The sequence below is a fragment of the Triturus cristatus genome, chromosome 8 (genome assembly GCF_964204655.1).
Source record: "Triturus cristatus chromosome 8, aTriCri1.1, whole genome shotgun sequence".
Lineage (NCBI taxonomy): Eukaryota > Metazoa > Chordata > Amphibia > Caudata > Salamandridae > Triturus > Triturus cristatus.
Genome location: NC_140591.1, coordinates 771067481 through 772137275, shown reverse-complemented (window position 1 = coordinate 772137275; position 1069795 = coordinate 771067481). Strand labels below are relative to the sequence as shown.

General features: G+C 44.2%; 1 protein-coding gene across 3 annotated transcripts; it reads right to left on the bottom strand.

The window, feature by feature from the left end:
* Positions 1-154622: 154622 nt before the first annotated feature.
* Positions 154623-1055179, bottom strand: ADGRG2 (adhesion G protein-coupled receptor G2). 3 transcript variants are annotated; one of them, XM_085622206.1, is made up of 34 exons: positions 1054662-1055179; positions 959194-959321; positions 871095-871213; positions 744027-744638; positions 642698-642742; positions 631673-631717; positions 603836-603931; positions 574811-574846; positions 555618-555659; positions 544634-544699; positions 522060-522131; positions 518419-518496; positions 513870-513911; positions 511973-512026; positions 484445-484506; positions 476321-476397; positions 471543-471585; positions 456967-457004; positions 454963-455075; positions 452929-452995; positions 353586-353818; positions 321162-321354; positions 318178-318334; positions 316973-317116; positions 315174-315299; positions 311483-311528; positions 311268-311371; positions 290996-291120; positions 265605-265876; positions 234389-234488; positions 215477-215760; positions 197181-197282; positions 194322-194483; positions 154623-155411 (listed from the first exon to the last, which is right to left on the bottom strand). In XM_085622206.1, exons 3-34 carry the CDS (start codon positions 871210-871212, stop codon positions 155230-155232), a joined length of 3936 nt encoding a protein of 1311 aa, XP_085478332.1. In that variant the 5' UTR covers position 871213; positions 959194-959321; positions 1054662-1055179; the 3' UTR covers positions 154623-155229. The 3 variants fall into 3 exon arrangements, with proteins under 3 accessions (XP_085478332.1, XP_085478333.1, XP_085478334.1); XM_085622207.1 differs by lacking the exon at positions 744027-744638 and having other exon boundaries at positions 1054662-1055004; XM_085622208.1 differs by lacking the exons at positions 744027-744638; positions 871095-871213; positions 959194-959321; positions 1054662-1055179 and adding an exon at positions 679342-679396.
* Positions 1055180-1069795: the final 14616 nt, after the last annotated feature.

Here is a 1069795-nt window from a genome sequence, read left to right as displayed (position 1 = left end):
TCATGAGGTGGAACTACATTCACACAGCACCCTTCGGTGTTGAGTGAAGTAGCACACTGAACAGAAGAAGCATGGTCCTTTTATACCCACACAGGGGCTGAAAAAGGCGGTACAAGTACACATGAGAAGAGTTATGCACATAGATGGTCATGCAAAAACTGCACAGTCAACAAGTAGGAGGAGCAATAAGTTGCTGACATCAGTTAGAACAGCCTGACAGTTCTATACTAGGAACAGGTGTATTCTACTAGCTAGGCCCATCTGAGCATGTGCAAGACTCTGGGAGAGGAAAACAGCAAATGGCCAGCACATAGCTAACTTAAATGGCTGCCAAGTACAAAATGGCTTTCAGCTCATGCTAAGAGATTAATGCAATCTTCAACAGTGTGCAGGACTCCGCTCTGCAAGGAGGGCAGGGGGCTCTTTAATCGGGTGAACGCTGCTGGTGGGGCAGGGCCCCTCTGCAGGGAAGGAAAGTGGGCTCTTTAAGGAGGTGAATGCTGCTGGTGGGGTAGGCAGGGGGCTCTTTAACTGGTGAATGCTGCTGGCTGCCCCAGACCTGACTAAGAGCCTGGAGCCACCTCTGAACTAAATGTTGTTCCCGCTTTTGTTGAGGAGCCCGCAGACGAGGTGGTGGGGGGGGGAGGAGATGGCGCTACATTAAGCGGGTCTGGTGACTTAGTGGCCTTGCATCCACTGTAGAGTTAATGTGGAGGAGCTGAAGAAACGTCGACAGCCTAGGGGCTCTGCAGGCCTTTAGGGCAGAGGGAAGTCGTTTCCTTACCCCCAGCGAGGTCCTGTATAATAAACACAAAATATGCTGTAGTACAGAGCCTTTTCCCGTGGAAAGAAAAGTTGCACGATTGCCGCATAATGTGCAATTTTGTCACCCTGCCACATGACTTGGTCTTATAGGGTTGTATAGTTCCAGGGGTCCCAAATCAAAAACAAGTAACTTGGATTAGGTTGAAAATAGAATTACAAGTAATGCAGCAGTCATTCGCAGCCGGTGGAAAGACATAAAAAACAAAAACGTGTGCACAAATATGGAATGAGGCATTTGAGGTAGTCCACGCCACCAATGCTATGTAAAGCGAAGAATGCAGGTTAGTAGACTGAGGTTTTCATGTGTGGATACTAAACAGGAAGAGATGAGGGAGTGCATTGTAGGGAAGGGCAGTTCAGTGCACCCTTTCCGCATCCTTGGGCTTTCTTTCAAGGCACTCTGTGGGGAGCAGCTCTCCCCCAGAATGAAACCGAGCATCACTCATGGCTTCAGACCAGCTAAGGGTCTTGTCTGGATGAGGCAAAGTAGAGAGCGGGTGGGATATCAAATGTACAAGTGTTAACCATGAGGGGTGATCAGAGTGTGGGAACAGTGGGTGACTTCAATCCCCCCAGTGTATGCGGAGAGGGCTGCTGTGTCGTAGGCGTGAGGAAGTTCCTTGCCTGCACAGACGAGTGTCTTGCATTAAAAGTTAGAGCTAGTTTCAGAAGGAAGCGCTGAGAAGCGTCATTGGAAACACGAGCAGTGATCGCCAACCCTGTTTAACTCGTGGGTTGATCTAGGCCCCTGTCTTGGCACACTCGTTCATATTGTGTTAGTTAAGTTGACTTTGGCAAGAGCCGTGACGTTGCTGGTGGGTGCACCTCTGCTGGTAAAGGGGGCGTGGGAAGACAGTGGTGTATTATGGACCTCACTTAGGGCATCACAGATAACATTAGAGTTTGCAATTGATACCAGCTGCTTCTTGAGCTTCGAGGCCTGGCGTAAGTTACTGGATATGTTTTGTCCATCTTCGCCCCATTCTTCAACAGGTAGTGTCCGGCTCTGTTTTTGGTGATATCTGCATCTTGCCAGAGACCAGCCTGATGCCTTAGTGCCTTTTGCAGTTGATATCACCGCAACCCCAAAGGAAAATAAAACATATTGCTGGCTCAGCTTTTCGCACTACTAAATGTTTTTTTAATTTTTTTACGTGGGAGGGTGGACGGGGGGGCTCTCAGCAGTTTGTTTCATTTGTGCTATCAGCATTATTGTCCTTCCCCTGCCCAGCAAGGCCATGTCACTGGGTTCCCATACCCCGTCCCCGCAGCAGAGACGGAGGGGGAGTAGGCATTAAAACTGCAGAGGGGGGGGGGGAAGGGGTTATCAGGATTGCGCGTTTTTCTCAGTCTCCAAGCCCTGTAACATGAGCCCAGCATGAACGCCTTTGAGCCATAAAATTACACAAGGCGCTGTGAGGAAAAGCCGACGCGAAAGCTCACAAACACGCCATTATGAGAATGCCGTGAGATTGTGTGACTCGTCTAAAGACAGTGCTGGAATATGGTGCTCATGTGAAGTGCTCCGAAAGCTTCGGGTCGAGTTTGCGCTATATAAATGTTAAGAAAAACAAATAACAAGCCGCTACGCAAGCCATGCACACCTTGGAAAGACGCCCAAACATTCGTGAGTCCTACCAAAAGAAGCCTGTTAAGACAGGATGAGCGTTCTCAGAGCGCCCAATGAGAGAGCCGGACTGGCTCATGCAAGGCAGCGTGACGAAGCTTCTGATAAGAAACTTCCTCACGACAGCCGTAATGCAGGCGACCGAGTCCTTGGGGGCCGTCCAAAAAGGCGAAAGGGCGGCAACCGAAAACCCTCCTTTTCAATGGGAAGCCAGCGTTTAACATAAATGCTGACGCTACCCAATGAAAGTGAGGGGCGGGGCTTTGAGTCCCCTTTTTGAAATTTGCTTGATGACTATTGCTCTCGCAGGTGAGGAGCGTATGCGCGCTCCAACGCCAAGCGAGACCTAAAAATAAAACGTACTTTTCTAATATATAGTTCCAGGGGTCCCAAATCAAAAACAAGTAACTTGGATTAGGTTGAAAATAGAATTACAAGTAACGCAGCAGTCATTCACAGCCGATGGAAAGACATAAAAAACAAAAACGTGTGCACAAATATGGAATGAGGCATTCCAGGTAGGCCACACCACCAATGCTATGTAAAGCGAAGAATGCAGGTTAGTAGACTGAGGTTTTCATGTGTGGATACTAAACAGGAAGAGACAAGGGAGTGCATTGTAGGCAAGGGCAGTTCAGTGCACCCTTTCCGCATCCTTGGGCTTTGCTTCAAGGCGCTCTGTGGGGAGCAGCTCTCCCCCAGAACGAAACCGAGCCTCACTCATGACTTCAGACCAGCTCAGGGTCTTGTCTGGATGAGGCAAAGTAGTGAGCGGGTGGGATTTCAAATGTACAAGTGTTAACCATGAGGGGAGATCAGAGTGTAGGAACAGTGGGTGACTTCAATCCACCCATTGTATGCGGAGAGGGCTGCTGTGTCGAAGGCGTGAGGAAGTTCCTTGCCTGCACAGACAAGTGTCTTGCATTGAAAGTTATAGCTAGTTTCAGAAGGAAGCACTTAGAAGTTTCATCGGAAACACGAGCAGTGATCGCGGACCCTGTTTAACTCGGAGGGTTGATCTAGGCCCTTGTCTTGGCACACTCGTTCATAATGTGTTAGTTAAGTTGACTTTGGCAAGAGCCGTGCCATCGCTGGTGGGTGCACCTCGGCTGGTAAAGGGGGCGCGGGAAGACAACGGTGTATTATGGACCTCACTTAGGGCAGCACAGATCACATTAGAGTTTGCAATTGATGCCAGCTGCCTCTTGAGCCACGAGGCCTGGCGTAAGTTACTGGATCTGTTTTGTCCATCTTCGCCCCATTCTTCAACAGGTAGTGTCCGGCTCTGTTTTAGGTGATATCTACATCTTGCCAGAGACCAGCCTGGTGCCTTAGATCACACGTCTTATTAGGGCACAAGTCCTAAAACAAGTAAATGCTGTTTTCAGCACACATTTCTAGTTAAACACAGCATGCCTTTTGCAATTGATATCACCGCAACCCCAATGGAAAATAAAACATATTGCTGGCTCAGCTTTTCACACTGCTAAACGAGCTGTTTTCTTTTTTTTACGGGGGAGGGTGGACGGGGGGTGTCAGCAGTTTGTTTCATTTGTGCTATCAGCATTATTGTCCTTCTCCTGCACAGCGAGGCCGTGTCACTGGGTTCCCATACCCCGTCCCCGCAGCAGAGACGGAGGGGGAGTAGGCATTACAACTGCAGGGGGGAAGAGGGTTATTGGGATTGCGCATTTTTCTCTGTCTCCGAGCCCTGTAACACGTGCCCAGCATGAACACCTTTGAGCCATTAAACTACACAAGGCGCTGCGGGGAGAAGCCGACGCGAAAGCTCACAAACACGCTATGATGAGAATGCCGTGAGATTGTGTTACTCGTCCAAAGACAGTGCTGGAATATGGTGCTCATGTGAAGCGCTCCGAAAGCTTCGGGTCGAGTTTGCGCTATATAAATGTTAAAAATAACAAATAAGCCGCTACGCAAGACATGCACACCTTGGAAAGACGCCCAAACATACGGGAGTCCTACCAAAAGAAGCCTGTTAAGACAGGACGAGCGTTCTCAGAGCGCCCAATGAGAGAGCCGGACTGGCGCATGCAAGGCAGCGTGACGCAGCTTCTGATAAGAAACTTCGTCACAACAGCCGTAATGCAGGTGACCGAGTCCTTGGGGGCCGTCCAAAACGGCGAAAGGGCGGCAACCGAAAACCCTCCTTTTCAATGGGAAGCCAGCGTTTAACATAAACGCTGTGGCTACCCAATAAAAATGAGGGGCGGGGCTTCGAGTCCCCTTCTTGAAACTTGCTTGATGACTATTGCTCTCGCAGGCGAGGAGCGCAAGTGCGCTCCAACGCCAGACGAGACCTAAAAATAAAACGTACTTTTCTAAATGTAATCTGTCTGATATGCATGTAAAGCATTTTAATGTCTTAGTGTTAATTTAGTACAATGTAAACCTATAAAAAAATTAAGAAGTCCCAAGTGTTAAGCAGCATTCCGTTAAACATTCACACATGGTACCACTGAGCAGTAGGAATATTGTGGATCTCTGCAAATGCCGTAACATTCCATCACACAAATATGTCAAACGTGTAATTTACTCCTGCTTGGGTATGTGGATGCTTATGCCCCATTAGTCCCAAAAGAAGATATGGGCTTTAGGTGACGTGTGTGAAGATGCCTTAATTGGCCACTCCTCCCTACTTTTAGGTCTCCCGTGCATACAGCACTTTTGCTGTCCTTGCAATATATATCGTTTACCGTATGGGGGTTGTAGGCTGGCCATCAGACCCCGGACCAGATGCTAAAACAACAAGGTGATGGATGGAATGCTTGAATTAATCTCAGCCACTGGAAATCATTTGGGCTGCATCCCAATCCATCAGTTTTTTTAATGCCCACTATGCTGCAATACTACCCTAGTTCTGGCCCAGCCATATGTAAAGCAGCCTTGACCGTCCTGCCTGAACTGCCAGACCAGGTCCTTCCTGGCTAGCTGGAATCCACTGGAAGAGTGAGCCCAGGACCCACGTCTGGGAATACCTGGTGCACTCAGGACTGCCAATGTAAAAACAACCATATGATTGGAATGCTTAAGTTAATATCAGTCACTGGCAATCGCTTGTGGCCACATCCCAAGCCATCGTTATTTTCCTACCATGCCACCCCAGTTCGAACCCAGCCATATACAAATCAGTCTATCCCTGCTCTCTATGAGAACAATTCAGCCCGAAAGGCCAGGCCAGGTCCTCCCAGGACCGGAAGCAAACATTCTGTGACCGGTATAGGGGTAGCACCCCCATCAGGCAGGCTAACTTGAATTCAATGGCACAGTGTGTACAGGACCCGTATCTGCTCATACCTTTATCTTTTAGGACACCACTTTACACCACTTCACTGTACAACATTCTGCTCCACTTTATGCCCTCCCACTCCATGCCATCCCTGTCAAGTGTAAGACTTTCCATGACGCACCTCGCCACTCAACCCGTTCCACTCCATTTTACCCCACTCCATTCTATCCCACTACACTCCAATATACTCCAACCCAATCTACCCCACTCCACTTTGATATACCCTTACTTCACTTCACTGCAATTTACCCAACTCCACACTTTCATTCCAATCTACGGTACTGGAATCTACCCATTCTACTCCACTCCAGTGTAACCCACTCCACCTTAAGGTACCCCCACTCTACCCCATAGTAGCCCACTCCACTCTACCCATCTACCACGCTGCTTTCTACCCTAAACTACCCCACTCCACTTCACTCCAATCAATCCCACTAAAATTCTTCCACGCTTCACTCCAATCTAACCCGCTCCAATCTAACTGTCAGGGTTAGTTATCCTCGGGATCGGATCGATGCTCAAAACGGTCAACCTCCTGACAACTTCAAAGTCTGAATGCTATGATAGAACAGACTTTTGGAGGGGTCAGGCGAGGGAAGGAAAGGAAGGGAACAGCAGGGAAAGAGACCTGTATGTTGCAAAGAAGAGAAATACTCTCTGAAGTGTGTAACTACCTACTGAAGGTATTACTGTAGAATCTCAATAAATACTTGTACATAAAGAGAAGAGAGGCTGTAACCAGACACCTTCTGGTTCCTGGACAAATTATAATCATCTAGACATGAGCGTTTGAGGCTGTAACATAGAAACAACAAATCAACATAGATAAGGAACACTTTCTCTACCCCTTAGGCATAAATAAATAGCATATGGGTATTATCATGATACACCTCACCTACCCTTTATGCTTTACAGCAAAGATTTACAGGGGAGAATAAAACAAGGAATGCTGGAACCACTTCTACACCCTGTGTAGTAAGATAACAAAACAAAACAGGAGTATCAAGGGTCAGTGCATATTATCCATCATAGCACTATAGAACACATTTCCTTCGTACCAATATCTACAATCATTTCAAAGAATACTTTATTCCGATGCCCAGAATTCGAAGAGTTGAGACATCACATGAGACAAATAACCATTGGCTTTTCAAATATGTTCTTCAAATATATAGATATATATTTATGTAGTCTCTGATCCGGTTCTCTGGATAGATCAAATGGTATGAATTGTATAGGCTCATATATGTCTCCCTCCCGCATGAGACACTCCTGGTTCTCATAAACGGGAAGGAAACATTTTAGGGGATAGAACCTGATGGTTTTTATTGGGGCGCGAGTGGCACCCAGATTTAAGTTCTTTCCAATGAGGGACCAAGAGAGAGGCAGCGCTGAATCGCCCCTGTGGCTTCCCCTTCCCAGTCTCGGCATAAACAGATCGAACCTGTCGGCGTATTCCAAAAGGGAAAGAAAACAAGTTGGCAACCAGGCAAAAGAACAGAGAGACCGGCACTCTACAAACATATAGGGCAAATGTAATAATACAACACAAATATATGTTGGTGCTCCAAGGGAAGAGTGGTCGGCTGCCAATTCAACCACAAATGATCCTCGCAGCAGGAGGAATACAACAATACTGAGTACCCCTTGAGCACTCAAAGGAAGTACTTCAACATCTCTTTGGAAGCTGTGTCTTGGAAACATTATACTGCAGAGTGTCGGACGCTGAGTACCTAAATAAACAATTGGAACAAAAGGGATAACAAAAGACTTTTTTTTTCTGCATTACTGTTGGACAGAACATTACTTACCTTGAGTGCTCAGGGCGGACTCATATTATAGTCCGAAAGGGAGTCGAAAGTCTGGTCAGAGACTCTCACCGCAAGAGGCTACCAAACATGGGCCTCGCCAACAGGAGTCTCGCTGGGAGTCACACGGCGTTCAACTGAGATCGCTTCTGACACAGGCCGTGTAACCCACAGACCGTGTCACAAGCAAATATCCAAAGAGAAAACAACTGAATGCGGTGTCCATGAGCACCCTTACCAGACCGGCACAGTGTCCGCGATCCACAGGAATCCTTAATTAGTGTCCGTGTCCTCTGTGGTCGCCATGCTTTTATGGGCGGATTTGGTCTCACGCTGATGTGAGTGTGTCTCCTCCCCTGTCTTACATCGGTGCATGGGACTTGTAGTCCCGATGGTCCTGTTAACCTCAGGACTAGTTTGCTTGCATGAATCGACTCTAGAGCTGCCTGCCTGGTCTGACCGTATTCAGAGAGTCACAGAAGGGCTATTGGGTCGTGACACTAACCCACTCCACCCTAATGTACCCCACTCCGGTCTATCTCAATCTACTCCACTATACCCCACTCCACTCACTCCAACCTACCTTATTCCATTCAAATCTATCCCACTTCAAACTAGCTCACTCCAATGTACCCCAGTATACCCCACTCCACTGTACCCAATCTACCCCACTCCTTTCCAATCTACCCTACTCTATTCCACTCGGTCTACCACACTCCCAAGTATTCCACTCCATTCTGCCCCACTCCATTCCACCCCATCCCACTCTAAGCTACCCCATTCCACTCCACTCTTCCCAAATTTACCACATTCTAGTCTACCGCTGTTCCCTCTACATTGATCTACCCTCTCCTATCTCCCGCAGTCCAACCAAATATACTTCTTTGAGACCTGCAACGACTGGGAGTTTTATCACTTGCAGCTCTCATCATTACTTATATAGCAGAGCTCTTGTCTCTACTTATCAATGCTCCCACTGTATGACAGTTCATTTCCACTTCATGTATAAATATTTACATAAACCGGAGTTTTGGGTGCCCCTTTTATTAAATGTTTTTTAATAATTCCACGATTCCGAGTACATGGTCTACCAGCATCATCGTCCCAATTTTTAAAAAAGGCAACAGATCCCACCCAAGTTGATATAGACCGATCTCCCTGATTGATAACACCCTGAAAATCCTCGGGAGGATCCTGTTTAACAAGATTAGTTCATGGCCTGAGGAAGAACACATTTTAAAATCCTGTCAGGTTTTAGAAGTAAAATAGGCACAGTTGAACAGTGCCTAAACCTTAACTCGATTATCGGAAAATATACCGTAGCCCAGAAATCTCCTATTTATTTGTCTTTTATGGATCTTACCTTGGCCTTTGACTATGTTAACAGGTCACGCTTATGGTCAATTCTTTTAAAATATGGCTTGGATGAGGTTTTAGTAATTTTTTTAGCTTATTTACATAGGAACCTGAAGGCTCAGGTGAGGATCAGTAAAGGCGGGGAGGTTTCAAAGGATATCAATATCGGTAGAGAGGTCAGGCAGGGGTGTCTCCTGGCCCCTCATCTTTTCATTTTATATATTAATGACCGCCCTACTGTACGCAGATGATGCGGTCCTAATGGGTCGCATACCCAACGCATTACGCACTTTAGTTCAGGGCTTTGTAGATTTTATGGCCGGCTCAGATCTTTGTACCAATTTTAAAAATTCGTTTTTAATGGCCCGTGGCCCGAAAAAACACCTTATTAATACCATCTCTATAGGTTCTAAATGTTTACATCGCACTTGCACTTTTCCCTATTTGGGGTTGGTATTTACAGCCAATGGTTCCTGGGTTGATCATGTGGCACACAGTAGGAGTACGTTTTCAAAAGCCATCAACTCAATCCTCTGCCTCCCGCAACCCAAAAAGCTAGAGGTGGTTTTAGCTATAACCAAAATTTTCAAATCACAGTATATCCCTACTGCAACATATGGTGCTGAAGTTTGGGGCTTCACAAAGTGTAGTGGCATTCAGGGTGAGGAAAATAGATTTTGCCGCAAACTTCTGGGGGCCACGTTCTCTTCCTCACAATATGTTTGCCACAAGGAATTGAAACTGACATACGTTGAGGACTATATCAGGGCCCATCCAGCTATATCTGGCTCGCAATCTGGAGAAACCCGGCAGCGATTCTTACCAGAGATGTAATAACAGATTGCCTCAAATGCGAAAAGGGTAGGGACTTACCCTGGCTTGCCGCTGTAAGGGAAAGCTTAAACAGCGTGAATCTTGAACACATCTTTTTAAATCCACCTGATATAGAGCACATAAATAAAAAATCTCTTCAGGCGGCTTTATACGCACAGATTAACAATGCAAGATATGAAAAGGAGGCTCTGAAAACCTCAGTTGTCATGTATATGTCCTTAGTTGACGCATCCCACTTGTCATCACACTTACCATCAAGTTACCTTTTAAAAACCTTAGGTCTTTGGGATAGAAGATTGCTTTTTCTCCTAAGGGCAGGTACCTTGAAATGTTTACTCTGTTTCCCTATAGAGTACAATGCCAACCTCGATCAATTGCCATGCCCCTGTGATGATCGTAGTAACCAATCTATGTTACATTTTTAATTTTTCTGTAACTTCTATCAAAAATATACTAAATGATTTTTGATTCAATTTTTTATGAAAACTGCCATAACCCACTATAAGGCAGCTTAACTGAAAATCCTTGAGCTGGAAGAGGATGATTTAATTTTCCGCGTGGGATCTTTTCTGAAGGCGGCAGTTCGTACACGTGCCTCAATGTTTACCCACTGAAGGCTGTTTCCATTAAGTGCATTGATTTGTAATTTATGATCATGGTTAACACATCTGGATCGTCATGCCAACATTTTAATCATCAAACTTGTTGAGATAGTATTTATGTATATTTTATAATTCCATCTTTAGTACTGTTTTATGAAGTTGGACTGTCATTTATTTCATTGCAACTTTATAGTCCAATGTATTGTATGCTGCTATTTGATCTGTGTCTACAGGCCCCTATTGGGAATTTTCTATCTTTTTATGATGCTGCTGCTTTTTTATCTTTAATGCTTTTTTTTATAATCTAATGTATTTCTTTGCTGTTATTTGACCTATGCTTTTATGGATATATTTATATCCGAATAAAGATTTAATTGAATTGAAATGAAAAATATTATTGTGCAGATCACCCTTTCAGGGATGTATTTCTTGCAGGTCCCCTGTGGGGCTTTGGTATTTGGCAAGCCTGGCTCTATTTCTGGGTTTTGTTATGTAATACCCTTCACATAGGGAGGGGACCTTATTTGTCCTTGGTTGTGTGACATTGGCTGTTCTTTCTGGTCCAGTTGAGGTCTTACTATTTGTTGTTTAGCAGGGCTCTTTCTTTTTCCCACTATCTCCTAGCACTTTCTTTGGCAGCAGTTGCACGTTTCATTGCGCAACTTGACCGCTTGTTGTCTGTTATTGTCGTGTAGTTTATACAAATCTATATAGGATCTGCGCGTTTTAGACAATATAAACTAAGGGATTGGTGTCCAGACTGATACCAGACACATCTGAAGGATATGTTAGTCTGTAGTCCAGCTAGCTCACAGTGCCACTATGAGCCCCTCTTACCAAGGAGCAAATAGTTTCTGACAACTATTGAACATGATAACCCTGACCCCTTAGGGATCGTGGGAGCATTACAGTACTCTTGGCTCAGTCACTTGTGCTCACTTTGTCTCAGAGAGATACACAGAATAAGCGGTGGGGACGTTTTCAAGTAAGCATTTATTGAAGCATCGTCATTCTAGTATAAAATATGTGTCCTGCAACAACCATTAAACACAAAGAAATATATACGGTTATGAGCACTAATAGAGTAAAGAAAAGGTAGAATTTTACCATAGTGCTAAATCAATAAATATATGCAGGCATATATAAACATAACAGTAATAATACGTACTCCTACGATGCAAACCCTAACTAGATGTACATAAATGTACCTAGCATGTGTGTAGGTGTGTAGCCAAGAATCCCCTTAGGATAGAGCCAACACCATTACCAGTTGTGGGAGATCAAAGGACCCCGTCTTGGTTTCGAGATGGACACCGCGCACGGAATGTCAGACCACTGCATGCTGGAGTGTCAGGAAGCACACAGACTTAAACCAATATTCCACAAGAGCAGATGCCAGGTCATAACTCCCCTCTGCAGCCGAGTGCTGAGACCTTATCTAAACTGAACATCTCTTCAACAAGGGTGAAAGGGGAAGTGGATAGAAATCGAGACCGCCTCCAGACCTGGTGTTCGCCTGTAACCTCTCTGCGATGCGAGCATTAAGATTCTTTACTCATTTCTGGTAGAGGTAACAGGACCTGTATAAACAATATTGCACTAAGATAAGATCAACACATTTATTTACACAAGTCTCTAAACAATTATATTTCTCTCTCGGTCTCACTCATACACCTGAATATTATGGAAGGCTAGCCCCTCTCTGTAAGGTTTAGTATTTAATTAATTCTTGTTTCTTCAGGCTCCAACTCTCATAACGTTCCTTCGATGAAGTATTAATTATTTAAAAGACTGAGAGACTTAATATGAAGAGAGTACACAAGAGTCAAGGAACATTAAGGATGAAAAAAGGTCTCTTCAAGAAATGGTATTGATGATGGGTGATGCAGTTTATTCTTAAAATTCTGTAAAATATTTATAATTATAAAAATAAGGCGAGAGGAAGATTAGTTTCTTACTGTCCGGTAGAGCAGACCCTCTACCTGATACTTTCTCTCCAGGAATTCTTCTTGAATAAATCGTAGTTCAGAATATGTGCGAGACGAGACACTAGTCTCCTAAGGGGGAAGCCCCGGTGTGCACACCACTCTGGAAAAAAGGGCGGCGTCTCAAAAACTAAAAGCTAACAAGGAATTCTTAGAGTGAGCGCGAAATCCATACACTGCTCACTCGCCAATGTCTTCAGTTGAAGTGCGTGGCTTTTGAAGCACGCAAGCAGGAAGGTACACTACTGAACGAGGACTGGGCAAAAAAACTAGAATGCTGAAGATGATTACGATGACGCCCGCCATCTTGAGAGTTTGTAAATCCCATGTAGGCAAGTTTAAACAACATTCTTTGTAAAAGCAGTTTGGAATGGAGACGCTGCACATACCAATGAGGGCAAAATGGATCTTCCTCCTTCTTGGTGAGTTTTTTAGAATACAGGCGATGGTGTTTCTGACAGTACCCCCCTCTCAAAGGATGCCCTCTCTCAAAAGGTTTGTTTAGGAAAGCAGAGTGAAATTATTGTACCAGCCTTGGAGCATGCACATTACTAGATGGTTCCCAAGATCTTTCCTCAAGGCCGAACCCCTTCCATTCTGAGATAAAATAGCTTTCCATTTCTGAACCTTGAATCTAGGATTCAGCTCACTTCATATTCCAAGTGGGAGTTTGACAACCAGATCTGGAGGGGTAGTTGACCTAACATTAGGAGGGCTCTTTTTAAGTAGTGATACATGGAAAACAGGATGAATTATCACTTGAGGGGGCAAGGAGAGTTTAACTGTCACCAGATTTACAATTGTATTTACTCAAAAAGGGCCCAAATATCTCGGTTGGAATTTTCTATTTCCTTTTAGATGGAGGTGCTGAGTTGATAGCCAAACAATATCTCCTGCAGCGTACCCAGGACTACTGCTTCTTTTTTTGTCAGCTTGTTTTTTTATATGGGTGCTTGTCTTTACTTAAGTGCTCTCTAGCTGAGTGGTAAGTTTCTTGGTTTCTTTTACTAAATTCTTCTAAGGCAGGAATTGAGCCATCAGATTTTCCTAAGATGACGTTTGGATGTCTACCAGTGTTCAAATAAGATGGGGTGTAACCAGTGGATGAATGAACAGCATTGTTGTATGCAAATTATGCCGTTCAGATTAAATCTGACCACTCTCCCGCTTGGTCTAGACGCAAATACTGTTCAATCTCCTGGTTCACCCTTTCTGTCTGGCCTTCTGTTTCCGGTTGATAACTAGTGGAATATTGTGAATCAATTCAAAGTTGTTGCACGAAAGCTCATCAAAATTCAGAAACAAATTGAGCTTCACAATCAGAAATTACAACAACTGGAATACCATGAGCTCTAACTATGTGCTGTGAAAATAGTTGAGCTAGCTGAGAATCCCCAGGGATCTTTTTAAGGGGAATAAAGTGGCTCATTTTTGAGAAGGTGTCTACAAACACTAAAATGGTGTCAAAGCCTTGACTTACTGGCAAGTCCACAATGTGGTCCATGGTTATGGTGTGCCAAGGGTAGGGGGCTATAGGAAGGGGCTGAAGTTCTCCTTCTGGGGGCTGTCGATTTGTTTTCCCTCATATGCATTTATCACAAGTTAGAACATATTGTCTTATTTGGGGAGTCATTGCAGGCCACCAAAAATGTCTCCTCATTAATTCTGTGGTCTTTAAAACACCTTTATGGCCAGCCAAAGGGTCATTGTGACAAGCTTGAAGGGAACTTTCTTGTAACTCTCAAGTAGGCAAGTACAAGGCATCTTCCGCATAAAGGAGATTCTCTTTAACTCTTCTGTTTTTATTTTCCTTTGCCCAATCCAAAATTTCATCTTCAGACATGTGTTCTTGAATTTTTTCTTTAATTTCAGTAAATTGCAGGACACAAGCATACTTGTCTGCAGGAATGATTGGGACCTCTTTAGTTTCTCCATTTCCAGGCACTGTATCTATTCTAGACAGAGCATCTGCCTTACCATTTGCAGAACCAGGATGTTAGGTGATGGTGAAGTTGAAGTCAGCAAAGTATAATGACCATCTTAACTGTCTGAGGGTTAGGGTTTTCGCAGATTTCAAAATTTGGAGATTCTTATGGTAGGTGAATACTGCGACGACGTGGCTGGCTCCTAGTAAGTAGTGTCGCCATTGTTGAAAGGCGTCCTTTACAGCCAGCAATTCCTTCTCTGCAATTGAATAGTTTATTTCAGGGGCGGTCAACTTCTGAGAAGGAAATGCTACTGGGTGAAGTTGGCCCATTTTCTTGTGTCGCTGTGATAGTATACCTCCAATGGCCAAGTCCGAGGCATCTGTCTCGACATAGAATGGCTCCTCAGGATCCAGATAAAGAAGAATTGGTGCCAAGGTAAAAGACTCCTTCAGGAACTTAAAGGCCTCCTCCGCATCATTTGACCATTGAAACACAACTCCTTTCTTCAAAAGTCTGGTGATTGCGACAATTCGTTTAGAGAATTCCTTTATAAAGCGACGATAGAAACTAGCGAAAGCAAGGAAGCTTTGTACATCTTTTACATTCTTGGGAGAAGGCCAATTTAGGATGGTCAAAATCTTAGTTGGATCCATGGAGATTCCATTTTCAGATAAGATAAACCCCCAAAACTCCACCTTCTTCACATGAAAAGGCACATTTTTCTAACTTCACATAGAGGTTATTTTCCAACAATCTTGCTGATTTTCGGAGAAAATTAGGATGTCATCAATATAAACCACTGCATTGTCATCCAAATACTCAACACATAGTTCACGAAATGCTGAAAAGCAGCGGAGGCGTTTCATAGCCCGTAGGGCATTACTTGGTACTCGTACAATCCAAATCTGGTGCGAAAAGCGGTCTTCCATTCGTCACCTTCGGCCACTCGAATTAAATGGTAGGCTCCACGAAGATCCAATTTTGTGAAGACTCTTGCCTCTGTCACCTGATCTAATAACACTGAGATCAGAGGTAGGGATTACCGGTTCTTGACTGTTGCTTGATTTTTTGCACAATAATCAATGCAAGTTCTAAATTCTTCATTCTTCTTTGGGACATAAGAAATAGGTGAGGAAACTGGGGATTGGGAAGGACCAATGAAACCATTGGCCAAATATTACTCTAGATACTCCTTAAGGAATTTGTTTTCCTTCTAGGTGAGGGCATAGATCCTACTACAAGGAAAAGTGGCTCCTGGTACCCATTCTGTTTTGCAATCATAGGGCTTGTGGCGGGCAACTTCTCTGCTTCCGCCTTGTCAAACACTGCCGCCAAATCTTCATATTCAGGAAGTATGACTACCTTATCTAATGCACAGACAAAATTAGACTTAGTAACTAAAATCTTGGCTGGGGACAAATCGTGAATTTCTTCCGGAGATTTATAACAATGCTGAAGACAATAACTGTAATTCGTTTGGACCGTTCTTTTTTCCCAGTTAATTTCAGGGTTGTGTTCTGTTAACCACGGTAAACCTAAAATCAACTGAAATGGAGGAGCATCTATGAGGTTAAATGATATTCTCTCTCGATGCCCTTGCAAATCCCTCAATTCAATGGTTTCTGTCTCATCAGTAATTAGGCCCGAAGATAAGTTGGTCCTGTCCACTGCACGTACTGGTTCTGCCGTCTTTTTTTTTTTTTACATGATTTTCCTATTCTTTTAGCATTCTGAATGTCGCAGAAATATCCAGTAGCGCCTCAATCAATCATTACAGAAACCTCCTGACGTTTTTAGGTTCCGAAGCTGATTTCAAAGGATACAGTAAGGTGGGGGGAAGATGACAGTAAGGTGTTAGCCACCTGCTGATGAACCGGGGTTGACTTAAGGTGAACATCCATCAGGGCAACCCTTTTCACTGATGGTTCTTCTCTTTTACCGAATTATTAATTTTGGGCTGCCTAGGGCATTCCTTCACAAAATGCTCAGATTGTACGCAATATAAACATACATTTCCAGATCTCCTATTATCCTTCTCCTCTTTAGACAAAGGACCTCTGACACTACCGATTTGCATGGGTTCTTCAGTATGTTGCGCCTCTGAGATTTTGGTGACTTCCAACTTACTCCTATCATATTGTGAAGGTAAAGGACGAAATTCGCTCTTGCGTTCTGCTTTTCTTTCAAACAGCTGCTGGTCAATTTGTAAAACCAAATCAATTAATTTTGACACCTCAGTGGGTCGGTCAGGAATTTGGGCCAAGGCATCTTTAAATTCTTCCTGCAGCACTCGGTAGAAGATTGATGCCCTCTTGCTTTCAGGCCAATCTGTTTCTACAATTAATTTATTGAACTGTGCCAAGTATGAAATTCCCGATTTCCTTGTTTTAGGTCAAGTAGTTCATTATCCGTAACCTGAGATATTGCTCTGCGGTCAAAAATACGGAGAAATTCTGCCTTGAATCTTTCAAAATCGTACAACATAGGATCATTTCGCGAAACCAAAGGCATGGACCAAGAGGCCGCATCGCCGCTCAAATAAGACAATATGAATGCAGTTTTAGACTGATCATCCACAAAAATGACAGGTCTGCAAAGAAAGTGTAGAGAGCATTGAGTGAGGAATATCTACCCCTTATGAGGCTCTCCATTAAATCGTTCGGGAGGGGCCAAGGGAATAATAGGGAAAATAGAGTGAATCACCTGAGAAGAAATCTCAGCAGCTGATGTGGCGGGAGATTTAGCTGCTGAGGCAATTGACTGGGAGGGTGATCCTAAGGTCATGTCATTTAGTTTTTACATGAGTTGTTGGATTTCCAAATGGGATCTTTTTATCTCTTCTCTTAGATTTTTATTCTCTTCTAGAGTGAGGGTAACCTGTTTTTGCATGCTGTCCATGAGTGTCACTAAGGCATTTAGATCCATTCCCTCAGTCATACTGCTCTGGTGGAATTACAGTAGTAGTGGGCTCTTCAATCCATCAGGAAGCACACAGACGTAAACCAATATTCCACATGAGCAGATGCCAGGTCCCAACTCCCCTCTGCTGCCGAGTGCTCAGACCGAATCTGTAACCTGAACAACTCTTCCACAAGGGGAAAAAGAGAAGTGGGTAGAAAAAGAGACCGCTTCCCGATCCGGTGTTCGACTGTAACCTCTCTGCGATGCGAGCATTACGATTGTTTCCTCATTTCTCGTAGAGAAGTAACAGGACCTGTATAAACAATAGTGCACTAGGATGAGATCAACACATTTAGTGACATAAGTCTCAAATCAATTATATTTCTCTCTCGGTCTCACTCACAGACCTGAATCTTATGGAAGGCTAACCCCTCTCTGTAAGGTTGAGTATTGACTTAATTCTTGTTTCTTCTGGCTCCAACTCTCATAACTTTCCTTCAATGATGTATTAATTATTTAAAACACTGAGAGACTTAATATGAAGAGAGTACACAAGAGTCAAGGAACATTGAGGATGAAAAAAGGTCTCTTCAAGAAAAGGTATTAATTCTGGTTAGCGCAGTTAATTCTTAAAGTTATTTCAAATATCTATAATTTCAAAATTAAGGTGAGAGGAAGATTAGTTTCTTACTGTCCAGTAGAGCAGACCCTCTACATGCTTCTTTCTCCTTAGGAATTCTTCTGCAACAAATTGTAGTTCAGAGGATATACGAGATGAGACACTAGCCTCCAAAGGAGAAAGCCCAGGTATGCACACCACTCCGGAAAAAGGGCGGAGTCTCAAAAACTAAAGGCTAACAAGGAATTCTCCTCAGAGTGAGCGTGAAATCCAGACACTGCTCACTCCCCGATAACTTCAGTTGAAGTTCGGGGCCTCTGGAGTGCGCGCGCAGGTAAGTACACTACTGAGCGAGGACTGAACAAAAGAACTAGAATGCTGAAGACGATTACGATGGCGGCCTCTATCTTGAGAGTATGTAAATCCCATGTAGGCAAGTTTAAACAACAGCCGTTAAAAAAGAAGTTTGGAATGGAGACCCCACAAATACCAATGAGGATAAAGGGCAAAATGGATCTTCCTCCTTCTTGGTGAGTGTTTTAGAATACAGGCGATGGTGTTACTGACAGCGTACAGGGACCTCAGCGTCTCGCGTTAGCTGGTCAGCATGGAAGCCGTCCTCCTCTAGTTTGCCCAGGGACGATGTAGTGCTTTCATACCCAAAAGTTACCCTCAGTAGTGCTACCTAGAAGTGTACTATGGGCATGTTGGGCAAGGATGATGAAAGAGGTGACCCTTATACAGAGTTATTATGAAAAAGATGGTAATCCTGTTGTGATACTGAGAATCCTCATGCATAATACATGAGGCTAGTTTTTTGAGAAAACCACGGGACAGTCATGTAGCACCTAACTAGGTAAAAGGTCAGCGCCAAACTCGTTGTGTAGAACAATGGTAGGACAGATGTAGGTAAAAGGTAGTGTAACTACCTAAGCCTACATTGGGGTTCATTACATTATATCTTGAGTATGTGTGTGTGTGTGTAACTTTCCCACTCTTCACCTTTACCTTGTGTTCCGACCAACAGTGCAAAATAAGAGCAGTAGGGCGTGAGAGGAGGTCATCCATCAGGGTTTCGTACTTACCCGCCATAGTGTCCGTTCCAGGTCACAATATACTGCAACAGGGGGTCAGGCTCTATATTGCAGAGTAGGTGCTATATGGTAGAAGAGACACCCAATGCATGCTGAAGACTGTGTGTGAGCTGTCGATACTGCCAGTGTTGTGATTGAGGTATCCCATGATCGCGTTTGAGATCCGCAAAGAGGACCAATACACTGTGCTGAACTAGGTAATTTACATAACAAATCCCCTTGTTCCTCCACTACGACCAGTTAACTTTCCCAACCTAAATCTTAATGTACCTGTTCCGCCATAGCAGCACCATAAGATGGAGCGTGCATGGTAAGCACAGCATATGATGGGCACAACGCCATGCAGTGTGTGGCATGTATAATTGGGTTGCCCAGGCGGCTGGATACACCAAGGCCTGTGGAAAGAGCTGTAAGTTCCCCGTTTGAATGCTGCAGATGACGCTCCAGAAAAACCCACATAGGTGTCTCATTAGCCATCTTCAGCATCTTCACTACATGTGACAACTGTGAGCCCAACAGGTAAGTCTTCACCTGGGGAAGTTGCAGCCCCCGTGCTGTAGTTTTAGCTTATAGTTTAGTGGCCTTGTGACGAGGCCTGTGTCCCTCCCACACAAAAGTTCCTATCATCCGGTTGATCTCCCCAAGCATGCTGCTGGGTATTTTCAGGAGAAGCATCCCAAATATGTATTTAAATATCTGCATCACGTTCATTTTAATAATTTTAACCCAGCCCACCAGCTAGTAGGTGAATTCCACCAGTACCTTGTCCGTGACGGGGGCAATATTATCACGCACCACCAGAGATAGATTGCCACTCAGGTACATGCCCAGCTTTATCAGACGTTCATTCCACCATGTGACCAGTGCACCCCTTCCCCAGCGCTGCAGCCGTAGTTGCTGGAGTCATTGTCAGGGCCTCACACTTCAACCAGCTTATACGGTTTCCCCAGAAGGCAGAATAGGATTTAATGACCTGCATGGGAGCTGGGCTCGATTTATGGGTACTGGAGAGGACAGCCAAGATATAATTTGCGTAACTATCCCATCTAAACTTGGCACACTGCACATTTTAGCTGCTAAAGGTTCTAGCACCAGCAAACCTAACAGCAGGGAGAGTTGGCACCCCTGCCTGGTGCTGTGGCGGACAGCAGAAAAGGGGGATGAAAAGCCTCACCAGGTTACAGAAGCCATAGGAGAACTCTAGAGTCACTGTACTTTAGAAATGTACGAGTTCCCTAGGCCCATGACCTCCATCACCCGGAACAGGTATACCCACTCCACCCGGCTGAACGCCTTCTTGTTGTCAGGAGAGACAAGCACCTTCTCATCTTCTTCCTGCTGCGCCTGCCACAATAGATGGACTAGCATCCTCAGATGATTTGCCGAAATGCGATCAGGCACAATCCTAACCTGTCAGGGGTGGGTCAGTAGTGGAATATAGACCTTGAGTTTATGGACCAAAACCTTTGCCTTGATTTTTATATCCGTGTTTATATGGGAGATTGGGAGATAGTTGGCACATTGAAGTGGGTCTTGGCCAGGTTTTGGAAATTAAGGAAATACTCGCCCTATTGAATTCCATGAGAGGAGCTGTGACAATGGAGATCTCCCTGAATAGCTTTCCAAAAAAAGGCAATATGAGAAGTTTAGTGATTTTGTAGAATTCAATTGGAAAAATATTGTATCCCAGGGCCTTCATAGATGCCATTTCGTCAATGGTCTGTGCAATTTCTTCATTGCTAATGTCAGCACCTCGTGACTGTGCCTGATCTTGTGACAGGGGCGGTAGGGTAGAGCCCGCTAGAACCACCGGTTGCGCGGCAGCATGTTCCGGCTTGATCGATGAGAAGAAGGTCTTGTAAAAAGTGGCATATTCCTGCAATATGGCGTACAGGTCAGTGAGGAGCACTTCACACAGGGACCTGATGGTCTGTATTGTTGTGTGTGACTGCACCTGAATCAACTGCACAGCCAATAACCATCCAGCCTTTCCCCCAACTCTTACAATGCAGCTGCCACAAGCGAAAAAGCACAGACTCTGCTTGCTCAGTGTAATTATTATTTTTTAACTAGTTTTATACAGCGCAAACTAGACCATAGAAATTGGGTATCAGACCTCTTTACATGAGCACCAGTTTTGTTACAGAAGGACACATTATTTTTTGTTAGGCAAGGGTAGATTAAGTGATTTGCCCAGAATCACAGGATGTTGAGCGTCATTGCAGAGACTCGAACCCGGTTCCCCAGCTTCGAGGTCGACCGCTCTAGCCGTAAGGCTACACCCTCTCCCCTGAGGGTGATGAGAGTTCAAATCATACTTGGTGATGAGCAATTCCATGAGGAAGGCGGGGTTTGGCGAAGTGTTATATGCTGGAGGCAGGCAAAGGGCGATGTCCGTCAACTGTTTGCATTCTGCCTCACAATGGTTCTTGAAGGCCACTGAGTCGCTCATCAAATCTCCCCTCAGGGAGGCCTTTCCGACTACTCGGAGTACCTTTGCGATGGAGACGGATCTAGCATTCTCCTCCAAATAGCGTCTCAGTTAGTGGCTCAACCGACGCTTGTCCTCAGGATCTATGTACCACGTGGCGTTCATATGCCAGTGTGCCTGGTGGGGTTTCAGGTGCTGGAGGTCAAGGTCAAGCAAAACATGGTAGTGGTCAGATGTCCTGTTCGGGAGAATTAAGGCAGCTACTAGATTATAAAGCAGTCTGACAGAGATCAGAAAGTAGTCAATATGGGAACGTGTGCCATTGACGCATGAAGTGAAAATTCAATCCCTGTCCCTCAGGTGTGTCAAGCACCAGGGATCTGTCATGGCATAGTCAGCTATAATGTCAGACAGAAGGATTTGTTCCAGGGCTGTTGAAACACGCGATTCACAGACTTGTCAAGGTCCCACCAACCCCGCCCCCATTCATGAGCGCCCTGACTTTTGCAAAAGAAAGCAGGAGTTTGTTAAATGTGGCAAGGAAGTCTGCCTTGTCATCTACCTAGGTTTGTAGGAGCACATGATGATACCTCATCGCTGCTCCGGATCTTGCCAAAGACATATCTACCCATCAGGTCTCTCCACGTTTACAGTGTGCGGAGCACCAGAGATTTATGAAATAGGATGGCCAACCCACTCTTCCTCTGTGCCATGGTGATAGTCAGGTGGGGGGTACCCTGTATCTTACTGGCTTATATCACCACTCCCACCCAACCATGTCTAAGTTTGTGGTGTTCTGTGGAGGGCAGGTGTGTTTCCAATGTCACCTCAAGGTGGTGCGTCTGCAGAAAAGAGGATTTCCTGCCTTTTAATAAAATGAGTCAGGCCATTCACATTAAGGGAGGCTATCTGCAAAGGGCAGGTTGGGCCAGATTATGAGGAGGACATGTGTAAGGCTTCGGCGGGGGTCAGGGGAAAGGCGGGTATAATAAATGGAGGAAGGAAACAGAAGTCAGGTAACCGTGGGAGAACCGATAACTATCCTAGATGCCCGCACCAAGTCCCGTGGCAGGGAGAAGTACAACTAAACTAGAACTCAGAGACATGTGTGCCCACTGCCGTCTCTACCCCTATCTCTGGGGAGTGGGACCAACAAAAGCTGTAGACCCAGGACAGAGGAAAGCTGCTGATTAGCGGCTGTGGGCACTGGTCCATAAATTGACAGTGTACATACGGAAGAGGTCCCAAACCCACATAATTGCTGCCTAGGATAAGGATAACCCTAAGCCTGAAACTCCAGCCACTGGCCGCCCCAATCGAGACAAAACAGTCAAGGTACATAAACCGTCCCGGAAGCTTAGCATTGTAATTAAAAATGATGAAAAAGGGATTCCCGCCCTGGACACATCCTTGACGAGCCAGGGGTCGGCTGCTGCCTGTGTTGCCCTGGGATCGGACCAAGGAGGGCGTGGGAGAAACCCTAGTTGGATGGGCTCCATGCTGTCGCCTCACTTGCACCCAGACATCACTTGCACGCAGCATCGGCCGGAGCGTGGACATCGTCAGGCCACTGGGAGGGGCGCCTGCACCGATTCCTGCCGCCGACTTGTCTTTGAAGTGCCCTGGGTCGGCTGTGTCCGTGAAGCCCGCCGCTGACTGGCTGCCCCAAGTTTGCTGTCCGCATTGCCTAGGGATCCAACCCGGGGGAACCTGGGATGCCTAGGCAGGCATCCTCCGAGCCGTTACCTGAGCTGCATTGAGGTTCCCTGCCCCAAAGATCTGGACGTGTGGATCTCCTCGGATATTGCCTAGGGCATCTTGGGGCTGATGCAAGATCCCCAGTGTGCGGCAGGGGTCTGGTGGGGTGCGGGCCATTCCTGCGTTCTGCCACTTACCCAGGCCGCGCCTTCGTCGGTGCGGGGCATCCTTTGACCCCAGGAGATTGCAGGATCTTGATGGCTCTGGATGACAATGCAGAATGGGCCGCTTCCTTACCTACTCCGACCTGCACTGAGTGATTGGCCAGTGGCCCTGGACCGTAGTGGTGCGGTGCTGAACAGACAACTGCTGCCAAAGTGCCATCACGTTGCTGCGCTATCATTTCAGCATACGCCTGCTTGCCCTCCGTCGCGACACATCCACACTAGGTAGACGAGGGTGGCACCCCTTGCGGTTGGGGGATTGCCACGTCAACAGAAGCGGCTGGGCTAGGTCCTGGTGTGGCTTGTTGGTGTGTGGGATCCTCTGTTGCACCAGAACCCCTGGGTGCCGGTTTCCAGACATTTACCCGTCTTGAAGGTTCTGACTACCTGCACGTCATTCTGTACTGGATCACTTAACTACCTCCTGGGGCCTCAATCTACAGCTCTATCATCCTCGCCATGTCCAAGGGCCACCCAACCGTCGCTTCAGCGAAACAAAGCACCATGGACAAATTTATATGCAGCAGCACCAGTTCCACTGCCCCAGGCGACGTGGCTGTGGCTGCAACGGACTAAGCCACGATCCTAGCTGCGATTGCCCAATTGTGCGACATGCTGAATGCTAAAATTCTGTTCTATTGCTTTTGATATATATTTTTAACTGCAAGAATTATTGATAAACTCGCCAGAGAGATATTATTCAAATATATTTTAACTAAGAAATATTTATATTCCTTGTGAGGACATAAGAACCAATGAACCAATCACAAAACAATAAATATTCAAAACACGGGTATATATAGAAAAAGGTTTTATCTTTTGAAATTTATCAAGGGTACTACACAGTTATACAAACAATGTAACAAGAGGAAAATAAATACAATTGTATAATCCTTCAATGTCACTATTGTAAACACTTCTTCTCATTGTACATTATTTTCCAGAAGAGAGTGTGAAAGTCGACATTTCAGTCTCTATGCATTTGTCCATGAGACCATCTTCAGGACTGTCATAAATTTAAACAGTTGACCCCTGAATGGTGTTTCCAAAGATTCAAGAATTATAGAATACAATTGATACGTATCTATCAAATTGATCGTCGCTCTGTAGCTTTTGTTTAAGGTGAATAATCGCCAAAAGATACAGGTAAGTGAACTCTGGTGCTTTTTGGATGGTGTAATTAAATTTCCAGTCCCCAGCAACTTCTCAATTGAAGAAGTGTCATTCTGTTAAGTTTTGTAGCGCTGTGAAAATTCGACGATTATTCATCTTAAACAAAAGCTACAGAACGACGATCAATTTGACATATACGTATCAATTGTATTCTATAATTCTTGAATCTTTGGAAACACTATTCAGGGGTCAACTGTTTAAATTTATGATAGTCCTGAAGATGCTCTCATGGACAAATGCATAGAGACTGAAACGTCCACATTCACACTCTCTTCTGGAAAATAATGTACAATGAGAAGGAGTGTTTACAATAGTGACATTGAAGGATTATACAATTGTATTTATTTTCCTCTTGTTACATTGTTTGTATAACTGTGTAGTACCCTTGATAAATTTCAAAAGATAAAACCTTTTTCTATATATACCCGTGTTTTGAATCTTTATTGTTTTGTGATTGGTTCATTGGTTCTTATGTCCTCACAAGGAACAAAAATATTTCTTAGTTAAAATACATTTGAATAATATCTCTCTGGCGAGTTTATCAATAATTCTTGCAGTTAAAAATATATATCAAAAGCAATAGAACAGAGTATTCCAAATAAATCCCTTGAAGGCGCCTTTTACCCGTTCATTTGATTTTGCCAAGCCCTCAAGGGTAGATTGGGTTTCCATTATATTCAATTGGATGCTAAAATTGGCACAGTTGGGGCTGATGTAATGTTTTTGTGCAAGGATCTGCATAATGCTGTTGAACGGATCACACAGGCCGAAACCATAGCCTCAGAAGTGAAAGACAACATCACCATCCTGAAAGGAAAGGTTGCCACCCTCGAGTCTCTCTCCAAGGGCCTGGCCACTCGGGTGGAAGACACCGAGGGGAGAGCCAGACATAATAATTTACGCTTTGTGGGATTCTCTAAGGGTTGTGAGAGCTCGGACATGTGCACTTCCCTCGAACAATGGCTCAAATCTTGGATCCCGGAGGTTTTCCTGTCACCCTGCTTCATACTGGAGCCAGCTCATTGAGCACTCGTGGTGAGGCCACCTCCGGGGGCCCGTCCCAGACCCGTGATCGCACGAATCCTGAACTACCATGATCAGGACGTCATTTTGAGACAGGCCGGAGCCCAGAAATCCCTAACTTATGAATCCCAACTAATAATGATATTTCCTGACTACACTAGAATGGTGCAGTAGCAGAGGCAATCCTTCACGGCTGCGAAGACTCACCTTAGGGAGCTACAGATTCCAAATATGCTGCTGCTATTTTCCCGGCTCGTCTTCATATCAACTATAAAAACAGCTCCCTTTTCTTTGACACTCCCGAAGACACCTTTCAATGGATAGAGGAACGACGTCCGTTAAGCCACATACGTCCCCACCTCGGGATTCAGACTCTTCAACCAGCGACTCTGGCCATAACAAAGACAATATACCCACCAAAAAAAAACGTCATCGTTCAAGGTTCCCTTGGCGCGCTCTGAATCACGTAGCAACACGCAGGTAAATAAACAAGATAAATAATGCTGTACCTTAAGTGGCTGGACCCTCTGGACTCCAGGCCCTACTTGTAGGTGGCCTGAAGAAACGCTTCATCAACATGATCCTGCACAGCAGCACAGGATTGGGTTACTCTACTGAACCAGACATTATTGATCCCAGAGACATTATATGGGGATGGGATCAATGGGGATCCATTGGACTGTTCCAGCCTGTAACCCTCTTTGGGGTGAGGACTGTTCACATTCTGCGACAGATACTTCTGTGTTCCTGGAGGTATTGGGGTGGGGGTGTTATGGTTATTAATGTTATTGGCTCTAGTTAAAATAAATGCGATCACTGAGATTAATATTACTTAATGGCATTAAAAACATTTCAAGATGGCGGTGCTAGAAATCGAAAGAACTACAACTAAATCGTAGTCCTCTTTTGTCTTTATTATAGGAGGAGCATTGTAAACTACATAGCCACCGGCACAGAATGGACTTTCACTGTAAGCATTTGAAAAAGGCTGTTCGCCGAAACGGGTCGTGCTTGTGAAAGAAATGTTCATTTAAAGAAAAGGAAGCATTGAGCTGAATAAATGCATTGCCATACCCGTAAGAGTGCTCAGTTTTTCCTGGTGGAGGAAGTTTGATGATGATGTTTAAGCGTGCAAGCCGCATGCATGCCGGAGGCACCCGTCGGAAAGAGTTCGGCAGTTGCGTGGCAGTTGTTGGTTTGTGAATAAGGATCTGCCAGAACCGCCGCAGCCCAAGGATTGAACTTTGCCTGCTGACACAGAGTTAGGCATGACTTACATGGCAAGGAGGCAGTCACTGTGACCAAGACCTTCAGGCATTGCAAACCTGTGTGGGAGATATGCGGCTGACGAACGGGACAATGTGCCATGTAGTTACCCCTGAGCTATAGCGTAAAGAAAAACGCCATCATCAGAAACAAGATTATGACAAGTTCCTTAAAATAAATGCGATCACTGAAATTAATATTACTTAATGGCATTAAAAACATTTCAAGATGGCGGTGCTAGAAATCGAAAGAACTACAACTAAATCGTAGTCCTCCTTTGTCTTTATTATAGGAGGAGCATTGTAAACTACATAGCCACCGGCACAGAATGGACTTTCACTGTAAGCATTTGAAAAAGGCTGTTCACCGAAACGCGTCATGCTTGTGAAAGAAATGTTCATTTAAAGAAAAGGAAGCATTGAGCTGAATAAATGCATTGCCATACCCGTAAGAGTGATCCGTTTTTCCTGGTGGAGGAAGTTTGATGATGATGTTTAAGCGTGCAAGCCGCATGCATGCCGGAGGCACCCGTCGGAAAGAGTTCGGCAGTTGCGTGGCAGTTGTTGGTGTGTGAATAAGGATCTGCCAGAACCGCCGCAGCCCAAGGATTGAACTTTGCCTGCTGACATAGAGTTAGGCATGACTTACATGGCAAGGAGGCAGTCACTGTGACCAAGACCTTCAGGCATTGTAAACCTGTGTGGGAGATATGCGGCTGACGAACGGGACAATGTGCCATGTAGTTACCCCTGAGCTATAGCGTAAATAAAAACGCCATCATCAGAAACAAGATTATGACAAGTTACTTAAAATAAATGCGATTACTGAGATTAATATTACTTAATGGCATTAAAAACATTTCAAGATGGCGGTGCTAGAAATCGAAAGAACTACAACTAAATCGTAGTCCTCTTTTGTCTTTATTATAGGAGGAGCATTGTAAACTACATAGCCACCGGCACAGAATGGACTTTCACTGTAAGCATTTGAAAAAGGCTGTTCGCCGAAACGCGTCATGCTTGTGAAAGAAATGTTCATTTAAAGAAAAGGAAGCATTGAGCTGAATAAATGCATTGCCATACCCGTAAGAGTGCTCCGTTTTTCCTAGTGGAGGAAGTTTGATGATGATGTTTAAGCGTGCAAGCCGTATGCATGCCGGAGGCACCCGTCGGCAAGAGTTCGGCAGTTGCGTGGCAGTTGTTGGTTTATATATATATATATATATATATATATATATATATATTCACTGAAAAAACCATAGGTTTCAGAGGCGTTATAGTTAGCTGGACTTTTCACTCGTACAAAACCATTGAAATTCCCCCGTTATAGTTAGTTCAGCTAACTATAACTCGCGCGCCCGCAATGCACTGCTGATGACGTCACATATTACATCACTCATGACATGGTCAGTGACATCACTCATGACATCACTGATGACATCTCATATGACATCACTGATTACATCACTGATGACATCATCCAGTGAATGTGAGTTTTTCTGAAAATTACATATGTTTTATATATGTATATCTCAAGGTCGATGGAAGAATAACTGGGTATATAAGTGTCTAAATGGATGATTTGTTTTTGGAAAATTGACTGTATAACTGACTGATTAAGTGTGTCTTAGTGAATACATGGCTTAGTGAGGAATGTTTAAATATGTAAATATCTGTATCAGTCTCTCACTTTGTGTATAAGTGGCTGCATGGGTTGGTTAGTAACTACATGAGTGTCTATATAGGTTATTAGTTGTTTTTTTGAGTATCAGTATGAGTGTCTGAGTGTCTGTATGGTTCGGTGGGGGGTATTACGTAGTGAATAGGTGCATGAATGAGTGACTCACTGTTTGTATGTGTTGAAGACAGCATGTGTGCAGGACTGTATGGGTAGATGAGTGTGTGCATGGGTGTGTTAGTGAGTGAATGACTGTCTCAATAGTGTCTTTATGAGTAACTACATATGTTTTAAACTAGTATATGTGACTATTGGTGTTTATAAGTGAGTATATGTGAGAGTGAGAGATTGGAAGAGTTCCTGTATGAATAAGTATGTGTTTCTATAAGTAATTGTTTAAAAGACTAAGTATGTGTAAGTTTCTGTAGAAGTAAGTGTGGTGGTGTGTGTATATAACTGTATATGCAAGTAAATGGATGTTTGATTCTTTATTAGCATGAGTGACTGTGTGTGAGTAACTCTATGGATAAGTGGTGTTGTGTAACAGGATGCATAGGTGTATGAGTACATATGATGAGTGAGTACATGTATGAGTGACTGTATAGGACTGTTGGTGAATGAGTGGATGTGTATGTGGATCTTAGAATTACTGAATAGGTTGTTGTAACTGGTATTGGTATGTCCATTGTTTCGAAAATTTTAGTTTCTATTTTTGAATGTGTGTCTCAAAGGTTATATTAGCGGGGAGAGGAGGTTTGCCACTCTATCACAAGGATGATGTCATCAGTGATGTCATCAGTGATGTCATTTGAGATGTCATCAGTGATGTCATGAGTGATGTCACTGACCATGTCATGGGTGATGTAATATGTAACGTCAGCAGCTGTGCATTGCGGGCGCGTGAGTTATAGTTAGCTGAACTAACTATAACGGGGGAATTTCAAGCGTTTTGTATGAGTGAAAAGTCCAGCTAACTATAACGCCCCTGAAACCCATGGTTTTTTCTGTGAATTTTTAAGGTTTTTTAAATGCTAATTCCTAACTATAACGTGCCTGAAACCTATGGTTTTTTCAGTGAATTTCAAAGGTTTTTTAAATGCTAATTTCTTACTATGCCTACAGAGATAGGACATGTAAAGAAAGAAGAAAAAACGCACAGAAAGAAAAAAAAAAGAAATGCAGAAAGAAGCAACAGAAGTCCTCAAAGACGAAGAAAAGTGCAGGAAGAAGGATAACGTGCAGTAAGAACAAACAGAAGAGCAGAAAGAAGCCTTGTTGCAAAATCATCCTGTACCCTCAACTTTTTCAGACGGATGCTGGTGGTAACTGAGTCTGACTAACCAGTCATAGAGCCAGTGCTATGTTAAAAGACACTCAGAACACAGTGAAAACACCTACACACACTAGGGAACACTATGCGTTGGTGTCCCCCTGTGATCAGCATGACCTCCTCTGTAAGACCCTAGTATATAATAGGGCAGGGGATTAAAACTACCTCTTAAAACGCGCCACAGGGCGTGTTTGCACACGTCACCTCAGGCCCCGTCCCCTCCCTTCTCCACTGTGTAAACACGATCTGTGGCCGTTTTAAGTTGGGAGATTAAGTCCCCTTGAATCCTGAGAGTCCCTAGGGTCCAACTAGACCACTAGGTACCTCCAGTAAGCGCCACAGAGCTGCGTTGCAGAGAGATGTAAAAAGGGGCACGGCCTAGACCACCTCTCTGCAATGCAGCGCAGTGGCGCTTACTGGACGCACCTGGTGGGCTAGTTAGCCCCCAGGGGCCCTCAGGATTGAAGGGGAATTGAAGGGGTATTATTTCCCCAACTTAAAACGCGCCATAGGGCGTGTTTGCACACGTCACCTCAGGCCCCGTCCCCTCCCTTCCCCACTGTGTAAACACGCCCTGTGGCCGTTTTAAGTTGGGAGATTAAGTCCCCTTGAATCCTGAGGGTCCCTAGGGGCAAAATAGCCCACTAGGTATGTCCAGTAAGCGCCATTGCAGAGAGGTGTAAAAAGGGGCACGGCCTGCACCACCTCTCTGCAACGCAGGGCAGTGGCGCTTACTGGAAGCACCTGGTGGGCTAGTTGGCCCCCAGGGTCCCTCAGGACTGAAAGGGAATTATTTCCCCAACTTAAAACACGCCACAGGGCGTGTTTGCACTCGTCACCTCAGGCCCCGTCCCCTCCCTTCACCACTGTGTAAACGCACCCTGTGGCCGTTCTAAGTTGAGAGTTTAAGTCCCCTTGAAAGCTGCGTTGCATAGAGGTGTAAAAAGGGGCGTGGCCTCAGAACACCTGTCTGCAACGCAGCTCCCGGGCGCATACTGGAGATACCTGTTGGGCTAGTTGGCCCTCAGGGACCCTCAGTATTGAAGGGGAATTAATTCCCCAACTTACAACTGGCCAGGGGGCGCTTTTGCAGAGTGCTGCAAGGAGGGGGCGTGGCCTCCGGCGCAATGCCGGTCTTTTATTTATTTTATTTTTTTTAAGAAGGAGGGCTGTGTGGCCCCCCTTCTTTTTCTAATTTATTGTCCCTGGGGACCCCATCCCCAGGGCCTGCACCCTAAGTTGTTTTTTTTGAAAAAAATACATTTGGAAATCTTAGGAGGGGGCTGCGTTGCCCCCCTCCTCAGGCCACCTATGGCCCCAGGGACCCCATCCCCCGGGGCCGGCCTTTGTTTTTTATTATTTTTTAAAAATATATATTTATAAAAACACCTAGGACATGCTGGACAAACCGTATGTACCTATCACCAAGACGATTTGCGTGATATTCATTAAAAGGCGACTATGCATACAATGAATCCACATGGAATGTATTTACACTGCTAGTGAAGCTCTGACATGTCTGACGCCCTACCGTGCCTAATCCCGGCGCCCCTGCCGGTGGGTACTCTCCAAGTAGACACCCTTGTTGTTTATTTATACAAACATGGGTAGCTATTGACAGGTACATTTAATACACACGCACACCAAGCCATTCAAAGGGGATTCGACAAAATTTCGACCAAACTATGCAAGAAACCCCTCCACGGTTAATAAAACACACATCCACCGCCGGATGTGTAATACATTTTATTTTACTCTCTGGAAAGGAGACGAACCTCACTTGAGAGTCACAGCGTGCTCCTGGCTGAGCCCAATGCTGTGTTACACCCACCAGTGCCCGCCGAGTGCCACACACCTCTGTGTTGTATTCCACCAGCTAGTGCGTATGCTATGACTCTCTCTAGCCCATGTGCACTGTAACACCACCCCGTGAATATGTCATGCCACACTTGCCTTCGCACGGGTTATATTGCCCCATCTAACGTGCCTTCCTCGATGCCTATGTTATAACGCACAGCACTATGCCATACATATTACAATCTAGGATCCATATCTTTGTCACAGTGCATATGCAACGTTACTCTCCCCAGCACATATTTTATATTGCAACTTTAGAGACTAGTTAGGTTACACAACACTGCCCTGTGCATATTACACTCCAAGGCGCATATCGCATAGCACACACTAGTGCCTGTGCTATCTCGCGCTCTCCAATGAATCTGTCATTGCGCACAATGTATTGCATATTATATTTCACGCCCCGGTTCATCTTATATCACACTTTTTGGTGCATAGTTTATACCAAATACTATATCTAGTTTTCTTTTTCCATCGTGCTCTCATGACTATGTTCTATATAACACTGCGTCCACCTACCCTTTTTACGGGCATTACATTTTGCGATGGGTGGTGGAGGGTCAGGAGGTGTTTCTGCCAAGTGAGCCCGGAGTCACAGTCACAAACGTCCTCTTCTTCCTGAATAAAAGTGAGATTATGCTCAATACTTGTTCATATTTTAAGTAGTTCGCACAGACACACATTTTAAAAACAATAAAGTTCCTAATACCCACCTTCTCTGAAAAGGTAGCTTGCTGCCCCATCCACCTCCTCCCTATCCTCTGTTGTCTGAATCCATGGACTAGCCTCCTCCCTCCTGCCATGCACGGTCTGATGTGCTGCCACTGCCCTCCATTTAGCATGATGTACCAGTCCACTCCTCCTGCCCTCCTTTGCCCAATTCTATGGACCATCATGACCTCCTGCTTAGCCTCTGTGCTTAGCTTGCTGCCCCTATTCTCCTTCCCCCTGCTCTCCGATGTCTTTGTGCATGTCCCTGCTTCATCCTTTTTGCCCACCATGTTCCATGGACATGCCACTCCTATCTACTCTGAGTGTTCTGTTGAGCTTCCACTCCCCTCCCACCTGCCTAGCATTGTCAGATGACTGTAACCTGTCCCTGCCACCTCCACCCTGCCTGTCCACATGCCATGCCCCTATCCCCTTCCTCCTGTCCTCCATGGTCCTTTGTGCATGCCCCTGCACCCTCCTTCTTGCCCATCATAGCCATTGTGCTGCCACTAACCCTCCCGCTTGCCATGCATGGTCTTCTGTGCTGCCATGGCCCCTCCCACCTTCCCTGTGTGGTCAGCTAGCTGCCCCTGACCCCGTCCCACCTTCCCTCCATGGTCTGTGTGTATGCCATCATAGTCTCACTGTTGCTCTCCATGGTGTGTCTTGTTTCTAGTGCCCATCCTGCCTGATCTCCATGGTCATCTTGCTGCTGTTGCTCCTGCCCCCTTGCCCCCAGTCCTCTGTTTCCATGTGCAGACCCCTATTCCCTCCCACCTGACTTGTCTGTTCCATTGTAATGCCCCTGATCCGTCCCTCCTGCCCTTTATGGTCTGTTATGCTGCAGCTTTCTCTACTGTCTGTCCATTATGGTCAGCTAGCTACCATTGCCTCTTTCCCCTCTGTTCTCTGTTTTCCATGTGCATGGTCCTGTCCCCTCCCTATTGCTTTCTATGGATTGTTGTGCTGCACTCCCGTCCCGCATGCCCTGTGTGGTGCATTGTGCTGCTGCAAACACTGATGCCTGCCCTGTAGGGTCAGTTTGGTGCACCTCTCCATGTCCCTCCTGTCCTCTGTTATCCGAGTCCATGTCCCTACCCCAATTCCTCCTGCCTAACATGATCCAATGTACCATACTTGCGAACATTTTGAACTTGGTAAGAGGGAGATTTAAAAAAAAACTGGGGTATTGATTTTCCCCTTTGAGTTACATTAAAAAAGAGGAGATTGTAGACAGGAGACAGATCAAATAAAGCCCATTTGAGCTTAAAAACAGTGGACGTTTCCTGGCTGAAACGGCTCTGTTGGCTTGTATGGTTGTACTACCACTGCCTCTTCCTCCTGCCCACAATGGTCTATTATATTGACACAGCCTCTCTTGCCAGTCCTGTATTGTTGGTTTGTTGCCACTGCCCCCCTTTCCACTGCCCTCCATAGTCTGTTGTGCTGCCACTGCCCTTCCTGCCTGCCCATTGTGGTCAAATTGTTGCCTCTGCACTCTCCTACCTGCCTTCAATTTTCAGAGTACGTGCCCCTGGCCTCTGCCTCTCAACAGTATCCCAATGAACAACTAGATTGCTAACATTCTATATTTATTACAAAAGTGTGGAACGCCTGACGTCATTTTGATGTAATCAAAACTGTAATACCTAGAGCATTTCCTTTAGAAATTACATATATGAGAGGGTCTTATTTGCATCAAAATTATGGTTAGTGCTCTAAAAAACTAAAATGAGGACATATTTTCTGAGTTTTTAAATAGCGACAAAGAACTTTTAAATCATTTGTTTTCTTTATGTTTTTTTATGCAGTTGACCACTTGATTAAATGTTGCACTTAGGGGAGAGGATGTGGTGTTACTTCCAGAGCTGCAGACTTTGCAACTGGGGAACCAGGTTGGAGTTTCTGCTTCAGCTCAACGTTCTGTGATTCTGGACAAATCACTTAATCTCCCCATGTCTACAACCAAAATGAATTTGATCTTGTGTGATGTAACCAATGCTCATGTAAAGCACTCCAATACCTGACAAGTCTGCACTATATAAAACTGCAAATACACAAAAATAAGTGTTTTGCACACTTATGTCATTGGGCTGCATGTGGGCTACATCTGGGTGATATTTGTGCTGCATTTGGGCTCTTTTGTCTCTGGTGCCCATTTTGGGAGATTTATTTGTTATGAAGTTTCCTAATTTCCTCATTTACTGCAGTCTCCTCAGTAGGAAATGCTTTCAGTTTTTTACTTTGATTCCATCAAGAAGGTATTCAGAGACTATTGTGTTTTGGCCCTACCTGACTCCATTTGCACCACTTGCTCTTTGGGTCCGCGCTAGCCGTTCGTCTCCCTCCTGCCGCTGCCATCCCAACGCGGCCGCTGTTAGGAGGGGGACTACATCCCCCAGTATCCTTAGCGGCGGAAGAGGAAGCCGCTTCCACCAGTCTCGCGCCTGGAGGCGCATAAAGATCAGCTGGGCAACTGACCGAGTGGGAGACTATTGTGTTTTGGCCCTACCTGACTCCATTTGCACCACTTGCTCCTTGGGTCCGCGCTAGCCGTTCGTCTCCCTCCTGCCGCCGCCATCCCAATGCGGCCGCTGTTAGGAGGGGGACTACATCCCCCAGCATCCTTAGCGGCGGAAGAGGAAGCCGCTTCCACCAGTCTCGCGCCTGGAGGCGCATAAAGATCAGCTGGGCAACTGACCGAGTGGGAGACTATTGTGTTTTGGCCCTACCTGACTCCATTTGCACCACTTGCTCCTTGGGTCCGCGCTAGCCGTTCGTCTCCCTCCTGCCGCCGCCATCCCAACGCGGCCGCTGTTAGGAGGGGGACTACATCCCCCAGCATCCTTAGCGGCGGAAGAGGAAGCCGCTTCCACCAGTCTCGTGCCTGGAGGCGCATAAAGATCAGCTGGGTAACCGCCTCGCGGGGACCGCGCGCGGGCAGTGCCCGGGAGAAGCCCGGGACAAGGGTGGGACCGTTTGTGTCCGTTAGTGGCCGGAAGAGGCTGGGCTGGGCCATCCCTCTGGGCCCTAATTCTATGCGTCCCTTCACCACGATAGGCTGCATTAACTAACTGCACCCCGCGGCTACTGGCTCAAAATCTGCGAGTAGCGCTACAGCGATTTGTATGTTGCTAACTTTTTGTACTATATTATACTGTTGTATATACTCTTACGGTCTTGCAGTGGGTACAATACTTGTTTAAACCTTATATGGTCTGTTCCCTGCAATACAACGTGCAAAATGGGAAAGCGCACTATTCAAAAACCCTCACTTGCACAAAACCAAAATGCGGCCATTCCCCAGCTCCCTAGCTTGACAGCGATAGACCGTATGCTGCAAAAAACCATTGGTGTTGTGGCAAATGCCATTGAAACTACGGAACGTCGCTTGTCATTGCCTATGGGTTGCCATCCTCCACTTCCTACCTCCGATATGTCTATGTTTACCACTAATTCCCAGGATTCTACCCTGTTACCGTCTTTTGCCTTGCTTCCAAAGATTCGCCAAATTCCAGACACTGAGGATGTGTCCCCTTTGGATAAGAATGCGTCCCTTAATTCTTCTCCTCTACTCTCTCATGCTAGGTTATCACAGACACCGACCACATTATTATCCCATCTAAGTATCCCCGAAACCATTAATAACTGTCCAAGGTCAATGAATTCGACTCGGATATCTGAGGATAACCAAAGCATAAGCTCGCCTCGTGTAACTACCCGAGGTCAGTCTGCTAGGCTTAGATCTGAACTACCCCTTAGGGCAAAACCCCTTGAGTTAAGATCCAGTGGGGGTAGGGCAAATGGAAAAAACAAAAAACAGAATAGATCCAAAAAGCGCAAAATAGCCCTTGAAAATTCTGGTGCCAGTCATTTATCTGATTCTTCTATTATAATATCTGAATCTGATGGTACCATTTCTGGAGTTCCTTTTTTACATAGACTAGAAGCCCTGGTGGAGAAATCCCCGATACAAATTAGCACTATAACCACCAATTCTGCTTTTACACAATTGCAGAGTGGCAATTCAAACCGGGAAAATCCATCAAGCCGTGCCCAAGATATTCCTCTCATTGACTGTATTGAACAGACTATGAAGTCTCTTCTACTTCCGGTCAATGAGAGGCTTAAGGTTTTATCAACAAGGTTGGATAGGCTTGAACAAGACATCCTAGATAATTTTTTTTCCCTAAAGTCATTAATCAAGCTGCATATAAAAAATAATTCTACCTTAACTGAGCAGAAATTGCAAGACCCATTGCCAACACCCATTGTTGTCACCTCGAATAATAATGTTCCTTCTGAGAATGCGGGTAGTGGCAATCTTTCAGTACCAAACATGAAAAAAGGAAATAAAACGAGTAAATGCTTAGCAACAAAAGGCAGCAAGGGATTGAGAGTTAGTGAAATGCTCCAACCTAAGGCTGCTACTAACACCCCTAGTAATGGAACAACCCCTGAAAACAATGGAGTTAGTCTTCCCACATCCCCACAAATTCTGGGAGATAAATCCACTTTTAAGAACGCGACGGAAACTCGGGCAACACTGGCTAATAGTATGGGTAAGGTGGACAATGAACAGTCTAGTCCTCCTAATATCGACCTACCCTCAGCTAGCATGCCTTACGTGGTAGTTTTGGCAGGAGTCCCTCAGCTGCCACTTGGAAAAACTGAATCATACTCTGAACTGAAAAATAAAACCATTCACCATCTGAATAATACCAGATGTGAAGGTTTTGTTTGTTAGAAGAGTTGGTTGGGTAGGTAATAGGCCCAAGGACGTTCCCGGAGATTGTATCATAGTCAATTTTCGTGACACATATGCCGTGAAGTACATCTGCAACTACCACAACGAGTCTACCAGTAGTAAAATTAGAGTAGCTAGTTTGGATTACTTTTATCCTCGCCAAGTGCCCCAATTTCTATGGCAAAACCAGGTTAATAAATTCTGGGGTAGGTCTATAAATGAGTATTGTCCCTATGTTTCCCTTAACTATGATAACAGGGGGGAATTTTATGGTCGTGATTTAGGGTTTTGACGTATCCATCATTCCCCATTGTATTTACAAACTAATTCTTTGACCGACCATCCGCCCCCGGTGGTGCCGCTAATGGACCAGGGAAGTACTCTGGACCTCGAAACATCTCCCCAGTATATCCCTGTATTCGATCTGACTAAAGCAGTGGCTAAACCTTTTAGAGATCAAGTGGTTTTACCAATAAGTTGCATTCCTCCTACTATGGAACCATTCAAAGTTATTAGTTGGAATTTGGCAGGCATAAATAGGAAATTGGGCTTGCCAGAATGGAACTCCCTGGTAGAAGAACATAAGATTTGTATGTTCCAGGAGACTTGGAGCCTGAAGCCTCTCCACAGAGTTGGATATGTAACCTTTTTCTTGCCTGCAACACCCCCAAGTATAGGGAAGGGCCGCCCTTCGGGGGGGGCTTCTTATATGGGTGAGTACTTCGCTTGGATGTCATATCACCCAAAAACAGACCAATTGTCCAGACATACTAAGAATTTTGCTGAGAGGTCCTAATAGGGGGCGACCCCTTGAGTTATTTAATGTTTATGCTAGGGGCACAAAAAATGGTTCTTTTTCACCTACAGTAACCTTCCTTGAAAATAAGCTTAGAGCCTGTAATGACGGTGCTCAAGTCTTGGTTGCAGGAGATTTTAACTGCTCATACGAACCCCTTGCGACCGAGGACATTTTGGATTTGGTGGAAGATGACATAAAAAGGGGTATACCAATATTAACCATTCAACCAATTAAAAAGTGGTCCCAGAGGGCGATACAGCTAAATGCACTGACCATGGAGTTTGGGTTAATAGCTGCTAACGGCCGAACTATTTCGGACCCTATGGGTGCTGATACCTACAACAGGGTGAATCATACCTCACGGATCGACTATATCCTTCTTGATTTTATACTCTGGAAATTGGTTCAGGATATGGCGGTCCTTCCCACTATTGAAAGTGATCATAACCTGCTGTCTTTAACTCTTAACAATTTGTGGCCAAGTAAAACAAACGGAATAGTCCACAAGCCTGTCCCTAAAGTTTCCCTATCTAATTGCGGGAGGCGTTTAAAGTGGAACAAAATAGCTCTTGATGAAGCTAAGCTTAACACCATAGATCAAACCTTATTAACTTCACAATTAGAGCTAGATGTTATTACACAAATTCCTTCTGCAACTGGTCGGGCAACACTAGTCTTTGAAGAAACAATTAAAGCTATAGGAGAATTTTTTGTGGAACAAGTGTCTGGGGGTAAGCCAGTAATGAATCCAAAGCCGAAAGGCACGCATGACTGGTTTACACCTGCATGCAGACAGGCAAAAATAGCACTAATTAAGGCTATTAAGGGCAAATCACAATCCTTGATACAATATACTAGAAAGGAATATAAACGGGTGATAGCTAGTGCCAAAAAGGATTGGGAGGATGAGTACTGGCACACTCTAAAGGAGGCCAGCTCTGGTAAAGATGCTAGACGCTTTCGGGATACAATTACAGCTAGGAACAGACCAGATAGTTATCACATTATATGTAGTTTTACTAGTCAAGCATGGTTTACCCACTTCTCTAAATTGTATACCCGTCAACAAGGGTCTAGCGCCGCAACCTTATTTGACTATTCTGTCCTGGAGGATGATACAACTGAGCCCGACTTCACAACCAAGGAAGTGGAGCGTGCTATTAGTACTATCTTGCCCCAAAAAGCAGCTGGCCGTGATGGCATCCCTGGTGACTTGCTTCGTCATGGTATTGTGAAGTTGGGGAAGTTTATCCACTCCCTGCTTGTCACTATTCATAAAGGTGCTGCAATCCCCGAGTCATGGAAGGGAGCAGAGGTCGTCCCTATTTTTAAAAAAGGTTTAAGGGATGATCCCTCTAATTATCGCCCCACAAGCCTACTAGATACGACCCAGAAGGTTGTTGGGAAGGTTATTTTGGGGAGGATTTTACAATGGATTGAAGAAAATGACATCCTCTCCGATTACCAAGCAGGATTTAGAGCTGGCACGGGCACGATAGAGCAAGTATTTAGATTAATGTTGATTTACTGGAAGTTTGTGGTTATAGGCAAAGGCAGTCTTTATCTCGCCTTTATCGACCTAAAGACTGCCTTTGACCTTGTGCCTAGGGAGACCCTATGGGGAGTCCTTCTTAAGATGGGCCTCCCACGTTATATTCTTTCGATGTTGGTGAAGCTCCATGAAGGCAATTTTGCCCAAATTAGATGAGGCACACAGGGCGAGAAAACAAATAGAATTCCGGTAGACAGAGGGGTCCGCCAGGGATGTTTTCTTGCTCCCACCCTTTTTTCTTTGTATGTTAATGGTGTGGTTGAGCATCTGTTAAAAGATCCTTCAGATGAACCATCCCTGGCGGGCGAGCCTGTTCCTACCCTCCTTTTTGCGGATGATACGCTCCTGTTGTCTAAGTCCCCAATGGGCCTCCAGAAGCTCCTTAATAACTTTCAGACCTTTTGTACGGAACGGGGTTTGGTCATTAATACTGACAAAACTAAATATCTAGTGATGAACCCCCCTAAAAAACTTGTACGTCCTCTTGTACTGAATTCTGTACCCTTGGGCAGGGAGAGGGTGTTTGATTACTTGGGCATACGTATATCGCATACCATGCAGTGGACCCCTCATTTAGCCAAAATACTCCTAACTCATAAGAGGGTAACTGGGGCATTGCTAAAGGAACAGCGTCTTTGTAAAATAAGACCAATAGCCCCAGTTATCGATATTTACAAAGCAAGAGGAGTTAGCTCTGCCCTTTATGGAGCTGAACTATGGGGCACTCACAATATAGACGAACTGTCAAGGTCGGAAAAGAAATTTTGCAGGTCACTGATGTTACTTCCCCAGGGCACGCCAATGTTACCGTTGATGCTCGACTTAGGCTGTCGCCCGATTGGTGATCTTGATAAACTCCGACCATTGCTCCTCTGGGCCCGGTTGTGGCGAGTTCCAGAATTGGCCAAATACGCTAAAGGGTTGTCTGAAATAATGTCACTACCGGGATGGCACAAGATAAAGTGGCTAAAAGATGTAAAAGCATTACTTGTTGATCTTGGATTAAGTGAAGCGTGGGATGACAGATCCTCTCCCCCAAAGGCAACACTAAAGACCATGTATTGGAATTGGGTTATGTCTCAAACTAATGCTAATTATTCCCTGGGCAAACTTTCGGAGGATTTTCTAAAGATCAAGGACTCACCTATTCGGGAACTCTATCTGGATATTATTGAGAAGCCGTTTGATAGAGCTCTCTATTTTAAGTTTAGAGTCGGGATTCTCCCACTACGAGCCTTTACCAGACACTGGAAATCCCCGGCTCAGACAACCGCATTTTGCCCTTTTTGTACAACCAGCTCTGAGACTATAGCGCATTTCATGTTCCAATGTCCGGAGTATGTGAAACCTAGACAAAGGTGGCTCAAAGCATTGTGTCAACAGTTAGGCACTAGGTCCCATATTGAGGCTTTGCGCATCCTAAAGTCAGATTCGCGCCCACTATATGCTTGTGGTCTCTCCAAATTTTTATCATGGGCTTGGTACCTTCGATCTAAAAGGCTTAAATGTATTGTTTAATCTGCTTTTTATTAATAATTTGTAAAGATCCTTTTAACCTGTATAGAATGTATGTATTTTTGTTAAAAGTCAATGAATTTAGTGACTGTTGTAAATAACTTTTTAAATTTGTGTATATCCAGCTTTTATGATATGTTTTTATCGAAATAAAGACTTTTTGACTTGACTTGACTAGATATGTCACACATTTGCCATACATTCTGAATGTTAGCACTCTAGATGCTCATTAGATCACTGTAGTAAAGCTACTGCTCACCACGGAAGTCTGCTGCTGGTATTAAAAGTGCATGTTTCAGTCTGCATATCAGAATTTTTTAATGAAATAGAAGAGGATTTGAGAAGTCACTCAAAATGTGCCCTAATTTGTCTTTCTTCAGCACTAATCATAATTTCTATGGCAAAATGTACCCCCTCATTGTGTTCCTTTTTAAATTAAATGTTTTAAGTGTTACCAGTTTATTCCAATGAAGATGGCTTCAGGTGTGCCATACTTTTGTCATAAGTAAGACAGTAAGCGCTCTAGTTGTTCTTAATAACACTCTGGGACATTCTGTCATAGGGCTATACTTGGGCTACATCTGGGTGATATTTGGGCTACATTTGGGCTCTTTTGTCTTAGGTGGCCATCTTGGGAGATTTATTTGTTATGAAGTTTCCTAATTTCCTCATTTACTGCAGTCTCATCAGTAGGAAATACTTTCAGTTTTTTACTTTGGTTCCATCAAGAAGGCATTCAGATGTGTCAGACATTTGCCATAAATTCTGAATGATAGCACTCTAGTTGCTCATCAGATCACTGTAGTAAAGCTACTGCTCACCAGGGAAGTCTGCTGCTGGTATTCAAAGTGCATGTTTCAGTCTGCATGTCAGAATTGTTTTATGAAATAGAAGAGGATTTGAGAATTCAAAATGTGCCCTAATTATTCTTTCTGCAGCACTAATCATAATTTCTATGGCAAAATGAACCCCCTCATTGTGTTCCTTTGTAAATTAAATGTTTTAAGTGTTACCACTTTATTCCAATCAAGATGGCTTCAGGTGTGCCATACTTTTGTCATAAGTAAGACTGTTAGCGCTCTAGTTGTTCGTTAGAACATTCTGGGACATTCTGTCATTGGGCTATACTTGAGCTACATCTGGGTGATATTTGGGCTACATTTGGGCTCTTTTGTCTCTAGTGGCCATCCTGGGAGATTTATTTGTTATGAAGTTTCCTAATTTCCTCATTTACTGCAGTCTCCTCAGTAGGAAATACTTTCAGTTTTTTACTTTTGTTCCATCAAGAAGACATTCAGATGCGTCACACATTTGCCATAAATTCAGAATGTTAGCACTCTAGTTGCTCATTAGATCACTGTAGTAAAGCTACTGCTCACCAGGGAAGTCTGCTACTGGTATTCAAAGTGCATGTGTCAGTCTGCATGTCAGAATTTTTTTATGAAATAGAAGAGGATTTGAAAAGTCAAAATGTGCTCTAATTTTTCTTTCTGCAGCACTAATCATAATTTCTGTGGTAAAATGAACCCCCTCATTTTGTTCCTTTGTAAATTAAATGTTTTAAGTGTTACCACTTTATTCCAATCAAGATGGCTTCAGGTGTGCCATACTTTTGTCATAAGTAAGACTGTTAGCGCTCTAGTTGTTCGTTAGAGCACTCTGGGACATTCTGTCATTGGGCTATACTTGGGCTACATCTGGGTGATATTTGGGCTACATTTGGGCTCTTTTGTCCCTGGTGGCCATTTTCGGAGACTTATTTGTTATGGAGTTTCCTAATTTCGTCATTTACTACAGTCTACTCAGTAGGAAATACTTTCAGTTTTTTACTTTGATTCCATCAAGAAGGCATTCAGAAGTGTCCCACATTTGCCATGAATTCAGAATGTTACCACTCTAGTTGCTTATTAGATCACTGTAGTAAAGCTACTGCTCACCAGGGAATTATGCTGCTGGTATTCAAAGTGCATGTTTCAGTCTGCATGTCAGAATTTTTTAAGGAAATAGAAGAGGATTTGAGAAGTCACTCAAAATGTGCCCTAATTTTTCTTTCTGCAGCACTAATCATACTTTATATGGCAAAATGAACCCCCTCATTTTGTTCCTTTTTAAATTAAATGTTTTAGGAGTTACCACTGTATTCCAATCAAGATGGCTTCAGGTGTGCAATACGTTTGTCATAAGTAGGACTGTTAGCGCTCTAGTTTTTCTTTAGAACACTCTGGGAAGCTGCAGTAGAACACAAAGGAATCAACTGACAGTCTCTGCGCTTGTTGGATGTACATGTTTTACTGAGAATTTCAGACTTCATTCTCACATGACTGAGAAAGATAATGTGAATTTACAGAAAATATGCTCTCAGTTCAGCTTATAGATCACCTTCCAAACCTCTGTGGGAAAAGCATGAGAAAATAGTTTTCTCTCAAACATGATTCATGATATCACAACAGAAGGCTTTTTCACATGGTAAAATCACCTTAGAACACACAACAATTCCTAAAATGAGTTTGGTACCATCAACAAATGATTTATAATGTAAGTAAAGTCTTAAAACCTTTCTATTAACTGCAATGCTTTTTAATGAGGTGCGATCATGTATATTGGTCCCAAGATGGCTGCCAACACTTCTTGGATGAAGTACTGACAGCCAATCAGATCTCATGATGAGATGTGTGGTTAGGCTCCGCCCAGATATATCTATCTTTTTAAGTCTAATTTTCTCAGGAACTACTGAATGGATTTACACCATTTAAGCAAAAGGCACGAGTCTGAACTGAGGACTACCTCTTTGCCAAATTTGGTGTAATTCCGTTCAGCAGTTCGGGCTGTAGCTGCGTCAACAGGTCCTATGGGAAAATGCATGGGGAAAATGCGTTTTGGGACCACCCTTTTTTCCCGGCCCCCGCTCGACGAATCACCATGAAATTTTCAGGATAGGAGCGGACCGGAGCTAGCCAAAAGTTTGGAATATTTCGCGAAGATTCGACAATCGGCGCCAGCGTTATTCCAAATAGAATGTTGTGGATTTCCTATGGAAAATAGGTCCTAACTATAACTACCTACTGGCGACTGCCAGTAGGTAATATATTCACTGAAAAAACCATAGGTTTCAGGCAGGTTATAGTTAGTTGGACATTTCACTTGTACAAAACCATAGAAATTCCACAGTTATAGTTAGTTCAGCTAGCTTTAACTCGCACCACCATAAAGCACAGCTGATGACATCACATATTACATCATTCATGACATGGTCAGTGACATCACTGATGACATCTCAAATGACATCACTGATGACATCATCTAGTGACTGTGTGTTTCTGTAAAGTTTAAATATGTTTTAGATATATGCCAAGGTGTATTGAAGAATGAGTGGGTGTATAAGTGTCTGGATGAAGGATTTAGTAGGTGCATGACTGACTGTATAAGTGAGTGATTAAATGTGTCTTACTGAATGCATGGGTTAGTGACTAAAGTTTGTGAATGTCTGTATCAGTCTGTCTGTTGGTGTGTAAGCTGCTGCATGGGTTGGTCAGTAGCTACATGAGTGTCTATATGGGTTATTGATTGGTTGCCTGAGTATTTGTATGGGAGACTGAGTGTTTGTGTGGGTGGGTGGGAGGTGTGTGACTGTGCATAGATGTGTGAGTGATTGATTCACTGGGTGTATGGGTTCAAGAGTGCATGTGGAAACAGCTGTATGGGTGGGTGATTGTGTGTATGGGTGTGTTGGTGAGTGAATGGATGTCTCAGTGGTACTTGTCTAAGTAACTACATATGTAAAAGGCAGTGTATGTGAGAGTTGGAGTATATAAATGACTATATGTGAGAGTCAGTGTGAGAGTGGCTGTATGGATGAGTGTGTACTTCTATCAGTGATTATATAAGAGAGTAAGTATGCGTTAGTAACTGTATGAATAAGTGAGATGGTGTGTGTATAACTGTATAGGTGAGTAAATGGGAGTATGTTTGATTCTTTGCATGACTGACTAGGTGTGTGAGTAACTCCATGGATGAGTGGAGGTGTGTGAGTGTCTGTATAGGTGTATGAGTGCATGTGATAGTGTTGTATTGATGAGTGACTGCATATACGAGTGATTGTATGGGTGAACGAGTGGATGTGTGTGTAGACCTAGGAATCGGTGAGTGCCTATGTAGTAACTGGTATTGTGTCAATGGTTTCGAAAATGGTAGTCTGCATTTTACAGTGGGTATATCAAAGGTTATATTAGAGTGTGAGGAGGTGCATCAGACTTTCATGTGCATGATGTCATCAGTGATGTCATCTGAGATTTCATCAGTGATGTCATCAGTGATGTCACTGACCATGTCATGAATGATGTAATATGTGACGTCATCAGCAGTGCATTGTGGGGGTGCGAGTTATAGTTAGCTGAACTAACTATAATGGCGGAATTTCTATGGTTTTGTACGAGTGCAATGTCCAACTAACTATAACGTGCCTGAAACCTATGGTTTTTTCAATGAATTTCTAAGGTTTTTTAAATGCTAATTTCTAACTATAACGTGCCTGAAACTAATGGTTTGTTCAGTGAATTTCAATGTTGTTTTTAAATGCTAATTTCTAACTATAACATCCCTGAAACCTATGTTTTTGCAGTGAATTGCAAAGGTTTTTTAAATGCTAATTTCTAACTATAACATCCCTGAAACCTACGTTTTTTTCAGTGAATAAAAAAAAAAAATATATATATATATATATATATATATTCACTGAAAAAACCATAGGTTTCAGGCACGTTATAGTTAGGAATTAGCATTTAAAAAACCTTAGAAATTCACTGAAAAAACCATAGGTTTCAGGGGCGTTATAGTTAGCTGGACTTTTCACTCGTACAAAACGCTTGAAATTCCCCCGTTATAGTTAGTTCAGCTAACTATAACTCGCGCGCCCGCAATGCACTGCTGATGATGTCACATATTACATCACTCATGACATGGTCAGTGGCATCACTCATGACATCACTGATGACATCTCAAATGACATCACTGATGACATCACTGATGACATCATCCAGTGAATGTGTGTTTTTCTGAAAATTACATATGTTTTATATATGTATATCTCAAGGTCGATGGAAGAATAAATGGGTATGTAAGTGTCTAAATGGATGATTTGTTTTTGAAAAAATGATTGTATAACTGACTGATTAAGTGTATCTTAGTGAATACATGGCTTAGGGCCTTATGTAGGTAGGCCAACATTTACCACTTCATAAATACCGAATTTTACCGATTCGGTATTTATGAAGTTGTAAATGTTATGTAGATAATAATTCGGTAATTATTACCGAATCGGTAAAATTCGGTATTTTAGAACCGGTATTTACCGATTCGGTAATAATGCATCCCTTGAAGCCAGTTACCATTACCGAATCGGTAAATACCGATTCGGTAATGGGGGGAGCACAATCAAGGGTGGCAGGGTGTCACAGTGACACCCTGTTGCACCCCTGATTCCTGCATGTGTGCACATGTGGCACACATACATGCCCTAAGGGCATGTATGTCTGCCACATTGCACACTTAAACGTGCACAAAAATGCTTTTTTTCACATATTCGTCATTTACCACCAACTATTAGTTGGTGGTAAATAACGAATCCCCACACACACCACACAGTCCCCCTACATCTGATTTCTGTATTCGGAATTTACCGAATCGGTAAAATTACCGAATCGGTAAAATTACCGAATCGGTAATTTTACCGATTCGGTAAATTCCGAATACAGAAATTCTCCCCCTACATCTCAAAAGCCAAAATACCGGTCGGTAACGGTATAATTACCGAAAATCGGCCGTTACCGACCGGTATTTGGCTACCTACATGAGGCCCTTAGTGAGGAATGTTTAAATATGTAAATATCTGTATCAGTCTCTCACTTTGTGTATGAGTGGCTGCATGGGTTGGTAAGTAGCTACATCAGTGTTTATATAGGATATTAGTTGGTTTTTTGAGTATCAGTATGAGTGTCTGAGTGTCTGTATGGTTCGGTGGGGGGTATTACGTAGTGCATAGGTGCATGAATGAGTGACTCACTGTTTGTATGTGTTGACAGCATGTGTGCAGGACTGTATGGGTGGATGAGTGTATGCATGGGCGTGTTAGTGAGTGAATGACTGTCTCAATAGTGTCTTTATGAGTAACTACATATGTTTTAAACTAGTATATGTGACTATTGGTGTATATAAGTGAGTATATGTGAGAGTGAGAGATTGAAAGAGTTCCTGTATGAATAAGTATGTGTTTCTATAAGTGATTGTTGAAAAGTCTAAGTATGTGTAAGTTTCTGGAGAAGTAAGTGTGGTGGTATGTGTATAACTTTATATGCAAGTAAATGGATGTTTAATTCTTTATTAGCATGAGTGACTATGTGTGTGAGTAACTCTATGGATGAGTGGCGTTGTGTAACAGGATGTATAGGTGTATGAGTACATATGATGAGTGAGTACATGTATAAGTGACTGTATAGGACTGTTGGTGAATGAGTGGATGTGTATGTGGATCTTAGAATTACTGAATAGGTTGTTGTAACTGATATTGGTATGTCCATTGTTTTGAAAATTTTAGTTTCTATTTTTGAATGTGTGTATCAAAGGTTATATTAGGGGGAGAGGAGGTCTGCCTCTCAATCACAAGGATGATGTCATCAGTGATGTCATTTGAGTTGTCATCAGTGATGTCATGAGTGATGTCACTGACCATGTCATGAGTGATGTAATTGACCATGTCATGAGTGATGTCATATGTGACGTCATCAGCAGTACATTGCGGGCGCGCGAGTTATAGTTAGCTGAACTAAATATAACGGGGGAATTTCAATGGTTTTGTACGAGTGAAAAGTCCAGCTAACTATAACGCCCCTGAAACCTATGGTTTTTTCAGTGAATTTCTAAGGTTTTTTAAATGCTAATTCCTAACTATAGCGTGCCTGAAACCTATGGTTTTTTCAGTGAATTTCAAAGGTTTTTTAAATGCTAATTTCCAACTATGCCTACAGAGATAGGACATGTGAAGAAAGAAGAAAAAACGCACAGAAAGAAAAAAAAGAAATGCAGAAAGAAGCAACAGAAGTCCTCAAAGACGAAGAAAAGTGCAGGAAGAAGGATAACGTGCAGAAAGAACAAACAGAAGAGCAGAAAGAAGCCTTGTTGCAAAATCATCCTGTACCCTCAACTTTTTCAGTCGGATACTGGTGGTAACTGAGTCTGACTAACCAGTCCTAGAGCCAGTGCTATGTTAAAAGACACTCAGAATACAGTGAAAGCACCTACATACACTAGGGAACACTATGCGTTGGGGTCCCCCTGTGATCAGCATGACCTCCTCTGTAAGCCCCTAGTATATAAAACTAGCTCTTAAAACGCGCCACAGGGCATGTTTGCACACGTCACCTCAGGCCCCGTCCCCTCACTTCCCCACTGTAAAACACGCCCTGTGGCCGTTTTAAGTTGGGAGATTAAGTCCCCTTGAATCCTGAGGGTCCCTAGGGTCCAACTAGACCACTAGATACCTCCAGTAAGTGCCACAGAGCTGCGTTGCAAAGAGATGTAAAAAGGGGCACGGCCTAGACCACCTCTCTGCAACGCAGCGCAGTGGCGCTTACTGGAAGCACCTGGTGGGCTTGCTGGCCCCCAGGGTCCCTCAGGATTGAAGGGGAATTATTTCCCCAACTTAAAACGCACCACAGGGCTTGTTTGCACACGTTAACTCAGGACCCGTCCCCTCCTTTCACCACTGTGTAAACATGCCCTGTGGCCGTTTTTAGTTGGGAGATTAAGTCCCCTTGAATCCTGAGGGTCCCTAGGGTCCAACTAGACCACTAGGTACCTCCAGTAAGTGCCACAGAGCTGCGTTGCAGAGAGATGTAAAAAGGGGCACGGCCTAGACCACCTCTCTGCAACACAGCGCAGCGGCGCTTACTGGAAGCACCTGGTGGGCTTGTAGGCCCCCAGGGTCCCTCAGGATTGAAGGGGAATTATTTCCCCAACTTTAAACGCGCCACAGGGCTTGTTTGCACATGTTAACTCGGGACCCGTCCTCTCCCTTCACCACTGTGTAAACATGCCCTGTGGCCGTTTTTAGTTGGGAGATTAAGTTCATTTGAATCCTGAGGGTACCTAGGGTCCATCTAGCCCACTAGGTACCTCCAGTAAGCGCCACAGAGCTGCGTTGCAGAGAAGTGTAAAAAGTGGCACGGCCTGGACCACCTCTCTGCAACGCAGCTCAGTGGCGCTTACTGGAAGCACCTGGTGGGCTAGTTAGCCCCCAGGGGCCCTCAGGATTGAAGGGGAATTATTTCTCCAACTTAAAACGCGCCATAGGGCGTGTTTGCACACGTCACCTCAGGCCCTGTCCCCTCCCTTCCCCACTGTGTAAACACGCCCTGTGGCCGTTTTTTAAGTTGGGAGATTAAGTCCCCTTGAATCCTGAGTATCCCTAGGGGCAAAATAGCCCACTAGGTACGTCCAGTAAGCGCCATTGCAGATAGGTGAAAAAAGAGGCACGGCCTGCACCACCTCTCTGCAACGCAGAGCAGTGGCGCTTACTGGAAGCACCTGGTGGGCTAGTTGGCCCCCAGGGTCCCTCAGGATTGAAAGGGAATTATTTCCCCAACTTAAAACGCGCCACAGGGCGTGTTTGCACACGTCACCTCAGGCCCTGTCCACTCCCTTCACCACTGTGTAAACGCACCCTGTGGCCGTTCTGAGTTGAGAGATTAAGTCCCCTTGAATCCTAAGGGTCCCTAGGGTCAAACTAGCCCACTAGGTACCTCCAGTAAGCGCCACAGAGCTGCGTTGCATAGAGGTGTAAAAAGGGGTGTGGCCTCAGAACACCTGTCTGCAACGCAGCTCCCTGGCGCATACTGGAGATACCTGTTGGGCAAGTTGGCCCTCAGGGACCCTCAGTATTGAAGGGGAATTAAGTCCCCAACTCACATCTGGCCAGGGGGCGCGTTTGCAGAGTGCTGCAAGGAGGGGGCATGGACTCCGGCGCGATGCCGGTCTTTAATTTTTTTAATTTTTTTAAGAAGGAGGGCTGTGTGGCCCCCCTTTCTTTTTCTAATTTACTAGCCCTGGGGACCCCATCCCCCAGGGCCTGCCCCCTAATCTTTTTTGTTGAAAAAAATTAATTTGGCCCTCCCAAGGCCTTAATCGGCCCCGGGGACCCCAACCCCCGGGTCATAGCCTTTTTTTTTTATTATTCTTTAGGAGGGGAGCTGCGTTGCCCCCCTCCTCAGGCCACTTATGGCCTCGGGGACCCTATCCCCCGGGGCCGGCCTTTGTTTTTTATTATTTAAAAAAGATATATATTTATAGAAACACCTAGGACATGCTGGACAAACCGTATTTACCTATCACCATGACGATTTGCGTGATATTCATTAAAAGGCGTCTATGCAAAGAATGAATGCACATGGAATGTATTTACACCGCTAGTGAAGCTCTGACGTGTCTGATGCCCTACCGTGCCTAATCCCGGCGGCCCCGCCGGTGGGTACTCTCCAAGTAGACACCCTTGTTGTTTATTTATACAAACATGGGTAGCTATTGACGGGCACATTTAATATACACGCACACCAAGCCATTCAAAGGGGATTCGACAAAAATTCGACCAAACTATGCAAGAAACCCCCTCACGGTTAATAAAACACACATCTACCGCCGGATGTGTAATACTTTTTATTTTACTCTCTGGAAAGGAGACGAACCTCACTTGAGAGTCACAGCATGCTCCTGGCTGAGCCCAATGCTGTGTTACACCCACCAGTGCCCGCCGAGTGCCTCACACCTCTGTGTTGTATTCCACCAGCTAGTGCGTATGCTATGACACTCTCTAGCCCATGTGCACTGTAATACCACCCCGTGAATATGTCATGCCACACTTGCCTTCGCACTGGTTATATTGCCCCATCTCACGTGCCTTCCTCGATGCCTATGATATAACGCACAGCGCTATGCCATACATAATACAATCTGGGATCCATATCTTTGTCACAGTGCATATGCAACGTTACACTCCCCAGCACATATTTTATATTACAAATTTAGAGACTAATTAGGTTACACAACACTGCCCTGTGCATATTACACTCCAATGCGCATATCGCATAGCACGCGCTAGTGCTTGTGCTATCTCGCGCTCTCCAATGAATCTGTCATTGCGCACAATGTATTGCATATTATATTTCACGCCCCGGTTCATCTTATATCACACTTTTTGGTGCATAGTTTATACCATATACTATATCTAGTTTTCATTTTCAATAGTGTTCTCAGGACTATGTTCTATATAACACTGCCTGGAGGGCTGCCACTCGCCTCGCATTGCCGTGAGGGAAACGGCCACCGGAACACCATCTCCCAGAACTCCCTGCCTGCCAATTACATTATCAGGCAGCGCCGGGGAGGGATTAAAGCCCGATACCAAACCCGCAGCGCGGGACGCTCGTTAAACTCACCTGTTGCCACATCCCTGAGGCTGTTTATCCTGCCGTGAGGGGAACGGCGTTTGTTGAGGAAAATCCTGCCTGGAGGGCTGCCACTCGCCTCGCATTGCTGTGAGGGAAACGGCCACCGGAACACCATCTCCCAGAACTCCCTGCCCCGGGCGCCTGCCAATTACATCATCAGGCAGCGCCGGGGAGGGATTAAAGCCCGATACCAAACCCGCAGCGCGGGACGCTCGTTAAACTCACCTGTTGCCACATCCCTGAGGCTGTTTGTCCTGCCGTGAGGGGAACGGCGTTTGTTGAGGAAAATCCTGCCTGGAGGGCTGCCACTCGCCTCGCATTGCCGGGAGGGAAACGGCCACCAGAACACCATCTCCCAGAACTCTCTGCCCCGGGCGCCTGCCAATTACATCACCAGGCAGCACCGGGGAGGGATTAAAGCCCGATACCAAACCCGCAGCGCGGGACGCTCGTTAAACTCACCTGTTGCCACATCCCTGAGGCTGTTTGTCCTGCCGTGAGGGGAACGGCGTTTGTTGAGGAAAATCCTGCCTGGAGGGCTGCCACTCGCCTCGCATTGCCGTGAGGGAAACGGCCACCGGAACACCATCTCTCAGAACTCCCTGCCCCGGGCGCCTGCCAATTACATCATCAGGCAGCGCCGGGGAGGGATTAAAGCCCGATACCAAACCCGCAGCACGGGCCCGTCTCGCGCCCGTCAACGCCAGGAAAAGGCATCCGGCCCTTTGCTTGCGCCTTCAAGGTACTGTGGTCTGTTTGGTGTTTCTCCTCTATTGCCAAGACTTTTGGTCTGTGATTGTTTGTTCACTGGGTTTGCAGAGGGTGGTTGGTGGTTTGTTCAACCGCCACCCCAGTGTCATTTACCCTGTGTACCTCGTGGACTTTATACTTGTATACGTGGGTGTATTGTGACGCTTAACACTGTGGTTACATAAGTTACACAAGTTCTCTACTGCACTTTTAAGAGTACTAATTGTTTTTTTGCTTCCCATCATAGTTCGTTACCCCATAGCAAGTTCCTAGGTCCCCATTCTAATAAACGGCTGGGTAATGGTAGGGAAGGGAAAGCGCACTGGGGGGGCGGGACAGTTACTGGTACTTTAGATCAGTTCATAACGAGGGCCGTTTCGGTCCTAGAGCATGAAATCGCCAAAACTGAGCGGCGACTTTCCACTGAGTCAATGCAAGCCAGACGATCATCTATTGGGATATTAGCCTTAGCAAAATCTCCTATTAGGCCAGTAGGGCTTGAAGAGAGTAGTCCATCTCAGCTTGGGGATCTTGAGTCAAGCCCAATTATTTTACAGGATAGCATGAAGATTACCGAGGCCTCTGGGGAGGTCGCCTTTGTAAACGAAAGTTCCATAAGATCTGAAGTAGTATGTCCCCAGACACGGGCTAGTAAGAAATCAATAAGACCTTCTAACCCAAAAAGGAAAAGAGGTGGGGATACCCAAGGAGGGACGCAGCCGAAAATTTCTAAAAAACTGGAAAACCCTATCAATGTACCTGGTGTTCTACCAGTGGGAGACTGCCAAGTAACTGGGGGAGGTAATAAATGCCCCCCTGACCAGCCACAACCAGGTGAAGTGATTGCCCAAGTAGAACAGGTGGGTCGTTCACTAATACCCCCCTCCTAGAAAGGGTCAAATTGGTCAATGTAAGAATTGAACGTCTTGAACAGACGATGCTCGACAATTTTTGCTCTTTAAAAAACGTCATTAAACTAGTAACAAACGAGAGAGCAAAATCTAATTCTAATTCAGTAGCTCTGGCCACACCCATGTTGACCCCCACACCTATTCCTATTGCTGATCCTGCTGCAACCACAAAGGACAGCTTAGGGATTGATGCATACAAGGTTCTGGCCAATGCCAATAAATTCAATTTACGGCTAGGCCGAACCAGCAATGAATCTGGGGGCAATAACAATAGTGAGAACATTAACAGGGAGAACAAGAGTATGAGTGAAGGTGTAAGTAGAGAGACGCATGACAAACCTGTAAAATCTCCCAATGCTCATATTCATCTTCCTCCAGCTTCCCTTCCCTACGTTGCAGTATTAACTGGTGTCCCTGAATTAAAAGGTGGCAAGTCTGAATCCTACCAGGAACTCAAAAATAAAGTGACATTCTGGCTAAATAAGAATAGGCCAATCCCCGCCAGTTTGAACGGGAAGATTTTATTTGTCAGAAGGGTCAGCTAGGTTGGATCCAGACCGAAAGATGTTGTGGGCGATTCTATTATTGTGAACTTCCAAGATAGGCGCTTAGTGCGTTTTATCTGTGATTGCCCACCTTTAGGGGACCAGTCTGGGATAGGGGTGTATGACCTAGGCCATTTCTATAATTCGGCCCCCTATCAAGCCGAAAGATCTAGGCAATACTGGGTAGGGAAGAGATTATCACATGGGTTTACCATCCCCTCTTCTGATTACTACAATGGTTCCTGCAACCCAGATTACTTTGATTGACCGGAATTTCTGGCCTCAAGGGATCCCATTGTAGTCGGAGTTGTGCCCATGGTTGGAGCTGACGAAGTGAACCTTGCCCCCCCTGGGAAGTTTACCTCAATTAGGGCCCCATCTTTACAAATGCACCCAGAGTACCAGATCCAACACGAAGTAAGCCCCAAAACCAATTACCAGGTCAAAAAGTTGGGTCCAGGTGTGGGTTCAATGATTTCGTGGAATGTTGCTGGTCTGAAGGCAAAAATGGACTCTCCAGAGTGGGTCCAATTCATTGGCAACTTTGACGTTTGCCTTTTCCAGGAGACTTGGTCCTGTGAGCCCCAGTTTTTGCTGGGTTATCTGAATTTCCACGTTCCCGCCTCCAAGGGATCCAAAGGGCGCCCCATGGGCGGCTTAACAACTTGGGTACGCCAAGATTTATTTTTGGCGGCTAGCGAGCTTCCGACAGGGTCTCCTGACATTCAATTAGTTAGATTATCCCTGGGTGATTTGGATATTTACAATCTGTACCTTAGAGGGACCAAAGGGACAAGGACTCAGGCTTTGGTTATATTGGATTCCCTCATTGACCAGCACTCGAGTGAGAGGGGAGTGCTTGCCGTGGGGGATTTGAACGTAACCTTTGAACCACTCTTAAACCCAGATCTTTGTTGGGGACTTGACCCCGAGGAAGAACAGCTATGGGGTATTCCTGGACTCAAATTAGAACCAATTAAAAGATGGACAGAGGCTGCAGTGCAGGTCAATGCCCTCTGTTATGAGAACGGAAGGACGCCGGGGGACAAGGAAGGGGCCTACACTTTTGACAATGGCCGCCATAGGAGCAGGATTGATTACGTTCTCTGTAGCTTGAGGTTATGGCAATTTGTAAAAGATATGGTGTTTGAATCTAGACCAGAAAGCGACCACAATCCTCTATGTGTAACGCATTGCTGGTGGAAGAACGGTAACACAATTGATGAGGAGCCGAAACTCATGCTACCTGAAGTATTCACCTCCAATGATATGCGTAGGCTCAAGTGGAGTGTGGTCAAGACCAATGACAAGGTCACTGATAGTATTGATAAACAGCTGACCAAAACTATATCGGAGTTTGAGAGTTTTATGGCTATTGTCCCAGGCAATGCACTAACCACTGGACTCCACGAAACTTTTTTCGAGGGAATACGCCGGCATTTTTTGAAACCAGCTAGGAAAGATAGGAGGGCCCTACCAAAGCGTCTACGATGGTATGATAGTGATCGCAGGAGAGCTAGAGCTGATCTTGCTGCAGCCCTTTCCAGTGATTGTAGTGATCACATACGTAAAGCTAGACAACTATACAAAAAATGTATAGGCCTGGCCAAAAAGAAATGGGGCGAGCTCTACTGGTCTGATTTGAAGGGTGCTAGTCATGCCAAGGACACCAGGCTATTTTGGAACATCATCAAGTGGGGCAGAGGAGGGTTACCTGACAGACCCTCAAACCATGTCTCACAAGAGGAATGGGTAAAATACTTTAAACCCCAATATGCATGTGACCTTCAGTCTAACCCCTCCTGTGAGATAACCCATGTCTTCTATCGCCATGGTCCTTTTAATATTGAAGACACCCTAATGGCTCTGGGTTCCGTAGCATGTGGACGAGCTCCGGGACTAGACGGGGTCCCATCTGATCTTTTCCTTCATAATAAAAATTGCTGGAGTAAGTACATCACCTTACTGGCAAATGCTGTAGCTGAAGGTGCCCCAGTCCCAAAATCTTGGGGGGGGGGGGCTGTTATAATCCCAGTGTTTAAGAAGGGTGACAGGACGTTGCCTGGTAACTATAGACCAATCAGCCTGATTGATACAATCCAGAAGGTTATAGGGAGGATGGTCTTGAATCAGTTACTAGTGTGGATTGAAGATAACATGATCCTGTCCCCTTTCCAAGCTGGCTTCCGTAAACTGACCAGCACAGTGGATCAGGTCTTTCGTTTCGTGCAACTTCACTGGAAAGTGGTTACTTTGGGGAAAGGCAGTCTCTATGTAGCTTTTGTGGACTTAAGAGCTGCCTTTGATCTCGTGCCTTGTCTGCGGTTGTGGGCAGTGCCAGAAAAACTAGGGCTCCCCGCAGAAATTTTGACCTTGATAATGAGGCTACACGAGTCTGATTTTGCTAAAATCCAGTGGGGAGGCTTAGGTGACGTTACCCCTGAGTTCCCGGTAGAACGTGGTGTGCGGCAAGGCTGTACCATGGCCCCTACGCTTTTTTCGCTATATATCAATGGGATAGTTAAATCCATGCTTAGCGTCTCTACAGATACCCCAAAGCTCGCCGGAGTTATTACTCCGATACTGATGTTTGCGGATGATACGCTTATCGTATCAAAAACTCCGAGTGGCTTGCAAAGAGCTTTACTAGTCTTTGAAGATTTTTGTCTTGGTCATGGCTTGGAGGTAAACGTGGCCAAGACGAAACTAATGGTTTTTAACCCACATTCAAATTTTAGAGGGAGAAAGTTTTTTATGGATGGGCAACCGATAGAAATGGTTACCAATTTCGTTTATTTAGGCATACACATAACCAGAAACAATAAATGGGATAAGCACATAGAGATGGCTGCCCTGAAACACAGGCAAATATCAGGAGCATTAACTAGGGAGCATAAAAAATCTTTTACTAAGCCCATAAAACCGGTGCTCCAAGTCTATGAGGCTAAGGCCCTAAGTTCAGTTTTATACGGGGTAGAATTATGGGGGTTCGATCGGCTGGCTGCTTTAACTAAAGCAGAAAATACATTCCTCCGTAGCATAACAGGTCTCCCTCAGAGTACCCCTATGGTTCCCCTAAGATATGAGTTAGGTAGGAAGGCCATCGCGGACTTAGCTAGACTTCGCCCGGTTTTATACTGGCGAAGGCTCTGGACTACTCCAGAGCTCTCCCTGTATGCTAAAGGGCTTATGGATGTTATAGAACTAGACGTCTTTCATAAGATTGAATGGCTGAGGCAGCTCCGTCAGACCCTGATAGCCATGGGTATGGAGGGGCTGTGGAGTGACCCAGCGGCTGCACAGTTTCCTTCAAAGAGAATTATCCAAATGACTTATTGGGAACGAGTTGACCATCAAGTATGGAGCAGAGCAAATTCCACTGGGATGACTGGTCGCCATCTAGAGGTAAAGATTACTCCTGCTCTAGAACAGTACTGGGACCTGATCACAAAACCCGGAGACAGGAAGCTCTACTTCCAGCTTAGAGATGGTTCTTTACCACTCAAGTCTCTTACAGGTAGATGGTCTAGTTCCCGTGAGGAAATGTGCCCCGCTTGTGGCTTACAAGCAGAATCCATTGCCCATTTCTTGTTTGTCTGCCCAGCATTAGTTATCCCAAGGAGAGTGTGGCTGTCTCCCATGTGTAGAACTTTAGGTACTAGGAGATGTGCTGTTGCTTTAAGAATCTTACGCACTAGCACTTTACCAATTATTTCTATATCAATAGCCAAATTCTTGGGTTGGGCATGGACCCTAAGGGCTCAAGCCTCTGGTAAACATCTGAAGCATCCTTATTAACCTGTCTAAGTGACACAACATGGCGTGTACCTAATTAATTGTTTCTCTCTAACTTTGTAGTTGATGTGGGTGTTTTAACTATGCTATTTTAATTCTGCTGTCATCTTGAACTGTTTAATGTTTTTTTACTATTCTTTTAAGTATTTATTGATGAATTTCAAATAATTTTACTGGATTTTATATGTTATGTTTGGCTATATGTTTGTGTCTTTCATGATTTTTAAATCGAATAAAGACTGATGATGATGATGATGATAACACTGCGTCCACCTACCCTTTTCACGGGCATTACATTTTGCGATGGGGGGTGGAGGGTCAGGGGGTGTTTCTGCCACGTTAACCCGGAGTCACAGTCACAAACGTCCTTTTCTTCCTGAATAAAAGTGAGATTATGTTGCATACTTGTTCATATTTTAAGTAGTTCGCACAGACACACATTTTAAAAACAATAAAGTTCCTAATACCCACCTTCTCTGAGCAGTTAGCTTGCTGCCCCATCCACCTCCTCCCTATCCTCTGTTGTCTGAATCCATGGACTAGCCTACTCCCTCCTGCCATGCATGGTCCGATGTGCTGCCACTGCCCTCCATTTAGCATGATGTACCAGTCTACTCCTCCTGCCCTCCATTGCCCAATTCTATGGCCCATCATTGACCTCCTGCTTAGCCTCTGTGCTTAGCTTGCTGCCCCTATTCTCCTTCCCCCTGCCCTCCGATGTCTTTGTGCATGCCCCTGCTCCATCCTTTTTGCCCACCATGTTCCATAGACCTGCCACTCCTATCTACTCTGAGTGTTCTGTTGAGCTGCCACTCCCCTCCCACCTGCTTAGCATTGTCAGATGACTGTAACCTGTCCCTGCCACCTCCACCCTGCCTGTCCACATGCCATGGCCCTATCCCCTTCCTCCTGTCCTCCATGGTCCATTTTACTACCACACCCTTCTGCCCTCCCTGGTCTGTTGTGCTGCAACTGCTCCTCTTGCCTGCCCCGCGCGGTCTGTTGTGAGGCCCCTTCCCCTGAACTCTCTTGTCTGTGCCCAGGTCCTGACCCTCCCTTCTATCCTCCATGTGCCTTTGTGCATGCCCCTGCACCTTCCATCTTCCCCATCATAGCCATTGTGCTGCCACTAACCCTCCTGCTTGCCATGCATGGTCTTCTGTGCTGCCATGGCCCTTCCCACCTTCCCTGTGTGGTCAGCTAGCTGCCCCTGACCCCCTCCCACCTTCCCTCCATGGTCTGTGTGTATGCCATAATAGTCTCATTGTTGCTCTCCATGTTGTGTCTTTTTTCTAGTGCCCAACCTGCCTGACCTCCATGGTCATCTTGCTGCTCCTGCCCTGCCCTGCCCTGCCCCCTTGCCCCCAGCCCTCTGTTTCCATGTGCAGACCCCTATTCCCTCCCTCCTGGCTTGTCTGTTCCATTGTAATGCCCCTGATCCGTCCCTCCTGCCCTTTGTGGTCTGTTATGCTGCAGCTTTCTCTCCTGTCTGTCCATTATGGTCAGCTAGCTACCATTGCCTCTTTCCCCTCTGTTCTCTGTTGTCCATGTGCATGGTCCTGTCCCCTCCCTATTGCTTTCTATGGATTGTTGTGTTGCACTCCCGTCCCGCATACGCTGTGTGGTGTATTGTGCTGCTGCAAACCCTGATGCCTGCCCTGTAGGGTCAGTTTGGTGCACCTCTCCATGTCCCTCCTGTCCTTTGTTATCCGAGTCCATGTCCCTACCCCAATTCCTCCTGCCTACCATGATCCAATGTACCATACGTGCGAACATTTTGAACTTGGTAAGAGGGAGATTTTGAAAAAAAACTGGGGTATTGATTTTCCCCTTTGAGTTACATTGAAAAAGAGGAGATTGTAGACAGGAGGCAGATCAAATAAAGCCCATTTGAGCTTAAAAACATTGGACTTTTCCTGGCTGAAACAGGTCTGTTGGCATGTATGGTTGTACTACCACTGCCTCTTCCTTCTGCCCACAATGGTCTATTATATTGCCACAGCCTCTCTTGCCAGTCCTGTATTGTTGGTTTGTTGCCCCTGCCCCCCTTTCCACTGCCCTCCATAGTCTGTTGTGCTGCCTCTGCCCTTCCTGCCTGCCCAGTGTGGTCAAATTGTTGCATCTGCACTCTACTACCTGCCTTCAATTTTCAGAGTCTGTGCCCCTGGCCTCTGCCTCTCAACAGTATCCCAATGAACCACTAGATTGCTAACATTCTATATTTATTACAAAAGTGTGGAACGCCTGACGTCATCTTGATGTAGTCAAAACTGTAATACCTAGATTATTTCCTTTAGAAATTACATATATGAGAGGGTCAAATAGCGACAAAGAACTTTTAAATTATTTGTAATCTTTATGTTTTTTTATCCAGTTGACCACTTGATTAAATGTTGCACCTAGGGGAGAGGATGTGGTGTTACTTCCAGAGCTGCAGACTTTGCAACTGGGGAATCAGGTTGGAGTTTCTGCTTCAGCTCAACATTCTGTGATTCTGGTCAAATCACTTAATCTCCCCATGTCTACAACCAAAATGAACTTGATCTTGTGTGATGTAACCAATGCTCATGTAAAGCACTCCAATACCTGACAAGTCTGCACTATATAAAACTGCAAATACACAAAAAATAAGTGTTTTGCCCACTTCTGTCATTGGGCTACATGTGGGCTACATCTGGCTGATATTTGTGCTGCATTTGGGCTCTTTTGTCTCTGGTGGCCATCTTGGGAGATTTATTTGTTATGAAGTTTCCTAATTTCCTCATTTACTGCAGTCTCCTCAGTAGGAAATGCTTTCAGTTTTTTACTTTGATTCCATCAAGAAGGTATTCAGATATGTCACACATTTGCCATAAATTCTGAATGTTAGCACTCTAGTTGCTCATTAGATCACTGTAGTAAAGCTACTGCTCACCACGGAAGTCTGCTGCTGGTATTAAAAGTGCATGTTTCAGTTTGCATATCAGAATTTTTTAATGAAATAGAAGAGGATTTGAGAAGTCACTCAAAATGTGCCCTAATTTTTCTTTCTTCAGCATAATCATAATTTCTATGGCAAAATGAACCACCTCATTGTGTTCATTTTTAAATTAAATGTTTTAAGTGTTACCAGTTTATTCCAATCAAGATGGCTTCAGGTGTGCCATACTTTTGTCATAAGTTAGACCGTAAGCGCTCTAGTTGTTCTTAAGAACACTCTGGGACATTCTGTCATTGGGCTATACTTGGGCTACATCTGGGTGATATTTGGGCTACATTTGGGCTCTTTTGTCTCTGGTGGCCAACTTGGGAGATTTATTTGTTATGAAGTTTCCTAATTTCCTCATTTACTGCAGTCTCCTCAGTGGGAATACTTTCAGTTTTTCATTTTGGTTCCATCAAGAAGGCATTCAGATGTGTCACACATTTGCCATAAATTCTGAATGGTAGCACTCTAGTTGCTCATTAGATCACTGTAGTAAAACTACTGCTCACCAGGGAAGTCTGCTGCTGGTATTCAAAGTGCATGTTTCAGTCTGCATGTCAGAATATTTTTATGAAATAGAAGAGGATTTGAGAAGTCAAAATGTGCCCTAATTTTTCTTTTTGCAGAACTAATCATAATTTCTATGGCAAAATGAACCCCCTCATTTTGTTCCTATGTAAATTAAATGTTTTACGTGTTACCACTTTATTCCAATCAAGATGGCTTCAGGTGTACCATACTTTTGTCATAAGTAAGACTGTTAGCGCTCTAGTTGTTCTCTAGTTGTTCGTTAGAACACTCTGGGACATTCTGTCATTGGGCTACATCTGGGTGATATTTGGGCTACATTTGGGCTACATTTGGGCTCTTTTGTCTCTGTTGGCCATCTTGAAAGATTTATTTGTTAGGAAGTTTCCTAATTTCCTAAAATATCCTCAGTAGGAAATACTTTCAGTTTTTTACTTTGGTTCCATCAAGAAGGCATTCAGATGTGTCACACATTTGCCATAAATTCTGAATGTTAGCACTCTAGTTGCTCATTAGATCACTGTAGTAAAGCTACTGCTCACCAGGGAAGTCTGCTGCTGGTATTCAAAGTGCATGTTTCAGTCTGCATGTCAGAATTTTTTTATGAAATAGAAGAGGATTTGAGAAGTCAAAATGTGCCCTAATTTTTCTTTATGAAGCACTAATCATAATTTCTATGGCAAAATGAACCCCCTCATTTTGTTCCTTTGTAAATTAATTTTTTAAGTGTTACCACTTTATTCCACTCAAGATGGCTTCAGGTGTGCCATACTTTTGTCATAAGTAAGACTGTTAGCGCTCTAGTTGTTCGTTAGAACACTCTGGGACATTCTGTCATTGGGCTATACTTGGGCTACATCTGGGTGATATTTGGGCTACATTTGGGATCTTTTGTCTCTGGTGGCCATTTTGGGAGACTTATTTGTTATGATGTTTCCTAATTTCCTCATTTACTACAGTCTCCTCTGTAGGAAATACTTTCAGTTTTTTACTCTGATTCCATCAAGAAGGCATTAAGATGTGTTACACATTTGCCATAAATTCAGAATGTTAGCACTCTAGTTGCTTATTAGATCACTGTAGTAAAGCTACTGGTCACCAGGGAAGTCTGCTGCTGGTATTGAAAGTGCATGTTTCCGTCTGCATGTCAGAATTTTTTAATGAAATGGAAGAGGATTTGAGAAGTCACTCAAAATGTGCCCTAATTTTTCTTTCTGCAGCACTAATCATACTTTCTATGGCAAAATGAACCCCCTCATTTTGTTCCTTTTTAAATTAAATGTTGTAAGAGTTACCACTTTATTCCAACCAAGATGGCTTCAGGTGTGCCGTACGTTTGTCATAAGTAGGACTGTTAGCGCTCTAGTTGTTCTTTAGAACACTCTGGGACGCTGCAGTAGAACACAAAGGAATCAACTGACAGTCTCTGCCCTTGTTGGATGTACATGTTTTACTGAGAATGTCAGACTTCATTCTCACAAGACTGAGAAAGATAATGTGAATTTACAGAAAATATGCTCTCAGTTTAGCTTATAGATCACCTTCCAAACCTCTGTGGGAAAAGCATGAGAAAATAGTTTTCTCTCAAGCATGATTCATGATATCACAGCAGAAGGCTTTTTCACATGGTAAAATCACCTTAGAACACACCACAATTCCTAAAATGAGTATGGTACCATCAACAAATGTTTTATAATGTAACTAAAGTCTTAAAACCTTCTATTAACTGCAATGCTTTTTAATGAGGTGCTATCATGTATATTGGTCCCAAGATGGCTGCCAACACTTCTTGGATGAAGTGCTGACAGCCAATCAGATCTCATGATGAGATGTGTGGTTAGGCTCCGCCCAGATATATATGTGATTTTACTTTTGATTTTCTCAGGAACTACTGAACAGATTGACACCATTTAAGCAAAAGGCACATGCCTGACCTGAGGACTACCTCTTTGCCAAATTTCAAGTAATTCTGTTCAGCCGTTCGGGCTGTACCTTCGACTAAAGGTCCTATGGGAAAATGCATGGGGAAAACGCGTTTTGGGACCAACCTTTTTTCTCAGCTCCCGCTTGACGAATCACCCCGAGACTTTCAGGGTAGGAGCTGAGCGGAGCGCCCCATTAGTTTTGAAAATTTCACGAAGATAAGTCAACCGGCGCCAAAGTTATTCAAAATAGAATTTTCGGATTTCCTATGGGAACTCGGTCCTAACTATAACTATCTACTGGCGACCGCCAGTAGATAATTCACTGAAAAAACACATAGGTTTCAGGCACTTTATAGTTAGAAATTAGCATTTAAAAAAGCCTTAGAAATCCACTGAAAAAAACATAGGTTTCAGGGACGTTATAGTTAGTTGGACATTTCACTCGTACAAACCATAGAAATTCCCCTGTTACAGTTAGTTCAGCTAACTATAACTCGAGCCCACGCAATGCACTGCTGATGACGTCACATATTACATCATTCATGACATGGTCAGTGACATCACTGATGACATCACTGATGACCTATCAAATGACATCACTGATGACATCATCCAGTGACTGTGTGTTTCTCTAAAGTCTAAATATGTTTTATATATATACCAAGGTGTATTGAAGAATAAGTGGGTGTATAAGTGACTGGATGGAGGATTTAGTATGTGCGTGACTGACTGTATAAGTGAGTGATTAAATGTGTCTTACTGAATGCATGGGCTAGTGACTAAACTGTCTGAATGTGTGTATCAGTATGTCTGTTGTTATGTAAGCTGCTGCATGTGTTGGTCAGTAGCTACATGAGTGTCTTTATGGGTTATTGAGTGGTTGCCTGAGTATTTGTATGGGAGACTGAGTGTCTGTGTGGGTGGGTGGGAGGTGTGTGACTCTGTGCATAGATGTGTGAGTGGTTGATTCACTGACCATGTCATGAATGATGTAATATGCGACGTCATCAGCAGTGCATTGCGGGTGCGCAAGTTATAGTTAGCTGAACCAACTACAACGGGGGAATTTCTATGGTTTTGTACGAGTAAAACTAACTTTAACGTCCCTGAAACCTATGGTTTTTTTCAGTAGATTTCTAAGGTTTTTTTAAATGCTAATTTCTAATATAACGTGCCTGAAACCTATATTTTTTTCAGTGAATTTCAATGGTTTTTTAAATGCTAATTTCTAACTATAACATGCCTGAAACCTATGGTTTTTTCAGTGAATTTCAATAGTTTTTTAAATGCTAATTTCTAACTATGCCTACAAAGTTAGAACATGTGAAGAAAGAGGAAGAAAAGTGCAGCAAGAAGCAAGACAAATGCAGAAAGAGGCAACAGAAGTCCAGAAAGACGAAGAAAAGTGCAGGAAGAAGCAAGAGATGTGCAGAAAGAACCAACAGAGGAGTAGAAAGTCCTCCTGTGCCTCCAACTTTTTAGTGACGGGTACTGGTGGTAAGTGACTCTGACTAACCAGGACCGGAGCAAGCGCTATGCTAAAAGACACTGAGAATACAGTGAAAACACCTACATACACTAGGGAACACTATGCGTTGGGGTACCCCTGTAATGAGCATGACCTCCTCTGTATTTGCCATGAGTTAGTACCTGGGTCATTGCATGAGTACATGGGTAGTGACTGGATGATTAGAGTGCTGCAAGGACAGTGCATGGTGATTTTATAACTGCTTCGGTTTTGGCGGAGTGATTGGATAAGTACATGATGCTGGATGGGTGATTGGAGGAGTGCATGGGTAGTGACAGAGGGATTTTTGGAGTGCATGTGTACAACCTGGGTAATTGGAGGAGTGAATCAGTACTGTGTAGGTGGTTAAAAGTTTGCATGGGTAGGGCACTGGGGATTGTAGCAGTGCATGTGTTAGTGCCTAGGTCACTCCATGAATACATGGGTACTGACTGGAAGATTAGAGTACTCTAAGGAGAGTGCATGGTGAATTTATAAGTGCCTGGGTTTTGGCGGAGTGATTGGATAAGTACATGGTGCTCGCTGGGTGATTGGAGGAGTGCATGGGTAGTGACAGGGCAATGGCTGGATTTCATGGGTACTGCTCAGGGTATTGTAGCAGTGCATGAGTTTGTGCATGGGTCATTGCATGAGTGCATGGGTAGTGACTGGATGATTAAAGTGCTGCAAGGAGAGTGCATTGTAAATTTATAAGTGCTTGGGTTTTGGTGGAGTGATTGCATAAGTACACACATGTCCCATCAGGCCCCACCCCCTCCCTTCACCACTGTGCAAACAGGCCCCCTGGCGGGTTTTAATTTGGGGGATTAATTCCCCTTGAATCCTGAGGCTCCCTGGTGGCCAACTAGCCCACCATGTACCTCCAGTAAGCTGCGTTGCAGAGAGGTGGTCCGAGGCCACGCCCCTTCTTGCACCTCTCTGCAACACAACTCTGTGGCGCTTACTGGACGTACCTGGTGGGCTAGTTGGCCCCCAGGGACCCTCCGGATTCACGGGGACTTTATTCCCCAACTTAAAATGTGCCACAGGACGTGTTTGCACACTTGTGACATCAGGCCATGCCCCCTCCCTGCACCACTGTGCAAACGCACCCCCTGGTGTGTTCCTGGGGGCCAACTAGTCCACCTGCTACCTCCAGTAAGTGCCACAGAGCTGCGTTGCAGAGTGGTGTAAAAAGGGGGCATGGCCTTGGACCACCTCTCTGCAAGGCAGCCCCCTGGCGCTTATTAGAGGTTTCTGGTGGGCTAGTTGGCGCCCAGGGACCCTCAGGATTCAAGGGGACTTAATCCCCAAACTTAAAACAGGCCACGGGGCGGGTTTGCACAGTGGTGCAGGGAGGGGGCGGGGCCTGATGTGACAAGTGTGCAAATGCGCCATTTGACACATTTTAAGTTAGGGGATTAAGTCCCCTTCAATCCTGAGGGTTCCTGGGTGCCAACTAGCCCACCAGGTACCTCCAGTATGCGCCAGGGAGATGCGTAGCAGAGAGGCGTTCAGAGGCCATGCCCCTTATTACACCTCTCTGCAACGCAGCTCTTTGGCGCTTACTGGAGGTACATGGTGGGCTAATTGGCCCCCAGAGACCCTTGGGATTGAAGGGGACATAATCCCGCAATTTACAATGTGCCAGGGGGGTGCATTTGCACACTTGGTATGTCAGGCCCCGCTCCCTCCATGCACCATTGTGCAAATGCGCCCCCTGGTGCGTTGTAAATTGGGGGATTGAGTCCTGAGGGTCTCTGGGGTACCCTCCAGGTACCACAGTTTGCTATGACAGGGCGGGAGCCGCAATGTTTGCAAAGCCCCGTGGTGTGCTGGTCCCCGGGGCTCGGGGGTCTGTAACAGACCCCCACATTTGCATCTTAGTGCCCGGGGGAGGTGGCGTTCCCCGGGGTTTGTGGGGGAACTTGAGCCCCCCCCACAGGTTTAATTATTCATTAAAAAAGCCCCGGGGTTGGCAGTCCCCGGGACAGCGGGGGGGCCATGTGCCCCCACAAATAATTAATAAAAGCCCCAGGGGTGGCAGTCCCCGGGGCTTGGGGGGGCCTTGGAGTCCCCCCACACATTTAAAAATTAGCCCCGGGGGTGGCGGTCCCGGGGGCAGTGTGGGGGGGATTGGCCCCCACACATCATTTTCTCAGCTGGATTCCAGCACCCAGTGCGAATTCGGCCGACATTTAAAAAAAAACAAATGCTTTTTTGGGCCCTGGGGGTACTCATGTGACGCCCTGAGCAAGCCTAGGGGGCCAGGGTGTTTCGACCCTGCCCCCTTTTCTTGTTTTTCGTGTTTGTTTTTCTCTTTTCTTTTCTCTTTTCTCTTTTCACTTTTCTTGTGACTACTGAGTCACAAGATGGCTGCCAACACTTCCTAGTTTGGAGTGTTGACATCCAATTAGAATAAAGCTCGTGGTCGGAAGGGTCCGCGGATCCAAGGAAATGAGGAAACAGTCAATTGTTGTTATATATATATATTTTATTTAGGAGACAGACTTTTCTGTCTCCCGTGTCTTAAACGAGGTGGAAGGCGAGGGGACTGAAAAGAACCCGAGGGCAATGATGAGAGAAGAAACCAAAGACCATGTGAAAAATCAAAAATGATAAAAGAAGGAAACATAACCCAAAAGTCAGAACGATGACCTCCTACCTCCTCCCCCTTTTCGGAAATCATAGTGAGGAGTTACAGTAAGCACAGTACTTTGACCCTTATCTCAACCTCCCATTATGTTCACCCTCTTTAGTCACACGTATCGCCCTTTGCCGCAACTCTCCGGAGTTGTGGTGGCTCCAGCATGTCCTCTGGGGACCGCCACTCCTCTCTCCACACGTCCGGCTTCGGTCTCTACGGTACAGGCGTCCTCTTCGGCGGCATCTTCTTTGATGGTCTCTTCCCGGGTGGAATCCCTCTTCGCTGCCCCTATGACGTCCCTTTCGGTGTCCTTCCTCTCCTTTTCTCCTCTTCTTGGGGTTAGGGATTGGTTGGATCTTTGCACACCCCGCCTCCTGATTGGTCCATTTGTTGGGCCGTTTTAGGTCTTTCCTGAGGAGGCCAAAGACAGTCTGTTGTCACTGTTTGGTCCTGTTTCCAGCCTTTGCTGTCAGCGTCAAAGCAGAAATGGAGCGGGGACCATCCCATCGACTCCGACGGTAAGTCGGGACTTGGTGTAGGGGTTCGGGTCGACTCTTTACATTCCCCTCCCCTAACTTTCTTGTCTACAAGAAAAGGATCTAGGGGGTATATAGATAGATAATCCACATTGGTCTGCTCTTTCCCTTTTCTGTGGTGACAGTGAAGCGGAATGGCTGTAATGTTAAAAAGAACTGTAATATTCTTTGGTCGTGTCCCTTGTTGCGAGATAGCCTTCTAGAGGTGCATGGTCTGTGTATAGTAGGAATTCCCTGCCTTTTAGATAATACCAGAGAGAGTATATTGCCCACTTAATGGCCAATGCTTCTTTTTCTATGGTTGCGTATTTAGTTTCTCGAGGGAAGAGTTTCTGACTGATAGAGATAATAGGTCTCACTTCTTGGTTAGTGTCATCGGTTTGTGATAACACAGTTCCAAGGCCACTTTTTGATTGTCGGTTTGTAGTACAAAAAGGTTTATTATAGTTGGGGATTGATAGGAATGGTTTGGAAGTATTGGTTTGTTTTAGTAACTGAAAAGCCTGTACCTCTGTTATGGAAGGGCATCGAAGGCATCTTTCTGTCTGTACGTTCTTTTTAAGAAGGTCCGTTAAGGGGGCTGCTATGTGGAAGAAATTCTGGATGAATCTCCTATAATATCCTAACAGACCTAGGAAAGCTCTGAGTTTTTTTCTGGTACCAGGAAATGGTATTTGTGAAATGGCAGCTACTTTTTCTTCTTGGGGTTTTATGTAACTCTCCCCCAGATGGTACCCCAGGTATTTGACTGATTTTGCGGCCAGGTGGCTCTTGGTGGGGTTAATAGTGAGCCCGCTGTCGCCTAAGGCTTGAATGACAGTAGTTAAATGGTTTAAATGCTCCTCCCAGGAGGGACTATAGATGTTTATGTCATCTATGTAAGCAGCTGAAGAGTCTTTGTAGGGTTGTGATACTATATTCATGAGCCTTTGGAACGTGGCCGGTGCCCTGAACTGATAAAGACCCTGGGGTGTAGAGAATACGTTTTTCTCTCTATCTTGTTCTCTTAGTGGCACTTGCCAGTATCCCTTACATAAGTCCAATGAACTTATGTATCAAGCCTTCCTCAATCTTTCTATCATTTCATTGATTCTGGGGAGGGGATAAGTTTCGAATTGGGACAACTTGTTCACTTCTCTGAAGTCGATGCAAAATCGAATAGAGCCATCCGGCTTCGGTACTATTACAATCAGGAAATCCCGCTGGCTTTTGGATGGTTCTATAACCTCTAGTTCTAACATTTGTTGGACTTCTTTCTCTATTGCTTCCCTTCTTGATTCTGGACTGGGGGAAGGGCGTATGCGTACCTTTCTCCCAGGAAAGTATATATCTCATGTTCTATGATTGTTGTTTTCAGTGGTAGTAAGGAAAACACATCTTGAAGGGTTTGTAAGCATTCCCTAAGTTCTTGCTTCTGAGGATTAGGTAGGTCTACAACGATACTCTCTTCGGCTAGTGATGGAGTGGTTCCCATTAACACAGGGTGTGTTTCTTCCCATTTCTTTAATAAATTGATGTGGAAGATTTGAGTGTTTCTACTACTTGGGTCCATCTCTACTTTATAGGATACAGGGGTCACCTTTTTTATGATTTTATATATGCCTTGCCAATGTCGAATCAGTTTATGTTCCGAGGTGGGCATAATAAGGACCACCATGTCTTCTACATTCAAGGTCCGTTCCTTGGTCTTTTTTTCATTCTACTTTTTCTGGGATATTTGGGCCTGTTCCATATAAGCTTTTACTATCTCTCTCACCTCCTTTAGATGAGTTTTTAAATTAGCCACATAATCCAGGAGGGACCTCGCCCGTCTTTATCTTCTTCCCACTCCTCCCTGTCCATGTCCAACAAAGTGCAGGGCTGTCTTCCGTATAATAATTGACAGGGGGAGTGCCCTAAGCTTTTTTGTCACCCGCACCGTATGGCGAATAAAGCCAGGGGAAGCATGTCTTCCCATTTTCTCGCCTCTAGATTTAATAATTGCTTAGGGTGCTTTTTAGGGTGGCGTTATAGCGTTCCACCAAACCATCTGTTTGTGGGTGATACGCGGCTGTGCGTATCTGCCTAATATTAAGTAGCTAACAAACCTGCTGCATTAGCTTGGACGTGAATGGGTTTCCCTGGTCAGTGATAATCTCTTTTGAGAACCCAACACGGGAAAATATGGTGATCATGGCTTTGGCTACTTGTGTAGTGTTGGGATGTCTTAGGGCAACTGCTTCGGGGAATCTTGTAGCATACTCTACCAGGACTAACACATAACGATATCCACTACGGTAAGGGAAAAGGGGACCAAGTATATCCAAACCCACTGAGGTAAAAGGCTCATCCATTATGGGTAGGGGTTTCAAGGGGACCCATGGGGGTATATAATGGATGTTTTTTTGGCAAATAGGACACTCCTTGCAGTATTTTCGTACCTGTTGGTATACCTCAGGCCAGTAAAACCTGTCTAGGATGGCGTTCTTGTTTTTTTCGGCCCCGAAATGCCCTTCTAAAAGATGGCTGTGTGCCAAAAACAAAACCTTTTCTCTGAAAGGTTGGGGCACCAATAGCGGGATTGGCGTGTTCTTTCCACCCTTCCGATATAACAGCCTCTTTCGTATAAAGAACTGAGGATCTACTTGATGAGGGTCTTCTCGTTCGGTCGCTTGTTTCCACGCCTTCTGGAGAGTAAGGTCTTCACGCTGGGTAGAGTGGAAGTTTCTATCATAATTCCATAGGTCGCCCCCACTGTTGGTTAGGACCCTTTTAACCCAGCTTTTCTTTTCTTCTCTTTCCGTTTCTGTTTTCTGCTTTTTCTTTCTTTCCCTATGGTCCAGTTGTAATCTTGGACCTTGGAAAATGGGGCCGTTTCTCTCCACTCATCTTCCTCTTCCCTCTTTTCAGTCAGTAGGGTAGCCATATGGGGGTAATCATTACCTAGTATTATGGGCTCAGGTAGATTTGGGATTAGGCCTACTCGCAAGGGTACTGGGGGAGTGGAAGGCTGGTGTTGAATGGATACTTCGGCCATAGGGTAGGTTTTGCTATCCCCGTGGACACACTGTATTTTAACTCCCCGTTTGCAGAGAAAACACCTCCAGGAGTAGCTTGGGGTCTCATTACACTTTGTAAACATCCCATGTTAACCAGAGTGTCTTTTGGCTCCGCGTTAACCATCACCCTCCGATGATAAGGAAAGGCGTCCTTGTTAGGTGAACAATAGTTCCTCTCTCTGTGGACAGGAACGGTCAATATGGCCAAAAGACCCACACTGAAAACATTGGGGTCCCTGGAGGGGGGTTGACGCCTGGGATAGGGCAGGCAAGGGATCTGGGACTAGGGTTACGGTGTCCGGTTTCTGGGTGAGAGGGAGGGACTTAGTAGTTTTGGGCGGCCCTCCTCCAGGATGTTTCCAGGAACCTTCTTCCCGTCCCTTTTGTAGCTCTTGGGCTCGGTTGAAGGCAGTAGCTATTTCTACGGCCTTTTCCAAGGTGAGGTGGGCATGCTGTCAGACCCAACAGTGTATGGGTGGATGTAAGGAAGTAAGAAACTGTTCCAGATATACTTTCTCTAGTATCTCCTCCTTGATAGAGGTTAAGGGTTTGAACCATCTCTCCGCCATATCAGGTATCCTAAAATGCAAAGCCCTGGGTGTTTCCTGTGGACATTTCTTAATTTGTCGTAGCCTGATCCTATATGTTTGTTTATCTATCCCCATGCATTCCAGAATAGTTCTTTTTATCTTGGGGTATGGGGTAGTACAGCCACTTGGTATGCTGACTGGAGGTCCCCAGTCATAAAGGGTCTAAATAGTGTCCCCACTTATCTTCTTGTACAGCATACGGCCAGGTTTCCGTGATACACAGAAAGACCAGGCAACCTTTCTCTAGAAGGTCGTAAATGCTGTATTGAACGTGCATTTATCAATGCAACACGTGCCGGAGAAGTACTTTTTTTTTTGACAAATGGAGCGAGGTGTGTTTAACTTACCTGTAGAGTTGCCTTTTTTTGAAGAGCGGAGCGAAATGTGTTTAACTGTTTCAGTGTCCTCCGTCTAGCAGAAGTGACAATCTGGGCAGTGTGTCTTGTTCCCATTAAAAAAGGCCTTAGGCTCTATTTGCCATTTTGTTGACTGCACCAAATCTAGCAGAACCTCTCTGCTGTAGCTAATGTGGATCTTACCACATACATACACTCTACAACACATAGGTAAAAGACTGTGCCATTTACAACGCCAAAGGTTCTAACTCAAATAAATGTGAGACCTATTGGATTTCCAGTGCTTGTTTTGCCTGGTATCTGATGCAACTTTTACCGAAGAGCACTGGGTTCCTGCTAATCAAGTCATCAGTACCATTGTTATTTGCCAAAAGTCAGATAAATGCCTAATTGTTCCACAGTTGTCAAGGCCCTTAGCACCTCTGTAAGTCCCTAGTACTCAAGTGAATGACCAGCGGCACTGGGACGGTAGGGTGCAGATTGCAGGGGCCCAATGTTAGCCAGTGGGGCTAAGGGGGGCCTTCGGTTAGGGACTGCTGATGAGCATACCACTCGGTTGTGGGAGCCAAGCTCCTGAGGTTAAGGTCAGTACTGCTGAGGCCAATGACCAGCACAGGAGCTGTACCACCAGCGGTACTGGGGCGGCCGGGAGCAGGGTGCAAAACAGATATCAGGGACCCTGTGCTTTCCAATGGAAATCTTTGGTTTCGGAAAGATGCCACAGGCTCGGGCAGGGAGACTTCCTGAAGGTGAGCACCAGCTGGAGAGGTAAGTTGGGATCTTGGGGGATTCCTTGACACCGTTGATATGGCCACCCAAGGCTGTGGGGCGTCGGAGGCAGGGGTGTCTTCAGGCGTCGGGTTTTCTTACCAGCCCCGTTCGAGGTGACCCATCAGGTTTAGGCTGCAGGCGTCGTTGGGAGTCTTGAGGGAGGTCGGGATCACCAGATCCCAGGTCAGGATCGGTGGGTAGACCTCCATGGGGTGTTGCGCCACTTGAACTCCGGCCGTGGGCGTTGGGTGCAGAGTTGTGCAGAATTTTGGAGTTGATGGTTGAGCAAATCGGGTGCTAAAGGGAGACAGAGTCTGTGGGAAGGTCGCAAGGCCTCCATTCTCTGGGGGTTGCTGGCTGCTGGACTTGCCAGGGTTCTTGCTGTAGGCAGCTTGTAGATGAGACAGGCCGGTAGAGCTGGGGCCAAGGCAGTTGGTGTCCTCTTCTCCTTCCTGGGTCAGTACAGCTCTTCGGTCCTTCTTCTTTCTTCCACGAATCTGAGGAGACAAGGTTTAGGGTTGCCCCTAAATACTAGATTTGGAGGTGTTAAAGGGGTGTGCAGGTCAGGACCAATGGGTTTGAAAAACCATAAATGAACTGGTGGTCAAAGGAGAGAGGCTAAAATGAGGGGACAAGAGCTAATGTCCAGCACCCAACAGTAAGTTTGCTCATTCTGAAATCTACAGACAAATGTATGTGTGTAGATAATATGAAAAGAGGCAGTTCAATTGGATTTCCATCAACTGCCAAGAGAGGCCAGTGTCATCACTTGGTCATCCTTAGGTCTTGTTACTACTCCTCTAAGAAAAAAGGCGATAGAATTAAAGCCAGAAAGAGAAATCGACCAAGGTCGGCCATTTGTATTTCATATGATGGAAAAAATATATATATTATTGCAGTGCAAGTGAGAATTAAAAAGGGAGTTGGGAGGGAGAAATAGGAAATTTAATGTGCATCTTTCTGCCAATCCAGTTAAAAAGCGTGTAGCGGCAACTTTTAGCAAATAGGTTGCATTTCAAAAGGGTCGACTAGTTTCAGCCTGAAAGGATTACGTTCCCGGCTTTCTTCAGGACCAGAGGTTGTGATAGCTACTGCAAAATGGTGATAAAGAAAACATAAACAAGTTGTCCAACAATACAACCTGATGTGGTAAGATCTGGACAAGTAGGGTGTAATCCACTCCTGTCGGAAAAGAAGAGAAAATACAGACATATGTGATCTAAATGTATAGGCTGCACTCAGTTCAAGTCTTCCTCAAAAGTTTAGATGTCTCTTAACGTAAAAGTAAGCAGTACCAGAAAGTGTACCCTGTACGTAAAGAGCAAAAAACTCACCTTACTTATGTGAGTGTCTGACCTCACCTCACCCGGTAACCAACTCAGGTAAAGGAGACCCCGCCCTGGAGGAATTAATCATACATGGCATATCAGTCAACAAATATATACGTCAAGAGATATAGGAATTGCTTAATATATCGTACAACTAGATTGAGCGGTCTTTGATAAAAGTTCTAGCCATGAGTTCAGATACAGGTAACAACCCACAGGGTCTCAGATAGACAGTAACAATTGGAGTTCAGGGTTCAGAGCAACCGATTCAAGAATGACTCAAGTTGGCTTATGTTGTATTAATCCGCCGTGGGAATCGTGACTTAACTTAGATAAACCCCGGATGAAATTAATAATCAGCGGGAGAGTAGCAAAGCAGGTGGTGTGTAGCTCAATCCACAGATACCAGTAAATAACATATCAGTGTGTAATCAGATATGCAGATTGCAACACAAGTGTAGGGGGCTCGAGCACCAGAGATATATATAAAGGCGCCTGGTCCCTGATCTAGTAGAGAGATACGCATTGTGATAAGCAATTACAACAACAGACATGATTAAGGTCGCTAATCTCGGAGTGAGGCTTGAGCAGACAAGCGCTCACACCGCTATCTATTGAGTCAAGCTTAGGCATTGCAAACACTATGACAAGGAGAAAAGCACATGTCAGCCGCTGGAAACGCTTACCTCTCCGTCGGTGTCTCGGTCCCTCCTAAGTTTGTGGGAGGTACCGAGATCCCGATCGGCGAGTATTTAAAACGCCAGAGTGTCACGGGACTCGGCGTGCTGCGTGCCTCGTATGCGCGGAGTGATGACATATGAGAACTACAGAATTACGTCACCAGGGGGGGAAGTAGTAGTTCTAACGCCATCTCGTAGTGTATCAACTCTGTGTAAAGTAAACAAGTCTTACACATAATAAATGGCCGAGATTAGCGTAAATGCCCCTTGGCTAACAAGAATTAAGGTAATACTGACAATTAGTATTTTTAGACATGTAAAGTCTTTCAAGACAATCGGGAGTAAGAGGGCGTAAAGCGTAGGAATTTTCCATGTTCTATACCTTCTCTCCTGTGGAGGCAGGTTTATTGTGCAGTATAGGGGAGTATTATAGCTTCTCCTATCCTTGTCTCTTTGCTTATGTAATAGTGAGACGCTTGCAAGCCTAATTACAGAAGGGTCCAAGGAATCGAATCATTCAGACCTTTGGTGTCACTTTGCAGCCTGAAAACCCACCGTTGTTCTTTAATGAATAGAAACCTTGCTTTATCACTGTTGTGGGAGGGTATGAAGGGCTTTTCCAGCACAGTCCAGGAGAAGTCATCTGCTTGGTGATTAAACTCAACAAAATGCCTTGTGAGTCTCGTGTTTGTCTTCTTGCATCTAAATGTGCTCTTGTGTTCGAGCATCCTAATTTTGACCTTGCGAGTTATCATGCCGACGTAATATAGGTGGCATGGGCATTGTAGCAAGTAGATTAAATTCTCGCTATTGCAATTTGAAAATGTCTTTTGGATCCAAGGTCTAGTCATGCCAACATCTATGGTTTTAGATTGTTTGGTTTGTGGGCATATGGCACAGCTGCCACACGGGAAATGTCCCTGGACTGATGGAAGGTCCCATAGGGTGCCTACTCTCCGGGGTTCTTGTTCCCTAGTACGTGTGTGTACTAACTTATCCCTCAAGTTAGGTCCTCGTTTGAAGGCAAATAGAGGCAGTGGGATCTTGAGTTTGCATGTATTCAGGAAGCGCCAGTTCTTGCGGATGCATTTCTGAATACCATTGGTGAGAGTGCTGAAGGTATTAACAAAGGTTAGACGACCTGATGGTGGTTTGTCTACTCTTTTTTCTAACAAAGCTTCTCTATGATTGTTAAAGGCACGTTTGCGTGCATTCTTGACAAGCCTTTTGGGATAAAGCCTGGCCGAGAGTTGGTCAGATAGATCACTAGCATGGTGTTTATACAGATCCGTTGTAGAGCAATTACGTCTCAAACGCAAAAATTGGCCATAGGGCAAATTGTCACGTAATGCCTTCGGATGCTGACTGTCGTACCTAAGCAAGGAGTTACGGGCCATAGGCTTACGGTACAGTTCGCTTGCCAGTCCTGTATCTGTTACAAAGATGGATAAGTCCAAAAAGGCTATCCTTGTTTTATGTGCCTCCAAAGTGAACTTTAGATAGATGTTACGTGTATTGAGCCACACTTGGAATTGCTTGACAGATTCTAGGTCACCACGCCACACCACTAGAATGTCGTCAATGTATCTCTTCCAGAGTCTGATTGACTCATGGAAGGGATTCTGTTCATTGAGGACATGATCTTGTTCGAATTTATGAACATAGAGTCCCTTCCTTGGGGTGGGTGCACCCCTATTATGCCACCCTCCAGTGGGACGGGTCATGAGCCTCTTCCTAATTGGCTGAGGTCCCTCAGCTTTAAGATAGGGGGGACTAAGATGTGTCCTTCACCTTGCCTCCCCCACCTGAGGGGTGGGGTTGGCAAAGGTGGGCACACCACACTTCCTAGCTTGGATTTCCCACCGATTCTCTTGCCCAAAGTGGGGGCCAGAACCGGTGGGAGCCAGTTGCAGGGGGCAGCAAAAGTCAGGGACAGCATCCTGATGCGGCAGGCCTTTGAAGTTTCCCCTTTCATGTACCCATCCCATCCTGGGGGAGGAGGCATGACACCTCTACCCGGGATGGGCCTTGTTTCTGGACTCAGAGAGCAGAGGCTCTCTACCCAGGGGTCCAGAAATCTGTCTGGTGGTGGAATATAGTGGGCAGACATTCAGGAACCATACCAGGGCTGGTCAATTTTCATGGGGCATCTCTAAGATGCCCTCTCAGTGCTTTTTACATTAAATCCCACACTGGCATCAAATGTGGATTTAATGTGCTGAAACACTGGCTACCAAACTTCCCAGTGTTTAGTAAAGTCATTATGGAGCTGTGGTGTTCGTAATGACTAACTCCCAGACCATATACTCAGTATGGCTTTACTACAATGTCTAAGAATGGACATGCCTCTGTACCCTCACTTTAGGACAAGTGCACCCTGCTAGAGGGGTGACTTACCTAGGCCTCAGGCAGTGGTTTGCTGGCGAGGCACACAGGGCTTTGTGCCATGTTGTCTCTTCATTTTTCTCTGCACCAAAACACGCAGCCTGCAGTGGCAGTGTGTGTGTGTTTAGGGGACCTAAGGGTGGCACAATAGGGGCTGCAACCCTCAGAGGCGTTCCCTGGTCACAGTGCCCTTGATACCCATAGTACATTTTACAAGGGACTTTCCTGTGGCCAGGGATGTGCTAATTGTGGATACAAAAGTAACGTCTTGGGAAAGAGCACAGGCCTTGGGAACCTGATTGGCAGGGACCCAAGGCACACAAAGTCAGGTTGCATCAGATGTCAGGCAAAATGTGGGGGGTAACCATGTAAAAAGGGGCCCTTTCCTACACATGGGGACTGGTTTGAGGTTGGATTTAGTAATGGGCCTTAGAATTGGGTGATGATTGCAGTGTGGATGAGTGATGATTTTCAGACTATTCCCCACTGGTATATTGTGTTTTATGGGTACATGGTTGTAGGAAGCAAGAAGGGAGAGGATATCGCTGTTGGATAAGTGACTGGTGCCGGGAGGGGAGGTCTCAATTCAGTTTGCCGCAACATTTGGGTAGATGGGACCTTGTGTCGGCAGGGCAGTTGGCAATAGGGCATTTGAAGGTAGCAGTGTTCTGTTTCCAGTAGTGCTTTTTTGACTTGTACTTTTATGATCCAGTTTAGAGGTAATGTGTAATAGTTATGTGATGTCAGCCCTCAGATATAATTCTGCTTTTAGGTCATGGAGTATTGACCAGAGAGTGGAGGTGCTGTCCAGTTGATTAGGCGATGTATGAGAGTTTGTTGGGGGTGAGTTGGGATATTACAGGTTTGGGGTAGCCTCAGGATAAGGGAATATGTTGTTAGTCAATGCCCGTGCAATTGTGCATGGCTTGAGGCCTTGGGAGAGGGAGGATTTGGGAGTTGGAGGAAGTGTGGTGGGTCAGATTTAGATCCTGACTGGGGGAGGATTGTCATGGAAGGAAAGTGTATTATCTGCAGGGGTGGGAGGCTTATGATTGGTAGGCATGGCAAACAGCTTTACAATGTCAGATAATTGATAGTGAGAGTAGTTGGTGCTGTTACTCCTGTGCTTGGTGCTGGTTTGAGGTTTGCTTTTTGATTGGGAAGGGGAGTTGTTAGGGAGATGTTGGCTTGTCGAGGGGTCAGACGGTCTTAGGAGGGAAGGTGATATTCTGTACTATGGTGATCTGGCGACTTAAGTTATAGTCATCGAACTCGAGGAGGGTGAAAGCAGTCTGCGTTATAGTGGGGCCATGGGTGGTAAGGAGGGTAGATGGCACAGGAGAATGGTGAAAAAAGGTGATAGAAGGAGTGGATTGGGTATGGGATCACTCTGAGGGGTAGTGGTTCGTCGTGGAGGGGGTGAGTGTTATATTATTGCCCATCTTATTTTGAATGTTGCTGAAGAGATCGTTAAAGAGCTCCAGGTTGCAATTAGATGGGATCAGTGACATAATATCAAGAACACAAAAATAGTGATACATAAATATCGTGTCAAAAATCTAAATCACGAAAATATCAGTTTCCTATACATATAAAGTGAAGTATAAAAATATTGGGGAAAAAATATCGTTTCACACAAATATCATTAAGAAAAATATAGATTTCTTTTTGTAGAAATATATGTTAAAATAATAAATATTAAATATTTCAATGTATCATTACTATAATGTAAAATACATAAATGAAGGTAACATTTTATACTACATCTAAATATATACCTACATAAAAATATATACATTTGTATTTTTATATATAGATATATAACACTGTTATAAAAAAGAAATGTACATTCTATTAGATATTTATTTTTAATCTACTAATTTAAAATGCATATATACATCAAATAATTAACAAATTAAAAGAAAAAATACATTAACCAAAAATAATATAAAAAAATAAAAAAAATAAAGTATATACAAAAATGATCAAATATAAAATTAAACAGAAAACATTAATATTACATAGATTCAACCAAAAATAAACATACAGTATCATCTGTGAAAAATAGATATACTATTACTACTGGAATGTATACAATGGCAGGAAAAGCGTTAGACTCCGTAAAAAGGATAAAATTTACTATGCCCACTACAGAGAGAAAGTTATTCGCTTCAAAAAATAGCCTATTTTAACAGCTCTATTTACCAACAATATAAAATTCTCGATATAGAAATTATATGTATACATTTGATAAAGAAATTAAACAAAGTACATAATTTGTACAATTTTTAATTATAAATTGAAACAAATATTATTGACAATCCCCAGCACACGTTAAAATTTCAATCCTAGACAGCAGTAGCACATGTAAGTCCAACTTCAATACACACTTGGTAGCACAATAAAGGTCCTTGCTTCTCAATTTCTTGTCTTCAGGTTGTTTTTTTATTCAAACAAGATCTTAGCCAGCCAACATGTGCTCCGTAGCCACAGTGGAAATATAAGCCCGCAAGTTTTTCAAGGCTCTAATTAATTACTCTTGTTATCACATTTAATGTGTGGTGATAATTCTGACCCACCCGATCCTCCGGCATGGGCAAAACAGGCTAACTTCACAGTTATTCAGAAAAGGACCACCGGAATACGGGTGGGTCGTTCGCATGTCTTCTTCACAAGCGAAAAAGCCATGCGCCGATACCGCTCGTACTCGAGGGATCGGCGCAGGGCTTTTTCGCTTGTGAAGAAAAAGTTGCGAGCTTGTATTCCCACTGTGGCGACCAAACACGTGTTGGCTGGCTAAGATCTTGTTTGAATAACAAAAGAACCCAATTTAGAGGCTGATTACAATGGGGGAGAGACCACCACCTACAGCCTGTCGGTGGCAGTCCCTCCGTCATCTTGATGCGTTTTTCCACCCACCATATTACGATGGCGGGCGGAAATGTGGTGGTTGGGAAGACCGACCGCCATGGTACAGATGGGCGGATTCAATCCAACCGCCCATCGGAACGAACACTAGTCCCTGCATTGCGGCCGTGCTTGCCAGGCACCGCCGAAAGGATTATGATATTCCTTTCCATCGGTCATTTTGCGGCGGTCAACTCGCATGAAAAGGCTGGTGGAAATGGATCTGGGAGCCCGTAGCATGCCCTCCTTCATCCCTGGGGCTTGGATATGTGCCTTTGGAGGCACCTATGGTACCCCCCTACATATCCCAGCATCATGTTCCCGGCACCACGTGTTGCCTGCCACGCAGTACAGGGATATGTAACCTGTACGAAAAGTGTTCTGCAATTGAAAAACAAAAATGCAATATAACTTCTAAGAATAAAACAGGAACTGTGAGCACCACAATTATTACTGTTAACACAATATGAAAACAGTTTCTATGCATCAGAATAACTCTGTTCACTTCACTGGGAAGATAATGTATTTATATCTCTGCCTTTATTGCTCAAACAAATATTAATGAGTACATTTCTACATTTAAAACCTTCTTGCATTAGTAAGGATGCCTCATCTGTTTGAATGCATTCCATATGCATCCATCTGAAGCATTCACTACATAGTACTAGTTGGAAAAGGAAACAAAATAAAAACGTATGTTAGCCACTTTGTTTAGTATGCAGAACAATAGGTTTTTGCTTTGCTAACTTATTTATGTTTAAGGAGTTTTGGAAAATGCCTCTAGGAAACTTCACTTTTTTTAAATGGTCACCCCAATTTTTTGACTGATATCTGATGCAACTTAGGCTGAAAAGCACTAGGTTTATTCTACCCAGGTCCCCTATGCCAGTATTCTTTACCAAATCCAAGGTAAATGTCTAATTGCTTCACAATTGGCAAGGCCCTTAGTACCTCTGTAAGTCCCCAGTATGTGGTACACCTGGTACCTAGGGCATGGGTACTAAGGTAGGCCCCATAGAGCTACAGCATGCATTGTGCCACTCTAAAGGAGCCAGGAACAGACACACACAGACTCCCATTCCAGGCTGTGTGAAATGGTGCACTCCAAAAAGAAAACCTGACATGGCATACACCCTGTGTGCTATGTCCCCTAACGCTGCATGGTATTATTTGTAAGTCGCCCCTACAGCAGGCCTTATAGCCCTTAGGCAGGGTGCAGTATATTCAATGTGAGAACATAGCATGAGCAGATGTGCACCAGTGCTGTCCAGTTCAAGTACTGACAGTGCAAGTGAATAGGTAAGCCATTTCGAGTACATGTACTGTTCACTTCCCCAGCTATATGATGGTTTCACTTAAACCTATGATGTTTGGTATCAAACACTTTGTATGAATAAATCCATGCTGACCCCATTATAGGATTTAATAATACATGCACCAAGAGGGCACATTAAAGGTGCCCCTTGAAAACCTAGTTACTACAGCTGTTCTAGCTGGTCAGTCTTGAACAGCCTGCCACCACAGAGGAGTTTCTGACCCCCTGTAGGTGAGAGCCTGGACTCAAGGGCAGAAATAAGCCTGCTCAGGCCGCAGCAGATTGTTACTTCTTCCAGACAGAATGGGCACCCGATCAGCTTTTCAAGGCAGTAAACTTGAAAGGCCTCTGTCGCCTTTGATATGCAAACCAAGTCCCTCGAACAGGCAGGAAAATTAGCTAGTCAGGAGGTGTGTCACCTCTCAGGTCAGTGGGCTGCCTGATGTGCACATGCCTAGGACAATTTAACCATGTTGATTTTTGGTGGAATTAGGCTCTGTGGTCTGGGGTTTTGCAGGCCTTGCACAGGAAGTGGTCATATTGAGGGTTTATATTCTACATTATGTTATTTTTTAAATATATAGTGCAAACTTGCCCCTTTCGGGTAACAGAGAGCTGTACATCAGGAAACACAAAAACCAACTGATAGGAGTACACGATTGTGAGAGCAGAAGAAAGTCAATAAAAGGAGGTAAATTGTTTTTTGTAGAGTTTGGATTCACGATGAGCACTTAATATTATAGAAATGGTAATAATAGTTATGTAGTAGAACCAGTGTGTTTTGTGGAATGGCAGGCCATGGAGTTTAAAGTTTGGGGCAGATGCAACTTTAATGGGGTAGGAATCTGTTCATTAATAGGTATTTTTACTTTTCGTTTGAAGAGGGCACTTGAGGGGTAGGATCTTGTCTCGGGGTGGAGAGTTCCAAATTGCGGGTGTGCTTCCAAAGAAGAAACACTTGCAGTTTTTTTTTAAATTAATTTTTAGGGCTTCAGTAGAAGGGAGCCTGAGCGTGACAAATTTCAGTTCTAGCCTGATAGGATGAGTTTCTTTGTCAGGTAAGTTTGAGTGTTGTGCTGAAGAGCTTTGTGAGCCAAGCATGCAATTTATAAATGGAATTCAGCCTCAGAGGGTAGCCTGTTAAGTGGTTTGGGGTCTGGGGTGATGCAGCAGAGTTGTTGCATTAAAGGTTGCCTTCAGAGGTGCCAGTTTTGCATCAGATAGTCCCATTAGGGTGGCACTGCTATAGTCTAGTTTGGAGATCACTAACGCTTGAACAACTGTCTTGAGATCTTTAGATTGAATGAAAGATTATAATTTCCTTAGTGTGTGTAGTTGGTATTTGGCAACTTTTGTGTATGTGCTGATGTGATCCTACATAGAAAGGTGATTGTCCAAGATTATTCCAAGAGATTTAGATGAGGTATGATTTAAGGGGTACAGTGTAGGGCTGTTAAATGTGAGAGGAATTTTTTGACGCGAGGAGTGTGGTTGGGTGTAGATATTAGGAAGAATTCAGTTAAGACAGCCATTAAAAGGCTGTTGGAAATGGACTTTGGGGGCCCCAAACAGAGCTCCCTTCCTTCCTGGGCAATTGTAAAGGGGCCCTGGGAGTTCATTTAGTGCCCCCACTCACCTCCATGTGTCATGCACCACAAGGTGCATGACAAACGGTCCATGGATGTGAAGGAAGTGCTCATGTTCACAGCGGCATGTGCTGCAGCCCTTATCCTGGGCCAGAGCACAAGCCGCCATGAAAAGGATCCCTTACGGACCGCCAGTTCAGCGGTCGCATGCATCCTTATGTAGTGATCTGACTGCTGCATTTTCGTCAGGCCGTCTCCTGACTGCCGCTGATAGCGGTCGGTCGTCCTACTGACCGCTATCGTCCTAACCCTGTAATATTCCAAGCATAACAGCCAACAATTAAAATGTAATAGATATAAACAAAGTATAACACAACACCTTAAATAATAAACCAAAATATTCTGAATAAATAATTTTTAGGTACTTAAATAACTTCCATCCCTATTCCTCTACAAAATAAACACACACCCAAAATATAACTTAACAAATATAATTTCACAATTAACATAATTATCCCAAAAATAAGTGTCAATAAATTAAGTCTTAATTACCTTCCTACCCTGTATCCCTAAGACAATACATACCTAAAATATATAATAAAAACTATTATAATTATACCATTTAACAAAATTATTTAACAATTAAACAGTGATTAATAACTAATAACCAATAAATTATAATTATTTAACTTCCACCCTTTACCCGTACAAACAGAACCAACACCTGAAATATAATTTAAACAAAGCATATTTACATAATTTACATAATGAATTGGAAAGTAAATAAGTATTAATGATTCATTATTATTCATAATTTACTTCTCATCCTGTACTCCTAGAAAACCCATAACCCACACCAAAAACACAACTTAAAAATAAAAATATTTACACAATTTACATAATTAACTATAATTTACAAAATTATTATTAATTAAACAATGTACCCCTACAAACCCCATAACCCGTTACTAAAATATTAGAATCTTTACAAATAAATTAATTTTAAATACAAACTAAAAATGTACAAACTATTTTAAACAGTGACAAAATTACACAAACATATACAAAAATAATGAAAAAAGATTTAATTGGCAACCATTTTTTTATAAACTATATTAACACCATATATATTTATTAAAATTGATATTGACATACACATTTTTGTAAACTATATTACCAATATAAATATTTTTGACATCAATATTTTTTACCAAAACAAAAATCAATATTCTTGCCAACGATATTCCTGCATCTCAATATATGTGGATCACAGTACTAAAACTCAATATGTATGCATCTCGAAATTTTATATGCAATATTTTGACCCAATACCACAGGGTGGGGGAGAGAGAAGCACTGTGAGGTACGCCAATTGTGATTGGTGTCTGGATGGATGAAGTGTGTTTGATTATAACTTTATGAGAACAGCTGATTAGAAATGAGGAGAACCATTTTAACACAGTACCGGAGTGACCCATCTTGAATCTAGGAGTTTTAGGACGTTCTCGTGTTTAACTATGTCAAACACAGCAGACTAATAAAGCACCAATAAAAGGCAAAAACCATTGTGGTCGAGAAATCTCAGGGCAGCATTGACAATATGGACCAGGGCAGTTCCTCTACTGTGTCTAAAATCTGACTGAAAATGGTCATGGAGTATGAATTTCTCTATGTGGTTGCATAATTATGTACGCATTTTTCCAGGAGCTTGGCCAGAGTTAGGATCTTGGAGATAGGGCAGTAGTTGTGGGGGCGTGACTGATATGAGTTAGATTTTTTTTAAATAAAGCGGTACCCTACCCTCTTTTTATGTTATTGAGCAGTCCATTATGGATGACGTTGACAATTCTGGTCCAATAGGAAAGTAGTTAGTGTATGATTTTGTTGCAAAGAGGTTGAAGTGGTTTGAGTCTTATACAGAAAATAGTAGTTTAAAGATGTCAGATTCGTCAATAGTCTTGAACATAGGCATAGTTTTTTTCGTTTAGGTCATGGGCTTTCAGTTTGCTCTCCCAGAAGTATGGGAGAAAGAGGTGGATGGTTGTTGGTAGCTAAGAGTTATTGAGCGATTTGGAGATTAGTGTTAATTAGCCTTGTTTTCTCGATAAAAAAAGAAGGGAAATAGCTTGCAGCTTGCTGGTGTTAAAGTATCCGAAGAAAGGGGATTATAGTTCAAGTTGGTTTGATTTCAGATAATTTCAAACTTCTTTTTGGGATGTTTTGTGCCCTTGTCAAGTTGTTGTTTGAAGAAAGATGCTTTGGAGTCTCTGATTTGCCTTTTGTAGGCTTTCGTTCGTTGTCTCAATAAATTAAGGTTAGTGGGAGAGTGTATCCATTATCTTTCTGCTGATCTTAGTGAGCAACATTGTTTATTAAGGCAGGTCATTGTCTATAATACTTTGGATGTAGGAGAAGAGATCGTCAAAGAGCTCTAGGTTGCTATTAGATGATTGGATGAGTACAGTGCCGTTGTTGTAAATGGTAATGATGATTTCACCATTGTACACAGATGAGGGTGTGATAGCAAGTTTGCGGAAGGTGCAATAGCAAGTTTAAGATGTGCAGAATCTTCTAGGTGGAGGTGACCATTAGTACTGAGGATAAGGCTTTCCTGCATTGGTCGCAACGGTTGGTAAAATAAATATTACATTGTTGATTATCGATACCTTATTGAAGCAGAAGTAGAAATCTAGGAAGAGTGTTTCTTTATTCAATTTCAGCATTTTTGGTTTGAAATTTTGTGCTGCATTTCTGGTTAAGTTTTTTTGGTAAATGGTTTTGAACATGTTGTGACCAGCTGTAGATAGTAGGGGTTCAATATAATTAAGTGAGATGATTCCACTGTAAGGTCCTCATTAGGATGGGCTCCATAATGGATTGGTCATAACCCAGATCTGCTCCCTCATGCAAATTGTAGTGCAGTGGTGGATGATATTGGGCTATGAATTTCTCTCTGTCAAGTCCCGGAGTCGCATTGAAGGACCTGGGGCTGTGCTGGTCCGGCGGCAGTAGGGTGGCACATACTCTCATTCTCCTTCATCATCAATGGGGGTTCAGGCCAGGGGGAGACAGGGAACGGCAAGTATTGTGACCAATACCGGTCCAGACTAGCATCAACGATGCAGCGGGACAGCACTGCAAAGCACAGCGTTGATCAGAGGCAGACTTCAGATGTTGGGCCACAGCCGCTCACCGCCTTAGTGTTCTAGTGATCCATAAAATTGCTGAGTTAGTAGTTGAGTTGCGAAAGTGGCATAGTGCAGAAAGCTGGCTTAACGGGGATTTAATCCAAAAGGGTCATCCCGAGCCCAGGAGTCGCTAAAATGCTCAACCTTGCAATGCCCATTTTGCCCCAACCGGACCTGGGAAAAGCACACCCTGTTGTCTATAGCTCCACGTGGCAGGATTACCGGATCCAGACTTGTAAATCTTCTTGAGAGTCTTTAGAGGGCAGGCATAACCATCAAGGCAAGCAACTGCTAGATAGAGCAGGGCTCTGTTGTATACTTGGGCAACCATTGCTGTGACCAACGCTTGTTGAAAGTCCAATCTTGGCTCTAAGAACAGCACCGACTACCAGCCAGTGAGGGACGTCAGCACCGCAAAGGTGAGCCCTCTTACTTGAGACGAATTGTATTGTATGTTTCACTTACCTGCTAATATCAATAACACAAAATGTACTTCCCTAATGGGGTTTCTGGTATCTAAATGTATATAACAATACAAGTTATTTTTCTAAATAGTTGCTTATTTAATCTTGAGTGTGTGGCTAATTTATTGCATCTGTGAGTAAAAGAAATGCTTAGCACCACCCTCTGATAAGCCTAAACTGCTCCCCCACACTACCACAAAAGTGAGCTATAAGTGTTTGTAATTTGTGCGCTTTTAACCAAGAAGGGTTGTCTGGTTTCTTTGCACAGTGTAAGTTACTTTGGTGCACTATATAGAAAGCCAGCTTCCTACAATGCACCATCAAAACGTGTAGTATTAACTTGTATATTAACAAAGGCTCTTCAAAAGGAGGATGGAGCATGTCTGACACCAAAGGCACCAGCGGTGCAACATTCAGTATGGCGCATCCTTGTCACCTGTATGTTGTGTGAAGTTGAAGAAGGGAGCAACCATGTTCAGGTAAGTAGAAAGGCTGTGTTCATTGTTTGAGAAGCAACAAAGTACAAGAGCCCACAACTGCTCCTCTCATGTCCTGGTGTCTCTGTCTAACAGTAACTGTTCAACAGAACACCTAGAACTGATGGAGCAGGATATGAGCCATACATTAACCAAATACAGTCGGTGTTCTGAGGATGAGCAGAGCATTGAAAAGGCCGTTAACTAGTCTAGAGACATTTTTAATATTGTAAAAGCTTTGGCCACACCGGAAGTGACTAAAAGTGCTGTTCATCCATCTCCTGCCCTACGTACTCACCTCTCGGATTTCTTCGAAGAGAAAATTCAAAAACTATACTCAACGGTTTCATCAGATATTTGCTAAGCAGGACCTTTAACATCGTCCAATAGCCCAGTATCTGCTCTATTGGAATTTTGCCTGATTTCAGAAACTGACTCTCCTGATATTGAATGTAATTCTGGCTCCACAGATGATCCATGTCCCCCTCAATTTCTTGACCTGGCTTCCCTCATTGTAAATTCTGTTCCCAACAGGATCTGGCACACCTCCTTAAAATCCAACATTTTCCGACTTTATGGAAACAGGTACTCCTATAGCCGTTGCTAAAGAAGCTCATTGAGGACCCTGAGCTGCTCAGCAGTTTAAAACCCATCTCATTGCTACCTGCACCTGAGAAGATATTAGAAAAACTGGTTTATCTCCAACTGTCTTCAATGTAGCAGCTAATGATTTGCTTCATGATACTCAATCTGGCTTCTGGCCAGGCTATAGCACAGAAACCGCTCTGCTGGAAGTGTCTGAGACTGTTAGAGAGGCTCTGGATGGAGGTTCCTCCGCCATGGTAGTGATGCTCGACCTATCAGCAGCATTCAACATGGTAGCACATTCTACCTTGTTGAATAGATTAGGCAATTTTGGCTTTCTGGGCACTGTGCTGTCATGGATATGATCTTTTTTAGAAGATGGATCTCAAGGGGTCTTCCTTCGTCCATTTTCATTTTTGCCCAAACCTTCGGTTTGTGGGGTGCCACAGGGTTCTGCTCTCAGTCCACTGCTTTACAACCTTTACTTGGCCCCGTTGGCCAGCCTTATTGAGACCTGTGGAGTGAAGGTTGTTTCGTATGCAGATGACACATAACTTGTTTTTTCATTTAAAGAAAATTCAGAAGCAGCTTTTCTCAATTTAGTCTTTGGAATGGACATAAACTTTTTTAAATGTTAAATTGAACGCAGATAAAACTGAGGTGGTCTTCCTCAGCCATATAGCTCTGGTGACATCGAATTTGGATTCACTCACAGCTTATAGCTGGGTCTTCCAGCTTTCTTGACTCATTGATTCCAAATGATATGAAATGCGGTGACCAGGTTGATTCGACGGGTCCCCTTTCATCATCATATTTCCCCTCATTTGAAGCAGCTTCATTGGCTTCCAGTTGCCAAGTGGGTTGAGTTCAAAGCCCTGACATTGGCTTTCAGAGCCATTAGGGGCAAAGGTCCACAATACCTGAGAAATAGTCTTACTCAGTCCCACCAGGAGAGAGCCTTGTGATCTAACCACCTGCAACTCTTGCACATCCCGAGGTTTGCCAAGGTTCATTAAGGCAGCAGGTCTTTCTTGGTACTGACGGACAAGCTCTGGAACAACCTGCCCATCCATCTTCGCATGGCCGAGTTTTTCAGTCTTGCTTTTGAGCGCCGGGATGCCTCTGTTGAGGTAGTCTTGTGCTGTACAAATGAATTGATTGATTGATGGCGTGGGGGAGTTTGGTTTGCAACTTTTAGCAGAGAATAACAGCAATTTGATCATGTGTTCAGATTCTTGGAAAGTCTAGCAGCTGGACGTTGAGTAATGTTACAGAAAATCAATGATGCTCTTTATTATGGCACTTCTGTCGTTTGCTTATCACTTTGAATAGTTTGGACACATCTAAATTACTTAAGAGGTGACTTTTTCTTGTTTTTGTTATTGTAAAATACTTAACGGTAATCTTTATTACACCAATTATTTCTCCACCAGCCCCGTACTTACATAGTGAAAAAAATCCTCTTGTGTAACCAATCTTGCCGCCCAAATAACAAGCCTTTTATTATTTTCATTAATCCTTCATAGAACGGCCTCTTATTCACCACATTCCTGCATAATCTACTTCCTGAGATTTTTATAAGCACATCATTGGAACAATAAAAAAGGCTCACAGGAATTGTAAGTATAGAGAAAAGGCAGGAATAATCAAGGTATAAACGGTCACTGGTAAGTAATGCAAACACTATCTCCCTAATTCCTCCTTCATCCCAATTCTTATACAGTGAGTAAATACCCAAGCAGTATGCCTTCATGTAGATCTGACACATTTCTCAAAGACATACAGAAAAGGACAGCCACTCCAGGGTGCAATAACCAACATAAAGAAACTTTATTATGACATCCTGAAGTAAAACAGAAAAAAACAGACAACCGCGATATAATTATAGGTCAAGCTAAAGTATAAGGAAGCTGTTACATAGGGATTACTTGAACCAAATCTCAGATTGTTATCCTGTGTGACATTGAGCCTGTAGTAACAGAGAAACATAGAAGGCTATTCCCATGTACCCGCCGTATATATATCAATAATGGAAACACTGGCCCATTCTGCCCACAGAGCGGCCATTCTCCAGGTTGAATTAGAAAGCGAATTACCTGGAAGCTCCAGAAATGACACATTCAATACATCTTCAGAGAATAGTTTCAGAAGATTTATATCCTCTTCTGGCTGAAAAAGAATTCATACATAAACTGTCTAATTGCCTAAAGACAGCTTGGCCTAAAGATAGCTGTTCTCTTCAAACACATCTTGACAGCTCTCATTACTTCAAGGAGAAGGACTGAACTGTCTGAGGAAAGGTTGTCCATCAATGAAGGAATAATTTTCTGCTCACTTTGAAAGGAAGAATCCATTCTAGGGAGAAACCTAGGACCAAAGGGTAACTCAGCTCTATTTAAACAGATCTTAAGCTAAGGATAATGACACTGTAAATAACCTAATTCCCCATGTTAAAGATTACAGGGATCTGTTAGCATGAACTGAAAGCCATTTTGTACTTGGAAGACATTTTAGTTAGCTATGTGCTAGCCATTTGCTTTCTCCCTCTTCCAGAACCTCGCATATGCCCAGAAGGGCCTAGCTAGTAGAATGCACCTGCTCCTAGTAAAGAACTGTCAGGCTGTTCTAACTGATGTCAGCAACTTATTACTCCTCCTGCTAGTTGACTGTGCATTTTCTGTATGACCATCTATGTGTGTACCTCTTCTCATGTGTACTTGTACCGCCTTCTTTTGAGCCCCTGTGTGGGTATATAAGGCCCCTGTTCTCTGTACTCCTTAGAATGCATCCTACAGTGACTTGAGAATACTGTGTGACGCAATCTCCCTCATCCGAGGTTAATAAAAAAGATGTCTTTTATATTACAGCTTCTGTGCCAATCTCTTTTTGTTGGTTTAAAAGGACCAGGTGTATAAGTGAAACCCCTGAGAAGGTTTTGATTTCTTCACCCAGTCCTCCACGCTGTGATTAGAGCTACCAGAAAATAGTACTTTGAAAGGCAAAAAACATTTTTGAAACTGGTTCCAAAGATTATAAAGAGAATGTCCGCAAAAAAGACAATGCTAAAGCAGGTCCCAGGGAAGATAGAACTACCTAATTTTAGGGTTTAACTCAAAAGCCTTAAACTGGAAACTACGTGTCCAGTGATAAAATTAAAAAACAATCACCCCAAGGAGCCCTGAAAGCCTCTGTCGCTGACGATTGAAGTCTTAGGGTAGCTACTGATACAAGGCCCAATGATGAATATAGGATCTTTTTGTAGAATCTCTTTTAGATTTTAGATGCCTGGCTAGAGCAGGAAGAGGCAGACCCATCTTCAGGAGAGCCTCCCTTTCAACCTTACACCGACAATTGTAGGTGTCGAAGGGACTGCACAGGCAGAATTGAATGAACCAGGAGAGGTCGAGACAATGATAGAATCCTTGCTTTCTCCACTGCAAAGGGCAGTAGAAGAGGGAGCCATGTTCTTCACATGGTAAACCCATTTGAAGTAGATACCCTGAAAAAGAGGTAATTCAGGATAAAATCACTTGTGTGCCTGAACATTGTGAAGTCCCTAGATATTAACTGCCCTCAACAAAAGAATATTCCTCTTTACCCAGGAAATTATCAGCAGGGTTATTTAATACAAAGCCTGTGATTTCTTGCTAAATGGATAGTTCAGATAAGCTTTTGTAAGACCATATTGTTTGCATGTATTATCAAAGTAAAGACCCCCTCCGATCTAAGGTGAAACTTTCTGCAAAGCTCTCCAGAACTACTAGTAATTCCTTCTAAATGGAGGACTGTTCTGCTTCCCAACTGGGCCAAAGCCCCTGAGCTGATAGATTCTCTATCACAGCTCCCAGACCCAAACTGCTGGCATCTGTTGTCAGAATGTTGGCATCTGGAGGGGAAAATAGGGTGTCCTCACCTTGAGTTGCAGGCGTTAGCCACCAAGCTAAGTGGTGCCGGATGGGACTTCTCAGAGGAATGCAGACTTTGTAGTTCTCTGAAACACCCCTCAAAGCCTCCTTCTTGCCAAAATGTTGCTCCAAATTAATGAGTATTGTCATCCTCCTCGCATGAGGGAGAAAATCCATCCCTAGGTACACCCTTAGTAATGCTGCAATATAATGCAGAATCTGAGATGGAAACAACTGGTATCTTCTTAGATTGATTAGAAACCCAGATCTTTGGAGAGTTTGAGTCACTACTTGGGTGTCCACCAGAGCCTGTGATTCTGAATGAGGGTGTATGAGTACATGGTTAAAATAAGGGTGGATCTTTATCCCCTGATTATGAAGAAGAGTCATTGATGGAGCAACAATTTTTCTGAAAACTCTTAGGGAAGTTTTAGGCTGGAAGGGAGGACTCTGAACTGCCAGACGTCTTTCCCTATACAAAACCTGAGGTACTGTTGAGGAGAATCCACAATCAAGATATGTAGGTAGGCACCTTGCAGGTGTATCTTCATCAGAAAGTCTCCAAAAGAAAGCAATGGAATAACTTCCTGAAGAGTGATCATCTTGAGATGAACTCTTGAAATGAATTTGTTGAGAGACTTCAGTTCTATAATCATTCTGTAGTCCCCTGAAAACTTCTGGACCAGAAAGACAATTAAATACCACACTGAGGGCCAGATGTAGGAAGCCAAATAACAATCGCAAATGCTGAAATTTGCAGAATTTCAGCGTTTGCGATCGCAATTTGGCTTTGAGCAATGTAGGTAGGCAAATAGCCTCTCGCAAAATAAGGAATCGCAAAAATTGCCATTCCTTATTCTGAGCAAGCATTTAGAGAATCGCAATTTTCGATTCCCTAAATACTATGCTAGTAGACATCGCAAATTGCGGTTTTGCCTTAAGGAATCGCAAATTCCCACCAACTTCAAGTTGGTGGTATTTTGCTATTTCCTTTAAAAAAGCACTTTTTTTGCTTTTTCATAGTGCCATGTGGAACACATATATACCCTTAGGGCATGTATGTGCGCCACATGTGCACACATGCACATTTCAGGGGTGCAACAGGGTGTCCTTTTGGAACCTTTGCACTCTTGAAATTGCGTACGCAATTAGCGAGTACCTCTTGGTTATTTGCAAATTGCGTCCGCAGATCCCATTATCTTATGGGCCTCTTGACCCATAGGAATGAACGGGAAGGTATTCCTTGATTGTGAATCTCAATTTGCGATTCGCAATTAAGGAATATTAAGGAACTGCAATTATTTTTGCGATTCCTACATACATTCCATTTTGTGAGTCCTTAATAGTGATTCGGTAAAAATCGCTACTAAGGACTCGCAAAACTGACTTTACCTACGTCTGGCCCTGAGTTTCTATCTAGAGATAGAACCCGACAAATGAATCAATACTGTTTATATGAACCAGTCTCTGCTTAATCTGCTTAAATTCTGGACCAAGGCATTTGAACAGACCGGGAGCGTGGAAGATCAAGGATAAAATGCATCTGTACCCTAGAGATACCATCTCCCCCACCTAGGTCTATTTTACCAGAGCTTCCAGTGATCAAAAAAAAAGTTAGCCAACCCCCACGTGGCTTGAATCTTCCAAGATCTTAGCGTAGTCAGTGGCACTGCTTCCAGCCCCCCTCTATCTCGAGAAAGCTGACGAGAGGCATCATTTTACTGAGTGGATTCAGATTGACACCAATATCTATTGAAAGAGAAATCATATCGCTGTTATTTATTCCTTTCAAAGTTTCTGTATCACTGGCAGATGTGCTGAGTTTGTTTCTAATTCCTAAAGGATTTGTGCAGCACATCTTCAAGCTCTTCCCCCAAGCAACTTGCTTGGGGGAAGGCATTCCTAGAAGACAATTTTTCTTGGAAGAATCATCCTTCAATTCCCCTAGGTGGTGATGGCGTCTGGCAGCTACAACCCCAGATGATACTGTTACAGAATCCCTTAAGCTACTAAATACAAAACCAGAGAGAAATGTACCTTGTACCATGCGATTCAAGAGCTGGAGCCCAACCCTTACCTTCCTGTATGTTTGCAATCCGATGCTGAAAGTTCTCAACCAGAGATTAAGAGGCATACACAGAATATGTCTCTGACTTCCTTGATTGATTTAAGACACCATATGCTCTTTTCAGTGCTCCTTCTCTGCCTTCTTGTCAACAGGATCGGAAATAATAATGTTCTCCGTTATAGGAGAAGGTTGGCCCACTATGTTTGATAAGGGTTTGAGGTGTGTGTGTGTAGGGGGGGAATCAGTGATCAAGGATTGCGGAAGTTCTAATTACTTTTAGCTCGAGGGTGTAGTCTGCCCATGAATGTCAGAACTGAGACCCTTATCGGACCCTTCCAATCTCTCTACAACAAACCCTAGATATCTGGGATTACAGGAAGGTTTGAAACTGCAGGCACTAGAACTTTCAGAACTATTCCCCACTGGTAGAAGGTGGCTCTTCATCTGCTGGTACCTGGAGATTAGATGAGCGATAGATTTAATTTCCTCCAGACTATATTTGCTTGTAGGAGTAGCAGAATCATATGGAAACCTAGACTCCTATCTCTTGACTGTAGTTATGGGGAGCCCAAGAATAACAATAAGAAGAGGAAATTAAAAACTTTGATGCATCTGATGAAATATGGCAATGCTGGGGAGATAACACCTTCCTTCATGAAAATAAAAGGCTTCAGAAAGCAATTTGACCATCCGAGGGAGAGGTGTGGTGCAGCGACCAGAGCGGCTGACTCAGCAGCACAGGGCTCATGGTTTGATCCCCAGCGACACCTCAGCTCAGCACCATGTGACTCTGGGCAATACCTCACTTAATCTCCCCGATGGCCCCCAGCACCTTAAAACCTCAAGGGGTGATATGTTACCGCTTTGAAAAAATGAATTATATTATTACCATCTCCTATAGCTCTCTCTCAGCCATAGGCGATGAGCAGGATCTGCCATGAGCTTGGGTCTTTACACCTCACAAAGAACTTTCCCCTGGAGATGAAGGGGAAGTATGATTCCTCTACTGAGAATGCTTTCCCTTAGGGAATCACTTTAGGAGAAGCAAAATTCATTAGATGGCCTTAAGTAACGGTAATGGGACCTTAGAAATAGGTAACTGAAAATATGCCTGAAAAGAAAATCAAAGTCCTTTAAGAAAACCTTTTTATATTTCTCCTGAGTAAAAGGTTTTAATATGATTTGGCAATACAGTGCTTTTTTAAAACAAAGTAAAAGCAATATGAAACAGACAGTAGCGTAAACAGGCAAAAAAATAGGTCGAGCCTGGGCAGTGCATGCGCTGCTCTGCCAGGCATGTTGTATTAGAATATGAACTTGAAGCTCCTACCACTCTCCGCCCATATTTTTCATTAGCTTGTGTCCTTGACCTTTGTAAATGCTGGCTTCTGATTTGTTAATAGGCTTGTTAGTCCCTCCTTTGTACCGCCTTGTCTTCATTTGTAACCTCCCATGAGGAATGGCCCTTTTATTTCTGTTGTTACTTGGTATGTCTTATTTAGTCTCGAAGCACTATTTTCTCTAATGAGTTTCACCTACTGTAGGCAGGACACGCTTTCCTGCAACATTCAGTGTGCCATGCGCGCTTTCGCTTTCCAAGCAGCCTGGGACAATGGAGGCCGCTTCTTTGAAATAGGTCTTGCATTTACAAGATTTTGAGCTATTGGCATTGTAAAGGACAATGCCTTTTATTTATGTGTTAATTATCAAAACAGATAAATAAAAGTCATTGTCATTTACAATGCCAATAGCATAAACTCTCGCAAATGCGAGACCTATTGCATTGCAAATGCGTGTTCTTACCTGAATCCAGGTGGACTCCCAGTTAAAGAAACTAGGATGGCCCAGCACGATTCTTATAATTAGGACTCTGCAGTGCCAAATAATCAAACTCTGTCTCCAGCACAGGCAATGTATCTTGCTGGGAAAGTGAAAGATAGTCTGAACTGCAAGCCGGTCCCTGGCAGTGAAGGCGCTGAAGCCAGGGCTCAGACATTGCTCCCTGAAAACGGAAGACGCTCTAAAATTAAAAGTGCTCCTTCAAGTAACAGGGAAGCATGTCTCTAGTTTTTTTAATATGAATACTTAAACCCCGTCTGGTAGAAAGAACAGCTCCCATATGGGTCTTCACATTACTGTGGAAAACCCTCAGGCAGAAAGTATAGACCTTGATAGGAGCCCTTGCGCCATAAACTGAAGCAAGCCACTTCAACACTTAAAAAACAAGGAATATTTAGGGGGCAAACAGTTTACACCTCCAGTTGCTAGCTTTGTATGGTGTTCTCCAGATAAATATATGGATTTGTCTACTCGGGGTCTAGTGGCTCAGCATCCTTTTAAGTCCCTTTCTTGATTTTCTCAATAAAAGTGAAGCAGATCCCCCATTATACCATCTCTTCTCCCATCTTTTCCCACCTTTCCCTCTTTCTTACCCTCTTGTGTTATACCTTATTTCTCAGGCAATATATATTCTGCCACACATGGCATTATTGACATGATGGTTTTTGGCCTAAAGTTTCTCCTGTTTTTTTAAACTTCTCTACTCTGGAATGATAATTAGTATTTGGAGGAACTGAATTTATTTGCTTTCTGTCATTATGTATCTGTTCCTATTTATGTCATGTGACTATGTTTAACTTCTTACATATACTTATCAATTTGGGCACATATGTATCGCAGTATACCTTGACTGTATATATTTTCCTTAAAATATCATAAAATACTTGAACACTAAAAAAACACGGAATAATGGAAAAGTATCTTCTTAACTTTTTTTTTTTTTAAATCAATCTTTTTATTAATTTCAACATGAAAGTCACATACAGTTTCCAGTTGCCATTTCGAGTAATCATATAATGGTGCTTCACAATGGTTACGGAGAGAATAGTTACAATCATTATACAGCAGTTTCTCGCTCTCCACCACGTTGCATTTCCAGTTCCACCGATGGGGATATACACAGGTTGCCACGGTATAAATTCCATTTGCCCCATTTTCTATCCCATTTCGTGGACACCCTCGTGATTTAAATATTTCTGTTTCCGCAATCATGCATTTGTCAAACTCTTTTGTCAAAAAGTCTCTTCATATCTTCACGCCACAAAAAAAATAAACTTAGAAACACAAAAGTGCCTTAGCAGCCCCCAAAGACCAAGAAACGTGGAAAAAATGTTGTTTATTTATTGAGAAATACCAGTAATGAAGCTGTTTTTTATCCAAAAGTGTTTGCACCCATGAAGTGCCTTCAGCTATCCAATCTTCATACGCACCTTGGAGTCTCAAATGAAATTCACAGACAGTGTACTTCACTGGTTCTCCTACCTTCCAGTTTGTTCACATGGGCATCTTCAGGTGCTAAAATATCGTTGTCACCTGTGTCGGCTCCCAGGGTTCCAGACTATCCCTGGTCATCTTCAACTTCTACATGCAGCTGTTTGGTGCCTTCCTTGAGATAACATTAAGATTCACCAATATGCCCATGATAGACACCTCAACTTGAAAATCTCCTTTGCTTCAGACATTTAACACCTCAAACGCTGCCTACACATCATCCAGACCTGGATTTCTGACGTCTAACTGAAGATCAACCCAATCAAGGCAGAATACCTGTTTGCCAAGAACAAGAAACAATACAAACCTGGCCGAATTGCATAAACCTTGGTGGCATAAACCTAAGTTTCCCCAAATTCCAAGTCTCTTGGATTCTCATTGGACATCAATCTCACCCTCAATGATCACTTTGCCAGAAAGAAAAAAAGACATCCTTGGACAAACTGCCTCTTCTAAAGAAAGTGAAACCATCTCTTCTAGAAAGTGACTGTTACAGCCTTTGTGCTCTTGAGTCTGGATAATGGCAACTTCTTCCTCCATGGCCTCCCAGATACTCATAATGTATTAACCACCCAAAAACCAGCTATTATCTCCTATAACTTATTGTCTTTATGCTTGACCCCTTTCCGCCCTCTGCTGCCTTTTGACTAGGTTCGCGCTATATGAATACCACAGGCATACATACATGACAGAGTAGGTACTGTAAAACATTTTGAGCACTATATTAAGCTTAACGGTCATGCTAAACCAATGATTCAAAAAGGTATATCCCATTCCACTTGATGTGCTCGAGGAGCTGAAAAAGCCTCCAAACAAAATATGTTAAGATGATACTATCCAACTATCTGTCTCTTTAGATTGAGTCTCAGTGTTCTGATAGCTTGTAAGTTGTTATATACTTATGTGCTGACCTTCACACACTGAACAAGAACTCCTTATTGCCTGCATTCCATTGCCATAAATTCTTGCTGTTCTAGCCATGAACAGCAAATAATTTTTTTCAGTCATAGACTCATGCTCAGCCTACCACTAGATACCTTTGGCTGAGGAATCTCAAGATCTAACTACTTTGTGATTACTTTTGGGGTGTATAAATATTTACTTTGCCATTCAGGCTTGCATCTGATGCAAGCCTATACCTTCCAACATGACATAATGTCAAGCTCAAACACATTATGTCAATCTTGATAGACTGAATATGACTGGCGGGCTCATAAAAATGCGAATTCTTCACCCTGAGTGTGGATTACTTGGGACATACCATTATGTCCAAGGGTATGAAGCCCAAATGCAGCTTCAATCAGGATGCTTCCCAGCCTCTTGACAAATATGCATTATATTCTTTTCTAGGTCTGAGCAAGCACTATTCCCATTTTATTCATGGTTATGCTAGATGATACAACCTTTGAAAAATCTCTTGAAAAAAGGCTATAGGTTTGAGTGGACGGATTAAGTGAATGAGGCTTTCAACAGAGGAAAGGATTTGATTATCAATGCACCAGCTTTGAAACCATTTGTGTCTGACAAGGAATAAGGGACTGCAGTCAATGCCAGCTCTAGAGGTTTGGGTGCAGAATTCTGTTAGTGAGTTAACAGCAAAGAGCAAACCATTGCTGTCACATCCAGGTCATTGAAGGAGTCTGAATCTCATTTTAGCGGCAACTATAATCTGTGGATTTGCATGTTTCAGCCAAATCACTATGCCTGATTGATCAAATGACTTTCATCAGGACCAAACCTTAGATACCTTCACAAACCAAATTGAGTCTCCTTATCCCCAAGCGATACACTATTTGGGCAAGTAGATGGTTGTGTAAATCTCACTCATTCAAGTATGCCATATGTACTAATAGTATTGCGATAGTTCCTTAGTTAAGTATTTAGTATGTGCTTTCATCGTGCCACATAGAGTATTAATGGCAAGCAGACCTTGCAGTCACACTTTTGTCAAAGGTCAGCAGCCAGGTGATACATTTGGCTCCTCCAATCCTTACATGTTAGAAGAAGCCTTTGTAACTAGTTCCTTTACCAGAGGGACCTTGGGAGAAAGCAGCAATGAATTTTTAAGGCCATTCCATTTGCTCCCTTTAGGCATGAAATGCATGATAGTGACTGTGCATTATTGCGCGAAGTGGTTTTCTTTTTCATTTTTCAAGACGTCGACTTCGAAAAAATTGTTGGATAAGATTTTTGCTGTTGAAGGGTCAACCAAGGCTATATCTACTGGTTATGGGACTCATTTTACCATGATGTCAGCCATCTTAAAGCACACCCTTCAGCCCTCTATTCAGTATCTAGGTGGAAATGGCTAATAGGTTTCTTGGAGAACATATACAGACAGCAATATCAAACAATAAGTGAGCACATACAAAATGATGCTGATTTGACATCTAACACCGGTATGCCTGAAGGCTATGAATGGTGGCTTGAAAATATGTTGGCGGGGGAAGAGGCTCTTACGTTCACATGTGGTGGAAGTGTGCTTGCGTCCAGATTTTGTTATGCATCAAAGAAAGAACTAATATTCAGTTACAGATGGACCCTATAACCATTTTACTGGGATACATGAATGAGGAAGGACTGTATCCCCTGTCGACAACCAAGAGTAAGCTCATCACACTTTTGCTGGCTGTCCATTTGACTGTAGTGCAGACATTAATGGGAAACTACTGAACCTCCCACAATACTAATGTGGTGGTCTAAGATAAGGAACTCTTGCACTATGGAAAACCTCACATAAATTTGAGGACAAATTGACAACATTCAAGAAAGTCTAAGCAGCTTTCAGACTTTCATCAAGAGGGACATTTCATTGGCGCAAACATATCACTTACCCAAGCTGATCCATTTAGTTGGAATGGCGCCCTGTCCAGAGAGTTAAAATAACAAAGGTGATGTATTATTTGCCTGTATGTGGACAATGACACAAAAACAATTGTGTCTGGAATGGATGAGGTGGGCACCATACAAAAGTCTCACCACTGCTTTCTGATGCTGTATAAGGTGCTGTTCACTTTGTGTTCATGTTTTCCTTTTTTATTTGTGTGCAAAATGCTTTTGAGGCTCTGCACCTTCCCGGGCAGGAAAATAAAGTTTTTGTGGGACCTAGGGTTGTTGGTTGTCTGGGGTGTGAGCCTGGACAAGCAACAGCCACAATCCTTAGCAGAGTGAACCACAAAAAGTTACTAAATCAACCTGTGCATAACCCAGGTAGCCTGGCACAAAAAAGCAGTCAGGCTTAACTTAGAGGCAATGTCTAAAGTATTTATGCAGTGAACGAACAGAAATGAAGTGAAAACACAATACAAGAAAAATCACACACCAATTTAGAAAAATGTAAATAAATTATTTTGACATCAAACGACAAAAATCCAATCAATCGAACCGCAGTTATGCATTTTTAACAATTTCAGTAAAAACAAGCGCCTAAGAGATCAAAGCGCCAACCATGGATATCTAGTCTCGCAAGACCAGATCAAAGTTGAGAAATTTGTCCGACAGCGGTAAAGTGGATTGAGCACAGTAGGTGCTCACCTTTAAAAGAATTTTCAAGAAACTTTTTCCGAGAAGGCAAAGTTCTGGGGGGGGGGGGGGGGGGGGGGGGAGTAAGCCTGCAGGTGATGTCTGAGGAGGGAGTGTCATTGTCAGGGAGCTGCTGCACAAAGTTGCAGTGGATATTTCTACGTTCTGACTTAGTCACTTTTTTGGAAGTCAAATGGGACAAGGCAGTAGACTGTAGCCAAAGACAGTTTAGTAGATCAGATCCCCCTTTGGCGAAAGACCGCTGAACAGGATTTGCTCCTGCACAGAGGAATGCAGCTGGAGCATCCGCGAAGTCAGTCCAGCCGGCGAAGCCCCTTGGGCAGATTGATGAGCAGGTTGGTCCCTGTCTTCACTTGGTTCTTAGAGCAGTGTTTAGCCAAAGTCCCAAGTTTTGTGTTTCGGCTGTCTGGGCACCTTTAGCACCACAAACAATGGTCCAAGACAAGTGAGGCAGCACTTGTAGGTTCAGGTCTCACTCAGGCTGGGTCCAGGTGCCTTTTCAAGATGGCTGGAGCCTTTTATGTCCCTGTGGCTCTGAACAGGATGCCAGCAAACTAACCCTCGGAGTTACTCTGGTAGTCCTGGGTTCACGTGAGGATGTAGAGCTCAAACAGCAGGGCTGGACCTATGGTTCAAGGCAGGGTCCAGGCAGCAAAGCAGTTCTTCGAGGCATAGTAAAACATGCTTGTGGAGCAGAGAGCAGAAGGCCGTCCTCTGAGAGTCCTTCCGCAGGTCCAGAAAGTAAACTGAAGAGTGGGTTTGAGGGCCTTATTTTTATACCTGGTGCCTTCCTTGAAGTTGGGAGAAGTTTCTGAAGGTTTCTCTTTGGAGTGCTTGGAATTTCCCGCCTCTCCTGCCCTGGCTGCGGAGAGAATGTGGAGGTGATAAGCCCTTTATGTAAAGGCAGAGCACAGCCTGTTCAGTTGCGAGTGGGGCTGTGCCCAGTTCCGCACCCCTATCCTGCCAGCAGAAGGTCCATTCAGGCACACTTAATTCCTCTATTGTGTGACTGTCTGGGAGGAATTCACAAAGTCTAACTGTCAGTTACACCCAGTCATGTGACCCAGGGGAGTCTGCAGGCATCAAAGGGCAGAACAATAGCAACTTTCTAAAAGGGGCATTTCAAAATTGTAATTTATAATCCAACTTTACCATTAAAGAGGATTTTTAATTTCAATTTCATAGATAACAAACATGAAATGCCTTACTGTCCCCAATCAAAAGTTAGCAGTTATTAAATGTAATAAGGCAACCCAATGTTATCCCAATTGGACAGGTAGGCCTCACAGTAGTCAAAAACGAATTTGGGAGTTTTTCACTACCAAGACATGTCAAACCTAAAAGTACACGTCCAACCTTTGAATAACAATCCACACTGCCATATGGACTGCCTAGTGCCTACCTTAGCGGTGACTTACATGCAATAAAAGGGGAGTTTAAGGCATGGAAAGTGGGTTATTTTGCTGAGTCAATGTAGCAGTTTAAAACTGCATTCAGGCTGCAGTGGCAGAGCTGGGACTTGGGACTACTTGAATAGGTGGTACAATAGGTGGTGCAGGCCCACTAGTAGTATTTTGTATGGTATACCACTCTACAAGGAACTTATAAGTAAATTAAATATGCCAATCAAGTGTAAACCAATTTAACTATGTTTGGGGGAGTGAGCACAAGCACTTTAGCACTGGCTAGCAGTGGTAAAGTGCACAGAGTCCTAAGGCCAACATCAGCTGTTAAAAAAAAAATACAATCAAGTGCTAACCAACATCAACTCTGCCTTTAGTTCTTCCATCCCAAGGTTCCCAGCATGCACTATTCTTGGACTCCCAAACCCCCTCATCTATCCCCTGTGCTTCAGCCGGGGTAGGCAAATGGCTTTAGGTTTGGGGCGGCTCAGCTGTTGATTCTATCACTTTGGGGTACTGATAAGACTCCCAATCACACCTCCTGGCTACACAAATGGTGGTTCATCCTAGGGATGGAGAAACTGTTCTCGTTAGTGGACTAGAGTTGCACTTCTTATCCTGATAGATGGCCAGCCTTTGTTCAAATTATTTCCACTGAGTTTCGAGAGCTGACATGCTCGACCTACCTACGGCTGCTCCGCTTGATCCCCCATGAGACCCCCGTTATAGATTAGGCACTATCAAGTATTCTGCTGTCTCCCCTTCCTACATTGTGCTAACATTTTAGGCCAACACTATTGACCATATAACTGCTGTATCACAGAGAACTGAGGGGTGGCGGGTGGTTTGATGGGTTGTTTTTGTTTATTTAAAATTGCCTGATTTAAACTGCTGGCACAAGGGTTGTAGGCAAAAAGCTGTGTTATAAGCGCTATGTGTTTTACTGACCGCTGCCAGCCTTTGGTTGTAGGCGAACCGCTGTGTATTGTCCTTGCTGAGCTGTAATAAACAGAATTGTTCCAAAAAAAGAAGAATACGACCGGATTTCAAAACCAAATAATCCCATCACATTATCACGAAATGGCAATTCTAGATTAATTGAATCTCTAAAACTCATGGTGCCTAGTTGATTGCTACAAGAAGAATTGATTTTCAAGAGATAGCATTAGTGTAATTTTACATAGTTGTTTCAAACATTTGGTACAGCAATGCTCTCAGCACTAGTAGGTGCTCTTATGCTGCTACGCATGATTTTAATGAAGGATGAGAGAACAAGAAGCGGCAAAACAAATTAGCTAACCAAATCCTCATCCTCAAGCAGACCCTGCCTCTCCCCCCATGGCTGTCTCATCTTGATCACAGCTCATTGAGTCTTCCATGATGGCACTGAAGCACCACTAGAACCTCACATTAAAGATATCCAAATTCTTCAAGGCACACGTTTAATCTCTACTGCAAGCTTATTGAGTAGATTGCTTCGGACTCTGTTCTCTCTGGACAGACCTGGAAATGTGAATCTCTGATTGACAGTGGAATGCCATTCATTTTCCAGTGGGGGCTCCCTCTTGCCATCTGATGTTGAATGGGAAACCAAATTATCCCTTGCCTGAGTAGGACTTCTAACACCACCTCTTCCCTCTGTGATCTAATTTGCCTCAACACCTGAGGGATCAGGGGAAAGGATATAAAGACACATTTCTCAAGGCTTTTAAATGGGTGACTGAGAGCTTTTGTCGTATATACTTGCCGCACAGGACATACCTTTTGCCATATTTGCACTTTTGCATGTATACCACAAACATAAAATCATTTTTTTAAATGTGAGAAAATGAAAGTGCAGAGAAATCTGACTGAGCACTGCTCAATATCAGGCCCTGCTATCTGCAGCCTGATGATAATAATGTAAAATAAACACAGTTTTCCTTAACTTTGAAAGGAAAATATGACCTTGTGCCTATTAATGAACTCAAGGCTGTGAGCTACTCTGAAGGTGTCTGGGAGCTACTGCTAGCTCATGATGGACTGGTTAGAGACACCTGCCCCCGAATATTTTGTGAAACAACCTCTCTGGGGGAGGTGGAATTAATCTTCTCTGCTTAACCACTTGTTTAGGAAATAACACAAAAGTAATGAGAAGCAGCTCATTGCGCAGCTTCGCATTACTTTGTGACATGGAGGTGTACCAAGGGTGGTACATGGGCATTCCGATGCAACCACCCAAGGTTTTTCACGCTAAACCCAATTTACTAAAAACAGTAGATTGGGTTTAGCTTGAGAAAACTGTGCCCTTTTCAACTAAATTTAATATATACAGTGGACAACCCAATGTACCCTTGAGGGCTTGGGAAAATGATATGTGCTGGTAGAGAGTGCCTTCAAGGGATATTTTTAAAAGACTGAGTTGTATAACTTGGCTATAGGATAAACATATACCTATAGGTGAAGTTTATCTCAAAATATATATATATAATGAAATTGTATATTATGCATCAGTCATATATGTATATACAAATCATTTCTATCAGATTCAAACAGTTGAATGATCAAAAAGGAGAAAACAAAAGGTGTGTGAGAGACAAAATTAGTTTATATCAACAAATGGTAATTAGGGTACCTAAAATTCAGACAGTTATACACAATTAGGAAGGAAATAGTGCATTCAATGATTCCTCCACTACATAATAAATCAAACACTTTTTCTTAATGATACTTATACGTTATCTAGAAAACAGTGCGATAGTCGACGTTTCGGTCTTTATGTTCAAGTTTATAAGACCATCTTCAGGACTGGTAATTTAAAAGTTGACCCCTATGAATGAAAAATATACAATAAATATACATCACACACACCTATGTAAATAAACAATACATCATTTCAATTTTACCTCCTCAATTTTCATATCATCTGATATACAGATGAGGAATAGACTTTGATCAATATGGTAAAAGTCCTTGATCTATACTGTGATTACTCAAAACATTTTAATAGGGCAATATTTCAGACAAAAGGAAAGTAAATTGTAGGTTCCATTATGAATACTCTCTCAGTGGTATATTTTATAAATGGCAATTATTCCCATTGGTGGCATTACCTGGAAGTTTAGTCGTTATCCAAGATTTTTGCAAGAATTCTACTTTCCACATTCAAAGGCCAGTGCGGAGTTGATAGTATTTGTTTAGTCAATCTATTTAGGACATATTTCAATTTAATATAGACGATTGTAAGAAGTAAAAAAGCGGAATAATCAATTTTACCTCGTATTAGCGGGTGCAAAAGACCCGTATCTTGTACTTCAACTTGCGCGATTCGTCTAACATTCAATTCAACATCACAGCATATTGATTTTAAAAAAAAAGAGCTGTGAAAGAAACATATAATGGTTTTTAAATAAATGTGAACGGTTCAAGATATATGCTGGCTAGGCACAAGGAAGGAGAAATGCTTAAATTTTCTTTTTCAACTTTGCATACGTGCTGCACTGTGCAACACGTATGCAAAGTGGGAAAAGCTTTGCATCGTGCCTAGCATAGTATTTTGTACAGGATGGGTACCCTTCCTGTACAAAACCTATGCTACACTCATACACAAACCCTAGATCTAAGGTGTGTGCATGGCACACGGCAGCTGTAATCAACACCGGCGCAAGGGATAGGGGAGGAGAGAGCCATATCTTTGAAACTATGACACTCTCCTGCTCCGTTCCTGATGCCCAACGCAGTGCAGCCTCACGTGGGGGGGGGGCTGTTCTGCGTTGCGTGGGGATTTTGTAAATCTCCCCCTTAATGTGTTGCAGACACAGACAGAAGCTGCTCCTCTTCCCTTTCAGCCACGGCACATACCATCTACCCCAGGCTTTTGACACTTGTTCATCCTTGTTGACTGTTGTACTCTTGAATCATCCCGTTTGCCATGAGGAGGAATGTCTTGCTATAAATCTATTTTTTAAAGGCCTGTGACCAGAGAAGACTACTTTACATTCCTTCAAATGTGTTTTCCCGAGAAGAACTTTGGACTCTGCACTTACATTTCTCCCATCGTTGCTCCCCAGCCTGCTCCACTTGTGTGTACAGTGATGATTAGTTAATAAGCATGATCCAGGAATAATCTTCAGAAGATTAATCGCAAATCTAGGTTTTCCTCAAAGGGTTGCGAGATCACATTTAACTCAAATGCTATGGTCAAAGTCGACCAGTGAGAGTGGATGTAGCCAGAGGGCACAGATACCCCTTGGGGCATTTTTACAAGGGCTTAATCTCTGCTTTTTTGGCTTAAAAAGCCAAAAAAGCAGAGATAAAACTATCACCCTATTTACAAGAGGGTGCAAACATGCATAATCGCATGTTAGCACCCTTTTTCCCAGCGCCTCCCTTGGCATCTCTAATGAGATGCAAAGTGGGTGTCACTGGGCATACCCCGGATGGACTACCTTGCAAATATCGCTGAATTTCACATCGCGATATTTACAAGGCAGCCCACAGGATTTTAGCAGACGTTAGATTTTGGCGAAAATGACCGTTTGTGCCAAAATCTAACGTCTTCTAAAATCCTGACTTACCTATGTTTGACATAGGGGGTGGATTATGCTGATACGACCACAGGGTCATATCAGCAAGGTTATCGCCGTTTAGCAGGGAACATCACTGGAAAACCAGCGATGTTCCCTGCATAACGGTGATAACCTCGCTATCTCTGGAATTTTTATCGCCCTGGATATTATGCCCCCAAATTCTTCAGTCAGTTTCTCATCATTGCTTCCTTCACTAACATGCACAGCCGTAGGTATCTCATATAGTCTGCTGGTGTTTATAGAAAAAACAACAACAAAAATATCTGCGTGGCACTAGACTCTGGTAAGTGATGGGTCCTTCACAAGGTCAGGGGTTGATAACTCCAATTCATCGTGAGCCCATGCTTCATCAGAGCTCTGCTGCTTACCTGGATCATGCTGACTGCTGTGTTTGCAGCAGCCAGTTGTCCATGTACGGGGTCACTAAAGTGCCTTGGCTATGCAGCAGCACCTTGGCTGGAGCCAAGACCTTTGTGAACACCCTTGTTGTAGTTTTTAAACCAAACCATAGAACTAGACCGATTTTGGAGCAGCATAAATCAGAGAAATTTCTGACCTGAGATGGTAAAGGGAATTTAACAGTAGGCACACATGAGTTCTTGTGATACCAGAAAATCACCTAAACCTTTAATGAGTAATTATTTGTTACATACTTGTCTCAAATCTTTTGGGCATGATGTGTCAGATGAGCTACTTCACAGGGCAAGTCCATATTTACGTCTAGGACATGTTCCGAAACCTTCTTCACAGCGAATATTCCCCTAATCAAGTTTGTGAGGAGGAACAGGAACAGTAGCACTTTTTCCAGATGGGTTCAAATACCCACCAGGATCACCTTGCTTTGCTCTGGGATATTGAGGAAAGGTATAATAATGATCCTGGAACTTATGAAGTGATATTCCAAAATTAGAGGTTGGTGATTTCCTTCTCATTCTATTTCCCGATATGGACTTAAGTCCTCTAGCCAGCCGTGAGCCTCCATTGGAGAATAGTAAGGATAGTTACTGTTTTCTCTGGGTTGTTGGGAGTTGGGCTTCTGTACCACTGAGGGTAACACCAGCTTACTTTCCACTTATGTCAAATAAAGATGACAAACAACCCCTCAATGAATGGTAGTTGCCAATATGAGTGGGTGGGAAATTTTGGGAATATTGTTTGAGTTTGGGGGAAGAAAGTCTGGGCAGTAATTGGGGAGTGTGGGGGGCTGACTTGGCCCACTGTGTTTTGTTTCAGGCAGGAGGATGGCTGCAGCGGTTTTGAAGCAGTCATGAATATGCCTGTGAGGAGAGACCAATTGGAAGCCTAGTGAGGTAAGGTAGTATGCGTGATTTGATTATCTGTGGGGGCAAAGGGGTCACATAGCTTGCAAGACAGGAATGAGCTCATATGCAGTTGTGGCCGGAAAATGGATAGGCCAAAAAAGGGTTATTTGCAATGTGATTTATGAACTCTTCTATTTTGGTTTTAATCTACTATTGCTGAGGGGCACCCCTATCTTTCACATGTCTCTATGTACCCTGAAAAAAGCCTATGCATGCATGCATACAGGTTTACAACAGAATGGTGATGGATTAACTTTAGAAAAACTGATAGATTTCTGCCCAGATTTCTTTCGATTTATGCTTTGTTAATATAACCTGTTCCCTAAGAACGAGACAGGTGAATCTCTAAAAGCCAAGTTGGCACTATTCTATAGGTTGTGATGTTTGAAATGATTAGGTTCTGTCAAATCTTAAATGGAAGATCGCTAATGAACATGCCGGCAGTTTATACTCATACCTCATGCTTTAGAATAGCCACTTTAGATTATATCTGGGTGTCGATTGCACACTATCTTCCCATCCAAAAGTTTGCAATAACATCATCCGTGGCCAGTGGCCACGCAATGTTAACTTGTGAAATTCTAGCTCTACGGCATTTGAGGCCAAAGATCAGCCCGATTGGCGATGAAGATAGATTAGCACCAATAAAAAAAGGTAAGGTGGTCACTGGAAAAACAAGAGTCACTCAAGGAAAAGGTGGAGGAGTTTCTTGGCAATTTACAACAAGTACATAATGATCAAATTACCAAAACTTCATGGGACCAAATTCTGGAAGGACTGAGGGAAAATGTAACTATTGTAGGAAAGCCAGGCATTGATAAGTCAATAGCGAAGGACCATCAACTGACAGAATGTAAACAAGCAACATCATGCACAGAATTACTAAAGGCAATCATGAAGACAAATTACTATGCACAAATGCCGTGGCAATTCACCAGGAATATAGGAAAGCTAGATACATCTATAAGAAGAAGCTTAAAGATCAGCACTTAGAAAACGCACACAAAATTCTAAAATCGAAGGACCAAAGGAAATTCTGGACATGGATGAACAAATGCTTCAAGCCGAATCAACAGCCAACTGCAACGAACATCGCACCTTCCGCTTGAGAAGCCTACATTGAAGCACTGTATGTGGAATTACCTAGTGCTGAAGACATGAGAGAAAACCCCAGGAAAAGAGACAATGAATCTTAGGATCTAAAGTGATACAAGGGAGACAGCGAACCACTGGAACTACCTGAAGGGGATACACCCAAAACATCAAGAGCCCAAGTAGCACATGCTAATCAATCAAATGCGATCAGGCAGCTCGCCCTGCCCAAACGGTATTCCAGCAATGGTGGGCGTCAATAATGACTACCTTGTTCCAGGAAGGCCGATTGGGAGGAGGCATCCAGGGGGACATGGCGTGCCTCACGGTTAGTTCCTTTTCACAAGAAAGGCTCTCGGCAAGTCTGGAAAATTATCGTCTGATCGCCCTCCTGGATGTAGAGGGGAAGTGCATTGACAGTATAGTACATTAAGAACTGAAGTACTGGGCAGAGAAATGAAAACTGATACCTCACTCTCAAACAGGGTTCCAGAGGGGCTGCCATATCAACAATAATATGATTTGCATATCCCATCTGAAACACTTGAAAAAAAAGGAAATGCTCTATACCTTGCATATATTGACTTCCAAACTGCATTTGACAGCGTATCCTACCCTAGACTGTGGGGAAAATTAAACAATTGGGGAATACCATGGACTCTATTAAAGACAATTATTACCTTATATTCGGAAACGTGGGTGAAAATAAGAGTCATCTCTAACTGGTCCACTACTAAACAAATTAAAACCAACAAGGGCTGAAAGCAAGGGTGCAAACTGGCTCCAACACTTTTTAACTTGTATCTGGCGGACCTCCCAGACTATTTATCACGAGAGAGAGCTTTTCCACCAAAACTCTTGGGAACTCCAATTCAATCAATTCAGTATGCGGATGACACAATACTGTTAAATCAAACCCCGGTTATGGCTCCAGAGGCTCTTGGCAGCCCTGATGTCGTACTGCAAAGAATAGTCGCTTTAAATCAAAGGTGATGAGAATCAAAATCAAAGGTGATGATAGTTACAAGACAAGGGAGCCAGGAAAGGTTTCTGGTATATCGAGGGGAAATCCATCGAAGTATTAACCACAAACAAGTACCTTGATGTCTGGTTGGACCACAGAGGACGATTAACAGGGCATTTTACAGCAGGGGGCTGCAAACTATCTGGAAGGAGCTTTCTACAAAGTGTGAAGATCCATGACTACACCAGACTTGTCCCCCATTCTCAAGGTGAGGGAGTCAAAATTTTTACCAACAGTGGCGTATGGGGCAATGATCTTTGGAGATCAAATGTTACTATGGCTGGACAGGGCTCAGTCGTCCTGCTCCCGCAGAGTATTCTTGCTACCAAACTCAACATCGCATGCCCAAATTCGAATGGAATTCAAGTTTAAACCGCAGCAGTGGCTACTAAAAGCTAAGTTTGTAGTCTACTGCTTAGAAGCCAAGCAGGCTGAGGGAAACACTCTAAAGTGCCTAATCTATTCAATAATAAAAAACCCAGCAACAAATTGGAATAAATTCCTAAAGCATTGGGTTGAGATATTGGAGGCACAAGAAATCTGGACAAGCTCACTGCCTACTGCCATTGTGGCAAAATTATTAACAAAACAAGCGAAATTATTGTCAGCGGAACGTGATGCACTTGCAGTAACAAAATGTAAGTCATGGAAGTTGGGTAATAAAATTCTACAACAGGGGGGTACTCCCCCACTATTGCTCAACTCCGTTCAAGCCAATAATGAAACAACAATTAATGAGGCTACGATTTGGACTAGTTATTTTGCTGGCATAAAGATGTGGTCGGAGCTATCAGGATGAGAAGGAAATACAGTGTCGCCTTTGTGGAAATGGGGAAGAATCATTAATCCACGTTTTGTGCATTTGCAAGAAATTGACTGCCCTAAGGAAATTTTGGTTCTGTCCCATTTTGACATAAATACTCAGACCTGTGGAGAGGCACTAGGTGAGTATGTGAGAGGTGATTCGGTGCAATTGGCCGCACACTTTATGAAATTTATAACAGCTGCAATAACTCTGATAAAATCTGAACACTCACTTGAATTTTAATGCAACCGACACAAGAACTTGAGAACTTTTCATCTAATTTATTGGGATTTTTAAGCTGTGCCCCTGGCTAGAATTAGGATTATAATGTCTATTTTTATTGAAATTATATTCATACTTTTTTTAAATGTAATTAATTGGCAATGATTTTAAGTAATTGTGCAATAAAAAAACCTATCTATCTATCTCAAAGCTCAAATCTCGGACCAGTCGGCCTTCAACAATCTTTAAGAGCTTAGGCCAAATTTAGTGATGAAAAATACTTGCCATTAAATTGTCCAAATCATCCAAGATCAAGCTAAACTTAAAATCAACCAGTAAGACCTTGAATTGACAGGGATAATTAAACAAAATAAGTACTTCGATTATGAATGAGTAGAAGTCCTTAGGAATTTGGTTCACCTCCAGTTAAAAGAGCAGTATAAAAAAAAATCTTAAGTGAGAAGTGCAGTAAATGGTTTTCAGTGATTTCACAGGAGAGTGGGAAAATAGCCTGGGAGGGTTAAAAGTGTTTACGATATCCTTAATAGTCCTATACGCGGTGGTATGTCTCCTAATAAAGAACCTGACCCCTGCACATCTGGGACCAGATTAATTAACATTTCATGCAACTTGGGGCAGCAAGCAAAGTTACTGCTCTGCTTTATGTGAAAGAAGATACCAATCTACTAAGATATGGTACATTTCTGCTATCTCCTAGCGCTAGTGCAGTGTGTGGTGCCTAGCGCCAACGCAGTCACCATACTGCAATGGCGTCTGCATTATGAACAGAATTGTTTTGGTGCTGAAAGGGACACCTTCTTCCACAAAAACAATCAATGAAGGTATGTTCCTCTTTCTACGTGTGTTGCAGAATGCAGCACACATGGAAAAAATAATTAACAAGGAGAAAGAAAGAGATTTCTCCTCATTACATGTGGTTCAGGAAAATGTTGCATTTTGGCACAATCCCAGGTTTAGTCACCTTAGTAATCTGGGATAGCGTCAGAATCCATGGATGGATGCATGAGAACATCCAAGCTCCACCCATGGTATTCCCCGACCCAAAGTAATGCAAGGTAGTTTATGTTCTGTGTTACATTACTTTTTTTTAGAAAAATCCCACGTAAAGTCACGCAAATCAGATTTACGTGGCTTTGTAATTCCCAACTAAAATTTTGCATCGTGCCTCCACCAAAAAAGTGGTGTAACCACAACTCAAAATGTGAGTAGATCTAAGCCATGGTGTGAAGAGCGTAGCACAACTTTAGTCATAATTTCATGTAATGCCAGTGCTATGGAACATTGACTTATCTGAAAATGAGTGCTTGACTACTCTTGTCTCACTAGGCATATCTGGAACTCAGACTGTAGTAGGGATTTAGTAGAAGCGATGGAACCCCTGTTTGGATCAGCATTAGTGGAAATCAGGCAGGAAGTTTTAGATGATAGAGGGTTTGAATCTGCAAGCAATTAAATTTAAATGGTTGAAGCTCTGAAACCAAACTGGCTTAAATAGTTTGTACAGCTGAGAAGCTAGGTTGAGAAACACAATGACTTCACAAGTGACTGGATGCACTATCTCCAGTTGCAGAAATGCAGATCAGACGAGCAATATTGGAGCGATAAATACATCAACAGGACTCACTTATAACTGGACTATTATGCCAGAACTAATCAGGGAGAGTCTCTATTCTGAATTGAAGAGTCAGGTTCTTACTTGATTTTATTAGCAGGTGTGAAATGGATAAGCCTCAAATTCTCAACTTCCCTAAAGATCAATTGGATCCGACGTAAGGACCCTACCTGACCCAAGGGGACTAAGGGACGAGAACTGGTCAACATCAGGATATCACGTCTAGGCTTCAGTGTTGCCTTTACTTCTAGCTTCTATAAAATAAATAACACAGTTTTAGCACTTGGTGATCACGATTGGAAGCTGTCTATTAACAAATAGAACCCTGTTCTAATTACTTAATGCCCCTTCCTCCTTTGTCAGGTATATTGGATGTTCCAAGTGTACACCTGCTGCATCTATAAGGAAAGAAACTACCATGTGAATCCTGATTATACAAAATCTCTCTCACCTATGTGATTAAAGTATAGATCTAGTCTCTCTAATTCATACCTGTATATATATTCTTTAATGACTTCTTGATTACACGGTTTTGCAAGATGCTCATTGCGCTCCTTATAGCATAATGCTTCTTCTATAAAAAAAAGTAACTCTGAATCAACAAGTAGAACCAAATTAATTAGCTTTCTGTGGCACATCAAACTGAATGCTCAAACCCATTCTTTTGAATACTTTCAAAGTGCAGTTAAATCACATTCAGATTCTTTGCACAATCTTGTCCATTACATTGATAATAATGCTGTTCATTTCTCTCTCCTCTTATATATTTTAGATCGTTGAGCTGTGAAGAAACATCAAACAACTTTCCAGGGGCTACTGTTCCACGTGGGCAGAGGAGCGTTGCCCCACTGCTTTCTCGCAGAGCAAAAAGCAGAAACTTAAAATTGTATTATAAATACCATTTTATGTTTCTGCTTTTCGCAGTGCGAGAAAGCAGAAGAGTTTGGTTGGTCCAGGTCTGTTCGAGGACAGTGGAGGAGTGGCTAGCCCAATGCTGCGGGCCCGGACTGTTTGGTCGGCCCTCTGGGGCTGATCAAACCAGTCATGTGCACTCTCCCTTTTCTCCATGTTGTCCCTTTTCTCCATGTTGGCTGTATGCAGCCTACATGGAGAAAATGGCCTCCCCATAGAACGCCTGTTTGGTCGGTGTCCTAACCAATCATAACAATGCCATTGCAGTGTTGTGATTGGCTTAGGGGAGGGAGGGAGTCGCCTGCTTCCTGTTCCGCTGGACCCGGCCAGGAGCTAATATCGCGTGGGACCTGGGCAGGTGATTGTATTTATTTTTTGTAAATGAACCTCCCCCTCGCAAACCCCTGCATGACCCCCCCCCCCCCCACCCCCACCTACGAGTCATTCCGGCCGCGACTGCAACTTTCATTTAACAAGTTTACCAAGAATTTATCAGATACATTTCCCAAATAAATAGTGCAGGTGCAGAAGCGCATTACCCAATTGTAGAATTATCAGCTTTTGAAAATCTTTCTTTTTGTTCTTTCAGGTACAGCAGCTGAGACAAAATCCAAAGTGCGACGGACCCGATACTCTGTGATTAACCCGATCCTCAGAGCGAGAGGAAACAGGACCATGGAGAATCCACAGGAAACAGGATGTATGAACAACTGAAGCTGAGGTGAAGGACACCGGAGCAGGAAGCCAAAGCTGAGAAAAAGGACGCTGGAGCAGGGCACTGACAGCAGGTAAGGAAAGCAGGTTCCTGAAACGATGAGCAGTTGTTTGAGGTGCAGCGCGCTCCGCCCATTAAAGATGCTGCTATGCCCGGACACCGCTACTGAATTGGGCCCGATAAAGGTGCTTCAAGGGGTGATTCAGGATAGTTGCAAGTTTCAAGACTCAACAGTTTCTTCACCTCGAATTTTAAAACTCCTGTGTCAAATTCTTTCTGTTCTCTGAAACTGCTAAGCACTGTTGGGAAATATCAGTCATGAGAAACCGTTACTGAGGATACAGCTGTATGTGAAAGGAGTGACTCAAAGTTCCTTGCTCAGCCATACCCTCTTCAAAGCATATATGATCCCTCTGGCCAATGTCATCCGCATGCACAATATCAATATATTCTCCTATGCAGACGACTCCCGGGTCATACTAATCCTCTCTCGGACAGGTCCTCAACACAAAATACAAGTTCACCACCTGCATGACCAAAGTAGCTAACTGGATGAAATCCAACTGTCTCAAGCGCAACATCGACAAGACAGAAGTAGGGATCTATGGCCGGAACAACATGCCATGAGAGTCCATCTGGTGGCTGGCCGAACTCGGGCCCACACCTAGCACCCACACCTTGAACCTTGGAATTAATATGAACAGCAAACTGGACATGACTTCACATGTCAGTACAGTCACTGCATCCTGTTTCCACACACTGAAGATGCTAAGGAAGAACTTTAATTGGCTCCCAAGCAAAAAGGGAAAAAGTTGGACTACAGGAACACCCTCTACACCAGGGAGCACCAAGCAACTCACCAGAAGACGACAACCCATCCACAACTCGGTAGTAAGTATCATTCTCAAACTCCCACCCAGAACGCACATCACATCCAACACCTCAGGGAGCTCCACTGGCTCCCGATACACAATTATGCTCATTACAAATTACTCAAACATATTCAAGGCATCACACAACTTAAGCTCCATCTACTCAACAGTTGCATCTCCCTCCACCAACCACCCAAACACGTCTGCTCTGCAGGACTCCTACTCATACACTTCCCACGCATACACAAGACTAGATTAGGAGGTTGGGCGTTCACTTAGTTTGCTCGTAAATCGTGGATTGACCTCCCACTCTACATTAGAGCCTCTTACTATCTACTTGAATTTTACAAGAAGCTAAATACCTGGATTTTCAATTAACCATCCTACACAAGGCAGGGCTAGGCACACACAGCACAAGTTACTACTTGTGTAACGATATATCTGTAAGAGACATTAGTTAGTGATAGATTCCCTACCTTAGAATATCCCCAGGCGTCAGACTGGATCCGGAAATTTTTCATCAGCAGTACCCCTGCGCATCGGAAGGTGGCGTCGTGCGGCTCCGCGTTTGTCGCTGGTGTCGCAAACACCGAGATGACATCACGGAGACTACTTAGGCGCCACCCATGCACGCTGACGTCAGTTCTGTACACGACTTTCCGCGCCAGGAACGCAGAGCCATGCAAAAAACTGACCACTGGTGCCATGAAACTAGGGCCCTGAAAAAGATTACCTTAACCCTAGAAATCAGTTTGCAGAACGGGGAGGATGGGTGGGGCGGTAAGGAATCTATCACTAACTAATGTCTCTTACAGATATATTGTTACACAAGTAATAACTTGTGCATCTGAAAGTGACACGTTAGTGATAGATTCCTTACCTTAGAATAGATAACCCAGCAATACCTACCCCGGAGGTGGTTCTGCGAACCAAAATCACACCAGAAAGTCCCGGAGAACCGAATGGCCAAAGAAGCCGTTTCTCCGGACTTGGCTCTGTAGGCAGTAGTGCTTGGTAAAAGTGTGCAGCAAGGCCCACATAGCTGCCTAACAGATGTGCTGCAAGGGAACGCCGCGTCCCAAAGCAGTAGTGGCTGCCGTTGCCCTTGTAGAATGGGCACGCAGCCCCACAGGAGGCTCCTTCTTAGCCAACGAGTAACAGACTTTGATGCAGAGAACGACCCACCGAGAGATGGTCCTTTTGTGCACGGCCTGACCTTTTTTAGCGCCCACGTAGCTAACAAAAAGTTGGTCATCCACCCGGAACTGTTGTGTGCGCTTCAGATAGAATGAGAGCGCAAGTTTTGGGTCCAGACGATGGAACCTGTCTTCTTCTTTTGAAGGATGCGGAGGCGGAAAGAAGGTGGGCAAAGTGATGGTCTACCTGATGTGGAAGGGTGTGACAACCTTTGGCAACAAAGAAGGACGAGTCCTTAAAACCACTTTGTTCGGATGAACAGAGAGAAAAGGAGGTTTCAGAAGAAAGAGCCTGGAGCTCACTCACTCTTCTGGAAGAGGAGATAGCTACCAGGAAAGCTGTCTTTAGAGTGAGAAGACGTAAAGTACAATTATGAAGTGGCTCAAAGGGAGCACACATCGGATAAGTCAAGATAAGATCCCATTGAGGCATTATGAAGGGCACAGGAGTAAACGTGTGTGTAATGCCTTTCAGGAAGCGATTAACAATTCAGGACTTAAAAAGAAGGCTGATCTGGAAGCCGTAGAAAGGTGGAAATGACCGAGAGATAGCCTTTGATAGTGCCCAGAGCAGAGCCCTGCTGGGCCAAAGAGAGAAGGAACAGAAGGACCTCAGAAAGAGGGGCAGCAAGGGGATCCACAGCCTTTGCTGTGCACCATGCCACAAATTTGTTCCACCTGCAGGCATATACCGTCTTAGTGGAGGGACGCCGGGCTGCCAGAATGTCACAGACTTCGGAAGAAAGGTCGAAAGCTGTCAACTGTCGCCGCTCAATCACCATGCGTGGAAGATGGGCAGGTTCGGGTGGAGGACCATCCCCTGTTGCTGCGACAGAAGATCCTCCCGAAGAGGCAGTCGGATTGGGGGAGCGATCACCATGCTGAGTAGCTCGGGATACCAGTATCTTCGTGCCCAATCCGGAGCCACAAGGATGACTTGGGCCTGGTCGCGCTGAATCTCCTTCAGCACGCTGGGCAGAAGTGGTATAGGCAGAAAGGCGTACAACAGACCGCAGCTCCACTCATGATGAAAAGCGAATAGATCTAACTAAGGCTCTCCCCACTGTAGAAAGAGACCTTGTGCCACCTCCGAGTGAAGACGCCATTCGTGATCCTTCATGCACCGGCGGCTGGGTTTGTCCGCTCTGCCGTTCAGAGAACCTACCAGGTGTTGAACCACCAAGGTAAAGCCTTGATGTTCAAGCCATGTCCAAAGGCGCAGAGCCTCCTGACATTGGGTCCACGACCCCACCCCACCCTGTTTTTTGCAATGCCACATGGCGGTGGTGTTGTCCGTGAACACCTGCACTACACTTCCCCACACAGAGGGAAGGAATGGTTTCAGTGCAAGTCGGATCGCCCGAAGCTCCAAAAGGTTGATATGGAGCCGGGACTCCGCTGGAGACCAGAGGCCCCTGATCTCCGCCTCTCCCATGTGGAGCTCCCATCCCAGGAGGGACGCATCCGTCACCACTGTGTGCTCTGGTTGGGGAAGGGAGAGGTATCTGCCCTTGACCCAGTCGTGATTCGTGAGCCACCACTGCAAGTCATGTGCAGTGCCCTTCGAGATCTGGACGTGATCGGACAGGTTGCCCTGATGCTGCACCCACTGGAACTTCAGGTCCCACTGCAGAGCCCGCATATGCCATCTGGCATGTTGCACTAGCAGGATGCAGGAGGCCATGAGGCCCAGGAGCCGGAGAGTCATCCTGACTGAAACCCGGGATAGAGGCTGAAAGATTAGAATCATAGCCTGAATATCCCGGACTCGCTGCTCGGGAGGATAAACCCGAAACTGTGTTGAATCCCGAACCGCTCCGATGAAGGGGAGCTTCTGAAAGGGACTCATGTGCGACTTCGGCACGTTGATGGAGAACCCCAGCAAATGCAGGAGGTCGGCCGTAGTCTGGAGGTGGGAGACGACTGCCTGGGGCGAGCCCGCCTTCAACAACCAGTCGTCGAGATAGGGGAAGACTGAAACCCCTGATCTGCGCAGATGAGCTGCGACCACCGCCAACACCTTCATGAACACCCGAGGGGCACTGGTAAGGCCGAAGAGGAGCTCAGCAAACTGAAAGTGCTTTTGGCCCACCGTGAACCACAGGTAACGCCGGTGGGCCGGCAGGACGGGGATGTGAAAATAAGCGTCCTGCAAGTCCAACGCTACCATCCAGTCTCCAGGGTCGAGGGCAGCCAAGACCTGAGCTACAGTCAACATCTAAACTTCTCCTTCCAGAGCAAGCGGTTGACATTCCTGAGGTCCAAGATGGGACGCAGTCCACTTTCTCTTTCTTGGGGACCAGAAAGTAGTGGAAATAACAACCACATTCTACTTCTGTCCCAGGAACGCGCTCGATGGCCCCCTTGGCCAAGAGGGCCGCAACTTCCTGCTGGAGAAGCGCAAAATGGTCCCCCGACATGCGGTGGAACTGAGGTGGCATGGCTGGAGGTGTAGTCTCGAAGGGGAGGGAGTAGCCCCTTCAGACGATTTGCAGCACCCACCTGTCCGAGGTAACGGAACGCCAGTGAGGAAGGTAGTGGCGAATCCTGCCACCCACCGGCGTGGAGTGTGCTCCAAAGCTCAAACTAGGAAGGCTTTGAGGCGGAAGCTGCGGGAGCGGAGGTGGACTGACCCACACGCTGGCCCCCTGCCCAGACTCGGCAGGAATCACGTCCGCGGCCGCACAGAGGTTGGCTCTGCGCAGGCTTCTGGCTGAACGAATGAGTCGGGCACCCCTTCCGTGGCCACGAAAGGAACGAAAAGCAGACGTGGCAGGGCACGTGGTGAAGAGACCTAAGGACTTGGCCGTAGCCCGGGAGTCCTTAAAACACTCCAGCGCACTATCTGCCTTATCGCCAAATAGGCGAGTACCATCAAAGGTCATGTCCATAAGAGAACTTTGAACATCCCCCAAAAAACCAGTGAACCGCAACCAGGTGTGGTGACGGAGGGCCACTGTCGTGGAAATCACCCTACCCAGTGAGTCCGCGGTGTCCAGTCCACACCTAATGGCGAACTTTGTTGCATCTTTCCCCTCAGTAACAGCTTGGGAAAGCACTGTCCGAGCCTCCTCCGGACACTGAGGCAGCACCTGCAAAACCATGTCCCACACAGCATGGGAATAGCGGCCCAACAGGCATGCAGTGTTCACCGACCGCAGCCCTAAGCTGGCAGATGAAAACAGTTTCATTCCGAACTGTTCCATCTTTTTAGATTCCTGATCCAGCGGAGCGGTAGGGAATGTGCTTTGGGAAATGGAGGCCTGGATGACCAGGCTCTCCGGGGTTGGGTGGGTGGACAGAAAAGCAGTGTCCCCGGGGCCGGGCAGTGGCGCCGGGCCACATTCTTATCCACTGGAACCCCCGTGGCCGGTCTAGACAAGGTGCCCATCAAGACGTCAGTTAATGCCTCATTGAACTTGTCGCTGGCTGAAGTACTTCAGTGAGGAGATTAGTCTTGAGGGTCACAGTAGGCAGGTCAAGGTCAAGGGCCTCAGCTGCTCTACGGAGCACCACAGTGTATGTGGCGCCCTCCTCCATAGCTGCAGCAGGAGGAGAAAGAAAACCAGGGTCAAAAGAGAGGTCAAGGCCACCGGCATCCTCTAGCTCTTCTGTCCATTCCTGTTCTGACCTGCACTGCCGTGCGAGAGGGTCCTCAGACCCCTCCCAGTCGTCCCCTTCCTCCACTTCCTATGGAACATGCTGCGGTGGTGGGAGAACCCGGGGAATACAAATGGTCGAACGACACCGGGTACGGCGCCGGTCGACGCCTGTCTGGCTCCGTGTCCCAATTAGGGCCCCAACCAGGAGCAAAATTGTCTGGGAACCCGGGCAAGGGCGGTAGTGGATCGGATGGAGCCCACTGCGGTGCCGGGATCGGAGCCGCGGGCGGCGCCGTAGCTGGTGCCATCGGCAGAGGTCCCTGTGGTGCCGAAGCCACCGGCAGCGGAGCTGTCAGATAGGCTGGGCCCTCATCTGGGACCGTGGGGCCCGAAGGGGCACCGGCGGGAGCCCGAGGCCTGAAGAGGTGGTCCATGGCTGCAAGAAAATCTTGCATCTGGGCAGGAGTCGCCGACGAACTCAGGTAAGGTGGGTAGGCCGCCGGACTCAGGCTCCAAAGGAGCCGTGGGTGTGGTACCCTCAGCCCCCTCGTCCGCGTCCGCAGACCGACGAGGGGACGTCGGAGAGCGGAAACGCTTCTTCGACTTCTTCTTATGACGTCTCTTACCCAAATCCGAGTGGGAAGACTTCGACCCCGGGGAGCGATGACGATGGCTCCGCGAGCGATGACGATGGCTCCGCGAGCGATTCCTCGAGCGACCCCTGGACCTCGAACGGCGCGGAGACGACGGCCGGGCCTCCAGTAGCTTACGGGACCGCTCCCGCAAGGCCTTCGGAGCCATGGGCAGACAGTCGGCACATGACCGGGAGTCATGGTCGCTCTCCAGACAGTAGAGACAGATGCCATGGGGGTCGGCCACCGACATCGTACAGCGACAGGCCCCGCAGGATTTAAATCCAGGCTTTAAATCCAGACATCCCTACGTGGCACCAGGAGTCAAAGACTCAAAAATGGAAGACAGAAAGTCTCAAAAGTTTAGTCAAAAATTGACTAGGTTACGTGCTCTAACCGGATCTGCGCTTGCTGGCGTGGAAAAAGAAACAACTGACATCAGCGCGCATGGGTGGCGCCTAAGTAGTCTCTGTGACGTCATCTCGGCGCTTATGACGCTAGCGACGGACGCGGAGCTGCACAACGCCACCTTCCGACGCACAGAGGTACTGCTGACAAAAACTTTCCGGATCCAGTCTGACGCCTGAGGATATTATAAGGTAAGGAATCTATCACTAACGTGTCTCTTTCAGATCCTCCTCTACACCAGGATGCCCTTGCAGGTGATGGTGTGCCTTACAAATACACATAACAGTCCAGCTCAGTGACCTTTAGTGGTCTTAAGAGCAAAACTGAAAAGGGGCTCAAAGGCACTCATGGAGAAAGCCCTCAAGGAAACGTCAATGTCTCTTGAAGAGTGTTGTGAGCTAAACTAAAGAACAGATAAAAAGTTTATAGACAGCTAATTAAGTATCAGCATGCTATAGTGTCTATGAATAACGACAGTGATTCAACCCATCTAGTGTGTTGTAATATACAAGAAGTTGAATTCTATTTTCCATACAATTTACCACAGTGGTTTCTATTCAGAAGCAAAATTGGAGGGGAGGAGTCCCAGAAAGTGTAGGCCAAGGCTACATTGACAATAAGGAGGAAAATAGATTTTTTTTACACTGAAATCGATACAACTTATCCAACCTTTTAACCTCTAGATAGTTTTTGAAGCTGAAGTGCTTAGACTGGGGCCGAGTCAGAAACCTGTGGCGAGTTGGGGAAAATCCTGTCACGCACCGGAGTGGGCTTGGGTCCCTTGGCGCTGTGGACTCCTTGCTGGCTGTGGCGTCTCCCTCCCGCCGTCGCCTGCCTTCCGCCGCGACCGCTGTGTGGGGGGAGCACCCGACGAAGACTACATTACCCAGGATCCCCTGCTAACGGAAGCAGGAAACACGCTTTCAGCGCGCCCGGAGGCGCTACATAACGGACCCTGCCCCCCGCGACGCGGGAAGCGCGCGGGCAGCGCCGGGAGAAGCCCGGGACAAGGGCGGGACCGTCTGTGGCCGTCCGGGGCCGAAGGAGGCCGGGCTGGGCCACCCCTCTAAGGCAAGTGACTACGCCATATTTGACATTCCCTTGTACAACATCACCATTTGCTCTGATTATATTCACTTCACGGAATTGACTTACCTATGCAAGCTTGCAATACGTATTACCCTGTGAGTTGGCTGGCCAAAAGTTTGTTAGAGAGACTTCCGACTCTATCAGTGGACATTTACTGAATGGTGCTCAAGTAGTTGTAGGTTTGCTTGGTACTTTCTCCAATCTCTACTAGCAGAAGTTCATTGACACGTTTGGCACATGAGTGTAGTTAAATCGAGATAGTGTAATAAGAGGATAGACGCTGGATTCTTGTCTTTGCGTGTGATCCAATTTAGAACTTACTACTCACTGTGTTGTATTTGTGGTGACAGCTTAAGTAATATGTCTTGAGGCGCTGGGCGCCTAGGTTGGCCACAGACAGCTAAGCAATAAGGGCTCTGATTTTAATCGGGACCCTTAGTGTCAATTTATGGCAAAGAAATATTCGACTATGGATAACTACCTTGTGAAAGTAGTAAGCCAAATTAATAAGGATAGAAGGAAGTCACTGGGCCGTGAAAATACTACTTCCACCAATTCAGGCACTCTGAGTATCAGTGGTAATACTATTATAAATACTGTGACGCCTAATGTCCCAGCGACTGAGTGTTTGTTAACAGAGTTTACGGCGCTTCCTGAGTCTCCTGTAGTCTTAGAGCGTCCTGTACCTATGCCTGTAGACTCTAATACCACACCCCTGAACCTTCTGGAAGAAACTAGAATTGTCTCTCTTTCCGAATGCTCCCCAAAAAAAAGGGTTGTAAGGGAGTGCAGGAAAACGAAATCAAACAGAGGTGGGGCACAGCAAAAATCGAACTGCCAAGTCACCACAAAATACCCCTTTACCCAAAAGGGGACTATGACTGATAACTGTGGTAATGATATATTTTCACCAGACACTATGTCCTGTATTATTAAGGCCTTTGAGGACAAATTAGAGGCAGTGGTAAAACCACTAGTTGAAAAAATAGATAGATTATCCGCAGAAGTGCTCAGACTAGGTGGCTCCCTATCCTCATTGATTAACACTCAGACCAATCCGCAGGGTGGTTCAAATGAGCAAGTGGATATAAATGCTCAAGGCCCGTCTAAGGAGAACATCCCCCCATCTAATTCTACCCTAAGCAATCATTTGCCAGACAAAATAATTGCCCTGGACTCTGATACATCCCCCTCAGGCTGGACAATGGTTCAAGCAAAGAAAACCCGCTCTATTAATTTACCCCCTCAATGCGAACCATATGTTGTAGTACTTACAAATGTGCCACCCCTAGATTCTATGCAGTCCAAGGTGCAAAATGAAACACACGACTGTCTTAAACGGAAAACAGTCTCCTGGCTACACCACAACTGTGGGTTCCCTGTCAACTATTCGGAACAGATTCTATCAACCAGACGGGTCCCCTGGATTGGGAGTGCCAGGAAAGCTTGTAAAGGAGATTGCATAATAATCAATTTTAAACATCCTCAACACGTGGCGACCGTACTACTTAGAGCAGCATCATTGGTACCAACAGAGAATAGTGTGGGTGCACATCCGCTAGGCTATTTTTACCAGCACCTAGCAAGGGGTAAGCAGATTACCACTCCGAGCATACCTCAAAATGTTTTCCAAGGTTTACCATTCCAGATTAATATGAATAATAGGTACTTGGCACTAAGCTCCTTGGATTCGAATGATTGACTAACTCCACCCCCTGCGCCAGATAGGGAAACCAAGCTAACAACTCAAGGTGGAAATATGTTTTTGTCCATTGTGGAAGCTAGTGATGAAATTGCCCAATTAGGGGTGGGGGTCCCCATGGTAATTATTGATAGCTTGGGCGAGAAGAGACAATCTGGTATTAGGCAGACCAAGGATGGGGGTCCAACCATCGCGAACTCACCGCCGCATGGAAATAATGTATCACATAATATTGCGGACGGTGTAGCTGAATTTACTTCTGTTAGTTTAATATCATGGAATATAGCAGGGATATCAAGGAATATGCAGGATGAGGGATGGTGCTCCTACATTGAAAACTCTGATATTATTCTTCTCCAGGAGACATGGGCCACAGATACACCACATAGACTGGGTTATAAAACTTTTAGTCGGGGCGCAGTGCCATCCGCGAGAGGAAGAGCATCTGGCGGTTTGGTGATTTGGATAAGGGTTACTTTGGAGGCTGAAATCACATTACTGCCGATTGATTCCCTAGATATAATGGGATTAAGAATGGTGACTAAGGGGAAAGAAACAATATATTTAATAAATGTTTACAATAGACCGTATCCCCATAGCAAAGATTCACAGGTGATAACCTATCTCGACTCGTTTTTAAATACCTTAAGTCCAAGTAAGCAGGTAATTGTTGGTGGAGATTTCAACTGCCAATATGAGCCGATATTGGGCTTGGATACCTTATTTGAGGAACAGGATATAGCTAATAATGTCCTTTCTGTAGAGTCCAATAATATGGTAAAAAATTCAAGAGCAGCTATGCAGATTTTACAAATTACTGTAAACCATGAATTAAGGGCGTGTAATGGCCGTTTTAAGTCAGATAGACCAGCGGCCCCAACTTTTGGTAGGGGGAACTATAGGTCTCATATAGATTTCTTAATGGCTTCCATGAATCTATGGTACTTAATAAAAGATTTTAATATAGACCATAGAACAGAGAGCGACCACTTCCCCCTCCATTTATGGTTACATCCAGAACCTTTCGTACAAAAAATAAATATGACAGATATATTAAATGTCCCAGCAGGAGATCACCAGGTCTCCAATAATAGACGTGCTATTAGGTGGCCCCACATTCTGGACAAAGACGAAACGATGTTAAATATATATAATTCATTTGCTGACGTATTGGAGGGAAGTCATATGCTTGTTCTAGGTACCCAGGATGTCCTTAACTTACACTATAAACTTGTAGATGCACTGACTCCCCATCTAAGCAAAAGCTACAAAAAGGATCTGAGTCAGAAAGATAATAACCCAGCGACGACAAATCCTTGGTATAATAAAGACTGTCGCAAGGCTAAAAGTGATCTGATTCAGGCTGTAAAAGTAAAGGACGCTCAGGGAATTAAAGACAGTAGACTAGTATATAAAAAGACACTGTCCCAAGCAAAAAAAACCTGGGATGATGTTCTTTGGGATGACCTTTTGATTGCAGCTCACCAGAAAGAACAGGCCACATTTTGGAACTTAATTTCCAAAGGAAATAAAAAAGGCAGTTCATCTAGGGATATATATCTTGATGAAGAAACCTGGTGTAAGCACTTCTCTAAATTATACTGCAACACAAATGAGGAGATGGCCATGGATGATATCGAGACAAATAGATTACTTGATAATAATACCCGTATACATTTTAGCCATGAAGAAACTGTTGAGGCACTCCTGGCCATTAAATCGGGTAAAGCACCAGGCCCTGACAAAATCCCCGGTGACTTGCTAAAGCACGATGTAGGAATTTGGGGACCCTATATAAATTTTTTATGTAACTCTATAGTGGCTGGGACACCAATCCCTAATTCATGGAAAGGGGCTGAAATTGTAACAATTTTTAAGAAAGGGGATCGCTATGATCCAGCAAATTACCGCCCCATTAGTTTAATTGATCTTTTACAAAAAACTTTCGCCAGACATATTTTAAATAGACTTTTACTGTGGATAAAAGGGGAACAGATTTTAACTAAATACCAAGCAGGATTCAGGCTAAAAACCAGCACAGTAGACCAAGTATTTAGATTTATGTGTATTTGCTGGAAATATATTAATATAAGAAAGGGAAGTTTGTACGTAGCATTTATCGATTTAAGGGCTGCCTTCGACCTTGTACCCCGTAAATTACTTTGGTCCACTCTCAAAGACATTGCAGTCCCTAGTGAGCTACTCAGGGAAATAATTAGACTCCACACAGGAAATTATGCTAGGGTTAGATGGGGGAAGGGAGGAGAAATCTCAAAAGAGATCCCTGTGAATCGGGGTGTGCGCCAAGGGTGTGTGCTGGCGCCCACCCTCTTCTCCTTATATGTTAACAATATACCCAATTATCTTAAAGATTGCAAACATGATTCCCCGAAATTAGCAGAGGAGGTAGTCACTGCATTGCTCTTTGCTGACGACACAATCCTCATCTCGCAAACCCCGCAAGGTTTACAAAACCTAGTAAACACCTTTAACAATTACTGTGTGGAAAAGGGACTAGAAATTAATTCATCTAAAACAAAGTATATGTCCATAAATCCTCAGAAATCCTTTAGAAAGAATTTGGCCTTAAATAACCAGAAGCTGGAATATGTTGAGAGCTTTAATTACCTGGGCATTATGCTAGACAGTATATCCAATTGGAAAGGGCAATTGGAAAAAAGTAATTTAATTCTAAAACAAAATTCAATGCCCATCCTAAAGGTGCACGGCAGTAGCCAATCTAAATCAATCACGCCGGCACTTGAATTATTTAAAGCAAAGGCCCAATCAGCAGCACTTTATGGTGCCGAAGTCTGGGGTTATTCCTGCAACAATACTTTTAGGAAGGAAGAGAATAACTTTATACGCAGGTTACTCAAATTACCAGTAAGAACACCGATAATCCCAGTCTTTCTGGATATTAATCTTAAGAGAACTGATCATCAAGCTACACTAAGGCCTCTACTCTATTGGATTAGATTATGGACAACCCCTGAGTTGAGCGATTACAAGAACGAATTGCTAGAAATAATTAGGATCGACGAATATAAAAGTATCCCCTGGTTAAAACACATCTCCCAGTGGTTCAAAAAGCTTGGGTTTACACATCTTTGGGAAAACCCCCAGAATATGTTACCATCTTCAAAAAACCTTTTGAAATCTGCTTTTTGGACATATGTAAAGAACGAAGTATCCACTAATACTACACTGGGTACATTGTCACAGAAATTCTTATCTGTAAAGGATACCCCTATATTTGAACAATTCATGGATGAGATAAGACCACCACTAGCTAAAACACTGTATCTTCAATACCGATATGGAGTTTTACAGATAGCTGCAAATACTAGTAGCTGGAGGGGCAACGAAGACGAAAGTGGTTTGTGCACCCTTTGCGTACAAAAAGCAATAGAAAATGATGCCCATATACTGTTTTTCTGCCCAGCTTACAAAAAACCAAGAATTCGATGGATTAAACCCCTGTGTATAAATCTGGGGTTTAGGCTTTTCAAAGAGGCAGAACGTACATTCAAAGCAAATACTTCACAACTAATAGTCTTTGGTCTAAGTAGATTCCTATTCAATGTATATCTTATAAGGAATAAGAAAGGATACAATTTTTAACACTTAAAGACTGGTTAGCGAATGTACTTGGTTGGTTTGATACTATGAATTTTACTTTTTCCCTTTGCAAAATGTATTTTAATGATCTTTTTTATATTATCTGGCTTTTTAACTATTTATATGTTTTTAGCATAGCTGTGATAGAATTGAATGTGATTGACCCCCATCATATTGCCTGGAACTTTGGACTATGTACTATGTTTTCTTTTTTAACCTATGTATGCTGCTTTTATGACAAAATAAGTCGAAATAAAGCTGAATTGAATTGAATTGAATTGAATTGAATTGAGAAAAGTGCTGAGAAATAAAGCACTGATGAAACTCTAGAATAAAATTGTTCAAGATGTAAAAACCTTTGAGTCAATTAGCATTCCCATATAATTTATCATTTTTAAAACCTGGTAAAGATGCTAAAGAATTGACTGCCATGCCTATTGACAAATATCACTATTAAAATCAGTTTATGAGGAGGGGGAGTCAAGATGGCCGCCTGAGTCAACGCACCCTCTTGTCGCTCCGACCACATAAATCACTCAGACCCCCCCCCCTCGGTCCCTGATTGGCCGCATACACAGTGCATAGGAGCACAAGTCATGGGTGTCCCCGACTGGCACCCGCTTGGTAGACTTTGAACAGCTGGGGCCATGATCGGCAGCTATGAGAGGCGGAGCGATGCTGGGAGCTTTTTCCTTGGGTCCTGTAGGAACCCAGCCCTGCTGGGCCATGGTGGACCGAGGAGGCGAGGCTGCTGGAAGGCACTTGGACGCGAGCAGTGGCCAGCTCATGACAGGAGGGCAGTGGCCGGGCCGTGCTGGACCCCACAGGGGAGCGGGCCCCATAGGACATTAGCGGCATGAGAGTGGGCCTTAGCAGTGAGTAGGCGGACCGCTCTAGCCTCGCTCCAGGAGCAACGTGGAGGCCGATAGAAATGTGAAGATCCGCAGGATGACCTCTGGCATGCTGTGAGGGCCATAACTAGATTTGGGCCACTGTGCTGAGGAAGCCACTGCAGAGGGGGGGCTCCTACCAGCCTGCTGCCGAGCCTATATCGTACCCCAAACTAGGCTGGGTTCTAATTGGGGCCACGACCAATGGGGACCTTAATAGCATATTCTGTAGTCCACAGGGACATGAATAAAACTCCGGATGCCACTCAAGACAAGGAACAATTTGGGGACCACCTCGAAACAACCACACACGATAGAGGAAGGGATTGTAAAGATGGCAAAAAAGCATGATGCTTTTACTGACTGGCCCTAGCCCGGAGAGAGCGAGCTGCCCTCCACACTGGAACTTAAGCAAGTAATCCTGAAAGGATATAGGGCGATTATGGAAAAGATTGATGGGGTGGCAATTACTGTAGCAGTGCTGCGTCAGGACATACACAAAATGTGAGACCTAGTCAAGGAGATGGACACCAGAGCAGATGATGCCACAGTGATTCTGATAACACACTCCTGCCAGTTGGGCACATACAGTGAAAGGAAGATAAATTGGCAAATTTGGAGGAAAGGTCAAGACACAATAATGTCTGCATATTGTGTTTACCAGAGGGGACAGGGACCTCCCCTGTGGAACAATATCCGGAGAAGTGGTTGCCCTCTTCTTACCGACCCTGGAAGTATCAAAAGGAGTACAAGTCGAAAGAGCCCACAGGACACCAAGCAGGAAGCTGACACTGAGAGCGCTGCCATGGATGATCATGGCCAGAACGCTGCGATAGAAGGACAAATTGAGAATCTTGACGGCTGCCCTCCAGCAGGGCTTAATTGAGTGCAATGAAAATAAAGTCTCTTTCTATCCTGAGTATGGTATTGTGACCCAGAAGAAGAGGAAACCCTTTGAAAAAGGAACTCAGAGACCTCGGCTTTACCTATGCACTGCTTCACCCGGTGCGGCTCAGGATAGACATACAAGGGAATCAAAACTTATTTGATTATGCAGAGGATGCTATGCAATTTGTAGACAGTATTTCACAGGTGACCCTTTACCGGGAGCCACTGGACCTGCACACTATGAGGGAATTTTTCTGGAGTGTTTTGTTGGGGAAGGGCAGATGTGGAATGCGTCACCTGTGGAGGCCAGGTTGGGGTTGGCCACACATGAGGTGGGTGGGGACTGGGTACAGTTGATTCTTAGTGGAGGAGCTCACACACTCAGTAAGCATAGAGGACACAAACACAAGGTCCTGGAGTGCAGTGGCGTGTAACACACACATATAGGAGTGAAAGCACTGTCATGAACCATTAAGAGAAACCACAATCCCATCAAGCAACAAAGAATATGGTCATATGTCAAAAAGCAACTGGTGCATATTGTAATGATGCAAGAAACGCATTTGCAACCCGGGGAGCATATGAAACTTCCAGCCAAATGGGGGAAACCTTATTGTAGACTAGTTTCATATCGTCTGCACGTGGGGTCATTATCTGGATTGATGCCTGGATTTCCCTAAAATAGATGCATCATTCAGAGACTTTGATAGCAGATATGTGGAGATTGAAGAGGAGATCTGCAAGAAGTCCACAGTACTTCTATTTTGTTTTTAACAGAGTTTTATATAGCTCGAACTTGACCCGGTATCCGGTATCAGAGCGCTTTACATAGCACCAGTTGCGTTACATGAGGACACATTCATTTTTGTTAGGCACGGGGAGATTAAGTGATTTTCCCAGAATCACAGGATGTTCATTGCAGAGAGTAGAACCTGGTTCTCCAGATTCGAGGTCGACCGCCCTAGCCATTAGGCCAACTCCTCTCTCCACTCTCCTCGCTCTACTTAAAGCTTATATGCCAAATATTGATACCCCAGACTTCTTTGAGGGGATAGTGCGTTTACTGACGCCCTATGTTCATTGTGATATCCTTTGGATGGGTGATTGGAACTGCGTCCTTGACAGAACGCTAGACATCTCAAGGGCTACAGTTGACCATTGTGTAGGTCCTCGAGGGCGCTGATAATTGGCTTGGACACATTGAACCTAGTGGAGCTCTGGAGAACCTAACATGATCAGACACAGGGGTACTCTTTCTACAAGCCACCACTTGCCATGTTTTCTAGGTTCAAATTTGTATTTACACATCCAGAGCAGGTGGTGGACTTTGCAGTGTTTCAATATTTGTATTGCACATTATCTGATCAAGCACTGATGGCAGTGGAACTGCTGGGGTGCGCATATGTGGCACCAATCCCACATTGGCACTTTCAAACCCAAGCACTACATGATCAAGTGTTTAGAGAAGACATTAGAGAGGCATTCAGGGAGTACTTCTCCATTAACACAGGATCGGTGGACTCTGCTCGAATGCTGGGGGAAGCATTGAAAGGGGCCATGCGGTGCAAATGCATGAGTACGACCAACGAGGTGCGGAAGTCCTTGGGGAACAAAATAGTCAGATTGAAAAACATATAGTGGAAATAGATAGGCAGGCCCCACACACTGCTGACATATGGGAAACAAAACAGCACCTATAGGAGGAAATGGAAGAGGCAAGGGAAACATGACTACAGAATTTAAGGGAAAAGCTGGGCGCCTATTAGCATGGCTCGTGGAGAGGGCAGTAATACAGTTGTGGCCCTCAAAGATGCGGGGGATGGCCCTCACAGTGGAGGGTGACATCTTTTAGTGCTTTGCGGAATTCTACTCTGCGCTGTATGGAACCCAGGGACAGATTGATGGGAGAGTATCACAGATCAGCTGGAGGAGGCAGCTCTACCCAGGGTAGACGCAAACATGTGTACCTATTGAATGCACTGATTGATGAAGTGGAAATTAGGTGGGCAATCAAAAATATAGAATGGAGAAGTCAGCCAGAAATGACAGGTCACCAATTGAATTTTATCAAATGTATGCAGACCTTTTAAGGGCCCCCTTGCTAGCCATGTACAGGAAGCAATGGATACCAGTATCCTCCCAGCCTCACTATGGGAAGCATATACAGTGGTACTGCCTAAACCGGGGAGGGATCTCTCAGATTGTGAATCATATAGGCTGTTATCTAGGATAAATGTCATTGCCAAGATACTGGGGAAGATTCTGACTGGCCACCTAGCGGAAGCGGTAGAAGCAATTGTACACACGGATCAGGGTGGACTTTTGGGAGGACGTACGGCCTTCACCAATATCCGGAAGGCATTTCTTCTACTAGAGCAGGCCACAGAACAAGGTACACTGGCTAGCTTGGATGCCTGCAAGGCATTTGACACAGTGGACTGGACATTAAAGAGATGCACACTGCAGCTGTCTGATCTGGGGTCAGACTTCCTGCGATGGGTATATCTGCTGTACAGTGGCAACAGGGCAAGAGTGAAGTATGGCCATAGAATAGCGGATAATTGGGCGGTGGAAAGAGGAAAGAGATGGGGTGCCCCCTGTCTCCACTGATATTCGCTCTGGTATTAGATACGCTCTAGACATGGGGAGGATGGCATACTGGTGGGTCCCAGACGCAAGATCATCTTCTTATACAAAGATGATAGTTTATTGACCATCAGGAATACATGTGGCTCGCTCTAGAAGATACAATCAGGGAGGTCGAGTGTCACTCGGCTTTCCAGCTCAATACTGACAAATAAGTTCTATACCCTATTAATGTACACCTTGCACATGGAGAGGACCTTCCCAGTATATGGCTCCAGATGACTCTTGCTTGTACTTGGCCATATATTTGAGCTCTGTCACAGAAGTCTTTGATTACAATGTGGGTGCACTCCTGACTGACCTGAAGCGTAGTGTGTGTAGATGGTTGAGGTTCCCGATGTCACTGATGGGGTGAATAGCGATAAGTAAAATGATCATGCTACGCAAGGGCCTGTATATCTTGCAACATATGTCAATGCACATACCAGATGCTTCTGCAGCTGGGACAAACTGATTAGAATGCTCTGCTGGGGCTCTGGGTGGGCAAGGATAAGTCCTTATTTTACAAAGCTCCCGTGGGATAGTGAGTGAATTCTGCCACCCAATTGTAGGGTGCATTACTAGGCAGCGCAGCTCCAGAATGTAGTTCCCTGGTTTGAGGAGGGGGACACGGACTCGGTGGTTTAGATTCTGAGATGATTATCTTGTCCTGTGAAGCTGCTAGCGCTCCCCTGGTCTACCTCAAGAAAAGATCTGTATTACCATTGCAAGTACGGATGATTTTAGAAGTTTGGAATCAAGCATCCAGGAAGGAAAGGGGCGAGTATATATATCTGCAGTAAATGATTCCCTGGAATACAGGAATCTGCCCTGCTGTGCTGACATTACTGAGACACAGGGGTGACATCCCACAATGCTTGGGAGACTTGAACGAAGATGACAGATAGATTGGTTATGCAGCCTTCTGTGATAGATGGGGTGTAGCCAGTAGCTGCTTTCTCACGTATATTGGGCTGGGGGCGATGCTGCATCAGGCTAGGCTGGGATTTCCATAGGAGCTGGAGCATTAACTGAATCAGATGCTACTTGACATGCATGGGAGCGGCAAGCTGATTCCACGGCTATACATGTTATTGGTACTGCGTACCATTGGTCGTATGGGTACCCTAAAAGCCCAATGGGAAAAAGATATAGTAGGTGAGCTGGGGAGCGTGAATGGCGGAGCATCCTCAGCAAATGTAGACAGGTCACTTGTAAAGCAAGGTTTTAGTTGATTCTTTACATGTATATGTGTACATAGAGACTATGTGATACCACAGTGGTTACCCAAAATGCATCCCTCCAAAACAGAGACTTGTCACAAATGCAGCATGGCAGTGGATACATACATGCACATGTGGTGGACCTGTCTGAGGTACAAGATTTCTGGGGAGAAGTGGTCTCCAAACCTACGTGGCCTGATTGGAATGTCATTGCAGCCAACGGTGCAATTGTGTCTATTGGCTCAGTGCCCGCTATAAATACAGTAAAACTATGAGTAAGGTGGTGGAGCTACGATTGGCGGTGACTGAAAATGTATTACACTGAAATGGGTAACTAGTAGACTGAGAAGGCCAACCAAAGGGCGATTGACCAGGATACTCACCCGCTGGGACCAAGCTGAATGTGTAGAGCGACACAGGTTGATATATGATGGGGGAGGCAGGGAGGACTTGTGCGATGGGACATAGTGGAAATTAACCTGCAACAGGCAATAGAGTAAACATCGGGGGAAATGACATGCAACCTGCTATTGAGTAGGTTCAGTAAGAGCCAGCTGTGGATTTCAAGGTGTATTGATAGGATATATTGGTGTTAGAGACAAAGTACGACGAACTTGCTCCAAACCAGTGACCTAAATGTTTTTGCAGGATATGCACTGTGAGCTCTTCCATGGGCGAAAGGAAGAGTGGATGGGGTTCTCAAGGGATGCTACTTTTTTGTTCGAAATAATTAACGAAATTTGAAGGAAATATCAGTTTATGACATTTGTACTTCCATATTAGGTTAGGAGGTTGATAAATCATTACAAGAAGTAATAGTACGGGACAAACATAACATTACTCTGAATGGGCTATATCTGGTTATGTTAGTGATATAAAAAAAGCTAGAAACACAAAGAAAAATAAAGTACCTTAAGGAGCAATTATGATTGATGGTGAAAAAGCATTTGTTAAAATCATGTGGAAATTATTTTTTATGGGCTCTTATGGATCAACTGCCAGGAACAGCAAAACAAATCCCTAAATAATCTCAGCCACAGGCAACAAGTCGGGCTAGATTCCAGTCTATCGTTTTTCATTCACTGTGATACTCTAGATAGAGACCAGCCATATGCAATTCATTATTGGTGTTGCTCTTTTCTGAACAGTCCATCCCCAACTTCCAAGGCAGGTTCCTTCTACACAGGACCATATGCACAAGCTGCATAATCTTTATCTACCCTGGGGACAGCTAACCAAAAACGTATTAGACCAGGCTAAGTCTGTGTTTTTTCTTTTTACTGGGTTCCTGAGGAATTCAGTTCTGTTGGTGGGTAACTTTAATGCTCTTGTTACTTTGCGCTTCTGTGTGTCAGAAATGTGACCAGTTAAAATGGGAGACCTCTGTCCTCCTCAGTTGTGTAACAGTATTCCATGCATGAGGGGGCCTAGGTCCTTACAATGGATACTGCATGTGAATTTAACCTTTACAGGTGAAGGGGACAGACTTTCCAGGGTAGCTGCCAAAATGATGGTATCTTCGGCATCAAGCATTATGTTTTGTGAGTCACTGTTCGTGGAAGTATTTGTCTATTCAATGAGGGATTGTGATATTTGTTTATTGTCAATCCATCCTGGTGTGGTGAAAGGTTGAAATGGGTGGTAAAGAATATGAGTTTTCTATGTGGTTGGTTGGGGTGTATGTTAGGAAATCCCATGGGTCAGTTGGTAAGTGGTCTGTACTCTTGTTGGAGGAAACTGTGCTGTGGCTTGAGGATCAGGTGTGTTTTAATATAACCAAAATGTGTGAAAGCTTGGGTGTACCCACTGACAGCAAATTACTGACTCAAATAGAAAGAAGACCCCCTTGTTATAAGAAGTGAAAAGTAGAGAGAATCGAAAAACTCTCCTGGTTTTGAAACAGTGGATCCTTCAAATAACCAAGGTTTGCTTTCAAGAGGAAACTGGTAAGAAGTAATTGAGCTTTGAAAAAGAATGACTACTGAAACTTTTGGAGGGCAGTGGCTAGGTTACTTGCGAAAAATGACATCTTATAATTAATTCTAAAACAAGATCACTTTCTCTAGCAGTGGATATTTATAACGCCAAGGCTAAGGGCTCGGCTCTATATGACGCAGATCTTTGGGGAGATGAAACTGTGAAAAGTCTCTCATGAACCAGCAAATATTTTATAAGAGCTTTACTGAATCTACCCCAAAGCACTGCTCTACGGCTAATAGATTATGTATATTACCAATCGCCCTGGTCTGCAAAATGCAGCCCTTGCTTTACTGGCATAGACTATGGGGTGAGGAAAACTGGCACCTTATAGAATCCCTCTTGCAGACCATATGCACCCTAAAACCTACAGTAAGAGCCCTTGGCTAAGATTAATTAAGGAAATGCTTGTTAAGTTAGATCTGTGACACAGCCGAGGTTGCCTCTGCTAACCTTAGTACTATTCTAAGAGGAACATTGAAACTTGTGCTCTGTGAAGAGGAGATCAGAGAAAACAATCAGAGGAGCTGTACAGATGGGTTTTTAGATTTTGAATTTGTTCCCTTGTTTGAACCAATTTTAGACACGAATATATCTCCTTTAGCAAAGCCACAGTTTTCACGATTAAGATATGGCACGCTACCTATTGAGCGTTTCTGTATATACTAGGGTTCAAACTATTGTACCAGCAATTTATGCCCATCATGTTATCTCTTGGAGGAATCTTTACACCATTTTTTTCTTCTTCTATCAAGCATGTTAGTTTGCTTGTAGGAAATGGATAAGGCCCATGCGGCTTTTGCTGGGTGTGGGGAAAATAGACCTTGCACTGAGAATTATGAGATCGGACACAGACGAGAAGATTTACATTAGTGTCGCTAAATTTGTATCCTCTGCATGGCTAATTCATAAAAGGGCCATTGCTCTGTGGTCACTTTAGTGTTTTAAGACAATGGTTGCTCTCCAGCACTTTATGGAATCACTTTTGCACAGGCCGGAGTTTTATCATCGCAAATTTTTGCATGCGTTTTTGCTGCTTGCATCTGTATATATTCTGGCATTTTCTAGGCACTTTAATGGATTTGCTGTTTGCACAGGCTAGGGTCGCCTCATTATGAAATGCTGCAGTTGTGTCCTTGCTGGATGTATGATAGTGATTACCATTTGCACTTGCACTCTGTAATCATCAATTGAAGGAATCACATTTTACGATGGCTCATTTTAGTGTTATGATATGTAGTGCTTATATAATGTCAAGGTAGCAATCTAAATGCACAGCATTTTTATGTATGTCTATGTATTTGTTTGACTTTACTACTTTTAGAGTATTTGTTTTGTCTATTTTCTGGTGCTCCAATGAGTTGCTGCAATTTGCAGTATTAACACTTTAGTACACTAATGTTATTTTAATCATTTATGTTGTTGAATCGTGTATGGTTGTTAAATACATTTTTGAATCCCAAAATAAACTTTCTTGAAACAGAAACATTTTATTACAGTGATAAATCCAAGTAATGGGCTGACTATATTTCTGACTTGTATGGCTTTTTCAGGGAAATTGTTCTAAGTATGTCCTAGGTGAAATCAGTTAGAATATGATACTATGCCCTGGGTAGATCCACCTCCAACCAATGATCAGCTAGAGAGATTAATATGGGGAAATAATGATATAATCCTAGATCCCAGGCGCCGGATGAAATACATATTGTTGTATTAAAATCATAACCCAAAGAATGGTATTTGTTTCTACAGAAGTTGATTGAAAAATGTATTTGGGAAAGCCAAATTCCCCTTAACTAGAAGGTAGTTTGATTGTTAACCAGGTCTAAAAAAGGTCAGCTAGATGATTGAGAACAATACCTGTCCATAGCACTGCTAGAAGCAGGTGGCTATATTGTAGCTAATTATAGGCTAATGCATTTAAATTCAGATCTTGGAGAATAACACCAAGGCAATAGTAAATCTGCCATCCAGGACTGTAGGTGTGGCAACAGTATTTGCCATCAATGGTGTTGTCAGATTTAATAGCACAAGTATTGGCTTCTGGCTTTTATCCTGTATGTAAGGATATTGCATTTCTTATATTCTGGATGTAAGGATATTGCATTTCTTATATTCAAAGTTATTAAGGGATTCTTTGAATACGGGCAATTCTGAAGATATAAACTCATGAGGTAATCCCCCCAGTGAGCACCTATAGCTTGGGGGTCAGAATGCTTCTTGCAGTGTATGCTAGTCACTGATGCATCACTGTTTATTTTTCTAGTTTAAAGGAGTGTTCAGTTCAGTTCAGTTAGTCTTTATTCGATAATTTTCAATCATAAAAGACACAATACAAACTTAAAAGTGTCATAAAATATCACATGGACATTTAAAAGAAAAATTAAAGAGAAAAACACACCAAATTCATTTCGTGAGAGGATGTCAATTATAAAAGATAAAAGGTATATTTTCCTTTTCATGCCCTAAAATCATACAATTCAGTACGAAATGTAATATCATCATTATCGAAAAATGTCCCAACAATTACTTAACAATTAATATCCAAACCGTAAAAATTAATAATTGGAGAGAAAGTCCATATAGAAGACATTTTCCTTAGGTAGGGTTACTGAAACAGCCTCCAAATTTATTCTTCGCAGTGCCCAGGTCCAGCCATGGCAATGACTATGTCTTCTCGAGTGTTTATTATCAAAATGCGCAAAGCTGTCTTGCATGATCTGGTGCCAAGATTAGCGCACATCGGCTTAAGCCACCTGTGTCGGGGACCATTATATGCTGGGCACACAAACAGTACATGAACTATCAACTCTACCATGGATGGGCACATGGGACAATTGATGTCTAAGGCATTGTTCCACTTTGCCGTAAAAGATCTTAACGGGAGGGTGCCCACTCTAAATTGGTGATATAATTTCCTATAACCTGTTCTTGTGATAAAGTTCCAATAAGCTTCTGTTCTCATTACAAGCTTATGCTCCATGAAGATACCTGTTAGGGAGCTACTACTCACCATTGACATTGTCTTCTTACTGATCATGTCCCAGTAAAGTGCTTAATACTCATTTTTATTAAGAAATGAATTCCCTATTGGGTCTTCCCACAGATGGCCGAGCCCCATGTCAAACAGAGTGCCCTTGATCTTTTGCAACCATTTAATTTTTGAGGACGAATCTGCTTTTCTAATGTGCATTACTGCATTGGCATAAGATACTAATTCTGGTGTCGTCCATAGCCTCCTCCAATAGGCAAGGGGTCTAAAACCTGCAGCCTCGTCAAATGAAATACAACCTAAGTCTAGCAGAAGGGGCTTGATAGGAGTTGATTGGGGTAGGGTGGTTAATGATCTCAGAAACTTGTTTTATGCAAGGACTAAGGGCGATAGATCTTCGAATCCCCAAAGTTCTGCATCGTAAATTATAGATGCTCTGATTTTCCCATTATACATTGTTAGTGCCGGCCCCACCGGTTTAGTATATGAAAGTCGATATTCTTTCAGTAGGGCTCCTGCTAGCTGATTGTGCCTAAGGACTAGCAGATCTAACTGGGATTTCCAGTTCATTTTCCTACTCATGGTTACTCTCAAGTATGTAAAGGTATCAGTTTGTTCCAAAGGTGCATTATTCATTTCTACTCTGCCTTTTATTGTTTTGTGTTTATGCAACATCATGAACTTGGTCTTGCCAACGTTGATTACAAGTTCATGGTCGTTGCAGAAATCAGTAAATCTATCAAGGGCACGTTGCAGACCAGATCGTGTTTTAGACAAAATTAAAGTATTGTCTGCAAGCATTAAGAGTGGGACCCTTGATCTGGCAAGAGTTGGGGCATCAGTTGGAAAGTTGATGAAATATAGAATAACCTTATTTATAAACAGGGAGAATAGAGTAGGGGCAAGAACACACCCTTTCCGCACTCCCCTATTAGCTGGGAACCGATCTGTTAGTTCGCCCTGTTGTCCCCACCTTACCTGGTCATAATTTGCCTCATGCAATTTGATGATAAAACGTAAGAGCTCTGGTGGCATCCCTGCCTCCTTTAGGGAATCCCATAGCTTGTGACGAGGCACTAGATCAAATGCTGATTTTAAATCAACAAATGCAGCATATAGGGTCCCCCCTGCTAAGATCACAGTGCTCCTGTAGATCATCATAAATCTAAAGACTTGGTCAATGGTGCTGACGTGTGGTCGGAAACCCGCTTGATAGGTAGATAATACGTCCTGATCAATTACCCATTCATTGACTCTACCTAGCACAAGTCTAGCCACAAATTTTTGTAGGGTATCAATTAGGCTTTTCGGCCTATAGTTGCTTGGACTTGCGCGATCCCCTTTTTTATATATTGGGATAATTTTGGCCCACCGCCAAGTTTTGGGTATTGGAGCACCTCTGGCCAAGGCATTTATGATTATGTGGATATATTTAATCCAGTTCTTCCTGTCTTGTTTGTATATGTCAGCCGGGATACAGTCCGGACCTGGGGCCCTTCCTGCTGGGACAACATCCAGGCCTCTTTCAATCTCCCCTGTGGCAAATGTTAAAACAACTTCAGGGATAATCTCAGGGTATTCAGTTAAGGTGCTTGGCGGGGAGGCAAATTGGGCCTGAAAGTGCTAGACCCAGAGTTCAGGTGGCACATTATTAACTGATATGGGCCCTATTTCTCCGCTGCCCCATTTGACTAATTGCCAAAATGTAGTCCAATTCTTCCCATTGCTAGCATTAGTTAATTCTTTCCATCTTCTTTCGTCATAATTCGTCTTAGCCCTATATTGGGCTTTTTTATAGTTTACCCTTGCTTTTTTGACCTCTTGTGAGACTCCCATCTTGATTGCTTGTGAGAGATGCCTAAATGCCGACCCACATGCATCATCATACCATTTGGCTGATTTCTTTATTATATGTCTAGATGCTCTCCTATTTTTAGTAAAAAAGCTCTTCAGTTTTGCAAAAAGGTCCTCATGTACCTTCATGAGGCCAGAGAGGTAGTCATCATGGGTATCTAGGGAGGAAAGAGATATTAGTGTTTCTTCAATGGTTAGCTTGATCTGGTTTAGGGTACTTTCATCTTCTGATACCACTGCCCATTTCAGCCATCGACAATCTTGTGACATGATTACTTCTCCTGTTGCTATTTCCGAGCAAGCCCCAGAGGAATCCAATCCCGTCCTTGCTATGGTTAATAATAAAGGGTCGTGATCACAATACGTTTAGACCTTCTAAATCATTTATGAATGTATCCAGGTGGGAGATGGTTGGTGATGCTTTCCCACCCGCAATCTCTCTCGCGTACACATTAAGTAGTATAAAGTCTGGCTCACACTCTGATCGAAACTTGATGGCAAGAATATCTGGGCTATCGATTGGAAGCACTTCTATTTGAATAGATGACTGTTGCCTGACCCAGGTAATCAACCCCCCCACTAGGTCTCCCTTTGCGGATTACAATTGCTGCTTTACCAAATGCCAGATAGCCTGGGTGATAAATCATATTCGCGGACCATGTCTCCTGAAAGGCAATAAAGTCATACCCCTCAATGTAGTTTGACCAATCAGATGACATAATTTTGGAGGATAGGCCAGCAATGTTCCATGATAGGAGGGAGATTGAGGAGGGGAATTAACCCTCATGGTTTACAGGAGGTGATGGAATCTCCATGCTCGGATGTTGCTTGCCCACCGTTTGTTCCATTCCTACTTTGGGAGCCAATGAAGAAGTTTGTCGACTATCAGAATTCTCTGCCAGTATAGGGATGGGTAGTTGTAGTCAATCACATAAATCTAGATCGGATAATGGGGCAAATCTATTGGACTGTGGGACCTCGGTTGACCTTTTTACTGATCTAGAAGGTGCCCAGGGTTATCTCACCGCCCTTGGACAGCTCATGTCAGTGATGAAGTGGGGTTTATAAAAGAACCCTAATGGTAAAACTGATATTTTGTCCGAGTGTCTCCCATGATTACTGCCCAAATTGTCCAACAAAAATCTGGTTACATGTTCATTGTTAAAATTTACAACTACACAATCACCATTCCCTTCCTTCCTGGAGGGACCAATCCACGATGAACATCTAGCCATAATCACGTAATTGATAATGCCCTCCTCCCAAAACCCAACGCCCTTCAATTGAGTATTATACCAATGCAGGGCTTTAAGTAGTAGTTGTTCAGTGGTTTCAATCTGTCCTTCCCGCAAGGCTGGGACATTCCTTAGAACAACCACCAGAGGAGCAGCTGCTGGAGGAAGGTGTAAGGGCCGAGAGTCAGTTAGGAGTGCATTATATTCCAGACCTCCATGTCCGTGTAGTCCTTGTGATGAACTAGCTTGTCTTACTGAGGCAAAGTTTTTGGGGGTATTAACCTTTGGCGCATTATTTATTGCAGACGCTCCTACCGCACTTTCTTCCCCCGGAGTGCTCATGAAGATTGGACAAATTCACTGGACATATTCCCTGTGTCAGTATGGTTCTCAATCGGTGGAACTGATCTTTTGTGTGAAACGGCGGCTACATCAATAAACGTCCTAAAAGCAATTGGGTTTGTTACTTGTAAACTGGAGGGCTTAGGATTAGCTGTGGCCAGGGCTGGGATGGTGTTACCCGGTTTACTAGATATAGATGCTGCAGTTGACTTAGAGTGGACAAGAAGGCCCTCAAGGACAGAAAAATCAGTCTTGGCTTGAGATTCAAAATTATTTAAGCATTCCTCAATGCGGCTCAATCTGTAGGTGATGGGAGTTAATAGTGTAGTCAATAGATTTTCGAGTCTTCTCCACATCTCCTCATTAGCTTTAAGGTAAGGACCACCTAAAGAATCAAAGTTCAAGTCCGCACCACTAGGTGCTGCAGTTTCTGTAGCGTTGGGTTCGTCCGAAATGGCGCAACCTCCATTTTGATTAATCCTTGGAGTTTTTGAAGTTTTTGGTCTCTTCCTCTTTACCGCAGGATCAGGGATAGCTTGATTGATTTTATTTTTAATTATGGACACCGACCTAGCAGAGGTTCGTTGAGGCACACTGGTAACAGTCTCGTTTGCAGCAACAGTCGATTTTGCAGGTTCCTCCGAAGGCCCGGTTGAGGTGAATATAGGGCCACTCGCCTCATCGATGTTGGTGGCCATAATAGCATTTGTGGTAGAATGGTCAAGGGTACGGGCTATGCCCATGGTGCCCAGGGAAGATCTTTTGGACGATAGTGGTTCAAGAGATAGGCGGCGCTCTGTAATCACTATCTCCTTTTCCAAGATAGAGGTCGCTCTCACAATAAATTGATCTAAGGTCCCTGCCACGCTGCTGCCTTGAATCGCACCTATCCTCTTCCCTTCTCGCTTGTTCATCTTTAAGGCTTAGATTAGAGCCTGGGCAGTAAACTGTATACACGGGGGTTGATAAGGCGCAAGATGTAGTGTAAGCAGCACTAACCTTATAGTGTAGTCAGGTTTAGAGGGGGGGCCCGGCCCGGCCTACTCCGGTCTCCGACAGGCTCAGATTGGCCGGGAGGTGCAGAGGCGTTGCGCGGCTCCTGCCGCGATGCCGTAGACCTCCCTGGGCTTGTGGTTCTGTAATTATCCCCGCGAATGCTGCGGCTACAGCGGGAAAGCAGACCAGATGGCGTGACAAGTGACATGCAGTAACAGGCTGCAGTCAAGTAACCGGGCGTCAACAAACCTTTGGATGGAGATCAGAACAAATAACAGCCATTCACCAGTTCATGAGATTGCCCAGACCTATAACTGATGTAGGAAGAACAGAATAGTACTTATGCTCCTTGGAAAGAGCTGCAAAACGAAAATAGCACAACTGGCATTTTCTCTGTCAACACAGATTGCTGAAACTAAAAGTTTAGAGGCATTTTCAAAGCGCCCGCACACAGTACCTTTCTAGGCTGCTTTTAGACGTGAGTCTTGTCCTGTCCAGCGTAGTCTCCCCAGACAAGCCGCCACTCGAGCACGAGCAGCTAATGACCCCAACAGCCGTTGGAGCCTCCTCCCAGCCTCACACGAATGCTTCCTGAACGCTGGAACGCTTCTCACCGCAAGAACGCTTCACTCGGCGCCATCAGCCAAGAATCTGCAGACTCGATGTGTTTTCAACCGCGAGTCGGCACAAAATCAGATAACGGTTCGTCCTGCAAGACCCAGCAGGCTGCTGTGGTACACAGTGATCCGCTCCTATGTTCCAGGACAGACGAATTCCAACACCGGCAACTGCAAGAACGCCCTATAAAGGAGTGTATTTCGATTGGTATGGAACTATTCCCTGAGTTAGTGATTAAATGAAAATGTAGTTATATCTGGGGCCATAGCAGTGATACAGCTCTTGACTGTAGATCCTGGAGAGCATGGTGATGGGGGTCAGAACAAATCAAGGAAACACTAACTCTGGAATTCGGAAGAAATATCCTTCAGAAACAGGTGATTTCCAAGAGCTTGAAAAAGGTGTTTTTTATGATGGGTTAGAGAAGGTCTTCATGAGGTACAGACAGTTGGATTTGTACTTCAACATTTTATTTTTCTGGTAGTTATGCTATGGCCTCTTCTTTGTATAGTTTCTCCTGCACTTTGATGGCACATATAAACTGCGCTGTTTAAGGATTAAATAAAAAATGCCTACACAGATTTGGTTAAACCTGTGCAGTGAGATGCAATCTCACTACTCAAATGAGTGTAGGTGGATTAAAATAGGTAGTTGTAAGAGAGTAGTATGCGTGCAATTTGAATGTGAAGATATTAAAACATTTAAGTAGAGCTATGTAATCATGGTATAATCCAACAGGACTGTATCTTCTACATGCTTTAAAGTACCTACCTGACATGGGGTTAACCTTGGTGGGAATACTCGCTCTTTCACTAAACAATTTGCACACATCTGCAGTGTATAAATCGAACAGCAGGAAGGCCAACATGCCCCCTGTTGTAAAAGTCAATTTGTCCACATCTTATAAGATAATTGTGATGCGGTACCTAATTTTATCATAAGATTAGAAAAAAGTGTGGTACTGGCTACTATTTATCTAATAAGAACACTTACTATATCCTATCCATTGTAAGAGTGAAAAGTTAAGATTAAAGAATGTTGAACTCCCTACCTCACCTATACCACATACATTGTCCCAGTCACAACGTAAAATCTTATTTGTTTGTCTGAGTAGATTTGCCATTTCCTATCATTGCTACTTATTAAAAGCTACTTGAATTGCTATTCAGAATTTTTATTATTACATAGGGATTTTCTGGCATTTCTAACACTTCACAAACAAACATTGGATATGGTTAGGATGGATGTAATAAATATGTTTATTTAAGGGGGAAAATGTGGATATTGGTAATAATAATATATCTTGATTTAATAAACAAAGTGACGTTTTTGTAACACACAGTGGACTCCATATGATTAACATTTTGATGAAATGTTTGTGACTGTTTAACATTTACTAATTAGGAGGGTTGGGCGGCGGTATCTCTCAGCTAGTATTTATGGATGGTGTTCAACAAAAATGTCTTCCGTAAGAATACTGCTCCGCTCAAGCAGCTTGGAGATTTTGGATAGAATCATTTGTAGCTCTCCACTGTGACGAATCATTTTGTTTTGCAAATGTGTACCTTTAAAAAATAATATTTTTGCCAGAATAATCGAAGGGCATGTATATCAGCAGTAGGACTAGAGCTTATTGTTTATGTAGCTTAATAAAATTTGATATAGGGGGGCGTGGCTAGGCGCCCGAGGAGATGGCGGTGCCGGCGTGAGGGCTCCGTCCGCGCCAGAGTTTACGCGCGGTCCGCACCTGCAAAAAGGACAATGGAGGACTGCCTCTCGTCTCGGAAGGTCCCTGGAGTGTTTTGAGCCTCCCTTCAGTGCCGCGGTAAACTTGCTTCATATTTAATTCACCTCTCACTCCCGGTCGCGGCTCTGCATCGGCCGCGACCGCCATTTTGTTGATGTGCTCGTCTATCTCTTCAGCAGCGCGTCTATCGCGCGTTCCACTCCTGGTTGCTGCACTGGACTTCACCCGCCTTCAGCACCTCTAGCACCTCAAATGCCATGGTTTTTCACTGTTTGGTGACTATTTTCACTGTTATTGACAAAAATGTCTCCTGGACTTAATCTTTTTTGTTCTCCTCACATCCGGCGGCCATTTTGATGCTCTTCATCTGCGTTTCCTGGTTTTCTGGTACTGTTGCTTCTCAGGATTGGCACTTTTTTCCCCATCAAGTTTCCCTACTTGCTCCCTTTTTTCATCTCACGTGTTTTGAACCCTGTAACGTATCTGCGCCTGTCTCCGGTTTGGTAGTGTGTATCCACATTTCGCAGCCGCATCTATGGCCGAAGGTTCCAGCAAGCTCCAAAAGCGTAATTACATTAAAAACTCTAAGCTCTTCACGGAATTGGCTCATTTGGAAGCTTCTCAGTCTCCTCCTACCAATGAGACGGCGCTGGACATGGAACCTTCCTCACAGTCTTCAGGAAAAATGACGCCTAAGCGTTTAAAAAAAGATCCGCCTTCGCCTCCCAAGTCATCTTCGACCATTTCGATGGAGTTACTTCTGGAAGAGATACGGGCCCTGCGCCCTTTCATGGAAGAAACCAACGCTAAGTTGCAGGTTCTCACTGACAATTGGACCCGGATGGATGAACGAGTGTCATCGGTAGAGCGTGACGTCTCCTCTCTTCAGGATTCTGCAGCCAAGGTCACACATATGCATGCGCAGATCTCCTCTCTCCAGAAGCAGGTGGAGGACTTGGAAATCCGAAATAGACGCAATAATCTTCGCCTTTACGGCATGGTGGAAGGCTGCGAGGGGAGCGATCCCATCACTTTCTTCAAGTCTTTTCTTCCCAAGATTTTGCACTTGCCTAAGAATACCCCACTCAATATCCAGCGTGCCCACAGGCTTGGTCGAGCATCCACCTCTCTCTCCATACCAGCGAAGCCTAGAGGTGTAATAATGTATTTCTTGGAGTACACGGATCCACTGAAAGTTCTTTCTGCGGCCAGAGCCTCTCCCCGTATCACTTGGTCGGGCTCCACTTTGTTCTTTGCACAGGATTATGCCAGAGCTACTGCAAGTCATCGTAAAGCCTTTTTGGACATGAGACCTGACCTTCGTTCCATTGGTGCTAGATATGGCCTTTTCCACCCTTGCTTATTCAAAGTCACCTATAATAATAAGACTACGACCTATGAGGAGCCTACGCGACTTCGGAGTTTCCTGAATTCCTGCGGCCAAGCGGATATGGAGCTTTCTGGTCCTTCCTCTTCTCATCCAACGTGACTTTCTTCTGAAGTCTTATACTGATGCTCCAATTTCTTACATTTGTTGTTTGATTTTTTGTTTTTTCTAATTCCACTGTTCTTAAACATGTTTGTTCTCTTGTTGAGTGCTTGTTCTCCATTGTAGTATTTAGTATTGCTGATATGATTCCTTGGTTTGTTCTATTCTTTGTTTGTCTTATGCCCTTGTCATCTGCCGATATCTAACCTTATTACCTTTCTTTCTCCACAGATCAATGTTATGCGTTCCGTCCCGTTTCTCTGGTTGGACGTTTCCCTGACCCCGAGTGTCCTGCCTTCTCCAGTTGGTCCTACCTCCCTCTCCCCGCATTCACGTACGCCCTTGTTTGTTCCTGTTCCTGATTGTATCTTTCCTGAATTACCCCTTGTGAGTATTCCTCATTCTTTTTCTGACATGTTTGTTCTTGTTTTGTTTTTTCTTATTTTGATCCTTTTCTTCACACTTTCAGGTTTATTGGTGTCAGTACCCTTTACATGCCCGTGTTCTTCTTTCCTATCTCTCTTCTCCTTTATCTTTATCACTTGTTGGCTCCCTTGGTCACATTTCCTTCGTTTTCAATATATTCTCACCCTGCTACTTCATTCCCCCCTTGACTCCTTTATATATTTTTCTTCTTCTGATCTTTTTTTCTCTTGTCTTATTGATTCGCTGACCTTTTTGTGCTTTTTCTTTTTTCTCTCTCACTTGTCCTTACTTACCAAATTCTTTGGACTTCATTTTACCTTTTCATGGATCTTACCTTCACCTTGGCTTTTTTCTATCTTCATGATATCTCTTAATCCTCTTTCCCTCTTCCTTCTTTTGTACGCTTCATCCTCTCTTTATTCCTATCTCTTTTTTCTATTTTCCTTTTCTTACGTTTTCACTTTCCATGAGGCTTTTTCTCGATGTTTTAATTTTTCTTTGCATTATTTCTTTAATATTTCTTAATGGCAGTACGTATTGTTTCCTGGAACGTTAAAGGTCTCCATTCTCCTATTAAGAGACAAAAAATTCTCTCACATTTAGCCAAGTTGAATGTCGATATTGCCTTTTTGCAAGAAACTCATTTGTCTGACATTGAAGCTGCCAAGCTTAAAAGGGGTTGGGTAGGCACTGTATTCTCTGCTCCTGGTGATGGTAAAAGAAATGGTGTGGTTGTATTAATTTGTAAATCTCTCTCTCACTCGCTCTTGATCTCTGAGTCGGATCCCGAGGGAAGATGGTTGTACGTCAAACTTTCCTCGAAGGGTATCCCCATCTCCCTTCTCAACATTTACGCACCCACTGGCGGTGACCCCGCCTTTTGGCGCACAATGGCTTCTCGTATTTCTGAATACGTTGATGATAATTTTATTATGGCGGGAGACTGCAACTTGCCCCTCGACCCCTTTTTGGATAGACATTCTAAAGTATCTTATATCCCTAATAAGTCTCACAAACTGTTTGTGCAAGCAATATCCCAGCACAAACTCATTGATGCCTGGCGTCTTTGTAACCCTACTACTAAGGAGTTTACCTTCTATTCCCCATCCCACCACTCACAGTCCCGTATTGATTACATTTTCCTTTCCCATCATATCTCACAGTTCCTTACTCACGCTGACATTGGCCCCATCTTGTTTTCCGATCATGCCCCAGCGCTAGCCAACATTGATATCTTACCCAGGTCCACTGGACCAAAACGTTGGCGCTTTAATAACACTTTACTTCTAGATCCCAAGTTCACCACTTCCTTTGTTGAATTAACCACAGAGTTTTTTGTCATTAATGATACGCCCACTTTGCCCAAGCATGCTATCTGGGACGCTTACAAGGCTGCGGCCAGAGGTTTCATCATTGATTATGTGTCCAGAAAACGTAAGATCGCTCGTAAAATTGCGAATGATCTTCTCCTCAAGATTAAAAATTTGGAGCACTCTTTTTATACCTCTCATTCGCAGGAAAGTTTGACTACTCTTATCGAAGCTAAGATGCAATTTAACAAACAATCCACTGACGATGCCTCACTATATTTATTGAAATCTAGCTCAAAATTTTATGGGGGAAAGAACAAGGCGGGTAAGATTTTAGCCAATTATTTAAAAGTTAAGCAACACAGATTGAATATTGAATCTGTTTATGATGTTAATTCTGTTTTAAAGCATACAGATGTTGATATTTTAAGTTTAAGTCTTTTTATTGAAGAGTATCAACAATGGCATCGGCATTTATCGCCTACAACCCAGCGGGCCGGCAAATTGCACAAGGTAATTGCAGCGTGTAAGCATCGTTGGGGACACATCGAACAGTGTGAGCTCTAACACAGCATGTCGCCTACAACCCTTCTGGGCCGGCCGCGTCTCTAACCGTAAGGATGAGGATAAACCCACTCCCTTGCAGCCTCTGCCGGAGGACTATTCCTTCATGGAAGGCTTTGTATTATAGAATAAGAGAGGCACCCCTCCTGAAGTCAGTGGCCCAGAAGGTTTCAACGCTAGAATGCCAGTGCTCTATGCTGGGTAGGAGGCTCTACGACGTCTCAGTCCCCCAGGACATCAGCCGCTTTGACACTCGAATAGAGAAGAAAACGGGAAAGAAAGAAAAAAGGGGGAAAACTACCCCCCCCCGAACCCCCCCTCCCGGAACCCCAACTCCCAAACTCCCCCCTCCCTAACCCTCCCTTCGTCCAGTGCGTATTTCAGATCTCCCCGTCCTCCTCAGTCACCTCCTCCCCTAGGCCCCCGCTCTATACTATTCAGGAGGCCGATTCTTCCTGCGAGGTAAGCCGCAGAAGTCGGAGGTATCTCGGGCATGTCAGTTCCCGGAACTCCGTGACCAGTAGGGACTGAAACGGCTGCCAAAGATCAGGGAACTGCTCCACGTCCCCCGCTACCATAAGTGACATCTTCTCCATGCCCAACACATGCCACAGTCTGTGAAGCCATCCCGTAACCGTGGGTAGTGTCGTGGTGCACCAGTGTGCTAAGATGTTCTGTATCGCCGATCCCAACGTAATGGCTATCTGCCTACCTCTGCGGGATTTTAACGGGTACATCAGGCTGTTCGGGAGGCCTAATAAGACATAGGCTGGGAGGCGTGGCAGTTCAATACCGAAATGAAAGTCAACGTCGTCTATCACCTCTTTCCAGTAGGAATCCAGGAGCGCACAGTCCCGCAGGATGTGTGTCAATGTACCCACCCGTCCACAACCCCTCCAACAGCTGGCGTCTTTACTGTGGTCCATGTCGTGTATGCGTTCCGGGGTGTAATACCAATATGTGGATACTTTCATGAGAGTTTCAGTGAGACCTGTGTGATATGCCGAGTGTCTGGCTCTATATGCTTCTTGTTCCCACTCTTAAGTGCTCAGGGGCCTACCCAACTCTCTCTCCCAGGGTTCTCTCCCTGGGTTATGAAAGTGCGAGGCGGGAAGCTGGAGGAATTGATACAGGTCAGTTATGAGCTTTGCATCGGTCGTGCGGGATAGGAGCCAGCGCTCGTAGGGAAGGAGTCTCCAATTCGCCTTTTCCCGCACCTGAGGATTCATGGCCCAGTGGCAAGTCTGCAGATAGCGCAGCCTCTCGGTCTCCGGGAATGTGTATTCTTTTCGGAATTGCGTGAAGGGGATAACCCCCTCCGAATCATACATGTGGCATAGGGCCCTGCAGCCCGCCTCGCGCCAATGACCAAAGGCTCCTCTGTCCATTCCCGGGGTGAAGTCGGGGTTATCTGTCAAGGGTGTTAGCGGCGATGGGAAGGTCGTCAGACCGTGTATGGCATTGGTGGCATCCCACACCCGCAGAGGCACCCTGGTAATATAGGAGGCATAAAGGTTCGCCGGTCGGTGAGCCCTGCGCAAAAACGGTATTTCCTGTAGCGGTCTGCCCGCCACCGCCTGATCCTGGAAAAGCCAGTGCTTGTCCGATTCCCATCTGCTCCATTCTACCAGGTAGCGTAGTTGCGCCGCTTGATAGTATTTACGGAAATCCGGAATCCCCAGACCCCCCGCCTCCGGCGCCAACACTGAGAGAGCTCTTCTCATCCTAGGCTTCTTGCCCTGCCAAATAAAACGTGCCAGGTCTGATTGCATCTGCTGAATCCAGCCGACTGGTGGCTGCACTGGGAGCGCTCGGAACAGATACAGTATCTGGGGCAGGACCGTCATTTTGACGGCCGCTATTTTACCCGGCAACGAGAGGGTGCCACGGTCCCATCGGCCTATCTCGTCCCAAATCTTCCTTCCCAAGGCGAGGTAATTAGCTGTCACCATAGCAGGGACCGTAGGGGCCAGTTGGATTCCCAAATAGGGTACCAGGTCCGTTGACCAGACTATCGGGAACCGGTCCTGCAAGTGGGAGCGGGTTGCCGGTTTAAGAGATAGATCCAATGCCACCGATTTCCCCATGTTCATCTTAAAGCCTGCGACCTCCGCGAAGGCGGTCAGCTCCGCAATACTGGCTGGAAGGGCCTGGATCGGGTCCTCTAGGGACAAGATCACGTCGTCAGCATATAGGCTAATAGCGTGAGTAAAGCCGCCAAACTTCACCCCTCTCACAGCTGGGTTATCACGTATCCGTTGAGCAAAAGGCTCCATGTACAGAGCGAAAAGGAGAGGGGACAACGGGCATCCCTGCCTCGTGCCTCTCTCGATGGCAAAGCTCCTGGAGCTGCAACCGTTCACCCGAACCACTGCGGTCGGGAATTTATAGCAATTGAGGATCTGACATCGGAACCTGCCCCCCAGCCCCACCTTCAGTAACACCCGCTCCAGATACGGCCAATGAACTCGGTCAAACGCCTTTTCGGCGTCTATCGAGAGAAGCATTCTCTCACCCGGAATCCGTGACGCCTTCTCTATAAGATGAATAATCCTCTTGGTATTGTCCACCGTCTGCCGTCCCGGGACAAAGCCTGCCTGGTCCGGGTCTACAAGTCCCGGTAAATGGATGTTGATATTTTAGAGGAATTTTCCCGTTTTTACTCCACGCTCTACTCTTCTGAAACTCATCCCTCCGCCCAAGACATAGCTACCTTTTTTTCCACCATTAAGGCACCACCTCATTTTCCTGTTGATCTTTCCATTCTTGAATTGCCCATTTCTGTTTCTGAACTACACATTGCACTTCAGTCACTTAAGAAGGATAAAGCTCCAGGTCCGGATGGATTTACCGTTGAATTTTATTTGCACTTCTCTAAATTTCTATTACCTAGGTTGCATTCGCTTATTGATTCTTTTATACTTAGTGGCGCTTCCTCTGGCACTTTCTCAGATGCCCATATTTGTATCATACCTAAAGAAGGAAAAGACACCCAACACTGCAAGAATTACAGACCAATCTCTTTGGTTAACATTGACTACAAATTATACGCTAAATCTCTTGCTTTAAGATTAGATCCTTTTCTTCCTGAATTGTTAGGCCCGGAACAATCTGGATTTGTTAAGGGTCGTTTTATTACAGACAATACTAGACTTCTGTTTAATGTCCTGTCCAAATCCTCAAAGTTCCAGGATTCGCTAGCGGCAATTGCTTTGGACGCAGAGAAAGCGTTTGACAGAGTAGAGTGGACTTTCCTTTTCTCCGCCCTCAGATGGTTTGGGTTTGGTCCTAATTTTATCTCTTTTGTTTCTTTTCTTTAATCCAGCCCCAGAGCAGCGGTCTGTGCTAATGGTCTAGTCTCTTCTTTCTTCAGCTTGGGTAGAGGAGTCCGTCAGGGTTGCCCCCTCTCCCCTTTTCTTTTTAATCTAGCATTAGAACCCTTTCTTTCAAAGCTTCGCCAAAATCCTAATCTACATGGTTTCCAAACCTCCCAAACAAATATTAAACTTGCTGCTTATGCCGATGATATCCTACTCTTTATGTCCAACCCTGCCAACTCTATTCCTACGTTTCTCAATGAAGTCCGTGAGTATTCCCAAATTTCTGGTTACAAATTAAATAATGACAAATGCGAAATTTTACCCCTTACTAAATTTACCTTTAAACCTGATTTTGTTACGTCCAATTTTACTTGGAGCCCCTCACATATTAAATACCTTGGTTTGTATATTGCCCCTTCTCTCCCCGATACTATCTCGCTATGCCTCACTAAATGTACCCAGAAATTGTCCGACCTTACTTCCAGATGGCACCCACTTTACCTTTCTTGGTGGGGCCGCCTCGACACGATTAAAATGATGCTCTCCCCAATAGTTCTATACACCATATCCAATATTCCAGTACCTATCCCAGCTAAGTTTTTTAAGAAAATTAATACTGTTTTTTCTTCTTTCCTCTAGTCAGGCAAAAAAGCGCGTATGTCTTTAGGCAGACTACGTCTTCCTAAATCAGAGGGCGGGGTTAACTTTCCAGAATTTCCCGCTTACCACAAAGCATTTCTTTTGCGACAAGCCTCTCTTTGGTTGCGAGACCCTGCCGTATCTTCGCCCTTATGGCTTGTTCTTGAACGTCTTGCTTTGTCTCCCTTCACCTTCGCTGAGTATCTCTCGTTTTCTCGTAAGCCCCAGGTTCGTTCCACTCCCATTCATAGGTTCACCACCAAGCTTCTCCTCTCCACGTCCCCCAGTCCCCCCTATTCTGTAGCCGACTTTCTCAACTCCACCATTTGGTATAATAATAGTATTCTCATTAATCATAAACCCTTTTATTGGAAATCTTGGAGACAAAAGGGTTTGATTTGGGTGTCCCATCTCTTTTCTGGTTCCGACTTCTTACCTTTCCTCCTTCTTAGCCAAAATTGTGATCTTCCTCACTCCTTCCTTCGTAAATATACTCTACTTAAGTCTGCAATTATGTCCACATTTGCCAAACTTTCTACTTCCCCCAATCATCTTGATCTTCCCAGTTCTTCTGCGCACCTCCATTCTTTGTTACGCTCCCAGCCCACAGCCTCCTCAATCTATCACTCATTTCGCGTCACTCTTGCACCTAGGCCAAAATCCATAGTAAAAGAACAATGGGAATCTGATTTCGGTATTTCTTGGCCCACCTCTTTGTGGGATAAACTGTGGTCCAAGCTTCCCAAGTCTTCCAGAGCTGCTTCCCTCACACAAACCCTCTTTTTTATCTACAATAGACTTCTCTTCTCACCCTACATGTTAAATAAGAGGTTTCCTCTAGTCCCTGACCTTTGCTGGTCTTGCTCGACCTCTAAAGCTACTCTTTTTCACATGCTTTTTTCCTGTACCGCCACGCACAACTTTTGGAAACAAGTCTGGACCCAAATTAATGTCATATTTCACACTGCACTTCCTTTCTCCCTTGGTAATATTTTTTTAGGAAGTCTCTCCCCTTGTTGGGTTGATATTGATTTTAATGTGCAAATTGTTGATTTATTGCTAGCTGTTGCATTTCAGCAAATTACGGTCAATTGGAAAAATTCTGCTAATGTGTCTTTTAGAGCATGGTGGTACAATGTATGTCATAATCATAGGCTAGACACTGTTTTTATTTACCCCCTCAATCTGGCCAAAGCACGACAGGAACTCTGGCTCCCTGTAACCCTATACCTTGATAAGTGTGCTAAACGCTCGTCTCCTTCGTTTCATTTGCTCCCCTCTCAGCAAGAAGTCTCTAAACCTCCTTGATTGACCTTTATGTTCCTTTGCATTTATTATGTTACTTTTTACTGCATATTTATCTAGTACTGCTTTTTGTTGTATAGCCTCAATCATTTGTTATCTTTTAGTCTCATGTTTCTTTTCATAGTCATATTTTACTTCATTGCTCATGTTACTGCCATATTTTTGGTTTGCTGCTGTTCTGACACCTTTATTTGTTTAATAAAACTCTTTTGAACTGAAAATAAAGATTGATATAGGTATTTTAACACCAATGCCGAATCTTATTGCCTGAACATGTAGTAAAAGCAAAATCAAGGGGATCAAAGCATCAAGCAGAACCAGTACTCTGACAATGAACTTTACACCAGTATGCAATGAGAACTGAAAGTTAGCCTTACTATCATAGCCAACACACTATCTGTTAGTTTATGGATTCGACATAGAGAACCATCACTACATTTGAGTAGAGTTAGACTTGTGAACAAAGTGCCTGATTCACAAAGGTAGGTACATGTAAGAAAGTTACCAGTTGCTGAGTCTCGGCACTTGTGGCGGAATCGCCACACTGGCTGTGGAATCTCTACACTGAGATCTGCAGTGCGGACATTCCTTAGGGAGTGAGGAGATTCCTCCACCAACGCAAAGAATCTGCACTCATAACTTTACTACATGTAAGCACCTTTGTGAATTGGGCTCACAGTGACGTGCCACAGGGTGCAGTTAATTTAGCAATGTAACAAATCTGGATATGCAGGGCAACCATGAAAACAACATTCAAACTGGACAAGATGTGAGATCACTGAGAGACATTTTGAAGATTTTGAGTGAAAAACTGAACAAATGTAAATAAAAATGCGTTATTTTGAAGTGTACACATGACACAGTAAATTGAGCCAGTGTGTACTAGGAAGCAAAACGTCGAAAGTGCAAGCAACCTTGTTTTCTAAATCTTTAAAAATGACATATATCATTTCCAATAAAATAGCATGTATTTACAATATTTTTTTATAATACATCATGAAAATATTAGCAAATAAATATTGGACTTAGCTTCCAACTAGAGATTCTCTTTCTCAGGATGTAAGAGTGCACTCCAAAATAATGTAATAATGACCAGGAATATCCTTGGAAGTTGGATACAGAATGAGAGTACCCAAGTACACACGTGCCACTTGACCTCGTTGTTCTTCCATGCCTACATCCTGCAGCAGAGGGAGCACTTTTCCTTTCTCATTCACCGAGGACCAGCAGTTAGCCCTATGGAGACCAAAACTCTCTAGCACCCATATTGTCAACTGCACTCAATCTCAGCGTCATTCGCCCTAAAATCGGTCTGCAAATCACCTAAAATGGGGAAACTGCACTATTTCAGAAACTGAAGTCACATGATATGTCTTTATTGAAATAACATTATTAAATATTGGAAAATGCGTAAGTCTTGTGTTTTAGAAAGTCAACAAAAGTATTAAAAAAAACATCCTACTAACAACAATTGGCCATTTACATTGCTATGGAATAAATAAAAAAAAAGGATTAAAGGAAACATACAATGCAATCAGACGAATGGGCAGTATGACATGTTATTACTATTTTACATTATTATTAATTAGATTGTTATAGGGCAACATTGCTACTCAATGTATACTGCAATGCCCTTTTGTCATAACTTGTTATAATTGCTGAAATATTCCGTTGTCCGTTTTGCAGATGAAAGCGCTGCTCAGTAAAGTGTTGTGGAATCTACTCCACGCCGAGAACAATTGCATGGTCCAGTTTGCATCATCGGGCAGTTCAGATATCTTTACATTTGGCTTCTAGGCACCCTTGGTTCTTCTTCCCCATGTGCGTCATTTCTGCCCATTTACCAGAATGTTCTAGACTGTTAACAGCTGGGGCAGATTCTGCACTTCCTACATCGCATGTCAAGTGATCAACATGTTTTTGTATGTCACTGCAAAGCGGCTGTCATCTGTGCAGTTGATGTCACTGGTCAATGTCATTTGTGCTGGCCCTGTTGGAAGTCCTTCTGTGGGTTGCCTTTGTCCCTCGGATGCCTGCATCATCCTTCGCGCTGTGCGCATCCTGGAGGGCAGTCAATGCCTGCAGGCTTATTTCACCATTTTGCAAATTGAAAGCAACACCATTCCTCTCTTTAGAGACATTACCTTGGAAGGAGTAAAAAGAAAAACATGAATTTAACCTCCGGTAGGGCTAGTGGAAATGCATTCTATTTAAAGAAAAGCATCGGCAAAGCATAAGCGTGGCTTGCATTTTGAGGTCTGGATGAAACATTTTGAAAGCTCTTGCTGCAATAAAAAAACAAAGAATTGCTTTCCACATAGAATGCATGTAGGAGATAAAGAATTTAGGGGCATATCAGCAACAACCGGCGATAATTATCGCTCAGCGCTCTTAGCGTGAGCATAATTATCGCCGGGTAACGTGGATTTTTATCGCTGAGATAGCGTGCTATTAGCAACGTTAACTCCTCAGCGATAAAAATCCTCACGCTAACTGCTTAACGTGAGATTATCGCTGGAAACCCAGCGATAATCTCACGCAATGTGGCGTTAGCTTGATGATAGGGACTCACAAACTTAGCCATGATATCCACCCTCCATAGGATATCATGGCTAAGTCAGTCCTGAAGCAGGCGTAAGGGAAGTAGCGATAACAGGGGTTATCGCTACTTTTCCTGATGCTATGCTTCATAGCGTGGGGCTTGATGATAGGAGAAATGTTACTTAGCGACATTCCTCCTGTCATGTTACGTCAGGAACGCCCACTTTGCATCTCATTAGAGATGCAAAGCTGGGTGTTAGGAATCCCCACGCTAAAGCAAGTTTTCACGCGTTAGCGTGGCCTTGCTAATTAGGCGATAAAATCATCGCCGCTTTTCGGCCGAAAACGGCCGCAAAAGCGGTGATAATTTTTTAGCGCCAGCTTATAAATATGCCCCTTTGTGTGCAATTATTTAATGTTCGTTGGAGATGTACAAAAGTCCCTAAAATATTATAATGCAAGCACTCCATAGGATGCATACTGATACACCAGCCAGCCAATACACAGCATGAGATGAGGGAGATATTGTCCTCTGGGAGGAGCTGAGGTCAACTCTTGGTATTTTTGAAATTGGTAACAATGGGTGTTGTACACAGCTGTACTGTTAAGCCACGCCTAACGAGCATTGGCAATGCCAATAGATCTGGCATATGAATGTGCCTAATGTCTCACTGATGGGTGTAGGCACTCAATAAGTCCTCGTACATGCAATATGTCACTCATCTTTGCATTCATGCATCCATTCACTGACTCATTCTTGCATTCACCCTCTAACACAACTGGAAGTACACACTAACTCAACAACATATGCAAGGTAAATTAAAAGAATATAAGCTGAAAAAAGAAAAGATGCTGTAATATGAACTCTATGGCCCTATGCTTACAATAACAAAACTAGCTGTGGGTGTCTGTGTTGCAAAGTTATTGTAAACAGTCTTGTTGTTTTAAGGATCAAGCATTGTCATCACATTTAGAATGAATACTTTGCCAATCATGGATTGGTAAAACAATGATACATTATAAACAAGATCTTTCTATAATGGTCTTCTGGGTTAGAGAAAGTGGCCACGTTGGCTATGGCGCACTGCAGCAAGCAAACGACCCATTAGCACTGCCTGCTGAGCTGTAGTATACTCTTAAGAAACATTAAAATAAAAAGAGAAGACGCAAAGAAATGAAAGTGAAAGGTGAACTACGAAAGGACCAAAATCTCAAGGACTGTCCAGCCAGCCCTGACACTGAAGCACACTAATTTACCGGTAGATGTAAATGTGTAATCAGAAAGAAGTCCTGTCATTCACAGGGAAAGAGAGGCACTGACTGATGTGGCCTGAACCATTATCCCAGTACGCTGTAATAGATGGAAGAAGAGTGTAACAAACTCAGACCTACCAGGGGCAGAACAGAGCGGCCCCAAATCTCCTTTATAAAGCTACATGCTTATATATTTATAGATATAGACAATGTATTAGTTAAGATTGTTTTTTAAAAAGATCCTGGCAGATGTCTAAGAAGTGATTCTAGCAAGAATTATCACGGAGTAAATGTTCTCCCCCTAGGGTTTGTCAGAGACTGGACCCAACACCTAAATCATTCCCTACATAGGTAATCTGTGGCATTCCATATAACACAATACCTATCTGTAGGCTTTAATACAGAGAAAGAACACTCCATCTATTAATGCCTACTAATTTTAACATAGGTATTCCAAGTCAATATGTCAGGATTAATGCTTTTTCTATACATTTCCTTAATAAAAAGAACAGACTTATTAACAGAAATGCTTTTTCCTAGTGAGCCAATCAAGACTGCAGGTGTTATAATTGGCTTATGACGAAAATAAACTGAGGCCTCCTGTACCTAGTGTAAGCTTTCCCACAAGGCAACCATCAGGCGAACAATCATAAAATTATACAGAAAAAGACAGTTTCTTTCATGGACTCCACCGAAACATGTTTGAGACTAAGTATTTACCGACTAGGGATAACAAAACAAACCTATATTTTAGAATTGGTCCCAGTTGCTCGGGCTACACAAATATTATTTATAATGAAGGACAGATAGTTCCTATTGCTTACACATGACATATGTTCTCCAGCCAAAGCATGATAGCACACTGGCAATGTAACAGATTCAGACATTCAAAAGAGAAACCAATTAAAAATCAACTGCGGAAAGGTGGCTGTCTTCCAAGACATACTTCTTTTGGTCCAAGTTCTACATACCATGGCCCATAAAAATGAGGGAATTCACTCCAAAATGAACTGTGCAGACGACTTAGCCGCAAACGCAGCGGGGTTCCTACTTTTAAAGTAGCAGTGGTAACTAGATCTCAAACCAATATCTGCACAGACATTTTGGCAGTGATACAAGAACCAGCTAAAGGTGAAAAGCCTCCAGACAGCTTTCCCTGCAAATACTTCTATAAACTCGATCAAGATAACACTACAATGGTTTCATTACCTGGAGAAGGAGATGCACCAATTTCCAATGAGTAAATCAGATTAGACTTAATTAAAGCAGCTCATGAGGGGTTAGCATCTACCCATACTGGTATCAGTGCCACAGTCTCTGCTTCTAAGTAAACCTAGTGTTCCCACCTTCAAGCTGATTGAGGTTCGCTAGTGACAAGGCACTTCGGTATTCGCACGCTCTAGAAAATTACTACTTACTTACAGTAGCCATGCTCCTTAAAGATATGTGAGGGCTTATTTACCCAAATAAACAAAAAATAATGAACAGCAATGTAACTTCTACCGACAAATAAAACATTCTACTATTTCAAGACCAGCGCATATTCTCCCCTTACTATATCCAATGCCCATTTGGGGTAATTTACCTGAACACTACTGGGCCAGTGGATGCAATATACCAATATATGTAAATATTATTTGCTGTTGATTCATGCGCCAGATTCCTGTGGGTGTGGCCGCGGAGAAAAGGTGATACTCGATCAGTGATGAAAGTCTTTCAGTGCCTAGTGGCAATGGGCCCAGTTCATACATTTCATTCAGACAATGGTCTTGTGTTTGTCACTGTGAGGTCTGGGAGTATGTCTGCATTATTCACACCTGTTTCGTGCAGAGAGCTTCAGGTTAATAGAACGTGCCAATTATACATTTAAGCAAGCCTTAACAGCCAGGATATTAAGTACCAGACTGAGTTGGCTATATATTCTGTATCTGTAAAGATGTTCAAACAGCATTCAATAATTTGCCTAGAGGAGTATGAGGTGGTTGTACTCCACATGAGATGGTTTTTGAACCATCTATCTATGTGCCCAATCTTGATAGTTCTGGAAAGGTGGCGAAAGAAAAATGAGTTGACCTGGACCAACATTTGAATGTCTTGCAGAGCATCTAAGAGGGCAGAGAAAAGCTATCTAATTTGAAGTATTCTGACTCTGCTACTGGTGAAGATAAGGTTCCTAAACCTGCTGAGAGGTGACTGTCCAGGCTTGGGGAGCTAGTTCATGAAAAGATTCCCGATAAACAAGTACTGAGCTTTCTTACAGACCATCTGTTCCAGTTCTTGAGGTAGAAGGCACACAAACTATAATCCTTCCTCCATTACCTAGTTCAAAGCAAAACAGGAAGATGTTCATCGATCACATCAGAAAAATGCCTTCGAAGTACAGCCAAACAACCTGTACCTGCTGCGAAGGACCTACCCAATAAGAGAGTAATCATGCTGAAATATCAGTCCAAATTCAGGGCCTGTAGAACCTGCTATGTCTCTAGCTTTACACCAAGGGCCAGCTTTCACAGAAGAGCCTAATGCTGTGATTTCAACAATTCCATTTGTTTCTACTATTGATGTAGTTTACTATGACCTATTAAATGAGTCAATATATATGGAAATTATGCTTTAGTAAAAAATAACACTCCATGAATATGATGCCAATTTTGAATTAACTGCAGTACCAATACACTGCACAGTCACTCAACGTCACCACTTGCTTTTTGTTCACTACTGGTTTTGTGACCGGTGCCTTACACCATCGTGGTCCTATTTCTGGACCTCTACTGGAGTGTTTTTCCTCTTATTGTGGATCATCATCCTGATCACAGTATTGCTGACTTAAATGAACATTATGTTAATGATAAAAATATAGTTTCCTATAGTTCAAGAACTGCAACTGCATTCTTTATTTCACAGCGCACATTGGGATCATCATGCTGTAAACATCACTGTATATCATGTGCCTGATGGTGTCGTTTGGGAAAAGATTCCTTATCAGATCACAGAGATACTGAAAATGTGGAAATTCCATGTGTTAAAAAAATTACTCTTGATGATATTATAATATCTGTTTCCTTTTCTGACCAATGGGACATAAAGATAAAAGAATGCTAAAAGACTTGCAGGCATACACCACCTCAGATAATGAGGATTCTTATTTAAATGCTGACAATCAAAGAAATGTTTTGTGTTTACAACTATGGGCATTACTAGATACACAGCACCAGGACTCCTCAAGAAATATATAATTATACACAGTGTGAGCAATATGGGGGGGTTTCACCCATAAATAGCTACCCAAATTTCCCAACAAAATGTCCTTATTTCCACAGCATTGGCAAATCAGACTCAACAGCCATCTATTATTTACTGAAAGAAGAAAAGCCACAGAAGAGCCTCATTAATAATAATAAGCTGATATCTCATAGATTTGTTGAAAACGTTGCGTTGCAAAGCTATGAAGATTGGAAAAACATATTGAATAGGAAAGTATTTGGGGAACCACACTTTGACAGATTCAGGGCAAAGAAGGTTTATTTAGCAAATACATTGTTCCTAAAGAAACATTTTTTTTTAACAAAATCATCCAGCATGCCACATGTCTGGGATTTGGGTGTAATAGAATGTTAAAGAAACCTTCAATTCAAAAAGTCGATTCGACTCAGTTTCCAAAGTGGCAAAGGAAAGAAAACATTACAGATTCTGAACTCAAAGAAATGATTCAGTATGGTACTTACAATTCTACCATGTTCCACCCTGAAGGAATAGTCCTATGGCCAATTGATATTGATGTATGCATTAGCTAATTTATATCCAAAATTCCTGGCCCTTTAGCTAATCAGGCATACCCCACATATATTAAACACACACCTGTAACTGCTATCAGATACAGTGTGGCAAAGCTGTACCAACAGTGGTTAGCATGTTCCAGCCTTGCGGCTGTGAAGAAGCAACTGTTCACAATTGGTGAAATAATGGATTTCAATGTCTTCCTCCTGGGTCCACACACAGCTAAAAATATACTCTTCACATTTGTAGTAGGCTATTTAATCTATAATGAAATTCAAAGCTATTCAGAAACAGAAGTTGCTGAAGGGATTTAAGAAATTGGTATGGAAATTAAGCAAGCCACATTTAGAGTTATTGATGATGGCATGCAAACACTCTCTAAACTAGTGTATTCTATAAGCACTATAATTTAATCGGTTAAATCTTCCAAACGATTCAAACCTTCTACAGCATGGGAAGGCTCAGTCGTGAGTTATTACACAGCTAAATTAAGCCCTAAAAACACTAAACTCTAATAAAGTTACTAGGCAGCTCATCAACAAGAGTGCCATATCTGAGCCATATAAATTAAATGAGAGCAAGGCTGTAAGCGCAGCCTGTCCCAGGCCCTGGCATGAACGTCAATTCATCAAAATGCCTGGGGCAGCAGAAGTGACATCACATGTCAATCAATCAATCAATGAATTCTTTATTCGGATACAAAAATATCCATAAAAGTACAAGATAAAACCAGCACAATACACACATAATTAATGATTAAAAATCAATAAGTGCAGTAGACATGTTATTATATGTACACAGAATTATATACATAGTACATCACATGTCATTTAACCGTTACTTTCACTCACATATGCATGCTTACACATACACACACATTCACACATACACACACTCAGCTGCAAGCAGGCACACAACATACATTTAAAAGCATTTATTACTTTACCTCAGCTGCCAGGGAGGGTCTTATTAATTAATTGTTAATTGTAATCAATTCTTTATTACACTGCTAGTGAATGATAAAATATTTTCTATTAGTGTAATAAAAAATTAACAGAAAACAAGCAAAGTGGAGCCCCAACTGACGTCCATAAGGACAAGCTGACCCTGTGTTACTGGCGCAGGGTTTGCCACCTCTGGGGCCAGGGGTCTCAAAGACAGTGCCAGGTGTCACGAGGGGCAAGCCAGGGGTCGCAGTTGCGACACTAGGTGACCCCTAAATGACGTCCATGGCCCGTAGCCTCTGTCCAACACCCTGCAACGGCACAGAGGCGCACAAACTGACCCCTCTGCCACAGGCTCTCCTGGACTCTCAAGCCCTCCCCAGCCCCTTCCTCCTGCCCCGTCCTGAATTCCTCTCACTCCCATTTACCACATTTGCTGTACCACCTGCTCAGAGCAGGTGGTAAATGGGCACAGTATTTCGCACGATTTGACCTGGAAAGCCAGGTAAGTACTGTTATTCACCAGTCCTTCGGTATTAACTGACAATGGTTGGATTTATATGTGGGAATAACATTGGGGCACAATATTTCTAGCTACACAGTTTTGCTGCCCATAAATCTGCATTACTTGTAATCTGGGCCTCTGTCTGCACAGTCTTTCCCTTCTTCCTTCTTTTACCACATTTTTTTGTCTTCTTGTTGTCTCCCCTAAGACTCTCAGGGGGATATTCTCAAGAACGTGTGATAACCATCGCAAAATTAGTTTAACGCAACTCTTCACATCGCAGTCTATCACGGGGAAAACAACGCTGTGTTAACGTGGTATTCACAACACAGCGGCACCATGTGATAGTCCCTCGATAACGCATCAAAGGAACGCGTTAAAATCAACGCGCCAACGCAAAACTGTGAAACACCAATGCCAGAAAAGGTGCGATGAGGCCAATCGTGATACACAAATCAGCGATAACCAGCGACAGGCCTGCAATTCCCACTCGTCATGCGGTAAAATGCTCCATATAAGCAGAGTAAAAAAACAGTGAGATGACAATGTACGAGCACAACCCCAAATCCGTGACGTACAACAAATGACCATTGACCCACATCAAATAGGCATCTCCTCACAGTCACAACGTACACTGACATGCAGTCTGCATGTAAACTGCGCCAATGCTGAAACATGCCTGGAACACACTGTGAAACCGCATCTCCCCTTCACATCGCAGAGGGACAAGCCACCCCTCCTGCACACAGATGTGTCATGACCATGATCAATCAATTATGAAAGCGTGGACGAATGGAGGGGTACTGACTCCCACTTACAGACATGTTGCCCATGTTGTGGGACTTGAGTCACAGGGGGCATCCCTGTATAATGGAGGTACATATCTGACCCCAAAAGGAGCCTTGTTGTCACCTGTAGGCAAAATGGAATGATTTGGTACACATGTGAAATGCCAAAGAGTGGGATTCCCTACTAACTGTGACACACAGAACTGGCACTTCGAATATGTGACACCATAAACAGCCTCTCTGCACAGAGGTGGCACACCCACCATCCATGAACACATCATAAAAATGTTAGCCCCACATGTCGCACACACACCTGTCTGAGTGATGTGCCTGTACAGATGAGTGACATGCACTCAGGGAATGTGCTTTTGAAATGCATTTATTTGCACATGCTGTGCCTGTGGTCATTCTGTACTGTCCCATGATTGCTAAGGACTGTCATATTGTGACATGCTCATGTGAAGAAATTGTCAATGATGATATTTCTACGGGCTATTCCTGCTGCAGCTGCAGTCGGGTGTGGTCCACCTGTCTCATCTTCATCATCATCGTCCGGTGCATCTGGCACTTGTATCCATGGTGCATTGCTGCGTCCACATATGTTGTGCAATACACAACATGCAACGATCATCTTGCACACGATGCCTGGGCTGTACTGGAGCCTTCCACCTGTGACGCCCAGGCACCTGAAAACGTGACTTCAACATGCCAAATGTGCGTTCCACGATGCCCCTGGTGCATTTGTGGGCCAAATTTTACTGCCTCAGGGCCTGTGTGTTCGGGACTCGGAGGGATGTCATCATCCAAGCGCAGAGTACATATCCTTGGTCACCTGTGACAGTGCAGAGAGACATGAGTCAATAGTTGGTTCTGCATGCTGTGTTGGCAGGCTCACTGGTTCAGTGGTGTGTGATATGTGTGACTTTGAGATTCCTGTATGACATGTACTGCTTGTTGCAAATGCACGGCATCAATATATGTTGCGTAGCCTCACTGTTGCTCCTCCCTCCCCCCGAGCCTATTCACTAGTGTGCGCAGTACGGTTGCATCACTTGCACCCCTACAGCACACCATTGACATGCCTGTCTGCGCATGTCCACAAGCCTGACAACGACACAGTGAGGTTGTGCGCTGAAGGTGAGTGGCTACGTGTGTGTAGGCCTATGGTAAGGACAGGGCAGACACAGATGTAGAGTTCATGCCTGGCTGAACTCGCCATGCGGTTGAGGGTAGACCTTTGGCCTATGCTGCGGAAATAGCAACACACACAACAGTTGGCATGTCTGATCTCGGACCCTGAGCAGGCTTGCGCTCCTTCACTAACCCCTTTGGCCGAGCAAACACTCCGGGCGCATGCTACATAGCAACATTGTATATTGTGTGACGGGTGGCGCCCACACTACACCAGAGACACACGCATTAGCAACTTCCTTGGCAAGGCCTAAACTCATCCACATCCAGGCCACGTGTTGAAGGTGAACAACCTTTACAACGCAACTGTTACAACGCACTACACTTACAACGAAATTTTTACACCGTAACATCCACTACAACGCATTCCATTACATAGCATGACACTACAACGCATGTTTAAAAACTACCTTTACAACGCATTCCATTACATCGCATACTACCTTTACAACGCATACCATTACAACGCAATCCAACACTTACCCTACTGTTGCACCCCCTGGAGTTAGAATAGTAATTTTTACCCCTATACTATGCGTTGTAATGGTATGCGTTGTAAAGGTAGTATGCACTGTAATGGAATGCGTTGTAAAGGTAGTTTTTAAACATGCGTTGTAGTGTCATGCTATGTAATGGAATGCGTTGTAGTGGATGTTGCGTTGTAAAAAATGCGTTGTAAGTGCATGCGTTGTAAAAGTGTGCGTTGTAACGACATACATCCCGTGTTGAATGACCACACCCCTATGCTGTACTGCCGTACGCCGGTCCACTTCCTTACGCTCACAGGGGGGTCCGACACAGCTACATGTCCTAGGTCTACCCCACTGCCTGATGTGACAAGGTAGCGCCCGCTGCACACAGCACAATGTAATGTGGTGTGGCCCGGTGCCCTCATGCATACATAATGACCACACAGACACACTGAGATAATTTGTGGAACTGGCTACGGGCACGTGCTCCCGGCACCTTTTATTGCCAGGGTCACACGTCCAGTGACGCCTGTGCTGGATGGGTGTTGGGTAGTGTAAGCCACCCCTCAGGGATTGGTTGGTGCTGGCAACGACCACAACAGTGATCAGACAATCAGAAGTTCAAAGTACAAACAGCAAGGGTCCATGACTTCAGCTGCACAGAGTCAGTGGTCCCGGATACACTGCGGCAGGCACAGGCACACCCGCAAGGGACGGTGACTTGCGGTGCACTGAGATAGGGCCACGCGAGCTGAGCGGGTCCTCGTTGATGTCCATGGAGAATGTTACGGAGTGTTACGGGAGACAGTGGAAGGTGTCCATTCAGGGCATGATGCAGAGGACAGAAGCAAGCAGAAACCGGCATTATGGAGGAGTTAAATGCTACAGTCTCCTTTTTCCCACCATGTCAGTATCAGCTACATTATGAAGACAACCCCCAGGCCATAGACTCAGACACCAACAAAGTTCAACTGGGGAGTGCCTATGACTCCCGTGGCACAGAGTCAGTGGCACCAGAGCTGGAAGGGGATGCAGTCTGCATTGAGACCTGTACAGTGATAAAGACTCTGCAATGAACAAATCAAGACTCAGTTCCAATTGTGTGTCCTACTCGACCGCAGTGTGTGCCGGAGGCAGCAGTCAGTGTGGGGCACCCGCTGTGCAGCCAGCTCCTCCTGGATCTCTAACACACGGCATTAAAATGGCATGTGGAGAAAATTCCTGGTTGACGGAGGTGGAGGCAACAGAGCTGAGCGGGTGTGCATCTGAAGGTCCGCTGTCTTTGTCTGTGCTGCCACGGTGGGGTTCCCGGGGGGGGGGAGGCAGTGGGGTCCAGGGTGGGTGGTGCTCCTGGGGGTGGTGGCGGTGGGTGTTGTGGCCCTGTTGGGGTTCCAAGCTGCATGATGAGTAGCTCCATGGCATCTGTTGTTCTTCAGGTGTGGCTCTGGGCTGGGCTCCCTTTATGCTGCAGGTTGTCACCCGGCTTTGCACCAGGTCAGAGCAGGTGTTAATTTCCTGCTGCTAACGTGCCTTATCGCCTGTTTTGGGATCTTATCGCAGATGTGGCTGGCCGTTGAGAATATTGCGGAGTGGTGTTGTAGCGGATTTTTGCTTGGGAACGCCTACTCTGTATCTCATTAGCGATAGTTGCCGTGGTCATCCGTGGCGATGTTTTTTGCGGCTGGTATCGCAGGTAAACTGGTGGTATCGGCTGTTAGCACCAGCTTGAGAATGGGGTGATGAATTTATCGCGACTTTGGCTGAGATAAAGTGCCGATAACTCGGCGATAGATCCTTGAGAATATGCCCCTCATTTTCCATTTTTCCTTTCATCCCATTTCCTCCCATAATCCTCTCCTCTCTCTCTACTATATACATCATACCCTTCCCTCTCCTGCACCTCTATTTAATCTCCTAAGATAGCTCCCTGTCTCTTTCACATTCATAACTTGCCTTCATGCTCTCACTCATCTTCTTCTTCACTTTCTCTTTGCCAGCCTTGTTTGTATTCCCTTTATTTCTCCTTCCTATGCCGTTTTGCTTGTTTCTATCTACCTTCTATCGCTTTGACCATAACTCTTTCCCCTTTCTCTCAAAGCCTTACTATCATTCAAGCCTTTTATACTATTTTTCCACACTTTTCATTCTCCTTTTCCCCCCTTAGCCTTCCCTCCCTTTTTTCCATCAATATCTAACTTTTGTAGCTTGTCTTCTATTTCTATGTCTTTCTGTCCTCTACTCCGAAACTCCCCTTTCACTTTCTCTCTGTTCTCCATATCTGCTTACTTTGTCCCCTCTTCTCACTTTCTATTTTTTGTTTTTCCCATCTCTTCTAGTTTCTTCTCCCATCCATTCTCATTCCTTTCTTTCTGCTTTCTTCTTTCATTTTCCCTCTTCCACCCAATAGACCTTCTCCTAATCCCTCTATTCTCCTGAGAAAAAAGATCTGGGCCCCAAGCAGGAACTCATAAAAAATGGAATACAGCAGGCCTCTTAACTAAACGGCAGATGCTGCAATGGACACTGGGGCCCTTCAAACCCATAGGCACTGGTGCCACTGCACTGGCTCTACCCCTGATAGCTACACCTACGGGGTCATTGCAAAGTGAGGTATGTTGCTTTCTTTATTGACCTATTGAAATGCCTGGCGTTTTACACAGTCTCTTTTTATTATCCGTCTCACTCCCCTGGCCTACCACATGGCTTGGGGTTCGCTCCATTTGGATCCCACTTCATTGGCTGAGAAAGGGCATTTGCTGTATTTTTGTCTGTTCAGAGACAGGTCTTGATGTGGAAATGTGGGGGCTGGGCACTGGGCAGGCCACTGCAAAGACTCCTGATGGATTTATATGGTCCCTGCTGTGGTCTCTTGCAAGAGGGGTTCGAGTAGGTGGCAAAGCTGGGTTCCCCTCTTGTGTGTGCTTGGCCTGTTTACTGCCATGCCCTTGCCATTTTAAGGGGTGAATCTGCCCTTTGCAATGGATCATGTGTGTGACATTAGTGGGTTTTCATCCTTCCTTTGCTGCAGCTTGATTTGCAGCTTTTTACGGTGGCATCATTAGATTTGGCCATCTTCTCTTTTTGAACTCCTCTATTTAAGCGAGATCTATCAGTCTCCATCACTGCAGGTCTGGGCAGGCATTAGTGCTGGGGTGAACAATCAAAAACCTCTTTCAGGACCTATATTGCTTTTAACAGAGACCTATACAGGTACAGGTTCTATCCTCCCAACCATAATTAAATGATTAAAGATACATCCAATACAGAGTATTATTTAGCAGTCATTTTATTTTCTCACTTTTTTCAATTTTTCAATTCTACTTCAATGATAACATCAAATACATCAAATACTTTGTATACAATACAAATACGTATTAATTAGACCATCTAAGACAAAAAAAAAAACGTATTCTGGTAGAATTGGCCTACGCGCGTTTCAGTGGAGAGCCACCTTCCTCAGGGCCACCAAAAAGAGGGGCGAACATAGAGGAAATCTTCAGTTGTACTTCTAAACAAAATCCTCCATATGAGGGATCATGTTTAAATTTCTGTGGAAGCTGCGTGTGGACTAGAACTAATAACCCTCACTTTGCCTCGCTCAGTGTCCAAGTCATATAGTATGGTCATTCATTTCCCTCCATGTTTACCTTTCCTGTGACCTGAATGCTTAACAGAGGTCAGAAGTAATTTAAAAAAAAATATTTTTCTGTTGCCACCTTCTGCCTCAATTTGTGCAATGAATAATGTTCTCATCCTAAACTCAAAGATTATGCTTATGTACTATAAAACATTGTGTTTCAGGCTTGGAACTATTCCTGTCAGGTCCTGTGGAATTGCCATCCATAAGTGGTTTTTAGGGCACAGTTGATATCTTTTGGTTCAGTTAGGTTTGGGAGTGCAGGTTATGGAAGTGGCTATTATTAAGATATCATTCTTGGTTGTTGTTTCATATTTTAAGGGGGAGAGTTCTGTATGATCATGTGTAAGAAATGTTTGAATGAATGAATGAATTAATTAATACTTTATTGTATGAATACTTAAAGCTATTACAAATTTGTGCAATTCAAAATAAAAGCATATAGTAAAGTGCAAGATATATAGTAGCTTGTAAAGCTGCAGTATTGGCGTAATTTCCCTGATCAATTAAGAACTGAATTAATGTCCTGCTGTGTGCATGGGTGGATTTAATCATTTGATTGATTGAAAGAAAAATCTTCTTTTCTCATGCTTGCCTGATTGGTGGGAGTATGAGTGATCTACACAGAGATAGATGGCTGGATCAAGATGGTGTCACAAAAGGTTTCACCATTGAAAAGGATAGCAGACTCAAGTGTGTCAATCGAGTGTACATAGAGAATTATTCCAGAAGTAGATTTATCAATCCTTCCTGTTATTAACTTTAAGTATGACAAGGGCCACATTTTCTATCAATGTACTTTATTATTGGTAGAATCCTATTAACCAGGTGAAGTGGTAACAATCAAACATATAGTGTTTTATTTTGGTCCTCCCACTGACTTTTTATTTGGAATATGTAGTGGGTTGTGGGAAAGGAATGATCCCTTTTCCTTTTTTTACTCCTTTTGTCTGCCATCGTGAGATGAGCATTGTTGGTGCTGGCTTGGTCTCAGTTGGGAGGATGAGGTAAGCCAGAGGAGAGCTTGGCACCGCCAATCTGCAATCTTTGGCACGTCTTCAGATTTGGAGCATCATGCCGGCTGTCCTCCTAGCCAGCCATGTGTTGCCTAAGCGCTAGAAAGTCTTCTTGCTCTTGCAAACATCACATGGTAGGTGACCCCTGAGGTTTGGCATCATTTTAATGCACTAGGTACTGGTGCAGGAGCGGACACCAACATACCAGATTCAGACCAGTTGCCAATGCATCTCATCTGTCTACAGACTTAAAGTGGGAATTATCAATTACTGTTTTATCCCTAGAAATTGCTGGGACATATTCTATTCTCTGCAATAGGCATTTATATTGTTGTGTGATTGAAACATGGTTAGACCAAATCTTTAATCTGCCACCCAAGATAGCAATTTCCCCAGTTTATAAGAGACTGAGATGTATAAGGGGGGAGAAAAGGGGATAAGAGGTGGCTATTATTGTTCAGGGGGAAATCGCCCTTTTACTTACCCATGGAATTTTCCACACTCCCTGGAAATTGTGAATTTCAAACTGACCATTTTGAATCTCACACCCTAATAATGATAGTTTTCTCCTGGCCACCACCTGACAGGACCAAACTGGTTCAAGGGTTTTCTTGATCTCAATAGGAAGACAGCAATCCTATCTTCTAATTGGTTAGTATTAAGTAATTTTAACATGCACACAGATAACCATTCAGATCAGCACTCCACTAGGTTGCCGCATGAATTGAGATCCTTGATTCTTATCAAATGGGTCAAAGCATCCTCTCACTTTGCTAGCCACATTCTTGATATGACCTTTGTGTCCCCCAGTGGCCATCTAGACCTTCAGGCCATTCTAACCATCTAGTCAGTATCTTTCAATATGCTAACCCTAATGCAGCTCTTCCACAGCAGCAGGAATTGACACCTATGATTGACTGAAAAGCTTGACTTGGTCAATCAATGAGTTCCTATCCCAGGTTGGCCTAATCTTGTCTCTTCATGGCAAGCACCTCTCCTTTTAGTTTACCCCTTTACTGAAGAAGAGGCATCTATGTAGTAGGCAAGTCGGCAGGAAACGGGGGAGAGGTTACTTAGAGGAAGTTCATACTTTGTTCGATGCCAACTGACAATCTACAAATCTCACCTCTACACTGCCAAAAACTATTACCTAGTCACCTAACTTCCAACATCTAAAAATCATTCTTGGGATACCTTTTCAGCAGTTCACTCTTTTTTACCCACTGCTTATGCACAAAACATCATACCATCAAAAGGGCTCTGTGTCTCCTCTATCTATGAGCACATGAACAGTTCAAATACTGGCCCCAGGGCTCCTTTGTCCTCCATGCTAAATGTGCAGATTCTGTTTAGGTATTCTTCAAATCCCTTAAGGACCTGTAATTATCAGAGAGCTGCCTAGGCAAAGTTGAAGTCTGTTTCCCCAAATGCTCCCTGCCATGTTGCTATCCCTCTGTCCCTAGATGTATAAATGCCTCACTATCAGGATACTGTACCTAACATATGCCAAAAAGGCATTGCCACTCCCCTGGTAAACAATCCAGTCTTCAGCCAGGGGAATTGAATAGCTACTGACTTACTACACTTCCCGCTTAGATATGTCGACAGGAGGAACCAGGAGGCATATCAGCAACATCCGGCGATAATTATCGCTAAGCGCACTTAGCTCTAGGATAATTATCGCCGGCTAACGTGGATTTTTATCGCTGAGATAGCGTGCTATTAGCAACGCTTATCTCAAAAGCGATAAAAATCCTAGCGCTAACTGCCTAACGTGAGATTATCGCTGGAAACCCAGCGATAATCTCACGAAATGTGGCGTTAGCTTGTTGATAGGGCCTCACAAACTTAGCCATGATATCCACCTTCCATAGGATATCATGGCTAAGTCAGTCCTGAAGCAGGCATAAGGAAAGTAGCGATAACAGGGGTTATCACTACTTTTCTTGCCGCTATGCTTCATAGCGTGGAGCTTGATGATAGGAGAAATGTCGCTTAGTGACATTTCTCCTGTCATGTCAGGTCAGGAACGCCCACTTTGCATCTCATTAGAGATGCAAAGCTGGGCGTTAGGAATTTGTGCACTAATGCAAGGTTTCACGCATTAGCGTGACCTTGCTAATTAGGCGATAAAATTATCGCCGCTTTTCGGCCGAAAACAGCCGCAAAAGCGGCGATAATTTTCTATCGCCACCTTATAGATATGCCCCCAGATAGGTATCAGGCCGAACTAAGACCTTTGATGAAAGTATGACAGCAAGGTCCACCCTTCTCCTTATCCTCATGGAGCTGTGAAATACACAATCCTAAATGAACTTCACAAAATAGAAACAACGTAGGTCAGGATGTATGGCATGCTTAATTGATTTTATGAGCAATTCACAATTGGTATATCCACAAAGAGTGGAAAAAAGACTAAAGTAATTCAAACGGAATCACTTATAGGTCCAGATAAAAGTCAAATAACCAGCTGGTTATGGTGTGTTGGCTGAAAGATGTCGACCCAGGGACACTAAAGATGCAAGCACTCTTGTGAAGTGTCATCATCTGTTTTTTTTTTTACTACTGCCAAGGTGTCTTTTGAATAAAATAAATATCTGGACACCTTAGACAATTTTAACTTTAGGGTACCTCAAAATATCAAAGAGCTCCCTTGATTCTCAAGGTTGAGCCCATCCATATACTATAGGTATCTGGACAAGGACTTTATGAAGAAGTAGGCCACTAGTAACCCTCGTGGTAAGAGTCCTAAAAATGCCTAGCGCGGTTTTGTAGAGTGTACAAAAAGAGGCAGGGAAGAAATATAAAGGGGTCTCTCTTGTTGGTTTCTCTCCTTGATATTAAGAAGGTGAGCAGCCTTCCCTGACTACTTCTCATTCCCTGGTCATGATCCCTCAGTACTGCCTTCATTATAGCTTTCCTCTCCAGCAGTACAATTTTGTCAAGTTCATCATCCTATCACGCTACAACTTGTTTCCCTGGAAGCTGCTGCCTTAGATGTAAAAACACTATAGTTCTACTTAATTCCTCTCCGAGTTTTTTGGGGGACAGAGTGATATATGTTAAAATGTATCACTATTTAAAGCTGTCAGTAGGTGCCCAATAAATGGAATACTTACCACCCAATTCACTGCCACTGATTTACATTTTTTTATTGGCTTCAAATGGCAAACAGTCAACCTTAACAGTACGGTGCTGCTACTCCGTTCCCTCAGTGGATGCCACCTAAAGTCTCTCTACTGCCATGCCCTGCAAGACGTCAACATAATTCTCATGGTGCCTGTACGCAAGAGAGTACATAAACTCCTCTACTGACTGAGGGTTTTCTCATTGCCTGGTGTGGGCTCCAGGTGGGAAGTAACAATTATGATTAGGAGGTCCAGTCCACTCCCCCCTTGTTAGGGGGTGATCCCTGGGTGTGTCACCCACCCCCAATAGTACTGACACCCGGGGCCTCCAGTGGCCAGCCCCTCTTGTAAATCCAGTGCCACAGTGAAACACTAGAAACAGGAGTCACCACCAAGAATTTGAGAAAGACGACGATCTCAGTACACTGCTGGAGCTGTTCCCTCTATGCCTTTAAGACCACACAGTAATGAATAATTAGTAAATTGATACAGTCCGTCTCATGTCTCAATGTATATCTTTATGATCAAATGTATCACATGAATATAAACTTAATTTATGATAGCATTTTGCTATGTTACTTTTGTATCATATTAACACAGCGAAATGGATGCTTTCAGCCACTCAAAGGGAATAAGGGAGGAATGAAGGAATGCAGAAGATTCCAACCTGAACAAGTTCAAAAGCTTGATGGAAGAGGTGTGTCTCCAGATGTTTATAGAATCTTTTGAAATCCTCCTTTGCAGTGCAGCAGAGTGGGTGAAAACGTTCAAAGGGGATGAGCTTTGTAAATACAGAGTACCTTTTAAACTGTCTGTACATTGCTGAGAGCAGATGAAGACGGTTCTGCAGGCCAAGTGATGTGGAAGCACTGGTTTTGATAGGAAGTTTAGAGAGCTGTTGTACAAAGCTTTATGCACAAAGCAAAGGACTTTAAATGCGACCAGTGCTCAACCACCAATCAGTGGGTCTGATTCACAAACGTAAACATACACTCTTGTGTAAGTTTAGGATTGTTTGCTATTCCCAAAGGGATTTACAAGTAATATCGTTATGAGACCTATCTTTTTATGCACTCATAAAGACACTCATAAAGACACTATTCGTAAATCCCTTTGTGAATAACAAACAATCTTAAACTTGCATGAAAGGATAAGTTTACCTTTGTGAATCGGGTGCTGTAGGTGTATATCATTGCAAAGGACTTCAAGTTCAACCTATTTTTAGGCCAAGAATAAGCATTTTATAATAGTTTTGCTTCCTTTGGAGCTTAATGTTCAACTTGACTGGGAAAATCTTCTGTAGTAACTAATGTGTCATGATGCCACATCAAGGTGAGGAGCAATTCGATGGGGCACACAGTGAGCATGAGAACCCCACAAAGAGACATAAATGGTAGAGCACATTGTCGGTCCTATTGTTGATCTGTGAAATGAACAAGAGTGCAGAGTTGCAGTTGGACCCCTCTCTTAGAACCAGGACCGAAGGTCTATGGAAAGTGTCATTAGTTGAGGGATATTCAAAGTCAAGCATTCAGGATCTCTAAGGCCTTTTAGCTGGATTCAGATTTTGATATATTGAGGCACAGTTCATTTGACCCATTCATTCTTATACATGAAAAGCAAGCAATGTAGCACATATGTTTGTGCTTTGGAAGGTATTCAATAAAATAATCAGTCTAATATACCTGTTTAGAACTTGCATGGTTCTGCATATCAATGCAAGAATTAATTTAGCCTCAATTCTGTACAACCTTTTTTATAATGATATATTCTCCACAGTAGAGAATAGCTCAAACAAAATTGCCATTGTGCTTTTTTATTCTTGTATGTTATTTTGAAGACTGCTTATAGTACTGACCATATCTTTTTCTTTAAATTGAGGAGGTGAGTTATATAATACTACTCTATTCTCTCAGAAAGCAGTAGCTGTGACACTCTGTGAGGGCATTCAACACACTGTCTTGTGTGTAAAAAAGGTCATGGGGGATGGAAAGAGTAAACATACGCAAGAGGTTTAAGTGGTTTAGGACTTGAAAACTTAAAAGGATCCGAAAATGAGTATTGAAGATAAGAGTGTGCAGAACTAAATTGAAATGTTTTAACTGTGGGAGCTCTAATCAAGTCAACAATGTTTTGCGAGGAATGCTGCAAGTAAGGTAAGTGTGGGCATTATGCTTAGGTGTGCATGGAGGGGAAGGCGCACATGGTAGAAGAGAGACAAGAGAAGACTCTAGACACTGGCAAATTAGTGTTGTAACTAGGGAAGGTTGATGAGTTAGTTGGAAGACAACTTGATAATGCTAGTAATGCTACGTTTGGACAGAGAAAAGATAACAGTATTAGCGAACACTTAGTCAGCATATACCTTGTTAGGAGAGGATACTTTTTCACAGGCAAATTCGTCATAGGGAAGAGTATTTAGAAGTACTTTATCTGGGATGGCAGGGGAAGAAGGGAATTCACAATATAGAGATGCTGCACATGCAGATATGTTTTAAGGATAGAAACTCTGCTGGGAAGGTGCTGCGTTGGAGGCATCTGCATTATTTGTAGATCATCATGGACCCTCATTCACGAGAACAGATTATGCTGGTTTCTCCATCTATGAATGGTGTGGGTGTTGCATAGGGTTTTCAATCTTGCATTTTCCTTAAGCAGGGGGTAATGCCAATTCTACCAATTAGTACTACCCCCTGTTCTACACAAGGCTAGGTCTGTGCTGCATATGATGAGGGAACCATTTAGGATGGGGCTGGATAAGTTGGTTGAGAGTGATGTCAAGGAAGAAACTGAATTCTCACAATGTTTGGCACTTATGTTCCTGTTGGCCAAAGAATGGGCTGCACAACTAATTAGGAACAAATATGAGTGACTTTGCTATGATGAAATCCAGGTGAGAATCAGGAACTATAAATATGGTTTGTGTTGTGACCTGGCTTCAAATGATTACTCTACATGAAAAGCTGAGGCAGGAAAGGTTTATTTCAGATGAATAGAAACACTATCTTCTCATCTAGCTTCTGGGGTGAACTCAGGGACCAAAATTCTCCCACAGGACCTAAAAGGAGATAAGAACCTGATAGCCTCAAGGTTCTACTCAAAGTAGAAGATAACCACACTGAATTCTCATTAAAACTCATTCTTCTCTCATAATGGAGAAAATCAAACCAGTACACGTAATACACATAAAAAATAAAAATAAAAATTGTGTAAGAAGGAACACCCAAAAGATGGGAAAAGAGCAATAAAGGTAGATAACAGCAGAATGATTAGAAGAAACTTCCTCGCACATCAGAAAAAAACCGAAATCGTTCTCTTCTCTCCTAAAAACAGCCTGCTCCCCATCCAAACCTGGATCGCTGACCTTAATGCCCTCAACTGCTCGCTCACCTTATCCAACTCAGTAAAATCTCTCGGCCTCTCCATTGACAATAAACTAACTCTTATCCCCCATTTAAAAAAGTCAGCTAAAGGAGTTCTCTTCACTCTCCGTCACCTCAAGAAAATTAAACCCTTTATTCCTGCTGATAACTTCAAATCAGTGGTCGAATCACTGGTCCTCTGGAGAATCGACTATGGTAACGCTTTACTCTCTGGAACTCCCAAAATCCACATAACTCCACTCAAAACAGTGCTCAACTTAGCCACTTGGCTCATCACTGACTTCAAACGTTATGACCTTATCTCCCCAGCCCTTAAAGCCCTCAAATGGCTGCCCATCGAAGGCAGATCCTCCTTCAAGATTGCATTCATTACACACAAAGCCCTTCAAAAAATACCCCGCTGTACCTCTCAGATAAACTCCACAAAGCGGGCTGCTCCTGGCAGTTGAGGAGCACCAACGCTCTCGTTCTTGTCCCCCCTCTGTTAAATAAGAAATCCACGCAATCCCGCTCCGTCTCCGGAAACGCCCCAGCCATCTAGAATACCCTCCCTAAAGACCTCTGGTGTAATCCCTCCTACTCCAGCTTAAAAAAAAACCTCTAATTGCACCTTCTCATCAAATACGGGGGTCCATAATTTCACTACCTCAGTCGCTGACGTCCTCTCTGCCTTCCCCTTTTATGGTTCTCCCCCATTGCCCTCCGGTTTCGCACACCTCCACTCCCCCTCGTTACTTTTCTCCAGTTTTCTACCCCCTCCCTTCGCCCATAAACCACCCGCCCTGTCTCTGCCTATGCCTTATCTTACTCTTTCCCTTCACCCCCTGCTCCCCTCCCCCGCCTATCTGTTCCAGGTCTACTCGTACCCTCCCCTTCCTCAGTTTCCCTCCATCTTCTATACTACTTCCTCTTCCCTACTTACTCTTCACTCTCCTTCCCAAGACTAACTTACTCTGTACTCTCTATAGCTTTATGTAATCTTTATTTAAATAGCCCTTTTTGTAATAATTAGCTCGTCTTTTTTTTCCTAATTGTTCAGAATGCTATATCATTGATCAAATATCTTATTGCTGTTCCTCTTCAAACTCCTGTAAAGCGCTCTGATTCCCTTGGATCTAGCAAGCGCTATATAAAACCTTTAAATAAATAAATAATACATAATAAATAAATAAACACATATCAGATGTCCCAATGTGATGAAAGTATCAGTCTCGAACTTACACCATGTAGGTCTTCACAAAGATTTGAACGATCTCAAACTCATACTTTTCCCATTTCCTATACTGAGCAACGTGGCATTCCGATCCATTAAGATACCATCCTCCCTCTTCATCAAAGTATAGGGGCTCTCTGTTAATTCTATACATTTTCCACACATCTACAACACCACTACACGCACCTTCAAATGTATAATCATGTAAAACTTAGAAAAATGTGGTAAACTCTTTACACAAACAAAACAAATAGGGTCTGAGGGAAAATCTTTAGAGACCTTCGAGGATTCCTAATCCCCCTTCCTAAATATTCAATACAAAAAAGGGATCCGAGGTCTTTTGTGCAACCCTTGATATTAATTCAAGACAGTTGACTCCTAGCAAATTGACGCCAAGGGTGAATAAGTATTGGTAAGCATGTGAGGAACAGATACATAAAAAAGAAGACAAACAAGAGGTAAGAAAAAGAGCTTGATCTAAGGATAATCAGCATCCCATCATTACACTCTGAAAGTGCCCAGTGTCATCATCTGGGGTACCAAACAACTCTTCTCAGAAACCTCATATAACATCGAGGTCATACGAATGAGTTGTATCCTCTTATCAAGAATTTATCCGGGAGAAGAGGAAAAAGTAGAATATAATTGGAGTGCAATGAAACAAAAAAAGGAGTTTTTTTTGTATTTTTCAGTGTCATAAAACAGAATACACAATTGACTAGCACTAAGTGTATATTTCTAACTTGTGCCCCATCAATCGTATTTCTATCTAAAACCAGTGTGATAACAAAAAGAAGAAAGGAAAAGCAGTTATACAGCGTTTACTGCTCACTATTCGGTCGACATGTTTCAGCCTTCGGGAAGACTCTCCCTGGCTTTCTTCAGGACCTCATGCTCAAAGCTACTAGTCGTAGACTTTGGAAAAAGAAGAAATGGGTTAATACTATACCCTCGTAGTTGTTGTCCAAATCCTCAATGTGATTACTGATGTTAACTGACATCTAAAAACAACAAAGAAATTAATTACATAGGGAAGTGAATTCATACAGATAATCACATGAGATGTATTGCTTCATACGTCTGTTCCCCCACTTTTCTGAGTATCTGCATAGAAACAATTTTTCATACAATCATGCTTACCAAACATCATTTGAGGAATAAGCCCCACCTCACTCGGCACCAGCTTAAGTCAAGGAAGAGGCCCCGCTCTGAAAATAAACGTAAGCCAAATCAATAAACCGCTCTCAAAAGCTAAGGAATGGTGAGTCTCTCAAAGGAGACAATAAATGCTTGACCACGTCCCACACTCATTTAGTGATAGGGACCGGAACGTGTCTGCAGGTTAACCATTGGCATCTATTAAAAACAATTTAACTAGGTTTGGCACATAGATAACACAGCGAGTCTCCAAATGTGGAAAAACACCCAACGTGACAACATCAATCCTATTTGAAAAGGATATTCAAAATGCAGCGTGGCAAAATCTATTTATATCGGGATGTTTTGATAACTTCAAAAAAGAAGAAGAATAAGTGTAGACATAATTCTGGAGACCGATTTGGCGAGTGTCTGCAGTTTCTACTACGCGATCCAAATCGCGAGATGGTGAAAAAAACCCCAAGTTTACAAAAGATACTTAAAGACCGGGCTAATGATCCATACCTGTCCGTCGGTACCTCCGGCAGGGACTCGTACTGGGATGGAGGTACCGAACGTAACAGGATGGCTTGGTTTTATGGCGTGGTTAAACTGGCCCAGCTGTACAGGATAAGCGCGGAACGCCGTTTAAACTTCCGGCGCACAACCCGTGGCGTATTGCGGAACTTCAATAGGACTACAAAAAAACGTCACGAAAACTGGTATTTGTAGTTTTTACAATAGCTGTATTCAAAAAATGTCATGGAAAAACTTTATTGTGGTGAACGCCTTGACACACAACTTTATTATACAAAAATTGTGAATATCGCTTATTTCTTCACATCAAAAAAATCCCTACTGGGAAGGCGATTAATTTTACAAAAATTATTATTATCGCTTATTTCTTCACATCAAAAAATCCCTATTGGGGATTCACTAACACCTGGGTTTTCCTTTCTCTCGATATAATTATATATCGATATAAGATGTCTTTCCATTCTACACACATACCTTTTTCGTGGCCCATACAATTTCATGTAAGACATGTGCCGGTTCATAGGAGGTGTTGTACTATCATAATTACAAATCCAAATTGTGATCAAACAAAAATAATCGCCTTCCCAATAGGGATTTTTTGATGTGAAGAAATAAGCGATAATAATAATTTTTGTAAAATTAATCGCCTTCCCAGTAGGGATTTTTTTGATGTGAAGAAATAAGCGATATTCACAATTTTTGTATAATAAAGTTGTGTGTCAAGGCGTTCACCACAATAAAGTTTTTCCATGACATTTTTTGAATACAGCTATTGTAAAAACTACAAATACCAGTTTTCGTGACTTTTTTTGTAGTCCTATTGAAGTTCCGCAATACGCCACGGGTTGTGCGCCGGAAGTTTAAACGGCGTTCCGCGCTTATCCTGTACAGCTGGGCCAGTTTAACCACGCCATAAAACCAAGCCATCCTGTTACGTTCGGTACCTCCATCCCAGTACGAGTCCCTGCCGGAGGTACCGACGGACAGGTATGGATCATTAGCCCGGTCTTTAAGTATCTTTTGTAAACTTGGGGGTTTTTTCACCATCTCGCGATTTGGATCGCGTAGTAGAAACTGCAGACACTCGCCAAATCGGTCTCCAGAATTATGTCTACACTTATTCTTATTCTTTTTAGAAGTTATCAAAACATCCCGATATAAATAGATTTTGCCACGCTGCATTTTGAATATCCTTTTCAAATAGGATTGATGTTGTCACGTTGGGTGTTTTTCCACATTTGGAGACTCGCTGTGTTATCTATGTGCCAAACCTAGTTAAATTGTTTTTAATAGATGCCAATGGTTAACCTGCAGACACGTTCCGGTCCCTATCACTAAATGAGTGTGGGACGTGGTCAAGCATTTATTGTCTCCTTTGAGAGACTCACCGTTCCTTAGCTTTTGAGAGCGGTTTATTGATTTGGCTTACGTTTATTTTCAGAGCGGGGCCTCTTCCTTGACTTAAGCTGGTGCCGAGTGAGGTGGGGCTTATTCCTCAAATGATGTTTGGTAAGCATGATTGTATGAAAAATTGTTTCTATGCAGATACTCAGAAAAGTGGGGGAACAGACGTATGAAGCAATACATCTCATGTGATTATCTGTATGAATTCACTTCCCTATGTAATTAATTTCTTCGTTGTTTTTAGATGTCAGTTAACATCAGTAATCACATTGAGGATTTGGACAACAACTACGAGGGTATAGTAGTAACCCATTTCTTCTTTTTCCAAAGTCTACGACTAGTAGCTTTGAGCATGAGGTCCTGAAGAAAGCCAGGGAGAGTCTTCCCGAAGGCTGAAACATGTCGACCGAATAGTGAGCAGTAAACGCTGTATAACTGCTTTTCCTTTCTTCTTTTTGTTATCACACTGGTTTTAGATAGAAATACGATTGATGGGGCACAAGTTAGAAATATACACTTAGTGCTAGTCAATTGTGTATTCTGTTTTATGACACTGAAAAATACAAAAAAACCTCCTTTTTTTGTTTCATTGCACTCCAATTATATTCTACTTTTTCCTCTTCTCCCGGATGAATTCTTGATAAGAGGATACAACTCATTCGTATGACCTCGATGTTATATGAGGTTTCTGAGAAGAGTTGTTTGGTACCCCAGATGATGACACTGGGCACTTTCAGAGTGTAATGATGGGATGCTGATTATCCTTAGATCAAGCTCTTTTTCTTACCTCTTGTTTGTCTTCTTTTTTATGTATCTGTTCCTCACATGCTTACCAATACTTATTCACCCTTGGCGTCAATTTGCTAGGAGTCAACTGTCTTGAATTAATATCAAGGGTTGCACAAAAGACCTCGGATCCCTTTTTTGTATTGAAACTCTTTACACAAACAAAATCTCCACACTTTCACGCCGACCAGCCCATGTTAAATTTTACATCATATATCAACTTATAACTCTGTTTGCACTGCTCAATCTTCCTGGTCATCTTACTCTTGTCTGTTGTCTTCACTCATACACTCCTATTTAACCATGCTGGAAATAGCTTGGAACCCACCAGTCTTGCTCCCAAAGACTCAAAAGATGACAGTGTTGCCACAGCATTCAAGGCTGTCCTACATCCCCAAAACATCTCTTTCACCACCCTTTTAAACAGCACATCACTGATCATAGCCATCTGGACACACATCTTCAAAACTCCATTCTTCTTTTCAACTAACCTGTTAGCATGGGTTGTGTAGAGCCTGGGTCTTCATTATTATTATTATATTATTATAATTGCTTATAAAGCGCTACTGACACCCTACGGGTAACCTGGCGCTATGTTAGAGTGTGTGCTGGGTGAGCAAGGACTCCTGTCAGAATAGAGTTAGCGGGAGGAATGGTAGATGGCCCGGGGATATAGCCAGGTTTTAATTATTTTTCTGAACTGCATCAGATTGTCTGTCTGTCTAATGTCCAGTGGGAGTGTGTTCCAGAGTCGAGGGGCTGCTATGCAGAATGCTCGACCTCCTGACTTAACTTTCCTAACTCTCTGCACCCTCACGAGATTAGATGAAGAGGAGCGGAGCAGCCGAAGTGGAGTGTACCAGCTAAATCTTTCCTGCAGAGATTTTGGCCCCTGTCCATGTAAAGCTTTAAACAATAGGCAAAGGGCATTAAATTGGATTCTCTGGAGGACTGGCAGCCAGTGTAGCTCCGAGAGGGCTTGCAAGGTAGAGGAACGACGTGGTCGTCCCAAGGTTATCTTTGCCGCCATATTCTGTATTCTCTGCAATCTCTCAATCAGATACTGTGGTGAGTTCAGAAGCAGAGCATTACAGTAATCTAATCTACCCAGGATGGTGCTTCGGGCTATCAACATCCTTGCTTCTGATGAGAACAGTGGGAATATTTTCCGAAAGGCTCGCATCAAACTGAAGCAGCTCCCGACTATCTTGTTAACATGCTTATCCAGCGTCAGTTTATTGTCAAACGTTACACCCAGGTTACGTACAGCAAGGTTAGGAGTCAATGATGCGCCATCTGTACTTGGCCAAAAATTAGATGGGAGCAGAGGAGGAACTCTTCCTGTGGCGCAGTATAGAATCTCAATTTTCTCACAATTAAATTGGAGGGAGTTCTCCCTAAGCCAAGTTGCTATATCCTGCAGGCATGCATGAAAATCTGTTACAGGAACCGAATGCTCGCCTTCTAAGGACATGATAAGCTGAGTATCATCAGCATAATTAACTAAATTGACGCCGTGAGATCTTATAATTGTACGTAGGGGGCTCATATATATGTTAAAAAGGATGGGACTTATTGCCGATCCCTGTGGGACACCTTGCGGTATGTTTGAAAAACTGGAGCGGAAGGGAGGAAGAGCAATTGCCTGCTGTCTGTTAGAAAGATAGGAGTGAAGCCACTTAAGAGCGGTTCCCGTCACTCCTACCTCCTCCAATCTGGACAAAAGGATCCCATGGTTCACCGTATCGAATGCGGCGGACAGGTCGAGAAGGATCAAAACCGCCGCTTGTCCCCTGTCCACTCGCATTCGTAGATCATCCATAACGGTCACCAGGGCCGTCTCCGTACCATGTCCTGGACGGAATTCAGATTGCATCTTATCCAGGACATCGTTACTTTCTAGGAACTGGGAGATTGCTTTACTAACCACTTGTTCCAGAATTTTTATTGGGAATGGTAGTAGAGAGATTGGCCTATAGTTTTTCATGCAGGTTGGATCTAGTGTTGTCTTCTTCAACAACGGCGTCACTGATGCCTGCTTCCAACATGTAGGTACTGAGCCCTCCATCAGGGACTGATTACAAATTCGCCGTAATACCGGAAATAGCTCAGAAGAAAGTTCCTTCCAGATTTTATGTGGAAGGGGGTCCAGTGGCGATCCCGAGGAGATACTCATGGCCATTTTTTCAAAGTCCCCCGGAGAAAGAGCATTAAAATGATCCAGAGGATGTAGTATCCTCCTTTCTGCATGGTTCCATGGGCCCAGTTTCTTGGGTGAGTGTCGTGGAACAAGATCATTAATGATGTTCCTTATTTTCTCCTCGAAGAAGGAGGCCAGTCCATCACACAGTGTCTCATTCTTGACACACTCAGGCTTGATCAGAGTATCTACAATCCTAAAGACTTCCTTAGAATTATGTTGTGCCTTCAGGATACAGTTTGCAAAATACTCTGTCTTTGCTAGCACGATTTCTTTTCTATATCCTGATAAGGCAAGCTTCCAGAGGGCCTTATCCCTCTCGGTATAATCTCTGCGCCATCTCCTTTCTGCTTGTTTGCAGCTGAGCTTCAAGGTTCTGAGGTTGTCTGTGAACCAGGGGGCTGACGGTCTACCAACTTTTTTATGAGTCTTTAGAGGGGCAACTCGGTCTAGCTGGGAGCTGATATTGTTACAGTAGTCTATATAGTTCTCCTCCACTGTCTTACCAATGTCATAAGTCTCAATTGGTGCAAGAATCAGGGGGGGGGTCTGTACTCTCTTTAAGAGGCCCTTCCAGTTCCTGCTTTGAAATACTCGATCGGTCTTTTGATGTAGTTTATTCAGTCCCAAATTATACAGCTGGAAAATGATCAGACAATGGTCTGACCAGCATACTGGTAGAACTTCAAGAGGTCCCATCAACTGTTCGTTAACGAACACCAGGTCCAGCGTGTGTCCCCCCTTGTGGGTGGATTCCTTCACCCACTGCTGTAAATTGATAAGTTCGCAGGATTGAACAATATTGTAAAAGGCTGTATCTAATAGCCCATTTGGCCATAAGTTGAAGTCTCCTACAACTAGCAGCCTTGAGTGACACAGGGCCAGGTTATTCAGGATTTCAATAAGTCCTTGTTGGAATGCAAGGTCGGCGGCTCCCGGTGGTCTATAGCCTACCAAGCCGGTCAGAAGCTGTCCCTTGGGCTTTTTAATTACAAAGCCCAGGATCTCTATTCCTTCCAAATCCTCAATATCAAGAGGTGAGAAATCCCAGCTATCCTTAAAGATGATTCCGACCCCTCCAACCCGACCGCCCACACGTGGTTTATGAAGGGATTTATACCCAGATGGACAGGCCATGGCCAGCTCCAGGTCAGAATCAATATGTGTCCATGTTTCTGTCATGAACAGTACACCCAAGTCATTACATTCCACCAATAATTGGATTTCTAGGTGATGCTTAGGTAATTACCTGACATTGATCAGACCACACTTCAGACCATCCTCCCTCATAAAGTCGGTCTTCAGCCCTGCCGTCCTCTCTATTATAATATTACCCCTCTTGCCTCCATCCGCTCCAAACTCTAGCAGCTTATTTCTAGAATATACAAGCCTCGCGTTACCTCCAATATCCACAGCGAACGGAGCAGCATGGCTGGGGCTGAGCGTGGCCGGAGCGCGGACGGGCGCAGACGGGCTTGCCTTGTGCGCGCCTTTGGCACGCCCGCGGCTCGCCAGCTGCACGCGTCCGCTGCGCGGCCACGCCATCGCGTCGCTTTTAAAGGCGTAGGGCAGGATCAACTAGACCAAGAACCTTCACTGGCGGCTCCGCTGTGAAATGCGGTCACCGCGAGAAGAGAACCGGCGAGCCCAGGTCGGGTTTCTCAATTAAATTAGCGCTTTGTTGAACTACTTCTCAGATTTTTAAAAACAACCAATGTTTCCCCCACAATACAGTTTAAAAAAAAATAAGCATCCTAAAGTGCAAAAAGTGCTAGCAGCAGCTTGGTCAGCCTTACACACAGCAATTGTATCTCATGACATGCTGCGCGGCCACGCCATCGCGTCGCTTTTAAAGGCGTAGGGCAGGATCAACTAGACCAAGAACCTTCACTGGCGGCTCCGCTGTGAAATGCGGTCACCGCGAGAAGAGAACCGGCGAGCCCAGGTCGGGTTTCTCAATTAAATTAGCGCTTTGTTGAACTACTTCTCAGATTTTTAAAAACAACCAATGTTTCCCCCACAATACAGTTTAAAAAAAAATAAGCATCCTAAAGTGCAAAAAGTGCTAGCAGCAGCTTGGTCAGCCTTACACACAGCAATTGTATCTCATAACATGCTGCGCGGCCACGCCATCGCGTCGCTTTTAAAGGCGTAGGGCAGGAACAACTAGACCGAGAACCTTCACCGGCGGCTCCGCTGTAAAATGCGGTCACCGTGAGAAGAGAACCGGCGAGCCCAGGTCGGATTTCTCAATTAAATTAGCGCTTTGTTGAACTGCTTCTCAAATTATTAAAAACAACCAATGTTTCCCCCACAATACAGTTTTTTTTAAAACAAGTATCCTAAAGTGCAAAAAGTGCTAGCAGCAGCTTGGTCAGCCTTACACACAGCAATTGTATCTCATAACATGCTGCGCGGCCACGCCATCGCGTCGCTTTTAAAGGCGTAGGGCAGGAACAACTAGACCGAGAACCTTCACCGGCGGCTCCGCTGTGAAATGCGGTCACCGCGAGAAGAGAACCGGCGAGCCCAGGTCGGGTTTCTCAATTAAATTAGCGCTTTGTTGAACTGCTTCTCAAATTATTAAAAACAACCAATGTTTCCCTCACAATACAGTTTTTTTTAAAACAAGTATCCTAAAGTGCAAAAAGTGCTAGCAGCAGCTTGGTCAGCCTTACACACAGCAATTGTATCTCATAACATAAAATTGTACATTTGTTTCAAAACAAACTGAACACATTATCCTTACTTAAGGTCTCAAGAAATCCTTTCCTAGAACACTACTCTGCTAGAAATCCAGTACCACCTTTGAGGTGCCACATTATCTGTCAAATTTCACAAGTAACCAGTTACAAATAAATGCATTTCGTTAATTGGCAATCATCATTTTCATGATCCTTTGAGAAAGTTATTTTCGTGGGCCTCCATTTCTACGTTACTATAGGAGTACAGATCTCAAGAAGATCACATATCTGGTTTTTGAACAGTCGTCTTCATCACACTACTGTGCAACTACATAAGGGTGGATATTCTTTAGCAGTTCCTGTAAACCTGGGGTAAGATAGAACTGATAAACAGAGTAATCTTGAATCTAGCAGAGGTATGAACTAATGTGTATCGGAATTATTTGATTATTTTCAGTCTGTTCCCCATCAGAAAAAGTGTACCCCAGATCTTGTGCCTATCAGTCTCTAAATTTTCTATGGTGAGAGCATTACCATTTCATATGTTTTTGCCAGATCCTTGAGAAAAGCCTTTACTTGTATGGCGGCAAAATCTTTGTCAAAAAGATTTGTCCCCCCCCACACTTTCTCTCATATCTGACAAAAACATTCTTATTTGAAAATATGTGTAAAAGCTTTCACAGAAACATATACCATCCTCTGCTGGATATCAGAGAAAGAAAGCTGTCCTCTGTACTCTCATATCTGTTCCAGCTCCCATGTTCCCCTTTCTTACCCCATCTTAATTGGGATGTATCTTTATCAACATTATTTCAGTTCAAGGAACCACAAAAAGTGTTATAAATACATAAAACCACATAGAAAATTTGAGTCATAGATCATAGCAGTGCAAATGCATACAACTAAATTACAGTCATAATACATTGATTGACAATGAGGTACCACATTACTGAGACAAAAACCAGAGAAACGAAAACCTCACAAGAGTTCGTAGAAATGAACTCATAAAGGGTCCGCTATGTCACCCTGAATGTCTGGGTTATTTACTAGTTTGAATAAAAACGTGCACTGCAATAGCTAAGAAGATTTTTTAAAAAAGTAAACAAAGATGGGTGTCATTGTAATAGTATGTTTCTCCCAACAGTTCTTGCCCTAACGTGCCAGATAGAGTGTAGATAGTTGGAACTCGAGGATAGTATACAGCTCTTATTACCTGACTTACATATTCTTAGAGCATTATGCCAGTCTGGAAGCCCAAGAAGCCAGCAAAGAGGGACTATTCATTGTGCATGCTGCTTTGCAGAGGCACAACAAAATAATAATAAGTGTTCCTTGCTTTGAACTATGTGGCAACCCATGGGGCAAACTTTGGAGGATTTATAATTTTTGTTCTAAGAGGATGTGAAAGAAGCTAATGGCAAAATCCCAAGCCTAAATTTGATAAACAAAGGAGCATATGTATCAAGAAAGCGTTTTGCGAGTCCTTAATAGCGAATTTTAGCGATTCGCAAATAAGGACTCGCAAAAGGCAATGTATGTAAGATTCGCAATATTAATTGCGATTCCTACGTATTCCTTAATTGCAAATCGCAAACTGCGATTCACAATTAAGGAATACCTTCCTCTAGGAATGCCTAGAGTCCCATAGGAATGAATAGGAAAACATTCGCAATTTGCGAGTACCCATTAGGTTCTCGCAAATTGCGAATGCAATTTCAAGGGTGCAAAGGTGTCAAAAGGACACCCTGTTGCACCCCTGAAATAAGCATGTGTGCACATGTTGCACACATATATGCCCTAAGGGCATATATGTGCGCCACATGGCACTTTGAAAAATGCAAAAAAGTTAATTTTTCAAAGAGATCGCAAATTACCACCAACCTGAAGTTGGTGGTAATTTGCAATTTCTAAAGGCAAAATCGCACAACTTGGGTGCTTCCAGAATTGCATTTAAGGAATCGCAATTTTCAATTCCTTAAATGCATTCGGAAAATAGGGAATCGCAAATATTGCGATTCCCTATTTTGTGAGGGCCTTTTGGGATGATACATCCCAAAAGGCTTTTTCCCATTCGCAAACGGGCCGATTCCGGGAAAAAGGCTTCATACATATGCCCCCAGATTCTTACCAATGGAACCTTAACACAATCCAAAAACTCTTTGAAAAGTGGACCACCTTTGTAAGATAAATATGTGTCTGTGAGTCTGCCCGTATGGACTGCCGCAATTCTTGTATTAGTGACAGCTTCCCAGTAGCTTACTTTAACAGTTCATCTGGCGTTCACTGGAACTGATGTAGGATGCAACCAATATTCAGTCAGTCCTAGATCGGAAAACCAGGTTTTTACATGGTGTATCCAAGGGATAGTTAATGCTGATATGTCAATATCCCATTAAGACAATCTCTATATGGGGCCAGATCCTCTGTCATCCACAATCTAGCCCAATAAAGGATAGTTTTATATACGCTATGTCTGAAATGGGCCTCAGGTTTAAGTCGAACCTTAACAGTAAAAGCGGGTCAATTTTCAGAAGTCTCAATAGGGTTTTGAAAAAAGAGTTTTTACTTCTCACTGGCGGGTTGAGATTGGAATGTCCTCACAAGTCAGCCCCATATAATGTTGCCTCACATGCCTGGTCCTTGTATATTTCCGATACTAGTGATATAGATTACGTTGAAGCCTTGTCAAATTCAAAAACTCGATCTAAACTGACCTTGTCTAGAACCACTTTATCTTTAACCTTTTTTTGGTGGGTGAAAACCATATATTTTGTTTTGCTGTTATTTATTTCAAGGCCATAGTCGTTGCAAAAGATAATACACTTCCCAAAGAGGGCACTTAAGTCTCTTGTAGTTTTAGATAGGAGAAGTGTGTTATCTGCAAAAAACAGACCCAGGACTTTAGTCCCAGCCATTTTGGGAGAGCCATTTTTCTGGGCCCCACCTCACAAAATTTCCTTTGTATAATTGCTGGATCAATTTCAATAGGCCACTGGGTACCCCAACTTTCCCAAGAACTTCCCATAGTTTGGCCCTGGGGACGAGATCAAACTCAGCCTGTAGATCAACAAAGCGACAAATAGCAACCCCTTATCAATGTTGATGATCTTTCATTTTATAGTCAGGTCAACCATGCTTATATTGGGTTTGAAACCTGCTGGAAGTGTGATAACACATTGTAGTCAATGCCATAACCTGGTCAGGAGTCGTTTGTTATATGTCTTTTGTATATTATCGATTGGACTTGTAGAGCGATAAGGTCCCAGATTGTTTAGAAACCTTTTTGTAGATTGGGATTATTTCAGCCACTTTCCATGAATTGGGTGTGGGGGCACCCGATACTATTTATTGCATTAGATAAGCAAGTGATATAGGGAACCCAGATCAAAGGTTCGGAACAAAATGGGTCCGATGGGATTCGATCAAGACCTGGGGCTTGCTCCACTTTCTGCGCATAAAGCACGTAAAGTGTCTCTTCTAACTTAAAGACTGTTGGGTTGCCTTCTACATCTGGTGTAATCGAGGGAGACCAGGGTCTTGGGATAATCTTCTCTGACATTTGCTCTGCACAGAGATTTGAAAAGTGCTTAACACATTTCCCTTCAGAAACATGGCATTCTCGGTGATCATGGGATCGGCTTGCATTGTGGGTGACAAGGTGCCAGAATAATCGGGAGTCCTTAACCTTTGCTGCTTCTAGCAAATCCTCTCAGACCTTATCTTCCAACTGTTCCTTACTAGTCTTGGTTACCTTTTTTTATTGCAAATTTATGTAGCGCAAACTCAAATAAAGGTATTTGAGCGCTTTGCATGAGCACCAGTTACGTTACACAAGGACGCATTCATTTTTGGTAGGTATGGGGAGATTAAGTGATTTGCCCAGATTCACAGGATGCTGAGCTGACGACGAGGGTCGAACGTAGTTCCCCAGCTTCAAAGTGTCCAGCTCTGGCGGTAAGGCCACATTCTCTTCCCTTGGTGTACATCCATCTAGTGGAGGGAATAACAGAGCTTCTATTGCTTTTTGGGACTTTCATCAAGTCAGTTAGGCCTCTCTACAATGATGATTAAACCACTCGTGGGTTTTCAGGAGCACTTTACATGGTTTGAGCTCCTTGACAAAAAATTATTTTAGAGCAAGAAACAGTTCTTCACATACTGCTGTTATTTGAGAAGACATAGGATCTACGTCTTTGAGTATTGTCATAGTTGCTCTGACTTTCCTGTAGATCTCTCTGGGTACTCCCAGAATTGTATAAGTCCACCCACTTGACATTGTGTCTATTATTAGTCAAGGCTGTCGAGTTGGATGTTCTTAAGTCAGGAAAGGACGAGTCCTTAATTGCAGACCCCTTCAGTTTGAGTGTTAGTGGAAAATGTCAGCTATCACGGTGATCAATAATCTCTATGTCTGCCATCTTGAGCCAAATCCTGAAACAAGCAATATACAATCTATATTGCAACTATAGACCCCTCTGAAAGGTTGGTGTGGCTCAATACACTGGAGCGGCCATTAAACATGCTCTAAGACAGATAGATATCACTAAACCTACAATCTGGAGGGCTTCTGAACTCAACATGATGTTTGTCCTAGAGCTGGAGACACCTGAATTTCCCCAACATTCATCTTCAGCTTGTGTTAGCTCAGACATTGGTAAATATGGTTCAAAAGAGGTGTTGAAATCACCTACAATGAAAACGCTGTGTTCCCTTCCTGCACAAAAAAATTCTGTCTGCAACGCAGACACCCTTAGCTCATGGACGGACTGTGCCAGCTTTTGTGCTAGGCTACCACAACTGAGCCAGCACATGGAAAGGGGAGGAATGCGCCATATGATGTGAAATATGGCACATTTCTGCCTTCACACAGCGCAGCAGGGTGGTTTGCTGGGCTGTGTGAAATATTGATTACTCTGCCCCTCAGAGTTCACTTGGTTAAAATAGTTTTCGACAAATATAAAAGACATTGCAAGGGAGGCTTTCAAAGTCTATGTCTATTACTTTCCACAGATAATAGTGCAATATTAGTCCAAAGAAGTAGAACTTGACTCTCCAAGGGGAGTTTTATTAAATTATAGTGCGAAGTGGTTCAGCAACCAAAGCTGCTGCTCTGCACTGCATAGGAGGAGAGAGCTGCACAGAGCCCTCATTACTCATTATGGCCTGCTGCCGCTCTCTTCCCCTGGCCAGGGACTCTTTAAGTCTGCCAGGGTGCAAATGGGTCTGCACAATGACTAGCATCGCTGTAGTACTGGAAGGATAACCTTCTGTACAAAAACCAATGTTTAGGCATTTTTTCTTTACATTTCACATATTGGACATTTGCTGTACAATGCACAACACATGCAATGAGTGAAATGTTAGGCAAAATTAAAACATGACTGTGAATTTGCGTCTGCCAAAAGGACGTGTGTTGCAAATTGACAATCTGTGTAGGTCTGGCTGTGCATCAAAAACCAGGAGTGGTAGAGTTGAAATACCAAACTACTACCCATGGAATGCAACCTGGGCACCAAGTAGTACGAAATCCTATGTGTACTACTTTATGGGAAGATTTTCAGTGCAAGAGCTTTTTTCTACTGATAAGTAAATACTTCACAAACACTTAGCACCATTATGTTCCACTTTGCGTGACTTTCTTCGGCCATTCACTGGATTTTGCAGTCTGCATGCTTAATGAAGGTGTGGCTTTGGGTAATGTTCAGCATGTTTTTCTTCAACCATACATGGAAAACCTTTCATGAGACTCATCCATACATTGGCACATGAGAGAAAATAGTCTGCCTTAGGCAGTTTTTAATTTCTGCAAAAAACAAATGATCAAAGAGGGTTAACAAAACAAACCTGTTCTATGTTCAATACCAGTGTTTTCAAGCAAATTCACAACCCTGATTTGAAAGAATTGTTGTTTTAATGTCTCCAGACATTGTCTATTGATAGTACAAACTAGCCACATCAATGGGAAACACATGGTAGATCACATAATAGAGTGTTTGAAATACTTGATAAATGATGGCAAACTGCTGACAGAATATTTGAAGATACTATTTAAATCTATTTATGGTTGCCCTGTTTGATTTCGTTTTGGTGCTGTTAGGTACTCTTCCTAGAGTCTTTATGAATTTTAGGTAGTACATAATTTACTGGAATAACATAGAAAACAACAGATTTGTTAACAGTTACACTCTTCAACTTTGTTTTAAATGGTTTGGTTTCATATTAACTATCAAACTAATCAAAGTGTTGAAACAGTGTAGCCTACTCCTAAGTACCTCCTTCCACTTATTTATCTGTATATTTACTAATATGTATCATTTTGTATAACTTTAAATGCTTCTCTTTTACACGTCTTCACACTGAACGTTGTTTCTTTTTGTGTTAATTGTAGTCACCTTGTTTAAATCTCTAAAAATGGAGTCAGATAAAATATCATAGCTTTCAATTTAATTATATTAGGTCTCTGTGAGAAATTAATTTTGTTGTATCCCAATATAAATTTCTTTTTTTCTGCCTTCTTGGGCTGTCATTACAGGATGGGCAGAATAGGGTGAGGTATTTACCAGGTATGGTAAGTACTATGCCCCAGTGGTGAGTATTTAGCACATGTGGTAATTTCCCCCTTTTCTGGATCTTCAAATTAAAAAAAACATAACATTTGGAATCAGTATTTAGCAAACTGAATTCGACAATTTTAAAAGATTTTAATAGCCTTTACCCTCTGATAAAGTTTGGGGGTTCTGACCTGCCAGAATTTATCAGGGAAAAACTGCGAGAGAGTGATAATTGTCACTCAACTCGTAATTCCATCCCTATATAAACTCTTGTTGCCACAGGGATCGAAATTGACCTCTTATTTGCAGTGAGGGCCACGGTGTATACTGTATATAAATCTACCAACGTTTAAAAATCAATATTATTTAAATTGTGGTAGAATAGAAAAGTTTTTTTGTTAAACCTGAAAAGATCTATTTCATGTGCAGTAAAATAAAAGACAACCCTCTTGCAATCACTTGATAGTTGTAGATTCTTATTTGGATACATTAAAAACTAGAACTGTTGTTTATATCCTCCTTTGGGATTGTTAGCTGTTGGCCAATAATGACACCACGCTGTCTGGAATTTCTCAACTTCTATCCCACCTGCACTTTTTCCACAGATGTTTTTTCTGCCTGTCATGTTGTAAATTAGGTCTTTGTAAAAAAAAACAACACACAAATGAAAAATATGCTGTTGTAGAGCATATGGAGGAATGCATATTGTTTGATTTTTTACTAGGCTGTGTTTCACCACTTGAAAAAACAATAGCTCAAAACAATATTTGCAAAGCAAAAGCTATTTTCTTTAGTATCTTCTTAAATTTTTGTTAGACTATTTTATTAAATTCTACAACATTATCTAAGTTTAAACCAATATTCCCCCTAGTTTGTTTGAACGGTCTACCTGACAATAATAACGTAAAGAAAATGCTAAACTTCGGATCCCATATGTTATTATTCCCACTTACAAATATACATTTTCAGTTTGTATGTTTCCAACAGTCAACACAAAAAAGAATTTCCCGGATTCCCAAAACACATTTAGGACACCATGGAGGTGGGAGTACCCAAATTAGTGGTCTGCACGCCACACTGTATTTCCCCTGACTTTAATTAAGAGGTTGAAATAAAACATTACTTTAGACAAAAAAGGTTTATGGCTGTGGTTCTCAACATTACTGAAATTTAGAGTGAATGCTGTTAAACGTGCTATCATTGTTTGGATTTCTTACAGTTATAGATAGTTCCAAGTGGCTGCTGCATGGAATATACAAATGATATTTTTTTTACCTTAACTCTATTTTTTTTTTGCTTTTTTTAGTACTAGAGAAGGCTTGCACTTTAGTTTAGCTTCCTTTTTGGAGCGTATATTTGTACTAGCACTGGCATTTTGTCTAATTGTTTAAATTATGCTGCTCAATGATATTCTCAGGGTTCTGCGTTTAACTGCATCTGCACTTTAAGTACAAGAGAAGGATGAAGATGATTACTCCTCTATAATTTAAAATGATGTATTAATTATATCATGATATATATCGATGTTAAGGGATGCTGACTTTAATGTATGTTGTTTTATTCTGCTCAATAAAAACAAATTAAAAAGAATGCTGTTAAACGTGCTATCATTGTTCGGATTTCTTACAGTTATAGATAGTTCCAAGTGGCTGCTGCATGGAATATACAATGCAGAGCTACGGGTCGCTTGAAAGGAGACAAGCAGCACAATCATAAAATACAATCATCCCCACATCAAAAATAAGCGTTTAACACCAGCATGAAAACCAACCAAGGAACACAGCTCGGCCCGAAAGATGGAAGATATCTTTAAGTGTTTTAAGAGTTTTTTGAGGGGTTAGTAAAGATTTTGCTCTCCCCAAGCGGTCAGATAAAGGATAAAAGAATGTCAGCTTATGAAATACGTACCATTACTACTCGGTTGCATTGAATATTCATTATTTACCAGCAGCGTGGCGGAGTTTGTGGAGTTACCATTACTGTTTGACTGTAGGGAATTGTTTGAGCTGCTTGACACTCCTTGGTTGATTGCCTGCTTCTTTAAGAAATTAGTAGCAGTTTTGCTCCAGTCTACATGCAGGGAAAAATTAGGAAAATTATATTGCATGTTCAGATCTGATCTCACAGTATACCTATTGCAAACACTCAGAACATTTCATAGATACTATGTAATAACCTTATGAATTTGGTAACCAAAAATCGTATTTTCTGAAGCTAGACTGCTGATTTTTTCCACCTTATCCACTTTAAATCTAATGACGCAGTTCTTGCATATCACACTAGATATAAGCAATAGTGTTAAATGAATGTCCAATTAAGGGGACTGCTTTAAGATATATACACCTTGGGTTTATCCTCCCCAAAGCAGGTCTTTCATTAGCAACCACCCATATCTATTTGTAGAAAAAGATTAAACTAGAAAAGCATTAACATTATTATTTAATTTTTGTTTTTCTTTTCAACTAACTACGGATTCATATATTCCAATATTCTGCAGATATGTAAATATCTGTTTCAGATTTAACGAGAAAGGAAGGAAGACAAGCAAGTAATAGACATGGCATGCTCATTCTAAACTGCCTCCTCTCTGTCCACTGGATGGAAGTTCTTTTACTGATTGCAAAAGTCATGTATATAAAAAAGGAAACCATCACAGAAGCATTTGCCTATTGTCTTCACAGCTGGTGCTAAAGCCAGAAAGACTGATGCATGATTTGTAGCCTTCCTTAATCTAAACCTGGGCCAAACCAAGAAGGTGAATGACCCTTATTGGGAGGCACATACTGTGTGGAGGCGTGGTGCGGTGTGGTGTGGTGTGGTGTGTGTTTGTGTGGCCAATGCATTTTCAGGGTTAGAGTTCTGCCTAAATAATACAAAAAAATAAGTATGCAACCCTGGGTATATAAAAGGGTTTAAGTGAAGAGCTGTGCTTTTATATGGAACACTCTACAGCACCGACACTCTAAATCTGCTCATCTCAGATTTCAGTTTTTCTAGCAGAGTTTTTAAGCGTTGAATTAGCACAGTGACATCCGCGCTGAGCTAGATTAGTGACAAAGCCTTTTTCCAGCAGCAAAGGTTTTAAGCACATGTTTAGCTGGTGATATGGATGCAGGGCAGCAAAATGACAAAAGCCTTTTACTGGGGTTATGTGGAGCTATTTACAACCTAAACCTGCCGCAAAATCGTAAAAAATAGACACCTTCTAATAGAAATTGTTGTGAGTTTAGACTATAAATTTGGGAAGGAGAAAATAAAATGATAGGGTCCCTCATATCAGCAGGTTTGTGCTTCTATTTTGACTATATCCACATTGACACCCTACTCTTGTCATAGGCCACACCTCTTGAATGGCATCCCATGCTTGTAAAAAATAATGTATGATATGGGTGTGCTACCTATGCGCTGGATTTATCATACCCATATGTTCAGGAATAGAGCAAGCTCTGAGTGGCTGTGGCAACCAATCATAAAGATTTCAGGTCGATCACTGTCATCCATGCAGTGTGGGTGGGATGGTAGGTGGCAGATACTAGGAAGCACCACTTCTAAACGTCAGATTCGTAAAACTCCTGGCTTGGAAGTCAGATATTTATGAAACCTCATCTGTTCCTGTGATTTGCATACGCATCTAACTTGCATTAAATTTTCACAGAATTCCGGGTGCACTTCTAGATATTTGCGACAGTTGCAGATTGCCAGAAATATTTACATTCATAATGTACATCTGTACATTTCCATGCATGGATATATCACTCTATGAGCACTTGCACATTTTAACTTTTTTTTTCTTTATAGAGTGGAGATACTCACTTTCTCTACGCCAGGGACTTTTTTGGTGTATCGCTCCAAAGCCCACATTGAAAACGAACACACTTAATTGTGATATTGACAAAAGTATATTTGTGACTCTTAACAGGGAAGGAAACAGCCTGCCAAACGTTGGTGACTCCCCACAAATCATGTATGTGCGTGTTCCAGAAAAAACACTCCTTGGAAAACCAACAAGGTGCCATTTGGGAGCAGATTTTCTCATAAATCAATTTCACAATTTTGGTGAAAATTTCAGTCTGGTAAATCCCGAGAGCAAATACAGGACTTTGAATGCGCACTCCTACATAAAACAAATCTTTTCCAATGAAATAAAACTTATTTAGTGAAGGATGACTTTGCCAATTGAAACACCTCGACAATTGAAGTTGAAAATAGATTTCAGGTCTCTGTATTATCATTTGGTGATAATTTCAACTGCATGTACACTATAAAGGCTATTTAATTGTATTGCAATGTATTGCAAATAAGTTTGACAACATGACCAGTACAGCAATAACTAACTTAAATTCAGTGCATAATTTGTGCGGATGGTTGTTGTGGTGGGCAATCACACTCATGCTTGGGGGGGCAGGACTTATTTTTTTATCAGTAGAAAGAAAGAAGGTGAGGCGAAAGTTAGGAAAACATCACAAAGGGAGAAAGAAGGGATGAAAAAAACTGAAGCTGTGAGATAAAGAGACAGAAGGGTAGGGTCATGGTAGGAGGCCAATAGATGGAATCACGACTAGTCAGCGTGTTCCACCACCCTGCATTAGGCAGCGCCACAGGCGGGCTCCTAAGAAAAACCTTGGGGCCGGCACATATTTATTACAAATAAGTATAGCTTAAATGATTGGCACGTCAACAGTCCTGTGTCAAGCTGTGATGGTTATGATGAGGGGATGTAGACATACTTGGGCACTTTACGTGTTACACAGTTCAAAAGAGAGTTACCAGAATTTTCAGCCAGTCTGAATCTGCCGCAACATAAATAACGCCTCCACTGCTTCCGAACATTCTCCTTAGCGACACAGTAGAAGATGAAAATGAAGAATCCTATAAAGGGAACAAATATTAAATAGTTAATAAACAACGTAATTGGTGTGTGGACATGCATGTATTAAACTGTGGGTCGGGGGTCCAAGTATGCTACAGGGATGTAAAAGACTCTGGACCATATTTTTTCATGCAGCGCAACGCAGCAAGTCACCTTGCTGCACTGTGTGAAAGGGAAAGGGCAGGAAAGCGTCATATTATACATTATACGGCAAAGTTCTGTCCGTTCTTAGTGCTGGGGCTCTCTTTGCTGCCCAGCTTTAAAGCAGGGGGACCTGTGTATCATGATGCAAGGGTGCCTGCATTGTAGGCAGGACTGTTTTTTGGACAGGAAAGAAGACCTTCCTGTTCAAAACCAATCCTCAGAGCGAGGAATTCTCCTCTTTCTATATGTGCTGCAGAATGCAGCCCACGTATAAAGAGGTAAAAACAAGAGAAATAAACATATTTCTCGTCATTACCCCTCACCTAAGGGAAGCGTAACATTTTGACCCATTCTCAGGTCTGCCAATCATGGTAAATCTGGGAATGTGCCAAAATCCCCCGGGGGATTTGTGGGAATACCCACGCCACCCATGGAACACTTCCCTGGTGCAGAGTAACACAAGGCAGCGATTTGCGCTGCCGTGCGATACTCCAGATTCATCAAGCCATGCGGTGCTATAAAGGTGGCCTTGCGTGGCTTGATAAGTCTCACTTAGGTTTTGCATCGACTTAGCGCCCCCGCCCCTCGCAAGAGCAGCACAAATCCTTGATAAATCTGGCCCTCCAGGTTTTATGGAATGGATGATTTTCTTAGCTCCCCCCAAACATGTGACCTGATCGGATCTAATCATCAACAGTTTTACAGGTATAGTGTTCAAGGACAGGCCGTGCGCAATGGGAGCGCTTAAGACGATTCAGCAGAAGAACGCGGGGAGATGGCAACGGTGTGCACCGGTGTACTTCTCAGCTGACTGATTAATGATTCTGACACCTGTGGGAGTTTGAATCATTAATTAAGAAATTGAAATAACACATAATATTCATGTAGAGATTCTTTTAAAGCTGTACCCCAGAGGTATGGCCGTGAGGCCCTAATTATGAGTTGGCTGGACTTTGTAGGAAATATACCAGCGACCCAGAATAAATGATTACATTTACCGGCCAGTATCTGTCCAGCCGTTAAGAGTGTGTTTTTTTTGCCTAACTACAGAATAACTGTTCGCACCTGGGTTTACCAGATGTTTTGCTGTGCATTTAAAAAAACCTCATACATTTCCCTCCTTCTCTGAGCAGGCGGACAGTGTATGCGGGACTGCTAGTGGGGGGCAGAGGGTGCAGTGGGGGGCACACTGCTTGTGCCTGTCTGAGGGGAGCACACTATGCTCTCCCCCGGACTGCTGCAGGGGGTGTGCAGGAGCTGGGCCCCCGGACTGCTGCAGGGGGTGTGCAGGTGCTGGGCCCCCGGACTGCTGCAGGGTGTGTGCAGGAGCTGGGCCCCCGGACTGCTGCAGGGGGTGTGCAGGGGCTGGGCCCCCGGACTGCTGCAGGGGGTGTGCAGGGGCTGGGCCCCCGGACTGCTGCAGGGGGTGTGCAGGGGCTGGGCCCCCGGACTGCTGCAGGGGGTGTGCAGGGGCTGGGCCAAGCTGCTGCCTGTGCAGCTGCTGGAGCAGGGTTTTCTATTTAAACCCAAACATCAGCTTATATTTTTGTGTGTCATAATTAAAATTACTAATGATTAATTACTAAGTATTAAGTGTTATCGAGAGTTTTTTATTAATCAACCTTACTAATGAAAGAACTACACGTGGGAATGCAATTGCATGGCTAAATTAATAAGTGAACTAAGTTGGTGAGCAAATTCATTAAAAAAGTGTGCTATTTGTTATGTGATTGCGCTTTAAAATAATATGCTTTAATGCTTTTTTATGTTGCAAATGGCTAGATAAATACATACACATAAGGGTATTAGTGGGAATTAACACTGTTTAATCAATACGATGTAGTAACGTTGTTTTATGTTTCTTTTTAATTAAGTTATCCATTTTGGCCTACTAAGAAAATGGCCGACATCTACAGCCTGCATTTGAGTAGATGAAATATGAAGAGAGGCCTCGCTGATGATGACCTCGGCCTCTGTCTGAGCTAAAAGTTATGAAAAGACGACAACTCTGGGATGGTCGCCAAGTTATCCTTGGTAGAGAATATTTGTCACAAATGAACATTTTTGATAAACTTGCGGTGGCTTCACTGCGAGTGATACAATTCCGGAGAAGAGCATCCATGGGTGTTGCAAAACTAGTTTGGACTTCCTATTTCCTTGTTTTTATTTTTGAGATATCTGAGAGCGGAGATTTTTCTAATGTTGCAAGCTAACATCCTTTCCTGCTCGCTCTGCTCAACGGACGTTTTGGAGCTTGTTTGTAACTTTTAATATGTAAGTTTTGGTATAAATATGACAAGAGTAGAGAGGGTCTGAGGCCACTTCTTCCTGAACTTCTGCTCAAGAGGATCGATGCTGATCGAAAGGACGGCGACTCGAGAGACTTTGATTCTTTACTGAGAGACCTGTCCTAACTTAGAGTACGACATTTAGCCAGAATAGGTAAATATGAGAATAATGATTTTGCAATTGAATGGCTTTCTTTATGAATTAATTTAGATAAAACATTCTTGTTTGAATTTCAGTGTCGGGTGGTTATTTCTTAGTCATATTATTGAGATATCAAATGTGTTTAAACTGTTTAAATCATGACTCAAGACAATTCAATTTGATTGCATTGACCTCCGATTAGGTGCAGATTGATCAAGGTGTTCTCTCTTATATTCAGTGTGAATAGAGTAATAGAATGAATGTTGGTGTAATGGGCCCCACCAGCGTATGATGAGTGTATGTGCGCATGACTGTGAAATTACTCTGTCCGTGGAAGTAGGGAGAATTTATAAGTTCCGATCTGCAGCAGTTTCCTGGTAGCAGTATGATGGTTTTGATTATTGTCTTGATCTGATAGATTGCTTGTACATAGGTTTTTGGATTTATTGATTTATTGATTGATGTTGATACATGTACTAACACTAAATGTTGAGGTCGTCGTATTGAGTTATATGTAGTGTGTACGGCTTCTGGGACGTAGGGAGTCGGTGACGGTTCCGTAGTAGGGCAGAGGGAAGTGAGTGCTGCTCTCGGGAAAGACAGGATTGTTGACCCTGTACGAATGCAGGGAAAAGCGTGTGACAATTGAAGTTGCGCGTCGCATTGTCTGGGTTCGATTCGGTGACATCGTCGTGTGTTACTATTAGAGACATATTTTCTGTATAAGAGAAGTGTGTATGTAGCGAAAGGTTATCTGTGAAACTCTGGTCTTAAGTCCCAGGGATCCGTAAGGTACGCCATTAAAGCTTACCGCTGGAGAAGTAATAGATATTCTCTGAGCTTGTTTGAAGGGCAGAGCAGAGGTAAGCGCTGCTTTGTTAACGTATGTTATAATTCTGTAGTAGGGCAGATTGTTCGCTGTTCTCGGGAAAGGCAGGATTCTGTGTAAATGTGCTACATTTTCTGGTATGAAAGTGCGTGAATGTATGGGCATTTAGTTGATTGTGAAACTCTTAGGAACATTCTGGGAGGAAACAGTTAATGGATGCATGCTAGAAGGGCAGAGTAGAGGGATGTGCTACTGTGTCAACGAAAGTAATAATTCCGTTGTAGAGCAGAGGTAAGCGCTGTTCTAGAGAGAAGCGGGATTCTCGTGGGAAAGGTATTTACTATTGTGTGGTTAGCGGAGCAGACAATGGAGATGTTTATATGTTGTAACTAATTGATTTGTAGAACCTGAAACAAAGTCTACTGAGAAGGTTTTGTAAAGGAGGGGTAGACGATTGACAGGAGACAGGAGTAGAAGCGACTGCAGCGACTACTGACGTCAGAAAAGACCGCGCTGTGATTGGACAGTGGGTTAGAACAATGCTGGCACTGTGATTGGTGCGTTGGTGTGAGCTGCGCAAGGATTGGAAGAAGTATAGGGTGACGTAGACGCTCCAGGATTGGTGCGTTAGTGTGAGTCGCGCTGTTATTGGACAAAAGATCGTACAGTTGTAGAGAGGACTAGAGAGTTGTGGTAAACGCAAAAATTTATTACCAAACAGAGGAAAAGAAAAAGAAATCCTTGTTCAGTAAAATTAAAAAATGGTTTGACAAGGATAAGGATATAATAACTAGAGAAGGTGAGTTACTACCTCCGACAAGGACCCCTGCATCCTTCATGGTTGCGAAATATGGGTATCATACCTGTATTTGGTTAGACAATTGGACTAGGTATACTAAAGAAGATGGTGTACTAGCATTTCCGGAACATGGTTCATTTAATCTGGCCGTGTTAAGAAATTTACGGGAAAAAATGATGTGTCTAGAGCCTAGACCAAGGCCGACACAGTTCGAGGCATTGGTGGAATGGGAAGATGAGGTGCATGAGCGAGAAAAGCAGAGGAGTGGAGGCAATTATAGGTACATGTTCGGGAGGAAATATGATCGTGAAACTCATCATGATCGAATGAGGAGATGGCGAGATGCTAGTATGTCAGAGGGACTATATCCGATGAGAACTGTTGAGGAAGCGGAAGGGAGGAAAGGTACGGAAAAGACACATGATGCAGAATTGAGGAGGTATGGGGCTAATGACTATGAGGATGAAGTCTTGGATGACATGATTTACAAGAGACCACCTCCATATAGACCAGAACCAGAAGTGAGAACACCAGTTGTTACCCCAATGAGAGATACTTTGCAAATCATTAAAACAGAAGTTGTGACAACTGATCTGAAAAGTGGTAGCTCTTTCGCGGAAAGGGGAAGAGAGGGAGAGCGAGAGAGAGGAAGAGAGAATGAAATTGAGGATGAGAAAACAAGAGAGTTAGCAAGAACAACATCTGAGTTGACAGAGAAGATCAGAGAATTAACCAAGAATCTAGAAGCTGTTACAGTGCCTGTAACCATAGGTCCGGTTATGCCTATTTTTGATAAGCAGAGAATGGGTGAAAGTGGTTTGACAGTTCCATATGTAGGAAATGGTCTGGTTAGTTCTCCGGGAGGGTCAGGAATGAGGACGGAAGAGAATCATTTGAGACAGTTGAGACATGACACATGTGGTGGAGAGTTAGATGTACAGTCTAATTCAGGATTGAATACTGGTTTTGTGGAAAGAAATGTTGTGATGGGAGGATCAATTTTGGAACCACAGAGGATGGCAGAACAAGTGAGTGCAGGGAAGAAATCTACCGAAATAATGGCTGAGGATTTGAATGATTGGATGAAAGTTCTCCAAAGGAGGGACAAAGATTCTCAGGCAATTGATGTAGCCAGGTTGCGTATAGAACTGGAGGAGCTTATAGCAGGGACAATTCCTACAGAGACTTTAAAGGATCATCATGATGGAGAGTTGTTGTTCATGTGCAAGAGTATCACATGGAGGGCTAGGAATATGCATGACAGGTTAAAAGGAATAGCGAGTGAAATGGGAATTGACATGGATAAAGTGAAAGCTTTGCAGAAGCCTTACCGAGTGGACTTTTCGGATAAGGACATTGAGAATCTAAATGATGTTGGCCGAACAGGGCAGATTAAGGAAATGATTGGATTATTGCGAAAATGGGGTGATGTGGAAAGGTGGAATTATAGATGGTACAAGAAAAGAGAAGATACAGTGGACAGGACTTACTCAGCATTTCCCATGAGAGAAAAGGAAAAAACAGTGGATGCCTATCCTATGAGAGAGATTCCTGGAGGAGGATATGTACATGTCCCATGGACTAGACAGGATATTTTGTCATTTACGAATGATTTCCCTCGACTGAGAGAAAAGCCTGTCGAGTGGTATAGGCAGGTAGATAGGTTTGTGAAATTGTCAAAAGTGCTGTGGATTGACCTGAATAGTCTGTTTGATATAATTGTCCCAGCAGACTTGTGGGCAGAATGTAAAATAGTTGTAGATTGGCCTGCTAAAGAATACCCGAGAGATCAAAGAAAAGGAGCTCCAGACCCGGAGGTAATGAAGAAGTATGAGCAGGTTATAGTGTTCCTGAAGAATAAGGTACCCCCTAAAGAGACAGATTGGGTTAAGATAGATCGAACACATCAGGAGGCGAAAGAATCAGTTCATGCTTTTTATGAAAGGTTGATACTGGCTTTTAAACAGTTCAGTGGAGATGAACATCTGGGTGATAAGGATTTGAGTCATTTTGTATACAGATTTGTATATGGCTTGAGACCTGAAATCAGTGAAATGATTCGAGAGCACACAGTTGATTGGCAGAGTAAGAAGATTGATGAGATCTTGAGACATGCAAAGTACTTAAGTGATGAAATTGAGGCAAAACAAAGAAAGCTGAAGGAGAAAGCAATGTGGGCACAGGTAAAGGTTGCAGAAAGACAAGAAGCACAGCTCGTTGAACAAGCAAATAATCCAGGAAATAGGCCCAGATATGGTACAGGAAAAGGAAAGGGGAACATAGAAGAGGCGAAGAAGAAATTTCTGTGCCACAACTGCGGAAAATTAGGGCACTGGAGATCCGAGTGTACGAATCCACCATTAGTGAATAATGACAATCAATCCTTGAATCAACAGGTGCAGAACGAGGGGTGTAATCATCAGCAGCAACAGCAGAAGGTTGTCAAGCAGCAGAATCAGGAGCCAAAACCGCCCTTGCCGCAGAACAGAGGTTCCCAGAAATACAATCAAGACTCGGGATTCTACAATGATGAACAGGTAAACAAACCGAGACGTACGAATCCAGTACAACAATACTGGCTAAAGAATGAGGGGAGTGAGTCTGAAGGGGACTACTGACGGTGCCGAAGAGAGGAGGAAGAGTGCATACTTGGAGCAACTCTAGAAATAGACCAGGCAGGACCATTTGTAGATGGGAAAATAAATGGGGAAAGTGTTACTTTTTTAGTAGACACAAGAGCGACGAGATCAACTGTCAGGTCAGCAGATATAAGAAATCTTCCTCTCTCGGACGAAGCAATCCAAGAGGTTGGTGTGTCTAATACACAGATTAAGACTCGTCTTACTGAACCAGTAAGGGTAAGCATAGGGAAATTTTCGGACATGCACAGATTTGTAGTGTGTGACACTAGTTCAGTGAACTTGTTAGGTAGGGACTTATTGTGTAAAATGAATGGCACAATTTTTTGTACTCCGGATGGAATAGCCTTTGAGACACCGGATGAGGATGTCTTATACAGGATGACTCTGGATAATAGGAAACTGAGATTGTTGGAACATATGCTGTATTTAATCCAGATGATTTGCCTCAAGAGTTGAGAAATACAGTAAAAGCAGCAGTTTGGGATTTTACTGGAGAGGATGTGGGATTGATGAATAATGTAGATCCAGTAAAGATTACAGTGAAAGAGGGAATCTCTTATCCTAATATCCCACAATACAGACTGACACCAGAGATAATTGAAGGAATAACACCTATAATTGACAAAATGATTCAGCAAGGTGTTTTGAGAGAATTACTGAGTAGCCCATGTAATTCACCAATAATGGGACTGAAGAAACCTAATGGGAAGTTCAGAATAGTACAAGATTTGAGAAAGATTAACAAAATTGTGGTATCATGCTGTCCCATTGTGCCAAATCCACCAGTGATTTTGTATCAGATTCCTCATCATGCTGAATGGTACACAGTAATTGATTTGTGCCATGCTTTCTTTTCAATTCCATTACATCATGACAGCCAGCCGATTTTTGCATTTCGGTTTGGACAGCGTATTTTGGCATGGTGCCGAATCCCACAGGGGTATACAGAGAGTCCTTCAATATTCAATCAGTTGCTGAATAAATCATTGGAAAGTCTGATCATGCCTGAAAGCTCAGTACTAGTACAATATATCGATGACTTACTTGTGGCATCGAAGACACTTGAAGCCTGTGAAGTAGATACCATAGCCTTATTGAATCATCTGGCTGATGGAGGATTAAAGGTATCTCCAGCCAAATTGCAATTTTGCAAGAAAGAAGTACATTATCTTGGACACAATATTGAAAAAGGTCTGAGAAAAGTGACCATTGACAGGATTAAAATTATCAGAGGAATGAGAGCCCCAATGACCCAGAGAGAAGTGAGAATGTTTCTGGGAATGGTGGGTTATTGTCGTCAGTGGATAAGTAATTTTTCCCTGATAGCGAAAACCACTGATTAAATTGACCAAAAGTGAAGTAAAAGACCCATTGGAATTGAATGCAGAACAAATGGCAGCATTCGAAGAATTAAAGAGCAGATTGTGTGAAGCTCCTGCTCTAGGGATGCCAGACTATGAGAAGGAGTTTGAACTGTACTGTAGTGAGAGGAATGGATGTGCACTTTCAGTGTTAATCCAGAAACATGGACGACTGAGAAGGCCAATTGCATACTTCTCATCAACACTTGACCCAGTAGCTGTGGGTTTACCAGGTTGCCTGAAAGCAGTAGCTGCTACATGCAGAAGCTTGGAACAGAGTGAGGGTATAATAATGGGATATCCTGTACGGGTGTTCGTACCTCATGATGTGGCAATTCTTTTGACAAGAAGCAGAACTCAATATATGTCACATAGTCGGCTGACTAAATATGAGAAAATCATTCTGGGAGCATCAAATGTGACTCTTGAGAGATGTGTGAATGTGAATCCAGCAACACTTTTGCCAGATGCTGAAAATGTGAGTGTGAGAGATGAAGTTGATCATGATTGTTTGGATGTACTTGATTACTGTACAAAACCGAGGCCAGACATAAGAGATCTGCCACTGCCTGAGAGTGATCATGTGTTGTTTGTGGATGGATCATGTCTGAGAACAGAAGAAGGTGTGCTGAGTTCAGCATATGCGGTGTGTAATGTTTCAGAAGTTATGGAAGCTTCACCTTTGAAAGGAGTTAAATCTGCTCAAGTAGCTGAATTGGTGGCGCTGACAAAAGCTTGTAAGATTGGGAAGAATGTGAGAGTGACTGTAATGACTGATAGTCAGTACGGATTTGGAGTTGTACATGACTTCGGCCAGCTTTGGCTACAGAGAGGTTTCTTGACTTCGAGTGGAACTCCTATAAAGAATGCTGAAGTGATTGGGAAGTTGCTTGAGGCGATACAGCTGCCTAAAGAGTTAGCAGTTGTAAAATGTGCTGCTCATGGACAGGGTGATGATTTTGTTACTCTTGGTAATCGGTTTGCAAATGACATATAGCACAGTATTGTGCAAAGAACAATCACTCTATTAACAGGGGAAAGGAAAAGGAAATGTCTTTTTGTTCTGTGATGTTTACTAATGTACTGGAAACATGGGATGAGGTGAGGCAGTTGCAGGATGAAGCAGGAGATGAGGAAATGAGAGATTGGATCAAGGCAGGTTGTGCACCACGAGAAAAAGATCATGTTTGGATCTATAGGGATGGAAGACCAGTCATGCCAAATTCTATGTTGTCAACAATGGCAAGAATGTATCATGACCAGGGACACCTGGGGAGGGATGCTATGATTAGATCCTTTAAACAGACTTGGTACAATGCAAAGTTCAGGCTGATAGCGGAAAGCATCTGTCAAAGATGTTTGATTTATCAGCAGTTCAATACTGGAAAGAAAACGGTGGTGAGCCTAGGAACGATAGTCAGAGAAGGAGGTCCTTTTACCAGAATGCAAATAGATTTCATTGAAATGCCCCAAGTCAATAGATTGAGGTATGTTCTAGTGGTAGTCTGTTTGTTCTCAAGTTGTGTGGAGGCATATCCGACTAGGAGAAATGATGGAATAACAGTGGCCAAGTTGCTGTTAAGAGAGTTGATTCCTAGGTATGGGTTCCCAGTGACCATTGAGTCAGACAAAGGAGGACACTTCTACAATGAACTCATGAGTTTAATTTGTGAAGCATTGAGTATACAGCAGAAGCTACATTGTGCATACAGGCCAGAGGCTTCTGGCGTTGTTGAGCAAATGAACGGCACAATCAAAAACAGAATTGGCAAGATGTGCTTAGCCACTGGAATGAAATGGCCTGATGTCTTGCCTCTAGTGCTGATGACTATTAGATCTACTCCAGATAGAACTACGGGGTTGAGTCCACATGAAATAATAATGGGACGAGCAATGAGACATGCATTCGTGCCCGTTAACAAGCTGATGACTATTACTGATGACATGATTTTGGATTACTGTAAAGGCCTGGCTGACGCAGTTCATTCTGTGTTTCACCAGGTTGGAGAAGACGCCACCACACTTGAAAAGAAGCAAGCCCATGATCTGAGTCCAGGGGACTGGGTGAGAATAAAAGTGCACAGGAGAAGAAATTGCTTGGTTCCAAGGTGGGGAAGGCCAAGACAAGTCATTCTGACTGCGACGACTGCTGTGAAGTGTGCTGGAGTGAAGAACTGGGTTCATGCAAGTCATACTCTGAGAGTTCCAAATCCAAATGATGGGACTGGGAAAGAGTACTTTGAAGAGTCAGATTCCAGTGATGATGCAGACACTGAAACAGTGAGAAGAAAAAAGAATCCTGAAAGGGGGGAAAGAGAGTCAGAAAGAGAGTCAGGTGATTCTTTTTTCTTACCAGAAGAAGTTTCAAGAGTTACAAGAGGAACATTGCCAACCTCAGAAGAGAGTTCAGATTCTGGAAAAGTGCCTGAAGTTCTAACAAGCAGTGGAGAAAATAAAGAGAAAGAAAGAAAAGAAAGGAGCAATTCCACAGAGACTACACCTGAGTCAAATGAAGAGATTGAGAATTCATCTGAGACAACTTCTGAAGAGGGGCAGATTGCGGAAGACCCCCGAGGAGGTGTAGGGAACATTCCTGATAAGCTAGGTGAAGGGACAAGTAGACAGCAAGAAGATTGCGTGTCGGAGACCCGAGGAGGGACAGTAGCAGGGAAATCTCAATCGGTGGAGAAGAAGACTGTGGGAAAAGAGAGAATTGTTGATGAACAAGAGGCAAATGAGACAGAATCGGATGAGAGTGAGAATGAGATACCAGAGGGTCGAGTTCTGAGAAAGAGAACTTGGATTGGAGAAAGAAACAATAGAGAAGTGAAACAGAAAAGAAGTGTGAAAGGAGATCTTTGGCCTAACAAGATAAAGAGGCTGAGATATCGACTGACACGAGTGAATTCATCAAAAGCTGAACAGGTGAACGAAGTGTCAAGTCAAAATCAAGCGAAAGAAGAAGAACCAAGAGAACCAAAGGAACCAGAAGTGATCAAAAGAATTAGAAAGCCTAACCAGAAGTACAGGTCACCGGAATGGACGTATGTGGCATTGCCTGAAGAAGAAGAAGAGGCAGAGAGTCAAGGAAATCCAGAGGGGACCTTACTGAAAGTGGTTGAGGAGAAGGAAACTGTTAGATCTTGAAAGTTATCTTGTCTGACATTGGAGAAGAGACAGAAGTTCAGGATCTGATACAATTTGATGTTGATGAAGAAGAAGTGAAGAGTGATGAAAATCCAAATTGAGTGAACTAAAGGAGTCACTTAGAGAAGAGTGAAGAAGAAGAAATCTAAAAATTAACAGATTGAAATAATCTAGTGTTCTAGAGATTCAGTAGTAGTAGAGGCTAAGTCAAAATACACAGTCAAAGTAATAAGATGGCTAACACAGAAAATAATCAAAGTAGATGTACCTTCCTTAAAAGATGGTGCAAAATGTGCTGCTGCTGTACAGGATTATTAATGCTATTATGGAGTGTGCTTGCTTTATTAGTTACTTTTAGAGTTACAGTAGATACTTTGGGAATACATATCGAGAATATGACTAATATAGAGAAGAGTTCACAGAAAGTAGCACCAACTAGAATTAGCAATATATATATACACAAGGATAGATCAATTAATGATTTTTCTAGCAAGGTTTTTTCAAAATTGTTGTATGAATACGTAAAGACAATGGAGGTAAGGGATTGCTACGTCTGTATGCAGTTACCTGCATCCGTTTCAGAGGGAGTTACTTATCATCATCTTCCAGCTACATATGGAATTTCATGTAGTGTGTTAATTAGTATTTTCTATCTATTAGGGAAAATAGATTATGATATGTCTAATAAGGATAACATTTTTGGGCAATTGCCTATGAATAAAAAACTGAATCCTGCTAAGGAAGCTAACATTTTTGGTGAGATTTTTATTGAAACAGAAGAATTAACATTAGATTACATTTTTATGTAGTTTGAAAGAAGAAGAAAAAGCTTTCCTAGACATGGTAGAGAAAAGGAGAATGAGCATGCATGAAAAGGCAGGAGGATATAAAATGAGTGAGACAGTGTGGGACATTGAGATGGGAAAGGAGTTGAAAAATGGGGCCAGTCCAACTTTGGCTTTAGATGCACCACAGAAGGGTAAACTATGCATTACCAGAAGGAAATCCCAATATGATGATTATTTTGTTGGGACTAGTGAGTGCCATGATACTTACTTTATTGCAACGGGATGGGGATTCAAAGGAGGAGAAGATCCAGTTTTCCCGGGAGTGTATTATATTTGTGGGAATAAGGCTTATTACAGGTTGCCTGACCATTGGTATGGCAAATGTTATGTTGGCCTGGTCTTTCCAAAGATTTTTCATATGGATAGAATAGAAGATGCAGAACAAATTAATCTACTAACGCGTTTTAAAAGAGAAACTTGGACAGAAATTGTAGGAGATATTTTTGGAGCTTTGATACCAGCAGTGGGAATTTCATTAAATGCATATGGAATTCGGAAGCTGTCAACAGTGGTGGATCGCTTATCGACAAGCACCGCTGGAGGGTTTCTATTGGTGAATACAGAGATGGTTGCCTTACGCGCCATGTCTATGCAAAATCGACTTGCCCTCGATATTCTATTGGCCAAAGAGGGTGGAGTCTGTGGAATGCTGAAAGTTCAACATTGTTGCACTTACATACCTGATGAAAGCAAAGATTTAAAAGTCTATATCAAAAATATTATTGATTTACATGAAGAATTAGTACCACTGGAAGCTGAAAGTATCTGGACTAAAATGGCTAATAAGATGATTGCTGTTAAGAATTTTATTGCTAAGATAGGTAGTACCATTTTTGGTAAGATATTATTTCCTTTAACATGTGTGATTGTTGCTTTATTGATTCTTAGATTAGGGTGTTTATGCTGTAGATATAGGAGAAATAAAAATAAAATAATAAAAGAAAATGTTGAAAAGAGACAAAAGAGGTCAAAAAGAGACCCACAAGAAATAGAATTAGAAGAATTTAGGGAGAGCATGTACTTAGAAACTAAAAGAGATGATGAAAGAGAAACTGGTGTTTAATGTAAAAACAAAAAGACATTTGAATTTTTCCTAAAAGGGGAACTAAATTTTTGGGTTGGATTTTTGTGGTGATGATATATCACCAAAGGGGGGATTGCTGGAGCAGGGTTTTCTATTTAAACCCAAACATCAGCTTATATTTTTGTGTGTCATAATTAAAATTACTAATGATTAATTACTAAGTATTAAGTTTTATCGAGAGTTTTTTATTAATCAACCTTACTAATGAAAGAACTACACAAGGGAATGCAATTGCATGGCTAAATTAATAAGTGAACTAAGTTGGTGAGCAAATTAATTAAAAAAGTGTGGTTTATGTGCTATTTGTTATGTGATTGCGCTTTAAAATAATATGCTTTAATGCTTTTTTATGTCGCAAATGGCTAGATAAATACATACACATAAGGGTATTAGTGGGAATTAACACTGTATAATCAATACGATGTAGTAACGTTGTTTTATGTTTCTTTTTAATTAACTTATCCAGTTTGGCCTACTAAGAAAATGGCCGACATCTACAGCCTGCATTTGAGTAGATGAAATATGAAGAGAGGCCTCGCTGATGATGACCTCGGCCTCTGTCTGAGCTAAAAGTTATGAAAAGACGACAACTCTGGGATGGTCGCCAAGTTATCCTTGGTAGAGAATATTTGTCACAAATGAACATTTTTGATAAACTTGCGGTGGCTTCACTGCGAGTGATACAAATCCGGAGAAGAGCATCCATGGATGTTGCAAAACTAGTTTGGACTTCCTATTTCCTTGTTTTTATTTTTGAGATCTCTGAGAGCGGAGATTTTTCTAATGTTGCAAGCTAACATCCTTTCCTGCTCGCTCTGCTCAACTGACGTTTTGGAGCTTGTTTGTAACTTTTAATATGTAAGTTTTGGTATAAATATGACAAGACTAGAGAGGGTCTGAGGCCACTTCTTCCTGAACTTATGCTCAAGAGGATTGATGCTGACCGAAAGGACGGCGACTCGAGAGACTTTGATTCTTTACTGAGAGACCTGTCCTAACTTAGAGTACGACATTTAGCCAGAATAGGTAAATATGAGAATAATGATTTTGCAATTGAATGGCTTTCTTTATGAATTAATTTAGATAAAACATTCTTGTTTGAATTTCAGTGTCGGGTGGTTATTTCTTTGTCATATTATTGAGATATCAAATGTGTTTAAACTGTTTAAATCATGACTCGAGACAATTCAATTTGATTGCATTGACCTCCGATTAGGTGCAGATTGATCAAGGTGTTCTCTCTTATATTCAGTGTGAATAGAGTAATAGAATGAATGTTGGTGTAATGGGCCCCACCAGCGTATGATGAGTGTATGTGCGCATGACTGTGAAATTACTCCTTGGAAGTAGGGAGAATTTATAAGTTCCGATCTGTAGCACAGCCTCTGCCCTGCAGCTTCTGGGAGAGGCCCAGTGTCTCTAGGCCCAGAATTATCAGGTGCAGAGTTTTCAGACCCTATAATACCGGGCCGTGACGTACTTATAATTTTGACGTGTGTTTTATTTAATCTGGAGTCCCCGTTTGGGATGAAAGAACACAAGTCATAATGTGGGCCTCAGAGAGGTGATGTACAGGCAAAACACATCAGCATGGTACAGATTCTGGGGAATGCCTTATGTGACATGTCCCTAATGTCAGCTCTCCCCATTCCATAACTTATTTTCTATTGTTAGGATCGACATAGGGAAGGAATGAAGCATATTTCCTTTGGAGCTAGCAATGTTAGCATGAGCATCTTTTTTGGGGACTGCTACAGACCAATATATTAACGTTTGGGTGGAACCAAAAATGGGGATTATACAATTTCCTTGCATTTATCTGTTTCCCTTAAAATTCTGAAAGATTGACCAGCAAATATTGATAATGTCCAACTGATGGAGGAGGAGTTTGATACTAAACCTTAGCAGGAAGTCACATTCTAGACATGCATTTAAAACACATTTCAGATATCCTTTCTAATAGTGAAGTCTTCATTGTTAAAGAACCCTGAGCCTCTATTTAAGACCAAAAAGAAAGCTATAAGGAGAATTCAAAAATGGATGAAATTTAGAACTCTTTGTTGTCCTGGAAGAGAGGAAATATTCTCAATAGCCCTAGATATTGTTCTCAAATCCAAGCAGTAGTTTGCAGATAGAAGAGAGTGGAGAAACCTCGCTGTGGTTTCTTTTACAATATGAGCCACGGCTGCCTTTTGGCTAAATGTGTGCTATTGAAATACCACATAGATACATCTAAACCAAGAAAAACACATCTGCTATGAAGCAGCGCACATGTATTGGGTTATTTATTAGGACCTTTGGTTTCTAGCCAAGCAAAAGGCTGGAACGGGTGTGGAGACGCGACTATGATTTGATCGCTAAGGGGTGTTATCAGGCAGCTATTAAGAACGAACACAGGGCCATCCAGTCAGAGCGGGCAGTCTATTACGCAGCTGAGATTAAGGGCAGTAAAAACCTCACTAAATGTATCTTTGGTATACTTAAAAATCTTAAACAGGCAGGGTTACCCCCAGCGCCCCGCATGACATCAGATGAGCAATGTGAGGCTCTTGCCACCTTCTTTGTGGAAAAGGAGGAGAACATTTAGAATTCTTTCCCGACAGCGGCCCCATCTTTGGGCTCAGCATTGAGTCCCTGTACCACCTACACTCTCGTGTCCTTTCCATTAATCTCTCAGGACGAGCTGCGTATGTTATGCAGCAAGGTGAAATCAGGCTCTCCTGCTGACCCCCTTAAACTGGAGCAATTTATGAACTCTCTACCCATGCTCCTGTCTCCTTTGTGTCAGGTGATTAATATGTCCTTGTCCAGGGCAGTTGTCCCTAGGACATGGAAGCAAGAGAAGGTAACCCCCCGTTAAAACAGCCTTCCCTGGACACAGCCAAACTGGGAAGTTTCCGTCCCATATCTCTCCTGCCATGGATATCTAAGATAGCTGAGTTCCATGTCAATTCCATTCTGACAGGCTTCCTGGAAGACAACAACATCTTAGACATCTCTCAGAATGGCGTTCGCCCTGGCCACAGCACGGAATCAGCCCTCCTAGCAGTGACTGAACATCTGAGGGCTGCACTGGATGAGGGACGTATGTTGGCACTGATTTTACTAGATCTCAGTGCCGCATTTGATACGGTCGCCCACCAGATTCTGCTGCAAGGGCTGGAGGAGGCAGGGATTTCGGGTTCTGCCCTTGACTGGTTCGCCTCCTTCTTCTCCGAGAGGACCTTTCAGGTGTTGGCTCCCCCTTTTTGCTCCCGGATTCATACTATTCAACAAGGGGTGCCACAGGGCTCAGCATTGAGCCCTACGCTGTTCAACCTTTATGTTCAACCTCTAGCAGCAGTGGCTAGGAGCAGAGGCCTGACATTGGTATCGTATGCCGACGATACACAGTTGGTAGTGGCACTCTCTGGCAACTCAGCGCAGGATGCCTCCACGTTCTGGAGCGATCTCATGGCCATTGCTGAGTGGATGTCTGCCAACTGTCTGCAGCTTAACGCAAGTAAGACTGAAGTCCTGTTGGTCGGGCGGGATGATGAGCTGTGGAGTGAGCATTGGTGACCTACAACCTTGGGCTGTGCTCCCACCCCCAAACAGATGGTAAAGAATATAGGTGTTTGGGTGGACTCTGCTCTCAGCTTACAGGCCCAAACTAAGAAAGTGGTGGGGACCTGCATTGGTATTCTGCGGGGGCTTAAACCTTTGTTACGTTAATTTGATCCGTCCACTTGGCAGGTTATCATCCAGGCTGCCATTTTGTCGAGACTGGATTATGCCAGCTTGCTCTATTTGGGGACCAACAAGTCAGAGATCTTAAGATTACAGAGGGTTCAGAATGCGGCGGCCAGAACTTTTCTTGGCCTCCCGAGAACTTGCTCTACCTCTGTGGCCATTTATCGACTACATTGGTTGCCGGTGGCCAGACGTGTGGAATTTAAGTCCGTTTGCATTGCTTTTAAGATCCTGAACTCTTCTTCCACTGGCATTCTGGCCACCCTGCTCTCGCCCTACATTCCCTCTGGCCAACTTCGTTCTATGGGCCAACACTTGGTGGTAGTTCCTAGGGTAAGGAGAGCACGGACTGGGGGGCAAGCCTTCCTCACACTGGCAGCCAAACTTTGGAACTCTCTCCCACTGCCCATTCGTAGCCTAAATAATTACTTGGCATTCCGTAAGGCAACTAAGACTCATCTTTACCCTTCACTGTAAGTCCCTATTCCTTTTCTGGTGATCTTCTCCATTTGACTGTTATTAGCGCCGGGACGCCCCTTAGCTGGGGCAGCTGTGCACTCTATAAGCTATATAACATAACATAACATCTGATAGGTCCACAACATACAATGTCCCCTAAATTGTGACCCCTTCACCTGGTTGTCATTTTAAATCTCCAGAGGGTTTGAGTGTGGAAGGAACAGGACATGGCACGATAGGGGTGAAACAGCACCTATGATTTCTAAGGGAATTCATCTTGCACTATGACTTTTCGCTCATCGAGTTGACTGGATATGCTTCCAATGAAACTAGTCATGGTATGCATTTCCATCGGTGGTTGGACTTTGGGTGCATTTGCGCATCATGTTTTGTTATTCATGTGGTTTCTCATTATTGCTAGCTTGCATTTGTGATTGAGGGTCGACAACTCACCTTAAATCCAGGCGCACCAACCTGAACATTCCAATAGCAATTTTGAACACGCTTTGAACAGTTATTACATTCACTGATTTGTTTCTGTAATTTATGACGTATGCTCAAGGATGGTCAATTATCAATTGTTAATGATTTATTATCTGGTCAATTGTGATAGAGTTGAAAAAAAGCTGGTTAATCAGAGCGACTTGAGATGTTGTTCAACATAGATAACTTTCTCTCCTATGAAGTATACATGCTAACAATAAGAAAGAAACATTACCTTGCAAGGTGTTAAAAATACAGAAAAGGTACATAAAAGGAAGATTGACCGGTCCCCAGGCAAAGAATGCAAATCCCCAGGTGATTCCCAAAAGGAAAGTGAGGCCGGCCACACTCCTGAGGTCCTGAAAAGTGGCTCTCCTCTGGTTCCCAAGTTGCTTCTTCTTTTTGATTCGGCACAGTTGTAAAAGGACCACGATGAACATGCCCACGTTCAGTAAAAACATGAAGCAAAAGTATCCCACCACGGTAATGTAGAACGCAACATCACTGTTGATCCAGCAACTGAAAAGCAACATTAGAATCAGGTTTATGTTAGAAATGCAACAGAGGGCAACCAATAGCAGGCATACAAAAGTTAAGGTTGTTTCCAGAAACATTTAAAGCATATCGACTGGGGGGCCAATAATCAAACCTGTTTGCACACCTAGGGTGAAATTAGATTCCCCAATGACCGAATGTATGAGTGTAAATCCCCTTTATGTATTCACAAAACATGAATTTACACTTGCAAATATATTTACTCATATGTTAAATGACACCAGGGCTGTGTAATTTTAACAGTGAGCAGATCTCATATGTGAGGACTTGGCGTTGCAAGGCGAGGTTGCCTTGATAAGGTGGCGAATACTCGCAATCACGGGAATTAGAAATCTTTGTACAGACCAGTGCCTTTATGAAAATATATAGCGATGGGGAGGAAACACCATTAAAACCAGTGAGGTGTACCGGAAGTGGGTTTTGCAACAAAGAAGTATGCTCCCCATTGATGAAAAAAAGTTTGAAAGTGCCTATGCATTTTTGCTGAGCATTTAAATATGTATAAATGAATGCCTGCTACATTTATGCCGTTGTTAATACCCATGTTTGTATGTATGCATTCTTCTATATATGCATTTAACGGAAACCTAGGTGGGAAACCACGGTGTGAGGTCTATTGCAAATTTCTCAAAAGTTTTCAGATGACCAAATGTAGAGCGCCCCTGATGAAATCCATGTGAAATCCCTACAGTTGTATGTGGATTTTCTTTTACCGCCGATGTTTCTAAATATGTTTAAGCAGTTTTTGAAGAGCACACCTTCTAGATTTAGGGACTTATTTGCAAGAGGCCTGTGCCACCGGAGCGTCACTTTTTGTTGACTCTCCGGGGACGCCGGCCTCACAATCATATCTATGAGGCGACGCAAAGCCACCCTGTGTGGTTTTGCAGTGCCTTACTCTGAGGCAAGGAGGCGCTCCATGGGAATCACGGTGGGTGTTCCAATGCAACACCCATCGATTTTGACGCTGCCCCAGATTCACAAAATCATGAAAACCTGGGGCAGCGCCACAACCATACACCTCCCCAGAGCAGGCGTTTCCTCTTTCTACATTCTGCAGCACACATAGACCAAGGAAAATGCCTCTCAGGATTGTTTTTGTGCAGGAAGGTGTACCTTCCTGCACAAAAACAATCCTGCCAACAACGCAGACACCCTTCCAACATGGTGCAAGAGTGCCTGCTTTGGCTCTAGGCACAAAAGTGTGCGCCAGCAAAAAGGATAGGAATACATCATATCTCGTAAATATGGTGCATTCCTGCCCTTTCAATATGTGGAATGGCGGCACAGCAAAAAGACTTGCGGCGCTGCTCTGCGGCAATTTTTTGTGAATGTGGCACCTAAATTTGCTGGATTGACTAAACTGACCATCAAACAAGGGATTTATGATCTGTGTTCCCACCTGCACTTCAGGAATTCAGAAATCGGCAGCCATAATAATCACAGAAGCAAGGGAACATTGTTATTACACCTTTTTCTTCAGGCAATGGACAAGCTGGCTCATGGAGACAACAAGCATATTGAAAGCATCGCCTATCTTAAAGACATTTATATAGCTAAAAAAAGTCTGCTCTCCTACCCAAATGCATGCTATACAAGAGATCAATCCCTTCCTTAATCATAAAAAAGTATCTGGGATAAGTCACCTTGTCATACTGTACAGCCTCTTCTTTCACCATCTGTTTGAAATGTTTCAATAATTATATTGATTTTACTTTAATTGTTTGGAGATTAAACTCTTTGTATTGCAACAAGAAGCTCCGTGTAGGATGTTCAGGAAGGCACATGAATTGTCTGAAATGTTAAAAAGCCTTTGACCAAACCAGACTGCTCGATGCCAACAAGAAAGGGGGTGATATCATTAGCGCGAAGTGCTAGAATCTTAGAAAAAAAATTACAGTCTGTATTAATCAGGGAGATAAACCTATAGTTTCTAAATTCAGCCAAGTTCTTATCTTTTTTCGGAATTAGGCAAATCATGGCTTCCGAAAAAGAGCCGACTTTTGTATCAGAAGCAAGAAGATGCCGAATGAGTATTAGAAGTTTGGGGACAAGAAGATTAGGAAATTTAGAATAAAATTAAACTGTAAATCCGACTGGTCCTGGACCTTGTCCTTTGAGAGTGTGGAAACTGCAGAACATATCTCATAACATGAAATATCTGCCTTAAGAAAGAAAAACTCAACCTGTGGGGTTTGTAGTTTTGCAGTAGAACTGAAAAAGGAGTCTAGAGAGTCTTGAGTAGAAAGAGTGTCTTCAGTGTATAGGTTGGAATAAAACTCGGAAAAACGAGTCATAATGTCCTGCCTTGTCATTGAATAATTGGTTACTGGAAGCATCATGAATTACTTCATTTTTGGATTTTTGTTTCTTAACTTTTAGGTAATTGGCTAACATTCTGCCCACCTTATTGGAGCCACCATAGTACTTAGTGTTACAAGCATTATTTATTGAGATTCTGTTAAAACTAAGTTTGGCCCGAATGAGTTGGTCAAGAAAATCTTTGTGAGACGTGGAATAATCAAAATTCAATATACTTTATTTCAGCCGCTAGGGCCATGAAAGTGCACATTAAACAAATACCATACAAACATTATAAAACATACACAGATAAAAATATAATATAATTCATAATGAAAGCTCTCCATGATGGTGATATTTAAAAAGAACCGTGGCATTACTTTGAAAAGCCATATTAACCCTTCGAGGTACCGACAACAATTAAAAGTGATATCAATTGGATTATGAAGATAAAAGCTTTCTGGGTAATATCCACATAGCCCCAAGAAACTTGGCAACAGGGATAGCAAGAGATAAATTAGAGTCCGCCCCCAAGATACGGAGAGCAGCTAGATGACTGTGCTGGCCTAACTATCTACAAACAGGGGCTAAACAGTGTTTGCCGGGTCTTGTGTACGCAGGACAAGCAAAAGGGACATGGGACACACTCTCAGTCATAATAGAGCAGAGGGGGCAGGAGCCAATGGCCCCTGCAGACCAACGCTTCGTAAAAGCCCTCAATGGGAGAGTCCCCGCTTCACATTGAAATACATTTTTCTGTCACTTGGAACGATCACTTGATCCCAATATGCCTTTTATCCTATCTGGTCCTTAATATCCAGGAATTCTCTGGATGTTCTAGGAAGATCTGTTCTACTTAAAGCTTTGGCCTCTAATGCCGTCCAATAGAGATTTTTCAAGACCAATTTTGATGGAAAAGTATTATTGCCTGGATTCACCCAGAGCTAGGGCGCCCCAATGTTATATAATAACACCTTGCTGTGCAACAGCCAAGGGGTTTTAACAGAATGCTCGGCAGAGATGACGTCCTGTAAGGCCGTGGTATAGTGTACAAGTGCTGTTGTGGACCATAATCACCTCCAGTATTATACGGGATGAAGTCTAGCTTTATCATATATACTTCTGACACCCAAGTCTGATAAAAGTGGTTCCAAAGGAGTGCTAGCAGGGAGAAGTTCCACTTTACTATAACATTTGTTTTCAGTAGTAGTTAGCACATCTATATTCGTATTTCCCAATAGCTCGGCCCCTTAATAAACTGACCCCAGGACCATGGACTCATATAGATGAAGAGCAGGCCTCGTAAGCTTAGCAAAAGAGGCATTATATGCTTTATGGACTGTCCACGGAAGTTGCTTAAGTTTTAAAACGGATTTTGTCAGGTTGGGCTTCCACAACATATTGCTACTGAAAATAATGCCCAGGTACGTGAAGCTGCGTACTATTTCTAAAGGTCCCCTCCTCCCCAATTATATTCCTTTTTTAAAGTTTTATGGGGGTTAAATGTCATCAGCTTAGTTTTAGTCATATTGATCCTCAGGCCCCTGTCCGTCCAAAATTCCACAAAGGACGTCAGAAGTTTCTGGAGGCCACTCGGGGTCTTGAAGACCAAAAGAGTATCATCTGCAAATAGTAATGTTGAGACTTTAACTTGGGCCAGAGGGGGCGCATCAACATAAAGTTTAGTCAGTATAGAAACAATATCATTGATATATAATAAAAAGAGTGTAGAGGCCAAGACACAGCCCTGTCTTACTCCTCTAGACACAGTAATCCTTTCTATCAAATCATTCTGCCTTCCCCATCTTACACATGCAAAATTATTCTCGTGTAGTCGGGCTTCTAATGCCAGTAAATGCACAGGCATTTTCATTTCACCAAGTGTTTCCTAGTGCCTAGATCATGGGACCAGATCAACTGCTGAACATAAATCAACAAAGATCACAGTAAGTTGCCCTTGTTAATTTCAACGGTGTGCCAATAAAGCAATAGGAACCGAAAAACTTGGTCTATTGTTGAAGTTTTAGATCAAAACCCTGCCTCGTAGGGACTGAGAAAGGTTACTTCAGAGATCCAATCCTGGATCTTCTCGAGTACACAACGGTTAAAGATTTTCTGTAACACATATCGATTAGGCTTATTGGTCTATATTTGCCAGGTATGGACCAGTACCCTTTTGTATAGACTGGAATCACAGTTGCACCTTTCCATGATTCAGGAATAGGGCCCCCTGCTGCTATCACATTTGCACCAGGCAGGAAATAAGGAGCCCAAATTTGCTTGTCTGAGAGAAAGACATTGGCTGGCACTCCAATAGGTCCTGCAGCAAGAAGAGATTTGAACACATCTGCAAGATCAAACATGGCTTCAGGGGCGAAAGGGCAGACTCGAGGAAAAGCGGGATGGAGGCCCATCTTAGAGGTAATATTTGTAATGTTGGCATCATAAAGAGTGCCAAAGTGCTCAACCCATGCAGAGGGGGCAACAATATTTACAACATCGCATGCACCAGGGGAATCCCTATGTGCCACTATCTCCCAAAATGATATAAAATCTCTTGCCACACAAGACTCGTGAAGGGCTGTCCATCTTTGATCGTCCTTAACAATTCTTATCTTTAGCCACTGTTTCCTTGTGGTCCCTATGGGCTAAAGGGCGAGTATTCAGGTCTCTAGCTTTGATGGCCCTCATTAGCAAACTGTTAGAGTTACGACAATCAGTGTCGTACTAAAGGTTCTGATTAGGAGGACCTCTTCTAGGTCGTGTTGAAACAGTAAAATGTCTCAATATACAATTGAATAGGGCAGAGTGGCTTCAAATTAACGTATCACATGACTCAAGCTGCCCTCCTTCAATCATATTCATTTTTTCCCTGATATCAGCTGTCACAACAGAAATGATATCAGGTTGATTACATAATTGATTCCATTTTAAGTGGAGTTTATCTAGTGTTGGTCTGACATCCCTAATACACAGAGAAGGAACGGAATCAGAGGGAATATTAGAATAAAAGTCCATCAGAGACAGTAATAAAGGGTTATGATCACTTTCACTCCTTTGTAACACACACATGTCATTAACCTTGGCCCATAACCTTAAGTAAATCAGTATATAATCCATCCTGCTGGTGTGAAATGGTTTATTTAATGTGTGGGCCCCTAGCTGACCGGATTTGGGATGACTATTCATAGCCCTAAGCCCAGACTCGCATATTAATGCCTGGATCTGCTTTGCAGCCTGGGTTCACCTGCTGATGGGGGAGATGGTCAACGGTGGAATAGACCAAATCATATCTTCATGGTTGGTCACTTGTGCCCCATGGATGTCAAGCGGTTCAAAGGTAGAATTAAGATCACCCGCTATTATGAAATATTGATTGCTAGAAAGTTGGTCAAGTAAACCCTCCAATGCTTGAATTTCTGGTAGCATGGGCCCTGCTTCTGATCCCTCTTGCATAGATGTTAATAAGTCTGATGTTAGGCTTTTTAGTGCTACTTAGTTGAATAGCCAAAATATCAGGGACTCAAAAGAGACTTGTCATATGACACAATGTAGAGAGGTTCTAAAACATATGGTAGGGCCTCCCGATGGTCTGCCCCACTGATTAGACAAGACAAGAAAAGTCTCATTTGTGTCAGTACGCCACCCTCCCACTGGCTCGTTATATAGCCGTTTATTTGGTGTTATATCATTGGTCATAAACTCCTCCTGCAACTCGCACAAGGAGTCAAACTGGTACAGGGAAGAACATCAAGGTGTAAATCAAGGGTAGGGTTAGCAATTGGAGGGACTGAAGAAGAGATAACATGGAGGAAATAAGATATAAAGGAAGCTGTGTTTCTATAAGATTTTCACATCTCTGTTCCCTTGATCTTGATTTTACGAACATGCTGGCACTCTATGATGATTTTCAGTGAGGGGCGAAGGGTCAGAGTGTGAGACTCTGGCAGGGGACAGAGTGGAGTTTTAGTTGCCCTTGCTCACCCTTCCGTGGCCTTGTGTTTTACCATATTGGCCCAAGTAAAAAAAAAAAAAAAATCAGTAATCCAAATCTAATCCAGCGTTTCAATGTTACCAATTCAGACTTAAAATACAACTGGATGCTGCAGTCTCACCATACAGATTACATGTAATAACAGTACCTTTGAATACAAGGAAGTAGAGACATGGCCCAGCTCAGCCTCCTCCAGGCTCAGATGGGTCAGCCCAGGGCCCGTACAAAGTCATGCGTACATATCTCGCGCTGCGGGAGGCAGCGGCACACTTTCAAGCACTGTGGAGGTCATGACCCCTCTCTCCTCCCTAACCGGTGCCTCCAGACGCAAGGGAGGCTGGGACTCCGAGTCCCTGGTTGTGGTGATGGCAGCAGTTTGTGGTTCGCTCCCCCGTGAAGTAATAAGCATGTTCTAATTTCTTAATGTGTTGTAACAGATTAGAAGATTTCTTCGCAGCAGCCTTTTTCTCCTGGGAAACATAATTAATAATGTATACTCCTGCAGAGGCTTTGAAATCCCAAACATGGTGGAACATGACATTGGGAGTAATGTTAATGTGAAATCATTCAGTAAGGAATCGCTCAAAGTCCGTGACAAGCTGCTTATTCTGTAACAACCAGTTATTAAAACGCCATCTGCTGGTATGTGTAGGGGAATAGGAGGATTCAAGGTCTTGTAAAACTCCATTGGCAGCGGTCACCTTGGATGCCGAGAAGGCTTTCGACCGTGTAAACAGGGAATTCATGTTCAGAGCCCCTAAATGGCAAAGTTTTGGACCCAGATTTCTTTAGTATGTCAAAATCCTTTACACCTCTCCTTCCACCTCTATATCCACTAATGGTCTTCAGTCTCAATACTTACCTCTTACTAGACAATCCTGACAGGGTTGCCCCTTATCAGCTTTTCCTTTCTAGGTCTCGGCTAGCGAAGGCTGCGCTTGCGCAGTCTCGCTCGCGAGATTTAACGTTTCAGGAGTGGGGCTTTAACCCGCCCCTTTTTTCCCTCTTCTCCATTGGCTGGCCTCTTAAATGCTGGTCAGCCATTGGAGAAGAGCTTTGTCTCTCCAAACAAGCCCTGTCTTTTTCCGATTCGGGGCCTTGTTTTTTTGATTCTTTCGCTTTTTTGAAGCCCCGCCCATTTCAGCCCCTTTTACACGTGGTGGGCGTGTTTTTTTTTTTAGCATCGGAAGATTCGTCCATTTTGTGCGCGGTCGGAGTGGACGTGGGGTCGCCTCTTCCTTGCTGCTGGATCAGCGTTTCAAGTCCGGTGAGTACAAGCGTTAAGATAACAATGTTGTTCCTGCTTGCATTTCACATGGCCCCTGCGAGGTTTTGTTGCTCTGGTGAGGACGACGAGTAAGACGCGCGGCTACAATATTTCTCTCTCCGCCCCCACTTTTCATTTTTCGCTCCCTCCTAAAAGCCCAGCCCCTGGGAACCAGCCCCAACAAGAGCGCTGACTAACAGCCCCCTCCACCAATCCCCGCTCAGGCTTCCCCTTCCCTCCCACCCACACATCCTCGCACGCACCCTCCCAGGCCTCCTCTCTTTGTATCCAACATCCGGGTTTCCTAAATGCTGTGTGTAGTTCCCTCTTGCTCGGTATTCTAAGGTCAAACAGACGAGAGAGCAATGCGTCGAGCTTGAAAATAAATGCTCCTAGCTGCCTTCTTTCGCATACAGGTGCTTCATTGTACACACTTCTAATTGCGAAGCACATCGAGCATGGTAGATGCTGGTCGTGTCTGTTTGCATTTCACTGTATTGCTTGTGATGTGCTCTCCCATCCGAGCAACGGCACATGATGCTTCAGTGCGTTTATACACATCTTAAAGCAAATATCTCCTAAGTGTTCATTTATGAATTCCCAAGTATCATTGAATGCATGCATTTTTTGGGTTACTGCAATAGGTTTGAGCATAGAGGGCGTGGCTGCCTCCTTGTCGAAGCCCCTCCGCTCTATCCACCAGGGCAGCGCGTGCAGTGCTGTTTTTTTTCTCTCTCTTTTTTTGGGGGAATGTTCTGGTAGTGGAAGGCAATGCTCAAATCTGCCGCCGACGCTGCTCTGCTGTTCTTTGTTCGTAGACCTCATTAAACATGCAGTGACACTGGCGGGGTTTTGTACTATTAAAAATGCAGTTTTTTGTTCTTTCAGGGCACCGAAATCCTAGTCGACCTGTATAGTAGCATCAGTGGTTATTGCCAATGAACGCGACGTTGTGATATTTTCTTTGTTTTTGTAAGTGGCGCTGGCACTTAATTACCTACAGCCAAAAACGGGATGAACAGGGATGTTTATTTTAGTGTTGCCGACGCTAATTTTTCTTTGGGAAAGTGTAACTGGTGGCATCCGCATTCTAAATATCTGAAGCTGGCAATATGAATAAACACATCTGCGCCAAGGCAAACAATATCGACAATTCTGAATATTATTTTTTTTTTTTGCACGGGTGGTAGCATGACGCATGTTTTGCATGCTTTTGTTTCACAGAGTCCAGTATGATGCCACTCTATGATTGTGCATGGTTTTTGAAGGATTTTGAGGGTTATATTTTTACAGAAAATGTTTAATTTATTCAAATATCAGAAAGCCATTTCTTCCACATTGAAAGTGCGTAGTAAAATGTATGCACGGTTGCCATGATGCAAGCATTTCTCACACATAGCATTGCGCTTTTGCACACTAGTCTAGAGGACTATCGTGTTTATTTTGCATATTTAACGTGCCCCGCATTACTTGGAGTTTATAAAACAGAAGAGCTTTTCAAAATCACTAACCGGTACTACATGCCGTACATAGTACCACAGAAACGGACCCACGACGGAGTCCTTTGTTTTAATTAAGGTTAGGGGGCATATTTTTACCAAGTGCAGTAATGGCCATTTAGCTCAGTCATCTTGTCCCTAGGCACCCTTTTTCCATTCTTCAGCCCTGTTAGCTACTCTGGCGTTCTCCAGGTACTGGTGAACATTTAGCACTGCCACCCCCACCTCTTTGAACTGGCTGTCCTCATTCACCCAGCGTAGATGGGTCGTTTCCCTCCTTACACACTCAGGTCCTTCCACTTTCCCCAGCCAACTTGAACCAATTCTCTCCATCGTGGTCCGGCAGCCATCCTCCCCACTTGAACCCACTCTCGCGAATGGTGGCCTGGAGTGGGTCGTCTTTTCCTTTTTAAGTCTCGGCAGCGAAGGCTGCGCTTGCGCAGTCTCGCTCAGAGATTTAATGTTTTCAGAAGAGGGGCTTGAACCCGCCCCTCTTCTCCCCTCTTCTCCTTTGGCTGGCCTCTTAAATGCTGGTCAGCCATTGGAGAAGAGCTTTGTCTCTCAAAACAAGCCCTGTCTTTTTCCGATTCAGGGGCGTGTTTTTTCACTCCTTCAAGGTTTGTCCACCACAATCCATACTGAAGTTCACCTCCAGTCTTGCTAGCAGGCGTATGAAGCAGCACAGCCAAGAACAACAGTGACTCTGTCACTGAGGTCACAGGACCCTTGAGAAGGGCCAGCTCTAGGGCAGTGCAACCGGTGTGACCGGGCGCTGACTTTGGGTGGAGACATTATGTTTGCAAGTAAATTAAGGTTTTAAAAGCGCTTGCTGCCTCCTTCCTGGCCTCCTGCAATTTTCGGCAACAATAAAAATGTCATGATGACTCTGGTGTTTAATGTTCTTCCTAGAGAGAGATCGGAGATTTGTCTAGTGGAAGTTTTGCCTCCTGGAAAGGTAGCACATAGGGTTAATGTGCCTGCAGCAAAGAACATGTACCATACAGATCACAAAGTGCACATAATGTAAATAGGTCAGTGGGCTACTGCGTGTGTGTGTGTGTAGGTGGCTTTGTGGGTGGCTCTATTTGTGTGTGGGTTGCTCTATGTGAGTGGCTCTGTGGGTGGCTCTATTTGTGTGTGGGTGGCTTTGTGTGTGTGGCTCTGTGTGTGGGTGCAAATGCAATAGGTCTCGCATTTGAGAGTGATTAAGCTATTGACATTGTAAATAACAATGCCGTTTCTTTAAATGTTTTAAAAACATAAACAAAAATAATCTCATGAGCAATGCCAATAGCTCTAACTTTAACAATGCCGAGACCATTGCATTGTAAATGCTTGTTATCCTTGCTTTGGAGCCATTTCTAGAAACCATACGAAGATCCCAGACCTTTACCGGTTACACTTGTGGTCAATTCAATATCAAATTTACCGCCTACATAGACAATATCTTAATTTATATTTCCAGTCCCCATGCCACAGACCCAGAGTTTCTTCAGCTCTTATCTTGCTACTCTGGGGTTTCCGGTTATCGACTTAATATTGGCAGATCTAAAGTAATGCAATTTAAAACATTTTGACAGAAGGATATGTTTAAGGACACTGGTTTTCTGTGAAATTCCCCTGAAATCAAATGTTTGGGGATCTTATACTCCCCCCCCTCTATCAAAGATACTATAAAAGGTAATACAGAGACCCTAAAACAGAAGATTTCTACTCTACAATTAAAATTATGTTCTTGCCTATTATCAATTTCTATTTACAGATGCTTCCCCACCGATTACCTGTTACCTTCTTTATATCCATTGACGATCTCTTATCCACATTTTTATGGAACAAGTGTGCAGCTTGGATTTCCCTATCCAAGCTCAAAAACCCTAACTCAATTGGTGGGGTGAACTTTATTCAATATCACTTTGCCTTCACCCTCAAATAGATTTGGTCCTGGTTAGGTACACCATCTTCCACTTCTTACCCGCTCTGGCGTTCCCTTGAGCTTTCATTCATTTCACCTTTCTCCTTTTTAATTTCTTCAATTCTCTCTCATCACCCAGAACCTAGGTCAATGTCTTCTCCTTTATTAAATCATACTAGTAATATTCTCAAAATGCTTATTTCCCAGATTTACAACCCTTCTCAGCTGGTGTTATTAACTCCTATTTGGCAGAATCCTAGTATCACCATAGCACTTAAATGGTCTCCCTGGTTATCTACTGGTCTCATATTGATATCCTAGATGATCCATGATATCTAATTCCCTTCTTTTGAGGAATTACACACTCACTTTCATATTACATCTTCATATTAGACTACATATTCAAACCTTTTAGATATTCTTAGACAAAATGTAATTGACCCCTCCTCTACTCCTTCTCAATCACCTAACATACTCACTACTCCCCAGGAATTTTCCACTGAAGTCAAGCTTCTTTCCTATATAAACAGAGTTCTACATCGGGCTCGGATAGGGTTAAAACTAAAATTGAAGAGTCCTGGGAACAGGATTTACAGTCCTCTTTCTCCATTACCTTATAGAATAAGGTTTGGTAGAAAATACACCATATTTCTCGCTCTGCTAGTACCACAAAGACTACGTTTTTATTTTCTAATAGGTTGTTTTTAATCCCTTGCTCTCCATTCAAAATGTAACTCTTGGCTAATAACAACTGCTGGAATCTTAACACTTCCTACAGAGACTTTCTCCATATGTTTTTTCTTTGTCCAAAAGTTTCCTCCTTCTGGAAGCAGGTATGGCACAAATTATCTCAACTTATTTCTATTACTACTCCTTACAGCATTGTTCATATTTTTCTCAGTGGATGTTTGGATATATGGTCACAAGATTAACGGAATGTTGGTAGATCTTCTCCTGGCGGTGGCCTTTCAAGTTATTACTTCCAATTGAAAGAATGCTAATAATACTTCTTTTCTTGCTTGGTGGAACCTGATTTGCCATAATCAAAGATTGGATACTGCTCATTGCCCCACGTTGTGAGTTGACATTAAGAGAGACTTGTTATGGCTTCTTTGACCTCCTACCTATCAAACCAGATTACCTTTAACATTAGAAATGTAGAAGTTTCTAAACCTCCTTGAGTCCCTATTTTATTTCTTTCATTTCGTTCCTTTCACCTCTCTGGGCGCCTTATTCTATGTCTCCTTTTTAACTATCTTACCATATCTTTGCTATTGTACCCAAAACACGAGTTTTAGGTTGTCTTCCTTCCCCCCCTTTACCTGGAAATGTAAAATACAAAAAATGCTATTAGCTTTATGATCTCAAATTTTGTTTCTCTGCTTTTTCTTGGAGATATGTTTTACTTTTTATACATGTATTTACTGCATTGTATATTTGAACTATTTTTCCTCTTAACTCAATGGAATTAATTTTCGGTCATATCTCATTGTTATGTGCACTTTGATGTTTCGCAATTTTCCAATATGTTCTACCCTCAATAAAGCTTATTAAACTTAAAAAAAATACTCTTTGCATTGGAGGTTGATTATGAATTGGCTGGCTTTAGGTGTTGGGATATCAGGTAGCTGAATTTAATACATCCCTACACCTAAATCCAACTATTATAGATTAATTAGCTTGGAATGGAAAATACCATGCCAACATGCTTTTACTATATCAGAAAATACATGTGGATACTATTCTGAAGTGGGGTAGAGGATGGGAGTTTGTCAGGGAACAAGGCAGGCTCTGGGGCGGTTTCTTAATGGGGGGGACATAATTAGGTTGGAGCTGTGCCTTTGCTCACAGAGGCTGACCCATACTTTCATGCAACTCTACCTACAGGTTTCATTTCTACCCACTAGAATGGGCCCAGTGTTCCTGAACATAGAATCACACATGGAAACATTAGGCCATTTGTGATCAGGCAACGTGGTATCCCTGCCACTGTAATTGGGACGTAGGCTTGATATGTTGTTAGATTTTCTATTTTTGTAGCATCACTGTATTTTTCAAATGCACAACTTTCAAGAATCGAAAGGGTGTAGTACATATTTTGAAAATATGGAAATCATCAAGTTTAGCACTGTTTCAAATGCAGAACCTTTTAAATGCTATGTTTCCTCCTGGATTCCTAAAAAGATTGCGAAAGTCCACAAAAGTTCTCAACCATTCTTGCTCTTCCCAAGGTGTTTGTACATCTGCGAGGAGCCCATCATAAGTGAAACTTTTAGTTATCTTAATTTACCACGGGTGTTGTTTTTAGTTAGGTCCCTGCTAAAATGGCTAATCGCTAAAGCTTAAGTAGCCATGTTTTCAAGGTCATCGTTGGTGAATTGTGACACATTTACCATCTACTATGTAATGCTAGACGACACACAAATTGCAATACTACTCATGTAATATATATGATCACATGCCTATGCCAATTAAAATACATTGGCATGACATGCCGAAAAGTAAAACAACGAATCTGCGAGCATCGCAGTAACATAAAATTTAAAATATCTACCACACGCATGAGCAACCACTTTCTAAATATGAACCATAGTATGAAGAATGTAGAATGGGTCGTCATTGAAATTCTGGAAAATAAACAAGACCCCAACGCTGAGAACATCCTCTTCGAAAAAGAACAACAATGGGTGTACCATCTACATACATAATTAAAAGGACTAAATGATAACATTCCTTGGCTGTCACATAAACATTGAAAATACTCAATTACCTTGAACAATGGACATCAATAACTCCGACCTAAAGCTCATTACATAATACAGACACTAACTAATATCCAACAAGCACAAAGAACAAGATGTAGACACAAACCACCATCAGCGAAATGGGCTCAATAAGAAACAAGATTGCACCAGAAAATTAAAAATGAGTATTGAAATGAAAGCATTGACAAGCTTAAGATATACATTTATACATAGAGACAACTATTACAATAAGCGTAATAATTAAACACTCCGCTCGCTATTGTCACCATCCAATTGTAGATAAAATCTGATCGTGCTCTCCATTTAGTTATCACGATTTTTCGTAAAAGTATTATTAATTTTGGGCATTCAAGGCCATACACGAGAAACATGTTTAAATAACCTTCTCTTGCCTGCCTAAAAACGTATAGTCTGTCTTCTCCCATTTAGAGCCAGAGTTGCCTTTCTTCTCTTTCAATGCTCAACCCCACCTATACAAATGAACCACCTCCGGGACCACTGATGTCAAATTCCGGGTCACGGTAAGAAGCTTCCGGAAAGACGTCTAAATAGCACGTTCTTTTTCTTTTTTTAATAATCTTTATTTGTTTTAAATTCAGCACAGCGTACAGCGTTATATACCTCATCATGAAGTACAGAATATAATACATCTTCATTTGCATGGTTGTGCCCTCTAGGTGGGGGGGGGGGAGTCAAAGTACTGCATTCAGTTTGCCTGCCAAACATTGGAAGCATAAGTCACTTCAATGATTAGCAACAAATAATACTGTACTTAGCTATATTGGAGCTCAATGCAATAGAGAAAAAGAAAAGATAAAAAACATAGAAAACTGTCAAACTTGATACCACTGTGCTAGTGTGCCTATGCTATATATGTCGTATGTATATATCTGCATAATATGCTAATCGTGCAGGGTGCTGACTGGCGAGGCCCTGTTGTATTGGATACGGTTATGGGAGAAAAGTGATAAGGAGAAAATGTTGCCCAAGTGCTGCATTGTATGTGGGTGCGATCCGTTAAGTCGGAGACGTGAGGCCCACGTCCCGAGGTGTCGTGTCCGCGAATATGTGCGTATGTCCCCGTTTCCCTGTTATGAGCATTCCCGGATGTGGGTGCTCGAGGTGTCAATTACTTTTGGCAGGGGCTCAGCCGTGCTCATGGCTTATCCCCCATGATTGTTCGTGTCTCTAAGTCTTGTTTCTATACCAGTCACATAATATTGCCAGTGCATGGGTTGGATTCTGGCCGATGGGCGAGGGAGTTGCGTTGACGATGTGTCATGTTCAGCCACTAGTAAGTGCAGAAGGGCCATCAGCCAATGTCTAATGGAAGGGCCAGTCGGGGACTTCCAGGCCATGGCTATAGAGCGTTTGGCCAGTACCAATGCCAAATGGATAAATTTATTGAGGTTCTTCCATTGCGCATTTCTCTTGGTGATGCCTAGTAAATAGTGCGTCCGCTGGATTGGAGATATGCTCCCGTTGCCGCTGTTAGTATGTCGGAGATACTCCCCCAGTATATTGCAATATGGGAGCATGTCCAGACCATATGCAGAAAATCAGAGATGTGTTGTGCCACCTGGGGCAAATATCGATAGATGTCGGGTACATGATCACCAGTCTGTGCGGGGATAGATATGTGTGGTGCAAATAATTGAATTGCGTGAACTTCAAACGGGCATTCTTTGATATTGTCTTGGGGCTTCTGATGCATTGTTGCCACTGCTTGTCTGTGATGTCAGTGGAGAGCGCTGATGACCAGTATTCGCGCAGTGGGGATAAAGAGGGGGTCATGTCCATTCTAAGTGAGGTATAGGTAGCTGTGATGGCCTTCCTACCTGATCCGTGGGTCAGCAGTGTCTGTAGAGCCTCGGAGGTCAGTGGTGCCGAGCCTATGTCCCCCAAGTATGTGTTGCCTGTTGCGTCAGTGTCGCATATAGAAGAAATGTTCCGGGAGCCACCCCGTAGTCATCCCTCAAGGTGTCAAAGCCAGATAAAGCAGAGTCTACGAATAAATCTCCCCACGTTGTCAATCCTGTTGCCTGCCAGTTGGCCAGTTCCGGCTGCTTGAGGCCAAATAGCACCTTTAAGGTAAACGATCAGCACATGGCAGCAACAAGTGAAGGTAATGTGTCCCGCTCGCCAAAACAGTCACCTCTCTTTCTTTACCGCAGAGCTCCCGCAGCAACCGTAGGAGCTCAAATAAAGCTCTGAATAAGCTATGACCATCTTATCGACGACCGCATGCTTTTTTACTATCACCACTTTAGTAGTTTTACATGGCATGAACACACAGATTTTTGTCAGAATGCGTATGTATCCCTAGGAAATATTTCTAAAGTAGCATTTAACATGGCACAAGCATACTAGCTATTGTCTCAAAACGCATGTATCTCTATGAGGTAAATCTAAGAATGCATTCCCTCTGTAAACACCTAAAAAAAAGCGTGAGGCTTGGGAGTAACGTTTGGTGATCACTATTGCATTCCTTACTGTCACTAGCAGCAACACAGTGTACAACAAAACGCTTTTGAGACTAGTACTTTACACCAGTCGAGCACAAATGAAATACACCACAACGTCCACACTATAATCTTTTACTCCCATAAACAGCTTAATGCCATCGCAAAATAGATCAATGATTGACAAATTCTAGATACACCCAAACAGGGTGCCTTCAAGCACTGTAAACAAACCGCGTTTTGTATACCAAAAAAACATTATCTAAGTATAGATCACAAAACCTAATAGGGTAACATTATGTGAAATCTATGTGTATCAACAATTTGCCTATTTTTCTTTTCCCCTTTTTTCTTTATCCTAAGTTATATGTAGAACTATAACCTATACCCTCATTAAAAAATGACACAAAGATGAAGATAGGTAAGTGACAATAACTTATCCTATTGTTGGAGTGATCTAATTCCATATCGCTATCACTACGGTCCTGATGAAAGTCCAGCGATCCTTAGCGAAACCCATGGACTGAAACATGTTGACCACCGATGCAATGATTATTTAGGTGCGGTGGTCCACTTACACATCCACCAGAGCACCCCACACTGCTTTTAATCATACCCCTTCCTGACTAATAAGACATAGTTTACTGGAAAGGAGGAATTTTTAACTTCACTTTTTTCTGCTAAAACATATGAAATCAAGACTGTCACAGAACCAGATGGGCTCTCTCCAGGTGGAGGAAGGTTGACTGCCTGGAGAAAGGGAAACTGAGGCGGAAAAGGACCCAATGATAAAACCAATCACCTAACCTCTCAGCGGAGAACCAAGATACATGGCTACTCACGACTTAGTGTGTATGAGGGCCTTTGTAAAACACTTATAGACCCTGGCATTCCCAAGAAATGTGATTCATTCCCTTTTTGATTATTAAGTATATTTATAAAAGCCTTATAAATGCTTGACTGACCTAAACCTGACTTATAAACTGACAGTTCGTGAATGCTGAAAACCTCTGGCAGTGGCGCAACATTATCCCTGCTGACCCTTCGGTCACGTCCCCTGGCTATAGGGTGCCCCTTTCGGGACTGTGTGCGGGTGGCGAGCCCCTTGACTGAGAGCTCCTGACTGGGTCTGGGGGAGGGGGCCCTTCTTGTACTTTGCAGGGGGGGGCTTTAGGTTTCACTATGCCTCTGTGCTATAGAGTGATCTATTATCCGAATAGCTTTAAACACCTGAGGAAATAAAATGGCATAGCCCTTCCTTTTATTCATCAATTTACTCAAACATTCCACAGCTTGCATAATAGAACAGTAAAGGTTCTAAAAAGGGACTGCTGCAGCTGAGAGGGTGAAAGGTAAAATCTGCAGAATCAATCAATCAATTAATCTTTTGTAGAGCGCACTAATCACCCGTGAGGGTCTCAAGGTGCTGGGGGGGTGCAGTTACTGTTCGAACAGCCAGGTCTTGCGAAGTTTCCTGAAGGTCAGCAGGTCCTGGGTCTGTCGCTGCTGTGTGGGGAGGGTGTTCCATGTCGTGGCAGTGAGGTAGGTGAAGGATCTGCCGCCTGAGGAGGTTCTGTGGATGCGTGGGACGGTGGCGAGGGCGAGGTCGGCGGAGCGAAGCTGGCGGTTCGGGGTTTAGAAGGTGAGACGTTTGTTGAGGTATGCTGGTCCGGCGTTGTGGAGTGCTTTGTGAGCGTGGGTGAGGAGCTTGAATGTGATCCTCTTGTTGACTGAGAGCCAGTGTAGGTCTTTCGGGTGGACAGTGATGTGGGTGTGGCGGGGTATGTCGAGGATGAGGCGGCAGGAGGCGTTCTGTATGCGTTGGAGTCTTTTCTGGAGTTTGGCCGTGGTTCCTGCGTAGAGGGCGTTGCCATAATCCAGTCTGCTGCTGACAAGGGCCTGGGTGACCGTCCATCTGTTTCTCCGTTTCCTGCCCACTAAGCTCTTCTCCTTCTCTGATATCCTGTAGGGACCATCCTGATATCCAACACTCCTAGACCCTAGTGTATCTATTCCCTTACCCACACAGGACTACACTTTTACAAGCCTCTCATCTCCATTATTGGCGTCTGGAAGGCGATACATCTATTTTAGAACTGCACAATGTATCTTGTGTTGCTATACTATCTTTAAATTGATTAGCCTTGACCTGAATTAGAAAGGTGACATTTTCTTGGAATCCACACTCTCTGGGATGCATCTGTCGAATGCTTTATAATTTGTCCCATGAGGACAGAATTTTAATTACCGTTTACATTAGCTTTTTGACTGTATCTTACATTCAATGCTATCACACTCTTATGGGTTTGGCAGGTCTCATGTTAACTGTAAGAATGAACACATATTAAAAAATATTACAGTCTATGAATCTGTTGATCGGGATTGTACTCACAATTGATCAGTTGCTCCATTTGGATATTTGCCGTAAGATGCAAGTCCGTAGTTTTCTCTACTTATGGCCACTACAATGGCCACGACTATTGCAGGTAAACCTGAAACATAATGAAAATGTGACTTGAGTGAACACACAATCCTGAAATGCAGTTGTGTACACAACACTGAGGGCCAAATGTACTTCAGCTTTGGATGCCAAAAGCGGTTACAATTTGTGACCAGTCTTTTTGTGACCAGTAATTTATTTTGCAAACCGACAAACATACACACATTGTGGTGTGTTAAATAAGTGTTTGGATTGAGTTAATTCAACCTACCTGATTGATAGTCATTAGATATATTTCAAATTGCTAATCTGTCTGATTGATCACAGTAACAGGGAGGGTGTCCTGAAAAGGCCTGCTGACTGCCATGCTATGACTGTTTCATCAAAGGAAATAGGCTGCTTTTGTTTTGTTTTTAAGTTTCATTGAGAGTTGTCAGTGCTCCCCTGGATGAGTACCTCCACCTGAAACTTTTACCCCAATTCACAAATGGGAAGTGGGCAAAAGGTGATCCCTTTCCTTTTACAAATAGGGTACCACCCCTACTGGGAAGTCTCTAACTTTTCAATATTTTGCAACTTGAATTCAGGTTGCAAACCATTAATACATATGTTACTGAATCACAGGTTGGAAGGGATGCACATAACATTCCCTTTTCAAATTGTGATTTTGTAACCATTTGGAATCCTATTTAAGGAGTCGGTAAAGGTTTACTGACTCCGAAAATGGGATTTATACATCTCAAAGGTCTACTCTTCGGGGGCAAATACTCCTATTTTCAATCCATGGTGTTTGTGGCCACAAAAGAGGTTAGTACATCTGGCTCTAAATTCTTTATACTAGCATTAATTCATTTATATGCCCTGTAATCAACGTATGTGCATATGATCTGTTTAAAGGAACATAGAATCTACAAGTATTCTCATATGTCTTTCAGAAAGCTATTGTCTTTATATTATAGCCTTATAGCCCGCCGTAGCGGGCTATACCGGCTATTAAAGGCCTGCTGCATCGTCTGCGAGGGCCTTTAACAAAGCAGCGGGACTTTAATAGCCGGTATAGCCCTGCTACGAAGGGCTATAAGGCAAATTAAACAAAGCCTTCAGGGAGCGCGAGGGGTTTGAAATCCTCTCAGGCTCCCTGAAGCCTTTGTTCACAGCCAGAGCTGTGAACAAAGAAACATTGGAATGTTGGAGCTCCGGGCTTATACCAGCCATTATAAGCCCGAAGCACTCCATTGTTTTCAATGGAGCTTCCAACGTTCCAATGTTCTAATATTCGTTAAAAGCAGTTTCATAATCTGCTTATGACTCATCACATACTGAAAGCAGAACAAAGAATATGTATCAATACAGGTTACTTTTGGATGCAAAAAAGTTTTTTTTATTCTTTATCCCCTCCATGGATCCATCCATATTTAAATTTCTGCCTTTCAGAAGAAATCTTAAGATAAGTAAACAATAAAAATTGGTAATACCTTCTGTCACATGTTAATTTCAGGTTTATCTTTGATCCTATACAGCATTCTACTGCCTTTTGGCTAAGTTTGTGCTATAGAAATAGCACATACATCAATAGCACATTACTACTAGGCTACTAAACATCGATTGTATGACGGATTAATGCATGCCTTTACCGCACATTTTTTTTATATGTATATATATATATATATAAACAATGTATTTTTGGGGGGAGACCCCCCACACCTCTGAACTTACCTTAAATGGGTGGTAAAGACCTACCTTGTAAAAGCATATGCATTCTAAAAAAAAGTGTGGTAAGAAATGCGTGGTAAAGGTACAACATGGCAAAGGATCTTATGCTGAGAGAGAGAGAAAGAGAGACTATGATGGGCATAAAAATCCACTGGGAAAGAACTTAAGGAAAAAAGTGCCATCCCAGTATAAAGATGCTGGCTGTCATCGCCCAATAAGGTTTCTCCATTAATTGTACTTATTGTTTTTTCATTTATGTTATGTTATGTTATGTTAAACAATTTTATAGAGCGCAATAGCTGCCTCAGCTAAGAGGCGTCCTGGCGCTAAGCAACAACAGAGCAATACACAGAAACGATCAAGGCCTATGAGGACGGAAACTGGAATGTCTTGATTGCTTTCCTGAAATGGAGATAGTTAGTAAGCTCCCGAATGTGAACCGGCAGAGAGTTCCACAGCAGGGCCGCTCTATGCCGGAAGGAACGCCCGCCAGCGCGGGCTTTCCTTACCCGGGGAACCACTACTAAACATTGTCCCATAGAAAGAAGTGGTCGTCTGGGGATATAAGGTAGAAGGAGATCGGACAAAATGTAGGGAGATGCCAGCTTCAGAATTTTAAAGGCAAAACAGAGTGCCTTAAACTCAATGCGCCTGGCTACCGGCAGCCAATGAAGGCGATGAATAGCACTGGTCACTGAGCAGGTTCTACGTAAGCCCAGGAGAGATCTGACGGCCGCATTCTGGACTCTCTGTAGCCTCTGTATTTCAGATTTATTTATTCCTAAATACAGCGAGCAGGTGTAATCGAGCCTTGACAAAATCAGGGCCTGAATAATGGTCTGCCTGGTAGTAGCATCAAAAAAGGCCAGAATAGGTTTAAGCCCACGTAGCAGACCAAAACAAGTGCCTGCCACCCTCTTCGTCTGGATCTGAAAGTTGAGTGAGCTGTCCATCCAAACCCCCAAGTTCTTTACTACCGACTTGGGGGTAGGTCCCGCGCCCAGACTTAATTAGTATTTTTTTTTGTAGAGTGCCACAGACAGTCGGTGGTCATCTCTATGCATGTGTGTCAAGCAGAGATATATCAGCCTTATAATAAAATAAACTTAGTTAAGAGGCAATGAACATTGCTTACGTGTCTATGGAGGTGCTATATATGGCATTTTCTAGCATATAATGTTCGACAGAGTCCATACACCAAAGTGCAACTTGCTGATTTTAGTTGCAGGCAGTGCTTAATTTGAGTGAGTGGTTGCAGGTGGGGCACACTGGCACTCATTTTTGCAGACATTCATCAGACTTTGATTCAGAACAGGAGAGAGTAGGACAGAGAAGGGGAAAGATTAAGACGGCGAGAAAGGGAGAAAGCAAGGATGAAAAAAATCAGCAGGAGGGAGATAAAGGGGCGGGGAAGGTAAGGTGGAAGATGAGAGAGGCATGAGATGGGATCAAGACTAGATCTCCTTGGTATTCAGCAACCCCCACATTTAGCAGCAACAACTGAGGGTGTCTGAGAAAAACTATGGGCCCGGAACTTATTTTACAACTGAAGCACTTATTGTAGGAGAAATATATGTGTAGCCCATTACATATATGGATTGCAGTCAGCCAGGGCACGTTATACTGTGTTGTATGTTATGTGACAGCTTCTTGATATAGCACATGTGTACCAATGGTTTCTTGGTGCTGAAACCTGCTTTAACAGTCAAGAGAGGCAGGGTTAGTTAGCAAAAGCATGTTTGAACAATCAGGCATTAAATGCATTTCTAAAAAGGCAGAATTTCAGATTCCCTCTCAAGTGGAGTGGGATAGAGTGCCACTGAATGGGCATACAGAAAGAAAAACTGTTTCCTCCCAAGGTCACTTTTGAAAATTTCAGTATTAACAGAAGAAGTGCATGGGCGGAGCAGACTGCTAGAATTTGTGTATCTCTTGACTCGACTTGAGACTAAAGCAGGTGCCCTATAATGAATGTTCAGGACCTTGAAATACTTCTTATAGTTTATGGGGAGCCAGAGAAGTTGTTTCAACAAGGGGGAAACATGGGCTTTTCTAGGTGAAATAAAAATTAGTTGCACTGCAGTGTTCTAAACAATCTGCAGCCATTTTAGTGCTTTGGCTGGTCCAGATATGATGAGTTGGCTAATCCAGTAGCAGATTTTAGAGCATCACTGAAAAGGTATAGTGACATTTTCTAATTCTGTCTAAGCAGAAATATGAATTGGGGAATACCGAGGAGACTTGTGTGTGCATAGAACATTTTCCGTTAATTATCATTCCCAGGCTTTTAACAGAAGATTTTGGAATAGTCAACATTCACATTTCAGATGGCCAGTACATGTTAGAACATAGGTCTATTTTAATATTGAAGACCATGAACTTTTTTTTTCTGCATTAAGTTTAAGGAGGTTTGCACCCATCCAAGACTAACTATACTGAATTGTATTTTGAAAAGGCAGTTGGCGTTCAAGCTGCACCAGTATTTGCAAATCATCTGCTTACATTTATAGCTTGCAGCACATAAAAGCAAGATCCTTTGCTAAGGGTTGGACATATGTATTAAAGAAGTGAGGAGACAGGAGTATCCCTGCAGTATGCCATGTATTCCAGGCTGCCATTCTCCCATGAAAGAAGGAGCTTGCACTGCCTGAAAATTGATGGTCAATAAGGACCTCCTCCAGTTCATAGCCAGGCCTCTCATTCCTGCTGCGTAAACACATTTTGTGGTCCACCATGTCAAAGGCGGCAGATAAATCAAGCAGGACCAGAGTGGCGGTATGTTTATATCGCTATCTCATCTGAGATAGTTTTGTACGGAGAGCATAACTGACTCATTAGTATGTTTCAGACAAAGACCTGCTTGGAATGTATCAAGAAAGTTGGTCTCGGGAGGAGCCTAGCGCGCAACCAAGATGGCCGCGTAGGTGCGAGGCTCCCGAGGACCTCCGCGACCTCCTGAATAAATCCTGACAGAATCCTGTCCCAGACGAGGGGACTGTATTTGTGAGCCCGAGCAGAGGTGACGCCCGTTTTCCGTTTTTAAATCGGACCTCGGACACCGGCAGGAGCATCGATTGAGGTTTGCGGCCTTCTCCACACCGGCCCCCCGTACTGGAGTTGTGGGGTGATCCGGACACAAAGTGAACAACAGCGGCGGGCAAGGCTGGGTGACTCGCGTACCCCGCACTTTCACTTTCGCTTTTGCGCCCTCCTTGCTGCCAGGCGAGGTTGGGTTGCGGGGCGGTGTGCGGTGGTGTGGTCTCGCTGGGGTGCCCTGCCGGTCCGCCAGCTGCGGTCCGTCCTGCGGAGCGGTGGTCGCTCCCCCCTGGACCCCTTGAACTGGATTGTCGGCCCCCCTTTTTCTTGAGGAGACTGACTCGTCTTGGGGATCGAAACCATGTCCACAAAACAAGATGGCGATCGGGCTAAGATAAAATCGACCCGCCGTGGCGCGGCCCAGCAATCCAACAGTATGGACCGCTACACCCTCCAGAAGGGATCCCCAGAGGCGCCGCGTAGGTCCCCTACGGGCCCGACTGATGCTTCCGCTCTGCCCACGGACCTGACCCTCCGAGACGTCATGGGCGCCATCGCCGAGATGAAGGCCTCGGTGGACCAGCGCTTCGACACTCTGGCGCAGAAGATTGACTCGGTCCTCGTGGACGTGGGCCTCGTGAGGGCTGATTTGTCTAAAACTAACGACCGGGTCGACTCCTTGGCCCACTCTACCACGGGCCTCACAACGGACGTGGCGGCCCTCCAACAGGAGGTGCGCAGGATTGGCCAGGCGAGCGCCCTGATGAATCGTCGGCTGGAGGATTCCGAGGGTCGGGCCCGGAGGAACAACGTTCGCATTATCGGGGTGCCGGAGGGACGCGAGGCGGAGGCGGCGGATCTATTTGTTGAGGACCTGGTTCTCACCCATCTCCAGCCTCGGGGGCTGAGTAAATTCTTTGCGGTGGAGCGTGCCCACAGGGTCCCCGGGGGTAGGCCTAAGGTTGGAGCCCCTCCGAGGCCTCTCATCGCCCGGATCTTCAATTTTCGGGACAGAGACGCTATCCTACAGACTTCCAGGCTACAAGGGCCGGTCAAACTTGACAATATGGACATCAATTTCTATCCTGACTTCACTCCGGCAGTCCAAAAGCAGAGACTGAGCTTTCTTGGTGTTAAACGTCGCCTAAGGGACCTGAATCTCAAATATGCGATGCTTTTTCCAGCTAAGCTGAGAGTGGAGGTGGATGGCCACACGCACTTTTTTGATCGACCCGAGGTGGCCGGGGACTGGCTAGACACTTTGCCCGGAGATCGGGGCCGGGGGGGTGGGGGGGGTGCGGTTGGTGGGGAGGGCCCGCCGGATCAGGACTGAGGGACTAATGGTAGGCCTTGCTCTGGACTGCGTTGTTGTCACTATTGACTGTTAGGGTAAGTTCCCCTCCTGTGGAGGTCGTGTGGGGTCTCTTGGGGGATCTCCCTCCTCCTCTGGGGGACTAGTTAGTTTTCTTATCTATGGGGCGACAGGCACACTGCACTTTGGGGGGGCTGTTTGGGCTCATGCAGGGGTGCAGGGTGGGGGGAGTTCTGTTGTGTTGGGTGGGTTGGGGTGGGGTGTGGTTCGTTTCTACCGCAAGGCAAGCCCGTTATTGTATTGTTGTTTTTGAGATGCTCTGGGGGGGACAAATGATGGCTTCGCTATGTGATGGGGGGTAGGGATTTGACTTTGTTGTCCTGGAATGTTAACGGACTGGGTGATAGGATCAAGCGGGGTGTGGTCCTGCAGTATCTGAAACGGATTTCGCCTGATGTGGTCTTTCTGCAGGAGACACATCTTATTGGTAACTCCTTTTGTGCCATGAATCGCCGTGGCTTTCGCTTGGTGGCCCACTCGGGCTTCACATCAGGCTCACGGGGGGTGGGCATTATGGTCAAGACCTCGCTCCCGCTAGAAATAGACGAGGTGCGCCATGATGAGAGGGGTCTCTACACTGTCTTGGTGGGGAGGATGGAGGGCAAGGTAGTTGTCTTTGTCTCTGTGTACGTCCCACCGGGGCTACAGTCCACCACCTATGCAGATCTGGGGCACCTCCTCCTTGACCTCCCGGGGGGGCTTCTGGTGGTTGGGGGGGATTTCAATGCGGTGGCTTCTGGGAATATGGATCGTCATCCCCCTAGGGACCTCCCCCGGGCACAGGCGTGGTTAGCGGGCCTTTTAGACACACTGGGATTGGTGGACTGCTGGCGTTTAAAGCATCCCGCCCAGCGGCAGTACACCTTCCATTCGGGTGCCCATGGTAGCCTCTCGCGGCTTGATTATGTCCTTGTCCCTGCGGCTCATGCTGGGAGGGTGGGAGAGGTGCGCCATCTGGCGCGGGGTATTTCAGATCATTCCCCGCTCCTATTGCACTTGGGTGTCTTCCCGAGGGGGGAGGGCAGGGTAGCCCCAATCAATGCTTGGTACCTGCGTGACCCCACTATTCGTGCTGACCTGATTAAATCATTGCAACGGTATTTTGAGGAGAATGTGGGGTCCGTTCCGTCGGCCATCTCCCTGTGGGAAGCCTTCAAAACAGTTCTCAGAGGGGAGGCCCTCTCCTTTATCTCCCATGCCCGCAGACGCGCACAGGAGGAGGTGACCCGGGTGGAGGCCGAAATTACTGAATTGGAGGGTGGTTTGGGGAGTGGGGTGACTGACGCGGCGCTGCATGTTCTACACCTTAAACAGGCGGCCTATAGGGCCCTCGTCACGGAGGCGGCCAGGGGCCTTAGCAGAGAGCAACAGGGGCGACTGTACGATGTGGGTGATAAGGCTGGCAAACTGATTGCGTGGTTGGATAAGAAGGAGAGAGCTAGTCGTGTGGTCCCGCTGATTGAGAGGATGGATGGTGTACGAATTACTGAGCCGGAAGGCATTGTTTCTTGCTTCGCGGATTATTTCCGCGAGGTATATTCTCCGGTCTCTCCCTGCTCGGAGGAGGATTCTCATGCCCTGCTGCGGGACATCGCGCTGCCCTCGCTTTCAGTGGAGGACAGGGACTCGTTGGATGCCGCTCCCACCTCGGATGAAATCGCCCTCGCCATACGCTCGGTCGCCTCGGGCAAGGCCATGGGCCCGAATGGCCTTCCTATCGAATTGTATAAGCTGCGACCGGATGTACTGGCACCTCACCTCCGCGCGATGTTCCTTGCGGCCCACTCGCGGGGCTCCCTCCCGCCGGACCAGCGTCTAGCTACCATCGTGGTTATCCACAAGGAGGGGAGACCGCGAGACCGGGTTACATCCTATCGGCCGATCTCGCTTTTGAATGCGGAGCCTAAAATCCTCGCCAAGGTGCTTGCCAACCGGCTGGTCGGCGTGGTGGGCGATCTGGTCCACCAAGACCAGTCCGGCTTTATTCCCCATCGCAACACGGCCCTTAACCTGCGGCGCTTGCACGGGGTGCTCGCGCGTGTTCCATTCGTGCGGGAGCCGGCCATCTTGGCGTCCTTGGACGCCACCATGGCGTTTGACACGCTCGAGTGGCCGTACATCTGGGCGATGTTGGCGAAATTTGGATTTGGCCCGGGATTCATCAGCTGGGTCAAATTGTTGTACTCTGACCCATTGGCGCAGGTGGTGGTGAATGGTCGAGTCTCGGCCCCATTCGTGCTGGGACGGGGCACGCGACAGGGTTGCCCCCTGTCGCCGCTCCTGTTTGCACTGGCCTTGGAGCCTCTGGCGGAGTGGCTGCGGTGGCACCCTTCTATCCGTGGTCTCCATTGGACCCCTGAGTATGAGGACCGCGTGTCCCTCTACGCCGACGACATCCTGTTGTACTTAGCCTCCCCGCGTAAATCACTGATTGTCCTGGTCGATGTTCTGCGCTCCTTCGGCCGTAACTCAGGTCTTGTCATCAACTGGGCTAAATCCTGTGTCTATGTGCTCTCCGGGGAGGCTCCTGTTCTCCCGCGGGGCTGCCCGATCCAGATTGCCTCGCAGGGGTTTCGTTACCTGGGCATCTATATTACGCTGGACCCGGTGGCCCGCTACGAGCGGAATTTGCTTCCCCCCCTCCAGCGCTTGAAGGAGGACGTCGCGCGCTGGCGGCGCTTACCGCTTTCGCCGCTCGGCCGGGCGGCATTGTTCAAGATGATGTCATTGCCGCGCTTTCTGTACGCTCTTCAGAACTCGATGGACCTGGTCCCGGCGCGTTACTTCCGTGAGGTGGAGAGTTTGCAGCGCCGCCTGTTCTGGGACGGGAGGCCGCGTATAGCCCTGGCAAAGTTGACGCTCCCGTGGTATGACGGAGGGATTGCCCTCCCGGATATTAAGCGGTATTACTGGGCCTCCCAATTAGCTGCAATTAATCACGGCCTCTACGGGCCCGCCTTAAACCCGGCATTTGAAATGGACAAGATGCTCCTGCCCGGTGGCGATTACAATCGAGCGCTCTACACTAGCGTGCCCGATTCCCGCCTGACGGGACCCACGCGTGTCATGGTGCGAGTATGGCACGCGGCCAATGCAGCTATGGGATGGAAGGACCGTTTGACCCGGGCGTCACCGTTGTATGCGTCTGAGAGGTTGGGCTCCCTATGGACCTCAAAGGGCTTCGATAGGTGGGACACGATAGGCATTAGTACAGTGGGGGACCTCTGGACGAGGGGAGGATTCAAAACATTCGAGACACTGCAGGCGGAGTTTCAGCTGCAGGGCAGTGAATACTTTCGATACCTGCAGGTCCGTCACGCACTGGGTTCTGTCTTCCCAGACGTGGCCGCCATCCCGGAGTCCTCCCCACTGGAGGATAGAGTGCTAGATGGCCACGTTCCGGACAGCACGATCTCCCTCATCTACAAGAAGTTGATTAATGACCGCTCGGGCTTACTGACTGGGCTCCGCGAGGCTTGGGTTGCCGATGGGTTGGAGCTGGACGACGAGGACTGGATTTCCGCGGTGGCCTCCCCGAAGGAGGTGGCCATCCCGGCTCGCCTTCGCTTCGTCCAGCTTAAGATACTTCACCGGGTGTACATGACGGGGCCAGGGCTTCTGCGTATGGGCTATGCCGAGGATGGACTGTGTAAGCGTGGGTGCGGTGCATTGGCGACTTTTTTACATATTCTGTGGGAATGCCCGAGGGTGGAGCGATTCTGGCGTGGTGTGCATGAGGTCCTGCGAGCGGTTACGCATGTCGTGCTGGTGCCTGAAGCGAGGAGATGCCTGCTGAATGTGTGGGAACCGACCGACTACTCGGTTCCGCAGACGCGATGGGTGACGCTGGGTTATATGATTGCTAAACGTGACATCGCTCAACTGTGGGGATCCCAGAGGCCCCCGGTAGTGTCGGCCTGGAAAGAACACATGGATTGGTGCATGTTCCGAGAGAAGGTGGTGTATGTGGCGCGGGGTAAGCCTGGGGCGTGGCTGAAGGTGTGGGGCCCCTGGAACGCCTACCGCGGGGGTATTTGCGAGCCGCCATTGTTGCCTCCCGCTTCACCAGCTCCGTCCCCCTAGATGACCCCCTCCCTTAATCCCGGGCACAGTGCTTTCCCAGTCCCGGACCTATTCCCCTTCCCCTCCTTCGATCTTAGTGTATGGTTGGGGTCCCCCCATTTGAGGAGCATATGTTGTCATTTTCGCTCTCGGGTTGCCTTGCGGGTGTGGTTTTATGTTGTTGTGTTGTATAAAACGAAACCGTATTGTGAGCTCAGGGTAATGTGGCCCACGTTGTTGATACCTCCTGCTTTAGCGTCTCTGTAACGCCAAGTGCCTTATTGTATATATGTCATTTATCTCTGTCATTTTTAGCGGCCGGCCGGAAGGTTGTAGGCCCATACCTGTATATATTTGAGATTGTAATAAACGGTTTCAACAAAAAAAAAAAAAAAAAAAAAAAAAAAAAAGAAGAAAGTTGGTCTCTTAGAGGAAATCACTGAAGAAAGCAACACATTAGTTTGGCTAAAAACTTGCACACACATCTCCCATGCAGCTGTGTGGACATGGCTACCAACTGTTTTATGCTTCCACAGTCAGTTTTTGACACAAGATGCAAGACTGCTACCTCCCCAAGATGATGGCCTAGAGTGACACGAGGTGGAGACAACGGAAGTGATTCTTACACCCACCTCGCTTCACTCAGGAACAGCGTCCTTCCCTTCTATTTCACCCTGACTGTCAGCTCTCACTTCCCTACCAAAAAACAACTATCTGAAAAGCATACTCGCTAACTGATTATTTATTTAAGACCTCATGTCTAACACTTGCCCTCTACTGCTCCCCCTCGGCACGGCTAGCAGGAGGTAAAAGAAATCCAGTCTAAACCTGGTCAATAAAAAACGTTAATGAGGTAAGGCTCGGTTAATAATGTTGTCTTTAACATTATAAATTTACGTACACCGGGTTTACGCAATTCCCGCTCTTCCCTCTCCAGTTTAATGAGATTGCCAAAGGACTCCCCTATTAGCCCCACATCCTATTTGGTTATTAAATCAGGGTTAGTGTACAGTTTGCCTCGGCCTAATCTTTTGAAGCTGCCCTTGATGCATCTGAACCATGGGATGTCGAGCGCATGATCGAGGGTCATACACTCTTTTAAAATCATGTGACTCAGAGCTAATTCCTTATTCAACCAAGTTTTTAACCAAAACGTTAAGGGACGGAGAGCCAAAATATCATTCAGAAAATGCACCCCCAGTTCTTCGTGTACCACCATGTTAGATGTGCCATGGGGAACATCCAATAAACGTTTCAGAAAACTATTCTCGACTACCTGAAGGTCATCTGTGGAAACATGCCCCCATATTTCGTAGGAAGCTATTGCTACACTCTTGATAAATCTTGATAAATCTTCAACAGGGCTGCAGTGGGTCTCTTTCCTATCTTTGATGCAAAGTTAAAAATAGCCGTGTTTACCCGCATCAGATCCCCCTTCTTTCTTTGTTTCAATGGGCCCCAATTTCCACGCGCATCCAAGACAACCCACAACTATGAGAAGACATCTGTGCGTGGTACCTTGGCCAGGCCAACCCTGAATTGAAACAATTTTTTGGGTCGTATCCCCACTTGCATGACATAAGATTTAGAATCATTGATCGATAAGTCCTCATCCGGCATAAAAGCGGAAAAAGCATCAAATAGGGTTTGTAGCCCCCTCGCAGTCCTAGATATAAGGACTGCGTTATCCACATAAAGTAATACAGGGAGGCCACGTCAAAATCACGAGACACACGTAGGTCTTGCGAGAATCGGACGTTTGCCTTAGTTGCGTGGTGAAGGTCTTCAAGAAAGTGAACGATGTTACTATCTACCCCCATGTCTTTCATGGACTGCCACAGCTTGGTCTTATTCACGCGATCAAACGCGGACGATAAGTCCATGAAATCTAACTAGATGGTACCAGAGCGTGTGACCGTATACATACTAAGGATCATGGTAAGGTTAAGGCACTGGGCCACGGTAGACCGGCCGGGCGGAACCCGTATTGGACATTAGATACATTATCATGTTCCTCTTGCCAGCTGGTCAATCTATCTAAAAGCACACAGCCCACCACCTTGACCACCGAATCCAGCGACGATATTGGTCTGTAACAATGTGTGTGATCACGGTCCCCTTTCTTGAAGACTGGCACAATAGTCGAAGTGGCCCAGGACTCGGAGCAACTCGTCCTTGCCGCCACATTAATTACGGCTGTAAGTACCGGGGCCCAGAACGACGGATGAGATTTCAAAAGATCCGGGGGGATACCGTCAGGACCTGTTGCTTTGTTACTTGTCAGCCCAGTGATGCCTCCCTCAATCTCCCCCAACCTGAAATTCAATATGGTGGAAGCTACTTCTCAGCCTGACTCACGAGTCAACTCGGAGGGGCTCTCAAACATCACTTTAAAATGTGACACCCAATCATCCTCCGTTATGCGTGGGCATATGGCGCTACCTTCAGCATGCTCAAGGAAGGGGCTGTTGATGACACTCCAAAATCTAGAGCGAATCTTCAGGGTACTAGCCTCAATAAGCTCCCTCCAGGCCTCCTCCTTTAGTGTAGACTTATGTTTGGCCAATTTCAGCTTGTAATCTTTACGGCAGCTTTGACTAGGGTCTGGTTTCTTCGGCTCCTATTAAGAGCTTCCCGCAGCGTACTTGACGCCTTCGAGCAGGAAGAATCAAACCACCTGGGGGTGGGGAGACTATTTTGCGGGCCGGGGCACTTAAAAAGTCACTTACTCTGGCAGAAATAATGTTGAAGGCACTAATGATCCGCCCTGGTGATGTATGCCCCGAGATACATATGGCCAGTTCGCTAGCGCATTGTTCTGTGACTGATTTATAAAAGGCGTCTGGAGAAATCTGTGTCCATTTAAGCCTTCATTTACCATCTATTGGTCTTATTGACCCCTTTTCCACAGTTCCCCTTAATGGTCCTCGCAATTCAACACACAGGGGGTTATGATCGCTGTAAGCGCTTTCATGTATACAAAAACCACGGAATGAAAATTGCAAGAATGATGAGATTAACATAAAATCAATAATTGTACCACACCCTCTTCTTTTAAAGGAAGGTATGACTGCCTTGCTACAGGGGTCACCTAATGACGAGAGAGATATTAAATCAAATTTATGTAGGAGGTTATTCCTAGCATCTCCCTGGGTAGAATGCTCAAAATGCAGCCCCCTCACACAAGGGCATCCTAGTTCACCCAATCTAGTAGCCATGGGATCGCCACAGAGATGTATATTAAAGTCCCCTGTAATCATGAGGTTTTCGAGTTCAGTTATACAATGGTGCCTTATAAAGGAACCCAAGAGATTGATGTTACACCCCCCGTTCATACTTGAACAGAGTTATAAAAGTTAATAAGGCCCAGTTTTCTGGAACCCTTTCTTAAAACCAAATATTGTAAACAAGGGCTTTGTGAAGGCAAAACCTGTATCTGGCAATCCACAGCAACAGAAATAAAAATAACTAGACCACCCTTTGATCTACCAGCCGTTGAGGGGGAGGCCAGAACAAAGAAAGACTTGTAGCCCTCCAAAAATGAACTGCAATCTACCAACCACGTTTCCTGTAAACAAATCACTTGAAATTGTTTCATAAATGCTATCCACATTGGGTCGGAGAACTTATTAGCCAGGCCTGCGACATTCCAGTATATAACATTAGTATCATGTCCACACAAGCTCTCCTGGTTTTGCCCTGGAGAGTCCCGCCAAGCTGTAGGATTCACCAGGTCCATAAGTGGGGAGCTACCAAGTCAATCACATGTATCCAATCTAGACAGAGGGGTGAATCTATTTGACAGCTCCAGGGACAATAGACCAACACCCTGCTGTCAGAGTATGCTGTTCTAACAAACAGATTTGAATAAACATTCCTAGTGGGTAGTGTTCTCTGTGTCTGGACAATGGATGGAGCAGTGTCAACAGGTTTCATATGTATACTCCCTGCAAAGTCAGGTTTATAGAAAAATCCGAGAGGCAGGGCCACGATGGCTGACTCGGAGTGTGAAGAATCAGAATGCGACCATGAAAATAGAATCCTTTCTGCTAGAAGTGGCCTGTTAAAGTTTATGAAAATACAGTCCCCCGATAGTGATTTGTGAGAATTACCAATCCACCTCACTCTTCGCACCATGATAATGTTTTTTTTCACCCTTGTTCCCAGATGTGGATTATATGATAGCCAATGTAAGACTTTGTTCTACAGCTGGGAAAAGTTCTCCTTCCGGCCCCCTATGAGGGTTGGCACATTCCCCAGTACCACAACATATGGAGTGGATTCCGCGGGCAGGTGTATTACTGGTAAATATTGGGGATGAACTTCCCCTCCCCTCTGTAGCCAAGCCCCGGTTGGATGAATCTCTGCCTGAGCCTGGAGCTGTGGCTGCAGAGACAGGTGGCTGCTAGGGTGATGGGATCCACTCTGCATCAGCAGTCTGTGACTTTCGATATGTTGTCTGCCCTGTCGCTGTAATTGACCCCTGTCAAAATATTGTGGGCGGTCCAGATTAGGGGGGTCTGGTAGAGAGCTTTGTACAGGTTGGACGACTGAGCCTCCAGTCGGTGCTAATGGAGGAGAGCATTTAAGATTCAATAAACTCTTTTCAATGGCTGCCAGATGTTGGAATATCGGGACCAACTTTGAGTCCAGTAAGTTCTCCATTGTTACCTTCATGGATTCCAGAACACCCATCATGTCGGACTTGGACAGTGTAGATGTAACAGTGGTTGGGGCTTTGGGGGGCTGATTGAGTTTTAGCCTTTTGGCTTTACCCCCAGATGTTTGGGATTTCCTTTTGCCCCTGTACCTCCCAGCTCAGTCTGGGGAATGTTTCCTTGCGTGGGTGCATCTGGTCATGACGTGGGCATGCTAAGAATAGATTCCACCCGCTCGATTTGATTTAGCTTCAGTGCCCCCATAGTGATTGATAAGGACGGCTGGAGTGAGAGGTATTCATTGGACTGAAGAATGAAGGGTGCCCCCACTGCCATCATGCGTTCCAGTGATGTTTAGAGATTAGATGTATCGTTATCCGTGCTGATCATTAACATGGGTGTATCTGTATGCGTGGTAGATGAAGCAGTGACCGATGACCTCGAAAGGCGACGATTAACCAGCTCAATCCCCTTGTACAGGACGGCTACGGCACGCTGAAGAAATGAATCCATGGTCGTTACTGGGGCTGTAGTGCCAGCTGCGGCCCTTCCAGAGTCTAGTGTCGCTTTGCATCTGACCATAGTGATTTGGTGTTAGCGGTTTCAACAGTTGGCTGGCGCTAGATAATACTGTTACTTGTATGAAGTTGTCAATTGTTAAGGCCTAGATTAGCGGTATGACAGGAAGCAACTTCGTGGTACCCCAGACACAAAGGCACGGAAACAATGGTTGACCAGCAATCCTAGAAGTAACATAATTAATAAAAAGCAAGCCAGGCGCCTTCCTACCTTCGCCTTGATCACTGAAGCTATTACTGAAGAGCCTGTAACAGTCCGGGGCAATCAGCGGTGCTCCTCTGGGTATAAAGAAAATAAATCTGGTAAAAGGCCAAGAGAATGGGCCCAGCCCAGCCTATTCCGGGCTAAGATGGGCGCGGATGGGCCCGCCCATGGCCCCGGCTTCACCCGGGCATGGCCCGCGTGCATGGCCCACGCGCATCCCGCGCTACTGGAGCCTGCGCTGGTTTAAATAGCGCCTCCGGGCGCTTCCCGCGCCTCCTGCCGCGAAGACTGCTGGGCCTTGAGGTCCTGTGTTATGGACAAGCGTTAGGCAAAGGAAAGCGGGTTCCGCACTGCGGGAGGCCGCGCTGGTTTAAATAGAGCCTTCAGGTGCTTCCCGCTGCTACACGCGGCTCCTGCTGCGTAGACTGCTGGACCTTGAGGTCCTGTGGTGCGGGCAAGCGTTAGGCAAAGAAAAGCGGGTCCTGTGCTGCGGCAGGCCACGCTGGTTTAAATAGCGCCTCCAGGCGCTTCCCACTGCTACATGTGGCTCCTGCCGCGAAGACTGCTGGGCCTTGAGGTCCTGTGGTGCGGGCAAGCGTTAGGCAAAGAAAAGCGGGTCCTGCACTGCGGCAGGCCACGCTGGTTTAAATAGCACCTCCAGGCGCTTCCCACTGCTACATGTGGCTCCTGCCGCGAAGACTGCTGGGTCTTGAGGTCCTGTGGTGCGGGCAAGCGTTAGGCAAAGGAAAGCGGGTCCACCACATTATATATGCCTGTCATATTTGATGATGTACATTTCTAGCCTCAGGGTGCAAAACTGGTCATATATTGATTTGCACAGCAACGATCAGACCTACTGCTTGTCTAAAACTTTACCTTATTGCCTAGTGCAATACATTTATTAGGCAATTCAGAGGTCGAGTCTGACACTTTGTTTAAAAATATATGCTATTTGCATTAAGCTAAGAATTGATGAATGATTAGTTGGGACTGTCTACACTAATCATTTCCTTGGAAGACTGCATTAAGGGCACTCTTAGTTTAATGCCCCAGGCTCTCTAAATACTCTCCCCCTCAGAACTGATCTGTGTTGAGTAAGATGTATTTTAAGATATGTGCTGCATCGGGGTCTAAGACAGCCTGGTTGGCTTTCCTTGACCAATTACTTGGTTGGGGGCAGATTTTATGGGGATCCTCCTCGCTTCCCTGCTGCTGCTGCATAACCAGACTATCCAGAGCCATGCGCACCTTTGCACCATAGTGCAAAGGTGTCCTTGTGATGTATAGCATAGGTTGTAGTAGAAGTGTAAACAAAATACTGAACTCAGACAATCTTTAAAACTTTTCACACTATGGATGTGTGCTGTATGGTGCAGCATATATGCAAAGCAAAAAAGGTTTGGTGAAATAAAAACGTTTCCTCTTTTTAATACCAGCCTCAATGACTTGGTATTCTTTGATGCAAAGCCCTGTGTACAAATGGTTGTACATGGTGCTTTGCATCAAAAACCATGAGCGGTTGCATTGGAATGTCCATGAACCACCCGTGGGCTGCCCACCTGACACATAGCAGTGCAAAGTGTGACTTTCCAGCTACTTTCCAGCACACATTAAGTTTTGCAATAAAAAGTAGATCCCAAATAAACATTTTGCACCAGTTTGTGACTCATTCATCAATTATTTCCTTTATAAGCTTGACCTTGTTTGTTTTGTGAATGTATGTACTTTAGTAGGCTGGACTGCATACAGGAGAACTTCTAGGTAGCCAGAGCAACCAATTGCTCATAAGTTACTGGTTTACAGTAATCTTCCAGACAGCATCACTAAGACTTTTTTTATATTCAGATGGAATGAGCAATAGAATATAGATCAGTGACAACAACTTATTAGTGAAAAATACTGTGAACACTGTTAGAGCAAGTCTGCTTCTTATAATTGTGGATTTCTGCAGAACTATATACCTGATTTGTCTGTCGATTAGTGGGCTGTGTACACATTCTGCAGGAAATATGAAGCCCAAGGACTAGATCTTAAATAAAAGCAGAAAAACACCTGGGTGAGAGAGTGGAGCACTTGGGGAGGAGGTGGTTTCAGTTGACTTTGGAGAGCAGGCAGAGGCGATTTTAGTGTTCAGGGGGATAAGGGGATGGTGCCAAAAGCCAATATGCTGGCAAATACTTCTAAGTACAGGCAGAGGGTCACCATCAATGGCCAACAGGGGAAGGCTCTCATGAACAAATAAGCCAGCATGACTACTGTAAGGTGTCAGCGGGTGTCTTCAGAGCAAGTCCTCCCTAACACATTCCACCAAGTCATAGTCACAGACAACAGTGAGAGTCATCTACCTGTGGCTCTGGCTCCCTTTCTGTGTGTGTGTGGGGGGGGGGGGTGTCTCAGGGTCTTCAAAAAATAGCTGTGAGCCCTGCCATGCCTGTAGATTGTCTGTTGGGCAACGACGTGGAGCACACTAACTGGAGGGAGGAAGAGCTCAGATCACACTTGGAGATGCTGGGATTGCCTGAATGGGTGTGTATGACCAGAAGGTCCATTGCGGCCCGGGAGGGTAGTCATGGGTGCCTGGAACAATGGTCAAGGCAGCTGCCAAGAAGAGTAAGGGCAAGGGGTGTGAAGAACCAGTACCTGAAGTTCCCAAGCAGCAGGTTGATGGGGCACCTGAGGGGGATGCTCCTGAGCCCACCAGGGAGGACATTGCTGCCCTTGGTGAACTGCCTTGGCTTGAAAGCTGGCAAGCTGAGGATGGGCCCACCAAGGCGTGATTCTGCAAAGCGCAGAAGGAGTGCCTCACTCTTGAGGGCTTGAAACAGCAAGCCGAGGCCCAGGCAGCAGGCAGCAGGTGATACATCTGGAGATCACCTTATCTATTGGGAGAATGACCTCCTATATACCGAGCCTAAGCTTCCTGTGGCAGCCCGTGTGCTAGTGGTGTCCCAGTGTTACAGGGCCTGCCCACTGAGATTGGCTCATGGCATTCACTTAGCAGGACATTTGGGGCAAGACAAGACCTTTTCCCAGTATTTTGCCATTGCTATTGGCCCTGGATGAAGACGGACTCAGATGCATTCTGTCGTGTTCCACCTGCTAGGTCAGTGGGATGTCAGGAAAAAAACTCAAGGTTGCCCTGTCCCAATTACCTGTCATTGGCACTCCCTTAGAGAGGGTGTGTATCAACATTGTTGGACCCTTGGACCCTAAGACAGCTTTAGACAACAGGTTCATCCTGGTCTTGGTGGACCATGCCACTCTCTACCCAGAGGCCATCTCTCTGAAGTCAGTGACGGAACTTGAGGTGGTTAGGGTCCTGATGTGGAATTTTACCCGTGATGGGCTTCCCAAAGAGGTAGTGACTGACAGAGGCACTAATGTCATGTCGGTGTACATGAGGTTCATGTGGGAGGAGTGTGGAGGAACTTATAAGTTCTCCAAACCCTATCACCCGCAAACAAATGGTCTTATGGAGATATTCAACAAGAACCTCAAGGCATGATAATGGGCCTACCTGAGCCCATGAGCCATAAGTGGGACGTCCTCCTGCCATGCCATCTCTTTGCCTACAGGGAGGTGCCAAAGAAGGGAGTGGGGATTAGCCCCTTTGATCTCCTCTATGGTCAGGGTGTTATGGGACCTCTTAACCTTGTCAGAGAGGTTACGTAGCAAGCTCCCAGGAAACCTCCTCAGGGTGTGGTCAGCGACATGCTGGCCCTCCGCAACTAGATGTATTGCTGCTGGAAGAAGGCAAAACACAATCTTGAGGCCTGTCAAAAAGTTATGAAACTTTGGTACTACCAGAAGGCCATTCTGGTATATTTTTGACCTGGCCAGAAAGTGTAGGTCATGGGGCTGTGGAGCCCAGAGCTGTCCAGGATCGCTGGACAGGCCCATATTAGGTGAAGGAGCAGAAGGGGGAGCCCACCTGCCTGGTGGATCTCAAGACCCATAGAAACCCCTTGAGGGTGCTCCCTGTGAACTGCCTCAAACCATGCTTTGAGAGATTCGAAGTCAACATGCTCCTGGTAACAAATGAAGGGGTGGAAGAGGAGAGTGAGCCTTTCCCTGACCACCCGTCTGATAAGACCCCAACGGACCAGTAAAGACGGTCAACCTCCACCCTACTCTGACTCCAGAACAGCAGAGTGTTTCTTGCCAAATGCTGGTGAAGTTTCCCTCTCTGATCTCCCTCATTCCTGGACTCACACACCTGTGCGTCCATAACATTGACACTGGAGACAGTCTGCCTGTTAAAAATAAGATTTACAGGTTGGCTGACAAGAGGAGGGCCAGTACCAAGGATGAGGTCTCCAAGATGCTGGGTTAGGGGTGACAGAGCCATCCAATAGTCCCTTGTCCAGCCCTGTGGTGCAGGTACCTTAGCCTGTCCCACTAGGCACCACTCGAGAACTTAGGTTCTGTGTGGACTACAGGAGACTTAATTCCTCCATGAAGACGGATGCACACCCCATCCCCCGAGCTGTTGAACTCAGTGACAAGCTGGTTGCTGCCAAGTTGCCGAGCACCTCTGATCTCACATCAGTGTACTTGCAGATTGCCCTGACTGAGGGGGCAAAAGAGAGGTCTGCATTCTCGACCCAGAGTGCCATTTCCAATTTAGGGTCATGCCCTTTAGCTTAAAGAATACCCCGCCACCTTTCGGAGGTTTGCCAGCAGGGTCCTAACGGGAAAGGAGGCATTCTGGGCTGCCTACCTGAATGTCATTGCTGTCTTTAGCTTCAGCTGGGAGGAATACCTGTACTACCTTCAGGAGGTGCTTCAGGCTCTGCAGCAGGTGGACCGAACTCTCAAGGCCAGTGAGTGCCTGATAGGGCAGGGTTCCATGGTGTATTTGAGCCACATGGTGGGCAAGGTGCAGCCCCTCCAGGCTAAGATCGAAACTATCCTGGCCTGACAACCCCCTAAAACGCAAACTGAGGTGAGGGTCTTCTGGGTCTCTCAGGATACTGTAAAGAGTTTTGTTAAGGAATGTGGTACCATTGTTGCACCCTTAACAGAGCTGACTTCAAAGAAGCAGCCCCTTACGGTGATCTGGACAGAGACCTGCCAGAAAGGCTTTGATACCCTCAAGGAGGCCATGTGTATAGCAATACATTTGCCTCCTCTGAGGCCAGGGGTCACAAAGGAAGTGCCAGGAGTAGGAGGGAGAAATCTAGAGGTCACAGCTGCGACCCCTGACTACTCTCAAATGACGTCCATGTATAGCACTGGTATTCAAGGCTCCTGACTTCTCTAAGGAGTTTATAGTGCAGACAGATGCTTCAGAGCATGGCACAGGGGCTGTTTTAGCACAGTTAATTAAAGAGGGCCTAGACCTACCAGTAGCCTTCATTAGCAGGAGGTTACTTCCACAGGAATCAAAGTGCAGTGTGATTGAAAGGGAGGTCTTTGCTGTGGTCTGAGCACTGACGAAGCTGAGACCATACCTCTTTGGAACTCACTTCTGGGTTCAGGCAGATCACAGGCCCCTCAGATGGCTCATGCACATGAGGGATGAAAATCCCAAACTGCTAAGGTGGTCCATCTCCCTACAGGGAATGGATTTTACTGAACACCGTCCTGGGTCAAACCACACCATTGCTGATGGTCTATCCAGGTTGTTACACCTTAGTGATGAGAGCTCCCAAAGGGTTGAGTAGTTCTCCCCACTTTCAGCTGATGGGGGCATGTTAGACCTGTCAGCCTTAGGGTGGTCTTCCCCCAAACGTTTTGCCTTCCTTCTCCATTTTTTGATGATCTTGTTTTTGCCGGCTTTAGGACTCTGCACACTTTACCACTTCTAACCAGTGATAATGTGCATGTGCTCCCTCCTTAAAACATGATAAAATTGGCTTATACCCAATTGGCATATTTAATTTACTTCTAAGACCCTAGTAAAGTGGTACTACATGTGCCCAAGACCTGTAAATTAAATGCAACTAGGGGGCCTACAGCACGGATTGTGCCACCACTTAAGTAGCTCTATAAACCTGTCTTAGGCCTGCCTTTGCAGCCTGTGTGTGCAGTTTTAAACTGCCATCTTGTCCTGGCAAAATAAACCTTTTTCCAGGCCCATACTTTCCTTTTAAATACATATAAGTCACCCCAAGGGTAGGCCCAGGACAGCCCAGCGGGCAGGATGCAATGTATTTAAAAGGTAGGACATGAAATTTTAAGTTTTACATGTCCTGGTATGGAAAAACTCTTAGGGCCTGATTCACAAAGGTGAACGTACACTTTTGTGTGTGTTTATGATTTTTGCAATTCACAAAGCAAGTTTACGGGTAGTATCTTTACGACTGCCTATCTTTTTATGTGCGAAGTCTCCACCACGAGTGTGGAGACTCTGCAGCCGTAAAGATACTACTCACTCTGTGAATTGCAAAAAATCGTAAACCTTAAAAAAAGCGTAAGATTTTCTTGGAGTATCAGGCCCTCAAATTTGTTTTTCACTACTGCAAGGCCTTCCTCTCCTATAGGATAATAGTGGAGCAACACTTATTAGATTGAGGACCTCATTTAGGGCTTGGCCGATCAAGTCCTGCCGTCACTTTTTCGGTGGTCTCCCAGCCCACTGGCTTGGAAATCCCTATTTCGATGTTGGTGGGACCTGAAATTAAAGACCGCCGCAGTCCTGTGGCCTCCGCGAGGATTTCCCAACCAAATCGATGGCGGGATAGGTAGAAACAACTGCCGATGGGACTCTAACCAAGATCCACGCCAATCTGATTTGGATGTGCCTTCCCGCTGAGGCAATTGTGCCGGGAATCCATTCTACTTGGGAGTGGCGGAATCTAAGCAAATTAGGTAAAAAGCTACCTTTTTTCCTGCTTTGCACTTCTTTTTATGTCTTTTATCCCCTCGTCCAGGTCCTACCTTTGCTGCACCAACACCACCACGACACCAAACGACTCCGTTGTCTCCGAGATCTACGGTAAGCTACTTTTACATGTGACCTATGTATCGACAATTGCTGTAGCCTGTCTGCATTTCTCTGACATGCAATATTTTCCTTAGGTGTTATGCGGTAGTGTTCAATTTGCTACTAATCAAGTTAAATTGAACACACCTCTAGTGTCACTAAAAAAAATATTTGTTGTTGTGGTGTTTTGTGTTGTGCTAGTGGTGCCTGTGGGTTTGCATTCAATAGTGTGAGTATGTTGTGTGACTGGCATGCAAACAGTAACACAAAAGGGCATATCACATTGCCTACAGATGGTTTACATGCAAATTGGCACTTGTACTGACGTTTAGATAAGTTGTACTTACCTGTCTCCACACTCCTATGAATTTCACTCCGCCAGCACTCAGCCGACACAACATGAACCTATATATCGGCTTGGCGCAATACTGCCGGCTTGACGGCAATTGAGTACTGCTAACCAGCAAAGAAGACCGCCGCCGTGGTGGTCTTCATTTTCTAGGAGCTACATTTAAATACGGCAGGCAGACCGCCAACAGCCCGACAAAGTACTTGGGACCGCTGCCACCGCGGGACCAAAATCAAAATCAGGCCCTGAATAAAATGTAATTTTCCAAATGGGGACAGGACTCTAGTTTATGTTTGGTGTTTTTAGAATTTTTAATGAACAATCTTAGCTCATGGTGAAGTCAGATTTTAAATCACAGTTTTGAAAATGCCGCTTTTAGGAAGAGAGCTAATGGAGTCAGATCTTTCAAATTATCTAAATGCCAGTTTATGCCTAGATACCTCTAATTCCAAAACAGCTCTGGAGGAACTAACTGAGTCAGATATTATGGTTTTATGAGGAAAAATATTGTCTTTCATTAAATAAGAAGTCAGCTTCTCCCATGTACCTCGAAGAATGGGTAGTAAAAATACAAGTGTTCCACCATGAATATTGTTATCAACCCTGAATAATAGGATGAAGACATTTTAGAATATGGGGAGGAAATGTTAATTGCACTTGCATGTTGTGATAATTCTTTTTTTGTGGGTCATAATTAAGGCATGTGACTCACTTTCTCTTGTCTAGAGTGGGGTGCACACGTAGTAAGATAGTACAAATCTCTTGTATCAACAGGAGTTTATTGATTTAATATGTTTACTACCTTTTTAAAATATATGTATTGATTCTTGTGTATTATAGACTTTTTAAAGCAAATTATCAGAATACAGTATTTGAACTTATTGTACGTCTGCCAAATAAAAACAAAACACTCTGCCAGCGCTGGACGTCAGATGGCTTGCCCCCTTGTGACACAATTTGTCAAGTATCATGATAGTAACTACCGAAGATGAGCCGACGAGGTTGGCATAAACATTCTGTTCCCTTGCAGCTTTAATAGATTTTTGGTTTAGCCTACCCACTGAAATGCGATAAGAATCAGCTCTTTGAAAGAAATGATTGGGATCTCCTTGGGTTCCCATGCTCTCTTGTCAGCAGTTCTGAATAATCATAAGTACAAGTCATGAGTTTTTGGTAGAAGCACTTTTTCAAGCTCCTTCAAGCCTTGAACTTGGCGTTTCAAACACTCTCCAGGAATCTGAAAGGGCCATCTACTTGAATTAATATTTTTTTGGTATCATGTCAGCACTATTATTTGGCAACATTGTCTTTACATTAACATCTGAGAGAGGGCTGGCCCTCCACCACCGAGTGGGCATCCTCAGATGTACTGTGTAAGTGATATTGTCCTTAAGGCTTGGAGATATTAAACAAGAATCTCCCAAAAATTCAAACTGTCAAAATGACATCTGTTTGAGAACTGTTAGCACTGACAAAGAAACTTGTGCATCTCAGTTCAGGACATCATGACTTTATCGGACAACCGTTAAACAAGAGATGATTCAGACTTATCAGCACCCAAACAAATAAAAGACAAAGAGAAAACAATCTGCTTCTTTGAGAACATTGTACCCAGCTCAAGCCTGAGGAAGCCACTGAATCAAATGGTATACATATATATTTTTTAATTCAAGCTTCTTCACCATGATCACACTCATGCTAATCCTATTGTCGTAACGAAACTTGAGGGGGCCCCCCTGCAAGTTACATGGAGGGGGCCCCCCATGCTCCGGACCAAAGTGCCGCAGGGGGGCACCTGGATCTCAGTGGACCCCCCTGCACTGCAGGGACTGCAGGGGCTATCGTTACGCCATTTACCCATAGGGGATCTGCAGGGCTTAAGTGGGATGAAAAAACTGGGGGGGGGGGAACTCTCAAAGGGGCGTGGCCAATGTAATTAAAGGCGTGGCTTAAAACACGTAAACTAAAAATCTGTGCTTTGTATAATGTGCCGCCTGACTTTGACTATTTGGCTGTTTCTGTCATTGCATCCAGATATATGATACAACAAGTAACATCATACCTACAACAAGTCAGAACTACTGGCTTTGTCAGTGGGTGTTAGTTGCATAATATAAATAAGCAGCAACTATTGCTTGTATATAATATATTGTATATAATATTGAAAAAGCTTCCACTTAAAGCCCTGGTGACACCACGAAAATGTTGCTGCTTCTGAGTTTCAAAAAGCAAAGGGAACTCCATAGAGATAATGACTCTCTTTAAAGGATTTCCCTTCCCCCTACAATGCTCACCTGGCATGACAACATGCCGTAACTTCTCCACTAGAGGAGTAGGGATCAGTTTGAGCATGGGCACATAGTGCTGTCACTGCAGTCCGGAAAAAAAACGACCGCCAGGGCACAAAACAGCGCCTGATAGAAGCCCGTTTCGAGGCCCCCTTAAAAAACCATCGGTGAGACCCACCCCACTTAAAGCCCTGGGGATCTGTATATGATAATCTGATTGGACACACCTCAAATCAAACCAGCTTCCCCAGTAGAATGGGCATGTAACAGTAGAAGACACATATTAAAGAAAGGTCCTAAAACAGCAAAAAACACAAAATGCAGGATGCTTCTTTGAATGCCAACCTACGACAGTACCTACGAACTTTATCAGAATTTCACAAAAGGGTAAAGTTACTAGTTGATTCCCTGTCACAAAGCACACGATGCACCTGTAGTGTATACAGATCATTGTTTTCAGCGTCAATTGATGTGATGAAAGAAAAGCTAGGAAATGCTTTGGTTGTTAAGTCAAACATTAAAGGTGGAAAACTGCATTCCTATTGACATAGAAAAATGTATCGAAGGCCTGAGCCATCTTTAAACAAGCAGGATGCGATGCCGGCTCTAAGAGCGCTAGAGGACTTAACCAGGCTCAGGGGCACAGCAATCATTGGTGGAGCCGGTGCAGTGGAACTAGTGCCCAGGGGTGTGAGGGGCCCACTGCACCGTACAATGGCTGCATTTGAATACTCAAGCTGTAAGCAGGAGGATGGTTTTCCTTACTTGCATTAGGACTGTATGCACCCTTGCTACGCACTGACCACCTGTGTCATTTATGCAGCAGCTTGAATGAAATCTCCTGGCAGTTGCTTATCTATTTTCTTAATTGAGTCAAGTCTTGGTATGCAGGACATTCAAAGATCTCAGACTCGGCAGCTGATGAACGTCACGTTTTAACAAGAGCGATTAATTACACCCTTTTTTTAAAATGAAAGCAAGACAAAAAAATCTGAGGTGTATAACTATTCATTTTAAAAGCATTTAATTAGAGATGTGTTTTACAAACAAAAAACATAAAACAACTGGTCCTACAGAGCGTGGTTGTTAGCCCTTAATCTTCAAACTAACAAAAACCAGTATCGCCTGTCACACAGGCTATCTGTCTGTCAGTGCTTAATTTGTAAAAGATTAAGTCTAGGTGCTGAAATAGGAGGCCACGCCCATTTCTCCCAAGCTCCACCCACTTACTGCACTGGCCCCACCCACTTATTGTAGTGGTGTGATATCAAAGGAGGGTGGGTTGTAGGTAGGAGAGGAAGCAGAATGGTAGTGGATGCTGTGATTGTTTGCTTGGGGGAGTTCATCATTTAGGGGTGCTTAAGGGTGGGGGCACAGGTTGTTGAGAGTATTAGTGAGGCGGTGATTGTTTTTATTGTATTTCTGAAAGCTAGCTGCATGCTTTTCCTAATAAATCACATTTTTTCTCTTTAATGGTTGTCCTTTTTCTGTCTGCACCATCTTGCTGTCAGAGTCGGTATGTGCCTTATGTGGGCTGTATGGCTATGGCGATATTTTTATTTTATTTTGACTTCACTATTTACCACCACAACCCAGAGCTAACAGTATGAAATTTTAAAGCATAATGATGAGTACGATTGCTCAGCCTCTTCTGTGAGGAGAATCTGCGCTCTCTCTACTGGGGCTAGCACTAAAATGTTACTGTTATTCCTCTTAGCCGATAATGGTTTGCCACAAAGGCATGACCACCACAACATGTGACATTCAGGCACAAAGCACAGTGCATCTTTGATGATGTGTGACATGAGAGTCTGCACAGAGCGGGGCCTCTGGACATCCAGCAAACAAACACAGACAAACATGGCCAGCAGCCGTAAATGTTGGCTAAATTCCGCCACCTGCATAGCCCTCTGTGATCTCATGGATGTTCAGTGTGTTCACATTTTTGAATAACATGTTCAAAAAGGAAGAACGCAGGGTGGGATAAAGCAATGTCTGCTCTGCGTGTCCAGAAAGTATGCTTCCAATACAATCGCTGATCTTTGAGCAGAATTCAGTCTGTCTACAGGAAGCCCATGAAAACTCAGCAAAAGTTATGCTGGTACAACTGTATACTTTAATTGATTTTGTTCTTAAATGTTAGTTAAGATAGCTCAGCCTTTCATCCGCGTAAACACAACAAACCCTTACATTATTTTATACACAATAAAATAATTCTACATAGTCCGTTAATAATGGCATTCATCACAACAGTTGACAATTTAGAAGACTTGGCACTTAAAATACATTTATAGATTGAGATTTGGGGACATGGGCTCCAACTTCTACTTAAGACAATGAATTGACATTATACGGCCTCCATTGGGTGTTCACTTTAACCCCTTGCCGACGGGGGTAATTCCCCCACGGCGCGGGGGGTGGGCATGCGGCACTGCGGTGCTCGTGACGAGCCCAGCTCGTCATGAGTCACAGTGGAGGTGTGCTCATGATGAGCTGAGCTCACGCGTGGGCGGATCGCAGCCGTTATGACGAACCCAACTCGTCATGAGCACAGCTCCACTGTGCCTCATGATGAGCTGGGCTCGTCATAAGCATGCACGGGGTTAAACCATACCTTGCAAAACATAGGAGACACAAATAGGAGCAGCAATGTTTAAGTGTTCTGCATCACAGAGTTGAGGAGTCGTAAACCTGAGCAAGGTGGCACCATTTTGTGCTTGAGCTATGGGAATGCTTTAATACTAAACCACCTGCATGCACAACTACAAGGCTAGATGACAGAAATAGACTTAAAACTGGCGCATACCGACATATTGCACAAAGGGGAGAAATTAAACAAGAATTATAAATACCAATATATCCAGATTCTTCCAAAAGAGATAATGAAAGTGAAATGCACCGAAAACAGCATAGTTTAATGTCACAAAAGTGTAAAAAACGTCAACAACAGTGGCAGCTGTTGTCCCTGGCGCCAGGGTTGTGGAACCTGTCGGATTTGTGAAAGAGCTGGACAAAACAGAGAAATGACAAAAAGGGCGGCATGAGCAGTCAGTGTGTCCAAAATAAATTAGAGGTAACGTGGTAAGTAAACAAACAACAGCTGGAACAAGCAGGTCAAACGACCTGCTGGCGCCAAAAGTTGCATAGCCTTCCTCAAAAATGCCCGTACGCTTAAGGAGTTTATAACAGCTGCAAATGTGAAGAGGACAATGGGTCTTCGGTCAACATGCACAGCACCCACACACAAGGGGCCTCATGTAGGAAGCCAAATACCGGTCGGTAACGGCCGATTTTCGGTAATAATACCGTTACCGACCGGTATTTTGGCCATTGGTATGTAGGGGGAATTCGGAATTTACCGAATCGGTAAAATTACCGATTCGGTAATAATACCGAATCGGTAATGTTACCGAATCGGTAACTTTTCCGAATCGGTAATTTTACCGATTCGGTAAATTCCGGAAGCAAAATCGAGATGTAGGGGGAGTGTGTGTGTGTGTTTATGAGTCGGTATTTACCACCAACTTATAGTTGGTGGTAAATAATGAATGTATGTGTAAATGCATTTTTACGCGCGTGGCTGTGTGCAATGTGGCATACATACATGCCCTTAGGGCATGTATGTGTGCCACATGTGCACACATGGCCGAAACAGGGGTGCAACAGGGTGTCAATGTGACACCCTGCCACCCTTGTATGTGTTCCCCCCATTACCGAATCGGTATTTACCGATTCGGTAATGAGGCATACCTTCCCATCAATGGGAAGGTATGCCTCATTACCGAATCGGTAAATACCGATTCGGTAATCACCGACTAGTAACGAATCGGTAAAAATTACCGACTCATTACCTACATACGAGTTACCACTTCTTAAATACCGAGTCGGTACGGCTCGGTATTTAAGAAGTGGTAACTGGTACGCTACCTACATGAGGCCCAAGATGTCACTTACACAGGTTTTATGTGTGTACAGACAGAGCACTATTCACGTCTTCTACATACAAATCTGGTGAATGTATTTTCGTCACAAGCTTATATTGAGCCAAAGCCAATTTGCACACCATGCCTGGCGCCGGAGAAATGATTGCTCAGGCCTCTGTTCACAATTCTTAATTCGTACCATCCAAGTCAGTGAGTTTTAGAACCACGCACGAACTGACCTTCACCAGCACGCTCAAGAACAAAGCAGCGTTTGGCTTACTTACCCGGTTACTGGTAAGCGGCAGTATCGGCACTCACTGCCTTTATTAATACTCCTGCAGTGCTGCTACTGCCCTCTCAATGTCGCGCTGAACAACTGCTGGTCACGGTGACTTGTGCGGTACATGTTCCGGGGTGTGGCATTTAAAAAATAATCTCCGCACGCTGCCGCGGCACAGCCCCTACCCCTCGCAGAACCAAATCCAGCTCAATCAGTGTCTCGCCCACCGGCAACACTGAGCTAAGGGCTGCTGCTGCGCTGCCTAAGGCAAATTCTCCTGGAGATGGTAATGGTTGCATTTTATTAGCTCACTCTCAAAACTTTTAAATCGGCACTCGAGAGAACAATACTGTCTGCGCCTGCGGCGAGTGAGCCGAGGTAATTAGTGCTAAGTAAATCACTGCCTTCGTCAATGGCCCACGCTGAACAGTTAGCGTACACGCAGGAACTCGGAGCAGCCACAGAGTACTGTGCTGAGGGGGCCCCCTGCAGCTCAGGGCCCCCCACACTGCGGGGGCCTGTGTTACGCCCCAAGCTATCCAAAGGTGAAGAGAACTCATCGAACACCACACTTGACCAGAACATATGCATGAAAGGACTTAAACAACAAAGAATAAGAGCATCATTTATGGTTGGGAGGATGAGCTACTCCGTCAAAATGTTGCTGATATCTAGCTCACCATATTACAAGTGTTATTGGGTATAATGCACTTCAAATACAGTAGACGGGATATCCATCATGTTTGTGGCAGAGACCCTAAATGTAAAAGTAACCTAATAAGGAAGAGCTAACATCTTGCGTCTGTCTTTCAGTACTTCACCAGACCCTTTATTTCTACTGCACTTTGCCGCTCTCAAACCCTCCATAAAGGTTTTGACTTGTGCTTGACGTTTTTCTAACTACCACAGTCTTGAGAGAACCCATAGTATAAGCTTTAGTTAGAGGGGTGTAAATACCTATATATTGGACAGTTGCTGTATTTTGCACTGGTTTTGGCAAATTTTCACCACTGCAGAATAATTATGAGGTGACATTTTTTCAGAGATGTATGCAAGAATGAAATCTTCACGACTAACCACTCAACTATTACACTTTACACAGGTTAGGTGGTGCAAGTGTTTGTTTGAAAGTTAATATTAATGTTAAATACATTTGTAGAGCACACGGTTACCCAAAGCTGTCCTGGTGCTAGCTCAGCAGTATGGAAAGAAAGAGGTCAGAAACAATGTTAGACCTAGATGTTAAACAGCCACATTTTCAGATCTTTCCTGAAGGTGAGCAGGTTGGGAGCAGAACGAATGAATTAGGGAAGCTGTGCTGCACAAAAGAGTTTGGATTTGGATAAGTGAGGGTCCTGCCTTGAGTGCTTACCTCCTTATGGAGTGTCCAACATGCCTACAGGTAAGTAGCCCTGTCCTCTCTTCAGGGATTAAAACTGGCCCCAGGCAATGTGCCTTCTCACTAACTAGTTGTCAGCGACTGTGGCCTCCTGAGCAAGGCTCAATTACTGACACATTCCATGCATGGGAAACAAGATTGGCCTCTAACCTGCACTACAAACCATCTATGGTCCTGGTAGCTACACATGCACAATGGATAATGCTGGGGCACAGTACTTCCTGTGCAGAATTTGCAAGTCAAACTGATCTAGTAAGATTTTCTCTGTATGGTGAAAGCACGCTTTCTTGGCACTGTCTTTACCCTTTCAGTCTTAACTTTAATTTCTTTTACATACAGGCTTTTGAAATGTCAATGTATGATTAAGTTATACATACCCCAGCCAACGATGCAGAACTTGAGGATATACTTCCGTACATAGGTGTTAAAGACCTTGACTAGTGCCAGGTACATGTGAAAGGCTTCAAGAGCCATCCAAGTGAATGTTACCAAGAGGAAGTAATGAAGAAATACAGCAACAGATATGCAAAGGCCTGGTACGTTGTTGTACAAAGCAATCCAGGAATCCAGCAAGAAGGTTAGGTTCAAACAAAGCAAGGCAGCACACAGTTGGATCAGAATCTGGGATGGGTAATCCCTTCGAATTTTCCTGAAAATGAAGATGCAAGATATTAGTCAGATTCTGAAATTCGCAAAGTACTGTGACAAAAATAACTTAACTCAAACATGTATTTTATTGAGGGCAACAAGTTTGATAGAAGATTCTGATTGTGAGCTGATTTTTTATGGCTATTTCATTCGATCTTCTTGATGATAGATGCTACTTTTATTTTGTTCGCTTGATAAAAATCATCACCAAATTTCATTCTTAATTACCTTATTCAGTCTTGTTTTAAGAATTATATGACCCAATAAAATATAATTAGGCATTAAAACAACATTTTGATTTAAGAACATCAGCATACATTGCTAAGTAAAATGCTCACATAATGCAGAAGTAATTCATCCCAGATTTGCATTCCTCGTAATAGTGAGCTGTTTATGTCAAAGGGTTGGGAGGGATTTATCAGCCTAGAACCTTGTCCTTTAACAAACCCTGAATCAAATAATGCCAGGATTAAATCCATCTGTGGACTGCCCTAGCGACAATAATATAGAACGTGCAGCACGGTCTCCAAATGAGGACATTTTACGTACTGTGAGGATTGAGAGAACCAATTTCCATACCATAATATTCATATGGTCACGGAGGCAAACATTCTATTGAAAACAATTTCCAAAAGTTCAACATAACTTTATGAGTAGTAACAATGACGCAAAGGTCATTCTACATCACTTCTGTTAACCGGACTAAGAGTCTGAATACGAGTTTGGCAGTCCTAATGCAAAGCACCACGCCAGCTCTCCGCAGGAGGACACCAAACCCATACACACACCTCCTGCCAGATTAGGACTTTTATATGTGAGCCTTAGAAAAGGCACTGCCGTGGGACCGCCAAAGCATGTCCCTGCATGGCATGGACTGCACCATGTTGTGCAGTTCATACCGTGCAGGAACTGGGGTGCATACATAAAGGGGGCACAACATGTGCCTACCTGCATGCACCCCCTGGCCCAGAGGCAACAGGGGGGCCCTGTAAGGGCCCTCTGAGTTGCCTCTCCACCACCTTTACCATGACAGACTCACCACCATGGAAATGATGGCGGGGAGGTAACTCGTAATATGCTTGGCAGTCACACAGCAGCACCGCCAGTATATTGCAGTCTCTGACCGCTGCAACACCACTGCAGCATCAAGGATCCTCAGCAGTTGCACCTGTCCTGTGGCAATCCGACAGTCACAGTGGTAATACTGCAGGCAGGCCGCAGTGCGTCGGTGGCCGGACCGCCACCACCGGTTCGGGGGTCCATTCGTAATCGGCCCCTAAGTACACTTTGCTTCGCAAATCAAAACAGGACTCTGTTAATTTGAGGATTGTGCATTGTCTATATTGGAAGGGTGGTTTAATTTCCCTAGATGTAGTCCTATTCATTCCTAAACAATCTACAGAGTGCTGTTTCTGTTCCATTTATCAAGTTCCTTAAATGCCTCTGTGCAGTCTACTCACACGCCTCATCTGGGCAGGCCGTCGCCCTTGGTTTAGTTGGAGCACTCTGACACTCCCTTATGACCACAGAGGCTTTGGAGTCCCTGATCAATATCTCTATTACCTTATAGCTCAAGCCATTTTGCTTACGACTGGTATCATCCTGGTGCTAGACTACAATACCATAAATCCAGAATGGACACACGCTCTCCCTTTGTCCCTCTCTACAATAGTATCCCAGGGGTTAACTAGAAACCCTTTGGAAATACATATGCTCCCCATCACATATTGGGCATGACCAAACTCCTCCGCTGTTTGGCCTATGATACTTTATATTCCCCACATATCCACCTTTCCAACAACTCCTGGCTGCCACTGACTTGTGAGAGCTTGGCCCAGCGCACACTTGTAACACATTATCTACATACTGTGGTTGACCTATTCACAAACTCTACCCTGCAATCTATCTCTGCCCTGACAGAGAGGCATAACACAACACACATGGACAGGTTCCTGTTACACGATTACAGGGCACTTTACGTGCCGTCCTTCCTTCTTACCCCCTCAGAACCACAGGACTCCCCATCCCAACGTTAATTATTACCACTTCAGACAATGCTCACTTGATATCCCACCTATATCATACTTCCTTGCAATTGAGACCTTTCGGGATGGAAAATGCAAGGGCTGCTTGGGAGGGAGATCTGGGATACCCCCTTCCCAACAAAAGGTGGTACTACTGTTGCGGACATGCCAAACTGATTTCCAATAATCACCTTCATAAATGGCTAAACTTTAAATACTTATACTGTGCCTAAACCACTCCCAAAGTCATGGCCATACTATATGAGACTAGATCACACCACTGTCCTAAATGTGCAGTGGAACAGGACTCTTTTCTTCATCCTGCTTGGAATTGAGCTCTGATACTCACTTTCTTGGAAACTGTCCATTCTGTATTGTCTCGCATGACAGAGCAAACACTTACTCGTGACCCGCTATTGGCCCTCCGTGGATATGTTAAGCCTTTACCTGTCAGCATAAGACATTTCACAGCTATGCTGTTTTTGCTAGCCAAACGACTGGTTTCCCTTTACTGGAGAAGCAGCACATATCCTACTGAAGCAGCTTGATTGCGTGATCTGTCCTATTGTGATACTACTAGTGAACTTTATGCCACACCGCAGCCTCGGACTTTGCAGCCGAAAGACGTAAGGCAGCCGCTTAGACTATTTATTGATGCTGGCTCCCGATACTGAAGATGACAAGGAAAGGGGCAATACATCTTAATAACCGTGTTGGAGTGTTTTTTATTCTTCAATTTTCTTTTCATATTTTTTAATATTTTTGTTCTCCACTCACCGGTTCTCTGTTATCTAACTTACTTTAGGTTCATTTCCTACTCTCATATGCACTTAGACCCTGACATTCTCTTTCCAAACTCAACTTTCTGCCACTCCACTTTCTCCTTCTTACTTTTGGATTCCTGGTCCACTCTTTTTTCTTTTCTTTTTTGTGATATAGTTAAAACCGTCATGATTGCACAATTGTATTAGAATCTGCAGTTTCTGTGTTCTTTTTTGTTTCCTTTAAAATCAAGTTCCTTAAATGCTAAATCCAACATAATACCCTGTAGACTTGTGGAATATTGCTTTTTCAACTGTACGAATGCCCCGTCTAAAATAACAAAGTTGCAACATTTTCTACAAGGTTCAATAGATTTGGGCATATACAAATGATAAGCACCAAAGATTCAAAACCGTAGCCACAACCTCTGCAGAATTTGCAAGTCTTGTCGCTTAGCAGACTCAATCCATATTTGACTGATGCGACTGGAACTAACAGAAACCTGAGCCTCATTAACCCGGATCTGAGTGAGTGTTTCATCCTCTTGATGGATCTTCACCACAAATTACTCAAAGATATCTTGTTCCACCTGTGAACAATTTTGTCAAATTTGTCAAGTGTATTGGTAATTGATCTAATGATAGAAGGGATATAGGTTTAGTGTGGGAAGGTTGCAGATTTTTTCACCTCGTCAGAGTAAAAGTAGGCTCATTCGGTACATAAGGTATTATTTTGTTATTGTTTCCATCATATACATAATACTTATGTGACCTTGATATAACTTCTGAGTACAAATATAATTCGCCAACTAGTGTTTATCAAGCATGAAAATATTTATAGGTTTGGCACACAAGATCACAGGCACGCTCTCTGTGCTTCCAAACAGATTGTACCCAGTTTAGATAATGGGTGCAGGGAAATTAAATTAGCTTAGAACACATGGGGGTCTTAGGTGCACAATGATTAAAGCACACATTCCACTTAAATTACATTTAACGCAAATACACATACATTCATGAGCAGAATAATGCTTTGTTTGTTAAACATTGTTGGAAGTGCAGTAAAGAATGTGTACAGGATCAGGTCAGAGTTTGGGGTTATGGGGTCGCCTTCAATCTATATCCTACAAGTCAATTATTATTTACTGTTGGTAATAAAGTATCATGAAAGATGTGTATGCCCATGAAGCAGCAATTTGAGAGAGACCAGCTGCCCGCCTGTGTGTCAAGAGGGCCTTTCTCCCTGTGGTTGACAGTCAGTAAAACACCGTCTTTGCATTTCCAAAAAGAGTCCACATCTTTTTTGCATTTTGGAGGTTTTATGTCACCCTGCAACACTTGTAACGCTTCATAGAAAAACTGTTTATATGGGCATGTCACATTTATTATTAGAGACATTTTAAATGTATAACTAAGTGCGTCTACTTTCATAATTCTGTTCTGTATAAAAAAATAAAAGTGAATCACACAAAAAACATGGCCATTTTGCCCAATTTCCATATTGAACTCATTCAGACTATATGGCAGATGAAATATCTTGATTTAACTGAATGTAATACTGATTACCCAGAGCTGACGGCCTGTAACTCCTCAATCATTTGACACTGCTATTTGCATTTTCATCTGTTTTTTTTCATATTTTAAGACAGAGACAAGGAATGCTGGACACAGCATTATCTATTTCACTAAGCGGGATGAAGGAGAATATAGGCTGAAAGAACTGAAGTCTGATCTTTGTCCCTATCATTATAGGAGTCATTTGTTAAACTAAAGAGCCTGAAGAGTTCTTATAACATTTCAGATGAATCTCTAGTTTAGGCAGAAAACTTTCTACTGCAGAATGTTTAGTCCTATGTGATGCTGTGTGCTCACCACCACACATAGGTATCAGAATATTCTTTTGTGTGTGGTTCTGAAATGAGAGGATGCCATCCAGAAAATTCAGATCTATGTAGTTGTTTGCTTTGGATTTATGAGATGATTGATGCAAAAGGAAGGTAGTTGGGTGGCAACATGTAGGGTTTATTAGATTTAACACATTTTACAGAGGAGCTCAAAGAGCAGTTAATTTTAAAGAAGGGGATTCAAGTACTACAGAAATCATTTATTGTTTCTTTCATTGACAAGAGTACAGTGTGACTCCGGTAACTCCTAGATAATAAAAGAGCACAGACTGTCTTCCTTTACATTTGATCAAAATCGATCTTTCTGCAGCCTTCGACACCATCTTCCACCCCATCCCTATCCAATGACTGCACAAAGCTGGCAACCAAAGTCCTTCACTACGCTGGATATAATCATTGCTGAAAGGCCGCATCCATCAGTCGCTCTGCATGGACCCTTTCCCCTTGGTTTCAGTCAACCTTATCTGCCCATTATTACAGTGATAGTCAGTCAGCTCCATTCTGTTCACCGCTTACATGACCTTACTGAGCAGCATCATCTGCGTCCCTAAAATCAACCTCGTATTGTATGCTGACAACACCCAACTCAAACTCGCAACAATACGTTAAATACCCAGGTTAATTTCTCCGTCTGCATGACCGAAGACACCAGATGGGTAAAATCCAACTGCCTGAAGCTCAATGCAGACAAGACAGAAGCAGTAATCCTCAGCAAAGATACCTCTCTCTGGAACTCCACTGGTGGCCTGCCAAACTCAGACCAACACCCCTCTTGGCATCCCATGCAAAGAAACTTGGAATAGTAATCGACAAACAACTCACCACGACTGACCAAGTTATTACAATCTCCATCTCCAGTCTCCACACACTCAAGATGCTCAAGAAGATCTTCAAATGGCTCTCCACCAACACTCACACAACCACCAGCCAAGCCATAATCATCAGCAAGCTGGACCTCGACAATACACTCTATGTTGGAATCAATGCTCAGGAAACTCCAGACCATATAAACATCTGTGTCAAAGCTCAGTCTCAACCTCCCACCCCACACCCTTGCACTCACATCACCCTGAACCTCAAAGAGTTCCACTGGCTCCAATTCAACAAACAAGCACTCTTCAAGCCCCTCACTCACACATACAAAGCCTTACACAACATTGGTCCCATGTACCTCAACAGTTGCATAAACTTCCATAAACCTACCGGACACCTCTGCTTAACCAAACTCCTACTAACACTCCCCCACATACTCAGAACCAGATCTGTCAGAAGTGTCACCTGCTACCTCACTCCTAAAACCTGGAACAACCTGGCTCGGCCCATACAGCTCCTGCTTCAGTGCCAAGATACCCTCCTGAGTGAGTTGTGCTCTCTACAAATACAGATAACTTGATATAACATAACATGGAGGAAAAATATATGAATGCCAAAGTGCAATCAACTATAGTTCAGTTTTAGGTTGATTAAATGTGGGAGAAAATGTTTTGTTTGTGAAAAAAATGTATTTTAATAGTTAAAAATCTATCTATGGTGACCATTTTAAATGAGCGCTTTCTTTTGTGCTCTGGGGGTTAGTGTCACTAAGGTGGTTTTTGGTTTGTCTACATTCCATGGAATCTTGTTCCAGGGCCTGTACATTTTTGGATATGTGTTAGTATTATGCCACCTTAATAGCTGTACAATATCACTTTCTTATCTTCCTAGAGCCAATTAACGGTATGGTACCAGAATGTTGAGTTTTAAATAATGTGCTACCAAAATATTGTAGAACAAGTATTGATAACCAAAATATCAATAAAACAAGTCTGTATAGGTATGCATAGATTTACTGATTTACTATGCCTAGCTCCATGTGTATGTACATTGAAGAGATATACATATCTTCAAGGTATGTATATGTGGACTTAACTCCACATAGATGTACCTTGAAGATATATAATTTATTCAAGGTATGCATATGTAAAATATACTTAATAAGTAGAGATGAACATTTTAATTTACATTTAATGATTCAGTTTAAAAAAGAGAGAAGAGAGATGTCAGTGTTTTGCAAGGTGTCCTATTCAAGTTCACTGTCCTCCCTTTTAAACTTGCTTACTAATCTTGGCCCCAGCCTTCTCCTGTTCTTCAAGAAGAAAGACGGATAAACATTCCCCTCGGGAAAATTCCATTTATGGAGTGAAGAAATCTTCTCATATTGTTGATTCTTCTTCTTTGTCCCAGAACCTCCTTGTCTGATGTCTTTAACAGACAAGAAGGTTTGCCTTCTCCTCAGCATTCACCAGTGGACTCTCTTCATGTTCTTCCTTGCTGTCTCCGGATTAAGAGGAGGACGAATTGGGTTTCTTGGGTGATTCCTCGACTCCCAGAGGAAAATATTTCGAGAAGTAGTTACATACAGTGAATTAATGAATTTTATCCAGTATGCAATGGCCTGTGGAAGACAAACAACTATATACTAGTGAAGAAAGGTTTTGTCAGTTCCAGAGACTGACTATCCCAACATCTGAGAATTACGCTGTATATGCCTAACAATCTCTAATTGAAGATTTCCAAGCATTATCTGCAAATATTGAAGAGAGAGAAGATTGTTTTCAGCTGCTTGCCCAGATGGAAGTTCAAGCAGAATTCTTTTCAGACGTGGTGTTTGATAATCCCAAGGCTTCTGAGATGTGTTTGAGGGGTTGTGGCTACCTATTTTCATTTACATTTGAGGGAGGGGAAAGTGGATGCTTCCCAGAAGAACTGTTTGCTAAGCATGCCCTGTTCTGCAATCAAGCTTTAAGTATATGATTTGGAAAAAGTTCTTTACTAATCCTTCAAGAGCCAGAGACACACAAAGCCTTTGTCACAAGTGTGGGTCTTTTGGAAAAAAGTAAAAGAACTCTTGATAGAAGCCTTCATAGAAAATATAGCCCCTTTTCAATCCAAGAACACCCAGAACAATGATTTCTCTGATCAAAACTCAAGGGGAAAAGGGACTTCAAAACAATGCCTTGGTCTATTCTAAAATAGTAGAAGATTAATTCACAGTCTATGGAACAAACTAATTACAGACAGATAAGTGCTGTAAGTTATCTTGAGATGCTGCATGGCGGACTTTTTTCCTTCCCTTCCAGATTCTTCTTTCATTCATATTCTCTGGTCCACGGATCCTGTAGAGAGAAAATCTTTACAAACCAATATCACAACGCTTCTTCTGAAAGAGCCATCCTTCCAATCTTGCTTCAGTAGAGAGGGTCGAGGTACTCATTTGTTGACTACAGACTTCTAATAGTCTTAAAGTTCCTCAACAAATGAATTCTAGCTATCCATTTCAATATGAACTCACTACAGCAATTTATTTCCCTAATATTGACAGGGAATTTTCTGACCCATGTTATCTTTATATTCTGATTGGAGTATCACATCTGAAGTACCCCAGGATTGTGGTGGGAGATCAGCACCAGAGGTTTTAAGTCCTTCTGTTTATGTTGAAAACAGTTTAGAAGGCATTTGTAAAGGTTTGAGCTCCAATGATTTCTCTACTTCATAACCAGAGCATCAGAGTCCATCCGTATTTGGACAAGGTTTTAATTCCAACCCCTGGTATGTGCAAACCTTACAGGATTCCAGGATTGTGACACAAGCGCCTCAATAGTTTGGATTGCTATTCAATGTTGCCAAAACCCAACAAATGGAGTATAGAGGATCCAGGATATGGACCTGGATCAAGAGAGACCTGGACAAGGTATATGAAACACCTGTTTCACCTATCATTAAAAAGAGAAGCATTAGCAAGGTAATAAGTTCACATGGAGAGGGATATGGTAATTATTCATGTTTAATACATGTGTTTCTATTTTTTATTTTTCATCTATAAGGTGCAGTATAGATGTGGTTTCCTGCCTTTTTGTTCTTACTTTAAGGCAGAAACCCTTGTTATAATACCTTGGGCTTGTATGCACCTGGGCATGACGGTCTTACATATTCTTCAGCAACGGTTTCCTGCCTTGTAGTGTTAAGAGACTCACCTCCCAGTTAACCACACAATTTAAGCTCATCAGAGTGGGTGGCATGATCGGGACTGCGGCATTCCTGCACTCACTGCATACTGAGCCACCTTGTCGTACTGGATTTATAGCCATGCCCCAACACAGAGTGCCCCGACCCCCTCCTTGCTCTAATGGGTCATGGCGGACTTAGAATGTGTGCTCCCCCACCTTGGACAACCTGTACAGGGGGATCAGTTTACATGGATAATACCTCATGGTTATAATTACGGATGATCTGCAATGTATTGATGTTACTGGCTGTCAGGTAATGAAAGTGTGGCATCATTCACTTGAGTAAATCCACTGTGTTAGTTCCTGGGCCCGGCATTGGTCCTGGACTGATTGTTGATAATGTTTCATATTTTAAAATCCTTAAATATATAAAAGAAAAATAAATCTGAGAAGGTTGCTGATTTCATCAACTCTGCAACAAGGTACTCTTTTCTTTGTCAGACCATATATTCTGACAATGCATGTCAGCAGCCTTGGTTGGTCTTAAGGGTCCAATCAACTCAGGGCCTTTGGTCAGCACAGGAGAGTCTGCAGTCTGCTAATTGAATAAAAAGATAGCAGTTGGGTGAGCACTTCGGTATTTTCGAAGTTCAACATGGGTGCAGTTCTTAAAGTTTGTATCGACAACATGGTCAAATACGATTCTGTAAATTACCAGACTTAGATGAGGTCACGCAACCTAAACTGGTAGGCTCTCCAGATTTGCTCTTGGGCAAAGGAGAATCTTCTTTCTGTCAAAAATGTTCATGTCCATTGGTTTCACAATGTTGAGGCAGATTGACTGAGTCACATTTCCCCCTGTTCACAGGACACTGTTCTCAATCCTCCCGTATTCTAGAAAGGTTTCTTCAGTTTCAGATTTGTATGGCAATTTTTCAAGATTTTGGTTTCCCATAGCAATAGGAACAGATGCTCTCCTAAATCCTTGGTTGAAGTATCTTCTGTATCCCTTTTCCCTACTGCCTCTTATTCCTCAGAGTTCAGCGAGAGGGAGCATACATAATGATTATTTTCTTCATTGATAAAAGGCATGTTTCCTTTTTTTGTTTTATGTCGCCAAACAATAAGAACAGAATTGGGTTCTCCCCTGCCCCTCTCCCATTATGGCAGCCTGTCATCATCTGTATCTGTTTGTTTGGAGGTTGAGAGGCTAGGGTAAAGGTCTCCCAGTGTCTCTCTCTATTCAAACCTTTAGAAGAGAATCAACAAAGATGTCATGTAATGATCGTTGGGCTTCTTTTGACCAATGATGTCATGCAAATGCTTTTTTCACAGTCAGTTGCCCATCTGAGAATACTATGCAATTTATGTAGCACAGCTTTAAAAACAATTTGTCTGTTTCTACTCTGAAGCTACAGTGGGTCAGCAATTAGAGCTTTCAGGGCTCCTTACAGTGACCTTGTGAAATATTTAACCGTTTCAAGCTGTTAAGGCCAAGTATTTGGGATTTTTGTCCATCTGGGATCTGCCCTTGATTTTAAACTTTTTACAAAAATTTACTTTTCCGCCTTTAGATGGAGCTACAAAAAAGTTTTGGACTCTCACAAAATTATTTCTAGTTGGTATCACCACAGCAAGAAGGATTAGTGAGTTGGGGTCTCTTTTTTGCAGACATCCATATTTAAGCATATATTACGATTGGGGCCAAGATCAATGTGGCCTTCCATAGGGAGCAGGAAGTATGCATTCCATTTTTTTTTAACAACCCCACCTCAGAAGAGAGGCTTCACCTTTTAGATGTGGTAAGAACAATGAAGGTTCAGTTATACAGGTCTGCAGAATATAGGCAGTTGGTTTGTTCATTGATTTTGGCACATCTAAGAGAGGTCATAAGTCTCTCAAAGCTACTGTGCATTGATGGATTAAGAAAGTAAGCTTCTGAGTATATTAAGCTTCAAGCAGAGATTTTCCGGAATCAGTTCAGGGTTGCTATACTGGATGAAATATGTGCTTTAAGGGCAGAGTGGGCTGGTGTCTCCATAGGTTATATATGTAAGGGTAGAACTTGGTCTGCTTCTTCCAAATGTATTTCACACTACATGGTAAATCAGACCCCAGGAGATGAATTGTGTCTTGATACAGAAGTACGTTTTAGAGCAACGCTTTCATAAATTTGCATTTCTATCTTTAAATGTTGAGACAGATTTTCTTTCTTTTTGGAGTGCTATAATAAAGATTGTTTCAGATTGGCACTCCTTACTTTTTGGTGTGGTATGTCATAAGTTGGTGGTAACTCAGATCGTGATGAAGGCATACTGCATGGGCATATCCTCAGTTAAGTATGAAATGGGATGAGAAAGAAGATGAGGAGATAATCTTCATATTAATTACTGAACATCATTACTCCTCATTCCAGTACTTTGAACTCTCTCCCCTTCCCTTCCTAGGGGCCTTCACCAATAATCTAATGGAAGGCCTTTATGAATCATGAAGTGATAAAGATGGGAATAGATTTCATTTGAGAGGGGTGAATTGTGTAAGGCATGGGTACTCGCAAACATTTTCCCGGGGGCCGCAAAGTACTGCCTGTGGCATCCCGAGGGCTCCACCAATGGCAGCAAAACAAAATTCAACAAATTCTGAGTTTTATACTGCACAAACTCAATGCAAGGGTATAAGAGCACTTTACAGGAGCTCTAGTTGCGGTACAGACGGACACATTCATTCTGTTATGTATGGGGAAATTACATGATTTACCTAGAATCATAGGATGTTGAGTGTCCTGACCGGGACTCAAATCCGGCTAACCAGCTTTGAGATCGACTGCTCTAACCATTAGGCCATGTCCTCTCCCCAACGTGAGGGTCGGGGTGATGAAAGGTTGGTTTAGGGGGATGCAAAGCATATGCATGGTGTGGACAACAAACCGAGCCTTCACATGACTTCTGTCTGCCACCAACGCTCTATTCTCATGCACCGAGAATTAAAGTCAAAGCATTAACTTCTAATGTAAAAGTTGAGAAGGAAAGAGATTTTCATCTGGTGGCTAAATTGCAAAATGTGAAACCAGAAAACCTGGTAGCAGTCCTGGCTTCCACACTTGACGAAATAGTGTGATCCTAAGCAATCCGTTATTTTCACATTGCCTTCTATTTTTTCATTACCACATGTGAGAGCCCCTTAAAATATAGAGTTCAGGATGTGTGCTGTCCAAAACCTTCTCTTGTTTGTTATTTAATAATTATAATTTTCCAATTATATAACAACCAAGGCTACACACAAGGTGCACCCGACAAATTACTTACCTCTTGGTTCACTAATGGTATTGTGTACAGAATGGGAGCGGCATGAATGTTGCTAAGATCATGTTTGAAAACCATCTCTGCTAATAAATGCATTCCAAAGCAGGGATATAATCTGATCAACTAAGGTAAAATGTTCATGCATGTTAATAAAATACACTTTTGAAGTTTGCAAAGAGTTTATCATGTTTTTACATGTTTAGTGCAAGATGTCTTTAAAACTAAAAGTGTTCCTAAAGATAAGTTGTCTACGACACACTCTTTTCTTCTTTACTTAAGTTTACATGTCAATAAAGCATGCCCATTTGTGACACAGCTTTCTGAAAGTTCCTGCTTTGTCAAGTGAACAGCAACCCAGTGCTGCTGTTCACCAGGGGGCCGCAATTAAAGGTCAGGAGGGCCGCATGCGGCACCTGGGCCGTACTATGAGTGTCCTTTGTGTAAGAATTCATATAGAAAATAACTTGTGAAAGGGAGTGATGACCTAAGTGGGTGATGCATCACTCAAACGTTTTCTCTGGGACAAGGAAGGAAGAATCAGAATAATGCAGGCTAACGGGAAATAATCTGGACATTAGGTGAACTTTCCATTATCACCAGGAATGCTTACACCTGGGTGTAGAGATTCACGCACAGCTCTGTGCACATCCCAATATTCATGTTGGGACAGAAATGTCCTCTGCATAGTAATGGTTGTGCACTCCTGCACTGAGTGCCCAACTGTATTGATTTCTGGATCCCTAATGCGGATTTTTGTTATCATAGGCAAACATGGATCATGTGTGTGCGCCATGACATAGGCCTGTCTCTTGGATTGTGGTCTTGTTGGACTGGGAGGGGCGTCGGAAGCACTACTCTCATAATGGTATAAGGCTACTGACTTCATCAGGAGCTAAGTAGCATGAACACGGTGGTGGCAGCATACTGTGTTGTAATCAGTGGATGTGAAGGGATCCTTTTCAACCTGTGTCACTGGAGGGAGGCCTACAGCCTCACTCATTTTTAAGTTCCTCTGCTGTGTGCTTAACTTACCCATGGCGTACATCAGTTTATTGAGAAGTGCTGCACATCACAGGAATGGTGCAACTGAGGTGGGTGTGTGTATGACTGGAAAGGGTACAATACAGGGATAATGAAGTCTTGAGCAGTGCGTGCATGGTGAGTGCATGGGCTGGGTGTATGTGTTCTTATGACTGGTACCATACATAGAGGATGTAGTAATGTGCAGTGTGTGCATGTTAAATATATGTGCTGGATGTATGTGTGCCCATGAGTGGTACAGTACATGGAGGATTGAGTGCTGTATAGTTTGTGGACACTCTATGCAGGCACTGGGTGTATGTGTGCCTGTGGATGGTATAATACATGGAGGGTCTTGGATTCTTGGGAGAGCTAGGCCTGTATAGTGAAACATGGAAAGGAGGTAGTGAAATCCCCCCAGACAGATTTGTGTATTGCTGCGTACCTGTAAGCTGGGACACATGCCAGAGAGAGAAGAGCTAGGCTTCCCCTGTACACTTCAAAGGGTGCTATTTGATTGAGTGAGAGGTTACAAGGAAGGGGATTGGGCACACCCCAGTAGGATGGGGCTGGAGGAGAATCAAAGAGTAGGGCTGTGACCCTAGGCTAACCTTCTGATACACATCACTGTGGCTTACATCCAGGTGGGAAATCTAGTCACACCCATGGCCTGTGTTGTGGGACAATCCACTTTGGAATCACTCCTACTGTCACAGACTGCTTTCAAGAGGAAGAAGAGGGCATAGGAGCGGGCACTTCAAAAGAAGCAGACACCCAAAATAATCTTTAAAGACTCAGACTCTAAATTACATTTATTACATTTGTTGTCTGGAAATGGACTATAGGAAGGGGATTTTCAGACCCAAAAATTGTCATCTGCCCCGTACCCAGACTGGCTGTGAGAGCAGGAAAGCTGCGCAAGACTTCGGTCTATGACCAAGACTGGGTGCTGAGGCCTGCTAATTTCCCTGCTGGGTGAAGGGACATAACCCAGTGAAGCCAAGACCACCTGCCATTGAGGCTGGAGCACCAGTGCCTGCCTGCTTGCCAAGACCAGTGTGCCTCGAGCTGCGGGAGAGGTGAGAGGAAGAAAGAGAGAGAATTCGCTTCATAATCGGCAGAATATTTAGTTAGTCACCACGCCGGACTGCTCCCTGTTGAAGAATTGTGTACACGGCCAGGAGGGCTCTATTGCCATCAGACCCAGAAACGTTAAACGGACGGACTGGACTCACGCACTTGCCAGTATTGTTGGCTTGCTGAGCTGTTCTATCGACTTGAGATTGCTGCTGCTTTCCTTGTCCTGAAGAGGCCAAAAGGAATTGATTGGCTGAAACGCGACCGCGTCGACATTTTGGTTTCGCAGAGGGCTCCTAAAAAATTGGAATGTGTTGGGACTTATGAGTTTTACATTGCTTTTGAACTCCTGGAGATAATGTTTTTCCTATGCAATGTATATGCTCTCATGGATGTCCACACTATTGAAAGGTGGATCCTTAAATGAATACTCAGTTTTGGATAGTAGCGTACTTGCGTTTTTTGTATTTAGGTTGTGTTTTGTAAATATATGTCTGTTATACATGCTCAGCAAAAAAATGAAGAATGAGATGTGAATTTATATACACATGAAAGGATAATTAAAATTATCCTCTTCCGAATAATTTTGGTTTATTTGTTCCTCCATACAGCTTTATCTACATTGTGTTTGCCTTACCCAGGTATAGGAGGGTGATTGATGGGTATACCCCCCTACTTTTTGGGAATATTGAGGAAGATTTGAGCACTGGAGGATGCGAGTTCTAGAGGGAAGCCCTGTTGAGTTGACTCACTCTGCGAGGTGTGAGGAGGCAACTCTTGCAGAACAAACTTTATTGCCCCAGTATGCCAGAGGAGGGCCACCTTGAATTGAGTCCTGTGCATCACTATGCCGATTGGTCGGAGTCATTACCGAGAGGATTGAGGGTGTTGTGGCCCCTGCACACCTTCTTGGGATGAAGGATTTTCACTGGTATTATCTTCCCTCCTTTCCTAGTAGGAAGCAAGGGCTTAACCGGTAATGAGGACCTCCGGTCGCCGCTGAGGTGCGACCACATGTACAGACCCTCCAACAGCTGAGTGCAACCAGCTTGGGGCTGACAGCAGCAAGCTCACCTGAAATGACTGCTGATGCTCCAGTGTCTTTGATCTCGGACTACTAGTGGGGCTTACCCTAATGCTGCCTATAGTGAATAGGGAAAAACTACTTTCGTTAGGAACAAGGAAGGAGTAGGTCCCCAGGGACCTAAAGAAATGGTAGAGGTCCAACCTCAGGGGGACTGTGCAGTTTGTGAATGTTGCATTTTTCCTTTGTGTTGTTAGTGTTAGAAATAAAATACTTCTCTTTTTTTCCTAAAAGTGCGTATTTGGTTAGCTGCTGCGGCATGCATTTTCAGTTGTGAGCCTGTCTTCACCCCCTTGAATCTACCTCCAACTGGAGGGAGACTTGGACTGCTAAGAGACTACTGAGAGCCTAGTGTATAAGAGGTACTTGGCCCAGTTGCTCAGGATCCATAGTAGGTCAGGCCCCGGGACATCAGGAGTAAAAGGCTTACACCCTCACGGTTGGGCCCTGTAACCCCAGCTAGCCCCATGGTCCTTTGAAAGCAGTTCTGACAATTCACTCAATTGTTAATATGCTTAGGCTCACTAGCCTTGAAGATGCCACAAAATGGGAGAAAGGCAGCTGTATAACACAATCACGTTAAAACTGAGGTCCCCCTCCTTTGTTACACACCAATGTCTGACATCTGTTGCCTATAATAAACATATCTAACAATAAATCATGAGGAACATAAGCATCATATATTTCTTTTTTATATAATGAATTTATGGGTAATTTCTCAAAATGCTGTTTTAGTGAAATTGTGGGTGTACCAATACTTTTGCAAATAACACAGAACATAAAACCAATACCCAATATTTGTGTAGTACTTCTACAGTGCTATCATCCAGTTCATTGAGAAGCCATTTCACCCGTGCATTTTATATTCTAACAGGTCAGTCGAGCGAATGCCACAGTAACATTTCCATTATTTCTAGATTTAGTCATGTTTACTTGTGTAACCACTTGCTTTGTAAATAGTGGCACCCATGACCATACATTTGTCCAATCTTATATCCAATTGCCAGTGTTTGCAGCTTCTGGACCAGCCTGTTCTGCACAATATCTCTTTCTCTGCTATAAGCAGCCCACGATTTAAGAACAATTTAACATGCCTAGTTCCTTCCAAGTCTTCCAGAAAGCCCCGAAGTGCAGCCTGATGGGTGGTATTAAGCTACTACTCTAGAAAGTGTTTGCCGCCTCCACCCAGTATCCCTGACACACTGAACTTCCCCATGTTGTGTTGGAAAAAATATCTTTATGTTGTAAAACATTGCAAGGTGTAAGTGAAGTGTCCCATCCTATGCAACACAAATGTTTTCTTTTGTAATAAAGTAGGCAAGTACATAAACTGTATCAATTTACGACACGCTGCAATAACTATCGCTCTCAGTATGATCAGAGCTTCTCTCCACTCTTCATTTTCAAGGTTCCCTACATCAGATTCATGAACATGAATGTGGTAGGCCTGCAATATGTCTTGGAGCATAATCATCTGTGGTAAGTCTGGCCTCAAACAGGCTGAATTTGGGCAATGTTTCAATATACTTTCAGTATGGGGTTAAGACATGATGCAACTACAGGTATTTCTAAAACCGGCGTTCATGCATTTGGTAGTCTTGCTAATCATCTGATTCCCTACCTCCAATATGTGTTCAGATGTCTTATCTCTCAGACTCAGCCAGTGAGTAGTTTCCTGGTTTTGTTTTCAAACTGATTCATGCATCCCTAAAACACCATCTAGCATGCAATAGCTTCATTCACCACAGTTGGCTTCAAAAACAGTCTGTGCCTTTCGAGGGATCTCATCTCATCACTATCAGCATTGGCAACATGTTACCTTTCATGGTCTTACACTAAGGCTTATAAATCCACCATCAGCCTATACTTGTCGTTTTCAATTTTGCTAGGGTATGCCATAGTATTCCCCCTCAGAAGCAGTGTGAATGCTTCCCTTATGTTTTTCAGTGATTGCACTGATCCAGAGTGGTCTTGGAAATAAAGGTTGTTTTTCTCCCTCAACATGTTGACAAACTGTTCATATTACAGCCACCAGGCATTCATAAACTACATATTTTGGAGACCTTGCATTTTTTGACATACACTTAATTCAATAGGAGATTAATCAGACAGGCAAAGTGTAAATGTACATGCACCCCCTTGAGTGGATTACTGTTGTCGGCATCAGGAATTGGTCTAATCTGAGAATGATCTATGTACATGAGAGCAACAGGTGTACTGAGCTATACCAGGGTGCTAGGCCCTTTATATATCACACAATATCAATGAGTAGACTAAGGGCCCGATTTACAGAGTTGGGCGGCAGGTTACTGCATCATAAACGTGACAGATTTCCCATCCACCATATTCCAAGTGCCTTTAAATATAATGCACTTGTAATACAGCGGACGGGATATCCGTCACATTTGTGCTGGAGTAACTCATCCACAAACCTCTAAATCAGGCTGACAGCAGGGACCCTCTGGCAAAATGCACCAGATGTGTGCCATAATTATAAAGTTCAATACATCACTCATGTCCCCACAGTTGTCCATTCCAGATGGGCTCCTGCAAGCAGTAATTTCAGAGTTCCAATGAATTCATCAGCGAGACGTATGGTACACTGTTATTTAGGAAAGTCCAGGTCTATCTGACAAGTCTGCCTGTTACAATAATGTATTTTCATTGTACTGCGTACCTGAAGTGGAAATCCCTTCAGAAAATGGCCTGGAGGGGGAGGTCGGGATTGTTGGACATCAATAACATGTTGTGATGACGTTTTCTTTGTTGGTTGTTGCAATTCACATATATGTTTGTATGTTAAAAACAGATTGCCCTCTGGAGCGCCTAGTGGCATCTGAGTGCTGCACTCTATCAGAACGGTACATGCTCACAGCCGCGCCGCTGCAGGTAAGAGCGGTGGGGCCAGCTGTGGGGGATTTTGAGAGACGACCATGAAGGAAAATGAATTATTTATGTTTCATATTCCCTAAAATCCCCCCTCCCCAAGCTGGCCCCAACGAAGCAGCTGCATGCTCAGAAAAGGGAAATTTGTACCCATGTGTGTGTTCTGTACCAGACGGACAATTAGACCAATCATTTTTCTGATTCTAGGACTCTCCCTATTTATTCTGTGTTTTAAACTGCAAAAGTCTATTGGTTAACATGAAAATTAATTAGCTTAGTAGCTGAAAGTGCAAAGATAAATGAAAAATGTAATGTTAAAATTACACAAAGTTGAAAAGTGCGGATTTGCAATAGGCAGCCATAGTTATCTGTATAAGCCATAGAAAAGCTAAGAAGCAACTTTTCTTTAGCTAGAAGCAAACCTACTATTACTGAAATGTGCAAAATATGAATTCAAAGCTAGACCTAAAAATGACATGCTTAGAAATGCTCCTCATAATTGCGGAATGTCCTGGTTTCACATATGTATTACTTTATAAGCAATATTTGTACTCATAAATGTCAAGAACGTCCTATTTTTTCATGTTTAATAGAATATTTGAATAGCGTAATGTGTGCATTATAGACAGTAATTCCTGTTCATATTAAATGGAATACATTACCTAACAGTGATTCTGCCATTTAGTTAGTAGTTAATTGGTCTCGCAGTGAAGCAAATTGAGATGTAGATGGTCAGCCTAGGCTCAAATGCCTATAGGAACTAATCTTTATGTTTCCAGAATCTAACTACACAAAACTGTCTGTAGCTAACCTTGCAATAAAATTTAGCATGCTGTATGTATTTTCATGGAAATGGAGGAGCTGAACCTGCTTACCAAAGAATTCTGCCATCCTATTGGTCCACAGAGGGAGGAAGCCTGATACAATGTTTTTAGTATGTTTTCCTGCCTTTTATATTAGTACATGCTTCTAGGTAGAGGAAACACTTTTTCGTTTTTCCTTGCTGGACCCCTGATGGTTGTGGCTACTGCTGCTACTGTTTCCCTTTTTCCATATTTGATTTTTGACAGATTGCTACCAGAACTTTATGCTGATCTATATTGATTTACTGGATTACTGAGACTCAGCTGAGTCTTATGAACTACTCTCTATGGGAAGTCCTGTTATTCTGATTTGGCATTGAAGTTTTATGGTCACACTCTTTTCAGTTTGATTCTGAGTTCTTCATGGTTTCTAGAAATCTTAATAACTGATTTTGAACTTTAGAATAGGGACTTATTTCATTATGGAACACGCTTAATGAAGTATTTGATGCTTTATTCTAATCATTCTTTATATAAGATTTCTGTAGGTTAATTTGATGTGTGGTCTAACTGAAATGAAGACTGAATAAGAAGAAGAATATTCACTAGTTTCTTAATGAGAATAAAGGTTTTAAATCTTCTCAATTCACGTCAATAGCTGAACTTAAACTTTTGATACTATATTTTTTAAATGTTAAAGTTTTGCTCCTTGACAAAATACAAAATCAAACATCCATTACGGGAAGAAAGAAGATCCTAGTGCGGAAACTGGGATTATGTGGTAAATTGGTTATTGAACTCAATCGTACACAGGAAAAAAAAAATCTAGGGCCAAGCCCACACTATCAAGGCAATTCAGGTACCATGTTAGTATGCAAAACTGTTGCTGATCCTCCACAATGTTGGATTCCCCATTGTCATTGTAGATGTTTGTTTGGTAGTGACCAATGAAAGTGCCATTGGAAACCTTGAATCCAACTTACCTAAACTGAAACAGCTTCAGACAGGGAAACTTTCTACTCCTCGCCCTGTACCTCCAAAACTGAAGTATCGGTCGCCTAACCCTTAATGCAACACCTGATGTTAGGAAGAGGAAAGAAAATACCTCCACCTCATTTCATATATAATTTTTATGCAAAAGCTTTCTCTGCCATCTACCATCCCAATAAATAGTACTACTTCTTCAGCGAAACGCTTCCACAGAAAATATAGTTCTTAAAGGTAGACTGAACTTTTCATAAATAGTTAATTCATTATCAGAAGTGAAAAAGGACAAGATGTTTGCTAATCAAGAATTCGAAGCATTAAAGCTAAGTATAGCCACGTGACAGCCAATTCACGAACACTTTTCTGTGACTTACTCTTGAACCACTTCTGACTTACTCAATTCCAGGAGTACGTCAGGAATGCTTCTGGTTTACTCCTGGAATATGAGATTACATCAGCAGTAGTATTAGAGTACAGTACTATTCACAGCACAGTATTTGGCTTTGACCGCCATAGAAATGAGAAAAAAAGTACACACATTTGGCCTGATTACATGTTTAGGTGTTTTTTTATTGCACATTATAAATAATGATAACACAGGGTACGTTATTTATAGCGCGTGATAAAAAACACATATCACAAGTTTGTGGGAATAATAGGCGGATGTTGGTGTTTAACACACAAAAAGCGGCATGGTTTGGAAAATACTGTACACTTTTCCCTGTTCAATTTTGGCAGGATTAACCTGCTGAAATTTAACGACAGCCGAGGTATTTAATGCATCCGATAATTATCAGATACGTTAATTGCAGCCAAACTCGTAATTCCGACCCGTGCATAAACCGGAGTTTACACACGGCTCAGAATTTACCAGCCGACCCGTGGTCAAGTCCATTGTTCCAGTAGGGCTCGTAAGGGGCACTAACATTTCTGGCTGGTGTCCTACTGTGGCAATCTTGTTGACCCATAGGTCTGTCGCAAGTTCCAGTTTTTGACCCAATCATCACTGTTCAATCATATAGTTTTCTGATAGTCATAGAGAAGTTTATATCAAATGGCCAAACAAAGAACATGTAGGAAATCTGGAAGATTCTTGTTCATGTGAAAGCTGAAAATAAATGTGGACCTGCTTGTAAAGCTACACTTTCCCAAGCCAAGCTGGCTGCTCTCGCTCAGGAGTTGGAAAAGGAACAGGACAAGTTTTAGTAGGTTTTACACTGGTGGGGAGAGTGAGGTACTGTATTTTAATAGTCATAGACGGGGGCAGGATCAGCATCTCCAGCAGCTGAGATATCCATCTGTCATTTTGAAAAACTCCAAGAATTATGTTTTATGTCAAAAAACTGTTGGCTGAAAATATGTGAAGGGCCCAAAAGGGAATGTGAGTATAGGCTCGGAGTCCGCCACAAATGACCATGGAGTCATCTCTTTATCTTGATGCTCTCATCACCTCAGAAGAAAGTCTTGAACCCAAAGTTCTGGTAACATTTCTCAAGAGGGCAAAGTTTGCTTAAGTCCACATGGAAATCAAGGACAAGAAGGGTATGGTGGAAGAAGAACCAGCTGAGAAATTGGGACTGTACTGTACACAGTCTCTTTCTGGATACGGTGTATGAGCAGTGTTTCCACTGCTAATTTTGCTATTGTGACATAGAAGCTACCTCCAGATGTTTGGGAGATTTAGGAGTGATCTGGAGGAAAATATCACCTTTTTTAAAGAACTGTTCTGGCACTTTGGGAGCTGTCGAAGCTTCTGGACATAAGACAATAACTGTTGCAAGTTCTGTACCGCATGTGTTGCATTTGAGTCTGTTGACATGCAGGACCCTTAAGGAGTTCCGGGAGTTCTTCAGGTCCACCAAGTATATGACCTCAACCTTCATCTCTAATTTCATAGGGCCCTGTCCACTGGTCCTGGCGGGTTCAAGACCCCACAGACTTCTTGAACCACACTTTCTGACCAGATTAATACTCCACCATAGTGGCCTTCTGGATGCATCATTGTTTAATCATCTCCTGGCTGGTCTCCAAAATGTCAATTGCCTCTTTTATGTAGTGCCCCATCTTGGCTCTGAGGATTAGCATATAACTGGCAACATCTTGTTGGACTTATTGTGAGCGTCACAAGACTGTGAGGTCCTCTCACAGGATGCCGAAAATGTACATTCAAAGGAGCTAAAGCCTGCCCCCTTCTGTGGTACCTTCCTTTAGGCAATCAACACTAGTCTCAGGGTTATTTCTTCAGGGTACCAGCTGGCATAGTCCACCAAGACCAAAATAAACCTGTTCCATGCAAATTGGGTAACCAGGCGGACAAATGATTTGGCCTGCCCTATATGTTCTGCCAATGGAATATCATGCACCAGCTCTAGTAAATTGGTCTTATAGCACTGGGGAACAATCAACAATTTAGTTGACCCACGCTCAAGACCATAGACTCACAATGCAGGAGACCATTATCCCAGCATGTGACATGATCACAAGCGGTATCAATACTTTTCTGGGCCTTGGCTTCTCGCTGCAGGCCCTCTGGGCCAAGCAGAACTTTGCTTGGGATAGCCCTTTTGCGCCTTGCTATCTGACCAACTCACCAAGGTTTACTGGGAAGAAATATCACAAGCCTGTGAGGGGAGTCAGACGAAGCTGGAGTCTGAAACAGCCCCAAGTGCCTTCCAGAAGAGAAGGGTCAGAAGGTGTGGGAAACCAGCCCCAGAAGTTCCCATGGTCCGGCAGTAGCTGACCCCGAGGGGGAGGCCCGGTACCTACAGGGGAAGATATTTGTGCCCGGGAGGCCTTACAGTCATAAGGACCCACTCAGGCAATCTCAACATCTCAAGAAGTGACCTGAGCTCCACCTCCTTTCAGTTGGTATGCTCCAGGTCATTCCCTAGCAGACAATTTACATGCATTGCTGGACTCACAGCTATTCTCAAGGAACCAAAGACCCCACCTCACTCCCAGGGAACCAAAGCGATATGATAGTAGCTTATGTTGTCACCTATCCGAATCTAGAGGACAACATCGCAGACCACCTGTTTTGAAGACACCAGATGACACTGAACACCAGCCCCACTGGCTCCTGGCACTCTCAGACCCTCCACCCTCTGCCCATTGATTGCATGCCACTGCCTTTACCTTTTAATGTTATCTGACATGTGAGCTTTGGGTACCATCTGTTTATCATTTGGGGACACTAGGATAATCTCTGCACTGTTCCCTAAACTAACAGGGACACTCTACTCCCTGGCACTACACTGGAAATACATGGGGTGGGCCAACAAGCGAGGGTTGCATCTTTTGGGACTGCTGGCTGTCCTTCTGAGGCTCTGGATGATGCTCTGATTCACTACCTTTCTTTCAAAACTCACAGGTGCAACATTGGAGGGAAGCAATTACATTTTCCAAAAAGGGCCAATTAAAAATCAGAAGTCAATTTAAAAATAAAAAGTACATTTTGAGGGGAAATTAAAAAGGGAATTTGGGGTTTTGATGTACATAACTAAGTGGTACTGTAATACACAAGTCCCGGATCCCACCGAAGCCACCAATATACAAAATTAAATTGGGTGAGTGACTACCCATATCAAAGAACAATCGTAATCCTTGTCAGGATGAACCCTCAAAGTCACTAAATTAACATAAGGTCAACCTCCTGGTAGCTACGATAGAGCACACAGGCTGTACTCAAATAGACCCAGAGACTGAAGTCTGGTAGAACAAAAATAGGATTTTCCAGTAACCAGACAGTGGATACACAAAAATTGTTCTGGCATAATGTTTCCCTTCCTTTCAAGTGCAGCCCTAGTCCCCTGAGACAGACGTCTGGTGGGACAAAGCAGGTTCTTCAGCATCTAGAGAGTAGATATACAAGAATTGTTTTGCTGTCCTGTTCTTTGCCTTTCAAGTGCACCCCAAAGTATTATAAGTATTATAAGTAAACTCAGCAGACCTGCCAAGCAGGATTTGACATTTAACTTGCTCGGCCGTAGGTACATTTTGTACAAAATATTAGGGACTTATAGGTAAGTTAAATATAAAAATTATGAATATGCAAATCCAACCATGCACAGACACTTTACCACTGATTAGCAGGGTTAAAGTACACGTAATTCTGAAGCCAGCAAAACAATCCAGGAAAACATCTGGGGGTGCACCATGAAATAGATTGCAATTTGAAAAAAAATGAAAACGGTATGTCGTCGGATCCATCTCAGAAACTAGAGCAACAGGCATGGTACTTACTGCTTCAGATAAAATTTTGCATAACACTTAAAAATAGCGTTCGAGTGTTAGGAAATTGTTAACCTTGTTAGAAATGTTCTTGCTGTTTTTATTGACCATAACATGCCTTGTGGCATTCCTTTTTGCATTCTGTGTGGTTGCCTTTCATATTTTATTCATGAGCATGGAATTTTAAAACAAATATTTTAAAGTATCTCTCCTGTTTTTCGTGCTGTTTTTCGTGTACGATTAATTTACGAAAGAAGGTTTGGGGATCTAGTTGTCTCTGAAATCATCTTGTGGGACTACTTTTACCAGTAAACATTTCTTGTGCAGTACTGCTCAGTGGGTTGTTCAAGGTTACAGTTCAACTCGATTTCTGATTCTTATTGGTACATTGGTGCAGTCCAAGCGCCAGGGGGTTTGAATTCCTACCGCTGCAGCTTTGTGGGGGGGGGGGGGGATTCCTGCAGATCATAACTTTTAACAGTCATTAGTTAGAAATATCAACCACTCCTACCAATAAGACCAAACTTTTTTTCATACAAAAGCTATGTTTTACCTATAATAGAAACTTTTTAGACTATTTTGTAGGGTTTATGGAAGGGGTAATTAATTTTAGTTAGTGCACTGCTACTGCATCCATGTTGTTATTAAATGCACAGTCTGAAAGGACAAAATAGTGCATTCTGCATTATGCCATTTTTGTATTGTTTTAATCTGTAAATTTTTCTGATTTTTACTAAATTGGTTTGGGAATTGAATGACTCTAATTTATTAATTGTAATGCTCTTTTGATGATGCTTAAATACTTTACACACATTTTCTCTAAAGGAAGACTTTCCCTTTTAGCTGTATCTTCAAAGAGTAAGTTAAGGATCAATAATTTCAACCTGCAATTTTTTTCTTTGGTAGTAGGTTTCTTGAATTTGTGGGAGTTTATCCACTGGTTTCTCCTTGGTTAACAATCTAGTTTTTCACACCCACGTCATAACCTCTCGTTTATGGTACATGCAGCAGCCATTGACATAACAGCTAAGTAAGTGCAATTGCAGAGATACTTACTCAAATGCTATATATGTCACAAGAGTGATGGCAAGGAAAATTGCTGAAAGGCCACAGCCTATGTAGGTGATGAATGTCAGAATCAAGACTTGCAAAGGAGAATATGTTGAATTTCTAGAAAAGTCCTATAAAATTAAAAAAAAAAACAATAATTAGCTAAATATGATAGAGCTATAAGCATTTTAGATACAGTTTTAAACATACATTGTCGCCCCAATTTACACTTTCATGTCATGCAAGGGTAATAGTAGCACAAAGGTTTTATTAAAAGCTATGACATTTTCCTTCATGCAATTTTACGAAACTCCGAAACTCAAATTAGTAGGCATACACATGAATTCTGCTGTGCCTCACCTAGCTTGCAGGGCTTTTTATATTTCATGAGACCATTGAATAGGTGGTTAATCAACTTAGATTTAATATTTTCCAGATAATGATCCAAAAAGTGGTCATAGCCTCTTTCCTTGATACAATAATTAAAAGTATTTGTGTTGTCCTTCTAAGGAAAATAGTAAGCTGCTACAACTGCTCTGCCAGGATGTTATTCTTGATCGCTACACTCTTGTTTCATATCATGGATTGACATTTTAGTTTCAAGTAATTCAAACCTAATAAATGGAGTCTCTTTAAGTGTCAGTTACCTCACTATGGGGTTTGAAAATGTCAGTTTCAGCTAAGAGGAAGGTCTGCAAACCAATTAACTTAACCATTCGTAATAAAGGGAGAGCCTTATTGGTGAGTGTATCAAAATGCCCTAAAAAGTATTAAGAATGGTCAAATACATGATAAAACTCACCACAGACAGTTCCCATTTAGCTTTGGATTAATATGTGTTTGTAGTAATACAAAGTCAGAGCTGACTATGGGCTTGATTTAGATCTTGGCGGACAGGTTACTCCGTCACAATGGTGACAGATATCCTATCCGCCGAAACATAAATCCCATTTTATCCTATAGGGTTTATATTTCAGCGTACGGGATATCTGTCACAGTTGTGACGGAGTAACCCGTCCACCAAGTTCTAAATCAGGCCCGTTATGTGATATAGAGGGCCTCAAGTCGATTTTTAGAACATGTTAGCCTGGGCAATACCTTTTTTGTAAGAGGACTGTGGTACAGAAATGTACCAACTGAAACATCCAAATGAGCCAATCAGAGGGTTAAACCAAGTCATTTAACTATGACAGAGCACACAGGTCTTGAAATGCTGGTAAAGATATCAGAAGCAATTGAAGTAAGATCATGACAGACCAAAACATAATACAGAAGGAGAAAGACTGCAGCAAAGCTAAATTTAACAACATATGCCCTCAACCCAGGAGAGTAAGGTTAAGAATGTGTGGTGATTCCCCACAAACAAAGTTCACAACAGCTAACCAAAGACATCAGAGAATCTCTTGATCCAAACATACAAAACATGTGAGAGTATTCCTTTTGGTTTTCTCCTACTGGCTCACCTTGGATATTTGATACTCGGATATGCTCTTAGCTCTTATCTTTCCCTGGAGCCACACAATGGTGGAGTGGCCAATAACATAGCATGGATGGAACTTTGCTTAGCAAGATTATTGAATTTTTTCTGTAAAACAAGTCTCTATACCCTCTCTGTAGAATCCTTAAAACACCTTGCCTTCTTCCATATTCAAAACGTTAATGCAAGTAAGTACAGGTCTGTAAAAATACAAGCAATGAAACTTAAATCATGTTGTAGCAAAGCAGATACGTGGAGGAAGCTGCTGCAATTTGATACACAGCTAACACACACAACTATGCTAGGCTAGTAGGAGCAAGTGAGTCTACAGCACCATTGCTCTTGGATTGGAGCATGTTGTGTATTACACTGACAGGAGTGGGTCTCCTTGCATAGAGCAACAGATAACTGTCATGGCTGTGCCTTGAATGAAGTAGGGGACCACAATTAGTACAATTGGTTTTTAGTGGCACAGCAATTTAAAGAAGGGTGGTTGGGGACAGCCCCCTTGCACAATGGGGGTGAGGTCATTCTGGACTTAGTCGACTGGTAGCTAAACAGAGGCACTCGGTCAATGACACAGAAACATATTGGCCAGTCACAGAGCGAAGGGTCCAGATCAACATTCCTGAGGGTACCTTCTTGGTGAGGATGTAGTGGGTAGTAGAATTGAAAAAGGAATCTCATGAGCAGTAACCTAAAGACAATGTAGGCAGCTGGTCCTCTAAGTGGAAGAGCACTACTGTGTTTGGCATGAGCGATACTGGGGGAGTCCAGTAAACAGTCGGTGGCACCAGTGATGCAAAACAGTAATGTAGCAGTTTGTAAAATGGATGCTAGCTATCAGCAAAGTAATGGGGACAAACAAGACAAGCAAGCCACCTCCGAGTAGCAAAACACACCAATATAAGGCACCGGCTGGCAAGGACAATTCAGCTTATGCAGAGGGGGCACTACAAAGCCAGGAACCTTAGGATGGTGCATCATAGATTGTGATAATGGAGACAGCCTTGCCGTACCCTGGAGGGCAAAGTAAATGATGCAAATGACAGGTCAAGGTGGAATAATTTGAAGTTTGTGGGATACCAAGAGATGGTGGAAGATCTGTTCAGCAAGGCTTTCACTTGAGGATTGGATAATGTGATATCTTAATAGAGGAGCTATCTCTGGAATACACACCATGGACACTAGCTGATCAGGATATGCTGTATTGTGTAGGGTCGGCCGGGCTGTAAAGGCACCTGCTCATACACTGCAAGAGAACAGCACCTGGGGAAACACATTTTGACACTGTTCTTGGGTTAGTAGGGAGGTTGAATAATATTGACAAAAGATGGGCAGTACGTTGTGTTTAAGTTGTTCAGATGATTGTTTGATAGGGGAGAAAAGAGATACTCGAGTTGTAGATGCACAGTCATAGGCCACCAAGTACAGGTATTCCTGAGGTGAAAGGTAGATACAAGGAACCATGAGACAAAGAGACACAAGGCTGCAGGGCAATATGATTGGGAAATACTAACTACAAGTAAAGGTTGACTGCACAAACATAACAATATCCTATTAAGTTTCTGTAGTAGCTAGAATATCTAATAGAATAGAATAGAATGTAGAATGTGAGGGCCATAGAATGTGAGTACTGCAGGTTGCAGGGAAGGTGGTTGAAGAAGGAGGGAATCAAAGAGGCAGCACATATGCTGAGCGGTATTTCTTAGAACCTAATTAACAAACTGCATCAGTGCATTGGAGTTACTTTTTTACAATGGCGACGAGCTGCGGAGGAGTAAACACCTCAACACTATCATGGCCCATCTCCTTGGGCGTTTGAATACAAGTGATCCAAAAACAAAGCGGCATCTCTAGAAAGTGCAGCGGCGTACAGAAAACAAAGGACACCTGCTTCATGAGAGACAGAAAAAAGTGAAGCAACAGCACCATAACTTTGCAGGTCTGTAATTTATGGAATGAGAGTGCACGGCTGTAATTTAAAAAAAGACAGAGGTGGGTGTGATGCTCGCAGAAAACGCAGGTATGTGTCAGCAAGGGTCAGAACTTATCTGAACTAGGTGTGCCTGTAATTGCTGATGTCTGACTGTTTTGAGAGGCCAACACTTTGCCCTTTGTCAGGGGGTTTGCATGATTAAAAGGGAGCAAGCGGGTGGGCACGAGAGAGTGCTGCAAAAGAAGAGAAGCCGGCGCAACAGGAGTGAAAGCATCATGATGCGCCGACGTGCGTCCACAAAAATTCTATTGTGCAATGTGTCTTTACAGAGTATTATCTGTTTAATCATAATCCCGAGCAGATATACGTTGTGCAGGGTAGCACGTACAGAGGCACTTATCTGTTAACATTGCGCGGCTGTTTGATTGCTCCATTCACTGCATTGCTTGTGTTCCTGGGGATCCTCCGTACTACAGAGACAGCGGTGGTGACGTGTGGTCACGTGACGTCACGTCTATTGGTGTTTGCGTGCTGACTGCAGGTATCTGCCAATCAGTGACATGCACACTTGAGTTGACAAATGCCATAAGCTATAATAATAGCACTCTATTCTACATTGGATGTGTCTCCTCCTCTGTGTTTTTTTATGTCACCAGGGTTACCAAATTTACAATGGGCGAAGAGGAAGAAGGTGTTTTCACACTATGCAAAGGTGTTTGGTGCAACTCTAAGTGTAGAAATAAAAACTTCTTTACTACTACATTTTTGGGGTCCAGAGGGATAAGAGGTGTTTGAACATCTTCCGGAGCTGGGTGAAGAGGAAGGAGAAGAACTGAATAAGTTTGAAGAGTGCATCAAAAAACTTTACAAGCATTATTTGCCTAAGGTCAGGATGACTATTAGAGAGTTATCACTTTGGAAGAAGAATACAACAGGCACAGAAGTCAGTGGAGAACTACATTTTACACTTCGGAAACTTGGCGTCCACATGCAAATTTTAGGGTAGTGAGAAAGATCGAATCAGTGACCAATTTTTGCTGGGGTATAGCATAGAGAGGGTAAGATATGAAATATGGCAAAGGGATGAGCCCAAGTTAGATGAGGTAATACTCTGTGCAAAAAAAAAGAAAGCATTTGCTAGAATGTGTGGACATAATTAAGAAAGATAACCACAAGGAAGCTGTCCACACACCAAGAGAACAGGGACACACTGTTGTAAAATCCAAAAATGAGAGCACTCTGAAGAAAAAAATCATGGCAAAATGCTTCAGGTGTGGGGTAGTTGGTCCCATGGCCAATGATAGAAAGTGTCCTGCTTTGGGGGTTGTGTGCAAGTCACGTGGAGTCAAAGGCCGCTATGCAAAGGTATGTAGGTAAAAAAACAAGAGCACAAAAGTGATGGAGGTGGGCATTGACAAGGAAAATCTAGAAGAATATGAGTATGATAAGTTGCAGGTAGGAGAAATTGTTCTGCAAGTGAGTGAGAAAAGTAAAGGACATGGCCCAGAGAACATAGTATATGTGAATGGTCATGGAGTGAAAATGTTTGACTCCAGGGCAAAGATCATGTAGATCCCTAAAGATTCTACAATGAGAAGTTTTTGGGAAGGGCCAAGCTATAAAAACCAGACATTCGGCCATTAGCGTGGAGGGGCCAACACAGGGTAGGGTATTTTGTGGAAGAACTAGAATACAAAGGAAGGATCACAGTGGGAAAAATATATGTGTCCTGAAGAGGAGACAGAAAAATGAGTTGGCTGCAACAAATGGATTTAGAAGTAATGTTAGATCCCAATAGTTCACCTTCAATTTTGCTAAAGGAAAGAAGAAACCAGATCTCACAGATTGGAGGTGGAAAGGTTTCAGAGGAGCTAAGCACAGTGGAGGTAGAACTGAACAATGACAAGCATCAATCAAAAAACAGGTGGGAGAAAGAGTTTCCAGAAATATCTTGTGATCGGTTAGGTTATCTCACACAGTATACACAATAAATTATTTTGAAAAAAGGTGCCAAACCTGTTACAAGCAAGGTGAGGGGAGTCCCATGAAGGATGAGCTGGCTAGATTAAGAAAGGCAGGGATAATTGAGGCAGTAGGAGTATCAGAGTAGTGTTTGCAAAAAAAAGCATCAAATGATATTAAGTTTTGTGTGGACCTGAGGGGGTTGAATAGAGAGGTTTTGGTACACAAATTTCCTTTGCCCAACATTACAGATATACTTTCACAACTCAATGGAGCAAAAATATTCTCCACCTTAGATCGTTGGGTGGCATACCACCAGACAAAACTGGCAGAGTAATCCGAAGATTTGACGGCCTATCCCACACCATTTTATTTGGTATGTTTAAGTTTACCAGGTTGCCATTTGGATGGATTTCTGCAGCCTCTGCTTTTCAAAGGCAATGAAGAGTGTGTTGGAAGAGCTGGAAGGTGTAAAGATTTATCAAGCTGACGTGTTGGTCTATGGTGGTATTGTAACACAACAATGGGAATGGAGGGTTCGAGGAGAAAATATTTTAAGACCAGCAAGGGTTGGCTCCCCAATCCAGTGACAAAATACACTATGAAACCTTCAGGTCTGAGCAAATAAGCAAAGGAAGAGTAAACACGTCCAGATGTAGTCTCTTACACCCCTGGGGGAGTCCTTTCATTAGGACGAAATCACTCATCCACCATAGGTGGCATGCTTCATCATTGGGATTCTCCTCGTGGTGGGAAAACCTAGTCCCGCCACAGGCTACAACCCCCTCTCTAAGTGGGAAGAGCTCAGGGATGTTTTATTCCTAATTTTAGGATATACTAAATCCTGCAATGTGAAGTACTAAACTCAGTTGGGTAAAGGGCGCAGCACAAAGAAAAATAATTGTGTGGGAAGTGAATCTAAAACTAGCTACCAGGTACTAAATTTACCTTTATTGGTACGTCCTGGGGCCAGTGTTAAAAACAGAACACTGGCAGGGGTAACTTATACCTGCTAGTTGGTGACAACAAAAGGGAAGGTCTACATGTTTCAGCCTATTGACCCTGTAAAGGTGTTGTGGCTTTTGTCAGGACCTCCAACTGCTACTGCTAATTATAATAACTTGTTAGCAGTTATTATAATAATAGTGTGAACCAATGTGATAGAAAAAAAAGCAAATGTATACAAAACCAGTGATCCTTATTCTTCTTAGACTATTTACTGGTCGTACCCCTAATTTACGGATAAATAACCGCACCACATGTGAAATGTGGCAAATTTCCTCACGCACAAGGTCAAGTGGTCGGTAAACCCTTCCCTCACTGTTGTGGTTGGTGAGTCCTCCTTCTGAGCTGAGGCCTGAGCCTCCAATTAGGAGAGATGCTGGTCCTAGGTCTGTTGTTTCTTTTTATTGTACCCTTTGGCATAGCCTCCAGTGGTGGCCTTACTTGCTGCCCACAGAGTACCTGGTGACTGAACCGTGCCATCATTAAGTTGAAAGTAGGCCTTGATTTCTGTTTCAAGCACCTGTTTATAGTCCTTATCCTAAAGAAACTAGGCGTTTAAGCGCTACAAGGGTCGCAGTGCCCCTGTAGGGGTACCCAGGGGAAATAGCAGGTGGGCATGCTCCGAGATGCCCGAGAGATCATTTAAATATGAGTGACAGTTTGGCAGTCCGGGGCCGGAATAAATATGTAGTCTATGCGGGATTGTCTATGATGTGCTGTTAATGTGAGGATATACAGGCTTTACCGAGGGTTCCATATTCTCCAGACATCTCACACTCCAAGCGTGGTGGTCCAGCCTGAAAGACGTAGAGCACCCAAATGGCGGCTTGCCGTGGAGACCCCAGTGATATCATGGTGAGGAGCCATTACAGCATTGAAGTTGCCTCAAAGTACAATCAGGCCCTCTGGAAGCTTAGTTAGAACATCAGAGAGATAATGAAAGAATATGTCCAGGGCTTCTGGGGGCGCATAGGCAGAAATAAGGTTAATTACACCTCCTCCTATAGTCCCCATTAAAGCTAGGAAGTATCCCTGGGGGTCACCCACTGTCTTTGTAACCGTCAGGGAAAAAGGAGCAGCGCAGCAGTAGTACCACTGCACGGGAGTAATGCGAGAAGCCTGCGTGGAAGACTCTATTGTATCCCTGTCTTACTAGAAAGGGATAGTTGTTCCCCATCATGTGTGTCTCCTGTATCATCAAGACAGCTGGGAGAAACTGGTGAGAATATTTTAGGACTGCAGTGTGTTTCACACAACATAATAGCCCATTGACGCTCCAGGAGAGCACCTGGAAAGGCTCTAGGTCATGGTATTTTGGAGCCATAAAGCATAGGTGGGGTGTGAGTTGGTAGCACTGTGTTATGTACGAAAAGCAGTGTTGCATCACCAATGCGGTGTAAGGTGAGTGAGTAGAAGGGTCATATCTTCTGGCGTAAGCAAAGGTTAAACATCAACTAAACATATTCCCCAACTGCCTCACCAAACAACCCCTCTCCCGATACTTCGATCCCTGAAGCATCTGTTGCCCCATAAGTGAAAAATGAACTAGAACTCAGTCTGAACTCAGCAATAGAGTGATGGACCTCACCATCATGTAGGATCAAGTCTGATATATCAGGGCTCTAGATCGGTCCGCAGACAGTGACAGAGACATCTCGTCAATAGCAGTAAACAGAACCACTGTATCAGCCAAACGTACGACTCCTCGAAAAGTCATAGTCATTCACTTAGGCATCCGGTAGAGATGGGGCAGCAGCCAGCTGGCTTTGTGGTGAAAGGGCCTGTGCTGGAGATTCAGTTTGTTTTTCCGCTGTCGAGGTCAGCAACAGTGAGACCCCTCTTCTGGTGTTGCGTCCACTTTGATAGTGAGTACGGTGCCTTCATGGCTTGGGGGCCGTTTTCATTCTGGCCAATCCACTCGACTGCAGGGTGGAAGGTGAGGAGTCAGTCAAGGTTCGCAGCAGTCTCTATTCGGTGAGCCAAGTCCAGGCAGTCTCAGGGGTGTCAAGGAAGAGGGTTTTATTGTTGAAAACCACTCTGAGGTGAGTCAGGAACAGCAGTCGGTACAACAGGTTCAAGGTCTGGAGCTTCTGCTTGACCACTGCATAGGATCACCTTTGAGATTGCACCTCTCTAGTATAGTCTGGGAACACTAGGACCCTCGTTCCTTGGAAGGATAAATCCAGCTGAGTACAGCTTTCTGTAGAAAAGCATCTTGGTCTCTAAAGTTAAAGATGCGGGCAATCATAGGCCTGTGAGGGGCACCAGGTGGTGGCTTCGGTGTCAAGGCATGGTGCGCTCGTTCAATCGCGAACCACAGGGACAGGCAATTTAGGGGAATCTAGGATCTGATCCAATCTTCCAAAAAGGCGGCCGCCTGGGTCGGTTTTACTCCCCCTGGGATACCTATGAATAGCAAATTGTTACAACGTGAGCGGTTTTCGGCGTCTTACGCTCTCTAGTGGAGTTTAGCTGTATGCGTGAGCAAGCGGGAGACCTGCATCTTCAGATTGGTGACATCATCCTCCACTGAGGATATGCAGGTTCTGCCTTGGTGATCCTCGCTGTGGCATTTCTTAGATCTTGTCACACAAGTGCCGTTTTCGACCCGCACTTCTACTATTTTGGTTTCAACTGAGGTTTGAGAGGTGTGAACGGCCTGGGGGATAGTAGTGAGGTCACCCTCGGGCAGCGGAGCCTTGTCCGATGAGGCGCTGTTAGCATTGCCATGGCTGGTGGCATATTGGCCTATGTGCATCAGATTGTCCTTGCCCATTGCTCCAGCGAGACAGGGCGATAGCCAAAGTGTAAAGGAGGGCGTTCAGCGCAGATTCCCAGATGTTACTCACCAGGCGCGTTGACCTGAGTCGGTCACCGGGGCGCCTCGCGCATGGGAGATGGATGTTGTCTCCAAACTGCTTGCTTGCCTGCTGCGCTCAGAACAACGTGGAGCTCATAACCTAGTTTGCCAATAGCAGGGTCACAGGAGTACAGACCACACAGAAACAGCCCTGTTGCCCAACCTGTGGTTCGGGTGTTGCTCTCAATAGGGTTCTAGTAGAAGCTGACAGCCTCAAGAGGCAAGGCAAAAGTATACCAAATACCACGGTCTCTCTCCCAGGGGCCACTCCAGGGTCCTGGACTTCAGGAGTTACAGGTATGGCAGTTACTAAATTATAGCCTTATGTGAGGTCTGCCACTGTATTGTTTGTACATGAGGGAGGAAGCGGTTGGCTATAATGTCTTCACCTTTTGCAGAGGGGTGGATGAGGAATGCCTGCAATGTTCTGAATGGAATCATCTACTGACTGCCTCTCATGGAGACATTGATCAGATGTGGGCAGGGGTATGAGACTATGGCCCCATCTGCCCTCCACAGTGCCCAATGCTCCAACAAATCCCACTCAAGGGGACCGGGGGCTCATAGGTGGTCATGCCCTCCACCCCTCTCCCCCTCTGCAGCCGACAACAGGTGGGTCTTGCTACGTCAAGACCCTTCCGGTCATCCAGGAATTCACAGCTCCACGGTCACACAGTGTTTAAGGCTTAGGCAGCAGATCGTCTGGGCTGCACGTCACAGCGGGAAGTCCTCTGGGCCCCCTTTGCCGACAGTTTGCACTGCCTGGGGCAGTGGATTAATGTGGCCACAGTCAACAGAGGAGCGATGGCCTCGGCTGCACGGTCTAATCAGGCGGGCAAACAAACAGGCCAGTGCTTACAAGCTCAGAAGCAGTGCAGGAGGGCAAGGGGGACCAGGTAACAGATGGGGCTCCCGTCACCCGATCTCCGTGGCTGATGGGCAGCTCCACTCCACACCTCAGGTGGGAAGTGCAGCGCAGGCTCCGCCCATCTTTACCCCAGGGCCCGGACACTGCAGCCCACCTGAAGGCCCTACTCCGACTCCGTTCACACCCAGGAGATTGCCTCAGGCCGGGGGGTCAGGTCATTCACTCATGGGCTCCTGCAGATCTGAGCTGTCCCAGGCCTACGGTGTAGCAGCTCTGCAGCACTTCAGTCACAGCAGGGGAGTGGTGGTGGGGGAGTCCATGGCCCAGGCCCTAGAGTACAGTCGCTTCTGTAGCTGATGGAGCGGGACTCATCTCAAGATCTGCCAGAGACTCGGTCATGTCCTCCGGTCCCTGGGTTCCTCAGCATGCACGCCGTATTGACCCTTTGAAAGGGAGGAGAGTCCTGTTCAGGGTTCCGCCATACTCCGCCTTACCATGGCCCAAGCCAAATGCCGCCCGCTTTGTTCACTCCATTTCCATCCACTCAGGTCAGGCACTGTAGTGCTGCAGCTTGAGGGGAACCTCGGTTATCGATACCGGCGGAGATACGAGCAAATGACGGAGAAGTCCGGAGCACTCTTACAGTGCGACCACCATCTTGACACTCTTGTGGAGAGACTCAACACTACAATTTAAAAGTAGAATATATAACAGGCATTGAAAATAGGGTAGTTGACTGTCCGTAAAGGTTGGTAGAGACAGAAACAATGTTAGAGGATTTGGAAACTCAACAGGAAATGATGGACAAATTAAAAGTTTATGAAATCATAGAAGGTATGGTCAGTGAAGATGAGTGGAAGAAACAGAGTGTAAAGGATAAGAAATTATCGGATGTTAGCAAACTCATCAAGGATGGTTGGGGAGAACACAAAAGATTGAATCCATCATACCAAAGGTACTGGGAATTGAGAAATGAGTTGTCAGGGTACAATGGCCTGTTGTGGTGAGGTGATGGAATTAGTACATCAGGGGCATTTGGGTATTAGCAAAACATAGGAAAGGATTAGGTTACACTTCTGGTGGCTAAGTTTGGACACTCAGGTGGAACGAGTGATCAGAGATTGTCTGGACTGTAAGAATAGTGATAAAGTGTGCAAAACAAGGACGCAGCCCATGACAATATGAGAGCCACCAGAGAAGCCATGGGAACAAGTAGAATTGGATGTTTTGGGTCCTATATTCAGAAAGGCAGGACAATTATAAGTTGTAGTTCTGATTGACCTGTACTGCAGGTGGCCTGAGACTAGGATCACCTAGGGAGTGGAAACAAAACGTGGTGAGATTTGTGAGGATGTTTTTTCCAGGGGGGGCATACCTGAGTCCAGGTTAACAGACAATGAATCACAAGAGATTGAGGAAATTCTGGCAGGTTGAGTCATAAAGCACATAAAATGTGCACTATCACCCTAAATCAAATGGAGTGGTAGAAAGATTTAATAGGGTACTCAAAGAAGCCATACAAATTGCCAAACAAGAGTGAAATTTCAGTCAAGGGTGGAAATGTATAACTTTACACCACATACAATCACGGAATGGGTTACTTTTGAGCTGTTCAGAGGGAGGGAGCCCAGTACATTGTTGTGTGCTGCTTGGATCAATCCTTTTAAAGATGGAACCAAGAAGGAGGAGGAAAATTGGAGGGTTAAACAACAACAAATGTGAATTCAAATGAAGGAAAGATATGATGGGAGAAATTCTGTAAGGCGAATGTTTGTGGGTACTCATACTGTCACCAAGAGTCATTAAAGTTTTTTAAAATGCAGTCAAATTGGATGATAATCCCATATGGAATTTGTTTAGGATCGTGGTAGTGCAAAAGAAAGAGAATGAACATCAAAAAGAAAAGGAGGATGTGGAAAATTCAGGGAGTAATGACAAGTTACCAGTTGGGAAGGGACCACGGTGCAGCAGCAGAAGAGTAAATCTACCATGATATTTGAAAGATTATGTGATGTAGGAACATATATTTTGCTTCTAGCTGTAAATATATTAGGCAAACTGTCATTCACTGTAACAAGGTTAACAAGGTAATGAGATAAAATTCTCTGTTTAAAGGTTTTATCTCAGAAATGTTACCTCTAAAACCCTTTTCCTATCTTCCCTACATTGTTCCCTCCTTCCCAGTAAGATGCTTTTATTAGAAAGGGGGAAGATGTATAGTATATCTGATATCTAATAGAATGTAGAATAAGAGGGCCATAGAAGGTGAGGACTGAAGGTTCAAGAGAAGGCAGTTAAAAAAGGAGACTGATACTGTGAAGCAAAGAGGCAGCTCATATGCTGAGTGGCTGAGGTGTATTTACTTAGAACCCAAATAAACAAACTTTAACTTAATCAGTGCATAGGAGTTAATTTTTCACAGTTTCCATAATGGGACTAAAGGGGGTTTAATAAGTACTCAATACAGGGTGCTTTCATGCTTGAAAGGACATGAAAAGGATATAGCCTTGCAACAGTTAATGCATCTCACAGCAGGAACCTGAAAAATTGCATAAGAAATGGTGAAGAAGTGTTTACTCCTCGGTTTGTGCATCATATGCCAGGTGTGTAGTGACATAGATGCCTCTAGGTGTGCCAATTTCGTTGCAATGGCAAGTGACAGACAAGGATGAAAGATATGTGCTGCTTCATGGGCTGTTAAACAGGAGGGAAGTGTAGATAGTCAATGTGCATATGATGAAGGTAGATGATAAAGACTTTTTTGCGGTGCGAGTGTCTCAAGGTAGCATTCCCTTTCTTGATACTTTTATGCTTCTGGTGAATGATATGAATTGTTTGTTCAACAGAAAACCAAATACCCACCCCCTTAAACCTAATGTCAAGCTGGGTATGGCTGGAACCCTGAAATTGATAATGCATGATGTAGGGTTAATAGTTATTTGGCAGGTGCATCACACCAGTACTAAGAATACTCTTGCTATTCTGCCACTCTTGAAATGTGTAGTCAGCTGGGTTGCAATCGGGTGTACACAGTAAGATTGCCAGAGACATGATTAAATCGAATACCATAGTAGATTGCTTTCGAATCAGTCCCTTATGCAAGCTAGAATGATGGAACATGGCAATTGGGCGTGTATATCAACCTGGTGTCTGAGATCAGAAGCAGTAAAAGATGGGGTGCTTAGAAGACATGTATGCAGGGTCATTGAAAGATTTTCTGCGGCCAGCTGTAATACCTCCTCAATTCCGGCAGCAGGCTAGGAAGCCTTAAAGATAGCAGTAAAAGGAAAATGCATAACCAGGATTTAAAGTAATAAACTGCATCTTGAAATTGGGCTTGGCAGGCTAGGGAGGGACCTCAGAAACCTAGAAAAAGCAGTAATTTGAAACAAGGCAAGGAGAACAGAAAGGATGGCAGTCAAGAAAAAAACTAAGCACCAGCTGGAACATACTAGACAAATAGACTAATAGAATATATCAACATAGGTTGTAGAGAAAGGGGGAGCAAGACGAGGCAGCTGGTTGCATGGCAATCAAACAGGGAACTAGCCTTATACTTGAGCATCATTTATACGGGCAGCTGTACAGCGAAACAGGGGTGCCTATGGATGATATGTTAGAGGGCATCAAATTACGATGGCTTGCTGAGGAGCAGCTTGTCCTATTGGAGTATCCCCAAAGAAAGTGTTCTCCTAACAATAAATGCTTCACAAAAACAGAATGCCTTGTGGTATGGTTTACAAGTGGATTTTTATCTGACTTTGTTAGAAAAGGTTTTTTTGCCGGCTAGGGTATGCACCTAAATCAGACAGAATCCATCCACTCTAGTCAGGATAAGGGGACTACACGTCTAAAATAACCGCTGCTCACCCCCTAGGTAGCTTGGCATGAGCAGTCAGGCTTATCTCAGAGGCAATGTGTAAAACATTTGCACATAAACACTAATACAGTGAAAACACTACAAAAGGACACCACGTCAGTTTTAGAAAAATATCCAATATTTATCTGTGTAAAACAAGACCAAAATGATAAGAATACATCATACAGTGGAATACAACATACAGTGATTAAAATACGAATAAGGCAACAATATGCTTTATTTACAGTTCCTTGAAGCCTCTGTCTGGGCCTATCACGGTCTCGTGACCAAACAAATCCAACACTTCCAGCCGGTTGCACCGTCGCTGGCCAGCCACGGTGTCATGGAGACCCGTAAAACAGTACCTTTGGAGATGCAGGGCGTCGGACCTTATGGTAAGCTCTGGAGGACTGGCATCGGCAGGTGTCGGTTCCAGAAGTCAGTGCAGAAGTCGTCAGGCCCTTAAAGTCACAGGCGTTGCAGGTCAAAACCCATGAGTGAAGTCAGGAGCGCCATAATCGGCAGGCATCAGGGCTGTGGTGTGAAACAGAGCGGTGCGACATGCAGTGCCCTCAGGTCATGGTGCAGGCAGCGGCTCAGTGACAGTCATCCAGTGGTGTTGGTGAGACCAGGGCTGCAGTGCAAAGTGGGGCGGTGCTAACAGGTCACGTGCAGGTGGCGGTGTCGTCATTGCTGAAGCACTGTTGCTGGTAGATTCAAGGCGACAGGGCGAGATGGGGCAATGCAGTGTGGTTGGCCCACAGGTCGCGGTGCAGGCAGCGGTGTCAGTTGATGAACTGGAGTCAAAGACGCTGTCATCGGTGGGCCAAGGCTGTAGTGTGACACGGGGCGGTGCACCGTATAATGTACCAGCTGTGCCCCCAAACCATGGTGCAGGCAGTGGCGTTGATGTCAGCTTAGAACGGCGGTGTCATGAGACCAGGGCTACGGTGTGAAGCAGGATGGTGCTCTGTGTTGTCCCATAGCAGTACAGGCAGTGACATTGGCGATGGCATCACTGCATAGTCAGGGATACCTGGGCGGTGGTGTGAAGCGAGGCGGTGCAAAGTGCGGTGCCCATAGGCCACGGTGCAAGCAGAGGGTCAGTGGCGGTATCGGACGGCATCCTCGGTAAGACCAGGGTTGCGGTGCGAAGTGCAACGGTGCCCTCTGCGATGCATTCAGGTCACAGAGCCGGCAGAAGCGTCGTTGACGGCACCAGGTTACCTTTCTCCTCTGTGGCAGCTGAAACTCCCAGTTCCAGAAGCCGGTACCCAGAAGTTGTTGAAGTCTTTGATTTCCCTTAGACTTCCAACAGGAGTCAAGTTCTACATCATGCCCTTGGAGATACTTAGTATGCAGAAACAAAAATTCAGTCCCAAGAAAGAAGCCTCAACTGTAGGACAACCCACCAAAGCAACAACAAAGGGGCAGTACTTCTCCTGGCAGCTCTTCCAGATCTTCTTCCTGGCAGGTTCGTTAGTCCAGCAGTAATCTAAAGTTCTGGGGTCAGGGCCCTAATATTTATCCCTCATTTTCCTTTGAAGTTGGTAAAACTTTCCTCTGGCACACACAAACCAGTTCTGCCTGGCTCAGTCCAGGTTCACTACACAAGGGGGAGACAGCTTTGTGGAAGGCAGCCACAGTCCATTCAGGTGCATGTGACAACTCCTCCCAGTACTCTAAATGCAGCAAGGTCCATTCAGCCTGGCTGTGAGCCACCCAGGAAAGGCGGGACACAACTCAACCTTTCCCCTGTGTCTGTCTAGTGTGAATGCACATCCCCACCTCCTGTCACTCTAAACCCAGACGGTGAATACACAAATTGCAAAGGCACCCAGGATGGTTAAGCAAGAAAATGCCCACTTTCTAAAAGTGGCATTTTCAAACACACAATGTAAAAATCATCTTCACTAAAACATGTATTTTTAAATTCTGAGCTCAGAAAGTCTAAACTCCATTTCTCTATCTTGTCCCAATGGAAAGTTACACTTATAAGATGTTACGAGGCAGCTTCCTTGTAAACCTATGGGACAGATAGCCTTTCAATAGTAAAAAACGAAACACAGTAGTTCACTATCAGGACATGTGAAACATACCAGTACATGTCCTACCTTTAACATACACTGCACCCTGCCCATGGAGGTACCATGGGCCTGCCTGGAGCATGCCTTTCATGTAAGACAGGGAAGGTTTGGGCCTGGCAAGTGGGTGCACATGCCAGGTTGACATGGCAGTAAACACTGTGCACAGACACTGCAGTGGCAGGCCTGAGACACCTTTGAAAGGCTACTTGTGTGGGTGGCGCAATCAGTGCTGCAAACCAATAAGTAGCATTTGATTTCTAGGCCTTGGGCACACACAGTGCACTGTACTAGGGACTTAATAGTAAATCAACATATCAGAATCATGGAAAACAAATCATGAGACAATTTACATGGAGATCATATGCACTTTAGCACAGAATAGCAGTGGTAAAGTGCCCAGAGTCCTAAAACCAAAGACAAATAGCTCAAAAACAGGAGGTCAAAAAGAAACAAGTCAGGGGGTAAACCTGCTGAGAAAGCCAAATCTAACAGACTTTCACCATGATTTTGGTTGCTAATTGTATATTAGTATGTCTGAACGTGCAGTTCACAGGGAAATTACGTCCCTCCATGAAAGAAGTCGCTAAAGTAATGATAATGAAGCCAAAATGAGACCCGAAGAAGTGGAGCTCCTACAGGCCATTATTAATGCTAAATAGCAATGTAAGGATTGAGCAAGGACTTGATCAATAGGCTTCTTGGGAGGAAAAGCACTGACACAGATATCAATGCAGCTTTGAATCACACTGGAGTATGCTGTTAAACCTATGAAGACTCACCCATGGAATGCACAGTCTGGGAAAGGAGGAAAACCCTTATGTGAATCAGGCAAATACCAGACTATTTCCCATAGGAGATGCTGTAGACAGGAGCAATGCAGATTTCCTGAATTTGCTATTCGGTGGGAACCAATTAACTTTAGGCACTCACGTTTGCAGAAGAGTAGTAATGGCACAACATGGGCTATCAGTGGTTTTTCTGAACTCTATGCAAACGTTCTTTACGGGCACTGTGTCTGTAGGCAAGATGGCTCTTTTGACCTACTGTTTATATTCTCTGAACGAAGCCAAACTAAAAGAAGATGTGAGACTAAATCTGGAAAATGGAGGCGCGCGGAGGACCCTACACAATTAGCATACACAGGAACGTTGCAAGGGCTATTGATGCCATAGAAAAAATACTTCTTGCCCGTGGCATTGCCCTACAAAGTGCTTTAATTTGCAACTCCAGGTTGCACTGTAGGAGATTTTCCTGCACCTTCTGAGTGGTGTTATAAACTACCTGCCTTGTCTCAACTGGATGTGGTGGCCCTGAGCATACAGACAAGTATGTGGAGAAGGGAGGATGTAGCATAACAGCTAGATCTGCTGACTTTGGAACTAGGGAACCAGGGAACCAGGCTCGAGGTCTTGGCGTTGGCTCAGCATCCTGTGATTCTAGGCAAATCACCTAGGGCCTGATTATGAGTTTGGTGGATGGGATACTCCGTCACAAACGTGATGGATATCCCTTCCGCTGTATTACAAGATCCATAGGATATGATGAAATTGTAATTTGGCGGACGGGGTTATGGAGTAACCCTGTCCGACAAACTCGTAATCAGGCCCTTACTCTGTACCTAACAAAAATGACTGTTCCCTTGTGTAATGTAGCTGGTGCTCATGTAAAGCGCTCCAATACATTCGGGTCGAGTTTCCGCTATATAAAAACTGCAACAAAAAAAAAGGAATGTCAGTTCCAAGATTATGATTTTGAAAAATGATTCTGCCTCTGGATGCTGCCATAAAGGTTAGATAAATAATGAGGTAGTTTTCAATTGATATTTTAATTTTGTATTTACATTTATTCAATGTGACCACAAGCAATATTTCCAGCTTGCTCCTTTGTTGGGTCAATCATAATGAGGCGCTCTCTCTCTCTTGTGGGTATGTGGTTGAGATGATATAAGTCTTAGCATGTTAGATAGCCCAGTGGGTTAATGGACCTGCTCTGTCCAACGGAGGTAGTGGTGAGTATGCCTGAGTGGAGCAGTTGCTGTTATCTGTGCTTCAGTAACCAGTGTAGTATTTTAAAAAGTTATTGTATAAGTAATACTGTGGTTGTGGTTGGTTTGGAAACAGAATATTTTAACCCCATGAGGAAGCCCAGATTCCATTCAGGCATCTCTTCAGCGAGGCACCATTGCCATTTCCTAAAGAACAAATAATGGAGCACACATAGCCCATTAGAATTGTCTTTTCTGTGGCAGCCCCCTGAGGTGAAAAATATTCTTTCATCCCTTTAGCCGAATCATTTGTTTTCCAGTGCTTGTTTTCGTTAGCAGTTACTAAAATAAATGTAGCAGATGCTACAAATTTCATTTTTTTCCTGGCTTATAAGGTAAAGTCATTATTATTGGCAACACCCTTTATTATCTCATCTCTGATTGATACGCTGTAAGGATCTGACCCTGTGACCTAAAGGTTACAGGTCGCCGCAGAGAGCAGGACCGTTTGTGCTTTTTAACTAGCCCTGCATCCCTTATCAGTTCTAACATGATGAAACCACACATTTTAAATGGATCTCAGTGCTTCATGCAACACTCCGTTGCACTTTCAGATTAAACAGTTTGTGACCGTTTCATAAAAAACTCAAAAGATCACATAGGCACGTGCCTACGGTTTGCATATTTTTAGGGATTGACAAAACCGGAACTGTTGTCACTTTCCTGCCATTCACTTGTCATCCTCACAATAATACACCTGCAAACTATAGGCTCAGCAGAAAGCAGCCGCGGCCCGTGGAGGGTGTTCCGTGGGGCGGAAAGGCGGGGCGGGGGAGGGGCAGGGTGGGGGGTACTAAAAACCGGAATATGGATAATTTGAGGTAAGTAAACAATTAAATAAATAAAACGAATTTCGTAGCGTGCCCTGCATCGCAAATTGCGATGACAAAACACACCTAAAATGTTGTCCATAGTCATAACCGTGATTTGGTGATGGAAGACAGCACAGATCTGGATTCTGATGATCAAGACCGCAGCCTTCTTGCTGCAGAATTACAAAAAGTACATTTAGTCAGCTGCAATATAACTGAGCATCGCCCTCAAGGCCCCTAAAACTATATGTTACAGTTCTTGGCATTTATGGATAACAACTGGAATTACACGGTTTACCGGCCGCAGCGTTTTCCACAAAATTATGGATTTGACAAATGTGCAAATAATCAGGGGCGGCTCCTCCGCTAGGGTGGAAGCGCGTTGCCCCACTGCTGAGCAGCAAAAATAAAATGATAGTAACATTGTTATTATCATTTCATTTTTTGCAGCTGCGGACTGGGTTACAGCGGGGTGGGGCGTGGGTGAAGGCACAGGGGGAGGAGTGGGGTGCACACTCACAAAGTGCGCATGAACTGTTTGGCCGGCCCTCTTGGGCCGACCAAACAGCTTATGATCACTTTGCATGTTCCTACTAGGCTGAATTACACAGCCGGGTGAGGAACATGCACAGTGTCTCTGTCCCCATCTGAGCGCTGAACAACAGTGCTCAGACCAATCACAATGTTGCATTGCAAGGTTATGATTGGCTCCAGGGAGCCCGGGAGCCACGCGCTTCCTGCTGCCAGGACTGCAGGAAGAGGACAAGGACGGAGGAGAGGCGGCGGACAGCAAAAAGAGAAGGAGCATTTTTATTTTTTATTTTGTCTCCCCCGCCCCTCCACCGCCATTCACTACCAGCTGCTACTGCAAATAATCCAACATCTGCTGCACAATCTGCAGATGCTATTAAAAAAACTTGATTCTAGCTCAACCGGATCTAAAATTACAAAAAGATAGCAACACGTGTTGCTGCACAGTGGAATGCCATTAACAAAAGGTTGACCGCCTCTCTTTCTGATGCTTGGTATTGTATTTGGGTGTTAGACTAGCACTAATGAGGTGAAATATTTGCCCAGATACTGTTACCATGTATACAAATGTCAAAATAATGTGGAAATTTTATCACAAAATGTGGTGCGCTATCCTGCATAATTTGCCTTCTCTTGCTGTATAATTGAGTAAACTCTGATGCATAATTTGAATCTACCTTGCTGCATAATTCTAGTGGCCCTGGCCTAGGTTTCGTTCAAGAGGTAGGTCACAATGACGCATTAGTAAGAGAGTTCATGAGAAACAGTTAAATTGACTGGCCAATAAAGAGAATAAAAATACATTTGCACACTATGCATCTCCATAAAGATTACCAGCAGAACTCCAAAGCTTGTCAGGTGGTTGCATTTGCATACTGTCTCGTTGCCTTTTGAACCTGCGACCGCACAGCCTTCCGAAGACCAGCCTCCTGTGCCATCTGTTACATGACAGGAAGTGAACATGAGTGAGACAGAAAAAGCAACATTTCCATAATAAGGTGGCAATGAGAAGTGTCAAATGATTAATAAGTGTCTTTTCAGATACTCACTGTTTCTATTAAAGTCCCAAAAAACACACTTTTTGGTAAAATTTGCCTGTGAAAAAAACAAGACAGTTTCAATGCAAGTCTAGAATAGGTAAGAATCTTATGATACTGTTCTCTGCTTTTTATTACAATCAAAAGGTTATCGTTTAACAAAAGAATAACCTTGACTACAGGAAATTCACCATAATTTCTTTAATTCTTTTAATTTGTCTTGAGATGCACATAGGTCCTCTTGAGTCAATGTATTCCCCTGGAGTCAGGTTTATTCTATATTCTTTCAAACACAGTAAACACTAATTCTGCTTATAAGAGGTCTGAAACCTGTTGAAAGCATCTGAGTGAAGAAACTCTTTTCAGAGCACCAAGGTCAGTCCTAATATCTCCCTTTGGGGAATTATGCATTCCTGGAGGTATGAAAGTTAAATGAAATATTGTGTTTCTAGATGGGATTAGAATGGGCAGATATGATATTTTTGACATCCACAATTACTACACATGTCTTTCTAAACTACTGATATTCTGTACATTTAATGTATTCCAATATTTCAAGCTCTTCAAATCTGGAGAACAATAGTAATGCCAGGAAACATCCAACCTCCCCAATAACAGCATTCATTTAAACTGGTTGGCGCCTCAAAGTGACTTCTATGTTAAATAATTTAGTAATCTTTTAAACAGTGCACATACCGTTTTTAAGAAAATCTGTTAAAAAAGTTGATCAAGTTTAGGCACATTTTATACAAATATTCTAGACGAATGTTCATAGTGATGCACAATATCCACATGTGTAGAGTTAGGAAATATATGAAATGTTGCTATTTAAAAAAAAAATAATGTTTCCCCACACATTATACATTTTACCATGTGATGTTTTCCAATACACCACACTCACAGTAAAAATTAGGGAGGCGATCTGTCTGATTTCTAACATAAGTGTCGGTAGGTGTGGGTAAGGCAGTGCAACGGTTCGTAAATTCATACAGATTTGGGACTGTGGGTGTTGACTAATTCCTTTGGGTTTCCTTGTTGTCCCCTCACAAATACTATGGCAAAGCCAACAACAAATCTTACATGTATCCAAGTTGTAAATTATCAGTATGATTGAATGACAAACCCCCTGCAAAACTGGCTTTGTGAATCATCCCCTAGATTAAATATACAGGTTCATAATGTTTCCATACATGAGAATTGTGCACATACACATTACTTGATAATGGAATCTGCTCTCTATGCTGTAAGAAAAGAACATCTTTAAATGAGATGTAAAGTTTCTAGAAAGTATTTGCTAATTCCTATTTCCTGAAACTTAGATATTAAACACCCCTACAAAATAGATTACACAGAAGTCAGAGCTGGCCAGGAGCCAAGTTTTCTGATTCTTGGCTAGGGTATTCTGCAATGTACGAGCCCTGCAGTATTGTCAGAGGCGGCTTGGGATTTGCTTTAGGCCGTGTTGGCAGAATGACATTTATATATGTCCTTCAGCGCTTAATCTGCTGCCAGAGTTACCTTCCCTTCCCTGACCTGGAGAATGACTATGTAGAATCAGCTAGGGGTGGCGAGTTGGCCCTTACTCACGAGAGACTGGGCAGATGCCGCTTACACACTTCAGTGATGGTACGGGTGTGAACAGTGTCATCACATGGAGCGCTCTGTGAGTTAACTGAAGAGACGCCGATTGTGGGTCGGGGAGTTGCCCACCTCTAATGGGTGGAAAAGCCAGGTAGGAGCAGTCACACTGGAGTAGTCTGGGGTTTATGGGCTCAAACTCTTTATATGGGGTGCAGGTCCTGCCTATTGGATTCTGCACTTTTGGCGAGTCATAGCCTGGGGTGCCCATGCTCTGAGTGGATTTGGGGGCCTGCTTTCACTCTGTCCTGACGGAGCATGAGTTTGCGCTTTTGTCTAGTCACTGACATCATGATGTATGCTATACATAAATTCTGATAGGAAGAAGAATTCCTCAGTGGAAGGGTTCTTGAAATCCCATGACTCTATGAATAAAAGGGGCCTTCCTGTGTCCACTTCACTAGTAGACACACAGGAGGAAGATTTTATCCAGAGAGAACGGACACTGGTGCAATCCATGAAAGACTTGTACTCAGACATTAGCACTAAGACGGAGAACATCACAGCAGTGGTGAAAGTGCTTTTAACAAGATTGTGGAATGGTCCAAGATAAAAACGGTAGTAAAAGCTGGAACTCCACAACATAAATCGAGTGAGAAGGACTCTTCAATCATCACAGAGGTAAAAGAATAGAGACGTTTGACAAAACGCTGAAAACAGAATCCAGGATTGAAGTGCTGGATAATTTTAAGTGAAGTGCTTTTGCACTGATTCTGGGTGTCTCAGCACAGAGTTTGAGGATCTACATGCTGATGTGGAGTCCTTGCTGCAAGCTCTTTATGTTCCTCCGGATTTTGATGACTCTACTGTGGGGTGGAGGAACTACAGACGTCTTGCAAGGGGCTCAAGGTCCCAAGGAAACTCTGGCCATAAAGTGATGAAGTTACTAGGACCTGCTGAGTTGTGAGAGGTAATAATATGAGAAGCAATAACAAAAGGTAGTGCCTTATATGGCGAACAGTGTGTCTTCCTACTCTCTGTCCTCAGTCGGCAACACTGGAGGAGAAGAGGATCTTAATTCCTATTAAACGAGTCCTAGTCAGCCTTCAGTATGTGCTTCATTCACCCAACAAGTCAGGTTGTAGCAAAGGCTACAACCTCATGCATGTTAACTCACACAGAACATTCCTAGAGCATTAAGGACAAGAGTGGTGAACCAGAGAATTATGAGTATGTCTTTGTACCTCTTGTTGGGTGATAACACCCACTGTACCAGTAGGCTGATGGGTGAAGAAGCCGAGGTGACAAAATGGCCTCTATTATTTGACTAATTTTGCTGTTACTAACCAGGCACTGTTTTGAGCGAGTATTTCTTCTACCCAACCTATTTTCAGCTTTGCTGTGACCTAATGAGGCATAGGTCTTCAGCCATTAGTTTCCTAATAACACCTGTGAGTCTAGAGAATCTCTCCTCGTTGAACTCTAGTTCTGTTTTCCATCCTCAGTCATCTTCAGTGCCTTAGTCTTTCAGTGCCCACATACAATAGCAGAGACAAGAAAGAGATATCCTGGGAAACCAAGAAGACGTTGTATGCTTTGAGACAAAGTTAGGAAGAATTCTGGTCTGTTGGCAAAGATTAGTGTGGTGGCAAAAAGGGATCAAGAGGTAACCAAAAGGATCAGCCAAAATATGGCGTATTGTGTTGTCCAGTTGGGGATTGCTAACCTGAGAGCATGCTATTTACAGAGGGACAATACAAGGTTTGTTTTATTTCAGTGTATGGTAAGCCTTGTAATTGTATACACAGAGATGCTGGAAGAGACATATTATCCTAGTTTTCCTTTCTCTTTCTGATCCAATTTCGTTTTATGTATTTGCCTTTTCTTTTTTCTTCATTTTACCAGTCACATTCTACAAATATTATAGATAAGCATTATTTATTGAAAATGGAGGCAATACAAAACTATGTGTAATATTGAACTAAGCCTAAAGTGCTTTCCCTTTCAAGGTTTATATATTGTATTTTCTGGTATTGGAACTGTACCTTGGCACTGATTCTATCTAAAAGATTCCACCAATAAGTTGATAGCAATGTGTCTCCATTATCAGCTAACTTGGTCTCACCTCACTTGGTGGTATGCTGGTCCTCAGTGTGATAGTAACATCCGTTGCAAGGTTGCTGATCGTAAGATTGGAGACTGCTGCAGATATGATATAGCTGACCAGAGATTCGTTCTGCAAGGAGGGATCCTGTATAAAAAAATTAGCACAATGTAAGATATGAGGAATAGATAGTAAGGAAACATTATATGTATAAATATTGAAGCCTTTTCTATCTATGAACTATCTAGGATGAGCACAGCAAACGTTGATAAATGCAAAGCCAATAAATGTAAATCCCAGGTATAAAATATGCATATATACCTGACTATCTTGCCTGACTATCTGACCAGTATGCATGTTGTCACTTTTGGCAAATTTTGAAAGACACCTATATTTTCACAGGTAACTGCTCCGTATGTTGTTTTAATGTTTCTCCCATGTACTATTCCCCAGTGCAGAAAATGGCTGTAAATTTCCTTTTGAAAAATATCATTTTCTTTCCTCTTAAATGGGATATTTTAACCCTTAAGTTGACAAAGTTTATTATGTTTTTATAGGCAGTTATGTCATTGAATGTGATAGGCTATCTTTTGATCACTTGGCCAATGTCTCCAGAATTTCAGTCCGTGGTTCGCTTACACATCTCCAATTGAGAAGCGCGTGCTCCTAGCAACCCTGACTTTGATTAGCCTGCTAGCTAGAATTTAATTCCAGTTCGAGTCAATTCATTTTTGCTGAAGTACAGTGTATGCTAAAGCTCATCTTCTGTTGCATAGTATGTTAGTCATGTTATGAAGCATTGATTTCCACACTGTCCAATGCACAGACAATCGAAGGAAAATCTTTTTGCTATATGAAAGCACCTGCATGGATCTTATAAGATCGCGAAGTGGGATCGAGAACTGAACACATTTCAAGGGGTGTCTGAATGTCACTAGCTAAAGAATCCAGTGTTGCACAAAATTTGTTTTCATTTTGTATCCAACTGTTTAGTAAAGACCTTCAAAAAATGCACCGAGTACAATAAAATGGCCATGTCTGCTTCTTATGTTTAAACTCATTTATAGATGTTAACGGGCTACTATTTGTGAAGAACCAGTCATTCTGTGGACACTGTCTGAAAGCCAAAACTACACTAAAGTGGGCAATCAGTTCAAACTCTGCAGTTCATATACCTCTTACTAGTGGCATTTTCACAAGCCAGAAGTAATACAATCTAACCAGAGGTGTTCAACATCAATCTTAGAACTTTGCAAAATTGTGCAGTCCTCTCTCTCTTGCTACCAAGAATAATACATGTGAATTCTGTTGTATTTCAGTTGGTTTTATCTCCAGTGGAATAGGATGTAGAAGTGAGAATTTTCTGTGAACACTAATTCCATAGGCTAGACTCAACTGTTAGAATTACTGCAGTGCCTATGTGAGGTGCTTTGATTTAAGTGTTATTCATGTGCAGTTACAGTGGATGCCCAGGAACGCATCACATCTGGTAGCCATAGTTCAGGAGATGAAATCACTTGCTGCTTTGAGTGACAAAGGTGCATTTTGAGTTGTGCATTGGTAGTGAACGATTACAAACAATCATTTTCTTAATTGCTTTATTTCATTGGAACATCCCCTGTACTGCTCCAAGCAGGTAGCAATTCACATGGCTTCCAGAAGACTTTAGCAATAAAGGTTCCATTTTTTGGCTCACTGTTCACACTTTTGTATAAGCTAATGCTAAGTACTTTAAAAACACGTGAATTATTCAATCAACTTAATAATAATCCAGCCAATGAAATAATCAGTTATTATTAACAGCAACTTTCAAAGCGTACCTGGAACAGAGATGCCTTCTCAAAGAAGTTGAACTGTACTCTTGAAGCCCAATCTTTACTTTGGGCTCCCAAATTATCCAGTAGTGATGCTGGGAGAGTGATAGATCCAGAACTGTTTATCGGTGTCTGGGTATCCAAATTAGCCTGCACACAAAGTATAAGGGTAAAATATTTTACTCAAAATTGTACGAGTATCTTTGAAATGCACTCGCGGTGTGTCTACATTAAATATGATAATCAATTTGAATGAATAATTAGGATGCATTATTACAAGAGTCTCTGCTTTCAGAGTTTCACCCGAAAAAAAATTACATTGATTAAATATAACACTTTTCCAATAATTATATTGATGGGGATCAATGTATTTCGACCTTACCCTTCAGACTGCTAGTAGAGGGTGTCGTTTAGGTGCAGAACTATATCTCCCATGTTATATGACTTTAGCTGACCAAGTCTCTTGTAAAAAGCTAATTTGGGGGCATATCAACAACAACCGGTGATAATTATCACTAAGCGCACTTAGCGCTAGGATAATTATCGCCGGCTAGCGTGGATTTTTATCGCTGAGATAGCGTGCTATTAGCAACGGTTATCTCAAAAGCGATAAAAATCCTCACGCTAACTGCCTAACGTGAGATTATTGCTGGAAACCCAGCGATAATCTCACGTTAGCTTGTTGATAGGGACTCAGAAACTTAGCCATGATATCCACCTTACATAGGATATCATGGCTAAGTCAGTCCTGAAGCAGGCTTAAGGAAAGTAGCGATAACAGGGGTTATCGCTACTTTTCCTGACGCTATGCTTCATAGCGTGGGGCTTGATGATAGGAGAAATGTCGCTTAGTGACATTTCTCCTATCATGTCAGGAACGCCCACTTTGCATCTCATTAGAGATGCAAAGCTGGGCGTTAAGAATCCCCACGCTAAAGCAAGGTTTCACGTGTTAGCGTGACCTTGCTAATTAGGCGATAGAATTGTCGATGCTTTTTGGCCGAAAACGGACGCTAAAGCGGCGATAATTTATTATCGCCTCCTTGTAAATATGCCCCTTAGTGACGGCCACCATCACGTTTTTTTGTGGTGACCTCTTATTTTAGCGCCACAGGGCTTCCGTAATTCTAATTACTTCCTGTACCATTTGCATTTAAATGTCTCTATAAATTTCATTTATATAAACCGTCGAAAAAACACAATCGTGTTACCTGTAAAGTCCCTGAGTTCTGGACTGCAAAAGACGTTTCGCTGAAGGAGCTTGCATTTATTTTGGTCACTGCCAAAACCAGCGAGGGAGAGGTAAAATTTACTGACTGGGACGAAAAGTTTAGTTTGAATCCGACAGTATCCACAACTGTAATGATCCTGTTCAAATTGTAGAAAAAAGGTTTTTTAATATAAAATGCTTTTCTGCATGTCAGAGAAAATTATTTTAACTTACGAATGTGTTTTGGGGCAAATCTCTTGTAGACGACATTTATTCTATTCATCATATTTCTATAGTGCAAACTTACATTGAACGTATCAACGCGCTATCAGGAAATGATGTAGTCAAAAATGTAACATTATTACATCAAAAAGAGGTAGCAAAGCATAAAACAAAGCGAAAAATATCCACCAGAATGATGATTTAAATGAATTATTTAAATATTTTTGGTGATCAAACATTATGTCCAAAATGATTGTGAAAATAATTTATTTAAAGTTTGTTATTGGGTAATAACTAGATACGCGTAGGTGATTAAGAGTAAAAATTATCATAACTCTATCATTATAATTGCTCACATTTCATCAACATATCTCTCAAAAGTTTTGAAAAAAAATGTAATTTCCTAACGGTATCAATTCCCAGGAAAAATCGTGCTTAAACATTCCAAATTCAAATTTAGACTGCTGTTTGCGCAGTCATGGGTGCCTTTAATTTACTTTTAAACTTTTTATCTCTAATCATCATCACACATTTTCGGTTTCGTCAACCAGCTATAGCAAACAGAAGCTAATATCTCATTGATGTACCAGTCAGAGTTTAGTAAACCTTCCCAGACTATAAATAGCAAAGAACTGTATACGGTTCTGTTCATGAGAAATAACACATTAAAACTAATATCAGAGCCAATGAACAACAAGATCGTAGATCAAGCTCTATCAAATCAGTTCTACAGATGTAAAGATCCAGATGTCTTAGAAATGCTTCAAAATCAGATCCTGGGGCCTCATAACAGAGCCAAAGATGAGTTCCATATGCAGCCCCCAGAACGTTAGCCTCTTAAAGAGAGTCAAATATGTAGTAATATGGTTTCTGACAAGTGGGAGCCATCAGGATATTTTCAGATACTTTACTGGAAGTACACTAACTTTTCTTTTATAACGGAGCATCAACAGGGAACTAAATTTAGGCACTTCTTGTAGATTGTCATCAACATTGCTGGGTAACATATTTGGACAATATATGCCATATGTCAATGGCCTTTAACGTTATTGTCAAATGATTTTCTATGATTAACAAGTAAGTAAGACTGGAAAATATAACACTGGGATAATAAGAGCATGAACAAGAACTCTGCCAAGCCTCAGAAGGTTCTGGTTGCCTGTTCCAAGCGAGACTACTCCGATTGACCCATTAAGGAGATAGGAATGAGCCTAGATTATCTTCATAGAACATGATATAGAGCACCCATTTCAGATTACTCACTCCTGTTCTTACCCTCGCCTAAGTATAAAGGACTTGGACTATGACCACCAATATTGAAGGAACTCCCAGGATGGATAGCCTGGACCCAGGTGACATATGATTCGCCACCTCAAAAGCAGTGGAATATTCTACTGGCAATGCAGTGCCATGGCAAACACAAGGAGATGATAGACGGAGCACTGAAACTTTTCAGACACTCACCCCCAGTCACAGATCTGGGTTGAATCCATCATCGTTCTTTAGCCCACCTCGCCACCACAGTTCAGACACAGCTAAATGCAAATCAGTCTTGACCCTGCACCTCATGGGAATAGTCCAGCCTGAACTGCCAAGCCATGTCTTCCCTGGACCCGGAAACAAGCATCCTGGGACTGGTTTCAGGGTAACACCCCTCATCAGCCAGGCTAGCTTGAATCCAGTGGCAAAGTGAGCATGGGACACACGTCTGGGCATACCCTGCCAACTTAGGGCGAGATCTGTGACTGAAAAGTTTCAGCGCTGCGTCCATCATCTCCTTGTGTTTGCTTTGTTTGCCCTAAGTTGGCATGGTATGCCCAGACGTGGGTCCCTTGCTCACTTTGCCACTAGATTCAAGCTGGACATTAAGGAAACACAAAAATGGTGACTGGATAAATATTATTATAGGATACCCTTTTGTTATACGTGTATAAGCTAGGGGGCAGTATCCTGTATCCTAAGAATCCTCTCCCCTCCGCAGAATATTTAGAGTCTGGGAGACTAGAGATTTCGTGATTTTCTATACCCATCAGCTAATGAAGAATGTTGCTGCCTGGCTTATCACCTGTCTCTCAAGACAGGAGCACATTTTCCCAATGCTTAGATCTCTTCACTGGCTTCTCATCCACAGCAGGGTCTCTTTCAAAGCTAAGACAATTCTACATAGATTGGTGCACCGAATGGCCCTTACATTTCTGACTTTGAAATTCCTGTGGTACACCAAGAATCAATGACTGTGCTCTTCCATGCAATCTCTTTTTGTGATGCTTAAAGCCATATCTGTGATTTAAGGTGATAGATCTGTTTCCATCACTACACCCAAGTCTGTAATGATTTGCCCCTGTGTCTACATGCTGAGCTAAAGGTGATGAGTTTTAACACATTTATAAACACCTGGATTTTTAAACAATAATCTCTTTTAGCCTAAGTGACAAGTTTTGTTTCTCTTCTTGTATTCATTTCTCCCTCTGTATCTGCCGGCGAGTTGCCTAAGGCGTGCAGCTCACAATGCAGTATTGCTACATTTTGTGAGATGCTAGCATTTTGGAATACCCACACCATTCACAACTCTCCTTCATTCCCCCTTGTTGTTCCTCTTTTACACTCTCCTGGTCCCTTCTTGTCGAGCTCTCTTGTCCCTGTCACCAGGTCTTAGAGGTAATCGTAGGGTCACATAAAGCATTATACAATTAGCCAACATACCAAACACTTCTTTTAATATTTTCACAAGCAATTCTGAAAGGACGTCACATAAGGACATACCGTTGTGAAACTGGGGCCAGGAGAACTGGTGCAACGTTCAGAAAGTTGCTCACCACACCAACCAACATGCCTGCCATTTTCGGTTGTATGTTTCCTGCTAAAATACTTTCCATACGGGACACAACGTGGTCAACAATAGAAGCATTAAGGTTGGTGGAATTCAGTAAGTCATTCAAGTCATCAAGGTTTTCTTCTGTAGAAAAATACAAACAAGTCAGTGTCTAGTGACATTTCCCATACTTTATAGTTTCATTTACTAGTAAGTCATTATCTGGTGTCATATTTCTTGAACTTAACCTCTTTTTCAATTACCAATGTATTGTGCGTACTTGCCTGCCAGGGTGAGGATTACAGCATCATTGAGTATTTGCATCAAATGAATCATCGACTGCCTCATAAATATCACTGTCTCACATGGAATTACCCTAGTCTAGTCTATACCAGATAAGAAGTATGTGTGACCTTAGTTACTAACTTTTGTGATAATTACCAACCTCTTGCAGCAAATCTAGGTTTTTGCGCTAACCTGTACTTTATAAGGACCGTATTGATTGGCCAGCATGCCTCATGTATTTCAGGGTCATAAACTAAGTTTATTCTCCACAAAAATACTTAGTGACTCCATCTTGTTATTGGTGACCAGGAAGCTGCCTATACACATCTGAAAATGATGGAATGACAAAGCGTACACCGCAGACTGGGTGGTATACTCTGAAAGGTTTATTTACACAAGCCATTGTTGCAGCAGGTAATAAGTAGATGCTATGTACAGGCCACAGCTATGTAGAAAGACGGGTAGACATAACCTCTCATTTAGGAAATTTATAATCACAGTAATATCTGTGGCTCACACTTGTACTTGGTAAGAATCGCGGGCCCGATTCACAGAACTAATCTGAGACAAAACCCTAAACTTACTACTTTTGGTATTCACAGAAGGCATTTAGTAGTAGTAAAGTTAGTATTTTGTCTTAAGTCTGTCTTAAGTCTGTCTTAAGTTTGTCTTAAGTCAAACGTAAGACAAAATCCTAACTTAACTACTACTAAATGCCTTCTGTGAATACTAAAAATAGTAAGTTTAGGATTTTGTCTCAGATTAGTTCTGTGAATCAGGCCCCTCATGATTACAGGTAGGGACATAGTCTTCTTCCCTAGTAGAGTAGGAAAGCCTGTACGACCAGGCGAATCGCTCTGAGCTCCAGCAGATTGATATGTAGAAGACGACGTTGGGGTAGCCAACGGCCGCTCCCCAGCCCTCCAGCGAGGCGTCCGTGGTTATTATTTGAGGAGCTGGGGTTACCCTGAAGGAGAGGCCCTGCAAAATGTTTCCCCCGCTCGTCCACCATGATGCGGCGTCCCTCATGGACACGGTAACAAAGATCTTGTTCTCGAAGGACCCGTCCACTTGGCGCCACTGCAAGTCTAGCTAGTCCTGGAGAGGGCACATCCGTAACCTGCAGTGAGGAATCAGAGGAATGCAGGAAGAAATGGACCCTAGGAGGGACTTGTAGAGGCGAACTGAAAGTGACTGCCTTCTTATAAGTAGACGGGCCATGTCCATCAGCTTTTCTGGTCTCTCCAGGGATGGAAAGGCTTTGTTGAGGGACGTGTCCAGAATGGCCCCCAGGAACCGGTCTGTTCTGGATGGGCACAGAGTCGACTTTTCCGTGTTGAGAGTAAGACCCAGATTGTCGAAAAGATGTGTGCACGTCGTGACTAAATCCTCTGCCGCGTGCTTGGAAGGAGCCTTTAGCAACCAGTCGTCCAGGTAAGGGAAAACCTGATGCTGTTGCTTTCGCAGAAAAGCTGGCTCAGGAGCTAGTACTTTTGTAAAGATCCGCGGAGCAGATCTGAGTACAAATGGTAGGACCTTGATCTGAAAGTGGTTCTTGGCTACTGTGAAGCGAAGGAACTTCCTGCGGGCTGGATGGATGGGTACATGAAAGTATGCGTCCTCTAGATCCAATGAGGCCATGTAATCTCCTGAGTTGAGGAGTCGAAGGATGTCCTGCAAGGAAACCATTCGGAACAGCTGTTTGATGAGATAGGTGTTGAGCTCCCTCAGATCTAGAATAGGGCGCCACTTCTCCAAGGTCTTCCGAACAAGGAAGAACCGGGAGTAAAAACCCTCTACCCATTGAGAGAGAGGAACCGGCTCTATCACCCCTTTCAGGAGCATGTGATGGACTTCTAAACGCAGAAGACGAAGATGTTTTGACTCGGTGGCGGGAGGGGGCTTGGGAGGCGGTGCATGGACAAACTCCAGAGTATGGCCGTATTGAATGATATTCAGAACCCAACAATCCGATGTTATTTTCTACCAGTTGTGGAAGTAATGTGAGATTCTCCCCCCACTGGTGTTACAGGAGGAGAAGGAACAGTAGTTAGAGCCAGCAAGCCGCTATTGACACTTAAAGGAGTCCTTCCCCCGGCGTCCTTGTCGTCCTCTGGTGTTAGATCTTGAGAAAGAGGATGATTGACCCTGCCGCTGGTTATATTGCGGGTGGTAAGATTGAGAGGCTGATGCATATGAGGAATACCGTTGTTGCTGGTATCCTCCTCTGTAGGTAGGAAGGCCTCTGCCTCTGGCCCCACGAAAGGGGAGCTTGCGGTATTGCAGATTCACTAAGGATTTTTGCGGTCTACGTGTATTTTTTGATGTCCTGGAGCGCATCATCAATGTGCTACCCAAAGAACGCCTCTCCATCGAAGGGAAGATCCAAGATTTTGTTTTGGACCTCTGGACGAAACCATGTAGCTCAAAGCCAGCCTTGGCGACGAAGGACAGCAGCTCCCGCTAGGGAGCGGAACGCAGTCGCTGAAATGCCCATTGCACAGTCAATGACCTCTGAAGAGGTTCTCTCTCCCTCCTGAAGAATCATTTTTGCCTCCATTCTCGCATCTTCTGGCAATTAATCTAGATAGGGAGAAAGGTCACACCACATCTGACGATTGCAGCGACCAAGTATTGCTTAGGCGTTTGCCGCCCTGACCATCAGGCTGGACATGGAGGAATACCTCTTGCCGGCATTATCCAGGTGTCTGCCCTCTGTATCTGGAGGTGTCGTGAGGGGAGCTGAAGGATTTTTGGACTTTCTTTGGGTTGCCTGGGAGATGACAGAGTCTGGTTTAGGCTGACTGACCAGGCAAGCTGAGCTATCCTCAGGGGTTTTATATTTCTTTTCAAGGCGAGGCAGTACTGGAAGCACCGTGGCTGATTTCTCATCACCTTTAGACCCTTGTCCCAGACATGACCAACTATAGGAATGGTCCAAACTGATTTTCTGTAAGGCTCTTTGAAGTCATATAAGAAACATTTGGATTGCACTGTGGGTATGGGCATTTGGAACCTCTTAGCCGCCCTTTCCATCAAATTATGGAAACCCCCTATGTCTCCAGGGGGAGAATCCACTGGAGCTGGTGAAGGCGAAGCTGGATCAGGAATGATATAGTGATTCCACTCCGTATCTGGAAGAGTGACTTTGCCCTGGTCCTCATCGGAGGTATCATCCTGGATGAGAGGGACGATTGGCGGTGGATTCTGGAGTCACGGGCAGTGGTGGTGACGGTGGCAATTGAGGGGTAGAAGGCAGTGCAGGTGAAACAGCTGTAACTGGTACCCCAACCGGAGCCGGAGATTGTGTTGGGAATCTCTGTCTATAGTCCGAAAGCATAAATTGTAAGTCTGTTAGTAGGGAGGAAGGCATAGAGACCATCTGTTGCTGGTAGACCTCTTGATAACCCAAGGGAGGATCATACTGCTGCTTCTCCACGTATTCTTCCTCAGAATCTGTGTCCTGGCACTTAACATGCAACTGAAACAGGCTATTCGTGTACCCATACGGCCCTACATCCTCCTCAGATCCCTCCTCTTCAAGGAGGAGTGCAGGTGGTAGAGGTGTCATCTCAGGGGTAATGTGGCGCTTCCTGATAGTGATTGCAATTTTTTCCCTTGTCGACGACGATGTGAGGGTCGCCGACGAAGACATGAACACCATCGCCGGTACTGTCGCCGAGATCGTCGTCACCACTGCGGCAGATGCTGCTGTCGTCGTCGTAGTAGTAGACGTGGTTGCCGTCGTCAGCACTGCCATCGTCATCCTTGTCGACGTCGAAGTCGTTGACGCCATCGTCGATGACAGAGTCACAACCGGCGTCAATGCCGTCAATGCCGAATCTTGCAGCATAGGCGAAGGAGACGGGGGAAATCTCCGTCGACGAGCCCATTCATGGAGTCAGATTTGAAGTAGATGAGGACTTTGACTGTACCTCTGAAGTCTTCGTCGATGGAGTCGTTGACAGCATCGTCGACGGATGAATTTTCTTAACGTGTTTGCCCTCGGAAGGAACAGATGAGGGCTTTTTGAAGGCTTTTGGACCTGCCTGAGGAGAAGATTGAGGAACTGAGCTGGACTTCCTCTCTGGTGTCACTCCTGCTGATAGTCCTTCCCTCTCCTTTACACCTCGGTGAGGAGATTTGCTAGGACTGCGCCTTTCAGACCTATGAGAGGTCTTTTTCAAAGCTTTACTTGGACGGTCTTTACAAGGTGAAGAAGAAGACCTACCCCTTTTTACAGACCTCCTAGAAGATGAAGCGGAGGAGGCCTCATCACTATCACTGGAGACTGGCTCCTTCCTTGACTTAAGCTTCTGGAGCCAGGTCAAGAGGCGCCCCTCACGGTCTCGCAAAGATTTTGTTGAGAAGGTCCGGCATACCTTACAGTCTGCTGCCTTATGGTCTGGATACAGACAGGAAATGCAATCCTTGTGCTTGTCCGCCACATAAATTATCTTCTTAGAACAGGTTGCACATGGTTTAAAGAGGGCTTTCTTCTCCTGTCAGACATGTTGGCATGTAGTCTAAGCAGTTCTTGAAGAAAAACAGGTGAAAAAACAGTAGGAATAAGGTTGATAGGAACAAACTGAGCAGAGCTCAGTGGAGACTCCCTTGTACAACATGCGTTGGAAAATCTGAGGGTAGTTCTCTCAGGAAGATTCTAGAGGGTGAGGCTAATCTGACTGGGTGTTCATTTTATTTGGTCTCTTTTACAAAAAGAGGTGGATATGTTACAAAACTAGAATGGCCTAGTTTCTTTTTTTGTAATGGTTTCTATTGCTATTTTATGTATACCGGGGACTCCCATCTTGACGATGTGGAATGATTCATGCATGGGAATCTATGAAAGTTCCAATACTGGAGTAATCAGAATTATGCATTTTGTTCTATTTACTGAAATGTATGCACTGTACACAGTGGAAGAGAAGGAATAATTCATAATTTTGTATGGTGGGGATGCAGTCTCATTTACATTGGGGCCCAGGATTCGGGAGATGCTAGATGCACCCGCAAATTCTATTGGCTATAACCACTATCTCAGTCAAGTGTAGAACAAAATTTGGCCATGCAGAAAACTGCTTCGTACCATATTGTAAATATTTAAGCAAATGGTCAATCGAGTGGCCAAATGGGAAACAAAAGTCATGCTTTATTGAGTTTTGGCAATTATTTATTCACACTCAGTGGTGGACTGGGAACTTTTCTTGAAAGCTAGCATAAGATCTCACCTTTCCACTAATGTTTTCCTTGGTTAGTTGTAACAGTAATATACACATAGCTAGTAGTTACACTGAGGTCCTTCTCAAGCTTTTCTCCCCAGATATATCCCAGATATATAGACAAGAAATACGCTGACCAAAGTAATCCAATGTCTCTAGTGACTTAGATGCATTGTGATCTATATAAAACTTAGCTGTGCAACCATGAAGCACTTCCTCCTCATGTGGCTCACCTGCCACTGTGAAATGACAATACAGCAAAATTAAGTGCTCTCCCAAAAAGGACCTCACAATATTTGTTTCTGGAAGTCCAGAAGGAATGTTTTTTTTCACTTCCCATCAAATTTCAAAGCAGCATTTTCTAACCCTCACGAAAATCACTGCTGTGCTTCATTTAACTTTTTTTTAAGTAAAGGTCTGTAAGCAAGTCTTTATGAAGTAACCCCTGAAGCATTGTAATACTCTAATACTGTGCATTCTCTGTCAACCCAGCCTTATTTATTACCATGGGCCTGGAGTAGGTGGGCCCAGTGGAGGAAAGAGCTCTTAATTGAACAGCAGAGTAAACACTTAAAGCTACATTCAGGACATTTGGGTTTGATTTTTGGGCTTGAAATGAAAATAACTTGTAAAGCGCAAACAAATGCCCGAAAGCGTCATGGCACTGATAGCCGTAGTCTTAGGAAAGAGGAGAGGAAGAAGAATTACCTCATCTCCAGTCCCAGAAACATCCATTACAGAGTAAAAAGACAGTATATTAAGGCCCTTCAAAAAGGAACATGAGCTTGCAGACTGGAGCTAGAACAAGGAAGAGAACGCCAAAGCCTAGATGCAGCCACTGAAGAAGCTCTGCCACCCCACCTAGCCTTTGGATACTTAGGAAAAGTTATTTCCCTGCAAATCGCAGCTGTCTGGATGGAGTGTACGATTGGAACAAATAGCAGCAGGCCCAGTAATATGAAGTGCCTTATGGACCGTGCATAGAGCCTTAAAGATGATTTGTTTGTTCACCGGCAGCAAATGCTGTTTCCGAATCCTTGCGGAGCTGATTGAAGTTTGGGAACATTAAGAATCAAACTTACCATCACATTTGGGACAAGCTGCAGTTTGGCTATGTCTTTCTTATTAATATCCAGGTACAGCGTATTATAATTGTCCTTCCTGGATGTAATCAATGCCAAGGCCACTTGCTTATGTGCTGAGTAGGAAATGGAAGGAAACACTTTCTGAGGAGTCTTGATCCCCAGAAATAGGTTAAAACTGTCTGGTTAACGTGAAGATCTAATAATAGATTGTTGTCAACCAGAACTCCAAGGTTCTTTGCGGAGTCTGTAGGGGTGGGTAATTTACCCAGCATATCTGGCCACCACAAATCGGTCCATATGGATGGTTGTCTACTAAAGATCAAGACATTAGTCTTGTGTCCGTTAAGATTAAGGTAATTTTTTTCCCATCCATACAGCCACTGCCTGCATACAGTTTTTAACGTTGGCAGCACTTGCCTCTGTGTCCTTAGTGGTAGACACAATTATTTGTGCGTCATCCCCATCGGACAAGGCCTGAAACCTAAAAGGCCTTATACATTTTGCCAGTGGGGTAACATATTTATTTTAATAATGTAGGCTAAGGGAGAGTTATGAACTCTGAGCAGAACTGACTTTATTGACTTTTTTGTTTTCCCCAATCATCTTTACATTTTTGGGGAGAATATGGCAGACCATCAATGGGTACTTAGATGGCATGAATTGCTTTTCTACAACAGGGGCAATAGGACAGCATAGGTTCCACATCATTAGAGTACTCTTTCCTATGGAATTCCTCCTGGACCAGCTCTCTCTCTCCAGTATTGCTCAACGTTACTGTAGTAATTCCACTTTATAGTTATTATATATTTTCACTGAGGATACCCAGGTCTATTTTGTCCTCATTGGGTGGATAAGAGGCTCAGGAGACTTTTGGAAAATCTTGAATAATAACAAAAAAATCTGATAGGGTCTGAAGAGTCACAAAATTTGCCATCAAAGCTCATTTGTATGTGTGGTCCCTGACCAAGACCATCACCCTGCTGCTGTCAGAGAAGTGAGACATTTTTGGAAGTTCTTTGATCAGCACCTCTCACTCTCAGAATAATAATCGTTTCCCGAAGATTTCTTTTTTTACTTTAGAAATTTTAAGTAAAGCTATTTGGACGTGTAAAGTGCATTGTCACCACTACAAACCTTCATGCATTAGGAATTATTATCCATACAACATAACAGTAGCACGACAAAAGCCAGAGTGGTATAAAATTGATCCAAGAAAAGAGTTAGCCAATAAAAATTTCATAATAAAAAAACACCAATGCAATCTTGGTTTTTTCACTTTGTCATTTGCACCAGTGCTACATTTGTGGAGCAGGGTTGGTAAACTGTTATACGATGCTTGGGTTTGTAGCTTTGCAACTGTGGCAACATCTTGCTACCATTTCTGGTAGTGCAAATTGGCAGCTGTCTGAAGTGACCCTAATGTAATGTAATGCACATGTATAACAAGTTAAAATGGATATGTTCAAGACTGGATCTATAGCTAAGTAGTTCTAGGCATTTGCTTAGTGCATCCCAAGCTAAGAGGCATCATGATGCAGTGGAAACATCAAAGGCACCATTGCTAGGGAAGGGGGTGCAAATAGTCACTTTGCCTGTGGTGCAATAAATCCTAGTGCCAGATCCTGGACTATTGGTAAGGCCTACACCAGTGCAATATGCCTCACCCTATCTATAGGGGGGCCGAATAAGCTGGAGCAAGTAGTTATGGAGGCCATGATACACCTGTTAGCATAACCAATCCTCAATCCATTACTTCAGCGCCATCGGCTTCTGCTCAAGGCTTTTCTATCAGTTAACAGACCCAGTGAGGGCCTTTGTATCTGTTAATTGCTGTCTCCACTATATTGGATCTGGACTGAAGGAGCTTAATGAGAGAAAGACCTGTAAACACAGGGGCTTTTAGGATTCATTTCAAACAAAATGTCCTATTTATAATTTGTTATATTATACAGATTTGTAGAGCGCGCTGTCACCCGGGAGTGTTTCCCGGTGTTGACACACTCACCTGTTTCACACTCTTACCAACTTTAGAATGCAGGCAAACGACAGTGATCAGCGGCAACATTTTAAGAATTCTGGATAGTTAGAACCAATATCAGCATTTTATATGGAATGCTAATAAAAGCAAAACAAGGCATAGCCAAAGTGTTTGCTTTTTATTGGATTTCCAAGTTGATGTCTATGAAACAGCAGTCCAAACACTGGTGTTAATGTAGGAGGAAGACAGCAGCAACCTTTTGAGAAAGAGAGTTCTATTCTGTTTTAACAACTATTTCTTTGGTATTTGGTCTGGATTTTGCTAGGACCATTTGATTTTACTAAAATCATTATATACACACTTAAAGGAGCTTTCATCCTATTCTCTCCATCCATTGTTCTGCTTGTGTCATCTGCAGTTTCTTCTACCCACTACACTATATCGCATGGGGCAGCCCTCTTCAGCCATTGACTAACTTCACGTCATGTGACCAGATTCTGCTCTTTCACAAGGAACACATCCACATACAAAGTAGTTCCCTTTAGTAGCAGGCACTAGTAAGAAACGTGTGATTTTTTTTTTGACCCAAAAACATTTTTGCTTTTAAGTAATGGCTTATTTGTTCTGGCAATAGAGTTTTACGAACATCATAAGAACAAGAACACATGAAAAAACAAAGCCAAATGGATGATAGCCATCACCAGGCCTACTGACTTTGCTCATGCTTGCATTTTGCATGTCTCTGATATGGAGGAAAATTGGCTTTATTTCCCTACTCCATGGTACTTTTGCCGCAACCTCCCATACTCCCTTTACTCTACCCGCGTGACTCTGTATAACGACTGAGTCCTTGCTCCTCAGTATGTCGGAACAGGGCACAGTATCTGCTGCATAGAATAATCACTGATATTCTGGGTGCGCTAAATATCTACTATTCAAGATTGAAAGGATAAAATGAGGGATTACCTGCATAATGAGCATTTTCTCCACTGAATTTTGCATTTACCTGCACATTCTCTCGCTAAATATCTACTATTCAAGATTGAAAGGATAAAATGAGGGATTACCTGCATAATGAGCGTTTTCTCCACTGAATTTTGCATTTATCTGCACATTCTCTCACATGTACATGTTACCCTGGTAAATATGCCAATATTTACCAGGGTAAAAGGTTTTAGTGCGCTAAGTTTGTTCATTGTAAATTGCGTGGTGGGATATTTACCCTACTACTTAGAATTCCAACTCCCATTTGGGCAGATTTGGGAATCATGACTAAGGGGCAGATTTATAATAACTGGCGCATCCCTGCATATCAGCAGGGATGCGCCAGTTATTTTGCGCCCCAGCTCCGCCAGCATGAATGCGCCGCATTTATAATGCGGCGCACCATGGGGCAAAAACGGCACAGATGCGTCACGCATTTGTGCCGTAAAAGTGGCGCATTGCTGGAGTTTTGTCGCAAGCACGACGCAGCTCCAGCAATGCTCTGGGGGGCCCTATCTGCACAATGCTGCGTCAATCCTTACGCCTGCTTCAAGCAGGCGCAGGGTTTTGACGCAGCATGGGCTCAAAAGTGAGTGAGTGAAATCTTGTAGATTTCACTCAGCCACTTTTAGGAGGCGTTCCTGCGCCGGAACGCCCCCACCTGCCCTGGAACGCCTACATGTGGCGCAGGGCTTTACAACGTGACGCATCTCCCAGATGCGTCACGTTGTAAATACCCCGCACCATGGCGCAGGATTTGCGCTTCTGCTGCGTCACAAAAGTGATGCAACGGCGGCGCAAAAGTGGCGCAAGAGCAACATAAATCTGCCCCCTAGTGTTACATGCTGATTCCTTTTGTGGTCCCTTTAATTATCAGAATTATCTAGTGGAGCCTGGCGCGGTCACTAAAGGGACTTGATGTGTTATTCTTTTGTGACTTTGACAATAAACACTTTTACTATCAGATTTTCTTTGCTTGGAAATTCTACTTTACTGGGCACAATATATTTTTGGCGATGACTGAACACCCTTTAGTAACACTCAGCACCGATTTCAGATCCTTTTGTCCTCAACAGAGGTGAGCTGCTTCTTCTGAGACTTTATTCTCCCTTTTGAACAATTTTTAAACTCTTCTTTTGCAGTTTATGAGATATTTGAAGGACCTACTGTTGTGCTTTATGACCGTGGCCCTTTAAATTGCATGCAAGGGCAGCTCATGCCAGGAACGTTGGTGGTCTCCATGTCAGCAGGGTTCTATGCTGGTTATTTGAAGATAGGGTAACTAACCGTCCGTAAATTTCACAGACCGTCCGTTATTTGAGTATGATGTCAGCAAGTTACGGACACCTTACAGACATCATACTAAAATCAAATTGGGAAATTTCAGGAAGGCATGCTGTTTCCCTACGAGACGCCCCATGAGTTTAAAAGATTTCACTCAGGGCTCTCGCACTTATCATGGACCTCTCGCAGACTGTGGAGTGGCCCATTGTCATTCTGAGACTGCGACTAGGGCAAGGCATTCTGTTTTTGCCTTGGTGCCATGCTGGATAAAATAAAAATAAAATAACTAGCATCGTTTTCACTGTACATATAAAAGTCAGATTTCAACATACAAATTCAAAAATACTATGTAATGTTTATTACATTAGCACAAATCTTGATGACAGAAAGGGCCTGGTGTCGCTTTGCAAAGCTGCGCGCATACTGAAAAACTGTGAAGTGCACGATTGTCTCAACCTTATATAAACATATTTTGACTTGTGCTTATTTTGATTGTCTATTTATTTACTTATATGTTATTGTGCTGCCTCCTCTGTTATGTCTGTAAAACGTATGTTTTTTCTCAAATTTTGTCCTGAATTTTGACCTTCTGTCCTGAATTTTTGTCTGGTGAGCTGGCAGCATCAGTGGTTGTGTGTCATCTTAAGCCAATAAACATATTCTGGCAATGACATTGGCTCAGGGTTGTAACACCAACCACTGTGTCGTGGTGCACACTCGAGCTCTCGAGTGTGGGACTCGCGATGTGCCTCTGTCAGCATCCCTCGAGACAGCTCAGCGCGTGTGAATATATGTCGTTACTACGCATTCCATTGCAACGCATGCCTTTACCTTGCATGCGTTACAACGGAATGTTTTTACTACGCATTGTCTTTACCTCGATTTTTCCTTTACCCCGCTTTTTCTTTTTTGGGGGGGGAGACCCCCCTAAGCCCCCTTTCTTCTTTCTTTTGCATTTTTCTCACGTCTTCGCCAACACTAAAAAAGTACTGACGCATTTTTTCGGATGAGGAAGAAGACGTTTCGTGATGACGTTGCTTACGTGGTAAAGACGGTCGTGGAAGCAATACGCGTAGTGAAGACGTTTACGAGGTAAGTGTACTGTTGTAAACGTAACACGTAGAAAAGCCTTCGTGGTAAGGGCTGTTTCCCAGCGCGTGTTGGAGCGTGGCAGTCAACTGTATTGCTGTCTGCTTCTCTCTCAACAAATCAGCGCACACTGAAGTATGGCAGTCGATTTATAGTGCTGCATCAGCTCCGTGCACAACTCTTCACGGATTTGAGGATTGGAGCGCTTGTTGTCCACATAAACAAGGATGAGTTTATGTTCTGAACGTGGCTGTGTATGTTCTCATAGTGTCCGCTACTAAGGAAACGGAAATTGACGCCTGATCGGCTACAGATCTTTCCTCATTTGTCACTGAACAAACAAGGCTCACATTTGAGTGGGTGGTGTTATTGTAATTTTCACTGGTGCTTTAGAGTGCTTCAAAGTTTAGCACTGTTACATGAAGGCTTAAGCAAAGAAAATCATTTATACTGAAAGGTGAAATGACTTCAAGGCTTCAGTGATGTGAAACTTTTTGCATAACCAGTCTGGAAATAACATTAAATTTACAGAATTCTAAATTTCGAACCATATTTTTACCTGAATCAGATGTGCAAAAAAAAAATGGAAGCACTGCTTCTACACCTTTGAAAGGTACTTTTTTTTGATGAAATATTTTTTTATTGTCATTTATTAGACAAACAGCTTACAGCAAACCCCAAAAGAGGGAGAAAACAACATTTCGCATAAGATAATACAGAAACATAAATCTTCAAATGATGTATGGTAGGTGAAAGAAAGGACAGAAAAAAGGGGGGTAAAGGATGATAATAACATTGATCATAAAACAGTATTGTAATGATGAGACTCACAACGCAAAACTGCACGCATATATGTCTGGATTTAGGTGTACCATTTACAGCAGGCCCAGGGCCCGAGAATACCCCACAAACAGCAATGTAGCACGAGACCATCATAGACAGTAGGATATAGGCACGGCCCAGGTCTAGGGGCCTTAGTAAGTAGAAGGATACTATTCAGTGTCAGGGTCAGAGAGGATGCAGCAACAGGAGGGGAAGGTGCAGATGTAGCATTAGTGTGCAGGTATGCCAGTAAAGGTTCCCAAATGTACTTGGATCTGGAGCGGGTGGCATCAGGGCCCAATAAAGTGTTAGTTGCTCTGAACAAAATGCACCGTCTCCCAGCCATGCAGTGGTCATGGGTGCTGGACGACTGCCCGAGTGCATGGCCACTCTTCGCTTCGCCAAGAGAAGCAACATGTCCGTAAGCCTGCGGTTTGTAGGCAGCACATCCCTGATGTATCCCAGCAGCCCAATCAGTGGGGTGCTGGGAACACGGTGCCTGGTGATATCGTGTATAATAGAAAAAACGTTCCTCCAAAACTCCTACACAGCAGGGAAAAGTGAGCCAAATGGAGAAAGGAAGCTTGCGGTGCAGCACATCGAAGGCAATGGGGGATTCGCTGGGGCAAACAGTGAGAAGTAACAGAATTATTTCCAGTGGATAAAGGAGTACGTCAGGAATGTGTGCTGGCCCGACCCTATTTTCATTGTATATAAATGGGATAGTGAACTGCATGAATTTAACAAACACTGATGCACCGACACTGGCAGGCATATTGATGTTTGCGGACGACACGTTGATTGTCTCTAAAAACTCCAAGTGGGCTTCAGAGGGCCCTCTCAATCTTTGAAGAGTTTTGCGCTCAACGGGGGACTGGAGATCAACGTGTCCAAAACAAAACTGATGACCTTTAACCCATATAGGGCGTTCAAAGGAGGCATCAGACTAAATAACATTGAGCTTGATCAGGTCAAGGAGTTCACATATATGGGGGTTAATATCCAGGAGGGGCTAAGATGGTCACATCAAGTTGATCTAGTATCATTGAAACATAGGCAACTGGCAGGGGTATTGTTAAAAGACTATAACTCCTCTTTTGCTAAGATAATCAGCGCCGCCATGGAGATATATAGTATGAAGGTAATCAGCCTTATATGGTGCTGAACTTTGGGGCGATGAGAACCTAGCCAAATTAACCATCTTGGAGAATAAGTTCCTTAGAAATATAGCGAGACTGCCCCAGAGCACCCCGATGCGCCCATTGCTGATTGACCTTGGGCGGAAGCCAATCGCAGAAATTGCAAAATTGCGTCCTTTGTTGTACTGGCGGAGACTATGGTCTACTCCAGAGCTAGCAGAGTATGCGGCTGGTTTCCTAGATGTAATCAGGGTGGATAGTTTACGCAAAATAAGATGGCTAAGACAGCTTAGAGCCACTTTATTTTGTATGGGTATGAGCTCGCTGTGGGATGATCCAGAGAATGCTATCTTCCCCCCAAAGCAGATCTTGAAAGCTAAATACTGGGAAATGGCCCACATGGATCTGGTGAGCAACTGTGAGTCAGCCTCCCTTACTGGCCGTTTCTTATGTGGCAAATCAGTACCTGAGTTAGATCGGTATTGAGACATCATCACAAAGCCCTTCGAGCGGAAATTATATTTCCAGTTCAGGGTCGGTACACTGCCCATGAAAACCTTCACTAGCAAATGGTCCATATCTTGTGATGATTCGTGCTTGGTGTGCCAGTCTGGAAATGAATCTTTATTCCATGTACTATTTGAATGCAACGGCTACAGAGCTCCATGGCGCATCTGGTTGTCCCCAATATGCAAACTCTTAGGAACAAGAAGGGTGCAGGAGGCAGAAAGAATGCCGATTCTCATAGATTAATTGCATAGAGAATCATGATTTTATTAAAGACAAGGAGGCTATCATTATGCATTACTTCCTTTTATTCGCCACCTCTGCAGCACTTTAAAGAACTTAGAAAATAGTCAAACACCAAAACTCCAAAAAAGAACTCCACAATCCCTCAAGATCCTGACGTCCGCCATCTTCTCCCTCTTTTGTGTCTTCTTCTGTAATCCAAAATGTTCTTCTTTCCATAAACACCAAATCGAACACTGAAATTCCGCAGACACATTCTTTTCTCTGGAACAAAACAAATAGTGTTTACCCTAAACTTACTAATATATACATTCCAATTTTTCATACACTTTTAAAATCAAATGATAAACAAAAATTATTTTCATTTCCAATCCTCCAAACCCTAAACATAGGGAGGGAGGGAGGGATAATGATAGCCTCCTTGTCTTTAATAAAATCACGATTCTCTATGCAATTAATCTATGAGAATCGGCATTTTATGGCAAGACAGGAGGCTATCATTATGCATGTTCAAAGCCTACCAAAACTTTCCTAGCAACATGCTCAATGCGTTTAATATAAAACTTCTTAAACACCTCTGCATTCAACCAATCTGCAGCTTTCATGATCTCATTCAAATTTTCCCCACTTACAAATGCCTTACTTGCCATTGCACCTCTTACAGAATGAGCTGAGAAACAACTTAGATTAACACCTGCCTCCTTCATAACCATCTTGACCCATCTAGCAATTGTAGCAGATGAAACTGCCTTGAAAGGTTTAACATAAGAAATCAACAATTGATCAACCCCATCTCCTCTAAATTCTGCTACTCTACTCTCATACTCTTTCAGACACCTGACCACACAAACCTTCGGAAATTCATCCAAACTTGGATAAAAAACCGTACTAGACATTGTTTTTGTTCTCCTCCAAATCTCAAACATCACCCCTTGAGGTTGATAAAATCTACTGCTCACATCTAATGCCTTGACGTCTGAAACTCTTTTAATAGATAATACACAAAGTAAACATGCCAATTTCCATGACAATTCTCTCAAACCTAGATACCTATTTCCTGGCCATTTCTCAAAAAGCCTAAACACCAGATTCACATCCCAAACCGAAGCATACCTTGCCTTCGGTGGTCTCTTCAATCTTATCCCTTTCATAATCCTACATACAACAGGACTCCTACCAATTGTTAAACCGTCAATCAACGAATGTCCTGCTGAAATCGCAGAACGACAACAGTTTATTGTTCTATAAGATAGTCCTTTATTAAACATCTCTGCTAAATAATTCGCTACCATCATCTCATCAGCCTCCACTGGATCCAAATCCCTTTCCAAGCACCAACGTAACCAACCTGACCATGCTCCTCTATATCTTCTCCTTGTGCCTGGTGCCCAAGACTCCTTGAGCACATCAGAAGCTGTTCCCGAAAGTTCTGCGAATCTTGAAGATCCCCTGATATCTTCCATACTAGAAGGTTGAGCGAACCTTCCTGAACCAAAGGATGTTCCTCCCCGTTTTGACCTATTAACATCCCTAAATGACTCTGAATTAAAAAAGGTTCTTCCACAGCCATTTCCAGAACTGAAGGAAACCAAACCTGAGACGTCCAAAAAGGAGTTACCAAAACTATCCGAACCACCTGCTTCCTCACTTCTAACAACGCTCTTTGAATCATCGAAAAAGGCGGAAATGCATAAGCCTTCTTCCCTTTCCAACTCTGATTGAACGCGTCTACAGCCAATGCCCCCGGATCCGGCCTCCAACTGAAGTACTCCTTTAACTGATAAGTTAGTCTGGAGGCAAACAGATCTAACTCCAGAGGACCAAACACTAATTGAATCTCCTGAAATATCTCCCTTTTCAACTTCCAGTCGCTGAAATCTACCAAATTCATTGAATACCAATCCGCTACTATGTTTTCCTGGCCTGGTAAATACTGAGCCTGTAAGTAAATCTTGTGTTCCATACAAAAATTCCAAATCTCCTGTGAAACCTCCGACAATTTGTTTGACCGGCTCCCTCCTAGCTTGTTTATATATGTTACTGCTGTAATATTGTCCATCTTCAATAGAACAGAGTTCCCTTGGAAGATACTCCTGAAACTTTGCAGAGCAAATTGCCCCGCTCGCATTTCCCAAAAATGTATATGCTCCCCTTTTTCCTTTAAACTCCAAACTCCACCTGTCTCCTGACTCAAACACGCAGCCCCCCAACCAAGATTGCTTGCATCTGTCTCCAAAACAAAATCTGGTCTCGTTCCAAAGATCGCCCGACCATTCCAAGCTGTCAAATTCTCCAACCACCAATTCAATTCTATCCTTGCCTCCTCTGACAACTGTAATCGATCTCCATACCATAAACCTCTTGCCAAACCCGAGGTCTTCAAACGTTGTAAAGTCCTGTAGTGTAAAGGACCCGGGAACACAGCCTGAGTAGATGAAGACAACAGACCTATGACCCTCGCATTTCTCTCAAAGACACCGCATCCTTTCGTAATAAGCTTTTCACCTCTTTGTGAATCTTCCTTACCTTCTTCTCCGGCAACAATAGGATACAATTGACTGTATCCACCACAAACACCAAAAATTCAATTGATTGAGAAGGAATCAACACCGATTTCTCCACATTTATTATGAATCCCAACGACTGCAAAAGTTCTATCACCATCTCCAAATGCTTCTTCAATTCTGTGACATTCTGACTCATGATCAACAGATCGTCCAAATAAATAATCATCCTGATCCCTCTTTCTCTTAAAAAACTCACTACTGCTCTCATCACCTTTGTAAAACACCAAGGAGCGGATGAAAGACCAAATGGTAAACATACAAATTGAAAAATTCTCCCTTTCCATCTGAACTGGAGAAACTTCTGGCTCTTGATACTCATCGGAATCGAAAAATACGCATCCTTTAGATCTAGCTTCACCATCCAATCTAGATCTTGTAACAAATCTCTTAACAGATGAATTCCCTCCATCTTGAAATGCCTGTAAACCACGAAACGATCGAGGTTCCTCAAATTGATTACTGGTCTCCAACCCTTGTCCTTTTTTTCCACCAGAAACAAAGTACTCACAAAACCTATCTCTTCTTCTCCTATTTCCACAACCGCCCCTTTCAACAACATACTCTCTATTTCTTCCAACACTATTTTTTCCTGACTCTATTTGAAAAACAACTCTCTTGGTTCTTTTGTTTGAAATGGTGCATTTGCGAATTCTATCTCGTACCCTGTTACGGCTCTCAGAACCCAAGGGTCCCTCGTAATTTTTCTCCAATTCTTTACAAAACCTTTCAACCTTCCTTCCACCTTTCCCTGGAAAGAACCAGTACAAGTCCTCATATTCAAGCTTACCTGTACTTTGACCTGAGAACTGTCCTCTACCTCTTGTTCCCCCTGAACGATAACCTCTTCCTCTTTGAGGAAAGAAGCTGTACTGATTTTGTTGCTGTCCTCATCCTCCTCTCCAATATCCGTAGTGGGACCTATAGTAGCTTCGGCCGAAAGATTGTCCCCTTCTTCCAGCCCTGCCATAAAAACTGTTTGAAGTATTTCCACTGAAAACCTTCCTCATATTCGTTTGAACTTTATCAAGAGATGTAAAAGTATTTACAAATTTTCCTAATTTCCATCTCCAAATAATAAACCTTTTGGATTCTCACATGTATCTTTTTTCGCAAAATCGCCCAATTTTGGACTTATTTTAAACTATACAGCTTTCTTTCTTTCTTCAATAATTCCTGCATTTGCGTTGCCAATAAAACATATTGCCCTCTGGCACCATCCTCTTAATAAAGCTATATCTACATCCTTTCCTTTCAAATATGCCTCCTCCACCAAATCAAATATCCTCGCTACTGGTCCCAGCATATCCAATATTTTATCCTCGCACTGCTTCAGTGCCCTTTCCAATCCCTTTCTTGGATCTCTTCCCATTTTAAACATATAAGTTATAATGTCCGGATCCAAATTTGGTGTTAAGGCATCTCTTTCACCAATTACTGGCCGAGAACACTCAGCCCTCATTATGTTTCTTTCACCTCTCTCTAGATGCCTTCTTATCCAATACTGAATATATTCAGAAACATGTTTCATTGGCCACCATTCTGATCCCCTTGGATGTCTAACATCCTTTGGATCAAACAGTTTTCTTCCAAAAGGATCAACAACCTTTTTATCTTCTCTTTTACTCGCTGAATCACTTCCTAATTCATCCTCTTCATCTTCTGTGTAATTCAAATCCAGGACATATTCATCCAGATCACTCTTATCAGCAGAATAATCCTGCTCATCTCCTTTGTTACTCTGAACATTTCTCTTCTTTGAGCCGCTTTGGACTCCACTCCCACTTGCACCGTCTACAAGATGCCGTCTCTTTTCCTTTCTTTTACCACTCACATCAACCAAAATTCCTTCCTCACCCATTGAGAAAAACTCCTCCTCATCATTATTGTGAATCCTCTTCACACCTGACAAAGCTGAACCAACTGCCTCTTTCACCAACTTTCTTATCTCATCTGTCAACATTCCTCCTGTCTCTCCTGAATTTTGTCCCTCTGACATTCTGTCCAAAAAACTCACTTCCTACCAAACCACTAACCTAAAAACACAGCCTCTGTTTACTCTCCTCACAAAAAAACCGTTGCTATGATACTCTCTTTCTACTAACATGCCCAACTTTCCTTCGAAAAAAGGTACAATCGCTTACTTAAATAAACTAGTACGCTAACTCCTCATTTATTCCTCACCTCTCTTTAACTTGTGTTATCTCTCTATCCGTATTTCCTTCACTTTATTCCTTTTCCTGCTTATCTCTTTCAAAATATGACTCTTTATTTCGCATTTCCCTTCTTTTCTCTCCCCCTAAATTTTCTCTGTTTTTCGTATGCTCCGACGCGTGCGCGCGTGCTCACGCACCCGCGTACGCGCGCACCCTCATTTCCGAAATGGCCGCCACACGCGAAGCAACCCTCGCTCACGCTGCCTCTGAAAAGACGCGTCTCTGATAGCAAACGAGCCAGACCTCTCGCGCCTGTAACGGTATAGTTTCAAAATACCCTCTCTTGCCTCATATTTTCCTTTTCATTTTTCGCTGCTTTTAAATAATTTCTGCTCCTTTTTTTCAATTACAAATTCCCTCCTTTTCACTTATTCGCCTAATCAACGCCCGTCTTCAAATATAAACAATTCTAATTTTACCACATAACATATTTCCCCTCACCTTTAGTCCATAAATTGGACTTTTAAAAAACATCTAAGCTATAAACTTATCAATTTTAAACGTTTTCTTTATAAATTACTCGCATAAATAAAAGTATACTTATCTGCTCCAGAAGCAGCAAGCAAAAGAGAGGGAGAAGATGGCGGACGTCAGGATCTTGAGGGATTGTGGAGTTCTTTTTTGGAGTTTTGGTGTTTGACTATGTTCTAAGTTCTTTAAAGTGCTGCAGAGGTGGCGAATAAAAGGAAGTAATGCATAATGATAGCCTCCTGTCTTGCCATAAAATCCTAAGAAGCGACACATCTGAAGTGATAGTTGTTGCCATGGCGAAATTCTTTGGGGTGGGTATGGGCAATTAGAGCACGGTCCCTCAAGAAGAGAATAGCCCAATAAATACACCTGTCTCACTGTATCTCAATTTTTGAGTAGCCACCCACCTTCCACTCAACTGGATAGCTTGTTTTAGAGTAACCATGACATTTTAATTAACTCAGTTTTATATAATATTTTATATCGTATGTAGTGTTTCTTAAAAGATTTTATAAATCTATCCTAGAATGTGTACATTGGTTTTAAAATGATTTATTTTTTATTTTTTATGAATTCAATCTGAAAATCATGTGTAATTCTTTTATATGTATATTGTGTGCTTTGATGACCTAATAAGTCGAATAAAGCTTTTTGGACAATGGGCAATGGGGGATACCCTTCAGGCCAATTTTAAATAGCTGCATATGGGTGCGATATATACAGTGCAAGTATTTAAAATGTATGAGGGGGAGTCTAATTGCCCACAACACTGTGGGTCTGTCAATGGGGTGCCCATGTCTGCCTCCCAAGCAACATGGGAGCTCTGGGTCACAGTTAGGTAGGAGGACTGCATGGTGTTATAGAGACGGTTAATCATCTTATGAGGAGAAGGTGTAGTCAGCACATGATCTAGTTTCTGGGGTGCCTTGGGAAAGTGTCATGGAGATTTCGGTAAGTGGCTCTAATCTGATAATACATAAAAAGGTCCAACGCAGCGGATGTTGATGGGCCGAGGTATCAGGGACTGTAGGAAAATGCCCTCCAGATAGAGGTGTGAGAACATGATTAAATTCTGCCTGTGTGCCCATGCTTGGGCGCCACTGTCATATAGCGGTGGCATAAGGGGATTGCATCCCAATGGTATAGAAGGCACATATATGGTGGACAGTCTGGCTCGATTCCGTAATCCGTCCTAAGCCCATCGCACGCTCATCACAGTGTCAACCACCAATCATGGTGTCTTATAAGGGGCAACAATGCCATGGATAAAGGCCAAGAATCTGCACAATTTCCCTCCACAGCAACATGTGGCTGAAAAGGCGTTGGGTGCACCCAGTGATGTAGAAATTGTGCTTGAGCACATGCAGCTTAAAGCATCATGTCTGCTGCTCCCATGCCACCCTGAGAGAGGGGCAGTGTAAGCATGTCCCAGGAGATGCATGGCTGTCAGCCCGCCCAAACCAGGGAAACCAAATTAGACTGTGAGCGCCAGGGGCGGCACCTTCACTTGAGTGGAGGAGTGTCGCCCCAAAAGCCCCAGAGCTGAAAAATAAAATAGTAATAAAGTTTATTTACTTCTGTTTTATTTTTCACTAACCCATCCTGAACTAAGTGTCAGGATGGGGCAGGGCCAGCGCTGCAGAGTGGCAGCAGCAGAAAGCTATGCGATTTAAAATTCACATGTCTCTTTGGCTGGCAGTCTTTTGCTGGCCAGCCAGACATTTGCATTTTAAAATTCGAGTGAGGCTGCTCTATCCAACCCTGGCGGTGTTTTTATGCTGTGAAAGAGGTGCCAGGATTGGGTAGGCAGTTTCCTTTTTCTGGGGCTTACAGAAGACGCCGGAGCGAGGAGGACATGGTGTGGCGAAGGAAGGTAAGCTTTTTTTTTTGTGTGTGTCCCATCCTCGGTACATGCCAGCCGCCACTGGTACGCACTTTAAAAATTGAGCAGTGAGTGGAACAGGGATATTGGAAAAGAGAAAGACATTTGGGGAGAACCACCATCTTTGCAATGGCAATCTGCCCGGCAGGAGAATGAGGCAACCCAGACCAGACTTGAATTCTTTCCTCCAGCCAGTCCATCGCGCATTGATAATTGGACTTCCAGATCTCTTCTACATCACAACTTAACGAGGCTCCCTGGTAGCAGACCAGGGCAGAGACCAAGCCCAATAGGTATTCTGAAGGGAACGGGTGCGTGTTAAATCTCCATGTCTGGACATCCCTGGACACCAACCACAGGTCTATACTGGACCAAGCACTGTGATGTGTCATAAAATAGGTGCCCTGCCTCGCCCCCTCATGTATTAGTCTCCACTTATCATAAAGGTAATTGCCTTGTATAATTATATTAAGAGCTGAAGCTGCCCCAGGATGTGGGCGGCGAGAAGGTCCGGATTGGTCACACTGATCATTTAGTGTTATATTGAAATCCACACTCCAGATTATGGCCCCAGGACCCATGCCAAGTACCAACCTCTACAGCTCAGAAAAAATTCTGGGGCATCTGTGCTTAGTCCATATATGGCGACAAGAGTGCCAGCAAGTATGACGTATCTGCCTTCTCTATCTAGGACAGTAACAGTGAGGTGCCAAGCAAAACCTCTGCAAATTAGAATAGCGACTCCACTGGCATAATTGGAATACAGAGAGGCATGCATTTCGCTGCACCATTTGGCGTGCAAACCTGGTGTGGTAAGGTGTAGTTCTTGTAAGAAACAGATGTCTGTGTGGTGGCGAACTAAGTATGCGTGCAGTAGGCGAGCTGTCTTGTAATTGTTAAGGCCACAAATATTCTGGTTATGACATTTTGTTTGAGTCATAGCAAGCAACTGCTGTCGTATTCAATCTAGAGCATGACATGGGGCTCAGTGCACAACGTGCTGCATGGGGTGCTAGCAGTAATGTATTGCCGAGGGATCAAGGAAAAGCAAAGAAAAAGCAATAAAAAATGTGCAGTGTACAACATCCCTGCCGCCCCACCTCCCACTCCAACCCCCAAACATGGTTGAGCATTCGTATCCTCTCCCCTCCAACCCTACCCGTAACACACCAAGTAACCTGGCTGGGATTCATACCTGGGGGTAAGGTAGAGCAGAGTAGATACCCCTGCCTACTACAGCAAGGTGGCCAAAACGGAGAACATTTCCCAACGGTGTATCACAGTGTTCAGGATGGTGACAAGAGTTAGGCAATAGGCCCCAATTGGACCTCACAGGGGATGTCTGCTGTGGGGCAGTGCAACATTCATATAACATTCATGTAAAAACGAGACTAGAACAACAAGGGAATCCTACTACCGGATAACAGTTTCCCTATTCGTTGTCATCTAGAGAGCCCTCAGTACTGTGATGTGGCGAGGAGCCAGGGAAGCATCGCCACAGCATGATAATTTTGGCGAATTTGAAGGCCATTTTGGCATCAGTGAAGAAATGCGACCTTTCCTCATGTGTGATTTGTAGCTTAGCTGGATACAAGAGGGCATGAGGGATTTTGGCTTTCTGTAATAACTTTTGACAGACAGAAAAACTTGCCTGACCATCTGCCTTTCCATAGTGAAATCAGGATAGAATAGTAAGTCATTGCCTTGGTGGCGTATAGCTGGTGCTCTCAAGCAAGGCGCAGTACAGTATCTCTGTCCTTATAATTTAAAAGGTGTGTGATGATGGGGCGAGCCAGGGTGCCTGGGGTGTGGGGGTGTGGGGGCAAAGATCGATGTGCCATCTCCAAAATGCAGACTAGGGATCACACCTCGCCAAAAAGCTCATGAAGTATTGCCTCCATGTAGTCTTCCATCTTGGTTATCACCAGGGATCCCAATAATCCTGAGGTTGTTGTGCCTTGATCTTGCTTCAAGGTCTTCGTTCTTGACTTTTATCAATGCGAAGACCTTGCCCATGTGCAACATGTGTTCTTTGGAGACAGATTGGGCGTCTTCTGCATCAGAGACGAAGTTTTCAATGTGATCCATCCGAGTCTTGTGTTTATCCACCCTTTGTTTTGTGTAGTCAAGGCAATTTGTGAAAATGTCAAGTTTCGTATCTATAGCTCTCAAGCTGGTCTTGACTTCGACCAGTATTTCTTTAAGATCTGAATCCTGAGTGCTGTTCTCTTCTTGGTGTTCTGAGACAGATACAGCGTAAGTCTCATGTCCCACCTGTCGCATGAACCACTTGTTGTCGAATGTGAGCCCTGGGTTGCAGAGTGTCAACAGGTATATCACGTGAGGGGACTGCTCAAAGGAGATTCAATCACATAGCACAGGAAAGAACAAGGGAGACCAATGGAGAGTGGAAAGGTTGTTATTTTGGCATATAGAAGCACAGAAATACAACTAAATTGCAGTAACCATAACAACCAAATGTGCACTGGAAGTGTTATAGTGAATGAACGGCGCAGTGACACATGTGGTAAAAGGACAACGTGATGCGGCGCAAGCAGTAAGGTGATCGGTGGAGGTCAAACAAAAGTATTTACAATCACAAACATAATCTCATCATTTGTGAGTGACCATTTAACATGCCGCAATTGGCGTTGTGGGGTCGACGGCGTTTCGACCTCTCTAACTTGAGGTCATCATCAGGACGATGGTTACACGATTCAATTAGAGTGCTCTGGCGGCAATCAATATGGAGGGGGGAAGGGGAATGACAGAAGGTGAATCCTACATGTCTGGAAACTGTAAGGCGGTATGGCTTGAAGAGGCGATCAATATTTGAGATGTGGTCGATAATGGAATGTCCAACATGGAGCGAGCTTTGCTCGCTCCATACGCTGTCCGGACTGATGCCAACACCGGTAATCCTTACGGAGCGGATAGAAACTTTGGACTCATCCCTGCCCCGCCAAATTCATTCCTCCGAGTGCTGCCCTCCTCCTGCACGCTCGTTCCCTTAGATGTTGGACATTCCATTATCGACAACATCTCGGATATTGATCACCTCTTCAAGCCATACCGCCTTACGGTTTCCAGACGTGTAGGATTCACCTTCTGGCATTCCCCTTCCCCCCTCCGCATTGATTGCCGCCAGAGCACTCTAATTGAATCGTGTAACCATCGTCCTGATGATGACCTCAAGTTAGTGAGGTCAAAACGCCGTCGACCCCACAACGCCAATTGTGGCATGTTAAATGGTCACTCACAAATGATGAAATTATGTTTGTGATTGTAAATACTTTTGTTTGACCTCCACCGATCACCTTACTGCTTGCGCCGCCTCACGTTGTCCTCTTACCACATGTGTCACTGCACCGTTCATTCACTATAACACTTCCAGTGCACATTTGGTTGTGATGGTTACTGCAATTTAGTTGTATTTCTGTGCTTCTATATACAAAAATAATAACCTTTCCACTCTCCATTGGTCTCCCTTGTTCCTTCCTGTGCTATGTGATTGAATCTCCTTTGAATAGTCCCCCCATGTGATATACCTGTTGAGACGTTGTTTTATTGTTGCCATAATTACCCGGTCTCAATTGGGTAAACGGGTTTACTCCTGTTTCTTGTTTGTCTGGGTTGCAGAGTGTCATGCTTACCCATGTTGACAGTAGAATGCTGAATGTTGTAGACAGCCCAGCTCCAGATGTCCAGCAGTTGGGGCCCGCCTCACCCAGAGTCCCGTATTCTCTGGGGGGCACTAGCAGGCCCAGGACACTGAGCCTGCAGTGAGTATATAGGAGCCACGAGGTAGAAACAAGAAAGCAAGTTTTTGGCACCAATTAGTGTAGGACTGTAAGTGGAGATATCCAAATATGCAGAATGCGTCAGGTCTTACTGCTTCAGACAAGTAATGTCCTCAGTTTCACATGTAGTACACGCCTAGCCTCTGGCACACCAGTTCACCAGAGGAGCCCAGCCAACTTCCAATATATGCCCCCTACTGGAACAGGGTGCAAGCAGACTCAGGGTTCACGACAGGTCCAGCGGGATCGCACAAGCTGATGGGCGTGAAATTTGCAAATCCATCAGTGCCAAGGAGGGCACCTACGGTCGAACCACTTCTATCATGCAGCCTGCTGATCAGGCTTAGATGCACAGCAGGCTAGCAGCCCAGACCAGTAGACTAGTGTCCTCGCGATGGTGCTTTAAAATTGCAGGGGACAGGAGGCAGTTGCGTCACAGCCCCAAGTATGCTCCAGTGTCGGCCGTGATGTGGATATGATAGTCATGTCTTAAACGCCCAGAGCAGGAAGCACAGAGCCAGCATCAGCGTCTCACGCTGAGCAGCTCCCAGCGGCCCCTAGCTCTGGCCTGACTCCGTCAGGCTGGTGTGGCTCTCTCGCTCATCCGCCCGAAAGGCAGGGCCGGGCAACTCAGGTACTGGGATCACAAATGGCTGCAAGTCCCCCGGGCAGCCCCCATGCCCCCTCCCGGAGTAAGCACTTGTACCGGCTGGCGTTACTACCTCGCAGCAAGGCTGCAGACCTCCTCCAGGCTCCAAGTTCCGGGCGCGAGGATATCTATCGTCCTGCATTCTCCCAGCAATCTAAAATTAGCCACAAGAGTGCAGGTTTGTTTATAATATGGCTGTAGTAGCAAGGCGGTTGTGTCAGGTCTGATGTGCAGAGGATTATGATGGATTGTGTATTCCGGTCAGCAGAGCCTCTCTAGAGATTACTCATCTTGCAGCCTGGCTACACTCGGCCCCTCACCCTTTGATAGCTAATTAATTGCAATTGATACGGCAGGGTTTGATAAAAAAATTTTAAAAAGGCTTTCCTATACAACTGTAGAGGCTTGGAGCATCAGAGAATTTTTGTTCAATTTCCCATGACGACTCCTTCGGCTCCAGCTGTCTGGGATGCTTATATGGAAGTAGATAAAAGATTGGAAACTCACTTGAAACATACCACAAGTATAATTGTGGAAAAACATGGGTTTTCACATGTTGTCAACTCCAGCATGAGTTCCTTGAGGGTTTTCTAGCTAAACCTCCATGTGTGAATATGATGGGACATTGTGTAATTATCTCAAGGACCAAATAGTGGTCAACTGCTATGATTCTGGAACCAAAGAAAGACTATTGTGTTGTAGGAATCCAAGTCTCGAAGAGACACAGGAGATTATGAGAGAAACTGAAGGATAAAGAATGGCATCTGAAGAGTAAGGAAAACAAGTAACTTATGTTGAAAATTTACAAGATTTGTGCCTAAACCGAAGTTCAATTCCAGTTCATGTAATGAAAGCAAGAAAATTCAAAAAGGAGGTTGAAATTCTTTTGGAACTTGTTACAGATATGAGTCAAAGAATCATTTAGAAAATTCTAATGTGTGTCCTGCCATAGGAAAGTCTTATATCAAATGTAAGAATGTGCGACACTTTACAGGAGCATGCAAAATTGTGCTGAAAGTTGTACTGATTAACAATTAACATGTAATAGGTCAAAAGAAGATGAGAGTAGAGTTGTTTATTAATCCAGATGGTGGGGTCCATGTGAAAAGCTGTTTAAGGAGAACAGTCTGTGTGCAATCAAAGGATTGGAGAGGTTGAAGTTGATATTACAGTGGAATCAACTTTACTCAGTACTATAGTGCCTGATCAACTGTATTTGAAGATCTGGAGCTGTGAAGAAATATCTCCTACAGATATATGAACAGTAGCATTGGAAGGGTAAAACATAGATATGTTGGGGTATTTTCAGGAGAATGTCATGTACAAAGGCAAGGCTAGATATAGACCATAGTAGACTTGGCTAAGAGAGGGTATAACATACTTGGATGGAAGGACCACAGAGTTTTTGGGATAGTGTTAAAGCCTGGAACTAGATGAGCTGTTTCACCTGTTGAAGTGATGAACATCAGTTTGATTCCTTGGAAGGTTTTCTTGATCAGCATAAGCCATTATTTGAGGATGAGTTATGCAGTATGAGGGGATGCAAACATAAAATTATTTTAAGACCCAACACCATTCCCATAGTTCATAAAGTGCTGAACTTCCCATTGAGTATTAGGAGTGAATAAAAGGAACACTTAGACAAGCTGTGTGAAGAAGAGGTCATGGAATCAGTTTATTCCTCCCTTTGGATCTCTCCTATTATATTAGAAAGAAAAGAGACAGGAGTTAAGGCCCTTTGTGGACCTTAGGCCCTTGAATAAAAACATCTTAGTAGATTGTTTTTAAATACCTAAGATTCAGGAGATGTTAGGTCAGCTGGGAGGTGAAAGAATATTTTTCATCTTAGATCTAACAGCTCCTTACCACCAGTTTGATCTGATTGAGGACTCCCGGTCTCTCATGGCATTTAATACTTTATTCACTGCATTTAGGATTCTTTCGAATGCTGTTAGGCCTCCCTTCAACTGCAACAGCTTTTAGGGGGAATGAGTAATGTTTGGACTTAGTAGGATTATATTATTATCTTTACCACTTCGGAGGAGAAACTCCTCCAAGTATTAAGGGAAGTGCTGAAAATCTTGCAAGAGCATGGTATCACACTAAAAAGAGGAAAGGGTTCATTTAAATTAAGTGGAGTATCTATGACCTCATGTTTCTGCAGAAGGGATAACACCAAAAACTGATTTGGTGGATTCCGTCAAGAATAACCCTGCTCCCAAAGACAGGGACCATTTGTGGTCTTTTCTCAGTTTATGTGAATATTATTGCTTTGTAGATTGAACATCTGAGAAAATTGTTGAGGGGCAATGTGAATTATTTATTTATTTATTTATTTTGTTCACTCAGCAGAGCCCCAACCTAAATTTATTTGCATATTTTAACAAAAGTTGTGTTTTTTTTAACAGCTCATGCTAGGCGTGTTCTCAAAGGTTTGTTCTGGAGCACAACGACAGGTTCGTCCTCTTCTCACACCGTGGGGTTCTGTAAGCTCCCCTTTACGTCAAGAAACATTTATTTCATTTATTTATAGAGTTTTATATCACACAAACTCAACCCGAGTGTATCAGAGCGCTTTACATAGTTGGTAAAGTACCAGTTACATATGGGATAAACACAAGAAGTATACGATAGACAGTAGCAGTTGCGTGAGTTAAATATGGAGTAGATACAGTCAGTTCAGAACCATAGTGGACATTGCGTATGACCAAGAGGCACTTGAAAATTCAAGTCATCAGACCCGAAAAAGACAGGCAAAAAGTTTAGAACTCTTTAAATGCTGAGCACCCTCTTGAGACAGCTGCTCCTTTTTTTCCCCTTTTTCTTTCTCCCTTTTTTAAAAATTTTTATTGAGAATTCATGTTACATTATATCAATACAATATGAAATAAATTTTAACTAAATAAGAAAGCTAAATGAGATATAAACAAATTACAGAAATAGCAAGGAAATATGGATAAAGCTAGAACAAGGCATGAAGAAGTCGGTTGACAAATTACATTTCTAATATCTAATTGAGATTGGAGGTTGTAAATCATTAAATGGTGTGGCATAAATATGATATTGAAATTGAAATGCATATGATAAACATCGTGCCAGCTGCCACAATCAAAGGAAGAAAGAGAGAGAGAAGGAAGGTATAGCTAATGAAGGTATAAATATTAGAGTATAATCGTAGCCATATTCTGAAGATCAGTAAGGTTACGACAATCTACTAGTGCGCCAAGCGGCCACTGGTGCCCAAATCTTCAACCCCAGTTCTCTTAATTTTTTTCCCTTAAGTTGATACAGAGCCGCCTCCACATTATGTATACCCAGAAATCTGGATAGCCACATTTGAAAGGTTGGGGCCTGTGTATCTTTCCAAGCTGCTGAGATTAAGATTCTAAGTACAGCAGTAGAGATAAAAATTAGGGCTTCAGTCTCAATATTTAATTTCAATTGACTTTGACATCCGATAATCATTAGTGTCGGAGACAAGGTTATCTGGGCATCCAGCAGTCCTGACCAGAATGATTCGATCTCTATTTTAATTGATTCTAATTTCTCGCAGCAATGTGAATTATTTGTGGGAAAATCTAAACTGCAAAATAGAAATCAAGTGCTCCCAGTCTACATGCTTAAAGATAATGTCTGTTCTGTAGTAACTGTTGAGGCTATTGCTGTAGGCTTGAGAGCGGATTTGAATCAGATAGTGGAGGAGAAGGAAAACAGTGCATAATTTGCTTCTAGGTGCTTCTTTAAGGCTAAACTGAATTATAGCACTATAGAAAGGGAGGCACTAGCTTTTGTGTTGGCAGTTAATCATTTGTCAACATTTTTGTAGGGGAGAGAATTATTTTCATTGGTTAGTTACCACAAACCCATAGTATTTTTGTTAGTTGAAAAAAGTCTTAATAGAGGTAGTCCAAGGTTAAAAGATTGTTATCCAAAATTTAGCATTAAAATTTTAAAGTGAGGCACATTGAAGGGGGGGGGGGGCAAACTCTAAGGCTGACTTCCTTTCAAGGTACCCTCAAGAGGCATCTGCAGATGATCGTGATGCAGATGACTTGGAGTGTGTGGTAGGATTGGTTGATGGTGTATAGGTTTCTCAAAACAGTGTAACACAGCAAGATTGGAAACATTGCTGTGGGGATAATGCTTGTCTAATTCCTGTGAGTAAGTTTACAGTTGGTAAAGTTTGCTCATCTGGGGCATGTAGGGTTGACTGGAACTAACAAGAGACTTTGGATTTCTTATTGGTGGACAGGATTGGATACAGATGTGGAGGTTTTTTGGCTGGATGTGTAGAGTGCAGAGAGACAGACAAATCTCTTCGTACTTTTAACATTCGCCCCTGTAGAGGTGTCCAAAATTGCAGTGGGAAAAGTTAGGAATGAGCTTCATTGGACCTATGTAAAAATTGAATGCTAATATGAGGTATGCTTTACTGATTGTGTATTATCATTCTAAGTGGGTGGAACATTTTTGATAGCACCCAACACTAGTTCCGTTCTTGAGCTTCTAAGAGCATTGTTTCAGAGAGAAGGTGTACCCAAATTCTTAGATGGATAATGGTGTACAATTCACATCCATGTCCATGGAGGCCTTTTTGTCATCCTTTGTTTTTAAACATATTTCAGTGGCTTTGTACAGCCCCTAATGTAATGTTGTGGTGGAGAGGATTAATCGGATGTTGAAGGAAACCATCCAATTAACCTTGTTGTCAAGGTCAGATGTCCCAGAAATGGTATCCAACAGGTTATGGATTTATCATTATACTCCCCATTCTACCACAGGAATTTCACCTTTCATGTTATTGAGGGGGAGGTATGCCTCAAGCAAGTTGTGGCCTAACTGGGTTCTGGAAAAGACCTTTGTTGGCGATAGGATTCCCAGTGTGGGGGAGGTGTATCAAAGGGTGAGTGATGTTCAAGCCAGAAGAAAGCAAAGGTATGATGATTCAAAGAAGGTCGAAGACGTAGATTTTCAAGTTTGAGAAGTGGTGAAAATTAAGAGGCCAGCAAATCTGACGAAGGGTGCCTGTGAGGTTGGGAAAAAGAAGGCTGATGTTCCTTGTTGTGTGTGTGGGGGTGACAGAATTAAGAAACACATTTGCATTCCCATATACTTGAAGGATTAATATACTGTCTTGAAAAATTACCAGAAGTTGTCATTGTTATGCAAAACTGAAAATAAAAAAATATAATTTTTTTTATTGTTTTCAAGAAATGCACTATGATTTTCTCCTTGTTCTGTTTAGTAACTCAGTGGGACATATATACATGATAGGTGCATGTGCTGTTCTTGTATCACTTCTAGAATAAACACCTGTTCTCAGCTTTTCGCCGCCTGGACTTTCTAGTCTATTGGGCACAACACATGAGACATGGCACTGTTTGTTTGTTTTCATGAGCAAATGGAGTTAGGGATGTCACTGCAAGGATATATGAATTTGAGGTAACTGATTGCTTCGCCACAACATGCTAATATTTTTCATGTTCTTTATCGGTTGTTTTTTAATAATGCAACAATAATGCGCTTCTATTTTCTGTTATATCTGGCAATGCATGTATCAGTTTTCGTAGGCTAAATCATCTGCTGAAGTTGCTCATGCACCTCTCATTCAGCAATTTTGAAACAAAAATGAACAATCTTCTAATGGCATATTTTAGGGGGAACTGCTGCCCACAACGTAGGATGAATTTAGGAACCTTTATAATCTTATGTGGGTTTTTGTGCCAGTACGCGAAACACCTTTCACCACTGCATCATGAAAGTTGGTTTGTGGTAGATGTATTATGGGACAAGTATATTTGTGTATGTATAGCCAAACAAGCTGTAGTTGAGGTAGTACACAACAACACCAGCAAACCAACAACACAAGAAAACACAAAAAACGCATTAGCACAGTACTACGATATACTAATACACCAATACACCAACATTATGAACCAAACAAATGATACCAACCAGACAAAAACTGGCAATGTTCCAAGCTCATTGTATATAGTCTGACTCAAAGCCATTCACAGCTTAAAAAACACAGCTACTGCAGTACTGTAGAATAAGGTTGTTTCAAACGGATATTTGTAACAGATTGTTAAAAAAGTTAACATAGCTTTTGAAAAATACTGGCTTTGCATGCGTTTCCATCCAACTTTCATATTTACCAGCATTTTCAGCAGTGGATGTAATGCTTGTGGTTGACTTGCTCCTTGTAACATCATAACTGGTAGCTTTGGTAGTAATGGATGAAATAGGGTTACCCGAACTAGAATCCGAGCTGGTGCTGGAACCAGAAGTAGTGTTGGAACCCGAGATAGGTTTGGAACCAGAGTCGGGGTTGGAACCAGAGTTGCTGTTATTACTGGAGGCACACAAAACTATCTTCTGGTTTTCGTAACTGCAAAAAAAAAAAAGGCAGAAGGATGATGTCTTTTCATTAAGCTCAACATCATGACAAAAGTGTTTAATAATTAGCAAATTGTTATTTTTGTCTGGATTGGAAAACCACACATTGATCGCAGAAGTTGGAAGGTATGTGTAGAAAATATTGAGTCATATAGTGCCACGTAGTTTATTAAATTAGTATTCCTGTAAAACTCCATGCCCCCATAAAATACTTTCAGCCTGCAACAGGGCCAGTGACATCCATGAAGGTGGGGAGCTTCCGTTCTGAGAAAAGTCATGACTGACATTATTCAAACAAGTGTTAGTAAAGTCAGTAGGTTTAGTCTTGGTAACCTGGAATTTGTGTTCTTTCTTTCTTTGGTAAACATATTCAGTATGTGGTAAATGTAAAATGCAGTATGGTCTAAATGACACACTTTGGCAAAAAAGGAGAGATTGGTCCACCAGCCTTGGCACTAAACTGGGGAATGTGCACATGTGCACAAACAATATACCAACAGTAGCAGTGAAGGGCGCAAATGGCTGAAGTAGGGTGGCCTGCCTCAGGCTGTAACCTGTGGTGTGAAGAAGAAAATGTGAATGCCACTTCAACAGACCAATGAATTAAGAGGGGTGATCATTCTGAACAGAAAATGGTAAATGTACACAAGAAGATAATGATGGAGAATTGTCCAAACTAGTGTGGCCTGTAAGATGAGATGGAGTATAGAGGCTAAAAGATAGGGGTAATGGTAGCAGGCGTGGATGGGGGAGTAATAGGGAAGTGGTATTCTTTATTGATTAGGAATTATGCTGAGGAGGAGATGTTTGTATCCTAGGCAGGGGAAGATTTGAGACAGTAATGTAGCAAACAGTAAGCAAATTGGCTTGAAATAGTAGGATAAGATTGGTTTGAACTAAGGACCAGTGGAGACCTGCTAATCTTGCTTGCTGTTTATGCTATAGACATCTGAGAAGTGATAAATCAGTGATGTAAATTAAGGTGTTTTTTGTTTCTACTGTGTATGTATCCTTTGTCTAACGGTTAATAACCAATGCTTAAAAGAACTGACTACTAAAAATTAAGAAGAGTGAAAACTGAAAAACCCTGTATGTATATATTTATGTGTAAGCATTTTTATTATGATTTTTTGGAACACATGAGGCTGACTAGCCAGCTAAAGCTGTTTGTAGACAAGATCTAAAAATCTATCTCAAATGGGTAGTTTCCCACCAATAATAATATTAAAAATTACATGTTTTTAACAAAACCTTTCGTACCACAATTCTGCCATATCTAAAATGTATAGCTGTTACCAAATGTTAGATGCCTAATTTTCTGCCTCCAGAGGATGGATAGGCAAGTCTACTTGTGGGGATTCAAACTCCTGACCTTCGCATCACAGCAGATGTCACTAATGAGTGTTAAATTGATGAATCACGTGTGTGTGTGTTTGTACGAGTGCGTGTGTTCGTGCCTCTAAAAAGCATTCACTGAGCCACAGCTCACATTGTCTATTGACCATAAGGCTAAAATTGGTGCACCACCAACGCTGTACATTGAGAGTCATTACATCACATGCACTGAATTGGAAGTAATTACATAGCTGCAAATACACCAGGGGTCATTACATCACAGATAGGTATTCCAGATTTTATATCGGGAGATATTACATCTCAAGGACATAAGTAAGTAAATGTAAGTATTTAAATTTTCTTTTCTTTTTTAAATGTTCTTAACCCTACCTACTTATTTAAATATACATCTATATACATCTCTCTCTCTATATATATATATATATATATATATATATTACCTACTGGCGGTCGCCAGTAGGTAGTTATAGTTAGGACCGTGTTTCCATAGGAAATCTCAAAATTCTATTTTGAATAACTTTGGCGCCGGTTGACGAATGTTCGCAAAATTTTCAAAACTAATGGGGCGCTCCGCTCAGTTCCTACCCTGAAAGTTTCGGGGTGATTTGTCAAGCGGGGGCCGAGAGAAAAGGGGGGTCCCAAAACGCGTTTTCCCCATGCATTTTTCCATAGGGACTTTAGTCGCAGCTACAGCCCGAACGGCTGAACAGAATTATGTGAAATTTGGCAGAAAGGTAGCCATAAGGTCCATGAAGTGCCTTTTACAGGTTTGGTGTCACATATTACATCACTCATGACATGGTCAGTGACATCACTCATGACATCACTGATGACATCTCAAATGACATCACTGATGACATCACTGATGACATCAACCTTGTGATAGAGTGGCAGACCTCCTCTCACCCTAATATAACCTTTGATACACACATTCAAAAATAGAGACTAAAATTTTCAAAACAATCGACATACCAATACCAGTTACAACAACCTCTTCAGTAATTGTAAGATCCACATACACATCCACTCATTCACCAACAGTCCTGTACAGTCACTCATACATGTACTCACTCATCATATGTACTCATACACCTATACATCCTGTTACACAATGCCTCTCATCCATAGAGTTACTGACACACATAGTCACTCATGAAAATAAAGAATCAAACATACATTTACTTGCATATACAGTTATACACACACCACCACACTTACTTTTACGGGAACTTACACATACTTAGTCTTTTAAACAATCACTTATAGAAACACATACTTATTCATACAGGAACTCTTTCAATCTCTCACTCTCACATATACTCACTTATATACACCAACAGTCACATATACTAGTTTAAAACATATGTAGTTACTCATAGAGACACTATTGAGACAGTCATTCACTCACTAACACACCCATACACACACTCATCCACCCATACAGTCCTGCAGACATGCTGTCTTAAACACATACAAACAGTGAGTCACTCATTCATGCACCTATGCACTACGTAATACCCCCCACCGAACCATACACACACTCACACTGATACTAAAAAACCAACTAATAACCTATATAGACACCCATGTAGCTACTCACCAACCCATGCAGCCACTTATACACAAAGTGAGAGATTGATACAGATATTTACATATTTAAACATTACTCACTAAGCAATGTATTCACTATGAGACACCTAATCAGTCAGTTATACAATCAATTTTTCAAAAACAAATCATCCATTTAGACACTTATATTCCCATTTATTCTTCCATCGACCTTGAGATATACATATATAAAACATATTTAATTTTCAGAAAAACACACATTCACTGGATGATGTCATCAGTGATGTCATTTGAGATGTCATCAGTGATGTCATGAGTGATGTAATATGTGACGTCATCAGCAGTGCATTGCGGGGGCGCGAGTTATAGTTAGCTGAACTAACTATAATGGGGGAATTTCATTGGTTTTGTATGAGAGAAATGTCCAGCTAACTATAACATGTGTGAAACCTATGGTTTTTTCAGTGAATATATATATATATATATATATATATATATATATATATATATATGCTTCCAGACGGAGTCCCAAACGCGCTCTCGGAGTAAATAATTATTACCAGGGAAACGGGTGGTCACATTGACATTGATGGGTTTATTCACATCATAAACCTGCTGCAACGCGTTTCACCCGCGAACGGGCTTGTTCACACGTTCGCGGGTGAAACGCGTTGCAGCAGGTTTATGATGTGAATAAACCCATCAATGTCAATGTGACCACCCGTTTCCCTGGTAATAATTATTTACTCCGAGAGCGCGTTTGGGACTCCGTCTGGAAGCATATTGTTGCCGGTTTTCTCCGCCGGTCCGCGCCACCCCTCCTACGGGGGCTTGAACTTTGGAAGGAGTTTTTTTGTGGACAATATATATATATATATATATATATATATATTTATATATATATATATATATATCCAAAAGTTGCCCTGAAGCAAGGACGCCCACGCTGCTGAGTGCTTCCATACAAAAGCCTTTATTTAACAGGATCGGTATTTTCTGCTCAATGCAAAGTCCTTACGCGTTTCAGAGCCGGAAGGCTCCTTCATCAGAGGATGACACTGTACAAACCGGCAAACTCGCTTGGGTGCCTTTTTATTGCATGCTGAAATACTACCCACGTGGGCCTCACTGGTGAGTCATCGTTCAGGCATGCTGGGACCTGTAGTTCAATATTAGCGAAATGATTTATCCCTCGTGGGAGCAGTTCAAAATACAGTGTCTTTTTCTTTATAAAATACCTGCCCCAGTGGGCTGAACTGAAAACGCCAGATGCCGCTTACTGTCCTCAGCTGCGCCTCGAGGTCTGCAGATTCCAAACCCCTTTGGCCCCATAGCAAGATTGCCCTGAAGCAAGGACGCCCACGCTGCTGAGTGCTTCCATACAAAAGCCTTTATTTAACAGGACCGATTCTGTTAAATAAAGGCTTTTGTATGGAAGCACTCAGCAGCGTGGGCGTCCTTGCTTCAGGGCAACTTTTGGATGTATTTAACTCGGCAGCCTGGCCGAGGAGGATGCCCCACCATCAATCTTGCTATGGGGCCAAAGGGGTTTGGAATCTGCAGACCTCGAGGCGCAGCTGAGGACAGTAAGCGGCATCTGGTGTTTTCAGTTCAGCCCACTGGGGCAGGTATTTCATAAAGCAAAAGACACTGTATTTTGAACAGCTCCCACGAGGGATAAATCATTTCGCTAATATTGAACTACAGGTCCCAGCATGCCTGAACGATGACTCACCTGTGAGGCCCACGTGGGTAGTATTTCAGCATGCAATAAAAAGGCACCCAAGCGAGTTTGCCGGTTTGTACAGTGTCATCCTCTGATGAAGGAGCCTTCCGGCTCTGAAACGCGTAAGGACTTTGCATTGAGCAGAAAATACCGATTCTGTTAAATAAAGGCTTTTGTATGGAAGCACTCAGCAGCGTGGGCGTCCTTGCTTCAGGGCAACTTTTGGATATACATATATATATATACACATATATATCACAACCAGTCTCTCTCCACAAAAAGAAAGAGTGTGACCAGCTCCGGGGGTAACAAACAGACGGGTTTATTAATGCAATTTGCGCAGGCAAGCAAAGGGTCCCTGAAACGTTAGGCAGACGCGTTTCAGACTTTTTAAATGTCTTTCTTCAGTGCCCGTTTCAGATGTGTCCTTGGTGTTCAAGGGGGTCCGTTGCTATGATGTCAACGCTGTGGCCACACCTCATCACATGACTTCTTGCCCCTCCTTCGCCTCACAGGTGTAAGGCACCTCGCGCTGTTCCTGCAGCCCAACTGAATACTGGGCGTTGGAGTCCACTGTGTGAGCCCTTTCAGTGAAGAGAAATCAAAGACAGCAAGTTCTGCCTCCAAACATTGCTGGACAGTGATTCCACGACACTGCAGTTACGTAGCAGGTAAAAGCTGCCCTTTGTCCCCCTTGTCAGGCAGATCAATTCTGCCTCTTCTCTCCCCATGCGCCAATCTTCACCTTGTGGGAATCCAGCACCGGGGGGGGGGGGGGGGGGGTGACGAGCATGCAGCTCTGTGCAAATGCCAAAAGTTGCAGGTTGATCACGTAGCTCCTGAACGAGAGGGTGGTCACTACACCAGCACCTGCTTGCTGGCAAAATATCACAACCAGTTTCTCTCCACAAAAAGAAAGACTGTGACCAGCTCCGGGGGGTAACAAACAGACAGCTTTATTGATGCAATTTGCGCAGGCAAGCAAAGGGTCTCTGAACCGCTAGGCAGATGCATTTCAGACTTTAAATGTCTTTCTTCAGTGACCATTTCAGATGTGTCCTTGGTGTTCAAGTGTTCAAGGGGGTCCGTTGCTCTGATGTTAACGCTGTGGCCACTCCTCATCATGTGACCACTCGCCCATCCTTCCCATATCAACACACCGGTTCCATTACACCGGGACTTGCAGCGCTCAATACGGGTGCGCCTCCCTGCGGCAGAACAACGCCGCTTATTTATCACACCACAATTCCTCCAGTTGGAAGAAAAAATGTGACGCACTCCCGTAGTCTTTTCAGCATAGATTATTTTATTCTCTTCCACTCCTTTATTTGCAGGGTCAAGTACCCCCGCAAATCCTGGCTGTCATTTCACAAAAAGCATTTGCGGGGGTACTTGACCCTTGCACACTGTGCCTTTGAGAAAGGAGTGAAAGGCAAAGGCTAAGGCATCCTGCAGCGTTGCTTTTCGTGTGGAATTAATGTAACAGGATGCCCGCCGGCTGAAAGTGAACAACGTGGACAAAACCCTTGAGGCTGGGCTAGCATGGAATGCAGGCCCGCACGATGGAATTGTAAACCTGTTAAATGACAGCCAGGATTTGCAGGGGTACTTGACCCTTGCACACTGTGCCTTTGAGAAAGGAGTGAAAGGCAATGGGATTCATTTTAAAACCAAGAACAACAACTTTACATCAAGTGGCAAAACCGAAGCTTGCTTGCAGTTTGACTCAGCCACGTACGGAATTTAATCCTTTGAAAGGCAGAATGACAAACGGCAAGTAAGGTCTAATTAATATAATTAAGAAATGCAATTTAAAGTGATGAAGGCACACGGTCTTGTATAACAATAATGATGCATTATGGGTAATGTGGTCCCTTAACAAAATGGAACGGGTATCAGTGCAATTAATCATGAAGGAAGTTCAACAAACTCTTTGAAGATTTATTCAATAACTTTAAAAACTGAATTACGCACTGTATTCCAAAACATTAAGAGACATTTGTCAGCAAGTGACCACTACCATGAACATTGTATCTTTAAAAATTCAAAAACCGAGTGAATGTCATGTGACCCTCATCACTGCTCTTCATTAGCTTATATAAAGAAACTTTGAGGCTTCCACTTTGTTTGATGCATTTGAGAAAGACTCGCTAGAGTTGAAACGCGTTATGCATATTACCTCTTATTGCCTGAATAAAGGTGGTTACAAAGGACGGTGGTGTGGCTTGATTTGCATAATCCTGAAGTGGATGGCAAGTTCGTTTGGAATATGGAGGGGAGCAACGCGCCCCAACAAGCCCCGGTCCGACAGGCTGAGGCATCCTGCAGCGTTGCTTATCGTGTGGAATATATATATATGGTTGCCAGTAGGTAGTTCTAGTTAGGGCCTATTTTCCATAGGAAATCCGCAACATTAGTTTTGGAATAACATTGGCGCCCATTGACGAATCTTCGCGAAATTTTCAAAACTTTCGGCCAGCTTCGGTCAGCTCCTATCCTGAAAGTCTCGGGATGATTCGTGTAGCGGGGGCTGAGAAAAAAGGGGGGTCTCAAAACGTGTTTTCCCCATGCAATTTCCCATAGGTCCTTTAGCCGCAGCTACAGCCCGAAGTGCTGAACGGAATTACACCAAATTTGGCAGAAAGGTAGACCTTGGTTCAGAGTCGTGCCTTTTGCTTAAATGGTGTAAATCCGTTCAGTAGTTCCTGAGAAAATCAAAAGTAAAATCACATATATATCTGGGTGGAGCCTAACCACACATCTCATCGTGAGATTGGCTGTCAGCACTTCATCCAAGAAGTGTTGGCAGCCATCTTGGGACCAATATACATGATAGCACCTCATTAAAAAGCAGTGCAGTTAATAGAAGGTTTTAAGACTTTAGTTACATTATAAATCATTTGTTGATGGTACCATACTCATTTTAGGAATTGTGGTGTGTTCTAAGGTGATTTTACCATGTGAAAAAGCCTTCTGCTGGGATATCATGAATCATGTATGAGAGAAAACTATTTTCTCATGCTTTTCCCACAGAGGTTTGGAAGGTGATCTATAACCTAAACTGAGAGCATATTTTCTGTAAATTCACATTATCTTTCTCAGTCATGTGAGAATGAAGTCTGACATTCTCAGTAAAACATGTACATCCAACAAGGGTAGAGACTTTCAGTTGATTCCTTTGTGTTCTACTGCAGCTTCCCAGAGTGTTCCAAAGAACAACTTCAGCTAACAGTCCTACTTATGATAAACGTATGGCACACCTGAAGCCATCTTGATTGGAATAAAGCGGTAACTCCTAAAACATTTAATTTAAAAAGGAACAAAATGAGGGGTTCATTTTGCCATAGAAAGTATGATTAGTGCTGCAGAAAGAAAAAATAGGGCACATTTTGAGTGACTTCTCAAATCCTCTTCTATTTCATTAAAACATTCTGACATGCAGACTGAAACATGCACTTTCAATACCAGCAGCAGACTTCCCTGGTGAGCAGTAGCTTTACTACAGTGATCTAATGAGCAAATAGAGTGCTAAGATTCTGAATTTATGGCAAATGTGTGACACATCTGAATGCCTTCTTGATGGAATCAAAGTAAAACACTGAAAGTATTCCTACTGAGGAGACTGTAGTAAATGAGGAAATTAGGAAACTTCATAACAAATAAGTCTCCCAAGATGGCCCCCAGAGACAAAAGAGCCCAAATGTAGCACAAATATCACCCAGATGTAGCCCAAGTATGGCCCAATGACAGAATGTCCCAGAGTGTTTTAAAGAACAACTAGAGCGCTAACAGTCTTAATTATGACCAAAGTATGGCACACCTGAAGCCATCTTGATTGGAATAAACTGGTAACACTTAAAACATTTAATTTGCAAAGGAACAAAATGAGGGGGTTCATTTTGCCATAGAAATTATGATTAGTGCTGCAGAAAGAAAAATTAGGGCACATTTTGACTTCTCAAATCCTCTTCTATTTCTTTCAGAAATTCTGACATGCAGACTGAAACATGCACTTTGAATACCAGCAGCAGACTTCCCTGGTGAGCCTTAGCTTTACTACAGTGATCTAATGAGGAACTAGAGTGCTACCATTCAGAATTTATGGCAAATGTGTGACACATCTGAATGCCTTCTTGATGGAACCAAAGTAAACAACTGAAAGTATTTCCTACTGAGGAGACTGCAGTATATGAGGAAATTAGGAAATTTCATAACAAATAAGTCTCCCAAGATGGCCACCAGAGACAAAAGAGCCAACATGTAGCCCAAATATCACCCAGATATTGGAATAACCTGGTAACACTTAAAACATTTAATTTAAAAAGGAACACAATGAGGGGGTTCATTTTGCCATAGAAATTATGATTAGTGCTGAAGAGAGAACAATTAGGGCACATTTTGAGTGACTTCTCAAATCCTCTTCTATTTCATTAAAAAATTCTGACATGCAGACTGAAACTTGCACTTTTAATACCAGCAGCAGACTTCCGTGATGAGCAGTAGCTTTACTACAGTGATCTAATGAGCAACTAGAGTGCTAACATTCAGAATTTATGGCAAATGTGTGACATATCTGAATACCTTCTTGATGGAGTCAAAGTAAAAAACTGAAAGCATTTCCTACTGAGGAGACTGCAGTAAATGAGGAAATTAGGAAACTTCATAACAAATAAATCTCCCAAGATGGTCATCAGAGACAAAAGAGCCCAAATGTAGCCCAGATGTAGCCCAAGTATAGCCCAATGACAGAAGTGTGCAAACCACTTATTTTTTGTGTATTTGCAGTTTTATATAGTGCAGACTTGTCAGGTATTGGAGTGCTTTACATGAGCATTGATTACATCACACAAAAAAAAAAATCATTTTGGTTGTAGACATGGGGAGATTAAGTGATTTGACCAGAATCACAGAATGTCGAGCTGAAGCAGAAACTCCAACCTGGTTCCCCAGTTGCAAAGTCTGCAGCTCTGGAAGTAACACCACATCCTCTCCCCTAAGTGCAACATTTAATCAAGTGGTCAACTGGATAAAAAAACATAAAGATAACAAATAATTTAAAAGTGCTTTGTCGCTATTTGAAAACTCAGAAAATATGTCCTCATTTTAGTTTTTTAGAGCACTAACCATAATTTCGATGCAAATAAGACCCTCTCATATATGTAATTTCTAAAGGAAATGCTCTAGGTATTACAGTTTTGATTACATCAAGATGACGTCAGGCGTTCCACACTTTTGTAATAAATATAGAATGTTAGCAATCTAGTTGTTCATTAGGATACTGTTGAGAGGCAGAGGCCAGGGGCACGGACTCTGAAAATTGAAGGCAGGTAGGAGCGTGCAGAGGCAATAATTTGACCACACTGGGCAGGCAGGAAGGGCCGTGGGAGCACAACAAACTATGGAGGGCAGTGGAAAGGGGGGCAGGGGCAACAAACCAACAATACAGGACTGGCAAGAGAGGCTGTGGCAAAATAATAGACCATTGTGGGCAGAAGGAAGAGGCAGTGGTAGTGCAACCATACATGCAAACAGACCCGATTCAGCCAGGAAACGTCCAATGTTTTTAAGCTCAAATGGGCTTTATTTGATCTGTCTCCTGTCTACAATCTCCTCTTTTTCAATGTAACTCAAAGGGGAAAATCAATATCCCAGTTTTTTTTCAAAATCTCCCTTACCAAGTTCAAAATGTTCGCAAGTATGGTACATTGGATCATGGAAGGCAGGAGGAATTGGGGTAGGGACATGGACTTGGATAACAGAGGAGGGATATGGAGAGGTGCACCAAACTGACCCTGCAGGGCAGGCATCAGGGTTTGCAGCAGCACAATACACCACACAGGGCATGCGGGACGGGAGTGCAGCGCAACAATCCATAGAATGCAATAGGGAGGGGACAGGACCATGCACATGGACAACAGAGAACAGAAGGCAAAGAGGCAATGGTAGCTAGCTGACCATAATGGACAGACAGGAGAGAATGCTGCAGCATAACAGACCATAAAGGGCAGGAGGGACGGATCAGGGGCATTACAATGGAACAGACAAGCCATGGAGAGCAAGAGTGAGACTATGATGGCATACACACAAACCATGGAGGGAAGGTGGGAGGGGGTCAGGGGCAGGTAGCTGACCACACAGGGAAGGTGGGAGGAGCTGTGGCAGCACAGAAGACCATGCATGGCAAGCAGGAGGGTTAGTGGCAGCACAATGGTAATGTTGGGCAAGAAGGAGGGTGCAGGGGCATGCACAAAGGACCATGGAGGATAGAAGGAGGGTCAGGACCTGGGCACAGACAAGAGAGTTCAGGGGAAGGGGCCTCACAACAGACCGGGTGGGGCAGGCAGGAGGAGCAGTTGCAGCACAACAGACCCGGGAGGGCAGAAGGGTGTGGTAGTAAAATGGACCATGGAGGACAGGAGTAAGGGGATAGGGGCATGGCATGTGGACAGGCAAGGTATAGGTGGCAGGGACAGGTTACAGTCATCTGAGAATGCTAGGCAGGTGGGAGGGGAGTGGCACCTCAACAGAACACTCAGAGTAGATAGGAGTGGCAGGTCCATGGAACATGGTGGGCAAAAAGGATGGAGCAGGGGCATGCACAAAGACATTGGAGGCCAAGGGGAAGGAGAATAGGGGCAGCAAGCTAAGCACAGAGGCTAAGCAGGAGGTCAATGCTGGGGCATAGAATTGGGCAATGGAGGGCAGGAGGAGTGGACTGGTACACCCTGCTAAATGGAGGGCAGTGGCAGCACATCAGACCATACATGGCAGGAGGGATGAGGCTAGTCCTTGGATTCAGACAACAGAGGATAGGGAGGAGGGGGGTGGAGCAGCAAGCTAACTGGTCAGAGAAGGTGGGTTTTAGGAACTTTATTGTTTTTAAAATGTGTGTCTGTGCGAACTACTTAAAATATGAACAAGTATGCAGCATAATCTCACTTTTATTCAGGAAGAAGAGGACGTTTGTGACTGTGACTCCGGGCTCACTTGGCAGACACACCCCCTGACCCTCCACCCCCATCACAAAATGTAATGCCTGTGAAAAGGGTAGGTGAACGCAGTGTTATATAGAACATAGTCCTGAGAGAAAAAGTGTGATATAAGATGAACCGGGCGTGAAATATAATATGCAATACGTTGTGCGCAATGACAGATTCATTGGAGAGCGCGAGATAGCACAGGCGTTAGCGCGTGCTATGCACAGGGCAGTGTTGTGTAACCTAACTAGTCTCTAAAGTTGTAATATAAAATATGTGCTGGGGAGTGTAACGTTGCATATGCACTGTGACAAAGATATGGATCCCAGATTGTAATATGTATGGCATAGCGTTGTGAGTTATAACATAGGCATCGAGGAAGGCACGTTAGATGGGGCAATATAACCCGTGCGAAGGCAAGTGTGACATGAAATATTCACGGGGTGGTGTTACAGTGCACATGGGCTAGAGTGTCATAGCATATGCACTAGCTGGTGGAATACAACACAGAGGTGTGTGGCACTCGGCGGGCACTGGCGGGTGTAACACAGCATTGGGCTCAGCCAGGAGCGCGCTGTGACTCTCAAGTGAGGTTCGTCTCCTTTCCAGAGAGTAAAATAAAAAGTATTACACATCCGGCGGTGGATGTGTGTTTTATTAACCGTGAGGGGGGTTTCTTGCATAGTTTTGGTTGAATTTTTGTCGAATCCCCTTTTAATGATTTGGTGTGCGTGTGTATTAAATGTGCCCATCAATAGCTACCCATGTTTGTATAAATAAACGACAAAGGTCTCTACTTGGAGAGTACCCACTGGCGGGGGCACCGGGATTAGGCACGGTAGGGCATCAGACACGTCAGAGCTTCACTAGCGATGTAAATACATTCCACGTGGATTCACTGTATGCATAGTTGCCTTTTAATGAATATCACTCAAATCGTCATGGTGATAGGTACGTACGGTTTGTCCAGCATGTCCTAGGTGTTTCTATGAATATATTAAAAGTAAAAATAATAAAAAAACAATGGTCGGCCCCGGGGGATGGGGTCCCCGGGGCCATAAGTGGCCTGAGGAGGGGGGCAATGCAGCCCCCCTCCTAAAGATTTTTTTTTTTTAAAAAGGCCATGCCCCGGGGGTTGGGATCCCTGGGGCCGAGTAAGGCCTTGGGAGGGGGGCCACGCGGCCCCCTTCCAAATTTTTTTATTTACAAAAAAAAAATTAGGAGGCAGGCCCTGGGGGATGGGGTCCCCAGGGCCAATAAATAAGAAATAGAAGGGGGGCCACACAGCCCCCCTTCTTAAAAAAATAAAATAAATAAAAGGCCCGCATTGCACCTTAGGCCACGCCCCCTCCTTGCAGCACTCTGCAAACGCACCCCCTGGCCAGTTGTAAGTTGGGGAATTAATTCTCCTTCAATACTGAGGGTCCCTGAGGGCCAACTAGCCCAACAGGTATCTCCAGTATGCGCCAGGGAGCTGCATTGCAGACAAGTGTTCTGAGGCCACGCCCCTTTTTACACCTCTCTGCAATGCAGCTCTGTGGCGCTTACTGGAGGTACCTAGTGGGCTAGTTTGACCCTAGGGATCCTTATGATTCAAGGGGTCTTAATCTCTCAATTTAGAACGGCCACAGGGCTTGTTTACACAGTGGTGAAGGGAGGGGACGGGGCCTGAGGTGACGTGTGCTGACACGCCCTGTGGCGCGTTTTAAATTGGGGAAATAATTCCCTTTCAATCCTGAGGGACCCTGGGGGCTAACTAGCCCACCAGGTGCTTCCAGTAAGCGCCACTGAGCTGCATTGCAGAGAGGTGGCCCAGGCTGTGCCACTTTTTACACCTCTCTGCAACGCAGCTCTGTGGTGCTTACTGGAGGTACCTAGTGGCTACTTGGACCCTAGGGACCCTCAGGGTTCAAATGAACTTAATCTCTCAACTAAAAACGGCCACAGTGCGTCTTTACATAGTGGTAAAGGGAGGGTACGGTGCAAACACGCCCTGTGGTGATTTTAAATTGGGGAAATAATTCACCTTCAATCCTGAGGGACCTTGGGGGCCAACTAGCCCACCAGGTGCTTCCAGTAAGCGCCTCTGCACTGCGTTGCAGAGAGGTGGTCTAGGCCGTGCCCCTTTTTACATCTCTCTGCAATGCAGCTCTGTGGCGCTTACTGGAGGTACCTAGTGGTCTAGTTGGACCCTAAGGACCCTCAGGATTCAAGGGGACTTAATCTCCCAACTTAAAACGGCCACAGTGCGTCTTTACACAGTGGGGAAGGGAGGGGACAGGCCCTAAGGTGACGTGTGCAAACACGCCCTGTGGCACGTTTTAAGAGGTAGTTTTAATCCCCCTACCCTATTATATACTAGGGGCTTACAGAGGAGGTCATGCTAATCACAGAGGGACCCCAACGCATAGTGTTCCCAGAGCGACCTCTGACCCTGTCACCAGGCAGGTCGCTCCCCTCACCGCCGCACAGCCCCTGTGAGACTCGCGCTCCGCTGCTCCAGCCGCATGCCAGGTGATTCACTGTGCCCCGCACTGGTGTGTCCCTGACAGTTTTTTTGCTTGTACCCTGTGCCTTTTCCCTTTTTTGCCTTCTGTACCCTTCCTAATTGCTCTTGCTTGTACCCCTGTGCCTGTTCCTTTTTGCCTTCTGTACCCTTGTGCCCCCTCCTCCTTGCCCCCCTGCCTCCGTTTTCCCGCCGCTTTTTGCCCCCCTTCCTCCGTTTTTCCCGCCGTTTTTCCCCGCCGCTGGCCCTGCGGCCCCGCCCTCCTTGACCCCCATTGGACACCCCGCTCCCACCTCCCAGCTCCTCCTCCCTCCCTCTGCCCTCTTATGGAGGCCGCGCAGCGGCCGCGCCGCTGGCGCGCCGCTGGCACGCCAAAGGCAAGCCCGTCTGCGCCCGTCCGCGCCTGGATCGCGCCCAGTGCCAGGACCCCTGGCCCCCGCCAACGCCAGCCCACACGACGGATCTACGACGCCGCAACCCTCAACGCACTCAATACCGGCCGGAACCCCACCTGCTGCCGGGCCGCCCCGAAACGCTTCCACGGACCCTTCACCTGCACAACTTGCAAGTTCACCTGCCTCCGAACATGCACCGCGCCCGCCAAGCCAAACTCCAGCAGCAACCTCAAGTGCATCCTGCTCAACACCCGCTCCGTCCACAGACACGCCGTCGAACTCTGGAACCTCCTCGACACAACCTCACCAGACATCGCCTTCCTCACTGAAACATGGATGAACGCCTCCTCAGCCCCCGACATCGCCATCGCCATCCCGGATGGATACAAGATCATCAGGAGGGACCGCGTCAACCAGACCGGAGGAGGCATCGCCATCGTCCACAAGAACACCATCCGCATCACGACCGACGCCGATGACACCTACGCCACAGCCGAACACCTCCACTTCCAGATTCACACCAACCCAAAGACGACCCTCAGAGGCACCCTCATCTACAGACCCCCGGGACCACGCACACAATTCAGCGAAGACTTCACGGACTACATCAGCCCACACGCCCTCCCCTCCGCCGACTACATCCTCCTAGGGGACCTCAACTTCCACCTGGAGAACAAGGACCGCAACACCGTCACCCTGTTGGACAACCTCGCCAACCTCGGACTCAAGCAACTGGTCAACACCCCACCCACTACGCCGGCCACACGCTTGATCCCGTCTTCTCATCCAGCAAGCACATCGCCTTCAGCCACTCCACCGGACTTCACTGGACCGACCACAGCTGCGTCCACTTCAGCTTCAGAAAAACCACTACCCACCACCACCCGCAACAGGTCCCTCACAGAAGCTGGAGCAAGATCACCGCCGACCAGCTCACCACCTCCCTCAGCCAGAACCCACCTGCTAGCACACCGGACCCCGACATAGCAGCCCGCAACTTCACGCAGTGGCTGACCACCTGCGCCGACGACCTTGCACCACTAAAGAACCCTCCCAGCAAACCCAGAAGCAAGAAGGCCCCCTGGTTCACCAGCGAACTCAAGGACTCCAAGAAGACCTGCCGCACCCTCGAGAAAGCCTGGCTCCTCGACCAGACCACTGACAACATGACCGCCCTCAAACACGCCACCCGCAAGCACCACCAGCTCATCCGCACCACCAAGAAGAAATCACTGAAGGATCGACTGGATAACAACGCCCACGACAGCAAGGAACTCTTCAGCATCGTCAAGGAGTTCTCCAACCCCAGCACCGGCAACAACGACATCACCCCCTCACAAGATCTCTGCGACTCCCTTGCCTCGTTCTTCCACCGCAAGATTGCCGACATCCACAACAGCTTCGGCACACCATCCTCGCACCCAACCGTCGAACCAACGCACCCCACCGCCACCCTCCACACCTGGACCACGGTGACCACCGAAGACACAGCCCGCACGATGAATACCATCCACTCCGGATCTCCGACTGACCCCTGCCCCCACCACGTCTTCAACAAGGCCGCCTCCACCATCGCACCCCAACTCCGAGACGTCATCAACACCTCCTTCGACACCGCCACCTTCCCGGAGAGCTGGAAGCACGCCGATCTCAACGCCCTACTGAAGAATCCAACAGCAGACCCCACCGACCTCAAAAACTTCCGCCCCATCTCGCTCCTCCCTTTTCCGGCCAAAGTCATCAAGAAGATCGCCAACCGACAGCTTGCCGCCTTCCTCGAGACTAATGGATCCCTCGACCCCTCGCAGTCCGGTTTCAGAGCCAACCACAGCACCGAGACCGCCCTCATCGCAGCCACCGACGACATCCGAGCCCTGCTCGACAACGGGGAAACAGCGGCACTCATCCTCCTGGACCTCTCCGCAGCGTTCGACACTGTCTGCCACCGCACCCTTGTCCAACGCCTCAGCAACACCGGCATCCAAGAGAAGGCACTGAAGTGGATCATCTCGTTCCTCGCCGGAAGAACACAGAGAGTCCGCCTCCCCCCGTTTCGATTGGAGGCCACCGAAGTCATCTGCGGCGTCCCGCAAGGATCATCACTCAGCCCCACCCTCTTCAACGTCTACATGAGACCTCTCACTATCATCGCACGCCAATACAACCTCAACATCATCTCCTACGCCGACGACACCCAGCTGATCCTCTCCCTCACCAGAGACCCCGACACCGCCAGAACCAGCCTCCACGAAGGGATGAAGGACGTCGCTGAGTGGATGAAGAACAGCCGCCTGAAACTGAACTGAGACAAGATGGAAGTCCTCATCCTGGGACCATCACCCTCCGCCTGGGACGACTCCTGGTGGCCCCCAGCCCTGGGCACCGCCCCCAAGCCAACAGACCACGCACGCAACCTGGGCTTCATCCTGGACTCCTTCCTCTCGATGACCAGACAAGTCAACACCGTCTCCTCTTCATGCTTTCACACCCTCTGCATGCTCCGCAAGATGTTCCGATGGATCCCGACCAAAACCAGGAAGACAGTCACCCAGGCCCTCGTCACTAGCCGACTGGACTACGGAAACACCCTCTACGCCGGAACCACAGCCAAGCTACAGAAAAGACTCCAACGCATCCAGAACGCCTCCGCCCGACTCATCCTGGACATCCCCCGACGCAGCCACATCTCCGGCCACCTGAGGGAACTGCACTGGCTCCCCGTCAACAAGAGGATCACCTTCAGGCTCCTCACCCACGCATACAAGTCTCTTCATGACCTGGGCCCTAAGTACCTCAATGACCGCCTGACCTTCCACACGCCCACCCGCCAGCTACGGTCTGCTAGCCTCGCCCTCGCGGCCGTACCACGCATCCGAAGAGCCACCGCCGGGGGCAGATCCTTCTCCTACCTGGCGGCCAAGACATGGAACTCCCTCCCCATCCACCTTCGGCTGACCCAGGACCACCTCGCCTTCAGGAGACAACTCAAGACCTGGCTGTTCGAGCAGTAGCGGACCCCTTCCCCCAAGCGCCTTGAGACCCTTCCGGGTGAGTAGCGCGCTATACAAGTGTTTGATTGATTGATTGATTGATTGATTGATTGTATGTAGGTGTTTTCACTGTATTCTAAATGTCTTTTAACATAGCACTGGCTCTAGGACTGGTTAGTCAGACTCAGTTACCACCAGTATCCGTCTGAAAAAGTTGAGGGTACAGGATGATTTTGCAACAAGGCTTCTTTCTGCTCTTCTGTTTGTTCTTTCTGCACGTTATCCTTCTTCCTGCACTTTTCTTCGTCTTTGAGGACTTCTGTTGTTTCTTTCTGCATTTCTTTTTTTTCTTTCTGTGCATTTTTTCTTCTTTCTTCACATGTCCTATCTCTGTAGGCATAGTTAGAACTTAGCATTTAAAAAACCTTTGAAATTCACTGAAAAAACCATAGGTTTCAGGCACGTTGTAGTTCGGAATTAGCATTTAAAAAACCTTAGAAATTCACTGAAAAAACCATCGGTTTCAGGGACGTTATAGTTAGCTGGACTTTTCACTCGTACAAAACCATTGAAATTCCCCCGTTATACTTAGTTCAGCTAACTATAACTTGCGCGCCCGTAATGCACTGCTGATTACGTCACATATTACATCACTCATGACATGGTCAGTGACATCACTCATGACATCACTGATGACATCTCAAATGACATCACTGATGACATCACTGATGACATCATCCTTGTGATAGAGTGGCAGACTTCCTCTCACACTAATATAACCTTTGATACACACATTCAAAAAGAGAAACTAAAATTTTCAAAACAATGGACATACCAATACCAGTTACAACAACCTATTCAGTAATTCTAAGATCCACATACACATCCACTCATTCACCAACAGTCCTATACAGTTACTCATACATGTACTCACTCATCATATGTACTCACATACCTATACATCCTGTTACACAACGCCACTCATCCATAGAGTTACTCATACACATAGTCACTCATGCTAATAAATAATCAAACATCCATTTACATGCATATACAGTTATGCACACACCACCACACTTACTTCTACAGAAACTTACACATACTTAGTCTTTTAAACAATCACTTATAGAAACACATACTTATTCATGCAGGAACTCTTCCAATCTCTCACTCTCACATATACTCTTTTATATACACCAATAGTCACATATACTATATGTAGTTACTCATAAATACACTATTGAGACAGTCATTCACTCACTAACACGTCCATACACACACTTACCCACCCATACAGTCCTGTACACATGCTGTCTTCAACACATACTAACAGTGAGTCACTCATTCATGCACCTATGCACTACATAATACCCCCCAACAAACCATACAGACACTCAGACACTCATACTGATACTCAAAAAAACAACTAATAACCTATATAGACACTCATGTAGCTACTTCCCAACCCCTGCAGCCACTTATACACAAAGTGAGAGACTGATACAGATATTTACATATTTAAACATCACTTACTAAGCCATGTATTCACTAAGATACACTTAATCAGTCAGTTATACAATCAATTTTTCAAAAACAAATAATCCATTTAGACACTTAAATACCCATTTATTCTTCCATCGACCTTGAGATATACATATATAAAACATATTTAATTTTCAGAAAAACACACATTCACTGGATGATGTCATGAGTGATGTAATGTGAGATGTCATCAGTGATGTCACTGACCATGTCATGAGTGATGTAATATGTGACGTCATCAGCAGTGCATTGCGGGCGCGCAAGTTATAGCCAGCTGAACTAACTATAACGGGGGAATTTCAATGGTTTTGTACGAGTGAAAAGTCCAGCTAACTATAACACCCCTGAAAGCTATGGTTTTTTCAGTGAATATTTATATATATATATATATATATATATATATATATATATATATATATATATATATATATATATATATATATATATATATTACCTACTGGCGGTCGCCAGTAGGTAGTTATAGTTAGGACCCCTTTTCCATAGGAAATCCGCAACATTCTATTTTGAATAACTTTGGCGCCGGTCGATGAATCCTCGCGAATTTCTCAAAATAGGTGGGGCGCTACGCTCCGCTCCTACCCTGAAAGTCTCGGGGGGATTCGTCAAGCGGGGGCTGAGATAAAAGGGGGGTCCCAAAACGCGTTTTTCCCATGCATTTTTCCATAGGACCTTTAGACAGAGCTACAGCCCGAACGGCTGAACAGAATTACTAGAAATTTGGCAGAGAGGCAGTCCCTAGGTCAAGGAAGTGCCTTTTGTAGGTTTGGTGTAAATCTGTTCAGTAGATTCTGAGAAAATAGCCTTTAAATCAATATATATATCTGAGCCCGCTTACGGTACGCTTACCGTACGCTTACCGTACGCGTACGGTGGCGTGCGCGAGCGCGATTCTGATTGGCTCTTAGATCTTAGTAAACATTCGAATCGGCCGAAACCAGGAAGCGGCGTCCGCCATTTTGTCTCTCGCACTGAGTGTTATTTATCAAACATGATGCCAAAAAACATGTTACGGGGCTGTTTTGACAACTCCCTCCCACATAGTCATGTTGAGGGAGTCCCCAAACATCCCCCAAGAGCAAAAACGGTTTTATTTTTTTTTCGGCAATTTCGCCGAGTACGCTTACCGTACGCTTACCGTACGCGTACGGTTAAAAAATAGAAATAAAAAAAACACTATCCACACTTACCCCACCCCCTGTGCTTTTGGTGGCCGCATGCCACCAAATGTACAGAGCTTATCACATCAGAAAAAAAACTAAATTTTGGCAACATGAAATTATAAAATCGAAATAAAAAAAAAAATATCCACATTGACCCCACCCCCTGTGCTTTTGGTGGCCGAAGGCCACCAAATGTACAGGGCTTATTAAAGTTGATAAAAACCGTGCACGGAACGAACTGCGTTAAGTGGGCGCGCACGCCTCGAATGGCGTAAAGTAACTTAGCATTTAAAAAACCATACAAATTCACTGAAAAAACCATAGGTTTCACACACATTATAGTTAGGAATTAGCATTTAAAAAACCTTGCAAATTCACTGAAAAAACCATAGGTTTCACACATGTTATAGTTAGCGGAAATTTTACTGATAAAAAACCAATGAAATTGCCCCGTTATAGTTAGTGCTGGCAACTATAACTCACGCGACCGCAATCTTCTGCTGATGACATATGTGTCTTTATAAAAAAAAATATTTGTAATATATGTATAGCTAAAAATGTATGGAAGAAGACATGGGCAAATAAGTGTCTAAATACAGTATTAGCATCAGCAGAGGATTGCGGTCGCGTGAGTTATAGTTGCCAGCACTAACTATAACGGGGCAATTTCATTGGTTTTTTATCAGTAAAATTTCCGCTAACTATAACATGTGTGAAACCTATGGTTTTTTCAGTGAATATATATATGTATATATATATATATACATTACCTACTGGCGGTCGCCAGTAGGTAGTTATAGTTAGGACCACGTTTCCATAGGAAATCCGCAACATTCTATTTTGAATAACTTTGGCGCCGGTTGACGAATCCTCGCGAATTTTTCAAAATAGGTGGGGCGCTACGCTCCGCTCCTACCCTGAAAGTCTCGGGGGGATTCGTCAAGCGGGGGCTGAGATAAAAGGGGGGTCCCAAAACGCGTTTTTCCCATGCATTTTTCCATAGGACCTTTAGACACAGCTACAGCCCGAACGGCTGAACAGAACTACTTGAAATTTGGCAGAGAGGTAGTCCTCAGGTCAAGGAAGTGCCTTTTGTAGGTTTGGTGTAAATCTGTTCAGTAGATTCTGAGAAAATAGCCTTTAAATCAATATATATATCTGAGCCAGCTTACGGTGCGCTTACGGTGCGCTTACCGTACGCGTACGGTGGCGTGCGCGAGCGCGATTCTGATTGGCCCTTAGATCTTAGTAAACATTCGAATCGGTCGAAACCAGGAAGCGGCGGCCGCCATTTTCTCTCTCGCACTCTGACAGGGGGTTGAAAAACCAAGTGCAAAAACATGTAAAGGGGCTGTTTACACAGCTCCCAAGCACCTAGCCATGTCGAGGGAGTCCCCAACGATCCCCCAAGTGAAAAAAGGCAATTTTAATTTTTTCGAAAATTTCGCCGATTACGCTTACCGTACGCGTACGGTAAGAAATAATAATAAAAAAAAAAATATCCACATTCTCCCCACCCCGTGTGCAAAAGGTGCCCGAAGGTCACCTTTTGTGCATGGCTTAATAGAGCTAAACAAAACATATATTTTACCTGTCACAACGATGCTCATCATATGTCCTCCATGTGCGCACGGTGCGTGAAGCGCATCGTGCGTTCATGGCCCATCTAGCGTAACGTGGGCACGCGGTGCGCATGGTGCGCGAAGCGCACCGTGCGCGCACGGAACGAACTGCGTTAAGTGGGCGCGCACGCCACAAATGGCGTAAAGTAACTTAGCATTTAAAAACCGTACAAATTCACTGAAAAAACCATAGGTTTCACACACGTTATAGTTAGGAATTAGCATTTAAAAAACCTTGCAAATTCACTGAAAAAACCATAGGTTTCACACATGTTATAGTTAGCTGGACATTTTACTGATAAAAAACCAATGAAATTCCCCCGTTATAGTTACTGTAGGCAACTATAACTCACGCGACCGTAATCCTCTGCTGATGACATATATGTCTTTATGAAAAAAAAATATTTGTAATATATGTATAGCTAAAATTTAATGGAAGAAGACATGGGCAAATAAGTGTCTAAATACAGTATTAGCATCAGCAGAGGATTACGGTCGCGTGAGTTATAGTTGCCTACAGTAACTATAACGGGGGAATTTCATTGGTTTTTTATCAGTAAAATGTCCAGCTAACTATAACATGTGTGAAACCTATGGTTTTTTCAGTGAATATATATATATATATATATATATTCACAGAAAAAAACATAGGTTTCAGGGGTGTTATAGTTAGCTGCCCACTTCACTCGTACAAAACCATAGAAATTCCTCCGTTATAGTTAGTTCTGCTAACTATAACTCACGCGCCCGCAATGCACTGCTGATGATGTCACATATTGCATCATTCATGACATGGTCAGTGACATCACTGATGACATCACTGATGACATCATCCACTGAATGTGGTTTAGTTTGAAATTTAAATATGTATTATATATATACCAATCTGTATTGAAGATTGAGTGGATATATAACTGTCTGGATGGAGGATTTAGTAGCTGTCTGACTGTCTTTTTAAGTGAGTGATTAAAAGTGTCTCACTTAATACATGGATTAGTAACTAAACTCTGTGAATGTGTGCAGCACTGTCTCTGTTGTTGTATAACATGCTGCCTCAGTTGGTCACTAACTACATGAGTGTGTATATTAGTTATTGATTAGTTGGGTGAGTATTTGTATGGGACACTGAGTTTGTGTGTGGTTGGATGGGGTGTGTGTAACTCTATGCATAGATGTGTGAATGGTTGATTGACTAGGTGTATGGGTTTAAGAGTGCATGTGGAAACAGTTGTTTGGGTGATTGAGTGTATTTATTTGTGTGTTGGTGAGCGAATATATGTTTTAGTTGTACATCTTCAACAAAGTAAAAAAATAAAAGGCATTGTATGTGAGAGTTGGTGTATATAAATAAGTTTGTGTAAGAGTCAGTGATTGTGAGAGTAAATATATGAATGAGTGTATAATTGTAATGGTGCTTTTTTAACATATTAACGATGAGTTACTATGTGTTTGAATAAATGAGGTGTCGTTGGATAATTGTGTAAGTGAGTAAATTTAAGTGCGATACATTTTTTTCATGAGTGAGTAGGATGACTGCATAACCGACTAAGATGACTGCTGATGTGTCAATGTCTATATATGTGTATAAGTGCATTTGATAGTGTTCTATTAATTAATGACTGCATGTATAGATGATTCTGTTGTTGAATGGGTAGTTGTGTGTGTAGACTTAGGAATCAGTAAGTGGGTATGTAGTAATTGGTATTGGTGTGTCAATGGTTTCAAATATGGTACTCTGTATTTTACAGTGAGTGATGAAAGGTTATACTAGTGTATGATGTGGTGTATCGAATTGTCAAGTGGATGATGTCATCAGTGATGTCATTTGAGATGTCATCAGTGATGTCATCAGTGATGTCACTGACCATGTCATGAATGATGCAATATGTGACATCATCAGCAGTGCATTGCGGGCGCGTGAGTTATAGTTAGCAGAACTAACTATAACGGAGGAATTTCTATGGTTTTGTACGAGTGAAATGGGCAGCTAACTATAACACCCCTGAAACCTATGGTTTTTTCTGTGAATTTCTAAGGTTTTTTAAATGCTAATTTCTAACTATAACGTCTCTGAAACCTATGTTTTTTTTTAGTGAATTTGAAAGGTTATTTAAATGCTAACTTTTAAGTGTGATAGTAGTTATATCTATTTTTTGTACTGATTTTCTACAGTTTTTTAACTGTTTATTTATAAATATTTTATTCATTAAATAACATCATATATTTTTCTGAAAATTGCAAAAAAACATTTTTTAATTAAAACTGAAATATTGATTAATTTTCTTGTTTTCACTTTTTATTTTAATATATTTATATCATTTTCTTTAAAAAAAACTCCAATTTTTTTCGCAGTCGCGCACTCAAAGTGTACACATTACGGTGGGTGCGCGCATTCTAGCCGCCATTTTAGAAAAGTCATGAAGGATCCGTGTATGGTGTGCAACGGCTGCGTGTTTTTCAGTTACATCATATACATTTAATATCACGTGATATGCGGGATTGGTATGCGACCAGTCTGCGACTCCTGCTCCTGCACATTCACGACACATGCGCATTACGGTACGAGATGTTTGCACGCTTGCGGGTCCCGCATGACATCATATACGTGCTTGGGCGCGCTGGGTGCGCGACTCCTACCAAAAAAATGTATGTTCCAAAATTATATGTATGTGTCTTTAATATACATATTAAGGCCAGAGATTATGTAAGATATTCATCAAAATAATATATTTGTACTTATAAGAAACTTATATTATTTTTAAATATATTTTTGCGAAGTCGGGTGCGTGCGTCGTGAGTGCAGAAAACCAGGTCAGCAGAGCTGCTGTAGAGCCAGAGAACCAGGTCAGCAGAGCTGCTCTAGAGCCTAAGAACTAGGTCAGCAGAGCTGCTCTAGAGTCAGAGAACCAGGTCAGCAGAGCTGCTGTAGAGCCAGAGAAACCAGGTCAGCAGAGCTGCTTTAGAGGGAGAGAACCAGGTCAGCAGAGCTGCTTTAGAGCCAGAGAACCAGGCCAGCAGAGCTGCTTTAGAGCCAGAGAACCAGGTTAGCAGAGCTGCTTTAGAGCCAGAGAACCAGGTCAGCAGAGCTACTCTAGAGCCAGAGAACCAAATCAGCAGAGCTGCTTTAGAGCCATAGAACCAGGTCAGCAGAGCTGCTTTAGAGCCAGAGAACCAGGTCAGTAGAGCTGATCTAGAGCCTAAGAACCAGGTCAACAGAGCTGCTCTATAGCCAGAGAACCAGGTCAGCAGAGCTGCTGCAGAGCCAGAGAAACCAGGTCAGTAGAGCTGCTTTAGAGGGAGAGAACCAGGTCAGCAGAGCTTCTATAGAGCCAGTGAACCATGTCAGCAGAACTGCTTCAGAGCCATAGAACTGGGTCAACGGAGCTGCTTTAGAGCCAGAGAACCAGGTCTGCAGAGCTGTTGTAGAGCCAGAGAACTAGATCAGCAGAGCTGCTCAGTAGCATAAGAACTAGGTCAGCAGAGCTGCTCTAGAGCCAGAGAACCAGGTCAGCAGACCTGCTGTAGAGCCAGAGAAACCAGGTCAGCAGAGCTGCTTTAGAGAGAGAGAACCAGGTCAGCAGAGCTGCTTTAGAGCCAGAGAACCAGGTCAGCAGAGCTGCTCTAGCTGACACTGACTGACTGACACTGACTGACTGACACTGATTGACACTGACTGACACTGACTGACTGACACTGATTGACTGACACTGACTGACACTGATTGACTGACACTGACTGACACTGATTGACTGACACTGACAGACTGACTGACACTGACTGACTGACATTGACTGACATTGACTGACACTGACTGACTACTCTCTACTACTCTACTACTGACTCTCTACTACTCTACTACTCTCTCTCTAGTACTCACTCTCTACTACTCACTCTCTACTACTCTCTACTACTCACTCTCTACTACTCTACTACTCTCTACTACTCACTCTCTACTACTCACTCTCAACTACTCACTTTCTACTACTCTACTACTCACTTTCTACTACTCACTCGCTACTACTCTCTACTACTCACTCTCTACTACTCACTCTCTACTACTCATGCTCTACTACTCTCTACTACTCACTCTCTACTACTCTCTACTATTCACTCTCTACTACTCACTCTCTACTACTCACTCTACTACTTTCTACTACTCTCTACCACTCACTCTCTACTACTCTACTACTCACTCTCTACTACTCTCTACTACTCACTAGCTACTACTCTCTACTACTCACTCTCTACTACACTCTCTACTATTCACTCTCTACTACTCACTCTCTACTACTCACTCTACTACTCTCTGCTGCTCTCTAGCACTCACTCTCTACTACTCTACTACTCTCTCTCTACTACTCACTCTCTACTACTCTCTCTCTACTACTCTCTACTACTCACTCTCTACTACTCACTCTACTACTCTCTACTACTCACTCTCTACTACTCTCTCTCTACTACTCACTCTCTACTATTCACTCTCTACTACTCACTCTCTTCTACTTGCTCTCTACTACTCACTCTCCACTACTCGCTCTCTACTACTCTCTACTACTCACTCTGCTACTCACTCTCTGCTACTCATTCTCTACTACTCACTCTCTACTACTCTACTACTCTCTACTACTCTCTCTACTACTCTCTACTACTCACTCTACTACTCTCTCCTACTCTCTACCACTCACTCTCTACTACTCTACTACTCACTCTCTACTACTCTCTCTCTACTACTCACTCTCTACTACTCAATCTACTACTCTATACTACTCACTCTGTACTACTCTCTACTACTCACTCTCTACTACTCACTCTCTACTACTCACTCTCTACTACTCTCTACTACTCTCTACTGCTCACTCTCCACTACTGATTCTCTACTACTCGCTCTCAACTACTCTCTACTACTCACTCTCTACTACTCTACTACTCTCTCTACTTCTCACTCTCTACTACTCTCTCTACTACTCACTCTCTACTACTCACTCTCTACTACACACTCTCTACTACTTGCTCTCTGCTACTCGCTCTCTACTACTCTCTAGTACTCACTCTAATACTCACTCTCTACTACTCTCTACTACTCACTCTCTACTACTCCACTACTCTACTACTCACTCTCTACTACTCACTCTCTACTACTCACTCTCTACTACTCACTCTCTACTACTCACGCACTACTACTCTACTACTCTCTACTACTCTCTCTCTACTACTCACTCTCTACTACTCACTCTCTACTACTCTCTCTACCACTCTCTACTACTCACTCTCTACTACTCTCTACTACTCACTCTCTACTACTCTCTCTCTACTACTCTCTACTACTCACTCTGCTACTCACTCTCTACTACTCTCTACTTCTCACTCTCTACTACTCACTTTCTACTACTCTCTACTACTCACTCTCTACTACTCTCTACTACTTTCTACTACTCACTCTACTACTCACTCTCTACTACTCTCAACTACTCACTCTCTAATACTCACTCTCTACTACTCACTCTCTACTACTCACTCTACTACTCTCTACTACTCACTCTCTGATACTTTCTCTACTACTCTCTACTACTCTCGACTACTCACTCTCTACTCTCTATTACTCGCTCTCTACTCTCTACCTCTCTCTCTACTACTCTCTGCCTCTCTACCTCTACCTCTCTACCTCTACACCTCTACCTATACACCTCTACATCTCTACCTCTCTGTACATGCACACATATGCACATATATATATGACACATTCCCTCTCAGCATCGGTTCCAGCAAGGTGTCACCTGGGAGATGTAGTATTCACAGCACTCCCGTAGTTTGCTGGTCAGGTGATGAGGGATGGTCAGTAACTCCCGCCAATGGGAGGGAGCAGGACTGTTAAAGGACGCAGGTGGGGAATCTCTTTGACTTGCAGCGGCATCCGAAGAAGGCTGAAGGCAGCCGAAATGCATCATGCCATAATTGCTGTCTAAATAAACGTCTCCGAAGAAATCCCCTGCGTGGCCTCTACCTTTCTTTACTGGAGGGGTTTGGTGTATATATATATGCATATATATGCATATGCATTTATATATATGTATGTGTATATATATATATATATACATATATAAACATATAAATATAATCTGCATATCTATATAAATATAAATTCATGCAAACATGTACATATACATATATGCATACATATGCATGGTATGTATATGAAAGTTTGAAAAACTCTAATACAAGCAAAGCTAAAAAGCCACCTAATTACAAACAGAATTGCTTTAACTTAAACGAGGGCGAGACCTATTGCATTTTCAATGCTTGTTTACTTTGATTCCATCAAGAAGGCATTCAGATGTGTCACACATTTTCCATAAATTCTGAATGGTAGCACTCTAGTTGCTCATTAGATCACTGTAGTAAAGCTACTGCTCACCAGAGAAGTCTGCTGCTGGTATTGAAAGTGCATGTTTCAGTCTGCATGGCAGAATATTTTTATGAAATAGAAGAGGATTTGAGAAGTCACTCAAAATGTGCCCTAATTTTTCGTTTTTCCTCACTAATCATAATTTCTATGGCAAAATGAACCTCCTCATTGTGTTCCTTTTAAATTAAACTACTCACTCTCTACTACTCACTCGCTACTCTCTAGTACTCTACTACTCCTCTCTCTACTACCCTCTACCACTCACTCTCTACTACTCTACTACTCACTCTCTACTACTCTCTACTACTCTCTCTCTACTACTCCCTCTCTACTACTCACTCTACTACTCTCTACTACTCACTCTCTACTACTCACTCTCTACTACTCTACTACTCTCTACTACTCTCTACTACTCTCTCTCTCTACTACTCACTCTCTACTACTCTCTCTACTACTCTCCACTACTCACTCTACTACTCACTCTCTACCACTCTCTCTGCTACTCACTCTCTACTACTCTACTACTCTCTACTACTCTCTCTACTACTCACTCTCTACTACTCACTCTCTTCTACTCTCTACTACTCTCTCTCTACTACACACTCTCTACTACTTGCTCTCTACTACTCACTCTACTACTCACTCTACTACTCACTCTCTACTACTCCCTACTACTCACTCTAATACTCACTCTCTACTACTCTCTACTACTCACTCTCTACTACTCTACTACTCTCTACTAATCACTCTCTACTACTCACTCTGTACTACTCTCTACTACTCTCTCTACTACTCTCTACTACTCACTCTCTACTACTCTCTCTCTACTACTCACTCTCTACTACTCTCTCTCTACTACTCACTCTCTACTACTCTCTCTTTACTACTCTCCACTACTCTATACTACTCACTCTCTACTACTCTCTATTACTCACTCTCTACTACTCTCCCTACTACTCTCTACTACTCACTCTACTACTCATTCTCTAGTACACATTCTCTACTACTCTCTCTCTGCTACTCAGTCTCCACTACTCACTCTCTACTACTCACTCTCTACTACTCACTCTCTACTACTCTCTACTACTCACTCTCTACTACTCTCTACTACTCCCTCTACTACTCACTCTCTACTACTCTCTACTTCTCACTCTCTACTACTCTCTACTACTCACTCTCTACTACTCACTCTACTACTCTCTCCTACTCACTCTCTGCTACTCTCTCTACTACTCTCTCTCTACTCTCTATTACTCATCCTCTACTCTCTACCTCTCTACCTTTCTCTACCTCTCTCTCTACTACTCTCTACCTCTCTACCTCTACCTCTCTACCTCTACGTCTCTACCTCTACACCTCTACCTCTCTACCTCTCTCTACCTCTCTCTACACGCACACATATGCACATATCTGCATATGCATGTATATATATGTATGTGTATATATATATATATATATACATACATATATAAACATATATATAATCTGCATATCTATATAAATACAAATATAAATGCATGCATACATATACATATATGCATGTTATGTACATGAAATTTTGAAAAACACTAATAAAAGCAAAGCTAAAAAGCCACCTAATTACAAACAGAATTGCTTTAACTTAAACGAGGGTGAGACCTATTGCATTTTCAATGCTTGTTTACTTTGGTTCCATCAAGAAGGCATTCAGATGTGACACATTTGCCATAAATTCTGAATGGTAGCACTCTAGTTCCTCATTAGAACACTGTAGCAAAGCTACTGCTCACCAGGGAAGCCTGCTGCTGGTATTCAAAGTGCATGTTTCAGTCTGCAGGTCAGAACTTGTTAATGAAATAGAAGAGGATTTGAGAAGTCAAAATGTGCCCTAAGTTTTCTTTCTGCAGCACTAATCATAATTTCTATGGCAAAATGAACCCCCTCATTTTGTTCCTTTGCAAATTAAATGTTTTAAATGTTACCACTTTATTCCAATCAAGATGGCTTCAGGTGTGCCATACCTTTGTCATAAGTAAGACTGTTAGCGCTCTAGTTGTTCTTTAAAACACTCTGGGATTTCTGTCATTGGGCTATACTTGGGCTACATCTCGGTGATATTTGTGCTACATTTGGGCTCTTTTGTCTCTGGTGGCCATCTTGGGAGACTTGTTATGAAGTTTCCTAATTTCCTCATTTACTGCAGTCTCCTCAGTAGGCATACTGTCAGTTTTTTACTTTGATTCAATGAAGAAGGCATTCAGATGTGTCACACATTTGCCATAAATTCAGAATGTTAGCACTCTTTTTGCTCATTAGATCACTGTAGTAAAGCTACTGCTCACCAGGGAAAACTGCTGCTGGTATTGAAAGTGCATGTTTCAGTCTGCATGTCAGAATTTTTTAATGAAATAGAAGAGGATTTGAGAAGTCACTCAAAATGTGCCCTAATTTTTCTTTCTGCAGCACTAATCATACTTTTTATGGAAAAATGAACCCCCTCGTTTTGTTCCTTTTTAAATTAAATGTTTTAAGAGTTACCACTTTAATCCAAGCAAGATGGCTTCAGGTGTGCCATACGTTTATCATAAGTAGGACTGTTAGAGCTCTAGTTGTTCTTTGGAACACTCTGGGAAGCTGCAGTAGAACACAAAGGAATCAACTGACAGTCTCTGCCCTTGTTGGATGTACATGTTTTACTGAGAATGTCAGACTTCATTCTCACATGACTGAGAAAGATAATGTAAATTTACAGAAAATAAGCTCTCAGTTTAGCTTATAGATCACCTTCCAAACCTCTGTGGGAAAAGCATGAGAAAATATTTTCCTCTCAATCATGATATCCCAGCAGAAGGCTTTTTCACATGGTGAAATCACCTTAGAACATACCACAATTCCTAAAATGAGTATGGTACCATCAACAAATGATTTATAATGTAACTAAAGTCTTAAAACCTTCTATTAACTGCAATGCTTTTTAATGAGGTGCTATCATGTATATTGGTCCCAAGATGGCTGCCAACACTTCTTGGATGAAGTGCTGACAGCCAATCAGATCTCAGGATGAGATGTGTGGTTAGGCTCCGCCCACATATATATATGATTTTACTTTTGATTTTCTCAGGAACTACTGAACAGATTGACACCAGACCTGCAAAAGGCACATCCCTGACCTGAGGACTACCTCTCTGTCAAATTTCAAGTAATTCTGTTCAGCCGTTTGGGCTGTACCTTGGACTAAAGGTCCCTATGGAAAATTGCATGGGGAAAACGCGTTTTGGGACCCCCCTTTTTTCTCAGCCCCCGCTTGACGAATCCCCCCGAGACTTTCAGGATAGGAGTGGAGCGGAGCGCCCCACCTATTTTGAAAATTGCGCGAGGATTCATCAACCGGCGTCAAAGTTATTCCAAATAGAATGTTGCGGATTTCCTATGGAAACACGGTCCTAACTATAACTATCTACTGGCGACCGCCAGTAGATAATATATATATATATATATATATATATATATATTATCTACTGGCGACCGCCAGTATATATTACCTACTGGCGGTCGCCAGTAGGTAGTTATAGTTAGGACCACGTTTCCATAGGAAAACCTCAACATTCTATTTTGAATAACTTTGGCGCCGGTCGACGAATCCTCGCGAATTTCTCAAAATAGGTGGGGCGCTACGCTCCGCTCCTACCCTGAAAGTCTCGGGGGGATCCGTCAAGCGGGGGCTGAGATAAAAGGGGGGTCCCAAAACGCGTTTTTCCCATGCATTTTTCCATAGGACCTTTAGAACGAGCTACAGCCCGAACGGCTGAACAGAATTACTCAAAATTTGGCAGAGAGGTAGTCCCTAGGTCAAGGAAGTGCCTTTTGTAGGTTTGGTGTAAATCTGTTCAGTAGATTCTGAGAAAATAGCCTTTAAATCAATATATATATCTGAGCCCGCTTACGGTACGCTTACCGTACGCTTACGGTAAGCGTACGGTGGCGTGCGCGAGCGCGATTCTGATTGGCTCTTAGATCTTAGTAAACATTCGAATCGGCCGAAACCAGGAAGCGGCGGCCGCCATTTTCTGTGTTTCACTCTGAAAAAAAAGAGTGAAAACAAGAAAAGGGGGCAATGAGGAGAGTTACAGACCCCCTTACATTTGTGAGGGGGTCAAAGAAGGACTGTAAAGTACAAAACAAACATTTATTGATTTTTAAAAAAAATCACGGGGTACGCGTACGGTAAGCTTACGGTAAGCGTACGGAAGAAACATGGCGTGCGCGAAGGAGATTCTGATTGGCCCATAGATCTTAGTAAACATTTGAATCGGCCGAAACCAGGAAGCGGCGGCCGCCATTTTGTGTGTTTCACTCAGAAAAAAAACAGAGAAAACAAGGAAAGGGGGCAATGAGGAGAGTTACAGACCCCCTAACATTTGTAAGGGGGTCAAAGAAGGACAGAAAAGTACAAAAAAAACATTTATTGATTTTAAAAAAAATCACGGGGTACGTGTACCGTAAGCTTACGGTAAGCGTACGGTAAAAAAAATAAAAATAAATAAATGAAAAGCAGATTTAAGAGTTTAGAAATTAGGGAGCTCTAAAAAGAGCTGTTGTGTTTATGAAGTCATTTTTTAAGTGGTACCTACAAGTAAGTACCGATGCAGAGTCTAAGGTTCAAGAGGAAGACTCTGTTCCCTTCATCATTGAAGTGCACACCATCTCCTCTATAAATGTCTTGCATGTCATAACGCAAGTTGTTGTGGTAAATGGCACCCATACCATAGTCACGGAGGAAAGCAGAAACAGATTTGTTGACGTGCTTTCTTGCTTTGTCAATCTGCGGACAGAAATGATAGGACCAGTTCCATTTTTGCCTTTGGCATATGTTGGAAAACACAAAGGCAGTTTTAGGGAAAAGTGTAAACAGTTGTGCAAAGGTGTCCTTCATAAGCATTTCCAGACCTACCCCAGTCAAAGTGCCTAGGTCATTGCCACCACAGTGCACTATTATGAGGTCAGGGTGTTGGATTTGAATGAAGGATTTCACCAATGGCATCAATTGGTGCCACTTTAACCCTCTCTGACCAATCCATTTAATGTCTACATTTGGCAAAGCAAGGTCTCTCATCATACCTGTTTTCTCTGCAAACTTTTCACTCCAGAAGACATAGCTGTGCCCTACAATCCACACTGTGAACATCTTCAAAGGAGAACTGGATGCACTCAGGAGGTGTCTTTCAGTAGAATGGCAATATGAAAAGAAAGACAGTTTGGAAATGGAGGCATACATATTTTTTTCAAAACAAAAAGAACTGATTGGCTGTTTCATACCATTCTAGAATAAAAACTAGGCTGTATGTGTAAATTAATAGAAGCATGTTTTGTATTGGTACAAAAAAATGTGTAACCAAAGAACAGTACTATGGATTTGCTGTAAGGTTTGAAAAGTCAAGCACTCTTGCTCTGTGGAATTGAAACATTGTGTGTCGAACTTCTGACCTAACTCTACACAGCAGTGTTCCATGAGCTGTTGCTATGGTAGCAGGCAGAAGTCAAGTTGGGGGAAGGGTACTAGGCAGAAGTCAAGTTGGGGGAAGGGTACTTTTGGAAAAGGGTTGGTTTTCAACCAATAGAAATGTGTGATTACATTTGAAAAAAAGGGGGAAGCACTGAGATTTGAAACTTACATGTATATGTGTGGAAAAATAGAGGGAAAGTTTGCCATTATCTGGTTCTGCTGAGAGGAGAGAGGTGAACACAACAGAGATCCTGGCTCTGATAATCTGCTGTTTGAGTGTCACATTTCTTTCACAACTAACTAATTTTAAAGGTGAGTTTACAGTTTGAGAGGGGATGTATGTGGTAACTTAAGAAATGAATAATAGAAATGGGAATTGTTTTTGTTGTAGTTACACATGGTGGTTTCATAATGTGTCAGTCTGTAAAAGTGATTTACACTTGCCCCGAAAAAAAAAAGAGCAGTAAGTGTGCTTTCAAATTGGCAAAGAAATTTCGTTTTGGGACTAATGTGAAAACATGACTCTGTGTGCATAGAAGACTTATAGGCAGAGATTTATTGCGTCTTGCTCTGGTGATTTCACAGTTGCATTAGATGGAAAGGGGGAGCGAATTTTTGGGGGAAGAAGCAGACTCTTAGCACACACCCATGTAAATATGTGTACTGTATTATAAAATGTTTTAAAAATATTAATACTTTTTTCTTTTTTTCCAGATAGATATAGAAAATTTCCGAAAACTACAAACATTTTTAAAAATATTTTTAAAAAAAACAAATGAATAAATATTTTTTCAGTGAGTATGGTAAGTCAATAATAATAATTGTAGTCTCTCAAGGACCTTGTAATGTGTTTATTGATTTTTAGTGTTTTTTAAAAAAAAAAAAAAAAAGTACGCGCACCGTACGCGTACGGTAAAAAAAAAATAAAAAAAAAGTTTTTAAAAACATATGTAAAAAAAAGATGAAAGATAAGGTTGGCTCTTAAAAGAACCGTTGTGTTCATGCAGGGACAGAGGAAAGGAAGCATGGGAAAATTATTCAAAGCGACAAATGTGTTGATCTATTTTGTTGTTCACTAGGGAAACACTGGTCTCCCTATAGCAAATTAGATCTTGACAAAATGTGCATCGAATATCAACCTTCCGAAATCGAGGGTTGATTTCCAGAGGGCCAGCAAAAGGAGATTCTCCCCCCACAGATGAAGGGCTCACCTGACCTGCAGAAGAAGGAGTCAGTCCTGCAGATGATGGTTCAGGCTGAGCTGCTGTGGATGTACTGGCTTGTCTTTCTGAAGAGTTACCTCCAAAAAGATGACCATGTGTCCTTCTGTGTACATCCTGGAGGTGTCTCTTCATGGTGTGATTCCCAAAGGAATACTTCCTGTTAGGATTACCTCTAGAAAGTACACGCTTACACAGCTTACAAGTCACTAAGGGTGCATTTACCTTTTGCTGGCCTTCAGGAAAAGTAAAATAATCCCATACATAAGAGGGCTTTTGTTTCCTCGATCTCTGCCTCAAGACAGTGCTGCTAGTGCTAGCCTCACTCTCAGAAGAGCTCTGCTGTTCTGCCATCGTATCCCAAAGACAAACCAGCTCCTTCTCCCAAGGGATCACAAGCAGAAATGAGGGGAATGGGTGTGGTGTAGGAGAGTTCTAGAACTGAAAGTAGTTTCAACCAATCAAAAGTTGTGTTTCATGATCACATTACCTACCGTACGCTTACGGTACGCTTACGGTACGCTTACGGCAAAAGTGCGCATGCGCGTAAAAAAGACACGCGCTTGCGTGCATGCGCATAACAGTGACTCCCGGCACTTCCGCGTAACGTGCGCGTGTAGCGTACACGCGTACGCGTCCCACGCGGAGTACGCGCGGCTACGCAAATTGCGTAACTATACGCAAGCAGCGTAGGAAAATTACGGACGTTGCGTAAACCGTACGCTTACCGTGAGCTTACGGTACGCGTACTAAAAAAATAAAAAAAAAAATAGAAAAAAAGTACTGCAAATAAATTTTACATGTTTATTTTAAAAAATATATTAAAAAAAACATATTTAAGAATTTTAAAAATTTAATCATAGTCTTTATAAAAGGTAAGAAAATTAAAATAAAAATATGTTAGAAAAAATAGAAGAAAAAAAAAATTAGCATTTAAAAAAGCTTGCAAATTCACTGAAAAAACCATGGGTTTCATACACGTTATAGTTAGGAATTAGCATTTAAAAAACCTTGCAAATTCACTGAAAAAACCATGGGTTTCACACACGTTATAGTTAGGAATTAGCATTTAAAAAACCTTAGAAATTCAGTGAAAAAACCATAGGTTTCACACACGTTATAGTTAGGAATTAGCATATAAAAAACCTTAGAAATTCAGTGAAAAAACCATAGGTTTCACACATGTTATAGTTAGCTGGACATTTTACTCGTAAAAAACCAATGAAATTCCCCCGTTATAGTTAGTTCAGCTAACTATAACTCGCGCGCCCGCAATGAACTGCTGATGACGTCACATATTACATCACTCATGACATGGTCAGTGACATCACTCATGACATCACTGATGACATCTCAAATGACATCACTGATGACCTCACTGATGACATCATCCTTGTGATAGAGTGGCAGACCTCCTCTTCCCCATATAAAACCTTTGATACACACATTCAAAAATAGAGACTAAAATTTACAAAACAATGGACATACCAATAACAGTTACAACAACCTCTTCAGTAATTCTAAGATCCACATACACATCCACTCATTCACCAACAGTCCAATACAGTCACTCATACATGTACTCACTTTTCATATGTACTCATACACCTATACATCCTGTAACACAATGCCACTCATCCATAGAGCTACTCACACACATAGTCACTCATGCTAATAAAGAATCAAACATACATTTACTTGCATATACAGTTATACACACACCACCACACTTACTTCTACGGAAACTTACACATACTTAGTCTTTTAAACAATCACTTATGGAAATACATACTTATTCATACAGGAACTCTTTCAATCTCTCACTCTCACATATACTCACATATATAAACCAATAGTCACATATACTAGTTTTAAACATATGTAGTTACTCATAAAGACACTATTGAGACAGTCATTCACTCACTAACACACCCATACATACACTCATCCACCCATGCAGTCCTGCACACATGCTCTGTTCAACACATACAAACAGTGAGTCACTCATTCATGCACCTATGCAGTACGTCATACCCCCCACCGAACCATGCAGACACTCAGACTGATACTCAAAAAACCAACTAATAACCTATATAGACACCCATGTAGCTACTCACCAACCCATGCAGCCACTTATACACAAAGTGAAAAAATGATACAGATATTTATATATTTAAACATTACTCACTAAGCCATGTATTCACTATGATACACTTAATCAGTCAGTTACATAATCAATTTTTCAAAAAGAAATCATCCATTTAGACAGTAATATACCCATTTATTCTTCCATCAACCTTGAGATATACATATATAAAACATATTTAATTTTCAGAAAAACACACATTCACTGGATGATGTCATCAGTGAGGTCATCAGTGATGTCATTTGAGATGTCATCAGTGATGTCATGAGTGATGTCACTGACCATGTCATGAGTGATGTAATATGTGACGTCATCAGCAGTTCATTGCGGGCGCGCGAGTTATAGTTAGCTGAACTAACTATAACGGGGGAATTTCATTGGTTTTTTACGAGTAAAATGTCCAGCTAACTATAACATGTGTGAAACCTATGGTTTTTTCACTGAATTTCTAAGGTTTTTTATATGCTAATTCCTAACTATAACGTGTGTGAAACCTATGGTTTTTTCACTGAATATATATATATATATATATACATACATTACATATATATATATATATATATAATATAATGAGTTTCGCCTTTCCTGGAAGCTCCGCCCGTGGATCGGTGGCGCGTGAAGCCAGTAAGGCACAGCTGGCAATTTCAGATGAGGTCCGCAAAGCAATAAAGACGCGCTCTCAGGACTCCAAGGAGGATATTTATTGCAGGTACAGGTTACGCGTTTCGGAAGACAAGCTTCCTTGGTCACACGAAGAGCCAAATACACACACCCCTTACATAGTGAGAAAGTACTAAACATAGACATGGGACAGCGTTGCAAAAAGTCTACTTCCGTAATGGAAGTGTGTCGGCCATCTTGTAAGGTCCACAGGTACAACACGTCTATACGAAAATTGGCATGTAAACAAGTAATTGGAAGAAGAGGAAGAGGAAGAGGAAGAGGAAGAGGAAGAGGAAGAGGAAGAGGCAGGGGCGGAGCAAACAACGAAGGAGCAAACGAAAACACAGGATACAGAAACGAAACAAAGCCAATGGGAACCAGACAAGGGGGCTTGCAGAAGAAGACATAAACATGTGGGACGATACTATGGTAAACAAAACTATCGTGAATCTCACAAGCCGTACCCTGTCTAATCTAGAAAAGAAAACGTTATGTTTAGGTCTCACCTTTTGCCCTACTGCTGCCTTTGACTATTCTGACACAAGAATAGACATTTTTAAGTTCATAAGAAAGCTTAAATTAAAAAAATGGCATGAACTTAAGGGAAACATGCAGGATGTTGCCAGGGCTAGGACTACTACCGAACAAATTGCCCTAACAATAGCTGATACCAACATGCTACTCACCATGCAAGATCTTGAACAGAACGAGGAAGGTGATAATATGAGTGACAACCATGAAATTCAAGATATTGTTACAGATAGAGCAGCTGTTACACCTTTCAAACCCCGTTCTATCTTTTATCTGAATCTTCCACACGACAACGTAGATACTTTTCATGAGGTTGTTACCAAAGCTCTCATTGAATACAAACATGGGAAATACAATCACAATTTTGTGTGTGGTAATCTCACATTTAAACAAAGATCTATCATTTCCTCATTGGCTAACGACAGAGATATCGTTATCCGCCCGGCGGACAAGGGAGGTAATATCGTTCTGCTCAGTAAGTCCATGTATATAACGGAAGCACACAGACAGCTGAAAAATAGCAGATTTTATGAAAAAACAGACACCAAGACATACAATGACAGTATACTGATAACCTGGGAAAAACTATCAGCCTGGCAAGGAGAAGGAATAATCACATGGGAGGAATATTTATATTTGAAAAAAGATTATCCTAAACTTCCAATCATATATTTCCTCCCTAAAGTACACAAAAATCCCATTGTTCCCCCAGGGAGACCTATTGTTTCATCAGTGGGGAGTGTGTTCGAGAATATCTCTAAATATGTGGATTATTTCCTGCAAAACTATGTCACCAAACTCCCCTCTTACGTCAAAGACACCAAAGATTTCTTATGTAAACTGGAGAACATACAATGGCAAACCAACTATGTCTTTATTACTATGGATGTCTCCAGTTTATATACTATCATTGATCATGATCAGGGGATCAGTGCATGTACCCATTTTCTGAATGATAGAAATATCATGTATTCTGAACATACTAAGATGCTTATTGATATGATGCTGTTATGTTTACAAAATAACATCTTTATGTTTAATGGTGAACTCTTTAGACAAGTCCTAGGGACTGCCATGGGTACTTCCTTTGCCCCTAGCTTCGCCAATCTCTTCTTGGGCCTATGGGAAGAAAACATGCGAGAAGATGCTGCCTTCTCCCAATACCTCAAAAAAGTCAACACTTGGCTGCGTTACATAGACGATCTCTTTGTTATTTGGGAAGGTAGTGAGGAAGAGGCAGTAGAATTCATTCAGCAACTAAACATCAACACCCTCAACATTGTATTGACATATAATATCAACAAGGAAGAAATAGATTTCCTTGATGTCAAAGTTAGAGCTGTGAATAACACACTGGAGACCAGGCTGTTTCGGAAAGAAACTGCAGGTAACAGTATTCTACACGCTCACAGTCACCACCCAGAAACTCTGAAATGGAGTATACCTTACGGGGAGTTACTGAGAGCGAGAAGAAACTGCAGCACTGAGAACAACTATAAAATTGAAGAAGCTATTATGCTGAATCGGTTTAGAGAGCGTGGATACCCTAAATGGGTATTAGATAGAGCTGTCTCTAAACTTAAAGACATAGACAGAAAAAGTACCCTGAAACCTAAGGAGAAGACTGTAGAATCGTCAGAAACACGAGTGATTCTTACATATAACAACAGCTCGAGTAAAATCCAGAAAATTCTCAGTGATAACTGGAACATCCTCAAAAGTGACAATATTGTTGGTCCTTCCATCAGCAATAGACCCGAAATCACATATAGAAAAGGACGTAATCTTAGAAACATCTTGATGCATAGTGATATCACTGAATCCAACACTACATCCTTGCACAACCTTAAAGGCTTTTTCCCATGTGGTCACTGTAAGGCCTGCAAAACCAGTCATATGGTCAACGAATTCAGTGTACCCCATACCTCCAAGAAAAACACCATCTCACAGTTCCTCACGTGCAGTTCCACCTATGCCATATACGTGCTTGTATGCCCATGCCAGAAATGGTATGTGGGGAGCACTACTCATATGGCTAAGAAGCGGGTCCTTGAACACCTCAGGGCCATTAACAACAAAGATTCTCATTATCCAGTTGCTAGACACTTCGCTGAGTACCATTTATCCAACAGTTCGTTACTGAAGTACTTTGTGATTGAACAGGTATTGAGCAGTGTTAGAGGTGGTAACAGGGAGCTGGTACTCAGAAAGAGAGAATCTAAATGGATTCTTAATCTCGAGACAAAGTACCCGCTAGGACATAATATAGATGAGGAGTTATCAACACATCTCATGGAACCCTGAGATATGAGAGTATTGTGTTTTGGGTCTTTCCTGTTTAGGAGTATAATCAAATGGTTTTTGATGTTCTGATATTCATGAAAGCGTAAATGTTGCATAATAGCATGCATATCTATGTACAAATAACTGTAATTGCAATGTTTTAATTCTATTATTCTAAACTATGTTCTCTTTCTTTTCTTTACAGGAGGAAAGGAAGGGGCCCTTTGGGTATTCTGTGCACGTCACGGGTCACCTACCCTTTTCTTCACTATCCTCTGAAGAGAATATCATCACGTATAGATAAGCTCTTCTTTTCACTATTTTATAGAATAATGGACAGTGTTTTTTCTGCATGGAGTATAGTGCTAGCCTTGGATTCATTTATACATTGCATTATCTCTATTGTCTCAATAGCAGTATGAGTGTTATAACCCATTTGGGATAACTTTACCCCCCAGCTGTAGCATTATGCCACTTGGCACGAGTATGGGCTATTTGCTTTTCTTTTGAATCCCATTTTTGTGCTTACTCCACTTCCCGGTACATTATTGGCATAGATTGAGGGTTCTCACTTAGTAGCGTTGAGTCACTTGGCAGTTATTTTCCCTATTTCTCACTATGAGGTATCAGTATTTGTCTGTACTGGGCGAATACGAGCCAGGACACTTTCCATGCTTTTCGTGTGCACTATGCAATTACTTGTTTACATGCCAATTTTCGTATAGACGTGTTGTACCTGTGGACCTTACAAGATGGCCGACACACTTCCATTACGGAAGTAGACTTTTTGCAACGCTGTCCCATGTCTATGTTTAGTACTTTCTCACTATGTAAGGGGTGTGTGTATTTGGCTCTTCGTGTGACCAAGGAAGCTTGTCTTCCGAAACGCGTAACCTGTACCTGCAATAAATATCCTCCTTGGAGTCCTGAGAGCGCGTCTTTATTGCTTTGCGGACCTCATATATATATATATATATATATATATATATATATATATATATATATATATATATATATATACACAGATATATATTATCTACTGGCGGTCGCCAGTAGATAGTTATAGTTAGGACCGTGTTTCCATAGGAAATCCGCAACATTTTATTTGGAATAACTTTTGCGCCGGTTGACGAATCCTCGTGAAATTTTCAAAATAGGTGGGGCGCTCCGCTCCGCTCGTACCCTAAAAGTCTCGGGGGGATTCGTCAAGTGGGGGCTGAGAAAAAAGGGGGGTCCTAAAACGCGTATTTCCCATGCATTTTTCCATAGGGACCTTTAGTCCAAGGTACAGCCCAAATGGCTGAACAGAATTATTTGAAATTTGGCAAACAGAAAGTCCTCAGGTCAGGGATGTGCCTTTTGCATATCTGGAGTCAATCTGTTCAGTAGTTCCTGAGAAAATTGCAGTTAAAAGTACATACATATCCATAGCAGCGCACCGTACGCGTACCGTACGCGCACGCTGCTGTGCGCGAGCGAAATTCTGATTGGTGGTTACATGACAGTAAACATTCCAGTCGGTCGAAATCAGGAAGTGTCGGCCGCCATTTTGTGTGTCTCGCACTGAAAAACAAAGGTGAATAACGTGAAAAGGGGGCAAGGTAGAGAGTTGCAGACCCCCTAGCCTTTGTCAGGGGGTCCAAGAAGGACCCAGAAGTATGAAAAATACATTTTTATTTCTAAAAAAAAAATTGCGGGGTACGCGTACTGTGCACGTACGGTACGCGTACGGCGGTAAAAAAATAAATAAAAAAAATAGAATTAAAAATCAAAATTAAATGTTTAGATGTTAGAAGTAAGTACCGATGCAGAGTCTAAAGTTCAAGAGGAAGACTCTGTTCCCTACATCATTGAAATGTACACCGTCTCCTCTATAAATGTCTTGCATGTTGTAACGCAAGTTGTTGTGGTATATAGAACCCATACCATAGTCTCTGAGGAAAGCAGATACAGACTTATTGACATGCTTTCCTGCTTTGTCAATCTGCGGACAAAATTGGTAGGACCAGTTCCACTTTTGCCTTTGGCATATATTAGAATATACAAAGGCAGTTTGTGGAAAAAGTGACATCAATTGCACAAAGGTGTCCTTAATAAGAATTTCCAGACCTACCCCAGTTAAAGTGCCTAGGTCATTTCCACCACAGTGCACAATAATAAGGTCAGGCTGTGGAAGATGTAGAAAGGTTTTCACCAAAGGCATTAATTGGTGCCACTTTAACCCTCTCTTGACCAATCCATTTAATGTCTACATTTGGCAAAGCAAGGTCTTTCACAATACCTCTTTTTCTGCAAACTTTTCACTCCAGAAGACATGGCTATGACCTACAATCCACACTGTGAACATCTTTCAAGGAGATCTGGATGCACTCAGAAGGTGTCTTTCAGTAGAATGGCAATATGAAAAGAAAGATAGTTGTAAAATGGAGGCTAACATACTTTTTTTTTTTTAAAAAGAACTGATTGGCTGATTCAAACCATTTTACAGTTAAAACTAGGCTGTATGTTTAGATTTTTACAAGCATGTTTTGTATTGGTTCAAAAAAATGTGTACCCACAGAACATTACTTTGGATTTGCTGTTAGGTTAGAAAAGTCAAGCACTCTTGCTCTAAGGATTAGAAACATTGTGTGTTGAACTTATGACCTCTCTGCTCACACCAGTGTTCCATGACCTGTTGCTATGGTAGCAGGCAGAAGTCATGTTGGGGGAAGGGATCATTTGGAAAGGGTTGAAATTTCCAACCAATAGAAATGTGTGTTTCCATTTGAAAAAAATGTGGGAAGCACTGTGATTTGGAGTTAACATGTATATGTGTGAAAAAAGAGAGGGAAACATTGCCATTAACTGGTTCTGGTGAGAGGAGAGAGGTGTACAGCTCAGAGATTGCTGCTGTGATAATCTGCTGTTTGAGTGCCACATTTCTTTCTGAACTAACTATTTTTAAAGGTGAGTTATAAATTTGAGAGGGGATGTATGTGGTGCATTTTGATATAAATAATAGAAATGTGATTCTTCTTTTAAAGTTGTGTTTCACATTTTGTGTTTTGGGAGATATTTAACTGTCTTGAACTTGTAAGATATTATTGAGTATGTCTTCACCATAAGTTAAGGTGTACTGGTATCACCCAGGAATACTGTTTTCTGCCTAGAATCACACCATGAGTCTGTGTGCACACAGGAATTGTTATCAGAGATTTAATTTGTGTTGCTCTTGCAATGTTAGCCTTGCACTCGCAGGAAAGGGGCAGCTTGTTTTCTTGAACTGTGATGGTTAGCATTCAGCAGAAATCACTTTCTCACAAATGAGAGGCAAATGCTAACACATTTGAAATTAACATGGTACATTTTCCTTCCACTTTTAAAGTTGTGTTTTACATTTTTTGTTAAGGAAGATATTTTAGTGCCTTGAACTTGTAAGATATTATGGAGTATGTCTTCTCCAGAAGTTAAGGTGTACTGGTATCACCCAGGAATACTGTTTTCTGCCTAGAATCACACCATGAGTCTGTGCGCACAGAGGAATTGTTGTCAGAGATTCAATTCGTGTAACTCTGGTTCTTATAGAATTGCATTCGTAGGAAAGGGGAAGCTTGTTTTCATGAACTGTGTTGGTTAGCGTTCAGCCCAAATTAATATGTCACAAATGAGAGGGCAATGCTAACACATTTGAACTCTACATGGTAGATTTTCCTTCCACTCGTGCAATGGGTCATGTAGTTCCTACATGTTCAAAACTCCTATTAACCCTTACCACACATGTAGTCTTACATACATGTCTCCAGTGTTTATGCTTTTGTGCAAGCGTCTATGCAGATCTCTCTTGCACCTGACAGAAGACAGTCTCCAAAAGCACACTCTTAGCAGAGAGCAAGCTGTTTCTCCTGTACAGTCATGCTTACTATTCAGCACTGTGTGGTGTTTCAGATAGCAGTGAGTAACGCTAATACATTCAACATCAGCAAGGCTCATTTCCTTTGCTATAGTGTAGTACGTCATTCAGGTTACACATATTCATGGTCTCAAAAAGCTGTTTGGACATGTGCTCTTTCCTGTTTCTGAAAACTATAATGAAAATGTGTCAGACTGTTAGAGTAATTATCACTTGCTCTATCACAGTAGTAAGTGTGCTTTCAAATTGCAAATCAAATTTCGTTTTCTGCCTAGAATCAGACCATGAGTCTGTGCGCACACAGGAATTGTTGTCAGAGATTCAATTCGTGTTACTCTGGTTCTTTTAGAATTGCATTCGTAGGAAAGGGGAAGCTTGTTTTCATGAACTGTGTTGGTTAGCATTCAGCCCAAATTAATATGTCACAAATGAGAGGGCAATGCTAACACATTTGAAATCAACATGGTAGATTTTCCTTCCACTCCTGCAATGGGTCATGTAGTTTGTACATGTTCAAAAGTCCTATTAACCCTTACCACACATGTAGTCTTACATACATGTCTCCAGTGTTTATGCAGTTGTGCAAGCGTCCATGCAGATCTCTCTTGCACCTGACAGTAGACAGTCTCCAGAAGCACACTCTTAGCAGAGAGCAAGCTGTTTTTCATGTACAGTCATGCTTACTATTCAGCGCTGTGTGGTGTTTCAGATAGCAGTGAGTAACGCTAATACATTGAACATCACCAAGGCTCATTTCCTTTGCTAGAGTGTAGTATGTCATCCAGGATACACATGTTTATGGTCTCAAAAAGCTGTTTGGGCATGTGCTCTTTTCTGCTTTTAAAAACTATAAAAAAAATGTGTCAGACTGTTAGAGTAATTATCACTTGCTCTACCACAGTAGTAAGTGTGCTTTCAAATTGCAAATCAAATTTTGTTTTCTGCCTAGACTCACACCATGAGTCTGTGCACATACAGGAATTGTTGTCAGAGATTCAATTCGTGTTACTCTGGTTCTTTTACAATTGCATTCATAGGAAAGGGGCAGCTTGTTTTCTTGAACTGTGTTGGCTAGCATTCAGCCCAATTTAATATGTCACAAATGAGAGGGCAATGCTAACACATTTGAAATCAACATGGTAGATTTTCCTTCCACTCGTGCAATGGGTCATGTAGTTTGTACATATTCAAAAGTTCTATTAACCCTTACCACACATGTAGTCTGACATACATGTCTCCAGTGTTTATGCAGTTGTGCAAGCGTCCATGCAGATCTCTCTTGCACCTGACAGTAGACAGTCTCCAGAAGCACACTCTTAGCAGAGAGCAAGCTGTTTCTCATGTACAGTCATGCTTACTATTCAGCGGTGTGTGGTGTTTCAGATAGGAGTGAGTAACGCTAATACATTCAACATCACCAAGGCTCATTTCCTTTGCTAGAGTGTAGTACGTCATCCAGGTTACACATGTTTATGGTCTCAAAAAGCTGTTTGGGCATGTGCTCTTTTCTGTTTCTGAAAACTATAATGAAAATGTGTCAGACTGTTAGAGTAATTATCACTTGCTCTACCACAGTAGTAAGTGGGCTTTCAAATTGCAAATCAAATTTCGTTTTCTGCCTAGAATCACACCATGAGTCTGTGCGCACACAGGAATTGTTGTCAGAGATTCAATTCGTGTTACTCTGGTTCTGTTACAATTGCATTCGTAGGAAAGGGGCAGCTTGTTTTCTTGAACTGTGTTGGCTAGCATTCAGCCCAAATTAATATGTCACAAATGAGAGGGCAAGGCTAACACATTTGAAATCAACATGGTAGATTTTCCTTCCACTCCTGCAATGGGTCATGTAGTTTGTACATGTTCAAAAGTCCTATTAACCCTTACCACACATGTAGTCTTACATACATGTCTCCAGTGTTTATGCAGTTGTGCAAGCGTCCATGCAGATCTCTCTTGCACCTGACAGTAGACAGTCTCCAGAAGCACACTCTTAGCAGAGAGCAAGCTGTTTTTCATGTACAGTCATGCTTACTATTCAGCGCTGTGTGGTGTTTCAGATAGCAGTGAGTAACGCTAATACATTGAACATCACCAAGGCTCATTTCCTTTGCTAGAGTGTAGTATGTCATCCAGGATACACATGTTTATGGTCTCAAAAAGCTGTTTGGGCATGTGCTCTTTTCTGCTTTTAAAAACTATAAAAAAAATGTGTCAGACTGTTAGAGTAATTATCACTTGCTCTACCACAGTAGTAAGTGTGCTTTCAAATTGCAAATCAAATTTTGTTTTCTGCCTAGACTCACACCATGAGTCTGTGCACATACAGGAATTGTTGTCAGAGATTCAATTCGTGTTACTCTGGTTCTTTTACAATTGCATTCATAGGAAAGGGGCAGCTTGTTTTCTTGAACTGTGTTGGCTAGCATTCAGCCCAAATTAATATGTCACAAATGAGAGGGCAATGCTAACACATTTGAAATCAACATGGTAGATTTTCCTTCCACTCGTGCAATGGGTCATGTAGTTTGTACATATTCAAAAGTTCTATTAACCCTTACCACACATGTAGTCTGACATACATGTCTCCAGTGTTTATGCAGTTGTGCAAGCGTCCATGCAGATCTCTCTTGCACCTGACAGTAGACAGTCTCCAGAAGCACACTCTTAGCAGAGAGCAAGCTGTTTCTCATGTACAGTCATGCTTACTATTCAGCGGTGTGTGGTGTTTCAGATAGGAGTGAGTAACGCTAATACATTCAACATCACCAAGGCTCATTTCCTTTGCTAGAGTGTAGTACGTCATCCAGGTTACACATGTTTATGGTCTCAAAAAGCTGTTTGGGCATGTGCTCTTTTCTGTTTCTGAAAACTATAATGAAAATGTGTCAGACTGTTAGAGTAATTATCACTTGCTCTACCACAGTAGTAAGTGGGCTTTCAAATTGCAAATCAAATTTCGTTTTCTGCCTAGAATCACACCATGAGTCTGTGCGCACACAGGAATTGTTGTCAGAGATTCAATTCGTGTTACTCTGGTTCTTTTACAATTGCATTCGTAGGAAAGGGGCAGCTTGTTTTCTTGAACTGTGTTGGCTAGCATTCAGCCCAAATTAATATGTCACAAATGAGAGGGCAAGGCTAACACATTTGAAATCAACATGGTAGATTTTCCTTCCACTCGTGCAATGGGTCATGTAGTTTGTACATGTTCAAAAGTCCTATTAACCCTTACCACACATGTAGTCTTACATACATGTCTCCAGTGTTTATGCAGTTGTGCAAGCGTCCATGCAGATCTCTCTTGCACCTGACAGTAGACAGTCTCCAGAAGCACACTCTTAGCAGACAGCAAGCTGTTTCTTATGTACAGTCATGCTTACTATTCAGCGCTGTGTGGTCTTTCAGATAGGAGTGAGTAACGCTAATACATTCAACATCACCAAGGCTCATTTCCTTTGCTAGAGTGTAGTACGTCATCCAGGTTACACATGTTTATGGTCTCAAAAAGCTGTTTGGGCATGTGCTCTTTTCTGTTTCTGAAAACTATAATGAAAATGTGTCAGACTGTTAGAGTAATTATCACTTGCTCTATCACAGTAGTAAGTGTGCTTTCAAATTGCAAATCAAATTTCGTTTTCTGCCTAGAATCACACCATGAGTCTGTGCGCACACAGGAATTGTTGTCAGAGATTCAATTTGTGTTACTCTGGTTCTTTTAGAATTACATTCGTAGGAAAGGGGAAGCTTGTTTTCATGAACTGTGTTGGTTAGCATTCAGCCCAAATTAATATGTCACAAATGAGAGGGCAATGCTAACACATTTGAAATCAACATGGTAGATTTTCCTTCCACTCGTGCAATGGGTCATGTAGTTTGTACATGTTCAAAAGTCCTATTAACCCTTACCACACATGTAGTCTTACATACATGTTTCCAGTGTTTATGCAGTTGTGCAAGCGTCCATGCAGATCTCTCTTGCACCTGACAGTAGACAGTCTCCAGAAGCACACTCTTAGCAGAGAGCAAGCTGTTTCTCATGTACAGTCATGCTTACTATTCAGCGCTGTGTGGTCTTTCAGATAGGAGTGAGTAACACTAAGACATTCAACATCACCAAGGCTCATTTCCTTTGCTAGAGTGTAGTACGTCATCCAGGTTACACATGTTCATGGTCTCAAAAAGCTGTTTGGACATGTGCTCTTTTCTGTTTCTGAAAACTATAATGAAAATGTGTCAAACTGTTAGAGTAATTATCAATTCCTCTACCACAGTAGTAAGTGTGCTTTCAAATTGCAAATCAAATTTCGTTTTCTGCCTAGAATCACACCATGAGTCTGTGCGCACACAGGAATTGTTGTCAGAGATTCAATTCGTGTTACTCTGGTTCTTTTAGAATTGCATTCGTAGGAAAGGGGAAGCTTTAATTCGTGTTGGTTTTATTGTGTTTTTCACTCGTAGGAAAGGGGTAGATAGTATTATAATTTTTGAAAAGCTCAAAAAAAATATAGTAATATATTTAAATTATATAAAGGTATTTTTTTTTAGTTTCTTTCAGGTATTGCTGGATAACAGTGAAATAAATTAAAGATGCCCATAAAATCAAGAAAGAGAAAAGAACAGAAAAATCATTTATATTTGAAGACAACTGGAGGACCCAAATTAGTTGAAGATCCTCATGTTGGAAAAAAGAAAAAGTCTTCTGGTAAGCACACTAAGGATTTTTTTTAAAATATCTTCAAAAAAAGAAAAAATTTGAAAAATGTCCCCACTGCAAATAGTGTTTCAAGTAGAAAACAACAGGACAAAAGTGAGAAATTACTAAATGCTAATGTACAATCAGAAGCAATAAAGATTGACTTAAAAAGAAAAACAGCATTTAAAGACATTCGTAGAAAAATGTTTCAGAGAAGAGTGATGTCCAATTTGCTAAAGGATGTGAAAAAATATAAGAAGAAAGCGAAATTTTATAGGAGAAAGAAAGAAATTGAATCAATTGTAGCTAAGGCTTTAGATTTGAAAAGAAAACTATTCATTTTAATTTTGAACAGGATACGTACATTAGATAAAATGGTCAATGTAATGAAGTCACAAAGCAAAACGAAAAGAGTAGTGAAAAGAAATAACTTTTGTAAAGTGTTTTTAGGAGAATGGATGCATAGTTCAAGTACTGAACCATTTTTTAATGAAGAGAGTTATCTTCAAAGTAATAGTTTGCTGCATGCAGTTGACACCAGAGGTCGTGCTTATGAAGTGAAAGATGGTTGTGTAATGGAAAAGGAGTAAATGGTTCCAAGAAATGAGGAAGAAGTGATAGCTGATGAGGTTATGGGGAGACGTCCTAAAGTCCCAGTGTACACTTGGAATTGTAGTAGTATTTGTACTGTACGACAAGAATCTATTGATAAATTACGTGAGTTTCTAAGAGAATATAGTAAAAAAAGTGTTAAACAGAAGATTAAGGTGCTTCAAAGACTAGATCCATGTAGAGTGAGAGAGAATACTGGTTTGCAAGGACATTCTCTGGCTTGTCTTTCTAGGAAAGTTTGCCAAAGTGTTTTTCACCATTTTAGGATGCTGGCAGTTCATCATACTAAAATGAGAAAGTTTGTGAGAAGATTGTATTTTGCTAAAAGTCCAGCACAAAAGTTAAATGAGTCGAATAGGGCTTTGTTCTGTGGATCTGTATCAGATGTACAGAAGGTTACTGATGAAATTCAGTTTTGTTACTTTGGTCCAAAACAAGAAAGTGCAGGCAGGTAATGACACAGTTATTGAAGAAAATGTGGAAGAGAATGTAGAACCCACTGTTAGTAAAAATTTTGAAGATCAAATGACAAAATTTACTATCATCTCTAATGAAGGACCAAATATTACTTGTATTTGTTGCCGGAGAAGCCATTACAAAATTCAAACAAGAAATGTTGATCTGTATAAAAAAAGTGAAAATGAAGATAATTATAAGTGGAAGGATTTTGCAACATATATATTTCTGGAAAATAGTTTTGATTTGGGTGAAGATCAGCGTATTTGTAAATACTGTTATAACAAGTTAGAAGAAAATAGATTGCCAGCCAGAGCTGTACATAATAATTTAGAATTGGTTGATAATTCTGCAGAATTTAGTGATTTAAATACGTATGAGTCAATACTCATTCAATGTGTCCATCCGTTTCAGACCATAGTGCGTATGGAGCCAAAAACAGGTAAATTACCTCCTTCGGATTTACAAAGAGGTTTAAAAGGAAGAGTTGTCTATTTGCCATTGGATTTGAAAAAAATATGGAAACAATTGATGCAGATAGATTGGAAACTGAACCATTAGTTATTCTGGTTAATGGAGTACCAACAAAGAATAAGAAAATTTGGCAGGAGCTGGTAGATGTACGAAAAGTACAAAGAGCAATTTTATATTTGAAAAGAAATAATAAATGGTATGAAACAATTTATATGGATGAAGATGAAGAAGTTTTACTACCAGACTCAGGAATACCAGCCGGGCAAATTGAAAAAGTGGATAAGTCAAAAGAAGAAGAAATTAATGAACATTTCAGCATCCATCCTCTTCATTCTAAAGAAGTTATGGCAAACACTATTGATCTGTTTCAGATGAAAAAGCACAAGGAACTCCCGTGAGTGTATGGGAGGAGAGCTTGGAAGCTCGTTGTTTTCCCCAGCTGTTTCCTACAGGAAAAGGTGGACGGTATGATGAACGTCCAGTACAGATTCCTGCTTCTGAGTATCGGACTACAAGGTTATATGCAGAAGATCCAAGATTTCGTCAAAGTATTCCTTATTTGTTCCATCTTTTATTTGAAAGTGACTTGTCTGCACTATCTTATGCAGTAAATCACATTTTAAAAAGTGGAGTACATCTACATAATGTGTCTGCAAAGGATTTTATGAACAAAGTGCAACAGCGAGATGATCATTTGGAATCACAATTGTTGAATCTGATGGCTTGTCAGCGTGGAACTAATGAATATTGGTACCGACACCATGGAGAATTGAAATGTATGTTACGGAATTTAGGAACTCCTACATGGTTCCTTACCCTAAGCTGTGCTGAGTACGCTTGGGATGATCTACTGCATTTTCTTCGAGAGGCAAATTCAAATATTGAAAACATCCAATACAAGACAGCAGGAGAATTGTGCTCATTGGATCCGGTTAATGTTTGCAGATATTTCAATCATAGATTTGAGGCTATGATGTCCTTCATCTGCAATAAAAAAAATCCACCTCTTGGAGAAGTTGTGGATTTCTTTGGAGAAAAGAGTACCAAGCAAGAGGTGCTCCTCATATTCATATGCTGTTGTGGATCAAGGATGCCCCAAAATTTGGAACAGATTCTGATGATGCAGTTTTAAGTTTCATCGAAGAATATGCAACATGTGCTATACCTAAAAGCACAGAAGAGAAAAACTTAAAAGAGCAAGTTTTACGTTTCCAAAGTCATTGGTGTGGAAAATACTGTCGGCGAAAGTACAAGAGTAAAGAAAAATTCTACACAAAATGTCGATTTGGATTTCCACGACCTGTTCTTTCAAAAGGAAGAGTCAAAAGTTTTATATCAGCTGTGCGACATACTATTACAAGAAAATCTCCCAAAAATACGTACAACCTAAGAAGAAAAGAAGAGTCAAAATATATAAATGACTACAACCCAGTCATTTTATCCATGTGGAATGCTAACATGGATATACAGTGTGTTGCTGATCATTCTATTGCTGTTGCTCGGTATGTCACATCTTACATCACTAAATCTGAGAAAACGGAATTGAAGGAAATGTGGGAAGAGATTTCTCACGAGAAGACTGTCAGTAAGAAGCTATACAGTTTCAGTTTAAAGATGTTATCGCATCGAGAAATTGGATCCTACGAATGCTCAGATAGGTTATCATCTGCAAGTCTGTACTCCAAATCCAGAAGAATAATTTGGGTAAGTTTATGCCTTGCAGGAATGTGAAATCGGGTACTGAAATCTGTTGGAGAAATTGAATATTTGGCAGAGAACGACCCGGAAAGTACAGATATTTTGAAATCAAACATGTTGGACACATATTACCCATCTTGAGAACATGTGTCTCTATGAAGTGCTGCAGAACTACATTTTTACACGGAAAGCCACAGAAGTCATCAACAATGGAAAATATAAAGTCATTGGTGAGGAAGGATGTTTGGTGAAGCAAACAAAAGGAAGTTTGATTAATCACAGGAAGCTGAGTTGCGACACTCCTGACAAAAAGGAATTTTACTACTTAGCACTTTTACAGCTGTTTAAACCATGGCGTTCAGAAGATGAATTACTTGGAGATTTTCACAGCTATGAAGATTCCTTTAATGCATGTAAAGATATGATTGAATGCAGTACTTTCACAAATTATGTACAAATGTTAAATGAAGAAAATGAACAGGAAGCTACAATTGCAGCTGAAGTAGCTAGAGACAGTTCTCAAGACAGCCAAAGTTCTGAAACGCTCAGTCAAGATCCCCTAGGACAACCAATCGTAGACAATGAAGCTGCAATAGCAATGACTGAAGTGGAAACAGCTATGAATCAAGCTCAGGAAGATTTAATAGACTTACCAAATTTGGAACAGCAACTGAATGAAGAACAACAACAAATTTATGAAGAAGTCACAAAAAAAACTGATCATGGATTACTACATGAAAAGAAAGAGTGCTCGTGCACATCATTTGAACCAATCAGGATGTATGTGAGTGGACAAGCTGGAACTGGAAAATGTTTCTTAATTAAAGTCATCAGAAGCTACCTACAGCAAAAAACAGATTCAACTTTGTCTTGTGTTGTTACTGCTCCAACTGGGTTAGTAGCATATAACATAAAAGGAATTACCTTACATTGCTTGCTAATGTTACCAGTGGAGCATGAGAACAAAATAGAATATCACAAGCTAACAGGAGAAGCATGCTTCGAAGTTTCAAGAGTGTTGAAGAAGATGCAAGTTCTCATTATTGATGAGGTAAGCATGGTATCAAACTTAATGCTTGCCTTTGGGCATTTAAGAATGCAGCAAATTCTAAAGAGAGACTATGACGTGTTATTTGGTGGAAAACATGTTATAGTTTTTGGGGATCTTCTGCAGCTCACTCCAGTTAAAGGACAACCAGTGTTTAATACTGTGACACATGAAGACACGAAGAAGTCATTAGGAAGTATTGGTAATGCGAATATTTGGTCATTCTTTGAGTACAAAGAACTCACTACCAATATGAGGCAAGCAAATGATGAAGATTATGCAAGTATTCTGAAAGATATCAGAATTGGACTACTCACAGAAGTTGGCAGAAAAGCATTACAGAGTCGGTTGCTACATAATTTATTTCCAAGTGAAGAAATAGTTGCAGAGAAAATATACCAGAATATTGCAGAAAAAAATACTGTAATCTGCTTAATGCCAACACTACGTGAATGCTCGATATTCAATGAGGAACTTTTGAAATTGGAAAAGGAAGAGATTAAGAAAATGGAAGCAGTGGACAAAATTCAGCATGAAGGAATTACTATTACATTAACAGGCAAATTGAAAAATAAATTGGATTCTCTGGAGAAGAACATTTCGAAAACAGCTGGATTAGAAAAAAATCTTTATGTTTGTATGAACTGTCGAGTATTTTTAAGAAGAAATTTGGATGTAGAAAAAGGTTTAGTGAATGGAGCTATGGGTAAAGTTGTCGGTTTTGTGAAATACCAGAAAAAAGATGGGATTGAATTTTTAAAAATAAAATTTGATCAGATTGAAGAGGTTAAAGACATTAGTCGTTGTTCAGTCCATTTTTTGCTTGTAAAAGACTTATATGTACGTAGGAAGCAGTTGCCGTTTTCTCTAGCATATGCTGTAACTATTCACAAATCTCAAGGATTAACTGTAGATAGTGCTTTTGTAAACATTGGTTCTACTGTGTTCAAAGAAGGTATGGCATATGTTGCTTTGTCACGAGTGAAAACATTATCTGGTTTATTCATGATAGACTTTGATGACTCAAAAGTTAGTGCTGATGCAAATTGTGTAAAGGAGTATAATAGATTAAGAAGAACCTATGCTCCTCATTAGGTCAGTATCCTGTGTTTGAAAAACTTGTTGTTTCTCGGAAAAGGAGAATTGAGAATATCTGTAATGAGGATGTACAGAAGAGAAAACAAAAGGAGAGTGATGTGATTGCAAGCAAAAAGAAAAAGGACAATGTTCAAGAGGTTGTTGGTTGTCATTTTGAAAATAGCTCTGGTGTCAACTGCTACGCTAATGTAGTGCTGAATGTTGTATTTTATCTTGAAAGTTTGCAAGAGCAGATAATACTAAATCATGACAAAAGATTTTTTTCTCTGCTGAGTTTCCTTTATGAGAAGTTGAGTAATGATAAAACTAAAATAGAAAGTGCTTCTGATGTTAGAAATCTTTAGATGTATGTTCAGGATGTACACAGTTTACTCAAAATGTCCAGCAAGATGCACAGGAATTCTTGATGTATATCCTTATGGTACTGGAAGAAGAAGGGGTAGAAATAGAAAATATGTTTGGTCTCTCTTATAAATGGGAACATAGTTGTGAAAACTGTTTCAACACATGCAGCTCTAATGTTGATTCAGAAAGGTTTATATATTTAACATTACCAGAGACTAAATCAGTGACAATTAGTTAAAGATGCCAATCACAACATGGAATGTTCTAAATGTAAATTAGACATGTTTTCAACATTATTTTTAAAGAAATATGGACAGTATGTAATTTTAATGATGCAACGTTGTAGAGCTGATGGTTCAAAATTGGACACTTTAATAAAGAAGTTTACAGGACATCAATTATCAAAATCTGGAAAAACTTTTGTTGCAGTTGCAATAATTTTCCATGATGGACCTTCTATAACTTCTGGTCATTACACAGTTTATCTTAAATGTGAAAAAGGCTGGACACTGTGTAATGATTCTCAATTGATTTTCAAGCAACGTTTGCCTGCAGAATTACCAAATTCCTATTTAATTTTGCTGAAACCAAAATTTTAGATACAAATTGCAACATCTGAACAAATCATTTTTGCGATTTTATTGGATTACCATTGGATATTTCATCAAAAAAGAATGTAAAAATTACCATTTGGCCTCATGGAAAGGTAAAAATTTCTCTTGTGGACTTCTTTGACAGATATTATTTTGGTGTATGTGCTTAAGCAACAAGATTTAGAGACAATATTTATTGCAAATAGTTATTGTTTTTAGATGATGTTTTTATTAAATATGTTACATTTCTATAAAGGTATGTTTTACTAAGAAGAGATTCAGGGCTTTTTTTAAGCAATCTTTCAGATTGTTAATTTTTTTGCCCGCTGTTAAGTGATGAATGCAATTGGTTTCACGATTTACAGTGATATTCAATATATTCTGAAAACAGCAAAAAAAGGGCAAAATATTGTTTTTTTAAATATGAAACTATGTGTACTGTATTCTAAAATGTATTGTTAAATATTAATACTTTTTTTCTTTTTTTACAGATTGAAAAAGAAAATTTAGGAAAATGAATCCTTTTTTCTAGCAATAGAAAAAAAACATTTATTGATAATTAAGTTATTTTGTTGGTCAGGTAAGTTTGAAATATCTGTATTTATCACACATTTACTTTCATACTCCCTTTTTTTCACTTCTCCTCACTCTGCTTTACTTATTTCCCTTGTGGTCCCTCAAGTACCTTGAAGGGTGAAATAAAGATTTTATTTAAAAAAATAAATTAAAAAAAAGTGATTAAAAAAATAAAAATAAATTGTGACGTAAGGTGGCTCTTAAAAGAGCCGTTGTGTTAATACAGGGACAGAGGAAGGAAAGAATGGCAATATTATAAGGTACCGCACTTGTGCTGCTCTATCTTATTGTATTGTCTATTAGAGGAATTAATAGACTCCCCATAAGCAATAAGAGAGTAGCAAGTATTGCACCTTATATGTACTCTCTGAAACCGAGGGTAAATGTCCAGAGGAGCAGAAGAGGGTGATGCTCCCACCGCAGAGGAAGTGCTCGGCTGAGCTGCCGATGATGTACTCGGCTGACTTACTGGAGGGGTTGCTTCAGTATGGCGAGCAAAAGTCGCAGGATGTACATCCCGAATGTGTCTGAACATAGTGAAGATTCCAAAAGAGTACTTCTTCTTTGGATCTCCTCTAGACAAGACACGCCCACAAAGTTTGCAGGTGACTAATGGAGCATTGACTTTCTTCTGCCCCTCTGGAAATGTAAAATATTGCCAGACAAAAGAATCCTTCTGTTTCCTCTTTCTCTGTCTGATAATGCTGTCCTGCTCACTCCCAGAAGAGGGCTGCTGCTCTGCCATTGTATCCCAAAGACACTTCAGCTCCTTCTCCTAGGGAATCACAAGCAATAATGAGGGAAATGGGTGTGGTGTTGGAAGTTTCTGGAAAGGAAAAAAGTTTAAACCAATGTGTTGTTTCTGGATCACATGACCTACCGTGCGCGCTCCGTACACTTACCGTACGCGCACGGTAAAAGTACGCATGCGCGTGCGTAAGACGCACGCACGCACGCATGCACATTAGAGGCATGCGTGCACACGCGCATGCGCATTAGAGGCACGCGCGCACGCACGCGCATTAGAGGCACGCGCACATGCGCGTACGGCGGTTCCGCGTAAGGTGCACGTGCGCATGCGCAAAAAATAAAACTCGTGCATGCGTGTAGAAAGCAAGCGCATACACGTAGCAGACGAAGTACGGATGCGTACGTAAATCGCGTACGCTTGCGCACATGGAGCATAGATATTACGTACGCGCACCGTACTTATAGCGTACCGTGCGCGTACCGTAAGCTTACCGTACGCGCACGGTAAAAAATCCTAAAAAAAAAAAAAAAAGTATAAAGGTTTGTAGAAGATATTAACTATGTTGTTCAACTATATCTAAACATTTATTTAAAAAAGGTGAACCATTCCATATTGCAGGGTACAGTAAATCAATGATTATATACATTGGTAGCATATTGTTTAAAAAAAAAACTCAAAAGAAATAATAATAAAAAAAAATTGTATTTAAAAAACCTTGCAAATTCATTAAAAAAAAACATAGGTTTCACACACGTTATAGTTAGGAATTAGCATTTAAAAAACCTTGCAAATTCACTGAAAAAACCATAGGTTTCACACACGTTATAGTTAGGAATTAGCATTTAAAAAACCGTACAAATTCACTTAAAAAACCAAAGGTTTCACACACGTTATAGTTAGGAATTAGCATTTAAAAAACCTTGCAAATTCACTGAAAAAACCATAGGTTTCACACATGTTATAGTTAGCTGGACATTTCACTCGTAAAAAAACAATGAAATTCCCCCGTTATAGTTAGGTCAGCTAACTATAACTCGCGCGCCCGCAATCCACTGCTGATGACGTCACATATTACATCACTCATGACATGGTCAGTGACATCACTCATGACATCTCAAATGACATCACTGATGACATCATCCATGTGATAAATGACCACATCTTCTCACACCCTAATATAACCTTTGATACACCGATTTAAGAGTTCCATTCTCAAAACCATACATACTGCAATACCAGTAACTACATACCCACTTATTAACTCTTAGGTCTACATACACCTCCACTCATTCACCTGTACAGTCACTCATACTTACAGTCACTCCATACAAAACTATCATATGCATTTATACACCTATATAGACACTCACACACTACCAATCATCCATAGAGGTACTCTCACACCTACTCAGTCATGCAAATAATCACACTCCCATTTACTCACCTATGTTGTTATACACACTCAAGCTCACTTACTCATAAAAATAGTACCAAATTCTTACGCTCTTATAGAATCATTGATACAAGCACACACTCATCCATACAGTCACTCTCACAATCACACACTCTCACATCTACCCACTTATATACTCTTACACGCATATATACTGCCTTTCACATATGCAGTTAGTCACAAATGTACCACTGAGATATACATTCAATCCCTAACACACCCATACATACACTCACTCAACCATACAGTCCATCACAGATGCACTCTTAAAACCATGCACCCATAGAATCACCCACTCACACATCTATGCAGAGTCACACACACCCTACCCACACAAACACACAGGCACCCATACAGATACTCAGACAACCAATCAATAACTCATAAAGACACTCATATAGCTAATCATAAAAACATGGAGCCACTTAGACACAACACACAGACACATACAGACATTTACACAGTTTAGTCACTAGTCTGCAGTAAGATACATTTAATGACTTACTTATAGAGTCAGTTACGCACCACAGAAAATCATCCATTTACACACTTGTACACCCACTCATTCTTCAACAGGCCTTTCCCTATATATATTAAACATATTAAAATTATTCAGAAATATATACTCAATGGATGACGTCATCAGTGATGTCATTTGAGATGTCATGAGTGATGTCATGAGTGATGTCACTGACCATGTCATGAGTGATGTAATATGTGACATCATCAGCAGTGGATTGCGGGCGCGCGAGTTATAGTTAGCTGACCTAACTATAACGGGGGAATTTCATTGGTTTTTTACGAGTGAAATGTCCAGCTAACTATAACATGTGTGAAACCTATGGTTTTATCAGTGTATATATATATATATATATATATATATATATTCACTGAAAAAACCATAGGTTTCACACACGTTATAGTTAGGAATTAGCATTTAAAAAACCTTGCAAATTCACTGAAAAAACCATAGGTTTCACACATGTTATAGTTAGCTGGACATTTCACTCGTAAAAAACCAATGAAATTCCCCCGTTATAGTTAGTGCAGGCAACTATAACTCACGCGACCGCAATCCTCTGCTGATGATGTCAAATATTACATCACTGATGACATATGTGTCTTTATGAAAAATAAATATTTGTAATATATGTATAGCTAAAGATACAGTATTAGCATCAACAGAGGATTGCGGTCGCGTGAGTTATAGTTGCCTGCACTAACTATAACGGGGGAATTTCATTGGTTTTTTACGAGTGAAATGTCCAGCTAACTATAACATGTGTGAAACCTATGGTTTTTTCAGTGAATTTGCAATGTTTTTTAAATGCTAATTCCTAACTATAACGTGTGTGAAACCTATGGTTTTTTCAGTGAATTTGTACGGTTTTTTAAATGCAAATTTTTTTTTGAGATTTTTGGTAAACCTATGTATAAAATAATATATGTACTATATACTGCATTATGGAATGGTTAATTTTTTTTTTTAATGCATTTTTTTCCATGCGCGTACGGTAAGCTGACGCTACGCGCTCCGTACGTCATAAGTACGGTGCGCTTACGTGATACGTGACGTACGCGTACACGCATGCGCGTTGCGCGGAAGCAACGTCACGGTTACGCAGGGGCGTGTAATGCGCATGCGCGAGTGCGTCTTACGTATGCGCTCCGTAAGCGCTCCGTAAGCGTCACCTTTGCGCATGCGTACTTGTTTACGAGCGCGTACCGTAAGCTTACGGAGCGCGCACGGTAGGTCATGTGATCCACAAAGAACACTTTTCATTGGTTGAAACTACTTTCAGTTCCAGAAACTTCCCACACCACACCCATTCCCCTCATTACTGCTTGAGATCCCCTAGGAGAAGGAGCTGAATTGACATTGAGATACAATGGCAGAGCAGCAGACCTCTTCTGAGAGTGAGCCTAGCAGCACCATCATCAGACAGAGAAGGAGGAAACAAAAGGATTCTTTTGTGTGGGAGTATTTTACTTTTCCAGAGGGGCAGAAAAAGGTCAATGCTCCATTGGTCACTTGCACACTTTGTGACCGTGTTTTATCTAGAGGAGATCCAAGGAAGAAGTATTCCTTTGGAAATCACTCTATGATGAGACACCTTAGGGATAAACATCCCAGGACCTTTGCTCGACATACTGGAGAAAACTCTTCAGTAAGTCACCGGAGCCCAACCTCAGAAGCTCAGCCGAGTACATCATCGGCAGCTCAGCTGAGCCCTTCCTCTGAGGTGGGAGCATCACCTTCTTCTGCTCCTCTGGACATTAACCCTCGATTTCGGAGGGTTTCAATGAGGTGTACAACGTGTTGTGGTCTTATTGTTTTTGGGGAGACCAGTGTTTCCCTTATTAACAATAAGATAGACCAGCACGTTTGTAGACGCTCATAATATTCCCATTCTTTCTTTCCTCCATCCCTGTATTAACCCAACGGCTCTTTTAAGAGCCAACCTTACCTCACAATTATTTTTTTTTTTTAAGCTTGCCTTTTTGAAAAAAAATTTTTGCCGTGCGCGTACGGTACGCGTAATAGTTACGCGAAGTTCGCGGAATTTTCCCTCGCAGAATTTCTCCGTTTATGCCGTGCGCGTACGCTACGCGCATTCGGCGATTTTTCGAAAAAAAATTTAAATTAATTTTTGCCCTTGGGGGTCCTTCTGGGACCCCCTGACCAAGGCTAGGGGGTCAGGAACTGTCCACCCTGCCCCCTTTTCACGTTCTCCACATTTGTTTTTCACCCCCTCAGACTGCGAGAGACAAAATGGCAGCCGACACTTCCTGGTTTCGACCGATTCGAATGTTTACTGAGATCTAACATCCAATCAGAATCGCGCTCGTGCACGGCGGCGTGCGCGTACGGTAAGCTTACGGTACGCGCTCCGATAGATATATATATTGATTCAAATGCTATTTTCTCAGGAAATACTGAACAGATTTACACGAGACCTTCAAAAGGCACATCCCTGACCTGAGGGCTACCTCTCTGCCAAATTTCAAGTAATTCTGTTCAGCCGTTCGGGCTGTAGCTCGGACTAAAGGTCCTATGGAAAAATGCATGGGGAAAACGCGTTTTGGGACCCCACTTTCAGGGTAGGAGCGGAGCGGAGCGCCCCACCTATTTTGAGAATTTTGCGAGGATTCGTCAACCGGCGCCAAAGTTATTCCAAATAGAATGTTGCGGATTTCCTATGGAAACACGGTCCTAACTATAACTATCTACTGGCGCCCGCCAGTAGATAATATATATATATATATATATATATATATATATATATATATATATATATATATATATATATATATATATATATATCTATCCCAGAAAGAAGTGACTCAAACAGATAGATTCACCAAAGAGCAAAAATATATTTCCACTACAACGTTTCAGCTTCCGCCTTCCTCAGGTAGTACAAGATGGTTTGCTCTGTGGCTGCGCAGATGACACAGCTGAATTTTCAAAAAGCATCATGAGTGAAGATTCCATTTGGAATGTGGAATCAATGCAGTCCTGAGAGCTCTTGAGATATGCAGTAATCAGGTTGTGTTGTCAGTAATGTTCAGTCCATCTGGATGCAGTGATTTTAAACGGTACATCCAGAAGTTTTCCCTGGAGTCCAGTAGTTCTTCCTTTGAAACATGTTCCATGGGGAAAATCTTCAAATCTGATAGTGAATGATCCACAAGGTTGAAATGATTGGCTACAGGCTGGTCAATTTTCTTATTAATTATTGCAGATTTGTGGTTCCTGAATCGTGTACGGAGGTCATTCACTGTTTGGCCTACATATTGTTTTTTACAGCTTTGCCGTTGGCACTGAATCACATAAATAATGCATGTTGAGCGACATGTAAGATGCTGCCTTATTGCATAGGTCCTTCCCGTGACAGAACTAATTGCAGATGATGTTTGTAAAAGATATTCACACGAGATGCACCTTTTAGAGTCACAGCAATAAACCCCTGCATTTGTTACAGCTTGCTTGAGTTCAGCTCTCACAATAAGAGATCGTAAATTTGGAGCTCTGCGGTAAGCAATGACTGGTGGTTTTGGAAAAATCTTTTGCAATTTTTCACAAGTGGACAGTAAGGGAAATGTTTTTTGCATTATATTTCAGTAGTTAGAAGCTGATGGATGATAGTCAACTACAAATGGAGTTCTGTCACTTTTCTTTCTGCCGTTGGTATTCCAAATAAGAGTTTCTCTGGGTAACTGCAAAGACTTGTCAATTTGTTGCTGTATGACATGCAGAGGATAGCCTCTCCTTTTAAATAATGTAGCAAGCTCCTGTAGATGGTCTTTACAGGTATCCTCATTGCTGCTGATGCATCTTATTCTGAGTGCTTGGCTGTAGATGATGCGCAGTTTAGTGTGGTGTGGGTGACATGAAGTACAGTTTAGATACAAATGAGCATCTGTAGGCTTGTGGTACAGATCAGTTGTAATTTTGTGTTCATGAATGCATTATTTATGTGATTCAGTGCCAACGGCAAAGCTGTAAAAAACAATATGTAGGCCAAACAGTGAATGACCTCCGTACACGATTCAGGAACTACAAATCTGCAATGAGATTTCAAAGCTGGCAGAATCCATGTTTTCCTGGGAATGGTATAGAATTTACATAAAAAGACAACATGTAATGTAGATTGGGTTGATATATCATCGCATGGACAATTACAAAGAGATTTAGACCAGTCGTTACAAGCCGGAAAACTTAATAACCTATGAATAATTCCCAGGCGGAAACGGACTAGCAAAAACCTGTCAAAATCTCCAGTAACAGTTGTTATATACGGTTGTATTGAGGAATGAATGGAGATCAACTGATGTGCCTGAACAGAAATCTTCTTCAGTTCTGTAATCAGTCTGCAATCATTTAGATAGTCCAAGCACAGTTTTTTCAAGTCCTTTCTCGCAATCAGGGACAAGGTGGTAGGGTCATCATAAGATTCACAGTGGTCCAGTTTGCAGAAAAACTATTTAATATAAGTTAGCCATCTTATCTTTGGCGCCCCTTCCAACTTTAAAAGATCTATAATAATAATGCGATTCAAGGCCAGGTTATCCGAGGTCCAAATCCTGTGCCATTCAAGTATTGGTTGTATTTTAATAATATCTTCTAAATAGCCAATTCCCAGTTCAGCATGACATATATAGGTTGATGTAGAGTCTGGAACTGCCAGCAGGAACCTTAAAAATTTGTTTTCTACCGTCTGCAGGGAGGTAACATCAACAATCCCCCAAACACCTGCGCCATAAGTGGCAACGGAGACACATTTTGCGTTGTAAATTTTCAGCAATTCAGACGGGGGCCTCCTACCCAGTTTCTTGCTAAAGTTATGAAGGGCAGTCACAGTTCTAGCAAACAGAGCTCTCCTGGCTTTTACAGCAAGTTGCCAACTTAATTTATTATCGAATAAAATGCCCAAATAAGCAAACGATTTGGTATATTCTATTGGCTTATCATACACAAACATAGTCTTTAAACGTTTGCTAATACTACTGCCACTAGTCATAGCAAAGGTTTTAGAGACATTGATAGTAAGCCCCAGATTGGACGTAAATTTCTCGAATGAAGAGATTAGTCGTTGTAGGGCAAGTGGGGTACGAGCCATTAGCACGGCGTGTGGATCATTCACTATCAAACCATCTTGTACTACCTGAGGAAGGCGGAAGCTGAAACGTTGTAGTGGAAATATATTTTTGTTCTTTGGGGAATCTATCTGTTTGAGTCACTTCTTTCTTGGATATTTTATTTCCTTGTGACTCATTGTATCCTTTGGGATCCAGATTTTTGCCCTGGCTGGCTGTTGTTTTCTTGTGATCCTTCCTCTTCAAGTATATATATATATATATATATATATATATATATATATCGCTTTAATACTCTTTCACCACATTTCCTTCCATCTGGATACTGGATACTGGATACAAAGAGCACGGACCACAAAATCCTTTCGTAATACCGCTCAGTTTATTTTCGTAGTTACACAACAGGAACGGCAGCCATTACGCGTTTCGTCCCTCCCTGGGGACTTGATCACATGACGCGCATTTGCCAATAGGAATGCTTTTTATAGGATACACACTTTTTTCCAAGCTTGTTTTTTTCTATTTTGTTTTTTTTCTTCTAATACATTAACTTTATGTATTGTGATTGTGCTTGTATCTTAAAGTTGTTGATAACAACATTTAAAAGCAAGTAAAAGACATCAACATATATTGCTTGTTTGTTGTCATCAATATTTAAATCATTTAAATCTACGATTCAGACTTTGTTTTGTGGATAACAATAAAGTGCAAGTCATTGTGTGCAAATTTGCAATTGAATAAATAGATAAATAAATAAATAGTTAAATACTTACTAATATACAAATGAAACACAATTTTTTTGCTTAAAATACATCCATAAAATCAGTAAAAGCAATATTATATGATGTTTAAATACATTGCATTACATGATACATTTTTTTTATTATAAATAAATAAATGCATGCACAAAAATTGTATATGAAGGATAAATCCCTAATCATTCGATCTGCCTAAAATGCTCTTTTCATTCACTATATTAGTGTTTATACTGAGTGTAGGCTGATCCAGATAGATGGTTTGGCTTTAATCATTTTCATATATCAGTTTTCCAATGCTGGTATTTTAATAGGATATTGTTAAGCCAATGCGTTGGCAATTTATCCACCTTAGTCTGAAACTGGATTCAAAGTGATGTCTAATATCTTTGCTTACTAGTTAATTTCATTTTGAGATTATTGGTTGTGTTTATTAAATAAATAACACCCATGAATGTGTAAAAATTTAGTGCTGGTAAAAAAAGTGCTGTGTGCCTAAAATTAATCTAAAAAACGTGGTTAAAAACAATACACTTAGGAAAGGAAAATTCAGTAGGTCGATTGTTTATAATATTGACGGTAACTTTATAATGGTTTAATTTGCCAATAAATTTGTTACTGAGGCCGTTTTTTGCGGCTGTGGCAATTTCTCATTTTATCATTTTAGTTTATCATTTCACTTAGATTATTCCAAGATGTACTGCTGAAGAGCATTTTTTGTGACTCATTTGGTATTAATGCTGGTGGACCATAGATGGTACTACAGGCTGGCATGTAATTCATCAGAACTATTGAGTCCGTTTGGTTGTTTGGTATCTAGATTAAGGATGTAGTTCATTTCCAAGATACGGAGGGCTCTTTTCCTATTGCCCCCTCGCTTGTTTTTGGGGACTGAGTCCAATAGGAAATACTTGAGATCCTTTGGATCTCCATCATGTTGCTCATGAAAATGGCGGGCCACAGGATAGGCCTGGTCATGATTTTTAATGGCCCGTATGTGTTGGAGTATACGCTTATGTCCTTGCAAGATGGTACTGCCGATATATCTCAGTCTACAAGGACATTCCAACACATAAATCACAAATTCGGTTTTACAATTTAAGGCCTTTGTAATCTGTCTGATTGGTCCACCGAAGGGGGTTGAATATTCGGTGGTCGTTACTCCAAACTGACAAGCCTTGCATGTTTTGCATTTGTAAAATCCGGTCCTTTGAGCTAGCCATGACCCCTTGGCTATAACGCCACAGGGATTATTGTCCACCAAAGTATCTTTCATAGAGGTGTTTCTTCTGTATGTTATAGATGGTTTTTTAGAAATTATTTCACCTATGATTGGATTCTGTTTAATCAGATACCAGTTCTTGTTGATAATTTTGCGTATTGATGACTCATGTTGATTGTATTCCAGGATAAATCTAAATTTACTGTCTGATGTATCTAATTTGCTCGCTTTTATTTTTTGCTTTAGCAGATTATCCCTTGTTTTCAAATTGCTTTTGTTAAGAGCTTTAATAAAACATGTTTTACTGTAGCCTCTTTCTCTGAATCTGGTTAAGCATTCCAATTGTGCTGTTTCCAAATCTTTATCGTTACTGCAGATGCGTTTAATGCGCAGTAACATCCCATATGGAATGCTTTGCACTAAGTGTTTTGGGTGTGTGCTTTTGGCATGAAGGATGGCATTCCCTGCCGTAGGTTTTCTATGGAGTCTATTGTCTAATTTGTCTAGATTGACAACAAGCTCAACATCCAAAAACACCACAATTGTTCCACTAATGTTGGCGGTAAAGCTGAGATTTAAATAATTATTATTGATAGATTCAATGAATTTTAGTGCTGACTCTTCAGTGCCCTGCCATACCAAAAAAAGGTTGTCTATGAATCTCCACCAGCATTTTACGTGAGTTTCCAGAGTTTCCATATATTTGATCCTGAGAACCAGCTCCTCCCACCAGCCCATGTGTAGGCAGGCATAGCTGGGGGAGAAGCTGGCTCCCATGGCTACTCCCTGTAACTGTTGGAACATAGTGTTTTAGAACATGAATATGTTGTTAAACAAACACATTTCTACCATATTCACTAGCATTTTAGTATGGTCAGAGTATTGAGTTCCTCTTTTACACAAAAAATATTGTAGTGCTCGTAAGCCATCCTTGTGCTTGATTGAGGTGTACAGCGAGGTCACATCAAGGGTGATCAGTAAATAGTCATTATGCCATGGAAAGTTTACCATTTTAGCCAAAAAATCTCCTGTGTCTTTGATATAGGACGCTATTTGTTTTCTACCGTCTGCAGGGAGGTAACATCAACAATCCCCCAAACACCTGCGCCATAAGTGGCAACGGAGACACATTTTGCGTTGTAAATTTTCAGCAATTCAGACGGGGGCCTCCTACCCAGTTTCTTGCTAAAGTTATGAAGGGCAGTCACAGTTCTAGCAAACAGAGCCCTCCTGGCTTTTACAGCAAGTTGCCAACTTAATTTATTATCGAATAAAATGCCCAAATAAGCAAACGATTTGGTATATTCTATTGGCTTATCATACACAAACATAGTCTTTAAACGTTTGCTACTACTGCCACTAGTCATAGCAAAGGTTTTAGAGACATTGATAGTAAGCCCCAGATTGGACGTAAATTTCTCGAATGAAGAGATTAGTCGTTGTAGGGCAAGTGGGGTACGAGCCATTAGCACGGCGTGTGGATCATTCACTATCAAACCATCTTGTACTACCTGAGGAAGGCGGAAGCTGAAACGTTGTAGTGGAAATATATTTTTGTTCTTTGGGGAATCTATCTGTTTGAGTCACTTCTTTCTTGGATATTTTATTTCCTTGTGACTCATTGTATCCTTTGGGATCTAGATTTTTGCCCTGGCTGGCTGTTGTTTTCTTGTGATCCTTCCTCTTCAAGTATATATATATATATATATATATATATATATATATATATATATATATATATATATATATATATATATATATATATATATATATATAGAGTTATAGTTAGGACCGTGTTTCCATAGGAAATCTGAAAATTCTATTTTGAATAACTTTGGCGCTGGTTGGCGAATCCTCGCGAATTTTTCAAAATAGGTGGGGCGCTCCGCTCCGCTCCTACCCTAAAAGTCTCGGGGTGATTAGTCAAGCGGGGGACGAGAAAGAAGGGGGGTCCCAAAACGCGTTTTCCCCATGTATTTTTCCATAGGACCTTTAGTCGAAGGTACAGCCCGAACGGCTGAACAGAATTACGTGAAATTTGGCAGAGAGGTAGCCATAAGGTCAAGGAAGTGCCCTTTGAAGGTCTCGTGTAAATCTTTTCAGTATTTCCTGAGAAAATAGCATTTAAAACCATATCAATATCTATACGCGCGCACCATTCGAATCGGTCGAAATCAGGAAGTGGCGGCCGCCATTTTGTCTCTCGCAGTCTGAGGCAGTGAAAAACAAAAGTGGAGATCGTGAAAAGGGGGCAGGGTGGACAGCTCCTGACCCCCTAGCCTTTGTCAGGGGGTCACTGAAGGACCCCCAAGGGTGAAAAAAACATTTATTTTTTTGTCGAAAATGCGCTGGGTGCGCGCACGGAGCATGCATGGTGCGTGCACGGCACGCACAGCGCTTTGTGGGCGCTTGGTGCGCGAAGCGCACCGAGTGCCGACAGCGCGCGCACAGTGAAAAACCTGAAAAAAAATAAATATTAATAAATACATAACTTAGCATTTAAAAAACCGTACAAATTCACTTAAAAAACCATAGGTTTCACACATGTTATAGTTAGCTGGACATTTCCCTCATAAAAAACCAATGAAATTCCCCGTTATAGTTAGTGCAGGCAACTATAACTCACGCGACCGCAATCCTCTGCTGATGACGTCAGATATTACATCACTGATTACATATGTGTCTTTCTGAAAAATAAATATTTGTAATATATGTATAGCTAAAGATTAATGGAAGAAGACACGGGTAAATAGGTGTCTAAATACAGTGATGTAATATCTGACGTCATCAGCAGAGGATTGCGGTCGCGTGAGTTATAGTTGCCTGCACTAACTATAACGGGGGAATTTCATTGGTTTTTTACGAGGGAAATGTCCAGCTAACTATAACATGTGTGAAACCTATGGTTTTTTAAGTGAATTTGCAAGGTTTTTTAAATGCTAATTCCTAACTATAACGTGTGTGAAACCTATGGTTTTTTAAGTGAATATATATATATATATACACATTACCTACTGGCGATCGCCAGTAGGTAGTTATAGTTAGGACCTTGTTTCTATTCAAAAAGCATTAAGCCAATATCTTTGGGGCCGTTTGACGAACCTTAGTGAAATTTTAAAAACTAATGGCCTGCTCCAGTCAGCTCCTGCTTCGGGGTGATTCGTGAAGCAGGAGCCGAGAAAAAAGGGGGGCCCCAAAACGCATTTTCCCCATGTTAATTTCCATAGGAAACTTTAGTCACAGCTGCAGCCCGAACTGCTGAACGGAATTACACCAAATTTGGAAAAAAGTTATCTCTTGGTTCAGAAAGCACTCATTTTTTTAAATGGTGTAAATCCGTTTAGTAGTTGCTGAGAAATTCAAGAAATAAAAATATCGATATCTGAGCACCGAGGAGGGTTCCCGAACCCTCCCGAACACGAGCTTCATTCTAAATGGCTGCCAACACTCCAAACCAGGAAGTGTTGGCAGCCATCTTCTGACTCGGTAACTGAGTCACAAGAAAAAGGGGGGAAAAATGAAAAAAGAAGAAAAGGGGGCAGGGTAGAAACACCCTGACTCTCTAGGCCTGCTCAGGGGTCCAACAAGGATCCCCAGGCCCAATAAAGCATTTTTTTAAAAACAAATAGGCAGGATTCACGCTGGGTGCACAAATCCTGCTTAGAAAATAAAAAGAAACGAAGCGCGGGCTTCCGTGCTTTGTTTTTATCAGCCCCCGGGTGGGCCAAGTCCGGGGGGCGATGCCAAAATCAAATAGCGGGGACCCGCAGGGGCCCCTGCAGCCCCGGGGCTTTGCTCATAATGTGAAGGGGGCACGTGGCCCCCCACAGCCCCTGGGGCTTTTATTCACACCGTGTGCCAGGGAGGTGCTGGGGCACCAAGGGTGAGATGTGAGTGAGTCTGGGCCGCCAGGGAAAGCGCGTGCACAGCTCGGTCGGGCTGCCATTCCCCTTTCCCTGGCGACACCTGTTACAGCAGCAGCAGATCAGATGGAAGGTAAGAGTTCAGAGCCCACACGCCGACCCATCCACCACACCAAGGAGCAGTGCAGGAAGGGAAAGTGCTGGGAACCGCGGTATGCAGGAGACCCATGTCCATTTAAAGGTACAGGCAAGTGACTGAGCTCACCCTGCCCCTCACTGAAATGTGAAAACTCACAGAGCTGACCTGGTGGAAAGGGGTCTTGTGTACATTCGGGGTGCTGCACACTTCTGTGTTCCCGTTCAGTGACTGAGTAGCGTCCAGTGCAGGTTGCTCCGCGGAGATGCCTTTTGTGTCTCTTCTGCCTTGGAAGCTGTTTGCTGTCCCTGCTTTGGGCTTTTGAAACTCTCCCATGTGCAGTCTGCTTTTGTGGCTGGGATGCCTCCGTGCATCCCTGCTGATTCCGGTTTGGGATGCCTCTGTGTTGTGGGATGTGATCTCCATGGGTTGCTGCTTGTTTACTGCCGGAGTCTGATGCCTATATGTAATTCCTCTGTGTTCTCCTGCATTTTATGTGTACTAATGCCTGTGGCTCTGTGCTACACTCTCAAGGCTTTCTGTACACCATTGCTCTTGCTTTTGATGTCAGTGTATGGTGGCAGCCTCTTTGGTGCTTCTTTGCTACTGCCTGCAATATCTTAGTTGTTTTTTTCCCTACTAGTGATGGTTGTGTGCTCGTGCCTTTGGTGCTTGTGTCACACTGCCCTTTTCCTGCAATTCCTGAATTTGAATGCCCCTGGCTGTATGCAGCTCCTGCACTTATCTACTTCTCAGCATGTCCATGACGGGAGTCCATATCCAGGCAACCAATTACACTGTACTGACGAGAGAAACACAGTGAAATGTGGTGTGCACAGGGCGCATAGTTCTACTTTTTGCCTCACCTGCCATGGACCCAGCCCCATTCACCCTTGACCGTCCCACCGTTTCTATGCACCTCCTACTGTCAGACTGTGCTTCTTTGCACAGTGGTATGCATCCATTCCAAGCAGCAGGCGTCCAAATGAATCTGGCGGGCTAGTTAGGCGCTGCTCTTGAATTTCCTTGTGGCTTTGCATGTTTTTTGTGCTGGGCTTTTCATGCATTACAATCCTTATCACTGGTCACTAACTACATCTAGAACAAGTCTGCACGACAAGCCGTGTAAACCTGACAATTTACACCGGAGTGGTCTCACGCAAGAGGACGTTGTTTTGCTACTTGGTGATTCGAAAACCACAATTTGATATAGTTATGTTAATCAGTAATTTTGTCAAATTCACTCATTTTTTGCACTTTTTTAAACGACTTTGCAACACTGGAGCTGTTCAACTAATCAAGTGACGGCAAGAATTTCAGGTTACAAATCTGCCCACTCCTGCTGTTCACCTAGGCCTAATTCTAGGAAAGAAACTCCATCTTGGGTGTGGGAAATCTAAGGTGAATGTCTTATCTTGTCATCACAAGCCCCTTTCTGAATCTCCTGAAAAAATAGGTTGTTGTTCCCCGTGACTATATTACACTTATGTAACATCATGTCGACTTTACTTTATTCTGTTGTTTGTTAATTATTCAATAATATCGTGCGTTGTCATGTTAGTGATGCACTTTTTACGAAAGGATGAAAGTTCATGTTGGAATACGAACCTGCTAGCTGTGCTTAGATTTCTTAAGCAAGCTTGCAGCCCATTGGCCAGCCTGGACTCCTGTAAGGAGAAGGGTGATGTTGGTGACAGTGCTATTTTTGTCACCTCCAGCCAAAGCATATTCCGTAACCAGAGCATATTCTGTAACCTTGTTCAGAGGAATGGCCAGTCTTAATAAAGCAGTGACTTGGTGATTCGTTGAGTGTTGTTTTTGTTTTAAAGGGACGGGTTGCCAGCCCAGAGCGGCACCTGTTGGAGGCCAAGATGCCTTGTTGCCTCTGGACTTTAGCCAGTGTATACACGTATGCATGGACAAGAGAGTTTGTTCTCGCCACAGCCGCTGTAGTTCTTTGTCGACCTAGAAGTTGACGTCAAATACAGCGGTTTAAAAAATATATTGTACAGTTTTTGTGGCACATCCTTGTTCGGGTTAATGGCCCACACATGTCGACGAGTGGAACTATACAAAAGCGCTTCAGCTTGGCGCATGGCTTGCCTCTCTTGAGGTTTGACTTCAACTGTATTTCATACAGAAGTGCTTCTGGCGTCGCAGAAAGGCCTGTCAGTTCGGATTTCCCCCTAAGCTGATGACAAATGGAAAGCCTGCTTTTGCTCCCTTCTTTCGAGTAAGTGGCATAGGTCCGTGCTGAGTGTTTTACAAGCCAGTCACGACGAGAACCATATGGGGGCCGGGGAGAGTGGGTTTTGGCACAGGTGTTCTCCTAAGGCCATTCCTGTTCCAGTGCCGCAGAAGACATTGCAGTTCTTGTTGGCATAGTATACGATGCATACTTGAACAGCCAGATCTCAAGAGATTTTCATGAGTCTCCATGTTTTGAAGCACTTCCAATTTTTGTGGACATTGTCAGTGACTGGGAGAAAAAGTGATTTGCCTAGGTGCACCCAATTCAATCAAGTGGAATTGCTGGGATCTGATCCAGGAAGTATGTGGTTTAACAGTTGAAAACATAAGCACACTACTTGGGAAAACCATAGGTTTCAGGGATGTCATTGTTAGAAATTATCATTTAAAAAACCTTTGAAATTCACTGGAAAAAACCACAGGTTTCAGGGACGTTATAGTTAGAAATTAGCATCTAAAAAGCCATAGAAATTCACTGAAAAAACCATAGGTTTCAAGGATGTTATAGTTAGTTGGACATTTCAGTCGGTCAAAACCAGAGAAATTCGGCCGTTATACTTAGTTGAGCTAACTATAACTCGCGCCCCTGCAATGCACTGCTGACGACGTCACATATTACATCATTCATGACCTGGTCAGTGACATCACTGATGACATTTCAAATGACATCACTGATGACATCACTGATGACATCATCCATGTGATAATCCGATGCATCTCCTCACGCCCTAATATAACCTTTGACACACCCACTCTGAAATACAGACTACCATTTTCGAAACCATAGACACCCCAATACCAGTAACTACATACCCAGTCACTGCTTCCTAGGTCTACACACACGTCCATTCATTCACCCATACAGTCACTCATACATGCAGTCACTTATCAATACAGCAGTTTAATTTGCACTCATACACCTATACAGACACTCACACATCGCCACTCATCCATAGAGTTAATCACACACCTAGTCAATCATGAAAAGAATCATTCACACTCACATTGACTCACCTATACAGCTGTACACACACCACCTCACTTATTCATAAAGATACTAACACATACTTACTCTCTTATACAATCACTGATACAAGCACACACTCATCCATACAATCACTCACTCTCACAAATAGTGATTTATATACTCCAACACTGACATATACTGCCTGGCACATATGCAGTTACTCACACATGTACCACTGAGACATCCATTCACTCACCAACACACCCATACATGTACTCACTCACCCATACAGCCCTTCACAGATGCACTCTTGAACCCACACACCCAGTGAATTACCCACTAAAACATCTATGCACAGAGTCACACACCCCCCACACAGACACTTGGACACACATACAGATACTCAGATAACCAAACAATAACCTATATAGACACTCATGTAGCTACTCTCCAATTCATGCAGCCGCTTACACACCAACTGACAGACTGATACAGACATTTACACAGTTTACTCATTAACCCATGCATTCAGAAAGACATGTTTAATCACTCACTTATACAGTCAGTCACGCACCTACTAAATCATCTATTCAGACACTCATACACCCACTCATACTTCAATACACCTTGGTGCATATATATATGTATAAAATATTTAAACTTTACAGAAACACACAGTCACTGGATGATGTCATTAGTGATGTCATCAGTGATGTCAATTGAGATGTCTTCAGTGATGTTTCTGACCATGTCATGAATGATGTAATGTGTGATGTCATCAGCAGTGCATTGCGGGGGCACGAGTTATAGTTAGCTCAACTAACTATAACGGACACATTTCTCTGGTTTTGTACGACTAAAGTGTCTAACTAACTATAACGTCCCTGAAACCTATGGTTTTTTTCAGTGAATTTCTATGGTTTTTTTAATGCTAATTTCTGACTATAATGTCCCTGAAACCTATGGTTTTTCAGTGAATATATATATGATATTTATTAGTTTAACTGATATTTATTTGATATATTTATTTATGCATACAAGCATTACTTTGCACAAAACTATTACCGTATCGAATTATTAGGATGTTCGATTCTTCAATCACACAAATGGTATTACATTCTGAGGGAAGAGATAGATATGATCCGTTTGATAATACAATTAATGTTATTCCTCAATATGACTTCTAACTCAAGCTACTTGTGCCCACCCCAGGACATTGCCGTTTGCTATGGCAGGGCGGGAAGACAGCTCCTGCCATAGCAACCACTGCTTCACTTCTTGGAAGTGCTCTCGTTTCCAAGAAGCAAAGCAGAATTTGTTTTGGACAAGGGGTGCTGCATGTTAGCAGCTCCCCTTGCCCAAAAGCAATGCTGGCTCCCGCAGAAGGCGGGGAGCCAGCAGGAACCGTGGAGGCATTGGGGCCCCCCCCACGGTCCCCAACACTGTGGCCAGGTCCTGGGGGAATGGAGTCCCAGGGGCCAGAGGTGGCCCAGGGAAGGTGAGCCACGCGGCCCCCCTCCCTTTTGTAGTTTAAATAAATATATAAATAAATAAGGCCTGGCCCCAGGGGAAGGGGTCCCCGTGTCCATAATTAGCCCCAAAAAACAGGCTCGCCAGGCCCCACGGAATGGGGTCCCTGAGGCCAGATCTGGCCTAGGAGAGTTGGTCCTCGCGGCCCCTCTCCCAGAAAAATATAAAAAATAAAAAGGATTGGCCAAGCGCTGGAGGATTGGGTACCCAGGACCAAAAGTGGCCCAGGAGGGGGGCCAGGCCCCCCTCCCATTAAAAAAAATGGGAAATAGAGGAAAGCCCCGGGATAGGGTCCCCGGGGCCCGTAATCGGCCTTGGGTTGGGGGGACCTGCGGCCCCCTTCCTGTTTTTTAATTTAAAAAAAATAATGATATGGCTTAAGCCCTGAGGGATGGGGTCACCAGGGTCCAAAAAATATTAAGAGAAGGGGGGCCACACAACCCCCCTTCTGAAAAAGAAAAAGAATGCAGAAGCCGGCAGCTTGCCGGTGGCCCCGCTCCTTCACTGCACCACTCTGCAAACATGCCTCCTGGTGCGTTTTGGGTTAGGGGACTTCCCCCCTAGAGTGTTATGGGTCCTTAGGGGCCAACTAGATCACCAGGTACCTCCAGTAAACCCCACACAGTGGGATTGCTGAGAGGTGGTCCGTGGCCACGGCCCTTTTTATACCACTCTGCAAATGCATCTCTTGGTATTGCTGGTGGGGCAATGAGATCCTCTTGTGTCCTGCGGATCTCAAGACTAAAGTGGACTTCATCCCCCCAGCAGCAGTGTGCCAGGAGCCGCGTTTGCAGAGTGGTATAAAAAGAGGGCGCGGCCTTTGAGCACTCAGCAAACCAGCTGTATGGCTTATTGGAGGTAACAGAAGGGTTAGTTGGCCCCCAGGGACCCTCAGGAGGAAAGGGGACTTCATCCCCAACCAAGAGTGCACCAGGAGGTGTGTTTCCAGAGTAGTGGAGAAAGGGGGCGTGGCCTGTGTCCACCTCTCAGCAATCCTACTGTGTGGGGCTTACTGGAGGTAAAAGGTAGGCTAGTTGGCCCCTAAGGACCCCTGCAGTGAAGGGAACTTCAATCCCCCTCCAAGAGTGCGCTTGCAGAGTGGTGGGCGAAGGGGGCTTGGCCTGCTATGAGAACATAGCAATCCTGCTGGGTGGGACTTACTGGAGGTAATAGGAGGGGTAGTTGGCCACCATGGATGTCCTTGGGGGTCAACTACCCCTCCTGTTACCTCCAATAAGTCCCACACAGTAAAATTGCTAGGAGGTCTTCGGAGGCCACATACTCTTCCTCCACCACTCTGTGAACGTGCTTCCTGGCACAGTACTGATTGGGGGATGAAGTCCACTTTATTATTCCTGAGGGACTTTTGGGGCCAAGAAGCCCTCCTGGTACCTCCTGTAAGCTCTATGCAGTGGAATTCCTGAGCGCTGGTCGGAGGCCCAGCACCCTTTCTGCACCACTCTGCAAACGCGACTACCAGTTAAAGAAGCATTTGTAATGTAATAGGTCTCGCATTTGCGAGACTTAGAGCTATTGGCATTGTAATAGTAAAAGATTTTTACTAATGTTTTTTGGCGTAGAGTAGATGTTCGTTGTGTGTAGTGGAATTATGTGGTATGTTGTGCAGTGAAATTATGTGAATAGAAAGTATGCGGTATTTAGTGTATAGGAATTATGTGGAGTGGGATTATGTGTTTTGGAGATTAATTATGTGGTATTATAGTCTGTGTTGTGGAGTGGTAACCTCAGGTTTAGTCTTCCTCATTTCTATAGAAGCTAAACTATAAACTCAATGAGACAGAAAAAAAAGGAACCACTGAGGAGCATTTCTGGACCTACTCGGAGGTATGAGTAGGGCCACTGGAATTATGTAACTGTTCGGTTGCACCAATTTTCACATAATTAAACATTTTCCGCATTTAACAAATATTCCATCATCTGCTGCCTAATCTGCAATTTTGAACAAAAAATCCTTGTTTCTAGTTCAAACGGCTCAAATGTTCCCAAAAATGCAGCGTCACGTGTTACAGCGTGGTGGAAGGCCCTTTGCAAAGCTAGAATGGTCATGTGTTACTTATTGCTAAATGTGGGTGTTAAACTGGTACTAATGGTGCACAAACCTCTCTTCTTTCTGTGCCTCTCTTGCCTCTTTCTGCATTTCTCTTGCTTCTTTCTGTACCTCACTGTCTTCTTTCTGCACTTCACTTGCCTTTCTGCACTTCTCTTGGCCGTTTCTGCACCTCACTTGCCTCTTTCAGCACCTCTGTTGCATTTTTGTGCAGATCTCTTGCCTCTTTCTGCAGCTCTTTTGCCTCTTTCTGTACCTCACTTGCCTCTTTCTGCACTTCTCTTGCTTCTTTCTATACCTCTCTTGCCTCTTTCTGCTCCTCTCACCTCTTTGTGCATTACTCTTGCCTGTTTCTGCACGTCCCTTGCCTCTTTCTGCACCTCACTTGCCTCTTTCTGTACCTCACTTGCCTCTTTCTGTACCTCACTCTCTTACTTCTACACCTCTTGCCTCTTTCTGTACCTCTTGCCTCTTTCTGTCCCTCTCTTTCTGCACCGCACTTGCCTCTTTCTGCACCTCACTCTTCCTTCTGCACCTCTGTTGCCTCTTTCTGCACTTCTCTTGCCTCTTTTTGCACTTCTTGAGCCTCCTTGTATACCTCTCTTGCCTCTTTCTGCACCTCTCCTACCTTTTTTTGCACCCCTCTAGCCTCTTTTTGCACCTCTGTTGGTTCTTTCTGCACTGCTCTTGCTTCTTTCTGTACCTCATTTGTACATTTCTGCATCCCTCATGCCTCTTTCTGTACCCCTTTTCCCTATTTCTCCACCACTCTTGCTTCTTTCTGCTCATCTCTTGCTTCTTTCTGCACTGCTCTTGCTTCTTTCGGCATCTCTCTTGCAAATGTCTGTATCCCTCTTACCTCTTTCTGCACCCCTGTTCCCTCTTTCTGTACCTTTCTTGCCTGTTTCTGCACTTCTCTTGCCTCTTTCGGCACATCTGTTGCTTCTTTTTGCACTTCTCTTGCCTCTTTCAGCACCCCTCTTGCCTCCTTTAGCACCTCTGTTGCTTTTTTCTGCATTTCTCTTGCTTCTTTCTATACCCCTCTTGCATCTTTCTGTACCCCATTTGTCTCTTTGTGCACCTCTCCTGCCTCTTTCTGCACCTCTCTTGCCTTTTTATGCAGTTATCTTGCCTCTCTGCAACTCTTTTGCTTCTTGCTGTATTGTTCTCGCCTCTTTCTGTACCCCTCTTGCCTCTTTCTGCACATCTGTTGGTTCTTTCTGCACTGCTCTTGCTTCTTTTTGCACCTCTGTTGCAGATTTCTGCATCCCTCTTGCCTCTTTCTGTACCCCTCTTCCCTCTTTCTGCATCTCTCTTGCCTCTCTCTGTACACCTGTTCCCTCTTTCTGCACCCGTTTTGCCTGTTTCTGCAACTCTCTTGCCTCTTTCTCCAGTTCTCATGCCTACTTCTGTACCTCACATGCCTCTTTCTGCACTTCTCTTACTTCTTTCTGCACCCTTCTTCTTTTTTCTGCACATCGCTTGCCTCTTTTCCCACAGAGGTTTGGAAGGTGATCTATAAGCTAAACTGAGAGCATATTTTCTGTAAATTTACATTATCTTTCTCAGTCATGTGAGAATGAAGTCTGACATTCTCAGTAAAACATGTACATCCAACAAGGGTAGAGACTGTCAGTTGATTCCTTTGTGTTCTACTGCAGCTTCCCAGAGTGTTCCAAAGAACAACTTGAGCTAACAGTCCTACTTATGATAAACGTATGGCACACCTGAAGCCCTCTTGATTGGAATAAAGCGGTAACTCTTAAAACATTTAATTTAAAAAGGAACAAAATGAGGGGGTTCATTTTGCCATAGAAAGTATGATTAGTGCTGCAGAAAGAAAAATGAGGGCGCATTTTGAGTGACTTCTCAAATCCTCTTCTATTTCATTAAACAATCCTGACATGCAGACTGACAAATGCACTTTCAATACCAGCAGGAGACTTCCCTGGTGAGCAGTAGCTTTACTACAGTGATCTAATGAGTAACTAGAGTGCTAACATTCTGAATTTATGGCAAATGTGTGACACATCTTGATGCCTTCTTGGTGGAATCAAAGTAAAAAACTGAAAGTATTTTCTACTGAGGAGACTGTAGTAAATGGGGAAATTAGGAAACTTCATAACAAATAAGTCTCCCAAGAGGGCCACCAGAGACAAAAGAGCCCAAATGTAGCCCAAATATCACCCAGATGTAGCCCAAGTATAGCCCGATGACAGAATGTCCCAGAGTGTTCTAACGAACAACTATAGCGCTAACAGTCTTACTTATGACAAAAGTATGGCACACCTGAAGCCATCTTGATTGGAATAAAGTGGTAACACTTAAAATATTTAATTTGCAAAGGAACAAAATGAGGGGGTTCATTTTGCCATAGAAATTATAATTAGTGATGCAGAAAGAAAAATTAGGGCACATTTTGACTTCTCAAATCCTCTTCTATTTCATACAAAAAATTCTGACATGCAGACCGAAACATGCACTTTGAATACCCGCAGCAGACTTCCCTGGTGAGCAGTAGCTTTGCTACAGTGATCTAATGCGCAACCAGAGTGCTAACAGTCAGAATTTATAGCAAATGTGTGACTTATCTGAATACCTTCTTGATGGAACCAAAGTAAAAAAGCTGAACGCATTTCCTACTGAGGAGACTGCAGTAAATGAGGAAATTAGGAAACTTCATAACAAATAAATCTCCCAAGATGGCCACCAGAGACAAAAGAGCCCAAATGCAGCACAAATATCACCCAGACGTAGCCCACATGTAGCCCAATGACAGAAGTGTGCAAAACACTTATTTGTTGTGTTTTTGCAGTTTTATATAGTGCAGACTTGTCAGGTATTGGAGTGCTTTACATGAGCATTGGTTACATCACACAAGATCAAATTCATTTTGGTTGTAGACATGGGGAGATTAAGTGATTTGACCAGAATCAGAGAATGTTGAGCTGAAGCAAAAACTCCAACCTGGTTCCCCAGTTGCAAAGTCTGCAGCTCTGGAAGTAACACCACATCCTCTCCCCTATGTGCAACATTTAATCAAGTGGTCAACTGGATAAAAAACCATAAAGATAACAAATAATTTAAAAGTGCTTTGTCGCTATTTGAAGACTCAGAAAATATGTCCTTATTTTAGTTTTTTAGAGCACTAACCATAATTTTGATGCAAATAAGATCCTCTCATATATGTAACTTCTAAAGGAAATGCTCTAGGTATTACAGTTTTGATTACATCAAGATGACGTCAGGCGTTCCACACTTTTGTAATAAATATAGAATGTTAGCAATCTTGTTGTTCATTAGGATACTGTTGAGAGGCAGAGGCCAGGGGAACGGACTCTGAAAATTGAAGGCAGGTAGGAGGGTGCAGAGGCAACAATTTGACCACACTGGGCAGTCAGGAAGGGACGTGGCAGCACAACAGACTATGGAGGGCAGTGGAAAGGGGGGCAGGAGCTACAAACCAATAATACAGGACTGGCAAGAGAGGCTGTGGCAATATAATAGACCATTGTGGGCAGAAGGAAGAGGCAGTGGTAGTACAACCATACATGCCAACAGACCCGATTCAGCCAGGAAACGTCCAATGTTTTTAAGCTCAAATGGGCTTTATTTGATCTGTCTCCTGTCTACAATCTCCTCTTTTTCAATGTACCTCAAAGGGGAAAATCAATACCCCAGATTTTTTTCAAAATCTCCCTCTTACCAAGTTCAAAATGTTCGCAAGTATGGTACATTGGATCATGGAAGGAAGGAGGAATTGGGGTAGGGACATGGACTCGAATAACAGAGGACAGGAGGGACATGGAGAGGTACACCAAACTGACCCTACAGGGCAAGCATCAGGGATTGCAGCAGCGCAATACACCACACAGGGCATGCGGGACGGGAGTGCAGCAGAACAATCCATAGAAAGCAATAGGGAGGGGACAGGACTATGGTAGCTAGCTCACCATAATGGACAGACAGGAGAGAAAGCTGCAGCATAACAGACCATAAAGAGCAAGAGGGACGGATCAGGGGCATTACAATGGAACAGACAAGCCAGGAGGGAAGGAATAGGGGTCTGCACATGGAAACAGAGGGCTGGGGGCAAGGGGGCAGGGCAGGAGCAGCAAGATGACCATGGAGGTCAGGCAGGATGGGCACTAGAAACAAGACACACCATGGAGAGCAACAGTGAGACTATGATGGCATACACACAGACCATGGAGGGAAGGTGGGAGGGGGTCAGGGGCAGCTAGCTGACCACACAGGGAAGCTGGGAGGGGCCGTGGCAGCACAGAAGACCATGCATGGCAAGCGGGACGGTCAGTGGCAGCACAATGGCTATGATGGGCAAGAAGGAGGGTGCAGGGGCATGCACAAAGGACCATCGATGATAGAAGGGAGGGTCAGGACCTGGGCACAGGCAAGAGAGTTCAGGGGAAGGGGCCTCACAACAGACCGCGCGGGGCAGGCAGGAGGAGCAGTTGCAGCACAACAGACCAGGGAGGGCAGAAGGGTGTGTCAGTAAAATGGACCATGGAGGACAGGAGGAAGGGGATAGGGGCATGGCATGTTGACAGGCAGGGTGGAGGTGGCAGGGACAGGTTACAGTCATCTGACAATGCTATTCAGGTGGGAGGGGAGTGGCAGCTCAACAGAACACTCAGAGTAGATGGGAGTGGCAGGTCCATGGAACATGGTGGGCAAAAAGGATGGAGCAGGGGCATGCACAAAGACATCGGAGGGCAGGGGGAATGAGAATAGGGGCAGCAAGGGGCAGCAAGCTAAGCACAGAGGCTAAGCAGGAGGTCAATGATGGGGCATAGAATTGGGCAATGGAGGGCAGGAGGAGTGGACTGGTACACCATGCTAAATGGAGGGCAGTGGCAGCACATCAGACCATGCATGGCAGGAGGGAGGAGGCTAGTCCATGGATTCAGACAACAGAGGATAGGGAGGAGGTGGATGGGGCAGCAAGCTAACTGTTCAGAGAAGGTGGGTATTAGGAACTTTATTGTTTTTAAAATGTGTGTCTGTGCGAACTACTTAAAATATAAACAAGTATGCATCATAATCTCACTTTTATTCAGGAAGAAAAGGAAGTTTGTGACTGTGGCTCCGGGCTCACTTGGCAGAAACACCCCCTGACCCTCCACCCCATCGCAAATGCCCGTGAAAAGGGTAGGTGAACGCAGTGTTATATAGAACATAGTCCTGAGACTGGGCAGTGTTGTGTAACTAGTCTCTAAAGTTGTAATATAAAATATGTGCTGGGGAGTGTAACGTTGCATATGCACTGTGACAAAGATATGGATCCCAGATTGTAATATGTATGGCATAGCGCTATGCGTTATAACATAGGCATCGAGGAAGGCACGTTAGATGGGACAATATAACCCGTGCGAAGGCAAGTGTGGCATGACATATTCACTGGGTGGTGTTACAGTGCACATGGGCTAGAGAGTGTCATAGCATTCGCACTAGCTGGTGGAATACAACACAGAGGTGTGTGGCACTCGGCGGGCACTGGTGGGTGTAACACAGCATTTGGCTCAGCCAGGAGTGCGCTGTGACTGTCAAATGAGGTTTATCTCCTTTCCAGAGAGGAAAATAAAAAGTTTTACACATCTGGCGGTGGATGTGTGTTTTATTAACCGTGAGGGGGGTTTCTTGCATAGTTTTGGTCAAATTTTTGTTGAATCTTCTTTGAATGGCTTGGTGTGCGTGTGTATTAAATGTGCCCGTCAATAGCTACCCATGTTTGTATAAATAAACGACAAGGGTGTCTACTTGGAGAGTACCCACCGGCGGGGCGCCGGGATTAGGCACGGTAGGGCGTCAGACATTTCAGAGCTTTACTAGCGGTGTAAATACATTCCACGTGGATTCATTGTATGCATAGTCGCCTTTTAGTGAATATCACGCAAATCGTCATGGTGATAGGTACATACGGTTTGTCCAGTATGTCCTAGGTGTTTCTATAAATATATATTTATTCAAAATAATAAAAAACAAAGGCCGGCCCCGGGGGATGGGGTCCCCGGGGCCATAAGTGGCCTGAGGAGGGGGGCACTTAAGATATTTACACTTTTAGCAAAAAAATCTCTTACAAGAAATTATATATGCATAATTGCATTGAGGATCATTCTCCGACAAAGAATAAAAAATAAAAAAAGCCCATGCCCCGAGGGTTGGGGTCCCCGGGGCCGATTAAGGCCTTGGGAGGGGGGCCACACGGCCCCCTTCCAAATTTCTTTTTTTCAAAAAAATAATTAGAGAGCAGGCCCTGGGGGATGGGGTCACCGGGGCCAATAAATTAGAAAAAGAAAGGGGGCCACACAGCCCCCGTTCTTAAAAAAATAAAATAAAGAAAAGACTGGCATCGCACCGGAGGCCACGCCCCCTCCTTGCAGCACTCTGCAAACCCGCCCCCTGGCCAGTTGTAAGTTGGGGAATTAATTGCCCTTCAATACTGAGGGTCCCTGAGGGCCAACTAGCCCAACAGATATCTCCAGTATGTGCCAGGGAGCTGCGTTGCAGACAGGTGTTCTGAGGCCATGCTCCTTTTTACACCTCTCTGCAACGCAGCTCTGTGGCGCTTACTGGAGGTACCCAGTGGGCTAGTTTGACCCTAGGGACCCATAGGATTCAAGGGGACTTAATCTCTCAACTTAGAATGGCCACAGGGCGCGTTTACACAGTGGTGAAGGGAGGGGACGGGCCTGAGGTGACGTGTGCAAACACGCCCTGTGGCGCGTTTTAAGTTGGGGAAATAATTCCCTTTCAATCCTGAGTGACCCTGGGGGCCAACTAGCCCACCAGGTGCTTCCAGTAAGTGCCACTGCTCTGCGTTGCAGAGAGGTGGAGCAGGTCGTGCCCCTTTTTACACCTCTCTGCAATGGCGCTTACTGGACGTACCTAGTGGGCTATTTTGCCCCTAGGGACCCTCAGGATTCAAGGGGACTTAATCTCCCACCTTAAAACGGCCACAGGGCATGTTTACACAGTGGGGAAGGGAGGGGAGGGTGCCTGAGGTGACGTGTGCAAACACACCCTATGGCGCGTTTTAAGTTGGGGAAATAATTCCCCTTCGATCCGGAGGGCCCATGGGGGCTAACTAGCCCACCAGGTGCTTCCAGTAAGCGCCACTGCTCTGCGTTGCAGAGAGGTGGTCTAGGCCGTGCCCCTTTTTACATCTCTCTGCAACGCAGCTCTGTGGTGCTTACTGGAGGTACCTAGTGGTCTAGTTGGACCCTAGGGACCATCTGGATTCAAGGGGACTTAATCTCCCAAATTGAAATGGCCACAGGCCGTGTTTGCGCAGTGGGGAAGGGAGGGGACGGGGCCTGAGGTGACATGTGCAAACACACCCTGTGCCATGTTTTAAGAGGTAGTTTTAATCCCCCTGCCCTATTATATACTAGGAGCTTACAGAGGAGGTCATGCTGATCACAGGGGGACCCCAATGCATAGTGTTCCCTAGTGTATGTAGGTGTTTTCACTGTATTCTGAGTGTCTTTTAACATAGCACTGGCCCTAGGACTGGTTAGTCAGACTCAGTTACCACCAGTATCCGTCTGAAAAAGTTGAGGGTACAGGATGATTTTGCAACAAGGCTTCTTTCTGCTCTTCTGTTTGTTCTTTCTGCACGTTATCCTTCTTCCTGCACTTTTCTTCGTCTTTGAGGACTTCTGTTGCTTCTTTCTGCATTTCTTTTTTTTCTTTCTGTGCGTTTTTTCTTCTTTCTTCACATGTCCTATCTCTGTAGGCATAGTTAGAAATTAGCATTTAAAAAACCTTTGAAATTCACTGAAAAAAACATAGGTTTCAGACACGTTATAGTTAGGAATTAGCATTTAAAAACCTTAGAAATTCACTGAAAAACCATAGGTTTCACGGCGTTATAGTTAGCTGGACTTTTCACTCGTACAAAACCATTGAAATTCCCCGTTATAGTTAGTTCAGCTAACTATAACTCGCGCGCCCGCAATGCACTGCTGATGACGTCACATATTACATCACTCATGACATGGTCAGTGACATCACTCATGGCATTACTGATGACATCTCAAATGACAGTGAGTTTGTAAATGAGGGCATGAGTGTCTTAGTAAGTCTGTGAGTGGTTGCTATAGTGCCTGAGTGCCTCTGTCAGTGGGTGTGTGAATCTCTTAGTAGGTCTGTGAGTGGATGCATGAGTGTGCGAATAGGTGTGTGAGTAAATCTCTGAACAGGCCTGTGTGTGTGTGTGAGTCTCTCAGTGAGTCTGTGAGTGGGTGAATGAGTGCTGAAATGGATCTATGAGTTAGTGCATAAGCATCTGAGCGTGTCAGTTAGTGGGTGTGTGAGTCTCTGAATGGGTATGTGCATGGGTGTATGAGTGGGTCTGTCAGTGGGTGCATGGTAAAAAAAATAGGGGGGCACATGAGAGCAGGTCCTCGTGCCAGCTCCCCCTGTAACTGTCCTCCAGTGCAGTTTGACTGCAGTCCGCGATACTCTGCTGCCTTCGGTTTTGTGCCTCCTCTGCTCATTTCCTGCTCATTTTTTCAGCCTCTTTTCTCCTCACTCATGCCTTCTTTATTGCCTCTTTCTGCTTGTTCTGCCCATTATTTTGCCTCTTTATGCTCACTCCTGACCTTTATTATGCCTCTTTTTCCTCCCTTTCGACCTCTATTCTGCCTCTTCCTGCTCCCTTCTGACCTTTATTCTGCCTCTTTCTGCTTGCTGTGCCCAATATTTTGCCTCTTTCTGCTCGCTCCTGACCTTTATTCTGCCTCTTTTTGCTCCCTTTTGACCTTTATTCTGCTCTTTCTGCTCCCTCCGGACCTATATTCTGCCTCCTTCTGCTGGTTTCTGACCTTTATTTGCCTCTTTCTGGCCTTTATTCTGCCTCTTTCTGCTAGTTTCTGATCTTTATTCGGCCTCTTTCTGCTCGCTTCTCATTTTTATTTTGCCTCTTTCTGCACCTCCCGCCCCCGGGACCGTGGCAAAGAGCCTCAAGGCCCCCGCAGACCCAGCCGGCTCCCTGCCTCCTGGAGCTGTGAGTTCCCGCCAAGCTAAAACAAACAGCTATGTCCTGAGGATGGGCATAGCAGAAGCTGGCCCTGGGGGGTGGCGGTCGTCAGGACCATGTATGGCTCCAGGAGTGGCAGCCGTGTGGCCCCTCTCCTCCTGCTTGCATGGGTTACCCTGCGGAGGTGGTTGTCCCCGGGGCCGAGAATGGCCCGGGAGGCGAGACAAGTGGAACCCCTCATTTTTTTTTTTTTAAAAAGGAGAGCTTGTGGGAGGTGGTTGTCCCTGGGGTGTGGTGTGGTCTACGCTACCCCACCTAGTCAATTGATTTCTAGCCCCGTGGACGTGGTGATTCCCTTGGCTCGAGGTCACCCCATTTCTTTGTATTTAGCTCCAGGGAGGTGGTGGTCACCCCATGCTATTAAAATTAAGCCCCGGGGAGGTGGTGGTCCCCAGGGCATAATTAAGCCCAATGAGGGGGCCCTGTGCACCCCTCTCCTTTTTTGTTAAAAAAAAGCCCACAAGCCCCCGGGACTTGGCCCATCTGGGGGCTATAATGTAAACAAGCGCAGGAGACAGCACTTGTATTTTTTTTTTATTTCACAGTAGATTTGCAGCTCCCTCGCATTCCTGTGGCAAAAAAGTGCTTTTTGGCCCTGTCGGGGTCACAGGGGGACCCCAGGACCACAGTTAGGGGGCAAAGTTGAAGGTTGAAGTCTTGGAAACCAGTCAAATTTTAGCACGGGGACTGTCAGATCCTCAGAAGATCCATGTCCCTATATATACAATTCTTTTTTTTTAATATCACCTGAAGCTCTTCAACTTGGTTATGTCCGTAAGGGGTCTTTTTTGTATTTATTAATGTATTTTGATCCCCGTTGTCTCAATATACATGCCCTGTCCCTTCCTTGTATCAGTTTTTCTACATGATAAATGTCTCAAAACTTTAGAGAAGACACATCACCGTCATGTTTTAGTTTAGTTTACAATACCTTGGTATGGAATAATTCACATCTTTGTTGTTTATCGCCCCTAAGTGCTCATAAATATGTTTCTGTAACCTACATGTTGCATATCCTATATATAGCATATCACAAAAACATTTATGATAGACACAACAAAGGAGCTATTGCAAGTAAATACTTTACTGACAGAAAATGTTCTTCCTTGTGTATTCCCCAAATGAGATCCCATGTCTGCACACTTTTCTTTTGGTACATTTCCTAAAGTTCTTACTTCCTTCTGATCCAAGCCAAGCTTGCACTTTTCCATCCTGTTTATGGAAAAAAATGACTACTTGTTAGTATATTGGATATTGGATAATGAAGGTGCTTTGTTCGAGAAAGCAGTGGTGTGAATCACATCCCAATCTAACGTCAAGCCCGTAGAATTGGGTTCCGACACCCATCGAATCTCACTTCGCCTGTGGGCCTTCCTAGTTAGAGGGAGTAGAAGCTTGTATGTTTTCGAGACAAAGTGACCAGCCGCCATGATTCGTGTTATATGGGTCTTAAGCCAGGGATCACAAGGTTTAAGAGAGCGTGTAGATAAAAGGGCTTTTAGCTTCAAAAAGTCATAAAAGTCATTCTAGGAAATGTATCAATCCTATCCCTTACATCATTGTCACTTCTTAGCAGATGCTGGCGCTTTCTCAAGAATCTTCTTTATTTTAGGATGTAATCAATGTGATGGTATCCTTGTCTTGTGGCTCCTTAATATTGATTGTATTCAACAGTTCAGTCCTTGTTACTAATTTAGGACATTCTTCAGCCTTCTCTAAAATCTTGGAGGGATAACCTCAAGACAGGAATCCTCTTTTCGTCCTTTGCAGATTCATATTCAACTCATTTTCTGTGGAACAATTTCTTTTAAATCTTAGCATGTTTTAATATGGAATGCTCCACTTTAATCTTCAGTCATGGTGACTTGTAACGTGGAGAACATTATTTGTTGCAGTGAAGGGATAAGTGATGAATTAATATAAAAGTGTATAAACAGTGCATGGAGAAGGCGTGAGTTACATGGAAAATTCAGGTTATATATAAGAAAAGAAAACAATTGTAATTAATAAATAAGATATGGAAATATTGCAGTTAAGATAAGAAAGGTCCCAAGTTTAAGAAAGTGAAATCAAAAAGTTGAAAAGGACAAGGAACCCGATCTATATATTTCCCTGTGGCAGTCTAGTTTTAGTTAGGTCTACGTTTATTGGTTTGCTTATAACTTTGGTGCGTCTGATGAATCTTGACAAAACTTTTTTTTTAAAGTGTCATCCACCTCAGCTCCTTCCTGAGGAGTTTCGGGTTGATCGTTAAGCAGGTGAGGGGGGGCTAAAAGGAAGGTCCCAAAATGCATTTTCCCTATTCAATGTTCCCAAAGGTAAATTGAATTGCAAACCTGGAAAAACTGGTAAACCTAATTACCCCACATTTGAGAAAAGGATAGATCTTGGCCAAAAAAGGGCTCTTTTTGTCATTTTTTGTAAAACTGTTAAGTAGGTTTTGGGAAATAAAGGCTCCAAAACTTTGTATATTTCACATTGCGGAGGATCTGCGAAGACAACTGATCTAGAATAAAGATCTGATTGGCTGCCAGCACATCAAAATCAGCCATTTTAGGACTCGAGGCTCAGTCCCCTGCCCTGAAAATAAGGCAAAGAAACATATAGGGTGGCAGAGTAGGGATGCCCTGCCCCCCAGGGCCTAGTACTAGGGTCCCAGAGGGACCACTATGGGGCCAAAATAGATTTTTTTAAAAGCAGGTAAAAAAAAGTGCAGGCTTCTGCGCTTGAAAAAAAATAATACCCCGGGTAGGCCAAGGCACAGGAGGGTGTGGCAATTTCACTTTGTTAGTTGAGATGTGACACCCACTCAACTGAGCCTTTCTTTGTGAGGCCACGCAAACCCCATCCCTCGGGCCATTTCTAAATATACAGAAGGGGTTGTGCGGCCCCCCCCAGACCTCAATGCCCCTTTCCCCGAGATCGGCCCGGAGGACTCTATTCCCTGATCGGCCCGGAGGACTCCATTCCCTGGGCCCAACAAGTTGCAGTGTCCCAGGGATCCCATCCCAGGGGACACTGTAGTTTCCAGCCCAGGAGAGAGCGAGCATACCCTTCCCGCACTCTCCCAGGCAGGGGCCAGAACTTTGCACCCGGCCAGGTGGGAGCAGGGGAAAATGCTTCTCTCACCAGGGCAGAAGCAAAGTAATGGAGCTGGATCCCACAACACCCAGTATGGGTATTGACTGTGGGTGCCTTGGGTGGGCACTGGTGTACCCGCCAGTAATCAAAGAAGCGGGTTCCCACCAGGAGGGCCGGCAGAGGCTGGGGAGGCCCTAGGGCTTCCCGAATGGCCTGACACAAAAAATGCAGTTGGGTGCCTTTTGTGGGCACCGAGGCAACCCAGCTTCTTAAAAACAAAAAACATGTTGGCTCTTGCACAGCCTATAGGGCCACTTGCATGGAGCCTTCAGGTCCACGGGAATCCTGGGGCTTCCTCCGTGGTTCCCACTAATAATTAACAATGTGAGTGTCCGGAATGACCGGAACACCCAAAAAAAAATAAACAAAATTAAAATTTTAAAAAGAAATAAACGATAAATGAGTGCCAGGAGCCACAATTATATATTATTATATATTTGATAGTGGATAAAGATACCATTGTAGGAAGTAACCCACAAAATGAGAAATAATTGTTTACCACAAATGTAATTTTACTAATAAAGGAGGATTACCTATGGCTTATTAATAGCAGCTGAGCTAATTGGAATGGTACACCTCCAGATTGATCTATATCAGGGGTCTCCAACGAGTAGCTCGGGAGCTACTGGTAGCTCACCAGTACCTTCAAAGTAGCTCTCTGAGGTGAAGTCAAGCCCAGTATCAAATTCAGAGAGTAGGTGCCTATTAAAGAAGGCAGCACCGATCATCTCAAGACCCTTAGAGTGACAGCCAGCCAAACTTATGACAGTAACTAATACTAACACTCAAACACACACTATGTCGGCTTATAGGACCTGCTACATGATAGTCTGTATCCAATCTCAATATAATTAAGCCACAAGGAGATTGACCATGTTGTAGTCTCTCCTTTATCAGTCACAACATGTGTGTGAAGAGTGCACCATCAAAAAAGAATGGCAGCAGTAGCCTGAGCTGTAATCAGTGCTTACCCACCAAAGTGCGGGGCTGCAGGAGTCAGAGTGAAAATGTGTCAGTTAGATGCATCATCAGCTCAAGACCCGAGTTAACAGGGTATGATCCAGACCAGAAAAAATTAAGAGATTCATCAACATTTATGTGTGTGTCCATAATAAACACTATTGCTTCTTGAAACTATGCCTTGTGCCAAGAACCGCCAAATATATCTATGCTAGCCCCAATCATAAGAGTGTTATCTTTGGCATAATTGTGTCCATACCTGGCATAAAAGTGCCAAAGGCATAATTATTGTCATCCTTGACTATTATAGTGTTTTTGGTCTCATTGTGGTATACTGGCAGCCATCATAGACCTACTAAGAGCATGACTTGTCTTTATGTACCTATTCCTGGCATATTAATGGCCATGACTGATATATGGTCTTATCCCTGATCCGTTTGGTTTCCAGCCTTGGCACAACTGTGGCCCTAGTATAATGGTGGGATTTACTGGCATAATCCAGGCATCTGTGGTGCTATGATGAGCATCCATGGCATATGACTGTAATACCTGAGAATTCAAAGTAGTCTCTCCATATGAGGCATTTGTACATGGGAGTACATGATGAAAATTACAGGCTAATATTTTGAGACTGTGCATTTCTCAAAAACTGAAAACTGATATTTTAAAAGCAGTTTTAGTTTTCAAAAATGGGTTTTCTTCTGGAAAATTGAGTTTGTTTGCCCACAGTGGAAAGTGGTATTAGATAGAAAAATGTGCATTTTCAGAAACTGGTGAATGATAATTCAAGCTGAGCTGGGGAGACGTACTGATGTGCTTATGTCCTTTGTGCCACTGGGCATGTCAAGATTTGAATGTTACTTCATAAGTCAAGGGGAGGCATTTAATATTGATGAGCTTTTCCTCAGCATTTCTGCTGGTAACCGTACTTGGTATACGTGGTTGGTAACTACTGAAAATCTTGCATTGGGTGGTGATAGTGCAGTCACTATCTTACAGTTATAAAATTTGCTAGTAGCTCAGGAAAACTTTCCTTGAGCAGAAGTAGCTCTCACTACAGAAAAGGTTGGAGACCCCTGATCTATATTGTAGTATATTGGTGGTTGGAGCAGGAAAAGAGAAAGATGGTGAAATACCAGCTGAAGTTTGAGTAGTGCTGAGTACAGTGGACATGACATGTGGAGAAAAATGTGACTCTCACACTATCACTGTAAAGTCCTTACGTAAAAAGTGCAAGTTCTGCTCAGGAGGAACATAGGTAAACTAATACGTTTGTGTGGCATTAAAGAGAAGGAAGAGAAGAAACAAGTGATGAAAAGGTGGGAAATAGTAACTAAGCAATTCAATCAATCAAAGCTCTTTTTATGGCAACCAAAGTATCTATAAAAGTACATTTTAAAATCACAATATTAAAACTGACATTTCATACAATCAGAATAAAGTTAAAAGTGTATCATTAAACTATAGTATAATTGACAGACAATTCAAATTACGATTCATTGTCAAGCAAGCTTGGACAGCAATTTTCAGGAACGTGGCCACATAAAAAATACTCTCCTCATCAGTAAGTTAAAGCAGCATTCTAACTTACTTAGAGGAAGTAAAATTCTCTTAGTAGATTTGGAATAAAAACCACAAATAAATAAGAAATGTAGCAAGGATTTTCCTGAGCTTTTGTTACATTGGCAGGGCGAAATGTCAAGGTTTACCTGAAATTCAATGGTAAAGCATAACAAATGTTTAATGGTCCCTACCCTAAAACAGAACAGTAAACTTTGCTCCCAACGCCCCATAGATTTTGTTCGATAACTCACAATTGATCTGTTGGATCCAATGTTCACATAGGCTGCTACACTAGACTTTTAAGTCTCTAGTGTTACTCGTCGGCCTGTAAAGATTTATGCAAAACTACTTGTAACTGTTTGCTAATGGTGTGTGGTCCATCAGGATTTTCAAACAGCTGTTGGTAACCGGCCTTTCAGAGATGTGATTCCACTGTCGCCAGCCATAGAATGTTCCTGCCTTTTTAGCAGGCATGTCAGTCTGAAATATTTCTCCATAATGCTAACCATAATAACATGGGGCGGACATAGTTGTAGTCTTCATTAAAAGGGATACTCATTCCATTGTGGCAGATAAAGTTTGAAGAAATTGGAACCCCTAGGACTCTTCTACAGAATATTTTCTTTGACTTGAATACCTCTACCCCATATGTACCTATTGGTAAGCATTGCATTTTAAGGATCTGCAGGAGCGGGAGGAGAGCTTCTCTCTTCCTTGGTTGTGGTAAACTAAAGAGCGAGTTAATCGCTCTTGAGAGTTTATTTCTACTTTTTGCAACGTGTTATCCATGAGCCATTGTCAGCAAAAATTAGTCCCAGTTAACATTGGCATAATGACACTTGAGGGGCCCCCCTGCAAGGTACATGTAGGGGCCCCCACCACAGATTTATTCATTCATGCATTTGACTGTAAAAGGCACATCTCTTTCTGCTCCCAATACAAAGTTATCACTTGCTAAATGTAATAAAGCATCCCAGTGGTAGTCAATGAGAGCGATAGGTCTTACAATGGTGAAAAACTGCTTTAGCATCTTTTCACTTCCAGGACATGTAAAACATAAGCACATATGTCCTCCATTTTAAGTACTATGCACCCAGTCCTATGAGTCTTCCGGGCCCACCTTAGAGGTGACTGATATGTATTAAACAGGAGTGTTTAGGCCTGGAAAAAGGGTTATGTTGCCAGGTCAAAATGGCAGTTTAAAACTGCACAACAGGCTCCAGTGCCAGGCCTGAGACATGTTTCAAAAGACTACTTTAGTGGGGGGCACAATGAGTGCTCCTGGTCCACTAGTTGCATATAATTTACAGGCCCTGAGTACAGGTAGTACCATTTACTAGAGAATTACAAGTACATTAAATGTACCAATTAGGTGTTGATGTAAAAAGCAAAAGAGTGTGCCTTCTTACAAGAAAAGCAAGCATAGAGAATCTGATTAGATTCTTTAGAAAGCCCTCACTCACCAACCTGGTTGGTGACATGCTTCATCATCGGGCCCCACCGGGTGAGGCCGAATGCCTCCCCGGTGTGCTTCAACGCCAGAATTATTGCGGAGCAGGTCTTTAATTGTGTGACAAGTGAAAGTGAATGTGATGGTTAAAAGTGTGTAGATTGTGTCCAAAAAACAATTTATTATATGGCCAATCTGACACGTTAAAAACAGAGTGTGGGATAAAACAGCTAGATAGATTATTCAGCTATATCCCTTGAAGTGGGGTCGACATGTTTCTGCCTAATCGGTGTTATTTACCAGGCATTCATCAGGACCAACAATCTGTACCTCGGCGGTATGGGCGCGCTAAGGCCAACCATAACCAGAGGACGTGATATGTGAAAAATTACAATTGAAAAAATGCAATCAAAAATTAATCAGGGGTTACTCTATTTAGAGAAACCAGATTGCTCCTGTAATGGAGAAAGAAGAGAAGACAAAGACAAACACACAAAGAAAAAAAAAACATTATTCTTCTGATTGCGCGTTTTATCCCAGAATTCTCATGCTCTGGTGCTCTTCATAGTGCACTTACTAGGTAACTCAGAGTGCTAATGTAAACTGAGGTGGGGTTGTAACATGCACTTTTGATCATTATTGCCATTTCGAATTTATAGGTACCTCTAATATATAGCGCTATATCACCTGCACGCCTACTAGGGCGTTTAGCGGTATCAATTGTATTGTGGGTATTGTGGGTGAAGCTATTCTACTTCAAAAAGTGGTTTCACGAGTTTCCTGCGCATGAAATACAAAACACCATACACAAAATGTCTCACATGTGGTGTAAAAGCTAATTACACCATGGGTCTCGGAAGGGGGGTGATGGCAAATATGGCACACCCTGTAGATAAAGAGAAAAGGAACAAGGTAAAATGGGGAGTCAATGTCAATTCCCTAAAATAAAAGTTACTTATCTCATCAAAGCACTCGAAATTCCACTCACGCCGACGTTGCCAGGCACCCTCTTGGTACCTGATCCTACCCTTCTAAACCAGACCCTGTCGATAACGATTGGGATCCGAGGTGGTCTAAATAGCGGGAGAGTAGGTGCCGTCCGGCGTGTCGGACTCAGTCCCGGTGATCTCGTGGGCGTGTCCAGACACGTCATCGCGTCTGAATGCACAGTGCTGCGACAGACGCGACGAATCCTCTTCCGTCTAGCGGAACAGCACGAGTGATTGCCCCATCACAGTTAGCGGCACTATCTGCGGCTGTCCATTAAATCACAAAAACAACTAGACCGAGTGGATTTAAAGGTCTACATGGGATAAAGAAACGAAAACTTTATTGGCAAGCGATGTAAGGCACAATTGTTCTAGCAGTGTAAATACACTTTCGGCATCATTGTAAAGGAAAGTAAACGTTTCAAATTAACAAGAGGAAAAGACATCCTCTGGTTATAAATGCCAAAAAGGAGGGAACAGGAAGGGTGAAACTGTCAAAACAGAAGGAGGACATTAAAATACATGTTCTGTTCCAGGATTGGCTAGGTGTTATAGGTCAATTGGTACCACTGTTATAAAGTTAATGTTGATAGAGTGTGAAAATGCACATAAGCAGTTATGCCCAGATGTTATTTGTACAAATGAATATACAGTTTGTGTGGATGATCATTAGTTAAAAAAAAGGGGGGGGGGACTACCGTTTTAGAACTGTTCCCCACGGAATACTGTCATTCAGTCCTGAGATATGTGTGCCCAAACGATAGACCCACCTCTGTTCCTTTTCGAACAGGATTTGTTGTGTATTTGTCCCCGATCTAACTTGTTCGATGATGGTCCATCTGAGGTCATTAGTTCTGTGATTATTGTTGAGGAAATGTTCATTCATTCTGGTCGTGGCTCTACCACATCTTATATTACTTCTGTGTTCACACAGTCTTTGTTTCACTTTACGAGTCGTCATACCCACACACTGCAACTTGCAAGGACATGTGATAAGATAAATCACATTTACAGAGTTGCAGTTTGTGTGGGTACGTTGTGTCGGGTTCTATGTTCAGGACCTTCGTGTGTGATGTTAAATGGCAGACACTGCAATTGGTACAGGGAAAATGACCCACTACCTTCGGTAGTCCCCAGGTGTCAGTTATAGATCGGATGTCCAAATAAGTTTCTCTCTTGGGCGAGTGTGTACCAGAGTGTCCCTAATGCTATGTCCCTTTTTGAAAGAAAACAGTGGTTTTTCCCACATTCGCTTGTTACTAGTCAGAATCCTCCAGTGTTTGTTGATTGTTTTTTTGACAAGATTGGAAACGCTACTGTAAGTAGTAACACAAGTAAGGGGAATAGCATTGGGTTCCCTTGGGCTGAACATTTCCTCCACAATAATAACACGACTAATGACCTCAGATGGACCATCATCAAACAAGTTAGATCGGGGACAAATACACAACAAATCCTGTTAAAAAAGGAACAGAGGTGGGTCTATCGTTTGGGAACACATATCTCAGGACTGAATGACAGTATTCTGTGGGGAACAGTTCTAAAAGCGTAGCCCCCCCCTTTTTTTTGTAACTAATGATCATCCACAAAAACCGTATATTCATTTGTACAAATAACATCTGGGCATAACTGCTTATGTGCATTTTCACACTTTATCATCATTAACTTTATACCAGTGGTACCAATTGACCTATAACACCTAGGTAATAGAACCCAGCCAATCCTGGAACAGAACATGTATTTTAATGTCCTCCTTCTGTTTTGACAGCTTCACCCTTCCTGTTCCCTCCTTTTTGGCATTTATAACCAGAGGATGTCTTTTCCTCATGTTAATTTGAAACTTTTACTTTACTTTACAATGATGCCGAAAGTGTATTCACACTGCTAGAACTATTGTGCCTTACATCTCTTGCCAATAATGTTTTCGTTTCTTTATCCCATTTAGACCTTTAAATCCATTCGGTCTAGTTTTTTTGTGATTTAATGGACAGCCGGAGATTGTGCCGCTAACTGTGATTGGGCAATCACTCGCGCTGTTCCGCTAGCCGGAAGAGGACTCAATGTGTCTGTTGCAGCGCTGTGCATTCGGACGCGATGATGTGTCTGGACACGCCCACGAGATCACTGGGGCTAAGTCTGACACGCCGGGCGGCACCTACTCTCTCGCTATTTAGATCGCCTCGGATCCCAATCATTATCAATGGGGTCTGGTTTACAAGGGTAGGATCAGGTACCAAGCGGGTGCCTGACACCGTCGGCATGAGTGGAATTTCGAGCGCTTTGATGAGATAAGTAACTTTTGTTTTAGGGAATTGACATTGACTCCCCGTTTTCCCTTGTTCCTTTTCTCTCTACCTACAGGGTGTGCCATATTTGGCATCGCCCCCCTTCCAAGACCGATGGTGTAATTAGCATTTACACCAAATGTGAGACATTTTGTGTATGGTGTTTTGTATTTCATGTGCCGGACACTTGTGAAACCACTTTTAGAAGTAGAACAGCTTCACCCACAATACCCGCAATACAATTGATACCTCTAAATGCCCTAGTAGGCATGCAGGTGATATAGCGCTATATACTAGAGGTACCTATAAATTCGAAATCGCAATAATGATCAAAAATGCATGTTACAACCCCACCTCAGTTTACATTAGCACTCTGAGTTACCTAGTAAGTGCACTATGAAGAGCACCAGAGCATGAGAATTCTGGGATAAAACACGCAATCTGAACAATAATTGTTTTTTTTTTTCTTTGTGTGTTTGTCTTTGTCTTCTCTTCTTTCTCCATTACAGGAGCAATCTGGTTTCTCTAAATAGAGTAACCCTTGATTAATTTTTGATTGCATTTTTTCAATTTTAATTTTTGACATATCACTTCCTCTGGTTAGGATGGGCCTTAGCATGCCCATACCACCACGGTACAGATTGTTGGTCCTGATGAATGCCTGGTAAATAACACTGATTAGGCCGAAACATGTCGACCCCACATCAAGTGGTATAACTGAATAATCTATCTAGCTGTTTTATCCCACACTCTGTTTTTAACGTGTCAGATCAGATTGGCCATATAATAAATTGTTTTTTTGGATACACTCTACAGACTTTTAACCATCACATTCACTTTCACTTGTCACACAATTCAAGACCTGCTCCGCAGTAATTCTGGCGTTGAAGCACACTGGGGAGGCATTCGGCCTCACCCGGTGGGGCCCGATGATGAAGCATGTCACCAACCAGGTTGGTGAGTGAGGGCTTTCTAAAGAATCTAATCAGATTCTCTATGCTTGCTCTTCTTGTAAGAAGGCACCCTCTTTTGTTGTTTACATTACCTTGACTGGGGGACCAAGAGTGTTCCTATATATATACATATATATTTCTTCCCTCTCTCTCTTGTTGATTTTTGCCAATTAGGTGTTGGCCAATTGTACCATGTTCTAAGGAGAGAGCACACGCATCTTAGCACTGTTAGCAGTGGTAAAGCGCAGAGTTTTAAAGCTAGCAAAAATTAATTCAGCAAACAAGAAGGGTGAAGGCAAAAGGTTTGGGAGATACCATGCGAAGGATGTCAGGGCCTTAATGTGAAGCTGTAAATGAAAGTTGTAGTGTATATCATCTTATCCAAGGACAAAGGCAGGACACCACAGGGACCTTGTTAGCATGATGTAATGGCCAGATGGTAGAATCCTAACAGACATAGCAATAGCCTAACACTAGATAACAATTAAACATTTTTCTCTAAAAAGGTTAAAAACTGAAAATATACCTTTGCCCAAAAGTTCAAACCATCTCCACCTCTAAGTCTAAGTTCCAAACCGGAAGTTGAAGCAGACATGAAAATACACGGATAGCCATTCATGAGCAGACAACAATAATTATGGTACTTCTCTCAAAACCTAAACTAGAATGATTTTAGTCAAGAATTTGAACTCCCTAGAGTTACAATAGTATAACATTGTCCCTTAGAAATGTAACAAAAAGTGTTAAAGAAGTTTCAACTGTTAAAAGGAAAGCTTCCAGATTAGTATTGAACAAACAAAAGATCCCATATATTCCCTTTTCTCGAAGAACTGCAATGGTTTCTAGGACCTGCCAGCCCATTGTCAAAGTCCTCAGCTTGCTACACTATCTGGCACATGCATCAAAGCTTTTTGCGATCGCAAACGGTGCGATTCGCAAAAATCGGCCGTTTGCGATCGCAAAATTAGCTTTTGCGATGCATCAAGGGTCAAGGCCCTCGCAATTTGAAAATTCACAATAAATTTCGAGTTCTCAAATTGCGATTGCATTTAAGGAATCGCATTTTGCAATTCCTTAAATGCAATGCAAGAACCACTTTGAAGTAGCGATTTCGCTACTAGGGGGCGCAAATTACCATGAAGTTGAACTTCATGGTAATTTGCATAAACTTTGAAAAATGCACTAAAGTGCATTTCTCAAAGTTGTTGGTTACACACACACATGTCCTTGGGACATGTGTGTGCGCAACATTTGTGCACAGATCAATTTCAGGGGTGCAACAGGGTGTCCTTTTGACACCCTTGCACCCTTGAAATTGCATGAGCAATTTGCGAGTACCAATTGGTACTCGCAAATTGCGCTTGCAATTTCCCATTCAAATGAATGGGAAGCTATTCCTTATTTGCGACTCGCTATTTGCGAGTCGCAAATAAGGAATGTGTAGGAATCGCTATTATTATAGCGATTCCTACATGCATAGGATTTTGCCAGTCCATAATTGCGAATACTTAATATTCGCAATTAAGGACTCGCAAAATCCTAGCATGAAGCATGTGCCAGTATGTGTTTTGCAACCCATGCATCTAATTCTTACAAGTGCCAGTAAAAATGGACTCAAACTAGGATATCCGCCATGATGAAAAAACTACTTACAAGTTGTGTCACGGTCTCCTTCAGGAGGCAGTTTAACATAGAATAGTTTCTTGTGTTCTTCTTCTGGGATTAATTTATTTGGAGGTAAGAAGTCTTTAGCAATTATGCTGCATGCAATAGCACTGAAGTACTCTAAAAATGTTAACACTTCCTTTTGAAACATGGCTCTGTTTTGGACCTTAAACGTTTCTAGCTCCTTTTGAAATGTGGCATGTTTGGAGTCTGTGATGCTGTATTTCGGAGGATAGGCACGCTTTTACTCCAAGGGTTATTCACAGGATGGAGTAGATCAGATAAATCGGCTATGTTTTCCTTGGTGAACAAAAGAAAAGAATCCTCAAAATAAATGTTCTAGCATTTCAAGTTTTTCTTACCAGTTCAATGCTTTTAAGTCTCCTATGAGTGACGGACAATACTTTTCAGCCATGCAGCAGCAGTAGTCTAGAAAAGCACAGTGAGAGCAAATTAAACTGTGTCCCACATACATTACATTAAAAAACATTAACATACTGTGGATCTGCAAATAGTTTTGCTCCTTGCTTTCATGGAAAAACAAGCATTTTTGCAGGTGTAAGAAGAAAGTCATGAATGCCAACAAACAGGCCAGTCTCGACACTGAGACAGTGGAACATTCCTCTTCAAAAGTAGGTTCTGCTCACAGATCAATCACCTCACTAATGCTAACCAATACTTCTTGGTTTTAGCAGAATGGTAAAGATAAGCTTTCTTGCTTGTCAGACTTGGAAGTAACATCTGATCACAGCCACATACAGAGAGGTAAAAACCCTGCTCCTTCTGGGACTAGCCCAAATGCAACCACATATACTCATAGGTACACCAGTCTTGGCTGTGCCCTCTTTAAATAAAGATCAATTGTATTACATCCCCTGAGTGCTGCCATTTTAATGGCTACAAACCCTACCCAAGAGGAACAGTTTTGAGGATGTTCGCAGCAAACTAAAATTACTCCATTGTGTGGTAACTGAATTCAGCCCCTAAGTTGTCATTCTGTGACTCGACATCTTTATGAAAAGTCTGTGTAGTAAACAACTTCATATAGCACCATAGCTGACTAACTCAGACACTTTTTGGGGAGAATAAAGTAACAGAGACAGATATTAGTAACGTCAATCTCTGTTATTAGGCTGTCTACTGTACATATTAGGCCACGTCCACATCCTGGGGCCACCTATGACTTCCATGTTTACATATTAGGCCAAGTCCACATCCTGGGGCCACCTATGACTTCCATGTTTCTGCTCTGCTTATGACTATCTGGGAATCGGAGTGATCCTTCTCAATGAGTCAGCCTTCATCCCTAATCCCCAAATTGACCCTGGAAAACATGGCCCAGATTTACTAACACTTTGGGACGGGTTTGTGTCACAGAAGTCTTGCAAGCCTAGTACAAAGTGTAGAAGTCTTATTTACTTTCTAATGTAAATCATGATTTGCACTGAAAAGTTGCCTAAAGTTATGCAAAGTAGCTATATGCACTACTTTGCTTGAAGGGTGGGTTCCAAAGATGGTATACATAGCCATCCCCATGCATGACCCAAATCCATATCTATTAACATTTGTAGACAGGGATTTGAGCCAAAACAATTACACCTCTCTGAGGCAGAGTAACAGTGAAGCAAGTTTTAAAACTCTCAACAGTGTGGGAAAAGTATTGAAGCATAGTTTTGTGAATAGTTTTTGAACTGGAGGAGTCCCAAACCAGTATAAAATGTATGCTTTACAGAACACATACAACCTTGCACTATGGTGCAAGAGTATGTATGCTGGCATCCTTAAGTGCGACAGTGCAAGCAGAGAGAAAATGAGCACCATATGTTAGTAGATATGGCGCCGTTCTGATCTCTCCCTTTCATGTATTTAATTTGCCTTTCATTGATTCCATTTGTATGCAAAAGTCTGCACCGACCTATAGAGAGAGTATGAATGTAAAAAACTGAGTAACACACAGCATTGTGAGGACAGCCCAATTTAAGAAAATCTGACCTGGCGCATCAGTGCAATAATAAAGCGTCTTCAAAGATCAGTGCTTGATTTCACAGTCGTAGGTTTGGGTCAATCAGGCAGTCATCTTTCAGAGATGGAAAAATTAGTACCATTGAGTTGGGCAATAATAAACCTTTTAACAGAGCCAGTAGGCCGCCCTGCAGGTGAGCCCAAACTTTACAAATACACCTTTTACATTTATATTATATTGTATCCACTTTTAAAAGTTATTACTCTCAATTCAGTCCAGTGGTCCCTCTGACCCTTCTTCAGAAGCTACTGTGTGCACTTGTGCAATTAAATATACAGCACGTTACCTTGCCCACTTGTTGAACTATAGGTTTGACATTTATCTTCTCATTGAGAAGCAACTTAAATAAAGAAACATAAGCTATTTGACTTACCGATTTGGTGTATTTCAAGAGATCGAAATACATAGGTTTTTCGTATCTGGTCCATCACTTTGCATATATTTTGGCCTTTTTGTAGCTTTACAAGTCCTTCACAGTATTTCACACTGTGAAAAATGAAGACAAGAACAATTTAAAGACATACATAATGGAAAATTAATCACATCAGAAATATTAGTGGTGGGCGGAACTTGCAGAATTTAACTTCTCAGAATTCCGCAGAGTTAAAAAAAAATCCGCAAGATTCCCTGGTGTTCATCCAGCGGATGAAAAATATGCCTCTCACGCTGCTTCAGTCCAAATGCCACCATGCATTGTGCAAAAGCATGAGGTCATTCGACTTGATTTTGCTGCTGCTCAAGTAGAAAATGTACTCGAGTGGCAGCAAATCGTGATAGTGGAAGCCAAATCTCGCTTGCCAATTTGCATTTTCTGGAGCCTCACTGAAGAAAGTCCTGCCACGTGGCGATTGGCGAAATTTAGTCAGAACTCCATTAAAGAGTAATGAGAAGTGACCAAAATTCTGCCAATTCTGCGGACGGAATGAAAAATTCCTCCCACCCCTAATGATTATATCTAACAGTAGTTAAAATGTCCACAAAAAAGTTATTGTGAACCAACAGCTCCTTTAGTGACAGAAATGACATCACATCAAAATAGGCAAGGGATGTAGGTGGGGGATCTGTGGAAGAGATACAGAAAATTGGCAAGCATTTGCCATCTTCTACTAATGTTGCTCTGCACTTGCCCAAAATGAGAGTACTCACAAGATCATGCCTCTTCCAGGTGAAACCTTTAGGAGAGACATGGGTTTCTTTCTCTAGAAAAGTGGTTGTATCAAGAAGGATTGCTGGAAAGCATCTATTTGAGCCTCCCTGAAAAGCACTGTGACCAACAATAGCGATTTGGGAACAATGGGTCCCATCAATTGATGAAACTGAAACGGTGTAATTAGTTGTGGTCTTCTCTGCTTTCTGTAAGTTGGCTCATGGTCTACAGCAGTTTCAAATGTGTTTGCCATGCATTGCCTCTCATGTCATTAGTCAATCAGTGGGGAACACTAAATTCTCCCATGTCTGACGCTCTGCTCTGACTGGATATGCAACCTGTATGAACCCCCACCCACAGTGGACAGTAGCTACTGGCTCCTTGTCTGGCTATGGGAAGGGCCATTGCAGACAGGAGTATTTAATCATTTTATTTTATACCTGCTGGCCTGTGCAACCAGCTTGCGCACTAAAAACATTTTTCTTCTGCTGAGCTGCCCAAATATTAATTGCGAAGTTGAGGGAAATTCTCTGACCTGCCATAAAAATGTGCATTTAAATCTTATTGGGTTTTCCACATTGATCCCAGGGGTTATTTCAAATGCACGACTTATTATCTGCAAATTTTCTTGCAGATAAACCCAACTACTATTTTTACATCCTAAAGGGATTTGGACATAGTCACTGGTCACAAGGTGCTCCTATATTGAACAAATGTAGCTGGAGAGTAGCAAAAGTCATGCATGAGCTCTTGCTAGACTTTTTAGCCAACAGTACCTAGCAAGCAGAAACTTGTAGGCCCATATTCAGAAAAGGAAAAGACAAACTACAAGTGTTAAACTGCTGTGGCTAAAAATGTATGAGCTTGCTAAAGGCTGCAGACATCAATGTGAAAATTTATTTCAAGGGTATGAGGATGGGGTTTCTCATGTAGAATTTGTTCCAGGCCCCAAAGGCCTGACTCACATTTCAACTTGAGAGGTATTAATAGTGTTAGTAAGGAGGAGATTGTTTTTGACAAATGCTTATGAAATGTTTGGATTTCAGGCCATATTCTGTATGGTAATCCCAAATGATCCGGACAATGGATTATTTTGCAACAATGCAGCACAAATTCCCATTTGTGTTACGCAAGTGTCATGAGGCTTCAGGTAAACAAACTATGCTCTGCTTTCACAACTGTCTCAGTAAACTGAAATAGAAATTACACAAATTCAACCATGTTATGTACCTGCCACTGTTCTTTGGATCACAGGAGAATGCAGAAAGCTGAAAGAGAAATGAACATGTGTAAAAATATCTACTTTGGAATTCAAAAAATGTTGCTTTTACAAATCCACCTCTGAATCTTTCTCACATTGTTCCATGCATTAAGTGCTTTCAACGATTCTGATGACACCTCCCAATTCAAATTTCTTGAAGCATTTCACTTGTGCCAATTCCATACATGCTGTCACCTTGCTACAGGCACCTCCTAATTCAGTACAAATCTCACAGATTCCCCCATTGTTGGGACATGATTAGCTCCAGATTGGTGTACAGCCGTGTTCTCTGCTTAAAACACACTACGATGAGTTTATGGTATGCTGTTTTTTTGGCCCTAGCCTTACACTAGTCTACTGTGTGGGGGGAGTTCTAGGCCAGCCTCTTGATTTAAGTGCAGTCCTAGACCCAGAGGGGTTCACAAAGCATGGTATCTTTAGTGACAGCAGACTACCATCCATTTTTACAGGAACAAATATGTACCACATATGTCACGGGAGCAGTGACCTACTGGCCCACTCATGCAAAGTTCCACTGCTACAAGATAAATCCAGATCCTTTTCCATGCATGTGTGCCTGTTAATATGTGTGTAGTCTGTGTGAGACATGCATTGTGTTTATCAAAATGAACCAGAGTAAAGGAAGCATGTGGATTACATTTTGGAATCCTATAACCTGTTCATGTGCACATTATGTAGGTGAGGTTACTTTCCCAGACAGTAAAAGTGTAGCGCTGACATTCCCGAGACTAGAAGGAGAAGACCTGAACACTGACATGCAGAAATGGAGACAGGCTTTGCCTGAATAGTTCAAGGATGTTCTTTTGCTGCAAATAGCCATTTCGTAAAAGGTGGGACAGCAGTCTCTTGTTCAGAGACTGAAGGGTCCTTTAGAAGAGGCCAATATTTTGTCTCACTTCTTGGTCACAGGCAGTGTGGGGGTTGATGGACAGATAGAAAAAGTTTACGCCTCTTTGCACCCTATTGTGAGGAGCATCACTCTAGACAAGGCTGAGTCTGGAAATCACTCAAAGGACACATAAAGGGAGAACCAACCCAAGTTGGTTCTGAAAGTGCACACCAAGAATACATATCTCCAGTCTGCTCTGCCTTTATAAAAGTGGCTGTTGGCCCACTTGTTTTTCCAGTCTCTCTGGCCAAACAAAGGGTGCTACATAGAATACTTCAATATCTCTTGTGCCATTAGGTTTGGTGTTTCCCAAAAAGTCAGTTTCAAAGAGGTAAGAGACACCACTTGGAGATAGATCTGAAGGAAGAACTGATTCCCTCTTGTGGAACAAATGTAAGATTTACAATGTGGTGTTCACCGCGATCAACATTACAACGAAATTCTTTACAATGCAGGTAAGTACAACGAGAGCCCTTTATAAATGTTTTACAACTCAGGACTTTACAATGCAGGTAAATATTTTAAAAAAACTTCATAATTTTATGTCACTTAAAAAAAGGGGTCTTAAGGGATGGGGTATTAATGGATAAGAGCTGGGTAGAGGTAAAGAGTGTAAGCGTTATTAAGGTTCTGGAGTGGGTTGAGGTAAAGGGAAGTAACTTTTTTTAGGGTCTGGGGGTGGGTGGAGGGAAAGGGACGGTAACTGTTTTTTAGGATTCAAGGGCATGTAAGGTAAAGGGAGATAAAGGATTTTTAGTGGGATGGGGTGGATGGAGGTAAAGGGCCTAAGAGGTTTTTAGGCTTCCCGGGCAGTTATAGGTAAAGGGAGGCAAAGATTTTTTAAGGCTCAGAGGTAGGTGGAGGTATAGGTAGGAAAGGGGTTGTTAAGGGCCAGGGGTTGGTAGCGATAAGGTAATATAAGGGTTTTTAGGGTCCAGGTATGAGTAGAGGGAGGTAACGTATTTTTCGAGTTCTTGCCGGTTAGCTGCAAAGTGAGGAAGGAAGTTTTAGGGTTCCGAGGTGGCTAGAGGTAAAGGCAGATAAATTTATGGGGGGTTCAAGGGCAGATAGAGGTTAAGGGACATAATGCATGTTTAGGGGTCAGAGGTGGGTAGAGGTAAAGGGTGGTAAGAGATTTTTAGGCCAAAAAAACAAATCTATTTGGACATGTGGCTCATGCAAACCCTATTTAAATGGAATAAACAAATAACGCTGTCATTTGAAGGAAAAAATAAACAAATGAAAGATTCGCGTTCAAAACTGAATATGCAAGTGTGAGGAAAAATATGTGGGTAGTACCACAAAATAAATTCAAACTAGAATTTTACAACACCTGAGAGCGATCAGGAATAATGACCAGACCTATCAGACAGCAGAACATTACTAGGAAAAACAAAACAGGGACCCCAATTTACTAACATTTGATGGTATCTAAAAAAATCCATGAGATGGAAATAGAGAAAAGGCACTGAGGGAAGAAGAATTTAAACTTTAGGACACAATCAGGATGCTGAAATGTGCATTCATAAGACATTTTGAATAACACTGATTAACTAAACCATGATAAAAAATAGAAACATTGGAGTTCGAGCAAAATGAAAATCCTGAGGGCAACAACAAAATTACATGATATGTGCACTTGATTCTCTCACAGAGATCTGACATCTATAGGAACATTTGGAATTCATGACTTGAATATATTCAATTAAGAGAAGGAAATGAACAATACAAAAGGTGAAGATCAGCTGTACCATTGAAAAAAAATATTCTGAATACATTTGTTTTAAAATCACTATCTGAAATCTAAATATTTTGGAACTAATAATAATCAGAATATCCAAAAGTGGCATTGCCGATGATCAATAATTACATTAGGGAAAAAGTCTGGAATGGGCATACAATGTAATGTGACACAATTGGCAGGAATAGTAAAAGTGGACCGTGATGCTGACAGATTTAGAAACTGTGAGAATTGACTCTTGGAGATGTGTCTTTATTTATTGAGAACACTGGAGGAGAAACTTAAAATGGTAAAATATGGTTTCACAGAAATTCAATGCTGCATTAATCCCTAGGTGTAAATACTGACATTAAACAAAACAAAGGGAATGAGTTATGTTGAAATCCGCAGTTATTGCATGTCCATCAAATGAGAACTTGCACACTCAAAAAAGTCTGCCATATTTATGCAACTTTCAAATGATTTAAATTTCATCTTATGCTGCATCAGAAGACCTAATGAAAACGAGTTTTGGGTTCATGAAATGCCATAATATCATGCTCTGCTTTAGCCGATTATTTAATAATATAACACATGTTTAAAGCTTGTTGACATGTTGAAGAAAAAGGTTGTTTGAATCATAGCAATTTCTTTCAGCATGTTGGCATGACGTGTACAAAAAGATTAAGAGTTATGAATAATTGAAATAAAGTGATTCCTTCTTATGTGATTATATTTAAGTCGACAGCACATAATGCCGAAAGCCCAGTATATGACCAATGAGAACATGATGTGACATAAAAAAAACGTTTTGAGAATTAGAATATTTTGGACCAATGCCAATGATGGCAGCCAATAAACCATTTATTTATGATCTTATTAATTTGACTGGTGACGGTCTAGTAGTTGTTGTTTACAGATGTAACACGATGTAGCCAATGATGGTATTTTAAAAACTTTGCAAAAAATATTTCGGGCTGCTAGAAGTCAGTAATGGTGAAACGCGTTGGCTGTAAGCACTACATTTTGATTAATTATGCTTACTCCTCATTTTTCACTTGTTGATAGTGCCATTCGTCCCTGTGTGAAAGAAGGAATTGTACAATTACATACATACATACATATCAATCCTTTTGCTCTCTTTTGAAAAGAGCGCAAAGGGATTGATTCACGGGGTGTTAAACCTCACCGTGAGCCTGCCGCAGGAATTGGCAGGGAAGTGCACAAAATGGATTGTATGGACAGACATAAATATATATAAATTAAAATGTAAGGGGTGATTGTGAGGCCACTTTACCGCAATATACATATAAATAGTTGGATCTGGCTCTTTTTGCAGGGTCTCCCTTAAATTAAATCCTACTGGTGGGGGGGCGTGGCTTGGCCGGCTGCAAGATGGCCGCACTCTAAGTGGGCTCTGCCGGGCAAGCTCAATATCTGACAGAATCCTGCAGACAATGGCTATTCTACTATCTAAAACCAGCGTACCCAGTCTCGCTCTTACCTGTGGCATCGCCCGGTGCTGCTCCCCAGAGTCTCTCGAGGGCTGAGAGCTGCTGCCTGTCTGCGGCGTCGGGCCTGCACCTCGCGGGTCGGCGAGGCCCGGCCCTTCTCCCTCAGCTGGCTGGCTGGGTTGCCTGGGCCTCCGTGCAGCCTGAATGACATTGGAGGATCCTGGACTGACTCCACCCGGTGAGTGCCATCACCGCCGGGGCTCTCTGTGGCGGGATTGGGGGCCCACGAGTTTTACCGCACGGCCCTAGTGTGAATCCGGCGCCATTTTCCGCTCTCGCTCCCTCTGGCGCCTACTCTGTCAGCTCTGAGTGCCCCGGCCCGGTGACGGGAGCAGTGTGCCCCCATGCCTCCCCACCGCGACCGCCCCGGAATGGCACGCGCGCCCGGCCACACTCTCGGGGTGTTGTGCGTGGAGCCCTGAATCCGCACACACCTTTGCAGACTCCTCCTGTGGCCAATGACGCCTCAGCCCCACCGCTCCAGATTCCTGGTGTCTGGCCCCATTGATGCTCACTCTGGACTCCTCGGTTGTGGCTGCCCCCTACGTTAGGCTTGTTGCCCATTACTGTGAGCCGGATCTGCGTCAGCCCCGAGATTTGCTGTGGGCCTCTGTGCAGTGTGGACAGCCCTGAGCCTGCATCCATGCCTGCTGCCTCTTCCCGTGACAAGGTACACCCCTCCTTCACGGCCTCTGCCTCGAGTGGCCGGTGCTGCTCCCGCTCCTGGTTGTGCCTGGCCCCGGGCCTCTGCCACAGCTGCAGCCCACCTTCTGCCTGTTCCCCTATTTTTCTGACCAGACTTGCGTCGACCCCAAGGCCTACTCTGCGCCTGTCGGTGTGTGCCCCAGAACGGCCTTGAGGCTGCCGTCCTGAATCTTTCGAGTCCGCCCCGGCATACACTTGCTGCGGCATCACATTGGAGCCTCTAGTCTTATGGTGACATCTCTTCATGCAGGCATTCCTATGGCGGCGGCTCCTACAACATAGCCTGAGCACAGTGTGGAGCGCATTGTGATCCCCAGCGCCCTCCTCACTGTTCAGTCTGTAACTGTTGTGTGGCCGTGCCTCATTCGCTGCGCTCTTTGGACGCTGTCCCTATTGGGCACCTTCTCCCTCTCCCTGACTTCTACGGTGGAGGCTTTTGGCGTGTTGTGTGACCACCTGCCCTTTTAATGCTCTCCTCGGTCTCCTGCTCAGCCCCGCCATCGCTGGCCTTGCAGGGTAGGCCCTGAGCTTGGTGATTGCCTAGCTTCATTGCGGAGTACAGTGTGCTCATTGGACTCACTCTCTGGCCTCTGATCCGTTGGGGTGTTGCGCCGGTGGGGCACTCCCTGACTGTGCTGACGTTTTGTTGCCCACACTGTCGGACACACTTCTTCGTCCAAGTGCTCACCAGTCTTGGAGGCTGTCTATTGCTGCCCCCATTAAGTGGCGCTCTGGCGATCTTTCCTGGCTGTTCTACACTTACTGTAGGGAGCTGACCAGCCCGCGTTACCCTTTGCCGCTGTCTCTCTTGGGTACTTCACCTCTCCCCCGCTCCCTGGTGGCGCCTGCTGTCTTGGTTCATCTGCCATGGGGAGGACCGACCCCAAACAGCCCAAAATTGCCTTTGATCAGCGAAGGTCAACTCGCCAGGACGGAGCTAGTTCGGACAGTGGTGACCCTGCAACCACCATGGACACACCTCCTGCCCGTGAAGATGACCTAAAGGCAATTAAGCTGGATGTAAAATCAACAGTCACTGGAATCGTGACCCAACTGGATCAACTCTCTGCCCGTCTGGACTCTGTTAAGGCCAGTGTTGATTCCCATGACAATCGTCTTCTCCACGTCGAATCCAGGGTCTCGGACGCCGTGGATGCTGCCATTCAGGATCATCAGAACCTGTTGCAGATGGACAAAATCCTAGCTATCATTCGGCAGAAAAACGAGGACTTGGAGGAGCGCTCTCTTCGGAGTAACCTCCGCATAACGAGTGTGCCGGAATCCACCAATATTGCCCGCATGGAAGACTTCGTGGAGCAACTGGTCAAGGAACTTTTCAGTGACGTTCTTTCCTCAGTTTTTATTGTTGAACGCGCACATCGCTCCCTTGGTCCACGCCCTGGTCCCGGACTACCTCCTATCCCTATCATCACAAAAATTCTAAATTTCAGAGATCGGGATGCCATTCTCCATGCAGCACTCGAAATGGGCAAAATAAATCAACAAGGTAATTCACTTTTGTTCTACCCGGACTACGCCTCTCACTGTTCAGGCTGCCTGGCGTGAATTCCTTCCTGCAAAGCGGATTCTGCAAAAACATTAAGGGCCATATGTAGGAAGCCCAATACCGGTCGGTAACGGCCTATTTTCGGTAAAAATCCCGTTACCGACCGGTATTCAGGCTTTTGGTATGTAGGGGGCACATTTCAGGATTCGGTAATTTACCGAATCGGTAAAATTACCGAATCGGTAATTTTACCGATTCGGTAAATACCGAATCCTGAAATGATATGTAGGGGGAGTGTGTGGTTGTTGTGGGGATTCGTTATTTACCACCAACTAAAAGTTGGTGGTAAATGACGAATGGCTGTGAAAAAGCATTTTTTTGCACTTAGAAGTGTGCAATGTGGCAGACATACATGTGCACACATGCAGGAATCAGGGGTGCAACAGGGTGTCACTGTGACACCCTGCCACCCTTGATTGTGCTCCCCCCATTACCGAATCGGTATTTACCGATTCGGTAATGGTAACTGGCTTCCCATTGATTCCTATGGGCCTCCTGGCCCATAGGAATCAATGGGAAGCCAGTTACCATTACCGAATCGGTAAATACCGATTCTAAATTACCGACCCATTCCGAATAGGTAATTATTACCGATGGATTACCTACATAGCATTTACCACTTCATAAATACCGAATCGGTAAAATTCAGTATTTATGAAGTGGTAAATGTTAGGCCACCTACATATGGCCCTATGTCTCTTATTCTTTGGCATATCCAGCAAAACTGAGAGTTTGGCAGGGCGCAAAAACGCTTGTATTTCCTGATCGCAGAGATGCCCTCGCCTTTGCTAAGGAACTTGAAAAATCATAATGCTCTTCCCCATCCAGCTCTCAGCTCGCTGCAACCGATCGCCTTAGTGACAATGATTGACTGGTTGTGTTTTATTGGCTTACTACTTTCTGATCGTTGTCTGAAACTCTTGTAGCTTGGCCACCCTGCTTTATTGTGGGGGAGTTCGCTGAGCCCTGCCATGCTCTCACTGGATAATTCCCTTACTCAACATGGTTTCCCCTCTTCCAAGTTGCGGGCTCCTGGGGTGGGAATGGGTGGTATCTCAGCCTGATTGAGGAGATGGAGTGGGTGCGGCGATGGAGGGACTTTCGGAAATGTTTTTTGGTTGTGGGGGTGGGGCGGATGGGATTGGGGGTTTGTTTGAGAATTGTTGCCCCCTTCTGGGGCTCCTGCACTGCATCTTGCATGGTGGGTTAGCGTGGGGGGTAGTTTAAGTATTCTTGTCCTTATTTTTTGTATCTCCTCAGTATGCATCACTACACTGTGTTTGTATAATGCACCTCACCCTTTCATAGGTTGGCACTCTTTGCATCGGTATCGACTGCCTCTCCCTTCTCTCTCTATTAGTGACTTGGCTCATAGCTTGGCCATACACACTCGCAGGTACTGGTTGGCTCCATAGCACGTTTTCTGCGACTGTCCCGTCCATTGTTCCTCCGGGCATGCTCGCCCCGTTACACACACCAGTTTACGGCCACGGACTGAACTCACTGCCCTGCACCCCATTCCACCCTGGCCTAGTGCCCTGGCCTAGTGTAGTATGACTGAAACCATATGCTGGACCTGGAATATCCGCGGTCTTAATGACCATCGCAAGGCCAGGCTCATTCACTCTCACCTACCCCGGCACAAAGTTGACATATGCCTATTACAGGAAACCCACCTGCTACCAGCGACTTCTACTAGACTTCAATCGCGTTACTGGGGGGAATCGCACTCCTCTTTCTATTCCCGGGGAGTGTCCATCTTGATAAGGAGGGGACCCCCATGGAATACGACTCATGTTCTTACTGACCCTGAAGGATGCTACGTCATTTTGCATGGCTCCCTGTTGTCCCAACCTGTGACGATCGCTGCTGTGTACGGCCCTAACTCGGATGACCCTGACTTCTTTACTCACATATGGTACCTAATATCATCCTTGGGTTCCGCGGCACTTCTTTGAGGGGGGGAGATTTTAACGTCACACTTTCAGCAGTCTTGGACCGCTCTGGCCCCTACCTATCCCACCCTCGCTCCACCACTCTCCTTCAGCCAATACTCACCGACAACTCGTTATATGATGCATGGTATCACATGTGGCCTGAGGCTAGAGAGGGCACTTGCGTCACCGGTGCCCACGACTGCTGGTCTCGTATCGATCTTTGGATCACCTCCCCTGATGTTCTCACTTGGCTAACCTTGCTAACAACATGGCACGTACTCTTTCCGATCATGCGCCAGTCCAGCTTCATCTCCGCCTTCCCCACTTTCCTCAGCGTGCCTTCACCTGGTGGCTTCCCTCGAACGCTCTCCATGACTCCATCTTCTGTGACGAGATCCAAACCGCAATCTCTAACTATTTTGACTTGAATGTCGGCTCTGTAGATTCAGCATCCACTTTGTGGGAAGGCTTCAAGACTGTGATCTGCGGCGAGTGTATCTCTAAACAATATGGTGTCCTTCGCTCCATCCGCTCCACTTCCAATAAGCTGAATCTGAGATTAAGGCTTTGGACGCCGCTCATGCAACCCACCCAAGCTCTGAGACTCTCGCTCGTCTGCATGAAAAACATATGGAATTCACTGAGGAGGCTATCCGGAAACTCTCGTTCCTTGGCAGGGAAGCCCGGGCTCGCCGTTTTGGTGAGGTCCCCTCGTGCTGCATCGTATAGCACGGCCCTCCGGGACGGTGGCCCCACCAGAGCCACCTCCGCTGAGGAAATCAAGACTCGATTTACGGACTACTACTCGCAACTCTATACTGCAGGCTCCACCCCCCGCGTGAGGATTTTAACCAATATTTTGATACAATCGCATTGGTCTGGTTTTAGGACTACCATTGTAAATTCTTAGATGAGCCCTTCTCTAAAGAAGAAATACTCGCTGCCATAAATAGTTTACCCAGTGACAAGGCCCCTGGTTCAGATGGTCACCCCACCTTGTTCTATAAGACCTGTGCATCGCTTCTTGAGCCGCATCTGGCCGCCATGTATAATGACTCCTTTGACAATGGCCTCCTCCCGCAATCACTTCGTGAGGAAATGATAACGCTTTTACTTAAGCCGGACAAACCATCTGATTGCCGTGATTCATATTGCCCCCTCTCATTAATTAATATTGACAACAAAAACTTTGTGAAGTTACTAGCCTCCCGACTCCTCCTCCTCGTGCCCACCATCGCTCTTCCGGACCAGTCCGGTTTCATCCCGGTCCACGCCACATCCCACAATCTCCGGACAATTTTCTCGGTCCTTCATCAGATTAATCCTAGCATTCCCGCAGTTGCTGCTTTACTTGATGCCACTAAGGCATTCGACACACTTGAGTGGCTTCTTTTATTCTTTCTTCTACCTGCGCCTCGGCTTCAGCAACATCTTTATTCGCAAGATATCACTCCTCTACACCAGCCCTTCCACCCGCCTTCAGACCAACTGTCAGATTTCCGATCCTATTTCGATTGGGCGCAGTACTTGGCAGGGGTGCCCACTTTCCCCTATGCTCTTCACTATTGCGATGGAGCCCCTCGCTGCCCGGCTCCGGCAACACCATACTCAGAGGGGCATCAGCTTCTCAGCCCGTGCCTTCTTGGTCTCTATGCATGCGGACGATATTACACTGTATGTCCGCCATCCCCAAGAAAACCTCAGCCCTCTAGTGCGCAAGATAATATGGTTTGGTGGTCTTTCCGACATACAGGTGAACTGGAGTAAGTCAGTTCTGTTCCCGCTCACGGATGCCACCAAGCCATTTACTCCAGACTTTCCTTTCGTATGGGCCTCCGGCCCCACTCGCTATCTGGGTATTTGGCTAAGCAGGGACTTGGATGACCTATGGCGAGCCAACTTCGGATGTGCAGTGGATTGGCTTAAGTCTAAAATACCTCAATGGAATCGGCTCCCCTTGTCTCTGACCGGCCGCATTGCAATTGCCAAGATGGTGGTTCTCTCGAAATTCCTTTACCTCTTTTTGAATATACCCATACCACTAACTGCAATTTTTTTTTCGTAAACTCCGCTCCTTGATCATATCTCTCGTCTGGACCGGCAAGCAACCCAGGATTGCCTACAACATCCTTACTCTCCCCATGTCGGTTGGTGGCATGGGCGCTCCCAACTTCAAACTTTATGCCTTATGCGCCCTGGCCAGCTTCTTGCACTTTTGGATTCACCCCACCCCTTATTAGCCGCATGTCACGGTCGAGGCTGACCTCGCGGCCCCCCGGCCTTTGAATACCATCCTGTTAGCACCAGCTGTTCGCCCGCGAGCTGAGGTGGACACGGTTGAGACACTCCGCTGGGCCTGGCTGGGACGGCGTCACCTCTCCAATCTCCATATGCTATCAGCTAATACTATGCCGTTTGTACGTCACCCTACCTTCCCTCCTCTCCAACCATCTGGCATGTCCAAGCACGCCGCCCGCCTGGGACTGGCAACACTGGCGGATCTATATCCTGGAAATACTTTCTATTCTCTTCCAGCTTCCTCTGGTCCTCTGGACACTTTGCTCTTTTATCAGTTGCGGGCGATCTGCAGGGAGTTACATCCCACGTTTCCCCAGCCTCCTCCATCGATGCCCACTCTCGACTTCATTTATTCCTCCCCCACTCCCCAGAAGCTGGTGACCAAACTATATGCAATCACCCTGTCGACTGCCTCCATTTCCACCAATCGTGCCCGAGTGGCGTGGGGTGAGGATATTTACCAAGCCGACTGACTCTATTGCTGCAATTAGACTAAAAAATTGTCTCCCAATTATCGCCTCCGTCTTATACACTTTAAATATTTACACAGGGTATATCGCATCCCCGCTCAGCTACATAAACTGGGACTCATGCCTGACAGGTGCCTGCGCTGCTCTGCCACTGCCGCAGATTTCGCTCATTTGGCTTGGTTGTGCCCTAGGGTGTCTGATTTCTGGCTGGAGGTTTGTGCAGCTATCTCTGAGATTACCTCTACGCCGGTACAGCCTGACCCACCGTTGTGTCTGCTGGGCTTTGTTAAATTCTGTCCGGATGCCTCTCGCAGACTGGTGGCAATGTTGCTCGTTCTTACACGGTGTAGGGTGGCCTTGTGTTGGGGGCGCAGACCGGCACCTAAGGTTGCCCAGTGGCTTGAGGATGCCTCTAGATGTCAGACCCTACTATCGGAATTCTGGGACCTTATGCCTGCTCAATATTGTCCTCTTGACATATGGGGCCCCCTGGTGACGTAACTTCATAACCGTTCACACCCCAGCCGGACTGCCTCCCCCATGCTCCCCGCTGGCACTCCGCCCGTGGCGGCCGCTGGTGCTGGTCAGTAGCCACTTCCTTCCCTGTCCCCAATGCTCTCGAGCCGGACCTGCTCCCTCCTCTAAGGTGCTGACACTACACTATGCAGTTATGTATGGCTTAATGATGCGTTTGCTGTATTGTACTAGATAATGCCTTTGCCTGATCGGTCTACTTCTATTTGTGCTGTGCTTTGTAAATTATCTACCATGTATGATGCTCTGATTTGATGCAAAATTGTATTCTGGTAATGCTGAATTTTTCAATAAAATTTTTGAAAAATCAAAAAAAGAAAAAGAAAAATCCTACTGGTGGGCTGGAGCACTCATTATGCCAATCACTAAGGTAGCCTTTTAAAAGATGTCTCAGGCTTGCCACGGCAGCCTGTAGTTCAGTTATAAACTGCCATTTGGTCCTGACACAATAAACCTTTTGAAAGGTCTAAACATTCCTTTTTAATATGTAAAAGTCACCCCTAAGGTAGACCCTAAAGGCTAATATGACAGAGTGCGCTGTATTTAAAAAAATAGGATATGTGTGTTTAAGATTTACATGTTCTGACAGTGAAAAGCCTCCTAAAGACTTTAACTGCTACTCTCTAGCAGTGGTTTTCTTATTACAATTAATATGTAATAACTTTGGATTGGGAGCAGGTAGAAATATACTGTTTACACTCAAATTAATTCTAATTTAAAATTCTCTGTAATGGTAAAGTCGAATTTGAAGTCACAATTCTGAAATTTCAACTTTTCGAAAGTTGACCTTTTTCTGTCCTAAACATTTGTGACTTCCTCCAGTGTCCTGGGTTACATGACTGTGAACGGCTGTTCTGTTAGGGGTGGTGTATCGCTTTGTGCAGTAACACAAAGGCGGGTTTGGAGTGGACAGGATGGGTAATCCTGGCAAGATGACTGGGAGCGGCTGTACCCAGCCCCACCTACATTTCAAAGGGCTTTGCCTCCTCCACACACTAAGGAATCTGACACCAGGACTGCCCAGTCTTTTGTCACCCCAGACAGTTTGGAGCCTTGACAGGGGAAGAACTTTCCAGAACCATGTGTAGGGGTGCGATAGGGAACTTCACACACAAATGCTGGCACCAAGTATAAATTGTGGACCTCCAGAGCCACCCTTCAGAACACTCTTTGACCTGTGGAAGCCACAGAAGAAAGGCTGCCCTGCTGCCACAGGACTGCTTTGATGCTTGAGGACTGACTTGCTCTCTGAGAAGGAAGACTGGACCTGCCTACTTTTATTACAGGCTAACCCAGAGAGACTCCAAGAGTAAATTGGCTGACCACCTGTCTGAGTTACAGGGACATACAAAGCTCTACAGGCCTCCCTCAACTGCCCAGCTGATCTGCTACAGCTGGACCTACTTGGATCTCCAACTGGACCTGCCCAGGCCCTGCTGCTGGTGTCTGTCTGGAATAAGTCTTGATCCCCAAGAGATGTCCTCCAGGTCCAGGACCCATGGCTAGCATCAGAGTGTACTCCTCTTTGCCTAACTGTTGGTTCCATCAAATCAGATACAGCACGACTAAACCTGATGTAGAATCTCGCACTGCAGCACCTCACAGTTTCTGATCGACGGCTTCATCAGAGCCCATGCAGCACAAGGCAACTCGACTCAGGACTTTGCATTGCAGCCCTCGCAGCTCCTGATCAGAACCAACGCAGCATGATGCAACTCAGCAGAGCACCTCCCATTACCGTCCACACAGCTCCTGATAAGAACTGATGCAGCATGCTGCAACTTGACACAGGACTGCATTTTGCAGCACCATGCAGCTCCTGATAGGAGCTGATGCAGGGTGATACAAAGACTCGCCTCAACTTTCACACTACATTGTCGTTGGACTGAGTTTGTGGACTTTCTCCTGGTCTGACCCGACCAGACCACAGTTGACACTTTGTGCTTCTTGGTGCTATTTTTACTTAAACTTTAACACTCAATATCTCTGGTTCTACTGACTGGATTGTTGTTGTTCTAGTATTGTTTTATTTATTAAAATGTACTCTATTTTTCGGAATTGGTTTGGGATTTTTCTTCTGAGGTGCTTTCACTTTATTTCTGTTTGTATGCTGCATAAATACTTTACACATAGCCTCTAAGCTCAGCCTGACTGCTTTGTGCCAAACTACTAAAGGGTTAAGCACAGGTTAATTTTGTGGTTAACCCTGTCAAGATAGTGTCTGTGCCTGAGTGAGGCTTACGTCCCTTCCAACCAATAACTTAATTTCGTACACATATGAGACACATACACACTGTTGAAATGCAGAGTTTAAAATAGTATGCCTTACGATGTTCCAAAAAATTGCCCTGGGAGCAAATTTAAAGTGATTCTTCAAAGAAGTAATTATGGTGGCTACCCCCCCCCCCCCTGCTTTGTTAGTGGATTCTGAAAGCTGATGCACAGATACCTACCATATTTACAGACGAGCATTTACAAACTCAACAGGTCTGGCTTGCATTGTCAGTTATAGAACAGGCCGATTGTCTTTGCCAATGCTTTTCTTGCTATTCTTCTTTTCTTTCCTCCTGCTTTTAGCACACTGAGGCACATGTAAACAGATTGAATTCTGCTAGAATGGTGGAAGTATAAGGATTAAGCTTAACTAGGGGAGTTTTGGTCATGGCGAATTCTAAGATGATGCATCTGCTAGACTTGGTTTCAGATGGCTGGAAGCTATATGAACACTTCTAAAAAATGAAAAAAGCATTTTGCCTGGGTGTATTATTATGAGTGTGCAAGAATCCATAACACACATCTCCTTTCTGATGCTATCAAAAGTATATGACTAAAATGTAATGAAATTCACTTTATCAAACATTCATGATCAATTAAACTGAAATGCACTTACTGTTTGATTTGAGAGATCAGGAAAACTGCTGTTTGTTATATTTCTGCAAAAAATAAGAAGCATAAAAGACGCAGATCTAGATTACAATAAAACTGTTTGAGAATTGAAAAGGCGTTTATATTTTAAAGGCGTATCATAGGCAACATCATTTATAATACATATACTTAACATTCTAAAAAAACAGCCCTAGTCATATTCTCCAATTATCTAGAGATGACATGTGAAAACTGTAGTAATAGACTGTAAATAGAAAATACCAAATGTTGGTTACTTAGAGTGATTCAGACAAACGTTGGTCAAAATTTAGATTCAGGTGAATATTTTTGTAAAATTAGCATTTTAAATATTCAATTCAAACAGTTGATAAATATTTTCAAGTCATAGCATTAAAAGTGAGAGGTTTAAAAGTAAACACGAAAGCGTAAACGTACTTTTTATTGCTTTTATGATGTGCGTTTGTTGTTATTATTGAAACTATTGGTGATCTGCCTGCAATTGTGCCTTTTTATTATTTATTGCATTTCAATAAGTTTGAATGTTGAGTTGTTGTTGTTAGCGTCAGTATCATTTATTTGAAAACGGAATGTATTGCTTTAATTATGAGCATGTGCAGACAGGTGTTTCAGCGGTACAGATTCTATTTAGGTGTCGATTCCGATCCTGGAGAAACCGGGTACGAACCGTCGGTCGGAGCGTTTTCTCCGTCCGACTCGTACCTGGTAAAAACAGCATACAAACATGCAAGTACGATTCGTACGGAAACACCATTTCCGTACGAATCGTACAAAACACCGACCGACACAAAAATACATACAAATGTGATCCGGGACGGCGCATACGCGACATGCGGACGGAGTTTGGCAGATTTTTACGTACCAGCAAGTACGATTCGTACCGACAGCACTCCGGACGGCAATATTTGTATGGCACCCAAAAAGTGCCGGAAAAGCTAAGTACGCTGCGAAGCGTGAGGAAAAGGGGGCCCGGTACACGCCAAACACCCCCCAGCCCCTCCGGAAGTACGCACCGGACCCCCAGACCCCCGCGGACGGACGCGACGGACCCCCAGCCACCCCCGTATGTACGGTGCGTACCCCCGCCCCCGTATGTACGGTGCATACCCCCACCCCACCCGTGTATGTACGGTGCGTACCCCCGCCCCCATATGTACGGTGCGTACCCCCACCCCCGTATGTACGGTGCGTACCCCCACCCCCGTATGTACGGTGTGGACCCCCAGCGCGTAGTGCTGGGGGTACGCTCCGTACATACGGGGTGGGGATACACACCGTACATACACGGGTGGGGTGGGGGTATGCACCGTACATACATGGGTGGGGGTATGCACCGTACATACACGGGTGGGGTGGGGGTACGCACCATACATACATGGGTGGGGGTACGCACCGCACATACGGGGGTGGCTGGGGGTCCGGCGTGTACTTCCGGGGGGGGTGGCTGGGGGTCCGGCGCGTACCTCCGGGGGGGTGGCTGGGGGTCCGGCGCGTACTTCTGGGAGGGGTGGCTGGGGGTCCGGCGCGTATGCGGGCACATGTTTGGACGTCTCCATGGTTTCTATAGTGGTTCGCTCCGTACGGTGTTTTTACCATACGGTTGTGCATTCGGACGGACGGGACGGATCGTACTGGCGCGTTCGGACTTCGGTTTCCCGATCTGTACGTAAAACTGTCCGGGGACGTGTCGGACACTTTTTCCGACATGAGGACGTGGTGGGGAATTTTCCCAATGCGATTCGTATGGAGTTTTTTACATACGAATCGTACTTGCCAGTTTGTACGGGACTTGTACGATTCGTACGTAAAAGAATCCGGATACGATTCGTACGGGGAATCTTTTTAACGGATCGGAATCGGCACCTTAATGTCAGGTTGGTGGTTGGTTTCTACTGGCTTTCTTGTATTTCTAACCTTTGACTCTGATTAGCGAATATAAATTCACTATATGATCACACTAGAATTAAATACCTGAAACAACCCTGGGAATGTTTCTGACTTTCTGAATAGGAAGAAAGAAAGTAATTCTATCTAACAGTTGTGTAAAATGAGCTATTTAACGTGCTAATAAACTGAATAAAACTCGACTTCATTCTGTTTATTTGCAATTCTTGCCTCTTTTTAGCGACCTGGGTAATTTCGCCTGGGAAGACAGCCATGTGCATGGACAAATGGAATATATATTAAAAAACTGCCTTTGAACAAATAGATATGTTTGTAAAACACATTTTGTGACAGCAAGACTGACAGTGGATGCCATTTCCAGACAACTACACACCATATTGCCTCTTCTCTTTTTTGCTGTTCGAAACCCCTTAGCAATTACCTTTCGGATCCCTAAATGTTCTGTACCATAATTTACTTCGTCAATGTCTACCTAATCCGACAGAATTCATTCATTCAATCTTTTGGATTGCTACAACAGTGATACAAAAATAGGCTTCAAAAGTAACCACATTACCTTAAAAAATGTAACATAACAGTCATGTTTGTGAAGTGAATTTTCCTCGCAAGCGATATCCTGGTGCTACTGACAGAAAATTGATGAGCTGTGTAGGCTTGTTGGTAGGCTAAGGTAAAAGTGTTATCTAGTCTGAATATCACTAAAGCCATTATTAGTACAAACCTTTGGGGATGATTAGAAATAAGATCTTTCTCAGGGCTTTGTGGTTGACAAAAGGGTGTTGACTACTGAGTTGATTTGTAGGTTAGAGCTGAATAATATGCCCAGGTATTTTGTGCTGTTGAGAGTTGAATGGCAGGTCTTAAGGTGTGTGAACAATGGGAAACAGCGGTTTCAACGCGGGTAATACCACGTGGCCGTTACATTGTCCGCGTTGTTACCACGCATGCCATTACATCGCAAGGCGTTTCAACGACTTGCGCTAGATGGCGCGCAACAGCAGGGAATGTGTTGGATTTTAAACCAACAAATTCCCTGCTGTTGCGCTAACTGGAGTAGGAATAGTAATTTATACTATTCCTAAGTCTAGCACGCCTTCTAGTGCAAGTTGTACAAACAACTTGCGATGTGAAGCCATGCTTGGTAACAACGCGGATGATGTAACGTCCGCGTTGTAACCTACCACGTGGTATTAGCTTGCGGTGTAAAGAGACATATTCGTGAACAATACAATAAGGTTCAGCGAAGGATGTGTATGTAACAAAGGGCATACCTTTTGTTTTATCAGGTTAACCTTAATGTTGTTAAGGGACACTTACAAATGCATTTCATGTGTCTGTAAGCTCAGTGCACTAGTGGCTCTGTGCAGGGGTATGCATCTGACCAAATAGTCATTGTTCACATCCTCGTTATGGAGTAAAGTTTCCATTCATATTGTGTTGAGTAACAAAATGCATCCTTTATCTGCCATAAGCACCATTTACTTATTCTGCTGTATGTATAGATGTTTTAGGACAATACATTGTGCTCTCGCGATGCACTTATATCACTGGCTGCTTGGAGAATTTCAGAAGAAATGGCAGAAAGAGTTAAATTCTTTCCTTAATATCTAATATTCTTGAATGTACTGTGTGCCTCTGAAGAGTGATTGTTCTAATCTCAGTTGCCTGTACTCAGCCACATCTTACTGCTTAATGTATTGTGTGAAATTGAGAAATGAAGGGCGATATTTGGAAAGTGAGCATGGATGGGGCATTTGGTTGTGCTTGGCTATTCTGGTTTAGAGAAATTCAGGGCCTAAAGTTGGATATCAATGTCGGCTATGCACAGTGCTGCAAGGCTGATGCATTGTGTGATGTAAGACTAGTGCAGAACTCACAATTTTGCCAGCAGAGCTAACCTACCTAGACAGACTGTTAGACAACACAACTCTATACCAGACAAAGAGCACTTGTTCACTTAGGCACAGTTGACTAGGCAACCATATTGACTCCAGTTTAAGACATAAAGTTGAGCATCGAGGAGAAGTGAGACAGATCCTGTCAACAGAACACTGATAGATCCTGATAATTCTTAAGAAAACCTTCCCTGATACGGGCACCCCTACGATAAAGGGAATTTCAGGGATCCCCTTGCTGGTAACACATATGCACCTTAGTAAAGGTAATCCAAAAGGTCAACAATATTGCTGTGGGTGCCCCATGAAATCTGTGACATCCCTTAATTTCGCCATGCATCCCAGCAGTGTGGAAAGGCGGGTTTCTATTTTCTCCTTCAGGGACAGCTTTCGGTACAGAGTCCGATAGGAGGCCAGGCAAAACACAGCATTTCTTGCACCACCATTTGCAATGTCACTACCATTCTTCTGCTGTGGCCCAACCACCCGTGTAATTCAGGGGTAGTGCCAGTGGCAGAGGCCTCGCAGAGAGGTGCCTTCAATTAGACCTGAATGAAGGCGGTGATTCCTCCCCCCACTTCTAAAGAGACCTGAGTGCAGTAGACTAAGGAGTTTGATGCACTGTGCTGATATGATTTGTGAAACCTAATAAGGGCTAGCCTTCTAGAAAATGCTTTCCTTAAGCAAAAGGAAATATTTCTATGACATCTTGACTACCTCATGCAACCTTATTTTGTTTGCCACTGCACTATCATATCAACAATTTCTACCTTTCTCCTGTAGCATGCCTCCCTTACAAAGTTGAAATTGTATTTTGGAACATTGAAAGTTAGGAATAAAAAGTCTCCTTTTTCTACAGTGCAAAAGCGAAACCATCACCAAGCTGAGAATGTAAGCCTTCATAGTCAATTTTAAATAGGAGCATTTCACAATTTCATTGTTTTAATATCACTATGATACTCACATCACTGCACCATAGTAGTCCAAACTGTTTTCACTGGACAAACCTGAGAGGCTTAGATTGGCAACTATATCATTTATCTGTAAAAAAAATAATTTATATATAAATGTAATTTGGCCCTTAAATGAATTTGTCAAAATATGCATTTGGGTATACGTATTAATCTATTATTATTATTTGGTTAAGAACACAATTTTTACTGCAACAAATTTTAATGTTTTACTAAATTATTCAAGGCAGATGCAGTACTACTACCAGAGGCATAGATCAAAAGATTTTGCTTAGGCAAAAGTCTACCTCTGAAATATTATCTAATTATTCATCATAGTGGTCTGTTTATTCTGTTCTGTGGTGGTTTGTGCAGTAACCAATGGTATATGGACATCACAAAGTTCAAGGACCTGAAGCTTGAAAACCTGAAACTAATTAAAGACTAAGGGCCTCATGTAGGTAGCCAAATACCGGTCGGTAACGGCCGATTTTCGGTAATTATACCGTTACCGACCGGTATTTTGGCTTTTGAGATGTAGGGGGAGAATTTCTGTATTCGGAATTTACCGAATCGGTAAAATTACAGATTCGGTAAAATTACCGATTCGGTAATTTTACCGATTCGGTAAATTCCGAATACAGAAATGAGATGTAGGGGGACTGTGTGGTGTGTGTGGGGATTCGTTATTTACCACCAACTAATAGTTGGTGGTAAATGACGAATATGTCTGTAAATGCAATATTTTGCCCGTAGATGTGTGCAATGTGGCAGACACACATGCCCTCAGGGCATGTATGTGTGCCACATGTGCACACATGGCCGAATCAGGGGTGCAACAGGGTGTCAATGTGACACCCTGCCACCCTTGCATGTGCTCCCCCATTACCGAATCGGTATTTACCGATTCGGTAATGAGGCATACCTTCCCATCAATGGGAAGGTATGCCTCATTACCGAATCGGTAAATACCTACATAGCATTTACCACTTCATAAATACCGAATCGGTATGATTCGGTATTTATGAAGTGGTAAATGCCACCCCACCTACATAAGGCCCTAAGGGCCTCATGTAGGTAGCCAAATACCGGTCGGTAACGGCCGATTTTCGGTAATTATACCGTTACCGACCGGTATTTAGGCTTTTGGTATGTAGGGGGACAATTTCTGTATTCGGAATTTACCGAATCGGTAATAATTACCGAATCGGTAATTTTACCGAATCGGTAAATTCCGAATACAGAAATGAGATGTAGGGGGAGTGTGTGGGTGTTGTTATGAGTCGGTATTTACCACCAACTAATAGTTGGTGGTAAATAATGAATGGATGTGGAAATGCATTTCATAGCGCCTACAAGTGTGCAATGTGGCAGACATACATGCCCTTAGGGCATGTATGTGTGCCACATGTGCACACATGGCCGATTCAGGGGTGCAACAGGGTGTCAATGTGACACCCTGCCACCCTTGCATGTGTTCCCCCCATTACCGAATCGGTATTTACCGATTCGGTAATGAGGCATACCTTCCCATCAATGGGAAGGTATGCCTCATTACCGAATCGGTAAATACCGATTCGGTAATTACCGAATTTTAACGAATCGGTAATTATTACCGACTCATTACCTACATAGCATTTACCACTTCATAAATACCGAATCGGTAAAATTCGGTATTTATGAAGTGGTAAATGCAAGCCCACCTACATATGGCCCCAATTGAGAGTTCCATTTCTCTCTATTTACATCTGCACTCTACTAATACCTCTACAGAGATACTTTCATACATAGTTTATCCTGTTACTATTCTGACAAGTTTAATACAAATCTTTGAGAGAACTAAGATTTAACATCTATGATACATCTGTAGTGCGATTTTATTATGGATTTTAGCTGATCGTTTACTGAATTTACCTCTATGAATTGTGATTTATAATCTTGAAGTAGTGCTCACCTTTTCAGATGCTTTTAAGGCTGGAAAGTTACCTACATCACCGTAAAAACAATCTTCCAGTCGTTATTAGTAACTACATACACTACCAACCTCACTTTGCTAAGCATGATGTTGGGACAAATATTTAGTAGGTTTTGGGCAAACAACCTGCTTTCACCTGCCAATCAGGTCCAGCATTATCACTGGTGGTGCACTGTACGACAATTTTTGGAGACCACTCTCTCCCATGGCGTCCTTTTCGGTTTCCCTCACTACCGGCGGGGCAAAGAGCCCCTCCTCCCTCCAGAGCCCCTTTCTCACATTCATTTCTGTTGTTTAACAGCACAGGTAAAGACTGTCTTTACTAATAAGAATGTATATCCACACACTGAACCCTTTTTAGCAACACTAGGAATAGATGATGAAAGACTGGAGAAAAAATACATAACGTCCTAAACTACTTAATGCAGTTTGGATGCAGCTCTTTTGGAACAGTTCAGTAACAGTCACTGTTCTATATTATGAGTGTATCTTATGAACTACAGTAACAAAAGGATTATTGTGACAAAAGCAGTAATTCACTCAGTTATCTACATAATATACAGATGTGTGATTTTCACTGTATGTGTTCTTTGCAGCAGGCATATTAACCCTCTGCTATACCACTTGGTGAGCAAAATATGCCACTAGACTAAACTCTGAGCTCTCTCTCTGGCAGGAACCTTAATCACAAGAGTTATCTTGACATTTGTGTTGCTGCCTGAAAGCTGAATACACAAGGAACTTGACAGCAGCTGTTTTTAAATTGCAAGTTATTGCTAATCACAGTGTTCCTCCTGAGGTCAGTGCCCCCTCCCCAGGACAGCGCCCAGTGTGACCGCTCCAGCTGAACAGTCCTAAAGTGAGCTACCAATTGTGAATTTGTCCATCTGCCGCATCAAAATGGCCACTCAGCACAGGTTGTATGATGGTACAACTCAAGCCTGAACAATGCATGCCTGTACCACACGGTCTCTACCATGACCACGTCTTTACCATGCATGTATTTACCACGTAAATTTGTGGTAAAAACATGATGGATAAAAGGATATGCATGCTAAAAATCATACCCCTGCCCTGTGAACTGTCTCTTTTGTCCCTGCCCTGAGACCTAAAAATTAATCCCACCCTCCAAAAACTACCCCAAAAACAGCCCCCTGCCCTGAGCCCTAAAACTGTCCCCTAAATACCTAAAGTACCCTGACTTAGCCCCCTGCCCTGAGGACTAAAACTGCCCCCTGCCCTGTAAACTGTCCCTATTCACCCACCCAGCCCTCAGCCCTAAAAACTGTCCTCTACCCTAAAAACTACCCCGAGCCCAGCCCCGCGCCATGAGCCCTAAAAACTGTCCCCTACACCTGCTAAGAACCCTGACCCAGCCCCCCTGCCCAGAGCCCTAAAAATGCCCCCTCCTGAGTCCTAAAACCTGCCCCATCCCAACAAACAACCCCTCTACCCCCAAAGACCCAGCCCCAGCCCCACTTACATCACTGTGTCCTCTCCAGATCGTCCTTGCTCTTTGTTATTTCAGAGGCACCAAACTTGAATGCGTTTTATCTTCCCATCTGGCAATTACACTTATAAAATGTAATAAGGTATTCCCAATGTTATCCTATAGGGGAAATAGGCCTTGCAGTAGTGAAAACAAAATGTAAGAGTTTTTTCTACCAGGACATATAAAATGTAAAAGTATATGTCCTACTTTTTAAATACACTGCGCCCTGCCCTTGGGGTGTACAGGGCCTAGCTTAGGGGTGCCTCATAGGTACTAAAAAGAAAGGCTTGTGCTGGCAAGTTGTTTAACTTGCCAGGTCGACATGCCAGTTTAAAACTGCACACACAGGCTCTGCAATAGCAGGCCTGAGATATGTTTAAAGGGCTACTTAAGTGTACAGCACAACCAGTGCTGCAGGCCCACCATTAGCATATAATTTACAGGCCTTGGGAACATGTAATTCACTTTACTAGGGACTTATCAGTAAAATGAGAATGCCAATTGTGGATAAGCCAATGTTACCACATTGTCAGGAAAGAGCACAAGCACTTTAGTACTGGTCAGCAGGTCTTTGGTGCAGTCTGAGTATTCGGTGCAGGTTTCATTTGGGTCATAGAAGACTACTCTTCTTCATACTTGGAGTCTTATGAGGTGCCTGGGCTCCAATTTTTTGGTCCACTGAACTTACAGAGTATGTTTGCTAGATGTCTTCAGGACAGATGGTGATGGATTGCTCTATAGGGCACAGGCACTGCATTATATAATGCACCAATCAATGTTCCCTCCGATACCTTTTGGTCTTTTCATTTTTAAATGCCTGGCAGGCTGAACAGCTCCATTGGTATCTGGGTAAGGAGAGGTTACAAACACATAAGGGTCTGACCATTGGAACTTACTCTAGTACGTATGGAAAAACTGGAAGGGCTTGCTTTCCATAACTCACCTCTTCCTGAGTCACTTTTATACAACTTGGTGCAGAGAGAAATCCTAGAGTCTGGGTCCATTTGGAGTATTATTTGCCTGACAGTGTCCTCTCTGGAGTTGAGCTGCTTGATGGTCCCAGAACTATGAAAGCACATTGGAGTCCGATAGTGGACAAAAACAGATTGAGATTTTGTCCTGGTTTATTGTTAGTTTTGAGGAGCAATCATTAGCTGCCATGAAACCAAACATTAAACTTTGAATTAAAACAACTTGCAAGGTTTGAGCCCAACACCACATTTTAGAGCGTGCAAAGCACGTGATCTACAGCTGTACATGCTACAAACTAAGTTTTTCAGCTTTTTCCTAACCAATTACATTGAAAGCTGTATGAAACAAGACTGGCTTGGGGTAACCAAAGAAGACTGAAGGAGAAATGGGACAGGAGGCTGAATATTCAACTTCTGTCACAACTCTGACCCGGGAGCTAAAGGTTATAAGTCATTCAGTACTAAAGCCAAGTCAGCTTATCACACCAGGTTTAACTTTGACTAAGAACTCTGAATCTGATGCAATCACAAAGACATGTGGTAAATTCCAAGAACGAACTGGGTCCTGGAAGAACAGCTGTTATATATTCCTATCATATAGGCCTCACTAATCAGGTGGAGAAAAATAAACAATTTTCATGCGCTATTTTCACACCATTTTATTATGAGCGGCTAGGTTTTTGTACACTGTTTTACTGGCTATGGGAGAATGTGAACTATTTTTTTTATACATTTTGTAATTCCAGAAGGGAAAAATGCATGAGGCTTTGGCTGCATCAGCAGGCAATCATTATTCCTAATGTTTTCTTCTTAAATATATGTACATACAATGTTCCCCCTACTAGAAAACAAACATTTGTCTTTCCTCTCCTTCTCTATCCTTACTCCCTCCCCATCCACACTCACAGGCCTACACATACATTTACCAATTGCTCAGAACTGGTGGTAAATATAGGTAGTAAAACGCATGGAATGGCAAATTCCCATGTGGTTTTATGGCTGGAATAATAGGCCCCACACGGTAATTTCCTGGTCTACTCATTATTGCACAACACAGGGCTGATTTTACTGGGTAGTAAAGGTAAAATCACTGGGACATTTATTGTTGCCCCAGCATCATGCATTTCAGAATCAGGGAATATGTCTCTTAGGAGCCCCCCTTTAGTATACCTTTGCATATTTGTTAATTAAGGCCTCAGGCCATATAAGTCATTATTCATCTGAAATAGTTGGTGCGTTTCTGTTCATTATTGCTCAAAAATGGGTGTCAAATTTATGGAAGATTTTTGATAGTATACTTCTAATTCACATATTCATGTATTCATTTAAATGGCTGATGTGAATTCTCTTGTTATTTCTCCCACCTGATATCGCATTAGTTTTTTTTCTCCTCAAAATAAATGGTTTGGATGGAATAAGTTGTTCATTCTACCCCTATATCTTTTTCTTTTGAAACCATTGAAGCCCAACTGACACATTTTTATAACAATTTTTTCAAAAACTACTGTAGGGATTTACACCAAAAAGGAAAAGAAACTTTCTTGAGTAAGTTCTAGTTTTATGCCATGTCTGGTGTGATTCTATTCAGAAGTTATTTCTGCCCAGAGACCAAAGATTGTTATGTGAGTTAAAATGCGAAAAGCTGCTTATTTGATACCCATATTATTTCTCTTAGCCCTGACAGCGATACTTGGCTTGCCAGACCCAAGATAGATAATTTTTATTTTTTTAACTGTGTGCAGATTCTTCAAATTGTGCCAAAATTATCAGCAAAAATAAAAATTACTTTTCAATGAAAACTCTAACATAAGCATAGCTACCGAGTGTGTACTGCTGACTATGATATATAGTGACTAAAAGACCTGCAGTCAAAATGCATCAGGGCTGTTGTTCCTAAAATAAATCTTGCTCATTTTTGTTCAGTAGTTTTCAAGAAATTAAAAAGGTACTTAGGATAGTCCTAAATGAGTTAATATTCTAGAACAATTAGTGATATCGGGAGCATTAGGTACAGTGGGATTCCCCTGTTACTGAAAATGTAATACGTGAATCCCATTTCCTAAGAGAGCCTTTTCTCCTGTCAGCCAGTCAGGTACCGCTGTACCTCAGACTGTACCATGTCACCTCACTGTCTTATTGAACAGTTGCAACATGTAAGAAAAATGTTGGAGAGGCATTGCAGGACACAGGAATTGGGAAGTAATTTCCTGAACAAGTTCAACTAAAAAGGCACATGGGGTTAGGGAAGAGACACCAAGCACTTGTAGGGGCCGGAGGGAGGAACCCTGAGGGACCCACCCTAGAGATTGAAATTGAGGAAAAATTATAGTTCCACGGGTACTACTGTACTCTTGCAGGACTCTAGTGTGGCCTTCTGTGAAGTACCAAAGTTTACTTGCTGGACCTGCTGTGGAAGAATCCACCCTATGGTACTGCATTTCGATGGAAGCTTCCCCAAAGAAGATTGCACAGTACCTTAGGGTGGAAGCTTCTTGTCCTTTTTGTTTTTTTAATTTGAACATGTCATAAGTGATATAAGTGAATAAGATGTAAAAATGGGCACAAGTTATAATTATTTGAGTAAACTCTGACTGGTATATTTCGGTTTTTTTTTAACATTAGCTCATGTCTCAGTCCAACGCCTAACTATAACATCATTTTAGAGAGAGAGATAGAGAGAGAGCGCAAGATTTTGCAGCAAGGAACATCAAACCCATCCAACTGGTTTATATCCCAAGACTCGATCACTCTTAGAAATTATAGATGTAGAATGTATGCACGAGAGAACTCTAGAATAACAACATTATTTATAATAACTAGGAAGCTTTGAATTAAAGAAACATTTTGACTACAGAACTCACATGTAAGAAAATTAATGCTCTGTTACAAGTGAGTAGTAGGATCATAGATCCACATACTCTTCATGCCACTGTATTTGAATCTTTCCCTCCTCCCTCTTCCTAATCTAACCCTTAAGAAAAAGTGGACTCTATCTGCTAGCATTTATTGTGATAAACACTGCAGTGAGAGCACACTCTGTCTCCTGATGCGTCTCACTTACCTACTGGAAAATGCAATAGGCTTTGAGAGTTACCAAGGCCAGAGTTTAAGTCATGCCCTCTCATATGGTGCATCACAAGCTCCCATTGGGGGCCAAAGGACAGCATACACTGCATTGCTGCCTGATCACCCAAAAGCTTTTCAAAACGATCGGACACCACTCGGCCTGAGGCCGTGGACCACCGCAAAACTCCACAGGGACTTGCAATATTCCGACCATCTTTCGTTGGGGGTATATTATTCTGTATAAGTGGGATTTCTAGGTGCATTATTTTAGAGATAGCACACATGGACTAGATAAAATGACGCAAATAAATTTGTTTGCCTAATATTTCCTATAACTTTTAAGCTATCTGTTTATTCTGACACCATTCACAGCAACTAATGACCCATCAGAAAGATGAGACATCCCAATCTGGATGATGCAAATCTGTGGTAGCCTGAAATGGCGCAGTGCTATAGTGTCAAATAGAGCGTGGCACACAGGAGCTACCTTTGCCTACTCATGATACGTTGTTCATGAAAGAGCATTCTAAGCCAAAGTGATGTAGCTACAATAATTTTATTTTAAGTAAAAAGAAAGGTCAGTGAAACTGGTTTAAAAACAAGTAAAAAGGTCATAAGAATAATTGTCACTTACGGAATTCTCAATCTCCATAGAATCCTCCTTGGAGTTAATGGTTATGTTTATTTTATAAAAGACTAAAGGGTAAAAAAGAAACAAATCAATACTAAGTTAAAGATCAGTCAAATATGTCTTAACAATATTCATGCTTGGGTTTAATACATGCAGGCATTGTCAATCTTTACTAAGCCTCAAACACAAAACCAAAAAATGGGTCTACAAATATTTTTATTTTGTGATATAAATTTATTTTTTCTCAAAGAAAAGTCCATGTTGATCAGAAATCAATTGAAACTGTGTAAGCATCAACAGACAATAGTGGTAGGTACCTTAAACTCTTCAAATTCGGAGTTTGCAACATGTAATCACAGAAACATCTGTATGACTCAGGACCATAAATAATAAATGTAGAACCTCAAGATCTCATCACTTGATACACTAATGACGATGGACTCGACCCATAAGGTAAGCCTTAAAAAGTCTGAAATCTACTCCTGGACTTAGTAGATTTTAGACTTCTTGGGTATTTGTAAAAACAAAATGGAGTACTTCTCGAAATCCGCAATACTCTTAATCTTCGAGTGGAATTGCAAAAGCTCAAAATTTTAATCATGTTGATTTTACAGTAGGTGGAACAGATGTGTGAGTAAATATTGAGAAAATATGCATTTACACTTGTTTTTTCTACATGGGGAAATATGTCTCCAGTGGAAAAACTCTTCCATCCACACTTTTAGGTGTTACTCTAACCTTTCCACTATGGAGAGGCAGTTATGCCTGAATAAAATAACAGTTGTTTTATTTTGGTTCCCAGGCAGGCAAACTACTTACAAATCCACTGTAAAGCCTCCTTTCCCGCCTCCTAAATTTGCAAAGGGAAAAGATCAACAGTGGAAAAACTGAAAACTACTGGAGCAGCATACAAACCCTTTATATGAAAATATATATTCCATGTGCGTTTATTTGTATTAATTTGAGTACATTTAATTTAGGAGATGCAGTAAGTGGCTATATATTTACTTTACTTTAATGAAAGCCACTCATGTATTTAGATGAGCTATAATAATTTATTCATCATGAAATAAATGTATACTTTCTTCAAACTGCATTGATAAAATCATTTAATGCTACCTATGTACCTATTTTAGCTTAACTTGTAACCAGGCCTCAGTATACATGTTATGTTTTACAAAATATTCTGCCAGTGCCATGTTGTTCTTTTTTTGGGAGCTGTCTTGTCAAATGGTGTTAAGTTAGAATAGCCTTATTGTTCAAATTGCAGGTTTAGGAAGGTCTGATCTTTTAAATAAAATCTTGCGTTGGATGTGAAAACCGAGGCAGTGTGATGAGCCATCCTGTACCAGGCAGACCGGGCTGATGTCGCATTCATGGTACTCTAGATGATTGTTTTTGTTGGAAGCTGGGAAGTTAGAGAGTCTACTTGCTCTCTAGGAACACATTTTATGATTTGTCTGTGGTGGAAAGAAATAAAGAGTAGCCTTTTAGAATGTTTTGTTCACACTTTAATTGTGTGCTGTTTAGAATAAAGACAGAAATCCTTGCCGAACTTTGCTGAGAGAAGACCTCTTCTCAACTCTGCTGCTTTCAACCTGCCAGAATGTTAAGCTTCGTGCTTGAATATTCAGAACCTTTCATTCAAACCTTAAATCTATACTGAAACCTTTTTCATAGAATTTTCCCTTGCTACTTTCTATACTATATTTAGAATAGCAAAGTTCCTTGAGGGAACTTGCTTGGGTGATTTTTGTTTGCTGTATGTGATGCTGGCTTGCATTTTCTCTTTGGTTATCTATACATTTAGATTGCATGGTTTGAACATGTATGCACCCTTAAAGTTTGTAGATCTTCCTCACTGTCATTTTTGTGGAGCCATATTGATTTCACTGTACTTGAAATGCATTGCTGATGTTGGCGCCTCTTTTACATTAAAAGTCAACAATCAAAGGTCCATACCACCAGTGAAGGATTCTGTTTGATGAATTTACCAAGAGATTGAAGTTCAACAAACCCCGCTCTAACAAGAGATAGCAATGAGGATGATTTGTCACTGAGGTGTAGGAAGCTAATACACTACAAAAGATCTAGAGTTGGCCCAAGTCCAGTCCATATCCTTCAAGTTCATGGCTCAGTTTGGAAGATCGGTGGTATTTTGTAAGGTTCCAAAGGTAGTTGCAATGGCCCAGTGTGTATAAATAGGGTTGTGTATCATAACTGTTTATGTCAAGACTGCGCTTAATGCTGAACAGTTGAAGTTGTTACAAGGCTTGTTGCAGTTCAAGATCCTGGCATAGATATGAGGTATGTTGTTGTTTAACTTGTCTAGTTTTGTGGTGCCGGTCGTGAAGTACCATCGACCTTACTAATGATATAGGGACCTGTAATTGATTGTTGTGAGCGTATTAGTAGTGATTGGTGTTGGTTGATTCCTGTTGCGCAAAGGAGAAACCTTACTAGTCGAGATGACTTCCCATTGGCTGAGTTTTTACTCACGCACATGCTAACGTTGGAAAACATTCTTCCCCATACAACCCTCTTGTGTGAGTGATAACTTTGAGTTTTTGTAGCAGACAAGAATTATTTTGTTAAAAGTGCTTGCTTTGGCCTTTGAGGGTGTGTGTATGTATAGAGAAATTGTAAGGGAAGGTGACCTGCTGTGAGGAACCGTAGGTGATGTCAGTAGGTGCCGGACTGAGATTGGGCACAAGTGTCATACGGATTACATTGTGATTTGGTGAAAGTTATTGCTCATTTAAACCAATTGCTTACTTCTGTTTTCTTAAACTACCATTAACATAAAATTATTTAGAGCTCTAAGAGATTTGAGGAGGGGTGATGTGAGAGTTTCCGTCTTAGAAGGTGAGGAAGCTCCGCCAGGTCATTACATGGCCATACATGCCAGACTTTATACATGTATTTGGCTTAAGCAATGAAAGGCAATCACTGTGAAAGAAGGGCTCTCAAAGCAGTTCCCCAGATATAGTACCTTCAATATGAATATAATTGAAAGCTTGAGGCGAGTGTCATATGATTAAAAACCTCATTCTAGACCAGCACAATATAAATCTTTCAATGCTTGGCAGTGGTGGTTCCTTTGAATGGGCTAAAGGGCTGCACCCCGTTTGTTTTCTGGCCCATTTGTTTTTGTTATGCCAAGAGTAATTAATAAAATATTATTCACTCTTAGCATAACAAAAGAAAAATGTCAAGCTCCTTTTGCCCAGCATCAACAGGCTCTGCTTGAAGGCTGGCGCTGCGCACAAAGTTGCCTGCACCAGCCTTAAGAGATGTCCAGGGCTGGAGAAATTCCATCCCTGGCTTTGGGGCCCTGCCACGCCTCAGTGCCTCCCCTATATGTGACATACTTAGGTGTCACAGATAAAGGTAGCTATGTGCACTGCAGGCTTAAACCCTACAGGGCCTGTGGCGACATGTCAATCATCCTGCCACCCCACCCTTTCCCAACTCGATACAAAGTTGGGAAAGGGTGGGGTCAACAAGCAGTGTGAAGCATGGTATTTGCGACCTCCTGCGCGGGTGCGAGGTTTCAGTGTCCCCCAGCTCCGGAAGAAGAAAAGAGTAGCTGTCCAAATGGGACCCATGCAGGAAATAACGTGAGAAAATAAAAAGCTTTTTAATGTTATCTGTGTATGGGTAGGGGTGGTTGTCTGTGGGTGTATGGGTGTGTCTGAGATAGAGCATCTGTCTGCATGTGTGATCACATCGGTGTATGTGACTGAAAGTTAGTCTGTCATAGTGTCAAGTGTTAGTAAATATGTGTGCTGTATGGTAATAAATTCTGTTGTTTGCTCTAAGCTAAAAAATTACATGGCAAAATGTGCATTCTGTTTGACGATTTGAAGAGATTATTTAAATGCAGATGTAGCGTGGGGGGTGAGGTGGGTGTAATTCTCAGCAATACTAACTCGCTGTGAAATAGATAGTACACACCATGTATTGTTTTTCATGTTTTACAGACTTGGAGGTCTGAGGCATGCACTCTGTATTGTCAAAATAGAGAAATTCGGTGAACTAATGGTGAACCTCACATGTGCAACCACAATCTGCGTTTGAGCTCCACGTACTCTATCTGTAAATGAAGTAATACATTGGGCTTGTTGTGGGAGGATGAGTGTGCTCTAATGACAAACCACTCAGATCTAGTTGAAATTATCCACCCCCCAATCTTCACAACTTTGACAGTACCCTAGAACAGCATGAAATATGTAGTGTACCGAAAAAACCACTGTTTTGCTTTCGGTTAAAAGGGAAAAAGGCAACAGGGCCTTGTAGACAGTGGGGGGCACAGAGCAATGCCCACTTTCAAGTCAGGGTATAGGAATCATTTTAAAGAAGCTGATTCTGTGCTTTCCTTGGCTTGAAGTAACCAAGGAGCATAACTCATCATCTTAAAATAAATTGCACTTTTTTTTTGTTTTTACAATGTGCTTAATGCATGTGTTGATTGTCTGTGAATGTTCCTAATTTCGTCTGAAAAAAGAAACGAAGAAACGGGATGAGGAACTCATTTTCTGGGGATCACTCCCTTTGTTAGGTGGGGAAGCTGAGATTAGAATGTTAATGCATTTTATTTTCAGACCTCATTCTCCGACTTGTCTACTGCCTTGAGAGGACTCTCAATGGCAATTCACACCGTTTCTCAATTGTCATTGAGGAGCAGAAGAGCTGACGCAATGAGCAGGCAGATATTTAAACGTATAGGTTTCAGCTTGTGCTGTAAATTGCTGCACTTTGACCCTGTTCTTTTCAGGATTTTTGTGGAGGAGAACCCCTGCCCCAGAAACCCTTCTGTCAAAACATGGCCTTCTTGCTCCGTTTGCTTTGGCGCAAGCGATTACGACTCACCATTTTTAAATGTCACCAGCCACCACTGATGCTTGGGAGCATACAATACATGCAAAGGGTAAAGAAAAGTATCAGAGTAGAGCAAAAAGAGGCAGTACGTAGTTGGACAGATGCTAAATGGGATGCAGAACAACAAATGTGAAGATGAAACATGACTGAAGGAGCTTAATTGTATTCAGTATTAATGAATGAAAAGACTAAGATGAAGAAAGATCAGATAGAGAAAGTTGATGAGACACAGGATAAGATAGAAACCAATAGCGATTCCTGTGATGATTTTTTAGAGGACTTATTATCCTCTCGACCTCCACCTTCTAATATTGTTCTTACAGCGGGAGGTGGTGGTTCTGCTGGTGGTGGTATTGGTGCTACTGCTTCCATTGACCAAAATGTAACTCAGACAGGAGGGCTTGCTCCAACAGTTCCAGTTGTGCTATTGTTATAACTGTTTGGATCACTACTGTTCCAGTAGTATCCATCCAGCAGTGACAGCTTCTTGTATAATGAACCAGATGGGGAAGACTGATCTTTTAATTCTTTTAAAATCTAGCGATGGATGATGAGACCGAGAAGGTGGAAGAAGTTATTCTGAACCAGGCAGACCGGACTAATGTTTCATTCAAGGTTGTTCAAATGCTTACTTCTTTGTTAGAAGCTGGGAAAGTTAGGGAGTCTATTTTCTTTTGAGGAACACAGCTTATGATTCTTTTGGAAAGAGATAAGCAGTAGCCTTTTAGAATTCTTTTTTTATGCTTTGTGTGCTCTTCAGTATAGAGACAGAAATCCTTTCCGGACTTTACTGAGAGAAGACCTCTTTTCAACTTTGCTGATTTCCTCTTCCAGAGTATTAAGCTTCATGCTTGAATACTTTCCTATGAACCTTAAATCTGGTTCATATGATGCTGACACCTCCCTTATAGGATTTCCTTCTACAGTATATTTATAATAAGTAAGTTTCTTCATGGAACTTGCTTTTATGATATTTTGTTTGCTGTCTGTGATGCTATTTTGCATTTTCGTTTTGGTTATCTATACATTCAGACTGCATGAATATTTTAACATGCATGCACTTGTCATATGTTTCCTTTAATTCTGCTGAGTGATCTATTGTGTAATCTGAATTCATTTGATAATCAACCCTTAAAGTTTGAACACCGTCCTCTCTGTCATTTTTGTGGAACCATATTGATTTCACCGTACTTGAAATGCATGGCTGATGTTAGCTCCTCTTTTACACTTCAAGTATTCTGTTTAATGATTTTACCAAGAGATTGAGGTTCAACGAACCCCGCTCTAACACCACCATACGGATTTTTGACTGTTCTAAACACAGTATATAATTGTGAAATTTCAAAATGTGGAATTTCCTACCTCAGATGCATTTTTGGCAAGCTAATTTTTATTTAGGTGGCAGATAAAAGTTTGTGAACCGGGCCCTGTATCTATACTATAAACCACCCAATGCTTGACAAGTCAAAAGAGGACATTTTGAATGCAAAACTAAATACATTTAAATTTGGCGTCTGAAATCCAATGGAATTTTGCAGAATATAAGTCACAAAGGAAATAGAACATTATTTCAGTTCAACAATGACAGACCTGTGTAGAAGCAATTTGGTAGCAGCCCATTCTAGCTTTTGTTTTTAATGCAGTAAGGGCAGTACGATGCTTTCGGGCTGGTAGGAGTACTTTGGTCCAGATTACAGTTGATTTCCATGCCCCAGCTCACAAAGATTGTTTACATTTCACATAGTAAATTGGGATTTGTTGGTCCTGCTGTGGTTCATCTGACCTTTCCTTGCCCTGTTCCAAGCTGGCCATTGAGAGATAGCAGTATTTGGCACAGCACCCAATAGTTGTGAGGCTACAGTGTGATGCAAGTCTGGGTGTGAGTGTATGTCAGCAAGTGTGTGTTTAAGAGTTCTTGGTCTATGTGGTGTCCCTTGATTTAGCACTGTATCTCCCTGGCAGCCACTGCGACCTGACCCCATCATCTGAAGCCACCAATATCATTTAATGCTGCCCACATATACGGGTTCCAGCCATTATTTGATGATGTCTACGGATGTCTAATGGTTGGCATCCTTGAGATGCCAGTGCACACCCCTGGCATAATATTTGACATACCATATGGGGGTCGAGAGAGGGCATCACTGGCATGGTGGAGACCTCTGTTGGTATAATATTGGCTGCTCTTGGCAGACTGACATGTGCATCAACGTGATGGTGCCTACCTATGGCATAATGCTGGCCTTCTTTGTCAACTTGCGGACATACTTCACATGATCTTACCAACCACTGGTATAACGCTTGCCATCCTTTTCTGTTCTGGGCATCCATGGTATTATGGAGACCATCACTGGCATAGCAGTGAACTTGGCATAATGATTCACATCCTTGGCATACTGGCTCACTGGTAAAAATAAATGGTCTTTGAAGAGTTTCCTGGCACGTGTTGGTAGTACATGTACATACAAGGCAGAATTTGACCTTTTGTATCAATGTGCATGCAGAAATTAACACATTGACCAAGCTTGCATTTTAAAATCAAAAAATGATACTTAAAATGGAAAACTGCTTGGGGGGGGGGGATTCATTTTATTAATCCAAAATGCAAAATCTTGAACAGGATAGAAAATTATGTTTATTTTCTGAAAAAATATTAAACTTACCCCATTATATAAAATACTAAAATGTGAGAAATAATTCATGCTGTTTGGAAAGCTTATGGCTAAAGTCTCCTTGATACTAGAAAATGGTGCAGATAAACCTGGCATTTCCTCATTCTAGAGGAAGCTTTTTATACTCTTTATTAGTAAAGCTTATTTTGATATGTCACTTCTACAGTCAGAAGTCTTTATGGCTGGTGTAACCTGCCTGCTGTTATACCCTCTAAGGCCTCTGTAACCTTGCCAATATCTTTGGCAGTATAAGCCTGTAGGATAGTGAGTTCTGTGCAACTTTTAAAATGTCCACTCTGCGTCTTCCAAGTAGAGTCTCAGTAAGGTACAGTACTATTTCTCGAGTGTCATTCAAAATGTATGCCTTTTTGTTTTTTATAAAACTGGGGTAAAAAAACAACGTGTTCTAAAATAAACCAACGAGCTCCTTTTTGGCCAGGCTTTGTCCAGGGTTAATTACCCTCTAATCCCCCTGGACTCTGGTGAACTATGTTCAATTTGGACCAGTATTTTTGTACCCAATACTTTGAGACTTTAGACTCTGCCTGTATCTGTGACATTGGTTCATGCCCCAATCAAATGATCAGCTTCCAATGAACTAGGTCATCATTGAGAAGCCTTTAAACCCCAGGCAAAACATCTCCTTCCACTACTGCAGCTGATGAAATATGGGACATCAATTCTTTTGAAATGAGCCAGTGGATACACGACCAGGGAAAGTAAACATTGACTCCCCTTACTGACAAACATTCATGAATATTTAAGACATGTTCTTAGCATCTTCCACAGAAATGTTCTTGCACTGATTAACTGTAAGACAGCAGGGTTCTAATATTTGCAAAATAACTTTGGCATGAAATTCTTAGCAGAGAGGATTATCACATAGTGACAGGAAACTGCACTAATGAATAATTTCTGTATAATTATATTCTTAGGCCTTCATTTCCCTAGTGCCACATGAAAGACGAAAACAAGACAAATAAAATGTGCCTAATTTGTTTAATAACTGTTCAGCAGTACAATTAAAAGCTTCACCTAGATGTAACCAATCAATTTGCCTGTGTAGACTAATGCCAATTGGCCTACAGGAATAGATGAGCAAAGTCCAGATCCGATGACAAGTATAAACTCTCTGTTAAACGTTCATCGAAACTTCTTCAAGAGGCTTGGATTCCCAGTTTCTATCCTGTATCATTGCAGTATGGTCTTACAAGCGATTTATTTTAACTTGCAATCAACACCTGTGAACTTGGCTACTGATTGGATTCATCTGGCGTAGAATGTTAACTTTCTTTCCCCTCAGTGTGACAAAGAAAAGATCCATTGGAGGATCAAAATAGAAAGTAATTAAGGTCAGAGATAAATAAATTGAAAAGTTGTGGGCCCACAAATGCAGGATCACTTGGAAATTTCCAGCTCATTTGGATGACAAGCATAAAATTATGAGGGCAGCCTAGCCCTGGCACTCAGAAGAATTATCGAGCAGTCAGTCACATATTCAAGTTGGTGAGAGGCAGGGAGTTGGAATCTAACTTTAAAACATATAAAGTCAAAGTCAAAGTTTGCTTTATTCGGTTAAAATATTAAAACCATCAAAGCACAGGACAGAAATTCATGATACAGATAAATGCAATTACAAAAAGTATAATTTAACACAAAAATTAAATACAATACTGTTTGGCGCATTATACAATAAAAGTATGTTTTACAATTGATTCCTTCATTCAAAAATATACATTCTAAAAAATCATGTCTACTGAAAGGCTCTGCCCCTAACAACATATTTAGAAACAATGTTCGTTAGAGGATAACTATATAAGCAGAGCCCTATTTCTAACTCTTTTTTTTTTTTTTTTTGAAACCGTTTATTACAAGTCTTAAAAGTATACAAGTATGGGCCCACAACCTTCCGGCCGGCCGCTAGCAATGATAGGAACATACGACATACATTTATGGAACACGTGGCATTACAGGAGGAGCATTTCACAGTAGGTAACAATGTCAAAAGCCACATCATCCAGGCCCCATTATGCGGTTTCATTTTAAATTAAGAACAACAAAAATTAAAACCACACCCACAAGGCAACCCACAATCAAAAATAGCAGCACGTGCTCCCCAAGAGGGGGGATCCCAACTATACACAGAAGTGTGAGGAGGGGGAAGAGAGCAGACCGAGGACTGGGGGAACCCAATGCCCGGCAGCGGGGGAATGAGTCGGCTAAGGGGATGGGGCTGGCGAGGCATCAGGCAGCAGCGGTGGTGCGCAGATACCCCCTCGGTAGGCGTTCCAGGGGCCCCATACTTTCACCCATGTCCCAGGCTTACCCCTCGCCACATACACCACCTTTTCGCGAAACATGCACCAGTCCATGTGTTCTTTCCAGGCCGAGACCGTCGGGGGCCTCTGGGATCCCCACAGTTGAGCAATATCACGCTTGGCTATCATATATCCCAGAGTCACCCACCACGTCTGCGGCGCCGAGTAATCAGTCGGTTCCCACACATTCAACAGGCATCTCCTCGCTTCAGGCAACAGCGCCACATGCGTAACCAGTCGCAGCACCTCATGTACACCACGCCAGAACCCCTCTACCTCCGGGCACTCCCACAAAATATGCATAAAGGTCCCCAAAGCACCACACCCACGCTTACACAACCCATCTCCAGCATAGCCCATACGCAGAAGCTTTGGCCCCGTCATGTAGACCCGGTGGAGTATCTTGAGCTGGACGAAGCGAAGGCGAGCCAGTATGGCCACCTCCTTCGGGGAGGCCACCGCGGAGGTCCAGTCCTCGTCGTCCAACTCCAGCCCGTCGGCAACCCAAGCCGCACGAAGGGCAGTCAACAGGCCCGAGCGGTCGTTTATTAGCTTTTTGTATATAAGGGAGATCGTGCTGTCCGGGATGTGCCCATCCAGCATTCTATCCTCCAGGGGGGAATATTCCGGGATGGAGGCAGCGTCCGAGAAGACGGATCCCAGCGCACGACGGACCTGCAAATACCGAAAGTATTCACTGCCCTGCAACTAAAATTCCGTCTGCAGCATATCGAACGTTTTAAATCCTCCCCTCGTCCAAAGATCCCCCACTTTACTGATACCTATTATGTCCCACTTCTCGAAGCCCTTAGAGGTCCACAGGGAACCTAACCGCTCAGACGCGTATAGAGGTGATGCCCGGGTCAAACGGTCCTTCCACCCCATAGCTGCATTGGCCGCGTGCCAGACTTGCACCATAACACGCGTGGGGCCCGTCAGACGAGCGTCGGGCGCGCTAGAGTAGAGCGCTCGATTGTAGTCGCCACCTGGCAGGAGCATCTTGTCCATTTCAAATGCCGGGTTTAGGGCGGGCCCGTAGAGGCCATGGTTAATGGCAGCGAGCTGGGAGGCCCAATAGTACCGTTTAATATCCGGGAGGGCAATCCCCCCGTCAAACCATGGGAGCGTCAGCTTAGCCAGAGCAATGCGCGGCCTCCCGTCCCAGAACAGGCGGCGTTGCAGACTCTCCACCTCACGGAAGTAGCGCGCCGGGACCAAGTCCATAGTGTTCTGCAAAGCGTACAGAAAACGCGGCAGAGACATCATCTTGAACAATGCCGCCCGGCCGAGCGGCGAAAGCGGCAGACGCCGCCAGCGTGCGACATCTACCCGCAGACGCTGGAGGGGGGGAAGCAGATTCCGTTCATACCGGGCCTCCGGGTCCAGAGTAATGAAGACACCCAGGTACCGAAATCCCTGCGGGGCGATCTGGATCGGACAGCCCCGCGGGAGAATAGGAGACTCCCCAGAGAGAACATACACACACGATTTAGCCCAGTTGATGACGAGACCGGAGTTACGACCAAACGAGTGTAAAACATCAACTAGCACTATAAGTGATTTACGTGGGGAGGCTAGGTACAGAAGGATGTCGTCAGCGTATAAGGATACGCGGTCCTCATACTCGGGGGTCCAACGGAGACCACGGATGGAAGGCTCCCACCGCAGCCACTCCGCCAGGGGCTCCAAGGCAAGCGCAAAAAGAAGCGGCGACAAGGGACAGCCCTGTCGCGTGCCCCGGCCCAGCTCAAACGGGGCCGATACTCTTCCGTTCACGACCACCTGCGCCAATGGGCCCGCATACAACAGTTTGACCCAACTGATGAATCCTGGGCCAAATCCGAACTTCACAAGCATCGCCCAGATGTATGGCCACTCAAGCGTGTCAAACGCCATGGTGGCGTCTAAGGACGCCAAAATGGCCGGTTCCCGCATAAATGGGACGCGCGCAAGCACCCCATGCAAACGCCGCAGATTAAGGGCTGTATTGCGATGGGGAATAAAGCCAGACTGGTCCTGATGAACCAGATCTCCCACCACACCGACCAGCCGATTGGCGAGTACCTTAGCGAGAATTTTGGGCTCCGCATTCAGTAATGAGATAGGCCGATAAGAAGTAACCCGATCCCGAGGTCGCCCTTCCTTGTGGATCACCACGATTGTAGCCAGACGCTGGTCAAGCGGGAGGGAGCCCAGCGAGTGGGCCGCGAGGAACATTGCGCGGAGGTGAGGCGCCAATGTATCCGGTCGCAGCTCATACAGCTCGATAGGGATACCGTTCGGGCCCATGGCCTTGCCAGAAGCGACCGAGCGTATGGCGAGGGCGATTTCATTGGAGGTGGGAGCGGCGTCCAGCGACACCCTGTCCTCCCCGGACAGGGAAGGCAGCGCGATATCCCTGAGCAGGGCACAGGAATCCTCTTCCGAGCAAGAAGAGACCGGGGAATACACCTCGCGGAAATACTCCGCGAAACAGGAGACAATTTCTTCTGGCTCAGTTACACACACCCCATTCGTTTTCTCAATCAGCGGGACCACACGATTCGCTCTCTCCTTTTTATCCAACCACGCTATCAGTTTACCAGCCTTATCACCCACATCATACAGTCGCCCCTGTTGCTCTCTACTAAGGCCCCTGGCCGCCTCCGTAACGAGGGCCCTATAAGCCGCCTGTTTGAGCTGGAGGACATGTAGTGCAGCATCCGTCACCCCATCTTCTAGATCACCCTCCAGCTCAACTATTTCAGCCTCCACCCGGGTCACCTCCTCCCGCTCGCGCCTCCGGGCGTGGGAAATAAGGGATAGGGCCTCCCCTCTAAGTACTGTCTTGAAGGCCTCCCACAGGGAGATAGCTGAAGGCACTGACCCCACATTCTCCTCAAAATAGCGCTGGAGGGATTTAATCAAGTCAGCGCGAATGGTGGGGTCGCGCAGGTACCAGGGATTGATTGGGACCACCCTGCTCTCAGCCCTCGGGAAGACATCAAAATGCAGCAATAGCGGGGAGTGGTCCGAGATACCCCGTGCCAAATGGCGCACCTCCCCCACCCTCCCGACATGGGCCGCCGGGACAAGGACATAATCAAGCCGTGAGAGACTACCATGGGCCCCCGAATGGAAAGTGTATTGCAGCTGCGTGGGATGTTTTAAGCGCCAGCAGTCCACCAATCCCAGTGTATCCAAGAGGCCGGATAGCCACGCCTGTGCCCGGGGGAGGTCCCTAGGGGGGTGACGATCCACAGTCCCAGAAACCACCGTGTTGAAATCCCCCCCCACCACCAGAAGCCCCCCCGGAAGGCCAAGGAGGAGGCGCCCCAGATCTGCAAAGGTGGTCGACTGCAACCCCGGTGGGACGTACACTGACACAAAGACAACCACTTTGCCCTCCATTCTACCCACCAAGACAGTGTAACGTCCCCTGTCATCGTGGAGCACCTCATCAATTTCTAACGGGAGCGAGTTCTTTACCATGATACCCACACCCCTCGAGCCTGACGTGAAGCCCGAGTGGGCCACGAGGCGGTAGCCACGCCGATTCATGGCACAGAAGGAATTGCCAATAAGGTGTGTCTCCTGCAGGAAGACCACATCAGGCGAGAATCGCTTCAAATACTGCAGGACCACACCTCGTTTGATCCTGTACCCCAGTCCATTGACGTTCCAAGAGAACAAAGTTAATTCCCTACCCCCCATCATACACAGAAACCATCATTCGTCCCCCCAAGAGCACAGTAGAACCAACACAAAAAAAGGGTTGCCTTGTGATAATAACGAACAACACCCCATCCCTGCCCACCCACCCCAACAAAACTCCCCCCTCCCTGCACCCCTGCATGAGCCCAGACAGCCCCCCCAATGTGCAGTGTGCCTGTCGCCCCATAGATAGTTAAACTAACTAGACCCCCAGAGGAGGAGGGAGAACCCCCAAGAGACCCCACACAACCTCCATAGGAGGGGAACTTAAGCAATCCAACGTATAGTCAAAAATGGCATCATTTTTGTCCCGAGCGAGGCCTAATATTAGTCCCTCAGCCTTGATCCGGCGAGCCCTCTCCCCCGGCCGCTCCCCCCCCGCCACCCCGATCCCGATCTCCAGACAGAGTATCCAGCCAGTCCCCGGCCGCTTCGGGACGATCAAAAAAGTGTGTGCGACCTTCCACCTCCACTCGCAGCTTAGCTGGGAAAAGCATGGCGTACTTGAGATTTAGGTCCCGAAGACGGCGCTTGACACCAAGGAAGCTCAGTCTCTGCTTCTGGACCGCAGGGGTGAAATCAGGATAGAAATTAATGTCCATATTGTCAAGTCTAATCGGTCCCTGTAGTCTGGAGGATTGCAGGATAGCGTCTCTGTCCCGAAAATTAAAAATCCGGGCGATGAGAGGTCTCGGAGCGGCTCCGACCTTAGGCCTTCCCCCGGGAACCCTGTGGGCCCTCTCCACAGCAAAGAATTTACTCAGCCCCCGTGGCTGGAGATGGGTAACAATCAGGTCTTCTACGAAAAGGTCCGCCGCCGCTTCCTCACGTCCCTCAGGCACCCCGATGATACGGATGTTGTTCCTCCGGGCCCGACTCTCGGAGTCCTCCAGGCGACGATCCATCAGCGCACTCGCCCGAGCAAGCTGGCGCACCTCCGTTTGCAGGGCCGCCACATCTGTCGTAAGGCCCGATGCGGTGTGGGCCAAAGAATCGACTCGGTCGTTGGTCTTGGAGAGATCGGCCCTTATCAGGCCAACATCTACGAGGACCGAGTCGATCTTCTGCGCCAGTGTGTCAAAACGCTGGCCCACAGAGGCCTTCATCTCGGCGATGGCGCCCATGACATCCCGCAGAGTCAGATCCGTGGGCAGATCGGGGGCATCAGTAGGGCCCTCAAGGGACCTGCGTGGCACCTCAGGAGATCCCTTCTGGAGGGTATAGCGATCCATGCTGTTGGACTGATGGGCAGCGCCACGCCGGGTCGATTTTACCTTTGCCCGATCGCCATCTTGTTTCGTGGCCATGGTCCCAGTCTCACGATCGCACCAGCCACGTCGTGAAGGGCGGGCAAACCGGTCCACGGGCTCCGGGGGGGTGCCTCCCCCAGATCTGCGGGGCGGATCACAGCCGGCGGGCAGGCAGGGTCCCCCAGCGAGGCCACACCAACACACAAAGCCCCGCGAGCCAACCTCGCATAGACAGCAAGGAGGGTGCGAAAGCGAAAGTGAAAGTGTGGGTTACGCGAGCCACCAAGCCCTATTCGCCGCTGTTATTCACTTCGTCACTGGATCGCCCCACAACGCAAATCCGGGGTTCGGCCAGGAGAAGGCCGCAAACCTCAATCGGTGCTAAAGTCGGTGTCCGAGGTCCGATTTGGAAGCGGAAAACGGGCGCCACCTCAGCTCGGGCTCACCAACACAGTCCCCTCATCTGAGACAGGATATGTTCAGGATAGTCATAGGAGGTCGCGGAGGTCCTCGGGAGCCTCGCACCTACGCGGCCATCTTGGTTGCGCGCTAGGCTCCTCCTCCCTATTTCTAACTCTTAAAGCACCCACAATGAAACAAGCGACCCCGAAGCAAGTCAGAGGAGAGTCCAACATTTGTAAATAAATCAATGCAGGCCTCGCTTGCTTAAATTGACATTTCTTCAAGATTGGCAAAATGAATTTTTTGCGTTGAGAAGAGTAAAATTTACAAAAGTATAACATATGCAACAAATTTTGCTCTGAAATATTGTCACAAGGGCAGGGCCCCAAAGTTCCCTCCTTAAAAAATCCTTTTGGGTAAGCCAAGAGCCAAGGGAGCACACCGTGCTTAAACCTTATCAGCAAAAACATGTGGAAAGGTTTGTTAATAAAAGTTAAATAGGGCTGAATCCCACTCCCCAAACTTAATGTAACAAACCTCCTAACTGACGGTTTCCCTAGTTCCTCGCCTTCCCTTGACAACATTGATCTAGACAAAAATTGAGGCTTAATGGCCTTAATTTGTTCTTTACTTAAAACACAAGGGCTGGTGAATAAGTCCAGACAGCCGAGTGATTTCAGATTGTTTTTAATGTAAAGTAGCCACGGGATAGACAAGGCTTTTTCCAAAGACAGACAGTCTTCGATAATTTGTTGATTTAGGTTTGGTGGCTGTTGTGCCCAAACCCTCAACCAACCTAATAGCGGTGCAACAGCTATTTGGTCGGCGACATATCCCATCCCCAAGTCCTCATGAATGTTAAAAATAGGAGCAGACAGAGGGAGAGACAACAATTTCCGAAAAAAATTATTTTCGACTACTTGAATGCTAGGAGCAGCCTTGTAACCCCAGACCTCGCTTCCATAAAGTGCCATGGGCAAACATTTTGCGCTATAAATTTTTAATAGGGCAGGAAGCGGTTTGCACCCTATGCGTTTTGCAAAGCCCAGCAATGCGCCGGTGGCTCTGGCTAAATTATTCTTTTTCTGAGCGCGTTGTATAACCCAAGATGATCTGTCGTCGAATGCAATACCCAAATAGGGGAAGGACTGAACTTTGGTTAATTCCTGCCCATTGCAGAAGAATTTCACCCTTTTTGCTCTCCCCGAGCCAATCGACATAGAGTGGGATTTTTTAAAATTGATTAATAAGTCTAGAGAGACCATAAAATCATAAAAACCATTTAAAAGTGCTTGTAATCCTCTCGCAGTTCTGGCCAATAAAACTGTATCATCCGCGTATAGCAATGCGGGAATCATTTTGGAGCCGGCTTTCGGAATGTCTTTACTGGTTGCAATTAAAACCGGGCCCAGATTATTGATGTAAAGCGAGAAGAGTAGTGGTGCAAGAATACACCCCTGTCTTACACCACGCTTTACCTGCCAGGCGTCAGTCTGACTTCCATCTTCACTATAACGAACGACTGCAGTTGTGTCCTCATGGATAACAGCCAGGAAGGAAATCAGAACTGTGTCAAGCCCCAGGCTAGCTAGTAAGGCCCATAGCTTTTGTCGATTGACAAGGTCGAAAGCAGTGGACAAATCCATAAAGGCTAAATGGAGGTCCCCCTGCTTAGCGACCGTGTACTTTCCTATGATCAAATGCAGGTTAAGACATTGGCCAACTGTTCCCCTCCCTTCTCTGAACCCATATTGTAGATCAGAAATTATAGAGTGCTCCTCCAACCATGATGTTAAGCTGGCAAGGACAACTTTACCCATAACTTTCACGGCGGAGTCCAGGAGAGAAATGGGCCGATAGCAAGCCGGATCTTCTCTTGAACCCTTTTTAAAAAGAGGGACAATTACCGCTTTGCCCCATGATCTTGGAGCTCCGGCCTCTGAGGCAGCGTTAAAAACGCGGGTTAAAACTTTCGCCCAAAACCCTGGGTCAGCCTTCTAAAGGTCCGCAGGCACACCGTCCGGGCCGGGGGCTTTGCCTGGTGCCATTGCCTCAATGGCCTCTAGGACTTCCTCCTCGTTAAAGAGGATTCTTGAGGCTAATGTGTGATCTGCATAATTTATTGGGTTGTCATCCTGTATCTCCGGATATAAACCGCTAAAGTGGGCCACCCATTTATCGGGCGGAATAAAACATTCTTTAATAGCGTTCTCCTGCTCATTAAAAAGAGGGCTATTTATCACTTTCCAAAACTTGCTGCTGTTTTTCTGGGTACTTGCGTCCGATAACTCTTCCCATGCCTTGTTTTTTAGCTCACTTTTCCTAGCCTTAATCGCTTTTTTATAGTTTCTTCTGACCTCAGTTAACTTACTTGGAGTGTTACCGCGCTCTTTAAGAACCGATAAGAGGGCAGAGTGAGCACTAACACAGGCCTGGTCAAACCAGTTTTTAAATTTCTTAGGCTTGGGTTTCCCATGAGTGGTGAGATTCCCCGTTACATGATTAGTAATCCTATCAAAAGCGCCCAGGATAGCCAACGCTTGAGCCGATGGCGAGAGACACAGGCTAAAGTCCTCTTTATTGCGTTCATATAACTTAACAAGGAAATTGGCCGGGTTGATAACTTCCCATCTCAGTCGTCTTCCCTGACTGGAAGACTCAAGACTAGTGTTGGAAATCAAAGGCAAAAGAATATCATCCCGTAGTGCCTTGATTTTAATCTCCAGCGTGAGTGGGTTGTGATCACTTAAAACATTATGCGTAACTCGAAGGGTACCCAATAGGTTCACCATGATACGTGGTACAAAAATATAATCAATTGTACTACAATGACCTTGACCCGAAAACGTGGGAACCGGGACCAACAGTTCTTGGACTGGCATGTGGAGGTAAAAAGACGATACCATGTTCTCTAAGAAATTCCCACCCTTGGAATGTTCAAAGTGGATAGCCTCTTGTGAGCATGGATCATGATAGTTATTTACAAAACAGTTAAGATTACATACATGAATGTTAAAATCGCCAAAAAGTAAAATAAAATAAGGTTTGACATTAATTGCATCATACTCCTCTAGAAAACTGAATAGTGCTTTGAGATGCTCTAGCTCATCCAACCTTGCGAATGAGTTATAAAAGTTAACCACCAATAATGATGGTAAATTAACACATTCCAATTTCACCGCTAAAATGTGAGGAGAATTGGTTACTATCAGCTCGGTGCTATATAACAATTTTAAGCTAAATAATAACAAAAGACCCCCTCGTGGTCTCCCCATGACAGAGGGCATGGCGTATTTGATGAAAGAATGGTACCCATCCAGGTGATAAGGATCTGTGGCCTCCCATGTTTCTTGTAAGGCGATTACGTGATGAGTAGAGAGGAAAGCCCTCCAGTTTTGATCACCACGTTTAGAGCGAAGACCAGCAATGTTCCAAGATAAAACAGAAAATGAATCAGTTGCTGGAAATTTCACTACACCCGCTTGTTTGTTAACTAAACAATTAGCCGATTCACATGAAGGGGGTAATGACTCAGCCTCAACTCCGTGGGAAGGCAATTCGATGCCCAAGTTTTCAGAACTAAGAGTGGGAATTGAGCCACTCTTTACAGCGGAGACTACCTCGGGACCACTCTGTGTAACATTAATAGCAACCTCTATCTGTGAGGATAAGTTAATAACTGTCGAGGCGGTGAAAATACCATTGTAGTCCGCTACGGATAAGCCAACAGATAAAGGCCCAACAGGGGTAAAAGGAAGTGTACTTAAAATCTCGTTGTGTGAGTAGACATCATTAACCCTAAGTCAATCATTTGAATCTAAGGTACTAAGGGCTTCAAATCTGTTTTTTAGGACCAATGGGTTACTTACAGGAACATGCAAAAAAGGGTGCTCTCTCTGTGTGGCCTGACCTAAAAAAGGTGGAGGGTAAAAAAAGCCCAATGGAAGAACGTTGATGTGATTATGTTGAATTCTCAAGGACCCTGCTTGTCTTAAAATGTGATCGACTATGTCAGGGGAACTAAAATTCACAACAACGCAATCACCCCTCAGAGTCTTGTTCGTTTGCCCCACCCACGGAACCCTTCTCACCATTTTAAAACTATCAAAGAGATGACTCCCCAGCACTGTCTTCCCCGTCAAAAAGTGAAGAGTTTTATTTTTCAGGGAGGACCAGTGCTCTTCCTTGCCGTCACAAGTCTTCGGGACATTAGCCAAGATGATCGTATATGGGCAGGCCTCTGGTGGCAAGTTTAATGGGCGCTCCTTGTGTGTCCACTGTCCCTGTGCTGGGCGAGTATCAGTAGTGTCCCTCAACCCTGGTCTGACACCGCTAGTGCTCCGTGCAGATGGTGGGGGGATTGTAGGGCCTGCCACAGAACTTGCCATGCAATTAACCATATCCGACACTCTAGCGGTAACTTCACCCAGGGAAGACAAATCAGGGGGGATGGGCCTTGACTCCTGGGCACGTTGACCAGCAATATGACGTTCAATTAGAGTGAGCCTATTATCAATCTCGCTAAGTCTATCTAAGACTGGCAAAATGAACTTACTCAAACTCTCATCCAGTCGTTTGATCAAGTCAACTGACATATAGTGTACATACTGAAGTGATGTTCTGGGTTCTTTAGTCTCAAAGGTAAAGTTTATGATTGCAAGTTTTACTGTGCCCACAGACCACTATGTGCAGGTATACCCTCTTCTGGTGGGAAATCATCCTATGATTGAGAGACCTTTGAGTGGTATTCCTAGAGTGAGTTTGCAAAAATAAATATTCAGCTGTTTGGGGTGTGAATTTGATACCTCAACTTTTCCTTCACTGGGCAGACAATGATATCTCCTGAGGCTTGAGCCGGGAGATCGAGGCTGCGGCGCTGTGCGAGGTTGCTGAGTGCTGTCACTTGTATCTGTGGCTTTTACCTTCGTTTTTACTGTGTATTTTTAAAAGTGCTTTCCCCCTGATTGGTTTTAACAATCCCGACACTCTGATATCTTTTTAAAATAAATCTTTTGACTTACGAAGGCTGACTTTGCTGCTTGCGCTTCCTGCACTGTGTTTTACGATCTTTTGCACGCCCGCCCGCCATCTTGGAGGTAACGTGGGGAGCAGTCTAGCGTCTGCTTCCCACACGCTACTTAGAGGGCCATGGCGGAGGCGCAGCGCCGATATCTCCTGAGGCTTGAGCGGGGAGATCGAGGCTGCGGCGCTGTGCGAGGTTGCTGAGTGCTGTCACTTGTATCTGTGGCTTTTACCTTCGTTTTTACTGTGTATTTTTAAAAGTGCTTTCCCCCTGATTGGTTTTAACAATCCCGACACTCTGATATCTTTTTAAAATAAATCTTTTGACTTACGAAGGCTGACTTTGCTGCTTGCGCTTCCTGCACTGTGTTTTACGATCTTTTGCACGCCCGCCCGCCATCTTGGAGGTAACGTGGGGAGCAGTCTAGCGTCTGCTTCCCACACGCTACTTAGAGGGCCATGGCGCAAGCGCGCAGCGGGCGCGCGCAGCGGGCGTGCCGGCGGCGCGCCGAAGGCGCGCCAAAGGCAAGCCCGTCTGCGCCCGTCCGCGCCAGGACACCGCCAGGCACCAGGGACTATGCAGGCTTCACTCCCTCTTCCTGTAAGTCTAAAATCTCTTACAGTGAGGCTGCTCTCAGGCTTATACGAACTAAAAGCCCCTTGGCTAGCCTGTCATGCCCCATTGTGGGTCTACACTCCTTGGAAGGGCCTATATCCTGTATACGATGTAGATTTCATAGTCTCTTGGAAGCTGAAAACTCACAAAATCCTGATACTGTGCACCCCATCTCTTCAGATACTAAAACCATCAGTCATAGCCCAACTTCTAAAACTAAGACTACCCAGTGTAATTCCTGGAAGGGTTTTTTAGGTAACGTAAGATCTCTCCCTAAACATGCCTTGGAGATTTGGGACCTACTAAATACTGACTTACCTGATGTGGGTTTTTTAACTGAGACCTGGTTGAAGCCCTCTAGCGGCCCTGATATCAAGATCGCTATTCCTAATGGTTATAAGATCCTGCGACTTGATAGACAGTTGAAAACAGGTGGGGGAGTTGCCATAATCCATAATGAGCGCGCCAAAATTACCATCTTAGACCAACGGGCTAACGCCCAAATTGAAATTTTGATTTTTAAAATGGAAATGGCCACTCTTGATTCATGGAAAGGGGCATTGGTCTATCGTCCCCCTGGCCCTGTAAAGGACTTTTCCTTACAACTAATGGAAATAATAGCCCCTCACGCGATTGCCTCCAAGAATTTCCTTTTACTGGGAGATTTTAACATACATAGCGAAAACCCTTCACTCCCAGAAATATCAGCCTTTATCTCTGATCTATCTACATTGCACCTTACTAAAAAGAATGATGGCCCTACACACTCGGCAGGACATACCATTGACATAATTTTTTCCAACACTGATCGGCTTATCTGCAAGGCTCCCCGCCCCATGTGTTGGACAGATCATGCATTTATTGACTTTTATGTGCAATGCCCGCCCAAGTCCACCTTATCGGTAGCACACACCCAACTCTCCTATAGACAATGGTACAAAATACATCCTGAATCCTTCTCAACTGCTTTCATGCCCCCGAGGTACCCCCAGGCAAATAATATGGAAGACAACCTTACCCTTTTTAACACTTCTGTTTTAGCGACCATTAATTCTATTGCCCCAGTTAAGATTTGTACTAAAGCTCCTAGGAGCTATTTGGCTGCCTGGTTTACTCCCGAATTACGTACAACCAAAAGCCGCTGCAAGAACTTGGAAAGAAGGTGGCGTCGAACGCATCTTGACACCGATAAACTGAACTATAGAGCTGCCCGCACCCGCTACCATAATGAAATAAAACAAGCCCGCAAATCATATATAGCCTCTCAGTTAAGTCAGGCAGGCAATGCCCCAAAAATTCTTCACCAAATTCTGCAAGATTTTATTTGCCCCAAAGCTTGTGATTTGGATAATAACTACTCCCAGCCTCTTTGCAATAAAATCAGTTCCTTTTTTATTCAAAAAATCAACAATATCTATGATAAATTTTCTAAAACCCCCCTCACTATACGGCCTGATGACACTGGCGATTCCCCCGCTGCCAAATATACAACTCTGTTGGCCTTTCCACCCCTCTCACGGGACGAGACCATCGCACTACTGTGCAATGTTAAATCCGGCTCCCCTCTTGATGCTATGCCCGCAAAAATCTCGGCATCTGTCGCACTCGTACTTGCAGACTCCGTCAGCTCACTTCTTAATGCCTCCTTAAGTAAGGGGCAGGTTCCCCTTGCTTGGAAAGCAGCACAGGTCATCCCTTTGCGAAAAAATAATAAACTCCCTATGGACGACCTCTCCAATCTGCGCCCTATCTCCCTCCTCCCTTATCTGAGAAAGGTCTTAGAGAAACACGTGAATAAACATCTTTCTAACCATATCGAGACAACTGGTTACTTGGACCCGTCTCAATCAGGGTTCCGTGCTAACTATAGTACCGAGACCGCTCTGGTAGCAGTTTCCGATTGCATCAGACGGACTCTTGATCAGGGACAATCTGCCATCTTAGTCTTGTTAGATCTCTCCGCCGCTTTCGATTCGGTGGACCATCTGACCTTGCTCGGAAGATTAAAAGCAACTGGACTAGGGGGAATGGCGATGAGCTGGGTAACTAGCTTCCTCTCTGAACGCACACAAACTCTCAACCTAGGTCCTTTCCGCTCCACCACCGAAAGCTTGAACAAGGGTGTGCCACAGGGCTCCTGTTTGAGCCCAACGTTATTTAATATCTACGTGGCCCCCCTCGCCTCTCTTCTAAGATCTCTTGGGTTCATCCCCGTGTCCTATGCAGATGATACCCAATTGATCTTCCCTTTTGACAAATCCTCTCCGACAGCTCAATCCACCTTCTCTCTGGGTATGCTAGCTATTTCGAAGTGGATGAGCGGTAACTATCTTCAGCTGAATGCCACCAAAACAGAGATTATTCTCTATGGAGATGCCATCACTATGTGGTCTCCCTCCTGGTGGCCAACTGATTTGGGCCCAGCTCCCCAACCCAAATTAACAGTAAAGAACCTCGGTGTTCGTTTTGATCAGGCCATGACTATGACTGATCATGTATCTCATACAGTCAGTGCTTGCTCTTACACTCTGAGCCTCTTGAGGAAAGCCCTTCCTTTCCTCCCGGATTCTTTTCGCAAGACGCTTGTCCAAGCTCTTGTGTTGAATAAAATGGACTACTGCAATGCTCTTTTGGTCGCAACTAATGAATCTGCCCTCAGTCGCTTGCAGGTGGTGCAAAACACCGCTGCACGACTGGTTACCAACGCTCCGTTCAGATCAGCCTCTCTTCCGCTGCTCCTTCGCTTGCATTGGTTGCCGGTGAGGAAACGTGTCTTGTTTAAGCTCTGTTGCTTGACACATAAAGCTTTGTGGGGCCCCGGACCGATATATCTTGCTGAAAGGCTCCACCGATATACCCCTAACCGTGAACTGAGATCATGCTCCAAATCTCTGCTACTTATTCCCAGGATAAAGAAAGCACGGATGGGAGGTAGATCTTTTTCCTATCAAGCCCCGCTGCTTTGGAATCAGCTCCCCCTCGCGCTCAGACAATGCTCTAACTACCTCAGGTTTAGGAAGATTCTGAAAACCACCATGTTTACGGAGTGACATCTCTTTTATATTCTCGCACAGTTCTGCCAGCGCTGAGAGACCCCTACGGGGGTGATTCACGCGCTCTACAAACTATTTAACATAACATAACATAACATAACAATGAGGACTTTTCACGTAAGGATTTTTTTATCAAGCGTACTGCCATACTCTGTATCATTTCCTATCACTGCATTTCGAGCTTTTGATCTTGCAGGTAAAGTGTTTATTCCATTTGTTGAGTGTGCTTTGATTTTAAGAAGAACAAAGACTTTCTGACTATTTTGATCATCCATTGTATCATTCACAGGGTAGCAAATGGTCCTGTCATTTATTGTGGAAGACATTTGATTTGCAGTGCTATGCATCTTTGCAAAGCCTTTGAAGCAGCATAATAAGATGCTCAGGCCTGAAATTTCCTAGCTAAAGATGAAAAGTTCTGATTTCATTAAAGTCACCCAGGTAAATATTATTCCTCTGCTTTCAGCAGATGGAGTCTCAGAATGAAATGTCTGGATCGGCAAAGATACAACATGAATCTTATGTCCAATGGGGCTTCTTTGTTTTTTTTATATTAAAGTACTATCCAATTACTTGGAGTCTCTTGGTGTTCCGTGAATGGAACACTTTGTTTAAATCTCACCTCCAAGGAAATCAACCTTGAGACAAGCCTCCGATTATTGTGAGAAAAGCCAGGCTGTCAGCTATTCCTAAATCTGATAAGGAGGGGGCTCAGCTCACACATTTAACAGGATGCCGTTTCACAACTCTGCTGCATGTACACTATAAGGCTCTTCCACATTAAGTTTTGCTCCTACTCGTTGAGATTCTAAATAGTGCCTGAGATTGGATACAAGTTTGAACTTACATCGCAAATTCTAATTCTAAAAGATTTTCCAAGATTGTTATAGCTCATACTGGCCATCCATGCCAATTTCAACCTGATCCATTTCTGAATTGGTAACCAGTAAAGTGAGTTTAGGTAGGAGTAACCCATTCCGTTTTTTACACATTATCAAGTCAAATAGCAATGGCATAGGCCATGGGCCCTAATGCAGGCAGGAAGAATGGGTCAACAGCTGGAACTGGGCTGCAGTGGGTCTCTTGCTCCTCTGGGTCCTGGTGCCACTTCACCAAATGCAGTATTGATCTCTCATATTGGCAATCTGCATAACCTATAAATTGCAAATACTCTTCTTAGGATGCTCTAGGCATACGGAATTACAGACATCCAGACAGGATTAAATTGCTACAGAGATCCTTTGAGATAAATAGGGAAAAGAAAAATCGGTGCCAGTGTACAGTGACTGAGAAAGCAAATGTTAACCACTGAGGAGATATGGGGCCTAACATTCAGGATCAACGCCACTGTAATCCTGTATCTCTTGTTGCTGGCCGCCTTGGAATTATAATGTCACTCATGACAGAGGTACAAGATAGATCTTGTTTGGAGTAATTAGAGTCTCCCTCTGATCCCAAATTTATCAAGAATAATTTTCCCAAAATATGAAAAATTACCAGCCACACTGAAGTTGGAACAAAATTCAGCAAGGGAGTCTGATATGTGAGATATCTGGGAGACCAAGGCTACTATGTAGAAATAGGTTAATACTTCAATATGAGAAGCAAAGGAGCTTTTAAGTACATAAGGAAGGCTCCGAAAAATAAAATGAATGTCTATGGATATTGTATGCACTACACCTGTGATATCTGAAATTAGAGATGTCAGAGTAATATTAAATCTCCAAAGATGCAAACCTTTTTATGTTGTTTACATTTGGATGACTGCTAATATGGCAGCTAGTGGGCAAGAGGAAACATGGTAATGAATCCCTCAAAATCAAGACCCCGCAGAGTGTGTGTTTATGAGAATGAACATTGACACATGTTTTACTATTATGTTGTGTTGCAAAGACGTGGAGGGGCATATTTACAATAACTGGCGCATCCCTGCATATCAGCAGGGATGCGCCAGTTATTGTGCGCCACAGCTCCGCCGCCATGGATGTGCCGCATTTACAATGCGGAGCACCATGGGGCAAAAACGGCACAGATGCGTGACGCATCTGTGCCGTAAAAGTGGTGCATTGCTGGAGTTGCGTCGCAAGCGCGATGCAGCTCCAGCAATGCCCTGGGGGGTCCTGCCTTGTTAATGTTGCGTAAATCCTTACGCCTGCTTCATGCAGGCGCAGGGTTTTGATGCAGCATGTGCCTAAAGGTGACTGAGTGAAATCTTGTAGATTTCACTCAGCCACTTTTAGGAGGCGTTCCTGCACCGGAACGCCCCCCCCCCTGCGCAGGAATGCCTACATGTGGCGCAGGGCTTTACAACATGATGCATCTCCCAGATGCGTCACCTTGTAAGTACCCCGCACCATGGCGCAGGATTTGCGCCGCCGCTGCGTCACAAAAGTGACGCAACGGCGGCGTAAATGAGGCGCAAGGGGCTTGTAAATCTGCCCCGGAATATTTATAGATTGCTTGTGTTGAAAGCACAATTGATTTGAGACATTGAAGTATCAGTCCCACACTTGCATGTAAAGGAGACACACTCAAGAGGTATATGCATGCACAAGAGGTATAGGTTTGTGGAGGAAGACGCACTTACAAGAAATTAGCAATACAAAAACATACACAATGAGGTTCTCTGTAGGTACTTGTACACCATCACTTTTTCAGTTTTCTTTCTCTTATTATGGGGCCTGTGTTAAGATCTAAAATATTCCAGATCCCTTTCAGTAACTAATTAAAAGATCTTTACTGTGACACTTGGGCTCTCTTTACAACTTCAAATGATATCCCTGATTCAAGTGGAAACAGGATTTGGAGTGGTGTGGAGAAACCTGCACTTCCAATATTCTCCCCCAACACATTTCATCAATAAAACCTGGCAGAATATATCTCGGGATAGGAGTGTGGAACATGGGGAAAATCTGTTATTCCTCTTTCCATCAGTGGAAACTCTTAATAGCATGATAACAACATGGCCAGTAAACACCAGATGTGTGATATTTGTAATCCAGCTACTCTATTGCCACATCAAGTTTCATGCTCAATACGTAATAAAAGGCTTAGTCTTTGTGCACTATAGGACAGTGGCAGGGAAAGAAATAAGGAGTCAATGCATGAAAATGATCATTGCACTATTGGGTACCACTTATGAGGCTATTTACTGACTGGCAGATTGTGTAATATCCCTTAATTTCATATAAGTGCTAGTCAGCAAAAAGATGGTTATGACATTCAGCAGTGGCTTGGATTCGTGTTGGAATCAGGAACCTAAACTGAACAGCTTGATTTGAAGACATGCACTCCCCGTGTCCATTGATCTTCAATGTAGCCAATCGTTTATAGTTATATACATTTAGTTTTACACCATGACATTCACTATTTCATTTAGTTCAGGTTCTAAAAAATATATAAGTGCCAAAAAGCCTTACCGCGTGTCAAAATGTCCCAACATCAAGCTTGCCTAACCACCTGCTCCTCACTATTAACTTGTAAGTCCAAGGCGATTGACACATTCAACAGTACGTGGTTCATTTGACATTGCATTAGGATAGAATTGAAAGAAGATTCCTTTACAAATAAAGTAGGTTGCACACAGGCTGTTAAAGTTATAGCTGTGAAAAAAAGAATACTCACTTGAGTTATTGCAGATTTGCGACATATCACATACGTTGTGTGGAAGGACTGTCTCTGAAGAGATAAAATAGTACCTACTGATTAGACCATGTGTACTCTCAAAGTCTACATAAGGATAAACATTTTCAGGTCCCCACTGATCCTCTACACATTTTTAATACTGTTGTTCATCTCTGCTGTGTTTTCATTTAACTTAGAGACGTGCACTTCTGAGAAATTCCCGAGCAATCGCTGGGGGAGGGATAACGATCTGCCAATGGTTTAGGAGCGGTGGTAGTACATCATTTATACAAGCTGGTAGACATTGTGGGGCGTCCTTCTTGGAGTACAAAGTGAGGATCACCTTAAAGCAGGTGGGAATCCAAGCTTCCACCCCCTACTTAATAAGATCCAGCAATGACACTCAAAAATGGATTCTTCTGCCCACTCATTTATACAGTTATCCAAGGCTGTGACAGACTTTCAGATAGTTTGACCACCAGGGGCGTAGCTTGGTGAGCCACCCTATGGTGGGGAGTGGGGGCAAGCTTCAGATTTGCCAACAATCACGGTGGGACATCATGTTAAACACATGATATGAGAAGCAGGACATGAGAGGGGCTTAAGGGGCAGTGGAAAGAGAGAGGAGTGCAGATTGTTAGGGCTACTTAAATGCAATATTTTTCAAACTAATTTAACATGTTTAGGGACTTCAAAACACAGATGAGTGTGTGTATGTGTTATTGTCAATGTGGGCACATAACAATCCCAAGTGAAATCCAACAGACACCTCACATTACCCAACTGAAAGCACTTGTACTCAACTATTTCCTATGGAACACATTTTTGGGGGCGTTGATGACTATTCACATCCTATTTGGAGGTTTTCTGTATTATTTCTTATTTATTTTCTGCACTCCAACAATTGGACATGTGAAAACCTCTTCATTTCTGTGCCAGCAGTAGATAACACACACAAGTTCCCATCTAGTTCCAATTCCATATCTGCACCTTTTTTTAATTCTAAATTGTTCATTCCACTTCTCCATCAATTATTTAATCATTACTTCCAACATTGTGATGCAGTCGTGACTTGAATTAAAAGGTCTGAGAAGTTTGTTGACACAGGAAAAGCCAACATAAGGTCACTCTGGCAGCAGACGAGAATAAAATGCTAACTGATTTTTGTGCCAGCTCTCTAAGCTACCTTATTTTCCCATCTTGTCCTGTTCCCTATTTCTGACTAACTCTGAGAGCAACCCAAAAGCTAAATTTTGAATTCTCATTGCCTCGTGGCAAGGCATTACAAAATTGTTGCCATATTTCTTCTATACTAACTCAATGTAACTTCTAGCCCACTTCACAAAATTATTTTCTCACTAAAGCAAGCAGGCGCTATATTCAAATTAAAACACCTTAAATCCTTCTTGCAAAGCACCTATTTGAAAAGCAGCAAAGTTGGTAATAGAATGATAAACATCACAACAAGACTGTTAGAAATACATACTGGCTTTACAAAACGGCCCACCCTGGCTCTAAAAATCCCTCTAGCTTTCAGGAAGTGGAATTAGTAACTGTGGAGTGTTTTCCAAACAAAAGTGCTGAGCTAAGTTAAGCACTTCCTGCCGTTTTTTTAAAGAAGCAAACTTTACTCCAACATTGTCTCACTCGTTTTTAAAACTCAATTTTTATTTCTAAATTGCAACAAAATTCAATTTCTGCTTCTCTCACCAGAAAACACAAAGAAAAAAGAGGAAAGTTAGAACGAAAGTTATCTCCAGTGTCTTCTCCTGGGGTAAATTACACCATCTTGTAGGAAACATTTGGTAAAAGTTATACTTATTTACACTTTTTGTCAATCATTAATATAACATGCTCATTTGCTTTCTTCACACCATGCAAGGTAAAAAGTACTTACCATTCACACTTTCTGTGAAGTTGAACGTACAAGTCGTGTTCTCTAAAAGAAAATTATGGACGTTTAAAAAAGGAGACAAAAATATCGAACTGTGTTCACATAATCTCATCGTACAGTCTTATTAAAACCAATAAAATGGGTTTAAAAAACACACTGCTCATATCATCTGGATTCAGTGAAATCTAGATACGTTTTGACGAGTGCTGTGTTTATAATGAACTGAGTTGAAAGTCTGAGGTAAGACATCAGGTTTATAACACTTGCGATGCTATGAGAACACAAACGTTACATGACAGCAGCGACTTACTGGGCTTTTTTGTCCGGATGAAAAAATGCGTATGGGTCAAACATCGTGGAAGATAAAGAGTGGAATTGATGTACATAAGTCAAACGTTAGAACCTCTGCCGTTCACGCAAGTGTTACCTGTCACGTCAGTGATAACCAGTCTAATGTACCAGAACGGACACTCCATGTACACAAAGTGATCATCGCACCCCTCAGAGGAGATGTTATTAAACACAAACTATGTCAGAGAGAATCGTGGTGGATTCATTTTTTGGAAACTGAATACCCTAGAAGCTTAAATAAATCTTAAACATGTTTGTCATTTTTGGAACACGTGTCTAGTAAAAGTGAAGATAGAACTAGAGTGGGGCATTTATTAATGAGGACATTATGTCATGGTGATGTTTACGTGGGACTGCAAGAGAAGAATGACATGTTTACTGCAAACCGAGCATCTGACCGAACACATGAGAGACATGCAGAAAAAAAGTTTGCATTAACATATTTCGCGTTGACAGTAGATTGTTTTGACTATTTTTTGTGCATAGCTAGTTTGTTGAAATACTGTCTTGTTAATTAGACACTGAGAAAGCAGGAGTTTTTCTTTTCCGAATTCGGGACTAAGCTTACGTTATTGAAAAAGCAAAATTCTCGAAAAATGTTGGTCAATGTAGTGTTGAAAAGCATTGAAACATACAAACGCTTATAGACCCGCTAGTGTTCAGCACTCTACAAATTGCAATTAACATAAAATAACAATTCACAGTGAAGGGCTTGTATATAAAGTGATTACATTCATGAAAGGTATTCATTTCAAAAGCGTGTGCTCGCTATATACAAACAGAAGTCCTGTGGTTATTATTACGTACATATCGTAATGGCCCAGCCATCCCTCCTTCTTTAAACGCCTTCTTAAATGCTCCTTCCATATGGTTGGTCTACATACCTCACATTGTAGGGGCTCAAAAGCAGCCACAACAAGATCTTCCAGCATTAACTAGAAAGCTAGGGCTGTTACTTTGCTAAATGTCGATAGCACACTATGTTTCTATGTAACTGACAATACCGTTTCGGACCACTCAATCGAAAGGCCTGCCGAATACCTTCGATAAAATCAAAAGATATCTTTTTTTTTCTTTTTTGCAGATTTATATAGCTCGAACTCGACCCGAAGGTATTGGAGCGCTTTACATGAGCACTGGTTATGTTACACAAGGACACATTTTTTTTTTGTGGTAGGCATGGGGATTTCCCAGAATCACAGGATGCGGACGCGACCTTGAGGCTCGAACCTTGGTTTCCCAGCTCCAAAGTCGAAAATCTAGCCATCAGACCACATGCTCTCCCCATCTTCCTTACAGAGCACTGCCCTCCGCCAACCATACCTTGCTTTGCATCCCCAAGATTGAAAAGGGCGCTCCTTCTCTTTTCTGGGCCTGAAACTCTGGAATCTTTTACCTGATCATATTACATGCACCCACCTCAGAGAATTTGTTCACGACCCTTTTGAAGACCCACTTTTTCGAGAGACTTAATTTTAGTCGATCCCTCCTCTTTCTGCTTTCCCTGGCTGTGTCTTTCCAGTACCTAGCGCCAGGACGCTCCTTTTTGGAGCTGCTTTTCATACCTAATAAATCTAATCATTCCTTCCTGTTTCTGGTACACAACATTACTACTGTAGCATATTGAGACTATACTCACTAAGACTTTCTTGGTTCTGGGGTGGACTCTAGGTAGGAATTGCGTAGTAGGCAGGGAAGTGTCAGGGTTTAGTCAATAAAAATAATGTGTGAGTGTATGCTGAAGAATAAAGAAGGCTTTGACTGCAGCTCTTGTGTGGCGTATTTCATCTGCATGCTCCAGAGCTGGAGAAGATTCTACAGTTACAAGGCATGTTATTCCACTTTACTGGATGGATGCAAAACCAGATATTTATTGAATGGAGACAAGCATAGACTCAAGTGCCAGAATGCGTTAGGTATACAAATGAAACCCCGAGACTGAAATCATGGTGTCCTGTCAACATGCACCGATATGGCAACCCTACCTTTTCACTTATATATGTTTATTTTGCAGCAATACATTCCCCATGAAAATCCTGTATTTACTTACAAATGCAACGTGTTTCTTAGAAGGAATTATGTTGAGTTTGGGGTTCCTTTCTATCCGCTTCTTCATTCAGTGTTGGGAACCTTGATATTAGTACTCTACATAAAGTGCATAAGGTTCCTGACCTATAATAGACGCTACCCAAGCTTTTGCTGTAATTTCAGAGCAAATCTTCTTTCCTTATTGCCTTATAGGGTAATTAACCTCTGAATTAAAGGATAAGTAGTATACTCCTGCCTGTTCATACTGGTTGAGCTAGTGTCAATTCAGAGCAGGAGGGTATGCTGCACTCTATGGTGTTAGCAAAGATATGACTTACTAGAGACCAGATTCACCTCATGATCGTTATGTGTAATGTTTGGCACATTTTATTAAATCTGTCTTTGCGTTTTAAATCCACTTGCTTTGTTTTACAAACTTCAGTAGTTGCCGGCAGCATTATACATCTCTGACACTAGGCACTGCATTGTCTTGCCCACTACAAGAGGCTGTTTGTGAATCTTCTCAAACTCCCTCCTTTTCTCACTGAATTAGGACGTTGACTAATCCTTCTGTTGATTGGCTGAGATTAGGCAGAATACTTTGCTTTTGAAACTTTTGAGGACCTGATTCAGTTCTTTTGAATGTGGCTACTGTTGTTATTGCTCTGCATAGTGTTGACTCTCACTACTGTAAACAAAAAATGTGTCTACAAAATTTAGCACCACTTATTGATATATGTATTAACTGTGGGTCTTCTGTTGTATTCCTCCATTGTGCATAAAGGCTTTAATTTCTTTCTCAATTATTCTCAAAATATGCCTGATTAGAAACCATGTTGTTAATTATGTTCAAGATTAAATTTCATTTGCATAATATGCAACGAATTCAATCACATGAGTGCTCACATGTCACATTAATGTCTAGCATCAATTTTCATGGCCGGAGAGAGACACATTGTCTGATTTCAGCTGTGGATTTGAGGAGTAGCCCCCTACCAGGCAACACCCCCACAGAAGCTTTCATCATCTGTCTGGAACTCAAAGCGCATCTCCCATAGGTATCCCAAGCTCACCAGTGCCCACTATGGAGGCCACTAGCATCCCTTATTACAGTCTTCCTCTGGAGTTGTAGAAATATCCATGGTTCAAGGCCTCCACCTCCCCTCACAATCATCGCCTCTGGGCCACTCACCACAATGTGCCTAAGTATCAGGGGTTTTGTTTCTAACTCAGTGCTTTCCATCATGGCCCTCTTGTGTCTCAGTCCAGGGTGCCATTTAGTGACCTCATCATTTTACCCAGTAAGCTGGCAGTGCGGCAGCTGAGTCCCCATGGGATCCAAGCCACCCAGGTGCTCTGCAGGTTGTGCCAAGCACTCCTGGCCTGTAAGAGGCAAGGTTTCCTCAGGTGTCCTCCCACCATTTGCAATCATGTCTGCAGTTTCTGCAGAAGACCTCAGTGTGGAGTGCAGCTCATACCATACTGCCGGCTCCTCTGACTGCACCCTGTAGTGGGTCTAGGCCCCGCCTCTGCACTTTTCCAGGAGGACCTGCATTTTCTTATTTCTGGAGGGTTTAACTAAGGATGTTTGTTGCAGGCTTGGGGTTGGTTGTGGATTAGGGTGAAGGTGTTTAATGACTGGTGGATAATTGATTACCTTAGTGTAAGGATATACATACCTGTACACAGTACACAACTCTGTTTTAAGATGGAGCTATCCTCCTCTGGGTCTGGTACCAAAATTCTCTGCACTCCCCTGAGTTAGAGGTTTTTCTGAAAACCTCCTAAGTTCCAAATCAGGCAGTCACGCAAAACTAGACTAATATCTAGGTGGCCTCTTTTTTCACCCTTTGATAGTGGTTTGGCTCTGTACAGATTCTGTAAATGGAAAACATTCTGGGGAAAGAGGAAATACCTTGATTTGAAAGGGGCTTGGCTCATGCAGAGGGGTTTATATTACTTTTAGAAGTGCCTTATAGCTGCAGTCATACATTTGGTATTGAAGAAGGGGCAGAGAAGCTCTCTTCGCAATACCACAGTGGGCCACAAGGGAATGTCATTTTTTTTTTTTACTTTATCTTTCTCTGCTAGCCCTTGCCAGGCAGACACATCATTGACAGATATACAAGTCGTTCAGGTTGCCTAATAAAGAAAAGGTCATAAATACACTCACCCGCATTGCTTGTGTTGTCAAAAGCTGGGACAGTATTAATGTCAATGGTAATGTTCTTAAAGGTGATAGTGAAGTTTCCTGTAAAATAAGAAAGCATTTAGATAAATGCATTTTCTAAAACTAGTATGTTCCAATGCACACAATTCTGGAAATGCAAGGTGTGTATTTAGAGGACCAAGGAAAAACAAACGTTTACTGCTTGCTTAATTTTGTGCAAAAAAGGGCTACTACAATCATTTTGGATAGGCTAACACTTTTTAAATCTGTGTTTTTCACGGGCCTGTCTGCACAACACACTACTAACACATTTACAAATACAGTGAACAAAACTTCTGAGTTGTGTTCCCATACTTGGAAGCAATGTTTTACCGTGCAACAAAGGTAAACTTATTTTTCTGGGGAAAGTATACTTTTTTGCAGCCAGTCCCTATTCCAATTGGATTTTTTAAACAATTGTACAGATTCTCTGACCTTGTGTCGTCTACAGGTCAGCACTTTTTAGCTGTCCTCCATTTTGTGATGCTTGGGACCATTTGCTTGGATCCACACCCTGCTTATCTTTTAGATGTGAGGCAGTGGTGATGTGACTAGAAGATAACCCCACATTCTCTGTGTCTCTCTGACATCATATGCCTGTTAGCACCAAGTCCTACCGGGGATACTTTGGGAGCAACTGTTGGGTCAAGCAGGGTTTTTCTCAAGACCACCCATAGTTCTCTACTTAGTAAAGTGCTATTTTCTTGGAGTAGGAAGAGTGTAGTCTCAGCAAAAGCCTTTCAAATTGTAGTGTGAACTTGCTTTTATAAGGCTGAATGGACATTATAGAAGTCTACAGAGGATTTCTAAAAAGTAACTGAATGCAAACATTATTGAAGGGATGTCGATTCTTACTTTAAAACATTGAATAGAACATAAAGAGTACTGCAAGTACCAAATACCTGGTTACACTAGAGGTTCTTAACAACGGACAGATATTAAAATAAATTGGTCATTATTGATATGGGGAGAAGATTGCTGTCAGAATCTGCAATGAAAATCATTTATAATTCGGCTATGTTAGCCCACTGAATATATACCTTGCTTTCTGGCTGTTATTGAACTAAAACGGACGTAAGGATAAGTATGCTTGCACAGCTATCCTATTAAAGTAGCAATAGTTTATTCTGATTGTAAGAAATTGGGTTATTGGTTGAGAGGGGTAAAAACCCTACTCAAGTAACAACCACAATCCTTCCCAGGGTGAATCACAAAAGTCAATAAATTAACCTTTGCTTAACCCTCTGGTAGCTTAGCACACAAGCAGTAATGCTTAACTACTGTCCCCAAGTGAGGAAGAGGTGTGGCGCCGCGGCCAGGGCGACTGACTCCGGAATCTGGGGATCACGGTTCGATCCCCGGCGGCAGATTAGCCCAGCACCATGTGACTCTGGGCAATAGCTTGCTTAATCTTCCTGACGGCCCCCTAGCGCCTAGACACCCTTACGGGTGATTGTTCACGCTTTACAAATGTGGATTATTATTATTATTATTTATTCAGCACACAAACAGCAAGAAAGTGAAAACACAGCACAAGAGAAACTCCACACCAATTTGAAAAATAAAGAAATATTTCATAAATGAAATGGCATCAAAATTAATTCAAACCAATCAGTAGAACCAGAGTTAAGAATTATTTATGGTTTCAGTCAAATCTAGCACCTAAAAGATCAAAGCTCCTACTGCAGGTATCTGGACGCACAATTAAAAACTTAAGGTCAACCTTAATGGAGCGTGGGTCAGATACACAAGGTGACTTGGTCCGTGTCTTTGCTTACCTTTGAACTTAGGAGAAATTTCTAAAAAAAAGTTCAGAAGAACGTAAAATTTAGCAGGGCAAGACAGCAGACAGTGCTCGAGGAGTCGTGATTGTTACCAACGAACATTGAATGAGGTATCGGTGAAGCCGTAAATGTGGGTGGAAAAAGCTATGAGCGCAAGAAGCTGGATTTCCATGCATAGGAGGGTCATCGAAGGGGAGCCTGGTGAAGATTTTTACCTTTGGACTTAGACAACTTTTTGTAAGTGAAAACCTTAAGGGGGATAGATCTGCAAGTCGTAGTCAAAGAGGGCTCTACGAGACCATATACCATCCCCCGGGGGTAACGCTAAACAGGATTTGCTGCTGTGGGGATGAAAATGGTAGAAGCTATTGTAAAGTCAGGCAGACCATAAATCACCTGGAGCAGTTCGGCTTGCAGGTAGGTCCCGGTCTTCTGTCTTTTCTTCTGGCCCTCCTTGATGAACAGTTAAGTCCCAACTTTCAGGGTTAGATTGGAGCATCATCCCTAACACGACTTCTAAAGGGCCAAGACCTGGAGGGCACTACCTGGGGAGGAGGGGGTTAGGACTCACTCCAGCAGAGGACAGGTGTGGGGTTGAAGGTCTCTAGAGCTTGTATTGTCTCTATAGCTAACACAGGAGGCAGGCCAACTAGCCCTTGCAGTCACTTTGGTAGCCCTGTGTTGGTCAAGTAGCAAGACAGGCCTATAGCAGCGGGCAGGCCTCTGGGGAGCAAGGCAGGCCTCAAGAAGCTGGGAAGTATTTGGTAGTAGCAGGGCATCCTCTGGAGAACAAGACAGGTGTTATGAGTCTAAACATGACATTCCTACCTGCTCCCAATCAAAAGCTGGCACTTCTTAAATGTGATAAGGTAACCCAATGTTATTCAATGAGAGAGGCAGGCCTTGCAGTCGTGAAAAATAAATGTAGGAGTTTTTCACTACCAGGACATGTAAAACTAAAAGATTCATGTCCTACTTTCTAAATACAATGCACTGTGTCCAATGGACTTTTTAGTTCCTATGTTAGGGGTGACATGTATTAAAAGGGAAGGTTTACGCCTGGTAAAGGTTTTAATTTGCTGGGTCTCATTTGCAGTTTTAAAACTGCACCCCAGGCTACAATAGTGGGCGTGGAGCATGTTTTAAAATTCAACTTAAGTGGGTGGCACAATGAGTGCTACATGTTCACTAGTAGCATTTAATTTACAGGTTCTAGGTACAGATAGTACTATATACCAGGGACTTGCAAGTAAAATAAATATGCCAATCAGGTGTAATCCAACCATACCAAGTTTTAGGGAGTGAGCACAAACACTTTAGCACTGGTTAGCAGTAGTACAGTGCACAGAGTCCCAATGCCAACATAACCAATATTCAGAAAACAGGAGGGGTGTGGGCGACAAAGTTTGGGATTACAGCTCTAACACTGATGATTTCCAACAAGCATGAAACCTGCATAAGATGATTTCCAGTGCCAACTGAGCAGTAATTGCCAGATGAAAGTATTGAAACAATGTGTGGGACCTGTCATCTATTTTTGCTTGAATGACCTTAAATAGAAAATAATAAACTAATGAACACTGCAGGCACAAGAATGGGGCAATTAGCACCTGCGCTAAATAGAGGACATTGTATTAAATCTAAGGTGACCAGTGCTGATGTGCTCATAAATGTTCATACAAAACCTAAAATGAATACTCAAATGATTGTTTTTATCCTGATGGACTATACCATGCAGATTGAGCACTGATATTCAGAGTTATACAGAATTTAACAAACTTGAGAGAGACTAAGAGGAGCAAAAATAATAAATACACTCACCTAGATCAAGTTTTGTTAACAAACTAGCAGTGCTGTCATGCGGACTGTTCTTAACAGTGGGGGGGAAGTTTGCTGTAAACAAATAGCCATTTAGACAAATTTAATTTAGAAATCAGAATATTGCAATGAACACAATCAGGACATGCAAGATGTGTGCGTTTGAGAGAAAAAAATCAATGTAAATCTTTACTGCTTTAATATTGTGCAAGAGAATGGTTGCTACAAACTTTCTGGATAGGCTCAACATTTGTTTAAATATTAGTGTCTTAAGGACCTAGCATAGAGACACATACTGTTAATAAAACTGCTATGTTCTGTTCCCATTCCTGGGAGTGCTACTTCACTTTGCAAAAATAAGGCAACTGTATTTTTTAGGCTGAAGGAGACATGTGGGCTGCCCAGACCTGCACCCATCCCATGTGGCAACAGAACCCAATGTGCTTGCCCTTTGGCCATGAACAGGAGGCTCTTTGTGCAGGACTTGGTCTTTGGGCATGCCCTATGCCCAGCTCCTGTGTCCATAGAACCTGTTGAGCATGGCTTTTGGCCAGCTCCTGCAACCAGTCTCAGTGCTGTGGGCATGATACAGGATTCTGTGATGGCATCCTCCCTGGGGTCAGGGGCAGCTCCCACTTCCCCTTCAACCTTCCTCTACTTACCGCTATGTAATTCTTTCTATTTTTAATGGCAGTTCTGCCTTTTTGATAACCCCACACCCACATCCTCCCTGAAGTTTAGGGAAACAAATATCGATGTAGCCTTCGCATCATGCAATAGTGGTTAGAACAAATGTTTTTAATCATGGGCAATCTATAAGTCTGCCTGGATCAGCAGAAACCAAATAGCAGATGGAAAATTGCTTGATTGTCCAATCAGACTTTTATCCTTCAGCCAAGAATATTTAATTTTTAATTTAGAGCAATACCATGATCCGAGATGATCAGTGCCCTTGCAGATTGTGTTGAGGAGGCCTTGAGAGCCTGGTATTTCACAGACATTTACAGATTTCACATTGAAATGGGGGCACCGCAGGGCTGTGGGGCGTGCACTATGCCCCTGATTTAGAGCAAATCAATGAAAGTAATTTTTAAGTATTTATTTTAAGTTTAATAATACACCATGCACAAAAAGAACAAATACAAGTGTCACATTTACTCTTCTTTCATAAATCAATATTATAATATGCATGCATCCTCACGAGCACATTACAAATACATCACATACAGATTCTCATTTGCATCCCTCCTGCAATTTAAACTGCAATATGAGTCTCCTTTATGGAATTGAAGGGAACCTTTTTATATGAACATCACTTCTAACTTTAGAACGCTAGCTGTCCCCATACAATTGCAACATTAGTGGTGGAGGAACAATAGCAGGTCTCACATCATTGTGAAATGCATTCAGTGTGTTCACTCAAATCTCGAAGTCATCAAACACCATCTCATCTCTCCTAGACGGTTTGATATGGACCTCTTCAGCCTTTGCCCACTCCAGTGTGTCCTTCACCTACATGTAGATGCTGGGGCATCACAGGATCAGCCATCCAATGGTTAAATGTCTTTTCTATAGAACTATCGCAAGATGCATACATTGATATTGCATTTTTGTATTCTTTGGCCTGGCAGCAATACCCAACAAGCAGCACCTTGGAGAGGGCTAAAAGTGAATCCCAGTTGTTCCATACAACCTCTTGACTCCCTCATTCCAGAAATCTGCCACCTTATCACAGGTGCATTTGTAGTGTAGAAAGGTAGCCCCATCCTTCCCACACCTGGGACTTGTGGCCTACCAGCCGGGTGTAATTTACTTTGCTTGACTGGAGTCAAGTACATGCAGTGGATATAGTTAAAATGTATCCGTTTAAATGTTGCTGTACATGAAACTCTCTTTACCAGAGCACATGCGGACACCCAATCCATATCCGAAAGCTGCTCATTTAGATCTCTTTCCCATGCCGTCCCGCTTTTCAGTTCATGCTTGCCCTGATCCACTTTCAGCCACTCATACATTAGGGTCACAAAATGACACCTAGCACCCAGGGCGTAAAGTACTGCAACAACAAATGATGGACGGAATGCTGAATTAATCATTTAACCCAGTCTAGAGATCTGGGTTAAATCTATTGTTCTTTTGCTCACTGCTCCACCCCAGTTTGGACCCAGCCACATGCAAATCAGTCTTGGCCATGTTCCTTATGGGAACAGTCCAGCCCAAACTGCTAAGCCGGTTCCTCCCTGGACCGAAAACAAGCATCCCAAGACAGGTTTCGGGGTAACACCCCTCATCAGCTAGGTTAGCTTGAATCCAGTGGTGCAGCGAGCAAGGGACCCATGTGTGGGCATATTCATCCCACTTAGGGCGTAAAGTGCTGCAGCAAGAAATGATGGACAGAAAGCTGAATGAATCAAACATTCACCCCTAATCTAGAGATCTGGGTTAGAGCCATATTTTTTGCTTACTATGCCACCCCAGTTTGGACCCAGCCATATGCAAATCGGTCTTGACACTGTTCCTCGTGGGAACATTCCAGCCCGAACTGCCTAGTCGGGTCCTCCCTGGAAAGGAAACAAGCATCCTGGGTCCAGTTTCGGGGTAACACCCCTCATCAGCCAGGCAAGCTTGAATCCAGTGATGCAGCATGCAAGAGACCCACGTCTGGGCATACCCTTCCCACTTAGTGCGTAAATTGCTGCAGCAACAAATGATAGATGGAATGCTAAATGAATCAAACATTCACCCCAGTCAAGAGATCTGGGTGTCACTCTGAAGCCAGTCCTAGGATGCTTGTTTCTGGTCCAGGGAGGACCTAGCATGGCAGTTCGGGCTGGAATGGCGTGACGTGCAGAAAAATGATGTATTTAACCCACATCTGTGACTGAATGTTTGATTAATTCAGCTTTCCATCCATCATCTGTTCTTTTTGCATTTGTCACCCTAAGTGGGAAGGGTATGCCAAGACGTGGGTCCCATACTTGCTACGCTACCAGATTCAGGCTAGCCTGGCTGATGAGTGGTTTTACCCTGAAACCGGTCCCAGGAATGCTTGTTTCGGGTCAAGGGAGGACCTAGCCTCGCAGTTCGGGTGGGACTGTTCCCATGGGGGAGCAGGATCAAGGCTGATTTGCATATTCCTGGGTCTAAACTGGAATGGTGTGCTGTGCAAAAAAATGATGGATTTAACTCAGATCTGTGACTGGGGGGAATGTTTGATTAATTCAGCATTCCGTCCATCATCTGTTCTTTTTGCATCTGACACCTAGCAATATGGCCTCAAGAGTAAATGAGAAAGGGGAGTATTCGGAAAATCAGTCCAGATTTCTCCGGCTGTGACAATCATTCTAGTGAATTGAAGAAACTTTCAAGTGCCCACCACAAAAGTTTTTTGTGCTTCTGGGAAGGTGATAAAGACTTCCGCTGGGTGCAAATGCCCCACCCGCTATACAGTGGAGCACAAACACACCATAGTTTATTAGTTCCTAGATTCGGTCTGTCTGGTGTATGACATGGGGATATTTCACAGGCACATGCTCCTCTCTCATAAACAGTTGCAGAAGTGAATCATTTCCCTGTAACTCCCTCTCCCACTTATCTTCGTGTAAAGCCCATTAAGCTGTATGCCTGATGGGTTTTTCACAATATGATAGAGTACCATGCCTGAGAGACCCACTCACTCCTCGACGTGATCTAGTTTTAGAGCATCCAAGTTTACTCTACTTCGCTTGCCAGCTCATTCTAAGGAAAGCAACATGATGTCCAATTTCCTGAAAGTGGTAGGCAGCAGAGGACACAGACTGTTTTATACAGTGTACAGACATCTCGACAAGAGCGCGATTTTGGCAATTGCGATTCTTTCCATAAAGGATAACGGCCGGATATTCCAGAAGTGAATCAACGACTGTAGACCCTCCAATATGCTCCCTACATTGTAAGCATATTGCCAAATTAATTTTCAGGTACCAAAATAATCTACCACCCATTTAATCCCCAAGTCAGGTAACTACTTCTTACGTCATCTTAACAATATCCCCAAATGGAATAGAATAGTTTTGTGCTTGTTTACCATGAGACATGCCACATCACCCAACCCCTATAAACATGCCAAACGTTTCAGGACGGATTCCCTGGACATTTTCAAGTAAAACAGGGCATCATCAGCAGACAAAGAGATCAGATCATTGATCTCCAATTCAGAAGCCCCCATTCTGTAAGTTCTTTCCTAATTTTTAATTGCCAAAGGCTCAAGGGCCAAGGCAAAGAGCAAGAGCAAGGCGCAAGGATGAACACTCAATGTTCCAGCTCTCTGAACTATTCTGCCACTCCTCACCTGTGCCACAGGGATGGTGTAGAGCAATTTCACAAAGCTGAGGAAGACTGGAACAAAACCCAGATGTTGCATCATCTCAATTAGGTCATCCAAATTCAGTGCATCAAAGGCCTTCTCTAGGTTTACTGCCACCAGCCAAAGCTCCTTGGTTGCTATGGAATGTGTCAGTCTACGGATGTTCATTGCCCTGTTACGGGCTGGTATGAAGCCACATAGGTCCATATAAACCAAATTTCTCACCACCATTTAAGCCTATCAGACAGATTTTCCTCAGAACCTTAGTGTCTGAATTAATCATGGTTGTGGCCTAGAAGAGGATGGATCTGCAGGGTTCCATCTTGGCTTAAGCATTGTGCAACTAATACCTTCTCACATGGCGGGCGGGAGGACTCGCAACTGTCTGGTCCTACAAGACCTCCAATAATTTTCCAGTTAAATGGGGTGTAAGGGTTTGGTAAAATTACACCAGGAAGCCATTGCCTCCATGGGTCCTTCCTTTTGGCATTGATATTAAGGGCTCCCCTTAACTCCCTCAGTGTAATTCCCCCTTCACACTCTTCGTACACTATCAGGAACCATTACGATGTTAAAACATTTAGAGTAAGCAGTTGTCAAATCGACAACCCCTGAAGCCACGTTCTGATAAAGGACCAGAAGATGAGCACTAAGGGTCTTGTAAATGGCCCTCTGGGTCAAAGCAGGAGAGCCATCAGCTACTGCCAGAATGAGGATCAGAGAAATATAATGTTCTCTTTTCAGTAACCAGGCCAGCCATTTCCTGGATTTGTCTCACTCTCTATGCAGTGTCTGCCGATACACTTTCACTGCCAATTTGTCTAGCCTATCCCAGACATCTTCTATTGTTCTTGTAACTATAAATATCTCCCAATGCCTTTCAGTTGTCCTATTATCCAACTGCTGTTGAATATTAGCCAAAGTATGCTCCTGATTTTTCTGGTAATTTTGGAGTTGCTTTAAATAAGCAGTCTTGCCTCATTCTCAATTTCATTGTCTCCTTCTTCTTTTCCCCGATGGTTGTGGTATCCCAACTGCCCTCTTGATACACACAGCATGTAGTATGCATAGCATCAAGGCATATGGAATCTGCAAGGATCCCTCCAGGAGACAACTACCAAGTGGAGGCAGTCCCTATAATAATACCAGACTCATATACTATAAGTGAAGGATAGTGGTCCAATAAAAATCTACTGAGATATATTGCATCATGTATGCTGAGTGAGGTTGCATCTGAGACCAACCAATGGTCCAACCTACTAAGGCTATTGTGGGTTATTGAATGACAGGAGTATTCCTTGGCCGTTTGAGGTAAGGTTCTCCAAACATCAATACACCCCTAGTTACTCATCACTTCCATCAGGGTGGCGGTCATAGCCAGTTTAGTGTTTTGCTTTCGTGGGCAACTATCCAGGTACCCATCTAGAACACAATTGAAATCGCTACCATCTAGATTATTGTGTTTGATAACATATCTGCCCTCTGTGTTCGCCTCAGACTAACTAAGATTGAAAGGAATCCCAGTGGCCACCCAGATTAAAACCCCCCTGGCAAATGAGGCAACCATGGCCGAGAACAACAAGTGACCCCTCCATTTTCTTCTAACTTTCCAATCTTCTATGTTCGTGAGGTGAACTTCCTGGTGACAGGCTGTAGTTACCTTATGTCTCTTAAGGAAGAATAACACCCTATGTCACTTATGGAGACCATTTAAGCCACAGATATTTTATGTGAGTATGTTATACAGTGCAGTAATCTCTATACGTATATATACCCCCTGTTTGTCATAAACTCTAAATAATACTTTGGGAGCCGGTGGATGAGAGATTCCATACATGGAAGATGCACATCTGTTATGTGGGAGAACCTGTGATGAATATATACCCTTATAATGCATGCAAATACATTGCATGCCATAACAACGCGGTCATTACAACAACCGTGTTGTTAGAATGCATACCATTACATCGCAAGTCATTACTATGACGTGCTATGGGGGCGCGCTAGACTTAAGAATAGTATTATTTGCTATTCCTACTCCAGTTTGTGCAACAGCAGGGAAGGTGTTGGATTCTAAATCCAACACCAGTTCATCCCTACATCAAGTTGTAGTAATGACTTGCGATGTAATGGCATGCGCGGTAACAACGTGGTTGTTATAACAACCGCATTGTAATGGTACCGCATTGTGGAGACAGCGTTGTAAAGTTTCCCATCTGTGACATATAAAAACCACAATAATACATAACCAATACACTATCGTTCAACAATCATCAAAGTTCCCATAGTCTCACCCTGGATAAACACGTTGTAAGATTGTAGTAAGATACCTGTCCATCTGCACAGGCCAAATTGAGAATTGAGCTGAATACCCCCTCAAATAGCAGCAGGAAAAAAATAAACAGCTTAATATGTGTGATATGCAGAAGGTTGGAACCCCCACCAGCATTCAGGCCCTAGGTAGAACTTGGTATGCCAATGGGTAGGAGGTCCCCCCCCGGCTACCCCAACCCCACTTCCCTATGATCACCACACAAATAATCTCTGCCGGTAGAGGCATCAGCCACCTAGATCAGTTTTACGTTCTTTTTCAGGACATTACTCAGATCGCCTGGACTGAAACCTGCACAGTTCCTCCTGTGCTCCATCAGATGACCTTTTCCGACTGTTGGCCTGTGGACCATCCTGATTCTAGTTCCATCCCTCCGCAGTGACCTCTCCATATGCAACACCAAGAGAAACACCCTGCGTACCAATCATACCAATCCTCCTCCACCACAAACCTACCAGAACCTCTTTTGTTCCTGAAGCATCTCCCACTACTAGCAGAGGAGTTGATCCTCTCACCCCGAACGCACATGGTCCACAACCAGTGATCCAGTGCTGGGACAAACCCTTACTATTGGTTATCTGATGGCTTTTTTTGAGCGATTGAGAGCAGATAGGAGTTAGCACTTGCTCAAACACATTTACTTAACAGTGTAACCCATTTGGCTACACAATAAGGACTAGTAATCAGTAAATAAAGTCCAGAAGTTTGATTGCAAGATAGCATGCAGGTTAATGTAAATCAATCTCAATGCCATGCTGTAAAGGTACAGAATAACAACTGGATAGCCAACACTCCTGAAGAAGCACAGGCACATCAGTATGAGATAAACAAGAAGTTCAGTCACAGCAATATAGAAGATTAATAATATATTTTTATGCTCAGAGAAGAGTCTCTGATCCGCTCTCCTCAACATGAGTAAAGTCTGAAATCATCTAATTTAAAGTCCTAACTAAAGAGGATGGTTAAATCTAAAAGGATCTCAAAAGGTTGGAAAAATGCAGAAAAAGAGAAAAATGTGGGAAGTTGTGGAAAGGTGTCAGCATTTCAGAAGCTCAGTCAAAGGTCCTCTAAGGATAGGGAAATAAGTGTTCACCTTAGCCACACTCAGTAAAGATTCAAAGGGGTAAGCACAAGGGTCTGTAACACTCAATGTCCAAGCAAAAGTGGCCAACATCAACCTGTAAGAATACTACTTAATACCACAAAAATCATCTGAGTAACACTCATTGATCACACTATCAGGGGCTCCATCATCCTTTCCATTCTCACGTTATGAGCTGCAACATTAGCAGATTCTCCCAGGCCAGTCCTGAGAGTGACATCATCCTTGGTTACGTGTGACTCCTCGCAACATTACTGAATAGAGCCTGTGCATGTTCTTTGTCAAGGTTGTCTTCTCAGGCTTTCAATCACTAGTACAGAGTTACATCTATTCTCAAACTAACAAACTATGTGAACGTATCTGCAAGGAAAAGACATGCAAGCAGAAATGGAAAATGTATAAACAAACACAGGCCTAGTTAAGTCAAGTTAAACATGTTATTCAACGGTGCACATTAATACATGTTGTTTGTGCACATACAACTACAAATGAATGACACATAAGTGCATACATTTATCATAGTATTCACATTCCACCTTAAGTAAATATTTTTTTTTAAGTTCAAGAAAAGGTTTATTGGAGAGATTATTATGATCATAAAAACAATACTTCATATATGCAGTTATTTGTTAATACATAAATACATGAAGGTGTAATAAAGAATAACGATATATAATATCCATTAAAATAGTAAAAGGATAACACCTTAAGTAAATATAAAGTAACATTGAATGCATGAATAGAATTATGATTAAGAACTACATTATGAATACCAATGCAAAAACATTAGTTCACACATTAATGTAATCTTGTTTCTAATGTAAATGCCTTTTAATAGCGTGAGGATGGTTTCATCAAGTGTCAGAGGAGTATATATCATATTAATAACATTAGGGCACACAATATATATGATTCCTAGTTCTACAGTTAATGCACATCAGTTCTGAGTTCAAGTGCAACACTTTACAATTGTTAGAAATTGGGTCTCTAGTTGGCAGAGTTATGCACCCTATCCAAGTAGAGACTACAATCCTAGACAGGGTAAGTTACATCACAACCCAAAATGCTCCCCCTCTGTTAGCTTGGCATAGAGTAGGCCGGCTTAACTTAGAAGGCAATGTGTAAAGTAATTATGCAATATCTCATACAACACAGTAAATACACCACGTATAGACTCCACAACAGTTTAGAACTATAGAGAATATTTATCTGAGTAAAATAAGACCAAAACGACAAAATTCCAAATAGAAGTTGAAGTTGAAATATTGAATTCTGAAGAATGGAATGCAGTAAAGCGCTTAGAAGCAAGTAGCACTAAAAAGGTTCCTTTAGGTAGCGCTGGACCGGGGCAAAGTCAAAGTTCGGGCCAACCATTATGCAGTTTCAGCTGGCTACAGGACCCATGCAAGCCTCAGTAAACAAATTACCTTTCCAGGCCGCAAAAAATATAAAATGTGTTGATCTTCTCCACACAGTGAAGGCATTTCGTTGGTTCCAAATCATGCTGGCGGGTCATGCATCGCGGTCGATCGTCGCATTCGGGACCTCGGATTGGCGCTGCATCATCATCGAACCACGCATTCACATCGATGCGCTGAGGTTGAGCCTCGCAGCCAGATCCTGTGTTGTTGCCGAGCCGCACAGGGCGTTCTCCAGATCTGCTCAGCGTCGGCATCGAAGGGCACTGCATTGATTCCGATCAGCGCAGTGGTGAAAATGTAACTGTTTTGTAGCAAAACAGTTACAGAACCCACCTCTGAGGCCCAGGACTTGGCGATGGCACCTCTGGCAAGGGAAGGACTCACAGAAGGCAGAGTCCAGCAGCACCAGCAGGATTGCAGGAAGTCTTTTTATGTCCCAGAGACTTCAGAAAACAGGAGACAAGCCAACAAAACCTTTAAGATCATTTGGAGGGAAGACAGAGTCCCGCTCTCCTTCAGCAGAGTCAGGGAGCAGCAGGCAGCAGAGCAACAAGCAGAAAGGCAGTATTTCCAGAAAAGCCGTCCAGTTGAGTCCTTTGAGCAGCACAGCCATCCTTCTGATGAAGGTTCAGTTCAAGTTCCAGAAGTGTCTGATTTGTGTGGGTCAGGGACCCAGCACTTCTACCCAAAAGTGCCTTTGAAGTGGAGGTGACGTCAAAAGCTGGCCTCTCAAGTGCACACAATTTTTTTCAGCCGGGTACTGTCTGCCAGGCTAACTCTGGGTGGTAAACCAGTGCTTTGTGTGAGGACAGGACACTACCTATTGAAGTGTAAGTGCCAGCCCCTCCTATTCTCCCCTGCCCAGGAAGACCCATTCAGTGCTTAATTTGTGCTGGTGCTTGCCGGTGCTTAGCACCGGCACTTATTTCTTAGGGCCGGGTCTACACACGCAATATAAACTCAATATGTTCCCTGTGTTCCCCGAGGTGAAGAGCTGATGTAGTGCGGTAAATCCAGGCCTGCCTGGGTTAATTGCCTGCTGACTTTCGCCGTAAAATATTTAAATTTGGACGTCCGGGCCTCCTGACCTATCATGAGGCACACGTACACACGTACACGCACAAGGGAACCACTTTGACCTTGATGCGGAAGTGGTGCGCTCACTGCGCTCAGGACGGGAGACGCTATTCATCATTCTGTGGATATAACCACAAACACAAAGCTGTAGCCTTGTTTTTTTCTTCACGAGCGCTCTGAGCACTCGGTGCTGTTCAGTGGGAGAAGTGTCCTTTTTTCCAGGTTGGAGAGCATCAGTGTGTGAGTAGCATTAAATGTGCACTGTGACTGCATGCTGTTTTTAAACGGGTCAGTAATACAATTCCTTGTCTATGTCGTTTTATAGTTACGTGAATCAGACTATTTGTAGCACTTTCTCTTTCGCTTCTGGTACAGTGGTTATTTATAAAGCCTCTCATGCCAGTAGTTTGTAACTTTTCTTGAAAACTAGCTCACTTTAACTGAAAATGTCCCCAAAAAATGTCTTCGAGGTTTGTGCAGCCTGCGTGCGTGATTTTGAAAGGGGTGACATAGGGGTTCTAAGAGTTAGTTAATTTGTGTTGGGAGTGGAGCAAAATGCATTGAACTCTCGGAAAGGCAGGCTGGTGCCATATGACCTTAACGGAAATAAAGTATTTCTTGTTAGCACAAATCTCTGCAGAGCAAAAATGTGTATATGCGTGCTGTTTTTCTTCGAGTATGAAAACCAAACTTCACATTGACATTATTTTATAGCCACATAGTATAGGGTTATGGCATAAAATTATAACAAACCAGTTAGTTTAAAATCTAATTGTTCAAGGAGGCATTTACTGACTACTGCATTGTTCACGCTGATCTCCAAAAGATTCTTTTGCCAGTGAAGAGTAAGATTAAAAAGATTTATTTTCCGTAAAATTGCGTGCTCCACCAGACATATCAGGAATATGTAAAGAAACTTGTTCGCTCATGATCTAGCACCGTTGATTGCAGTGGCACAAGTCGGGCCTATGGAACAATGGAGCCCCAAATTATTGGGCAGACCTGGCAGTAATAAAGAGCAAATAACAAGGCACATTCTGTAGTCCTAATACTTTGCTATTTTCACAGTTTAGCAAATAAATATTATCTCGGGAAAGGATTCACCTCTTTTGTACCAGTTTAATACTCGGATAACAGTTGGCAACTGTAAGGTTGACCAGTTCACATTTGTAAATGGTTTGAGGGTCTGCCACCATATGGCTTCATGTATGATGTTTTTTTAAGTAACACTTGAGTTGTCAAAGTTAGAAACACATTTTTGTTTATAGATAGATGATGTAGTAGATGGTAGATCATCTGACAGACGCAGTAAAGCCATAATAATGTGGAAACCACTACAGCTGCAGAAACACAGAATTCTAGTGGCCCCACCTACACTGCATGCCACATACGATAAGGGCCATTGACCCATCTCAGTGTTATTTGTTCCAGTGTGTCCATCGGTCAGCGAGCAAAATGCAAATGCTCAGCAAACTGAATAGTCTCGTGTGAAATGGTAGCCAGGATGAAATGTGTACGTCAGGGATGCTACCAAAGAATAAGTTTGCTTGAATTGTTTTTTTTTTTAAACTTTAGCAATTCTATCTTCCCTTCTTTATGTACAAAACTTTGGGCCTCATTTAGAGTTTTGATGTCCTGTTCACTAAACTCTCACTCTGCCTCCTCTATTTAGAGCCAAAAGGAGCACCATGTTTCTAATGGAAGAGCCTATGCTCGCTCCAATGTAAGAACTCTTTTGATGGGTAGCTCATCTCCCATTAGTCCATCACTCAATCTACGTCAAACTGTCCATCCTATTTAGGACAAAAGTCCTGCTGTAGATTTTTCCTGTTCTAGACAACCAGGGCAGGCCTGTTTGTTCTGAACGGGAAGCCAAAGAAATGACCCTCTTGCACTGGTAGAAAACTCCCTGCATGCCTAGGCCATTTTTTCAGTAACTAACGTGAGCTTTTGCTGTTTGTTTTTGAAAAACAAAACTTTGAGCTGGTGCATTCAGCATGGGGCCTGCTAAGTAAAGCGCTAGTGTTTTCTGCACAGTCACCACAATGGTAGCTTCACAGCGATCCCTTACTGCCTGTCAGAGAAATCTATAAATATGGTGGGTGGACATCCTTCAGTGAAGCGAAGGACCTGCCTCTGTAGACCAGGCGGCCATTCGACAAACTCTAAACAAGCCCTTAGTCTTTAAATGAGTTGGGAAGAAGTTAAACCATGTTTCTCTTGATTTCTCTTGAAATCGAAATCTCTAAATGTAAGTGAAAATGCAAATTGCTGTAAACAGAGGGTTAATGGATATGTAGTGAACATTTTAATACAATTTCCGAATTGTGAAAAATTACTGATAACAGGCCCTTGATGGTCTTTTTTCAGTTTAAAGAAATGTATTTTGGAACCACCAGGGGCCATTGAGTTAAACCAATCAATTGCTTGCAATTGTCTCAACTAAGGTTACTGTCATACATTCACCTGTTGCAACTGTGAGAGGTATAAGATTTAAAAGGGTACAGAATTAAATGAACTGGAAGTCATGTCGCTTGTCCCTGATTCTCTCACACTCTACACTTTGCTTGTATGTTGATCAGAAGAAGTTGTAGAGAAGTGGTTCTCAACCCTTTGACTTCTGTGGACTCCCACTTAATCAGAGTCTAGAGACTGCCAATGAATCATGACTGGAATTGGTCACCCCTTTGTAACCAATTTTGACGATGAACCGCAAAACAATACACAAAACAGACAAAAGCATTCATTGAACAAGTACACATGATTAAATATTTTGTTTAATTCACAAACAAATATATAAATTCAATTTTAATGGGAATTTTTGAACCTTCTAAATTCAACTGAACCACACTTCATCCATGTTATATATTGTTTGATGTACTTGTACAGACTGCTCCCATGAATAAATATGAGGATAACAATTTATATTTTATCCTCCAATTTCAAATGTATATATATTTACAGAGCATTTAAAAAAAACATTTTTACATCATTTTGCTTCTTTATTTATGTTCTCTTTACTGATCTGTAAATATTAATTTTTATAAGCAGTCGTGGACCCCTAAAATTTGCTTTCTGGACCCTCAGTGGGCCCTGGATTACAGGTTAAGAACTAATGGATTAGAGGTTTGCTCAGCATTGTGTTCAATAAACCTGGTAATAAATGGCTATGTTCCATGTCACTACTAACAAGATGTAGTTGAAGGATACTTATTGCTCTATTGCTCCATTAAGGGACTGCATTGAGAGCAAGGATATCTGGTGTATGCACAAAAGTACATACTTACATATCTCAGTGCTGTTACCTGTTGTACCCTATCCTGATCTGACCTTTCTGTCTTGCTTTCTGTTTCGTCCCTGAGGTGCTTAAGTGAACAGCCAGGTCTTCAGCTTCTTTTGGAACTCAAGAAGTGAGGTGGTGTGTCAGATGTGTTAGACTTGTGGATGTGGGTGGAGCCAATAAAGGAAGTGGGTGAAGCCAATAAATGAAGTGGGCGGAGCCAGGGAAGTGGGTGTGGCCTCCCCCGAAAAATTTGAGCACCTGCACTTCATTTTTGACAAATTAAGCACTGCCCATCAGTATGCAGGAATATAGCATATTACAACGCATGCTATTACCACGCAGTATATTACAACGCGGTTGTTACAACGACCGCGTTTTTACCACACGTGGCTTTACATCACAAGTTGTTTCTACGACTTATGCTAGGTGGTGCGCTGGACTTAGGAATAGTATAAATTACTATTCCTACTCCAGTTAGCGCAACAGCAGGGAAGGTGTTGGATTTAAAATCCAACACATTCTCTGGTGTTGCACGCCACCTAGCTCAAGTCGCAGAAACGACTTGTGATGTAAAGCCACGCGTGGTAACAACGCGGTCATTGTAACAACCACGTTGTTACCTACCTGCGTGGTAATAGCAGCGTTGTAAACGCTATTTCCCGTATGCAGACAAATTCAGATGAGTGCTCAGAATACAGATGACTCTCACCTTCCTGTGTTGGTGGCTATCTAGAGGGAATGCACAAAGTATAGCTGTCACCCAACCTAGACTTATATTGGAGACAGGCTGTAAGGCACAGAAGAGATAAGAGCAGAGTAGGGTCCACTTTCCAAAAGTGGCATTTCTTAAAAAGTTATTTTAAATTCAACTTCACCAGTAAAGATAATTTATTAAGACCGTTCCAAACATATGAAACGTAAAAAAGCGACTCCACTCTGATCAGGAATTACAGCTTAAAAGTGTACTAAGGGATTCTCAATGCTAGCCTATGAGAGGAGTAGGCCTCACAGTAGTGAAACACGAAAAAGGCTGTTTGTCACTACTAGGACATGTAAACCATAAAAGTACATGTGCTACCTTTTACTTACATAGCACCCGCCCTTTGGGTTACCAAGGGCCTTCCTTAAGGGTGATTTATATGTAACAGAAGTGGAGTGTAAGGCTTGGCAAGCAGTTTTGAATGCCAAGTCGAAGTGGAAGTAAACTGCACACACAGGTCCTACAATAGCAGGTCTGAGACATGTTTAAAAGGCTACTTGTGTGGGTGGCACGATCAGTGCTGCAGGCCCACTAGTAGCATTTAACTTGCAGGTCCTGGGTATATGGTATACCACTTTACAAGGGACTTACAGGTGAATGAATTATCCCAAATAGGTGTAAGTCACTCATACGATTAAGGGATGGAACACATGCATTTTAGCACTAGTTAGCAGTGGTAAAATGCTCAGAGTACTAAAACCAGCAAAAACGAGTACTGAAAAATGGAGGGAGGCAGGCAAAAAGCTGGGGGAAGACCACCCTAATGCAATCAGGTCTAACAACATTAAGAACGTAAGGACACTCAAGAAGGTAGCGCTGAGTGCACATTTATGTTGCATATTTATGACCTGTGAGGATGGAGCCAAAATGATGCTGCTCCACCAACTTCAACCACACGAGAAGGCACACTAGCTCTCCCACCTCCAATCAATCCCAAACTTCCTCTATAGAGGTGTAAAAATTAGATTTTCTTTCAAACAAAACACTCATCCTAGCAGGAAATAAGCATTGCAAACCCATGGTCCTGAGTTTTTGTTTCACTGGCTCGAAGGTCCGTGTGAGCAGCTGTACGCTCTGTGTCATTCAGAAATATCCTGATGACAGCTCTTTTATGTCTGATATCACCTATCATTCTGGACTGCTGAAGGATGAGATGTCTGTATTGATAATTCAGCGTCTTAGTATAGATGGCCTGAGGAAGAGCCTCAGGCGGAAAAGTCTGTGCCAACATCCTGCACGCTCCCTCGATAACAACACAATGCAAGTGGCATTCAGTCACAGTTATTCAGAGTGAACTATAAGTATGGACCTCATTATGATGTCGGTGGGACCGTCACCGACAGGCAGTCAGTGGCGGTCCTGCCGATGTCTATGCCATCAGTCTGACCGGCAGATTACAATTCCGGTGGTCGGAGTGAGTTAGGCAGGGGGAAAGACCACCGCCTCAGACAGGCTGTCGGGACAGTGATAGGATTCCTAATCCCTACAATGGGATGGTGTCTGTGCTGGCATCACTGTAGGGATTAGGATATCCCTTTCTGACTGACTGCCTGTTCATGGCGGTCCCACTGCCTTGAACAGGCAGCCAGAAAGGTATTTTGGGGGACCCTAGCAGGGCCACCTTCTCACGTGGGTCTCCACTATAGGGCTAGGGGAGGCACATGTGGTCCTCCCCCCAAACATCCATGCACCATGTGCCAGGCACCATATGGTGCCTGTGGTGCCTGGAACATGAAGCCTCGATGTTTGCAAACATTACCTTTTCCATTGCAGCTTGCACTGGGGCCTTTTCCAGACCGTAGCACAAGACGCAATAAAAAAGGTCATGTTTTCAACCGCATACTGGGCGGTCGCATAGTAATATGTTGGGTGGAACAGATGTCTACTACTCGGGTAGTTACCATCCCGCAATGCATCCGACGGCCATCGTAATTTTTGCACTATGTTTCACATTTCAAGACAAAAGTTCATTTTTACTTTTCTACTACAGCTGAACCATCACATCAAACCTGACTTGCAGTAGACCTTTTCTTCAGATTAGGCCCCTTTTGAAGTAAGATGTAAATCTGTTCATGTAGACTATCACTTACCATATTATCAAGACAGGCGATAAAATTATAGCCGTTTTAGCGGCAGAAAACTGCCGCTAAAATGGCAATAATGAGCTTGATAATATGCTCTATAGAATTCCAATTGAAGCCAACGTTAGATGAGAAGGATATCTAACATGGGCTTCAATTGGAATTCCATAGAGCATATTATCAAGCCCAGTATCGCTGTTTTAGCGGCAGTTTTCTGCCGCTAAAGCTGCGATAATTTTATCGCCTGTCTTGATAATATGCCCCTTAGTTCCCTATCTTGCATGTGATTTTAGAGCATTTTGGAAACTGATGAATAGGTGTCACTGCTCAAAAATGTTGCTCGAGCTATCATTGTGCAATGAGAGGTACAGGAGAAGTTCTTGAACTCCGAGCTTCCTGTCATGGAATTAAAGTCTTAGGGGTAAATGGGTGCAACAGAGGACCACCTCTGCTTGAGGTGAAACCAAGCGATAGCTCAAGAAAAGGTTTATATTGCCATGAGACGTTTTAGAACTAAAACAGTTCTTAAATTGTTGTTAAGCTGCAAAAATCGTAAGGAAAAAGTGCATATGAAAAAACCTGAAGCTAATTCCGGTGTGGAGATAGTGGACCATGTATACCCGGTTTTGGGCATAGGACTGGGTGCAAAGCTTGACAGACGGCTTTGCCTGTGTACATGGTTAGGGGTAACGGCTAGGCGCTGGCCTTCACCCTGATCTATCCACGCGCAGTGTGTCCTGGTATCATTGAGACATCTAAAAAGTTAACCGAGAAAAAGGAAGCTTCGATTATTTATTCGAAACAAAAAATATTTGCAAAAAAAATACTGAACTTTGCCTGTGGAACATAACATCGAGAGGCTTCATGGTTACAATTCAAAACTAAAAACTATTTGCCATTCCTCAGTTATGATGAGCAAGAGAACCATCATTTCTCGCAAATGCAAATTCCATGGAGTAACATGTGGTATCACAGATGAATTCTCGATGACATAAGGAGAAGAGGTGTGGTACAGCTGCCAGGGCGGCTGACTCCAAAACACGGGGGCTCACGGCTCGATCCCCGGTGCCAGGACACCTCCCATGAGGTACCTGAAATAAGGGGAAGAAGTGTGGTGCAGCAGCCAGGGCGGCTGACTCCAAAACACGGGGGCTCACGGCTGAATCCCCGGCGCAAGAACACCTCCCCTGAGGTACCTGACATAAGGGGAAGTGGTGTGGTGCAGCAGCCAGGGCGGCTGACTCCAAAACACGGGGGCTCACAGCTCGATCCCCGGCGCCAGGACACCTCCCCTGAGGTACCTGCACGCTTTACAAATGCTTGCATTGTTTTATAAGAAATGACATGAATGAACCTCCTCCCCTCCACACCGATCCGCTACCCTCTCTGCAGCGCTGGGAAGCCCTTGGGCAGCTATGCACTTTACAAATCACATAAATAAATAATAAATGTGCTGGCTTTCTCAGAGGGCTGAAAAAGCCAAGAGATGTGGCAGGCTGCACTGAGTAATGCAAATAACCCAAACACAAATAAAATAAGCTGTCTGGGAAGGGACATTGAATAGTAGAATTTACCCTGAGGCATGCATGCAGAACTGACGGACTATGGTGAAGGCACTGCCCAGTGGGATTTTGGGGGAGGGTACTTAATTGGAGGGCCTGGCCAAATTCTAGCTCTTCCAACCAGAGATCACTGTATGTGGCTGAAGTCCATGTTCAACTTGCGTTGGGAGACTAGGCTGCAGAGTCCAGGATTGAAATGAAGGGATTCGCCAAAGGACAGGCACCGCAGCCACACAGCACGGGGCACAGGGGCAACATCCATGCTCTAAGGATAAGGGTGTCAAGTAAATGTCATTTGTGATGTCACCTTTGCCATCATGCGTGAGGCCTTTAACAGTGCATAGGAGGACTTAAGGTTGAATTGCTCACTGTCCCAGCGAATTGCAGGGTTTTTAACTTTTGTATCATAGCCACAAAGTTCCTTCAACAGAACTTTTTTTTTTAAATAAACATTTTTTTCTAAGCAGCACCTACAATTTTTCCAGTAAATGTCTGTTCATCATGTATATGACTAACAATAAATTGACTGGACCAATGGTTGAGGTTTACAACATCTATCTCTGCACAGAAAAAATTGAAATTAAAATGCAAATTGATACTAAAAGCAACATGGGAGAAAGAGGAAAAAAATATTAGACTAAACCTGATGGCTCAGGTAAAAACAACAGAACTGCTCAAATAACCAGCCCCCAAAGAGATGTCAGATGAGGTTAGGGAAAGTATTGAGACATCAGCATGGGGAATTATCCTCAGCCCTTATTTCAGCCCTTTAGAGGAGTGAAAATACATAGTGAAAACTTTCCAGTGCTCAACATAGATTCCAGAGAGCCAGTGCTCAGCCATTCCCAACATTCTACCCAATAGGTCGCCCACCACTGTAAGGGCGTAAACCATTAGTGCATAGGTGCACACAAATCAATAAGAACGCACCCATCAAGGGTGTAAAACAGTACAGAAACATTTCCTATAGAGTACTATACCCAAAATAAAATACTCCAAATAAAACTAGTCCACATCATCACATCCCTAGAGTCAAATATGGCAGAGATGGGAAAATGGAAATTAATGACTGCATCACGATTGGCCACAAGATATTCATGTGTTTGACTGTACACTGCTCAATTTACTGAAATACCTCCCTCATAACGGAAGTGGTCTGCAGGAGTACACAAACTATATCCCTCAATATCCTTGTAGTAGGATATTAATGGATTGTTGGACACGCTTGGCAGAATTCTTGGGGAATATAGAAGCACTGCCGTTGGATCAATTTGTCATGGTGTGTGGACATACAGCTACTTTCAGATAACAGGCTTTCTACGTTCAGTCTCACAGGTATATCACACAATGAGAACAATCTAATCCACATTCAAGCCTATGAAAAGCAAGTAAGTATTCAAATCAACAAATAAGATAAAAATATACAATATAAATATTGAGTGATTTCGAGAATCTTACATCAAGGTATTCATGAACATACTGTCTCCAGACATCACAGAGCTCCTAAATATGCCCTGATTCAACGTATGAGTCCCTGACCACGGACAGCGATTCACACCTTTTGATGAAGCTAACCCAGAGGCCAATTTCTAACTATGATTCATTCCCTGAGCTAACACCACTAAAGGGATTTACAAAGTAACTACAACAGTGCATGGAGCAACACAATCATGCAACTAACAAGCCCATGAGAGGAACAGAAAGTTCACTTAGAAGTATCAAAGATGACCTCCTATGTGTTCTTCAAGAAAACCACCAGGCACCCCTACTCTTTTCAAAATATCAGAAACTTATAACACAAATAGAACACAGGATCAAATTAAATTGACTGCAAATAACAGTGAAAGGTCCATGTGTCAGAAAAACTTATAACACTTGATGCCATATGTTTTTATTCTTTTTATACACACCTATAGATACAGGAAAATGTGATTTCAATCCCAGATCCCAGAATGATGAGATGCACTGAAAGGACCTATCAGTCGTGCTCTTGTTTTTCCATTCATGTTTTGTGCTTATTATGTTGACATGTGAAATGCAGCTTTGAACTGCACTGATCAAAGTGCCTATAAAATACTTTTTTCTTGTTTACCATCGAGGACTAGAGACGATTGTGGTGATTGGGCAGAGGCAGCGAACAAACTCATGGAACCAGTCACAAAGCGTTTTTTTTACGTGTCACAGCATGGTAAAGAGAGGACTCAAAGATGGAGAACCATTGCACAGTACATGGAGACAAACCAGCTTATTTTGAAGAGTGATGGTAGAGTTCATCAGGACCTCTACTCTCACCAGTTGGAAGTCCTGCAGTTATGCAATGTAAACACTGGTAGACTCGGGTCAACCCTCCCAACCGAGCATAGGTTGCACATACTGCACCTTGTTATATAAAGAACATATGCACCATGCAACAGTGGCATTGTTACCCAAAGTTCTTCTGATGTCTTCATGGGAACCCCATGCCACACGTTGGAGATTACACTTAATGGTGAATACAGTGTATCGCTGCACCTATTCTCAAGGGGTACCCCAGGCAGCCCCCTAAAAGTGCAGGCAGAGTTGATTAGTGCAAAGTAAGGATGCATGGCCCTCAACCATTACATAGAAGGATTTGAGAGGACAAGGCCTCTTGCAAAACAGGTATTGGCCATTCATTCAAAATGACTATCCTCAATCAGTCGGCATGCATTCGGTATCACAGAGGGGGCTGAGTGGCCTCTATTCAGCGATACAAGCCTGCAGCCGCTGCAGTTTGAAAGGCCTTCTTTGTTGTATGCACACTGGCTTCAATTTATTGTAAAGAGCCTCAGGTAATCTAGCCACTTTGTATCCTGCACTTTGGGAGGCTATAGGACATCCCAGTTCGTTTGAGATGCACCTAGAAGGATATTAATGTTATGGGAGTTATTTTCTGATAGATATATATGTGCTTAGTAACATCAGTTATCTACAACTGAAAAAATTGTGATTTTAGAACATAGTTCTCCTGGCTTAGTCTAACTATGCCTCATCCATGTCTCAACTCTGCTTTGAAATGTAATGGCTGCAGTTTCATGATATTCATCATTCTCATTGACCCAGTACTTAATGTGTAAATAAAATGTGCCAGGGCTTTCGCCAAGAGGCCATTGCAGCTTGCACTACAAATTGCCCCTGCAATCTGCCAACAATAATAACAACATAACTACTAACCATCACACTCCTACAAGTCTGACAGTTCAGACTATTTCAGGCCACCAAACCAATAAGAATGGCTTGGGCAGCTGGTAATAGTCATGTTTAATGTGTATTGAATGAATAACTACCTGTTGTTGTGGTCATCTCCAAATTAGGCAGACCGTGTCACCTTGTGGCAGCTGTCACAAGTGCCAGTGTTGAGAATCAAGTGCTGGTTCCGAGCATCGGAAACCACTGGCTCAAATTAACCCACATGCCCCACATTGACCCCACATGCAGCAAAGTATGCGCTGTTTATTTTATATGACATGTTGTTCGCGAAAGACTCCAGGAGAAGCCTTGGGATACGTTCAAGGCTCTTCCTGATCGCACACTGTAATACATTCATCCATCAGTCTTTTCATTGTTCATGTAACAAGATTGTTGTCACCCCCGATGACATTAGGTCAGGTAGTGAGCTAATGCTAGAAGGGGAGAATTACATGACATTTTATAACGATTTGCAGAAATATTGGTATTCTTGCTTGCACCATGTTGACACTGCATTTTCTATCATTTTCTAAGGTGAAATCCATCATAAAAGACCCTCTTAGTGCAAGTGAGCTAGATCTTTTTGGGTCTCTGCTAGGAATGCCTCCCATTTCTCTGTCAATTTGCTGCGCATTTAGAACTTAATCTGTTTTGCAAATTTTGCTTAATGCTGCATTTGTTTACAACTCAGAGAGCCTACGCAGCAATTGATTACTATGCGTTTTGACTGATTTGAGATGTTTATATTTCACCTTTCTGTATTGCACTTTATATTTTAATAGAACTTCATGGTTGATCTAAAATACTGATCTCAAACTCACTTTTTGAGTCCTTTCTTACTTTTTCATAATATTCTGAAATGCTCTCTTGTTTAGGGACATCTTGCCTCATCTATTCTTGAGGACAACAATGTCCCTGACCCTGCTTGTCAGCAATATCTTATCATACAGTTTATCTAAGAAATAGCACCCATAGGATCATAGCCCAAACATCTATTGGTTATTCCCAGGTTTAAAAATCTAGAATATTGGTTGTCTCCATGTTTAGAAAATCTAGAATAGGTGGCTGAATGCTCGCAAGTTATCACTCCAAAGGTTTGTGAAAACATTACGTACATGCTGAGATTGGAAAATGATTTTATCAGTTTCAAAAACAACTCAAAACATAACTTTTCGGTCTCCAAATCAAGCACAGACCTTTCTGGGCATCAGGCCACCCTCTTTGTAGGTCCTCTTCGGATAGATTTGTCAAATGAAGTGTCAGGATACATCTTCTTGCGGTCTAACTTGAACTATGCACATTTTACATAGATAGACAGACACTGCTGGAGGAGCCACCATTCGAGGGATCTCTGAAGCGTAGAGAAGTGGATCCAAATCTAGAGGCACAATATATATATATACTCACTTGGTTTGCCAGAAGTTGGAGCAGCAATACCATCTATCGTATTGTTCTCAACGATGGTGGTGAAATCTGTTATAAGGAAACAATCAGGTAAGTTTTATTGCAATGAGCACAATTCTGGCTAAGCAAACGATTTTCTTTTTTGGGGAACAAGGATAATGTAAATGATTAGTGCTATATCCATCACTCTCAACAGACTGAGTGTTTTGACTTCGATAAACATATACTAAATGTACAATCTTCAAGGACTGACCACTTACGTCTTGTCTGCACACTACACTAGTAGCATTGGCAAAAATATAGTGAACAAAATCACTTTAGACCACACAAGGTGATGTTCTCAAATACTTTGGTTCCTATTATGTAATGGCAGTGTTCTTGTCAGGATTGGTTTAGCACAAACATCTTTATGGAACTCTAGACATGGACAATTTAGCTGCAGGTTTAGCTACAAACTATGATTTACTTTTCTTTGAATATAGTAACTATGTAGCAACGCAGTGAAGAATCCATACACAGATTTTAATGCCTCAGGAAATCACATTTTTTCAAGTGATGGGATTTGTGCTGCATGCACCTTTTTGCCTTCTTTTATGGAGTGGCTCAAAACACAGCAAAAACCAAAGGAAATGATGGACGGAGTGTTGAACATTGCAAGCACTCACCCCCAGTCAACTGATCTGGGTTTAATCCATCACCGTTCTTTAGCCCACTCTGCCACCCCAGTTCAGACATGGCCATATGCAAATCAGTCTGACCCTGTGCCTCATGGGAACAGTCCAGCCCGAACTGCCAAGCCATGTCTTCCCTGGACCGGAAACAAGCTTCCTAGGACCGGTTTCTGGCATTTCAGCCGTCTTCAGCCAGGCTTGCTTGAATCCAGCAGCAAAGTGAGCAAGGGACTCACGTCTGAGCATACCCTGCCAACTTATGGCGAACAAAGCAAAAACCAAAGGAAATGATGGACGGAGTGTTGAACATTGCAAGCACTCACCCCCAGTCAACTGATCTGGGTTTAATCCATCACCGTTCTTTAGCCCACTATGCCACCCCAGTTCAGCCATGGCCATATGCAAATCAGTCTGACCCTGTGCCTCATGGGAACAAGCAAGCCTGGCTGAAGACGGCTGAAATGCCAGAAACCGGTCCTAGGAAGCTTGTTTCCGGTCCAGGGAAGACATGGCTTGGCAGTTCGGGCTGGACTGTTCCCATGAGGCACAGGGTCAGACTGATTTGCATATGGCCATGTCTGAACTGGGGTGGCAGAGTGGGCTAAAGAACGGTGATGGATTAAACCCAGATCAGTTGACTGGGGGTGAGTGCTTGCAATGTTCAACACTCCGTCCATCATTTCCTTTGGTTGTTGCGTGGCTCAAAACACCCCACATCTAAATATGTAACATACTGGTGAGAGAAAAATCTATTTATACAGTGCTCTCACAACAGCTTAGTGTACTGAAATCCAGAAGACTGGGATACCGACTTTCTCTGTGTCATCTTGTGGACACTACTTACTTATTGGAAACAGCTACGAAGCAGTAAAATTAAAATACAATAATCAGATCTGCCTGTCCTAAAAACAGAACAAAATTAATTTATATACGTGCGGACATTTTCATATGCAAAAATAATTTTGCATCAGTTGCAGGTTACCAACACTACTCAAGAATTCCAAAATAGCATGGAATTTATTTCAGCTGAAGAAGCAGTTTTCTACAGGTAACTTCACTGACGTCCACGTCAACCTCTTAACATACCTCAACACTCTTCAGTTAGTGCCTTGCAAATTGTATAGCTTCTCTTCTGCCACAACAAAATCGCTTCCCAAAACTCGCATATAGGATAGTTTCCACCAGGGATACATTTTCATTACATTATCATTGCCTACAAAGTTAACCACTGCATTCGATTTTTCAACCATTCCTCATATACCAGATACCCCCACCCCTTCTAAGAAAGCAACACTCCCTGGTTGACTTCAAACACACACCTTTTCTGAACAAACCTAAACTTACTCAAGAAGTATCCATTTGAACTTTATTTCCTGTTAACTATCGTTTCCTCTTTATTTATTCATTTATTTTATTTTAGGTTTTTATAGAGCGCGTAGTCACCCAAAAGTATCCCAGCGCTAAACCTCGTGGTCCTGATAGAAGAAGGTACGGGGGTGAGCGTAGTTTAAGGGAAAAGAAAGGTTTTAAGAGATTTCCTGAAGCGCAGGAGGTTAGGTTCTGATCTAAGATTCAAGGGGCTCGCGTTCCATTGTTTCGCTGTGTGGACTGAGAAGCGGCGACCTCCTGCGCGGGCCTTTTTTACCCTGGGAACCACAATAAGATTTTCATGGTCCGATCGAAGCGCTCTTGTCGGTCTGTAGGGTGTGATCCAGTTGTTAAGAATTGGTGGGCCCGCGTTGTGAAGCACTTTGTGAGCCAGGCATAGGGCCTTGAATCTCACTCTTTCCCTGATCGGAAGCCAGTGTAGTTTTTTCAGTGCGGGTTTGGCTGATGTTCTGGCTGGGGAATTCGTGAGCAGCCGGGCAGCGGCATTCTGGGTTTTCTGTAGTATTTGGAGAGTGGTTTCCGGGGCTCCTAAATAAATGGCGTTGCTGTAGTCCAACCTGGACACAACTAGGCCTTGGATCAGCAGTAGTCGGGACTGTAAAGGGAGTAGGGAGAGCACCTTTCTACATGATCTTAATAGGCCGTAACAGATGCCGGCCGTTTTCCTTGCCTGCGTTCTGAAGGTGAGGTCTTTCTCTAACCATACTCCCAAACTCTTAACTTCCGTCTTAGGGGCAGGGGGTTCACCCATACAGACGGGCCAGATGTTTGGGGGTAGAATCAGTGTTTTTTGACCTAGGAGAAGGATCTCCGTTTTTGGCCCATTTAATTTCAGTGCTGAGTCGCTCATCCATTGATGTATATTGGAGAGGCAGTCATGGAGATTGGAAGGCTCTAGCTTGGGGTGAGAGAGAGTTACCACCAGCTGAGTGTCATCAGCATAACTGACGATGGTGACTCCAAATGGGGAGACCAACTCCTCCAGTGGGGCCATGTACACGTTAAATAACGTGGGGCTTAGTGATGAGCCCTGTGGCACACCACACCGGAGGGGGATGGCGGGGGAACGGCCTTCACATTCCCAGACTTGGAAAGAGCGTTGGTAGAGAAAGGACGAGAGCCATTTCAGCGCTGTATCTTTCACTCCGATGTTTTCTAGGCGTTGGGTTAAGACCTGGTGGCTGACAGTGTCGAATGCCGCGCTCAAATCCAGGAGGACCACTGCCACTGATCCTCCTGTATCGAAAATTTCTCTGGTCTTCTCCACTGCTGCGAGGAGAGCGGTGTCAGTGCCCTGACCTGGTCGAAAACCCGTCTGTGAGTTCTTGAGGAGATGGTTGGTTTCCAGGAATTGAGACAGTTTTTTATTTACGAGTTTCTCTGCGACCTTACCAATCCAAGGGAGGAGAGAGATTGGTCTGTAATTTGATAGATCCTCAGGGTCTAGTGATGGTTTCTTAAGAAGCCCTTTCACGACCGCCTCCTTCCAACTCGAAGGGACTTCACCTTGGACTAAAGAGGTGTTGATTAGGGCGGTCAGCGGGGGCACTACGGTTTGAGTTATATCTTTGAGAAATCTTATGGGTACTGGGTCACTGGGGGCGCCACTCTTGATTGAAGCAAATGTTGCTGCAACTTCCTCCATGGTGACCGGGCCGAGTAACGCCAGCTGGGGTGTATCGGGTTTCGCAGAGGAATTCCTCTGTAAGGGAGGTAGGTCCTTAATTTTTCCAGTGGTGTCTGGTTTAGCAGCGGGAAGGGAGGCAAGGATTTTTTTAATTTTTTCGTCAAAAAAGGTAGCTAGATTGACACATTTTTTTCCGCTGCTTTGGGGTCCATAGGTTTTTGTGGGGGGTCAGGGACATGGAGGAGCTCTTTAAGGATAAGGAAGGTCTCCTTGGCTGAGCAGGAGGAATTCTTTATTTTTTCCTCGTAAAAGGCACTTTTGGCATTACGAAGTGCTAGTTTGTACGCTTTCATGTACAACTGAAAGGCATCTTTTTCCTTCACAGACTTATTTTTCCTCCAAGTGCGTTCGGTTCTTTTGCACTCCTTCCTTAATGCATTCAGGGAAGGTGTGTACCATGGAGCTGGGTTGATCCTTTTGATATGTTTAAGGGTGCTGGTTAGTGGGACAAGGCTGTCTAGGGAGTGGGTGAGCCAACCGTTAAATTCTCTATCCGCCGTGTTGGGATCCGAGGAGAGAGGTGCGGTGGATTCTCTTAACTTAGCTTCCCATTCCTCTGGTATCAGCTTGTGCCACCGTCTCCCGAGTGTCCTGGTTTTCTGTGTTAGAGCCGGGGTAGTTTGGAGGTGCCAATACATGGGGACCAGTAAGTGGTCTGTCCATGGGAGGGGGTGGGATCTTGGGTTTTGAGGTTCCTAATATTTGTAAAGATCGGGTCCAAAAGCTGGCCTTTCTCATGGGTAGCTTTTGAGTTCAGAAGATGTAGGTCAACTGATGCAAGATCTGCTAGTAGGTTAGCTGCGGTGTTATCCGCAGAGTCCAAAAAATGCAGATTCAGATCTCCTAGGAGGAGAAAATTGGAGGCAGTAATTGTTTTTAGTGTGATGTGATCCATCAAAGTACCGGAGAATTCCCCTAGTGAGCCTGGCGGTCGGTACACTAGTAGTCCCGACAGTGAGATTGTTGGCGAGATCTGGAAAATGAAGTTGCAGTTTTCACAGTCTTTGACAGTTCCACTGTCGATTCTGCAAGTGAAGTAATCTTTGTGAAGTATTGCTAACCCGCCGCCTCTGCCGACTGGTCTATTCAAAGAGCAAATTTGATAACCTGGTGGGACTGCATTAACCATGTCAAAGTCACTGTTTGGTGTCATCCATGTCTCTGTCAGAAACAATATGTCCAGCATAGAATTCTGGACGAAGATATTTATCTCATGAGCATGTCTTACAAGAGACCTGCAGTTCAGAAGGCCGAGTCGAAGTGCTTGGCCGTGTTCCGTTTCCTCTGTCGGATTGCAGAGGGTGCAGCCCGTGAAAGCGGTGTCTTCCTTAAGGATGTACTTACACTGGGGATGTTTATTCGTGTTCCAAGCTCGAAGCGTATCTTGGGTGTAGGTTATGCGCCTTTGAGAGTCGGGCATAGTGTCTAGGCCTAAGGCCGTCTGGGCCCGGACGGGCCCAGACGGGCTTGCCTTTGGCGCGCCTTCGGCGCGCTGACGGCGCGCCCGCTGCGCCCGTCCGCTGCGCGTCCGGAAGTGGCACATACTTATAAGGGGAAAGTGACGATTGAAGAGGACGTGGCCTCGTCAAAGGGGGCGTGTCCCTGCTTGGTGCCGAGGACGGCGAGGAAAAGCCTAACACTGCTTTGTTTTGCCAGTGTCAGCGATAAAATCCGCTGCGCGGGAGTTACAGATGTCGTGGAGAAAGGTGAGCGAGTTTCAAGAATATTTTTAAAATCACAGGATGAAGTAACAATCAAGGTTAAAATTGCGCTAGCCTAGCTCCCGGCTTCCGCCTCAGGAGACACGAGTGTTGCTAGGGTCGCTTGCATTCAGCGGCGCCTAAATAGTGTGCTCTGGTGGGCGTGGCCTCGTCAAAGGGGGCGTGTCCCTGCTTGGTGCCGAGGACGGCGAGGAAAAGCCCAACACTGCTTTGTTTTGCCCGTGTCAGCGACAAAATCCGCTGCGCGGGAGTTACAGATGTCGTGGAGAAAGGTGAGCGAGTTTCAAGAATATTTTTAAAATCACAGGATGAAGTGCATCCAATCCAAGAGCCCATCTTCCTATGTATGCAACTGTTCTTTACATAAAACATGAACTTAATGCCCATATATTTCTTCACTCGTTCCTCCAGGTTCGGTCACTAATCCTCTTCTCTGGTATGTTTGTTACAATGTATCCATATGATCTGTTGCAGCTATGTCACAGAAGAATTTTAAATAAATAAACAAATACATATCATCATTAATAGGTAAATGTATAGGTTTTGTTATTCTAACAAAAGAAGCCATAGTCTTTGTATCAAGCCTCAAGGTGCTTTACCACACACACTCTGAATGTGCCTTTATTCAGACATTAGGCGCATACTTTGTTGTCGCGGATTTGACACATGGACCTAAAATTAACATGCTAAAAAGTAGAACAATGGGGTATCTTGGACTGAGCGGCTGGCTGAATGGTAGGGGTTTTCTTTTGGTCAACATTAGTTGGGGAAGTTTGTACAAGAAGTAAACTGCTTGCATAAGTTAGTTTAAGCAATTTTAGAAATTCTTACAACCTTTGTCTAAGTTAGTGTTAGCATCTCTGTGAGGCTCACACTCTGTCGCCTCAGCCTCTTAATAAACAGCCATTGGCTAAATCTGATGCAGGGGTGTTTACAGAGAAGGAGTCTTCTAGTACCAGTCATCTCTGTGGAGGTGGTTGCTGCTTTCATATTGGTGACCAACTGAAGGCATTGCTCTGCTTATGTTGAAGATTCTAGCATCATTCCCTAACATGGTGGCAAATTGTCTTTAAAGTTAAGACAGATAAATAGAGCAATATAGTGTCCATTGACTATGAGAATTAAGGATACTTTCCTTGAAGACAGCCAACGTATTGAGGCTTTACATTTTGGGAAAAGGATTCTTGACTGTTCTGTAACCTAGTTACATTTGAAGAATGGATCATAGGATACAACAGTGATTTGCTGTCAGGCACACTCTCACATGAAAGGTGGATGTTGGGCTGGGCAGCGTTGATAGACTCTGGGTCTCAACAGGCTCAAAGTCTTCTACCTCACATCAAACTCCCTAGAGCTGAATTTGGGAATCAACTGAATAAAGCAGCTTTTCTACAAGTGGGGCAGTCCTTCTCTGTTGCTTTTAGCTGCATCAGCAGCAACATATTTCCCTCAAATCTGGTCTAGTGTCAGTTGAAACTGTAGCTTTCAGTTTTTGTTTTTCGTTCCAGACTTCTCTCCAACAACCCAAAGCACTGGGTTCAGTAAATGGGCAGTCAGCTCATGTTGTCTGTATAAGGTGTGCAGCCCCTCCTTGCCTCTGGAGAATATTCTCTTCAGATGTTGCTCTTCTCAGGCGGCATGATAACCTGCTGGGACTGTCCCTGTCCAGGCCCTGTGAGCAACATAAATATTTCTTGCTCATATCATAGGATAATGATTCAAGCCAAACACTTCAATGTGGCTTGGCAATGAATTCCAGAGGAAGGGGAAGGACAGGTGCAGCACAGGGGGTGTGGGGGTGAGAGAGAGAGATTGCTACATTGGCTCCCACTAAACCCTGCAGAGCACCAGCCACCCATAAGGGGAGTCATAGATGCAGGGGTGACTCCAGCCAAGGAGTAACCAATTCTCATATGCTTATAAATATCATGCACACAATGTACAATTAGATCGATTGAGGGAGCCTGGTATCAACACACCAGAGAGAATCCCTAGGCAATTTACACACTGAGGTTTGGTGAAAAGGCCTGTACCCCACTGATAAAATCAGCTGTCACCAATTAATAGTAGTGCAATGGCAGTGCTGTTGGTGAGCAACATACTTAAATCCGGCAGATCCCCTGCAAGAGACATGCCACACAGGCATTCTGTACATTAGAACATACCTGCCAGACTAATGAAATGAGGAGAAAGACTTCATGTGGACGTAACGTCAGGGACGTTCAACCCTGCAGCACGCACCTGGGGCCTAGACATTACTTGAAGAATAAAAACTGCATCATATTAGACATTGGAGACTTGTGGGGTCATTAGCGTTTTCACACTTGTGATGGACCCTTTATGCATTTTTTCACTGTTTTAAAGTGAATGACTTACCTAGCTCTGCCCTGTACGTAAAAACAAATCAGAACTAAGCGATCTGCTACTGAAACTGGTAGTAGAATTGAATTGGTAGAAATCCTCCCATTATCCCGAACTGTGGATGAGCTATCACCAGCACTTACTGCAATTACCCTAGTCATCATTCCATGTACAGTTTGATTGCTGTATCATCCATGCCGAGCTGTAAACCTATTTGATTTTTTTGTGAAGTGTAGTACATAACCTCTGGGAGCAATCCATCCAAATCTGGTATGTTTTTAAATTTACAATAAAAACTTGGAGTAGTGCAAATTATGCCCCAAATTACATAAGACTCTAGTCCACTGGTTCTTTGCCAGACCGTGTGTTAGAGGAGTTGTGGTTAGGGATCCTTGTTTCAAACAACAAAATGCTGTCATGTTTTTGGCCTTCTGTTACTCTAGCCATTCATTCAGACTGGTTGGCAAATGGATTGGTTTAATCCCTTCTGATATGTCCTATATATTGCAGGGATGGAGCAGAATTTAGAACCAGAAATACAGTGGAGAGGCAGGCCTCGAAAAATCAGACAAATGTTACTAGACCTCCAGGTCTAGCGACTTAAATAATCTACTCGACCTATTTGTAATGCTCTTGACCCATAAACTGGTTTCAAATGATGTGATCGTGGGCAAATAATTTAATTTGTTTAGCCTCCATTTTCTTCATTATCACATATGAGAGCATCTTCAAATGTGCCAGTTCTGCATGTCTGCTGTACAAAAACTCTTTTGTTTGATTTAATAGACTAAACTTTTTTTCCATATATAATACAAATCTAGCCACATTTAGGATACAAATGACCCCTGACATCCCTCTTAGTTCATTAACAGTATTTTAATCAGGGCGGGGGAAAGGAATGTTTCTCAAATCATGTCTAAAAACTATCAGTTTTAATAAATACATAACTAAAGTATGAAGTGGTTGCACACTGACATTTGCAATCAGCAGATTTTTGCATTGAAATGGCCACAAACTTTCCCATTGACATGTGGCTTACTGATAAAACAACATTTGGAAATAAAGTTTCTGCAAATATCTGTCATTTGCACATCACCAAGTAAAGTGTTCTGGTATGTTTTGCTCCTATATAACTCTTTGCATCACACTTCTTAAATTACAAAAAATGTGTTTTTGTAATTCTTGATATATTTGAAATATTTGCAATATTAATATACAGCCTATGTATTTAAATGTCATGTGTTAGAGAAAAATAACTGATATCTTCAGACAGTTCACATGACAAAACTCTCTAAATCTTTTAAGAGAGAAAAACAAATCTCATTTTCCAAGCAGCAATTAGTTCAAAGACAAACTGACTTTTGACCTCTTTCCTTGAACAGAAAGCAAATGTGTCAAGATAAAAACAAGATGTAATGCCATTTCTATTGCTTATTCATGTTCTGAATTAACAGAACATCTGCTCCTTCCCAGCCTAAGTTTACGTGCCAGATGGGACTAGTAGGTTCTAACAATAGCTCAACCTGATAATATTTTACTTGTGAGTGGGCAGTAGATTTTTCGAGGCCTGAGAGGATCAGCTCTGCTTTTGGATTTTATTACTGGTACAAAACAAAACAAGCATTGGCATAGCCAATAGGTCTTGCCTTTGGGACCTTATAAGTGTTTAGCCATGCAACAGTTGATATTGTTGCACCAAGGATATTGTGCTGCATAACTAAATACTTATAAGGTCCCAAAAGTGAGATCTATTGGCTATGACAATGCTTGTTTGAGAGAGCTTTTAGTATAATCACAGACAGGGATCTCCTGTTGTATAGATAAATATGAGTTTGCAGGAGTTCCTATAGGCACGTCAGGGATACATCTATAGATATATGTGTGTGTGTGTGCGCGCGCAAGTGAGAGAGAAAGGGACAGAGAGTCAATGTGCCTGGATACAGAACTTGGGGACAATATTTCATGAGTTCAGTGTAACTGGCTGTCTGATAAATGCAGGTAGGTAACATTGAGTTAAAAAGCTGGACTCAGGTGACATTGAGTGAAAAGATGGACTCAGATGACACTGAAGGAAAAGCTGGACTCAGAAGGTGAGGTGTGCTTACCGATTCCCTGCCTGGCATCCACATTTTCGAATTTGGTTTGTGGTGCAGGCAGGTGGGCAATAACTTCCAATGTATTGGTGCAGCCGAGGTAGGAGCAGCCGTGGGGAAGTTTCACTCTAACGCTGACGCGCAGGAGGGGAGGGAGTAAATACGAACCGGCACCTCGCACAACAACACACTTCCTACAGAAACTGAGTCTGAATGACATGCGTGGCAGGAGCACGTTGAAGTGGGTATCTCTTGGCATGAAATTGGCACTGTTGAAAGGAACATTGAGAGTAAAGAAGCCTTGAGGGGGACCTGAAACAGGTGTCCTATTGTTTTTATTTTTCATTGTCGCCAAGTTCCATACATCTTTATTTCACAGTGTAGTTGTAACAAATACACAATCTTACACATATACTCAACAGGTGCTGAAAAGAAACCCATTCATTCACACGACGACTTAAACAAGCATTGAAAGCGTGCGTCATCGCGATCGCTCTGAAAGCGAAAGTGATCGCGATGACGCACGAGTTTTCAAAGTGCTGCTGAAGGCTAGCGGTTTGCGCGTGCACGGTCACGTGAACGGAAGCGCTAGGCCAGCCAGCAGCACTTTGAAAACTCACATACAAAATGTCTCTCCGAGCCAGCGCATGCGCTGGGCTCAGCGAGACCTAATGAAAATTTAAGAAAACCTTAGGTAGGACATCAGTGACTGTGTCTATGTAGGCATGACTATGCATGGCAGCTACAGGTGTTTTCCAAACAGTTCATTGTAATTTTCTATGGTCAATATGTTCAGATACATAAATTGAATGTATGCATTCATTGAAAAAAAAATCAAGAACTGCCATTATGTTCTCATTGATATCCTTTTGATGAACTCCTGCAAATCAAGCAAAAATATACCAGTAGGCAGAGCGGTTTCAACTGTAAGCACCAATATATACTATCAGTCCATACATTTAAAAGAAAGCCATTTTGATGAACTTAGATACGTCAAACTGCACGGTGCAGCAGTGCTACTTAACTTAAGCTAAAATCACATTGGTATGAACTAGTAATATCTACCTGCTGTTGGGGAGATCATCCTGATTGTGGCAAAACCCGGACCTGGAAAAAAAGGTGATATGCATTATAAGTCACATGCCTTCATATATTCTTACTAAAATATATTTAGGAATCCTGCGGGCTGGTAGATAATATGTAGCATAATACCAGTGCTTAATTTGTAGAGAAACAAGTGCTAGGGCTCTTTTCAAGAGACCACAGCATCTTGGACCACCCTTTGCCCTACTAATGACAATTTAGACTTTTTATACACTCACAAAGGACTAATACCTGCCACCCAAGCTATTTTTGTAGCTATGGGTAGCAGGTATTAATCATTTTTGATGCATGTAGAGTTATTAAACACCTGTTGCCTTGTTCATTACAAATGTAGACAAACAGCATCAACATGTGGCTTGCTGTCATTGCTCCCGGTGTTGACAATTAAGTGCCTGTGCCGATCACCGGAAACCACCGGTTAAAATTAAGCACTGCAGAATACCAACTTAAAGGAACAAATCAGTCTTTCAAGCTGCTGTCTTTTAGGTCTAGCAAGACATAGCTAAGGCAGTCTTGTAAATGGTATTATCATTGCTACATTGACTGGGGCAAACGGTTTAAACCCTTCTCCTTAGCCACTGCTTGTTGTGAGTATCAAGCACATATTGATCACCCCTTATTAGAGCCACCGTATTTCTTTTTACTGGAATGTCTTTCATGTAGCCATTATAGCAGTGCTCATAAGGAGGATTCATATGTTTTTCCTTTGAAACAAGAGCTTAGGCATGGCCCAAAAAAGGGCCAGGGTTCCAGCAAACATTCAAAGTAGTTTTACCTTTGAGAACCTCTAAGAAAAACAACTGATAAATCTACACATGGACATAGAAGATTCAGTTGAGCCAGAGAGATGGGCTTTGCACAAGTTCCAGAGGGAGTCTGCCACACTACTGTGGTCTGGGCCCGTTTGTTACTCTGAGGCTGCATTGTGGTGAATTTGCACCAGAAAGGTCACATGCGCCGATTTTCAACAAATCAAGCAGTTTACACCAGGTTCAGTAACTAAACATGTTAGTGTATGAGTTCTAACCAGCAAGGCTTGGAAACAAGGAGCTGAAAGGCTGCGTTTTGCTGAGTCATGCTCTCTACAGCCCATGCAATAACTTGTAGACAGGGGCGGCTCCTCCATTAGGGCGGAGGAGCGTTGCCCCACTGCTTTCTCGCAGTGCGAGAAGCAGAAACATAAAATTGTATTTTAAATACCAGTTTATGTTTCTGCTTCTCGTGCTGCGAGAAAGCAGAACGGTATGCCTGGTTGGGGGCTTTTGAGGAGGAGTGGCTTGCCCAATGCTGTGGGCCCTTACTGTTTGGTCGGCCCTCTGGGGCCGACCAAACTAGTCATGCACACTCTGCATTTTCTCTTTGTAGGCTGCATTTAGCCTACAAAGAGAACATGGCTGCCCGGCTGGGCGCCGTCTGCACCAATCCCAACTCTGCCATTGCATTGTTGTGATTGGCTTAGGGGACGGGAGGGAGGATGCCTGCTTACTGTTCCAGGAGGAAAACGCAGGTGCGAGACCCGGCCAGGAGTGAAGGCAGCGCAGGACCCGATATGGTAAGTTTTTTTTTTTTAATCCACACCCCGCGCGACCACCCCCCCCCCCGAGTCATGTCGGCCACGACTGCATTAGATCCCTAGCATTAGGAGACAAGGGTCAAAGGTTAGCATGTTTGGTGTGAAATAGGTTTTCATTTGGTAGCTTTAGCAGACTAATCTGTCCGCAGCAGGGTTTCTTGTCCCAAGGTTGCTTGCTTGTCCCAGGGCACATTCTGACACTCAGCCCCTGCTGCATTGGAAGCAGCAAGTGAACAGCTGTGTAGTACAGAAGAGACCCCTGCGCCACTCCAATAGAGTCACAGCTGCAAATAACTGATCATGCTTTGCCATCAATCACGAGGCGCTACAAGAACATTGATAGCTAAGCTGTGGTTTGGTGCAGTTCAGCTGTATTCCACAGGAGTGGGAAAAACATGGCAGCTGCAGTTTCTAGAAGCTCCCTCAGCTCTGCCCTTTCACCATCGTGGGGGCTGAGGGTACCTCTCGCCTTTGTTAGCATCCATATAAACATGCCAAGCTGCTTTTCCACAAGCCATATTCAAGTGATCTGCACTGAGACGCGGCGGTAGAGCACTAAAAATGTATGGGAACTGTGATCTTGAATGCAAGTCGAGGTTGATGTTGCTGTCTAGGAAGAGTAGTTTGTATCAAAAAGTATGGGGACTGTTATAAAATTAAAATTTTGGGTAATGTCGTTCCCATTAGATCCCGCCCACATCGACCTCTGGATTACGCCATGGGCGATGTATGCCCTCACATGTGTATAGTGTGCTATCTTTCGGTGCTCACATGCATTCACTTGTTATGCATGCACAGGTTACAATGCACGTGCATTGCTGCATGGTCTTTCTTTTTTTCCCCTTTTCTTTTTTTATCCCTCCCCGCCTCACCACTACTGCCCGGTAGCAGCCGCTACTGCTTGTAGAGTTACCGAGATAGTGTATGGTGACGTAGACACCAGAATTATCCTGGCTCCATACTCCTGAAACTTCACTCTCTTGAAAAACACACATTACTGATATATACTTTGATAAACAGACTTCTCCAGACCTGATATACACGGTCCCACCTGATGTACACACCCAACACGTATGACAGATACATTCCATCAATCCACAATGCCCGATACGCACTCCTGACTTCTGACACAGTTTTATGCAACTGAGACATTCCTGTCTCACATGATGGATACACACCGTTTAAACATTGCATGAGACACACTCTTAAAGCCCGACACAAAAGCCACACACGGCACAAATACCTGACTCTATAAAGAAGCAGATTACTACAGATGGCCACCACATATGACATAAACACTCCATGATACCCTCACTCCACATGATACGCTCAACACACACACAATTCACTTCCTACAGACACACCACTCCCGACCCGTCACTCTACTCTTGTGACTCCTGACATACACACTCCTGACAAGATCTCCCAACTCTACACAAACTGGAAGTCATGGTCTAGGCAGGAGCACACACCCCATGCAACACAAAGCTCTAATACATATGCGCTCCAGACATGCTCCCATCCAATGAAAGAATGTATGGTGTTGATGATAATAAGAGTAAGGGGTGGTAGGTACAACCACGTGTAAAACATACCCGCTCATGACCTCATATATTCACACACCTGTTTCTCCTTGTAAAGCACACAGCGACACTCCTAGCACAACACACATATCCCTGTCTCCATATGCATGCTTCACAGGCACATTTTTATAGAAAAATGTTTGTGATCAGCACATCAGCGTTCATAATGTATTTGTTGGTAAAAAATATATAAGAAAGTCTTTATAGTGAAAGTGTATCTCTTTTCTTCTCTTAAATTACTTTTAAGCTGATTTAAAAGCTCACCACCCCTAACAAATACTTACATTCCCAAAATACACACAATATAACAGTCCACGTCATACAAAAGGCCCACTCCCTCCATACGCCTGGTTCTCACCTTCTTGTAAAACACATACTCCTGACACATACACACTCTCTTTATACGTGCACTCGTACTGATATAAACACTACATATGACGGACACATACACTCCTTGTTCCCCGATACACACCCCATGCGAAGTACACACCCAAACAATACAGACGCTTGCCAAATACACGGATAACACACACTTCTGGCTCCATACCCCACTGTACGCACCTTTGCAGAAATGAACATTTATTTATCATTTATAATTCAATATTCTTTAAAAAATAAAAAAGTAGATTTAGAAATAAAAATTAAAAACAACTTGAAATGTAGCTACGATTGATTATGATATTATGGACTCACCATAAAACTAAAAAGTAATGAAATTGATGGATTAAGGTGCTGCCAACGTCAACCTTAACTCCTACAGCTGGCATACATTACAATACACGGTAGATAACATAATTCATTACATCATATGTTATAATACCTACCATCATACAGCAGTTCATACAGCATCATATAGCATTTTTTTTCACAACACCATATATATCACACAGCAAATATCATATGGCCTTATACCACCGTTACACTCCCACACACCCCTAATCAAACAACCATTCAGTCCCATTTCTAATGTGCACGCCCACCAACACACATTCAGATACACACGCCATCAAATTCCCCAAAACTCACCATCTTAAGCCACACAATCACCATCATACAGCACACATAGACCATCACTCATTAATACACCTACCATTTACCAATGCCCACCAGTTTCTATAACAAACTACCAACTATCATACGTGCATTCACAAAAGAAATATCAGTACAAAACAACCATTATATGTTCGCACAACCACCAGTGTACACACAAAAAAACCCTCACTGCCACATCCATATTAAGGTGACCAGGCGTCCCGGATTTGCCAGTAAGATCCCGGCTTTTCACCAGCTGTCCAGGCAGATTTCAGGAAATTTAGCTCATGTCTCGGTTTTTAGAGAGGTTCAACTGAAAACGTCAGGAGGTTCTTTTTTATGTTTTACAAAGTAGGAAAAGTTAGCAGTTGTTTCAAGAAAACAATTTAATTAACAAGCAAGCTACTTGGTTTACATTTTTTATTTTATTTATGTTCTTACGGCCTGTTCTGTAATTCTCTGCTGAGGAGCGCTGTCATTCTGTGCAGTTGCTTGAAGTAGAATTGTAGTCCTCCTATTTTTGTGAAATGTCCCGGTTTTTGGCTTTAAAATTCTGGTCACCTTAGCCCATAAAGCAACTTTTATACAGCCACACTTACCAACATACATTCATATGTACACAATGAAGTGCCCACACACCCTCCACCATGAACCAGAACAGCCATCAATACGGAGGGCACCAACATCTTGCACCCATAAAGCCCTCATTTACAAATGTCACACTTTCTAAAGCAAAACGCCAACCATCATATAGGTATTCATACATCATATGTAATCACATTTCAGTCATGGTGTGCTAAACCCCCAAAAAAGCAATCACATCGGGAACCACAAAATACCCAAACTGTCACCCAGGGCTGTTCCCGGGATTTTTGGCGCCCGGGCAGAAGGGGAATGTGCGAGGCTCCTGTAATTTGCATAGACTTGACCCATTTAGGGATCTCTGCATCTCAATAGATGCCCCTGCTCCTGAAGCTGCAGTCCCTCCCCTCTCAGCCACCTACAAGCACCTCTTAACAGCTCATAAAGGGCTCAATGTGTGAGAGTTGCTTATCTCCAGAGAGGGTTAAGACTGCCAGGGAGCTAAGCAACAGGGCAATAGTCTTCCCGCTGTCCCTCTGTGTGTAGTGGAGGGAGGGGGCCTAATTGCAGTCCAAAACTGAGGAATGTCTCTTCTTGCAACTGGAACTGCCCCCCACCCTCAGGTTCGCCTCACTACACCATTGCAGTGAGGCCAGAGGGGGCACTTTCATGCCGTGGCCTGACTGTCGCATTGGTGTGACGCCCCAAGTTGGAGGGCTGACTGCGGGCAGAGCCCACACTGCCCATGCCCAGCACGGGCCCTGCTGTCACAATCATAAATTACCATTCAAACCATCTTAACCTCTCACAGCCACCATTTCCCAGTGGTCCACATTTTTCATCCAACTAAGGGACATCGTACAACCATAACAGTACATTTATTAATTTCTCAAAAAAGCACACCGTCCTTTTGAAACATATCCATCAGTTGAATACGGGGGTCTAAAGTTAAGGGGCACTAAGGATTTACCATAAACCCTCTGCTTAGTGATCTTCCTTCTCCCTCTATAGTACAGTAAGTTCATAGATCGTGATATTCCTAGCCGATTGGTGGAATTCCATCTATTCTATTGCCTCCTCAACTGTTGATGTGGAGCTTCAATCGGTGATCTAAAAAGGCAGAGGGCTCTTAGTCTTGAGTGATGTAACATGTGAGGTCATTAGCAGTGCATTGCGGTGGCCTAAGTTATAGTTAGCTCAGGTAACTATAACTGCTGAATTTCTACGGCTTTGTGAATATGAAATCTGACTAACATCCCTGTAACCCTTATTTTTTTTAACATATATATTTATATATTTAATGGGTTCTGCCCATCAGATCCGCACAGACTTTTTGCTTTTTGACCACCTAATATGTGAAATTTTTACTGTGGGTGAGCCCCACCACTGGTGACACACCCATGGTAAACTCACTGTAAATAACCTGCACATGTTTACAATCATTAACCGCCTTTTAAGATAAGGCTTCTGTGACACAGGAAGGGTAAGGGGCACTTAACTGGTTAAACGTGAACATGTGTGAACACGTGTGTGTAAAAGTTTGAGGGTTATGCATGGGAGACTCCTGTTGTGCATAGCCTGGTGACTGCACACAGGTAGCGTTGCGCAGTGGAAACTCTGCATGATTAGATTTTGACCGGGATAGGCCTCATAATATTAGTGTACACTCATATGGAAAGTCAGCGTGGTTTACTGTCTGGTCTGCAGTGGCACTCCATTATGCAGCTATAGGGAGTACTGCCTTAGAGTGCAGCTTCGCTTCCCTTTGGCCTACAGAGACCAGTGACTTATTGAATTGGGGTGTAACCTGTGCTGGAAATTCCAAAAAGCTATTTCTACAGCTTATGGTTAATCCAAGATTGTCATATTTCTCTGGCTCAGCTCAGGATCAGAGCCCATGTCTGCTGTCACCTTACTGTGCCAAGTTAATTCAATTTCTCCCCGGTAAAGAACAAATGCCTCACCACACAAAGGGCACATATAACAGTGCATCACTCATCTTCTGAGGAGGAAAGGGGTAGGAAGAAGGTTCTGCATCAGTCCATCAGTTGTCATACAGTAGCAGGGATGGGCCAGTCCAATCCCACTGTGCAAAGGAGGGAGTCCAGACCTCTGGAGAGCTCAGGGTCGGACTGGGAACAGAAACCGACCCTGGCAAACTGCTCAGCCAGGCCCCCCTGGGGTGAGGGGGAGTGCAGCCAAGCAGCTTTCGAGGGCCGTTTTCGGCCGATTTTGTTACCGGGGGCCGATATTGCCGACCCCCGGTAACAAAAACGGCCTCCCAGGGGGCCAAACTGGCCCCCACCCTAGCGGCCTACCATAGAAACGCCTGGTGCCCGCTATGGCCAGTCCGGCCCTGGGAGAGCTAACACAGGAGGAGGCTCCTTTTGAAGATTTGGAATGATGTCAGCGAGGGTCAGGGTTGAGGCCACAGAGCAGATGTGACTAGTGACTCCAGGTGATGCCATTTTGGAATGTCCCAGCAGGCTGTGCAGGAAGGTTGGGACAGTGGCAGAAAGGTGATGTGGCACCCAAGGATATGCCAGACGGTCCTCACATGTGTAACGTTCATCCCCCACTTAAAATGTCTTGCACCAGGGAGAGAGCTCTCTCTTGGGGGTGTTTTTTTGCTGGACACTGGGACTGGAGGTGGCAGTCATGCAAAACTGGAAGAAGGAACCCCCTGATGCCCATCTGGACTATGGACTCTGACTTCAGTTGACCCCACAACAAGTGGGGCTCTCCCCAGGACCAGGAAGAGACTAGTTGGTGGAAAGGCTAGAATTCTGCACCAGAGAGGAGAGAAGCTCCAGAGGAAACACAGGAGAAAGGCTGGTGCAGGGAGTCGGTGTAACCAGCTCCCTGCAGCGTTTGTCACCTTAGAGGCCAGGAGGCCTGAGGAAAGCGCTCCAGGTGGCTAGAGCTCTCAACCAGGTGGAAAATGAGTCCAAGACGGGGGTAAAACGGCCTACCATGGCTCGAGACATGGCAGAACAAAGGATTTGACCTACCCCCTGCGAGGCCATAAAGTTTCTTGCCCAGGGAAACCACCAGGAGGAACTAGTAAATTATACAGACGCACACCCCCTCTCTGGAGCCAAGAGGGCCTGGGGATCTCAAGCCCTGGGCCAGATTCTTATCATGGGCGTCCAGGGCCTCCAAATTAAGGCCCCCACCACTGCAATGAGGTGGAGAGTACCGTTGCATCGCCCGCTGAAGAAGCCAGGACTCCGGGTTCCCAACACCTAGACCCTATTGAGGAAAGAAGGACGAGGGAGTGCTGCTTCATTTCCTCCATCTGTGGTGGCCTGCCCTGCCCGTGACTGAGGGGGAGTGGTAGACTGCCATCCCAGCGAACACCCTTTCCCCAGTAGTGTGCAGGGGATAAGAGTGCTGCCGATTCCTGCGGGTAACAGAGGAGAGGCTGCCTGAGCAGGAACTGGATGGGGCAGTCAGGGGTGGGCTCCCTAGGTTGCCTCATGAACTAAAACCTGCGGGGGGCTCAGGTAGGACTGAGCACCCCCACACAACAAAAAAAAAGAAGGGAGAGGCATGCGGTGCGAGGTCATGCAAAAATGTGGAACAAATGGAAAACAAAGGGCAAGCAGTTAATCAAATATGCATTGTTCCGGGGGAGTGGCCCTGCTTGATTTTATTGAAGCAATTTCTACTGTTAGTGGTAGTCCCTGGACAGAGGTGTCACCCCCTACATGTGAAAGAAAGCCCAGGGAAGCTGCAGAAGCCCCCCCGCTCCATCAGAGAGACCACAAAGAAGTTATCAAATTTGCCAACCCTAAGTTGGAATGGTCAAAAGCAAGAGGGACCAATTCAGGATTTTCCTTAGTTCCTCAAGCAGTCCCCAGGCTGATGCAGGAGCTCTACTGATGGGTTGTGCAGTGCCCTCTAGTGGCTAAGCCAGTGGCTGCCGTTATTGTGGCCAAAAGGTCTCTAAAGAAAGGTACATGTTGTACAACACCCTCTAGGAGCTAAGCCTGTGGTTACGTATGTTGTGATCAAATTGTAATATCCTCTAGGGGCTGTTTTTATAATCGTGTTCTTAATGGGTAAAAGTATATAAAAAGTACATGGACCCATTGGACCCATTGAAAGTTCGTTTGTGAATGCTTTATTTAAATAATACCATTGACAGTAACTACTGATCAAAATGTATAGGCTTTGTTACCGTTAATAAGTGCATTCACACATGGTTATTTTTGATTATTGCAATTACTCCTAAAATGAGGGTTTTTGACATGTGGTTTGTTGATCTTTACCCCTTTAGGGGGTCAGAGGTGATTAAGCAATATCAAAGGGTGTTTCCATTAGCCTTATGTATGTTTGTAAATTACTGCATAGTACTGAGCAGTGCGTGTGTAATAAATGTGAAATGTACTTTTCCTTTTTCAAAAGTCAAAGTACAGACTGGACAATTATTTACTGAGTGTTGTTATTACGTTCCAATTAATGGTGATTCCTAGCACTTACAACCTCCTTTGAGTAGTTGTACTGCTCTACCACCCTGAGAGACTCAAGCGATAGAATAGTGTTTTTGGTTCCCAGTGAAGGGAAAATATGAACCCATTACTTTTGCAGGCCACACACCTAATGGCCAGTATGTGTGTATATATATTGTGCAGGCCACACACCTAAACACACACACAGATCACAAGGCTTCTTGGTGCAGCAGTCTAAGCTGGGCTCTGGAAGCTCCATGGCACTCCTTCCCCTTTTAATTTAATTTTGGCCCTGGGGAGGTGGTGGTCCCCAGGACCCTTAAGGGCAATGGAGGGGGTTCACGTGGCCCCCTTCCTTTTTTCAATAAAGCCCCAGTGAGGTGGTGGTCCCAGGGACTCGCAAAACCCCCAAGAAGAGTGCCGTGCAGCCCTCCTTGGTAAATTAATCAATCGGCCTGCCCAGGGGAGGTGGCAGTCCCCGGAGCCACGATTGGCCATGGTAAAATATAAATAAGCCCCCAGGAACAAGCCCACCGGGGGCCCATGTTCAAACAAGCGGGGGAGACATTTTTTAAATGCTGCAAATTTGTGAATCTCTTGCAATGTTTGCTGCAAAAATGTTCAAACAAATATTTTTGGGGCCAGGCAGGGTCACTGGGGAACCTTAACACCAGGCCTAGGGGTCAGGGTATTCCTACCCTGTCCCCTTCTCTCTTTTGTTTTTTAATGTTTTTGCTTGGGACTCGTCAGAGTCCCAAGATGGCTGCCAACACTTCCTGATTGATGGGTTGGCAGCCAATCAGATATCTGGACAAGATCGGGAGGATTCGTGGAGGCTTCGTGCCTCTAGCTATACAAATTTGTTTTTTCTTTAATATTTCATAAACTACTGACCGGATTTACACCAATTAACAAAAAGGACTCTTTCTGGACCAAGAGCTGCATTTCTGCCAAATTTGATGTAATTCCGTTCAGGGTGTCTGGTTGTGTCTAAAATCTATATGGGAATTAACATGGGAAACACTTTTTTTGACCCCACCTTTTTCTCGGCCCCTGCTTGACTGATCATCCCGCAACTTTCCATACACAATAAGACACATCAGTGCATTTTTGGGGAAAATATTTAGATTATTGATCTTTGATCATTAATTACTTTGCACCCTTTGATGAATGTTCATAAAACATTGTAGACCTGCTGCCCTCATCCAATTGTCAGAGTCCTGAAAATTTTGTGAGGTTTCATGAAGAGGATGAAAAGAAAAAAGGGGGTTCCCAAAATGGGCTTCGAATCCAATGCCTTTTTCCATTCACTTTTGTATTTCCTGTAGAGCGATAATCGTCAGTTGGATTTTGACTACATTTGGAACGATTACATATTATGGTATCCAAATGATTCTTTTGGGGTACAGCAGGTAAGTAGGATTCATATTTTGTATGTTTTAAGTTTTTTTAGCTATACCTGTGGCTGCAGCAAAACCACAGTACTCCTGAGGTACATAGCGAGTACAAGTCATTAGCTGATTGGCTAATGACTGATTTTACAAAAGTTAAAAGCAGCCTTGTTGTTTTTAACTTGAGTTTACCTGTATTCTGTGTTATGCCTTGTAATATACGTAAGTATTAGGTTTGGTATTTTTCCAAAACCTATTAGCACTTTATTATAGTGGTAATAGGTAGGGTAAAATAATAATAAGTTCATATATACTTTAGTTTTTAAATTAAGGAGTACAGAGGTACACCTAAAAATAGTTAGTAAAGAAATAGAAACATTTTAAAAACACCACAAGACGCTTAATTTTGTAAATATACTGTGCTAAAGTGTCTTTTCCAATTTTAATATATTTAAATATGTTGAAAAATGGGTACAGAGTAGAACATTAATTAATAAAAATTACTTCCTTACTTGAAATAAAATGCTGTTGCTCGTACAATGCTACAAAAATATAGAGAAATTTAGAAATAACACTGGTAATCTTAGAAACTAATTTTGTGGGGCCGCGGTACACAACTCCTTATTTATACCCAAAAAATAAAGAAACATATAACATTTTTAGCAAAACATATTACAACTTAAATAAAGAGTTAATAGGTAGGGCATGCATACCAAAGCAATTACTTACCTATATCTAAAAAACATAACGCAGAGCACAGGAAAAGTGTACCTAAAAACAACATGCCTGCCCTCAAATTTTGTAAAGGCAGTCATTAGCCAATCAGCTTATGATTTGTCATCACTATGTATCGTGATAGTAAAAAATAATACACCTATATTTCACAAACACATCGCACAAACTTCTCTCTCTCCCTTTCAATACATTTTAAGTTATAAAACAGTGACACTACTTACCTGGACTACCTAAAATAAGCATCTGCGGACCATAATGTCTAATCCAGCCAATTTTGCAATACACACATTGAAATTAATTAAGCTACATGCATTGAATTTAACAAACTTTTAAGAACCCCACAACAATCGCATATTATGGTATATATTTTGTTGAAAAACCATTTCCATCTTTGCAGTTTAATGCTACAGTTCTTGTAATTTACACATTCCACTTTAGGTGACGCCGCTCTCTAACCGTTTACTTCACGTCACTGCACCGTACATAATTTACTGGATGCTACTCATCTTAACAACACTACAGTATATGCCACTACATTCTACGCTAGTCCACTGTACATTTATCCACTCTACCCGGCGCAGCTGGACTGCACACCATTGCAATGTACACCCCTATATGCTATTATACTATTAACGCCCTAAACTGTTGTGCTTACAACTCAGCGCTATTCCACTGTACCGTAATCCAATTTAAGCTATTCCACTACATGCTACTCCAGTATGGCCCACTTGATGGTATACTACTGGAGTGTACACTGTTCCAGTCTCCGCAGCTATATTCTATGCCTCATCATTGTGCTTAAATGCACTTTATGCCACTGCACTGTACCACAATCAACTGTATGCTATTTTGCTTTACAAGAGTACATTCTCTGCCACTCCAATAAACCGCACTTCACTGTATGTGACTACACTGTACGCTTGTATAGTGATCTCAATTAAGTTGGATGGCACTGTACTGTTCCCTTCTCTACTATATAGCACTCCACTCTACATCAAAACTAGGTGTTTGAGGGCGCCTCAGATTTAATTTATTATGGGTGCAGCCAGCACCGTATGATCTGTCACCTGAACACTAGGTAAAGCAGCTAGGTGTAGGAAAGCTGCAATCTCTGCAGGGTCTGAGGAAGGAGGGTCCATATTAAGTGTTGAGTAGAAGTCTCGAAATACTTTGTTAATCTTACCTTGATTTTCCCATCAAGTGTATGTACCCGGAGAATCGGCACTGGAGATAGGTCGGGCCGCATCAATCGTGCCAGTAAGGTGCCGGGTTTGTCCACTTCAGTGTGCACTTTTTGTGTATACGCCCTGTAATCTATCAACCGGAGATGCTGCAGCAGATCCGCATGTGTTAATCTGGCTTCTTGGAGCTGGGATGTGCTTTCAGTACTCTTTGCTGCCCTTCTTTTCAGGGGGCTTAGTGATTTACCAAGGCTGTCAAGTTCCCAGAGTGTGCTCTTCTGGCTCCCCCTATCGTGCTAATTGCCACCCCTCGCACCACCACCTTGAATGCCTCCCATTCCAATAATGGGGAGGAGTATGTCCCGGTGTTCTTGCTGAGGTAGTTATCAATCATCTCGGCTAGAGTCTCTCTTAAGACTCTGTCCTCTAATAAGCATGGTTGTAATTTTTATGTTGGAATGGGGGCAGGTACACAACCCCATGTAAATGTGATCTTGAGAGGACAGTGGTCGGAGATAGTTTTACTTAGATATGTAGCACGTGTAATTTTTGGTTGCAAGTATGAGGAGCAGAGGATTCTATCCAGCCAGGAATGAAGCATATGTGGAGAAGGATAAAATAGGGATTTCCCGAGGCCCTCATTATGGCCGTGCAAAACATCCAGGAGTTCCCAACCATCTACCCATTAATTCGGAACCCGGGCCTGACGTGCCGAGCCAGTACCCTGAACAGGAGGATAAGACCCGTCTAATGTTATATCCAGCACTGCATTCAAATCCCCTCCTAATATCTGTGGGTAATGGGTCCAGTCTGACAGTGTAATTGACAAATAGGTGATGAATGTGCCCTGTTTGGTGTTCGGTGCATAAATATATCCCAGAACCAGAGGCTCTCCATCTAGTGTACCCTTTATCAATACATAATGACCTTGTGTGTCGATTATAGAGTCTATAACTGCAAATGGGACCCCTGCACGAAGCCATATTGCAGCACCCCTTGAGTATGCAGAATAGATTGTGTAGAGAAATTGTCCTCTCCACCTACAACACAATTTTTGCGCCTCTATGTCAACCAAGTGTGTCTCTTGATTGAAAGCAATATATGTCTGTGTAATTTTGCTAAAAATTCTGTGCCACTTGTGTATTGACCCCATGCCCCTCACATCCCATGTCATCATATTATAAGTATTCAACACAGTAGGCATCCCCGGGTTCACATCGTCATTCACTAGCGACATCTTCAGCACATTCCGCCCCGCCCGAATATTCCAGTAAGTACCTTTAATAAACTCGGCTTAACCTTCATCAAATACTCAGTCTGGTGACAATCTGCTATCCGACCATACTGAAAGCTAACAATAGCAACATAATCGAAAGTAACTGTGTGCCTTCACCTATGGGGGAGGCCATCTGAAACCTTAATGAGCCACTGGAATTGCATAGCGTGTGCATTACTGTTGAAGTGTAGGGCGCCCGGACCCGAGACCCAACATGATGTGCCAGCAGGATGAAAGGGCCCAGTAATTATCACCTGAAGGGGGAGTTCCTCTGGAGGGACAGATTAGACCCTATTTGAGGTAGAATCAACCGTGTCTGACCTCGATCAGGGGGATCAGTGTGGTCAGATCATGATGCCCTCACACACCTGGTATGGTGTCATGCTTCATCATAGGCCGCTCCTCCTCAAGCCAGCGCTGCAATGCCCGACCGACCAGTGGGCTCTTTAGCGGAGATCTTTTAATCCATAAATGTGGTAAGGTGAGTGCATGTGATGGCTTGGAGATAGGGTGGTGACAGGGGTGACATAAAAGAGTCTAAGGGAACCCGGGGCAATTTTGATCAATTTGGGGTCCCTTGACACAGTAAAACGAGTGATGCTATCTAGGGGTAATAATGTACTAATACTCATTACTTTAGCGTGAGGGAAGACCATGATGTTGCGCCCACTATGGCGTTGGGAGGCAATAGGATTATGTGGAAACAATCTAAGTGCAGACTGTTCCATATTGGCATCAACATTCTCAACAAATTCGGAATAAAAGATAAACCGCATACTCTAGATGTGGAAAACAGTCTCCACATCACTGAAAGCACCAAAGACAGCCCCCTGCAAAACTGGATTAGGAAAAACTGCATTTCTGTTTGGACATCCTGATGGCTTTCTTAGCCCAGTGGCGTAACGCGAAACGAGTCTCCCCTGTCAGATGTGAGGAGGCTACAGAGTGTCCCATATCCCACTGATATTCATTGGCCTTGGGCTGAATAAGGCCCCCTTTAAAGACTGGGGCCCCCTGAAGGGTAGGGGGCCCCACTGCACTACAGGGGCTGCATTATGCCCCTGTCTTAGCCAACAAAAGAAATGAGCAGAAACTAGAGTATTTCCCTGAAGAGAAAACATCATTACTGAAATGATCTGATGGGTGGAGGCTTTATTAAATGCAACATGAAATCAGCCACTTCTTAAGAAGCAGTGCTCCATTCTCAGCTCTAGTAATAAGCATGACTTTGCACTGAAGATATTCGCAATTTGAACAAAGACATTTTCTTTAACATCTTCTACTCATACAGGCTTTAACTGAAATCTATTATAACCCCTAATTTTGGAGTTCTAATCCTAAATCGATAATTTTTCTCTTTTAAATTAGCGCTTTGGTTTAATTTGCTTCAGGAGTCAGGTGTGTACATCCATCAATAAACTGATGTCACTGACTTATGAATGGAAAACGCCTCCTTCACAACGCCCTTGCTCTCAAGAGCTTCCTACTTAACATTGAAAAGTGAATGTCTTCAAGTGCATGTTTTCAAACACACACTAGCATAACAAGCATTTGCAATGCAATAGTTCGGCCTTTAGGACCTTCTAAGGATTAAGTAATGCAGCATAATATGCAGCCCTGGAGCTTTCAGGGTGATGAGTCGCTTATGAGCAAGATTCTCTCATGCACAACGCTGCTGTTGCACCATGTTTAAAGCACATTTCCAAACCTCACACACCTCCTATACAAGTCTTACTACAAGCAACACCATTTTCAATCACACACTCCAGAGGCCGTCTTCCAAACACTGAAAACCAGAGCAGCTGAGAAACTCTCAAGGGCATAACTGTTATATCTAGGTTACAATATATTTAAAACTTCACAAAAGAACAGGCTTGCTATAGTAACATGACACATAGCTGTCTATGTGCCGGATACCTAGACACCATTCGTAGGGCGTTGTGAGAGGGGTGCAAATTTAAAACTGTAGCTGCACAAAGTAAGGCACTATCTTATCTTGTCCAAATACTCTACTGGCAAAGAGATGGCTGCGTAAGAAATGTGCCCAGTTTCCGTTCTGGTGTGGAAACGTGAGGCGCTGTTGGCTAAACTCCAGGAATTAGTGCTAATCAGGCCATACCAGCACCCGAGCAGCCACTAGCAATTAGGAAATGCAGTTAGCTCAACTCCTTTCACTGCGTGACTTCATCACAAGCCAATACACACAGCAGCTATGGCGTCCGCCTTAATGGTACACCACTGGAGCAAGTCTGCAGGCAAGAAATAATGGGAACAGTTTCATAGATGGAATTGGCAGCACGCAAGTGGCAATGTAAACAAGCCATTACAAAGGAAGCAAACTAAAGAGGCATTCACTTAATATGTTGTGGTGTTATGTTTCATATAGATGCCTTAATATAGGCATAATCTTTCACCTACGTTAGTTCCTATTCTCCACAATAACGGGCGCTGAGTGCTGACCTTATCTAGACTGTGGTTTGGGTACAGAAGGAGGGTTTTTCCTGAACAATGGCTTCCTATACCATCTTTGACATGCTCATCCAGTATGATTAAATATTCACAGGAGTTCTAGGAAACCAGGCAGGGGCTAGAATCCACCTGCATAAACATCTACGTAAACGGTTGATCCCATACGGCATCTTCATACCCAACAATGGCTGACACAAGACACAAGGGACAAAGGGACTCTATACTTTTCTGTATAAATACAGCACCTCTTGCTATCAGTAGTTAGAGGGAACCGAGACTTCCAGGCCGACACACTGACCAGAGACGCTGAGGCTCCTGATGCAGTCTCTCCAGCTGACAGTGGTCTAACCATCCCTTGCGGGGTGTCCAACTCGAGACCAGGACGAGGTCCCACACTCTCATTATTCAGGTAATGGGGTTTGACTAAATCCTAGTGGGATTCTTGGCTTCTTTCTCACCTACTCACATGCTAGGTACACTTTGGTACATCTAGACAGGCATCGTAGGATTATGCGCTTTATTTTATAAATGCATTTTATATTCATGTATATATTCATGACTATTGCAAAATGGTAGAACTATACTATTCCTTTTTATTCACTGTACTGCTGATCATATATCTCTGCTAATGTTTAACAGTGGTCGCACCACATATATTTTACACTAGAAGAACAACTGTGCAATAAATTCTTATTGTAAACACGCTCAACTGTTTCTTCTGTGTAACTCTCTGGACCAAATGAGCAAGTGACTGGGCGAAAAGTAGTACATTGTTTCCACGAGTCTGAGGAATCAGGGTTGTTGTGTTCTGAGGTTCCCAAAAACAAATCTCTCTGATAAAAGGAGATTCTAGTTGCACTGTGAGCTAGCTAATGCAAACAAGGCTAACATACGCGGTGGGGGTGCTCAGAATCAGTCTGCCACCAGGCCCACAGTGTATGTTATCCAAAAGCGCAGGTCCTGCAGGGGTACTATAGGAACTACACTACAGTGGTGGTGCAAATATACCTAGAGAATGCAAACCACTGGTGGTGAGCACTGCATATGCACCAATAAGGGTAAATTCCACTGAATGATAAGTGGTTGCTGACCTAGGAACTAGGTTTCAGTCCCCTCACCTAAGAGCAGCACCTTTGAGGCCACACTAAATAACAAATAAGCAATGTGACTCGAACAGTATTTAAGCTTCTAAATTACTTCACCTGGCAACATTTAAAAAACCAACAATGAAACGGCGTCAAACATGCTATGAAGCGCGTGCGGTCAGAGCTGTCAACTCGGGAGTTGGAGTCTCGGCGATTGCTCAACATCCTGTGATTTTTGGCAAATCACTTAAAATACAAGCAATGATTTTGGAGGGGTGGTGGGTGTGGGGTGAAGGGGGTAGGAAGAGAGAGCACAGGGTGAGGAGGCTGCCATGAGCGGGAAACAAGATGCAATGGCGAAAATGAAAGTGATGTCCTGTGATTTTGAGCAAATCACTAAAATACAAGCAGCGATCTTGGAAGGGTGGTGAGTGTGGGGTGAAGTGGTAGAGAGAGACGTCATACGGTGAGCAGGAAACAAGACACACTGTTGAAAATAAAAGCGGTGAGTGGTGGGGAGGCACGGCACACAATGTGACTGGGACAGCATTTGAGCTTATAAATGACTCCATCTGGCAGCATTTAACGAATAGCAATAAAACGGCATCAAACATGCTGTGAAGGGTATTCGGTTAGTGCTGCTGATGTGGGAGTTTGAGTCTCGGTGTCCACTTAACATCCTGTGATTTTCGGCAAATCACTTAAAATACAAGCAGCGATCACAGAGGGTTGGTGGGGGGTGGGGTGAAGGGAGAAATGGCACAGGGCAAGCAGGCTGCCAAGAGCAGGGAACAAGACGCGATGGTGAAAATGAAAGTGGGCACATTGTTAAAAGGCACACGCCTCCAAAGTAAAACAATGATTAAACCAGCGATGCAAATGCTGATCAAAACATGAAGCATAGTGTCCTTGAAGCGGGTGCTGTACTGATACACAAGCTGACGCAAGCAAGAACAAAAATTGTGCACTCAACTGTCGCAGGGGCTGTCTTCTGGAAGGGTTTGAAACACCAAAGGGCAGGACTAATTAAGCATGCTGACCAACCAAAAGCATGCATTTAAGAAGGGCACAAACAGGAACGAATGGAAAAGTTGGGCGATGCTTCAAGTCACAGTCTAGATTACAGCATGCTTTGCAGAGCAGCACATGTGCTGCCCAGGCTCGACCTAAAAACATGGATTCATCCTCAGTATCTTACATTAACAACCACAAATATACGTTTGACTTATCAAACCACAAACTGCAAGCTGTTGCTCAAACCTATCACAAGAGACAAAATCCCTCAGTCTGTACAAAAATGTCACAATTACCCCACCGAGAAATCAGTGGCCCGGCTTGTCTCTGGTTCCAAAAATTATAGCCACATAACATTCCTAAGAGAACAGAATGTACTGCCCTTGAATGCAAGAATTAAGTTTAAACATGCATGCTTCACTTTCAAACAAATCAACTAGCATACCTCCACTACACTCTATGTTGATACAAATGACACAACTTACTGAATACTACATATTCTCCTCTGGTACAGTAGCCATAATGGTTATATTGGGGTTTTATTTCTTAATAACAGTCATCATTAAGCACATTTAGCTTCCTTTTCTACCTAGTGCTCCACCCAGCAATACCTCATACAAGACGAGTGTCTCGGCGGGCCGCTACCTACACCCGTTATTCACTTGACCAAGTTTGCTGAAATGTAACACTATCCCCATGCTTCATAATTTTTGTAATGCTAGTGCAAAAACACTACATTTTATGATTCATACTTGGGTTTTATTGTAGAAATGTCTCACCTGCAAAAACGGGTCGACCTGTTGCTGTGGAGATGCCTGGGATACAAATATAAAAATGATCTGAGAAATGCATCATATTGCACAGTCTCACAAGCAAATGATCAAGGAAGTGAAAACAGGTACAAATACAATTTAATGTAACATTGGCTAGAATAACGTAGAGCATATTAGAACAAATTATTATTTATCAGTAGGCTACTACTAAAGTACAATGAAATTGCGAAGATGTATATTTTTGGTGGACAGTGGTATTTTTATTGCTTGGTTTGGGTACCTATCACATGAATATATCATTAATTTAACACTTTACTGAACACTCACCAGTGTGATAGGAGACATTGTGAAGTAAATTTATGTCTACATTCAGGTTTAAAATCTGGCATAGAGTTGGTTATACTTAAATATATTATGAAGACAGCATAGCTAAAGATTCAAAAGGAGAAGCATATTCAGATCCCAGTGCAATAAAAAAACATCTAAATGTGACTTTTCCCAAAACGTTATAATAAATATGCGGTTACAATGATAGGTTTTTTGTTTTATTTACTAGTGGTATGTGGTATGTACTAAATGTATGAAGGAGTGTCCTGTAGTGACAGCAGATGAAAATTCTATTCAGAATTCCAAATCAGATCTGTAAGACATCTAGATCAGAAACAAGTAGGTGACTGTAGAAGGGTTGAAAATTGTGATTGTGGTGTGGGTACTATAAAATCAAAACTGTACAGGGTTCAGAATATTCACCTCGTAGCGGAATCTTAGCCTAAGATTGAAACACCTTCATGAATCATGAAAGGAATTTATTCCAACTCTTCAAACACCAACAATGGCTCTGAAACTGTTTACCACCCATAAAAGACTTGACTGAGATACAACAACACATTAACAGTGACCCATGGACCTTGCATCCTTCCTTGGCCTTCTACAGTGCTAGAACATGCTTGGAATAGTTTCATTATCACTAGAATTCTTGGCTGAAGTCTTCCTTCAAGACTCCTCAGGATGTCAAGAGTTCATTGGAATTAGGGGTGAACATTGACAGAGAAAGATGGCAGTCACTCTGTGAAGAGCTCCGGCCCCGCACAACATCAGTACAATCCGCTGTAAATTGAGCTGTTCTGTTGCTGCAGTGAGCCTGCCAGAACTGGTGTGTTGTGGCGCAACACTGCCTCCCCTATTTTTTGTGGCCAGAACTGATGAGACAGCCCCATGTGGTCCGCTCCAGTTTGTTCGGCCTGGCTGCCACTGAGGTGAGGCCGCAGAGTCATTCATCAGCCCTGAGGATGAGTGTCAGCTCCCTGTGGGTGAATGTTGGTGATGTCCCCTTTCCTTGCCCGTTGGTAGCTTTGTTGGGGCCCCACTGTGTCTTGGGTTTGCTTTTGGGCCTAGCTGTGAGGCTCTGAACCAGCTCTCGACTCAGGGGCCAGATTGGGTCACAGTGTGCTCCCCAATGCAGCATGGGTGAGGCCCCCTCTCTAATATCGGAGTCCTCCCACTTCCTGTGCTGCCTTGAGGGAGCTCCCCGCATCTGGGAAACAAGTATGCAGTGATTTCCCTACCTCCTCCCCTCCCCCGGCCTCCCCTGCTTATGGCCTGGGATTGGCAGTTAGTTCAAGATGCGGGCAGCTCTTCTTGTAAGGTGCTAGGGTTTGCGAGGGTGTGCCCCCTTGGCTGATTGCAGCAGTCAGATTGGACTGTAGTGTGTGTGAGGGGGCTGCCCATGCTTGCTATTTTCACTGCCTACTTGCGCAGACATTGACGGCCTCATCTGGCTGTGGGTCACACGTTGCAAGACTTTCTTTCTTCCCATCCACCACGTACTTACAGCCATGACTCTGCATCTAGGGATGGAGCGGGGGATTGTTGACTCTCTTGGGACCCTCGCACTCTTTTTCCTTGACCCTCCCATTGAACAGGCATTATCACACTCTGATCCCGGCCAGTGCACTGTTTGATATTCGGCAGCAGTTTTTAGACCGCAGTACTCACAGCCTGTGATCGTGGCCTGTTTGTGCCACAGGCTGTGCTCCATTCGAGGAGCCAGAGCTACGGTGGTGTTACACCTCATTTGACTACGGCGGTCAGATCGGACCTCAGGGGTTGTGTAAGGGTTGTTCCGCTTGCTGGCTCCCCTGCCTCTCTGCCCCTGAGTTGATGGCTTCATTGGGCCGCCGGGCACGAGTTGGGGATTCCTCTTCTATCCTTCTCCCCACTTTGTGTCTCTGCCCATGCCTCTGCTGTAGGTTGACATGCAGAGAGACTGTTGATCCTCCATCTGCTCTCCTTCACCGACCTTCTGTTGGGGAGTGACACTGTCACATCCTGGTCCTGTCTGCGGAGTCAGAGGTTATTCAGCGATCATTTTTGGGCTGCTGCGCTTGGGGCGTCTCCTGTTTGCGCCTGACCCTGGGGATTTCCCCGCTTGTTGGACCCCACTGGACACTAAACAGTATGCTGCGTGGCCTCCTCCTTTCTCTTTGAGTGGTCGACATCTTTGGTGGCTGAACCCGATTGGTGGTTGCGCCACCAGCATGTGGCGTGGTCACGGGCCTCCTGGAACTGGCCTTTCATAGCGCCGTCCGGCGTAATTCTTCTGCCATTGTTTCTCCATTGTGGAGGTCTCACTGTCGTGGACTGCCCCACTGAGGATGCAATCTGTATTAGCTTATTCTTCCTTTGTGAGAGGTTTCCCCTGTCCCACTTTCCTCCCTTGCCACTCTTGGGAGTAAGACTCTCTTTCACAATGTTGTTCACCATTGGGAAGGCTAAGCTGCCCTAGCCCACCGTACAGGGGAAGATTTACAAAAATACTAAAGCCACTTCCTCAGAGGAGCCCCCACCTGAATCTGTGGGTGCTCAGTGTACTGCCCTCCAGTCCTCGGATGACTCCCCAATCCTGCAAGCTGGCATGGAACATCACACTTCTGTTGAGGGGCAGCTTGGGGAGCTTTGGCTCAATCTCTCTCTTATCTGCCAAGACTTACGCAACATGGCGGACAAGGTTGTAGATCTCAAGACCAGGCTTTCAATGGCAGAGGGTTCCATGCAATCCTGCCAATCTGAGGGGGCAGCCCTTCGGTGCCTCATGGCCCTGCTGGAGATGCGTATGGAGGATGCGGTGAGGCGCTCCCAGCGGAACAACATTTGAGTGGGAGGCATTACAGAGACTGCTGAGAGTTCGAACATGACTGCCTTCATTACCACTTGGCTCCGGTCCTTGGTGCTGTCTGATGCTGTGTCGCAGTGCTTCATTGTGGGACATGCCCACAGCTCCCTGATGGCCAAGCCTCTAACGGGGCCTCTGCCAAAACCCGTCATCACCCACCTATTGAGTTATGCTATTCGAGATGCTTTCTTGCAGGTCTCTTGCTTCTCATTACATTGCAACTCGGCCCGGGTGAGGATTTTTCCAGACAATACCCTTTGTGTCCAGCAGCAGCGCCGCTCTTTCCAGGAGGTGAAACAAAAACTCAGAACCCTGGGAGTACAATATATGCTTCATTTCCCTGCATGCCTTAAAGTGTTCTTTGGGGCAAATCATTATTTTTAGACTCTCAAGAGGCAGTTTGGGAGTGGGCAGAGGAGAGGCCTCATCTAAGCCAGAGGGATTTAGCATTGAGAAAAGATTCTGCCCTTGCTTTGGAGACTCCTTTGGAGAAACGTAGACTGGGACCCCACCGTCAATGGCTTCAGTACACGTGAGGCTCCCATCACTTTGGAACAATGGCCGACCCGGATTGCAGGACTGCTAGGGGAGGTAGTGTCCCTTCCTCACTGAGCATGAACATTGACTTGGTTTTGTCCTTTTCTGAAGCGGAATCTCTGTCAGGTGCCACTGACTCCTAAGGTTGCTTTTTTGTTTTTTTCTCTGTTACTGAGATTTTTATCTTGTTGAATGGCTGCTGCATATGTTATGTCTTCCCGTACTATGTTGTTTTCATGTTATTTTGTTTGGTCTTTTGCTATGACTGTGTGATGTTTATCACTGTGCAGTCTCAGTTTCCTTTACAAGTGTGTTTACTGGGTGTGGGGCGGGTCGCACTGCAGTGCCCATGGCCTACCAGCACATACCCTCCTGTTCATGGGTGGGGTTTTGGTTTGAGTGAGTTTTGTGCAACAGTCATAGAGCGACTTGGTCTCGTGTGCACACTGTTGATCATCCTACAACAGATACTTCTTGTTTTCAAAGTATATGGGGTGGGAGTGATGCAGGTTTTTGGGGGATTTTTTTGTTTTGTTTTGGTTCTTTTTTATTTGCGTTTGCTTCACATTGTAGACACACCCACTATTTCACTCCGAGACAGAGCTCACTCACTTCCTGCACCTCACACATGGCTGCTCCACAGACCCTCATGGCGAATGATTTTCCTGAAGCCTGGGTCCATCCGGTAAAACACTTGGATTGTCAAAGGATTACGAGATAAAATCAAAAGAAGCATGGTCTATAGAACCGCCCGAAGGGTGGGTCGTGATTCCTGCTTTTACAGGAAGCTAATTTAGTGGGAAACAAGTGCCCCTTTCTCGCCTGGCTTGGTTTTGAGTGAGTGTTTTGCTCTAGGTTTCATAGAGGTTCCAGGGGTGTAGCTATACTCATCAGGTGTGGTGTCCTATTCCACCACATTCACACCTGGCATGGTGCCCGGGGTTATGTTACGATCCCTGGCCTTCTGGGGCTAAGCCCTTTTCTCTTCTCGATGTGTATGAGCTCCCCTGTCTGAGGTGTTCTTGCGTGTCCTATGCACCATTGTTTTGGAGTTCCCTGTGGGTCCCTGGTTGCTAGGGGGAGACATGAACTGTGTTGCTTCTACACACACAGACAGATTCTCCTGGGCCCTAGGAATCTGCTCCCCGCAGACACTCTACAGTTTGCTGGATGCATGGAAGGTTTGTCGCCCCGCAGAGAGGGAATACACTTTCTTCTTAAGTGTGCATTTAGCCTTTCCCGGCTCAATGATTTTCTTTTGCCTAAATCCCAGGGCTACACGATCAGTGAGTTTCACATACAGGTGCAGGGACTGTCAGAAAAGTCATCTGTTGAATTACGAATATTGAGGGGAAGAGGAGGTGAGGCCTCTTCGGGGGTGGCTGAGCAATTGGACCCTGGTAGAAGCCCTGTTTCGCTCGGCACTTTCATGACGACACTCGTGAATACTTTCACCTAAAAGTGGCCCGGTTTTCTCACCTGGTTTCCTATGGGAGGCTTGGAAGGCCACAACACAGGGTTTTATCAATAGTTATCGGCTAGCTCACCAAAATCGCAAGGATGTTGAGGTTGAAGAGCAGAAGGTACGTCTTCTTGAGCTGGAGACTCAATATTGGGCATCCCCTGACCCGGTGGTCCTTAACACTCGCTGCACACAGAAAATATCCAACGGCAGACCCTGATGGAAGAAAAGTGCTTGCCGTGGATGGCATCTCAGAGTCGCTTCTGCAACTGGGGAATTTTCCAGAAAATACCTCCACTGGCTTTGCTCTGTCACACTTGTGCGGGACCTAATCCCTTGACAGGGAAGCTTTAAAACGGGAATTCACAGAGGAGGAGTTAGGGGCTGCTCTAATGCAGCTGCATCCAGAAAAGTCACCGGGTCCGGACGGCCTACCGACTTATAAGGCCACCAGGGCGCTCATGTCCCCCACCTGCAGAGAGCTTTTCCAAGAAAACCTGAAGGGCAAAATGCTGCCTCTGTTCTTTAGGACTGCGGACATTGTAGTCCTTCTTAAGACACGTCAACCATCGGAGAGCTGCAGGTCTTATTGCGCAATCTCGCTTCTCAAGGTCAAGGTATGGGCCAAGGCAGGCTAATAGGTTGTGCAAGGTCATACCCACTTTGGTTCAACTGGGCCAACCTGGATTCATGCCAGGCCGCGCTATGAGACAATAATCGATGGGAGTGTAATGCTATTTCTCTTTCGAACCATCATTATACTGATAGTGCACTCCTGCAGGTGGACTTAAGTAAAGTCTTTGATTCCGTTGCTTGGCTGTTTCTATTTTCCCTCCTGCCCGGGCTGAGCTTCGGACTTCAGTTCATAAGCTATGTGAAGCTTCTTTACACAGATCTGTTCCCTCAGGTCAGTGTGGGTGGGATCGCCTGCACCCCCTTTCCGGTCGAGCGAGTGACATGCCAGTGAGGACCCCTCTTGCCTCTTTATCTTTGCCTTACCCATAGACCTCTGGCAAGTTAGGTCCTTGTCAATGTGCAGCTGCCTGGCTTTGAGTGGGGGCCTGGGATGGATGAGCGGATTGCATTAAATGCTGATGGCATGCTAATTTTTTAAACTGACCTCCGTGACTCAAGTTGTGGGCACTCCAGATCCTTGATATCTTTGGGAGAGTTTGCAGACTCCGAATTAATCCTGGTAAATTCTCCATGTATCCGGTGAGTGTAAGGCATAGAGGGGTGTTGCAGGCATTAGGCTTTCAGGTCCTCCTGCAAGGGTTCCGTTATTTAGGCGTGTATGTCACCTCGGATAAAACCTGGGCATGGCCATGAATATACAACCACATTTCAATAGATTGACAGCTGATTTCAAGCACTGGGCAATGTTGCCCCTCTTCCTTCTTGGGAGATCAGTCATCTTGAATATGGGGAACCTGCCCTGGCTTTTGTAACAGATTCAGAACTTCCCATTTCCTGTGCTGGTGTCTTTCTTTTCCTGTGTTGACTCTCTCTTGTGGTGCTTTTTATGGGATTCAGGTCCCTTCTGAATTGCCCTCTTCAAATGTTATAAAGCTACATATGACAGTGGCATTGTCACTCCGGACGTGCGGTCCTATTACAGGGCAGCACAACTGGCCATTCTGAATGACTGGTGGTTCAGAGACTTCTTCAATCCAGCCTATGTGTCGGAAGGATGGGCACTGGGCTCATTGACTATGCTGCATATAGTGTATGGTGGACCTACCCCCAATGACCAGAGTTATCCTTGCAATATGGAAGGAGGTGGGTCAGTCTACGTAATGGGCGACGAGACTGAGTGCTGTGATTTAATTGGAATCTCCAGGCTGGGTGATGTTCTAGTAAATCCTTTGCTGCCCCTCAAGTGGACAGTCAACTCCATCAATCCCAATGTTATGAATAGCTGCAGCTTCGCCCTGCACTCACGCCCTATACCCCACACATCACCTGGAATGCCTGTCGCTGGGCTTGGGGGCAAGTTGTTCATATGGTATCCTTCTATTAATGCAAATTAATCTCCCTAAATCTTCTGGTTCTTGGAATTCCTTGTTTTCACTGTAGTTTGTGATAAGCCTGATTGTGAATACAGCAGGCTCCGGAGGATGCTCCATTTATTTCAGTGTAGCTCTCTTTGCCTAGAGCTTCTTCCTCATCATGTGTTTTTCAGTCAAATTTTGAGTTGAATGGTTCATGCTTTTCAGCTGTCACATTTAATACTGAGGCACTAAGCAGGCAATTAATGGTGGTGGCGCTTTCTTCCTAGAAAAGTTACATGTCCAATGTGCTAGTCATATTTCCAGTAGCAGTTTGAAGGCGACAGCCAATAGTTCTGGGAGCAGCTTTTTAATGAAACCCATCTGAGCATATCCTTCATCTTTTTCTAGAATCACACAAACCTCATGTCAGTTTGACGGCTGCAGTCCGCCAATTCTATGTTTTCCTGTGAAGACTCTATATTCACTCATGTCCTCAGTATGGTGTATATTGTTTCCTATCTTCCACAACTTTAACTCTTTTTCTACTTTTTAGAGTCGATTGGAGAGGCCCATCATTCCCACCTTCAATGGTTTTATCTCAATTCAACATTTGTAAGAAAAGGAGCCCGATGCATATCCTATTTTGTCCAACATATGCAGTGTTGACCATGTATTCCACAGAAGAGGCTGTAGGTGCGATGAGGTGATTATTCATATTGCAACCAGTGAACTGTGCTCAAGTGGGATATGCAAATTAACTTTAAAGAAGATCAAGTCCCAAACTCTAACAAAAAGATGCCTTTCTTTAATGCAGAGGAAGAGAGCCTCGAACGAGAGCACAAAGAGCATCCTACAAATCAGGAAATAAGGACTCTCCTCCTTATAAATACAGAGAGGGAGATGTGGAGTGTGAATGAGCTCTGAAGAATAGGATCCTTCCATCAGTTGCGCATAGTGGAAATGGCCTCACATGGGTTTCACATCATTGCTGATATGACCCTTGAGTTCCTAATTCCTGCGATCTACAATAATGAAACATTTGCTTTTAAACTCATCCTTATCTCTGCGTCCCCTGCCATTGTAAGTAGTACCACTTTTATGCAACTAAATGAAATGTGTACATGATACAGTTAGACTTCTGTCTGGTGGGATATCAGATCCTATTTTGTCTGCTTTGGAGAAACAGAGGGAGAGCATATTACAAAACCTAAAAGAGTAATACATGAAATTATTTGATGTAAGTTAAATACAAAGGCAGGGTGTAGAGACTTGTAAACCTTTTAATCAAACCAGAAACAGTGTGAGCCTCATCCACAATGGTAGTTGAACAGTCCTATGCCTCCTGGTCAGAGCTGTGTTCAATGCCTGACAGGTAGGGCAGTCTCCCCTGAACTTCGTTACTTGCACTGCATTGCCTATTTGCACACATTGTTTTTTTTAAACCGAAGCTTAGCTTATTTTAATATTTTAATATTCGCTCATTTACCTTAAGTTTGCAATCTGTGGCGCCTGTGCTCTGCTCGGTCCGCGGTGAAAGTGGAAGCGGGACACTCGAGCTGGTGGAGGTCAGCGCTTCAGTTGTTTGCACTACCGCTCATATCTTTCACGCTGACGCGACCGCGCAGCATTTGCCTCCTGGTCAGAGCTGTGTTCAATGCCTGACAGGTAGGCAGTCTCCCCTGAACTTCGTTACTTGCACTGAATTGCCTATTTGCACACATTGTTTTTTAAAAACCGAAGCTTAGCTTATTTTAATATTTTAATATTCGCTCATTTACCTTAAGTTTGCACTCCGTGGCGCCTGTGCTCTGCTTGGTCCGCGGTGAAAGCGGAATCGGGACACTCGAGCCGGTGGAGGCCAGCGCTTCAGTTGTTTGCACTACCGCCCATATCTTTCACGCTGAAGCGACCGCGCAGCGTTTGCCTCCTGGTCAGAGCTGTGTTGAATGCCTGACAGGTAGGGCAGTCTCCCCTGAACTTCGTTACTTGCACTGAATTGCCTATTTGCACACATTGTTTTTTAAAAACCGAAGCTTAGCTTATTTTAATATTTTAATATTCGCTCATTTACCGTAAGTTTGCACTCCGTGGTGCCTGTGCTCTGCTCGGTCCGCGGTAAAAGCGGAAGCGGGACACTCGAGCCGGTGGAGGTCAGCGCTTCAGTTGTTTGCACTACCGCCCATATCTTTCACGCTGACGCGACCGCGCAGTGGACGCGCGCAGTGGGCGTGCCGCGGGCGCGCCGCGGGCGCGCCGAAGGCGTGCCTAAGGCAAGCCCGTCTGCACCCGTCCGCGCTCGGTCCGGGCTCAGGGCCCGTCCCCCTGGCCTCACAGTACCAGATTTCATCACTTATTCGAGAGACGCTCACCTACATTTAGATCCTAACAGAAGTAACATGTGCTGCCCAAGAATACATCCTGATATGCTCCTAAAAGGAGTTTTAGCATCATGCCGGAACTGCTCTGGGAAGCTTCCATCTTCCATCTTCCATTGAATGCCTGAATAGATCTAAACTTAGTAAAAAAGATAGCTACGCCTTTGTACCCATTAAAGCACTGCTCCTTAATGCCAGGTCTCTCATTAAACATAGTGATGAATGTGCACTGTTAATCGAGGACTACAACATTAAGTTGGCCTTTATCACTGAATCCTGGTCAGACGAAGCCTCTGGCCCGGACCTAGTTAAAGCTCTGCCGCCAGGATATCTATGCCATACTCAAGATAGACTCGGTAGGAAAGGGGGTGGGCTGGCGATAATTTATCACAACTCTTTAGAACCCTCCTTTTGTTCAATTCCTAACTCGACGTGTGAAGCTTTGGCAGTGAATGTTTGCATTTCCCCTCATGATACTTTTAATGCTATTCTTGTTTACCGCCCCCCCCGGAGCAAGAGGCGCATTTTTAGATTCTGCAGGAATGTTCCCGAAGGACTTAGCGCAAACTCATTTACTATTTTAGGAGATTTTAACTTCTATCTGGAGGACACCATGGATGCTGACAATGTTAAGCTTCAGGAAATTTTTGGTGGTGGGGAACTCACTCAACTTGTCTCAGATCCCACCCACAAGGCTGGTCACACCTTGGACGGAATCTTTTCTAACAACCTCAACATTAAGTTTAGTAGTGTACTGTCAGTTCCATAATATCGAATTTTAAAATATAGATTCCCATAATATCGACTTTAAAAATATAGATATCTATAATATCGATTTTTTTTTTGTGTTATGTATGGTAGTATATGTGTTAAAATTATTTATTAGTTTTGTAATGTATGTTTAATTTTCAAAAACTAACGAATGTTATGTAATGTAATTTTTGTGTAATTTAATTCCGTAGCGGGTTGTGAGTTTATAGGGGAATAGGGTGGGAAGTAATTTAATTATGGTTAATTAAATCTTAATTATATCGATATGTTTTGATAATTAATTGATTGATAATTAATTATTAATTGGTAATTAATTTTTATTAATTGGTAATTAATTTTTATTAATTGGTAATTAATTTATATTAATTGATTAATTTATAATTATGTTAATTGTATTTTTTCTTATTAGGAGCGGGTTGTGGGTTTATAGGGGAATTGGGTGGGAAGTAATTTAATTGTAATAAAGTAAATATATTTTTATTTATTTATGTGTATTGATAATTAATTGATAATTAATTATTAATTGGTAATTAATTTGTATGAATTGCTAATTAATTTTTATGAATTCCTAAATAATTTTTAATAATTGATTAATTGATAATAAAGTTAATTGTATTTTTTATTATTGGGAGTGGGTTGTGGGTTTATAGGGGAATTGGGTGAGAAGTAAATTAATTGTAATAAAATAAATTTTAATTTTTATTTATATGTATTGAAAATTAATTGATAATTAATTATTAATTGGTAATTAATTTTTATTAATTGTTAATTAATTTTTTTCAATGGTAATTAATTTTTATTAATTGGTAATTATTTTTAATTAACTTTTTATTGGTATTGATAAATAATGTAATCTTATTTTTAAATTAAATCATTACTTTCCCTACTTTTGCACTCTCAGGAGTGGGAATAGTATTTTTTACCCTCCCGCTATCCAACTCTTTCCCTACTGTTGCACTCACTGGAGTGGGAATAGTAATTTTTACCCTGCTGCTATCCAACGCTTTCCCTACTGTTACACTCTTTGGAGTGGGAATAGTAATTTTTACCCCTACACTATCCACCGACTTCCCTACTGTTGCATTCACTGGAGTGGGAATAGTAATGTTTACCCCTACGCTATCCAACGCTTTCCCTACTGTTGCACTCACTGGAGTGAGAACAGTAATTTTTACCTTCCCGCTATCCAACGCTTTCCCTACTGTTGCACTCTCTAGAGTGGGAATAGTAAATTTTATCCTCCCGCTATCCAACGCTTTCCCTACTGTTGCACTCTTTGGAGTGGGAATAGTAATTTTTACCCCTACGCTATCCAACGTTTTCCCTACTGTTGCACTCACTGGAGTGGGAATAGTATTTTTTACCCTGCTGCTATCCAACGCTTTCCCTACTGTTACACTCTTTGGAGTGGGAATAGTAATTTTTACCCCTACACTATCCAACGCTTTCCCTACTGTTGCACTCATTGGAGTGGGAATAGTAATTTTTCTCTTCCTGCTATCCAATGCTTTCTGTACTGTTACAGTCTCTGGAGTGGGAATAGTAATTTTCCCTTCCCGCTATCCAATGCTTTCCCTACTGTTACAGTCTCTGGAGTGGGAATAGTAATTTTAACTCTCCCGCTATCCAATGCTTTCCCTACTATTGCACTCTTTGGAGTGGCAATAGTCATTTTTACCCCTACGCTATCCAACGTTTTCCCTACTGTTGCACTCACTGGAGTGAGAATAGTAATTTTTACCCCACGCTATCCAATGCTTTCCCTACTGTTGCACTCACTGGAGTGGGAATAGTAATTTTTCCCTTCCCGCTATCCAATGCTTTCCCTACTGTTGCACTGTGTGGAGTGGGAATAGCAATTGTTACCCTCCCGCTATCCAACGCTTTCCCTACTGTTACAGTCTTTGAAGTGGGAATAGTAATTTTTCCACCTACACTATCCAACTCTTTCCCTACTGTTGCACTCTCTGGAGTGGGAATAGTAATTTTTACCCTCCCGCTATCCAACGCTTTTCCTACTATTGCACTCTTTGGATTGGGAATAGTAATTTTTACCCTCCCGCTATCCAACGCTTTCCCTACTGTTACAGTCTTTGGAGTGGGAATAGTAATTTTTCCACCTACACTTTCCAACGCTTTCCCTACTGTTGCACTCTCTGGAGTGGGAATAGTAATTTTAACCCTCCCGCTATCCAACGCTTTTCCTACTATTGCACTCTTTGGAGTGGGAATAGTAACTTTTACCCTCCGGCTATCTAACGCTTTCCCTACTGTTGCACTCACTGCAGTAGGAATAATAATTTTTACTCTCCCGCTATCCAACGCTTTCCCTACTGTTGCACTCACTGGAGTGGGAATAGTAATTTTTACCCTCCCACTATACAACGCTTTCCCTACTGTTTCACTCTTTGGAGTGGGAATAGTAATTTTTACCCCTACGCTATCCAACGTTTTCCCTACAGTTGCACTCACTGGAGTGGGAATAGTAATTTTTACCCCTACGCTATCCAACGCTTTCCCTACTGTTGCACTCATTGGAGTGGGAATACTAATTTTTCTCTTCCTGCTATCCAATGCTTTCTGTACTGTTACAGTCTCTGGAGTGGGAATAGTAATGTTTTCCTTCCCGCTATCCAATGCTTTCCCTACTGTTACAGTCTCTGGAGTGGGAATAGTAATTTTAACTCTCCCGCTATCCAATGCTTTCCCTACTATTGCACTCTTTGGAGCGGGAATAGTAATTTTAACCCCTACGCTATCCAACGTTTTCCCTACTGTTGCACTCACTGGAGTGGGAATAGTAATTTTTACCCCTACGCTATCCAATGCTTTCCCTACTGTTGCACTCACTGGAGTGGGAATAGTAATTTTTCCCTTCCCGCTATCCAATGCTTTCACTACTGTTGCACTGTGTGGAGTGGGAATAGCAATTTTTACCCTCCCACTATCCAACGCTTTCCCTACTGTTACAGTCTTTGAAGTGCGAATAGTAATTTTTCCACCTACACTATCCAACTCTTTCCCTACTGTTGCACTCTCTGGAGTGGGAATAGTAATTTTTACCCTCCCGCTATCCAACGCTTTTCCTACTGTTGCACTGTGTGGAGTGGGAATAGCAATTTTTACCCTCCCGCTATCCAACGCTTTCCCTACTGTTACAGTCTTTGAAGTGGGAATAGTAATTTTTCCACCTACACTATCCAACTCTTTCCCTACTGTTGCACTCTCTGGAGTGGGAATAGTAATTTTTACCCTCCCGCTATCCAACGCTTTTCCTACTATTGCACTCTTTGGAGTGGGAATAGTGATTTTTACCCTCCCGCTATCCAACGCTTTCCCTACTGTTGCACTCACTGGAGTGGGAATAGTAATTTTTACCCTCCCGCTATACAAAGCTTTCCCTACTGTTACACTCTTTGGAGTGGGAATAGTAATTTTTCCACCTCACTATCCAACGCTTTCCCTACTGTTGCACTGTCTGGAGTGAGAATAGTAATGTTTACCCTCCTGCTATCCAACGCTTTTCCTACTATTGCACTCTCTGGAGTGGGAATAGTAATTTTTACCCTCCCGCTATCCAACGCTTTTCCTACTATTGCACTCTTTGGAGTGGGAATAGTAACTTTTACCCTCCCACTATCTAACGCTTTCCCTACTGTTGCACTCACTGCAGTGGGAATAATAATTTTTACTCTCCCGCTATCCAACGCTTTCCCTACTGTTGCACTCACTGGAGTGGGAATAGTAATTTTTACCCTCCCGCTATACAACGCTTTCCCTACTGTTGCACTCTTTGGAGTGGGAATAGTCATTTTTACCCCTACGCTATCCAACGTTTTCCCTACTGTTGCATTCATTGGAGTGGGAATAGTAATTTTTCTCTTCCTGCTATCCAATGCTTTCTGTACTGTTACAGTCTCTGGAGTGGGAATAGTAATGTTTTCCTTCCCGCTATCCAATGCTTTCCCTACTGTTACAGTCTTTGAAGTGGGAATAGTAATTTTTTCACCTACACTATCCAACTCTTTCCCTACTGTTGCACTCTCTGGAGTGGGAATAGTAATTTTTACCCTCCCGCTATCCAACGCTTTTCCTACTATTGCACTCTTTGGAGTGGGAATAGTGATTTTTACCCTCCCGCTATCCAACGCTTTCCCTACTGTTGCACTCACTGGAGTGGGAATAATAATTTTTACTCTCCCGCTATCCAACGCTTTCCCTACTGTTGCACTTACTGGAGTGGGAATAGTAATTTTTACCCTCCCGCTATACAACGCTTTCCCTACTGTTACACTCTTTGGAGTGGGAATAGTAATTTTTCCACCTACACTATCCAACGCTTTCCCTACTGTTGCACTGTCTGGAGTGAGAATAGTAATGTTTACCCTCCTGCTATCCAACGCTTTTCCTACTATTGCACTCTTTGGAGTGGGAATAGTAATTTTTACCCTCCCGCTATCCAACCCTTTCCCTACTGTTACAGTCTTTGGAATGGGAATAGTAATTTTTCCACCTACACTATCCAACGCTTTCCCTACTGTTGCACTCTCTGGAGTGGGAATAGTAATTTTTACCCTCCCGCTATCCAACGCTTTTCCTACTATTGCACTCTTTGGAGTGGGAATAGTAACTTTTACCCTCCCACTATCTAACGCTTTCCCTACTGTTGCACTCACTGCAGTGGGAATAATAATTTTTACTCTCCCGCTATCCAACGCTTTCCCTACTGTTGCACTCACTGGAGTGGGAATAGTAATTTTTACCCTCCCGCTATACAACGCTTTCCCTACTGTTGCACTCTTTGGAGTGGGAATAGTCATTTTTACCCCTACGCTATCCAACGTTTTCCCTACTGTTGCACTCACTGGAGTGGGAATAGTAATTTTTACCCCTACGCTATCCAAAGCTTTCCACACTGTTGCACTCATTGGAGTGGGAATAGTAATTTTTCTCTTCCTGCTATCCAATGCTTTCTGTACTGTTACAGTCTCTGGAGTGGGAATAGTAATGTTTTCCTTCCCGCTATCCAATGCTTTCCCTACTGTTACAGTCTCTGGATTGGGAATAGTAATTTTAACTCTCCCGCTATCCAATGCTTTCCCTACTATTGCACTCTTTGGAGTGGGAATAGTAATTTTAACCCCTACGCTATCCAACGTTTTCCCTACTGTTGCACTCACTGGAGTGGGAATAGTAATTTTTACCCCTACGCTATCCAATGCTTTCCCTACTGTTGCACTCACTGGAGTGGGAATAGTAATTTTTCCCTTCCCGCTATCCAATGCTTTCACTACTGTTGCACTGTGTGGAGTGGGAATAGCAATTTTTATCCTCCCGCTATCCAACGCTTTCCCTACTGTTACAGTCTTTGAAGTGCGAATAGTAATTTTTCCACCTACACTATCCAACTCTTTCCCTACTGTTGCACTCTCTGGAGTGGGTATAGTAATTTTTACCCTCCCGCTATCCAACGCTTTTCCTACTGTTGCACTGTGTGGAGTGGGAATAGCAATGTTTACCCTCCCGCTATCCAACGCTTTCCCTACTGTTACAGTCTTTGAAGTGGGAATAGTAATTTTTCCACCTACACTATCCAACTCTTTCCCTACTGTTGCACTCTGGAGTGGGAATAGTAATTTTTACCCCCCCGCTATCCAACGCTTTTCCTACTTTTGCACTCTTTGGAGTGGGAATAGTGATTTTTACCCTCCCGCTATCCAACGCTTTCCCTACTGTTGCACTCACTGGAGTGGGAATAATAATTTTTACTCTCCCGTTATCCAACGCTTTCCCTACTGTTGCACTTACTGGAGTGGGAATAGTAATTTTTACCCTCCCGCTATACAACGCTTTCCCTACTGTTACACTCTTTGAAGTGGGAATAGTAATTTTTCCACCTACACTATCCAACGCTTTCCCTACTGTTGCACTGTCTGGAGTGGGAATAGTAATGTTTACCCTCCTGCTATCCAACGCTTTGCCTGCTGTTGCACTCTTTGGAGTTGTAATAGTAATTTTTACCCCTACGCTATCCAACGTTTTCCCTACTGTTGCTCTCACTGGAGTGGGAATAGTAATTTTTACCCCTATGCTATCGAACGCTTTCCCTACTGTTGCACTCATTGGAGTAGGAATCATAATTTTTCTCTTCCCGCTATACAATGCTTTCCGTACTGTTGCACTCTCTGGAGTGGGAATAGTAATTTTTAACCCTACGCTATCCAATGCTTTCCCTACTGTTGGAGTTACTGGAGTGGGAATAGTAATTTTTCCCTTCCCGCTATCCAACGATTTCCCTACTGTTGCACTCTCTGGAGTGGGAATAGTAATTTTTACTCTCCCGGTATCCAATGCTTTCCCTACTGTTGCACTCTTTGGACTCGGAATAGTAATGTTTACCCCTACGCTATCCAACGTTTTCCCTACTGTTGCACTCACTGGAGTGGGAATAGTAATATTTACCCCTACGCTATCCAACGCTTTCCCTACTGTTGCACTCACTCGAGTGGGAATAGTAATTTTTACCTTCCCGCTAACCAACGTGTTCCCTACTGTTGCACTCTTTGGAGTGGGAATAGTAATTTTTACCCCTACGCTATCCAACGTTTTCACTACTGTTGCAATCACTGGAGTGGGGATAGTAACTTTTACGCTCTCACTATCCAACAAAATCTCTACTTTTTTTACATTTTTTTTATTATGGTTACATTTTAAGTTTTTTTATATTATAATATGTATGTTTTATTTAATTGTTTTTAATATTTAATTAATTTTATATTATTTTTAATACATTCAAAAAATGCGATATTTTGGCTAACAATATTTTAACATTCTATATTTTGGAATCGATATTTTAGTACTTACCTGTTTGTAGATAGGGAGTCGATATTCTGTCCTTCGATATTTTGGTGTCGATATTTTGTGCATTCTATATTGTGTCCCTCGATATTTAGTCACTGAACCACAAAAAAGATATTCTACGGGGAACAGATTAGTAAAGCAAAATCCTCCATAAAAGAATTATTTAATACAGTTTTAAAACTCACAACACCCACCCTGGCAAAACCTCATGGCAACTCTGAATTTTGTGAAATTCTTGCCTCTGCCTTTCAAGATAAAGTGGGCACAATTTTTTCATCCTTCAGCAATTCGCTGGCAGATGGTTTAAAGATGGATGCTTGGAATTGTCCAACAGACACTAAGATAATGCCATCTTTGAATTGTTTTGAGACTATGAGCACCCAAGATACTGTTAAGCATCTGCAAGTAATTAAATCAGGATCTCCTTTAGATCCCTGTCCAGCACAAATAGCTAAACTAGCTTCCAATACTATCGGAGCTGCTCTTGCCCCTCTTTTTAATAGTATTTTTAAGTGTGCCCTGTTTCCTAAAATTTGGAAAAGAGCCTCAATCCTCCCCCTTCTCAACCTGGATCCTAAAGAGCCGAACAATTATAGGCCCATTTCTCGACTCCCCTTACCAGCTAAGCTGATAGAAAGGGAAAGGGAAATGAACAGTCAGCTGAGTGCTTTTATCAATAACAATGGACTCCTCGACCCTACCCAGTTAGGCTTTCGTACAGAACATAGTACAGAGCTTGCGCTGATTAAGTCAACGGAGGAGATCAGAGAGGTACTGGATCAGGGTGGCGCGGCAATTCTGATCATGCTGGACCTTTCGGCGGCCTTTGACACGGTCCACCATGAGGTATTGTTGGACCGTTTAGGCGGAAGGGGGGTCACTGGCTAGGCTCTTACCCTTTTAAGATCCTTTCTTTCAAACAGTGGACATGGGTGCTGATTGTTCAAAGCCTTTCTCTCTGCCCTGTGGGGTTCCGCAGGGCTCAGCGCTCAGCCCCACTCTATTCAATATATATGTCTCCCCTTTGGCAGCCCTCATTCGATCTTTTGGCTTCCAATTGACCTCTTATGCCGATGACACTCAAATAGTGCTATCCATTCAAAAAGGCAAAGAGGCCGAGGATGGTCGGGACTGCTACAACTGTATGCAGTCCATTGCTGGCTGGATGTCAGCAAATTGTCTCAAGCTGAACGCAGGGAAGACTGAGGTGATTATTTTTGGTAATCCCTCAAATCTCTGGTCTTCAAATTGGTGGCCACAATCTTTGAGCTTACCTCCAGTTCCTAATAGTAAGGCAAAAAATCTGGGAATAATGATGGACTCTAGACTGTCCTTTGCTGATCAGGTAAGGTGGTGTCATCCTGTTTTCATATACTCAGGATCAGGAAAAAAATTAAGCGCTTCCTCTCGGATGACAGCCTTAGGACAGTAGTAACAGCACTTATTATGTCTCGTTTAGACTACTGTAATGCCTTATACCTTAACATTCACAAAAGGCAGCTTCATCGATTGCAAGTAGTACAGAATGCTGCCGCCAGAGTCCTTTTGGGTACCCCCAAGTTTGTTTCCGTAAGGAAGGGACTTCGGGACCTTCATTGGTTACCAATGAAGCAGCGGATAGAATTTAAGGCTCTTTGCCTGGTCTTCAAAACCCTGGAGGGTCGTGGGCCGGCCTTCATGAGTAAATACCTCCAATGGTATACCCCCCCCCCCCCCCCCAGGGTCCTTCGCTCAACCAAGGCAATGCTGGTAAAAGTCCCACGTGTTAAAACAGCCTGCTGGGGGGGTAGGAGCTTTTTCTGCTGTGCTGCAAAAGTCTGGAATGGCCTCCCTCTGCAGCTTAGAGCAGCAGCTGGGCTCCTAGAATTTAGGAGGGGCCTAAAAACTTGGCTTTTTTCTTAATAGATCTTAATTTATTCTGTGCAATTTAACCTTTATCTGACCAGTAGGCAAGTCTTTTTCAGCGCCAGGACACCTAACGGTAACAGTGCGCTTTACAAGCTCCATTAACATAACATAACATAATATATGTTAATATGTATGGAGACTCCACAGGTGTTAATATACTACTGGTAAAATACCTTTGTGAATAGCAAACAGTTCTAAACTTACACAAAAGTGTAAGTTTGCCTTTGTAAATATGCCCTCTGTGTATTCCATGTCTGGATTGCATTCAATAAAAGCTAGAAATCTATATACCCACATAACTGTAGAGAGTGTTCGTTGTCAGAGAGATACTGGTCTCCTAGTGATGTCTCTGAAAGAACTTGGAAACAGAACATTCTATTATGTGGCCTACAGCTAATGTCCTTGCCTAAACAGGGTCTATTCATCTCACCGAGTAGGTCAGTCCTATTTTGTCTTCCTTTGGAAGGAGAAGAGCATGCAAACAAGTCTCACCAGGAGGTAAGTAGGATGAACTATTTAAAAGCATGGAATTTAGACTTCTGGGCCCGATTTAGAGATTGGGGGACAGATTACTCTGTCACAAACTTGATGGATATGCTTTCCGGCTTATTACAAATGAGTGATATCCTATGGAGCACGTAATATGGCAGAAGGGATATCTTTCATTCCCGGGATGGGGTAAGTCACCGGCCAAACTTTAAACTTTAAATTAGTCGCTAAGTGCTTTAGCTACTATTGTCCACCCATGAGCCTGTTCATTTCTAGCAAAGCACTGATTGGGGATATTTAGGTCTAAAAGCTCGAATTAGTTAGAAAGCTATTTTTTCTAAACATGTGCAAGGGGGTACACAATATAACTTGTGGTAACTCCATTTCAGTAAAAGCCTTTACCCAATAATTCTTGAAGTAAGAAGAGATCCAGGAGACAATATCGAAGCTCATACAGTGGATTGACTGGAACATTTTAATTAACCTTACAGCACCATTGGTAGACCAAGAGTCTGTCTGTCAGCTGAAGTCCAGGATGCAGCCTCTGTGAGAAATACTTGGCATCCCTTTTGGAGAGCAATCTCTCATTGACACGATGACGGAAGTTTAGTACCATATTTTGCACAACATCTTGAAGTACTCAGCCAAGGAGCTCAAAATTAAATCTAGAAATAAAGATGGCAGCAGCAATCAGTGGCGCTTGAACAACTCCAATTCTAGACTTTGTTGATATTATTCAGTCTTTGTCCATGTATACTCAGTCTTCCAATGGACAATTCAGTATTAGTCAGTCTGAGGACCTCCATTGACTTGCATGTCAGAGCCACAATGTGTTTTCCCTTCCCGGGTCTGCCATGTATTGCATAACATGCCTATGCAGGGACAATCAGTGAAGGTTACGATGCTCCCAAATGGGGCGGGATGACCAGCACAGAGACTTGGTTGTGTCTGCATAGTGTAACGAAGGGATCTGTTTTGAGCATCCATTTGACAAGCCTTTTGGTACTTAGCTACAGGCTTCCCATTCAGTTTTTTACCTTTACATTTTTTTCCCACTACCTTGTAATCATAGCTGCCTTACCATTGTTGCTCATATTCTTGAAACAGCAATCATAATCATCAGTTTCATCTCCAAACTGAGATGACCATTAGGTCTCAAGGAATAAAGGAAACAACTGTTGAGTAAAACTAGAGGGCAAAATTGTGACTGACACTAGCATTCTCAAGACGTCAATATATTTTCAGGGCAGAAGTGTTCACTTTTGAGCTCATAATACAACCTCCCTGATGCCCTGGCTAAATGGCTGAGACTCTTCTTTTATAAGGTGAACACATTTTTTATTTTGCTGGCAGCTTCTTGCTAGCTAGATTTAGTGGCTATGGAGCATCAGTTCATGAAGTCAAATAAGGCAGTGTTCAATCAGTTCAATTAATTGTGCAGGCGAGATTTGTATGATTATATACCATTTGTTCTGAGGGTTTGTTAAAAATTTTCTTCAGTCTGTCACACCAATCAATTTCTTTTTTCCAACCGTCCAACAGTTAAAATACACCCACTTTTTCAGATCCTCAAAGAGCCCTTGCCTAGTTTACACCCCCTTAATTTGTATCACTACAGTCAAGAAGCGAAGAAAGAAGACGGGGAGATTTGGGAAAGAGAATAGAAAGAATAAACAAGAACAAAAAAGAAATCCACTTTCAGTCATACAATTTATTGTCACAATATTGCAGTTTTTGTCAGGTTACAAACATTAATGGCTTAAATGTCTAGCAACATGAATCTAAATATCCAGGTATTAGTCCCACTCTAACAATATCCTGACATGTGCCATATGCTCACTCTGCAATTGAACTCAAGCCACACCTTGCTGACGAAGCTCAAAAGGCTCAAACCGATCTGGGGTTGCTTGTAGGTTGTTTGTAGCAGCCCTGGTCTTGCAATTTGGGTCTGGATTGTTCTGATTGGAGCAGAATCAAAACTGATTATCCTAGTGGCCTACTGTGCAATAAATGATAGGCCTTAGTTATATGCTAATGTTCATTTTGCTGAGTATATAGTATATATTTATGATTTTTTTCCCCCAAAATATTTAAATATATCACCTTTGCAGCATTTGTACAATTATATTTCTTAACAGGATATTCGCCTTATCTTGAGGTTAGTTGTGGTAATATGAATTGGTGTTCGATATAAACAAAGAAGGCATAAGACGATTTTACTGTTCCAGATGGATAGCAAGCCATGTCTGTGAGTCTGCTGGCATGTGCCTTCAACATCGATGGTCCAGGAATAAATTAGCTTTAGTCTGTACATAATAATGCCCTATTCTCCCATCAGAGTCTACTAGCAGGGGTGGCAGCCCGCAGCTTCTAGTCAAGTGATCTCACAGACATAGTAAGCAGGTACCTGTTAGACCTGACATCCTTCTGTGGTAGTCACCCCAAGTTTTTGCCTTCTCCCCTCTAGTTTTGCTGAATTTGTTTTTGTTGTCTTTAGGACTCTGTGCACTTTACCACTTCTGACCAGTGCTGCTCACTCCTTAAAACATAGTGAATCTGACTTACACCAGATTGGCATATTTCATTTAGTTATAGGTCCCTAGTAAGCCCAAGGCCAGTAAATTAAATGTTAATATCAGACTAGCAGCACTTAGTGTGCCACCCACTTAAGTAGCACTTTAAAACATGTCTCAGGCTTACCATTTCAGCCGGTGTGCAGTTTTAACCTGCCAATTTGCCTTGACAAAATAAACCTTTTGCCAAAGTTAAACCTCAGTTTTTAATATATATACAAGTCACCCCTAGGGTAGGGCATACACAGCACATAGGGCAGGGTGCATTGTATTTAAAAGTTAGATAAGTACTTCTAAGTTTCACATGTCCTAGTAGTGAAAAACTTACAAATTCATGTCTCACTACTGTGAGGCCTCCCTCTCCCACGGATAACATTAAGTTACCTTATTACATTTAATAAGTGATAACATTTGTTTGAGAGCAGTAGGAATACCGTGTTTGGCATCTAAGGAATTGGAATTTAAAATCCTCTTTAATGGTAAATTCGGATTTTAAGTCACACTTCTGTTAATACCACCTTAAGAAAGTTGGCATTTACTTGTCCTAACCATTTGGGGCCTGCAGCCTGTTCCTGCGGCACATGACTAGCTGTAGTTGGCAGTTAATGTAGTTAGCCTTGTGTATTTCTCCCAGACAGCCACACAATAGAGGGGCTTGATGTTGGTAAGATGGGCTATTCTAGCAGGATGGGGGGCAGTGCTGCTCACAACCGCACTTGCACTTCAACAGCACTGCCTCAGCTCAGACACAAAGAACTTAACTCTAGACTCCAGACATCTTGAGATCTTGGCAGAGAGGCAGGAGATTCCAGACACTTCCGTGGTTGGTATCCCCCAGAGGTTTCTTTCACTTCAAAGCTGGCACCAGTTATATAATTAGGACCCTCAGGCCCACTCTTCAGTACACTCCTGGACCTGCAGAAGAAGGACTGCCCTGCAGACCTGAGAGGGCCATCCCTGTTGTCTGAGAAGGAAGACTGGACATGCTCCTTTCATCCCAGCCTACCCGTGGCTTCAAAGGGCAGCTGACTGACCTCCTGTTTAGAGCTACAGGATTATAACAAGCTCCAGAGGCCTCGCTGCAACTACCCAGATAACGTAATGCACAGGACCTTCTTGGACCTGCAACTGGACCTGCCTGTGCCCTGCTGGCCTCTATTGAAGTGAGTTCCTGATCTCCACAAGATGTTTCCCAGGTCCCAGATCCTTGGTGTGGCATCAGTTGAGATCCTCATGTAAGGAAGGGAGAAATCCCAAAGTTTTAGGCTCTTTGCGACTGCAAACAAGCTCATTCATCCAAGATTTTGCTGCATATGATGACTATCAAGAGGAAGCTTCAGTGAACCCAACTCTTCATGCTACAGCGACGACTGGCAATGCGAGATCTGGACTTCACGCTACAGCATAGACAGCCAGCAGTGACTGCCAAGACGAAGCTCCAACAATGACCACCTAGACACCCAACAGGATCTTCTCACTATATCGATGATCGTCAGCACCACCTGGTCTGAGCTTTGTGCTACAGCGACGACAATAGGCGACGCCCTCCTGCCCCTTGCAGTCTCCTCCACCGCGGATTGGACTCTTTGCAACGGACTTTGAGAAGGTAACTTTTTCAGCGGGACCAACTCAGTCCCTGTATCTAGCCTGCACTCAATCACAGCTGGGCTTAACTTATGACTTTCATCTGATCCTGCACGACCAGATAACCACAAGTGCCACTTTGTGCTTTTGGGCGCTATACTCAAATTAAATCTTTGAAATTGCATATCTCCGGTTATACTGATTGGATTTTTGTTGTTTTAGTGTCAAATAATTTATGCCATTTTGCTCAATGTTTCTAAACTGGTGTGGGATATTTCTTGTGTTGCGTTTCCATTTTATTGCTGTTGCTCTACTACATAAATATTTTAAACATTGCCTCCAATTTAAGTGTGACTGAATTTGTTCCAAGCTGCCTGAGGGTTAAGCACAGGATAATTTAGTGACTTTTGTGCTTCACCCTGAAAAAGATTTAGACTGTTGCGTAAGTATGGCTTACACACCCCTCAAGCAGTTACTCAAATTCTCACAATATTCTGTTGCTAATCACTAAACTATGCCATGTTTGCTGTATATGTTATCAACTTTCTTTTGACCATGTGACAGATTTACAGGTTTGTGTACTGCCCGCTCTGAACTCTTGAACTAAAATGTACTGTTAATTATGGTTTTGTTCCATGGGAGATTAGTCCATTATATCAATAAAAGGTTTCAAGACTGTTACAATGTGACAGCAAGATTAATCCGCTGAGAACCTGACCCTCCCTTCAATATCATCAGTGATTAAAATATAAGGTAGTACACCATACAGAGAGAGGGGTAAATGGGGAAGCGAATCTTACCTATTTCTTCAGATCTCAGTAGGCAGAGGAGTAAGTGGGGAACCCATCTGAAAGAATCATTGTCTCATTTTCAAATGCAAAACTCTGTCACCTTGGTAATACCTCCAAGGATGCTACGGTCATTGCTAAGGAGACTGGCAACTATTCTATGCAACCAGGAATGAGGCAGGGAGATGGATTTGTTTGAGACCTACAGCATGAGGTAGCAGATATTGTACCAAACAACACAAAACCTCAAATATCTACACATTGGAGGGAAGGAACTGAGGTGGATATGAAGGGCAACTCAAACAAATAGGGCAGATGACTTACTAAAGCAGCAGCCAAAAGCTGCAGTAAAATGTAGACCTGCTAGTCACCGGACAAGTGACTATCCTGCCCTTTTGTATGGCTGATCCTAGGCTGATCCGGAAGGTAGCAAGTGAAACAAGGTAATAGCCACTGACTACCGGAGCACTAGAGCACTAACCTAATGTGCTAACGGCATTATTTCAGCACGTCATAACTGCCAACCTTCCCACACTGGCCTTTGTTGTCTAACACCTTCCTATGTGCCAGAAAGTGGGAAAGAATCTCGTGCCTTCAGACAACTCCTAGTCTTGGCATTCCTGACATGGTCCCCATTAACATTATTGGTGTTTAGGGAGTCATAACTATGTTCAGCGTGCCTGCTTTAACTAAGCAATACCTATAACAACAATTGAAGGTAAAATCATTATTTTTAGCCTTTGATGTCAGGTACCCCAATCTTGATGTCGGTTTTTCTAGCAGGTGCTATTCAGCTTGATTGTACTGAGGGAATATGTAGGAGAGTAGGATCTGCTTCACATGGGTACCCCCACTTTTTGCTGGTGTTTCACTGTTTATCGACCTTAGTCTGGCTGTGGCCCTGCTAATCAGGACCCCAGCCTAGCTGCTTCCTCTCTATAATGGTTTGCATGTACATTAGGTACATATCTAATTGGATTCTGGAGTGCCTTATAAGCCCCTAGTATATGGTATACTATGTACCTAGGGCATAGGTACTTCAGAGGCCTACCAGGGGCTGAAGCATGTATTATGCCACCCCTGGGAAGCACTCTGAAATGGCACCACAGGACGGCTACTGCAGCCTGAGTAAGGGTGTGCTTGCACCCCTTACAGTGGTATAGGCTACCTATATCACTACCATTGCACACACATATAAAACCTATAAGTCACTCCTATGGCAGGCCTTAACAATCCTGAAGGCAGAGTGCTTGGTTTTTATGTGAGAGGGTGCCCCTGCATGAGCAGAGCCCCTCTGCAGCGTTCGGAGTACCTCATCTGATGCAGTTTGTGGTGCAGCCTGACCATATATTCTTAAGTACATTATGACTAGGCCTGGGCAAGAATTTCGTTCCGTTCGCGGAAATTGCGATAATTTGGCATTTTCGCATTCCGCGGAGAGCGCGAAAATGTCAAAATTTCCGCTTTCCGCAGCTTGGCGATAATTTGTTTTTTGCTCGCGCTGTAAAATAATACATTCTCTCTCGCGCACGATCGCCTTACCTGAATCCCTGCGTTCGCCGACAAGTTTTCTTGATCCGGTCGCGTTCTCCATGAGATGTTGGATTGCTTTTAGCCATTTGCGCTGTCTCGCGACAGTTCGCGCCCGCAGTGACGTCATGCGTCGCGCGATCACGTCTTTCTTCTCGCGATCATGCACTGCGAGACAACTCAAAACAAGATGGCCGCACCCGCGAGCAACCACATGGGTAATTTGGCGACCCGCAACCATGCAGAAACTCTCGCGAACATGCGGGAAAAAAAATTCCGCATCTTCTCGATATTTCCGCTTGTTTGCGATAATTTTAAACATTTGCCCGATAATTTGCGAAAGTGGATTTCGCAAATTCCGCCCACCCCTAATTATGACCTCACGGTAAATGCTAACTTTGGGATGGCTGCACGGAAACATGTCGTGTTTGGTGTCAAACGCTTTGGAATACTACCCCCCGCCAGTTCTGGCGGAGGGGGTAGCATTCAACCCTTCTAGAGGGAGAGACATGTTCACACTGGTCTAACCCGGTAGGACTTTCTACAGCCCTGGCATCACAAAATTGATGCCTCTGCCACAGACACGGGTCTGGCCTCCTGCTGCTGACCGAAACTCCGGCAGGGGAGGCCTGGACAATAGGTTTTCTGTCCCAGGGAGGTGTAACCACCTCCCCAGACAGGCAGATGTGTATTGGGGCTGGGCGAGAGCACTTTCTGGTGCTTTGAAGTCCTGCACTGGGGGCACACTTGGTGTCCCTGTGCATAGTCCAGTTCAAATTGGTTGCAGGGGCTACCTGCCCCTGCTCTGGTGTGAAACTGGACAAAGGAAATGGGTGTAACCACCCCTCTTTCCAAACTCTCCCATAGGTGGGTCCCTAGAGTATGTCCAACCCTCAAACTTAGTATAAGTATGGGAACCCAGTCCTTGCGACTTTAGATTACCCTGGACGAAACTCTGCAACATCTATCCTGGACCTTTCATGTTCTACTCTGACTAGAAGACTGAAGAAATCTCCCTTGGGGTCAAGGAGTAACTCCCCTGCTTGGCAGGCACCAAAGAAGCAACTGACCGGTCTGCATCGCTGAAGCTCACGCCAGACGCAAAGTCTTTGCATCACCAGAGGTGGATTTCCAGACTTCCCCGAGGCTACCCTGAGTCCACAGCAAAGCTGAGGTCCGTGGCTATCGTGGGTGACGTGGAACCGTGACCCCTGGAAACTGTGAACTTTTGCAGCAACACTATCTTCCTGGTCCTCCTCGAAGTTGTGCTTTGGACTCCGAGTAGCCCCAGCCTTGAGCACCTCCTGCACCAAAGTTTGCTGGCCTCCACTCCACGAGTGACCCGTGGGTCAGTTTCAAGTGCGACTGCTCGAGGCTCCTTCGCGTTTGCAAGACCGTTGGCTAGTAGGTCCCCATGAAGGCAACTTCTCTTCTAATTGGGCTTTCCTGGTTGCTCCAGACGTGCACCAACGTACCCTTGCTGGGTGAGTCCCTCAGACCTTGCTGGTCTGCACCGCAGTCCCTTCTCTGATTTCCAGTAACTTGCCATTGCCAAGGCTTGTTGGGTCCAATCTGGTCACCGACACCGCAGCACTTGACAGACTTTGTGGGACCACTTGAATCCAGCTCCTGGTCATCATCGGCACCTCCTGGACCTCATGGCTGAAGAGTCAAGACACCCATCAACTCACCTGAAGCACCTGACATCGGTGGGCATTGGTCCATCCTGCCCTCGGTCACTGGCAAGTGACCCAGACTCTGTCCCCTCTGCTTTCAGGTTCCTTCCATCCTAGATCCAGGCTTGGATCTCTTCGGACACTTCTCCTCTTCAAGGCAGCAGCACTTCTTCGCCAGCTTCCATTGAAATCGACGACGTGACCCGACACCAAAAGACACCTATGCACCCGGCTTCCCTGGGTGAGGTAACACGAGTACTCCATTGCTCCCGTGGGTGCTAGCCCTAGAACTTCCTAAGTCCAAAAGGGTTCGGTCCTGACTCGATTCTAAGTGTCCCTAATCTTTAATTTTCCAACCGCGACATTGCCCATAGAAGCTAACGGGAACCCGCGATTTTGTTTACACACTACACACGGCCCCCGTGGGTCCCCTGTGTCACTACCTTGGTTGGTTCCTTGGGGTCCCAGCGATTCTACAGGCTCTAGACCTTGTGTCTAGTTCAGTTGTGGTTATACCACTTTATTGGTGTATGGTTTGGTACGCCCCTAGGGCCCAAACGTGTATTTGTGCTATTACTATTGATTGCTAACTTGTAAATTAAGTACTTCGAACTCCAGCCTCATAAAGAGACTAGAGGGGTGTGTTTTATCTAAAAATACATATATTTTAAATATATAACTGGTGTGGTTGTCCTTTCATTTGATCATTCAAGAGATTATAGACTGGTAAAACAAGCTGCTTTACATTCCTTCAAGACTTAGCCTGAAGGCTGCTCTCCATAGCTACCACTAGGATAGCTTTCAATAAAGGTTGTCTTTAACCAATTCACCATAAGGGGTTGATTGGACTGATACAGGGTGCCCACTAGAACTAGTGGACAGCATATATCAGGCCAACTTCTCACAGAATATTTAAAGAAAATGAGCACAATACAACTGGCCCTTTAGGCTCGAGATAGCTAAACTCCCTATTTTTGGCTCGTCTCAGAACATTAAATTCCACAGCGCTTATAAAGTTCTAAGCATAGAGACCTACACACGCAGGGCTGGACTGGGAACAGCCACAAGCCCTGGCAGTTTGCTGCACAACAGGCACTGGGAGCAGGAGGGGTGTGTGGGGGGGAAGGGGTAGTCAGGGAGGGGGTGCTAGTAAAAAGCACCACTTTCTCGTTATGATTTTTCCAGTGACATTCCATGTTTTAATCACCTAGCATAAAAAGCTGAGAGCACATTGTGCTGTTTAATACATTCAAACAAATGACTTTGACAGAAGGAATATAACTAAATATAGTAAATAAATAGAAATCTGTGTACCGTGATTAGTCGTTAACATGCTCTCAGCAACATCTCTGGCAACGCGATCTGATTTGGCAGTGACTTTTCTTCCAAACAGAGGAGGACTGTTTATTGCTGTGTGAGATAAACCAGAAACCCATTATTTTCTAACTGATTATCAATACTAAACTTGCATTATCAAACTGTAAATTAAATAAAATAACAAAGTCGACATTCTGGTAATCATTTTTGGCATGAAAAGTTGGTATATTCCTAACCATCCCAAAAAAATGACCCCTCAAGTGATCAAGCTTTTCAGTCGTGAATATTGAGATAGAAGCCAGAAAGGCATCAAAGTGGTGGTTACATCACTAATAAAACCAATATATGACACCAGCTAACTTCTTAAAAGGTGATTGCCTACCATAAATACCTTCCAGCTCCTTTCAGAAAAGGTTTAAAGACAGAGAAGAGATTTGCAAACCAATCGCACAGACATAAGGGCTCATAGAGAAGCAACGTGAGAATGGGGCACAAAATGGCAGTCAATGCAGCACCTAAAATGGAGCTAACCCGCAAGTCTTGTGCCACTTCGGTGGTTTTATCTCAGGAGCGCCCTGTATTTTCCACATCCCAGGTTACCTGCCCTGGGGTCGGCCAACTTTGGGGATGCATCTCCCACCCCCCATGGCTCTGGATATATTTTTCCACAGCGTGAAACACACGAGTTAGAGCTGACTCACGAGTTTCAAAAAGGTGATAAAACACATTTTGCAGGCGTTATCCAGCCATAATTTATAAAAAAATTAAAATGTGATTGAAGAGATTCATGAGTGGTGACTTACCAGTTAAAACAGTATCAACTTAAGAGGTCGTCCATGTAACCCAAAGAAGCAGGGTAAAAATGATCACAAAGTATTTATTGTCCACTTGGGATGGTCTCAACATACATAGACCGAGACATAAAGGAAAAACGATACCATCGCAAGTTAAATGGACCTGCTATGAGAGAAATCCCTACCTAAATATATATACAGTGTAACAAAGAAAAATAATTACAAACTAGGATCCCAATTATTCCCAAAACACAAAAAAGGTCACCATTTACAGCAATTGAGAGTAAGAATTGAGGGGCAGATTTACAAGCCCCCTGCGCCACCACTTCGTCACTTTTCGTGACGTACTGGTGGCGCAGGGGGCTCCTCCATATTTACATGGAGAGGAAAAGCCACCCTGCGTGACTTTTCCTCTCCTCGTAAATACTGCCCCCCTTCACACGCAGCACTTTGCGTTGAAGGGGCGTTCCATGGGTGTTGCTGTGGGTGTTCCCACGCAACACCCATGGAACATGACACATCAGCAGATTTACGAGAGATCGTAAATCTGAAGATGCGTGTGAATGGTACGCCACCCTAGAGGTGGCGTAGCGGGGCGCAACGAGGAGAAATTTTTTCATTTCTCCTGGTTTTTTCCTCTTTCAATGCGTGCTGCATTCTACAGCACACATTGAAGGTTTCGTGCAAATTCATCCATGGGCTCAAAAGTCATTGGCAAATCAAAAAATGCCATATCAATGCAAACACGGCACCATAAGTACACAGTGGCTATTACCACTGTGTGATGTATTTTTGTAATGTGTGTGTGATGTGTGTGAGTGATGTGTGTGATGTGTCAATCAATCAATCAAGGGTTTTGTGTAGCACAGACTACCCACCCAGAACGGGTCTCAAGGCGCTGAGGGAGAGGTGGGCAGGGGTCTGCAGATCCAGCAGGATCATTGAGCTCCGTCGAGGAGGCAGGTCTTGAGGTCCTTTAGGAACTTGGGGAGCGAAGCAGTCTGTCGGAGGTGAAGAGGGAGGGCATTCCATGCCTTGGCCGCGAGGCGGGAGAAGGAGAGCCCTCCTGTCCTGCTTTTCTTGATCTGAGGTAGAGTTGCAAGGGAGAGCTGGGCGAGTGGAGCGAGCACTAGGGAGCCTGGAACACAAGGCGGTGTTTCAGGTCCGGGACCGGGACCGGTGTTGTGGAGGACCTTGTGTGCATGGGTGAGAAGCTTGAAGGTGATTCACTTCTCGACGGGGGCCAATGTAGGGTCCGTAGGTGTTGGCGGATGTGGCGTGGTAAGTTGAGGACAAGTCTGGTGGCGGCATTCTGGATGTTCTGGATTTGGCGGGTGAGGTTCTTGTTCATCCCGGCGCAGTGGGCTTTGCCGTAGTTCAGTCTGCTGCTGATGAGGGCGTAGGTGGCCGTTTTCCTGTGTTCGGGGGGATCCACTTGAAGGTCTTGCAGAGTAGGCAGAGGGTGTGGTAGCAGGAGGAGGTGATGGCACTGACCTGGAGGTCCATTTTGAGTCCGTATATATATATATATATATATATATATATATATATATATATATATAACCTACTGGTGGTCGCCAGTAGGTAGTTATAGTTAGGTCTCTTTTTCCAAAGACTGAGTGTTTTGTGGTTTGCTAATAACTTTGGCCCCATTTGATGAATCTTTATGAAACTTTCCCAAAAAAAATGGATCCACCTAAGCTCTTTCCTGGAAAGTTCTGAAGTGATCTGTCAAAAGGGGGCCTAGAAAAAAGGGGTGTACCAGAACATAAAATCCCCATGCATTTTCCATATAATTCTTTAGGCATGGCTACAGCAAAAGCTACTGAACGTAATAACAAAAAATCCATCAGGAAGCTAGATCTTCGTCCACAGATTGTGCTTTTTGTGATTTGGTATAAGTCCGTTCAGGAGTTTTCGAGATAAGGGTAAAAAATAATTGTATATTTTGGCAGTTAGGCTTGCAAGAGTCCCATGAGTCTCCCACGGGTGTGCAAAAATAAACAATAGAGGCCTGTGTTTGGTCGAGATGCCATTTTTTTCCATGAGCATTTATGCTCCTGCGAGTCCCACAAGAGCAGGCGCTTTGATTGGCTGGCTGATGGAATGTTAGAAATTAAATGTCCACCATTGCTGTTGACTGTGAAAGATTTGGGTTATTGTGGAAATGAAGTAAAAGAGGTATTTAAGGGGGCATCTGTAGGGCATGCCCCTAGATTTTAAGAGGAGGTATCTAAGGGATAAGTACTGTGAAGATTTTAAATGTATATTTTTTAAAAAAATGTATGATCTCACGGTGCTCTTGCTGGATCGTGAATAGTGAAAAGTAGTAGATGAGTTCCTAATACACTCTATTAGTAGGAATACATATTGGTGCCCTTGTTTTTGAGAGGGAGTGTGTGAGTGAAAAGTACTGTAGTGAGAAGGTAATATCTTATTTAAAAAATTTTTTATGATCTTGCAAAATCTTGCAAGACCTTGAAAAATAGGAAGGAGTAGGTGTTCTTTGAATACACTCTGGTATGTCCTCTTGTTACTGTACGAAGAAGTCTTAGTGGATATGATGTTTATCAGAGTCTACTATTTACGCCCATTGGCTTGGGAAGAGTTGTGAGTAGAGTTAAGGCTTTCCCCACACACTCCGTCATCTGAGAGAGAGGTTTGTCGCCTCCCATACACCCCTACTACACACACCAGTCATCTGAGAGAGAGAGAGAGAGATCTTGTCCATTCACACACCCAGACATGCTCACTCGTCATCTAATAGAGGTCTGAAAGGAGAGGCCAGTCCATGCGCATACCCTACAATACACACCCGTCATCTGAGAAAGAGGTCTGACAGGAGAGGTCCATCATTTGCCATGCACCTTACTATGCACAGCCATTATATAAGAGACAAGTTCGAAAGGAGAGGCCAGTCCATCCACGCCTCCTACTATGCACACCCTGATGTGAGAGAGGTCTGATAGGAGGAGTCCCTCCGCACTCACTACTACGCTCACCTGCCATTTGAGAGAGAGGTCTGAAAGGAGAGGCCAGTCCATCTCCACATTCTACTTCGCACACCCTTTGTCACAATACAAAGCCATTACCTCTCACAATAATGTACTTACTGGGGATATATTCCTCACTTATTCTACCATACATACACTCAAAAGAATGTAATTTGGTTTTTTAAATCCTAGAAATTCACTGAAAAACCAAAGGTTAAAGTAACGTTATAGTCAGGAGAATTTGTCAGTGACAGCATTAACATTTTGAACTAAAAAAAACAGACATTCACCAGTTATAGTTGGTAGCGCTAACTATAACTTGCACCGCGTCCATGCAAAGCTTGTGATCTCACACATGACATCACTCATGACATGTTCTCTCACATCTTTCGTGGCATCACTGAAGACATCTCATATGACAACATTGATGACATCACTGATGACATTTAATGAGTATGCTCTTTTGTGTTACAGTTTACATAGTGGTTAGTCTCTACCACATTAATTCTAAGTAATTTTTTACAGCTTGGGTGTAGGTAATGAGTTTACGTGTTTACCAAACATGAGTCTTTCTAATGTAGAAGTATTAAACAAGTTATAAATCTTTGTATTGAAGAGTTACTCCGAGTTCAGGTGACTGTAGACCTGTGCTCATTATGTTCCACACACATATTTTCGTGCTGCAGAGATTATTTTTAGCAGTGCAAAGATTCTATGTACTACATACTAAGTATCGTAAGCAGTCTTGAGATATTGAAGAGAGTTGTCTCAGCATGATAATTTCTACTTAACATAGAAGGCTGTGTGCACCAGGTACTGACCTATGTATGTGTGCTTGTTTTGCTTCAGATGATGGACTACCTGTAAGGTTTTCATCATTGTATGAATGCTGCAGGTAATTGGATGTTTAGCACCTTCAGATCTTTGTCTTTTTTAGCGAATAGTGTATTTTTGACAGCTGTTGCATAGAGTGTGCACTGTTTTTAGGAGACATTTTTAAATAGTCTGTGGTGGATTTCTTATGAAGTTTCAGTGTTTGCAAGCAGTGTTGTATAAAGTAAATTCTCTCTGTAGAGTAAGCGCTATTTACAGTACTCAGTACTTCCTTTCTTAATGTAGGTTTGGTGAGTTTCAGGGGTTTGATACACATAAAAGCTGACCATAGAAGGGCATTTGTTTTGGAACTGGCATTCACTATTTTGGCTTTTTATGACCAGTTCACAGATTTAACACTGTACTCAATAAGGGTTTCCTATATATCTATGGTTGATTGCTAATGTGTGCTATGCTACCTTTAAAGTGTATACTGTAGTGCGTTGTTGCACATATTGCTTGTTCTCAACACTGAAGTGAGTTGTTGCTGTCCTAGTAGTAGTAATGGCTGATATTTTTCCTGAGGTATTTTGTAGTTACCATGCTCATTGTTGATTTCATGACCATGCCCATAAAACATCACACAAACCATTTCAAAATGCGATGCATTCATTAAACATCATCCATCATATCATCACGCAGCACAATCCTTAAAAAACACCCTAATGGTAGAATATAAAACAATGAATTGTTTAAGAAATTTAAAAATAAATATGCCTTCAAAATTCTATCCTGTATGCACAATAAAAATACATCTAAAACAATAACTATATCTCAGCAGTTAAATATTACCAAATGAAAGAACGAGCAATTAGTTGAAAAATAAAAAAAGGCCCTTAGATTTGCTCATTAAGCATACTGATTGTGAATACCTACTCAGGATTATAAATATAGTATTGTAACTGTTGGATCTAAAATCTAGGGGCGCTATCTTGAAATTCCTTTTGCCGACGGCATTACAAAGAGGTCTTATCCAAGACATTCTAGGTTTTATATAGACTTGATAAAAAACAGTAAGTGATCCATATCCTCATTTGCATATTTACAAAGTGCACAGTATGATGATCTAACCAGATTAGCCTTCCACTTGGTTGTAAATGTATTCACAACCTACATTTTATATATAAGGTTCATGCATAGAGAGGTACATCCACATCCATGTAAAATTCCAAAGCTAGAGCTGGTTTAAAAGTTAAATATTCATCACCCAGACCTTCAACCTTTACAGTGCATTGGATCACAATTATTTGTTTTGTCAAAATGCCTCCTTAATCATTAATCTGGTATGGTTCTTTTTATCAGTGCAGGGTTATTCCAGTACAAGCTCAAGCCTAGGTCACTGAGGTGTGTTTGATATGACATAACCGTAGGATATGATTACAATTCCCATGGTTCAGGATCTTTTCACTGGCATGTCAATAGGGAGAAAGCTCAGGCGTTAACAACAATCTTACCCAGAATAACAATGGTCTTAATGTAGTTAAGTCATCAATTCTTTTTAAGCTAATATCATAAAACAAGTATAGATCGGTGTACTCCTGGGCAGATTGAATACTGATCTCAAAATGGTTTTCTTTTACCGTTAGACCAATAATGATTACTGCTCCTCAAATTTCTGCCCCATAGAGGGATGCAGCCGAGGCTTTATGCCTTTTGATGTCAATTGCTGGTAAAACAGATCATGGGGTAATTGTTTAATACTTCTTGCTAACCATAAGAGCACTATGGAGAAGGGTAATTTTGCTTTTTGGGAGATGAAACTTCCATGTATCTGTTTTATCCAACCTAACTCCCAAATAATAAAAATGTTCTGCAGTTTGCAATATTACCCCCTTCATGCGGAAGTCTGCTCTATGCCATTGATGCGGTCTTTGAACCATTATTTTTGTCTTTGAGGTGTTTACTTTAAGGCATCACGGATCCCAGAAATCAACAAATTTATTGAGCAGATTTTGGAGCCCTATTTGTGTGTGGGATAACAGTAAGGTATTATCTGCAACTGACAATGCAGGGTTAATACACCCCCCAATTTAGATGCATCATGAACGCATGAACCCAAATAGTTGATCATGTCATTAATGTAGAGTGAATATAGTGTTGAAGCGAGCATGTAGCCCTGTCGGACACTCCATTCGATAGGTATGCGATCTGTAAGCTCGCCACCTGCCCCTCACCTAACTTATGCATAATTATTTGTGTGTAATATTTTTAGGATATCTAGTAGTTCAATATTAATTTTCATAAAAGAAAGGTTAGACCATGGCTGCCCTCTGGGGACCAGATCGAAATCTGCCCTCATATCCTCAAATGCCATGTGCAGATGGTCATTCAAGAGTTTCAAGAACTTCCAAATAAGATTTAATCTAAAGATCTGGTCTATTGTACTTACTTTTTTGTGAAACCCTGCTTGTATTGGGAATAGAATTTTAGATCCATCCATCCAATCAAAATGTTTGTCTAGGGCCTGTTGACAAAACACCTTTTGCAGGTTGTCTATCAAACTGATCGGACGATAGCTACTAGAGATGGACCATCCTCCTTTTTGAAAAAGATCATTATTATGGCTCCACGCCATGACTCGGGTATTCTGTCTCCTGCAATAATCCTATTAGATAAAGCATTTACATAAGGTCCCCATGAAGTTAGTTCCGACTAAAGCAGATCTCCAGAGACCTTCCGGTCCTTGGACTTTCCCAGCTATCAAGGACTTAATGACTCTAAGTGTCTCATTTAATGTGAATTGTATTGGAGCACAATCCTTTGTAATTGCTGGGTCAAGAATGTAGTTTGAGTATTCTTTGTTAAAAATAGGTTCTGGGCCACAAGGTGCATACATTTCATTGAAATGGTCCAGACAGAAAGTTCTAGTGGACTACAAGATTTGGGGCTACCATGTAAAACAGCATGTTTGATAATCTCTACTTTTAGATGCCTCTACCATATGTAGGGCCAGATGTACGACCATAAATGATATGAGCAATCGGGTTAGCGACCCGTTTGCGCACGCCAAGACGAATAGGGCCATGTACAAATCCAATTTAGCGAGTCGCAATTTATTTGCGGCTTGCTAAATAGGAATTGTGACGTGTCTTAGGAAGGGGCGTTTCAAGGGCGTCCCTTCCTAATGGCGACTCTCTACCCCATGTATAAATGCTTTGCAACCGCAATTGTGGTCGCAAAACACTCACAATTTACTGCGCTCTTCAAGAGGGTGGTAATGCCCTTGCAAATGGGAAGGGGTCCCCAGGGGTGACCTTTGAAAGTGGTGGGGCATAACAGTTGTTGATGAGGGTCGTGTTGCGAGCGAGCGAGTGAAGCAAGTGAGCACAGCTGTCATAAGAGGGGTTGGGGGGGCTGTTCCTTGGGAAAATGGTGAAAAAAAGAGTGGGTAAATCGTGCATTTTAAAGCAAATTTGATGAAGCAAGATGACTTATAAAGCAATTGTGATAGTGTAGATGTTAAATATGTAAACACATGAAAAATATTTAACAGAATTAAAATTGTTTGGTTAGTTACTGTAGTGTGCAAATTTTACAGAGCAACAATCAATCAATCAGGGGTTTATAAAGCGTGACTACTCACCCGTGAGGGACTGAAGGTGCTTTTGGCGGCTGGTCCCTCTGGGTGTGGAGAATTATTCAAAGAGCCAGGTCTTGAGGTCCTTCTTGAATTGGGTCAGCAACGCAGATTGCCTGAGGTGCCGGGGCAGGGAGTTTCAGGTATTGGCAGTGAGGTAGGAGAACAAACTTCCTCTGGTTCTGGTCTTGTGGACCCTGGAGATGGAGGGTAGGGTGCCTTGGGTGGAACGGAGTTGTCTGGCAGGTATGTGGAATGTGAGGCGGTAGTTCAGGTAAGCTGGTCCTATGTTGTGGAGAGCGTAGTAGGCATGTGTGAGGAGCTTGATGGTGATTTTCTTTTTGACCGGGAGCCAGTGGAGTTGTCAGAGGTGTTGCGTGATGTAGCTGTAGCGGGGGTGTGGAGAACCAATCTGGCAGTGGTGTTTTGAAAGTTCTGTAGTTTCTGGGCAACACCGCCCTATAGTGCATTGCCGTAGTCGAGTCTGCTGGTGATGAGTGTGTGGGTCACAGTTTTTCTGGATTCTGTGGGGATTCATCTGAAGGTCTTTCAAAGCAGGCGGAGTGTGTTGAAGCAGGCTGAGGAAACTGCGTTGATTTGACAGTTCTTTGTGAGCGATGAGTCCAGTATGATGCCATGGTTGTGTGCATGGTCCATAGGGGCGGGAGGGGGTCCCAGAGTGGCTGGCCGCCAGGAGTCATCCCAGGCTGAAGGGGTGGGGCCCAGGATAAGTACTTTGGTTGTCACAGTTGGGCTTGAGGCAGCAGCCTTTCATCCAGGTGGCGACGGCCTTCATTCTGCTGTGGAAGTTGGTTCTGATGGTTATATGTTCGTTGGTGAGGGAGAGGATCAGCTGGGTGTCATCGGCATAGCAGACTATGTTGAGTCCATGGTTTCTGACGATGTCTGCCAGGGGGGCCATGTAGACGTTGAAGAGGGTGGGGCTCAGGGAGGAAACCTGGGGCACTCCGCAGCTGATCTCTGTAGGTTCTGAGAGGAACAGGGGTAGTCTAACCCGCTGAGTCCGGCCGGTGAGGAAGGAGTGGATCCAGTCCACTGCCTTGTCACGGATGCCGGCGTTGTGGAGTCTTGTGATTAGGATGCGGTGGGAAATGGTGTCGAAGGCAGCAGAGAGGTCCAATAGGATGAGGGCTGTGGTCTCAACCTAGTCGAGGAGGGAGCGGATGTCATCGGTGGTGGCCAGGAGTGCGGTCTCTGTGCTGTGGTTGCTTCGGAAGTCAGATTGGGAGGTGTCTCTAGGATGTGGTTCACTTCAATGAACTCTGAGAGTTGGGCGTTGATGACCTTTTTAATGACCTTGGCTAGGAAAGGGAGGAGGGAGATTGTAGATGGGTCTGAAATTCTTGAGGTGTGTCGCGGCTAAGGACAGCTTCTTCAGCAGGGGGTTGATCTCGGCGTAATTCCAGTCATCAAGGAAGGTGGCAGTTTCAATGGATCAGTTGATGCTGCGGTGAAGCTGGGGTCATTGGCAGCGGCTGCTCTGTGGAAGATGTGGTATGGGCAAGGATCTGACAGGGCTCCTGAGCGGATGCTCCTAATGGTCTTGAATGTGTCCCCTGTTATGAGTGGGGTATAGATGAGCACGGTCTGTTGGGGTGCGATGTGATTGCATAGTGGCAGGGTCTGGGGCATCGAAGCTGTCGTAGATCTGCCTGATCTTGTGGTGGAAGAAGGTGCTGAGTTTATTGCAGGGTTTTTGGGAGGGTGGGACATCTGTGGTTTTGCTGCTGGGCCTCACAAACTCCTTGACGATGGCAAAGAGTTCTTTGCTGTTATGTGCGCTGGCAACAAGCAAGGTTTTTAATTATATCACCTGCACACACTGTTGTCTTGTCAGTCTACTCTCTATAGTGCACCTGTCTGACATTTTCTTCTTACAGTCTTGTTATGACATTAAAAAAAAAAAAATCCTGACATACTGTTCCATTCTGTGTCTAGAGAACTTTATAATGAACTTGAGGTAACAGTGCTTAGTAACTCATAGATTTCTTTATTTCAATACCTTCACAAATAAAAACTATTAAGAAAATATAAGCTATTGTGATTTGTCTGACTGGATGCAATGAAACAGCAAAACAAACATAAAAGGTCACCTTCAAAGACGTTTCACATCTTGTTCAGGGGTTAAAGAAATATGTCACATCACCCCCATCCTGATGGAACTCCATGAGCTCCCCTTTCTGGTCCACTAGAAAAACCAGCTGCATCATTTACAAACAAGCTGATTGTGATGAAGTAGTAGGCCTGGCCAACAAAGCCACCATGACCAGCAGCACCTCTCTTATCTTGGGTACAAACTCACCATCTCTGATGGCTCTTGCAATCCATCAGCTAGGGCACCACCACTACAGCCTTAAATCATGGCACACCATGTTGAAAGACCTTGACCCAAAGCCTGCCCATGCACTTCCATTCCGGTCCTGAGGATGCGAATGGTAACTTCTGCACTGTTAATCAGCACCCTCGGTCCGCAAATGGAAGCTGCACATCTAACTTTTCTATCAAATGGGAGACATGCATTTTCACTGCACATATTAGATTATCTAATTTTCCCTGTGTTGTCTCACCTTGAAAATAACAATATGAAAAATGATCTATGCATTCCTTTTCAGTTTATTTTTGCTTTTTTTATGGTTTCCCACAAAACGCGCTTTCAGGATGATTCAGTTTTTGCATGGGTGCATACTAATAAAAGAGTAGTCTCAAGACCAAATGGAGCATAAAGTACATACTCTTTGCAAGCGCGAGACCATGGTAAAGCAGGTGTCTTTTGGTTTGAAGTTCTGCGGTTCCTAAGACACATTCATTCAACCATGAAAAACTGAAAACTGTACCACAAGCCAAAGTGTGATAAACACAAACATCACTGCTGTTCTACCAGCATGTTGGCATTCCAAAGCTAAACAATAATACTCTCCATTTAACCAAGTCCTTTCATTCAGAATTATAGCTTGAGAAACACATGAAAGGCTGAGTGTAGCCCCCCCCCTTCCTCCCCCTCCCCCCAGAATTTGAACCTGTGAAGGCAATATAATTGGTTTGCAAGTAGGCAGAAGTTTCAGCAGGTTATATTTTATCTGTACAAATAACTTAAACATTACTTATACAGATGAGGTCCTCTGTGACTGTCTGTGTGCTGCAGTTCAAGCTGCACAGCACATCTGAAGGGCTAACTCCCTGGTCACACGACACGAGCAGAGTAGTGTGCGTAAAAAGCAAGGCTGGGATTTCCTTTCCTGATGTTTACATTGCAGCAAACTACAGCCAGCAGCCAGAGGCAAGGCCACGTGCCATCTCTTACAGACCCCCCCACCTCCCTGTGTTTAGTATGTCCTAACAATGGGTTGTGTATTAGTCAGGGGCGGCTCCTCCATTGGAGCGGAGGAGTGTCGCCTCGCTTAAGTACCTCCCAAAGCCTCCGAGATTAAAAATAAAATGTTAATTCGTTACCATTTTATTTTTCATCGTCCCGTCCTAAATCGAGCATCAGGATAGGGTGAGGCCTGCTGAGTGACTGCAGGGAGGAGTGGTGGGCAGAGGGCTGCTTTTGCACTGTTTAAAGTGCGCATGTTCCTTTGGATGGCTGTCTTGTGACGGCCAGCCACACACACGCACTTTAAACCTCTCAAGCCAGCTGTCTTAAGATAGCCAGGTTGAGAGCAAGTGCAGGCGTCCAGTTCTCTTAGGAGCGATGACAGAGGCCACTCCCATCAATCAGGGCACTGCTCACATGCTGGTTAACAGCACGTGAGCAGGCCAGGATTGGTCGAGGGAGTTTGCTGTGGCCTGTACTGCAGCCCCTGCAGAAGGGGTCAAAGTGAAAGGAGGATGCCGTCTTCACTATCGGTAAGGGTTTTTCTTTCTTTTGTTGGACACCCCCTCCCTCAGTAGATGCCAGCCACCACTGGCATTAATGCTTGTATTTGGAAACGGGGATGTTTCGGCAGTTATCAGGCTGTTGAAGCCATTTGTTTTCTGACACAGAGCTTGGGTTCAGGGCCATAAAACACTTTGATCATGGCAATCCCAGGCAGGTAGCATCGCCTTGAATACAGCAGGACGGAAGCATCTAAATAGAACCAACATCCCCTCTTGTTTGCATTTGAAAACAAAATGTTCGTTTACGAGGAATCTGATTTCAGATAACATGAACCTCCTCCTCATGGTGAAATGGCAGGGCCACCATTTTGTAACTAGTGGTGGGACTGCTTATGCAGAAGGTGCCCACTAAAAGCTGCATCGTCAAAAGAAGTATTTCAATGGTGGCGCTTGTCACACAGACAAGGGAAACAACGTAGTTAAGCACACAAGGAATCAATGTGTTAATGTTATACCGCTGCTCAGCCAGTGTGACTGTGGAGCAGAATGTTGGTGTGAGAGGTGGCAGTGGAATGTTGTATGAGTGAGGGTGTCAGTTGGAGGATGGGCATCGCAGTCGGTACCCTTCGTACCACTTTCTTGTTGGCCTGGCCAGCCAGCTTGTTTTTGGTTTGTGTTTTGGGGTGTGGTAGTGTGTGTGTGTGTTTTTTGGTTTGGTTAGAAAGGGAAATGTGTGTATATTCCTTTTACTATCTTTATTGTTTTCTTTGCATGTATTATTTTTATCAATTGTTGTACCCATGCATGAAATGTCTCCATCTATTTTCTTCATGCTCTTGCATCAACACTTTGCCACAGTGATTAGTTGCATGTATTTGTTCTGATGTCATTGTGTTACATGAAATAGTTTTAATGTCATCCTTTGCATGCACTATTTTTAATGTTATTCTTTCTAGGGCTCCTTTGTCATTTGTATAAAGAAAGGAGATGTGTTATACCTGCTGATCAGCCAGTGTGACTGTGGTGCGGAATGTTGGTGTGAGAGGTGGCAGTGGAATGTTCGATGAGTGAGGGTGTCAGTTGGAGGATGGGCTGAGCAGCAGGAAGGCTGCTCCTGGTGGGGTTCTACTTTACATCATCACAACTTATCCTGAATAAACCTACTTAATATTTACATGGACTACGAAGCCTCCTTCTTTCTGCTACAGTTAACTTAAAGACAAAGTCTTAAATGTTTGTGAGATTGATATCATGGCAGTGTTTGTGCCAGCCCGACAGGTGCCATTTCCTTGTAACGAGTGACACACCAAGTAAGACAGAAGTGATTGAAAGTGATGTCTAAACGCGGGCGTCGGCCTTTGGGAACGCCCAGTTGCCTGAAGGTAATGCCGCACAAACACAATCCTCCATAAGTTGAATCAAGCATGTGACGCACGTTATTCTGAGAACTGTCTGGTCTCACCCTTTGAAGGTTGTAAGTGTTTGAACATAAGGCAGTCTCTGCTGTCATCCCCACAAAGAGACTGACTCAGAGAAGGCACTGTGAGGTTTTGAACACAATAACCGCACCTCATTCCATCTGCATTCTATCTTGAAAGCAAACAATTTCACAGTTTGCTTTTTAATTGGTTTGCATTACAGAGGCCTTTTACAAAAAGCCCTCTGCGCATTAAACAAGCCCCTTGAACGGCCCTGCTCGGCACCAACCACGCTCAAGAGGCCGCTCAGAAAGAAACACGTCTGCCTAATGTTTCTGGATTGACCCCGGGCCGCGTTGAGATTCATCTATCCAATTATAAAGTTTTTCTAGGACCTGTCGACAAAGCACCTTTTGCAGGTTGTCGATCAAACGTATAAAACTATTATTACTAGGGATGGCTCAGTCCCCCTTTTTGAACAAGAGAATTGTTTCGGCTCCCCGCCATGACTCAGGTATTCTGTCCCCTGCCATAATCATCTTAGATAAAACGTTGAGACTAGAGGAGATCCCCAGGGACCTTCTCTGGTCCTGGGGCTTTCCCAGATTTTCACGGACTTAATGGATCGATGTGTCATTTAATGTGAATTGTATCGGAGCGCAACCCTTTGCAGTGGCGTCACTAGGGGGGTGCGGGGGGTGCGGACCGCACCGGGTGACACCATCACATGGGGTGACACCGTGACAGGCCTGCCAAGTATCGCGCATCACATCAGGCCTGACGCTAATGCATTTAAGTGTGGTGTTCAGTGTTCCCGCATCACCGCACTTAAATGCATTGTCACGCGTCGCATTTTGTTTAGCCACTGACCAGGCACTCTGCCTGACAGTGCTGACAGAACCTCTGACACCCGGCTGTGTGTGCCCGTGCGGACCAGGCCGCAGCTTCACTTGCCAGGCTCAGACTAACAAGATTGTGCTGGTGCTCTGAGTCTCTGCTACAATATAACAATTTTTAAATCTTCCGCACTGTGCAGCTCTGCCTGGAGAGACCCGGGCGCCGGGCCTGCCTCCCAGCAGAGTCGTCGTTGCCGCCAGGTAGCTGACAGACTCTGTGGCGCCGTGGGGAGTGTGTCGGATGTGACCTCACGAGAAGCAGCGCAGGGCCGGGGTTGGGGTCGGATTCGAGTCTGAGCTGTGTCCTCGGTTCGACCGGCTGTACAGCGTCTGTCTCAACCTGCACACAGGACTTGAAGTGAATTTGACAAACAAGTAAGTACTTAATTCTTTGGTCAGGCAGGCAGCCTTATACAGTGTTGTTTATGTTACCGCTCTGTGAGCAGTGCATTACCTCTTGGCGGTTTCCTTTGTGTCATAGGAAAGTGTTTTATATTCCAAAGTTCGGGTGAAGTTCCCTTTCAAAATGTGTCTGCCTCTTGGTATAATTTTGATTACAAATGTGTACCACAGGTTGAATTTAGAATTTCACTTTGTGGGGGGCGTGGCCGAGCCGAGCTGCAAGATGGCCGCCGTGTAACGGGGCTCTGCCGGACGGACACCTAATCCGTCAGACAATCCGACTTCTGCCTTGATTTCTGAACATTAAAATACACGACGGGAAGTGCCCTGGCGAAGGGGATCCGAGCGGTGCCGCTGCGGTTGAAATCGGCCTCGAAGATCCGGAGCTACACGGCCGGGCTGGTCGAGCGGCTGTGGGACACCGTGCTGGGCGGAGTCTTCTCCTACGCGAGACCCTGGTCGAGGGCCGAAATCTGGCGGATACGAAAAGGCTCTTGTGGACCCTGCTGAGACGTGGTGAGCCCTGCGACTGGCGCCCGAGTGGCTGCGGTGACCTCCTGACGTGCTGAGGCCGGCCCCTGCTGGGGAACTGGTGCCGGGTGGAGGCTGAGCTGACGGACTGCTGCCTGGGCCTATCCGGCGCGGCTGCGCCCTGATCTGATGCCTGTGCCGATGGGCCTGCTGGAGTGAGGAGACGGGAGAAGGAAGCTGTGGCGCCCGCTGGGCAAGGCCCGATCCCTGCCCGCAGAGGGTGATATCCGGCTGCCGGAGCCTGCCAACGACCTGCTCTAACCTTCGTGTGCCTGCAGGCCGGGGAGATACCGCGATGGCGATGCTTGCTGCGCGGGAGGTCGGCCGGGTTGCCTCCCGGGTCACGGCGAGAAGAAGGTGAGGCCGCCATTGTTACCCGACTGACGCAGACCCGCGCCCTGAATGTGACGAGAGCTGGCCTGGTCTTCCCTACCTGGCGGTGCTCCTCGCGTGGAGGAGGCGACGAGCGGGGCTGACTGTGGGGGTGACCGCTCCACCTACGCGTTCCTTGCGCTTGGTGGCCTGCTTGTTGCCTGATACCCCTCACCGCCGTTGTCGGTAGGTGGTGGGCCCTCGGGGGAACCATGGGGAAATCGGACGCCAAACAGAGGAAGCTCCCCTTCGAGAAGCAGACCTTCCGCGGCGCCGTTGCGACGCCGGAGTCGCAGACGGTGGTCCCTGAAACACAGTTGGACCCAACACCGGACGATGATGTCAAAAGCATGTTCCGTGACCTTAAGGGCTGCCTCAAGGAAATTGACGGAAAACTCGACTCCATAGCCCAGCGGCTGGATGGCATGTCGCACAGGGTCGACAAACATGAGGAGCGTATCACGGCGGTGGAAGCGAGAATTGCTGAATGCGAAGAGAGCCACGGAGACACCCAGGAGAAGTTACTCCGAATGGACAGGGTCCTGGAGGTGATACGTGGGCGAAACGAAGATTTGGAAGCCCGCTCCCGCCGAAATAATGTAAGAATTATTGGGGTTGCGGAATCCACTAACATTGGAAATATGGAACAATTTGTGGAAGGAATGTTCCGTGAACTGTTTGGGGAGGGCCTGTCGGCCATGTTCTTGGTTGAACGCGCACATCGCACGTTGGGGCCGCGACCCGTGCCGGGAGCTCCGCCGCGGCCAATCCTGGCCCGGGTTCTCAACTACCGGGACAGAGATACCATCCTGAGGTTGGCACGTGAAAAGGGGGAACTAACTTTTCAAAATATGGTCATCTCCTTGTTTCCGGATTTTACGCAGGCTGTGCAGGCCGCTCGGCGCGAATTCATACCGGCCAAAAAAATCTTCCAGAAGGTGGGGACTAAGTATGCGATGCTGTACCCGGCCAAGCTGCGGATCCACCATAAAGGGAAGCCGATGGTATTTACTGCGGCGGCGGACGCGATCAAATTTGCGAGACGGGCGGAAAGTTCGCAGCGTGAGCGGCGAGATGACCAAGAGAATCCGCCGATGGGACAGCTCAGTGACATTGCATAACACGACACAAAAACACGCGGGCCCATGCCGGGTCGCTATACAACGTGAATGTTGGGCGCGCGCCCGGTGCCCAAAAATGAGTGTCCCTGGGACCTGCAGAAGGGGATGGGTCCGTCCCGGAGCTGAGAGACTGGTTTGATCATGCATGATTAACGTTACTGGTACCCTGCGGAGAACTGTGTTGAGAGACATGCAGGGACTTCCAGGCTGTACCTTGAGTTACTGCTTTAAGTGTTAGGCGGAAATGTCCGGCCACCCGGTCGTTTATAGACTGGGGAGTGAGCCGGTAACCCCACGCCCCTGTGGGATGATTCCCGAGATACTATTGCAAGACAGTTCCAGTTGGGGGGGGTGGTGGGAGGGGATGGTATCTCAACCTGATTGGGGGGTTGGAGTGGGTGGGGGTGGGTTGGGGTTAATGTTGGTTTGTTTTGCTTCACTACACTTCCTGGCTACACCACTACATGACGGTGCGGTCCAGACACGAGCAGACTTACTATGGTTGCTGATTCATAGGAATGGAGGGCGGGGTGCCCACGGATGGGCCCTTCTACTGGGTCCATCGGTGACCACACACCTACATGAGACAGGCACACACAAGCCGCCCTGACCGCGTTGCGCTGCCTTACATGGAATATCCGTGGTCTTAACGATCACCGAAAAATACGCTTGACCCAGGCACATCTGACACGACACCAAATCGATATATGTTTCCTTCAGGAAACCCACTTGACTCGCGCCGCCGGGGACAAGCTTAGAAATGCACGGTGGGGCGAGGTACACACATCGGGTTGCTCCAACTACTCCCGTGGAGTGGCTATTCTTATCCGTAAAGGCCTTCCCTGGCAGACGTTCAAGGTGCAGGCTGATTCGGAAGGGCGTTACATCTTACTACTTGGGCAGCTCTTTAATATGCCGATCACGTTGGTTAATGTGTATGGCCCCAACTCGGATGACCCTGGCTTTTTCCGGAATGTCTGGCACCTGGCGCAATCCCTGGGTGGGGGTCTTGCTTGTGGGGTGGAGATTTCAATGCCGTACTTTCCCTGGAGCTGGATAGGGAAGGGGCGGCTCGCACGCATCATCCGCTAGCTGCTGGCCTCATCCGTGGCCTAATGGCAGATTACACTCTACTAGACTCGTGGCGCGTACTGCATCCTGCGGTTAGAGAAGGCACTTGCTTCACCCCGCACAGGGGAGCCTGGTCCCGCTTGGACTACTGGCTCTTGACCCCGCAGGTACATATATGGGTCTCTGCGGTCACTCACAGGGCGCGTACCCTCTCCGATCACTGTCCTGTCGAACTAACTCTGAATGTCCCCAAGCCATACATCACGCCCTTCACGTGGCGGCTACCACCACATGCCCTGTCAGATCAGGTGTTTCGGGAAGAGATTCATCAGCAAATACTTGATTACTTTGAGCTAAATGAGGGATCTGTGGCTTCATTGGGCACTCTGTGGGACGCATTTAAAGTGGTGATAAGAGGCCACTGCATTGCGGGGCAGGCCAAGGTCCTAAAGACTATCAGAGGTTCGCTAGGTAAATTAGAGGATCGCCTGCATTCTCTAGAGGTAAAATACTGTTCGGACCCCTCGGCTGCCACCTTGGCCGAAACTCGCACAACGCTAACTGAATATCAGGCGGAGGCTGACAGGGAACTTAAGTTCCTGACTAAGCATGCTGTGGCCCGTAGATATGGGGAAGGGGACCGCCCGTGTAGAACACTCGCCCTGCTCCTGCGCGCACAAAGACCCTCTCCCTTCATAGCCTCAGTGATGACACAGGGAGGGGATAACGTATATACTCCCCCGGAAATCCTGGATACGTTTCGGACCTTTTACAGAGACCTCTACAGGTCGCGGGAGGCCCACGCGCCGGCGGAACTTGCTGAATATTTTGATACTGTACAGCTTATATGGTTCAATGCGCACCAAAGAGGCTACTTCGATCGGCCTTTTGAGGCGGAGGATGTGCGGGAGGCCATAGGCTCCTTAGCGGCCGGAAAGGCGCCGGGTCCGGACGGACTGCCGGCGCAGTTCTACAAAGAGTACGCAGATCTCCTGGTCCCCCGGCTGTTGGCAATGTATGCGGAGGCGGTCGAGTCGGGTATGCACCCAGGGTCGCTTAGAGAGGCTGTCATCATCACCCTCCTGAAACCGGACAAGGATGTCCAACAATGCGACTCCTACCGGCCACTGTCATTAATTAACACTGATGCAAAGATTTTTGCGAAAATGCTGGCCACTCGGCTACAGCCGGTGTTGCCCCTCATGATCCGTCCGGATCAGTCGGGATTTGTGCCGGGCAGATCGACCTCTCACAACCTCCGTACCCTCTTTGGAGTACTACACTATTTGGCCCCACATGTTAAGGCTGCGGCGGTGCTGCTGGACGCCACCAAAGCGTTCGACTCCCTGGAATGGGGGTTCTTGTTTCCGCTGCTGCAGCGCATGGGTGTGAGTGACGCCTTCATTGGCTACATTAGACTGCTTTATACCGGCATCACTGCTAGGGTGAGAGTTAACGGGCTCGTCTCGGCGCCCTTTGCAATTCGGAGGGGTACTAGGCAGGGATGTCCCCTGTCACCCCTGCTCTTTGCTATCGCCACAGAGCCTTTGGCTGCTCGCATCAGGCAGCATCATGCGGCTAGGGGCATTGGTTTCTCGTCGAGGGCATTGACGATCTCACTGTATGCTGATGATATTACGTTATATGTCACTGATCCTCAGACGAACCTCTCCCCTCTGACGGGAGAACTGATGCATTATGGTCGATTATCGGGGGTGAATATAAATTGGGAAAAGTCGGTAATTCTGCCCCTGACGTCCGGGACTCCCCGCTTTACCCCGGATTGCCCGCTGAAATGGGCCACTGGCCCGGTGCGATATTTGGGGATTTGGATAAGCACGGATAAACAGCAAATATGGACGGAGAATTATGGGCGGGTGATGAGCTGGGTGGAGGAGAGGGTCGACCGCTGGAAGCACTTGCCCCTTTCGCTGGCTGGCAGAATTGCTGTGGCCAAAATGGTGATCCTGCCCAAACTCCTATACCTGTTTGGGAATATCCCACTACCCCTGACTGCACATTTTTTGCGGCGGTTACGCTCGAAGATGGTTGAGCTGGCCTGGGGGGGTAAACAACCGAGGGTGGCGTGGGAGACCCTTACTCTTCCACAGCGACAGGGAGGCCTGGCCGCGCCGGACTTCTCCTTATATGCATACTGTGCACAGGCACTATTCCTGCATTACTGGGCGCATCCCACACCGTTTCAACCACATGTGGCGATAGAGACGGATAGAGTAGCCCCGCTGCCGCTAAATGTGGCGCTTTACGTGCCACACACCCGGAGATGCACGGACATAGACCCGGTGCACGCACTCAGGTGGGCATGGGATGGGCTGCGGTGGAGGGCCGGACTTGACCTTCTTTATGCCCACTCTGTGCCCCTGCGCGGGAATCCGATGTGGCCGCCGCTGCGCAGTATGCAGACCGGGGAGCGAGCTGAAGAGCTGGGCCTCCGCACTGGGGGCGATTTGTTTCCGGGGGACACCTTCCTCACGCCGGAGCAGATGTGTAATGCAGAGGCTCCGACGATACTTGACACGCTTCTTTACTATCAGCTCCGTCACTCGTGCCGGAGGTTGTCTCCCGTGTTCCCGGCGCCGCCGCCGGCCCTGCTTGCCTTGGAAAATGTACTATCTGTGGAGTCCGGGCGCAAACTTATATCCCGCTTGTATGTGCAAATGCAGAATTGCCACCCCGTGGTTCTTCCGGCGGCGCGGGGCATGTGGGCGACGGCGCTGGGTACGGATATTTCGGATCAACATTGGGACTTGTGCTGTAAGAATCTTGAGATTTTGTCCCCCAACTACAGGCTGCGCCTGATCCACTTCAAATATATACACATGACGTACCGTACCCCTAGCCGATTGCACCGAATGGGTTTAAGAGACACGGATGATTGTTGGCGCTGCTACACTCATGGCGCCACCTTTCTGCATATGGCATGGAACTGTCCCACATTGTCGTCATTCTGGGCAAGGGTGGTAGAGATTACATGCGAAATCACTGGCCTACAGATCCCGTGCACTCCACAGGCTGCGCTGCTTGGCATTTTGCACATGGTTAAGCCCAAACACCGTAAGCTACCAGCGATGCTATTGTTACTAGCTAGAAGACAAGTTGCGATGCACTGGGGAGTTGTTACGTCACCTAGCATTCGAGCGTGGGTCACAAGCGCAGTCTACTGCCAGACACAACTTGCCCTGTACTGGGAGCTTATGCCGCTGCGTTCACGACCTAAGGACATTTGGGGGCCCTTCACACAATGGTTGGAGCATGCTACGCTGCAGGCGCTGTAGCTCGATACTATTCCCTAAGGCGGACGGGAGATGGCGGTGACTGCATTTCTCAGGGGGACATGTTGGGTGATGCATTGGTCGGAGGTGACGCATGCGGGCAGGGTGGGACGTTCGGCTGCTGAATGCCACGCAGCTGATAATGTAGCACTGAGTTCGTGTGATGGTACCCAAAATGTGATGATCTGTTTGGTGTGGAGGCGTATCGTCATCGCTTGTCATATATACACAAAAGTGAGTGATGTTGTTTTAAGTTTGTTTTTGAAAACTGCAAATAAAAAGATTTAAAAAAAAAAAAGAATTTCACTTTGTTGCTCAGTTGTTGTGATGCTCTGAACTTGTTGGGCTGCACTCGCGTCATTCCTCACAGAGGCCCCCCTCAGTCCTCTCATCATGCTCTCGCCAGATAATGGATTTTGCTGGCAGAAGCTGGCAGGGGGAACGGGCCCAGCAATTAAAACAAAGGCAGCGCCATTCCTGGTGACTGGAGGCCTCGCGGGACACAGTACACTTTTTTGTCACACTTCATCGATTTCAGCAGTGCATAACTGCAATTTCAAGCGCAGGTTGCCGCTATGATAGTCTGATAGCAATATGGAAGGATCAAAAGGGAGTAGTGTAATCGGGTTGCAGTTCTTCATAGTGGTAACTGTGTGAGAGGCACTTTCACTTGAAACCTGTTACCAGGCAGGTGCAAGTTAATATTTTGAAGCATCTGAGATTACGGGGTACGGTTATTACTAATGTTGTACTCACTTGCAATTCTCATTTGAACACCAGTTGTTGATATTTCGGTATCAGGAGAAGGGTGTCTGCAAAATCCTGACCCAATGTCCCCATTACATCAAGTGAACCAGACAACAGCAAAATGTACTGTGTGAATATCTCTGTAAGACTCATGCCTGAGGAGGACGTGGCTGTTCGGTGCTTCTCGCCTGATGGAGTGGAAACACTCCTAGAAAGCCTCAGATGTGTGAGAAGTAGCCATTCAAGGGTGTTGGCACTTATGTTTGTTTGCATCACAAGATCACACTAAGGTGCCGATTACGATCCGGTAAAAAATTTCCCCGTGCGACTCGTATCCGGTCTTTTTACCGTACGAATCGTACAAGTGCCGTACGAACTGGCAATCACGATTCGCATGGTAAAAAGTCCATACGAACAGCATTGGGAATCATTCCCCAAACGTCCTCAGGTCGAAAAATGTGTCCGACACGTCCTCGTACGATTTACCGTACAAATGTGAAAGGTGAAGTCCGACCGAGGAATCACGATCCATCCCGTGCGTCCGAGGTTACAACCGGATGGAAAAAACACCGTCCGCACCGAACTCCCATAGCAACCATGGAGACGTGCCCGCATACGCGCCGACCCCCCCAGCCCCCGTACGTACGTGCCGACCCCCCCCAGCCCCCGTACGTATGCGCCGACCCCCCCCAGCCCCCGTACGTACGCGCCGACCCCCCCCCAGCCCCCGTATGTACGCGCCGACCCCCCCGTGTATGTACACCCGTGTACGTTCGAGTCGTACCCCCCCGTGTACGTTCGAGTCGAACCCCCCCGTGTACATTCGAGTCGAACCCCCCCGTGTACGTTCGAGTCGAACCCCCCCGTGTACGGCGTGGACTGGATTCTTCCCAGTGCTGCCTCATGTAGGGCGGGCTACTAGACAGCAAGAAGCCTAACTGCTTGCCCTAAGCCAATTCAATTAGTCGAGTCAGTTCCTAAACCAATCCAGGAGCTCCTCTTTTGCTATTAAAACATGAAAGCAGCACCAGGATTGGCTTGGTCCAGCAAACCCAGCACTCATTAGGAGTCTGATGGGCGCGATTGTAACTCACCCCCCCCCCCATTATCTTCCAACTATGTGTTTGCTTTACAGGGGTCTTTAAAACTGATCCTCCATATCCTCATCTCGGTTTTCAATTTACACAAGGTTAAACACCTTAGAAGCTTATAAACGCTTTCTCCTCTCGTCCACCTATATCTGAATGAAGAAACTTGCACATAATACCAACCTCTCACGTCATTCTGAAAGATGTTTAACATTTGTTTAAAATCTAGTACTCAATGCTATCTCTACTACAAAACAGTTGCTGATCTTACATAACTCTGCCTCAAATGAACCTCAAAATCCTCAATCTGAACAGTTTTGTCTGCTTGATCCATTACTGCTCCATGGTTTTTGCTTTCTCTGTATTTCAAGTGTCTCTGAATCATTGTGAAGAGTGTTATAAGAAATGCAAAGTAAATAAAATGAAATAAGCTTACAGGCAAATTCACTCTTTCAGATTATCCTCGCCTTTTCTACTTCGGATTCCAAAATTCAAGTTTTCACATCCTGAATGAAGGTTCTTTTTCGGTGGAAGCTACTACCTATTGAACCAGTCTCCGTGCGATTTTTAGGACCACCAGCAACTACTTAGCTTTTCAAAAGATCTTAAGACTTTCCTTTCAGCAGCTAATATTGATCCTTGGCCGTATATCTCTACCCTGTGTTTTGAGTTCAAAGCAAGGACACCTTTGTGTGGCAAAGTGATACATCAGATTAACAATCACCTTCTCTTCTTGCAGATCAAACCTAGGAGATGGTCAATATTGCCATATTCCTCAACACAAATAAGGAAAATGTACTGAACATTAAAAAATATATATATATATTGTGGCATCAAAGAAATGTCACTTTTTTCAAAGTTGTTTTCAATTACTCTTTGAATAAGGAATATTACTGGTGAGTACTGCGCATACCATTAAACAAACATTTGTGAAGTCAATATGTCTCCCCTGTGACGGGTCTTTTGCCATATCTTTTTCCCTCTATCTGGCACCAGTGCCTGTGCATGCAAGGCCGGCATCTTCAAATGTTTTTTTATAAATAGCAAAGTTTCCAAGATAATCCCTGTACATGCGCATACGTTGACCAGTGGAACGATTTCTGTTACAAATTATTTTTTTTAATTCCACGAAGGCAACTGCACATGCACATGCAAGGTGACCACCTTGGAATAGTTTTTGATCGAGCTTAAGAGAAAGTCTCCCAACAAGGCCAGCGCCAGAATGTCTTTCTGAAAACTATTTCAAGATGGCTGCTGTATATGGGCATCCATCAGTGGACAAGGTGGTCATCTTGGAATGCTCTATTGTAAGTTTAAGAATGAGCATTTCAAGGTGGAATGGGTGGCCATCTTGGAATGGTTACAAAAAATATAAGATGGTCACCTACCACAGGAATATTGGCAGGTGGTTGAAGAATCATAGTGGGGGAAGTGTGCAAGTTAATTGATAAATAAAGAGAACATAAAAACAAGAGAACAGTGTGGAAAAGGAGGGAGAACCAGGAGAGGAAGAGATGCATAGAAAATAGTCCCTCATGTATTGCATTGGAAGGTCCTAATATCCGCAGCGGAAAAATAGAACTTATCCAATCGAAACACAGTGACACCAAAATGCTCCCTATGTGTGACAAAAGATTGGGGAGGAAAGACATTTTATCAGTAGCAGAGAACAAAGACAGATGTGACCGCTATAGAATCTGGCACAAGTGGCATATCTTAAAGCGCTGGGGGTCCGCACTGTACCTACGGGGGTGGGGGTATGCTCCGTACCTATGGGGGTGTGGGTACGCTCCATACCTACGGGGGTGGGGGTACGCTCCGTACCTACAGGGGTGGGGGTATGCTCCGTACCTACGGGGGTGGGATGGGGGTACGCTCCGGTATGGCGCGTACATGGGGGTCTGGGGGTACGGCGCGCACTTGGGGGTGGGGCTGAGGGTATGGCGAGTACGTGGGGGTTGGGCTGGGGGGTGTTCGGCGCGTATGCGGGCACATGTTTGGACGTCTCCACGGTTGCCATGGGAGGGCGCTTCGTACGGTGTTTTTTCCATACGGTTGTGCATTCGGACGGACGGGACGGATCGTACTTGCGCGCTCGGACTTCAGTTTACCGATTCGTACGTAAAACTGTCCGGGGACGTGTCGGTCACTGTTTCCGACCCGAGGACGTGTCGGGGAATTTTCCCAGTCCGATTCGTATGGATTTTTTAACATACGAATCGTACTTGCCAGTTTGTACGGGACTTGTAAGATTCGTACGGGGAATACTTTTAACGGATCGGAATCGGCCCCCAGGTATTTACATCACACCGCATGTGTGAGCTTCAGCGACTATCTTGCAATCGGTTTTCATTACTATAAAACATGTTGCAAGTTTGCTGACCAGGTGAGCGCATGTGCCTTCAAACATGCATTTACATACTAATGGCAAACGAGATTGTCAAAGCCAATTGATAGGCTTTTCAGTGTCGAGACCTGTTGTGTGCCAATTCTTGTTTTTAAAGGGGCCAGGCAAAGCAGATATGCACTAGAAGATAAGCAAATACATGTTTGCGTGAAATTAATTATCTAATTTATTTTGAAATGTATTACTAATCTTTCCCTATGCATGGGGGAAAGACTTCACCATGGCTCTGATATAAACCTCAATGGATGTTCTGTCTCTGTTCATTTATGCTCCCTGACACTTCCCCTCCAGGACCACGAGCTATGTTGCATTTAGATGATGGAACCACTTAGCGTATAGACGTTTGAGGATGGGTCAATCGAACAGAATCTGCATGGCAGGAGAGCTACCAGCATGATGCTGTCTGTTATTACTAGGCCGGCTGGTGGTGTGTTCAGGTAGCACACAAGTCAGAAGGTCTGTCAAAACAAGGTGATATTACTACTCTACCAGTGATTTCCAAGGCAGTTGATAATCTCTTTAATTATATTCCACCTTTTCTCTCAGAACCCACAGAAATCAGCTGCAGATTTCCTCAGGGCTTCTCCCACAGCCCCCCCCCCCTTTTCAACACCTACAAGGCCCCACTTGCTACCATCGTCAGAAACCATGGATTCAACATTGTCTCCTATGGCAATGACACCCAGCTGATTCTCTCCCTCACAGATGAGCCCACAGCCACCAAGAACAACTTCCACGGCGGAATGAAAGCAATTGCCACCTGGATAAAGGACAGCTGCCTCAAGCTCAACTCAGACAAGACCGAAGGCCGTATCCTGGGCCCCACCTCCTCCACCTGGGATGACTCCTGGTAGCATGCACCACTTTGAACCGCCCTACACCCATGGACCATGCACAAAACCTTGCCATCATCCTGGACTCCTTGCTCTCAACGAACCACCAGATCAACGTTGTCTGGTCCACCTGCTTCCACATGCTCCGCCTGCTCCAGAAAAACTTCAAGTGGATCCCCACCAAGTCCAGGAACGCAGACGCCTATGCACTTTTCAGTAGCAGACTCGACTACGGCAATGCACTCCATGCCGTCACCATGCAAAAACTCCAAAAGGAACTGCAAAACATCCACAACGCCTCAGCCAGACTCATCCTGAACATCCCCCGCTGCAGCCACATCACTGGCCACCTGAGAGACCTCCACTGGCTCCCGGTCAACAAAAGAATCAAAAACAAACTCCTCACACACGCCTACAAAGCCCTCCACAATGCTAGACCTGCATACCTCAACCATCGCCTCTACTTCCACACTGCCACAAGTCGTCTTCACTCCGCCCATCAGGCCCTGGCCACCATCCCACAGATCTACAGGACCCCGACTTCAGGAAGATCCTTCTCCTACCTCACTGCAAGGACCTGGAACTCCCTACATCTGCATCTCAGGCAATCTCCGTCTCAGCCTTATTTCAGGAAGGACCTCAAGACCTGGATCTTCGACTGAACAGCATGTCCCCCCCTTCCCCTCAGTACCATGAGACCCTTATGGGTGAGTAGTCGTGCTTTACAAGAACACTGATTGCTTGGTATTCCAAGGAGTGTACATGAACACAGAGCCATGGGAAAACTGCCCTTGGAGCTACTGCACTTATGTGTGGCCAGCTTGAGGAATTTAGAGGAGGACCCTTCTCTCAGAATGCATAATCCCAAAGGAGACTTACACATGCTGCTAGATTTAACCCTTGTCCACTTCCCTAGGCCACATGGTATTGCATGTATAGCCCCCTCCCCCCAGGCCTGCCATGCATGTATTTCATGAGCGGTGGCAGCCCACAGCACCTCCGAAGGCATCGGGCGGGGACACTGATTCCTGCTAGCTTTGGTTGGTCAGTTCCAAAACAAACCTTCCACAGTTGATAGTCACTTAACTCAAAATCAGGCAGCAAGTGTACTGCCTCTGCATGACTCACTGATTGGTTGGCAGAACGCAGGTAATGGCAGTGCTGCAGAGTCCACCTAGTGGTTGGCAGAATCGGAGACTCTAGCCACGCCGTTAAATCATCAGACAGGAGCAAATGAGTAGGACTTCAACAATAGGAGGCTAAGGCTTGAGTAAGACCACTGCCATCTCACAGAAAAGTTAAATTGGCGTAAGACCAAGCTATTTTGTAACACAAGGAACTCTATTTTATCCAGAGACTGGGGGTCTTGAAAAATACAGTAACAACCTCCCATCTATGAATTGCTGTTTTCACGAGAGAACACTAAAACAGAAAGCCAACACAATCAAAAATTATGAGACCCTGAAGAAGACTGACAATAGCATTAGTTGCAATAAACGTCTAAGCAAGTCAACTTGAGCAAGGATGACCACTGGTTTATGAGCAAACATGCATATGTTAACTATGGCTAATCCGTACCTGTTCCTTTTGCCAGTGCTGGAGTAGTCAGACTTTTCATGTTAGCTGTAAAAAAAAAATGTAAAGCAAATTAGTACCAACCAGTCCATAACACAAAAGCTCCAATTTGTAATTAGTTGGGGTTCTTTCTCTTCAGGATAGGTTGTCGTTTAGACGATGGGTTACAGGTGAATTTTACCTCCATGCACATGCAAACATTGCCTTCTTTCTGTTCTGCCAACCAGGCATGCGAGTTGTGGATTAGATGTGAGTATCATGTAGTGATACAGATGCTTGTGTTTGCTTATTCAAAACTCCACCAGAGCTAACAATTTATCTGGTCCTGACCAGCAGATAGATAGCAGACTGATGTTGCTCAATTACCCCAAGATTGTACTGAATAATCCTAAATCAGCACAAAATACACCTCCACCAGTGCCAACGGAGTAGCCAAAAATCCTCAAACAAGCATAAGCAAATTCAAATGGACTATCTCATGTCATACTTGCTAGTTTTGCAGAAATCCTTGTTGAAGGAGAAGGATCTTGGGTTATATTTCTATTTAGCTGAGCAATAAATTGGAAACACATCTGGAATTTTAAGGTAAAGGTTTATAATGTCTGTACTCTCTCAAAGTTCCAGCACGGCATGGACGCCACCGTCCATGCCGTACCGGATTTTGTGTTGTTTTTTTTGCCATTCTCAGTACGTGCCTGTTTTCCAGGCGCTGCCATGGGGAATGCAAAGGACCGTCCGCCTTACAAGAGTCCAACCCATATTAAGGCTGGAGGTCCTTGCGTAGCTTTGGCCGTGCTGTGACGGCGGAGAGCTGGTGCAACATCACCAAAGTCGTAATCTGCCCGAACATATTTGCTTCCACAGTGTTCCTCCATTATTGACATTGATCAGAATGAGAACAACAAAATACTACAGATTTTGTCGGCGATCCAGAGAGTGAGACGGAACCGCTTATCAAGGTGGCCGGTCTATATTTCGTATTTACAATGAGGAGCGACGATCGAGCATAAAGCCACTCCGTCAAGATTTGCATGTGTAACACAGCTGATTTTTATACATCTTCCTCTGGTCAATTTGTGGATGCGGGAACTAATCCATATATCTTTGAAGACAAATAAGTGGTGAATCCAATATTTCTTAAGACTGATAGCAGGTCCCTTTTAGATTTTAATTATAAATAAATCTGATGGTCGAATTTACAAAAGGCATTTCGTTATTTATGGACTAATTGTTTTTATATCTAAATAACCATTGACTTACATTTAAAGCTAAGTTCAATCCTTTATACATCTGGTATGAGAAGATATCCATCCCTCACTCTTGAATCACCAATTGCAATTTCTGAACTTGTCTTGCTATCAATTTAAGCCCTGAAGAAGTTCCGTTAAATGGTCTATACAGGAACAAAACGTGTTGGCTGTCGTTGTATATTTATCATCCATGAAATAAAAGCCAAAAAAAAGAAAAGAGAAATATTTTGGCCTTTGTATCTTATCTGTAGTGCATCTCCATTTGTAAAAAAAAGTGTCTGATCTGTTTATAGAGGCACCATTAGGTGACGGGTGCCGGAGTTCTAGTGCACTGATAAGACGGCAGTATTACATAAAAATAAAAAAAGTGAGATGCTACCATTTATGTCCGTCACCTTTTAGCTCTTTTGATATCAAAATACTACAGATTTTGTATTTTAAAAATGCTGTAAAAACACCGTACAAGAAACACTTCTGTTGTTTTGTACCCTATATTCAGAGTGTTTTATTCATGATTTGCTGTACCATCAAATTTAAAAAAAAAATGTGCATATCTCTTTGCTGAACAAAAAACAATCCAGGCAGTGAAGGATAGGCCCCTCGAAGAAAACAGATGAAAGCAAATAGATGGAAAGGGAGACGCAAAGTTTATTCTCTTTGCACTTTTATTTTTTAGAGGAATTTATGACGTGAGGTCTTCCGAGCAGCGAACGCTTCTGAAGCATTCTAAAAGTTATACAAAATGACCACCAGGTGGCAACACCCACCTGTAAAAGAGATAGTCTGCTCCAATTAAAGATAATCTGCTCCAATACGAAGAGAAACAATTAAATATTGCGCGCACAAGTGGTCGAAGCAGTAAGTGAAAACAAAATAATGGCGCTATGTTAAGACACCAATCTTAAAATGTGTATCAGCTTTAGGAGTGTACAGGGTCCTTTCAGAGATTTATGGGGACGAATTTATGATGCTTATATGTTTAACAGATATTCTAACTTTGTCCAATTAAAAGTATTCAACCACCAAAGGACCAATTTTAGGCGGCATCAAACATGTTAAGAGAGTACTTTCATGCGAGAAGGACACCCAAAATACCACATATTTCATGAATGGGCGGAAAAGAAGTTTCCACACACAGCCAATTAATTTAATTTCGAATGAGAAAAAGTGTAAACAAAGTGCAATTTCACACTCTCCCTTCTCAAAGGGATTTTCCAATGGGGAAATTCTGCTGGGTCTAACGGTAGGACCTCCGGACCTTGGAATGTACACTTTGCATTAATAGCCTGGATCTATGTATGGAAAAAATAGACTTGTGAAGACATAAAAGCGTCTTTGGAAGAGGGGAAGCTGGGGTGAACGAGATCATTATGATTATTGTTGGCATAGTTTAGGAAAGGGAGACAATTAAAAAAGGACTCGGTGCACCAGAGCCTGTCCTAAATCCTAAATGTATGTGCATAAATAGGCCAATAGAGCTCCGAAACTCCACTTTGGTGCTGGAAACCAGGGTTCGAGCCTCGGGTCGCGTCCACATCCTGTGATTCTGGGCAAATCACTAGGGGGCATATCAACAAGGGCTTTATCTCTGCTTTTTTGGCTTTAAAAGCCAAAAAAGCAGAGATAAAACTAGCACCCTATCAACAACAGGGTGCTAACATGCACATTTGCATGTTAGCACCCTATTACTCTACGCTTCCCCTTGCATCTCTAATGAGATGCAAAGGGGGCGTTCCAGACTAAAATAATAGGAGAAATGTCGCTAAGCGACATTTCTCCTATTATCAAGAATATCGCTAACCCTGTTAGAGACAAAAAAGCAGCGCTGACCGCGGTTAACGCTGCTTTTTTACGTCTGGTATTTTTCTGACTTAGCCATGATATCCTATGGAAGGAGGATATCATGGCTAAATTTGTCTGTCCCTATCAACAAGCTAACGTGAGATTATCGCTGGGTTTCCAGCGATAATCTCACGTTAGCCACTTGGCGTGAGGATTTTTATCGCTATTGAGATAAGCGTTGCTAATAGCACGCTATCTCAGCGATAAAAATCAACGCTAGCCGGCGTTAATTATCCTAGCGCTAAGTGCGCTTAGCGATAATTATCGCCGGTTGTTGTTGATATGCCCCTTAATCTCCCCGTGCCTGAATATGTAATGTAAATACGGTGCTCATGTACAGCGCTCCAATACCTTCGGGTAGAGTTTGCGCTATATAAAAGATGCAAAAAAAACAACAAAAAAATGATGGAAAACCCGTAAGTATAATGGATTTTACGTCATCATACGTTTAGGGTTAGCAGGTAAGGGGCATTGTGGAGGAGTGGAGTGAACAGAAACATTTTTAAGTATTGAGAAACATTTTAAGAGTAGTTTTCTACCTTTCAAACACTTGAAACTGCTTCCATTATAAGGAAGTGTAAGTGCCCTTTCAGGGTGGAAACGAAATTAACAGGAGAGGGGAATTCTTCAGGTGAAAAAGATGTCTATGTGGAGGAATGAAAAGTGAAATGTGCAAATGTTCATGTCTGTATGGTCTTTCGTGCTGACTTTTTAACAAGTGGAACATGTGCATCAGTAAATGTGTGGGAAGTATGAGTGCTCCCAGATTTCTATGACTGTCACATGCTGATAAAACAACAGAGCTCCAGCAGTGGTGTCACTGTTACAATGGGAAGGTGGGACAGATTGTAACTTTGAATATGGGTGAATCTCTGCAGTGGAGTTTGTTCATTTTAAACCCTGTTGGTGGTAGGCCTGGCACTTACATCCCTTAAGTGCCATCACTAAAATTACAAATACATTTCCAAAGAAAACCATCACCAATAAGGGGACAAATCCCACCACAAGTGCAAAATGCTTTTGTGCCCAGAGATCTGAAAAGCTTTGCACTTTTCCTTGAAGTGGTTCCATCACAGTTTCCTGGGGGAAACGTTATGGGAAACAAAAATTGAACTCAACAAACCTAAAAGATGAAAATATTTTTTTGTTCTGCCTTGTGTAGTGCAAAATATAATCCCAGCAATCCCTACATAACAGGTGAAACAGTGTTAGCTTGAAATGGTTTGTTTGGGGTGCAGTAAGGTTGGCTGATGTTTATTTTTGGTTATGGGCTTCTCTGTTTGGCTTAATTCAATCTACTTCATACCCGATTATCTATGGAGGTTAGTATGCAGTATCAATGTGAAATTTACAGATAGGTACTAGCTGTCTAGTGCTAAATGTGCAGAACTGGGCAGTCCTAATTTTGTATGGCTGTGAACTGACTGGAGGGTTAGTCACAGTCATGTTAAATCTTGAGCCTGGCTGAATTTTCTGTTAGTTAAATACAGGAGGGAGAGGAGAGAGAGAGAGAGAGAGAGGAGAGAGAGAGAGAGAGGAGAGAGAGAGGAGAAGGGAGAGAGAGAGAGAGGGAGAAGGAAAGAGGCGGCTCCTATTCAGAGTACAGACTCTGAGGGGTCCAGTGTTCAGGCATTGTTGAGTGAAGACTTTCCTACAAGGACTGCACCTTTGTAAGATTTCTAGGGGACCCTTCCTCAATTACAGGAAGCCCCCAATGGGTCATTAGGTCCAATGATCTTTAATTATGATATTTCTCCCTTATTGTTAATGGTGTCTAATAAGTAGTTAATGTTCACTCATTCTGAGGGGGTTTAAACTCTGGAATTATTTTCAGTTCAGTGACAGTGACTGGTGGACCCAGGGCCTGATCACTAGTAAGCTGGACTATGGGAATGCACTCTATGTCCGCTGCGCCGCACATCTCACAAAGAGACTCGTGGGCATTCAAAGCGCAGCAGCCAGGCCCCTGCTCAAACTTCCATGTCTCACCCACATCTTCGCACATTTCAAAGTCCTCCACTGGCTCCCAGTCCACAATAGAGCTTTCTTCAAGCTCCTCACACACTCATACGACCAACACCATCAAGGCCCTGCATAACCAAACAGCTGCATCAGATTCCATACCCCTACCAGAATCATCTGCGCGGCCTACTTCATGCTTGCCCACGTCCCCTGCATCCCAAGAGCCAAAGACAGTAAGTGCACGTTCGGAGACCTGGCCTCCAAAACCTGGAATGACGCCCTTGTGCAGATCAGAGCCGCCAGCACAGTCCTTGAATTCTGCAAAAATCTGAAAACCAGGTTCTTCCAATGCGTCCCATCCAGGACCACACCTTTTTCAGGTGCCAGGTTACTCTCCTGGAGTAATATGCATATTCACATAACATAATTTAATATAAGATAAAATAAGCTACTTGAATGAGAGCAACTCTTGAAAGTCAGTTTGAGCTGTCACTGTGCATGAAGGGGTCAGTGCCCATATACTTTTAGTAAAACATACAAAGAACCATGTCTGATTATGAGGGTTTAAGAGGGTCAGAGAGAGAAAAGACCGAGGTTGCCTCACGGATTAGTTAGAAATAATTATGCAGGATAGTAATTAATGATCCTCATTGGGTTTTTCTTCACCTGGTCACAATTCTAAGCTTCTGAACATGCTTCATTGAGTTACACACTCCCATGAAGGGACTACACCGCTGACATAGTCCATCTCAAGTTTGGTGCCATTTAAAGACATCATCTTTAGTGGGAGATTCATTATTAGTCTGTGAAAGATACTGATCTGGTGAACTACTCATTGACTCTGAAGGGTAATCCTTCTCATGAATTGTACGGAGAAAGTGACTATTGAAAAGAGTAAAACATGTAATATCAAGATAAATTACATAGAGAAGTTCATTTGTGATAAGGATTAGGAATAAAAAGTTTATAATTGAACAGTTGACATGTAAAGTACCAAAGGTCAAAGTAAGATTATTGTACATACAAAAATCACCTTGTTATAATGAGGACTTACATTGATAAGCATCGGCAAAGCCAATAGGTCTCCCCCTTTTGATCTACTGGCTAAGCCAATGCTTTTTGCTGCTACTGTGCAGCATTAGCAAAAATCAAAATACTTTTTGCTCATTCTGTGTAACTTTAGCAAAATTAAAAGACTGAAACAAATAGTACAAAGACACATCTTCTGTTGCCAGTCATGTCCTTTTATAGGCTCATGCAAGTGTCAGCACACATGCGTGCCTATGGAATGACGTGGGTGCAATTTTCTTTTTTTATGTACTTATCTGAAAAAGGCAGATGCCTCTTAGATCTCAAATAAAAAAAAATTAACTTTATGTGTACAAACGCGCTTTTTGGCAAGTAGAGTTTCTGGCAGCAAAGTGCGGCTACTAGTCACTCCTTAATTTGGACTCAGCCATATCTGCTTGTATTCTGGTTCAAGGAGGATGTAGCCTGGCAGTTCGGGCTGAACTGTTCCCACTGGGACTGGGTCCAAACTGAGGTGGCATGGAATGCAAAATAACGACGGTTTTGGATGTGGCCCAGAGAAATTACCAATAGGCTGAGATCAGTTCAATCATTCCATCCATTACTTTTTTGTATACTTCAGTGTAACATGCTTAGTGGAACAGATGTGGGTCCCTTGCACACTGTGCCACTGAAACCAACCTATACCTGCCTGATGAGCTGTAGTAAGGGTGAAGCCTGTCTTGGGTTTTTTGTGGTCTGGTTCAGAGAGGACTTGGCCTGGCAGTTCAGGCTTAACTGATCACACTGGACCAGGGTCAAGACAGATTTGCACATGGCTGGGTCCAAACTGAGTTGGCATTGTGTGCAAAATAATAATGGACTGGGATGTGGCCCTGAGTAGTTACCGATGGCTGAGATTAATTCAAGCATTCCATTGATCGCATTTTTGTGTGCTTCAGTATGATGTCCAGTTGGGCTCCCAGCATTGGATTTTATAATATGTTATTACAATCAGCTGCTAAGGGCTACAATGGCCCTTAAACGTCCTATTTTTAAGTTATTGGTCGAAGCCACAGGAGAGGACCGATAATGAGGGAAAAGGCCCTTAACCAGACTCAGCCTGATGCAGAGAAGTTATAATGCTATTAGAACATTCCACCCACTGAAGATAGAATATTCTGAAATAAACTGTGAGAAGCAGAATGGTGAGGATGGAATCTTGGAGTAGAAGATCTATACCAACCACAATTTGACTTTGAAACAATTGCCTTCAGTGGACCTTCCAACATTCCACCGATCTAATGTAGCCTTAAAGTCAGCTGCTGAGGACCATACCAGTTGTTCTGGGCCACAGGCTAGGGCCTATAACGAGCGAGAATGTCTTTAACAACTGGTTTAGCCCATGGCAGAAGGGTTATAAGGCTGTTAGAACTTTCCACCCACTGACAGTGTTCTAAATTAAAAGGGGGAAACAGAAAGACAAATATAAATATTGGAATGTTGGTGCAGAACGCTTATAGCAGCCAATATTAGCTGGGTACTTCATTGTCTTCAATGGAGCTCTCAACATTCCAGTGTTCTAATATAGCATTATTTTTGACTGCCAACCAGTAAAACAGAGTTATTGGCACAAGCAGGTGGCTATAGCAACTTTTATTTGGCCTCTATCGCTCAGTTGTCTCCAATTGAGCTCCCAGCATTGTCTGTTCCACTATAGTAAAAAAGCTTACTATTGCGGGCTATATTCTTTGTTAAAGGCTCTGTTATCAACAGAAAAAGCCTTTACCAACTGTTACAGCTGGGGGAAGAAGGGATTTAACGCTAATCGAACATTCCACCCACTGAGGAAGAATGCTCTATAATAAAGCAGGAAAAACTGAAAGAACCATCAAAATGTTGAATCAGATGGTTTCTACAAGTCATTACTGGCCCTCTATCACTCGTTATTCTCTAGTGAAGCACTCAAACATTCCTATGTTCTAATATAGCCTTAGAGCCCGAAGTAGCAGGCTTAACCGGCCATTAAAGGCCGCCTTCAGCGTTAACAAGGGAGTGGGAGTTTAATGGCCAGTAGAGCCCACCACGTATGGCTCTAAGTCTATTAGAACATTCCATCCCTAGAGAGCAGAATGCTATAATTTGTAAAACAAGGGCCTCAAGGAGCCCGAGGGGGTTGAAATCCCCTCGGACTATGTTAGGCCATTGTTAAACTTTGGAATGTTAAGGCTTTGGGCTTCTACCGGCCATTAGAAGCCCGGAGCACTCCATTGTTTTCAATGGAGTGCTCAACATTCCAATGTTCTAATATGGTTTAAGGAGTAAGAAGATCATTAACCTCTTTATTCACAGCTGATATCAGTCCCACTGGGAAATCTTTTCTTTTTGACAATCCCATCAGGTACTGATCCCCTTCACCTTCCCGGAAACTTAGCTTACCTATGGACATTTAATAAAAATAAATAAATAAATAAAAATCGAGGGTCGGCCTAATTTCCATTTCATAATTAATGTAGTAAAATAGGACTTCCACTTGGAAGCCCTTGGTCTGAGAAGCAAAAAGGAGGACTCAATGCACCTTTGATCCCCAGAGAAGCTAGTCAGAGATCCCGTGATCATCTGCTCCTTTCATTGGTGAACTGCAGCTGCTACATCCTCCTGGCCATCTCACCCGCACTTCCTCCCAGCAGGCTTGTCAGGCAGCTCATTCAAAACAGCCAGAATGAACACTTACATCGGTCACATGATCGGCCCAGTTTCCATAACATTTTGGACTATGGAGTATAACTTTGCAATAACCTTGGTACATTTTTCCCTGGCAGTTCCTAACAGAGACATTTCAGTCAAGTGATCTGTATGTCCAGAGTGATACAGAATAAACCTTGAGTAGCCCTTGACCTCATCAATAGAAAATATAAAGGACAGTACAGTACCTCAGAAGGAACAGATTCCTGTTCACTGAGGATTTTCTACTGCAATTCACACTCTGCTCTACATCAAACTTGGGCTTGCCTTGCTACTAGTGCCACTGCACCTGCCTGTGCCAGCTGCCTATCTGCCTAGATATGGATGTATCTAGATGTCAGGTTTCCAGAAATGATCTGCCTGCATGTTTGTAATCATATCATGCTCACCTGCACCTCCTTTAAGCGAGGGTGTCTTCACTCTGCATTCACTCTATTTCTCCCCCTACATCTGGGTGCTCCCACCCCTTGGCTTGATTCTACCCGAGCATGACACAGACGCTATCACTGAGACTGCATTGAGTGAGAATTCTTCTATTGGAAGTGCTTGTGATGTTGGTGTCACTGACAGTAAGGTCTTTGAAAAAAGAGGGGGCCTGGTTTGTCAGTTCAGGCTTGATTGCTCCTATTGCAGCAGGCCCAAATCTGATATGCAAGACTAATTTGCATACAGCTGGTTCCGGTCTGAGGTTGCACGCTTGGCAAAAAAACAAAATGGACTGGAATGCAGCACTGAGTAATTACCAATGTGTGGGGCTACTTCAAGCATGTCACCTATCACTTTTGTGGGTTTCTCGTTGATATCGAAGCCAGCAGTATGCCTTCAGTTCTCAGGGACACTTTATTCAACCAATGCACAATGACACATGCTATTTTTCTCAGTGTTAGTCAGCTACTAGTTTCAAGGGTACTAGAAATGCCAAATCTTTACATCACACCGTATGAGTGAGCTTCAGCGATTATCTTGCAATCGGTTTTCAATGATATAAAACATGTTGCAAGTTTGCTGACCAGGTGAGCGCATGTGCCTTCAAACGTGCTTTTACATACAAATGGCAAAAGAGATTGTCAAAGCCAATTGATCAGCTTTTCAGAGTTTAGACCTGTTGGCGTTGCCAATGCTTGTTTTTGAAGGTACTAGGCAAGGCAGATATGCACTAGACGATAGGCAAATGCACGTTTGCATTGAATTCATTCTCTAATGTATGGCTCTGATTCAAGCCTCAATGGATGCTCTGTCTCGGTTCATTTATGCTCCCTGACACTTCCCCTCCAGCACCACTAGCTGTGTTGCGTCTAAATGAAGGAACCACTTAGTGTACGCAAATTTGAGGATGGGTCAATCGAACGGAATCTGCATGGTGGGAGAGCCACCAGCATGGTGCTGTCTGTTATTACTAGGCAGGCTTGTGGTGTGTTCAGGTAGCACACAAGTCAGAAAGTCTGTCAATACAAGGTCATATAACTACTCTGCATGCGGATTACTAGGGATTCAACACTGAATTTCAGCAGAGCGATAACAGGGATTTCCAAGGCGGTTGGTAATCCCTTTGATTAAATTCCAAGGATTGTACACGCACACCCCGCCATGGGAAAACTGCCCCTGTGGCTACTGCACATATGTGTGGCTAGCTTGAGGAATCTAGAGGAGGACCCTACGCTCAGGATGCATGATCCCAAAGGAGAGTTACACATGCTGCTAGATTTAACCCTTATCCACTTTCCTAGGCCTCGTGGTTTTACACGTATACCCCCTGCCATGCATGTACTTATTTTATGAGCGTGGGCAGCCCACAGCACCTCCGAAGGCATCGGGCGGGGACACTGATTCCTGCTAGCTTTGGTTGGTCAGTTCCAAAACAAACCTTCCACAGTTGATAGTCACCTAGCTCAAAATCAGGCAGCAAGTGTACTGCTTATGCCTGACTCAGTGGTTGGTTGGCAGAGTTGGCGTAAGACCAAGCTATTTTGTAACACAAGGAACTCTATTTTATCCAGAGACTGGGGGTCCTGAAAAATACAGTAGCAACCTCCCATCTATGAATTTCTGTTTTCACAAGAGAACACTAAAACAGAAAGCCAACACAATCAAAAATTATGACACACTGAAGCAGCCCGACAATAGCATTGGTTGCAAGAAACGTCTAAACAAGTCAACTTGACCAAGGATGACCACTGGTTTATGAGCAAACATGCATATGTTAACTATGGATAATCCTTACCTGTTCCATTTGCCAGGGCTGGAGTAGTCAGACTTTTCATGTTAGCTGTAAAAAATGTGTAAAGCAAATTAGTCCCAACCAGTCTATAACACAAAAGCTTCATTTAGTAATTAGTGGGTTTTCTTTCACTTCAGATCGGTTGAGTTTTAAATGATGGGTTACAAGTGAATTTTACTTCCATGCACATGCAGTCATTGCCTTTTTTCGCTCTGCCAACCAGGCATGCGAGTTGTGGATCAGATGTGAGTGTCATGTAGTGACACAGGTGCTTGCGTTTGCTTATTTAAAACTCCACCAGAGCTAACACTTCATCTCGTCCTGACCAGATAGCAGACAAATGTTGCTCAATTACCCCAAGATTGTACTGGATTATTCTAATTCAACACAAAATACACCTCCACCAGTCACAACGAAGCAGCCGAAAATCCTTGAAAACAAGCATTGGCAAATTCAAATGGACTATCTTATGTCATACTTGCTAGTTTTGCTGAGAAAATTGTTGAAGGAGAAGGATATTGGATTATATTTTTATTTAGCTGAGCAATAAATTTGAACTGTAAAGGAAACATATCTGCACACTTTCGAATACAAACAATCAAATGGAATTTTATGATAACATTTTATAATGAGTAGAAATCAAATTTTGTTGTATTTTTTAATTTAAGAATTGCTTTTGTAGGAATTTGTTTACTGTCATTAAGCATACATTTCAATATGCAATAGCATAACGTTATTAAAGTAGAAAAAGAGCAGCGCAAGAGTGTTGGGGCTCCATCAAGAGTTGCCCGGAGTGGTATCCTCGCTGGGAATATTACACTGCGACTATAAGTGTTCTGATATGATAATCGCGATATGGTAAGTTAGTTAGGGTATGTAGGCAGATATGGTAGGTTAGCTTGAATGGGTAAGGTCATTGTATATATGTTAGATAGGTATAGTAGATTGTGCAGGTGTGATTTGGTAGGCTAGGTCTGGTATGTCGGTAGGTATGGTTGGTTTTTATGGGTGCACAGACAGAATATCGAGTTGCAAATATCGACCTAACATAACATAGAGTTGCAAATATCGTAATGCAAGAATATCGACTGCAAGAATATTGTAGTCCAGAATATCGACAGTAAGGTGAGAAATATCTTCTTTTTTTTATATCAAAGTCAGTAATATCGTTAGTAAAAATATCGTTGTTTATAAGATCGATTTTTATATTAGTGCGATGTAATTTAGTATGTATTATAAAAGTTTGTGATTTAATTTTTTTGTATAAGTATTGCTTTTTTTCATGTATGTGTTAATTTTTTTTATGTTAATTAAATTTTGCGGTTAGTTCCGTAGTGGGTTGTGGGTTTATAGGAGAATAAGGTGGGAAGTAATTTAATTATAATTAGGTAATTAGTACTTGTTATATAGTAGTATTTATACATATTTATTACATTAATTATTAATTGGTAATTAATGTTCATTAATTAATTAATAATTATGTTAATTGTGTTATATATTTTGGAGCTGGTTGTGGGTTTATAGAGGAGTAGGGTGGGAAGTAATTTTATTATAATAAGGTAATTAATAATTGTTATTTATCAGGATTTATAAATATTTCATTAATTATTGATTGGCGGGGGAGGAGGAGCCTAGCGCGCAACCAAGATGGCCGCGTAGGCACAGGGCTCCCGAGGGCCTCCACAACCTCCCACGTCTATCCTGAATTGATCCTGATTTTATCGACGGGCTTCCACGGGCGAACCTATGTGGAGGTGATACCTGCTGTCCAAATTCAAATCGGACATCGGGAGCCGGAATAGTATCGACTCCAAGTTGGCGGCCTACTCCAGATCTTGCCCCGGACTCGAGTTGGCGTGGTGCCCGGGCAGAAAGTGAACAACAACGGCATGCAGGACTTGGGCCGGTGCGCACCCCCTGCTTTCACTTTCGGTTTCGGGTCTCCTCGCTGAACCTGAGGGGCCTTGGATTGTCATTACACATTTACAGAGGGACGATTGGGTACCCTGCCTGCTCTTGGCCACTAGCTGGGACTACCCTTTGGGGTCTCCGAGGCGTTCTAGATTGGTTCTCCGGTGCTCGCTCATCGTGTTGGTGGCCGACACCCTTGACGCCCATCAGACAATGGCGGCTAGATTGGACGGAGATAAGCAAAAATCCAAGACGACTAGGCGGGGAGCTCATACCCAAGCTAACAGCATGGACCGCTATACCCAGTCGAGAGGTTCTCCTGGTGGCCCGCATAAGTCGCCGGAAAGATCCAAGGATGGCCCGGGATCGTCAACGGAGTTAACACTGCAGGACGTCATGGGTGCCATCGAAGAGATGAAAGCGGCGGTCGGCCAGCGATTCGATACATTGGCCCATAAATTGGACACAGTTTTGATCGACGTTAACCTAGTCAGAGCGGACCTTTCACAAACGAATGAAAAGGTCAAATCCTTGGGTCTGACGACGTCGAGTCTGGTAACGGATGTGTCTGACCTGCAAACCGAGGTCCGTAATCTGCGGACGTCCACTGCTTTGTCTGCCCGTCGATTGGAGGATTTTGAAAGTAGGGCTCGGCGGAATAATGTGCGCATAATCGGGGTGCCGGAGAAATCGGAGGTTCCTGCTGCTGACCTCTTTGTGGAAGACCTTGTGATCAACCATCTCGCACCCAAAGGCTTGAGTAAATTCTTTGCATAGAGTTCCGGGTGGTAAGCCCAAACCGGGCGCTCCCCCACGGCCCATCATCGCCAGAATTTTTCATTTCAGGGACAGGGACGCTATACTGCAGGCCTCGAGGGTGAGTGGGCCGACGAAGTTCGAGAACACTCATATAAGTTTCTACCCGGACTTCACACAATTGGTCCAAAAGCAGCGACAGGAGTTCATGGGTGTCAAACGGCGACTGAGAGACATGGACCTGAAATATGCGATGCACTTTCCGGCCAGGTTGCGGGTTGAGTTTGAGGATCGGACGCACTTGTTTGACCGGCCGGAGGAGGTTGGAGATTGGCTTGATACCCTGCCTCAGCAACGACGTAGAGAGGGACAGATCGAGGGGAACGGAGCGGGCGCGGCTGGACAGGAGTAGACTTTTGGTTCCCGGTGACTGACTATTGTGATGGCACTTCCATATTTTGGTTTGGTGTTTCTATTCAGTGCCTTATCCTTCAATGCCCGGGGGTTGTGGGGTGCTCAGTGAGGCTCTTTCCTCCTCAGGGGTTTTCTTTTTGTAGCAATAGTTAATGTTAGGGCGACAGGCACACTGCAAGTTGGGGGGGCTACATGGGCTCACGCAGGGGTGCAGGGTGGGGGGAGTTGTAACGGGAAGGTTGGTGGGGAGGGGGGAGTTGGGGAATGTTTATTTGTTTCACAAGGCAATGTGAGGTTAGCTGCTGATTTGTTCTGGTTGTGTTCTCCGGGATGTGGGCATTATGCACGGGAGCGGGGTGGGGGGTAAGGGATTGAGAATACTCTCGTGGAATGTGAACGGACTGGGGGATAGGATCAAGCGCGGGGTGGTGTTGCAGTTTTTGAAACGGATCTCGCCCGACATTGTTTTCCTGCAGGAGACACATCTGATTGGGAACTCCTTCCATGCCCTGAATAGGCGGGGCTATCGCCTAGCTGTTCACTCTGGTTTCACTTCTGGCTCTAGGGGAATGGGTATCTTGGTCAGGGCCTCTCTCCCGTTGGAGGTGGACGAGGTTCTCCACGATGATAGAGGGCGATATGCGGCATTGGTGGGGAGATGGGAGGGTAGAACTGTTTCGCTTGTTGCTGTTTATGTGCCGCCTGGATTGCAGGCGGCTACATTCGCGGATTTGGGGCGTTTGGTCCTGGGACTCCCTGGGGGGGTTCTGGTGCTAGGGGGTGATTTTAACGCTGTTGTATCCGGTATGGAGGACCGTCACCCCCCCAGGGATCTCCCTAGAGCCCAGGCCTGGTTGGGTGGCTTTCTAGATACTTTAGGACTTATAGATTGCTGGAGACTGATGCACCCGGGACAGGCACAATACACCTTCCACTCGGGGGCCCACGGGAGTCTCTTGAGACTTGATTATATACTTATGCCAGCGTTCCAGGCTGGAATGATCGGGGAGGTGCGACATTTGGCCCGAGGTATTTCTGATCATTCCCCTCTATTGTTGCAGATGGAGGTTGTTCCTGGGGCGGAGGGAAGAGTAGCGCCAATTAACCCCTGGTATTTACGTAACCCTAATGTTCGCGCTGAACTGGTTAAGTCCATTGATCACTACTTCAAAGATAATGTGGGGTCAGTGTCGTCTGCTATCTCCCTTTGGGAAGGTTATAAAACGGTGATCCGGGGGCAAGCCTTGTCTCTTATTTCCCATGCTAGGAGGTGCGGGAGGGAAGAAGTGGTCCGCCTGGAAACTGACATAGCTGAGATGGAGGGGGATCTGGAGCGGGGTGTCACGGACGAGAAATTGCACGTTCTCAACCTTAAACAGTCAGATTATAGAGCGCTGGTCACGGATGCTGCTAAAAAGATGAGTAGAGAGCAACAAGGACGACTGTATGATGTGGGAGATAAGGCCGGGAAGTTGATTGCTTGGTTGGACAGGAAGGAGAGAGCGAGTAGAGTGGTGCCGGTTGTGGAGAAAGTGGATGGCGTGTGTGTTACTGACCCGGTGGAAATTGTTGACTGCTTCGCGGATTACTTCCGTGGGGTGTACTCTCCGGTCTCTGGGTGCTCGGAGGAGGACTCTCATCTGTTACTTAGAGATATTGCATTGCCGTCCCTCTCGGAGGCCGATAGCATACTGATGGAGGCGAAGTTGTCGCCGGATGAGATTGCTCTGGCCATTCGCTCGATCGCTTCTGGTAAGGCCATGGGTCCCAATGGTCTCCCCATTGAACTGTATAAGTTGCGTCCAGATAAGATAGCACCATATCTCCGTGACATGTTCCTTGCTGCACGGGCGGCGGGCTCCCTCCCCCTTGACCAACGTCTTGCCACCATAGTTGTGATACATAAAGAGGGGAAGCCGCGAGACTGCTGTGCCTCCTACAGGCCTATTTTGTTGTTGAACGCGGAACCTAAAATTCTGGCTAAGGTATTGGCCAACCGTCTGGTTCGGGTCGTGGGCGACTTGATTCATCAGGACCAGTCCGGTTTTATACCTCATCGTAATACCGCCCTGAACCTGAGGCGGTTGCATGGCGTGCTTGCTAGAGCGGAGTATATGTGTGAGCCGGCCATCTTGGCGTCTTTGGACGCTACCATGGCGTTCGACACTTCAGAGTGGCCGTATATCTGGGCTGCGTTAGCGAAATTCGGGTTTGGCCCTGAATTCATTGGGTGGGTAAAATTGCTATACGCTGACCCATTGGCGCAGGTTGTGGTGAATGGTAGGGCGTCGGCTCCCTTCGCGCTGGGGAGAGGTACGCGGCAGGGATGTCCGTTGTCGCCCCTCCTCTTCGCACTTTCTTTAGAGCCTCTCGCTGCCTGGTTGCGTTGGGAGCCGTCGCTGCGGGGCATTAGATGGATGCCGGAATTCGAGGACCGTGTCTCCCTTTATGCTGATGACATCCTTCTGTATCTCACCTCTCCTCGACTGTCGCTAATTGTATTGGTGGACGTATTGAATTCCTTCGGTCGTAATTCTGGCCTGGTTATTAACTGGGCCAAGTCATGTGTTTACGTCCTCTCGGGCGGGTCCCCCCTCTTGCCGCGGGGGTGCCCTATTCAGATTGCTACATTGGGGTTCAAATATTTGGGGATCTACATATCACTGGACCCTGCGATCTGCTATGAGCGGAACCTTCTCCCTCCACTCCAGCGATTGAAGGCCGACATCGCGAGGTGGCGACGACTTCCGCTATCGCCGCTCGGACGGGCGGCATTGTTTAAAATGATGTCGCTGCCTCGTTTTTTGTACGCTTTACAAAATACACTGGATGTCGTGCCGGCCCGTTACTTCCGTGAGGTGGAGGGTCTTCAGCGCCAACTGTTTTGGGACGGGCGACCGAGGATCGCTCTCGCCAAGTTGACACTCCCTTGGTACGATGGGGGTGTCGCCCTCCCCGATATTAAAAGATACTATTGGGCGTCTCAATTGGCGGCGGTGAACCACGGGATATACGGTCCTGCTTTGAATCCGGGCTTCGAGATGGATAAGTTATTACTTCCGGGCGGGGATTACAACAGGGCACTGTATTCGGCGACTCCGGATGCACGGTTGACAGGACCAACGCAAGTTGCGGTACGCGTGTGGCATGCGGCGAATGCCGCGATGGGGTGGAGGGATCGCTTGACTCGAGCGACGCCGTTGTATGCCTCCCAGCGTTTGGGTTGTCTGTGGAAAACGAAAGGCTTTGAGAAATGGGACATGATTGGTATAAGTAAGGTGGGTGACCTCTGGGCGAAAGGGTCCTTTAAAACGTTTGACATGCTCAAAACTGAATACAAATTAAATGATAGGGAGTACTTTCGATATGCACAGGTCCACCATGCGCTGTGTTCGGTTTTTCCGGATGTCGCGGCTATCCCAGAATATTCCCCGTTGGAAGATAGGGTGTTAGACGGCTATGTGCCCGACAGCACTATTTCCCTGATTTACAAAAAACGTATTAATGATCGTACGGACTTGCTGACCCATCTGCGGGAGGCGTGGACGGCCGACGGATTGGAACTGGACGATGAGGATTGGGTATCGGCGGTGGCCTCCCCGAAAGAGGTGGCGATCCCGGCCCGCCTTAGATTTGTGCAGCTGAAGATACTCCATAGAGTGTATGTCACAGGGCCGGGTTTGATACGTATGGGTTATTCGAGGGATGGACTGTGTAAGCGTGGCTGTGGCTTGTTGGGTACCTTTCTTCATATCCTATGGGAATGTTCGGAGGTTGTACGATTTTGGAACGGGGTGCATACTGTAATGGAGGAAGTCACGCATGTCGCTTTGTTACCAGAGGCCAGGAGGTGTTTGCTGAATGTCTGGGAACCAAATGACTATAACGCGGCGCAGACACAGTGGGTGACTCTGGGGTACATGGTGGCTAAGCGCAATATCGCACAGTTGTGGGGTTCCCCGAGGCCGCCTACGATTTCGGTATGGAAGGAGAATATGGATTGGTGTATGTTCAGGGAGAAGACGGTGTATGTGGCGAGAGGCAAGCCTGGGAGGTGGACTAAGGTGTGGGGTCCATGGAATTCCTATCATGGGAATATCTGTGCTCCGCCTCTGCCGCAAGAGGTCGACGTCGCTTTGTCCCCCTAGCCGCACATTCTACGTAATTGTGCATGCTTTGTCCCCTTTCCCGCCGCCCCCCACTACCACCTCCTGTCAAGAGTTATTCTAGATAATATGTATCTTCCCCTGTCCTGGGGAGCGCACAATGCTATTTCGGACTCTCATTGCCTTGTTTGTGTGTTATTGTGGTTTTTTCTTTTCTTTTTCTTTTTTAGAAAATATGAAACCGTTCTTTTCGATTGCCCTTGGACTATGGCCGCGGTCTGTTATATGTGCTTTTGAACTTTCGGGAGCTTTTGCTTCTGACTTATTTGAATGTATGGAGTTGCCTTGCTGGCTCCAGAGCCTTCTAGCGGCCGGCCCGTGTGGTTGTAGGCCCTTGTTTGTATCTCTTTAATGTGTAATAAAGGTTTCTTCCAAAAAAAAAAAAAAATTATTGATTGGCTATTAATTATTATTACATAATTGATAATTATGTTTATTTTATTATATTTTTGGGGGCGGGTTGTGGGTTTATAGGGGAATGGGGTGGAAAGTAATTTAATTATAATTAACTAATTAATATGTTTCATTAATCAATATTTGTGTATTTAATATTATATCTTAATTGTGGTAAATAATTTATTAAAAATTAGTTTAATTGGTTATTGATTTTTATTAATTTATTGTTAATTGTGTTTAATTGTGTCTTTTTTTAGCAGAGGGTTGTGGGTTGATAGGGGAGTAGGGTGGGAATTTATTTTTAATACATTTTTTTATAAAACAGTTATTTAATGTTGTTTTATAGAGTTAGTTGTGTGCATTTATTTATTAATACTTGTTTATAAATTGCTAGGTAATTGTTATTAATTGGGTAATTAATTGTTAATTAATTATGTTAATTTTGTCATGTTTTACGACATTGGTGGTGTCATTTTTAGGGGAATATGTTGTGATGTCAATTATTTTTAATTCATTAATTAATAGTTTGTTAATTAATGCTAATTAATTTGCTGGAGTGGGAATAGTGAATTATTCCCCTCCGCTATCCAACACTTTCCCTACTGTTTCACTTGTTGGAGTGGTAATAGTAAATTATTCCTGTCTGTTATCCAACACTCTCCCTACTGTTGCGCTTGCAGGAGTGGGAATAGTCATTTTTACCCCTCCGCTATCCAACACTTTCCCTTCTGTTGCACTCCCTGGAGTGGGAATAGTAAATTATTCCCCTCCGCTATCCAACACTTTCGCTACTGTTGCACTTGCTGGAGTGGGAATAGTAAATTATTCCCTTCTGCTATCCAACACTTTCCCTGCTGTTGCACTTGCTGGAGTGGGAATAGTCATTTTACCCCTCCGCTATCCAACACTTCTTCTACTTTTGCACTCCCTGGTGTTGGAATTGTAAATTCTTCCCCTCCGCTATCCAACACTTTCCCTACTGTAGCACCTGCTGGAGTGGGAATAGTAAATTAGTCCCCACCGCTATCCAGCACTTTCCCTACTGTTACACTCTCTGGAGTGGGAATAGTAATTTCTACCCCAACACTATTCAACACTTTTCCTACTGTTGCAGAGATTGCAGAGGGAATAGTACATTGTTACCCTTATGCTATTCAACAATTTTCCTACTGTTACACTCAATAGAGTGCAAAACGTAGGTTTGAAAATGTATAAATATTTTAGTATTTTATTTTATAATATGTTTTTACTTCTTTATTTCTACCCCAACGCTATCCAACATTTTCCCTACTGTTGCACTCCCTGGAGTTGGAATAGTAAATTATTCCCCTCCGCTATCCAACACTTTCCCTACTGTTGCACTTGCTGGAGTGGGAATAGTAAATTATTCACTTCTGCTATCCAGCACTTTCCCTACTGTTACACTTGCTGGAGTGGGAATAGTAATTTTTACCCCTAGGGTATCCAACACTTTCCCTACTGTTGCACTCACTGGAGTGAGAATAGTAATTTTTACCCCTACGCGATCCAACACTTTCCCTACTGTTGCACTCGCTGGAGTGGGAATAGTAATTTTTACCCCTACACTATTCAACACTTTTCCTACTGTTGCAGTGATTGCAGAGGGAATAGTAAATTGTTACCCTTATGCTATTCAGCAATTTTCCTACTGTTACACTCAATAGAGTGCAAAACGTAGGTTTGAAAATGTATAAATATTTTAGTATTTTATTTTATAATATGTTTTTATTATGATATTTTCTGTTATAGGTGTATATGTGTGTATATCTATAAATATATATTTTATAGTTAATTTTTATATATAATATTTTACAATAAATTAAAGGTATCAGTTTATGAATGCTTTTACAGTCAATATACATTTATATAAATTTATTTTATATATGTATGTTTAATTTTTTATAAATGACATTTGTTTATTATATTTTTTTATGCATATGATATTAAAGTTATTTTTTTTAATTAATTTTTATAATATAATTGTTTTAACATTATTTTTTATATATAAAAAACGATATTTTGGACATCTATTTTTTAAATCTATAATTCTTTTAGATATTTTTGTCATTTACATTTTAAAGATAATATATCGATATGTTGACTATCGATATTTTTACATCGATATTTTTGTGTTCTACATTTTTGACTTCAATATTGTTGTTTAGGTTAGAGGAATGGGCAGAGGATAAGGGGATTTTGGCCCAGTCGCAATACGGGTTTAGGAAAGGAAGGGGAACCTTGGAACAATGCGTTAACTTAGATCTTATTATAGGGAAATATACACGCGCGAAGCAGGGATCCCTTTTTCTCTGTTTCACCGATCTTAGTAGCGCATTTGATCTGGTAGATCATGGCCTACTTTGCTTAACCCTTCTGGACCTTGGAGCCCCCCAGGCTATCATCTTTTTCTTGGCACGACTCTATGCTAAACTGTCTGCAAAAATACGCTATGGTCAAGAAGGAGAGTGTACAAGCCAAATTTCGGTGAGTCTTGGCATTAGGCAAAGCTGTGTGTTGGCACCCCTTCTTTTTTCTCTTTTTATCAATGCCATAGAAGCTGTTTTAAAAAAAGTTAAATGTGATGCCCCGCAAATTGAGGGACAGGAGGTACCTGTGTTGCTCTATGCAGACGACACGGTCCTCCTCTCAAGAACCCCTATTGGTTTACAAAAGCTAATGAACAAATTCTCTGATTTTATAAACAACAGGAAATTAAAACTTAATCACTCTAAAACCTTTGTTTTACCATGTGGCCGTAAAACAAGGAAGTTGAGACCCTTTTATATTGAGAATCAGGAAATTCTTTTAGTAAATAAGTTTTGTTACCTTGGCATCATGTTTTCAAGTAATGGGATGTGGCTTGATGAAATTTTAAGTGTTAAAGCTAAAATGGCTAGAAGTGCCTACGGCATTTTTAAATTCGCAATTAAATTGGGGGATCGCCGTTTACTAGATATGTTACACATCTACAATAATAAGTGTGTTTCGGCAGCGCTCTATGGCGCTGGGGTTTGGGGTTATTGCCCTCACGGAGTGCTCCAGATTGAGGAAAATGCTTTTTTAAAAAAGTTATTATGTGTCCCCACGTCCGCTTCTACCACATTAATTCATGATGAATTGGGGCGGAATTATTTATCTGATTTGGTAGAGTTGAAACCATTAATGTTATGGAGGTCAATCTGGATGAAGGAAGAGACTGGTTTTAACAGAAGCATTATTACGGATTGTCTCTGTCTAGACAAATACCTGCAAATCCCATGCTTAAACTATGTGGTTTCTGTTTTTAAGGATTTTTATAAGGTGAATATCCTAGAAAACCCATATTATGCGTCCGATCTATCCAAGTCTGATTTTAAACAGATCTTTTTAAGGGAAAAAGCCCAACGCCGCCATTCTAAGAATATGCAGCTGGCAACTGTGGCTTTTTATTACTCACAGGAGCTTACTGTAGGATTTCAACCATACCTTTCTCGAGTTACTCGATCCTCACATCGGTTCGTATTAATTCGATTGAGATTAGGTATTGTTCATCATTTGGTGTCTTTTCCATCAATAAGAAAATATCCTACCGTTCCCTGTCCATGTGATCGAGTTACTAAACAGAGTGCCACACATTTTCTCCTCACATGTGATTTGTATATGCATTTGCGTATTGCCTACTTGAAACCACTTTTCAAGAAATATGGGACTCGTACATTGAAATCTGCTATGAACCTGTTATTTTCTTTAAATGAGGTTGACATATGCTTTTTTACCGCCACGTTTATTCTTAAATCCATTGCTGCTAGGAAAAGTATGGTTTTTTAATTTACCTGTTTAGGTGGCTGATTTTTAGATATTGTGAATTTTGTATACTTGATCCCTTAAATTGTATTTGGTCTAACCTGTATAGTAAGTTATATTTGTTGTCTGGTGCTTTTATGATTGTATTTTTAATAATCGAATAAAGCTTACTTTGAATTTGAATTTGAATTTGACTTCAATATTATATCAGTAATTTGTTTTTATGGTATGTTGACATAGTAGGTAGGGTTGGTAGGTATTTATGACAGGTTGGTGTGGTAGGAAGCTGTGATAGATATGGAAAGGAAGGTATAAAAGCTAGATATGATAGGTATAATGCAGGACTTGTATGGAGCAGTTAAAAAGTCTTGAAATATAACAATCCAATTAGTGTGTTTTTATATTGTATATCTGTCCCCAAAAAAACAATGATTCGAACAGAAACTAAAATAGTTGCTTTCACACCAGTCCTTGATTATTGTCATTGATCAGAATGATAAGAACAAAATACTACAGTTTTGTATTTTAAAAATGCTGTGATAACGTCGTACAAGAAACACATTTTGTTTTGTACCCTATATTTAGAGTGCTTTATTTGCGATTGCAGTAACATCAAATCAGTTAAAAAACATAAGTGATCAGTAAATAGCACTGTATCTTATCACAGTGGTTAAGTCGTCCAAATGGCAGCACTTAAGAAACGAAAAAGCCATAACCAGAAATTAAAATCCGCCACGTCAGTAAAATAAATACTCAAAAGAACACACACTGGTTCTCAATTACAAGCTAAACATCGTAGTACATCTGCAGTCTAATAAAATGAATTTGCTGTACATGTCTAAAACCTAACAGATGCACAAATGGAACTATTTAGCCATCCAGAAATTGCCAGGCCATGATGGAAGAAAACACATGAAGGTCAGACGCGCAAAGTCGGTTCTCTTTTCACAAATTGTACTTTTTTTTAAAGAATTGAGGACATAAGGTATTCCCAGCAGCTGAAGTGTTCTAAAAGTTATACAAGCAGCAACGCCCACCTGTAAGAGGGATCTCTTCTCCAATACGAAGGGAAAAATTAATTATTCAGCCCACAAAAGCTTGAAATAAAGGTTTACTGTAGGCATACCATTAAAATCGATTTTCGGAATGACCCACAGTTAATATTACTGGGCTATCCATCAGGTGTTAATTTCAACTCCCAGCATAAGAATAATCCTTTTCTGGTTACTCTTATTGCAAGGGCTATAATTCTGCAAAAATGAAAAACAGAAGCATCACCCACATTTGAATATTGGAGAGCTGACATATTGAGCATAAAGGGATTAGACCGATGCTATGCGCTAAGGTCAGGCTTATATAGCAAATTCATGAGACTGTGGGAAGGTTTCGAATAGAGGATACATCCATCAAAAGGCTCGTATGCGACCAAAACAGAGTGTTCAATTTCAGTCAACTAATGCACAATGACATACGTTTGTTTTTCTCAGTGGCAGTGAGCTATATTGAGTACTCCCTTTTTCTTCACAAATTCAAATTATTTGCTACCACATTTTCACGCTCCATCTTCGTAGACTATCTTCTGTGCTTCACAATGCTGCCATGTCTGTGGAGTGCAAAAAGAATAATTGATGGACAGAATGCAGAACAATATCATACATTCACCCCAGTAGAGAGATCTGGGCGTAAATCCATTGTTTTTTTGCTCACCATGCCATTCCAGTTTGGACCCAACCATATGCAAATCAGTCTTGACCCTGCGCCCAATGGGAACAGTCAAGCCCAAACTGCCAGGCCAGGTCCTCCCTGGACTGGAAACAAGCATCCTAGGACCGGTTTCGGGCTTCCAGCCCTCATCAGCCAGGATAGCTTGACTCCGGTGGCATGGAGAGCACGGGACCCACGTCTGGGCATACCCGTCCCACTCGAGGTGACAATTGCAAAAAGAACAATTGATGGACAGAATGCAGAACAATGTCATACATTCACTCCAGTACAGAGATCCGGGCTTAAATCCATAGTTTTTTTGCTCACCATGCCTTTCCGGTTTGGAACCAGTCATATGCAAATCAGTCTTGACCCTGCGCCCAATGGGAACAGTCCAGCCTGAACTGCCAGGCCATGTCCTCCCTGGACTGGAAACAAGCATCCCAGGACCGGTTTCAGGCTTTCAGCCCTCATCAGCCAGGATAGCTTGACTCCAGTGGCATGAAGAGCACGGAACCCAGGTCTGGGCATACCCAGTTCACTCGGGCGACAAATGCAAAAAGAACAATTGATGGACAGAATGCCGAACAATGTCATACATTCACCCCATTACAGAGATCTGGGCCTAAATCCATCTCTTTTTGCTCACCATGCCATGCCATGGACCCAGCCATATGCAAATCAGTCTTGACCCTGCGCCCAATGGGAACAGTCTAGCCCTAACTGCCAGGCCAGGTTCTCCCTGGACTGGAAACAAGCATCGTAGGACTGGTTTCGGGCTTTCAGCCCTCATCAGCCAGGATAGCTTCACTATAGTGGCATGGAGAGCACGGGACCCATGTCTGGGCATACCCGTCCCACTCGGGGTGACAAATGCAAAAAGAACAATTGATGGACAGAATGCAGAACAATGTCATACATTCACCCCATTACAGAGATCTGGGCCTAAATCCATCTATTTTTGCTCACCATGCCATGCCATGGACCCAGCCATATGCAAATCAGTCTTGACCCTGCGCCAAATGGGAACAGTCTAGCCCTAACTGCCAGGCCAGGTTCTCCCTGGACTGGAAACAAGCATCGTAGGACTGGTTTCGGGCTTTCAGCCCTCATCAGCCAGGATAGCTTCACTACAGTGGCATGGAGAGCACGGGACCCATGTCTGGGCATACCCGTCCCACTCGGGGTGACAAATGCAAAAAGAACAATTGATGGACAGAATGCAGAACAATGTCATACATTCACCCCAGTACAGAGATCTAGGTCTAAATCCATTTTGTTTTTGCTCACCATGCCATTCCAGTTTGGACCCAGCCATATGCATATTAGTCTTGACCCTGCACCCAATAGGAACAGTCCAGCCCGAACTGCCAGGCCAGGTCCTCCCTGGACCGGAAACAAGCATCCTAGGACCGGTTTTGTGCTTTCAGCCCTCATCAGCCAGGATAGCTTGACTCCAGTGGCATGGAGAGCACGGGACCCACGTCTGGGCATACCCGTCCAACTTGGGATGACATGCAAAAAGAACAATTGATGGACAGAATGCAGAACAATGTTATACATTCACCCCAGTACAGAGATCTGGGCCTAAATCCAACTTTTTTTGCTCACCATGCCATTCCAGGTTGGACCCAGCCATATGCAAATCAGTCTTGACACTGCGCCCAATGGAAACAGTCCAGCCCGAACTGCCAGGCCATGTCCTCCCTGGACTGGAAACAAGCATCCCAGGACCGGTTTCAGGCTTTCAGCCCTCATCAGCCAGGATAGCTTGACTCCAGTGGCATGGAGAGCACGGGACCCACGTCTGGGCATACCCGTCCCACTCGAGGTGACAAATGCAAAAAGAACAATTGATGGACAGAATGCAGAACAATGTCATACATTCACCCCAGTACAGAGATCCGGGCTTAAATCCATTGTTTTTTTGCTCACCATACCTTTCCGGTTTGGAACCAGTCATATGCAAATCAGTCTTGACCCTGCGCCCAATGGGAACAGTCCAGCCTGAACTGCCAGGCCATGTCCTCCCTGGACTGGAAACAAGCATCCCAGGACCGGTTTCAGGCTTTCAGCCATCATCAGCCAGGATAGCTTGACTCCAGTGGCATGAAGAGCACGGAACCCAGGTCTGGGCATACCCAGTCCACTCGGGCGACAAATGCAAAAAGAACAATTGATGGACAGAATGCAGAACAATGTCATACATTCACCCCATTACAGAGATCTGGGCCTAAATCCATCTCTTTTTGCTCACCATGCCATGCCATGGACCCAGCCATATGCAAATCAGTCTTGACCCTGCGCCCAATGGGAACAGTCTAGCCCTAACTGCCAGGCCAGGTTCTCCCTGGACTGGAAACAAGCATCGTAGGACTGGTTTCGGGCTTTCAGCCCTCATCAGCCAGGATAGCTTCACTACAGTGGCATGGAGAGCACGGGACCCATGTCTGGGCATACCCGTCCCACTCGGGGTGACAAATACAAAAAGAACAATTGATGGACAGAATGCAGAACAATGTCATACATTCACCCCATTACAGAGATCTGGGCCTAAATCCATCTCTTTTTGCTCACCATGCCATGCCATGGACCCAGCCATATGCAAATCAGTCTTGACCCTGCGCCCAATGGGAACAGTCTAGCCCTGTCAAGAATTCCTGTCATACGAGGGGAGGAAAACGGTAACCAGCGAAAACGGACTACATCTCCCAGGATGCTTAGCGGTTGAGAGGTTATGTAAACAGGAGAGCTGTTACATAACTCAAGGGAAACACGCCCTTATGTAAACAGGAGAGCTGTTACATAACTCAAGGAAAACACGCCCTTATGTAAACAGGAGAGCTGTTTCATAACTCAAGGAAAACACGCCCTATAAAGGGAGGAACCGGGAGGCACAACGCTGTCGGATATTGTGTTTACACCGACGTACCTGCTTCGTGAAGAGCAGTGTTCCGGAGTGGTGCTCCAGTAAGGCAAGAACGGAGGTAGGTCGAGTCGTTACTCCCTGGGCCGTGTCTTGCCCCATCGTCACCTGTGAAGGACCCGGAAGCTCTACCGGTCAACCATTGAGCTTCGCTTTTTGACTCGGCTGAGTCCAAGCGCAGTGGCGCTTTTGCTGGTTGGAGTCGTAACTCCCAGCCCGACAAGAGACACAGGGATTGCCAGCTGTAACGCACACCAGGAGGTGTTTGCTGCGTTACAGACTCGGAAGTCCACAGGATCGATCGAGCGGCTGCTCTCGGTTCAGTCTTCTTGCTTTTGATTGGGGTATCGGTGACGCATCACCAGGAGGTGACTCCGCGTCCCGGTGCAGTCTGAGGAAGAGGTTGAGCGGCTGCTCCCTTCAGGTAGAGACCCCGGCTGGGTGTTTCCCTGACTCCTCGATTCTCCCCAACACTCTTCGTGCCCCTCACAGCCTACCGATTGGCATTGTCGGCCATTTCATTTCTGCCCTCTGTTGGCATACGCCGGGATCGGCGTATATGCAGAGGACGGTTAGGACCATCCGTGCTGTGGGCTGGTAACGTACTTAGCCTGGAGGATTCCAGTGACTATAACTTTTGTTTATTCCTTGTATTATATTTGCCTTCATTAAAATAACTAACCCTTCACAAGTGGTTGCGTCCTCATTGTCGTGTCTGTTAAACGATCCTGAGACGTTCAGGGCGTTACAAAATATCCGACCATAATAACACTAACTGTCTCCCGGTCGATAACAGACATGGCAACACTTGATGATGTGCTGGCTGCTTTAGCGGCCATGCAAGTTGAAGTGGCTGCCTCTAGGCAAGAAACAGCCGATGTAAAAGCCAGACTGGATGCTATCCAATTGGACCCGCTCACGCCCAGCACCTCCCTCACGAACCAGACCCCTGCGGTAGTAGTGGAAATGCCGGTAGCCATCCCCTTGGCGACACCAGAGAGGTACAGTGGGGATCCTAACACAGTGCAGGTATTCCTCACACAAGTGGCGCTACATTTATCGTGCAAACCAAAGGCGTTCCCCACGAGTCAGGCTCGTGTGGCTTTCCTTATATCCTATTTGGCTGGAAACGCGGCACAATGGGCCGTACCTCTGGTGAGCAGGGATGACCCCATCTTATGTGATTGGGGTGCTTTTCGCGAGGAATTCCTGAAGGTATTCGACAGAAGGGCTGACTCGTACACGGCGGACCGTGAAATGCTTGAGTTGAGACAGGGATCCAACGACCTGGTGCAGTATCTCAACGCGTTCCGAAGGCTGGTTGCGGAAACCAAGTGGCCTGTTGCTAAACAGACGGCGCTCTTCCATCATGGGCTGTGCGATGAGCTCAAGGACGCCGTGGCTCATATTGACCCTCAACCCAAGACATGTGAGGGCCTTATCAACCTGGTATTACGGCTGGAACATAGGCTAAGTGAAAGAAAGGGGGATCATGGGAGAAAAGGAAAATCCCTTCCATCCTATGTGACGGTGGGAAGTCCTGAAACTTCCACCGCATCCAAGGGAGAACCCATGGACATCGGCGCAATACGAGCGAGCCTCACAGCCACGGAGAAAGAGTCACGCCGTAAACAAGGATTGTGCCTATATTGTGGCAAAAAAGGCCACTACGTACGTGAATGCCCTGCCAAACCGAAGACGTCACGTTATCGGGCCAACCGGTCGGTAACAGCCGTGGTGGACATACCGGCGGAAAACTAGAGGACTCCCAGACCAAAGAAGGGGCATCTCGGAGTCACTCATCCATCCCTTCACTTTCCAACTCGGTCACTAAGGGACAACGACACCTGTTTCTCACGGTGCACGTGGGAGTGCATGACCAGTGGATACCCGTTGTGGCCATGGTGGATTCAGGGGCCACTGGCATGTTTATGGACCACAACGAGGCATGCAGGCTAGGGCTAGTGCTTCTTCCCAAAGCTGTACCCGAAGACGTCTATGCTGTAGACGGAAGGCGATTGGTGACGGGGCCCATCGGGCAGCACACGGGGGTCCTTCCGATGAGATATGGGAGGAACCATTTGGAACAAATCGATTTTAACATCATCCGAGCGCCCCAATATGGCGTCATATTGGGATTGCCGTGGCTACAGAAACACAACCCCTTTGTGGATTGGCCAACACATCGCATCGAAATGACGTCACCGTATTGCATCCTGCATTGTGGAATAAGAACGGAATCCCTTGACGCAGATGAGAGCGGGAGTCAGACGGTGGCTACAGCGGCAGAAAAAGATGTGGCTCTCCCCCAGGCTTATCACAGTTTTGAGGATGTATTTGATGAGGTGAAGGCGGAAGTGCTACCACCACATAGACAGTTTGACTGCCAGATCGACCTGGTGCCAGGGGCCAGCGTTCCCAGCGGCAGGCTGTATGCCCTGACGGAGCCTGAAAACGTGCATCTCCGGGGGTACCTGGATAAACTCCTCAAGCTAGGATTCATCCGCCCGTCCAAGTCTCCGGCCGCCTCGCCAATCTTCTTCATCCCGAAGGCTAATGGGGAGCTGAGAGCCTGTGTGGACTTTAGGGCATTGAATGCGATAACCATAAAAAATCGGTACCCCTTGCCTCTCATCAGTGTACTTCTGGAACAGGTCAAGAAAGCTCGTATCTACACCAAGTTGGATTTGAAAGGGGCATACCATCTGGTGCGCATGAGGGACGGAGACGAGTGGAAGACCGCCTTTAAGACCAGGTTCGGCCTTTTTGAGTACCTCGTCATGCCGTTCGGTCTGTGCAACGCCCCGGCAGCCTTTCAGTACTTTTTGAATGAGGTATTCAGAGAGGAGTTGGATATCTACGTGGTCGTATATATCGACGACATCCTCATCTATTCGTCCAGTGTGGAGGAGCACGTACACCACGTCAAAGCTGTGCTCCAAAAGCTGAGGGAAAACATGCTGTTTTGTAAACTCAGCAAGTGTGACTTCCACGTCACATCCGTGGAATTCCTCGGAGTGATGCTGAGTCCAGAGGGACAGGAGATGGCAGAACGAAAGATCAAGGCGGTGAAAGAATGGCGGGTGCCCCAAAACGTGAAGGACGTCCAAAGTTTCATTGGCTTCGCCAACTTTTACAGGCGGTTTATAGATGGATTTTCAGGAGTGGTGGCCCCAATCACACAGCTACTGAGGAAGTCCAAGGAGTTTGTCTGGTCCCCTGAAGCGAACAAAGCCTTTGAGGCCCTGAAAAGCGCCTTTGGTAAGGCGCCGGTGTTGGCTCACCCCGATCCGGATCTCCCCTACGTGGTGGAAGCGGACGCGTCGGATGTGGCGCTGGGGGCTATCTTGTCCCAACGCAACCACAACACAGGGGTGCTTCATCCCGTTGCGTACATGTCCCGCAAACTCAATGACGCCGAACGCAACTACCATATTGCGGAGAAGGAGCTTCTCGCAATCAAGGACGCCTTCACCGAATGGAGGCATTGGTTGATGGGGGCAAGACATGTGGTATCGGTGTACACGGACCATCGGAACCTACAGTTCATGACGGCCACTAGACACCTTTCTCCCAGGCAGCTGCGGTGGATGATCTTCTTTGCGGGGTTCAACTTCCGCATCACATATCGGCCGGGGACGGAAAACCGGAAGGCGGACGCCCTGTCCCGTCAATCTGCAGTTAAGGAACCATTGCCTGCGACCGAGCGTTCCATCATTTCCCCGAGGATGGTATTGGGGGTTATCCAACCGGATACTTTCCTGAGGGGAATAAAGAGAGGGATCAGGTCATTCGCATGGCGGAGGTGGCTCCTCAGTCACAGAGAATGGCAGCTGAAGGACGGGATACCCCTGAAGGGCAGGTGCCTATTGATACCCACGCCTAGGCTAAGGAAACAAGCATTCATCTGGTGCCATGACTCTCCATGCGCAGGTCATTTGGGCTTTGAAAAAACGGTGGCTAGCATGGGACGGCATTTCTGGTGGCCAACCATGAGAGTGGATGTCAGGAGGTGGGGACAGGAGTGTCCTACGTGTGCTACCATGAAGGCCGACCATGGCCGAACCCAAGGGCTCTTACATCCACTTCCGACCCCGGATAGACCATGGGATAGCATATCTCTGGACTTCGTGGTGGGCCTACCGGTAGACCAGGGGATGACGGCAATACTGGTGGTGGTGGATTACTTGACGAAAATGGGGCACTTCATCCCCTGCAAGAGAGTCCCTACGGCCGGGGAATTGGCGTCACTACTCCTAAAGAATGTGGTACGACTGCATGGATTACCTGGGGTGATCGTGTCGGACCGGGGGTCGCAGTTTACGGCGCAATTCTGGAAGACTTGGTGCACTGCGCTGCATGTTAAGACCGCCCTGTCCACCAGCTACCACCCTCAAACGGACGGCCAAACCGAGCGCCTGAACCAAACGCTCAAACAGTATCTGCGATGTTTTGTGGACCAGGGCAGGGAAGAATGGGTCGACTTGCTATGGGTTGCAGAGATAGCCTATAACAACGCCACTCACAGCTCCACACAGTCATCGCCGTTCTATAGCAACTATGGCCAACATCCCAGGTTCTTACCATTTCTACATCCGTTCAGAGAGGACAGGATTCCCGCCACAGCGGACAGGGTGGCACACATAAAAGACACGTTGATGCGCTCAAGGGCTGTCCTAATAGAGGCCAAGAGAAGATACAAGGCTGCGGCAGATAGGAAGAGAAGGCCCGGGCCACTGTACCGCACTGGAGACTACGTCTGGATATCCACAAGAAACATGAGGTTTCGAAAGAACAGTGTGTTCCATCCCAAGTACATGGGCCCCTATCGAATTACCAAGTGTATGGGTCCCGTGAACGTGAAGGTGTGCTTGCCCCAGTCATTGCGGATACACCCTGTCTTTCATGTATAATTGCTCAAACCAGCACCCTCCAAGCCGTCTGGGACACCTAGGCCGGTATGCGTGGAGTCGGAGGTGGAGTATGAAGTGTCGGGCATACGGGCGTCCAAATGGCGCAGGGGGAAGCTGTGGTACCTGGTTGCGTGGAAAGGCTATGGCCCGGAGGAGCATTCATGGGAACCGGCTGAAGGGGTTCATGCTCCGCGCTTGGTCTCCTTGTTCCATCGGCGTTTTCCTGCCAGCGCTGGACCCGTGGGGAGCCGCTGAGAGGGAGGATGTACTGTCAAGAATTCCTGTCATACGAGGGGAGGAAAACGGTAACCAGCGAAAACGGACTACATCTCCCAGGATGCTTAGCGGTTGAGAGGTTATGTAAACAGGAGAGCTGTTACATAACTCAAGGGAAACACGCCCTTATGTAAACAGGAGAGCTGTTACATAACTCAAGGAAAACACGCCCTTATGTAAACAGGAGAGCTGTTTCATAACTCAAGGAAAACACGCCCTATAAAGGGAGGAACCGGGAGGCACAACGCTGTCGGATATTGTGTTTACACCGACGTACCTGCTTCGTGAAGAGCAGTGTTCCGGAGTGGTGCTCCAGTAAGGCAAGAACGGAGGTAGGTCGAGTCATTACTCCCTGGGCCGTGTCTTGCCCCATCGTCACCTGTGAAGGACCCGGAAGCTCTACCGGTCAACCATTGAGCTTCGCTTTTTGACTCGGCTGAGTCCAAGCGCAGTGGCGCTTTTGCTGGTTGGAGTCGTAACTCCCAGCCCGACCAGAGACACAGGGATTGCCAGCTGTAACGCACACCAGGAGGTGTTTGCTGCGTTACAGACTCGGAAGTCCACAGGATCGATCGAGCGGCTGCTCTCGGTTCAGTCTTCTTGCTTTTGATTGGGGTATCGGTGACGCATCACCAGGAGGTGACTCCGCGTCCCGGTGCAGTCTGAGGAAGAGGTTGAGCGGCTGCTCCCTTCAGGTAGAGACCCCGGCTGGGTGTTTCCCTGACTCCTCGATTCTCCCCAACACTCTTCGTGCCCCTCACAGCCTACCGATTGGCATTGTCGGCCATTTCATTTCTGCCCTCTGTTGGCATACGCCGGGATCGGCGTATATGCAGAGGACGGTTAGGACCATCCGTGCTGTGGGCTGGTAACGTACTTAGCCTGGAGGATTCCAGTGACTATAACTTTTGTTTATTCCTTGTATTATATTTGCCTTCATTAAAATAACTAACCCTTCACAAGTGGTTGCGTCCTCATTGTCGTGTCTGTTAAACGATCCTGAGACGTTCAGGGCGTTACAAGCCCTAACTGCCAGGCCAGGTTCTCCCTGGACTGGAAACAAGCATCGTAGGACTGGTTTCGGGCTTTCAGCCCTCATCAGCCAGGATAGCTTCACTACAGTGGCATGGAGAGCACAAGACCCATGTCTGGGCATACCCGTCCCACTTGGGGTGACAAATGCAAAAAGAACAATTGATGGACAGAATGCAGAACAATGTCATACATTCACCCCAGTACAGAGATCTGGGTCTAAATCCATTTTGTTTTTGCTCACCATGCCATTCCAGTTTGGACCCAGCCATATGCAAATTAATCTTGACCCTGCACCCAATAGGAACAGTCCAGCCTGAACTGCCAGGCCAGGTCCTCCCTGGACCGAAAACAAGCATCCTAGGACCGGTTTCGTGCTTTCAGCCCTCATCAGCCAGGATAGCTTGACTCCAGTGGCATGGAGAGCACGGGACCCACGTCTGGGCATACCCGTCCAACTTGGGGTGACAAATGCAAAAAGAACAATTGATGGACAGAATGCAGAACAATGTCATACATTCACCCCAGTACAGAGATCTGGGCCTAAATCCAACTTTTTTTGCTCACCATGCCATTCCAGGTTGGACCCAGCCATATGCAAATCAGTCTTGACACTGCGCCCAATGGAAACAGTCCAGCCCGAACTGCCAGGCCAGGTCCTCCCTGGACTGGAAACAAGCATCCTAGGACCGGTTTCGGGCTTTCAGCCCTCATCAGCCAGGATAGGTTGACTTCAGTGGCATGGAGAGCACGGGACCCATGTCTGGGCATACCCGTTCCACTCGAAACCGGTCCCAGGATGCTTGTTTCTGGTCCAGGGAAGATATGGCTTGCCAGTTCGGGCTGGACTGTTCCCATGAGGCACAGGGTCAAGACTGATTTACATACAGCTATGTCTGAATCTGTGGTGGCAAAGTGGGCTAAATAACGATGATGGATTCAACCCAGATCTGTGACAGGGGGAGAGTGTCTGAAAAGTTTCAGCACTCCATCTATCATCTCCCTGTGTTTGCTAGGTCTGTGGAGTGGGCTGATTTACCAAGCTCTCCTTTTAAACGTCAGAAATCTACTCCCATAGGTTTGACACCACTGTTCTATCTTTCACTGTTGTGCGGTCTTCATTGCAGATGTGAGATGCCTTCTGATCTGCGAATAGCAATTTTTTATGTAAGTTGTCACAAGGTCCTGTTCTGCACTGGAAGAACTCAACAATGGTGCTCAGGGTGCAGAACATGCACTGAATTAAGGTAACACGCCCCCTGTGGTCTAGAGGCACAATGGAAGATGTTACCCATGTCCATTTTTTTTTAACTGATAAAGCCTCTGGCAATGAAAACAACTAATCCAGCCCCTCATCTTATTCCATTCTACTTAGTATATTGCAATTAATGGCCTATTCCATTCACAGCATGTATTCACCATGTCAGCACCAATCAGCAGACCCACTGACTTTCTCAATGCTTCTTAATACAGCTATTGCATGGGTAGCCATTATTCAATCACATTTGTAAGCTTTGGAAGCACAAAATCAGTTTGGAGTTGGGGCGGTCGATGGACCGGTGTTGGGTAGAATTCCTCTCTAAACAGGTATAATAGAAATACACTAACAGTTATCTAGATGGACACTAGCCCGAGACGCTCATCTCCCGAGACCCCGGACACTGCATTTGCCGAATGTGAATCTTCTAATAGTCACGTCTGTGAGGCAATTCCCTTTCGACATTCAGCATTAGCTTTGGATCATTCCTATTGACACGACAGGTGTTAAGTGCCACTTGATCACCGGAGAACATATTGGCTCCGGTCCTGGAACAGATGACTGTCCTGAGATTTTGGGAGCCTCCATTTAGTTAGCTAGAGTCCATATGGCTAAGTGTTGTTGTATTTCTACTATACCTGATGGATAGATATGATTGCTTCCTCTCCTCTTTTTTCCCCCTTCTCCATTTCTCTATGAGTTTTGGAACAGCTTGTATGAGCACTCTGATGAAGGTGTAACCCATACTGTGATGGTCACTGAAACGTGTGTCGGTGCAGGTTACAACAGGTGTACCAGGATGTCAAATTCTGATTGAGTAGCTGTTGTTAACTGCCACAAGATTGGACTAAGCATTGATTGATCAAGGCATTTGAACTATATTGATTAGTACTATGAAGTTGAAGTTGAAAAGCTTTATAAAGCGCTCTACTACCAAGCGGTTTCTTGGCGCTGAACAGAGACTATCCCAAGGAACGCAGGGAAGAAACTACAATGAATAGGCCATGGAGAAGAGGTGGGTTTTAAGAGCTTTGCGAAAGTCCATGTAGATGGAAATGGATCTGATGGCAAGAGGAAGTGCGTTCCAGAAGAGGGGAGCGAGGGTAGAAAATCTCGAGCCACCAAGTTTTTTCCTTCGGTAGCGAGGGACGCTAAGAAGGAACTGGGTAGAGCAGCGAAGGTTTCTGCCAGGGACGTAAGCACTGATCTTTGATCTGATAAAGTCTGGAGCCATGCTGGCCAGTGACATACAGATCAGGCATCCCATCTTGAATAAGGATCGTTCCAGGATGGGAAGCCAGTGTAGGGTCTTTAGGAGGGAGGTAATATGATGGAGTTTCGGAAGCCTGTAGATAAGACGAGCTGCCTGGTTTTGGATGAGCTGCATACGGCGGCGTTCGTATGCGGGAATACCGACATACATGACGTTGCCATAGTCCAGGCGGGATAAAATCATGTCCAGGATGATGAGTTTGAGGGCTTCCACAGAGAAGTAACGGGAGATTTTACGAATGATTCTAAGGGACAAGAAGCAGGATGAGACCACCGAGCTGATCTGGGCGCGCATAGAAAGGTCTTGGCAGATTTTAATACCCAAGGTTTTCACAGACACAGAGGGAAGAGGAGGGGAGCCGAGGGTAGGGGGCCAAAAGGCGGGGGTCCAGGGGTTAGAAGGACCACCGATAAGAACCAACTCCGTCTTGTCGGGATTTAATTTAAGTTGGTTTAGGTTCATCCAATTATAGATGAATGTCAGAGTGGAGCGGAACTTGAGAATAGAATCAGGAGTAGGGGAGAGGTTGAAAATGAGCCGAAGGTCATCGGCATAGTTGAACACCGTGACCTCCATTTCCTGCAAAGCGGCAATCAAAGGGTGTATATAAAGATTGAAAAGGAGAGGGGAGAGGGACGAGCCCTGGGGCACCCCGCAAGAGACTGGACAGATGGGGGCGGAAAAGCCCTCCAGTCTAACGGCCTGGGTGCGGTCCATCAGGAAGGAGGTGAGCCAGGCCAGAGCCGGACCCCGAACGCCGGCGCCCCCGACACGGTCTAAAAGAGTAGAGTGGTCGACCGTATTGAAGGCGGCAGACAGGTCAAGGAGGACCAGGGCCTGTGGAGAATGAATGTCAGCGCTCCTCCTGAGCTCATCCACCACGGAGAGAACAACGGACTCCGTGGAGTGAGCAGGGCGAAAACCAGCCTGGTTGGCGGCGAGAAGGTGGTTATTTTCGATAAAAGTGGAAAGTCAGGAAGTGAGGTAACTCTCCAGGATCTTGCTCAGGAATGGGAGTAAAGAGATAGGTCTAAAGCTCGAAAGAAGGGTAGGGTCAGCGCCCACCTTTTTGAGGATGGGAATGACCGTGGCGGCTTTAAAGGAGTCAGGAACAATTCCCTGAGAGATAGAAGAATTAAGCAGGGTAAGGGGGGGGTACTGTATAGTACTATATGAATATATTTCAAAATAATGTGCCTAGCTAATAATGAAAAACATACGGGGCATTACATTTCTCCTATTGTTTCCTGCTCCTGATTTTGTAATATTTTACTTGCATGTATATTGTGGGTGGATACCAAAGGAGATATACTATATTGTGTGGTAGGTGAGAGTAGTTTGTGTATGTTTTGAGTGATTTTAGGTGTGAGTAGGTATGGATGAGGAGTTTGAACGTAATTTGCAAGGGGGGGGGATAATTTGATTTATGTGTTATTGATGGAGTATAAACTATGGTTATTTTGTATTCACTGAAATGGTCTACATAAGAAATTCAAATGTATTTGAACAACTTTGTATTAAATACGCATACATGTATGCACTAGTATATTTATCATTTCATTTGTTTTGATATTTGTGGCTTGGTCATATTGGGAACACTTCTTGTCCCAGACAATAGCGAGATACTCCGCTTTTAGTTATTAGTGGCAGGGTGGTTTCATTTTTGTTTGATTGTTTCATAATATTTACCTCTGGACCCCTGCCTAAAGTACTTCAGGGACCCTCTTTCTTTGATCAAGTGGAGTCTCAGTAGCAGTCGTGTAAAATGTGCTGTGAATAGCAACACCTTCGCGAATCCAGGGGAAATACCCCCTGAATTCCTGACCTGTGCACGAAATTCAGAACATCGAATGAATTCAGTAAAGAGTTTATTTGTATTAGTCAACTGGCTTAAATACGCTCAGTTTGTTCCTATCAGCGAAATCTCGAATATTCCAACCGAAACAATAAGTAGGAAGGCAACTGAAGCTGCAAAATCATTCTAAAAAAACTTTCCTGCAAACTGCACCGATTTCTAGTTGAACCCCTTTCATCTCACGATGTCACCCAATGTGTTGAGTTTGGAAGTGTGACAAAGTTATACAAAGGTTTAGAAATGACGATTTGATAACATTTTCCATTCGTTTCCTCATAAAAGTAACCAAGCTAGGTTCCTTCCAGCACAGCAGTTCTCTCAGGAAATGCCACAACTTAGAGCTACTAACCAGCCCAGATAACAACGGAAATTCCATGTTTTTCTTCCACCCTAGGCTACTGTTCAGCACCTGCGACCTTAACCATTGTGAGATATGAATGTATTTTCTACATCTTGCTTTTATCTCGGGCCCTCTCATTTCCTTAAAGTGAAGCGTTGCAATAATAAAACAAACACTTTGAAGGCAGGCTTTTAAATGTATATGTTAGAGAAAGTGTGCCATGACCTCAAAAAAGTGTTTCATTTTGTCCTAATGTGCCCTACATTGTACCTCAGCATACATCAGCATGAAAAGAGTCTGTGTTGCTTAATCATAACTGGGGCTGACTGAAGTTACATACTTTTTACCTCATGTAGTATTTATATCTCGTGAATGAACTATGGGTTTTGCACATGCTACATAAGGGTGGGCATCCATGTCAAGAACTGGATTGTGGCGGCTCCTCCGCTAAGGTGGAGGAGCGTCGCCCCACTGCCTTCAAGCATGAAAAGAAAGGAAAAAATAAAATGATAATAACGTAAAGTTATTCTCATTTTATTTTGTCTTCCTGTTGTGGAAGCTTGCGTGAGGGTCAGGGCAGGGCTGCAGAGCAGGGGAGGAGTGGTAGAACCCTCCTGAAGCGCGCAATGACTGTTTGGTCGGCCCACTTGGGCCGACCAAAACAGTCATTCACACTGTCCCTGTTCTCCATGCAGCCTGCATTACCGCCTGCGTGGAGAACATGCCCACCCCTTCAGCCCCTGGCCATGTCAGAGTGCCCAGACCAATCACAACACTGCATTGCAGAGTTGTGATTGGTCAGGGGAGCCTGTGTGCCGGGTGTTTCCTGTTCCTGGAGTAAACGAGAGCAGGAGCAGAGACTCGGGACCGGTGGGAAGGTAAGCGTTGTTTTTGCCTGCCCCGCCACCGGTGAGCCATACTGGCCGCCCCTGTTTTTGCCTTTCCTTTTGTCACAAGATCCCATTTTACACCTTCTGTTCAGTAGTATAAAACTATCACACAGATTTTCCTCGTGAATATCCACTTTCCAATCAATTGTGAGGCCATCGTGCATGCTGTATGCACTCACCAACAACAGGTAAGTGAGATCCCGCACCAAGGTATATCCATCCAGTTTCAGTAAATTTAGCAGTGATCACTTTTAGTGCTGAGCAATCGGATATCGCACATTTTAGGTTTCAGAGTTCCTGCAGTACATTTTTGCTTGCGCTCAGGCCCAGAATTACTAAGGTTTTGTGCAAATCTACTCAAAGCAGATCATGGTATCTACTATCCAGCACAGAGGGTGCTTTTCTGATGGAAAGGTGCCCTTGTCACAGCTCAAGAACACTTTGCACTGAATTGTGTTACTTTGGTTCAAGGAGGCCTAACTTGGGAAGATCAGCGCAAACATCTGTTCTGGCTACCATAGTCGGTTGGATTTTGCTGCAAAGCCCAACCTACTAAGGTAGTCAGAACAGGGTTTGCTTAAAAAATAACGCCCACTCTAGGCAAGCGTAAAGAAAGGGAAAATGCATTAAGTGCTCAAATAAAATGATGCATTGCATGGGTCCTGTAGTGTAGAGCACACATCCAATGCCGGGAAGCGTTCTGACATTGTCTAGGCATAGGACATTTTACTGGGAGGGTATGCAGCCAGTATAAATTGAGTGCCAGACAGTGCACACTTGTCTCTGCACCATTTATAAGGCTGTGTGTCATGCAAGGCAGCCTTGTAGATCCCCAACAGAGGGGATGACCGCAGCAGCAAGCCAATGTAGGTAGATATGGCTATGTGCTGTGTTCTTCCTTGGTGAAAGTGCAGTGCCGCAACCTTGGTAGCGACATTGCATTGCATGAAAAAATAGTATATATGCACCCAAAGCTCACACGAGAGAGGTAGGTTTTAGGTGTAAGGAAACAGGAAATGACACGAGTTTAAGGCCACCTTAAAGTCAAGGTCTTTGCAAGATTGTGTTATTGTAAAATTAGGCAGAGGCCTAATCGTGACATTATTGGAGAGTCACCAGGACAACAGCATTATAAAAAACATGTCAAGGCCTGATTTATGATTAAGAAAAGAGGTGGAAACGTCCACTTCCCTTACTCAACGCAAAGTTTTTTGAGTCCCTAAGGTGTCAAACAATCTTATTTGAAAATGAAGCATATAAACAATCTTTTGTCTTTATGTCATTTAACTTTAACACATTTTTTCATGACGAAGTCAAACAATTATGAAGAAAAAAAAAACGTTATGACGTTCAAGCAGAAATTTGAGCCATAAACATATTTACACTGTGTGCTATATCTGCTGCATCACCAATGTTAGCTCAACAATTATAAACCAATCGCAAATAAAGAAGACAGAAAATAAAGTTTGAAAAATGCCCGATGCATTTCGGGATAAATCCCTTCTTCAGGGGCTTTAAAATTCACAACGTGTTCTACTCTTCTGGTTTATGTTCATAACCAATTGCTGGAACAGTAAACAATGAAAATCACTGTGAGTGAACTGTAGGTAATATACGGACGATATTGCTTAATGGTATACAATACATGTGTTTGTGAACACTTCAAAGGTTTGTACTTGCTACCATTTTATGTGATGAACAAGGAAAACAGAATAACGAAGTGCCAGTGAAAAAAGGAACCAAAAGAATGGAAACAGATCAATAGTACGATCATCACCCTAGTGCAGCTGCTCAGTGCCGACATATCCAGAGTGCAATGTGATCAACGTCAAACTTTGAGTTAGAAAAAAGAAGAATGAGTGCACTGAGACCTGAAGCGACAGGTACTCAACTTAAACAGTGGCAGGTGAGACGAACAAAAAAGAGACGTGTACCCTTTCTCATTAACGACCGAGAAAGTATATTTCCCGACTCAAAAAGTAGAGGTTATTGCAATGAGCTGAGCAATAATGACAACATCAACTGACTTCTCTGACGGTGAATTAAATCTGTAAATACCAGATAATGCTGTGTCAGTTATATAAGATTAAATGGAGTATGCCCATGTGCTAAAAGCCATTACCAAATGATAAACGCTTACCGAGATGTCTCGGAGCTTGGAGTTTCAAACAACATCCAAAAATGACGAAGCGTTAATTCAAGAATATGTTGTAATAAAAACCAACGCTATGTCAGTTATGCCCAACTAAGAGGAATGTGCCCAAGTGCTGAGAAAGCCGTCACCCGGTGACATACGCTTACCGATATATCTTGGAACTTGAGGTTTCAAAACAACAGCCCAAAAATGACGTGGTGTTGAATCAAAAGTATACTATGAAAACAAACCACCGATTAGGGTTAATGGTCTTAGCGAGTAAAAATATCGGAAAGATATGGCATGTAAGTATTCTATGCACTTACCAAGAAGTGGATGAACAACCGAAATTCACGAGCTGTGCGCGGACATGTCCGCGGTGCATTTGAATTCAGAGATGATGACCGTGAGCTGGCGTGCGTGAGAATTATGCACTGGGTCACGTGTCCGTGACGTCTATTATTCACATGCTAACCTCAAAACCACGGCTGCGAAGCAACTTTATCCGTACTGACAAAATTGAACACGCAGACATGCGAATACAGATAAAGCTAATGGATATGGTTCATAGAAACTCAGTGAAAAGCACATAAAACCCGTAATGTGTTGTGATTACTAAATGAGCACTCCTTATAAAATCAACAATTTAAGAAACTTGTGAAAAAGTTAAAAAAGAGGTGTGACTGAAAGTGAAAAGAACCAAAGATGTGCACAAAAATTGGGGGCAAGTACAAACTTACAAACGCGAGTAAAATGAAAAAATACAGTCTGCTGAATAATGGTAAACATAGCCACAGAATACCATCAAAAGTATCACAAAGAGAAATCCATACTCCATCTCTAGATAATATGACCAAAGGAAAATTATGAAAAACACAGCATGTCATAAATCAAATTGTATCATAAGAAACACAACATTTCGTAATGATCATTCAACCCTTTGGGAATGATGGTATTCAGGTATTTAATCCAAAATGTCTCCCTCTGAGCTAACTTCGTGGTGATGTCTATATTTCCTGTTTGCGTGATGTGTTCTAAAACAGTAAATCTAAGTTGTGGAATACTGTGCTTAGCGTCTGCCCAGTGTGTGGCTAAACATGAGTGTTAATTGAGATTGCATATCCTGCTTTTGTGCTCAATGATTCATGTTTTAATTTTGCGTGCTATTCTTCCTACGTAAACTAGTCCGCAGGGACATTGTATTGCATATATTACACATTCAGTGTTACAATCTCCATTGTATTTTACTTTTATCGGCTTGCCTGTGTGCGGATGATGAAAAATGTTACCCACTATGACATTGCCACACTGCCCGCAGTTAATGCATTTTTTCATGCCTTTCATTGTCTGGAGCAATTGCTTTTTTCTAGGTTTTAGTATCTCCCTTAGGTTTTGCGATCGTGTATGAGCAAACAGAGGTTGTCCCATGAATACATTCTGGAAATCCGGTTCATGTGTGATAATCTCCCATCTTTTCCTTATGATACTTTTGATTTTTGCTGCTTGTGTTGATTGTTTTAAAATGAACACTTCTCGCTTGTTTACTGACCTTGGTGAATTATTCAATAAATCACCCCGATACTTGTTAAGTACTGTTGTTTTCGCGTCGTCAAGAATTTTCGATGGATAACCATGTTGAAGATATTTTTCCAACTGATCACAGATCAATACTTCAGATCCCTCCGCATTCAAAGCTATCCTTTTGATAGGCCTGATTTAAAGCTTGGCGGAGGAATACTATACTGTCCACCATATTTTAGGTGCCATAAGATATAATTCACTTGTGTTAGACCCGTCAGTCTTTGGGTGGTGTTCCCCTAAACTTTTTCTTCACCCCTCCAATTTTTACTAAATCAAAAAAAAATTGACCCTAGGACTATGTGCACTTTTCCACAACTAGCCAGTCTAAGGTGCTTGTGCTCACTCCCTAAAACATGGTAAAATTGCCTTACACCTGGTTGCCATATTTAATGTACCTATAAGTCCCTAGTAAAGTGGTATACCATTTACTCAGGATCTGTAAATTAAATGCTACTAGTAGGCCTGCAGCACTTATTGCGCCACCCCTTTAAGTAGCCCTTAAGAGACTTACCTATCTGATAGGATAACATTGGGTTACCTTATTACATTTAATAATTGTTCATTTTTTATTGAGAGCAGGTAGGAAAGTCAAGTTTGGGGCTTGAGGAATGTTAATTTAAAATCCTCCTTAATGGAAAAGTCAGATGTTGAGTCATAATTCTGAAAATTCCCCTTTCAGAAAGCTGCCATTATCATGACCTAAATATTTGGTGCCTGCAGCCTGTTCCTGGGTCACATGACTAGGTGAAGTTTGCAGTTGGCCTTTTTATATTGCTCCCAGACAGTATCACAATAGAGGGTCAGGACATTGACAGAATAGGCCATCTAAGGGAGTGTAGGGGGAAAGAGCCCTCACCTACCACAATTGCATGTCAGAAACACTGACTCAGCTCATACACAAAGGACGTCACACTAGCCTATTGTGCCCCCTGACAGATTGGCACTAGGGCAGAGAGGCAGGAAATTCCAGACACCTCTGTAGGGGAAAACTCCAGAAGCTTCTCCTACTTCAAAGTAGGCACCAGGTATACATATTGGATCCTCTGACCCACTCTTCAGTACACTTCTGGACCTTTGGAAGACTCAGAAGAAGGACCGCTCTGCTGCCCTGCCACTCTGCTACAAGAAGGACTAATCTGCTGTCCTGCTGCCTCAGTAAGGACTGGACTTTGCGCCTTGAACCAGGGACCACCATACTTATTTTAAGGGCTAGTAGGCTGGCCTCCTGCTCAGAGCCTCAGGGACAGAAAAGGCTCCAACCATCTTGAGCCCTATACCTGGACTCTGCCTGCTGTGAATCATGACACCCTAGGTCCACAGTCCTGGACCCTTGGGAGTGGGATTAAAGGTGCTCTGCCAACAAAGTTGTGGTCCCGACCAGAACCAATGCTTTTAAGCACTATTTTTACCTAAACCTTTCAAATTGCATGTCTCTGGTTCGACTAATTTGATTTGTCATTTTGGTGTCAAATCATTTATTCAAATGTATTCTTTCTAAATTGGTGTGGGATTTGTTTGTGTTGGGTTTTCACTTTATTATTGTCTGTGTGCTGAATAGATACTTTACACATTGCCTCTAATTTTAGCCGGACTGCTTTTGTGCCAAGCTACCAGAGGGTGAAGGACAGTTTAAAATAGTGACTCTACCCTGACAGAGATTGTGGCAGTTGCCGGAGTAGGATTTCACCTCCACCAACCAACAACCTAAATTCTCACATCTTGTAATACGGCAGATGTGATACTGTAACCTGTTCACCAAAGTCTAAACCAGGCACTTACCCAGACACACAGCTATGACCCATGTACATATTTTCAGTGCACTTAGCAAGAAAAGCATTTTACACTCAAGCACTTACTATTTGATGTTGAAAGGAAAGTTTGGGGGCCTTTCTGGTAAATGTGGTGCCACCTCTAGGTGCATAACCTCACCTCATTCAAATGTTGTCTTCTGCCACCCCAGAAATGAAGGAAATTCCTTTGGACTTAGCACCTTATCCATGTCCCTAGCTCTCTGTCAGGTCTCACTGTTAAATAATAACTGGAGTGAAGAGGGACTCTGGGTGACATCCCTCCCCTGCAGCCAATAAACTAGGGGCTAGATTTATCAAATCATGATGCAGAGCAGAACAGCAAGACAACTTGTTGTGCTGCGTCAAATGGAGAGGGTAGGAATGCACATATCTACCAAGATGTGGCGTATTCATGATCTCTCCTTATACTGGCGCAATCAGTGCAGCCTAGCACCAATGCAGGCACCCTTGCATTATGGTACACGGATGCCTGCTTTGCAGTCAGGATTGTGTAGGAAGGGACACCTTCGTGCATAAAACCAAACCTTAGAGCTGTGTTCCTCTGTGTTCTGGAGAATGCAGCACACTTAGAAAGAGGAAAATACAAGGAGAAATAAAGATATTTCACCTCATTACACCTCTAAAGGGAAGATATAGCATTTTAACACATTCCCATGTTTACCAGTCTTGGTAAATCTGGGAATGCACCAAAATCCATGTTTGGATGCATGTAAACATCCATGCTCCACCCATGGAACACCTTCCCAGGGTGGAGTAATACAAAGGAGTGACATGCGCTGCCAGGTTTACCAAGCATGGCCACGCAAGTTGGCTTTCAATTGCTTGGTAAATCTGACTTAAGGGTTGTGTTACCCTTGTGACACCACATGTGACACAAGGCCAACACAATCCAATACAGAATCTGGCCCTAGGACTTCAAATTCACTATAACAACCTCACAACAGCACCAAACTCAGAAAATGGACATACCAAACCCAATGGAAAACCAGTTAATAGTCCAACAAGAGTGAATGATTCACTGCAAGCTGGAAAACAACTACTGAGAGGGCACCTAAAAGGCATCTTGTGTCAATCTCTCAGGGGACCACTGAAGGATTTAAATATTTTCATTAAAGCTGTAGTTGATGGATGGCTAAACACGTGCATTTGCAGAATGCTTTACAAGTAGTCTGCCTGTTAGTGCTGGTGTGATGGTGTTATAATAGAAAATTCGGGGACACCTCCTGAAATTATGTGGAAACATGATTTTTCAGAAGCCTTCTGAATATTTTTATGGTCCCTATAAGAAACGACATACCTTTAACCTACTGATAGCCTTGGACCTTGCTTCTTCTCTGGGGATGTATAAAAAGTTCATAGTAGCTATGGTCCCACGAGTGGACTGCAAACTGTGAAACATCAAGAATAGGGTCTTTAATAGGATCTTATCTTGAATGGAATTAGTGGTATAGGAGAAAACTGACTGAAGCACCAATTACTAATCTCCTAACTGTCCCAAGTATCAATTAGAAGATTTTATGTACCTCGGAAATTGAAAAAACACGAACACACTTGTAAGTGGCATTGACTTAGTGACGAGAATAGGGACTATGCCATAACGACGCTTAGGTTTCTTACATGGGATTGTGGGACAGTGGATGGATCGAAATAAGGGAGGGGTGGCAAACAGATTGGGTACCTTCTTTTTAGGGGGGGGGGGGGGATGAGACAGAAATTATGACCCCCACCCTTTTGAACTTCAGGTGGAGCCACATGGATGTCACCCTGCTTTGAACTGAAAACACACAGCTGTTTAGTGAGCTCACCTTGGGTGGATGGTGAGTGTACATTTAGATAGAACCGGGGTCACTGAAATATGTTGTGTTTTACATATCGATTTAGCATGTTTCTCATAATTATCCATCTGCCGCATATTTGTTTTTTTTAAAGATTAGTCTCTAGCTTAAATAGATCATAAGTGCCCAAAAAGTGGCATGCCTCGTGCCACATAGTGGCAGAACGTTTGACAAAGTCAACTGGTCGCCTTTTTCACTTTTGTGCTTGTTTCGCTGTATTCCGCAAGTATGCGTAAGAGGCAAAACAGTGAAATAATATTGCTTACATTACTACATTTTCCTTCCTTGAAGCCTAATTGTGTCATTCCTGCTGCATGATTGGTTTCACCGTTTCTGCATAATTCGACTTCCAGTTACAGCCTATTGACTGCAGTGGGTAGCGCCCAAAGTGAAATATTAAGCAGAAGTGGTTATTGCGGGGTTCCCAGTGGGGCGTGATGCGAGGGTCCGGAGAATTCTTACTACTTTTTTTTTTTTAAATATCCAATTTAGCGAGGTAGGGGCCATCACGGCCACTAATGGCAGCCTGTGAAGAAGACACTGAAAATGACCCTCACTGGAAGCAAATACTCACAGTTCAGCTTTGAGTTCGCTCACCTTGAGATATCATCCTCACAAACCTGCCCACTTCAGCGCCGTCCTTCTCAAAGAGGCACCTAAGTTCTGGAACTAAATCCTACTGTTCCTAAGAAGCATCTCATGCTACGATACCTTTGGAAAAGAACTACCAGTCACAATTAGATTTACTGTAGCTTCCAGGCTCTTCCCTATGATCTGTCAGTGGGCTCTACCATGTGTATGAATTGGCAGGATGAGGATCCAGGAAACACTTCCTTCGTCTGGCTTGCTCCTCTGCACTGCCCAGGCAAGCTGCACACCAGCACTACACCAGGCAGCTTGGGGATGTGTGAAACATACAGCAATTTATGAAGGATGTAATATGCAATAGATAAGGCACTTATCCACACACACACTCATCAGGTAAAAATGTCTGCCTTGCAGTTAGTCCTGTTACTAGCTGACCCTATTGGTTGGAGTATTTTATTCAACTTTTTGAATGAGTTGCACCATTTACAACTTTAGAATTTTCAGCGTTGCAGAACATTAGCATCCACCGTTCCTCGCCCCAGGTCTTGGAAATCACTGTAGGGGCCAGCACGTTGATGGCTGGTTAAATGGTAGAGCAGAAGTTGGTATAATTGTTGTTCTTTGTTCTCCTCTGGTATTGATAGCATAGATGTCAGACGAAATTTGAAATTAAAAGCAGCAGCTGAGTTAAAACGGCAAGCACCAGCATAATCGCATTTAGAACTGCAAGGGATACAAGTTAAATGGCTCACCTCCCCCAACAAATATAAATAAACCACCCTACCTCTCTGCTTTGGTCAGCACTGGTTGCCAAACTCATGAAATGAAATCCAACATGGTTTCCTTGAAGCAGAGGTACCAAAGAGATGTTGCAGCCAGGTCTGTGGCATTCTCACTGTTATGATTTTGCTCTGAGTCATTTGGAGGAGGGCTTATCTTTGAACTGAGGGTGTACTGTCGAAAAGTAACAGATATCTGTGAATGACTCCAGTAATCCTACAGAGCAGTGTCACGTGGAGGGCTAACAATGCATATTCAATAGGAGATGAATACATAAAAAACCTGAATAACCAGGAAAGGGGTATTAAATTCCCAGGCCTCTTTTTCTGCTTACCTGTTGACAACGAAGTAAAAGCAACAAGATCCGATAACAAAGGGAAAAGCCACCTGCCCTGCACCAAAAAATATAACTCAGGGTCTGGCACAAATGTTTCTGGAACATTCTGTTATAAATGAGTCAGAACAACAATCCCTGGATATCCCTCCTCCCTGTGCATGTGTGGCCCACGTGCTCATTACATGCATTTAGGGCCGAATCGGAGTTTGGAGGACAGGTTGCGCCTTCGAAAACGTGACCAAACAACCTGCTCTCCTGATTACAAGCGTCAGAGTATATAATGCACTTGTAATGAGGTGGACGTGCTATCCCTCACATTTGTGACGAAGTAACCTGCCCGCCAAATTTTACAACTGGTTCTTTATCTTTTAAAGGCTGCAGCGTGCTTCCCTTTTGCTGCAGCAGCCCTCATGGACTGGCTTTAAATGTCTCCGACGTGGGCTGCTCGCCAGTCATTCTCCGAAAGCTAATTATCGTTTGCTCTTTTTTCTTGATGTGGTAAATCGATATCTGATAGCATTTTTTCTTACTTTGCTTATTGTGATGTAAATATTGTCATGCCAAGCATGTATTTCGTATTTAACAGCAGAACTCCTCTAGTGAAATTTTCTAACTTAGAAAGGAAGAGGTGCTTTTACAAGATAATTTTGGACTCACCTGCACACACTTTAATTGTAAGTGTTCCAGGACTGCGTACAAGTATATATGATGCTTTCCCATAGGCTGTAACGCCACAACATCTTACCTTTCTGTTGGCTTTTGATCATACCTTCAAAATGTACTTAACCTCATAAATCTATGATCAGGTTTCTATTTTTCCCTGGTGCTGTACCTCCATTTACGATAAATCAAATCTTTAATTTCGGTGGTTAATCCCGAATAGGAAGAATACTTCCTAGCAGTTGGCGACGTTCGTCCAGGGAAGTGATGTTCGTCCACACACAACACCACAACATCAGACAATAACAGATTTCTGATGCTCTGCCAGTTACCAGACTGCAGGGAGGCACAGTGAAGGATCAGGGTGTATTTGCCCTGTGGTAACAGGGGCCAATTACTCCTACCCCCCCCCCCCCCGCCCCCATTTTTCCGTAGGAATTGGGGACTGCATTATTTCAGATGAGCAAAGAATTCGCTCCAAGTGCTAGCATTACATTTATCTTGACTATGCCACTGCAGTGGAACAGTGAGCGGAAAAAAACTCGAAAAAAGGGTTGGTGGACATTTAAAAAATAATTCTCGATTTACAGATATTTAACAAATGTTCATGTTGATTTACTCAACTGCATTACTGTACTGGTAATATCATCTGATAAGGGGCGATTTCTTTCCTTCTCCAGCAAACCCCCACGTGAGACTTGATCTTCTAGTACTGCACTAGGTTTTATAAGTTAACTTGGCTTTTATCAATATGTTTAGTTACTCATCAATCAAGCTAAATTAGCGTCAAATTTATTCAACATATAAGCAATATTTCGCCAAAAATACGTAAAAAAACATTCAGAAGCATATGTTTCCAATAACAAAAGGGGTTGACAAGAATTATGAATTTCTGGAGTACACAACACACCTGACAGCACAGCAATAGGTATATCTTTTAAAAATACCAACCACCGCACAATTAAAATATACAAACAATGATCCAGGTGCCTGCGGTCTGTCCGTGGAGGTATCCTGAGACTGATGGCAAAAGTGTAATGGTATTTTCTGAGGAAGAATTATTATCTAACACCTGACCAGTCACATAAGTATTATTCACTGGAGAGTCACTTGTGTTGTGTATCCTGGAGTCTAAAGCCCAGGTGTAAAATCAGTAATAAAGAAAAATTTGTAGTTTTTATGCTCACTTCTCGTGGTTTTACTGCTAAACAACCACACTAACTAATGCTCAATCAAGGAGAAGGAAGAACACAATTAAATGACAATAATATCTATATTAGAATTAAATCCTCAAAACGAAAAGAAGTCATTAGGCAGATAGTTCATGATTCAGATCCAATCTTCTTTATTGTAATTAAAGGCAAGTTTTCTTTATGAAAAGTCATTCGATTTTTTCAAAGACTTGCAGCTTTCTTGCATAAATCAGATCACTCTTTGTTGCAATCTGATCTGATCTGAATCATGAACTATCTGCCTAATGACTTCTTTTTGTTTTGAGGATTTAATTCTAATATAGATATTATTGTCATTTAATTGTGTTGTTCCTTCTCCTTGATTGTTTATTTAGACAGTTTCATTTTGTTGCTTAGTACATTAACCATAACCACACAGATTATAATTAAACGGCACCTGTGCATGTTGCTAGTGCCAACACTACAATGAACAGTTCTCACGTGTTTTTAGAATGTTCCTACCAGCCTACCACTCTAACTCTACTTGTATGCCCTACACCATGAGAGCATGGAGCAGCTAAATTGGCTCCACAGTTACTTGGGGCCCTGTGTACTTTGCATCTATTCCCGGAGGATCAACTGTGTTTATCAGACTTCAGCTGGGAGAGAGTGTTCCTTCAGAAGGAAAACTCACAATTAGCTGGGCTCAGCTCTTCTCATCACTGGATCGACTCAACATAAGGTTGGATGCTCCAGCAGTCTGGCACGACACCTTGTGATAACCCTGTGCAAAGGCCTTTCTAACTCAATGTTAAATTCAGGGGGTATTTTCCAAAACCCAAGATGCAACTGGTCTAAACTAGCAAGATGAAAATATGTGAACTCTATATATTGACATGTCATGTCTATGGTTAAAGCTTAAGATATAGATGTTGAGTAGCTTGTGGAAGACGTGTTGTTTGATATTAAAACTAAGCTGTGTTTAAATGAGAATTACACTTTCACAAGTTCTGCAAAAGACTATGACATACTGAATGTGGAGCAAAGGCAGACAGGAATACTTAACGTTTTTCAAAATGGAGTCTGACTTGGGAGTTCATGAAACTTGTATGGACGATCTATTTCTACACATGTGGAGGCAGGTGTCAGACGTGCAATGCATGTCTGGCACACGTGATATATCGTTACTTTATTAACTGAACAATGCTGTCATATGATAGATAAAAAAAAATTCTACTCACTAAGGATCATCGGGGATCAAAGAGAGCCAGGGGGTACTAATCCCTACAAAATGCTAAATATCACACAGAGAACATCTGGCTATATGTGGGAAAAGAAAACAGAGAAAAAATAGAAGTTGTATAATGTCAGAAGGGCTGTTAGGAAAGAAAGACCAAGTAGGAGAGTTTCCCTTCAGGACGAGAACCCTCACTCACCGTTAGGTGACATGCTTCATCATATGGGTTCCCTCCTCACACCGTGGTGTGGGCTACAACTCCCCGTGTTTTCTCAAGATGAGTGTATGGACAGAGATGAATGAGGGGCAGAGTGCAAGAAAAGGATAGTGATTCATAAATTTCTCTCTGGGTCCACTAAATCTTTATTGGGTGGCCTCAAGGACACAGTAAAAAAGCAAGAGGACTAGGGATTAAGCCAGTATATCCATAAATGTAGGTCAACATGTTTCTGCTATTAAATGGTCCCCTAAAGAGACCCTGTGGCATTCATCAGGACCGTAGTTGAGTGGTCACTCTGCATTAGTGAAAAAATTGTAAATATTCTGGCCACCACAGGAACAGGTGTTCAACGACCCAAGTCACTTCAAAGGGGTTCGTCTATTCTATAAAGTGATATACAAAACCAACTCTCCATGCCCTAGGTATGCCTTATTGTGCTCAACACATTCGTAGGGTGCACAACCTGTGTAGACATCCAGGCGAGAGTTCTCGTCTTGAAGGGAAATGCTCCTCCTTGGTCTTTCTTCCCTAACAGCCCTTCTGACATTACACGACTTCTATTTTTTCTCTGTTTTTTTTTTCTCACATATAGCCGGACGTACTCTTTTTTTATATAATAAATTAAACCATGAATAGCAATAAAAAGCAATCTTTCCGGATTCTGGACTAATAGCCAGAGAAGTGCAAGACAAAAACAACTACAAATTCAGTAAGCAAGTGCCTTATTAAGTAAATATAGTTTCTGACATAGCTAACCATACCCCTGGTAGACACAGCATAAAGAAGCAAGCTTTTCATCAGATAAAAGTGAGTAAAGTATTTAAACAGCAAGATTTGAACATTAAAGTCAAGAAGCAATCCTTACAATTCTCAAACCAATTTAGCAAAAACAAGGAAAATATAATTATTACAAAATACCTTCATTACAACAATTAGGTAAATAATCAGTAGAAATGATTAAAAAAGATGCAAAAGTGAATTGTAGTCAAGATGCATTACCAAAAACGTCCACTGAAGTCCAATCTTGCACCAAAAGTGAAAAGCAGCAATCAGCAAACTGCACTGCTTCACACACACTGCACACTGGTGGGCCAGTTACCTTGGAAGTTAATTCATCCAAATGCTTCCAAACATTTTGGGTTCCACAATGTCTTCATTCTGGTCATTAAAGTAACCAAACTGATTGGGACAGAATCCTTTGAATAAAGGTATGGATAGTATAGGAAGCAGTCTCAACCACTCTCTTCAGGCATAGTTCATCATTCAATTCTGACTGGCTTGCTGGTCCTTCTATAAAATTACCCCTTTTTATCTTTGTGTCCCTGGGGCCACAGGATACAGACTTGTCTAACACTTGAGAAATACACCAACGTTTGGAAAGTATAGAAAAGGTGGCCAGGTCTCAGTATTTTCCAAAGGCAAATGCAAACAGCAGGTTCTTCCTCTTCTGTTATTCTCTGAGTCAGATGTGTTCTGATGTTTCTGGGGTAGGAGTGTTTCTTGTAGCAGCCACTCCCAAGTGGTTAGCAATATGACATCAGCCTACTTTCAAAGATCAGTATATCCCCCATTTTCATCAATTCCTATATGTCATGCAAACAGTTCCAAACAACTCTATTTTGGGTATCTTCCAAGATAGAAGGACACCAGATTCACTGTGTGTAGGGCATCACCAGACCTCTTATGGGCTGCCCTATGAAGATGAGAACATTGCCCTCCCTCCAAAGAAGAAGCCCACTCAAACTTCTATTGGACCATGGTCATGGCCTGCCATGACTAGAGCCAGACTGTTTATGGGTAGGCATTGCTCAAAGGCGACCTTACACCAGATCCCTGTGTCAAGGTTCATGTCTGTTCTTTGTGACTATCTGTGCAATTACCCTCCCCATTCCCCCCACATTCTTTTTTTTTTTTTGTTGTAAATCTGTTTATTAAAACCAATTCGACAACATGGCATAGTATCACAGAAACGTGGCATAGGTGACAGCAAAACAGAAATTCTTCAGAATGCATTAATTGCGTACAGTAGGAATTACACGCTGAGGGAGACATCTTCCTCCAACAAGTGGGGGGGGAACAGATATTACCACGGTATGCATTCCAGGGGGCCCACACTTTGGACCACTTACGAGGGCAGCCTCGAGCAATGTAAACAGTTTTCTCACGTTGCATGCACCAATCAAGGTCTTTTTTCCAATCAGCGATTTTAGGTGCATGTGCCGCCCCCCAGAGCTGTGCAATATTCCTTTTTACTACCATGCAACCAAGTGTAACCCATTGCATGGCATGGTTGTTCAGGTCTGTTGGCTCCCAAATATTAAGGAGGCATCTGGGGGCTTCTGGCTGGATCTCAATTTTTAGGGTGTTACTCATGATTTCATGTATCTTTCGCCAGTATTCCTGGATATGTCTACAGTGCCATAAGGTGTGCATGAAAATGCCTGGTTGTGTGCACCCCCGTCAGGAAGACCCATCTGTCTGGCCCCCCATGTTTACCAGTTGGGGCCCCGTTATGTATATTCTGTGTAAAATTTTCAATTGCACCAGCCGGAGTCGTGCTGATACTGCGACCGTTTTAGGGAAAGAGACCGCCTCCTGCCACCACTCATCGTCCAACTCAACCCCATCTGCCGTCCATTTCTCTCGCAACAGGGTCAGTGGGTCGCTCATATTGTGAATAAGCTTCCTATATGTCAGGGAGATTGCCCACTCAGGCATGTGTCCATCTAGAAGCCTGTCCTCTAGTGGGGAGCTGTCCGGTAAGGAGGTGTCACTAGTGATCCCCTCACATTCTTAAGTACCTAGGGATGGATGTCCTGCAATTATCATCTTGCTGCCTTCCTTCTACAGCTTTGCCAGCAAGGCATCAGCACACAGAGATATTTTCTTCTGCCCAATGACATCACACCTATTTGGAAGGGCTATAGAATCTAATCACTTCTATTGGAGGGGCGGATCCAGACAGAAACAGCTAGGTGACTATCCAAGCTGCAGGCAAAGATGAACAGCTTTTTCATAAACCATATTGTGGCATATTTCCCAAAAATGCATGTTAACTAACAGATTAGATTTTTTGATACATATTAGAGCAGAGGCAATTTTTAAAAAATGTGACTGATTCCCAACTATGCAGTTACTATTCATAAAGCAACAGATATTTACAGTACACTTGGGCATGACAGATTCCATACCAGACATCTAAGAGAGACAACCCTCCATTTGGTCAGTTCCTCAGAAACCATCCCAATTACACCATGAAAGATGATTATCTTGAACATGCCTCTCACCTTACAGAAAAATTGAACAATACAGGGTACCCCAGAAAGTTACTCAAAACCTTCCTCAAAGAAGCTCTACTGTAAAAAAAGAGAGAACGACAAAATTGTGTGTTTTTACCTTTTTCCCATGCATCAGCCATTTACAAAAAAAACCTATCCAGAAAAATTGACATATCTTATCGAACCTCAGTTGTAAACCAGGAAAATATTCTTTGCCTGAGGAAAAAAAAATGCAGCCTGTGGAACCAACTAGTAAGGGCTTACATAGCTCCAGGCACATCAACTCATAAGTCCTTACGAGAACATTAGAACCTTGAGCCCAATAAGGTAAACCACAGATGCAGCCATTGCATGGTTCACCAACAGGTAATCTAAAGAAGTTTTTTTTTCTTAGAAAGACAAAACATAGGTCCACCTGAAGTTTTTAGAACGGTAAAACAATAAATGTAGTTTATGGAATACTCTGCCCCTGAAATAATTATATTTTGAAAAGATGATTCAGGAAGTACATGAACTGATAGGCCAACATAAACATACAATTTGTTTTACGAATATGTCAGCCCCCTGGTCAACCACATCATACAGAACCCTCATGGTTAAAATTTCCTTAGTAGACTCTACTCAAAGTGATTTCCAAAGACCCAAAAGTAGTTAGTGCCATACCCCTCTTCCTGAAAAAACAGAAGCAAGCCTTATATCAAGATCTGACACCTTTAACGTAGTCCGTAACAAAGCCTCAGTAAATCAGAATGCCTAATTTGATCAAGCCCCATTGATGTTATTGCACTGAAATAATATACCTATCCATGAACAATTCCCTGAAGTAACAAGACTGGTTTGAAATGCGTCAATACCAACCTTCAGGAACAAAAAAAGACTCACATTTTACCATAAAGGGTGCTATCAAAGGATATCAAAAACTGCCCTGGCCCTTCAGACTAATCTCTGAACGCTAGATATCCTAACTTTCTTTAATGTTGTACGTGAGAAAAACCTTTACTCCTGTACTCTGTACATCTCCACTTCGAAAACATTGGATTGGCCAAAACAGACACCCTGTCTCCCTCCAAGGATTCGCAGTTCATTGGAATGCATTTAAATCCTTTACCAATCTTTTAAGATAATACCTTGTCACAGCTATGTATCACTTATGACACTGGTGGTGGTAGACACTTATTTCACAAGTGATGTGTTAAGTAGGTTATGATGAATGCCATTTGTCTCTATTCTTTCTCAACTTTTTTATGATTCATTAAGAACTGAATCTAAGAAATGTGGTTACAAAAATAATATATAGACATTTAAAGAAATAATATGACTTCTATTAGCTAATTTGCTTTTTTCTAATCTATTAACAAAGAATAATGGAAGAGCTTGCAAGGTCTTTTGCTGTTCTCTCTAATTTTTAAGTTTCGCCTGCTCAGTGCTTACTATTTCTTTTTCTTGTCAGTGTCCCGAGGCTGAAGTACTTCTTTGTATCCGCTTGAACTTCTTTGTTATTTCATTACGAGCAAGCACGCCGCTTTTTTCGACCTACTTCTTGGTGACTGTGATGCATACAGAATTTAAATTTAACACTTCTTTTATTTGGTGTGAGTTCTCCACCTATTTTTTAATTTGTAGGCACAGGAAGATTAAGCAATTTGCTTACAGGATGTTGAACTGATTCCGAGACTCGAACCTGGTCCCCAGCTCTACAGTCGGCAGCTTTGGCTGCAACGCTACATCCTCTCCTCTCTCTCTAAGCATTGCTTTCTTCAGCTGTCTGAATGGGGGCACTTTAAACAAATCAAGCAGAAGCACAACAAGGATGTCATATGCCCCAAATACACTCCTTTCGACTACAGCAAATTACCAAACCAATTACCTAACAAGTAAACATTATTTCCGTTTCAGTTACTTTAAGTTGTCTACAATGGCTACAGTTGGCGACTTTAAGAACTTGAAAACAACTTGGAGCTTTGGTGTCGTGAATTTGTAAAAATCAATTTACAGCTTAGTTCCCATTCAAAATGCACTTTCTGCGAACAGCATCCATCAGCAAGGGCTTTTTCTTCTTGCTTCCCCAGTTGTCTTTGCTTCCTCATCGTTGATGCTTGCACTCCTCTCACCCTGACCCCTCCATGGCCTTCGCTCCCCCTCCTCTCAAGATAGAAATCAATCCTTTTGAATATTTGCTTTTAGTAGTGGCAGGATCTTGCTGAGAGTGCCAAGGAAGGCTGCTTTGCACCTTTTCTATGCAGCGCACCTTCAAACCAAATCATATCTCTTTCAAACTGTTTATCTTTTACCATGTCCACCAAGCTGTTACACAGTGCTAAAAAGCAAGAGATACCACTGCAAAACTCCACTAACAGCCTGTGATTGTTTAAAAAAAAAACACACAATTTACAGCCTGTAGCAAATAGATTGATTTCACCATGTTTTCTATGGTTTGTCGTGTGAGGAAGGGGTAATTGTTATGCGTTTATAATTAGTTACATTCTCATGCTTGCAGTTTAGTTAAATGTATTTTCCGCTTTACATTATACATTCCGTTTTTGTTTAAGGAGCCAGGGGGTGACATGACATGAGCTGCCGATTGATCGAGGAAACTGGTAATCACTGCCCTCTGTAACATGGAGGACCACTGGATCTGGTAAATGCTGTGGAATGTCAAACAAGCCAAGGTTATGCATACATGGATTTTTTTCTGCAGCGTGCAATATAACCAGGCTTATAATTGTAAGTATTTAATTTCTATTGTATTAATGTTTCTGTGTAGCTCTAGTGCAGTCAGACTGGCGTTTCAGAGTGCTCAGGGGACAGCCATTAACATTTTGAGATGTATATTACCACATACACAGCTATTAACATGTAGTGCTGTAAATAGGTTCTCAGTAGGGTTGTGTGGTGATATCCTGGCAAAGTTTAAAATCTGCTGCATCCACTAGCAGAATTAAAAAAATATTAGACTTGATGTCTGTCGCATACAAAAGGCCCTTTTTCATTACATCTGCATGTGCTGTAACAGCAGAGTAGTCTGACGCCGCTCTTGGGTGGTTGACAAAGAACATGGAAGAGATGATGCAGAGAATAACTTGAAAACCATGGATTCCACTCCTCCTTCCAAGACAGAACTCAACCCTTTTGGCAGATCTGCTTTCAGCAGTGAAAGGATTTTGCTGGGAGTGCCAAGGAAGGCTGCTTTACACCTTTATTATGTAGCACTCCGTCAAGCCAAAACACACCTCTTTCAAACTGTTTACAGTTTACCCAGTCCACCCGAGCTGTTACACGGTGCTAAAAACCAAGCGATACCACTGCAAAACTCCACAAACAGCCTGCCATTTAAGAAAAAACCACAATGTACAGCCTGCAGCAAGTAGTGTTATTTCTCCATTTCTGTGGTTTGTCGTGTGGAGGGGTAATTGTTATGCATTTATAATGAATTAAAGTCACATGCTTGAAGTTTCGTAAAATTTACTTTGTGCTTTACATGAGCACATTACACATTACTTTTTGGGAGTCTTGTGGTGATAGAATGACTTGCCCAGAATCACAGGATGTTAAACAAACACTGAGACTTGAACCGTGATCCCCAGGTACAAAGTCAGAAGCTCTGAATGCTGCACCACATCCTCTTTTCATCTCTTTAGTGTGTTTTCTGGGACAGATCCAAAAGCACAGAATTACCTCCAGAAGATCACCTAGCACTTATCCTCTTCACTTGTGTTGCTTGATTGCATTTCCTAACAAGCACTCCTTACGAGTGCATCTGAAGTCCTTCTCTCTCCTCTGCGTGTCTTGCAGACTCCTCCCGGGTCACACCTCATTCCTTCCCCCTAATTTTTTTTTTTTTTTTTTTAAAAACTTTATTGTGCAAAAAAGCATCATTACAAATATGGGCCTACAACCACCAGGGCCGGTCGCTAGTATATGCATGTCAATTGCTTGACGTCACAAAGCAGCGACTGATCCCCAGAGGTTCAGCAGGGTTACAGGAGATGTTCTCGGCAACTCAGTTCCCCCTAATTTTATTTATTTCTGTTTCCACAGATACAGCTCCCATCTTTTTGACATGATTCGCCCTGAACCAATACACTAATCTCTGGGTCTTTTAAATAGTTTCCCTTCTGACTACAGGGATGAATATTAAGTCCTCTGTGCAGGGGTAGACAAGGTACCCCGGTGGCACGACTCAGCATTTATCGCTGCGAGGTGTCTTTCCAGAGTAAGGCGCAGCCAGCAACGCGCAGCGCAGTATCACCTAATCTCGATCCCCAGCCTCATATGCATTCACACTGTACTTATTGGGTAATGTTTATATTTTCTTTACCCCTCCCATTTACCTAATCTTCCCACTTTAAAATGCCACCAGTAACACAATAAATTGCCTTTCTCAATATACAAGTCATAACACTTTAACAGAGTTTCAGTAACTTGTATTGCATAACTACTCACCAAGCTACGACTTACAACAAAAAACAGCTTATTTTTAATCACATAGGCGAAACCATCGCATTTTCCAATGCTTGTTTATGGGAAGCCATCCTGGATTACAGGGAACGAGAGAGAGAGAGTGGGGCGTGTTGAGTGTGAGTGCGCGTGTTTGTAAATGAGAGAGAACACTTACAAACTTCCTGCAAGTTGTTGACATTGTTTTAGTTTCCTGCCATGCCCACTACCCCCATGACCCCTTTCACGGTTCTATATGCATGGTTGTGTATGTCACATTTGGTTCAGCATCTATGTTGTTCAAACAGTATCCTACAGAAATAAGAAGTGCTACTTTCCCTGATCAATCCATTCAGGGTCTGAATCCAGGCAGAGCTGGCTCGGAATTTCATCTGATTGAGTGTAATAAAATTAGTACCTCGGTGTTTGGTATAAAACCTACTATTTAAGCACATACAGGCACATGCATCATCATAGGGTTTTGCGATTCCTTAATAGCGATTATTAAGGAATCGCAATTAAGGAATAGCAAAACCCTATGCATGTAGGAATCGCTAAAGAAATAGCGATTCCCACAAATTCCTTAATTGCGACTAGCAAATTGCGAGTCGCAATTAAGGAATGTCTTCCCATTCATTCCTATGGGCCTCCGGGCCCATAGGAATGAATTGGAGATTGCGGGAGCAATTTGCGAGTACCAGTAGGTACTCGCAAATTGCTCCCGCAATTTCGATGGTGCAAGGGTGTCAAAATGACACGCTATCGCACCCATGTATGTTAACTCTGCACAAATGTTGCATACACACATGCTCTAAGGGCATGTGTGTGGGCAACATGAAACTTAGAAAAATGCAAATAAGTGCATTTTTCTAAGTTTTCGCAAATTACCATGAAGTCCAGCTTCATGGTAACTTGCTCACGCTAATAGCGAAATCGCTATTTTGTAAACTGTAATGCATTGCATTTAAGGAATCTCAATTAGGGATTCCTTAAATGCAATCGCTATTTAAGGAATCGCTATTTTGAGATTCCTTAAATAGCGATTTTTGCATTTGGGATGATGCATCCCAAATGCAAAAATACCGGTCGCAAAGGGGCAGATTCTGAGAATCTGCCCGTTTGCGACCGGTTTTGTGCTTGATGCATGTGCCTGATAGGGTCGATTGGTGAAGAAGCTCTACGAATAGCTGTCCCAGCGGAACGTACAGTAAGCACAGTAAACACAATAAGGAAACAATGCTTTCATAAGAATGTGATCTCCGTTTACTGTTCGAGACTTATTCTACGTCATATCAGGTTGTTCCAAAAGTACTTTTTTTGTACTGTTTCAGTTAGTCACGCCTCGAGTGAGAGGAATCAGATTACCTTCCTTATTATATTCTTTTAGAATTCTTTTGCTAAATTAACCTGTTATCAGGCATGTTAACAATTCTCCCAAAAATGGGGTGGAGGAGGAAAGAAAAGTATAAAGCTTGCTTGTTTGTTTTTAATAGAATTCAAAACAGCCCTCATGTACTGTCCTCGTGAGATATTTTCTGGCAGAGCACTAACTAAACCCTAGTCGGCGGAATGTGAGGAAACTAGAGAGCCCGTTTAACAAGATTAGGTCGCGTTGAGCACAACTGTAGGCTTTCCAAGTGCGGAACCATTAGTGCAACATACATTACATTGTCAACATACATTACATTGTCGCACATGGATTTGCAACTGGAAAGCTCCATCTTACGATTTCTAAGGCAAAGCAAACATGGAAGAGACATCCACTCTTCCTTGTGACCCACAGACGTCTGTATCTAGTGACAACTAAGTTACTGTGGAAGCAAATCATGCATCTGATATGAACACACCAAGGAGGTGGTATCCATTCGCACAGTGGAAGCTGTCAGACGGGGCAGCTTCCGCTATGTGAGTGTTGGCTGCTGTCACTGGCGGAGAAGACAGCAGTCAATGGGCCCACTGCATGCTCCCCTTGTCATTTGACATCATCAAGTTTTATTTTTTATTGTATCCCCTGGCCTTCTGATGAACAGGGTTGGGGTAGTGGTGTCATTCTGCAAATGCTCATGCAATGATGGAGATCTGCTGTCCTCAGAGGCCTTCCCTCCTGCACTTGCAGACCTTCGCAAGCATTTGCAGAGGATACATTACCACAGATACCTGTTTGAGATAAGTGGATAGACTGTGCTGACCAAGCACATAAACAAGAACAAAGCCAGCTCACACTAGGAGAATTAAGGGCATATGTATGAAGCCCATTTCCTGTTCGCAAACGGGCTGATTCTCAGAATCGGCCCATTTGCGAACGGGAAAAGATTCCTAATTTTGTGAAAGCGTTTAAGGAATCACAAATTGCGATTCCTTAAATGCGATGTAAAAAGCACCCAAGTTGTGCGATTCACTTTTTTGCATTTTACCAAGTGCCATGTGGCACACATACATGCCCTTAGGGCATGTATGTGTGCCACATGTGCACACATGCACATTTCAAGGGTGCAACAGGGTTTCCTTTTGACACCCTTGCACCTTTGAAATTGCATTCTCAATTTGCGATTCTCTAATTGAGAAACGCAAATTGAGAATGTCTTCCCATTCATTCCTATGGGCCTCTAGACCCATAGGAATGAATGGGGAGGTATTCCTTAATTGCGAATCGCAACTTGCGATTCGCAATTAAGGAATATGTAGGATTCGCAAAATTATTTGCAAATCCTACATACATAGCGTTTTGCGATTCTCAAATAGCGATTCTCTAAAAATCGCTATTTGAGAATCGCAAATCCAGTCTTTGATACATATGCCCCTTAATTACTACTTTTATATATGGCCTTACTTACCTTGAGTTACCCCAGAATGTAGCATTACTACCACCTAATGTCCTGATCACTTTGGACAGGGGCACCGCCGTCCTCGTGAACAGGTTCTTATGGGTCTTCTCAACTCATCTAGGGCTACGGACAGCAATGCGTTAAGGCATCAAATTGGTCCTGTAAGCATGTGTGAGAGACTGACTCTGCTGTGTCCCAGATGGCTCACCAGCTGAACCGGCACTTCTGGTGCTTTGGAGGTGGAAGCTAAGCACCAAACGTCTGCCACACAGCACCTTAGATTCCCACACTCTGATTTAAAAAATCTCTAGCCCCTGTCGGAACATCCTTACAACATTCATATGGGAATCCAAGTTACTATTTTGGATCAATTAATTACATTGACATTAAATTCTGGAGATTTATCCAGGATTCATTTGTGTTATACTCTTATTTCTATCTTTTTTTATATTAATATCAGATTAAATATTTGAAACGGATATGCAAAGGTAAATATACATGTGTATATTACATGTATATTTACTACTACCTTTCTAATATTTTGCTGTATCCTATTTCCGAGTGGAGATTTACACCTAGGTGGAGACTCACATGCCTCCATTCCCTCCAATGAGGGGGTGGAGCCCCCTACGATTGCATTTACGACTGTTGAAACCCCCGCTAGCGTGATGTTGTGTGCACGGTTGGGGGTGGGTATATATGGTATAGTAATTATTTATTACTTTACATTAAAAGAAAATAGAAATTCCCTCATATATTGGTGGATATACATAGATGCAGTTACTGCAGATGCTGTTTGGAAAGTTTCGGGGTGATTTGTGAAATGGGGCCCAAGAAAACGGGAGGGGGGGTCCCAAACAGCATTTTTCCCATGCATTGTCTATGGGGATTTTTCATTTATTTTAACACGACTACAGCCAGAACATCCATACCTTGCCCTGTATACTTACATTGTTTGTTATTATGAGGACACAGGGACTGAGTTGGCCACAACCTGTTGCATGTCTTCATGTTACGGCCAGCCGCTCAGAGCACTAGCTCCCGCAGGACTTGCAGGAGCTTGTCGCTCCTATGGAAGCGAGGCGGCTGACAGGAAAAGAAGACCCTTCGACTTGTTGAATCTCTCTATTTTTAAAGTTGCATGCCTGTGGGACTCTCACAAGAATCTCTCAAACCCAACCATCTAGACATCTACAAATGTTAAAACCTTAATTTCTCACATATTACTGAACTGATTTACACCAAAGCAAGCTGTCTTGGTAAAGCTCTAGCTTTAAGCCAAATATGCAGTCCTTCAGTTCAGCCATGGGAAATTTGTGTTCTAGGACCTCAGTTTTTTCTCGGCTCCCTGCTTGACAGGTCACTTTGAAACTTCCTGTAGGACCCTGAGGTGGATAGACTTTGTTTTTGAAAAGTTTTGTGTAGGTTCCCCAAACTGCACTAAAGTTATTAGTAAACCAAAAAATTCCATTTCCTATGGTAAGTAGGTCCTAACTATAACTACACAGTGGCACCAGCCAGTTTATCTATCTATCTATCTATCTATCTATCTATCTATCTATCTATCTATCTATCTATCTATCTATCTATCTATCTATCTATCTATCTATCTATCTATCTATCTATCTATCTATCTATGTATCTATCTATCTATCTATCTATCTATCTATCTATCTATCTATCTATCTATCTATCTATCTATCTATCTATCTATCTATGTATCTATCTATCTATCTATCTATCTATCTATCTATCTATCTATCTATCTATCTATCTATCTATCTATGTATCTATCTATCTATCTATCTATCTATCTATCTATCTATCTATCTATCTATCTATCTATCTATCTATCTGTCTGTCTGTCTGTCTGTCTGTCTGTCTGTCTGTCTGTCTGTCTGTCTGTCTGTCTGTCTGTCTGTCTGTCTGTCTATCTATCTATCTATCTATCCTATAAAAAAATAAATGTTAAAAGGACATTATCGTTTGGTGAAAATGTCAGTTAAAACATACCCTTTTAAATTAAAGAACATCTGAAATTCACCAGGTATAGTTTTCTCCAGTAACCAAAACTTGTGACCTAAAGTAACTCGCAACCCTGCCATGCACAGTGTTGTTATCAATGGTGTTATTTCAGATGTTGCAGGGATGTTATCAATGATGTCATAGAACATGTTATGAGTGATGTAAAGTGTGCAATAATTAGCAGTGGATATAGATGGTGCGAGTTATAGTTACTTTAGAGCACAAATTCTAGTTATTAGCCCTGTACCTAACCCCATTGCAGGCACGCACAGCTATGTCATGTAACAATATAAAATGTGTCATTTTAAGTAAGGAAGGCATACTGGCTTTGTCAAAGGGTCAAAACACCAAAATGTAAAAGGCAGGGGCCCTACTGGCCTTATCAAGGAGATTGCACATCAACATATATAAAGGAGAACTATTGGCTTTGTCCGAAAGTCAACTCTAACTATAAATCAATGTTCATTTTAGATATCCACATATTTCAAAGCTTAATAGTTATTGTCACAACATGTTTTCAATAAACCAAAACATGAATAATGTAATTAAGTTTCTTTAAAAATATTTTTTAGGCCACAGAGTGTGGCCTTAGAACCAGCCACTAGCAGTCCCTGAACTCCTGCTGAAAAGCATACAGTTCTAGCTTGGAGTGCTTTAAAAAACATGTGGTAAACTCTCCTGGCATCATGGATTTAAAAACCCTGGAAACTTACAGTGTTTTTTTTAATACTGTGATGGGATTGCTGCTGCAAGCGGTCTTCCAGAACATTAAAAACATCTTTGGTGGTTCCCCTGTGCTTCGAGGGGCACTATGGGGAACAAACAGATATGAGTAAAAAAAACCCTTGCTGAGCAATATAAGGTGCTACACGCAGTAGCTGACAATAATAAATGAACAGCTCCTAGCACTCATTTATTATTTTTTTCCTTTTATTTTAATTATTTATGTACCATGGGGCCAACCCGGGGCGCAAACTTTTTTAATATTTATTTTTATGAAAAATCAGATGCGGATGGAGCGCCAGGGCCTCCTCATTCCCTGCCGATTCCTCAGACACCAACACAATGGTGGAAGCCGGCCTTTTTTTCAAATATATATTTTAAGTAAATGCACCAATGCCAACCCGGGGCACCCATGAGTTCCTAATACGTTGGCGGCAGTGGGGGTATTGGGGCTCCCCTGCTAGCAGCCATTGAGGTACTTGTTTGAGCGAACTCAATAACTTTGCTCCTGCTTGGGTGAGAGTGGCATTTTTCTGTGCTCCCGACTGAGTGGGAGCAATGTGCGCTTTCTACCCGGGAGACTGCGCACAAAGGGTCACTGGGACACTGCTTTTATCAGGCCTTGGGAGATGGTGTCGCTGAAGCCTGTGATTGGCTCAGGTTTAGGGCCAAATGCCCCCTCCCCAAAGTCTAAAGATCAGCCTTGGGGCAATTATAATTATTTGCCAGAGGTGATGGGGTCCTTCCACCTAATTACAAGTATCAGCCTCGGGTAGATAGGGTCCGTGGGGCCTCAATAAAGCTCACGTAGTGGGATTCTCATGCATTCCTCCCTATACTTATTAAAGCCAACAACCTCCCCAGGCCCTGGCTCACCTCAGAGGGTTGCCTATTTTGAAAATGGGTGGTTTTCTTGCCACTGATCTAGAGATCCTCCCTGAATCCGCTGCAAGGATAAATAAAAATCCTCCTCTGGGACCCCCCTCCCCACCAGGCCTAGGCGGGAAAAGATCCTGACCCAGATCCCCTATTTTTTGGGGGATTATTTATTCAGGGCAGGGGACTGAGTCCCCAAGTCCTAAAGTAGGTGTCATAACATCTTGGTTGATATGGTGGTAGCCAATCAGAACTTACGCCGAGATCTGCTGGCTCTCTGGGTCGTCCACAGTGTGAAATATCTATAAAATCTGAGCCTTAATGTCTCAGTAACTACTGATCTACACCAAATCACAAAAATCAGGCTTTCTCAAACAAGATCTAGCTTTCTGCCAAATTTAGTGTAATTTCATTCAGACATTTTGGCTGTCTCTACTTTTTTTCTGGAAAAATGAATGGACCCCTGCCATCCACATTGTTCTCATGAAGGATGCTATTTCAGATGTTGCAGTGATGTAATCAAAGATGTCATAGAACATGTCATGAATGGTGTAATATGTGACGTAATTACCGGTGCATTGTGAGGGCGCAAGCTATAGTTACTTTACAGCATGAGTTTCAGTTACTTGAGTTAACTATAACTGGTGAATTTCAGTCCTTTTGTTAGTTTAAAACAGTATGCTAGAAGTGACATTTTCACCTAATTATAACAACTCTTTAACCTTTGTTTTTTCCAATGAACTTCTAAGGTTTTTTTAATAACTAACTAGAACTGTCATATTAACCTTTGTTTTTTTTCAGTTAATTTCTATTTTTTTTTTATGTAAAGTAATATTTTATTGCTATATGTAACGTCAACCCCAGGCAGGGCCTGGTCTTTGGCCATGCACAGCGTTGGGTTAGCCACAGGGCCTGGTTATGCCCTGTGTCTAACCATCCGCAGGCAGCCAACTGCACACCGCACATGACTTTTGCCCGTGACCGGAGTTGAACTCAGGACCTGCATCCAACCCCTCGCAGTTAGCCAGCGCCATGTCATGCATGGCCTTTGACCATGTGTAGAGTGGGGCTGGCCGGGGCCAGGCCCTGCGCCCCTTCCCTCACTGGTGTCCAACCCCCCCATTCCACACAAACCATGCGCAGTGGGAGTTTGGTGCAGGGCCTAGCACCCAAATCCTGTGGCCAAGCATGGCTGAGTGTAAGGGATGTCATGTTAAGTAAGGCAAAGCTACAGACTTTGTTAACGGCCACAACACCAAAATATAAAAAGTGGGCCTCTTAGTTTTAGAAACAGGTCACCATATCAACATATATAAAGCACACCTATTTTCTACGCAAAAAAATCACCAATAATTATACTCAAATGCATATTTCATTAATTCACACAGTGCAATGTTTAATAAAAGTGAATTTCTTAAAAAATAATAAAGTTATTTAAAAAGACAATGTCTTGGAGTCTTTATTTCAACAAGTATCGAACTACTAAATGCAGCTATAGTACCAATCACAAGAGCATAGAGCATGGAGAGCACAGAGCTCCAGCTAGGAGTTCTTTAAAAAATATGGTAAGCTCTCCTTACCTTACTTACTTTTTTTTAATGTTACTGCGGGACTGCTGCACTTCCTACAGCCCCTCACAACATTTAAACAAAAAAAGGTTTGGTGGTGCCCCTCACTCTTCTAGAAACACAACTAAGCTTCCAAAAACAAACAAAAAACCCTTGAGGGCATTAGGAGCGCTCCTTATCATAGCAGTGAATAATAAATAAGGAGGTTCTGCTGTTCATTCATTATTCAATTTGGATTATTTTAAAAATGATTATGTATTTCGAATGCTTTGGCTCCACCCAAAGCACCCACACCTTTTTATGTTGGGGCTATGGGGGAGCCCCAGGGCCCCCACTGCTCTGGATGGTCCCCAGAGATCATTGTAGTGGGAGCCAGTCACAGTTTTTTTTTTTGGTGGGTGTGCCAGTGCCCACCCATGACACCCAAAAGCTTGATTTCATTGGGGGCCGACAGAGAGAGTTTGAGCAGAGTATGCTGCATTGGGCCCTGGGGGATGGTATCCCTAGGGCCGATCATTGGCTCGGGGAGAAGGGGGCCCCCTGAATGTCCCATCCACTTTTCTAAATTATTGGCAAAGTGGAATGTGGTCCCTGGGGCCTCTACATGGCTTATAATGGTAATAAATAGTAAATCAAACTGTGTATTTGCATATATGGCAAGAAAATGCATGGATGCCGGGAGAGTAAAGAGGCAAGACTCAAGCACCTCCTTAGGGAAGCTCTGTTGGAGCTCACCCCTGAAAAAGGGACGAGGCAAGATAAACTGCCTACATTGTCTTTTTCAGCTTCTGACTCTGAGTAAGAGACTCCTGGCACTGAGGAGCACAGGAGGAGGTATACATTGAAAGACATGTTGCCTGATTTGATTACACATGTAAAGAGTAATATGGGTTTTTTGAAGGAAGAAATGCTGGAGATGTCTTCAAGTTCCCTGCTCAGACAGTTTCAAAGTTTTGCACCTCTAGACTTCTCAGGGCATCCATAGATTACAGAGGTCCTTAAGAGGAAGTGGAAAGATCCGGATAAGATAACCCTACTATGTTTTATGGCACGTTTGCAGCAAAATCTTCTGAGTACTATTCCTATTGATTTATTTGTTGCTAGTCGGGTTGGGAGAACCTCACCGGTAGAGGATGTAGTTACTAAAGACTCTACTGACAAAATGATAGAAGCTGCCCTAAAGAAAGTCTCTTCCGGTTCTCATTTGGCCCTTATAGCAAGCATCAATGGAACCTATTTGGCCCAGTCTTTGATATCCGACATGAAAATGTTATTCGGGTCTCTGGATGATGCCTGTGAATATTGTGGCATCTTGGTACAGTTTGAGTGCATGTGGAATATCTGTCCCACATTTCATTTGATGTAGTAAGAGCTACTGGCACAGCAGAGCATAGGGGGAGGTATATATTGAAAGACGTGTTGCCTGATTTGAATACGCATGTAAAGAGAAATATGGATTTTCGGAAGGAGGAGATGCTGGAGATGTCTTCAAGTTCCCTGCTCAGACAGTTTCAAAGTTCTGCACCTCTAGACTTCTCAGGGCATCCATAAATTACAGAGGTCCTTCAGAGGAAGTGGAAAGATCTTGATAAGATAATCCTACTGTGTTTTATGGCTAAACTATATCCCACTTCAAGATTTGCAGCAAAATCTTCTGGGTACTATTCCTATTGATTTATTTGTTGCGAGACGGGCTGAGATAACCTCACCGGTAGAGGATGCAGTTACGGTATTGGATCTCACAGCTTTCAACAGATTCATACAGAACCTGCCCTTCAAAATGGAGACATTGCAAAGGGTAATTGCATTGGTGGTCACAGGCCATTTCATGGGTATGTTGGATCTGCAGGATGCCTATTATCGTAGCCCCATCCATCCGGAACATCAGAAGTACCTGAGATTTTACATCAAGAAAGGCATTTTCAGTCCTGGGTGTTGCCTTTTGGGCTAGTCAGTGCCTCTAGGGTTCACAAAAGTGTTGTCTCCATTGCTGGCCTCTTTTCATCTGCAAAGGGTTCACCTGTATCCTTACTCAACTCCCCAAAGAGGGAGCAATTGCTACAGGATCCGACCTTGGCGTGCTCTTGTGTTCAAGCTCATAGACTTCTTCTGAACCAGGGGAAGTGGCAGTTGACCTCTACAAGAGACCTGACTTTCACAGGGGCCAGGTTTTGCACGGATCATAACACAATATTCCTTCCGGATGCCTGAGCAATAGGTCCCAGTCTCTGAGAGTAGTGAGCTGCAGATCCGTCTCAGTGCGTCAGTGGTTGAAGCTTCTAGGGACCATGGCAGCGGCGGTTTTCACAGTGCCCTGGGCTCATTTTCATCTTCGCCCTCTGTGAATATACCTGCATTTCTTTTAGGACTCGCAGTCAGGGGACTTCAAAGTTATGGTTCCGGTGACTACTGATGTGGTCAGGGAGTTAAGATGGTGGACTCTGCCAGTCTCTCTTTCCAGGAGGGTTGCTCTTCAGCCTGACCCTCTGAAGGTTCTCACAATGTGGGACTAGTCGCTGCAGGCTAAATGGAATATGTAAGAAAACAGATGTTTGTCTAATTGGAGGGAAATCATGGTTGTTTACAGGGCAGTAATGGGGTTCCAGCAGCATCTTGAAGGGTACAACCTGCTCACAGAGTTTTAGAAGAGACAATGACTAAAGCAAGCAGTCAACTTTTTCTCTTCAAGATAACAAAATGGGCCTGATTACAACTTTGGCGGTGTGGTGCCAAAGCCGTGGTCAGGCCTCTCACCAGATCAGGTGTTTGCACCTGTCTGGTGGGCTTTGTTTTTGACTTTGCCATGGCGGTGAACTGAAAATAGGCACAATAATGGGAATGCCAAAAACAGTTCCTTCACAGCATTGGCTGATAAGTCCATGTCATGCAGGAACTAGGATACATGCATCTCATGCACCCCAGGGCGTAGAGGCAGACCTTTGTATCCTCTCTGCCAGGGTTTTCATGGAGGAGGATGAAAACAATGGTGGAGAGGAAACTCCTAATATTCTTGGTGGGACCACAGTGGTCCTGATAAGCATATTCATGCCTCCTAACTGCTGCAACACCGCCAGGGAAATTGCAATGGGGCAATGGTGGTCCGCCTGTTCTAATCATTATAGGGCGGTCGGGAGACTGCCTTTGCCGCGCCCCCACAAATCTGGCGGTCAGTGGACCGCCGGACTCTTAAGCCCAATATTTCCTTTTAGCACAAACATAAGGGTTTATAAACGAAGGCCAGGTCCATAGCTCAGTCCTGTTTGACTTAGTATGCTAATGCAGTGTTAACATTTGTCTTCTGCATGAGATTTAAGCCTAAAAACAACACACGGACGGCCCCTATCACCTGCCCTGCTGCATAGGACATGTGCTTTCCAGAATGCTATTAGTCGTGGGGAGCTTTCAGTGCTCTTACATTTAATTGCCAAAAGGATGGCTCAGTGAGTTAAACAATAGTTGCTAGCATATACAGTGTCCTGGAGAACATGAGTTTGAATCCTGCATGGCATTCAATCCTTCTGAAGTCAGAAACTGAGTACTATCAATTGGTCAATAGTAATACATGTATTTACAGTGCATAGAAATGGTAGTCGTGTAGTCTTAAATGCTACGTAAAGCACACATTGTTAGTCTACTATTATTCAACCGGTATTGCACAGAAAATTTGGTATATGTACAAATCTGTATCCTCCTTGTGTTACAGCTGTATCACAGAGAAATTTGAAAGTCTGCCATTGGTCTGGCAACAATGGTCTTTGTCAGAGCTCTGTGAATGCTGATTGAAGGCTGTTGTATAACTAAGGTGCATTGTCCAAGGTGTGTGAACGTGGACGGGCAACTCTAAAAGTGGTGCACTGTAAATGTAGCAGCATGACATCCAATGCTTTTTTAATTGTGAATAAAGGCAGCCCTGTGATAATGATGCCTTATTGGAGCTGTATGAATGCAGGATGAAGTCATCCCTGTGACAGAGGTGAAAGTCAGAGGTATGAAAATGCAGTTTGAAGGGAGCAATGAGACATTGGTGGAGCAGTGTGACTTCTCACTGCAGTGAGCCTTGTGACTGAGGTACAGTCAGAGGTCTGAGAGCATGGACAGCTGGAAGTCGTAAGACTGAGGAGCATTGAGAGTGAGAGAGCTGTGTGAATGTAGGCTGCTGTCAGGTTTGTGACTCTGCCAATTCAGCATAATATACCTGACCCATAATCTAAATGTCACTGTGCCTTTGGGCAACATATGAAAAATATAAGATGTACATTTCACAACAGGAAAGCGTTTTTGTCTTGTGTAATCCAGATTCCTGGCCCTCATGATAGGAAGGAGAGTAATCCAGATTTGGGAGCATACAGAAATTAGTGCCCAAATGGGGACTACAAAAGGCAAAGAAATCGCTTTGCTGAATAAAGAGGACATCATTAGTGCAGGGAAAATACCACACCTTCCTAGTTTTGCATCTCAGAACTAGAAAAAATGTAATATTACAGCAGTATCCTCAGATTTGCACTCCTGAATTTAGTAACAGGGAAGTAATTCTGTACCTAGTAAATACTGCACTGGTGGTGTCTATATTTAACATGTAAAGCATTACTTCCTAAAATAACAGGCAACTCGTAATGAAGCTGTTAGAAATGAGAGTCTCTAGTTGGCAGTGTTATGCACCCTGTCCATGTAGGGACTATTCCTTCTAGTCAGGGTAAGGGGATTGAACACACAAGATAACCCCTGCTCACCCCCTTGGTAGTTTGGTGCAGGCAGTCATGCCTATATCCGAGGCAACGTGTAGAGCATTTGTACATACAACACACAGTAACACAGTGAAAACACTACAAATGGACACCATAACAGTTTAGAAAAATAACCTATCTTTATCTAAACCAAACAAGGCCAAAACGACAAATATCCAACATACACAACTCAAGATATCACTTTTTAAAGGTTTAAGCAATTCTGTCCATAGAACTCTATGGAAGCGGTGATTGTAGCACAAAGTCCCTTTGATTCGTCATTTCCAAGATGAAAAACAGCTGCAGAGGAGGGAAGCTTCAGAAAACACAGCAATGTGTCGATTCTCAAGTTCCCAGGGGAATGGGAACTTGAGAGGTGTTGCACCGATTCCTTACTACGAGGAGAAGCTATGCATCGAAATCCGAAGATGTTTCCTTTTTGCGGGGCGAGGTGCTGGATACTTGGCACACAGGTGCAATACATGGGAAGCTAGACGTGCTGGAGATAATACAGCAGCAGCGAAACAGGTGCTGTGTTGATTCTCTCTGCCATGGACTGGTGATGCGTCGATTCCTTTAGCTGCGTCGCATTCAGAGCGGGGGTCTCTAACATCAGAGACACGGTGATCTGGACTCAGGCTTTGGTACTTCTTCTGGCCGTGAACAGGCGCAGTGTTGATTTTTCAGCCGCACCACAGCGATGCATTGGTTTTTCAACTGCACAGCAAGCTTGCAACACGAACAATGGCACTGGAAGGGCGATGCATGGATTTTTAGTCTTTAAAGCAGCCAAACCACCTCCAAATGCCCTGTACTGGAATTGGCACCACTTGGCAGGTCAGAACTCCCAGCAGAGGAGTTCAGGGGGGCCGCAGATTACGTTTTTGATGGCCCTGCGACTTCTTAACAGGAAGCAGGCACACACAATTTCCTTGGAGAATCTTCTCAGGCAGGATACCAAAGCAAAGTCCAGTTCTTGTCCTCTCCAAGACACAAACAGCAACTGCTGCCCAACCCAGCAAAGCAACACAACAATGGGGAGTACTCCTCCTGACAGCTCTCCAGCTCTTCCTCTTGGCAGAGTCTCCTTTTGATCGAAAAGTTCTAAAAATGTGGGGTTACATGTCCAATACTTATACCCCTTTTGGCCTTTGAAGTAGGCATACTTCAAAATAAAGTCTTTGTTGTCCACAAGATCCTGCCTTGGCTCCAGACACATTACAGGAGGGGTGGAGACAGCATTGTGAGAGGACATGCACAGCCCTATTCAGATGTCAGTGGCAACTCCTACCACCACTCTAGCTCAGGAAGGCCCATCAACCTGGTGATGGGCCATCAGCATAGGAAGGGCTCAGCTCCCTTTGCGTGACTGTCTGTGCACAAACAGCCCAACTGTCAGTCTAAACCAGACATTGATTCCACAGTCAGGCAGAGAAACAGAATGGTAAAGTAGGAAAATGTCAATTTTCGAAAAGTAAAAGACGCACAATAGATGAGCGAAATGTGGAACAAATCAACACACTCACTCCGTTAAGAGATCTGGGTTAAATCCATCGTTCTTTTGCTCAACATGCCACCACAGTTTAGAACCAGCTATATGCAAATCAGTCTTGACCCTTCTTCTTATGGGAACAGTCCAGCCTGAACTTCCAAGCAAGGTCATCCCTGGACCAGAACCAAGCATCCTGGGACCGGTATCAAAGTTTCACCCTCATCAGCCAGGCTAGCTTGAATCCAGTGGCACAATGAGCCTGGGACCCACATCTGGGCATACCCGGCACACTTCGGGCGAGAAAGCAAAAGACACACACAAGGTAAAGAATGTGGAACAAATCAAAACATTCACCCCCAGTCAGGGGATCTGGGTTAAAACCATTGTTCTTTTGCTCACCATGCCACCCCAGTTTAGACCCAGACATTTCTAAACGTGGCATTTTCACACACAATTTAAAAACCAACTTCACTAAAAGATGTATTTTTAAATTTTGAGTTCCTGGAACCCAAACTTCAAATTTATATCTCTTTCCAATTGAAGGTACACTTGTATGGGGGTTACAAGGCAGCTCCACTGATAACCTATGGGAGAGATAGTCCTTGCAATAGTGAAAAGTTAAATTGGCAGTATTTCACTATCAGGATATGTAAAACACAATAGTATATGTCCTGCCTTTCACTTACACGGCACCCTGCCTATGGGGTTATCTTGGGCCTACCTTATGGGTGCCTTAGATGTAGTAAAAAGAAACTTGCCAGGCAAACATGCAGTTTAAGTTTAAAAATGCACTTGCAGACACTGCCGTGGCAGCCCTGAGACATGTTTTCAGGGCTACTCAGGTGGGTGGCACAATCAGTGCTGCAAACTCGCTAGTAGCATTTGATTTACAGGCCCTGGGCACACACAGTGCACTTTACCAGGGACTTACCAGTAAATCAAATATGCCAATCATGGATAATCAATCATAATCACAATGTAGACAAGGAGCCCTTGCACTTTACTACTAATCAACAGTGGTAAAGTGCCCAGAGTACCAAAACCAGCAAAAACGAAGTTCAGCATACAGTCAAAAATACAGGTGTTAGAGGCAAACAGGGGGAACCAGGCCAAGGATGTCAGGTCTAACAGAAGCCCTGTTAAGGTGGATATGAACTCCCCAAAATTATGAGTACTGAGGCATCGTTCATGTAGAACACAGTATTTATTTTTATGTGGGGTGTTGTAATCCAAGTATTTAGAACTTCGAATATGGAGCACCAGGTTCAGAGAACAGTGTCAGATATCACAAGTGTCGTGCTGCAAACTCTTAAACATTTCTTGTCTTGTTCCTGTTCATTTGTTTTTTGTTTTTGTTTTTTGATGATATATTGATCATTTTATCAAGCAATCTGTTTGAAGCAAAACAGATTGAGAGAAGAAGCACATTAAGCATTATCACACTTCGTCATACCAGCGTAGGCAAAGTCAATAAGTACAAGTCTTTTATCTGTATGCGAAATAAGAAAAGAGAAAAGATAATCCACCAGAAAATATTTAAATAGCCTACTCTATCAAACTACAGGGTCACCTCCAGGTACCATCTCCAAGAAACCCTGTCTGACTGTTTCCTCCATTCTACGCAGCTTACGGCAATTAGGGTGAAATTTGAATCACAGGCTGCTCCAGTCCCCAGAGGCTTACAAACCCCTGCCACAGATACAAGATCGGTGGTGGCCTTCTGAAGCCAGGCACGGGCAATAATTAGCCCAGTGTCAGAGGTCATCGGGGAAGACAATGACGAAGCCGGCAGCAGCGGAACTACATTTCCCAGGATTCCCGGCACCGATCGCGTCGTCGACGTCATCACGTACCCGGAAGAACATTCATATGCGCGGAGAAGACAGCCGCGGATGCCGGTTACTTTGCCTGCTGAGCCTCGAGTTTCCCCGACGGTCTGGTAAGGGTGCTGACGCACCATCTCTTGAGTATATATCTAATCCTAGTGCGCTCAGCAGTAGCAGCATACTTTGAAGTCCGTGTGAAATATATCGCTGCTCCCGTTGGCTGGTCACCCAATCTAGGGACCTTGCGGGAGAGCGGAATTGTCCAGGTGAAGCTCACCTAGAGGAAGGAGGGGAGAGTATGAATCCAATACTCCCGCCTGACTTACGGTGACCTCCGGGACTCTCTTGCTGTGTTCGTGAACTATTATAGGGGGGTACAACCCTGGTACTTGGTACTCCTAATCATACTCTGACGAACGAAAGAAACATAACATTGTTACAATTAAGTCTGTGTTGTATGGTGCTGAAGGGCTTGGGAAAAGGCGCCATACAGGCGGTGGATGATCTAGGATTCTGAGCATTATCAGAACCTGACAAACCTAACACAGAGCCACGCTAGAACACGGTGGAAAGGGGGTGTGTGTTCTCCCCAACCTTTGTGTGTATGATTTTACTGTGTGCAGTTAATTAACGCTCCCAAGCCTGTGGGGGGCCTTCTGGTATTGTTTATTAAAGGGGAACCTGAGATCCCTAAAGTCAGCTGTGCACTCCTGTATCCTTTCAGCTCAGCATATCCATGGGTAGGTAATAAGGAGGTGCGGGAAGTATAGGTAATAACCACTTTTCTTCCATATCCTTAGATATGAGCTGCGCCCTGATATATCTCTATGTGCTGACTAGGAAAACCCAAGCCTCTTCCCTTTCAGGTAGATAGAACAAAAGAGGAGATACACGTAGGGACCTTCAGGCTGTGTTTGATAGCGGTGTGTAATTTGACGTTGCTTCCTTACAGGTCTCCCTCCCCGCTGTTCTCATCCTTCCCTTCCCCCGCTTGATCACTCCATGGAGTCTGTGTGCTAAATCAGACCGTGGTGGTATCGAGAGGTGGACCATAACGAGCAACATACGACCCTGAGGATTCAAGGCTGCGACACCTAGCCGATGTGACAGCAAAGAAGAAAGCCTCGCCCACATCATGCGGAATACTAGGGGTATGGCCAAGGAGTATTGTGTATGGCTCAGCTCTAACATTAGTCTTCAAGATTTGATTAATAAATTCAAAGAATCTATAGTAAAAATAAGTACTGTGTGTGCCTTTGGAGCATTATACCTAAAGCAATCCAACGTTGCCCTAAGGTCCCATTTAAGCAGCTGATTTGGAGTGTGGTATAGATCATACATAATTTTGAAGGCATGGTTCTTGAGCCGGGATACATGGAGGATGCTCTGTGTAAGACTATTGGTGTGCTGCAGGCAGGGACGTTTTAAGGATTTTGGGGGCCCTGGGCCAAATGTATTTTGGGGGCCCCTGTTCAAAGAGCTCTGATTTTATGATCCAGTTTCAGCTCTTTCATGCCCTCTTTGATCAAATTCTAAATGTGTGTACATCTGATTTTCAGGGATAGTGATGTGTGTTTTCAGTATTGTAACACAGCAGCAGCTTATTAATATTACTGCAAATACATTCTGTCACACCTTTCCATTCTTCATATGTGAGGTTCTGTATTCATGTAAATTAAAAAATGTAAATGGATCGTGCATGAAATATAAACACATTTTGTCTGCAAAATGTCTGTAGTAGACTCACACAGTCAAAATGAATGATAAAAAAATGTTAATTAGAACAATCTGTTTAAAACTCATTCAGGGTCATCAGGGCAAGACTCTTTGCAGAACAAAGCTGGCTCTATCAGGGGGCCCCTTACAAGGATGGGGATCTGGGCCAGAGCCCACTTTGCCGAGGCCTTAAAACGTCCCTGGCTGCAGGTAAGCTGCAGAAACATTACAACGCAAGCTGTGTGGCTACCTAGCCGACAACGCACTACATTTATTGATCTCATTCTGCTAGCCCACAACATCTGATAAAAAGTGTGAATGTGCACACGAATTTTGTAAAAATATGTCATGGCTCATGCAAATTTTGTTGGCGGGAGATGTGACAGATATCACAAGTGTCATGCTGCAAACTCTTAAGCATGTCTCTTTCTGTCCCTGTTCATTTGATAAATATGTTGTAGCACTTACAGACCACCAAATTTCATGTTAACAATGGCAGATACGACTTTAGTGATACTTGCAATTTATTTATCAGGTGTATATGCTTTACTATCGCTCATTTTAAGTGCTAATATCATTCATTTTAAGGAGTCCGGGAAGGATAGCCATTTCTGACAGGCTGATGATAATGTTTATACATTTATTCAGGTATTTAAGTTTGTTTAAAGGAGATTTAGCACCACAGTGTTCATCTGCAAGGAGATTACATATGTTTTTAACTTGGACTATTCCAAGTTAAAAGGGTAACCCAATATAAAGCGTTAGCCCTAGTCCACAGCCTTCCAATTTGCTATGTTAATCTCTAGGCACTTCACTTGAGCATGATGGGCAAACTCCTTTAATCCATCATTGTAATGCGTTCCAGGGCAAAGGTGCCTAGAATACAGAACACATTGTGAGCTATTATAAAGTATGCTTTGTTACTTTTGCTCTTTTTATTTTTTCCAGTATGTATTGCCTTTATGTGACTCATAGCAAGCCACATTGGGAAATGTATCATCTTGGTAACAAATTTAGAACTATGTGAGAAATAAATGTTTATTGGGTAGGAAGCACAAAAGCATTTTTGCCATTTGGAAGGAAGTGGGGTTGTTTTAAGATGTGTAAAGTTATTTTTGTAGAATAAAATATGTTTTGGCAAACATTTTGCTAAAAGTACCTTAGAATTAAGGCTACCTGTTTTCCCTTTTTACTGATTTTTACAGATACAGTCAGAAAACATTTATTTTCTTGTCTATATTTATTTTTAAATCTGAAACGCAAATTGGGTTGCTTTTTGAGTAATTCTAAATACAGTCTGCCATGAATGCCAGGCAAATAGCTGTGTGGATTGATAGGTTGTGGGGCGAAAAAAGGAAAGTTTTTTAGTAAAGAGGCTTTAACAGCAGTAGATACGCACAAGGTTGATACTGAAATTTGCATATTTTCTTATAAGTGCATTGAATTATCTTCTGCGGGTGTTTTAAGCATTGAAACCTAGTAGGCATTCAAACATGAGTGCATAGTTACCGGTTAAATACATGTGGAAATATACTAATTGCAGCTTCATTTTTCCACAAAACCCCAAATAATATTGGGTAAATAAAGATAAAATTAGCAAAAAATAAATATGGATAAATACAGACGGAAATGTCAACAACAAAAAAATACCATAAGACCGGGAGCCCTACTTATAATTGTCACATTTTGCACAAAGAATAATAATGGCCTAGTAGTAATATTTAAAGCAACCCACTCTCGTCATATCCTCCCACAATCTCTCTCTTTCCATCTAACCATTCCCTCTCTCCTTCTCTCCTCTCTCTCATCTCAACATCTGTTCGCATTCTCTTTACCTATCTCCGTCTCTTTCTCTGCCTCTTGAAGCCTCATCCTGCCTGCTGCAATAATCCTCGCTGAACATGGAAAAGTGACAGAGGCATCAGGGGCGACACCTCTCCCAAAAACATGCCTCTAGGGGCCCCAGCCACCTGGAAAATGACCAGTGGAATAAAAGGTCTGTCTGTCCCTGAGAGTCATTTATCAACAAGTAAAGGATTAGTGCACTTACCTATCCTACTGGCTGAAGGGAGCATTCATTTCCAATATTATTAGGGGCCTATATACGAAAAAGTCACGCAGTACAGCGCAGCAAGTCACCTTATTGTGCTAATCTGCGTGACAGAGAAAGGGCCGGAATACACTGTATTTATGGCAATACGGTGCATTCCGGTTTTGTCCCCTATACTGGCAGCCTTTTGGCAGCGTAGTGCCAACACAGGCACACTTGTACCATGGTGCAAGGGTGCCTGCATTGCATGCATGATTGTTTTGGGTCAGGAAGGGGCACCTTTCTGCACAGAAACAAACAATCATGAGAAACATATTTCTCTTTCTATGTGTGTTGCAGAATGCAGCACACATAGAAAGAGGTAGTAACAAGGTGAAGTAAAGATATTTCCCCTTATTACGCCTCTCCTAGAAAGAGGTATCTTTTTGACCCATTCCCAGACCTAGCAGTTCTGGTAAATATGGGAATGCAACAAAAACCATGGGAGTTGCATGGGAAAACCCACTCAGCAACCATGGAAAACCCTCCCAAGGCAGAGTAAGGCATCACAGCAATTTGGGATGCGTTGCTTTACTCCAGATTTATGGATCCACTCAGGGCCACTCAAAGTGGGATTACGTGGCTTAATAAATCTTACTTAAGGTTTGCTTTGCGTGTGTACCAAAGTGCGTGTTGCAAATGTGACACAAACCATCTTGTAATTAGGCCCCTTAGTGCATACCTTTGTGTTGTTTCTCTTCGCCAGAACTGCACTACAGCTACCCTTTGTGTACAAAAAAATGTTTTCGCCTTAAAGGGTCCACCGGCTGGTGATGGATGTTTTATTACATCCTAAAAGCCAAGCAGGCATCCTTAAAGAAAGCAACAATATGCAGTGCCTATTGATGGTGACTGTTGAAAGAGAACCGTTTTTCCCCTCTACACTGGTAGGCATTATGGAAATGTTGTTTCAAAAACGAGTTTTTTGTGTAAGGCCTCTTCACAGCCCCCTGTTATCCTCATATATGACATGTGCTTCTGGCAGTGGCGTAACAAATGCCTCTGCAGCATTTCCCGCGCAAGGGGGGCCCAGACCTCCAACGGCCCCCCACCCATCAAGGGGGCCCCCATTCAGCCCAAGGTCAAGAAATATCTGTAAGACATGGGAGATTCAAGGGCCCTCTCATCACATTCTGCAGGGGGGGGTCATTTTGTGTTGCGCCACTGACCTCTGGGTCCGAGTTCTACTTCCGGTGTGCAGTAGAGCATAAGGGAATAGCTCCACGATAAGGTTTCTGCCCACCTCATTGTGTCCTTTACTTCTGAGCACAAACATATGGAACACAAGCCGAGTACGCCCATTGCTCCTATACAATGGGCCTCCTCCTTTTCAAAGCGTTCAATGCCTTCCTTGCTCTCTTTTTCACTAAGGTAAACAGGCCATCTGTCCAGTACGATCAGGGACTGGTTGTTTTAGGCCCTGATTCAGCATTTCTAGCATAATACCCTCAACACTCCCAGCACACCTTTCTGAACCGGCTATCTGTCCCGTGTGTACAGGGTCATTATTTAGCTATTACTTTAGCCTCTTTGCAAACATTTGCCATTATCTGCTAGGTTTCTATCAACGAAACAGTGTTCTAGTTTTTCAGTGTAATTAATGCATCAGTGAGGCCCTCTGCGCCTCTCATGGCAATACAGAAAAGGGCAAAAGCCCCTCATACTTACAATTAGTCTGAAGAGGGGGCAGCCCTGGACTATCTTCCAGAAACTGGCGCCCCAACCAAGCTAGCAATTGACGGCTGCAAATTAAAAAACGAAATACATAATAATTTTACCTCCGAATTTGCCAGCTCTCATAATTTGTGGAGTCTTAGGCAACTGCCTAGAGGAACAGGTCACCCCAGGCACCATACAACACATAAGCAAAGTTTCTCATTTCAACGACCAAGTTAATGTAATTTATTCTCGTTTACTGGCCGTCAGGCCAAGCTAATGCTTGTATCCTTGAGTTTATTCAGCTTTCAGACCTGGTCATGCCAACAGCCGCTAATTAGCTTGTCCATAATGATTTTAATATGAAAATCTATTTTAAATGAATTGAGTGAAGCAAAATCTTCCTAATTTACTAACTTTATTAGTGGTGTCCCAAGTAATTGAACATCCAATGCATCTTGCATGGCATTGCTTGGATAATCTTTCCTCAAACCTAAGTTTTTTAAACTATCTTTGACGTGTTCCTTGCGGTCTTTACAGACCATTATTTTATGTTGACCAAACTGCACCTGAACAACTCGCTTGCCATGATCAACTCACATGAAAGTGGGTGCCAAAGTGTGTGTGGTCAAGAGTTACAAGAGAATAAATTAATCAATATGTTGAAAGGACTCCACTTGACATTACGTAGATGCAAACTCAGCCTCTAAAGAGACCAATCAATGGATAGGAGAATCTGTCAATCAAGGAGCACCACAGAGAATTATTTCGTCCTTTTGAGGAATTCCCACTGCCTCCTGGTAAAGTAATGTATTCACATCTAGAACACAAGAATGAAAGGCCTTGGAGAGAAAACAGTGTGGGGATTATAACCCTTAGAAGAAACTTGGCGAAATATGCTGAATCTCTTAATAAATATCAACATTTGTCAAGTAAATGTAAACACATTTTATACTTCTAGAATCCTATCAATAAGCAATACTTCTAGAGAGATTTTTTTTTTCTTTTTTAATGAACTGGCTAACCTCAGCCGCTGCTCTGTTTGAATAACTCCCATGACAGAATAGTGTGGATCATTAGCAATTGATATTTCTGATCAAATAAAAAGCATTCTATACCTCCTTCCAGATAACAAAACGTGGAATAGCCACATAAAGGCAAACCAGATCTTCAAAAGCGGGAAACACAAGAGCGGAGTGACACAGTTTGCACTGGCAGCAGCAGATGAAGTAAGTAACATAGCCATTAGGGTTTAACCTATCTGTGAAGAATTGACCGCCTCGCCTTGGAGACTAAAGCTCCTTAACTGGCAGAGATCATCAATTGCTCCTTTCTAGCAGTGGTAGTCTCTATGGACTGGAGAAAGCCTATTGTTAGACCCCTTTTCACTATTAGCCCATCCAGAAATTCACAGTAACTTACAGAACATTTCCCTACTGCCTTCCATGTCAAATGTACCTGAGAGAATTGTGAACAACTAATTATCACTGTTCATTAGGCATAATAACATGGTTGATGACTATCAAGAAGGTTTTAGAGCTGATAATGGGAAAGAGGTGGCCCTTCTGGCAGTAAGCTGTGAATGATCTAGGACAAAAGAGGAGTAGCAGCACTAATCCCACTATGTCTATCCATAGTTTCCAATACGGTATCATTGCACGACTTAAGGAGATTGATATAAAAAAGTAAGAGTTGGAATGATTGGCATCTTTTCTTCAAAATCACAGATATGCGGTATCATTTCCTCCCCCTATTTCCACGGTCTTCAAGTTGGAGTATGGAGTTCCACAAAAGTCTGTGCTAAGCCCAAATTTATTTGTGTGTTTATGACTCAATTTGCATTCCTTGCCAGATCATACAATCTGGACCGGACTCCCTACGTGGACGACAATCAAATTATCATCAGATTGGATAGAGCTAATGTATGACACCAGTGGCCGAGTGGATGAGGAACCATGGTCTGAAACTAAATTTTGATAAAATAGCTGACCTGAATGACGGAGAATCTACCTCTGTATTTTCTGAAGGGCGGTAGCATTCATCCTTAGGAGAAAGCCTTGTGCCTGCTAGAAGAAAATCTGGGGTTCATATTTCATGGTGAGGTGCACTGATTGTAAAATTAGCATTTTTCTGTTTCTATTGTGTAAAAACGAAAATTGCACTTCTTCCTGCTTAACAGAAATTCACAATCATTCGTGTGCTAGGTATTGATGACAGCAATTATTTATACTTAGCCCTCTCTAAATATTCTGTGCACAAATTCCAGACCATCCAAAATATGGTAGTGATAATCATGCTGAACTTGACACGAAGAACATAGTTGCCAACCATCTTGACAATTTAAGAGGATCAAGTTCAAAGTACTCACCATTTGTCACAAAGTCATCTAAGGACCTTGCCCCAAATGTGTTAAGATCCATACATCCTCTTAGAATCTGCTTCCACTTCTGCCTGTTTTCTGACACTCCCTAAAATATGTAGGGCCAAGAAAGGATGTAGCTCATTTGCGTATGCAGGATCCAGGTTGTGGAATACACTCCCCATTCATTAACATATTATGAGTAATCACCAAGCCTTCAGGAAATCGCTAAGGGGACTCATTTGTATAAATAATTGACCAGTAGGAGGCAGAACTAACAAAAGGGCACCTGTTTGGTAACTGTACGCTGCCAAAACCAATAATGTAGAATAGCATAGCATACTGATAGTAGCTTGTTAGAAGTATGCATTTTCTGCATAACATGTGCTTCCTTCCCTTAGAAACAGGCTGACTGGAATAGGAATATATAATATCACATTTGGTTGGAGCAGCTTGGAAAAAAGTGCGATCACACTTACGAGAGACCAATTATACCTGACAGAGGGCCAACCTCGGCTGTGTTGCCGTTATGGTAATGGAGGGAGGTTAAGCCAATTTGCTGCCATTTATATGAAATTATATTTTTCTGTTCCAGATTTCACCCCGAATGGTAATTTTCACGCACTTCCAATTCTCCCCAAAAGTGATACATGAAAGATTGCAGAGACATTTGATTTTAAATTTGCACTAGAAAGTCATTCAAGTGTAATTCATGTGGAGACACTTTTAAGGAGCTACTGTGAAAATCAAATAATATGCTAGAAGTGATCTGTGATCACTTATAATTTGTTTTAGCTTAAATCATATTGTAATATGCATATTTAATGTGGCTCATGTTTTGTGATAGCATTTCTATTGAATGGGTAAAGGTATTCTTATGATGAAAGTGTTTATAAAGTCCTATTGGTCTATTAAAAAGATTTTAAAATAAATTTAATTACTTTTCCAATCATATAAATTGCCCCAGCCACGCTTTAAGGAAAATGAGCCCTGAAAGGATTTCATAGCCTTTGAAAAATATATTGGGCAGTGGCGGCTGGTGACATTTGAAAGTGGTGAGGCGTAAAACGATTGTCATACTGCACCGTAGCGAGCGAGCGAGCCCGAACAACCTAAGGGGGGTTATTGTATTAATAAAGAGATGTCATATAACATAGGTAGCTGCTTATTCAAGCTTTCGTTCACCCCATAGTCCAGCAGGGTCTTGATACATGACAGATAAGAGAAAAAGCAGTGTGGTCCTAGACCAGGAAGACACTCATATTTCGTTGGTAAGAAGTCAAAAGATTGGTCAAATTGAAAACCTGAAATGCAATACGCAATCCAACAATTTGCAAGTACATCTCATCTATGTTCAACAAGCCATGTTTTACCCTTGATTGGCTTTGCTCCTACACAGAGAGTGTGCCTAGAGACAGGCCAAGCTACCGGCAGCCAGCCTGGGGTTCCAACACACCAGAACACGTACAGTAGATACAGCTTCAGTGCAAGCTTCACGTAAATACACAGAGCGATAGTACATGCTTTACTCACAATCACAGAGCAAGAAGATAGGCCTCAGCGCTCTGAGCTTCCTAACACACGTGCGCGCAACACAAAAGTGCAGCACTGAGACCAGCCGGGAACGTGACACGGATATAGCAATGAGAGTAATAGTACAAGCTTCACTCACAATCACAAGTATAAGTCGAGAGTGAAATACAGAAATGGAGAGGATGGAAATGAAGTATGAGATATGCACATGGGGGGACTTCAGAAGGATGTGTGGAGAGAAAAGGCATAACTGACTAATGCAGAGAGGGAATATAGTATTGTGAAGGGGACTGAAAGAATTAAAGACTTATAAAGCACGTTTTACCCAGCAATGGATTTCCTGGTGCTAAGAGTGGTAACTCATTTATCTGATATTTGGTAAAAATCAGTGCCAACAAGCATGGGTAAAGTCTATACGTCCGTGTATTGTAGCCCATTGATGTGTGTGTGTGTGTGTGGTGTTTTTAGAAGCATTAACAAAACACAGAGGTACCAAAATACTGGTCAGATGGCTAGCTGTGTCAAACACTGGTTTCTAATTTACTGGTTTTAGGTAAGCTTATAATTACATAAACCATACCTCTAATATATGATATAATCAGTTATGCTTGTCTGGCCATGTTGCATCTCTTTTAGAGACCACCTCCCTCCTCCGAAAAATTCTCAGCCCACTGAAAACACTGAATAGCCCAGAAATGCCTTGCTTAAGAGCAAAGTAAACTATAAATGAGTCTAGTGAATTTGCAATAAATCCGGTTTCCTAAAATATCCTAATACTGTGTCTGCAAAAAGGTCACAATATTAGGTTTGTTAATAAAATAATCGTGGTAATATTATGACCTTTTATCGGACACAGTGTTCCATGTTTATGTATTTGTAATACGCACAATGCACATCTTAACGGCTACAGGGGCATCTTGGGTGTAGCAATGCTTTGAGGCTAGTCGTGGTTATATGGATCATGCTTGCAGTTTCTTATTGCTTATAAAACTATATATAGATTCTGCACTGCAGCATGTACTGTGATTGTGCAACAGATATTCATAGGAATTGGATGTCCTGAACATTGATAGTTACAAAAAGTGACATGCAGAGAGCCTGAGCCTAGTTTCTACATGTTGGAGATGTGTGTGCTTTAATGTTTTAATTCCTAAGATAACATGGATAAACTAATGTTAAAACATCTGAGAACAGAGAGACAGGCCAGTCAACATGAATTGAATAGGTTTAAGCTTTGGACAACGAAGCCATTATTCAGGTAAAACGGACCCTAATAGAAGCTCAAACTTCAAATAGGAACAATACCCCTCAGGCTACGCATATTGAGGCACAGGCACATACACCGCTGAGCTATTTTATCCGGATTGTAGCTTGGGACTTGCAGAATACACAATGGATTCTGCAAGAAACACACTATATGAAATGCTCTGAAACTGCCATATTAACCCACTACGTTTTTTAGATTAAAGCCATAGACCAGCAGGTTATACAGAAATCAGCAGAAAGTGCATTAACCACCTGAGTTACTTTACCAATAATATATGGCTTAAGACTTGACGGGGTCCCGCAGAAATCTGCAGCAGAAGCCAAAACCCCACGAGATTACCTTACAATGCACACTGAATATGATCAAAAAAGTAAAGTAAAACAACTATTTTTCCTTGTCGGTTTGCACGGAGACAGCTTCTAAAAACACATAATGCATTTGTACTGGCAGAACATAAGCTGTCATGGAAATTCATGTGTTTTCCTGATTCAAGTCACCCAAGCTGCTTTTCGGACACATACTCCCAATTCGTTAACTTTCATCAGCTCTAAACCATGAGCGTAACTCGCCCCCCTTTTCAGGTCCAAAAGTGACAACACGGCGGCTCCTGATGCACTCTCCTGCTGCAGGGATCGTGACAGTACTGCCACGTCGGCTGGTGCCCACCTGTAAGTAGGAGGCGATCTCCGCACATGCCCATGCTGTTCCAATACTAACGCTACTTCAGGCTCCCATGTAGCCCGGCAACCGCAGAACTGGCTGCCGGCCTTGTGCCCACATGTCTGCATCCCCCCCATTGCTGCAGCAAAATTGGCAATAGTATCGGCTATTTGTCATACCAACCTAGCTGTAAGACAGAGCTTTCCACCGCGGCAGAGCCCGATCTGCCCTCCCAGACCACCCGGATCGTGCCGCTGGAAGCGAACATGTTGCGGCACTGACACCACCCGACAGTCAGAACACACTGCAGTGCACCACACAAGACTCCTGACCCGTTACAAAATGGCCGAGCGGCCCAGCGTGCGCCCGACACCCTAAGCTGTGGGGAAAGTCAATCGCAGTCAGAAGTAACCAGTCCAGCAGCATGTAATCGCCGCACGACACACAACACACAAGCCACAGCGGCATTAACTACAGCAGCAGCCTTTGCCAGTCGACCCTGTGGCCCTGATGCCAATCTGATGCCATAGGCAATGGAACACCGGTGCACACCTCGCTGGGAGTGGACCCCGGGTCACTGCGCATTGACTGTTCGGACAAGCATGCACACTCCATCTCATGAGGCGTTGCAGCTGGAGGAGCAAAGCTACGTGCCATGACTACGGCAGCATTCTCTGCAGCAAACTACGGAAGCAAAATAATGCAGCATTCTCTGTCCGGTCTGCAACCAGCCATTGAAGCAAATGCCCACTCAGCGACAGATCACTGCAATCAGGAGAGTGCTTTCTTTCATGCCCAGTGGCGGCTCACGGGTGGGGGGTTGCGGGCGAGAGGGAGACGGGGGGGTTAAATAAAATAAATATCTTACCTGGTCCGCACCGCCTCGGGTCCGTTGGCGTGGCGCCTTCAACAGCCGCATCACTGCTGCAGTGCTGGCAAGTGAGTGGCAACCCCTCTCAGCCAATCCCGGCGCTGGAGCAGCGCCAGGATTGACTTAGAGCACGGTTATTCTCCGCCCGCCGGCCCATTAAGAGACCGAGGTTTGGGCCTTTGCTCAACCCTCGCTCTCCTAATGGGCATGCGCCAGCCTGAGCAGACACCAGTGCGCATGACTGGGCACGGCGGAAAAATTTGCAGACCCTCCCCACTCATGCGCACTTGCGCTGATGCCTGCCCCTGACAATGCCTGTCAGTCAATATGACGCCAGACCGCCCGCCCCCTTCAGACTCTGAAGGGGGTGGGCGGTCCCATGGCATGCTGACTGACATGATTGTTGTCAGTTCTCCCTCAGTGTCTCTGAACTCAAGTAAACTTAGAGTTTACTTAAGTTCAGAGACACCGAGGGAGCTGCGGGCGCGGGCGGCTGGTGGGGCAACGCCCCAGCGCCCTAATGGACGCACAACCCCTGATATTGGGGCCTATACACAAAGGCATTTTGAAATACATAAAGTAGTACTCCTGTAATACTCTTTTAGACACATCTAAAAGCCTTTATGTATTGCCCGTAACATCTAAAATGGCAATGTTTAGGGAACATTCATATGCTTTTGGTTAAAATTGAAAGGACTGTGACCTCTAAGCTTTTACTAGTAGGGAGGTGGATGTTTCAAGGCTGAATCACAAAGAAGTATGTAAAATAATACTACTTTAGTAATTATTCCCATACTCATTGCTTTTGTAAATTGGCCCCACACCCTTTTCGGGGATCCTGTCTACTCTCACTCACTCACTAGGACTCTTCCCGACGAGTTTTCTTTAGGTGTCAGGGTCCAGAGCTGATCACGGTACAAAACATTCAATACCATTCAATAAATGAGACTGCTAACATTAACATGTTAAAAATATGAACACAGATTATGAAATTATTTCGTATCTGGAAATTAACAGCATATCAATGTGATTTAGTCGTAGAGGCATGAGTCAGGTTTGACTTTAACTAGAATTACAAAAGATGACCTAAGAGTCATTCCACTGTTTTTACTAAACAGCAGAAATTTGCAGCAAGGTAGGGTCTCCTTCTTGTATGTGCACTTCCTATACAGTTGGAAGTGAGAGCGTTGCTGTTTAACTTAAAGTGCACTATGAAGACAAACTAGCAGCAGGTTACATTTCATATACTCTGATCAATGGATGTCTCGAAATATGAGTAGAAGAAAATCATAGTTTGCATCACAGATCATTCAGACACACCCTTCCAGGTCAGGTGCACAGTGCAGTCTAGATCATGACTGGTCTGGTATGTGTACTATTTTGTTAAAAGCAGTTCTTTTATCTCTGTGTCTGGGTCGTGCCAGCCGGACTGGGACCCTCGATGCACACATACACTTGTCTCATGTAACAGAGGGCTCCAGACAACTTACTTGAGTCTCACAAACAACATCCGAAACATTGGTGGGGGCACGAGGACCAGGAAGAAGAGCGCCCAATGAATGACGAGCTATCAGGGTAAGGAACAGAGAGGTAGGTGGGTGAAACATGTTGCCCTGTGCCCTCTGCCCACCATCCAGCACTTTGAGCGATACTTGTGAGAGTGCCTCTCTGTGCCACACTGTCTGGGTGGAGCGCGGAAGCAGGAAAACATACTTCATGGGCGAATCACAGCTACTCGGGCTGGAACAGGAGCCGAATCTAATGCGAGGTGATGTGAGTGAGGGTTTAAACCAGAACCAGCTCTCTGACTGGTTTTATTGGAAGAATCACTGAGACAATTAAACATCTTAGTCGGGCCCAGGCCATTTTCTGCAGCACCTTTCCTCAAACCTGGCTGATAATAACTACCAGGGGCACTACAGCAGGCACTCTGGCTGCTGTGCTAACCTAACCCCAAAAAGCTGCAGAGTCTTGTAATTCTGCATGACATCAGCATGTAAGTGTAGTAATGCGGACACCAACACTAAAATGCATCAGTCTAACGTGACCTGTGGTGCTTGGCAGGGCTGAGACTATGCCTCAGGATGCTGCTGTTTAACTCCACCTTTGCCAAGATTACTCTGCACTTTTTTCAAGTCAAAGCATCGGTTAAATGTAAATTTGATACTTGTATAGCGCACTACTCACCCGCAAGGGTCTCAAGGCACTTGTATGCATACCGCTGTGGAACCCATTCTGGCTTTCCCTGTGAGGCATCCACTCCTGGGCACCCCCAAGGTGGAGGCCAGGCATCCTTAGCGTTGTGGGGGCCGTTGTGGAGATTAAACAAGCTATTGCCCAGAGTTGCAGAGTGGGACTCCATCATTGGAATAGGCACCGAGGTGAGAATTATCAGGTCCATCGAATTTTTGAGCCCAAGACCCGTCGAGGTAGGGAATTGAACCCTGGTCCCAGGCTAGACCTCTGCATCAGGGTCTGCCGCTCTAATCATTGAGCCACACTTCTCCACCAGGTTGAGGCAGTGTGCATGCACCTACAAGCAATGTACCCATGATATGGTAACCTGCTGCTCCCACAGTCCTGCCTGGTCTTCTTTTTACTTACTGCACCTGTGAGCTCCGTTTCTTGAAAGTGGCTATCTTATTATTTTCATATTTTACTATACTTTATTTAGATTAGAATCCCACCTCTGTAATGTAAAAGGAAGCTCATGATGCCTCCTGTAAAGAATTGAAGGCCATAAAAGTGTCCAGCGTAAAGATAAGGAAATTGTAAATTTACAAACGTCTCTGCTGCGTGTGATGCACAGTTTGTCTGACACTTTGGCAAGCTGCATGGCAGCTGGAGTTAAAAGTTGGCGCACTGCCTGTTGTGCAAAGATTTTCGGGAAGTTTAGGTTTGTCCTCTGTAAGAGAAGCATGAGATTGGAAGTCGTGTTGTCCGCGGTCGTTACCAGAGGTTTAGTAAAGTGTCCTGAGTGCTGTCAATGTGTTGGAGGATTTGTGGCTAGAGCTGCTAACTTTGGAACTGGGGAACCGGGTTCAAATCCCAGTATTAGCTCAACATCATCATCCCCGTGTCTAAAAATATGCAACATTGGCTCTCTTGTAAAGTGCTCTGATGCCCTCGTGCCAAGTCTGTGCTATAAAAAGCTGCAAATAAATACTAAGCTTGACTTTATTTGTGGCCACTGCATGAGGGGCCAGCAATTGATCTGTGGTGCTGGGATAAAACATAGAATCTTACAACAATGATAATGGTTACATGTTTTGCTCCCCCATGGTAGTCAACTGTCGACCTGCAATGCAAACCACAAGGTGTAACTAGTGCAGGGCTTGATTTGTAAAAAAAAAAAAAAAAAAGTGACAGGGCCCTCGTTAAGAGGCCACTGCAGCTTTCACCACCAGTCGCCAGTGGTAGCACTGGCAATTGCAGTACCAACACAACTACTTACCGTCGCACACCTACAAGTGTGACAATTCAGACTGTTCGAGGCCCCCCAGAGCTATAAGAATGGCTTGGGAGCAAGTATCAATTGTTTTCAATGTATATTGAAGCAATAAACAACTATTGTTCTGCTCATCTTTAAAATACACAAACTGCGCCACCATGTGGCAGCTGTCATAAACGCCTGTGTTGGTAATTAAGTGCTGGTGCCGGGCACCGGAAACCACTGGCTCAAATTAAGCACTGACTCTTGACAACTTGTTTTGTTAAAAACATTTTGCACCCTCTTGTTAGTCATGGCAGATGACACAGGCTGGTGGTGAACACTCCTCCACTACCTCATTTGAGGTATGCCCCACCATTAAAAATCTTGTAGCCGCTGGTTTATAAGTTGCTGTCATTTATGGGCCGTCGCTGGCAGTATCTAGGCAGACCGTATGCAAAATTATGTTTTTGCCAACGGTTAAATAGATGTGAATACGAAGCATGATGTATACAATATTTTTAAGTCAGTGTCTAAGGCTGGGTCTGAGATTATGATTCAGCATAAATGGAACCTCATTGCATGTTCCAGCCCTTAAATTCACTCGGATTGTGAGCATTTGAACTTTGCAGTGCACAAATAAGAAAGAAGGTGAACCGGTGCATTACTTGTGCAACTCAGGTATATGATCCATCTGTGTGACCACCAGGACTTTTATGGAGGAATAAGATACTTGATCGTTCAGGGTTGAGCTTCAACAAAGTTAGAGCCTAAAATCGTCAGTGAACCAAGCAGAAACCCATGGACAATCCTAGATCCAGCTGCTGTCACTGAGCTGGCAAGTTGTCTGTTGGCTGCATTGGAAGTTAAGTGCCATAGCTCATGTTTCAAATAGTTGGCAATATCACTCCAAGTGTCAACAGTCACTTGAAATTGCCTGGAGTGGTGGCCACCTACAAAGGAAACTGAGGAATTGTCTTGGTTGTTAACCATTAACAATGTAGCTCTGTTTGTCCCGTAAGGGGTATTGTAATTGCATATATAAGAAGCTTACTATTCTTGACCTGGCATCAAAGCACTTTTCTGCAAGTAGCACGCTACTCCGGAACCCAAAAGGATTAGTGGTGGATTAGTATAGGGAAATATAAATTAATTTGAGCAGTGGAAATGTGAGTCTGTTAGTTGGATTGAAAAGATAATGGAGGGATAGAAGAGGGAAGAGTCTAGAAAGTGTTTATTGGGGGATCTTGGTAGTAGTAGGAGGTTTGGGATGAGTAAAGGAGAGATGGAGGTGGGAAGAGTCTCTTGAAATGGATTAGAGGGATCAAAGTAGTAAATAAGGTCTCGGGTGAGTCTAGGAGGGATACCTGAGGGAAGAATTTACAAAGGGTTATTTGGGAGATTTTAGAAGTAAAATGAGATTTGGGGTGATGCAAGGAGGGATAGATGAGGGAAGAATCTAGAAACTGTTATTGTGGAGGGCATAGTTGTAGAATGAGATTTGGGATGAGTCAGAGTAGAGGTAGAGGATATATTGAGAGAAGTATAGGGTAAAACATATGGTAGTGCATTGGAGAAATTTTGTTTTTACAGTCGGACTAAAGTAATAAATATATAGATACATAAGTACATGAATTAAATACATGTATAAGGAAGGTATCATATCAATATGTAAGTGGTATTGAATAAACTCAGACTTTGAAGTGTTGCTGTACTTTAAGCTACTTTATTCGTGTTTTTTAGTTTATTTTTCAATTACACATTTTCAGTAATTTCATAGAGAAGAAATTGTAGATAAATAGTTATGATACAATGTACATATTGTGATACATGAACCATAACCATCTAATCCAGTAACTGATATAAAAACTACGCAGTGACCGATATATTTTAAGCAAACACTGTAGATATATTTTAGCCATTAGTGATATGTACATTTGTTAAGCAGACCTAAAGAATATCTACATATTTAGAAATATATTATAAATATATATACAAAGAAATACACATATCTAGATACATGCATATAATAAAATGAAATGCATATATTCACAGGGATATGCTGTACATTTGTGTTTGAGTATTGTGGTTATGTAGGGAAGAGTCAACTCTTGAGTAGTCTTCTGAAGATAAGACAGTTATCCGTGGATCTTATGTTTGGGGGTAAAGAATTCCATAGTTTGGCTGCTTGAACTGAGAAGGATTGGACCCCTGTGTTTGTTTTCCTTGTATTGTGGGATTTTGAGGCAAGGTGCCAATCTGGAACAGAGCTTCCTTTGTTGAGTATATTTGGTGATTTTATTCCTGATAAAAAAGGGGCCTTTTCCTTGTATTGCTTTGTGGGTGACACAAAGCAGCTTGAATGTGGATCTTCTGACAACCGGTAACCAATGAGGGGCCCTCAAGGCAGGAAGGACAAGGACTTGCGGCTTTAGATGTAGGAGTATTTTTACAGCAACGATCCGAATCCGTTGCAGTCTTTTCATAGTTGATAAAGATGATCTGTGGTAGAGGCCATTGATGTAATCAAGTTTAGACAGTACAAGAGAGATAGTAGCCTGGACCTTATATGGAAATCCCAGGTGGGGGAAGACGCATCGCAGAGCTTTCATAGTAATGAAGCTTGATCTTGCCAATTTGTCCACTTGAGCATTCATTTATAGCTTGAAATTCATAGTAATTTCAATGTTTTTTACTTCCTTAGATACTTTAGGAGGTGGTCCCAGATCATCAAGCCAGGCGGCGAGTGTGTCATATATTTTCCAATCGCCACATGTGGCTATTTCTGTTTTGGAAGCATTAAATTTGAGATGGATCCATGTCATCCGCTGATCAACAGTTCTGAGGCAACTGAAAATTTATGAGTTTCCAATGCTTTGGGGCTTTCCAGTTTAAGGAGTATTTGTGGTCACCTGCATAGTTCTAGCATGTGAGCTGAAATTCATTGATCACTGCTGGTAGGGACTTCCTGTAGATGTTGAAAAGCATGGGTGAGATGATAGAGCCTTGAGGGACCCCTGTTTTTGTGAAGTATGGCTTGGATGAAAAGGGGGAGAATGGATGTCATTTGTTCTGTTTTGAATGTAGGATGTGATCCAGTCGAGCGCGGTCCCCTCTATGCCGATTTTGTAGAGCCTTTAATTTTTAGCATTATGGTCAACTGTATCAAAGGCACCCGAGAGGTCGGAGAGTAGTAGTGTAGCAACCCTGTTCTACTCTACTGTGTTTTTAACGTCACCTCAGATGGCAAAGATGGCAGATGGCAAGAGTCTTCAATAAATTGTGACATCTGGGTGAATGGTGCTCTTTCTATCATTTTTCCCAGGAAAGACCCCATTATAATTGGTCTGTAGTTGTCAGGGTCACATGGGTCCAGGTCAGCTTTCTTTAATAATGGGTGTATGTATACCCTTTCTAGGTCTTTTGGAAAGATTCCTGTAGCTAAGGAATTATCAATAATTCTTCTAACTGGTATGGCAGCAGAGGTAGTTAAAAGAATATTCTTCACGATTTGTGGTGGACAAAGGCAAGAAGGGCTGCCGGCAGGCTTGCTTACTTTGATCAGATCCGTAAATTTATTTTGTGATATTTGTTTGAAGGAATGCAGAGGCTGGGTTAGCCTACTCTTGGAGGATATTTCTAGAAATGGGTTGGTGTTGGTGGTTGTCTTTTGTTTCAAATAGGAGTCCGATGTCTCTGCTTTGGCTGTGTAATGATTTGCCAGTTTGTTCATGAATTCTTGAGAAATTGAATGAATTTCTTTTATGCATTTAGATTTACGAAATTTGGTGAGAATTTTATGAAATTGTTTATTTGTACATTTAGCAAGCGGCACAAACACACACAGTGAACACACCTACACACATATGCCACAGTGTGTGTGTGTGTGCTTACACCCTTCAAACACACATTCACCCATATGGGCAGACTGCCACCTTCCACAGACACACAACCCAAATGGGGAAAGACACGGGGGATGAAAGGCTCTCTTCACTCCTCACACTGCACAGAGTTTTGTTTTCCTCCTTCCTCAATTGCAGCATATCCAGGTCGGTCTCATGGTATCCAGTAGGTTTAGATCCATGTCTCTCTGGGAAATGCAGGGTCAGAGAGGTGTTTCTGCACCCACCCTGGAGTTCCACTGGCAACAGGAGCACAGTGCCCACAGCTGAACCAACACCATCCCCGCCCCACCATGACCGCGTTCAATAGGAACTAATGCTTTTCTTGGGAAAGAGCTCAGGATTCTCTTAGCCAGCCTGGGCATAGAGTCCAGTCTTCCAATTGCTGGTCTTCACGCATTTTCCATGGTGATGGGATCTGTAAAACCAACACTGACTGGCTGAGTGCTAGCATGCCAGAGCTCTGCCCCTTCTAAAGGTAAATAAATGCCCAGCTGCCTGCTGGACAAACTGGGCATTAAGACATCTTGTCCCCAATGGACATCCATAGTGCTTGGGCTTTCGGTGATTCAAACCCAGCACGTGATACAGATAGCCCACCCCCTGAATACGAAGTCTTGGGATTTGTTTTGTATCATTTGCTTCAATTTTTAAAATAAAATAAAGGAGTGATATATGGGTCTTGAATGCCACTTATAAGGGGGGCCCACTAACCAGCATTGTTATACAGTAGGACAAAGCGTAACTATCGATGATAATTGGCTGAAAGTCTCTGAATCTTAATGATATAACTGCTTATAAAAGCAGCTGCTGTGATTGTTAAAATCACATTGTTTTAGAGTAGATGCCAGTTGTATTTATCATGGGTAATATTTTGAGAATGGAACCTGTACACACTCAGTAATGGTTGTATTGCTACCTATTCACCCAAGAAATACTGAAATTCATGATTTGGGTTGTTACAATGTAAATCCTGATTCTGCTGATCTCCTCTGGTGTTGCTTTACATAGTTTAAGAACCTTCCGGGGTTGCTGGATGTTAGAAATGGGGGTCTCTAGTTGGTAATGGTTTGTACCTTTGTTCAAATAGGGACACTTCTTCTTAGTCAGGGTAAGGGGGATACACTTCTAAATTAACCCCTACTCACCCCCTTGGTAACTTGGCACGAGCAGACAGGCTTATCTCAGAGGCAGTGTGTAAAGCATTTGTGCACACATACAATAATACAGTGAAAACATCTAACAAATGGACACCACACCAGTTTAGAAATATAAGTAATCTTTATCTAAACCAAACAAGACCAAAATGACAAAAATCCACAATACAGTAATAAAAATATGACTCTTAAAAGGTAGAAAAAGTTCTTCCATAGCAATATTTTGATGCACCTTGGATGCATCAAAATCCTAAACAAAAACAGTCACAGGGAAGTAGATGTGTTGGTTCCTTACGCGCAGGGAAGGTGATACGTTGGTTCCTTACTCCAGAGGAGGTGATGTGTCGGTTCCTTACTCCAGAGGAGTTGATGTGTCGTATCCTTACTGCCATGCAGGGGAGGTCATGAGTCGGTTCCTTACTGAAGGGTAGGTGAAGCGTCGGTTTCTTACTGTGCAAGGAGGTGATGCGTTGGTTTCTTACTGTGGCACCAGTGTTGATGCAGACTTGGCACACCAGTGCGATGCTGGAGGATCGTGGCTGCATTGGTTTTCTTTGTGACAGCAGCAACGACACTGTGTTGATTTCATCAGCAACGGTCCCATGATGCGTTGGTTCTTGCAGCCACACAGCAAGGCCTGCGTTGTAATCAGTGCGGTGATCTTGGCCTTCATAGATCGGTGCACTCGATGCGGCTTGCAGCGATTTCTCACACCCGCAGGCGGGTGCTGTGTCCGTTTCTTCGGCGATGCATCGGCAACAGGTGCAGATGCATCACACTTCGCTTGGTTGTGTTACTTTTCCAGCTCCCCACAACAGGAACAACCTCCAGAGGCCCAGAACATCAACAGGCACCTCTTGGCAGGTCAGAACTCTCGGCAAGGGAGATCAGGGGAGCTGGGGGTGAAGTCTTTGTGTACCTGAGACTTCAGAACAGGAGGCAACCTCTACTTCAAGCCCTTGGAGATCTTCCTCAAGCAGGGGACACAGTACATATCAAAGTCCTTGTCTTTTCCTTGGCAGAAACAGCCACTGCAGGCCAACCCCAGACAGCAAAGGGGCAGTACTTCTCCTCAGTTTCCCTAGCTCTTCTCCTTCGCAAAGGTTCCTCTTGAATCCCAGAAGTAATCTATGAAGTCTTTTCTATCCCTGAGGCTTTCAACAGGATGCACACTTTATTTCAAGCCCTTGGAGAATACTCTAACAGCAGGATGATGAAAGTACAGTCCAGTCTTTCCCTGCCCAAGACAGAAGCAACCACTGCAGGCCAACCCCAACAGCACACAGCACAGGGGCAGTATTTCTCCTTCGGCTTTCCCGGCTCTACTTCTTGACAGGTTCCGTAGTTCTACAGTAATCTAAAAGTTTGGGGTCTGGGCCCCACTTTTTATAGCACAAATTCCTTTGTTCTTTGGTAGCAGAGAAGCTCTTTGCCCAACCAAATCCAGTTCTATCCTCTCTGGTGCAGCTGCCCGGCAGGAAGTGGAGGCAGCATTGTTCCAGGCAGAACAGGCCCATTCAGGAGAGAAATAACTCTCTTCCCCCTACTCTACATGCAGCCCAGGTCTATTCAGCCCAGCCCTCGCCGTCTGAGAGAATGCACAACCCAAGCCCCTGTCATTCAAAAGCCAGAAAGTCAATCCACAAACCAGCAGAGGCACACAGGATGGCTAAACAAGAAAATACCCACTTTCAAAAAGTGGTATTTTCAAAATACACAATATAATATTAATCTTTGCTAAAAGATGCATCTTTGTACTCTGCGTTCCCCAATGGGAAGTTATATTTATAAGATATTATAAATGAACGCCCATTCTATCCTTTAGGACAGATAGCCTTTCAATAGTGAAACACGAAATTGGCAGTATTTCACTATCAGGACATGCCACACACATCAGGGCATGTCCTACCTTTTACAAACACTGCGCCCTGCGCACAGGGGTACCTTGGGCCTATCTTAGGGGTGACTCACATGTTAAACAAGCATTTGCAATGTAATAGGTCTCGCATTATAAAAGTTTGAGCTATTGGCATTGCTAATAATAATGCAACACCACTAGCTCAAACATTCAGTAATGCCAGACCTATTGCATTGCAAATGCTTGGTTTGTCTTAAAATGGATTTAATGAATTTGCGAGATGTGTAAAACTGAACTTGTAGCCTATGTAGGGTTTATGGAATGTATGCCATTTTTATGTGTGATATGTCTATCTTAAAATCAATAAAGAAATTTAAACAAAAATCAACAAAGTCACAATCCAAAGCAGCACACAATGCTCTAACCGCAAAGGATTTCCATGGCGTAGAAAGTATTTTCGAAATATTATCAATTTAGATGGCATCAGGACCAGCCAATAACCAGCAGTGTTCTGTATGAAAGGGTTTCCGCCACAATCTATGGCCTGATTCGCTAAATTTCTCCTCTCTGTTGATTGTTTATTAAAACAGACCACGGATCTTGAGAGAAACTAACCGCCTGTGCAATAAGTTCAAAGCCTTTTTAGGTCTCGCATAGCGTCGCAGCGCAAAGCGCTGCTCGCTTTGCGAGGCATGCAGTATACACTATAGCTGGGGGAAGCTCCGCCCCTTTTCATCTATAAGTTTCATTGGCTTCCATCATAAATTGAACATTCTGATTGGTTTTTAGCTTCTTAGTCCCGCCTCCTGAGGGCTATGTCGTCATTATTATTCTTCCGACGCTATCAGCACCTTTGTAAAAACCGTTTTGTTCCCCTGCCTCTGCCCGTTCCCTCCCACAGTCCGTAAATTTTTTGACCACAACCACCCCACCCCCTCCCATTCGTGCCTTCTTTAATGCCCACACTTCCGTTTAAAATGCAACAGGGCTCGTGTAAATACGAGTCCTTTTGCATTCTCAGTGCTTGTTTGTTTTCTGATAGGTGGCTCAATTTGCACTCTTTGTTTCACATGCGCGCGATGCCTTACATCGTACACATGCGTGACAAATCAGTGCCGTTTTTCCAATTGACTGTGGGAGGCAGAGATAGCACAAGCAGCAAAGCGGCGTCGGGGCCCTGGTAAGTCTCACTTAATGTATGCTCTGCATTCTAAATTCGTGCTCTTTGGCACTGTGGGAGGCAGAGACAGCACAAGTCCGTGGAGAGGGACAGTGTAAAGGAAAAGGGGCGCAGTGGCGGTGTCACAACACTTCTCAGTCTGACATCAACCGCGGTAGCATGAACAGGAAGAGCTTTATAACCATGGGTCATTCACACTTGTAATGGCCACTCGGTGCGTTTCCTCGCTTCAGCCCATCCCCCCCTCTCCGAGAGGCCTGTCCCTTAATATGTCGTGATCCACAGTTGTGCGGAGTAAAGGCTCCTACCGCAGCTGGCATCAAGCAGGTGCCAGACTTGAAGTGACTTTTGCCGTACCCTTGCTACTGCTGCAAAATAGGTAAGTTTGTGTACCCTAGAAAACTATTACGTGGAAGTGGTATTTCGTGTCACAGAGTGGAAAATGCAGGGAACTTTCGACCATTATACACTTTGCACAGCTGGGGGCATCCGTAGCGCACGCTGCACTGCTGTAGGGGAACAAGGGGTCCTCCGTTGCATAACACTTTGCAATGCCCCGAGTGGGACTCTCTCAGCCACCCACACGTAAGTTAACACAAGGGATTGTTGGGTGACCCTGTGGTCGCCGTAGCCTGCAATGAGGGTAGCACCTGTTCCACGGGCTGCGTGCATCACTCATAATAGGCCGCACTCTTCCATTTCACCCTTATGACAGAGTTCGCACACTACCTTTCGTAAACAAATAAAAACAAAATATAATCAACTCACTTTTTCATAGGGGTAGGAGGGCTAATGAAAGAAGTGGTATGTGTACTTGAGAATGAGAATGGTGATGAAATCTGCGAATGCTGACGAGAATGATGGTGACAGTCTAAACCTCAGGGGTGTAGCTCTCGTTGGTGAAGCAGGTGCAGTGGCACCGGGGCTCAGAACAGTGAGGGGCCCATGAACCCTGATAATTGCTACATTGTACTAGCCCCAACAGCAGTCAAATAAGCCAGTTCCCTTCCTTGCACCAGGGCCCACAGCATCCTCTCGCTACACCCAAAGATCTCCGAATATATATGCTAATTCATAAAGCTGTGGTTGCATTCCTATTTCACCTTCATGGTTACCTCTAAGTACAGGCTGCCCCCCGCACTTGGTAAACAAGAGGGCAAAGAAAGGATACCCTCAGCACATTCTATTTTCTCACCCAGCTTGTCCATCGGTACCATCCCTCATCTTTATTACACCGTGCACTACACTCTCCCCATCTTGTACCTTGGCCTTCTCTCTCATCCCAACTGTTCCCTTCTCCTTTTCATCCACATAGTGAATTGGTACAATCAATTTAACAGCTTATCAGCTTTCGCCTCATTCCTCTCCCCTGCTGTCTCATACATGTCTAGCTCCACTCGCTCATTTATTTTGGGGCTCGCTCTTCTACCACACCTGTCTCCCTCTTCTGATAGAGCTAGTGTATAGCTCTTCTTTCAAACATCATGTAACTCGTTTCCCTCTCTCCCAGGTCGTGTTCCTTGGTTTCCCCTCCCTTTAAGGATGTGCCTCAGAGTTCCCTCACACCCAGTGTCTGGCACGTTCCTTCGCCCATCCATATAGCATACCGCTTTCCCTTTCTTAACTAAACTACTGCATCACAACCTTCTCATCAATTCTGCACCCTGTTCCCCTCATATTTTTCATGCACTTCACTCATCTCTCTATTTAGGATTGTGCCTTCAACTTCTCTCCTTCCTCTGCCAAGTTCCCCTCTGTTATCTATCTAGTTAGTATCTCATTCCATTGTCATCTGCGTTACATCTTAATCTACGTTATCACCACTCTATGTCTTGGTACCCACTCACCTATCACATTTCTCACTCCCACCTCAGCCATTTCCTGCTTCACTCCCTTCTTTCATTCATGTGTTATTAACTTTTTTAACCCAACTTGTGGTGCCTTGGTTCCCGCCCTCATCCACATTGCATTAAGCATACATGATGTTTGCTTATTGCTCCCCTCTAATGTATGTTTTGTAAACTAGTTCGCTCTTAGCTTTTTTCAATCGTGGTGCCCTCTTTCCTCTATTTTATTTTTTTATTTAACAGGAGCTGCATGTCATTTCTAACAAAAAGTATTCCTCCTATTATCTGTTCTTTTTGCTAATTTCTAACAAAAAGCATTACAATAGGAAGGTGATAGTACGTAGTATACCATATATAGTGAGGGACACAAACCGATTATGCTTGTGGTTTTATACAAAAAAGTTGTTTTGTGAACATTAAATAGAAAAAATAAATACAACATACAGACAGGTTACAAGGTATAGGTTCTCAGTAAACATTTAAATACACACACAAGATACATTATACAGTTTTACAAGAGACCTACTTACATTTTTGATACAAGGATTTTAAAATTGGGTTTGAGGTTAGGGAAAAAGACAGCTTACAGATGGTACAAAAAAACAAAGCAGGTTTTGACGTCACTAAATTAAGTGGCATATAGAGTGCAGAGGAGATGGCCTCTCCTAGTAAGAACTCTGATATTAGGGTGTTTTTTTTTTAATCACTGGAAGGAGGAGCGTTATGCATCCTAATTGCTCTACATTCAGTGCACACCTCGCTCCACACAATTACCTAGATTTAGCTAGATCTCCCCTCCGTTATTCCAGTGGTTCAGTCGATCACTTTTCTCATCCACCTAATGCCTTTCTCATCCCCCATTTGCCACTTTCCTGTACTGATTCAACTCATGTAATGGTCCCCTCTCTCTTCTGAAGCGTGCCTTGTCCCCCATTCTCGTGTATTTTGGTTTCCACTCGCCTTTCTGAACCATCTTGTGATTAAGTACCTCTCCAATAAACCATGGGTCCCACTCTCCTTCCTCTTCCACCTTCTGCCTTGGAACACTTATTTTTTCTGTTTGTGCCTTCACTCCTCTTTCATTCTGCTTGCGGCTAGCCCCAGCTACTCCTGCGTCTGTTTTTAAATCCCTGCTCCCCTATCGTACCTTGTCTCCTGCCTCAATCCTGCCCTCATTTAGCATGTCTAGCTCTCTCCCATCCATCCGGAGCCTCGCTGCAGCCTCTCCCTACTCTTCTTCCTTGACCTCCACACTCATCAGCATTCTGCCTCAGTCCTCTCTCACCCACTTTCTGACATGATCAGTTTTTAGGTCAAGCCTGGGCAGCGCATGCACTGCTCTGCGAGGCATGCTGTATTAGAGTATGGGCTTGAAGTCCCGGCCACTCTCCGGCCATATTTGTCATTGGCTTGTTACACACACGTGCACTCTTCAGTCTGTCCTCACATGCACCATTATTCTCTGGCCTATGACCCATTCATGTTCCTACCGTAGTGCTCAATGATGCCATAGCCTCTCCGTCTATACACCATTTTCTGCCCCCCCTTAACATGTCACACCCTCCTCATGCACACCCATTTTACTTTCCTCCTCAAACAACACACAACTGCATCCCCTTTACTGGTGCATTTATTTAAAAAAAAATATATATATATTACATTTTTATTTTCAAAAAAGGGACATCACAATACAACCACAACAACATAAAAATAATCATGTAGCATATTGACACTATACATGAATAATCATAAACATAAATTTCCCCACAAATCCAACAAAAAGCACAAAGACACCAAATTATAAAATCAAGACAAAAAAAAAAACACATTCTTCCTAAGCGTTAATTCAAAAAAAGTCGTATTGGAATAATAGAGCATCTCCCATCCATTCACTCAGATCCCACATCCAGGCCGCACACTACTCCCCCCTGCGACACCTAGTTTGCATCACTCTGCTCAGCTTTAGCTGCCCTTTTCAGAAGAAAGAGTCTCAGGGGCTCCCAAATGTCTTTTGGTCTCGAGATTGTAGGTAATTCTTCCGCCTATGTTTCCATGTTATCTTTGCATTAGACCAAGTCCTTTATCCAGTGTTCCACTTTCGGTGTACGCCTCCCACCCCATGTAATTGCCACTCTCCGTGTAGCCATGAGCAGTGCCAGTTGTACAAAACTGCCACTCACTCCCTTGACGTGGGGCACACAACACAGCAGACAAACAAGCGGAGTGCACTGTAGCTCTACATCTACCATGGTCTTTAAGTCTCTCACCACAAACTCCCAGAATTCAGCCACTCTCCTACATCCCCAAGCAAGATGCAGAAATTCAGCGTACCCCTGTCTGCATCGTGCACAGCAGCCAGACTCACGCAGTCCGAATCTATGCAATCATGCAGGGGTATAATACACCTGGTGTATATATTTTAAATGTATAATAAGCAAATTTCCGTTCATGATAAGTGTACCCGTTAATTCGCACACATACTTCCAATCTTTCTCTGATATCGGATCAGGTAATCAGGCATTCCATCTCTCCCAACTTCTGTCCGGCTGACTTATGCATTCTTCCTTGATCAACCTATACAGTCTGGATATCAGTTTTTTATTAGTGGGTGTAGTAAGCACGAACTGTAGGGACAGCAATGTGGGAGGTTCCAGAGGGTAGGTGTCGTAGTGAGCCCCGACCTCATGACTTAGCCTGTGCATAGCGAATCTAAACAACATCGTTGGGTTACTGGTATATTGCAGGGCGTCCGGTTTGAGTAAAGACCCTTCTGGGTAGATATCCTGCATCAGTTGAAAGCCTGCCTCTTTAAGCAACCGCATCAATGGCGCTTCATGGGTCACCGACAGCGCAGCATGATGTTCTATACACATGGCTGGTGCGTACAACGGCAGCTTGCGTGCCAGACACCCTATCTCCTGCCAGGCAGCTATTGTCATGTCCACTGCATTTATCTCTGTTCTCGGGGCTCCACATGCCCGGTATGTGATCATGCTGTGTAATGGCACTGGGTATACATCCCCTCCTCTACTGCGCCATGTAGGGTAAACGCATGCGGTCTCATCCAATAAAACGCATATTGGGCTTGCGCACACAAATAATAAACATAGAAGTCCGGTACCCCAAAAACTCCTTTATCATAATCACTTGTGAGAACCGACCACTTTACTCGGGCATGTTTGCCTCCCCAGACCAGCCGGAGCAGGGTCCCTCAGAGAGTGCTAAAGAACCCCTCTGGCAGTACAATTGGGATGTTAGTAAACAAGTACAAAAATAGCGGCAGGACCACCATCTTAATTAGCGCAATATGATCCGCCAAGGAAAGTGGCAAGGTCACCCACACATCCACCTGCTGCTCCAGTTTGGTGTATGCTCTCCCATAGTTCTCACATATCACCTTATCCGGGTTTTGGTGGAACCAGACTCCGAGATATTAAATTGGGTCCACAGACCATACCAGCGGGAAATCCATGTCCGACTGTACTGTGGACTCCGTCAGTGGAATAACAATGGATTTATCCCAATTGACGAATAGGCCTGATAAACGACCAAACCTTACATACTCCCTCAGCAGCTGTGCCAGGTACCTGGAGGGTTCACGCACAAAAAGCACCATATCATCCGCATATAGCGAGATGGCAACTGGGCGATAGTTAAAGTTTAGTGCCGTTTCCCTATGTCTCTGCCTAATAACGCACGCTAGTGGCTCCAAAATATTCGCAAAAAGCAGCCGAGACAAAGGGCAGCCCTGACGAGTACCCCTCTTTATATCAAATGGGTTGGACGTCAAACCGCCAACACGAACCCTGGCCGATGGATCCGCATACAGTACCCTTATCCACTGTATAAATAGAGGCGGGAATCCCATGCGCAGAAGAATAAAAAACATATATTTCCACTCGACCGAATCGAACGCCTTAGCCGTGTCCAGCATTACTGCCGCGACCGGCATGCTTGGCTCTAAAATATGAAATATGGAAAATATGGTCCGAAGATTGTGGGATGGGGTTCTTTTAGGTATAAAGCCCGACTGGTCACGCAGCACCAAGCACGGCATCAGGGGTTGTAATTTAACCGCTAAAATCTTGGCAAGGATCTTGGCATCTATATTAATCAGTGACCGGGGACGATAAGAGTCACATTTATCTGGGGGCTTGTCTTTCTTGAGCAGTGTTATAATCAGTGCCTGCTGCAGCAATGGCGGTAGTTTCCCCGACTCGTGTGCCTCAGCATACACCTCTAGCAGATATGGAGCAAGCAGATCAGCATATGTTTTATAAAATTCAACCATGGGGCCATCTGGCCCCGGCGCCTTCCCATTGGGAAGGGCTAGTATAGCAGCCTTACTGGCGCATGTATGCACGCATTCACTCTCCTTAGCTCACTGATTACCTCTAATTGGTATGTCCTCTCTTCACATGCCTCAATTCCAGGGTTCAAGTCCCAAAAAAGGAAGTGGGGGTAACTTACAAAGTTAGGCAGAATGGGTGTGACATCACAGGAAGTGACATCACGGCATGTGACATCACAACTCATGACCTCACAGGAAGTAACATCAGATCGTAAGATGTTGCATATGTTTAAAATCAGGTCTATCATGAGTACCTTTGAGTGAATTACAATATTTAACAAATTAGATTTTGCATTGGGGTTGCGCCAAAATATTGACACAACCCCAACGCAAAATCTGGGCCTCAACTTATACATTTATTTTAATTGGTTGCAATGTCGGAATTTAAAATATCTTATGGGGTTGAGGCACCTGCTGCAGAGATCTTTTGTGTGCCAGCTAAATCTCAAGTAATAATAATAATGGTAAGATAACTTTGGAGGATAGAGTATTTGCTGGAGAGATGTTTTGCCTAGTCCTAGTTTTGAATCAAAGTAGCATAGAGGGTTAATGTGTCTCCTGCAAAGCACATAATGTAACAAGCAGATGACAGATTTTTATTTTATGTAAATGAGTAAGTGGGTAAATGGTTTTAACAAAGAGATATTTTTGTTACTTGCAGTTCATACATTGTAATCCTTCTAATATAGCACAGGGAGGTATGAATTACATGTGGCTCAACACCTTGTAACCCTCACTGTCTTATGCAACACATCCTTTATATTGATGTACACACATATGATTTATTGCCAGTGTGGAATCCGTATGTATGATATAAGCGCTCTGACACCTTCATTCGGATAACTAGTGCGAAAGCGCTATAAAAAAATAAATAAAAAATAGTAGTTCTTAAATAGTTTTTGTGTAAATACTTGGGCGACCAACACATCTGACATTCTTACAGTGCATGCATGTCTTATATATAAGGACTGAACAAAATCAAAATCATTTCTATCTTAAGGACCTGTGAAGTGCTAAGATGTGGGTCTTTGTTTCCCCTCTATTGCATCTAAGCGTGAGGCTCCCGAGAGATCCCAGCCTGGATACTCCAACAAAAAGAGGCCAAATGACCCCTTATCTCTGACTTTTTTTTATGGGTGAAGCTCGAATCAGATAAGCCCCTTCCCTACATGCACTTTGCTGCTCCCTGTAAAAAGCAGACAACGTGCAGGTGCTGCTGAAAGTGTCCCAATGCCAGAAAATTACACTGGGACGAGTTCAGCATATTTCTGTGAATTTCAGTAGAAGTAGGAAAGGAACGAGGCACTCTGAAAGTGGCCAGCTTTGTAGCAGGGTAGACGGCGTCTACCCTCTGAAAGTAGTGGGTAGAATACGTCTACCCGCATCTACACTTGAGTCGAGCTCTGCTACATTCACCTTCCTATTTCTTAACTATGCCTTTTATTTATGTGTTGCTTTTCAAAACACATAAATAAAAGACATTGTCATTTACTGTGTGAATAGCTTAAACTCTTGCAAATGCGAGACCTATTGCATTGCAAATGCTTGTTTAAGAAGCTCTGAGAATTGGGAAAGCCCCTTCATCGAAACTGGCTAGTAAAGCGATACTGTTGTCTTACCCAGTTATGAACTCAAGGAGAAAATCGAGTGAATAGGACCACTGGATGAATTGCAAGCAAATTTGCACAAACTGGTTAGCCACTGCCGATTGGCCTGAAAACAAGAGAAGACCTCCGAACCTTCTGTTCTGATAAGTACTCTTTCCCTGTCACATTTGTTTAATAGTTTTTAGTTTTTGTGTCTAATGGGTGGGATATTTTCAAATTGAATGTTTACACTGCACTAATCTGGACTGGCTTTGTTGAAGTCAATCTTGCGAATTTGCACATATCGCCTAACGACAACAGAGGTTGATTTAATCTTCTGTATTGATAAGCACTTTTTCCCCTTTAAAAACATTTTTTTTTTTTTTTTTTTTAAAACCTTTATTCGTGCATCTTAAAAGAACAAATACGGGCCTACAACCGTCAGGCCGGCCACGATACAGTAAAGCACTGATACCCACATTACAGCCCCCGTGCATCAACGGTCAGGATTAACAACAGGTTATGAATTACATACTGGAGATATCTTTGAAACCCGGGGAAGGAGAGGTGAAGGTTAATTTTAAGTTTTTTAATAATTTTATCAGAGAAAAAAGTCAATGAAGGATAAGAGCAAAGTAGATTCGAGTCCGCAAGATAGCTTCACCACACGGGCGAGCAGCAACATCAGTAAGAACAACAATGGGAGTAAAATCTCAATCAGTGAGGCGGTGCAGAGATATATCAGGATAGTCACATGAGCAAGTACGCGCCCCTCCAGAGCCGCCCCCACTCGATCCACCCCACACCCGGACCCCGAATCGAAGAAAGTAGAGCACAGAGACATAAAAGAAGAAAGGCCCATAGAACTAATTGAGAACAGAGTATTACCCCCCCACCCTACACCAATGCGGAGGCTACGGCCTACCCCCCCCCCCAGCATAGTGCCTGTCGCCCAATGAACCCGAAATATAGAGAAGAGAGAAAGTAGGAACAGAGTAAAGAAGGGAAGAAAGCAGAAAAGAAGGTGGGGAGGAGCCCACTGGACACCAGAGCGCCCCGAACCATCAGCCAGTTATGGCCCCCACACACTGGAAGCCCTCTACGCCAACAAACGGCATGCAAAGATACCATGGCACCACAGTTTAAGCAAGGGATACAAGTCGCGACGAGTGCGCGCAAAACATACATACAGTCCCAGTCCCAGGCCAGCCCGTCCATAAACCATAGCGATAGAAGTCAGTCTAGCCCTGGCCCGATCGCGGGCTTGGGATTAAACCAGCTCCTGCGTGAAGGCCCCGTGTCCCGAGCAGACAAAGACAAGATGGCCGCTTGTGAGAGGATGGTGAAGTAGGATCACGAAATGGCCGCCGACCACCGATTGGGGTCCCTCGTTGCACCACATAAAATCCAAACCTGGCAAGTAAGGTACAGGAGTTCCAGAAAAAGGCAGCAGTGGGCCACCGCGGACGGTCCCTCGAAGCCGTTAGGTATCGCTCAGCAGGATAGCCTCGCGGACGCGGTGAGGCAGGGAACAATGAAGCAGGCAGCCATGACCAGGAAGACAAAGTATCCGCAGTTGAGGTGGAGAGCGGTGGACCCTGGGCGCCGGGAGCGCTAGATGAAGGCACCAGTGTAGCACAATCATACACCGCCGCTGCGTCCCCGCAAGAGGACAAGAGCACCGGGAGACCCACGCCCTGTGGATGACAAACAGTGCGCTCACGGCCCGCAGCCGACAGTATGGGGTCAAACCTCTCACTCAGCGCCTGCAGGCCAGCGCACATCTGTAGTTGAAAGTCCCGCAGGACAGCCAGAACGGAGCCGCATGTCAGCGGAAGCCGGGCCCCAACATCGGCAGCAATCCGGGACGGCACTGTGGAGCTGGTGTCCGGAAGAGGGAGGGCGAAGTGGGCAGCGGGCGAGACCGGAGTATCACCCCCCAGCCGCGAGCAGGCACTCAACGCCATGTTTTGCCGCTATACGGTGCAATGGCCAGGGGGGGGGGGTCGTGGCAAGGGGTCAATTCCCCTCAGGTCTACGCCGCAACAGGAAAGGCCGACAGTCGCTTATCTTCTCGCCGGTCCCCCTCGCCGCTGGCTAGGCAATAGGCAAAGGGGGCAGCAGCCCCCCGCAGCTCGGTCCTCAGAGCGGGGCAGGAGACTCACCGCACCGGGGCCCACCCCACAGCTCCAGCCCGTCAGGCACAGGGTGCAGAAGGTGTCCGGCCGTCTCTCCCCGAGCTCATCCGGCAACGATCCATGGTGCAAGGCGAGATCGGGACCGCGGGGCTCAGGTTAGCGCTAGCTGGTCCGGTAACTGCGGAGCTTCCAGGAGGCCGGCAAAGGCCGTAAGGGCGCAGGGTTTCAGTGCCGAGGACAAAAGCACCCAGAACTCGGGCATCCGGGCGGGTTGAGACTCCGGGAAAGCAGCAGCGCGGTCAGCGCGTCTTCGCACACGGTGCACCTCGAGAATCGGCAAGGATGAGCATCAGGATAGTAGTCCGAGGCCACGGACCGACGGAGCCGGGCGCTCAAGCGTCTGCTCCGGTCGCCATCTTGGCTCCTCCCCCTTAAAAACATTTTTTAATCGTTTTAACTGCTGAAATTCAATGGAGATATGTTTTCAGATCCAATGTTATGCTGCTCTAGTCTGGATTTGCTCTGTTCAAGCTTCTTTTTAATTAGGGAGGGCAACATAAATGAAAGAAATCTGCGTTCGGCTCGGTGCTCTGAAATCGCTGTTGAATGTATTTTAGCCTATGGATTATGGCAAACAAATTCTTAACAAACAAAATCTCTCTGTATGTTTAAGTAGGGAACATGGGACCTGGTTTTATCGTATCCAACAAACACAGACACTGATGCTGCAGATTGGAGGTGGGTGGAAATAGAAATAATCCTGTGATTCATATGCCTGAGACCCCCCATTGTGAGGTGCTTCTACTCGCTATGGTTCTGGAGATGCCAAATGTAAGGTATAGTGAGCCAAAACGGTTTTCCCCAGGTGCATTGCACTGATATTGGATGGTTCAACTTAAATTCATGAGTCTGGCACGCAGTGTCAAAGTCAGGAAGTCACATTCGACTGTCTTTACTCTCTGAAGTGTATCTCCAGTTCCCCATCATTACTGCTATTGATAGTGAGGTCACAAACTAGCATGAGTGTGAGGAAGCAGCCTTGGAACTGATTCATTTTGCACAGTCACCAGCAGGATGACCTGCAAGGTATGAATGTGCAATTGGGAGACGGTTTTAGGTGATTTACATCTAATGTAAAGCATCTTGAGCTTATTATTTAATAAGGTCAAAACAAACATGGTCAAAGACAACATACATGCTGCTGAGTAATATGGACAAAGACTTCGCAAGATGGTCATCACTGCATCTGTCTATTTGGGGATACGTACTGGTGACCAAGATGGTAGTGGGACCATGCTTAAACTACCTCTTAGGTATGCCAAGATATGCCATCAAAGCTCTTAAAAGGAGTTTAGTGCCATATAAAAAGTTTCATATGGGCAGGCAGAATTCCCAGGTTTAAGCCCTCAAAACCACAGACAGACATGAGATCAAGAAGCATGAGGCTGCCTGATATTTTCCAATACCACCTATCCCAACTTGTGTATTTTTATGAGACATGCATAGACTTCCCCAACGTGGGTAAAACTTGAGACACAAAACATGGGACTCTGAGCCAGTGTTTTTTAACTCTATTGCAAGCATCACACATCTGTCCTGACCCCACCCTACCCCCACCAAACCAATTGACATGCAACTCCTCGAACAAGTCACCTGTGCAAAGGTATTAATTTGATAGACAACCTAATAGATGAGAGACTTCCAAGTCCTTTGATTTCCTCCAAAATGAGTTTTGTCTACCACCACAGACTCAATACACGAAATATAGACAACGGCAGCACCAACTGGTTGCGCAGCATAGGACCGGTATGCTCCCTCTATCAGCCTCGCTGATCAGTGCTTACCTGGATAGGTTGGAACAGGAGAGAGGAGTAGTAGTAGGACTATATCAGGCTCTAAAACTGTGCTATACTCCGAATCTATTTCCCAATAGAAAAGTACTCAGATGTCAGATACTCTTAGACACTGAATACTCAGAAGGGGATTGATCAACGTGAATAAATACCTGTTACAGTGAACTGAGCAAGGAACGCCTTAAAGTAAACGCACTCAAAACCATGCACAGCTGGTGCTGGTCCCCGCCAAGCTACACCGAGCGGGGATATACCTCACTGACCCCTGATGGAGATGCACCTAAATGAGTTGTGAATTTAAGCATATCTTGTGGTCCTGTACCGGGGTCTCTGGATACTGGCAGAAGATTTTCCATACACTACATGTCAACAGCAACTGTTCATTCATGCCATCGTCAAAACCAAGCATTCCGCATTCCATCACAGACTTCGAGCATCCAAGCCCGCTGAAGAAGATGGATGGACAGCCCTGTCTCCATCCAAAATGTGAATGTGCCAGGACAGCCAATCACCATAAATGCCCTCGGAGGGGAATAAATATCTGAACTCATGTGACATGAAGCACAAGAACGTGCTATTTACAAATAAAATGTTGGTTTTCAACAGGATTTGCAACCCATGTTTAGAATACTACAGGGCCCTCCCAAATAGTTGATTCCCCATCTTTTCCCTTCTTTTCCCCCTAGGCCTACACGCACAATACTTCCCTTAAGATTAGGACAAATGATATAAAAGATGAACAGCACTTTACATTCTTTTGAATAGGTTTCTAGTCTTCACAAGGTGCACTTCATAATTTGCTGTGGGTCAGAAAAAGGGGCAGGAATCGTATTTGTTATTCTCTATGAGTCAATGTAAATTTCAAGTGATCTGGTCACGATTTTGTAATCCTATCATCAATTTTTTAAACCAATAAATGTGTTTTTTAAATGAAAAAGTGGGACACACGATAGGGAGGTGTCGGTGGCTGAAGGGGTAGAAAATGTATCACGCATAAATAATTCTTTCAAGCACAACTGCGAAAGAGGATAACGTTACTTAGCTGATGGTCCCTTCAGATGGGCCATGCGTTTAGAGATTTGCACAGAACATAAAGCCAGAAAATCTAAGGATTATATTCATGGCTGGAACAGCAATAGCTTTGTCCTGAGGAAGTGAAACGTCATTATTGCGAGATACATTTGACAAAAAGGATTTCGAGTAGAAGTAGATAAGGGAAAATGAAATCTTTGTATTTGAAGAATAAACTTCTGGGATTTGAATAAGGATATAAAATGAACCAATCGATACATGAACATTCCCTGTACGTACTTCACTGTTTTTTAGAGTTAACTTTAAGACCAGTCTAGCCTGATTGGTTGATGAACAAATGAGCATTTGCTATTGAGCTTTCAGTGGTGAATGCTTGCTTTGTTTCTTCTTCTCTGAAATCAACCCTTGTTCTTTGTTTCTGGCAGATCCAGTAAAGACATTGAACGCCATATACACACATGTATATCTTAAATAAAATTAGGATTTTCCCACCATGCTTTACTAGGGAGACTGGGGTTGTGACTGTGCTTTATGTGGCTTTGGCCCACTCTCAAGAAACGTTTTCCAGTCACCTCTTGCTCAGAATCTGGTGGAGTATACCGACAACAGTGTAAAACATTAACTCAACATCAGATTCTGATGTTAACAGTGTTCACAAAAGACATATTTACAGTTCCGAGTGCCAACTACGCAAATTTCCAATTAAAATCAAAGGAGAACACACTCTTCCAATTTAGAAATTTCTACATTGTTATCAAAAATTGCGTTACGGATATCAAAGCAAGATTAAATGTTGGTACCCACCACAGTGTAATGACGTGTCAATCTGAAATGGGGACTCTCCATAAATCCAGTCCTCTGTGGCCCAGTTTATCATGTTCCCTTCTGAGCAGTCCAGAGAAACATTTGTTTGAGCTTTGTCCCACATTCGAAACATGTAGAGCGATCCAATGAATCCGACGGAACCCGATGTGTTCATGCCCGCCACCTGGGAACAACCCAGGGACAAATTTCCACCACCAAACAATGAGGAGCGCCTTTTCAACTGTTTCCAAAGCACTGGAACGCTGTTCATGAAGAAGGTCATATTTAAGGTTGAGTGTTCCCATTGTATGCAGGTGTGATACCAGGTATCTGGATTAAGCGTCTCAGGAATAACAATTTGGTTGCCAAAGATCCATAAAATCAAACTACCGCTGTCTCCAGCCAGCCCTAACTCGTAGCCTTCTTCAGGGTAAGAGTAAGAGGGTGGTATTCTATAGGTGAAGACTGTCCACGGATTCACCACAGATGGCAAATTCAGGTACACGCAGACTAAGAAATCCGGAAGTGAAGGCAAAGACTTCTTCAACGTCACCGTTTCATTGCATGGGCTCTCGAGGACTGCTTTGTATTCACCAAGGAAGCCGGCCCAAGCTAAAAAAGAAAGCAAAGGTCATCATTTGTTTTTTTGTGAAACTCGTTTCTAAATTGCAAGTCTGAACTTTCTTTAAACTGATTGTGCAAAATGGATATATCTTGGAAAAATAAACTCAGAGCGAAGCGCTGATGTCAGGTTTAAGTTTAGGTGAACCACTTGAAGATCCTTGTAACATAAAATGATTTCACACCATGTAACGCGCCAAAAACTGAGGCCGTGTGACATAGATTGCTAAAGTTCTGGTGTAATTGTGGCCGACATCTACACTTGCATTTGGACTGGTCAGCAAGTGCAAAATTATATTGTATCCACTAATCAGTTTATGCTAATGCTGATTTTGTGTTTATACATATTTCTGCCCATTTTTGACTATGCAGCTCTTTATATGTTTCTATGTATTCTATCGATTCCCTTTGGCATTGTTCTGCTTTTGGTTACTGCATACTGGTTATAAGCCTGTGACATAATCACTGTGATCATGACTGACTCTACATAATTTTTTTTTTTTTTTAAGAAAAAAAAAAAGCAAACGATTTTGCACTTGGCAATCAGTGCAAGAGTTGGGACACCCTTTTCTGGCCCCAGTGCAATCCTGCCATCTAGACATTGGCCAGACCTCATATCCTAGTGCCCACCAACGGAAGTGTATGTGGTATTTCACCTCTGTCATTCGTAGTGCCTCACAATCGGGTTACTTGTTCTAGAATAACACAAAATAAAAGATCAGACTTAGCAGAGAAAATGTTCTTAGAAGAGACAGAATGTTGGGAGAAGGGTATAGAGTATACATTTAGGAGCCAATTGTTAACAGCAAAAACTAAACCTGAAATTGCTAATCAAATGTTCTGGCTTATCACGCCAGCCAATTGATTAAACTAGTTTAATGAACGCATTGAGTGCCAATGCTGGCACGACAGCAGAAAGGCATTTGCAGAGGGTGAAATCACTAGCCATTAGTTCAGTTTAGATGTGGTAAATGAGATGCACCCTTATTATTTCAATCATTTGATACTGATTTTTGAAAAATTGATTTCAAACATCTATTAAGTTGCTTTCGCATCTCGCATAAATAAAAAACGTCATCATGCCAAAAGAGTCTGCATATGTGCTAATGTCCTAAGCTAGCTTAAACATGTTACTCCTAATTGGTCCTTGTTTCTGGACTTTAGGAAGCTCTACCCAATTAGGTTGTTTTTGAAAATTAAGGATTGTAATCTCTTTGATTAGGTTGTCTTTTCTCCAAACGGAGCTTTCTCCAAAACTGGGTTTAAATTCTGTAAATCTTCATTTTCTGTAACTTTTGTTTGATTAATGTAATAATGTATGATTGAAGCATATGCATTTTGTCATCCGCATTTGTTATATATTGTACAGCTAAGTAAACTATACATTAACATTCATAAACCTAAATGGAAAGCACAAGTTGAGGACCAACACTCAAGTATAGGGACTAGTACTTTATTTACATCATCAAAGTTAAACCTAGAGCAAGAGAGACAAAGGCAGAAAAGGAAGATAGTATGTAAAAGAAAAGGAAGAGGCCAAGGGCCCAGACGGAAGAAGGAAACAAAAAAGGCTTAGGGCAAACAAAACCTGTTATTTTATTTTCTGACTCACAAAGTGAGGGTATAGTAAGCAGTCTAGCTTACAGAACACACAAAGCCTTACTCTCCAAACCTTCCAACTATCTTGCCCAGAAACTGGCCAGCTCACAACGGCAGTGGACACTGGGAGGCAAAGATGATATTCTACTTAAGAGCTGAGTATTTACGAAAGAAAAAAACTAAAACAGTCCTTCACTGGAAGCGCATCTAGGATGTGGAACTCTACTACCCCCACTGACCATGAGAACAATTGAGTGACATGACACATTGGAAGAAAAGTGCAGAACTTGTTTTGTCTGTGCCATTTGCAGTCATGAAGACCTTCTGTATCACAGACACTACGTCAGGAAAGAAGTATAAAAGGATTATGCAATGCAATGCAATGTTGCATTTATGTGTGTTCATTCCACCCTAACTACTCCACTCACTCGGAGTATTGGCCTAAAACATTACATTACGTTGTTGAGTTTTACTATATTGTTAGAGACTGTTTTTTTTTTTTTACAGTAAATGACTCTCTTAACTGATTGACTTAAATAGAAAAAGGAAAAGAGACCCAGAAAAGGGCAAAATGGACCCAAGAGGAGGAACACTGAAAAATGTCAGGTCAGCGCTAGGAACTGGTACCGCACCAGGTCAAGGGTGGAAGCAGGGCTAAGAAAACAGGAACATTGGTACAACCCAGAAGGAGACGGGAGAGAAAAGATCATGGCCTATCCATAACAAATACGGAAAACAGGATTACTACAGAGCACCCTTGGAAGAAGCTGAGGCAAGCAGAATACACATGGGTACCACTCCTTAGGAAAAATGCACGATGCCCAGCCTAGAAAGCTAGCCCACAGTGTGCTCAAGGACAGTGGAGAAGTGAAGGCAGGCAGTGACACAAGTTAAGTGAACTGATGAGCATGAGAAAAACAACAAAAAGGACATCAGCTGCGTAAAAATGGAACATGAGATCAAGGAGCTTGTGCTATTGACTTGGTAGTGAAGAGCTTTGAAAAAAAAGCATTAAAAAGGACAAAGGAAGTAGGTAGAGCAGACGCAGAGGTCAAGGTTACATTCCCCGACATCCGTATGACTGGTGCAGGTAGAACAGGTTGGGGATATGCAAAAGACGGGGAAGGTTTCCAATTGGGCAGGATCGGGAAAAGAAACAAGTAAATTGAAAGCGAAGACAGTCATCAGAAGTTTAAAAAAAACACAGACAAAAACAAGATGGACAGGGAGGACAGCCATCAACCAGCTGGCATGCAAGCACCAAACCATATGAGACAAAATGGGGGCCAGAGGTCTGATAAAGGTAAATGGAGAAAAAAGGATGTGGAGCAGTGGATCAAGAATAATGGAAGACTACCAAATAATGTGTTCCAACACATATCTAGGTAACAGTGGACGGGTGGAGGAGGTAATGGAACCACAAACACTGAAAAGCTTCGTAGAAAGAGAGGAGAGAATCAGATGCTCAAGACAGGGGCAGTGGAAACAATAAAGTAAGTACAAATATCATTCCCACCGCCAGCATAGAAGAAGACAACGTGGGCAGAAATCAGGGCTCTTCTAATGGAGTCTACAAAAGAGAGCATCTGGGCATGCGAATAAATAAATGTTTCTCTCACACTAGGAAGTGAGATGCAATCTGGGGTCCAAGGACGTGGAAAGTGAGCAGCTGAGCAAGGGCAGTGTTTCCCCAATCAGGGAAATGGGCGTCAGAGTATATCATAGACCCAATTGTTTACTTAAGAGATTTTCTGATAGGAGTCTCCCAATGTCTAAATATATCAAACTAATAGGGAAAGTTCAGGTAAAGGTTTAGTGGTTGGTGTGGCTCTGATACATCAAATATCTTTGTTCAAAGATGCATTAAGAACATGGAGGAGATGAGGATTATGGTGGACAGCTGCCAGAAGCTGGCACCAGTGGGAACCAGTGGTTCATACAACAAGCTGACTCCAAATCCATTGTTAGCTGGTGTATGTGCCCAATTGGTGCAAAGCAAGACTCTCTACAAATGCACTAGGTTGCCAAATAAAAGTTAGTGACAAAGTATCTCCTGCTGACATGCGATGACATGCAAACAGAGCCCAGAACGGGAGGCAGAATAATGCCAATATTCCTTGAGTTCATGCTGAACCTATTTCTATTGGTCCTTGATCACTACAAAGCACAAGGAAATATGGTTGTTCTAATTATAGTAAACCAGGGGTACAGAAAGTGACTTCTGGCAACCCATATTATGAGCTACTGCCCTCAGGGGGCGTGGCTTGGAGGCCAATGATGGCAGACGCGTGAGCCTGTTGCTCTGCGCCGGCTCGATTATAATCCTACGATATCCAAAAGCAGGGTGGGCAGCGAGGCATGTACAAATTACCTACAATACTGGAGAACACTGAACTCCGGCTGTGAGCGGTTGGAACCCTGAGAAAGGCACAATAGCTGAGCCGCATCAGCGACCCGCTGAAGGCATGAATGCCCAAAATGGCGGCCCCGGGTTGCTGAATGGAGCTAGTCTGAAGTACAAGCGGCCCAGGTGCCCCGGGAGGTAACTGCACTCAGCGAATGTTGGAGCAGCCGCGAGCCCTGAGAAAACACTAGAGAGCAGCCCTCCTTGCTGCAGTACTGCAAGGTTCGAGAAAGCAGCTAGTGCAGCCCTAAGACGGAAGTTTGTCGGAGCAGCTGGGGTGCTCTGGGAGATACAGAGGCCTATGTGAACCGAGACCGGGCACCACAAAACAGATCTTCTCGGCCGACCCTTGGGGCAAAATCGCAGAGAGCAGCAGTCTATGGCTGGAGGCGAAGCGAAGGTCACTTGAGTTGGAGAGGAGATGGAGCGCTGGCAGGTGAGGCAGCACTGCCTGAAATTACAGAGCCCTTCTTGTGCCGCGGACGCACAGGCCTTCAGACCGTTGAGGGCGAGGGGAAATCTGTATGTGCCTGGCTGGACATTGGGGACTGGGCTGTGCGCGGCGAGAAAAGGGTCCCCTCTGGGCATCTGGGAGCACTGGATGTGGGACACTGTTGCCCTCAGGAGAGGAGCCTTACCTCTGCCTGTTGTTACTCCTGATGGAGTTGGTCCCTTGGCCCCAGGCTTTTTGCCCGAACTCTGCAATTTGCCAATCCTGAGAAGATCAGCACAAGAACCCCACCCCTTTGAGGTGTATACTCGCTGACTGGTGGCAGGAATTCCTGAACCCTCTTAAATTCCAGAGAAACGGGTGGGTAAAATCCCTCTGAGATGGGCTGATGTGGTGATGAAGGGAGCCTCGTCAGGACTACGGGATTCGAGGCCCGAATCGGGCGCGGTGGTGACCCGGCGGCTGCTCTTGTGCAGTGGGGGGCCCTGACTGGTCCGCCCCATCTCCCTCTTTTATCCTATGGATTACAGGAACACAGTGAGAGTTGCTCAGGACTCTGGGCCCGGTCAGAGGCCCTTGATGGACTTGTCAGTAGACCGGGTGAAGGGAAATCGACTTGGATGAGCCATAGAAGGTAGCAAGCCATTGCTGTAGGCCCTAGTCGGTTCTGTCTAGATAAAGTGCTCACACCTTGCACCCCTCGTAGTGTTCTGTGCACCTGTTTGGGATAGCTGGGAGCCCCGTGTAGATCCTGAGCCTCGGCCTGCTTCTCGTGGCTCAGTGAGGACCCTGGATTGTGGTGGGTGCGAGCTCCCTGGAAATACCCAGGCACCGCTTCTCTCTATAATCCTCTGCTGTCGGGCACGGAGACTTGCACCTCACCAATTTAGTTGGCAAATACTCATAGTACAAAGGGGGACTGGGGAGCAACTGGAAGCAGCCTGGGTCTGGCATCGCATACTGTGCCTACCCACAGAGCAATATCGTGGTAGTGTCTTCCATCGGGATCCTGCTGAGGATCCTGGAGAACCACCCTCTGTGGTGATGGGAAAGGCCAGAGCAAAGGCGGCCAGAGTGCCATTGGATCGGAGAAATGACGCCCCTGAACAATGGCAAGAAGCTTTTGCTGTGGTGGACCCAGTACAGCAGCAAATTGCTGATATTATTGGCAGGATCCAGGGATTGGATTGGGCACTGGGGATTGAAGGACACCTTGAGTAAACAGCACTTGGAGGATGGGGACTATTTGTATTACTCACCCATACTCCAGTTGCACACAAGGCTAGATGCCTTTTTATGCTCCCCTGGTCTGTTAGAAGACCCTTGTATTAAGGAAACCCTGGGTGTCGCAGTTGATGATTACTACCAATGCATGAATGGCATCCACAGTACTGGTGGAGTGGGAGGCACTTAAGGTGGTGACAAGGAGGTTCTGCCTGGGACAGGGTATTGGAGCACAGCGAGAACTGCACCAGGGACTGAAGGACCTAGAGGATAGGCTGCATTGGTTGGACAATGCACAGGGCCCAGAAATTGCTGGCCAGCGACCATTAAAGGAAGCACGAGCACTGTATAATCAAGCCCTTGAAAGGCTGAGGTGTCATGATTGCAGGGGGTACGTTACCAAGGTATAGGAGGAAGAAGGGAGACCAGGACAATTACTGGCATGACTGATTAAACCGGAGATACGCGGCTCCCCGGTTACTCACGTTCGAACTAGAACTGGAGAATCTAGCCCAGAGGCCAATAATTCTATTTTCTGTGGCTATTATGAGATCCTGGATAGAGCGCCTCCCGGATTCCCCAAGAGAAGCAGAGACCTTTTCTGACCCAGTTAACTCTTAAGTCACTAGACCAACAGGTGAGGACAATGTTAGGTGGCTCGGTGACAGCCTAGGAGATCCAGGGGGCTATTAAGAGCATGGCCACAGGTAAAACCCCGGGCCCGGACAATCTCCCTGCAGAGTTTTATTCTGTGTACGCATCAAATCTGGCTCCCCGTCTGGAAACCCTATATACGGAATCTCTGTGGCTCAGGCAGCTGCCGGAGTCAGCCAGGGATGCGTTGATGATTCCGCTCCCCAAGATTACTACTGAGGGCAGTGCCGGCTTTTGGGCGGTGCGAGCGGTGCCACCGCACCAGGTGCCAAGGCCAGGGGGCGCCGTTTGGGCTCTGAAATTGGCGCCAGTCGCATTGCCCAAAAGCCTGCACTGCTGAACATCAAGCTTTCTTTTCCAGGACGTTAATCTTCCTAGAAACATAAGACAGTGTTAATTAGATCAGGAGGCACACTTTTATGCCCACCCATGAGCTGCAGTAAAAGTAAACATTTGTTTTGCTTATGAGTCAGAAAATAAAATAAAAGGTTTCGCGTTAACATTTCAGTATGTCTTCTTGCCGCCTTGATTGCTAGAGATAGCCTACGTCCGCTCAATTTTGTGTAAGTCACTTTCAGTTTTTTAATTTAAACAAAGTAAGTTGTAGGCAGGGCTGGCTCTGTGGCAGTGCAACATATATTATAGTTTTAAATGCACTTACTGCCGCATTCTTTGCTTCCAGCAATTTTCTGGCAACAATAAACATGTCACGATAACTCCGGTGATTAATGTTTTTTATTAAGAGAGAGATCGAACTTTCAGTTGTGAAAGTTGTGATTTATTGTAAGGTAGCATAGAGGGTTAATGTGCCTGCTGCAAAGAACGTGTACCATGCAGATCTCAAAGAACATATCATGTAAATATGTCTACTGCTTTTGTCAGAGAGATCCTATTCTTGCAGTTTTTAAGTTAAAATCCTAATGTAGAACAGTGAGCAATTAGCTGTCATCACAGAGCTGCATGAAAACTGCATGGTATAGGTTACGATTTTATCCCCAGTCTTTTATTATCTTAATGTTGCAAAATGGGTTGATTGGGGCCGAAATCAAATCTTATTTTTAAAGAGAACCCCCAGCCATGGTGTTCAGTTTTATATTCTAATTTTGCCCTTCTCTAGACCAAGCAGTCTTAAACTATACTGCCTACAAGTATGGATGACATGACTCCTATTGTAGTCCTATGTCTTATGTAATGTTTCTCATACTGATATACACACGTATAATTGATTCAGTGGCATAGCAAGGTGGGGGGGAGGGGTGGTCCGCTCCAGGTGGCATGAGTTTTGGCAGCGGCGGCCTCTCCCGCTCTTACCTGCCATCTAGGGGTAGCAATCCCCCCCCCCCCCCCCCACTCTTCAATCGACTGCAACGGGGTGGAAAACGCAGTGACCTCCACGGACAGCCAAAAGGCTAGCTATGGCACTGGATTGATTGTCTCTGTATAATATGTGTGATGTAAAAAGCTCTGACACCCTACACTGGTATGAGTGTTGCTATAAAATTTAATGAATCCATTAGAAATTAGTTATGGAGACTTGAGGTGCACTGTTGAAGGGTGGTAGTGAGGGAATCCCTAACGGAGGTGGTCATTGGGGGCGCCAACAAACATTGTCGCACAGGGCGCCACCAGCGCTAAAGCCGGCCCTGACTGAGGGGGCACATGTTACAGATTTGCGACCACTCTCCATGCTCAATATGGACTTTAAAATCTCTAGCAAGATACTGGCACTCTGTTTACGCCCATATATGTCAACACTAATTCATACAGACCAGAACGTCTTTATCCCAACCCGGAGTACCTTGTTCAACCTACATAGACTGTATTCATAGCTGTACCACCCTGGAGTGAGGATTCTCCCTCAGGCTGCCCTCCTGTCAATAGACTTGGAGAAGGCCTTTGACACTGTACGATGGGATTACCTGTTCGAGTCCATGAGGCTGACGGGTCTTGAAAATGACTGGGTGAAATGGGCAAAGGTGCTTTACGAACATCCCATGGCAAGAGTCAAGACAGGCAAAACAGTCTCCACACAATATTGAGTTTTCTGTGGCACCCGACAAGGATGCCCACTATCACCTCTCTTATTCGCTTTGCTGATCAAACAGTTAGCAGCGTTGTTTCGTCAGGGAGGCGAGAGAGTGGGTCTAACTGTTGGGGGTAATGACCATATCATTTCCCTTTATGCAGACGACCTCCTGATATATCTTAGCAATGCGGTGATAGGCTCTGCAGTGGCACTTGACCTCCTGGGAAGATTTGAGCTCCTGTCTGGCCTACGGGTAAACAGATATCTAGAGATTCACATCTTCCATTCCCTAGATGATCTGAGGGAGGGGAATCTTGGGAGAGCACTTAGGTGCTCTTTACCTCTCCCGATTATGGCCCGAGTTTTACTATCCAAGATGGTCATATTGCCACTTTTACCATATTTCTTTATTAATCTTCTGACTGCGGTGCCTGCTGGGTGGTTGTGGCAGCAGGATGTTCTGTTGCAAAATCTTATATGGGAGAAGGGGCGTCGGAGGGTGTCCTTAGCAACTCTGCAGCGCCGCATGATGGAGGGTGGTCTAGGGGTGCCGAACTTTGAACTCTACTACCCGGCTTCTCAGTTACGGTGGTTGGCACAATGGTTGGAGGGCAATGGCTCAGAGGGGGCAGATTTGATGGACTACGGTGACCGCACTACACTATTGCTAGACAGAATGCTTGCTCAAGTGATGGTAATCCCTCACCAATCCCTATGGCAGACGACAGCCCTGCAGTGTTGGAAATACTGCATGGCTAAGAGGGCAGAGGTGCGCCTGTATGCCCCGGCCCTACACCCGATAGGTTTACCAGATGGCAACCTCAGAACAACATTCACCCCTGAACAACTGTCAGCCTGGACTGAAGACAGTGGGGGACTGTTATCAGCAATCTGTACTTGCCCCCTTGGAAGATCTGGTTGACGGCTTCGGGCTTTAGTCGGGTCAGTTCCTGCAGTACAAAGCCCTGACATGGACATTCAGGGTGTTGTGGAGTATAGGACGAAAGGAACCCATGACACAATGTGGTGTTGCACTCTATGCTTACTTTGGGCGAGGCACCAGGTGAAGTGGTTTTATTCCTGACTGTTAGAGATGTCCCGTACCCCATTGCAAAAACGTAGCAAATGGGAGACAGCATGAGATAGGGAACTTTCTGACCAGGAGCAGGCCAGAATTCGAGCATACCCCAAAAAGGTTTCCCGCAACACCAGGATGAAATACATGCAGTTTAATTATACACATATGACATATCTGAAACCCCATAGGCTTGGTGTCACCTACGGTGGCGAAATACATAATTGACAGAGGTGTAATCATAATGACGCTGACTTCATACAAATGACCTGGGACTGTCTTATAGTAAGTAAGTTCTGGGATGAAGCTCCGGAGATTGTAGGTGCGGTTGTGGGGCATGCACTTGAACCCACAATTGGAGTTAGCTTGCAGGAACTTTTCCCTTGACTGCCCAAATAGAAAGTAGGAGATAGATTTCTGGATTTAGCCTTGGTCCTGGCTAGGAGGCGATAGCATTAACATGGAAATCTACTAGTGGTCACAGGATCAGAGACTGGAACGGGATGTGAACCACTGGGGAGCAGAGGGAAAGGCCCTGACTAGGGAAGATGCAAGGGGAGTGAGACGCCACCCTATGGCGGAACCCTGGAGGGAAATTCTGGAGAATTAGGAGCACCCAGAGAGGTACTGTAGTGGAATGGAGGACAGCGGAAATAGTTCTCAATCACATGGAGTACACAATAGGGTAACTGGGGACCCTATTAGGAGTAATGACGAACACTGGGAGTAAAAGTATCACTGGTGAGGAATTTGGAGATACATGAGCACTTACAAATAATATGGGAGTAGCTACTTTGAGGAATCACCCCCCACCTAAGAGATTTGGGGAGAATAACCCAGCAGATGGCTGGTGGACTGACAGGCACCTCGATTCATTGGCCACCCTCCCTGCCCATCACGTCCCCAAGCCTGCTTCCTTTTCCCCGATATGCTCATAGAAAACTTAACCACCCCTGTGCTGAAAGTTAGTTAATAGTTAATTTTTCTCTGTTTTCCATAATCTGGGTCACTTTCCCTAGAGACCCCCTTCCCATATCAGGTTGCATACCATTGAAAGATTAAATGTCAAAATTATTAGGCAATGCATTGGGCCACCACAATTATGTGGGCATTGCCAGAGACTCTGGCTCCTGGGGTTAAGTTATGCACCAGGTTACTAAGAGTAGTGATATGGTCAAAATTGGAAACAGCGGCCGAGTCATATTGGTTTACTGTGATGATGAACTGTATTTTAAATTGAACCTCATGCAATGTTGTGAGCAGGTACATCCGAAAGATGTAACATTTAAATGGCAATAAAAATATGTTGGAAAAACAAATGTGCAACTGTCCTCAGCACATTAGTTTCGTCCTTGGCCAATGTGCTCTCATAAGACAGTATGACCACCGATACAGAAAGGATTAGAGGATAGGACAATAAAAAAGATATTCAATAATGATGACCACATCCAGTCTACAATCAGCAGACACCTATTTAACTTTAATTCCCTGTAAATTGGTATCTCCTGTGTGCTTCCTAAAGGGTAATGCTTGCATAAGTTTCAGCCACTTGGAATGCTTGAAATATTCTTAAACACCATCACTGCAACTACAGGGTGGACTACGAGTCCCAGAGCTCTTCAGGGCAAAGGAGGAGGCCCCTGTAATTAACCGCACCTGCCTGCCTACAACGCTATATAGCGTACGCTCCTGACACGCTGTACGGGATGTGCCTGTGCGAAGTCTGGGCAACTTGGGGGCCCGCCCTGTGCCCGTCAGTCCTAAGAAGAGGCAGGGCAGGGCCACCCCTCCCCCCCCCGGCTCTGTGTTTGGCCACTGTTTATCAACTTGGCCAGTTTACCGGCACACACCTCATCATTGCCCCTACCACCCATCTCTCCATAGCTGTGGGATTTTGTGTGCCTGAAAGTGTAAATAAGGTGAAGTGTCTAGTCAGGTGTCTCCAAAGCGTAGCTACTGAGCTACCAGTAGCTCTCCAGCTGCGTGTGAGTAACTCTCCTGTGTTCAGCCCAGCCTATAACTACTGAAGCTTTTGCTTGGTTGAATTATTATATGTATATCACCCTTTAAAAGCATATATTCAAGACAAAAATGTGTGTATTTTCATAACTCATAAGCTGATGTATGTAGAAAAATAGTTGACTTTTCAGTAAGTGTTTAAAGTCATTATTTGAGTTGGAGAGATTTATTACTCATATTTATACTTTGGTGCCAGGGGGATTGCAACTATGGTTTGTAGGTAAATCCCATGTAATATTTCAGTTCAAATTATCAAAGCCTTTTTGGCATTATTGCTGGAAACCCTGCCCAATGCACCGATGTGATAATATGACACTCTTGGACATGGAGTTCACTTTTACATCACTAGTATTAGTAGCTCGTGATGGTTTTCATTGAACAGAAGTAGTTTTTGTTACAGAAAAGGTTAGAGACCCCTGGTCTAGTGGATGCGTGGCCTGGTTGCAGATCCTGACGAGGTCTTTAAGCTTTGCCTCTACTTTGACTAGAGGCGACTTTCTTTCTATTTTTATGGACTAAGGTAGTGTATCTTCTCGCTGCAACCAGTGATCCCTCTCATTTAACAAAGATTTTAGGGTAAATTGTTTTCCGAAATAGACACAGCAAGCCTTCTCCACCTGACCAGATGGACAGAAGCTTTGTGCAGTCCTGGTGCAAGTTCAGGAACTGCTAATTTCTGATGTTTTTGGTTGTATTCTGCTCTTCTCTGTATTTTACTGCTAAACAGGAATAAACTGTAGCTTTTATTTTGTTTCTTAATTTGATTGTGTATTTCTACTTTAGGCCTTCTCCTCATGGTGCTTTGTGCGTGGGTTTTCTTTTCTAACTAGAGCCTGTCTAGTCAAAGATAGAAACGTATAGGTTTGTATTACTCGCATTGTGTGTTTTAAGAGGCCCATGGGTGAATGCAAAGCCTCAGAACACGCCCAAGGATCATCCAAGCAAAGTGATAAGGAAGGTGACCATTTGTACTTTAAACTAAATTGATTTATTAATTAGGGAGTTGATCCATGGAAATAAAAGCCCACAAAATAGGACACAGAGTAGAGCAGCTAAGAAATCGAAGTCAGCTGTGTGCACATTACCTTGTATGTTCAAAAAGAAAGATGTTGGTAATGCTCCTGGTACAGATGTAACTTTCAGTGCAGCTGATTCAGCAGCTTGTACAGATGACCCCGGACCCCCATGGGATATCCCTGTAGAACCTACTATTATATGGAGCAACAGGTTTGTGCCTTGTGCAAGTGATTAAGGGGGGGGCCCATTTCACTTGAACTGCCATCGAAGCAGATTGGTCCTAGGTCTGCTACAGACCACCTGCTATGTCATCCAGATCTTGTGGGTGTCAATAAGAGAGATCAAAGAAAAGATAGGGGCCCTTAAAGCAATGGTTTCTCATTTATCAGGCTTGGGGAACCAGCTAGTGGGATCAGTAGCAGAAACAAAACACCATCAAGACAAGACTGGAGGAGCCTGCATACAGGGCTACTGGCTCCTCCAGCCTTGTCTTGATGGTGTTTTGTTTATGCTACTGGTCCCACTAGTTGGTTCATTTTAATCTTGTCATCCGACTTGGATACATCATTTCCTCAAGTCATTAGGTTGGCAGAAGACTTCGGCAGGGTGTCTGGCAACGAAGTCAATGCTGGAAAAATGGAAATTATGGCATGGAACCTGCCAAGGGGTCCTTACCAAACTAAGGATGGCATGAGGTATTTGGGGGTCAAAATTGTCCCTAATATCGAGGAGATAGCAAAGGTGAATCTCTCAAATATTCTTAAAGAGAGCCAAAATCAAATTAAATCTTGGGCTCATCTCCCCTTCACCATCTTGGGTAGAGTAAATTTGATAAAAATGGTCATTTTACCAAGAGTAACTTTCCTCTTCAATACTATCCCTTTATATTGTGATAAACAACTTATTGATAAATTTCAGCAGGCAATAAACTCATTCGTATGGGCTACAAGGCAACCAGGATTTCTTGGATAAAACTTACACTCCCGAATGTCCAGTATTATGCGTGGGCATTTCAATTAACCTATTCAAGAATGCTGTTAAAACATCCAGATGATTCGGATAGGGGTAATTTGTTTAAAGTAATGCTCGACCAATCGGAGCTTCCTCAAGGAGGCTTTCTTTTTAAATATGGAGACAAAATATTCTTCAAAAAAGTCAGGCTGAAAGTCCTAAGTGGAGCGGCCCAATTGTGGGCCAGAATAAAAGCATTAATGGGACTGGAGTATTATTCAAGATTAGCCCTGTGGTGAGATAGCCCAGGGTCTCCTAGTTGCCTTAAAGATGGGCTTGTCATACCATTAAAAACAGCAGGTTTAACAACATGGGGAGACTTAACTGAAGATGGCTCTCTACTTCCTTGGGCAACTCTAAATGATAAAATGAAAGGTGGTATGTCAAGATTTAAATACATACAGCTAAAAAGTTGGTCCCAGAATCATAAAAAGCCTATTGGATTGGGTAACGATCTTGAAGAACTTCTGGTCAAAAAGCCAGCTGGCAAGATGGAGGTAGCTTCTTTCTATTGGGCAATTGAGGGTGCAATAGACGGAGACTTCAGATTAGCCGGTGAATTATGGGATGAGTTGATTGTGGAAGGGGATAATATTGACTTATGGCAGATCTCATATAACACCTTGTTCTCCGTTGTGAAGCCAGCTTGGCTGAGAAGAAATCATTACTTCACAACGCACAGAGCTTATTTGTCCCCTGCCAGACTCTCTAAGAAGTCCAATGATCCACCAGCAAGATGCAAAAAATGCAATAAGGAAAGGGCGCCGAACACACATATGTTCTGTACTTGTCCGGACATTTCGGAATTCTGGCAAAAGGTGTCCTCCACTCTGTCGTCTATTTTAGAACAGCTAGTCCATATCACCCTTAGCCTAATAACTTTTGGTATTCAAATGGAAATCACTGGATACTCTAGGAGTTTTCTTTTCTTTGCTATTTTGCTGGCTAGACGAGAAATATGCAAAAAAGGGGCAGAGGTCTCGCCTCCCAATCACTCGGAATGGCTTTCATCAGTCTATAAAACATCTATAATGGACTTGGCCAGACTAAAAAAATAGTAAGAAGAAAGCAATTTGGGACTGTCTATTAAAATGGCTTCCAGTTCATACAGTAGAATAAACAATCAATTTCTTCTATGTGATTGGTAAAGATCATCTCCTTTCATATTTATTGCCCTATGATTAGGCCTTTTGGAAAGCTCCTTGACCGAGATGGTCGGATCCCCCTCCGTATCATTGGATCACCAGGTAACAGTGTTCGAAGGTGGGTTTCGTCCACAACTCTGGTCCCTGGTTTTATCAAAATCGGAAGAGAACATGACCACCCTCTCATAAACAGCGAGAGGTTAGCAACAGGTCGAACGCAGGTGTACCACTGGTAGGTTGACGAAAGGGCAATACTCCTAAATAAATAAACCTACTTCTCCATAGTGAGTAACAGTGGAGACCGGCAGATTACCAGTTTGTGGGGGGTCAGAGGCTAATGAGGAAATAAAAAAATAAAAAAAATAAAAAGGCTGGAGGAGCCGTCTTTGAGAGGCCCAATGTGAGATGTTCTAGACAGAGAGAATATGGTGAGCCAATAATGAGGTCATTGAAGGGTATTGCACATAACTCATCCAAGTCTATAGATGATTGGAAGAATGGATACAGTAGTCGCACCGACAATGAATGGCTACCTATATTGTGTCCAAGCATTCATGAAGCTAGGGTGATGGAGGGTGGGCTTCGTGAATTTCCAGCCAGAAGGGATGTAGTAGGCACACATGATCCACAGAGACTTCATACATTCACCTCACCTTTTTATGATAAACATCCCTAAACTCCAACCTCATCTGAGGCACAAAAGTGAGGATTCCCTATAAAATAAGGCTATCCATTGAATCCGTCAGGTTATGGATTGTAAGTTAGTTATTAGGGAGGATATTAGCAGTGCCAAAAGACAATCCACTCATGGCTCTAGGTTTGGCTTGATTTAAAGTACTCCTACTAATAGAAACTTAGCTGATAATCTGGTGGGCTTTCATACAAGAATCAGCTCCCCCAAAGACTATCCTCTACAATTCAAATATCGTAGGGTAGCTCCACACACATCTAATGTAAAAAGCTTGTGACTATTACATCCAGACTTAAGCACCACATTGGGGTCTTTCGACTGTCTGAACAGTGGGGATACTTCCTCACAGTTCCCATGGGAGTCCTCGCAAAGATCTGCAAGTTTCAAAGAGATACCCAGTAATAATGCCTTGTCCTCATCTCTATCTATTACTACCTCCTCTTCCCTAGTACAGCCTAGTGGATCATATAATAGTCCAATTAGAGACCATCCTGATGAGCCTTCTGGAATGTGGCAAGGCTGAACTCCAAAATAAGTGTTCAGATTGGAACACCTTTGTCAAAAAGTTTGCACATCTGCCTATTCCAGGGGACGTGGTGTGTTTTACCCGCATTCAAGGGAGGTTACTGAAACTATTTCATCCCAGTTAAAATCAACTGCCATGGGTGGCAATCTGGTGACCTAATCATTTGTGTTAAAGCCTCACTTCACTGTAAAATAAAAAGAATCGAGATAGGCTCCCAAGACATCTTAGGGTTTTCCCGGATCATGGCCAAGAATTCTGCAGTTGAAATTTGTAATATATATGCAAGGGGGGTACAGGGTGGGAAGCTTTTTGACACCATACAAGAATTAGAAATGTCTTGGGAGCACAGGAATCATCTGGCACTAACCATTGTGGCAGGTGATTTCAATACTACATTTGAACCATTGGATAGGGACGATGTCAAGCTGGTAGGTGAGGTGGTGGCAAGGGGTTGGGAGGTTTACCGCATGTTTAAAGTACTTTTCTAGTATTTGGAGTGGCATCTACTGTTAAAGACCTAATAGCTTATAACTTAATAGATCTGTATTTGTTGTTTGTTCTCTCTCTTAATTTGTTTTTAGTCCATTGTCTTCACACTGCGACTAGCTTAACTTTATCCTTGGTCCATGTCTTTAATGTCACAGCCCAAATGTTTGTGCATACTATCTGTTAGACCTGTCAGCCCTTTGGGTGGTCCCTCCTCATCATTATTTATTTTGTCCCACTTTTGCCTCAAACCCTGTTAGTATTTTTCCTTTTTGGGAACCACCAGACTTTTTAGTGTTGATGCAGGGTCAGGGAGCCATTTTCCCTACCCCTGGAACTTCTGTCTGAGGGCCTGAAACACAAAATGGTGGCCACCCATTGTCACCTGTGACATCACTGGAACCTACTAGTACCTTCCAGAACATTCTAGAACCCTGTGACAGTGTGAGGCAGGTTTAGAATGTTGGGAAGCCAGCTCAGGGTTGGCAGTTGGAGTTGGCAGTTGGCACCTGACTGGTGAAGGGAGAGCAGCACAACACTGAAGGAGGAAGGAGTGAGGCAGCACGGGTGGAAACTTGTGCCTGGAGTGGGGTCCAGAAACCCACCCTTGATACTAGTCCCTACTGACTGAGCCCAGCCTAGAGCCCTGTGTGGGATAAAGTCAAGAAGAACCAACTCAAGGACCTGAACAGCCGGAACAGGCCTTGAAAGTAAAGAACAGCAAGTTCCTGACCTGTCTATTGGTATCTTCCTGGAGTCCGACGCCGAGAAGCCTAGAGACCTGGGGCCGGAGGTGAAGAAGCGGCGCTGACTGGAAAGCAGACGTCGTACCCGGAGCCGCCAGAGGTCGAGAGAGGGCGCCGACGGAGGTCGTGGAGACACCAGAGGTCGAGGAGGAAGTCACCTGAGGTCGAGTGTGCGGCGTTGACGGGGGAGTGAAGTCCGCCCTCCGGAGTCGCCGGAGACCGAGGTGAATCGTGCCGGAGGTCGGGAGTGGAGATCGCACTCCGGAGTCGCCGGAACCTGAGGAAAGGAGCACCGGAGGTCGGGAGTGGAGATCGCACTCCGGAGTCGCCGGAACCTGAAGGGAAGAGCACCGGAGGTCGGGAGTGGAGGTCGCACTCCGGAGACACCCGGAAGTAGGGAGGTCGTGTCCCTGTGACGCCGGAGACCGACATTGAATCGAGGCTGCCCAGCGACATCGAGCCGAGGCCGCCCGCCGACATCGATCCGGAACCACCTCACGGCGTCGACAAGAACTGACATCGAGCCGAGGCCGGCTAGCGACATCGAACCGGAACCGCCTCACGGCGTCGACACGACTCCGGCGGAGTCGGAAGTTCATAAAGAGGGCAGTAAGTGGAATAGAGGGCGCCTAAGGCCCTGTGGAGCCCTAAGAGACCATCCTAGGGGCTAGAGAGGTGTTAGGACCAGCCTGGGAGTGCCAGGGGTGGACTGAGACTGATACAGTGACCTGTGTGAGGGGTTGTGTAGTATGGGAGAGCCAGATTCCTAGATTACCCTTGATCTACCTCAGTTTTAGCCTCAGCCTTATCCAAGCTAGGTGAGACACCCTCAGGCCATCCACATAACCACAAGCTGTGATTGGGCCAAATCAACCCATAGTACCTCACAAATGTGACCTGATTTGAAAGTGTACTGATGGCTTATATTTATTGAGAGTATTGTATTCTTTGTATTTATCCTATTTATTGTCTCACAGTATTTATTGTCTCACAGTATTTATTCCCTCGCAGTATTTATTTGCCTATGTATTTTATGCACATCTATTTATTCATTGATTATTTATGATCTGAGCTTATTTATTTGACCTACCCTTTTTACAGAAGAAGCTTTGTGTACTGTAAGTGTGTTATTATTTATTTAACCTGCAACTAAGAGAAAACAAGATAAACACAGATATATTTTCATAAATTTTTACGGTGTAGTGTCGTTTTTGGAACGGATGCACGCATGGTTATTGTGAGGGTGTGACGTACGCTTTACACGGTGCCTGACCCCCGACCGCTCGAGCCAAGCTACCCCTTGTGCTGGGAAACACCGGGTGACTGCTAACCCCGGTTGCCCGGGGTTTTCTAACATAATTGGTGTTCAGCGGTGGGATAGAGCTGTGCTTGCGTCCACTCGACAATAACTGTGGGTAGTCCATAGGCCTACACCGGGAGTTTTCTCAAAGCGGACTTCCTAATTCTGAGTTTTGTTTTTTCCAAATTTACTTCTGGTGGTGGGAGGAGGTATTACAAAAGGTACCCCCCTGCATAGCTTCTGTAAACACCTGTCTTCTATTCTGAGTGGGCAAAATGGAGTTTGTGTTGGAAGACCTGGAAACTTATACTGTGGCCCAACTCAGAGAGTTTTGTCAGAGAGAGGGGGTGTATTGTCCCCAAGGTGCCAAGAAGGGTGAACTCCAGACCAGCTTGAGGGCTTGGGGGGAGGCACGACGAGAAAGTAAGGCTGAGCAGGAGGACAGGGATGGAGAGCCTGTTAGCGAGGGGGCTGGATTGTACCAACCTGAGGTGGGGAACCTGTTAGCGGGGCCCAGAACACTTTCCAGGAAGGGCAGCACTGTCTCTAGCGGTGGCTTATCAGAAGTAGAATTAACTGACCGGAGGGAGAAAAGACAGCTCACATGGAAGTTGGCGGAGCTGGAGAAAGAGAAGGAGGGACAGAGGATGGCTCACGAGTTGAGGCTGAGGGAAATAGATCTCCAGATCCTACAAGTCGGGGCACACACTGTTCCTAATGGTGGCAGCAAAGACAAAGAAATCACCAGGGAACCCAAACCCTATCTGCCAAAAGACATAGTAGCTAGCTATAGTGCAGGGGATGATATTGCCAAGTGGCTAGCGGCCTATGAGGTCTCTTTAAGGGCTCATGGGGTGCCAGAGAAGTACTGGGGAGGGGGATTGTACAAATACATGCCTCCAGCTGGTAGGGATGCATTATTGGCCCTAGAGCAGGATGAGCAGACCCACTACCCCACCATGAAAGTGGCGCTCGTAAGAATGTTTGGACTAACAACCGAGAAGTACAGACAGAAGTTCCGGGGTAGCCACAAACTGGGCACACAGAATTGGGTGGATTTCCTGGACTATGCAAAGAAGGCATTAGAGGGTTGGATTCAGGGTAGTGAGGTGAGGGACTACGAGGGGTTGTTTGATTTAATGTTGAAGGAACACCTGCTCGAAAAATGTTTCCCTGAACTGCGTCAACACCTGGTGGATAGCAAGCTGACCAATCCCCGGAAGCTTGCTGAGGAGGCGGACATTTGGGCTAGTACCCGGGTGTCCACAAGGGGGACTGGAGGGGATACTCAAAAGGCCGAACAGGGCGCCCCCCAGAAGAAAAAGGGAGGGGAAAAGAAAAAGGAGTTCTCTAAAGGCCCCCAAAATAACTTCCAAGGAAAGGGAACAGGATTCACCCCTAGGGCTAACCCACCCAGAAACCCTAATCCTGGCCAGAGTCAGCAGCCAAGGGTTGTCCATTGCTTCGAGTGCGGTGGCGTCGGACACTATAAGGGAGATGCGAAGTGCCCGAAAAGGCCACCCCCTCCCATTGGAGGAAAGGCCCCCGGAGTAGCTAGTGTAGTGCTCGGGGAGGAGATGCCCTTAACTAAGGGAAGGGAGTGGGCGGGTGTCACTTTAGTGTCCCTGGGAGAACGGGAGATGGTTCCTAAGATCCAGGTGCCCGCAAATACCACAAAGTATGGGCAGTGGGTCACCATCAACGGCCAAAGAGGGGAGGCTCTGAGAGACACAGGAGCCAGTATGACTATGGTACGTAGCCAACTGGTGTCTCCAGAGCAGGTAATTCCCGATGTACTCCACCCAGCCGCGATGGCTGACGGCAGAACCGGCCACTATCCGGTGGCCGAGGTTCCCTTTGAATGGGAGGGGGTTGCAGGTTCACTTCGAGTTGCCGTAATCCCTGCCGTGCCGGTCGATTGTCTACTGGGGAATGACATGGAGCACAATGCTTGGAAGGAGGTGGAATACCGGACTCATGCTGAGATGCTGGGTACACCTGACTGGGCCTGTGTTAGCACAGGGTCCGCGACTACCCGGAGAGGGAGTCTGTTTCGACTGGAGCCTGGAACAAAGGCACAGCCGGCTGCCGACCAAGGGAAGAACCGAGGACAGGAGGAGCCTGCCTCGGCATCCGCGCCCCGTGTGACGGATAGGCCACCGGAGGTGGTGGACCAGGAGTCCGCGGTGGGGGATGTTACCAAACTGGAGGACCTACCCATCCCGGCCGAGTGGCACGTGGAGGGAGGGCCGACCAGGGAGGAATTCTGCAAGGGCCAGAGGGAGTGCCCTACCCTTGAGGGACTGAGGCGACAGGCCGAAGCCCAGGCAGCAGGGAACGTTGAGGGGAACTACAACCTTTACTGGGAGGATGGCCTCCTCTACAGTGAACCCAAGGCACCCCTACATGGATCGTCACGAGCCTTAGTAGTCCCTCAATGTTACCGAGCCTTCCTACTGGAATTGGCTCACGAGATCCCCTTGGCAGGACACCTGGGGCAAGACAAGACCTTCGCCCGTCTTGTCCCACACTTTTATTGGCCTCAAATGAAAGTGTCGTCCGACACCTACTGCCGGACATGTGTGTCTTGCCAAGCCAGTGGGAAAACAGGGGTGAAGCTGAAAGCTCCCCTGGAACCACTTCCTGTCGTTAGCACCCCCTTTGAAAGGGTGGGCATCGACATTGTGGGTCCATTAGATCCACCTACTACAGCTGGTCACAGGTTTATCCTGGTTCTGGTGGATCATGCCACACTGTACCCAGAGGCTATACCTCTAAGGACCATTACAGCACCTGTTGTGGCTAGGGCCCTGATGGGAATCTTTACCCGAGTGGGTTTTCCCAAGGAAGTTGTGTCCGACAGGGGGACCAACTTCATGTCAGCGTACATGCGGGCCATGTGGAAGGAGTGTGGAGTGACCTACCGGTTCACAACTCCTTACCACCCCCAGACCAATGGTCTGGTGGAGAGGTTTAACAAAACCTTGAAAGGCATGATTAGAAGTCTGCCTGAAAGCCTGCGGAGGAAATGGGACGTCCTCCTACCCTGTCTATTGTTTTCCTACAGGGAAGTGCCACAGAAGGGAGTGGGCTTCAGCCCCTTCGAGCTTTTGTATGGGCACCCTGTGCGTGGACCTCTCAGCCTGGTGAGAGACGGATGGGAAAGAACTCCCAGAAAGCTTCCCCAGGACGTGGTGAGCTACATGCTGGCCTTCCGGAGCCAAATGGCTAAGTTGTGGAAGCAAGCTTCTGACAACTTGGAAGCCAGCCAAGCAGTAATGAAGGCGTGGTATGACCACAATGCTCACCCGGTGGAGTTGGAGCCTGGCCAGAAGGTGTGGGTGATCGAACCAGGAGAGCTTAGCGCCCTCCAGGATCGCTGGTCAGGACCCTTTGAGGTATTGGAGAAGAAGGGTAAGGCTACCTACTTGGTGGATCTTAAGACCCCTCGTCAGCCCCTACGGGTGCTGCATGCCAACCGCCTCAAACCCCACCACGAGAGGCCCGAAGTCATTTTGATGATGGTGACTGACGGAGCAGAGGACGTGGAAAGCGAGCCTCTCCCCGATTTGTTTGCGTCTCAAGAGAAGGATGTGTCGGTGGAGGGAGTGATTCTCTCCCCATCTCTAACTCCTGAACAGCAGGAGGACTGCCGCCAGGTCCTGGGACAGTACTCTTCGTTGTTCTCCCTTGTTCCGGGTAGGACTCACCTGTGCGTCCATGATGTGGACACAGGAGACAGCCCACCTGTGAAGTCCAAGATCTACCGGATGTCAGACAAGGTGAAGGCCAGCATTCACAGTGAAGTCACTAAGATGCTGGAGCTAGGAGTGATCGAACCTTCCAGCAGCCCCTGGTCCAGTCCGGTGGTGCTAGTACCAAAAGCCGCACCACCGGGTGCCCAACCGGAACTGAGGTTCTGTGTGGACTACCGGGGACTGAACTCAGTAACCAAGACTGATGCTCATCCGATCCCAAGGGCGGATGAATTGATTGACCGGCTGGGAGCTGCCCAATATCTAAGTACCTTTGACCTTACTTCTGGGTACTGGCAGATCTCTCTGACTGACGGAGCTAGGGAAAGGTCAGCCTTCTCCACGCCCAAAGGCCACTACCAGTTCTGTGTGATGCCCTTTGGGCTCAAGAACGCACCTGCCACGTTTCAGCGTCTGGTGAACCAGATCCTCACTGGAATGGAGAGTTTCTCTGCTGCTTATCTGGATGACATAGCCGTCTTCAGTAACAGCTGGGAGGATCACTTGCGTCACCTGCAAGCTGTTCTCCAGGCCCTGAGACAAGCTGGTTTAACGATCAAGGCCAGCAAGTGCCAGATCGGGCAGGGGTCGGTAGTGTACCTTGGACACTTGGTGGGTAGGGGAGCGGTGCAACCCCTCCAGGCGAAGATCGAGGCCATCATGGCCTGGGAACCCCCCAAGACTCAGACTGAGGTCCGAGCTTTTCTGGGCCTCACCGGATATTACCGCCGCTTCGTGAAGGGATACGGTACCATTGTGGCCCCCCTCACGGAGCTTACGTCCAAGAAACAACCTCGACGGGTAGTCTGGACGGAGGCTTGTCAGCAGGCCTTTGTAAAACTGAAGCAAGCCATGTGCGAGGCCCCGGTCCTACGGGCCCCAGACTTTTCCAAGGAGTTCATTGTCCAGACGGATGCATCGGAACATGGCATTGGGGCAGTGTTATCGCAACTCAATGAAGAGGGTCTGGATCAACCCGTGGTCTTCCTATCCCGGAGACTACTTCCCAGGGAACAGAAGTGGAGTGCAATAGAGCGTGAAGCCTTTGCAGTGGTATGGGCTCTGAAGAAGCTGCGGCCATACCTGTTTGGCACGCACTTCCTAGTTCAGACCGACCACAGACCCCTTCGTTGGCTGATGCAGATGAAGGGGGAGAATCCCAAGTTGCTAAGGTGGTCTATCTCCCTACAGGGAATGGACTTTCAGGTGGAACATCGGCCTGGAGTGGACCACGCCAATGCAGATGGTCTCTCAAGGTATTTCCGCCTTAGTGATGAGAACTCCCAAGGGGTTGGGTAGCTCTCCCCACTTTCAGCTGGGGGGGACGCGTGTTAGACCTGTCAGCCCTTTGGGTGGTCCCTCCTCATCATTATTTATTTTGTCCCACTTTTGCCTCAAACCCTGTTAGTATTTTTCCTTTTTGGGAACCACCAGACTTTTTAGTGTTGATGCAGGGTCAGGGAGCCATTTTCCCTACCCCTGGAACTTCTGTCTGAGGGCCTGAAACACAAAATGGTGGCCACCCATTGTCACCTGTGACATCACTGGAACCTACTAGTACCTTCCAGAACATTCTAGAACCCTGTGACAGTGTGAGGCAGGTTTAGAATGTTGGGAAGCCAGCTCAGGGTTGGCAGTTGGAGTTGGCAGTTGGCACCTGACTGGTGAAGGGAGAGCAGCACAACACTGAAGGAGGAAGGAGTGAGGCAGCAGGGGTGGAAACTTGTGCCTGGAGTGGGGTCCAGAAACCCACCCTTGATACTAGTCCCTACTGACTGAGCCCAGCCTAGAGCCCTGTGTGGGATAAAGTCAAGAAGAACCAACTCAAGGACCTGAACAGCCGGAACAGGCCTTGAAAGTAAAGAACAGCAAGTTCCTGACCTGTCTATTGGTATCTTCCTGGAGTCCGACGCCGAGAAGCCTAGAGACCTGGGGCCGGAGGTGAAGAAGCGGCGCTGACTGGAAAGCAGACGTCGTACCCGGAGCCGCCAGAGGTCGAGAGAGGGCGCCGACGGAGGTCGTGGAGACACCAGAGGTCGAGGAGGAAGTCACCTGAGGTCGAGTGTGCGGCGTCGACGGGGGAGTGAAGTCCGCCCTCCGGAGTCGCCGGAGACCGAGGTGAATCGTGCCGGAGGTCGGGAGTGGAGATCGCACTCCGGAGTCGCCGGAACCTGAGGAAAGGAGCACCGGAGGTCGGGAGTGGAGATCGCACTCCGGAGTCGCCGGAACCTGAAGGGAAGAGCACCGGAGGTCGGGAGTGGAGGTCGCACTCCGGAGACACCCGGAAGTAGGGAGATCGTGTCCCTGTGACGCCGGAGACCGACATTGAATCGAGGCTGCCCAGCGACATCGAGCCGAGGCCGCCCGCCGACATCGATCCGGAACCACCTCACGGCGTCGACAAGAACTGACATTGAGCCGAGGCCGGCTAGCGACATCGAACCGGAACCGCCTCACGGCGTCGACACGACTCCGGCGGAGTCGGAAGTTCATAAAGAGGGCAGTAAGTGGAATAGAGGGCGCCTAAGGCCCTGTGGAGCCCTAAGAGACCATCCTAGGGGCTAGAGAGGTGTTAGGACCAGCCTGGGAGTGCCAGGGGTGGACTGAGACTGATACAGTGACCTGTGTGAGGGGTTGTGTAGTTTGGGAGAGCCAGATTCCTAGATTACCCTTGATCTACCTCAGTTTTAGCCTCAGCCTTATCCAAGCTAGGTGAGACACCCTCAGGCCATCCACATAACCACAAGCTGTGATTGGGCCAAATCAACCCATAGTACCTCACAAATGTGACCTGATTTGAAAGTGTACTGATGGCTTATATTTATTGAGAGTATTGTATTCTTTGTATGTATCCTATTTATTGTCTCACAGTATTTATTGTCTCACAGTATTTATTCCCTCGCAGTATTTATTTGCCTATGTATTTTATGCACATCTATTTATTCATTGATTATTTATGATCTGAGCTTATTTATTTGACCTACCCTTTTTACAGAAGAAGCTTTGTGTACTGTAAGTGTGTTATTATTCATTTAACCTGCAACTAAGAGAAAACAAGATAAACACAGATATATTTTCATAAATTTTTACGGTGTAGTGTCGTTTTTGGAACGGATGCACGCATGGTTATTGTGAGGGTGTGACGTACGCTTAACACGGTGCCTGACCCCCGACCGCTCGAGCCAAGCTACCCCTTGTGCTGGGAAACACCGGGTGACTGCTAACCCCGGTTGCACGGGGTTTTCTAACACTATCCCTTAACGTTAATTGCCTAACCCACTTCATTAAGACGAAAAAGGTTCTGTCTTATATTGCCTCAACATTTCCAGACATAGCCTTATTGCAAGAAACACATCTTTTTGATCTGGAATCTAGTAAATTAATGAGAGATAGGATAGGTTGTGTCATTAATGGATCGTCCATCCTTTTTCTCTATCCAGACTGTTGACTGAGTTTGGTTCCACCAAGAACAATTATCTGGGGAGACTGGAATATAGTGCTCAATGCCCATTTAGATTGTTATGGCCTCATGGATAGGGCTAAGGCAAGGGATAGAGCAATCTTGAATGATCTAATGAGTGATCATGGTTTGAAGGACCCTTGGCAGTTGTTACACGCTGAGGATAGGGAGTATACTTTTATTTCCTGTGTCTATGGGACATGATCCTGGATGGATTGCTTTTTAACGTCCCATGCCTTGTTAGCCTTCCTGAGTGATTGTTTTATTGTACCTGGGGGAAACTCTGACCATGCCCTAACAGTTTTGGAATTGGATTTAGGACACGTGTCCCGATTATCAAAGCCTTGGAGACTGAATGTCTCCCATTACCGTACCCCGGAGGGCAAACAAAATTTTTCACTCATTTACGTGAATTCTTACTAGATGACAAATCCTCTACAAAATTAACGCAGATGTTATGGGCATCAGGGAAGGACACCTTAAGAGGTATGCTCATATGGGATTAAGCGATTCATAAGTAAGAAATTAGTGATAAGCAATCTCATTTGGAGAGGGTAGTATGTCATCTTACCGAAACATATGTGTGGCATCCCACAACGGCTTCCTTAGGTCAATTAGAGTGGGCAAAATAGGATCTGAATTTGCATTTCACTACGCAACAAGAATATGCCCTCCTTCATTTGAAGTGCCATCATTGTGAGCAAGGTGAAAAGGCAGGCACGCTTCTTGCAGCTTAATTGCGTCAGTGAGAGGCACACTCTGCTATTCCAGCAATTCGTAGCGAAATTCATGGTTTACTCACACACCTAGTGGAGATCACAAAAATGTTTGCATGCTTCTTCTCAGCACCTTTTACTTCAGAGGGCCCTCTTGATGCCACTTCTGAACAAGTTTTTTTTCAGGATCTTTGTTTGCCTTTCTTGTTTGAGGAGGGTAGGCAGCTCCTGGAGGGAGAGATCACAATGGAGGTGATCTCAGAAGCAATCAGGAGTATGCCAAATAATAAAGCCCTGGGTGATGACAGTTTCCTGATCAATTTTTATAAGATTAACATAGAGTTGATGGTTCTGCTTCTTTATAGACTTTATAAGGAGCTAGAGGGTGATGCTGTCATTCGACCAGAGTTTAATAGAGCGATCATCAGCCTAATTATGCAGCCCAACAAAGATCCTACAAATTGTGTTAGTTATCGTCCTAGTTCGCCTCTCAATGCACACATGAAGATACTCGCTAAGGTCCTTGAACTCGCCTCAAGAAAGTTCTTCCTAGCCTGATGCATAGCTCTCAAGTGGGTTTTGTACCAGGTTGTTCTCGAAATCACATGCATCTCTTGTCCAATGTAATATGGCAAGTTTGGAATGACCTAGATGAAAGGCTGCTGTTTCTTTGGATGTCAAAAAGGCTTTTGACCGGGTTGAATGGGAATATCTTTATCGCACCTTTAGCAGGGTGGGACTAGGGCCCGGTTTTTGGTCCAAAATTTGTGACTATACTCAGCCCCTACAGCACATATTGATTGTAAGGGTCACTTATCAAAGCCCTTTCAAATTTTATGTGGCATGTATTGTTTCTTTTAGCACTTGAGCCATTGGCAGCAGCAACATGTCAGTCTCCCCTTATTCAGGGAGTGGAAACACCTGTTGGTGCTTGCAAGATCTTATTATATGCGGATTATATCTTGTTGATTTTGAGTGATCCTACCTCCTTTGTTCTCCAAATCATGGCTGTAATTGAGACTTTTTTGAACTTCTCCGGATATAATATATATTGGTCCAAGAGTGAGGTGATGTCACTCACCTGTAGGAATCAGAGAACGATGAAATGCAATTTTGGTCTCACATAGAAGGCCTCAGGTTTGAAGTATTTGGATCTGCTGATAAATAGAGGTTTGGATAAAATGGTGGTTGATAATATCCAGACTTTGATTATTAAGTTGGAACAGTACTTTGCGAGATGGTCAGCCTTACAGGTCATATTGGCGTTGTATATGGAAAATGCTAAGTTCAACTAGGATGGTTTTTGGAGTGTTTTCATTTTAGGATTATTGTTTGGGATGATATGCTTGGGGCTTATGGTGCTATATGTTTGTTTAAGAGCAATACGTTTTATGTGGGGGATGGTTACTCTAGGTATTGCTTAAACTATGTTGGTTAAACTTGATGACTCTTCGGTTTCAAATGTATTTATTATTTCTTCTCTTTTTTTTCTCTCTCTTCTTCCTTTCTTATGATCTTATTATTCCTTTTTGGGATATTCTTTATTTTGGTGTTTATGAGGTACAATTGGGTATACTTTAAAAGTGAATTAATTTTTTTCATGTATTATAAAAATCACAATAAAGAAATGTTACTAAAAACAAGAGAAACATACGACTACTGTTGGACTTGGCCCGTCTGGCAGGTTCACCCCTGAACTTTTGTGATTTTTACTGGTGACTTGGTGTGGTGATTGTTTGGTTTCTGCGCACTTTCCCTGTGTCCCAGGGTAAAGTGCGTGCGTGCTCTGAGTGCATGTGGTGAGATAGGCCTGCCCTCCCATAGGAATGCATGGGGAATGTATGTGTCCCTAGTAGTTCCTGATGCGTGGGGTGTGCAGGCCCGAGTTTGGTATGTGCGGACTCGTGGGAGTGAATGCTGCACGATGATGTGTGCGGCGTGTATGTACCTAGTGTGGAAGTGCCACTTCTAGAAGTGGGCACTTCTGTGTGCAGTGTGTCTGTCGCGTGATTGGCTGGTCATGTCATGTGACGGGCTAGGGATTCCCCAGTGTCAGGATGAGTCACCCAGTGGTGAATGGGGAGATCAGCAGCTAGATGGGTGGGAGGAGTCCACCTGGGTCCTGAATAGGACAGGGTTTTCCAAACACAATGCTGGCCCCGCCCCCTGTGGTGCGACTGACGACCCTAGCCCTTCCAGTGAATAGAGTGAGGGGCTGAGCACATCAAGGGTGCTCCCCAACCAGCTGCGACTGGTTTTCCCCCTCACCCTGAACCCAGAACAAAGGGTTTGCCTGTATAAAAATGGGGCTGTGTCCCCACAGAAACTGTTCTCTGCCAGGATCTTACCTGAGGGGGGGCTGCTGCTGCTGCTGCTGGACCAGAGGACCGCCACTTGGACTACCTCCCTGCCTGGAGGCCCAGTGAGCTGGCTCTGGGTCCAGCCTTGCCCCCCACCCCTGCCCTGCTGCATGCAGGGAAGAACTTTGCTGGACTTTGTGGTGTTTTATTTTTATGCCTAAGCGCTGGGAGCGCTTTGTGTCCCTCAAGCGCCTGGAAGCGCTTTTATTTGCCGTTTAGCGCCGGAGCGCTTTATTTCTGAAAGCCGGTGCCCACCCGGCGTTTGCCCCGTCTTTTCAGATCCTGAAATCCCCTGGCAGGTGCCCACCCTGCCAGGGACCTTGCCGTGCTCGTTGGCGGGTGCCCACCCCGCTTATTTGTTTATTTTACGGCGGGTGCCCACCCCGCCGTACATCCACTGTAACGAGGGAGCCTACCCCTCTTATTGCCGAGTTCTGAAATCACCGCCGCGGCCGGGCTCACAGGAAGTCAGGCAGGCTGCAGGCGGGACTCCGGGACAACCGGAAGTAGGAGGGCGGGAGCCTACCCCGCCTCCTTCCAAAGGACTCACGGCTGTTTTCTGGGCCCCGGGAGCAGGCAGGAGCCGACCCTGCGCCCCGGTGCCCTGGCCCGAGAAGAGGACTGGAGCAGCACCGCCGGCAGGGAGCAGAGAGCCTCCCGCCGCGACCAGAGACCGGCGCCTCCTTCCCGGTAAGTGGGGCTCCGGCCGGGAGGGTGTGCAAGGCAGCCTAGGTGTTTGCTAAGCGCGTGTGCGCTCCAACGCGACCCCCCCCAGCTATTTCGGAGCCGGCAGGGCTCAGGGGGGGCATCAGCGTCCGTCAAGATTCCCCCGAGTCCCGAGGGACTCCAGCTTCTGGGGGCAAGTATTCGTTTTCAGAGCCCCACAGGCTCCAACGCGGGCCGCATTGGTGTATTGAGCCCCCGAGGCTCCAACAAGGGGGCACATTGTTTCCAGAGCCTGCGAGGCTCACGAGTCCCCGAAGCGGGACTCCAACGTGAGGGCAGCATTACTCCAGAGCCCTGAGGCTCCAGCGGGGCCATCAGTAGTTCAGAGTCCCGAGGGACTCCAACGACGGCACATTATTATTTAGAGCCTGCGAGGCTCTAGGGGGCATTTTCAGTGTTTCAGAGCCCTGGGAGGCTCCAACGTTGGCCCCAGCATTTCTCCAGTTGCCCAGCACTTAGTGGGCAACTGCTACGTGTAGGTTGTGCGTTGTGCACATGGTTTGCGCAGCCGGCGCGCCCTAACTCTGTTGAACACTGGGCGCCCTTGCCCCTTCACGGCCAGTTGGCCTAGGGACTGCCACAGATAGTGGCTAATGTTGGTTTTTGCGCCATTGTACCTTTCCTACACCTCTGAATGTATTTCATGCATCCTGTGTCTATGTGCTTAGACCCCTACAGGTATTGTGATACTTAGGTGGTTGTTTTCTCCCTAGTACAGGTGGTACTAGTGAGGCCCTAGTTCCCTGCGTGGTATTCCTAAAGGTGGTTAGGGTTGCGTAGGTGGTACATTCTGGTTACCAGTAGTTACTGGTTGTGTGCTATATGTTCTATTTTTAGTGCTACAGTGATTGTATGTGCTATGTTCTAAAATATTATTCCCACGTTCTAAGTGCTATTTCTACAAAGTGATGATTCCTGACAGTGGTCCATGTGGCCCTGTCCCCTGTATATATAATCCCTTGTAAATTCTGCCCGTGCCTGTTGGCACATTGTAAAGTGTGTGTTTTTATCTAATGTGTTGTGTATAATACAAAGGTTATTTTTATATAATACCTTGTGTGGAGTTTCCTTTGTGGTGGGCCTTGGGTGTTGTTGCTGGGTGCGCGCGCAAACGCTTTACACATCGCCTCAGGGATAAGCCTGTCTGCTCGTGCCAAGCTACCAAGGGGGTGAGCAGGGGTTATCTTTGGCGTGTAACTTCCTTGCCCTGACTAGAGTGGTGGTCTCTGCCTGACTTTGGCGCAAGCCTTAGCCAGCCAGAAATCCCATTTCTAACATTGGTGATCAGCGGTGGGATTTGGACTTGCGTTTGCGCTGTACCGCAGCGGCAACTGGCCACACTACAAAACTCTGCATTTAGATAAATCACATGGTATAGGGATTATTGTTTTAAAATTGTTTTTAATTGTCATTTCTTTGGAAATGTGGTTTTGTGCACTGTGAGTTAGGTGTCCCTAGCTCGGGAGGGTAGATCATCCCCCTTAGTGCATTGTGTTTCTGGATTCACCAGAGGGTGGGATCCAGTGGTGGCAGCGTAATAGTGTCCTGTACATTTGTCCCCCGCCCTGCGCCCAGAGTTGGTACCTGTGTCACGTGGTGGTCAGGTTGAGGAATCAGGGGTGGTAGAAACTGCCTTACCAGTCCGAGGGGAGGGTTGTGTGTGGATGAGTGGTGAGTGGCACTAGGCAAGTGAGTGTGAGTTCTCTGGGTTAGAGAGCTTGCTGAATCTTTTTGTGAATTGTGTACTCCTGTTAAACTCAGACCCCTAGGTTCCCTGTGTGATCTTTTCTCTAGAACGTCTGCCAGAATGGAGCCTGCTTTTGATCTCAGTGATCTAGTTTATTACAGTATGCAGGAGTTGGAAAGGTTCTGTAGAGAAAGAAACATAGGGGTGAGAGAGTCAGACACTGTGTACGAATTGAGGAACTACATGATTGGATGGCAAGCAGATGAATGGAAACGTGAGCGCAGTGAGGAAGAAAGGGCCCGGGCCTCACACCTGGAGGGTGGTGGGTCTGTGGGGAGCCCTGAAGACTCAGAAGAAGATGACAGTACCTGGACGCCAGTAGAGAGTGAGGACCCCGTAGGTAGGGAGTCCCTTGCTGGGTCCAGCGTAGAAGATAGCGCCTCACCCCTTTCCCTGTCCCCTGAGCGCAGTGGTAGTTTTCTGGATTCCCCAGTGAGGGTGGAGTCCAGGGGGGGCAGCAATATAAAGTGCAGTATAGAGAGTCCCAGCCCCAGTTCCCCGAGTGTGGTACCTTGTTCCCGAGAGGAGGAATGTAGGTTGAAGTTCAGGGGCAGTAAGAAGCTGTCTCACCAGTCTTGGGAGGAGGCTGTGGAGGAATGTCATGATGCCCTGGTGGACTGGTTGGTGTTTAACCCGGAGCAGGATTTGGATGGAGTACTAAATATGATTATCAAGGAGCAGATGCTCAGTAGTTGTTCTCCAGGGTTGCGCCAACACCTGTTGAGGTATAACTCTTTTTGTCCATTTGAACTTGCAGAGGAAGCAGAGCGCTGGGAAAGGGCCAGAGGTTCTCTAGAGTCATTAGTGAGTGATTCCAACAATAGTGGGTCAGAGATCCTCCAGCCCAGTGTGGTGGAGGAGGCTCAGTGTAGCCCAGCTAGGTCCCAGGATAGCGAGGAGGGTGTAGGGGCTCGCTGCCTGGCTCAGTGGAGCAGGAGTGAGGGGGTGACCGAGGGTCCCCAGACGCCCGAAACCCTGCCTCAGGACTTGGATGGTTTCATGAGGGAACACCAAGTTGGGGACCTAGGCTGTCCTGTTAGTCCACTTGAGGAAGATCTCTTAGTGAGTGGAGGACCTGGGGCACCTGTAACCAGGGCTCCTGTGGTTCTGGAGTCTGGCGGTACCGCTCCGGTAGGGAGGGTACAGGAGTCCAGCGTGAGTGATTGGGGGATGAGTTCCCCAGTGGAAGAGCCGGTGGGTCAGGGACTTCCCAGTTGGGCTAGGTTCCCGTGTAGTGACCAGGGTGACACCACTTCTGTTCTGGGGGATCTCCGCGCACTGTCAGGTGGACAGGGGACGGGAGATCAGCGCCAGACAGACAGTCGCTCGACATACGTGTCATTTGATAGCCTCAGGGGGATGGAGTGGAGATCCCCAGAAGTCCTGGAGTGCCAGGCAATTATTCCACCAAAGGTTCTAGGCCGGAGGTTGGAAGGCCAGGTTCGGGATCAGCCTGACCTGAAGGGTGGGACGTCTGTAATCAGCGTCCCGACCAGTTCTTCTTCCAGAGGTACCGCCCCAGTTGGTAGGGAGCAGGGTTCTGGAAGGGGGTGCAGAGTGTGGGAGAGCCCACCTCTGCCCCCGGTACAACCTGAGGGGTTAAACCCTGGGTTGGAATGGCGTTCTAGGTGTACCCCTCGCCAGAGGAGGAGGAACCCTAGGAGAAGAGGTAGGGGGAGGAGAGCCTTCCCTGAGACTCCTGGTCCGCCTGAGGGTGTAGACCCTAGGCTGGAGAACCAGTGGCAGTCTAGTCCTGTCTTTCAGAGAGGAAGAGTGGAGAATGGCCGCTATGTGCCAGGGGTTACTACCCCCCACTCTGTGGTTAGGCAAAGACCAGTGGCACCTGGGTGGCCTAGGGCCTGGTCTTGGCCGCGGACAACTTGGGAGTACCAGTGGGGTAGCCCAGTTGGTCCAGACAGTGGTGTTAGAAAGAATTCCATGGGTTCGCCGTGGCGTAGAACCGGAGGGTGTCCCTGCAGTTGCGGGCCCGCGTCCGTGTTCTATCGCCCCAAGCAGGGAAGTCCATCACGGTGGTGATTGGGCTGCCCTGCGTTTTGGCTGGAAGGGGGTTGTGTTGGACTTGGCCCGTCTGGCAGGTTCACCCCTGAACTTTTGTGATTTTTACTGGTGACTTGGTGTGGTGATTGTTTGGTTTCTGCGCACTTTCCCTGTGTCCCAGGGTAAAGTGCGTGCGTGCTCTGAGTGCATGTGGTGAGATAGGCCTGCCCTCCCATAGGAATGCATGGGGAATGTATGTGTCCCTAGTAGTTCCTGATGCGTGGGGTGTGCAGGCCCGAGTTTGGTATGTGCGGACTCGTGGGAGTGAATGCTGCGCGATGATGTGTGCGGCGTGTATGTACCTAGTGTGGAAGTGCCACTTCTAGAAGTGGGCACTTCTGTGTGCAGTGTGTCTGTCGCGTGATTGGCTGGTCATGTCATGTGACGGGCTAGGGATTCCCCAGTGTCAGGATGAGTCACCCAGTGGTGAATGGGGAGATCAGCAGCTAGATGGGTGGGAGGAGTCCACCTGGGTCCTGAATAGGACAGGGTTTTCCAAACACAATGCTGGCCCCGCCCCCTGTGGTGCGACTGACGACCCTAGCCCTTCCAGTGAATAGAGTGAGGGGCTGAGCACATCAAGGGTGCTCCCCAACCAGCTGCGACTGGTTTTCCCCCTCACCCTGAACCCAAAACAAAGGGTTTGCCTGTATAAAAATGGGGCTGTGTCCCCACAGAAACTGTTCTCTGCCAGGATCTTACCTGAGGGGGGGCTGCTGCTGCTGGACCAGAGGACCGCCACTTGGACTACCTCCCTGCCTGGAGGCCCAGTGAGCTGGCTCTGGGTCCAGCCTTGCCCCCCACCCCTGCCCTGCTGCATGCAGGGAAGAACTTTGCTGGACTTTGTGGTGTTTTATTTTTATGCCTAAGCGCTGGGAGCGCTTTGTGTCCCTCAAGCGCCTGGAAGCGCTTTTATTTGCCGTTTAGCGCCGGAGCGCTTTATTTCTGAAAGCCGGTGCCCACCCGGCGTTTGCCCCGTCTTTTCAGATCCTGAAATCCCCTGGCAGGTGCCCACCCTGCCAGGGACCTTGCCGTGCTCGTTGGCGGGTGCCCACCCCGCTTATTTGTTTATTTTACGGCGGGTGCCCACCCCGCCGTACATCCACTGTAACGAGGGAGCCTACCCCTCTTATTGCCGAGTTCTGAAATCACCGCCGCGGCCGGGCTCACAGGAAGTCAGGCAGGCTGCAGGCGGGACTCCGGGACAACCGGAAGTAGGAGGGCGGGAGCCTACCCCGCCTCCTTCCAAAGGACTCACGGCTGTTTTCTGGGCCCCGGGAGCAGGCAGGAGCCGACCCTGCGCCCCGGTGCCCTGGCCCGAGAAGAGGACTGGAGCAGCACCGCCGGCAGGGAGCAGAGAGCCTCCCGCCGCGACCAGAGACCGGCGCCTCCTTCCCGGTAAGTGGGGCTCCGGCCGGGAGGGTGGGCAAGGCAGCCTAGGTGTTTGCTAAGCGCGTGTGCGCTCCAACGCGACCCCCCCCAGCTATTTCGGAGCCGGCAGGGCTCAGGGGGGGCATCAGCGTCCGTCAAGATTCCCCCGAGTCCCGAGGGACTCCAGCTTCTGGGGGCAAGTATTCGTTTTCAGAGCCCCACAGGCTCCAACGCGGGCCGCATTGGTGTATTGAGCCCCCGAGGCTCCAACAAGGGGGCACATTGTTTCCAGAGCCTGCGAGGCTCACGAGTCCCCGAAGCGGGACTCCAACGTGAGGGCAGCATTACTCCAGAGCCCTGAGGCTCCAGCGGGGCCATCAGTAGTTCAGAGTCCCGAGGGACTCCAACGACGGCACATTATTATTTAGAGCCTGCGAGGCTCTAGGGGGCATTTTCAGTGTTTCAGAGCCCTGGGAGGCTCCAACGTTGGCCCCAGCATTTCTCCAGTTGCCCAGCACTTAGTGGGCAACTGCTACGTGTAGGTTGTGCGTTGTGCACATGGTTTGCGCAGCCGGCGCGCCCTAACTCTGTTGAACACTGGGCGCCCTTGCCCCTTCACGGCCAGTTGGCCTAGGGACTGCCACAGATAGTGGCTAATGTGAGTTTTTGCGCCATTGTACCTTTCCTACACCTCTGAATGTATTTTATGCATCCTGTGTCTATGTGCTTAGACCCCTTCAGGTATTGTGATACTTAGGTGGTTGTTTTCTCCCTAGTACAGGTGGTACTAGTGAGGTCCTAGTTCCCTGCGTGGTATTCCTAAAGGTGGTTAGGGTTGCGTAGGTGGTACGTTCTGGTTACCAGTAGTTACTGGTTGTGTGTTATATGTTCTATTTTTAGTGCTACAGTGATTGTATGTGCTATGTTCTAAAATATTATTCCCACGTTCTAAGTGCTATTTCTACAAAGTGCTGATTCCTGACAGTGGTCCATGTGGCCCTGTCCCCTGTATATATAATCCCTTGTAAATTCTGCCCGTGCCTGTTGGCACATTGTAAAGTGTGTGTTTTTATCTAATGTGTTGTGTATAATACAAAGGTTATTTTTATATAATACCTTGTGTGGAGTTTCCTTTGTGGTGGGCCTTGGGTGTTGTTGCTGGGTGCGCGCGCAAACGCTTTACACATCGCCTCAGGGATAAGCCTGTCTGCTCGTGCCAAGCTACCAAGGGGGTGAGCAGGGGTTATCTTTGGCGTGTAACTTCCTTGCCCTGACTAGAGTGGTGGTCTCTGCCTGACTTTGGCGCAAGCCTTAGCCAGCCAGAAATCCCATTTCTAACAACTACGTTTTGGTCCTTCGTAGCATGTATGAAAGACGAGGCAGCTTCCCACCCAGTAAATCACATCGCCCCTCAAGCATGAGTTAATCATTTTAAGGCCCCGTATAATTATGATTCACCTCTGTGGCATAGAGTATCAGGATTCTATTACTACCGATCTTAAAGTGTGCACCCAGACATTTGACCTCTGCAACGTAGAGATCGCAATAGGAGCAATGGTAAAGGGGAAAGCCAGTGGTCCAGATGGCATTCCGGTTGACATCTTCATCTCTGATAAGCCAGATTGGTCTAACTACATCCTACTCTTGAGCAATTCTATAGCCATGGGAGCTATTCCTAGCTCATGAAAAGGCGCTGAGGTGATACACTTCTATAGAAAAGGGGAACGTAGCATGCCTATGAACTATAGACTGATAAGTTTGATTGACTCACTACAGAAAGTTTTTTGTAGGACAGTTCCAGATAAAATAAATGCTTGGATAGAAGAATGTAAAATACTTACTTCATATCAAGCAGGCTTCAGGAAAAACACATGCACTGTTGACCAGGTTTTTAGTTTTTTGTTACTTTACTGAAAAACACTGCTAATCGTCAAGGGTAACTTATATGTGGCCTTTGTTGATTTAAAGTCCTCTTTTGGCTTGGTTCCCCGCCAAAAGCTTTGGCAAGTGTTACAAGAGATGGGAATGCCCCTAAACATTTTATCAATTATTATTCGGCTCCATGAAGGTAATTTTGCCAGAGTCTGCTGAGGTGGGGGGAACAGGGCAGCTTACAAACCCAATCCCAGTTAGAATGGCCGTCTGACCATTGTGTCCTCGCTCCAAACCTGTTTTCTTTATATTTGAATGAGGTAGTTCACTTTCTTTCAGTTCTGCTTGTGAACGCCCTTCCCTGGCCAAAGTGAAGGTATCTACATTACTCTTAGCAGAAGACACCTTGTTAGTGTCACAAACTCCCAAAGTATTTCAATCTCTTCTGTCTCATTTTGGGGAGTTCTGCCTAGTACGGGGTTAGGAGGTCACATGTAGCAAAGATAAAGTTTATGTCCATCAATCATCACAAATCATTTATAGGGAAAATGTTCATGGGTTGAGAGGAGCTTGAAAGAGTGGATGCATTTGAGTATTTGGGTATTATACTAACAGTTAACATGTCATGGAAGAACCATGTAGACAAAGCATCCCTCACACTCAAACAAATATCTGGTGTCATCCTAATAGAGCATCATGTATTATGCAGTAAACTAATTGCCCCTCCCCTTCAGATATATGACTTTAAAGCTGTGGCTGCAGCACTGTAAGGTGCAGTATTTTGGGGGTTTGGTGATCTACTACCAGATATTACCAAAACTGAACAAAAGTTCTTTAGGACTTTGCCCTTTCTTCCTATTAGTACTCCATCTTACCAGCTGGCCCTTCAAATGGTCAGAAAGTTAATTGAAGATAAAGCAAGTCAAAGACCTATTTTATTTTGGGGGAGACCAAGAACTATCCCTGAACTACCTATTTATGTTGGGAAGCCCTTCAAGATGTAATTAGACTGGATAAAGTCCACAAAATGTACTAGTGTAAACATTTTTAAAATGTCTTGTCTTCTCTGTGTTTTCAGAGGCTGTGGGAGTCCACCGACCAGAGTCATTTCCATCTAAAGAACAAATTAAGAAAGCATTTTGGCCAGGGGTGGCACAGTTGGAGGGTCATAGAGAGACCTTGTCTTTGGACTTTGACGAATTTAAGTACCCATTGTACGGACACTACTTTCACTTCATTAAAAATCCAGTCGACAGAAAATTGTGCATCCAGTTCAGGATAGGCTATCTCCCACTCAAGGTGTTCACTGCTAAATGGGCATCACTGGCAAAGATGTCTTTGATATGTCTGGGTTGTAAAAACTTTAATGAAAACTTAGCTCATGTAATGTCCGATTCTACGGAATACACATACCTGAGACATATGTGGATCAAGCCAGTTTGCTTATTAGTAGGTGTAAGGAACCATGCTACAGCATTAAGAATGTTAAGTTCTGATCCTCGACCGCTCTATGCATGCTCTATTGCAAAGTTCCTGGGTAGGATGTGGTCTATTAGATGCAAAGCACTGACAATATAATTATGTACTGGCTAGGTGCTCTGCGGTGCACTCTACATTTTGTACCTATGCTCTATTTGACCATCTGTAGTGTAGTCTTTGCTTATTGTATGATGTTCCCTATTGCAAGTCCCACTTTATTCGCGGATTGTAGTTCCACACATTCTACAAGTTAATAATATGGGTGAATGGCCTGGTGCCCAACAATGAATATAATGAGTGGAATTTTGGTCAGTTTCTTAAATTGTTGACAGAATATATTTTAGCCACACTAATGGGAGACAATTTGTCTTATAAAACATGTTACATTTTACATTTTTATTAATGAGTTTAGCAGTTTTTTTTATGGAGGGAATGCTTTTAACGGCAGACAGAGATTACAACTATTATGATTTTTTTTTTTTAATCTTTTGCCCGTTACACTGTCTTTTAATGATCTAACATTATTTTTATGGTTTTGATTAATCAGAAATAAACATGTGTTATGTTATGTTATGTTACAGTCACTTCTATAGCGCACAGATGCCCCAGCCAAGGGGCGTCCCGGCGCTTAAAAAGATCCCAGCACCACAACACTATATACAGCCAGGGGGACGCAGTCGAAAAGCTAAGCTGCGAGAGGAAACAGATGCGTTTTAGTTGCCCTCCTAAACTTAAAAAGTTCATCAATTTCGCGAATGTTAGGCGGGAGTGCGTTACATATTTGAAAGAGATAATCTTAAACACTGCTAAAAACTCGGACGTATTCCAGTCTACAGATTTTGCCCCATATGCCACTGTAGAAAGAGACAAGCAAACCCAGACCGGCTTCAGCCTTTGACGTCAGCAGTGAGGTACATCATGAGTTCACTGGGAATGTGAATACGAGAACAACGTCTGGGCATACTCATCGTAACTCAGGCATCTCATTTAAAAAACTCATGCGATGGTTAGAATGCTTGAGTTAATTTGTGCCATTTGGTACTTGTCAGGGCAAATTCCAGTCCAGCTTTTTTAGCTCTCTGTCGTTTTCCAGCAGAGAGTCCAACAGTGGCTGGGAACAATTAACAAATGAAGTCCATCACTTTGTTTTTGTTTCATTCTAAAAGCAAGTATGGCTTTAGTTAACTCATTTGGGGGCATATTATCAAGACTGGCGATAAAATTATCGCCGCTTTAGTGGCAGAAAACTGCCGCTAAAACGGCGATAATGGGCTTGATAATATGCTCTATGGAATTCCAATTGAAGCCCATGTTAGATGTGAAGGACAAAGCTAATTTCATCGCCTGCCTTGATAATATGCCCCAAATGTTTGGTTTGCCAGTAACTCTGGAATAGCTGTGGGAAAGAAAATAAGAAAATAGTCTTCTTTGATCTTGTTCTAAATGCCTTAGATTCATTGTTCTTGGTTCCGGGTTTATATTTAGAGCTTGATGCTGGGGATGTCTTCTATATGTAGGAGTAGGAAACTCCAGATGGAAAGGTTGCACACTGTATCACTAGTTGTGTCTTGTATAGATCTCTGGTGCTTCTCGGGCCACAATAACATTATTGTTCATTGTTTTTTTTCTCGATTGGCACGGCTGCAATGTTTGCCTAGTTTGTTTCTTTCTTTCATTTTATAGGCCTGGGTGGCCAAGAAGACACCAGAAAGAATCGACAACAGCCTAAGTAATCGAGCTCTAGCCCGTAGACGGATGCCGGTATCTCTGGGACAGTTTGGACAGGGGAGGGAGCAGAACAAGAACTTTGTGAACTTGGAATGCTAAGAATGTCAGTGCATGGCTGGCCACAAGAAAAGCCACAAGAAAGGGTGGAAGACATGATCCAACTCGTGGCTGTTGAGTCCTAATTGGTATGCATGTTTGAGCCCTAAATTGGGGGGGGGGGGGGCTTGGGGCAAGGTGTCAACTTCAGAGACCTGGCGTGGCTTGGAGAAGGGAGTGTGCTTCACAGAGAGCTGTCCTGGAAATACTCACAATTGGAAGAAAATATGTTTGTTGCCTTTGTGACTAAAGGTGATACAATTCATAGTCCCACATGAAATAGTTCAAGAATGTTATTCTCATGCTTCACTCTAATTACTGATAGTTCTTTCATGATTGTCTGCATGAAACCCATAAAAGTAGTTCAGTCATCTTGAGCTCTGTATTGGAGTAAATTGTCATTAAGGTCCTTTTGAATAATATACATATCCATCTATGTGGAGCCAGAGTATCAAAGTCCTTTTTTGCTTTGGCTTAAATAAACCAATGATAAAATATAGAATGTTCTTCCTGGAAGAAATTTAATCGGGGCTTTTTGTAAACTTGATTTTCATACTTCGATGCACGGGATGATGCCCTCTTAGGTCAGCCTCTGATGAGCAAGCGTCCTTGTCCTTTAAACATGGCGCTAGTTTCTACTTCTTTACACATTGAAAACAAAAGTTAGCACTACATTCAACTTCACTTCCTTCACCTTTCCATGGGTTCGGCATGCGAGCTAAAATTACAAAACCTGCACTACATCGGGAAAGAAACTTCAAACCACTTCTTTAGTTTTCAAGTTATCAGTGAAGCTGCGACTCCCTATCCATCTGCAAACATTAGAGTGGTTTGGGGATAACCTTAATGCTGCATGAGTCACTGTAAATCAAGCAATAGTGAAGTATACTTTTCTCATCAACTATCACGTTTTGAAGTGGGTCTCTAAAAAAACTAAATTTCACTTTTTCAAGTTATCCTCCCTTAAACACTCATCACCCTGATCCATTTTTAGGTTTAGATCACCAGATGTCATGTACATTTTAGCCTCAGCTTTCTGGGCTCTGCCACTCTCTTAGGGCCTCATGTAGGTAGCATACCAGTTACCACTTCTAAAATACCGAACGATACCCAATCGGTATTTTAGAAGTGGTAACTCGTATGTAGGTAATGAGTCGGTATTTTTTACCGATTCGTTACTATTCGGTAATTACCGAATCGGTATTTACCGATTCGGTAATGAGGCATACCTTCCCATTGATGGGAAGGTATGCCTCATTACCGAATCGGTAAATACCGATTCGGTAATGGGGGGAACACTTGCATGGGTGGCAGGGTGTCACATTGACACCCTGTTGCACCCCTGATTCGGCCATGTGTGCACATGTGGCACACATACATGCCCTAAGGGCATGTATGTATGCCACATTGCACACTGCTACGCGCGTAAAAATGCATAAATACATACTTTAATTATTTACCACCAACTAAAAGTTGGTGGTAAATACCGACTCTAACACACACCCACACACTCCCCCTACATCTCGATTTTGGTGTCGGAATTTACCGAATCGGTAAAATTACCGATTCGGAAAAGTTACCGATTCGGTAACATTACCGATTCGGTATTATTACCGATTCGGTAATTTTAACGATTCGGTAAATTCCGACACCAAAAATTGTCCCCCTACATACCATTAGCCAAAATACCGGTCGGTAACGGTAAAATTACCGAAAATCGGCCGTTACCGACCGGTATTTGGCTACCTACATGAGGCCCTTAGTGATTGAAATAGGATTTAGGATGGAGTAAGCCGTTTACAAGCAATGACATCATGTGGGACACCAAGGTTGGCACACTGACACAGTCAACCAATATTGAGACTAGGAAACTAACCCTGATGTGCCAACAATGACAAAGGAGCACAATCAAAGGAGTAATAACACTTTTACTGGCACCCTGCCACTGGAGCACCAATACTGACATGGGGATATAATGTGCACTAGCAAGAAGACACAGACACATGACACTGACAAATGGACATTGTGAGTAGGATACTGAACCAGGCAGTCAGGAGCGCCAATAATGACAGAAGAACAGTGAGCCTTAAACACGTGGCAATTTCACTGAACAGTGACTTGGGGATGTTAGGACACAAGTATTCTGGTATTAAGATAGTGACACTAGGACACACTACCAGAGCAACAGCATGACAGAGACACTCATTGGGGAGACGTGACACAAGGAGCGTGACTTGGAGACACTGCTGATGGAGCATTGCCACAGTGAGATGATTCTAGTGTATCAGCACAAGGGCACCTACACCCACATGAGGCTGTTGACATGGGGAGTGTAACGTTGGAACATTAACATGGACCGCAAAACTTTTAACTATGATAATAACTAATGGGAATGAGCATTGTCACCAGGAGTCTGACAGAGGATAACCAGCAATCACAAGGAGACACAAACACAAAAGCGCTGAGAGTGGGACACTGCCCCGGGACACATACCTGGAACACTAACACAGGGGTACCAACACTGACATGAGGGCAATGCCATTGGAACACTGAACCCAGGGCACTGACACTGGGACACCGGTAGATGGGAAAATAGGGACAACTGGCAATGAAACTGGAACACCGGCATAGGGAAGCAAACAGAGGAACACTGACTCATATACACCAGCATTGACATTTGGGCACTGATAACGGACACTGACAGATTGACATTGTGACTGACACTGACTGTAGTAACCTTAAACTGTGATAAGAACACTCGGGCATGGAGATTCCTGGCCACAGATTAATTTACATGGGCACTGAAACACTTACAAGGTTACTCACCCCGAGACAAAGACACAGGGGCATCAATGCATCAACACAAAGACTGGGTTAGGGAAGACAGGCTTACAGACAAACACTAGGAGCATGGAACCAAGAACTGGAGCAAAGTCAGTGTCCCACCTAAACAATGTTCTTTGACATCCCTCAACACCAACATCACATGATATATGCAAATGCTGCTCATCAGCGATAAGGTTCTAATCTTTAATAAGGCAGCTTATCAGTTTAAACACAATACACCTCAGCCCTACCCAATAAAACCCCAAACCTTTCCTCTTCTTCTGTCTTCCACAGGCCCAGTAGTGTTCGGAAGAGAGTGCCCAGGAGTGCCACATTTCTGACTGGCACTAGCCCGTGGGTGGGGATGACTCCTACCCATTTCTAGCCAATACTGAGAAAGTTCCCAGGGTAACCTTATCCACTTTTGAAGCAGTTCCTCTGTGCCATACTGTAAATAATCCAGCAGTGCAACTCTCAATCAAGGATTCATTTCAGTCAATCAAGCATTTATAAAGTGTGGCAAATCACTGTGAGGGTTTCAAGGTGCTGGAGATGCTAGTTGCTTCGTGGTGATCTGTTAATTTGAACAGGCAGGTCTGAAGTCCTTTCCTGAATTGCCGGAGCAATGAAGAGGTCCTGAGGTGCAGGGGAACTTTGTTCTAGGCTTTGGTCGCCAGGTGTGAGAAGGAGCACCTTCTTGTGGTGTTGTTTCAGTAGATCCGGAGGGGTATCTGCAAGGAAGAGGGAGGTGGAATGTAGGTGTCTGGTCTGTTGGTGAAAGGTCATGCGCTTGTTGATTTATGCCGGCCCTTCATTGTGCAGGGCTTTGTATGCGTGAGTCTGCATCTTGCACTGGCATCTCTTCTGTATCGGAAGCCGGTGTAGCGTTTTGAGAGGTCGAGGATGTGTCTTGCCACTGTGTCCTGTATTGTATATAATCTCTTCAGGAGTCATACAGTGATTCCCACGTAGAGTGTGTTCCGTAAGTCCAGCTTGCTGGTGACGAGGGGCGGCATTGATGGTCCTTCTGGTGTTGACTATGAGCCACCTGTAGATTTTGCAGAGCATTCATAGGGAGTGGAAGCAGGTGGACAGGACTGTGTTTACCTGTTTCTTCATGGATAGCTTGTTTTCCAAGATGATGCAGGAAGCTGGCGTGGTCTGTCGGGCGGGTGGTAGGCCAAGTTCAGAAAGCCACTATGCTTTGTTCCATGGCGAGGTGTTCTTCCCAAAGATGAGGGCTTCCGTCTTGTCCAAGTTGAGCTTGAGACAGTTGTCCTTTTTCCATTCTACAACATTCATCATACATCTGTGGAAAATGGCTCTGGTGGTGGAGGGGTCTTCTGACAGCAAGAGGATTAGCTGGGTGTCGTCGGCATATGAGATGATTTTGAGTCTGTGTGATATGACGGTGTTGGCCAAAGGGTTCATATACATTTTGAAGATGGTGGGTCTGAGGGACGGTTCTTGGAGGATGCCGCAGATGATCTTTTTGGGTTCCGAGGTGAACAGATTAGAGATGGATTCTCTGCGTCCTTCTGGTGAGGTATGAAGAGATCCATTTTAAGACGTTTCCCTGGATTCTAATGTGGGAGACACTGTCGAAGGCGGCTGATAGGTCCAGGAGGTTGAGGGCTGCCATTTTACCACTTTCCAGGAGGACCCTGATGTCATCAGTGATTGCGATCAGGGCTATCTCTGTGCTGTGATTGGCTCGGAATCCGGATTGAGAGGGGTCTAGAAGGTTGTTGAGCTCCAAGTGTTCGGTGAGTTGCTGGTTGATTGCCTTCTCGAGAAGATTCGCTGGAAAGGGGAGCAGGGAGATGGGCTGGTAGTGCTTCAGTTCTGCTAGGTCAGTAGATGGTTTCTTCAGGAGGAGCCTAACTTCAGTGCATTTCCAGTCCTCAGGGAAGGAGGCCGAGGTGAAGGAGGTGTTCAGGACTTTTTTGAGATAGTTGCTGATTGTCTTGCTCTCGAGGTGGTAGACGGGAGTGGTACAGGGGTCTGCGGGTGCTCCTGAGTGCACGGATTCCATGATGGAGATAGTGTCTTGAGTTGTGTGAGACCGGCCTCACGGCGTTGCCCTCCCAATCATCCAGCCAACCTGCAACCACCCTCAAGACACGACATCTCCGACTCCGGCCGCCCCAGCCACCCAGATCCGAGGGCCGGCCAGAGCCCTAACAGACTCAACACCCTACCACGCATGTCCGACCGAGGGAGCGGGAACCCTCGAGCCAGACCCAGAGGCGCCAGCCCAGTCACACCTCGGGTCGCCTTCCCCCGGGAAGACTCGATCGGCCACCAGGCCCCTGGGGAGCAGGCGCCTCCCCTGCCGAGCGTCTGGGGTCCCTCCCAGACCCACCTGAAAAGACCAAAGAAGTGAGCGGCAGGAAATCCCGCCGAACCCCCTCTGTCACCCCAGGCCCCCCTCTGCGAGGACTCCGGACTTCAAAGGGCAGGGGGGAGTATAACAAGGGGTGCCGGGGGAACGAATGTAGAGAAGACCTGGAACCATCCGAGCCTGCTGATGCTGTCGTGGCTCCTGAACGCTGAAGTCACCTGGGCCTGCTGAGTGACTCGCGGCCTCTCGCTATTGAACCATCTGAGCCCTGCTGACGAGGTCGCGGCTCCCGAACACTGAACCACCTGGGCCTGCTGAGTGACTCGCGGCCCCCAGCTATTGAACCATCTGAGCCCTGCTGACGGAATCGCGGCTCCCGAACTCCGACCACCTGTGCCTGCTGAGAGACTCGCGGCGCTCCCCTTGAGGACGACTCGGTAAGAGATCGCCCAGAGACACGACACCCTCCAGCTCGAGGATTGTGAGCTATCCGCAGGGTACTTCGCAGAGACACTACCTTTAAAGACTTTCCCGCTACCCCCATTCCCCAACTACCGATTTGTGGTGCCTTGTGCCGCTGCTGTACTGCTTGCACCTTGGATCATAAAGATCCCTTGAAACCATCGATAAAAGAACCTATCATCCTACAAAGAATACGTGTGGTGTCACTCTGTTCGTAGTGTTAGCTCAGGGTGTGCGCGCCTGGTTCGGCCTACTTGGGAGAGGTGGGTCAAAGGGGTGGGCAAGACCGGTATCGAACCCCCCCTCCGGCGAACGCCTTTCCAACATTTGGTGGCAGACGACGGGATCCGAGCCGACACCGAAAGAGAGCGTGCAGTGAACGACTGACGCACTACCAAACAGAGATGGAAGGAGAAACCTCCCTGGGTGCCGCAGGTACCGAAATAAGCTCACCGTTCCCAGAGGATCAATTGGACTATTACACGCATAGAGAATTAAAACAGTTTTGCAAGGACCTTGGCATCGCTACCACCGGATTAAGCACAAAGGAAGACTTCCAGAAAGTATTGAAAACCTGGGTCGAGACGGGGGCGCCCCCGACCCAAACGGAAGGAGACTCTGCCCATGAACCACCAAGCATCCCGGTGAGAAACAACGGGCCAGAGGGGAACCTGTCCCCCGAGGAGCTAGCGGACCGAGAGAGAAGCCGCAACCACGAACTGGAACTGGCAAAGCTAAAAATCGAGGGAGAAATAAAACTGGCAGAGAAAAAGTTAGCCGTCGAGCAGTTACGGCTACAAGGGGAACTCGAGGAGAAGAGACGCCAAAAGAGAGCACGACGAAAAAAAACTCCAGCTGGAACATGAACGCAGCCTGAAGGAGATCGAGTGGCGGGCTAAAAACGAAAAGTCCCAGCCGTCCGGGAATCTACCGTCCGCTCCCACCGGGGAAGCCAAAGTCCACATCCCCAAGGATGTGGTAAAAGAGTATTACAAAAACGACGATATCCAGCAGTGGTTTAAGGCCTACGAAGTCGCCATGACCTCTCACCGACTCCCGCAGAAGGATTGGGGGGCTGGCCTATGGGGCCAGTTCTTAAGCGAAGGAAGAGACACCCTGCTAGATCTGCCCTCCACGGTCATGAACTCCTACAGCCACATGAAGGAAGCCCTCGTGGGCCGGTATGGACTCACCCCCGAGATGTCCCGACAACGGTTCGAGATTGCAAGAAGATACCGGGCACCACGTGTGTAGAGTACGTGAACTTTTACAGCCGAGCCTTGGACGGGTGGATCAAGGGCAGCAAGGTCTCCACCTTCGAAGAACTGTTTGATCTGATTGCCTGGGAACATTTAGCGGCCAATTGCTTTGTAGAACTGCGCCAACATCTCCTGGACAGTAAGCTCACCGACCCTCGGAAGCTGGCCGCTGAGGCTGATCGTTGGGTGAACACCCGGGCCACCCGGGGCCCCGTGGGGGACTACGGTCGCCACAGTCAAGGGCCCCCCCCGCCAGAGGGGCGGAGGAAACCACAGCCGACCAAGAGACTTCCCCGGGGGGCCCTCACACAGCCCTCCCAGCAGCCCACCAGCGGCAGGTTCAGCCCCGTCCCCAGCCAGCGCCGGAGCCCCAGGACGGCTAGGTCCACGAGCTAGGATCACCTGCTTCCGCTGCCAACAGCCCGGACACTACGCCAATGACCCCCAGTGTCCCCAGTATCAGCGAACCGCAACAACCAACCCCCCGGCCCGGCAGATGACCTCCGTGGCTCTGGGGGAAGAGATGGAGGACTCCGAAGAATGGGAACCAGCGGCCATGGCCCTGGTCTCCCTTGGTGATCGAGAAATGGTCCCCGGGACACCCTTGCCCGCCAACACAAAGAAATACCGACAGCAGGTGACTATCAACGGCCACCGAGTCGAAGGCCTCCGCGACACCGGGGCGAGTGTCACCGCGGTCCACCGCAGCCTAATCTCAGAAGACCAGATCCTAACCGGTGCCCTCTGTCCGGTCATATCCTCCGACAATTCTGAGAGCCTCTGCCAGATGGCTCTGGTGCCTTTCGAGTGGGGAGGAGTCTCCGGAGAATTGAAGGTAGCCGTCCGAACATCACAGCCCGTAGACTGCCTCCTGGGCAACGACCTGGAGAGTTCCCCGTGGGGGCAAGTGGAACGAAGAGCCCATCTCGAGATGATGGGCCTACCAGAATGGGTCTGCGCCACCACGCGCTCCATGACCGCGCGATTGCCTCTTGCCGCGGGTAGCGAGGGCCGCGCCCCGAACACTGTCCCTGAGGACCGGGACGCCCTACCAGAGCCGGACAACCCTCCTTTGGACGGAGGAGAAGCCACTGACCCGGGAGAGGGGCCGGAACTGTCCGCCCCTGAGGCACGGACTGAGCTCGGAGAACTGCCCGAGATGGCCCAATGGCGCTGTGAGGGAGGGACAACAAGCCGAAGCCCAGTCCGCCGGTGACCGAACCGGAACCCATTGGGTCTATTGGGACAATGGCCTCCTATACAGCGAACAAAAGTCAGCCGAGCTAGGCGCAGCCCGAGTACTGGTGGTACCCCTGCGCTTCCGAAGCCTCCTCCTGGGCCTGGCCCACGATGTACCCTTGGCAGGACACTTAGGCCAAGACAAAACATATCAGCGATTAGTTACCCACTTCTATTGGCCCAAGATGCGAGCGAACGTAGAAGTACACTGCAAATCCTGCCTCACGTGCCAGGGCAGTGGGAAGAGTGGCGGAAAACGCAAAGCTCCCTTACAACCGTTTCCCGTTGTGAGTACCCCGTTCGAGCGGGTCGGCATCGACATCGTGGGACCCCTGGATCCGAAGACCGCCCAGGGCCACCGCTTCATCCTTGTCCTGGTGGACCATGCCACCCGCTACCCCGAGGCCATTCCCCTCCGCACCGTGACGGCTCCCGTGGTGGGCCGGGCTCTCATGGGGATCTTCTCCCGTGTCGGATTTCCCCGCGAGGTTGTGAGTGATCGCGGCACTAACTTCATATCCCGCTACATGAAGTCCCTGTGGCAGCAGTGCGGAGTCACATATAAGTTCACAACCCCCTACCACCCCCAGGGCAACGGCCTAGTGGAACGCTTCAACCGAACCCTGAAGGGGATGATCCTGGGCCTCGAAGAGCCCCTGCGCCGGAGATGGGACGTCCTCCTCCCTTGCCTCCTGTTCGCGTACCGAGAAGTTCCCCAAAAGTCTCTGGGGTTCAGCCCCTTCGAACTGCTATACGGACACCCCGTCCGAGGGCCCCTGAGCCTGGTCAAAGAGGGCTGGGAGACAAGCCCCCGGGGGACACCCCCTGATGTGTTCCGCTACATCCTGGCGCTCCGCAACCAGACTAGGAAGTTCAGAGAACTCGCAGAGGCTAACCTCGAGGCCAGCCAAGAAGAAATGAAGCGCTGGAATGACCAGAACGCAACCCTGGTCGAGTTCCAGCCGGGCCAGCAGGTTTGGGTCATGGCCCCGGTGAAGCCCTGCGCCCTACAAGACAAATGGACTGGTCCCTTCAAGGTGATCGAGCGGAAGAGTCAGGTCACGTACCTGATCGATGTACAGTCCCCACGGAACCCCCTCCGGGTCCTCCACGTGAACCGTCTCAAGCCCCACTTTGTGAGAACGGAGTTAAGTTTGCTACTGGCCACCGATGATGGGGCGGAAGAAGACACCGAACCACTGCCCGACCCCCTGTGCGCTAAAGACCTGGATGGTTCCGTGGAGGGAGTGAGACTTTCAACCACCCTCACTCCCCAACAGTCCGACGACTGCCGCCAGCTGCTCAGACAATTCGCAGACCTCTTCTCCCTCATTCCGAGGGTCACCGACTGGTGTGTCCACGACGTGGACACCGGCGACAGCCCACCTGTGAGACACCGAGCCTACCGGGTGCCTGACCGGGTCCACACCTGCATCAAGACTGAGGTACAGAAGATGCTAACCCTTGGAGTAATCGAACCCTCCGACAGCCCCTGGGCCAGCCCGGTAGTCCTGGTCCCGAAAGCGGCTTCCCCGGGGGTCGCCCCCGAACTAAGATTCTGTGTGGACTACCGGGGGCTCAATGCGGTCACCCGAGCAGACGCTCACCCTATTCCCCGCGCCGACGAGCTCATCGACCGCCTTGGGGCCGCACGGTTCCTCAGCACTTTCGACCTGACCTGCGGATACTGGCAGATTGCTTTCACGGAGGGAGCGAAAGAACGCTCCGCCTTCTCCACACCAGATGGACACTACCGCTTCAGGGTCATGCCGTTCGGGATGAAGAATGCCCCAGCCACGTTCCAGCGGTTGGTGAACAAGGTCCTGGCCGGACTCGAGGAGTTCAGCGCAGCGTACCTTGACGACATCGCCGTATTCAGCTCTCAATGGCACGAGCATCTCCAGCACCTCCGGCAAGTACTAATGGCCCTGCGCCAAGCCGGACTAACCGTGAAGGCCAGCAAATGCCAGCTCGGGCAAGGCTCCGTGGTCTACCTGGGGCATCAGGTGGGCAGCGGGCAGGTCGCCCCCCTCCAACCGAAGATCGACGCCATCAAGTCCTGGGAGCCCCACACCACTCAGACGGAGGTCCGGGCCTTCCTGGGCCTTACAGGGTACTACCGGAGGTTCATTAAAAACTATGGTAGCCTCGCGGGGCCCCTCACGGAGTTGACCTCCAAAAAGCTCCCGAAGAAGGTACAGTGGACCCCCCCGTGCCAGCAGGCGTTCGACGCCTTGAAAACCGCCATGTGCACCGCCCCCGTACTCAAGGCCCCCGACTACTCCCAAGAGTTTGTGGTCCAGACCGACGCATCCGAACACGGCATCGGGGCCGTCCTCTCGCAGTTCAACGACAAGGGCATCGATCAGCCCATAGCCTTCATCAGCCGAGAGAGCAGCGTTGGAGTACTATAGAACGAGAGACCTTCGCCGTAGTCTGGGCCCTCAAGAAACTACGGCCCTACTTGTTCGGAACCCATTTCCGAGTACAGACGGACCACCGGCCTTTGCGGTGGCTAATGCAGATGAGGGGGGAGAACCCCAAGCTACTACGATGGTCCATCTCCCTCCAAGGGATGGACTTCACTGTCGAGCATCGCCCCGGGACGGATCATGCCAACGCCGACGGCCTGTCCCGGTTCTTCCGCTTCGGCGAGGAGAACCCCCCAGTGGATGGGTAGTTCTCCACGCCTTTCAGCTGGGGGGGACGCGTGTGAGACCGGCCTCACGGCGTTGCCCTCCCAATCATCCAGCCAACCTGCAACCACCCTCAAGACACGACATCTCCGACTCCGGCCGCCCCAGCCACCCAGATCCGAGGGCCGGCCAGAGCCCTGACAGACTCGACACCCTACCACGCATGTCCGACCGAGGGAGCGGGAACCCTCGAGCCAGACCCAGAGGCGCCAGCCCAGTCACACCTCGGGTCCCCTTCCCCCGGGAAGACTCGATCGGCCACCAGGCCCCTGGGGAGCAGGCGCCTCCCCTGCCGAGCGTCTGGGGTCCCTCCCAGACCCACCTGAAAAGACCAAAGAAGTGAGCGGCAGGAAATCCCGCCGAACCCCCTCCGTCACCCCAGGCCCCCCTCTGCGAGGACTCCGGACTTCAAAGGGCAGGGGGAGTATAACAAGGGGTGTCGGGGGAACGAATGTAGAGAAGACCTGGAACCATCCGAGCCTGCTGATGCTGTCGCGGCTCCTGAACGCTGAGGTCACCTGGGCCTGCTGAGTGACTCGCGGCCTCTCGCTATTGAACCATCTGAGCCCTGCTGACGAGGTCGCGGCTCCCGAAGACTGAACCACCTGGGCCTGCTGAGTGACTCGCGGCCCCCAGCTATTGAACCATCTGAGCCCTGCTGACGGAATCGCGGCTCCCGAACTCCGACCACCTGTGCCTGCTGAGAGACTCGCGGCGCTCCCCTTGAGGACGACTCGGTAAGAGATCGCCCAGAGACACGACACCCTCCAGCTCGAGGATTGTGAGCTATCCGCAGGGTACTTCTCAGAGACACTACCTTTAAAGACTGTCCCGCTACCCCCATTCCCCAACTACCGATTTGTGGTGCCTTGTGCCGCTGCTGTACTGCTTGCACCTTGGATCATAAAGATCCCTTGAAACCATCGATAAAAGAACCTATCGTCCTACAAAGAATACGTGTGGTGTCACTCTGTTCGTAGTGTTAGCTCAGGGTGTGCGCGCCTGGTTCGGCCTACTTGGGAGAGGTGGGTCAAAGGGGTGGGCAAGACCGGTATCGAACCCCCCTCCGGCGAACGCCTTTCCAACAAGTTGTGAGAGAGTCACATTGGGTGTGCAGGTGTCCAGGGTCTGAGGGTGTGAGCAGGCTGATGCAGCCCACGGCAGAGGGTTGAGGATTTAAGTTTTTGTAGATGACTAAGATCTTGGGAGGAGGTTGTGTCATTCTCAGCGACTGCGGGGTTGTAGAACTCTCTCATATCCAAGATGGCCGAATTTTTCTTCCCTTGTGGAGAGCTCCTGTGCTCATCCCAGAGGTGTGGCGATGGACACCTCCTCTGTGGTTGCTCTGAACCAGTTCCAAGGACAGTTCCTCTTCCACTGGGATTAGTGTATTTATGACCAGGTGGACAAAAGAGGACCCTGTCCAGGAGTCAGTTAACGTTTTCCTGTGGCAGAGTAGGTCTATTTTGAAGTTAACCAAGTTCCTGGGTGCGGCCAACTGAGATGGTCATCCTACCAGAAGAACAGAACACCTCCCCACACCCAAGTCCTTTTTCTCAGCTCACCTCATAAAGGGGAATGTTCAGCTGTCAGGTGACAGTTAAAGTTCATGCAAATGGACTTAAATAGGCTTTAGGCTGGGAAAAGGTAATACTCTAAAAGTACCTTATGAATTACAAATTCACCTTTAGCAGTAAAGCTTGTAATACATATTTCAGAAAGATCAAAAATGCCAGAAATAACATTATAACATTTAATATTGTTTCCTAATACTTTTCTATGGAACAACTAACCCTGCAACGGTGAAAGCAGCTTTTGGGGCATTTTCACTTTAAGGGCATGTTTAACATTAAGCTTTTTTCATGTTCTACTCTTAAATACCATGTACCTTGACTTTTAGGCAGTAAGGCCTACCCACGGGTGACATAATATTTAAAAGGAGGGTTTGGGCCTGTCAAAAGGGGCTATTGTGGTAGGTCATATTTGCAGTTTTAGAACTGCAAAGACAGACTACAGTGGCACAATGGGTTCAGCATTCCACTAGTGACATTTAACTTACAGACCCTGTACACTTTGCATCATATACTAGGGACGTATAGGTAAGTTAAATATGCCTATTAGGAGTTTAGTCAATTTCAACATGATTTAAGGGTAAGAGCACATGCCCTGGAACGTGGTTAGCAGAGCCTTAGTGCACAGAGTGAAACACACAGAAGCACCACCCCCCAAAAATGTATTGGAATGATCATGCAAAAAGAGGCATTTTTCTACAAATATATATATATATATATTAATTACCTTATTTATACTGTACTATCTAAAAGCTCAGAAACACAGGCATACACTACCATTTCTATTTGTGTATATTTTGATAAGAAAATAAGAACAATTGTAGCTAATCTAGTTGGAGCTGTAGTATGCTGGTGCATGTGTTAAATCCTGATTAGTGTGTATTGACTCAATAACATTCCATACAGATAGCTACACAAAAGTCTCCATAATACCATACTTAAAGCAACCCACGCATGCTAAAAAGAAGCAATGTTTTAATTTTCTAACAATTTGGATAAACATTTTAACTCGTTCCGTGCTCATGACGGAACCACGCCGTCATGAGCCACGGTTGCCGTGTGGTCATGACGGAGTGGTTCCGTCATGCTGCGGCCGTTGGCGGCCGCACCACCCACGCGGCGCTAATTCCCCGCCTGTGCGGGCGATTAGCGCCGTGGGCGGAGTCATGACGGAACCACTCCGTCATGAGCACAGCCCAACCGTGGCTCATGACGGAGTGGCTCCGTCATGAGCACCGCGCCACCGCGCTGCCCCCCCACGCACCCCCCAGCGCTGCGGCGGAATTTCCGCCGCATCGAAGGGGTTAAACTGTAATGTTGTTTTGACAGTTGTAAAAACTGTTTTGAAAACACTGGCCGCACTGAGCAAAATTAAAACACTTAGACACAGTCATATTATATACACAAACACAGCACGGCTTTTATAGATGCCTCTCCAAGGCACCTGGATACAGCTCCTGGGCGTGAAGTATGGGTACATTTTGACAGCTGCATAGACGCAAGATAGTATCTCTTAAAGGTGATTCATGCCCTGCATAGACATCAATTTCGGGCATGCGTAAGGCTTCGGCAGCACGGCTTTGCACTCTGATGATCATGGCACGCATATACTGGTGGCTGCTGCTCTAGGACCAAAAGGCAGGTCATATCTCCAAGGAAGAGGTATGTGACTAGTTAGAAGAGGGCGCGATGTTAGGGTAGAGAAGCTTTTGTTTGATACGCTGTTGTTTGCACCATAGAATTCTGCCACCTGGCTGGGATTGGTGGTGCTCCCTGTCCAGTCCCATCTTGTTCAGGCCTGCAGCCTCCTACCTGTGCATCTCTCTAAAATGGTATACCATGTTTCCCAAAATGGCCTTTGCCTATGAACCTGTTGAGGAGTTATAGCCAGCATCGATCTCATCTGCAGCCCCTGCACAATGCCCACTGGTAAGACGAGACTGCAAAAAGCAACATTGTTTGACAGAGAGATAATGTACTTCTGAAACAGCGCTTCTGTCTACAGGACATAAGCATCTGAACAGAGGGTTCTGTAGAAGCTTTCTTTCATGGGGTCAAATGAAGGGGGAGCTCCCAGTTGAAGCAGCAGGCGAGCCTCAAAATAATATAAAATGGAAAGCCGAATCCAGCACTTTGAAGATTATGGGAGAAGGAGGGGAGTGACTTCCATTAAATACTGCTATTGCTGCTGAAATATGGACTCAATGCTGGATGTATATGGTAGCAAAATTTCACCCACTCACTGGTACAATTGCCAAAATCTAAACATTAACAAAATGCTGTGGTTTGTTCCAAAACATGATGGACAGCCTGGAAAGCCAATGCTCAAAGAGGTCTCACTCAAAAAAGCCAGTGACTGAAGGAGGGTGACCAAAGTCCCTCTGTGCATTTTATGTCGTATGTTGTGTGTTGTGCTGATATCAGATCTGACAAAAAACATAAAGCTGTCATTATCACGGAACATGATTTTTTTTTAAATTAATATATTTATATCAGCAAAACGATCTTTGTGTACATCAGAATAAAAATGAATAACCTGGTCGTGGTTTGCTTATGGCAGAATTATCGTTAAATAATACTGCAAGCTGAATGAAGACTGATTTGTAATGTTTACCAAGTGTCATACATTGAGTGAATTTGTTGGGCTTGAAATAGGCACGTTGAAGGCCATGAAAGCAGCTGCTGTGTCGCTGTGTACACAATTACTAAATGGAACTAAGCTCTCTACACTAAGGGTGGGACAACATAATGCCCCAAAAAACCACTTTGCGGTGCATTGTGAATTAGCCCCACTTTAACACCCCAAAACTGTGATGATAAAGAAAATAACCAAAAAATAAATTCTTCTATAAAGTACATTTATGTGTGAGAAATAAATCTATCAGTGATCAAAAGATCAAATTCTTAAAAAAAAAAATCGAATGTGTCTATGTATAAACGATCATTTACTAAAAAAAATAACAAGTGAATTGCCAAATAATAGGTATTCTTCATGAACAAAAATCTAACCCCTCTACATGTAACTCCGAATTGGGTTAAATCGGCCATTATTTATTATATTTTATTTTATTGTAATTTTGCAGCTTCATATAAAGTCTATCATCCATATAAACACTTTATGTTCTGTTTAGTGCCTTTGTATAGCGCTTTCCGCTCGTTTGGTCGTGGCCTCAAAGCGCTTTGTGAAACTGGGATTCTCTTCTTTTTTATTTTCTTTACCAAACGATCAACAATAATGTAATGCTTCAAGTCATCTGAATTGCCAATGTTCAGGTTATTTCTCTGTCTGGTGGTTATTTATTGATACACACCTCCCTTTTCATGTTTTAAGAATGAAAATAGTAAGCACTCCATTTCAACTTGTCTTCAAATTGCAGAATTGGATTGACTCACAAGTTAAAACGAAGAGTAAATTCATAAGCACACAACTTCATTCCATCATTTTGTGTTGGTCTCCTACGCTTGTCAGTAAAACATCCCTTCTTCTTGCTTTGATGTCTGCACAGACCACTCTCTATAACGCATTATCACCTCTCTTGTTATAAACCATAGATCATGCGAACATTGAATTCTTAGCTTTCTTGCCTTGGATGGTGTTTTACAACTAATTTAGGACTATTATGTCTCCCGTTGAGGTGCTACCTCAGAGTGCATTCATAAATCAATTGTGAATTAACTTTTTATTAACTGTAGCATTATTTGGGAAACATGTTCAAAGTGTGAGGAATAGGTTATGTAGAATTTGTAACATGTGACATTTACAAGGAAGTTAGAAAATTTTGGAGCACGGGAAACTCACAGTACAGACAAACATGGGACTTAAAATACAGACATATGCTCAACTGTAATTAGAAAAAGGTCTCCATTAAAATATTAGACAGGGTGCAAAAAGATGACATATGCAGACATTTCAGAGGTCAAACTATTTTGATAGTAAACCGATGATGATGAACAGCTCACCATACATAGCAAACTGTATTAATGTCGACCTCTCTCAAGAATAATTCCTGCTTCTAATTACATTCCTTTAGTCTGCTACATGTAAGACTCGTTACTCACAGCATGTCAATACATGATTACTCACATAGTATGTTCTTCTCCTATGTTACAACTGAAATCCAAAACCATTCCATCGAAAGGCTGACGTGACTTTGAAGGCTTTTCAATCACTTTCTAAATTGCTTAGAACTGTCCAACACAAAATACACAATCTACCTTCAATGGAAACATTTCGTATTTTTTTAGCTTTAAACATTTTCCTGCTCTAGTTTTGCATTTTGCGCTGAAAAATGACAAAATGGCATTTCTCTGGCAATTATGATATTTGCCTCACTTATGATTATGAATTATATATATCTAAATCAGCGTGGAAGCTTTACACAGATCAATACTATGGACAAAGAAGCAGCAAAAACCTTAACGTTAGCATTACAAAAGTAGATGAATGTCTGAACATGATATCTTCTCTTTATTTATTTTTAATGTTTTTAAAGCAGTGGTCACCTATTGTCTATAGTCGTTAAATCAGCTGGTGGAGGGTCAGCTTGGTACGGCCTTGTGTAGTACTGCTCAAACACGCCTACAATCTCCGCAGGTCTCGTCTCAAATGACCACTGCTATTCTTGATTTTGGCTATGCTATCTCTAGCAGTTTTCTGCCTTGTACATAGAGCCAGTAGCCTTCCTGCTGACTCCCGCATACTCGTACATATCAGCCATGTGTGTCTGATAGGCTTGGGCCACTTTTTCCTGAAAGTGGCTCTTGATCTCTGCTTTGACTATAGCTAGTTTCGCTGCATATTTCTTTATAAGCTCTTCCCGCCCCCCTTTGCTAATCAGGTTCACATACTCTACCTCTAATTTGGCCAATCTGTCTATTAGTGAGTTCACCTCATCCTTCTGTTTTTTCCGACACTGACCCACATAACTTATGACCTCCTGTTGGACTTGGCCCTTATTGGCAGGTTCACCCCTGAACTTTTTGCCTTAAGCTCTGACATGTTGGTAGTGATTTTAGGCCTGTGGGCACTTTAGCACTGTGGCCCAGTGTAAAGTGCTTGAGCGCTATCGGTGCGTGTGGTGAGATTGGCCTGCCCTCCCATAGGAATGCATGGGGGATATGTGTGCCTATGGTAATTCCTGGTATGAGAGGAGTGCAGGGTCGAGTTTAGTATGTGCGGACTCGTGAGAATAAATGCTGCTCAATGGTGTGCGCAGATTTATGGTGACTGGTGGAGAAGTGGCACTTTTAGAAGTTGGCATTTCTGTGTGCTATGTGTCTGCCTGCCTGATGTGGCGTGCATGCCTGGCTTGCAATTGACAGGAGCTGAGAGGGCTGGGGAATTCCAGGAGCCAGGTTGAGTCTGCCCATTGGTGAATAGAGAGATCTGCATGCAGATGGGAGGGAGGAGTCCTGAATGTGGTTGTGCCTTCCCTCCACAATGCCAGCTCCACCCCCTGTGGTGCGTCTAATCCCTGAGCCCCCACCTGACAAAGGAGAGAGGAGCTGAGCAAAACAAAGTGTTTCAAAACTCCCCTAAACCAGTTCTGACTGGTATCCCCAAGCCCTGTGCTGTGACAAAAAGGAAACAGGCAAATAAATATAGGGGCTGTGACCCCATGAAAATGTTCAGTGTTCCTGTTCTGTTCCTGATGAAGGGGGCTTGCTGCTGCTGGGGCCCAGGAGGGACCGCCATGGGGGCTGCCTCTCTGCTGGAGGGCCCTGTGTGCTGGCCCCTGGGCCCAGCTCTGCCCCTGAACCCCTTCCTTGGACTTTTCCTGCGCTGTTCCTGACCTCCAGGACCTTAAAAGGGACTTTGTGCTTCTTCCCCTAGCACCTGGGAGCGCTGTGTCTTAATTTACCCCTTCATTGCGAGGAGTGGCCTCTGTGCATTGCCCTAGCAGCGCTAGGCTGCGATTGTCTTCGAGGGAATCCCCAGGGTGGGGATTCCCCCGTAATGCCTTGATTGCGGGTGCCCACCCTGCATGTTTCTGCAATCGCGGGTGCCCACCCCGCTTATCCTTATATTCAAAATCACGGGTGCCCACCCTGCTAAATTATTTATTTAAAGGGCTGGTGCCCACCCCGCTCTAGATTTAAACTTTGGAGGGAGCCTACCCCTCGTATCCCTGCCCCGGCCCGAGCCCCTAAAGAGTTCTCTTCCGGGCCGCTGCCGAGCGCGACCCGGAAGGCAGGCGAGGTGGTGTCCTGGTGGCGGGGCTTCCGAGACGGAAGGGAAGCCCTGCAAGTGAAGACTTCGGTGCGCTGAGAGGACGGAAGCCCACCTCGCCTCCCCGAGTGTCCATGAGGAGTCCCGGGTCCCAGGAGGGGGCCCGGGTGAAGGAGAGGTGCAGCCGATGCCAGCGAGACTCTCAGGAGTGAGAGAGCCCCGTCCGCTGCCCGGGTGCAGAGAAAATGCGTCCGAGGCCGCCAACGGCAGCGCTGGGCTCCCAGGAGTCCAGGGAAGCCCCGCAAGAGAAGTGCTGCCGGCGCAAAGAGGAGTCCCCGCCAGGACAGCCGGTGAGTGGAGCTGGCTTGGGGGAGCAAAGTCGAGGCACCACGCCGGTGCCTCTTTCCTGAGCAGCCCCGCTTGACAGAGGGCTGCTCCAACATGGGGCATCCTTTGTTTTAGGAGCCAGCGCGCTCCAACGTTGGGTGCAAGTTTGATTTAAAAGCCCCTTGGCAGATTCGGTGATAAAGGGCCCAAGGGGCCTGTGCTTTTCCCCCATGTGGCCATTGGTCTACAGCTGCCTGCTTTGCTAGAGGGCAGCTGCAACGTCTGTAGGGCATGTTGGTCCCCTGATCGGAGCACATTGTCGGTGCTCGTGTTCCTGCCAGTTTGGGCATATTTGTTTTGCAGGGCACAGTCGGTGCCAGTGCCCCTCATTTAATATGCACAGCTGCCCAGCAAGTAGTGGGCAGCTGCATCGTTTAGGCCCTCAGTTGATACTCCCAGCTGCCCAGCAAGTAGTGGGCAGTTGCAACGTTTAGGTCTGCACAGTTGCGCACCCTTGACTTCCGCTGCATTGGCAGTGCGCCCTGACTGTTGGACATGGGGCATTTGAGCCCCTTTGAGATGGCCAGTTGGCCAGGGGGACTAGGAGGTTTGTAGGGCGCCAGACCCTAATGTGATTATAGGGTGCTAGGAAATGTAATGTATGTAGTATGATTTACGCACCCTGTTTTATACCTCTAAATGTGTTTTTTATGATTAGGAGGTTGTTTTGCATATTATGGTTTATGCTAGTGAGATTATGTTTCACTGTGTGATTTATGCCCCTAATGTGAGTTACGCTTAGGAGGATAGGGTCTAATGTGTTTAGACTTATGAGAGGACTGCATAATGTGTTTATGCTGGTGAGGTTGGCGCAGAATGTAATTCGCGCCTGATGTACTACTGTGCATAATGTAGTTTATGTTACAGGCTGATGCTAAGTACAGTGATTACCAGTCGTTACTGGTTGTACGTTTATGATCTGTGTTACTTTTACTAAGTTCGCTTTGTGATGGTTCTGACAGTGGTCCAGTGGGCCCTGTCAGGTGTATATAATCCCTTGTAGAAATAACCTAGTGCCAGGTGGCACCATGTATAATATGTGTTTACTATTCTAATGTGTCATGATAATACAAAGGTTATTTTTATATATAACCTTGTGTGGAGTTCCTTTTGTAGTGTGCCTGGGATGTTGCTGTGTGCGTGCGCAAATGCTTTACACATGGCCTCCGGGATAAGCCTGACTGCTCGTGCCAAGCTACCAAGGGGGTGAGCAGGGGTTATCTTTGGCGTGTAACTCCCTTGCCCTGACTAGAGTGGTGGTCTCTGCCTGGCTTTGACGCAAGCCTTAGCCAACCAGAGATCCCATTTCTAACACCTCCCCTCTCAAACAAGCTTTGTAGGTAACCTACGGTACTCTGCGTGAGGCGCTGTATCTGTTCGTATCTTTTAACTCAATGGTCCAGTGTTTAATATGAGCAAGAAACTCTTCATTAACTAACAGTTTCCTATCAAATGTCCAACTACTCTGCTTCATGGGACCCGCCTGCCCCGTTACCTTTAGCACTAATGGGTTATGGTCCGAAAAGAGTTTCGGGAGTTTCTTAATCTTAACCTCACCCATTATTTTAGTTGAGGCTAGAAAACAGTACAGACGGAAATGTTTTTTGTGTGAGGAGGAAAAATAGGTGAACCCTGGGTCATTCGGATTTTTCTCAGCCCTGACATCCATCAGACCATGACTATTTCTGAAGGTAGCCAGTGCCCTAAATACTTGGGGCTTCCTACCATTATATTTTTGATTTGAGTCCTTAGTACTTCCTAGATGTATATTAAGACTGCTACAGACTATCAACGGATCCGACCAGGAAGCTAACTCTATCTCCAGATCCTCCCAGATTTTGGGATCGTCCTGGTTTGACTCATATACAGTAGCTAATGTCAACCCTGTGCTTAATGAAATTGCCGCCCAACGCCCCCATTTATCAGCCAGTGCATGCTTCAGTGTTCCAACCTGATATTTAATGTTTATAGACACCTCTCTAATCATGGAGGTCTGGAAGTGGTATATAGCCAAGTCATAGCCCTTTATGCGGAGCGCGTCCTTGTTCCACCATGGGATGTGTGTTGCCTGCAGGCAGAGTATGTCAGGATTAATAGCCTTCAATATTTCATATACTTTGTTTTGTTTGTTTCTATCATTTAGTCCCCCCACATTGACTGAACAGATCCTTAATTTATCTATATGTATCTGAATAGCCCATCGATCTGTACCTTACCATACTGCTTCCTTCTAAATGCTCTTTTCCCTTTATGCTCCTATACCCCGACTGGTTGTCGTGCTTAGTGTTTTAATCAGTTAGCGTTTTAGTCAATAGCTTTTCTACCTCATTCGGAACATGAATTAATATTGACCACATATTCATTTGTTGTTTTTTGCCACACAGGTTTGATCCATGAACCCCAGAACTAAAAGGATAGTTAGCCACACTGCTCTGTCATGGTATGAGTGTCCCAACTGATATATGTGCCCACCTATACTCACTCTGAGGGACCCAAATACTTGTGAACATAATTTCAACTCAAGTAAGTGTGTTTCTTCATCATTTCTTCTTTACAAAAATATATAATCATTACTTAAAAGTTCCAGTCAAACGTTTTACCTGGCTCAGTACCACCATATATTTTTGAAAAATATAACACTTTCCCATATAGCACTTTCCAACATATTTTACTTTTTCATCTAGCAGAGAAGCCACCATTGTGAGAGCAATAAGAAGATTCTTCTATTTTCAATCTTTTTTTCTGTGTTGCAGGCTTCTTTCTCACTGCTCTCTCCCTAAATTGAGCTCATTCTCCCTCAAGTCTACTCTTAATTTAACCTTCTTCTTTAAACCTCTTTTTTTCTTTTCTAAACAGTCCCTAACATTGTTTGACATTTATTTCCCCATCGGATTGACAAGTGTTAATCCAACACCTATTTCTTGTCCTTTCTTTTCCTTATTCCTTTTTACTATGGTACTAATCTTGTGGGGTTTATTTAGATCTTGCTATGCAGATAGATCTTACATCACTGGCCATGATGATTGAACAAATCGTTTTACAATTACCTTTTTAATGATTTTCTAAAAATGTAAAGCACTTTTTTTAATAGAATAATTATAATAAATGTTAATAAACCTTCAAAAATTGTTTACGCACAGCCTTGATTTCTAATTTTGCATGTTTCTAGGCCTGCACAAAAAACAGTCACTGCAACTTAATTCACAACAATAAGTAAAAATAAAAATCAGACACTGAATGGTTTTTAAAAGAGAATTTGAACAATGCTTAAAATTCTTGCTCCACCTTGAAATTCCTTTTAATTTCTACAAAGACTGAGTATGGTAACTTACTATTGGGAAATTGGTCGAAACATGTGGAAATTATTAGGTACCTTGCAAATTATCTGGAACACTCTAAATATCCCAACCTATACATATTTGGAATGTGATAAGATGAATAACGTGCCATTTAAAGAACAGAAAAATGGAAGTCTACAAGAGTGGATGGTCAAAGATTAGCTACAAATACAATCAATCAATTCAATTTAGATTAGCTACAGTTGCCATAAATCACTCCAATTTAGGGTGATAAGCTTCTGTTTTTATTGTATTTTATTATATAATATAAAATTATTATGGGTCTTGTCTTGCTGGGATTACAGTATGAACCAACACCTGCAAGAGATCACATACAGTAAAATCCCTACAGTTTTGTAAATACAGTTTGAGGAACTTGCTCTCTACCATGGATAAAAAACTACACAAATCAGACAGAAAAATAAGCAAATGTATGTTAAACACCATAATCTTTTCAATGCTAACATTATACATGATAAAAGGCGAGACACGCACCTCTTACAGATGTTTCTTATCTACTGCAGCTTTAAAAATACTTTTACTTTTTGAGTAAATGGTACCCATAAATAAAGAGTATACCGGCCTTCAAGACACTGAGCTATGGCCTAGTCTTCCAGTAGTAATTTACTTTATGTTTTGAAAAAGGTCCCAATGACTGAGGAAGTGAAGGTTATCTAACACCTTCAGCTGCCTTGTTGCTCTGGAGGGCGTTCACCTAAATAATTCCACTCCTGTTAGAATTAATGTATTTATAATTCGAGTGCAGATACTTGGTTGGGAAAACAGTGGCTAGAGTTTCATACATCTAGAAGGGAACAGTGTGTCTCAGGACATGCTGCGTTTTAACTGACGACCTCTATTGCATAGCAACACTTGATGAAACTCTACACCATGTAAGCAGTGCTGGCTTTTACTGAAATGTTATGAGTTCTCAAAAACAGCAAAATGTGCCTTTAGGAGAAATGTTTGAGGAAAACATTTTAAAGCCAAACAAGCTGCTCCTTTGATTTTCCATTACCCAGCAGGCCTCCACAAACACATACACACCCAGTCTCGTACAGGGAGATGCATATCTCCTCAAGTAGGAACATTCAGATTGAGACTTCGAACTTTACCTGTTTACATATCATTTTGTTTCAATGTACAACATTTCAATATGAGGAGCTGCACGGCCATGCTCACTGAGACAGACACACAAACATATGCATGTTTAAGTGCATTTACGGTGCAAAATGCAACGCTACAAAAACCTGTTTCACTTGTAACTGTGAAATATGGAACCCCAGACTACTATGCTGACCTTTACCCTTTGTCCGAGCAGCAAGGAATATGTAACATGGAGGACCAAATTATACATCCAGATTAATTAACGATGCGGCAATAAATGGAAAGCATGCCTGAGGGCTCTGTGAGAACGTTAAACAGTTTGCAACAGATAAATAAAAATATACTGACATTAAAATGTATGCAACCAGTTCCTTATCTCAAATGATAGTCATTTTCAGTTGTGGGGCTTTAAATACACAGGAACAATTAAGCTAGGATTTATCCACACTCATATCTATCCCATTATGCTGCCTTTTCTGTTTGCTTTTGTTCAAGTGGCTTGCATTTCCACTCAGGCATCCATAAAAGTGAAGCTCAGGTAATGCGGCTCTTCGATGAGACTTGTGTGTTATTGGATCAGGGATTACTATGCTATGACACTGCAACTCAAGCGGCAAGGGACTGCCACAACCTGCAAAGCACTAAAAAAGAAATTTGCTGAAAGCCAGCAATGAACACAAGTTGTTACCTGACATTTTTTTTTTTTGAGGGAGGGCGGAGGTGGAGACTGAACGGAAGTGTGAAGCTTTGTCTTAATTTTTTATAAAGTTTTCCTACATCAACGTACATATATAAGACATAAGAATACATTACAAAACATTTGCAGCTGATGTTCTTCTCTTGTTTACTTATATGTTATTTCTATAATTCGGGAGTAAGTCAGGAGTACTACAAGTTGTAATCACACCAACATCTTTGTCAGTTGGGCCGGAAGGGTTTCTGAGGGTATTTAACAGAACCAACATGAGTCACATAGAATTACGCTATGCAAAAACAGGACTGGCCTGTTTTCATTACAAGCCCTCATTTGGTAGCAATCCAGATCTCAAATATATTTTGTGAAATCTCACTTGATTTGTGCCAGGGTGCAAGGGGGCCTGCATTGCAGGCAGAAGTGTTTTTGCGCAAGAAGGGAAACCTTCCTGTACAAAACACAATCCTTAGAGTCTTTTTCCACTTACTAAGTGTGCTGTAGAATAAAGATATTTCTCCCTTTTGCCCCTCCTTGGGGAAGGTGTAGTATTTTGATGCAATCCCAGGTAAATTTGGGAATGCACCAAAATCCATGAATGGGAACACCCACACTCCACCCATGTAATGCCTTCCCTGAGGAGAATACTACACTGCAGCGACTCGTGCTGCCTTGTGTTACTCCAGATAACACAAGGCGGCCTTGTGTTGCTTGGTAAATCCAAGTTAGGTATTACATTCAAAATCCATGAATGGATGAATGGGAACACCCACACTCCACCCATGTAATGCCTTCCCTGCGGAGAATACTACACTGCAGCGACTCGTGCTGCCTTGTGTTACTCCAGATAACACAAGGCGGCCTTGTGTTGCTTGGTAAATCCAAGTTAGGTATTACATTCAAAATCCATGAATGGATGAATGGGAACACCCACACTCCACCCATGTAATGCCTTCCCTGAGGAGAATACTACACTGCAGCGACTCGTGCTGCCTTGTGTTACTCCAGATAACACAAGGCGGCCTTGTGTTGCTTGGTAAATCCAAGTTAGGTATTACATTCAAAATCCATGAATGGATGAATGGGAACACCCACACTCCACCCATGTAATGCCTTCCCTGCGGAGAATACTACACTGCAGCGACTCGTGCTGCCTTGTGTTACTCCAGATAACACAAGGCGGCCTTGTGTTGCTTGGTAAATCCAAGTTAGGTATTACATTCAAAATCCATGAATGGATGAATGGGAACACCCACACTCCACCCATGTAATGCCTTCCCTGCGGAGAATGCTACACTGCAGCGACTCGTGCTGCCTTGTGTTACTCCAGATAACACAAGGCGGCCTTGTGTTGCTTGGTAAATCCAAGTTAGGTATTACATTCAAAATCCATGAATGGATGAATGGGAACACCCACACTCCACCCATGTAATGCCTTCCCTGCGGAGAATACTGCACTGCAGCGACTCGTGCTGTCTTGAATTACTCCAGATAAAACAAGGTGGCCTTGTGTTGCTTGGTAAATCCAAGTTAGGTATTACATTGCCCTTATGACACCATGCATGATGCAAGGGCAAGGCAATGATAAATCTGACCCCCATTTCATCTCTCGTACCTGCATGACTTGCATTACAGAAGGCTCTTGTGGTTTAGAGCTCTGCATGTTAAGGATTTCTAGCTCACCCTAGTTGGCAGTTTAAGGTTTGACATGGAGGGCACATGTGCCATTCATGGCAAACATAGTGCATTCTATACTTGCATCACGGGACCTTAGATCCGTTTCCTTCAGTCCTTCACTTCTTTTAGTCCATTGGCATGAGGCATTGTTGGCCATAACTTGGATCAGCCCACAGGACTCATGGTTTTCCTAATGACAGTTTTGTGTATCCTTCTGTCTCTGATGGAATGGGAGAGGAAACATCTAACTTTTCAAATTGGTCAGTGAGCAGTCTTGTAAACTGGGGAGCAAGTGCTAACAAAAGCATCTGGAAATGGATACTACGGAAAATAGTGACACTTTTTTTTTACTGTAGGATACATTTTTCAGATGTTTTTCTCTGCACCTGCTACCCAATGCTACTGGGCAGACAAACATTTGGAAACCTAATACATTGAAGTTTGCATGGTGTGCAAACACCCAATCCATATGGTATACACGTGTCGGTCCTTCTGCCTTTTCTAATGCTTGTTATTGTAGTTAGTGTACATTTAAATTTACAAGGTATGGAATTCTTAGACACTTTGTGCAAATGAAAATTCCATAAATTTAAGATGTGCCAGAAAAGTAATCTCCCCTCACCCCTGTGCCTTCAGGTCCTGAGGTATGATGCAACAACTCGAACCACTTCTCAGGACCATGTTATGGTATGTTATTTTAATTAATTTGTAAGGCGCAACAGCTACCCAAAAAGGGTTTCCCGGCGCCAATAAAGAAAGCCATATGCGGAGCTGCTCATTTTCCCCAATAGTTCATGTCGATGTACATAAACATATAAACTGCTTTACCCAGGCCGGATACATTCACTTTGAAATAAAATATGAGTCCTTCCAAACCATTAAAAGCACACCATACAAAACAGTACCTACCATAACACCTGCCGCAGCCCGGAAAACAATGCAGGAAAGAGTAATGAGTTGCAGTTCCTCTCTTTCAGGAGTCTTGTCTTGTACTATGCGCCTGTGCACACTGGTGCACTCTGTCCACCAGGATGTGCACTATGTAAGCACTGCATTTATGAACGTTTAACTCAACTAACAATGTTTGTCCTATAAAGCCCTGCTATGCCGACATTCCATCAAGAAGTACATTCCCAGTACCAGACACCAGTCTACACATCCTGTAAGATATGCAGCATCATCAGAGTCAGGCACCTCTTGTTCATGGGCCTGATCATCTTTGCAGCCTGCACTGGTCATGTTCATAAAACACAATTTGAGGTAAGAATGTTTAACAGTTATCTAGAGGGGTGGAAAAGACTATTAACCTCTTCAGTGCCCCGCCCTTTCCCCGCCCTGTGCCGGGCGTTGCATTAGCGGGCGGGGTTCATGACGAGATTGTCTCGTCATGGGCACAGCGCAACCGCGCTCCATGACGAGACTATCTCATCATGGGCACTGAAGGGGTTAAAGTCTTGGCGCAGTGGCTCTTGAATAGAACTCCTCAGCCTAGCCAATGCATGCAAAGCAAATACAGAAACAAGAGAAATCTAAGGAATCTATAGGAGACTCACTCCTTTCGGGTATCTTTGCTTAGATTTTGGATTGTATGGTCTTGCAGGATAGCAAGGCATTGTTTGTTTTCTTGCAGTTGTACATAGCGCAAACTTGACCCCGCTTTATATGAAGACCAGTTGCATGACAGACACCTTCATTTCTAGCCACGGGGAGATTAAGTGATTGTCCAGAATCACAGGATATTTGAGTCTCCCGCCAGACTCCAACATGGTTCTCCAGCTTCAAAGGCCGCCGCTCTATCCATTAAGCCACATCCTCTCCAGTTGGGGTTTCATTCAGGATCATGCAATTGTGGTTATCCCTTATTGGTTATTGGTTTGTAGAAGTGTTTTCCAGACACCAGGGTTTGGGATAGATTGTTCAAGTCATATTTTGTGCGCGAGTTGTAGTTGCCAGGCCTAACAGGACAATAGCAGGTAAACTGCTTGTAGAGTGTCATGGAGTGCCATCCTTTGGGTGACTGGTTATTAATTCGATTTGTAATGGTGATGAAAAAACAATGTGAGGTTCCATATTAATATTACAGAAAACCTCAAACAAAAGAAGAGGAAAACGGAACAAGAGAAGTTCCTACTGTGAAGTACAATCACAAGATGAAGATGTTACATCATCTACTAGGAACGTAGGCGGTCTGTGTTTCTTTTTAGTTCGTTTACTTAGTTATTTGCTTACCAGATACTGTGTTACTGTTTTAGATGCTGTAACCACAACTGTACACACCTCTACTGATAGCTGACAACTTAATCTCAATAAATCGCAGGCTACACACAATAGCTTTTGTCATTTGACAAGTTTTCCTTCAGTCCTTCTGTACTTTAGTGATAGGCGTCCAATGAGGCCGGCTTTTTGTACTCTCAGCTCTTGACCCCTCAAGCTGCAGCCAGGTGGAAGGGATTGTTTTTGTCCTTTCCCAATCCGGCCTCTGGTGCTACCACGGCTTTTACAGTATGCAGCTAGTAGACCTAAAAGCAATTGAGGATTAATGTACTCCACAATGGCAAAAGTAAAGTTCTTTGGATGCAATATATTTTCATATTCCATTAAGAATGCAAATGGGTACTAACTAAAAGGAGCAAAACAATGGCTTTTTGTTTGAAGAACAATCAAAGGACACCCTGCCTTGACTGGGTGTGAACATAGGAGTGCAACCCAATTGGGACACATCGTTATTTGTAGGTGTTTTACTACTAGTTGCAGAAGGTAAGAAAATATGGGCAGGCAAACTTCAATCCCTGTACCGATAAGGGCACTAGTTGCTCTTACTTGGCAAACAAATGAAAAGAAGCTTAAGTCTTGTCTTCAAGAAGTTGTTGCCCTTAGAGGGCCAGGAAAATAGGAGACAACCTGCCTGCTATTCATTCTACGACCTCAAGCAGAGAGTTTCCCCACATAGGTAAAAGGTGAAGGAAAATAATGTTCATTCACATTCCTCAACAACTTTCACACATTGATATGTGGCCTTGCTACTGCTAAAGGAATGTGGTTTGTCATGCTTCGCCTTAGGCTATCGCCGTGCCGCTTTGTTTGGTTCTAATGCACAAAAAGCCTACAGGAGGTCACAATCCAGTCTTTAATGTACCATAAAAAAAAAAGAAGAAGTGTTCAAGAAAAGAAATGCTTCTGGAAACCCGAAAAAAGAAAGGAAATTATAGTTAAAAATATTGGTTTACTCGAAATCAAAACTGATTTCCTTTAAATGCAAACTCCAAACATCCATAGGAAACCTTGAAATTGTAAACATGCAAAATCAATACCCACTCACAAAAACCAGTACCTTCAAAGTTAGCATATACATCACACTTGATCAATCAAAGAACATAATGTAACATAATATAGCATTACAGTAAGGAAAAATCATGGCCGCTAAATGAAACTAAAAAGATGGCTAGCTCTGCATAGAAAACAATGGGTATTTAATGTAAAAATGTTTTTAAAAGTTTAAAGAATGTAAAAATATATAAATCATGTAAAACATGTGAAAGAGGTGTTATAAATATATGTTAAAAAAATTAAAGTATAAAATAAATAGTACTATAAAAATATAGTATCATTTACTATTCCCTTAATTACTTAATAAGTAATGTAAAATGTAAAAATTGTTTTGATTTTTTTAAACAACTGTATTAATGTTTAAAAATAAATGCAACACAATGGCAAAAATTACAGAAAATTTTAAATTGTACAAGACTGTTTAAACATAATTTACATGCTTTAATTATAAAATTGTATTAAAAGATTGTTTGTATATCACTATGAAATTTTTATAGGTATATTTGTACAAATATAATCAATTTTTTAATATATACATTAAATACGAAAACAATATAAATAAAAAATACTATTATAATAAAATATCTAAATATTAATATTGTATATGAAAACAGAACAACCAACTCCTATGTAAACCATTTATCTGAAAATTTTGCACACTAATTAATTTGCATTTTCTATTCAAATTTCATACAAAACCATTTTAGTAAAGGTGTTGGACACTAAAAGGGTTACATTTATTTTCCCACTTCAATATAAACCATTTTGGGGAAAGTGTTGGACACAAAAATGCATTAACACAAAAATTAACAAACTAAAAAAAAACACACTCTAAAATACTTACAGAATAATACATAAAAACAATTATACACAATCATTTCTATACCAATATTTCTTCAAAAATATTTTTTTTAAACTGAAAACTGCATTCTTATCTTTCATATTCCTGTTGATGATATTTTTTACATTTCTTCTTGGCCCAATATTTATCACAATATTTTGTATTCTATTTTTTGTCCAGACACACTGGCACTCAAACGTGTGATTGTCTCAAATGACAAATATGGCTCGTCTTTGGTTTGTCCAAGAAGAAAACGACCGTTTCATCTTCACAGAAAAAGTCAGTATTCTCTGTCAGAACTGCCTGTCCTGGATGTAGCAGATGTGGAGCTGCCTTGATGATCAACACCATCATTCAAACTTTGCAGTTTAGCTGTAAATAGCATCCTCACAACCAATCTTTCACTGTAATAACTCTTCTTCTCGCGGGATGATTCTACTCACTTTATTGAAATACATCATTTATTAGTCTCCTGTATATTACCAAAGTAAGACATTTCACCATATGCAGAAAATTCTCCTTTAACCCAAGGACATACCCGTGAGCCCTCTTATACTCAAATCTGAAAAAAACTCAAGATTACTAACATAAACTCAGAGATCCCCCCCAACACTGGCTGTGCATGCAATAATGTTATCAAAAGAGGGACTGGCGGGCTTTTATTTAAGAAGGTCCAGCATACATGCCCAATTAGTCATATTGAAAAGAAAGAGTATGCAGTTCCTAAGCGAGACGGTGGAGTGTGGGTGCAGAGAAGAGACCGTAAGAAAGAGGAATTCCTCTATTCGGAACTAGGGTCCTCACACACCCAGCAAGCTAGGTGTCATGCTTCATCATATGGACCTGCTCCTCGTCGGGCCGGCGCTGCAATGCCCGACGGGCACCCTAAAAAGGGGCTCTTTAGCGGAGATCTTTAGTTCCTGGCCGTATGATGCAGTGTGTGTGAGAGGAACCTAGTGGTGTAGATGTGAGTGCAGGTGTGTGGGTTAAAACAAGTTGGAGAGTCCAGAAATATAATTTTATTAAGGGTGGCCCTCCACCTGATTAAAAATGAAAACAGAGTGGCAGCTGGCTGATATTATGATTCAGCTTGGCTATGCTCTTCTGTGGTGGTCGACATGTTTCTTGCCCGGTGGTCCTATTGATCCGTGGCAATTCCTCAGGACCTATTGAACTGTCAATAATCTACACAACGTGGTAAGTACAACTGTTACCTGCCACCTGTTATATGGAAAACGAGCTCGCCATATACCTAAGGGAACCTAGAAAGAAAGGAAAGTTTTAAGGAAGGCATCCCAAACATAGGCAGTCATTAAAATAAGTACTGTACAGGTCGATCTCACGTAGTGGTGATTACCCCCTTGACCAAATGGCACAAGTAAACGTCCTTTGTCACCAAGTGTCAACATACCCTATACAGTGAGAAGGAGTTCTCCTACAAAAGTGAAATTAAAAACAGTTTAAAAACAGAAGACTGGAAGTGTTGTGCTCCCTATAAGGAAGTTATATGAAGTGACTACAAGTATCACCATAGTGGAGTCATGGGACACTCACCTATTGTGGTGTGATACCCTGCTCCTATCCGTGGCCGTGGCGCCACCGGGACACCAAGATTCTGGTGTCCTAGTAAGAAACAAAATGGTACATAGAATAACAAAGTAACTAGCCCGACAAGTATCGTCAGCATATTAAAACCATATCGCCCGTGTGCGATCCCGTCACATGAGCTGCTGTGATGCGAGTCATAAACCACAAGGGATAATAAGATGATAAAATAGCACCACGAAGCAAACTAAGAAAGAAGAAGTCACAGAAGTCGTGAATGCCAACCCGTTCAAGGTATCAGCCAGTCAGAAATGCGTAACCACCAAATAAAGGTCCCACCACATAATCGCTCGCTCCACGTGTTGAGTCTAGGGCAAGCCCGGTTTGCCGTAAAAAGGAACCGGCGAAAACCCTGGGAAGCCACCAGCTCCCACGGAGTGCCGAGCAAAGTGCGCCAGCGGACCGATAGAAGTGCATCTCGTGCGGCACACTGACAGCATGTGGTATCAAAACCTGTAAACAAGAGAGCACTGACAACACCGCGTCTTAGTCATACTTTACTAGTTCAGCGGCGGGAATATAACCACCATTAAACATCACCCCATCAGTTGCGGACACGCATACAGACCTCTCACCTGACCCATCACTAGCATCTGGGCGCGTAGTAGTATCGCTGTAGCACTTACTTGAAGGTTGTTGCCGGAATGGGCTATCAACCTACCCTCGCGCCACTCGACCCGGGAATACTATTGACCGGCATGTAGCCATGAAAGATATACCGGTTGGTCTGTTCGGCAGGGGGCGGGCAGAATACCCGGAAGAATGTGTTGTGAGTGCGCGGAGCCAGAGCCATGTAAGAGAGTGTCAAATTCAGCGGCCATCTTAAGATGTAGTCTAAGGTTACTGAAATCATCATTTCCCAATGAATAGTGATGTGGTACTTGCTTGATTACAGCGCGGAAAGGATTGTACCGCAATCAAGGGTGAGAAATTATGGTAGCCATGTAGCCCGAACAGTGGGTCCGCTAAAAAGGGGAGTTCTCGTCAGTGTTTGACGTATGAGGCCGCATCTAAAGAGTCAATGGAAATGATGGCAGCCATCTTGGAGTAAGTGAACCAAACAAGTATCCGAAATCTGTCTAGGGAAAAATGAAGCACCACCACACTGAGAGGATGGCCCAGGGTAGCAAGTTAATGATACATCTACTCCTTAGGGAACACATTAATAACATGAGAGAAGGTCTGTATTATCTGTCCATGAGTGCTGCCCATGGAATCTGATCGTTTAAGCCTTCTAGGTCTGTCCTCAGACGGTGCACCCATCGCTGTTCAATCTTAAATAGGGCTCTTTGTGTAATCCTAGGGTGTGCCTCAAGGATTAACCATCTAAGGGAGTCTGGTGTGTGGTTGTTCTCTTTGCAGTGGGTATAGAGTTTCGTGGTAATTCTCTGGCATCTCACATTACTCTTGTGCTCTGTTATGCGTGTCTTAACTGGTCGCATAGTCATGCCTACATACCTCTGTTCACATGGGCAGGTTATTAAGTAAATACACTGTGTGGTGTTACAATTGGTATGACGCTGTAGCCTCCAGGTAAAGGAGTCTGAAAAAACCACCTCTTTGATCACCGCAGTTTGATTGCACACAGCACAGGATCCACAAGGATAGTGTCCTTTCACTGGGGGAAGACCCCAGAGGGTGCTTTGATCATGGTGGTTGGTTTGTCTAGGTCTTGTATTGATAAGGATATCCTTCAGATTTTGGGTTCGTTTGAAGGCAAAGCGCGGGGGCGGGATAGTAAAGTCACCCGCAGTGAGAATCCCCCAGTGCTTCTTGATTATACCCTTGATGGCAGTAGAGTTAGGAGTGAAAGATGTGACGCAGGTAAGAGTCTCTGACCTTTCCTTACTGTTGGGTTGTAGTAGGATTTCTCGTGGATTATTACGAGCCCTCTTCAATGAGTTTTTTACCTGGCGCACAGGGTAGCCTCTTTGTCTAAGGTTAGAGCTCAATTGGTCAGCTTCAGTTAGGTAGTCGTTGGTGGAAGAACAGTTCCTCCTGAGACGGAGGAACTGCCCAAAGGGTAAATTGTCCTTAAGGGCCTTTGGGTGATGGCTACTGTATAGGAGTAAACTATTCCTGTCAGTAGGTTTTTTGTAAAGCGTGGTGCTCAGGCCTGTGTCCCCTAGTGTGACCATGAGGTCCAAGAAAGGTACATTGGAGTCAGAGATAGTGTGTGTGAATTTCAGGAATAGATTTTGGGCATCGCAGAATGCTAAGCATGTCTGCTGGTCCCCCTTCCAGAAGATTAAAATATCATCAATGAAGCGCCTCCACAAGGTTAAATTGTTGATGTAAGGATTGCTGGGGTGCCTGATGACTTCCTCCTCGAAAGTGGCCATGTAGATACAGGCCACACTAGGGGCAAAGGTACTACCCATCGAAGTGCCCTGCGATTGGTGGAACAACTGTTTATTATACTCGAAATAGTTTTCAGTAAGGGCCAATGTGGCGCACTCCATCACAAAGGAGATGGGGGTAGGTGATGTCCATTCCTCTTTCATAAGGGCACTTTCGATTGCCATCAAGGTGGCACGCTGGGGGATATTGGTGTATAATGCCTCCACGTCCAGCGTGACCAACAGGTCAATATTGCTTGTGTCGTGTGCCTCCTCTATGACTTGCAAGATATCCGTAGTGTCACGGATATAGGAGGGAGTTTTTCTGACCAAGGGTTGTAAAAAATGATCAACAAACCTCGAGAGAGGTTCCAGGAGTGAACCTATACCCGATACAATGGGGCGCCCTGGGACTGGTGTAGTGCCCTTATGTATTTTGGGCAGAGTGTAAAAGTATGGGATCTTAGGTTCCTTAGTATTGAGAAATTCAGCTTCCTTTTTGCTGATCCAGCCATTACTTTCAGCTTCAAAAATGATGGTCGCGATCTTAGTGGTAAGTCTAGGTGTAGGGTCAACGGAGATGGGGGTGTAGTACTTAGTGTTGTCAAGTTGTCGTCTACACTCTCGATCATAATCAATAGTATTTTGTATCACCGTAGCCCCTCCCTTGTCAGCCTGTTTGATAATAATGTTGTTATCATTGGCTAAGGTTCTTGCTGCAGACAACTCTGCATTAGACATGTTATGGAAAATACCTCTGGCAGGAATTGTACCCACGTCACGAAGGACAGCTTTTTCAAATGTGAGTACTTCCGGGGGGACCATGTTATTAGTAGGAGTAAATCTGGATGGATTACGTAAACCCGTATCCGTAGATTCAGTAGCTGGTTGGTCTTGGAAGAATGCCTTAAGACGTATCTTTCTAAGGAATTCATGGATCTCACAATTATCTCTGAAATTGTCAGTTCTCGGTGTAGGGACATAGCCGAGTCCCTTCTCGAGGACCTCCTCTTCCAAGGGACTCAAGGGTCTGTCTGACAGATTTACAACTAATTCTTTTTCCCTCTGTTTCTGCCCCTGGGAGCTGACGGGAATTGTTCCTGATCCTGCCATTGTACTCCTTTGGGTGGCCCTCTTTTTCGCCCTCTTCCTCTGCCCCAACCTCTGTCTAAAAAAGGAGGGTTGCCTGGGGGATAGAACTGAGGCTGTCCATGCAGAAACATCGGAAACTGCCAAAAGGGGGGTTGTGGTGGGCCTGTATAGACCGGGGCGTTACTGTAAACAGGGTAAGGAGATTGAAAATTCCTTTTCTGCTGGTTACCTCCCCAGCTATTAGAGCTCGAGTCACTACTCGTTGACCCCCTTCTCGAATTGTCTGGACTTTCATCAGATGAATAACTATTCTTGGTTGCCTGGAAGTCTGCTTTCAGATAAGGATAGATCTTCTCTTTATCAAACTTCTGAATGTCCTTCTGAAGTTTGTTGATCTTTAATTTGAGCAGATACTCTTTGTTTTCGGAGATCTCACTATTTATTTCCGCCAGTTTCGCTTTGAAAGCGGTATTCTGGGTTGTAGATTTGAGTGCACTCTCTGCTGCCTGAATTCTCGCTAATAGGGCATCTGCTAATCTTTGGGCCGTATTAATAATGAGAACCAAGAGATCTCTGGTGCACTTCCAAGAGACTAGGCTCCATTCTTTCTTAAAGGTTGGGTCTCCCAGGAAAAGTCTGGGAAAAATGTTGATGATGAGTCCACTGGGTGCTATATTGGCTCTTAGATACTCCGTCATTAGAGCCCCATGCAGCGTGATCTTGACCCACTCCCTTTTTAATGCTGTGAGAGAGGTCCAGTCTTCTGATTGTGACCCTGAGGCCACAGAACCCCCAATCCCAAGAAGGGAGGGAGTTTTTCTTAAAATGTCAGCTACCGCTTCGTCATTGAAGCTAAGTCCTAGGTTGTCCTCCATGACAGGTAGGTCAACACAAAGCAACCGTTAGGTGAGCGGTGCTTGAAGATGAAGATGGTCCACTTAGTGCAAGTAGCACCGTATGGTATCCTAAATGACGTCCCACGGGGGTAGCCCGTGCATTAAACTATGTTATCAAAAGAGGGACTGGCGGGCTTTTATTTAAGAAGGTCCAGCATACATGCCCAATTAGTCATATTGAAAAGAAAGAGTATGCAGTTCCTAAGCGAGACGGGGGAGTGTGGGTGCAGAGAAGAGACCGTAAGAAAGAGGAATTCCTCTATTCGGAACTAGGGTCCTCACACACCCAGCAAGCTAGGTGTCATGCTTCATCATATGGACCTGCTCCTCATCGGGCCGGCGCTGCAATGCCCGACGGGCACCCTAAAAAGAGGCTCTTTAGCGGAGATCTTTAGTTCCTGGCCGTATGATGCAGTGTGTGTGAGAGGAACCTAGTGGTGTAGATGTGAGTGCAGGTGTGTGGGTTAAAACAAGTTGGAGAGTCCAGAAATATAATTTTATTAAGGGTGGCCCTCCACCTGATTAAAAATGAAAACAGAGTGGCAGCTGGCTGATATTATGATTCAGCTTGGCTATGCTCTTCTGTGGTGGTCGACATGTTTCTTGCCCGGTGGTCCTATTGATCCGTGGCAATTCCTCAGGACCTATTGAACTGTCAATAATCTACACAACGTGGTAAGTACAACTGTTACCTGCCACCTGTTATATGGAAAACGATCTCGCCATATGCCTAAGGGAACCTAGAAAGAAAGGAAAGTTTTAAGGAAGGCATTCCAAGCATAGGCAGTGATTAAAATAAGTACTGTACAGGTCGATCTCACGTAGTGGTGATTACCCCCTTGACCAAATGGCACAAGTAAACGTCCTTTGTCACCAAGTGTCAACATACCCTATACAGTGAGAAGGAGTTCTCCTACAAAAGTGAAATTAAAAACAGTTTAAAAACAGAAGACTGGAAGTGTTGTGCTCCCTATCAGGAAGTTATATGCAGTGACTACAAGTATCACCATAGTGGAGTCATGGGACACTCACCTATTGTGGTGTGATACCCTGCTCCTATCCGTGGCCGTGGCGCCACCGGGACACCAAGATTCTGGTGTCCTAGTAAGAAACAAAATGGTACATAGAATAACAAAGTAACTAGCCCGACAAGTATCGTCAGCATATTAAAACCATATCGCCCGTGTGCGATCCCGTCACATGAGCTGCTGTGATGCGAGTCATAAACCACAAGGGATAATAAGATGATAAAATAGCACCACGAAGCAAACTAAGAAAGAAGAAGTCACAGAAGTCGTGAATGCCAACCCGTTCAAGGTATCAGCCAGTCAGAAATGCGTAACCACCAAATAAAGGTCCCACCACATAATCGCTCGCTCCACGTGTTGAGTCTAGGGCAAGCCCGGTTTGCCGTAAAAAGGAACCGGCGAAAACCCTGGGAAGCCACCAGAGTCTGGTGTGTGGTTGTTCTCTTTGCAGTGGGTATAGAGTTTCGTGGTAATTCTCTGGCATCTCACATTACTCTTGTGCTCTGTTATGCGTGTCTTAACTGGTCGCATAGTCATGCCTACATACCTCTGTTCACATGGGCAGGTTATTAAGTAAATACACTGTGTGGTGTTACAATTGGTATGACGCTGTAGCCTCCAGGTAAAGGAGTCTGAAAAAACCACCTCTTTGATCACCGCAGTTTGATTGCACACAGCACAGGATCCACAAGGATAGTGTCCTTTCACTGGGGGAAGACCCCAGAGGGTGCTTTGATCATGGTGGTTGGTTTGTCTAGGTCTTGTATTGATAAGGATATCCTTCAGATTTTGGGTTCGTTTGAAGGCAAAGCGCGGGGGCGGGATAGTAAGGTCACCCGCAGTGAGAATCCCCCAGTGCTTCTTGATTATACCCTTGATGGCAGTAGAGTTAGGAGTGAAGGATGTGACGCAGGTCAGAGTCTCTGACCTTTCCTTACTGTTGGGTTGTAGTAGGATTTCTCGTGGATTATTACGAGCCCTCTTCAATGAGTTTTTTACCTGGCGCACAGGGTAGCCTCTTTGTCTAAGGTTAGAGCTCAATTGGTCAGCTTCAGTTAGGTAGTCGTTGGTGGAAGAACAGTTCCTCCTGAGACGGAGGAACTGCCCAAAGGGTAAATTGTCCTTAAGGGCCTTTGGGTGATGGCTACTGTATAGGAGTAAACTATTCCTGTCAGTAGGTTTTTTGTAAAGCGTGGTGCTCAGGCCTGTGTCCCCTAGTGTGACCATGAGGTCCAAGAAAGGTACATTGGAGTCAGAGATAGTGTGTGTGAATTTCAGGAATAGATTTTGAGCATTAATCCAATCGCAGAATGCTAAGCATGTCTGCTGGTCCCCCTTCCAGAAGATTAAAATATCATCAATGAAGCGCCTCCACAAGGTTAAATTGTTGATGTAAGGATTGCTGGGGTGCCTGATGACTTCCTCCTCGAAAGTGGCCATGTAGATACAGGCCACACTAGGGGCAAAGGTACTACCCATCGAAGTGCCCTGCGATTGGTGGAACAACTGTTTATTATACTCAAAATAGTTTTCAGTAAGGGCCAATGTGGCGCACTCCATCACAAAGGAGATGGGGGTAGGTGATGTCCATTCCTCTTTCATAAGGGCACTTTCGATTGCCATCAAGGTGGCACGCTGGGGGATATTGGTGTATAATGCCTCCACGTCCAGCGTGACCAACAGGTCAATATTGCTTGTGTCGTGTGCCTCCTCTATGACTTGCAAGATATCCGTAGTGTCACGGATATAGGAGGGAGTTTTTCTGACCAAGGGTTGTAAAAAATGATCAACAAACCTCGAGAGAGGTTCCAGGAGTGAACCTATACCCGATACAATGGGGCGCCCTGGGACTGGTGTAGTGCCCTTTTGTATTTTGGGCAGAGTGTAAAAGTATGGGATCTTAGGTTCCTTAGTATTGAGAAATTCAGCTTCCTTTTTGCTGATCCAGCCATTACTTTCAGCTTCAAAAATGATGGTCGCGATCTTAGTGGTAAGTCTAGGTGTAGGGTCAACGGAGATGGGGGTGTAGTACTTAGTGTTGTCAAGTTGTCGTCTACACTCTCGATCATAATCAATAGTATTTTGTATCACCGTAGCCCCTCCCTTGTCAGCCTGTTTGATAATAATGTTGTTATCATTGGCTAAGGTTCTTGCTGCAGACAACTCTGCATTAGACATGTTATGGAAAATACCTCTGGCAGGAATTGTACCCACGTCACGAAGGACAGCTTTTTCAAATGTGAGTACTTCCGGGGGGACCATGTTATTAGTAGGAGTAAATCTGGATGGATTACGTAAACCCGTATCCGTAGATTCAGTAGCTGGTTGGTCTTGGAAGAATGCCTTAAGACGTATCTTTCTAAGGAATTCATGGATCTCACAATTATCTCTGAAATTGTCAGTTCTCGGTGTAGGGACATAGCCGAGTCCCTTCTCGAGGACCTCCTCTTCCAAGGGACTCAAGGGTCTGTCTGACAGATTTACAACTAATTCTTTTTCCCTCTGTTTCTGCCCCTGGGAGCTGACGGGAATTGTTCCTGATCCTGCCATTGTACTCCTTTGGGTGGCCCTCTTTTTCGCCCTCTTCCTCTGCCCCAACCTCTGTCTAAAAAAGGAGGGTTGCCTGGGGGATAGAACTGAGGCTGTCCATGCGGAAACATCGGAAACTGCCAAAAGGGGGGTTGTGGTGGGCCTGTATAGACCGGGGCGTTACTGTAAACAGGGTAAGGAGATTGAAAATTCCTTTTCTGCTGGTTACCTCCCCAGCTATTAGAGCTCGAGTCACTACTCGTTGACCCCCTTCTCGAATTGTCTGGACTTTCATCAGATGAATAACTATTCTTGGTTGCCTGGAAGTCTGCTTTCAGATAAGGATAGATCTTCTCTTTATCAAACTTCTGAATGTCCTTCTGAAGTTTGTTGATCTTTAATTTGAGCAGATACTCTTTGTTTTCGGAGATCTCACTATTTATTTCCGCCAGTTTCGCTTTGAAAGCGGTATTCTGGGTTGTAGATTTGAGTGCACTCTCTGCTGCCTGAATTCTCGCTAATAGGGCATCTGCTAATCTTTGGGCCGTATTAACAATGAGAACCAAGAGATCTCTGGTGCACTTCCAAGAGACTAGGCTCCATTCTTTCTTAAAGGTTGGGTCTTCCAGGAAAAGTCTGGGAAAAATGTTGATGATGAGTCCACTGGGTGCTATATTGGCTCTTAGATACTCCGTCATTAGAGCCCCATGCAGCGTGATCTTGACCCACTCCCTTTTTAATGCTGTGAGAGAGGTCCAGTCTTCTGATTGTGACCCTGAGGCCACAGAACCCCCAATCCCAAGAAGGGAGGGAGTTTTTCTTAAAATGTCAGCTACCGCTTCGTCATTGAAGCTAAGTCCTAGGTTGTCCTCCATGACAGGTAGGTCAACACAAAGCAACCGTTAGGTGAGCGGTGCTTGAAGATGAAGATGGTCCACTTAGTGCAAGTAGCACCGTATGGTATCCTAAATGACGTCCCACGGGGGTAGCCCGTGCATTAAACTATGTTATCAAAAGAGGGACTGGCGGGCTTTTATTTAAGAAGGTCCAGCATACATGCCCAATTAGTCATATTGAAAAGAAAGAGTATGCAGTTCCTAAGCGAGACGGGGGAGTGTGGGTGCAGAGAAGAGACCGTAAGAAAGAGGAATTCCTCTATTCGGAACTAGGGTCCTCACAAACCCAGCAAGCTAGGTGTCATGCTTCATCATATGGACCTGCTCCTCGTCGGGCCAGCGCTGCAATGCCCGACGGGCACCCTAAAAAGGGGCTCTTTAGCGGAGATCTTTAGTTCCTGGCCGTATGATGCAGTGTGTGTGAGAGGAACCTAGTGGTGTAGATGTGAGTGCAGGTGTGTGGGTTAAAACAAGTTGGAGAGTCCAGAAATATAATTTTATTAAGGGTGGCCCTCCACCTGATTAAAAATGAAAACAGAGTGGCAGCTGGCTGATATTATGATTCAGCTTGGCTATGCTCTTCTGTGATGGTCGACATGTTTCTTGCCCGGTGGTCCTATTGATCCGTGGCAATTCCTCAGGACCTATTGAACTGTCAATAATCTACACAACGTGGTAAGTACAACTGTTACCTGCCACCTGTTATATGGAAAACGATCTCGCCATATGCCTAAGGGAACCTAGAAAGAAAGGAAAGTTTTAAGGAAGGCATCCCAAGCATAGGCAGTGATTAAAATAAGTACTGTACAGGTCGATCTCACGTAGTGGTGATTACCCCCTTGACCAAATGGCACAAGTAAACGTCCTTTGTCACCAAGTGTCAACATACCCTATACAGTGAGAAGGAGTTCTCCTACAAAAGTGAAATTAAAAACAGTTTAAAAACAGAAGACTGGAAGTGTTGTGCTCCCTATAAGGAAGTTATATGAAGTGACTACAAGTATCACCATAGTGGAGTCATGGGACACTCACCTATGGTGATGTTTAATGGTGGTTATATTCCCGCCGCTGAACTAGTAAAGTATGACTAAGACGCGGTGTTGTCAGTGCTCTCTTGTTTACAGGTTTTGATACCACATGCTGTCAGTGTGCCGCACGAGATGCACTTCTATCGGTCCGCTGGCGCACTTTGCTCGGCACTCCGTGGGAGCTGGTGGCTTCCCAGGGTTTTCGCCGGTTCCTTTTTACGGCAAACCGGGCTTGCCCTAGACTCAACACGTGGATCGAGCGATTATGTGGTGGGACCTTTATTTGGTGGTTACGCATTTCTGACTGGCTGATACCTTGAACGGGTTGGCATTCACGACTTCTGTGACTTCTTCTTTCTTAGTTTGCTTCGTGGTGCTATTTTATCATCTTATTATCCCTTGTGGTTTATGACTCGCATCACAGCAGCTCATGTGACGGGATCGCACACGGGCGATATGGTTTTAATATGCTGACGATACTTGTCGGGCTAGTTACTTTGTTATTCTATGTACCATTTTGTTTCTTACTAGGACACCAGAATCTTGGTGTCCCGGTGGCGCCACGGCCACGGATAGGAGCAGGGTATCACACCACAATAGGTGAGTGTCCCATGACTCCACTATGGTGATACTTGTAGTCACTTCATATAACTTCCTTATAGGGAGCACAACACTTCCAGTCTTCTGTTTTTAAACTGTTTTTAATTTCACTTTTGTAGGAGAACTCCTTCTCACTGTATAGGGTATGTTGACACTTGGTGACAAAGGACGTTTACTTGTGCCATTTGGTCAAGGGGGTAATCACCACTACGTGAGATCGACCTGTACAGTACTTATTTTAATCACTGCCTATGCTTGGGATGCCTTCCTTAAAACTTTCCTTTCTTTCTAGGTTCCCTCAGGCATATGGCGAGATCGTTTTCCATATAACAGGTGGCAGGTAACAGTTGTACTTACCACGTTGTGTAGATTATTGACAGTTCAATAGGTCCTGAGGAATTGCCACGGATCAATAGGACCACCGGGCAAGAAACATGTCGACCACCACAGAAGAGCATAGCCAAGCTGAATCATAATATCAGCCAGCTGCCACTCTGTTTTCATTTTTAATCAGGTGGAGGGCCACCCTTAATAAAATTATATTTCTGGACTCTCCAACTTGTTTTAACCCACACACCTGCACTCACATCTACACCACTAGGTTCCTCTCACACACACTGCATCATACGGCCAGGAACTAAAGATCTCCGCTAAAGAGCCCCTTTTTAGGGTGCCCGTCGGGCATTGCAGCGCCGGCCCGACGAGGAGCAGGTCCATATGATGAAGCATGACACCTAGCTTGCTGGGTGTGTGAGGACCCTAGTTCCGAATAGAGGAATTCCTCTTTCTTACGGTCTCTTCTCTGCACCCACACTCCCCCGTTTTGCTTAGGAACTGCATACTCTTTCTTTTCAATGTGCATGCAATAACAAATTTTGGTACTGACCAATTTTGCATCTCCCTTTCGACAGACATAATCTTTCAAGTCTCACGAAAAAGAAGAAATGTCAGTAATGGCCCTAATGGTGGAGATATGATGTCTGACCAGTTGTTCCCAATTCTCCCCTCTGAGCTCCCACAAACTAGTCATCATCTCCATTCTTCCAGCACACAAACGGAAATGTAGCAACAAAATATAGTTAAGAAATGGGATATCCATGAAATTCTGAAAAAAGCAGGCCCTTAGAAAGACATTGGTGAAAACCTTGGAGTAACAAATACAAAACTTGGGATTTCCTGGACACGAGAGCATATCAAAGACTAATCATGTGAGAAAATCAAAATGCAAAGTACTAGAACGCAAATGGCGTAAAAAGTACGACCCTAATGCCAAAAGAAGCTATCATGAAGCCAGAAATCATTATCATGCTGCCTGTACAAAAGCGAGAGCTGCTTTTGTCTCTAAAACAATTATCGAAGCAACTAACATGCCTAAAACTCTTTTTTCCAAAGTCAAGGAATTGGCGGGCGCACATACCACAGCTGTTGCACCCCCACTAAGCACACAACAATGCCAGGCGTTAGCTTGTTTCTTTACTGAGAAAATCGATAAAATTATCTCAGACATCAAGACAAAAAATTCTGATCCTGACCCTCCCCCTCTTTCTGACCCATTTTTGCCTCAACCCATTGCTCTGGGTGAAAATTTACTGGAAGCCTGGCCGACTCTTTCATTAGAGAAATTGAAAGGAATCCTAAAAACTGTTAAATCCGGCTCCCCTAGGGACCCCATCCCTATTAAAATTATTAAAAAATTGGATGACCAGTCTTTGGAAATCATTGCCAATCTCTTAAACTTATCCCTCGATCTCGCCACTGTCCCAGCCTTATGGAAGCATGCCATGGTGACACCCCTTTTGAAAAAGCCTACTGCAAACCCAGAAATACTGGCCAATTATAGACCTATATCTCTGCTCCCTGCTTTTTCTAAATGTCTTGAGAGGCACGTACACTCTACTTTAGCCACTTTTGCAGAAGAAAATTCCCTACTCCATCCTTCGCAATCTGGCTTCAGGGCTGGTTTCTCGACTGAAACCGCCCTGTTAGGTGTCACTGAACACATCAGAAAACTTCTTGACCAAGGCCAGACGGTCGCACTTGTGTTATTGGACCTAAGTGCGGCGTTCGACACCATCTCTCATGAAACGCTTATTAAAGAGCTATATACAAATGGTGTAAGAGGAAAGGCTCTGGATTGGATCAAATCCTTCCTGGCAAATAGAACCTTTCAGATCGCATCTGCACAAGCCGTGTCAGACACCCTACCTGCATCACATGGAGTGCCTCAGGGGTCCATCCTGAGCCCTCTGTTTTTTAATATCTATCTTAAACCTCTGGCAGAACTTGTTGAAAAGTTAGGTCTAACGCTTATGAATTATGCCGACGACACCCAAATCATTTTTTCCCTATCTGAATCTTGTCCCCACTCCCCGTCGTTACTCAAGGAAGGACTATTAAAAATATTGAACTGGATGACAACAAACCAGTTAAAATTGAACGGCGACAAGACGGAAATACTGATTTTGGGTAAGGATCAAGTTCTCTGGAACCCTGCACATTGGCCGGACCAGATGGGCACTTTTCCTACCCCGGTGTCCCATGCTCGAAATCTGGGCTTTATATTGGACAATGCCTTATCCATGGACAAACAGGCCAGCAAAGTAACCGGCCTTTGTCTCTCCATAGCTAAATGGTTGAGGAAGATCCTGTGGATGTTGCCAGTGTCAACGCAAAAGACCGTAGTCAATGCCCTTATCACATCAAGGCTTGACTACGGCAACATCCTCTATCTGGGCGCAAATAAATCTGTGATCGGACGACTACAGGTAGCGCAAAACGCTGCGGTCAGACTCCTTTGTAATATTCCGAAGAACTCTGGAGTCTCGAACCATCGTCGGAATCTTCATTGGCTCAGGATAGAGAGCAGAATCCGCTTCAAGGCCCTGAACTACATGTTCAGAATAAAAGCAGGAATAGCACCAAAATATCTCCAATCTCTTGCCTGCCTCTATACGCCCAAGAGAAACCTCCGGTCACAGACAGCAGCCTGTTTCTGCATACCAAGGTTTAAACGTGCAAGAACAGGTGGCAGATCTTTTGCCTATCTGGGACCCTCCCTGTGGAACACGCTTCCCCCCGGTATCCGGAAGGAAGAAAACTACTGTAGGTTCAGAAAGCTTGTAAAGACCTGGCTGTATGAACAATAACCACTTAACAGTCACCTCCTTCTCTGTCCTCAATCTAGCTGTGTCTAGGCGCCGGGAAACCCTTTTTGGGTAGCTGTTGCGCCCTATAAATTGATAAAATAAATAAATAATAAATCACTGTCATGATAGAGGTTTAAGAGAAATTTGAGGCTAAAGTGCTACATGTGAGCTTCCACAGCATACACATCTATTTACAAACAAGGCATGATCTTTAGGTGTCCCTTGCCCCTTCTGTTTGCAACTTTAGCCACATTCAAGGCTTAACCTTGTTTGCAATGGTGGGTGAAAGAAGAAACACACATGCACACAATGTAAGCAGTAAAAAGATAAAGAACTTCAGGTCAAGACAAAGTTAAATATTGAACCGGTAAACATGTACTGACACAACATCCGGGAAAATATAATTTACTGAGCTAAAGCTTAAGATAACCATTTACAGGGTACAATTACTATAAGCTAGGTTTACGATTGATAGCAATTAAAAGAATATTCTGAAATGAATTGTGATGGTTTGCTTTTAGTAGAATGGGAATCATGACCAGACTACGAAGTGTCCATGTTTATGTATCTGCATACCGAGTGCTCACAACAAAGCAGTGACTATGGACCTGCATTGGAGTATTGCGGTTGGTATACACTGCCACAAACATGACAGAGTGTCCCATCCACCATAATACAATTACATTATATCTCAAGGCACTTGTAATACAGCGGACAAGATATCCGTCATGTTTGTTGCAGAGTATCATATCCGCCAAGCTCTAAATCATGCTCCATATCTGCAATTTATACTCCAGCATGTAAACCACAACCAAACCTCTTTTTTGTAAGGAAAGATTGATTCAAAGCAAAAGGCTGGTAATCGCTTTGAAGAATATTATTTAATTTCCCATTTTGTGAATATTTTTCAGCAGGCGATTGCATAGCTCCTCCATATTAAAGGCATGGCTTGATGAAACAGGCCAGTTTAATCGTGGGTATATAAAAAGCAGTTTGTTGATAGATTTAATCAGTCTCAAAGACAAACAGACCTATACTCACTAATTTGACTTCTTGGGGAACCTGGTCATACATGGATTCATGTACAGGTTTCAGGTATGTTACACCAGTCTGCTTTTTATGGACAACCAATTTATAGTGCTGAGCACAGGGGTTACATGAGACCCACATGGTGTATTTAAAGTAGTCTGAGGGGCCAAGTTTGAAAATACACAACCTGTCCCATGAGCCCATTGAAAAGAACCATACCGGTACGGAGACACTTCTGAACATATGTAATATTTCAGAAAACTTATATTACAATAACACAATTTAACTCCAATAATTGTTCAGCAATTAGAGCGTGGTCATTTTATGAGAGGGAAGGATTTGCCTACCTAATTAATTTGATATAATATCAGCTTCTCCTATTGATGTTAATAAAGCGGAATTACTTTTCTGATATAGAGCCTCGGATGTAAACTACCCTGATAGACAGGTTGCTTTTCTTTTAGGTGAAGCTGAGGTTAAATGCTAGGTTTTGACACAGTTCATACATAATCAAACAGTTGTTCAGCATCCACTCAAGGATGATTGTAAGATATTTTGAATTATGGCACACAACAATTGATCCTGAGAAAGTAAGCCTGAAAAGGAACACTTATACAAACATCTTCAGGCAGAGAAGACATGGTTGTAGCTCATACCAGGATATGTAGCTACAGAATTGTGTGTTGGATTTCTTCAGGTGGTTTACTCAATACATCTATTGAAAAAAAGTTCTCTCAAATAGGGAGCACGTAAATGTGTCTTAGGCAATGTCCTATGAGAGTTCTATGGCATCTGATTATTTTGGTAGCTAACCCCAGTAGAGTAGTCTGAAAATAACAAAATGATACAAGAAGGGACAAGTAGTGAAGAAGGCTGAAGCAGAATGCAGGGTGATTGGATTGGCATGGCAGTTGCATCAACCTGTCCTTATATGGGAGCTAAAGACTTCTCTAAGTGGGATAGCTCCAGAGAATTTGTAATGCTGTTGCTCAGTACTTGGTTAGGTTTAAAATGGTAATATCACAAATACATTCTTCGGACTAAGTGATCAAGAACTTATACAGTGCAAGTGTCAGCATCAATAAGCCTCGTGTTAATTTCCACCTCATTCTGTGTTTCAAGCAAATATCTAGAGGCAGGTGTTCAGAGTTTTGAGGAGCTCTACTGCGGATCACCTAGCCCTGACTGTCTAGGGCTGACAGATTCTTCCATCTCACTCAGGATGCTTGCGGCACAATAAATACTAAATACTACTTTTCATCGCTTTTTTTTCATTTGGTCTACATTCCACACCAACAGAACACTTAATACACTGCAATGGTAAATCAGGAGTATTCCCTGATTCCAAGAGTGATCCAGGCGGCCTAACTCAGGAAGTTACTGTCTTGGTATTTGTCTTGACATTTTATGGCCGAAAGTTCTGATCTGCATTTATGTCAAAAGTAGTTACCACCTGCAATTTGCTGGTGGTAACCATCAAGTTTTTTCTGTGTGTAATTGTTTTTTCAGTGAGTAATTGGGTAGTAACACATATCGGATTACTACAAACCTGTGTAACTTCATAAATGGACAAAAGTCTGTATGCCAGGCAATAAACACATTTCTGCTTCGTTCTAAATGAGGCCTTACTCAAGTCAAGTCAATAGTTATTTATTTCGGTCTTATTTAGACCATAAGATGACAATAAATACATTTCATATCACGCATTATTAAACATTACACAAACTTCAAAGATTAAAATGTTTAAACCATACAACCTCATCCTAACAAAATGCATCAGCATAAAATAGGAACCTATACAGTCTTTTACATGCAAATTAATTCGCTCATTAACATCTACTAATCAGACCACTTCTAATATAGTTCAGAACAGCAATACGTATTTCTGCAGAGCCAAATTAAGACCTTACTCATAAATCTTGAAAATTAGCAATAAAGTTGATGACTGCTAGTTCCTCATTTATTTGTAAAAGTTATAATAAATAGTTTTACTTCTGCATAACTGGAATGCATAATGCAATTGCCACTGGAGGATACTCCCCTCTGATTCAGCAGCAAGCTGCAAATGAAGGCATGTGGTCGATAGACTATCAGTCTTCTGGCCAACACAATGAAAATTGATGAGCGTCGTGAAAGGTTAAATTGGTCACCCCCCTGGGATCTGCTATGCTACCTGCATAGTAACCCATGATTGCAGCGGACTGGGATTTGGGCTGGGATAACCAGGAGTCATAGATTTGCTGGGACAGTCCTAGTTTTTCACTATTTGACTCCGCAAATTTCAATAAGTTTAGCACATGTTCCTGTTTTTGAGAGAGGGACGGCTCAAAAAAGATAGGCAAGTTTTCATGTGTTTCAGGGTAGGAATAATGACCATCCTCAATCAGAAAACATGTTAATTAGCACAGATGATACTGTGAGCCAGCACAAAAAGACTAAGGGCCCAATTAATGTTTGGCGGTGTGGGAGCGGGTCCCAACGCCACCATCCCGCTCTCACATCGCCAAACAGTGCTGCCGCCCGCCTGTCAGATTACAAGTGAAAGCCTGAACAGGTGGGCAGCATGGCAGTCCTGTGGCGGTGCTGTTCAAAGGCTCATATGTGAGCCTTAATACTGCACCCCATCAGCACTACCACAGCACATTCTATCAAGGCATGAACAGTGAAGTCCATGCTGTGCTGGAACTGGAGGTGCATGCACACAGGGGGACGCCACATGGGCCCCCCTGCATGCACCAACATGCATGGGGCAAGATGGGCCCTGTAGGCCCCCCTTTGTTTCATGAGTGCCAGCAGTTCCATGGAGTAAAATGCTCCTTGAGACTACTGACAGTCATGAAACTCGTAATATGCTTTGCGGTGCCGCAGCAGCACCGCCAGCATATTATGATCCCTTGACCACTGTGCCATTGCCTGGGAACGCGGTTCCCTGGTGGTTGCAGCTGTCCAATGGTGGTCCAACCGCCAAAGTCGTAATAGGGGGGTCAGACAGCCGATGCGGCGGTGGCCAGACCACTATGCCACAGTGAGTCTGGTGGTCCACGGAATGCCAAACTCATAATCAGGACCCTAAGTGCCAGGGCTTAGGCACTTCTCAAAAGGACACTTTTGTTTTCTTCATCTACTGCCGCTGTCAGCACTGCAAAATGCCAGCACAACTACTAATCATTACACTCCTAACAGTTCACAATTTAAATTATTAGAGGCCACCCAAAAATTTAAGAATGGCGTGGACATGTTGGTATCATCTATTTTTAATGTATTATTAAAAAATTGCTGATGTGCTCAGTTTAAAAACAGATCAACAGTGGCACCATGTGATAAACAGCTGTGCCAGTGTTAGAAATGTAGTACTGATGGTGAGTACAGGCAAAAACCGGCTCAAATGAAGCACTACTGTGAGCTAAGGGCTTCCTTTAATTACCCTTAGTGTCTCTTTTATGTTGGTGAGTCCCGCTGCTCTCACATCTTCTACGTCAGCAATGTGTTGCGGACTGTTATGGGAAAGTGAGGAAAAATACATAGATTTTGGTCATGGACAGTGTGCGGTCTGTGTTTTTTTCCTTTGCTGGCCGCAACATGATGAACACATGTGGGAGCCCAGTAGGCTGCGATTGGTATGACCAATTTAGTGCATACCTTAAGTTTCTTAACTTCCTGGAAGCCGTGCCTCCTCCCAGACATTTTATTGTATTTAGGTGGGGGGCAATGATCTGTTTCACCCTAGGCTGCACAATCCCTGCAGCCACACCACTGCTTATGGCAACATACGTCCTTGGAACTACCCAGCTCCTGATCTTTAATACAGAGCATGATACTGGTTCTAAATATAGCACGCGTCAGTTTAACCAATATTGACTGCTGCATCATTTCTTCCCAGCAAGCACATTGTTTTACTTTCTGGATCAATAGGGAGCCTATCATCTGGCGTGGAGGGATAAAATACATTTCCTTTCAATAAAACTGACACACCTAGGGAATATTGTGCCTTGCGAGATGAGCTCTGCTGAAAATGCAAAGTGAAACCTTTCATCTTAGGCTGATTGTAGGAGGGTAAACATTGACCATTTTCTTTGGAATAGGAGTCTGATAACTTAAGAGGTACTTTGTGCAGAACTTTGATGCATCTTAACTGCACTCAATACAGCATGACTCCCACAGGGAAGTACAAACTGTACGTGGGAGACAAATTATGCAGATAAAGGGTTGAATCCAGAATCATAAACACTCAGCTTGGACCAGTCACCTCAACAAACATTAAATATTCTTTGACCAGCCATTACCAATGAAATAGAATTGTTGATACAAAGCTGTGTTTTAAAACTGAAAGGATAATCATTAAGCCATTACCAGTATTACAGTGCTTTTAGCATGCTGGTTGGAAAGCATCTAAGTTATTGGCTATCAGCCAGCAGCATTTATAAATATCATTGGACATAGGCCACGACGGATATTCATCCAAAATAAAGGACGGTCATGGTAATAATGGACAAGTTATCACCCTAGACCCCGTTGTTCACTATGATGCATCTGTCTAGCATATCATTTGTCTTTAAACTGAGGGGGCCCTAGATTGTTCCTAACATTTCCCGTGAAGTAAGCAATGTTGGGTTGGGAATGGATGGGCTCAAAAGCCTCTGATAGCAGATGTCACACAGACCATGCCAAAATAGACTGTTTGCTCATTCTCTGAAATCAGTGCCTCCCACTTTGAGGTGTTCCAATGAAGTTGGTGTATGCCTTTAAATTATTTTGGATATTTTGTATCACTGAAGACAGGACATTTGCAGCTTACGACCAGGAACATGGAATTAGGCAAGCCTATATGTGCTTTACTGAAGCAGTAAAAAAAAAAAAAAAAAAAAGGTAAGTTTAAATGTGATCACTCCTGTGACCAGCAAAGCTGTTTTTCCAGGCAAGGGGCATTCAATGGGGCACCAAATATGTTTGTAAATACAACAACATTTCTCCTCATGTAGTAGTGTGAGATTGGGGTGTTGGTTGACTGGGGTGTGAGTCCTGATGAAACAGTATCCACAATCCCCATCAGGTTAAGGCATAAGCAAAGTCCAAACTAACCTATGCTCAAACCCCATGGCAGCTTAGCACAGAGCAGTCTGGCTTAAATTAGAGGCAATATGTAAAGGATTTGTGCAATACTTTAAACAGTAAAACAGTGAAAACACCATACAAAGAGGATGCCACACCGAGTTAGAAATATGGAGCAAAGTTTAATAAATAAAATAAGACCAAAACAACAAAGATCCAATCGGTAAATTTGGAGTTCTGAATCTTTAAAGAATACATTGTAAAATAGTGCCTAAGAGCACAATATGCTAATTGCGGCTATGTGGTTGCACTGGACCAGGTCAAAGTCAAAAGTTCAGGCCAACCACGATGGAGCATAGGTGGGATACAGTCCCAGATTAGCGTTGCTGAAGTTTTACCTTCTCAATATTTGCACCAAGAGTTCCGTTCGTGTTGGAGAGGGCTGCAAGGTACAAGGAGAGCGTCGCTGGAGGATTTTGGCATGGAGCAAAGAGCACCCCGGGCGTCATGGACAGGCGGGCTGGAGCTTCGCATTGGCAGTCCCCCATGAGCAGTTGATGCTGTAGTGGAAGAAGATGGGCTGGTGGTGCTTTGCACTTATTTCAGATGCAAGCAGCATGATCTTGGTACGTACAGACCCATTAGTGGGCGTGAAGAGCTCAAAAGCTTGTTTTAAGCTCGCAGAGCCACACCAAGGGGCCAGGACCTGTGGGACACCACTTAGGGGTCAGGAACTCACTGCAGCTGGGTCCAGGAGCTGTTTGGGGAGCTGAGGCTCAGATCGGGAGGCCACCAGATTAGCCCTTGGAGTCACTCTGGGGTCCTGTGTTCATCATGAAGATGAAGGTCCGGTTCTTCACTCCCAAGGAAGAAGGAAGCCATGAACCAGGTCAGCACAGCAGAGCAGTAGCTCACCTCAGAGCAACAGTCCAGCAGAGTGGCAGTGCTTTCAGCAGCCCAGAAGTTCTTCCTGTCAGAGTTTCCACAGGTCCATAAGTGTGCTAAAGAGTTGGTGTGTGAGGACCAGTAGTTATACCTAGTTATGCCTTTGAAGTGGTGGAGAAGCTTCTAGAGGTTTCCTTTTGAATTCATCATTCTGCCTTCCCTGACCTGGCTCCAGACTTACTACAGGGGTTATGCAGCTCTTTATGCGGAGGCAGGACATAGCATATTCAAAAGTGTAGATGGGACTGTGCCCAGCTCCTCCCTCCTATCCTGTCAGTAATAGCCCATCCAGGCACACCTAAGCTTCCTATGCTGTGTGGCTGTTTAGCAGGAATACACAAAACTCAACTGTCAGCAACACCCAGTCATTTGATGAGCGACAGGCTACAGTCAATTAATGGCTGAGGTAGGAAAATGAAACTTTCTAAAAGGGGCATTTTCAAAATTGTAATTTAAAATCCGACTTCACCCTAAGTTAGGATTTTAAATTCCAATTCCAGAGATCCCAAAAATGAACTGGTTACCTGTTCACGTTTGGAAATACACTTAGGACACTCCAATGTTATCCTATAGGAGAGGTAGGCCTTGCAGTTAAGAGCTTTTCACTACCAGAACATGTAAAACTTAGGAGTACATGTCCTATTTTTAAAATAGATTGCAACCTGCCCTATGGGCTGTCCAGCGTCCACCCTAAGGGTTAAGTATATATTTTAAAAAGTAAGATTTTGGGCTTGGCAAAAGGTTTATTCTGTCAGGTTGAAATACCACTTGAAACTGAACACACAGGCTGCAATGGCAGGTCTGAGGCGTGTTTAAAAGGCTACTTAAATAGGTGGCACAATCAGTGCTGCAGGCCCACTAGTAGCATTTAACTGGGTACATGTAGTATCACTTTACTAGGAACTTCTAAGTCAATTAAATATGCAAATTGGGGATAAGCCCATATTACCATGTTTTAAGGAGTGAGTTCGGCACTTTTAGACCTCGCATCCTTGGTGTGATTTCCCCTGTCTTTTTGCCTCAACCTCCTGTATTTTTGACTGTGTGCTGGACTTTGTTTTTGCTGATTTGTGTACTCTGGGATTGTACCATTGCTGATCAGTGCTTAAGTACAAGTTCCCTCTGTGAAAAATATTTGATAAAATGGGTTATCCATGATTGGCCTATTTGATTTACTGGTAAATCCCTAGTAAAGTGCTCTGTGTGCGCCCAGGGCCTGTAAATCAAATACTTCTAGTAGGCCTGTAGCATTGATTGTGCCTTCCACATGAGTAGCCCTGTAAACAGGTCTCATGTCTGCCACTGCAGTGTCTGTGAGTACAGTTTTACACTGCCATGTCAACCTGGCAAGTGCAACCACTTGCTAGGTCCAAACCTTTCCTTTTCTTGCATGTAAGGCCTCCCCTAAGGTAGGCCCAAGGTATCCCCATGGGCAGGGTGCAGTGTATGTGAAAGGTAGGACATGTACTGGTCTGTTTTAGATGTCCTGATAGTGGAATGTTGCCAATTTAATTCTTCACTACTGTATGGACTATCTCTACCATAGGTTATCATTAGAGCTGCCTTGTAACATCTTACAAGTGGAACTTTCAATTGGGAAACAATAGAGCAGGGGTACTCACAAACTTTCTCTCGGGGGCCAAATTTACAGTGTGGTTTGTGGCCGAGGGCTGCACCTGTGGGGGCGGGGTCAGTGGTGGAGGGGGCGGGGCTAGAGCAACTAAAAAAAACTGACCATGAGGTTGAACACAGACCCCTGCAGCGGACGCATTCGTCCACTGAGCCACCAGACCCAGCATACACACACACACACATATGTATACAGTTCATTGGGGATTTGTCCATCAGAAGAACCGCACCTGAACACAAGCTGCTTTTCCCCACAAGCTTTTATTAGGTATGGTTCGTCGCGCTTGCCTATAATTATTCACACCTGACTGAGCCCGACGCGTTTCGATGACTCTCTTCCTCAGAGGCTCACACAGTCAGTAGTATGCGAATGTAAGTTCCCCGAGTCCTTGTTTGGCAGTATATCGTACGCAATGTGCTGTCTCATATAGAGCAGCCCATTTGGTCATACGACATACTGCCAAACAGGGACTCTCTATCTCCCGGTCTCACTCTCTCTCTCCCGGTATCCCTCTCTCTCTCTGTCTCCCTCTGTCTGTGTCCCTTTGTCTCCCTCCCTCTCTGTCTCCCTCCCTCCCTGTCTCACTCCCCCTCTCTCTGTCTCCCCCTCTCTCTGTCTCCCCCTCCCTCTGTCTCCCCCTCCCTCTGTCTCCCTCCCTTTGTCTCCCTCTGTCTCCCTCCATCTCCCTCTGTCTCCCTCCCTTTGTCTCCCTCTCTCTCTCCCTGTTTCCCTGTCTCCCTCTCTCTCTCCCTGTCTCCCTCTCTCTCTCCCTGTCTCCCTCTCTCTCTCCCTGTCTCCCTCTCTCTCTCCCTGTCTCCCTCTCTCTCTCCCTGTCTCCCTCTCTCTCTCCCTGTCTCCCTCTCTCTCTCCCTCTTTCTGTCACCCTGTCTCTCTCTGTGTCCCTCTGTCTCCCTCCCCCTCTCTCTCCCTCCCTCTCTCCCTCCCTCTGTCTCCCTCCCTCTCGGTCTCTCTCTCTCTCTGTCTCCCTCCCTCTCGCTGTCTCCCTACCTCTCGCTGTCTCCCTCCCTCTCTCTGTGTGGCAGCTCAGGATGAGACAGCTTCCCAGGCTTGGGTGGGTTTGGGGAGGCCGCATTGTGAGGCCACAGGTAGGGCAGCACCAGCGATGCTAGCCTGTTCGCCACAGAGGGGTAGGAGCAAATCGAGGCTCGTGGGCCCTGGTGAGAGGCATAAGAGATGCCTACGGTGGTGTGCGGCCCGCAGAGGAGAGACTGCTGAAAAAGCAGGTCCTTGCGTTGCTGTTCACTCGTCTTATCTCCCATCGAGTTTTAAGGGCAGAGGATCTGCGAGAGGTTGCTTGGGTAACACAGGCCATCAGGCGCGCAACACCCATTGGACTCAAAGGGCTTCAGCCCCCCCCCCCCCCCCCCACCCCCGTCGCGTGTGGCAGCCGGGATGAGACAGCCTCGCTGCGCACACACAGCCGCACCCGAGCACTTCACAGGTCTTTAAAAGACCATTTGCATGTTAATGAGGCCTCGCTGTTTCACCCCTTCTAAGAGGCCCTGCAGCGCCACTCTGCCTATTGCTTAAAGATTCAGCCCCCCCCCCTCCCCCGAAATCAGCTCCACTCTGCCTAAAGCTTAGATTCACCCCCCCCCTCCCCCCGCCGCAGAAATTTAGCTCTAGTTGCGCCTCTGCTTGCGAGGCACTGGTTTTGCGGATGCTTCGTTACCCAGTGAATGCGGCCCCCGAGGAATAACAACAGGCGGAATTACAGTTGATTGCCAACTGTCTGTTGTTTTACTCGAGGGCCGCATGGAAAGGGCTGGCGGGCCGCAACTGGCCCGCGGGCCGTACTTTGAGTACCGCTGCAATAGAGATTTCGATGTTGGGCTCCCTGAGCTTAGGATTTAAAAATAAATCATTTAGTGAAGGTGGTTTTTAAATTGTGTGTTTGAAAATGCCACTTTTAGAAAGTTGTGTAACAAATTAGAAGATAAAGCACATGTGCACTCGAAAGTGATCCAATTCAATAGAGTAATCTAATTTTCAAATCCCCCGCTATTTGCATACAAACGATCTCGAAATCTGAAAGAGATACTTACACAGTGAACACCCATAAAGGCATGTTGAAATGTCAAAATTGTTCACATTGTAATATTGTATTAACAGGTCCATCAATCACTCATCCTAGATCTGGCATAGATATCAAGCTGCACTTCACAGCCAATTGTAACAGTACTCACGTAATTTATGTGATAAAATGCCCTTGCGGCTTATATTATGTGGGTAAAACTGAGAGGTCATTAAGAATTCGTATCACTGAGCATAAAAGCAGAATATGTACTAGAACACTAAGTTCCTCTTTGGCCAAACACTGGATTGATTACCATCACTCCATTGCACAACTTAAGTTCAGTGTTATAGAAGTTATTGCAAAAACAACAGTTGATGGACAGAATGCAGAAAAATATCATACATTCACTCCAGTACAGAGATTTGGGCCTAAATCCATCGTTTTTTTGCTCACCATGCCATTCCAGTTTGAACCCAGCCATATGCAAATCAGTCTTGACCATGTGCCTTATGGGAACAGTCCAGCCCGAAATGCCAAGCCAGGTCCTCCCTGGACTGGAACCAAGCATCCTAGGACCGGTTTCTGGGTTTCACCCCTCTTCAGCCAAGATAGCTTGATTCCAGTGGCATGGAGAGCACTGGACTCACGTCTGAGCATACCCGTCCCACTCGGGGTGACAAATGCAAAAACAACAGTTGATGGACAGAATGCAGAACAATGTCATACATTCACCCCAGTACATAGATCTGGGCCTAAATCCATCGTTTTTCAGTTGACTGGGGATGAGTGCTTGCACTGTTCAACACTCCGTCCATCATCCCCTTTGGTTTTGCTTTGTTCGCCCTAAGTTGGCAGGGTATGCCCAGACGTGGGTCCCTTGCTCACTTTGCCACTGGATTCAAGCTAGCCTGGCTGATGACGGCTGATTAGCCAGAAACCGGTCCCAGGATGCTTGTTTCCGGTCCAGGGAAGACATGGCTTGGCAGTTCGGGCTGGACTGTTCCCATGAGGCACAGGGTCAGACTGATTTGCATATGGCCATGTCTGTACTAGGGTGGCGGAGTGAGCTAAAGAATGATGATGGATTAAACACAGATCAGTTGACTGGGGGTGAGTGCTTGCATTGTTCAACACTCAGTTCATCATCCACTTTGGTTTTGCTTTATAGAAGTTATTGACATTCAGCCTGGCCGAGATCTAAATAGATTACTGTTACAGCGTGAAACACATTGGATCTGGTTCCTCGAAACCCTTCACCCAAAACGGTTAAATGACAAATTTGAACTGTCTTGTTTCTTGTAAATACCGTTGTATCTATGCAGCTAACTATTTATTTCCCTGAACGCTATTATATTTCTTATTTTCATTGAATTTTTGACTAATAACCAATGTAGATTTGTATAGGCATGATTGCTTTCAGTTTTGTATAGGCAGGTTTGCGTTTATAGCCTTCTGCAATTGTGATTTGTAATCTTCTACATAAAATTTGCTTAAGTGTTCAACACACTAACTTTCTCTTAATTTTCTCTTGACATTATCATTTCATTGCTGTTATAACATCCTTCACTCTTACTTTCCAATCTAAACACACTTGGTGATTCTCTGATCTAAGCTTTATACACTAATGATTTTCTGTTTTTCTTAGTATGACTTTCTTTAGCCGATTTTTTTAGCCTATCTTTGGTTTCAAATCTCTTTTATAGTCATGTTAGTTACACGCCTGTGACCATCTAGGAATAGCTCTGTCTCCATGGTCGGCACTCTCCATCAACTCTTTGACTCAGTCCTATTTCTACTTTCATACTTAAGACGTAATACACGCTAGCTAACGGTTACACCTGATCACGGTACTTCGAGACCGTGTCCGAGTCTTTTTCTTCAAACCTAGAGGCATATTATCCGGTAAGCGGTTTTTTTGGACATCCACCACCTATCCACCTAAATTTTAACTGAACATCCTAACAGCAACTTTGCTTTAAATTTTTTGGCAGAAACGTCTCTCGACGCGATTTTTCTTAGAAACGCCATACACCGTGACTTAGTCTTCTATCATTTTTAAGGAAATCATCCCACATTTATTGTTGTCTTCACGACATTCTCACCACTCACTTTGTTATCTCACCTTAGTTTTGTACACACTTTGCAGTCCATACCGGTACCCGGTTGTAAACTGTCGACTCGCCGCATTGACAGCATAATCCACAGGTATTCGTTATCTTTGAAGCATTGCACGACGGATGGACTTAATTCCACTGTAGATTGTATGTCTCCACTTCTAAAGTCACGTTACAACTTGGCATGTTCTTTTTCACTCGTCACTTATTCATGACACGGAGGTCGTCTTGTGTTATTTCTTACATTTTGGTCTGTTAAGCTTTCTACTCTACTCTGGCACCATTTTCATTTAAGTGCTTTTTTTAATCAAATTTTATAAAATCCACTATCATCTATTCTTAACTTTTAATACTTAGAGCCCTGCTACTCATATGCTCGTTTTTTCATGATGAAAGCTATAACATTTAAACTATCTTTTGTGGACAGTTTGATATTTTCGTGATACTTATAGCAACTATTGATGTTATAGATTCCCCTGACAAAGGGCAAAATTTCGCCCGAAATGCATTGGGAAAGAAAACAAGGATACAAAACACTGTCACCCGATTATCACAATGAGAAAATTATGATCATCTGTTGATGAAAAAATATTCCGTTATGGACTGAATAACAGCGGATCTTTGGATATCTTTTTTTTTTTATATGTTATGAAATGCATTGAAAACCAGAGATAAAGATCTTGATTCATTGACTGTTTGTTTAGAAGTTTTATAAACCTGTCAACGTTTTGGTTAGTAATTTTTGTACACTTAGGATTTAGTGACATCATTAGTAGTGCACTTTGAGTCCCTGGATACTGATCCAGGATGTCTGTCTACTTTTAGAAAGTGGGCATTTTCTTGCTTTACCATTCTGTGTCTCTTCCTGCCTGTGGAATCAATGTCTGGTTTAGACTGACCGCTGGGTTGTTTATGCATTCATGCTAGACAGTCACACAAAGGGAGCGGAGGTGTGCCCTGCATATCCAGATGGACCATCACCAGGCTGATGGGCCCTTCTGAGCTAGAGTGGTGGAAAGAGTTGTTACTGACACCTGAATAGGGCTATACATGGCCTCTCACAATGCTGTCTCCTCCCCCAGTAACATGTATGAAGCCATGGCAGGTCAAGTCAGGATCTTGCGGACTGCACTTTCCTTTGAATTAGGCCTACCTCAAAGGCCAAAAAGGGAATAAGTATTGGACCTACAACCCCACATCTTTAGAACACTGGACTGAGGACCCTGCCAAGAATAGCTGAAGAGTGGTCAGGAGGAGTATTGCCCCTTTGCTATGTGCTGCTTTGCTTGGTTGGCCTGCAGTAGCTGCTTCTGTCTGTGGGCAGTGAAAGAACTGGACTTTGCATTCCTGTATCCTGCTTTACCAAGTTTCTCCAAGGGCTTGTCTTTGCTTCGCCCCTGTTGGAAGTCTCAGGGCCGTCAAAGACTTCATCTTCAGCATCTCTGAACTACACTGCTGGGAGTTCTGACCTGTCAAGTGGTGCCAATTTCAGTTCTAGGCCCTTGGAGGTGGTTCTGCTTCTTCAAGATTAAAAAATCCATGCATTGCCCTTCCAGTGATATTTTTCCGGCCTCAAGCTTGCCATGTAATTGAAAAACCAATACATCACTGCAGTGCGGCTGGAAACCCACTCCCTCCAAAAAACCGACGCAGCACCTGTTTGGAGCCCAAAGAACCGCCGCAGCCAGAGTCCAGAGAACCCTGCTCCTACTTCAACGCAGGCCCAGCCGAGTTGCCTCTGGAAATCGATGAATCTCTTCTCCTCACAGTAATAAATCAACGCAACACTTCTCCTGCATGCAACAGAACTGACGCATACATTCCCCTGGGACTCAAGAACCAACACATCATTGTGTTATCTGACGCTTTCCTCCTTTGCTGCTGTTTTCCATCTTGGATTTTGATGCATCAAAGGTAATTTGTGCTAACATCAATGCATCATTGGACAGAATTACGTAAACCTTTAAAAAGTGACATTTTTAGTTATGTATATTGGATTTTTGTCACTTTGGTCTTGTTTGGGTTATATATAGAGATATAGGTTGTTTATTTTTCAAAAATGTTGTGGTGTCCATTTGTAGTGTTTTCACTGTGTTACTGTGGTCTTATGTCCAATTGCTTTAAACATTGCCTCTGAGATAGGCCTAACTGCGGTGAACACCCTAAATATCGATTCCAAAATATTGACTGCCCAGAATATCGAAGTTAAAATATAGAGTGGACAGAATATCGAATTATCAAAATATATATAGGTCAGAATATCGAAATTGGGGTACGAAATATCGATTTCCATAATATAGAATTTAAAAATAAAAAATTCCATAATATCGAATGTTAAAATATAGATTACTATAATATCGAATTAAAAAATATAGATATCTATAATATCGAAAAAAAAATAGTGTTATGTATGGTAGTATATGTGTAAAAATTATGTATTTTTGTAATGTATGTTTAATTTATTTAAACTAATGAATGTTATGTAATTTAATTTTTGCGTAATTTAATTCCGTAGCGGGTTGTGGGTTTATAGGGGAATAGGGTGGGAAGTAATTTAATTATGGTTAATTAAATATTAATTATATTTATATGTTTTGTTTTGATAATTAATTGATTGATAATTAATTATTAACTGGTAATTATTTTTTATTAATTGGTAATTCATTTATATTAATTGATTAATTGATCATTAGGTTAATTGTATGTTTTATTATTAGGAGCGGGTTGTGGGTTTGTAGGGGAATTGGGTGGGAAGTAATTTAATTGTAATAAAGTAAATAATTATATATTTATTTATGTGTATTGATCATTAATTGGTAATTAATTATTAATTGGTAATTAATTTGTATTAATGGGTAAATAATTTGTATGAATTGCTAATTAATGTTTATTAATTGCAAAATTATTTTTATTAATTGATTAATGGATAATAATGTTAATTGTATTTTTTATTATTGGGAGTGGGTTGTGGGTTTATAGGGGAATTGGGTGGGAAGTAAATTAATTGTAATACAGTAAATAATAATATTTTTATTTATGTGTATTGATAATTGATAATTAATTATTAATTGGTAATTAATTTGTATTAATTGGTAATTAATTATTATTAATTGCTAATTTATTTTTTTCAATGGTAATTCATTGTTATTAATTGGTAATTATTTTTAATTAACTTTTTATTGGTATTGATAATTAAAGTAATCTTATTTTAAAAATAAATCATTACTTTCCCTACTTTTGCACTCTCAGGAGTGGGAATAGTATTTTTTACCCTCCCGCTATCCAACTCTTTCCCTACTGTTGCACTCACTGGAGTGGGAATAGTAATTTTTCCCTTCTTGCTATCCAACGCTTTCCCTACTGTTGCACTCTCTGGAGTGGGAATAGTAAATTTTATCCTCCCGCTATCCAACGCTTTCCCTACTGTTGCACTCTTTGGAGTGGGAATAGTAATTTTTACCCCTACGCTATCCAACGTTTTCTCTACTGTTGCACTCACTGGAGTGGGAATAGTAATTTTTACCCCTACGCTAGCCAACGTTTTCCCTACTGTTGCACTCACTGGAGTGGGAATAGTAATTTTTATCCCTACGCTATTCAACTCTTTCCCTACTGTTGCACTCACTGGAGTGGGAATAGTAATTTTTATCCTCCCGCTATCCAACGCTTTCCCTACTGTTGCACTCTCTGGAGTGGGAATAGTAAATTTTTCTCACTATCCAACAAAATCTCTACTTTTTTTACATTACTTTTATTATGTTTACATTTTAAGCTTATTTATAATATATCATGTATGTTTTATTTAATTGCTTTTAATATTTAATTACTTTTATATTATTTTTAATACATTTGAAAAATTCGATATTTTAGCTAACTATATTTTAACATTCTATATTTTGGAATCAATATTTAAGTACTTACCTGTTTGTAGATAGGGAGTTGATATTCTGTCCTTCTATATTTTGGCGTCGATATTTTGTGTAGTCGATATTTTGTCTCTCGATATTAAGTCACTGAACCCTTAACTGCTTGTGCCAAACTACCAAGGCGGCGAGCAGGAATTATCTTGGGTGTGAAACTCAGTTACTCCAACTTTGAAGGATGGATATCTATTTGGGCAGGGTGCATACCACTGCCAACTATAGACCCCCATTTCTAACATGCATGTTAACACTGGCTAGCAGTGGTAAAGTGTGCAGAGTACTAGGATCAGCAAAACAAGGTCAGAAAAACTGAAGGAGAAAGGCAAAACATTTGGGGGAAGACCACCCCAAGCTGACAGGTCTAACAAGCAGTAATTCTTTTCACTTTTTCTGTTAAAGCTGGGAGTGGAATGTAAGAATTCTCTTAGCATACATTTTGTACCAGGTCAGGTAAGATAAAATTCACTTTTACAAGCTAAAAGCAGTGGGGTGTAGGAAATATAACCGATTCTAAATATGAGTCTAAGGCTTTGGTTTTATCTAAGTGTTATCAGAGTCCCACTCTATCGTCCACTGATGGAAAGGTCACCCAGGAGCCCTATATTTCGCTGGTTTTAAGGTGATTAGCTTTCAGGGTAGCAGACATTTCCAGCCTAAATGTGTTTAGTTAATAGTGTTCAGTCTGGAAATCGACTGATTGATGATGGGGAAATAAAGTGCCACATGTACTAAGCATTTTTGCAGTCGGAAGCAGCCACTTAGGCAGTTTCTGACCACACAAATGCTTTTACAAATGTACAAAATACAAATTGCAATTCGGTAACACGTTACTGAATCTCAATTTGTGTTTGCGAATTGGTATTTGGAAGGGGAGTGTTTAGGGCGTCCCTTCATAATACCTAATCTGAATAGCATGTACAAATGTTTTGTGACCGAAATGCGGTTGCAAAACCTTCGCATTTTACCACCAACTCAAAGTTGATAGTAACCCATTTGCAAATGAGAAGGGGTCCCCAAAGCACTCCTTACCCTCTGGGAATGATTGATTTTTTTTATGAGAAGGCAGTGGTCCCACAGACCACTGCCTACTCTAAAAAAATAAAAATTAAACTTTTCATTTTTTTAAACGCATCCTGTTTTCCTTTAAGAAACTGATTTATTTAAAACCAATTACAGACATGGTTGTCATGCTGTCCCCAGGCAGGCCACCATACCTGTGATTTTTACGATTCCCTATGGGTCACAAACTAAGACCTACCTCATTAATATTCTGGAGGCAGGTCTAGTTGCGAAGCACTAGGAATCGCAAAAAGTTTAAAACTCACTTTAGCACATTAGTGTTTGTGAATACCAAATCGCAAACATTTTGCACCTGGACCAACCCGAAGTACTTATCATGGGCCCACACCCGACGCCTGGAACGACACCTGGTGGCAACCCGCCCCATGGCACCCCTCACTCCCCCACGGACCACGCATGCAACCTCAAAATCATTGTGGATTCCTAACTCAAAATGGACCGCCAGATCAACGCTGTCACCTCTTACTGCTACCACACCCACCGCTTACTCCAAAAGACCTTTAACTGGATTCCCCTCGAACACAGGAAAACCGTCACCCACGCCCTCATCGGCAGCAGATTGGACTACGGCAACGCACTCTATGCCGGGATCAACAAGAACCTCACCCGCAAACTCCAGAACATCCAGAACACTGCCGCCAGACTAGTCCTCAACCTACCGTGCCACTGCCACATCAGCCAACACCTACGGACACAAAACTGGCTCCTCGTTGAGAAGAGAATCACCTTCAAGCTTCTCAAGCATGCCCACAAGCCCCTCCACAATACCGGACCCCCTACATGAACCATCGCCTCTCGTTCCACACACCCCAAAGATCCCTCTCCTCAGCCCAGCTCTTTCTTGCAACGGTACCATGCATCAAGAAGACCAGAACAGGAGGATGCTCCTTCTCCTTCCTTGTGGTCAAGGCATTGAACACCCTCCCTCTCCACCTCTGACAGACACCAACACTCTTTAAGTTCTTGCAGGACCTCGAGACCTGGCTCTTCGAGGAATCACTGTGAACATCCGGGAGCTGCATGGCCCCCTCCCCCCCTCAGCCACGTGGGACCCCCTCGGGTGAGTAGCTGCACTTTTCAAACCCCTGATTGATTGATTGAAGGGCTGAAGTGCTTATTTGCAACTTTATCTACACTTAACTGATGGTAAGCCCATGGCTGTAGAAAGTGGCCGGCATGTGGCCAAGTTTAGCCTAACTGGTCTTTGTATTCAGGTTATACCACTGAGTGGCCTGCAGAATGAATCATAGCATTGGTAGTGGTCTGGATCTATCAAAGATATCCATTGCCTGTTTTTAATATATGAGACAAGGGCTTGATGTGTCAGATGTAAAATTGTACAGGAAAGGTACTGTTTGCTTAAACTGTATATGCATTAGGGCACTGTGTTTCTGTGCATTATCAGTTACACTTTTCTTATGTGTATACTAAATGCCACACCTGGTGGTTACCTCATTTATGAGCCCACAGTGCTAATCTTGATGCATCATAAAGTATTAGGAGGTGACAGTATGGAGGAAGGATACTAATCTACAAATAATGTGATAATTCAGTATTGATAACCACAGCATCCAAGTTATCTACCAACAAAGTTGTTGTTGGATGAGGAAGCCTCACCCACATTGCAGTGGCATGCTTCATCATTGTCGACCCCATCCCATCTGGATAGGATAATAATACCAGGGTGGACTCAACCTCTGTTCTAGGGAGTTTCTTATATAAGCTATTTGATATAAGAGATCAGATACCTACATTTACCTCGAGGTCAACCCCAATATCATTCCTTTATTTGCAGAAACCAAGGGTAAGATTAAAATATGAAATGACGGATGCGTAAACAGTGCCAAGCCTCAAAAATCCTTGTGAGTGCCTACATGTTTCAGCCTTTATAGATGCCAAAAGGTCAGAGGTTTTCATCAGGGCTCTGAAGGATAACTAACTAAACAATGTGTGTATGCTTTCATCTGTGATATTTTTATTTAAACAACTGTCCTTGTAAAGGTGGAAAACTAGAGCTTGATACATCAAGTATTAGGAGATATACATATCTCTTCAGTACAAACATGCATTTTATGTGTTTATTAGAGCAGGATTAGTAGTGGAATTTTATTCTCACAATAAGTGATGACTGAATAAAAGAACACTGCACTCGTGAAAATGGGTGACTACATTCACACATATTATTTCCCCTAAGTAGTGGAGTTTTAAATCCTCATGGTTACGGCGATGATGTCTTCTGCAATCGTGCACTCAATAAGGATTAGAGGGTGTCCTTGTTAGAGAACATATCACAGCAATGACAAAATGCTCACACATAAATACCATCTTGTTAGGTCCTGTAGTCTCTTTCTCTCATATATTTTAGCAAGATTTATCCTTCTAGTAAGGAAATCTACCTCCCATTGCTCTGAGCAGTAAATTGAATTGACAAAGCATTCATTGGTGGGAGTGGGAACACAATTATTCACATTCTCTAGTGTTTACTTATAAATGTATTTGACAATGCTCATTCATAGGTCTATTGAGATCACACACACACATATATATATACACATACATATAGATTATCTACTGGCGGTCGCCAGTAGATAGTTATAGTTATAGATATTCTTACGCTCTTATAGAATCATTGATACAAGCACACACTCATCCATACAGTCACTCTCACAATCTCACACTCTCACATCTACCCACTTATATACTCTTACACACATATATACTGCCTTTCGCATATGTAGTTAGTCACAAATGTACCACTGAGATATACATTCAATCCCTAACACACCCATACATACACTCACTCAACCATACAGTCCATCACAGATGCACTCTTAAAACCATGCACCCATAGAATCACCCACTCATACATCTATGCATAGAGTCACACACACCCTACCCACACAAACACTCAGGAACCCATACAGATACTCAGACAAGCAATCAATAACTCATATAGACACTCATATAGCTATTCACAAAACCATGCAGCCACTTATAGACCAACATACAGACACATACAAACATTTACACAGTTTAGTCACTAGTCTGCAGTAAGATACATTTAATGACTCACTTATAGAGTCAGTTACGCACCACAGAAAATCATCCATTTACACACTTATTCTTCCGCCGTGTGCGCACCGTGCGCGCACCTCGCGATTTAAAAAAAAAAAAAATGTATTTTTTACCCTTCATGGTCCTTCAGGGACCCCCTGACAAAAGCTAGGGGGTCAGAAACTCTGTACCCTGCCCCCTTTTCACGTTCTCCACCTTTCTTTTTTACTGTCACACACAAAATGGTGGCCGACACTTCCTGATTTCTACCGATTCGATTGTTGACTGACATGAATCCACCAATCAGAATTACGCTCGCGCACGGCACCGTACGCGCACCGTGTGCGCACCGTGCGCGGCTATAGATATTTATGTGCTTTTAACTGCAATTTTCTCAAGAACTACTGAACAGATTGACACCATATATGCAAAAGGCACATCCCTGACCTGAGGACTACCTCTTTGGCAAATTTCAAGTAATTCTGTTCAGCCGTTCGGGCTGTACCTTCGACTAAAGGTCCTACGGGAAAATGCATGGGGAAAACGTGTTTTGGGACCCCCCTTTTTTCTCAGCCCCCGCTTGACGAATCACCCCGAGACTTCCAGGGTAGGAGCTGAGCGGAGCGCCCCATTAGTTTTGAAAATTTCGCGAGGATCCGTCAACCGGCGCCAAAGTTATTCAAAATAGAATTTTCAGATTTCCTATGGAAACACGGTCCTAACTATAACTATCTACTGGCGACCGCCAGTAGATAATATATATATATATGTATATATATATATATATATATATATATATATATATATATTCACTGAAAAAACCATAGGTTTCACACATGTTATAGTTAGCGGAAATTTTACTGATAAAAAACCAATGAAATTCCCCCGTTATAGTTAGTGCAGGCAACTATAACTCACGCGACCGCAATCCTCTGCTGATGCTAATACTGTATTTAGACACTTATTTGCCCATATCTTCTTCCATACATTTTTAGCTATACATATATTACAAATATTTTTTTTTCATAAAGACACATATGTCATCAGCAGAAGATTGCGGTCGCGTGAGTTATAGTTGCCTGCACTAACTATAACGGGGGAATTTCATTGGTTTTTTATCAGTAAAATTTCCGCTAACTATAACATGTGTGAAACCTATGGTTTTTTCAGTGAATTTGCAAGGTTTTTTAAATGCTAATTCCTAACTATAACGTGTGTGAAACCTATGGTTTTTTCAGTGAATTTGTACGGTTTTTTAAATGCTAAGTTACTTTACGCCATTCGTGGCGTGCGCGCCCACTTAACGCAGTTCGTTCCGTGCGCGCACGGTGCGCTTCGCGCACCGTGCGTGCACAGTGAGCACGCGGTGCGCTTCGCGCACCGCGCGCCCACTTTACGCAGTTAGTGCCGTGCACGCACGGTGGGCACGCGGTGCGCTACGCGCACCGCGTGCCCACGTTACGCTAGATGGGCCATGTACGCACGATGCGCTTCGCGCACCGTGCGCACATGGAGGACATATGATGCACTTCGTTTTGAAAGGTAATATTTTAATTTTTCGTATATTTTATAAGCCATGCACAAATGGTGCCCTTCGGGCACCATTTGCACACGGGGTGGAGAGAGTGTGGATAATTTTTTTTTTTTTTTAATTTTTTAACGTACGCGTACGGTAAGCGTAATCGGTGAAATTACCGAAAAAATAAAACTTCCGTTTTTGGCCTTGGGGGATCTTTGGGGACTCCCTCAACATGGCTATGTGTGTGGGAGCTGTCTAAACAGCCCCTTTACATGTTTTTGGGCTTTATATTTTAAAAATCACTCTCAGTGCGAGAGAGAAAATGGCGGCCGCCGCTTCCTGGTTTCGGCCGATTCGAATGTTTACTAAGATCTAAGAGCCAATCTGAATCGCGCTCGCGCACGCCACCGTACGCGTACGGTAAGCGTACCGTAAGCGCACCGTAAGCTGGCTCAGATATATATATTGATTTAAAGGCTATTTTCTCAGAATCTACTGAACAGATTTACACCAAACCTACAAAAGGCACTTCCTTGACCTGAGGACTACCTCTCTGCCAAATTTCTAGTAATTCTGTTCAGCCGTTCGGGCTGTAGCCCTGTCTAAAGGTCCTAAGGAAAAATGCATGGGAAAAACGCGTTTTGGGACCCCCCTTTTATCTCAGCCCCCGCTTGACGAATCCCCCCGAGACTTTCAGGGTAGGGGCGGTGCGTAGTGCCCCACCTATTTTGAAAAATTCGCGAGGATTCGTCGACCGGCGCCAAAGTTATTCAAAATAGAATGTTGCGGATTTCCTATGGAAACGTGGTCCTAACTATAACTACCTACTGGCGACCGCCAGTAGGTAATATATATATATATATATATATATATATATATATATATATATATATATATATATTCACTGAAAAAACCATAGGTTTCACACATGTTATAGTTAGCGGAAATTTTACTGATAAAAAACCAATGAAATTCCCCCGTTATAGTTAGTGCAGGCAACTATACCTCACGTGACCGCAATCCTCTGCTGATTCTAATACTGTATTTAGACACTTATTTGCCCATGTCTTCTTCCATTAAATTTTAGCTATACATATATTGCAAATATTTTTTTTCATAAAGACACATATGTCATCAGCAGAGGATTGCGGTCACGTGAGTTATAGTTGCCTGCACTAACTATAACGGGGGAATTTCATTGGTTTTTTATCAGTAAAATTTCCGCTAACTATAATATGTGTGAAACCTATGGTTTTTTCAGTGAATTTGCAAGGTTTTTTAAATGCTAATTCCTAACTATAACGTGTGTGAAACCTATGGTTTTTTCAGTGAATTTGTACGTTTTTTTAAATGCTAAGTTACTTTACGCCATTCGTGGCGTGCGCACCCACTTAACGCAGTTCGTTCCGTGCGCGCACGGTGCGCTTCGCGCACCGTGCGCGCACAGTGAGCACGCGGTGCGCTTCGCGCACCGCGCGTGCACTTTACGCAGTTAGTGCCGTGCACGCACAGTGAGCACGCGGTGCGCTTCGCGCACCGCGCGCGCACTTTACGCAGTTAGTGCCGTGCACGCACGGTGGGCACGCGGTGCGCTACGCGCACCGCGTGCCCACGTTACGCTAGATGGGCCATGTACGCACGATGCGCTTCGCGCACCGTGCGCGCATGGAGGACATATGATGCGCTTCGTTGTGAAAGGTGATATTTTAATTTTCCATAAGTCTGTTAAGTCATGCACAAATGGTGCCCTGCGGGCACCATTTGCACATGGGGTGGGGAGAGTTTGGATAATTTCTTTTTTTTAAAATAATTTTTACCGTACGCGTACGGTAAGCGTAATCGCCGAAATTATCGAAAAAATGAAAATTCCGTTTTTGGCTTTAGGGGAACTTTGGGGACTCCCTCAACATGGCTAGGTGCTTAGGAGCTGTCTAAACAGCCCCTTTACATGTTTTAGCCCTTTGTTTTTTAACCCCCTCTCAGAGTGCGAGAGAGAAAATGGCGGCCGCCACTTCCTGGTTTCGACCGATTCGAATGTTTACTAAGATCTAACAGCCAATCAGATTCGCGCTTGCGCACGTCACCGTACGCGTACGGTAAGCTTACCGTAAGCACACCGTGAGCTGGCTCAGATATATATATTGATGTAAAGGCTATTTTCTCAGAAACTACTGAACAGATTTACACCAGACCTACAAAAGGCACTTCCTTGACCTGAGGACTACCTCTCTGCCAAATTTCAAGTAACTCTGTTCAGCCGTTCGGGCTGTAGCTGTGTCTAAAGGTCCTATGGAAAAATGCATGGGAAAAACGCGTTTTGGGACCCCCCTTTTATCTCAGCCCCCGCTTGACGAATCCCCCCGAGACTTTCAGGGTAGGAGCAGAGCGTAGCGCCCCACCTATTTTGAAAATTTCGCGAGGCTTCGTCGACCGGCGCCAAAGTTATTCCAAATAGAATGTTGCGGTTTTCCTATGGAAACAGGGTCCTAACTATAACTACCTACTGGCGACCGCCAGTAGGTAATATATATATATATGTATATATTCAACCAAGGTCCCAAGCTTTGAGGAGGCACACGAACAGCTCGCCCGCATTCCTGCGTTTTTCATTGCCCCAGCATCCCGATAATTATAAATTCAAGCCCTACGCGTTTCAAGGTATTTTGACCTCTTCCTCAGGGGCTGGCTTCCTCTCATGGCGCCTCTGACGTCTCTTTTTTATGCGTGCATTACGCTAGTGCGTTACCAACTGCACACTGGGACATGTAGTCCTAAGAGAATTATTAATTACCCTTAGTGGGTTCAAAGCGCCAACTTACTAAAAGCATTTATTTATTCCTATAGTAGGCGGGTGATTAGCGGGGCAAAAGTCTTAGTGATTCGTGGCTTGCTGTACTTTTCAGGTCCGGCTATCATTCCAAGCCTCAGCCTCTTCATGTAATGATGGTGCTCTCCTCCACGGCAGGGTTGCCGTGCCATAATATATTCCACCAAGGTCCCAAGCTTTGAGGAGGCACACCAACAGCACGCCCGCATTCCTGCGTTTTTCATTGCCCCAACATCCCGATAATTATAAATTCAAGCCCTACGCGTTTCAAGGTATTTTGGCCTCTTCCTCAGGGGCTGGCTACCTCTCATGGCGCCTCTGACGTCTCTTTTTTATGCGTGCATTACGCTAGTGCGTTACCAACTGCACACTGGGACATGTAGTCCTAAGAGAATTATTAATTACCCTTAGTGGGTTCAACGCGCCAACTTACTAAAAGCATTTATCTATTCCTATAGTAGGCAGGTGATTAGCGGGGCAAAAGTCTTAGTGATTCGTGGCTTGCTGTGCTTTTCAGGTCCGGATATCATTCCAAGCCTCAGCCTCTTCATGTAATGATGGTGCTCTCCTCCACGACAGGGTTGCCGTGCCATAATATATTCCACCAAGGTCCCAAGCTTTGAGGAGGCACACGAACAGCTCGCCCGCATTCCTGCGTTTTTCATTGCCCCAGCATCCCGATAATTATAAATTCAAGCCCTACGGGTTTCAAGGTTTTTGACCTCTTCCTCAGAGGCTGGCTTCCTCTCATGGCGCCTCTGACGTCTCTTTTTTATGCGTCCATTACGCTAGTGCATTACCAACTGCACACTGGGACATGTTGTCCTAAGAGAATTATTAATTACCCTTAGTGGTTTCAAAGCGCCAACTTACTAAAAGCATTTATTTATTCCTATAGTAGGCGGGTGATTAGCGGGGCAAAAGTCTCAGTGATTCGTGGCTTGCTGTGCTTTTCAGGTCCGGATATCATTCCAAGCCTCAGCCTCTTCATGTAATGATGGTGCTCTCCTCCACGGCAGGGTTACCGTGCCATAATATATTCCACCAAGGTCCCAAGCTTTGAGGAGGCACACGAACAGCTCGCCCGCAATCCTGAGTTTTCATTGCCCCAGCATCCCGATAATTATAAATTCAAGCCCTACGCGTTTCAAGGTATTTTGACCTCTTCCTCAGGGGCTGGCTTCCTCTCATGGCGCCTCTGACGTCTCTTTTTTATGCGTGCACTACGCTAGTGCATTACCAACTGCACACTGGGACATGTAGTCCTAAGAGAATTATTAATTACCCTTAGTGGGTTCAACGCGCCAACTTACTAAAAGCATTTATTTATTCCTATAGTAGGCGGGTGATTAGCGGGGCAAAAGTCTTAGTGATTCGTGGCTTGCTGTGCTTTTCAGGTCTGGATATCATTCCAAGCCTCAGCCTCTTCATGTAATGATGGTGCTCTCCTCCACGGCAGGGTTGCCGTGCCATAATATATTCCACCAAGGTCCCAAGCTTTGAGGAGGCACACAAACAGCTCGCCCGCAATCCTCCGTTTTTCTTTGCCCCAGCATCCCGATAATTATAAATTCAAGCCCTACGCGTTTCAAGGTATTTTGACCTCTTCCTCAGGGGCTGGCTTCCTCTCATGGTGCCTCTGACGTCTCTTTTTTATGTGTGCATTACGCTAGTGCGTTACCAACTGCACACTGGGACATGTAGTCCTAAGAGAAGTATTAATTACACTGTCCTAACTATAACTATCTACTGGCGACCGCCAGTAGATAATATATATATATATATATATTCACTGAAAAAACCATAGGTTTCAGGGGTGTTATAGTTAGCTGGACTTTTCACTTGTACAAAACCATTGAAATTCCCCCGTTATAGTTAGTTCAGCTAACTATAACTCGCGCGCCCGCAATGCACTGCTGATGACGTCACATATTACATCACTCATGACATGGTCAGTGACATCACTCATGACATCACTGATGACATCTCAAATGACATCACTGATGACATCACTGATGACATCATCCAGTGAATGTGTGTTATTCTGAAAATTAAATATGTTTTATATATGTATATCTCAAGGTCGATGGAAGAATAAATGGGTATATAAGTGTCTAAATGGATGATTTGTTTTTGAAAAATTGATTGTGTAACTGACTGATTAAGTGTATCATAGTGAATACATGGCTTAGTGAGTAATGTTTAAATATGTAAATATCTGTATCAGTCTCTCACTTTGTGTATAAGTGGCTGCATGGGTTGGTGAGTAGCTACATGGGTGTCTATATAGGTTATTAGTTGGTTTTTTGAGTATCAGTCTGAGTGTCTGCATGGTTCGGTGGGGGTATTATGTAGTGCATAGGTGCATGAATGAGTGACTCACTTTTTGTATGTGTTGAACACAGTATGTGTGCAGGACTGTATGGGTGGATGAGTGTGTGTATGGGTGTGTGAGTGAGTGAATGACTGTCTCAATAGTGTCTTTATGAGTAACTACATATGTTTTAAACTAGTATATGTGACTATTGGTGTATATATGTGAGTATATGTGAGAGTGAGAGATTGAAAGAGTTCCTGTATGAATAAGTATGTGTTTCTATAAGTGATTGTTTAAAAGACTAAGTATGTGTAAGTTTCCGTAGAAGTAAGTGTGGTGGTGTGTGTATAACTGTATATGCAAGTAAATGTATGTTTGATTCTTTATTAGCATGAGTGACTATGTGTGTGAGTAACTCTATGGATGAGTGGCATTGTGTAACAGGATGTATAGGTGTATGAGTACATATGATGAGTGAGTACATGTATGAGTGACTGTATTGGACTGTTGGTGAATGAGTGGATGTGTATGTGGATCTTAGAATTACTGAAGAGGTTGTTGTAACTGGTATTGGTATGTCCATTGTTTTGAAAATTTTAGTCTCTATTTTTGAATGTGTGTATCAAAGGTTATATTAGGGTGAGAGGAGGTCTGCCACTCTATCACAAGGATGATGTCATCAGTGATGTCATCAGTGATGTCATTTGAGATGTCATCAGTGATGTAATGAGTGATGTCACTGACCATGTCATGAGTGATGTAATATGTGACGTCATCAGCAGTGCATTGCGGGCGCGCGAGTTATAGTTAGCTGAACTAACTATAACGGGGGAATTTCAATGGTTTTGTACAAGTGAAAAGTCCAGCTAACTATAACACCCCTGAAACCTATGGTTTTTTCAGTGAATTTCTGAGGTTTTTTAAATGCTAATTCCTAACTATAACATGCCTGAAACCTATGGTTTTTTCTGTTAATTTCAAAGGTTTTTTAAATGCTAATTTCTAACTATGCCTACAGAGATAGGACATGTTAAGAAAGAAGAAAAAATGCACAGAAAGAAACAAAAGAAGTGCAGAAAGAAGCAACAGAAGTCCTCAAATACGAAGATAAGTGCAGGAAGAAGGATAACGTGCAGAAAGAACAAAAAGAAGAGCAGAAAGAAGCCTTGTTGCAAAATCATCCTGTACCCTCAACTTTTTCAGACGGATACTGGTGGTAACTGAGTCTGACTAACCAGTCCTAGAGCCAGTGCTATGTTAAAAGACACTTAGAATACAGTGAAAACACCTACATACACTAGGGAACATTATGCGTTGGGGTCCCCCTGTGATTAGCCTTACCTCCTCTATAAGCCCCTAGTATATAATAGGGCATGGGGATTAAAACTACCTCTTAAAACAGGCCACAGGGCGTTTTTGCACACGTTAACTCAGGCCCCGTCCCCTCCTTTCACCATTGTGTAAACACGCCCTGTGTCCGTTTTTAGTTGGGAGATTAAGTTCATTTGAGTCCTGAGGGTCCCTAGGGTCCAACTAGCCCACTAGGTACCTCCAGTAAGTGCCACAGAGCTGCGTTGCAGAGAGGTGTAAAAAGTGGCACGGCCTGGACCACCTCTCTGCAATGCAGCTCAGTGGCGCTTACTGGAAGCACTTGGTGGGCTAGTTAGCCCCCAGGGGCCCTCAGTATTGAAGGGAAATTATATCCCCAATTTAAAACGTGCCATGGTGCGTGTTTGCACACGTCACCTCAGGCCCCGTCCCCTCCCTTCACCACTGTGTAAACGCGCCCTGTGGCTGTTCTAAGTTGAGAGATTAAGTCCCCTTGAATCCTAAGGGTCCCTAGGGTCACACTAGACCACTAGGTACCTCCAGTAAGCGCCACAGAGCTGCGTTGCAGAGAGGTGTAAAAAGGGGCTTGGCCTCAGAACACCTGTCTGCAGCGCAGCTCCCTGGCGCATACTGGAGATGCCTGTTGGGGGCGCGTTTGCAGAGTGCTGCATGGAGGGGGCATGGCCTCCGGCACGATGCCAGTCTTTTATTTATTTTATTTTTTTAAGAAGGGGAGCTGTGTGGTTCCCCTTCTTATTCTAATTTATTGGCCCTGATGACCCCATCCCCCAGGGCCTGTCTCCTAATTATATTTTTTTGACCCCAATCCCCAGGGCCGGCCACTGTTTTTTATTATTTTTAAAAAATATATATTTATAGACACACCTAGGACATGCTGGACAAACCGTACGTACCTATCACCATGACGATTTGCGTGATATTCATTAAAAGGCGACTATGCATGCAATTAATCCACGTGGAATGTATTTACACCACTAGTGAAGCTCTGACATGTCTGATGCTCTACCGTGCCTAATCCCGGTAGACACCCTTGTCGTTTATTTATACAAACATGGGTAGCTATTGACGGGCACATTTAATACACATGCACACCAAGCCATTCAAAGGGGATTCGACAAAAATTCGACCAAAACTATGCAAGAAACCCCCCTCACAGTTAATAAAACACACATCCACTGCCGGATGTGTAATACTTTTTATTTTACTCTCTGGAAAGGGGACGAACATCACTTGCGAGTCACAGCGCGCTCCTGACAGAGCCCAATGCTGTGTTACACCCACCATTGCCTGCCGAGTGCCACACACCTCTGTATTGTATTCCACTAGCTAGTGCATATGCTATGACACTCTCTAGCCCATGTGCACTGTAACACCACCCCGTGAAAATGTCATGCCACACTTGTCTTCGCACGGGTTATATTGCCCCATCTAACGTGCCTTCCTCGATGCCTATGTTATAACGCACAGTGCTATGCCATACATATTACAATTTGGGATCCATATCTTTGTCACAGTGCATATGCAACGTTACACTCCCCAGCACATATTTTATATTACAACTTTAGAGACTAGTTAGGTTACACAACACTGCCCTGTGCATATTACACTCTAAGGCGCATATCGCATAGCACGCGCTAGTGCCTGTGCTATCTCGCGCTCTCCAATGAATCTGTAATTGCGCACAATGTATTGCATATTATATTTCACGCCTGGTTCATCTTATATCACACTTTTTGGTGCATAGTTTATACCATACACTATATCTAGTTTTCATTTTCAATCGTGCTCTCAGGACTATGTTCTATATAACACTGTGTTCACCTACCCTTTTCACGGGCATTACATTTTGCGATAGGGGGTGGAGGGTCAGGGGGTGTTTTTGCCAAGTGAGCCCGGAGTCACAGTCACTAACGTCTTCTTCTTCCTGAATAAAAGTGAGATTATGCTGCATACTTGTTCATATTTTAAGTAGTTTGCACAGACAAAATGTTTTAAAAACAATAAAGTTTCTAATACCCGCCTTCTCTGAACAGTTAGCTTGCTGCCCCATCCCCCTCCTCCCTATCCTCTGTTGTGTGAATCCATGGACTAGCCTCCTCCCTCCTGCCATGCATGGTCTGATGTGCTGCCACTGCCCTCAATTTAGTATGATGTACCAGTCCACTCCTCCTGCCCTCCATTGCCCAATTCTATGCCCCATCATTGACCTCCTGCTTAAACTCTGTGCTTAGCTTGCTGCCCCTATTCTCCTTCCCCCTGCCCTCCGATGTCTTTGTGCATGCCCCTGCTCCATCCTTTTTGCCCACCATGTCCCATGGACCTGCCACTCCTATCTACTCTGAGTGTTCTGTTGAGCTGCCACTCCCCTCCCACCTGCCTAGCATTGTCAGATGACTGTAACCTGTCCCTGCCACCTCCACCCTGCCTGTCCACATGCCATGCCTCTATCCTCTTCCTCCTGTCCTACATGGTCCATTGTACTGCCACACCCTTCTGCCCTCCCTGGTCTGTTGTGCTGCAACTGCTCCTCCTGCCTGCCCCGTGTGGTCTGTTGTGAGGCCCCTTCCCCTGAACTTTCTTGTCTGTGCACAGGTCCGGACCCTCCCTTCTATCCTCCATCGTCCTTTGTGCATGCCCCTGCACCCTCCTTCTTGCCCATCATAGCCATTGTGCTGCCACTAACCCTCCCACTTGCCATGCATGGTCTTCTGTGCTGCCATGGCCCCTCCCACCTTCCCTGTGTGGTCAGTTAGCTGCCCCTGACCCCCTCCCACCTTCCCTCCATGGTCTGTGTGTATGCCATCACAGTCTCACTGTTGCTCTTCATGTTGTGTCTTGCTTCTAGTGCCCATCCTGCCTGACCTCCATGGCCATCTTGCTGCTCCTGCCCTGCCCCCTTGCCCCCAGCCCTCTGTTTACATGTGCAGACCCCTACTCCCTCCCTCCTGGCTTGTCTGTTCCATTGTAATGCCCCTGATCCGTCCCTCCTGCCCTTTATGGTCTGTTATGCTGCAGCCTTCTCTCCTGTCTGTCCATTATGGTCAGCTAGCTACCATTGCCTCTTGCCCCTCTGTTCTCTGTTGTCCATGTGCATGGTCCTGTCCCCTCCCTCTTGCTTTCTATGGATTGTTGTGCTGCACTCCCGTCCTGCATGCACTGTGTGGTGTATTGTGCTGCTGCAAACCCTGATGCCTGCCCTGCAGGGTCAGTTTGGTGCACCTCTCCATGTCTCTCCTGTCCTCTGTTATCCAAGTCCATGTCCCTATCCCATTTCCTTCCATGATCCAATGTACCATACTTGCGAACATTTTGAACTTGGTAAGAGGGAGATTTTGAAAAAAAACTGGGGTATTGATTTTCCCCTTTGAGTTACATTGAAAAAGAGGATATTGTAGACAGGAGACAGATCAAATAAAGCCCATTTGAGCTTAAAAACATTGGACGTTTCCTGGCTGAATCGGGTCTGTTGGCATGTATGGTTGTACTACCATTGCCTCTTCCTTCTGCCCACAATGGTCTATTACATTGCCACAGCCTTGAAGGAGGGTAGATTTTGTATCACAGGGGGCCCCTGGCCCGTTCTGTCCACACCTGAAGTATGAGACCCTTGTCCTTGCCCTGCCAGCCGCATTTGTAGGCCGTATTAAATTGACCAGCGGGTCCTGTGTTGCTATATAATTATCCTGAGACATCCTTACCACTCAGCCAGCATAAAACCCCTGTGTAGGCCCTTCTGTTCAATATGTAGGCCTCTTTGTTAAATTGACCATAGCTCTGCAATTTTAGTGTATAGCAGTCTGAAGGCAGGTCTGCGAGGCCTTCTGCTCCAAACTAGTAGCCCCCACCCTACCCGAGTGCTCCGTGCTCGGTATCAAAGTTCAACATCCCCCTGAAGCTGTCGACATACAGTAGGCTGCATCCTGGACTGGTACTTGCTTCCTGGGCAGGTTTCCCGCTTTTAAGGAAGTGGCAACCGCAGAGCGTCAAGTTAGGAGAACTGAGGAGATTTTATTCATGAATATATTGAATTCCTGTACAATACCCATTATTTTCTGCTTGCTCTATGGAACTTACGATAAGCGATTGGCCTGAGAGACTGACCTTTTCACCCAGTCCATTGTCAGCATTAAGTGGGTAAATGACGAAATGTCTGGTAAAATCTGCAGACGAAGCTTTTGGGTAGCATACGTAGGTAGATGTAGCGTGCAAAGGAGCCCACAAAATGATATAAAAAGGGAGCACCCACAGATATCGACGGACAACCTCGCCGTCTGTATGTAGGTTAACAGGCTGTGCAGGTTTTCCCCAAGAACTGGGAGCTCTTGTCTTCCTTTGCTTAAAATGTCTTGCTCTGCTTTGCTTGAAGTATCTTATTCTATTTTACCTATATGAAATGTCATGTTATGTTTAACCATTGTTCTCTTTACTTTTGCATTTAAAAGATGTTGTATTGTAATTGCAGGAATGCTTGCTCTAAGAGTAAATGTGAGTGTCCCTAGGTAACATTTTCCTTGGTGTAACTTGTTTCTCATGATGCATTTATAGATGTGTTTTCTCTCTCTCTCTGTCAGTAAATTAATTGAGATACAGAGAATATCATGACAGCTGTATGATTATCTGGATTCTGTATTTTGTACTTTATGTCTCTATTCTGCGGTTTCTTTGAAGTTGCATCTTCTCATTAAACTGCCATTGTATTCTGCCTCCAATTCCATGTCTCATATGTCTGTTTTCTTCATTTTTGGAGCAAGCGTTCCTAGGCACCCCGGCTCAAATTAAGGTGCCCCTTTTGTCCCTGACTCACTCTCCTGCTCAGTTCTGTGGTGGCTCCCGGGGCTCTGGGGACCGCCCCTAGCTTCCTTGACCCGTAATAGATCTTCCCTCCAACAGCCTCTCTTGCAAGTCCTGTATTGTTGGTTTGTTGCCCCTGCCCCCCTTTCCACTGCCCTCCGTAGTCTGTTGTGCTTCCACGGCCCTTCCTGCCTGCTCAGTGTGGTTAAATTGTTGCCTTTGCACCCTCCTACCTGCCTTCAATTTTCAGAGTCCGTGCCCCTGGCCTCTGCCTCTCAACAGTATCCTAATGAACAACTAGATTGCTAACATTCTATATTTATTACAAAAGTGTGGAACGCCTGACATCATCTTGATGTAATCAAAACTGTAATACCTAGAGCATTCCTTTAGAAATTACATATATGAGAGGGTCTTATTGGCATCAAAATTATGGTTAGTGCTCTAAAAGACTAAAATAAGGACATATTTTCTGAGTTTTCAAATAGCGACAAAGCACTTTTAAATTATTTGTTATCTTTATGTTTTTTTATCTAGTTGACAACTTGATTAAATGTTGCACTTAGGGGAGAGGATGTGGTGTTACTTCCAGAACTGCAGACTTTGCAACTGGGGAACCAGGTTGAAGTTTCTGCTTCAGCTCGACATTCTGTGATTCTGGTCAAATCACTTAGTCTCCCCATGTCTACAACCAAAATGAATTTGTTCTTGTGTGATGTAACCAATGCTCATGTAAAGCACTCCAATACCTGACAAGTCTGCACTATATAACACTGCAAAAACACAAAATAATAAGTGTTTTGCACACTTCTGTCATTGGGCTATATTTGGGCTATATCTGGGTGATTTTGGGCTACATTTGGGCTCTTTTGTCTCCGGTGGCCATCTTGGGAGATTTATTTGTTATGAAGTTTCCTAATTTCCTCATGTACTGCAGTCTCCTCAGTCGGAAATGCTTTCAGTTTTTTACTTTGATTCCATCATGAAGGTATTCAGATATGTCACACATCTGCCATGAATTCTGAATGTTAGCACTCTAGTTGCTCATTAGATCACTGTAGTAAAACTACTGTTCACCATGGAAGTCTGCTCCTGGTATTAAAAGTGCATGTTTCAGTTTGCATGTCAGAATTTTTTAATGAAATAGAAGAGGATTTGAGAAGTCACTCAAAATGTGCCCTCATTTTCTTTCTTCAGCATTAATCATAATTTCTATGGCAAAATGAACCCCCTCATTGTGTTCCTTTTTAAATTAAATGTTTTAAGTGTTACCAGTTTATTCCAATCAAGATGGCTTCAGGTGTGCCATACTTTTGTCATAATGAAGACAGTAAGTGCTCTAGTTGTTTTTAAGAACATTCTTGGACATTCTGTCATTGGGCTATACTTGGGCTACATCTGGGTGATATTTGGGCTACATTTGGGCTCTTTTGTCTCTGGTGGCCATCTTGGGAGACTTATTTGTTATGAAGTTTCCTAATTTCCTCATTTACTGCAGTCTCCTCAGTAGGAAATACTTTCAGTTTTTTACTTTGATTCCATCAAGAAGGCATTCAAATGTGTCACACATTTGCCATAAAATCAGAATGTTAGCACTCTTTTTGCTCATTAGATCACTGTAGTAAAGCTACTGCTCACCAGGGAAAACTGCTGCTGGTATTGAAAGTGCATGTTTCAGTCTGCATGCCAGGATTTGAGAAGTCACTCAAAATGTGCCCTAACATTTTCTTTCTGCAGCACTAATCATACTTTTTATGGAAAAATGAACCCCCTCATTTTGTTCCTTTTTAAATTAAATGTTTTAAGAGTTACCACTTTAATCCAAGCAAGATGGCTTCAGGTGTGCCATACATTTATCATAAGTAGGACGGTTAGCGCTCTAGTAGTTCTTTGGAACACTCTGGAAAGCTGCAGTAGAACACAAAGGAATCAACTGACAGTCTCTGCCCTTGTTGGATGTACATGTTTTACTGAGAATGTCAGACTTCATTCTCACATGACTGAGAAAGATAATGTGAATTTACAGAAAATAAGCTCTCAGTTTAGCTTATAGATCACCTTCCAAACCTCTGTGGTAAAAGCATGAGAAAATATTTTTCTCTTAATCATGATATCCCAGCAGAAGGCTTTTTCACATGGTGAAATCACCTTAGAACATACCACAATTCCTAAAATGAGTATGGTACCATCAACAAATGATTTATAATGTAACTAAAGTCTTAAAATCTTCTATTAACTGCAATGCTTTTTAATGAGGTGCTATCATGTATATTGGTCCCAAGATGGCTGCCAACACTTCTTGGATGAAGTGCTGACAGCCAATCAGATCTCAGGATGAGATGTGTGGTTAGGCTCCGCCCACATATATATATTGATTTAAATGCTATTTTCTCAGGAACTACTGAACAGATTTACACCAGACCTACAAAAGGCACTTCCTTGACCTGAGGACTACCTCTCTGCCAAATTTCAAGTAACTCTGTTCAGCCGTTCTGGCTGTAGCTGTGTCTAAAGGTCCTATGGAAAAATGCATGGGAAAAACGCGTTTTGGGACCCCCCTTTTTTCTCAGCCCCCGCTTGACGAATCCCCCCGAGACTTTCAGGGTAGGAGCGGAGCGTAGCGCCCCACCTATTTTGAAAATTTCGCGAGGATTCATCGACCGGCACCAAAGTTATTCCAAATAGAATGTTGCGGATTTCCTATGGAAACAGGGTCCTAACTATAACTATCTACTGGCGACCGCCAGTAGATAATATATATATATATATGTATATATTCCACCAAGGTCCCAAATTTCAAATTTCAAATTTTATTTATTATGTTTTGGCTCTCAAAGAGGGCCACATAAACATGTACAAACAAAGCAACACAATCATCACAAGTACAAGAATTATAAAAACATAGTATTCGGACCGTAATAGGTACACTGCAAGCCATCAGTCCCACAAGGCCGGGCCGGCACAATCTTCCAGAGAGTTTAATAAATAGCTAAAAATCCTTTAAAAAAGTTAAAAACATAAGCACAGAACATTTCATTTGGTGGGCAATAAAGTGCATGAAGAAAATCTTGTTGCCGTGCCATAATATATTCCACCAAGGTCCCAAGCTTTGAGGAGGCACACGAACAGCTCGCCCGCATTCCTGCGTTTTTCATTGCCCCAGCATCCCGATAATTATAAATTCAAGCCCTACGCGTTTCAAGGTATTTTGACCTCTTCCTCAGGGGCTGGCTTCCTCTCATGGCGCCTCTGGCGTCTCTTTTTTATGCGTGCATTACGCTAGTGCGTTACCAACTGCACACTGGGACATGTAGTCCTAAGAGAATTATTAATTACCCTTAGTGGGTTCAACGCGCCAACTTACTAAAAGCATTTATCTATTCCTATAGTAGGCAGGTGATTAGCGGGGCAAAAGTCTTAGTGATTTGTGGCTTGCTGTGCTTTTCAGGTCCGGATATCATTCCAAGCCTCCGCCTCTTCATGTAATGATGGTGCTCTCCTCCACGACAGGGTTACCGTGCCATAATATATTCCACCAAGGTCCCAAGCTTTGAGGAGGCACACGAACAGCTCGCCCGCAATCCTGAGTTTTCATTGCCCCAGCATCCCGATAATTATAAATTCAAGCCCTACGCGTTTCAAGGTATTTTGACCTCTTCCTCAGGGGCTGGCTTCCTCTCATGGCGCCTCTGACGTCTCTTTTTTATGCGTGCATTACGCTAGTGCGTTACCAACTGCACACTGGGACATGTAGTCCTAACAGAAGTATTAATTACCCTTAGTGGGTTCAAAGCGCCAACTTACTAAAAGCATTTATTTATTCCTATAGTAGGCGGGTGATTAGCGGGGCAAAAGTCTTAGTGATTCGTGGCTTGCTGTGCTTTTCAGGTCCGGATATCATTCCAAGCCTCAGCCTCTTTATTGATGGTGCTCTCCTCCACGGCAGGGTTGCCGTGCCATAATATATTCCAAGGTCCCAAGCTTTGAGGAGGCACACGAACAGCTCGCCCGCATTCCTGCGTTTTTCATTGCCCCAGCATCCCGATAATTATAAATTCAAGCCCTACGCGTTTCAAGGTATTTTGACCTCTTCCTCAGGGGCTGGCTTCCTCTCATGGTGACTCTGATGTCTCTTTTTTATGCGTGCATTACGCTAGTGCGTTACCAACTGCACACTGGGACATGTAGTCCTAAGAGAATTATTAATTACCCTAAGTGGGTTCAAAGCGCCAACTTACTAAAAGCATTTATTTATTCCTATAGTAGGCGGGTGATTAGCGGGGCAAAAGTCTTAGTGATTCGTGGCTTGCTGTGCTTTTCAGGGCCGGATATCATTCCAAGCCTCAGCCTCTTCATGTAATGATGGTGCTCTCCTCCACGGCAGGGTTGCCGTGCCATAATATATCCCACCAAGGTCCCAAGCTTTGAGGAGGCACACGAACAGCTCGCCCGCATTCCTGCGTTTTTCATTGCCCCAGCATCCCGATAATTATAAATTCAAGCCCTATGCGTTTCAAGGTATTTTGACCTCTTCCTCAGGGGCTGGCTTCCTCTCACTTGGAAGGCTTCCATGAGTTGTACTCCTTGGACTATCTTGCACGTCATTCCTTCGTAAGAATTCCTGATGACTCTGCTGAGTTTATCTGGCACACCACGGAGGTGGAGGATTTTAAAAAGGGTCTCTATGTCCATGCTGTCAAGTGTCATAGTCGATGAAGTTTACATAGAGAGGGGAGTTCCATTCCATTGACTGCATAATGATGAAGCGCAGTGTTTCAACCTGGTCTGTGCAGAATCTATCTGTGTGGAAGCCGTCAGGCTAGTCTCGCAACAGAGCACCAACTTATTCCTACATTCTGTTTAGGACGACTGTCGGTTGTTAGAAGAGTCATCCCTCTGTAGTTTGCACAGTAAATCAGGTCACCTTTCTTGAGGATCATGATGAAATATCCCTCCTCCTAGCCTAATGGCATCCTTTACCCTTCCTAGTTCCTTCCAAATATGGGGTAGAGCATGTCTACTGATGCTTCATTGTCTGCCTGCAGTGCATCTGCAGGAATGTTGTCAGGTCCTGCTGCCTTCCCATTTTTCAGATGTTTGATGGCTTGCCGCAGTGGACTGGCAAGTCCTTGTCAGCTGGCTATATGTCTTGTGGGGACTGCGTCACGGGCTGAATCAGCAGTTCTTCAAAGTGCTCCACCCATATTTATTCTAGCCCTTTGTTACCCAGTAATGAAGTCTTGGGTAACGATGATGTTGACTATATAGTTCATAGGAACTGTAGTCCGGACATGTACAGCAAGCCCTGTCGAGGGTAATAGATTAATCATAGTATGGTTGTTTCATACTGAGTGAAATGTTATTTGATCCATTCAGTGGTCAGATTTCTCATCTTTTGCACGATGTGAGAATCCAACACAAACAATAAAGAGTTCAGTACCAAACGTTTTTGATTACGCACTAAAGTGAACTACACTATTATGTGTACAAAGTTGATAACCTAAGTGTATTGATTGAATTAGTCACATTACTGAGATTGCTATAATGATTGTGATTGTTCCCATAAAATCTTTGTATACATTTTTAATCAAAGTAGTTGACCTAGAACAAAATTGTTTATATTGCATATGTTCCCAGTGTATGGAAAACATACATGCCTCAATAGGTGATCAAGGTTGCATTCATCGCCGAGATATAAAGTGAGAGCATACGATAATTAGAGGCTATTCAACTTAGTTGTGACCAAATGATGTCATCATTTAATCCCTCAACATCCGTCCGTAAGTGGTAGAGCTGGTGCTATTGATAGAAAAGTGTTGATGCCGTCATGTCAATTTTCTGAAATGATTTTTTTTATACCACTCAAGATTGTTCTTTGTGCATTTCCTATCCAAGAAATGTTTAGTCATCCTGGTCATAGTCATTAGACATCTAATTGTATTCTGGTGAGCTTTGATGCATTTTCAGACTTTCCTGGGTGTCATACCTGCATATTTTAGCCCATATGGGAACAGGATGATATGTATGACATTACTCGAGGTGCAATTGGCAAGTTGTCTAATTCTCCACAGGGTTGTTAACCCTAGGACAATCTTGGTAACCATTTTAGTGAAAAAGCAAACATTACATTAGCCATATGGATAATGGCCAGTAACAAGAGGTACGTCTCAAAGAATCCATCATACTGCCACCTCTACGGCCAGTGACGTAACGAAACTTGAGGGAGCCCCCCTGCAAGGTATGTGGAGGGGCCCCCTCAGGGCTCAATCAGGACCTCCCGGGCCGGAGCTTTGTGCTGAGGGGGACCCCTGGAGCTTGCCCCCCCCCCCCTCGCACCGCGGGGATGCGGGGGCCTGTGTTACGCCCCTGTCTATGGCATCTGTAATCGAATGTATGAATCACAACAGTTTTGGCAGTCATATAATCACTGGTGTGTCTAGCCTTTACCGACAAAACTTGCATCAGTGCTATTATACAGTCAAAGTCAAGTGACCTTTCTAGACTGTGATGGTATTTAGATTGCATACAGGGAAGCAGGCATTGCGATCACAAGCTATTTTCATTACAACCTTTTCCACCATCGATTGCCCACTTATAGATGTGATGAACAGGAAACCACTGCCAACTCTCCCAAATAAAGTTCTAAAAAACAAAACTTAATTTTTCTAAAAGCGCCCTGTTTCCATGAAGTGTACTTTTTTATTTAATTCAGACACAGGCATGGAGGTCTTCAGAGCCTGGCAGGCACCGCCACCTTGATTCTGACCAATGGAAGTGAGTCGCACTTTGTCCCAACCTAGTCTTGATTCGAAGTCAGAATGCAACCCACTCCAATGCCTTATTTTGTGAATCGACCTATTAATTACTAGGTCTCTTCGCAAAATAAATTACCAGTCGCAAAAAGACTGGTCATAAATTGTGACCGCTTTTTGAGACCCGAAAAATAGTGCCCTCGATATTCAAATGTTTTTGAAGATTAGGCCGTAGTTCTTTTATTTAACGGTGATAAAACATAGCGGTTGTTTTGATTGCTGACGTTTCAAATCCACAAATGCGTGCCAGTTTCTTTTTATAATATATCAAAAAGTGTTTTTAACTCAGATTAAATACTGCAAAAAATCATTGCCAAATATGTGCTACGAGGATGCATTGAAATGATACCGAGATGAAACAAATTAATGAAAATAAAGGCTTTTGGAAATACAACAAAATTATCATGTGAAAAATGACCTTACCAACCCATTATTGTTAATGAGAAAATGTTTTCTGGAATCATTCCCAAAGTCACATCATGATCTTTATTTACAACCCCTCCCCCCCACACACACACATTCATGATGATTTTCAGGGAAAATGCTGGCACTACCGGTGCTAAATTATTTTCCGCCCGTTGTTGGAATACCGCAGAATTGTTTTTGTAACTCCCCAGATTGAAACTCTGGGAGTTCCTCCCCCCCCTATGAAAACATACACTTGCCTATTTTACAGGTATTCGCATCGTGACTCAGGGTATCCTCTTACCACTCTGGTGTGCCTCATCAAACAGAGTTGTGTGCGCACGTGCTGTGTCGCATGCTCCAGTAAGCCTTCAAATACAATGCAGCCTAGCATTATTCACTCCACTCCTTATGCAAAAGGCTGTCGAAAATAGTGACATCATTGGAGGGTGCTAGGAATGAGAACTCTATCCATAAACTGGACCTATACATCATCATTGACCTACATACATTTTAAAAAAAGTATAGGGAAAGTCATCCTCTGCAGTAAATGTTGGGGCTCAATTATAGGGAAAGTCCACTTCTGCAGTAAATGTTGGGGCTCAAGTGTCTCCAACTGTCAATTGTGCCCTCCTCACATTGACCATCAGTGAAAGGGCGTTCACAGTTAAAGTATTCTGATACAGGTCTAGATCAAGATGCACAGTTCAGAAGAAACGGGTGCCTTACCTTGCTGTGGTACAACCAGGATAAAGAAAAGCAAAGTAACCATTGGCGAAATCTTGAACCTCCTGAAACATTGCCTGGGTATGCCATCACAGAAGCGAGTTCCACCACGGTTAGTCATCCTGCAACATAAAAAGAAATGGCACAGAATTAGTTTAAAAAATGAGGCGATTGTGACAGACAGAGGCTGTAAATCTGACACTGGTGAATATATAACAGCATCACCTTGTACCACTAATTTGGGATTACCCATCCCTGGACCATAATACTTGTTTGATGCTCCTTCCCCCTCTGAGCACAGTTTTTCTGTATTGTTTAAATCTGCTGCTCTCTATCTTCACCTGGGCTCACTGAAGGGTTGTGGCTGAAAACACCAATTTAAAGGGTCAAACATTTGATCTGTGGCCATGATCAAATATTTATTGGTAAACGTAAATGATTCTATTTTATTTGTGCATGGAGATCGTACATCCTCAATTTAAAAAAAAAAAATAACAATACAAATACTGTTTTTTTTTTAGCACAGTAAATGTCGTACTTGTCATTTACTATACAGATGTGGTTATTCTAACTCTTTAGCAGTCACATGCCATGAAACAACTGCATGAATTCTCCACTGAGTTTACATACATTGAAAAATAGAAAGTCTATATTTTTCTTCCTGGCATAAACGTAGATGTAGCTGTCTAGCAGAGCAGATGTAATGAAAAGGTAAAATTATGAACTTATGTAGATAAGGTATTTTGGTCAGCCTCCTTGAGCCATTGTTAATTGGAAGTGTTATTCACACTTTCTGTAAGCCCACAGGAATGCCATTCGCTCTTTGAAGTGTTATCTGTTAGTCATCATGACTGATGAAGTGCTTCCTTTTTACTGCAAATGATTTACAATGAGGCCTTAGACACAATACCACACCACTACTGATAATACTTTGTGACTGTCTACTGATAATAATTCTCTTCAACAGATAACGATAGGCACTGAATGCACATGATGAATATCAGGCGGGAACCAATTGAAAAGGTGGGTGCATAATAGAACTGTAATGTTAACATATGTGGAATACTGGCAATTCATCCTTGAATACCGGATTTGACAAAATATATATAACCTATCAAAATACAATTATTCTTTGAAATTGTGTATGGTAATATTGTTTAATTGTATCCACATTAATGGAATTTAATGGGAGAATACAAACATTGAATCTACTTGTCTGGGGTTAGGCTAATGTGGTTTCAGGTATTAGTACCATCACAAGATGTTCGTTGCTGAAGCAACATAGCGACATATACTACCTAAGTGCCCTGAGTGAGGCATCAAGCGGCACTGATCTGAACATCACCTCTCAAAGATGACTATTATTATGATCTTACTTTGGCCCTGTTCGAATGACCATCTTTCCAAATTAAGTAGGATATTATTGCTTAATTGTAGCAACATTAAGTAATCTAATGTGGGACAATAAATATCAAATCTACTTATTTAGGGCTTTGCCAATGTAACCTTAGTACACACGTGTAATGTCGCTCAATGATCACACGAGGCACGTGTTGGGCTACCGCTATATTTATTTAGCATTCAAATGAACATGTACCGAGGAGCGTCGGCCAGCACTCTCACTCTGGCTGCCCGGCGCGCTAATCTGCGCGCGCACCCCGGCGCCAGCATGGCCGCCTGCGTCACGTCAACATGACGTGATAACAACTAGACCGCTACATATCTCCCCCTTTTACCAAACCAAAAATCAGGCACTTACAGTTCGCAGGTTAGTTCAAAGTCTTGGAACCTGGAAGGCCTTACAACTTGTCTTCCACTCCTGGTTACCTTACCAATGTTCCCTCGAGCCCCTTGGCTCTGCGTTTCCTCGATTTCTGTTCCTCCACTCATCGCTCCTTCGCTGTTCATATTGCCTCTCGGCCTGTCCATCTCTACCACTGGGGCCTCACCCCTTAACACACCTTCTTGCTCCTCTCCTGCACCTGCTTCTTCCCTTTGTTCACTTCCGCCTTCCTTGTTCTCTTCATCCCCGTCTTCCGTGTCCTCACCTTCCGGATCCCACTGTTCCCATCTCAATATCTTGTTGCACCGGGCCATGCGGTCCTGCGACCACACGTTCCCATCACTGAGCAGGGCAGCTCGATCATAAACTTCCTTAACCTGCATCGGCTTGCTGTACTTGCTGTCTCCCTTTCTTTGTAGGGTCGCCAGCTTTACTCTCACCCATTCTCCTCTCTCTAAATGAGTGTCCTTCACATTCCTCCTCTTGTTGTAGTTGTTGGTGTAGGTGGCTTGTGCTCTCTCCAGATTCGCTCTTACTACCGCCGGGGACCATTCGCTGGTCACCACCTTCTCCTTCCAGATTCTGTTGTCGTGCGTGAAGGGTTCACGTCCTCTCAAAATTTGAAACGGGCTATACCCCGTGCTTGTGGGCGTTATTCTGTAGGCCCATACCATGTTCTCCAACGCTTTCTTCCAGTCTTTATTACAGGTGATGGCCGCTTGTATGGCCCCCATCACCACTCTGTTAAATCGTTCCACCAGACCGTTGCCTGCCGGATGGTATATGGCCGTGTGCTTTACAGAGATGCCATTTCTTCCCATGAATTGTTTCCATCTTTCCGACGTGAACTGTGGTCCATTGTCACTTAAGATGGACTTGGGAATTCCTTCTCGGGTGAATGTTTCCGATAGAAACTCCAGGATGTTCTCCGTGTCCATGGATTCGCTCACCTTTATTTCTGGCCATTTGGAATAACGGTCGATGAGGACACACACGTATTTCTGTATGCTCTGGTCATCCAGCACCGGTCCTAGAATGTCTATTGACAACTCTTCCCACGGGTTTGAGGGAGTGTCGAATTTTCCAAGAGCTGGACGTAGTGGTCTCAGTGTTTTGTCGGCCCCTTGACATTGGGGGCACTCCCTGACATGCCTCTCTGCTCTTACGTCCATACCTGGCCACCAGTAGTTCTGTTTCGATCTGGCCTTGAGTTTCCCAATGCCAAGGTGGCCTTCGTGTAATAAGTCCAGCAGCTTGTTGATGAGATTCGTGGGGGGAATTACTCTGTCTCCCCGGTAGATGAATATGCCCTTGTCTCCTACTGTCAGTTCTTCTTTCACTTCATAAAATGGTTTGAGGCTGGTTTTCACCTTTTTCTTATCAGGCCACCCTTGTGTGATGTGCGCTTTTACTTCCATAAGGTCAGAGTCTTCTTCATAGGCTTCCGTCCACTCTTGTATGCTGATTATCTTCTCTTGGTCCTCTATGAGAGCTACCATCTCTCCTTTGTCCGCTGGGTCTTCTTCTCCCGGCTCCATGGCCGCCGCTCGACTCAAGTAGTCCGCCACTCGGTTCTTGTTTCCAGGAATGTACTCCACATCATATCTGAATTCCAACAGTTTTAAGGACATCTTCGATATCCGGGGTGTGGCACTGGCGTGCCCGCTCGATGTTAATACCTTCACTAACGGCTTGTGGTCCGTTTTGAGCCGGAATCGGGTACCCCATAGGAACTGCCGGAATCTCGTCATGGCCCACACTACCGCTAACATCTCCTTCTCGATGACGCTGTACTTGCCTTCTGTCTCCGTCAGTGCTCTGGAGGCGAAGCTGATTGTCTCCGTGTCCCCTCTTCCTCGGTCTTGCATGAGTACAGCGCCTAACCCCTTGTCGCTGGCGTCGGTGATGAGTATGGTGGCGCCTTGTGGGTCGTACCCCTTGAGTGGTATGGCTTCTAGGATTCCCTTTTTGATGACTTCGAATTCCACTTGGGCTTCCGGTGTCCACTGGAACACTGTGCTCTCTCTTGTCAGCCTCCTCATGTTGTAGGTCTTGGATGCGAAATGTACCACGAATTTGCTATAGTACTCCGCCATCCCCAGGAACGATCTGACTTCCTCCTTGTTCTTGGGGGGCGGTGCTTCCGCGATGGCTTTCACGTTCCCCGCCTTGGGTGTGATCCCCTGTCGCCCAATTTCATGGCCTAAATAGGTTACCGATTGCAGTCCCAACCGACATTTCGACCATTCTGCCGTGAGACCTTTGGCTTCTAGTGTTCGTAGTACTTTTTCTAGTTTCCGGTCATGATCTCTCCTATCTCTCCCCATCACTAGGATATCGTCCTGGAAGTACTGTACATCTTCGCAGTCTCTGAACAATTGGTGCATCATCTTCTGAAAGACAGCTGCCGCCGAGGCTAGCCCGAACGGCATGCGACAAAATCTGTAGCACCCGAACGGGGTGATGAACGATGTCAGGCTTTTGCTGTCCGGGTGTAAAGCTACCTGGTGGTAAGCTGATGTAAGGTCAATGGTGGAGTACCACTGAACTCCTCTGGTTTTTGCCAACATCTCCTCTATCTTGGGAAGGGGAAATTTCTCCACCACTATGTTTTTATTGAGTTCTCTCAGGTCCACACAGAGCCTGACCTTCCCGTTGGGTTTCCTCACGACCACCAAGGGCGCCAGCCATTCGGCACATGTAATGGGTTCTGTGATGCCCTTCTTCTCCAGATCTTGGAGTTCTGTCTGGACGGCTTCCCTTACTGCAATGGGCACATTCCTCACTTTATGTGCCACTGGCGTGGCTCCGTCCTTGAGCACTATTTTATGTTGAAATTTCTCCATTTTTCCTACAGTGCCCCCAAACACTTTTGGGTAGTTCTTCTTCCATCTGTCCATGTCCGGCCATTCCTCCTGTTCTGTGAGCAGAATTTGTTCCTTTCCTCCTGGGTCGAGTTTTATGCCTAGGTCGCCCTGGTCTAACCATCCTAGGACGGAGGGTCCTTTCTCGGCCACATACAGTTTACACCACGCTGATCGGCCTCTGAACTCGAACAGTAGACGTCGGAAACCCAGCATGGGAATGCGATCCCCATTATAGGTAACTGGTCGTATGTCTAGTTTCTCCAGTTCAGGGCCCAACTTGGATTGGAACTGTTCTTCCCACACTGCTCTCTGTATAATGGTAAATGGGGATCCGGTGTCTGCCACTACTGAAATGGTGATGCCGCCCATGGACATCTCTAGGACGGGTTTGGTTGATCTCTTGGCGTCCACGCTCAATACCTGATCGTATATACATAAGACGGTGACCACTTCTTCCTCTGTGGCTTCCTCCAGGTCTTCTGCGCTTTGGTCAACATATTTCACCACTCCTTTCTGTTGTTTCTTCCGACACACCTTCTCGTAGTGACCCATGATACCGCAGTGCAGGCATTTGGCTCGGAACGCCGGGCAACGTCTGTCGTGGGCTTCGTGGGACCAACTTCCACACCTGTAGCACGTTTTCTTGTTCTCACTGTCCGCTTGTTTCCCTTGCCATCTGCTAGTCCCTTTGGCCATGGGTTGTTTGTTTTTCTGGTCCTTGCGGTGATCTCCCTCCTGTATCCTGTTCACCATGGTTGGGGTGACCGCCTCTTTTTTGGTAGCGTCGGCGCACCTCTTCGAGAGTTCTGCCCTCTTCACTATGACCATTACTTCCTTGAGTGTGGTGTCCCCACTCGCCCACAGCTTATCTTGCACGTTTGCACTGGTGGTGTGCATGATCACCTGGTCTTTTATGAATTCATCTTCCCACAGTGCGTACTTACACGGGGCTGCTAGCTTTCTCAACGCTGCTACATACTCTTCGATGGATTCCCCCACCCTTTGTTTCCTTTGCTGGAAGTTATATCTATCCACTGAAACACAGATGGTGGGGCGGTATCGCTCATCTAGGGCCTCCACTGCATGCGCATACACATCGTCGTCTGTGTCTTCTCTCTTCGTTGGTACTAGACTCTTGTATATTCTCAGTCCTTCTGGGCCCAGATTTAGTAGCAGGATGCGTTTTTTTCTCTGAGGAGTGAACTGCTCTTCATTTTTGTCCTCCAGAACCCCTATGAAATTGTCTATATATTCCTTCCAGTCCTCCCATTTCATCAGTGGGTCTCCGGGTTTCGTTAGGAATTGCACGGGTGCAATCGCATACCCTGCCGGGGTACTCATCTTCACTTCCTTGGCGCTTGTTCCGTCGGTGGCTTTGCTCGGGGGGCTGCCTGGGGTGTTGTTGTTGTTCCCTGTGTGCTTGATTCTCTGGGGGCTCTTGTTACTAGACCCCACTTCCTCCTCCTTGGTAGCCAGCGCAGCGCTCCCTGTACGTGGATATGTGTGAAGGTGGCGCGTGTGCTCTTGGCCGTTTGTGGATAGCGTCGTCTCTGTGGCCTATATGCAGTTCGTGTGCTGTACTGTGGCACTGCCACGCTCCTCGGTTGCTCCGTACCTCGGATCGTCCGACGTGGTTGACTAGGACGTTTTCCGTGACTCCACCGCTCCAGGCAGGCCTGTCTGGTGTTCCGTTTTGGGCCTGGTGCCCTGTTTGCGTGTCTTCCTTCGCCTCGTGGGGGCCACGTGGAGTGTTGCCCTCTACTGTGCTCCCGCGTCGGTCAGGTCTCTATCCCGCGCTCGTCGCCACTGTAATGTCGCTCAATGATCACACGAGGCACGTGTTGGGCTACCGCTATATTTATTTAGCATTCAAATGAACATGTACCGAGGAGCGTCGGCCAGCACTCTCACTCTGGCTGCCCGGCGCGCTAATCTGCGCGCGCACCCCGGCGCCAGCATGGCCGCCTGCGTCACGTCAACATGACGTGATAACAACTAGACCGCTACAACACGTATTACTAAAAGATGTCCGCCGTAGAAAGCATCGTAGCTACACACACCACGCATGCGCATGCGCTTTGTTTGAGACATTGTGCAGGACTGATTTGTAGAAATTATTCCCCCAAGATGGCTACAATTATTCTGATATGATAGATGGTTCATGAACATCCACTAAATTATTGTCTATTGAAGAAATCAACGTAGTTGTACACACTACGTATGCGCCCGATTTGAGAAGTTGAGTAGGACCGTTTTGTAGAACTCATTCCCTAAAGATGGTTAGAATTTTTGTCATATTTAGAAACGGTTTATGAATAATTACTTCTTCAAGATATGTAGGATCTCATTCTCTAACGGTAGTGACAATCTTTGGCAATGACTTATGCAACTTTATCACACAAGCATCATTACAAGATGTCCGTCGTTTAAGCAGCGTACTTATATATGCTGCACATGCGCCACGATTGAGGCTGTTCGCCGGACCGATAGTAGTAAATCACTTTTCAAAGATGACCACTGAGTGGGCTATTAGAACTAGTGTTTTGCTCAAGCGCATAAAATCAATTTCGGAATATAAGCCCACTTATTGAGTGATCCCGGTTTGATACCATTCTTAGACATCGCTCGGGGGAGTTGGACTGAGGTTCGACAACTGGCCTCCGGCAAGTCAATATGCTGGATTTTTATCTCCCTCACTCCACTTATTAGTGGGTGAGACCGACTATGATTTGTAGCTGTACAGTGAGTCAAATGATATAAATATTATCACTTATATTTGTGTGCGCACTTGCATTGATATGGGGTTTAGTGTCCTTATTTGTAGTGCTACTGGGATCATCACTATAATTTTTACCAACTTAAAGATGGCCACCGCAGCACCTTTATAATAGAGTAGGTGCCAAAATACATATAGGCATGGGCGTCCGCAGAAATTTTTCCAGGGGGGGGCGAACCTGGCAAATGAAGGGGCGTGGCTAATGTTAATGGGGCGGGGCTAAAATGGCAGACAATCCGGATCGGGTAATGTTCAGGCCAACCTGAGAAAAACAAGCATTGGCATAGCCAATAGGTCTCGCCTTTGGGACCTTATGACTGACTCACTGACTGAAGAACTTATATAGCGCACTTCTGCCAAGGCGTCTTGGCGCTGGGTAAGTGTGATGCCGGCAGTATAAGTATTTAGTTCTGCAGCAGGTCCCAAAGGCGAGACCAATTGGCTATGCCAATGCTTGTTGTTATATCTGGGCATGTTGAGAGGCTAGGGGACTGGGTCTCGATGTCAGGTTGGGAGCACAGCAATGACCTACTCAATTTGAATGCGTAGATAATACAACCGGAGGGGTGAAATGAAAGGTTCACTACCAGGAATAACAGGAAGGTAGAAAGTTAGGCTGGTTAGAAAGGTAAGGAGGGGTAGAGGCAGGCATGGTGGTGAGGGGAAAAACAGATGCATGCTAGGAGAGCGCTGTGAGGGAGTGAGGCGAAATGGGAAGAGGCACTGAAGGTGGGTCGGGTAAAGACCGTAGTGAGGCAAACAGAAGGGTAGCGAGGGGTGAAGTGTAGACAAAGAAGTGAGGTGTAGAAGTAAAAGATTCAGGAGCAGAGACAGGTAAATCAAAGCTGGAGAGGGGAGAATAACGCAGTCGTAGAACCAGAGAGGGCCAGGTAGAGAGAGGGAGAGGTGTGTCAGAGACAGGTAGAGACAGCTGAGGAAGAGGGAATAATAACGACTGAGGTAGACAGGCGAGGTAGAGGGGTGCGTTGATATAAAGGAAGTGCAGAGATGTGTCACAGATGTTACTGAAGAGGAAAAGAAGTAGAGATATTGAGAAAGAAGTAAGGCACAAAAAGAAGTAAGGGGTGAACAGAGGTAGAACGAGTGGAAGGGGAGAGAATACGTAGAAGATGAATGGCAGGGTAAAATGAGCGATCAGGCAGTGAGTGTGAGGAGTGGGATACAGAGGCATATGTGGCAGTGAGCGCGAAGTGCGGGGTACAGAGGGATATGTTGTGGCAGTTAGCGCAAGGTGTGTGGTACAGAGGGATATGTCGTGGCAGTTAGCGCGAGGTGTGGGGTACAGAGGGATATAAGGCAGTGAGCGTGGGCAGGGCCGACTTTAGCGCTCGTGGGGCCCAGTGCGATAATGCTTTTTGGCACCCCCAATGACCACCTCCACTACAGGTTCTTCATAACCATCCTTTCACAGCGCCCCTCAAGCCTCCGTAACCATTCAGTCTCAGGTGCATTTAATTCATTTTATAGCGCCGCTCCTATCAGTGTAAGGTGTCACAACACTTTACATCACACAGATTACATAGAGACAATCAATCATAGGTGTGTAAATCAGTGCATAGGAAATGTTACATAAGAGAGAGGACAAGAAGGTGTAGGAGTCACATGTCATCCATACAGGTAGGCAGGATAGTTTAAGAGTGCTTGGTCAGGAGAATCAGAAACCTAGAATTTAAAACCTAGCACCATGGATGGGCGGTTCTCTTTATTAATAAGAATTGATTTCTACCCAAATTAACCCATTTTGCCACATTAGGATAATGAAAAACTGGGGGGAAATCATAACGCTCTAGCCCAGTTTGCATGCATCTTTGCTAACAGTTACTTGCTCACTGTTCCACATTAGGATTTTAACTCATAGAGTTATCAACAATATGGTCTCTCTGACAAAAGTGTGACCCACTGACCTATTTACATTACATTATACGCACTTTGTGAGCTGCACGTTCTTTGCAGCAAGCATAGTAACCCTCTGCGCTATCTTAGGATGAGTAGAAACTTCCACTACACAAAACTTTGATCTCTCCTTCTCTCTAAGGAAGTGCATTAATCACTGCAGTCATTTAGACATTTTTATAGGTGGCTGAAAGTTTCTAGGAGTCCAGGAAAGAAGCAGGTGCTTTTAAAATCATCATATTAGGGCCCCCTACACAAAGTCAGCAGCCGGTGCGGTGGCACCGGTCGCACCGCCCTAGAGCCGGCCCTGAGCACGGGGAGTGGGGTGCAGGGGGATATGAGGCAGTGAGCGTGGGGAGTGGGGTGCAGGGGGATATGAGGTAGTGAAACACAGGGTCGGGACGTCCTGCCAGACATGATAGGGTGCATACTGGCAGATAGATATGTTATTGACACAAGTCTGTGTACGTTTTAGTGGGATCTGGAATCCGGGCTATGCTGCAACCTCAGTTTTTGACTTGGGAGAATAATGCATCGACCCCCCCCCCCCCCCCCCCCCCGAACTTCATTCAGAAGACCCCTTGCTCTCAGGCTACAGAGTGTTCAGGGCCGGCTTTAGCGCTGGTGGCGCCCTGTGCGACAAAGTTTGTTGGCGCCCCCCACGGGCGCTCCCCACAGACTCCCACACTACTACCCTTTTAACAGTACAGTACTCCCTCAAGTCTCCATAACCACTCTCTCTCAGATGTATTTAATAGTGCCACCTGTACCAGTTTAGGGTGTCAGAGCACTTTACATCGCAAACACTACTCAGATGCAATCAATCATAGGTGTGTAAATCAGTGTATAGGAAATGTTACATAATACAGAGGACTACAAGGTGTAGGAGTTGCATGTCATCCATACTGGTAGGCAGTATAGTTTAAGAGTGCTTGGTCTGGAGAAGCACAGACTCAGAAAGTAAATCAGAACCCGATGGTTGGAGGTTACATTTCATAATGATGATTTTTTTTTTACCGAAAAGGATCTCTCTGACAAAAGCACTGACCTATTTAAACTATATGCATTTTGTGATCTGCATGGTACACATTCTTTGCAGCACACACATTAACCCTCTGTGATACATAAAATGAGTTAAAACTTCCACTTGACAAAACTCCTTTTCTCTCCAGGAAGAACATTAATCACCAAGTTATCTTGACATTTTTATTTTTTTATGACAATTTCGGAGGCCGGCAATGCAGCAGGTGCTTTTAAAACCATAAAATACTTCCAAATAGGCGCCCCCTCGAAGAGTCAGCACCCAGTGCGGTGGCACCGGTTGCACCGCCCTAAAGCCGGCCCTGAGAGTGTTAAAAGGAGGTCTTTGTGTCCAGACCTAACCACTCGTGCTTGTGGCGCGCAGCTCAAACCGGCCATTGTCATTCTGTTTGTGGCAATCAGCCGCAGACAGAATGACAATGGGCGGGAGGGGCAGCGAGGAGGAGTGCAAGGAGCCCCATCAGTGAGTTGAGGCCTCTGGCAGGGAACACCTCTGCTCCCTGCAGGGCCCGTAATCCCGGACAAAAGGCGTCCGTAAAAGCATAAGTGGCCACAGGGGGGGCAAGGAGGAGCAGTCCAGGGGGGGGGGGCAAGCGCCCCTCCTTGCCCCCCCCTGCGGACGCCCATGCCTCTGCTCCCTGCAGGGCCCGTAATCCCGGACAAAAGGCGTCCGTAAAAGCATAAGTGGCCACAGGGGGGGGCAAGGAGGAGCAGTCCAGGGGGGGGCAAGCGCCCCTCCTTGCCCCCCCCCCTGCGGACGCCCATGCATATAGGCATAACCACTTATTAGTGGGTGAGACCAACTATGATCTGTAGTGGTCTATTGAGTCTAATATTATAAATGTTATTGTTCATACTGTTGTGTCTTTGCGTTGATATGGTGTTTAGAGTTCTTCCAATTTATAATGCTACCAGGATCATGACGATAACTTTTATCAACTCAAAGATGGCCACCGCAGTTCCCTACTGATAGAGTAGATGCAGGAATGCACATCGGCATAATCAAGTGAACTCGGTATGATGACTACAATAACGAAATCATAGTATTGGCCATCTCTGGGAATGTATCCATTATATTTGCGTGTGGGAATACCCATATATATATATTTTTGTGCGTTGTGCATCGATATGAGGTCCAGTGTCTCTTCTCTTGCAACGTTAACAGCATTATTAAGATAATCTCTATCAACTCAAAGATGGCCATTGTAGTACTATTACAATAGCGTAGGTGCCTCAATACATATTGGCATAATCAATTGCATTCGGTAGGATGAACACAAAATTAAAAAATTATGGTATTGGCCATCTTTGAAATTGCACCTGTTGCATCTCTATATTGTAATTGCAACTGTACCATTTGTATCTTTACATTTCAATAGATTTTCTCTGGTGGTAACACTGTAGATATTAGCTAACGTCAATGTTTGGGCATAATCATAGAAGGACATTGATGTCGTACATAGGCGGATGTACATCATATGGAGCTATGAGCCAATATGAGTGAATTAGCGAATCGGCTTGACATACTTTTTAGCTTCGAGTTTAGTACATATAGCTAGTTCCACTCTTTACGAAAGTTACTATGTTCTAACAATTAATTTTGTCACTGTGGATGTGGGAGCCGACACAGGCCCGAAACATTTGAAAAAAAAGGAAATAGACCTACCTGGATATATTGGACTTACCATACACCTTTTAAGATAACAGGTATGCGAGGTAGTAGCATTATTAGTCATTAACCATACCATGTATCTTGAGAAGAGAACTAATGAATTTCCTTTTCATCATTTTAGAACGGGAATTTGACAATTTTGAATAATGAAAATAAGATATCACGTGACTGAGGTAAATTGGCATTTACAATATTGCCCTTCAGTTATCAACAATCCTTGATGGAATTTGCTTCTTCGCAATTCCATTCTTTTTCCTTATCTATAGTCTCCCCATCTGTGATTGTATTTGCCATATTGACAGTCTTGGTATATGTCTGGACCAGTCCTTTGGTGAATCTTAAATATGCAATATTGGTCTAAGAGGGTGTATGTCTGGATTTATAGACTAAGAATGAGCATGGCTTCTTTGGATACAATTAGATGGTTTATACCGGTAAATCATCTTCAGTAATGAGTCTTAATGGGTAATATGTGCTTTGTAAATAGTGCACTGTATATAAAGTATCACACAAGGAGATATTTAATGTGTAGATGTTTCTATGGAGTGGTGTATTGTATTGTATTGTGGTTTTTAAATGTACATATTTTATCTATGTTTTCGTAGCCCTGAAGAAGTCCCATGAAGGGACGAAATGCGTTGGCTACATTGTGAAAGAAGAAAAGAAAAATAGAAATAAAGAATTATCTCAAAAATTTGACATATGTCTCCATCAAATTCTTTGAGTTTACCCGATCGGAACAATGATTGTATAAGTGGATCCATGTTCTAAAATAAGTGTGTGCTGATTATCTTCATGCAAATGATTCCTTTTTACAGCATTTTTCTGCAGATGGTGAAGGTGAACCTCAGTGGATAAAGGAGCCCATCTCCAGACTGCATTATGGCCCCTGCACACCACCCTTCAAGTGTGAGGCTGGTGTGCACGGGATCATAAGATGGTGAGGCAGGTTTACCTGGCACAATCAAATTGTCTCCACATGCAAGAAGCAATATCTGTGGCACTATCCAGAGCTGTGTTCCACCCTTCCTATACGTGCATTATTAAGCGCATTACAGCCTACCCTGATCACTCCAGTATGTGCTAGCTTCCTTGACAGATCATGACCTTAGGAGTAACCCTGTCTGCTCGTGCTTGCCCAAGCCACACATTCTCTAGACAGACCTCTTCCCAGTTTCATACCCCGTAAATCCCTGTGTAAGAAACACAGACCTGGACTCAAAGAATTGTCCATGCACACAGAGGATGCAATCTTGTTGCTTTTTTCAGTATCACCTGGCTTGTATATATTTATCCTGCAAACAAAGCATCATGACCCAATATGAAGGTTTGTTTCTTCGTCTGCCTACCTCACCAAGATAGGAGTGAACCAGCTGCTGCCCTCAAGAGGCACAGGCCCCTTCTGGAGCTGGCTCACCCAGAGCCACGCCATGCCTGTAGCTGTACTAGTTTGGTGTCTGTAAGAGTACCTTGAATGGAGCTTTATGGCTACCAAGAAGCTCATGTACTGACAAAGCACTTTATTGTGGTAATGAATATGAAAGGTGGACTTAGAGAAAATTTGGGAGAGCTGGAATACATTCAGGGGCAATTTATGTACCAATAAACACCATTGATGAGGTATGGGTTCCGACTGAAGACTCACAGATAGACGACTGGCAAAAAGACTGAGGATATTTGCTCAGGAGACCGTACCTTCTTTATGCTACGGGCAATCCCAGCGATTATATATTAATCAAGAAGGATTTGTTTTATAAGATCCAATTGCATCTATCGATAAAGAATCACTCCATTCTTGAAAATTCTTATCTCAACCGAAGAACCGAGGCTTTAATTTGGGTGATTGATAGCACGCTACGGGGGATTCACAACACGAAATAGAACTATTCTTCATCGGAAGGCCTGCTCCATTGGTCGTCATATTCTATTCCTGATGAAGCCCTTTTGCGGCCAAAACACATTGGCTGGGCTGATGTATGTATTCATTCTTCTCATTGTGAAAATGAAAGCAACATTACTGAATTCAAGAACTATCAAGACTTCCGTCTACACATGTTTCATTAATGTCATGATTTAAAAGATTATATTGTACTTGACATTTGAATTGGTTTAGATATTATGTGTTCCTTGATACTATCTTTGCTATTAGAAGAGAAATTTGTTTTCTCTGAAATTTGACCGCTCAGTAGTGGGGTCAAGTCAAGTGCGAGCACCTTTGTGCTATATCAGATTTTGAGGACTTATTAACTGATGCAGCCCAGTTAGCCCACACAACTGTTCTGTTACCTTTTGGTTCCGACTGAAGACATGGCACCCGTGGAACAGGCATGGGGTGTGCAAAATTGGGGACGGTGAAGGGGAAGTGTGAGGTAGCAATGCAATTTTTAACAGTGTTATTTATGCAGACTGTAACTGTGTTTAATGTTTTAATAAAAATATATTTTCAACAAAAAAAAGCAGACTTATCAGGAGGTGGAATTATAAACAGTAATGCTTTGCACTGATTAGGATTAACTGGCACTCAAGGTGTGTCAGCAACCTTAATATAAACTGGAAACAAGCATTGGCAATGTCAATAGGCCTGGCTTTAAAGCACTGTTGTATGGTAATGTGAAATATTACAAGCAGATAGCATGGGAATGGAGATGTATGCATGGAAGCAAAGAACTGTAAAATAATATTGGAATAGGTTAAAGGGTTAGGCAAGAGTTGCAGCACAGATGGGAGGAGGGCAGTCATTAACCTAAACATCTGTGTTGGTTAATGACTGCTCTCCTCCCATCTGTGTTGCTGCCAGAGAAAAACACCATAAATTATCAAGATATATAAAACTCTTTAATAGCATTAAGTAAGACCTGGCCCTATTGACAGGTTTACACCCAAAGTTTTTGCCTTCTGCCTCCTATTTTTCTGACCCGGTTTTTGTTGGCTATACGATTCTGGGCATTATACCACTGCTGATCATTGCTGAAGTGCATATGCTCTCTCTATAAATTGTGATATGATTGGCTATACATGGCATATTTGATTTACTGCTAAGTCCCTAGTAAAGTGCACAGTGTGTGCCAAGCCCTGTATTTTTTTAAATTTTTTTAATTTTACAGAGTTTTATATAGCACGAACTTGACCCGAATCGGGTATCAGAGCGCTTTACATAGCACCAGTTGTATTACATGAGGACACATTCATTTTCTTGTTAGGCACGTGGAGATTAAGTGATTTGCCCAGAATCACAGGATGTTCAGCAACACTGCCGAGGCTCGAACCCAGTTCCCCAGATTTGAGGTTTACCGCCCTAGCCGTTAGTCCAACTCCTCTCCCTTAATCAAATTCTACTAGTGGGCTTGCAGCACTGGTTGTGCCACTGACACGAGTAGCCCTGTAAATGTAACTTAGCCCTGCCAATGTAGTGTATGCGAACGCAGTTAACTGCCATGTTGCCCTGGAAAGTGCACCCAATTGCCAGGCCCTAACCTTCCCTTTTCCTACATGTAAGGCACGCCTATGGTAGGCCCAAGGTACCCCTATAGGCAGGGTGCAGTGTATGTGAAAGGTGGGACGTGTACTGGTGTGTGTAACATGTCATGATAGTGAAATACTGTGTATTTCATTTTCCACTACTGGCTTATCATTGGGGTTACACTTTAACCATTTTACATGTGTAACTTTCAATAGGGACAAGATGCAAAAATCAAGTTTATGCTCTCTGAACTCAGAATTTATTAACACACCTTTAAGTGAAGGCAGTTTTTGCATTTTGTGTTTGAAAATGCCACTTTTAGAAAGTGGCCATATTCTTACATTACCATCCTGTGTGCCTCTGGCTGTTTGTGTATTCAGCTTCTGGTGTTTCAGTGACAGGAGCTGGGGGTGTGCATACACTCTAGACAGTCACTAGGGGGTTGAGATGTGCCCTGCTTTGCCTGGGTGACTCATAGCTGGGCTGAATAGACCTGGTCTGCATTTAAAGTGCTGCTTTCAGATTGGTGGGAGGAGTTTGCCTGCACCTGAATAGGCTGTGTCTCCTTTTCACAATGCTATCTCTGCCCCCTGTTGTCATGCTACACCAGGGATGCCAGGACTGGTTTGGACTGGGTTCAGAGACCCTTGCTACAAACAGAAAAATGACAATTTGGGGTATATGTATTAGACGTAAAACCCCAGGACTTTAGATTACTTTAAGAAACAATAGGACCATACCAAGAGGAAGAGCGGAAGGACTGTGTGAGGAGCGCTGCCTTTTTTGTGTGGGGGGTGGGTTGGCCTGCAGTTGCTGCTTGTGCCTGTGGGTCCTGCTTTTGCTGCTCTGCCACCACCGATCCTTCATTGCTGCCTCCGGTCCTAGGAAGAGGACCACAACGACCATACTGCCTGCCGCACTCTTTGGCGCCCTCCAACAGCGTCACAAACAGCGCCTGGAGGCGCTTTAAAAACGGACGCGGGCTCCCGCAGCGCGGGTCCCGCTTTTGCTGCTCTGCCACCACCGATCCTTCATTGCTGCCTCCGGTCCTAGGAAGAGGACCACAACGACCATACTGCCTGCCACACTCTTTGGCGCCCTCTAACAGCGTCACAAACAGCGCCTGGAGGCGCTTTAAAAACGGACGCGGGCTCCCGCAGCGCGGGTCCCGCTTTTGCTGCTCTGCCACCACCGATCCTTCATTGCTGCCTCCGGTCCTAGGAAGAGGACCACAACGACCATACTGCCTGCCGCACTCTTTGGCGCCCTCCAACAGCATCACAAACAGCGCCTGGAGGCGCTTTAAAAACGGACGCGGGCTCCCGTAGCGCGGGTCCCGCTTTTGCTGCTCTGCCACCACCGATCCTTCATTGCTGCCTCCGGTCCTAGGAAGAGGACCACAACGACCATACTGGGGGCTTTCCATTGACTCTCTTGCCGCAGACCAGCTAAACAGCCTAAAACGCACTCACCAGGGCTCTGCATCAGCGGATAGCAGATGGGGCGCCAACGCTGTGTGTCTCCCCCGCCGCCCAACAAACATCGAGGGCCGCAGTTGGGGGAGACTACAGCTCCCGTGATCCTCAGCGGCCCACCTCATTTCCGGCCAACAGCGCGCCCGGAGGCGCTTGATAAACAGCGGCTCCCTCCGCGTCGCGTGACGCGCACGGGCGTCGCCGGGCTGAGCCCGGGCAGAGGGCGGGCCGTCTGTGGCCGTCAGGGGCCAGAGGAGGCCGGGTCGGGCCACCCCCCTTTGCTGTGTTACCTAGATCTCCTGTTAAAGTATCCTAGATTCGTGGGACCAAGGCTATTGCCTCCTCATTGTTCCATACTGACTGGCTGAAGACAGCGGACGGTAAAGACCTATCTTCCTTCTAATACACCTTGAGCCGTACCGCGTAATTTGTCCACTTCGTGTTGCAACCTTTCTACCTTGTAAAATGGAATCACGTAAAAGCACAGCGGGCACATTAGATGCCTATCTATTGAGAGCAGAATCCCTAATTATTCAGGAAATTCAAACCACTGAAAGGAGGCTTTCATTAGAACCCTTTATGAGATCAATCAGAACCTCTGATGTTTTAAACCCACCTTCAGTGACCAAATCACCCACTAGGACAATGGTCACTGAACTTTTGGATCATTCCCCCCTAACCTCACCGGGTCGAAAAGGAACTTTGCAAGAAGTCACCCCTCCAAAATCAAAAGGACCCCTAACACGAGGGAAAGCCAAAACCAAACCGAGCACCGGGAGGGGGGCATATAGAAAAGGCCAACCTCCCAAAACGGGGAAGACCTCATCCCACCAAGCTACCTGCGACATGGGTACACAAACAGAGGAAAAAAATCTACTTCCCCATGCACAATTAGTTACCCTTGGCGAATCGATTAAGCTATCAGTACAAAACAGTGTCAAGGCAATTCAATCAGCAGTCAGTCATGACATAGAAGATAAACTTGGTGAAATGATTTCCTTACTTTCTTCGGTTTTTGAAGACAAATTTGTCCAACTTACAAAAACGCTACTTGATGGCATAAACCGATTAAATTTCCCTAATATACCGCCCGTATCTAGCCAATCTGACCTCCAACTAGAACGGAACACACCTTCCTTAATAGTACACTCTAATAACCCTACCATAAACATTCCTACTACTTCCCCTACAATAAGATCATTGAATAACCAGGGCACAAAGGGATCTTCTAGATCAAATACCGCAGCGGAACCAGCCGCGCGATCTCCAGCAACCCTAAACCACAATAAAAGGGCAGTTCCCACAACTTCCACAATCCCAAATAAAGACTGCTTAAACTTACCACCGGCCGCTCGGCCATATGTCTTGGTCCTAACAAACGTTCCGCCTTTACAAAAAGATACAATAGAAACATGGGTTTCACTAAGGAATAAGGTCACCAACTGGCTCACTAAAAACACCTACTTCCACCCAAGGCACATAAACCAGATCCTGATGGTGAGAAGAGTGGGTTGGATTGGTGACTATCACAAAAAAAGTCCCGGAGACTGTATAGTCGTAAACTTTAGGTCACCAGGCTTAGTTCGCTCCCTTTTTAGGATTAACAGGGCAACAACACACGAAACCACAAACATCAACCTGGTGTCACTCGACTTTTTCTATCTTAGCGAGCAAACAAATGCCCATAGAGGGAACGGGTGCATTCTTACTCAAAATAGATTTGAACTACTTACTACACTAGAGGAGGTGGACTGACAGTCAACACCATTAGATAATCCCGCCCTTCCAACCGTTACTCCGACTCTTCCCACACCAATCGGACATACTGACTCAAATCTCGATAACGGCAATATTTTGGTCCCTCCTCTTTCCAATTACCCAATATCCACAAACCAACTAGAGAACCCTTTTTACCCTGACTATATCAACATCCCTGAAAATACTTCCCCTGTGACAGCTAGTTCTTGCAGGGAGGCCGACATTAGTCCTACTGAGGACTCTCTCGCGCCCAAGTCAATTACCCCCAGGACCTCCATTAGACGTAAGGAAAAAAACTCACTCCTAAATATAACATTCTGGAATATATCGGGCCTTCGTTTAAAGATCCAAAACGAAGAATGGGTCAAATTCATCAAAGAAAGCGAAATTCTCGCTTTCCAGGAGACATGGGTAACCACCCCTATTCACATAAATGGATTTAAGGCCTTCTTCAGCCCAGCACTCCCCTCAACATCCGGCAGAGCAAAGGGCAGACTAACCATTTATGTCTCAAACCTAATACCAACTCTGAAAGCCCACACCCTTAAAATCGAGCCACAATACCATATTATATGTCTAAACATAACTAGAATGCCACCTATTCTAATAGTTAACATCTACAACAACCTTTCGGATGCTAGTTTCACGGAGGTCATTAAAGAAATCCGTGACTGCCTACAAAAACAACTCAATCTTAGTAAAGGCAACAAACCAATAATAATTTGGGGGGGGGGATTTTAATTTGACATTATGCAAGAGCACCCTAAATGGTAATTGTGGTCACATGGACCACCTACAAAACAACATTTCTCATTTCTCACATTCTCATAAGTGGTCCCTTTTGAATGAGACCATGATCCTCCTTCAGTTGGCCTTTGCAAATGAACTCACTGCCCCAACAACTCCCTTTGCCCCAACCTTTAACGGTAGAGGACTATCCTCCTGTATTGACTTTATTCTGGCAGGGAACACTCCCCCAAACCTGATCACCGAGGTCATCACTCATGACTGTGCATTCAGCGACCATTTCCCACTGTCTGTTACTATCCAAACCACTGCTTCAAGAAAAAACGCCAAAACAATATACCATGAGGAACATATTTCCATGTCCCGTTTAAACGGCTACGCACTTAAATGGTCAAATATCGATCCGGCTGACATCTTAGAATCTGTAATTAACGCGGCTCATCCAGCCTTTGAAGTCTGCTTAACGGAGACGTCACCCCCTGCCGAGATTGTGGCCAATTATGAAAAAATAACATCAGAGGTAAAGAACGCCCTGACAGTGCACCCGAGGGGGCAAAAAACATTAAAGGATAAACCTAAGTTCAGGTGGTTCAATTCAGTATGCTCCAGAGCCCATAAAAACCTCAAAAATCCCCTAAAAAAAATCCCCAAGAAATACCCTTGAGGTTTCTTTAGCTAGGCAAACATATAATAAAGCAGTAGCTTCCTGGAAAAAGGAACTAAAAGAAGAACACTGGACCGCTTTACATGACAGCTGCCAAAATAAAGACTCGGTTACGTTCTGGGAGATCGTAAATTCCTCCTTTTTGACGGGACCAAAAGCCAGTGGTACATTTGAAACAACTATTACCGAACATGAATGGGTCACCCACTTCTCGAAAAAAAATTCATTCCCGGCAGGGCAATCCCCACAGACCCACAGCTCACCAACGGTCCGAACCAACCCATTAACAATGAACTTCAACCCTGCCGAGGTGGAGCTGGCCCTGAACGTTAGCAGATCAGGAAAGGCCCCGGGACCTGATGCGGTTCCCATGGACCTATACAAATCAAATATCGATCTCTGGGCCCCCCTGCTACTAAACGTTTTAGAGGCGCTGGGACAAGTAGGACTACCAACTTCCTGGTCAGATTCGATCCTAGTCCCCATATTTAAAAAGGGAAATAGGAACAGTCCTGCGTGCTACAGACCTATATCCCTACTGGATTTTTTGGGTAAAGCAGTAGGTAGAATTCTTCTAGCATGCCTACAAAACTGGGCTGAGACAAATAACATTTTATCTGACCTACAGTTCGGCTTCAGGGAAGGAAGAGGTACCATAGAACAGGTCCTCAACCTTACCCTCTTGAGAGGGAAGTATGTCCATGCAAAGGGTGGCAGTCTTTACATGGCATACGTTGACCTATCCGCAGCCTTTGACTGCGTAGACCACAACAAGCTTTGGACTGTCATGATACAACTGGGAATTGATACCAACCTGGTCAACTATATTAGAGAAATCTATTCGAATACCACCACTAGAGTAAGATATGGCTCAGGGGGGCAGTTAACGTCATCCTTTGGAATTGAGCGGGGGTTAGGCAAGGCTGTGTCCTGGCTCCCTTTCTTCTTAACATATACACTAACGGGCTAGAAGCAGCCTTGCTTAAGGGTAGCCAGGACCAACCACACATCCAATTACGCCCAATCCCCGCCCTTCTTTATGCGGATGACGCAGTCATACTCGCCCGCACCCCCCTTGAGTTACAACGGGCACTGGTTAGATACACAAATTTCATGAACCACCTGGACTTAAACATCAACGCCAAAAAGACCTTCAGAATGGCATCAGGTAAACAACCACGTAAAATGAAAAATATCTATTTAAACGACACCAAAATAGAACATACCACCACCTATCCCTATCTGGGAGTCGTAATAGATAACAAAACCACCTGGAAAAGCGCTATAGAGAATAGAAACTTACAACTTTTAAAAGCAACTACGGCCTTGAGAGTGTTCGCCTGGAGACTGGGCAAAAGAGCATCTAAGGAAATGTTAGACATTTACAACTCAAAATGCCTTAGTACGGCGATTTACGGGGCTGGGATATGGGGCAGTGCACGAGTCGCCTCAGTCCAAAAGACTGAGAATTCCTTTTTGAAATTCCTTTTGGCAGCCCCGTCGGTCACTTCGACTTTTATTATCCACAGCAAATTGGGCCTTCCATATATCACAGATGTTATACGAATGCAGCCTATTCTTTTATGGCATCACATCTGGTCTACACCGGAACTAAAATTCACCCAGGCACTCATTTCTGATTGCATGAAATTGGAGCACGGATCACACATTACCTGGCTCGTATACGTTAAAAATGTTCTAACGGATTTAGGACTTGATTATCTTTTTACTGACCCTCAAAAAATTAACATAATCTCTAGAAAGAGATTGCGTGACATGTGTATAAGCCATTTACCAGCCTTGCGCCTGGCACTTGAAATAAACAAAAATTCCGTGCAAATGTCTCTTCCAATCCAGACAACAGACCAAATAGAGCCTTACCTGAACTCCACTCTAAGTAACTACGAGAAATTCCTATTGACCAGATTGCGACTGAACATATTCCATCGCCTAATCACCTTCCCTGTGATTAATGACTGGACCCCCCAATTGACGCTTTGCCCCTGTGACGACCTCTCCGCCCAATCGACATTGCATGTAATTATGTTTTGTAAATTTTATGCAGAGCCGAGAAAGTTATACTTAATCCTGTTTCTGAAACACTTGGGCCTAACTCAATGTCGATCAGCTCTCATGGCCCTCCAAATGCTAGAAACAGAAATATTGGCAACAAATATGGCAAAGTTCCTAAAATTCTGTGTGCGACACAGAACAAACCTCTAAAGGGAAATTTGCCCCTTTTTTGTTCTTAACATTCAAAATCAGACGGCTCTCATGAACCACTTACATTTTCCCTACGATGCACTGGGATTAGCCCCCCTATGCATCTTAAACTTGCTAGTGGGGGGTTTGTTCTTCTTCGACCGTCTGAATATTTTTACTGTACTTTTATTATTTTAGTCATTGTTAAACCTCTTTTTAATCCTATATGAATATCTCTTATCTGTCGCTTTTGCACTTACTGCCATTAAGCCAGGTAAAAATAACTTACCTTTTTTATCAATGTTACATGTATATTTTGTAAAAGTCCTTTTTTTATATGTAAATGCTTTTATGGTATGTAATTGCCTTACCGAATAAAGCTTTTAATTCATTCAGCCTGTGGTGGAGGAAAGGGACTGACTCTTTTTGCCCTGCTGTGGTATGCTGCTTGTGAAGAATTTCCTTGTGTTTGATGGCATCCTGTTGGAAGTCTCAGGTACACAAAAGACTTCAAGAAAGATCCTGGCTGGATCTGAAAGTAACCTGCCTGGAAGGAGGGCTGAGAACTGTGTTAGGACCGCTGCCCCTGGTGTGTGGGATAGTTTGGCCTGAAGTTGCTGCTCCTGTCTGGAGGAGAAGGACTGGACTGTTCTTCCACCGAATTGCAAAACAGCGCATTCGGAATGCTGTGTTCTTCACCTTTTTTCAAGGCGAGATGTGTGTAATGAGTGCTTTGGGAGTAGCGCTGAATGAGCATTTTGCTCTGCTGGAGGCCAGGGTGATATTGTGTTGAGCTCCCTATTCATGATCCGCTGAAGTGCATGTTCCACGCACTGGGAGTCCCTCGCTGAGCTCCAGAGTCAGGAAGGAGTGATCATTCAAACCAGAACTGGACCGAGCGTCGAAGTCCTGCCCAGCTGGGCCCTGCCACTGTGCTCCGTCAGCTCGGCACCTGAGGACGCGTTGCCCAGCAACCCCCAGACACCAAGGAGTCTGATGCTGTGTACCCCGCCTTCTCCAGAACAGTGGGCGCTTCCCGAGCCACATTCCAGGTTGGTAAGTATCGGCAGATGCACCCGGCCCTACTAGTAGCCAGTGGGCTGGGAGTATGTGGCAGCATGGGACGAGGGTATGTCCCAGTGTGCAGTCTCGAGACCAGAGCTGTCTCGTATCCTACTTTGTAGGGGCGTTTGTGCCATCTTGTGGGGCAGACCCGCCACGGAGGCCACGATCTGAGGGGCCATACTCTAAAGTGACAGGAGCATCTGCTTGCACAGGGAAAAAACTGTAATCCCCCTAAGAGGCACACATGAGGCTCCAGTGCCCTCTAGGTTCTTTGGGGATTGCCCTAGAAAGTGTTGTAGGAGTGCAGGAAAGCTGCACCCTATAGGTGCAGGATTAGTTGGCATAATTCCTGTACAGTGATGTGTGGTGATTCAGGTGTTTTATCTTCGTAACCTAACAACCTGCACCATATGCACAGGAAATGATGTTCTTATGATGGGTGCAAAACTATAAGTGGTTGCTTCATTGAACTAACTGGGATGTTATGCCTAATGCGTTCATTATGGTTCGATGACATGTGCAGCTTTAAACTATTTAACTACTTGTGATATATGACAAAGGCCTAATTGGCAAAGTGATTATTGATTTATGGGACTGTGGTCTAATGTTTTTGGTGTATAATACAAAGGATATTTTTATGTAACCTTGTGTGGAGTCTCTTTTGTGGTGTGCCAAGTGTCACTGGTGTGTGTGTGTGTGTTGTGCAAATGCTTTACACATTTCCCCAGGGATAAGCCTGACCACGCTACCAAGGGTGGGAGCAGGGGTTATCCTGTGTGTGTAACTGCCTTAGCTTGATTAGAGTGGTGGGTTCTGCCTGGTTTAGGTGCATACCCTAGCCAATTAGAAACCCCATTTCTAACACATTATTATTGTACGTGTGTGTGTCCCTGAAAGTTCAAGCTCAGGCAGTTGGATAAATAAACAAATCGATCACGGCTGTGTGGAGTACAAGCACTTTTTTGTGGAAGCACAGAATTGCTGCCCAATTAAAACATGTACTCCTGTCTCCCAACATGCAGTTCGAGCCAAAGCTCCACTCCTGGTGATTCTCACGTAATTATATGGCAACAGTTCTGTTGTCAAGCCAGACCATACCAAGCATTGGCAATGCCAATAGGTGTGGCTTTAAAGGAATCTTGTGTGGTAATCTGAAGCATCCAAAGTAAATAGCATAGGAATGGATAAGTATTTGTGTGGAAGAAAATAACTGTAGAATAATATTGGTGAGGGTTAAAAGGTCGGGAGACAGTTGCAGTGTACAAGCCAAAGCTAAACATCCCCGTAGATTAATGACTGCCATCCTCCCATCAGTGCTACTTTCAGAGAAAAACTCCATAAATTATTTAGCTATCTAAGACACTTTTAGTAGCTTGACAATGTTGTGTGTGTCCCTGAAAGTTCAAGCTAAGGCAGCTGGATAATCAAAACGATCACTACTTCTGCCCCATCAACACATGTAGTCTTGGCTCCTAATATGCGGGTGGAGCCAAAGCCCACCTCTACTGATGCCCAAATAATTGGCGACAAATGCGCTGTTAAGCCAGACCATAAAAATGTGTTTGTCTATGCTTTCACACAGCACTTTGGTGTTGCTTTCTTAGAACGAGATGCAGACCATGGCCCACCTGGACTTAATCCCTCCAGTTGTCAAGTACAGCTTCACCGGAGGTTATTCAAGCCCAGCTCAATGTAAAACATGCATTGGCAAAGCCAATCGGTCTGGTGCTGGCTGCCATCCTTTTGTCTTTATCTATACTTGTCTTGTCATGGTTTTTGAAAACTCTACATTCTTATGGGAGCCGCTGAGTTGTCATCAATTAAAAAATAAATGGCTAAAAGCAAAAACATCTTTAGATCTGAAAACGCACACCTTGCCTTAGCAGTCTCTGGCACTGAATGGAACTACTTTGTGTGCAGATGGGATTGATGTGAAAGAGGAAAATGTGGCCACGCACAGCGAAGTTAGCCAATGGCTGAAGTGGGGTGACCTATTGCCTCTAACTGTATGCTGTAGTGGGTGTGAAAAAATGTGAATGACACAACAACAGCCCAATGGGTGACGAGGGCAGGCTGAAAGCCCTGATAAGTTTATATATATAATTGCATTAAAATCAAAAGGTTTTGGCAAATGCCAGACGTTTTTGGTTTGTCAATGCTTGTTTTGCTGCAACATGGTTTTTGAAAAATCGTTGTTGCTTGGGAACTATTGTGTTTTTGACAATACACAAGAGATTATATATTTTTGTTTTCATAAAGCACACACTGCCTTAGCAGTTAATTGAACTGAAGGGAAGTACTTTGCCTGCAGGTGTGCTCCGTGTGACAGAGCAGAACGCCATCACTCACACTGAAGTAGGCCGAACTGACCCATGCTGTATGCTGTAGTGGGCTGAAGAAAAATGTGAATGACAACAGCTGGCCATAGGATGAAGATGGCTGGCAGCAATAACCTTATAAACATATAATATATATTTAATTGTATTATAATCAGAAGGTCTTGGCTAACTTACAAACCTACAAAATAAAAAAAAAAACAATTCAATTCATAGTTACATTTTTAAAAAATAAACCTGCGAAAGAAATTGCATTACACTTTAGCTCGGTTCATTTCTTCAATCGTGTCACAAAGTAAAAGAAAACACATTAAGATGCTTGTCCTTTGCTTAGTTGGCGCATTTTCTCGAGAACCTAAATAGAGTGTTAAAGCCAACAGCATCGAAGTAGCAATTAAAACAACCATCAAATATCTGGCAAAAGTACAGAGCAGCACCAAAGCACGTTTCCAGTTATCTCGTCAATTGTCGCTCATCGCCATGTATGCTTGAAAAGTAGCTTTATCACACGTGCGTACTTTACATTTCCTAACAAAGGGGCATATTTTCAAGCCAGGCAATAAACTGCCGCTAAAGCGGCGATAATGGGCTTGATAATATGGTCTATGGAATTCCAATTGAAGCCCATGTTAGATGTGAAGGGCGTCTAACATGGGCTTCAATTGGAATTCCATAGAGCATATTATCAAGCCCATTATCGCCGTTTTAGCGGCAGTTTCCTGCCGCTAAAGCGGCGATAATTGTATCGCCTGGCTTGATAATATGCCCCAAAGTCTTTTTACAAATGGCTTTTCGCATGTTAGCATCAAAGTGAACTCTCACCTCTGACGCGAGATTATCCAGTTCCTTTGACCTCAAGAGTACGAATGGATCCCAGTGCAATCTCGCCGGTGCGTCACCTTTTCCCATATAAAAAGAGACGCACCGGTGGCGCGAGGGGCTCGTAAATAAACCTGTTTCCCCACGCAGATTATCGATGAAACTGTTAAAACAAAAGCACCACGTGCACTGTGGTTGAAAGGCGCCAAAGTGAAAATAGCGCCACTCTTTGCAAAAGGTTGATCGAAAATTCTCGTCATGATTTTAGCAAGGTGTTAATATTTGGGGGTGGAGCCTGCGGCTGCCTATCCAAATGCTGGGTTATGGGATGCGAACAGCCACAACCAACGAGGGAGAGAATAACCAAGGCGGATAGGCAGGTGCATAGTGCATTCGGTGCTGGGATCCACATCACCTTCGATTAATTATCAACAGTCACTTCGGGCATTCATTAAACAACACAACAGCCTTCCAGATGGTCTCATGATTTCAAAGTGAATTTATGTTCAAACTTCTCTTCATCGGCGAACCATATGTATTCACTATTCAATCGCCTTTTTTATTTTTGTCCATATGTTTGCTTTTGATGTCTGAACACGGGTAATTGTCAGACATTTTAAAAAAAAATTATATTCTTGAATTTTATGTGTATCACGTGATTATGCTAATATTTGTTGTGGCTACTACCAGTTTCAGGAGGACAACTTGCTTCATAAACCCAATGAAATTTGCATCTACACAATTTTCAAACTTACATTTCTGCATCTCACTTTGCACACTGTGCGCTATCTATACGTAGGTCATATGAAGTTACAAACAGACATTTTTAATGGACCGAATACAATTTGTTGCATTGAAAATCCTCCGTTTAGGCTTCTGCAGGGCCAATTTTCCTTGTGCGAACCAGGAGCACACTCGAGGTTTAGCATAAGTGGTGTGAATCTCAACCAGGCAAAGACTCTGTGCACAACATAGGGTATAGGAAAGGGCCCACTGTGAATGTGACCCTATGCTAGGGTGAGCATGCTCTGGTTGCAACATTGTCCAACCATCTACACCTTCAGCCACCCTCCTGTGATGCTGGTACATTGTTATGCAGTGCTCACATAAAGAGTTTTTAGTGTGAACAATTAGATTCTAAACCCAGTAATCCACTGCTATGACACAGCAACGGTGGGTATCAGAACTTAGTAACCATGGCTGGTGCAGCTGAAAGGAATTCCACGCTGGCCTGGTTGGACTCTCTCAGAGCCTGTCAGGGCCGTAGTAGAAGGCAAGGAGCACAGCTTCTGGAGGAGAGGGAATGGCAGACAGAGAGTAATGGGAGTAAATAGTAGGAGTTTAAAGATTTTTTTGTCTCTTTTTACATCTGGGACAGGGAAGAGAGACCAGGGTATAAATGGCTCTTATAAAATTACACAAGAGATTATATTATTTCACAGCCAATAGCTCATCCAACCTTATTATAATTATTTATATTATATGGTCATTCCTAGTGTCCTATCTAGGCACATTCTATGTGCCAGGGTGTGAACATACAACCACCTTTCCAGCTATTAATTAACAAGCAAATAGTTCCAATTTTTCAATAAGTTTTAAATGCCCCAAGACTTGCTGTTGAAACTCATGTTGGCTACTTTGGAGCATTCACCCAGAAGACGGCCTATCAGTGACTGAAAGGGTGCAGCATGCTGCAGGATGGGTAACAGTCAATTATGTTTTTCCCTGAGAGGGTGTGTGTGGCATCAAATGGACAACAAGAGTGGAGCTCAAGTTGTCTATGATGCCACTGAGAACCCGGAGGCTGCACCGATACATTTATTTTAAAATTACATGGTATACATTCCAACAAGGGAGTGGACTTCAGTAGCCAGCTTTGAAGACAACAGGAAGTCAGCCAATGATAGGCGGGTAACTCCAGCATTTTCCAAGACAGTGAAAACTCTAGTCAAAGAGACCTCATTCAGTCTGGCATTCTGGCAGCTTGAAGTTAGAGCCCAGACATAGTCTACGACATTGACCAAGGTGAGTAGTGAAAAAGCTCTTCAAGGCATTGAGACTTCTGAAGAGTGACATACTTTGTGGGAGATTTTTTTTTTTTTAGCATAACACAACGTAGCAGCCAAAGCTGGTGCACTGCACAAGGGGAAAACACGAGTATCGTGCCCTACTGCACCAGAGTGGTGTGCCTGCTGTCTAGCATAGAATTTGTACTGGAAGTATACCTTACCATTCCAAATTCCTTTAACAAAGCATATTCTCAAACTTTTACACATCGTGTGTGTGCTGATATATTTCTCCTTGTTAGCACCTGCTTACAGGAGCCATTATTTGTTGATGCAAAGCCCAGTCTGGCTACCTACGTAGATTGGGCTTTGTATACAAAACTATGGGCGCTTGTGCTAATCCAAAGAACAACCAAGTAATGCCCCTTGACGCAAAGTGGCGCAAAGCAGCTCAAAGCGCAATTAGCATTGAGAAAAGGACACCTTTCCATTGCAAAATACCTTTTGTGATGGTAAGTAAATACCATTGCAAGAGTTTTTGCCACTTTGCATAGCTGTGGGCAGATGCAAACCTTTGTTAAATGTGGCCATTTGTGCATAGGGCAGGCAACTTGTAATGAAGTCACTGCTCTACTGTAACCAATAAAGATCTCTGCATGCTTATGCACTTCTTGAAATGGCAGACAAAACGGACAGCAGCATTTTGTACTCAATTTAATTTTACCAAGGCATAAGCTGGTAGGACCTTATCAAGACTGTTATATTAATCAAACCCCGACAATATGCAGGTGACTACCACCAGGGCATTATGTACCTTGACAAGGATTGGTAAAGCATGCCTAGAAGCCAACGTAGAAAAGCACAACAAACAAACTGCATTGGCTGGTGCATTCATAGAAAGTTCTTGACCCTGAGCAATCCACAGGCACCTGAACTTTAGGATCAGTACAGGTGCTTACAGGTACAAGCAGGTCAATAAGAGTTTTCCCAATGCTCAAAGACAACATTCCCAGTTGCGAGGGCATTAATTTTTATTAGAGTGTGTCCCATCAATTCCTACACTACCTTCAAGCTCATTCGAAGTTTGATGGGTGACCCAAAAGACTCTTTCTGTGAATTCTCTCATTTTATTTGGTCACAATCAGTAGATTTCTTCAGGCTCCTGAAACATGTGCTTAGTCTCGGCCTCTGCACAAAAAACAGAACATGTACTTTTTCACTCCCACTGTGACCTTCACTACACTTACATCAGTGTGAAGGATGTACCAAGTTCTCTACCATGATTCGACCACCTAAATTGGGATTGTTCTAGTCCATCGTCACTGTTCACCACTTCAAGGTTGTGATGCATCAATACTCTGCTTTCATATACAGTTGAAAATCAAGTTTTATACTCACAGGTTGGTGCATATCAATGCACATTTAAATACATGCTGAGCCACTAAAGGTGCCTCTGTGATGCTCTCTGGAGATGAGTGCTCTACTCAGGCTGTACTTCCAAAAACTGCCTTCCGACAGCTTCTGTAAAGAAATCTGTCTGCACACTGCCTCTCAATGGAGCTGCTGTAGGTGCATTCTGTGAGTCCAGAGACACCAGCGTCCCCTAAATACAGTGGAAAGCTGCAGCATGTATGGGGTCCGCAAGCAGCCCTGGCAAAACTGCTCAAACCAGCCCCAGTCTCTTTGTCATCTGTCCAACTCCTCTCCATCTCCTTCTCTCCGCTCTTATTCTATGATTACCTTCTCGCTACCTCCTCTCTCCCCATCTCTCTTTATCTAGTTCTCTCTTGAAGCCTCCCAGTGCCTGCTGCAACTAACTTTGGGTAGCTGGGGAAAGTAACATAGGCACTAGCAGCAGCGCTGGGCTTCCAAAACCGCCTGGGTGGGGGGGGTCTCCAGCCAACATGGGAAATGCCTGGAATAAAAGGCCTGTCCGGCCCTGCTTGCATCTGTGACTGTTATCAGATAGGTCAGTAAATAAATGTATTCTCGTCCAAGACACACAACCCACGGTCCTCTCATCGCGCTGGTGCGTGGTGGGCTGCAGGTGGTGAAGTAAGAGAGACCAGCATTGGCCTAAACATATGTGGCGCCTGCAGCAGCATGTATGGGGCTTGGTGCTGGAATGGAGGTTTCTGGCACCAAACACAAAGCGCATTTAATCGCAGTGGCAGCAGTTAACCCAGGACAGAAGAACAGGACAGCAAGCACACAGAGGGCTAAGGGTCATTGAGATGTGAGGACCAGCCTGAGTCTGGAAACACCCACAGTAAACATCACAGCCAAAGACCAATTCAAATTGCCTTTGTTAGTATGAAGGGCTATAACAGTGTTGCCAAAGGTACTATTTTGCATATAAATACAAATAAAGAAAAGTAGGAGGAGCAGCTGTGAAAAAGGGAGATGCTTTTTCAAAAAGAGGTCCCAAGTGAAGGACAATGTTACTCGGATCCTGCGATGTCACTCGGATCCTGCGATGTTACTCGGATCCTGTGCTGAGGGACTCGCTCCTTGTTAACAGCTTATAAAGCTAGCAGTCACTCTCTGGAACTACTTGCACAAATCCACAATGCCAGGAGCTGTATCCAGCTAAAAGGAAGGCTTTTTTCATACCTGACATTTTTCTACCAGAGATTTATGTGAACCACATCTGTACAAAAAAACTCTCAACAAGGCGTCATTTTTCCGTCATTATTATTCCATCAGCAACATGCCTGGACCCAGTGCTGTGGATTCTGGACCCAATTTCCTGCAAGCAGTCCATTTTAGTCCTCATTTTTGACAATCAACTTTATTGATCTTATTGCAAAGAGATGAAATACATTAACAGCACTGAATGCAAAATCACATATAAATGATGATAGAAAGCAGCTGATGGAAAGGCACACGGTGGGCACGTCAGGCGAGCCCTTAGCATCACAACAAGAGCAAGCATCATCCATCTCCGGCCCCCTAACCCATCTGATCTTCCCATTTACCCCACACCCGCTGATACTTGGCTGGACAACCCGTGGCCTCAAATAAGGGTTTCTCCTGAGTAGTCCTCATTTTATAATGGAATAAATGGAATGCAATCAGACAAGCAACATCAAGCCAAACGGTGGGTAACTGTTCCAAAGTGGGCACAATAGTTGTCCACAGGAAAAAAAGAAGTAGAAGTGGGAACAGGAGAAACCTAGGACTAAACCTCACAGACTAGAGGCAAGCGCAAGTCTTGTCTGTTGATGCCTCACACATCATGAGGGGATGCAGGCACGCGTGTAAGGGTAGGCGCTGGAAGGTAGTGCACCAGATGGCAACCCCCATTACGTTGTGGGCTTACACGCGCTAGCCTATGGAGCGACTCATTACTAATAGGTCGCAATAAGAGAAGTCACTAATTGAGCAGAAGCCATCTTGTAGTTTACCACAAGGGTAACCGCCTTTACATTTTTTCTTTAGCAGGGTTCTATACACATTCACGATTTCTTTTCACTTTATTGGTCCTGAAGAAGCACCAGGCATTGTTATGACAATTTTTTAGGGTGCGAAACCTGTCGACCGAGAGTTACTGTGACACATTATAGCCTAGTCCAGAACACACAACCTACGGGTTTTTTATACTGTCAGGGGAACTCACGCATTAAACTTACCTCTCTTTGGTATCCCCTCGCCAGTTTTATCATTCGCTCACTCACTCACCTTTCCTTACGAACCCTCAATCCCACACCCTCACTCATCATACGGCGTTACCAAAAGATCTTCGCTAAAGTGACTCTTCGGGGGACCTGCAGGGCATTGCAGCGTAGACCTAACAAGGAGCAACGCCCGATGAAGCGTGACATACCTCGGGATGTGTGAGGGCATTAAGAGACAAGACTTGCGCTTGCCTCTAGTCTTTTTTTTAGTATAGTGCTTCTTCATCAATTTGTGATTTTTGTAATATGGGTGTACGGATCGTAGAATGGGCGTATGTGAGAATGGCTCAAATGTTGGATGAATAGAAGAGTGACTGGTTGCACGAATGGATGAGGGAGTTCATGGATTCTTATCTAGGTGAGTGACAACGACTTGATGAATGGATAGGTGCATTAATGGAAGAATGTGTGAATGGCTGAGTGTATGGATGGATGAGTGGCTGGGCCTAAGAATGGATACATGGATGAGTAACTGCAATTGGATGGCCGAATTGATGAGTGAGTACATGGATAAGTCAACAGGAGCAGTGAGATCAGAAAGCAACCTCTTACCGCTAACTGAACCATGGCCACCTCCAGCACCCTGGCGTTCCTAATGCATGCACTCACTTATCTTACACATTCATCCAACCATATGTTCACTTATTCATTACTCTTTTAACATATGTGCAGTTGTTTATCCATTCAGCCATAGTCACGTATCTATTCATTGATCCACTCCCCGATTCAATGGTATATGCATTCACCTATCCATCAATCACCTACCTACGAACCCCCTCAGCCATCCAACCACCCTTGACTCGTTCCACATTTAGCCACTAACTAATCCACACAATCACATACACAACATATTCAATCACTAGAGATGAGTGGTTACTTTAGTTGTGTGGTTTAGCAGATTGGTGAGAGGGTCACTCATAAATGCACCCAGTCACGCATCCATTCATCTGTCCATGCACTCTAGCACTAAATCATTTATCCATGCACTCACTAATTGATCCACCCATTGAATCTTTCTCACATTCACCCACCTGCACAAGCACAACCACACAAAATACTAAATTGATAAACATCACTGGTTATTTGTGTGTGTAGTTGTGTGAATTGGTTAGTGGGTTAGCTTAGAGGTGGATAAATGGGTGCTTGCATGGACGAGTGAATAGATGAGTGAGTGCATGGATTAACAGAAGAGTGAGTCAATGGACTGGTGTTTAGGTTAGTGCATGACAAGATGGCTGAATGGACATGTGATGGATGAAGGGTTGGGTAAGTGAGCACATGGATGGTCGAATTAGTCTAAGACCCATATCTGCAAACTATTAACAGACCTTCACTATTTAAAACAAAGGGAAGGTACTTATACATTAATTAACAACCAATTAAATTATACAATGCCTGAGAAATCCATATGAAAAAATATTTAAATCAATGGGAAAATATTAGTTTTACACAGATTATTTTGAGGGATCTAGATTTAGCAATTGAGTCAATAAATTGAAAATGAAATTGGTTTTGTTTCAATGTCACATTATACAAATCGCATTAAATATTTGAAGGGATCAATTAATTGAGCCACTATCACATGTGAAGCCATAGAGCATCTCAAAAACACCATATGGAGCAGAAACCTGTAGATATTTCTGCTGTATCTCCTTGGTTGTGAAATAGAGAATTCAGTTGAAACATTTATGTTTACTGAGGACACGTACTTAAATTGCTCAGGCAAAGTTTGATGTGGGATGTAAATTGTGTCTGTTTAGACTCGGTCACATACAAATCAGTCTTGGCCCTGCTCAAATAGGAACAGTCCAGCCCAAACTGCCAGATTAGGTCCTCCATGAACCAGAACACAATTAACGCAAGACAAGTGTTACCCTGAAGAACGATGGGTTGGAATGTTACCCAAGCGATTGCCAGTGGTTGGATATGGACATGGAAATGGAAAAATCCCATAATTCACGGTGCACGTAAACTAATGAGCATACATTATTTTAAAAAAACACAACTTTATTTAATCATTTTTCAGTGCTAGTTTATATGAGGAAAAAAGGAAAAGAAAATAAGGAGTAGGGATTCGAAACAGTGAAACATTTGTATGCACAACCTTGTTTACATGCACAAATATTATGATTGTATTGTAGTTGGCCTAACGGCTAGGGCGGTCGACCTCGAATCTGGGGAACTGGGTTTGAGTCTCGGCAGTGACGCTGAACACCCTGTTATTCTGGGCAAATCACTTAATCTCCCTGTGCCTAACAAAAATGAATGTGTCCTCATGTAACGCAACTGGTGCTATGTAAAGCGCTCTGATACCCGATACCTTCGGTTCAAGATCGCGCTATATAAAACTCTGTTAAAGAAAAAAAGCATACTGGGGATCAGGAAGAGCCATAGCAGGGCAAATGCAGAAAAAAGCAGCATTGTTTCAAGAAAAGGGAAGAGGGGTACAGCAGGTAAAGAATCAAACATTAGTATCTTGGCTAGTGTTGGCTAAGGACGTGCCTAGGGTTGGTGCCAGCAAGGTAGCCCACGAGCTTACATACTGCACAACAAACGGATTAAAAAAACAACAGTCCAATGTACAATCCTCATTGCAGTTACCTATTGTAGCACCTAGCATCACTGCCCATTCTTTGGCTTTCCTTTCTCTACCTCTAACTCACGCTGCTTTTGATAGATATTGTTTAAATCAGTTTTTGCCAACCACCTTTGCATAAGCGATACTTCATATTTAATATCTAAACATGGAGTTATTTTATATGACAGAATTGTTTGTGGGCTAAAAACACAGGTCACCATTCAGAGATCTTGTAAAAAAACAAAACACTTCCATTTCCATGTAAGGTCTCACAAGTTTCCTTTCTTAAGCTCCCAATTGAGTGGAACAGACCAAATGTGGGGTGAGGCTAAAGTCTGTAGCCAGATCCCTGCTTCAAGAACTAAAATTAATCCAGAACTACATTCATGTCTTAGCCACACATTGCACCCGCAATCTTTAAATACTATGAAAACCTTGCAGCTCTTTTAAAGAAATGAGTTTGCAAGAGAGTTGCTTTCCATAAGGCATCTAAGATGTTGGATGCACTCTAAAAACGCTCCAGGCTGCGGCAACCTCGATCTACCATCATCTGCAAAAACGTGGTCCCAATGACCTAATTCAGTCTAAGAGAGGTGGCTGGGGACAGCCCCAGGACCTGTTGGGGTGTTTTTGTGGCAGTGGAGGAAAAAAACAATGCGCCCACGAAGACTGCCAGGCAGCCCACCCGTGTTGAAGGCTGTGGAGGGAGTGCTGCACCTTCAAGCCTCGGGACCTTGGGGAGGGAAGCAGGGTTTACTGGCCCATGCCGAAATCAACTGTTGCATGTCGGCTGGGACGGCGTTTTATTTAGAGCAGTGTGACAGGCCTGCCTGGTATTACCACTGATTGGGCTCGATGAAGGAGACATGTGGCACTGGTCCGGTCTTCAGTTGGTTCTGGTGTCTGGGTGATTTCCCTGGCCTGCCACCCATGAGATCGTGAGGAGTTATTTGCTTCCGCCCCTTGTAGCGTGGAGAGAGGAATACACTAAATAAATTCAAGTGGGTCCGCACATGGTAACCTAAACTTGGCACCCACACCTCCTGGCCCTCTGAATGACAGGGCCCTTGGGACTCTGTGTTGTAACTCGTTGAGTAGGTGGACTGGGGAGTGTGGAGTCCTTCGACCCCTTTGCCTCTCACCTGCATGTTGTTTGTCATTATATGTATACTTGGATTCTTCCTCATGACTGACCGTTCCCATCTATGGACTCTTCTGCTGTACTGGGGGTTCCCCTCTCATCTGGCTACTCATGCCTACCCGTATCTTGCTGATACCCCCCTCAAGTGGCCTTAGGGTGTATGGTGGGCTGGCAACCATGTATCCTTGCTGAAGCATGAAACTCTTTTTTTCTGACTGCCATAACTGGGGTAGGGGATTGGAAGTACAGAACCAATGTTAGTGCCTAGATTGTGGCTGTTTGTCTCTCTGTACCTCTTCCTCTAATAGTTCTTGGGGATAATGTCAAGAAAGTGAAAACCTACTGCTGCTCTTTAGTGCACGATGCTATCTATGGAGCTGGCTGCTGCCTGACTTTACTTTTCTGTCAACATAGTTCTCCAATATGCAAAGCTGTGCTTTTGTGATTTATTGACCTCTATGGGTGAGATAAAGCAAGATGGCGCAAAAGGTAAAATCGAAGTTGGACCCGCCCATGGTCGCTGACAGAGTGGGAGGGGAGCATTCTGTGAGCTCAACACTTGACCCCGATTGAGTCAGTTTGGGCAAACTCAACAAGATACTAAGTGCTATCATGGACCATGGACTGCGGAGGAAAGACCAACATAAACTAAGATAAAGGGTTCAGCATAACGAAAGTGCGCTACAGTCTCATCTCCCTGATTTGTGTACCAGTTGTCCCCTCTGCTCTTTGCTCTGGCCATAGAACCTGTGGCATCTAGGATAGTAGATAGTGGTGAGTCTTGTGGTCTTAGAATCAGAGATGATACCAATACTACTTCAAAGTATGCTGATTATATTTTGATATCGCCAGGAAGTATATCACTCTCTCCTAGGAACTGTGCCATACCCTAACAGACTTCTCCCACAACAAGATCTTAATCATCTATAAAAAATGTAAACACTAACCCTCTGCTGCCAACAGCATCAGACTGCTCACACCTACGAACACAAACTCTGAACATCTGCTCACCCATTGCAACCCTCTCACGACTCATGAAACAATCTCTAGCATGAACTCCATGCACTCAGGAGCACCCAAAGACCCCTTTCCCTACCAAGTCTTCAACCTCGAGAGCAAGACGTCTGGTGACGAGCTCAAGAAAGGTCTGAACACCTCTATCACCTCTGTCTCCTTCCCTGAGGACTGGAAACAGGCTGAAGTGAATCCCAACCTGAAGTAACCATCCGCCGACCCAGCAGAACCGAAGAATTACCGACCCATCTTCCTGCTCCGCTTTCCAGTGAAGGTTCTCGAGACAGCAATGAACCAGCAACTCACTGACCACCTGAAACACAACAGCCTACTGGACCCCTCTCAATCGGAATTCCAAGTCAACCAGAGCACCGCGGCAGCCCTGATCGCATCCACCGATTACATCAGAACCCTCCTGGGCTGTGGTAGAATGCCAGCCCTCTTCCTCCAGGACCTGTCAGCTGTCTTCAACGCCGTCTCCCATCACATCCTGATCAACAGACTCCACCACATTGGAATCCAGTGAGATGTCCTCAAATGGATCACCTCAGACCTCACTGGAGGAACCCAGAGAATCAGTCTCCCACCATTCACCTCGGAACCCAAGAAGATCATCTAGGGCATCCCCCAAGGATCGTCCCTGAGCCCCACCCTTTTCAACACGTACATGACCCCCCTTGCCAACATTGTCAGATTGCTTAACATCATCTGCTATGCTGATGACACCCAGTGCATCATCTTGCTGTCAGAAGACCCCTCCACAGCCATACTTCCTCAGATGTATGACGAACATGGCCCACTGGATGAAGGTCAACTGTCTCAAGCTCAACACGGACAAGACAGAAGTCTGCATGTTTGGGAACAACACCTCACCATAGAACAACTCATGGCGGCCTGCTTAACTTGGCTCATCCCCTGCTTGACAGACCACACCATTAAACCTCATCATCATCTTGGACAGCAAGCTATCAATGAAGAAACAGGTAAACACAGTCTCATCCACCTGCTTCCACACCATATGCATGCTCCGCAAGATCTTCAGATGGCTCCAGGTCAACACCCAAAGGACCATCATACAGGCCCTTATCACTAAGAGGCTGGACCATGTGAGCACGCTCTAAGTAGGAATCACTGCATACCTCCTGAAGAGAGTACAGACAATGCAAAACTCAGTGGCCAGATTCACCCTGGAGCTCCCCAGATGAATTAAGCTCATACCCCACCTCAAGAAGCTACACTGACTCTCGATCCAGAAGAGATGTCACTTCAACATGTTAACCCACACATACCAAGGCCTGCACAAAGAGGGACCAGACTACATCAACAATGTATGACCTTCCTCCAACTGACCAGACACATACGATCCACCTCCTTCTTCCTCGCAGACACCCCCCTGGATCCACCAAGGCAACAACAGAGAACTCTCCATCTTACACCTGGCGGACAAAGCTTGGAAAAGCCTTCCCCTGCACCTCAGAACTGCCTCATCGCTCCAGCAGTTCAGGAAAGGACTCAAGACCTCACCACGAAGCAGCTAGCAACTCCAGTGCCTTGAGACCCTAAAGGGTAATTTGTGGCACTTTACAAATCCTTGAATGATTGATTGATAAGTCAAAGAGGCCAGGAAGGATTTAAACAGATTTTCTAAGACCCTATTGGCCTTCTTGGAGATCTCAGGTCTAGGGGTTAACTAGAGTAAATCCTGTGCTTTCCTCCTAATCTCTGCAGATGGCCCCTCATTAGTGGATGGTTCTGCTGAAAATGGCATAATATTCAGAACCAGGGCATGTGTCACACAGATGCAACGTAATATAGGAGCAGCTATTCCCTGCCTGCAGTCGCAAGTGATGTTCTGATCTTCACTTCCAAATTTAGTTGCAGGTTTAGTAGTTGTGATAAAAATTGTGTTGTTGCGATGCCTCATTTATTATTTTGCTAACCTCCCTATTATTTTCCCCTAGAAATGCTTTTGTGAGATAAATAGTCTTTTAGACACTTTGCTTTGGGGACCAAATAGGTGCTGGGTGGCCTTAAGGAAACTACAGTTACCTATGAAGAAAGGGATTTAGGCGCCCCAGATTTTGAAGGTTGCTTCCTTGCTGGCCAGTTACAATGGGTGGCCCATTGGTTTGTGGGACGCAATCTGCTCGAAACAGGTTTTTCGGACATACAGTGGTAGGAGGAGAGATTACTTACCATCTTCTTTCCTGGAAGGTGGCCTCCATAGGATTCTTCCTGACTTGTCCAAATTGCATGAACCTGCCTGCAAAGTGGACTCCGAACAACTAAGCCATACACCCCGACCGCCAAGCCATATTCCCCATCAATTCTACTTTGGAGTTTTCTCAGTCCATGCAGACACTATTAGAAGGTGCGATTTGATGCTTTGTGAGGAGGTCAGGGACACAGTGTTAGGAGACCTGTTCCTTAAGGGTGCCCTGGTGGTCTTCCAATCATTACATTCAACTGTGGACCTTCAGGAGGGTCAATATTTGTTACACACCAGATTAGTTAAAGCTGTCTGTACGCATTGAGGTATAAAATGTGTTGAATCACCAGTTCATATAGTTTTGCATGCTCTACATACCATGGTGGAAGCAGGGGCATACCGTCGGGGTGGGGTTGGGTGCTACACCACCCCTAATAAATCTATTCTCTAGTAAATAGTTGGGGACAGGTGTTTTCAGTGAGTTTGATGAGTAGTCTATCAGATTTCATCTGGGAATATTACATGCACACTTAGACATGAACACATGCACACACACAACACGGTCTCTCGTCTGTGTTGTAAATGTCTTTTAAAATGTTGGTTATTTGACAAAATATTGTGTTTTAAGTACCCCTTAAAATCTGCACTCTTTTCCCACCACCTCTTAAACTCCACTTCTTTACTGCTTCCCTTATAATGTTTTTGAACATGCTATGCCAGCCAGGGAAACCTGAAAATCACCCCCCTCATTGTACTGACCAAGCTACACCCCTGAGGGGGGGGGGGGATTGAAGTCTGGTTAGTTGGCTCTATAAAGCTCTAGTAGAACACTCAGTTTTCAATACATTGATTGAGTATTCAATGACAAAAATGGGAGCGACTGCTGCGATCATCACCATAAGATCACTTGCAAAGCTTGGTTTAAATGTATACAATTCTGTATCATGCACAGAGCTTATTTAATAGCTCAAAATCAGAGAGATTTTTACTGGATGGTGAAACAGTTCGTCCCAAATGTCATAATGAAATTTGCAGATTTTAAGCACCTGAAAAGTAGCTCCCTCTACCTTTAAATCTTCTGGACGGAAGATACCAATTCAATCAATCTTTATTGCATGATGTTGCATCTCTGCATGTTTTTCTGTTTCAGGATTTAAAGGAAGGTTTTAGAAATTTTAGGCACTCCTCCGCGAAACCCTTACAGTAACAAAGGTCATGGACCACTGATTCATTCTGGTATGCGCATAAACAACGCCTATTTGACCGGAGGGATAACATCCAGGCCTGCTTTATTTCACCAACGTCAAACTGCCCAAATCTTAGTCTAGCCAGTGCCTGCTTTGTTTTGAGTGAGATTGCATCCGTCAGGTAGATTTGAGCAGAAGTTTAAGAGGTTACCAATTTGTTATGTCATGTAACAGTTAGAACAAATTTGGCTACATTTGAAGGATCTGTCTTGGGTTTGTTCAAGCAACCTAAAAAGGCCAAGGTTTCATCAAAATGTATTGGCCTGGGTTTATTGCTACATGAAAGAGCTTACACTAAGATACAAAGGACCAGGGCCCACCCCGCTGCATAAACAGAGGAGCAGCTTTTGCTGCATTGTCTGAGGGAGAGTTCTGCATTATACAGAGAATAAACTAAATGTGTACAGAAAAATTCAATAGCCCGCCAGTGGGATGAGCTACATTTATTGTTTACTAACATAGGCAAAACAATGATAAACCACCTTATAATTGAAATACTGTGAAGCTTTGAGAACCGTCATGAATGTGTAAACATTCAGGCATTTTTATCTTAGATGACTTTTCGATGTGCTTTATGTTACAAGTAGACAACTTAGCTTTCCATCTTTGCAGTGACTATGCTTATAGGGTAATTTTGAAACCTTTTTGATGGTATACTTAACTAGTTGGGGAGGGGGTGGAGGCTATTTTTTCATAATTGGGTCGATATACTAAACTTTATATATTTTGTCTAATGATAATAATTTCTATAGGACAATTATTATATAGCTATATTCGACCCGCTGATTCTGCTTGCTACTGAATACTTCTAGGAGAATTGCAATTCTAAAAGGTTTACTGTATGAAGAATTGAGATTTTATTGAAGACAAGGAGACTAGCATTATGCATATTACTTTTTATTTGCCCACTTCTGAGCAGCAACCTTTAAGAGCTCAATAAAACACAAAAACATCACAATAACCAAAAGAATGTTCAGTCCCATAAATAGTCTGTGACCTCCATCCTCCTCCTCTTCGTTTGCAGTTCTTATTGTATTTGTACTTTATTCCCATTTACCTTCTTTTAGTTCTCTATAAAAAAAATGTAAAAAATTCAACATGTAAGAACGTCCCAGACAATTCTAACCCTTATTTGTAAATTTCCAACTTTTCATAATTTCAACATAAAATATTATTTGTAATCCCCCCCAACGTCACACCTCCAAAGGGCTGGGTGGGAGGGATAATGCTAGCCTCCTTGTCTTTAATAAAATCTCGATTCTTTATACAGTAAACCTTTCAGAATCGCAATTTTATGTCAAGACAGGAGGCTAGCATTATGCATGTCCAAAGCTTTTGCAAACCACATTTTGATACATGATCTATGACTTAATATAAAACCTTCTGAGAGTTTCTGCTGAAGACCAATCTTCTGCTTTCACAATATCCTCCAATATTCTGCCTAGCATGCACACTCCACTCGCCATTGCTCCTCTCGCTGAATGAGCCATGAACTTGGAAATATACACACCCTCTTCTTTCATTGCACATTTGACCCATCTTGCAATTGTTGTATTACAAACCGCTTTATACGATTTCACGTACAAGATCAACACTTGCTCAACTAGTGCTGCTCTTTTCTCCAGCATTCTATTCTCACACTCTTTAAGACAATGCACAACATACAACTTGGGGTGATCATCAAACATAGGATGGAAAATAGAACCAGACATGGTTTTAGTTCTCTTGCATATTTCAAAAAGTACTCCATTAGGTTAATAAAACCTATGTGACAATCCCATTGCTTTCACCTCTGACACTCTCCTAAAAGATATAAGACACAACAAAGAGGCTAACTTCCAGGACAATTCTCTCACACCTAAATACGTATTACTTGGCCACCCCTCAAACAACTTAAAAACCAACTCCACATTCCATGAGGTGTTATATATTGGATTCAGTGGCCACTTCAATCGAATACCCTTCATCACCCTACATACCAACGGACTTTTACCAATTGACACACCAGGCTTGAAAGAATGACTAGCAGATATTGCTGATTTAGAACAATTCACTGTTCTGTAAGACATTCCATTTCTAAACAATTCAGCAAAAGAATTTGCTACCTGAACGTCATCAGCTTCCAGGGAATCTAAACACCTTTCCATGCACCAACTGGACTACACCTTCCATGCTCCCCTATATCTCTTCCTTGTACCAGGAGCCCATGATGCATTGAGTAATTCTACATCTGTGCCCGAATGTTCCCTGAATGAATCTGAACACTTAATATCTTAAATACTAGAGGGTTGAAGAACTGGACTCCACCAACGTATGTTCTCTCCCATCCATATTTCTAAAGAGACCCTTGAAACTCACTATTTAAAAAGGTTTCTCCACTGCCAACTCCATCACCGATGGAACTCATGGTTGAGTCTTCCCAAAGTGATTAATCAAAAAATGTGACACTTCTGTCTCTTTACCTGCACCAGAACCCCCTGAATCATGGAAAAAGGGGGCAATAAATATCCCTACAACCCTTTCCATTGCTGCTCAAATGCGTTCTCTGCCATCCGGTCCTGGATCTGTTCTCCAACTCGCATACCTTTCAAACTGGTTGGTTAACCTTGATGCAAATAGAGCCACTTCCAACAGACCCATCTCATCTAATATTTTCTGAAACACCTCCTCCTTTAACTTCTAATCGCTGTAATCTGTCAAGTATTGTGAATTCTAATCCTCTAATACATTCTGCTCTCCCAGTAAATTCTCTGCTTTCAATCCGATCTTTTCTTCTAAACAAAAGTCCCATATTTCCTTCGCTAAATCCGCTAGTCCCTTGGAACTTGTTCCTCTTAGCCTGTTTATGTATGCCACAGCACTTATATTGTCCATCCTCAATATCAAATATTTCCCTAGCAGACTTGTTTTGAAACTTTCTAAGGCAAACCAGCCCGCTTTCATTTCCAAACAATTTTTATGTCTCTTCTTCTCTGACGGAGTCCAAAGTCTATTCTCCAAAACCAAACCCTTCCCAACCAGAATTGCTTGCATCTGTTTCCAAAACAAAATCTGTAGCTATACTAAAAATTGCTCTGCCTCCAAGTTCTTCTTCCACGAAAGCAATTCCTCCTTTGCCTCTTTTGAAATTAATATCTCGTCTCCATACCATAAGCTCTTTGCTAAACCTGCAGCCTTTAAACGTTGTAAAGCCCTGTAATGTAGCGGCCCTGGAAATATTGCCTGAATTGATGAGGACAGCAAACCAATCACTCATGACAACTCTCTTAATTTCACCTTCTCTTTCCTCACTACTGATTCAACCTCCTGTTTTATCTTTTTCACCTTCTTTTCTGGCAGATATAACTGACATGAAACTGTGTCTACCACAAATTCCCACAATTTCAGATTCTGTACAGGCCTCATAAATGACTTTTCCAAATTCACCACAAACCCTAAACTCTCCAACAATTCTCTCACCATTACCAACTGCTCTTCTCGTTCCACAAATTCTTGACTCATCAATATTATGTCATCTAGATAAACGATCATTCTCACACCTCTCTCTCTTAAAAATTCAACTACCTGTCTCATCACCTTTGTGAAGCACCATGAGGCTGATGAAAGCCCAAATGGAAAACTCTGAAACTGAAATAATTGGCCTCTCCAACGAAACTGCAGAAATTTCTGACACACGTTTGCTATCGGGATTATGAAATATGCATCCTTTAAATCCATCCAATCCTTCTCTTGGAGTATCTCTCTTAAAAGACGTATCCCTCCATCTTGAAACGCTGATACGTCACATACTGATTCAAATTCCTCAGGAATTATTATCGGTCTCCGCCCTTTGTCCTTTTTTTCCATAATGAAGAACGTACTTACAAACCCTTTCTCTTTTTCGTCCACCTTTACAATAGCATTTCTTTTTCAACATTTGTGAAACTTCCTCCTCTATTATTTTTTGTAATTCTATCTTAAAAAACAATTAGTGTGGTCTGTTGAATTAACCTGGTTCTGTCTTGAAATCTATTGAATAACCCTCTATAGTTCTTAGAACCCAAAAATCTTGTAAGATTGTCTTCCCCTTTTCTTTGAAATATTTTAATCTTCCTCCTATACCGCTCGAAATAGCAATAGAAAATATCCTCATACTCACCCTGGTTTTGACCTTGACCCGTAAACATGCCCCTTCCTCTATTTCCACGACTCTGTGACCGTCCTCTTTATGGAAAAAATTGTGATCCACCTTGTCCTTTATAATAATCATGTCCCTGGTTCTGGTACTGGGCTCAATAGTTTGCACAGATTATAGTTTACCCTCTCCTACCAGCCGGACCATAAAAACTATTGTTTGCAAACACCCTTTGCATTGAACTCTGTGCCTTATCCAGGCTCATGAAGGTATGTACATAATTTGTTAAGGACTTCAGCATCCCTTCTCCAAACAACAAACAATGGGCATCGTCAGTTGACTCCCTATTGGCTAAATCACTGAGTTTGGGATTTATTGCATAAGCACAGTCTTTCTCCTTTCCGCTGACAGCCCTGCATTTGTGTTTCCCAAAAAACAAATGGCTCTCTGACAGTATCCACAAAACAAACTTCATTCCAACTCCATATTCTTGACAGAAGTCTCTTCCACAGCGTCAAATAATTCTGCCAAAAGCCCCAAAATGTCAAGTAATTTACCCTGACATTGTTTTAGGGATCTTTCTAATCCCTTTCTAGGATCCTTGCCCATTTTGAATAGATAAGTGATTAACTCTGGATCCAAATTTGGTGTTATTGAAACTTTTTCATCAATTATTGTTCTCGGGCATGCCGCCCACATTATATTTCTTTCTTCCTTCTCTAATGGTTTCCTTATTCTAGACCTAAGCATTCCAAAACATGGTCTGAAGGCCACCAATCATTACCTCTTGGATGTTTAATCTCTTTAGGATTAAAAAGCACCTCTCCAAAAGGATCAACAACTTTTTCAGTATTTTTAACTCTACCACTAACTGCATTTTCCTCCTCCAAACCTTCCTTATATTCCAAATCAAGAATATACTCATCTATGTCTGTGTTATTATTATTGCTTACATCCTCTCATGTGTTTCCTTCATTCTGAGGGCCAGACTGACCTCTCTTTGCACTATGCCAGATACCTCCTCCATGCGAGCCGCTTTGGACTCCACTCTGCATTGCTTTAGTCTCTAAATGTTCTCTTTGAAGGACATTTTCCTCCTGAGCCCCTCTCACTAATCTCAACTGAAACGGAGAACTATTCTTCCTTCTCAGTGATCTTTCTTTTGCCCATAGCCTGTTTAACAGAATTCTGTATCACTTCTTTAGAAATAATTTCCCATATAAAATTCTCCTGTTCCCCTCTATTAACCTCCATATCAGCCAATTTTAAAGATTTTCACCTTTTTAACGTTTTAATATTTATTTTGACTTATCCTGTCAAGAAAACGAATTTTCCTGTGCTCTCACCGCTTCTCCTCACACGATTTTCTAAATGAGTACACTGTTGCTAGGCAACATACTCACAGAGCAATCTTCTTTAGAAACGATCCCTCTTGCTCAAAATAAGCTCTATTTCCTTTTTAAAAAAAACAACTGTTATCCGATCCTAATGCAAGCTGTGTGAATTCTTCACACAACTCACATTCTTCATATGCCTTTCCAAAGACGCGCTGCCCCTGCAAGCTCGTTGGAAATCATAAGATCTATCAGCGTGCGCTCGTTACCTCGCGCCCAGTTTCCTGAAGTGCTCGAGCAACAGGGACGCCGCACGTTCAAATTTAACAGCTCAAGTGTACACCGAAATGCTCGAGCGTCCACGATCGACATAACACTCTTTCATTTGTTCAAAACTGCGATCCGCACTAGTTATTACCTTAACTACATACTCTTTTGAAAATATGTACGAAATACTCAATACCTACCTTTTTATTCATCTCAATAAAATTAAATAATATCGTCAAACTCCTCTACTACAGTAAGACCCTGCATAAATCCAACTCTTTTGAAATTAAACATACACCCATAAATTGGGTATCATCTTCAAAATATTCAAACTATACATCCTCAAAATATACTCATCCTAATTAATGTTAACCAATAACGTCGATATACTTATCTGCTCAGAATCAAAATAGGAGGAAGATAGAGGTCACAGACTATTAATGGGACTGACCATTCTTTTGGTTATTGTAATGTTTGTGTGTTCTATTGAGCTTTTAAAGGTTACTGCTCAGAAGTGGGTGAATAAAAGTAAATTGCATAATGCTAGCCTCCTGTCTTGACATAAAATCCTTTAACTTTTTATACTCTATAACCCAATAAAGATGTGTTGAAAAACGTTGTTTGCCCAGAAGAACCTGTCCATTATGGTCACAGCACCTCTTTACCCTGTTTTCCACTGTCTTTTCAGTTTCAACTCTCAACAGACTGTTATGTAGCAATTCAAACCTTCTTCAGACATAAACAATGAGGACACTCCACGCATCACCTAGTTAAAGAAGCATTGGCACAGCCAATAGGTCTCGCCTTTGGGACCTTATAAGTGTTTAGCTATGCAACAGTTGCATAACTAAATACTTATAAGGTCCCAAAAGCGAGACCTATTGGCTATGCAAAGCGGCCGCGAAAGAGATCGCGATCGCGAGCAAACATGAAAGTAAAAGTAATCGCGGTAAAGTGCGGTGCGCGCCCCCGCGCACATGCACTGTAGCTCTAGGCTGGCCTGGTAGCACTTTTTGGAGCCCTCTCAATAAGTCTCGCCAGACCAGCGCATGCGCTAGGTCAGGCTAGACCTAAAAAACGTATCTGGTTCCGTAATTTGGTTTGATTTCAACTACTTCACAGTAGCTACATTAGCTTCATGTTCAAGCAGCCAACTATGAACAAGATACACTGGCTTACAGGATGCTCTTGCTCACATTTTGAAAACCATATGTATGTCTGTTTGAGGGTGTGGTCACCTCACACTGGAAATATGTGATCACTTTGAGAAATGAAGCCAATATTTTCGATTCCCGACTAGAATTTATTGTCTGTCTTCATAAGCATCTGTACACTTAATTCCTGACTGTTTAAAGGCTGAGCAGCTCCATTACAGTGCTTCCTTTTATGTGGATGAGTTACAGTTGATGTAATCATCATTTGCACACAATAGGCTCTTTTTTTTTCCTTATGCACTCCAAGACATTTAGGTAATGTGCCTCTCATTACACATCTCATTTTTCTTTAGATGCCTGCAGCAAAGGCATGCTTTTTAATGACAGAAAGTAACCTCCCGAGAGTCAACATTTTTAAGAACAGCAATGCATGTGCGCTCATGTTTCTTCTGGTGCCCTTTATTGGCCCTATGCACAATTTCATCTTTTGGTTTCTGATAAAATTTTGACAAAAAACCTCACAGGTTTCATTAAACGTTACCGGTATATGTAGATTCTTACTCGGTGATCCCAGACCAACAAAACCACCTCCATTAGGCTGAGTTTTTAGTAGTACTCTTTGGTCACTTCAGCCCTCTCACTCCTGCTTATAGGTGTATCCTGATTTCAAATTTACCCCTAGCTGAATGAAATACATGCCTATTGGCATACACAGCTCTGTCTCATTTATATTTCTCATGCGCATATCACCTTTTGGGTCTCATTCAGTGTTTCCTAAAGGTCCTCTTAAATTGAGAGAAGTTTGTTTATGCCCAGTGGCCTCCAGTCTGGTGAGCTTTACATTTGTGAGGCATGCACACATTTTGGTGGTGACTTCACACAACACAACCTCTACCTAATGCTCCAACTAAATTGTGTCATTCCCAGTATATTACAGATGCAACTTCACTGCACTCAGGCAGGCTTGTTAAGAACTTGCTAAGTTTTGGTCTATTTTGACTTAAGGAGTACAATTGTGAGCCATTTGCTGAAGACAGACATCTCTATTTAATTGTAAATTCGTGGGCAAATACAGTCACTGTACGGACAGCCAACAATACGATAGGACCATTAAATAAGACTATTAGAAAGCACTCCACCCATCACCTTTGTGTTGTCCTCTAAGTGTGAAGGGTATGCCCAGACATGGGTCCCATGCCCACTGTGCTAACTGGACTCAAGCTATACCTTACTGATGAGGCATACGTAGGCATAAACCAGTCTGAGGTTGCTTGTCTTCCTGCCCGGAAGGGACCCGATTTGGCAGTTCAGACTGGACTGTTTCAAGCAGGACCAAGACGGATTAGCACACAGCTGGCCTCTGTATGGAAGTGACCTGGTGGGCGAAAAATACGGAACTGAAATGCAGACCCGAGTAATTGCCAATGAGTGACTGACTCCCTACAAGCATTCCATCCATCACTTCTTTGCTTTCCAAAATGTAAATAATACTCTGAACCACACAGCGCCGATATGAAATCATTCAGTGCTCTCATCTCACGTGTTTGGGCATGTGCTTTTTCAAATGGAGGCTTGATGCAAGATCTTCTCAAAGACATCTCAGGTTGTCACATGACCTGGCAACAATTAGTGTGGGCACCAGAATTAATCTTCAATTGGCTTTGTACCGGTTTCTCAAGTGTCATTTTCTATTTATTCGCATTGTGATCATGGCTATTCATTTTTAGACCCAACTGTAGAAATGTTACATTAGCTAAATAAATGCATTTAATCATTTTCTATTTCTGTTTGTTGTATATGTAGACAAGTATATTTTATTTACAAGGTAACAGAAGGCTGCATTCATGCAAAACGTGCTAAACACGTACAAACAAAACAAACAGGACATTATTGCACCGTTCAAGGTTACATTGTCTCTGTCTTCATCTGTGCTCAGTGTGAGCTCCAAGTTCTCTCTAAATGTGAGTGTTGAACATACTTCATCTGCCACGCCAGTGGTCTAAATTGTGACAGTGGATGGAAGTGGATGTATCTGTAAATGTAATGCCTGTGTTTCCATAGTAAATCGTAACATTGTAATAAAGGCACTTCATAAAATGCATGAATTCGGGTGGTGGTGAGGTTCAGCTACTTATTCTGTGTCAGACAGCACCATAACGCTGACCACACGTTTGAGAGCTTCATAAAACAAATAAATACATCTATTTGCTTGGGAACAGACAGACTTTCATCATCATTGAGAACTCTGTAGCAGTATACACACGGCTCATGAGCCATTTTATTAATATTTATTTCCGTTTTTGTTTCTGTTGAAACCAAATCAAATCTCTTATTTCGCTCTGATTTTAGGGTCTTACTGGGGTCTGGTTCACTGAATATCTGATCAGCCAACTGGAAATGTTTATTGCTGTGTTATTTGAATGGTAACCAGTTTTAAAAGAACGATTCAGCACTGAGATATGTAGGAAGGTTGTTAAGGTGTTGGTATTTATGTATTTTTGTATGTTATAGTGTCAGCCTCATGTATTGTAGGTTGGATTTATAATGCACGTACAAAACCTAGGTATACTCAATAAGCATGATTAAGATGTTTTTGTATTAACGGGCATACTGCTTGCCTATTTTCATTAATATTGTTCTGCATGACGAAAATTAAAAAGTTTTTTGCTTTTTTTAATGCTCTTTCTGGTGGAACCACAGATTTCTCAACTTGCGAATATCACCAGGTGCCAGAAGGAATGAACTCGAAACTAAGTGTTCCTGTGCACCAGTAGGTAGTATAATGTGACGCTGCGTCAACCTCGTTTCACGACGGAAGTGACAGGTGTTTATTCCTTAACTTGAATAGATACCAAAGCAGAACCATTCAAGCAGTGTCATCGAAAGGATATTGGGGGCTCCAGGCAAGTAATATTTTGGGGAGCCCCTGTTTGGAACAACTTTGAATTTACTATAAATTTTTGCTAATTCATGCCCTATGTTGCGTGACAATATTGAATTATGTGTTAATGGTTAAGACACAAAATGGACAGAAGTGAGCTAGACAGAAGGTTTCCTTTCCCTGTAGGAGCCCCTTGGAAGGTGGGGCCCTGGGCAGTTTGTCCATGCCTTGAAACATCTCTGCTCCCAAGGTGTTAGGAATGTGTAATTACTCAGACCAAAAACTCCTGCAGGGCCAAACAAGCAAAATGCCAATCCCGATGGACCGGACTGTTAAGGCAGTAGTGTTTCATGAACGTGTGCACTGATGCCCATGTTGCAGTCTGACAGGTTCCAAGACATGACATGACATGTACCCCACTCAGTGGTAACAGCCTTTGCTCTGGTGAAATGAGCTTTCAGCCCTTTGAAACCTTTGTCTTAGACAATGTGTCACAGGTCTTAATACAGAGAACTATCCACCATATGATTGTCTGATTCTGTACTGCCTTGCCTTCTTGGCACCAGAGACCAAAACAAAGAGCTGATAATCCACCCGGTGTTCCTTGGTACAATTGATGCAAAAACTCAGTGCTCTCTAGGGGGTCCCAGCAATGGGGCCTCTCTTCCCCTTTTGAGGGATGAGGTAGCGCATAGAAGCTTGGAAGAGTAATGGCTTGTTCAACATGGAGAAGCATCACCACCTATGCTGCTTGAGTTCTTAACATCAGTTTGTCTGGAATAAAGATAGCATAACGAGGTTAGACTGATATGGCCTGAATAGCGGTGGCCAACACATGTAAGCGCGGTTGGGCGGGGCAGGGCGCGGCGGGGGGAAGTCGACAAACGGCAGAACAGGCGATATCTATTTATTTAATAATAGCTATTCATTCGTCGTCGATACAATTTAAAGGTGGTGTTGCCTTTGAGAACGGGCACCAGCCTCCCCTTGATGGTAGGTAGTATGGTAGGCAGGATGTCCTTTATGCCAAGTGAATCACATGTAACTCTAGGAAGATGAAGTGGTGGTGAGTCTCTGTGAGAGGCTTGATCCTCTAATCTCCACGACTGCCAGATGACTTCCCCCAACCCATAAGTTATGCATAGGTTTCCACTGTCAACTCTGGGTGGGGCAGGGATAGGGGCAGTGATTAATATGAGCCGGTGGTTTGCGGTGCTTAACATCGGCACTTGATTCACAGCACTGGCTCTTATGACAGTTCACCACATGTTGGCACTGTTGTCTAATTTTGAAATGAGCACAACAACAGTTTTTTACTTATTCAATATACATGAAAAATAAATACTACCTGGCACCGACGCCATTGTTATACCTTGGGTGGCTGGAATAGTCTGAATTGTCACACTTGTAGTGTGGTGGTTAGTAGCTGTGTTGACACTTTCATTTGCAGCACTGTTAGGGGCAATGGGGGGTGCAAGATGCAGTGGCCTTCCGAGAAGTTCCCCGGCACTTCACTTTTTACAAATTAAGTAATGCATAGTGCTGAGCCTCTGGTCCAATTGCAGTTGAGCAGCCGCCACAGCAGATCTTTTGCATTCTCCTTGGATACCTAGATGGAATCAAACAAGTTCCCCTGGTGCTGAGCACCATGATTCAAAGGCCCCATTACAAAGTTTTCATGTGCCATCTGGCATGGTTGGCAAGCAGGATGCAGGAGGCTAGTAGGCCAAGAAATATCGGGGCTATTCTCACCAGGACCCAGTTCAGACATGTTGAATGTTCTGAATTCGTCGAGCCAGAGAAAAAGCTCGAAAGAGCGCGGTATCCCGCTTGACTCCGATGAGGGGGGCCTCTGCAAAGTGTTCAGGTGTGACTTCAGCAGGTTGATTCAGTTTCCCAATGATTTCAAGAAGTTTGCCATCATCTGCAGGTAGTCTGTGACTGACAGCCTGTCTTCGCTGCGGCAGATGACTAATACCCCCAACCTCTACAGCTGGGTAGCAATCACCCTGGTGACAGCTGAGGGGTATTAGTGAGGCATTGATGAGGCCGAAAGGGAGCAAGGCAGACTAAAAGTGTTTATAGCCCGACTTGAACAACAGTTAGCACCTGTGGGCCTGAAGAATGGGGAGATAGAAGATGGGCCAGTATGAGCATTTTGAAGGTGCTGTTAGGGTGATGATCTAGGATAGGACAGAGGCTTTTGTCCTTCTCTGGCAATAAGACAGTAACAGGAATAACACCCTGCTGCTATGACCTCACTTCTGAGGCTGGTACCCTCTTTATGAGCCCTTTGGCCGAAACAGCCTGCATTTCCGATCATAAGATGGACAGATGATCCTCCAAAAGTTGTTACCCTGTAGGTGGCAGCTGGGGTGGGTCAAAAACAAATGGCAGGGTGTAACGCCCATTGAACAGTCAGCAGGACCCATTCGACAGATGAAATGTGGTGCCTCCCTACAGTAAATGGCTGATACTGCCTCTTACCAGATGGCTGTGTGCAACTAAGGACACACTAAAGGGATTTTGAGGTTGTAGTCAAAAAGACGGAGGACTGGGACAGATGCTGTCCCGGACAGTGAGGTTGCTGTATTTTGTGCCCTGCACCACCAAGTTCTCAGGGGTTGGGTGCTGGGTTAGGAAGAAATCCGAGTGACCTGAAGCAGGTCTATGGTAACATGCGAATTTTCTGTTGACTGGATGGCAACACCATGGTTTAGCCGAAGTGCCCAATAGCGTGTCAATAAAAGCCTCACTGAAAGGCAAAAGAGGCTTCATGGTGCTCAGCCAGGCTGCAGGACCTCAGTCAGTATACATTTATATTTACCTTAATAGTAGGGAAGTGGAGGTCAAGGATTAAAGCAGCCATCCTAATCAGAGTGGCAAAATATGTACTTTCTTCTGTTGCTGTTCCTGGTGGGGAAACCAACCCAGTATTGGGTGATTTATACAGCCCACTGACTTCATATTGCTGTCATGTTAGTTTGAGGAACTCTTTCCCATCCCCACCATTATCATCTCCATATGGCTGGCCCTGGTTGGAGTTCGAGCCAAAAATCTGAAGAAGTGTCTGTGTGGCTGCGTGGTAGTGGGATCTTGTCTGAGTCTGATGTATTCAGTATTGAGTGCATCATGCCAAGATATGGATGCATCCTTGGTTGTTTTCAAGAAGAAGTTGGCTCAAATTCGGATACAATGATGAGTAGCTGTTAGTCTTTTGGTGCCGGTGGCATCAGTGCTGGTATTGACATTTCAGGGGCCGGTGCAGAATTCAAGGCTGGGCCCAAAGCCTGCACTGATTTCAGTACAGAACCAGAAGCAGGTTCAAGGGAAAAAGAGAGCACTGAGGGTGAACCAGTGGGCAGTAATCCAACTGGAGATCCCTGCAGATCCTTAGGGGCCAAAGGTGCCCCAGAGGGAGTCCGAAGTTTGGCAAAGGTGCACAATTGGCTTCATGAAAAGCTTCGACTTGCTGCAACGTCAGCAATGGACCTGGGAACTATGTGTGCATCTGGACCGAAAATTTAATTTGCTTACAAGTGGAGGGGGAGCGTAAGGAAGAGGCATGATGATGCCTCTGCATCTTCTGCGGAGATTGAGAGTGGTGGGACGGGTCAGAGTCACACTTGGACTTCTTGTGTTTCTTTTTTGAATTGCACAATGACTTAAATAGTGAAGAACTGCTGCAGGAAATAATTTTGGTGCCGGATTGGGTCTGCATTCTATAATTTGATTTGAGTGGGACAGGCATAGATTTTTCTGATGCTCATAGAGCTTTCTGATACTTCACCAGGTAGAGCTTCGCTTTGCATTCTAAAGGCCTTTGGGTTTAACTGTGTGCAGTGGTTACAGGTCTTGGAGCCGTGCACAACACTCACTCACCAGACACACACCTCCTGAGTTTTGTCACAGACATCTGTTTGCGATAGTCCCTATTAGGTTTAAACCTTGTCATTTCGGGAGTGGCATGTCCCATGCCCACTAGAACATTTTCAGAAGAATCTTTTCAAAGAAGGTACAGAAAGAAAGGAACGGTCATTAGAGTGCATGGGTAGCGCTTATATACGGCTCTATGCTTCAATTCCGAAGTGGAACAAAGTCAATGCAGAGATGCACAGGGCCACCGTCTGGTTTCCAGGTCCATTCTGGCACCTGGGGATATTCACAAGGTAAAGAATCTGCAGCTAGAAGTATCCATCAGAAAAAGAAGTTTCATCTTGAATTAATATCAGGTAAATTGTTTTTGGGTACTTAGATTTAGAAGCTATCACCAGACTCAGGATTATATGTCTGCAAAATATTTAGTTCTGATTGAAAGAGAACTGTGTCAGAAAAATACAATTCCTGCATGCTGACCTCAAATTCCAGAAATGAGAGGCTACTGGATTCAGCTCAAGCATGACATGATACATGAAGACAAAAAGAAACTGAACAGAAAAGCACCACAACTAATATCCATGTACTAAGCAGTAGAGGGAGTCATTTGACTCTGGTGAATTATCTTGTGCTGAACTTTCTTGGACAGTGAGTAACTAATGAATGACTGTCTGACAAAATTGCAGTGCAACAGCATTCTTGACAAAGCAAAACTGACAACCAATCAAGAGCTTAGTTTAATGCTAAGAAATCTATTTGTTCTTGTGTTCATTTTTTGTGGTTTTCTATCTACATCGATTTGCCATCATCCAACTCTCCTTTAACTGGAGAAACAACCTCAGCATTGCTTTTCTTTCCTGGTGAGCCACCGGAATATTGAAACCACAATTTCAATGAACCACAGTATCGAGGGCAAAACATAGCATATAAAATATTGACAGGTAAGTAAGGCTAGATTTTCTATGTCCAACTCTACATAAATGTACCTATGTGGTACATATACCTTCAATAGACATAGATGTGGAGTTAGGACTAGTAAAGCTATACTTCTCTATATGCATTTACCTCTCAATATGTTGTCCCTTGATATTCTGTGCTCGATATTCTTATACCATGATATTGTTGGTGTTGATATTCAGTAGAACAACCCGATTCCCTAAGCCCCTAACTGACTTAGAAAACCCTTACAAAAATGGTCTAACGGAGAGGAATAGCCTCTCATTAACATATACAACCAAATATCATTATTGACACCAAGATTACATTATATTACCAGAGCCCCTGCTGTCAATGGAATGGTGGGTAGAGTTGAATGGTCAACAGTGGATCTGTTATACTTGCTCGGGCTCCGACACCATACGGGGTACCGCAGGATTCTCTGTGACCACACTACAATTTACTAATGGTCTGAACTCCATTACGAACCTTCAGGGAGAGAAGGAGCTCCAGGTGTATTTGATGCCAAGTATGCTTACATGCCAACAGAACTCACGCAGACTTTTCAATGAGGGTGAGGTCCATTCAAGGTGGAAAGATTGTGTAATGAAAGCAAGATGAAGTTAAATATTACTAAAAGAGAGGTCAGGTTGCTATAGCTAAAGCTTTGCTAATCAATCATGAGGCCACCAGTTTTTCCCACTTTGTGCAATCACACCATGGTCATCGCATATCATCTATAATCTCTGGGTTCCAAAATACCATCATAAACAGATAGAGTATACCCGCACCTCTATTATGTGTTAGGCAGTAATGTGAGCACCAATCATAGGTTACAGGGCACCTGCATACCTACTAAAGTGAGTACAGTAATCTTGGTAAAATTCCCTAATTCAGCCAAACAGGGGGCCTCCATTGAGCTCTCACCCTGGATACTACAGCAGTTCTAGTGCCCCACGCTGCAGAGGATAGCGGGGGTGGAGGAAATCTCCCTTGGTCCCCAATGTGGAAAACTGTAGAGAGCAGCTGCCCACGACCATGCAATGCAGCTGCAAAGAGCATAAAGAGGCCCCAGTATTTGTAAGGACCCCAAGTGGCCCCCACGGTTTACGGAGTAAACAGGCCTGCCTGCGAAGAAGCATAGGACGGTCTCACCTATCACCAGGGGTGCTGGCTCCTGTGCTATTGGTTCTGGGTTTCTGGTGGGTGGGGTGGTGCAAGGCAGGCATGACGTCGGCGCCGCAGCGACTCTCTGGGCCTAGGGAAAGCTCCATGCAGAAAGTGAGGCAGGCCTCAGCAGTGGGGCTGGTTTCTCTGGTTTTAGCCCTCCTGGTGGGGTTCCCATGACGCTGCTGTGGCCCCACCTCTCCGGCAGCAGTAGGCTTGCTAGGAAGCAGCGGCCTTGACACAGAACTCTCACCTCCAATACCGCTTAGCCGTAACAGGAAAGTGCTTAACACACACGGAAGCGCTCAACCCACTCTTGGGTAATGACAGTGTCCACCCTGCACTGAATACAACACACCAGGACCGCAACCACACAAGAAAGACAGGAGCAGGAATCAGCATCCACCACACGGTGGGTTCCTTTTGTAAAATCAAGCGCTCATCTCAAGCTGATCACGGCTCCCCACGCATTAGTTCTTTTTTTTAAGATGAAGATCAGTCCAGTCCTTTTCCTGCTCCGGACAGGACCAGCACCTGCAGGCCTTCCCACCCCACACACATCAGGGGCAACACTCCTCTCACAGCTCTCACAACTCTCCCTCTAGACAACTTAATTTTTGATCCAGCAAGGATCCTTTCAAGTCTTTAATTTCCCTGAAACTTCCAACAGAAGGCAAACACACACAAGCCATTGAAGACCTTCTCAAGCAGGATACCACAGCTGGGAAAAACAGTCAGTCCTTTTCTTCTTCCCACAGATAGAAGCAGCAACTGCAGGTCAACCCACCCCTCAAACAGAAAAGGAAGTGCTCCTCACACAGCTCTTCTTCTTGGCAGGGTCCTCTTGTTTCCAGAAGTGATCTAAAGTCCTGGGGTTTTAGATCCAATACTTATACCCCAATTTTTCAATGTAGTTTTTGTTTTAGAAACCCTGAGCTCAGTACAAACCAGTTCTGTCCTCCCGGGTCCAGCTTGACCCCAGGGAGTGGAGACAAAATTGTGCAGAGGAGACACAGCCTATTCAGGCGCTAATGGAAACTCCTCCAACCACTCTGAATGAAGAAAGGTCTATTCAGCCTGGCTACAGGTCACCCAGGAAAGGCAGGACACACCTCAAGCCTCCTTGTGACTGTCTAGGGAGAATACGCATCCCAGCTCCTCCCACTCCAAAACCAGTTGGTGAATACACAAACAGGCAGAGACACACAGAATGGTAAAGCAAGAAAATGCCCACTTTCTAAAAGTGGTATTTTCAAACAAACAATTTAAAAAATACCTTTACTAAAAAGAGTGTTATTAAATTCTGAGTTCAGAGAGCCTACACTTCATTTCTCCATCTTGTCCAAATGGAAAGTTACACTTGTAGGAAGTTACAAGGCAACTCCCATGTTAACCTATGGGAACGACAGCCTTTCAATAGTGAAAAACTACATGCACACTATTTATATATAATATCTACTAAAACATGTTCCTGTATCTTCATTAAATCTGGCAACCCCCCTGAAAAGGCATCATGGAAACAGCACAGCTCAATAAGCTGTTTCTGTGTCATATGAGTTATACACAAGAAGCACATTCACAAAGTCATCTTCTGCAAGCATATCAAATTGAAAAACACAATGTAGTTACATTAAAACACCCTCGATCATAGAAGGCAAAATAGTTTTTTATAAAATGATAAGCCCAAAATAGTTGTTTTCCATCATTATTTTGTCTACATCCTCCAGTGTCTAGTTATGCGCCTTTATAACTTGTGCCGGTTGTGAGAGAGTTCTGCATCCGGTCATGTTCAGAAATTACCAATTCTAACACCTGGTCCTGAAACTGCTTGTGTTCTGTGTTGCTAAACAGTTCTCAAGTACCTGCTTTGCAGAACATTTATTGTATGTTTTTTTTTTTTTAAATGTAAGTGGCATAATTTTGTGGACATTGGACAGTCATGCCAGATTTCAGAAATTAGTCAGTTCACTATAATTACTAAAAGGATTCCCTTCCACAGTAGCAAAGTTGTATTCATGTAGCAAACTACTCTTTTTTTATTTCTCAGTTTTACAAAAATTCTTACCTTCATACCAGCCCTCCAAGCTGAACACCTTGTCACCCACTGTCTTAGAACTTAGAACTCACACAACATATCATATTTAATCTTCAGATCCTGTCTGACCAGACAGGGCCTTCCAGAACCAGACTTTCAGCATTCTGTGGGGAGGGGCTCCACAAACCTGCTATGAACCTACACCCTGCTCACACTGGAATAAAGGACTGATAGAGATATTAACTGGCTACATGTTTTTTGAAATGTCATTACATTAGACCTGGGTACCACCATATCCTGTTGTGCACAATCCTTTAAAGGCTTTGCCAAGGAAATTTTCCTGTGGGTGACAGCCATCTTTCAATGTTAATGTAAAAATGTGGAAAATTAATGTTCTTCAATAGAACCAATCCATCTGTGGTGGTGACAACCTGTCTCTATTTGTCCCCTAGCCTGGCATAAGTCAGAATACTCGCCTGGTGTTTCTCCACTCCCTTCCTGCAGTGGCTTGCATTTGTCACTAGCTTTTCTTCCCTCTCGGAAACCTATTAACTTCAGGTACATTTTCTGACTAGCAGGTGAAATTCTAGTAGGAACACCTATAAGGTTTCCTATACAAACAGAAAATGGATAAATTATTGTGCCAAATGAGCAGCCAGTTGAGAGCACCACACCATAGCTTTAAGTCCCCGGAAGCACTACAGATGCACAGAAGGCATTAAGCAGTAACTCATTATTAGTTAATCTGCCCAGTTAATAGAAAGAACACTGTCCCAGTGGGGAGCCGGAGGACAAGGTGGAAACTATTCAGGAGCTACCGAAGCTTCAATTTGGTTATAGTTCTGTATGTTGATAAAACACCTCTAAATCTGAAGCTGTTTAACAAAGTGAATTATGCCAGTGCTGGAAGTTCCCTCACACTGTTTGTAACGGGTTAATACAGTACGGTAATCTACAGTATTTTCTTTGACATATTGAATTTCCACCTGTCAGCATTCGAAGATGCTGTGCAAGGCCAGACAGTCAAACCAAAAGCAGATGCTCAAGCAAGCCCAACTCCCTGCATCTCTTCACACAATCTCACTCATTGCATCCATTCTCTTTCTTTTTCTCTCTCCTTCACTTCTCACTTTCTAATCACTTTTTCCCTACCTTCCCTCCCTCTCTATTCTTTCTCTCTTGAAGCCTCCCTGTGCCTGCAGCAATTAATCTCGACGAGCAGGGGGAAGTGACAGAGGAACTAGGAGCAACATTGGGCTTTCAAAATCGACCTCCAATGGTTCCAGCCCACGCGGGAAATTCCCTGTGGAATAAAAGGCCTATAGGTCCTGATGCTATGCCAATTATACACCAGGAAAAATTGGTTCATCTGCGGGATAAGTGGGGAAAGGATAATACAAATGGGGCACATGAAACCAGGAGGTCTCACTAAATGATACCATGGAGGACCACATCTTAACTTTAAGTCCAGACAAACTAATGAGAACACAGTGAGTTAATACAGCACTGAGACTTTTCAGCCAGAGCAGTGAGGTCACATAGGACCTCAAATTATGTCAATCTATTGGAAGAAAGCCATTTAGTACCATATAGGAGGTTCAAAAGGAACGAAGGCGAGTGGAAAATGTCAGACAAGACATAAATGAAGTTCAGGCAGATGCTAGAAGGAGACCAAGAGAAAGTGCAAAATACAACTAAAAGGAATTTCACATAGGATCCACATAGACCAATACTTATATAGGCCAAAAAAAATGATTTCTCCTTAACAGATACAGTACAAAAGGGAAATACAGAAGTAGAACACAAATGAAAAATAAAGCATTCCGGAAGAAGTAGCAGCTACCAATAATAGAAGATACGATTTTGACTTTGATTCAACCTAGCATCTTCCACTTACCACTACATATCTGCCATATTTTGAGAATACTGTGGTCCTGGGAGAGGAGGAAAGCCCTCCACCATCTTGGAAATGACAGGTACTTGCTACCAAGGAAAGGAGGGTCCATTCTAATACTGGTACAATGTATTGACACATGCATTGTCATTTTAGTCTTGGCTAATGCTGTGGTGGATTTTCTGCATTCAGTTAGTTAGTTATTTGCTCCATGTGGCAGACGTGTGAAGGACATGGACAGTTTTGGACTGGGTGGTTGGGTTACCTTGAAAGACCAGTGTGTAAGCAATTTGTTTTTGGTCCTATGGGCCATGGCTGGGCCAAAACTATGGCCCACTCACAGGGTCTTTCAAGCCGGCTCATCTGGCAGTCTCAGCTCAGCCCAGTCCACCACTGGACAAGAAAAATGTATAAATACGAGATGCGTGCTATACAAACAACACTTCTTTTGCTTGAAACTACTAATCTTGATGCCAACTATGGCCCTGGCCTGGTTCAGATCATTTCTGGAGGGCAGGACACTTCAAGTTATTGAACCCCCTTACTGTTCTCGGGAATATGCTGTGCATTACGGAGTCCCACAGGGATCAATGCTGAGTCCTACACTCTTAAATATTCACCTACAACCTCATCCGCATATGACACCAATGACAACCCTCTATTTTCTGCCACTGTCGCAGTGGCAGAAAATAGAGGGTTGTCATTGGTGTCATATGAGGATGACACCCAATTGTTTATTTTGTTTTCCAAAAACTGCAATCATAACCTCATCAAATTTAAACAAGATATGAATCCAATAGCAGACTGGATGTCAACTAACTGTCTACAGCTGAATGCTAGCAAGTCAGAGATCTTGTTGCTAGGGAAGGATAACCAGCTGTGGACAGAAAAATAGTGGCCAGGTGTGCTGGGGCCCGCACCACTGCCCAAGGAAGTTGTGAAAAATCAGGGTACTTGGGTAGACAGCATCCTGTCCTTCGAAACCCAAACTAAAGCTGTTGAAGGGGCCTGTTTTGGGCTTCTACGTGGAATCAAACCCTTGTTGGGGTTGTTTGGTCCACAAACCCGCCAGATCATTTTCCAAGCAATTATCTTATCTAGACTGGATTACTGCAACTCTTTATCTAGGTGCACATAAGGCAAGAATTCAGCTCCTATAGAGGGTACAAAATGCAGCAGCACAAGCCCTCCTCACTCTCCCTAAATTTTGCTTGGTGTCCTAACACCTACACAAATTGCATTGGCTGCCAATTGATAAGAGAATATCTTTTAAGACCGTATGCTTTGCCCGTAAAATTCTCATTAAGCAAGCCCTGCCTATTCTCTCCAGCCTGCTCAGCCTTACTCACTGCGACGCACATTGCGCTCAGCGGATCTGCACTTAGCATACATTCCCAGAGTCAATAGAGCACAAGCAGGGGGGTCGCTCAGTCAAAGCATTGGCAGCTACTCTCTGGAACTTCCTACCAGTATCCATCAGAAACATCAACAACCATCTGGCCTTTAGAAAGGCCATACAAATCTGGCTCTTCCATAACTAATTTCACAGCCCCCATGATTACTAGCCTGCAACGTGCATCTCATATGAGTAACTCTAGTGCTGGGACGCCCCGTTGCTGGGGCAGCCATGTGCTATACATATCCTCTAACATAACAACATAACATTAATCTTTGCTAAAATATGAACAACCTCCATTAAAAAAACTTTAATTTCTCTTGGCCACATTTTGTAGAAAATGGTCAGGTATCACCATAGAATTGTAGGCTATGCAGCCATTAAATGTTGCTTATCACTTTTCGCCACGCAGATATTAAATTTTGCTTATCACTTTTCGCCACTGACCACGAGATTACAAAATTGTACTATTATGCTCAGTCCTCATTATTGAATGGGTAGCAGCATTTGTCAACGTAAACTTCATTTGCTTAGTAAAAAATACACTATCGAAACTCAAGTAAAGCGATTACAATGAATTAAAATCCAGGAATCATTAAGAAACCAGTTATAATAATACCCATCTAAGCCCTGCATTAGAGACATAAAGGCTGTGATGCATTACAGAGGGTCTTTGGTGACTCAACAAATTTGGCTCATCCTTTCATGACCTGAAGGGCTAACTGATGTAAAGATCCTTCCACAAATTAAACAAACCTTGGCACAGCATGTAGTGGTTCCTCTTTAAGACAAAAAATAATGGCCTGATTGAAACTATGAATTTTAAAATGAATAAATATCAAACAAAGACACTTTAGCGTTTTGAAATCAAAGGGTAGCACGTACACAAAATATGGACATAGGACTCTGACATGTTACTGCCAAGTCTAAATGCTTTTGGCACAGGATAATGCTTCCACTTAGCAAAAAAATCTTAAATGGCAATATCCTCAAAGCAAAAACGTATTAGCTTGATTTTTGTTATTACAGGCAAGTAGTGATAAAAGTATGCCTGCTTTTATTTAAGCTTAGAAGCACCAATTACCAACCAAGCATGACTCGCCTTGCTAAAATCCAACTTATCTTGATAAAAGGAAATTATTTGAAGGCGTATGTGATCTTTGCTTTTGATGCTAATAAAGGAAACGTCCGAATACTAAATATCAATTATACGAAATGAACACAGCGTTTCAGCTGAATATTTTGCCCAAGGGTTATTATTCTAAAGATTAAATGAAGAAAATTCCTTCGAAATCAGATTTCAGAGTGTCTACGTGCTCCCTCCTAAAACACGTTTTTTATGGACAATGCTTACATAGCTCAAGATTGTTTGATTAAATCAAATCACAGCCACATTTGGCTTGTGGAGCAGATGTTGGAACCCAAATTTAGGCTGTATTTGAGTTGCACTGTGCTAAAGACCAAAAATCCCGACAATTTCCCATAAAAAAGCCTCTGAGCTTTACGCCAACGATAGTAACAACTTTAGGGGCATATCAACAACAACCGGCGATAATTATCGCTCAGCGCTCTTAGCGTGAGGATAATTATCGCCGGCTAGCGTGAACTTTTATCGCTGAGATAGCGTGCTATTAGCAACGCTTATCTCAATAGTGATAAAAATCCACACGCTAACAAGCTAACGTGAGATTATTGCTTGAAACCCAGCGATATTCACACGTTACCTTGTTGATAGGGACAGGCAAACTTAGCCATGATATCCTCCTTCCATAGGATATCATGGCTAAGTCTGAAAATTAGCAGACGTAAAAAAGCAGCGTTAACCGCGGTTAGCGCTGCTTTTTTTGTATCTAACAGGGTTAGCGACATTCTTGATAATAGGAGAAATGTCGCTTAGCGACATTTCTCCTATTATTTTACTCTGGAACGCCCCCTTTGCATCTCATTGGAGATGCAAGGGGAAGTGTAGAGTAAAAGGGTGCTAACATGCAAATTTGCGTGTTAGCACCCTGTTGTTGATAGGGCGCTAGTTTTATCTCTGCTTTTTTGGCTTTTAAAGCCAAAAAAGCAGAGATAAAGCCCTTGTTGATATGCCCCTTACTTTGGCTACGGTCGAAATTGGCTCCAATTGAGAGAGGGCCTCCTTGTTCGCTTCCTTGTTCTCATTGCAGCGGACGTAGAGCAGAGTTCAGAGAATGGTCGTTAGATGCAGGCGGTGGTGATAAACTCTCGCATCACACCAGAGCCCTGGGTATATACAATGAGCCACTATTTCCACTCTGACATTGAGTGCCCTCTGCCCAGCTGTTTATCTTTTCTGCCAAACACCAGTGTCTTCATTTTATCATGTGGTGAGGAGCATGCCCTTTTCTGCAGTATGAATTCAATACTGTGATTAGCCTCTGTAAGTCTATCTCCTTTTTACTTAGAAGAACTGTATCACCCATTTATGATTCGATTTAAACCGAAAAATGCTTTGATGATGAAGTATCACCTGCATACTGTATTGACGTCCATCCAGTTTTGAGGAATGGGAGTATGTTGTGCACAAAAGGGTATTTCAATTGGCTGAGATTAAAGATGGAGGCAGCGATGAAAAACCTCTGTTTGAGACTATAGCTGGTCAAAACTTTTGGAGAAACGATTAATTTAGATGAGATCTTGAACCACGTATCTTAGTGCAGCATTTGAATCGCCCGAACCGAATAAAGTATTTTGAAATAATAAATTCCCCATTTTGACTTAGTTGGGATTCCCAAGCATTCAATTATGCCAGAGTGGTCCTGTATCCGCTCTGGCAAAGGTTCATTTAAAATAAAGTAAGCACGTGTAGATTATTGATTTTGAATGAATGACGTTTTTGCAGACAGCAAGGCTAACATGGTACCCACTGTCTCTGTTTTCGAATGCTTGAGTAATTTAACCTAATTGAAGAGGCACAGTTTTTCAATTCTTTCAGTAGCATATTAGTGTAAACTTGGCCTTTACTTCCAATGAAGCTCTTAGCCTTTAGTTAACTTAATCTGAGATGGGACCTTTTTAAGGTTTCGCCTGTAGACATGTTTAGCTGTACCGCGAGAGCTATTGACACAGAAAATGCACCACACAATATTCACGTGCAGGGATACATATTTCAAACGGGACTTTTCGGCAGTCTCTTCCATCCATTAGATACTGCGGTTTAGCTGTCTTTGGCATTGGCTGACAGGGCCACCCATAAGCGTTGTCATCAGCCCACCATAATTTGTAGATGTGAACATCCAAGAAAAGTGCTTTTTCCCATTTTCACACTTGTTGCTAGGCTGCCCACTGCACCCTCCAAACCACCCTATCACACACACAAAGGGTACGTACCTGCTGTCTCAAAGATGTGTGAGCAACCACCAGGAAGCACACTTGGGCAGTGGGCTGTCTACAGGAAGTGAGGGAGGATAGGTCAACCAAGACAGGGAGACCAACTGTGTCAGTGTGTGGCATCGTCTTGAGCAAACAGAGTACCCTGCAAGATGGCAGGAGAAAGTTGTCCACCCTAAGTCCAGCCTGGTCAAGTCCACATCATAATCATCCACCCAGCAGCAGCCGAACAATGCATGTTTTTAAGTCAGGGACATCAGTCTCAGTGCCGTGATGTGGCGTTGTCGCTATCAATGGGTTCATAGGTCTCGTCTGATCCAGCACTTGCGCTGGTCTGGCCAAGACATTTAGTGTACGGATTTTCAAAGTGGTGCCACACGGCCTAGCGCTTGCGTTCACACGAGCGTACACGTGCGCAGCTGGCAGCTTTCAGCGCCCGAAGCGCCATCTGGAGCTTTCTCTTTTTACGCCTGCGTCGCGCGGCGAATGCTTGTTTGGTCAGCGCTCGAGTGAGCCCGACAAACCTATTTGCTTTGCTAATATGTTTTTATGTCCAACTTATTTTCATTGCTTGTGTCGATTCTGTGCACCGTACAAAAACTGTACTATAAGCTAATTTGAGGCTATTGTAGTTTAAGGACATCTAAAGGATGTAAAACTGAGTTGGCCTAGCCGGAATAATTCGATGTCCTCGCTTGCGGATTATCCAGATGCCGGCAGGGGGTGCTGAAGTCACTCAGTCAACGTGTTTCTCTGAATTGTTGTGCTCGCTTCACACGCACCCTCGTATGCTGTCAGCAGGTGGTTCACAGTTGGTTTGTGGCATTTGTTGATTAGCAACTGCCGCTTCTTAATGCTCTCAGTGACTCTATTGAAGCCGAGGCATCGGAGTAATTCATCATGGAATATATGCGCCTGGTGTTCACGAATGCACTCTGTGAGCCGCGGTCGGTAGTAGGAGTAGCTGCCGGGCGGTGACGTGGGGAGGCAGAGGGGCAGGGTGGGGGGGTTGTAAACTATGGATTATGGAGGTTTACAGGTAAGTTAACATATACATTAACAAAATTAATTTCGTTGCGTGCACTGCATCGCATTTGGGGTTTGTGTTCCCTGGCCTCTTGTGCTTTTTATAATATTGAGTGATTTTAGACTTCTAGTTTTATTTATTCTTAATTCGATCCTCCACAGTAATGCACAGGCTGAATATTTCACAGGCCGGTCCTGTAATATATTTGCTACGAGTATTTTGTTCTAGCACCATAAGTTACTTTTTTTAGTGTATCTTCGAATGACGCTGTTTCACAGAACCTTCCAAAATGCCACCTGTCAATTCGCTCAAACGGATACACGCGAATACACATAAACACAAGCATTGGCATAGCCAATAGGTCTCGCCTTTGGGACCTTGTAAGTGTTTCGTTATCCAGCACAATATCCTTGGTGCAACAACATCAACTGTTGCATGGCTAAACACTTATAAGGTCCCAAAGGCGAGACCTATTGGCTATGACAATGCTTGTTTTTCTAATGTCAACTAGTCCAAAGTGCATACACCCTGGAAAAACAGCAGCCATCTTTGATTGGGCCATGATGTGTGACCCAGCAGGTGGACCTGCAGTATTGCATATTCCTTCCCTTCTTTCAACTGTACTTACAATACAGTATGGTAACAAATCAGGTGACCCAAAACTGCATGCCTCCATTCAAATTGTTGGTCTCTTAGTGGTCCTGAACTGTAGCATGCAAAAAAGTCCACCGTGGCATTTCCTCGATCAGTATGTGACCACCACACAGACTATTCAGCACTTGAAAAGTGCTCTGTCTCCCTGCAATGTCCAGATTTAGGAGGAATTGCCAGCTGAAAGATGCAAAGGCTGGCTTCAGGAATGAAGCCAAGGATGAGCCAGTATCTCCTCAGCTTCTCTGTTCTAATTAAATAAAAATAATGATATTGGACGGAAGACCGACCACAAGAATACCTGAACTGATTTACTCACCACTGAAGCAGAAACCAAGCACAACATCTCCTTGGTGTCTATCACCCTAACTGTCACAACACTCACTTCAACTTGAGAAGTGGAATGTAACAAAGATTAGGAGAGGAGGAGGGAGAAGGATGGAACCAACCAGGTAAATATGACAGGTGATAAATCACAACAGTTGCCTTGTAAGCTACATGAAATAATTACAACTGTCTCATGAAAGGAACCAGGAAGAGTTGGCAGATGAACCATTCTGTCCGAGTCAAGGGACCTTCCTACCCAGGTAAGAACATTCAGTGAATTTTAAACTTGCTTTGCTTTAGTTGAACCAATTGGGCTAGCCCACCTGTAAACACGATTGGAAAGTCGGTGGCACCAATACATCTGGAAACCATTGACAATCGCACATTTTTAACTGCCCTCCACCCCCAGTATATTGATAAACTTTCATAGGTGAGCTGCAGTGCTTAGAGATTTTCTACAGCACTCTGAGCATGATTCACCGAGTGCAGAAAACCCTGAACTCCCCAACATAAAACAAGAAGACATGGGTTGTATGTTAGAATAGTTCCACAGGGAAATCCATGCCAGATACTTTTTGTATTACACAGAAAAATACTGCCCAGGAATTCGATGTACTGGTGTTGATTTCATAGTGTTGGCTATTGCCTCAGTGGTTATTTTCACTATAGCAGAAAAGTGTAGTGGCCGATTGTAGGAGGCTGGCTTAGTATATGGTGCCCACTCTAAGGAGTGATGCACCTTACACTAAACCAGGCACCCCTTTTGGTGATTTTAGAGGTCTTTGATAACCATAGAAAGCGCTCAAAGTGGTAGCTGTGGAGAGCAGCCTGCAGGCTTATCTTGAAGGGTGTAAAGCAGCTTGTTTTACCACATTTAATCGACAGTAAAGATTAGGTGAAAATGAACCACACAGTGCTTTATTAAAATAAGTCTTTTTATTACACAGCACAATCACTAACGCATTGGTATATCTCCTACCCAGCGATATCAACAATACACGCAAGAATACTTCAAAATAATCTGGTACGTAGTACAAATATACACTGGTCTCCAGGTGAATACCATACCATATACTAAGAAAGCAGAATGCGAACTGCAAAGGAGAACGGAACTTGAACCAAAAGACTCAGAGGAGCTGAGGAGACAAGGAACCACTCAAGGTCAGTACCCAGAACCCCATGGAGGTAGTGTGCAGGGTGGAAACACAATTGCGTGCCCAATAGGAGTCAATGGAGAAGTCGTGATTGCAGCTTTGAAAAAGAAGGATCCTTCCCAGAGGACCCCGAAGAAACCCTTTGGAAGATGGAAGGTTAGAGAGCCACCCCACCGGTGGATGCCCCAGGAACAAGGCTACCTGCATCAGGGTAGACGAGTGCATAAGGGTGAAATGACGTTGGAACCTTTCGTAGATGACAATGGAAGATTTCAAAGAAGATGCCTCTGGAGAAGCCTGTGAAGGAGTCCAGTGGAATCCAAGGGTGGATTCTTGAAGAGGAGAACATGTAAGCAGAGGTGACAAGGATGCATGGAAGCACAATGTCCATGGTTGTTAGGAGGTTCGGATCTAAACACGGTGACCTTATAGCTTCAGCTGTGAGGAACAGGCGATGTTGAGGAAGACCAGGAGCAGGGCACAAACTGTCCCATGTTAGATGTCAGTGTCTAGGTGGTGGGTGTCTGGTGTCCGGCGGGAGCACCAACTAGTAACCAAGCACCCTGCCCTCAGGACTGAAGAGCCTGCCATAGGGGAGATGAGAGACATAGGTTTTAAGTTCAGTGACATCAAATATAAGGAGACTTGTATCTCTCATGAGGGGTGCAAGCACCAACTCACTCAGGCTGCAATGGCAGGTCTGTAGTAACAGTTTAAGTGGACTCCCATGGGTAGCACAATACATGCTGCAGCCCATGGGAGACCCCTGGTGCACCTATGCCGTGGGTACCACAGCTCCATATACTAGGGGCTTATAAGTGTACACCAGTAGCCACTTGTGGAGGCTCCAAAGTACTTACCAGAGCCAATTTAGGGGAGAGAGCACCTATACTGGGGTCCTGATTAGCAGGAACCCTGAAAACTAAGACAAAAACATACTGACACCAAGCAAAAAGTGTGGGTGATCATGAAAGCAGATCCTACTTTCCCACACCGATAAAGGTAAAAGTGCACAACTGCTGATTTATCAGCATGTACTTGAGTGGTGTAGAGTGAATTGAACTCAAAGCCCACTGAACAGCAGGACAATAACATTGTTGGGCTAAGCGAACACAATATGGCTGAATGTAATTGGTACTGCTGAAGTGGTTCTTAATTTCACTTTTATAGGGGTGGCTAATAACATGCCAGAACTATTATGGTATGTCTCACTTTGCCAGCATCTTTATGGTGGTTCTCATCACAACAAGACCTTCACGTCTCACTAGGCTACATCCCTTTAAATGGTTGTCACCAAGCTTCTAAATTTAACCCTGCCACTAGAATTACATAATGGTGCACTGTTGCCTACTTAATTAACCCCTTCCCGTGAAGTTCTTTGCAGATTTCACCCAAAAAACTGTTTCTTGAACTTAAAGATAAAAAGTTACTAAAAGTGCTGTTCACGGATTGCAGCACAATACCTGTACTCTGCAGCTGCTGTATTCAGGAAGTAATGAGGTGAAGGTTGTGCATTGATTTTATTAATAACCTCAATTGATGATCATAAGGAAGGGTGTTTGTCTGCAGCAAGAAATGTAAAAGAGTACATAATTAAAAGTAATTCAAACAGGGTGTAAAGCTTGACTCCTTGTGATGACAATTGTTAGTGTCATTATTCGTGTGAATTCCTGTTGAAATCACAGACGATGTTCTTAAAATAGCAATTATTTCAGGAAGGCACTCACTTTAAAAGGTTCAAAAAACTGTTTTGGATCTCTTTTTGAGGTCTCATGTCTGGAATCTGAAAGTGCCTCCCATGAGACACATGCTTGGTAAATACATATGTAGCAGTGCTGTGATGCAGGGTTCTTTTCTCATGGAAGTAGAGGTTTAATTAAGTCCCTAGTGTGTGAGCATTAAGTAAACTTGAAACAGAAGACCATTTTAACACTAATCTGGGATCTGCACATATAGACTTGTTTACTGCTGAGTGCAACATTGTACATGTTTTGAACAAACTTTTACACTGGGAGGTTTCAAGGACAGCACAAGTAAACAGGCCATTTTGTTTTTCCATGCAAGTCGTTAATTGCTGGTGAATAAAAATTCGAATACGATTCACTGAATATCTATTGTTTTCTTTCTGAAGTACACTTGTCTTTTTCTGTATGTGGTTTAGATCCCTTTAGTATCATGCGTTCAAAATATCACAATAGCTCAAGAGTAATGCTGTGTAGAATGTGCCACACGTTCTTTCCTACGTAGTCCCTCCTTTACGGACCTGCCGCCATTTTGGTGGCGCGCCAGTTCAAACAAACATTCTTAAGGTTTATATGTTAAAAGCCAGCTTCCAAAGGCGACACCTGTTGCCTTTGGCAGTGATAGTTGTATAATGGGTGGAGCATCGAATCCTGCCAGGACTCTGAAATCATTTGTACATAATGTGAAAAGTACATGGACTATTTTGGCCCAGAGCATGGTATCATGTTTGAATAACGTAGTGGCTATAAAAAATATTTTTTTATCTGAATTACTTCACAAGACAGATCAGTATTATTACAGCTTTCTTTCAGTGCTTCCTGCCGGACATGCCAATAATCTGACTTTATGCACGACATCCGGTTCGAAAAAATAATATTGTTATGCCTTAAACTCCTCTCTATCATTTTTGTATACCAAATGATTCCTGGGACCATTTCTGACACACCCTTAAGAAACCCAGCCGAATATTTTAGCACTTGTACCTTTTTATCACTCTGTGTTGGTTTCTTATACTTCCTCCTAAGACTATACAACCTTTTTTCTCCTGATTCCGGTTAGGTGGGAGTCTCGTGCCCACTCTTATCTCCCCATTTACAGTTCTCCTTTTAACCCTTTACTCATTTGTTCATTCCATGTTACTTGTTGCACCAATAAGGTGGCATTTATTATGATTGCCCTTATCAGAGGTGAGGTGTTTGATAGGCTATGTAAATCCTTACTAGGCGGGGGACATTGTTTGGGAGGTTGTGGCTGTGGGATTAACAATATACTCTTGCCTGTACTTGTAAGTTTACCTCTGTGAATCGGGCCGAAATAAGGTCGGGCCTTTGAGGTGTTTGGCCATGGCAGAGGCAAAGTGATATATTGAAAAAGAGTATCGACAAAATCATTATTGTCAAGTCGTTAGCAGCAAAGACAGCATCACAATACTGTAATGAAAGTAAAGGAAGAGGATTTGGTGTTACAGCTAACCCTGCCACCTTTGGAACTGGGGTACCAGGTTCGAATCTTTGCGTCGGCTCAACATCCTGAGTTTCTACACAAATTCCTTAATCTCCCCATGCCTAAAAAAATGAATGTGACCTTGTGTAATTTAAGTGGTGCTCATGCAAAGCTCAAATACCTTCTGGTCGAGTTCAAGATATATAAAACTGCATATAAGTCAGTTACAAACTGCTGCCTCCACTAAGTAATTTCTACTTGTAGTTATACCAGAGATACTGTATGAACCTGCACATTACAAATGTTCACTTCGTGCCCCCTTGCAATGTCCATCCAAGGTGAAGGTTTGTGGTTCATCTTGAGGAATCCTGAAATGTTTAACAGACTGCTATAGCAGCTTACGTCCTTTTTATTGTCATTTTTCAATCAGTACATAGGTACAGTAGCATGAGCACATCATCAATATTTGTATGACATATGGGGAATGAATCGCATGGCACAGCCATTCATAACATGTACATTTATAAACATTAGTTCTATAGCTCAGGTGACGTACAGATTGATTGCGTGTTTCTGAGTAACTCATATTGTTGTATTCGTTACCTGGGTGCTAGGTTCTTGTATCTTAAAGGGTAATAAATTGCATCTTAGTTTCCCAAAGGGCTAGGGTCCCCCTCAAACTGGTAATTGCCTTCATTCCCACCCGCCAGCTGCGTCTCCTTGTCTATCTACCACGCCTGGGCTGGTTAACACATAGATGCGTAGGGGGTCCTAGATGTCTCTTGGCCTAGAGGATATAGGGAGTAATTCCTCGTTTGCTCCTGCCAAAAGAGAAGATCATGTAACCATTCCGTAAATTTAGGGGCTCGCCCCCTGCCCCATCTGCACGCCACTTTGCATTTGGCCAGTAATAATCCTAATGCTATGTAGCGTTTGTATTCTGGGGAATCTCTTCAGTGTACCCTAATAGCGCGGTTATGGGTGACGCCGTCAACAAGATGAAGGACATCTGCCCAAGGGCTTCGAATACCTGGTTCCAAAAGTTTTTAATTGTCACACATTTCATGCAGGAAGCCCGCTTTTTCTTTCCGCATCTATCACAGGCTTCACTGTCTCGTAGCTGAAATTTGAACATTTTGACAGGTGTGTAATATAATCTATGGATGCATTTAAAAAGGATGATGTGCAGACTACTTCTTGCTGACACGCATCCAGTCTGTTGACAGCAGTAATTCAATTGTTTTTTGCTTAGGCGTCGCCTAGTTCTTCCTCCAATTGTACCCGAGATGTAATCTATGTCCCTGTATCGCAGTTTGCGTACTATGATATATGAGGGATACCACAGGAGTAGGGCTTGTGCTCTGTAGTAGACGATGGAGTGGGAGTAGTGTAGGTGGTTCAGTCGGAAATGTTGAGGTAGCTGCCTTGCAGCTTCCTTCCTTTGCTCGGGTTAAGCATGTGATATCACAATACTTTAATTGCGAACTTTGCCTACCTGCCGGGGGACCCTCATTTGCTGTTCTGCTGCTGGCGTTGTTATCGCCGTTTCCTGGGTGCCTCTTAGCTGTGTGTCTCCCCCGCCGCCGCCACCACCTTTCGCGGCCGAGAGCGGGGGGAGACTACAGCCCCCAGAGTGCTTTGCGGGCCCTGACGCCCAACACGCGCCCGGAGGCGCATAAAAGAGCGTCGCTCCTCCCGCGTCGCGGGACGCGCACGGGCGGCGCCGGGCTAAGCCCGGGACAAGGGCGGGACCGTCTGTGGCCGTCCGGGGCCAAAGGAGGCCGGGCCGGGCCCTGTCCCCTGTGTTTAAGTTGGAAGCTGCCCGTGTGGAGGATTTTCCTGACTCATCCACTGGAATCCGAGACTCTTGCATCCTGGCCCGGTATTCAGGTTGTTCATACCCTTAGTGTTATGTATGTGATTTACTGCTGCTAGGCGGGCCTGAGGAGTCCACCGTGAGGTTCTGCTGTGACATTGTACCCTCGAGACACTTTACCCCCGTCTTAGGCCTTAGTACAAGCAAGTGGGGCAGTGCTTACTAGACTATGGTTAAGTCAAAGAACCACCAATCAAGGTTAGGGGGAGGGGTAAAGGGAACCCTGGACGCTTTTATTATACGCGCAGAGTCATTGTTAGCTCATGAGATCCAACTGACTGAGAAGCGGCTCTCGCTGGATTCCCTAATTGCAAATAAACGGTCCTCGCTGGGCAACATAGTTCTTTGCCCCACGCCTGGCGGAGGAGCCCGTCTATCTCATACAACACAAGTCCATCTAACCCAGCCCCATTCCTCTGACATACCATTGTTGGCAGAGTGTAGTTCACAGGGGGACTCAGACACATTAGGCCTAACCGTAACAGACCTCATTAACAAAGGTAGCCCGAGGCAATTGTCCGCCAATACCAACCCCCAGCCGGCTATTGATCATAACACACTGGGAGGAGAAGAGCTAAGGGGGGCGTCCAGCACACAACGACTAGCGCCTAATATCGAATCCACTCAGCCTCCCATTAGTGAAGTTATTACACGTTCCAAAAGATCCAAACTAGTGACTGGGCACCTAGATAGTGGCGGAACGCTCGTAGCAAATCGCCCCAGCAAGTCTAGCCGTAGAGGGCAAACTAAGCCTACTAAAGGAGGTAACTTAAACCCCGATAATACAGTATGCTCAGATTGTCATAACACAAACAGGGAGGTGGGGCTGCATGACATCATCACAGCTTTTGGGGAAAAATGGAACAGCTTTTATCTCAACATCTAGACCCAGTCATGACAGCAATTCTAAACTTGGTGGAGAAAATAAGTAGGTTGGCTGACCCAGCTAGTGGACAGCCTCCCGGGGCCAAACCACAAAGGAGGGAGGAGGAGCCAGCAGTGGCTGATTGCGGGAATAAGGCTGCTACTAATTCGGACCCCGAGCTTAGAGACCACAGGGAAACATACCTGGAACATGGGAATATAAGTAACAGGGTCCCTGGAGGAAAGGCCCAGGGTATCACACGAATCCCTCCCGATCCTAAGGATGTTTGTCGGGGACCAATAGAGCATGCTAATGTTGATAAGATCACTAGGAATGTTTGCGTCCAGAGCACCCCAGGTCTCCAGACACTGGACTTACCTCCCGCATCCAGTCCCTATTCGATTGTGTTAGTAGGCGTGCCTGGTCTTAATAATGATAGAGAAGAAACGACCGACACACTGATTAACCCCTTGTGTGCCCCGCCCTTTCCCCGCCCTGTGCCGGGCGTTGAATTAGCGGGCGGGGTTCATGACGAGATAGTCTCGTCATGGGCACAGCGCAACCGCGGCCCATGACGAGACTATCTCGTCATGGGCACTCAAGGGGTTAATAAAGCCTCGCACTGGTTACTCAGTAATACACCTGCCAGGAGATTGCAGCATAGGCACATCCTTATGGCTAGGAGAGCTGCTTGGATTGGAAAAACCGAGAAAAAATTTGCGGGCGACTGTGTGATTGTCAATTTTAGGCACCCCGAGTTAGTCAGAGATCTGCTTGATAATCGTCATGAGGAGGGAGGTAACGGGTCCTGTATCAGGGTGTTACCCCTGCATTTCTTTTACAGGAATAGAGCACCGGATACTGGGACGAGATGGCAGGGGTCAGGGGTAGTCATGAAAAGAAGGAAAGAGGCTCATAGTAATGTAATGAATAGATTTGCCCCACTTTCAAGTTTGTCCGCCCTGGACGAGCACGATTGACTGAAGAAATCAGGTAACGGGGAGTATGAGATAGAACCAGATATTCACTGCACCACTGGAGAAATACATCCTCTAGGGGCACTTGATTTGGTATTGGGGATATCTGACTCAGACCTAGTAGCTGGCAATGCAGGAGTGTTGGGGAGGGAAGTTGAATTCATGACACCATCAATCAACAGTTTAAATATGCGTACTACCCCAAGAAAGTTGCCCGGAGCACTCAAGGGTCTAGACGTAAACCATAAAGAACTGAGGTTGATTTCCTGGAACATTGCACATTGACTGGCAACCAAGATCCAAAATTCGGACTGGCAAGATTTTATTAAAAAACAACATGGCATTTGCCTCCAGGAAACATGGGAAACAAGCATTAATGCATCATTCCTCGAAGGCTATAAATCATTTTTTGTTGCAGCCAGGAAATCACCTATGGGTCGCGCCAAGGGAGGGTTAATCATGTATGTGGCGTTGGCACTGCATGGGAGGTGGGTAGACTTGGGGTGGGATTCAAGCTGTCTCCAGGGAGTAAGATATACAACTAAGGGTATAAAGATTATTTTCATACATTTCTATAATGCAGGACAATCTATGTTAAATTTGGCTGAGCTGGAGGAGAGGCTGACTAGCTTAAATGATACAAGGGATGCAGGCACCCAGTTAATCCTTATGGGGGATTTTAATTGTCATCAGGGCCCCCACCTGAAATGGGAAGGTGGGAGGTGGGATGCCTGTCCCTCTACTAAGGGTTGGCACCCGGAGCACTCCAGAGAGGGTCTGGCACTAAGTAGAATTGTCAGCAAGTTTGCACTAACTCACACGATGGACATGATTGGGTGCGGGACACCTAATACATTGACTCCGTCCTTTAAGGGGAGGGGAAATTATTCAATTATTGATTATATCTTCATATCCACTGTGCTAGAAAGTAGAGTAGGCCATTTTGAGATAGTGCCAAGTGTGTTCAGCGACCATAACCCCCTGGCACTGTCACTGGCGGACACACTTGAGTGGCTGATACGATCACCGTGGGTGAATACAAGGCTAGGGATCAGGGGAGGAGAATTAAATGGAGTAACATTGATGGTGATGAACTCCATAGAGCTCTCCTCGCCAATGCTGAGAATTACACCTGGAGGTGCCTAGACCCTAAGGTAGAGGGGACGGACCTAATTGTAGCGTTCGAGGGTACTGCTCAGCATATAGATAGCCTTCTAAGAAGAAAACCCAAGCCCCAGGTTGATTTTCGCCCTAGATGGTTTGACAAGAACTGTTCAAAGGCCCATAGGGACCTGAAGTTGGCACTAATAACGGTCCCAAAGGATAAAGGAAACATTGCCGCATGCAGGAGTCGCTATAAAAAAGCGACCAAGTTGCGGAAAACCTCCTTACAAATTGAAGCATGGGAATCGTTAAGAGAGGCAGCTGAGCTCAGAGACATGAGCAGTTTCTGGAGGGTAATAAATGCCCCGTGTTTTCAACCTCCAAACAAACCTCAAGTGGCGTCTCATATTTTGCCAGAGGCGTGGGAGGCGCACTTCATTAGCTTGTACAACCGCGGGGAATTGGAAGTGCAGTCAATCCCAGTCATAGGACTTCCCACCTGCGCCTGGATACCCATCACGGTGGATGAGGTTCAATTGGGCATAGATGGCCTAGTAGTGAGAAAGGCACCAGGCCGGATGGGATACCTCCAGATCTATTTAAAAGCCAGCCAGACCTCTGGGCCCCCATTTTAACTAGGGTGTATAACACAGCTATTGAGGTTGGTATGCCTAGATCCTGGTCTACGGCCGTTATTGTGCCCATATTCAAGAAGGGTAATAGAAATGACCCACACTGTTATCGCCCAATATCCCTAATAGATGTTACGGCGAAAGTCTTGGGGAGAGTCATTTTAAACCGCTTAATGATATGGGCTGAAGAAAATAACATTATCACGGACGTCCAGTATGGTTTCCGAAATGGGCGCTCCACAACTGATCAATGCCTTAACCTTTATCATCTGGTGGCAAAATATACCGTGGCCAGGGAAGGTACAGTGTATCTGGCATTCATGGACCTCTCTGCAGCTTTCGACTGTGTGAACAGAAGAAAGCTGTGGGAAATTTTGAGTGCCATGGGCGTGGACTCAGGATTGATCCACGCTCTGCGTATGCTCCACCAAAACACTACGCCACGGGTCAGATTCACTGACGAGGGTGACGTGACAGAGGACTTCCAGTGTCGTGGTGGGGTGAGGCAAGGATGTATCCTTGCGCCCTTCCTGTTCACGCTATACATTAATGGGCTCGACAAGGCGCTTGGGGCCTTGGAGGCAGATTGTCCCTGCATCGGGAGGAGAGGTATACCCGTCCTCCTATACGCAGACGACGCGGTCCTCTTGGCGCGTACAGGTAGGAGCCTGCAGGCCCTCATTAGTGGATTTGTCAGTTTCATGGCAGACCTTGACCTCGTTCCCAACCTCACAAAATCATACATTATGGAAGCGGGCAAAACCCCCTATAAGAACTGTGTTTTCACCATAGGTACACATAAACTTGAGAAGGTAAAACACTTTAATTATTTGGGGATTGTATTCGATATAGATTTGAATTTTAAATCCCTCGTAAGTCACAAATGTACCCAACATCTCAGTACGGTGGGGTCAATAACGAATTATGCACGCAGACTTGGTCGTTGGTCACCCAATGAAATAGCGCACCTATATAGTTCTGTCTGCTGTGCCAAAACCCTGTACGGAAGTGAGGTGTAGGGTTTCGCAAACGGAAGAAAAATTCAAATGGAGGAAAACAAGTTTTTAAGGAGACTTTTGCAAGTGCCTCAAAGCACCCCTTCCTTTATAGTCCACGAAGAGCTGGGTATCTCTTATATTAGTGAGAGGGCTTGCCTCAAACCCATCATATGTTGGATTAAAATCTGGACAAACCCTGAGGCAGGCCTCAGTAGACAAATCTTGGAGGACTGTATGAAGGGGGACAAGGGGCTGCAAATACCCTGGCTCAAATATGTAAGGGACACACTAATTAGTCTGGGCCATGCAAATTTTTTTGATGCCCCCTCCACACTAGTCAACAGAGATAAGGGTGTCATAAATGCAGACTTCTTACGACACTCAGCCAGCGCCAGAGAGGAAAGGGAAGGGCGGAAATGCACTGTAAGACAACACCAGCTTACTAAAACCTGTGCGGGCATGGAATTTTACCTGTCTAATATACACAATAGACAGGATAGATTCCTGATGACAAGATTTAGGTTAAACCTCTTGCATCACATTCTATCAGTCCCCGCTGGCTTTGTTAGCAATGTAAGCACAAAAGGGTGTTGCGGCTGCGATCTACGATCTCCGCAAGATACCCTTCATTTCGTCCTAATATGTCCTTTCTATGCCTATCCAAGGACGCGGTTTTTAAAAACCATCCTGAAACGTTCAAAAATTAGACAGGCTAAAGTGGCCCTCTTATTTCTCAAACTCTCCGTTGACCTATTTGTATTATTCAGCACTGTGCACTTTTTGCGACTGGCAGTCAGACTAAGAAACACTAGAGGAGAGGACTAATTGCCAGGATTGCTTCCTTGTTTATATGAACACAAAAGTTGGTTTCCAGACTCAGTCTATACTAATTGTTATGAGAAAGTCGCAGATAATGGATTTTAGTATCCGATTGTCCTGTTTTTAATTACCATCTATAGTGGGGTTTTTTATTGTTGACTTTTAGGGTTATTATGTATATTTGATTGTTGTTTTCAACAAAAGTATGATAATTTTTGATGTGTATCTTTTATGGATATTTTCAAATACCCGAATAAAGATATTTGAATTTGAATTTGAGTAGTGTAGGTGGTTCAGTCGGAAATGTTGAGGTAGCTGCCTTGCAGCTTCCTACCTTTGCTCGGGTTAAGCATGTGATAACCATTATTTACCTTTTAATCACAATGCCAACAGACTTCCAAGTGTTCTGCCAAGACTTTTGTTCCTCTTTACTAATAATGGTGTGTTCCCCTATTTGAAGGTGTGAAAAACCAAAAATTGCACCATTTGCTCACATAATTTGAACCAGGTTTTAGCTGGTGTAAATGAAGCACACAAAACACTGTGGGACACAGTTATTACCCAAACTGGAATCCTGATTTAGTTGCAAACAAGAGTTTGCATAATTCTCCGACAGCTGCCCATTTGCTACACATTTTTTAAAATAATGTTTCTAACTACTCCCAAATATTAGTGACTTCTACTATGCCTGTCTGCTCCTGCTTTTCAAAGACAATGTGTCAGCCTCCTCCTTCCATTTAAAAGTGTCTAAATATAAAAATATTAGTAAAATGTGGTTTATTTTACATAGGAAATGGAACTTTCATCTTGCATGCAATTTATTTTTAATATTATCAGCCCATTAACAATACCATCACGTTTCAATCGCTTGGAACATCATCGGTGTGCAGATCTCATATCAGAAGGGCAAAGCATCAACTGCACACTTGGAATCACTGCATGGAGCAATGCTTACTCAAACATTTAACAAGGGCATCAGGTTCCAGTGAGTGGAGGCAAATCCCCAATAGGTTGAGTTGCAAAGACTAATTTCCACAAAAACATAAGAGGATGACTTCAGTCATCCATTATATGCATTATCCATTATAGCCATGCCTAAATGGCTCTGTCATGGTAGATATGTCCTAGACATGACCTTTCAAATTCTTTTGAGTTGACCTCATCTTCCATAAACTAAACTCTATGTCATTTTGAGATGTTTGAGTAAGCAATACCTACAGCAAAACGCCATATCCCGGCTTTCTTCAAATATGTTTTTTTTTACCGGTTTTCTCATGTGATATTTTTTCAGCTCCCGATTTAAAAAGAGGCAACTGATCTGGGCAGTTTCAGATCCACTATTAGCATCTAAGTTAAACTATGCTCATATCCATCCCATGTCAATGGCCCAGTAGATATCACTTGATGGGTGGGCCCCTAATGCACATGTGAGCATGATACTGCGGGTGGACGCAGAGTCTACCTACAGCGCCAAGCAGCGTTTTCCTTCCTTGGGCCTGGGGAGGGGGAGCCTGCACAATGTGGCGATCTGGCAGCGCATGGAGGGCCGCGAACAGTGCTGTGAGGCCCAGACTGCTACGCCTGAGGCGTCTGCTCTATGGAGGCTCGCCCGAAGAGGGGGTTCACGCTGGTCCTCCAATTGGTACTTAGCAGGACTGCGCCATGGCAGAAGCCATGAGCTGCAGGCTGCAGATACTCCTCTATTAATACCAGCATTTTGATGAAGGGACTATGAGGCCAAGTGGATGGTCACCCCCTCCGTCTCTGGCCCCCCCTTGAGCTCACTGACCACCTCATCTGCAACATGACAGGTGCCCGAAGATGTTCCCACGGCCCCCCGGATGCTCAGCCTCCAAGCCTCCACCCCAGCAATCTATCATGACTATGCTAGCAGCCTTCCCTGCATTGGTGGACTTGATCTGCCAGCTGGAATGCACAATCAAAAACATATGTGGATGCTTGACAAGGTGCTACAAGCTATCCAAGACTAAGATCACCATGGAGGTCCAACTCGGGGCAATTCAAATATAGATTGGGTTGTTGTGGGCTGAACATGTCAAACTTACGGAGAGAGTGGATGAAGGGGAACCCTCCTTGACTTCAATGCAACCCTTCCTGATAAACATGCAAGACCAACTGAATTCCTTCCAAACTGAAGTGTGCGACCTCAAGTTGAGGGCGGAGGATGCTGAGGATCATTCTCAGTGCAATAATGTCTGCCTTCAGGACTTCTCCAGAGAGTTGGAGGGCCCCAACCTAGAGCTCTCCCTGGAGGACTGTTCAAAAACTACAGTTTTGGCCAACGGTATTCCAAAGATTTTCTCTATCGAGAGGACACATAGGATTCCTGGTCACCCCCCTCTACTGGAGGCTCCTCCACGTCCAGTGATAGCATGTCCGTTCAACTATAGGGACAGGGATCTCCTACTGCAACTATTTTGAGCAAAAGACCCCTGTAAGTACAATGGAAACAACATCACAGCTTACCCAGACTAAAATGTGGAGGTCCAGAGACGTTGCAACAGCTTTGGAGTGATCAAGGCACAGCTATGCACTCTGGGGTCAACATATGCATTACTTTTTGCAGCCAAGCTTAGGGTTGGGGATGCGGACACTACACATTTTTTACCCTTCCACAAGGAGGCCTAGTTGTGCTCCAAAGAGGTACAGGACCGGTGGGAATGACTGGAGCTGATTTGCTAGGCTGGTCTGATGAGAGGCCCAGGCTCCGCCACCACAATCTCACCGCTCTGAGGAACAGGCTGCTAAGGAACAGGCACAGATAATGGCAGAGGTCGCACTCCATGGCATCAACAGATTTCAGGTCCTGGGCCCTTGATACGGATCATGAATCAGTGTTAGGAGCCCCCAGTTCAGTGACCTCAGATTGGGAGTCCACAATTGTGCTGGTAAGATCGCCCCAAAAAGGGACCCCAGTTCTGTAACTTTACATTGCTCATGAGTGTGACAGACTGAGCTCATACATAATGGGGATAGGTGGGGGAGGGGTCTGGTTATCCTTTGATATCCATGTTTGCTATGATGGGAACTCTTTGCTGTACATTTTGGCCCAGGAGGACCAGCTTACTACAGGTTCTTTCGACATATAACTCTTGGCCTAACCCTCCAGAGACTTCCGCAAGCACTATTTGGCAATAAGACGGATGTTAGTTACTTATTGAACTATTGGAGACATTGTGGCTTGATGCCTGTTAGCGTCTAAGCCATGGGTGAGGGAGGTATTGTTATGTTACAATTTTTGTCTTTCTTAGGACTGGGCAGAGTGGCACCGGGGTAAGTGTGGGAGTAGTGGTTGGCATGACGGGGGAGCACACTAAAAGTCCTTGGTCTCAGGCAGTAACACAATACACATGGCTACCACATACAATGCCTTGACCTGGAATATCAGAGGCATGTCAACCCAGATACAGCGACATAGGGTATATGTGTAACTTAGGTATAGGCACATTCACATTGCTTACCTCCAGGAGATGCACCTCACTGCTACGGAACTAGACAAGGTGTCCAGGCGCTGAAGCAGGCAGGTATTTTGGGGCAGGGTTTTCTTCCTACACTCGTGGGGCCATGATATGGATTGCACCAGGGATGCCCTATGTCCAGAGTAGTACTGTGGTGGATCCAGATGGCTGATTTGTTTGGCTAGAGGGAGCACTGGATCTTTGACCTCTCTCAGTGGTTTTATTGTATGCACCAAATACACTACAGGGCAAGTTCTTTCACACTGTCACCGGCTCTGCTTTTGAATCCCTAAGCACCAGGTATATGGGAAGGGGATTTTAATTGTCTACACAACATAGACATTGACCACTCAATATCCCTCTCCCTGGGACAGCTACATGATATCTGGTGGATAGGTCAGCCAGGGGAGGCGGACTACTCATACTATGCTACGGGACACCAGGCACACACTAGGCTAGATTACATCCTTTGTAATGCTGAGTTCTGGCCTCAGTTTCTCAGTTCTGAGTACTTAGACAAGACAATATCCAACCACAGCACTCTCAAAGTTGCCTTTCGCTGGGGAGAAGTCAGGGTGCCAATACCAACTTGGCAACTGTGAACCGAGGCCCTTCTCATCACAGCATATAGATACACCATTAGCACACACCTACATCATTATTTTGAGGAACATGAGGGATTCGTGGGTTCCAAAGAAATAGAATGGGACGCAATGAAAGTGGTCATGCAAGGTCATTGTATTAAGATCAGGCGGGGGTAGCGATTCTCTCTTCTCCGTGGCATTTTAGAGCTGGAGGCATGCTTGCAAGCAAATTGGAGGCGGTGACTGTGGTGGAAGCTCATGTGCACCTGACAGAGATTCAGAGACAATATAGAGAAGAGTCGCGTCACCCCACTAACATCAACTATAAGTGCTCTCTGGCTCGCCAGGATGCTATCGGTGACAAGCTGGGATGTACTCTAGCATGGCCACTGCATTAGGCAGCATGTAGAACTCTCATGGGAGCGATTCATACTCCAGCTGGAGACATTCTAAACACAGATAATTGAGGTCTTTGTCCAGTACTACAAGGTACTCTGTTCCCCTCTCCCAGACCACAACCAGAACTATATCCGAGAGGCCACTTTTTCCAGGCTGACTCTTCTGCAATTCCAGGAGTTGGAACACCCCTTACAAATTGAAGAGATACAGGTGGTGATATATCACATGGCTCGGAACAAGGTCCCGGGAGGAAAAGACGGGATCCTTGGGGAATACAATACAATGTTTAGGGCCCCTCTTGCCCCAAGTTACTGGATGTCTACTAGGAGGTGTACCAATGAGGCATGTTGCCAAAATCTCTATAAGAGGCCCTCATAGCTGTGTTGCCCAAACCAGCCAAGGATCCTTTGGAGGGAAGTTCATGTCGCGCATTGTCAAAGTTCATCATTGATTATAAGATTTTAAGCAAGGTGCTCACCAATCGGCTCTTCCCACTACTTCGGTCAATGGTCCACCATGACAAGTGTGGTTTCATCCCTCACAGGGCAACTTATTATAATACACATCGGCTGTGTTTACATTATGGGAGTGGTTGAAGAGGTCAAGGAACTCCTCGTGGTGATCTCCCTGGACTTTGAAAAAGCATTTCTACACCCTGGGGTGGTCGTACTTGCTGCTAGTGATGGAGGCCCTAGGAATGGGACAGATGTTTCTCAGGTGGGTCAAACTGCTTTACACAGCAACGCAAGCCAGGGTGAGAACAGGAAGCAAAATATCATGCCAGTTTGAGGCCAGCAGACACACACGCCAAGGCTGCTCCCTATTGTGCATAATTTTTACATTGACCATGGAGCTGCTGGCTACATTGTTACGGGTGAGGGTTCCAGATTGTGGCATGGCAGTGGGACCAGATTGGTACACAGTCTCCCTCTATGTCGATGATGTGATGGTCTATCCAATGTGACCACGAGCAAGTACTGCTAGCCTTATTCGATCTATTAGACATTTTTGGAGAAATGACGGGCCTCTGGGTAAACAGGGGGAAGTTTTGTGTCTTTCCTTTATTCAAGGTGGAGTGCACAAGTATGTAGGAGCCGGAGCCCAACCACCTACCCTGTCACTTTGAGACATTCCGATACCTTGGTATCAATGTGTTCCACACCGACAAGGACCTCCTGGATGGTAATCACAGGAGAACCCTGGTGTCATGATGTCAGTCCCTGGCCTTCTGGATACGTCTGCTCCCATCACCCATGAGCCCGGCATCTATAGCCAAGATTATAGTGCTCCTATGGCTTTTATATCTTTTTGAGGCAGTGATGGTGGTCCCAAACTAGAGCATTCTTAGGAGACCTGCGAGGGTTAGTTATTAACCTGATATGGGGTGGGGCTCGCCAGTGGCGTGGCTAGGCGTTGTGTCGCCCATTGTGGTCACTGCGTTTGCTGCCCTGTGGCTGAATGAAAGAGCATGGGGGGTGCTTGCGAGTCCTGCAACAGCCGCCCCGCAATCGTAGGTAAGTATGGGGGCGCCGCCTGCAAAGCTTGTGCTGCCTGAAGTGCACAGTCGCCTCTTGCTACGCCACTGGGGCTCGCAAGCATCTATTAGGATGCTCCAGCAGCCAATGATGGAGGGTTATTTGGGGTGCCCAGCCTCGAGCTTTATTTTGTGGTGGAACAGGTACAATGGTCCATGCGATGATTGGTGGGCGACACAATGGGAGAAAGTAAGGCAATCCGGTGGGAGCTGGGCGACCTTGGGGTCCTGGACTGCTGACAGTTAGGGGGGGGCATCCAGGGGCCTAGGCAGATTGGTGTGCGCAGCTACCTGCTGGAATAGGTACATACAGCCCAGATGCAGGCCAACACCCTATGCCCCACAGTTGCTGCTTTAGAGAGTGCCTGGGATGGGAGCCCTGCAGGTGGCACAGGATTCAACACTATGGCAGGAAGCGGGGGGGACCTCCATAGGTGACCTATATTATTATGGAGTCTTGCACGTCTTTCAAGAGCTGTAGGATGAGTATGAGTTGGGAACTGGTCTATTTCTTGCCTATAATCTGCTCATCCTGGAGATTAGATGTACTTGGGCAGTAGGGCAGGAGGAACCATCCCTCCACCACAGGCTACAACACATCCTAACACATGGCTTAGGTAGAAAAGCAATCACAATGCTATATATAGATCTGCAAGCTGAAAACACAGATCATGCACTATGCAATAAACTCCACTGGGAGGAGGACCTGGGTGTCTTGATGACAACCAAGCAATGGGGGATGGCAAAGGAACAGGTGAAACAAGTCTCCTGCAATGCCCGCCTCAAGTTTACAGTTCAGTTATTTGCATCACACATACCTTAAACAATACCAGCTCCACAAGATGCCCCGGGCAAGGTCCTGCTGTGCTGCGACCACAGAGATGCCAATTTTCTATACATGCTGTGGGTGTGTCCAACACTGGAGCAGGTATGAGTGCAGGTGATGGAGCATATCACAGGAGGAGGAGATGTGCAGTTGCTGCTGGACCCCTGGTTATGCCTGTTGGTGATTGTCAAATGGACGAAATGCACCAAACACTGCATGAAACTAGTAGACCTGGCCATCGCCCCTTTAAAGCGCCTAATAGCAATGTCCTGGAAGGCAGCACAGCTGCCCTTGAACTGATTTTGGCTAGGGGTGGTAGACAAATATGTGGCAGCCGAGGCCAACACCATGTCATGTGACCTGCAGCTTACGGGGGGGGGCAGTGGTGCTGCTATGCTCTGGGACACATATGTACTTAAACTCCAGGACCAATTAAATGCCCCTGCATAGTTTGAGTATGTGTGATGTCCTGGGATGGAACCCGGCTCTAAACGCACACTCCGTGGTGGGCCCTAAGAGTCTCGACAAGCCTCCATTACCTGCACTGGGGGTTCTGAATGGCTGGCCAAGAGGTGTACCCTACTCCCTTATGCCCTCTCGTACAGATGCTTCTGTCATTGTTCTTGTTCTGATCTTACCTATGATATTGTGCATACGCTATTGCTCCTGAAATACTGGTTCGTTGTTTAAGGTTTCTGTTGATATGACGGTATTTTGTTTTTCTTCCATTTTCCTATATTTGGCATCACCTTGGGGAATGTAGACTCTATTCAAGAAGGACCTCTGGACCTGGCTCTTCGAATGATCCCCTACCAAAAGGGACCAGCATTCCCCCCCCCCCCCCCCCCACAGTGCCCTTGAGACCCTCACAGGCGAGTCGGCACTCTTTACAAGCACCTGATTGATTGATTTGTGCACAAAATGCATCTCCATTCTGATTTCTCTTCTCTTGTCGCATTAATATGCACAATGTTGCCTTATGTACTGATATATCCGACATATAATTATGATCTATTCTTGAGATATAACTAAATGCCAATAAAGAACTATTATTAAAAAAATATATATATCCATTTAGCCCTTGGCCACATTCAGTAAAAATCAATATTCAACTGTTTTATGTTCCCCTCTCTCTGCATCGACTTCTTCTAATTACTTCTTAGACTTCTTAATATTACAACATCATAGTTTTTCTCAAATTATAAATCAAAAGGGAAAATGAGGTAACAGATGCTAGCTGTATAATTTATGTAAGAATTTGCAATACAACAGTGTTTCTGAATGCCGGGGATCTCTTCAGGAGGCAGCATGCAACAGCCCTTTTCTCCTGTTAGTGCTGCCTAAAACTGAACCAACTACTAACCATGAAAGTAGGGAGAGTATGTGGCGTAATGGCCAGAGCTGGCAACTTCATAGTTGGAGAACCAGCTTCAAATTTTTGCAGCGGCTCAACATCCTGTGATTCTGAGCAAATCACTTACTTGCCTGTAAATTAATGTGTCCTTCACTGGTGCTCATGAAAAGCACCGGTATTGGTGAGTAAGTGCCAGTGCTGACCACCGGAAACCACCCGCTCAAATCAAGCACTGAGCTAGACATTACCAAAATGGCCAAACACAACAATTGATCCTGTCCCAATGTATGAGAGGGACTCAAGAACCCCCTAGAACCTACCCAATAGATGTTTCCTTCATTTCCCACCCTGTTCCAATAATGGTAAAACTCAGTTTTATCATTCAAGGATTCAGATAAGAGACAAAGGCCCCCATAACGTATGACCCGTAAAATTACGATCCATTCACAAACACTTGTTTATGCATGGATTGCAATTACAAATGGCGTGTTGTTCTTTGCACCTGGCAATTAATCGTTGCGATAAAAACTGTACCATTCATTACATTTTGGCAGATCAAACTTGCTGGTATTTAACAAGAGGAAAAGGCCTGGTTTTTACCAGGATATGCACATTTAGGTGTCGTAACCACTCGGAATGTGCTATAATTACTTCTAGTAAAATTCAAATACATCATGGTCTGATTTTATTAATGCAATAACTAGTTATCAAAATACCAGGCGACTCATCATGAGGGCCTAAGAGTTCATAACCAAAGTTACTGAAAAATTATAATTTTTTTCACTTACTGAATATACAAAAATAAATCCATCCCAATCATTAAAAGTCCAGTTGCTCCAGGAAGTGCACCTATGAACTAAACCATAATCACACCACTTACGAACTGACAACATGTGGTACAAGACGCTTGGACATACCGTGGCATATAACAGATATAACTGATGCAGTAAACAAATAGAGAATGACAACATTTCCTTTGGTCCCATCTGTCTATCAGAGATGAGTTTAAATATATAAATAATGAGGCGCTCGCTTGTGATGGGCATTACCAGTTATTGATAGCCAGACTTGCCCTGTAAAGAATTTCAAGAAACAAATGCCAGTGCGCTATTAAACCCAGATGCTATAAATATTGCTCTCTAAACCATAAGAATGTTAGACCACATGCAGTCATAGTGTGTTGTCACATGGCATCTTGGTTTTTGGCTGCATGCATGGAAAGGGACTTTTGTAGTGCAGTGTTTTAACCAGCTGCGAACATGATGCTTGAAAGTGACTCAATCTTGCCATGTTTTATGTCACGTGCAGCAACATTTGAACACAAACTCACTGTGGTGTGATAAAGAAACAGTCTCTAAAGTTAAAAAGAAAGATTTCCACAGGCGCAAGAGTTTTTCACCTAAAGAATGAACACGTATTTTGTTTTTCAATCAGAAGTTAAATATGAATACCTCAAATCCAGGCTTGGATCCTCTCCTTGATTCCTCTCCCCTCACACAATCGACAATCCACACGTATCGGAATTACGTCATGGTGTAGTCACAAATATTGATCTCTAGTCCAACCCTGTTCGATATGTCTAAAAGATTAACAGAACACATATTTCATTAGTATTTCAAATACAACATAATGTTTGAACACTTTGAAATCGGGTAATTAAATGTATCACAAGACCAATAAATCCAGTAATTTTCAAAAAGCAACAATTAGTACTGTATCCCAAATGACCAAAGGGTCAAGATGTGCGGTCCTGTGGATTCCACTAAAAGGGTTAACTTCTGGATAACTTATTTCAAAATCTTATTAAATGTTTTACAGGCAAGTTAAAAGATTTGTTAATCTGAATTTCACTGACTTTTTTCCTAAAAGTGCTAATTAACAAAAATTGAACAATATGGTAAATAATATGTTAGTTTCAGGCTTTAGGTTGCAAAGTAAAAGAGTTCTTTTCTCCAATACATCCAAGAGCGAGATATAAATTCCAATTGCATAAAAGTGTATTAAAACTAAACAGGCAGCAGCATTCTTGATTCAACTACTACATTTGGGTTTACACACAGAAGTAATTGGATCGCCCAGGCCAGAGGTCCCAGAAAGACATGCGAGGAATAGACTGGTGGCAATGTGAGGTTGTATGAATGAACGTTTTTCTTGGGTTTGAATGAATGTATGTCTGATCAAATTTTCCTTCTCTGACTGGGAACCTGTTTTCCTTTATTCTGCTGTGCATTATATTTGTTTCTTTTTATGTATAACTATTTGTAGTCGGTTGATGTATGAACTTTTGGTATATATTTTGTGTGTTCAAAATACAAAAAAAATTTGATCTATACATTGTGATCACTTTAAAAAAGAATTTAACAACTTTTTATATAAAAGAAAGTACCAATAATAAAATTAAAAAAGAGAAAAATCCCGTAATACTAATTCTTTTTGTCTTTTTATAAATTTTTGGGTGTCTATATGTATGTATATGCCATATGACCTTGATTCAGCCAGAGTGTCATTTTGCTTGCATTTAAATTTATGATACATTGTACATTCTTTGATAACAAGGGTAGAGTATATCTTTTTGTGTTCTTGCTTGCTTTTTTCCCCTGTTTCTGTACCCGTATCATTTCTCTAGGGGTCCCCCTTTGTTCTTTGGCTCCAGTAACAAAAGCAGCAGTGCATTCTTGTGCATCAGCCCACAACCCTACTGCCCCCACCCCCCCCAGGGGCCGGTCTGACAAGATTGCCAGGGATGCTTTGGGTTCCCAGTCTGGCCCTATTATAAACTGTCTGAATCTCATACATGCTAGGATGGAAAATGCCTTCCTAAATGTCAACCCTATTAAGATCCTTCTATCCCTAACTGCACTAACCAAATCCTGATTCATGAATGGCTATCCGACTTGATGCTTGATGGAGTCATACCTCAGTTGCACACAAGCAGACCTTTCCTCAGACCTCACTTCATAAGGACAGGTCGGACAGCCTGGTCCAATCTTTACCTTCTGTGCGTGATATTCACAGCTTCGTGAATTGGGCATTGCCGGGGTGAATCAGCAGACAGCAGTGCACCACTCTCCAGTGGGTTTCCCTGGGGTTGATCAAAGGGCTCCTATGACTTGGATGCCTCTAGGGATTGACTTTGCAGGATGTGTGCTTTGGGGCTGATGGTATTACATGGTCACCTGATTCTCCCTCAACACAAGATGCTTTGGAAGGTCAAAACCATGATTGGGAATGGATAAGTGAAATCAATACTGACCACACAATCTTAATACCATGGCCAGAAAATACCATGAAATTGAAACCGATGTCCACAGAGAGCCCGATTAATCCTCCACTAAAATGGATTTTATATGTTCATATATTCAGACACAGCCCTACCCATCCTCCTACTAAGGATAGTGCATGTTCATTTGAGAGGGGAGCCCTTCCTGGGGTCAGCATGACACAAAACGACAATGCAGTTCCTCGGTTTCTGCGATGGAAAACTCACGACGACCATATTTAATCCACTTTTATTGTTACCATTATTAGAAAGCACACTGAATACCACGGATTTCCCTTTATCAAGATACTACAAACATCGCATGCTCCAGACGGCTGTGAACCTTTGCCTTTCCACTGATAAGCCTGCAGTTATATTCGCGGTTGCAAAATGCATGGACCAAAATTAATTTGATTTGTGTATAATAAAACCTCTCATAAGCCCTCGCACGTTATGGTTACCCGAGCCCTGTCTCCTTGCTAGCATTAGGGCCTGGAATAAAGTAAAAAGTACACAAATACATCTGAGTCATTAGTTTCATTAAGTACATAACGTTTATGACTTAGAGTGGTTTCTGACATTATGTTTAATGGTCAAAGTGTTTGCACTGCTTTTATCTTTGTAAGCTTACCAGGGGCCGTAATTAAGCACACCTTCATATTTAAGCCCCTTTTAATTAATTAATGTAGATTTTTGCTGGAATGAAATGTGTGAAATTGAGTATTGCTTTTGTTTCATGGATCATTCTGACTCAAACTAATTTGAATATGCAAAATCAAATAGCACCTTTCTAAATCTGACTCCAGAACAAGGTGTATTTTTTTAAAATGTTATTTTAAACAGATCTTTAGAAAGCCATAGAAAGAATGTCCAAGCTCTATCCTTTTACTGCCTGGATAACAACAGGGCCCTCATCGTTGGCTTCCCCTTCCCATCACTGGCTCCACTCAAGGGTGCGCTCCAAACCCACCCCGCTCATCTCAGAATGGTAAAGTAGTACAGTGAGTTTGCACTAGCAACCCACACCAAATTCGAAGATCTGCTACATTCCATATAAACAATAACAACCAACACTCAACCCTACTTGGCGGAAAAGCTCACCATCTCTTGAGAGGAAGGCAACATGTCAAGTCTTGACATCATCAGATTTGAAAACAAAAAAGTGCAAAAAGGAAAGACTGGAAAACAAGCCATCTCAAAATACGCATGCAGCCTCGGAAACAACAACTCGCCACAGATCAGACTCACTCTTCTATTCTCCTTTCTGCAAAAAAGCTGAAATGATATCTGGTCAGGAAGAACATAAGCTGCCACACGTAGGGAGCCATATTGAAGAGAGCGTCCTCTTCCCCCTTCACAGCTTTTGCACGCAGCCGTGACCTGTTCCCCACCACTGGTGGTGTGCACGAGGCTCCTTGTTAGGCTTCAATGTATGAATGCATTAGGAGTTATGTTGTGTCTTTGAGGTCACAGCCCCCTGATCATTCCCGCTTGCACATTGGACGAGGGTAGAGGATGTGTAACAGTCACTTCAACAAATAACACATTGTGCCATTGCTAGAGCCATGCTCACATGTTTTTGGCAAAAATGCAATCATTATTTACTTGAATATTTGTGGATTTCGTTGTGCTGTATTGCCACGTACTTCCGTCCAGGCTACGGAATGGAACGAAGGCTGGTCAACAAATTTAACACACAAAAGGTGATAGGAGAAATGCTTGCAATTTGTCTAACCAGTACCCGGTGGTAAAATCCCAACCCAACGTTCTTTTGCTCACCATGCCACCTCAGTTTAGACCAAGCCATATACAAGTCAGCCATGACAATGCTCCTCATGGGAACAGTCCAGCCTGAACCGCCAGGCCACGTTCTCACCGAATCGGAACACAAGCAACCCAGGACCGGTCTTGTCATGATAAGGGCTCATCGGCCAGGTATAGCTGGGCTCCAGTGGCCCAGGGAGCACAGATCTAGACATTCAAATAAAGTGTAGCACATTAGGCTGCACAGTGAATGGAGAAAGGGAATGGTTAAGGTTTCAAATCATAAAGGTTTATTGGAGGTAGTACAAAGCACATCAAAACGATTTAATATAAAATATGCTTCAGTGACCAGGGGACCTTCCGTGCCACAGCTATTTAAAAACTGTTCCTTCAGGTGCTTTTCGAACGAGGTCTCTTAAACAAACTAATATGATCTTTCTGCTATGTCCTCTTATTTGCAGGTAGCGACTCGTCTATTTTCATCTCAAGGCAGGCATCATAAATTATGTCAGAGACGGCATTAATGTATGTTGCCATTATGTGTGCACTATGCTCATGTTCTTACCTTCTGAGCCACTCTCATGTGACGATATACAACTTTTTTTTTCTTTTTTAAGTGTTCATCTTAGACACATAGAAAAATACCTGTTGAGGCCATCACAGAAATAAGATTATTAATTTTAAACTACAGAAGAAAATGTTACACATTTACAATGGCATATATCTCTCTTTTCAGGGTGTGACTACAGTGTCCGCCCTCTCCCAAAACCTCATGGAGCCTTAAATTACTTTTTGACAGTGTAGGTCTCAATAACTGTTTCTCTACATGCGTGTGTGAACGCCACCTCATGATACATGTCATGCTTAGTTTGTGCAGTGTGGGAACTCTCACTTGGAGTGTGTCTTACCATGAGTGGTGGAATGCTGGGGTTTCACTTGTGTGGTTGACTTGGCTTATGCACTTAGCATGTTGTTATGCTTTGATTAATAATCATGATGGCACATTTTGGTGGCAAAAGTGGAGTTTGAAAAATGTATCTCCCAGCCCTTCTTGTACACCATTCGGTGTCAGATTGCTCTCTGATTTTTAGCCATGCTGTACAGCAAGGCTAAAAATCAGTCCTAGAGCCAATAGCTCTCGCAGTTGGGATCTACTGGCTATGCTAATGCTTGTTATTCTGTCAACTTCTACAGGTTATTTTCATACTCTGTTGCTCCTGTTCAATGTGAAGTGCTGTGTTATCCTCGTGGCTAGGCACTGGAGAGAACAAAATACCATTATTAATGTATTAATTAATAAAAAAATCTATATATATAACCTTACCCAGTAGAATATTTTCAGTTAGACCTAAAAAGGTATATAAACCTTCAACAATTGCTTTTAAGATCAGACATCAACACAGGTATAAAACTTTTAGTTTCTTCGAGAAACAGTTCACATTTTAAGAGATGAACTTAACTTTGCATGAACACTTATTCAATGAATCGAATTTTACTGAAGCACAGGACAAGCCCATCTTTCTCATCCAAAGCCAAATATATCAATTCCTTATTTTAAATATTGAGGGACAAAAATGTGTCAGTTATTTTGTTCCTCACACTGCATTTAGGTATCGAAAAAGGCCAGCAATGAAAAAATATATGTTTAGAAGCAAAGTGCTCATAAGGCATGGCGTAAAATCTTTAAGAACATGTTTTCTGCGATCACACACAGACTTCCTTCTTCTCTATAAATATATTCACAGCACTGCATTTTGCTTTCTGTGAGATACGATACCAAACATAACGTAAAACCGTTCCGGGCACATACGGATCCTGCTGATGGACAGCACGTGCTCTGCCAGCAAGAAACTGGTAAGCAAACACTGCTACTCAACCTTGACGTTTGCACTCATCGCACAAGTGGCCTTATGCTACTACGGGACGACTGTTCTTATGTGACTGGCAGGCTATTACTTCAGCATGTAGTGGACGAGCAGTGGCGTAACGAAGCTTGTGCCCCCCACGCTTTGGTCCTAGTCTGGAGCTCTGAGGCCTGCCCGTACACAGTGCCAGAGGGAGCACCCTAGTGCTCAGGGCCCCATCTGCAGCACGGGGGCTATTGGTACGCCACTGTGGACAATAGGAAGGAAAGATGGAGCTCCAGTGAAGGAAACATCATCCCATACCTGTGTGGCAAATCTGCATGCAGTGTGTTCTTGGCAACCTAAGAACAGGGCCACTGGAATTTTGTGGCAGGGGAGGACCCCTCTTCTTTTCATTTGAAATTGTGTGTGTGACATGGAGAACTTTCATTAAGACAAGCAATGATATGTATACCATCGGGTTGCAAGCCATCAAGGACATGCTGTCCTGGCCGCCATTGAGAGGGGTATTATGACCTCATTGAAGTTAGTCCTTCGTTGGTGCCCATGACTCTGTGCTCCTCCAAAGGGATCGTGGTGGTGTACATTTAAATCTGTGAATTGCCAAATGCCAAGTTGATAGGCACTGAGGAAGGCTTGATACTGAAATGCATTTGCTGAATCAAATCATTTGAACCTGTCCGGTGAGCCTTCGCATCTTTAGGAGCTCTAATATTTTAAACGTAACTTTGCCCCATAGGTTAGCGGTTTATGGCACCCATCGCGAGTTCAGCAGCTTTTGGGTGAAACCTGGAGTGAATATATATATATTCACTGAAAAACCATAGGTTTTACAGACGTTATAGTTAGGAATTAGCATTTAAAAAACCTTTGAAATTCACAAAAAAAAACATAGGTTTCAGGGACGCTATAGTTAGTTGAACATTTGACTCATATAAAACCAGAGAAATTCGCCTGTTATAGTTAGTTGAGCTGGCTATAACTTGCGCGCCCGCAATGCACTGCTGATGATGTCACATATTACATCACTCATGACATGATCAGTGACATCACTGATGACATCTCAAATGACATCACTCATGACATCACTCATGACATCATCCAGTGAATGTGTGTTTCTATAAAATGTAAATATGTTTTATATATATATGCCAATGTGTATTGAAGAATGAATGCATTTACAATTGCCTAAAGAAATGATTTCGTATGTATGTGACTGACTTTATAAGTGAGTGATTGAATGTGTCTTACTGAATGCATGGGTTACTGACTAAACTGTGTAAAAGTCTGTATTAGTCTCTCCATTGGTGTGTAAGCAACTGCATGGTTTGCTGAATACCTACATGAGTGTCTATATAGGTTATTGATTTGTTGTCTGAGTATCTGTATGGGTCCCTGAGTGTCTGTGTGGGTGGATGGGTGGATGAGTCTGTGCATATTTGTCTGAGTGGGTGATTCAGTGGTTGTATGGATTAAAAAGTGCATCTGGAAAGGGCTGTATGGGTGAGTTAGTTTGTCTATGGGTGTGTTGGTGAGTGAATAAATGTCTCAGTGGTATATCTGTGACTAACTACATATGTTTTAAGCCACTATATGTGAGTGTTGGAGTATATAAATGAGTATACATGAGACTAAGTTATTTTAAGAGTGGGTGTATAAATAAGTGTCTGCTTCTATCAGTGATTGTATAAGACAGTAAATATGTGTTAGTATCTGTATAAATAAGTGATGTGGTATGTCTAAAAATAACAAAGTTAGTGTGTATAACTGTATACATGATTAAATAGGTATGTGATTCATTCTTTATATTACTGACTAGGCATGTGAGTAACTCTATGGATGAGTGGCAGCGTATGACTGCATGTATAGATGTATGAGTGCATATTATAGTCTTCTATTGATGAGTAACTACATTTATGAGTGACTGGATGTGTGTGTAGACCTAGGAAATAGTGAGTGCTATGTAGTATATGGCATTCTTCTGTGTATGGTTTCAAAAATAGTAGTCAGCATTTTAGAATGCGTGTATCAAATATTAGAGCATCAGTATGTGCATCAGATTGTCACGTGGATGATGTCATGAGTGATGTCATGAGTGATGTCATTTGAGATGTCATCAGTGATGTCATCAGTGATGTCACTGACCATGTCATGAGTGATGTAATATGTGACATCATCGGCAGTGCATTGCGGGTGCGCGAGTTATAGTTAGCTCAACTAACTATAACAGGCGAATTTCTCTGATTTTATATGAGTCAAATGTTCAACTAACTATAACGCCCTTGAAACCTTTGTTTTGTTTAGTAAATTTCAAAGGTTTTTTACATATTAATTTCATAGTTTAATATTTATAAAACCTATATTTTTTCTATTATATTTTTAAATATTTTGGAACTCTGTTATACTTCTTGTTTTTAACTTTAAAAATCATGTAGGGGCATATGCATCAACATTAGCATTTGCGATTCCTTATTAGCGAAAAATAAGGATTCGCTAATAAGGAATAGCAAAAGGCTATGCATGTAGGAATCGCTATTCAAATAGCGATTCCTTAACTTTCCTTAATTGCTACTAGCAAATAGCGAGTAGCAATTAAGGAATGCCGTCCCAATCATTCCTATGGGTCTCCAGGCCCATAGGAATGAATCGGAGATTGCATGAGTAAATAGCGAGTACCAGTAGGTTCTCGCAAATTGCTCATGCAATTTCAAGGGTGCAAGGGTGTCAAAATGACACCCTATAGCACCCCTGAAAATGATATGTGCACATATGTTGCACACACACATGCTCTAAGGGCATGTGTGTGCGCAACATGAAACTTTGAAAAATGCACAAAAGTGCATTTTTCAAAGTTTTTGCAAATTACCATGCAGTTCATCTTCATGGTAATTTGCTCCCCCTATTAGCGAAATCGCTAATTTTTTAACTTTGATGCATTGCATTTAAGGAATCTCACTTTGGGATTCCTTAAATGCAATCGCTATTTAAGGAATCGGTATTTAAGGAATCCCTATTTAAAGAATCGCTATTTAAGGATTCCTTAAACAGCGATTTTTGCTTTTGGGTTGATGCATTGGGATTGGGTATTTTTAACTTAATACCGGGAGCTATTAGCGAATCGGTATTTTACCGACTGGATTTTGGGTTGATGCATGAGGCTGGTAATGTTTTATATCTTCCCCAAAAAATATGTATATATATTTTTTGGGGGGGGGGAGAAAACTGCACTCCTATACCGGTAGCGTACCAAGCTCCATCACCACACGAATCCTATCCGCCATATTGCTAAACTCGTAAATGATGCACATTTCGTATCCGATGAGTTTGTGGCACTGCATCCCTTGTAACATCATGTATGCATGAAGTCACCCCAGGTACTACTTTGGTATCCGACGGGTACGCAGTACCAAGCCACGCGTTACATCATGTACGTATGGGGTCGCGCCTGCTGCACGTTGTGTATTCGACGAGTACACGCTGCCAGGCCCTGTGTTACAGACGTATAGTATCGCGCCGGGTACGCCATTCCCTTTTTCTTTGTCTCAAAAGTATATCTAAATAACTTTAAACAGTATATGAGAGCACGCGAAAATCTAAATTATTTTAAACATTTATATATTTCTAACTGTAATAAACTTATATTATGATAAATATATTTTGTCAAAATCGCATCGGGTGCGGCCTCCTTGCGCGCTCGGTGCGCGATTGCCATGTGACCTTAAAAAAAAAAGCATTTGATTGGTTCATAACATTTCCCATTGTAACAGTTGTACAACCCCACCCATTTTACTCATTCTCTCTACAGCGTTTGATGAGAGACACCTCTTCTGCTTAGAAAGCTTTTTTGAAAAGTGTTTTCCTGTATACACATATATTATACTACACACAACATGCAATGATCATCTTGATCAATATTCATAATCTGTACATTAGCCTTCCACATGTGATTGCCATGCATCTCAAAAATTCCATCAAAAAACAAATATGTGTTACACGATGCCCCTGGTGTGTGTATCTGCACATTTTGTGCTGCCTTTCGGCCTGGATATTGCTGGCTCTAAGGAGCATCATCAGCCACGGGCAGACTGCACATCCTAGATCACATGCCATCTCATTAACGATAGTTTCCGCCCTACTGACACATGCTACACTAATCTAAATTGCACACTCTGCGAGGTCAAAACTACAAAAGAAACACACATAAGTACACTTCCTGGCCAGGCAGGAACTGAACAACGCCTAAATCCCTGGAATAATTATTCATACCCCTACTCTGGCCTGGCGTACACAAGCCTAGCCCACTTTGTGTACGTATAAATGGGATAACCACAACACCACACGTCCCTCTTCTTCCACACTACCTCAAATGATTTGCTGCATCCACCTTGCATATCACAATGTACAATAAAAAAAAGAAATGGATCCATGAGGTGTACTCCATCCTGCCAATCAACACAGGCTCTAAATTGTGAGCCCTACTGCCCGTCGTCTACGAATGGGATCCTGAGTTTTAAACTCTCCTGCAATCAACACACCATCTGAATTATGAGCACTGCTGCCTGTAGTGTTTGCTCACACAACAATGACAGCAGGTAAGCAGAGCGGCCTGGGTGCACAGGGCCTCCAATTGAGCGCGCTGCAGCGAGAGGGGTGGGGTGCTTCAGCCTAGCTGCACAGGTCCGAACAAACGATATTGCCATGTGTTATGATGTGATCTTTGACCTCATTCAGTCACATCTCTGTCTCAATTTAAAGACCTGCTGGACTGTACTGTAGTCCTGAGCCAGCGGGCAGCGCTGCCCTACAGACAACTCTTCAGTGAGGTGCTGCGGGAGGGATGGGATGCATAAGCCAGACTGCGCACGTGCGAATAAGCGATATTGCCATGTGTTATGATGTGATCTTTGACCTCATTCAGTCACATCTCTGTCTCATTTTAAAGACCTGCTATATCATAAGGTAGACACGGTTATGAAAGTGGGGCGTTCTCTACGCCCCTACCAGATGCACAGCTGTAAGCGCCATTATGGCAGTTATATTTTGTAGTCCTTCTTCATCGCTTTATCATCATAATTCATTTTCTCAACAATCTTTTTAAGTTAAACTGTAAAGGTTCCATTTGTATATCGAACCACACGCGGAATTATTTGCCATTTTTCCAAACTTCTTATGCTCCAAACGTGACCATCCGGCCCTCAAAAAGTAACACGACCAATGCAACAATTCATCCAAGGCAGTGCTTTTATTAAAAAACCCAATGCATTTCGGGCAATCAAGTGCCCTTCTTCGGGGGTCACTGTAAATGACATAGGAAACAATGAGTAACAATTACCATTTTAAATCCATGATTATAAAACGTATTTCAATATAACATTTAACATATTCTTATTTTCTATACACCATTTACGGAACAGCCCTTACCTATGCACCCAGAGTGACTTCTCCATGTTTAGTCCTTGAAAAATACCCACCCTGCCAATGCTCTATACTGAAAAGAGACATACCCTGCTATTTCATAAACAACCCGACCTGCTGAACAGTCAACTTTCCCATCCTTTCCCACAAATTCCATGCGATATATCATCAATCTCCGTTCCTCCATGTCCCCCTCAAGCTCACTTTCTCCTTTATTTTATCTCACTTTCAACTTTACCCTAACACACTTTTTCCTTGAGGTTCCCCCCTTCAACCCAATCCTTCGTTTCTACACTATTCCAGCCACCCTTCTCCCTTTCACTCGTTTTTTTAGAAAACACTTCAGCTCCTCGACTTCCCTATTTCTACTGCATAGATCTTATCCACCTGATCTCCGTTCATCCCACCATACCTCTGTCACTATTCACGCCTTCATCCCTCAGTTAAACTATGCGACCCGTCTCTACCCGTACCTGCCGTGAGCTTTTAAAATTCACCCAGCCTCTGCTCCGTCCCAAACTGTCAGTACTCCCTGTGCCCCTCCCTTATTTAATCACGTGTGCGCCTCTTTCCAACTTCCTAATAGGCTAATTACATTCATTTTCCCGCCGACAGCGCTCCATGCAAATAGGCCTGAGCATTGTCAACAACTACATCACCCATAATGCAGTGAACAAGCATAAACTAAGACTGAACTGTCATAATTGTATTTGCCATAACACATGAAAACTGAACATGCAATGAAAATCCTCGCCATCAAATAATGTTCATATTTATCTTAACACAAACATTTCTCTATAAATATCAACACCGGCTTGTAAGATGAATGAAATCCTCGCCATCAAATAATGTTCATATTTATCTTAACACAAACATTTCTCTATAAATATCAACACCGGCTTGTAAGATGAATGAAGATGTTTCGCTGCGTATGGTGTCCAATGTTCTATCTTTACTTCTTGTTCATTTTTAATCATTTTTAAACTGGTGGGTGCTACCCCGATGCAGGGCAATGGTTTGTACAACTTCAGTTATGGAGTTCGGGATGCACACCTGTCTTTATATATTCATCCAAACATTATCCTGTAATCCAAGAATGCGTGCAAACTGGCGTGAGTGCCTATTGCCCAAACGGCACGAAAGTGAACACGGTTATGAAAGTGGGGCGTTCTCTACGCCCCTACCAGATGCACAGCTGTAAGCGCCATTATGGCAGTTATATTTTGTAGTCCTTCTTCATCGCTTTATCATCATAATTCATTTTCTCAACAATCTTTTTAAGTTAAACTGTAAAGGTTCCATTTGTATATCGAACCACACGCGGAATTATTTGCTATTTTTCCAAACTTCTTATGCTCCAAACGTGACCATCCGGCCCTCAAAAAGGAACACGACCAATGCAACAATTCATCCAAGGCAGTGCTTTTATTTATGATGATAAAGCGATGAAGAAGGACTACAAAATATAACTGCCATAATGGCGCTTACAGCTGTGCATCTGGTAGGGGCGTAGAGAACGCCCCACTTTCATAACCGTGTTCACTTTCGTGCCGTTTGGGCAATAGGCACTCACGCCAGTTTGCACGCATTCTTGGATTACAGGATAATGTTTGGATGAATATATAAAGACAGGTGTGCATCCCGAACTCCATAACTGAAATACCATAAGGTAGGCCTGAACCTACGGGCAGTGCAGCCCTACAGACACGTGTTGAGAGCGGTTCTGCGGGAGGGGTGGGGTGCATCACCCTGAGTGCACACGTTCGAAAAAACGATGTTGCCATGCGTAATGATGTGATCACACCAGAACCTGGGCTTCTAAGGGAATTCACAAGGGAATATTATCAACCCCTTATTGCTGCTTTAGCGGCAGTTTCCTGTTGCTAAAGTGGTGATAATGTTATCGGCCTTCCTTCATAATATAGCCCATAATCTCTGGCCTCATGTATTTAATTTTAAGGAGTTGCTGAACCACACTCTTTCTCGCAGACCCCAGCGTCCTAGACAAACGGGTGATGGAGGGTAAACACTAAGGGCTGGGTGCAATAGGACAACGCTCTGTCTCCTCCTCCGTCTCTTCTTTTGATTCTCCCTCCCCTTCTCCCTTCCACCCACTCACCCTCCCTTCCATTCTCACTATGGTCCTTTCATTCGGACTACCTTTCTTTACCTCTTCCACATAGCACACATACGTATTGTTGGACTTGGCCCTTCTGGCAGGTTCACCCCTAAACTTTTTGCGAGTATATTAGCTTTTTCCCTATGGTGTATTAGTGGATTTAGGCCTCTAGTCGCTTTCACACTGTGTCCCAGTGGAAAGCGTGTGCGCTCTATGTATGGTTTGGTGAGACTGACCTGCCCTCCCATAGGAATGCATGGGGGATCTGAGTGACCATGTTAGTTCCTGATGCGTGGGGAGTGCAGGTGCGAGTTTGGTATGTGCGGACTCGTGTGATTAAATGCTGCGCGATGATGTGTGCGGCGTGGCTGTGTCTAGTGTGGAAGTGCCACTTCTAGATGCTGGCATAAATGTGCAGTAACTGCCTGTCGCGTGATTGGCTGGCTGAGGTCAGGTGACGGGCTAGGGAATCCCCAGAGTCAGGAGGAGTCACCCAGTGGTGAATAGGGAGATCAGCAGCTAGATGGGTGGGAGGAGTACACCTGGGTCCTGAATAGGGCTGGGCTTTCCCCACACAATGCTGGCTCCACCCCCTGTGGTGCGACTGATGACCCTGGCCTGTGTTGTGAATAGGGAGAGGGGCTGAGCAAAACAAAGTGCTCAGGAACCAGTTGTATCTGGTTCGCCCCTTCTCTGCACCTTTGAGAACAAAGGATTTGGTGTATAAAAAGGGGCTGTGTCCCCTTACAAAATGTTCTTGTGCTGACTCGAATCTACCAGGGGCGTGCTGCTGCTGGGGCCCAGGGGAAGGCTTGCCTCCCTGGGCCCTGCCCAGCCCCTGGATACCAGATGGACTTACTGGACCTTTTCCTTTGCTGGGAGCTACTCTGCCCAGGACTTCTTGGACCCAGGATGTTGCTTTTGCCAAGGCTTGGTGTCGCCTTGGAGCCTGTGGGGGTGATCAACGCCAAGCAGCAGCCCTTGCCGAGGGAATCCCCCTAATAGGGATTCCCCTCGCCTCGTGAGCCTTGCGGGTGCCCACCCCGCTTCTTTTGCTTTAATTTTATGCAGGAGCCCACCCTGCATCTTCGTTTTTATTTCGTAGCTAATACGGGTGCCCACCCCGCGACATGACTGTATTGATGGAGCGGGTGCCCACCCTGCTTTATATTTTGAATTTAGAGGGAGCCTACCCCTCTTACGAAGAAAATCACCGCCGCGGCCCAAGCCGCGACTTTGCTGCCGCTGAGATTGTCGTCCTAGGTCCCGCCGCGGCCGCCCCGGAAGTCAGGCAAGTCCGCCTGTGACGGGGGCGGGGCCGCGGCAGGACCAGAAGTAGGAAGCGGCCGCCTGGAGCTTGCGAGGCTCCACTCTGGAAGCCCCGGTCCCGAAATGGGGGACCGGGTGAAGCGTGGCGGTGTCACTCAAGGAAGGCGGGAGCCCACCCCGCCTCCAGAGAAACTGGAGGTAAAGTCCCGGGTCCCAGGAGGGGGCCCGGGTGAAGACTGCAGCGCGGGGCTCCCAGGAGTGAGGGAAGCCCCGCGCCGCGAGAGGAGTCCAGTCCAGCCTTCGCCCCTGCCGGTGAGTAACGAGATCTGGGGGCGAAGGGGGGGACCCAGGCACCAGTGCCGGTGCCTCCTGCCAGAGCGGGCCGCTCCACAGTTGTTGCCCATGTATATCGCTGCAAAGTCCCCTAGCGGGACTCCAATGTGCACCGTGTGGGTGCTGGCCAATGCCCTCACTTCTTTCCGAGCGGCCCCCCCTGGCAGTGGGTCGCTCCAACGTGAGCATGATGGTTATCTTAGAGCCCAGAGAGGCTCCAACGCTATGGGGGCATGGTTATTTTGAGAGCCCCGAGTGAGGCTCCAACATACGGGGGCGTTTTTATCTTGCTGAGTCCTAGCAAGGGACTCCAACGTTGGCCCCCCTCATTTCTTCAGAGCCCGGGGAGGCTCCAACGATGGGGCCAGTTTTGCCAGTGGCGCCGCCGTAGCGGGCCACTGTAGTTCTTGGGGACATGTTGTCTTAGAGCCTAGGTGGCTCCACCGTTCTGACAGTATCCCAAGAGCCTAGAGGGCTCCAAGGATTAGCGCAGTTTGTTCTGAAGGGCTAATGAGAGCTCCCTGCCGCTATTTGCCTTCCACAGCTGCGCAGCACTTAGTGCCAGCTGCAGCGTTTAGGCCCTGTCCTTGTCCCCAGCTGCCCAGCAAGTAGTGGGCAGCTGCTACGTTTAGGTTCTGGCGCAACCTGGACTCTAATATGATTTTGGTGCTAGGAAATGTACAGTGTAGTATGTTTTGCGCACCCTGTGTTCATGCTTTTTGGTGCTAGGAAATGTACTGTGTATAGCATGTTTTGCGCACCCTGTGCTTTATACCTCTAAATGTGGTTATTTCTGCCTAGGAGGTTGTTTTATCTGTTTAGGTTGATGTTAGGGAGATTGTACTTCCCTGTGCGATATACGCCCCTAGTGTAGGTATACTTAGGTGGTTAGGTCTAATGCTAGACGGATGAGAAATTGCATAAATGTCTTTATGCCCCTGTGATGGATACAGGATAGGTTTTATACCTGATGCTAGTGTGATGACGCTGAGGTCATTATTGCGCCAGTAGTTACTGGTTGTGTTCTACAGTTCTAATTGGTGTTATGTTCTACATGTACACTTGGTGATTTGTGCTAATTCCTGACAGTGGTCCATGAAGCCCTGTCCCCTGTACATATAATCCCTTGTAAATTCTGCCCGTGCCTGTTGGCACATTGTAGAGTGTGTGTTTTTATCTAATGTGTTTTGGTATAATACAAAGGTTATTTTTATATCATACCTTGTGTGGAGTTTCCTTTGTGGTGGGCCTGGGGTGTTGTTGCTGGGTGCGCGCGCAAACGCTTTACACATCGCCTCCGGGATAAGCCTGACTGCTCGTGCCAAGCTACCAAGGGGGTGAGCAGGGGTTATCTTTGGCGTGTAACTCCCCAGCCCTGACTAGAGTGGTGGTTTCTGCCTGACTTTGGCGCAAGCCCTAGCCAACCAGAAATCCCATTTCTAACACTTATGTTTCATTTTTATCTTGCAGTTTTCCTACGCTGCTTCCACTGGAGTCCAACCCACATTTTTTTTTATTATACTGTTCTATTAAAGTTACATTTCTATTTATTTCTGTTTTAATAAAGGTTACTTATTTTTTCAAATAAATAACTGAGTGTATAGGTCTTCTTTTTCTGACGACACTTGTCTATTGTTTATTGTGAAAATCATCTGTTTATAGGAGATTTTAAGGACAACATTATTTAATATTAGAGTGCACCTACCAAACATAATCTAACTGACTATAGAACATATGAAGCCTGGGTAATTGTACAACTGCAGGAGTTCTATGAGTGTGTCACTTTATAAACACCATAAGTACTGCGCGTGTGATTACAGAACAAATAAGGCACTGCCTAGGACCAGTGAGGCTTCAGGGACTGCCGAGGCCCACCCTGCATATTTAAATAAAGACCCGGAGTGTGGCGATCCCTGGACTTCAGTTGGCCTCGAACCCCCTGAACAATTAGCAAAGAATACCCGGGAAGGTGCCGCTCCCCTAGGCTGCAAAACGTCTCTGTGCCCTTCCGTGCCTAATTTACATGTGACATTAAGATCCCCAATCCTACAGAGACCCCGCAATATAATAATTGGATTTGCCACGGAACATTACCCACCCACCAGGGGCCTCATTTAAAAGAACGGGAGAGACCCCGCATTTTTTTTTTGTTCTTTTCTCTCCATTTTTACCATCCGCATCCCCTCTATTACAGCAATACGAGGTTTTCCTCCTCTAGCTTCAAGTAGTCGAACAAGTATTTACTATCACAGGATGGAAGCCATGCACCACCCTCTAATAGCAAACACAAATGTCCAGCGAATGCACACCCCAGGACATTGTATGAGCTGCGCCTGAGAGGTCGCCCTCCCTACTACCATGATGCATTTGTTAGTATAAACGCATACTAACCCTACTTACACACGTGTAGTACAGCGACCAGAATGTAGTGAATAAGCAGAGGAAGCGCCAAATCTAAAAATATAAATCCTACCAGAAGTCGGATGACATAGTTCAATGAGCCGACGACCCTGGCATGAGTAGAAACAGCTACACGAACGAAACGGGTCTTCAGCACAGCGCACGCAATTTTGAAATATTGCTGAGTGGTGCCTTCTTTTTGCCTTCTCCCACTCATCGCCAAATTTATGTAGTGAAGATGCAGACAGCAGTGAATCCAATAAGTAGATTTATAACAAGAAAACAAGACACCTGAAGCAACCACCAACAGGAGCAGACAGCAAAGCAACCATCTAATCCAGCACCGTGTACAAACTCCGCAAGGTTCCCCTCATGACAGCCCTACATTCTAACATTACATACTGAAGGCCATATTATCAACGAACAGCGTTAAAATTATCGTCGCTTTAGCAGCAGGAAACTGCCGCTAAAACGGCGATAATGGGCTTGATAATATGCCGTAGAGAATTCCAATAGAAGCCCATGTTCTCGTGTCAACATGGGCTTCTATTGGAATTCTCTACGGCATATTATCAAGCCCATTATCGCCGTTTTAGCGGCAGTTTCCTGCCGCTAAAGCGGCAATAATTTTAACGCCGTTCCTTGATAATATGCCTCTTAGATTCTAGGAGAATTACACACTAACATTCTACTATGACTTACAATGGAATACTACACAGAGCACATGACTTTACAGCAATGAGCTCATAGTTTCATCCACGAGTCCTGACATCGGTAGGGGTAAGACTTTCGCTTCCAACTCCCTATATTGTATAAACGTAAACTAACACTTCTTCCACAAATATGCTACAGCACCCAGAGCACATCACTTTACAGCAATGAGCTCACAATTTAGGCTCACGGTTTAATCCCCGAGTCTTCACACCAGTAGGGATGAGTAGTTCGCTTCCCACTCCCTATATACTATAAACGCATACTAACACTACTTACACACTTATACTACAGCGGCTAGTATCCTACACCGCCCAGAGCCCATCACTTTACAGCAATCAGCTCGGTTTCATCCCCAAGTCTTCACACCGGTAGGCGTAACTACTTCGCTTCCCGCTTCCGGTATACTATCAACACACAGTAGCGGTCAGTAGTTCGCTTCCCACTCCCTGTATGGTATAAACACCTACTAACACACGTATGCTACAAACACCAGACCACATCACTTTACTGCAATGACCTCACGGTTTAGACTCTTGGTTTCATACCCGAGTGTAGCACCATATCATATCACTATCATGCCACTCTGAGCAACACCGCACTTTCAGACCGTTAACAGTGATAACTACCTACTGTCGACCGCCAGTAGGTAATCCAGAACAAATTACAATAGTTCCTTGATTCTTTTAGCTTTCAAAAATGCTCTCTATTACTGTCTTTCTTTTAAACCTAACGATATTTTTTTGCAACATTTTCTCGAACATTTAACGGCAAGTGCAGATTAAAAGTTCACAATTGTTTTAAGTTCGAACAGTGCCTTCCAAATGCAAGTAGCAGGTGTGGTTGAGTTGAGCAAATTTTACCCTATAATATGTACTATAATATGTACGTGCAAACTGCTTTTTCTTAACCAATCACAAACATACTTTTCCACAAAACGAATGTGCACCCTACTTTTAAAAAACAATGCTTTTCATCTCCCAATCAGGTACCTTTTTTGCATGCGAAAAGAAACTAGTTCCCCATCTTTAAACATATCTCTTATTCTACGAAGGAGCTGCATGAGCTACAGACATCTTTCCATACCTTCCAGTCATACCTTCAAAATGCTAGTGTGGATCGTAGGACATAGCTATGTTTTCTGGTGCAAGAGGTATGCAGAACAGAGACGTATTGACTTAGACCTAGGTTTACAAAATGTGGACATTAAATGGTTTGGACAGAGAGGATTGAAGTGGCACCAATTGTTGCCTTTGGTTAAAACCTATTTGCATCTCCAACACCCTGACCTCATGATTGTGCACTGTGGGGGAAACGACCTAGGCACATTGACTGGGGTAGATTTGGAAATGCTTATGAAGGACACCTTTGGACAATTGATGTTACTTTTGCATCAAACTGTCTTTGTATATTCCAATATATGCCAAAGACAGAAGTGGAAATGGTCCAAACAATTTTGTCCTCAGATTGAAAAATCTTGGAAAAAAGTAAACAACGCTGTCTCTGCATACCTCAGAGACCACAAAATGGGGTCCATATACAACAACAACATACGTTTTGATATGGTGGATATATACAGAAGTGATGGAGTACACTTCACAGGTCAGGGAAACAGAGTTTTCCTGAATAACTTGAAGTTGTGCATCCGCACTTATATGTAGCTCCAACTAGTGAACACAAGGGCTCTTTTTAGAGCCACCCTATAACTTACAACTTAGGCCTGCTATTTTAGGGCCAGATAACGCCAACTCCCGCACCCTCGCCCATATTTATTCTCCACACAGCTGTGGCGCAGCGGCCAGACCATCACACGTTGCAGCACAGACCTCTCGCTTTGATCCCCAGCTCAACTCACCCATAGGGGTGAGTAGTTTGTGCTCTACAAATACCATATTGATTTACCTTCGCACTCCCTATACAACACCACCTAAGCACCATACACAAGCTACAATGTTCTAAACAAAAGTTCATCCAAGTACCTATAACTACATGTTGACACTACTTGCACAGATGTGGCACAGCGGCCATGGCACATGACTTCACAGCATAAGACACACAGTTTGGGCTAACGCTTTAATCCCCGACTCCAGCAGCAGCTCAGCTTAGCAACATGAATCTCTAGACAATACCTCACATATATTCCGTACCCCAGGACTTTCATACCAGTACGGGTCAGTAGTTCATCCTAGTAGTTATAAACACATTCGAACACTACTTCCACAACTGTAGTGCAGCGGCCATGGCACGTGACTTCACAGCATAAGACACACAATTTGGGCTCATGCTTTAATCCCCGAGTCCTGCACCAGCTCACCTTACCCGCATCAGACTCTACCCAATACCTCACTTAATTTCCGTAGCCCACCACTTACACACCGGTAGGGGTAAATACTTTGCTTCGCACCCCCTCTATAGCACACCCTAAACACCCCACAGAGGTTACAGTGCTCCTACCATCCTGTTTCCCACTTCTTTCCCCTTTTTTCACCTTACTAGCTTCAACGGAATCACAAAATGGCAGCCAACACTTCCTAGTTGCAACCGCTCGCACTGCTCGCAGCCAAACAGCAACAAGCTAGTGCTCATAACGCCTCAGCCAATCAGATGGTAGAATTCCCAAATATCGATATCTGTAAATTTCGATACTTCTCAAAAACTACTGAACGAATTTACACCAAATAAACAAAAGCGTGCTTTCTAGACCAAGACCCTTCTCCCTGCCAAATTTGGGGTAATTCCGTTCACCCGTTCGACTTGTAGCCTTGTCTAAAGTTTCCTATGGAAATTAACATGGAGAAAACACGTTTTGGGACCCCCTTTTTTCTTGGCCCCCCTTGACGAATCACTTTCAACATAGGAGCTGATCTCAACAAAGAATTAGTTTCGCAAATTTCGCGAAGATTCATCAATTGGCACCAAAGTTATTGCCATTTTCCTATCGTAACTAAGTCCTAACTATAACTACCTACTGGCGACCGCCAGTAGGTAACATATATATATATATATCCAAAAACAATCTTTCGTTTCTGGAGCCCAAGACCCTTCAGTGCGGCCTCATGAATAATGGGCACGGAACATCCCAAAAAAAAAAAGCACTTGCCATGCAAAACAAAGTTATGAGGCCCAATACTGCAGCTTAAGCTTCCGCACAGTCCAGCAACACCTACTTCCCTTTTCCTAACGTTTTGGCTGTATAGCCTTGATCACAGGAGGAAGGAGACACCAACATGCGCTTGGGCGTGCTATTTAAAAAGATTTTTTAATCACGTGACGACTTGAAAACATCAACTCCCACAGTGCAGTGCAATCAAGAAGTGTGTAAAATGGAAGTCCTTACATTTGAGCCTTGTTGGACATTGGTGCTCAGTATCTGCACTGATGTTCAAGTGGTTTCAGTGTGAAAAGCAGTCAGGTGAAATGCCGCAGTGTTTCCATTCTGCGTGCGACCAGCAGAAACCATCTGTTGCAGCACGATCGTGGCAGGAATCATCCTGCTCGAATCCCTTCCACACGCATCCCGTTTTTGCTCATTAGCATATCCTTCGTAGGTTGGGAGCGTGAGTGAGTCAGGCTCCTCACTTAACATCCAAAAACAATCTTCCGTTTCTGGAGCCCAAGACCCTTCAGGGCGGCCTCATGAATAATGGGCACGGAACATCCCAAAAAAAAAAGCACTTGCCATCCGAAACAAAGTTATGAGGCCCAATACTGCACCTTAAGCTTCCGCACAGTCCAGCAGCGCCTGCTTCCCTTTTCCTAACGTTTTGGCTGTATAGCCTTGATCACAGGAGGAAGGAGACACCAACATGCGCTTGGGCGTGCTATTTAAAAAGACTTTTTAATCACGTAACGACTTGAAAACATCAACTCCCACAGTGCAGTGCAATCAAGAAGTGTGTAAAATGGAAGTCCTTACATTTGAGCCTTGTTGGACATTGGTGCTCAGTATCTGCACTGATGTTCAAGTGGTTTCAGTGTGAAAAGCAGTCAGGTGAAATGCCGCAGTGTTTCCATTCTGCGTGCGACCAGCAGAAACCATCTGTTGCAGCACGATCGTGGCAGGAATCATCCTGCTCGAATCCCTTCCACACGCATCCCGTTTTTGCTCATTAGCATATCCTTCGTAGGTTGGGAGCGTGAGTGAGTCAGGCTCCTCACTTAACATCCAAAAACAATCTTCCGTTTCTGGAGCCCAAGACCCTTCAGGGCGGCCTCATGAATAATGGGCACGGAACATCCCAAAAAAAAAAGCACTTGCCATCCGAAACAAAGTTATGAGGCCCAATACTGCAGCTTAAGCTTCCGCACAGTCCAGCAGCGCCTACTTCCCTTTTCCTAACGTTTTGGCTGTATAGCCTTGATCACAGGAGGAAGGATACACCAACATGCGCTTGGGCGTGCTATTTAAAAAGACTTTTTAATCACGTGACGACTTGAAAACATCAACTCCCACAGTGCAGTGCAATCAAGAAGTGTGTAAAATGGAAGTCCTTACATTTGAGCCTTGTTGGACATTGGTGCTCAGTATCTGCACTGATGTTCAAGTGGTTTCAGTGTGAAAAGCAGTCAGGTGAAATGCCGCAGTGTTTCCATTCTGCGTGCGACCAGCAGAAACCATCTGTTGCAGCACGATCGTGGCAGGAATCATCCTGCTCGAATCCCTTCCACACGCATCCCGTTTTTGCTCATTAGCATATCCTTCGTAGGTTGGGAGCGTGAGTGAGTCAGGCTCCTCACTTAACATCCAAAAACAATCTTCCGTTTCTGGAGCCCAAGACCCTTCAGGGCGGCCTCATGAATAATGGGCACGGAACATCCCAAAAAAAAAAGCACTTGCCATGCAAAACAAAGTTATGAGGCCCAATACTGCAGCTTAAGCTTTCCCACAGTCCAGCAGCGCCTACTTCCCTTTTCCTAACGTTTCGGCTGTATAGCCTTGATCACAGGAGGAAGGAGACACCAACATGCGCTTGGGCGTGCTATTTAAAAATATTTTTTAATCATGTGACGACTTGAAAACATCAACTCCCGCAGTGCAATCAAGAAGTGTGTAAAATGGAAGTCCTTACATTTGAGCCTTGTTGGACATTGGTGCTCAGTATCTGCACTGATGTTCAAGTGGTTTCAGTGTGAAAAGCAGTCAGGGGAAATGCCGCAGTGTTTCCATTCTGCGTGCGACCAGCAGAAACCATCTGTTGCAGCACGATCGTGACAGGAATCATCCTGCTCGAATCCCTTCCACACGCATCCCATTTTTGCTCATATATATATATATATATTATCTACTGGCGGTCGCCAGTAGATAGTTATAGTTAGGACCGAGTTCCCATAGGAAATCTGAAAATTCTATTTTGAATAACTTTGGCGCCGGTTGACTTATCTTCGTGAAATTTTCAAAACTAATGGGGCGCTCCGCTCAGCTCCTACCCTGAAAGTCTTGGGGTGATTCGTCAAGCGAGGGCTGAGAAAAAAGGGGGGTCCCAAAACGCGTTTTCCCCATGCATTTTCCCATAGGACCTTTAGTCGAAGGTACAGCCCGAAGTGCTGAACGGAATTACACCAAATTTGGCAACGAGGTAGTCCTCAGTTCAGACTCATGCCTTTTGCTTAAATGATGTAAATCCGTTCAGTAGTTCCTGAGAAAATCAAAAGTAAAATCACATATATATCTGGGCGGAGCCTAACCACACATCTCATCGTGAGATCTGATTCGCTGTCAGCACTTCATCCAAGAAGTGTTGGCAGCCATCTTGGGACCAATATACATGATAGCACCTCATTAAAAAGCATTGCAGTTAATAGAAGGCTTTAAGACTTTATTTACATCATAAATCATTTGTTGATGGTACCATACTCATTTTAGGAATTGTGGTGTGTTCTAAGGTGATTTTACCATGTGAAAAAGCCTTCTGCTGTGATATCATGAATCATGTTTGAGAGAAAACTATTTTCTCATGCTTTTCCCACAGAGGTTTGGAAGGTGATCTATAAGCTAAACTGAGAGCATATTTTCTGTAAATTCACATTATCTTTCTCAGTCATGTGAGAATGAAGTCTGACATTCTCAGTAAAACATGTACATCCAACAAGGGCAGAGACTGTCAGTTGATTCCTTTGTGTTCTACTGCAGCTTCCCAGAGTGTTCTAAAGAACAACTAGAGCGCTAACAGTCCTACTTATGACAAACGTATGGCACACCTGAAGCCATCTTGGTTGGAATAAAGTGGTAACTCTTAAAACATTTCATTTAAAAAGGAACAAAATGAGGGGGTTCATTTTGCCATAGAAAGTATGATCAGCGCTGCAGAAAGAAAAATTAGGGCACATTTTGAGTGACTTCTCAAGTCCTCTTCTATTTCATTAAAAAATTCTGACATGCAGACTGAAACATGCACTTTCAATACCAGCAGCAGACTTCCCTGGTGAGCAGTAGCTTTACTTCAGTGATCTAATGAGCAACTAGAGTGCTAACATTCAGAATTTATGGCAAATGTGTGACACATCTGAATGCCTTCTTGATGGAACCAAAGTAAAAAACTGAAAGTATTTCCTACTGAGGAGACTGCAGTAAATGAGGAAATTAGGAAACTTCATAACAAATAAATCTCCCAAGATGGCCACCAGAGACAAAAGAGCCCAAATGTAGCCAAATATCACCCAGATGTAGCCCAAGTATAGCCCAATGACAGAAGTGTGCAAAACACTTATTTTTTGTGTATTTGCAGTTTTATATAGTGCAGACTAGTCAGGTATTGGAGTGCTTTACATGAGCATTAGTTACATCACACAAGATCAAATTCATTTTGGTTGTAGCCATGGGGAGATTAAGTAATTTGACCAGAATCACAGAATGTTGAGCTGAAGTAGAAACTCCATGTGGATTCATTCTATGCATAGTCGCCTTTTAATGAATATCACGCAAATCGTCATGGTGATAGGTACATATGGTTTGTCCAGCATGTCCTAGGTGTTTCTCTAAATATATATATTTTTAAAATAATAAAAAAACAAAGGCCGGCCCCGGGGGATGGGGTCCCCGGGGCCATAAGTGGCCTGAGGAGGGGGGCAACACAGCCCCCTCCTAAAGAATTAAAAAACAAAAAAAGGCCATGACCCGAGGGTTGGGATCCCCGGGGCCGATTAAGGCCTTGGGAGGGCCAAATTAATTTTTTTCGACAAAAAAAATTAGGGTGCAGGCCCTGGGGGATGGGGTCCCCAGGGCCAGTAAATTAGAAAAAGAAGGGGGGGCCTCACAGCCCTCCTTCTTAAAAAACAAAATAAAATAAAAGACCGGCATCGCGCCGGAGGCCATGCCCCCTCCTTGCAGCACTCTGCAAACGTGCCCCCTGGCCAGTTGTAAGTTGGGGAATTAATTCCCCTTCAATACTGAGGGTCCCTGAGGGCCAACTAGCCCAACAGGTATCTCCAGTATGCGCCAGGGAGCTGCGTTGCAGACAGGTGTTCTGAGGCCCCACCCCTTTTTACACCTCTATGCAACGCAGCTCTGTGGCGCTTACTGGAGGTACCTAGTGGGCTAGTTTGACCCTAGGGACCCTTAGGATTCAAGGGGACTTAATCTCCCAACTTAAAAAACGGCCACAGGGCATGTTTACACAGTGGTGAAGGGAGGGGACTGGGCCTGAGGTGACGTGTGCAAACACGCCCTGTGGCGCATTTTAAGTTGGGGGAATAATTCCCTTTCAATCCTGAGGGACCCTGGGGGCCGACTAGCCCACCAGGTGCTTCCAGTAAGCGCCACTGCTCTGCGTTGCAGAGAGGTGGTGCAGGCCGTGCCACTTTTTACACCTCTCTGCAACGCAGCTCTGTGGCGCTTACTGGAGGTACCTAGTGGGCTAGTTGGACCCTAGGGACCCTCAGGATTCAAATGAACTTAATCTCCCAACTAAAAACGGCCACAGGGTGTGTTTACACAGTGGTGAAGGGAGGGTACGGGGCCTGAGTTAACGTGTGCAAACAAGCCCTGTGGCGCGTTTTAAGTTGGGGAAAAAATTCCCCTTCAATCCTGAGGGACCCTGGGGGCCCACTAGCCCACCAGGTGATTCCAGTAAGCGCCACTGCGCTGCGTTGCAGAGAGGTGGTCTAGGCCGTGCCCCTTTTTACATCTCTCTGCAACGCAGCTCTGTGGCACTTACTGGAGGTACCTAGTGGTCTAGTTGGACCCTAGGGACCCTCAGGATTCAAGGGGACTTAATCTCCCAACTTAAAATGGCCACAGGGCGTGTTTACACAGTGAGGAAGTGAGGGGACGGAGCCTGAGGTGACGTGTGCAAACACGTCCTGTGGCGCATTTTGAGAGGTAGTTTTAATCCCCTGCCCTATTGTATACTAGGGGCTTACAGAGGAGGTCATGCTGATCACATATGGCCAGACCCTGCACCCAACCCTCTGCGTGTGGCCAGATCCCACTGTGCGTGGCCTTAGGCCACGCAAAGTGGGGGGTTGGCTGCAGGGCCTCGCCCGTGACAGGCCCTGTTCTCATTTCTCCACAACATCTTTAAACCCTACATGCTCAGCCTTTAGCCCTTCACAGGAAACGCTGACCAAATGATCTATTTTTCAAAGATGCTCAGCAGCCAGCTCTCCATAAGTGACCTACTGCCACTGCACCCATCCTTTGGGTAAATACCATTAAAAACGCAATGACATCCATGAAAAGTGCTTCACTTATAAAATATGAAATGCCTTTTGTATCAGGCTTATAAGAGTCCAACAATTGATTGAGCTTGTTGTATTGCTCCTCATTCACAAAGCCTCTGAAACACTGTCAGATTCATTGTCTGATTGCATTATTCATTTCAACAATGTTGGTATTCAAATATAATCAGTGATGTAATTTAAATTTTCATGAGTGATGTAATATGTGAGGTCATAAGTAGTGGATGATTGATAATTCATTAACTATAGCTGGCAAATTTAATTGTTTTTTGGGATTGTAATGTTAGCTCAAGTCCCATTCCAAAATCTAACAAAAAGGTACTTTAACTATTGTATTTTTCAGAGAAAAAAAATATATATATAACACACACACACACACGTGTATTTTTTGCAATGCAAAGGCTCATATTTGAGGTTCAAGGGGCACTCATGGCTTTAGCAGTAACAATAATAGGCAAATGGCACACTATAAGGTTCGTTTTTTTAGTGCAGCATGGAAGGTACAGAGTGCCAATGCGCTGTGAACGGTACAGATCTTGTTCATGGCGTAAGTACCTTATTAGTGTCTATTGTATTTACATGCGCAACTCCCAAGTAATTTACTTAAGTGAAGTTGTACTGAGGGTGCAAATTCACATTAAGGAAAAGAAACGCAGATGTGTACATTAACTTTATTCGTTTCTTTTTTCTTCACCATGCGGAATACGTTTGTCCACGTGGGGAATTCCCTTCCCCTAAACCCTCACAAAGGTTGGTGCGTTTCCAGTTCCTATTCTGGAAGGGGAGTTACTCTAGCCTTTCCAGGGTGACAAGGGGTTTTGGAGAGGCTTAGGTGAATGCCCACAATCTCACATGGTTGTGGGAATAAAACTCTCTAAGCAAACCACACCTAGATCCTGCCACTCGCCGCCCGTGGGGTTCTACTGTCAAATTGTTAGCAACTATGGCAGCGACGTATTAAGGCATGGGCAAAGTGTGCTCTGGCCCAAGGCCCCAGTCATTGGGGGGGGGGGGGGGCAGATATAGCCAGCTCTGATTTGCAGAGTCTTGCCCTGATGATCTAGAACAATTTTTAAACAGATTTTTTTTAAACTGTTTTCCTTTAATTTACTTTTATTATGGGTGGTGTGTGAGAGTCTATTACAGACATTTTACAGAGAAATGTTGTGTTGATATTTTATGCAACAGCCATGAAAAAGTTTCTTGTAGATCAAAACAGGACCTCACAAAAAGAGAAATGGGAGGGTGTCACAGAAATTATTTGTACTAATATCAGTGAGCTGCTGCTGTGTTACAATATTGAAAACACAATATGTTTCTGAATATAAGATCTAAACACATTTAGAATGTGGAGGAGTGTGCCTGAGCACTGTCAGTGACCTGGACAAAGAGGGAATAAAAGAGCTGAAACTCGACCATAAAATCAAAGCTGTTCCTGAACAGTGGCCCCGAAAATGCGTTTGGCCCAGGCCCCCCAAAATCCGTAAGATGTCCCTTAACTGCGGTGTACAATTATGGAATAGTAAACGCATTTACGTTTGCCTAGTATCCTTATGCCAATACTCGGCAGGTGTAAATGGATATTTTTTCAGGTAAATAGTTTTGTGGCACGAGTCTTTTCCTAGGAACCTTTTATCATCGGATTGTATTTGAAACTTAAAAATTGTTCAGGCCAGCATTTTTAAATTCTGAACTGTGGGGTGTGGTCCTTAGAATAAGCAGACACTTGTCCGGGTAGAACACCTTGGCAAGAGGCCGCCAATGCTCGAATCAGTCACCTTCACGCCTAACTGGGCGAAAGGTTGTGCTGTAAACACCCACGGCGAAGGGTGGGGAATGAAGGGAAAGAGAGAAAGAATAAACAAAGAAAAGTAAAAACCGCTGAGTTAAGAAACAGATAAAGCCCTATAACTCTTCTAGATTTGCAAACAATGACTGCACTGATGTTTTTTTAACATTTGCCCTATCAACAATCTGCAGTGCCATTGTGCGGGGCTGGCTCCGAACACGTATCGAGGCAGCCAGGCTTCCGTCCACAATTCTAAGGATGAATTCCAAACAGAAACTCGTAGCAATATTTAAGAAATACACCATTAGAAGTCAGTAAGGAACTATAGGTTAAAAGACTGTGGTAGAAACCCAACATCGCTGTAGTGATGAAATGCGACCGCTACACGTGAGGCTGTGCTGCAGCCATCGATGGATGAACGACACCAACCGAATTACATGGTTGTGTTTGTATTTCCGCACACCGCACTGCTAGCAACGTACATGTGGAGGTCAGGGGGGCCGAACACAAACCATTTTTGACTCTCGCTGATAAGGTGATGCTTGTTCTTAACACCTTTTACCACTTATATCATGAAAGCCGGTTCCCGGAGATGGTAACCTGTGACAAGAACTGGTTTTTTTTTTACAGCCTTTTATATAGCGTGAACCTGACCCGAGTAGGGTATCAGAGCGCTTTACATAGCACCAGTTGCATTACACGAGGACACATTCATTTTTGTTAGGCACGGGGAGATTAAGTGATTTGCCCAGAATCACAGGATGTTCAGTGTTATTGCCGAGACTCGAACCCAGTTCCCCAGATTAAATCAATCAATCAGGGTATTTGTAAAGTGCACTACTTACCCGTGAGGGTCTCAAGGCGCTGGGTAGGTCTTGGGTCTGTCGTAGGTGGGTTGGGAGGGTGTTCCAGGTCTCGGCGGCGAGGTAGGAGAAGGATCTGCCGCCGCCGGTCGTACGTTGGATGCGGGGGACAGCTGCGAGGGTGAGGCTGCCGGAGCGGAGCTGGCGGGTGGGGGCGTAGAAGCTGAGTCTGCTGTTCAGGTAGGCTGGTCCGGCGTTGTGGAGTGCTTTGTGTGCGAGGGTGGGGAGATTGAAGGTGATCCTCTTATCGATGGGGAGCCAGTGCAGGTCTCTCAGGAGGGGGGTGGTGTGGCTGCGGCGGGGGGCGTTGACGATCAGTCGGGCGGAGGCGTTTTGGATGCGTTGTAGCCGCCGTTGGTGTTTGGCTGGGATTCCTGCGTAGAGTGCGTTGCCGTAGTCCAGTCTGCTGCTGATGAGGGCCTGTGTCACTGTTCTTCTTGTTTCGGTCGGGATCCACTTGTAGATCCGGCGGAGCGTGCGTAGGGTGTTGTAGCAGGAGGAGGAGACGGCGTTGACCTGCTTGGACATGGAGAGGGAGGAGTCGAGGATGAATCCTAGGTTGCGTGCGTGGTCGGTGGGTGTCGGTGCTGTCCCCAGAGCGGTCGGCCACCAGGAGTCGTCCCAGGCTGAGGGGGTGGGTCCGAGGATGAGGACCTCCATCTTGTCCGAGTTCAGTTTCAGACGGCTGCTCCTCATCCAGTCGGCGATGGCCTTCATACCCTCGTGGATGTTGGTTTTGGCGGTGTGAGGGTCCTTGGTGAGGGAGAGGATGAGCTGGGTGTCATCGGCGTAGGAGATGATGTTGAGGTTGTGGTGGCGGGCCACTTGTGCGAGGGGGGCCATGTAGATGTTGAACAGCGTCGGGCTGAGGGATGAGCCCTGGGGGACGCCGCAGATGATGTCGGTGGCTTCTGACCGGAAGGGTGGGAGGCGGACGCTCTGGGTTCTGCCGGAGAGGAAGGACGTGGTCCAGTCAAGGGCCTTCTCTTGGATTCCGGCTTCTTGGAGGCGTGTTTTTAGGGTGCGGTGGCAGACCATGGCGAATGCTGCTGACAGGTCCAGGAGGATGAGAGCTGATGTTTCGCCATTGTCCAGTTGGCGTCTGATGTCGTCTGTGGCGGCGATGAGGGCTGTCTCGGTGTTGTGGTTTCGCCTGAATCCGGATTGGGACGGGTCCAGGATGTTGTTGTCTTCGAGGTGGCGGGTCAGTTGAATGTTGACGATTTTCTCGATGACCTTCGCCGGGAACGGGAGCAGGGAGATGGGTCGGAAGTTCCTGAGGTCCTTGGGGTCCGCCTTGGGCTTTTTGAGGAGGGCGTTGATATCGGCGTGCTTCCAGCTTTCCGGAAATGTCGCTTTTTCGAAGGAGATGTTGATGACCCTCCGTAGTTGGGGTGCGATTGCCGCATCTGCTTTGTTGAATACGTGGTGTGGGCATGGGTCTGACGGGGATCGTGAGTGGATGGAGTTCATGATCTTGCGTGTCTCGTCGTCGTTGGTGTTGGCCCAGGAGGTCAGGCGGTTGGCGCTGTTGGTGATCGCGGGGGGGTGGAGCCGTGCATCGTTGGTGCGGTCATAGTGTTGAAGCTGTCGTGGATGTCAGCGATCTTGTGGTGGAAGAAGATGAATATTTGAGGTGGACCATCCTCTCTCACATTAGATGTGTGGCATTATGTTGTGCTGTTGATGTGTTCTGTTGTTTTTTTGTGCCACTGTCTTTATGTGCTGCCTTATTGAGATGTGATTTTGTTTTGTTGTACTGCAGTTTTTGTGTTTCGTTTTGCTCTGTGCTGTTGTGATGTCTTATGTTATGAATTAATTGAGGTGTTCTGTTGCTCCATGTATGCCATTGTGTTATGTTTAGTTGTTTACTTTTAATATGTCAACAACACTGCTAAATTTCCAGCCCAACACACCACATGCACTTAAAGTTCCAGTGAAAGTAATCATTTACCACTTTCTAAAATGGTAAAAGTGTGCTGCCCCAGCTCTTCAACCGCTTAAGACACAAGTCAGCCCAAATCTGTGGGGACCACCAGTGCTTACTGTATGTGATAGCGGCCCAGGATTTGAAGCCTCATTGGTAAGGGCCAAACCCGACAGCTGAGCCACTTGACCACATAGCCTACGTAAACGCTTTGTGATCAATCAGTATTTGTATAGCGCGGTTTATCACCGGGGGGGATATCCAGGCGCTGACGAAATGAGAGCCTTAGACAAACAGCCAGGTCTTGTGTCTCTTCCTGAAGTCAGCGAGTGAGGGGGAGGTTCAGAACCGAACCTCGGAGGGCCTCGAGGGGCTGGGCCAAAGAGAAGTTCTCAGTCATGGCTCTATCGCAGAGGCTGGGGGAGCGGTGCACAAGGCCGGGGTCAAGGGTGATACAATAATAATACTACCTAGTAACCCTGGTAGGTTTTGGCATTCTCTGCTCTGGATTATGAGTACACTACTACACGTCATTTTCTTGACTGAATAATTTTAGATGCAGCCAAATGGGGGCAACTCATGGTCTCCCTTGAGAAAATGTTTCACGGTAGCTGGAAGATTAGCTCGGAAGTGTAATGCACGTGCTGCAGCATTCGATTGGAGTCCCAGCTTTTGACCTCGTCTTTCTTCTGTTCAATACAATGAGTATCCCTTAGTAATACAAAAATAAAAGGTGTAGCTATTATTTGAACAACAAGCATTGCCATGAATGTGAGTTTGCCCTTTCCTCCATGAGATAATGGTCCTGGCACACCGAATGCCCATTTTTCTTAGAATATCGTTGTTCTAGACATTTTTATAGTTTAGTAATGCTACATGGTCCTGTATACTACGTCTCATATCCACACAGCAAAGAGAGGCTACAGTGGCATTTTTTCTTAAATAAAACAGACTTCGGCAGATAATTAAATTCCATAGTAATCCCACTGATCTTTTATCCAAAATCGAGAGAGCAGTGTACTACCCGTGCATAAAAAGCCTTTTGGTGAATGGATGAGGAGGAAGTGCTACTTAAATGCAAACGCAATCAATAGATTTTTTTCCAGTTTGATCCAGATGTTTCTTCTGATTGATTCCCAGTAGAAAGGGCCTACAGGCTTTACATACCACTTTGCAAAATCCTTCTTCTTAACTTGTCTTTATCAGAAATACGTAGCCTTGCCTGGATCATCGTCTAGGTGCGGTAGTTCATTGGCAGAGTCTAGGTGCGGTAGTCCATTGGCAGCGTCTAGGCGTGGTAGTCCACTGGCATAGTCTAGGTGTGGTAGTCCATTGGCAGAGTCTAGGTGTGGCAATCCACTGGCAGAGTCTAGGTGTGGCAATCCACTGGCAGAGCCTAGGTGTGGCAATCAATTGGCAGAGTCTAGGTGTGGCAGTCCACTGGCGGAGTCTAGGTGTGGCAGTCCACTGGTGGAGTCTAGGTGTGGCAGTCAATTGGTTGAGTCTAGGTGGGGCAATCCACTGGGGGTGTCTAGGTGGGGCAATCCACTGGGGGAGTCTAGGTGTGGTCATCCACTGGCGGAGTCTAGGTGTGGTCATCCACTGGCGGAGTCTCGGTGTGGCCATCCACTGGCAGAGTCTAGGTGTGGCAGTCCATTTGCGGAGTCTAGGTGTGGCAGTCCACTGGCGGAGTCGAGGTGTAGCAATCCATTTGCGGAGTCTAGGTGTAGCAATCCATTGGCGGAGTCGAGGTGTGGCAATCCATTGGCGGAGTCTAGATGTGGCAGTCCACTGGCAGAGTCTAGATGTGGCAGTCCACTGGCAGAGTCAGGTGTGGCAGTCCACTGGCAGAGTCCCGGTGTGGCAGTCTATTGGCAGAGTCTAGGTGTGGCAGTCCACTGGCAGAGTCTAGGTGTGGCAGTCCACTGGCAGTCTAGGTGTGGCAGTCCACTGGCCGAGTCAGGTGTGGCAGTCCACTGGCAGAGTCTAGGTGTGGCAGTCTATTGGCAGAGTCTAGGTGTGGTAGTCCACTGGCAGAGTCTAGGTGTGGCAGTCCACTGGCAGTCTAGGTGTGGGGGTCCACTGGCAGTCTAGGTATGACAGTCCACTGGCAGAGTCGGGTGTGTCAGTCCACTGGCGGAGTCTAGGTGTGGCAGTCCACTGGCAGAGTCAGGTGTGGCAGTCCACTGGCAGAGTCTAGGTGTGGCAGTCTATTGGCAGGGTCTAGATGTGGCAGTCCATTGGCAGAATCTAGGTGGACCTCTACTGACCAGTAGTACTTTGCAGGCTGTATTCTTTCCATCTCAAGGAGATACTTGGACTGTACCCCTAAAGCAGGTTGCCTCTCATGTCAAAGATGGATTTCTCTCTTTTGGATCAAGGCCGGACATTCCAAGCATGTACGAAAATGCAGATGCCTACTTCTTGGAGCAGTCACATAGTATGCCTTCTTTTGGAAGCCTTCTTGAATATACAACTGTTCAAAGAGAGACCCTTCTCAGAGTTTGAGTTATCGATCACTGGGCCTTCATGGCCTTTCTGTTCAGCCCTCCATGAGTAGAATAGTGCTTGAAACCTCTTCTTCCAAACAACCCTCTCACTAATTAACACGAGTCACAAACAAAGTCATTCTTAAGACCTGTCAATCAGTGCAACAAATTCCAAATTCAAACCTCTTGGGTTGCAATAAAAATCAAATTTTATTTTAGCATAGAACTACCATAGTGCTGACGAGGTTCCGTGCAGCAGAGATGAATAGAACACAATTTATTTTCGGACACTGCTTCCACTGGTCTGGCTCCATCCTGGCCAATCACTGCGTACCTTCCAGTAGAACATGGGTTAGCATAGACTATTTAGGCATCTTTCACGTGTTTTGCTGCAGCCCTTTTAAAGGAGTAATGATTGTGGGAATCAAACTAAGATGTTATCTCAGAACTTCAGAATTGTATAATTCTTTGCTAAAATCCCATATATCAAGATTATTATACCAGCACGGATAATCTACTGACCACAGCACACATCAACCTCGCCTCACTCAGCCTCAGCCCTCTCTGTGATGAGAGATCTAACTAGGACCTGAAGAAAAGCATCAGTTTCATGGTTCGTTTACCAAGTCTGTCAATGACGTAAAAGGCTCACAGGCACCTTCATATCAGTGGTCATCTCCAGTATCCTCGCCTCGGCAGACTAATGCCACAGCAGCATTAATATACCAATGTTTTCCCACCACAAGAAGGCCTTGAAAGTCACCCACCATTTCTAATAGTGCCCAGGCTTGACATCCACACACAGTCTCACCCTGCTCCACCTCAGTACTCCTGTGATGAATGGCCAATCAAGTACGAGAAGCAAAGCACTACTTCCGTAACTGTGCTCAGCATCACACAGGTGCCATGTTGCCTGTGACACCCAAACCTTGCATTGATTGACAAGATCACAAGACGCTGACATTACAGACACGCGGCCTACAGGCGGCACAGCATTCCCACACTCAGTATTTTTTCCTGGCATAGTGTTTCCTCCATAGGGTTTCCTGCTCCAGTTTTTACTCAGCACGACACGCTCTAAAAAACCTGCAGCAACTGAATTTCAGATTCGATCCTGAACCCTGTACGAGCAAGTCTTGCCTTCCTCCACCTTAGTGCTCCACGTGATGAAAGGTCAAAGTACAAGCACAAGAGGAAAAGCACCTCTCCTAGTATAGTGTTCATAGCAGAAGCGGAGGCAGTAGCGTAACAAAACCTGATGGGGCGCCTCTGCAAAGTACAAGGAGGGCGACACCCTATGCTGCGGACCCAGTCAGGAGATCTCAGGCCAGGGGCCCGCCCCCCATGCGCAGTGCCAGAGGGGAGGGCACCCTTGAGCTCTGGGCCCTCCCCGCACCATGGGGGCTATTGTTACCCCACTGAGCGGAGGATGCTTTACCATCAACCTCCAACGTTCCCATTGGCTGCCAGGATCATGCTCGTCATTCTATTTATTGAGCCTCCACTCTTTGTCCATCTGTTTTAGGTTCCACCCTATCCCAATGGTCTCCGTCTGCAATCTTTGTTTGGTCTCAAATGCACGGCTCTATTTTGCCTCTTAAATTGGTAGAGCGCCATCCAGTGCTATTAACACTGTAACCTCTCAAGCAACGTCTCCTTGTTGGCCGCTCCCTACATTAAAAAAAAACAGTCATATGTGCATTTATCTCCTCATATCTGGACAATGATAATTGCTCTTCCTGCCTGACTTGCAGATTATTCAGAATTGGGCTGCCCTTATTTGCAGTCTTAATTAGCATCACCACATTTACGATTTCCAGTGTCCGCAAAAATATTTTGTTTAACAAAAACCTTTAATACTAGGCTAACCTTTCTGGCTGCCAATTGCAGAGCCCACAGGCTTCACCAACCAAACTAACAAGCTATCGGCTTCTTGAGTGTCTACAGATCTGTCTCCTTGCTTTACTACATCTTGTTCCAAAGCTACACTACACAGGTCTCTGCTTGCTGGTATCTGTCACAGCCTTTATCAAGGTTCTAGTGCCAGGATGCATTAAGTGTGAACAGAAGGCCAATAAAAAGCAACCAAATTCAAATACAAAGGTAGAAAAGCAAGCATTTGAGAAATAAGGATTGGGCCCTTACTTTCAAGCATCTTTTCAAGACAAAGTATTAGCTGTAAAACTGCTATAAAGAAGAAAGAAATATATATTAGTGTGAAAACACTTGTATTAGCATTCCTATGGAATGCCAACATTGCCTCGGTCAACAGAATGCTTAGAATGCTGGCACTAACTCACGTCATATGTCTAGATTCTGAGTGCAGTGGCATGAACATGAAACAGATGGAGAACGCCAGCATGCTTATTTTCCTGTGTTTGGGTGAGGGTAGGGGAAGTGTGCTGAGAGCCTTACAGATCTCTTGCTATCTGGCATTAGGAACAGTGAATCCACTTTCCACTCATTATTTGCCTTCACTGTGGGCTCGTGAGTGCACGATAAGCAATTAACAATTTTGCAAACTCCACAGGGGTCATACAACTTAATGTAAGTACCCCACATAAATCAAACACAAAAAGCAAGGAAAGCGGTTGGGGAAGGAGGCAAACCGGGTGTCAACCACTTAATAGTGGGGAAGGAAGCACACCCTTTTTGTTATATAACCCTCAGACACTCTAGTAGTGTCATGCTTCATCATCGGGCTCACCCTGTCTCCTAAAGGTCAGGGTGGGCTCAACCGTATTTCAGGGAGCACTTAAAAGAATAAGGCCAGGGGTTTAAAGATTAAAACTCCTCCTGCGGTTCCAGGTATCTCTTTATTTGTGGATCCGCAGAGGATATTAAAAGAGAAAAGTATAAATGGGTCGTCAGGAGGTAATGGTCCTATGACCCTAGTGCCAACATGTTTCAATCCAAAAAGATTGGCCCAATCAGGTCCAGGACTTTCTTCAGGGCAAAAAAGGCATACAACTTAAGACATTATACATTAGCCTCTTTAAAACCCACTACACTTGTGCCAGGAGCTACATTACCAGATTTTGGAGTTTCAGATTGTGTTCTTGAAGCAACCAATAAGAATTCTGCATAAACATGCCACATACCCTGCAAAAACATGGGAACATAACTATTATCTCATAACAAAGATTGGTGGAATGAAGGGAACTCACTGTAGTGTTTATGTCCTAGGCTTATGATGCGAGGAAGCAGTTCTCAGATCTAAGATTGGTGCACAGAGGTAAAGAACTGGCACAAGGCGTTGGTTTTTCAGGAATATTAACGCCAAGAACATTCTCGTTTACTGGTCCATCTAGTCCTCCAGCAATAGATGCAATCATTATGGGAACCAGTAGCCAATGTAAAAACAATTATTAAAAATATAGATAAGAACTGCAAGAAAGAAAAAAACCAAAGACTGTGCTTAGAGGAGAATAAGAGCTCCAGAACTGACTGCACACATTCCCATTTTTGTAAGGGTAATAGGCTGCATTCCAACTGGAAACTTGAAAGACGGAATTAAGGGACCTGATCTGGTTGAACCTTCAAATCGAGAGGATTTTGTTAATGCAAGTCTTAACCAAAGAAGCATTTATATAAAATAACATAGTTATGCAAGTGTCGCTGGTCAGCAATATACAACAGGCGGGCTGCAATATATTGTAACACTGTACCAAAACTAATAAATACGAACAGTACTGAAGGCCAAACTTGCATTTGACGAGGAGCTTGGATAAGCAGTTATAGTGCACACAAAGATGCTCCATGCACAATTTTGCATTCTGGGACTTGTAGTCTTGATCTGATAGAAATTAATTACAAGTACCAGAATGCAATGAATTAAAACCTGGCCTGGGCGTGGTACTTGTGCACAGACTTTGAATACTTCAGTGTTCTGCACATGATAAAAGACTTTTTGTGAGCTAATGCAATGAGCAAATGAGTGAATGTTGCATTGTAAGTTTTGAGAAGATGGTTTGTTTTTTTATTATTGGGATCACGGGAAAGGCTGAAGAAAATCCCATAGAAGAACAGGCTAGACAGAGAAAGGGTTTCATTTTGAGTGGAATGGCACATTTCAGGTGCTACCGGCAGTTACAATCTCCAGGTGAATTCAAACAGGTTCACGTTTCTGAGCAGTAAGTAAGTACATTTTATTGTATAAGTTAATTAAAACCTTTACAAAAATCGCTTGACGGCAAAAGATCAGCAAATAAAACTGAAATTACATCATTTATGGAGTCAGACAGTAAAAAAGAGCTGTGGGGCAGTTTATGTTAACTACCCAACGTTCTCTGTTCAGCTGGTTTATGCCGCGCTCCTACGGAGTGTCTATTCATCTGATGTGCTTTGGGCCCTCCTTAATCTCCCCTTAAGACAATCTTATAACGACCCTGTAACATATATGCAGGAGTAAAATGGGGCCTTTGGATTACATATATTTTAAAATATCAAGAATATTAACATCGTATAGCGGCCTTGTAGTTAGAGTTTATAATAGGGATGCTGCAAGTCCATAAAGTGTCAGGTGCCCAATATTTAACAAAAGATAATTTTTAATGTATTAAAAGGTAAGCTTTTTGCGTCAAGCGTTTCCTAATGAAGAGTGTCAATTCCGGGAAATGGTGAGCCCGCGTTCGAAACTGTTTGTCGTGCACCGGATCTCTTCATTTTTCCCTGTATCGCCCCCATGAATTGTACGCACAACAGCTGTAGGTTCCTCCTCCAAGGCAAGCCTTCACTGCCTGTCTACAGGTTCTTATCCTCCTGGTGTTGAAGATTGTTTTAAAAAACAATCATCGTTCAGGGTCCAGTACACGTTTCTGAGGAGGCCTTTATTTTAAAGAAGCTGCTAGCACATATTACTGGCCTCGTCTGAATTATCAGACCAATCATAACGAGGGCCAAGCAATGCTGTGGAAGCAGTAGGGGGGAAGTACTTTTTTCAGCAAACCAATTGCTATTCAGCATTTGAGGAAATGTTTTTGTTGTTAGCCTTACCGGCATGATGCAAATGAGTACTTAAATTACAAAGTACGGTAAACCCATTAAAATGATTAGGCACACGTGCTTGCACCATGCCACTTTTCTAGAGGTTTTGATAATATAGATCTGAACCCCATCATCCCCTCTCATCAAATCGCTCTTCCCTGAAGCCCTCAAACACCTTCTCAACAGGTTCAATTCCTCCTTCCCAGCCGGTGGGCCATATTCTCAAGAGAAAAGAAAAAAAATATTTTGACCTCAAATAATCACCAAAGCATCTCCTCTCCTTCAGGGAAAAGTACAGAAAAAAACAACTCCAAGCTCAAAATAACCAGCATCAGCTACTCCAAACCTTCTAATCAATATTCGGCCTACGGTGCTGTATGGTCGTTGTCAACATTCAAGTCATCACGGACTACATCTGTGTAAAGGATAAACAGTACCACTGCCTGGTATTTCTACTCAAAGTTCAGCAGCTTTTGACAATCTCGGCCGCTCTGCCCTTAAGTGGGTCACCTCCTTACTGTCCAATAGAAAACAGCTCATATGAAGGGAGGCTTCCATATCTCCACCTCTCTCCATCATTTACAGCTTTTGCCAACCTTAATAATCTCCCAGCTGGCTTTACTCTCTACATGGACCATCTGGAGCCCCTGATTTGAAAAACAAATTAATCACAGTGCCAGGCAACGGCATCCTCAAACTGAAATCCCTCATTAATTTATGGATTTCAGTTGAATATCTGAACCCTAACCCTTTCAAAACAGAGTTTGTCTTCATCAACTGTGAATCCATGAAGACAAAAGTCCAGGAACTACTCTCAGTAATGTTCTTTACAATAGGTCCTCGTACATCACAAACTGAAATGTGAAAGTCCTTTAGGTTCCCATGGTATTACAACTAACCATCAAAGAACACACATCAAATACAATTTCAAAATGACTGCTATTGGTTTGATCTTCCCTGCAAGATGAAACTCTGCTTATCATCACTTAACTTCCAAGTGCCAATATAAGTAAGGCCTTGTTCTCTTTCACATGTGATAATAGAACCACCCTACTCATTAACCTGCCTGGCATCGCCCGCTCGTAAACCAGTCTTTCATGATGCAGCTGGTCAGAGCAAAGTCCAGAAGAAAGACGATAACACCACCATGCCCTTAAGAGACGTACATTGGCTTGCCCTCCAGGTGCAGCATCCTTTCCACAGTCTGCGATTCATCTCATGAACATAACTGCAAAGAACCAGGCTAATTGGGCTATGTACCCTCCATCACAGACCACTGCAGAACCACTCTGAGCCAAAGCATAACCAAACTTGGGATTTAGAAATGCCACAAAGAAAGGGCCTGGAAGTGGACCTGCTCCTCCGAGTTATGGACAAACTACCATTGACCTCAGACGGATACACTCCATCGTGTGATTTGGGATGGACTTGACAAGTGACCTGCTCAGAATATTACTTTGTTGCTCCATTACCACTAACTGACTCACAAGCATGGCTGACTGACCTTCATCTGTGCGTAACTCCCCTACCAACCTGGGGTGCAATGATTTGTCCTACATGAATCTCACCGTTCTCAGGATTATTATCCTCCTTTTGAAAACAACACCCCGTGCTATGTAAGGCTTCCAGTGCTCCTCCCCTTAACCCAGAGGTCTTCCAACTTTTGGATGCCGAGACCCCCTGTCAACATTTTGAGGCGTAAGGACCTCCTCCTGACAAAAATGTCTAAACCTGTTGACTAAATTGCGTGGGATGAAAATGTAAATGAGGTTATGTGATGCAGCGTATTTTGGGATAACATTGCTTCATTATTTTGACATTTGTTACACACAGTAACACTGAGGAAAGATTTCACCCAATCAGTACCCATTTATAACCAAAATACAGCAATTATCATCAGAAAAATTTCAAGTCAACCTTGGTTAAGGGCCTTCCACTCTGCAGCAATACGTGCTGCCACATTAGAAGCTCACCTGGCCCTGACCGGGAGAAGCAGGGGTCCCTTAAAACCCTGGTGGTTTTGTGCAGTTAAGCAGTTTAAACATGCAGCTTTCCTCTCACCCCCTCCCTTCCATCCCTCTCTCCTCTCCTAACCCCGGATCCCTCTCTCACTTTGCAGGCCATTTTCTTTCACCCCTTTTTTACAACTTCTGAATTCTCACCATTCAACCTCTCACTTCACCTTTAATCACCTCTTGCCATTCTGTCTTTTCACTGCCCTCATCTCTAAAAGTCTCTCACATTTATCTCTTCTGTGTGTTTCTCATTTGCCTTCAGGCAGTCGATGGTTATTAGCCCCAGGACATCTTTTTGTAACAGTAGAGCTCTACAAATGTAAATAATAATAGGCAGAAGCAGGGGAGCCACTAGACGAGAACTTCAGAGGGGGGGATAACACTCCCCGTCAGGGCTGGTCCTCACGCTGGTTCCACCCGGTGCATCAGTCTTTTTTGATGCCCCACCCCCGTTTCCTCCTTCTCCATGAATTCCTTCACTGCCGCTCACAAAAAATGCAACGCATCTCTCTATAGCACCTTTCTGACAAACATTTCATTTTTTATAGCACTACTCATAGTTTACTCACACTCATTTCTGGGATCTGCATGGTACATATTCTTTGTAGCAGGCACATTAACCCTTTGCACTGTGTGGGTGACAAGAGTACCCGTGTGAGTGCACGGCGAGCGATGCAACTGTGTGAGAGTAGGACAAGAGGAGTGACAGCAGGGTGAGTGAGGTGGCGTATGAATTTGGATGCGGATGCAAGTTCAGAATGGGATGAATTAATGTATGATTACTAATGGGCTTGTTTGAGTGAGTTGCATATTGAGTAGTGAGGGGGACAGGTGAGCGAAGTGTCACATGAGTGCAGGATGAGTAGTGTACACGTGTGACTGCAGGTTGAGGTATAGGGTGAGCAGCACAAGTGCATTGTGAGTGCAGAGTGATCAGTGTGAGTGCAGGGTGAGCGGGTGAATGGTGCGAGTGCATAGTGATCAGTGTGAGTGCATTGTGATCGCTGTGAGTGCAGGGTGAGCGTGAAAATGAAGGGTGAGAATGAGGAATGAGTTGTTTGAATGCAAGGTGCACCCCAGACCCATGAAGTAACTCAGCATGTTATTGATGGCGGCGTAGAGTTTAATATCTAAGTTAAACTATTGCTGCATTAATCGGGGATCGAGGGTGAAGGAAATAAATAATGTGCTGATCCTGCAACAAACTTCCAGTCCTATGGTTAGGGTTGCCAGCAGATTATTTTGCTAGCCCAGTCGGTACAAAAAAAAGCAGTCACCTAAAGCAGTATTTTCAGCACTTATCTGTGCATACTTCCAACAGCAAATATAAATAGAAAGCACTTTTAATTGTGTTCTAGGGCTGCCTCAATGATCCATGACTGATAATTAAAGAGAAAAAAGACAGAAAAGTCACATAATGAATGCATACATACTTTTTTATTTCTAAGTCTATTTAGTACCAAGAGGAGATCTTTGCAGGCTCTTTAAACAAAACACGGCAGGCATTTTTCTTTTGGCAAGCCTACTTTATATTCCTTTCCATGAAATGCATTCTCACACTACAGCAGGAAATGTAAAATACAAATGTAAGGAATAGGCTGAATGGGGACCCAGGGGGTACTGGAACAAGGAATAAAACCTAAGCCTCTGTAACCAGTTTGCAAAGGCATGTAAAAATGCAAATGGTCTTTAAACACCTGTGAAAAACACAGGGGTGCCGGAGATAAGACTCCAGACACTGCCCAGCTGAGCCCCCAGCAGCTCAAGTATCACTGCAGCAGCCCGGGCTGAGACACAGGACGGGGGAAGAAGAGAGGGGGGAGGCTGAAGCCCTTGGGCCTGGGCAGAAGTGTGATTGGAAAGGCGCGACCCCCTTTGCATCACTCCACGGCCCCCCTGGGGGTCACGCCCCACAGTTTGAAGACCCCTGCCTTAACCCACGGACCGTTATCGACACACCATGAATAGAAAAAGTAAATAGAAATGCAAATACTTGTAATGACTGAGTTGCAACTCGCTTGCAAATTGCTAAAGGACAGGTCATCACCTGTCCTTTAACAAGTTGCAAGCGACAAACAGAAAGGCTGCATCTCCTTAAGGCTAGAGCGGTCGACCTCGAAGCTGGGGAACCAGGTTCCAGTCTTGGCAACGACGCTCAACTTCCTGTGATTCTGGGCAAATCACTCAATCTCCCCGTGCCTATCAAAAATGAATGCGTCCATTTGTAAGAAAACTGGTGCTATGTAAAGTGCTTGGATACCTGATATATTCGGCTCTAGTTTGCGCTATATAAAACTAAAAAAAAGAAACACTACACAGTCCATTAAGGTACATGAGAGCCCAGAGCACAGCGTACGCCCACTGTACAGCATGTATAGTCTCCCCTTGTGAGAGGCACTCATTGCTGCTTGATCCAGGTGCTAATGAGGCTGGTGAACAATGTTCTGTGACGATTGTGGGAATGCAAGGAACTAAAAGTCTCTACTTAAACAGCCAAACACACCTGATCGATCTAGTGATACAAACAAAAGTTAATACTCGTGTCTAAAACAAGAACACATATTTTGTGCTCAAAAGCTGTAAACATAGAAATGACTACCTCACAATTGAGGGAAAGGGGTGGGTGCACTTGAGGATCGTTTATATTTGAAAAATCAATAAAGCATTTTTTTTAAACAAAATCTGGAATGGACTATGCCCAGGAGCACCAGCAAACAGGCCAGACAGGCCTTTTATTCCATCGGGCATTTCCCCGGAGGTTGGAGCCCTTGTAGGCCTCTCCCAGCACCTCTGTCACTTCCTCAGCACCCCAAGCTTAATTGCAGCAGGAACAGGGAAGCTTCAAGAGGGAGAGGCGGGTAGAGGGAAAGCAATCAGAGAGGGAGAAGAGAGAGAGGAGAAAACAGAATGTATGAGTGGAAAGAGATTGCACAAGTAGATGAAGGGAGCGCGGTTGGTTTGAGCATTTTGCCCAGGCCACTTGTGGTTTCCCAGTCATGCACTGCCAGCAGATTTACAGCTCGCCATCCTACACAGACATAAACCCTGCTCATATCTGGCAGCACCTCTTAGTATGGTCCCAGGCATGTGACATATTATGGTATCTGCTTCTAATCCGAGATAAGGAGAACAAACCTGTCAGAAAATTAAAAGGGATGTAAAATGGCCTCCATCCATTCTCAACATCCTTTCCAACAGGATTACATGAACCGTGTGGAGCGAGGTACGATCACTGATTTCAGTATGAGATAATAATTAAAACTGCTGCAGCGACAATTGCAGTTCTGAACTAAAAAGTATGTTATTGCTAAATTTGTAAAAAGGTGTAATACAAAGCTGCAAAACTTAGGGATGAAACAATGAAATACGTCATGTAATTTATAAAAACATAACTTTGTACTAATAAAATGTGAAAGTTCCTTCTGTTACGTTCTGGTTCATCACAGAGAGTTCTGTACAGTTAAACCCCTACATCCTGGGTTCACTTTTTGTACTGTTCTTACGTTTCTGGCACACACTACAGTACTTTTCTGTTCACAATCAGTAAAAACAAACACAATGACAATTTCACTTCAATTTTTGTATTGAAAAGTATGTTTGATTTGTCTAATATAAATAATATTTTGGTTAATGGAAGAAGCACATTTCTTCGCAAAATCTATTAGTCTGCCCACAAAGAGTTAAAGATCTCTGGCTGTGTTCTTGATGTTTTAGGTAGGAACAGATGCCAATCATTGTGCAGGCAACTGTGCCTCACTTAACCTTTTTACTGTGAGACCTATAAGGAAGACGTACACTTCCACTGCTCCGGCTAGGGTGGTACACAGAAAATGTTATTCTGCCCATAGCATACTAGAGAAAAGTTACTGCTCCCTTTCCTGTCAATGGGGCAGTTGGCAGTGTATGGCAGCTGATTACATAATACAGGGCACACATTTTTATGCATTCTTCTGGATGAGGGACTCTAAATTGTTTCGTGAAAAAAACAGTTCAGCGACTCACAACAACTGATCTCTTGCATGTCCCCTTCTGTGCCTGCTGTGGGTTATGTTGCGCATGTATGGGTTTGTATGTTACATGCTTGTGTGACCATGTGGTGTTTAGATGATTGCCTTTTCCAAGGACGCAAGCGTTATAGAATAAAATGGTGCTTCCCCTCATGTTGTGTGCTTCTGGACGTACCAGTCTTCGCCATGTAAAAGTCTGATAGCCGTCTTCGAAGGAATCACATTTAAATTCTATTCAGCCAGAGCTCAGCCTTAGAATAAAGGATTGACCAAAGTCAGACTGGAGCCTGAGCATCTCTGTCTCCAAATCTGTCCAGGGATTAGCTTCCCCTACCCAGGATGTCTACACCATTCTTCTTAGATTACATATCAGCGAGACAATCTGGGAACTCCCCCTTTGTCCTGCTCTGTGATCTGTCTGGAAAAGCCTTCCTATTGGCGGAGTTCTTTGTTGTGTCCCCTCAAACAGGGTAGGAGCCCATACCTAAATTTGAGTCTTCTTAGTTGTCAGTGAGAAGCAGTGGTCTCAGCAGGCCCATGGGAGCTGTGAATGCTTCAGCTATTAATTATTGGTACCACTGGGACATATTTTGCATGCTACCCTATTTCCATCAGCAGTCGTTTGAACACTCACTCTTGGAGGCCTCATGTTCTGGAAAAGTTTCACCCAGCATTATGGTTCATTAAGTTGCCTTGTCATGTATTTTGAGTATCGTTAGACCTGGCATCCTTGGCGTGGTTATCCCCTATATGTTTGCCTCTGCCTCCTGTGTTTTTGGTGTATGCTGGATTTCGTTTTTGCTAGTCTAGATGCTTTGGGCACTTTGCCACTGCTTATCAGTGCCAAAGTGCAAGTGCTCCCTCTGTAAATTGTGACTATGGACTGGTGCTTCCATGATTGGCTGGTTTGACTTACTATTAAGTCCCTAGTACAGTGCACTGTGTGTGCCCAGGGCCTGTAAGTCAAATGCTGCTAGTGATCCTGCAGCACTGATTGTGCTACCCACACAAGCATCCTTTCAAAGGGGTCTCAGACCTGCCACTCCAGTGTCTGCATGCCGTCTCTACAGCCATGTCGACCTGACAAGTGCACCCATTGCCAGGCACTAACCTTTCCTTTTATTACATGTGAGTCGCCCCTAAGGTAGGCCCAAGGTACCCCTGTGGGCAGGGTGCAGTGTATGTGAAAGGTAGGACATGTTCTGATGTGTGTGACCTGTCCTGATAGTGAACTACAGTGTATTTCGTTTTTCACTATTGAAAGGCTCTCTGTCCCATAGCATGGAATGGGAGTTTATTTATAACATCTTATAAGTATAGCTTCCCATTGAGACAAAATAGAAAGTTGGAGTTCAGTATGCCTGAATTCAGAATATACACATTCATCTTTTAGTAAAGATGATTTTCTCATATTGTGTGTTTGAAAATACCACTTTAGAAAGTGGGCATTTTCTTGCTTAGCCATCCTGTGTGCCTCTCCTGATTTGTTGGCTGACTGTCTGGCTTTGAAGTGAAAGGGGCTGGGGATGTGCATTCTCTTTAGACAGCCATTGGGGGGTGGGAAGGGGGGGTGGAGGTGTGTCCTGCCTTTCCTTGATGAGTCAGGCCTGGGCTGAATAGATCTGGGCTGCATTTAGAGTAGTGAGAGGAGATTTCCATGTACCTGAATGGGCCCGGTCTGCCTTACACAATTCTGTCCCCACCTCCTGCTGGGAAGCTGGGCCACGGAGGACATAACTGGTTTTGACTGAGCACAGAGCCTCTCTGTCAGCAGAGAACAAAGGAAAATGCTGCATAAATACCTCAGAACTTGAGAATACTTCTGGACTCAAGAGGAGCCTCTGCCTGGGAGAAGAGCTGGTTAAACTGAAGGAGAAGTACTGCCCCTTTGTAGTGTGCTCTTTGGGGTTTGCCTGCAGTGGCTGTTTCTGGCAAGGAGAGGACCAAAACTTTGCTGTGTGCTGTTTATCCTGCTTGAAGAAGATCTCCAAGGGCTTAGTGTAGGGCTTGTCTCTAGTTCTGAAGTTTCAGGAACACATAGACTTCACTTCCTCTGTCCTCCTGCATCCGGAACTGATGTTTCAGCTGCCACAGAGGGATACTGCAACACCGACTCCGGCAAGCGGCGCTGCTACCTGCAACAAAGCTGTAGGCATCGCTCGTGAATAGCACAATGCACCGCCTGACTTACACTGCAGCCCCCTCGCCTGCCGCCGCACCGTATCGACTCAGACGTCATCACTGAGGCTGGTGCCTGCACCAGAGCTGAGGGCACCGCTCACGACACACTGCTCCAACTCGCACCGCAGCCCCAGCAACCGGTGCTTCATCATTGCGGAGCTGATACTGGACGTGGGTGACTTCCTGAATCCATTGACACAGCACCGTCGTAAGTAACCAACCCCTCGCTGCCACCGTGAGATCACCTCCCCGGCAACAGTAAGGAACCAACGCCTCACCTCCCCGATAACAGTAAGGAACCGACGCCTCAGCTCCTCTGGGGTCATAAGGAACTGACGCATCATTTCCCCTATGGTCGTAAGGAACCAACGCCACCCGGCGCCAGCAAAGCATCACCTCCCCGATGCTGTGCACCGTCTTTGCTTTCATCATTTGCCAAGGTATGGTTTTTGGGGGTCTGTGTGACTCCGCACCAGACACCGTGCACCTCGCGGTTGGCGGAGTACTTTGGATTTTCATCAGTCCCGGTGTTGTAATAGCTCCAGGTGGAGTTATTGGTTTCTAACTCCCTTATCCTGACTAGAAGCAAGGGTCCCTACTTGGTCAAAGGTGCAAACCATTGCCAACTAGAGACCCCCATTTATAACAAGTATCCTGCATGTAAGCAAATTATGTGCTAGTGAGTCTATGTTTTCAATTTCTATTATTCTGATTAAAAGAAAAAGAAACATTCTATACATAAAATGCCATGTTCACATTTCAGTTATAAAAATACACACTTTAATCACTGTTGACTTTTCCAAATACTCCTTTAAAAGACCTTCTAAATCATCAACATATCCCTTATTAAATGGGCATACTGTGCAACAGCCTTAAATAATTCGATGTAGTTAATTCTATAAGGATAATAGTACACAAGGCATTTTACATATGTATGAAGGTAAAATCAAATGGAGAAATGGACCAATGCGTTCCTTGCAACCTAGACAGCTAGCAAACATTTGATGTATTCCTAGCTTCTCTAACATGATCAGACTGTCTCATTTTCTGCTGGTCATGCTTTGCGCGTTGGACCTGGTCTAGGACTACAGAACACCTTGAGATGACCTTAGCAGTGTCACACACTATCAGAGCTCCAAGCCTACTACAGTGTGAGCCTTGAGAGCTCAGCCTTCGCTGTACTGGGCGAGTAAAGTCTAAGGGAGTAATTTTGTTGTACAGTTGGAGTGCTTTAGTAGAGAATTTCCTGTAGGAAACAACAGTTTACACCAGGATTACTTCCCGGTGATCATTATCACGCAATCAGACATCATAACCAACTTTAAGAAGTTTTACATGTATTTATTCGGAAGTTATATGCAGTGCTATTTGTCTCCTTTCCTTTACTTCAGAGCGCTGGAAATGGAACTTCAGTTGCGGACTGTAAAACCCAGTGCCAGTTCTAGCAAAATACCTTGCAATTTTGTATTTAATCCAAGTTCTCTTCGCATTTAAAGACATTTTGTGACGTCCTGTCCATCTTCCTCAGTGAGTATTTCTCTGAAATATCCGCCAGTCTGTTCCTCGAAAACATCAAGGGAGCTTTGAGCTGACATCCAACTCCTTCGCACAGAATGTTTGGCTTGAATACAGTTCAGTTGCTCAATGACTGTTTGCTCGCTTTCCAACGAGGAATTTCTTCCCATCATAACTTACCTCTGACAGATTTGTCTAGCGGTTTAACAACTAGAACAAACACTTTATTTGCTCCTTCTGGCCTTTTCCAGTTTCATTGTACTGATTGAAATTCTCATAAAATAGACATTTTTTTTAATGAAAGACGATCGTTGGACAGGTTTTTCACAAAATAATAGCGTTTCATAACTTTTTATTACATTTTTTTTAAAGCAATTATTATTTAAGTCGTAATTTTTGGGAGAAAGATCAACAGAAAACCTCCAACCTTAAAAATCATAATGATCTCTTGCACCAAAAACGTGGTCGACAGGTACCTTGGTAAAGCTCTTTTTGTGTGTTTCTTACTTTGCATTAAAACAAAAAATGCAGGGGCCCAAAGCTTTTCTTAGTAGCCCAATACCAGTGCTGATGAAAGCTGTAGTTGCCAAAAAGCAAAGCTTTCTTGGCTTGATTCCACCTCATACTTCTTTCTTTCCCCAACTTACACTTCCTGTTTCTTTTTCTACTCTTGCAGGTTTTTTAGCCACTGGATTCTCCACTTTGTCAAAGTTTTTCTATTTTCCCTTCCTCTTCCCTTCCCCTTTTCTGCTTTTCTCTCTCTTTCTCAAGGCAGGCCTTAGTTTGAGCCAGTGGGCGCTGGCACTTATTTTTGGGAAGTGTCACTTATTTTTCCACATTAGATATTTCCCCAGGGTAATAGGGGAAAAAACATAAATGGGAAAGGAGGAGGAAGAGAAAGGTGGCAAAAGCACCACAAAGAGAGAAAGCAGGAACATGCAGAACGAGAAAAAGGGTCAGGGAGTGTCTGGTAATAGATTAAAGACTACCAGTCTTGGTATGCGGTGCTGATGGCTTCTGAGCGGACTTTCAGGCACTGGTACTCTTTCTTTCACAAATTAAGTACTAGCTCAAGGTTAAAGTCTCATAATGAAAAATAAGTCCTGGTCCTCAAAATTGAGTGTGTGCTGCCCACCACCTGCAACCACTTGTACAAAATAAGCACTGGCACATCCACTCAGTCAGTGATATCAAGGCACTTTTCGAAAGGTTGTTCACCAAAAGTGATTGTAATGAGAGTATGGATTCAAAACTTTAGAAAGGGACACATATTTGAATGATGCAGTAGCAACATACAATAAGCAAGACCTAAATTACATAAAATGTCACTTACTGTCTAGTTACACACGCAAAAAGTAAGTGCAGGAGACTGGAGAGGGGCATGTTTTTACTGTGGGTTTTCTCATTGGCCCAGATTTCAAGTATCGTAGTATGAATCTTCATCAGGACAAAGTGAAAATATCTGAAGGGTGTATAACCAGATTTCTGCAGCACACACTCAGGTACCCTCGAGAATGCATCAAATTGGACATGTGATTTAAATTGATTATTCTCTCCCTCTCACTTCGAAATCACTCTTAACAGGCACTCTTCCAAAAAAATAGTAGAATTTGGAATGTGCATGTGCTGGACTAGTGGAAGCCTTATTTCGTGTATCCAAGTTTTTTTCCTGGTATTCCACACCGCAGAGTTACCGGTACTGGGCGCAAGAGTAACTCTGTGGATGAAGAGGAGAATAACCGAGGATTTAAAAATGGTCACTGAGGATAGCCTTAGAAAGAAGAAATTTCTAAGGGCATCATGAAATGGACACCTGCATCCACCAGTAATTGTAGGTTCTCATCTTCTCCTTGTTTTCACCGGAAATTTCACCTACTTGCAGCAGGCATAGTCCATCGGTGAAAAACATCCAGTCCTATGAGTTACTATTTCTCTCGAAAGTCCAAAGGGGATGGTGTCCTCTGTAACTGGACCCATCATACTTATCAGTGATCTCATAATGAGCGCCTACAAGTGATGATCAATCAGAACTCATTTGTACACATTACTGCCTTGATCCCAAAGCCATGCATATAACACTGGCATAGGGTAGCCCAACATGAATGCTTCATCAAATCCTCCCTGATATGAATACGGCTTGAACGTGAAATAAATCCACCAATTGAGGAAATACTTCTCCTATTTCATCCTTACAAACAACAGCACCAAAAAAGAGGCCCATTAGGCGCTTGCTTTAATACCATTGGTTTGAATGAAAGGACCTGTGCCCGTCATCCCTCAGTCTAGCATGTCGCTGCTAGACCAGAACATAGAATAGGCCTGGATCATCTTGACCATATTAGAGAAAAGGCGAATACTCAGAATATAATTTGATAACATAATCAAGAAAAGGAACAAGAATTGAAAATTAAAGATTGATTGCTTATACGGATGTTTAGGTGTCAATAAATGTACACAACGAAGGACATCTTAGTTCAGGAAGATCCACTGCTGGATATTCCATGGTTATGTTCGGAGTTTACTAATTTAGAGTTTTCAAAAGACACATTGTATAATGTTATCATATATCTTGTTGATAGGGAACTAAAACAACCTTTTCAATCGATTTCAATCAGCACTAGTAGGGTCAAGAATTACAACATGGGGATATTTTTAATGAAAGACAACACAAACGCCAATAAGCAAGGTAAATCCATTTTTGCACATAGCATAACACATATAATTGTTTAAGCAATCTATACATTGCTTCCTGTCAGAGCAAAATTATGCATTTATTGGGGACCAGCACTAAAAGAAACTTCTTCCTGTAATTACCAGAGAGGGAGAAAGAGCCCATGTTGATGTCCACTCGCTAGATTAAACCTTGAATTTGGGCAGGGTTGCTTCATCATAGGTGCCCTTCCATGCTTTGTTGAGCTATGCTGAGATGGAACATACGTTGCCTTTCCATTAAATTGACATGAATGATCTTACCACATTGGTGTGCTTTGGCTGATGATTATAGTTCCCGACAATTTATCGAACATGAATGAAAGCAAGCCATTGTCATATGCCCGACATCCCGAAGGACCAATTCTTTCACATGCATTGATGTAACAACGTCCCTTAAATTATTACTTTTCTTCAAAAAATGTTCCTCAATAAAACAATCGAAATGCAGCATTGCAATATTCTTCTGCAGTTAATAGTATGCGTGTCCATCTGAAAAAACACCGCAGGCCCTCGATCTCTTAGGTGTAATGGTATGATGCAGTTATCGCTACTACCGTAATGCACTCTATTCCTTGCTGTATGGTCAATATTTCGAATCTTGCACACTTATCCTGCCATGCATGTCCCACTAGCGAAACAGCGGAAGAAGGTATAATGTGGGGACACATTCTAAAATGAAACCTCAAAAGAGTGAAAACCCAAATTAATCACTGATATGATTGTCTATTCATGACACTGTATGATTTATTTATTCAAAAGCAAGCTCCATAGACTTTGCTCTCTTCACCTGGATCTAAGAAAAACATTTATATTACCATACAAACTGCAATTTACAATGGAATATCAATACCACACTCTCGTTTTACTAATTGCAATACAAAAATATTGTGTATACAGTTAATTGACCATATAATAAAACGTATGTGAGAAAAATAAATCAAGAGGTTCACAAAGAATAATCCAACCTAAGTCACGGCTCAGATGTGAAACAGCTTTAGTACCATTAGTCAAATATTTTCTATCTAACAGTATTGAACTTCAAATGGAATATTCTGGAAAAATACAACAACATGCTGCTGAAAAAGGAAGATCTATGTGTCTTGAAACTTAATGATCACTGGATTGAGCAAGAACACGGAACTAACAAGAAGATTGTCAACAACCAGCTCATGAACTTTATAGAATCCAACTCGATCCTCGACACTTCCCAATTCGGATTCCGCAGCAACCACAGCACCAAGACTGCCTTCCTATCCGCCACAGATGACATCCTCACTCTCCTTGATCAAGGCACATGGCATTCTCCTAGACCTCTCAGCAGCCTTCGACACTGTCTCCCACCGCACACTAGCTGCCTGACTCCACGACGCAGGCATACAGGGAACTGCCCTAGACAGGATCCACTCTTTCCTCACCGGCCAAACTCAAAGAATCAGACTCCCGCCCTTCCTCTCCGAACCCACAGAATTCAGCTGCGGAGTACCCCAAGGATCCACACTCAGCCCCACGCTCTTCAACATCTACATGGCCCCCCTTGCTACCATCGTCAGAAAACACAGGCTCAGCATAGTATCCTACGCCGACGATACCCAGCTCATCCTCTCCCTCACCAAGGAACCCGACATCACCAGACACAGTTTCCAGGAATGAACTAAGGACGTTGTATCCTGGATGAGCAGCAGCTGTCTGAAGCTCAACTCGGAGAAAAGAAAGTACTCGTCCTCGGACAACACCTGGTGGCTCACATCCCTCGGCAACCCACCCACACCCATGGACCATGCCCGCAACCTCGGCATCATTCTCGACTTCTCACTCACCATGAACCGACAGATCAACACTGTATCTTCCACGTGCTACAATACCCTCCGCATTCTCTGCAAGACCTTCAAATGGACCCCCCTCTGAATCCAGAAAGACTGTCACCCACGCACTCATAACCAGCAGACTGGACTATGGAAATGCCCTCTATGCCGGAATACAACAAATCTCTACTCCTCAAACTCCAGACCATCCAGAATGCCGCAGCCAGACTCGTCCTCGGCATCCCACAACAAGACCACATCACCCAGCACCTACGAGATCTCCGCTGGCTCCCCATTGAAAAGAGAGTGACTTTCAAGCTGCTCACTCATGCCTACAAATCCCTCCACAACACCGGACCCTAATACATCAATAAAAGAATCTCCTTCTATGCACCCAAGAGAAACCTCTGCTCCGCCGACCTTGCCCTGGTCGAAATCCCCGCATCTGTAGAGCCCGAACGGGAGGAAGAGCCTTCTCTTACATCACGGCCAAGACCTGGAACAAACTCCCCCTCAGCATGAGATGAACCCCCACACTGCAAGAATTCAGGCAGAGCCTCAAGACCTGGCTCTTCAGGTGAGATGGAGTTGCTCGAAACCACCCTACCTCCAGTGCCTTGAGACCCTCACGAGTGAGTAGTGCTCTTCACAAATCCCTGATTGATTGATTTATTGAACTTTAAAACTTAATATAACTGTACCAATGCATCATATCAAGGAATAAAATTCATACTTGATTAAAACAACATTTTGTCCCAGATCCTTAGAATTACATGATTACTTCTGCTATTTCCTGAAAAGTTTGTGGCTATATAAAATACTTCACAACATTCTAATTCCTTCAGAGATGGTAATAAGAATGCATGAAAAATAGCATGCAGTTGTCTGCGAGCAGAGGTGGGCACATCCAAAATGGAGATCTCCATGGTAACCATAGATGCATCATGGAATGGTATGAAAACAGAAGAGGTCTGAGCCTGATGTGCTGTGAGACGTATGTTGTGATGCAGACCAGCAATGGCGGAAACACACTATGTCAAGACGCTCCTGCGAAAGATTCCAACATTTAAATGGCCATTTGGAGGTAATATGTGATTCTGAAATGGTGACTCAGAGCAGATGTAGACAAGGAAAAAAAAATCAGGTTCACATCACATGAGTGTCTAGTGGAACAAGATGTAGGGGCTTGTCTGCTGATAGATATGTGGTGCCTTACGTCGAAATACAATAACAAGGGGCTAACTACCTCTAGGGCCCACTTTTTCGAGCGAATGTTGTGCGATTTGCCAGAAAATATTACTTTAACATAACTGATGGTTTTACCTAAAGATTCATTATTTCAGTAGGTCTCTAGCTTGTCCCATTGTCTACTGAGGTGAAATAGTATTCATTTAGTAATACTAAAATGATCAGTACTAACAGGTAAAATGTTTCCCTACAGTAGTACACAGCTACTGAAACTTACAAAGTTTACAGGTAACCATATGCTGGCGTCTTGGTCAAGTCATTGTTCCAGAACTACTACCAATGTCCAACCTGCCTTTAGTGGTGTGAGAAGAAGCAGAAATTAATTTTGGGCTATCTGCACTAGGCAATACCTGCTAGTCACTGCTGAGGAGATCTCCAGGTTCCTTGAAGGCATGTCTGTACCCAGTATGGCTGTGGATCTTGTCATTCCAGAGTTTATTACCTTTTTTTTGATTTTTAGAAGAACCAGTGTCATCAAATTAGAAAATGGTTCTCAAAGGCAGACACTTCAAAGACTTTGCTGATTATATCAGGGCTGTCACTACAAAATGAGACCCCTATATGTGCAAGTCAAAAGCACTGTTGAGCATTTTATCACCATGCCGAAAAAAAACCAATAGTAAATTGCAGTACTGATACTTATGATGGATTCTTTGGTAGATACTGAAAGACTCCATTGCAACACTTTGCACCAGATCCTTGCAAGTCCCCTTCCAAGTTGTTGTTTGTAAGAAGCAAACTCTTAGTCCACAGGTAGTCACTGTTGCTCTGCAGAATGACAAAAAGGTTTTCCTGAGTGAAAGTCACAAAAAGAGGAAGGTGATGGAATATGTAGGCAAAAGAAGAGATGGATGGGCTTGTTTGTGCCATGACGAATCTTGTTTGCAAAATATAAAGGTTCATGCATCTGCAACCCATGATTTGACACGCAAATCTATCACTGCCTTATAGGGATCGGTGCTCATGGTTTGGAGAGATGGACATGCCATGAAGAGAGAAACTTAATATTTTTGCATGCTCTTCGAAGACCTTTTTGACTTCTTTTGAGCTGAAGAGGCCACTAAAACTGAAGACCTACTAGTAGAAAACTCTACATCAGAGAATACTCTTCTGCTTTATCCCAATACAAACTACACATCTCCTTCTCATAATTCTACACACTCATGTCTTTCTCCCAATCAAGCCTTGCCACCCGCCTCTCCTTAGTGCTTGATCAACTTTCCTCTGACCAAGAGTGCATACTTAATCACAATCTTTGGATGAACAATGTGGGATATTGCATAAGCAAAGAGGAGATGTAGTGTTGTCCCTGCCCAGCACGCCCTCTGACGCACATGTATTGACATTTCTTCTGTTGATAAATCCTCTGGTGCGCGCATTGATGACGATGTGATTCGAAATTCTGGGTGTGGGTCCAAGACAATATATTCAACTGTGCGCTAGAGAGTACAGCTGCGTTCCAGTCTGGCTTCACCATAGCATTTTTGTATTTCCAGTATTCATGTGTTTTGTTTACGAATAAATAAAATGGTCTGGCTAAAAATATATACGTGCCAGTGTTTACTAGGTCAATAGAGACAACAGGGAAGTGCAAAAGCATCGAGATTATTACATCCCAATACCAAGCCAACTGATGTACACATATAAGACCAGGCTTGGTTAGAAAGCAGTTGAGCGATCTAGGAGTGAAGCAGAGAATCGCATGCCAAACTCTGCAGCACACTCAATTGAGCTCTGCTGAACACATCAGCTATACATTTATGATGCACAGGAGTGGGGGAATCTATTTTGTGAACTACATTTTTTTTTAATTTGCCTTCAGTGTAAATGTGCTACAAAAAAACCCAAGCATTTTCAAAGCAATAGGTCTCGCATTTGTGAGAGTTTGAGCTATTGGCATTGTGAATGACAAGACCTTTTATTTATGTATTTTGAAAGCCTGCAAGGGTGTGTAAATATGCACTTTGTACTTATAGTCCTTGCTTACGAAATGCACGGCTGGCAGTAAAACAGGCACAGTTACTGACAGCCTTGCTTCTCGTAAGCATCTACAACTATAAGTACAAAGTGTGTGTTTATGCACTGATTGCCGGTTTTCAAAACACATAAATAAAAGGCATGGTCATTTACAATGCCAATAGCTCAAACTCTCGCAAATGCGAGACCTATTGCATTGTAAATGTTTGTTTGTAGTACCTGCGAAAAGTGTGGATTTCATCCAGAGAAAATATGTTAAATCCAGATTTCAGCGAGCTGAGCTTTTTTATTCAAAGAGCTTTTCAAGATTTTAAGATCTTTTGTACATCAAGGACCTGGCAAAGTAGGCCCTGAAAGACTAGATCCTGGGTACAGTGGTCGGGTGCTGACAACGGCAGAGAGAAGCTGCTGCACAAAGGGTTCCCAGTCATACGTTGTTTGCCAAAGCAGAAGACTGGGTAGATAAAGTAGATTTCCTGGTCGAGTATTTTGCTGCGACTTCCGAGGACCATTTAAATCGATTCCAGTTTTGGTGCTTGCCACTTGAGCCAGCAGCCCTTAGGATGTTCTGTGCCTTATTCCAATGGGCTATGGTCATGCTCTGGGGCATATGGTTGTGTTCACAGTGTAGCATAATGGAGAAGGACTTGACCATCTTGATCAGTGGAACTGAACAGAATTTGCAGTCTAACACCGCAAATCTTTTTGTGGAGAAGTGTATGTATCGGAATAATTGATCTCCAGGATAATATCGATTCAGAGCCCGCAGTGACATTCCCTCTAAAGCGGCTGTCAGATTCTGTCCTGTGACATCGGTTCTTTGTGATATTATGACCTGAACTGGGATCAGCCACCTGGAGTTTGCAATTTTTCTGTAGGGATTTCGAAATGGGGTTTGAAGAAGATTTAGATTGAAGTCTCCGGTCAAGATGAGATGATCTTTGGGACGGGTGTCCCTGATGACTACGATCAGGAGATCTAGTTCCAATTCCTTATGCCTCACATTATAAATATATGTACAGTTATATACGTATAAAGTATAAAAAAGGGGGTGTATGGTCTATTATTTTTCATACTACAAACCACATTCTGATTTTAGCCAACCATACAATAGTGCTAAAGTGTATCCTGTGTGAGATATTTCTGCTTCAATAATTATGAAATTAAACTCAGAGAAAACGGTTGTCCTACTGTTTGGAAAAGACCCTGCTTTTTGGAATCCCACCTGTTGGCCTCAGGAATTAGGGGTCATATGTATCAACATCTCCATTTGCGATGCTCAAATAGCGATTTTTTGAGAATCGCTATTTGAGAATTGCAAAACGGGATGTATTTAAAAAAATCGCACAAATTTTGCGATTTCTTAAAATTCCTTAATTGCGATTAGCAAATTGCGAAATCGCAATTAAGGAATACCTTCCCATTCATTCCTATGGGCCAGGAGGCCCATAGCAATGAATGGGAAGTCCTTCTCAATTTGCGAATCGCTATTTGCTAATCGCAAATTGAGAATATTTTCAAAGGTGCAAGGGTGTCATGATGACACCCTGATGCACCCCTGAAATCAGCATGTGTGCACATATGGCGCACATACATGCCCTAAGGGCATGTATGTGCACCACATGGCACTTTGAAATATGCAGAAAACTGCATATTTCTAAGAATTCGCAATTTACCACCAACTTGAAGTTGGTGGAAATTTGCGATTTCTTAAGGAGAAATCGCACAACTTGGGTGCGTGTTATATTGCATTTAAGAAATCGCAATGTGCGATTTCTTAAATGCTTACACAAACTTAAGAAATCGCAAATTTAGCGATTCCTTAAGATTGCGAGGCTGAAATGCCTCATACATCTCCTTTTGCGATTTTGTATTCTCAAACGCTGTTTTTTTGCGATTCGCAGCGTTTGCGAATACAAAATCGTTTGATACATATGCCCCCTAGTCCTTTACCGTCTCCTGTCTCTAAGGTCAGAAGCCTAGGAATTATTCTTGATAGCAAGCCCACACTCTCACACTCTCAGAGCAGATAAATCAAACTACTTCTGCATGCTTCTACCTCCTTAGAACATTGAAAAAGATATGCAGTTTATCCCCTTCGATGTACAAAAAATAGTAATCATCTCTTTAGTGCTCTCAAAGATTAATTACTATCATGCCCTTTATTTCGGCATCCAAAAAAGATACTTAAGCAAATTACAGGCACTTCAAAACGTTGCTGTCCGTTTCCTGATGAAAATTCCCAAACACTCATTAGTTTGTCAAACTATCAAGCAGTTGCACTGGCAGCCTGTGTGAAAAAGAGTGGCTTTTAAAGTGCTGTGTCTGGTATATAAAGCGCTTTATGATACAGACCCTCACTATTTGAGGAAAGTCTTATGTTGGTATAGGCCGAATAGATCCCGCAGCGCCGCTCCAGCTATACTAAATGCATGGCACGTCCAAAAATTAAGGGAGGCGCCTGGGGAGGAAGAGGTTTTTCAGATGTCACTCTCAAGTTATGGAATACGCTCCCTTTACGTATTAAAGCATCCTCTACCCTCCTGCAGTTTAGGAAACAACTGAAAATATGTCTCTTTTCACAAAAGCAGGTTCTTTAATACCATCATCTCTGCCTTATAGATCTGTTCTTATTTATGAACACCAACGCCAAGACACCTTGGGGCATTCGAGCATGCTACAAACCTATTCAATATCAGCTTCAATAAAAAAATGTTCTCAACGAAGCGCTATGCTAATCCTTGGAGATATTTCATGCCTTATCAAAGACCTAAAAAAAAAAAAAAGTTTCAACAAATTTTTCCTTACCAAGTCACATCTTAAACAAGTAGGTCAGAAACCTCCAGCTGGAACTTGATTTTCAGGCTGAGATTGACAGGTGTTTGCTCACTTCTGTGCAAGTCATTTACATCATTCCCGAGAAAGGTATGCTTATTACACTCTACGGAGCAGCAATTCAACTCTACGCCCGATTGTAAAATAACAACAAAAACGCTTCCCGGCGACAGACTTCGCCGTTTAAGTATTGTGCTTGAGAATAAGTGGCCACGCTGTACGCTGGTTTGCGACAGCTCTGTTTGTACACTGACAGCTGATAAGATGAGCAAGAGGAGATCTAACTTAGAATACCATTGGCCGACATTGACACGCGCACACTTGCCGTCCTGGGAAGTTCCTTTAGGCCGGTGACAGTGTCTCCGGTTATCCATAAGATGTGCGCAGCCCATGCGATGTTCTTTCGGCACGAATGCCCTAGCAGTGCCTATAAAGTTTCAACATGCCAACCCTCCCGATCCAGGCGGAAGACAACCGACCGCAGGGTTAGTCTCTCGCCTCCCGAGTCCTGTCTGCAAAAACCCGATTCTTCGGCAAGCTTCTGCGACAGGGGATGACTGGTCTTGTGTGGCTCGGAGTATGCACTGGCAGTAACCTGCCCTTGCAGGCCAGCCCACGACGCTTTTGTCACTCTCCCTACCTGTGGCTCGGAGTATGCACTGGCAGTAACCTGACCCTGTAGGCCAGCCCACAACGCTTTTGTCACTCTCCCTGCCTGTGGCTCGGAGTATGCACTGGCAGTAATCTGACCCTGCAGGCCAGCCCACAACGCTTTTGTCACTCTCCCTGCCTGTGGCTCGGAGTATGCACTGGCAGTAATCTGACCCTGCAGGCCAGCCCACAACGCTTTTGTCACTCTCCCTGCCTGTGGCTCGGAGTATGCACTGGCAGTAATCTGACCCTGCAGGCCAGCCCACAACGCTTTTGTCACTCTCCCTGCCTGTGGCTCGGAGTATGCACTGGCAGTAATCTGACCCTGCAGGCCAGCCCACAACGCTTTTGTCACTCTCCCTGCCTGTGGCTCGGAGTATGCACTGGCAGTAACCTGCCCCTGCGGGCCAGCCCACAACGCTTTTGTCACTCTCCCTGCCTGTGGCTCGGAGTATGCACTGGCAGTAACCTGCCCCTGCAGGCCAGCCCACAACGCTTTTGTCACTCTCCCTGCCTGTGGCTCGGGGTATGCACTGGCAGTAACCTGACCCTGCAGGCCAGCCCACAACGCTTTTGTCACTCTCCCTGCCTGTGGCTCGGGGTATGCACTGGCAGTAACCTGACCCTGCAGGCCAGCCCACAACGCTTTTGTCACTCTCCCTGCCTGCCACAACCTTTCTCCATGATCCTGAGGTAAAGAAAAAGAACTGGTATTTTCATTTAGTCCCTGTACATGAAAATACACCAGATACAATCCTCAATAGAAGTCAATAGGAGAAATACAGTCTCCAGGTTATTTAAAAAAATAAAACTCCCACTTTACTCTTCTAAAATGCTGGCATGTATAAAGACCACAGTAACAACTTGCTTCTGCGTTTACCTACTTGTGGGTTGTATGCACGGGCTTCAGTAAGGGCAAACTGTGCCGATACCTCCTGTGGGGGGCACATCGTTCTTCGTCCATACTAGAGGGGGTTAAAGTAAGGGGTCATAAATCCTTCAAAACAGACACCAGAGTTTACTGATAACACGTGAAAGAAAGAAATAGTGCTGTGAAGCTCTCTGCCCTCCGCTGTTACCTCCCTGCAGCCCGTCCTGGAGAGTACATGGGAGGAGCCCGCGCCTGGCCTCACAGAGACCGTTTTCCTGCTTCCGATGTAGAAACGAGCGCAGTGCTGAAAATCTATTTCTTTACGTTTGGTATAATCGTGGCACCCGCGCTTTACTTTTAATGTTATAAGTAAAGTGGAGGTGCCGCGATTATACCAAAGGTAAAGAAATAGTTGTTTTTTTCTATTCCTTGACCTTTGGTATAATCACGGCACCCGCGCTTTACTTACTCATAACATCAAATGTAAAGCGCGGGTGCCGCGCTTATACCAGAAGTAAAGAAAAACAAGTGGCGCGCGCGTCACGCCTGTGTCTGGGCAAAATCATAGCTCAACCCACAGCCTATTGGTGCCTATTACACGCTTGGTGCACGTAATAGACACCAATAGGCCAAGGGAAGAGCTATGCGCGCGCCTAAGCCCAATTGCGTGCAGTCTTTTGGAAGAAGACGCACGCAAAGGCCAATGGGGGAGCTAAAAAGGAATCGCACACAGGGTGAGGTGGGGGGGTGGAAGGGACTGAGGGAGCCTCCCCCCGAGATCCCCAGAATCCCCCTGGATGAGCCGGGATGTATGTCAGCGATCGGGCTTGGTGATTGATGGAACCTGTCCCCTGGCATTGGGCGAGGACGTGTCCCAATTGATGGAGGCCGCATTCAGGTGTGGAGTGGTTGTACCTCCCGCCTCCCCTGTGCCCTCTTGGTTTCTCATTTATCTAATACTCCCCTAATGCGGTGCTGTTCAGACGACTTCCTTCCCCTGCCACGCGCGTGGGGTGTGTTTTCCTTCCCCTCTGCTCTTCCCCCCCCCCCCCCCCTTAATTGGGGTGGTCCCCCCCCCCCCCCTGGGGGAGTGCCTAGCGACACTCAGACTGAATTTTTATTTGCGGCACGGTTTGGTATGGTGGGTGGGTTTCGGGTGGGATTGGGAGTTTCGGAAGTTGTGGGAATTTTGGGCGAGTACTGCCCCCCCATGAGTACAATATCTTGAAGGATGGGTATGTAATACAAAGCAATGTACATGATTGGTGGACCTCAGGTTATCCTGAGGCGTTATATGAATGCAGTCTCACACTTTCTACATTTGTTTACAGGTTGGCACTTGTCACCTGCATTGTCTCCTCTACCATATATATGTTAAATGTGATTCATGCAATTTGTAACCCATTGCTCCTTCTCATGAAAAACTTAATAAAGTGTTTTAAAAAAAAAAAAAAGGAATCGCACACGCACAAGCGTGTGCGATTCCTAAGTCGATTTCTGAACCCCGGAACAAAAGGACTCTCGCCTGCGCAAGCACTGCTGCGCAGTGCAACACAGGTCGCGAGACCTAAAAACAAACCAACCTTGTGTTGAGAAATTGAGTGATTTCCCAACTCGGGCAGTTCTTGTACGTTCTCTCTGGAAAAACAAGGTGTAGGGGGAAACTATAAGAACTGTCTGAACTGTGCATGGACCAGGTGGTTCTCGTGGGTCATGGCCCGTGCAGGTAAGAGTCGTGGGGCCTGGTTGTGGGGGGATTCAACAGGCGACCACGAGGGAAAATTAAATAAATAATTAATTTTCCATCTTTGTGGTTTGTCGAAATCCTCTACCGCTCTCACCTGCACGGGCCGCGTCTGGCGGGTCATGTGTTTTTCACTGGACTAAGGTTGCCAGTGGAGCCTGACTCTGCTCCGACCTATCAGTACTCGGTTCATGCGCCTCTTTATCTGCAGGTATAGGAGCAAGAGATCTTTGCATAATTTCAGTGGAATTAGCTTTCTCATACTTTTGAATAAAAAAAATCCCCACAGCGCTATATATAGAAAACACCGTTTTTGCATGTTTTTGTAAGAAAGGTATTTACAAAAGAGGACCTATAGAAGTAGAAATTGTCTGTCTGGTTTAGAAGCACTTGTTCCCTGCAGGCATTGTCTAAGTATGTGGTAGGCAGGCCCAGAGGAGGGCATTCCCTGTTTCAGAGCAGCTGAAAAATGAAAACATTTTAGGTGGCACTACAACATATTTTAAAGGAGGAGGGATGCTTGCACACATCCTGTTTTAATTACATAGCTGGAAAAACATATTAAGATTTCTATTTAAACTTCATTCCACTATGATGTAATGGAGCACGCATACCAGTTCTGTATGGCAGAGTCTACAAGGCAGCCCCAGGCAAAAGGTCTTGAGTTTCAGTGGAAACCCCGGCTCAGCTAGTGAGAGCAGTGAACTACAATAGTGCGAGCCTTTCAGGGGTGAAAGTGTCCCTACTGAGGAATGCACCAGACCACAGCCCGAGAACCCCAACAGCGGCAACCTGTTCAGATGTAGAAAGCACCCTAGCAGGAAATCCATCAGCCTTGTTTGAACCACCAGATGCTTCATGTTCTAAAAACTTCTTGTCAACCTCCATTAAGAACGAAGAACTATACTTTCTTGCTCAATCCTCGTGTTTCTACTGCTGATTGACCGAACACTCACCACAGCTGCTAAATGTGACATCACTGGCACTCACTCAGACCGAGGCCCACTTAAAATCACTTGACAAACCCAGATGAGGAAAAACAAACACTTAAATGACACTCCTAACAAGGGCGCTGTCTCGCTTAAAGTTCTAATATTTATCTTGCTGCTATGGGAAAAATAATGCTAGTGCACATGTAAAACTCTAAAAACCCAAGAGTGCGTTTTTGTTGGACGTGCACCTGTGTACGACATCTGCAGGGCTGGTCTAGGCATTACGCTACTTTGGCCATTTGGACATTTTCCCGGTGTGCAGCAGGCTACAGGGCTTCTTGCAGAGCAGTTTGAGCTGCTAGGACCCTAGCATGCTCTCATGACTCAATTCTTATCCAGGCTGCTTGTAGTGTGGGTTGGTTTGAACAGTTTGGCTATGGACGATTTTAGTTTCCAATTTGCCCCTGGATAGCTTTGCAAGGCTTTGGTGGCTAAGAGACACAGCTACGACTTATGTATTCGTTGAGTTGGACATTGTCTTGATAGCTACAGAAACATACATTATTAAGCATGTTCTCCCCAAAAGATGGAAATCCTATTGCAGCTCGCCCCTCTATTGCCTCCACTCTGTCAACAGGGTGCGTACCTTTATCAATTCCTCATCTTTCTGTTACGAATTGATCAAGCCTTCTCGCTGTTAAGGACACTCTGTTAATTTGATCAGATATAATGTAATTCTTTATATAGCACGCCAACACCGGATGCTTTCTGGCACTAAGAAACAGATTTTCCAGGGGCCACTGGAACAATTTAGCATCATAACTGGATTTTCAGCAGCTTCCCAAGAGCCAAAATGTTTGACGTGTGTTCAACATAAATAGGGAGCCGATTCAACAGTTTTGACCCATATACTTATGGGGGCGTCCACCCTAACTTTTCTTCTTTATCAATGGCGCTTGGAGTAGAATAGTGCCCTTCAGATCATATTGTGTGGACTGGCCTTTACTTTTTTAAAATAAGAAGCTAGGTGGCGTGGCTGGATGGTTCGCCCTGTCCTAAATCACCTCCTCTACCCCATAATTTAGCGTCACACCGTAGTATACCAACCTGCCTTTGGCCCTAGTTGTCAATACTCTGGAACAATTTAGACAGCAGCAATCGAAGGCAGTGGAATACCCGAGACCACTGCCTGAGATGTGGCAGTATGATGTAACTTATCAAACAAAGGGGGGAGAAAAAGAGAAAGAATCAGAGGAGGTCGTTCTCCTATAAACTGCATCAGAACCAAAGAGAGCCCTGCTGTATGTATGGACTAACTTGCCATGAGAAAAACAAAACAGTGGGTTTTCTTGTATAACCCTTACCTACCACGGTTGCCCCTGGTGGTATGCTTCATCATCTGGTCCATCCCATTCTGCTATGGAATGGGGCATGCTACGACCTACATGTTACGTCGGGCACTTTTTTGTTGTTTATTAAATTATGCAAAATGTTGAAAAACAAAAAGGAATGGGGGGGGGGGGGGTCTTGTGTGTAAAGTGAGATTTTAAAATACCTGCAGAGTAGGTAAATCACTATTTATTCAGGCCTCTAGTGGGCATGATTAAAAAAAGGGGGAACAAGAAAGTGTAGGTTATAATGTGCCTGCCTTTCTAAATGGTCAAAGTGTTTCAAGCCGTAGTCCAAGGTATTTCTTCAGGACAAAGGAAACTCTCTGATACCACTCCTATTGGACAAGTTACTTATCTTCGGTAATGCCTTATCTGGTAAAGACCTGATCTAGCCTCAGATTCCTTACCATTGAACGTCCAGGCATCGGGCTGGATCTGGAAGATTTTACTTAGCAGTACCCCAGCGCGCCGGTAGGTAGTGTCGGTCGACTCTGAGTGACATCATCGGCGCCATGTTCATCGTCATTGTGACGATCGCATTGTCAATTTAACTGCCACTTTGGCGTGGTGATGTCAGTATTTTTCACAACTTTCTATGACAGAAGCGCCGAGCCATGAAGTGACTGGCCATGATGTGTTAAGCAAGACAGCTAGGGCCCTGAAGGGGAACAGCCCCGACACTAACAATTCTGCAGTGCTGGCAGGATAGATGGGTCAGTAAGGAATCTGTGGCTAGATCAGGACTCTACCAGATAAGGCGTTAACAAAGTTAAACAACTTGTCCATCTGATAGAGACATCTAGCTGCAGATTCCTTACCTTTGAACAGATACGCAAGCAATACCTTCCCCAGAGGTGACTGCAGAAAAGCTTTAGACCAGGAAATCCTGCAAGACACAGCTGCCAAATAGGCCCTCTCTATGAACCTGAGAATCCAGGCAATAGTATCTGGTGAATGTGTGCAGAGATGCCCATGTGGCTGCTTGGCAGATATCAGTAGATGGAACACCACGCTGGAGGTCTGTTGTGGCTACCTTGAACCTGGAGGAATAGGCCCTAAGGCCATCAGGACTTAAAAAGTGAAGGCTGATCTGGCAGCCAAAGAAAGGACAAGAAGGGTGAAAGGTATCCCTTTAAAGTGCCCAAAGCAGAGCCCTGCTGGGCCAAGGAAAGTATAAGCAGGAGAATATCTGACAGAGAAGCAGATAAGGGGTCAATAGACTGGTATGTACAATATTTACAAAATGTGTTCCATCAGAAGGCATATACCAATTTTGTGGAGAGATGACTAGCTGCCAGAATAACTTCATAGACTTCGGGAGGAAGGTCAAAAGCTGTAAACTGTCTCCGCTCAATCTCCACGCAAGGAGGCGGAGAGTGGACAGGTTCGGGTGGAGAACCCTTCCATGCAGCTTTGACAAAAGTTCCTCCCGGAGGGGCAGCTTGATCGGAGGATCGATGCTCATAGCCCAAAGCTCGGGATACCAAACGCTCCATGTCCAATCCGGAGCCACAAGAATGACTTGTGCCCGGTCGCGCCTGATTTTCTTGAGCACCCTGGGCAGGAGTGGTATGGATGGAAAGGCGTACAGTAGGCCTGAGCTTCACTCTCGATGAAAAGTGTCACCAAGCGAGAGCCGACCTGGAAACACCTTCGGAGGAGTTAGTCTGTTCCGGTGTTCAGAGAGCCGGACAGATGTTGAACCACCAGGGAAATGCCCTGTTGCTCCAGCCAAGTCCAGAGACGCAGGGCCTCTTGACAGAGTCCATGACCCCACTCCACCCGGCTTGTTGCAGTACCACATGGTGGTAGTTTTGTCCACAAACACCTGAACTAGCCTTCCCTTGCTGGATGGTAAAAAGGCTTTCAGTGCCAATCGGATCACACAAAGCTCCAATAAGTTGATATGGAGCTTGGCTTCTGCCAGAGACCAAAGTCCTCTGATCTCCACCTCCCCAGATGGCCGCCCCATCCCAGAAGAGATGCGTCCACCACTACTGGGAAGGGAAGGGAGAGGGGGCTACCTCTGACCCAATCGTGGTTTGCCAGTCACCACTGTAAGTCTTCTGCAGTGCCCTCTGATATCTGAAGCAGGTCGGTGAGATTTCCTCGATGCTGTGCCCATTGGAACTTCAGGTCTCACTGCAGAGCCTGCATGCGCCAGCTTGAATGGTCCACCAGCAGAATGCAGTAGGCCATGAGGCCCACCAGCCTCAGAGCCATTCTAATATCAATACAATATAGAGGCTGAAACATCGTTATCATAGCCTGAATATCTTGGACGTGTCATTCACGAGGATAGGGCCAAAACTGCACAGTGTCCAGAACCGCTCCAATGAAAAGGAGAGTCTGCAGGGGAGTCAGGTGTGACTTCAGCATGTTGATAGTGAACCCCAGTGAATGCAAGAGGTTCGCCGTAGTCTGGAAGTGGGAGATGAGCCCACCTTCAACAACCAGTCGTCGAGATAGGGGAATACTGGAACCCCTGATCTCCACAGATGGGCTGCGACCACTGCCATCACCTTTGTGAACACCCTAGGGGCACTGGTGAGACTGAAGGGGAGCACAGCAAGCTGAAAGGGCTCTTGGCCCACCTTAAACGACAGGTAACGATGATGGGCAGGCAGGACGGGGATATGAAAACAGGCATTCTGCAAGTCCAGCGCTACAATCCAGTATCCTGGGTCCAGGGCAGACAGGACCTAGCTATGGTAAGCATCTTGAAGTTCTCCTTTTTAAGAAAGTAGTTGAGGGCTCTGCGGTCGAGGATAGGACGAAGGCCTCCATCTTTGTTTGAGACCAGAAAAAAGTGGGAACAACTACCACAGCCTACTTCTGGCCTGGGAACCCTCTCTATAGCTCCCATGACCAAGAGAGTTTTAACTTCCTTGCGGAGTAAGGCAAGATGATTCTCCTTCAGCTGATTGTACACTTGAGGCATGGATGGAGGTGTAGTCTTGAAGGGGAGGGAGTAGCCCCTTTGGACTATTTGCAACACCCACCTGTCCGAGGTGTTGTTTCACCAGTGGTGGAGATGATATTGTATTCTGCCACCAACTGGTCTTGGATGATCCTGGGGGAATCAGACTAGGAGGGTTTTGTGGTGGAGCAGGGGATGGTGGCTTGGATCGACTTCTGGCCTCCCGACCCTTGGGGTCGGGGTAAACCACATCCATGGCCCACAGAGGTTGCTGAACTTGCATGGTGCTCTGGCCAGAATTGGGTTGGCGGGGTTGGAAGTCCCTTCCGAAGCCACGAAAGGAGCGAAAATCAGACTCAGGACGGGATGTTGTGGTGAGATCCAAGGACTTGGCCTTAGCCCCCGAGTCCTTGAAACGCTCAAGGGAGGCATCTGCTTTGTCTCCGAAGAGACTGGAGCCATCAAAGGGCATGTCCTTAAGATTAGCTTGGACATCCCCTGAAAAACCAGACATCCTCAGCCAGGCGTAGCGATGTACGGCCGCCATCGTGGAAATCACTCTATCCAGCGATTCTTTCGGGTCCATGCCACGACGGATGGTGAACTTCGCTGCATCTCTTCCATCTGAAATGGCTTGGGAGATTAGAATCCGGTCCGCCTCTGAGACTCTGGGCAGCATCTGCGCAACAGTGTCCCATATCGAATTGGAATAACAGCCCAAAAGGAGGCAGTGTTTACCGACCGCAGTGCTAGACTGGCGGAAGAGAAACTTTTCTTCCCAAAGCTTTTCAGTCTCTTGGATTCCCTGTCCAGGGGTGCAGAAGGGAACATGCCATGGGAAGTGGAAACTTGAACCACCAAGCATTGTGGAGTGGGGTGGGCGGTGAGGACAACTGGGTCGCCAGGTGCAAGGCGATGGTGGCAGGCAATTATTCTATTCACAGGAGCCCCTGTGCAGAGCTTGGACCAGGTGCCAAGAAGAACGTCCATCAAGGCAGCAAGGGTTCCAAACTGGAGACACCAGACTTGAGGATCGCTGTCAAGATGTTAGTCTTGACTGACAACATAGGAAGCTGAAGGCCCAAGACCTTCGCAGCCCTAGGCATCCCCATATCGAATAATGCCCCCTACAGCATCACCATAGCGAAAAATGCCCCCTACATCAATACCTTGCAGATCTTGAATCTGATCTTGGTACAGTAAGATTGTAACATCACAACCCTGCTTTCAGTAACTCAGGGGAGTCCAGTCCTCCTTGGAAGCCAGAGTGAATGATCTTGAGAGAAACATGGACAAGATGTAAGAGATGCTGCAGCGGATGTGGGGGATCATCCAACATTGTGAGTAGAATGAAGAGCTGCAGTTCAAGGACCAATACCTAGACAAAAAGGTCCTGATGAATTAACATAAGCAACAGAGGACTATCCAGAGAAATGAAAGAGTAAGTGATACAGAAATGGGTGCTGTAATTGCTTTATTAAATAAGAGATTGACTTGACAACTTCTCGCTGAGGCCGGGCGCACTCACAAATTAAATCTAAGCAGGGCAGAGGTGACTCTCTCCAGACATCCTCACTTTGAATGCAAATGTAAACACAGATATATTAGGAGCACCATCAGGTCACTTAGAGACAGAATAGGTGAATACATGAGGGCTACAAAACAAGGTGACCTGAGATATCCCATAGCTGCACATGTGGCCGATTGTCAGTCACAGGACACACAGAGATCCTTTGGATATTATGGCATGGGCCAAGTACCAAGAGACCTTCGAGGAGGTAACAGTGAGCTCACTCTACGCAGAAATGAGGTAATGTGGATATTGCATTTGAGGAGTGTGAAAACAGGTCATAACACAGAACATGAGTTTCAATATTTCTTGGGGGAATGAGTCATTGATGAGTTGCTGAGAAGATACAGTGAACACTTCAAATCAGTGACGACTGCCATGATGCATATTAGGTACACTCAAAGATGTCCACAACATGGATTAACAATTTTCTTTTTTAATTCTTTTTTATTATAGAACAAAAAGTGACAACACAACAGAAAACAACAATAAAAATTAAAGCAATCGTCAGAGAGGGTACATCACTGAAAATAAAAGCCGCACAAATGTGGTCAATAATAATTCAAATAAACAGTAGCAATGACATACCGGCAGAGCGCAGTCTTCGACTTCTAAGGGGATTCTCCATCTACAGTATAAGGAGCATCATCGGCAAAGGGGGTACACAAAAGTCCTCTATATTCGTTCAATGGGCCCCACACTCTAGTCCATTTGCCCGGGCAGCCCCTTCCTTCGTATATCACCCTCTCAGCTAGCATGCACCAGTCCATATCCGCTGCCCAATCTGTTCTACGAGGCAGGACACCTCTCTTCCACGTTCTAGCAATATTCCTCTTTGCTACAATACAACCCAGAAAAACCCACATTTGTTCGGCCCGAGTCAGATCCGTAGCATCCCAGATATTTAAGAGACACAGCCGTGGGGTGGGGTCTAATGGTTTCTGGCATATTTGGGACATAAGGAATATGATCTCATTCCAGTAGTATTGGAGGATTGGGCAGTCCCTCCATTGATGCCGAAAAGTTCCCACCACACCGCAGTCACGGGGGCAAAGTGGGGAGGTTAGGAATCCCATCTTGGCCAGAGCTGTGGAAGTATAGTAGGCTCTGTGTAGTAATTTTAGTTGGATAAGTTTAAACCGGAACCTGATGGCCACCTCCCTGGGCGAAGCCAGTGCTTCCCTCCAGTCTTCATCCGGTATGTCCCCTAGGTCGTCCACCCATTTCATACGGATTCTATCTAGTGGTTCAGGTAAATTGTTAATTATCTTGCGGTATATTAGGGAAATCGCCTTATCTGGCAGGTAGTCGTCTAGGAGCCTATCTTCTATAGGCGAGGAGGCAGGGAGGTCCGAGCCCCTAGGAATGGCCTTGGTGAGTGCGCTACATGCTTGTAGATAACGAAAGGTTTCCCCCTCATGGAGCTGGTATTTGGCCTGAAGCTCAGCGAATGGAACCACCGTGCTCTTAACCCACATGTCACCGACTTCAGAGAGGCCAATCAGGTCCCATTTATCAAATCCGGTCTGATTTGACAACATACCCAAGTGACAGGATTCTAGCAGCGGGGTAGCTCAAGTGATTTTACCCTTCCATCCCAATGCGGTTGTAGCTGCCTGCCAGATTGAGACTGTAGTGGACGTGGGCAGGAACAAAGGAGCATGTTTGGGCCCGTCGTAGAGTGCCCTCAGGTAGTTACCGCCGTCATATTAAAGCGGTCCATTCTGTACGTTGGGTCCGCATTAGGGCGGTGTGACCAGTGATTAAGGACCATCAATTGAGAGGCCCAATAATAAATTTTAAGAGCAGGAAGTGCGATACCGCCATCGTACCAGCCATGCTGGAGCTTGTCCAACGCGGTCCGGGGAGTGCCACCATTCCATAACAAGGAGCGGACCTCAGAGTCAATTGTTGAGAAATATTGTGGCGAGACTGGGTATGGTGTATTTTGCAAGGCATACAGGAAACGGGGGAGTGCCATCATTTTAAAAAGGGCAGCCCTTCCGAGTAAGGTGAGAGGCAGCCCCTTCCAATGCTGCAAATCCGCACGGAGGTGGTACAGGGACGGAAGAAGATTCCTCCTGTGAAAGGAATCCTGATCCTTCGTAACGTATATACCCAAGTAACGAAAGCCCTGCGTGACTACACCGGCCGTACAATCTCGGGGGAGTCGTGGAAGAACCCCGTTAAGAACATATATCAAGGATTTGTCCCAGTTGATAACATAGCCTGAATATTTCCGAAAAAGGGCCAGGATATGGAGCACTGAATGCAACGAGGACCAGGGTTTGGCTAAATAAAAAAGAATGTCATTGGCATATAGGGATATTCTGTCTGACCAATCCGGAGCTCACTTTAATCCACAAATAGACGGATCCCCTCGAATCCACACTGCCAACGGTTCCAGCACCAACGCGAAGAGCAACGGTGATGGGGGCAGCCCTGCCTCGTTCCCTTCCCCAATTCGAAAACCGCCGAGCTGCCACCGTTAACTATAACGTGTGCCAAGGGTTTGGTATAGAATAAACATATCCAGGCCAGAAAGCGTGGGCCAAAGCCGTACCTCTCCAGGGCAGCAAATAAAAAGGGCCATTCCATCATGTCCAATGCCATTTTAGCATCTAAGGACACTATTATCGTGTCTTCTTGTACAGTGGAGGCCCTGCCCAGCACCCCGTAGAGGCGACGGAGATTGAGTGCCGTGTTTTTTGTCGGCATAAAACCGGATTGGTCCTGATGGATCTGCGGATTAACAATTTTTAACCATGTCGATAAGATTTTCTTTAAGTTAAATCGACAAGTGACAGTACATTGAGATGATTAGAATATGCCACTGATGGTTTTCTGATTACAATAATTTCCCATATACACAATAGTGACTCTAATATGGCGGCCACTTTGAATAGGCTTACACAAGGCCTGTAGAGGAGTCATCCTCGCTCCTTTCCTATGATTCATAAGAATGTGCTGCATGACAGCCGCATACTCGCTCATCGTGTTTGGAGAGACACACAACTTTACCGGTAAGCTTACGAGGTCTGTCTCAATTTCGAACATTATTGGTGTTAATTTAACAAATGGAGAGATTACACCGGCATTAATAATATCCAACATATGTTTTTTTCCCCATGGTTTAATCAGTTATATTGACTCCCTTTTTTGAAAAAATGACACTGAAATACAGCCTCACCACAATATACGCGCGACTGGAGGAGGACTGTGAGTGCACCACGTTCTAATTAATGGAAACTTGCTTTAAAGACTTGGAGATTTAGATTCCTGATGGACACTCTGCATATTTACAGAAAACACTACAGGGCACACAGTATACTTTTCTGGGACCGAATTACAACCGGCTCTAAGGTATGACATTCTTATAGAGAACGTGGAGATACTATTTATGATGATTATGATATGGTTTGAATAATTTTAGCAATGAAGTCATAGCCTCGGTTTCTTCTTTTTTTAACTTTACCTTGAAATAGGAGGACCACTTAAGAACAGGCAGGTAACTTGAGTTGAATTGAGAGGATTAATAGACCAATGATGCCATATGCTCAAATATAGAGCATATTTTGGGGATTAGTTGGTCACGGATGTATGTCGTTACAACGCACACTTTTACAACGCATGCACTTACAACGCATTTTTTACAACGCACAATCCATTACAACGCATGACATTACAACGCAGGACACTACAACGCATTTTTAAAAACTACCTTTACAACGCATTTCCATTACAACGCATACTACCTTTACAACGCATACCATTACAACGCATAATATTAAATTGCATTTAAGGTAAGTATTAGCTAGTATAGGGGTAAAAATTACTATTCTAACTCCAGGGGGTGCAACAGTAGGGTAAGTGTTGGATAGTATAGGGGTAAAAATTACTATTCTAACTCCAGGGGGTGCAACAGTAGGGTAAGTGTTGGATAGTATAGGGGTAAAAATTACTATTCTAACTCCAGGGGGTGCAACAGTAGGGTAAGTGTTGGATAGTATAGGGGTAAAAATTACTATTCTAACTCCAGGGGGTGCAACAGTAGGGTAAGTGTTGGATAGTATAGGGGTAAAAATTACTATTCTAACTCCAGGGGGTGCAACAGTAGGGAAAGTGTTGGATAGTATAGGGGTAAAAATTACTATTCTAACTCCAGGGGGTGCAACAGTAGGGTAAGTGTTGGATAGTATAGGGGTAAAAATTACTATTCTAACTCCAGGGGGTGCAACAGTAGGGTAAGTATTGGATAGTATAGGGGTAAAAATTACTATTCTAACTCCAGGGGGTGCAACAGTAGGGTAAGTGTTGGATAGTATAGGGGTAAAAATTACTATTCTAACTCCAGGGGGTGCAACAGTAGGGTAAGTGTTGGATAGTATAGGGGTAAAAATTACTATTCTAACTCCAGGGGGTGCAACAGTAGGGAAAGTGTTGGATAGTATAGGGGTAAAAATTACTATTCTAACTCCAGGGGGTGCAACAGTAGGGTAAGTGTTGGGTAGTATAGGGGTAAAAATTACTATTCTAACTCCAGGGGGTGCAATAGTAGGGTAAGTGTTGGATAGTATAGGGGTAAAAATTACTATATTATGCGTTGTAATGGTATGCGTTGTAAAGGTAGTATGCGTTGTAATGGAAATGCGTTGTAAAGGTAGTTTTTAAAAATGCGTTGTAGTGTCCTGCGTTGTAATGTCATGCGTTGTAATGGATTGTGCGTTGTAAAAAATCTGTTGTAAGTGTAGTGCGTTGTAAAAGTTGCGTTGTAAAGGTTGTTCCCCGTTGGTCACGAATAGTAAGCGACTGGACACATGATAAGAAGCTTTATTAATTTCATACATTGTCATCAAGGTACCATTCAGGACCCTTAGTACTTAATAGAAAAATGGTTGAAATAATATCTCCCATGAAATATGAGATTCATTGATGTGCATGGGTTTCCACAGAAATGTCACAAATAGAAACAATATAAGTAACTCAATGATTCACACCAATGTCACAGAGGATGAGTGTAAATGACTACAGAATAAGTTGTCACACTGCAATGGAAAATATTTCTGTATTCTTTTAGCCTTGAGGAAGTCGCGGGCTAAATACCTGCTGTGACAAAACACGTGGTGGCTTTGTGGCTAAGAACAATAGCAACCGAACACCAGATTGAAAGAAAAAAAAGACAACTGAGAAAATTTCAACATATCTGAATGAACTGTATACAGTTTATATTGGCGTGTACTAGAGGCTTAGATGATCCTCACTATAGTCCACTTTGAAATGGAGGAACTAATGTCTATTGCCAGAGCAAAAGGGGATAATGCTTTTAAAATAAACTGCTTCAGAACCTGATGGCCTCTACCTTGTGACAAATAAAAGAGTTCAGGCAGATAACTGGCTAGCTCTGCTTGGAGAAGATTTCATATCAATATCCTTTCTATAAATCTACAAAAGGAAAGAGAAAAGAGTAAACAGCATTCTGGGGATGGAGTCCATTAAGAACACTGAACTGAACAGAGATACCCAAGGTATGGATGTGGCAGCAAGAAAACATCAATGGCAATGAGTGAGATCACGAACAGGAAGCCTTCGTCTAAGGCAGTGGTGGTGGATCGGCAAGCATGATGCGGCACCTTCGAGAGGTCAGACACGCTCGAGACTCAGGATCACACCTGGGGGAAGCTGCATCAACTGGTTGTAAAATAGTGGATAGCCGTGACATAGGATACAGATGGGATTCTGCAACGTAGAGTTTGTGAGAGAGCAGAAGTATTTGGAGTAGTTTACTAAAACCTATATTGGACTGACAACGGGCTCCCACCTCAGTCAGAGTTTATGTGAATGACTCACAAGTTCAGAATTAACAACTGATCATCCTATAAAGAAAGAAGAGAGGATCTCTGAAATAGAAAGACTCCAAAATGGTTCATCTTTAGGCTCCAAAAGCTATACCACACAGCGGAGTTTTGACTCCGATACTGACATGCCTCTAACTCACTTTTTGTTGACTTTAGTACCACGACCCTAACTATGACTGAAGCCGTGATCACAGTTTTCCCAAGCCAGGTAAAGAGAGCACTAACTTTAGCTCATGTACACATTTTCTCTTCTGAATGCAGATGTCAATCTGTTCACGAGTATCTGAGGGGCCAGACTGACAACGATTCTTCCACGCTTTACCTAACATGGTCAATCCATTTTTGTCACAGGGGGAGCTGCAGGAACACCACCGAGAAGGTCTTACACATTTACAATATAATCACCATAAGGGGAAAATTCTCTCCTGATCTCCCTTCACAGTGGAAAAGTGCATAATAGCTTTCAACTTTGGGGCTAGGTTTAGAGAATGGGTGATGTCTGTATATAAGTAACTCACCTCTTGTTTTAGTATCAGTGGATGCTCCGCTCAGCCTTTTTACATATAGACAAGATGTAAGAGCGCTCATTTACCTCTCTGCTGATTGCTCTCGCCATGAAGCTCATGCAGAGAAAGTCTGCAGCAATAATAACAATGAAGTATGTATAAGGAAAGATTAATTCAAAAAGGAGTATATCTACGGATGATGTCTTGACATTGATCGTTGACCCCATCCACTCAATCCCCCTCTGTTTCAGGAATTAAATATAGAGCAGTCATAGGTACAAAGTTATCCTGTAGAAATCCCAGGCACTGAACATACATGTCCCGCAAGATCAGGTTTTGCTCATGCGATTCTACTTTCTTATTCGATGGGCGATTGAAGCAGTAAGCTTCTCAGACGTTTAGATCACATCTAAACTGAAAAACATAATCCCATCCTGTTACAACCGACGGATACGTTGATTCATATTGACCTACACTCTTGGTATTTGGGGACCTGCCCCGGCCAGGTAGGATGGAAGCAGTTCAATCGACTATCTTGCCTAACAGCCTCTTCTTATTTGAGGCTATGCCACTCCCACTCCCTCCTAGAGTTACACAGACAATACAAGAATATATTGATAGCTTTATATGGGCAAGGAAAGAAATGAGAATTACAAGACCATGATTCTGTTACCTTGAAATGGAGTGCTAGGGATACCTTCCATATTACATTTTTACCAAGAAGTGTAGCTATGATATCTAGTGGAAAGGGACAGGGTGGAATCTGAGACGTAATGGTGCTTTGTGGATCAGGCAATAGCAGGGACACATAGTTGGGAAGTACCATGGCATGCAAAGAAACATCGAATGTGGAGGTTATAATCCTGACCTATCACTAGAGGCACAACAAGAGTGTGGGATTGAGTAGCTACTAAAATAGGTCTTTTGATGTTCCCAACACCCTTCACACCCCTATTGGCCAGTGCATAATGTGTAAAAGAAATAAGTGCATGGGCTCTAGTCTGGAGGCCTCTGCAGCTTGAACAACCATTGCCACTGCCAGCGTTGCCAATGACGGTACCTACACAACTATTAACCAGCACATTGCTACAAGTGTGACAATTCAGACTATTCAAAGCCCCCCAAGCCTATAAAAATAGCTTGGGCAGCAGGTATTAGTTGTATTTAATGCATACTGAATTAATAAACAATTGCTGTTCTGCTCATCTCTAAATTATGCAAACAGCGCCACCACGTGGCAGCTGTCATAAGTGCTAGTGCCAACAATTAAGTGTTGGTGCTGAGCACCAGGAACCACCAGCTCAAATTAAGCACTGCTATTGGGGAAAACGGATTTCAGCTCAGCTCTGGATGGAAATGTCCTTAGAGGATGGGATCAGGAGTAGCACATAAGGATTTGAGAATGAAGCTATCAATCCGATCCTTGGAAACAATTTAAATAAAAAAAATAAAAAAAGGAATCCTCAACTCGAAACAGAAAGATTTCGACAATATCAGATTCGGAAGTGGGTCATTCATTACACCAATGAACTTCAGGCCTCCCGATCACTAGCTACTTCGAAAATGCTTATTAAAAGAGGATGACAAGAACTTCATCCAAGTGATATGCAGTGTTTAAGTGGACCGGGTCCTGCCGGTGCTCAGCATCTGCAGCTCTAAGAAGCAGGTGCTGGGATAGGTCCTTATTGGGCTCTCCATTGTTGCCCTCACCTTCAGATTGAAAAATCTTAACTCTGCTACATTTCCACCCTCACTGCCTTTCACATCCTAATCATTTCAGCACTTTTTTTTGTTGCAGATTTATATAGTGCAAACTCGACCGAAAGGTATTGGAGTACTTTACAGGAGCACCAGTTACATTACACAAGGACAACATACTCATTTTTTGAATCACAGTACGTTGAGCCGTAGCCGAGGCTCGAGCCTTCTTGCCGAGTTCGAAAGTCGGCAGATCTAGCTGTTAAGCCACAATCTCTCCCAAGAGAACAGAAGCATTTTCAATATTCTACACAATGAAGCCATAGTTGTTTCTTATTTATTAATGCAACTAACAACCATCAAAGCCAATAGTCATGGCTTGTTGTAGGTGTAATGTTACTTGTTGTATTGTATTATATATCGGTATGCAATGACAGAAACAGCAAAGTATCAGAAAGCAGCACACTATGCTTAGCACAGATATTAAGCTCAAGTGTTTTTAAGCCACACCCCTATTTACATCGGTGACGCCCCTTTGAGAGACCCCCCTCCCCCAGTTTTTTTCATCCCACCTAAAACCCTGGTAGTATGGTTTTCCAGTTAGCACTCCTACAGGAAGAAAGCCTTAGGATATAGACCATGGGAAGATGACCCAGGCTGAGAGTTCACGACAAATGAAAGGGAGAAGACAGACACCAGAAGTTACTTATGGACACTGAATGATGAACGCTGTTTAGATGTATTTTATTTATATTTGCATACTTTTATGGTTTTATTTTTAACCAAATAAAGACAATTGCATTACACTGAATGATTGTATAGTCTGCGCCTATTGGAAACCAATCATTTATGGACATTTAACGATCACAAATCAAATCATCAGAGTGGTGTGACCGAGTTCAACGGAAGCCATAAGTAAAATTGATATTTTTAATTTCTACGTTAAGCAGCACTGTATCTAGTGGCATCCTTGCAGCTACAGCCTTTCAAGCCTGGTTTGACAATGCAGCTCTCTGGGTGATATACATAGAGTAGCAGCCTGTTGCTCCAGGCTTGCTATCGTCTATTTGATATTTTATTCTTCCTCCTACGGAGTACTTGCTTTTGATGCATGAGGGACTATTTTACATCGCAACAGTGCACCGAACCATCACAGATGAACTTATTTATCCCCTAGATACAATCTGTATGGAAAGCAAGCATTTTTTTTACTTGTTTTTAGTGCGGCACACTTTTTAAATGTCTTAATCTGACCTCAAAATACAAGCCACACCTATTGGCTTTGCCAGTGCTTGCTGAGAGCGCCACCTAATGTTTGGAAAACTAAAGTAAAAAAGGCGTGTGGGAGTAGTTTGCGATAACTTCAATTTGTGAATTGGTCAAAATTACAAAAGTGTATCCTCTACTATTACAACTTGCAAATTACAGTGATAGAAATCCACTAATCCAACCAGTATGTGCAATTTACATTTGTAAATGAAGATTTCAGGCCACTCGACACTTAAAAGTGCAAAAACGTTTGTGAACGGGGCCCCATCATTGCTTTCTAAGGTATAGATGTCTGTATCGTTTGTTTTCTATAGTGTTGGCAAAACATAGGTGACTGCAATCTGCCATGTTGCTGCTGTACGTAAGAGGATAAACATGTGAGACCAGCAACTTAAAACATCCCATGATCACTATATCAATTAAGTAGTTTCTTTCTTGTGAACCCTAAACATGTCTTAATTGTAAACATTTACTTTAAGCTGCAATACGATTGGAACACTGTCTCAGCTGGCTTTCAGATCTGGGCACTTACGTTAATAGCAGCAGATAACTTTGGGGCATATCAGCAACAACCGGCGATAATTATCGCTAAGCGCACTTACCGCTAGGATAATTATCGCCGGGTAGCGTGGATTTTTATCGCTGAGATAGCGTGCTATTAGCAACGCTTATCTCACGAGCGATAAAAATCCTAGCGCTAACTGCCTAACGAAGTGTGGCGTTAGCTTGCTGATAGGGACTCACAAACTTAGCCATGATATCCACCTTACATAGGATATCATGGCTAAGTCAGTCCTGAAGCAGGCGTAAGGAAAGTAGCGATAACAGGGGTTATCGCTACTTTTCCTACCGCTATGCTTCATAGCGTGGGGCTTGATGATAGGAGAAAAGTCTCTTAGCGACATTTCTCCTATCATGTTAGGTCAGGAACGCCCACTTTGCATCTCATTAGAGATGCAAAGCTGGGCGTTAGGAATCCTGATGCTAAAGCAAGGTTTCACGCGTTAGCGTGGCCTTGCTAATTAGGCAATAAAATTATCGCCACTTTTCGGCCGAAAATGGCTGCAAAAGCAGCGATAATTCTATCGCCTCGCCTTGCTGATATGCCCCTTTATTTGTTATAACTGTTGGGTGGGTCGGACATCTTGGCACTGACCCCGTTTACAAATGTGATCACATCCTCACATCGTGTAGTAGCAGGCCCAGATCAGTATTTTTCAGACTTCCAGTCCATTTGAATATGATTTGCATTTGTATGGAAAGCCCAACAGGGTCCACCAGTTCAGGGGCAGTAAGCAGAAAGGGGGTTCATTTATGCAAGGTCAACACCGGGGGGCAGAATGCAATTTTGTTTTTAGGCTTCACCTGCACAGCACTTTTTCGCTGCTTGTGAAATCTATTGTATTTCATATATCTTAAAAGGGGACATTATCAGTTCCTATAGTCGAATTACTCTGTTCATTCACTTTTGTGAAGAACTTTTATTTATTTTTGTTAACTTCCCTTGGCTGCAGGCATTTTCGATACTTCTGCTAAAACTGTTCACACTGTTTAAGCCCCATTCACTGTCAAGATAAGATCTCTTCCCACAGAAAAGGCTGACAGCTAACAGTATACTGGAGTGCTTGCTTTTTAGGTCGAGCCTAGCAGCGAGGCATGGGGTATCTAATCTGGTGCCATAGACCACGCCCACCACTTTCCATTTATTGCATCCTACGCCTGTCAAAATTGCTTACTTTTCTTTGGCGAAACACTGCTTACTGTCCCGCCATTGGATGTGTTGTGACTTTGGTGGTGACTTCCCCGGTCACATGTCGCCTTACTCATTGCTTTACATATGGTGCGTTTGGCGCACTTCCTTTTTACATTGAATGGTCCCTCACTGTGCCTTGTTCTTTGCCTGCCTCTGCTTGTTTGTGCGCCGTTTTCATCTTTCTTCACGCCCGCTGGCCGTCATTGATAACTATAATGTATGTACATTTCATAGCAGCAATGGGGGAAGAGTACGCACCTTTAACAAGCCTGTTAGTATTATTGTTTTATTTAGAAACTCTATTTTTCCAGTCAGGCTGATTTTCACGCTGGTTTTGGAAAGTACTATACACCGCGATCTATTCAACTATTTTCAGGTGCACTCGAAAGCTGCCTTTCCCTCTCTGCCGCCAGTCTCTCCCAATACTCCAAAAAGAAAATGACATAATTTACTAAAGTTCTAACTCGGTGCAGTAAAATAGCATAGGTTCACTGTAAATGTGACTAAAAAGGCATTTTTTTAATATAAGAAAACGCCTGGCTGAGATGACCGCTGCTCACAATCAATTTCTTCTAAATACAGACGGGTAAAAAAAGTAGACTTTTTTTGTATATCATGGGGTCAAATTTAAAGGTGATTTTTGGAGGCCCACAGTCTTCACAATTCTTAAATGTTCTGAGGGCATGGGTGCCCCCTGCTGCATTTAAGTGGGTGTTTCTCTACTCATGCCCCCCACTCCCCTCCAATGTATTCATGGCTGTTTTCCCCCTTACCCCTCCTCCGAGAAGAGCTTGGTGGGAAGACATTGCCCTCAGGGGTAAAACACACAAACACATTCACACACGCATGTGCACACACAGACAGACACACATACAGATACACACACAGACACACACACACACACACACGCACACACACACACACACACACACAGACACACAGACACAGACACAGGTACACAGGCACACATATAGACACACAAACACACACACAGACACACACACATACAGACATACAGACACAGGCACACACAGATAGACACAAACACACACAGACACACAGACAGACAAAAAGACACAAACACACAGAAAGACACAGACAGACACAGACACAAACAAACAAACACAAACACACAGACACAGAGATGCACACAGACACACACAGATACAAACACACAGAAACACGCACACACACAGAAACACAAACACACGCCCAAAGGCCCCAGGTAACTTCACGTACATGGATACTTACCAATACAGATCTTTTTAAAGGGGCCTTGTGATCTGCTTGAAACAGGCCCTTGGCACTTTACACCAACATGACATCATATGGGGACCCTTGAGACAGGTGGGGCTTCCGAGTGCTTCATGCGACACCCTTGTCATGTTTTGGATTCAAAGATTTATACAAAAGACACTGCACACATGGGAACAAGTGTGCATTGTGCCCAACGTTTCGTTGCATCCTCATCACACACAACAGCCCCCCCAGAAGGCTGGCTCTGTGAACAGGCAGCCCTCGTTCGATGCCGGACAAACATCTGAAGACGCAACAACTCGCAGAGTTCAACAGACTCATTTAAAACCAGCACAACCGCGCAAAGTGGGACACATTGGCATACCAGAACACGCAGGAAAACTGAACATGCGTAACTGGAGGCGATATGTACAAAGCATTTCAATGCAGAAAAGCGCAATGTTCGAGAGTGCGACAGTGCACACACAGTACATGAAACAGAATGCTGTACCTTACAGAGCAGTAAAATACAGCCGTATGCAGTGACCTGTCATTAAACACAGAGTCCAATAATGCATGGAAAAACAAGAACAGAAGCACAGCAAAACACGCTGTGATAATACCCTGCATGGTGTTAGGCTGGGGACTGCGGCCCCAAGCATACTCTAGGGCCCATCCTTATGGACTGCAGCCCCCAGCACTCTCTACAGTCCTTCCATATGTACTGCGCCCCCAGCACACTCTACACTCCATCCATACGGACGGAGGCCCCCAGAACACCCTGCAGTCCATCCATACGGACTGCAGCCCCCCGCACAATCCACACTCCATCCATATGGACTGAGGCCCCCAGAACACTCTGCAGTCCATCCATACGGAAGGGGTCCCCCCGCACACTCTACACTCTATCCATATGGACTGAGGCCCCCAGAACACTCTACAGTTCATCCATACAGACTGCGCCCCCCACACAGTCTTCAGTCCATCCATACGGACTGAGTCCCCTAGCACACTCTACAGTCCATCCATATGGACTGTGGCCCCCCAGCACACCCTTATAAGGCCCCAAAGGCGAGACCTATTGGCTATGCCAATGCTTGTTATTACTTAGTTCTGTAAAGCAAGCGCTTTAGCCTTAGAACATACATTTGAGTACCTTGCTTTGCACTTAATAGGCATTATCGGATTGATTTTTTTAACTTAATCAATTTGGTCATTATGATTTTTTGCTGCTGCATACTCAGACGATTCTGGTGTCGAGATATTGCCAAACATTATGGCATAATCTGCTAAAGGGAAGAACTATTCTACGGACCTACGGATAATCTTACATATCTGCACGCTCCCCCTGATAGTCAGCCGACCCCTTTGAAGAGAAAGAATAAAACAAATACCCTGGGATGAATTTCTACATTAAACGCATATAATTGCAAATCGCACAAGATAAGGAAATTTTGCTGACATTTTAACATTGGATATTTGATGGTCCCCCATAAAAAGAGGCTACATAATTCAAGAGATACACTGACCCCGTGCGATCTACAACTATCTTGAGCATTGGTGCTAACTTCAGACCAGTGTTCCTGCGTTGACACCTAGAGAAAGTTGAGACGGTACTCCCTGACGAAGGCTTTTGTGCCGAAACGGGCACCGTGTTTGCATCAACCGCCAGCTTTTAAACTAACTGCCAAATTCCTCTCACTCTCTTTTTATTTATATTTATTGTATTGCCAATTGTTGTCCTTCGACATAAGAGTTGTGTTTGTACATATGTGATTGTATTTATGTTGATATATATGTATTGTAAATATTAGTGTGTGTCATTTATGAATTACATCATAACTTATAAAATAACACTTATTAAAAATATAAAAATATAAAAAGAATGAAGAATAAGTAAATGAAATAAACAACAAAAAATAATTTGTTGAAATATGGAAAATTATTTTTCTTTATTCATATGTACATGTTCAATTTTGTATGCATTCTGTACAATCTCTTGCATTGTTCTTCACTAAAGACTTTGGCCTGATGCATCACTGAGAACTAAATAATATAGATATTGTGTCTAGCATTTCCTCTTACTCATTGTTGCAAATGCTAAATGTTGTAATAAACATTGGACGTTAAGAAATAAAGTTAATATACAAGAGCTATGCTATATTTTACTACTAAACAGAAAGCCTCAAGTGCAGTTACCTTGCAGACAACAGGGTCATGACTCGAATGGTGCAGCAGGTGCAGTAGGCCCAAAAGTTGTCAGAACACCTCTAAACACATAATATTGCTCCATTTGACCACTAAATTGGCAGTCAAAATTGCAGTTACCTTAAAGTTCAAAGGTACTTGATTTGAATAGTGCAGCAGGTGCAGTGGCACTGGGGCCAAAAGTTGTCATAACGCCACAAAACAACAAATATTGCTATATTTTACGAATGAGCAGGCAGTCACAAGTGCAGTTATCCAGCGAGCGCTATGGACAGATTTCAATAGTGCAGCAGGTGTAGTGGCACCGAGACAAAAGCTCTAAGCCCCCCTCTAAACACCGATTATTGCTATATTTTACAAATAAACCGGCACTTTTATATAAAGTTATCTTTCAGGCAATAGGGTCAAGATTTGAATAGTACTGCAGGTGTAGTGCCACCGGGTCAAAAAGTTGATAGAACTCCTATAAACACATATTTTGCTATATTTTACTACTAAACAGACCGTCGCAATTGCAGTTACAAGGGGCTTGATTTAAATGGTGCAGTGGCACAAGGACCAAAAGTTGTCATAACTTCACCAAACACCAAAAAATGCTATATTTTACAACTTAACGGGCAGTCATAAGGGCAGTTATCTAGCTAGCACTAGGGTCATGATTTCAATAATGTAGCAGCACTGGGACTAAAAGCTCCAGGCACCCCACTAAACACCTAATATTGCTATATTGTATTCCTAAACAGGCAACTACAAGTGCAGTTACCCTGCAGACAACAGAGTCATGATCTGAATGGTGCAGAAGGTGCAGTGGCACCGGGCCCAAACTTTGTCACAACTCCCATAAACACATAATATTGCTAGATTTGAGAGGCTGTCACAATTGCGGTAACCTTGCCGTTAAAAGTGACTTGATTGGAACAGTGCAGCATGTGCCGTGTCACTGGAGCCAAAAGCTCTAGAGACCCCACTAAACCCAGGTTGTTGCTGAATTTTACTACTATGCAAGACAGTCACAAGGATATTTATCTAGCAGGCAATAGGGTCATGATTTGAATGGTGCAGCAGGTGCAGTAGAACCAGGACTAAAAGCTCTAGGCATCCCACTAAACACCCAATATTGCTATATTTTACTACGAACCAGGCAGTCATAAGTGCAGTTACCTTGCAAGCAACAAGGTCATGAATTGAATGGTGCATCAGATGCACTAGCACCGGGAACAAAAGTTGTTAGAACTCCTCTAAACACCCAATATTGTTGTATTTTATTACTATGCAGGCAGACACAATTGCAGTTATCTTACAGTCAAAAGGGGCTTGATTGGAATCGTCCAGCAGGTGCAGTGGCACCAGGGCCAAAAGCTCTAGGGACCCCACTAAATGCAGAATATTGCTGAACTTTACTACTAAACAGACAGTCACAAATGCAGTTATCTAGTAGGCACCAGGGCCACGATTTCAGTGGTGCTGCAGGTGCAGTGGCACCGGGGCCACAAGTTGTCATAACGCCTCTAAACACCAAATAATGCCATATTTTACTACTAAACAGGCAGTCACAAATGCAGTTATCTTTCAGGCACTACAGACATGATTTGAATGGTGTAGCAGGTGCAGTGGCACCGGGCCCACAAATTGTCAGAACTCCTTTAAGCACATAATGTTGCTATTAGATCAATTAATTCTAACAATTCCTTCTTTCATTTTTCAAAATGTTGCAATTACTTACCTAAACTATACCACTAGTAACAGCACAATTTATTGCAGTTTTGTACATAAACAAGTCATAACACTTTAACAGACTTTCTGTAACTTACAAACTCAGCAAGCTACAACAAAAACGGCTGATGCATTTACCAATGTTTGTTTACATAATGTTTGCAGAGGACCCAGGTAAGCAAAGATGCAGGAGCACACGAAATGATGAATCAAACAAAAGGAAACCAATAAAGCCATTTAAGTTGTAGTAGAAATGACAGTTTCCATACCGCCCCTCCATGGAGCATGCAGCCGTTCTTGAATAACTGGAAAAACATTTCCCCTGACTCAAGATGAAGTCATGAACATTTTCCGCCAACTACTGAACACTGTTGCATTTCTCTGCTTTGTTATTTGGCAAAGACAAAACATCACCGCCCGGTTTTCATAGTTCAGGCATGAGACAGGGAATCCACCCCTGGTGCCTAGCTGCTTCTTCTTGAGAAAAGCCCCTGAGTCACCAGACTTTGAAACTTGCAGGACGCCCAGCGCTGTGAGGAGCGAGTCACTTGGCGTAAAGGGAGCGGGCTCGCGTCAAAATGATGATAAACGGCGAAAGAGAAGGGGGTACATACAAGGAAGGTGGAGAGAATAGGCGCAAAGGCACGAGGACAGAAAGAACATAAAGAATGACAAATGTGAGGAAAAGTGCGAGACAAGAAACATTTCGAATGATATGCAAGAATTCTAGATGTGAAGGGATGGGAGAAAAGGAATTAGGGGAAAGGCGTGATATGGGAAAAAGAAGAGAGAAAGGCACCAAAAAAATGGTAACAGAAAGATAAACTATGTAGAACAGAAATGGAAAGAGGAGAGAGAAAAAGAGCAGAGGTGGCAATAAAGGAAAACAAGATAAAACAAAAGGGGAGACTATGGAGATTTTAAGAGCAAAAGGTAATCAAGACTTTAAAAGGGGGTAAAAGAGAAAATTGGAAAAATGGAGCAGGAGAAAATGGAAGAGAGAAAAGATGGGATGAAAAAATTAGGGAAAAAGGTAGAGTGTAACGTGAAAGAAAAAGAAATGGAATATAAAAGAGGTAAAGTGACTGAAAGGAAAGAGAGAAAACAAGTGCTTTCATTGAAACATCTGATAACCCTGTGCTAAACAATGTCACATTGCAAGCAATCTTGACCCATCCATGAATAGGTACAAAGAAAAGCAGATTTCTGGCCACTTTAATGATTTTAGTTTAAGGGAGGGGCTATGATGGATGAAGAGGTGGCGGAAGCTCTTTTTTTAATTATAGAATTTTATATAGCGCGAACTAGACCAGAAGATATCAGAGCGCTTTACATGAGCACCAGTTTCGTTACACATTCATTTTTATTAGGCACGGGGAGATCTCAAGTGATTTGTCCAAAATCAAAGTATGTTGAGCGGCGTTGCCGAGGCTCAAGCCCGGTTCCCCAGCTTTGAGGTCGACAGGCTCATCCTCTCCTTTGTCTCCTATAATAAATCTTTACTCGGCTCCCCACGTAAGGATCATGGTGGGCAGTGGTGTCTAGTCATCAAATGAAATTCACACTTAGGGGAGACTCAAAGAGGTGTGCATGTTAGCAACTGTGTGTATGGGCGATGTGGGGGAAGCAGACAGTGTGATGGGATCGCCCTCACTCCTGAAAGTTATGCCAGACACACGTGGATGTGCTCCATTCTGCTGACGATACTGTGTGGTGGGACCGCACCCCGGTAAGACTCCAGCAGAGACTGATGCTTCTGCCAATGACAACAATCCCAACGTGGTGGAGTCATACCTGGCTAAGATCAATCAATCAATCAATCAGCGGCATTTGTATAGCGCACTACTCACCCGGAGGGTCTCAAGGCGCTGGGGGGGGGGAACGTTACTGCTCGAACAGCCAGGTCTTGGGTTGCTTCCTGAAGGCGAGATGGTCCTGGGTTGTCCGGAGGTGGATGGGGAGGGAGTTCCATGTCTTGGCCGCTAGGTAGGAGAAGGATCTTCCTCCGGCGGTGGCTCTGTGGATGCGTGGGACGGCGGCAAGAGCGAGGCTGGCGGAGCGGAGCTGGCGAGTGGGCTGGTGGAAGGTCAGGCGGTTGTTGAGGAGCTTGGGGCCCAGGTCGTGGAGGGCCTTGTGTGCGTGGGTGAGGAGTCTGAACGGGATCCTTTTGCTGACAGGGAGCCAGTGAAGGTCTCTCAGATGTCCGGAGATGTGGCTGTGACGGGGGATGTCCAGGATGAGTCGAGCTGAGGCGTTCTGGATCCGTTGGAGTTTCTTCTGGAGTTTGGTGGTGGTGCCGGCGTAGAGGGCGTTCCCGTAGTCCAGCTGGCTGGTGACGAGGGCCTGGGTGACCGTCTTCCTGGTCTCGGTGGGGATCCAACGGAAGATCTTTCGCAGCATGCGCAGGGTGTTGAAGCACGAGGACGAGACGGCTTTGACTTGTCTGGACATTGAGAGGGAGGAGTCCAGGATGAAGCCCAGGTTGCGTGCGTGGTCTGTTGGCTTGGGGGTGGCGCCCAGGGCAGGGGGCCACCAGGAGTTGTCCCAGGTGGAGGGTGATGATCCCAGGATGAGAACCTCCGTCTTGTCTGAGTTCAGTTTCAGGCGGCTGTTCTTCATCCATTCGGCGACATCTTTCATCCCTTCGTGTAGGCTGGCTCTGGCGGTGTCCGGGTCGTTGGTGAGGGAGAGGATCAGCTGGGTGTCATCGGCGTAGGTGATGATCTTGAGGTTGTGTTGGCGTGCGATGGCTGCGAGGGGGCTCATGTAGACGTTGAAGAGGGTGGGGCTGAGCGATGACCCCTGAGGAACGCCGCAGATGACTTCAGTGGCCGCGGACCGGAACGGGGGAGGCGAACTCTCTGGCTTCTTCCGGCGAGGAATGAGGTGATCCACTCTAGGGCCTTCTCCTGGATTCCGGTGTTGTTCAGGCGTTGTACCAGGGTGCGATGGCAGACAGTGTTGAATGCTGCGGAGAGGTCCAGGAGGATGAGGGCCGCTGTTTCCCCGTTGTCCAGTAGGGATCTGATGTCGTCTGTGGCTGCGATGAGGGCGGTCTCCGTGCTGTGGTTGGCTCGGAAACCGGACTACGAGTGTTCGAGGGAGCCGTTGGTCTCAAGGAAGTCGGCTAGCTGTCTGTTGACGGTCTTCTCGATGACTTTGGCGGGAAACGGGAGGAGCGAGATGGGGCGGAAGTTCTTGAGGTCGGTGGGGTCTGCTGTAGGTTTCTTCAACAGGGCGCTGATCTCGGCGTGTTTCCAGCAATCAGGGAAGGTGGTGGGTTTGAAGGAGGCGTTGATGATGTCGCGGAGTTGGGGTGCGATGATGTCGTCGGCCGAGTTGAAGATGTGGTGTGGGGGATCCGGAGTGGATGGTGTTCATCGTGCGTGTTGTGTCTTCGGTGCTGACCGGGGTCCAGGTGCGGAGGGTGGCGGTGGGGGGCATCGGTTCGGTGGTGGGGTTCGTGGTTGGAGGGCCGAAGCTGTTGTGTATGTCGGCGATCTTGTCGTGGAAGAAGGCGGTGAGCGAGTCGCAGAGGTCCTGCGAGGGAGTGATGTCATTGTTTCTGGCGTCGGGGTTGGAGAGCTCTTTGACGATGGTGAAGAGTTCTTTGCTGTTGCGGGTGTTATTGTCCAATCGTTCCTTGAAGGCTGTCTTCTTCATGGCGCGGATCAGTTGGTGGTGTTTGCGGGTGGCGTGTTTGAGGGCCGTCATGTTGTCTGTGGTCTGGTTGGTGCGCCAGGTATTCTCCAGGGAGCGGCAGTTCTTCTTGGAGGTGATGAGTTCGTCGGTGAACCAGGAGGTTTTCTTGCTGCCGTGTCTGCTGGGGGGGTTCTTCAGTGGTGCAAGGGCATCTGCGCAGTTGGTGATCCACTGCGTGAAGTTGTTGGTGGCTTCGTTGGGGTCCAGTGAGCTGGTGGGGGGGTTCTGGCTGAGGAAGGTGGTGAGCTGGTCATTAGTGATCTTGTTCCTGTTCCTTCGAGGGGCTTGTTGCGGGTGGTGGTGAGTCGTCGTTTTTCTGAAGTTGAAGTGGACGCAGCTGTGGTCGGTCCACTGGAGTTTGGTGGAGTGGCTGAAGGCGACATGCTTGCTGGATGAGAAGACTGGGTCAATCGTGTGGCCGGCGTAGTGGGAGGGGGTGGTTACCAGTTGCTTGAGTCCGAGGTTGGCAAGGTTGTCCAGCAGGGCGACGGTGTTGCGGTCCTTGTTGTTCTCCAGGTGGAAGTTGAGATCCCCTAGGAGGATGTAGTCGGTGGAGTTGATGGCGTGTGGGCTGACGAAATCAGTGATGACTGCGCTGAATTGTGTGCGTGGTCCCGGTGGTCTGTAGACGAGGGTTCCCCTGAGCGTGGTCTTGGGGTCGGTGTGTATCTGGAAGTGGAGGTGTTCGGCGGAGGTGAGGGTGTCATTCGAGTTGGTTGTGATGCGGATGGTGTTCTTGTGGGTGATGGCGATGCCACCTCCTGTCTGGTTGACGCGGTCCCTCCTGGTGATCTTGTAGCCGTCCGGGATGGCTATGGCGATGTCGGGCGCTGAGGAGGCGTTCGTCCAGGTTTCCGTCAGGAAGGCGATGTCTGGTGATGTCGAGTCGAGGAGGTTCCAGAGTTCGACGGCGTGACGGTGGATGGAGCGGGTGTTGAGCAGGATGCACTTCAGATGGTTGTTGCTGGGGCTCGGTTTGGCTGGTGTGGTGCGGGGTCGGAGGCAGGAGAAACGGCAGGCATGGCAGGAGAAGGGTCCGTGGGTGCGTCTCGGGGTGGCGTGGTGGCAGGCGTTGTTTTGACCGGCGTTGAGTGCGAGGAGGGTTGTAGCGTCGTAGGTGAGTCGGGTGCGCTGGCGGCAACGAGGACCAGGGGGTCTGGCGCTGGGCGTGGTCCAGGCGCGGACGGGCGCAGACGGGCTTACCTTTGGCGCACCTTCGGCGCACATTCGGCGCTCCCGCTGCGCGCGTCCTCTGCGCGGTCGCTTAGGGGGCGTCATAAGTAAGGAGCCGGGAGGGAGGGTCAGCTGGGTGGCGGGAGCGGGAGCGGGGCGGCGAATGGGCAGAAGGGGGGGCGGGGCCGCAGGGAGGCAGCGGCGGGAAAAGGAGAATCCGGCGGCAGGAATCGGCGGGAAAAGAGGAGGTGGGTGGCTCAGCGAAGGCTGGGTCGCCCTCGAGGAGCAGCGGCAATCAGGCGCAATCCGGGAAGCAGGTCAGGAGGCAGGAGGCAGTGGAGCGTGGGGCGACCTCGCGAGGCTCAGCGGTCGCTACCTGTCTCTGGTGTGGACCTCTTAAGTAAGGAGCCGGGAGGGAGGGTCAGCTGGGTGGCGGGAGCGGGGCGGCGAATGGGCAGGAGGGGGGGCGGGGCCGCAGGGAGGCAGCGGCGGGAAAAGGAAAATCCGGCGGCAGGAATCCGCGGGAAAAGAGGAGGTGGGTGGCTCAGCGAAGGCTGGGTCGCCCTCGAGGAGCAGCGGCAATCAGGCGCAATCCAGGAAGCAGGTCAGGAGGCAGTGGAGCGTGGGGCAACCTCGCCTTTGGGGAGGCTCAGCGGTCGCTACCTGTCTCTGGTGTGGACCCCTTAAGTAAGGAACCGGGAGGGAGGGTCAGCTGGGTGGCGGGAGCGGGGCGGCGAATGGGCAGGAGGGGGGGCGGGGCCACAGGGAGGCAGCGGCGGGAAAAGGAAAATCCGGTGGCAGGAATCGGCGGGAAAAGAGGAGGTGGGTGGCTCAGCGAAGGCTGGGTCGCCCTCGAGGAGCAGCGGCAATCAGGCGCAATCCGGGAAGCAGGTCAGGAGGCAGGAGGCAGTGGAGCGTGGGGCGACCTCGCCTTTGGGGATGCTCAGCGGTCGCATCCATCAGGGCCGAAGAGTGCCCAACACCTTTGGATTTGATGCCAGGTAAGGGTGTGAGGCATCTGGCACCCAGTGCTAAAAATGGAAAAATACTCTGGGAATCCCTAAATTTGGATTAAGGACTGATTGTAGAGAGGGGGCTCAGTCACGGAGAGAGTCATGAGGCGCTGTGTCTGATGGTCAACTTATACATTTATTTTTCAAAACCTCAACCCCAAAGGCTGTGAGGTAGAACAACTGTGGTCAAAATGAACAACCTAAATTCCCGGAGCAAGAATGCCCTTGTAAACAAAAAAGATAAAACAGGGGGCATGGTGGACCACCGTCATATGTCTAGCGCCTTCCCCCATAGCATATACATTGGGGTTCAGTGACTAAATATCGAGGGACATAAAATAGATTATCCAAAATATCGACTCCAAAATATCGAAGTACAGAATATAGAATCCCTATCTACAAACAGGTAAGTACTAAAATATTGATTCCAAAATATAGAATGTTAAAATATAGTTAACTAAAATATTTAATTTTTAAAATGTATTATAAATAATATAAAAGTAATTAAATATTAAAAACAATTAAATAAAACATACTTAAAATAATATAAAAAAGCTTAAAATGTAAAAATAATAAATGTAATATAAAAAAAGTAGAGATTTTGTTGCATAGTGAGAGTGTAAAAATGACTATTCCCACTCCAGTTAGTGCAACAGTAGGGAAAACGTTGGATAGCGTAGGGGTAAAAATTACTATTCCCACTCCAAAGAGTGCACAGTAGGGAAAGCGTTGGATAGGGGGAGGGTAAAAGTTACTATTCCCACTCCAGAGAGTGCAACAGTAGGGAAAGCGTTGGATAGCAGGAAGGTAAAAATTACTATTCACACTCCAGTGAGTGCAACAGTAGGGAAAGCGTTGGATAGCGTAGGGGTAAAAATTACTATTCCCACTTCAGTGAGTGCAACAGTAGGGAAAGCGCCGGATAGCGTAGGGGTAAAAATTACTATTCCCACTTCAGTGAGTGCAACAGTAAGGAAAACGTTGGATAGCGTAGGGGTAAAAATTACTATTGCCACTCCAGTGAGTGCAACAGTAGGGAAAGCGTTGGATAGCGGGAGGGTAAAAATTACTATTCTCACTCCAGAGAGTGCAACAGTAGGGAAAGCATTGGATAGCGGGAGGGTAAAAATGATTATTCCCACTCCTGAGAGTGCAACAGTAGGGAAAGTAATGATTTAATATTAAAATAAGATTAAATTAATTATCAATTCCAATAATAAAATAATTAAAAATAATTACCAATTACGAAAAAATTATTTACCATTGAAATTTTTTTCTGTTTCATTGATCTTTATTCGGATATGCACCATCCATAAAAGTACAAACATTTCTCACATAATTAATTAATAAAAATGAATTACCAATTAATAATTAATTATCAATACATAAAAATAAAAATGTATATTTACTTTATTACAATTAAATTACTTCCCACCCAATTTCCCTATAAACCCACAGCCCACTCCTAGTAATAAAAAATACAATTAACATTGTTATCAATTAATCAATTAATAACAATTAATTACCAATTGTTAAAAATTAATTAGCAATTAATACAAATTAATTAGCAATTAATAATTATGTATCAATTAATTATCAATACACATAAATACAAATTTATATTTGCTTTATTGCAATTAAATTACTTCCCACCCAATTCCCCTATAAACCCACAACCCGCTCCTAATAATGAAAAATACAATTAACATAATTATCAATTAATCAATTAATAAAAAGTAATTACTAATTATTAAAAATTAATTTCCAATTAATAAAAATTAATTGCCAATTAATAATTATCAATCAATTAATTATCAATATATATAAATAAAAATTAATATTTAATTTACTATAATTAAATTAATTCCCACCCTATTCCCCTATAAACCCAAAACCCGCTACGGACTTAAATTACACAAAAATAAATTACATAACATTCATTACTTTAAAAAAATTAAACATACATTACAAAAATAATACATAATTTTAACACATATACTACCATACATAACACTAAAAAAAATTGATATTATGGTAATCGATATTTTACATTCGATATTATGGAAATCGATATTTCATACCCCAATTTCGATATTCTGTCCTAGCTATATTTTGGTAATTCGATATTCTGTCCTATCTACATTTTGGAGTCGATATTCTGTCCTGTCTATATTTTGGATTCTATATTTTGGCCATTTACCATACGTTGGGCACGTTAGAAAGGTCTTCAATTTATGTGCCAAGAAAAGCTTGGTGTTTCTTTCAATGCTTGATACAGTGAAATGTAAGATGTATATTCTATTCCTCGTATTAAAAACTTAATAAAATGAATTCATAAAAACTCATCCCCAAAGAAAACTGGCAGCAAGGGCAAACGTGATAGTACGTCTTTCCTGGCTTATTTAACTGGCCACAAACCAACTGTATTTAAAATTATCTTAGGAGGATAAGGAAGCTGCTGCAGAGATCTTTGTGCACTCAGCAAGTTCCGGGTTTTGAAAACAGTAAGATTACTTTGGCGGTTAAAGTTCTTGCTGGAGAAATCTATGTGCAGTCTTGTTCCATCTTTGATTCATCATAAAATGGTGAAGAGGGTTACTATGCCTGCTGCAAAGCATGGCGTGCAACATGCTGGTCACAGATTTGTATTTTATGTAGCTATCTCAGTGGGTTGTTGCTGTTGTTGCAAACATCTTTATGTTACCTGCAAGTCATAAATTACAATCCTTGCAATATAGTTTTGCAAGTTATGAACAGACACCAAAGAGTTGCATGCAAACTATAACAAATAAGTTTAGAACCTCGCTGTTTTTTTCAGTATTTCATTATTTTAAGGTTACTAACAAGTTTCCTTTAGGTACTAATAAACACTTATTAATAGGTGTAATAAAATTAGCAGAGTTACTCATATTGATAGATACATCTGACATTGTTACGGTACATGCAAATCTCTTAAATACAGAGCTTAGATACTTATGAAGTGACAACAAGTGGAGTGTCATTGTTTTTCCAGGGGCCTCCAGCTGGCTACGGCCCAGGATTAGACGCATACACAGAGAGTAGTGATGACCCTTTAAGTGAGGCATTTGCATTGGTCTCAGCTGGAACTGAAAATAAGACACCTTTCTCACCTCCTGAAAGTTGCTGCTCTGAACCCAGAGCATGCAAAGTATGAGTGTCGCAGAATGGATTGTGGTGTTGTCAAATTGTACTGGGACACGGCATATTTAGCTGAGGCCAGCATGGATTCCAGAGACACCTCAGCAATATCTTCTGGATCATCTTTAAAATCCCAATCTCTTATGCATAAATGAAATTTTACTCATGTCTACATAATCCTGCAGTGACCCCAAATAATGCTGTTGGTCAAGCAACATTTCTACCAGCTTTCAACTAAACGCAGTCTTTCCCCGTCAATCTGGTAAAACCTAAGACCGAGTACATTGCACTTAAAACAGCCTCTCTTTGATCTTCCATCAACAGCACAGTCACTGATCTGCAAGGAGTTTTGCTTAAAGAAAAACTTGGAAGCACAATGCTTGAAGTTCTATTTTCGTGGACAGTTAGCAGATATTATGAACACAAATTCTAATGGGCGCTATTTATTGCACCTAATCAAATCTAAGCCCGGTGGTGTCTGAGTATATTGGTGTATTCGGGATTTAGGAGGAGGTTCTCAGCAAAAACAACCATGCATGAGCTATTTAGCCCACCCATAATTTGGGATCTTTAAAGAGGTATCTCCATTTAACTATCGGCTAAATGATCCAGCGTCATTTTATTACACTGACATATGCATAAAATACTTTTGCAAATCTAAGACGTTACCTGGAAGTATCCACTTGAGCCAAAAAAGGAGTTACGATTATGAGGATACAAGCATGAAACTTTAGTTCACGCATTGTGCTTATGAAAGGCTTTATACCCAGAACAAGTGAAATACTTAAGGAGAAAAACTCTGGTTTAATGGGGAAAGAATATGCTGGGGTGGTCGTCTATGTGAAGCTGGTGGCTAACGGTCAGATGAAGCTAGAATTAACAATTCGAACAGAGGTGGAATTAAAAACTATGATATCAAGTTAAAAAAAAAAAACACACGCAGAGTCCTAGTTGGCATTAATGAAAGAAATGCATGTAGTGTATTCTTTTGTTTGAATGACTTCTGTTTTGGGGAGGTTATGCGGGTTCTTGAGAGTAGCCTAGCCATACATTCGTTTTTTTTTAAAAGGCCGACTTATTATTATTTCTCAAGATGTTTGAGTTTTACAAGATTGCTTGTCGGGATTACAATGATTTTTCTCGATAAACCAGAATTTGAACTTCTATGCTATAAGAAACTCCCTGGAGAGATGCGTTGTGTTAGATAACACCGCTCTAAAGCACCACAGTTCTCTATAAAACAGCTGTTAATGGACAAGTACCCGCACTTTAATTTGAGCCAGAGAGTGCAGGCACCTCCAAGCACAGGTGCAATTCCACCCTCACCCCAGCAGCTACATTTCCACCCCCACCTCAATCCGCACCGCATGCAAGAAACAAGCTGCGGGGACTCCTTACTTGACTGGGGTGATGGTGGTCCTGATGGTGGTCCACGGCTCTCCGTTGCCCAGGAGGACTCCAATTACCAAGTACAAAACGCAACCTCGCGGCGTATCGGCTGAGCAGCTCCGGGTCTCCGGATGACTTTTACTTCAAGTATAACAGATAAAACCCGTAAAAACCCTTATGTGGCGTTTCCAAACAAATACTTCCGAGTCGTGCTGAGTTTCCCCGAGTTAAAAATTGGATTTAATTTGCTGTCCGTAATGATCCCAGGCGCGCACACGCGCCGCTTCTGCGGGACGAGGCTCAGGTGGTGTTCCAGCGGCAGCACTGCTGCCTCATACACCAAGAAGAGCCCGGCCCGCAGCTGCAGATCCTGGTAACTGCCGGCAGGGGGAGCCGCAGCGCGGCGCTCCCCGCCCTTACAGCTGGCACGAGGCGGGGTGGCACGAGGCGGGGTGAGCAGCCTGGCTGCCCACGCGCGCAGCTGCACAGGGCGTGGGACCAACAGCAGGCAGACAGGCCCGCGAGGCAGTGGCAACAAGTTTAGATGCCGCCCAGTGAGCCGGTGAGGCACGCCGCTTCCTACAAGCAACTGGCAGAAACTACGGAGAAGCCGCTCTCCGCAGCGGCAATGGGGTGTTTTTGTATAGTATAACCAGATGTGGGGAGCCAGAAACTTTAGGGGAGAGACAAGCCGGAGCCAAGAGCTGAGCTCTGAACATATCGGGCATGCAAAACCATTAAATCCTACAACAAACACAAACATCTTTTTAAAAATACGATAACGTTTCTTCAAAAAACGGTATATTTTAGCACATGAAGTCGTTTTACCTTAGTACCCCTGATTGTGTCACTGCATCAAGAGGCACTTATTAAAAGTGGTATTTTTTAAACATTCCTGCACAATTCTGAGGGAATAATAATGCCATTGGCGAGTCACTTGTCAGGCGTATGCCATAAAATAGACATAGATTTTTAAATGGAGTATTACTTAACATGTGTATTTGTAAAGCGCATGTTCACCCCCAAAGGGGTATCTTGACGCTGAAAAGCAGATGTTTATTGTTACCCAACTCAATGTGGTACTAATTTTATTGACCTCAGATGGATGAAAGGCTGAGTGGACCTGCCAGGACTTGAACCTGTGACCATAAAGTTGAACACAGGCCCCTGCTGTTGGTGCAGCTAATAATGTAACATCAAACACAACAAGAAGTTTTCATACAGCGTACATCCTAAACCTGCCAGGTGTTTTCATATGTGATAATTGAAAAAAATAGGCTAGGTAAAATAGAATATTTGTAATGGATCACACAATTTTATGAAGCAGGGAAGCTTGGGTTGACCGCAGGTTTTCTAGTTTCACATTGTGAAGTTCAGCCACTAAAACAGTATTTCTTTCTCTTGCCCGTTTCACTTCAAATGTTACTAATTTGACTATAATTCTTGGCACAGGAGGGAAAGGCGTAAGTGGCAAGAGAGAAGCTACATGAAAGCTCAGCTCGCTTTGAGCTCGAGGGTCCACAGGACTTGGAGCCGAGCCGGAGCTTGGCATCAAGCTGGAACCTGGCTGGAGTTTCAGTGGCTCGCCCACATTTAAGTATAACACAGCATAAGGGGGCATATTATCAAGCCAGGCGATAAAATTATCGCCGCTTTAGCGGCAGAAAACTGCCGCTAGAGCGGCGATAATGGGCTTGATAATATGCTCTATGGAATTCCAATTGAAGCCCATGTTAAATGTGAAGGACATCTAACATGGGCTTCAATTGGAATTCCATAGATCATATTATCAAGCCCATTATCGCCGCTTTAACGGCAGTTTTCTGCTGCCAAAGCGGCGATAATTTTATCGCCTGGCTTGATAATATGCCCCTTTGGGGCATATTATCAAGCACAGCGTTAAAATTATCGCCGCTTTAGCGGCAGAAAACTGCAGCTAAAGCGGCGATAATGGGCTTGATAATATGCCGCAGAGAATTCCAATAGAAGCCCATGTTCACACCAGAACATGGGCTTCTATGGGAATTCACAAGGGCATATAATCAAGCCCATTATCGCTGCTTTAGCGGCAGTTTTCTGCCGCTAAAGCGGTGACAATTTTAACGCCGTATCTTGATAATATGCCCCTTAGTTCCCTCTGAAAATAAGGACAATGCTGACCTGAAATACATTTCTAGTCTGGTGGGACCTTGGACCGACATAAAGCGCAGCAATCATCAATAAAGCATAGCAAACAGTCTAAGTATTTGTATTGACCTAGGGAGTGCTATTTCTTTTAACTTTAATGAAAGCTTTGGCATGGATCGTGTGGTTGTATCTGTTTTACATCTATCTTCACAATCTAAGCAATTTAAACATTCATGCAGAGCGCTCCAAAGGAGCTACATTTTTAATTTACCAAGCTCTTAAAATTTTTAGTTTTGAATATTTTGACATCGGATGTCTTCCCCATGCCTGGGACAGCTACTCTTGCACCCTGATCATTTGCATTCTCGGTGACAGCTCCGGAAGTGATGTCAGGGGAAGCAACATCCAGCGGTCGAAGTCCGTGAAAACCAAGAATGGGAACTGTGACCCTGAGTGCAATGGTGGTGGGTACAGTGAGCACGGGAACAGGTTAAAAATCGTGGCTAAAAACAACAGCATATTCTGTACCGATTTTGTTGGTCTTTCACCTTCAGGTAACTGTATATAAAAGAACACGCACCTTAAATGAACAATAAATTCAGGTTAAAGTAATAAGTGCTCTATTGTATGTTTTGGAACCTCTGTTGGTTAATGTGATCACTGCAGATGTCTATGTGTTTAAACACAAAGCCACATAATTGAATCCTGATCGGTGCTGTGGGGAAGACTGACTTGTTGTTAGTGCTACAAGGTCCCAGCATGTGACAAAAAGCATTAAGTGTACTTAAGTCATTGTTTTAAACTTCCATTGCACAGGTACAAGATAGATGGTCGCAAAATGCGCCTAAACATTAGATTTTACGGTAAAAAAAATGCTTTCAAAATATACATTTTAGTAACACACAATCAGATTGTACCTAGTGCAAAAATTTTTTTTTATGTCTATTAAAAGCACTCACTCCACATCTCAGCTGCTAACACCTTTATGATAACGCTCAAAAAGAATACATCTTTGTCATCTTGAAGCTTCAAGTTATCACATCAATTAAAGTCAGCACTGGCTTCTAAGCAGCCTTTACATTTGCAAATTAACCAATTACAAATATTTAAAACAAAATTCAGACCTTAGGCACCCTGCCAAAAAGGCTTGTTTCCTGTTTCGCTGTCTGTCTCTCCCTCAGCTTCACAGCACAGGAGGCCCCCACCCTTCCATTTCAGCTGAGTCACCTCAGCTACTGGAATTAACCTTCCCAAGATGGCTGCCTTTTAGCAAAAAGTACATGAGTTGTTTTTGTTAAATTAAATCAGTATTGGTACTACTTCAACCTCCAGCAACGTCACAAAATCTTTCTTACCACTGACTTTAATGGAGGCTTAAACATTCTGTGGGCACAACTCACAAAGGTTGGCGAATGAGTAAAAGTGCTTTAGTCTTACAGCACTGTTGATTTATTCATGGATTTCAGGAGAAAGCCAGCACTATTTTTCATACTCCTGGAGTTCAGGTTACCTACAAGGCATTATGTCTAGTCACTCAGATAGGAATATGTTTATTTGGTGCACTCAGATCGCACAGGCGTCCCATCATTAGCTATCACATTAAAAAAAAAAAATCCCAACTATTCCCTCAACTTGACTTGAGTAATAGATATGACAGGTTGAGTTTTTGCCAGGTGGAGGAATTGGTCTCATCAATGTCATTGATGTTTGAGAGGAATGTGTGATTCATGTACTGTTTTCCCTAAAGCCACCTATTTGTAAGCCCTAAACAATGAAAATCTTTCTGGGTGCTAATTTAGTGGGCGGTCACTGCCGAGAACTGTGTCTCTCCTGGTGGTTACGGGATCAGATTCCAGTATGGTCAACTCACCTGCTCACCCTTCCAAGGTCAAAGAAAAGGACTACCAAGTTAAATTGCATGATTGCCTGTCAAGTAGTCCTAGTCCATGTTTGACATTTTCAGCCATATTTTTTCTTTTTAGCCGAAAATACGCTCCATTGTCGGGCTTGTAGTTTTGCTTCGAACATTGCACCTTTGGCAGTCAAATTTCGGATAACAAGGTGCAGTTGGCTAAAATACCAGGATTGGATAAAGGTGTCACGCATAATAGGTTTGATACACAAAGGTACTTACCTCTAGTAAACTTGTGAGTGCGGAGTCTCGGCACTTGTGGTGGAGTCTCTGCTCTCAGGGCAGAATCTCCGTACTGAGAACTGCAGTGCAGATTCCGCCGGAGTGTGGACAATCCGCCCTGAGTGTGGACATTCCGCCCCGAGTGTGGACAGTACACCACGAGTGCGGTAACGCTGCACTCGTAACTTTACTACACATAAGTACCTTCATGAATCAGGCTCAATATGTGGCCACTCGGAAGATTTAAGATTTGGCAAATTTACATAAAAAAATGTCTCATGTAAAGCGGTATAGATTAAAGCATTACGAAGAACTCGTTTTAGTTATTATAAACAACATGGTCATTCTCTCAGCTCGGAAAGTGTTATTACATGTGTTTCTTATTGGCATTTTTTAACCCAAGTCATGCCACAACAATGACTCTTTTAACACATTAGAAATAGATTTCTACCTCTTTCTGGCATACGTAGCTTAATCAAAGGTTAAGTGAGTGCAGGTCAAGTCTATTGACAGTTAGGAACTCCTAAGGCTCCTTCTCCTGGAACAAGTTCACAGGAAAGGTGTACGGAGCCACAGGGTAAGGGCAGCGGGAGGTTAAATATATATATATGTCCCTTTGACAAGCTCTAATGAGCATGAAGCACATGTCAAGGACTGCTGTTATTCATACAAAGTTGGCTTGAATGGTATTTTACCAATCCTGTAATGCTGTGCCTGCAGTGGTAAAAGGTTTCTGTCATTGTGCAGTTCAGCGTGGATTGCATTAGCTAATCCTATGCTTAAAGGCTTTGCTGTAAAAATGGCAACTTACTTTGCCTCATGACGAGCTGGGCTCGTCACGAGCACCGCGGCGCCGCGTGCCACCCCCGCGCCATGGGGGAATTACCCCAGCGGCGAAGGGGTTAAAAACTCTGAGATAAAAACCCAAATAATGTTTCAATAGGGACTTTGGACACAACTACAGCCCAAATGCCATGGCACAAGGGTCCAGAGGAACCCATCTCCTGGAGCCATTAAGGGGACGGCTACTCACAGCACTCCTCAATGAACTGATAGAGACCCAGGGGAACCCTTTCCCCTGGGGCCAAAACATAGATTTTAACTGGAGGGAGGTGTGCGTCCCCCTTTTTTCGAGCCTTAATAAGCATGGGGGACCCATCCTCTGGGCCTGTGGTCCATTTGGATGGGTGTCTCATTGCCCACTAGGGGCACCATCCAAACAATAAGCAGGGGGAAGCAGGGGAGCCCCAAGGTCCAAACTGCCCCAGCCGGCTCCCAACATGCACCCATCCTGGGTGCAGTGGGACCAAGCATTGCTCCTGCCGGTGGGAACAGATAATTATGTTTGTTTCCACCTGTAGAAACCTGTATGTTTCCCTGCCCACAAGAGTGCAGCATGTAAACAAAAGTCTGCTCCCACCCAGGGAGAGTATTGTTAAAGTTCAGCTTAGCGAAAGCAGACATGCCTTCCCTGCCCACGTTATTGCAAGCAGGAGTGGCATGTCTGCTTCCACCCCACAGGAGCGTTAAAAATGCTCCTACTAGGTGAGAGCAGACATATGTTTTCCTGCCCGCCCAATTGTGGGCTAGGAAACTATTGTCTCCGGGTGTCTCCCCGGGACACAGTAATTGAGGCTGCCTTGGGGGATGGGGTCCTCAAGGCCTATACAGGCTCAAGGAGGGGGGCCATGCACCCCGCACTTTGAAGTCTAGTATGGCCTGCGGATGGGGTTCCTCATTTCTATTAAGACTCAGGGAACAACACGCCTCCTCTCCTAATAATGGAGTTTGGCCCCAGGAGTTGGTTCTCCAGGGCCTATTAAGACTTAGGAATGGGGCAGATAACACCCTCCCTTTATTTTACATGACAGCCCAAGGGGAATGGGGTCACTGGGCCTCCCAGAGGCATGTGGAGGGGTGCCAGGCACCCTCTCCAAAAAAGGAATGTTTTTTGCACATACCCAGGGCCCTGGGATGGGGTTTAAAATTAGCGTACTTATTTAAAAAAAATTGTCCTGTGGACTTGTTGATCCTCCACAAATCTGTGGCAAAGTTTAATTAAAAATTGTTATTTTATCAATCAGAGTACTTGTAAAGCGTGCTACTTACCCTTGAGGGTCTCAAGGCTCTAAGGGGAGGAGGGGGGGGGGGGTGCCGCTACTGCTCGAAGAGCCAGGTCTTGAGGAGTCTTCTGAAGGCAAGTAGGTCTTGGGTCTGCCGTAGGTGGGTAGGGAGGGTGTTCCAGGTCTTGGTGGTGAGGTAGGAGAAGGATCTGCCACTGGAAGTCGTTCGTTGGATGTGGGGGACAGCGGCGAGGGTGAGGCTGGCGGAGCGGAGCTGGCGGGTTGGGGTGTAGAAGCTGAGTCTGCTGTTCAGGTAGGCTGGTTCGGCGTTGTGGAGTGCTTTGTGTGCGTGGGTGAGGAGCTTGAAGGTGATCGTCTTGTCGACGGGGAGCCAGTGTAGGTCTCTCAGGTGGGGGGTGATGTGGCTGCGGTGGGGGATGTTGACGATCAGTCGGGTGGAGGCGTTTTGGATGCGTTGTAGTCGTCGTTGGTGTTTGGCTGGGATTCCTGCGTAGAGTGCGTTGCCGTAGTCCAGTCTGCTGCTGACGAGGGCCTGTGTCACCGTTCTTCTTGTTTCGGTCGGGATCCACTTGTAGATCCTGCGGAGCATGTGGAGGGTGTTGTAGCAGGAGGAGGAGATGGCATTGACCTGCTTAGACATGGAGAGGGAGGAGTCAAGGATTAATCCTAGGTTGCGTGCATGGTCGGTGGGTGTCGGTGCTGTTCCCAGTGTGGTCGGCCACCAGGAGTTGTCCCAGGCTGAGGGGGTGGGTCCGAGGATGAGGACCTCCGTCTTGTCCGAGTTCAGCTTCAGACGGCTGCTCCTCATCCAGTCGGCGACGGCCTTCATTCCCTCGTGGAGGTTGGTTTTTGTGGTGTGTGGTTCCTTGGTGAGGGAGAGGATGAGCTGGGTGTCGTCGGCATAGGAGATAATGTTGAGGTCATGATGGCGGGCCACTTGTGTGAGGGGGGCCATGTAGACGTTGAATAGCGTCAAGCTGAGGGATGAGCCCTGGGGGATGCCGCAGATGATGTCGGTGGCTTCGGATTGGAAGGGTGGGAGGCGGACGCTCTGGGTTCTGCCAGAGAGGAAGGACGTGGTCCAGTCAAGGGCCTTCTGTTGGATTCCGGCTTCTAGGAGGCGTGTCTTTAGAGTGCGATGGCAGACCATGTCGAAGGCGGCTGACAGGTCTAGGAGGATGAGGGCTGATGTTTTGCCATTGTCTAGTTGGTGCCTGATGTCGTCTTTGGCGGCGATGAGGGCTGTCTTGGTGCTGTGGTTTCGTCTGAATCCGGACTGGGACGGGTCCAAGATGTTGTTGTCTTCCAGGTGGCGGGCCAATTGCATGTTGACGATTTTCTCGATGACCTTCACTGGGAACGGGAGCAGGGAGATGGGCTGGAAGTTCTTGAGGTCCTTGGGGTCCGCCTTGGGCTTCTTGAGGAGGGCATTGATTTCGACGTGCTTCCAGCTTTCCGGGAAAGTCGCTGTTTCAAAGGAAATATTGATGACCTTCTGTAGTTGGGGTGCGATGGCTGCGTCTGCTTTGTTGAATACGTGGTGTGGGCACAGGTCTGACGGTGATCCTGAGTGGATGGAGTTCATGACCTTGCGTGTCTTGTCGTCGTTGACGTTGGACCAGGAGGTCAGGCGGTTGGCGCTGGTGGTGTTCACAGGGGAGGTAGAGTCTGGCGTAGTCGGGGTGGTCGTGGTATTGAAGATGTCGTGGATGTCAGCGATCTTGCGGTGGAAGAAGATGGCTAGTGAGTCGCACAGTTCTTGTGAGGGCGGGATTGGAGAGTTCCTTTACGATGCTCAAGAGCTCTTTGCTGTCGTGTGCGTTGTTATCCAGGCGGTCTTTGAAGGAGGATCTCTTGGCTAATCTGATGAGGTGGTGATGTCTGCGGGTGGCGTCCTTGTGGGCTATGTGGTTGTCCGGTGTGCGTTCGTGGAGCCATATCTTCTCCAGTTTCCGGCATGCATGTTTGGAGGTCTGGAGCTCGTCGGTGAACCAGGTGGCTCTCTTGTCGGTGTGGCTGGGGAGGGTTTCTTGAGGGTGTTGGTGTAGTCGTCGATCCACTGTCTGAGGTTGAGGGCTGCGGCGTCTGGGTTGGTGGGGTCGGTGGGTGGGTTCTGGACGAAGGCGGTGATCAGCTGGTCTTTGGTGACTTTGCTCCAGCCGCAGCGAGGCAGCTGTTGGGTGTGGTGGTGCGTGGTTGGTTTCTTGAAGGTGAAATGGAGGCAGCGATGGTCGGTCCAGTGGAGTTCGCTGGTGTGGTCGAAGGCGACGTGGGTGCCTGTGGAGAAGACGTGGTCCAGCGTGTGGCCGGCGGCGTGGGTGGGTGTGGTCACGAGTTGTCTGAGGCCGAGGTTGGCGAGGTTGTCGATCAGGGTGGCGGAGGTGGCGTCGTTGTTGTTCTCGAGGTGGAAGTTCAGGTCCCCGAGGAGGATGTAGTCCGTGGAGGCGAGTGCGTGGGTGCTGGCAAGGTCGGCGATGGAGTCGCTGAACCTGTAGATGAGTGTTCCTCTGAGGGTGGTGTTGGGGTCGGTGTGGATCCGGAAGTGCAGGTGTTCGGCGGTGTTGAGGGTGTCGTCTGCGTGGGTGGCGACCTTGAGGGTGGACTTGTGGATGATGACTATTCCTCCTCCGATTCCGTTGGCGATCCCTGCGGGTGATCTTGTAGCCGTCTGGGATGGCTATGGCGATGTCGGGCGCCGAGGAGTCGTTCCACCAGGTCTCGGTCAGGAAGGCCACGTCTGGGGCAGAGGTGCCGAGCAGATCCCAGAGCTCGACGGCGTGTTTGCGTGTGGAGTGGGTGTTGAGGAGTATACAGCGGAGGTGGTTTGGTCCAGTCCTTGGAGGTTTGGTGGCTCTGTCGCAGGTGAAGCTGCAGGTGTGGCAGGAGAAGGGTCCATGGGTCCGTTTCGGGGCGGCCTGGAAGCAGGTGTGGTTTCAGCTGGCGTTGACTGCGTGGAGGGTGCTGGCGTCGTAGCGGAGTCTGGTGTTGTGGCGTTCGCTGGGTCCAGGGGTTCTGGCGCAGGGCGCGGTCTAGGCGCGGACGGGCGCAGACGGGCTTGCCTTAGGCGTGCCAGCGGCGCGCCCGCTGCGCGCAGCCGCCAGCGTCCGACATATATGGGGAGGTGGGAGGGAGGAGCAGCTGGGAGGCGGGAGCAGCGAGTGGGCAGGGGGCGGGCCGCAGGGAGCACAGTGGCAGGGAAACAGTGGTACAGAATGCAAAATGGGGCACAAGTGGGGGGAAAAAACGAGTGGCACAGAGCAGAAAACGAGGCACAATGAGGAGGAGACAGTGGCACAGAAAGCAAAATGGGGCACAAAAAGGGGCAAAAACGGGTGGCACAGAGCAGAAAACGGGGCACAAAGAGGGGGAGACAGTGGCACAGAAAGCAAAATGGGGCACAAAAAGGGGGGAAAAACGGGTGGCACAGAGCAGAAAACGGGCCACAAAGAGGGGGAGACAGTGGCACAGAAAGCAAAATGGGGCACAAAAAGGGGGGAAAAACGGGTGGCACAGAGAAGAAAATGAGACACAAAGAGGGGGAGACAGTGGCACAGAAAGCAAAAAGGACGGAGGACTCTTACCAGCGGCAGTGGCAGCGGCCGCAGGGGCCCACAGTCGGAGCTGTGTGAAGGGGGAGCGACCTACCAGGAGGGTCAGGGGTCGCTCACCTCACCGCGCAGCGTCCGGCATGTATGGGGAGGTGGGAGGGAGGAGCAGCTGGGAGGCTGGAGCAGCGAGTTGGCAGGGGGTGGGGCCGCAGGGGGCACAGCGGCAGGGAAACATTAGTACAGAAGGCAAAATGGGGCACAAGAGGGGGAAAAAACGAGTGGCACAGAGCAGAAAACGAGGCACAAAGAGGGGGAGACAGTGGCACAGAAAGCAAAATGGGGCACAAAAAGGGGGAAAAACGGGTGGCACAGAGCAGAAAATGGGGCACAAAGAGGGGGAGACAGTGGCACAGAAAGCAAAATGGGGCACAAAAAGGGGGGAAAACGGGTGGCACAGAGCAGAAAACGAGGCACAAAGAGGGGGAGACAGTGGCACAGAAAGAAAAAAAGGACGGAGGACTCTTACCAGCGGCAGTGGCATTTTATCCCATCACCAGGCCTAGGGTGTCAAGGTAACCCAACCCTGCCCCCTAATGTTTTCTTTTAAACTTTTTTGGGGGACTCAGGATTGAGAGCTGAGTCCTAAGATGGCTGCCGCCACATCCTTGTTGAAGTGGTGGCAGCCAATCAGATCTCAGCATGAGATCTGTCTGTCAGTGGATCCTCCCTGGCATGAAATATACATTTTTTTTGCATCTGAATAGCGCAAAAGCTACTGAATGGATCACACCAAATCATCAAAACACTCATTCTGGACCAAGATCTAGCTTTTTGGCAAATTTGGTGTAAATCCGTCAAGGCATTTGGACTAGAGCTGTGCCCAAAGTTCCTATCAAAAAATGGATGGGGAAAACACATTTTGGGATCCCCTTTTTCTCAGCCCCTGCTTGATGGATCACCCTGAAACTTTCCGGGAAGTAGCTGAGGTGGAAGAAAGTTTTTGTGGAAGTTTTGTGAAGATTCATCAAACGCTTCCAAAGTTATTAGCAAAGCAATTTTTTTTATTTCTATAGAAACGCACTCCTAACTTTAACTACCCATTAGCAGCTGCAGCTGAGTTTTATATTATCTACTGGCGGTCGCCAGTAGATAGTTATAGTTAGGACCGTGTTTCCATAGGAAATCTGAAAATTCTATTTTGAATAACTTTGGCGCCGGTTGACGAATCCTTGCGAAATTTTCAAAACTAATGGGGCGCTCCGCTCAGCTCCTACCCTGAAAGTCTCGGGGGGATTCGTCAAGCAGGGGCCGAGAAAAAAGGGGGGTCCCAAAACGTGTTTTCCCCATGCATTTTCCCATAGGACCTTTAGTCGAAGGTACAGCCCGAACGGCTGAACAGAATTACTTGAAATTTGGCAAAGAGGTAGTCCTCAGGTCAGGGATGTGCCTTCTGCATATAAGGAGTCAATCTGTTCAGTAGTTCCTGAGAAAATTGCAGTTAAAGTACATAAATATCTATAGCCGCGCACCGTACGCGCACCGTGCGCGCACGGTACGCGCACGGTGCCGTGCGCGAGCGTAATTCTGATTGGTGGATTCATGACAGTCAACATTCGAATCGGTCGAAATCAGGAAGTGTCGGCCACCATTTTGTGTGTTGTGTGTGTGACAGGGAAAAAGAAAGGTGGAGAACGTGAAAAGGGGGAAGGGTAGAGAGTTCCTGACCCCCTAGCCTTTGTTAGGGGGTCCCTGAAGGACCCCGAAGGGTGAAAAAAACCTTTTTTTTTTTCAAAAAATCGCGGGGTGCGCGCACGCTGCGCGCTCCCCCAAACGCCATTTTGAGTTTTAGAGGCAGAAGAGAGCTAAAAACACAAGTGGAGAACGTGAAAAGGGGGCAGGGTAGAGAGTCCCTGACCCCCTAGGCCTTCTCAGGGGGACCATGAAAGACCCCTTAGGTCTCCAAAAAAAAAATGTCAAAAAAATATCGCGGGGTGCGCGCACGGTGCGCGTACGGTGCGCGCACGGCGGCAAAAAAAACATAAAAAAATAGAATTAAAAATCAAGTTTAAGTGTTTAGATGTTGGTTGGCTCTAAAAAGAGCCGTTTTGTTCATTGAGTGTTTTTTTGTACCTACAAGTAAGTACCGATGCAGAGTCTAAAGTTCAAGAGGAAGACTCTGTTGCCTTCATCTGTGAAATGAACACCGTCTCCTCTATAAATGCCTTTCATGTTGTAACGCAAGTTGTTGTGGTATTTAGAACCCATACCATAGTCTCTGAGGAAAGCAGAAACAGACTTATTGACGTGCTTTTTTGCTTTGTCAATCTGCGGACAATATTGGTTGGACCAGTTCCACTTTTGCCTTTGGCATATATTAGAATATACAAAGGTAGTTTGTGGAAAAAGTGACATCAATTGCACAAAGGTGTCCTTAACAAGCATTTCCAGACCTACCCCAGTTAAAGTGCCTAGGTCATTTCCACCACAGTGCACAATTTTAAGGTCAGGCTGTGGGAGATGTAGAAAGGATTTCACCATAGGCATTAATTGGTGCCACTTTAACCCTCTCTGACCAATCCATGTAATGTCTACATTTGGCAAAGCAAGGTCTTTCAAAATACCTCTTTTTTCTGCATACTTGTCACTCCAGAAGACATAGCTATGACCTACAATCCACACTGTGAACATCTTTCAAGGAGATCTGGATGCACTCAGAAGGTGTCTTTCAGTAGAATGGCAATATGAAAAGAAAGATAGTTGTAAAATGGAGGCTTACATACTTTTTTTTTAAATAAAAAGAACTCATTGGCTGTTTCAGACCATTCAACACTAAAAACTAGGCTGTATGTTTAAATGTTTAGAAGCATGTTTTGTATTGGTTCAGAAAAATGTGTTCCCACAGAACATTACTTTGGATTTGCTGTTAGGTTTGAAAAGTCAAGCACTCTTGCTCTTTGGATTAGAACCATTGTGTGCTGAACTTCTGACCCCTCTGCTCACACCAGTGTTCCATGACCTGTTGCTATGGTAGCAGGCAGAAGTCATGTTGGGGGTAGGGATCATTTAGAAAGGGTTGAAATTTGCAACCAATAGAAATGTGTGTTTCCATTTGAAAAAATGTGGGAAGCACTGTGATTTGAAGTTAACATGTTTATGTGTGAAAAAAGAGAGGGAAACATTGCCATTTACTGGTTCTGCTGAGAGGTGTACAGTTCAGAGATTCTGGCTCTGATAATCTGCTGTGTGAGTGCCACATTTCTTTCTCAACTAACTACTTTTAAAGGTGAGTTATGAATTTGAGAGGGGATGTATGTGGTGCATTTTGAAATAAAAAAAATGTGATTCTTGTTTTAAAGTTGTGTTTTACATTTTATGTTTTGGAAGATATTTAACTGCCTTGAACCTGTAGGATATTATAGAGTATGGCTTCACCATAAGTTAAGGTGTACTGGTATCACTCAGGAATACTGTTTCTCACACCATGAGTCTGTGTGCACAAAGGAATTGTTGTCAGAGATTTAATTCGTGTTGGTCTGGTTCTGTTAGACTTGCATTCGTAGGAAAGGGGCAGCTTGTTGTCTTGAAGTGTGATGGCTAGCATTCAGCACAAATCAATATCACACAAATGAGAGGCAAATGCTAACACATTTGAAATCAACAGGGTAGATTTTCCTTCCACTCCTGCAATGGGTGAGGTAGTTCCTACATGTTGCAAACTCCAAATAAAACTTACCACACATGTACTCTTGCATACATCTGTGCAGTCTTCATGCAGTTGTGCAAGTGTCCATGCAGATCTCTCTTGCACCTGACAATACACAGTCTCCAGAAGTATGCTCTTAGCACACAGGCAGCTGCTTCTCCTGCACTCCCCTGCTAAGTATTCAGCACTGTGTGGTATTTTAGATAGTAGTGTGTAATGCTACCACATTCAACATCACCAAGGCTCATTTCCTTTGCTCTAGTCTAATCACTCACCCAGGTTCCACATGCTCATGCTCTCAAGTAGCTGTTAGGACATGTGCTCTTTTCTGCCTCTCTAAACTATAAGGAAAATGTGTCAGGCTATTACAGTAATTATCACTTGCAAAACCACAGTAGTAAATGTGCTTTGAAATTGCCAATCAAATATCGTATTCTGCCTAGAATCACACCATGAGTCTGTGTGCAGAAAGGAATTGTTGTCAGAGATTTAATTCGTGTTGGTCTGGTTCTGTTAGACTTGCATTCGTAGGAAAGGGGCAGCTTGTTTTCTTGAAGTGTGATGGCTAGCATTCAGTGCAAATCAATATCACACAAATGAGAGGCAAATGCTAACACATTTGAAATCAACAGGGTAGATTTTCCTTCCATTCCTGCAATGGGTGAGGTAGATCCTACATGTTCAAAACTCCAATTAACCCTTACCACACATGTACTCTTACATACATCTGTGCAGTCTTCATGCAGTTGTGCAAGTGTCCATGCAGATCTCTCTTGCACCTGACAATACACAGTCTCCAGAAGCACGCTCTTAGCACACAGGCAGCTGCTTCTCCTGCACTCCCATGCTAAGTATTCAGCACTGTGTGGTATTTTAGATAGTAGTGTGTAACGCTACCACATTCAACATCACCAAGGCTCATTTCCTTTGTTCTAGTCTAATCACTCACCCAGGTTCCACATGTTCATGGTCTCAAGTAGCTGTTAGGACATGTGCTCTTTTCTGCCTCTCTAAACTATAAGGAAAATGTGTCAGGCTGTTACAGTAATTATCACTTGCAAAACCACAGTAGTAAATGTGCTTTGAAATTGCCAATCAAATATCGTTTTCTGCCTAGAATCACACCATGAGTCTGTGTGCACACAGGAATTGTTGTCAGAGATTTAATTTGTGTTGGTCTTGTTCTGTAAGACTTGCATTCGTAGGAAAGGGGCAGCTTGTTTTCTTGAACTGTGATGGCTAGCATTCAGCAAAAATCAATATCTCACAAATGAGAGGCAAATGCTAACACATTTGAAAACAACAGGGTAGATTTTCCTTACACTCCTGCAATGGGTGAGGTAGATCCTACATGTTCAAAACTCCAATTAACCCTTACCCCACATGTACTCTTACAAACATCTTTTCAGTCTTCATGCAGTTCTGCAAGCGCCCATGCAGATCTCTCTTGCACCTGACAATACACAGTCTCCAGAAGCACGGTCTTAGCACACAGGCAGCTGCTTCTCCTGCACTCCCATGCTAAGTATTCAGCACTGTGTGGTATT

Coding starts and splice junctions, on each gene's coding strand:
- ADGRG2 (XM_085622206.1), bottom strand. CDS start 871,212: ATGACTAACCGTGGTGGAACTCGCTTCTGTGATGGCATACCCAGGCAA. Junction 311,372..311,482: donor TTGGGACTTTAATAGAAACA/GTGAGTATCTGA, acceptor GTCATGTAACAG/ATGGCACAGGAGGCTGGTCT. Junction 291,121..311,267: donor CAAGCTTTGGAGTTCTGCTG/GTAATCTTTATG, acceptor TTAATTTTATAG/GACTTTTCTAGAAATTCAAC.